Here is a 1,153,433-nt window from a genome sequence, read left to right on the forward strand (position 1 = left end):
ACACTCTAACAAACTTCTACAGATGTACTGTTGAAAGTATCCTGACTGGTTGCATCATGGTCTGGTACAGCAATTTGAATGCACAGGAAGATAAGAAGCTGCAGAGAGTAGTGGACTCAGCCCAATACATCATGGACATATCCCTCTGCACCATCAGTAGAATCTACAGGAGGCGCTGCCTCAAGAAGGCAACATCCATCAAAGATCCCCACCATCTGGGCCATGCCATATTTTTGCTTCTACCATCGGGCAGGAGGTACAGAAGACTGAAGTCCCACACCACCAGGTTCAAGAACAGCTAGTTCCCTTCAACCATTCGGTTCTTGAACCAACCAGCACAAAGCTAATCACTACAGTTTAGCAACTCTATGACCATTTACTTTACACTGAAATGGACTTTGTTTTGTTCTAATTGTGTTCATTCTAGTAAAAATTGTGGATAATTTATGTTTAATTTATGTTTTTTTGTGAATGCTGCTTATATGATACTATGTGCCTGTGATGCTGCTGCAAGTAAGTTTTTCATTGCACCTGTGCATACATGTACTTGTGCATGTGACAATAAACTCGACCTTTGATTTTGATGACAAATGAACCTCTAGACACAAGAGACTGCAGATGCTGGAATCTGGAGCAACACACAAAGTACTGGAGGAATTTGGTGGGTCAGGCAGTATCTCTGGAGGGAAATGAACAGTCAATATTTCAGGTCAAGACCCTAACCTCAGCTGGTCAAATTTGGAGGCTCAGGTGTAAAAGAGGGCATTGATTTTAATTACTTATAAATATCCCTGACCATAATAACTCCTAAAATTGAAGTAAATAATTTTAAAATATTAAAAATATAATCATTAATTAAATCAAACTAAAAAGGTTCAGGGCTGAGTCAAAGAGTCATACAGCTCTAAAACAGGCACTCAGCTCATGGTCCATGCTGAGGATCAGGCATGCAGTTTACACTAATCCCACACTAATCCCATTTAATTCTCCCTACATTCCCATCAACATCTCCAGAGTTTAGAACTGGCCGAAACACAATTTACATTGGCCAATTAACCTAACAACCCTCATGTCTTTGGGATGTGGGAGGAAAGCGGAGCACCCAGAGTAAACGTACGAGGTCACTGGGAGAACTTGCAAATGCCACACAAACAGCACTGTTGTCAGAATTGAACCCAGGTCATCAAAACTGTGAGGAAACAGCTCTGTTAACTGTGCCACTATGTTGAATTAGAACTAAGTGTTGACTAATCCTGGCAAGATCAGGCTCTACTGATGGATTCAGAAGCACTTTAGTCAAACAATCAGATGACAACCCTGCCATAGAGAAACTGATGTCCACTCAATTTTAGTGTTAAACCTTTCCTGATTAGATTAGAGCATTAAATCCATAGCCAAATGATATGTGTGAAACTGTTTTTAAAATCCTGGGTGATCTGTGAGACTTCTAAAAGCTTTCACACTGCCTGTGTTATATCATCTCACAAATGTAATTAACAACATCAGAAAAAAGGCTCAATTCAAAGTCATTACTTTCACAGGACTCTGAATGTTTGATAGTAAGAGTCTTGGTTCAGTCGATTTTAAAAATTCCTTGCCAGATCGTGACCAGCTATGAAATAGTGTTAGGAATTATTTAAAAAATTGAAAAGTCTGATTCTTCTCCCCTAATCCAAGCGTGCCTCTGGATGTGTGTTGTTAAATGTGCTTGGCTCCAATAGATTTCTTATATCCAGGTCATATACAAAGCAGAGCCCATGATCTGGTACATGATCCTACCAACACAAGGAACAAATTTTGTTTGGCATCAGATGAGGTTTCTGGCAATCACAAATCATTCTGCATGAGTTACATATCACTAGGGAATGAATATTTCTCCAAGTTGACCACGTTTCCTCAGATAATAGTCCAAAGAACATGACCAGGCATTGGAATCAATATTATATTGCTGTCCAAAGAACATATCCCTCCTTCCTCCACCCCAGCCCAGATCTATGACGACTTTAGTGACCTCACCAAGTCACCAGGAACAGTATCACTCCATCCACCTTTCCATCACCACTCACTTATTTCACACAACACAAGTTCATCCTTCTTTAGAACATAGAACAGTACAGCACAATACAGGACCTTCAGCCCACAATGTTGTGCCGACCTTTAAACCTCGCCTAAGACTATCTAACCCCTTCCCCCCACATATCCCTCGATTTTAAATTCCTCCATATGCTTATCTAGTAATCTCTTGAATTTGACCAATGTACCCCACCGCCCCAGGCAGCGCATTCTATGCCCGAACCACTTTCTGGGTAAAAAACCTCCCTCTGATATCTCCCTTGAACTTCCCACCCATTACTTTAAAGCCATGCCCTCTTGTATCTGTGCATTGGTGCCCTGGGAAAGAGGCGCTGGCTGTCCACTCTATCTATTCCTCTTAATATTTTGTACACCTCTATCATATCTCCTCTCATCATCCTTCTCTCCAAAGAGTAAAGCCCTAGCTCCCTTAGTCTCTCCTCATAATGCATAGTCTCCAAACCAGGAAGCATCCTGGTAAATCTCCTCTTCACCATTTCCAACGCTTCCACATCCTTCCTATAATGAGGCAACCAGAACTGGACACAGTTCTCTAAAGTGTGGTCTAACCAGAGTTTTATAGAACTGCATCATTACCTCGTGGCTCTTAAAATCAATCCCTCGACTTATGAAAGCTAACATCCCATAGGCTTTCTTAACTACCCTATCCACCTGTGAGGCAACTTTCAGGGATCTGTGGATATGGACCCCCAGATCCCTCATCTCCTCTACACTCTACCAAGAATCCTGCCGTTAACTTTGTACTCTGCCTTGGAATTTGTCCTTCCAAATTATACCACCTCACACTTCTCTGGACTGAACTCTATTTGCCACTGCTCAGCCCAGCTCTGCATCCTATCAATGTCCCTCTGCAATCTTCGACAATCCTCTACACTATCTACAACACCACTAACCTTTGTGTCATCTGCAAACTTGCCAACCCACCCTTCTATCCCCTCATCCAAGTCATTAATAGAAATCACGAAAAGCAGAGGTCCTAGAACCAATCCTTGTGGGACACCGCTAGTCACAGCGCTCCAATCTGAATGCACTCCCTCCACTACAACCCACTGCTTTCTACAGGCAAGCCAATTCTGAATCCACATGGCCAAGCTTCCCTGGATCCCATGCCCTTTGACCTTCTGAAGAAGCCTACCATGTGGAACCTTGTCAAATGCCTTACTAAAATCCACGTAGACCACATCTACTGTGCTACCCTCATCAATCTGTCTGGTCACCTCCTCAAAGAACACTATCAGGCTTGTAAGATATGATCTTTCCATATGTCTCTTCACTTTATCTGTCCTGCATTCACAATGCCATCCACAACCCAACTCCCAACAATCATACAACATCCACCATCCACCCCATGCTCTGTAGAAGCCAATAATTGCACATTGGACCTAACAATCCCATTGCTCTTCAGTTTATATTATGTACCATATCCTATTGTCAACACTTTTCACTACCAGCCTTGAATGCTACATATTACTGTCTGCACAGCACCAGTGGACATTAGATTCAGAGATTCTACCCATCAATGTGACATAATCAATACATGCTTCTGCAGATAACAGCAGATCCTGACAGGAGTTAAAGGCTTTGCAAATGGAGGGAGTGTGGTTATGCAGCATCATCTATTTTACCTGAAGACACAAAGGAAATGACTTGGCAGAAGGAACAGGAGTTTGAAAAGGAGCAGATTTATCCCCAGCTCAGGGTTTGTAAAACAGCTAATTTTCTTTCTACATTCCGCTGAATTCAATCAAATAACAAACGAAGCATAAGTTTTGCTTAGATGAGCTGTTTGGTCAAGGTTGCTTATCAACCTTTTATTATAAGGACACACTCTGAAGCCATATCTCTTTTCTGTTTCTCAGGCCCTCGCACCTGAACTTTTTCAGGACCCAGCTAATATCATACCTCTCTGAATGGCTGTAACATCAAAACTGTGCAATGCAGGGCTTTAGTTTGGTGGTAGCTGGCACACTGAGTGATGCATAGGGCCAAAATGGGTAGAAACAAAGGTAATGGACCAAGAGAAACCTCGATTCACTGCTTGAGAAGATTATTTGCCCTGTTTCTTTTGTATTACACCTTGAAAAACAACATTAAAGCTTATGGCCTACATTGGTCACCCACACAGGGGCCAAAAGCACGAGAGAGTGAATAAAAGTTATTCCATCAAGGAGTCATTTCAATGATTAAAAGTTTGCAAAATTGTTCGGACCCTTCCACAGCTATTTTTCACTTTCCACTGTGAGGCAGGTAATTGCCATGTACTGTGAAAAGTTCTGATGCAATTCTTTCATCACCTGAGTGGAGCTTGTGAGGGCCTGGTTATATTTTCTGTGTGCTGATCTCGGAGGTTAAACAGCCCAGATGTTGACTCAGCCATGACTGCCTTTCCCCACCATCCCCCCCACCCCACCTGCAAGTTCGAACCATGGCCTTATTATAGTGAAGGGAACACACAGCATACAACTGTCAGTTCAATACATCAGAAAATATTCATCAAAAGGACAGAAAATGAAGGCCACATACATCTGGCCAGGTAAAAGCAATGGCCAACCATAAAACAGGAAAAGATAGCCTGGCTCTTTTGCGACAAAGAAGTATGGGAACAAAGTAAATGATTAACAATGAATGCAATCACACTGATACTACCCAGTGAATACAGATTCTTTTCAATGCTGCACCCACCTGAACACAAAAACAAATCACATCTGTTGCCAATTTCTACTCTTCATCACCAACTCTCCCCTTCCCTAGCTCTCCATCTGCATTTCAGTGTAGGCTAATGAATGGTAGACATAATGAGCCCCTGGAGTTCCACAGCTGTCTTGACTAATTAATCTCCCCCCTACCCTTTTGTTGACTCTATTCCATTCTCTGCCTCTGCCACACCTATTCTGACAGTGTCACTGTGCTTTTCAGTCACTCTTCCTTTATCATAGCTGTAGATTCACCACTAGTTGACAGGGCTCTAGATCTTTTCATTCATTTCCCACACCTCTACTCTTACCACCCCACCAATTCCCCACTCCCGCAACCAGGATAAATTTACCCTCGTCCTCACCTCCCACCCCACTGGTTCCACATTCAATGGATCATCCTCCACAGTTTATGAATCTCCAAAGTGATGGCACTACCAGAATCATCTTCCCCTCTCTTCCTCCTTTAGCATTCCCCTCATGTTCACATCTACACTACCATTTAATAGGATTACAACTGAATTTTTACGTTTAATCAACCTTTCTGCTCTTTCTATATATTGTTTGGTTCCCTTAGTACCTAAAAAGCAATGATAATTTCAATGTCAGTCATTGCAAACATTCAGATATCAAGCAACATTCACTGAAGCTTATAAGAGAATGGGCTTAACTCTGCAAAACAAATATCTTTTACCAACAATGAAAGCCATGAACATCCGGCCAGCTGAAAGCAATGGGAAGCCATGAAGCAGGAAAAAACTGATTGGTGCTTTGTTAGAGAGAGTCTGGGAACAAATGTAGATGGCAACATCAGTCTCTGACAATAAATGCCTGCAACAAAACTCTGGAAACCCTGGACCAATTCCCAGATCTTGGAATGACCTCTAATTAAGGTAGATATTAATGATGAAATTCACCATTGCCTTTGGTGTGGCAGCCCAGTTTTCGGTTATCTGAGGAGAAGCATGTTGAAAGATCAAGTCCTCAGACAAGGCAGGAAGCTCAAGGTCAACTGGGCATCAGTGATTCTCCTCCTGAATGCTTCTGAGACATGGACTACCAACACCAGTTACTTCAGAGCACAGAAGATATACCACTCCCTCCCCAAAGTCCTTCAAAACTACCAGTAGGATAAACAAACCAATGTCAGTGACCTCCAGCAATCCATTCCAAACAATGATGCCCTAGTTACACTAAATTGGCTTTGATGGGCAGGCTCCATTGTTCAGATGCCCAAAACCAGATTCCAAAAACAGACACTTTGTTCCGAGCTGTTATGGCAATAAATTACTGGGCAAACAAGAGGAAAATATACAACAATGTTCTCAAGACCTTCTTAAAAATGTGTAACATCCCCATGAACTTGTAGGAATCCCTATCCTATGACGATTCAAAAAGATAAAGGAATATTCAGAATGACATTGAGAACCTTGGGTCGATGTAGACAGGAGGCCAGCATATCTGGCAGAAGGAGCTCACTACTTTACAAACTTTTCACCCATCTTCCCTGACAAACATCTCCTGCCCCACCTGTGACAGATCCTCAATCTCAAGAGGCTGCCTAAGAAGAGGAAGAGAACAAAGCAAAAGTATCTCATTTTAATTTGAACAAATGAGCAACCAGACCTCACTTTGGGGTGGGGAATTCGAATGATTCACAATCTTTCTTCACAGCATTTTCTTCTCTTCCCAAGAACCACCCTGGTGAACTAATGTTGCACTTCGTCCAGAGCAGGTATAAACATTGTTGTCTAAAAAGACCAAAACCAGAACAGGATACTTTACATGCAGTTTCATCAAAATTCAACATAGTTATAGCAATTCTTCTTTACTCTAGCTATCTTACAGTAAAATTACTTTTTACTGTAATTACTGTACTTAATACTGCATTTAATTCATATTTAATTTAATATTGTATTTATTTTACAATATTTAATATTTTATGTCATTATAAATATAAATTAACTATAAAATAAAATGATAAATAATATACATTTGTAATAATTAATGATAATAATATAAATAACATTTATTACATAAAATAAAAATTTAATAGTAATTAAAAACCCTTACAGTAAAAGCTATCCCATCACTCAATTTCTTAATTTTTTATTGTGTAAACATTTTAATTTTATGTAATATATTTGCCAGGATTCTGAATCCCTCTAAACACTGGCACATTTTAGTAACAAGTAGGGAGGTGAATGATTAAGTCTGATGTGGGGAAATGAGGACTTATCTGTTGTGGAGGAAGACTGGAAAAGCAGTATCATTTTTAGAAGTGAAAGACTCAATAAAAGCATTCACCGGTTTTTATATTTCTTGTTTGCAGGTATATTCCATTTTCTCCCTTTTTGTCAATTCCCTTGTTAATTTCAAAAGCCCTCAGAATGACTAGGCTTAGTTTATTTTAAACTAATTGAATATAGTTAAATGGAGGAATTCCTACATCCCACTGTGCCAAATGTTCATTGTCATCAAATTTTCATTGTTGCATTCTGTAATGTCAGACTCCATACCTCAGCAAGTAACTTTACTTTTATATGTCCACTGGGCCACACCCAAATTAAGACTGCTGTGTTGGATTCCAACACTAATAATTATTTTCTTTTCAGGCATAAATTACAGGTGAATGACTATTGGCCACATTGCTGCTTAACTATTCTTTTTAGACAGTTCTTCAGGATGAGGAAGACTTGCAAATCAGAATCAGAATCAGGTTTATTATCACTGACATATGTCATGAAATTTGTTGTTTTGCGGCAACAGTCCAGTGCAAGACATAAAGACATAAAAAAAATTACTATAAATTACCAAAATAAATCAATAGTGCAAAAGAGGAATAATGAGGTGCCGTTCATGGGTTCATGGACCGTTCAGAAATCTGATGGTGGAGGGGAAGAAGCTGTTCCTGGAATGTTGAGTATGGGTAGTCAGGCTCCTGTACCTCCTCCTCAATGATTGTAATGTGAAGGGGCCATGTCCCGGGTCGTGAGGGTCCTTAATGATGGATGCTACCTTCTTAAGGCACCGTCTCTTGAAGATGTCCCAATGGCGGGGGGGGGGGGTTTGTGCCCCTGATGGAGCTTGATGAGTCTACAACCCTCTGCAGCCTCTTTTGATCCTGCACATTGGAGCCTCCATGCCAGGTAGTAGTGCAACCAGTCAGAATGCTCTCCACCATACATCTGCAGAAATTTGCAAGAATCTTTGGTGACATACCAAATCTCCTCAAACTCCTAACAAAATAGAGCTGCTGACGTGCCTTCTTCATGATTGCATCAATGTGTTGGGCCCAAGAAAGATCCTGAGATTTTGAAACCCAGGAACTTGAAGCTGGTCACCCTTTCCACCGCTGACCCCTCAGTGAAGACTGGTGTGTGTTCTCCCGACTTCCCCTTCCTGAAGTCCACAATAAATTCCTTGGTCTTGCTAACGTTGAGTGCAAGGTTGTTGTTGTGACACCACTCAACCAACCAATCTCTCTCATTCCTGTACACCTCCTCATCGCCATCTGAGATTCTGCCAACAGTGGTGTCATCAGCGAATTTATAGATGGCATTTGAGCTGTGCCTTGCCACACAGTCATGAGAGTACAGCAGTGGGCTAAGCACACATCCTTGAGGTGCGCCTATGTTGATTGTCAGTGAGGAGGAGATGTGATTACCGATACGCACCGACTGTGGTCTCCCGATAAAGCAAGTCAAGGATCCAGTTGCAGAGGGAGGTACAGAGGCCCAGGATTTGAAGTTTGTTGATTATTTGCTTCCATTTTGCTTTTTATGGGATCCAAGGTAGCTCATGAGACCAATGTGGGAATCACAAATGCTTCTACCTATTTACTACTTAATTGCTAATGGCTTGCAGTTTTTTTAAGGTTCTCGGCGTTGCACTGATGACTAAAGGTATAAATGAGACATTGATGAGGATTGACATCCGAGACTTCACTTAGTGATTACATGACACATGGGTCTAGATTTGAACTGAATTAAGTGTTAAAAGCTTCATCTTCTATGTATGGTTTTGTAGCGGTTGCTACCGCGGAATAAAACAAGACTCACTCGGAGGATTGCCAAACAGAACTGATTTATTTTCCCGCCTTGCGCGGGCCCTTTAAGGGAGAAAACTCCCCCCCAAAAAACCGGCAATGACGTAAGTCCTACGTCATCAGGACTTTCCCGCGCGCGGGTTCTCCCCGTCGCTCGGAAAGACGAGGCCTGCCGCCATCTTGGGCCTCGTCGCTCCGACACCGCGCGACCCGACTGCCGAGCCGGTTCGCCCGACTAGACGGTGAGTCGCCACAGTTTGCTGTTAGGAAACATTTAACCATGTCAGGATAATGCACAACTTATTTTCAGTGTCTGTCTCTACCAAGCAGAAGACTTTTAACAAAAATACTTTGCTGTTAGTGCAGTTCCAAAACACACTTCCCTACTTTTAGCAAGGTCATGGGAGTTTGTTTACTAGGAGCTTGCCTATAGTTAATATTGGCCAACGTTTGACACAAATGCCAGTTATAAGCATGAATGAATTTCTAATATGTGGAAAAGGCCAGAAGAATACATGAAAATGACTTGCAAGTAATAACAATAGACCAAAGCTAAGAGAGATAAGGCAAATGGGATCCACGGAGACTTGGTAGATTGGATTCAAACTTGGCTTGGCCATAGAAGACAGAGGGTAGTGGTGGAGGGGTATTATTCTGACTGGAGGTCCATGACGAGTGGTGTTTCACAGGGATCAATGCTGGAACTTCTGTTGTGATATAGATATCATATATATATGATTTGAACAAAAATGTAGGTGGGCTGATTAGTGAGTTAGCAGACAACACAAAAATTGGGGGAGATGTGGACAGTGACAAAGGTTGTCAAAAGATTCAGCAGGATATAGACCCATGGGAAGAGAAATGGCAGATAGAGTTCAAACTGGACAAGTGTGAGGTGTTGCACTTTGAGAGGTCAAATTTAGGAGGAAAGTGTACTGTAAATGGCAGGTCCCCTAGGAGTATTGACAGACAGTGGGATCTTGGGGTGCAAGTCTATAGCTCCCTGAAACTGGCAACACAAACAGATTAGGTAGTAAAGAAGGCATACGGCATACTTGCCTTCATCAGCTGAGATGTCAAGTACAAAAGTCAGGAAGTCATGTTGCAGCTGTATAGCATTTTGGTGAGACCACATTTGGCATATTTTGTGTACTTCTGGTCGCCATACAGGAAGGATGTGAAGGCTTTGGAAAGGATGCAGAACAGGTTCACGAGGATGTTGCCTAGATTAAAGAGTATTAGCTATAAGGAGGGGTTAGACAAATTTGGATTGATTTCCCTGGAGTGACAGAGGCTGAAGGCAACCTGAGAAAAGTCTATAAACTTATGAGAGGCATAGATAGGGTAGACAGTCAGAGTCTTTTTCCCAGGATGGAAACGTCAAATACTAGAGGGCATAGGTTTTAAGGTGAGAGGGGGAAAGTTTAAAGGAGATTCATTCGGCAAGTTTTTATACAGAGAGTGGTATGTGCCTGGAACATGCTGCCAGGGGAAGTGCTAGGATCAGTTACAATAGAGATAAAAGAGACTGCAGATGCTGGTATCTAGAGCAACAAACAATCGGCTGGAGGAACTCAGTGGATCAAGCAGCATCTGTGGGAGGAAAGGAGTTGTTGTTGCTTCGGGTCTAAACCCCCTGATCAGGGCTGGTGTACTGTTCTATGATAAGAACATCAGAAATAGGAACAGAAGTAGTCCCCTTATGAATACAGCCCCTTAAGGTTTCACTGTCATTCCATAATATCATGACTGCCTGATCACTGGTGTCAACTTTATTTTTCTTTCTAATCTCCATCACATTTGATTCCCCACTGTCCAAAAGAAACTGTTTCAGCCTTGCATACACTTAAAAACTCAATATCCACAGTTCTCTGGGTGGAGAATTCCAAAATTCACAACACTTTACAAGAAAAAGTTCCTCCTTGTATGTCTGACATTTCCTAATTTTAGGTTCCACCATCATGGGAAACATCTCACAGCATCTTGCCTCCCACATACCTTGTCCAAAGGATTATGGTTGTGCCTGTTAGAGGTCAAATCATCCCAGCCCTAGGACATCACTCCCAGAGTTTCTCAGAGTAGTGACCGAGGTCCAAACAGAGACCTTCATCAGAGACTTTTCTTCCTTCATAAGGTCAGAAATGGAGATGTTTACTGATGATTGAACATTGTTCACTTCCATTCCCAGGTGTTCAGCAAATGAGACAACCTATGCTGTACGCAGCAAGATCTCAAAAAAATCCAGGTATGGGCTGATAAGTGGCATGCACCATTCATGCCCCAAAAGTGCCAGGCAATAAGTATCTTCAACAAGACATACTTACCATGACATTCATTGGCATTACCATCACTGGGTCCTCCAGCATCAACGTTCTGGAGGTCATCATTGATCAAACACTCAATTGGATCAGTAACATAAATACTGTGGCTATAAGAGCAGTCCAAAGGCTGGATATCCTGCAGAAGTGACTTGGGTCTGGTCTTCAGAGAGCAGTTCTGGCAACAATAAGGCACAAATAAACAATATTCTGGAATTCTCTCTAAATCCCTGGATAAGTCTGACCAAACTCAGGAAACTCAATACCATCATGAACAAAGCAGCCCTTTGGATTGGTACTCAACCTACCACTCTGAACATTCCTTCCCTCTGCTATCAGTACAGAGTGGCTGCAGTGTACAAGCATACTGGAGTATTCATCCAGGCTACTCCAATGCATCTCCCAAACCTGTAACCTCTACCACCGAGAGGGACAAGGCATGGGAACACCACTATCTGCATGTTCCTCTCATACATCAACCTGATTTGAAAATAGATCACCATTCTTTCATTATCACTGGGTCTAAATCCTGGAATTCTCTCCCCACCTGAGGGAGTGCTTTTGCCAGGAGTGTAGTAGTTCAAGAAGGTGGCTCGTCATCACCAAGGGCAATTAAAATAAAAGTCTTCTTTGATGGAAGCATAGCAAACTGATAAAAATGTTTAATATTCCCAATAAACATCTAATTCCAATAGCTGACATTTCTCAGGATGGAGCACCTGTGGTGAATGGGTACTTGTAAAGGGTGTCAGTAGATGGACAAACTCAAGGACTTGATCTTCACTTAGATCAATGCTTTACAAGAATATGGGAGCAGAAGTAGCCTGTTTATCTCCTCATAATTGTTCTGACAATCAATGGTCAATCTTTGATCAACATACTCTAATCCACAAGTCACTTGAAACCTTTGTTTTTCAAAAATCCAAAAATGCACAAGATTTAAAAGTACAAATAGACCTTGCATCAATTAAATTCAGAATGTCTTCAATTCTCTTTCTGTGAAAGTGTTTCATAACTGAAATTCTGAAAGACCTGTTCCTGATTTGTACTCTATGGCCCAACAGAAAAGAATTATATTAAGATCGATGATGTTCTGTTCTGCCAACTGCACCAGTGTGCACATATTCACAGAAGCATTATTCTTCATGTACTCCTAATTCCTGACCACCCTGTGCAGATTTTCCAAAGGAGATTGTGCTGTGTCCTGTGGTTTGATGTGCTGGTATTCTCTACTGGATCAACACACAGCAATTTTTGCATCAATATATTTTGACGTCTGTTTGATTTGATACCCTAACATGCATTAAGCCTATTCAAAACAAAAACTTGGTTTCAAAGTGGCTCATAGTTGTTACTTTGTCTAACCTGTAGAGTGACAGAACACAGTGTGAATGATGTCAAAGTTGCTTTGTCAGCCTCCCAAAATTTAATTCATGTTTGTGCCTTAAAACGCTCATACTGTGGAGAGGCAGCTCCCCCAAGGATTTACTGATGGCATGTAATAGTTCTAGTAATTTGCCTCTTGTTTCCTTGTTTTAATGCTGAACAGAGCATGAATACTCCTTTCTTGGGAGTTACTGACTCTTCCTACGCTCAGCAGTGTTTAGCTGATGCACTGATGACTTTTCAAATCTGCTTCAGCCTCCCCAAGGGAATAACTTCAATGAATAATTTTCGTTGTGACTTGCCTCCCATTCTGTCCTCGGGCAGATTTAATGGACCAGCTGGCCTTTTCCTTCCTGTGGATTTCTTATGTGAAAGCTCTTGAGGATGACTTCAGGAAGGAAAGATGGTGAAATCCTCCCAGATCCAAAAGCAATAAAAGCAAAACAATTGAGAATATGGATGCTCCATTGTAACTGCAGAAAACGTTCCGAACTTCACAATGGGACTTGAGACACACCTCAGCAATGAATATTTGATATGCTATGAACCTGTACAACTATTGTGCTTTGCTTTAGCTGAATATCCACCTTGCTCTTTTTTTAAAAAAGAAATCATAACCAGTTTACAATTAGCCAGGTTCAGTTGGTGATTATTCCATATAATCTGTTGGTCTGTGCAAAATAATTTACTCTTAATATGTTAGTTTTTAAAAATGTTTGGCTCTTTGTCAAATCTTGCAAAGACACATTTGGCCAAATAGCCTGTGTGCATCTATATCCCTATCTTATTTTCTTGATGTCTCAGCCTATTGAAGCTCATGCCTCTTGTTATTTTGTTTTCAGTGAAGTGAATAATGAGAAATACCCAAGTGATGATGGCTAATCTAACTCTTCCTTCCTGAAGGAACATTCCTTCTCCAATCATTTCATCCAGCTGCTTTATAAATGGTTCCAGGGAATAGATTTTACTCCTGCTTGGCATTCTCAGCATTCTAAATAAATGGATATCCTGGATGCTACTGGGACACTGAGGAGCAGATAAGTAAGCAGATTTTGGAAAGGTGCAAAAATAACAGGGTTGTTGTCATGAGAACTTCCTTAATATTGATAGGCACCTCCTTAGTGCAGAAGGTTTAGTTGCGGCAGAATTGGTTAGGTATGTCCAGGAAGGATTCCTGATACAGTACGTGGACAGGCTGACTAGAGGAAAGGCCATACTGAGTAGGAAAGTTGAGGGGAGATGTCAGAGGTATGTTTTTATTTACACAGAGTGTGGTAGGATCTAGTACTAGACAATGAAACTGGTCAGGTGACAAACCTCTCAGTAGGAGAGCATTTCGGGTATAGTGACCACAGTTCCCTAACCTTTAGCATAGCCATGGACAAGGGTAGCATGGACAAGAATATGATATGGGAAAGTTTTTATTTGGGGGAGGGTTATGACAATGGTATCAGGCAGGAACTTGGGAGCGTAAATTGGGAACAGATGCTCTCAGGGAAATGCACAGCAGAAAAGTGGAAGCTGTTTACAGAACATTTGGATGGGGTCCTGGATAGGTTTGTCTCACTGAGACAGGGAAAGGATGGTAGGGTAAAGGGACCATGGTTGACAAGAGAGGTGGAAGGTTTAGTCAGGAGGAAGAAGGAAGTATGCTTAAGGTTTAGGAAGCAAGAGTCAGGCAGGGCTCTTGAGAATTGTAAGGTGGCCAAAAAGGAGATTAAGAAGGGACCTGGGAGAGCTAGAAGGGTACATGAGAAGTCCTTGGCGAGTGGGATTAAGGAAAATCCCAAGGCATTATGCACGTATGTGAAAAACAGGAGGATGACTTGAGGGAGGGTAAAACCGTTCAGGGATAAAGAGGGAAACATATGCCTGGAGGAGGAGGGGGTAAGAGAGGTCCTTAATTAATACTTTGCTTCAGTGTTCACAAGGGAGAGGGACTTTGATGAATGTGAGGTCAGTGCAGAGCAGGTTAATATGTTGGAGCATGTTGAGGTTAATAAAGAGGTAGTGTTGGAGCTTCTGAAAAACATTAGGATAGGTAAGTCCCCGGGGCTGGATGGGATATACCCCAGGTTACTATGAGAAGTGAGAGAAGAGATTTCTGGGGCATTGACAATGATCTTTGCATCCTCCCTGGCCACAGGAGTAGTACCAGAAGATCGGAGGTTGGCAAATGTTTTTCCCTTGTTCAAGAAAGGTAATAGGGATAATCCTGGGAATTATAGAACAATGAGTCTTACGTCAGTAGTGGGCAAACCATTGGAGACAATTCTTAGGGACAGGATTTATAAGCATTTAGAGAAGCATAGTCTTATTTGGGATAGTCAGAATGGCTTTGTGAAGGGTAGGTCATTCCTCATGAGCCTAATTGAGATTTTTGAGGAAGTAACAAAACAAATTGATGAAGGTAGAACAGTGGATATGGTGTATATGGACTTTAGTGAGGCATTTGACAAGGTTTCTCATGGTAGGCTCATCCAGAAAGTTATGAGGCATGGGATCCATGGATTCAGAGTTGGCTTGCCCACAGAATGCAGAGGGTGGTAGTAGATGGAGAGTACTCTGCCTGGAGGTCGGTGACTGGTGGTGTTCCATAGGGATCTGTTCTAGGATCCCTGCTCTTTGTGATTTTTAGAAATGACTTGGATGAGGAAGTGGAGGGATGGGTTATTAAGCATGTAGATGACATGAAGGTTGGAGTTGGTGTGGATAGTGTAGACAATTGTAGGTTACAGTGGGACAAAGACAGGATGCAAAGTTGGGAGACGTGGTAGATGGAATTCAATCTGGAAAAGTGTGAAGAGATACACTTTGGAAGAACAAACTTGAAGGCAGAGTTAATGGCAGGATCCTTAGCAGTGTGGAGGAACAGAGGGATCTTGGGGTCCAAGTCCATAGATCCCTCAAAGTTGCCAAGCAGCTTGATAGGGTGGTTAAGAAGGCATATGGTGTGCTGGCCTTCATTAGTCAGGAGATTAAGTTCAAGAGCAGCAAGGTAATGTTGCAGCTCTATAAAGCTTTGATTAGACCACACGTCTGGTCAGCTCATTACAGGAAGGATGTGGAAGCTTTAAAGAAGGTGCAGAGAAGATTTACCAGGATGCTGCCTGGATTAGAGAACGTGTCTTATGAGGAAAGGTTGAGCGAGTTAGGGCTTTTCTCTGTGGAGTGACACAGGATGAAGAGGTGACTTGACTGAGGTGCATAGATTATGAGGGACATAGACAGAGTGGACAGCCAGCATCTTATCCCCACAGCAGCAATGGCTAATACTAGAGGACCTCAGTTTAAGGTCAGAGGAAGAAAGTTTAGAGGAGATGTCACAGGTATTTTCTTTTTTACATAGAGAGTGGTGGATGCCCGGAATGCACTGCTGGGGGAGGTAATAAAGACTGATACAATAGGGACATTTAAAAAAAATCTTAGATGGGCACATGGATGAAAAAATGGAGGCTTATGGGCTGTGTTGGAGGGAAGGGTTAGACTGATCGTGGAGTAGGTTTACATAGGTCAGCACAACATAGATAGGGCCCGTACTGTGCTGTACTGTTCTATGTTCTATGGATGCTCTGCTGGGATTGCAAACTTTGAAATCACACTAACTGCCCTTCTCTCAACCTTGACCAAAGTGGCAGTATGAGGTTTCTATGTCATGTGACTAACAGTGGAGACGTGCATTGTTGCATCCTTGCTCACATTCTGAGATGGGAAAATGCACAAAAACCCTGTGACAGAGAATTATAACTCTGCATCATAAATGATTGAAGTTGAGAACTGATTCCAATGTTGGGTGTAAATTAAAATAGGCTTGGGTCTGTTTTATGGAGTCCCATCATTGCCTCCTACACGTACAAGTTACATTTGTTCAATTCTCTTTCATACAATAATCCTCTTCCAGCCCTAATTGTTAAATGTTTGTTTGCTTCTCTACTTAAGCAGAGGGGGGCCACTAGGTGAAATGAGCAAGGATATCAGTCACTTTGCTCTATGGATCCTACAATACTGGGAATATTGATTTGTCCACATGAACTGGACTCCACAGTAGGATACAAAGGTGGGATAATGGGACCAGGCAGTCAAACAGGAAGGGGCCTGCAATTCCAGTTTAATTGGAATGGAAGGAGTCACTGGAAATGACAATAGGCAACTCTTTAGAGCAGTAGGTAACAGGTTTAAAGAATACATTTGAAAGTTTTAAGGCTCAAAACTTATAAACCAAAGTTTTAACAATGAGCCTGATCTCACTTGAGCAGGACATCTAAGTTTCCAATATTCATCAGCATAAACTTGCCTTAAGCAATGCTGCTGCTGCTGTTGTGAGCACATAAGAGTCAAGTGATGGCAACAGGAAACTGGGACCTGACCTCAGCAGCAAATATACTTAACCATGGCCAATTCTTATTGAAATGGGACCTCTTACAGGATCCACTATTTGTTAGACTGTTACTAATATGTCCATAAACAAGATATGCTGATGTGAGATCCTGTCCGATTATTTTAATTGCGTTCTTTTGAAGAGGTAATTAAATATATTGAACAGGATAGTGCAGTTGACGTGGTTTACATGGACACCTGTAAGGCCTTTAGGCAAGATCCAACATGAAGGCTGGGTCCAAAAGGTCCAACATGAAGGCTGGGTCCAAAAGGTCCAACATGAAGGCTGGGTCCAAAAGGTCCAACATGAAGGCTGGGTCCAAAAGGTTAGGTAGAGCTCATGGGATCCAAGGCAAGTTGACAAATGGGGTCTAAAACAAGCTTGGTAATAGGAGGCAGAGGGTTACGATGGAGGGTTGCTTTTGTAATTGGACACCTATGACCAGCGATGTACCACAGGGATTGTTGCTGGAACCCTTACTGTTTGTTATGTACATTGATGACTTCAATGTACAACATACGACTAGTCAATATGAAAATGACACAAACATTGATGGTATTGTTGATTGTCAGGAGGGTGGTTACAGCTTATAACTTACCAGCTAATCAATATCATTCTGTAGCCTACATTCTATTAGGCTACAGAATGATATTGATTAGCTGGTAAGTTGGGCAGGGTAATGGTAGCTAGAATATACCCTTGATAAATGTAAGGTGATCCACTGAGGGTAGGACATACACCATGAATGATAGGGTGGGAAATCGCCACCAGAAGGTTCCCCTCCAAGTTGCACATCATCCTGACTTGAAAGTATATTGCTCTTCTTTCTTCATCACTGGGTCTGAACTCACTCCCCAACAGCAGTGTGGGAGCACCTTTACCAGTTGGATTGCAGCAGTTTAAGAAGATGGCTCACCACTATCTTCTCAAGGGTTACTCAAATTGGATAATAAATCCCACATCCTGAAAAATGAAAACAGAAAATTAAACAAAAATCATGGTATTATTTTTTTAATGAATTTTTGGGCCAATTTGCTAATATTTACGGGAGATCCAAGTGAGTACTATTGTTATACACCAGAAATGTTTAGCATACCAAAGGAGGATGAAATCCAATTTCTATGCACTGGACTGGAATGGTCAACACCCAAAATGTAATAGATTATTTTCTGCAAAGAAATTGATGCACAATGTTAATCTAAAACATCAGTAGACTTCATTAAAGAAAACACACACAAAGTGGATTGAATGAGTACATATCTTGACCAAGGAATTGATTGAATTATCAGTTTTTTTCTAATTTCACATGGAGCTTCTTACTGTGCAGTTTCCTTTTACCTAGTAAGATGGCATTGCCTTGTTGAGAGAACCCATGTTATAAACCTATCAGAACAGTGACAATCATGAATCTACAAATAGGCATGAAAATTTGTTGGATGCCCATCAGCAGAAGCATCCACTGAGAACACCTCTTCATCACCCTGAAGGCTCCATTATTCAACAATGAAACATCAGAACCAGTAGTCTAAACTCCTTTGCAGTAACAGATCATGACTAGAACATTCACATAAAAGAAAAAAATGTTGGCTTAGTTTTGGTCTGGCGGTAGATGAATGGGATAGAATAAAGATAAATGAGGAAGAATAGATTACATCTTAGGACTTTTAATGTAGAATTTGGCAAATTACATTCAAAGTTAAAAGTATTCCAGAGGAAGTGTTACAACTGAAATAAAAACAGAATAACAGCAGAAGCCCAAGTGGAAGGCTGTTGCACGTCTCCAAAGGAAAATGCTACTGTGGCAGCATTAGGTTCTCATTTTGTTTAATGCTGTATAAATAATTGAGCATAATAATCTTACATAAAGTTGAACAAATGTTCACTCAATGGAGGAGGAGTGCTTAGATCTAACCTGATTTAACATAACCTAATAACTGGCAAGAGTTATTAGGTTATATTAAAAGTGAGATAAAGGATTGTTTACTTTGAGATATTAAAGATGATTAAAGCAGTAGATAGAGTGAAATGTTTCCTTAGGTGGAGTGTCAGAGCTTGGTTGATCAGAGGTTATGTCGGGGAGGTAGGAAATTATAACAGTGGGCAGTGGAAATTCAGAACTTCCATTCCCTAAGAGTTCTTTTGAAGCTGAGTGTCAACTCAAAATTTCAAACCCGAGTTTGGTAGATTTTTTGTTAGGTTAATTCATAGATTCATAGAGCAATATAGCCAGATACAGGCCCTTCGGCCCAACCAGTCCATGCCAACCATGGTGCCCACCCAGTTAGTCCCAATTTCCTGCATTCAGCCCATATCCCTCTAAGCCCCACCCCTCCACGTACCTATCCAAGTGCTTCTTAAATGACACTATTGTAATTGTCTAAACCACTTCCTCTGGCAGCTCATTCCATATACTCACCACCTTCTGCATGAAAAAGTTGCCCCCCAAGTCCCTTTTAAGTCTTTCCCCCTCTCCCTAAACCTATGCCCCCTAGTTTTGGACTCCACTATCCTGGGGAAAAGACTGTTGTCATTTACCTTATCTATGCCTCTCATAATTTTAAACACTTCTATAAGGTCGCCCCTTATTCTCCTACATTCCAAGGAATGAAGACCTCGCCTAGCCAACCTATCCCTATAACTCAGGCCCTCTAGCCCTGGCAACATCCTCGTAAATCTTTCCTATAACAGGGTGACTGAAACTGTACACAGTACTCCAAGTGCTGCCTCACCAATGACTTATACAACTGCAATATAATGTCCCAACTCCTACACTCAGTGCCCTGACTGATGAAGGCCAGCATGCTAAACGCCTTTTTCACCACCCTGTCTACCTGTGACGCTGTGTTCATTGAACTATGCACATACTCCTAGGTCCCTCTGTCCCATGACATTCCCTAGTGCTCTACCATTCATAGTACAAGTCCTACGCTAGTTTGACTTTCCAAAATGCATCACCTCACACTTATGTGTATTGAAATCCATTTGCCACTCCTCAGCCCACTAAGTGCATTAAAGGCTATCGATGTGCCAGCTGTGGCTCACTTTAGGGAGTCAGAACTTGTGGATTTGAGCCCCAATCCAGAAACCTGAGTGCATACTGTATTTAACCTAAGGACACTGAGGTACTCCTGCGGTGTGAGACATGCTGTCTTTTGGATGATATATTAACTTGTGCAGGGGTTCCCAGGTTAAAGCTGACCCGACTTATGGAAATCAGATTTTATGCAAATTCTCCCATACATTTTTAAAAGCATTTTTAAAGATAATAATAATAATAATAACATATTTTGTGGTATTCATTAATGAATGGATACAGTATGTATTCCATTGGTTTATTTATGGGTAGTGTTAGGGTGAATATCAATAAAATGAAAGAATTATAGCAGGTGTATGTAAAGCGATATGGAGAAATCACCTTATGGACAGTTCTTAGGACTGGAACTCTCATGTAACCCAGGGACTGCCTGTATTCTAGGTGAAGCTTCCTTTCTCAATGGAATCAAGATGGATAAATCAGATGGCATGGTGACACAACAGATGGAATTGCAGCCTCACTGCTCCAGTGGCCCAAGTTTAATCCTGATCTCTGGTGCTATCTGTGTGGAGTTTGCACCTACTGCACCTACTCCTCGTGACCATGTATATTTCCCCCAAGTACCCTGGTTTCCTTCCATATCCTAAAGATATTCTGATTGGTATATTAGTTGTCAACTGTAAATTGCCCCTACTGTTTGTTGGTTTTTGGAGAACTTGCAGAAGTGGGGTGTGGGGAGGTGGTGATATTGATGGGTATCTGAGTGAGAACGGGTTACTGGTAAGATAAATGAAAACATAAATACTCAGCAGGTCAGGCTGCATCAGTAGGAAGAAAAAAAAAGAGAAAAAATGCATATGGTGGAAGTCTAAAACAAAAAACAGAAAATGCTGAAAGTACTCAGCAGATCAGGTGACATCTGTGGAAAGAAAAGCAGAGTCAACATTTCAGGTCAGAAACCCTTCATCAGAACTGAAAAGAAGACAAAAGAAGCTTGTAAAGCTTCAGGGATGGAGGGGATGGGGAATGCCTCTGATAGGGTGAAACCAGGGTGGCCATGGGGATAAGCTGTAAACTAGGTTCTCTGTCCAATGAGTTTGTAGGTTGTCTCTGACTCTGATATCATGGTGTACTTCAGATGACTGAAGGCCCAAAATCCCTCTGTTTTCTATGCTGTTAAGAATTTTAAAACACATAGGGAGTGAAATAGGTCTGGAGCTAGTGAGCAATGGTTGATTGCAAACTGGCAGACTATTTTACACCCTGTCCGAGTTTATTTTCTCTTCAAGTCAAGTGAAAAGAATTTGTGCAGGGAATAAACCAGCTGTTGCTCACTATTGCTTGCTTTGTAATAGTGTCAATGATTAATGACTTCCTTATTAATCCTTCAAGGTATTAATTCTAAGAAAGGGAAATTTGTCATATTTGAGAAGCATAATTTATTTTGAGCAACCCTTCATTCGTTCCAAGCTGTTCCAATGGATATTTGTGTTTTAAGACTCGAATACTGCATTAGGGAATAGATGGAAAGATTTTACGTGAATGGGGATACAGGAGCATGTGAAAGCTATGAAATGCAGAGCTGTAGGGAAGGCCTTGCAGGTCAGGCCATGTTAGTGGAGACAGAAAAGCTGAGTTGTTATTACAGATAGATAACCTAGAATAGAACTGGACAGTTCTGATACAAACAGTGAATGCAAGTTAACTGAAATTGGTGAATTCAGTATTGAGTCCAAAAGGCTGCAATATGAGTAGCAGAAGATGAAGTATTATTCCTCAGGCTTGCATTGGGCCTCATTATAAATGTGCAGGAGACCACAGGCAGGTAGGTTAGGGCAAGAGTGGGATGGAGAATTAAAGTGGCAGGTGACTGGGAGCTCAGGATCAGCCCTGTGGGCTGAATGCCAGTACTGCCCAAAATGATCACTCATCATTTGATTTCTCCCATGTAGAAGAGACCATGTTGTGAACACTGAAAGCAGTGGAATGGAGTAGGTCCCCTTTAAAAGGTTAAAAATGTATCTTTAAATGGTAAACACTACACAGGATGACTGGCGTGTTGATGTAGAAGCCATGCACATCATAAGGACCACTGGTTGCATTCTGTATTCATGTAAAGTATGAATTTAACAAGCTGCCTTCAAACCAATGAATAGGAGGGTTTTCAACAGTTTGTCAACTTAGCTCTCATAATGAGACGTTGGAATAAGTGTTAAGAAGTTAGTCAAAGAAATGACATTTGAAGAGTATCTTTCAGAAGGACAGGGAGACAGAAAGATTAAGGTGGAAATCCCACAGTATACTGTAGGTCCTAGACAGTTGAAAGGTACCAGTTGTGGAGTGAAGGGAATATAGATGCACAAGGGCCCTAAACTGAAGAAGTGTAGAGATCCTAGCTTGGGTGGGTGAATATGTGAGGAAAAGGAGAAGTTTGGGGTGATTTGAAAACACAGATGAAAATGTAAGATTCAAGATATCCATGGAGTGAACCAGGGTAGGTTATTGAGAATGATAGGTGTGCAGGACCGTGCAAAACTAAAAGGACGAGATGAACATATCCCTACATTAAATTTCCCACTCACAGACAGCATCAATGGATGATTCAAAGCCAGCAATTTTTTTTGCACATTATTAAATTTTAAAAATTAGTAATTTGATTGGTCTACCTTAACCATGTGGCACCGTGTCTGAACAGCTGGAGGAGGTTACAGGGTAGAAACCAACAGCTTCGGGGAGCTTTAACTAAACTTTAGACATTACTGCAGATTCATCGTGGTTCTTGCTGTGTTGCTATTGATGCAAAAGCAGAACAAACGCAAGTTAATGTTGATTAGTACTTTTGATTTAAGATGGGTACTAGTAATAAAATTCTCTCTTTGAAATGCTTACAACAACAGCTGAATCATTAGATGTAAATCTAACTGAAGTTGATCTTGGCTTAATAAAGAACCAGTCATGTCATAAATGAACTGCTTAATGGAAAACATTTCAAATCTCCAAAGGTCTTTCCTATGACAAGTGCAATGAAGAAATGGTTCTTTTGCTGACAGGAACCTATTAGCTTCACTTAATAGGAAACTTTTTTCTTTTTCCTTCACATCCCAGCACAAATGATTGACGGCATACTGACATAAAACAAGCTTCTTAAAACTATTAACTTTGTGTTTACTAAACAATATTTTCTTACTTCTGCTTTCTAATCAGTTACTCTTATCTATAAGATCTCAATTTTTAATCCTATACTTACTAATAGTTTAATAATAATAAACCATTGACTTAGACAATCTGAACATTAACACACTTAGGGAAGGAGAAGAGTTCATCGGACTATATTTATCCTAATCAATTTAAATCACACATTTTACCATTGGAATTCAAATAACTACAAAAAAAGTGTGCAGCATCTGAATTGGAGAAAGAAATTAGAACGCGTTAAATAATTTAAACCTCATTTCCACATGTGGTTAGGGGCTTCTAACAATGTCAATTTTTAGCATTTTAAAACATTTTTATTTAATTTCCTTTCTATTTCATTTATCCTCATTTAATTCAATTTTCCTTCCCATCCTTTTATTTCTCACAGTACACGATTTGATTCCAATTCACTCAGTCTAATTTATCATCCTTTCCTGCGGTCCTATTTCTTTCTCAAACCTCAAGTCCTATTGAGTGTTGGTTTCAGTGCTCAGAACTGTAGTCATAATATGGTTGAGTTCAATATTGCCTTCAACAGGGAGAAATGTGAAACATACATTAAAAATCTCATTTTGAATGAGACTGACTTCCAAGCAATGATGTGATGAGACTGCTCATAGTAAACTGGGTAAATAAATTCATATGTGAAATAACAGTGGATCAAAAAGAACCATCAAAAAAGAAATTGAAAGAGAGTTAATTTGCACCCCTAAGAGGTATAAAGCTCTTAGCAATATGTCCTTGTGAAAAAGATGAGGAAGACCAAAGAGGTAACAAGCAGCTTAAAGCAAAAAAGAGTCATAAAAGAGTGAAAATTTAACATAAATCCTATCCAAAATAAGGTGGCCAGGAATAATATGGGCCTTATAAAAATTGAAAATGGAGACATTGTAACTGAAAGTAAAGAAATAACAGATATGATGAATGATTACTCTGTGTCAGTATATCCAGTAGAGGAAGAAGATACCATATCAGACATCCCGAGAAAACACATATTGAAGCAGGCACAAGGACTAACCAAATCAAAATAACATTATGTTAATTAACAGTAAGTAAAATAATGAGCTAACAAATCCCTCGGATGGTTTCTATCCTAAGATTTTAAAGGACATAGTTGAGAACATTGTTGTTGCCTTGTTAATTTTCTCCTGATTTGAGAACCATTCCTTAAAGCTGGAAAATGCAACTCCTCTATTCAATGAAGGCATGAGAAGATAACTTCAGTCTAATGTCTGCTTTTTGGAAATACTAGTGTCAATAATTAAGGAGAGGTTGATTGAGCACTTTGAAACTTTTCAGTTAATCAGCTGAAGTCATTATGGAATTATAAAACAGTGATCATGTCAGATGAGTTCCTTTGAATTTTTTGAAGAGGTGACAAAAATTCTGGGCATGGAATGTTTATGGAAGTTATGTAAATACAGTTCCAAAAGACATTTGATAAAGTTACTCACAAGAGACAGGTAGCTGAAGTTGAAACTCCAGGAATTGAAATCAAGTTGACTCAAGTTAATGAACAGGCATGGAAATTGGTTGAGTAGCAAGTGACAAAGAGTGGGAAAATGAACAGAGGATTCAGCTGGTAGGATGTTGCTTATGGTGTTCCACAAGGAATTATTCAACCATGAATAAATAACTTAGATGATCTGATAGAAAGCCACATATCCATGTTTGCTGAAATCACAAACATGAGCCGCATTTTAAGTAGTATAGATAGAGATGTTAAATTATCAATAGTACTGTTAACTTAATTCAGAAAGACTGGTGAATGAATTTTAATATAGACAGGAGTGACAGCATTCACTTTGGATCTAAAAGCTACAGAAAAAGCTACTTTCTAAAAGGTGAAAAACTAGAAGGTCAAAATAGATGTGGGGGTTAGGTGTATGTAGAACATTAAAATATCCTGGACAAGTGCAGCAGGCATTCAAAAAGCAATGGAACACTGGCCTTTGCATTTGAGAACTGAAATACGAGACGATAGAGTCATACTGCAACTCTACAAAATCCTAGTGAGAGTACTCTTACAACTCTCCACTTGGAATGTGATGTGCACTTCTGGCCAAACCTCAGGAAGGATTTGTTGACCTTGGGGTGAAACTAGATTTATCAGAATGATATGTAGACTTCAAGAGTTAAACTAAAATGGAAAAATCATGAAGCAGGGTTACAGTCCCTGGAATTTGGAAGGTTAAAAGTGATTTGATTGTCAAGTCTAGGGCTATATATTTATTTATAGATAGAGATTAGAGCCAGGGTTTTTAATGAAGGAAGTTAGGAGCTATCTTGCAAACAAAGTGCAGTGCAGGTTTGAGCTCTTTCCTGTAAACAGCAATTCATGTGAAGTCAATTGCAAATTTTAAGTCTAAATGATTACTGTTAATCAAAGGTGTTAAGTGGTAAGAGGAAAAGGTAAGGAGTATACAAAGGTAGATCACAGTCGTAGGCTGAATAATGCATGGAAAAGAGTCAAGGACTAGGAGTCCTGTACCTTACCCCATATTCTTATGTTGTTATATTTCTACATCAGCTTGCACATTCAGGAAGTAATGGTGTAAAAGATTTTGAGGTAAATGATGCAGAAAAACATGACTAATCAGGTACGCCATAGGATCAGGCTCAGTCTTAGGAAGCACCCTTTCTGCTCCATCAGTTTCTCATTGTCACCTTGCAGTTTCTTTCAATGAACAACAAACCAGTGGTAAACTGTGAGTGGTTTACTAGTGTGGGCTCAAAACATGAATGCTTCCGAAGCTGGACAATGCAGGTTTGTTACCCCAAAATAAGGTATTAATAGGAGTCACAAAAAGATGGTGCAATTATGATTTGAAACTAAAGGAAAGTATTAAATATTACATGTTTGATCTTCCTTTTATTTATCAGCCCAAGTTATAATTTAATTAATTATCAGGTACAATACATCTTCAAACATCAACAAAGACAATTGACATTTTGTAGTCATTATCAAAGAACTATCTTTTTAAAGATGAATTTTGTTCTCAAGAATACAAGAAAGTAGAAGCAGGAGTAGGCTTCAAAGCCCCTTAAGCCTGCCCTCCATTCAATATTATCAGGTCTGATCTATGCTGGCCTCAACATATTTTTATAAATGACTTGGACGAGGACATGGAAGGGTGAGTGGGTAAGTTTGCAGATGACACGAAGGTAGGTCGTGTTGTCGTTAGTGTAGAAGGTTGCTGTAGATTACAACAGGACACTGATAGGATGCAGGGCTGGGTAGAGTAGTGGCAGATGGAGTTCAATCCAGAAAAGTGTGAAGTGATACACTTTGGAAGATCGAACTTGAAGGCAGAATACAAGGTTAATGGCAGGGTTCTTAGCAGTGTGAAGGAACAGAGGGATCTTGGGGTCTACATCCATAGATCCCTCAAGGTTGCCGCACAGGTTGATAGAGTTGTTAAGGTGTGTGGTGTGTTGGCCTTCGTTAGTCGGGGTATTGAGTTCAAGAGCTGCAAGGTAATGTTGCAGCTCTATAAAACTCTAGTCAGACCACACTTGGAGTATTATGTTCAGTTCTGGTCGCCTCACTATAGGAAGGATGTGGAAGCTTTAGAGAGGGTGCAGAGGAGATTTACCAGGATGTTGCCTGGATTAGAGAACATGTCTTATGAGGAGAGGTTAAGCAAGCTAGGGATTTTCTCTTTGGAGAGAAGGAGGATGAGAGGTGACTTGATAGAGGTGTACAAGATGATAAGAGGCGTAGATCGAGTGGACAGTCAGAGACTTTTTCCCAGGGTGACAATGGCTAACACGAGGGGTCATAATTTTAAGGTGATTGGAGGAAGATACAAGGGGGATGTCAGGGGTAAGTTTTTTTTTTACACAGAGAGTGGTGGGTGCATGGAACGCCCTGCCTGCAGAGGCTGTGGGGGCAGATACATAAGGGACATTTAATAGACTCTTAGATAGCCGCATGAATGATAGAAAAATGGAGGGGTATGTGGGAGGGAAGGGTTAGATAGGTTAAAGTGATTGCACAACATCATGGGCTGAAGGGCCTGTACTGAGCTGTCATGATCTAAGTTCTAACTCATCTTTTGTGCCAATCCCCATAAACCTCAATTGTCTGAAAGATCAAGGAATTGTCAACCTCCACCTTAAATATATCAATCGATCAGTCCTCCACCACTCTTGGGAGCAGAGAGTTCCAAAGATTTAGTACCCTGTTGATGCAAATCTTTCATCAATGAATCCTAACCTTTCACTGTTAAATGGTGTAAAAGATAACAGTTTAATATAATCTTTTACTGTGTTCTGAATTTTAGTTTTAATAATTGCCGATTAGAAGAGCAGCATAACACACCAGATTTACTGTAGCTTCTCTGAATGTAAACAGCATCTGGATCAAGTGATCCCAGTGTAAGAAAGATGATTATTTCTAATGCTGGCTGTGAAGAAAATGAATGTGCTGATGTTCAACTGGCAAACCAAATTATGCAGAGAAGCAGGGAGGAAATTTAATCTACTAATGCTTGAGCATTATTCACATTTTGGAAATGCAATTCAGTAACATACTTAAAATTAAATTCTCAATGTCAGAGAAAATGGAAAATTAATGGAAATATAGAAGCTATGGATTTTGATCAATAATGCTGGAAAGGTTTTCACCACTCAATTATTTTTCCAGTTACTTGAGGACAGCTCACGCTGAGGTTTGGTTCATCGACAAACAATACCTAGTCCCAGGATTTAGTCTGTCCGTCACCATTACCTGTGAGCGGTGTTTTGTTCCTCTCAAACCAACCCTTCAGACTAGAATTTGGTTCCTCAATTACCAACATCTCTTATTTGGCTAGCAATTGTTCCCATGTCTCTGCTTTTGCAAACAAAGTAATTGAAGATCGATTTAACCCACAGTAAATTGTGATTGTCACTATTTCTGGGAACAATCATACCAATAGAAATATATGATCAAGTACTTCCTGTTAAGAGTCACTTTTGCAACTCCTAATACAATTTATGGTAAGGACATAAATATCTGTCAAGAAAGAGCAAATGCTTTGAAATTAAGACATGAAATTCCATGCATTATATTTCAGAAAGCAAAAGAAGTGCAGATGCTGGAAATAAAAAAGTAAACACAGCAAATCTGGAAATTCTCAGAATGTCAGTTAAAACTGACGAAATTTAATGTTCACTTGTTTCTCTCGCCATAGATGTTGCTTGATCTGCTGAGTATTCCCTGCATTTTATCTTTTCATAACAATATTTCAAAAGTGGCTTCATTAATAATCCATGCACGGTTAGATAAGTTTGATTCAATGGGCATGTTATTGTAGAATTTGTTCACGCTGATGTGGAAGCATTATTTACAACTCAAAGCCTGGAAATGTACTTCACTCACAGAATAAGTCTGTCACAGTTCTGAGCTAAAAATACAAAAGTGCTCCATCATGCAAATAGCATTGCTTCCTCCCCCAATATCAAATGATGCAGTAATGTGGAGAAATTCATTAGTATTGATTCATGTTGGATCATGTTGCATCAGTAAGGCTGACATACTCACTTTAAATTGGAAATTCTGCCGTCTATGGAAAAACAACATTGAACATATTGCCAATGTAACGAATCTTCATCCAGTACTAAGCTATATCATTGATGTTACAAAACTTTTGATATGTTGGAAAAGGCAATTACTTAACTTGATTGGATGTAATAATTGATGAAGTTATTGCCCACTAGCAAAACATCCATACTGTTGTTGTGCCTCACTGTGCAAAATCATATTCATGCGCTGACAGCAGCCTCAGTTCCTGGAATACAACAGTTTTCTGTCAATGGCTGGGGAAGAAAAGAACAAATATTTTCAATATCTCACATTTAAATTCACAGTTTGGAATAACATTTACAACTATGGAAACACATTTACAGTTATAAAACATAAAGAAGTTTTGATAACAAGAGGAAAACATTAGACAAATGTTACTTAGAATTATTGGTTATTGGTATCATTCAACACAGTTTGTTCTCAAATTGAAGTGTATTTTTGTTTTAATTTTATTTACAGCGTGGTAACAGGCCCCTCCGGCCCAACAAGTCTGTGCTGCCCATTTTAAACCCATATTAACCTACCCATACGTCTTTGGAATATGGGAGGAAACCGGAGCACCCGAAGGAAACCCACGCAGACATGGGAGAATGTACAAACTCCTTACAGACAGCAACGGGAATCGAACCCCGATCGCTGGCGCTGTAATAGCGTCGCACTAACCACCACGCTACCGTGCCTCCCACTTTCAACTTTTCATCACAGTGACAGCTCTTTCCTCCTTGCAGAATGGTTAAATTAATATGCTTTTGCAATGCATCTTACCAGGAAATTACAAAAATAAATTACAAAGCTATTCCGAGCTCCCACATATATATTTGTCTCTTTATTTCTAATATTTTATGGCAAACTCTCTGGTTGAGCAAGTTTAAACAGATTAAATGCTTGTTTAAGTTCGTGATGCAACAAAGTATTAATCAAAGGACATAAACCAAGGTTCATTCATGAGCAAGTCTGGGAATCAGACCTAAAGCACTAAGCAATTTGTTTTCAGCTATCTTCACTTCATAGAATCATACAGCACAGAAGCTAAGATAAGATATCTTTATTAGTCACATGTACATCGAAACACAGTGAAATGCATCTTTTGCGTAATGTTCTGGGGGCAGTCCACAAGTGTCACCACACCTGCAGCGCCAACATAGCATGCCCACAACTTCCTAACCTGTACGTCTTTTGGAATGTGGAAGGAAACTGGAGCACCCGGAGGAAACCCACGCAGACATGGGGAGACAGGCCCTTTCAGTCCACCTCATCCATTCCTACAGTTATGCCTGTCGAGACGAATCCCATTTACCTCAATTAGGCCCATATCCTTTTATGCCTTTCCTCTGTAAGTACCTGTCCAAGTAACTTTTAAGCATTGTAATTGTATCTGCCTATACCACCTCCTCTGGCAGCTCATTCCATATAACTACCCCACAGTCTTTGTGAAAAACTTGCCCATCAGATCTCCTTTAAAATTCTCCCCTCTCACCTTAACTCTATGCTCTCTAGTTCTAGGCTCCCCAGTGCTGGGAAAAAGAGATTCTAACTATCTATACTTGCTATGCCCCTCATAATTTTGTAAACTCCTCCAAGGTCATCCCTCAAGCTTCCTATGTTCTACTGAGAATAAACTCAGTCTATCCAATCTCTCCTTATAACTACAGCCCTCCACTCTAGACAACATCCTGGTGAATCTCTTCTGCACTGTCTCATTTGTTACCACATCCTTTCTGCGATGAGGTGACCAGAACTGTACACAATACTCCAAGTCAGTCAAACCAATGTTTTGTACAGCTGCTACATGGTGTCCCAACTCTTATACTCAATGGCTCGGCCTTTGAAGGCAAGTATATCAAAAGCCTTCTTCACTACCCTATCCACCTCTGTCACCACATGCAGCGTGCTCTGGACTTGAACCCAAAGGTCCCTCTATATGTCAAAGCTCCCAAGGTCCCTGCCATTTATTCTATATCTCCTACCACAATTTGACTTGCTGGTCAAAATGTGAACCATTAATCTATATTACCTAATGAAAGTAAAATGAAGTGATTGAACCTGAAGTTTAAGTAGCTGAGAATACAACACAAGAAAAATGCAAGTAGAGGATTTTGTAAAACTTCTTGCATATCCTCATTTATACATCTCCAATACTATTGGCAGGTTGCTCAAATTGTCAACAATGCAGAGCCATCTTTTCTTTCAGATCCGAGCTTTATTATTTTTAGTTTGTGCAAGATTCCAGCAAGAATACTATCCAGTTCAGTCCTTTCCTTTTTTTCACCCAGATTGCTTTGTTCAACTATGAGGATTAATGATTAACATAAAATGTCACTGAATGACAGCACAGGTTATCACCAGGAGACTATGTTGTGAACAGATTTGGCATTTGTGGGTCAAAAGGTGAAGAAAAGGTATGGTTTGTCAGAATTGGTAAATTTCTCCTGTCAAGTGCACTAGGTAGGAGATGAGAAGTACAATGCAAAGGTCAAGTGCCTCCACACAGTAAATACCAGAAGATCTGGAACAAAATAACCTACAAGCTAACACAGGCTACTATACAGACTGAAAATGTTATGGTTTTGACAAGTGCATTTCAAACATGTGACTAAGTGTAGGAAATCAACCTGTCAAATCTGGCAATTGTAAATGTACATTAAATGGCTTGGTTGATTCTGATGAAGGTCAATGCTTTCCTTGGATAATTGGCATTCCAAAGTTCATTCATTTTGAAGCATGTTTGCAAATGTGAATATATCTCCAAACGTACCCAGAACAAGTGTTCTGTGGGCTAATTTGAAAGAAGTAATTTAGCCTCCAAGTGATGACCTGTGCTTCTATCATCCTCCCAACAGAACAAGGATAGGTTCTGCTTATTCTCAAATTCTACCCACCAGCCTTCACATTCAACAGATCACACACTTTAATTCCCCACACTTCCAATGCAAGGCCATCACAAGACGCTTCTTCCCTTTCGGCTGTTCTGAAGAGACTCCAGTTTACTGTTCAACCTCTGCCAATACCTATTACCCTCCTCAGGACCATCCTGTACAATCGAAAGAGAATCATTACCTGCCATTTCACCATCAGCTTCCTCACAATTCAGAGCTCAATGATGCAGTTACTTGCTTCCACTTCCATATTGCACAATGTGTTTTCCTCTATTATGGGGAAACCCAACGCACATTGGGTGATATTTTGCAGAACACCCTATTTAGTCCACAAAAAATATGCTGAGCTCCTATTTCCCTGTCACTTTAATTTCCCATCCCACCACCTCTCTGATCTATGTCCTTAGCTTCAGGCATCAATCCAAGCTTGAGGAATAGCCTTTCATATTCTAACTAGGCACATAACAGTGCTCAGTGAGTTCAACAATTTCAGATCAACAACCATTCCAGCCTTGTATCTTGCATCTCTAGTATTCAATTTCTTATCTCTCTCCTCTTGTGGAGACTTTTAGATTTCATTGATCTCCTATTTACACCTCCCAGTCATACTTTTACTTAGTGATTTTTGCCATACTCTCTCAGATTCTGATGAAGAATCCTGGACCTGAAACATTAGCTGTTTCTCCCTCCACATATACCAGCTGACTTGCTGCGTATTTTCAGTATTTACTGTTTTTATTTTTTGTTTCCAGCATCTCCAGATTTTTTTATTGATTTTCAGATGCAGTGGAGCTTTGCAAAAGGCAACCTAACAACACTATTCTGTGAACTTAACAAATTGAGTCCTAGCTCTTGATGTGACCTTCCAAAAAGGTATTACAGTGACACACAACACTCTTCTGACACCATTAAAACATAGTAATGTAACTTCTAGTCCCCTCACTCTGAAACGATAAGTTGCGCCCCATGAGGAAAATTATGAGGTTGTTGGTAAAACACCGAACACAAATCTTCAGCTTCAGTACATTTCTACTCATATTCTTTGGCAATATGTTGCCCACAGATACTTGAACTGATCTGGTGATGTAGGACTACAGGGTGCTGTTGTAATGTTAACGGACACTTACAGACTTATCCTTGTTGAAGTTTTAATCTCCCTAATGAAGAGTGAGTGATGAAGGTATCACCATAAGTTAAGGCTGGCACTGTGCTATTTTCTGGGTGGTTGGATAAAGCAGGTAGAGCAAGACCATGTCATGTGAATGTAACTACTTATCTCACCTGCCCAATAGTAGCGTACCACTAGGTCCAACAGGATTGTGACTTTTCATCTGCAGGTAGGGATCTTAAGTAGAAAAGCTGAACAAAACAAGGGCACTAAGAGAAACCAGCAACAAAGGCAGTAAGAGCACACAAAAAGTATAATCAAAGCAGCTAAGAAAACTGCAGCAATACAAAGCTCCCCAGTTAATAACATTCTCTTCTGCTTTAAGGGTACAGGCCATGAACTACCTATCATAAATGGGTGATCTAATTTCAATGCATTTAACAACAAGAGTAACAACAGACTATTTATGTACCTTTCCTGTTGAAGGTAAAAATTCCAAGGCACTTCAAGAAGCACTATAATAAAAAATTTGACACTGAACCACTGAAGGAGATTAGCTCAGATGATTGAAAACTTGGTCAAAGGGTCAAAATTTTAAGGGAAGAGAGCTGGAGTGACTTAGTGGACAACTCCAGAGCTAACAGCACTGACAGTGGTGTTGGACTGATTGCAATTGGGGATACTCAAGACACCAGATTTAGAGGAGCATCAGTACATGTGAATGGAGGAGATTACAGAGATGGGGGGTGGAAAACAATGAAGACAGTTGAACACAAGACTGAGAATTTTAAAACTCAGGTGTTGTTTAACTGTGTTCAAGAGCAGATTAGTGAACCAAGAGGTTGTGATACTGTGGCAAATGGGATTGGGTGCAAATTAAATATAAACAGAAGAGTTCTGGATGCCCTCCAGTTTATAGAGAATGTGAGGCAGGCCAGGAGTGTGTTGGAATAACCTAGTCGAGAGGTATCAAGGGCGAGGGTTTCAACAGCAGATGAGCAGAAATGGGCATGTGAAATATAGGCAGGAAATCAGTCACAGACTTTCAACCTCATATTGATGGTAATACATGGAAAAATAAAGTTTTCTTCAGTTTGAAATGTCCAGGTCAGCCGAATGTTTATCTGTCTATCCTGGGTGGTGGAAGGTTACCCAGGCAATCTAATAGTAACTCTATGTTGACATTCCTAAGATTTATACCATGAATCTGCCTGAACTTAGTCACAGAGAATCAGGAGCTGAGTGACCAGGCAAGATGGCAAAAACCCTTCCAATTATGTGGCCCTATTGGATGGTTATACATTCATGGTGACAGAACTACCGCATCACTTGAATTTAAGCACCTAGATACTTAGTTGATACACACTGGGGTTTCCAGGGAAGCTGGAATGGGTTGTTCACTGTCTTTCACATCCAATTGCCAGAAACAATCATTAAAACAATTAGAACACTGAAAGAAGCTGACACCAATAATTCTTTCTTTTTGTATCCAAAGCAAAGGGGAATAAATTGATTGCCATTACTTTTTATCTGCAATTTGATAGTGCATTTGTTATTGGATTTTCAGAAAAGGATGCATGTTTTCCCATTGTGAGAAACTGAAGGAACCGGGTAGGGATTAGCTCACCCCCTCACCAACTTTGATTTTTGTTTAGAATAGAGTGGAGAAGCTAATTGGCAGAACTTCAGTTCAACAGAGATTTGGCCCAATTGCTACTGCAAATAAGTACACTGAAGATATTAAATGGGCACAGGCCTTTCAGATTAGGCATTCTAAATCAGTGTTCTGCTCCATGGCCTGGTAATTAATTTACTGCCCTTTGATGATGTTAATTAGTGATGTGGGGCACTCTAATGCTGTTTTATATAAGAAGTCCCTAAAGAATCAAGATCTTCAGTTGGAAGGATGATACAACAGCATTGCTGGGATACCCTGTTCTATATACTATGCTGTATCTGTTTCAGCATGATGTAACAGATCAATGGAATACATGTTCTTGAGCTACAAGACTTTAGCCTTGCATATGTGATCTCTGCAATCAGCTTTTGAAGGGACTTAACAAAATACAATTAACACTCCTGCTGCTGCAGTGATGCAAAGGGTCCAGGAGAGTGCTCCCAGGGGTTAGAAAAACTTGGGCGGACTGACGAAGACCAACGTTTGCAGGAGGTGTGCTCTTTAACAGAGGCCCACTCCTGAGCTACAACCAAAGACTCCTGGTTGAAGCTTCCTGGAGAGATCTCTGTAGGAATAATATTACAAATGCAGTCTAGGACTGGGAGCTGAACTTGACTGCAGCCTTAAAGTCAAGGCACACAGCTGTGAATATATTGGAATCACAGTACACCACATATCTCAGCAAGGACAAAGAATGCAGTTTGATTGTTGGCTCTTTAAATAGCACAGTTTCAGGAGAAATGGAGATAGTAAACCTTGAAATGCTTGGATATTGGACCTATTTGCACTAACATTTGATGAATAGCATGCAAAATAAAATAATTATGTGCACATTTTAAACATTTTTCTGCCATTTCTGGTGGAGGTTCTGCCCATTATATTTATAGACTGGTATTTCTGGACACAATTCACCCTGCCATGTATGCCATTTTGCACATGCAATGATATCATAAACAGTTGATATTTATGGACAGTTTGTTCTGTGAAACTGTTGTTTTCAGACCAGGTGAAAAGGGTGAAAATCATGCTGGAGACATATTCTGGGAGTTGTAGCACTTTGGACAATTGTTTTAAATTTATTGATTCATTTTTCAGGATGTGCGCAATACTGGGAAGACCAGCATTTATCATGCATCCTTTATTCCGGGGCCACTATATATGTATATATATACTGTATTTACACACTATATATACATACATACACAAACATATATATATAGTGTGTGTGTGTGTGTGTGTGTGTGTGTGTGTGTGTGTGTGTGTGTGTGTGTGTGTGTGTGTGTGTGTGTAAAAAAGAGTGAACAACATTGCTATGGCTTAGGATAACATATAGGTCAGCTCAGATAAGTACATCAGATTTCCTCCTCTGAAGGACATTAGTAAACCTTTTGTTGCTTTTGTCAAATGTAACATTTTTGAAGTAGAGCTGACCTGCGGATAACACCACGGTTCATCAGAAAAAGGTGAAATCCTACTTCTAGACATATCCCCCTGCTTATTATATCAATCTTTACACCCACCACAGCCCTGCTATAATTTTAACCACCCCCATTAAAAATGTCTCCATAATCTCCTGTGTTGGAAAGAACGAAACCAGAATTTCTACACTTTCATTAAAACTGTGTCGCCATCCCTCATGAAATCAACACCTTCACTCCCTCACAATAATGAAATGTTGCTAAAGCAAAGCCATCCAAGACCCAGTGAACTAACAAATAAAGAGTAAATTAGCCAAACTGCATCAATACATTGATGAAGCATGAACTATCAATGAATTAATAAATAGCAATAAGCTTTAGCCAAAAGTAAAGTGAATGAATAAATTGAATGGTACAGTAGTCACACCATCAATGTCAACAAATTAATGAAGTACTTGGCACCAATGAATTAATAAATTAATTGTCTAGTGGGTGTACCAACAAGTCAATGAAGCAACAAATCAATACATTAATAAAATATCAGGCACCAGTGAATTAATAATCTCTTTGCACTGCTTGCACAGTCCTTAACTGACTTTTGCGGACTTCACTGCCATTTATTTTTTTTGTGTTGCAATACCAGCAGTAAGTTTCTTAACCATAGTAGCAAGCTGAAAAAAAAGCTAAAAGCTACTAATATTTCACAGAACAAATAGGTTTTTAATTTGCTGAGACATTTAAGCTGTTAATGCCATGCATTCGTGTAATGTAATGGGCTTATCTAGCACCATTTGAGATTTTCTAATAATCAGAGGTCATTTACTGAAGACAGCTTTGTGGGAGAGGTAAAAAAAAGGGAAAGTGGGTGATAGAATTTGATCAAATGTTGGGGTCAAAGGTCACAGTGTGTCACGGTGTCAAAATTCAAGTTGCTGCTTGTGGATCACTTGAGTAAGAGAGAGAAATGATTTATATTCACATAGAACCTTTCATTTCCTCAGCATGTTGCAAGCACTTTGCAACCAACAGTTTACCTTAGGACTGAAGCCACTGTTAAAATGTAAGAGAAGGAGCAGGTTCCCTGATAGAAGGGGAGGAATATATCTATATATATATATATAGATATATATAGATATATATAGATATGGCAGTCCAGAAAACAAAAGAGAAAGCATTTTAAGTACTCAACATAGAAAGGAGTACAGAAGGAAATTTAAATGAAAACTGGATGAAAGGCAAAGTGAATTTGTGAATGCTGCTTATGTGATGCACTCTGCTTGTGATGCTGCTGCAAGTAAGTTTTTCATTGTACCTGTATTTGTGCATATGTCAATACATTTGACTTTGACTTTGAAACTCATGACCTCACCCAATACAGCTCAAGTGACCACAGGATGGGAAAGCTCTGTTTCCCCTGAGATATGGGCATCACGAATATCACCTTAGAAACCAGGAATCACTTGCAGCCACGAACCAAGTGACCACTGAAAGGCTTTAAACACCCTGGAATTATGAGGAGGTCCTTGTCAGTCAACAGACCATGTACTCAGTGAATCATTGGGACAGATCTGCAGCTGATGGAGGATGCCTGCATCCACATAGAAAAGGCATCTTTCAGCAATCTGGCTCAAAGAATTAGTCTGTGTCAATTTTCCAATATTATAACTGTGTTTACAATTTCCCTAATACTGTTGAGTGTATTCTAAATATAAACATGAAATTCGTTAACAGAAGTTCCAAAGTAGCACTAGTGGCTCCCTCGTGTAATGCCTGTTTGATTTAAAAACAGTGGGTGTCAGAAGTTGAATTTCTCACATTTGTAGAATGTATCCTTTCAATTCTGACCAAAGGAAGTAGCCCTTGGAGTTTCATAATACAACCAGTGCTCCTCCAGCTATTGAGGAGTGTTGGCAGGAATATGTAGATGCTATGGTGATGATATGGGGTGTTCCTGGAGAAGGCAGAGGAACATTCATAGGCTTCTGAAGAGTGTGTGCAGGAGGCAGACAATTCTTGTAAAGGGCATTCATGGCAGGAAGATGCCAGGAGGGTGTTCCTAAGGGAATGAGTGACCTCTTTGAATATCTGCACTTTTGAGATTTCTGCAGTTCAACTGAATGCCACTTCCAAGTGTGAACACAAAAGATGCTTTCATCAGAAATCAGAAGATGCCTCACTTTGCCGGAGGAGCTCTTTGTGCAAAGCAGTGAGCAGTAAAGTGTCACATCTGGCATATCTCAGTAGACACAGCCTGCAAGGATCCCAGAGCAGGCTTTCTGAGAGTGAGGGCAACCCTGACTTTGAGAGCAGTGCAGACATTTGTGTGGTTTACAACTGGAGGTTTGTCTACTTTACCTTAGGATCTTCACTTCCAATGATTTATGCCACACAAGGCACTTTGCTTCTTACTCCTGCATTGCAGAAGTCAAGACTAATAAAGTCATTTTTAGTAGGAAGTCATTTTTTGGTGAATACTAGTTTTATATTCCCACCTAAAAGGGCCATTTCTTCGTAGAGTTTCAGAAGATGCAGGCATTCATAAAGATAGCTTTCAACCTCAAGTTCCCTTTACACGAGGAAGCTGCCTCCTGCGTAGATGGTTCTTTAGAATCCTGTACATACTCCTCTGCCCTTCCCGGAGGACTCTGCCACCCACTTCCCATCAGTATAGTTTGCACCCATTCCTGCTGACACCAGCTGGAAGAGTGGACTGGTGTAACCCATTAAAGACTACATCCTGAGGTTGGATCTGTGAGGAAAGATGGAGGAAGAGGCGTACGTTTTTTTACTTCAGAAGTCTTTCTCCTGATTTTTCATTCACATCTGATATGATGTACATAGAACCATATCACTTTCAGGATTTCTTGTAATGTTTCTGGCAATTTAAGTTTGGTTGTGAAATTGCTGAAACCATTGGAGACTGTGATTCCAGCTGAGTCAGTCCACCCCACATTCATTTTGCAGAGTTGTGCAACACTCTGCCCATGAAAGAAATGTTTATCCCCTTGAATAACAGAGAGCTTGGGCCTTCAGTGTTATTAAAAGCTGTTTTCTCTTGCCAAGAGAACAGCATCAGTTGCAATTCAGAACAGTAATGTTGAATATTTCACCAGAAATGAATTTCGGCCCTTACACAACTGTTAGCATGCTAGAAAAACTGTGCCTCAATATATGGCTTTCCCCATACCAAAAAGTCATTCCTATATTAACAACTGGCTCCCTCTGAAACAGAAAACTAGTTAACACTGATGGTAATGCAATTTTTCTCTGCTCAGCATCAGATTTTTGGACATCGCGTAAATAAATTTCTAGGCTATAATTATTCTGTGAACCCCTTCCTGCTGATGATTGACAGAACTGGTCACTTTGCACAAAATGGAGTGAGCAAAGATCTGTGACAATTCTATTGACAACACAGCAACATTATTAAGGATCAGTGCAGAGTTAGTACATGCTGCTCTATCGCTGAGAACAAGTTAAACTATGGATGGTGTTCAGCTGGAGGCAAATCTCTCCCTTCAGTTCAATTTTATCATTCCTGCCTTTGCCTGCCTTTGCTGCAGGGTTTGCAGGGATCACTTCCCTTAACACTGCCAGATATTTGGTAATTACTGGCAATGGCACCACAACCATAGCTCTTTGTGAAAACACTGAGTATGCAGTTATCTTTGCACTTTAGATATCTAACAATATCAGCAGGCTGAGATAGGGAAATGCATGTTGGATCAAATTTTCAAAGATGGCGGGAAAAAGAATAGGAACTCACCGCGCAAAGCAATTCTCCTTTTTATATTAACTTGTTGTTGCCTAGTTCACATTTTGATTCTTCTTGTTTAAAAAGGACATTTTTCTGTGTTTTGGGTTCTGTTTGCTGTAAGCATCAGAGATTTTACCTGAAGAACACCACAATAGATAGGAGGAGGTGACAGTTCAGAACATGCCCAGGTGTAGTGCACTTTGGGTATATTCTTCTTGCCAAGTGTTAGGTTGGTGGGGTTGGGTGGAAACTAGATTAGCCCCATATCACTCATCACCTGTATCTATCCATCTACCCCCAAAAAATCCTTGCAACTCCTTCATTGCTGCAGGATGCAGCCTTGCATTTTACAACTATTTAAGTGCTTTCAAAGTATAGGTATGATTGTAACATGGAAAATAGGATGATTGATGGATGTACAGCTAGAACCCATGAACTGAAATGAATAAGTGAGTGAGCCATGCCAAAAAAATCTCTGTACCATTATCTTTTAATGTTTTGAGACAAATGCAGATCATTCAAAGAAATCATTTTATAAGCACCAAAATTTGGATTACATAAGTATTTTTTTTCAGCAATGCTCCCTCAGAATGGCTTATTTCCAGAACAGATTGAAGTTCAGACGACCAGTTTCTGGCTAATTGTGAAACATTCTTCAAAGAGATGTCAGTCACTGTAACAGCACGATGACAGCATGCAACTTCTGACACTGATCCAGTCACATTACACCAATCAAAAGCTTCAGGTGATAGCATATGCCAACAGAACTGGTTGTAAATAGGCAACAGTGACAATAGATTCCTCATTTGTTTCTTTTTAATGAAAAGTGAACTGAATTTCAAAGTTCCAGTTTCTGCATAAGTATTGACAGCCACCAGAAATATTAAATTAAATTAAATGGAAAAGTTACCTATTGTAATGCATCCTTGAAAACAGTCAAGGTAAGGTGACAGTTTCCAACAACCATAGGACATGTTTCTTCTCTCCAATAGCTTTATTGTTAATTTCAGGTCAATTTCACAATCAACCATCCATAAACACCAAGGTATTATGGAGCCAATCCATCAAATAAAATTTTAGTTATCTTAAAGCAGATGTGACTTGACTAAATATCACAAGTCAAAACAATGCTATAAGGTCATCTCAAACTGGTTTGCAGAAGCAATACTGCAATGCTTAAAATCTGAAATTGCCACATCATTCCTGGGATGGTTCACCTATAAATAGTCAATGCTCAACTTATGTAAGTGTAGAGTTACTACTTCAGACGTAATCAGTGTTTTTACTTCTCACGTTTCCATTCAAGCTAATTGCATACACAAAATCTTCAATGATCCAGAGTAATCACTGTGTTTTAAAAGGTAATTTAAAGACATTTTGGTTTTACATTTAAGATGGTAACCTAGCCCAGACTGATGAAAACAGCCTAAAATAAATACATCACAAAAATAATCCACTGTTGTATAAGTAACCCAATTTAAATGAGTGAAACTGTTTAGAATGTCTTAATTACTCTGGTAAACAGCTGATTTTCTTTTTGTTATTTAAAATATAGATTCAATTTATTAAGTTCTATCAGTTACCTTGGCCTAATACCTCAAGAAACAGCAATGTTCAAAGCCTAAAACCAGCAGAATTAGGGAAATTCCCTAATTCTAGGTTTGTGGCTGAGGTCATCTTTTTGAAAAGAACTAGCAAAAAAAGTTGTTGAAGCCAAGTTGTACTAATTGCAATCTGCCACGAAAATTTCTGATCTTTTATGTTGCTGGTACTAATTTTGTCTATACTAAGCCAAACAAAGCAGCAAAATAGAACAGAGATTGTATGCTTGAATTTCCATATGCAATAGCCCTGTGTTTTAACTCATACTTGATGCAATCCAATAGTCCGACTCCAACACATAATCATCCATAGAACCATAGAACAATACAGCACAATGCAGGTCCTTTGGCCCACCATGTTGTGCCGCCCTTCAAACCACTCCTAAGACTATCTAACCCCTTCCTCCCATCTATCTTAAATTCCTCCATATGCTTATCTAACAATGTCTTGAACTTGACCAACCTTTCAGTCTCCACCACCACCCCAGTCAGCCAATTCCATGCACCAACCACTCTCTGGGTGAAAAACCTCCCTCTGACATCTCCCTTGAACTTCCCACCTATTACCTTAAAGCCGCGTCCTCTTGTTTGAGCATTGGTGCCCTGGGAAAGAGGTGCTGGCTGTCCACTCTATCTATTCCTCTTAATATCTTGTATACCTCTATCATGTCTCCCCTCATCATCCTTCTCTCCAATGAGTAAAGCCCCAGCTCCTTTAGTCTCTCTTTATAATCCATACTCTCTAATCCAGGCAGCATCCTGGTAAATCTCCTCTGCACCCTTTCCAACACCTCCACATCCTTCCTATAATGAGGCAACCAGAACTGGACACAGTACTCCAAGTGTGGCCTAACCAGAGTTTTGTAAAGCTGCATCATTACTTCGCGGCTCTTAAACTCAATCCCACAATTTATGAAAGCTAACATCCCATAAGCTTTCTTAACTACCCTATCTACCTGTGAGGAGACTTTCAGTAATCTGTGGATATGAACCCCCAGATCCCTCTGCTCCTCCACACTGCCCAGAATCCTGCCATTAACCTTGTACTCCACCTTGGAGTATGTCCTTCCAAAGTGTACTACCTCACACTTCTCTGGATTGAACTCCATCTGCCACTTGTCAGCCCAGCTCTGCATCCTATCAATATCACTCTGCAAGCTTCGACAGTCCTCCACACTATTCACAACACCATCGATCTTTGTGTCATCTGCAAACTTGCTAACCCACCATTCCACCCCCTCATCTAAGTCATTAATAAAAATCACAAAAAGTAGAGGTCCCAGAGCCAATCCCTGTGGGACACCGCTAGTCACAGCCCTCCAATCCGAATGCACTCCCTCCACCACAACCCTCTGCTTTCTACAGGAAAGCCAATTCTGAATCCACATTGCCAAGCATCCTTGGATCCCTTGGCCTCTGACCTTCTGAAGAAGCCTACCATGCAGAACCTTATCAAACACCTTACTAAAATCCATGTAGACCACATCCACTGCACTACCCTCATCAATCTTCCTGGTCACCTCCTCAAAGAACCCTATCAGGCTTGTGAGGCAAGATCCTCCCTTCACAAAGCCATGCTGGCTGTCCCTAATCAGTCCATGATTCTCTAAGTGCTCATAGATCCTATCTCTGAGAATCCTTTCCAACAGCTTGCTCACCACAGACATAAGGCTCACTGGTCTGTAATTCCCTGGACTATCCCTACTACCTTTTTTGTATAAGGGGACAACATTTGCCACCCTCCAATCCTCCGGTACCATCCCCGTGGCCAACAAGGACTCAAAGATCCGAACCAACGGTTCAGTAACCTCCTCCCTCGCCCCACGAAGCAGCCTGGGGAATATTCCGTCAGGCCCCGGAGACTTATCTGTCCTAATATTTTCTACAACTCCAACACATCCTCTCCCTTAATATCTACATACACTAGAACATTACCCTTACCAACACTGTCCTCAGCGTCACCAAGACCCCTCTCCTTGGTGAATACTGAAGTGAAGTATTCATTGAGAACCTCACCCACTTCCACAGCTTCCAGGCACATCCTCCCACCTTTGTCTTTAATCAGACCTACCTTTACTCTAGCCATCCTTCCACTCTTCATGTACAAGAAAAAAGCCTTGGGATTCTCTTTAACCCTACTCACTAAAGCCTTTTCATGTCCCCTTCTCGCTCTCCTCAGCCCTTGCCACTCTATATTCTTCATGAGTCCTATCTGATCCTTGCTGCTTACACCTTATGTATGCTGCCTTCTTCTTCTTCCTAACTAGTTGTTCCACCTCTCTCATCACTCACCCTGCCATTCCTTCTCTGCCTCACCAGGACAAATTTATGCTTAACGTCCTGCAAAACATCCCTGAAAATCGACTACATCTCCATAGTATATTTCCCTTCAAAAATGTCATCCCTATTTACACTCCCAAGTTCTCGCCTTATAGCCTCATAATTCGCCTTTCCCCAATTAAATATCTTCCCATCCTCTTTGCTCCTATCCCTGTCCATGACAATTCTAAAGGTTATGGAGCAATGGTCACTGTCCCCCAAATGCTCACCCACCGATAGATCTGTCACCTGTCCCGGTTCATTACCTAAAACTAGATCTAATATGGCATTCCCTCTAGTCGGCCTGTCAACATTATGTGTCAGGAATCTGTCCTGGACACATTTAACAAACTCCAACCCATCTAAACCTTTGGCACTAAGTAGGTGCCAATCAATATTTGGAAAGTTGAAGTCTCCCATTATAATAACCCTGTTATTTTTGCATCTTTTCAAAAACTGCCTCCCAATCTGCTCCTCAGTCTCCCTACTGCTACTCTATAGGAAACTCCCAGGAGGGTAACTGCTCCTTTCTTGTTCCTAACTTCCACCCATATTGACTCTAGAGAAGATCTACTCTTTCTGCAGCTGTAACAGTCTCCCTGACCAGTATTCCCACCCCTCCTCCTCTTCTTCTCCCCCCCTCCTTATCCCTTTTAAAACACTGAAAACCAGGAATATTCAATATCCATTCCTGCCCTGATGTCAGCCATGTCTCTGTAATAGCCACAATATCGTAGTCCCATGTACTTATCCAAGCTCTCAGTTCATCTCCCTTTTTCCTGATGCTTCTAGCATTTAAGTAAATGCACTTTAGCCCATCCACCTTACTACTTTTATAGCTTGTACTCTGCTTCTCCTTCCTCAAAACCTCTCTACCTGTCAGATCTGACTTTTCCCCATCCCCTTCTTCCCCTGACCTACTCCTCCAGTTCCCTTCCCCCTCACAATCTAGTTTAAACCCTCCTGAACCACCCTAGCAAACCTGGCTGCAAGGATATTCGCCCCCGTCAGGTTCAGGTGTAACCCGTCCTCTCTGTACAGGTCCCACCTTCCCCAGAAGAGATCTCAATGATCCAAAAATCTAAAAACCTCCCTCCTGCACCAACTTCTCAGCCACGCATTTATTTGCCATCTCCTGCTATTCCTACCTTCACTATCACGTGGCACTGGCAGCAATCCCGAGATTGCTACCCTTGAGGTTCTGTCCTTCAGCCTTCTGCCTAGCACACTAAACTCACTTTTCAGGACCTCATCCCTCTTCCTACCTATGTCGTTGGTACCAACATGAACCACGACTTCTGGCTGTTCTCCCTCCCATTCTAGAATCCTGTGGACTTGATCAGTGACATCCCGGACCCTGGCACCTGGGAGGCAACATACCATCCGGGATTCATGATCACTGCCACAGAACCTCTTATCTGTTTCCCTAACTATCGAGTCCCCTATCACTACTGACTTCCTCTTCTCTTCCCTTCTGAGCAGCAGGACCGGTCCTAGTGCCATAGACCTGGCTACTGCTGCTAGGCTGCGGCAGGTCATCTCCCTCAACAGCTTCCAAAGCGGAAAACCTGTTATTGAGGGGAACAGCCTCTGGGATCCTCTGCTCTATCTGCCTGTTTGTTTTCTTTTTCCTTTTCCCCTCCCCTGACAGTCACCCTTCTATCTATTTCCTGGACTCCAGAAGTACCTGCTCTGGGGGGGGGGGGGGGTGACCGTCTCCTGATGTACTGTATTTACATAACTCTCCCCCTCTCTGATGCTGCGCAGTGTTTGAAGCTGCAACTCCAGCTCATCAAGTTTGAGCCGAAGTTCCTCTAGCCTCAAGCACTTACTGCAGATGTGGCCATCGTGGACCAGAGCAAGGTCCACGGGCTCCCACATCAAGCAGCTGCAGCACACCACCATGTCCTCCATTTGAACCAATTCTTTTTTCTCCCCCCCTAGTTTTTCCTACTTAAAAATTTATAACAGATAACAGGTAAAACCTTATCTTTACCTACTTAACAGCTACTCACCCACCTTGCCTCTTTACGCCCAAGCCCCTTGAGCCAAAGCCCAACCACTCTGCTCCCTCTCACTCAGCTGCCCACTCCGACGCTGCCCGCTGGGTATGGTGGTTTGCCTTTTAAACTGCCCGCGCCTTACCTGCTGATGTCACGCGCCTGTACAGTCCAGCCCCCAATATTCCCGATTAAAACTTATATAACAACTTATAAAAAAGAACCTTATAAAAACTAAACCTTATAATAAAAACCCTATTAAAAAAAAGAAAAACTTATCTGCTCCGAAGTCCCGACATCTGCCGAAGCAAAACCCACAAAACCTCTCCTACAAACTTAACTTTAATTAATGAATTTAGATATTTTTTTTGAAAACAGCATATGGAAACTTTGGCATCATTAATGGAAGAGTAGAAAAACAAGGCACTTACATTAAACCTTTATCAAATACATCTTCACCCAGCTGGAGTACTGCGTTTGATTCTGCCCTACAATTCAGGAAGGATGTCAGAGCCTTATTGAGAGTACGAGGACAATTACTCAATAGTGCCAGTAATGAAAGACTTCAGGAATTTTGAGAGGATGAACAATCTGGAGTTATTCTCCTTAGAGGTGAAGACTAAGTGGAGAGATGATATGGGCCTTCCAAATCATGAAGTCTTTCAATAAAGAGGAAGTACTTCTTGTGGCAGGAAAGTGGGCAACCAGGGGGCATAGATTTAAGGTGATTGACAAAAAAATGTGATGTGGAAAACATGTTCTTATGGGGAGACTCACATTTGGAATACATTGCCTGAAGACTGTTGGCCACAGATTCAATAATAATATTCAGAAATGGATTGGATAAATACTTAAAGACAAAGAATATAAGGTTTTGTAGAAAGAGCAGGATCAATTGGTAAACTCTACCAAAGTGCCAGCTCAGTTGTGAAGGGGTATATGGGGTCATCGTTCTATGATTTCACTTAGGGTTAGAGTCACAGAGCTATACAGCATAGAAAACAGGCCCTTTGGCCCAACTCATCCATGCCGAATAAGTTGCCGAACTGAGCAGATCCCATTTACCTTCATTTGGCCCATCTCCCTCTAAACCTTTCCTATCCATGCACCTGTCCAAATGGCTTAGACATCCACCATCATGAAGTGCTTTGAGAGGTTGGTCACGGCACGCATCAACTCCAGCCTACCAGACAACCTGGACCCATTGCAATTCGCCTATCGGCGAAATAGGGCCACAGCAGATGCCATCTCCCTGGCACTACACTCAGCTCTGGAGCATCTGGACAGTAAAGACACATACATTAGACTATTGTTTATAGACTACAGCTCTGCCTTCAATACAATAATTCCAAGCAAGCTTGTCACCAAACTCCAAGACCTAGGACTCAACACCTCCCTCTTTAACTGGATCCTTGACTTTCTAACAAACAGACCGCAATCAGTGAGGATAGGCGGCAATACCTCCGGGACGATTATTCTCAACACTGGTGCCCCACAAGGCTGCATCCTCAGCCCTCTACTCTACTCCCTATACACTCATGACTGTGTGGCCAGATTCTGCTCTAACTCCATCTACAAGTTTGCAGATGATACCACCGTTGTAGGCTGTATCTCAAACAGCAATGAGTCAGAGTACAGGAAGGAGATAGAGAGCTTAGTGGAAAGGTGTCATGACAACAACCTTTCCCTCAATGTTAACAAAACAAAAGAGCTGGTCATTGACTTCAGGAAAGGGGACGGTGTACATACACCCGTCTACATCAATGGTGTTGAGGTCGAGAGGGTTGAGATCTTCAAGTTCCTGGAAGTGAACATCACCAACAGCCTGTCCTGGTCAAATCACATAGATGCCATGACCAAGAAAGATCACCAGCGCCTCTACTTCCTCAGGAGGCTAAAGAAATTTGGTTTGTCCCCTTTGACTCTCACCAACTTTTACCGATGCACCATAGAAAGCATCCTATCTGGATGTATCACGGCTTGGTATGGCAACTGCTCTGCCCAGGACCACAAGAAGCTGCAGAGAGTTGTGGACACAGCCCAGCACATCACGGACACCAGCCTCCCTTCCTTGGACTCTGTCTTTACCTCTCGTTGTCTTGGTGAAGCAGCTAGCATAATCAAAGACCCCACCCACCCAGGTCATTCTCTCTTCTTCCATTAGGTACCACCAGACTTAAAGATAGCTTCTACCCCAGTGTGATAAGACTATTGAACAGTTCCCTTATAAAATGAGATGGACTATGACCTCACGATCTACCTTGTCGTGACCTTGCACCTTATTGCACTGCACTTTCTCTGTAGCTGTGACACTTTACTCTGTACTGTTACTGTTTTTACCTGTACTACATCAATGCACTTTGTACTAACTCAATGTAACTGCACTGTGTAATGAATTGACCTGTACGATCGGTTTGTAAGACAAGCTTTTCACTGTACCTCGGTACAAGTGACAATAATAAACCAATACCAATAATTGCACCCAGCTCTACCACTTCCTCTGGCAGCTTGTTCCACAAACAGTACCAACCACCCTCTGTGTGAAAAGTTTTCCCTTCATGTCCCCTTTAAATCTTTCCACTCTCACTTTAAACCTAGGCCCTCTAGTTTTGGACTCCCCAACCCTGGTGAAAAAGCTGACTATTCACCTTGTATATGCCCCTCATAATTTTATCAACTATAAGGTCACCCCTCAGCATCCTACTCTCAGGAAAAAAAGTCCTAGCCTTTCCTTATAACTCAAACCCTTTGGTCCCAGGAACATCCTAGTGAGTCCTTTTTGCACCCTTTCTATTTTAATGACATCCTTCCTATAACAGGGCAACCAGAACTGTACACAGTACAGCGCCAGCAACCCAGGTTCAATTCCCGCCGCTGTCTGTAAGGAGTTTGTATGTTCTCCCCATGTCTCAGTGGGTTTTCTCCAGGTGCTCTGGTTTCCTCCCACATTCCAAAGACGTATGGGTTAAGAAGTTGTGGGCATGCTATGTTGGCGCCGGAAGTGTAGCGACACTTGCGGGCTGCCCCCAGAGTACTCTACACAAAAGATGTATTTCACTGTGTGTTTCGATGTACATGTGACTAAGATATCTTATCTTACTCCAAATGTGGCCTTACCAATGTCTTGTACAGCTTTAGCATGACTTCCCAATTCCTGTTCTCAATATCCATCACTATCCTGATCGATGAAGGCAAGTGTGCCAAAGGCCCTCTTCACCACCTTGTTTACTTGTCCCGCAACCTTCAAGGAAGTATGTATCAGCACCCCTTGGTGTCTCTGTTCTGCAACACTTCCCAGGGCCCTACCACTTACTGTGTAAAACTTATTTCCTTTTCATTGCAATTTTGTCCCCCACTTCAAACATAAATCTCATATGGGTCGGGTCATTTACTCCTCCACCCAGCTGATTATAATAAAGACGCATAATCAGACCTGTTTAACTTTTCAGGAAGCTGATTTCCAACTAACCAAACTGAGGGTTAATCATCTATGACAAAAGTAGTGTTAGGCTCATAATCTACAATCTAATGGCTTTTTGCAATTACGTTTATATCTTTTCCTTCTCTTTCTAATGATCCTATTTGTAGAATTTAATATGTTGAAAACACCACCTCTTGTCCTTGTTATATCACCTCCATTGCCCTTTCCTGCCCCAATGAAACAAGTTAAATTCTGCATTCCATTAATTCTTTGTCACAGGGTTAAATAACAAAAAGAAAATTGTGAAAAATGAATAAGCGGAAATAATTAAGTGGATCCATAATCAGCAGAGACCTGGCTGTTCTGATGAAGGTACATCAACCCTAACTCTGTTTGTCTTTCCACAATGCTGCCTGACCTGCTGAGTATCTCCAGCATTTCTTGCTCCTACTCCTGGCATGATCACATCTAATATATTAATATTCACTCCCTTCTTCTGTAGTATTCCATTGCTGAGGTAGTGTTAGGGTTGTGCAGGTCAGTTCAAGAACCCTATAGTTGTAGGAAAGTAGCAGTTTTTTTTTTAAACATGGTGGTGTGGGACTTCAGGGTTCTGTACCTCCTGCCTGATGGTAGCAACGAGAAAAGGGCTTGAACCAGATGGTGGGGGATCCTTGATGATAGATCTGTGCAGAGCAACTGAATCAGATCTGGAAACTTAAATTTTAACTTGGGTTATGTGCCTTAGCAGTATGAATGGACTTCAAATCCATAACTTACTGCCCCAAAGACAACAGTCATCTCTAAGGCATGACTGAAAGTTATCAACAATACTTCAATTCAAATCTGCCAGTGTTCACCACAGTTTTGTTTTAATACAAGAGACTGGAAATTACTGCATTGTAACGACATTAAAACAGGGTTGTGGGCCATCTTAATTCTATTGATGAAAATTGCACAAATGGCAAGATCTTCAGTTGTGAGCTTCACAGAACAGCATTGTTAGGTTTCCCAGTGCAACACTACAATATGCCAGTTTCAGCACAATGTTCTCCACCAAGTCCTCACAGTTTTCAATGCTGACAGTGTTAGTTTCACAGCCACTGTCTCTGCAAACAACTCTTAAAGCACATTCCGCAAAACACCCAACATTCTTCCAGCTACTGGGGAATGTTTATACTGATTGAATAGATGTTTCAGTGATGAATGGGGTGTGGGAGAATGCTCACATGGAGATCGGGTGGATCTGGACAGGCTACTGAAGAGTAGTACCCATAGATGGGGTATCATAGACAACTTCCAGAATTACTGGCAGGTTCTCCTTGGAGGTGGTTGCAAGGGAGACTGCTGAAAGGACACGAGTACAGTCTGGGAACACCTTCACTCTGGGAAAACTTGCAATGCTGGCAAATCCCTATGCCTACTCTGCTTGTTCCTGTGAGTTGGAGGAAAATGTGATGATGTCTTTTCTCCTCGAGTATGGCACTTGAACTAGTTCCCTAATGAAGCAGTGAACAGCAAACTGTGAGACTGTATGGCAAGTGTCAAATGGGCTCAAATACACACAAATATACATACAAAATTGCTCCACTTAAACCAATTTTTCATTCAACAGCAGCACCTTCTTTGCAATTGTACAAGGGAATTTCTAGTCCATGTTCTTGGTGTGTAGTGGAACTACAAGACCGCATTTACTGACCTTCCAAGTCTATCATTGGTGGTGGAGCTGCTCTTTGAATTTCCACAACCCAAGCACTGATAATGATCCTACAATGATGCAAGGTGAGAACTGCATGAGTCTAATCCAGTGACTAAATTGGAATAACAACCTATATCCAAGTGAAACGACTTGCAGAGTTCTTGACATTGTAGTTCTTGCTCTTCATATTGGTATAGATCATATGGGAGGGAAGTAGTATTAATGTAGCATTAAGTTTATACCAATGCATTTTGAGGACATGCACTGCGATAGCCACAATACTTTTGTCATGGATTGTTGAGCATTGTTGCAACTGCATTTCCTGGTACATGTAGACATTCTGTGGGTTTCCATATTTGAACTTAACAAATGGCAAATATGCTTTAAAAGTCAGGGCCACTCAGTGAGCCCAATATCTTAACTGCCTTTTGAGCTTTATTTTGATATCATCAATCTAGTTCACCTGCTGTAATACATTAATAATATATTTTCATATTTTATTTTAAATTCAACTGCTGGATAAAATCAAAATTAATGAAATTAAAATGATAAAACAGTCATTTAAAATGAATGATTTTACATAGCAAAATAATAAACAGAGTTTTTTGGTTACTCCCTGAACACATTTGCAATCTATTTTAGTGTACTACAAAGGAAAAGGTTATTCGCTGGTACTATACCCAAAAATATCAATTAACCTTATGTTGATTATGAGGGAGATTAGGTCTTTGGCCAATGATTCTTCATTGTCAATGGACTGGATTTTGTTGGGTGTCAAGTACCTGAACCAATTGCCCATGGTCTACCAGTAATTTCTTGGCTGCATTCTGCCCTTCGACATACTTAAGGAGAAAGATATCAGGAGGCATTGGGGTTTCTTCCATAGACCTCAGCTTGCTGCGATTCCACAGCATGTCCCCATTTACACTGGATAATCTGCTTTCAAATCTGTGCTTAGATCCTGTGCCAGATCAGAGCTACTATAGGATTCATGAGCTGATTCATTTAAAGAGGAATTGTCCAGTGATAAGAATAAAAAATAGCAGGTGGGTCTTTCAGATCTTCATGCCCTTTCCACCTCTCAAAATTATGATTGACATTTTAACAATGCTATTTTCCTATACTAATCCCATATCTCTTAATATCTAAAAATCTATTGACTTCTGTTGAAATCAAATTAATAATTGAGGTTGCACAGCCTTCTGAGGTTGAGAATTCCAAAGCTTTTCTTTCTTCTAGTGAAGAGATTTCTTCTCAGAGTCCTGAATGACCAACCTCTTATTTTGAGCCTTGACCCAAGTTCCAGGTAACCCAGCCAAGGGAATCATCGTCCACGCATCTACCATGACGCATTCTGTAATAATTTTATATGTTTCAATAAGATCACCTCTCATTCTAAATTCTAGAGAGTATTGGTTCAGTTTGCTTAATCTCTTCTCACAGGACACATATCCCAACCAGGACCCAATATAGTTAACCTTTGTGCATTCCATCTGTTACAAGTAAATCCTTCCTAAGGTAAGGAGACCAGACTTGTACACAGTATTCCAGGTGTGGTCCCACCACGATCCTTTGTAATTGAAGTAAGACAGCTTTATTCTTGTACTCAAATCCTCTTGCAAAACAGGCCAGAATATAATTTGTCATTTAAGGAAAAATAAAGCAAGATACTGTACACTTTTAATTAAGTGTTAATGATAATGTTTTGAATTAAAGCCATTGTGAAGAATTTGTTGCCTGCATTTTCTTTACTTCCTAAAATAAAATCTTTTGTTTTCAAATAATTCCGAATGTCAGAAACATCAAGATGGAGACATTCAGAAACAATGAAAATCTTGATGTCTTTGGTATACAACAAAACTGAGGGATTTCATGGGAGATGCTTGTTCTGACCTACCCCTTTACTCAATATGGGTGGGTCAGAGGAGGTAAATTTAGTGGAATGCAGACCGCTTTAGGCTAGTGAAAGCAGAGGCCCCATTCAGTCTGAAGTCTGAACTCAAGTAATCACCAATTCAATAACACCACCAGCATCTCAAAGTTATATTCCAGTTTCCTAATGCCATTCTTTTTGGAATGGGACCAAATTTATGCAACATTCAACATTGTCCTGCCAACATAAAATAGAACAAACAACCACCAAATATGTTCACTTCAATGTGAAGTAAAATAAGGAGTAAACCCCACAACAATTCAGCAAGGGGGTGCGAGAAAACACCTTTCCACTAGGACCTGGATGTTTTGGCCAGAGACTCTGCCATAATCTTTTTTTTATGCTGCAGTTAACGTATCAGATAACATATAGTTAATATATCAGATGGCCTGTCCCGGGCCCAGCACATAGATGTAATAGTAAGGAAGGCGTGCCAGCATCTTTACTTTCTTAGAAGGTTAAGGAGATTTTTGTTTGCATTGATCATTAGTTCTATGTATAGCATTCTTTTGGTACATCTGGAAAAAGTGAACTCCAATTTCTCGGCAACTAGCTCCAAAACTAGCTTGAAAATGCTTTGAATGTTATGTCTTCTCTCAACTGCTGTATTTAAAGCTTTAATCAACTAAGCTTCAAATAATTCATGGATGCTCTATCCAGTCATGGATTAAATTAAATTTAAATTTTATTTACAGCTTGGTAACAGGCCTTCTGGCCCAACGAGTCCACGCTGTCCATTTTAAACCCAAATTAACTTACCCATACATCTTTGCAATGTGGGAGGAAACCGGAGCACCCGGAGGAAACCCACACAGACTCGGAGAATGTACAAACTCCTTACAGACAGCGACGGAAATTGAAACCCAATCGCTGGCGCTGTAATAGCCTCGCGCTAACCGCTACGCTACCGTGCTGCCCACTTGATACTTCAAGCAGCAAACAAAGTCAGATCTCAACGTCCACTTACATTAGCAGCAAGGAGGTTAATCTCGTCTCAACACCAACCTCAAGAAACTGAAGAATGCTTCCTCAAATATGAAGGACTTTCTGGTGCAATTAGCTGACTGTCTTGAGATCCTCATTTTGCTCTCTGTTGCACTGCAGTTTAGTATTCAGAACCCAGACACTGAATTGATTCTGGATTGAATCCAGTCCAAGTTTCTAGTCTGTAGCAATCATAGCTGGCTTGCAGGCCTTCACCAAGCCACCAAAAGGCAACAATCCAGCTGTAGTTTCACTAAAGCTTAACACAACATAATTCTGCTCACAATCTATAATATTTATTATAATGTTCAAGTTTGTACTGTGCTTCTTCATTCAATTCATCAAAGTCAGTCCAATTTCTAGATTGATTTCGGTGAAATATTTCATGGTATTGTTTATCTCTACAATTCTAATTCCCTTGTTTGTGCAATTTGAAGATATTACTTTGTGCATGTATCGTTAATATTCAAGACATTTAAATTAACCTTAAGTGTTAGAATCTTTTTTCATTTCCACCAATGTTAAGACCAGATGATATGGATGAACAGAGAGAGGATGGTTCTTCATCTTCAGGTATTGCCTTTGCACAACTCCAATTAAAGGTGCAGTCCAGTTGAAAATTGTCCTAGCCCAGAACTGAGTAATATGCGCCCCTTTTCCCAGTACCTTTTCTCCCACTGCATAATTCAGCTCCCAACATATTGGCAGGATTTTCCTTTGCCTTAACTCCTTTTCACCAGTGTAAAATGCCTCAAATAACATGAACAATAATGCAATACACAAAATTCATCACCAGCATCATTTTCAACCTCACTGGTCTGAAAATTAGGCTTCTTATTTTTAAAGAACAACCAGATTTTATAAAACATTTCCCTGGAAACAATGCTGTTTTAAAGACCCAAAACTCAAACTGCATTCATTGTCCACACTATTCTCTGTGATATCCTGCAATGTTAGACAAAAGCCTAATGTTGTGCTTGGAATGTTTTGCCAGTGAAGATCAAGGTCATAGTCCAGCTACTGCTGACCTCTGCCACATCTCACAGTTTGTCGCTCACTATTGTTTTAGGGATGTCACAAAAACGCCATATTAAAGGAAAGAAGACAATCTACTTTTATTTCAGCCCACAGGAGAAGACAGACTGAGCACAGATCTGTATTGCAGGCTTCTTCGAAGTGCAGGCATTCGTAGATCAAAATCATATTGTACTAATCTTTGTAGAGACTTCCCGAGGAATCTCCCGAATGGCTTTAATCTTGGAGGGTGACCTTTGTGGCCCTCTTAGATAACGAATATTTCTCCTGATGGTTTGTTTCTTCACCAGCCTGTCCGAATCCTTTTGACCTCAGAGGAGAATTTTCCTACCATCCCCAGTCCCCCCCACTCCTGTTACAGCATCTATACATTAAGTAGCCACAGTCCTCCATAGATGTGGATTGTTGGTGGTATTGTGATAGATCCTTTAAAGATCTGATTGCAAAATTCACTGCAAAGGTAAATGCTGGCCATAGCAAAAACTTACAATAGATCATCAGGACTCCACACTGAAATTAATGGGGAAATCCAACAGTGCTGATCTGTAACTCTGTTGCCCAACCTGATCAGTATTGCCATGATATTGTTTTTATTTCAGATTTCCAATACTGGAGTTTCTACCTGATTTGCAAGCTAATTAGCTAATGTCCATGCACACGGTCTACTTAAAACCAAAAAGGCAGGCACTGAAAAGTTGAACCAAATTAGCTTAGAGCCTTTTAATTAAATAAGCTCCCTAACTGTAGGAGTCAATTTAGGTCTGCAAGCACACAGATGTCTAGGACTTGTGCAAATTAGAATATGGAAAGCAAACATTTGAATGTGATCAAATTTATGGAGGCTGAAGAAAAAAATTTATGATTTTCACCACCATGTTCAAATTCTTCCATCACCTCTCCCTTTCTCTCTAACTCTGAATTCTCTAACATCTGTACACTTCTTCAATTTTGTCCACTTGCAAAACTGTTTCCTTTATTTCATCGCTGGTGTTCTCATCCCTTTAACTCCAGATTTCAGCATCTGCAGTCTCTTATTTCTCCTTTTTTTCCCCCCACCCCTTTAACTATTTAGGCTCCAAGGTCTAAAATGCATCCTGAGACCTTCTGAATCCTCCTTTTAACATGTGCAAAACCTATCTCTTGACTAAGCTTTTAGTCACCTGACTTAGCATTGCCTTCTAGGATGAAGAACCAAATTTTTTTGATAATACTCCTGTAAAGCACCTTCAAATATATGATGCCGTACAAATGCAAGGTAGCACAAGCAAAGAGGACATTGCTGCGCAACAACAAGGTGTGGAACCTTTAACCTGACCTAATAAAGTCCTGCTTTCTCATGCAGTGACTAGTTCTTGCTCTTGGAATATGATTGATAAAATTGTGAGTTTTGCATCCTAAGTCCAGTTATCAAGCTCCATTAACTGGCTTCAACTCCAGTCAAAAGGCAGCTTGTTCAGGAGTTAAAAGTTTGTAGATGATAACGAAAAAGTACATGCAGTAAACAATGTGGGGGAGGGCAAAAGACTTCAGGAGGACATAGACTAACTTTTAAAATCAGCAGCCAAATGACAGTCAAACTTAAACACCAAAGGGGCTTAGTGATACATTTTGTTAAGAAAATTGAAAGAGAACTATAAAGGTAAAATTTTAAAAGCGGGGAAAGAACAGAGAGTTCTGAGTGTGCAGGTGCATAAGTTGTTGAAGATGGCATGACAAGTTGGGAAGATTGTTAAAGAAGCACATAGGATCCTTTACTTTCCTAAAGAACAAATAGAGTCCAAAGGCAAAGAATTTATTCTCAATATGTGGTCTAAATTATGCTTAACTTGATCTGCTGTCTGGACCCACCACCTAGGCCCCTTCACCACAAATCCCTCTGGTCTCCTCATGTTCAGCCCAACCTGGTGTGGGTGTGTGTATCAACTTGCTCTAGGCCTCCCAGGTTGGGCAATGAGGCATATCGAGGCCTTAGATGAAATATCGCTTATGTCCTGCCCCAGAACACCCTCTCAGCCATTGATTTATTCAATTAATAAAGAAGAGCAATTAGATGAGAAAGAATAAAAAACTGTGAATATAATGAATAAAGATATTAAAATGTAGTAAAATTAGTATTAAAATGCAAGTACATAAAGATATTAAAATAAAGTAAAATAAGTAAACACAAAAAGCAAACTGATCTTTCTCTCCTTAATCTCTAGGCCAAGAACCCCATTCACTTGAATAACAATTCTGAGCCTACACCAGGTTTGACCAGCTCAGAATAACAGAGGTTGATTGCCTCGCAGGATTTTGTCAGTTCATTCATCCTGTTCTTATAACTGAAAGCCGTAGGTCCAAAATAAACTTAACTGGGTTGGCTGAACACCACAACCAGCCATAGATCTGATCCAGAGCAACACAAACTTGGACTCACTTTGACTATAGTGCTCAAGTTGGGACACCTTACTTTCACAAGGACCGCTTTGGAGAGAATGTAGAAAACTTGCTAGAAAGAGAGGACAAGAAAAAATACCTCAGTGATTGTGATTCGGAATCCATTGCCAGAAGAAATGTCAGACAAAGATTCTAGGATATCATTCAATGAGAATTGCATGAATACTTGACGAGGAACAATTGTCAGATGAACCAGGAGAGTAGAATTATAAGGATAACGCTGACTAAGTGCTGGTAGCGGCAAAATGGACCGTGTGACCTTTTCTGCCACAACATTGAGATTCAGTGATCCTTCTCCAGTCACTGTTTCTGGCCTTCAATTAGAGATTTACTCAGGATTATTTAAACTCATAAATTGTCCTCTGAGACTGAATGTTTTGCCTGGCAACTATGTCCCTAAACATTGATGATCTTATGAATAATGTAGTAATCCTCCAAAGTCACAGAATGGCATATTGAGGTGCCTGCAAGTGACTTGAGAACAACTTACATAGTTATGGGCAAGGCAATGAAACTAAATCTCTGCCTGATTTAAAAGCTGAGTGGCAAGCTGGAAAAGACAGTCAGACAGTTTCTACAGAGACAGTGTTCAGAATGAAGACCAGTATTTTGAGAATATGGTTCAACCACGATATTATTTACTTGCAACTTCCACCATCAATAAAAGACATTTATCAGGAATTTCTTTGCTTCGTTCCCTGCTTTACCAGCATAACTTTAACAGAGGTAAGAGAGAGGAGTAGGAGAAATACAAGAATACCTGAGGAAGAAATCTGATTAAACCTAATATAAAAAGGTAAATTTGTCTCACCTCATCTCCCAGTAACATTGAATGTCCAAGCTAACAAAAATATCTGTGTCAATTACTAATTTTTCAATAATCCCAGTCTCAACACCATTTTGAGAAAGTTTTATGTTTCCACAACTCGATGTATGAAGTTTCCGAAGAGGTTTTTAAATAATCTTTGCCATCAATCAGTGGAATTGATTTTAATAAGGAGCCCATTTTAAATAATTGAGAGTGATACCCATGAGAGACAGCATAGCTCAAGTGATATCAATCCCCATTGCTTGCCTAAGTGGATTTCCTGCATATCCTTTAAAGAGTAACATTATGGTGAATGGGTGATGACCTACCCCATGGAGCGCTTCCCACTGCTGCTTAGTTGTTCCTTTGAAGTTCCATATCTCGTTCCTTTGAAACTAGATCCATCAATGGTATCCTTCATCACTCACATTTTCCATGCCAGGCTAACTGGTTTCAGCAGTGAAGTGAACCTTCTGTGTCACTCCCCACCCCACCCCACCCCAGCACTCCAACTTGTGCATTCCATAAGCAAAAGTAGCCACAGAATGGTAGAAAATAATGAGGGCTTGTTGTAGAATTACTGTCAGTGTGAGGTGAATTATTGAGTGAAGTGCCCCACAGTTCTGTGTAGGGACCACCACTAGTTCTAATTTATATCACTGACCTGGATTTGGAAACATACCAGATTCTGCTCAGAAGACACAGTGATATCACAGGAGGCAGTGCAGCAATTATGGAATGAGTTGGGCTAAATATGGATGAGAAGAGGAAATAAAATTTAATGCAGAAAGTTATAAAATATTACACATGAAACAAGGAAGTAAACAACAAGTATTCAATATATAACACTGAATTGGCTAAATGTAGCATGCAGATTTACAGCATGCCTTTGTTGGAAAGACAAACAGGCCCAACAAATATAGACTGTGAAATCAACAAAACTAATCAACTATTCACTAGCGTTGCAAACAGTAGACAACAATTTGAAGAAATAATGAATACAATTTCAAGAACTGTTGTCAGATTTTACCCTCAGTATGGAGTCAATTCTGGGCAAACCTTCAGTCCTGGGTCAGCTCTTTGGTCTTGCATTCTGTTCTAGCTGGATTGTACCTCATCTGAGATAGTGTGACACAAGTGATAGAGCAGATATAGTTACAGCTCTTTTTTCCCCTTGTCTGAATAGCTGAGTTCTGAATTACAGCAAAAGTTTTTGGAGATTGGAGGTTTTATTTTAGCCTAAGGGTGGAACCAATACCGAAATGACTGTTGTGCTAATGAAGTACAGCTGTTTGAACCTCTGGATCTAGCACATAATATTGATCCTAATTGCTGCTGACCTTAATGTGAACTTGCCAGAAACCTGCAGGCTCAGCAACCAGGGTGCCAATTAGTTTCCAATTTTAATGGAACAGTGTCTGTGAGCTCTCAGTATCACCTATATTTAAAAACTACAGAAAGTTTGATACATAGCAACATTTTGCAGGATGGTTCACTAACACAAGGGGGAGGGTACAAGGCTCTTGGAATAAGATAGTAGACATTAGGTTGGTGTAGGTCAAGAGCGGAGGGATATCCTACACTGACACTGGGGAAGGAGACTGCCTCTCCACACCCTCCTATGAAGATGCTGCTTTGCCTTGCCTTACATCCTCTTCTATTTCTTATCCAAACTGAAAATCATCCAGCAAGATCTCATGACTAAGCATTCTCTTTCTCCCTGTCAAGTGTAGCCCAACACTTACAAGTTTAGGTGATGTCTTGGGATAATTTCAGAATAAGTTTTCCTCATGTCATGGTGAAAACTGGGAGAGGTTTTCCAGAAAGACTCCCAATGTTTTCCTGACACAGTAACCATGAAATAATTGCTGACACCAAAATGCCATGCAAAATATTTAGCAAGCAGAATCAGGTTTTTTGAATGATAATCATTGGTTTACTGGGCTTCAGGACAGATATTCCTAGCACTGGTTTTAACTTTGTTACCCATGATGGCATATTGCTCTGTATGCTCTTAAAAAACATGTTCACTTAAAACCCATCTTGACCACTTTGGAGATACTTAGGTGCCTGAAGTATTCATCAAGATAGTCTTCATGGCTTTTGAGTTTGGAAAGGAGAATTTTGTGAGGCAATCTTACAGGCAGGCTTTTAAAAAAAAGTCCAGAATATTCCTTAGAGCATCTCCTGTGCTCCTCCCCTACCCTGTGCTTCCCATTTTTTTAACATATAAATCATTGTTCAGCCTAATTAGAAGGAATTGTTGAAGAATACAATCCTTAAAATGCTATGTTTCAGAACTTTGAACAACTTTACTATGGAAGCATCAAGGTGATAATTACATTTAAGAGCTGCATTTAATCAAAAGCATTTCAGCTCAGATTAAAAGCCCAAGCAGCTGAATTTGGAGGCAAATTTAGCAGTATGTACTAGCTAAACATAATGGACTATTTTACCCCTTACTTTAACCCATAAAGGTAGGGAAAATGGGAGTGAGGTTTGTTTGGTATCTTGGTTTACACACTTCAGCAGATGTATTCAAACATTAGATGTTTTGGGAGAACAAAAATGACCTTGCATTTAAATAATGCCTTTTTTGATCTTATCAAATCCCCCAAAACTTTACAACCAATGGCTTTGAGAGATGATTCCTGTTATGATGGAGGCAAGCCAGTAGCCAGAGCATACAGCAAACTCCTGTTGATCCATGTGATGATGATCGGATAATCTGCATGTTCATTGAGGAATAAACATTGGCCTTACACAAGAGCAAACTCCCTTCCTCTTTTAAATCTTCCTCAGTGGACAGCCAGGGCATCAGCTTAACACCTGATCTGAGTGCTGCCCTGGGGTGACAGCCTAGATCACATGTTCTAGTGCAACTTGAACTCACAAACTTCTGACTCAGAGCCGTGCGTCTTCGCAATACTGCCATGGTTCAGGCAGCTTTACTCCTGGTTTTTGCAGGAACCACAGCAGTATTGACACACAGAAGTTATTAAACACATCAATTAACTTATGGGCCAGCATTCATTGCCCAATCCTAATTATCTTTGGGTAGATGGCGGTGAGCCACCTTCTTGACAGATGAAGGTGCTCCTACAGTGTGGTTGGCTAGGAAGTTTCAAGATATATAAACACCAGTGCTTTAAAAAAAGGTGATATATTTCCAAATCAGGAGAGTGTGCAGATGGTAGTTTTACCAAATGACTGTGGCTCTTGACATTCTTGCTGTTAGAGTTTGGCAGATGCTGTCAGGGAAATCTAGGTAACTAATTAGAGTGCTTTTGTAGATAATAAATGTAAATGCATCAATGATACAGTATTGCAGCCATAGTATTTATATAGCTAGTCAGGTTGATTTTCTGGTCAGTGGTGATTCCCAGGATGTTTTTGGAGGAGGACTCAGTGAGGGATATTCCATTGAATGTCAAGACCAGGTGGTTAGACTCTCTCACATTGGAGATGGTCATAACCTGGCAGTGTCGCTTTTTATATCTGCCATGTCTGAACAGTGTCCAGGACTAATTACATTCAGGCATGGTTGCTTCACTGTCTGAGGAGTTGTAAATGAAATTGGGCATTGTGCAATCATTAGGAAACAACCCCATGATAGACAGAAGGCCATTGATAAAACAGCTCCAGGTGGTTGAGCCTTGAACACTTCCCCAAGGAACATCTGCAATGATGTCCCGAAGTTGAGATGATTGACCTCCAAAATCCACAATTATCTTTTATTAATATCTTGCTGAGGTCAAGTAGGAGAGATTGTTCTTTGGACACTCTGAGTCAATGTTACCTCATACTGAGAGCCCTCTCTTCCCCATCCTCCTCCTGTCTGCAGCACTTGTCCTGCTCTGCATGGCCTCTGCTCTTACAGTCACATTGCATTCCAGGGGAATGGTCACTCATGCACTAGTGCACTCATGTCTAGCAGTAGCTGGTTTGAATAAAGGTCTTAAAATCAGTAACAAGTCCCTCAGCATCTGTCACAAAGTCCCTACAGATCTTTTCAACTTGAGATAACCAGAAAATATGATTTGTAGAATCGTAACAACAGCAAGAAGAAATCAGTCAACGTCTCACCTGCAAGTAGCTTCTGATGCCCTTTAATTAGCATTGAAATGAGGATGAAGTATTGGTGGGCAGAGGAATGGGGAGGAGAGTGGCAGAGATACTCTTGCAATTTGAAATGTGTTCTGCCACATGAATTTAAGGAAGGGTGTTGACTCGGATACTGAGCTCCAGTCACGTTCACTGATATGACAACCCTATCTGTTTCAGGCAGAAATTCACTGTTGGTGCACAAACCAATTTAAAATACATGCAATTCACTCCATCATAGTGCACACATAGCCAGACAGGAGTCATCTTATAAAGGTGTATAAAATCATGAGGGGCATAGACAGGGTGAATGCGCACAGTCTTTTTTTCCAGGTTGGGGAATCAAGAACTAGAGGACACAGGTTTAGAGTGTGAGGAGAAAGATTTAATAGGAACCTGAGGGGCAATTTTTTTACCCAGAGGTGATCAGTATGTGGTCTGAACTGCCAGAGGAAGTGGTTGAGGCAGGTATGTTAACAACATTTAAAAAGAACATGAACAAGTACATGTACATTGTCTTTATACATGATGATGTTTGAGAAAGAATCCTATCATCCGTTACTGAATACACATGCACTGCTGCTGTGAAGTCTGATAAAATACTGAATATGATTGGAATCTCAAAGACTCTGCTTCTTTTATCTTTGCATTTTATGAATATAAAATAATATACTGAAGACCAAATCAAAAGGCAGCTAGCGTATCTGTCTTTACCTCTCATTGTCTTAGTGAAGCAGCCAGCATAATCAAAGACCCCACCCACCCAGGACATTCTCTCTTCTCTCCTCTTCCATTGGGTAGAAGATACAGGAGCCTGAGGACACGTACCACCAGACTTAAGGACAGCTTCTACCCCACTGTGATAAGACTATTGAACGGTTCCCTTATAAAATGAGATGGACTATGACCTCACGATCTACCTTGTTGTGACCTTGCACCTTATTGCACTGCACTTGCTCTGTAGCTGTGACACTTTGCTCTGTACTGTTATTGTTTTTACCTGTACTACATCAATGCACTCTGTACTAACTCAATGTAACTGCACTGTGTAATGAATTGACCTGTATGATCAGTTTGTAAGACAAGCTTTTCACTGTACCTCAGTACAAGTGACAATAATAAACCAATACCAATACCAGTACCAATATGACTGCATTATAATAGAGTTCAGAAGATCAATTAAGGAAAACATGTGTTCTAATTTATTAGCACCCTTAATTTAGAATCATTGACATTTTACAACTCAAAAGGCCATTCAACCTGTTGTGGCATCACAAGAAAAAAAGAGCTATGAAGCCTTTTCCCATCTTCCAGCACTAGATCCATAACCCTTCAAGTTACAGCTCTTTAACTACATATCCCAGCACTGTGTAAATGGGATAAAAGTTCTACCTCTAAGATACTTTTAGGTAATGAGTTTCAGGCCCTCACCTTCCTCTGGGTGGAAAAAATTCTTTTTTCATCCTCCCTAATCCTTCTTCCAATTATTAAACTTTATACTGTCTAGTTTTTGACTCTGATGCAAGGAGAAATAGGGTTTTCCTTACTTACTCAATCTGGACACCTCTTAATTTTATAATTCAATTAAGTCGCTCTTCAGCTGTCCCTGTTCCAAAGAAAACAACACTGACAACAATCTCATAAGTCTGCTCTCCATCCTTTCCATTTTAATTGCATCTTTCTTGTAACATAATGACCAGAACTGTACACAAACTGTGGTCTCATGTGTGTTATACCCAACTTCCTTTTAAGGGTCTGTGCCAAAGATTCCAAGGCCACTTTGGATCTCCACACCAGTTAATATTCTGTCAGTTATTGCATATTCCCTGTTTTTTTTAACCTTTCCAAATGCTTTATTTTACACTTGAATGTCATTTATAATATTCCTGTATAACATCACCATCCATATCTTCCTGATGTTTATAGCCTTCCTCAACTTTGTCAACAGCCAGTTTTTGTACTATCTGTAAGCTTCTTTATCATGGCCTTTATGTTTGTATCTAAATCAGATAAATATAGCAAAAAGCAAGTAACTAAAAACTAAACCATGTGGAACCCAGTCTAACTGCAAAAATATCCATCAGCTATTAGCCACCGTTTCCTGCCACTGAGCCAGTTTTGGATCTATTTGCCATTGTCCCTGAACTACATCATCAGCTTTGTCCCTTTCTTTTGTGAAGACAACTATTAAGTATTCATTCAGACCTTTATTCACATTTTCTGTTTCCATGAACAGTTAAGTTCTTGGTCCCTAAGAGGGCCGACACTTGGTTATCCTCTTATATTTTATATACTTATAAAAACGTCTTTGGGATTTCTTTATTTTTTCTTGCTAGTATTCTTCAACTTCTAACTTCCTTTTAATTCTGATTTCATTCTTTCTAAACCCTTCTTGACTTTCCACAGTATTATGCATATGTGTCTCACATAAGTTTCCCTTTTTTGCCTTGTTACATTCCATACACCTTGTCATCAAGGGAGCTCCAGAATTGGCAATTCAACCCTTTCTCTTTACCCTAAGCTCCTCAGGTCTTCTTCTTGAATGCCTCCCATTGCTCTGAAACTGATTTACGTTCAAATGATTGTGTCAAATCCATTTTTGGTAAATTACTTATTAGTTTAGTAAAACTATTTTTATAATATTTTTATCAACAATATGTGTGGTCTAATTATCATCTTCCCTACCAGAGAGGTAATAGAAAGAATAGCCCAATCATTGTTGGACCCTTGACTTTTTCCCAATTTTTCAGGGAAAATTTATCCTGGGATCAGTTTTTGATTTTGTGCTCCTTTATCCTTACTTTGGATGAGCCAGATCCCCATTCCCAGTCGTTGCAATACTTGCTTGATCCAATGTTCACCTTCTTTCAGTTATTTTGTGTGTTCTATTGTTGCCAGGATATGCTGCCTGCTTAGTCCACTTCACTGTTTGCATTTTTAAATAGCTGGGATTAAAAAGTATAGTAAAACATTAGGATGTAGTTTCAGATGTTAATTTGGCTCAAAATCTAAAGCAGCAATTTATTGTCTAGAAATGAATCATTGCTTGTGCAATTGTTCCTTCTCAATGAACATTTCCATTAGCAGGATGCTTATTAATTGCCATGTTTATATACTGTTGTTAATTTCTTTCCTGCAGTGATAGATAGGTAGATTTAAGACATGGTTAAAAAGGTTTTTCTCAGGTCATTGGTATTGTCTTTCAACTCGGTCTACTTTTCAATGAGGGTCCACCTACAATGGACTTAAGTTTACCATTGTATCAAAGGAGCAGTTGCCTCTCCAACCAATAAAAAACTATTGATCCTCAGTGCAAGACACGCAATGATTTTTTTTAGTCTGCAGATATCTGGTTCTTCTGCAGAATTGCAGTCTGCCAGCTGCAGCACTAAATGAAAGGTCTCAGCTCAGTGGATGTTTCCCCTGATGTGATTGTGGATTGCTTCATAAAGCTCATGCCTGAATATCTAATAAAAAAGAAAGTTTCCATTTCAAACAATGACATACTGTACTCATCATCCTTTGGTCATCATATTTCAGTGTGCCAAGGTGATTGCAATTCACAGAATTTTAATGAGTTTCAAATAAATAGTACAGAAACAATAGGGTGTGTATTTGTGTGTGTGGATATACTATGGTCCTGCTGGGATCATGTGGTGCAGCTGCTTTGTAATAATGACACTCACTGGAACACACAGTCTGTAGCAGGAGCTTGAAGACTCAACATGTATATAGATAGATTAAATGTTCTGTTTTGCAATAAGCCACCACCTCTGATGCATGTATTTTAATATATAGCACCATGCACAGGATCCACCCAATTTTTGCAGGGTGGGGTGGGTGTTCACCATGGATAGTTAACCTGTTCTTCAAATTGGATACTCTGCATTGACATGGGAAGCAAAATGATTCCTCGGTTTAACATTTCATCTGCAAGACAGCATCTCTACTGCTCAGCCCCACTCCAATTCGCCTTCTAGCTAAATTGCATGGAGAAGCTGCCTGGATTCTCCAACACACCCTCCTCCCCACCACTCCAGACATCTGGTCAGCGATCTCCCTGTGAGCACTGGAGCAGTGCACATAGATAAATAAAGTCTCTCAGCAAGGGACTCAAGTGGTTTGCATGAAAGTAAAACACTGGCATAACACATAAATGTTTTTCATTATGATTATGATCATTATGATTCCATTTATCTTGTTTTAATATTACTTTATCCATTTCACCTGTTTTCCATTTAAGCCCTTTGTAGACTATTTTACCTCCTCTTTCATTTGTTTTTTCTTTCCCCTGTTCCTTTCTAAATTGCAATCATCTGTAGTTTATTCCAAGTCTCTTGAAGGAAATGCACCTGAAATATTAACCCCTTCATACTGCCCACAGATACTGTCCGACCTGAGGATTTCCAATATTTTCAGTGTTTGTGTCGTTATTCTAAAGTTTTTCTTTGTGGATAATAATTCCTTTCATTAACTTCCCTTCTATGGGATTTCCACAAGACAAAAATCTTGACTCAAGCAATTTGTAATCAGGTTGGGATGATGGCACTTTGCATAAACATGCGAAATAAACAATTGTCCTTCCACATTCTATCAGTAATATCACATCACAATGCAAGTACTTTAAAACTGTTCTACATAAAATCAATCAAAGCTTTGAACTTTAAGTGATGCAGCTTGACAAATGAGATTTGGAAAATTCACAAACTTACTTCATTAGAACATTGTCATCAACCATTTTCAATCCTAATTAATTTATTTTACAAAATACTATCAAAAACCATTTTGGAAAAACAATGAAGTATTTCTTCAGAAATGATGCTTTATTCACAAACAATGGAATCAGACTGAGATGGCAGAAAACACTCAGCATGATCAGCAGTTTTAGTCCTGCTGTGCCTACTTTGCAGGAAAATTAGGAGCAGGCCCCTTGAGCCTCTTCTCTGTTTCTCATCCCACAGATACAGGCTGACCTGCTGAGCATTTCCAGCGTTTCATATTTTTACTTTAGATTTCCAGCACCTGCGGTACATTTTCATGTAGGAATGAGTGTAGACCTTTGAGGCTTTTAACACAGAAATTGTAGTAAAGCCATTTAGCTTCTTGAGCCTGGTCAGTTCTATAAAATTACATGATAGCTGGTCTCTGCCACAAATCTATTTTCCCACCATGCTCCATATTTATAGATAATCTGATCTAAATCTTACCGAAAGAACAGCTATCACATTGTGTGTTCAAACTCATAGTTCAGATTGTTTTCATATTGAATATTAGTTTCAGTAAAGACTTTGTTTTTGAATGATTGTTTAACTTAGTGTCACTTCTCTACCAATAGTGAGCACTTTGATGAACTTCTTTCCAACAGGATTTCTACCTATTTCATTTACCTAGTACCCTCTCCCTTTCTTTTGTGTTCTCTCTGACCCTTCTCCCATTTTCAGATAGAAAAATGTGTTTTATCTCCAAACTTTTCATTTCTGATGAAGACACCCAGCCAAAGTGTTAAACTGCAGCTGCTCTGCCCAAGATCACAAGAAACTACAGAGAGTTGTGGACTCAGCTCAGCACATCGTGGAAACCAGCCTCCCCTCCATAGATTCTGTCGACTCTTCTCACTGCCTCAGTAAAGCAGCCAACATAATCAAAGACTCCACCCACCCCAGACAACCCCCCTCCCTTTGTGGAGAAGATACAAAAGCCTGGAAGCACGTACCTCCAGGTTCAAGGACAGCTTCTATCCCACTGTTATAAGACTATTGAACGGTTCGCTAGTATGATAAGATGGACTCTTAGCCTCACAATCTACCTCATTATGACCTTATGTCTACCTGCACTGCGTTTTCTCTGTAGCTGTAACACTTTATTCTGCATTCTGTTATTGCTTTCCCTTGTACTTACTCAATGCACTGTTGTAATGAAATGATCTGTATGGATGGCAAACAAAAGTGTTTTTCACTGTACCTCAGTACATGTGAATAATAAACCAATTTACCAATTTACCAACTCAGTTTATCTCTCCACAGATGCTGGCTGACATCCTGAATATTACCAGCATTTTCTGTTTTATTAATGAATGTTCCCTGTCCTCTTGTTACAATCACACATTGAGGACAGAAAGAACAGAGCCAGTTTCAACTCTGTGCAAATGAGATCAGACAATAACATCTCTTCCAATTTTATTGTATTGGTTTTGGAGAACTTGAGACTATCAGTTGTATCCAAACAAGGGCCTGAAAAATATTGAAATGTTAGGGTTCAATGATGTAACTCATTAAATAATTTTGTGTTGAAATGTGCAGATGGTAAAAGTGAACAGCAAGGACAATTAGGCCTGAGAAGTTCTTGGTTATTGATCCTTCTCATTTCTCCTGTACACCAGGTTTTTATCCCCTATCCCATCCTACTGATTCCCACAGAGAACCAATTCCTAAGTCACTAGAAGCATTCATGTGTTACAATCCCACTTCCGCCTTTCTCTCCTGTCCTGGGTGCCACATTGACTCCCACTCTTGCCCCTAATTTCCTTGCACCTTTTCCCATTTATGCTTTGACTTCTGGTTTCACTGAGTTTAAATCAAATGTTTAAATTAAGCCTGAAGATGCTTTAGGCTCTTCTCTCTGACCCACATGCAACTCCAGTGAAAATAATGGCTGAAGGTATTGGCAGGAACATAATATGCTGATGCTTCTCTGTGCACCCCCAATGACAATAAAACGCAAAACTCACTTGTGTAGGAACTGTAGACTGGGGATGTAGGATTTATTTGATTATGTGCATTCACCAAAGACTCAGAATACTAGATAAATCAATGATTTTTACTTTCAGCAATCTTTCAGATAATAACTTTGGTTAAAAATGTAACTGATTTTTAAAATATTTCAAATAGTCCATTACTTTACAGCAAATCTACTTGATGAGATGACATTAAGGTTATTTTGATTAACGTAATAGTACACCAAGATTGCTTTCATTGAAGTATGACAATGCTGTCACATCCGCTAGCATTGTTGAGTTACCGTGGTAACAATGTTAGCCCTACAATGAAATGTATGACACTCTAATGAGTAATTAATTGAGATATGTGTGTAGCAGATTATAAAGACACAGTGTAACATAGCCCGAAAGGCTTACTAATGAGGAGTGTTTGAGCAAATCTCCTGTTGTTTCGTTCAACAGATGGGCTTCAAACCATTTGTCTAATGCAGAATATGTTGAGAAAAATCCCAGTAAAATTCAGCAAGCTTCAATATTCCATGAAATACTCGTTTTGTGATTTAATGGTGCAATCCAAAGCCCAATGTTTCATATCTTCACCATTGTCAGCTAGACCCTAGGATCCAGAATGCAAGTTTACCAGGTCTGTGTTTCAAATGAAGAATTTTAACATTAGCAGTCCAGATTGCTTATTAATAACGTCACTGGCTTACCACCAACCGGTTGTGTCCTTCAATTCTCATGTAGAGAACCATATAAAGGCCCACTAATGTACTGTTATTCATCCTAAAACACTGTATGACCAAATATACAGTCAGGGCTTCAAACACACTCAGTGATTCTTTCAAAATACACAAGTTAATTGGTCACAAACAACACCATCAGTCAAGTTGGATCAAACTTTATGGTGCAATTTTCACACTGATTCTGTGGGATTTTGAACACCCACACTAACCTCTCATTGAAATTGTGCTAAAATAGTGATAAAAGTCTTAACCCAAAACATCGACCATCTCTTTGCCTCCTCAGATGCTGGTTGACCCATTGAGTTCCTCCAGCCAGTTTGTTTTTTCTCTCCAGATTCCAGCATCTGCAGTCTCTTGTGTCTGCAATAAGGTCCATACCTGCCTAGTTTTTCCTTTAAAGTTCCTATTGAAAAACTCTGATTGAATCCTCTCCTTCCACCTTTTCCTGTGTTCAAGATCATAGCAACTGTCTGATAACATTTTTAGTGAACAGTCCAGGAAGCCGGACTTCTGCTGATTCTGAACAGTTAAATCTAATCATAACTTGCTCCGAACGTGAGAATAGAAATAAGACCCTCAAATGCCTGTCTTTTATTATATTGGTCAGTTGTTTACTAGGGGGTAGTGGGTGGTGAGGTGCATGTGGTTGCAGGCAGATGTGTCAGGGGATGATTTTGTACCTGGGTGAGGTGAGGGAAGGGTTGGCACAAAGATTTATGTAAGTTTCACTCTCACTCTCACAAGTCTCCTGGTCTGGCACTGAAGTTTTAATTCTGTGTTGTCCTGCATGTTTCCAAGAGTAGGCATCCCCCGGGACAACATTATTCTGCACAAGGACCATCACATGTGGCCCTGATTCAGAAATCCCAAAGGGACTGCAAAGTGATTCATGACATCAAATGTCTAATCAAGTTTCACGACTGGTGTCATTTTATCTGGAAATGATCCTAAATATGATTTATTGCCACATTAGATTGATCACCAATTGTAAGAGCTGAAACAATGATGTTATGTAATCCAATTTCTAGTATGTTAAAGCAACTCAGAAATATAATGCAATGATCATGAATATTTTGGATTTTATTTCCTGCTCTCAAAATTTCACCATTCTCCCTTAAGGAATTAAAGTACCCACACTTATACTTTGAATGGCTGCAAACTGCAACTACCTCATGTCGAGTAGAATATTTATGGGAAATTCCTAGTGAGCTGATGGTACACAATAAATAAATGTGATGATTACAGCTTGGCTCATTTTATTGAGATTTCCACCAAATGTTTTGGAGTACCATTATACCCAACAACATTTTTTTTCTATTACCAGCATAGAGCAATGCTCTGATAACTGCATTGCAAACTGCACCTGAATGATAGAGGAGTTAGTGGTCCACCCAGTAGCTGTTTAAGTTGACTTTACACCAGACTGCAGGCATTCAGCATCTGGTGTGAAACTCAAATGACATGATATTGCATTAGTGTTACCTTATCCTTTTCACACCAGCTGTGTTCGAGACTGCTTCTGCTCAACTTGACAGGGTTATGCAGTCTAATATACTGAAGTAGAAATCAAACCTCATTACAACTGCCTTTGCTTGCATAAAAAGGGCACCTCAGTGTCTAACTTCTGAAAACAATTTCCAGCACTCCAAAGGCCCCTTAAGGATGACTGTCATGCTATTGGTTCAGGTTCTTTCCCAGGTATTTGGAGTCCAAAACAGGCTTTGGGTTCCTTGCATATGTTAATAACAGGCCAAATAAAGTATGCAGCAGAAAAAGATAAAGGTGATTGGTTTATTATGTCACATATACTGAGGTAGAATGAAAAACTTTGATTTGCATGCCATCTATACTGATCAGTTCATTACATCAGTACATCGAGATAGTACAAGGGAAAAGCAATAACAGAATGCAGAATATAGTGTTACAGTTACAGAGAAAATGCAGTGCAGGGAGACAATAAGGTGGCAAGGTCATGACGAGGTAGATTTTGTGGCCAAGAGGTCTTATCGGACAAGAGGTCCGTTCAATAGTCTTATAACAGTGGAATAGAAGCTGTCCTTGAGCCTGGTGTTACGTGCTTTCAGGCTTTGTATCCTCTGCTCGATGGGAGAGGGGAGAAGATGAGGGAATGCCAGGAAATAACAAACAAGCTCTGAATCTGTCATTTAAATTTTTGCAACCCCAACTATCCTGGTTGGAGTGGATAAGGCAAGTGATTTTTATTTTGTGGGACTCTTCCAGTCACTAGGAAGAGATTACTTTAGTGATGCACAATCTACAGTGTCTAGTTATATGAAGGAAGTTATGTATCTCCTTTTGTTGTGAGAGATAGAAAGAAATAGAGCCAGTTCTGTAAGGATCCTGTATGATATCTAATAACAAGTGTGTAACACCACCAGGTGCAGTATTGTGCTCCATATTAAAGGAGGAAATTTAAGGTTTTAAACTTAAGAAGATGCTACCTTCCACAATAAAACTTTAATTAAAAATAGATTTAAAAATCAGTTCTTTCTCTTGTTTAAAGCAATGCATATTGCCAGATCAACATACCAGAAGTATTTAAAACTATGAAATAAAGAAAGAGGTTAGGTAGAAACAAACTGTTGAATGTGGTTGAGCCATCCATAACAAGGTTTCATAAATTGAAATCTAAATGAAGATTGGAAAAAAGAGTACCCATCAGGAAGAGAGTTGTGATGTTGTTGACATTGCCTTTGAGTCAATGGTTGATAGGGGGACTGGAAAAATTCAAGATTTTTTTTGGAGAGGTAGATTGAAAATAGATGAAGGGACAAGGGAAGAAGATGACTAAAGCTGACTGGAACACTTTGCCCACCCAAAGAACAAGTGTTGACTTGGGCTGGTAGAGCTGAATGGACTATTTCAATTGTATAACCTTCATATGTTTCTATGTTCAAGGTTGAGCTAAGGCTAGGCTATGTTTCTGGTAATTGATGGAAACCCAGCTGGTGGATGGAGAGCAGCAACAGAACTAGAGATATTAGTTAATTACTTCCTAATATCTGTCAGTCAATACTGAAAACTTTAGCCATCTTTTCCCAATGAGCACACCAGGCAGATCTCCACCTGTGTTTTACTGCATCAAAAGCATAGTTTTATGAACCAATCCAACCTCATTTAAAAAATAAAGTTGCCAAGATGACTAGAGCTAACTTAAGTTAAATAAAGAACTCACTTTGATTGTCAACTCATCCACAGGCAGTCCTCCACCTTCAGATATCGGCAACTATCTTAATAATTAAACAACTAAAATTCAGATATACAAATTCATCTAAAGGCTGAGTCAAACCTGAAACCAAAGTGACAGAATTGATTCATCAGGCCATTGCTCACTTGATCAAGGACAATTGCAATCACTATTTAACAGAAAGATCAGGGAAAATAGAAAAGACCACAGTCAGCCCAAACTTTTGATTAAATTGGATCAGAAATGTTCAAATAAATGTTCTCAAAAATCTAGAAACCCCTGATCTGTGGCTTCATAAATACTGGATGACAGCTCAAAAACAATATCTTAAATATTGAACTTCAGGCAGTGAGGCAGGAGGAGTGCTTTGCTAGGTCACTATTCCAGAGTTCTGGATTAAAGTTCAAGGAAAATGAGTTCAAATCTCAAAAAGAAATGTTAAATTATTAGTATCAATAAATCCAGAAAAAAGTTAACAATACTAAGTAACAAACTACTAAATTATCTGAAACCCTTCTTGTACATTAATATTCCATGTATGCGCTATTCAATCTAGTCCATAGATTCCTAACTGCCCTCTAAAATGGCCTGGCTAGCCATTCAATTCAAAGACAATTAGGGATAAGCAATAAACACTGGTATTGTTAGTACTGGTCATATTCTGAGATTGAGTAAGTAAAACGGTGCAGAGAGGAACAAAGCTATTTGTAGACAAAATCAGGATGATTGGTTAATTCCACTGTCAATTGAACTTTGTAACCATATTGCTGTAAATGATTAAGGCTGAATGTACATGGGTAATAGAACTATCTTCCACTCACTGCAAAATTATCCTCATTGTTTTGGAAGCTGCTGTAGTTCTTGGCATAAATTCCCTGAATAGATTTTTTTTCTCAGTAAATTGAATTAATTTGCAATGGAATTGACTGTTTAGAATGCGTACAGTCATATGCAACACTCTACCAATTTTCCCACCCCATCTTCCAGCTCCTTGCCTGACACATTAACATCAACAGATACCCTCTAAAATAAACTAGTTGTAATATAATCTCCACACACATGTAGCATTCAATGTTTTTTTTTTAATGACAAAGTTGTAAACTTCATGCACAAAAAGATATTGCACGGCAATGGTGCTTTAGAGATAACAGAGGAGGAAAAAAATAACAATGATTGGAGAACAATTTTCAAGCATTACAGATTTTAAAATTTAGGGCTTATTTTAACTGTTGATCAGTACATATCTTTTTTCTTTTTGCTGCTTTACATTGTATGATTAATAAACAACATAATTTGGCTTTTATTTAATCAGCAGCATTGTCACTTATGCCAGAAATTTGCCACAGTGATTAAGGGAGTAGGCAGACAGAAATCCCCAACCTTCCCCCCCCCCCCCCATGATAAGGATATTATAATAAAATGCTTTAAAAAATTCTAAAACTTAATTGTGGTTTATAAAGTAAATCATTTGTATTACAGTCAGAACAAATGAGATGGGTAAAACTCAGTCAGAAAATGATGCCTACTCATACAGACATTTTATTGCAGATTGGCGAACAGCTTTCAGCTTTTAAGGTAAATTTCCATTGAGAACTGACCTCAGCAGTTGACAATGATGTCAACACACCATCAAGGCATTTCTCCTGAAAATAATAGCAGATATAGTGTAGGAAATGGCAGAATATGTTAAGCATCCATCATAGTTTCCATCCAATATAAATGATTGAAGAGGTCACCACAGGAAAGCAAAATGAAAAACATCATCAGGACATGTTGGGCTATGAAAGTGATTTAAAAGAATGTTTTGTTTAGAAGACCGTTAGGTATAAATCCATCTGGCAAGGCATCATTGAAAATGACACTAACAGGATACTCTTGGAAGCTATCATACACTCAAAGTCATGAGGTTCACATGTTGGTTGTGCAAACAATTCTACAGTTTTCTGGCACCTCAGTTTTTTGTCAATTCCAGCCCCAGTTTAATTTCACTACAGGCATATCCTGCCTCTTTGGAGCTCCCCAGCCCCACCCTAATTTTTTCCACTTTCCCATTCTGTAGAGGTATTTTCAAAACCTATCTTTTTGCTTGAGTTCTTGATCATCTTTCTCACTTTTCCCTATATGAGGAGGCTTCTGTTCCTTTCATTTTATTAATTTTCTTTCTCCTCTTTGAAACAGCACAGAACATTTGTTGTGTCAAAAGACTTATCTAAATGTAAGTTGTTGTTTTGCTGTCTAACCCTATCACTGTCTAATAATTAATGTTCTGTTTTATTTTTAAAATGAGTAGCTGTTAAGAGCTCATGGCTGATTTCACCTGGGCTGAGCAAAGATTAATGCCAAAAAATCAGAGCAATTATTCATCCTGCTGAAAGTGTCTGTCCCAAATACTCCAATAATGGGCAGATGAAACAAGATCAGAGGAAAGGTTCAACAAGGAAAGCAAAAGACTAAGGGAGAAGAAAGTGAAAGGCATTGATAGGGACCTAATTTGCAGGACATTCACCTCACATGCAAAACTGTCTCGGGCAATGCAATGTTCCAGATCCAGATTCCTGTCGTCAGTATTCAGAGCTATAGATGCAGAGATAACCATTGCGTGCCGAGCAAAGGCCACTGGAACATATATTGCACTGCAGGAAATCAATGGGTGGCAGTCTACCCTCCTGGTACAGTTAGTGTTTCTCTGTTTTCTGAAACAAAATTGAGTGAAATTTAGGAACGATGTGTGCTCATTACAGTCATCTCATGCTGCATACTGGTACTCTGCCAGCTAATAGACAGGAAAGAAATTGCTTTAATGAATGCTGATGCACTGAAACTCATTTTTTTTTAAAAGTGCATTTTGCAAAAATAACAGTAACAGTATTTGAACATATATCAGAAGCTGCAGGCAATACTGAAAACAGTCAGTTCAGCCATTATCAAGACTATATCGATCCCCAGATTACATCAGAGTAAATTTGGGCAGTGTGCAGAAGGAAAGAATCATATTTGTTTCAAGTGAAAGGCAAATTCATTGTGTCTGAGACTCAAATACAGAGGGAAAAATTAATTTAAGATGTTCAATGTAAATTCAGTCTGAAACAGATAGGCCTATGTTTTGACCATTACGAGGGGACTGCAGATACTGATATATTGTCAATTTGCTGTGTGATATGCACGCATACACATAGGATGATTCTGCCATGTAAACTTTGGGCAAGACATTAATGCATCCAATTTTCATCAGCTGGAGGTAAACAAGATAAAGAGATTCTAATATCTATCAGTGTGCAATGCTAATTTCATGCCAGCTCTGCCAGATCTCAAAGATGCAGCTAACATCACATGTTCAACTCACCTGGAGAGTTCAGTTTTTAACAAAAGGAAAAGTCACCCACTTGTCCTGTGCCCACCAACCCGCAGTAAGAAAACAGGTCATGAATTACTCGCAGGTCAGTTGGTGATTGGGTTATGGAGCACTGGCTCAAGAAAGCTTCAGGTTTATCCTTGCCTAGATCTGTCAGTTTTCAATAATCAACACTGAATGATTTTGCAGTGGAAGTGTGTTTTCTTTTGCAGGTTCAAAAGAATGCTGACGCTTCCAGACACAGTGTTTGCATGAATGTAGCACAAGCTATGTGGCAAAACATGTAGAATGAGAACAGGCCTTGCCGAGCTGGGAAATCTGCCAGAAGAATATGGGGAACGGTGGAGGATTGGAATGGTGAAATCTTCAACAGGAGACTCTATCCAGAAAGAATGTTCATGGAACACTCCTCTTACAGCAACACAGATTCCTAACCAGACTCTCTCTCATCTAAGAAGATGCAGTTGGAAATACGGCACATGCCACAATCAAAACGTAGCCTTAGACCAGGGTTACAAGGATCATGATGGCCATCAGCTTCCATGATTCAGGATCTTTCCACTTCTGTGTAGGTGGTGTCTGCAGCATCTCATAGTTGTCTCTGAAATCTGCATAAGGGAAGTCACGGATCGTCAATACTCCAAGTGAACGAATCACCTCATCCTCAATCAGCAGAGAGCAACTGTAAGAGGATGTGGGTTTGCTCAGATACATTGAGCAAATATGATTCGCTTGAAACAAATATGATTGTTTCCTTCTGCACATTGTCCAATGCTACAGTGCATCATCAACTCCACACACATCGGGAAGAGGCTGACACAATTCAGTGCTGACATTTTGCACACCACATCGTGCTTCACTCCTTGAATGTGCAGTTGGTCAGCAGCTATACACAGAGCATCATGACTGCCATGACACTCTGTGTATAGCTGCATACAGATAGAAATCACCATGCTTTCACTGGGCACAGTATTTTTGAACCACTATACGAAGCCACAGGGCGACTCCTTGGGTGTTATGTTTGTTCTTCATCAAGAGACAATCTTCACGTGGGTTTCACATCTGAACATTTTTATTAACCAACACCAGACTGCTTGCTTTCCCTCTCTTTTTACAGCCACTTCCTGTTCCCCCATGTGACCCCTTGCATTGCCTACTGGGAACTGTAGTTCTTTACTATAACTACATAATAACACATTGGGGACAAGAGCTATCTTCTCATTATTTAGCATTTTTCTCCAGTGCAAAATTTCTGCATAAGGGCAGAACCCATCTTTCACGTTCTATTGGTATTGCAACTTATCGAGTGGGCCCCTTCTGCCTCCTGGGCCACTCTAAATACACTTTGTGGTACACAATAAAACAGGTCTCCAGATTTATGGTTATCAAACTTATATATGCTATCTGGCCTGACAATTTTACTGCCTCGGTGCATGCAAGCAGTGTGGCACCTGAGGAGGATGGAGAAGAGAAAGGTGGAGGCATTCTTGGGAGTTATTTTCTGTCCAGGCTGTCCATGACCAAAAGATTGAACTGTGATTTTGATTACAATCTCAAATCCCCATTCTCTTAAATTTTGCTTCCAAATTGCTTTCTTTGTGTTGCTGATCATCACAAAATCTACATTCACATGTAGACAAGGTAGAAACCAATCCCAAACCATTCTGAAAAGTTTCTGTACATCTAGCCATTGTAAAACACACACTGGCACACACACACATAGACATATCACCACCGTACGAACCCTTAGTTCCTGCCTCCCATGTGCACACCCTAATATTCTTCTGCAGTGTTTCTCTTTTGCTTTCAATATGGCTGAGGGAAGGCTGTCAATGTGCAATAGAGAGGCGGCAGATAGCCTCAGAGTACAACTTTAAACAGATCTGCCTGAGCAGTTCTGTCTCTGGTCTACTCTAAACTACCATGAAATAGACAACTCCAAACTGATTGCTGGACAGGCAACAGCAAGGACAACTGCCAAAGTCAGTCACAAATGGTGATATTCTCAGAGTCAGCAACCATGAACACTGACATCCAGAACCGTGATTGACAGTAATCTGAGCCTGTATTGATGCAAACTGATCTTACAAGACATTGGTCCAAGGCTTGCATCGCAGAAACCTGATCCCCTACTTTGCGGATAGATATTTCATGACTTCTGCTGGTGCTGCAGTGTAAATTAAGACATTAGCCATCAGACTCTGTATTATGCTTTACTCTGCAAATGTCGAAATAGAGTTGGCTATCACTTCTATCTTGAAAAGAATGGCCTGTAAGTTCTGTGCAAATAACTGTATGAGTTTGGAGCTGGACCCTCACATGCTTGTTGACATTGCGTGCATAGTTTTGGGCAAGCCTGCCAATTTACCAGGCATTTAATTGAGCATATCCTTCAGACTTCATAACTGATGACTAAACATGGGCAGAATGTGCCTCTAAGTTGTAAGCAAGAAAATACAAATGTCATGCTGGGTACCTTCATATTTTCTGTTCTCTTGTCGCTGAATCATTGAGCCACTGCCGAAGTAGGTTGGACTGAAGATGGCCATCAGAAATATGACACAATGGTAAAATGGCAAATCAAATCAGAAAATGCTTGAAACTTTCAGCAGGTCAGGCAGCGTCTGTGGAAAGGAAAATGTTTCAGGGCACATTATTGGCAGAGACTTGTACTGGAATTGTAATTTTCCTGCTTTAGGTGGGATATGTTAAACAAATGCCAATTATATGTATATTTGTAGAAGTGCCAAGCCTAATAATGATTATTAGGGTGAGGCCTTGCCACCTGGTGTCCTTCCCTTTCCTTAAATACAACTCTGCAGCAACAGGAGACATGAATTAAAGAGCTGCATGCTTGCACCAAATACAATTCAGTCAAAAGGATTGGGTTTGAACGTGCCTTCAACTTCAGTGCTTTCAACACCATCACTGACCATTGAGCCTGCATGCTAAGTCCAGATCCTGAAAGATAAAGATTGCTGGTGGCTGAGTGTTTGACATATGGTGCATTAAGCAGTGTGTGAGGCTGGTGTTGCTCTTGATGAGGGATGTTAGTTGTCTGAACCTGATTCACTTTGATTTTGTTTTCCCAATCACTTTGAGCATGCATCTGAGGTCATTGACTTCCTTTTGGCATTGACTACATTCCTGCTATTGAGCTTGATAACTGCCCCTTTACTGTCTGCTTGGAGATCATTCCTGCCTTCTGCAGACAAAGGAATTCTCTCCTCTCCACTTCATCCACCGAGGCTTCCAATGGTGTGTCTGAAAATCTGAGTGCCCGCTCTGATCCATCTTCAGTCATTGCTTCCAGAAAGCTCCCAAGACCTCTAGACCTTCTACTTGCATTGCTACAAAACACCTCCCATTTATGAGGTGCAGGTGAACATCAATCAGAGCTAGAGATCTTGAACTGGTGTCATTCACTCCTAAAATTGTCCTGTAGTGACAGGCTAAGACAATAATCAGCATGATTAACACTGGCCATTTGCTGAAATCATAATTATGAACATCAATTCTGCATGCAGCCTGCATCCCAACCAATACTCATAGGTTAACTCCACATTATGCTCCCAGTGCCCTTTTTCCAGCACTATCCAATTTATCCCTCATAAAGTGCCATTGCCCTAAACTAGCAAATCATTCAGAGTTCACAAATTGAAACAAGGCAAAGAGGCGATTGAACCACAGCTGTTGCTGTAAGAAATACAGAAATTCCCATTAACTCTGAAAGCAGTTTTCCTCTGTAGCATATCTGTGCGAATGCAAAGTATACTGAGCATCTGTTTACTTAGCAATGTAAGAATTTAACCTGCATGTATTATTAGCAAAATCCTTGTTAGACATGTTAGTTAATTCCCATGGTTTTGAATATATTAACATTATTTGGATGACATGAGATGAAGCAGAAATTTAATTTTATTACACACCAAACTGCTAATGAAGGTTTCAGGTTTGTAACAATTTAGCTTATTTCAGCAGGCATGCACTGTTTTTTCTGACTGGGACAGCTGATGATATTTAAAGCATCTGCCTGTCTAGAAATGGTTTGGTATTCTTTCCTTTGTTTATTTTTTCTCCTTCTTCCCTGCTTCCTGACATGATAAGCTGTGGAAGGTTTCTGGTGATAACATTCAAACATCATGAGGGCACAAGAGCTAATGGTTTGACTGGCAGCAATATTTTAAGCTGTCTTGGCCCACATTCTACCATCTCCAAATTCCTCCACCTTTGAAACCCATCTCACTGGCCGTGTTTGTTGATAACCCCTCATTTAGCCTGGTGCCACTTTCACGTGAAGCATCCCGCAACCACTCCGAACTTAAAGAAAAGTGCTGTGTAAACTCTTGATCAAAAGGTCTATATATACCTGATTATGTCTACCTTATGTTTATGACTGTAAGGAGCTGCCAAAGAAGAGGAGATGAGGCCTGGTGCAGATTAATCATAAATATATTGAATGGCAGGGCAGGCTTGAGAAGCTGAATAGCCTACTCCTAATATTTTTATATCCTTATATCCTCCCACAGCTTCCAGATGCATGCTGCAGTCTTCACAGGAAAAGTGGCAGGGAGTAGCAACATTGCGGTTTAGCCTGGGGCTAACCAATCGGTTGTAGTCTTCTCAGCACTATCCTGATTGAATTAAAAAAATTCAGTTGAAGGATCGAGTTTGAAATCCACATGGTTCATCAAATTAGTGTGCAGTAGGTGTTTTTCACTGGTTCTCACTGACCTTTCATCACCACCTCCATTGTTCCATTACCCATATTGCAAGAGCTTTCAAATATCAGAGAGAAATATTAGAGGGCAGGCACAGTAGTGTAGCGGTTAGCGTAATGTTATTACAGCGCCAGCGACCTGGGTTCAATTCCAGCCACTGTCTGTAAGGAGTTTGTACGTTTTCCCTGTGTCTGCGTGGGTTTCCTCCGGGTGCTCTGGTTTCCTCCCGCATTCCAAAGACGTATGGGTTAGGAGGTTATGGGCATGCTATGTTGGTGCCGGAAGTGTGTCGACTCTTGCAGGCTGCCCCCAGAACACTCTATGCAAAAGGTGCATTTCACTGTGTGTTTTGATGTACATGTGACTAATAAAGATATCTTAACTTACCTTGTCCTTTAATGGAAGACCTTCCTTGTCTTCTCGTGTTCCTGCATTTGCCTTCTGCTCCAGTTCTACATTCCACTATGAACAATTACACTCCTATTCATCTACCTGCCATAGATTCATAGAGTCATACAGCACAGAGACGGGCCCCTCGGCACAACTGGTCCATGCCAACTGTGCTACCCAGCAAGCTAGTCCCATCTGCCCACATTTGGCCCATAGCACTCTAAACCTCTCCTCTCCATCTACTTATCTAGATGGCTTCTAACCATTGCTAATGTGCCTACCTCATTCTTTCTGGCAGCTCATTCAAATACATACCACCCTTTGCATGAAGAAGCTGTCCCTGATGTCCCTTTTAAACCTCTTGCCTCTTAAACCTATGCCCTCTTGTTTTTAGCACCCACTCCCAGGGGAAAAGACCATGAGTTTTCACCCTTTGCCCCTCATGATCTTATATCAGGTCTCTATCAGGTCACCCCTCAATCTTTTACGTTCCAGGGAATGAAGTCCTAGTCTATGCAACCTCTCCTTGTAACTAAGGCCCCCAAGTCCAAGCAATATCCTGGTAAATCTTTTCTGCACACTTTCTAGTTTAGTAACATCTTTCTGATAACTGGACAAACAAAACTGTACACAATACCTGAAGTGCAGCCTCACCAATGTCTTACATAACTGCAACATTACTTCACAACTCCTTTTCTCAGTGTCCTGACTGATGAAGGCCAGCATGCCAAATGCCTTCTTCACCACCCTATCTACCTGTGACACTGCTTTCAGCAAACTTTGCACTTGCAATCCAAGGTCACTCTGTTCCATTACACTCCCCAGGGCCCTACCATTCACTGTAAAAGTTCTAGGCTGGTTTGGTCTCCCAAAATGTGATACCTCACATTTATCTGGATTGAAAGCCATTTTCTAGTCCTCAACCCACATATCCATTTGATCAAGATCCCTCTGTACTTTTTCACAACCTTCTGCACTATCTACAACACCACCTATTTTAGTATCATTTGCAAACTTACTAACAATGCCTTGTGCATTTACATTCAAATAGATTATATAAATTACAAACAACAAAGGTCCCAACACTGACCCCTGTGACACACTACTGGACACAGGCGTCCAGTTCAAGAAACAACCCTCGACCATCACTCTCTGCTTCCTACCACTGAACCAATTATGAATGCAATCCACTATCTCCCCCTGGATCCTATACAATCTAACCTCCAGACTATCTTGCCATGAGGAACCTTGTCAAAGGCCTTGCTAAAATCCATATAAACAACATTCACTTCCCTACCCTCATCTACCCTCTTAGTTACCTCTTCAAAGAATTCCAAGAGATTTTTCAGACGTGACTTCCCACGCACAAAGCTGTGCTGACTGTCCCGGCTCAGACCCTGTCTCTCCAAATGATGGTAGATCCTATCCCTCACAATGCAGTTCAGCAATTTATCCACCGCTGATGTCAGACTCACCATCTTGTAGTTTCCTGGCTTGTTTTTGCTACCCTTTTTAAGCAATGGTACCACATTGGCAACTCTCCAGTCCTCCGGAATCTCTCCTGTGGCCAAGGATGAAGAAAAAATCTCTGCAAAGGCCTCCACAATTTCTTATCTAGCTTCCCACAAGGTCTGAGAATGCACTAGATCAGGCCCTGCGGAATTATCTAGCTTAATGCACTTTAAATCCTCTAATACCTCCTCCCTGCTAATTCACATGTGGTCCAAGACAACATCACTCATTTCCCCCATTTCCTTAGCCTCCATTGTTTTCTCCACAGTAAAAACTGAAGGAAAATATTTATTACAAATTTCACCCATTTCCTTTGGTTCCACACACAGTCAGTCATGCTGATCTTTAAGGGGACCTATTCTCTCCCTCGGCCTCACTCTCAACATACCTATGGAATCTCTTTGGATTTTGCCTCATCTTGCCTGCCAGACTCTTCTCATCTCCTCTTTTTGCCCTCCTAAGTTCTCTCTTAAGTGCATTCCTACACTTATTGTAGTCATCAAGAGATTCACTAGTCCCCAATTACTCGCAGTGTTTCCCTCCCCTTTTTCATAACCAGGGCCTCAATATTTCTCAGTAAACAGGGTTCCCAAAATCTACCAGCTTTGCCCTCCACCCTAACCAGGAACATGCAGGCCCTGAAGTCTTGACATCACACTTTTAAAGGCCTACAACTTGGCAGACACTACAAACTTTCTCACCCAATCAACGACTGCAAGATCCCACCTAATGGGTCCAAAATTTGCTCATTTCAGGACCTTAACCTGTGAGCCAGTTGTATCCTTCCCCAGAACTATTTTAAACCTAATAGATTTATGGTCACTGGATACAAAGTGATGGCCAACAGACACTGCCACCACTTGCCCTACCTTATTTCCCAGGAGGAGGACCAGCGTTGCACCTTCTCTATATTTTGGGCAGATTTCACAAATTCCACTCTGTCCAAGCCTTTTACACTATGCTTGGCCCAGTCTATATGAAGAAAGTTAAAATCTCCCACTAATACCACCCTATTATGTTTACAACTAGCTGCAATCTCTCTATTCATCTGCTCCTCCAATTCCCGCTGACTATTGGGGGGCCTATAATACAATCTCATCAGAGTGACCATCCTCTTCTACCCATATGGGCTCACTGGATGATCCCTCAAGAATATCCTCTCTGAGGTTTGTTGTTATGTCCTCTTTCATCAAGAAGGCAACTCCCCCTCTTCTCTTACCTGCAGCTCTGTCACACCTGTAGCATCTGTATCCTGGAACATTGAGCTGCCAGTCCTGCCCTTCCTTCAGCCATGTTTATGTTATCTGACATCTCAGTTCCCAGACACCCTGACTTCATCCACCTTACCTGACAGGAAAGGGGGTGGTGTACATGCACCTGTCTACATCAATGGTGTAGAGGGTTGAGAGCATCAAGTTCCTGGGAGTGAACATCACCAACAGCCTGTCCTGGTCAAATCACATAGATGCCATGGCCAAGAAAGTTCACCAGCACCTCTACTTCCTCAGGAGGCTAAAGAAATGTGGTTTGTCCCCTTTGACTCTCACCGACTTTTACCGATTCACCATAGAAAGCATCCTATCTGGATGTATCACGGCTTGGTACAACAACTGCTCTGCCCAGGACCACAAGAAATTGCAGAGAGTTGTGGACACAGCCCAGCGCTGTGAGCCAGCCTCCCCTCCTTGGACTCTGTTTTTACCTCTCGTTGTCTTGGTGTAGCAGCCAGCATAATCAAAGACCCCACCTACCCAGGACATTCTCACCTCTTCCATCAGGTAGAGGATACAGGAGCCTGAGGGCACATACCACCAGACTTAAGGACAGCTCCTACTCCACTGTGATAGGCCTATTGAACATTTCCCTAATATAATGAGATGGTCTATGACTTCACGATCTAATTTCTTGTGACCTTGCACCTTATTGCACTGCACTTTCTCTGTAGCTGTGACACTTTACTCTGTACTGTTATTGTTTTTACCTGTACTACATCAATGGACTCTGTATTAACTCAATGTAACTGCACTGTGTAATGAATTGACCTGTACGATCGGTATGCAAGACAAGTTTTTCACTGTACCTCAGTACACGTGACAATAATAAACCAATACCAATACCAAGCTTCCTGCATTGAAATAAATGCAGTTTAAGCCAATGGTCTTTCCTCTCCCTTTTCTGTTCTCCTGTCTATCCTGATGACTAAATTTGCTCTCATTGGCTACAGTATTATCCCCTGATTTCTCATCAGCCGCTCTGTTGCTCAGGGCTCCACCCCGCTGCCACTCTAGTTTCAACCCTCCCAAGTAGCGCTAGCAAATCCCCCAGCCAGAATATTTGTCCCCCTCCAGTTCAAGTGCAAACCATCTCTCTTGCACAGGTCACCCCAACCCCAGAAGAAATCCCTATGATCCAAGAACTTGAATCCTTGCTCCCTGCACCAGCTCCTCAGCCGTGCATTCGTCTGAGCTGTCTTTCTATTTCTATCCTCACATATGACATTCTATGACATTCTATGACATAGAATGTCTATGACATGAAGGTCTATGACATTCAATTACCCCACCTCTCTGCAGCAAACTCTCTCCCTGGATATTCTCAGCTGTTGACCTCTCTGCCCTCCAGTAAAACCTTTCTTTTTCACTGTCCTTTTGCATTACATCTGCTAATTTCATACCTACTTCTTGCCGGGTGTCCACAAGGATCCCTGTGAAAGTTGTTGTGTAAGTTTAAATTACTGTTGATGTGTTGATGCAATTACCCAAGGATGTATTGGATTTCAACAGTCCTACGTAATATTTCAGACTAATACATGAATCAGCAGAGCAGATGTGGTCAAAATAGGATGTAAAGCAAAATTCCAACTTTGAAAATTACTTATTTCTTTTAAAGTCAAAAATTTCAGGAAAATTAAGTATCGCCAACTGAAAATAACTGATATCTCAGTTGATTTTATTTTTCTCTTGAGCTTAATGAAGTTTGCAACCGAAACTCAAAAATCTTTTCTCAGGTGTCTAACACACTACCAGCCTTCAAACCATCTGTTTACAGGTAAGTGTGGAGCCTCTGTCCTTTTGTGCACTCTGCTCCTCATGCTTCAGTGATTCCTGCTAATTTCTGTCCATCATTGGAAGTTAGCTGTTCGGAAAGGTCCCTTCAAGGGAAGAGAGAAGACTGTGGTGAAAATTTAAGAGGTGGATTTCCCCAAGGTTCAACAGAATTAAATTTGGAAGTCAAGGTTGAAATCTGCATTTTTAAAGAAGTGTTGGCCCTTAAACTCAAAACACAATTTAATGGGTTTGGCTGAGTTTGAATAGGACTCAATGGAGGCATATTTTTAATTATGCAAAAAATTTCAAAATCACGTCAATAACAATTAAAAGTCTTAAGAAACTACGTTGATTCAAAACTTTGTGAGGTTACTCAGAAAGAATATGTATTTACATAATTTATTCCAGTTTTTAACTATAGATACCTTCGGTGGACCACACCATGAAAACCTTATGGAAATGAACATGAACCGTTGCCCCAGTGCACTTGTTAATCCACCCAGAGCTTAGTATATTTTTAAATATTCATGGGCATCTTATTTTCTAATAATTACATAGTGTCCGCTTACCTAGCATAACATTCTCACCCTGAGTCAGTAGACTGTAAGCAGTACAGAGGGAATGCTATAATACTTAAGATGCCATATTTCAAACCTATTTGCCTGTTAGGCATAATTGATTCTGGCACTTCTCCTGGCATAGAAGAGTTGTCCTGTGATTCCATTATTTGAAATAGTAGTGTAATAGTTATGTAATGGATAAATGATCCAGAGGCTTTAACTAATGGTGTGGAGATATATCTTCAAATTTTCCCACAGCAATGAGAAAACTGACATTCAATTCACTAAACAGTTCTAGAAATAAAAGCTAGCATCAATAAGGAGGACCATGAACCTGCAGAGTTTTCATAAAGTCATACAGCACAAAAACAGACCCTGTTCACCATATCCATGCCAACCATCAAGCACCCATCTATACTAATCCCATTTACCAGCACATGGTGCATGGCCTTCTAAGCTTTGATGACTCAAGCAGAGCCATTAAATGTTGTGAGAGTATCTGCCTCCACCACCTCCTCAAGCAGTGCATTCCAGATTATAACCACCATCTGGGTGAAAAAAAATATTCAGATCCCCTCTAAACCTCACTTTTAACCTATGCCCTCTAGTGTGATACATCCCCATTATGGGGAAAAATTCCTCACCATCCACCCTGTCTAATTTTGTATACCCCTATCAGGTTTCGCCCTCAGCTTCCTCCTCTGCAAGGAGAACAAACCCAAACTATTCGGTATCTCCACATAACTGAAATGTTCCATCCCAAGCTACATTCTGGTCAACCTTCTTTGCACGTCTCCAGTGCATCATGTCCTTCCTATATTGTGGTAACCAGAATTGCACATAATATTCCAGCTGTGGCCTGACCAAAGTCATATATAGTTGTACCATGGCCTCGATGCTCTTTTATTCAATACTCCGATTAATAAAGGCAAGCATCCTGTATGCCTTGTTCACGACCTTATTTACCTGTGCTGCCACCATTTGGGATCTATGGATTTGTAGACCAAGGTCCATCTGATCCTCAATACTTTCATGGTTCCACCATTCACGGTGTATATCCCACCCTTAAGAGCCCTCTCAAAATATACCACCTCACACTTACCAGGGTTGAATTCTGTCTGCCAATCATCTGCCTAACAAGTCAACTAATTAATATCATTCTAAGACTAACCTCATTATCACCACTAACTTTTGCATCATTTGCAAACTTATTAACCACACTTCTTACATTTATATCTGGATCATTAATGTGTATGACCAACAGCAAAAGTTTCCAATCACAAAATCAACCCTCCACCATAACCTTCTGTCACTTATTACCAGCCAACTTGCCAATTGTCAATCCAATTTGCCAATTTGCCTTAGATCCCATGGCTTGTAACGTTCACTGAAGGTCTTCAAGAATGGAAAGCTATCATCCAGACCCACAGCAATGTGTTTGACTTTTAATTGTCCTCTGAAACAGGCTAATGACTTTACCAAGCTACTCTTATCCAGTCAAGAAAGCAGATCACTATTGTTTTCTCAGGAGTATTTTAGGAATAAACATTTGACAGTGATGCCCAACTCCCATGAATGAATAATAAAATTCCTCAAATGGTATATTTAACCTAACGGCTATTTTTGAGATCTTGTATGGCATTTTGGGACACCATGGATATGGAATATATGCAAATTTTTCTGAGTAACTTCACAAAATCTAAATCAATGTAATTTTCAAATCACTTTAATTAAAATTGTTATTAACATTGCTTTTGAGATAGTTTACATGATTAAAAAGATGGTATTGCAAATTTAAAGATCTTCTGGTTCTATGATCTCATCCAAACACTTGAAGGCTGAAATTATTCTGTGCATTAGAGCTAGAACACATCAAGTTAAGTTAATGAATAATAATTTGATGCATTGCAGAACATTAACACACGTTTGTTTATCCTCCAAACAAGGCATGTAAATACACCTTAATGCACATGCCAAATAAGATGTTGGAATATTTCTTCTATCAAATATTTAGCCTGACATTATATTAATGTGGCCTATGTTGGTGTTCTAGAGAATGAGGTTAGAGATCCAGCAGAGAGAATGTGGTGGATCTTATTTTGCTTTACTGGGCATGTTGGATGCAAATGAGAGGAGAAAAGGAAAAATTTCTTTTTTTCTTTTTCAATCTTTTTATTAGTTTTCAAATTAATACAGATTGATATATAGCATCAATATTTATACATGTAATACAAAGCGATCAGGATAATAATCATAGCATATATAATCATAAAGAACAATAAAATATAAAAAAAAATGTGTAGATCCAATGATCTCTTAGTAAATGAATATAATATAAAAGAAAGGAAAGAGAAAGATTCATTATATAAATTTTAAAAAACCCAAATCAATAGAAAAAAAATTATAAACAATATAAACTAAACAAAAAAACCTTTTCAAAAGAAAAACAAACAACAAAAAAAAGGGGAAAAAAAACTGGGCTAAACTTTCTCAGTAGAAACAGAACAATATTATGTCGTCAAGTCTGTTCCTCCAAGTTGGAAAGTTATTGAAAGCGGATCTACATCATGTGAAAATATTGAATATATGGACTCCAAATATCTTCAAATTTAAGCGAAGGATCAACAGTACCACTCCTAATTTTTTTCCAAGTTTAAATATGATATAGTTTGAGAAAACCATTGAAAAGTAGTAGGCGGTATTGGATCCTTCCATTTAAGCAAAATGGATCGTTTGGCCATTAATGTAACAAAAACAATCATACGGTTAGCGGAAGGAGATAAATAGCCAAACTCTATCCTTGGTAGTCCAAAATTGCAGTGATAGGGTGAGGTTGTAAATCAATCTTCAATACGTTTGAAATAATGTTAAAAATGTCTTTCCAATATTTTTCCAGAAGAGGACAGGACCAAAACATATGTGTCAAAGAAGCCACATTCGATTGACATCTATCACATATAGGATTTATATGGTTATAGAAATGAGCTAACTTATCTTTGGACATATGGGCCCTGTGGACTACCTTAAACTGTATTAACAAGTGTCTGGCACACATTGGAGATGTATTGACTAAATGAAGAATTTTCTTCCACGTCTCTATAGGTATAGATACCTGGAGTTCACTTTCCCATTCATTCTTAATTTTGTCTAATGATTCTAGACGTATTTTCATAATTAAATCATAAATTATCGCTATCAAGCCCTAAAGACCAAAAATTTTTTCCGTAGTTTCAATTTTGTAAGGCGTCGAAAAAGAGGGTATAGTAGTTTTTTAAAAATTTCTAATCTGCAAATATCAAAAAAGTGTGATCTAGGCAAATTATATTTATTAGACAATTGTTCAAAAGATGAAAAACAATTATCACTAAATAGATCCCGAAAACATACTATTCCCTTCCTTTTCCATATGGAAAAAGCTGAGTCAGCTCTAGATGGATGGAAGAAAAAATTAGATTGAATGGGACTTGACAAATTAAATTTATTCAATCTAAAAAATTTACGAAATTGAAACCATATTCGTATTGTATGTTTAACAATTGAGTTAGTCGTATGTTTACTTAACTTGGTAAGTGCAAAAATAGCACCTAAAATAGAAAGGAAAAATTTAAACCACATGTGGAGAATCACCAGGACCCATCCTTGCTACAGGACCTAAAAAGTTACATTTTGCAGAAAGGTTGTACAAAATTGCAGTGCATCCTCCTGAATTTAGATGGATGATGTGTGATAATGACTGAGCTGCTAAAATGATGCAGAATGTTAAATTCTAAGAAACAATTATTAACGTTTCTTTAGTACATTTTTTTAATGGTCCTATCATCCAATTAATTGTTGGGGAATCAAGGAATAGAAGACTAAATATGAAAAATGAGCTCAAAAGATCAGGAGTAAAATCAGGAAATGCTTTTACACATAAATGCTGGTGAAAATCTGGAACTATCATCCCAGTGCCTGGGAACCACAGCACCGGGTCAGAAAGTGGAGGAAGGTAGATGTCAGGGCCAGTAAAAACAGGCAGGATCAAAGTAATAGACACGATGGGACAGACAGTTTGACGTGTGTGTATTTGAATGCTAGGAGTATTATGGGTAAGGGTGATGAACCATGTTGTGGCCATTACAGAGACTTGGTTGAGAGAGGGAGAGGAATGGGTGTTTAATATTTCAGGGTTTCAATGTTTTAGAAAAGATAGAGAGGAAGGTAAAAGGGGGAGGGAGGGAGTTGCTCTACTAATCACTACTAATCTGCACTGAGAGGGGACAAAGTGGAGGGCTCATCAACTGAGTCTATATTGGTAGAACTCAAAAATAAGGAAGGTGTAACCATTCTTTAAATTTAAAATTTTTTTTTAAATTTTATTTACAGCACGGTAACAGGCCCTTTCGGCCCAATGAGTCCGCGCCACCCATTTTAAACCCAAATTAACCTACCCGTACGTCTTTGCAATGTGGGAGGAAACCAGAGTACCCGGAGGAAACCCACACAGATACGGGAGGACATACAAGCTCCTTACAGACAGCGACGGGAATCGAACCCCGACCGTTGGCGCTGTGATAGCGTCACGCTAACTGCTACGCTACCGTGCTGCCCCTTTCTGATGGGATTATACTACAGACCCCACAATAGCCACAGGGACATTGAGGAACAGATATGCATGCAGATTAGGGAAAGGAGGAAAACTAACAGGGTTGTTGTCGTGGGGGACTTCCCTACTATAAACTGGGAACTCCTCAGTGTAAGACGTTTAGGCGGGGCGGAGTTTGTGAGGTGGATCCAGGAAGGTTTCTTAAATATGTGTATATATATATACTGGTGTTGGATAATGAACCTGGCCAGGTAACCAAACTTTCAGAGGGAGAACAGTTAGGGAACAGTGACCACAACTCCTTAAGATTTAAGATAGCTATAGATAAGGATAAGTGCGGATCTTGCAGGAGAGTATTAAATTGGAGCAGGGCAAATTACAACAGCATTAGGCAGGAACTAGAGAGAAATAATTGGGAACAGCTGTTTCTGGGCAAGTCCACATCTGACCTATGGAGGGTGTTTAAAGACCAACTGCACAGAGTACAGGACAGGTATGTTCCAGTAAGAAGGAAGGACAAGGATGGCAGGGTAAGGGAAGCTTGGATGTCGAGAGAGGTGGTGAATTTAGTCAAGAAGAAAAAGGAAAAGTATGTAAAGCTTAGGAAGCTAAGATCAAACAGAGCATTTGAGGATTAGAAAGAAGCTAGAAAGGAACTTAAGAAGGGAATTAGGAAAGCCAGGAGAGGCCATGTAGCATTAAAGAGAATCCAAAGGCATTCTATTCAAACATCAAGAGCAAGAAGATAACTAGGAAGAGGGTTGGACCACTCAAGGATTAGGAGGGAATGTGTGTTCGGAAGCGAAGGATGTAGGTGAGGTCCTTAATGAGTACTTTGCATCAGTATTTACTAAAGAGAAGGACATGGATGATAGGGAGATCAGTGCGGAGCATGCTAATATGCGAGGGCAATTCGAGATAAAAGAGGAGGCAGCGTTAGGTTTTAAAGAGCATTAAGGTGGATGTCTCCAGGGCCTGATGGGATATACTCCAGGTTATTGAGAGAGGCAAGAGATGAGATTGCTGGGGCCTTGACCAATATCTTTGTGCACTCTCTAGCCACAGGCGAGGTCCCAGAGGACTGATGAATAGCTAATGTTGTTCCATTATTCAGGAAGGGAAACAGAGATAATCAAGATATCATTATTAGTCACATGTACATCAAAACACACAGTGAAATGTATCATTTGCATATGGTGTTTTGGGGGCAGCCCGCAAGTGTCGCCATGCTTCTGGTGCCAACATAGCATGTCCTCAACTTCCTAACCCGTATGTCATTGTAATGTGGGAGGAAACCGGAGCACTCGGGGGAAACCCACACAGCCACAGCAGAATGTACAAACTCCATAGAGACAGCGGCTGGAATTGAACCTGGGTCACAGGTGCTGTAATAGTGTTACACTAACCACTACACTGCCGTACTATAGACCAGTGAGTCTCACATCAGTGGTAGGGAAGTTACTGGAGAGAATTCTTCGGGGTGGAATTTATGAGCATTTGGAAAACCACAGCCTAATTAGGGACAATCAGCATGGCTTTGTGCAGGGCAAGTCATACCTTACCAACTTGATTGAGTTTTTTGACGAGGTGATGAGGGTGATTGATGAATGTAGAGCTGTGGATGTTGTCTACATGGATTTCAGTAAGGCGTTTGACAACGTCCCTCATGGGAGGCTCACCCAGAAGATTAAGATGCATGGGGTCCATGCTGAATTGGCCATTTGGATTCAGAACTGGCTTGCCCGTAGAAGACAAGAGGGTAGTGGTCAATGAGACTTATTCTAGCTGGAGGTCTGTGACTAATGGTGTTCCTCAGGGATCCCTACTGAACCTCTGCTGTTTGTGATGAATATAAATGATCTGGATGAAAATGTACATGGGTGGGTTAGTAAGTTTGCAGATGATATGAAGATTGGTGATGTTGTGGATAGCATAGAAGACTGGCAAAGGATACAGTGGGATATGGGTCAGTTGCAGATGTGGACTGAGAAATGGCAGATGGAGTTCAACCCAGCCAAATGTGAAATGGTGCACCTTGGGAGATCAAATGTAAAGAGACAGTACACTGTTAACAGCAAGACCCTTAACAGTGTTGATGAGCAGAGGTATCTTGGGATCCAAGTTCATAGCTCCCTGAGAGTGGCGACACAGGTTGATAGGGAAGTAAAGAAGACATATTGGCATATTTCATTAGTCAAGGTATTGAGTTTAAGAGTCAGGGAGTTATGCTGCAGCTTGAAAAAACTTTAGTTCAGCTGCCTCTGGAGTATTTTATTCAGTTCTGGTCACCCCATTATAGGAAGGATGTTGAGGCTTTGGAGAGGGTACAAAAGAGGTTTCCCAAGATGCGGCCTGGATTAGAGAACACGTGCTATGAGTATAGTCATTGTTGTTCTCCCTGAGTGGCAGAGGCTGAGGGGAGATCTGATAGAGGGTTATAAAATTATAAGAGGCATAGATAGAGTAAGACAGCCAGTATCTTTTACCCCAGGGTTGAAATGTCTAAAACCAGAGGGTGATGGGAGGTAAGTTCAAAGGAGATGTGCAGGACACGTTTTTTACACAGAGTTTTGGGTGCCTGGAATGCGCTGCCTGGGGCGGTGGTGGAGGCAAATACGATAGGGGCGTTCAGGAATCTCTGAGATGGGGACATGAATGTGAGTGAAAGAGGGTAAGAGATGGACATTGTGTAGGCAGAAGGGATTCGTTTAGTGGGCATTTTATACTAATGTAATTGGTTTGGCACAGCATTGTGAGCTGAAGGGCCTGTTCCTGTGCTGTACTGTTCTATGTTCTATGTTCTAAAAGGATGTAACTTTGAGACAAATGGAGTTTCAAGATCAAGATCAATGAATTTTTATTACATCTGGGGTTCAAAAGATGTGGTGTTAAGGAACTTAAATGAAATTGAGCTACCTATCAATCTTAATAGCAGTACAGGTCGACAATGCTGAACAACTTAACTCCTGTGTAAAATCATAAGGTTTTGAAGGCACAGAGGAGCTTCAAGAGTTAAAAATTACTGAGTGTTTAGCCAGAACTGTTGTTCTGCAAATTAGACTGCTCTTGGATCATCTGCCTGATTTTTGGCAGGTGCTGGCTAACATACAATCACAAGTCACCTTTTTTTATCTTTTTTAAAATCTACTAGCTACTGTTAGAAGATGGGAAAAAATTTGAGTCTTAACAGCAATTGTAGCCTTATCTCTCACAACTCATGAATGTAGTCGTGCTTACTAATTCTTATCCTTTGCAGAAATATAATCTAGGCACATTGTCTTTTAATAGTTTTCAGATTTAGCTTTGCTAGATTAAAGTTTAATATTATGATTGCTAGTTTGTAATTTTACTATGTTTATTTGTCCTCTGTTATGAGAAAAAGGGCATATTGGGTTTAGAATTTACTTATAGCTAAACCTTGGCTGTTTTCAAGGCCCATGGGCAGCAACGTTTTTAGAAATATATTAAACTTCACCTAGAAATCTTTTTTCTGAGGCAGTCCCTTCAGATTGAGGATAACTTTGTTTCCACTTCAATTCTGTGGCTCTAAGATGACTGATGAGGCAAAAGTGTGAAAGCAGACCAAGGTGGGCAGATGAGACAGAAGCTCCCTGATGGGGCATGCAGATAGATAGCTTGTGAGGTGATACGCTCCTTCCAACATTTATGCAATGTCTCTGTCGCTCCTAATGTTTGACCTCGAAGTCTCAATACATTCTAAGTGCTCCTTCTCCACTTTGAGCAATTGTTGTCAGAGGTTCCCAAGTGTCACTGGAGCTGTTGTAGTTTTCAACGAGGCCTTGAGCACATCATTGAATCTTTTCTTCTGTCCACCTGTTCATCTCTTCCCATGACAGAGCTTGAAACAGGGTCCTTCAGGAGTCAGGTATCAGGTATATGAACAATGTGACCTGCATGGGGGAGCCAACTGAATGTCATTATGGCTCCAATGCTCAGGATATTGGCCTGGGAGAGGATACTGATGTTGGTTCACTCATCTTTCCAGTGGATTTGGAGGATATTGTGAAGAGATTTAAGGTGATATCTTTTCAGTGTTTTGATCGGTACCGACTGTAGGTAGTCCAAATCTCAGAAGTATAGAGCAGGGCAGATTTACCATTGCCATTTCGACCATGAGTTTTGTGCCAAGTTTGAGGTCATGATCTTCAAACACCCTTTTTTTCTTAATTGATCAAAGGTCAGGTTGGGATACTGAAGGGGATAGTGAATTTCATCATCAACATCTGAGTCCACTGAGAGGTGGCTCCCAAAATATGAGAAGTAGTCCATGTTTTCAAGGACCTCTCCTTGAACCCGTACTGATGGAGGGCAGTGTTGGAGAGTGGGTCATATTAATAAAGTCCTTTGTCTTATGGACATTGAGTGCAAGGCACGGCCTGTCATGTGTTTCAGTGATGATGACTTGGAGCTCAGCATCCAAACACAAATAAAGGGGAAGATAAAAACAGAAACACTGGAAGAACTCAGCCAGTCAAGCAGCATGTGTGGAAAGAAAGACCACTCAACATTTCAGGTCAGTGAGCCTTTCACAGAATCTTCCTATAGGGAAAGGTCATCTTCTGAATGCAGCTTGACTACTGAGGTTCACATGACCTCGGTTCTGGAATGGAGTCGTTTTAGCTTGATCGGTTTCCCATCTGAAATCAGCTTGATTTCCACAGGAAGTTTGTTGGAGGTAAGGTTCAACATTGTGGCAAGAAAGATTGAGTAAAGAATTGGGCAATGACAAAGTTTTGATTGAGTAAAGAATTGGGGCAATGACAAGTATTCCCAGAGATTGGCTTTGCTGCAGACCTGTTGTTTTGAATCACAGTGATTAACAACATAGAAATTAATCTTGTGTCAGTGATGTTATATAAACTATATAGTAGCAGCTTCACATTCTACTCCACATCTGAAATACTGCTCCCATTGAAGTAAACAGAACCCAATTTTGAAAGCAGATTAAAACAGATAGCCAGGATTATTTGCACAAAGCACTGCAGACAAGGGGTAAATTTCAAATAATTTGTGTCTTTGGCTAAAACGAGTAAGATACTGTACCTAAGCACAATGACATTGGGCCCATGATTAGGTAGAAATGGAAGGTATGGAAATTGTATCGTTCAACCAGATGTACAAGTGTATTGGAGTAAGAGGTACAAAGAATGCCTTCTACCTACAGAACTAATGCAATTCCTCAATGGAGATGGTAAGCTGTTGCTCAAATAGTAGGAGTATTAAAAGGGAATGCGGTACTGTGGTTAAGTTACCAAATTAGTAATCCAAAGATCTGGATGAAGAAACCAAACAGGCACAGGTTCAGATCACATTGTGGAAGCTGTGGAATTTAAACTCAGTTAATTATATTATCTGTACAGAACAGAAAACATTAACCTTGGTAAATTTGTTGTAAAAATTTGTCTGGTTCATTAATACCTAGACTGGTCTATATACTTCTCTATACTGCAGCAATATGGTTGACTTATAACAGGCCTTGTAAGCCATACATTGAGTCACATAGTCATAGGATCATACAGCATGGAAACAGGCCATTCAGTCCATTGTCTACACCAATCATATTAATCCTATCTTCCTATCTGGGAAAGTATTTAATTGGGGGAGGGAGAATTATGATGCTATTAGGCAGGAACTTGGGAGCGTAAATTGGGAACACATGTTCTTGGAGAAGTGTACAACAGAAATGTGGAGGTTGTTTCGGGAGTACTTGCATGGGGTTCTCAATAGGTTTGTCCCATTGAAACAGGGTAAGGATGGTAGAGTGAAGGAACCATGGTTGACAAGAGATGTAGAACATTTTGTCAACAGGAAGAAAGACGCTTACCTAAGGTTTAGAAAATAAGGATCAAACAGGGCCCTGGAGAGTTACAAGGTAGCAAGGAGGGAGCTTAAGAATGAGCATAGGAGAGCTAGAATGGGGCATGAGAAGGCCTTGATGAGTAGGATTAAGGAAAACCCCAAGGAGTTCCACACGTAAATAAAGAATAGGAGGATGACTAGAGTGAAGGTAGAACTGATCAGGGATAAATGAGGAAATGTACCTGGAGTTGGATGAGGTAGGGGAAGTCCTTAATGAATACTTTGCTTCAGTATTCACCAGTGAGAGAGACCTTGATGTTTGTGAGGAGGGCGTACTACAGGCTGATACGCTAGGGCATGTCAATGTGAGGAAAGAGGATGTGCTGGAACTTCTGAAAAACATTAGGATAGATAAGTCACTGAGGCCGGACGGGATATATGCAAGGTTATTGCAGGAAGCGAGGGAAGAGATTGCTGCACCTTTGGTGCTGATCTTTGCGTCCTCACTGGCCACAGGAGTAGTGCCAGATGATTGGAGGGTGGCAAATGTTGTTCCTCTGTTCAAGAAAGGGAGTAGGGATAACCCTGGGAATTACAGGCCAGTGAGTCTTACTTCATTGGTGGGCAAATTACTGGAGAAGATTCTTAGAGACAGGATTTATGGGCATTTGGAGAAGAATAGACTGATTAGGAACAGTCAGCATGACTTTGTGAGGGCAGGTAGTGCCTCATGAGCCTGAATGAATTCTTTGAGAATGTGACAAAGCACATTGATGAAGGTAAAGCAGTGGATGTGCTGTACATGGATTTTAGTGAGGCATTTGATAAGGTTCCTCATAGAATGATCATTCAGAAAGTCAGGAGGCATGGGATCCAGGGAAACCTGGCTCTGTGGATTCAGAATTGGCTCACCCATAGAAGACAGAGGGTGATTGTAGATGGAGCATATTCTGACTAGAGGTTGGTGACCAATGGTGTTCTGCAGGGATCTGTTCTGGGACCCCTGCTCTTTGTGATTTTTATAACTGACTTGGATGAGGATGTGGAAGGTTGGGTTAGTAAGTTTGCAGATGACACAAAGGTTGGTGGTGTTGTGGATCGTGTAGAAGTTGTTGTAGATTACAACAGGACATTGATAGGATGCAGAGCTGGGCTGAGAAGTGACAGATGGAGTTCAATCCGGATAAGTGTGAAGTGAAACGCTTTGGAAGATTGAATTTGAAGGCAGAATACAAGGTTAATGGCAGGACTCTTAACAGTGTGGAGGAACAGAGGGACCTTGGGGTCCATGTCCATAGGTCTCTCAAGGTTGCCGCGCAGGTTGATAGGGTTGTTAAGAATGCATATGGCATGTTGGCCTTCATTAGTCAGGGAATTGAGTTCAAGAGCTGCCAGATAATGTTGCAGCTCTATAAGACTCTGGTTAGTCCACACTTGGAGTATTGTGTTCAGTTCTGGTTGCCCCATTATAGGAAGAATGCGGAAGCTTTAGAGAGGATGCAGAGGAGATTTACCAGGATGCTGCCTGGATTGCAGAGCATGTCTTATGAGGAGAGGTTGAGTGAGCTAAGGCTTTTCTCTTTGGAGCGAAGGAGGATAAGAGGTGACTTGATAGAGCTGTACAAGATGATTAGAGGCATAGATCGAGTGGACAATCAGAGACTTTTTCCCAGGGTGAAAATAGCTCACACAAGGGGGCATAATTTTAAGGTGATTGGAGGAAGGTATAGAGGGATGTCAGAGGCAAGCTTTTTACACAGAGTGTGGTGGGTGCGTGGAACACACTGCCGGTTGAGGTGGTGGAGGCAGATGCATTAGGGACATTTAAGAGACTCTTAGATAGCCACATGAATGACAGAAAAATGGAGGGCTATGTGGGAGGGAAGGGTTAGATAGATCTTAGAGCAGGATAAAATATCAGCACAACATCATGGGCCGAAGGGCCTGTACTGTGCTACAATGTTCCAAGTTCTATGTTCCACCACTTTGCCCATAGCCTCCAATGCCTGGGTGATTCAAGTACTCATTTATTCACCTCTTAAATGCTATCAGCGATTCTGCTTCCACCACTCTTTCCAGCAGTGCATTCCAGGTATTCAACACTCCCTGAGTGATAAAGGCCCCCTCTAAAAATCCCTCAAAATCTCTTATTCCTTACCCTAAACCTATGTCCTCTAGTTTTATTCACTTTTGACAAGGGGAAATGAATCCTGCAGTCTGCCATATCTGTACCCTTCTTAATTTTATATACCGCAATCATGACCACCCTTAACCTCCTTCACCCCAAGGGAAATAGACCTAACTTCTCCAGTCTCTCCTCAGTAACTAAAATGCTCTATCCCAAGCAACATCTTGGTGAATCTCTCTGCATCCTCTCCAGCACTGATACATCCTGCTATCCAAACCGCTATGTTGAAAAAGGACTGCAGTAGTTCGAGATGGCAGCTCACCACCACCTTCTAAAGGGCAATTAGGGATAGATAATAAATGCTGAATTTGTCTGAAATGCTCAGCTCCAGAAAAATAAATAAATAAAACAAAATCTCACTGCATTTAAATAAGAATTATAGCAGTTACCAATATGGAGTTAACTTCAAACTATTGAACAAGTAATTGAACAAAAGAATCCATTGCTTCTGCTCCTATAATCTAATCTTTAACTTCAAAAAAAATTATACCTCAGCATCACTGAGGAGTGATGTATCATGTAGTTACCTCAAAGAAATGTATATAATCGGTGCCTTTTAGAACAATACCTGAGACAAGGGAGCAATACCCGCATGAAATTATCAGTGTGGATAAACCAGGTTATTATCTTTTGTTTTTTGGCCACAGGATCCTTTTGGCAAGGTTAGTGAGTTTCACAGGGATCCTTCAGTTTATGGTTCACCAGATGGCTTTTTTCAACATGTACAACAAAAACTGTGTTGTGAAACCATTTGGGGAGGATAATAGGCCTTTTCAAAGGCTGTGATGTTGGCAGAGTGCAGGACACCCACTGATGCTTCAAGTCTCTGAGCAATGTTCAATGCCATTGAACAAATAATAAAACAATGCTCCGTCAAGATTTCCATAGTCTGTCAGCACTGCCTAATAACAATGCTTGTGAATGCAAACTTTCAGGGGATATTTCATATCCTTATAAGTGTTAGAGTGGAAACAAGTTATCAAGACACAAGACCATAAAAAAAAGGAAATAAGAACAGGAGAAGGACATAGGTTTCCCTGCCCTGCTGTTCAGATAAGACCTGAGCTGACTGAGTCATACAGTAGGGAAAAAGGCCCTTCAGCTCACTGAGTCCTTGCAGCTATCTGGCACCAATTTACACTAATCCAATTTTATCCTGCCTACATTCCCATCGGCACCTCCCAGATTCTACGACTCACCTACACGCTATGGGCAATTTACAGTGGCCAAGTAACCCACACATCTTTGGGATTTGGGAGTAACCAGAGCACCTTGAGGAAACCCACATGGTCACAGGGAGAATGACAGACAATGCCAGATGTCAAGATTGAACCCTGTCACTGGAGCGGTGAAGCAGCAGCTCTATTAGCTGCACCACTGTGCCATTTTGATGTTATACCTCAAGAAAACTTTCCAAGCTATATCCTTTCATTTTCTTAGTGTCCAAAAGTCTATCAATCTTTGTTCTGAATATATGAATACAGTCAACCATTGAAATCAACAGCCACGTGAGATAATTAGAGATATTCACGACACTGTGTGTTTCTTATGTCAGGCTAAAATGTTCAACATCTTATCCCATGACTATTTTATCTAATTCAAGATTTTCCAGCTTAAAGAAAACAGTATCCCAGAGTCCCATGTCACTCTCACTCAGAGTTCACCCACTCAAACCTTGACAAATGAAGCCACTTACTTCTTATAAGATAAGATAAGATATCTTTATTTGTCATATGTACATCAAAACACACAGTGAAATTCATCTTTTGCGTAGAGTGTTCCGGGGGCAGCCCGCAAGTGTCGCCATGCTTCCAGCGCCAACATAGCATGCCCACAACTTCCTAACCTGTACGTCTTTGGAATGCGGGAGGAAACCCACACAGACACGGGGAGAACGTACAAACTCCTTGCAGACAGTGGCTGGAATTGAACCTGGGTCACTGGCACTGTAAAGCGTTATGCTAACTGAGCCAAGACATTGCCAATTTACTTGTCATTCAGTTGCTATTATGTAACATGTTAGTTGGGATTTATCCATTTCCTAAAGGCCAATAAATGCAACAATCGAAGTATATCATGTGTCACAAAACTTGATAAATATTTCATTGGCTCCTTGTGTCATCCTGAAGTCATGAAATGTGTTATGCCCTGATAAATACTGCCTCACCGCTCCTAAAACCAGGATTCAATGTTGACCTTGGGGGCTGTCTATGTGAAGGAGTTTGCACATTGTCCCAGTAACCATGTGTGATTCCCCTGGTGTTCTAGTTTCCTGGCACATGCTAAAGGCATGCTGGTTGGCAAGTTAATTTGGCTATCTTTGATTGCCCTCAGTATAGGTGGGTAGCAGGAGAATCTGGTGCAATTGATGGTGAAGCAAGAGCAAAAATTGTGAATGGCATAGATTAGTGAAAATGGGTGTTTGATGTTGGGTGAAGATGTGTTGGGCTGAAGGGCCTGTTTCTGTGCTGTGTGACTATTACACTAAGTTCTTCCATTGATTAGATGGGAACATTTGGACTGAATGATCAGCAAATTTCTGTCATTGTTAAATGGTTTTATTTTTCTTATAGGTACTCACACATTCAGACAGAGTCAAACACCTCAAAACACTGACAAATGCAAAACAAAATAATCTGCCTTGACTATTTGTAAAAAAGTAAGCGGAGCACATGACTTGTCAAGATCAATTGTATTTTCAAGAGAAGTGGGACTGGAGGAATGAGGTTAATTAGACCACCATGTGCAGACATAAATCAGTTTGCATTTCAAGGTCAAGCATTCTGTCTTCAGTATAAAACAGCATAGAAATTCAGTTCCATGGGGCAGATTATTTCAGCAGCATACACCCACAAATGGAAATTTCCAAAACTGAAATGCTGTGATGACCATTTCAGATCACTCCACAAACTCAACATAGACACAAACCAGTCACTTCTCAGCATGAGTCATGTTTGTGCATCTCACAATGACTCAATTTCAACATTTTTACTTTAAAAATGTACTTTATTCATAAGGATATATTTAAGAAATTCAATACAATCAGTGCATGTCTTTCTTGATATTCATTGTGCCATCAAATCAATACACACTCTTACCAAGTACCAATGTCACATGTTTCATCTTTAAAAAATGCACCCATGAAAATGGTTGAGAAGCTTTTGCGCAGGACCCAGTTCCTCAGTGTCCAGTAGTGACAGAACCTGAGATTGTGGTCCCTCCCAACAGAACCTTTATGGTGGCTGCACTAAGCTTCAGTGAGTCCCTCAGCACCTACTCTTGCATCTTGGAATATGCTAGTTGGTAGCATTCATGTAAAGACATCTCATTATACTGGAAGACCAACAAGTTTCGGACCAAAGTGGGTCTTCACAGAGTTGATGATCTTCCAGCAGCAGTCGATGTTTGTCTTGGCATGCATCCCTGGGAACAGCCCATATATCAGAGGGTCCTCGGGTGGGCAGCTGCTTGGGATGAACTTTGATAAAGACCATTGCATCCATTTCCAGACCTTCTTGGCAAATATACAGTCTGCAAGGAAGAGGATGATTGTCTCATCAACATGGTAGGCATCTCAAAGGCAGTGTGCATTGGGAGTGAGACTTTGACTGTCAGGAAGGATCTGATGAGGTAAGGCCCTCTCACTGCCAGCCAAGCAAGATCTTGGTTCTCGTTGGTGATTTCTGATGATGACGCTGCTTGGGAACCAATTCCTCAGGCTCTATCCTATCCTTCTCCCACAGGGGCTACAAGGCATTTCATGCAGACCAATGCTGATGGACTTGTCATCAAAGGTGTTTCTCTGCAGAAACTTTTCTATGAAGGCCAGGTTGTGCAGAAAGGATTAATTCAATGGAACATTGCGTGCCAACAAGGTCAGGCCCATCCTTCACAACATCAGGGACAGGTAGAACCTCAGCACATAGTGACACGTTGTGTCTGCAGACTTTGGTTCTACAACACACAAAGGTGGCCATCAGGATAAGAATTACATTGGGTTTTTTTCCGGTCTTTTCTAGAGACTTATACATCATGACCAGTCGGACATGCTCCATCTTGGTCTTCCAAATCAAATGAAAGATGGCTCAAGTGACTACCACGACGCAGGACCAGGGTATAAGTCATACATGCGCCACATACATCAATACTTGAGAGCATCTTGCACCTCATGGCCATGTTCCTGCCCACCATCAAAAGGGAGCACTGCTCCCACAGTCCCAAATTTTGTTTTACCTTGGCTATTCACTCCAGTGAATTCTTGGCACATGCCATAGCTCTTTGGAACCCAATTCCCAGACCCTTCTGATAGTCAGACTTAGCAGTGAAGGGAATTGAAGATTGGTCGGGTCAGTTACCAAAGAACATGGTCTCACTTTTGCTGCAGTTGACTCTGATCCCTGCTATCAAAGTACATTATTTCTTATGCCACTGTCCTTTTGGAACGTTATTGTTGTACACAACGTCCAGCAAGTGCATATTTAAATTTTGACTACAATTTCTATCCCAGGAGCCAAGAGACTCTGTAATGAACATTTAAAACAGATTACGAAGGGAAATACAGAAGAAGCTTTTCATCCAAACACAGAAGAACATGGGAAAGTAGCAGCAGGACCACCAGCCCCTCAAGCCTGCCACACAAATCAATGTGAGCCTGACTGAGGCTGGCCTCAACAACCCAACCAATTCCTTCATCTTTCAAGTATTTATACATCTCCACCTTAGATATATCTGATGATCTGCCCTCTGCAACTCTCTGGAACAGAGAATTCCAGAAATTCATTACCCTCTGAGAGAAGATAACCCTACGCACCTCAGTTTTAAATGACCAGCCCCTTATTTTACAGCTAAGTTTCCTTGTTCATGACTCTCCCACTAGTGGAAACAGTTACCCTATGAAGCCCCCTTAGGATCCTACATATTTTGAATAAGGTCACCTTCCATTCTTCTAAATTGAGCCAAACTATGCAGCTTTTCTTGATAAGACAACCTTTTCATCCCAGGAATTAGCCCGGTGAACACAAACAGGTGCAATTGGAATTTAACTATTGTGCCCTTCTCTGAATCCCCGTGTGTTGCAGCTATCAATAAGATTGACAAGTCAAGACGGCATGCGTCCCTGGGAACAGCCTGTAAATCAGAGAGTTCCAGCAAGTCTGAATTTGCCCCAACAGGAAGCGGTAAACATCAGAATTATGCAGGACCCATTTACCAATCTTTCAGAATATTGATAAACTCAGAGTTTAGAACAATTGTCAGAGAAGTAACAAGGCCCACAGAAAGGACAGAGTCAACATGGGTATTTGAAAGGAAATTCACATTGGACAAATCTGTTAGAACTTTCTGAGGGTGTAGACGGGGTCTGGGGGAGGGGTATTTGGATTTTCAAAAGCTTTTGAAAAGATGATACACAAAAAGTATTTAAACAAAATTAGATCCTGTGGAACTATGAGTTATGCACTGACATGAGCATTGGTTAACTGACATAAAATAATGAGGAATAAACAGGTCATTGTTACTTTGGGATGCTGTAGGGAACAAGTGCTGAGGCTTGTATAGCAATGATCTGGATGAGCAGATCAAGTGCAGTTTATCTATGTTTGCTGAAGATACAAATCTGGGTGACAGTGTGAGTTGTGATAGGCCTGCAGAGAGGCACAAAGAACATATAGACGGGCTACGTGAATGGGCGAGGATGTGACAGATGGAATAAAGCATGGAAAATTGTGAAGTCGTCCACCCTGATTGAAAAAGTAGAAAATCAAAGTATTCTTTAAATGGTGAGGGTTTGAAAAGTGTTGGCGTTAGGTGTTCTTGTCCACAAGTTGCTGAATCTTAACACGCAGGTATAGCAAGCAATTAGAAAAGCAAATAAAGTGTAGTCCATCATTGAAAGAGGATTTGAATAAAAAATTAATGGCATTTAACTGCAATTATATAGCGTCTTGCTGTGCTCACTCTTGTAATATTGTGCACTGATCTGGTCTCACATCCTAAGGAAGGATACACTTGTGAGAGAGGGAGTGCAACAAAGCGTCTTTGGATTGATTCCTGTGATGGAAGGATTGCCCTCTGATGAGAGTTTCAGCAGATTGGGCCTCCACTTTGAGCTTGGCTTCTAGAATCAGGGGTCACAGTCTTAAAATTAGGAGTAGCCAATCAGGATAGAGATGACAAATTTCTTCACACAGGGGATAGTAAATCTTTAAAGTCTCTTCCCAAGAGGACCATAGATAATCAGTCATTGCGTATATTCAACACAGAGATTGACAGGTTTTTGGATATTTAGGGAATAGGGTTGGTACAGGAAAGTGGAGCTAACAGAAAGAATAACCATGATCTTATTGAATGGCGAAAGAAACATAAGGTATTGACTCTCCTACTCCTGCTTTTATTTCTTATTTTTATTTTAGGCTTGGTTTGTCCTAAGCTCTGGAAATGGACAACTGTCAATGCTCTTTGACAAGTGTGGGAGGCATGAAGAAAGGGAAATAAAATAGAATTACAAAAGAAGAATAAAAACACAGCAGTGGGTAATTTGGCTCATGTGGACATTATTATGGACTGGAAATATCTGAGGATAATATTCACTGCATGAGTGCTTAAGAGACTTGTACAATATTCATTTTAAATGGGTTAATGTCTCCATTAAAACAGTGGTGAGATAGATCTGATCTGAACACATTAGCCACACTCAAGAATATTGCTAACAGTCAGTTCCATCAACTACCGTTTGAGTTCTTGAAGATATGGGTAAATCTCATGAAGAAGTTCCTCACCTGCAGTATGTCTTTGCACTATTTGAGTCTTACAATATTTATCACATTGTTCATATTCTTTTATGACATAAAAGAGGCCATTCAGCCCATAAAGTTTGCATTGGCTGTCAGAGTAGTTGCTTTAATCCCATTTCCCTCACTTATTTTCTTGTAACCTATTCTCTCTCATGTGCCCATCATCTCCCCTAATTCTCCTACCACCCACCTACACTAGGAACAATTTACAGTCGCCAATTACCACCCACCTACACTAGGAACAATTTACAGTCGCCAATTACCACCCATCTACACCAGGGACAATTTACAGCCGCCAATTAACCTCCCAACCAACATGTCATTGGCATTTGGGGGGGGGGGGGGTGGGGGGATGTAGAAGACCCAGGGGAAACACACAGTGAGAACTCCACATAGACAGTCATGATTGAACCCAAGTCATTCGAGTAAGGAGGCCAAACTCGGAACTTGTATTTATAAACATTAGAATCTAGTTATTTTATTCAGAGTCACAGAGTCATTGAGTAATACAGCACAAAATCCGTCCCTTCGGCCCAACTCATCCATGCCAACCAAGATGCCCATCTAAGCTAGTCTCATTTGCCCATGTTTGGCCTATATCCCTCTAAACCTTTCCTATGCAATTGTCATTTAAATGCTGTTATTGTACCTGCCTCAACCACTTCTTCTAGCGGCTCATTCTATATATACGCCCCAAACTCTGTGTGAAGAAGTTGCTCCTCAGTTCCCTTCAAAATTGTGCACAGTTTTGCTCAGCCTGTTATAGGAAAGATGTCATTAAGCTGGAAAGAGTGCAAAGAGGATTTACGAGAATGTCGCCAGGACTCGAGGGCCTGAGCTATAGGGAGAGGTTACACAGACTAGGATTTTATCCCTTGGAACGTAAGAGACTAAGGGATGGCCTTATAGCAGTGTATAAAATCATGAGGGCCATAGATAGGGTGAATTCACACAGTTATTTTCCCAGGGAAAGGTAACCAAAAACGAGAGGGCATAGGTTTATAAGAGGGGAAAGATTTAAAAGGGACCTGAGGTGCAACTTCTGCATGCAGAGGATGGTGCATATATGGAATGAGCTGCCCAAGAAAGTAGCTGATGCAGGTACAATAACAACATTTAAAATACACTTGGATAAGTACATGAATAAGAAAGGGTTAGAGGGTTATGACAAAATGCAGGCAAATGGGACTAGTTTAGATGGCTACCTTGGTTGGCACGGACGAGTTGGACTGAAGGGTCTGTTTCTGTGCTGTATTACTCTATGACTCTAAATCAATCCCCTCTCACCTTAAACCTATGCCCTCTAATTTTTGATTCCCTTTCCCTGGGAAAAAAATTCTGAATTAATGCTAGTTATAAATGTTAACGTTAAAGGCTAATGGACTATTGATCCTTTGATAGGCATGGGTGTGCATTTTAATAGGTAGGTGTGTTAAGGATTAGAACTAGACCAGCTCTCCACATCCGCTGGGGACCATACAGTACAAGGCAGGGGGCAGACCAAGTTCAGGTTGAGTTATCCCAGTAACTTACCATTCTTCTTTTTCTCCTTAGGAAATGACTTCAGATTGATTGTTGGGATAGCCACTTTGTCATATGAGGAGAGATTAAGTAGATTAAGCTAATCCATATTGAATTAAGAAGAATAAAAGGGGAACTAATTGAAACATGAAGAATGTGTACAGGTCTTTACGTACTTGCTGCATGGGTGTTGTTTTACTTGGTTGTGGAGTCACAGTCTCAAAATCAGGTATTCAGGACAGCAAAAAAAAGAAAAGTCTTCACCCAGCCAGTAATGAACACTTGAAACTCTCAACCCAAGAAGGCTGTGGAGCCTCAGTTATTGATTACACTCAAGACGAAAGCTGATCATTTTTTCCCACAGTGCCATAAGACATGCCCAGCAGATCAGGCCGTGATGATGGAAAGAGACAAACTGTGCCAATATCACAGGTAGATTACTTATAGCAGAATTGACAGATGTGAATACAGACAGATAAAAGAAGAGTTCCCTGAAGCTGGAGAAGTCAGTATTGAGTCTGGAGGATGCAATGTGTCGAGACAGAAGATAATCTATTGTTCCTCAAGGCTGCAATGGGCTTTGTTATTCAGGTGCAGGAGGCCACAGGCAGACAGGCCAGAGTGGGAGTGGGATGAAGGATTAAGGTGGCAGGGAACAGAAAGTTCTGTGTCACTCCTGCAGATTGAATACACATACTCCACAGAGCAGTCACCTAAACTGTGTTTAGTTCTTCCAATGAAGAGGAGACCACATTGAAAACACCAAATGCAGTGCATTAGATTGGAAGAAGTGCATGTGAATCTCTGGAAATGGTTGTTCAACTGCTCACACACTGATATATCAGGGAAGTACCTGTTGAAAAGGGTAAACAGGGGGATTCCTCAACTGAAAGTCCTTAGTTCTAATAAAGAAACCACACAGCTGAAGTTGTTTTTTTTTTGGGAAAGGTTTTGGCCAAGATCTAGAACTTTCAGCTGGTGACTGACAGATATAATGCATGTACAAGAAGATGAATTTACTGAGCTATGATCGCACAAGGGGAAAACATGGACCACAAGCTCCAGGAAGCTACCTCCTGCCAGAAGAGAAACAGGACACTGCTTCCAATGACCAGCTCAGCCCACTCCTGATACTGTGCCAACATTGTTAAAGGGATGGATGGCAACATTATTACTACTGCAAAGCCAGAAATGTGAATCCTATTGATACAACAAGAGGAAAAAATACACAATGGGGACTTCAACTGCATCTGATATTGATACAAAGGGGAGCCCACCTCATCCCTAACCTTTCTGAGAATTTTTTTGTCTGTTAGCAAAGTGAATGGAAATCAGATATGATCCCAAATCTATTTATGTTCCCTCCCCTGGTTCCCCACTGTCTAGACCAGTAGTGATCATTAAGGACCAGGAATTTTGACCTCCGTGACCTAAAAATTCATACACATTCCATGGATTTTAGATACTGTGCACATGAAAATCCATTATTTCCATAGTAGAACCCAATTTTCAGATTAAATTGTGCCAGATTGGAAATTCCAGATGAACATAGAATTTCATAACTCCTTGTGCTATGCTCCTTTTTACCATTCTCAAGAAATTAGGTTATGAGGCTGACTGGAGTCTGGTACACTCAAATCAATCACATTATAATAATCCTGCTATCTGGAGAGTAGGAGCCCCATTCATGCTGCTTCACTTACTGACCTTCTGTCCCATTGCTTACCATTCTCACAAGGGTACTGCCTGTGATTTATTGTATTTATGTACTGCCAGATTGCACGTCCTGATTCTCTTGTTACCTGCCTCACACTCCTCCCAACGCTGACCCTTGAGAGCCCAGTATCCTAATTGGCCCCATTTCTGGCCCCAATTCTCCAATCAATCCCCAACTGAGGTTCTGGCCTCCCGACACCCTGATCTCCCTAATCGCTCCCATGATGCTGACCACATTGGAAGCTTCAAGTCTCCATTCCAAATTCTGACACTGGCCTTGACTCCCCTCCACCCCCTGACTGAGGCCCCAACTCCCAATTGGACCATTGACTGAGATGACAAGCCAAGCCACAATCACTGAGTGAGGCTCTAACTCATCCCACCCTCTCTTTCTCATGATCCCTCAAATTTGGGCTCAACCTGGCCTTACCTGATAATTCCCTTGCACGGTACATGTCAGAAAGTACATAAGGATAATTCCCTAAGTCCCATTGAATTTTGTTGTAGCATGCTCACTAAGCAAAATGGTTGGAGATGTTAACATTTTTAAACTGTTGCACACAACAGCTTCTTGGCCTGCCTTTCCAAGCACCAGTGAATTTTGAGATCTATGTTTTCAAAAGCATTAATCCTCTAGCAAATCTAGCATGAAGATGATTTTTTTTATTATTATGGACAATCGCCAAGTAAAAGACAGTGTGTAAGAACTTGCCTTTGATGATCAGTTTTAACATGATCGAACATACACTTTGGATTGTACAGTTTTAGAAATATAAATGAATAATTCTTCCTACTCAAAGTTCCACAATATGTTTTGCAACTGTGTCTGTTTCTGGTAATGCAGTGATATACATTGCACTTAGAAGACTGATAACATGATATTTATGCATGCAACAGTATTTGAGGGCCAATGTCATATCACTACAATAATTCAGGGTGGACAAAATGCAAGTATATCACTTTTTCAAAAAATATTTCATTTCCACTCTAGGCTGTCAAGTTTTTAAACTTAGCTTGAAGAAGCTGAAGACAGGCCACCTGGTTTTGTGTCGATTTATTAAACAGAGGACACAGATGCACTTTGGAGAGCATTTTGCACTTTGGAGTGAAAAGTGTTTCATAGAACATACAGCACAGTACAGGCTCTTTGGCCCACAATGTTGTGCCAACATTTTATCCTGCTCTAAGATCTATCTAACCCTTCCCTCCCACATTGCCCCCCACTTCTCTATCATTCATGTGTCTATCTAAGAGTCTCTTAAATGTCCCTAATGTATCTGCCTCCACCACCTCAACAGGCAGTGTGTTCCACACACCCACCACTCCCTGTGTAAAAAACTTACTTCTGACATCCCCCCATACCTTCTTCCAATCACCTTAAAATTAGGTCCCGTCGTGTGAGCTATTTACACCCTGGGAAAAAGTCTCTGACTGTCCACTCAATCTATGCCTCTTATCATTTTGTACACCTCTGTCAAGTCACCTCTCATCCTCCTTCTCTCCAAAGAGAAAAGCCCTAACTCACTCAACCTATCCTCATAAGACATGCTCTGCAATCCAGGCAGCATCCTGGTAAATCTCCTTTGCACCTTCTCTTAAAGCTCCCACATCCTTCCTATAATGAGGCAATAAAGCCTTGGACAAAAACTGATTTGAACCAAAATCCAACGGAGGTTCATCGGAAGTGAATGGATGGAGAATTCACCAATAGTTTCTAATTAATAATTCCCAGATATGAAAAGGGCTGCTTCAGAGAGAATCAGATACTTAGAAAATCTCTTAATCTTGACTCCCTTTAAAAATGAAAAAAATCTCGTCAGCTTTGTCTGCACAGTGTCATTTTGCAGTTCCCACATCTGTTATCTTCAGATGTTTAACAAAGGATCAAAACCTCAAAACAGAATAAAACCTTCAGTATGAACAGATATTTCACCCTATTAAAATATCTAGAATGTACCATTAAATTATGACCAACCTGGATCATAAAAAACCTGAATGCACAAGCTTTAAAACCACCTCTGGCAAATGTAACAAGATCAGCATCTGGATTTCCCAGGCTGTTGATCAGAGATCTAACAACACAAGTTATGTCTGGTAGATTGCTAAATGTGGCCTGCAAGGGTTTTACTGTAAGTATGCAGATATCACAGTGGACATTGAGAGCAATAAGGTACCACATAAACCTCTTGACAGTAAAGTGAGTGTTTCACCTGAAATTTTGACTTGTATGTATTTGCAACATAATGACAACTTTCATTTGGCTGTGCACCTTTAAAGCAGTAAAATTTCCCAGTCTAATTCACGTTATTGAATAGCAAGTCAAATGACTGGATAATGAGAGGAATCTGCTGCCGTACAGTGAGCTGCCTGAGCTGCCAATCACCAGCATCTGGAGCATGTTCTTTCTTCTTCCTGGGCACAGTCTTCTGCTGGGAGCCCAGCTCCTGGATATGTAGAATATAAGTAAAATATAAGTCCTCTCCCAGTGTAGGTGTCAGGGGTCCATCTCCCAGAATAGCTTCGAAAGCCATTGAGGCCCCATTCCCCAGGCTAATCAGCTGTGATTTAGACTGAATATCTTTGGCATTCAAAAACATTCAAAAGCACCAGTGATAAATAAAGTTATTAAGATTTTTTTAAAATTATAAACAATTAAAGCACTGAAAAAAAATTCCCCATGCTTAAAAATAATTATATAAATTTAAATTAATTGAATTAAATCAAATGAAAATGAAATTTACATTTATTTATCATTCTTTGAACAGCAGTTTCTCCCCATTGAATTCACTAGAGCTGTTGAGCTTGGGCCAACCGAAACCTAGTGTGGTTTGCCCAAGCAGAATACTAGGCAGCTGAGGAATGCAACATGTTCCATTTGAGGCTTCTTGGAGAAATATTCTAGAACACAGAACAGTACAGCACAGGAAATGGCCCCTTGGCCCACAATGTCAGTGCTGACCATGATGCCAAATTAAACTAAACATTTGCCTACACCTGATCTACTGTATATCCCTCCATTCTCTGCATATTCATGTGCCTGTCTAGATGTCTCTTATACACCACTATTGTGTCTGCTTCCTACACCACCCCTGGCAGCTCATTCCAGGCACCTCCCACTCTACGTAAAAAACCTGCCCACACATCTCTTTTAATCATTCCCACGTTTATCCAAGATATGAGAGACACAAGAGACTGCAGATGCTGTTTCTGAACCAAAAACAAACTACTGGCAGAATTCAGTGGGTCAGGCTCATCTGTGGAGGCAAAGATCTAGTCTACACTATCTCCCGTTTACACCTTTACACTCTCAGTCCTGATGCAGGGTCTCGACCCAGAACATTGACTACTCCTTTGCTTCCACAGAAACTGCTTGACCCACTGAGTTCGATCTGCGGTTTGTTTACTGTTAAAATTATAAGATCTTGAAATAATCTTCAACTTCATTATTGTTTTCTGACACCTCATGATACTTTATTTCCAGAGAAATATCTCCAGTACTGTATCTTCCAATTCTCTATCCCTCAAGTGATCTCTGTTCTTCCATCCAAACATTGGATTGGTTCATTGGTGTCCCAAGATAACTTAACCCTATTACATGAACTTTACCTCATATTTCAACCGCTAATTTTGAGTTTGGATTTTATTTAATATTTCCTTGTCTTTCCCTGACCATGTAACTATTTCTCTGGAAACTGACTCTCCCTGTGTCCATTGATGTGCTTGTTTCCCTGGCCCTTCTTTGGCCCCAGTCAATCTCTTCCATTTCCCTGTTTTCCACTTCAAAGTCTCATATTCTTCAAAGTCAAAGTCAAGTCAAAGTCAAGTATATTGTCATATGCACAAGTACATGTATGCACAGGAGCAATGAAAAACTTACTTGCAGCAGCAGGTACATAGCATCATATAAGCAGCTTTTACAAGAAAAACATAAATTAAACATAAATTATACACAATTTTTGCAAGAAAACATAATTAGAACAAAAAAAAAGACTGTTTTAGTGCAAAGTGGTCATATTGTTGCTAACCTGTAGTGATTAGGGCTTTGCCGGTTGGTTCAAGAAACAAATAGTTGAAAGGAAGTAGCTGTTCTTGAACCTGGTGGGGTGGGACTTCAGGCTTCTGTACCTCCTGCCTGATGGTAACTGTGAAAAGTTCACCATTATCCTTTGTTGTACATTTCTCTGTTGTACAGGCTTCACTTGTTCCTCTTTCTCAAGTTCACTTGTACACATCTCTTTCTTGTGGGTTTCCTCCGGGTGTTCTGGTTTCCTCCCACATTCCAAAAACGTACAGGTTAGGAAGTTGTGGGCATACTATGATGGCGCCGGAAGCGTGGTGACACTTGCAGGCTGCCCCCAGAACACTCTATGCAAAAAGATGTATTTCACTGTTTCGATGTACATGTGACTAATAAAGATATCTTATCTTCTGATTGCACCATAACATGTCATTGCATATGTCAATAGCAATTGGTTTCATTGCACAATGCCTATTGAAGATCTCTTTCCATTCTGATGCTATCTGCCTGAAAGCTTCAATGCAAATATGATCACAAGAACTCTCTATATAATGCTTGCCAGAAGGAACCAAGAAAGAATGCATAGCTACTGAGCCTTTATTGATATTGGATGAATTTAAAATGTGCCCATGAGGTGCCTTTCAATCTTGCCTCTGTTTCAGTTTGAGTTTCCTAAGCCCCAGGAATCCCATGCTGGGGATGCTGTATTCAAATCTCCTTTGAAATCTATTGAAATACATCTCATTATCCTGTGATAATGATCATGCATGAGATAATTATTGAGCTATATCTGGTGAGCTGGCTACATGCAGGCTGACAAATGTGCCTTGTTAACCCCGGAAACGGGCAATATGTTGACAGCTATTTCACTTTCCAATCAAACCACAGCCCTCATCTTTAGTGGGGGGGGGGAGGGTGCAAAGCACTAAAATCCTCCCAATAAGCTTAAATATTTCAACATCATTCAAGAGAATAAGCACATTTTTTACACAAAGGGCACTGGAGCTATGCTATTCTCCCCACAATTATAATGGGTACAAGAGCAATTAGACCTCTGTGGCTGAAATCAATAGATTCGTTTGACAGGATTTAACTGAATGGTCAAGCAGTCTTTTAGGCCTGAATGGTCCACTCCTGTCTCTAATGTTCTTTCACAAAATCAGGCTTGTCAGAAGAGATATTCATCAAGTGTGTCTCACTGCTGTTCATACCTTGGATCAATTAGTTCAATCATTTCTACCTTTCCCAAGAGAAATCTGTGATACCAGTTTTCCTGTGGCACAACTACAGTAGAAATTTTGGAGAAGAAATTGGAAAATAGGTGCAGGATACAAAAAGAGGATGAACTCATCCCCCTTGCAGAAGAGAATGTCAGTGATCTCTCTGATCGAGTGATATGGAGAAAATTATGAGATTATTTACATTTCTGCAGGGGACTTCAACCAGCAAGGGAATTCTGGTCCTGCTCTCTGCCCACAGCTTGCCTGCAGCATGTGCCCATTGACAGTGACTTCCTCATTGGTACAGTGCAGCATCCTGAGGCACTGTTTCTCATTAAGGTGCACATGGGAGACCTGTTCATGAAACATGCTTTGTGGATAGAACTTCCTATTGATGGTGCTTTGTACCCACACTCCCTCCCTGTCCCAATAAGTTTCATGCCTTTGGGCCCTCTACTATTCCCCCTGCCACGAGTTACTCAAGTGGCTCAACCATGTTACTGCCATCTAGGTTGAAGGCTGAAGAAGAAAACGACCTAAGTCTCAGCAGGTCAACTAACAATTCCAACTCCAACTCAGTCTCCAGTAAACCTGCAGGCCATTGAGGATCCCTTTTAATGGAACAGGTGGAGAACTAGGTGGATTTTACTGCTAAACACCAGGTTTCCCCTGTATACTTAATTAAATATGTTTGCTGATGAATGCAGGCCAATTTGGCAGGGATGGTGTCAAATCAAAATTGCATGAGGATTTATGTTACCAACTGCCTCCTCTGCATACTTCTGGTCTGCCCACAATATACATGTTATTGCCCTATCTAACTTGCCAGGCATTGCAAGTCATGCCACAATTGCGTGCTTTTGATTTGCATTGCAATCTGCTGACACATGTTCACCCAGAATGCTGAAGTAAACACAACTGAAGACCCCAGTTTGGTTGTTTTTTTTCTCCCCCAAAAGTTTCCAGTACCAGAAACTACACATTGTGCAAGTGAAAATTTTTGGATATTGTCAGAGAATTCAAATAAATAAGAAATCTGTTCTATCAGTAAATGCACAGTTGCTGTCGTTGTATACTTGGACTTCTGGTTATTTAGTGGCATCATAATAATTAATGCATGAGTACACAATGTCTTTGAGATCTTAAACTCAGGTTCAAAGTTACCTAAACAGGCTTGAAATATCTGGCTAACTTCCTCTTAGCCCAGATCTGTTTTACACCAGAATGTATCCTCTTTGATCTGTAAGATCAGTGTGTGCCCTGATTATAAACTTCGCTCCAGGAAACAGGAACCTGGGAGAAGGCTGTTCAGCTCCACGTGTTTAATTCATTCTCCAAGTCTTGCTTCAAAGCCAAGTCTGACCATTTTGTTATAACAGCAGTGAATATTCCACAACAGGTAAAAATAGAACATTTTAAAAAGGAGTTGAGTCAATTTCTGTGAGTGACAAATGCAAAAATCTAAACCAGAAAATGCTGGAAATAACCATCAGGGCAGGCAGCATCTGCGGAAAGAGAAACAGAGTTAATGCTTCAGACTAAAGGCCCTTGATCAGAGAAAAAGAAATTAGTTTTAAGTTGCAGAGAGGGTGGGGGACAGATGCTTAAGATAAGGAGACTATCTCTGATAGGGTGAAACTAGGGTTGCGACAATTATTCCAATGCTCACAGAGCTATCTGCTTTAGTGCAGGTTTAGTGTAGTTAAAGAGAAAGAGAGAGAGAGAGAGAGAGAGAGTGTCCTTCTTCCTCTCACTAAGTCCTGCTTTCCTGCCCAAGCCCCACAATTTCTCCCAGTGGTCCATCTCTGCTGCAATGTTGTACATGAATTGGCATCACAGCTTTGTGTCCAGCAGCCTCCAGGTAATTGAGAAAGTCATAGAGACAAACAGCACAGAAACAAGCCCTTCAACTCACCAAGTGTGAGCTCACCATTAAGCACCCATATATATCCATCCTATTTTATTCTTCCCACATTCCTATCAGCTCCCCCAACATTCTCCCTCACCTACACACTAGCAGTAAATTACAGCGGCCAAAGTCTACCAATCTGCGTGCCTTTGGGATTTGGTAGACAACACCATTAATCAGGCTTGAACTGGGGTTGCTGTGCCACTGTGCCAAGTTGTGTGGTGCGTTACACACCCAGGACTTGATTCAATTTCCCACCTTGTGTTTTGTGTGCTGACAACTGTCAATCAATTGTAGAGTTTGGTTTTACACTTCAATCATACAGTGTATAAAATACATGTGCTATGCAGTTGAATTTCTAGCTCAAGGTCTTCCTTATCATGTTTATTCTCAGCTCTATTGACAGTCTACTTCTAATTGGCAATATGTGCTTCTCTATTTTTCCCACGGGTCACCCCTCAGTCCCTATGCAACATAAGTTACAAAAAGCATTTTGGAATAAATATTGTTGCTATAATGCTGCCATTGGTTAAGTAAGTCATTTGCTTTTCATCATCGTGGTATTGTCAAAGTATCTTCATTACCACAAGCTAAACAGTGACTTTCATAAAGTTTCAAAATCATCGCAAAATATCAAATTAAAACCATTGACAGGAGATAACCTCTGGTACTTCTATGTCATTTATCTCTATAGATTTTCATTTAGTGTCACATTGAAAGGGGTATTGTGATCTCCAGTATAATTTTTCACTTAGCCTCGGCTCTGACTTTGGCTGTGTGACCAGGACAGAACTTAAACCTGATCTAAGTCATGACCTCAAAATTAATTTTCTTGCTCCCGGTTAAGGTGATAAATTTCAATGCTGGTATTTGAGGATAAGATTAGATAGGAGTACTAGTGCGTGTAGGTTATGTGGATGGGGAGGGGGAGGGAGAGGGGGAGGGGAGACTAGTTCTGGCAGCATACAGAAAATCAGCAAGTTTCAGCAAATTTCATTTCAATGGCTTTTTTTAAGCAAGCCTCCAAATTTACACTTTATTTCCAGGCTTCCCAAGCATTCACTTCGTGAAATCACACAGAGTTATACAGCATGGAAACAGGCCCTTCGGCTCAACTCATCCATGCCGACCAAGTTTCCTACCTGAACTAGTTTCATCTGCCTGCATTTCATATCCCAGATACAACACATTTTCAGCTCCATTTGAAGGTTACGTTGTCAACCTGTTGTTCAAAGGAATATGGAGTCGAAGCGTAACGAGTAAAACAAAGAAAATGAAGGTAAACAAGTTACAGCTGCCCATGGATTTAGATATTCCTCACTGGATGTGAGTGTGGAATCTCTTGGGGCCTGTAGTGATATGATGCAGTGAGACGTTTAGACACAGCAATGGAAATGAGCACTAAGTGTGTGGTCTGTTGCTCCTGGATTCAGTGCCATGTATAGTTTAATGACTTCATCAAGATCAGTAAACGCAAGTGTAGTGACAAATTAATCTACATTCTAATATTACTCCAATGTGTCAAAAGGGAATTCCAAATGTCCTGTAAAGCTACAGCAAGATTTCCCTGCTTTCATTCTCCTTCCTTTTTGCAACAGAGGCCAAACCAAACTTCCCATTTGCCTACACAGTTTGCAGTAACTGCATGCTAATTTTCTGTGCTTCACTTACAAGGACATGGGGTTCCTCTGTACAACAACGTTCTGTTGGCTCTTTCTATTCTTTGTCCCATCCACTTGCCAAATCTTTGCCCACTCAACTTTCTTCACCACCTCCATTTGTATCAGCATTTGCACCATGATACACTTGGTCCCTTCGTCTAAGTCATTAATATAAATTGTTAAGTAGTTATGGCTTCAGGCTAGTAACAGCTTGTCAACCTGAAAATGGCTCATTTATCCAGACAGTCTGTTTTCAATTAGTTAATCCAATATCTTGCTAATATATTACTCCAAATGACATTACCTTCTACAGTAACCTTTTATGTGCCACCTTATCAAATTCCTTTTGGAAAAAAATCCTGCATTAACTGTTCCCCTTTATCCACCCTGCTTGTTTCACTCTAAGAAATTAATTTGAATGTACTTTTCATTTCTTAAAACCATTGACTCTGCTGCATTATATTATGATTTTATAATTGTCCTGCTCCTACTTCCTTAATGATAGATAAAATGCCAGTTAGCCTAACATCTATCTCAATTCTTTCTTGAATAGGGCTATGAAATTTTTGGTTTCCCAATCTACTGAGACACTTAGAGAATCCAGGCAACTTTGGAAGATTATGATTAACATATCCATAAGTTAATATGTTAGTTCCCACAGGAATTGGGAACTAATGAATTTCTTGATGACGACATGAAGATTAGGGGTGCACTTAAGAGAGAAGTTAGGAGGGCAAAAAGAGGGTATAAGAAGGACCTAGCAGGCAAGGTGAGGCAAAATGCTAAGAGATTCTATATTAAGAGTAAAAGGTGGCCAGAGAGAGAATAGGTCCCCTTAAAGATTAGCGTGACCATCTGTGTGTGGAACCAAAGGAAATGCGTGAGATTTTTAATGAATATTTCTTTTCAGTTTTTACTGTGGAGAAAATGATGGAAGCTAAGGAAATGGGGGAAATGAGTGATGATGTCCTAGACCACATACGAATTAGCCAAGAAGAGGTATTGGAGGCCTTAAAGTGCATTAAGGTGGATAAATCCCCATGGTCTGACCGAGTGCATTCTTGAACCTTGTGGGAAGCTAAAGAAGAAATTGCAGAGGATTTTTGCTTCATCTCTGGCCACAGGTGAGGTTCCGGAGGACTGGAAAGTGGCTAATTTGGTACCATTGTTTAAAGAAAGAAGCAAAAACAAGCCAGGAAACTACAGGCCAGTAAGCCAGATATCAGTAGTGGGTAAATGACTGGAGGGGATTCTGAGGGACAGGATCTACCCACATTTGGAGAAACGAGGACAGATCCGGGATAGTCAGCATGGCTTTGTATGTGGGAAGTCATGTTTGACAAATCTCTTAGAGTTCTTTGAGGAGGTAACCAAGGGGGTAGATGAGGGTAAGGGTAGGGCAGTGAATATTGTCTATATGGACTTCAGCAAGGCCTTTGACAAGGTCCCTCATGGCAGGCTAGTCTGGAAGGTTAGATCACATGGGATCCAGGGGGAGATAGCAGATTGGATTCATAATTGGTTCAGTGGTAGGAAGCAGAGAGTGATGGTCAAGGGCTGTTTGTCAGACTGGAGGCCTGTGTCTAGTAGGGTCAGTGCTGGGACCTTTGTTTTTTTTAATTATATAAATGATTTGAATGTGAATGTACAGGGCATGGTTAGTAAGTTTACAGATGTTACTAAAATAGGTGGTGCTTTAGATAGTGTAGAAGTTTATGAAAAATTACAGGGGGATCTTGATCAGCTAGGTATGAGGGCTGAGGATTGGCAAATAGCTTTCAATCCAGATTAATGTGAGGTATTGCATTTTGTGAGATCAAACCAGGGTAGAAATGATACAGTGAATGGTAGAGCCCTGAGGAGTGTTATGGAACAGAGTGACCTCGGAGTGCAAGTGCAAGGTTCGCTGAAAGCGGTGTCACAGATAAGGTGGTGAAGAAAGTGTTTGGCCTGCTGGCCTTCATCAATCAGGGCACTGAGTATAAGAGTTGGGAAGTTATGTTGCAGTTATATAAGACATTGGTGAAGCCGGACTTGGAGTATTGTGTAGTTTTGGTCACTCTGTTACATGAAAGATGTTACTAAAGTAGAAAGAATGCAGAAAAGATTTACAAGGATGTCACCTGTTCTTGGTGGCATGAGTTACAAGGAGAGGTTGCGTAGACCAGTACTTTATTCCCTGGAACGTAGGAGATTGAGGGGTGACCTGATAGAGGTACGTATGATCATGGGGGGCATAGACAGGGTGAAAGCACGTAGCCTTTTTGCCGGGTGGGGGGGGGGGTGCTAAAAACAAGAGGCCATAGGTTCAAGATCAGTGGCGAGAGATTTTAAAGGGACATCAGGGGGCAGCTTCTTCACGCAAAAGGTGGTGCATATTTGGAATGAGTCAGAAATAGTGGTTGAGGCGGACACATTAGAACATTTAAAAGCCTTCTAGATACATACATGGATAGGAGAGGTTTAGAAGATTATGGGCCAAAAACAAACAGGTGGGACTAGCTTGCTGAGCAACACAGTCAGCATGGATGCATTGGGCCAAAGGGCCTGTTTCCATGATTTATGACTCTACTGTATATCCACTATCTCTATAGCCATTTATTTTATGACCCTGCGATGCAGTCCATCAGGTCCAGGGGAGTTGTCACTTGGACTCTTGATTAAAGGCATTGGTGAAGGGAAGGGGTAGATATTCCCCACCTACAATGGCACCGAGCTCCCCTGAAAAAATTGCTCAGAGACAGTGGAAGCAGATGGCCACAGAGACCAGTGTGCTGCCTCATATACAATGTTCAAAAAAAATTGATGTTCTGACAGATCTGGGCAAATTCAATGAATGCTTCTTCAAATGCTATATTCTACTCTAGTAGCCTCAGGTACAGCTCAATATACATTAACACCATCACTCAGATATCAACCATCTCCACAGATCAGATCGCATTATAACCTCACCCTCAAGTTCAGCACAACTACAAGTCTAATATCTTACAATTTGCACACACTGACAGCTGTTCAACCTTATCCTCATTACCCCTAGTTATTCTGCGGCGTTGTGCTCTTTTTAGGATCAACATTTATTTCTGTGCAATGTTGTGCAGAGTACACATCATACCATTCTGGACATGCTAGCTTGTACATAATAAAAGACAACCCTTCAGACTTGTTAAGATGGCTGTTACTCACCTGAGCCTGTCATTTGTTTATCAGGTAGTTTTACCACTCTTGTACCTTATTGGGTAGGTTCTCCACAGCAGTCACCAGGCAGGTTCTATGTGGGTATCCCTGGTCTCTAAGCAGCCAGCCAATGGGTGCAAAGAGATAAGGGAGGATGGACTGCCACAGGAAGAAAGCATCAAGGCAGTGTTGGGAATATTCTGTATGCCTGTATGAAGATCTATTTGCGGTTGCAGACCAGCTGTACAATGCAACTAGCTGCAGTCCTTTTTAAGTACCAAAGCACATCAGCTTATGTAGCGCCTTGTACAGTAGATATGGCTATTGAGAACTGCACAGGTGCAGTTCACATGAAGTCACTGCCAGAATTTGGAAACAGAACTGCAAAATTTGCAAACCTAGATCCAATAATGTGAAGGCACAGCAGCAAAGTGGTTAAATTACTTAAACAGGCAGCCAGATTTTGGAACCTTTGATTCAGGATCATGAGTGTAAACCTTACCTTGGTTTCCCCCACAAACCAATGCACAATGAGTGCATGTCCCAATCCTCTGTTAATATCATTCTTAGTAACCTATTAACACATTGATATTGGTAATCTGCTTCTCCTGAGGGACCGACTTCCATACAGCATGGTTACTCAGATTAAATGCAGACATCAGAAAATTGGTGGGATCTGTGGGGTTGGTGTTGGGGGGAGGAGGGGAAGGAGTTCAAGGTTCCCAACACTCAATCACTTTAATTTAATTTCCCACTTACTCCCAAACCCATGTGCTCACAGGAGTTAAAATTCAATGTTATGTGTCGAGCTGCAGATTAAGATGAACATCCCCTGCCAACAAAATTAGTTTTGGTCCCCTTAGTTGGTATTCACCTATTAATTACACAACAATGAATGAGAGGCTGAACATTTGTCTTGCTTTTCACTTTGTCTTCTGCTCAATAAATCCTGGCATGCATTGCTCATTAATTAATTCTTATTTTCTCATTTAACTATTGTTGCATAATGCAATAGAGAAGACAGTTTCAGAATTTGTGAAGTGGTTCTTTTCCTGACATTACAACAGCAACTAACCTTCTAAAGTACTTTATTGGCAATAAAGAGCTATGAGATGCCCTGAGGTCTTGAACAGTACTATATAATTGCTAGCTCCTTTCTTTTCTGGAAGTGTGTTGTGCACTACCTTACTACTCAGAAAAATGGTGTTTTTTTCATGCTTCAAAAAATAAGTGTGGTTAGTTTCATGCTGCTTTACAAAATGCATTGCAAAGACAACATTTTGCTTGGTTCAGTATTTCTGTAAATCATGATTAAAAACAAAATTCACTCTAATAAGGTCACTTAGCTTGAGTATTAACTATCCAATCCACAAATAAACCAAAACTTGATTAGGCTCAGTGGATCTGCTTAATGTGTCACTCTGAGTTATGGAGATTTGTAAATTCAATGTTGATTGTTGAGGTAATTGATCTCACCTGAGCCAATAATGCTATGCTGACCCTCACTCAGAGTAAGGAAGGGGAATCACTGGGCAGTGCTATTAGCATTGACAGGCATACAATAGCAGTTCCTGATGAAAGATTTTAAATAACACACAGGGGAACTTATAAAGATCTCAATCACAAGGTGCAACATAATAGAAAAACTCATGGATTTACAGATGGACAAATTGTTGGGATCCAATGGCCTGCCTTCAAGCTTTTTAAAGGAAACGGGCTGCAGATATAGTGGACCCATTGATTGAATTTTTTGAAACATTCTGACTTCCAAAAGGGAGGAAGATAGAAAGCGGGAAAGTTAGTTTAACATCTATTATTGGCAAGATGCTAGAGTCAATAATCAAAGAGGAAATAATTCATCATTTATGAAAGTGAATATGATCAAACCTATTCAACATGGTTTTATGAAAGATAAATCATGTTTGACAAATTTACTCAGACTCTTTGAGGAAGTGACAGGTAGAGTTGATAAAGGGAAACCTCTAGGTGTAGTCAGGTAGTCATAGAATTGTACAGCATGGAAACAGTACATTCAGCCCAGCCTATCCACACCAACCAGTGGGCACCCTTCTGTATTAATCCCATCTCCCAGCACTTGGTCCGTAGCTCTCTATGCTTAAGCAATTGAAGTCCTCTAATTTTATATCCCTCTGATCTGGGAGAAAGTTTCCTGCAGTCTGCCCTATCTATACTCCTCATAATTTTATATACTTCTATCATGTCTCCTCTTAACCTCCTGCAAGGAGAACAGACCTAGTTTCTCCAGTCTTTCCTCATAACTGAACTGCTCCATTCCAGGCAACAGCCTGGTGAATCTCCTCTGCACTGTCTCCAGCACTATCGCATCCTTCCTATACCGTGGTGACCAGAACAGCACTCAGTACTCCAGCAGAGGTGTGACCAAGGTTTTATAAAATTGGAGCATAACCTCTCTGCTTCTGTATTCAGTGCCCTGATTAATGAAAGCCAAGATCCCATATGCTTTCCTAACTACATTATCTACCTGTGTTGCCACCTTCTAGAATCTATGGACTTGTACTCCAAAGTCCCTCTGTTCCTCAAAGGTTTCCTGAAGACCCTGCTTTCATGGTGTATGTCCTAGCCTCATTAGTATTCTCAAAATGCCTCACCTCACATTTGTCTGGATTGAACTCCATCTGCCATTTTTTAGCCCATTTCACCAACACATCATTATCTCTCTGCAGGATAAGGCTGCTCCACCATTTTTCATGTCTTCTGTATACTTACTGTTCATGCCTTCCACATCCACATCCAAGTCATTCAAATACATTACAAATAGCAAGGGTCCCAGTACCGATTCTTGTTGGGCACAACTAATCACAGGCATCCAATCACAAAAACCCTCTACCATCACCCTCTGTCTCCTATTGCCAAGCCAATTTTGGATCCACTGTGCCAACTTGCCCTGGATCCCATGAGCCCTAACCTTTTGAACAAGTCACCTTTGTGGGACTTTGTCAAAGAGTTTACTGAAGTCCATGTAAATAGTATCTACTGCCCTGCCCTCATTGATACACTTTGTTACCTCTTCAAAGAATTCAATCAAATTAGTGCATTTAGATTTCTGACAGGTCTTTGACAAGATGCCAAATAAAAGACTTGTGCATAAGTTATGAGCTCAAGGTATTGGAGGAAGTGTGTTGGCATGGACTGTTAACTGGCTGTCAAATGAAAAACAAAGAATTGGAATACACGTGTCCTTTTCAGGCTGGAGCAATATAACTGGTGGAGTATCTCAGGGATCGGATTTTGGCCCTCAATCCTTTACCATTTACATTAATGACCTGGAGGAGGGAACAAAGTGCAAGGTTTCCAAGCATGCTGGTGAGACAAAAATAGATAAAAAGGCACTTTGTGATGAGGATATTGTGATTGTGCAATGGGATATAGATAGATTGAGTGACTGGGCAAAAACCTGACAACCGAAGTTTAATGTGGGGAAGTGTGAGGTTATGCACTTTGGTCAGAGGAGTCAAAAGTCAGATTATTATCTGACTGGAGAGAGACCACAAATGAGGGAAGTTCAGAGGGATCTGGGTGTTCCAGTGTATGAATCACAAAAAGTTAGCTGGCAGGTCCAATAAAAAGCAAACAACATGTTGGCCTTTATTGCAAAGAGTTTAAGAAAAGTGAGGATTTGATACCGTTATACAAGGTGCTGGGGAAGTCACACCTGGAAGACTGGCATTGTATTCAATCCAAAGGAGATTCGGCAGTCTAATTCCCGGAATGAATGGGTTGATCTATTGAGGGAGGGTAGACATTTTAGGTCTGTATCCCTTGGAGTTTAGAAGAATGAAGGTGGCCTCTTTCAAAGATATAAGATCCTAAGGGGGCTTGACAGGATAGATGTTGAGATGTTTTCACCAGTGGGAGAGTCACAAATAAGGGGACATAGCTACAAAATAAGGGACTGGTCTTTTAAAATTGATAAAATTTTGTTCTCTCAGAGGGTAGTGAACCTCTGGAATTCTCTGCCCCAGAGGGTGGTGGAGACCAAAGCATTAGGTATATTTAAAGTGGATACAGGTAAGTATTTGAAAGATTGAGGAATTGAAGGTTATGGAGAAGTGGCACAGAAGAGGAGTTGAGGCCAGTATCGATCGGCCATGATCATGTCAAATGGCGGGGCAGGCTTGAGGACCCCAGGTGGAACACTCCTGCTCCTATTTTCTTGTGTTCTCCTGATCTTGTTTTTGTCTGAGAATGTTGAGAGGCAGCTGGATCAGCTGATCAGCCCCCTACCTTTCCTACCACTACGGTAAAACTGTTTTCCATCACACAGATGAAGATTGACCACCTGAAATACAACAAAGGACAAGACTATGACTTTAGCAATTGATATTTATGAGAAATTTTTCAGAGCACTTGAAGTATTTGTTGAATTTGGATTTTGCATCTAAATTTTGTGTGAATTAAGAAAATCGCGGGACAGAAGTGAATGAGAAGTGATTCGCTACACTCTGGGCAGATTCACAATGTACTGGATAGTCTGTTTTCTGTGGGTGGGTACATTGTGGGACACATGGTGGGTTGGATGCATAGTGGATTATGTATAGTGTGGGTTGAATCCTCAGTGAGTTTGGGTAAGGAATGGGTATAAGTTGATTGGGTACACCTTGAGTAGAGTATGCCAAGAATTCAGTCCATGCTCTGTAGGTACACAGTGGTCTGGGTAAACAATACATTGGGTAAGTAATGGCTTGGGTAACACAGTAGGTTGAGTATACAATGGTCGGGTATACTAATCAACGGCAACATTTGGATCAGAAAGGTTCTTCACTGGAGTTGTCTGTTCTGTAATAAGAAACTCATTTGACATTGCTTTCTGGAGTATTGTGTTCTGATGACAATACATTTTTCCTAAATGCCCTTGAGTCTTCCAGCCACATTTAAATGTCACAGTATCATATAATATCCACCAGCAAAGAGAGATATGAGCAGCACAATTCAATCCCTCACTTCAGTTGGCAATCATTCAAGATTTTTTTTTCCAATCTTTGCGCAGAATTAGAGGAAAATCAATCAATAAAGAATTCCAAATGCTTCACAGGAGCAAGAGATAGCTTATGCAATGCACTAAAACAGTATCAAATTAATAATTTATTTTAATGACCAACTTTCCAGGTATTTAAAGGTAGGCTGCTTCAGAAATATAACAGCTTCAGTGCAGTTATTTCACAGAGTGTTCAGTTGAAATATTCCTCTAATATTATTTCTGAATAATTTCCATTGATTTCAAAGCTGCATCCTATATGTATGCACATTTATTGCTGCTTCCCTTTTGTTTGCTCCTCTTGTAATTTTAGCTCAGGTACACTGACCTCCTTAATACTGGCATTAGCCACAATTGAAGGAGGTAGTGCAGTTGTATTAACTAATTAACCTTTGATTATCATAGAACATAGAGCTTAGGGCAGTACAGCACAGGAACAGGCCCTTCAGCCCACAATGTGGTGCTGAACCAATTACATTAGTAATAAAATGCCCAACTAAACTAATCCCTTCTGCCTACACAATGTCTATCTCTTACCATTTTCCTCACATTCATGTGCTCATCTAAGAGCTTCTTGAACGCCCCATTGTATTTGCCTCCACCACCACCCCAGGCAGCGCATTCCAGGCACCCATGACTCCGTGTAAAAAACTTGCCCTGCACATCTCCTTCGAACTTACCCTCTATCACCTTAAATACATGCCCTCTGGTATTAGACGTTTCAACCTGGGGAAAAGATACTGACTGTCTACTCTATCAATGCCTCTCATAACCTTACAAACATCTATCAGATCTCCCCTCAGCGTCCACTGCTCCAGAGAGAACAACCCAAGTTTGCCCAACCTATCCTCATAGCACATGCCCTCTAATCCAGGCAGCATCTTGGGAAACCTCTTCAGCACCCTCTCCAAAGACTCAACATCCTTCCTCTAATGGGGTGACCAGAACTGAATGCAATACTCCAGATGTGGCCTAACTATAGTTTTATAAAGCTGCAGCATAACTTCCTGACTCTTGAACTCAGTGCCTCGACTAATTTAGGCAAGTTTGCTATATGCCTTTTTACTGCCCTATCAACCTGGTGAAGCAGCCAGCATAATCAAAGACCCCACCCACCCGGGACATTCTCTCTTCTCTCCTCTTCCATCGGGTGGAAGATACAGGAGCCTGAGGGCACGTACCACCAGACTTAAGGACAGCTTCCAGCCCACTGTGATAAGATTATTGAACAGTTCCCTTATACAATGAGATGGGCTATGGCCTCACGATCTACCTTGTTGTGACCTTGCACCTTATTGCATTGCACTTTCTCTGCAGCTGTGACACTTTACTCTGTACTGTTATTGTTTTTACCTGTACTACATCAATGCACTCTATACTGACTCAATGTAGGTGCACTGTGTAATGAATTGACCTGTACGATCGGTTTGTAATACAAGCTTTTCACCGTACCTCGGTACAAGTGACAATAATAAACCAATACCAATACCACTTTCAGGGAGCTATGAACTTGGACCCCAAGATCCCTCTGCTCATCAACACAGTTAAGGGTCTTGCCATTAACAGTGTACTGTCTCTTTATATTTGATCTCCCAAGGTGCAACACTTCACATTTGGCCAGGTTGAACTCCAGCTGCCATTTCTCTGCCCATATCTGCAACTAATTCTGTATCCTTTGCCAGTCTTCTATGCTATCCACAACATCACCAATCTTCGTATCGTCTGCAAGCTTACTAACCCACCCATGTACATTTTCATCCAGATCACTTATATACATCACAAACAGCCAAGGTTCTAGTACGGATCCCTGCGGAACACCACTAGTCACAGACGTCCAGCCAGAATAAGTCCGATCAACCACTACCCTCTGTCTTCTCCGGGAAAGCCAGTTCTGAATCCAAACAGCCAATTCACCTTGGATCCCATGCATCTTAATCTTCTGGGTGAGCATCCCATGAGGGACCTTGTCAAACACCTTACTAAAATCCATGTAGACAACATCCACAGCTCTACCTTCATCAATCACCTCATCAAAAAACTAAATCAAGTTAGTAAGGCACAACTTACCCTGCACCAAGCCATGCTGACTGTCCCTAATTTGGCTATCGTTTTCCAAATGCTCATAAATCCTATCCCTAAGAATCCTCTCCAGTAACTTCCCTACCACTGACGTGAGACTCACCAGTCTATACTTACCAAGATTATCCCTGTTTCCATTCTTGAATAATGGAACAACATTAGCTATTCGCCATTCCTCCAGGACCTCGCCTGTAGCTGGAAAGGGCATGAAGATATTGGTCAAGGCCCCAGCAATCTCATCTCTTGCCTCTCTCAATAACCTGGGGTATATCCCATCAGGCCCTGGGGACTAATCCACCTTAATGCTCTTTAAGAGACCCAACACTACCTCCTCCTTTATCTTGAAATGCCCGACATGCTCCACACTGATCTCCCTATCCTCCATGTCCTTCTCCTTGGTAAATACTGATGCAAAGTACTCATTAAGGAGCTCACCCACATCCTCTGCTTCCAAGCACATGTTCCCACCTTCATCCTTGAGTGGTCCTACCCTGTCCTTAGTTATCCTCTTGCTCTTGAAGTATGTATAGAATGCCTTGGGATTCTCTTTAATCCTACTTGCCAAGGACTTTTCATGGTCCCCCCCCCCCCCCCGGCTTTCCTAATTCCCTTCTTGAGTTACTTCCTGGCTTCTTTATGATCCTCAAGTGTTCCATTTGACCCTAGCTTCTTAAGCTTTACATACTTTTCCTTTTTCTTCTTGACTAAATTTACACGTCTCTCGACATCCAAGGGTCTCTTGCCCTGCCATCCTTGTCCTTCCTTCTTACTGGAACATACCTGTCCTGTACTCTGTGCAGTTGGTCTTTAAACACCCTCCACATGCCAGATGTGGACTTGCCCAAAAACAGCTGTTCCCAATTAATTCTTCGTAGTTCCTGCCTAATGCTCTCGTAATTTGCCCTGCTCCAATTTAATACTCTCCCACAAGGTCGGTACTTATCATTATCTATAGCTATCTTAAAGTTTAAGGAGTTGTGGTCACTGTTCCCTAACTGTTCTCCCTCTGAAAGGTCAGTCACCTGGCCAGGCTCATTACCCAATTCCCAGTATGGCCCCTCCTCTTGTTGGACTATCTACATATTGATTTAAGAAACCCTCCTGGACATACCTAACAAATTCTGCCCCATCTAAATGTCTAACACTAAGGAGGTCCCAGTTTATATTAGGGAAGTTGAAGTCCACCACAACAACAATCCTATTAGTTTTCCACCCTTCCCTAATCTGCATGCATTTCTGTTCCTCAATGTCCCACTGGCTATTGGGGGGTCTGCAGTATAGTCCCATCAGAGTGATTGCACCTTCCTTATTTTTGAGTTCTACCCATATAGATTCAGTGGACGGGCCCACCATTATGTTCCCTCTGAGTGCAGCTGTGATATTGTCCCTGATAAGTATTGCAACTCCTCCCCCCACCCCCTTTTTACCTCCTTCTCTATCTTTTCTAAAACATTGAAACCCATTTCTATCCTTCTCTCAACCAAGTCTCTGTTATGGCCACAACATCATAGTTCCATGTACTGATCCATGCACTAAGTTCATCACCCTTACCCATAATACTCCTAGCATTCAAATACACACACGTCAAACTGTCTGACCCATTATGTCTATTACTTTGCTTCTTCCTGTTTTTACTGGCCCTGACATCTACCTTCCTCTCAATCCCTCCACTTTCTGACCCAGTGCTGTGGTTCCCATCCCCCTGTCAAACTAGTTTAAACCCTCCCTAGTAGCACTAGCGAACCTCCCAGCCAGGATATTGGTTCCCCTCCTGTCACTTTACTTAAAATATGTTGCAGTAAGAATGGTTAAAACAAAACATTTTGCTGGACAACATTTTTAGCTCCTTTATGCTATTTCTCTTGTGGAACAAATATTCCAATTTAACAGAAACAGGTCCAAGGAATAATAGCCACCCAACACAAGGTTAATTTTGCTTCACTTTGTAGCTGTTTTTGGTGATCAAAAATGTAAGTGAGCATGTACTACTAGGCAAAAATTTACTTCTTTCTATGGGATCTATAGTCCTCCAGTTCTTTAGGGGACAGGGAACTGCTTCCTTGAACTGCTGCCATGCATGTGTTATTATTTGATAACACCAAATGACTTACTAGGCTGTCCTAGAGAGCAATTAACCATGCTGTTTGTGTACAAGGCCACAGAAAGGCCAGAATGGATAAGAAAGACAGATTTAAAGGATGCTAATGAAACATGCTTTTTTATGACTAATCGGTAGCTTTATGGTCGCCAATCCAGATACCAGATTTTCATTCCAAATATTTTAAGCAATTGAAATTAAACTTATTCATTTGAGTAGCTACCTTGGTGGTATTTAAATTCATGTATCTGGGTTATTATTCCAGGTCTCTGGGTTTATAGGCCAGAAACTTAAACAAAACTCCCGAATAATACGTTGCCTCCCTGATGCCAGTGTCAGAGATGTCTTGAAGCAACTGCTGGGCATTCTGAAGGGGAAGGGTAAATAGCCAATGGTTGTGGTACAAAAAGGGATGAGGTCCTGCAACATCAGTTTCGAGAGTTAGGTAGCAGATTAAAGGACTAGATAGGCCAGATGAATACATGGCTAAAGAGATGGTGTAGGAAGGAAAACCTTAGATTTTTGGATCATTGTGAAATCTTCTGGGGTAGGTAGGACCTAATTAAACAAGACAGATTGCACCTGAACTGGAACAAGTCCAATATCCTTGCTGGGAAATCTCCCCGAGCTGTCGAGAAAGTTTTAGACTTACTTAACGGGGGTACAGGTCACAGAGTAGTGTACAGTTGGGGGCAAGGTTCATTCAAATACAGGAAGTCCCTGGGTTACGAACGAGTTCCGTTTTTGAGACTGTTCGTAACCCGATTTTGTGTGGAACAGTGTCCATGCATGTGCACTTGGGTCGGGGATTGCGGCCGCACATGGCCCCAGCCGCACATACGCACTTGGCCTGGGGTTGGGCCAAAGAAAGTGTACCGCCGCCGTGGTAGGATCGGGGGCCAGGCCCGCTTACGAACCGACCTTTGTGGTCGGTTCATAAGTACGGGAGTTCATAAGTCAGGCGTTCGTAAGTCGGGGACTTCCTGTATTGAAGAAAAATGAAGTCAGTCCGGTAGGCAGAGTAGACATAGGTATGGCAAGACACATGGGAGAATCGGAAGGCTAAATTGCATCTATTTTAATATTGCATCTTTTTATTTTAATGCAAGGTGCCCAACTAATAAAGCAGATGAACTGAGAGCAATGATCATCATGTGGGAATATGGTATCATTGCAATAATTGAAACATAGTTGAAAAAGGGGCAGGACTAGCTGCTCAACATTCCAGGGTAAAGAAGTTTCAGCTGTGATTGGGGGAGGGAAGTGAGGGTGCAGAGGGAGAGGGTTGTAAAACAGAAATGACCATTACATTATTGATCATAGAGATCTTCACTGCAGTGCAGTAATGAGGGAGATGTTTTAGAAGTCTCTTTAAATGAGGCCATATGGGTTGAGTTTAGGAACAAAAAACGGATAATCATTTTGCTGGCATTATACTGCAGACCTCTCAATGGGAGATAGGGGTGCATATATGCAGACAGATCACAGAGAGGTGTAAGAGGAATATAGTAGTAGAGGACTTCAGCTTCCCCAATATCAACTGGGGTGGCTTTAGTGAGAAAGGATTAGACAGGGTGGAATTTTTGAAATGCATCCAGGACAGCTTCCTGTGCCATGAAATGCATCCAGGACAGCTTCCTGTGCCAGTGTGTAGATAATCTGAGTAAGGATGGAACAGTTCTAGACTTAATCCTATGAATTGAAGTTGAGCAAGTGGATGAAGTATCAGTGGACGTACTTTGGGGGCAGTGATTGTAACTTGGAAAGTTTCAAAGTAATTATGGAAAGGGATAAGGATAGTCCAAGTGTCTGAATTTGGGGAAGGTTGATTTCAATGTCTTTAGACAAGACCTGGCAAATGTTGACTGGGAGCAGCTACTTGCAAGTAAATCTACACTTAGGAAGTGGGAGTCTTTTAAAAGTGAAATATTGAGAATTCAGGGCCCCTATCTTCCCGTCAGGGTGAAGGGTAAGGATGGCAAGTCCAGGGAACCCTGGATATCAAGGGATCTTGAGGGTTTGAGAAAGAAAAATAAGGAATCATATGGTAGGTATAGAGCACCGTAAAAGTAGGAGGCCATACAGGAGTATAGAGAGTGGAGCAGCTTACCACGGGTATAACTGCTGGAACCATTGCAGTTTCTTATTTACATTAATGACATGGATGTGAATGTATGAGGTATGATTAGTAAGCTTGCAGATGACATGAAAGCTGTCGGTGCTGTTCAGAGCAATGGAAATATTCTTTGGCTAGATCAGCTGATAAGTTACGCAGAGCAATGACAGATGGAATTTAATACCGATAAGTGTGAGGTGATGTATTTTGGGGTTCAAATAAAGGTAGGACATGCACAACGAATGGTTAGACCCTCAGGAGTATTGAAGAGCAAAGGGAACTCAGTGTACAAGTCCAAAGATCCCTGAAGGTCACAATACAAGGAGATAGGATGGTGAAGAGGATTATGGGAGACATATCTTCAATAGAGCACAGACTGTAAGAGCAGGGAGGCCTTGGTACAACTTTAAAACATTGGTTTGGCCACAGCTGGATCATTGTATGCAGTTCATGTCACCACACTGTAGGAAGGATGCGATGGCAATGGAGATGGTGCAGAGGGGATTCACCAGGATGTTGCCTGGGTTGGAAAATTTCAGTTATGACAGAACATTGGATGGGGTTGTTTTCCTTGTAGCAGAGAGGCTGAAGGGGGACCTGATAGAGGTATACAAAATTATGAGAGACATAGATAGAGTAGCAAGAAACTTTTCCGCATGACAGAGTTGTCTAAGACTAGAATGTACCGGTTTAAAGTGAGGAGTAAGAGAATCAGATGGTGGTCTAGAGCGCACTGGCTGAGAAGGTAGTGGACACTCACAAGATTTCAGAAGCATCAGCTTGAACATTTGAATTGCTAAGGCATAGCAGGCTACAGATCAAGTGCTGGTAAATGGGATTAGTATAAATAGGTACCTGATCATTGCAGATATTATGGGCCAAAGCGGCTGTTTCTGCACTTGTTTCTATGACTCACCACAACCAACTCTTTTTCTCTCCCCGTAGCTGCTGCCTTAGTATTTCCAGCGTTTTCTGCTTTCATGTCAGATTTCCCACATCTGTGCTATCTTGCTTTTGGAACAAAATCACAAATAATACCGTACTCCCATTCTGACAATTTTGAACTCCAGCAAACTTGCAACAAATTATTAAATTGACAAGGAAGCCACGAGGCAGGACAGGGGCCAATTTCTCAGGAGGGGCTGCAGCATCTAGCTTGACACAGAAGGTCATGTGCAGAATGGCACAGCATAGAATGCCAGAGGACCCCAGAAGAAATAACCAAAGGAGAATGTGGGAAGAGGAAGATGTCCCAGGAGAAATAACATTTCCACCTCAACATATTCCTGGAACCTTGGAAAAAAACTCAATGTTCTTAGCACATCAACCAAATAAAACTTCAAATTCCAAGAATGCCTTCATCTTAAAGGCCACCATTTCCATATAATAGCAACATTAAAGTTGAAATGTGCACAAAATGTTCTTGTAAAGATTTGCTGAAATCCTCCAGCTGATTCTATAACTGAATGGGCAAATTAGAATGTAAACTCAATGTTGGAGGTATATTGTAGTGCACATGGAGATTTTTATAGGGCCTTTATTACAGGACAGTTTGCATTGAATTGTTGACATAAAACTTGTTGGGATTGCAGCAGGCCTGCAGCCACATTATACTTAGTGTTGATCTATAAATGTTCCTGGCACATTTCCTGGTTAAGAATAATACCACGATTTTAGAGATGGACAGACTATTCTTTCAACAGCTGGTTAGGCTTCCTCTGATACTCTTGGCCATTGTTTGGGAGGAAAGGTGAAGAGGCTGGGAGAGGTGTGGGAAGGAGAAAGACGTCTGTGAGCTGCTGGAGTCAAGGTATTCATTGTGATGTACTTTTGCAAGATGGAGCTGTAAGGCCCAGATCATTTCAAACCCAGACCAAGTTGTAGTCCAACTCCCTTTAGAACCCTCAAGCACTATTTCTACATATCAATGATGTGTTCAATAATTAATCAGATACAATTGCAGATCTGTTAACATTTGCTACAATAACTTGCGTTGCTTCAGGAAGGCTAATAGTATCATCAAGGATGCCTGCCGCCCTAGCCATTCCCTTTTCTCTCTTCTGCCTTAGAAGATACAGGAGCTCGAAAGCCCAGACGAAGAAACTTAAAAACAGCTTCTTCCCCACTGCTATTCTGAACTTCTGAACCAATCACCTCTTTCATGTCCCCTTCCTGGTGCTGCTACTACATTCTCAGACTCTTAATTCTACTCTCTCTCGGTTATTCCTTTCTTGTCACTTTAGCATTTGTTTTGGCACTACTTCAGATTGTGCTACTATCTTTGCACCAGTCTGTTGTTTTGCACTCATCACTGTATGTGTTGTTGCATGTATTATTACCAATGTATACTGTTTACTCTGTAAGCACACAGGCAAGGAATTTCATTGCACCCTGGTGTATATGACATTAAACTAAACTGAATCTGAATCTGAATTATTACTCCTGGATTTCACAGACATGAGAAGAGTCTTGGCTCCAGAGGATTGTCTTTGCCACCAGTAGTTTCCCTGAGATATTGCTTTGTGCACCCAATATTGATAAGTAAATGTCCTGGTATCTGGGCTGCTCCTTTACCAGCCAGTTGCAAACAAGCCGAACAATGAGAGACAGCAGAACTTATTCTGCTCATGTTGTAACCGATATAGCTATTACCTAAAGTCCCTTGGGATCTTCAGGAACTTTGACAGCCAAACACTGCATAACCCTTCCACATTCAGACCCACTTTGTGAAAATCTCTTCCCAACCCTCCGGGCGCTCCCCTTCTTTTCCATCTTCAAAATGTTTTTTTAAAAACCCATATTCTAAGGATTCTTTTGATTATGTCTCCTTATTCTCTCATCCATGGACAGAGGCTGTTCCCCTTTTGTTTACTCTCAATGGTAAGTGCAAGCTATTGTGAATGTTGCTGGCTTTCTCAGGGTCAAACTGATTACTGTGGGATATCTACAAAACTAGACACTTCTTTATTAAATGTTGGCTGCAGGAAACCTATTCATGTATTGCCTAGATGGCGTCACTTTGTGCTTGGCTGAACGAGTACAAGAAGAATAGATGACAGGAGAAGAACAGTACTTCTGCTCAGCCTGGGGAATCTTCTAACTTAACTCTACCTGATTCAATGATGATCCTTTTATCAGTGAAATTTTCTTAAGGCATCAGCATGAAACTCTGTCTGGTATAAGTTATAGTTGGACTGGATCCCTTACTGTTGTGTAGCCATGCATGGTAAGTAATCACAGGGCTCAAAAATTGTCTGAGTGGTTCATTTAGGCAGCAGGCCGTATGCGATAGATTGAGAGAAAATGCACTCCTCCTAGCATCAGTTCCCTTTGCACACAGGGTAAAAGCTGCCATAAGTGTGACCAAGAGATCTATAGAAACCAAGTTGATGTTTAATGGTGACAGTAACAGAGAAAAGCAAATCTTAACTTTGTCAGAAAACTCAGAGCTAATAAAAGATATTATAGGCAAAATGAAGCTTCTCCTATTTTGTGCAAATGTCCAACAGTTAGAATGAACAAAATTGCATTTATAAAGCACTTACCATATCCTCAGGACATCTCAAACTGCTACACTTATGAAAAGAATTTACAATATTTTGGTCGAATAACCCTTGTTCCAATTTGTGCACCAAAAGCTCCCACTGAGAACTGCAGTGTTAGATGGGGGCTAAGCATTGACCTGGAGATGAGGAGCACTCTCTTGTTCTGCAAGCTCACACAGAATAATTAATCAAGGTGAGTTCCCAAAAGCAATAGTAGGAACAGTGATGCCAAATCAGCCAAATAAACATTAATTGTTTGCTTAGCTTTATTCCCACCAAGCAAACTGAGGAGCTGGAAGATATGCCCTTATAACAGATCTAAGAAACCAGATGATGAATTATAACAATCTCATATTCCCTGTAAAGGAGTTCACAGCTATTCTGTACCATGTGGCTGACGTAACCATTCTTTACCAAAAAGAAGTGTGGAGGAACAGAGGGATCTTGGTGCCCACATCCATAGATCCCTCAAGGTTGCCACGCAGGTCGATAGGGTGTTAAGAAGGCATATGGAGTGTTGGCCTTCATTAGTCGGGGTATTGAGTTCAAGAGCCACGAGGTGATGTTGCAGCTCTATAGAACTCTGGTCAGACCACACTTGGAGTATTGCGTTCAGTTCTGGTCGCCTCATTATAGAAAGGATGTGGAAGCTTTAGAGAGGGTGCAGAGAAGATTTACCAGGATGTTGCCTGGATTGGAGCACATGTCTTATGAGGACAGGTTGAGTGAGCTAGGGCTAGAGAAGAAGGATGAGAGGTGACTTGATCGAGGTGTACAAGATGATAAGAGGCATAGATCGAGTGGACAGTCAGAGACTTTTTCCCAGGGCGACAGTGGCTAATACGAGGGGACATAATTTTAAAGTGATTGGAGGAAGGTATAAGGGGGATGTCAGGGGTAAGTATTTTACACAGAGTGGTGGGTGCATGGAATGCACTGCCGGCAGAGGTTGTGGGGGCAGATACATTAGGGACATTTAAGAGACTCTTAGATAGACACATGAATGACAGAAAAATAAGGGGCTATGTAGGAGGGAAGGGTTAGATAGATAAAATGTCGGCACAACATTGTGGGCTGAAGGGCCTGTACTGTGCTGTAGTGTTCTATGTTCTAACTCAGCATGCAGCTATGACAGTTTATAGCTGCTTGTTACAGATTAAGACCCAGGAACTAAAAAGAGTCCCTTTCCATATTAAGGTTTTGAAATGACTAATTAATTGTGTTTTAATGTAGCACAGTATTTTTGCCGATGCTGGGCATCCTTGAAGGTACAATGATTAAATTAAAATGAGGAACGCTTCTGCAATGTACAAGTGCTTCCTGGCAACTGAGATAATTTTTGACACTTGGTGCTCCAACGAGGAGGGAGGTTTTTAAATCTGAAATTACGAAGGTGGAGAATCGACGCAAACTCAGAAATATTAACCCTCTACTCATTGCTGGTTTACATATGAGTAGCTAGCATTTCAATTGTGCAATGTTGGCTGTTTCAATAAACTGCATGAACTAGGCCGTCATCATGGTCTTTGCTCTAATCTGAGCTGAGTACCCTATCCTCAGTAATAATCCTGGGAAGGCATCCATGTTTTCTGGGAGAGAAGGGGATATTGTAAATTGTCCAGCAAATGGCCGGTATTGACATTAAAGAGCAGTTCTTGATCAGCTGAACCCAAGAAGGCCATAAAAGCTCATCCCTAATCTAGCAGAACGCATAATTGAATGCCAGTCCCCTGGGGTGAGACATGGATAACTAATAAAAGAGAGTAATATTTCCCTGACATTGATCTACTGGGACATTTGTCAGCAAGATATCAACAAAAAATTGCTTCTGTACTTTCTGAGCTAGTCAATGATTAACATGTCCTGACTGGTGTGCAATGGTGCTTATCAAATGATATGGGCAACTGAACTCTATTCTTTACTTTTCTTAAATCTGGCTGAGCTGTTGCTTTGTTATGACAGCTGAGAACAATCTGTCAACCCAGAAAAGCATGAAGAATGCATTTTGGTAACCTAACAACACATCTCCATGATAATCAGCTACCAGAGTGCTTTATTAATTCAAGCTGACCCATTCAACCCGTGATTGCTGTCGTTAAAATCCATTATAAGCATTCATGTATAATGAGAAGGAAAGGTGCCTGCAATAGCCAATCAGTAAATTCAAAGCAGTAAAAGCAGAACTGTGACTTATTCCAGACCTGTCAATGCCACAAATTCCACTATTTGACATTCTACGGGACCTGTCGAAAATTGCTTCCCTGATAGATCACCAAGTCACTGAATTGTACATTCTGCGCTGCATCAGCTGGCCTTACCTGGGGCAGCACAAGCAGAGCCATGTGAGAAATGAACCCATTTATCCTGGTCAGCATTAAGGGATATCTGCTAAAATGCACAGCTGGATATGGGATGGGAAGAGAGTGAGCTCAGTTGTGACACCTGAGAGTGAAGGAGCCGACCGACAGCGCAGTCCCAGAAACACCCAAGTGGAACAAATGAATAGATCTGGAAAATGGACACTAGCAATACAATGCATGTTTAGCCCCCAGTGTTAAACTAGTGGAGGATATATTTAAAATTTATGATCATGGTCATAAAATTCAGTGAGTGACAATTACACTGCTATAAGGTTTAGTACATTTTCAGGAGGTACAATATCAATCAAAAGGCTTCATCCAATTATCCAACAGGTGATTATTGCCAGAAACCACTGGTAGAATTATTCCATTGTTTGGGAGGCTTGCTGAAAGCAATAGAAAGAGGCAGACACCCCAATGTTCTAAAGAGGCTTTGGATGGCTAAGGTGGAGAGGAAGACAGAGAACCTCCATGCACAGAGACAATGGCAGTAGAAAGAGATCAAATTCCAGCTCACAGCTGCAGTGAAGCTTCAAGGACATTAATGTAATGCAGTGCAAGAATTTGTTTAATAAATTCTTAAACATGGCCATACCTCAAAATCTGTAAAGACCTCATCAAGTCTCATCTCCAAACATCTGTGCATTAGCCTCACACACGCATTCACCTCTTATCTAGCAACAAATTCTACCTCAGGTCATTACAGTCACAGAGTTGTACAGCACAGAAATGGGCCCTGAGGTCCAACCTGTCCACGCCAACCATGATGCCTATCCCACTTGCCTGCATTAGACCCATGTCTCTCTACTCCGTTCCTATCCAAGTAACCGTCCAAATGTCTTTTAAATATGGAAAATGTAAATGAACACTTCATCTGGCGGCTTTTTCCATATAACCACCACCCCCTGTGTGAAAAATTTTCCCCTCAGATTTCCTTTGAGTTTCTCCCTTCTCTCATTAACCCTATGTGCTCTAGTTTTAGACTCCCCTACCTTGGGGAAAGAAAGGCTCTGACTATCCACCATATCTATGTCCCTCATAATCTTATAAACCTCCATAGGGTCATCCCTCAGCCTCCTTTGCTCCAGTGAGAACAAATCTTCTTGTAACTAAAGCCCTCCATTCCTGGCAACATGCTGGAAAATCTCTTTTGCAGCACTCTTGACCACATCCTTCCTGTAGTGTGGTGACTAGAACAGTGCACAAAACTCCTAGTGTGGTCCTAACCAATGATTTGTACAGCTGTGACATGATGTCTCAATCCGTATACTCAATGCCTCAGCTTATAAATGCCAGCAAGCAAAATGCCTTCCTCAATATCTTTTCCATCTGTGTCGGCATTTTCAGGGAACAATGAATTTGTGCCCCAAGGTTTCTATGTGCATCAATACTCCTGAGGCCCCTGCCATTTACTCTATTTGCCCTGCCAGTATCGAAATCCCAAAATGCATTACTTTACACTTGTCTGGATTAAATTCCATTTGCCACCACTCTGCCCAACCTTCCCACAGATCTATATCCCACAATCATTAGACAACCTTCTTCCATTTCTACAACTCCACCAATTTTCGTGTCGACAGCAAATTTACTAATCAGATCACCTATGTTCTCAAGCAAGTTATTTATATGGTAAACAACAAAGGTCCCCTCACCAATCCATGTACTACACCACTAATTACAGACTTCCAGTCAAAAAAACAGCTCTCCACCAGTACTCTCTGCTCCTTTCATCAAGTCAATTCATATGCACTGCACACAACTGTCTCAAACCCAGGCTGAAAGCTGTCAGCCATTCAGTCATGGCAGGCATATCACAAAGGTATGTTGCAATGTAGTCATTAACACAGTGAGTCACTATCAGGAACTGCCAACCCTAAGGGGACAAGACCATCAGTGACCTAGAGGCAAGAGCGTGTCCATTATTGGTGCAACCACCACAGACACCACAGCTAGTGACAGTGCAGGGATCATGTATTTTTTTATTCATACAGAAGGCATGGACATCACTGGCAATGCCAGCACTTATTGCCTATCCCTAATTGCCTCTGAATTGAAGAGGCAGTTAAGAAGCAATCACATTGAAGATGCTCCTGTGTCTTATATCTAATCTGCCTTTTCATATCTTATTTTTCATATCTTATTTCTCCCTCTTCCAACAAAGACTACTAATTCAGAAACTTCAGAGTGCATGCATATCTTACTTGATCCATCCCCTCTTCATGAAACAATGCTTGTGCTTTTCTTCTTTCCTTTAACCAGGTAACTTTGGCCTATCCAGGAAATGCATTACACTGGTCGCCATCATTTTAGCCGATTTAATGGACACAATAGGAAGTCTCAATTCAACTTGCTAATGCTCTCTGTAGTTCATTGTTTGAACACCTGTACAGTTTCCATGTGTTTAGATATGTTGAGGAAAACAGAAAAGTTACTTAAAGCAACCCATCCGCCAACATAAACAGTCATTCCCTCCTCCAGTTGTCTACAATAGCTGCACTGTGACAGTACCTTCCAAATCCTCAACCACTGAGAAGAACAAGAGTAGAAAAAAAATGTAAATACCACCATTTGTAGGTTCCCTTCCAGGTCACACATTAACTTGGATTGGCAAAATATCAATATTCATTCATTGCTGTTCAGTCTAAATCCTAGAAATTCCTACCTTACAGTTTTCTCGGAGTATCATCACCAGGAGGACTGCAGTAGTTCAGGAAAGCTGGTCCTTCGCCAGGGTAACTGGCCTGATAAGAAATACCCACATTCTATTAAGTGTTACGGACTCAGTGAAAGTCCCTTTAAGATAGAGAGTGTGTGTGTATGTGTGTGTGGGGCGTGCTTACGTCAATAGAAGATAAAGGACGTAATGACGTTGTTGAAGAGGTCAGAAGAAGAAGAAGAAGGAGAGAGAGAGAGAGAAGGGAGAGACGCACCAGCCTGCTTGTTTTCTCTATCGATGGATGAGAAACAATAACTGTGTTTGCCACTGAAATCCATGTATGGAAGTTGGAAGTAATCCGGTGGAGTTCACTTTGTTGCTGACCTGTAGAAGGAAACAGGTATTTGTGTGTGGACGACCACGGTTCGGATGATTTTCGGGGTGAGGAAGTCACTACCGAGTAAACACTGGAGTGTCGTTTGGGTTCCATCGTGGAACATTTGGATTTCGTATGTACTCTTTCTATGTTTTTCTACATCTACATCTTATCTTCAGACAACGGTGGTTGTTGAAGAAGCCCTTGCTCATGTTTCACCTTATGGCTTGCGGAACTGAACTTTAAGAACCATTCCGGAACTGGGAGTTTTGGACTTTGTCACACACACACACGAAGAGTTTAGTTTTGGGGTTAACGTTCGAGGTTTAACATTTTTGAATTCTAACATACTAACATTTTTACTTTTATTTTACGTATTATCATAAGTAGTGATTAATAAAATAGTTTTTAACACTAAATCATGCTCAGTGTGTTTTTTTTGTTGCTGGTTCGTGACATAAGAAATTAAGAAAGAAAATAACGTGATTTCTTGCACACCATTGAGGACATTTCCAACCATTTTTTGATACTTTTTTTGTTTTGGAGAATCTTTCCCCCTGCTCTGAAGCCTGATTCACGTAATGTTTTTCATATTGTATAACTCTGCCCTACCAAGAGATATCATAACTAAGAACCTGAAAAAGTAATATCCCTCCTGCACCAAGCAGACTGACGCATAAATAGGAAGAGCCTAAAATGACCCCAAAAAAAGAACTAATTATCAGCTCTGGGAGTAGGTCTGACTCTGAATGGTGAACATTGCTGATAGTAATCATGGGCGGTTAAAGCCCTGCTCCATTGACTAAAACATTAACCAAAGTTCTGGAAAGACCACTGTCTGCACAGAATCCAATTACATTGTAACCAATTTTTTGATTGCAAGAAGTTTGATGTGTTTCTTTTTTGTTGATTTTCCAAGGAAACAGTGTTTGGCATTTGTTGCCTTGAACCTAATGTCACGCTGGGTCTAGATTCTACATTAGAGCACGTCTGTAAGATAACTAGCTGAGGTGCGTTCTTAAAGATTCTTGCAACTTTCAAACTTTGGACAGCTGGACTGCATGGAAGAGTTTGCAGACGGAGGTCATTCTGAGAAACAGCATCATCACCTGTGTTCCTTCAAATTGGCTAACAATTAATTTGAGCACAATAAGGTCTTGTTTCCTGGTTTTGTCCTGCTGATACAAAAACCCAATCTAATTACAAACGATAGGCCATTTAACTTTAGAATCTTAGCCTTCATATGTTACCAAACTGAGTTAATAGGGATGAAGCATTGGCTGATCTGGAACCTCTGAAACAAGGGTCTTAAAGCAAATAACTCTGGAGTTGCTACAAACTCCATGGCCACCTCCTGCCACTGGACTCCCTGAACTTGAGCAACCACATACAATAAGTTGGCTGGGACTATCCCCACTGGCCTCCACAACACTTCATATTCAGAAAGGATTGTTTAAGCGTCGTCTGCATGATACCTGGATAATTGGTTACATTGATGCTTATGAACCCAAATTAGCAGATTCTTCCTTGGACTCCCAGGAACCACAACTTGTGTTGAACTCAGATCGGTTACTCCCACTGCACAGACCCCTTTAATTCTTTTTAAACTCATTGGGGTGAATCTATCTGAGCACGTAATTATGAGGGACTAAGAGGGTGATGACACTTTGTGGAAAGAAAATTGCTTTATTGTATGTACCTGCAGAAAGACGAAACTCCCAGGGGTTGTAATAGTGTCTTTTTGATCATGTAGTTTGCAATAAAAACAACTTTATGAAAAAGCAGGAGAAACAAAGGACTGCAGATGCTGAAATCTAGATGAAAAAACAACAAGATGCTGGAGGAACTCAGCAGGTCAGGCAGCATCCATGGAGAAAAGCAGACAGTCAATATTTCAGGTCAGGACCTTTCTTCAGGACTGAAGATAGGAAAAGGGGAAGCCCAATATACATAGGGGGAACAGCAGAGCAGTGATTGGTGGACAAGAGAGGGGAGGTGGTGTGGACACAAGGTGGTGATAGGTAGATGCAGATAAGAGATAGTGAAAGGCAGATGCAGGGGAGGAGGGGAGAGTAGATCCACCAGGGGATGGGTCAAAGGTATGGAAGCAGGCAGCATGGGGGGAGGGAAGGAGAGGGAAAGGAAAGAGAAAAAAATGGTGAGGAGAAAAAAGAGAGATAGGCTTAGAAAGGGAAGAAAAGAAGAGGCAAGGTGAGGGGGGGGTGGCGTGTTGGTTTACTTAAAGTGGGAGAATTCGATGTTCATCCCATTAGGCTGTAAGGTCCCAAGACGGAAAATGAGGTGCTGTTCCTCCAGTTTGCGTTTGGATTTCTCCTGGCAGTGGAGGAGGCCAAGGAGTGACATATCAGTGATAGAGTGGGAGGGGGAGTTGAAGTGACTGGCAACGGGGAGATGCAGTTTGCGGTTACGGATGGACTGCAGGTGTTCTACGAAATGGTCGCCTAGTCTGTGTTTTGTCTCGCCAATGTAGAGGAGGCCACATTTGGAGTACCGAGTGCAGTAGATGATATTAGAGGAGGTGCAGGTAAATCTGACCTGTTGGAAAAACATGACCACTTTCAATGAACCTGGAACTATTGCCAGTCCTCCTATTTGCCATTCCCACAAAGGCCTTTAAATCCTAGGACTCAAATGAATTTTTCAGTTCTCAAGATTGTTTTTAGGTAAAGCTATCAAGGGATTATGGAGCAGTGACAGATCAATGGAGTTGAGATGTAGATCATCAATGATATAATTGGATGATGAGCCAGGTGGTCAACTCCTGCTCCTATTTTTTTTGTGTTCCTATCTTCTTGTGTTCTTGTGTCAGTGAATGGTGGAATAGGCTCAATGGCCTTCTCCTGCTCATCCTTGGATTGTGGATGAGAAGGGAACAACTGAACAAACAACAGTGTTTCTAACTCTGCATATGTTCCGATCTTTATTAGGAGCTTCCTTTTCTTACATCCAGAGTTAGGAAATGCGAGGTAGTGTTATGATGATGTACAATGATACCTCGTTGTGAATAATTACATTAAATTGTTAAATAATTCTGAGTTGAATGGATGCATGAGGTCCAGAGGAAGAGAGGGCCAATAGACATTAAAAGTACTTCAAAAATTTGTTGGTGGAAGCAATTGTAAGTGCATGAAATAACACCTTAGATGAACTGAAGGAATAAATACTTACTTCTATCTTGCTGGACTTAGGAAGCTCACAAAACATTTCCAACATTACTTCAGGTGCAGAGAAAGTCAGAGAAAGTCATAAGATCACCTTATAAGCTCCACCTTGAACACTCCACATCCTGAACTACCACCCAAAGTATTCATGGCTTTTCAAAGATATAAGGCTTCACTGCACCTCAGAATACCTTACAGCCACAGTGAAAAACAGAAAAGCTCTTTGCATTGAGAGCTCAGAAACCAGTAGGGCTCTCCCTTTAAGACACTGGAGATTGTAAGTGCAGTATCAGCATATACTTCCTCTTCCTTCAATGGAGAAGCTACAAACATATTTTTTCACTAACTTTTAGTTCACCTCCATTATGAGAATACTGGTAACTCTTTAAATAAACAGAAGACCTGTGCGGTATAAACCCAGTATCTCTGTGATAAATGGATCCTTCTTGCTTCACCAGCCTCTAGTCAAGATTGTTTCCATTCAGAAAACCTTGCATCTCACGCATAAATCACAGATATCCACACAAAAGATGTGAACATGGATGGCATTTGCAAACTGTACCTCAGTGAACAGCCTGCATCTTTGAGATGGGAGAAACAAGCTTGAGAAAACTATTGATGAATGTAAAACTACAACATTTTAATCTCTCTCAGCAAATGCAAAGGCTTCAAACAAGGAATTTCTGTTCCTTACTAAATGGGTTCATTATGATTTCTACAAACCCATCCTCACTATTTAGAGAATTATATTCATCTTAAATTTAATAAATGTACATGTGGATAATTAATATGCACAATACAGTACATGCAATATATATTCTTTACAAATAATTCATAGATGCTGCATGGAATTCAATATACAAAGCAGTCATGTGATCCAGTGGCAATTCAAGAAGAAATTAAACAGCTGTTGTTGGTTCTCAGTGTTACAGAGAATGCTCTGTATCTGTTGCAGCTTCCCTCACTATGACTGAACAGTCTGAAGGGCCAAGGGAACAAAAACAAATTGCCTCTTCTGGAAGGGAAAGATCTGGAATATTACACATAGCAATGTTACAGGATTTGTAATTTACATTTAATATTGTTTCATGTGAAGCAGCTATTAAAAAGGATGTAGACCCAGCTTGTCCATTGCCAATATACAGTTAACTCTTAGCTTACCTCAGAGGGTAAAGTCACTTGTCTAGCATTCTGAAGGGGAGCCACATTCAGGGGGAAGGAGACTGTAGGACTAGCATTAATATTGTAGCTCTGTTTCTGGCCTGCATTCCCTCCAATCATGATCAGATGGGAACGGGGTATCAGGGATGAGGGCTAGGGGTTGGTGAAGAAAAATAACAATAAGCAGATCTCACTTTTGACTTTCACAGATCAATTCCAACTGCATTCAATGATGAGCCTGTGAATTGGATAGTTCATGTTGTATTTGTGCTTCAGTCTATAATTTGGCTGAGGTTATGATTATTCATAACTAACTAGGGTAACTTTGATCTCAAAGATGTTTTCACTTTCAAAGAAGGTGGCACAGTCAGTTCCTTTAGAAGAATGGCATTGGTAATGCAAGGTAAGGAGTGGACACCAACCTTAGTAATCTGGTGTTTCTGCTGGTAGAACTTCTTCTGGACCATGATATAATGCACAGGCTCCGTAAAAATAAGTGGCATCTTTGTGGAATGGAGCATTATGGAGATACATGGCAACTATTCAGTGGATGAAGATCTTTCTTAGATAGCTCATCCACATTCAGATTTCCACTCATACTTTTCTACAAATGGAGAAAATTAACATTAGGTGGTGCTTACGCTGAAGGTCATGAAATCCTGATCCTGATACAGAACACTTCGTTCATATTCATTGAAATTGTATATTCAGAATTTTTTTGAATAAGTAAGTTATTAATGACATGAAATTTGACTGGAAAATTGCATGGGATGAAAACAGGCCACAGATCATGGTCTCCACATTTTTGTACATGGGAATGCTTCTGTTAAGCAGAAATATTTTATTGATTCCTTGCTCTGTTCCTAATTATTAAACACACTTATTCATACTGAACTCCATCATTTTGATTTATTGGCCAATCATTGCTGCACTGATTCAATGGTCAGAGAACTGGCAGCAGGGCACTTATCATTTTCTGATAAGTACTTGTGTCCCAGTCAGCAGTTTTTCACCAACAAAATATATCTATCACCTTAAACCCTCAACAATGTACCTTCACAGAACAAAAACAAATCCTTTTAATTATTGTAATGAAAGCATTATCTCAATCTGAATGTTTTATCAGTTTACAATCAATTAAATTGCTAAACTCATCCATATACTTCTATCTTTAGGGAAGATGTTCCCTGTGAAATCAGAATTCCATTCTTTATTGATGTACTCATAAATCATTCACACACATTAAAAGATGCAATTAGGACTGGAAGCTTCCAAGGGTGAATCTCTTCAATGCCAACACTTGGGAGAATTCCCTCTGCTGTAAACAACTTCCTAATATTCAGTGGCAGTGGGTTTGCTTTTCCTTCCACACCTCATTCCCCTGACCCTTGGCTCTCCATTGGTAAGAATGAGTCTCATAATGTATATAATGAATCCTCTCCTTTCTACAAGAATGCACACACCTGCATTAGAATAGAAAGTAGACAATCAAGCAAGAGTGGCAAAGAATTCCACGTAAAGAGCTCAAATGTGGCTTACCTCTTGGTGAAGGAGGTAACAACTGTTCAAACTTCTAATACAGATTGGTGGAGATTTTGCATTCAACATTCTTCGTACTTGACATATCACAGAATTTGCTGGACTTTTCCATTGGAACCAGGAATGAGTTGTAACACAGAAAAGCAAGGTGCCCTCAGATGAAAGAATGGTTAATGAAATATGCAGAGTCTACCATACATGCAGAGTCTATTAAATGTGCAGAGACTATTAAATGCACAACAAAATAATAGATGGACTCCATATTTATTTTTAAAAATCACTGCCCCCATGAGCTTAAAGGCAGTAACAAAGCATACTATTAAAAATCCTCTCACTAAATGGACATTTCCTGGTGAGTCATTGGTGAGTAAGTACAGCAAATCTCCATCTTTCAGCTATTTAAATGTTGAATCTCTCCATGAGGTACCGGCATTGCAAAGCTCTTGAAAGATAAGAGCAATTAGTATAGTGTTTTTCTAATTACCATCTTTACTCTGCATGTACAGTCAGAGTTATTGTTGTCAATTTACTCTGTAAGAACTGTGATCAGTGATAGAACATAGAAAAGTACAGCACAAGAACAGACCCTTCAGCCCAATATACCTGTGCCAACCATGATGCCAAATTAAACTAACCCCAACTGCCTGCTCATGATCCATATCCCTCAATTTCCTGCCTATCTAAATGCTCCAAAATGTCACGATCATATCTGTTTCCACCACTTCCCCGGCAGCTCCTTCCAGGCACCCACAACTCTCTGCCTAAAAAACTTGCCTCACGCATCTCCTTTGAAATTTCCCCTTACCTTAAAGCTATTCCCCTGAGTACTTGACATTTCCACCCTGGGAAAAAGACTCTAACTATCTACATTCTCAATGACTCCCATAATTGTATAAACTTCTGTCAGGTCTCCCCTCAGCCTCCGAAGCTCCAGAGAAAATCCAAGTTTGTCCAACCTCTCCTGATAGCTAATACTCTCTAATACAGGCAACATCCCAGTGAACCTCTTCTGCACCCTCTCCAAAGCCTCCACATCCTTCCTTTAATGCAGAAACCAGAACTGCACACAATATTCCAATGTAGTCTAACCAAAGTTCTATATAGCTGCAACATGACTTCCCGACTTTACACTCAATGCCCCGACTGATGTAGACAAGCACGCCGTATGCCTTCTTTACCAACTGATCAATTTGTGTTGCTATTTGATGTTTCATTTCCATTTTAACTGCAGAAATCAGGCCAATATAGCAGTAGAGACTGTCACAGTATCTTGAAACTGGGAGTGCCATTGCTTCCAGAACGGGGATTGACAATGTAGCTAGCAATAGGGAGTGATGCTGCATGAAGCTGCGAGGAGTGACTAAAGCCTCTGGTACAGGGAAATTTGTATATCTAATGCTACTTCTTGTCTACTCTGACACGGCAGCCACATGAAAGCCACCCATTGTGATACTGGAGCCTGACGGCAGCATTAATATGATGAATCAATTGCACCTGCTGAGAGGGTTCCAAGAGGTACAAGCCAGCTGAGGGATGTTGGACCCGCATTCTTTGTACCTTATACAAAGTTACATCCACACTACAGTGTGCTGTGGGCATAATTATGCAGCACTACAAAATTTATCAGAATTCAGGCCATTGACAGAACTCCAGCTGGGACTCGGGGTTATGTTTGCTCATGTTGCTGGATTGGTGAGCAATCTGGAGGAGCAGAAAGGGAATTGATGCCAAAGTTTTCAAATATGATGTGTGGAGGCTGTGAATTCAAAGGCTGGGATTGCAAATATAAAATTACCTGCCAGATGCCAACAGTTATATTTGGAAAGCACACCATCAGAATGAAAAATAAATCTAAACATTTTATTTCTTTCCAGCTGGCTCAGCGAGATGGCTTCTTCGATTTGAGCCCAGAAGGCTATTGCTTAAAGGTTTGCTTGAGACACGTGAGTTTATTTTTAACACAGCCCTTTGTGTGAAGTGGTCAGGGGATAGTGCAATGTTGGAGCTGTCAGTCTTCAGATGAGATATCAAATCTGCCAATCCCTGTGAACACTAAAGACCTCTGAGCACAAATAGCAGAGAAAACACTGAAAAAAAGTCATTTCCTTTTTCATCAATGAGCATATCTGTGACTTGTAACAAAGAGAAATCAACTAAAATAAAATAAGAATATAACATTCAGGGGACAAGCATGTCTGTACTGTTTTGATGCATTTCTCGAAGTGGTTTAGCGTTCACATAAATGGAATGCTCTCAACAATTCTTTATCCCAATCAGTGCATGAGTGTCTTCGTCAGTGGAATATTAAGGTTATTGTGGTGTATCTGCAGCAGGAATTAGTATCTTGCATCTATGACCCATTAGTCTGTGCAGGAGTGGTTCCTCTACTGAGTTAATCTAACAGAGCTAATGTTCATATTTACTGGACTCCTTGCATTTTGTGAAGTCTCTGAACAGTTTTGATGGGATTTTAAACTTCACTGTTTGCCTGTGGATATAAAGATGCTGTTGTCACATGTGGAAAACTTTACATCTTGTCGATCCAAACAGTGTTCCAAGTATAACCTGCAAATGATGCTTGATGCTCTTTTAAATTACTGCTAGTTGTGGGTGAAGTAAGTCTAGCCACTTCAATATAATTATTGTAAAAATCAAACCCAGCATGTAACCCACCAAGATCAGCACCAACTTTTTTCTGTGGTTTAGCCACAATGTTATGTGGAAGCAAAGATCCCTTACTCAGTGAACTTTGATGTGCTGAAAAAAATATCACATTTCAGAATGTTTTGTTAAAGCTCAGAAATCACCCTGAGCCATTAGGAAGAAATTTTAGAATTAGAATCAGGTTTATTAGCACTGACCTATGTCATGAAATGTGTTGCTTTGTGACAGTAGTACTGTGCAAGACATAAAGACATGAAAATTACGATGTTACAAAAATAAATAAATAGAGCAAAAGAGGAATAATGAGGTAGTGTTCGTGGATTCATGGACCGTTCAGAAATCTGAAGGCAAGGGGAAGTAGCTGTTTCTGAAACATTGAGTATGGGTCTTCAGGCACCTGTACTTCCTCCCTGATGGTAGTAATGTGAAGAGGGCATGTCCCAGATGGTGAGAGTCCTTAATGATGGATGCTGCCTTCTTGAGGCATCGCCTCTTGAAGATGTCCTCAATGGTGGGGAGGGTTGTGCCCGTGATGGAGCTGGCTGAGTCTACAACCCTCTGCAGCCTCTTTCGATCCTGCACATTGGAGCCTCCATACCAGGCGATGATGCAGTCAGTCAGAATGCTCTCCACCGTACATCTGTAGAAATTTGCAAGAGCCTTTGGTAACATACCAAATCTCCTCAAACTCCTAACAAGGTAAAGCCACTGGCATGCATCAATGTGTTGGGCCCAGGATAGATCCTCTGGAATGTTGACGCATAGGAACTTGAAGCTGCTCACTCTTTCCACCGGTGACCCCTCAATGAAGACTGGTGTGTGTTCTCGCAACTTCCCCTTTCCGAAGTCCACAATCAATTCCTTGGTCTTGCTGACATTGAGTGCGAGGTTGTTTTTGTGACACCGCTCAACCATCTGATCTATTTCACTCCTGTACGCCTCCTCATCGCCGTCTGAGATACTACCAACAACAGTGGTGTCGTCGGCGAATTTACAGATGGCATTTGAGCTGTGCCTAGCCACGCGGTCATGGGTGTAGAGAGAGTAGAGCAGTGGGCTAATCACACATCCTTGAGGTGCACCTGTGTTGATTGTCAGTGAGGAGGAGATGTTACTACCGATCCACACTGACTGTGGTCTCCCAATAAGGGAGTCGAGGTTCCAGTTGCAGAGAGAGGTACAGAGGCCCAGGTTTTGAAGCTTGTTGATTAGTACTGAGGGGATGATGGTGTTGAACGTCAAGCTGTAATCAATAAACAGCAGCCCGTTTATCTTGCAGCTTGAACTCTCCAATACAACGATCTCTGCTGATGTGTTCAATGAGCAACTGACATTCACACCTCATGCAACACAGCGGTGTCACAAAGCTCTGACCTTTGAACATTAAAGTTCCATCTACATATCAAAAACTTCAAGTAAAGATGGATAGATTCAGGCATCTGTGACTTGACCCTAGGCCACCCTTGCCAAATAAATACTCAAAGTTGCTTCTGAACTAGATCACCAGCAAACACCATTCACAACATGTCTCCACCTGGAAGTGCTTCACAATAGTCAATTTCTAGCAGGTCACATGTAAAATTACAGTTATTGACTTCTGGCAAGTACACTGTGCTGAGTGAGTCTGCTGATATCATCTTTTCCCTTTTGTATACAATACTTTCAAAGAAATCCTCTATAATATCAATCATATTCTCTGAAGTCACCTAGTGTGCATTATTTGGTGGTTTGAGAATGAATGATTGATTTCAACATTCACTGCATCCTGGCCATAAATAAAAAATCTAGCTTATCACAGATAAAAGCAATTGCTAAGAGCTCATTATCAATTGGGCATACCTTGTTTTGTTAATATTTACAATGTAGATGCATCTGGTTGTCTATTCTGCACCACTGTTGCTCAAAGTCCACATTGAGGTTCATCACATTGCAAAATTGTCTCTTCCTCATGCTATATTTAAGAACTGGTATTTTATGCAGTGCCACTTCTTGTGATTCTCCTCAGAACCATTCTGTGTCTTCTGTGTTAAATCTCTGATGGGTTCATCATGTCAAATAGATGTGGGAGAAATATACTCAGATAATGAGGAAGTCCCATTAAACTTCAGATCCCTCCCATCTCTGTTGATTGCCATCTCCAAAGCTGCAACTACAACTTCAACTGCATTTACACAAATTTTTGGCCAATAGCAATATGTCCAAATGGGATGAGTGTAGGATTAGTGTAAATGGGTGGTTAATGCTCAGCGTGGACTCAATGGGCCAAAGGACCTGGTTCTGTGTTGTCTGACTTTGTGACATAAAAGGTTCCACTTTATCTTCATTATGCACTGCTCATTTCATCACCATAGAATGTTCATCATAGTCTTGAATTGTTTTATTGTCCAGTCTTTCTAATTATTTTTATTCCCTGAAATCTTTCAACCAGCTTATGTTTTTTTCCTGTGGAAAACTAGCACAGAGCAGATCCTGAAAGATATACTCTTCCCATATTACTAACCAGAAGGTGCATAGAAAGCAGTTAAATATAAACTGTTAATTTTACGGACTGTCAAAATCTATTTCAGATATAGCAGCATGAAAAGTTTACCATGTTAGCAGGTTTTTATATTGTCTGTCACCACCAATGGATAATACTCTCTTTTAATACTTTTATTCACGTATTCACAATAACCCATTCTTCTTTGATATTGCAACCATTGAACTAATCCAAACAGTTGGTGTTGTTGCCAGGGCAAGGATACTTTGTCCAACCAGACCATCTAGTGCTTCTTTCAGCTTATCCCTCAGAACCACTGGCACCTGATAGGGGACTTTTTTCACTGAATCAACTGTTTCACTCAGACTGTTTCAGTACATAGTCCAATTCTATTAATAAACAGGGGACACTTCTGCATTCAACATTTCTTGATTACCAGCTGATGGTCATTTAATGTATGTATTGTGACTGTGGGTCTTCAATTCTATATTCTATATCATTATTATTATATAATAAAGGCATGATTAAACATGCCTTTTGCCCAGCAGAAATCTTATAGTCGTGCCATCCACAAGCTCTCAGACCACCTTACATTACCAGTCATCGGACTGAACTGAGCACATAGCTCCCTTCTAACAGAAAAGCAGGCTCTGGTGTAAACTATAGAGGCAGATTTAAGTAACACCACTGTGAGGGATTATTCTGGAGTTATGAAATTATGGAGAGTAGATATTAATTAAAATGAGAACAGTCTTCAGGAAATAAAACATGTTCACAAACTTACTTTAACTGATGCTTTGGGGTCATTGGAACCAATCGTTGGGTGTGGGGCATCCTGATTCTGTGCCATTGAAACTATGCAGGGGAAGACAATAGATGAATGTTCATCATGGAGACACAAGAGATTCTGCAGATGCTGGAGATCTGGAGCAACACACACAAAATGCTGGAGGAACTCAGCAGGTCAGGCAGCATTTATGGAGGGAAATGGACAGTCGACGTTTCAGGTCGAGACCCTTCATCAGGACTGGAAAGAAAGAGGGCAGAAGCCAGAATAAAAGGGTGCGGAGGAGGGGGAGGAGCACGAGCTGGTGGGTGATAGGTGAATGCAGGAGCGTGGGGAAGGTGGGTAGGTAGAGGAGGGAGGAAGTGGGAATGATGTGAGAAGCTGGGAGAGGCAAAGGGCCAAACAAGAAGGAATCTGATGGGAGAGGACAGTAGACCATAGAATAAAGGGAAGAAGGTGGGGAACCAGAGGGAGGAAGGTGTGGGTGACAAGCAGGTCATGAGAGTGGGGGAGGAGAAAGAGAAGGGGTAAAGAGGACAGAGGGATAAGGGAAAACAAAAAGGGGACGGGGGGGAAAGACATGGGGAATGGTTACTGGAAGTTAGAGAAATCGATGTTGATGCCGTCAGGTTGGAGACTACCAAGACAGAATATGAAGTGTTGTTCTTCCAATCTGCGTTTGGCCTCAGCTTGCCAATAGAGGAGGCTGTGGACAGATATGTCAGTGTGGGAATGGGAAGTACAATTAAAATGGCTGGCCACCGGGAGATCCTGCCTGTTGCGGCGGACGGAACGAAGGTCCTCAACGAAGCGATCCCCCAATCTGCGACGGGTCTTACCAATGTAGAGAAGGCTGTACCGGGAGCACCGGATGCATTAAATGATCCCAGTGGATTCACAAGTGAAGCGCTGCCTCACCTGGAAGAACTGTTTAGGGCCCTGAATGGTAGTGAGGGAGGAGGTGAAGGGGCCGGTGTGACACTTTGCAGGGTTGCAGGGATAAGTGCCTAGCAGGAGGTTGGCGGGGAGGGACGAGTGGACCAAGGAGTCATGGAGAGAGCGACCCCTGTGGAAAGCAGAGAGGGGAGGGTAGAAGAGGGGAGGGGAGGGGAGGGGAGGGGAAGATGTGCCTGGTGGTGGGATCCTGTTGGAGATGGTGGAAGATGTGGAGAATGATGTGTTGGATACAGAGGCTCATGGGGTGGTAGGTGAGGTCAAGGGGAATCCTGTCCCTGTTATGTCGGGGGGGAATGGGGTGAGGGCAGACACACGGGAAATGAAGGAGATGCGGGTGAGGGCTGCATTGATAGCAGTGGAGGAGAAACCTCTCGGATGTCCTGGAATGGAAAACCTCGTCATGGGAATAGATGCGGTGGAGGCAGAGGAACTGAGAGAAGGGAATAGCATCCTTACAAGTGACTGGGTGGGAAGGGGCGTCCTCAAGGGAACTGTGGGAGTCAATGGGTTTGTAAAAGATGTCGGTAGATAATCTGTCTCCAAAGATGAAGACAGAGAGATCCAGAAAGGGGAGCGAGGTGTCAGAGACGGACCAAGTGAATCTGAGGGCAGGGTGGAAGTTGGAGGCAAAGTTGATGAAATTGATGAGCTCAGCACGGGTTCAGGAAGCAGCCCCAGTGCAGTCATCAGTGTAGCAGAGAAAGGGTTGAGGAGCATTACCGGCGTAGGTTTGGAACGTGGATTGTTCAACATAGTCAACGATAAGGCAGGCATAGCTGGGGCCCGTGTGAGTGCTCATGGCTACACCTTTGGTCTGGAGAAAGTGGGAGGAGCCGAAAGAGAAGCTGTTAAGGGTGAGTACCATTTCTGCCAGATGGAGGGGGGCAGTGGTGGAGGGGAACTGGTTGGGTCTGTTATTGAGATAGAAGCAGAGAGCCTTAAGGTCTTCCGTACAGGGGATGGAAGTGTACAGGGACTGGGCGTCCATGGTGAACATGAGGTAGTCAGGGCCTCAGGTCCATGAATGTTCAAGTTAATTGGTGCTCATTGAAGACTTCAGGATGAGATCAGGGAAGGCATTAAGTGGCCATCTCCTGTATTAGCACATTGTTAAAGGTGTATCCCTGCCACTTAGTGCACAGTTCAGGGCAGATCTGTTTTGTCACTTAATATTCTGGCTAGTTGGATAATCATGGAGCCATCCCTCAACACTGTAAAAAAAACAGGTATATTTTGGGTGTCTGGAGTTTGTGCTTAGAAGCTCTTGGACCAGCTACTAGTATCTGAATATCCAAAGGGGTTCTGCTAGTTAGGATGAGCTCCCATTGTAAATGTGTAAATCTGCACAGTTACATGCGAACATTTAAAAAGTTAAAGTTAAGTAGATGATTATAGTCATTGAAACTGTAGTTAATTGTTTATTGTTGTCTTTGAGTTTAAGAAGTATAAAACATTGTGGAAGAAGAGGTTTTTAGATTTTCTCCAGAAGATCTGCCTGTTCAATAAAAACTTTTATATTTCCCAGTTACAGCTTCCGTGTGGCTCAGTTTTGTCAGTCACAACAGCCACCTTTGCAAATACAAAATTTTGGTTGCTGATGTGATAAATGAAACAGAATTACATTACACTGGGTTCTCATGTCTATTTGAAATTCCTGGTAATTGCCTGACTCTAATATAAGTGGCATTCCTTATCATGCGAACCCAAAGTACTGACCTGATGGACTACTCAAGCTGTTGTTCCTGTTTTCTCAATGGCTCGGTCGGTCTGTTTATGTGCAAGTGATTCTTTTCCACAGCATTACCTTGCAAAATGACTTCTCTTCGCACACCTGGTACAAATTTTTATCAGAACTGGGACAAAATTTGCTCTTGTGGATCTTATGTTTCTTCTCAGAGTTCCAACACTCTGTGTTCTTTCTTTAGCCTTAGCTTTATTTCTCTCAGCCCTAGAGATTTCCATGGGTTTACATACTGTACTCATATTCTGTGCTGTTGACTTATTGATGACTATAAGTTCATCCTCCATTCTCTCTGCTACATGACAAATCTTGTTTGTTTCCTCTCAGGTCAGTCAGTTTCCCAAAGCAATCTTTCTCACACCCTTAAGCCTCCAGTTCCAAATGCAGATCTGTCCCTTTGTACTCGTTTGCCTTTGAAACTCACAATCTTTGGCAGGTGTTTGAAATGTTATTTTATACTTGTCATATGACTCACCAGCCTCCTGCCTTCTCCTGTCAAATTAATACCTCACGAGGGGAAATGTTTTTCTTATCAGCTGGCAGCACTGAGAAAATTTCCTGAGCATGGTAATATCTTGCATTTATCCCCCTCTTCGGCTCAGTCTGTATAAGTGGAGTAAACTTGATGTTCTACTGCCTCAATGGTGGTCAGAAGTTTTGCTACCTAGACTTGATCAATTTCCAGCTTTCCTGGCATAGTACAGTTTTCCCAAACTAACTTAAAAATCCCCCTGTTTTCTGTAGCACTTCCAGCAAATATGTTGTTAGCCACTGGTCATGGTAGAGCACTTCTTGGCGTTTCATGCACGCAGTTAAACTTTCAGACAACTTTTAAACTAGCAATGTCAAATGTGCTACAGAAACACAACTGGGGGTACTCATTGGTCATATTCTGAAATGAGATAAAGCGGGGTTTTGATTCTGCAGCTCTTTCATATCTGTTCTGATGTTGAAACTTTCCACAAGTGTTTCAGATATTTCTTCCTTCATTGTTAACCATCGCCCGCTCTCCCTGGTGGGGTTCTTCAATCACATCTGCTCCATTTCTTGCACTTTTGTTCTCATACCCCCGCCTCCCACCCAGAGCAAGGAAAGGCTTCCCCTTGTCCTCACCTTGCACCTCACCAAACTCTAAATTCAATGAGTCATCCTCTGGAATTTCTACCGACTTCAACGAGATGCCACCACCACTCGCTTTTCAGCATTCCAAAGGAACTGGGTCCATCCTTGCCTCCCGAATTCACTTTTCCATCCCTACCCAATACCACAACCTGCTGATGGCTTTGACAGTCACCAATTTTTACTGATGCACCATAGAAAGCATCCTATCTGGATGAATCACGGCTTGGTATGGCAACTGCTCTGCCCGGGACCACAAGAAACTGCAGAGAGTTGTGGACACAGCCCAGTGCATCACAGAAACCAGCCTCCCCTCCATGACTCTGTCTATACTTCTCGCTGACTTGGTGAAGCAGCCAGCATAATCAAAGACCCCACCCACCCGGGTCATTCTCTCTTCTCCCCTCTCCCATCAGGCAGAAGATAAAAGAGCCTGAGGGCACATACAACCAGGCTCAAGGACAGCTTCTATCTCACTGTTATAAGACTATTGAATGGTTCCCTTATACGATGAGATGGACTGTTGACCTCATGCGCTACCTTGCTATGACTTTGCACCTTATTGTCTATCTGCAATGCACTTCCCTGTAGCTGTGACACCTTACTCTGTATTCTGTTATTGTTTTTACCCTGTACTACCTCAGTGGACTGTGCAATGAATTGATCTGTACGAACGGTATGCAAGACAAGTTTTTCACTGCACCTCGGTACAAGTGACAATAATAAACCAATAGCAATACCACGCAACACCTCACGAGATGTAACACCTGCACTTTTACCTCTTCCTTTTCCATCATCCAGGGACCCAAACATTCCATCCAGGTGAAGTGGAGATTTGCTTGTAATTCTTTCAACTTAATGTATTACATTCATTCTAACAATATGGTCTCCTCTAAATTGGAGAAAGCAAATAAAGATTGGGTGACCATTCTGCGAAACAATGCACTTCAATCAGGAAAGGACACCTTTATGTTCAAATTGCCTATCACTTTAGTTCTCCATCCCGTTCTCAATCTGATGACTCTGCCTTTGGCCTCCTGCGCTATTCCAATGAAGTATTTTCAAAGAAAAGAATCTCATAGTCTGACTAGGCACATTACAGCCCTCAGGGGTCAATATTTATTAACCATTTCAGATAACCAGCCTTTCCAGTTTGTATTAGAACTGGTCAGTTCTGAAGAAGGTTCATCAACCTGCAACGATAACTCCGTTTTCTCTCTCTATAGATGCTGCTTGATCTGCTGGATATTTCTGTATTTTACAGTTCCAGATTTTTTCTCTTTATCCTTCATCCTCCTTCTACATGTGTTCCTCCATTTATGATTGTTCAATTTATAAATGTTTGCTCTAATGCAATAGATTCGTTGGGGCATGTGCCTTCAAACTTAAATAGCACATCACTCTTCATTGTACCAAATTTCCCACAATGCATTTTGTCCAACTTTTTCAATTCATGAAAATGCACTTAGCTAAATGTTTTCCAGGAATGCATCCCTTTCATAAACAATGGAATGGCTCTGTTTCTATCTCCTCCAACTGTTCATGTGCAATAAACAATCCTTCACCACCCTCTTTCAACTGGCAGCACTGATATTTGCATCACAGTCTCTCTTGCTGTTCACCCAATCATGGACATTCCCTTTGTTCCCGTCACACACCCCTTTTCCCTACAACTTAAAGCACGCCTGCTTTCTAACTTTGCCTAGTTCTGTTAAAAAGCTGTCAATCTGAAGCATTCACTCTGTCTCTCCCTCCACAGATTCTGCCTGACCTGGTGAGTATTTCTCGCATTTTCTGCTTTTATTTTAGATTTTGAGCATCTGCAGTTCTTTGCTGTCTGTCTTTGCCGTTGGGGTGATTCACCTGGTGGGAACTGACTTCTTCTCATACCTGTAACAGCTCCCATGAATAAGATAAACCTTTGGCTCAACAGAGAGTGCTGCCTTTTCTTCAATGTAGGAATGTTCATCAATCCCAGGATCATAGGAAAAGTAGCAGGCCATTTAGCACATGAGGTATATTTCACCATTCCATGATATCATGGCTAATCAGTAACTTATCTCCATTCAACAGTTCCATGGTACCTTGGCCTACAAAAGAATCTATGCAGGCTGCAGAAAGTGGCACTCTTCCTATTCAGAACAAGGAAAATTGAATAATTCCTTTGCCAATCAAGCCTCTTGAAGGAAAATATTTTTGTTTATCAGCTGGAAGAACAGAGAAAGTTTCCTGAGCATGGCAATGCCTTGCATTTATCCCCCTCTTCAGCTCAGTCTAAGTGGAATAAACTTGATGCCCTATCGCCTGAATGGTGGTCAGAGTTTGTGATCACATTTCTGTGACCAAGCCTTGTGATCACATTCCTGTAAGTGACTCTGATTCACTTTATGAACAGAAGTTGTACATTCCTATCCTCCATTCAGTGTATTTTTTTGGAATCTTGTTGTAGTTGGGAGAAATTGTTTGAACTGTTTAATATAAGCATCCTAGAAATTGGATGCTGTTATGCTACCTTTTTACATGCCACACATTCGAAGACTGAGTTTAACCCAAATAGATCACATCAGTTGATAATTTCAGGTGAAATCATGCCAGTCACAAACCTGGGCAAGGCAATTGCAGTCAAGGTAAATATCAGCATGTTTGAACTTTTTTCAAGTGTCAGGCACACATCTAGCGTTGCCATTATTTGAATAATGCACATATCTACCTGCACAGACATAAATCAGAGTTCAAAATTTCACACAATATCTTGTAGAACAGTGTCATTAGTATCAGGAACACTATATTAGATTCTTGCTTTGATCATTGTTTAAAGGAACTGTCTTCTGACATGAGGAGATCAGCAGCTTCAGAAATGATGGCTTCAGGCACCTTCCAAATGCTGCAAACTGTGCTACCTCCAACAGTGAGTGCTTCAGCTGGCAGTTAAGTGCTGCGCTGCACTCTCCATGAATACCTCAGTGGAAACAATGCTGGCAGATCACCATTATAGGATGTTTTGGGGTAGCCGTGGCAGGTCCCTCCAGAAGGGTTGAGGTACTCGGTGCAGAAGGCAAAGACACGCCCATTCGAGGAGAACATTTTCCCAGAGAGGATTCACATTCTATTGGGACCTATCTGTTTGCAGGCTTGAGTTTTCTAAAGCCATCATCACAGAGATATATGACACACTGCAAGATGATCGTTGACCACATCTTTGGGCCTGGACTAGTGCTCATGGAAGTCACAGCGAACAGTGATTGCTCAGTTTCTTCATCACTGATCATTACAGGCAGTATTGAAGATTTCTGCCATACCTTTCAATCTGCTGCTCACTTCAGCATTAAAGAGGTCACCCAAGGGTCAATGCTCCTAGTGAATCAATTCACCCATTTAATTTAAAGAAAAATTGCATTTTGAGCACCTGGATTTGCCAATAACCTTGACCTTTTCTTCAACAAAGAATTTCAACTCCATCTTCTGTGGGTTGCTCGTTAGGGTTGACCATGAAATAGTTAAGCATTAACCATGGAATAATCCCTTGGTGGCCATTGCCAAGTTTCCTGGATGCACCAGGCTGTCTACACTGAGTGGACATTTTCAGAGGCAGGCACTGCCCAGAAGGATGAACCCTGGTGAATCTCTAGTTCTGTGGCTCATCACACCACAGAAGCCGAGCTCCAGTACAATGAGAGGCATGCAAATGGCAGAATTGTAAGGAAAGCACCATGATTTCCTAATATGAGATCTCTTTACCTCCATCAGCCTGTGGCACCTGCATCGAGGTACAGGAACGCTGCCTGCTGCAGGACCCCAGCTGGTGCTGGGTGAACGCTGTGTGAACATCTGGAATGAAAACAGAAGCACCCAGCAGGTCCGAGCAGCATTTGTGGAGAGAGAGCAAAACTAATGACCTTTCATCAGAACCTTCCATCATTCGTGAAGTGTTTTCTGTATTGTCTGATTTAAACTCAGATCCCAGTGTCTGCAATATTTTACTTTGCGTGCAGATTCAGAGACCAAGGTATTGGTATTGGTATTGGTTTATTATTGTCACTTATACCGAGATACAAGACAAAAACTTGTGTTGCATACCAATCGTACAGGTCAATTCATTACACAGTGCAGTTACATTGGGTTAGTACAGAGTGCATCGATGTAGTACAGGTAAAAACAGTAACAGTACAGAGTAAAGTGTCACAGCTACAGAGAAAGTGCAGTGCAATAAGGTGCAAGGTCACAAGGTAGATCGTGAGGTCAGAGTCCATCTCATCGTATAAGGGAACCATTCAATAGTCTTATCACAGTGGGGTAGAAGCTGTCCTTAAGTCTGGTGGTACGTGCCCTCAGGCTCCTGTATCTTCTATCTGATGGAAGAGGAGAGAAGAGAGAATGACGCGGGTGGGTGGGGTCTTTGATTATGCTGGCTGCTACACCAAGACGAGAGGTAAAGACAGAGTCCATGGAGGGGAGGCTGGTGTCTGTGACTCGCTGGGCTGTGTCCACAACTCTCTGCAGTTTCTTGTGGTCCTGGGCAGAGCAGTTGCCGTACCAAGCCGTGATACATCCAGATAGGATGCTTTCTATGCTGCATCGATAAAAGTCGGTGAGCGTCAAAGGGGACATACTGAATTCCTTTAGCCTCCTGAGGAAGTAGAGGCGCTGGTGGCAGAGCCTTAAGACCAGCAGGAGGGAGGGAAGCAGGAGGACTATAAAAGCTTGCAGTGAGATGTCCCAGCTGGAAGACCAACACCGCCAGTTGGGCAAGACAGTGTCACCATGGGCTATGAGGGACTCCCTCACAGAGAGATGATGTTTATCAATCTGTAAAATCATGGTCCCCAATGCCAATCAAGCTACCTACATCACACTCAAACTGTTAAAACCACAGGTGGGAGACCCCTAATGCTGGAGAAATTTCCCTCACATCCTGCTGTACACATCAACTTGCACTATTATAATGCACCAGTGAATGAACTTCCACACCAACTACTTACATGGATTGCTGCAACATTTCTCTATTTTCTAATGAGTGTTGCTCTACTTAAACAGATGTGACCTCTGCAGAAAATATAGCTTGATCAGAGCACCCAAACGTCAGCTGATATCTTGAATTGTTTGAACTGCAGCTCAACATTGATGGTGACTGGTCAGCATTGTAGCTAACACAGCTGAAAGCAAGACAAGTCACAATATAGATAAGATTTATTAGTCACATGTACATTGAAACACACAGTGAAATGTATCTTTTGCGTAGAGTGTTCTGGGGGCAGCCCGCAAGTGTCGCCGCTCTTCCGGCGCCAACATAGTATGCCCATAGCTTCCTAACCCGTACATCTTTGGAATGTGGGAGGAAACCCGAGCACGTGGAGGAAACCCACGCAGACACGGGGAGAACATACAAACTCCTTACAGACAGTGGCCGGAATTGAACCCGGGTCGCTGACACTGCAATAGTGTTACGGTAACCGCTACACTACCGTATATTAGTGAGATTTGCATGCTGCGGGTAGAGAGATGCACTTAGGGGCTAAATTTTCATGCCAGTGAAGCCTAATGTCATTCAGGAATGGGAACTCCTTCCTGGGATGCCGTTAGAGTTGCTTTAAGCCATTTCAAGATACACAAGAGGGTAGAACTGTTGAAGTATCACCAGTAAAAGAATTACATTTCACTCAGTTCTCAACAATTGGATGTGATCAATATAAGTTCCTGCAAGGCAATCACTTATCAATAATGTTCTGTCATCTGTTGGGGACACTTTCATTCCCCTACATTAAGAGTGGCTTCTAGAGAATGGGCAACATTGAGATGTTTCATCTCACCATGAAACTTGCCCATATTTCTCACTCTCTCCTGGGAATTCCACCTTTGGAAGTTAACTGAAATGAGCTGTACAAACTGAAATACGTTGCATATTTATCTGAAAGGATTCCATCTGAAAAGCCTTTCGGGTTCTAAGATAGTTCTGATGTATCTGAATTTCAGGAACGTTTGCTTAGCTCAAAGGGGATCTGAAAGGGAGGCGGCGCGGTGGAGCTCAGGTGGACCCGAAAGGATGATGGTCCAGTCGGGTGAACCAGGAGCCGGGATGGACGGAGCGAAGGGGCCACTAAATATGTAACGCGCAACGGTAAATCAGCCGCAGGGATTGGAAGTGGGCCGCGAAGTGCGAAGAGGTGCAGGGTGACGAGCCAGCGCATCGGGTTGGGTGAAGCATGAACCAGCTGGGAAGGCGGAGCGAGGCGTGAGGGAACCACGTGTAGGGCCCAGAGGGAGCGGGCGGCAGGGAGAAGCGCGGAGGCAGCAGGACGATCCGGGCTGGATCTGGCAAACGGTGCGGACCCGGCAGGGTGGAGCTTAAGCGGACCTGAAAGGGATATGCAGGTGGAGCTCAAGCGGACGTGAAAGGGAGAGGCCAGGTTGAAACTCAAGCAGACCTGAAAGGGATACGCAGGGTGGAGCCCATGCGGACGTGAAAGGGAGAGGGCAGCACGGAGCTCAAGCGGACCTGAAAGGGTGATGGCCTAGTGGACCTTGTAGGGTGAACCAGGAGCGGTGGGGGGAGGTGGACGGAGCGGAGGAGCAACCAGCCAAGGGGTGCGCAACAGTGATCGGCCGCAGGGTCTGAAGAGGGTGCGGACAGGGCATGGCGAAGGAAAAACGATGTGGTAAATAGGGTAGATAATTACAAGGGTGTCGTGGACTTGGCGGGCCGAAGGGCCGGTTTCTTTGCTGTGTGACACTGCGACTAAGTTACCCTGTGCTTGGTCTTGCAAAAGCAGAGTAAGCAGGGAAAGAGAATCTCATGATGGGAACGGATTTTACAGTAGAAGTCACATGTGCTCATTACCAGGATAACATGGCAACTATGTCATTAGTCAAATTATTTCACAATAATGTGTTCCACTGCAGTGAGGCAATTATTTTTAATGGAACTGCATCACTTACTATCTAGTGGCAATTAAGGCTTTTTGCAAGTATGTACAAATGAAATACTTTACATTAGCAATTATCCTAGGTGAGACGTCCTGTTGCTCATAGCCAAATGAAGGAACAATATGGGATGGCTGGCTGTGGTACACAAGTGAACCCGTTGCCCAGGAGGCTGTTGCAGGAGGTGAATCGGTGACCTTGGGTGGACATCAGTGTCAGTGTCCTGAATCTCACACCAGGAAGCCACCCAGGGGCCTGGATAAACAACGGTGCAAAGATCTGCTGGTACTGAGGCTGCTTCACCATAGTTTTAACCTCCAGGCCCGAAGGCGACCCAGCTGACAGTGCCTGAATCACAGGTATCTGGACCCTGCTGGCTTCACTCTGCTCTCCGGGGGGAAATGGGGCATCTCTTGCAGTCATTTAAAAACAAAGCAAAGGATGATTACACCAACAACTCCATTGTGGTGACACAACAGCAGAGATTGTGGTTGGATGTCTGTGCCGATCGATTAAAGAGGATGTCGTAATCATGATGAAGCACTGCGTTGATCAAACCCGACAGATGCTCTGTAGTTTTTGATGGAGAAATGGTTTAAGGATGAGGAGAAGGGAGGTCTCCTTCAGTCTGGAGAGGCATTGAACACGGGTGGACCTCACTCCCATGCAAGTGGCAGCTCTCTTATTCCTCACTGTTTTAGCCTAAATGGAGGAGATGATGGTGACGTGATCTTTTCATCATCCTTCCTGTAGAGACTTTACCTAGGTATGGGTGGGTTGAAGGTCACTGGTGGGGCAGTGATGTATGAAGTGATGGGATATGTAGGGGACGAGATGAGTGTCTGTGTGTGTTAGATCATGAAATTGGTCATAATATTGCTGCACTGAGTAAAGATTCCCTCTTGGAGGAGACAATTGTAGACACCCCTTGTCAACCCCTTTTTGTGCAGATTGAAGAATCTCCAGGATCCTGGCACACAGCATCCCACACCCCACTCTTATGCCATGCATCTCATTGTCCAGGACTTCTGTGTTGCTCTTCCTGAATGGCGGAGCTCTCTCCCTGTCTCTCACAGCCTCCCTGTGCTCCCCAGCATCCACAATGTGTGCCGCTGCTGTCTGGATGCCATGGACGTTGTGCCATTAAATGCTGACATGCTTCTCCGATTGCTGCCTCGCAAAGTACTATCAGCTGAGCAGAACCGAGTGCGACCCCAGTGGGAATAGCGCAAGTTCTGTTTGTTTTCTTGGGACAAACCACCCTCGTGCCATTGCAAACATGCTTTTTGACAAACTTTGCATTTTCTTGATGGGGACTTAATTTGGTGCCAGCACGAAACATAACAGTGCTTTTGCACACCAGTATAGGTGACATTCAATTTCTGGGCTTCTTTGTTTTCTGTGGAAAGTGACCCTGTTTGCAATGTAAAAGACTGTTTCCTGGGTTCATGCCCCGCTGCTACCTTCGTAGATGCCCTGTTTAAATTATTAATGAGCCTACTTCCTTAGAACCTAGAGAAATACAGCAGTCGAACAGGCCCTTCAGCCCACAATGCCTGTGCGGACTATGATGCCGATCCAAGCTAATTCCATCTGCCTGACAAACGGTCTATATACTCCATCCCTTGCTTGTTTATGCGCCTGCCTAAATGCCTCTTAATGTTGCTATTGTATCTGCTTCCACCACTTCCTCTGGCAGTGTATTCCAGGCACCTACCACTCTCTATGTAAACAAACGTCTGGTAAATATAGTTTAAACTTTCCCCTTCTCACCTAAAGTTATAACATCTTGTATTTGATATTTCCGCCCTGGGAAAAACACTCTTGACTCTTTACCCTATCTAAGCCTCCGATAATTTTATATACTTCCTCAGGCCTCTGCCAATCCAGAGAAAACAATCCAAGTTTGTCCAAACTCTCCTTGTATTCATCCAATTTCAACCCAAAATTCCTTCCCTGCCCTCACCACCACCACAGATGCTGCTCAACCAGCTGAGTTCCTCAAGCAGATTGTTTGTTGCTCTCCTTGTAGCTAATACCCTGTAATCCAGGCAACATCCTGGTGAACCTCTTCTGCACCCTCTCCAACACTTCCACGTCCTTCCTGTAGTGCAGCGACTAGATCTGCTCACAGTACTCCAAATGTGGCTGAACAAAGATTTTTGTGAGAGAGTTTCACACTTGGACCACTCTTCACATGAACATTGGGGGAAGTGGGATTCCTTTATTAGCCAGCATAGATCTGATGGACAAAATAGTCCCCTGAAATATGGAACCGTCTCCCAATCTTACCGGGGTGGCTTGAGACTAATTTATTGTCATGTCCTTTGACTCAGATTTTCATATGAGTGGAAAGTGCTTCCATCTAGCTTCCCCTTCAATTCCATTTTAAAGATTGCATTTAAAGATTGTAAAAACCTCAATCAAATTTCTCTGTATTATTCTATATTTCAGGTTGGTGGTCAATGTGTGAATTTTCAAAATTATTTGAATTTTTTTATTAATCACACACTGAGGGCCATTAGCTAGAGCATTGCAATTTTACTAAGCAGCAGGCAATTTAAGAAAAATATCCAATTGATATTGTTAGAAGAGGGCTACTTGAAAAAAAAATCAGCTACAAACAGCAAAGGAAATTTACTTAAGTAATGCCAAGAATAAAGGATTCCGGCTGTGAGGAGAGAGACCAGAGAACTTGGGTTTATTTGCCTTAGGGGAGGCATACTGAGGTGTTGAAAATTGGGACATTTTTGGTTGGGTGTAAAAGGAGAAATTATTTCCACTGGGAAGCAGAAGACAAATATTTAAGATTAATTGGCAAAAGAGGAATGAAAAGGAATTTTTGTTTCATGCATTGAGCTATTATGATCAGGAAAGCTCTCATTGGAGGTGGAAGAGAATTCAGAAATAATTTTAAAAGCAATGAAGTTATTCATTTATAGAGGACGTATTTGCAAAGCTATAGTGATATGGAGAGGTGCAATTAAGTGGATGGCTCTTCGTAAGGATTGGCACAAACGTAATCAGCTATTTGGTATTTTTTCTACAGCAATGAACACAAAATGCTGGACGAACTCCGCAGGTCAGGCAGCATCTATGGAGGGAAATGAACAGTTGATGTTTCAGGCCGAGACCCTTCATCAGGTTTGTTTCTTTGCTGCGTGATGCTAATTCTGTTTAAAATTACTCACGGGCTAGAGGCCTGTGACTTGTGGTGTTTGTGATGTACATAAATGACCTGGATGAGTATGTTGATGGGTGGGTTAGTAAGTCTGCAGATGATACCAAAATTGGTGGAATTGTGAATAGTGTAGAAGACTGGCGACGGATACAGCGTGATATAGATCAGTTGCAGATGTGGACAGAGAAATGGCAGATGGAGTTTAACCCAGATAAATGTGAGTTGTTGCTCCTTGGTAGGACTAATCTCAAGAGGCAGTACAGTGTTAAGGGCAAGACCCTTAACAGTGTTGAAGAGCAGAGAGACCTTGGGGTGCAAGTGCGTGGCTACAGAGGGTGGTTAAAAAGGCTTATGGAATGCTTGTTTTCATTAATCGAGGTATTAAGTATAGGAGTCAAGAAGTTATGATGCATTTCTATAGAACAATATAGAGTATTGTGTGCAATTCTGGTCACCTCACTACAGGAAGGGTGTCGAGGCTTTAGAGAGGGTGCAGAGGAGGTTTACTCAGATGCTGCCTGGATTAGAGGGCATCTGCTATCAGGAGAGGCTAGACAAACTTGGGCTCTTTTCTCTGGGACAGCGGAGGCTGAGAGGCGATCTGTTGAAAGTGTGTAAAATTATGAGGGGCATAGGTAGGATGGACAAGCAATATCTTTTTCCCCTTATTGAGCGATCCAATACTAGAGGGCATGCATTTAAGGTGAGGGAGGTAGGTTCAGAACAGACGTGAGGGGTAAGTTTTTTACTCAGAGAGTGGTGGATGCCTGGAATGTGTTGCCTGATAGGGCGGTGGAGGTAAATTCATTGGGGGCTTTTAAGAGGGCTTGGATGGGCACATGAATGAGAGGAAAATGGAGGGATATGGGCATTCTGTAGGTAGGAGGGAATAGCTATGTCGGCAGGACATTGTGGGCCGAAGGGCCTGTTCTGTGCTGTACTGTTCAATGTTCTGTGTAATTCACTGTCCACCACCCATGCATATTCCGTTTTTTTTTACTGAATATTATTCAGTGGCTGGAACTCTGCATCCATCTCATTGCTGAAAGTTCATTACCATTCAGACTGAGCTGCTGAAGGGGACTGCACTTCCCTTTTGCAGTGAATTAAAGGTCTTTCAGCCATTATGAACTTCTTCCAGCCCAAAAACCCATTCCTATCTGTTTTAGTTTATTTAAATATTCATTTAAGAGTTTCAGATATTTAACAATCTTTCTTTTAAATAAGTTATTTAATTTTAAATAGTTCTCAAAAGTTTTGAATGTTTTTGAATGCTGGAAATATATTTGATAGATTTGACAGCGGGCTAGGGAGGGTATTGGTTTTTCAGCATCTTATGATGAGTCACATTATTATCCCCCCACCACCCTTACCTAACCTGTCCACACCAGGCCACCCCCAACAAACACACAGACACGGGATCTACAAGTGGAAAGTCTGCCATGATGCAGGGCCTTGCTTCGACACTTGGAGCTGACACATTGCAGCAGCTACTCACCAGAGGAACTTCATGATGTAAGTGAGATCTTTTACCGTTGGCCAACTGTGAGCATGGACTGCCTGCTGCTGACCACAAATTCTGAGCCAGGTCCTTTTCACGTGTTTTTAAGATGAAACATTTAACTGAAGGGAGGAGGGTGAGAGTGGTAATGGGAAAGATGACCCTGGTGAATTGATGATGGAGGCCGTGGTGTTGGTGACAACTGTGGTGGTGATGGTGCTAATAATTGGTGCAAGTAAATGATATTCCTAGTCGGGATGGAGATGGAGTTAATGATAATATTGATTGCCGCTATTTTTAATTGCATTAATCTATTGATAGGGTCAATAATTGTGATTCTGATGGCTGCAGAATCATCACTGGCTGCCTTAAGCCAACAGACTGTTTGCATATCCTCACTTAAATAGTATCACCAGACATCCAGAGAGCCATGGAGAGCCAAGGAAAAAGGAAACACCAAACAGAAGATCAACACACACAAAATGCTGAAGGAACTCAGAGGGTCAGGCAGCACCTATGGAGGGAAATAAACAGTCGATATTTTGGGCCGAGACCCTTCATCAGGACTGGAAAGGAAGAGGGCAGAAGCCAGAATAAGGAGGTGGTGGCAGGGGAAAGAGCACAAGCTGACAGGTGATGGGTGAGTCCAGGTGAGAGGGGGAAGGTAGGTGGGTGGGGGAGGGGGGCAGAAAGGGAGTGATGTGAGAAGCTGAGAGGTGATAGGTAGAAGAGGCAAAGGGCTGAAGAAGAAGGAATCCGGTAAGAGAGGGCAGTGGACCATGGAAAAATGGGAAGGAGCTGAGGGATAGATGGGCAGGGCTAGAGAAGGGGTGACTAGGCCACAGGAATAAGGGAGAACAAAGGGGAGGAAGGGGAAGGGTTACCAGAAGTTAGAGAAATCGATGTTGATGCCATCAGGTTGGAAACTACCAAGGCGGAATATGAGGTGTTGTTCCTCCAACCTGCGTCTGGCCTCAACATGGCAGTAGAGGAGGCCGTGGATAGACATGTCAGTATGGGAGTAGGATGTGGAATTAAAGTGGCTGGCCACCAGCAGATCCTTGCTTTTGCAGCAGACGGAGCGAAGGCGCTCGATGAAGCGGTCACCCAATCTGCGTCGGGTCTCACCAATGTAGAGGAGGCCACACTGGGAGCACCAGATGCAATAAATAAGACCCTCAGATTTTTGGGGCGGACGGAGCGAAGATGCCAGACATCATCCACGTGGTCACACTGCAGTGGACAGACACTGCAAGTATTGCAGGAGCTGCTCATGGTGACACAAGTTGCCAGCACAACCACTGCTACAACCACCCAAGAGGAATCCTGGCCCAAGCACAACTTGCACACTTTGATAGTGGAGTCAGCATGAGCATTAAAACAATACAGCAGCTTCCCACAGGCACAGAAGAGAAATGGACCACCTTACCAAAGTTGCCTGGTCAAGCGCCAACAAGGTGCAATGGAGCTAGGGCTTTACTTTTTGCAGAAGATCACTGGTATTTTCAAATTGTTGCCAGCTTGTACAATAAATCCAGTTAATACACAGCAGGTTCTGTTATATTATTTGATTTGTTTGCCCCATTATGTATTTCAAATAGTTTCAATTGAAATTATACATAATAATTTGGCACCCATCCTCTGTTAATTCAAAAATTTCAAACATTTGAGAAACCTACAAATTTCAACCATTCGTATTTGTAGCCTGTGCTCACAGCTATTCTAAGAAGCCAGAAGGAAAGGCAGAATGGAAATTCCAATAGAGATTTTATTGTAATATTCTGATGTTTATTGTCCCATTGAAAGAAATTTGTTTGCCTGTGATAATGTATCCTCACTGGCACAACAGTATTACTTACATTTTTAGCCTTGCTTGAGCTATGAAGATGTTTATTTTTCAATTAACATAATTTACCAATGTTAATTTGTTTAATTCACAAATACATCAGGACTATTAGAAAACAATAACAATTTTCTAGTTTGACAAAGAAGAAACTGATTTTTCTTGGGAGAGTTTCCATTTTAATTAAACCAATTTGCATAAATTATGTTTAATTCCTATAATCTAGAAGTGCTATGTCCACGATACTGTAACAATACACTCCCATATTTCAAAATCAAAGCATAGCTTGGGATATCTGTAAATATATTGTTCTATTACCCCCTTGTGCAGGAGAATTTTTTTTATAAATGCACTTCCTACAGAAGCAGTGAAAGAAGTAATCAACTTTATGCAGTCACATCCAGGGATCCCAAGTCTTGCACTGGAACTGTTCATAGATCTTTCACAACAAGAGGAACTCCTGCAGAAAGCCAACCCCTATCCTTTTCACATATGATTGGAGATGTATAGATTAAAATGTAGGCAGACTCTTTATTCAACAGATCCACCAAAATTTAAGAGTCTGTTGAAAGGATGATTCAATTAATTATCCTAGTAAAGACAATACACAGTTTTTGCGCAAGTTCTTATTAGATAACTAGACTGGTTACCCTGGAGGTTACATGTCAATAGCAGGCAAAGCTCCATAACTCAAAGGGAGCTTATCTATTTATATATTAGAAATAATCGTAGAATAATTGCTGTAGTGTAGAATATCTTTGATTTGTACCAACAGAATCTGCCTTTGGAATTTTAGGAAGTTCTGTAAAAACTCTTTCTTACCATTTAATTATACGGTCCATTTTTGCATAAAAGCATTGCATGCAAAATTTTTAATGACTCAGACAAAAGCACTGAAAACTTCTAAAAGTTTGTGTAATTTTGGAACAGTTAATGTATTATGTAAATCTAGCACTATTTATCAGACTTTAACATCATTCTTCTTAATTATTTCATGGGTAAATGAATCTGATCAGTAGGTTTAGCCTCACTGTCACAATGTAGCAGGAATAATATTTGCTCCCTTTCAGAGTCAACAGGACAGTACGGTACCGGGTGAACTGGCCTGGTTTCCCAGGAACAGTCCGACGTTGAAAGGATTGTTGTTATTATGTTCACATCATGCCCATGGGAAAAATCCAGCTGATTGTTAGACTTGCAGCAACCTTTTCTTTGCAGTGCTGGACGAGAGCCTGAAATGTAATAAAGGGCCCTGGAGCATAGGGAAAAAAATTATGAGGTCAGCTGGATCCTCCTTAGGATGATGACTGTGAGATAAAGGGTGACATGAGAGTATTGTGGATTTTTAAAAGATCAGTATAATTTCTATTAAATGGAATACGTGTAGATTTTCCATTTCTGTGGCTGAGTACATCTGGCTTCCTGAAGTAAATAACACATGAAAATGATTATTAAAAACTGAAACTCTTAAATAGTTTAAAGCCACCTGAACCAAGAGCAATGCATTGAAGGATATGTAAACATGTAGGCTCAGGAATTGTGATTGTGACAGAGAAATACTTTAGAGCTGATGTCAAAAGGGTAACTAGATAAGCAAAGGTCAGAGTTTGGTTTATTCAGATTTTGAAGTTACTGTGTGACATCTGAAGTAAAAATGCAATGTTATAATGGAAAAAAGTTTTATGTTAAACTATGCAAAGTATCTAATCCAACATGAACTTGTGAGGTAAGCTACACCTATTGAATTTACGAAAACCTTTTCTGCAAAGGAATGATCAGTGTATAACATACTGTAAATCACATTCAATATATATTTATAATCTTAAAAGGTGAGTGTAAGGTAGATGTTTTTTGATTAAAGAGAGCAAACGTCATTTACCAAAAGGGAACATGAATGGCAAATGATTCATAATGTTAAGAAAGGCAAATAAACTGATCTATCCTTAATGGAGGTCTCAAAAACAGGATTTCCTCAAGACTTAGTTATTGATTATGGCTTTAGGGTTGATGTTGATCCTTCACTTGAGATGGTTTGTTGGTTTCCTAGTGAATAATGACAGCATAGCAAAGAATAGAAGTTCATCTGCCAGGGGCAGCACTCCTTGAGAGTTGTGGTCCATGCTGTGGTATGTGTTTGCATTCAAGTGAAACCATATTGCAGAGATCAGAAATGATTATTTGTATTAGATATGTGGGTCTCAGTGGCTTGCTGTGCATATTACTGTACATCGCCAGTGACCTGGGTTCAATTCCGGCCACTGTCTGTAAGGAGTTTGTACGTTCTCCCCGTGTCTGTGTGTGTTTCCTCCAGGTGCTCCAGTTTCCTCCCACATTCCAAAAGACGTACAGGTTAGGAAGTTGTGGGCATGCTATGATGGCACTGGAAGCGTGGCGACCCTTGCAGGCTGCCCCCAGAACACTCTCCGCAAAAGGTGCATTTCACTATGTGTTTCGGTGTACGTGTGACTAATAAAGATATCTTATCTCATCTTATCTTATATACTGTGCATAGACTGAGTTGTCCAGAAGCCAAGCAGAAGTGGGTTTTATTTCCACCTATTCCTTCCCAATAAAATATTACAGCATAACTACCATTTTCACAAACTGTGTGGTGTAGTCACCCACACTGGTAAAATAATACGATATGTACTACAACAGGGAAGGAGGCCTTTTGGCCCATTGGGTCCATGCTAGCAGAAATCCACACAGTCATAGGTCAGGATCAAACCCAGATCCCTGGAGATGTAAGATTGCAGCACCAACTGCTGTACCATTGTGAAGGCACCTTGGCCCATTGTCCTTTTTTCTCTCTCTCTCTCTCTGCAGTTACCTGCCAAACTACTGAATCAAAATTCATCCCTTGTCAGTACCACAAAAGCAACTGCATTTTTGAGGTTGCACCCAGCTGTCGCTACAAAGCACTGCATTTAATGCCATGGAAAGGAGTTGAAATTCTGGAAAAAAATTCTGTTAATTAAATCAGAGTGTCTAACTACAAAATTTTATTTACCACCTGGTTAAATTCAGTGGAAGTAACTGAGGAAGTATTCAATTCTAAGACCATCAAGATTCTGCCCAGAGAAACATGTCTATTCTACACTTGAAAATTAGACTATTAGTTCAGATTATTAATTGCCCCAACTTTAAATTGTGATTGTATTACAAGACAGATAATGCCAAGGCAAAGATATGTAGATAATAATATGGTCCAGGAAGGAATTGCTGGTGAATCATCTCAGGTTTTGTTTAGGGGCTTTAAAGGAAATGAGGATCCTGTAATGGGATCAATGGACAAGAAGAATACACCCTCATTAAACTAATAACTCCAGGTGGAGAGAGAAATGAGGTGGCATTCTGAGGATCACCACACAAATATTTAAATGTTGAAGGAAACCATATGATATCTGGAAATATGATTAATAAATATAATAATTTACATTAAATGCGTAATTTAAGTTATCTTTTAAGGGGAATTTTTACTGATACTTTCCTTATACCTGCAAAAGATATTGTTAAAAAATCATTATCTTTTTCTTGAGTTTAGAGAGCTTCTCAACACTAACTCACTGGAAATAGTTAGATAGCAAGCCATCATCAGCCCTTGACAATATTCTTAGCCACTGGCAAGTGTTATTGCAGTGGGATCAATACCGAGGCCTGGGAAATATGTCAGTCCCAATAGCTGAGAGCTAAAACCAACAACTCGTTAGAACTGAACCTGTCATGTCTGTCCTTTCCCAGCTGAAGGAGGCTGACATAATTTCTTTTTGGATTTGCCCAACCGAGGGTTTCAGAGAGAAAGTACTACAAATAAATATCATACTCTTATAGTGCAAGAGAAAGTTTTCCAACAATAACACGACCCTCTAATCAGTGATAAGATAAGATCTTTATTAGTCACATGTACATCGAAACACACAGTGAAATGCATCTTTTGCATAGCGTGTTCTGGGGGCAGCCCGCAAGTGCCGCCATGCGTCCGGTGCCAAATTGACTGCTCCACATTAAGATAAAGCTGAATTATTCAGGAAAAATAATTGAGTAATTTCAGGTTGAACAATCATTAGAGTGAACAACTGGAGGAGTTCTGAGTGTATCTTCCACCCACACCTGGATAAAAGGAAAAGCTAATTGAACAGACCACTCTTACATTATTATGTTTGAAGAGAATATCCATAGGAGCTAGGAGGAAATTGTAAGTGTAGTTTTGGCAGACAAATATTTATCAGTGAAAATAACTCCCAATCAGGCTCAGTGGAATCCCACTTCATTTGTTCAGGGGTTTCCTGTCTATATGTTGGGAAACTCATTTGTAACTTGCTAAAAGTAATTTAAGTAGAGTGCTTATGCCTTTGGATGAAACCACGTTGTTGGAATGAGTAAAATAACCTGAGGAAGCAGGGGAAAAGGGTAGCTAAATGGCAGAGGCCAATTACATATGAAAAGAAATATAAATCATGGGATCACAGAATGGTTACAGCATGTAGGGAGGCCATCTGGATGATCAGGTCTGTACTAGCTCCATGATCCATTCCATGGTCCTCTCAGATCTGTAAATTCTTTGCTTTTAGGTGCTTATTCAACTGCCCTTTACAATGGAACCTGCCTCTACCACTATCCCTTTCAATACATTATAGACCCTAACCAATAATGTTGTCAAAGTTTTTATCTTCATGTCACTTCTACTTCTTTCTTTGACACCTGGTTCTTTATCCCTCTGCCAATGGGAACAATTTCTTTCCAACTACTTTGCCCATACCTTATATGATTTTAAATACTACAATCAGATCTCCTTGCAATCGTTCCAAGGAGAACAATCCAGTTTCTCCACGTAACTAAAATCCTTCATCTGTGGGATCATTTTGGTAAATCCTTTCTGCACCCTCTCTGAAAACCTTCAGTCTTCCTAAAGTGTGACACTGTCCTCCGATGGTACCCAACCCAGCCTTTTATAGATATATCAAAAGTTATTTGCTCTTGCACTTACTTTATAAAATGGAGGCCTCCATTTGCATCTTTAACCACTTTTTCAACCTGCCTTGTCACCTTGAAAGAACGGTGCCCAGATCTTTGTGTTCTTATATTCATTTTTGAATTTTGCTCTCTAGTTGATATTCCCTTGAGCTTAGAAAGGAAGTATATCTGTAGTAAGAAGCATACATGATCCCACAATCAGTGGCACTTCAATATGTCATTCAAAACAGAAAAAAACTTGGGTTCCAAGAGCTAAAGTACCATCAAAAGCATGGTCACGTTACTCGGCAAATGTCAGAGAGCATGAAATGCATAAAGGTTCCATGTAGAGCATGTGTGCAGAGAAGTAGGAGCAGATCAACACAGCATTGGAAAAACAATATAGAACATCGAAGAGTATAGCACTGGATAGGCCATTGGGCCCACAATGTTGTGCTGATCTTGATACCAATTTACTGTATACTAAATGTCCTTCTCCTGTTTAGCATCCATATCCCTCCATTCCCTTCATATTCATATGTCTATCTAAAATCCTCTTAAACACCACCAAACTGCCTGATCCCACTATTACCCCTGGTAACCCATTCCAGGCACCTACCACTCTCTGCGTAAAAAAGTTGCCATTCACATCGGCTTTAGACTTACTCCCCCTCTAACCTTAAAAGCATGTCCTCTGGCATTTGACATTTCTACCCTGGGGGACAGATTCTGACCATCTACCCTATCTATGCCTCTCATAATTTTAAAAACCTCTTATCAGGTATCCCCTCAGCCTCTGATGTTCTAGGGAGAACAACCAAGTTTGTCCAACCTGTCCTTATAGCTCATACCCTCTGATACCCTGGTAAACCTCTTCTGTACCTTTTCCACAATCTCCACATCCTTCCTATGATTGGGTGACCAGAACTGCACAAATATTCCAAATGTGGTCTGACTAAAGTTTTATATAGCTGCAGCATGACTTCCTTACTCTTACACTCAACACCCCTACCAAGGAAGGCAACCGTGCCAATATGCCTCATTTACCACCTTATCCGCTTGAGTAGCCACTTTCAATGAACGATGGATCTGGATCCCAAGATCCCTCTGTACCTCAATACTATTATGGGGTCTACCATGAACTGAATACTTTTGCCTTTCATTTGACCTCCCAAAGTGCAACACCTCACACTTGTCCGGATTAAACACTATCTGCCATTTCTCTGCCCATATATGTAATTGATCTATATCCTGCTGTATTCTTTGATAGTCTTTTACACTGTCCACAACTCCACCAATCTTGGTGTCATCCGCAAACTTGCTAATCCACCCATATACATTTTCATTCAAATCATTGATATATATCACAAACAACAGAGGTCCCAGCACTGATCCTTGCAGAACACCACTGGTCACGGACCTCCAGTCAGAACAATAGCCTTCCACCCCTACTCTCTGTCTTCTGTGAGCAAGCCAGTTCCGAATCCACACTTGCAATTCACCATGGATCCCATGCATATTTGTCTTCTGAATCAACCTACTATGAGGGACCTTGTCAAATGCCTTCCTAAAGTCTATGTAGATAACGTCCACTGCTTTACCTCATCAAGCTCCTTTGCTACCTCCTCAAAAGACTCAATCAAGTTTGTAAGGCATGACCTGCCCCACACAAAGCCATGTTGACTGTCCCTAAGCAGGCCATGCCTTCCCAAATGTATATAAATTCTATCCCTCAGTATCCTCTCCAATAGCTTCCCTACCACTGACGTGAGGCTCACTCACCTATAGTTACCTGGATTATCCCTATTAACCTTCTTGAACAAAGGCACAACATATACTTTTAATAGGTTATCCAAAGTTATTCTTCCGTGATTCAGAAGGCTTTGAATTGTGACTTGTCAAAAACATCAGACATGCAAGGAATCTTGTTTTTCATTTTAATTGTATATTAAGAAAGACAATATTTACTTGATCAATAAAAATGTCAGCTGATTTTGTTATAATCAGATTAATCAATGTGTTGGTGTTAGAAATGTTAAGAAATATTTGGTATCTTCACAGTCATTTTTCATTTTTATGGATCATTTCCTATCTTCTGAATGGAATGAAATAATTAATTCTTGCTGAGCAAAATACTCATACTTTGGAATCAGTTTATGAAAACATATTTTAAAAAAATTAATGATTGTTTTTACCTCCTTTCACAAATGGTTGGACTTTCTGCAAGAGTGCCAGACGTTGCAGGAATTGTGCAGTGTAGAATTTAGAGGCATAGAGTCGTACATCACAGAAACAGGCCCCTCAGCCCAACCCGGTCATGCCAACCAAGATGCCTGTCTATACTAATCCCATTTTCCTGCATTTCACTCATATCCCTTGATTTGTCTCCTACCCATATATCTGTATTAATGATTTTCGATTGCTGTGATTGTGCCTGCCTTTACTATCACCTCTGGCAGCTTGTTTTCTCTGGAGTTTTGAAGACTGAGGGGAGACCTGATCGAGATTTATTAAATTATAAGAGGAACAGATGGTCAGAGTCTTTGTCCCAGGGTAGGAATGTCAAATACTGGAGGACATAGCTTTAAGATGAGAGGGGAAAAGTTAAAAAGAAATGTGCAAGGTACATAAGTTTTTTTTTAAATACAGAGAGAGGTAGGTGCCTGGAACATGCCTTGAGGGTTGGTAGTGGAAGCAGACACAATAGTGGGGTTTAAGAGGCATTTAGACAGGCACATGAACATGCAGGAAATGGAAGGACATGGATCATGAGCAGGCAAATAAATTTAGATTAATTTGACATCAAGGTTGACACAGACATCGTGGGCTGAAGGGCCTGTTTCTGTGCTGTACTGCTGTGTATTCTATACCCACTACGGTCTGTGTGAAAAACTTGTCCCTCAGAATTCCTTTAAATATTTCCCCTCTCACCTTAAACCAATGTGCTTGAGTCTTAGACTCCCCTATCCTTGGAAAAAGACCATGATTATCTACCTTTTCTATGTTCCTTATAATTTTATAACCCTCCTGTATTCCAGTGAGGATAATCCCAGCCAACCCAATCTCTCTTTGTAACTAAAGCCCTCCATTCCAGGCAGCATCTAGTGAATCTCTTTTGCAATCTAGTGACTCTTTCAAGTGCTACCATATCCTTTATATAGTGTGATGACCAGAACTGCACACAATTTTCCAAGTGTGGTCTTGTACAGCTGCAACATGATGCCTCAACTCTTATACTCAATATCCCTGCACATGAAGGCAAGTAAGCTAAATGTTTTAGATAAGATAAGATTTCTTTATCAGTCACATGTACATCGAAACACACAGTGAAATGCATCTTTTGCGTAGAGTGTTCTGGGGGCAGCCCGCAAGTGTCACCACGCTTCCGGCACCAACATAGCATGCCCACAACTTCCTAACCCGTATCTCTTTAGAATGCGGGAGGAAACCAGAGCACCCAGAAGAAACCCATGCAGACATGAGGAGAATGTACAAACTCCTTACAGACAGTGACCGGAATTGAACCCAGGTCGCTGGCGCTGTAATTGCGTTACGCTAACCGCTACACTACCGTGCCCTATCCACCTGTGTCACCGTTTTCAGGGAAGCAAGGAAATCAGGGTCCAGATGAGTAGGAGGGAGTGTGGGAACTAGGACCCAGGCATGTCAAAAGGGAGGTGGAATTAGGTGAAGTTAGCTTCTGGATTGAGACTGGTTATAAACACAAAGCAGGCTCCTGTCATGAACTAAGTTGGCAGCATAAGGAAAGAAATTTCTTCATTGGCGCAGAAGTATGATAATTTCATTGCAAATACCTGCAGTCTGCAATTCAGAAAGTGAACATGATGGAGAGTCATCCAAGAATGAAGAAAGGAAGGTTGTAGGAATGGATCTATTACTTCAAGAGTTGTGGTAAAAGTGCATCATCTTGCTTAGTGCAAGGTGAGCTATATGCTTTCGTTACATGGAAACGACTTGCAATGCATTTGTAGGAACATGGTAGTTAAAGTAAATCAAACAGAACTATGCCAGAGCAAGTGTACAGAAGGTACTTGGAAATCAAAAACTGCATGGTGATAAGATTATCCACAATACCCAAGTTCTTGGGTAAAGTGAGCTCGTGGCAGTAATGCTTTGTATGATCTTGACTAAGGCTGCATGCAAAGAGTGCAGGCAATCATACACCACATTCATGCTGAAATTAAGTCCATATTTCAGAAGGGTATTCCTTTAACCACACATTTAAAATTGCAAATTTCTGGCATATTTACATCTTCCAAATCTTAACTGGATGCACACACCTATGTTGTCACTTAGGATGGACATATTGTTTTAAATAATTCAAGTGGACATTGCATGACTGACACTTATCATCCATCTCTGCTTGCTTTTGAAAAGATGGTGCTGATAGGTCTTGTTTTGATCAAAGTCCTTTCCTTTGGCTTTTCACCACCTTTAAGGTATTCCTCAGATCTACCTCCTTCATCAGCATTTGGCCACCCTTACTCTTTATATCTCAATGTCAATTTGTTTTCTCAAGATCCGTTGAAATCAGCTTGCAGTATGTTTTCACACTTATTATTGTATGATCCTTCTGTGTAGTTAAACATTGGGCTGTTTTCAACTTGCTCACTGATGCTCAAAAATCCCAATAATTCAGTATCTAGTTCACTAGGTGGTGTTTGCTGAGCTCTCTTCTGATTCTCTGGGGCCCTGGTTCCCACATTCCCCTCCTATTCATCCAAGCCGAATTCCCATGCTCCCTTCCCCGTCATTGGGGCCCCAGTTCCCACATACCCCATCCACTGACTGGGGCTAAGCTTCTTTAAACTCTCTTTAAACTCACCTGGTTCTTTTGGCTGCACACCCCTGAAACATAACCTGTTCTGTTTCAAGGGAGCTCCCTTTAACCAAAACCTTGTTTCCCGTGCTCCCTTTGAACTTACCAAGTTCACTGGGAAATGTATTTCTACTGTGTAACATTTAAGAAAAAAAGTGAATTGACTGTGGGTTGCAGCATTAGTAGAACAAGGTCAGGAGGCATGGGATCCAGGGAAACTTGGCTGTGTGGATTTGGAATTGGCTTGTCCAGAAAAGGCAGAGGGTGGTTGTAGATGGAGCATATTCTGCCTGGAGATCGGTGACCAGTGGTGTTCTGGGACCCCTGCTCTTTGTGATTTTTATGAATGACTCAGATAAGGAAGTGAAAAGGTGGGTTAGTAAGTTTGCAGATGACACAAAGGTTGGTGTTGTGGGTAGTGTAGAAGGTTGCCGAGGGTTACAATGGGACATTGATAAGATGCAAAGCTGGACTGAGAAGTGGCAGATGGAGTTCAACCCGGAAAAGTGTGAAGTGATTCAATTTGTAAGGTCGAATTTGAAAGCAGAATACAGAGTTAATGGCAGGATTCTTAGCAGTGTGGAGGAACAGAGGGATCTTGGGGTCCAAGTCCATAGATCCCTTAAAGTTACCGAGCAAGTTGATAGGGTTGTTAAGAAGGTGTATGGTGTGTTGGCCTTCATTAGTTGGGGGATTGAGCTCAAGAGCAGCAAGGTAATGTTGCAGCTCTATAAAATCCTGGTTAGACCACACTTAAAATATTGTGTTCCGTTCTGGTCGCCTCACTATAGGAAGGATGTGGAAGCTTTAGAAAGGGTGCAGAGGAAATTTACCAGGATGCTACCTGATCTGGAGAGAATGTCTTATGAGGATAGGTTGAGCGAGCAAGGGCTTTACTCTTTGGAGCGAAGGAGAATGAGAGGTGACTTGATAGAGGTGTACAAGATGATTAGAGGCATAGATCGAGTGGACAGTCAGAGACTTTTTCCCAAGGCGGAAATGGCTAACACGAGGGGACGTAATTTTAAGGTGATTGGAGGAAAGTACAGTGGGGGATATCAGAGGTAAATTCTTTACACAGAGAGTGCGTGGAACACACTGTCAGAGGTGCTGGTAGAGGCAGGTACATTAGGGATATTTAAGACACTCTTAGATAGGCACATAGATGAATGAAAAATGGAGAGGTATGTGCGAGGGAATGGTTAGGTTGAGCTTAGAGAAAAAAGTCGGCACAACGTCGTGAGCCGAAGGGCCTGTACTGTGCTGTAATGTTCTGTGTAACATTAATAGTCACAGAAAATACACTAGTCCAGAACTTCCAAAGTCCCGAGCATGCTGGATTAACAGAAGTTTACTGTATTACTGTAAGACAAGGTGCATCTCAGTAAGGATCATGGTCTGAATTTTCCTCCAATTGGTGGATTGGCCACAACATGAGACCTCCACCCACCCATGTAATATTTCCAATTTCCTCAATAACTTTATTCAAAACTTGTGGATCTCTCTCTCTTCCCCTCTAAACCTCCCCCCCCACCAACCCATTATGTCACCTTTTGTGCATTGGAGATATATTCAGAGGCTGTGTTTGAGGGATCATTGGGGAAAATTGTACAGGTACTCTCAGGGCAATTTTATCTTTTTTCCAATCTTTTTATTAGTTTTCAAATTAATACAGATTGATATATAGCATCAATATTTATACATGTAATACCAAGAGATCAGGATTACAATCATAGCATATATAATCATAAAGAACAATAAAATATAAAAAAAATCTGTAGATCCAACGATCTCTTAGTAAATGAATATAAAAGAAAGGAAAGAAAAAGATTTATTATATAAATTTAATATTAAATATAAATCTATTATATAAATTTTTTTTAAAAACCAAATCAATAAAAAAACTATAAACAATATAAACTAAACAAAAAAAAACTTTTCAAAGGAAAAACAAACAAACAACAAAAAAAGGGAAAAAAAAACTGGGCTAAAATTTCTCAGTAGAAACAGAACAATATTATGTCATCAAGTCCATTCCTCCAAGTTGGAAAATTATTGAAAGGGGATCTACATCATAATGAACTCCAAATATCTTCAAATTTAAGCGAAGGATCAACAGTACCACTCCTAATTTTTTCCAAGTTTAAATATGATATAGTTTGAGAAAACCATTGAAAAGTAGTAGGGGGTATTGGATCCTTCCATTTAAGCAAAATGGATCATTTGGCCATTAATGTAACAAAAGCAATCATACGGTTAGCAGAAGGAGATAAATGGCCAGACTCTATCCTTGGTAATCCAAAAATTGCAGTGGTAGGGTGAGGTTGTAAATCAATCTTCAATACGTTTGAAATAATGTTAAAAATGTCTTTCCAATATTTTTCCAGAAGAGGACAGGACCAAAACATATGTGTCAAAGAAGCCACATTCGATTTACATCTATCACATGTAGGATTTATATGGTTATAGAAACGAGCTAGCTTATCTTTGGACATATGGGTCCTGTGGACTACCTTAAACTGTATCAACGAGTGTCTGGCACACATTGGAGATGTATTGACTAAATGAAGAATTTTCTTCCAAGTCTCTATAGGTATAGATATCTGGAGTTCACTTTCCCATTCATTCTTAATTTTGTCTAATGATTCTAGATGTATTTTCATAATTAAATCATAAATTATCGCTATCAAGCCCTTCTGATAAGGATTAGGACCAAAATTTTTTTCCGTAGTTTCAATTTTGTAAGGTGTCGGAAAAGAGGGTATAGTAGTTTTTTAAAAATTTCTAATCTGCAAATATCGAAAAAGTGTGATCTAGGCAAATTATATTTATTAGACAATTGTTCAAAAGATGAAAAACAATTATCACTAAATAGATCCCAAAAACATACTATTCCCTTCCTTTTCCATATGGAAAAAGCTGAGTCAGCTCTAGATGGATGGAAGAAAAAATTAGATTGAATAGGACTTCACAAATTAAATTTATTCAATCCAAAAAATTTACGAAATTGAAACCATATTCGTATTGTATGTTTAACAATTGGGTTAGTCGTATGTTTACTTAACTTGGTAAGTGCAAAAGGGAGAGAAGCACCTAAAATAGAAACTAATGAAAAGTCAGGAACTGATTGTTGCTCAAGGCATACCCATTTGGGGCATTGAATTACATCAGAATCTTGTATCCAAAAAATTGAATATCTAATATTAATTGCCCAATAGTATAATCTAAAGTTAGGCAAGGCCAAACCACCATCCTTTTTTAATTTTTGTAAATATTTCTTACTTGACTTTGGGTTTTTATTCTGCCAAATATGTGAACAAATTTTAGAATCAATTGTGTCAAAAAAGATTTTGGGACAAAAATTGGAATCGCTTGAAATAAATATAAAAATTTTGGTAAAATATTCATCTTAATCACATTAATTCGGCCTACCAATGATAAAGACAGTGGAGACCACTTAATAAATAATTGTTTAACATGGTCAATTAAAGGCAATAGATTAGCTTTAAATAAGTGCTTATGTTTCTTGGTAATTTTAACACCTAAATACATAAAATAGTCAGTTACCAATCTAAAAGGTAATTGGCTATAAATTGGGGTTTGCATATTCAATGGAAAAAGTTCGCTCTTATTAAGATTTAATCTATAGCCAGAAAAAACACTAAACTGATCTAGTAATGATAGTACTGTGGGGATAGATTCATCCGGATTAGAAATATAAAGTAACAGGTCATCAGCGTAAAGAGATATCTTATGAATCATCTGTCCGCGAGTAATGCCACGTACATTTGAAGAGTCCCGAAGTGCAATAGCCAAGGGTTCTAAAGCAATATCAAATAATAAAGGGCTTAACGGGTAACCTTGTCTAGTACCTCGAAAAAGCCTAAACAAAGGAGATCTTTAATTATTACTAAGTATTGAAGCCGTAGGTGTATAATAAATCATCTTAATCGCAGATATAAATTTAGGGATACAATTAAATTTTTGAAGTGTAGTGAATAGATATTCCCATTCAACTCTGTCAAATGCCTTTTCAGCATCTAGTGAAACAACACATTCTGGAATTTGGGATGAAGGAGTATATATAATATTCATTAATCTCCTGATATTAAAATGTAAATAACGATTCTGAATAAATCCTGTCTGGTCTTCAGAGATAATTTGTGGGAGAACCTTTTCCAGTCTAAAGGCCAATATTTTGGAAAATATTTTTGAATCTACATTTAATAAAGAAATAGGTCTATAAGATGCACAATCAGTGGGATCTTTATCCTTTTTAAGAATTAAAGAAATAGTTGCTTCATAGAAATATTGTGGTAGTTTACCCACTGATAGGGCATCTTTAAAAATTTTGGCTAACCAGGGAACAAGAATATCAGAAAAAGACTTTAAAACTTCAGCTGTATATCCGTCAGGGCCGAGTGCTTTACCCGAGTTCATTGAAAATATTACTTTCTTTATTTCTTCCTCCAAAATGGGAGCATCTAATGTAGAACATTCATTTAAAGATAGTTGGGGAAGGGCAATTTTATCTTAGCTCACTCTTCAGCAAATCAGCAGAATATGGTTCAGTCCTGTTTTCATACCCAGACTGATTCTACTGTACATTGAAACCAATGGAACTAAAGCAGTCAAACTGTTTGGTGCCATACGTATTGTCATTAATGGAATAAATAAGACTGAGAAACATAAACCATAGGAGAAGGTTATTTCTGCTCCACCATTCAGCATGCTCACAGCTGATCGTCCACTTCAATGGTCCCCACCATTATTCCCACTTTCTTCCCTTGATCCTTTAGGATTAAGAAATGTATCTACTTCTAGAACTTCGGGAGAAGCAATCTACTTCAATATCTGGTAAAGACCATCTTTCTCACTGTTTCAAATGCTTTGGTGATATCCACAAATATATTCACTGTTATTACTAGTAATAGTTGCAGTAGACTCTTACAACATAGTTTCCTACAAATCCAAGGTGATCAAGCTGTCTGGGTTTTTCTCAGTGGACTGCTACTCATTCTAAAGAATACTGACTTCATCTTTCCACTAATGTCCCAGACTTACAGGACATGTCGCCATGTCATCTGAAGCTCCAAATGGGCAATTAAATCAATTTTCTTTAACCAAACCTCTGGGCTTTAACAAGGTTAATGAACTGATATACGTATTGCAAGGAGTAGGAAAGAAATGCTGACTGGCTGACTTAAATTAGATTTCCTCCAACCACCACTCTGCAGAGCAGTCCTACCAACACAGCAACAGTGACCACCTCCCCTCAACCCTCTCCTGCCCAACTGTTGCAGCAAAACTCTGAATAACATCTCTATCCGTGGTATAAAAGTATGAATAACTGCCATGGGGAATTTGACACAAAGCTGAGACTGCTTTGAAAGGAAATGTAACAAAGCACCTTCCAACAATTGGACACACAGTTTTGGGAATTCCAGTGCATGCTTGCAATGACACCATTTTTCAGATATAACAATGTAACAGAAAGCAATTCCTGTTAAATGTGTACCCTGTATAATCTTAATATAAAAATGTACAACTTGTTTGATCAGCAGGCAGTTTAGCTCTTGTGTTGAAGCAGTTCCATCCTTCTTTGTAGTGCAGTAATCCCAGTGCCTGGGGAATACCTTGAGGGCTTTATCTGCAATCTTCTTTCATGTTTTATCGATATTTTACTTTCCAACTTGTGATTAATTCCTCATACTGCTATGTTGTACTTCAAACTACCACAGTGACTGTTAGATTCTTCTCTGGACTCCACTGAACACAATCAAAAACTTCAATTTACAAGTTTCTTTCTCTTCTGAAAGCCAAGAGCTAACTTTGAATTTACTATGGGTCTAAACTTAGATGATATAACCTGTTAATGAATCTCTATGAAAGCCATATATACCGACATTACCAGCAGCAATGCCCAAACGTTTAGCATTTAGCTCCTCACTGCCAATAAATTCAATTCCAATACATAGAATTCTGCTGTCTGCTAATGCAAAGACACAGAGAGAGGTTCTTTATCTTAACACACCCTTGCTTATCAGAGTATTTTTAGAGCTAACACCCCAGTCTTTAATTGTGCCTTTGAGCTTGTGTATTGCATTATTTCCCAAGAAGTCAATCTGTCATTCTGGATTGGCTGCAGCTTCATGGATGTTAAACATTGTTCAGTATTTCAAAAAAGGGACTGTGGATTCAAATCCATTATGCATAAAACCTTGAATTAAGATAGACAGGAAAGGTGGTATGATATACTCAACTCAGTTTGTTTGCAGCTTACCATCCTTTATGGACAGATACACATATTTTTTATATCCTGCAACCACCCTTTCCCTCTACCCCCAGAATAGAAAACCCCTCACACATAGTGTGTTTGTATATAAGAGCATCCTCAATTGAATCCAGCACCTGAATACAATTAACAGTAATAAATTTAAATCACAGGCAAACAATTGACCTGCTAAGAAATAATCCAGACATTCATCCTCTGATCAGCAGCCCTAAATTCAACTGTGCATTCATTTTGTTTCCTATACTTGCTTACACAATGGGACCAAATGTTGGAAGCAGAATGCATTACACAGGCACAACCAGGTCATGTGTACTGTGTCCCCAGTGCAAGGATAAATTTCATCATTATGTATAGGATTCCTGTTCTACCATTGCCATGCAAAACGTCTCAGAAATATTTTAGACACAAGAGATTCTGCAGATACTGGAATCTGGAGCAACACACACAAAATGCTGGAGGCACTCAGTGGGTCAAGCAGCATCTATGGAGGGAAATGAACAGTCAACATTTCAGTTCAAGACACTTCATCAGGACTGGAAAGGAAGAGGGCAGAAGCCAGAATAAAAAAGTAGGGGGAGGGGGAGGAGCACGAGCTGGCAGGTGACAGGTGAGTCCAGGTGAGAGGCTGAAGGTAAGTAGGTAGGGAAGGGGAGATGAAAGGCAATGATGTGAGAAGCTGGGAGGTGATATATTTTACATCAGGAGAACTGCTACCACACTGCAATAACAGGCTGGGTGACACAAGTGGCTGGCCGATGGTTCCATGGACAACAACCAGCAATCTAGAGTGCTTGCATCATCATGTTGGTACTTCTGCATCTCCAGCAGCTACCTGAAGAACACAAGAACACAAGAAAGTGGAAGCTAGAATAGGCCACCTGGCCTCTCAAGCCTGCCGCACTACTTACTATGATCATGGCTGGCTTTTCACAAGCTTCACCTCCTGTGCCGGTTCCTATTAGCCCTGAATTCCAAACAAATTCCAAAGCTTAAGAAACAACACAAAAAGCGCTGGAGGAACTCAGCGGGTCAGCCAGCATCTGTGGAGGGAAATGGACAGTTGACGTTTTGGTTCAAGACCCTTCATCTGGACTGACCCCTCATCTCGACTTGAAACATTGACTGTCCATTTCCCGCCAGAGACGCTGCCTGACCCACTGAGTCCCTCCAGCACTTTTTGTGTTGCTCCAGATTCCAGCACCTACCGTCTCTTGTGTCTCCAAAGCCTTAAGACTTTGTCAGCTCAAGGCACCAGCATTAAGGGAGAAGGGAAATTGTAAGGCCAGAATTTGAAGAATTCAAAATTCTTGAGAGGCTTGTAAGGCTTGCAGAAAGCAGGAGGCCATGGAATAACTTGATCACAGTGATTGGTATTTACAATTTTAATTGAATGAACATCACCTTTGAAGAAGCAGACAACATGAGTGCAAATTACAGACGTACAACACAGATAGCTAGATGGTTCAAAATGAATGATGTTGATCAATTGTTTCTGTTGCATGAATTCATGACTGAGCTTACACATGATGAAACAAGTCATGTCAGGGTGATTAGCAGGTCCCAAAACCATCCTGTCCAGAGTCCAGATGGTCAGACATGCAGATCCCTGGCTAGTCATTTGTCAGTAGAGGTCAACCAGCAAACACAAAATACAGTGAACACTGCATTACAACAGTTTGGGTAATGGAAGTTCAACCTCACAGAATTCATAAATCACGACCAAAAATTTTGAGGTACAGAATAAAAGTTCACTCGTATGGAATTTATGTGAGAAAAGATAACTAAATAAACACAAATGTGAAAGAAACAACAAATTTTGTCAAGGATTCACGTTACAGAAAGTCACAATACAAACGGTTTTCTAGAAACACGACCCTTCCTTAACATGGGGGAATGCTGTAATTTTATGGTGTGCCGTTGTCGATTGAATTAGAATCACATTACAGCCATTGTACCTTAATATAGGAAATCCAATGGTCAATTTGCACAATGTCAACTTCCACAATTGATTAAGTATGTTGGAGGAGGTGGTCACTGGAATCTGATTACAAATGGTGATAACTGCGTACTCTCTGTATTGTGTGTATTGTGAGATACAGACACAGGATTATCCCAGCATGTCAACAGCTGGCAATCTGTAGTACACAAAATATCCCATTGGGATTTATGTACCCAATAGCTGTATGGAAATTCTGTATGTTCTGGAGAACATAAGAAAATAAGAGCTGGAGTAGCCACCTGGCTCCTCAAAGCTTCAAAACTGCCTCATCATGACTGACATGCTCCTGGCCTCACCTCCTCTTCTTTGCCAGTTCCACATTGCCTTCAATTCCCTGATCTTTCAAAAAATTTATCCACCTCCTCTTTAAATGCCTCTTATGATCTCGCCTCCACAACCGTCCAAGGAAGAGATGTCCAGAGATTCACCACACTCTGTGAGAAGACATTCCGGAGCATTTCAATTTTAAGTGACCACCCCCTTCATGGAGAATTAAAGTGACAGGCACTGGAAGCTCAAGGTCACCCTTGTGAACTGAACAGATGTGCTATGCAAACTAATCATCCAATCTACTGTTTAATGTTTTTAAATAAATTATATTTTTTAAGTATTCTTAATTATTTGAATCTACTTCAACTGTCTATAAATGTGTCTGATTATCAGGCACATTTGCAAAGAGTGATACAACCTTTTGACATCAAAGGTTGTCAGTGAATTGCTGGGAGCAGCTTACAGTGTCTGGAGGCCTGGTCACAACCCATGCCCTGATCTGCCCGCTGTTTGGCCACATCATTGAGTCTTCATGGTCATTGAAGCCACACAACCACAGAAGGTGAGTGCAACCCTGGGGCTAGTGAGGGGGAATGGAGGGGAAGATGAGCACACAGGCAGCGGGTTAGATCACACGTGATATGAACCATAAAAATCTGAATAGTCAGTAACCACATTTAGAACTATGTGGCAATTCAGGTAAAAATAACACTGCCTTGAAATACAAAATGAGCTTAATCTATAGCCATGATGAATAATTTAGTGGTGACATTGCTATTAACTCACATGTGGCTTAGTCAGAGGAATATTTATTGTTCAGTAACATTGGATGCTTTTCCAGGCAAACAGTGCAGAATTAATACTACACTGGGGATTTTCTGCTTTTCCAGAAAAAAGGGCCATTGCTGATGAGGTGCAAACTCACACAAGGGACCCAAGCCCAACACTGGTGGCTAATTTCATACAGACCCTGGGGTTGCTTGTAATCAGGGTGGCACCCCCATTCATGAGTATATCTGAGTGTTACTCTTCTGCTAAAATTTTAGTCCTATTTCATATTTCCTTATGATGTGGAAGGAGGCCATTCAGCCTCATGCTGGCTCCCAGAGCAATCTCATCAATGCTATTCCCCCACTGTCATGGATTGGATTGCGTTTGACAATTAAAGAGGACTTGTAACCTTCGGTTCACAGATAAGTACAGCAGGACAACAAGACAGTCCCTTGCTTTCAGCAAGGCTACTCAGAGATGTTCTACTGGATGCTTGTGAAGAACATATGCTTTTCCAGCCTTAAAGAGAGTAGACCACGTGGATGCAAATCATTATGAAGGAAATGATTTAGCAATATACACTCCAACACAGGAAGAAAATGAAGGTCAAAAAACAAAAACAGAAACTTCTGGAAATACTCACCAGGTCAGGCCACATCTGTTGGAAGAGAAACAGAGTCAGCATTTCAGGTTGGAGACCCTTTATCAGAACTGACGGAGAAAGGTCAAACAAAGGCGACAAACAAAGCTTTAAAAGCTGCAGGGAGGACAAGGGAAGAGAATCCTATTGATAGGGTAAAACTGGGTTGGCCATGGGGATAAGCTTATTTACAGTAAGTTTGTTTACCCAGTACTATAATATTCAGACTTAAACTCAACACACTCTTGTCAGTTTCTCCCTCTAGACATTAGGACTTGCTAATTATATTATAGGGCCTTGTGTTCATGATGAACATAACCCATTCATCAAGGAGTCTAAACAATAATCCAAAAGCAAGGGCATTGGCCTGAAATGACAATGCAATTTTTTGTTACCACAGATGCTGTCTGAGGATTTCCAGCATCTGGCTTTATTTAATGAAGGAAATTACTGCATGGTCACTTTGAGAACCATAAGAAGATTGAGTTAATGGATAAATCAGGAGTCAAGTATAATGCTATTCACTTACCCACACTAAATTATTGATTCTTAGACAAAATGGGAAGAAAGGGAATTCAATCTGGTCAGATGGAGGGACCAAAACCTTGCAGAATATACAGTATATACTTTTTCTGGACAAGGGTAAGGGGACTGATTAGGAAGTACTAGGGCATATCTAAGAGCATCCCTACACCATCCCAGCAATTCCACACAAGCTCCGAGATCCTGCATATCCCAAGCATGACTTACAAGGACTTCAGAAGATCAATTACCTCAGAATGAGGCCCACTGATGACCTGTGCCAATTTCTATCATGCTTTAAATTCTAGTCAAACAAGGACTTGCATGTCACAACATCTGCTGGGTTTATGGATACAGATGTCTCTGTGGCACTTCCACAAATGCAAAGCACCCAGACCAAATATTAAAATGGCCCTGACCCAGCAAGTTGCACTTTGCCACCATTTACACCTACCTTAGAAAATTGAGAGAAGGCTAATTGTTATGGTACTGACCCAATAATCCCAGCGAATGCTTGTTTGAAATCCAACCACATCAACCTAGGAAAATTAAATTCAATCAATCTTGTAATTTATGGACTGAGATCAGACATTATTACCATGAGAGGTTTGTAATTAAAACCCAGCTGATTCATCAATGCCCTTCAGGGACTGAAGCTTGACACTTGTTCACTATTTGCCGTCTATACTTTTCCAGTCCCAGACAGTAATAGATATCAGAATTCCAGAAAACAAAACTGAAATTAAAAATAATTTAAGCCAAGTTTTTTCTATTAGAGTGATGCCTGTACCTGAATGGGTGTAGGGAGGTCTTGTATCAAGTGTGGTCACCAAACATTCTCCACAAGTATATTGAGCAATTCTCCTTTGACCTCTTGAAAACTACCTTAAAACAGATTATTGGAGTTTTACTGTGGTCCTATTTGGCGAGAATAGTCTCTCTGAAATATTAACATGCATTGAATCCTATTCCTGAACTACTGTCTGCATGAATGGAAGTAGCTGTTGCTCCAGGTACTCCGGTGTGTTGCTCCAGATTCCAGCATCTGCAGTCTCCTCTGGGATACATAAACAAGTATCAGAAGGTGCAGACCCCTTTCAGTTCTACTGAAAGAACTTCTGGAAAAGTCTACAGAACTTTGCTGATTTTATCTGTGTGCTTTTCTACAGCAATTCTACCCTTTTGCCTCCCAGAAAACACAAATATTCTGATAAATATGTGTGTCAAACCTTTTGGTGAGAAACTCTCTTTTGGTTACCAGTGCTAAGAGTATGCACAAGTACTGACTGCGAGAGGTGCTCACTTCCACCCTCTGCCAATATTGTAAGCAAGGGAAGCAAAATGTGTAAACCAGCTTTCTTGTGTAGCCAATATTCACACATGCTTAGGGCTGACAACTGAAGATGGTGTTCTCCCTATTTGTCCTCTAAATGATCCTAAAATTAAACCTATTGTAAGAAAACGTTTGAACTTTTTAAACATTGCCACAGATAGTTTCTATGTCACCATAGAAAGCAACCTACCTGGATGTACCACGGCTTGGTACGGCAAATGCTCTGCCCAGGACCGCAAGACACTGCAGAGAGTTGTGGACACAGCCCAGCGCATCACAGACACCAGCCTCCCCTCCTTGGACTCTGTCTCTACCTCTCGTTGTCTTGGTGAAGCGGCCAGCATAATCAAAGACCCCACCCACCCAGGACATTCTCTCTTCTCTCTTCTCTCCTCTTCCATCAGGTAGAAGATACAGGAGCTTGAGGGCACGTACCACCAGACTTAAGGACAGCTTCTACCCCACTGTGATAAGACTATTGAATGGTTCCCTTATACAATGAGATGAACTATGACCTCACAATCTACCTTGTTGTGACCTTGCACCTCATTGCACTGCACTTTCTCTGTAGCTGTGACACTTTACTCTGTACTGTTATTGTTTTTACCTGTACTACATCAATGCACTCTGTACTACCTCAATGTAACTACATTGGTAATGAATTGACCTGTACGATCGCTATGCAAGACACGTTTTTCACTGTACCTTGGTACAAGTGACAATAATATACCAATACCAACACCAATAGTTGTGGAAGATGAATGTTGTAAAGGTTGGAGTCATTTGCTGTGCTTTGTCTCCAAATGGTAAAAGAAAAGGGAAGAACTTGCATTTAAACAACATTTCTCATGCTTTCAGGAGCTTCCAGTCTATGTCACAGCCAGTTGAAGTGTAATCATTATAACGCAATGTGAGAAACACAGCAGCCAATTTTAACACAGCTAAGCCATGAAGTAATGCCTTGGATCACCTGATGATGGGTAAAGGATACCTATTGTGCTGATTACCCAGAGAGCTCCCTTGTTTCTCATAATACTAGGAAGGAACATACAGACTTGATCAACTCCAGCACCTAAAGTTGTCCTCCCCCAGCAAGCAACCCAATCAACAGCTTCAAAGTGGTAAACTAAGCAAGTCTTAAAGCATATCGTTGAAATGGCAGAGGAATCCAAAAACTGGGATTTAGACTTTTTTTTAAACATATGGCAGAAAATGAGATCATAAGCAGGATTAGGGAGGCTGGGCATGAGATGGGTAAGGAAGTGGAGGGAGGGTGTGGAAAATGGAGAAGGATTCTGAATTAACAGTTTTAAATGTAAATTTAATTAACAGCTTAGGCTAAAGTGAAGCCAATATCAGAGCCAAGGAATCTTAACAAGAGGAAGAGAATGGGGAGAAGAAAGAACAAATGGATGGCCAAGTGATTTGCAAATGATTTGCAGAAGAGAGAAGATCAGTAAGCAGCCTAGGAATCATTACTGAATCAGCAGGTTCAAGCGGATTCTCTGAAGCACCGGAGGTCACTCTCTCAAACTCTCTTCTTCTATTTCTTCCTTTTAAGATGCTTCTTAAAAGCTACTTCTTCTTAATTCATCCTCGGGTGATAGCTCTAAATATGCTATATAGTAGTGGCAGTCCTTTGAACTCACCATCCAAAATGAATTCCAGAGACAAAGTTCAACACACTGCCAGTTTCATTACACATGTCTAGCACTACTAACAGGGATGAATTTCTAGGCCTATTTTTTTGGACCAAGCTTTCTGGTTACCTGCTGTGATACCACCTCAGATGGCATGGTATCAGATTTTCAATGATCATGTTTATTGAGATGTTTACCCAGTTAAAGGTATTGTTCAAATATAACTTCCTGTTGTTCACAGGACAGGAAGAAATATTCACCATGACATCCCAGTGATGAACAAACCAATTTTAAACTTTTGCTGCTTCTTTTACTCTGATCTCCTATAACAAAGGGTTCAGATGGGAAAAAAAAGAGTTCCTCTTCATCTGATTTGATTTGTATGCTTAAAAGATCTTCTTGCACAAATTGTCCCTAGTGTACCTTGAAGGATCAATATTCGGGTTATGCATACACTTGTCAGCATTTTCTTGAAACCAATGATCTGTGCACTGTCAACTTTTCTTAGTTCTTTACTGTGTGTCTCAAATTACTTTAGCCAAAATGTTCTTTATCCTTCATTGTGCATTATCAACTCCAGAAATAACTTGAGATCAGCATTTTTTTATCTTCATTGAAACATAAATTACCCAGCACCTTTATTCCAAGTTTGAAGCAGAAGGAGCCAACTCCTGCTCCTAGATGTTTATTCATATGTTAAATGAAACAATATATGAGTTGATTCTCAGCCATCAGAACACTGAAATGCGATTGAGTTCCATCAGGCTTTGCTTATTCAACCTGATTCACAGGTTGAGAATGTTGTAATAGTAATCTAAAAATAGCTCTTCAAAACTGAAAATGCAGTTTAATTCTTACCAATAATATTTCCTCCAAAATAGCTATGTGCTCCCATTTAAGTATGTCTCCCTTATATGCTTTCCCCCTCTCCCTTGGTATGCACTTCTCTTCTGCCTTTGCTTTCTTCCCCTCCCTTGTATTTCATCCACCACTGGGATTCCCGCGCTGCATTTTTCCACTCTCTACCATATTTCTCCTAACCTCTTAGTATTTTCTTCAAATCAACTAATGGTCAAAGATATGCACTTGCTGCACAAGCTTTTCAGAGTCATATTTTATTCCATTTATTCTAAAGTACATGCTTTTAGTCTGTATAGAATGTAAACTGCAATATTTGGTACCCTAAATAAAATAATATGCAAATAATAAGCAATATATGCTTACCCTAATGTTTAGAGTTTTGTAAGTATTGAAGTAAATGTTTGTTTAGGGATCATTAAACTCATCCATTACTTGTGCACAAGTTGGATTTATTTCCACCTTAGTGTAAGGTTTTCCAGTGAAGTACTGTTCATATAGTTAGTGAATTGCCTCTCTTTCTCACTCCCATGAGATGAACTCTGGCATAATCAAATTGCATGTAATTGAGTTTCTTTTTGCACATAAACCAGTGTGTGGTAATTCAGCTCAAGCTGAACCTGTCAAACAAGGGCAAATAGCATTGTGTAAATGGAGATACTCAGCAGGTCCACATGGATTAGCATTTCTAGTTTGTGTTTCCTTTTCATATAATTACATGGGATTTACTGTCTTCTGTGTATAGAATTAACATGTCTTCAAATAAGGAAAAATACAAGCACTGGTAGCTATGGAATTTAATTTTATTAATAGTGCTCTTCTGTTACACCTATATTTAGTCTTCCTTTCCTCAGCTTCCTGGTTGAGAGACTGTCAGGTGAAGGAATGCTTACACCTACTTCCCTAACATCTACAAAATGCAAGTATTTTTCTTCACCACCATCCAGTATATACAGCCCATCCCATTGCTGCATCATGTCTTATAATTATAAGCCCCAAACTTCGTCTTCCCCAATATTTCTATTTCCATTCCTCACCACCAATACTTCTCCCTTCCCCCTGACACAAAGATTGGTGGTATTGTGGACAGTGTAGGAGGTTGCCGAAGGATACAGTGGGATATAGGTCAGTTGTAGATGTGGGCAGAGAAATGGCTGATGGAACTTAATCTGAGCAAGTGTGATGTGTTGCACTTTGGGAGAGCAAATGTGAAGGGACAGTACACAGTTAAAGGCAGGACCCTTAACAGTGTTGATGTACAGAAGGATCTTGGGGTCCAAGTCCAGAGCTCCCTGAAAGTGGCCACACAAGTTGATAGGGTGGTAAAAAAGGTATATGTCATGCTTGCCTTGATTAGTTGAGGCACTGAGTTCAAGAGTCAGGAAGTTATGTTGGAGCTTTATAAAACTCTGGTTAAGCCATCTGGAGTATTGCATTCAGTTCTAGTCGCCCCATTATAGGAAGGATATGGAGGCTATAGAGAGGATGCTGAAGAGGTTTACCAGGATGCTGCCTGGATTAGAGGGCATGTGCTGTAAGGAGAGGTTGTGTAAACTTGGGTTGTTTTCTCTGGAGCTGCAAAGGCTGAGAGGAGATCTGATAGAGGTTTATAAAATGATGAGAGGCATAGACAGAGTAAACAGCCAGTATCTTTTTCTAGGGTCAAAATATCTAATTCTAGAGGGCATGCATTTAAGGTGAGAAGTGGAAGGTTCAAAGGAGATGTGCGTGGCAGGTTTTTTACACAGAGTGTGGTAGTGCATGGAATGTGCTGCCAGGGGTGGTGGTGGAGGCAGATGCAACAGAGGCATTTAAGAGGCTCTTAGATAGGCATAAAAATATGCAGAATGGAGGGATATTGACCATGTGCAGAAAGAAGGGATTAGGTGTCATTAGGTTAATTAATTTGGCACAACACCATGAGCCAGAGGGCCTGTTCCTGTGCTGTACTGTTCTGTGCTCTATGTTCTATATTCCAGCAACCATCTTCACCCTTCTTCTGCTCTAAAATTAGTTGAAAGTAGCCTCTGGTATGTTTAATCTCTCTGAGTTATTGACTTGGCATATCTCAGATAACAAATCATAGGTATCAACCCTCACTCCATCAACCATTTTGGTATAAAGTATTGTCACTGTAACACATCATGTCACTGCAAGAACTGGATAAAAGTTTCAAAGTTTAATGCAGGGAAAATCAAATATAAGTCAGATTATTTCCACTTGGTGCTGAAATGAATCACTGTACTTTAACATATCGTTCAACAGTAGGAGACAGTAATAGAGGTTGTCTTCTCCACCCTTCGTCCAAATAGACATACATTTACAGGGCCAGTATCTGATCAGGTGACTATTCTGGCTGACAATGGTGCAGGACTAGGCAATGGGAATGAATGTCAAGAGGAACTGGTTCAATCCTTTTGGTGGAAATGGTCAGTGCCTGGCACATATGACATGAATGTTTTTTGTTGGTTATCTTCCCAGGACTCGATCTGGTTTAAGATTTTCTAAATGACTGTTTCATTTTCGGAGGGACTGAATGGAACCAAGCACTTGCAATAATTGGCAAACAAGTTCACTTCTGACCAAATCAAACAAGAAGAGATTAAATGGAAAATATTTTTATCTATTACTTTTATGACTGTCCAAGATGGAAGAAAGTTCATCAATGAAGTAGCTGCAGATAGTTGATTGTAGGCCCTGGCGAACTTCTGCCTTGATGCTGAAGCTACAATGATTGGTTTTCAATAATCACAACAATTTTCCTTCTGTGCTAGTTATGATTCCAGCCACATTACTGGACTTTACCGTTCTTTTCCACCTTGAAACTGAGTACTTCAGCTCTTCCAGTCTATCTAGTCCTGCTGGTGTTTCAGATATTGCTCGGTTTTGAACCCTTAAGAAATAATACATTTATATGGTACCATACATAAACTGTTTTGAAGCATTTCTTTCCTTAAATTAAGTCAGGAATGCAGTGATTACAGCTGTTTAGATAACATTCAGTTGGATGCTTCTTGTTAGATTCTTTATGATCAAAACATTTCCACTGCTGAGTGATGAGGTGAAGCTGAGACCATGCAGAGTCAACCCTGTGTGTCTGAGATATTGCCTTTCTTCACTAGCTACTTTCTCATGTGTGCTCTAATTCAGTTCCTTTACTTCACTTCCAAACCAGCCATCAATGCAGTGAGAACCTCTTTGAATTTCTCCAAAGACTGTGACCCTGATATTAAATTGTTGCATTCCTCACACCAACTGCCTGAGAAAACTTGGGTTGCTGTTGTTGGGTTGACTTTGCCGTGTCATTTTTATTCTTTGTGTTTTGTAGGTTTTGCCCTTGAACCAGTCTGTTTATAGCCTCACTTCTCCAGTTCACATTCATTATTAAGTATTCTGTAATCTACTTAAAACCTTTATACTTTGGAAGTCAAAAGATTGGACAGCTCAAATGTTGCTGAGCAGCAGACAAGAATACTAAAGTATTGAATGCAATCAAAGTAATAGGGTTTAGACAATAATTGTCACTGACTCTATTTTTATTTTCCCATTTAATCTCTTCTTGTTAGTTTTATTTCCTTATCCTCGCCAGTTCCTTCTATTCATTTTTACCTTCTTATCTTTTTTCAGTTCTAAATAAAAACCTTTATCTACAGGTTCCTTGAGATATTCCTGGAAAAGATTCAAGTCTCACAGAACCACGTCATTTACAGGCTTGGTAATTCAAATTGGCCATGTGAGTAAAACACTAAACTGTGGCAAAGGTCAACAAGTAGCCAGGTATCTTTTACTAATTGTCCAAGGAAGGTTAGGCAATGCCAAGTTCCTTTTACATGGGCCACAAATAACATTAACATTATGGGGTCAATTCTGTGCCTCATGTGCTATTAAAAGAAAGATTTGAATTTGTATAGCATCTTTTCATGACCTTGGGATATTCAAAAGCACTTCAAGGCGTGTTAAGCACTTTGAAACATAGTCATTTCTGTTTTGCAGAAATCATACAGCCAATGAACTGTCCACAATGTCAAAAGACTGGAATGTGATAACAGACTACTAATCAGTTTTAGTAATATTGGATGCGCACATCAAGGCTGACAGCAGCTTTACTGAACTTATTTATATAAGTGTTTGTTGTCTGAACATTGAATCGATTATACAACAATTGTGTCTAGCACAAATCTAAAAGAATTTCCAAGATCAAGTGTTGGTAAAGTCAAAAGGTTGATAAAGGGGATCTGGTCAGTGTTGTCCACATGGTTTATCAGAAGGTATTGATAAAGTCCCAAATGAAAGACTGTTAGCAAAACTGAGTCTCATAGAATTAAAGAATCAGTAGCAGCAAAAAATTGACTTAAAGGTAGAAAGCAGAATGTAATAATAAGCAGTTGATTTTCAGACTAGAGGATGATAAACAATAATGTTAATGAGGGGTCAGTACTAGAACCACTGCTCTTTTTGATGTATATTAGACAAGAAAAGGTGTGCAGGGTAAAATTTACAAATTTATGAATGGCACAAAGCTACAAAGCATGGCAAACAGTGAGGAGCATAGTAATTGACTTCAAGAAATTGCAGATAGGGTGAGAAAATGGGCAAACAAGTGACAGATAAAATTTAATACAGTCACAGGAGGTGATACAATTTGACTAAAAGAATTGAGAGAGAGTGTGCGTCTACTACATACAAGCTACCTCCCACTATTATTCCTCTCACTATATCAGCATGTTCTTCTTGTTATCCCCTTCATATACTTAGCTAACTTTCCCTTAAGCCTCTCTATGTCATTCACTTTACATAAACCTTGTGACGGTGAGTTCCACATGCTTTCTGGTTTTTTGGGTGAGGAGATTTTTCCTGAATTTATTGACGAGTAGGTTATGTTTTTGCCTTCTACTTTTGGTCTCCCCACTGCCACGTGACCCATTCCTTTTATCCACCAGTCTGGTAAGATGAAGAGTTGGAGTTCCACACAGCATCTCACAGTAAAAACAAGCATGAGAAGGTAAGAGAGAGAGTGACACTAGTGGGAAAATCTATGTCAGTGGGTGCAGGATCTGCCAAGATCCATTCAGCTGGATGTAGATATTACACCACAGGAGCTGTTGAAAAAGAAGAATATTTTTGAAGGGCAATAAAGAATATCCAAGGGGATGACAGGTGTCTCAACTGTGCCGTGCTCTCTTGGAAAATATTTGAGCATGATGTCACATGTTTTTGTCACGATGCCTTCATCCTTCAGGCTTATGTTATTTGTACAAGTTTTCTATGATATTTGCTGATTGGTCAAATATAAAACTCTAGCTGAAAATCCTCATGACTGTTCTGCTGGGTTTTCCTGCTGGATGTAACATTTGCCAATTGATTAATGTCGCATGCAGAGCTCTGGAGCAGTCAGGTGTGGGGAGTTACAAGGTGAACATAACGCCTATTTAAAACAGCAGTTCCTTTAACATTTAATCTGCATCAATCCCAAAACAAACAAAACTGACATGAAAAATTGTTGCATTTCTTCCAGAGGAGAGACATTGTTCAGAATAAACTGAATTTCCCATCATGTTATTGCAAATTACCTGTGTAGCAAAGCATGATAATGCCTCTCAGCAGCTTAATGGACCAGAATATACTACTGGCTAGCTGGTATTTCTGTGGAGTATCATTGGCTAAAAGCAGTGCCTGCGGAGTCCCACACCTGTACAATGCCACATAGAAATTAAGAAAGTGCTACAGGTCAAATGTACACACTTATTATTTCCCACTCAAATGCTAAATTCACTATTGAGTCCAGGGTTTACCTAAGTTCCTGGGCCCAAAGGATGGATGCACTTTACACCTGGCCTTTCAGCCTTACACCTACCAGGGCTGGTGTATCTGGTGAGCCCCTTATTTATTTGAATGAAGCATCAACTTTCATTTAAAGCTTTTTTATTTGTTTTTCCTTATTTCACCATATACTTGTGTTTTAATTAGATAACCACAGTTTGATGTGCCTTTAAGTTAAAATAACTTTTAATTTTTTTATATTAATTATATTTTTCCCAACTCTTTCCAAAGTTTCCTGTTCATCAGAGATAATGTATCTGTCATGTCTCTGATGATCAGGTACATGATGTAAAGTTCTGACAGTTCAACCCATCAGAAAGCCATTGGGACAAATTATGACCAGGGCCTCACTCTACACTGCCTGCAGTGTTTTCATCTCTTGTGTACCAGAATGACCAAGACATTGAACCTGGCTCAACCCAAGAACCTGCACGGTCACAGAAGACTAATATGACCATGGAGTACTGCAGGGGGCAGCCACGAAGCTTGGCCAACTTCCAGCATAATCTGTCTCAATGTGTACTATTTCAAAACTCTCCACAAATCATCTCCCCTACTTGAGAATAAGGAGCCAGTGATTAATTAAGGCAGATCTGAATAGAACAAGGCAAAGGGCTACATTGACCACAAAAGTGAAAAATCCACATTAATAAATTGACTGAGATTGTTTACCACTCAATGTTTATGGCACAGAAGTAGCAAATTCTTACTTGTTATTGATAAAACATCCTAGGGACTTCATAAATTTGTGGATTAAATGTATTAGGCTCAAAACTTAACAACTCCAAAGAATATGAGAATCATTCGGATCAGAGGTGAAGACTTCTGCAGAATGAAAAGGCTCAGCATCCTGATTAAGGCCCATAGCATCAGGAGAGGCATGAATATCCAAAATTAATGATACCAAGCATGATGTAGAGGAGTTGAGGGAACGTGACTTCAAGAGTAAGGAGATTAGATGCCGAAGGACATCTGGGTTTAGAAAGTAAAGTCTCCACTTTGATGATGGATGGGTGAGAAAGGGAACACAGATTGAGTCAGAGTTGGAGGGGAAGAGAATTCAAATTAGAACAAAGAACTGGTTGCCAGAGTGCTTACAGAAGGTTGCAAAACATGAGGTAAAAGGCAAACAGCTAAATAGAGTCCATCAGGTGAGTTGGTGTCACATGCACAGAAGACTTTAGGTGAGACTGCAATCAGGGAATTGAAGAAACTGAGGTCATAAATTGTGTTTTTTTGTGTTGATGCAAGATGGAAATAGCAGCTTGTTTTACTCCATGTTTACTTCCTTTCCATTGAAGTCACAGCATGGACCAGAGCTGCAGCAGATTGGAGTGACACCATAGAGATGGAAAATAGATGGTTTTGATGGACTGATTTTGAATTGAAAGTTCAGTTAAAGGTGGAAAAGAGCATCCATCTTCACAGACTTACAATGTATCTCAAGGAAACTTTTGGTCAATGCACCATGACCTTGGGTACATAAAAGAGATATGAAAGTTGCAATTATGTGTACTGAGTGTCCTTTGAAAGTCTTTCTTTGAAAGTCAGCAGCAACAAGTTTATCTTTTATTCCAAGAGAAATATACAATTTATTCATATATTTAAGAAAAGATAACAAGCAGAATATAATCAAAAAAGTTGCATGTTCACAGATACACATTCCATTTCAAGAAAAGAAAGACACAGAGGAACAAGTTAGGGGTTTTAAGAAATCATACTAATACCTAAAGTAAAATAACTAATCAGCAATGAAATGAGCTCAGCTGTGTTCTGCACCTTGTGATAAATTTAGAAACAATTCATAGTTCTCTTACATTTTTTCCATCTTGAAGACTCCACTATTAAAGAACATAGAACAGAAAACAGTAGAGCACAGGAACAGGCCCTTCAGCCCACGATGTCTGTGCCAAACCGAACACAATGCCAAATTAAACTAATTCTCTTCTGCCTGCACACGATCCATATCCCTCCATTCCCTGCACATCCATGTGTCTATCCAACAGCCTCTTAAACACCACTAATGTATCTGCCTCCTACATATTCCCTGGCAGCCCACTCCGGGGAATCTGTGTAAAAAACTTGTCCCATACATCTCCTTTGTAAGCTCCCCCTTTCACCTTACATGCATGTCCTGTAATACTTGACATTTCTACCCTAAATTGGAAATATCTTTTTAGGACTGCACCTTACTCTAAGTTCTGCATGAATACTTCTTTTATGTACAACATAACAGGTACAAGGTAAGATTGTGCAAATCTCACCTTACAAAATTGGCTTATCTCAGGGAATATTAAAAAATCTATTGGGAAACAATAGCAATCATCAGGAACTTGGGAATGATCAAGGTTATCCTCACTCATACTGACCTTATCTGCATATTCCCACTTCAATTGAAATATTCAGAATGATGGGTTGCTTTTCATATTTACAGAGTAAATTCCTTAGGGTTTAAGATGCATTTTGCAAGTATAATGAAGACTTTTTAAAATACCTTCCCTTGTATTCTAACAAGAATGTACTTCAAAATTACATCATTGGATGTAATGTGCTTTGAGATCACCAGAGGTTATAAGAGGTACCAAATACATCTAAGTCTTGCATATTTTATTCATAGCAAACAAATAGATTTTCTCATTATCTCTGCTTGTCAGAACTTGGCCAAGTACTCTGCAAGTTCATCTATTTTCAGTAAAAAAACATTCAATGTTAAGTTGAATAGAAGTGTCAGTTGCCTGAAAGCTAAAATTCAAAGGTTTTTCAACATAAGTTGAAGAGCATTAACATAGGATTCAGAGGTCATGTGATCATAGGAATTTGGGTTCAAATGAATCAGATCAAATCACCATGTGACTTAAGGCTCAACGTGCTTGAATAAAGCTGTTTGTATCAGGATAGGAGTGAATGCCCAATGTGAATGATATAGGCCAGCTTCAAACCAAACTAGAATGATGGATTGATACACAGATGGTAAGACGTGGGAGAAGTGTGCCTTTGTAAATAAAAACTCACTACCTGTTCTTGCACAATTAAAACTCATAACGTTCTGAAACTCAATCCACTAAAATCTCAAAAAATTAGGTTAAAATTTACTGTCCATGAAATCCTTTTCCATGCCCCTGCTAAACTTGAGAGAAGAACATTCTTACCTCTTGCAAATCCACTGGTTCAACTTGCTGGTAAAAGTGGCACGAATTCCAAATGGCCAGACCCAGTACAGCAACTGGCCCTTGCAATGCGATAGTGCTACATGGGAGAGCCAGAGTAAGTCCAATCAAAAAACAGTTGATGAAAGTTTGACAACCAGCTAAGCCATAAACCATATCTTACCTGGCTTCTAAACTTGTCAAATGCTTTGAATATTTCTGAATATTGTCAATATTCTGACACATTAGGAGGCATTCAAATACTATTTTAAAATGAAATAATTAAAGAAGTCAAATTATTAAATATTCAAAAGAATAAAAGTAGTTAAATATATTTAAAAATAATTAAGATCTTATAATTTCAGAAGATATGAATATCAATACTTCACCTCTTATAGCTATTCCTCTCTATTGAATAGATTTGCTGTTCCTGTACTAGGTCTAACCTTGTACAGTTTTAACAGGCAGATGTCTTACTGTAATTGCAGCAGAATTACAGGAATTTTACCCTCCAGAGCTGGTCTCCTGAGGAATTTAACATTAGTGTGCTGTAAGGAAACTGCCAGTGAAGAATTGCCAACAAATTCAGGAGCATTCACCTTGGAGTCCTGAACTTGGTGACATTTCCCATCAATTCCCAGCCCGGTATTACCTTCCACCTTGAACAAGATAGCTTCTGAGAGTCCTGTGGTCAACTGAACACTCTGTATTGTCCACCATCCTGGTGTAATTTTGTTTTGGTTTAGGTGGGAATAATTAGTAGGTATCTTATAGCAAGCCTCTCACAAGGCATGCAAGATATATTCCTCAAACAAGGGTAATAATAAAGACCAATTGATTAAAGAATTTCATGTTCATATAAACACATTTTCAAAGGAAAACTTTGCTTCTGGGTAAATACTTTCGTATACTCCCTGACTCTGAGACGTAATCCTGGTGTATGCTCACACCTCTAGAAATTCTTCCTTCAAAATGATCATTGGAACATAAGACTGTCAAACTATCACTTTGTGTACTAATATCTACTTTATGTTGTGCTATTTACTGGTCAGATTGCCTTCAAAACCATAGCTATCTGCCTTATTTTTCCAATATCATCTGAGCTTTTTGCAACCACACTAAATTGTTCAAAACCATTATGAGACATGTTGACAAATGTGCACTTCCAAGTTTTGCTAAAAATCTAAAACTAATGTCGTGATAAATGCATAGAGATTCATTTTCACTATCAATGCTCTGGACAAATGAATAATCCATATGGGTTCTTTTCTTTTCTGATAGTTGTGACTCGTTTTTTTTCTGTTCCCTGCTGTTAAGTCCAATTATTTAATTACCCAATTATCCCCTTTTATCATTTTAACTTTCTAACATGGTTTAAGCTGTAGTATTAAATTCTAGCCGCAATGCAGTTATCTCATTTTTAACTGAGAAAAAAAAGCAATGAAATTAAACAGAAAACCTGCTTTACCATCTGATTTTGGAACACTTTTATATTCTGTATGATTGTATCTTAAACATAGTCATCTCAATTTTTGAAATAACTGTTTGAATTGGGTACATTTTCACCCTGAATGCTTCAAATGCAGACCTTTCAAGCTGAGAATATACTTAAAGAATTCAGATGCTTACCTCCGTCAAGTACCACCTTTTATTTAAAATGCAAAAAACTAGCCTCACGTCTCCCCTGAGAAAAGAAACATCTTTTCAATAAGTTAGCCACAATACGCAGCAAAGCAATAACAAAAATCATGCAGCACATTACACCATTTTATAGAGCAATTAACCATAACTTCCTCCTTCGCTACATAAACAATAAACAAACATTTCACTTGTGATACTAAATTGAGACTGGCAAACTCATTATTTTAAGATAAACACTCCATTTGTGCTGTAAAACAGTGAAAGAAGTGAGAGAGGATTGTACCTTGGCATGGACATACAGCCGACAATCATTCCCTGTTTGCTTCCATCAGGATAACCAATCCACCTAATTTTAAGTCATTTATTTGCCACATTAAGTGCCTTAAGTCATTTAAGTCATGGTGATGAGGCAAATGGGGGGGTTGGCAATTTGGAGATTAGAAGTTGGGGGCAGAGTACATTTTCAACCATAGACTGCTCTGTGTATTGAGAATAGGCAAAAAACAGTAGTCACTATTTGGATATATTACTCAGATTTTATCAAGACACCAATCCAATTGGCACAAGACCTTCGACTTGGGTTTGAGCATCAGAGTTGGCACCTTAAAACAGAAAAGATGCTCATACACTTCCAATGGCTGGCACATCAAATTGGAGAGTCCCATCAAGGAGCATATTTATTTACTGTTTGCTCTGCAAGATGCTTTACTTAACGAAACTGCTGTGATACATCTGACTCAAGCCTTTCAATGTTTATTAAAGGAGTTTTCTGGGCATGTCCAGCTGTTGCCTAACATGAAGATTTATTCCCTTCAAGTTTAGTTACAGTTGTTTTTAAGACAAACAGCTGGATTTTTATTAAAATTTACCACATGTTCCAGAGTGAATTTGGGACACAATTGATCTCTTGAAGCCTACTGACACAAAACTATTCCAACTCTTTCAACCTCCATTCATCCTCAAACCATCTCCCCTGTATTCTTTACCAAACTTGGCCCAAGTGATAACTGTCACTACATTACTGGCAATGGGAGCACACCTTCTATCACAAGAGTCTATTTCCTTAATTAGGTAAACCAGCCATGTACACGATATTCCTAATGTAAGTTCACCAGGACTCCAGATAAGTGGAGCAAGAGTCTTGTACTAAATCGTTTAGCATAAGGGATAACATACCATTTGCCTTCCTGCTTTCTTTTAATTGGGCCTTAAGCTATTACAAGGTGTGCAATTGTTCTAGGACATTTTGAGGTCTCATTTTAGGCCCCATGATAAATCAGGTGGCACCCTTCAGTACAGCACAGATGGAGGCTACAGAAGGAGATCAATGAAGAAAGTGATCATGAAAGGCACTTTGGCAATGAGGAGTGTGATTAGGAGCAATAGAATGGTGGCAGGGCAATTAGCAGCCTGACAGAGGAGGGCACGAGTGATGCAGCTAATAGAGCTACTGACTCACAACTCCATTGACCCTGCTTCCAGTCTCCCCTCCAGTGCTGACTGCATGGAGTGTGCACTTTTTTCCCCATGACCTTGTGAGTTTCCTCCAGACATTCCAGTTTCCTCCCATATCTCAAAGACAGGCAGGTTGGTAGGTAAGTTGGCCACTGTAAATTGCTCCTAATGTGCAGGTGAGCGGTAGAATCTGGAGGGAGTTGATGGCAATGTGAAGAGAAGAAAATTAACAAATTAATGTAGGATTAGTTTAAGTGGGTGCCTGATGACTGGCACAGACACAGTGGGCTGAAGGGCCTGTTTACATGCTGTATGACACCATGACTCTAGACCAAAGCTTTATCCCTTCCATTGTCTACAGTGTCTATTCATTGTGCCTCACTACTAATGATTCCTGTCTTCATTCCTTTTAAATCATTTCTGCCAAAATCAGAAGGCACCTTCAGAAGTTATCGAGCAGGATTCACCAAACAATGGCAACAATTCTATCTGTCCCATCTCTATGACTTAATTCAGTGGAGACATAATGCCTTTAACCAGACTTCCCTGCCCACTGGTGCTGGGCACAGACTTAGATCACCCCTTGGAGAGAACAAGGACTCCACACCAGATGCTGCTACAGCAGAGCAGAGCTCTGGTGAGACAACACCTAAAGGACTGCATACAGTTTTGATATTTAAGGAAGGTTGAGATTCTCTTAAGCTCAGTACAATACAACAAGTATTCATTGGATTGACTCCTGGGATGAAGTTGTTGTCCTGTGAGGAAGGATAGAGCAGAATGAACCCATGCTCTCTTGAGTTTAGAAGAGTGAGGAATGATCTCATTGAAATGTGTAAAGTTCTGAGGGGCCTTGACAAGGTAGATGCTATGAACTTGCTCCCCTGTTGGAACACTGGAACAGACAACTTGTTTCACATTAAAGGATCAGCCACTTAGAACGAAGGTGAGGAGGTTTATTTTCTCTCTGAAGATTGTGGATCTTTGAAATTCTTTACCTCAGAAAGTCATTATGTACAATCAAGCTGAGGCAAATATTTGAACTTTAGGGAAATCAATGGTGATGAGAATTAGTCAGGAAATTGGACTAAGGTTAGATCTGCAAATAAAATGTGGTGCTGAGATATGTCAAGCGCTACATTTTGGAAGGAAGAATGAAAAGAGACAATATAAACCAGAGGGTACAATTCTAAAATATGTAGAACAGAGAGATATAGGCATAAAATTCATCGAAAGCGGTAGAACAGATTGAGAAAGTGGTTAAAGAAGCAGATGGGATCTTTATAATACAGGCATAGAGTACAAGAGTGAGGAAGTCATGATAAATGTTTTTCTGCCAGATTACCTTATTGAACATCAAGGCAGGCTTGAGGGACCATTTGGCCTGCACTTGCCCCTATTTCTTGTGTTCATGTTCTTCCATTCATTTGGCCCCGGTTCCTCGACTGGGAGTAATCACTATTTCACCTTCTGTAGAGGAAGAACTCTTATTCTCTACGTATTCTCCCTTAGGATCAACAGCTTTCCCAGTGAAACCTATTCTGACCAATCTTAATTTTATTTTTTTTAAAGAAAATGCTTTGATAAAATGTAATAGATCCCAAGGGTTAAAAAGAAAGTAAATTAAATTTAAGATAGTGGAAACTGAAAAGAAGGAAAGGTCTGATAATATGAGCAGAAGCCTTTAAGAAATCATTTTTGACAGTTAACAGTGGTGTAAGTTTCCAAATACATCCACTGTGCAACAGTGTGAGTCTGCACCAATTCATTTCAATGATGTACCCCAGTGGCAAAACACTTCCTTCAAGTGTTTGTTTCTCATTTGCAGTTGTCTGCTGCTGAGACTGGTTTATTCCTTTGGTGTGAATCTGGTTACATGTGCATGTTGCAAATCCAGTCAAACTTGCATGACTACCCCCATGAAGTCTGGTCACAGGAATAATGTTTCCACTAGTGCAGAAGAACAAAATAAATGAGGGCATTGATACAAGAATACAACACAGTCAAAAAGACATCACATTGGGAATTCTTAACACCTTTACCTAAAGGACAGCAAGAATGGGGAACTCGCTACTACAGGGAGTAGATGGAGCAAATGTTACAGTTGCACCCAATGGAAAGCCAGGTAGGGATATGAGGGAGAAGGGGATCGAAGGTTCTATGGATAGTTGAGGAAAAATGAGCAGGAATAGGAGGAGTTTCAAGAGGAGCATAAATTCCAGTAGTAGTTATTTGACTTGTTTCTGTGTTATTTATTTATGCAGACCTTTGTTATTTATTGTTTAAAATTATTATTACACCTTAAATATCTCCCATAAGGTGCAAACTGTCAGCATTATAACAACATATGTGTGATTCCATTGCTATTCGTTCCAATTTCATAGCTTGAGCTAAGATTTCTCCAACAGCAAGCCGAGTAAGATACCATTTTCCATTCCTTAACTGCATTCTGAGTCAGAGCCTTAGCTGTGTATTAAACAATAATTCGAATGTGGGATTCTCTATAACTTCACACATCACTACGTGAATCTGTGAAACTGCTGATACTGCATGGAAAATAAACACAGGATAAGTGACTGGCAGGGTGAAACAAGGCTGATACTCAAATGAGCAGTCCTGCTGTCATCATAAACCACAAGATTGAAGACCGAACAGTATGTGGGCTGCAGCAAAATCCCAAGATTGAATTACTCCCTTAAAAATTCACTGCAAGCTGTTTGTTATTCATTCTAATAGATGTAGTGAATAATTTAAACCATGTTTGTTTGCAATTTTTCCTGCAGTTGTGCAGCAACCAAATTCTGTGGAGTATAGAAAATAAGATTTACATATGAAGCAAAAACTTGGCAAAGTTGAATCAGATACTGGACTCAGGGAAATGGTATTGTATTACAGGGTAGCTATCAGCAGGATTGATAGTACTCCCCATCAATGAATAGATCTTTTAATATGTGTTTATTTATGACTCTGACATCTGACAGTGATTACAGGGCAATATTCTCAATAGGATAGAATTTTATCAGATCACTTAAATTAACTTTAAGTAATTTCTTTGATCCAACACTAATGAATCATCTATCAAAATCTTTCATCTGCCAATTTTCTCCATTCCAAATCTCTTTGTTCATGTTTGTAATGAAAACTGTCTATGCAAGTTTGTCACATTGTGGTTGTACCTTTCTCCCAATGGTGGCAATGCAGCAGCAGCAGCAGCACTGACAACAGTTACAAGTGAAAAACTAACAAAATGCAGCTCATCAGAAATGGACACAAGAGTTTCTAATGGAAGTAAAAAGAATATATGAGTTAATTACATTATTCATAAAGGGACTGAATGCACCCAAGTGTGAGATCCAATCATATCCCACTCTCTTAGCTCACCTGAACATTGCATTAGATCTTGGCTCCCCAAGTGGAATGAGATGGAAGCTCATTAAGCATTCTCAAATGCTACCAATCCTCTTTATTTTGATTAGTCACATATTAAATCAGGCTTTATTGAATTACTTGATTTTGTGAATATATATCCATGTCTTAGTGCTCAGGCTTCCATATTCTATCAGTTGTGTTTTCATTTGCATCTACATGATTTCAAACTGTTGGGCATGCAGTTCTCTAAAATCAAAATTGGAGACAGAAAGACAAGGGTGAAGCAGATGTTAAGGATTTAGTGGAGAGTAAATATATCTGCCAAGGTAAAGTTAAAATCTAACTGTCATCAAGAGGATAGAAAGCAAGCATGTTGTGGGTTATGTGTACCCAAGGGAACCAAAATTAACTGGTCGGCAGCATTCAAATAAATGCGATATGAAACAAGGAATAAGTGGATCAAGGCAGGAAAAGAGTGGGTGCCAAATGTAATGTTAACTTCCATGGATAACTCACACTAATAGGGCAGAGATGAGTTTGTTCCCAGTTGCAATACCTGCCTTCAATAACTGACCCAGACGGATAAGATAATGTAAGGGCCAAGTGGGCTATAATCTAAGCAAGCAGATGCTTAGTGTACCAAGCATCTCTGTAATAGGTCAAGATGAAATTGGATGCAAATCTAGTGCATATGTGTTTATTTGTAAAGTTTGTATATGTTTGCATCAGTACTCAAGCAATTGCTTTTGTCATAGTGTGCATTTGAGAGAACGTGTGATTGCACCTTTGAGTATGTGCAAGCGGTGAGAGAGAGTGTGAGCCTGCATTAGCACACACTAACACCCATACAAACTTCCAGTTGAGCTTGCAAGGTATTGATCATGTGGCAGCTGGCCATTGTTAATTTTCCTGTTTACAAGCCAAGGCTAGCATGTTTTAAATTGTCTGTGCATCTAATTCAATGGCAATTGCAAAATATCTATTTCTGCCAGAGAAGGCTGGAACAGTCCTCAGGGTTCAGTAGTTCTTCCATACACACCACTTGATGGTGTGCCAGAGATGCTACTGCAAGATAAATGTAAGATTCACTAGATTTCTTTGAATATCTTATTTCATTTCAACCCAACTTATATTTGTGCTCAGAAATAGCTTGTTCAATGAAAATACTTTTGGTCTCCTTCAGGGGCACGCTGCATTTTTTAAAAGATTTTCTCCCGAGTATGAATACAAACATTCAACATACAAAAATCGCTTTGCTTTTGGCAAGGATTTGCATAAAAAGCCATAATGGTCATGGGTAATTCATGTCGCCTGTCAAAATGATTCGTACTTTTACCTGATTAAATTGGCACCTCTTTCATTTTCGAGAAATTTACAGAACCAATGGCAAGAGAAAAATCAATGCATAAAATATTCAGTTCTATTTGGGATAATTTTATTTTGAGTACCAGTTAATTTTCATATCTCACCTTCCCTTTCATTCGATAAGCAAAGAAAGGAAGCATCATCCTGAGGCTTCAATTTACTGAGGGGTTAACCGCTTAATACGCAAGCAGAAAGGTATAATATAATCTGGCAAACCCTTGAGTATTTTCAATGCAACATCACTTAAGCACATATTTAGCATTATGCTCATTAAGTGCTAATTGCTCTCAATTCTTAATTATTGTTTTGTTCACATGCTGTGGCCGCCACCTCCCTTTTCACCTTTTCCCTTCCTCCCCTACACTACCCCCCTCTTGCCCACCAAACCCTCTCTTTCCTAACTTATGTGGTGTTAAAATTGATGCCAGATGTTCAAAACAATCAGGTGTTCCAATTCGGCCCAATTGTAATTGCTTCTTTCCTCTACCCCACACTTGATCAGGATATTGTCGTTTTCTGGATTTTTATTTTCACAGTGACAAGGATGCTTGGACAATTGCCAATCTTTGGATTTGCCTCAATATCCCATGATGCACAACATGAATATTCTTTAAGAGCAGCTCAGAAGGTTTAGAATTTCATTTTGTCCCATTTTCTTGGTTCTACACTCGTCTTCCTACTACCCATTATCTTTTTGGGGCTTAGGGGTCACTACAGTTCTTCCAACCCTGTTCTGTTTTTGCTAAGTCTTTCAATGGGTCTCTCTCAGTGCCCCAGATTCTTCAGCTCAGCTTCTCCAGCACTTCATCATGTTCTAGATAGGCAGTCTCACTTCTGCTAACCTTTGTATCTCCATCTTATTGGTATTGGTATTTGTTTATTATTGTCACTTGTACCGAGGTACAGTGCAAAACTTGCCTTGCATACCGATCGTCCAGGTCAATTCATTACACAGTGCAGTTACATTGAGTTAGTACAGAGTGCATGGAGGTAGTACAGGTAAAAACAATAACAGTACAAAGTGTCGCAGCTACAGAGAAAGTGCAGTGCAACAAGGTGCAAGATCACAACAAGGTATATTGTGAGGTCAGAGTCCATCTCATCGTATAAGGGAACCGTTCAATAGTCTTGTCACAGTGGGTAGAAGCTATTCAAATGATGGAATTAGCTTCCATTAAGGCACATGACTAACCAAATGATGCTGGAGGAACTCGACAGGCCGGGCAGCATTCGTCAAGAAAAGCAGGTGGTCAATGTTTCAGGTCAGGACTCCTCCTCAGGACTGAAGATAGGAAAAGGGGAAACCCAATATATAGGAGGGAAAAGCAGAGCAGTGATAGGTGGACAAAAGAGGGGAGGTGGGGTGGGCACTAGATGGTGATAGATAGATGCAGGTAAGAGATAGTGATAGGCAGGTGTGATGAGGAGGGGAGAGCAGATCCACTGGGGGGGGGGGTTGGGTCAAAGGTAAGGAGAGATAAAAAAGAGGGTAGAAAAAAGAGAGATAGGAAACGAAGAAAAGAAGAAGAATGGTTGGGGTGTGTGTGGGGGATTACTTAAAGTTGGAGATTTCAATGTTCATGCTGTAAGGCTGCAAGGTTCTAAGATGGAGAGTGAGATGCTGTCCCTCCAGTTTGTCCTCCAGGAGGCAGAGGCCGAAGTCCACTGCCAGGAGAATTCCAAGCACAAACTGGAGGAACAGCACCTCGTTTTCCATCTTGGAACCCTGCAGCGAATGGCATGAACATTGAATTGTCCCACTTTAAGTAATCCCCACCCCCCCCAACCATGTTTCTTCTTTTCTTCCCTTTCCTATCTCTCTTTTTCTACCCCCTTTTTTTCTCTCCTTACCTTTGACCCATCCGCTGGTGGACCTGCCATTCCCCGGTGAATCTGCTCTCCCCTCGTCTCCCGCAGCTGCCTATCACTATCTCTTACCTGCATCTACCTATCACCATTTTGTGCCCACCCCACCTCCCCTCTTTTGTCCACCTATCACTGCTCTGCTTTTCCCTCCTATATATCGGGCTTCCCCTTTTCCTATCTTCAGTCCTGAAGGAGGGTCCTGACCTGAAATGCTGATCGCCTGCTTTTCTCCACGGATGCTGCCTGGCCTGCTGAGTTCCTCCAGCACCATAGTGTTTTTCATCTAGATTCCAGCATCTGCAGTCCTTTGTTTCTCTACATGACTAACCCATCTCCGGTGTTTCTTAGTCATGATGATACTCAGATCTTCCATGCTGCCCTATGTAAATAGGTCTCAGTTTGAGCTTATTCTGGGCTGAAAGATATAGGAGATTTTTCTGAAGCAGGTGGTAGGAAATGAAAACAGTTTGAGCTATCATCATCTGTCATTCCCAGCATTCTGCACTACAGCAACTGTTTAAAGCTCTGATAAATCTTGACCTTGCTTTAAATGTTTTATTTGGATGATTCCCAAACTCTATTTAAACTCCAGAAGACATTCCCAGCTCTGATTCTGTTGCAGATGTCCTGACATTCCACCAGCCTGGTTGGTGTTGCCAAAGTGCATACTTCTGTGTTGGTGAGAAGGTGATTCTCTGTACTGGTCCTTGCAAGCCGAAGTTAAAGGTCATGACATCTGTTTAGTTTGATTAATTCCAGTATGATTGGACTGATAATGAACTACATTGTTTCTAAGTATTTCTTTGTTAACATTTTTGTTCTTTTTGATATTGGTTGCTACTGTTTTTACTGCCCTTTGATTTGAGCACAATTCCTTCACAGTGCAGCATATGCAACTCCAGAGGATCAAAAGTAAAGAAACTGTGTCACCAAGCTCTTGTAATTTCACTGCCAGAAGACTGCAACTACTGAACAATAAATGTCAGAGATAACAGTGATCTGTTTGTGCCAAAAGCATGGGAGAATACATTTTTCCTATGCTGCATTCACTCGTTTATAGGTGTCATTATGCAGTAGGGGTTTGAACTAATTTCCATCTAACTCCCACAGGCTTTGCAATTGCAAAAGACTCCAATTCTTATTTAAATGTGTTGTTGCATAATATAAATATTTTAAATTATGAATTTTAACGTCACACCCTTTTGCTGTGAAGTGCAGGGAGCAGGAAGGTGTTTCCCAATTAAATCATATATTGCAGTCTTCAGTGATTTGATGGAGGTGGAAGTGAAAAGACGAGCTTATGATGGTTATGTGAGGTTCATATTAAGCCTCCCACAGGTTTAAGCTGACTCAGTGAATAAAGACTAAAATGCAGCACTGGCTTTGTGTCTCAGCTGACTGGTACAGGTAGTATTGAAACACAATTGCAATCCCACTCACATTTAGGGGTTTACCTTTCCCTGGAATCTAAACCAATCCTACATTATAAATTATGGAGTACTAGAAGGATTCAGTGGCAGAAAATCTATTTAAGCAACTTCATAAATGCTGACTCAAAGTAATGGCCGCCTTCTATGCACTATATAAGCCTTTTCATTGCAGAAGGAGATGGGCAAGCTTACTCCAAAAACTGTCCCATTAAGTCAAACAAATGAACTGATATTTTAGATAGTCAGACATATAGATAATTATATAACAATAAACGTCCTCCATCCCAGACTCAGATCCATTGTTTTATTTTTATTTTTAGTATTTCCTTCCTAATTATGTCCCCTTCAATAGTCTATCTTTGATATATTGCCCCTGTGTCCAAAGTTCAGAAATAAGCTATGGCAGTGAGTACATCAGGTCCCTTCACACCTTCCCAAACCCAGCTAACCCCAAAATAACAAATTTCACGTCATATATCAGTGAAAATAATTCTGACTCTGAGTTGCTTTGGGCTTTTGTGCAATTATGCTCTTCAAAGGGGTCGTGCAGTCAGGATGTCAGGATCTCCATAATAAAAGCAATTAAAAAAGGATTAAACCCAGGAACAAAGTCTATGAGAGAGCATGAGGGGAGAAAGTTAACAATGAGCAAAAAAGTATACTTTTACAAATATATTAGCAGAATTATTATTGAAGGCAGAGTTAAGAGTCCCTTGGTGGGAGAGGACTATCAATTGATAGGTGATCAAACGTGTTGGTGAATTTTAATGAGTCTGTACACAAAAGAAAGACCCTGGAGAGTGGTATATGCTGAAGGGGCTGAGAGAGGGAATTCACCAAAAAATTGTAATAGATAAAACTAATTTTTAAATAAATTAGTTAAGATAAATTGATAAGATACATTTTGGGAGGATAAGTGAGAAAATTGTCAAGGCTTATAAAATTATGGTCCTGATCTCAACATGGTCATATTGTGTGAGGGACTGAAGGACTCCAGGCATTCGAGAAGGTTCTTCAGGTTGATAAGGCTATATAGAAAAAAATGGAATTTTAGGTTTTATCTCAATTGGTAATGAAGAATACAGCAATGAAGTGATGATGAGTTTCTATAAATCCTTAAGGAGGCCTCATAAGAGTGCTGTGAGCAGTATTGCTTTCCACAACATAGGAAAGACATGGGAGTTTAGTATGGTAGAGCACAAATTTGCAACTATGATATATAGTATATACCCATACAGAAAATATCTTGATAAGTGGTGTTGTTTGTCATATCATATTACTGTGGATTCAGACACATAATTTTCAGTTATTAGAGGATATAAAGAATATAAATAGGCAGATAGAAATAGGCTGTGTTCAATGGCTGAGAGGCTCACATGAGGAGCCCTTGATACAAGCTTAAATTTAAGAAATTTAGAGCAGGAGAAACTAAAGATGAAATTTTCAGAGAAGCTGTGAAATTCATTTCCATGGTTGTGACAAAAACCAAAACAACGGGGTTAGATTAGTGGATGAAAGAAAGGAGATAAAGAGAACAAGGTGGGTAAACATGATGAGAATGAGAGCAACATACAAAAGAACTGGAGGAACTCAGCGGGCCAGGCAACATCTATGGAGGGAAAGGAATGGTTGAGATTTTGAGTCGAGGCCCTTCATCAGGACTGGAAAGAGAGAGGAAATAACTATGATAAAAAGGTGGGGAGAGGGGTTGGAGCAAGAGCAGGTGAGAGTTGGATCCAGGCGAGCGGGGTTGATAGGCAGGTGAAAGAGGGAGGAGAGTGAGAATGATGCAAGAAGCTGGGAGGTGATAGGTGGAAGGGATGAAGAAGATGGCATGGCAGGTCAAGGAGACCGAGGCCTGGAGCTCTGGGAGAGGGCCAGCAGATATCTGTGCATATCAGTGAGGGTAGTGTGTAGAATATGGAGGGAGAATCAGAGAGAGAAGCAATCAATGGAACTTAAATACCTGGAGTCCTTGCTGGGGCCAAACTGGGAGGCCTGGAGACAGAACTGGAACCACGTGGAACAAGATGGCAGCAGAGACAAATGCCCAGGAAGGACACATGGCTGTGGTAGCAAGTCTGGGTGAACATGTGGTCGAAGAACCGGCGAGCAGCAGAGATCACAGAGGGGGAGCAGTGAGGGAGGGTCTCGCAGTGTCTCCATGATGAAAATGTATTGCTGCCCTGTGCAGTGAGCATTGATGTGGGCTGTTTGGCTTGAATGGCCAGTTTCTATTATATAATTTCCATGTGGCATCTATATATATGTAACTAGCCTCCTACAAAATCATTGTAATTCATTTTCTTCTCAACTCAATTAAAAAATAAAGAAAATACAGGATTTTAATCTCCTAAATGGCATTGCCATTCATCACAGGATGCATGTTATAATTGAACTTATCCTCTGGAAATCAGAGGAAATGTGCAATGGGTTATGAAGGGGTTGGCTAATATGAAACATCAATAGGAATTAATATTTAAAAGTCAAAGTTGAGTTATTGTCATATGCACAAGTACATGTATGCCCAGGTGCAATGAAAAACTTACTTGCAGCAGCATCAAAGGCAATAGCATCATATAAGCAGCATTCACAAGAAAGCATAAATTAAACATAAAATATACACAATTGTTACAAGAAAGAACACAATTGGAACAGAAAAAACAAAGTCCATTTTAGTGCAAAGTGATCAAAGTGGTCATAGTGTTGCTAAACTGTAGTGATTAGGATTGTGCCAGATGGTTCAAGGACTGAACCTGGTGGGGTGGGACTTCAGGTTTCTGTACCTCCTGCCTGATGGTAGCTGCGACAAAATGGCATGGCTCCGATGCAAAAGACATGAGGATTCACTTCAGATCTGTTCCACCCTGGGTTTTGTTATTGCTTATGTAGATATAAGGCCGCGTAAGCCAATTCAGACAGACTTAACTCAGCCTTAAAGAGATAATTGGTGCCAATGAACTTGAGACTCCTCTTTGTACCAGAGAGGTTATGAGAACCACACCATGAAACCACCACAATTACAGAGCAATTCTATAGCGATTTCATTGCAGCATCATTAATTAATTTGAAAAATCGTTTTAAATGTGTTAATTTTGAAAGTGGAACCTAAAAACTGCATAAAATGGAAATCTGAACTAAAAACAGAAAATGCAGGCAGGGATCCTCAGGTTCAGTGACAACAATGGACAGAGAAACCAGTATAACATTTCTGGTCAATGTCCTTTCATCAGGGTGAGAAAAAGTTAGAAATCAAACATTATGCAGGACAGACAGATGAGTGGAAAGAGAAAAGGGAATGTCTATGACAAGTTGGAGACAAGAGAGTCTGAATGCCACAGGTGATGATGGTACCAGCTGAGGTAGGGTGGTGAAGGCTGGTTAACCATATTCGATCCATCTGGTGGAGTGTAAATATAAGATCAAAAAGAACAGCATTAGAGGTCAAAAACACAGAGGTCAGAGAGGGATGGAGAATTAAAGTGACAGACAACTGGAAACTCAGGATCACCCTTAAAGACTGAACAAAGGTGTTATATAAAGTGGAGACACAAGACAATACAGATGCTAGAATCTGGAGCAGAAAACAAACTGCTGCAGGATCTCGGAACTCATGCTGGGTTTTGACCTAACATTTCGACCATCCCTTTGCCTACACTAATATGCCGCTTGACTCGCTGAGTTCCTCCAGCAGTTTGTTTTTTTTTGTTCTGCAAAGTGGTCACCTGAACTGTGCTTGGTTTATCCAATGTACAGGAGACTACAGAAGAGTACAGAATGCAGTACACTGAATTGGAAAAGTGCTGGAAGGAGTGTTTGGGTCCCTGGATGGTGGAAAGAGTAAAGGTTAAAAGGCGGGTGTTGCATATCCTACAGTTGCACAGGAAGGTGCTTTGAAAATGGCAGTAGATGTTGATGGAGCGAGGAGAGTGAACCAGTGAGCCACAGAAGCAATAGACCCTTCAGACTCGTAAAAGGAGAGGGGAAGGAATGATGTCTATAATGATGGTTCTGTATTGAAGGTGGCAGAAATTGCAACATGTGACATGTTGAATGTGAAGGCAAAAGAGATGAAAGAAGAGCCAAGGGGAACCACATCTTTGACCTAAGGTGGAGGAGATGGGGTAAGACCAGAAATGGGAGAAATGAAACAGATGCCACTGATGGTAGATGGGATAGCAAGGTTAAGAAAAGATACATCTTTGAATCTGTTCTGATGATGATGCGTTCCGCAGCAGGGTTCTGAGATGTCTTCCTTTTTTATAACTATGGTTTCTCCTCATATTATGGTCTGCTGTAAGTTGAAGAAACCAAATTCAGATTGGCCGACCACTTTGCAGAACACCTCTGTTCAGTCCACAAGGGTGACCTGAGCTTCCACTTGTCTGTCATTTTAATTCTCCATCTAACTCCCACTCTAACCTCTTTGCCATTTTGCCCTTACACTGTTCCAACAAAGCCCAACATTAGCCTGAGGAACAACATCTCATCTTCTGACAAAGCACGCTGTAGCCTTCAGGGCTCCAGATTGATTGACAATTCCAAATAATTAGCCTTTCAAATTTCAATCAGAGGTGGCAAATTCTGACGAAAGGTCATCAATCTACAATGTTAACTCCGTTTTCCTCTCTTCACAGATGCAGCTTGATCTACTGAGCATTTCCAGCATTCTCTTTTTTTCAAATTCCAAATATCTACAGTGTTTTCTAACTCAAACTTTCAGCATTATTTTCCTCTCTCCTTCATCTCCTTTTTACCTCTCCATCAGACATATGAGCTGTGATTAACCTTCCTCTCTCAGCTGGCACCATCAACAGTTGTATCATTAAGATTCTCTTGGTCTCTACCCTCTCACTGATATTACCTCTGTTCTCTTTGCCACCCACCCCCCCCCCTTCCCCTTTCTTTCCAACATAAGAATGGTTTGATTTCCAGACTCTAATGGAGGGTCAATAACCTGAAATGTTAATTCAAATTCTCTCTCCACAGATGCTGCCTGACCTGCTGAGTATCTCCAGCATTTTCTGCTTTTATTACTGTTGATTTTGAAACATTCTTTGCAGAAGTTCTTTTCACTACCAAACACTTTCATAAACTGTAGTACGTTATGCTGAAAGGAAGGTGGTTTGATTTGTTATGTAAAATTTAACTGATTAAAATCAGATGGAAAAAATGTCATGAGGTTAAAATAATAATTTTGAACAATTACTGTCTCTGAAGTAATTTGATTGGATTGGTATCTATCAAATTGAATATTGTCAACCTAAAGTAATTAAAGATCATTGACATGCCTTTTGATTAATTAAACTGGTTTTGGAAATGACCCGTTTTAAGGTAAATGTGCAAATTTTAACCAAACTTTTGTTTTAAGATAATTCAGGTGATCAATTATAGAAGGAGCATAATTTAACAAATGTTAATTTAATTCTTCAAATAAATTGTTCTGTATTTAATTAAATCATGAATAGAAAATATATTGTATGCTTCATCCCAAACTGTTAATATTCATAAAACCATGTCTTTGAAACTGAATTAGAAGTAACTGGACTGAGTAAGGTTAGATGATTTGTCCTTTGAAATGTTAAGCTATATCCATTACAATAATTAAAATATGCAGAGAATATTGATGAATCACTGATTCACTTAGTCTTACCACATTCCGACATGGCTGCAATCATAATAAAATAATTAGTGGCAGACAAGCCACATTCAGGGTTCCCTTTTCAATCTTATTCACTTACTAAATTTTTGCTTCTTGTCTTCATTTTCAGCATAGTTACAATGGCTTTCTGTGAAGCACCAAACCAGAAATGAGCAGTCAGTGATACACAAAGTCTTCAGCCTAAACCTTAAGTCACAGATATTGCCCAGAATTTCTATTCAGAATAACAGTGAGACAGGATATGACCAGTATAAGGGAGAAATCTGATGGCAATGTGTGGAATGAGAACCTGTACAATTTAGCATTGAAATCAGCAACACCCTTCTCCTCTCTAGGATGCAACATTGTACACTTCATCAAGGCAGTCAATGCTGAATCAGTCAACTGATGTGATTTATAAATGTTGAATGATGTATAACTGAGGTTTTAACAGCCATAATTATTGCTGAAAACAATTCTTACTTGTATGATTTCTAACACTTTCAGAGTTAGTTTCAAGCCCAAGCAATTGAGAGACTGGCTTAGAGATTCAGTGTTCACATTCAAAGAAAGAACACCAATTACTCAGTTAACTGCGGTTTAATCATCTGTCAGTTGGTAGCCAAACATTACAACCATGTTGCAAGCCCCAACTTCTTCTAAGCAAACATACTGTAGGTCCAATCTGATATATCTATGTGGACTCGACTTGGTTTTTTACAAAACTAAATTGCTGATCACCAAGCTAATTATTCTATTCCATGACTAGCTGAGTTTATTTCTTATTTCAACTGAACCATCACAGTCTTTCAATCCCACCAAATTTTTGTTACATAGTTCATATTAATGAACCATTGTGTGGAAGACAAATTGATCCAGTTATGTCTTTCACTCAATAATATTCTAAAGTTTCATAATTCAGTCATTCAATGTGTTTCAGATCATATTAGGAAAGTATTTAATTTTAAGAAATGTAGTTACAAAGTAAATAAATTACAGAAAGTGAATTCTAGCAGAAGTTCAGATTGGATAGCATGTGCATCAAATGATGACCGTTTTTCTTTTGAGGATTCACACCCAGTAGCCCTGTCGCCATTTAATGGAAAGGTTCACTTCATTGGAGCTGCATTACCAATTCAGACATTGTAATGTCTTCTTCCATTTATATTTCACTTACAATATAAAAATCATTCAAAGCATTCACTGAGTTATTGCAAAGGAAAATATTGCAGATCTTGGAAAACAGAAACAAAAGCAGTAAATGCTATAAGTGCTCACAATATCCAGGAAGAGAGAAACAAGTTTGAAGATGCAGAGAAAGGGGGAAATGAAGGAGAATATAAAAGGGAAGATCTGTGATAAGGTGGAATGCAGGGAAAATTAAATGACAAGAGGCACGATGATGCAAGGTGAAAGAAGGCAACAATGGAATCAGTGAAAAAACAAAAGCCAGATCTAGAAGTGTAAATGGAAATAGCAAGATCAATGGGGTAGATTTACCACCTTGATGCCATGCTTAAACTGAAGCTTACCCTGATATCTCCACAGTGCTGCACCACTGTACTGCTGGTTGAACCTGCCCATTGACTGTGCTCTATTTTAGAGTCATGCAGCATTGAAACACACCTTTTGGTCCGTTGAGTCCATACTAACCATTAAGCACCCACACACACCAATCCTTCTTAATTCTCCCCACATTCCCATCAATTCCCTGAGATCCTACCACTCACCTTTAAACTAAGGGCAAGTTACAACTGCCCATTAACCTACCAACTTGCATGACTATGGTATGTGGGAAACCCATGCAGTCACATGGAGGAGATGCAAACTCCACACAGAAACAGCAGAGGTCAGGATAAAATTCAGGTTACTGCAGCTATGAGGCAGGAGCTCTACTAACTGTGCCACTCTGCAGAGTGTGAAGGGATGACTCAGGCCTGAAGCATTGACTGGTTCCTGGTGTCCACAGATGCTGCACTGATCTGCTGAAAATGTCCTCTATCGCACAAGGGACCTTAAAGGCATTGTCAACAACAAGCCACATCACACAATGATAACATGCCACTGTGCCTGATCACATAGCCATTCTGATGTTACAGTGCTTAGGAAAAGCATTTGAATGCTGCCTTTGTTAAATTGAACCCTTATCTGAAGGTTCAGATGGATGTGAGAAATTCTACAGCACTCTTTCATTCATTACTTCCACCATCAGTTCATTATGACTGTTAAATGTGCTGCCTACAAATACATTGCAGATACTAGCCAAGACCTTTACCACAGTACCTCCCAACCTCACAAATAAGATAAGATAGCCTCACGATCTACCTCGTTATGACCTTGCACCTTATTGTCTACCTGCATTGCACTTTCTCTGTAGCTGTGGCACTTAATTCTGCATTCTGTTATTGCTTTACCTTGTACTACTTCAATGCACTGTGTAATGAATTGATCTGTATGATTGGTATGCAAGACACGTTTTTCACTGCACCTCGGCACATGTGACAATAATAAACTAATTCCAATTCCAAACTTTCCCACCTAAAAGAACAGGGGAAGCAGGTGACACAAGGATGCAAACACTTGGAAATTCTCCTTTAGGTCACATACCATCCTAACTCACCATCCCTTCATTATTGCCAATTTAGAATAATGACATCATTGGAATACTGATATCAAGCTTTCAAATTTGGTAGCGTCTCAGGGGAATTGATGGGAATGTGGGGAAAATAAAATTTGAAAGATTTCAAATCCTTCAGGCTCTAGAAGGCAACCCACTGGTATCCTTTCACCAAATATATCTATATCCTACAATAAATAAACATAAAACTTAAAATTTTTTAACAGAGCAAGAGTCAAGAACTTCAAGGGATAAAACCAAGAGAAGGAAAAACTTTAAATACTTTGACAGAACAAAAGTCAATAACTTCGAGAGATAAACCAAGAGGAGGAAAAAACAAAACTAGCAGAAAAATCCACAAGAAGAAAGGAAACAAAAACATCCATAAATAGAGGAAATGTAATCTGGAAAGTCACAAAACAGATCTGAAAGGGATTAAAGGATTAATTCCATATTTAGTTATTTAGCTTTTAGTATAGTCATAGAATTACCAAAGTCGTGTGTATATTAACTAGGTGTGGGGATGATCAGGCTTTCTTCCTCTTCCATCAAATTGTGATGAGGTTTTAATTTTTAAAAATGTCATATTGAGCAGACTATTTCTATCTGAAAGTGGGAGAAATGATATTAGAGCAACATAAATAGAAAATGGTTTGGGATTATGTTCAAAAATAGCAGGCTGTGAAAATCTTTGATACTATGTAGGCATCACTGTTGCCTGAAAGATTTCAAATCCTTAAAACAGCCTTTAAAATTCTGATAAATGTAGCTTCACATCTTTCTGCCAAAAAACAGAATATTAGAAATAAACAAGGGAGGGGATTTAAATTTACAAATTCTATACTTTTCCTTTTTTTTCTTTCTGGAACTTCATGTTCTCTATTACATTATTCATTGTAACAAATATTGTAAATACAGTGAAGTAAACTTCTAAGTTGTTTAATGGGAAAAGTTTTGTAATATGATATGCCATCCTGTGACAGATTTGCATTAGTTCTTGTGATATGTATATCACTGATAAGGCCGGCATTTGTTACCAGCTCAAAATGATTAAAGAAGGCAGTGGTGGAACTTGACCAGACATGGTAAATACCATTATTTTCATTCAACTCAAGGACTCGCTAGAGCATATTAGAGAGACAATTAAGTGTCAACCATATTGACATGGGACTGGAATCACATATAATCAGATAAAATAAGGATGGTAGATTTAACTCCCTAAAGGACATTAGTGAACTTTTACTACAACATTTACTTAAGGACTTTAATCAGAAGCTAGCATTTGATTTTGAGATTATGTTTAAACTAAATTTTAAACTTATGTTAAAACTACAATCATGAAATTTGAACTCACATTCTGTGGATTATTAGTATAAGGCTCCAAAATAATAATACAGTAATTTAACCAGAAGAGTATCAAAGCCGATTAGTAAGTAAAATAGATAGTCTACTGTAATATGGAGATAGATAGTCAAAAGCATAAGGGCTTAAAATCCCTCATGTATAGTTGGTCTGAGACAATATGCAGATAATCAATGCAAGCAGCCCTCACAACTCCTTCACCATGTGTCATTCTGCTGTGCCCTTTATGTTTTAGACACATCACAGAATTATAGGAGGCTGCTTGGGGAATGGGCTAGCCTCTGTCCACCTGGCTCCACCATCAACTCATGCACCACAGGAGAATGGTCTGACAATGAGGCGTTCAGTCACCTGCATCGTAACTGAGCAGACCATCAGTGAGCTCAAGCTACCTCTGTGCCACCAGGGCCAATCTAAAGACACATTGCAGTATCTTCCAGAGGATGTCTAAGAAGTCATTACCACTCATTGCATCCTCCAAAATATGGGAAAGGAGGTGGAGGAGAGGAGGAGGATGGGAAGAAGGGTGGCCATTAAATGTTGCCAATGCAGATGATTCACACATTATGATGAATTAAAATAATGACAAAATAATTCCTTATTTCACCACAGTTCCCATATTCAACTCATTGACAAGGTTCCTGAGTCATGTTTAAAATCGGGGTGCTCCCCTGTTGTTCACGTTCCACCACAACCTCGAGAATGCCCTTAGAACCTATGGAAGGACTTGCTACAAAGCACCCTTGCCTCCCCACCAACTGCTTTCCCCTTCAACAGGATAAGGTATGCTTTCAACTAGAACAAGTCATCACTCATACTAAACATAGACTAGTGATGACTATATGCTAAAATTGTGAAATTGAGGATGAACAACGTATACACCCTGCACCAGTCATTTGGACATTGTGATTCCAACACACATTTCCAGTGCTATCTGATGCAGCCCCCTTAATCTCTACAGTTTTAAGTGATAGCTATTTTGGTTTGTTCTGTATAATTCCTGTGGCTGTTTCCAAATATATAGTGTTGACTTCATATTAAAAAAAAATACATTTTCTCCCAAGATTGACACAAATGGCTTGAAGAAAATAGAAGCAGATAGCTCATTCATTTACTATCATTAGGGATAAAAGGCCTACCTTATTTTACATTAACCATTATTGTTTCCATCCTCTCACATTTATTAATACTGTATTCACTGGAGAACGCTTGGCATGACAGAGTCTGCTGGTTGCTATTTATCTCTGTTTAGTTAGAAAGTGGTCCCAGTTTAACACTTGTCTGGTTTTGTTAAAGTGTCTGAGCTGTCTCATGGCCACAAATGTCTTACAGGAATAGCCAGAACTGGTAGAATCTCTGTATCATTCCACACTTTGCCTATTGTAGACCCCTGGCTAGACATTGTTTATAATACAGCAACACTGCAGATGTAATCAAAAAAGGCAACAACATAATCCTTAAGTCATTGAGTTTGCTGAACACAAACGGCTGACAGCAGGACTGCTAGTTAAATACAACCATCTTTACCGACTTGCTACAGTTTAACTAGTCACTGTATGGGCTTCAACTGTGAAGTGTGGTACAGGCATTTTAAAAACAAGCATGTCTTATACTTAAGTGCAAGTTGATGGCAGCCTAATACCAGTCTGTGCAGAATCTCAGTCACAGCAAAGCAATATCCTCTGAGCATAAGGGAAAGTAATGAAATGTAATGGTCATTTGCAAAATCACTTTGCAGGCAGATGTGTCATTCTGTGGATGTGGATTACCAAAGAAGGTCGGGATTATGGGATGGTGTAGATTTTGAAGGTGGGGATCTAGCTGTGTAAGTAAGGGTCTGAGATTCACCAAAATATTATTTAGACAAGCACTGGATGGCCTGAAGCTGATTTTCAAACGCTGTGGCAAATCAGTTATAAATAACTAAGTTTGAATGCAAATATTAATAAGGATACAAAATGTTAAAAGCATTATTATTCATGTCATCACAGGTTGGAGAAAGAGCATGCTACAGTGGAAGGGAAAATCTGTCCATTTATATGGAAAGAGATAAGCTAATGAAACGTAGTCAATGTTATTCTGTTTAGTGTTACTCTGTTTCTTTATTTTCTAAAAGACCTTCTTGGAGATGGTCAAAACAGATCCATTGATTTTTTTTTTAACAGAAGAGCTCTTTTATTTCCAACCAACTGCAGAATAATTCTCGTTCTTTGGAACAGTGCTCCCTGAAATTAGAAAACAATTGATAGTCATATACAAAACATGGAGGCTGTGTAGGAGAAGTTACTAAATTAATTGAAGTATGAAGTGGTTAGCTTATGAAGAAAGATTATGCAGATTGCACCTACACTTTCTAGAGTTTAAACGAGAAAGGGATGATTTTTATATTATTTTTGGAGGTGATCTGCAAACTATTCTTGCAGAACTATGAAGTAGTCTCGATAACGATCTCTAGCAGACACGAAGAGTTTCAGAACATGTTGTACACTTTATTGCAGACAAACAGCAACCAACGTGTATGCTTCCAGATAATGTCATTACATCAGACTCATTAATGACATATTTACACATAAATATACCTCACTACTTTCCTCCTTTAAAGAGGTGTTTTGCATACTTGTAGCAATTACAGTTTCAGTATATTAACTGGATTTTGCTCATGCTTGGAACTTCTTAACTATATCTTGGTCTGTGGCATTATCACTGTTTCTTGATCTGAAGAACATGTAAACTCCAACTCAATTCATTGTTGATCTATGTCACTTCTTCAGCAGTTGATCCTGCATCTATTTCTGGAATAAATTTGTCATCATATTTCTACACAATATTCTGGTATATCTTGCTGCAATCATTCAGTCAGTGAAGATTTTTTCTGACTTTTCCTCCAAATTGAACAAGAGATTATCTGCAGCGCAGACTTGTACTATCTGAATCATCTCTCACTTCTGTGTACCGTACACATTCATCAGTCTCAAAACTCTTACTTTCTCATGTTGTTTGAACAGTTTTTCTTTCCCTCTTCCTGATGAGTTGTCAGGATAGATATGATGGTTTTACTTTTGCTTCAATTACTGTCTCTTCTTTCTTTCCTCCAAGCTGTTCTGAAGTTAACTTAGGCTTATTCAATCATCAACAGTTCTGCTGACCCACATCACCAGGTTCAAGAACAGCTACTTTCCTTCAACCATTCAGTTCTTGAAACCAACTGGCAAAACCCTAATCACTACAATTTAGCAACACTATGACCACTCTGATCACTTTGTACTAAAATGGACTTTATTTTTTTCTTCTAATTGTGTTCTTTCTTTTAAAACTTGTGTTTAATTTATGTCTTTCTTGTGAATGCTGCTTGTATGATGCTATGTGCCTGTGATGCTGCTGGGAGTAAGTTTTTCATTGCACCTGTGCATTCATGTACTTGTGCATATGACTTTGACTTTGAAGTGAATCATTTGGTGGAATGTGGTGTAGTATGATTCTCAAACAAGAGGAAAGCTAAATGATGGTTCATGTTTAGTCTTAAACAACCTTGGAAAACTTGTTCCTTCAAGGAGCAAAAAACAAACTGCTGGAAGAACCCAGCAGGTCAAGCAGCATCAGAGGGATGGTCAATGTAAAAGAGAGGCAAGAGTGGACATTGGACAACTGGAAAATGATGCTGGAGAAGTAGTAATGGGGAACAAAGAAATGGTGGATGAACTGAATAAGTATTTTGAGTAAGTGTTCTCTGTGGAAGACACCAGCAACATGCCAGAAATTGGAAAGAGTCAGGAGGCAGAAGTAAGTGTAGTCACTATTATTAAGGAGAAGGTGCATGGGAAGCTGGAAGGGCTGAAGGTGGATAAGTCACCTGGACCAGATGGACTACACCCCAGAGTTCTAAAAGGAGAAGCTGAAGAGATTGTGGAAGCATTAGTAGTGATCTTTCAAGAATCACTGGAGTCAGGAGTGGTTCCGGAGGAGTGGAAAATCGCAACTGTCACTCCACTCTTTAAGAAGGGAGGGAGGCAAAAGACAGGAAATTATAGGCCAGTTAGCCTGACTTAAGTAGTAGTAAGATGTTAGAGACCATTATTAAGAATGAGGTTTCAGGGTACTTGGAAGCTCATGATAAAATAAGCAGAAGTCAGCATGGTTTCCTGAAGGAGAGATCTTGCCTGACAAATCTGTTGGAATTCTTTGAGGAAGTAACAAAGCAGTTTAGACAAAGGAGAATCAGTGGATGTTGTTTACTTGGACTTTAAGAAGGCCTTTGACAAGGTGCCACATATGAGGCTGCTAAACAACATAGGAGCCTACGGTATTACAGGAAAGGTACTAGCATGGATAGAAGATTGGCTGACTGGCAGAAGGCAAAGAGTGGGAATAAAGGGGGCCTTTTCTGGTTGGCTGCTGGTGACTGGTGGTGTTCCGCAGGGGTCGGCGTTGGGTCTGCTACTTTTCACATTATATGTTAATGATCTGGATGACGGAATTGATGGCTTTGTGGCCAAGTTTGCAGATGATACAAAGATAAGTGGAGATGCACGTAGTGTTGAGGAAGCAGGGAGTCTGCAGAAGGACTTGGACAGGTTGGGAGAATGGGCAAAGAAGTAGTAGATGAAAAACAGCGTAGGGAAGTGTACGGTCATGAATTTTGGTAGAAGAAATAAAGGCGTAGACTATTTTCTAAATGGGAAGCAAATTCAGAAATTGGAGGTGCAAAGGGACTTGGGAGTCCTAGTACAGGATTCCCTAAAGATTATCTTGCAGATTGTTAGTAAGGAAGGCTAATATAATGTTAGCATTCATTTCAAGAGGACTAGAATATAAAAGTAAGGATGTAATGCTGAGGCTTTATAAGGTGTTGGTCAGACAACATGTGGAGTATCATGAGCGGTTTTCGGCCCCATATCTAAGAAAGGATGTATCAGTGTTGGAGAGGGTCCAAAGGAGGTTTATGAGAATAATCCCAGGGGTGAAAGGGTTAATGTATGAGGAGCGTTTGATGGCTCTGGTCCTGTACTTGCTGGAGTTTAGAAGGATGAGGGGGGATCTCATTGAAACTTATCAAATATTGAAAGGCCTGGATAGAGTGGACGTGGAGAGGATGTTTTCAGTAGTGTGAGAGTTTAGGATCAGAGGACACAGCCTCCGAATAAAAGGGTTTCCCTTTAGAACAGAGATGAGGAGGAATTTCTTTAGCCAGAGCGTGGTGAATATGTGGAATTCATTGCCATAGACGGTTGTGGAGGCCAAGTCATTGGGTATATTTAAAGCAGAGGTTGATAGGTTCTTGATTAGTAAGGGTGTGAAAAGTTATGGGGAGAAGGCAGGAGAATGAGGTTGTGAGGGAATAATGAATCTGCCATGATCGAACAGCAGAGCAGACATTATGGGCCGAATGGCCTACTTCTGCTCCTATGTCTTAAGGTCTTATGGATGTTTCAGATCAAGACCCTGTATCAGGACTTCTACTACTCTACTGTTCTATTTGTCTTGTTGCTTCAAAACATCTTCAAGAAGTCATATAGAGTTTTTGGCTACACTCTTAGAGACTGGGTGAGTCCTCCTTCTGACACTTTGTGTCCCCAATGGAACAGACCTGCAGTGAATGACTGCCATTGCGTGAGTAGCAAGAATTTGCACCATTACACTCACATGATGTTGATCTTGTTTCTGGAACAGAGCTTTCAGTGGTGCCTACTGAATAGTATGATGCATGTGTTTGTGATGGACAAAACCCCTTGGCACTTTTCACTACAGTTTACATCGGGGTAGCAATTTCGGAAGCCGAGCCAATGTTTAACAATTTGGATTGAGTCAGTTTTTCATTTAAGCCACAAACAAATCTATCCTCTTGCAGAGTTTAAGAATTCACCAAATATGCAGTGTCTTGATAAGTCTTTTCATGCAACCATAGAGTCACTGATTGTATCTCCAATTCTTGGACTCCTTGTGGTAACAGAGTAACTTGCTATTTTTTTCAAATGGCATGGATTGAAATAATCCTCCAATTTCTGCACTAGTTCTTTGAATACAACATCCTTGGCTGCTAAGGGGCTCCCAAATTACAGTAAAACTCCAATAATCAACGATCCAATTGCTCAGAAATCCCAATGATTCTGCAACTGCTTCACTGGGTGCTGATTCTCGTGCTCCCTTTAACATATCAGGGCCCTGATTCTCTTGCTCCCTGTGACACACTGGGGTCCTCATTCCTATGCTCCCTCAAACACACTAGGCCCCAGTTTCCATGCTCCATGTAATGCACTAGGGCCCCAATTCCCACTAACATGCCAGGGCCCCAGTGCCCCTGGTCCTATTAAACACAGCAGGGACCCAGGTCCCATGCTCCCTTGAAACTCACCTGGTTCTGTTTACCATGCTACCTTTAAACTTACCAGATTCACGAGAAAATTTATTATACTACTGTAGTGTGTAACATCGAAAAACAATGCATTAAAATTATGTTGGAGTATTAATTGGACTAACATTCCATAGTCCGGAAAATCTGCCTGTCTGGAATCACCAAATTGCCAAGTGTGCCGGATTAAGAGAGTTTTATTACAACGAGCCTCCAATAGGGTTCAGAGTTAATCTCCATCATAGAATAGCCTTTGTATCCTATTTTACAGCTATATTCAGCTCCTGAATATTTTCAATGTGATTCTCATTTCCATAATATTATTAGTAGTAAAGAAAATTTCAATTCACTCCAAATGAGAAGGGAAGGATTGATTTACTCAATCATACACTCTAAAGACTACCTTGATATCCTACCTTGGCTTTTGCTGTTCCCTACCTAAACAATGATTCTGCAGTACTCAAGGATCTTCTGCACTACGTTCAATTGTTCTGAGGTTTTAATTCTTCTGTTATCAGATCTCTCTGTCACCAGTTATAATAAACTTGGAGGTGAACCAGTCTTGTAGATTAAGTGAGTACCATCTAAAGTTACCTCCAGGAGTCACTGGGAGCTGCAAAACATGGCATCCACTTCATTGTGGACTTGCCATAACTAAAATGTGTGCTTATGTCACACATAGGAAGAGATTATTACATCACAGATGCATTTATTTTTTATTTATGCCTTTTTCTGGGATCTGGATATCACTGGCAAGGCTCGCACTGGCAGGCACGGTAGTGTAGCGGTTAGCATAACGCTATTACAGTGCCAGCAACCTGGTTCAATTCCGGCCACTGTCTGTAAGGAGTTTGTACATTCTCCCCGTGTCTGCTTGGGTTCCCTCCGGGTGTTCCAGTTTCCTCCCACATTCTAAAGACATACAGGTTAGGAAGTTATGAGCATGCTCTGTTGGCACAGGAAGCGTGGCGACACTTGCGGGCTGCCCCCAGAACATTCTGCGCAAAATAGATGCATTTCACTGTGTGTTTCGATGTACATGTGACTAATAAAGATATCTTATCTTATTGCCCATCCCTACTTCCCTTGTGAAGGTAGTGGTGAGACAACTTCTCACACCACTGCAGTCCTGATGAAGGTACTCCATAGTGCTGTTGGTAGGGAGTTCCAGATTTTAAATCAAGTGACGATGATACGTTTCCAAGTCAGGTTGGTGAAGACCTGGAAGGGAACCAGCAGGTGGTGGCGTTCCCATTGCCTTATCCTTCACTGTGCAAGAGATCATGGGTTTGGTGGGTGCTATCAAAACAGTCTGGTCAAGTAACTGCAGTGCATTTTATACTTAGTACTTACTACGATCACTGTGTGCTTGTGGCGAAGGGGATGAATGATTGAAGTGGTGGATAAGGATCCAGTTAAATAGATGGCTTTGTCCAGGATAGTGTCAAGCACCTTGTGAGTTGCTGGAGCTGAACAAGTGGAAACTATTCCATCACGTTTCTGATTTGTAATTTGTAGATGGTGGAAAGGCTTTGAGGTGTCAGGAGATGAATTGCCCACAACAGGACTCTGGACTGCAATTGTAGCCACTATATAGAAATGGCTAGTCCAGTTGTGCTTCTGGTCAGTGGTGACCCTCAGTTGACAATAGGGTACTCAGCAATGGCAATGCTATTGAATTTCGAGGGTAGGTGGTTAGATTTTCTCTTGCTAGGGTTGGTATTTTTATGGCACAAATGTTACCTTCCACCTATCAATCTATATCTGGATGTTGCCTAAGTCTTGCTGCATGTAGACATGGTTTGCTTTAATTGCCCAGGAGTTGTGAATGAAACTGCATACTGTGCAATCATCACCAAGCGTCCCCACTTCTGACCCTATCATGGAAGGGAGGTCATTGATGAAGTAAGCTGAAGATAGTTGATCCTAGGACATGGCCTGAGCAAGTCTTGCACTGATGCCCTGTGACTAAACTATCTATCTTTGTGTGAGGTGTAACTTCAACCACTGGAGTACTGTCCCATTGATGTTCAATAGCTTCAGTTTTACCAGGGCTATTTGATGCCACAATTAGTCAAATACTGGCTTTATATGATGAGCAATCATTCTCACATCATCTCTGAAATACAGTCTTGGTCCGAGATTGTGATGAGGTCCAGAGCCAGGTGATCATGGTGAAACCTAAACTGGGCACCAGTGAGCAGGTTATTGATGAATACTGCTTGATTACACTGGTGATGACAGCTTCCATTACTTTGTTGATGAGAGACAGTAAACTGCTTGGGTGGTAATTACCTGGATTGGATTTGTTCTTTTTGTGAACCAGACATAGCTGGGCAATTTTCCACAATGTTTGATAAGTGCCAGTGTTGTAACTCAATGGAAACACCTTGGCCAGAAGCAAGTTCTGGAGTGCAGGTCTTCGGTACAATTCTTTTCTGTTTCCAGTGCTTTAAGCCATTTCTTATCATCATGTGGGGTGAATTGAATTGGTTCTAGACTGGCTTTCATGATGATGGGAATCTAAGGAAGGGAAAAAAAATTATTTTCTTACTTTCCCAGTTCTGATGGAAGATTTTTGACTTGAAACATTATATCTGTTTCTCTCTGCAGATGATGTCTGACATGCTGAGTGTTTCCAGTGGTTTCCTTAAATTACAGCAGCATTGTATTTCTGTCACGAGCCAATAATGGTGATGAAAATTGCAGCATTGTATTGAGTGGAGACACAAGAGAGCCTGCAGATGCTGGAAATCTGGAGCAACACACACGAAATGCTGGAGGAACTTGGCAGGTCAGGCAGCATCTTTTAACCTGGCTTCTGCTTTCTTCCTTTCCAATCCTGAAGAAGGGTCTAGGTCGGAAACGTCGACTGTTCGTTTCCCTCTATGTATTGCTGCATGACCTGCTGAGTTCCTCCAGCATTTTGTGTGTGTTGCTCCATTGTATTGAGTGGGTTGGGCATAAGATTTTGCCTTGGCTAATTGTTAAATTCCTGGGCCTTGAAATTCCATTGGGGTCTATTTCACTGGCACAATTGGAATGGAATTTTCGCAGCCCCAAGCTCAGAATGGAGACACACATCTCAGATCTTGAGGACTGAATTATTTTAATGAACTGGATTGTGGATCATGCCAGCAAGGAGGCAATTGCCTCCACCAAACTGTTGATGAAATGGAAGAGCTGTAGCCTACCCAATCACTGACAAAATTCCCTAAGGAAGCATTTCCCCTTGCTCATGGAATCAGTCTCCCTCTCAGGGGAGCCATTTCCTTTCGGGCAGAGTGTGTTCTTGTTTGTTCATATTTACAACTATTTGGGCGAGGCAAAATGGCTCCCAAGAGCCCCCTAGTGGCTGGATGCACAGGGCTATTGATGATGATATGTTGCTTGAGGAAATAGAGTAAGAGAGACCATGACAGAGGGGAAATACTGAGCAAACCTATAACTGTCAATCATATATTTCCCAGTACTACATGACTATTTCTGACCCAGAGGTTAGATACTCAACCCTTGCTCACAAAAATCTGAAGATTTCCACACTGTCTATATTATTTACTTTATTTATATAAATCTAAAATAGCAAATTCAATTCATAACTTGTAAAAAAACTGCCTGGTAACTTCTGAGCCCTGCCTGGTATCTTGAATGATGCTCAAGAGAACTACCTGAAAAGCATTTGACAGCTCAGTGCTCCTGGATTGAAATGTTCACAGAATTCAAATTAGACTGGGTGATGGCTCCCTTGTTAGCAATCCAGAAGGAGGAAATATTTCTACTACTTCTTTCACATTTGGTTTCAGAAATGTACAAATCCAACACTCAGCCACTTAACTTAAAAATATACTCCAGAGAATTGGTTGTTTTCTGAAATTTAGATGCATGCAATAAACCTCTGGCTTCTGTTACCGCAAAAAATTATAACCTTATGGCCTATGTCCTGATTAAGACCAAACCTTTCAGAATCTTTCCTTATCCTCACCCTCCTCTATCATTACTACAGCTTTGTAATAGAACAAGAGATGTCTCCCTTACGTGATTCCTCCAGGCATTCAAAAAGAAATGACAGCACAATAAAAGAATATAAGAAAATAAAAAAAATTGCAGATGCCGCAAATCTGAAATAAAATGCAGAAAATGCTGGAAACACTCAGCAGGTCAGGCAGCATCTGTGGAAAGGGAAACAGAGTTACTGTTTCAAGTCAGAGATGCTTCCTCAGAATAGAATATAAGAAAAGAAAACAGAAAATACTGGAATTATTCAGCAGATCAAGCGGCTACTGTAGAGAATAAAACAGAGATTATGCTTCATACCATGACAGAATACCAGAAGCCTGCCTTACTTGATGTTTTTCCTTTACAGTTCTCAGCACCATGTAAAACAAAGCTCATGAGATATTTTTTTCTTTTGTCATTAATGCTCTATGGGAAGTAGAATATCCATTGCCCATTGTTTATCCAAAATTTGTTTCTATTGAATTCAGTGCAAGTTTGCCTTTGTTCTGTGAATTTCATCTGCCATACCATTTCTTCAAGTGATTTCCATGGAGGTTTAATTTTGTAAGTTTACCCGTAAAGATTTCCAACTGCTATATGTTTTATTAAAGTATTTTCAAAAAAAGTTTATTTGTCAATAATAGACATTGTGCCTGTGAAATGGAGCAGTTGTCAGATGCCACCACTCACATGAAACTTGGGACTCCAAACTCTTTTAGTTGGATTGATTTTTTATTGGGCTTTAACACTGAATTGCATCAAAAAACGGTGTTAAATTTACATAATTTATGACTGAAATATGTGGGGCAAGCTTATATATAATATCAAGGAAGATGACTTCGGAATCTTTTTTCAAGTAGTTATTTTGGATACATAATTAAATTGAGACATCTGATCATTTTCTTTGAAACTTTTCCCCTTTTTTGTACTGTGAAAAGCAGTTGGGGAATTGGACTCCTAGACGATGAATTCTCATTGATGCAGGGCCTGTTTCCTTCTAGCAGAGAAGTAGTTGATCATTACAAGAGAACAGATGAAGTTACCCTTGGTTCAATTGACCTGGCTTGTCTATCTTTCACTTCCACTGCACCTGTTTTGTCTTTTGACTTCGCCACCATTCTCATGCAAAGTAAATCCAAGACTTTCTCCCAAAGATAAAGTAGAAAGCCACAATGAATAAATTGAACATTCTGTTCAAATCATAGCTCCACTGAAGACACAAAAGCTCCATCTCTTTGAAATCCATCTATCATCAGTCACAGTCCATATCAATATTGTGTTACTTTCTATTTTATATATTTTATGAAGATTCATGATCAAGGAGGACATATCGAGGGGCAGATCTTCCCAAAGCCTTCCAGTAGTTACTTCCATAACTGGCAGCACCAAGAACCAATTCTTATCAGAAAATGTGCCCCTTTCTCTATTTTCTGGTCAGTCCTTGTCAATCCAGCAAGGGCCTCCACTGTGACATTCCCCTCATCCTAGACTTCTAAGACCCAGCTTAATTTTCCTGCCCTTTCATCAGCAGATGGACCCCACAACTGCAATCCTGGCAAGGCTGACCTAAGTCAGTGCAACTGGATTGTAGGAAAGCTAGGAGGCACATTCATACCTTGTGCAGCTTTGCAAGTGTAATTCCAAGTGCTGAGGATGATCGTCATATACGGCAGGGTGCATTGAAATTCCTTGCACACATGAAGCTCACAGAGTAAACAGTATACATGTTAATAATAACCACAAAAATAAATACAATGATGAGTCCGAAACAGCAGAACGGTGCAAAGATTGTAGTGCAAATTTGAAGTAGTGCAAAAGGAAATGTTAAAGTGACAATAACAGAGTAACTGAGAGAGATAGACTTAAGTACGAGAATGTGCCAACATCACCAGGAAGGGGGTGTGAAAGTGATGATTGGTTCAGGAGTCTGATAGCAGTGTTCTTAAGTCTAGATGTCTGGGCTTTCAAACTCCTGTATCTTCTCCCAGAAGATAGAAGAGAGAAAGGGGAATGGCCAGGGTGGCAGGTATCTTTGATGATACTGTTAGCCTTCCTGAAGCAATGTACAGTGAAGTTGGACTGGATGGAAGGAAGTGGTGAGCATGTGATGAGCTTGGCTGTGTTTACCCACTCTCTACATGTTACATCAGCCCAAAGCAGAGTAATTGCCATACTAGGCTGAGACGCAACCCGTCAGGATATTTTCTATGGCACATCTGTAAAAGTTCGAAAGAATCCCCGTGGACATGCCGAATCCTCTCAGATGCCTAAATAAATATGCTTATGCACTTTCTTGATCAGTGTGAAGGGACCATGTGAGATTTCTGGTGATATGGATACCAAGGAACTTGAGACTATTGACCATCTTCTCATATGCTGCAAACCTCAGTGATTCTTTCCCTCTGAAAGTGTAATGCTCTTGGATTCTTAAACTGAAAAGTAAGTCTGCAAGCAATGTGATCTTAACTCCACTATGATTTGTAAACAATGATGCAACCTATTAAAAACATCAGAAACTCTTAATTTTGGAGTACAATTTGGGCAGCAGCCTTGGGAATGCTGTGGAGCTGTGCACTGTTTTGGAATGCATGGCTTTGTATTCTGTCAGGATCACTTTGGATGAGTACGGGTCCCAAGGGGTAATTCCATATTGTTGGCAACTGTCCACTGGTTCAACTATTTATCTAATACTTAAAGTAAACTATTGCCAACAATAGCTGATTAATATTAATCAAACACAGATGATCTACAACAGGAAATAATAGAACATCTACTTTATTTAATGACTCATTTGGACTACTTACAATTCTGCCCACCTTGATAATATTGATGGTATGATTTATAGTGCTAATTTGGTTATTTGCATGAAATTACATGTCTAAGCTAAAAGGTTCAGACTGTCAAGAGGTGGTCCAGCTTGGACACCTGGTAAACCTGGAGGCAGGACTTTACTGGCTGGTATAACCATTCAATGGTTGAGCTGCCAACTTACAGTTGGAACAGATATAGATGATGCAGGGCCTCACCAATATACTCAGAGCTGACCTCCCCAGGGACAACTGAGCTTAATCCACATTTGGGGGAAGATGCAGCATGGTCTGAAGATGAGAAACCCTTGATCACTGGATCTCATTGGTCATCAGAAGATCCTATTCCTTATGTCCTACTACACCTGTAAAGCTTAGGTATGGCACCTTAAATAGACAGAGTGAGGAAAATTCCATGTTGTCAGGTCACTGGATATGATATAAGTCTTGAAGTAAGATACAAGATATAAAATATGATATTATCACAAAATATTCCTAAATGGTTCCTATTCATTTCAATGATCACAAATTAATAAAGAACATTTCTTATTTCAGAATTTATCTTCTTAATATTGTATAATTCATAAAAACTTGCATTATTCCAGACATTATAAATATGCAAAAAGAACAAAAAAAATCTATTTTACTATGTACACAATATTCTTTGCAAAATTGGCCTCAGCTTCAAATGTTGTCAATTGGTCTGTGTTGAACATATGACACCCTGTGCCAATCAGGTCCTAACATCACCCCATGCAAAGCCATGTGATACAATGAACCAATCAAATTATGAAAGCAAGCATCCTGGGCCATTATGGTGGTCCTGTGTTACGTACTCTAGTCATCCTCCACCACAGTGGTTCTCTCACTCTGCACACCCTTTGAACTCTCCAGTTAAATCCAGATCAAGTATTTTGACTCTTTTGTTGTCTTTCCACCAAGGCCACTCCACTTCTTTTTAGTGGGGGTGATGGTGCTTGCCATTTTATGCAAGAACCAGAAGCACCATTAAGTCTTCTGTGTGTGTCAAAGAATTCCTGAAACTTACATCACTGCTGAAAATTTGAGTCAGGCCACAGGCTGAAGAGGTGCAGGCGGTCAATCCATCTGAGCAAACTTCTCAGCCAGCACAATGCAATGTTCCACCCAGGAAATGCTTTTATTTGTTTCTCATTCTGCCACTCAGATCTAGCTGTGATGGCCAGATGACTTGGCCTTTTCTGCATAACGCCGAAGGCCAGCTCAAGTTGTCTCCTGGTTCTCTTTTCCAATGACAAGTTCAGGTTGACTAGAGGATATTATAACTGGTATACGCTGAGCCAATGGATCAAGATAAAGGACTTTTGGATTGGATGTTCAGCATCTGGCTAGTAATGACGCAGGTTTTAACAGTAATATCTGGATATTGCACACCTTGAATGCACCATAAAAAAATACTTAGTACCTTTCCAGTTATCTGCTGTTCTGTGGACAAACCAATAATATTGCACAGCAAAAATCACATGTAATAATGTGGTAAAAAAACTAAAAAAATAAAATGGCATTGAGTCATAGAATCATAGAACTATACAGCATGGAAACAGGCCCTTCAGCACAACTTGTCCATGCCAAGCAAGTTGCCTAACTGAGCTAGTCCCATTTACCTGCATTTGGCCCATAGCCCTCTAAACCTTTCCTATCCATGTACCATTTTAATGTATTAATTTTAATTGAACTTTTAGCAACCTTGGAATATCTCGAAGTGCTTTACAGATATCTGAATAGTTTTGAACCTTAGACCCTGGTGAACCTTGGGTGTCACAGTGGTGCTGCTCTCACAGCTCCAATAACTTGGCTTCCATTCTGACCTCCCATGCTGTCTTTGTAGAGTTGGTAAATTCTCACTGTGACTGCGTGGGTTTATCCCAGGTGCGCTGGTTTACTTCCACACCCCTAAAATATGCTCATTGTTAAGTTAATTGGCCACTGTACTAGTGTAGGTAGGCACTGGGTGCATCAAAGGAAGTTAAAAGGTGAGAAACAAAGGACTGCAGATGCTGGAATCCAGATGAAAAACACTATGATGCTGGAGGAACTCAGCAGGCCAGACAGCATCCGTGGAGAAAAGCAGGTGGTCAACGATTCAGTAAACGTTCCAAAACATTGACCATCTGCTTTTCTTCATGGATGCTGCTTGGCCTGCTGAGTTCCTCCAGCATCATAGTGTTTTTCATCAAGTTAATAGGTGTGTGTGAAAGAATAGGTTACAAGAAATAAGTGGGGAATGGAATTTCTCTGATACCCAACATAGACTCAATGAGCCAAATGGCCTCCTTCTATACTGTAAGAAAATGTGAATGCAGTGCTGTAAGATGAGAAATGTTGCAGCCAATCTGCACAGCAAGGTCCTACTGACAGCATTGAGACAGAAGGCCAGTTCATTCTTTTTTTAATGAAACAATAGTAGGTAAGGTCAAGAGATTGAAGATTGAAGAAACTCTACTGCCCTTCTTTGAATAGTGCCATGGGATCTTTTAGATCTATCTTTTATGTTTAAAGCCTCATCTAACCCTCTCCAAAGTACACTTCCTTAATAATGAAATAGTGACCTCGATTAAGTCCACAAATCCAGCAGGGAGACTTGAACCCATAACTTGAGGAGTAATATCAATTGAGCCAAGATGAAACTGAAGGAATGAAAAACCATCATTGCTTTGTGTGCACTTATGCTCATTAACAGGTGCACCTACATTATAAATCAAATCAGATTCCAGCAATTTAACAGCAACTCCCATTCCACAATGCCTAATGCCAAATCTCTGATGGTATATTGTGATGCTATAAAGAAAGTCTAAAACTGTCTGTTGCACAGATCATAATGTAACTTAAGAAGAGAACAATGTTCCTTGACTGTCATCCAGCTCATTGTTGATACCCTAAGGTGAGATGCTATTGCTGAAAACCTATATAAAGGAACTTGTGTTGGCTCCATAGCAGTGTGGGGAAAAAGACAATGTCACTTCAGTTGCACACATTTCAATAAGCATGCTGGATGTGTTACTCCTGTCAATAATAGGTGTGTGACATTGTGAAAACAAAATGCTCCATCAGTCCATGAGTAATTCTATGTTCTTTTTTCTCTCCTCTTTTCCATTGTGTGACTTTTACCTGTGGTTTAGCATGAATATGTAAATACCTTGGCTTACTTAAGGAGCAACAGGGTTATGTGACTGTAGCCATGTTTGGTGACTCAGTTTTATTTTCTTGCTGTAAAAAAATGTGCATATCTACTCCATCCAACAAATATCTGAACACCTTCCATACTGCTAATTAGAAGTAGACACCAGGGTCCCATACCAACTCATGTAAGGCATGGCTTTTGAGAAAAAGACTGATGAATAGATTGGACAAGCACAAAAAGCACCCATTTGTTGGCAACAACCAAAATAACCTGCATTTACATTCCATCATTAAAATATCCCAAGCACTTCAGAGAAGATATATCAGGCAAAAATTGACACAAGCCACATAAAATAGCATCAAAACAAGTGACCTGTAATGTTGTCAGACTGTTAGCTTTTAAGGAGCCATTTAAAATCAGAGAGATTGAGCAATGAATAAACTGGAGAAGGATATACTGATTGGAGTGGGTGAACCCACAGAGGGATTTGAACACAGGGATGAGAATTTAAAATTCAAAGTCTTGCAGAAAATCAGAAGATAGCAAAAGATTTCATGACTTACATAAAAACATATTATCTAAACTTAAAGAGTGCTGGCACACCAGATGTGGTATGCATCAACTTGAATTTTAAAAGATTATTCAAAGTGGACAGTGATACATCAAAATAATAAGGATAGAATATCATATAATATATAAGGAGTCATTCACCTTCCAGTCCAGGTGGCTCCACTCCAGCATGCTCAGGACCTACCAGACACAACAACTTATCTCGGAAGTGTGTTGAAAGTCTGGGCTGCAGGTGAGACTGAAACAGCATGGGTTCAAATCCCCGCTCACCAGCATACTACTAGCTAACATCCAGGCCATTGAGAACAAAGTTGATGAACTAAGAGCAAGACTGACCTTCCAAAGAGAACTGAGAGACTGCTGTGTGTCATGTCTCATCAAAATGTGGCTTATGCCTGCATCACCTGACTGCGCCATACAAACTGAGGGCTTCTCAATTCACCAAATGGACTGTACAGCATCCTTGGGCAAAGTTAAAGGTGGAGGGGTCTGCTTCCTAATCAACATCTCATGGTGCTCGGATGTGACAGTCCAGATGAGTTCCTGCTCACCCAGCCTGGAATATCTAACGGTGAAGTGTCGCTCATACTACCCGCCAAGGAGCTCACCTCAACTATCCTGATGGCAGTCTACATCCCACCCCAGACGGACATGAAGCCTGCACTCAGTGAACTATATCTGTGGTCAATGGCCTAGAAACAGGATACCCTGACGCTCTCTTCATCATTGTCAGTGACTTCAACCAGGCAAACTTCAAGAGTGTGTTACCAAAATACTACCAGCACGTCTCCTGTCCTACCAGGGATTCAAAGACCCTTGACTTTTGCTACACAACCGTCAAAGTTGCCTTCCGAGCCACCTCCCACCCTCAGTTTGGTAAGTCAGACCACCAGGCTGTGCTCCTATCTGCATACAAACAGAAGCTGAAACAGGAGGATCCAGTACAGAAAGTCGTACAGTGCTGGTCTGAGGAAATAGATGAGCTTCTACATGACTGCTTTGAGTCGGTAGACTAGTCCATGTTCAAAGACTCAGCAGCCAGCCTAGATGAGTATGTCACCAACGTCACAGACTTTATCAGCAAGTGTGTTGAGGACTTTGTACCAAAGAGGACAATCCGAGTGTTCCAAAATCGGAAACCATGGATAAACCAGAAGATTCATTTCCTGCTGAAGTCTAGGACTGCAGCATTCAAATCAGGTGACCCTGACCTTTACAAGATAAGACCCCCATAAAGCTATCAGGGATGCCAAGAGACAATACCAGTCCAAAATTAAGTCCCAGACCAGCCATCAGTTGTGGCAGGGCTTGCATACTATAATGGGCCAGAAAACGAAGTTGGGCAGTGTCACCGACAGCAGCGCATTCCTTCCTGATGACCTTAACACATTCTATGCACATTTTGAACAGAAGAGGATTGGAATGTCACCACCCACCTCGACAGCCTCCAATGCACCTGAACCCGCAGTCAACGTTGCGGACATAAGATCAGTCTTCTGGAGAGTGAACCCATGGAAAACATCTGGCCCAGATGGTGTCTCTGGCTGTGTCCTCAGATCCCGCACAGATCAGCTGGCGGGGCTATTTGCAGACATTTTTAACCTCTCCCTGCTTCAATTTGAGTTTCCCACCTACTTTAAGAAGAGCACTATCATCCCGGTATCTAAGAAAAACAAGGTAACGTGCCTTAATGACTATCGCCTGGTGGCTCTGACATCCATCATCATGAAGTGCTTTGAGAGGCCTGTCATGGCACACATTAACTCCAGCCTCCCAGACAACCTTGCAATTTGCCTACCACCGAAACAGGTCTATGGCGAATGCCATCTCCTGGCCTTATGCTCATCTCTGGAGCATCTGGACAGTAAAGACACTAACATTAGACTATTTTTTATTGACTACAGCTCTGCCTTCAGTCCTATAATTCCAAGCAAACTCATCACCAAACTCCTCGACCTGGGACTCAACACCTCCCTGTGCAACTGCAATCTTGACTTTCTAACCAACAGACTGCAATCAGTGAGGATAGGCAGCAACACCTCTGCCACCATTATTCTCAGCACTGGTGCCCACAAGGCTGCATTCTCAGTCCCTACTCTACTCTCTATATACTCATGACTGCATGGCCAGATTCTGCTCTAACTCCACCTACAAGTTTGCAGATGATACCACCGTAGTGGGCCATATCTCAAATAACGATGAGTCAGAGTGCAGGAAGGAGATAGAGAGCTTAGTGACATGGTGTCATGACAATAACCTTTCCCTCAATGTCAGCAAAACAAAAGAACTGGTCATTGACTTCAGGAAGGGGGGGTGGTGCACGTGCTCCTGTTTACATCAATGGTGCTGAGGTCAAGAAGGTTGAGAGCTTCAAGTTCCTAGGAGTGAACATCACCAATAGCTGCCCTAGTCCAACCACAGAGATGCCATGGCCAAGAAAGCTCACCAGCGCCTCTATTTCCTCATGAGGCTAAAGAAATTTGTCATGTCCCCTTTGACCCTCACCCATTTTTATTGATGCACCGTAGAAAGTGTCCAATCCAGATGCATCACGGCTTAGTATGGCAATTGTTGTCTCCATGATCGCAAGAAACAGCAGAGAGTTGTGGACACAGCCCAGCACATCATGGAAACCGGCCTCCCCTCCATGGACTTTGGACTACACTTCTCACTGCCTCGGTAAAGCACCCAGCATAATCAAAGACCCCACCCACCCCAGACATTCTCTCTTCTCTCCCCTCCCATCAGGCAGAAGATACAAAAGATTGAAAGCATGTACCACTAGGCTCAAGGACAGCTTCTATCCTGCTGTTAAAAGCATTGAATGGTTCCCTGGTACGAAAAGATGGACTCTTGACCTTACAATTTACCTTGTTACAACCTTGAACCTTATTGTCCACCTTTCTCTGTAACTGTAACACTTTATTCTGCATTCTGTTATTGTTTTACCTTGTACTACCTCAATGCACTGTTGTAATGAATTGATCTGTATAAACAGTATGCAAGACAAGTTTTCACTGTACCTCAGTATATGTGACAAAAATAAACCAATTTACCAATATAGTTCAACCTCATTGCAATGACAAATATTTAATGATATCAAAATTATCAAGTTACTTTACACATAAAAAATAACCTTGAAAATTTCCACTCAGTTTCGCAGCAGTAACTTCTCATTTCTGAGTTATTTGGTTGCTAGTTCAGGCCCAACTCTAGGGTGTGAGCATAAAATCTAGAGGAGTTGTTCTTCAGATGAGACATTATATAAGGTGCAGTCTCCCTGTTCAGGTAGACATAAAAGATGGCATGATATCATTAAAAGAAAAGCTGCATGGTTCTCATGCAGTCCTAGTCAGTATTTACCCATAAGTCAGTGTCACTAAGAGAGATTATCTGATCAATCATTCTATTGTAATTGTGGAATCTTACTCTGTGTAAATCAGTGTTGTATTTGTCAAGGATAGCTGGAAATCAAGAATAATTAATTTGTTGTGAAGTGCTTTGGGAGGTCCTGAGGATGGAAGAAATGTATTACCTAAAAAGTGGATTGTGCAGTGCCACATTTTTGTGCATTACACAATTCATTTTCAATTTAAAAAATAAATTTAATGGAAAATCTGGCACAATGCAACATTTTAATTTGGAAATATATTTCTAAGTAAGGGTATACCACCTGCAATTGGTGACCATAATGCAAAACAATTCCATGGACTTGGTTTTAATGCCATTGAAAAAATACAAAAGACATCCACAGCAAAGATAATGAAAAAAAGGTGCATGTATAGCATTGGTTTATTTGGGGCAATAGCTGGAGATGAAACAAAGTACAGTTCTAGCTTTCAGAAGATAATTAAAGAAGATGCATCTGTGAAGGCCAGTGCTCTCATTTTCACTGCTGTGGTCAAACACCAAAGACATTGAAAAGGCAGCTGTATTCTTGGAGAATTTTTGAATTCCATATGTGAAGGAAGACATTGCAACCTGGTGAGTCAAATATTCTAATGATTCAGAAGGAGCATTGTGAAAAATGTCAAAAAAAAGGAATCTAAAATGTTTTTTTACATTGAGAAAGTGTCAGTAGAAATGTTATTGAAGTGATACTAATAGGCAACCTGGTTAACTGGGCTGATCTAAGTTAAACAACATGCATTTCCATGTTACTCAGTAGGTCCTAATCTTAATCTCCATAATGCTTACTGACAACTAATATTTGAAGCATGAAACTAGATGTAGAGTGAATCCCTATAAATTGGATGTTATAATCACTATGAATACAGAGATCACTGTTATGTCATGCCCATAACACACTCCGTTAATTAGGTAGACATATCACAAGGGAAATATTGCATAGATCAAAAAGTATATGTGCATTCTTTGATCACTGTACATTAACATAGCATAGTGCTGAATGAGATGTGAGGTCAAAAATGAGGAATAGAATCTGAAAAAGAGGTAAAATAGGAAACTGAATAGACATTGATGTGGAGCAGAGAAATTATAAATGCCTCGGGGGCAGAGAAACTAGGTGGCAGACAAGAAAAGGAGACACATTGAGACAGAGCACAGACAGTGGAGAGAAATAAACCCTGGGGAAACTCGCAGTTCTTAGAAAGAAGGTGCCAAGAAGAGGAAAGAGAATTGTACAGAAGTGAAAAGTGGCACCAGTGGAGATAAGAAACTTCAAGGCAATGTCAGTGAAAAGGAGACTCACTGAGAGACAGGGGGTAATAAGAGAGAGAGAAACTGAAAGACAGGGAGGAAGAGATGCCATTAGTGTACAGATGGGAAAAGGGATCTCCCTATCCAGGAAATTATTCATATCTGTCAATTACAGGGTTTCAGGGTGATGAGGGGTTGCTCTGCAATGCCAGAGTGATCTATAGTGCCAATTTAATTTTGCCAAAAATGAAAACGTCATGGGTATGAAATACTTCATTGCTGATGATCTTATTTGGATTTCATTTTGGGTGGGGGGGGGGGCTATAGTGACAACATTGATAGAAATGTAATCGATATCAGAATGTAGCCAAACCGAATCAGTTAAAATATTGATCTCTTAAAAAATGTAAGTTAACCTAGAATAGACGTCTAGTCTTCTTCCAAAGGGATAATAAATGAGTTCGTTCCCAGTGTGTTATAAACCATGCAATTGGCCAATAATCGTTGATAATGCTGTAGACAAGAGTCTTTCTCTCTTCACGGGCAGTTGCTTGGGATCGAGTATGATTTGCTTCCACTTCGGGTTTTTGGATTCTGAGTTGTCCTTTGAGGTCAATGTGGGAACTGCAGAGATTTCCACAAATGCATCGCTGTTTCTGAAAACACCGCCAGTAACAAGTGGTGCAGCAGAACACGTCGGAGATGTGGCACAGGGTACGTAGCATAACGCACACGGGAGACCCTGAAACTCTGAGCGTGTTGCACGCAACAATGACTTGCTGATAATGGCAATGGTATGGGCAGATCGAGAAACTTCTTCATTGGTAAAGTAACTGATCAAACAAGGCACAGAGGACTGGGAGTCTACTAAACTGATACCCACCAAAGATGATTCAGTTTACATAACTGGAACAGCAATCTGTTGCTGCTCGATATCAATACTCCAACCAACGCCCTGGAAGCCTCTTTTTAGAATATGCCTAGTTACTATTTCCTGGCGACATATAATGAAATTTACTTTTGTTTACATATACTAAGAAAATGCTACCGCCCTGTCATTTTATTCCATATATAAACCATGCAGTTGTGATACAAGATGTGCAGAGTTAGGTCTGGCACAAGAAAGCAGACGGGAGTACCATCTCATAGCAGAAGTGGTAAGGATTTTCCCCCTAGTGTATAAGCTTGATCCTATTATTGTTCAAGCCACCGAATCCCTATTTGAAAATGGAGTTTGGGTGTGTTCCACGTTTATATTTGGCTCTGTTTTCTTCTTTGATCATTTTTCAGTATTTCATCAGCTTATCTGGGTGTATATACACGGGGTCGAGGCAAAGAATATAGTATCCACGTGTTAGATTGTTTAATATTCCAGTCAAATTGTAGCGACATAATAAATCAGGGATCATATGAGTAATAATCGATGGATTAAAACGCCACTTTATTCAATGTTCATTGCCTATGTATTAAGTTTGTCATACTCTCGCCCACATCCGGTGTTAAATGAAACCTTTGCCACTGAGGTAACTTCACAAAATGGAACTGGCTTGAAAAGAAACTGTTAATCGTGAGCCCGCTCAGTGCAGGGTTGTTTAGGGTAGATGCTTTAGAAGTTGCAGTGCAAAAACAAAAGGCATGGACCGCATTCAACCTCCGCCCCAGTGCAAACCATACGCTCTGCGGCGATATCCAGTGGTAAACGCTGCATTAGTTACAATGCCGGGAGAAAAGTACTTCGAATGCAGCGCAGTAGAGCTGATCGTTTGTGCGCCTGAATTGGATTGCGACCATTTGTTAATAACACGTGTGTCGCGATGCAAATAATAGCCCTCGTTCGATCCGCCTTGTGCTCAAAAGTGGGTGAATGTGTTGTTTTGCATAACGCAGACTGCTCGGTTCTAACCATTCGGAGCGGGGTCCGAGAGCCCCTGGAAGTTGCAGTGTGTAAGGTTGATTGGTCTGATGGGCGGATATTTCCTTGGGCTGCTTACAGAATGTGATGAGAGTGAAGACGCAGTGGGGAGAAGTGACTGACGCACTGGAGACAGGTACCCGAGAACAAGCAGCAGCTCTCGCATTATTCTCTACCAGCGTCTCTCACTCTGGAGCTGGGCTTTGGGTTAACCAGCCGCAATATTGCTCACCTCCACAAACACTGATCACCCATAAACGCGCACATACACACGCACGCACACACACACACACACACACACAGAGTCAGCCAAACTGAGAGCGGAATGCAGCAAATATCGCAGTGGCTGCCGAGAAGAAATACTGGTTCGCCTTTATAAATTGCCGGGACTGCAAGATTCTTCGCTGCTGATGTGTGTTTGGGAAGATGGGGACCTTTCCTGTTTCTCTGGGTTGCCTTTTTGTCTTCTGCGCTCAACTGGGGGTTTCATCCCAAGGTAAGTCTGCGACTGATAAATAAGATTTCAACGTTACTGAACAACAGTGACTGAAATTAAAACGAGAGAGAGATACGAACGGACAGTGGCTAAATATTGAATTATATCTATGGGTCGAAGGTTGAAGTGTGGAATTCAGAGAGACCAGAAAACGCCCTGAGGAGTTGGGAGTGGAAGGGTGAGATAAGGTTTTGGGTTATTACCTAAGGATAGAGTCGGTTGGGTAGTTATTCGGATAGAGCGAAGAGATTAATTAGTCTGTTTGATAACAGACTCGCAGATACGCGGACCATCAGTAAGCTCCTGCCTATCTCGCACATTCCCTGTCTGCCCCGGCAGCTTGAGGTTAAACGACAATTAACGTTTTGCATTGTATTCCTGCAAGATAAACAAGGCACGTTTCGGTGTTTCATATGCCTGTTCATATAGGAAGGATTTCGTTCTTCTGTAAATTCCGGGGAAATGAAGGATTGAAGGCAGACGGGAGGGGGATTAAATGTGAAACGGGAAAAGGAAGAAGTCGAACGGATGGGGGAAGAGTTGGGATGCTGGATTGGGAGAGAGAGAGGCGGAGGGATAAAACAGCAGAGTAACAGGGACAGTGAAGGAAAGGTTAAATAGCAAAAAAAAAGGTCGAGGGAATTAAATGATGTACCACTGGAGAAAAGATATGTAGGATGAATAAATAAATCTCCCGTCACTTGCGATTACTTTAAGTTCCCGCGTAAGAAGGTTACATTATCTTAGGATGCCGAATCTCATTGGTATGCACTGACTGACTTGTATTTTAGAATGTATTATTGTTAATCTTTATTATTAATAATGCATGCATGGTGAAAGCGGATGGAGAATGCGGACTGATTAATAACTGGATCAACACAAGGTCTTAAAAACAACAGCGGGTCCAGCTGTTGCGCGCCAGAGCGCTGCATGTGGAGAGAATGGAATCAGAGAGCTCTCTATGTTGATAATGTGTCCAGTAAATGTTTGAGGCGGAGAGTCGCGCTTCGGCCCGTGTTAGGGTGAAAATCTGAACGCTTGTTGATTTCAGCGCAATTCACTGAATTCCCCGGAAGTGTAACGGCTAGAGAAGGAGACAATGTGGAAATGGCTTGTGCATTCAGAGGCAGCGGCTCCCCGTCCTATTATCTGGAGATCCAGTGGTGGTTCATTCGAGCTCCCTTGGAGCCGGAGTACAGCCCAGAAAACAGCAAAATCCAGGTACCGACCACTCGACTGCTCAAAGGGTTCACAGTGCTATCGATCGCATCAGCCATCCTTCTCCCTTGTCCCTCATGCACACTCACGCACACACACACACACACACACACACACACACGCACACACACACACACACACAAACTCTCACTTCCACGCATCCTCGCACACATACATACCCCGAACCACATACTCTTTAGCACCTACATGCAAACACTCCATTACACGCTCTCTCAAACTATCGCACACCCACTTCCTTTACTCATGCTCTCAACCCAGCACACATCTTCGCACACGCTATCATTTCCGTGACACACACTCGCCTACTCACTCTCTCAACGGCAAAACGCTTTCGTGGATACATCGTGGATACACACAGACACACGCACTCTCATTTACCCCCCTAACACACACACATGTAAACACCAACACACGACGACACAAACATTTGCCCTCTCACATCTGCACACCCTTTCACAAACACGACCACACACATTAATTCACTCACTCACATTCCTGTCTCATCCACACACACAAACCAAACCCTTATTCACAACTAGACATTCTGACAAAGACACCCATACATTCCTTACAATCAGCCCACCCCACAGACACTCTCACACACCATCACAGGCCCTTACACATCTTTATGTGCCCTCCCTCTCACACACTCCCACATCCTCTTGCACATTTCAGGGTGCCCCCGCCACACACACACCCTCATACGTCACACACTCCTTCATAGCACCCACATGTACACTTCCTCACACACTTTCACATACTCTCCGACACATCCAACACACACTGCTTCACATCCCATCACATGCCCCCTTCACACCCCCATGTCCTTGCACATGGACACTCAAACACTCCCGCGCATTCTGTTACAAACGATCACATTTCTTTGCACATGCTCCCACACACTCTCCCTTACACACCCTCTTGCACAGAATCTCATACATTCACACAGCTTTGCACACTTCATAATACATCACTCTTCACATACTCCTTGAATACAGCTGCACACACCTCACCAATTCACACTCTCACCCATTCACTCACACATCCCTACATATACTACCATATGCACTCACACCCAAAAACCACTCCTTTACACTCCCTCACTCACACTGACACACGCTCATACACATTGGCACTCTTCTATATACACTTACACTTCCTCATACACATTCACACTCCCTCATGCACCCTCAGAGCATTTCACATCCCAGCTCCCTTTCAATCTCTCATGCACACTCACACCCCTTCATGCACTCCTTCATGTATCCCCATCAAACACCAACTCCCTCACACTCCCCTCTCACACCCTCATTCATTTTCATCTATCTGCACACACCCTCACACATCCCCCACATAACCCTCACATATTCTCAGTCTTCCTTACACACTTCCTCACACATGCCCCCACACTTTCACACATAGTCCTGAATCCTCTCTCTCACACACACCTTCACACATCCTTGCATGCCCTTATTCTGCCTTATACACTTATGCACACCCCCACACATCCCCTTGCACACCAGTCCTCATCTCACACTCTCTTATTTGTCCTCATTTCAAACTCCTTCCCACACTCTCATCATCATAAAGCACCCTCACTCTCCTGTACACACCCTCACACACACTCTCACACAACTTCAGTCACCTTCTCATTCCTTCATACACTCCTACCCTTCCTGGCACAATGTCTCATATATTTTCACACTCACACACTCCCTCACACAAAGCCCCACACATCCTCACTCAGCCACATCATCCCCCACATCCTTATGCATCTCCACACATCCTCACACTCCCTCATACTCCCTCACACATTCCTCATACATCCTCACACACTCCCTCACACACTCTCTCCCACTCCCTAACATGGTCCCTCACACACCCTCACATACTCCCTCACACACTCCCACACTCATTCACACACTCCCCCCCACACTCCCTAACACAGTCCCTCACACTCCCTCACACTCCCTCGCACACTCCCTCACATGCTCCCTCACACTCCTTCACACTCCCTCACTCTCACACTCCCTCACACTCACACTCCCTCACACACTCTCCCACACTCCCTAACACACTCCCTCACACTCCCCCACGCACTCCCTCACACTCTCTAACACACTCCCTCATGCACTCCCTCACACTCCCCCAGCCTCATGCACTCCCTCACACTCCCTCACACACCTCCTCACACTCCCTAGCACACTCCCTCCCACCCACACCCCCTCACAAACTCCCTCACACACTCCCTACACTCACACACTCCCCCACACTCCCTCATACTCCCTCACACTCCATAACACACTCCCTCATACATCTTTACACATCCTCACGCTCCCTCACACTTTCATATCTTACACTCACAAACCTCTGCACACTCTCCTTAATTCAGTCTCTCTCCCTTCCTCACACACTCCCTCACACTCATGCTCGCTCACACACTCATACATCATCACACTCTCTCACTCCCTCACATACTCCCTCACACACTCCATCATACATCCTCACACTTACACACTCCCTCAACTGTCCTCACCCTCACTCCTTCCACACACTCCCTCACAGATGCTCTCACACATTCTGACACTCCCACTGTCCCTCACACACTCAAACATCCTTACACTCACACACACCCTCATACTCCCTCATACTTTCATACCTCATACTCACAAACTTCCCCACATTCTCCCTCACACTTCCTCTCTCCCTCCCTCACATACACCCTCACACATACTCCCTCACTCACACACTCCCTCACACACACACTCCCTCACATACACTCCCTCACACACACTCCCTCACACACATACTCCCTCACACACACACTCCCTCACACACATCCTCACACTCACACACTCCCTCACACACACTCCCTCACACACAGCCGGTCATACATCCTCGCACTTACACAGCCCTACACACACCCCCACACAGACCCTCATGCATCCTCACACACTTTCTCATAACCCTCACGTACCCTTACTCTCACTTGCATGCAGTATGCACCCTCATATACTCCTCCTCACGGACTGTCATGCACATTCACAGATTTTTCCAACCTGTATTATTTTACTGTTTTTCGTCCAATACTTCGATAAATTGACCTATTTAATCCTGCGCAATGATTCCGTGGAGTTAGCTGGATTTGGAGAGGATTTATCGGCGGCGTCTTCTCTCCGCCATCCTTCGATGCAAATCAACCGCTTTGCAGTAACACGAGCTCATCAAGGGAAACGCCAGCATAATAAAAACATAGTTGGGTGTAGATCAAAACGTGCAGCTGACACTCCATGGTTGTTTGATGTTTTTCGATGTGAGTCTTTAAATGATGAATGTGACAAAAAATGTGCCGTTACTAAGACTAATAATCTACACGGTTTAAACGCGCTGTACTGTTTTCTTCGAAATCTATAGTCTATAACTGAGCGATGCTTTCATTCATTGGGTACAAGCTAGAACCCGTCTTTGTATTCTGGCACCTCATTCCAAATTGGAATAAATCTTGTCAGATTCATGGACCTGATCGAAATGGTAAAGATCGTGCCTCTGTGCCCGCGCCTTCAATGAAAGCGGCGTGCGATAGAACAGGGAAGGGATCCATTGCCAGGGGAATGCGATCTAAATCCGCGAGATGTGAGAGACTGCGGGGAGCTGTGGGCAATGGCACTTGATAGGGGTCGAGGTTAATCCAGCCCAGGATTTGATTGAATTGCAGCCGATTTAAGGGATCAGATTATGTGGCCTTTAGCGGGCAGACCGTCTAATTCCAGTGTACCGCACAAACTCAGGCAGGGTTGATTGCTGACTCCGCTCACATCTAATTACTTGAATAGCTTATAGACCGTGAAGGAAGTACAGTATTTGGGAAAAGTTGGGTATTTACTGCCTCATGACTAGTATTTATACACAGGAACTTTCAAGCATTTCGTGCGAATGAGTCAGCCATCATATAGGGGACTATGCTGTACCTGAGTACATATGGTTCCATCGTTACGCCCAATATAACGTCAGATAGAGTAAACAAGAGCTAGAATGAAAAACACATTTTAGTCACAGTGATGGGGATTCTCCATCGTTTGTATCAGGCGTAGAACCTCAAGTGAAAAGGGTCTCTTTTAATTCTATCCTCGGCATCTACAGTATCATATGGATGATGTCTGTATCTCATGATGTGTTCCAACTGTTTTGTCTTTCATACAGTTGGACACTTTGCCACAAAGCGAAATGATCAACGACGAGACGAAAATAAGTGTGAGTAAAGGCCTCGATAAAGGGAGAGGCGGGGCAGATGACCGCACAGCCGTATTCTATTAAAGCAGATGTGGGAATCTTGGAATCCGCGTGAAGGGCGTGGCCGGGGATATCAATTTCTTGCCTGTGTTCAGTTTCTGACACAGTCGGTTTCTGAGATACAGTCAGTCCTGCGGGCTCTGCATGGACCATTTGGGAATGAGATGTGGTCAGTTTCTCGGAGGTGTTTAGAAACCAGCCAGAATGCAAAACAATGCCTTCCAGGGAAACCGTGGGTAGATACGGGGTACTTCAAGGCCGCAAGGCTAATCACACTAGTGACAGACTCAACAGCTGTTTTGTGGGCCTTTCGTTCTCTAGCACAACTCGACAAAGTTAAAGGAAACTGGTATTTCTATGAATACAATGACATTTAGTAAGTGGCCTAAATGTAAGTTCTATTCATTCTTAAATGTATTTAGAACAATGGATGATGTTTCTAATTGACAATCACACTCACGGAAGGAAAATTCATTATCGCATTGTGTAGTGAAACATACAACGGAGATTCACCATTGAAATCCCCTCGAACCACCTTGTCATTATGAATTTAGTCGGAGGTACTGTGCCCTTGAATCCAATCTGAATCAAAGGAGATCCGGTACCCGAACTAACCCCAAAGTCGAGTTACCAATAATTTAGAACAGATACCCTCCCCAACCCCCACCCCGCTGAAGTTCTGACTCTTGGGCCTTTAATTAGTCTGATCTAACCCCACGTCATCTGACATCAAGACTGATGCACTGGGCCCACTTCCTTGAAGCCTGCACATCGACCGCTCCCAGTCTCCAGTGCCAACGTTGCCATCTTACTTCCAGTGCCTCTGGCAGCAATCTCATTGGCTCTGCACCTTGCAGCATTGATTCACTCACCTCCAGCACCTTAAACTCTTCCAGAATAAGCCGCAGATCAACTCGTGCCATTAACACATTGGATAATTGCAGGAAGGAGTGATGTGACCTGAGAGTTGGCAAAGCCTTTATCATTTGTGATGTTCTTCCACACAGCTCAACGTGCTTTGGGGGAGGGGCAGGGGATACCTTTTGCAAGATACTCGGTGCATTTAGAAGAAATCCACCCATGCTCTTGTGGGTGATGTTACTTTGGCGCTGCGGGGGAACTGACGCCGGATGGCGGCGGCAATGAAAAATGTTGGTTTAGATGGTGATAATGGTTCATTTATCTGGTGTTCATTTCATTCCCCCTCCTCCCCCCGCTTTTGTAGACAGTGAAAGTGATGGGTAGTGACATCTCCCATAAACTTCAGATCTCCAAAGTGCGGAAGGATGACGAAGGGCTCTACGAGTGCCGGGTGACCGACGCCAACAATGGGGAGCTGCATGAGTACAAGGCTCGGGGCCGTCTCTACGTGAACACGAGCTATGCCCGGGCCCTGCAAGCTCTCGAAGCTCCGCCGTTGTCCCTGCACGACGGCAAGGGCTTGCGAAGTCCTCCCGCGGCTGCAGGCCTTCCCAGCGAGCGTCCAGGCCGCCGTTCCCAGAGCAGCAGAGAAACGAACGAAGGGCAGGCAGGGGCAACCTCCAGACCAGCAGCAACAATCCTCAGGCAGAGCGCCACATCCACATCAGGTAGGCAAGGCACAGCCTTCAACAGTAGTGCAACCATCAGGCAGGGCTCGCTCACTCGACCATCTTCTATCCTCGCTGATAGAAAAACCATGAAATTATGTTGCTTACACACACGCAAGACGATAGTTACATCATGTATTTAATATTAGCTGCAGAAACATCGTCAGTTTGTATGGAGACCTTTATCAGATGCGTTAGGTGTTCCAAAGTGTGTTTCTTTAGATGTCAATCATTGTTGTTGGAAATGCATCAGTTAAATCCGTGCTTAGCAATAACCAGCAGAGAGCCTTATATTGTAAATGGTCTGTTATTTCAATTGCTGTTGTTGCTTTTGTTGTTGTTAATGCAGCTTAAGGGAAAGATGTTGACCAGGATACTACAAGCTATTTATTGCTGGAGCGTATGTAAGCCAAAAGTGGAGCTATGTAATAGTTGCCATGTCCACACAGTGATATCACAGAGGGGAAATTCCAGGAAAGTGTGCAGCAAATATTTATTGGAATGGTTTTAGGTATAAGGGATCCAGTTGCAAAGCTAGACTGGAGAAGTCGGGGCTGTGCTCCTCAGAACAATGGTTAAGAAGAGGTTTACAAGACCATACTGGATTTAGCCGGAGAGAAGTTCTTCCATTAGTGGAGGGTACATAATTTTATGTCATCGATGAAGCATGGGGGAATACGACGGAACTTTGTTCAGCAGCGAGTCGTTATGATCTGGAATTCACTGTCTGCAAGTATGATGGAAGTAGGGCTTTCAAATGGGAAGGGAGAGAGAGAAAGCAGGAGAATGGAACTGATTGGATTGCTCTGCAAAGAGACCACGTGAAATTGATGAGCTGAAAGGCCCCCTTTGGTGTCATGTTTATTCATAAAGTATATGTAATATGCATATCGTTCTTTAAGTATACATGCACATAAATAGTCCTGCTTAGAGTGAACTGCAGTGCCACCACAGGCCACAGGAGTCAAGCGTGTGCAGGATTATGAGGAAATCCTCCATGTTCCACTGAGATCTTGAACGTAATGAAATCTATTTGTAAGTGAATGCCATTATCTGGGATTATTTTAAGTATATTGTAAACAGAATAAAGAACCACGTGATGCCAGCCCAGTCGGCTCTTGGACTGGGTCACGTGAGCTGCAGTGCTGGGCGGAGTGTTTCAACAATGGCTCGCTGCAAAATGAAGTAGGTAACCGCGCTGAAAGTAGTAATAAATTCCGATATAAAAATGTTTTTCATTTAGCGTTTTTAGCCGTCTAGTCAGCTTTTGTGCGTTTGGATTACCTCATCTTTGTGTTAAGGTACACCTCTTCACCCCGAGATCAACTTCTTCCGTCTCTGTGTAATATATTTGGGCGACTTGTGTAAACGTAATACTGATCAGCCAAGATGTTTGTATTCTATGATAATGTAATATCATTATAGCATATCTGTAGCACTGTATGTATTTTGTACACTGTTATGTGCGCTTGGCTAATGTACAAAGTATAGCTTCTTTTAACAAAACAGAAAAGAACTGATAAATCGGATGGAGTCCCCTAAGGCAAAGTGTTAGCGCAGGCTGATTGTTAAACTGCAGACTTCTGCAAAGAGTCCGGGTATTGATGATGCACCAAGTACACTGTGTTCATTCTGTTCTCTTCTTTCATTAATTAGAGGTTGCCTCTGAGAATCCTGCGCCCTTAAGATCATTTGCCGCCCCTTTGCTTTAATCAGGGTCGGACTGTATGCCATGTTGTTATTTGGAATGCATGGCAAGCCAAGCGATGGGCATTGACAGAAAATGCCAGCGTTAATTTGAAATACATGCGTTGAAAGTATAAACGTCTCTAAGAAATATCGGGAAACAAAATCTTCCAGGATGAGCGAATATTTTAACTTCTTCCGCAGGGACGACGATCGTAGCTGCAAGCGATGGATTAGGTGTCCTGCTTCTATTTTGTGGCTTTGTGAAGGATGCTTTGCTATAGTCTTAGTGCTGACTTTTCCACTATCACTTTCTCTTAAAGCAAAGAGCGATTGGATGGTAAAATCCACGGAATGGACTGCACAATCGACTTTAAACCCTTCTGCACCCAATGCACTGTAATTCTCTAGAAACGAGAGCCCCCTAGAGAAGAGCAAAGCAGAGAAATAAAGCACCACTTGACGGCATTGCTCAGGAGATTTACTGCAAATGGATTTGATAACGATAATGAACAACGCTTGGGGCAATCCGTGTGCAAGATTACAAGTGTAGGGGCGTCCTCGGACGCAGTTGTGCACTCGGAGATCACCGGTGCAACTAAATCTGTCAACTAACACATCGCCTCGGTGCGAGACAACTCAACCTGTGTGCAAGGTTTTAACTGCACCATCTCCACTTTCATGGTATCTTATGCGACCTTTGAAGATTTAAGAAGTCTTAAATCCATCCTAAGTTTCTCTGTAAATTTGTGCAGGATTCTCATTGCAATAGAGACACCTTCAGGACACGTGCGACCGCGTTCACCATCTGGATGTTTCATTCTTTTCCTGTACTAGTTTGATATAACAATCCGTTGGAATCTCCTGTATGTGCAGAAGCGACCTAACACAGATAATTTGCTGCTTCTCGGTGTGCTGTCGTTATTATCCTTCCCCACAGAGGGCCCAACGCTCTCCTCTGCCATTTCGATGCAGTTGTAACACCAGTACTATTTTATTTTTACAACTGGTTAAATCTAATTTTAATAATGCGACACTGTGTGATCCGTTATTTTTTCACTTCTATTAACGTAATCAATCAAAGCTCTGGACAATCTCCCTTTACCGAAATGCAAGTTGTGTATCTAAAACAATTTTCGTACGGTCTGTGAGTGAACGACACAAACAGAAGCTTATGGTATATTGTGAGTGTTTTATTTTTTAAAAAGAGAAAATAAGAAAATAATTGAGAATTATCTTACGAATCGCGTTGACGTTGACTGGGTTATGTTTAATTTCTCTGTAATAAAATGTCATCTTCGTGTAACTCGCCCTCGCCTAATCCCAACACGGTGAAAATTAGACTGCAGAGATGCCAACCGGATATATTATGTAGAGACTAAATCACTTGGAATTAAACAAAAAAAAATCAAGGACAATGTCCTATTATTTTTCATTTCATTTGTTTCTATTCGCAATTAAACAGAAACTCCTAGTGGGTTTAAATATTAAAATTAAATGTGCAAGTTATGTGCCCCGCCCCCAATCGCCGGTGTTAATTTTACCACCTCATCGTCTTTTATTATGTGGAAGAGGTTATAATGAAGTTAATAATGCGACATCTGTTTCTTAAAGTTATTTCTTTGTTTATCAACCGTGTAGATTTTAGGGAACATTCTCAGTGCAGGTAGCCATTCTCACAACCGGAGCCGAGCTGTACACTGAAGGTGAGGATTGTCTTCATTGCTCCAGTTCACAGTGTATGTCAGTGGATACGATTTCAAATAATGCATCGGAGGTGTTTCTCGCGTCGAAGCATCAGTTTGCTTCATGTCTTTCTTGCATGGAATTGAATACACAGGCAATGGAGGGAGTTGCTGAGGGAATGCCGCACTGTCAGAGGTGTTGCCATTCGGAGGAGACTTAAATCAAGCCCCCTTTCTCAGAAGGAGTTAAAAGATCTAAAAGAGCAATTTCAGAAGAGGTGCATGGGAGTTAACCCGGTGCTCCTAAATCAATATAACTAAAAACAGATTATCTGCTTATTAGTTCATTGCTGTTTGTGGGATCTTACTGTGCACATATTGGGCGCCAGCTCTAAATAACAACCATCACCATCCATCAAAAGTTCTTCACTGCCTACAGAGTAGGTGAGGACTGTAAGGCCAGTTATCCATGTGGAATCATAGCCCAACAGAACACAGATGGATGTTACTCAGCCCAATGTGCCTGTGCTGGTTCTTTGCAGAATTATCCAATATCTATCCCCTTTATCTTTCAAGATAAAAGATGTGTTCACCCAATTTGAAAATCAAATTAGCACTATCTTTAAGTAAAAGAAAAGGGCAAATTATTTTCTTCATTTGTTAATCAACCTGATGCTGGGTTATAAATTGCATAGATATGTATTTAAAGCTTCTCCTGCACTTGCTGTGTCTCTCATAATGGTACAGTTATCTGATGCTCTCAGAAAACTTCATGAAGACAACACCCCTTTAATTGGTTTGATCTCTGAATTCTGGCTATGAATGATCAATTTAAGCAGATGAGTGAGTTTCAGAAGTGCTGAAAAGTCAAGATGACCGTCAGTCAGCTGTTTTCAGAAGCTTTGAATAATGCCTGCAGCTGGAATTGGTTCAATATTACTAAAAGTGTAAGAAAGAGAGAGAAAGAGAGAGAGATCAGTGGGGTAACAAGGTGACACACTAAATAAAAGTCAGCAACTTGACAATGTACAAGATGTGAATGCAACCTTCAAAGCAGAGCTGATACTTCCAGTCACCCAGTTGACTGCACAAATGAAGTGGGTTATTGTCCTCATATTTTCTGTATTCCTGTAATGTTGATGGAAAGGAGTTATGTTGAGCTTAAGAGAGAATGAACTTCTCACCTATAACCCAAGATTTCTGATGAAACTTTTACATCCAGTAGACAATATTGAGTTTTATTCATCACTAAATTTTCATTTGGTCCCAGGTAGTATGGTTTCAGGAAAAAATAATGCTCTTAGTATTTTCTTTTAAATATTTTAACCAGAAATCAATCATGCCAATCAGTCAAGTTCTCAATCAATATTTAGGATGATGAAGTGTCATCTGTGGCTCAGATGGTAATAATCATACTTCTGATTCACTAAGCTCTCTTTTTAACTTCTGAAACTTCTGGACAAAGCTTTAGGCTGATATTGTGGGGGAATGTTTGAGGTGCTGTCTTTGGATTTTAAACTGACATCTAATCTGCTCTCTCAAGTGGATGCAAAAAATCCATTGAATGTTTTAAAAACTACATAGAGTTTTCCCCGCTCCAGTCAACAGTTATTGCTCACTCAAAGTGATTACAAGTGCAGATTTGGCTATTGTTAAACTAAAGTTTCTGGGAGCATCCTGCGCAGGAACTTGCAGTTGTGTTTTTTATAATGATGACTACACTTCAAAAGTACTTCCTTGTTCGGAGTTGAAATACAAATGTGAATGCTGAATATCTCAAATGAAAACAGAAAATGCTGAAAATATACAGCTGATCAGGCAGTATATGTGGAGACAGAAAGGTAGTCAAAATGTCAGGTCAATAATCTTCAATCAGATCATTCTCTTTCTCTCTCCACAGATGCTGCCTGACTTGCTGAGTGTCTCCAGCATGTTCTGTTATTTAATTGATCTGGAAATATCTGAAAGGGATGTGGAAGGCACACTATAATAAAAAAATGTTTTTACATTGCTTAAGGATGCATTTACACTGCAAATTTAATCTTAGTGCAACATTTCTTTCCAACATTCCTTTCCAACCCAGATCCTGGTTGGAATATAATGAGCCATTTCTGGTGGAGAAACTGTAACATCTCTTGGATACACACTATTGTGTAAGCTAAATGTGAAACCTGGAATAGAAAGTGTGACAATGCATTAACCCTGAGGAATTCATAAACCTGATCACATTTTCTGTTATCCCACAGCACTCTGATGCTTTCCTTTCTGAGCAGGTATCTCGTTCCCTTTTGAAAAATACTATTGATATGAATTTCACCACTATTACAGCAGTGTAGTTAATGCATATTGTCAGAACACACAGCAATGTACTGAATGCATATTGTCTGAACATTAACAATTTTGAAATAAAAATGCAGCTAGGGATTTAATAGACATTTTTTAACATTTTAAATCTAACAGGTATTTCTGAAACTTGGTCTTCGCAGAACATTATTCAATACAAAGAAAATTATATATTCACCATTTTAGAACACTTCAAGATAATCGACTTCAAAATCGCCAAATTTCCCTTTGTTTCTTAAAGTTTATGATATGGTCTGCTGTTCACTTCAGAATATCTTCAGGTTATATTTGAAGGATACTCCTCATTGCTACAAATTAGGTTTGCCTTTCCATTAGATCATTGTTGATCTGTACAATCTACTTAACACAATTATGAGATTGCTAACAATAAAAAAAAACATTTTCAGTTGTTAAAGTTTTCTGTTGATCATGACTAACCATTAAGGGAGAAAGAGTTGCAAGTTTCAACTGTAGTAGTCCTTCCTGGTCTTCTTCCTGAATGGCCTGGCTCCGACTTTAAGCTTAAACAGTATTTTACTGGAGTCCACCACTAGAGGGAATATTGCCTCTGTATCATCCTGACTAAATATTTAAGCAATGTAACACCAGCAGGATCACTTCTTAATCTTCTCTACTGAAGGAAGCAACAAAAACATATCTGTGCATAGGAACATCAGAAATTAAAGCATGAATAGACCATTTGGCCCTTTGCGTCTGGTGTACCATTTAATAAGACCATGGCTGATCTTTTACTTCAGCCCCACATTCCTGTGCTAATACCATATCTGTTGATCCCCATAATATCCAAAGATCTATTTATTTCAGTCTTGAATATCTTCAGTGATTCAGTCTCAACACTTGGATACAAAGCTCCAAATATTCATCACCCTCTGGGTAAAGAAATTTATCTTCATCTCTCTCTGAATGGCCAACCAGTAATTCTGAGGGAATGACCCTGGTTCCTGGCATTGCATCCAAGAGAAACATTGTGCCTGCATCCACCCAGTCAGCATGTTTCACTGAGATCACTGTTCATTCTTCACTCCAGAAAGCATATGCGTAAATCTGCTCAATCTTTCCCCACAGGGCAAATCACCAATCATATGATTCAATCTGCTCAACCTTTGTGGCACTCCCATTGTTGCAAGTATCTCCTTCATCAGGTAGAACGACCAAACCTACATGCATATTATAAAAGAGGTCTCACCAGGGCAATGTATATTTGCAGTAAAACATTTTAACCGCATGTTTAATTTCAGTGATTTGCGGGCAAGGATGCACAGCTCCCTACACCAACATATTTTAATTTCTCACCATTTAAGATAAAACTCGGCTTTTCGGTTTTTCCTGCTAAAGTGGATGACCTCACATTCTTCCGTGTTATGTTCCATCTGCTATTTCTTCATCCACCCATGCACCCATATCAGCTTTCAGTACTATAATTTCTCAGCAAATATGAATTTCTTTCAGCTCCTCATTCTCACCGGATCTATCACTCTCCACTATCTTCGGGAAGTTTACTGTCTCTTCCCTGAAGATGGTCATGAAATAATAGTTTAATTTCTCTGCCATTTCCTCAACCCTCCCCCCCCCCCCATAATTTCCCCCGTCTCCGTCTGCAAGGGACCCGCGTTAACTTTGGCAAATCTTTTACTTTTTCCCTATCCACAGAAGGTTTTCGGCCTTTCTATGTTTCCTGCCTTCTGTCCCCGTTTTTTAAACCTTCGGCAGTGTGTCTGCACTGCACCATCTTACATCCTTCCTCGTGTGATGTGGGCAGCAGTGATGCAATACTTCAGATGCATTCCAAGTAGAGCGTAATAGAACTGTTGGAAACACCCACGTCTGCGCTCCTACGCCTAGTGATGAAGACCAACCTTCCATTCGCCTTTCTGACTATTTTTGTTCTGCCTACCCAATAAGCCTTCATTGATTTACGTACAACCTTGCAATCCTCCTCCTCTCCCTCGTTCCTTGTTTCTGACCGTTTAACCTTAACCAGTCTTCCTTTAGAAGAAGTGACGACGGCTATTATTCTGCTGGATCTATGCTGCGTCGCTGTCATGACCAATATCGTTCTCTTAGGTGCAATGCCCAAACCTAAAAGCAATCCTTCTGATCCGACCTCGCCAAGATTCTGCAGCTGAAAAATAACTTGCTCACTTTTATTCTCAAAAATAAAAGTTAAAAAATCACATTGTCAATTGAAACTTATTGCAACACCGTATTTAGAAATATTGCTCTGGCAAAGGACCGTGTATGCTCTTTTGAAAATCATAATATTTAAATGGTTCCAAAGTGAATGTTGTGGATGTACTGAGTGTTTAAATAAATACACAGACAAAGCATTCTCATGAAGACTGTTCATTTGAAATTTGTCATGAATTAGTATGCATGTGTGGCAAAGAGTATTCGGCAGAATTCGACTGCGTAAAAAAGTATTGGTAGGAGGATGGAGAGACCCGTTGGTGTTGCTGGTACACCTCAACGTGTCCTGACTTGAATTCTCTCACTACCCTGAAGCATTTACTGACAACCGTTAAGCCAGTAGCTGAACACTACACTTCCACTACAATCAAGTGTATGTAGGTATTTGTACGTACATAAGGTGAATTTGAAGGAAGTGTTTAAAAATAAATCGGCATAAAAAGACACACTGGTCCGCCAAAGATCTTGGCTGTATTACGTTCTGTGTAGATCTGCACGTATTATTGGTTGCAATCGGAAACAGACTATTAATAGTGAATGTCGAGTGTCTTTATGTTGGTCTTCTAATATATGTTCCATATACTCCAAAGTTGAGAGGAATGACGAAGTTAATATTTCTTTAACTATTTATTCTCGTGATGTGAACATAGATAGCACGAATGCCGTTGAACGAGTCTGCTAATATCTGTTATATATTCAGATCATTAAGGCAGTTGCAGAGATGATCGACGAGTAACTCGTAAAATATCGTAAGTCCTTTCGCATTTGCTACCAACTTCTCCACATTACTTTCTGATTTTTTTTTCGTGACTGGTGAGATATTGAGTCTGTAATGTCTATGGGCGACTTTCACAAATATAACTCTATGTGGATTATACATTTACATCGATGACATTGGCCATATGCCAGGGAGTGAACATGTCATTTGAACAGCACCAGTTAAATCGTATCAAGCTGAGCACCTCATTTTCAGTAACCCATTGAAACATGTATTCGGAACTAAATAACGTGCCCAAAAGAGTCGTTTATATGCAGGGGCAGGGCTGATTTTCAAAGTGGTAATGGTTGGGAACATGTGGCAAATTGGGGGGACTGCCCGCGGATTTTAATTAGTTATATCAGTGACCACTGCGCCCATGGTATGTGCATTTGCTCTCTCCCTCTCTCTCTCGCTATGCGTTCTTTGTCTTCAAGTTCCAGGCAAAGAAAGCATGAGATATCCGTCCAGCAGCGGTCATCCAAGACTCGCAGCACCGGAGACAGGCGCTTTTTAAAAATGCAGAACCTGTACATCCTTTCGGCTGCCACCCCTCCGGACGGTCCACTCCCCGTATTTGCATTTTGTCACTGGAGAGGAGGGAGAGGAAAGTGTCTCACAAGCAAAATCAGGGATCACTGCTGTGGAGAGGCTAAGTGCTAACCTGCTAATTTGACTGACGTGTCACAGCCTGGTCCTCCAGACGATGCATGTTCAAGACCCTGCGCAATGTACGATTTTTTTAAACCTATTCACATCTTGCGATTTTTTTAGAGTGTTTTTCCCCATGAACATAATGGGAGATTTGCATGTCTGTTGCAAGTAACAAGAAAACACACGCCTGACGTGACGGGAAGGAAACTGTCCCATGAATTTGTTGACCTTTTGCTCTGCAGTGTGATTTCTCAGAAGAGGGTTACCGGGTCTACAGACTGCCACTGTCTGTCACTTTACATATATAACACGAGGTTAATCACCTTTATTTGGGATTACAACCTATGATTTATCTTTGGAAACCTAGAACAAGTAGTGAGGTAAAACTAGAAGTCATTTTAACCCTTATGGTATTCCTCGACTTGCTTCCCCATTCAAAAAGCTAGTTGGATCTTGCTGATGTTTACAACTAATCCATCCACCCAAATTTTGCAGGGTCCGATCTCAAGTATGCAGATCAGACCCTGACTGTGACTTTGACTCAAGCCTCAGTTGTGTGCTTTTGTTTTCACTGAACAGAAGAGAATGAAGGCCATCTGGTAGCCAAAGAGGTAAGTGCTTTATTCATGCTCCTGCTCCTGGAGATCTTACAAGGACAGTTTAGGCCTCACCTGTTGCTGACAATAAGGCCTGAACCCACGCCCATTCTCATGGCCATGGGCAGTCCAACTTTTCCAAAACTAGAAGCCTCTGTTCATTGTGCAACACATTAATGAGGTCATAAAATTAGTCCAGACTATCAAACACAGTAAGTGCAATTCAGTTACATGCATATTTTCATATACACTTAGGAACATGGCTGTAGGACATTAAGCCCTCTGAGACCACCCTGCCATTCTTTTATATCTTGGTTGGTCTGCATTTTAATTCCATTTACCCATCTTGGTTTCCTAACCCATCAGAGAAGTGGGTTAGGAAACCAGTCTCTCTGATGGGTTAGGCTCTGTAGTGTAGCGCTTAGCATAACACTATTACAGCACCAGCAACCCGGGTTCAATTCTGGCCACTGTCTGTAAGGAGTTTGTACGTTCTCCCCGTGTCTGCGTGGGTTTCCTCTGGGTGTTCCGGTTTCCTCCCACATTCCAAAGACGTACAGGTTAGGAGTTGTGGGCATGATATGTTGGCACCGGAAGCGTGGCGACACTTGCGGGCTGCCCCCAGAACACTCTACGCAAAAGATGCATTTCACTGTGTGTTTCGATATACATGTGACTAATAAAGCTATCTTGTCTTACAAGCACTTCACATGCAGAGATCTACTCACATGCAGGATATACTTACATGGGCCCAGTGGTACAATGGCAGTGTTAGGGATCCAATAATCCAGATATTGGACTAGTCATCTGGAGATAAAAGTTAACACCTACTGCAGCAGCTGGGGGATATAGGTTCAGTGAATTAAATAAATATGGAACTAAGAAACTAGTTTCAATAAAGCTGATAATGAAGCTGCCAGACTGTCATAAAACCCATCTGGTTCCCTAATGTTCTATCGGGAAGGAAAGACCTCGAAAATGTGGTTGACTCTTAAATGCACTCTGAACTGACGTAGCAAAACACTCCATTTGAAGGCAATTAGTGATGAAAAATATATGGTGGCTTTGACAATAGCAGCTGAAACTGGTCATCTATTTGTGGAACCTCAGGAGCTGGGGGAGATCTTAAACAGCTTTTTTGCATCAGTATTTACTCAGGAAACTGGCATAGTGTATATGGAAGGAAGGGAAACAAGCAGTAGTGTCATGGAATATATAGAGACTAAGGAGGAGGAGGTGCTTGCTGCCTTACAGCGAATAAAGGTAGATAAATCCCCTGGGCCTGACAAGATATTTCCTCAGACCTTGAGAGAGACTAGTGTAGAAATTGCAGGGGCCCTGGCAGATATATTTAAAATGTCCTTAGCTACAGGTGCGGTGCTGGAGGACTGGAGAGTAGCTCATGTTGTTCTGTTGTTTAAAAAAGGCTCTAAAAGTAAACCAGGTAATTACAGGCCGGTGAGCCTGACATCAGTAGTAGGTAAATTATTGGAAGGTGTTCTGAGAGATCGGATATACAAGTATTTGGACAGCCAAGGGCTGATTAAGGATAGTCAGCATGGCTTTGTGCATGGTAGATCGTGTTTAACGAATTTTGTAGAGTTTTTCGATGAGGTTACCAAGAAAGTAGATGAAGGAAAGGCTGTGGATGTTGTATACATGGACTTTAGTGAGGCCTTTGACAAGGTCCCACATGGGAGGTTAGTTCAGAAGGTTCAGACACTAGGTATCCATGGAAAGGTTGTAAACTGGATTCGAAATTGGCTGTGTGGGAGAAGACAGAGAGTGGTAGTGGATGATTGTTTCTCAGACTGGAGGCCTGTGACTAGTGGTGTGCCTCAGGGATCTGTGCTGGGACCATTTTGTTTGTTGTCTATATCAATGATCTAGATGATAATGTGGTAAATTGGATCAGCAAGTTTGCTGATGACACTAAGATTGGAGGTGTTGTGGACAGTGAGGAAGGCTTTCAAAGCCTGCAGAGGGATCTGGACCAACTGGAAAAATGGGCCAGAAAATGGCAGATGGAATTTAATGCAGACCAGTGTGAGTTGTTGCATTTTGGAAGGACAAATCAAGGTAGGACATCCACAGTACATGGTAGGGCACTGAGGAGTGCGGAGGAACAAAGGGATCTGGGAGTTCAGATACATAATTCCCTGAAAGTGGCGTCACAGGTAGACAGGGTTGTAAAGAAGGCTTTTGCATTCTGGCATTCATAGTATCAAAGTATTGAGTATAGGAGTTGGGATGTTATGGTGAGGTTGTATAAGACATTAGTGAGGCCAAATTTGGAGTATTACGTGCAGTTCTGGTCACCTAACTATAGGAAGGATATCAGTAAGATTGAAAGAGTGCAGAGAAGATTTACTAGAATGTTGCCGGGTCTTCAGGAGTTGAGTTACAGGGAAAGATTGAACAGGTTAGGACTTTATTCCTTGGAGCGTAGAAGAATGAGGGGAAATTTGATAGAGGTTTACAAAATTATGAGGGGTATAGACAGAGTAAATGTGAGTAGGCTCCTTCCACCTAGATTAGGAGAGATAAGTACGAGAGGACATGGCTTTAGGATGAAAGGGGAAAGGTTTAGGGGGAACTTTAGGGGGAACTTCTTCACTCAAAGAGTGGTGGGAGTATGGAATGGGCTGCCATCTGACGTGGTAAATGCGGGCTCACTCTTAAGTTTTAAGAATAAGTTGGATAGATACATGGGTGGGAGAGGTCTGGAGGGTTATGGACTGGGTGCAGGTCAATGGGACTAGCGGAATAAAGTTTCGGCACAGACTAGAAGGGCCAAATGGCCTGTTTTCCGTGCTATAGTGTTCTATAGTTCTATGGTTCTAAAAAAACAAATCAAGAACACAAATGTTGCACACATCCATACACCACCCATGTCACTCCATCTGAAGGAAGTGTGGGAACAGGAGTGCTCAGCATAACAAGCACCATGCAACAAATCCATGTTCTCCTCCACACCCCTCCCCCTCTTCCTCCCCCACACACACCCTCAGAGCAAAGCCTATTTCTTCCACCCAGTAAATTTGCTCTCAACTACTCATTGGATGGGTATTTTTTCTGGAGTTATCCGTTTTGCCACCAAATTTTTCAACTACCATCTTAGTCAAACTTTTGAAGGTGGAGTTCACATGAGTGACTGAACATACAGGGCATGAACAAGTTTGTAGCTCTTCTTTGCCTCTGCCATGTGTTGAAATGTGCTTTAACTGAAAAAAAATGCTTGTCCTTCTGGAAATGGAATGATGCACAATAGAATTTGATGTCACCAGCTCAATTATTTTCACAGCGATTGTAAACATTATTTGTGCTTTCCAATAATGAGTGGAATTGTATTGAAAACAATTCTATTGTAGCAACAAAAAGCATAGAGGAATATTACATTCCACACAAATCTTTGACTGGATGCACAAAAATTAAGAACTAGCACCTATTGGTTTTATGAGCTAAACCATTGATTTGAAGCATTTCTGAAATTGTCAACAGACAACAAATAATTTTGACATCTAAAACCTCCAGAAAATTTCAGTCATAAACCAAAACACTTCTATTCCTTTTCCTGAAGAAGACCTTCACCTTAGCCAGCTTTAGCTGTCATACACAATTGTGAATTTAAAAGAAGTTGAAAGCAGAGCGAAATAAATTTTATACATTAAAATAATCTACAGGCCAAGCATTTTCCTGGATTGACTGTCTGCTGTAATTTTATAGCAACATTTTTCAGTTGCCTAAGTATGTTTTTTATTGCAAATGATTTCAAATGTGCCAAAGGCCTCGTGCCTTACTCATTACCATTACTGATGTTGCAATAAGCCAATTACAAAGTAGTCTAATCACTTTAATGACAACAGTTAAAATAAATACACCATTGATTTTTCTGTTGTATTAGTGCCAATTGTCTTGAATTTCAGAATATATAGCTCTCACATGCCCGATGCCACCATATACCAGGACGTAAGGTAGATTGAAGTGAGGGAATCAATTGTTGAATGCCAGGTGTGATGGATGAGGCTTTATGCACAGCAGTGAAAAATGGTGTCAACAAAGATAGCAAGGATTGAGTAACTGTGAACCCCTGAAGACAGAGGATGGTTGCAACGTTCAAGAGTGGAGGGGTTAATAGTGAGATAGAAAGTTCTGTCTGTGACTGAGATGAATGAACTAGTTGGAGTAATTGGTCAACATACGAGACTTCCCAGAAAGGAATGGCTTCATTAAAGACCTACCTTCTTGTCTAAGGTCAGAATTGGAAATTTCTATGGATGAGTACTGTGTTCATTTCTACACGTAGTTCTTCAGATAATGAAGCAGACAAGGTCCATATGCAGGGACTCCTGGATAACACTCAAGATTACAAAAAGAAAGCATCTAACTGGTACTTCTTGACACTCCATGGCAAGACCAGACCAGTGGGCCATTCAGTAATGAGTTAATCACCACCCACTTTCCCCAAATCTTTCCATCATCTACAAGACTAAAGTAAGGAGTGCAATTCAGTTGTTTGGGTAGAAGTTGACACATTAAGGACAAAGCCATCCAATTGACCCTATCAATAAACTCAAACTACATTCCATTCAATACCAACACACCATCATGACAGTGTGCATTATGTATAAAATGCACTGCCACAACTCTGCAAGACCACTTCAACATCATCTAATCAGGACCACTTGGAAGGGCATGGCAGCAGGTAAATGAGAACATTGAATTCCAATTCCCCTACACGTCACAAACCCTGCTTGGTAATATATCGTTGTTCATGCTTTACTCCTAGGTTAAAATCTGTTTACCTTCTGTCTTAAAGCACAGGGGATGTGCCTTCATTATATGGCCTGGAGTGACTCACTAACAACTTCCAGAGGGCAGTTACATTTGGAAGTAAATACTGGCCTTGTCAGAAATTGCCAAGTCCCATGAATAAAAAATAAAAAAGACAACAAAAAGTCATGATAGCAGCATATTATGCTGATCTGTTTCTTTTAATGTGTGATATAGCTTTATGAAGCATTGATGGCCAAGGTATCAGAAGTCCCTGATCATTGAGTTGTCTAGACCAGATTTTATAAGAGGGTATCTAACGATCCCTTCTTGTTATCAATGAATCCCTCTCTTGGAACATCCTGGGGTGTGGGGGGTAGGGGGGTTGCTGGTGGTGGAAGAGTTAACTGTATCAACTACATGAAAAATGTGGCTGCCAAAGCAAGTCAGCAATTAAGTATTCTGTGACATGTAACTCACTTTTTGTCTTCCCAAAGCCTTTCCATCAAATACATGACACAAGTCAGGAGTGCAATTGAATGCTTACCAATTCCAACTGGATGAATGCAGCTTTAACAATACTCAGGAAGCTTGACACCATAAAAGGACAAAGCAGTCTATTTGATCTTATCAATGACCTTAGGCATTCACTCCCTCCCCTACTGAAGACATTTATTGAATACTTCACTTGCAGAGCAGTAACCCCAAACATGCAACACTTACTTGGTACTGTTCAGGGGTTAAATAACTGCTTGGAATCAATGAGACGGAACATTGAATGGAATCAGTGGACAGGGTAGGTTTAATAACCTTTACTTGTTCCATCATTTCTTTTCTTCAGTTGGATCATCTACATTCTGTGTTTAGTTCTGCAATTTGATCAAAGATACAATAAAAAGGTTGAAGGAGTTCCATACTCTGCTATCCCACACATGCTGGTCACAAACAATGAGGATTAGAGAAGGAGGAATTTGTGTGTCTAATCCTGAAGGTTAACTGCCAGTGGCCTTTCAATAGGTACTGCAGAGGGAGAGATAAAATACATCAAACTCTAGTGCAAAGAGATTATAGTAGAAGGCCCTACTGTTTTGTTAATTTAGAGCCTGTGAGACCCAAGGGAATCCTGTTATGCATCCTCATTACCAATACAATGGTGTATTTTTGTGTAATTGCTTTGCTGTAGTATAGCCACTATGTAATCTCTGGCTATAGAATGTAATATTGCTGAAGCCTGTTTCAGAGTAAAGCATATTTTCATAACACTTGACCTGCTAATTTTTCCTTTAGTTAAATAAAAGCCTATTGTAAATACCAAATTCCAGATAAATATTTATGTACAAGAAGATAAAATGATGAAATGGAGTGTTATTTGATGGAATGTGCAGAGGACAATTAGAAAACTATGTCATAGATTAACAACTCTCTTGAGGCAGACATTAATGACCAAAGTGAAGTAATAACTGCTGTTTGACTATATTCATATAATTTCTATATCATTCTTACAGGCTTTACTGCAGCACGGTGTAAAATGAGTGAGGCACAACTTTCACACATCACACCTACACTGACATTCAACATTGCTGCATTATTATTCTTGCTCTCTGTGGAATGCAACAAAGATGAATGCTAACCGTGTCACCAAGGATACTTCTAAATACCTGGAAGAATTCACAGCTTCACAATTCTTTGCTGCTTCATTCAAGTTACACAAATTTCAAGCATTTATTTTTTTCAACAGTTTCAGCAGAAGGATATTTTAGTGTACTGGAGTTTGTTGTATAAGTCAAAGTTAGCTCATGATAACTTTATATTTAAACCCTTCCCGAGTTTACCTATTCCAGTTTGACACAAGATCTGACAAGGTTTTGTGGGATTTAAAGAAGAGGCTTGGGAACAGCTGGGCAATCCATGACTGAAATAGTAGCAAAAGATCTGAAAAACTAATGATACTGAAAATCTGAAACAAAAAAACAGAAAGTGCTGGAAATACTCAGCAGGTCAGGCAGCATCTGTAGAGATAGAAACAGAGTTAACATTTCAGGTCCATGACCATTCATCGTTGAAAGGAAAGGGAAAAGCTGGTGGATTAGTATGGGTTTGATATAACAAATAGTTTTCTTCTATCCTAAATCCTGAAGTACAATGGAGTGGTTTCCCAAACTGTAAGGGCATTAGCTCAATCCCACTCTTGGCTCTTCTCTGAGGTAGGTTGGGACAGATTCAGGCATGAGATTGCACCAGCCTGATACTCCAGTCAAAGGAAGACATTTTTTTGTTAAGAGTAGTTGCCAAGGAAGTAAAGGTAAATCACTTTGGAAGTACTTCACCAGCAAGGGAAGCATAAAAATGCAAAATGAATGTGGAAGAGGAACTAAATATGCTCTTTCATGAGAACAGATTCAGGAAAAAGAGGAAAACTCTCTTTCACACCAGTAGATTTTTCCAAAGAGGACACAGATGTGTGATTGGAAGGTTGTCCCCAGTGACTTAATAGGAATAAGATTTGAAACAGCAAAGGATGACTAACGATTGCTGAGCAAGTGCCAGAAAAAACGCGCTTAAGAGTTGAAAGATTGATAATAGAGTTAAAGGAATTCCAGTAAATGGAAATAACCTGTAAATAAGGACATGTGCTTAAAGAAAATAGTGCCCCTGAGATGAGTTCAATCCTTCATAATCATATTTGCCCATTGGATAATTGGATAAAAGGAATATTTCACTCACTATGAGAATGTATCTGTTAAAAGGCCTTCATTCTGCAATGTTCAGCAAATGGTTTGATTAATTACATACATTTTACCATGGAGTTATAATTCTTAACTAAAATTTCCCCTCACTTGCCGCTAGTCGGTAAAACCATGGGCCTGATTTTAAACTGAAAATTGGAAACATTATTTGAGCTTTCCAACACTGTCATCTTATGGTTACTATAAGTAACCATACCAGGTTAATCTGTAAAGTGATGTATGCTGGAAAAGTTATTACAGCCCATGTTATGGATGTACACTTGCTTTCCCCTGCTTGGTTGGTTCAGTCAATCCTTCACGAGAAAACTCAGGAAATATTTCAAACATGAAGTGTCCTGCAAACTAAAGGAGCATTGCTGGCTTGCCCTGTGCTTCCCATAATGTCTGCTCTTAAGTAAACACAGCAATATATTTCTCAAGAAGAAAGTTGGATCATAAGCGGCCTGTGGATCACATGCATGCTTGGCGCTTGGTAGTCTCATGAATGAGAGGAAAATAGAGGGATATGGGCAATCTGTAGTTAGGAGGGATTGGCTATGTTGACACAACATTGTGGGCCAAAGGGTCTGTTTCGTGCTGTACTGTTCTATGTTCTATGTTCAATCCCGCAAGCAATTCAGTTTTATATGTGCCTTTGTTTTCTTATTTAGTTTGTTTGAATGTTGTGACTTTAAATGTTGTGATTAGTTGTTAACTTTTTACTGAAAAATCAAAAATCAAAATACCAAGATCTACTAACATCAGCCTCTTATGGTATACAAGTTAATGAAGACGTGGATTTGAAATGTTCATACTGAAGTTTGCCCTGCCTTTGGGAATTATCAAAACACAAACCAAAGTATACAAGTAACAACAGTATGCCCAAGTCTCCCCAATCTTTTATGTCGGTTTGTCAAAATGACTTTGCCTGTAACCCCACCAAACCTACCCCATCCATAAAGCTGGCCTTTAACCCACAAAACTCATCATGAACCAGACTCTCAAATTCATTTGAGCATCCACATTCTGGTGTCTCTCACCAGTGTAATAAGGTTTTCAAAAGTAACAGGAAATAAAACATTTACCTGAAATGTTAACTACTCTCTTTCTCTCTCTCTCTCTCTCTGTCTGTCTCTCTCTCTCTCTCTCTCTCTCTCTCTGTCTCTCTCTCTCCACAGAATGCCACCTGATCTGTCATGTACATCCAGCACTTTGTTTTTTTGATACAAAAATAATTCTTTTAACACTTTATTGCGATATTTATGACATTTTTAAAAAATAGTCTTGACTGAGTTGCAGACTACATTTTCTGTTTTTCTTCTAATTCATTTTCACAGTACATGTGCAGATCACATTAAAAACTGAAAAGCTTTCTCAGTTGCAGGGTCTTAAGCATGCTTTGTCTGATGTGCATGAATGATGGTTAAATGAGTTGATATTTAAATTTTCATACTCAAAGAAAAAATATCCTGGTGGGCTTTGTCACGTTCCTCAGTATGCTTAAGTGTTTAAGATGATTTACACTCATTTTAAGTTTGAGAATATTTTAATGAGGTTATGAGGATTCTTTGGCATAAATTGTCATCTTCTTTGAAGTCATTACCTTCAATCTCTTTCACATATTCTGTGCCCTAGTCATCAACTCCATCTCTTTTGATGGTAGATGTCTGAAAGTTTGATGTTATTCTTGATCCCAAGATGAGTTTCAAACCACATTCTGGCCTTTATCAAGACTGCCTTTTTTGCATCTCCTTAAGGTTGCTTGATCCCACTCCTGCCTCAGCTCATTTGCTGCCAAAACTCTCAGCCATGCCTTTAAATTTAGATTGGACTATTCTAAAACAATTCTGGACAGTTTATCTCATCCTATTCTCCATAAGCTTGAGGTCATCTATAAATATGCTGTCTGTGTCTTAAAATGACATTCATACAGTATATAACCTTTGTGTTCACCTAGATTAAGCAATCCTTGTTATCAATTTACTTTGTAGCCTAGAATCTCTCTAGCTCTGCAGACTCCTCCATCCCTATTAGCATTTGTGTCTTAAGTTGCCAACACTCTGAGCTCTGAATTTCCCTCCTAAACCTCTCAGATTCCCCTTCTTTCTTTCATGCCCCTCCTTAAAAGTTAAGTCTTTGGCTCAGTTTTTGATCAACTGCTTTAATATTTCTTTATCTGGTTCAGTATTAAATCTGTAATTGATGCTTTTCTTGTGAAGTCCCTGATGATGTTTTGCATCTTTTGAGGGACTAAATAAACATGTTGTTTAACAGGACACTTACAATAGCTACAGAGCATGTTTTTGAGTTGAACATTTGGACTGCATCCACAGTGGAACCTCCCAGGCTACATGTTGATCCTCATGCTCTGTGGAACATACCAACATCACCCATCAGATAAAAACTATGAAGCTTGTTCCAGTTAATACCAGACAAGGAGCACTTATCTCAGTTGCCCTAGTTATCAGTTCATCTTGACAATTCCTTCTAATCATTACCTGAATAAACTAAAGCCTTTCAAAACTGCAGCTCACCAGATTTCTTTATCCAGATGAACCATTACTTTCTGTTGTCCATGAAATAATTTATATCTGTGTTTATACCGAGCAAGACTTTACAAAAGTGACAGAATCTTTAAAAATACTTTACAAATCTACTCAAAATTCGCTGCAATATTGATTGACTAACAGTTCAGGAAGAGTATAACCAGTGCATGTTCTTTGTCCCTATCTTGTGCTTGCTGAGATGTTAGTCAGTGAAGATTGTACATCACCATATATAGAATACAGCCAGTTACAGTATATGTTTTCCATGTGTCTTCATCAGTGGACAGTGATGCCTCCTCAATACTATTCAGTTGGAACCTCAGGAGGTTTCTATGTTTTAGATCCTAAATCCTGAAATAACCAGAAGGAACTTGGAGGCACTTAATTCTGACCCATATTAATAATAAGGGCTAAATACCTGTGGCAAGGAGCCAGGGTGATTGATCTTCGAGCCAGTCAGATTACAATGTTCTGTTCTAAGTATTAATTAAACTGCACAAAAAAATCTTGGAAACTCAGCAATGTGTAAAACCTATTTGTTATCACAGCCTTCAGGGCTGCATGGTGTGAGAGGTTTGGGGAAAACTGGTGTCAGTGTATGCCATGATCCTACCCAGATCTGGAAACACGTTGTACAGGGAGTTCCTGGCCTTGTCCTGCACCTAAGGTAATCATTCTTTTGATGGAATCGCTATCCCACAAGGCACAGAGGAAAGAATGAGAACACTCCCAAGTCCTTCTGCACAACAGCATGCTGCAGTCTTTCACCATTTAAATAATAATCTGATCTTCTATTTTTTCCTTCCAAAGTGGATGACCTCGCATTTACCAACATTGTACTCCATCTGCCAGACCCTTGTCTACTCACTTAACCAATCTATATCTCTTTGCAGAGTCTCCACACCCTCTGCACAATTTGCTTTTCCACTCAGTTTAGTGTTATCAGCAAACTTAGATACGCCACACTCGATCTCCTCTCCCAAATCGTGAACAGTTGCGCGCCCAACACCGACGCCTGCAGCACCCCGCTCACCACTGATTGCCAACCAGAAAAATATCCATTTATCCCAACTCTCTGCCTTCTATTCGTTAACCAATCCTCTATCCATGCTAATACCTTACCCCCATCTCCATTCATCCTTATCTTATGGGTAAGTCTTTTATGCAGCACCTTATCAATTGCCTTGTGGAAATCCAAGTATACAACATCCATCTGTTCCACTCTATCCACTCCACTCATTATATCCTCAAAGAACTCCAGGAAGTTTGTCACACAGGACCTGCCCTTCCTGAATCCATGCTGTGTCTGCCTGATGCTATTTCTTCCTTAATGATAGCTTCAAGCATTTTCCTGACTACAAACATCAAGCTAACTGGCCTATAGTTGCCTGCCTTTTGCCTACATCCTTTTTAAAATAGTGGCGTAATATTCGTTGTCTTCCAGTCTGCCGGGATCTGCCCACAGACCAGACAATTTTGGTAAATTATCACGAGAGCCTCTATTATAACTTCCGCCATTTCTTTCAGTCCCCTGGGATGCATCCCATCAGGATCAGGGGACTTGTCTACTTTTAGGCCCACCAGTTTGCTCATCACTACCTCTTTAGTGACAGCAACTGTATCGATGTCCTCACCTCCCATCACATCCATAACATCTCTCTTTGGCATGTTAGACGTGTTCTCCACCGTGATGACCAACACAAAATAGTCATTCAAGGCCTCTGTCATTTCCACATTACCCAATATTAATTCCCCCTTCTCATCTTCCAAGGGACCTACGTTCACTTTAACCACCTTTTTCCGCTTTATATAATGATGAAAACTTTTACTATCTTTTTATATTTAGTGCTGGTTTACTTTCATAATCTATCTTCCCTTTCCTTATTGCTTGCTTAGTAGTTCTTCTTTGCTTTTTAAAGTTTTCCCAATCTTCTAGTTTCCCACTACTCTTGGTGACATAGTATGCATGAGCTTTGAGCTTGATGCCTTCTTTTATTTCCTTAGTTATTCAAGGCTGGCTCTCCCCACCCTTACTGTCCTTGCTTTAAACTGGAATATACTTTTGTTGAGCACTGTGACAAATCTCCTTGAAAGTCTTGCACTGTACCTCAACTGTCCCACCATATAGCCTGTGTTTCCAGTCTGCGCTAGCCAACTCCTCCCTCATCGCGTTGTAGTCTCCCTTGTTTAAGCATTATACACTGGTTTTAGATTGAACTATTGCACCTTCCATTTGTATGAGAAATTCATACTATGATCACTCTTTCCAAGAGGATCCCCAACAACAAGATAGTTAATTTTACCTGTCTCATTGCAGAGGACCAGATCTAATATAACATTTTCCCTTGTAGGTTCACTAACATGCTGTTCAAGAAAGCTATCATGGATGCATTCTATGAAATCCTCGTTGAGACTGCCTCGACCAACTTGATTTGCTCAATCTATGTAGAAGTTAAAGTCCCCCATGACAACTGCCATTCCATTCCTACATGCATCAAATATTTCTTGGTTTATTCGTCCTTTACTGTGCTCATAAAAATGTAGGTCTTTGTCCAAACTTTTGATTAACTAAGTGCCTCTTTATATAAAATAACATAATTTTTCTCATACTCCCGTGAAACGCCTTGGGATTTTTCACCATGTTAAATGTGCTACATAAATGAAGATTGTGGCTGTTATAGTAAATGAGTTATAAATTTGCATCAAACCTGTAACCATAAAATGACTGGATCCTCAATTACATTACAACCATATTGCTAATTATTAATCCAATGACACCACTATAATAAGCAATTCATAATATTACATTAAACTGCACATATGGAATTTTAATTATATCATTGTAAGACACATGCTATTAATAGTTATAATAGCCGTCCTAACATATTTTATTCTGGATTATAGGGATGGAAGGTTGATTAAAAATTAGCCACAGCCTAATGCATTAACACATTCACTTGATCATTTTTTTTATAAGCACTGATAGCTATTTTATTTGTCTGTGGATTTTAGCATTGCTGATGAATAGGAGCTGGATTTTTAAGATGTTTGTAGTATATCTTTACGCTTGGATGCCCAATATATCTGTAGTCTGAAACCTCTGATTTTCAAGTACACAGGTCCATTTCTAGATGATTGAAATATTCCTTTTGTAATTTTTGGTGTTCATTTGTCATTTCTTCAATGTGTCATGTAAGATATGATGGGTGGTTTGGATTTGATATTTCTTAGAAGCTGTGAGCAGCAGACTATCAGGAATTGTGGTAGTAGGGCATCTCCACAATCAGTCAGATTGTACTGATCTTCAGCGAGTGGTTTCATGGAGAGCCATTGGATAACTACCGTGCACATGTCAGCACCTCTGCACTGTAACACAGAGGTCAGAGACAAGTTGGAGGCCGGGTGCCCTGACATCCAATCTTGCTTTCCACTGATGGGTCCACCAGTGAGTTCAACAGTGAAATACAAACACCTCCAGACACAAGCTGTTGACAACTATATGTCAGGGATGTTTGGCCTAAGTAGTTTGAATGTAATGGCAGGCACGGTAGCATAGTGGTTAGCATAATGCTTTACATCGCCAGCGACCCGGATTCAAATCAGGCCACTGTCTGTAAGGAGTTTGTACGTTCTCCCCGTGTCTGTGTGGGTTTCCTCCGGGTGCTCCAGTTTCCTCCCACATTCCAAAGATGTACAGGTTAGGAAGTTATGGGCATGCTATGTTGGCGCCAGAAGCATGGCAACACTTGTGGGCTGCCCCCCCAAAATCACTACACAAAAGATGTATTTCACTGTGTGTTTCGATGTACATGTGACTAATAAAGATCTTATCTAAAGAAGTAAGAGCAGGTCAGTGGGTTGTCTATTTTCCTTTATTTTACTTTCTTGTAATGTTTTAACTAATTTCTAGTATTTTTTAAGTGAAGGTTTTTTTTAATTGCGTAAATAATTTTAACCTTTTTAAAATTATTTACATTGATTTGAAATGTTCTTAAACATTTCTGATTAATCAGAGATATTTATAAACAATGCAAATGCCTGTGGCTGTGGCAGGGGGTGAAGGGAGGTTGCTGTCAAAAGACCATCAAGGCATTTAAGGAGCAGGGCCTTTTGATCCATCGCCTAAGGCCTGGTGGCTGCTCAAGGACCACCTTACTCTTTGTGAAAGTTGCAGACTCCGAGCCTCCAGGACCACAAAAGGAAACACATGGGGAAAAGTGTGGTGGAAGGCCAGGTCAAGCATGGTCCAGCTCAGTGTCTGACAGCAACAACAAGTTGCATTTGTACATCAGTAAGGAATGTCTTGCATATACATCTTTCTAAAATCCCAATGCACCCAAAGATGCTTTTACAGCCATTGGTATACTTTTGAAATGTTATGACTGTCGCAGAGTAAGGCTTGCAAAGTCATCTCCCATAAATGTCAATGTATCAATTATTCAATACTGAGTTATTATTTTTGAATATCAGCCAAGTCACTGGGGAAAAATATCTCTGAAATGGTGTCTTTTATATTCATCTGAGTAAATGGGACCTTGTTTAATATCTCATCTGAATGGAGGCACTCCATCACAGCAGAGTTCTCCAAACAGTGCCCTGAAACGTTAGCCTACATTTTTTGTGTTTAAGACCTGGAAGTGGGACTTGAACCAACAAGCTTTGACTCAGTGCTGAGAGTGCTACCAACTGCATTGTTTCTGAGTCATAAAGTGATTTTCATGAAGGCACCTAATGGGAACAAAATGCAATAACATTTGATACTCTGCCTAGTGAGAAGATATTAGAACAGGTAACTGAAGATTTCTAGCTGAACAGGTAGATTTTATAGGTCATCTTAAAGGAGGAGAGAGAAGTTGAGAGGCAGAAATGATTAAAGAAAGACTGCCAGAACTTCAGACATTAGCGGCCAAATACACAGCCACTCACAATGAAGCAAATGAACTGGGATGATGTAGGAGCCAGAATTAGAGAAGCAGAGTGGTTCCAAAGGTCTAGAAGATATTGTAAAGGATGAAGGGGTGGGGAGGGGTGAGATGGCATAAGTAAGTCTATAGAGGAACCTGAAGACAGAGATGAGAATTTTAAATTGCTGGTATTTTTGGATCAGGAAGCCATGCAAGTTGGCACGCACAGGGGCTATGGGTGAGCAGGACTTGGTGCAAGTTCGGAGACACAGTAAACAGAATTGATCCATGACAACTAGAGAGGTGCTTCAGATGAACAAAGTAAGCAAATCTCAGCTGGATTGGTGGGATAGCAGAATCAGAATCAGGTTTATTATCACTGACATATGTCTTCAAATTTGTTGTTTTATGGTAGCAGTACAGTGCAAGACATAAAGACATAAAAATTACTATAAGTTACAAAAATAAATAAATAGTGCAAAAGAAGAATGACGTGGTAGTGTTCATGGGTTCATGAACCGTCCAGAAATCTAATGGAGGAGGGGAAGAAGCTGTTCCTGAAACATTGAGTGTGGGTCTTCAGGCTCCTGTACCTCCTCCAAGATGGTGGTAACGCAAAGAGGGCATATCCTGGGTGGTGAGGGTCCTTACTAATGGATGCCACCTTCTTGAGACACCCCCTTTTGAAGATGTCCTCAGTGGCCTCCAACTCAGATCACCATCTTCAGGCTAGATGATCACCATTACCATTGACCTGTGGTAACTTCGACCTTGTCATAGAGTCAGCATGGAATCAGGCCCTTCAGCTCACCAGTCCACCTCGACCATCAAGCGCCCATTTTTATATTAATCTTCCCCTGGCCCATTTAATCCTTCCCACATTCCATTCAATTCCCTCCAGATTTTGCCACTCATCAACACACCTGGGGCATTTTACTACGACCAATCAACTTACCGATCCACACACTTCTGAGATATGGAAGGAAGTCAGACCACCCAGAGAAAACTCACACCATCAGAGAGAGAACATGCAAACTTCATGCAGACAGCACGGGAGGTCAGAGTTGAATGCAAGTCGCTGGATCTGTGAGACAGAAGTTGTATCAATGCACCACTGTGCTGTTCAATGATAGTGACCCTGCTCTGCATCCTTCTTAGCTTTCTTTTGAATGAGTGACACCCACATCCATAAAAGAAAGAATAACTTACAAGGTAGTGGATCCCGAAAGAATGGAATGAACTGTGTCAACATGAGAACTTGTTTGGCCTTCAGCTATCGTTCCCTCTTAAATCTGCCTGTTCAGCAGCACTACCATCTGTGAAATATTTACTGAGAAGCTTGGAAGCTTGTCAATCTCAGGGACAAGGGAATAATTAAAATCTTTCCCCAGAATAATATTAGTATCTTTGCAGAATCCTACAATAAACAAAATAGGTTGTAACATGCATAAGTATTTGGATCCGCAATACTCTCTGCAGCTGAGTAAACTTTAATTAAGACATGGCAATGATATCCTGACTTAAGAAAGAATACATTTAACAATGGAAAAGATGATGCAAAAGTATTGTTCCTTTGGAAGCACAAACGTCTATCCAGTTCTCACTATAATCTCAGCTTTTATAACCATCACTTTGTTAGTTTAAATATGCTGCACTCCACAGGCATAACTCTGTTAATCTGATGCATCAAAAATTATGTAAGGCTCATCATAACTTGCTTCATATCTCTTCCTGAAAATCCTAATTTCTGACAAAGAAGAGCTGGAAGGTACTGCAAATCCTTTGAATGCTTCATTCCACTGAATTGCTGTGAAGTAGTCACTTCTAATGAGGTAGCTTCAGTGTTAACCATGCCATCTGATCTGCTGGGCATTTCCAGCATTCTCCTATTGGTTTCAGTTCCTGCGATAGCTCCGACCTGCACTTCACATCGTTAATGTATTTTCCTTCATTCTCTAACTTCCCTCATTGATCAATAAATCAGGTGGCTCTGTGAACAAAGGGATCAGCTGGGCAACCGTGGTCTCACCCCATCAAAGAAATTTTCTTCGTCCTATGCATCCCTCCCCATCCTCTCCACAATTTAAGACTAATTTGTTTTCTCATTTTCCAAGTTCTGTTGAAGACTCTTCACTCTGATATGTTAACTCTGCTTTTCCTTCCACAGATGCTGCCTGACCTGCTGAATAATTTCTATGATTTTCTGTTTTTATCTTAGAGTTCCACAAACTATTTTTTCATTTTCATTCACCAGGGAAAGTGCCCACTAACTGCACTCATTTGTAGACCTTTGAAGAGATTATACAAATTAAATTTGCTTTTGGCTCAAAGACATCATTAGGCACATTTTAAAACCTTTTTTTTTGCAATTTCCCAAGAAACTGACGACTGTACGTCAATCAACAAATGGTGCAATGCAGAATTTTGAAGTAATCTTCATTCATTTAATATGGGATTAGCCACAGGTGATAGACAAGGCAATCTAATTAAAATGCATGTTTTAATGCCATAAACTACTCACACCACGATGAATCAAACTGCTCTAAAATGTTATTTGGGAATGCATTAAAGATTTATTTTTGAAGCAAAAACAGTTTTAAAAATATGCTTCCTTGCAATCATTGCAAGAACATCCTAGTTCAGGGCAGACTTTACAGTTGGTGGTGTGCTAATAAGTTTAACTGGAAGCCCATAAAACTTTACCCTGAACTGGTGCAATTTAAGTGACAAATGCAACAAGTTCATTGAGCATATCAAAAGCAGAAAGTTCACGTACTTTGCTCAAAGTAGTCTCTGGTCTATTCTGATAGGAGTTAGAGCATAGTAAGTAAATGCAGGAATGTCCCATCTAGTCCCACGATCAATGATCATGGCTGATCTGATTTTCATTGCAGCTCCTCTTCCCTGCCTATTCCCTATAATTCTTTACTTCCCATCAGGCTCAAAATCTGTCCATCTCAACCTTGAATACATTAATAGTTCACCTCCACAACTCTCTGAGAGAATGAATTCCTCCTAATTTCTGTGTAAATGGCAACCCACTTACTCTGAAACCATGCCCCCTTAGGGGAAACATCCTCTCAGGTTCCACCTTCTTAACACCTTCTTAGAATTTTATGTGTTTCAATAAGGTCACCCCATTCCCCTAAACTCCAATGAGTATTGGCTCAAGCTGTCCAATCTTGTAAGGCATCAACCTACTTCATCTTCTTTGAACTGCCTCCAGTGCAAGTATATCCCACCTTAAATAGCTCTGTTTAGTACTCCAGGTACCTCTTACTAATATCCTGTCCAGTTGTAACAAGAGTCACCTACTTTGAAACTCTACCTTCTTTGTAATAAAGGTCAGCATTGCATTTGCCATCCCAATTACTTGCTTGACCTAAATGCTCACTTACTGTGCTTCATGTATGAGGACATCCTCAGCAGGTCTGTGGTCTCTCTCCATTTAAACAATATTCTGCTTTTCCATTCTTTCTACCTCAATCCTTCAGTGAAAGACTAAAGTATATAGATGAAAACAAATCTAAATACGCACGGAATCCACAGCACGCACCAAATGCTTAAAAATGCAATCACAACAGCTTACATTTATATAGTCCCTTTAATGTGTAAAAATAACCCAAAGCACTTAAAGCAACAGAATTAGAATAAATCTATTAGGTTACATTTTCAGTGTCTGTGGCGTCTTCGGCTGTGACAGACATTGGCAAGGCCCATCCCAATCTGCTCTAGGAACATTAACAGTGAACCATTCACTGTGGAGCTTGCGACATGTGTAATCCAGACCAGATAAGTTTAAGGAGACACGATAGACTGCAGAAGTTGGAATCTGAAGCAACATGCAAGATGCCGGAGGAACTCAGTCGGTCAGGCAGCATCTATGGAGGGAAATGGACAGTTAACATTTTAGGTCAAGACCCTTCATCTGGACTGGTGATTGGTCCAGATGACTGTGCACATGAAGCACAGTTTAGAGGAATGCAGAGGACAAAACATTGATTTGACACCTACCATGCCACTATAGACCACTTACATGGATCCTGAGCTATCAATAGGAAACCAGGTCTCAACAGCAGGAAAATCACCATATCTGCACCACTGAATGGGACCCTTATTTTATTGCAGGCTTGTTGGGGACTGAGTTGAGGGAGAGCTTATTCTATGGAACAGGAAATGTACCGCAGTTGGAGCCTTGGAGTGAGTTTGGCTTTTCTTGATGAATCAAACGGTAAGGAAGAGACAGACTGCTGGATTGTGCCAGTTCCAGGTGACTGATGTATGTCATGTTTTGCAGTTTGCAGCACCCCTCTGCATTCACAACATTATGAAGGCTGCCTACTCAAGGAGAGCTGAATTCATATCTTCCTCCTTGTGCACAAAGTATCAGGTATTGCAGACACATGGATTTGCCCAAGAGGCTGGCTTCCTGAAGGTTCAGGGAATGATGGACAGTGCAACTGCAGTGCTATGTTTATGGGCTCCACACATAAACCTAAAGCTGTTTGAAAACTCCCCGTCTGTAAAAAGAGCTTGTTAAATACTGATAAAGTCAGTCAGCACCTGTAGGGAGAAATGCAGCTTACATCTACTCCAGCAGCCCAGTAACATATATTGAGCAATGATTGGTGATATATTTTATGGTCATACAGCGACTTAACATAAAGGGTGGCAATACTGCTATGACATTCAGATAACTCTATCTGTTTCAACAATAGAGGCTGTTTACTAACTTTGCACTCCAGGTGGGGGTACATAAAGCAAGCATCATGTGGTAATGGCCATTTAATTATGGCGATGCAACCATGCAAAGCCCTCGTCCAAACTTCTGATACATGTACCTACAAGGAAAGCATCCTCCCTTTGAGCGTCAAACCTAAAAATCAAGTATCTGGGACATGGACATGGAGCCCTTATATTCTCATGTAAACTGCACAAATGACCAATGGTACACAAATCGCCTCATCTAACCCCAGTGTTTCTCATCTAGCAACACTGACAGAAAATGGAGATGCTCTTGTTATCATCAATGCCCATTAGTTCTACCATGTGTTAACAATGGTGTGCAGCAGCCTGTGCACTGTTTACAAAGAATAGTTTGTATGTTAGTTTCAAAAAACTGCATTATATTTAATAGTGATGTAGCTCTTCACACCAGAGTTATTTACATAATTCTGGAGCTGCTGTCTGTCGATTTGATTGACTTCTGAATGCCACTGAAAGCCAGAAACTGAATTGCCTTTTTAAATGAGCTTCCACAACTTATCTTAAAACTTCTTTTTGTCATTTGCCTCAGTGTATCACTTACGCTCATCAAAGTATTGATGCGTGCTCTTGCAGTTCCTTTACATGCCACTTTGCCCAGTTCTTGTCTTGGTGCTTATTTTCCAGTCCCCTCAGCCTCTCTCACACAATCAATCCTTCTTTCACTAACACTTCTACATATTTGGATTCCCTCTCTCATCCATAGTTTTCCATGTATATGCAATCTGCACATCTGTGTATAGTGAACAAAAGGAGGTGAAACATAAATCCCCAAGGTGAGCAGCTTTGAGGAAACAGGAAATAATTGAATGCCATAGAAAATCTCTTTGAAAAATAATTTTAATTCAAAAAGAAAATGTCAGCATTAAGAACAAAGACTTTATTTTATAAGGCAGATGATCTATGTGTATCTTGAACTCCCAATTGAAATATATTTATTAAAGTCACAAATCCAAATCAAATAAAGCTTCTCAAAGTCATTTCCAATCATTCCTGTTGATATAAATTAATGAGAAAGAAAATCAGCTTCCACCTCAATGAAAGCCAACAAAGAATCTTGTCCCATTCAGGAGGGAAAACTTGTTGAATGGAATGAGTAAAAGGGGTGTTCAGGAGGAAGCAGGTCGAGGCACATTGTACAGTATATTTAACTTAAAGCAATGAGTGACTTGTATTTATAAAGCAACCTTAACATTTTTAGGATATCCCAAAGCAGGTTGCAACCACTGAAATACTTTTGAAGTGCAGTCTGCTGCTGAGATTAAGGAAGCACAAGCCAATATGTGCACAGAATGATCCCACCAAACATCAGTTTGATAAATGACCAGTTAATGTGTTTTGTTAATGTTAATGGAGAGATAAACATTGACAAGGACCCCAGGAAGAAATCCTGCTCTTTATCAAAATAATGTTAATCAACTTGTCTAACATCTGCCGTTGAGAGCAGACAGTTTATCTTCCCATCTGAAAGATGGTACCTCTGGCATTCATTCAGTTCTGTGTTGATGTATCACTCTGGATGACATGCTCATGCTCAAGATTCTTACTGAGCGTAAGAATACAAGAACCCAAGAAAGCAAGACCTTGAGTAGGCCATCTAGCCCCTCATGTCTGTCCCACCATTTAATAAGGTCATAGCTGATCTGCCTCAGGTCTCAACTCCTTTTCTGTGCCAGTTCCACAGAGCTCACATTTCTGTAGTCTTTGAAAAAAAATTATCTACCTATGATAGCAATGTTTAAGACGCATTTAGACAGGCCCATGAACAGGCCAGGAATGGAAGGATACTGACCACATGCAGGCAGATTGGATTACTTTAAATTGGCATCATGGTTGGCACAGATATCATGGGCTGAATGGCCTGTCCCTGTGCTGTATTGTCCCTGTTCTATGTTCTATATACCTTCTCTTTGAATACCGCCGATGATTGAGCCTTCACAATCTGCCAGGGTAGAGAATTCCAGAGATTCCCTGCCCTCCACAAGATGAAATTCCTATGCACCTCAATTTTAAATGATTGCCTTCTTGTATGCTGTCTAACATCTTCCCCTCATTCAAGTTTCTCCCACAAATGGGAATATCTCAGCACCTAACCTTTCAGGGCCTCTTATGATCTTATATGTTTCAGTAAGGTCCTGAGAGGAGAGTAAGGTCCTGAGAGGGGTATGACAGGCTAGATACTCAATGTGGTATTATCATTCTGTAAATCAACAAAGATTTAGATTTAAATATAAAACCAGCTCAAGTATAGTGCCTGTACACTAACTGTAGTTGTTTAGAATTTAGGTCTTGATGGCCAATTTTGAAACATTAGTGGACAATTCGTTCTATTTGTTGAGGGAACAGCATGAATTAAATTGTTGAAACATGTTTTCTATGCCCCTCTCTAATGGCAGCAGTTTTCACAAAATACAGCTCAATTTCTAGAAACAATTTCCCAGTAGTAGTGAATCAGGAGAACCCATGAGTTTGGGATTTGCCGATGCGTAAAGCCAGAGCTATCTGCGTTGAATGTATAATATGAGAGCCTCACAAGGTACCATGCTCTCATTCCAGAGGTCAAGTGTGATGCTTAGTTGCCCCACTAGAGGGAGCAGTAATGGCAGCAACAGGGCATTCACATTGCAAAGCCCTTCAATCAATGAGTGTGAATTTGATATCACGGTGGCAAGGCCAAGTCAACAAAAAACGCATTAAAACAAAATGAACGTGGAGCTTCAAAGCCAGCTCACCTATTTCCCAGTTAAAAGAGCTAAGTGCAGGAATGATGCAAGTGGCAGAAACAGTACTGGGGAAAGAGAGAAGGATACAATAGAGGAGCTCAGTATCAAATTAGCCTGAGGTTCTGGCACTCTGACACTGTCACAGAAAACAACATTTTGAAAAATTGGATACTGGATAATGACAAAACTTTTAACCTAGAAAAATCTCTGTTGACGGAGGAGGGAGAAGGTTAACATGCTTAGTGTCACCTCTGAGAATGTGCAGAGGCATTTATTTCTCGGTTTTACTGGGAAATGCTAATTCAAGACAAAATGTTGGAAATCTGTAACCTAGAGCATACACTGTAAATCTCTAACAGAATAAATAATTGTGGTTTCAGCATAAAAATAATTATGGATATAAAAATTTTGTTTTCTGAGGTGCATGGCACTTAGTTATTTAACTGATTTCACAAAAGACTTTAAGCATATTAAAGGATGAGTGTTATCAGGGAAATAAAAGTGGGAATTAAAGACCAAAGGGGCAATTATTGTGAGGAGCTAGAGGATTTTAGTGAGGTCTTAAAAGAATACTTCTCATCTGTATTCACTAAGGAAAGGGCATTGTTGTTGGAGAATTCAGGGAGGGGCGTGGTGGAAGAGTAGCATTGAAAAGGAGGTAGTATTAAATGCCTTCGAGGGCTTAAAGGTGGATAACTTCCCAGGACCTAATGAGACATCACCCAGGCTAATAGAGAGGCAAAGGAGGAGATTGCTGGGGCCCTATCAGAGATTTTTAAGTCCTTTTCTCATGACAAGTGAGGTGCCAGATGACTGGATGACAGCAGATGTGGTGCTTTTATTGCAGTGGGGCAGCAGGGACAAGCCAGTGAACCTACCAAAAGTGGTAAGAAAATTATTGGGAAATTTTCAAGGGACAGGATTTATTTGCACTTGGATAGACTCAGAAGTAGTCAGCAAGACTACATGAATGGGAGATTCTTTCTGATGAATTTGAATGAAGTCTTTCAAAGACGTAAGTAAATGCATTGTTTAGGGTAGTATGGTTGATATATACAATATGGACTTCAGTAAGGCCATTGACAAGGTCCCATGTGGAATATTGGTCCAAAAGGTAAGAACTCATGGGATCCAAGGCAATTTGACAAATTGAATCCAAAATTGGCTTGATGAAAGGAGACAGAACATAATGGCTGAAGGTTGTTTTTGAGATTGGAAGTCTGTGACCAGTGGGGTACCACTGGGATTGGTGCTGGGACCCTTGCTGTTTGCTACATACCTTTTGATTAGTAAGTTACTAGATGACATAAAAATTGGTGATGTTGTTGATAGTGAAGAGGATAATCATAGACTACAGAATGACATTGAGAGTAGAAAAAGTGGACAGATCAATGGCAGATAGAATTAAATCCTGCAAGATGTGAAATGATACATTTTGGAAGGACTAGTAAGGCTTGGACATACACAATGAATGGTAGAACTTTTAGAAGTAATGAAGAACAGAAAGACCTTGGTGTACATGTCCAAGGATCCAAGAAAGCAGCAGCACGTGTAATTAAGGTGGTTAAGGAAGCTTCTGGAATATTTGCCTTCTTTATCAGGTGTCTAAGAGCCGGGAAGCTATGGGAAACTCTTTTCCACATTAGTTGGGCAGCACTTGGAGTACTGTGTGCAGTTCTGGTTGTCGCACAATAGAAAGGATGTGATTGCACTGGAGAGGGTGCAGGGAGGATTCACCAGGACGTTGCCTGGGATGGAACATTTCAGCTATGAGGAGAGATTGGGCAGATCAGGTTTCTTTTCAGAGTGTACTAGAATCAGACAGCAGAGACAGGGGCCCTTCGGTCCATTACCTCTGCGCCAACCATCAAGAAACCATTGATAGTAATCCCATTTTTCCTCTTACCTTCCCATCAGCTATCCCCTCTCCCCCAACTCTCCTGCCACCTACCCACAGCAGGGGGAATTTACAGCAGCTAATTAACCTACCCACTACCCCATCTTTAGCATGAGGGAAAATGGAGCAACCAGGTGGAAACCCATGCAGTCACAGGATAAAACTGCAAACTCCACACAGACAGCACCAGAGGGTTGGGATCAAACACCTCACAGCTTTTTTGAGGGCACAGTAGTGTAGCAGTTAGTGTAATGCTATTACGGTGCCAGCGACCTGGGTTCAATTCTGGGCGCTGTCTGTAAAGAGTTTGTACGTTCTCCCCGTGTCTATGTGGGTTTCCTCCGGGTGCTCCGGTTTCCTCCCACATTCCAAAGACATGCAAGTTAGGAAGTTGTGGGCATGCTATATTGGTGCTGGAAGCGTGGCGACACTTGCGGGCTGCCCCCAGAACACTCTACGCAAAAAGGTGCATTTCACTGTGTGTTTCGATGTACATGTGACTAATAGAGATATTTTATCTTAGCTGGAGCTGCAAGGCAGCAGCATTAACTGCTCACTGGCCCCTTGGAGAGGAGAACGCTTGGGGGGTGGTGGTGAAGTTGATGGTGGGGGTGACTGATCGAGGTTCAAAACTATCAGAGACACAGATAGCGGAGTGAGAAACATTTCCCCTTCACAGAATTATCTAAAATTAGAGGGTTTAGGGTAAAGGGAACAAGGTTCAGAGGGGATCTGGGGAAGAAATTTTTTACCCAGAGGGAGGTTGGAATCTAGAACCATGACATAGAAATCTGTGGGTCGAGTATTGGAAAATGAGTATAGTATAGATAGGTACTTGATGCCAGTATGGACACAGTGGGCTGAAGGGGCTGTTTCTATCCTGTATAGTCTATGAGTCTTTGAAAGGAAAAACCTTGAACTCAGAAAATCTAAAAATGAAATCTTCAAAGAAAGATCTGTTGAAGTTTTAGCTGTTGGATTACATCCTTTGGCCTTCTCACGAATCACCGGGCCTTAAACCCTAAATTTGGTGGGTGAGGGCTGAGAGATGTCACAGCAAGTGGGATGTGGGGTTATGTTTGCAGAAGCAGTCAGTGGGTTGAGAATCTGCCAACGGCCTGATTCAATTGGAATGCATGTTACAGCAATCAGAAAATCCTGCAGATCGGGAGGGTTGGATATTTATATATGTTAATTGCTCATTAAAAGTAAATTTAACTGCAGATTTGTTGGATGGCTCTTGGTGCCCTCTAAAACTGATCTGTAAAACCTCAGAGTGAGCAGAGCGCTGGGATGTAACCTCATGGTTACTGCCCACAGTAAGTCTGTCAAAGGCTTTTGCCATATGAATTATGTTAATTATTTCCTTTGGAAATATCAGAGGAAGTTTTGAGAGGGATTGGTGCTGAGGTAGTTTAGTATCTGCAGTTTTTGACCTGTCTACAACCTGCAGTTAGCAGGTCATTGCCAAGAAATATTTATGTTCATGCGGCAATAGTGCCAGACATGGAAGAGTAACAAGCTGGGTAACTACAGAGTGCTCAGGAACAGCAGTGACCCTGCTGTTGACCCACCCACAGATGTACGAGATCATCAGAGAAGAAGCCACTCCCTGTACACAATGAATACAGATGGAAAATCAAATATATCCATGCAGAGATGGTTCAGGGTGTCACCTTTGCTGGTGGTAAGCCACAGCAGCCTTCTTGAATAAGACTTACTGACTGTCGCCTGTGGCTGTCAAAGTGACTTCAGCTTCTTCAACATTGATCCCGGTTTCCACCAGAGACATCGCCACAATTCCACACTTCACTGCACTCAAAAATATTAGGCAGGTTACAAATGCTTCATTTGCAAGAACTGCTCTGGACATCAACCTTCACTATAGATGATACTATACCTGAATGAGAGGGTGCTTTGATTTGCTGTGCTACTTGGATTTCTATAGGTGCAGCCCAGGGAATATGTAAATAGGAAAGGATTCCATTCCACTAACTTGCAAATGGCCTATATTTCTCCAGATGTGGGCTCGATACCAGGCTGCAGTTATGATTTCTTCAACCTGAAACTCTACACACACCAATCTATTCAATCCTCCTGACAGACTCAGGCTTGTTGTTAGGGAACAAAGGCTATTTGTTGAAACTTTGGATGCTAATCAAGAAATTCCTTAACCAAAGCCACCTAACCACCCAAAATCTTGTAGAGTTTGTCACTGGGGCACTGAAAATGTATGTTAGGTTTCTCAATTGCTCTGGAGGAGTGCTTCAATATGCATCTAGTAGCATATCAGGATAGATGGTTGTTCTGTTGCACACTCTATAACATAGTACATCAGTGAGGATTGGACACTGCCTCTGCAAACAAAGAGCAAGAGAAAGATGTTGTGGGTCAAAGGATCAACGCACTGCTTCAGTGCTCTGATAGATGTGAGGTTTCTCACCTCGTTCCACCAGCACAGACCAGTCCTGCAACCAATCATATATGCTTTGTCCCAGCTGCTCAGAGCAAGTCCATGTTCCACACAAGTTAAAATGACATTTGCCATTCAAAAACATTACCTGGAAAATCTTTGGCACCAGGACAACCACTCTGAAGGGTCATTGCACAGCATGCTAAAGTCTGCTTTAGTTATGGGCTTGTCACAGCAAAGTTCTGTGGTGTCCTAGGAGCACAGCATCACATTTTACTTTCCTTCTCATCCAGTCCAGACATGTGAGAGCAGGATGTCAGGATAAGAGAGAATTCTGTCCTCAGTGACTGTGGCAACCATATAGCATGAATGCTTGAGGGCTGTCTCCAGATATTAATGTGGAGGTCACTGAAGAGCCATCTCAGATAAACTGTCTCTCCTTAGTGCTTTGGGCATTCTTCTCCAGTGATTTACAGTAAAGGCATATGTTAAATGGGTGGCTGGAAGCAGAGCATTTGAAGGATAGCCTTGAAATGACATAAAGGTGAAGTTGAAGGACATGATGTATGAATGAAAGTACACAGTCAAAGAAGGGTGTAAGTTAATTTGGTTTGTGAACTGATATATTGAAGTGTTCACAGGGAAGATTGGGAGCTTTGGGATAATACACAACTTTGTGGTATTGGTGAATGTGCAACAAAGGTCACCTTTCCTGATCTGATGAGATAATTCAATACTTAAGGCATTGAATCCATGAGAAATTGCTGCCTCTGCAGCCACTTCCATACTCACAGGCTATTTTCCAGGAAGATGCGAATGCTGCTCCTGCCCACCCTGATTCCCCTTAGCATGACATACAGTGAAGCATTAGTGAAGCCAGGAACTGTCTTGGTGCTTTCTCTGTCCATTCCTTCTCCTTGTTAGCAGTACAGACAACTCCAGAAGATCGAATCTCATGCTCACAAGACGTTTAAGTAAACCTGATGAAGTCTGATAAACCTCCACTGACATCATGCTAACTTTTCCCAGTTGTTTGGGAAACCCACTATCGGGCATGTTAACAGATTGGGTACGTTAAATTTGCCTCATCAAGTACAGTACAATTGTCACCCACCCATCTCCACCACAGTTCCTTCCATCATCAGGAAGTTAAAACTCACCTCCATCCCCCTTAACATTGCAAGTCTAAAGTTAAAACAGAAAACATAGAGATCCATTAAAATTTCATCAATATTTTTGTTGAAAAATTGTAGTCTTTATCCTCCAATGATCTGTAGGAATAAATACCTACATCTTATTGTTGCCGTTCTATAATGCACATTGACTTTGGTTTCCATCTCTGCCATTGTCTGTGCTGTTGTCAAACTTCCACCTTGGCTTCTCAAAGAATAGCCTACCATTGATCTAATGCATCTTCAAAAGCTTCTTGTTTTTAACGCAGAGTCTGTATTGATGTTGAAAAGTTGCATCGTGTGCTCTTTATGTTTTTGATAGACATCAAACAATAAAACATGTGAATGCATGAGTTGTGTTATCTCTCATGAAGGTGAACTGGTATTAGAAACAAAATTAACTCTCAATAACAATGTTGTTGTTTCAGCTGATGTTTATCTTTGTGTGTTTGTATATGTATCTGTCTATGTATGTGTTAGTGTGTGTGTTTGTGTGTCTGTGTACGTGTGTGTACATGTGTGTATGTGTTTGTGTGTATGTGTTTGTGTGTGTGTATGTGTGTGTGTGTGTCTGTCTGTCTGTCTGTCTGTCTGTCTGTGTCCGTGTGCCCTCTAAGTATCAGTTATACCTCTAAGTATCTGGCCAATCTAATAATGCAATCAGGATTCACCACCGAAAATATAATTACAAACTAAGCAAGAAGAATCAAAAATTAACCAGAATTTGATCTGTACAATACAGAAGACATAAACGCAGCCTATAAAATTCCAGATGTTCATCTCAAGGTGAGTGCAGGTTACAGACAACAAGTGCCAAATATGAGAGCTTCTATGTTATAATGTCAGAATAATTCTGTCTAATTGAAAATAAATTAGTAAATTGTGGATATAAATTGTTCCATAGTCACCAGAGGGCAGTGAATGGCTAATCACAAGTTTTACTAACAAGAAAGCATTTTTTAAGAGTGCTTCTCTGATCCAAACCAGTAAAATTATAGTAAAGTTAAAGATTATTTGATGAGCCATTGTTGCTGTTCATTCTTCAGTTGTGGAGATTCTTCATTCCAAGTTTTGTTTCCATATCCATTTGTGAAATCCCATTGCTTTATGCTTTCAGCTGCCTTGGACTTTAGTTTTAGGGTTTCCTCCAGCAACATCTGCCTTTTTATTTCCTCCTTTAAGTTGATTCTTAAAGCCAATCACTCAGAATATGATTTTAGTTACCTTTGTCTCCTTCTGTGGTTTGGTAGTAAATTTTGTGTCAAGGTATTCCTTAGGATGTTGTACCATGTTAAGGTCACCACATAAATGTGCTTTGGAGGTACACTCCCTTTCCTTCAAATAGATTCCTGACCCATTCCTAAATATTGACGTGGTCCATGCATCAGACATTATCTCTATTGATGCGTTCTACAGGATCATAACCCTTCATATGATAAATATTTCATTTTACCCATGACCTAAATTTAAACTTCTAATTGTGTTCCCTCGTTCTGCATATTTACTGGGACTAGTTTAAGATCTGCTTCCATTATCTGTGTGATCCTTTTGTGCATTACTGTTATTATGTTTCATTGACTCACAGGATAAGGGCATTTCTAGCAAGGCCAGCCAGTTTGCCCTTCCTAACTTACTCTTCTGAAGATGGTGGTGGGACATCCCTTTGAACTACTATAGTTCATGTGGTGAAAGTGCTCCCATAATAGTAATAAAGAATTCTAGGGACTTGTCTGGTGACGTGAAAGTCCACTGATACATTTCCAACTCTGGATAGTCTGCAACTTCAAGGGGAATTCGGAAGTGGTGATGTTCCCATGCACCTGCAATCCTTCTCCCTTTAGGTGATAACAGTAACAAAGTTTGTGAGGCGCTGCTGATAAACCTTTTGTTTGATGTGTTGTTGCATTGCTGGCTGTGGATAATAAACACCGCAGGCATTGTGCACTGGTGCTGGAGAGTGGGATGCTTGTGGTGCTGCATAGGATGTAAATCAAGCAGATGCTGTATTAGGTTGAGTATTACAGCTACAGCCATCTAGGAAACAATGTGTTCTAACACATCCTCCCCTTGTGCTCTATAGTTGAAGAGGAGGCAGTAAGGAGTCAGGTAGTGTGTCACTTACCCTGCTCCAGCAGCACAACATTTGTGTGGTTAATTCAGTAGTTTCTGGTCAAGGGTTGCTGCCTGGATGTTGATTGGGGCAAGTGCCATTGAATGCTAAGGAAAATTGATTAGATTCTATCTTGCTGGAAACAGCATTTTCCGGCACATGTGGTGTGAATTTTATTTGTGCATTTATTAACCCAAGTATGGGCATGCTCTAAGTCTTAGTGTATGAGAGTATGAACTATTACATTATGTGAGGAACTGTGAACAAAACTGAGCATTGCGTAATCATCAGTAAATAGCCCCATTACTGACCTGAGATTGGAGGAAAGTTCACTGATGAAGCAGCTGAAGATATAAGGAACTCTTACATGAACCTTCTTGTGCTAAGATGAAAGGCGTCTTAAGACCACAACCTCCTTCCTTTAATCCATGTATGACTTCAACCATTGAAGAGCTTTCAATATCACAGCAGATTTCAGTTTGGCAACAAAGGTTGTGATGAGGTTGGAAACTAAATGTTCCTGACAGAATGTGAATTAAGCAGAGGGGAGCTGATTATTGGTGAGTAAGTAATGTTTGACATCACTGCCAACAACTTCTTCCCTTAATTTACCAATGAGTTACAGAAGGGAAATTGGAGGTCAATAGGCTGTGTTGGGTGTCTCTTGACTGGACATATCTTCAGAAATTATCATTGTTGTGTGATTAGATGCTAGCATTGTAGCTGGACAGGAGCGGTATGGCTAGGGACTTAGTTATTTTTGAAGCACAGGTCTTGAACGCTGCAGGGAGGATCTTGTGATGACCTGCATCTTTGTTGTGCCTCCTGTATTTAGCCAATACATGATACCTGTTGGAGTAAAATCAAACTGGCCAATGACTATCACCTATGATAGTGGGGACTTCAGGACAAGACCATATGGGATCATCCATTTTGCAGCTTACAACTTTAAATGTAGTGAATTTTAACTTATATTTTATTTTCTGCTCATTAAATCTATAACAAATTTTAACATGCATAATTTCAATGAAGACTTGCATCAGCCTGTGTAAAGAGAGAATTAAATTTTCTAAAAGTGATATTTGATTCCTCCTTAGTACGTGCAAAAGTGTGGACAGAAAAGTAGCTTCTGAAATGGATTGTTATATCTGCTTGTCCTGGCTAGATGTTAAATAATTGGTCAGTTTTGTACTGCGCTGTATGCATTGTGGCATTTTCCTTCCCCCTCCCTCCCCTCACACTGCTATGTGCTTGCTTAAGAAATTTACAAGCTGTGAGGACAAATTGGAAAATGTGTTTTACTCCGAAACATGCTTACCTCTGTTTTTAAATTGCGTCTAGGCTGAAAGGTCACAAGATTTAGGGAGGTACCACCTGGTACCATGGAAAAGTAATAGGATAAAGTGTTTTAAAGGTATAAAAAGGGGCAGGCATACCCTTGCTTTAGGCTGGAAATGTGACCAGACCTGAGGGGCAGACTTGCAGAGAGAGAAAGAACAGCAGAAGCGGCTGTCGGACACCTGGGGTTCCTTCCAGCACTGCGTAGAGTAGTTCACTGAGTGGTTGATAAGTATTCTTTGCATCCTATTCTTCTGTAGTTTTTTGAAGTGGTTAATAAGTAGTTTTTATATAATTCTAATAAAGTAGTTTATGTGACCTTTAACGCACGTATAATTGCTTACTTTACTTGCCAGTACCTCATGTTGCTGAATCAGAAGAACAAGGAAGGAATTTTAAAATATTTTTCGTTACAGCCTAGAAATTCCATATGAACATAAAATGGAAGCAGAAGTAGATCATTCAATCTCTTGTCCCCGTTCTTCTATTTAATATGATCATGGCTCACAATTTATCTCAGTGCCACTTTTTTACACTACCCCACATGCGTGTTTCCCTAAGTATCTGAAAATCGGTTAGTCTCTGCCTTGAATGTAGTTGGTGACAAAGCCTTCAAAGATTTACCACTGTTAGGTGAAAAGCTTTCACCTCAGTCTGTAAAGGCTCTACATGAACTTTTGCAATCTGTTCCTTCTTACATATCTATTAAAGCATACCTCCATTCATAGTCACATCCCCCTGTCCCTCTTGACTGACGCATCCTGCAATACCTACTCTTAAGGGGTGTGAGTGCCTCTTGGAACAAAATGTCCAGGTAGTTTTACCCTTTCCTGCTGCATCACAGTGACTAAATATTGGATTCCAGCTCATCTGTTCTGAGCCAAAATTCACCACGGCTGAAGATGGTTTCTATCAGCTCCCATATTCTGCAGATGCAAAACATCATCTAATGTACTATGCCTGTCTTAATTAAATTATTTATTTAAATACATAGCTACACCTTTGCCCCTGTCTCACCAGAGTAGCTTGCTACCTAAGTCCACACTCTGTGGGCACAGGGACGTACTTTTCAACTGGAGAATTCCTCTTTATTTACTTTCAACTACCAAGTTTTTAAGAATTGAAATTAATATTAGAATTCAGTTAAGTTTCATTCAATCAAGTGAAAGACAGTAGAGACTTAAAATTGACTTTTTTTCCGCCCCTTTTGTTACAACAGAGCTGTGCACCTCGACATAAATCAAAACACTTCATGAAGGTGGATTCCTCCATGCTCTGTATTCACTACTTTAATTATGGCTTTACAGGTCATGTATTTGACCTTTGCCACTGCAGAGTTTCCAGTTGAACGATCTTGGAGAACTATATATTTCAATTCATATGAAGGCTAAAGTCCTGATCTTTATAATGGTTAAATAAATTACTTAGTGAACACAATTTGATTATTTAATGTAAATGGGGACATATATTTTTAAGTATCAACTTGCTTTGGTCAAAGATAAAGAATATTTGAATTATTTACTCATTTAGATTTTCTTTTTTTTTGCCTATCAGTTTTTCCATTTATGTTTCATGCACCAGCTGCATATAAACTTCATTTTGACAATGCAATGTGCAGTCTGTTTATTGAAGAGGATGGTGGGCCTGCTGGTTAACATAACTCTTTTATTCTATGCTCCTGATTATATTCTTCAGCGCTGTATAAACAATACTTCATAACCATGATTTTCTTTAAATTAATAGGTTAATGCACTACACAGATTTACAATATTAGAGAATTTTGGAATCATATGACAGAGAAGGGAGCCATTTGGTGCATTGTGTCTCTGCCAACACTTTGAAAGGGTTATTCAATTAGTCCCACTCTTCTGCTTGGTTTGGCACATTTCTCCTTTTCAAGTTTATATCCTATTTTCTGTTAAGGTTACTGCAGACTGCTTGCCTCACTTTTTCATGTAGTATATTCCAGATCATGACAATTCACAGCATATAAGTCTCCTCATATGCCACATGGAGTTTTTACCCATTATCTCTAGTCCCTGAGTTCCAGTTAAAAATCATCCTGCCAGTGGAACTAGTTTCTCTAATCCATCCTGTATATGCAATTTGAACTGTTTATCTAAATCTTTCCATGAAATGTTCTGCTCTGTGGAGGGTAATGCCAGCTTCTCCAGTCTTTCTGAATAAGTGGTCTTTCACTTCTGGTACCATTCAAGTAAATCTTCCCCAAACTTTATTTGAGTGGTACAAAAAGTCCAGCAGATAATGCTGCTGCCTCAAAGTTCCAGCAGCCTGTGCTCGATGCTGACCTCAGCTGCTCTCTGTGGGGAGTTTGCATGTTCTCCCCACGACCTCATAGGTTTTCTCTGGGTGCCCTGGTTTCCTCCCACACTCTGTTGAGGCTTCACTAGCTGAGCACAGGGACATACTTTAAAACTAGAAATGCCTCTTTATTTATTTTCAACTACCAAATCTTTAAGAATTGGTAAGTTAATGGCTACTGTAAATTACCCCTGGTGTGGGAAGGTGTTAGATGAATCGAGGGGGAGTTGACGGAAATGTGAGAAGGAATCAGATATAAAAAAATAAGTAGGTGATTAGGATTGATGGGATTGCTCTGACAGCCAGCATAGATTCAAAAGGCCAAATGGCCTCCTTCTATCTTATAAGGAAATAAAATACAACAATGATTTACCTTGATATCATTCCTGAAGTTATGCCTCCTTCAAGATCGACCACATAGATGTTATGGACAAGAAAGCACACCAGCACCTCTACATCCCAGAAAGCTAAGGAAATTCAGCATGTGCCCATTGACCCTAACAATTTTTATAGATGTGCCATTGAAAGCATCCTATCTGGATGGTATGGAAACCGCTCTGCCCAAGACTTCAAGAAATTGCAGAGAATTGTGGACACAGCTTAGTCCATCATGAAAACCAGCCTCCCCTCCATGGACTCTGTCTATACTTCTTGCTGCCTCGGAAAAGCAGCCAACATAATCAAAGACCCAGGCATTCTCTCTTCTCCCCCCTTCCATTGGGCAGAAGATACAGAAGTTTGAAAATATCCAACACCAGGCTCAAGGATAGCTTCTATCCCACTGTTGTAAGACTGTTGAATGGACCTTTTGTACGTTAAAGATGAACTCTTGACTTCACAGTCTACCTCATCATGGCCCTTACACCTTGTTTACCTGTGCTGCACTTTCTCTGTTACTGTAGCACTATATTCTGGATGAAAAACACTATGATACTGGAGGAACTCAGCAGGCCAGGCAGCATCCGTGGAGAAAAGCAGGCGGTCAATGTTTCGGGTCAGGTCTCTTCTTCAGGATGCTGAAGTAAGGTCCTGACCCGGAACGTTGATCGCCTGCTTTTCTCCATGGATGCTGCCTGGCCTGCTGAGTTCCTCCAGCATCATAGTGTTTCTCATCTAGATTCCAGCTTCTGCAGTCCTTTGCTTCTCTACTCGCACTATATTCTGGATTCTGTTATTGCTTTTCCATTGTACTACCTCAATGTACTTATGTCTTAAAATGATCTATATGGATGGCTTGCAAAATTAAGTTTTTCACCGTATCTCAGTACATGTGACAATAATAAACCTATTCCAATCCCAATTAGTTACAGACATCCCAAGATCTGTCACACATTTAATTAAGGCATGTAATTCCTCTTCCAATTCTCCTTACTGAAATGAAGTTCTTTACACTCTTCTGCACTAAATCTGATCTGGATTAAGTATGCCACCTTAACGATCTGAAGACTGCTGCTTCTTCTGATCACTGTTTATTACATTTCTGGGCTTTGCATCATTTGCAGTCATAGAAATTTATCCTATTCCCAAGTCTAGGTCAAAAGTATGTAGTCTGCAGATATGCATATTAAGTCCTAACCCAACATAATACATAACTTGACTGCAGAGGCTTGATGCAGGTAGCCCAATGAAAATATGCAAAATCAAAACTTAGTTACACCTACTACGAGTTCTGTATCGCCACTGTGAAGTTAATGAAGTGTTTTTAAAAATGGCTAGCAACTTACTTGCAGGGGATAAAGCAATGAAAATTACCAGGCATGATATAGCATTTGCTGTCACACATTTATAGTTCCATCCAAAGCAACATTGGCAGAGCTGAAGAGATCTAAAAACAAAAAAGAAAATACAGTAAAAAAACAAAAATTCCCCTAACCTTCTGAAAAGATCAGCATTATAACAAAAGGAGAACTTCTGCTTTTTCACAACAGCATCTTCAATAAATTTATTGATGGGGGAGTTTCAACACAAGCACACTCTGACTGCAACATATACAGTCCACAAGAAGCACATCAGCAAACCTCCAAAGATCTTTATCTCCAATAGGAAAGATAAATGGGGTAATATGAAATAATAATCATCTCCAGGTGTTCTTGAATTGGCTGTTTGTCCCTTGTTGTTGTTTGGTGAAAATCCTGGAACTCCCTCATATCCAAGCAGCAATGCAGCCATTTAAGAAGACCATTCACCATCACCTGCTTGAAGAAAATGCAAATCATTATTGCAGCTCTATTAAGTTAATTTAATCGTACAAAAACAAAAAAACATCTTGCATTCACAAATTCTGGAATTTTACAAAGTTAAGTCTTTCACTAAAATAAATTGATTTACAGCATTATAAATTTTGTTATCTGAAGACAATGAAATATGCTAGTTTATTGAACGTGCATAGAATGCAGCTGATGTTATTTAATTACAGGGTAAGGAACTGAAACCTTTTAGTATAAAATAATATTCCCAGAATCATGTCAATTGCTTTACTTCATTTTCTCTCTTTAACTAAAGTTGTCAGGTCTAGCAAATAAATGTGCTCAGGACAAAGACATTCATTTTTAAAATGGCAAAAACACCTGAAAGGATACAAATCTTTTCAGCAAATACATGACAACTGAGTTCCATACTGCCAACGATTATTTTTCTCTGTTAATTTTTACAGAGATTGTGGAATGGATGACAGTGTTTTTGACTTTTTTTTTACACACACTTTAAAGCCAGCCTGGACAGAAGAGATTAAAGTCTTGTTTCTTTCCTTGTTCCACACTCCAACATTTCAAGGTCTTGATTTTTGAATAGAGAACAGGCCTGTGAAATTATATTTGGTGTATGGGAAGAGGAAGCAGCAGAGGATTAGGTTTGGTTTATGGGGAGAGAATGGAACAGTGGGCCAGGGTTTGGTTTATGGGGAGATGGGGACAGTGAGATTAGTTTTGATTTATGGGGAGAGACGGGCAATGGGATTAGTTTTGATTTATGGTGAGAAAGGAGCAGTGGGATTAATTTTGATTGATGAGGAGAGAGGGACATTGGGATTAATAGTTTATGGGGAGAGAGGGGCAGTGAGTTTGGGTTTGGTTTACGACGAGAGAACAGAGTAGTCAGATTAGTTTCAGGTTATGTGAAGAAAATGGGGGAATGGTAGTTTTGTTTTATGGGAAAAAAGACAGGACAATGAGATTGGTTGTTGATTGATACTGAGCTGTAGGGGAAAATGGACCATCAGCGTTAGTTGTTGAACATCACAAGAATATGGGAGAGAGCAGGACAGTGGTATGAAATACTAGCACAGGTAAAGTGAGCTAACTGGCCACTTTCTGTCATTTAAGTCTCTAATTGTTCGGTATAGCAAATGCATGAAATAAGAAGGTGTAGCATTCCCCAACCCTGAATGTCTTTTGGCTTCCTACACACTAAGAAATATAATTATAGGAAACTTGTGTGCCAGTTACTGAAGCTAAAAAAGATAGCAATCCTTGAATGTGGCTGAACATTCCCAGCACAACAGAGAATAAAGAGTTAATTTTAGATTTTCCCCTAAACAGTTGGTTTTTTTTTAAACAGGTTAGAGAGCATTTCATCATCACCAAATGAATACAATCCCCTGATTTATAGAAGACATTTATTTTTCCATAATCTGCATTTGTTGTAGAGTGTCTCCCATAGGATCAGAAATGACCCTTTCTGCAGAGATCTGCATATAGCATTAGCCCAAATCTCATATGCAAATCCCAAATCCCAGGACCCAAAGTATTTCCATGAATAAGTAAAGTACCAAAAGGCAAGTTATTATATAGGCAGTTTAATGCAAATATAATTTAAAATTGATGCAAAAAGATTGTTGTCACATGTCATTAATTATATGACACAACAAGAATAACCTAATAAAATCTAGGGAACTGATAAAGAGATGAATTTATTTTTCCCAATGATTCATCCCACAGTAATGATAAACCATTCCACATTGTTCAATAAAACGATCCTTAAGATTAACATAGCGTGTGTTCAGTCAGTGAGAATGTACCCTACTGACCTCCAATCTATGGTAGCTATTTCCTTTTTCAGATCTTCTTTGAACTATATGAAGTTAAGTAATCAGATGAACCATGAGGAAATCTGAATAAATAAATATGAAAGTGAGCTTATAATATAAAGGTGTTTGTGAAGGTGCCAAACAGGCTTAGCTATTTTCCATTCAATAATGATGGAAACACCTTGCTTTGAACTTCAGAACAGAAGAGCTTTTTGATCTGGGTTGAGTGGAAATCACCCTCCAAAATGTTAAAGGAATATAGAATAAGCAATTCCATATTTGCAGAAGGGGGTGTGGGATTCTTGAGAGTTTAAACATAGACATTGGAAGTGACTAAACAGACTAGCCCTGAGAAAACTGAATGAAAAATTAACTGAATGGAAAACATTTTTACAATGTTTAATAGGAATTGAAGAGAAGGATTACATTTAGATGACATATTTCATTAACTCATTATTGCAAAACACTTTACACCCAATTAAACCAGTGGTAAATTACTGGCCATTGTCTAGGGAAATGCAGCACCCAAGTTATACTCAGCACTGTTAAAAAAAACAGGTGGGGATTGAATGAAGGATATGTATTGGTGAGAACAACAGAGAAACCTTCCTCCCCCCCACACTTTTCAAAATCTTGTTTCTTATGTCCACCTGACAATTCAAATCGGACTTTGATTTAGTTTTCCATCTGTAAAAACAGCACATCTCACAATGCGGCATTCCCTCAGGACCTGCCAGTTTTGATTATGTACCCATGTCTCTGGACTGGGATTTGAACACACAACTTTTTGACTCAGATATAACCACACAGCCACTGCTGCTTTAAAGCCAACCTTAATCTAACCTGAGTTTAAACAAAGAATAAAACTGGAAAGGACCCAAATGGGTATGTGACAATAGTCCCATTCTGATCCTGCTGGAATTTACCAGGTGGATTCATGGTTAATTGGATGAATAGAACATAGAACAGTACAGCACAGGAACAGGCCCTTCACCCCACAATATTTGCCAAACAAGTTAAACTAGTAATTAAAAGTCGACCTTCTGTCCACACAAGTCCATATCCCTCCATTCTCTGCATATTTATGTGCCTATCTAAGAGTCTCATAAAAGCCTCTATTGTATTTGCCTCCACTATCACCCTGGCAGCACATTCTAGGCACTTACCACTCTCTGTGTAAAAAAAACTTGCCCCACACATCTCCTTTGTACTTACCCTCTCTCACCTTAAATGTATTCCCTCCAGTATTAGACATTTTGACCCTGGTTTAAAAAAACAGCTGTTTGCTCTATCTATGCACATCATAACCTTATAAACTTCTATCAGGTCTGCCCTCAGCCTCCATACCTCCAGAGAAAAATATTTTTACTCTGTAGAGTAAGAATCACTGTTTAGAAATCTGGATGCATAGCACTTTTTTTTAGAACAATTGGTCTACGAGCCACTTATTTCCAAGTGGAATGCCATTGGGACTATTTTCACGTTGAATCACTCCTCCCCAAAACATTTAGTGGCGTACTCGCAATCACAGCGACCCTTGTATCAGTGCTACAATTTCCATCTCAGTTGCACACATGATAATGCTGTTCCCCATGCAATGTAGAGGACATTGTTCTGAGCAGTGTTCATCATTAGACTCTCTCAGAACATCTGTGTTTCTGCAACAAAGCTGTCTCTGCATCAACACTATTTAAAGGGGACCTCCTGAAGTAGATTCCAAGACTGTGCTGGGTGCCTTACCCAGGTTACATTTTCCTTTTAACCATACACTTTTTCCTCGGTCCCTCAAGCATACTGCCCAGCCCCTAATCAACCCTCACAACCCCTAGGTAATCTTCCTGTCTCTGGTTTTGCCACTGAAGCACTGCCCTTGAACTTCCCCAATCCAGTCCTGATCTCCAACCAGCTCCTACCAAACTTCAATCACTGACCACTCAGACCCAATCCTCCAGAAATCCTAATCTTACACACCCTTCTCATGCTCTGATCTATACCCACATCCACTCCCTGTCCCAGAGCCATAATCTCCTGCCACTTTCGATGTTGAGATAATCCCACCGGTGAAAGAATGTCAAATGAAGGGGCACAGTTACAAGATTAGGGAGCGGCCATTTAAATTTGAGGTGCACAGGATCTTCTTGCGGAGAGCAGTGAATCTCTAAAATTTTGAACTCCAAAGGGTTTTGGAGGCTAGGTCAGTGGGGGTACTTAAAGAGGAAGTAGACAAGTTTTTGGAAGATCAGGGAATTGACTCCGAGGAAAAGATAAGGTCTGGGACAGATCAGTTGAAAATATATTTAATGATGGGGTAGGCTTGAGGGGTCAAGTGGCCTACTTCTGCTCCTATTTTCTTATGTTTTCCCCACCAAGTTCAGGCCTCTATCAGGACTCCAATTATAAACTGTGCTCTCCCCACCAAGACCCCCACCACCCCCAATCCCCCCACCACCACCTCAACTCAGTTCTGAATCTCCTGTATCCTCCTGCAGCACATGAAGGTAAACTATAACAAGCAATCAATCAAAACTGGGCCTTGGGCAATACTGGACTCTTCACTAACAGGCTCAGAACCAAAGTAGTCATTGTCCAGCCGCACAACAACCCTTGGGGCACTTTTAAAGATGCACAGTTTCTTAGCCCACGCGTGCTGGAGTCAGATCCTGTGGCCATGAATCAGAAGAATTTAAACTAAATGGAGCATGAAGCAAGGGAGCTCAAGTCTATGAAAAAGATATATTTGTGCAGAATAACAGATGAAGTGACAGTACAAGGATCAAAAAATTACACAGGAGGAAACTGAAGGTGAAACTTAAGTGCTGCAAATCAATCTTAACATGATAGTAAAAATGTCAAAAGAATTGTTGAGAGAAGGATCAAACTCTTTAAGTATTCTAAGCCAATTACATCAGCTTGGAGCCAAAGGGAACCCAAGCTGAAGCAGCAGGTGAACAAGTAAATCTGGGAAATCTGAATTGGAATTGACAGTAGGAAGTGGAACTTCTCACCATAGGACTAACAGAGGGTTAAACAATAATATCAAGGACACAAAAGTCAAGTAGACGCTTGCCCTACCACTGTGCAGATTTACAGGTTGGCTGTAAACCAAAAATGAATACCATGGGACGAAACTGAACAGAATAAAGCATACTGGAATATATATTGTAGATAATATTAATGAATGGTGTAATGCAAAACACATGACTTTAAGAACCTTGGGCAAAAATACTGAATACACACTTGGGAGATTGTTTGATTAATTAAACTGAATGATTGAGATATAGTATACAATATATATTTAATTATATGAAGCAATGTGGCAGATACCTAGTGTGTATGTATGTATGTATGTATAAGTGTGTATATATAAAATATATATATATATTGTATATAATATGAATTACTAGGTATCTGCCACATAGCTTTTTAAAGGGTTACCTGATTTAATGAATTTGCAATTAAGATTTCATGATGAGCAGCAGGGAACTTTTATAAAACCTAATTGAGGTAATTATCTTAAGCAATGATTATTAGCTGCTTAATTCAAGTGTAGCTGCACAGGATTAGGTGGAAGACATATTCTGCAAGAGCAGATTTTATGCATGTGATGGTAAGTCAAACAATATTAAATCATTTGGAGTTCTTTGATTTTTTTAAAAATTAGTTGTTTGGTAATATTTAATCTTTAATGTTATGTTCACAAGTTTGAATTTGCCTATTACTGTTGAGCTTCCTGTTTGTTCCCATTAGTATAAGTTGATCCAATACTTTAAGATAATTCTGGAAGGTGATGAATTGATTTGGATTCTGTGCCATTAATAAGGGCTAAAAATTTAGTAACTTGAATAGGGTAGGAATCCTAACTGGTTGGATAAAATTTACTAAAGGGGAAGAGACTTGTAAGTTAGGAGCTGACTGTTCTTTCCCAATCTTATTCATTTGTGAGCAGTTTCAATAAGATTAACTAATCTCCATAACTAAATGTTACTATATTTAGAAGTGGGGTGAAGGAGGGGGATAATTTTCTCCAACAGACAAAGCACACTGGGGAAATTCCATTTTGAGGAAACTTCAGCTTGGATCTTATTGAGGCAAAGTAATTTAGTCTCCTAGACTTGGATGGGAATGTTCACCTGTGAATCTGGTTTCTGAATGTTAGTCAAAAAGCTATGTTATGACTGATAGCGATACTGAGATTGGACTTGGTTTTACCATCTATTGTAATGTTCCTTCTAAATCACATGTTATCCTGAATCAGAAAGTTGTGGTGTCTCCAGGATTACTGCGTCAAAATCTTGAAAGTTCCTAACCTTGTCACACTGACTAGAGTCACTTGCCCACCATTACTTTGACCATTAAGAATGAGCAACCAATCTTAGCCAGCAATGTCAACACCTCATAAAAAGTGTTTAAGAACATTGACAATGGTTTGAGTTACTAGGAGCTTTAAGTTCTGAGCTGAAATAATGCCATCAAATGATATTCCCAGTAGGCAGAATTTCCTTGGACAAACCAAAGGAGGTGATTGAGGGTAGAGTTGTGAATATTGTCTACATTGGATTTCAGTAAGGCATTTGACTAGGTCCCTCATGGTTGGCTCATCCAGAAGATTGAGATGCATGGGATCCATGGTGACTTGGCTGTTTGCTTTTGGAATTGGCTTGCCCATAGAAGACAGGGTAGTGGTCAATGGGACTTATTCTGGCTGGAGGTCCGTGACTCATGGTGTTTCACAGGAATCTGTACTGGATCCTTTGCTGTTTGATATATAAATGACTTGGATGAAAACGTGGATGGGTGGGTTAGTAAGTTCACAGCTGATACAAAGATTGGTGGCATTGTGGATAGTGGGAAAGATTGCCAAAGGATACAGTGGAATATAGATTAGTTGAAGATATGGATGGAGAAGTAGCAGATGGAGTTTAATCCACCTAAGTGTGAGGTCTTACACTTTGGGAGATCAAATGTGGGACAGTACACAGTTAATGGCAGGACTCTTAACAGTGTTGATGCACAGAGGGATCTTGAGGTCCAGGTCCATAGCTCCCTGAAAGTGGCTGCACAAGTTGATAGAGTGGTAAAGAAGATGTATGGCATGCTTGCCTTATTAGTTGAGCACTGAGTTCAAGAGTCAGGAAGTTATGTTGCAGTTTTATAAAATTCTGGTTAGGCTGCATCTGGAGTATTGCATTCAATTCTGGTTGCCCCATTACAGGAAGGATGTGGAGGATTTGGAGAGGGTGCAGAGAGGTTTACCAGGATGCTGCCTGGATTACATGGCATGTACTATATGGAGAGGTTGGATAAACTTGAGTTGGTCTCTATGGATTAGTGAAGGCTGAGGGGAGACCTGATAGAAATTTTATATTATGAAAGGCATAGATAGACAGCTGATATCTTTTTCCCCATAGTTGAAGTGTCCAATGCTAGAGGGCATGCATTTGAATTGAGAGGCTATAAGTTCAAAGGAAATGTGTGGGCAGGTTTTTTTTCAATGGTGGGTGCCTGGAATGCGCTGCAAGGGGTGGTAGTGGAGGGAAATATGATAGAGGTATTTAAGAGGTTCTTATGTAGAGAATGGAGGGAATATAGGCATTGTGCAGGTAGAAGGAATTTGTTTAGTTAAGTGCTTAATAACTAGTTTTAAGTAGTTTGGCATGACATCATGGAATGAAGGGCCTGTTCCTCTGCTGTACTGTTCTATGTAACCTTCCCTGAGTGTCCAGCACTTTTGGGGAGAACCCACAAGGTAAAAGAGGAATGTGAATTTTGCGGAGTTCCCAAAGGCAGGACAGAACCTGAAACTGTGAGGCGGCAGCACTAACTTGCTGCTCCACCATATTGCCTTGCAGCAACTGGGATGCAGCGATTATTGGCAGAAGGTGAGGTGTTGGGATTGGCTACTTCAACAAAGGCTCACTGGATATGATGTGATAATAGTTGTGATGGATTAGTCCATGGATTAAGCTGATACCGTTGAGTATGCAATAAGCCTGTTCATATTTTATTGAAAAGATTTTTTTGATGTTTCATTAGCAGACGGTTGAAATACTTGTGACATCTTGTGGGCGGCACGGTAGCATAGCGGTTAGCACAACGCTATTACAGCGCCAGCGATCGGGGTTTGATTCCCGTCGCTGTCTGTAAGGAGTTTGTGCGTTCTCCCGTGTCTGCATGGGTTTCCTCCGGGTGCTCCAGTTTCCTCCCACATTCTTAAAAAAAGACGTACGGGTAGGTTAATTTGGGGGTTTAAAATGGGCAGCGCGGACTCGTTGGGCTAGAAGGGCCTGTTACCATGCTGTAAATAAAATTTAAAAAATTAAAAAAAAATCTTTTTCTGACGTATAGTTCAAGTTTATTGTTGTCATTTGGCATACATACCCAGGGTATAAATACCATGAAAATTAGCTTTTTACAACAGCACAGTACATTACAAACATAAGTTAACATATTATTGTAAATATAATTACAATACATTGTAAATAATCCGCTGGTTAAAGAAATCAGCTATTCTACCTGAAGGGGCTTAACTTGCAGAAGGATGAATAAAATTGGCATATAAACCTATTTCAGTTCTGACTGGGGAGAGATCAACTAAGAATTCTCTGAGATTGACACTGTATTTGGGTCCTTGAGCATGTCCACTTATTTTGCAGGAATGGAATAATGTTGAACTTTGTTCCTCTTTCGGAATAACTGGATTTTTGCATGTTGGGAGATGGCGACCTCTACTGATGTCAGTCATAACTGCAAGTGGCTCCTCAGCATTCCATGCTCTTACATTTGTGGGCACTGAATCTCCTGTGATGTTTGAGATTTTGTAATTTGATCTGGTGTTCACTGTTTTAAAGGTTTCCTGGACTGGTATGACTACTGAAACAAACAGGCTGAGGTAGAATTTAAAATGAAAGCCACACACTTCACAATTGTCTTTGTGGCTGTTTTAATGTTTGATTTGGATGCAATAATGACATTTTTTAAATAGTACAATTAACACAAGCATTAATTTATTCTGAATTTGCATTAAGTCCTTGTGGCACAGTGGTGTAGCGTTGCTGTATTGATCTAAATTTGAAACTTAATCAACTACTGTATGGCAACTTGAGAAATTGAATTCTCCAAGTTTTCAATCCAGACACCTGAGCTCTCAGTTGCAATAAGAGGAAAAATCTACACCATCTGGTTCAGTAATGTCCTTTTTGCACCTCGTCGGTCCAATGACTCTTATCCCACACCATGACTGAGTCTTGCCCGGCTCTCTGAAGTGGCTTGGCAAACTGTTCAATTGAATCAAACACCGACTGTGGCAGTTGATGAAGAGTTGCTCTGTACTCCAACGCGATCAGACAATAAATATTGACCTTGCCAACGACACGCCTCAAAGCTTTTTTTAAACTGACAGGGAGGAAGGAAATAAGTAAAAGTATCTGTTGTCAAGCAGGTAGATGCACTCTGCAAATGTAAACTGCTACTGTGTTCTTTTCCAAATCTGATGATAAAAGCATTGTAATGTCAGGTGTGCAGAATAAGTTTCCCACTGGGTATTTTACATTCTAACACTTGCAAATTTTCCCTGCTTCTGATATGTGAATAATATTGATCTTTTTGCAATTTGAATGTTTGTGGATACATTTCCAATCTTTTGACCTTTTATTAGTGGTCTATTCCAAATCTTTTCAGTGCACTTCCAATCACACTTAATGTGCAAGTAGCAGTTCATTGATATGTACCTTGGTAAACTTCTGAACAATAAAGGCAGAAGATGGAAAAATCAATTTTAAGTGGTAGGTGTGTACAGAATAGTCTAGTTATTTGTGTATTCAAACCATTAAAACCTCTTTTTCTAGTTGATCATTAAACAGCTCTCTGTAGTATCATTGCCTGCAACTGCATGCAATGTTGGAAATCCTTTGCGGACAACTACCATAGTAAAAATCCAGGCCTTGGACAGGAAATCCACAGATTGTATGGCATGGACAAGCTGGATAACTATTCCAAGGTTCAGTATTTATCTCTGGAATGGTTGTATGTGGATGAAGGGACCTGAAATTGTTTAATGTTTCTAATTAGCCCGTTCTTTCTTTTTGGTTTAAGATCCTACTGTTAGTGTACTTGATCCAGCCTTTTTGGGTATGTGGCATGATACATTTGTAACACCTGTCCTCGAGGCAATTGATAATTCTTGGATCTTGGCTTCCTCTCCTGAGCTGCTAATATTTTTCCAGATATAGTAAGTTTTGATATGAACTTTCCTTAATCAAATAAATGGATTCCATCTGCAGTTTAGAATGTGTATTTTTCTTTATAATGCTAGTTGATGTTAAGTTGGCTTGTTAAGTGCCAAGCCATGAAGGGCCTTGAATGAGTCTGATAATGTTGAAATTACCTGCTGGTTGGTGTCAACATAACGTGATGATGCATATGAAGTATAATGTACTCATTGGCTCCAGCTATTCTACTAAAGCTAAGACTACATTGACTTTTATCATAGTTTGAGGCTTGGTAAGTGCTCTGATAAGTACTCTGTAGAATGCTGGAGGGCATTTGGAATGACTTGGGCCTGGCACATGTGTTAAAAGCATCCTGGCAATTTTGTGGAGAAATAGCAGTAGGGTCCAAACTGAATTATCCTCATTTCTCAGGAAAATCCAGGCTTTGGACAGAAATCCATCAGCAATGGCAGGAAAAGTATTTTTCTTGTTGCTGAAATTGCTGTTTTTAAAAAAAAATTACACAATATTTGCAATGTTTGTCAATTCTGGCCCCAATATTCACAATTTTGTTTCTAATTTATCTTAATGTGAACAGTTTTGGATCACTGTCTGGAGAGGAAGTGGCTTATATCTGAGATGGGGATGTGAACTAGTCACTGGGGTATTTGTATAAATAAGTTTCTACTTTTGGCTTGGATAAGCAGAGAATGCTTATGTCTTGACGTCCTGGGCAAGATCACCTGGGATCCATCTGCTGCCCAATTTGCCACCAACAGAGTCCACCTGTTAAGCACAGAGGAGCTGACCCTCTTGTGTCTGAGTTGTCCCACAGAGTGATGTGGGTTTGAATGGTGATTGGACCTCGGATGGAATACCTTAATGTCCTGCCTCTAAAAACACTTAAACTGTTCCTATAGACTTTTTTTAATTTAACCATTAAAATCATCTTTAATGTAGTAGAAATTTAATGACATTAAAATATGTAAACCTTTTTTATTTCAATACATTAGCCACCCCTAGTCAAATGACTGAGGTGCTTCTTGGGCCAGCCATCTCTTAGCATTAAGCTGAATGCTGGATTCCTTTGATCAGTAGATCAACGTTCTGATACTGCATTTTATTTTTATTTATTTTAAATTTTATTTTATTTTACAGTGTGGTAACAGGCCCTTCCAGCCCAATGAGTCTGTGCCGCCCATTTTAAACCCAAATTAACCTACCCGTACGTCTTTGCAATGTGGGAGGAAACTGGAGCACCCGGAGGAAACCCACACAGACACGGGAGAACGTACAAACTCCTTACAGCAATGGGAATCGAACCCTGATCGCTGGCGCTGTAATAGCGTCGCGCTAACTGCTACGCTACCGTGCCGCCCCATGTTGTAGTGAGTCCAGCAACAAAGTGAGATGTCGGATGCACCAACATTTCAGTGTGCAGAATCAGAAGAAAGTGGCAGGAAGCTGACGGTTCTCAATGGAACTGCCTGCTCGTGTGACCCAGCACAACTTTAAGTGTACATTGTATCTTTTAGCAAAATAGGACCAAAGGTGTATACACTAAAGATTTTGCACTGTTTGGCCAGAACTCTATTTTCATTTTTGTTGGTTTATGGTCACTGCATAGTCTACCAAATAAATAGCAGAGTTCTGAGCTTTTACATTGATGCTAATCAATTATATCCAATTCATTAGGAGAACTGCAGTAATAAAACTGATAATTTGTGCAAAAGCTCCACCATTATGCAGTATCCAGTCACATCCCAATAGGGAATTTATCATCCATGTAACCAATATAATATTCCTTTTTTCAACCACCTACCACCTTGTATATTGGTGTTAATAACTGAAGTTGAGATGTCAGTGCATACCAGACCCTTGCAATCTGGCCATGTTTTTCCCACTCCCTATCCTAAACCCAAATTATTTACCATGCTCCATTGTTAGAGACCCTCTGATCACTTAAAAAAAAGTTCACTGCTATTCATCCTGTTTCTTCATTTTGAATGTCATTATCAAAATGTCCTACAACTTCTGATGGTCCCAACTTTGTTTACAAGATTGTTTTCACATTGGTGTATTCACTAGGTGTTCTGCTCTCTTGCATCTTCAATGATCCATTCCACTAAAGTGCCTATCATTCCTTGCAATGAATTAACCAAAAATTGGCAATTTGGTGTGTTAGCAGCAAATTAAAATTCAGTCAAAGTGTGTGCATGTACATTGAAGGACAAGGGAATTAAAAATATTGGGCACTGGAGCTGTAAATATGTGGGAAATGAGCAGTGGGTGGTTAATCTGACAATTGGGCCCAATACACAGCATTTTACAACTTCTGCCTCCACAGATGCTGCTTGACCTGAGTTCTTCCAGCATTTTGTGTTCCAATACACAGCAAGTTGGATGTCGTATATTTAAAGAAGGAAAATGTTAAGCTAGCATCAAAGGTGTTACTATTGTTGCCCTCCCCAAACATCAACATCCCATGCTCACTATTTACCAGAACTGGAATTTGGCTATATGGCTGGGTTTTGATGGCAAATCACTTGTCATTAGTCTTCCCAAAACATTTCCCTGTAGGCACAAATCTGGAGTGTGATTAACTCCCTTTTTCTTGGGTAATCCCTTGGAATTGAGAATCACTGCCTCTTGTGGGTTCAATGATAACTGAGGGAACTACAGACTCTTCCACAGATGGTCAGGTGGGTAGTTTGAGATAGCCTGCTGTTTTGCTTGGGGCTATGGTGCTCCCAAAGTATTGCCTGTTCTCCAGTACCATTTTTGTGTGTTCTTTCTCCACACCAATCACGCACCAGAGATTCCCAGGTGTTGGTGGATGTGTTGTATTTCTTCAAGGGGGCTTTGAGCATATCTTTAAACCTCTTCCTCGATCTGCCTGATGATCTTTCTCTTGGGACTCTGATGTCAGATATGCAAAGTGGTCTGATCGATGCAGCTGACTTGGTGTAACTAGGGCCTCTAAACTCTTGATGTTTGATCTGAGAGTGGACTTGATAAACTGCTCACTGAGTGCAGCTCCAATAACACCTGAGCTCAAATCTACAGGACCTGTTGGTTTGCTTGATTAACACATAGTTGCAATGTGTTCAACCAACAGGTTACCCCACGGCCGGACTTCAGCATCACCAGATTGGACAAAGTCGGCTGTATTGTGGTCACATCTCCCATTTCTTCCAATTTTATGACCATTTCTAAATACAATTCTGTGTAACATTTTGAAATGGTTATTTATCCTTTCAGCAATTTGAAAACTTTTGATCTAAATGTATTTTTAATAAGACCCATCTGAGAACAGTTCACACCAAACAACTGCCATTTACTAATTGATGCTTTGTTTCAATAAATGCAGTCAAGACTCAGAATAAAGATATTTTCTTAAAAGATTGAGATGCCTCTCCCACCAGAAGACTATCGGCAAAGCTAGCATTAATTGTCTATTCATCTATTCCTAATTGCCCACAAAACGGTTGTGTAGGGGAGAGGGGTGGGGTGGAGGGAGATAGTTAGTGGAGGTGATGAGAAGTCATTTTTAAACAGATGCAGTTTGTGTTAAAGGTAATCCACAGTGCTGATTGCAGTTGTTGGCAATGGAGTTCATGTATCTTCAACTAGTGAAAAGGCCTCACAATGTTTCTAAGTTAGGAAACATCTGTGTGTGACTTAGAGTATATGTAGGTGATGGCATACATATTTATATTTTTTAAAAAGTTGAGAGATTTTGAATTAATTCCAGAGCTTCATATCTAGATGGCTGGTCAGCCAGGCGCGAATGGTGGTGTCAAAAAGTAGGACAAGAGACGGAGGGAAGCTCCACGCAAAATAGAGCTGGAGGAAATAAATAGGAAGAATCCCAACCATGGAGAGAAGTGAACAGGAGTACTGTAAAATTTGAGAGAGTGAATTGGAAAGCATTAATCCAATTCAATTCATGGTTGGAACCCAGAAATGAGTATGGTATCGCTTAAAGCATGCCATCGGTATTACTTCTAAACCTATTCTTGCAGTGAGGTCTGTAGAAACCTTCAGACTTGGAAGATTGTCCAGGATGTTCACAGTGGATGTGCTGTTCCACTCCAGAATGCATTACACATCCTTGGCTCAAACTAAGCCTGGTATTAGCAGATGTAGCTATAACAAGATGCACACTCGAGAAGAGGCAGTAAGGGTAAAGATGAGACAACTTTCTGAGAGAGGTGACCACAGGAGAATATTGTTAGTTTAGTTCATGATATTTGAAAACAAATTTGATATTTAATATTTTACTGGAAACTTGGCTGGCTGATATTGGTGCTTTTGTTGTGCTGTCTGATGCTTGTGCTTGGACTGAAGCATTTGGTGAGGGGACGTCGCTACTTGACAATTTGTTTTTTTAAGGGATACATACTTCTGAAACTAGTGAAGCCACAATATTTTCTAAGTATAGCTCAGATGCAGGCTCTGTGGGGATTAGAGAAGATATCTCGAATTAAAAATCCAATGTTGGAATTGGGTAAGGTTTTTGTTCTTGATAACCACACCATGTATTCTATTTTCCTGGGATGTTCTAGAGGTGACTGGTTTTTCTATGACAATGCATGCCCAGGAAACTCATCCTTTACAGTGGAGTATGTCTATTGGTAAGATATTGAACAAGTGATTTGACTGCCAGCATGAAGCATAGGAGCCATTTTGGAGAGTTCAGCACTAACCCATACCAACACACAAATTTGGCAGATACACAGCTGAAACAATCAAACGAGTTAGAACTGGAGTCTATATGGGTCAGTTAAATGTAAAAGTTCCTATATTGGGTTGTTCCATCCTATAAGCATGTTGATTTATAATTCAGTGGGCTTGTATTTGGGCAACTTTCCACTGGGCATATTTAGTCATCCTCTCCAAGAAACTCATTTGTGTTCCTAAACTGTGGCAAAACACTAGGTGAAAGCAAAAATGCTCAAATCTCTGAAAGAGAGGATAATAAATTCATTTTGTGTATCATTGGCAATCTTGTTTTAATGGAAGACCCTTCCATGGAACATTTTCACAGAATGTGAAAGGGAAGTAACTTTTTTTTTCCAAATTTGGAAAAATGAGTAGCTCCAGTAGTTAATACTGGAGGAAGTATTCAATCAAATTGCAGTCTGGTCAAGGAGAAAAATATGCTAGAAGTAATTCCCAAGTAGTAATTTGATGGAAATTTAAGTTTGGTTACAGTGATTTTGACACTTATCCTAGTGCAGATTTAACAATGTGCTGATTTCCATGCAGTAATGTCATTTGAAATGACAAATGCTGATAACATCTGTAGAAAGAGTTAAACAGTGAGACCCAGGAAAGGGGTAAAAATAGCAAGATGGCTTTAAGTTGCAGAGAGGTTAGAGGAGGGATGGACTAGATTTAAAAAAAAAATAATTTCTGATAAGGTATTGACCAAAACCCTCTTCCACAAGAGACATTCCCTTTGTCCTTTAGTTTCCTCTCTGCAGCTGACAATTAGTAATATCATTTGCATGGGGATAGTGACATTTCATCCACCTGCTGCCAGCTTACCTCTTCCATACTGCTCAGTAAGGTGGCGGGAGGAATGAAATATTGTGTGTACCTATTGATACTATTTATTATCTTGGTTTAGTAACAGGTTAGCCTGATCAAATTTCTCCTGGGAGAAAGTTGCACTTTGATCATGTGACCAGAAATACTATACTGCAAAAGCTATCTTCTCTGATTTCTAGCCTTTTCATGGCAGCTGTACACCTTGCTTAGACCCAAGGGCAGTAATGTGAACCACTACAATCCCAGTGTTGACCCTGATTTGTCCAGTTCAGAGTTTTTCCTGGACTGTGTCTCCAAGCAGAACCATGCAGATCATTGGGAAATTTAAAGCAGAATATGCAATGTTGTCATTTGCAAAGCGTTGGAGCAGATAGTGTGAATGCAATAAATGGAAGCTAGTCAAACAGTGGGGAAGTAGTTGGGTATATTAACGAGCTTGGACAAAAGCTGGGCTGAGGCTCCAATAAATACTTATGAAAATATGATGGATTTGTTTGTGTATTAATGGGGTAAACCTGCTTCTGACAGCCATGCGTTCTTTGGGCAACGGTCAGATGAAGGAGCAATTGGCTTATATGGGTGCTGAAAGAGCTCTCCATAAATCTGAGTTCACAAATTGAGTGGATAAAGGCAAAGGAGGGAGGGTAATTTGGTAGGGGAAAGGGAAAAAAGACTCAAAACAAAATCTACCATTCCTGATGCCACCTCGTACTGCCACTAGGTGGTGCAGGCGGTATGGTAGCTGGTCATCGCTTCTAATTTACTGGGTTACAGCAGGTTGAAGAACGCCAGTTTCCTAGCCTGGGATGCATTGACAGTCCATTGGTAACTGTCGCCCACACCCGCGCCAAGGGTGTTTATAACGAATATACCAACGACTTTGAAAATCTAATCTCCAAGTCCCTAGATCATAGCGTAAACTATAATTTCAAAACGCATATGAAATTTTAACTTGAATAGTAAATTCGCTGGAACTAATAAAACTGCAATATTTTTCTGATAAGTTATTAGTCCAATTGCACCTGCTGATTTTTGGTGAAACCCCAACTTCCAATTATGTGATGCTGAATCGAAAATTTATTGAATGGGGGTTTCTTCGGCAAACTTAAAATTAATATTTTAAAAAAACAAACCCAGGTGCTGAAGCAGCAGCGACGGAAAAGTAAACCAGCAGTAACTGGGGGTCGGGGACACAAACTTGTTCACTGCAAAAGGCCCTGCGCATCGCTCCAAGCGTGGCTGGTGACCTGCCGGCTGCAGCCTCCTGAACTCGCCGAGTTCAACAGCTGGGGGGCGCTGAGTGGCCGATGCTGATCGCTCGGCCTGGCGGTGCGGAAGCCGCTCGCTGTCTACTCTCCTGCGGAGAAGGGCTGATGGATGGATTGATGGAAGGAGGGGGAGCTCTTCGCCCTTCTCTCTCCAGATTTGGGATTAGCTGAGTTGCTGCGGCAGGAGCCGGTGTGACCGTACTGCGAAAAGCCCTCTGCTGGGCTGGCTGGCTGGCTAGGAAACGCACTTATCTTTCTCCTTCTCTCTCTCTGTTTATGGACAGGCCATGGCCACCTTGGTCTGCAGGGTCCAGTTCCTCGATGACACCGATCCGTTCAACAGCACCAACTTTCCAGAGCCCACCCGCCCCCCGCTCTACACTTTCCGGCAGGACATCTCGCTCATCAATCAGATCCCCGGGTTGCACCGACTCCTGCAGGCTCCGCACAAGGTGAGACACCGGCGGGGGGAGGCTGGCGGCGGCCGTTGTCTGGTGGCCGGGGGTGATCCGGCTGTGCTGGTGGTGCGTGTAGCTGATACTGGGATTTTCTCGGTGGTGGGCAATTGATCAGGGCAATGTGGGGATTTTTTGTTTGGAGTGTGGGTTATGTTAGGTGTTTTGTATTTATTATTACCTTGTATACCGTTTACTCCGCGAGCAATTTCATTGCATTCTGGTGTACACGACAATAAACTAATCCTGTATCCTTTGCCATTGTGGGGAGGTTACATGGGAGCGGGGTTGTTGGTTACTATGTGGCGTGTGATTTGAATTCTGTGGTGGGATGTCAACGTGATTTTTTTTTTGTTGTTTTCCCAGAGAGTTATGTTGAGCTATTGATTTTGGGCTCTGTGCCGGAGACGTACAGTGAACGGTCAATCAGCAGCCGGTCATGCTGATGGCTCCCCGTTGAAGTCCGGGGAGATGGTTTTTAGACTGCGGGTTGATGCAGAGCTCCGAGCGGGGGCCACCGCACTGCGGGATCGGGTCTGCGGCGCTGTGCTGGTCTGATCCGCCGGCTCAAGGTGACATGAGGTTCTCGGGGCTGGGCAGGGAGCAATGGGCACCAAGGTGGACATTGCCTCGGCCGCCTGCTGCCCGGAATGGGCTATCGGCTGTAGACTGACCGAGCAGGGCTGCTGCGGGATCTGCGCAGCTGAGAAAGCCGTTGCACATCCCGTCATAAAGACTCCTTCTTCTCTTCCCATCAATTCTCTTAACAAACTCTCCAGTTTTTAAGTGGTTCCAGTGACAGGTTCCAATGCCCTTCTGTATTCCTGGGCACTTAATCTCCCTCCCTCCCTTCTAACTCCGGTTTACACCCGCCGCATCCGGATCGCCTCTCGCAACGTTAACCTAATAAAACCTACATCTGCTTTGTGGGTGAATGACCCACCTGTTTCTCCAAGTGCCGGGGGGTGGTGGTAAAGACTTTGGAGACCCTCTTCCCCGATCCAATAGGTAGCGGGTTCGTGGACCCTTGGGACATGGAAGTGTTCAGTTTCTCTTTGCAATTAAGCACTTTGCCAGTACTTTTCGCTCTGCCTAACATTTTATCAGGAGGGTGTGCACTATTAAGTACTCGAGTAGCTGTGGCTCAGCAGCCTCCCCGCTCTGTTCCAAGCACCACCTGTATATTTGCAGTCTCTGGGTGCTGGGGCCGGTGTCTCGTTTCCAATCCGGACGTTAAAGCTTCTTGGTCATGGTGCGACCTAGAGCATTTTTAGCAGGAAACACAAAAGAGGACTATTATTATTAAGTTGCGCACGGCATTTGTTTTGCAGCCCAGACAAAACTGCGAATCACACTTGCGTCGTCACTTGTGTTAGCGCAAACTGAAGAAACACATTGGCGTTGCTTTGTTGGATTGGCTTTTATTTGATCATATCTGGCTCGAATATCAGTGATTGGTCGCCAGGTGGAGGAGTGATTCGCCCAGGTCGAGAAAGCTTGGGATTCTTGGTGTGAAGTGGCAGATTTTCAGATGCAGGGCTCTTCAGCGGGCCTCCCAGGCAGGAGAGACAGGGGAATCGGTCAGCTTTCCTCTGACTTCTTGCTAGCTTGTGAAACCAACTGTTAAGAACAGCAGCAACACGAAGATGGGCCAGAATTTTGTTCTCTCCTCCTGAAAAGTGGGGAAGCCAGCTGAGGGTCACTGAAATAATGGATGGCTGTTTAGCCAATGTACTGGTTCATAACCGAATAACTTTTTTAGAGTTTCTAGTCTTGGATGGGGTTTGGGTGAAAGAACGGCCTTGAATTCTGTGCACAATTGGCATATGTTAGGAATAGTGGCGTTATAAAGACATAAATAGGCACTTAAGGTTCCACCAGGTGCTTCATGCTCCAAATGAAGAAAATAATGCCTGCTGTCAACGTTGTTTCACATATAACAAAGCAAGTGGAATAAATATTTTAAAAGGCTTTGCATTTTGTTATGCTGAATGTAGTAATATGTATTGTGAAGTTTAGGCTTTTTGTATTGGTGAATGTTGAGTTGATAGTAATTTTGCATTAAATTCTTATCACCCGATGTTGATAGCCTTCTATTGAAATCCCTTTTCCAGGTACAAGATAGAAATGATGCATGTTCTGCCATGGTAATAAGAACATTGTTATGTTAGTCTTGTCAGACTGCACTAGGCTTGTGCTCTTGTCACATTGGATGCAGCCCAATCTCTTGTAAGAAGACCTATCATTATCCTTGCAAGTCATCCAGAAATGTACTGTATGAAGTTGCAAAGAGTTCAGCAGAAGCATACAAATATAAGCATCATTGGCATTAAACTGCCCTGCTCCCTTCCTTTGTTCCTCTTCCTCAGTTTTCCACTACAAGACAAACTTTGACCAGGCTGAAATAAAAACAGAGAATGTTGGAAATACTTAACAGAAGAGGCAGCATCTCTGGTGAGAAACAGTTAATGTTTTGGGGCAATAACCTACCATCACAATTTTTGTTCTCCCTCCGAATATCTCCTTTGACCTGCACTACTTTTCTGCTCCCTTGAAGTATCCTGAAGCATTTTTTAAAATGTAAATTACATTGATGAAATTGTCAAATACGAGCCCCTGACCACATAAGATATAATGTACAAGATGCATTGGTCGTTTTGATATCATTGTTGCTTTACTGAAAAGTTGTTTGGCTTTGGAAAGGATGGGTATTAGTTGTGATATGTAAGAATTGGGCCAAGATCCTTTTTTTGCTGTCCAACACCATCTTGGAAGCATCATGATTGCTTATTGCCAGACATCACAATTGGAGACTGTCTCTGCTACCAGGGTCAGACAATAAATGTGGTTTTGGCAACAAAATATAAAAAAAAAATTGGCTGTTTCCTTTTTGTTAAAACAAACATTGACCTGTGTCGACCATATTTTAACCTTCTCTTCTTCCCCCCCCCCCCCCAACAGCAGTTTCTGAATGACCACAACTGAGTGCTGTAAAGTCTTTCATGTATGTTGTGTAATAGTTGCATGAACTCCTGCACCTTTTCCCCAGTCCCTCCACATCCCCTCCCATTCCCAGTACCGAATGTGAATGTGTAGCTCCCACTTCTATTGCAAATTTTTCTGGCTATTGTAGTGTATAAATGACATTAATGTTGTTACAATACACTGGACTCTCCATCCTTTGTCTCTTTTGAATGTTTTCTGGAGGTTATGATTTTTTTGTTGCGTGAGCTCAAATGGTTCTTAGTTTCTTGTTATAAAGTGAGAGAGATGCACAGTGGCAAAGCCTCTGATCCAAGGGCAAAGTTTGATCTTGACTTGTGTGTGCAGTTTGCAGGTTCTCCCTGTGACTGTGTGGGTTTCCCCTAGGTGGTCTGATTTCCTTCCACATCCTGAAGATATGTTGGTAATTAATTAGCCACTGTAAATTAGCCCTTAGTGTGGTTAAGTTGCAAAAGCATCGAAGGGGAGTTGATGGGCATGTGAACGAGAACAAGTTGCAGGAGTACAGGGAAATGAAGAGAGGAGGTGTAGGATTGTTCTGGGAGCTGGCATGGCCCAAATGGGCCAATGTGTTGTTTTGCATAAATAAGCAAGTTGACACTTCAGTGGATTTGCCAGTAAGCCTTAAAATGAAAGACTTGACGTCTTTTTCTTAAATTTTCTCAACTCCAACTTTCCCGACTCTGTCATTTGGCTAGGGTATCCAGCATCTTGCCCAAGTGGCCATTCCATACGACCCTAACCCTGCTATATGTTTACTGCAAAAGACGTGAAAACAAACAGCAGTGCCCATGTCTTATGTTTTCCTACAGCAAGAGTCATTGGATAACGATTTGAGTGAAGAAACTGCCCATCGTAACTCTGTCCTAAGGCAATGAGCATCCAATTCCAGTTAGAACGTTTGGCTATGATGTTGCTAATGTGAGTCTTTCGTGACCAATTAACTAGAAATTGGATATTTTGGCAAGTGTTAGAATGTGAATTTGGGAAAACCCAACTGTTTGCTCCTACCCTAGCAATAGGCCGACTTCACTGCTCTTGAAGTGCTTTCAATAATAAAGGCTTTCTGTTAGCCTACCTTTGACTTATCAGCCTGACTTGTAATGCCTAATCAATTTGTCGAAGTGAGATAACTGGTAATTGTAGAGTCTTTATTGGTCAAGAACAACAATGCATCAGAGGCCAAAGGGGGTTAGGGAATAGGGGAGAGGGAAAAGAAAAGGACACTTAGGCAAATAAGGTGTTTTGGGGATGGCCAAAGCTTTGCTCCAGAAGGCTCAAGGAGAAACAAAGTCTCAAAGGTTGAAAAGTGGAGTGATTCCAGAACTGTTGGCCTAGATTTCTGAAATCTGAATGCCTTGGTGGAGTGAAAGAAAGTTGGGGGGAAAATAAGGTGTCCTCTTATGGAAATTTATGATAATTTACCAAAATTCTCTGGACTCTGGGCAGGTCCTGGCGGATTGGAAAACAGTGAATGTCACACCACTGTTTATAAAATCAAAAGGATGTAGGCAAAAGGCAGGTAACTATAGGCCAGTTAGCTTAATGTCTGTAGTGGGAAAATGCTTGAATCTATCATTAAGGAAGCAATAGCGAGACATCTGGATAGATGTGGTTCCATCAGGCAGACACAGCATGGATTCAGGAAGGGCAGGTTCTGTTTGACAAACTTACTGAAGTTGTTTGAGGATATAATGAGTGCAGTGAATAGTGGGGAACAGGTGGATATTGTATACTTGGCTTTCTGGAAGGCATTCGATAAGGTGATGCATAAAAGACTTGTCCATAAGATAAGTCTGCATGTTGGGGGTAAGGTATTAGCATGGATAGAGGATTGATTAACTAATAGAAGGCAGAGAGTTGGGATAAATGGGTTTTTCTCTGGTTGGCAATCAGTGGTGAGCTGCGTGCTGCAGGGGTTGGTGCTGGGCCTGCAACTGTTCACAATATACATTAAAGATTTGGAAGAGGGGACTGAATGTAGCATATCTAAGTTTGCTGATGACACTAAATTGAGTGGAAAAGCAAATTGCACCGAGGATGTGGAGAGTCTGCAGGGAGATATAGATAGGTTAAATGAGTGGGCAAGGGTCTGGCAGATGGAGTACAATGTTGGTAAATGCAAGGTCATCCACTTTGGAAGGAAAAATAGAAGATCAGATTATTATTTAAATAGTGAAAGGTTGCAGCATGCTGTTGTGCAGAGGGCCTTGGGAGTGCTTGTGCATGAATAGCGAAAGGTTAGTTTGCAGGTGCAACAGGTTATTAAGAAGGCAAATAGAATGTTGGCCTTCATTGCTAGAGGGATTGAATTTAAGAGCAGGGAGGTTATGCTGCAACTGTACAGGGTACTGGTGAGGCCGCACCTGGAGTACTGTGTGCAGTTCTAGTCTCCTTACTCGAGGAAAGATGTACTGGCTTTGGAGGTGGTGCAGAGGAGGTTCACCAGGTTGATTCCAGAGATGAGGGGGTTAGTCTATGAGGAGAGACTGGGGCTATACTTGCTGGAATTCAGAAGAATGTGAGGGGATCTTACAGAAATACATAAAATTATGAAAGGAATAGAGACAGGAAGGTTGTTTCTACTGGTAGGGGAGACTAGAACTAAGTGATGTAGCCTTGATAAAGTGGAATAGATTTAGGATTGAGATGAGGAGAAACTGCTTTTCCCAGAGAGTAGTGAATCTGTGGAATTCTCTGCCTAGGGAAGTAGTAGAGGCTACCTCATTAAATTAAGATGCAGTTGGATAGATTTTTGCATAGTAGGGGAATTAAGGGTTATGGGAAAAGAGCAGGTGGGTGGATTAGAGTCCAGGGCTAGATCAGCCATGATCTTATTGAATGGTGGAGCAGGCTCGATGGGCCAGATGGCCTACTCCTGCTCCTATTTCTTATGTTCTTATGAATGGTTTTAAACGTGGATGTGAATTTTAAATTTGAGAAATGTGAATTATTAAGAGAGAGCATGATGATAAATCTTGCTATTTGCATCATATTCCTAATCTGAGTCTCTGGCAGTATCATTTCAGTGTGTTGATATGGCTCCTCCTGTATGGGTATCTGTAAAGAATCCGGTTTTCAAATGAATGCTGTGCTGTTTGGTGTACACCATATTTGTGGGCTGTAAGAGTTATTCATTTAATGAAGTGCTACTGTGAAATTACTTCATCCAGACTTCCATCTGTTTGGTTTGACCCTGATTTCTATGTCAAATACTGCCTTGCAGGTGTTTCATTTTTTGTAATCCTCAAGCTCTTCAAGGAGCTGAAACTTCTGTATATATACTGTCAGCAACTTCCATTCTGTGTCTCCTTTTGCTTGACTTTGTTATTGTTTGATGGGCCATGTAACTTTCATCATCTTTCCCTTCCTTAATGGGATTCAAATGGTGGAGTAGGCTCAAGAGGCTTTGATCTATTCCTGGTGCTTGGTGTTGCTTGGTTTGATGCTCAAGAACAAAATGAATCTCTGCAGGTTGTGCACAGGAGCCTCGGTGCATTAAAATACATCGTAGCCACCATGTTCACACAAGACATGAGCACAACCATCTCTGGAGGTTTGGGCACAGTGTAGTTGTTGCAAGCACTTTGAAGTTGACACCCCATTTTGTTGGCCAGGAAGCTTGTGGCAACTAGCCGCGTAGAGTCTCTTGCTGATGTGTTAGAGATGAGCATTGGGTTGGTGGGACTTGAGCATGATGAACAACACTAAGTGCAGAATGAAATGTAGGCAGCACAATTATGCTTTAGCTAAAATCTGTAGGAAAAGGCAGATGAGTATAGGAGTACCTGGGGTTAACTCTGACTTGGTGCAATTGTATAAAGTGCACTTGGCAACATGCCCTCTTTAAAGGCATTAACTGAAGCTATGAAGCACTGGAGAAAATGTATCTGAATATACAGTTGGTCCATGCTTAAACTGGCATGTTGCTATTTTCATTTGCTGTGTGTGTATCCTAATTGTCAGTCAGTTGACCCCTTTTAAGTGAATGTTTAATGAAGGCAGCTTTTGCATTCAGTTCTTTCTCCAAGTGACAGTTGCAGCTACTGAATATTCTTGCAGACGAGGGTAAAGGAGAGCTGCAATCATTTCTGTAATTGCACACAAAGCAGAGGGAATTACAGATAATGTATACAAACATAGCTTTCCAATTTGGGAGGGATGGAAGTAATTGAGAGCCAGATCTGAATTGAGAAGTTGTTTTCATTGATTACTAAATAGTGCTTTGAAAGAATCTTTATCAATTTACCTATTCGGTATCGTAAAGAAATCCTCAACTAACAGAGCAAGCCTGTAACCAAGAAAAAAGCTCCAGAAAGCCAAATTCTTGAGGGAGGAAGGCCAATTTATATTACAGGAGGAGTAGGGGACAGGTAGTGGTATCTTGTTAGTAAAGTCATTGCAATAGGATTGTTTCTGTAGTGAGGAGGAGAGGCATTGTAGGTATTTTTCTAAACTTTCCCTTGTTCCTGTCATAAGGTTGAATATAGGACAGTACTTCTGTGAAGCAGCTTAAGATGTTTGAATCAAAGGTCTTGGTTGACAGGGAGCAGAATACATGTTGAGAGACTATTATTTGGATGAGAAGATCTGGAAAAGAATGACTTGAGAACTTAGTGACAAAAGATTCTGTATATTTGACCACATTTTCATTGTCTATAATTATTTGTTGATTTATATTCTACCACCAATTTCTCTACTAGCCCCCAAACCAAGATTGCTTGAATTGAAGCATTCCACATCATTTTTATTCTCTGGCCTAGCACCACAGAACATTCATTCAATGGCACAACTGCATTTGAGTGATGGATAATTCAAGAACTGGAACCCAACACCTACTGTGATGACTGACTTTTATTACCTTTTGAATGAGCTTTCACTTTCTCATGATCCTGCTACACTCTTCATTTATGTATTCCCTCCACCAATGCTTATGTAGCCTTTTTTTACTGAGGGTAGCAATGTTGATTAGTAGTCACTTATTGGTTCATCTGGGGACTGCATCATAGGACTTTTTTACCCTGTGACGGTCTTGAGCCCCTTTTAATAAGGAAGCTGGAGAGATCACTGAAGGACTACAATTTTTGAAGACTTTTAAGAAGCTGCTTTTGCCGCTGAGGAATTCAGTGAGGCTGCAGATCATTAACTTTAGCCTGAGAATGATTCCTTGCAGTGCCTTGCACCAATGATGGGGCTTCTGTTGACCTTTTGTAATTGTTTTCAGATGTCTTTGAGCACCCCTTTTTTCTTTTTTCAGTCTGTCCGGCCTTGCAAATACCCTGTGCTTCTCTGACACTGTCTTATCTATTTTCTTTGTCCTGTGGATAGTGTAGAAGGTTGTCGTAGGTAACAACGGGATATAGACAGGAAGCAGAGAAGTGGCAGATGAAGTTCAATATGGAAAAGTGTGAAGTGATGCACTTTGGAAAAACGAACTTGAAGGTGGCATACAAGGTTAATGGCAAGATGCTTAGCAGTGTGGAGGAACTGAGGGATCTATGGACTTATACCTCAAGATCCCTCTAAGTTGCCATGCAGGGTGGCTAAGAAGGTGTATGGTGTGCTGGCCTTCATTAGTTGGGGGATTGAGTTCAAGGGCCAAGAGGTAATGTTGCAGTTCTACAAAACACTGATTAGACAACACTTGGAATATTGTGTTCAGTTCTGGTCACCACGTTATAGGAAGGATGTGGAAGCTTTAGGGAGGGTGCAGAGGAGATTTACCAGGATACTGCCTGGATTAGGGAACATGTCTCATGAGGAAAGGTTGAGCGAGCTAGAGCTTTTCTCTTTGGAGTGGACACAGGATGAGAGGCAATTTGATAGAGCTGTATAAGATTATGAGGGGCATAAATAGAGTGGACAGCCAGCACCTTTTTCTCCAGGGCGGCAATGGCCAATACCTGAGGACATCAGTTTAAGGTGAGTGGAGGAAAGTTTAGGGGAGATGTCAGAGGTAGTTTTTATTTTACACAGTGGTGGGTGCCTGGAACACACTGCCAGGGGCAGTGGTAGAGGCTGATATAATACAATACATTTAGGTGGCTCTTAGATATGCACATGGATGTAAGAAAAATGGAGGGTTATGGGCTGTATAGGAGGGTAGGGTTAGGTTGATCATGGAGTAGGTTTATGTAGGTTGGCTGAGGGGCCTGTACTGTGCTGTACTATGTTTTATGTTCAGTCATTGTGTCTGCTTCTTGAGCCTTGCACTTTGTCTATAGAAGCGCTTCTCTGGTTCAATCTACCTCCTTCCTTGAGTGCTGTTCAGAATTAGGCTTCTAATGCCCAAATCCATAACTGGAGTTATTGCAGGCAAGCTTCAATGTCATGGTGCACCTGGAAGAACTAAGACTTTGCCCACAGATTAATATATAATGGTCTGCTGTTTCTTTTCCTGCTGCCATGCCAATCCTTGTTCAGCAGTTGATGCAGAATGGTGAAGTCTGATAGAAACCTGGTGTAAGAGTGGACCATGATTGGCAAGGGTCACCGTTCTGTGGCATTCTTGGAATTTCTAGCCTTGACAATAGATTCAACCTTCTGAAGTGGTAGATTGTTTTGTCCCTATCCTCTAGCTTAAAGAAACCACTCCATTCTGCACATGAACTCTTCTAGAGATTAACATTGTACTCATGAAGCCTCCTGAATATCTCCAACTATTCAGAAGTGATCCTCCTTTGACAGTTGCAATCAAAACATCAACTTGCTTGCATATACATTGTTGAACCCCATTTAACATTGTCTACAGTGACCTGAAATATTTTGGGTGAAGTCTTTGCACTGCAAGACAACTTGGTCTCTAGAATTGTTAAATAATACTGACTTTCTTTAAGCAGATTGAATTGTGTGGGACTCAATCCAACCTAGGTAAAGTCATAGGCGCTCATTCAGGATGCAAAGCCTTTCATGTGGGTGTTGGGCGTTATTCACTGTCAATGGGACCTTGCCTCTTCTGGTCCCCGTACATAGTACAGCACAGTACAACTTATCTGCTTTTGGGCCCATTATATTATGTCACCTAATCACTCTATTTTCGACAACACTCTGAGATTTTAGTTCAACTCCTTTCTTTGTGTCATCATTGCATGTGGTACCAGTGTCGGCTTGCAGTAAATTGGTTTGATGTCTGGCTTAATGGTTATGTGGGGTTTTTATTCTCTGAACATCATTTTTATAGAAATATGGAAGTGTCCGGACGTGATTGAGAAGTGCTCACAATAATTACATTCTTACAATCCACTCTTTTTAGTACTTTTATGCCAATTTTTAATCAGAATCCAGTTTATTCTCAGTCTTGTATAACGTGAAATTTGTTGTTTTGCAGCAGTACAGCACAATAATGTTTTTTTAAAAAAACTATATTACAAAATAAATAGTAAAAAAAAAGAGGAACAATGAGGTAGTGTTCATGGGTCATGGACCATTCAGAAATCTGATGACGAAGGGAAAGACGCTGTTCCTGAATTGTTGAGTGTAGGTCTTCAGGCTCGTGTACCTCCTCCCTGATGGTAGTAATAAGAAGAGGGCATGTCCCGGATGGTGAAGGTCTTTAATGATTGATGGATGCTGCCTTCTTGAAGCACCTCCTCTTGAACATGTCCTCAGTGGTGGGGAGGGTTGCGCCCATGATGGAGCTAGCTGAGTCTACATCCCTCTGCAGCCTCTTGCGATCCTGTGCATTGGAGGTTCCATATCAGGCTGTGATGCAACCAGTCAGAATGCTCTCCACCGTACATCTACAGAAATTTGCAAGAGACTTTGGTGACGTGACAAATCTCCTCAAACTCCTAACTAAGTAGAGCCGCTGGCATGCTGCCTTTGCGATTGCATCAGTGTGTGGGGCGCAGGACAGATCCTCCGAGATGTTGATGCCCAGGAACTTGAAGCTGTTCACCCTTTCCACTGCTGACCCCTCAATGAGTATTGGTGCGTGTTCTCCCGACTTCCCCTTCCTGAAGTCCACAATCAGTTCCTTGGTCCTGCTGATGTTGAGTGCAAAGTTGTTGTTGCGACACCACTATCTCATCCTGTACGCTGCCTCGTTGCTGCCTGAGATTTTATTAACAATAGTGGTGTCAATTGCAAATTTATAAATAGCATTTGAGCTGTGCTTAGCCGCACAGTCATTAGATTAGAGAGAGTAGAGCAGTGGGCTAAGCACACATTGTTGAGGTACACCTGTGTTGTCAACAATCTGTACTGACTGTGGACTCCTGATGAGGAAGTTAAGGATCCAGTTGCAGAGGAAGTCACATTGCTTACTTGTTTAGTTGGCTGTGATGATTGATAGTATGACTTTTGTTAATTATGAGAAACTACATATTGCATCTGACCTATCAATTTGCTGAATTTCGTGTACATGATTTTGCCCCTTATAGAGTTGTCAGCATTTAGTATCAATATTGCCTTTGCATTGGGAACTTGCATCATTGACTTTATTCCAACTTGTGATCTTGAACACTGAGACTACATGCCCTTTTAGCAGCTGAAATGTCTTTGATCTCCAATGCATCAGTGGCAGTTTTTTCTGCTATTTCTGTTACTGCTGTTTGTCCTTGCACACCATTTAAGTGACGTTATTTTTCTGGCCAGAATTCTTAGTCTTTTGGCAAACCCCACCATTGATAATGGCAACTTTATATACAAGTTTTTAAGCACTTGTGTACTAGGTTTGATTTGAATTTGCTGATCTATTTAAGCCATACAAACATCCTGCAACTCTTAATTCAAGGAAGGTGCTAAAATTAGTGTTGAGTTGGATTTTTTTTCAATGGAACTACATGGTCACTGGTGGTCTAGTCTGGCCTTTTTAGCTTCCAGTTTTGAACTTGTTGCTTTCAACAGTCTTTGAAGATCCTGCATCAATGCATCAAATTACACGTCTTGTGTTGTGCTAGAAATTTTTGTCTAATTGGCATTATTACTATATGCTGTTGTGGATTTGTTTTGAATATTTGTTTCCTTTTGAAGAATATTTCCTTCCGTTCTGTACTTGTGCTTTACCATAACTAACAAAGTTCCTGACATGGCTGGTTTGGGTTTGAGTTTCAAATCCTGTTCCCATTTTTAATGGTTATATGGCTTGTATTTGATGGCCAGCGTGCAGTGCCCTTCTGTGTTCAATTAAGAATTCTTTGTTGCTTCAACTTGATGTGACTAGTTGTGCATTTTTAGACTTTCTCTGCCACTGGGACCATATGATGATTCAAATGTTTTTGGGCAACTTCACTTTTCCATTCCATCCTTGTCATCAGCACATTAAATGTGATCTCATGGAATAATGTGTGAGAAAGGCACAGAGCTTGTGGGGGAAAAAATAACTGGTTTATTCTGGAAGGTTCTTGAGCATTACTGAACGTGTAAGCAATACGTGATCCAATATGTCATTTCAGTGAAATTATTATTTGCATTTATTTACTACACTTTTGGCAAATTTGATGTCAATAGGTTAATGAAGTTGCTTTTTAAATCATGTATTTTGCAAGCTTTAGGAATTTGTTGAAGTCAAATGCCCAGCAAGTTTGCTATTATTGCTTATGCAAGCTGGTGCTTAAATCTTGGTCACTACACCCCTAAGTATGTGGCTTTTTAAAAACAAATGCTCCTGTGGAAGATGTTTGTATTCCAAAGTATAATAACAAGGCCATTAGGGTGATTTAAAAAAAAACTCCAAGTTCATTGTCATGGACAAACATACCCAGGGTATAAATGCCATGAAAATTAGTGTTTTTTGTTTAGCAGCAGCTGCATGGTACATTACAAACAGAACAACATAAATTACATAAACTTAAATTAAATTATATATACACAACAGAATGAACAAAAATAAACATAATAACATTAATGCAAGTTGAGGGAAATGTACTCTGAGGTAGAATTAGGGTTTTTCAGGTCGATTCAAGAACCTGTTGGCAGTGGGGAAGAAGCTTAAGGTGTGGGTCTTCAGGCTCCTGTACCTCCTGCTTAATGGCAGCAATGAGAAGAGGACAGGGCCTAGAAGGTGGACGTCGCCTTTCCTGAGACTCAAACTAAATTCAAAGAAATTGCCTTGTTATTAAAGAGTGAAAATGCTCTTAAACACTTAATGTACTCATTACCTCTTTCCCCTTGTATTTGCTAGTTTTCCAAAGCAGTGTATCTCTATTTTACTGGCCATTTGCACTTTTTCCATTTGTGTTTGTGCCAACCATTCAGCTGTCCTCTTTCTACAGTTCAGTATTGTGCTTCTACTTGCAATTAAATGGTTTGTAATTTAAATGTATTAGGATGGCAATTGGAGGTGCAGGGAAATGAAAAAGCAGAAGTGGTTCAACAGAATCAGGCCCTGCTTTGCCCTGCATTAAGCTGTAAAACTTGCAGACCCTGAGTTGAGGAAAAGATGAAAATCCTGGTTAAGTGAACCAAATGGTGCTTGCAATTTTAGACCTAATCTTCTGTGTTTGTGTAGTAGCACCAAATCCGAGGGCTATTTATACATAATATAAAATGGGATTGGTCTGTGTGTGGTGAATTGAGATTTACTGAAGATGGAAGAGCTGGTAATGATTGGAGACTTGGCGGTGGATTCATGAAGCAAATGTTGGGACCTGATAGCCTATACAAATTACTCTCTGATTTAGCCTGGATATGCCTCCTCCTATGTCAAACTTCCAAGTCAGGTCCTCTTGGCTTTGTGTAAGAGATGTCTGCATGGTTAACAATCAACTAGCTGAACATGGCATTCGAGTTTAGAAGTATGAGCTTAAGCAAGGCAAATGCATTTGTGATACAGAATGTAACTGGCCTTTTGAGCTGTACTGTTCCTTGTGTTTTCTTTGTTAAGACTTGTTCTCCTTCATTTCATCACATCATAGTAAAAGAATTCAAATATTTAAAAATTGTGAAATGTAGTAACAGAAGCAGGATGTTTCTAATGTTGATGGTTAGGAGTTGACTCTTCTAGCCTTAGATTTAAAAAAAAAATGAAATGCTCAGATTTGGAATTGTGATCAAAAGAAGTCTTAGTTTTTAAGATGTGGAATTTTCTTCCAGGGTGAATAGTTAAACAATGTTTCCTGCAGTGATAAAGGTCCTTGATTTTTTTTTCTTATCCAAATTGAGCCTCGGCCAAGACATTGGATCAACATTGATGCAGTGGCTCAAGCTGAGATGTCAGGTATCCAGAGCACCAGTAGCAGTAATTGAAATCCTCTTATGAACAGGAACAAAATACTGTAGATGCTGGAAACTTGAAATAAAGCAGAAAATACTAGAAGTAATGGATAGTCAGGTGGAGAGAGAACTCCAAGCTTATCTGCATTTTCCTAACTAAAGATGAATGTAATGCATGTTAAGTGCAAGATCTGGCCCTCAAATGGAACTTTGTCTGACCTCTCCAGGTTATGTTTTGTACTTTTCAACATTTTTTGTAAGATTTTAGCATTTTTGTGTATTTAGCACACCCAGTTGCACAATGCTCTATGTATTGTACTGGTACAGACAGAAGCACACAACACAGTTAAACTGTTTGCATTTCTTTGCTCTTGTTTAGTTGCCAACCCTCTTACAGATCTACTCCTCTAAGGTACTGGCATTATCAGCTACCACTTAGCATTGCCTCAGGTCACTAAAATCCCTAGTTCAAGAGCAGTTGCCTTCACAAATAATAAATCCTCCAATGAGACCTTCCATCTGAATGACGAGTCAGTCTTGACAAGAGTTATACAATGGAAAAAGAACTATGCAAACATCCAGGAGGATTCCTAATATCTGTACAAGCCTAGTCCTATGTGATTCCAAGGTTTTAAGAAAGGTGGGGATGTTAATGGGTAGGAAAAGCAGGAATGTGTCTCCTTGAATTAAGTATGAAAACAACTGAAGAGGGAGAAGTTTTTTACAAGTGAACCAATGAATGCAAACAGATGAATTGCAATGAATGCAATTATTCTAAATTTGTCATAGCTGAAGTCTTGTTAAACCAGGCCAGGAGCAGCACAGATGCAGTGAGTAGAGTTGTTGCCTCCCAGCTTCCTCAACCTGGGTTCAAGCCTGAGCTTTTTGTTGTTTGCACGCAATGTGCATGTTCTTCCTCGGACTCTGGGTGCCCTGGTTTCCTCCCTCACCCCAAAAACCTGGGATAGGAGGTTAATTGGTCATAGTGAATTCCTCCTTGTTGTGTACGTGTGGTAGAATCTTCTGGGGGTTGATGAGAATGTGGGAAGATAGAATTGGTGTAAATGTGGTCTTCTGTGATTGGTGTTGGCTGAGGGGCTTGTTTCTATGCTGTATGCTGCCATGATGCATTTGGGAATACTGGGCAAGCTCTGGGCCTGATACTATACAAGTACGCTCTTCAATTTTTGTGTCTGAGGAGGATACCAGAACTGAGAGTCTATAGCTGCTTGGTGAAGATGAGACTTTTAAGAAGGGAAGTTAGAGATTTGATGGAGGTCTTTACAGGTGAAATATAACATGAAAGTTCCCACTTGTGGAAGAATCCAAAACTGATGGCCAAAAATGCAAGGTAGAAATTTCTTCAGAAAGTTGACTGCTTTGTTCAAGTTGCTCGTGTCTATATAGCAATTTCACAGGAAATGGCTGGGACAAATGACTTGTGGAAGATAGACAACCACAAGAAATTGGAAATGTGCTAAGATGAGATGAATGGAATAGTAGGAGACCAGTGCCAAGTGTAAATAGAAGCTGGTTGGTCAGAAAGGTCTATATGCTGTCTACTCAAAGATTGATTTCTGAGTTTGTACTGTACTAGGGAAAGCTGAATTGAATTCTAGGAATTTGCAATTTCCTAAAATTTTTGCCTGTACTTCATAAGAAAATGTGCGCACATTTACAACGTGAACTTCTGGCATCACGCGTCACTAGGAATCTTCACAAACTAAAAGTTGGTGTCCTGTTTAGACCTGGTACGTTGTACCTTTTTATATATTGCAAAGTCACAGAGAGTTAGTATTTTGACACTGTTCCTGTAACTTGTAAAATTTCTATTAGACACTATCAATACTGATGTGCAAATCAGAAATTTTTAATTTGCTGCTTGCGTGAATTTGATCAACTGATTCGGAAATTGCCATGCTTCAAGCAAAATTCGTCAATTCCTTTGCATCTGATGTGTGCATGTAATATTTCTAGCAACGGGTGCTTTGTAAAGTTAATAAAAGGTACCCCTAATGATGATACCCTTTCAAAATAAAAATTTTTATGTGCTTCCAAATGATGGGTGAATCTAACATTACATTCCTAATTGGTCCAGGAATAACTTGCTATGACGTATGGCCTGTTCACTTAATTCCTTTTTAGGTGCAGGATCAACAGATAAATTTCTGTGTATGACACTTAATCTTAATCCATAACATCTTTCCAGAATTGGTTTTAAAAGAATTTGAACTCCACTAGATTACTTAAATTCCTTTCTATGCTGGAGGTGGTGATGAAAGCAGATGGAATAGAGGGAGAAAAGTCCTTGTTCATTTTTAGTTTTGGAATGATCACTGGTGTAATTATTTCTTAAAGTGAAAATGCTAAACAACCCTGAAAGAACTGTGCATCAGCAATGCCAATTGGGTCTGTTTCTCACTTGATGTTTGCTGTAATATAGGACTGTTCTTGCATTGAGTAACTTGGTATGGGTGAATGCCATTTGTGGTAATTTACTGTAGGGTTTGACAATTACCTACTCCATTTTAGGAGTCATGAGCTTGCAGAATGTCTTGATGTTAAACTGTTTAAGCTCCCTCTTTCCTCACTCTGGCTATCATTGGTTGACAGCACCCGGCAGGTCTTCAATAGTTCTTTCCACTGACTGGTCTCCTGCATTGCATTTGCATTTGATCAGTTATCAACTGCAGACATCTCAAAGCGGGTCTACTTAAGGACACAGTCTTTTGGTATCATTGTGTAGAGCACTTTGCAATTTGTCTTATTTCTCCTGTTTCCAAAAATTGTGAATTGTCTAATCAGTTACTAGTCTTTGGTCCACACTGGTGTATCCTCCTTTCATTCTTCTTGGGTATTCAATCACTGCCCATTCTCCCAGCTTATTTTACTAATTGCCCAGTCTTTCCTCTAGTCTTGACTCATTGCAACACAACTTTATGGTTCCTCATGCTTGTTGCTGATCCAAGTCCATAACCACTGTTTTGTTTTTCAAATGTTCTGTCCAGTATGTTGGTGTGTACCCAGTTATGATTGCATTTGATACATTTGCCTTCAAAAATTGTCTTCTTGTGTTATGAATAGTTGGAAAATGGATCTTCACTAAAACTGCACCCTGCCACAGTCATTAATCAGTGCAGCACTGTGGCTTGAATAAAGAAATTTTAAACTTGCTTTCACTGGGAAAGCAGGAATTGGAACCAAACCAGCAGAACAAGATGAATAGTGATTGTGATGGTATGACTTGCAGATAGTCACACAGATTAAAAAATGTTGTGTACAACAGTTTTTTTTCCCTATTGCATTTCTTTTTGAACTGCAAGTCCAATGTGGAAATTTTAGTTGTGTAAAACAAATTCCTCACTGTTTTCAGGGGATATCCAGAATTAACATTTCAATATGTAAGAGTAATGAGGAGGTGGCAGGAAACAAAATATTATTTGGGTATGTTTCCTATACAGATGCTGGCTTAAACTCCCTTGTAGATTTACTCGTCTCTTCAGATTGGGTTGTGCTCACTGTTGGCCAGGCCATAGTTTTTGAGGGTCAAGTCCAAGCTGAGCCAGGGATCTTTAGTCTTCAAGCCAAAACCAGAGTAGAGCCAAAAAGAAAATGGTGAGTCACACTGTAAACTGAGAACTGTGGGATCAGATTTGGTGTGTTCAAGGCAGACAGACGTGTACACTTATGAACTAAAAACAAGAGAACAGCTAGCGTTATTGTCAGCTCGGGTACCCAGGTCTAATTTCCTTGATTTTTGTTTAAACATTTGGAGCCCTCGCTGAGGGGGAACTGGCAGCAGAGGAATTCATCTTGTTTTAGTCTTTACCCCCAAATGGAATAAAAATGATCATTGGTTATTGAGTTGATATATATTGTTGCTGAAGTGTTGGTTACATCTGCTGGGTTATACACTGAGGGGAGAGGACAAAAATACAAAATTCAGCCAGCTTGAAGCTTGGAGAGGACAAAAATACAAAATTCAGCCAGCTTGAAGCTTTGAAAGCTGAACATTTACTGAGTAACAATGTGCAGATACTGCTACTTTATATTGCTGTGGGATCACCTAATTTAACTTTGTACACTTTTAGTAGAATAAACCATGTTGGGGATACAGTATCATATATGACATTTCTACTTAAAACTCTTCTACCAGTGCCTGGAGATGTATTTAAACTTGTTACTATATTTTTCATGTTAGTGTGTTATATTTTTCTAATCACAGCACAGTAACAATAGTATTAAAATGTTAGAATAAACCACTGCAAAAGGCCTTGCGATCAGAACTTGTTGCCATAAGGTTTTTCATGATTCGCTTAAACAAATAGCATAGCACTTGTTAAGGCAAGGCATGTATCCACTATTGTTTGGTAAATATGCACAACACCTGTACATGTTAACAGCCGAGATATTCCTTCACACAATTCCAAATATGTTATCATGCAGTTGATAATCTGAACAGAAGTTTGTGCACAGTTCTGGGCTTTTTAACTTGAGCAATTTTGACTTCTAATTTGTTTTCATTTTCCCAAGCATCTTCTTTTCTGATTATAATGGTGCACATGCCCTCAACACTCCTCCACTCCCATTCCCAACAATGATAGCATATCATACAATATTTACTGGTTAGTGTGATTGAGAAATCTCACTGGTCTGAAAAAATGCAATTATTACCCACAGAATGAAGTTGTGTTTGCATGATTTTTAGGGGGAAAACTGTTTTGTGAAAGGCCAACTTTCAAACTGCATTCTTATCTTTGTTGAACTAGGTGACCCCCCCACTCGCAGCCTCCTGATGTAACTCCTCATGTTTTGTCCATTAAAATCGAGGTCACAGTCGCTCTCTGCTTCATAGCCTTTGGATTGTTGCAGGTTGTGCACTGCTGCACTGGGGAAAACACTTGAACTAGGAAAGAAATTTCCTTTAAACTGCCCCCCCCCACCCCCAGAAATGGGCAGAGGATACAAGGATTTGCTTGAATTGCAGATTATAAGTACAAACATTCATTGATTGTGCTTGTATCCTTTGCGAGACCTTCCTGGCAACCTGGGTGTAGCCATTGAAGGTCTCTTAGCCCACTTACATAAAGGATGCCTCTTGCAGGAATAGTTCATTATCAGCCTTGCCATGCTTTGACCACCCCTGCCCCCCACCAGATAGTACACTCATTCACTCCCTCCTCAATCCCCATTCTATTAACTGGAACTTCCATTCATTCTTTACTTCCTGGGGTCTGTGGTTAATGTGTTACTTATGTTGTGACATGTCCTTTTGAGAGGTGTCTGCAGAAATTGCAGTGAGGATAAATGCTGACAACTGCAAGAACTTGTAATTGATCAAGAGAGAATTCCACACTGAAACTGTTCTGGACAATATCAATCCTTTGATCAACATCACTAATCGAAATTAGCTATTGCTTATGGGAGCTTGTGTACAGATTGACTGTTGCACTTGATACATTACAACAATGACTGCCCTTAAATTCTTCAGTGGCTTGTTGGAGAGTGCTTTAGGTTTTCTTGAAGCTGTGAAAGATGTTGCAGAAATGAGTATCTGCCTCTTGAGCAACATCTGGGCTGATGGGCCAAATATTTCCTTGTTTTAACTGGGCAGGGGAAAGGAGACTTTCAACTTAAATCCTATTTGAAATGGGATGATATTTTCACTTGCAAGTTATAAAACTTTCCTCGGGGGTGTTACCTGACGTTTATGACCCGCTGCAGATGAAGACTGAATTCTTGAACAGGTGTAGTCCACATGGCAGGGTGCTGAACAAATGATGTTGAGTTTGCCATTCCAGCTTTGATCCAAAAATACATGGCAAATCACTGTATATGAGCCCAGGCCATGAGGGTTTCCATGATAGACAATGGACTATTGACATGCTGTCCAATCTTTGCAGGTGAACAGCTGTTCGGGCATAGGCTTCATCATTGCTGTAGCAAGAGTTAGGGCAGAGGGAGGGGGTAGGAGCAGATTGAATGCCATAGGTTTTGTACAGAAACTGGATGTGTTGGTTGGAGTTGGTAGAAAGTAATTATTCATTATGCTTTTGGACATTCATCTTTGAAGGTACTCAGCAGCTGATATGCCGAACATTGGAAGCTTCAGTTTATTTGAAGTGGGTGCTCTTGTTAAAAATTTCTTGGCCAAGATTAAGCATTATCCTTTAAAGAGCAGGCTGAATGATTATTAACTAGTTCAGTAAACCAATAATGACAGGCATTGGGTATAGTAACTATGTTATTGGCCTTGTGATCCATAGACCTGGATCTTGGAAAGAGTTCAAATCTTGTCATAGCAGCCGGAAAAACAAAATAAGACTAATTAGATTTTTTTCTTGAGCTAATATCAGTTATAGTAACCACGATGTGACCAGTTGCTTGTTTTAAAATGTTAACTGACGCTGGTCATGGCAATCACTTTGAATGCAGATGAGAGATTTCCCTACTCTCCAGTCTAACCTGTGTAGACTCTTTCCTTTCCTCTGAAAAGTTCAAGGGCAGTTGGGGATGAGCATTGAATTATGTCCTTTCCACTTGCAACTTTTAAATCAAAAATAGACTGGACTGTATGCTCCCAAAAGAAGGGAGCACAGGCCATCAAATAATTGGAAATTATATCCAATTGTTTGTGTCTCTTTTGTTGCACAACATAATTTTTCAAAAAGACATGGAAAAGAACTTCCAAAATTTGCTTAATTATTGGAAGTAAATTTTGTGGTGCATCAATACAACAGAAAGAATGGTACAATAAAGTGTATATATTATTTTTGCCGTGGCTTTATCAGGACAAATCATATTAGAAAATCTCAGCATCTGCTGAAGTGAGCACTAACCAGTCCACAGGAAATATCCTAAGCAGTTGATCTTTATATGTCCGTATTTGGACCATGTGTTTTTAGGAGTACGTGGCCTGAGGGGAATTGCTGACGTGAAGTAATACTTCCATCCTTTGCAGCTAATCTCCTAATCCTGCTCAGCATTCTCCTTGTGTGGGTGCTATGACCATCTGAGTGCTGGTGCACTCATTGACCTGAAATATTAACTGTTTTCTCGCAGGTGCTGTCTGATCTGGGTATCACCAACATTTTCTGTCTTCACTTTAGATTTTCAGGATCAGCAAATATTTTTGCTTTTACTTTGCTTTACAGTTGTAGGCTTCAATATATGGCATGGGTAATGTGAACCATGATGTTTAAAATTCTTTTCTGTGATTTCTGTATCGGTGTATACGAAATACAAACCAGTAAAGGTGGATTTGGAGCTGGATTTTGCAGTGTGTGGACTATGTACTCCATATAAAGCAGAAGTTGCACTTCTTGCTGTAACCTTGAATTTGCTGCATAGTTCATGGGTTAAAGTAAAATTCAATGCAATAGGATACAGTTGCACCTTGAATCACTTTCAGTGGTGATAGCACTCGGCACTGTAAAGCAGACTTCTGTGCATCAGCTGTTGCCTGATTCCTTGGAGAAGTACACAGCAATTGTACAGTGCTACTTTTTCTAAAGCCAGGTGTGTAAATCTTAATAACAGCTGGAAATGAATTGACATTATTTTGCAGTTCAGGTCCAGTATTATGTGGCACCAGTTAGCTCTGTATGAAATGTCAATTTAAACCTTTTTACTACTTGACTGTATCTGACATAAGTGCATACCAGTTTATTTGTGAGAGAAAATTGCAATCCCACCCCCGCCCAAGGGCTATGCTGGATGTTGCTACCCAGTTTTTTTGCCATAGGAATTGCCGATTAGTAGTCTTGAGTTCCTGAGTCTGGAACCTAGTGGGAATTCAAGATAAATGGAGATGCATGCAGGATAATAACTACGGACAATACAATTCCAGCCAGTCCCTTGGGTCTGGTCTCCCAGTCCATTGAGAGTGATCCTTAGTCCAACTTTGTGTCTTGGTTTTTGCCAAACAAAACTGATTAATTTTAGTTCAAACTTTCATTTGATTCCAGGCATCAGTTTTTGTTTCTTGGAGGGGAGTGTGTGCTGCTGTTGTTCTAAGCTGTTTCCTGGCATTACCCTGGAATGGCACAGCTTTAATTTTAAGGTTGTGCTGCTTTTTCCAGATCTTGCATCTAAGAATTAGTTTCTCTTTCTCACTCATCTTAAGATGCTGAGGTTAAATCGGCTCTTGATCTTCTCTACTCATGATATGTATCTGGTCTGAGGAACTTTTCTAGCATTTTAGCCCTGGCATCATTCCAGTGAATTAGTGCTGCATGCTTTGTTTTTTTAGGACAATTCACCTTCCTGAGGTGTTGGAATTGAAGGCAGTACTCCAGATGGAACTGAACCAGGGTTCTGAAGCACTGTAATAGAACTGTCGTTCCTTTGTAATCCACCCCTCCCGAGAAGGGAGTCGCATTCCATTATCATTTCAAAAGCACGCATACAAAATAATTTATAATTGACTTTTGAGATCCAACTCCTAAATCTCTGCCCTCCTCTGCAGTTGCTAATTTCTTATCGTTTATTTAAAAAATAACTCATCTGTTTATTTGATCTATAATGGAAGACCTCGCACTTCCTCCACTTTTAATCTGACTGCCACAGTTTCTCACCATCCAATTTATCAATGTCTCATTGCTCCTATCTATTTTTCCTATCACACAACTTATGTTGTCAGTAAGTTTCAATATTTGGTTGTCTGTTTATTCATATTACTAATTCTGTCTTACTAATTTAGTAGCTACTAGTGTTTCCTTCTCTCCTGCCTCTAATTTCAATGTGAGCACATTTTTCTTTAGGCCTTTTTATGTAGGTCTCATTGGCTGCTGCAAGTCCATTGTTAAATTGCACCCATGTGCACCTTTGTATTTATATACTGTACATGCTGAACCCAGTATGGGCAAGAGGTCTTGGGGTAGGAGTTTGTTGAGAACTTGAAATGGTTGGATGTGGTTTTAAAAATTCAAGTTTTCGGTGGGGGGTGGGGGGTAGAGGGCCAGTTGGTTAAGCACAAAATCCAGCAGTATCTACATCTGAGTGATATATCCCTGTCTGAAGCACCAGATAAACTTCATCCCTATGATTATGGAAGCCCAGGAAATGTTCAGTAAATAAATGTTAAGGCATTTAAGCTGTTGTGGATTGGCAGAGGAGCCAGTACTGTCTAATCTTGTATAGCCTTGAGTGCTTTCAACTCCGTTTACTAACTAGTCACAAAGTTAATCCCTAGGGGGGAGAGATGAGCTGAACTTTAAAGATAGAAGGATATGCTCTTTTAAATTTAATTACTTTGTGCAGAAGGTGATGTGAGTGAAAGAGGCTGGTGGTATAAAGGAGAATTGGATGGATAGGTTGGGGAATGACCAATTTGCAATAGGTCTCGTTCCCAGATGGATCACTGGGTTATTCCATTTTGAATGCCATTGCCAAGGTTCTCAAGGCGCATTGGTATTGTAAAGAGAGAATCAAATCTCTGCCCTGTCTGATATGTGATCCTTTGCATCATCTCTTATTGACATTTCCAGGGATCTTGGTGTGTCTGTGCCTTGGTGCATCTGTGCTACAGGAGCATGTGGGGTTACAGAAATGCCCCTCCCCCAAATAATCCTTAAGAATATGAAAGGTGTGTGTGATTTTTCTTTTTAGTTGTTGTTCCCATTGGCCACCCAAAAATATTCTGATTTAAATGTTCTTTAAGCACTCTAATTTAAATGCCCCATGTTTTTGCTGCAGTTACACACTGCACTGTCTGCTGATCATTTCAGCTGAATCCTGTATTAAACTTTTTTAAAATAACACCTGATATATTTCCAAAGTTTCTTAAATTACTGGGATACAGGTTCATGACTTTGAGTACCCACAGCTATCCAGACTCAGCATCCAAATAAGTCTAAATGATAAAACACAATGATGCTGAAGGAACTCAGCAGTCCTGAAGAAGGGTCCTGACCTGAAATGTTGGCTGCCTGCTTTTCTCCACGGATACTGCCTGGCCTGCTGAGTTCCTTCAGCATTGTCATGTTTTTCCTCTAGGCTCCAGCATCTGCAGTCCTTTGTTTATCCAAGTAAGTCTGATATGGTAGTGATGTGGAGCTAATGCTAACCAGGGTTTGACTCTCCTAAAGAAGGATGGGAGTGCTAGATTTTCCATACCAACCTAACAAGAGAACAACAATTAGAGCAAGGTGCAAAAGCATGTAATTGGACACCAACCTCTTTCCAATAAGGGGGTTCTGAACTGCATCAGGGGATGAATTGGAGTAGGTTTTCTGTTTTTTGCCAGGAATATGGTGTGCTGTGAAGGAACTGGGACCAGGAACAGATGGTGCAAATTTCATTGAGAATCTTTACCTTGCAGTGGATTTTTGTTTTGCATAAGCAAGTTCAACATTTGGCTCTGACTCTTGAGGCCGCTGAAGTTTTCAAACTACAGAAGTGTATCAATCTTATAAAATTTAAAAAAAAATCACCTTAGGGATGTCAGAGATCAGTCTGGAGTTGATCTGTGCTTTCTAAATATAACTACAGAGAGAAAAATTTTTAGAAAATTCAACTAAATGAAATAAAGCCACTACCAGCTTTGGACATTGGATTGAATAATCTTGTAAATAACCTTTAAATAAAACTTCAGGCTTGTGATGCATTGTGTTTTCTTTTATATATAGTTTAAAAGTATCCTTTTGTTTTGATAGAACTGCAGTCCTCTGGACTCTATGTATGTGACTGATGCAAGTTCTAATGTTCAGACGTTGCTTATGGGACCTCTTTATAAAATCAGTAACTTGCACAAAAATCTTGACTAAGTGAGTGTTTGAATTCTCTTTATCCCCCCAATGAGAGCATATAAAAATATTAAAGTAGTTAGGAAAAAGAAAAATGTAAAATATTAAGTCCCAGAAAACTGGCTAAAAGCAAAGGTTTTGTTTCCATTATTTCCACAATTATGTCATTGAGTCAAGTAGTTTAACCTAATGCCCTATATGAGGTTTTTGGGGAAAATGCTTCAAGTTAACCAGCACTAAAACTCCATTATTTAATGGAGGTTAAAACTGCTGGGAAGAAATGTTCATGTTCCTCAACCTATACTGTAATGTTGGCAGTATAATGAAGTATCCAGATTTTGTCTGCTCCAGGTTTAATGTATGGTTACCACACAATATAGATAATCATGGGAAATGAGTGTTACCATCCATTTTCTTTATAACCTGAAAGCAATTTTGAACTTATTTGTTCTTGCTCAAATGCAATTGCAGATATTGTGGCGACTCACCTTACCGGTATCGAACTGACTCCCAAGATCACGAGCATCGTCGGAGGCCCCAACCCAAGATGGCATGGGCCCTCCTTCTCCATTGTTGGGCTGGGAAAGCCCATGTGCGGGAAGGTCAGGTGACCCGCGCATGACGTCAGCGCGGGAATGGAAGCGCGGGAAGAGTTTGAGTATTAAAAGGTGCACCGCGCCCCTGTCGAGCAGTCAACTTCTGACTCCAAGCAACGGACTCCGTGTCTTTATTCTTGAGTGTATAGCTAGCCGTTAAATTGGTGATCTTGACAGGCCCAAACATTTTTGGACCCACGATGTTTGCGCAACAGGAGGTACAGGCAGTAGCCCTTAAACTGCCCACATTTTGGACCCTCGGGCACTGTGTCTGGTTCGATCAGGCGGAGGCCCAGTTCCAGATTCGCCAGATCACCAGGGACGACACCAAGTACTACTAAATGGTGAGCGCCCTTGACCAAGACACCGCAGCCCAGGTTGAAGACTCCATCCAGGCTCCCCCAGAGGAGGAGAAGTATGATATGTTCAAGACCCTCCTTGAGACTTTCGGCCTTTCCTGATGCGAACAGGCCTCCCGCCTCCTCCACCTCGATGGGTTGGGTGACAGAACCCCCCCCCCCCCCCCCCACGCTCATGAATGAGATGTTGGCCCTGGCAGACGGCCACAAACCCTGCCTGGTGTTCGAGCAGGCCTTTCTGGAGCAGTTACCTGATGACATCCACCTGCTCCTGACGGATGCAGGCTTTGGCGACCCCCGGAAGCTGGCTGCTCATGCTGATGTCCTTTGGCAGGTGAAGAAGGAGAGCGGGGCGTCTGTCGAACACATTGCCACGCCACGTGCCCAGCAGACCAGACCCAGCAATCAACCACACCCCACCCGCCACCAGGTCTGAGACACCGACCAATGGTGTTTCTACCACCAGCGGTGGGGTGCAGATGCCTGTGGGTGCCGGCCCCCATGCAGGTTTCCGGGAAACGCCACGGCCAGCCGCCACTGATGGCGACAGCAGATGGCCACCTGGATAGCCTCTTGCATGTGTGGGACAAGCGTTCTGGCTGTTGTTTCCTGGTGGATACCAGGGCCGAGGTCAGCATCATGCCTCCCAACAGCCACGAGACTCGCAACTGCACACCAGGACCCGCCCTCAGAGCCGCCAATGGCAGTGCCATCCGAACCTTTGGTACCTGTTCGGTACAACTCCAGTTCGGCACCAGCAACTTTACCTGGACATTCACCCTGGCCACTGTTGCACAACCACTCCTCGGGGCAGACTTCCTTCGCGCCAACAGTCTGCTGGTTGACCTGTGGGGTAAGTGTTTGGTACATGCCAGGACCTTCCAAACGTTCTCGTTGGGTGAGGCCAAGCTACTGGCCCCACACCTCGACTCCGTCACCACGTCGACCAACAAGTTCGCCAGGGTCCTGGCAGAGTTCCCGTCTGTGCTACCGCCCCAGTTCTCCTCCAACTTGCCCAAGCACGGCGTCCAGCATCACATCCCCACCCAGGGCCCACCCCTCCGTGCCCGTGCCCGACGGCTACCCCCAGACAAGCTCCGCCTCGCAAAGGAGGAATTCAGGAAGATGGAGGAGTTGGGGATCATCCGCAGGTCGGACAGCCCATGGGCCTCTCTGCTGCACATGGTCCCCAAGGCAGCCAGAGGCTGGCGACCCTGTGGCGATTACCGACGCCTGAATGACATAACTACCCTGCACCAGTACCCCGTGCCGCATATTCAGGACTTCGCTGCCAACCTGCATGGGCGGTCCATTTTTTCCAAGGTCGACCTCATCCGCGGCTATCACCAGATCCAGTTGCATCCGGATGACATTCCAAAGACGGCGCTGATCACACCTTTTGGCCTCTTTGAATTCGTCCGGATGCACTTTGGCCTCAAGAATGCTGCTCAGTCCTTCCAATGACTGATGGACGCGGTCGGGCGCGACCTTGACTTCGTTTTCATATACCTCGACGACATCTTGATCGCCAGCAGCAGCCGCCAGGAACATCTCGCGCACTTCTGCCGATTCTGTTCTTGCCTGAGGGATTTCAGCCTGACCATCAACCCGGCCAAATGCCAGTTCGGGCTGGAGACAATCGATTTCCTGGGCCATCGGATTGACAAACATGGCGCCTCGCCCCTGCCTGCAAAGGTCGACGCCATCCGCTACTTTGCCAGATCCACCTCCATCAAGGGCCTGCAGAAATTTCTCGGTATAGTAAACTTTTATCACTGGTTCATACCATCTGTGGCCCACATCATGCGCCCGTTGTTTGCTCTCCTGTCGGGCGGAAGTAAGGACATCGTTTGGTCAGAGGAGGCTGACACCGCATTTGTCAAAACCAAGCAGGCCTCGGCAGACGTGGTTATGTTGGTGCATCCTCGTACGGACGTCCTGACTACCCTCACGGTCGACGCCTCCAACACAGCAGTCGGAGGCGTTCTAGAGCAGCTCATCGAAGGGCATTGGCAACCGCTGGCATTTTTCAGCAGACACCTTCGACCACCAGAGCTCAAATGTAGCGCTTTTGACCGCGAGCTGTTGGCGTCATACCTGGCTATCAGACACTTCCGATACTACTTAGAGGGCAGGCCGTTTACAGCTTTCACCGACCACAAGCTGTTGACTTACACTTTCCACAAGGTTTCAGATCCCTGATCAGCACGGCAGCAGCAGCACTTGTCGTACATCTCAGAGCACACCACTGACATCCGCCATCTGTCCGGGAAAAAGAATGTGGTCGCGGATGCACTTTCATGGCCCACCATCCAAATTTTGTCCCGGGGGTGGATTTCAGCACCTTGGCGGAGGCACAACAAATGGACATGAAGATGCCCAGCTATCGCACTGCAGTCTCGGGCCTGCAACTGCAAGACCTACTGGTAGGCCTTGGTGAGTGCACCCTGCTCTGCGATATCTCCACCAGTAAACCCCGCCCCATCGTTCCAGCTGCCTGGCGTTAATGGGTGTTTGATTCCATCCATGGCCTGGCACACCCATCCATCCGGACTACTGTCCGGATGATGTCCGACAAGTTTGTCTGGCATGGCCTGCGTAAACAGGTTTCTGAATGGGCCTGGTCCTGCACACACTGCCAAACCTCGAAAGTACAAGCAGCATGTCAAGGCCCCTCTGCAGGACTTTCAACCTACCCGCCGGAGGTTCGACCATATCCATGTCGACCTTGTCGATCCCCTCCCAGTCTCCCGAGGAGCGCGATACCTCCTCATGATTGTCAACAGCTTTACCCGCTGGCCCGAAGCCATTCCCCTCGCAGACACCTCCACTCAGTCCTGCGCACGGGCCCTTTTGTCAACGTGGGTGGCCCATTTCAGTGTCCCGGCACATATCACCTCAGATAGGGGAGCTCAATTCACCTCCAGCCTGTGGTCTGCCGTCGCCGACTTGTGGGGTTCCTAGATCCACCTCACCACCGCCTATTAGCTGCAATCCAATGGGCTGGTGGAGAGGTTCCATTGACACCTGAAGTCGGCACTCATGGCCCGCCTTAAGGGACCCAACTGGGTGGACAAACTCCCCTGGGTCCTGCTGGGGATACGTACCGGGCCAAAAGAGGACCTGCATGCCTCGTCGATAGAGATGGTTTATGGAATGCCCTTGGTCGTCCCGGGCAAGTTCCTACCAACCCCTCCGGGGCCAGAGGAAGAACCTGCTGCAACACTTGACCGCTGCGTGAGCGGCTTGGCAACCTGGCCCTGATACCCACCTCGCGACACAGACAGGCCCCGACCCGTATACTGACGTCCCTCCGAGACTGTAACTTTGTCTTTGACAGGAGGGGCGCGCACCGAACACCGCTGCAGCAGCCATACGAAGGGCCATTCTGGGTTGTCAAGGGCAATGGGTCTACGTTTGTGCTGGACATTAGGGGGCGCGAGGAGGTTTTTTACAATTGACTGGCTGAAGCCGGCTCATTTAGACCTGGACCAACCGGTGGTGGTCCAGCAAGCACGACGCGGGGCAGGCCACCTAAGTCATAGTTTATTTAATTCTGGCTTTCGCGACGGTATCACCGGTTCTTTGGGGGGGGGGGGGGGTGGTTGTGTGGCGACTCACCTTACCGGTATCGAATTGGCTCCCGAGATCTCGAGCATCGTCAGAGGCCCCCACCCGAGATGGCGCAGGGCCCTCCTTCTCCATTGTTGGGCTAAGAAAGCCCAAGCGCGGGAAGGTCAGGTAACCCGTGCGTGACGTCAGCGCGGGTACAGAAGCACGGGAAGAGTTTGAGTATTAAAAGGCGCACCGCACCCCTGTTGAGAAGTCGACTTCTGACTCCAAGCAACAGACTCCGTGTCTTTATTCTTTAGTGTGTAGCTAGCCGCTACAATATAATAATAATGTAAAGTTAGGTGGAAGTGAAACAGTTTGGTAAGAACTGTTTCAGTCCTGAATTTGGACAGAGACATTTTACTGCAGGGCTTTGCATGATTTTGTTTTTTGTCAGCTTAAAATGAGTGACATTTCATTTTGTTATTAACAAATAGATTATTGGGTAAAATACAAACTAAGATAATACTTTTGTTTCTGAAGGGATGAATTGTTTGATCAGAAAATGAGAGGCACAGCAGATACTATGTGAACAGCTTGCAAGGAAATATAATTGATTTATTTAAATAGAAATTCTGAACATTTAGCAATGTTGGATTTGATAACCTTTTAGGTGTTTTATCCAGAATTTTTGGGAGCAGAATTTCACTCTATCAATACCGTAAAAGAAGTGAATGTCTTAGATTTTGAATGTTTGGTTTTGCAGAAAAATCCAATAAAAGACACATCTTCATCTAGTATATAGACTTCAGCATTGCTACTTGGCAATGTTTTTGGACCCTGCATGATCGGGGGCACAGGCTGATCTATTCTGCATTACCAGACACATACCTGCAGGCTGCTGCCACAGGTGCTGGGAATCTTCCCCAGTCCAGTCTCGAGACTCGTTCTCTCTTGCCACCCACCTTGTACAGATGTGTTGAATATCTTGCTATGTATTGTGACTTGTTGCACCTTCCCCTGACAATTCAACAACAGAATGAGCGATGTTGAGATTTGGGGATTGGGTTGCGGTAGGGCAGTGATTGTATTGGTGCGGGGACTGCATTGCTCTCCATATTAGGAGAGCATTCCAAACTCGTGGAGTTAATGACAGGACCCATGTGCCCACAATCCATAAACTCTGCTATTTACAGGAATAGTTTTAAGAGCCTTAGCAGAAACATTTTTGAAGACATTGTACAGTGTTTATTTTCCTGTCAGCAGTTTGCTTATTTCTGCTTAAATGCTTATCTTGAAAGGTTCTATCTTCCACAACCTAAACAGCATTGCTTTCCTACTTTTTGGAATAGCCTTGTGCCCTCTGCAGAAAATGGGCAGGATATTGTGTGGTCTTCTGCACCTAGCTTTGAGTTCAGAGCGGTGATGCATGCTGCTCTGTACAGCAGATCTGAACTATTGAGGCTTCCATAGTTTTACAGGCACCACTGTATGGCCCAAAAGACCTGCAATGAAACTTTGCTGAAACCACTGCACATGGTGCTATTGCATTTGTAACTGCTATCCATAACTTTTTAATCTTTATTTATTTCTTATTCAACTACAATTATATTTTTCTCTTCTCATTTTTGCTGCCTTAATTTGGCCATTGTTTCAATATCCTTAAGGTACATGAACTGTTTTTGTCAGCATCTTGTAGAAACTTGGAGTGTCTGTTCTTCAGACTTGCACATCCAGGTTCACCCCTGCCCCCTCGAACTTCCAATTTCTTAATTTAGTATCCCATTGTAAACACAGGCACGTCTCTGCTCTGTGGTATAGTGCTTTGGTGCTCCAGGCTAAAACTAAGCTTCCTCTCTCTTGTTATTATAGTATCACAGTTGCTTAATTTAATCATGGATTTGGTTTCACTGTTGCAGTTTGACCAATGTCGATGGAATTCATCCCTCAGCAATGGCGTTCAGTCAATTTTCTTTTATCCTTGACTGCATGCAAGAGAATGGCATTGTAGAGTTGGTCAATGTGCAAAGATGATATAATTTAATTCTAATGGAATTGAGTGAATTCTTGATTTAACACAATTTAGTTGTCTTTTTCATTTGAAAATAATTGATTTGGAATGGATATAGTGCCTCTTCTTCCTCCCCCCTCCTCCCCACACTATACTCGAATTTCTCAATGACAACTGCACTTACCTGAAGGTTAACATTAGTTTTTACATTAAAACCATTGGCAGTCTTGATTCCAATTCCAAAGAATGAACAAATAAGTGGGCTATGAGCAGAGAACTGCTATTGGATTAGTAAAGAATATGGGTTTAAGAAATGCATTGATGGGGACAAAATGTATATAGTGGATATTGGCACTGCTAATAATTGTTAAGTCAACATTTGTTTTTTTTTTCCTTGCTGCAGCTTGATGATTGTGCTCTGCAGCTGTCTCACAATGGTACCTACCTGGATCTGGAGTCTAACTTGGCTGAACAGAAAGATGAATTGGAAGGATTCCTGGAAGATCCTGGGTAAGGAAACTGGTTTTCCTTTTGCCTAATAATAAGACCATTTGAACAATACAGTCGGCTTTAATGACACTTAGCAACTTGAATGTATCGTGAAGTACCCTAAATACAAAGTGATTAACACCTCACTTACTTTTTTATGTACTGATGTTGAACATTGTGAGAAGGCAGTCCATGCCTGGCTGATTTTAAAGAAGAAATTTCATCATCAGTCAGCTTTCTTAAATAAATGAATTTGGATCAATTTGTCAATAATGACAGCAACAACAAAGATTACCATGGAGATGCATCCAATGAGTTTCTGCGGTCATCAGATCTGGGTTTCTCTCTCCAATTACACAAGTTATTTGAGCTTGAAAACTTTTCTGTTTTTGGTAAACTCCATTTTTAGTTCAACCAAGATTTTTTAGGGGTGTAATGCACACAAAATGCAGGAGGAATTCAGCAGGTCAGGCAGCATCTATGGAGGGAAATAAGCAGTTGATGTTTCGGGTCAAGACCCTTCATCAGGACTGGAAAGAAAGAGGGTCATCAGTGGGGAGGGATCTCTGCAACTTCTGCCACCTCCAACAGGATCCCACCACCAGGCACATCTTTGCCCCCGCCCCCTCCATTTTTCTGTAGGGATTGCTCTCTCTGCACCCCCCCCCCCCCCCCCCCGTCCACTCATCCCTCTCCACCGATGACCCTCCCAGCGCTTATACCTGCAACTGTTCAAAGTGTTACACCTGTCCCTACACCACCTTCCTCACCACCATTCAGGGCCCCAGACAGTCCTTCCAGGTGAGGCACCGCTTTACCTGTGAAGCCAAGGGTGTTATTTATTGCATCCGGTGCTCCCGGTGCAGCCCCCTCTACATCCGTGAGACCTGACGCTGATTGCGTGACTGCTTCGTCGAGCACTTTCGCTCCATCCTCCACAACAGACAGCATCTCCCATTGGCCAGCCACTTTAATTCCACTTCCCATTCCCACACTGACATGTCTCTCCACCGCCTCCTCTACTGTCATGTTGAGGCCAGGCACAGGTTAGAGGAACAACTCCCCATATTCTGCCTTTGGTAGTCTCCAACCTGATGGCATCAACGTCGAGTTCTCTAACTTCTGGTAATCCCTCACTCCTTTTTCTTCCCCCCCCCCCCCCCCCCCCCCACCGCTTTTGTTTTCCTTTATTCCTGTGGCCCCTTGCCTCTTCTCTTTCCCCTCCGCTGCCCTCATGGCCTCCCTTCTATTCCCCCACCTCCTTTCCTTTATTAGGTTCCTCCTCCTTCAGCCCTTTGCCTCTTCCACCTATCACCTCTTAGCTTCTTGCATCATGCCCTTTTCATCACCCCTCTTCCTCTCACCTGGACTCGCCTATCACCTGCCAGCTTGTGCTCCTTCTTCCCCTGCCCCCCCCCCCCACCTTTTTATTCTGGTTTCTGCCCTCTTCCTTTCCAGCCCTGATGAAGGGTCTCGTTCCCATACGTTGACTGTTCATTTTCCTCCATAGGTGCTGCCTGACCTGAGTTCCTCCAGTATTTTGTGTGTGTTACTCCAGATTCCAGCATCTGCAGAATCTTTTGCCCCCTTTTTAGGGGTGTGTTCTCATCTTATGTTGACTAAACTTGGTGTGTAGTTTTTTAGCTTGAGTGCATATGCAGTTTGAATTCTTCTAGGAACCAGACTGCCTTCTATACAAGAGAAATCATTGGTATATTGTTTCTGTGTAAAGGTAGCATACTCTATTATTTGTGCTTAGTTTCTTGAATAAATCTCTCTGTATAAGATTTGATAGTTTCCAGTGGATGACAGTGTGATTCTTGACTATAGATCCCATTGTCTAAACACTCCCCAAAATAGCTTAATTAAAAAAAAATAGCCTGCAGCTTCCCACCTTGGTTCTAATGGTTAGAATCTAAGTATCTAATCCTCTCAGGATTGTCCTCCTTTCTCTGTCCTTGCTCTCTTGTTCCTTTTTTTTTGCCACCCTGTCTTCCTTGAGTATTGCTTCCACTTCAGCGTAAGCACGTGCTTGGTTTATGAGAGCAATTGATCTGCCTTGCAGTCTGCAATTACAAAGTGTACTTGGGTGTCTCTCCTTTTTTGGTCAGCTGTTGTAAATCTATTTTTATTGTTGTTTGTGTTGCTGGTTAAGAAAACTTGAATATAAAATGGTAACTGTCACTACATCGTGCCAAGTGGAAGTATGTGAATAAGCTGTGTCTGAAGTATAGTTTATTGGTTCCCTATAGGGGGTTGAATCCTACTTCTCATTGATTCAACCCTTTCTGCCAGAAGTGGATACAATTTGATACAAATACAGTACTCCAGAAAATGTAAGGAAGCCTCTTGTGTTAATGTTTCCACTGTAGGATGTGTATGTCTTAAACTTGCTAACGCTTGAATTATGGAAAACTTGTGATACAATTCAGCCCATCGTGTCTCTTGTCAGGAAAGAGCTACACAGTATAATACAAGTCAGTAGCCTTTCAAGTCGTGGCTCTTCAAGTTTTAACTCTGGGAGCCTTGGAGAAATGCTAAATTGTTGGAGGTATGACCAACAGAATACATTTAAATCCAGCTCTATTGTTTTACTGCTGAGAGATACCCTGGTGGTAAATGCTGGGTTTTGTACAGTTGCAGCCTGGTAAACATCTTCAAACTTTTTGATCATTTGACATCACACCATGAGTGTTTCATATCAGAGTGACTTCAAGAGTGCATTTTCACTTTCTCACAAGGTGAATCCATGGTCAACAGGATTCCACTAGGAAGTAGTCAACTGAGGGCCAGTTGTTTCCTTCAGAGATAATGGAGAAGGACTTGACCTCAGCAGCTTGCTGTACTCTTTCTGCACTTTGGTTCCATTGACGTCACACTGCTGCTATATGCTACACTTGACCCTAGTGGTAGGATGAAATTTTATTTCTCCCTGAAGGTGAACCAGACATGTCCAGTTCTGTCTTGTGCTGCAGAATTGTCAATGGCCTGGGAATAAGTCAGCTTTACACCCTTCTGACTGGAGAAGGTGGCAATAAATGGAAAAGCCTACAAAGAGTCAGGGGAATTATGTAAACTATAATTGTAGCTACTTCCCTGACTCCTATGTTTTATGGGCTTGACCTAACTATTCCTAAGAAAAAAATCTTGGGTAAGGTTATATGCAGTAATTTTATGCCCTGAAATTATTCGCTCCTCTAAGGATGCAGCTTCCTGAGTTCCAGTTGCCATCTGTTATTTTGCTCAGTTTTTTCCACTATTTATACTTGAAACTGGGCCAGGAGCTTTGCCAGGTTAATTGACCGTGGGGATGATTTGCAATAAAGCCCATTCTGATTCCTCCATCCAGTATACTTCCTGCCAAGGTCATTGGGCAGTGAGATTCATCTATCATTTGTTCCTTTAATTATAGTCACCATTCCACATGTGATTTGGTGCAGAGACAATTCTGGCTCAGCGGTGTTAGCTCCCCCTGAGAGAAGGGTGAAGTTGGCCATGAGGATTTGAGGCAGTTATAAATGACTATTGGGGTTTTTTTCTCAAGGACGTTGGATTACCCTCTTCTGTTCCAGCCTCCTAATGCTTTAAAGATGGTCTGCCATCTGGATTCACAGGAATGGGATAGAGTCCAAAACTAGCTGCAGGTATTGAATTTATAAGGTTCCCAAATTTATGAGGCAGTGAATCTTTTTCCAATTAACTTTTTTTAAGACCACGAGAGCAAGAGATCCATAGTATACAGTAAAATTTGGTGTAGATTATTTAAGGGCACTGGGCATGAAGTATCTTGGTGTTGTGTTACTCCAGAAGCCTGTTTGGCAGTGTGCCCACTGCCTGCACCACCTCCTGTGGGAATATGTAAAATGGAAACATGTAACTTTGAAATCAGTGGTTAAATGCTTTTTCAATCAAATGTAAAAGAAAAACTAAAGGAAGTTGTAATTCAGGTGTGAGTTTGTACCGACTTCCTTGTTGTAATATTTTATAGTTGATTAGGGAGCCCAGTGACATTGCAAATTACAGACTCTCGGCTTTCACCCTTTTAATGAAAACAATCTATTGCTTTGACCCATAAACCTTTCTTTTTAATAACTCCTCTCTTCTACCTCTATCCAGTATTACCCACGTACAGGGTGCACCACAAGTCTGAGCTAACAAGAAGGCAATGCACTTGTATCTCTACAAGTTAGTTACTAACAAGGGATAGGAGTAGAAGTAAGGCATGTGGTTCCTTTAGCCACTGGCATTGACTTCATGGGCTGAATAGCCTTTTTCATTAACAAGTTTGTGGGTACCTTGTGTGTTCCATAGCTGAACATCCAAACCCTTAATTGCAATTAACTGACCCATTTGAATTTTAAAAAAAATTAATGTATTTGAAGTAGCTTTCAAATATTGCACTTTTACAGTCTGGGTAATTTTGTTGGATGTTGAAGGAATTTGTTTATGCAGTGCTCTGTGCCATCCAGGTTTCCAGTCCATCTTTTTAAGAGCAGAGACTGCTGAATATATAAATCTGATGCAGAATACAAACACTGCAGATCAGATAATGGTGGCAGTACATTGTAACTGCAATGCCCAACCTGTGGAAAGTTTAAGCCAAGTTCATTTGGAAAAAACCTTCATGATCAAATTGTATTCACTTTTTCAACTTTTGTGTTTCACACATCTGATCTTGAGTGTTTTTTGAACATCTGTTGCATTCCGGATGAATTCACTTTAAATCTATATTTTAAAAAAGTCAACTTCCTGCTTTTTTTTTGTTTGAAACCTTGACCTGGAGTGGCTGTTGAGATAACAAGGAGGGAAGTCAAGAAGCTGCCAATCTAGAAAAAGTGCCAACAGCAATAATTAACTTCCAGCTGACTGCACAATTAATTTTAGATTCCTTCCAGTTGGGGGGTATTGGAGGAGATGACTTTTTATGGGAAGGCTGGATTGAGAGTTAAAGATCACAGCTGAGATAAAGACCTGTCTATAATAGTAGGCAGCTATGACACACAATCTTTGTCCTCTATTCAAGTGCATCTTTTGGATGTAACCATCATCTAAACATTAAAGATATTCAAAGCCAATTACAACTAAATTATGAAAGAATGGAAGAGCTGGATAAGCAGCTTTCCCAGTGATTCTTGTCACTACCACTTTACACAAGCTCTGCAGTCCAAGCTGTGCTCCTGTTTCTTGTACTTCCTTCATAGGAGGGTTCTGTTGGTGCTAAAGGTCTGGCAGAAAGATGAAGTTAGGGGAATAATTTTCAGGATGAACAATTTCACACACAAATATTTTATAATCTACTGGCTCACTCTTTATTCCATAAATGAACAATTTTCTCATCGTCATCAGAGTGACATTTCTGCCTCTGGTTTACTTAAGATGCCCTGGTTGCATAAGGGGAGATTACATAGAGCAAAGGACTGCAGGATTTATAAAATAGAATGATAACGACCTGAGATAGGAGCAGAGAGAAACTCTTAGCATAGGTTTTATGCATTATTTATTCTCCAGTTGGTCAAAATGGGTTCAAAACATTGTGATGGACACCTCATAGATGTTGCACTTTATAAACTGATAAGTTACAGAGCAGAGCCCAGATCAGTTGGTCCTAGTGTCTATCGTCTCAAAGTAGTATTCTAATCGCGTGTCCATTCTGTTCCCAAATCTGACATAAGGACTTGGTATGGGAGATAGCATGTTTGGAGGGCAATTCTATCCATTCTCTCCTTATACCACTTGAACATCTCTTTGAGAGCATCAGGGGCAGAGAAGGCACTTGAATCTTGCAGGGAAAAAATAAATTGTCTAATCTTTAAACTTGGAATTAAAGGTCAACCAGTCCTCTACCAAATAATTTATGTGGAATTGTTCATCCTGTAAATGATTTGTTTCAATTGCAACTGTCTGCAGACCTCTTTCACTGATACACAGATGGGTGAAACACAGCTCTCATAGGCTGAAGACCCATTTGTAAAGTGGGAGAGTAGGAAAGTGAAGGTTTTCGGGGTTAACTATGTGAGCCTTTTATATCCAGCACCGAAAAAAGAAACACTCATAGTTTTCTCCACCAAAAATGTTAGAACTGATATATTTTTGAGCTGTGAACATTTGCCTGATGTGATGGGAGAGAAAGTTAAGGAGACTAATTAATTGTCTGAGCTAATTGATAAGGATATTTGATGAAACCTGAACAATGTGGGTTCTGGGAATGGGTAACACCTCTTTGTGTAGTTGTTTATGTTGGTATTCTGCTGCAGGTGTTTGATTGCTGATGGATAGTTATTAGCTGTGGTAAAGATCGCGTTTTAAGTGATTGCTTCAAGCTAGTGCTTTTGTGCCTTGAAGCCATTAAGCTGGGAATAGACATTCAACAGCTTTTTTTGAGCAGAGGTGAGCAGAAAAATGTAAAGAATGGGAATGAGTTCTCTGGATCTTGCTCTCTTTGGGAATCTTGACACTTTGTAATGGCCCTTAGTTATGATCAGATATCTGATTATTTCTATGGAAATGATAGTTTGGGGTGGAGAGGGGTAGTGATCTTCAGACAGTCTTCATTAAGAAAATGTTTTATTAATGTGCGCACAGTAGCGGTTAGCATAACGCTAGTACAACGTCAGCGATCCGGGTTCAATTCTAGCTGCTGTCTGTAAAGAATTTGTACGTTCTCCCTGTGTCTGGGTGGGTTTCTTTTTTTAAAATTTTATTTACAGCGTGGTAACAGGCCCTTCTGGCCCAACGAGTCGGCGCCGCCCATTTTAAACCCAAATTAACCTACCTGTACATCTTTGCAATGTGGGAGGAAACCCACGCAGACACGGGAGAACGTACAAGCTCCTTACAGACAGCGACAGGAATCGAACCCCGATCGCTGGCGCTGTAATAGCGTTGCGCTAACCCTCCTCTGGGTGCTCTGGTTTCCTCCCACATTCCAAAGACGTATGGGTTAGGAAGTTGTGGGCATACTATGTTGGTGCCGGAAAGCGTGGCGGCACTTGCGGGCTGCCCCCAGAATGCTCTACGCGAAAGATGTATTTCACTGTGTTTCAATGTACATGTGACTAATAAAGGTATCTTGTATCTTTGGGGGGGTGAGGGTTGCATACCAGTAGCTATTGAGTACTATAATCTAATTTCTCTTGTTCTGATTTTAAATAGTGATAATCTTGTGCCGATAGGACCATGTCCCTAGGTTGCTTTTTCTTAATTAAGTACTTTATAGTTGTTGATGAGACCAAGAGCAGTATCATTGGTGTTGCTATTGCAGTACCCCTGGTCTTTGTCATGGAGTAAAGCTATTCTTGAAGCTATCCCTACAATTTCTCAGTGGTTTTATCTTGAGACATGGGTTCTCTCAAGCTCCTGATAGCAGTAGGGGCAAAAATGGAAAAGAGAATAATTGAAACAGGGCAATTCCCTTTCGTTGAAATAAACCATCCAGTCACTCCTAATCAACAGACCAGCACACTAAATTCTTGATGATATATGAGCAGCGTAGGATAAGTGTGCTTACCATTCTGTCTCCTTTACAGCCATCTGCCAGGACTTCAAAATATTTTGAAACTCTGCATAATGCTCATTTAAAACCGGTACTTCAGTGGGTTATGTTTAATTCAGTTTATAAAGATATGTTTTAAATGTACTTGGAGTTCACAAAGTATTCATGCAGTCTGCTGAACATTTCCTGAAAACTTTTAATATTCTTTATTTTGATCAGCTGCTGTCCTGAAAGAGGCAAGGATTCCTTCAGTGCATTTTTTTAGCTCCATTCCTGACGTACAGCTCTCCAGCCTTCAAACATGTCTTTCACAGCCATTTATGTGCTGTACCCTTCCACTGTCTGACCTTGTGTGGAATGTAGATTGGAAAAGACAGATAACGGAGTAGCGTTAGGACTCCCATTAGGAAATAGTTGATCTTGCCATTCCAATTTGCATGTAGGTGTTATCTTGCTGTCAACAATCTGACTAAATCTCCTGCCTTTAAGTATTTGGGTGTTTTTTAAATTGAATGTTTCTTTGCAAATTTTATTATGTGAAAATTAGTCAAATAAAGACAACCTAGAAGAGAGCCATCCAATTTGTTTATTTGTTAAGAGTATTTGTGACAATTCCATTTATTCTTGAGTGTTAAATGCTGGTATCAGAACCAGATGCTCTCAACTGTACATATTAAACATGATGGTTCACTATCCATTGTAAATTATTATCTCTCATCTGAAGTGTTAATCCTGTCACGTGGCAAGGAAGGGAACAGTGCTAATTCAATAGTTGTCAGCTTCAAGGTCCAAAGGTAGTACTGGTGTTCTTTTAATGATTTGTTGAGACTGTATAGACAATGATGAACAGCCACAAATAAAAATGCAACTCGTGAGAACCTGTGTGTTTCTGGCCAGTTGAATATCCAATTTGTGCTGAAGCAGGAATAGGGTCCTTCAGTTCCTACATCCAGGTCTCTAATGAACAGTTGGTTTTATTCCCTGGTTTACATTGCATTTGGAGGACAAGTTCCTTTCAGTTCACGAGAAATGGGATCTATTTTCTTAGGGACGGGTTAGGTTACTTTTCTTTTGCTCAATGGAATTGGTGTCAGAGGGTCTGAGTGCTCGAGTTTATTTTTGTTTTCATGCCAGACATAAGCTGCTGTCTGTCAGTGCTTCTAAGAGCTGATTAGTTAAGCATTTTCAGTAATCGCCTATTAACGTGTGGGATACATACATTGGCTGCACTGGAATTCATTCCTGTGTTGTTGAAGAGGGAGGGCAGGGGTCATTGCCATGGTGAAGACCACCAGATGGAACTCCTGGCAAACAGGGAAACTCCTGTGTTCCTTGTTTGCTTTTTAACCCTGTACAACATCCTTATCTCACGGTGTGACCAGCCTCTTATGAATTTAAAGCATTATCTGTTCCACAATTGATTACAATACCTGTGCTTATTCACTTTGGGAAGAGCAGCAAAATGGGAGATTTAAACTTTTGAGTAGCTAGTAGTTGGAAGTACAGAGGGATTTGGGGATGCTAGTGGATGCTAGTGCCAGATGTTTACACACAGTTGGGAAGTCAAAGGGAATGCTGGCTTTTGTAGTCCAGCCACCTTGTGGGGAAGAAGTAGAGTAATGGAGCCTCACTGCAGTTGTCAGGCTGAGTGTACACCTGGGCTTGGTGTGCAGTGTTTGGCCTCTATACCAAAGTTTGAACATATTTGTTTTCAAGCTGCCTTTTCTCCATTCCCTTATGATAAAATTTAAAATCAAACCATGCCTGTGTGTTCCATTGATCAAAAAATCCCTCATAACATTCTATTTTGTGGTTCAGATTTGATATATAGGATGAGGACTTTTCACTGAGGATGGAGTAATTCGATGGACTGTAGAATTGAAGAATGAGACTATCCGCAAATTCTCAAGTTTTATGCAGTTTTTCATTACCTGCAAGTGTATGCAGGAAGATTCCCCTCTATGCTGCATGACTGGATCCTATGGCCTGTTGACAAAAGTTTATTGAATTGCTCCACATTTTGTCTAGTTATTGCAACCTTATGGCCCACGGAAAAAGTAATATTGCTGAATCTGGGAAGTAGGAAGTCTTATGGCTGCTTTGGCAACTATCAGTATTTCTCCATGAATACCACCACTGAGGCAAATAACAAAACTGGTGTCATTCAACAATGTGAGATCAAATTCCTTTGGGGGTAGAGCAAATGGTGTTACAGATTTACTCAAACAGTATTGAGTGTAGAAAAGACCTTTCCTGTTAAAGGTTCGTGCATCATTGCTGCAAGCTATTTAACACCTGAATTTCATATACATTAACACTATTTAATTAACTGACAACTGACTTCAGCAAAGGACAAAGTGTATTAATTCCTGAATGATCCCAATAGTTGATTTTACAATGGTGTTGATTTGATCATTACTTGTAACAAGGACATTGTTTAGGACCAGTTGAATATCTTCATTTGTTGAAATCAGGCATATTTTTTCTTCTCTGGCTTTTCATGAAGTCCTTAGATGTTGTAGTCTTGTTTCTAAGCTTGCAGTTGTTACTTCCAGTAGGAGCATAAAGGAAGAGAAAATCTATCTTTGAGATCACATCCTAGTTTTAATTCTTTTATGAACATCAGCATAAAATAATAGAAATGCTCAATAGGGCAGCCAGCATTTGTGGAAATGTTTCACATCCACAACCCTTAATCGGAATGAATGATCTTGGGTCTGGAATATTAACTTTTCTCTTTCCACAGATGCTGCCTGTTTTGATTTCAGATTTCCAGCATCTGCAGTTTATTTTTCCACCATAATCTACAATTAGGTCTAACTACGTACCAATACTACAAGAGAATGGATGCAGAGAAATACAAAATATCCCTGCTAAAACACAACAATCAGTTAGAGATGGGCTTAGGGAATTGGGAGACTGGGATAAATTTGAATAAAACACTCTTTCCAAGGAAGGATTTTAAAAGTGCTTTTTTTTGTTCCTTGGCGGTGTGTCACAAGGATCAATTCTGGGGCTGTTCTATTTTCTGAATGTATCAATGATTTGGGTTTCAAGTGGTGGTGCATAAATGATTTTAATATAGGAGAATTAATATATAAAGCTGCAAGGAAATATTGATAAGATGCTGGAGAGAAACCCTGAGTAGATGGAGACTTCTGTGTCGGTGAAATGAAGCAATCTATTACTTCCAAGAAAAGTTGATTTTTGTTTTGATAATGGGAAGTAACGTGGAATCACAGAGAATCTGGGTGTTCGCAATCAACACAAGTGGATAAACCTTTTGAGAAAGCAAATGTTATACAGGAAATATGTTAATGCAAATGCTTAAGACCAAAGTCTTAGTACTTTGTGCCTTTTGGACATAATACTATAAGAAGGATGTTAAGGCAATGGCTTGTACAATGCCAAAGCTCTTGAATATAAACAGGAGAAGAGTCCCCAGTTAAAACGTAGGAGATAATGTGATAATTGAATAAGGCAGGTAAAATGTGGTGATGGGACTAAGACAAACAATGTTTGATTAATTGAAGAACAAGAGAAACAAGTTTCAAATGGAGGAAGTTCTTAGATCTAAGGGTTCTAATGTACTGCGAAGGTTAGACAGCAACTTTGATTTCAGTTTGTATATCACAGCACTGCGAGGAAACTAATTCATACAAAGGCTGCTACTTTGTGTGAATACATCCTGTTTTTTATGTTACTTTAGACATACAAAGTATCGTGTCTATCTCTCCAGTTTGGGATAGTTTGCAGTGAATTGCTGCTCTTGGATATCTTGCTGGTTTGCATATTCCAGAAGTGCAGTCAATGCTGATCCCAAGAAAATAATCTTTAATTCTTTACAGCCCATGTACTTGTCAGTATTATTGATTAAATAAAACCTAACCTCCAACAGACCCCCACGGGTTAATGTCTGTGCCTGTATTGAAGTCTAATCTATACTTTAAAAGGATGAGGGTAGCAAAGAGCAAGTGCAGAGATGTTCACCAGGATATTACCTGGAATGGAGGGAGATGTAGTTATAAGAGGCTGAATTTATTCTTGTTGGAATGTAGGAGGCTTGAGTGGTGACTTTATTGTGGTTTATAATATTGAGGCGTGTGGTAAGATAGACAGTCAGAATCTTTTTCCCAGAGCAAGGTAGTTCAGAACTAGAAGGCAGATTTAAGGTGAGAGGAGAAAATATTTGAAGGTTAAAGTTTTCCCACACAGAGGTTGGTGAATATCTGGAATGAGATGTTTGAGGAGCTGGTGGAGGCAGATACAATTACAATGTTTAAAGGGAGTTTGGACAAGTACTTGGATAGGAAAGGAATGGAGAGAGACAGGCAAATGGAATCAGAGCAGATAGGCCACCATGGTCGGCCTGGACAAGATGGCCTGAAAGAACCAGTTTCTGTGCTGTACATTTCTCTGATCCTAAAAGTTCTAGTTTTGTATATTTTGAGTTTTAAAAACACTTTTACACTGTTAACCCTTTTAATGTTAAATTGTTCAGTGTAAGCTAGTGCCCACTGTGCCACATAATAACATGAATGAGAATAAGTGGGTGTTTTCTCCCTTGTTTATAATTTCCCTCAAGATTTAAGCTGTTTTTGGGTGCCAATAACCAGTAAGCAACATGCTGTGCATAACTGTTCATAAAATGGTTTTACAATGGCAATGCCATCTTACCACTGGGAGAACTGTTGAAAGTATGTTATTTCCTTGCTTTTCTCCACGGATGCTGTTTGCTGCCTGCTGAGTTCCTCCAGCATCGTGTTTTTCATCTAGATTCCAGCATCTGCAGTCCTTTGTTCTCTTGCTGTTGCCATCCCTCTGCCTCAAGTGCAAGTAGGGATGTTGGCAAAGCATGACAAAATAGGTTGTGCGGCATAGAGGCTCCTGGAAGAGCTAATCCACACACGTTAAAGGTGACCATAGCTGTGCCATACCAGCTGAAGAGGAGAGGGGGGAAATTAAAATGTTGTCCTGAAGAGTGGATTGGACCTGTGGTATGGATTGGGAAGAACAGTGTGGAAACTAATTTCTGAGGAGTACTCCAAGAAGTGGACTTTTGGGGAAAAAATGTGTTTTGTGGCACATGGATACAAAAAAATTAGTGCCATGTCTGGTCAGTTGAGAGGAAGGAGGGAAACATAGTTTATTTCACAATTAGCAGTGTTTCCCGAGGTTTCACCTCTTGAAGGATGGTTATGGACAGAAGGATGTGATTGATACATTGCTGTACAACATGAGCAGAAAAAGTAATTTTGCTTTTTCGGTTATTGAAGTGCTTATTAGACCACTTTTGTATGTACTCTGCTGTCCTTTCAGATACCTTGTTCCGTAGAGCTACCTGTGTAAAGCTTGCACTTGGATGGCCTTTTCCTTCTACATTTTCATGTAAAATTGTTGCCATAGCAAAGCGTTAGTTATTAGCAAAGTTGTGTAAACATTCTTGCCTCCCTCTTGCAATGATAAATGATATGTAATACTGCCCAATGTACAAGGAGTACTGCAGAATTGTGGGATCCTAGCATAATTATAGGCTTGGTAGTACAAAGACAGGAGCACATTGTTCCTTCAAGGGGTGAAATTGAGAAGCATAGATAGCTGGAAGTGATTGTGGACCTGGGACCTAATTGAGAGGTTTGGAGGTAAACTACTGAAGTGGAACCAATTTATCTCTGAACTCTTGAGATCAGATTACACCCATCGATCTATAGGCTCTGCATCTGATCCAGTGACTGCAAGCCAGTAATTTGCTGCAGCAATATGTACTGTTCCATGGCCCTCCAGCCTGCTAAACTTTGCAGGACTGACCCTGAGGTAGAGTTGGTGTTGATCAGAAAGTGGGCAGGTGTTTGTGTGACTGACCTTGTGCTCGCATTGATGACATCACTTCCTTCATTACAAAGGTGATTTGACCTAGAAATCCTGGGTGGCATTTCTCACTTGTGAACTCTCTTGGGTGGGGATTGGCCTTTTACCATGTCCCAAAAAAGACCTGAGAAGCATCACCATGGTTTCCATTTTAATCATCTGGAAGGAATTAACAAGAAATTTAATATAATTTTTGGGCCATTTCACCTTTTTATTTATATGCTCAAAATATCAACCAACAAGGTAGAGTTATTTCAGGCAAACAATTACATTAACAATATTAAGCAAATTCACCTAACATAACCCCCAGCACAGGAATCTCAACCTGGGAGAGGTCCGAGTTTCACCCGGCTCAACCAGTTGTGCCAAAATTGCAGCTGACCTGGATCTTTTGAAGGCTTGGGAGATTCTTCCTTTCTGCCAGTAGTGCAGCAGGGACTGACTGTCTGTGAGCTGCCAATCAGAAGATGGCCAGCTCAGTGATCAGTAGGCCACTCAGCCAATTCAGCTAACCTCTATCTGGACATGGAGTCAATTGCTGTATGTTCTCTTTACTGCTGATCTAAGAGATGGACAGTCAAGCCCATTGCGTGTTTAAATTAATCCACATCTGCAGTTCTAGCAGGTAAGTGGAATCTAATTCCATCCTTGAGTTATTGTGCATAGATGAGAAAATTATTATTCTGGGAGAGCTTTACTCCAAAATAATCATAAGTGGAATAATGTCATTCTAGCAGACTAAATAAATTGGCTGTTGAAGAATAGGAATTTATGTTTGTGCAGAAGGTTCATGTGAGGTTCGTATGACTAACCACCAAAAAGTGCAATTGTATTTATAGAAGGAATTCACTTTTTTTTTATTCTGTGGCATGAATGAAGTTACTGATTGTCTGAGGTCTTGGCCTGTTCAAGTAAGTACACCAACATTGTTCAGTACTGCAGTTTGCACTGGACAGAAGTAGATATTGGAAATTTGAGAATAAGCTCCTTTCCTGAGGGCATTGACTCACCTCTTGATGTCCTCTGGTGTCCAAACCAAATGACTATTTTTACATAACTTGAAAACAGAACACTGGGTCAGCATGTTTTGTGGCAATTTTTGATTATTTTTTAAATTTCAGATTTTTGGCATCTGTGGTGTTTAATTCTCAATCAACCATGTTTACTTGTCATTCTACCACCCATAACTGTAACAATGCTCCCATGTTTTGCTTAGCATTTAGATGGCAAACGTGTGCAGCCAGCTGAAGGGAACACTCCCTGTCTCCCCGTCTCTAGCTGCAGATTGTATCAAGCAACGCAATTGCAAATAAAATGGGCTGGCATTTCAGAACCATCGACAAGGATATCCCAATGTAGGGAGTAATTTTGTGTGCTTGGCAGCTTGGCATCTGGTATTGAACTTTTCCATGACATCCAGTTAGGATTGGTTCTGTGAAGGAATAGCTGGTGGAAGGACTGGCCTTTATGAACAGGACACAACAAAATAGGGGCAGGAATGGGCTACCTTGCCCTCTAGCCTGCCTTGCCATTCATTATGATCTATGGCAGATCCACTCCATGCTGCTTTGACTTTTCTCTGCAAGATCTTCATAGCTCTCAATCCTCTGCCCTTCAAAAATGTATATACCTCCACTTTAAATAGCTATGATCTATCCTCTGCAGCTCTCTGGGGTAGAGAATTTCCAGAAATTCACTACCCAACTGCGAGAAATTTCTACATACCTCAGTTTTAAATGACCAGCCCTATCTCGAAACTATGTCCCCTCTTACGAGATTCTCCCGCTAGTGAAACTATCTTGACGGCTACTTTGTCTAATATCAAAACCAGATCCTGAGGGGGTAAGTTCACCTTCATTCTTCTGAACCCCAAAGAATGCAGACCTAATCTGTCATCATCACATTAAAGCAGAAAATGCTGGGAAACTCAGCAGGTCAGGCAGCATCTGTACAAAGACAAATTATTAATATTTCTGGTCTGAGACTCTTAACAGAAGAGAGAGAAACAAGTTAGTCCAGGGTTAGAATTTCTCTGGAGTGAAATCTTTGTTCCACTCATTGCACTCCTCCCATCTTCCCTGCTACCTGGACTAATTTGTTTCTCTTTTGTGGAAGGGTCTCAAACTTGAAACATTACCATTTTTTCTTTCTACAGATGCTGTCTGACCTGAGTTTTCCCAGCTTTTTCTGTTTTTTTTTGTTGCTTTCAGTGTCCACAGTTTTTATTTTCATTTACGGTTGTCGTCACACCACTTGGTTGTTCTGGGGCTAAATAGCAGGTTACTTGAGATTCTGCATTTAATGTTGCCCGCAATTCTTCCTTTCCATATATTTTCATCCTAATTATTCTTTGTTTGCAGGAGGGGAAAAAAGCACAGCATGATCCTGCGCACACAGCTCTCAGTTAGAGTTCACGCCTGTATTGGTAAGTCCATCTCTTTTCTGGTAATCTGGTGAGTGGATTTCTGGCTAGAATGTTATGACTTCAGTCATGGTGTCAGTGGAATGCGTCAAGTGGGGTTGACTTATGAAGTCTAATGTTTATTGGTGGAATTATACTGGTACCTCTGGTCATGCTTCTCATTGACTGCACAGTGGGGAGGAATTCCACTATTTGTGTTGGAGTTCTAGTCAAAGGTCAGAGTTGAATAGCTATTTTTGGGTAAATTTTCTATTTATCGTGAACTGTGAATGCTTGTATAACTTGGCACAAATTCTTCTCAGGTAGAACATTGAGAACAAGCGCTGGCATGTTTATCTTGTAATGATTAGTCTGTTACTACTGGGAGTATGGAGTGAGTGCAATAATGTTGCTGTGCCTAGATCTGGTGGCACTTTAGAATGCAGTCATCAGTACTGCTTACTCTCAAGACCACACCCTTCTACTATGCAGGGTTTATAACTTTCCCTATTTGTATTGTATTTGCATGCTCCACCAGCCATATAGAGCTAACTGTAGATTTTCAGGCAATGTTTTCAATGCACTATTGACTTCAGAAACTCCTGTTTAATGCAAACATTACAAAACCATGTAAAAAGGAGTATATTAATGCAGCTACAGTGACAGCACTGGAGTTAGGGCTTTTGATTGGGTATCTTTGATACCAGATGGATCAAAGTGGCAGGCAACTATCAGAGATGTACTTTTTGGATAGAAGAATAATGTTTAAGGAAATGAAAAGTGAGGAAAGATGTGAAATGGTAACCTCTTCAGAAGAAGTGAGAACCTCCTTGAAGTGTATATGAAACCTAAATGATAAAATTTGGATAAATTTTACATGCTGTAGGTTCTGCAGGAAATAAACTTTGGGACAAATTCAGAGTAAATGTTGGAGCCAGTTTCAATCAAAAATGATTTATACTGTCATGTGATGCAAGGTTAAGTGCTGGAGGACTGGTCAGCTTTTGGGGTTTGTTTCCTTTATAATGTGTGGATGGTATCTGTATTTGATGCTGGTAAGTGTAACTATGACAATTTGTCTTGCAAAGGAAAAATGTAAATAGGCTGTTAGGAAAGAAAACTTCAAGATGCAGCATGGTTAATGCACTTTATAGGGGCCATGATAGCATTTGTTTGTGATAGCATTTGTGATAGCATGATAGCATTTATAAAGTGTTTGTTTACCCAACCATGCACTTAGTATTGTATGCTAACTCTACATGGAGAAATTGGCCTTGCTGCTTGGCCATGAGCTAATAGTTCCTTTTTGCTATCATGAAGGTAACCGCTGCCCACGGCCCACGCTATTTCTGAGATTTGGGGTTTACCTTTTTATGTTGCAGTTAATGAACTGGTGATCTCATTTTGTTTTGCTAGAAATTTAACTTCTTAAAGTTAAACTTTTGACTTTTTGAGATGCAACTCCTGGTCCATATTTGCACAGCACCAGCTCGGTATTACTTGACGGCATAAACCGAAAACCTGCAGGCTTTGTGGCCTTATTAATGAGTCGAGACCATTCTTAAATGCGGATGTGATTTACATAATGCAACGTTTTGGGAATTTGCAGACATGAGCATGAAAAACTGTGCCCATGAGGCAAAGGTAGCCTCATTCTGTTGAGCATAACGTTTCTGGTCCGTAGTTGGTTGAATTTCATTGTACTCATTGGGAATTTCTCCATTTTTGTGCCTTGCCAAAGAGAACCCTCCTGTTTTTGCATCCCATTATTATCATGTAGGAAAATTTCAGGGGAGTTATACTATAAATTTTTGTTCAAGTACTCTGTTTTGGCTTAAAGTTTAAAAAAATTGCTTAACTGAAGGCTAATTGAATTGCAAAGTTTTAAGTATGCTTTCTTTTTCAGACTTGCTGATGGAGCAGTGTTTTGCATCAGTAAGCTTGATTAACATCTGTCAATGTTTTCAAGCTTCATTCCCTGATTTAAGTTTCCATTTATACTATACTACTTCAAGTTTGCAATGGAAGAAGCTTTGTGAGTGTAGTGAGAAAATTGCAAACTGGCTGGGGTGGTGGAGTTTGGGATCAGGTAACTAATAATTACAGCTCCTTGATTTGCACAAAATTAGAGCTGACATCTAACAGGAGTGTAGTGTATTGAGGTGCCAGATCTTGTTGTTACATATGATACATCGTCTTGGGGATGGTTGACTGCTACAAGCTCCTCTTAACAGAAATTTGTGATAGTGGTTGAAGAGGTTACATTCTCATTTGAAAAGCATGGTTGTTGGTTGAGGAAAGGCCCTTAAGAATTGTTCTTTCAAGGCTATTTGAAGTGGTGAGTAAAGCATAGGATGAATTTTGTATACAGTATTAAAGTAGCCCAAAGCTTGGCAAGGAAGCCAGAAATAACTGGTGAATTTGAAACGCTATATTTTCCTTTTTCTCCTCAACCCTTTTGATTTATTTGTTTTATTCCAGAATCAAAAAGTTAAAAGTATGCTCTGCTCTCTAGAGTCATCTTCCATTGCTGAACACAAGTACTGAACGAGGACTGTCATAAACAACCACCCTTTCACTCTCAACACAGTCGGGCTTAATGACACAGCTTGTGAAAGGGAATTGCAGGTTTCCACCAGAACAGGCACCAGCAATGTCACTGTATCTAAACACAGGAATTATAAAGATTGGCTTGTAGTCAGTGTCACTTTTGCTAGTCTATCCAAGTTGTAACTTCTAATTCTGCCAGTCAGAATCATGTTATTTGATCAGCAGAGCTGCATGTAGTTGCCCTGAACAACTTGCACCTGTTAGAAATTATTAATCTGATGTAATAAAGAATTGTTTTGGCAGATGAAAATGTTGCTGTTCTTCCTCCATCAAATGAAGGAAAGAATTCTGTTGGAGAGGTTAAAAGCTATGCCATCTGCTTTTATGAATGAAGTAAAAGAAGCTATTGCAATTTTTTTTTGACCATGAAGAATTGTGGATTTTAATGGGAATGAATCTCCCTTCTGACAGCCCTGCTTCTCCAATGGCCTGTCACAGAGACATTAGAAATGGGTAAAACTCTTCAATTATTTAGTAGCTGAGGATAAACATTCAATGGACAAAACTTTGTGTTGATATCTGGGTATTGAGGAGGGTAGTAAAGGTTAATCCTGAATATTTTCTCAAGTCCAATCAGGATTGTGGTTTGGGAGGTCCTGGGCAAAACTGAAATGAAAAAGTTCAAGATTGTTCTTTTGGAAATATACTCTCCTGGATTTATTCAGGGCAGTGGATTGGGAGAATGACTCGAGGGCAGTGCTATCTATAATAGAAATTCTGGGTTTCTATGGAAGGATGAACTGGATGCCTCTGCGGAGAAAATGAGAGGGAGATGCAGTCACTCAAAGAAATTAAACAAATGATATTTAAGAAATAAACATGCCCTCTAGGTGACCGCATAAAATATATTGGGTGTTGAGTTAAGAATGATGATTGGTTCTTGCTATAACTGGCTTCTATGTTCCTTAGGTTGGTGTGTCCATCAGAGTTCTAGCCAGTAGAATGTTTTGTATGTCAAGGTGAAGTGATATCAAAGGTCCTGCTTAATTTCCAGAGCAACATTTCAATGTAAAAGTATTACTTGAATTTTCACAATCAAACAATATTTAAATCATCAGCATTGATTAGGACATGCCCAATAGAGCCTCAAAAGGACTAAAATGATTTAAATTAATTTAAGTTGAATGTTAGCAACTCACAAGATGCTGGAGGAACTCAATGGGTCAGGCAGCATCCATGGAGGGAAAATTAAGTCTGCTTAAAAGGTTATGCTTTTAAACTGCCCATGGAGGGCAGTCGATGTTCCAGGTCGAGACCCTTCATCTGGACTTTCATCTTGTGTGGTGTTCTAGATTCCAGCATCTGCTGTCTCTTGTGTCTCCCAAGATGAAGTTAAGCTTATTGTAGTGTGTGACTTCAAATGACTGCTGATCATTTGGAGCTTGAGGTGTCTGGAAAAAATTTGCACTCCATGTGTCAATTGGCAGAATCTTGCTATTCTACCACTAGGCTACGGTAAATTTTGGGTTATGGGTTCCTTCAAATGGATAGACTTGAACTAGTGTGGCAGATTGTTTAATCAACACAATGTCCATAACCACTTAAATTGGTGCTGCTGTTCATATGATGTTGTTTTAATTCTGCCTTGATGGAGTGGAAATCATCCTGGGACCCTAAGCCCTTTGTTCTGAACTGAGATTTAAACCGAAGCTTAAATTTTCATTTGGATTCTGATGTATCTGTGATTTCCCTCAGTCAGGCACTGCAGTTCCAAATAGCTGCGTGACTCTGCAATACTGCGCGTGTTGTCCTTATTTGCAATTTCAATAAAATGTAAAACATGCAAGCAACTGGTTATACTATAAGAGTTACTTAAGGTCATCATTTAATGGATGAATAGAATTTTTTTGGTTTTTCAAAAATGCTTGATTTTATGAAATCTGATCTGTTGTGATGAAAATTTAACAAAAATGGGTTGCAAGAATGACCTTTTCACTTTTGGCTTATTTGATTGGCGTACAAATGATTTTCCATTAGTCCTAAGGAAATGATAGGAATCGCATCTCGGGTGACATTGAGACTTGCCCATTCTCCAGTCATAAACTGTCAATGAACACGGCAGAATTGAAAATAGTCCATCACAAAATATCTGCTTCACAGTGGCAGCTACAGCCTGCATGTCTGTGAAATGATGGAAAGGGTTTATCACCCATATGTCCATTTCTAGCTGAAAAAGAGTCACAAATTTTAAACAATTTGTTTAAAAATGTCATCGTCCCCGAATTCTGTGATAAGAATTCGGGGACGATGACTTTTTAAACCAATTGTTTAAAATTCGGATCTTGGCCCCAAAAGGTAAAGTCTATATCCATCAGAACCTAAATGCATCTGCATCATATTTTCTCAGTTGTTGATGGTGTTGTGCTGAAGGTTTTGAATCGAGTCACCAGCAATACTTTACACATTACGCATCAGAAATAATGAATTTTGAATGGAAAATCACTCTAGCATTCAAGTGGGAACATGTGGATGTGGTTAGCAGTCTAGTTCAACAACATCTGACTTAAAATTTTTTTTTGCAAGTACCTGGAGGATTTGAGGATGACGGCTGTTGCTTTTAAGCTTGTGCTGGTAAAATGTGAGGGGGCACCTTGGATTATTGTACAGCTTCTGATGTCTGGCAGAAATGATTGGTTAGAAAGACATTGTATGATCAAAACCCTTCCTGTTTTCACTTCGCACAACATCAATATCAACTCTCTTAAATGCAAGCCATTGTTCTTGAATGGCCTTTGCCTTTAGGGCTCCTTTGAAGAGCCAGATGCAAACCTACACCTCCTGGAAGAATTAGGTACTAGAGATCAGAAAGGTGACTGTTTAACATGCAGTAAATGACTTAACAGAAATGGCAGAGGTTGGGCCATTGGGAGGGATAATGGCAACCAGTGTTGCCCTATTTGAGATTTTTGAAATTGCTTTGATTGCTTGAAGTAGCCCACTGTGAAGCATTGCAGCAGGAAGTCAGTGCGAGATGTTGTGCCTCATTTGTGCTGTAGCAGCTGCCTATGTCCATGGAATTGTAAATCCTTTGTTCTTTTCACAAAAAAACTTTAAATCATATCTGTTACATCTGATTTATTGATCATGAAGTGGTCAAGCTGCCCATAGGAAGAGACCTATACAATAGCACCGTGTGTATATCTCAGGTTTTTCAACACCAAATTGCATTTCTTTTTCCTCTTGGGACCAGTAGTAATGTAAGTGTGGTTCTTGGCACTACACGTGTTTATTGTCCTTGGCTTTTTGAGTAATTTTAATTTGTTTGTGACTAGCGCTGGTGGGAATTCACTGTGTATTGTCTGTTTTTCAATCCTCTGTTTATGGTTTTGCAAAGGCATAAACAGGTTAGCAATGGGTGATATTAGTTACAAAAAGAGTAATTAAAGGTAACGGATGAAAATTAGTAGATTTGAAGGAAAATGTGGCACTCACCTGAATTCACAACGCATCCTGGGGATAAATTTGTGCATTGGGAGGGGGAATTGGGTAACCTTGCTCTATGAATCACTGTGCCAGAGCTGATATCTTTAAGGCTTAGAAGAATATTTTGGAGAAGAGAGCAACATGGCAACAAAACAGTGGGGAAATGTGTATTTTTGGGGTAATAAATCTGATACGGAGACTGGAAAATACACAGGACTGCAGCAAAGCCATTGATAAAGTACCGGTTGGTGGGAGAGCAGTCTACGTATTGTTTTTTTTGATATCCATGAAGTCCTGTGAAATATAAGGAAATTTTAATGTATTTGAAGAATTACTGTCATTGGAGGTTGGGAAGATGATGAACCATAAATTTCCTGTGAAACGACCATCGGGCTTTGGCATCATAACCAGAAGTTCCTACCTTGCCAACTATTTTTTTGCTCAGCCATATAATCTGCTCTGGGAGACATAAATGCAAGTCTGGTTAGTCGGGGTGTTAAGGAGGAAGAGTGGTGGTGTGAAATATACTGGAAGCATTTTCTCCTTCAGTCAGATGAAGACATTAAAGATGTTTGACTTCTGATGTGATTTTTGACTAGGACACAGATTGTGTTCATTCCAACCAGGGGTTCAACTCACTGTGGAGAAATGAACATCCAGCTTACCCATGCCCCTGTGAAGTTTCAATTTGTGCCCCTGATCAAGCTACTGATAGTGTGCTACTGTAGAACAATGAGTATGCATGAGCTGCAGCAGTCTTGAAAATTCCATTCAGTAAGTCAGCCAGGGACTCTTTAAGCCATTCAAAATTGGTAGAATGACTGGCACAATATTTGCTTTTTAGCCCAGTAACTGGGTCAGTGTAGCCAATTTTTGTTGCGAGCTATGAAGCATCAAGCTAACTGTGGTAATACTCTTCCAAATGTTGCACAATGGTCAAATAAACAAGTTTGCAGATAGATAAATTTATTCATCTACATTTGATCAGTCAATCCTTTGAACCCAGAAGATGAAAAATTACTGTATGCATTTAATTATTGTGGCTTGATTCAAGGACTGGATTGTCTTTGAATGGTTCTGAGGTGAAAAAAGTGGTGCAACTATAACTAATGCCTTTGGGCAATGCTGAACTTTCAACCCCAAATCCTTGCTTGAAGTGTAGTCTTCTCACTACTATTGCCATCATTGATTGGCTCCAAGCTTTGAATTCTTGCCTTAATGTTTGCTTTAAATGGACAGCAAGAATTGCTATTAAAAGCATGACCTTTTATAACTGATGTAGTTTTGCAATAAACAAAGTTTGATCAACAATAAATACACCAAAGAATGTTCAGATGTTGTTTATATAATTTTCAATGTATTTGGATTAAAGATATTAGTGTCCTAATTCAAAAAAATGTATTTGTTCAAATGAATAACCAAACTGATAATCAAGGAAGTTTATTCTCTATAAATCTGTTCTGACATCAATCCATTATAAATGGGGCTTTGACTCCCTTGCAGTGAATGTGTAGCTTCCATTTCATTTGTGCTCTTTTATGCATTTGCATGCATGTTTATCCACGGCCTCCTCTACTGTCACATTGAGGCCTGACACTGGTTGGAGGAACAACACCTCAATATTCTGCCTTGGGAGTCTCCAGCCTGACGGCCTCACATCGATTTCTCTAACTTCAGGTAACTCCGCCCCTCTTTTTTCCCCTCCCCTTCTGTTTTCCCCCCCCCCCTTTTGTCTTCCCTCATTCCTGTGGGCCCCTCACGCTTTCTCTTTCCCCTCCCCCACCTTCATGACCTGCCCATTTATTCCCCACCTCCTCCCCTTTTTTGTTCCCCATGGTCAACCGCCCTCTCCTACCAGATTCAGTCTTCAGCCCTTTGCCTCTTCTACCTATCACCTCTCAGCTTCTTGCATCACTCCCTTTCATATCCACCTTTCCCCACCCCCCCCACCTTCCCCCTATCACCTGCCAGCTTGTGCTCCTCCCTCTCCCCCCCATCACCTTATTCTGGCTTCTGCCCTCTTCCTTTCCATCTCAACCTGAAACCTCAACTGTTTATTTCCCACCATAGATGCTGACTGACCTGCTAAGTTCCTCCAGCATTTAGTGTGTGTTGTCAAAATGCATTGGCTTGATGTGCAAGCTCTTGTGAACAACCACAGTGGTTAAAAATAGATTGGTAGCAGGCTATGATTTTCAATTGTGTTAAAAGATAATTCTCTGCATAAATTTGAATTTGCTGTTGAAGAAAGTAGCTTGGCTGCCTGCCTCTAGAGCTGACCATTATTTCCAGCATGTTTCTGGGTACAGACTTTGACTCCCAGTTCCCCTAAGTGTAAAATGGCAGATATTGGAAATCTGAAATACAAACAAAATATTATAAACACTCGGCAAGCTAGGCAGTATCTGTGAAAAGAGGAATTGTATTAACATTGTCAGATCAAAGAGCATTCCAGCTTTTTTTATCTCCCCTTTTAAAAGTATATTCCGAGATGGTATTCGGGTTTTTCATGTCGGTTTAAGAACCTGATGGCACTGGGAAGAAGCTATTAATAAACCTTGACGGTGGGGGCTTCAGGCTGCTGTACCTCCTGCCTGATGGTAGCAATGAGAAGAGGGCATGGTCTGGATGGTGGGGGGTCCTTAATGATCGACCTTCCTGAGACACTGCCTCTTGTAGTTGTCCTCTGATAGCAAGAGCTGTACCCATGATGGAACTGGCTGAGTCCACCACTCTTTGTAGCCTCTTGCATTCCTGTGCATTGGAATTTCCATACCAGGCCATGATGCACCAGTCTGAATGCTATCCACTGTATGTCTGTAAGAGTCTTCGATGACGTGCTGAATCTGCTCCTCCTCCTGAGAAAGTAGAGTCATTGGCACGCCTTTAGGAATGTTTTGTTTTGTTTTCTGGGTCAGGAATTGTTGATTAATATCTCGTGCTTTTAATTTGGAATGTGATATGTTTCGGTTACAAGTTACCAAAACTCATGCACTAAACCTAATGATATTTTTGACATTTTAAGATACATTTGTTAAATGTAGTTATCTTAACTTTCAGATAATTTACAGGTTCTGAAACCCTACTGTTATTAGTTGCCTTAATTATCATAAATATCTAGAAATTCGTTGACTGTTCTAATGGTGTATTGAGTTGGTTGCAGTGTCTTACACAGTTGGCTGTTTTGGTTGTAAGCTCTCTGGGTGGAAAATTCAGTAGCCCCAAAGCATTGGCCTTGTACTGGAAAAGGCCTTGTGCTGCATGTTAAAAGACCTGCTATTTGTCTCTTGCCCCATTTGGGTAACCAACAAAACAAGTTGTGTAGGTAAACTATCTGTGACCCTGGATTTCCCCCTGCCCGGTTCATCCCAAAGAGCAGGCGAGAACTTGCTGTGAATATGAGATGGCTGAGCATCTATAATCAGAAGAGGATTCTCAGTAAGATGACAACTAGCTGTCATTGAACTTTGTCTGTCTGAAGTTGAGCCTGGGGATACATTTCCCTGACCCATACTCCTGAGGAGAGGTTCTCCTCCCCTTAAACCTCAAACCTATTACAAGACAAGCTGATCTGGAGGCTGAAATTGGAGCTAGGCAGCATGTGGGTCAATTAACTTTCGTCTCCCAAAAGCCTGATCAAAGAGTTTCAAGGCACATCTGTCCTCTAGAAATCTACCAATGCTGTTAAATTTTTCAGAGCTGGAAACCTGGGCCTGTTGTGAAAGATAGCTACTGTAGGGAGAGGGATTGAAACTGCTGGATTCGGCTCAACAAAGCATAATAGCAAGTTTTATTATAGTTTCAAGTATGGTGCAGCATGGCTTTACCTTCCCTCAGGGAGTTAACTGTAGTGCTGAGTATTTCCATATGAACCCTCTTGTTTTAATAATGTGCTTGTAGCCCAGTATTTGAAGTTGAAGCTCGCATGGTTTCAAAGAATAACAGATAGGAATAGCTTGGAGGAAAGATGCTGGTTTATGTTTCCACAAACTACATTGGTTATATTTGCTCCAATTACTTGAGAGAGGCTGATTTAAAGTTGTAATATTACAATCAATAAAACTAAAGCACTGAGACCAAACTGCCTGCAATATTAACAGATGATTGCTAAACACCATATATATTTTGAAGAATCATTTATTCATTGAGTTTACAACCCATTAAAACCTTTGGGATGTCATTCAAAAATCTTAGGAATTGCATTATTTCTTTCTTTTTGAAGTGATCTTTTGCCCTTTTATCATTTTCTTTCCTTCTTGCTTCTTCTCTACTTCAGAACCTCTGCATCCAAGTTTGAGTTCCAGAGAATGTCTCAGTCCAGCTTGTCTATCAGATTTATTTCATGCAAACCAACTCACACCTCTTGCTTCCTCTTCAATGTATTTATGCCTTTCATTTTAACTAACTTTTTGTAAAAGCAAGTTCCATGTTCTTGGCCCCATTGAGTGAAAAGAAATGTTCATTGAATTTTCTGTGGAGTTATTTGGTGCTGACCTTTATTTCTGGCAGTCAGTGGACAGAGAAATTAAGTTAACATTTCAGGTCATTGACACTTTATCAAACTTGGAGCTTTGCAAGCTCATAAGCCTTGAATTCAAAAGAGACTGCAGATGTCTGAATCTGGAACAAAAAAAACAAAACACTGGAAGAACTTGGTGGGTCAAGCAGCACCTGTGGAGGCAAAAGGTGTAAGCTGATATCTTGGGTTGAGACCCTGCATCAGGACTGAGGGAAGAGGAAAAAAAATTGCCAATATAGAGAAGTATGGCGGGGGGGGGGGGGGGGTCAGATGGAGGCTGGTAGGTGATGGGTGGAACTGATGGGCAGATGGAACCAGGATGGGATGGGAGAGGTGAACAAAGGGAGAAGAAAATGAGGTGGAAAAGTGAGTGTGTGGGAGGAGAACGCCAGGGATGCAGATGACCTGAAATTGGAAGATTCACTGTTCATACATTGGGTTGTAAGCTACCTGAGCAGAATACAGGATGTTCTTCTTCTCATTTGCATTTGGTCTCTGTAGCAATGAAGAATGTTGAGGATAGACAGGTCGGAGCAGGAAGGAGAGTTAAAATGACATGCAACTGGAAGCTGTTAATGGCCATTACAGATGCAATGCAGGTGATCTGCAAAATGGTTGCCTTGTCTACGCTTGGCATAAATGTAGAGGAGGCCACATCGCGAGCAACAATGGCCTACTGCATTTGGTAGGGAAGGTACAGGTGAATCTCTGCCTCGACTGGAAGTACTATTTAGGTCCCTAGATGGTTGTGAGGGGAGGAGGTGAAGGGATAATTATCACACCTCCTATGATTCCAGGGGATGGGGAGGGATGAGTGGACCAGGGAGTCAAAAAGCGAGTGGTCCCTGCAAGAAGCAGAATGGGGCAGGGTAAAGAGAGGAAGATGTGATGGTAAAGCAACTACAGAGGAGGAACTTTTTTTTTACTTGTGAAGAAACTAATTCTTTTTGAAAAGTGATTATGATGGGTTTTCCCTTCATTACTTAATTCTTTTAGAAAAAAGTTTGAGAATTGATGTCAATAGATACGCAAGTCAATAAACTATCCATCAAAAATAAAAAGCTTTGCATTGATATCACCCTTTTTGCAATCTTAGGACATCCATCTTTAAGTGGTTCTCATCTCCATGAACTCTTGTAATATTGGGTCCTGTGATCTCGGGGGAAATTTAGTGACTTAGCTCCCCTACAATCCAATGTGAATATGCAGCCAATGGGGAAAATACTGTATCAAAGCAATCAGACTCCTTTCAAGTGGGATCTGACAAGGTAGTCAAGAAATGATTTTGTGGAATGTTATGACAATAAAATGATCCTTGTGCTATTTTTTTAAAAAAAAGCAATCACTGTAATTGCCTTGTTTGTGCTGGGAAGATTTTCTTCCTTGATCCTTTTGAGAATGGAATTTACAGCTACTTTCAAAGCTAAGATCTTGTAATGATTGATAAATAGAAACTCAGCCTCCAGGTAGTCTATTACAAAGAAGTGTTGTCACAGAACTTGAATGTGCTATCTTTCTATTCTCCAGATAGATGGATTTTACACTTGGAGCAATCTTTAAATTATTAAATTATCACCCATCCAAGGCTGGGGGTATTTTCAATGGAAGGAACTTCCCATAAATATGTTTTAACTCTGAGCTTGCCTGGTGCTCCTGATAGTTCCAGCTTTTTGATGTTTTCCGGATTATGAATAACAGGAGGGGTGTTATGTTTAACACACTTAAACTAGATGTATTTGCTCCTTCTTTCCCTTTCTCATAATTTTTTTCACTCTTCTTCCCACTGTCCCCCACAACTCTTCCCCAATGGAATACCACCATATGCTCTGCTATTTTATGCCAAGATTTTGATTCTCCGTGGAAGATGTAGTAGTTTTCAGAAAGATATTTAACCAGATAAGTTATTTATCCTAACTTTCAGGACTGAGTTTCAGGGTTTATCAGTGTTGGCGATCCTAAAAATTTCTCTATATTAGCATTTACTTTGTAATCAATATCCAATAAGGTAACACAATGCTTCTTGCAAGATTTGATCTCTGATGCTGTTATCAAAATGACTTGCTGGGCAACATTGCGAATGCACTTGCAATGAATGACACTGGAGAACCTTAGATCAGTAAAACTCATTCTGTCCTAAAGTTGCTTATAATTTTAAAATACTAATTGAGTCTATTACTTGGTGTTTTGTACCACTAGAGTCTGTATGTTCCACTGCTGCAATGTGTATGTTCATATCAAAGGTGTGATGATCAGACTTTTTCTTTGTACATACATACATGACCACAGACTCAATTATGTTTCTGCTTTTCCGGCACCTTTTATTATTTGTGTTTCCATTGTAAGATATGGCTTGTTCTGCTTGGCAACTGCATGCACATCCCATTGGTCCTGCTTCACTACACAGAGGCCTTGTCCAATCTGGAACCATTTTAAAAAGTTTGCACTGATGATATGGTAAGTCAAATCAAGACAGTGAGCACAAGGGTCCATGACAAGGAATAATTAGTACCCGTTGCTAATTGCCTTGTCGCAGGTCTTCCTTCCTCTATTACAGGTTCATGTGGGAATTTCAATCACATGGGGTGTTCTGATTCAATTCATGGAGCTGGTGGGCTGAACAGATTTTTGAATCAAGCTCAACTTGGGTTGGGACCTTCCTTGAACAACTTGCTTGTCTGTAATTTGTTGGTTGGTTGATTCTCTCCTCTAGCTTTGGGTAGTAATCGACCAAACAGACCGCAGCACGGTTATTTAGTACTGGAATGCTCAGCTGACTTGAATGTGGATTCAGTTGGGAGATGAAGCTCTGACTTGAGTGCTCTCCTTAACATATTTGCTTTTTTATCAGGTGTTTTGATTGGGATATAAACTTGTACTTGATTACCTGGCCTCTTGCACAAAAGTGTTGTAGTTACAAAGATTTAATGGAGCTTAGCAACACACTGGGTTTGTGCCTCGGCATGTTGCCTTGTTGGGGAGATCAAAATACTATCCTTGTGATGCCAATGTATTAAATCTTAAAAACTGAAAATGTTGGAAAAACTTAGTTGGTTGGGTAGGATCCATAGAGAGCAAATTGGAGAACCAGACATATGTTTGTGTTAACAAACTTAAATAATTTTTGGTTTTCTGTAGCTGCAGAACTTTGTGTTTTTAAATCTGGTTGCTGGGGATATATGACAATAAAATGGATAGTTCACTTTGACCTGTCCCTGTCTGAGAAAAGTGCCCAGCCATTGCTTTGAATTTTCATTCAGCAGCTTTGCCAAAATTTGAAAATCCTTGGCCAGTGAATCCAGGACACAAACCTGATGTCGTCTTGGATTGTTGCTGCAATTCATCTTCTTATCCTTGTCCTTGAAGAAATCAGCTGTTGCTCTACCTTGCAAGGCAGGGGGAGACGTATCATTTGCTGTAATATGGGGAGTATATTTGGGAAGGTGTCTTGTGCAAATGGTTTGCTCATTAGTTTCAAAGCCAAGTGTGTATATCACTGATAACATTTTAAAGTTGACTTTATTTCGGTTATTCTTCAGATAAGATAAAGCAGTAACGTGCTCGTAGGTTGGAATGTGAGGGGGGTGATCAACCACTTTTTTTTGTTTGTAGCTTTGTCACATATGGCAATTAAAAGCTGGAAATCTTTCAGTTTGCCAAACTGTGAATTAATGATAGATTCTAAACTTGATTAGAGAACCGTCTAAAAAAAAATGCATTGTAGTGCCTTTCACAATCTCTGGCTGTTTTTAAGTACTTAAAACCAACATTTTTGTTTTGAATGAAACTATAACAGGGAGTCAATTTGCATTTAGTTCGATCTAGCCAACCCCAGGTGAACTATCCTTGAGTAAACATTGACCAGTAGAATTCCCTTTCCTTTTGATTTCTTATCTACTTTCTTTAGCTCTTGTGTTTTTTAAACAATACGCTGAGTGACAGACTACCATAACAATTGAAGAGGGTACAATGCCTCCTAAATTTCTTTCCTCAATAAACTGTTAAACTGCTGATGTACTATTTCTGCTCATTGCAGTAGAATATAGTCACTGTTACCCAGTAATTGTTTTTCAATTAGATTAAGTATCATAAAGGCAAAAGGATTACAACACCAATCGTTAACATCAAGCCTAGAGTGAGAGGTTGATTTGCATTCTGGTTATTGCCAATAAGGTCATCTCCCAATGACCCACTAATTACAGTGAGAGTTGGGGAAATGGTGTTGATCAACTGAGGTCAATGCAGATTTCTGGGCAATACAGTGACATGCTTAAATTTATAATATAACTGTTGGGGGGTAGATAGTAGCAATGGAATAAATTGAGGTCTCTGGTTCTGAATACAGGATTAAATTTAACAGGATTTAGAGCTGGGGTTAAGGAGAATTTTGCTTGTATTCAGGCTGTGAATTTCAGTTGAGACAGGAGACTGCAGATGCTGGAATCTGAAGCAACGAACAATCTGCTGGAGGAACTCAGTGGGTCTAGCAGCATCCCACAGATGCTGCTCGACCTGCTGAGTTCTTCCAGCAGATTTTGTTGCTGTGAATTTCAGTTCCTGCTTGAATAGTTAAATCAAACTATGTGAAAATAATGAAGATTGGATATATTATGCAAACAAGGTGGGTGAATATGATGGGGTTGAATGGCAGAAGTGGCTCAGTTTTGATTGACCAGCTAGAATTCCTACAAGTTCCAACCTACCATGCATGTGTCTGTAAAACGTCAAAGAATGGGCTATTTAAGAAAGGTAGGTCAGAGTGTGTGAAGCAAAACCCAAGTCATGCAGCTTTTTAAAGCCAAGAAGCAAAACTCCATGGAGATGAAGACGAGTATCAGCAAGGATACTTGTTTCCATCCTCTCCCATCACTTCCAGCATCCAGTCACACTGGCAGAAACATGACCCTTGTGGCTGAAAATGTTGTGCATATTGTGGTATAATGGTTATAGAGATCACACATCCTGGGTTACGTGCTGAGAACTGCAAGAACTTGCAACATGTAAATAGGGAAGGATATGTTGAAACCAACAATGTAAGTTTCAGTATGTTGTGGGGTCTGAGAATGCTGTTCCATGAATCTTTCACTTCAAGTTCTCACTCTTTATGCAATTTTCGCAGCTAGTTGTCCTACAGTGCTGTCATAGTGTAAAAAAGTGTGGGGCAACTCCTAGGTCAGTTTTTCAAGTATGAGGTGGTTGAGTTGCAAAAATGGAGGCGGTTGGGGGTGGTTAAGTGTGAAGGAAGCAAAATCCAAGTCCCACAGCTCTTTAACCAAGTAACTCCATGGTGATGGGTAGAAGTATCAGCATGGAGGGGTTATTCTCAAAGGTGCCTTTAAGTAACTGCTAAAGGGCCAGTATTTCCATGGTAAAGACCCAAGCACCTTTTTTTTTAAAAAGAAACAAAAGTCTTTGCAAAAACTCCAAACAGGCAGCATGATTTGGTTTTGAAAATTGTCTTAACCCTGTGCCAAACAGCATTGCGCCCATCCCCTGTGTCTAAGTGCCATAAGAAACTTTGACTCCTGACGTTTCAGAATTTTTGTTTATCCTAATTCTATTTTAACAGCATAAGAAAAACTAACCTTTGCAACTTCCCCCAAATGACATAATTGTACAACATTCAAAATTTATCTTTAGTAAGATTTTCAACTTCATTGATCTGAAAACGGCATTCAGAACAGCCAAACTTTCTTCACAAGCAATTTTTTTCCCCTAAAACTGTTATTTAAAGGGGTAACCTTCAGCCTGCATTATGTCCTTATTCATGTGCCCTCCTAAAATCCTAAATACCATCTTGTGTGCCAGAATGTTTTGCCGTGGAGGTCAAGATCATGTCCTCTCTCATCTTCTTCTACCATCAGGATGATTACACACGTCTGCTTCCATTCTTTGCCACCTCTTGCGGTTTCCTCCTTCCTGCATTAGAGAGATCACCCAGGTGCCCTCCATGTAGAAAGGATGACAGACCTGCATGGTGACTTCCTGCTAGAAGCACCTGGCTGTAGCCCTGGATCTCCAGGTACAAAGGATATGCCTTGACCAGGACCTGTTCTTCACCAGTTTATCCAGGTTCCTCAGATCTGTTGGGAGCACTCTATGAATCCCCTGCCATTGCTTGCTGCTTCCAGTCATCCAGAGCAATGCTCCCTTGTAGCTGAATATGTTGCGTATATCCTGGTGTATTTCTTTTGAGTTGGCTGCAGAGATTACACCTCCTGGGCTACATGCTGAGGACTGCAAGAACTTGCAATATGTCAATAGGGAAGGCAGTGCTGAAACTGATACTGTCATTTTCAGTCTGAAATTACCTGTGGGATCTGAGAATGCTGTTCTGTGAATCTCTCAGTTTAAGTTCTTGCTCTTTATTGCAACTCTTTAGATGGGTTTAGGGTGTCTGGCAGTATTGTTTGAATATCACTTGTGGGCCAGCTTTTATATTTGGTGGGGGGGAGGGGGGGAAGAGTTGCAGAAATGGAGGAGGGTGGGGATGTAGCCAGCTAACAAATGGATGCAGAGGTGGGAAAGGTGGAATACTGGGAGTGAAGTTTGTAATTACATTTAATAATAGTCCTAGGTATCATCTGGAATTTTCAATTCTGAAATGAAATTGTAACAGAGAAATTGGACACTTAGTGCAACCAGTCTGTGCTGATGTTTATTAACGTTTCAGAGTTTATCTGAAAACTAACTCTGTTTTCATCTTGCATTTCCCAAGCTAAATTTAAAATGATCTTAAGTGAATGTGAAGACTGACAAGTGTTTGCTTTTTCACAAACTTAAGGATCCAATATTACATTAACCTATCAGGGGGAGTTTGAACTGAGTTATTACAGTGATTTCAAGACCAGTCTGTTTCAAAACTTCCTATTATGGTAACTTGCCTTTTTTGTTTTAAGGCTGGTTGTTTTGAGTACCCTGATAACTTGGCAGGTCACTCGCTGGAAAAAAAAACTAGGAAGGTGTGTAGTCTGATCCACTATGTGCAGAATTAGGTATGGGCTAGTTTAGGAGTGGAGTTGCTGAGTATGTCAGGGCAGAGGTGAGAATCTGCTCCAATTCCAGTTTGTGAACATTATTATCTCTTACACCTATGCACTTGTGTTTGAGATTTAAACAGATGGGAATCAGATTGGATTTGTGACACCCCAGTGCCCGGGAACTCCAATTTGACCATGTTTGGAGGATAACTTTAACTGGATAAATAGTATGCAAATATGCACCTTGACCATTTTAATGGTTACTGATTTTTTTGGTGCGGTGGGAGGGGTGGAAGAGTGAAGGCTTACATGTCTCTGTTGCCCATCCATCCCCTTGGCATTCCCACATGGTGAAATAGTCCACCAGTTGTTGTGAAATGGCTGCTTGAATGGGAGAGGCTGACACTTCTGCATGATAACCCAACAAGTTTCAATGCTGGACGAATTTCTTTAAAAAAAATTTGGTAAATTGGTATTTGTGGACAGTTTCTCCAAGGTCAGTGATTGGTCCATTTAATGAGCTGTGGGCTCTTGTTCTTTTGAACATACTAAATGTAAATACTAAGTAAAAGTTAAGAGCAAAAAGTAGGTGGAAAGAAATTATGAAGCTTCAGTGCATCACCTAGCCCCATTTTGCCCAACTGTTGCTCAGCGTCACGATTGCAAACTTTTTCTGGGTCAAGACCATTTCAGTTTATCCAGTGAGGAAAAAAATAGAATTTATAGTGTTTGTATGACTGCACTATTGTATTGTTAACTTGAAGACAACAAAATAGAGGTAAAAGAGATCAAGGTGACGGCTTGAAGGCAGTGATTGTGCAAGAGACTGTTGCTGGTGCTAAATTTGCCACAGAGCTGAGCCAAGTAAGCAAGCTCCTGGTGGAGTGCAAGAGTTTGGGATATCAGAGACTTTGTTTAAAACTGGCTATCAAGAGATAACATCAAAAGTACTGCCAAATAAAGTGGCTACAAGTTATCAAGGGAAACTGTTCCATGAGGTCTGAAGAATGTCAGGACAACACACAGTTGATTTGAAGCAAGAGTTTTCTTAAGCATCATTGAAAACCCACCCAAAAAGCTGATCCAACTATAACTACAGCTCATTTTATAAACCACACGTGTGTGTATATGGAGTGATAAATGTTTTTCTTTAAATAAACACTCTGGATGGCTGTCTGGAGTCACTGAGATCAACTCAAGCTGACTAGGTTCGAGGTTTTGATATGAGTCTCACTTACGGGCAAGCCTGCCATGAAAAGATAGTAGGGTTTACAAGAGGCCATCAAGTAAATGACAAGACTAGTCAATATTAGTTTGACTGCATATCAGCCTTGCGGTTAATTGCAGTGACAGTGTAGGTAAGTGAGGCAGAAACAAGGCAAGGCCATTCAAACCCAGAACAAAGGAAAAAGAATAGTTAATTCAGGCTGCGAGTCTGTTGTTCTATCCAGTTAGCTAATGTCAATCTCTTCTTTGATTCCATTCATGCCTTTGTTTGCAATTCCTCAGTACTGTTACCTCAAAATCCTAAAACTGTTGGTTTGGAAATGTTCAATTGTCTTGGTATCCATGGCCTTGATAGTGGTGAATGATGGCAAGTATAGGGGTGTGTGTGTGTGTTGCTCTAAGCCTTGCTGTCATTCCACTTGAAATGCATATGGAACCTTTTACTTCTGACAATGCCTGGGTGGAAAATGTTATGCATGGAAAAGGTTCTACAAATATTTTCAAATTAATTTTCAAAGTGTAATATTTAAATTGGATAGATTGATCAAACAGTAATAATTGGAGCTTAACCACACCCTCACTGCTGCTTTTAAAATGCCTATCAACGAAAGGAATTTCAGTGCCTGTGTAGTGAAATTTGGGGAAATGTACTGAACGCCTCATAATTCTTGGTATTCCTGGGATTAACCAAATAAAATGTGTGCAAATGGATCAACTCTCCAATTTGAAATGGCAACAGTGGAAGGTGAGAGGAAATGTGACTCTGACCTTTAAAACTCAAGCCTAGGAATAAGTACTAAGCATATGGAGTTCCTATTTATTCAGGGCGAGGTGCCAGAGACCTATTTGTCAAACCTAATGGGATATTTTTGCTCTGGTGAAGCTTTAACTTGTTCATCCATATCATAAAAAGTGCTTTTTTTTTAATAGATTGATGGGTGATTTTGTTTTTAAATAGCTTCACCACATGGTCCAAATAAGTGAGCACTTTCTTTTTAAGGCTTATGGTATTCTTTAAGTTCTGGGTTTGTTAGGGGCTGCTGTTATATTTCATTAAGTCAGGTTGTCAGTGGAAGCCATTTGGAATGTGACATTTGCTGTGTTACCCAACATCTTGTTGGAAGGCAAACTAACTGTGGTGAGAGGCCCTTGACAAGGAGAGGTGCAACCAGAAAGATTGGAATTTCAAGTCACAAAGCTCAAATTTACTTGGATGACTTGGTGTGTTTTATTAATTCCTGTCTGTATTATTAGCTGGAGCACACAGAGGCTTTGAACATTCAAGTGTGTCTCAATATTCTCGACACGAACCTGCTCACCGTTCTTCCAGCTGTTAGAAACTCCCATTGGTTAAGCACAGTAATCATGAAGTTATGGTTCTGCATATCTTCTTTCTGTGAATGGTAGTGTACACCTGTAGTAAGACTTTGAAGCTGATCACACTACTCAGCGGGTTAATTTGCTTAGTGCAATGCAAATGCATGACAGATTTATTTTGTTAAGAGAGCAGCATGGTGCTGCAGAAGTTTGTGTTGCTGCCTTTCAGCTCCAGGAACCTGACCAGGTGCTGTCTGCAAATATTTTGCAGGTGCTTTCTATGTCCAGGTGAGTTTCTGTCCAGGTGAGTTTCTGCCGAGTGCTTGGGTTTCCTCCTGCATCCTAATGACCAGCTGGTAGGTTAATTGGCCAGTGTAAGTTAGTCCTAAGTAGTTTAAAAAGTGGGAGCGTGTGAGAGAGAATAAGTTGGAGGAATACAGGGAAATAAGAGGGGAATGTTATTGCTGTGCTGGGACTGAGCACAGACCTGCAGGGGCAGAATGGCCTCCTGTGTCATTAGTAAGTCATTGGAGAAATGGATCTGAACTTAAGTTAATGAGACAGGGATACTTGCCCAGTTTTCATAGTAAAGATTGGTTAATATAGCTGTATGTTAGAATGCCTTTTTATTTTTCAATGGTAGCTGTTGGATTTTTGTCTCACGTGAGTCAAAAAAAATTCATTGTTAATCAGAATTCATTAGTTGAAAACATTTTAAAATGGAGCACATGACCCACGAAGATTGAGTTTGTATTTTTCTGTTTGCTTCTATAAATGTAACTGCCAAATGATATGAAGTAGATGAGATTTTTTGTTATTTATGTATATTTGCTGTTAATTGACAGTTAATTGTATAAATGCTTTGGTATATTGCTACTGATAAATTCTTTGCATCCTCAACATCCAATTTTTATGCTATCCTGAAAATTGAAATAAATGCCAATAAACATTGATTCTGTCAAAATTATTCAAAGAAAATAAAAATAATTTTTTCTACAAGTCTATATATTGGCCAAGTTGTACTTTTTGTTTTAAAATAAAAGGCAAACTGTTTTATGGGTGGTGCACAATTTTTACTTAAGATTGTGGTGGAATCATTTTAATCTCCATACTTTCACCTTTGAGTTCATATTGAGGAAATGCATTTTTAAATGTTATAAAGTGTATGACCCTATACAGGCTTGAGGTTTCAATTGCTGTTATGTATTTTAATGATATGGAAACTTTGGGACTTTGAATCGTGTTCATTTAAAAAAAACAACTGTGTACGTTTGAGTGATAGACTCTCACACTTTGAAATTACCATAGTTTTGAGGGACAGAGGATTTCATGAGTTGGAGTTCCCAAGGGTCGTCTACCAATCAGTTTTAAGATCAATTGGAGAATAGCCCATTCCTATTGAATGTGCGGGCCTATTGTTCGTACCAGTGATGGGCTCCATAGCAACAACAGTAATCACTGGAGGTTAGCATGATGCTCTTCACATATGCTAATATCAGAATTCCAGCACAGAGCAAACATACAAAGGTCAGTTGTCTGAAATATCTCAAAAATTGCCTCTTCCTACCCACCCCCCCCCTCCTCCAACTTTTTCCACTGAACAAACTGAATTGAATGAGATCTTCATTTCTGGGACCAGCTCGTCCTGATCTCAACTTGTTCGTGCAGTGGGTTCAGTTTTGTTATCCCTAATCAGCTCGGTGCATAAATAGGCACATCTTGAAACTTGTCTGTTTCAGTGAAGGTGACTTAATAACACCAAGCTTTTTGTTGCTGGTCAGGTCTCTGAATACCATGGCAACATATGAGGGTCACTGCTCTTTCAAATTGTATATTAATGACCTGGCTATACAGGATGTGATTTCAAAGTTTGTGACATGGTGGCACAGCAGTCAGTGTTGCTGCCTCAAGGAGCTGGGTATGATCCTGACCTTGGGTGCTGTCTGTGTTCATTTAATGTATTCTTCCCATTACTGTGGAGGTTTCTATCCAGTGCTCTGGTGTCCTCCTACATTCCATGGATTTGCTGGTAGGTTAACTGGTGATTGTAAATTACCCCTTGGTCTCAGTAAGTGGAAAAGAATCAAAGGGGAAGTTGAAAGGTGTGTGAGAATAAGATTCAGGCTTGCAGGGAAATCGGGGGGGGGGGGGGGGGGGGGTGGCAATGGAAATGAGGGGTCTGCTCTGTTGGGAGCTGGCATGGACCAGATGGGCCAAATGGCTGCCTCGTGTATCATAAATGGTAAGTGACTTGTGTTGGAAATGGGGAGGAGAATTGAGATTTTAAAAGGATAGAGATGATTGAGCCAGTGGCAGCTTACATTAGAGAGAAGTGTGAAGTGATCCATCTTGGTGGGAAGCATGAGGGAAGGTATTATAACTAAATGATACACTTTTAAAGGGAGTACAGGAAATGAGTGGACTGCATGCACACATGAAGATGGCCAGAAGTTGAAAGAGCTGAGGAATGCAACTAATTTGGCGGCACCTGTGGAGCAAGCATGATGGATTGAATGGCTTTCTAAACTGATCTTTTCCGATCGTCATCCCAGGAGATGTCAAACACAGACTACGGACATGAGTAGTGATGCAGAATATTGCCATTTATACCATCTATGCTTATTCTGGGTAGTGCCTTAATTGGGGAAATGCCACCTGCCATTTGCCACTCAGCTACAAAGGTGCTATTAACACTTACTATTACCAGCTATTTCTGGTAATCCAGTAATCTCTTAGCAGTTTGCTAAAACCAGTTAAGTGCTCCAGCTATTAATTTGGAGTACAGAACGCCTCAACACAATACACCCATTTAACTGGTTTTAACAACCCAGAAATGACAGATTATAATTGCTTGATGGCTCCACTTTCTAATTGCCTCCTATAATTGTTAGCTGTTTTCACTGTTAATTGAAGCTTCAATCAGCTGTTGGCTAAATATAGGTGATCTGTCTGTCTCCATTTAAATAAATCACTTGATTTTTAAATTGATTTAGCATCATGCAATTCCTTATCACTTTAAACTAACATTAGGGATCCTAGGTATTTACCACCTCCAATATCTATGGTTTCGTATGTCCTCTGGGATCTGATGTGACATTTAAATATGCATGAGTCAGCAGCACGTCAGAAGGTTGTGGTTTACAGTCCCATTCCACGCAAGTACGACCTAGGCAGAGAGTTTGGGACAGTACAAAGGCTATGCAGCCCTGTCAGAGGTGCTATCTTTGCTGGTGAAGCGTTTAACAGCGGTATCATCTGCTCGCTTGGGTAGATGTTCTTCTAAAATCCAAGAAAACTATCTTCAGGGGAGACCTGATAGAAGTTCATAAAATTTATGAGAGGCGTTGATAGACAACTGGTGTCTTTTTTCCCAGGGTTAAAATATCTAATACCAGAGAGCATGCATTTAAGGTGTGGTGGGGGGTTTAAAGGAGATGTGCAGAGCAAGTTTTTACACCGGGTGGTGGGTGCCTGGAATGCGCTGCCAGGGGTGGTGGTTGAGGCAGATACAATAGAGGTGTACTGTCTCTGCATACTCATGTACTCTTTGATAAGTACATGAATATGCAGTGAATGGAGGGATATGGATCATGTGCAGGCAGAAGGGATTAGTTTAATTAGGCATCGTTAGTTTAATTTGGCAGAACATTGTGGACCAAAGGGCCTGTTCCTGTGCTGTACTGTTCCATGTTCTAAAACTTGGGGGCATCCCTGGTGCTCTTGTCGATACTCGGTTAACATCAATTAAACCTATTATCTGTTGTTATCTTGATATTTTTGAGGGTTTGCTATGAGTAAATTGGCTGCTGTGTTTCCAACGTGATGGTGACTACACTTCAACTGTTCTTCAGTAGCTGCAGATCACCTTGTTCTATAAGGGATGTGAAAATCGGTTCACTTTCTACACCACATCTTACTAGTGTGATGTGTAATCATGGCCTTTGACCAGTGCCCTTTGTGAATGTCTTAGCTCACTGTGAATATGAAGCTTAATGATGTAAACAAATATTGAAGCACTGAACAGGGTGGGAGAACAGGAAATTTTGTGTTTTAAATGGAAACGACTCCAGTAATAACTCCAATGAGCAGCATCAAGTAAATTCTACCGGTTCACAAAGTCATAAAGAAGTGACTTCCTAATTGTCTTTTATTTTTTTAAAATTCCCACTGAGTTATGTTTTTAAGAAACCAAAACTAAACCTAATTTGCAACTCCATGCCTGGGGATGAGGATCAATCTTCATGGAATAACGCCAAAGATAGTTGACCCCTCCCCCACAAATAAGAACCTGTTGTGCAGCAGCACAGATCAATAGCTGACATGAACCCTCCATCCATCCACATCTTGTGTTGCTTGCCCTCTCCCAGCTGTTATGGAGCATTACTTTGTGTGCTCTGTTTCTGCTCCCTACCCTGGATCAGATCATCAGTGGAATTTGTGGGCAGCTGGACTGATTTTCTTAATAGAAATAAGGACAAGGCAGTGCGGAGAAAATATTGAGCTGTTCTGCCACCAGTCCTGTTTGTGGTATGGTATTTATACTTTGCATGTATTGTGCCTTTCTATTATGGGGGAAGAGCTCCTTGAAACTCCTGTTTAAAAAAAAATAAAATGAAGTTCCAATTCAACTTTTCACTTGAAATGATTGCTTTACTTTCACTTCTCCTGCTTATTTGCATTGTTACCCATTGCATTTGTCACTAAGCAAAGTCAAATCCCTTGAACTGGTATAATTTAAAGTATGAAAAAAAAATACCTTGCAGCTTTATTCCAAAATTGGCCCTAATTGGTTAATTATGCGACTCTGGCTGGTTGTTGTATACTTACCTTGTCTAAAAACCAGTGTGAGTGAATTCTGTGAATGACCTCTAATAAACTCCACTGAAAGCATGTTGGGATAACGGAATTGGAGCAATTAGTGGCCGCTTTTAGGAGCTGTTTTGGTTTGGGGGAAGGGGGAGCAGATGGCATTGCCAGGAGAGGGAGTTGCATTAAGTACATTGGCATTAGAAAACATACAAGAGGATTAGTTTAATTGTTTGGAACTGCAGCAGCATGTATACACAGAATAAACTAAACCAATATTTAGAATTTATTTTTAAACTCCTCAACTGTTGATCTTAAAGAGGATTAATTAAAATAACTTTTTGGCTTGGATGTGCATAACTGCAATCGGCTTGGCTGTAACTGGGATTAACTGTTCCTCCTGTAAGGAGTCCAGGCAAAGCCCATGGTTAATATAGGAATCTGTGAAAATTAATTCAGTTACACTGAATTCCTCTGGAGTGATGGAATGTGAAAGGTTGTGTTGATCCCAATATTCCATCAGTGCTCACCTGTGGTTCTTTTTTGGAAACTGGCAATGGTAGCTATTACCATGTTTATTGAACTCAGTGTCCATGTGGTTCAATCTTCTCTCAAATCTAAACTGATTTATTGGTGGAAAACACACACAGCAAGTGGATCTTCTGTTCTATTGCCAATGATCCTAATGGAAGAGTATGCTGCAGTTTAAAAAAAACGAAGGAACTTTGGGTCAGGCAGCATCAGTAAAGGGGAATGGACAGCTAACGTTTTAGGCTGAGACCCTTCATCTGGACTGAAGGAATAGCGGGGAGCTGGCCAGTATAAAGAGGTGAGGAGGAGTGGTGGGGCAAGAGGTGGATCCAGGTTAACCACAGTACAGGGAGTGGGGAGGGAAGTTGTTTCCTAGAGAAGGAGAACACCTCTGATGTTCTCGAGTGGAAAGCCTCATTTTGATAACGGATGCATTGGAGATAGAGAAACTGAGAGAAAGGGATGGTGTCCTTACAAGAGGCAGCACGGGAGGAGGTGTAGTCTAGACTTGACTTGGTCACACTGTGATGAACTACATCCTCAGCAGCACATATTAGTTAATGCTTCCCTGGAAATTCCTGAAGGATTTGCTGGACTGTTGTGGATGAGCTTGAGTGATCATGTTTAACATTGACCTGTTATGGCAAAATTCAATTATATTGCATTACCAGGATTGTGCATCTTTGCTTTCAGTTATGCAATATAATCCAAGCTGGGGCAGTGGGGAGGATGGGGTGGGGAGATTGTTTGGGCATGCTTTCGATGGAGTGCTTTGGGCACAGTTGTTTTTGGGTGGCAGCTGGAGTGTGGGAAAGGCTCTGCTCTGGGACTTGGGAGAGCAGCCCAGCATTTGGGAAAAAGAGCATGGAGGTTGCACTGATAATTTAGGCAGGGTGTAGAAATCAGTCAAGTCTCTGGTGGGCGATGAGATTGAGGAAGTTGGTTTGTTCTGGCAAAGGGTTAGGATCAGGGCTGGGATGCAAAGACAGTGGAGGAACTTGAGAAGTGGTAGCAAATAGATGGGAAGAGGGTTACACAAGATCCTGGGGTTGAGGTGAGACGCACAGTTCAGGGGATGAGAAGGAAATTAGTGGGAGATGAGAGGCTGTTTTATATGTGCGTTGGTGGCATGGACTTAGCCAAAAGTTTTGCCTACAGGCATCCCAGGTTGGTACTGGTCAACACGCCTGTCTTGGGGGCACCCAGTGTAGGGTAATCCCAAATGAAGTCGTCAGAGTTCCCCTGCTCAAAAAAGAATATTCCACGAGGAATGGTATTTCATACTCCAAGGGCTTGAGGAAGAGATAACAAGCAAAGTTACCAGAAATTTTTGTTTCAGTGTCTCATTGCTCCCATTTTGAATAAAAGGATGTGTAAATAATTTCTCCTTCAACAAGTTACATTCAATGCATGGGTAAAATACTGGCAACTTTTAATTCTTCGGCACAACATGCCACATTCTTGAAAGTTTCTTCCAAATGTTTTTCTGGATTTTTGTGACTTTTTTTAAACTTATGGCTCACAATTAGAAACATGCGTCTCGAGAGATGGTTTTTGAACGCTCCCAAGGAGGTCTCTGATAATCAATTGGCCATTGATGGCATGCAATGGGATAATTACACTCCTTCCTCTCCTTCCTCCCCTCCCTCCCTCCCTCTTCTATTCACCATGTCTGGAGAAGTTTGTATATCTGCTGTCAGCCGCACAAATCCCACAACTTGCCTTGTGGGATATGGCGCTGTTTTGCCACTCTGCAGCATAGTTTGATTCAGTCACTGCACCTGCACTTTGCATTTAGTCACGGAGGATGGATCGTTCTTCAACAATGTAGTCAAATGACCAACGTGAAGCAAATCTGCATAACAAGAAGCAAGTAGATCTGTTCTTTTGACATTGGGGAGGCTCAAACACCAAACACAGAAAAGGACCTCTTGCAATAACACACAAACACAGTCCGTCAGCCTGCAGAGCCCCAGTCCAAGGACACAGCAGAAAGGTCTTCTAAATTCTCTTCTAATAATTCACTTAGTTAATCTAAAAATTCCATATAAACTGATGTAAATGCTAAGAGCTAATGAATTGTTTCTGTCAAGTCTAACATTCCATCATGAAGTGAGGGCTTTGCTCAGCAACTTGAAAAATGACTACTAATAAACAACCCTGCACGTGCTTATACCGTGTGCTGATATACTGACAATAAAGTGAGACAATGGCTGTAAGAAGGCTCAGTATATGTCACTAATTTTGGGGATTTGTGATGGTGGGGGAAGGTGTTTGGGTGGAAAGTATCAATTTGCAGCAGTAAAATCACTTTTTAGGGTCCAACATGCCATTTTAGATACCTGATGCATTATCTAATTGTATTGGGGTTTGTGAACAACAGGACAATTGACCATCCTCTTGTGCTCTTGTCTTTTTTCCTTGTCTGGCTCAAGCTTATCAGCTTTTCTTGCCATTATATAACCCTGTTTGTAGTTGGGTAGAATTATGTTTCGGATTCCCAAAAGGGGATCCATTTAGTTATTGAAGAACAGTTGTGCTTAAGATGAAACAAAGGGTCATGATTGAAGGGGCTTGGGGGTTAAGGATTGAAATTGGTGTTAGTACTATAACAAGGTTGGATATTGCGGAAATAATATTCTTAAGTCTGTCTAAATTCTACTTTTTAAGCCAAAGGTGCTTTTTTTTTTAAGCATTGCCTATTTTAACTATGAAAATGTACTTGTGCAAATAACAACATGTTACATTAAATGGAATACAATTGGCTGCAAACAGAAAACATTTGAACAACTCACCAGTGATGAGGAATCCTGTCAGAGCTGATTGTAATAAGGAGCTTAAGGATTTTGGATGCGAACCTACAGGAAATATTGTGGTACCGGAGAATGGAGCATCCAGATGTCCTGCAATGTAACAAAATTGGATATTGGGAGGTAGGGGAGGGGCTGGCACAGCATTTTTTTTTACAGCGCCAGTGACCCAGGTTCAATTCCGGCTGCTGTCTGTAAGGAGTTTGTACGTTCTCCCCAAGACTGCATGGGTTTCCTCCGGGTGCTCCGGTTTCCTGCCACATTCCAAAGATGTACAGGTTAGGAAGTTGTGGGCAAGCTATGTTGACGCGGGTAGCATGGCGACACTTGCGGGCTGCCCCCAGAACACTTTATGCAAAAGATGCATTTCACTGTGTGTTTCGATGTACATGTGACTAATAAAGATATCTATCTTATTTGGTGGTGTGGAATGGAGTGTATGCCAACCAAAAGAATAACAAGATACTAATCCAATGTTATGGTATGAAGGCAAATAAAACTGCAGATGCTAGAATCTGAAACAGAAAACAGAAATGCTGGAAGAACTCGGGTAGTCGAGCAAAATCTGTGGAAAGTGAAACCAACCAACATTTTGGGTCAACAATCCTCCTTCAGAACTGGGGGAAGAATGGTGGGTTTACAGTTCTCAAAGTAGGAGTGAGGTGTAAGATACAAGTCTACATGGAGATTGGTTAAGACAAATCGGGTGACGAGTGTGAGTACTGAGACATTTGTAAGATCTGGATTGAGGAAGGGACATGAGCATGATAACTAGTTTCTTTTTCCACTGCTAGGCTGACTGTTCTTCCAGCATTTCTGTTTTTGTTTATGACATGTAAACCTAGTTGATCTGGAAGTCACCAACAATGTTCACTCCATCCCAGGATGATATGCTGAAAGTCATCACGTAGTGCCCCATAAGTGATGTTGCATGGAAAGTCCATTAATTGCATAACCGATGCAAAAAAAATCATATCTGGGTACAAAGATGATTCACGGCATGGAGTACCCTCCTGTATATATGGAATGATGTGAAACAACCCAGGGATTGTTGTCATTGTTAAGTTTCACTCTCAAGGGAAAACTTGCAATGGCTAAATCAGTGCTATTCATGCCAGCTTCCTTAAATCACTATTCACAAGAACTGACCATTTTGAATTGGAAAAATTATACAAAACAACAAGGTATTTCACTCTGGAAGGAAGCAACCTTACTTAACGTATCCCCTATGTATAACAGTGGTCCCAGCACCAATCCCTAGGGTACAGATTTCCAGTTAGAAAAACACCAATCAACCTCTACTCTCAGCATCCTATCATCTTTGGATCCCTTCTGCCTTCACCTTCTGAGCCAGCCTACCATGTGGGACCTTGTTTTCTATTTGCATTATAGAAATAGGATCTGTTGTTTTGAGATGAAACAATTGATTATTATATTACTACTGCCAATTCTGCATGAATGGAAATCTTACCCATATATATCAACTTCATGGCAGTAGAGAGTCCTCAGGAATTTGGAGTTTTTCATAACAGGCTAAATTAAACCCCTTAAAAGGTTTAATTAAAAATGATTTAACTGTGTATTAACTTGATGTCATGGTATTGAGGTATAATCTATATCTTGGTTCTTGGTAATGATGAGCTAGATTTCAAAACCATCATTGCCCATATCTTGAATCTCCCAAACAGGCTCAATAAGCTGGATCTCTCGTACTTCAGACAAGTGCGCACTTAATGGTGATGTGACTGAGGCATTAATAATGTTGATGGGTCTAGCTTGTCTGTGTCAACTAATTATTTCTTGTTGAATGGGTAAAGTAGGAATGGCAGAACTAAATTAGATAACTGGATTTTTTCCAGTGAATTTTGTGGTGAACAATTATGTGCTGAATGCCTTTAAATGCCAGATTTCTTTATTGAATTGAGGTTCACCCCTTACCAGAGTTTGGAATCCTGTTGGTAAATAGCAGGAATGCCTCCTGGAGTAGTTTCAATTGCCTAACAGTTCCGAGAAACTCTCCAGCTTTATCTCTCCCACTTGAATTTTTGTTGTTGTTTGTACCTGAGGATTAATGGACATGGGAGGGCTTGGGAGGAACTGTATTGTTATTCTTAAAGCATTACTGCAGTAAAAGCAATAAACTGGGTGGACAATCAAAGATTCTTTGTTTACAGATTTACAGATGTGTCTCTCTCCCAGCAGAAGGTTCTGAAAGTTATGAGGCTCTAAATAGACTTAGAGTGAAAATCAATCAAAGTGCTTATCATTGTGTTTTCTTCCTATTTGGATGTTTTTTAACCAGGGTTTAAGTTAGAAAGTAGAATGTCTTTTATTCTTGTATCTGGTGATTTTTTTTTAAGTGGCTTGTCTATGTTACCTATTCCTGGGTAGCCTCATCGTTGATGGAAATGCCTTCTTGAATCACTATTTCACCAGTGGGAGATGCCTCCACATCACTGATCAATCAGAAATTCCATAATTTTGACATTGAGAGAATAGATTTGTCTGGACGATGTGGGTATCTTCATGATGTAGCTTCATGCATTTGCTACCACTTGGTGGTAGAATTCATATATTTGCCAAGGAATACCAAAGAAGTATTGGCAACTACAGACCATTTATATTATTGACTTGCAGTTTTATATTTGGAAAATTAAAGGTACAAATTCTTTTGGGCTTGACGTAGTCAGTGCAAGGAAAGTATTTCCGCAGTTTGGTTGACTAGAACCTTTCATACTTTTTCTATACTTTTCAAAATAAATTTTAAACTTAATCCTTTGACTGCAGTATTTGGGCTTGTTGGAGAAAAAGATATAACTTTGAAGGCTTCTGATTTACATATTCTGGCTTTTATTTCTCTTATAGCCAGGAGAGCTGTATTGCTTAAATGGAAGGAAGTTACTCTGCCTACTCATGCTCAATGGTTATGGGATGTTGAATCTAGATGTAGAATACTTGAATCTAGAGAAGATTCGCTGTTCAGCTTTTGAACCTAACCTAGACTTTCAAACCCTGTGGGGACTTATTTTGAATTATTTTCAAAACCTCTGATTTGGAGACTAAAACGCAGATATTGGCCGACACCGTTACGTTTTTAAAGGTTTTTCTTTGTTTTTTTTCCATCTAACAGCTTCAGGTTTTGGTAGTGGGAGTAGATTTTTTTAATAATAAAATATTTTAATTTTTTTTCCTTTATTAACTAACTTCAAGATATGATTATTAATTTAGAGTATTGTAATCTAAGTATAATTTAATACAACATATTCAGTAGTATTTTTATTCTTTTTCTTGATGCATGTACTCTATTTTTTTCATGGATTCAGTAAAAATATTGTAAAAGACTAGAACCGGGAGTCACGCTCAAAATAAGGGGTTGGTCAATCAGGGCAGGGAAGAGAGTAATAAATCTTCAGAATTCTCTACCCCAGAGAGCTGTGGAGACTCAGTGCTGAGTATATTCAAGATGGAGAATAATAATTCTCAAATATTATAAGAATCGAGTTTATGGGGTTCATGTAGGAAAGCGGCAGTGAGGTAAAAGATCTTTCATGAGCAGCAGGTTTAAGTGGTTGGATGGTCTGCTCCTGTTTTTACTAATTTCCTTTGGTACTGTTTCAAATTGTACCTAATAGACACATGCTAGAATAGAACTGAGCAAGCAGAATGTTTGCTTTATTGGGCAATGTCTCATAGTCTGAGTAAGTGAACTGGATAATTGAAAGATGAGCAGATGTTCTCTAAGAATTTCTACAAACCAGTGCCCAAAAATCTTTGGTAGTTCTCAACCTGACTTTGCAGGCTTTTGTCGTCTTTGTATGTACAACATAGTCTGGTTGAGTGGAACAGTGGATGCTTGACTGGTGTTATACTATTTTCCTCCTAATGCACCTAGCAGCCATCAAATTATATAATCAGAATATAGTCACTGTTTTAGACTAAATTTATGTAGATAATGACTTGATATATTTGTGGGTTAAATGTTGGCTGGATGCATACGTTTTCCCTGCTATATATTTCAAGTGGTGTACTGAGATTTTTGTCCAGTTGAGAGAGCAGTCTGGACCTCTGCTTAACATCTCATCTGCAACACCCCATCCGTGCAGCATTGCCTTTTCATCAGATTTGAATGCTAGCCTAGGTTTTGTGCTTAAGTGTCTGTAGTTGGACTTGAAAGCATTCTTTTCATGCCTTCTGTTTTTAAGATGAGTGTGCATCAGAAATGGTTAAATGGAACAAGGAATGAAGATACATTCCCAGAAATGTAGAGGTAACTTCATGCATGTAAAGCAAAGGTCTATGAGGAGGAACTTGGACTATTTGTCTGGGTATGGTCATAATTATGGCAAATCTTTACTGTTTGTTTGCTATAGTTGTGGTTGACATTGATTTGAATGCACTGGCCCAAGTAGGAATCAATTTAAATGGATCTTGATTGAGTTTTGAAATTTCATTAACGTATTCAAACCAGAACCAAATGTTTAAATTGTATAAGCTTTCATTTATTTTCATAGCTTGCAGAGGGAGAGCTTTTTTCTTTTGTGTACAAAGTGATTGATCAATAGTTAATTGTGCAGGGCATAACAAAAGTGTGCATTGTTTTCGAAATATCTTGCTTACCTGTGCTATAATTTTGCATTCTATCTCAACTCTGTTGACTTAATGTGGGTGTTTCTGTTGGGTTTGAGTTCAGTTGCTAAACAACCAAAATTATTGATTTGTATTGAACATAATTACAGTGTAAACTGGATACTTTTTCAGTAGTTAAGATGGAGGAATTTAACATTTAGAAGAACCTTTGAGTTTAAATTTAGCATTCGGTCTGTCCAATTGTTACTGAGTGAGGTTTTCTTTCATCGAGAGCACTGAAAGGGATTGGGTTTTAAATCAAACAATTCCGTCTTTCCGCAGCAAAACTGGAACAGTGGAGAGCTGAATGCCATTGCTCAAGGCATAAAACTGCTTGTGATATAGGCTATGTTGCTTGATCTGATTCATTTTATCCAACTGATGTATTTAGTCCATGGGTTCTGCCTCACTTGAAAGCTTTCAAATTTATGTAGCCTGTTTGATTCTTTCTTTTGCTAGCAAAGTTGTTCTGTGCTGATGCTTGAATCCTCCAGGTTATGTTGGGAGATAGCCTTCTGTTATATTATAGTCAAGGTGAACTACATGAGGCTCACATAAAACCAAGTGTTTGACTAAAGCAGAAGAGCAAAAAAAAGGAAATATTTCAAATCTACACATTTTGTCGTGATCTTAAAAAAATTGGGGTGATCACTTGCATGCGGACTTCAAAACAGAAAAATCTGTTATGAGAATCAACTTGCCTTGCTTATCCCGCTAGCTTTTCTCTCTCCTCTGGCCTACCCCTCCTCCCCAGGAAGGAGTGCTATGGTACACCAGTGTTTCATCTTTTTGTCAAAACTCAACTCAATTGAAGTTCAAAAATTGCTGTTGGCCAAGTGCATTGAAAGGTCATCATTCACGTCCGCTACCACCTGGGCACATGTGGACTTCATTAACATAATGAATAATAACTGTGCTTTCGCAAACTCTTGTACCAATCGTACATTGAGCAGACCTCCGTGCACTTTCCTACATTACAACGGTGACTATGCTTCAACAATAGTCCATTGCCTGTGGAGCCCTTTGGGACATCCCAAGGTAGTGATAGGTGCTAAATAAATCTTACTTTCTTTCCCCTTTCCTTAAAGAACTAAGGTTTTAAAAAAGGAAAAAAGAATGACTTGATTGTGGAATTGGTTATTTTAGCTGGTGCTGGATTTTTCCTTCATTTATGGATCCATCGTGGCTGTCATGACCATTGCTTCCTTCCTCTCCACTAATTTGCTATTGTTCCAAGCCCCCTTCACAAAATGGAATAGCAGCCAGCTTTAACTCCTCAGCCGACAGCTTTGACTGCAGGTTGTGGGTTTGTCAGCCTCCTAGTTTCTTCTGTGACTGGAGCATTCTCTTCCTCTGTACTGAATCAAGTAGAAAACAACTTCATTTGCTCCAGATCTGATGTCTCAGCAGAGTCCACCGCCTTGCAAAATCTACCTTGTCAATAGAAAAACATTTCAGCAATTTGGTCACTCCAGTGAATAGGGGAACAGAAGGGGTGGGTGGTAACAATGTGGCATTTTCAGCTTCAAAGAAAGCATTGAACTAATTCATAAACATTTCCAGATATAATGTTTTAATGTGGCATTAAATCAATGTAAATGCAATTATTATAGTTGCATGTTCCTGCTTGTATTCCTAGTGTAGTCATTCTTGCTCATAGAGGCTTGCTTCCTGCTCAGTCATTACAAAGGTAGAACAAGGGAGATGTCACTCTAGCACTCACGGGCTTGCTCGGCTTCATTATAAAGATTGGATCTAGTGTCATTGTAGGGTTGGGGTAACAAAAAACCTTTTGAATATTCTGGCTCCCCTCTTTGGATTTGAACTAAAATTTACAAATAGGGAGGCCGTGCCAACTTTGTGTGACGTTTTATTTTTTACTGGAGGGCCATGCAAGTCCAGGGGGTTTCGGTTCAGGACAAAAGTTGTGATGCTGACAATTAAATCTGTTAAGTACAGCTTGAATTACTAACTATGATGTGGGAGGTGGCAATTCAGCCCACTGAGTCTATGCTGCCAGCAGAACATGTGCATCAGTGGGCATTCTCCACCTACTCTGTCTCATACCCATCAATTTCCCCTGGCCCTTCTCCCAATTCTTCTGCTATCTACCTATGCAGAATCAGGTTTATTATCACTGACATATGTCGTGAAATTTGTTGGTTTGCGGCAGCAGGATAATGTAAGACATAAAGACATAAAAATCACTAAGTTACAGAAATAAATAATGGTTCAAAAGAGGAATAATGAGGTAGTGTTCATGGACCGTTCAGAAATCTGAAGGCGGATGGGAAGAAGCTGTTTCTGAAATGTTGAGTGTGGGTCTTTAGGCTCCTGTACCTCCTCCCCGTGGTGGGATAATTAACCCACCAGCGGTCACAAGTCAACATATACTGCTCAAGGTGAGGATCAAATGCAGGTCACTGGAGCTGTGAGGCAGCAGCACCAACTACTGTGCCTATGGGCTGCCTGTTTCAAGCCTTGTGATTTCCATCATAATTGGAGTATTTGAATTCCACTTATCTACATTTTAAACAATGAGCTCCCTTGCCCATGGCGACCATGTTACTTGAATGCGTTAGTGTTGGCTCCCTTTACTTAAGGATCATCCAATTTTGTTTGTTGCCTGATGACCAATGATATGAATTTGAATACTGCTGACCATCTCGACCCTCTCGTCAGTGGTCTTGTTATAGTTCTGGACATTGTATATAAAACCTAATGAAATCAATTACTCTGCCAGTGGCTCTGTTGGACTTGATAATAAAATAGTGGCTATCCTTTTATCTGCTGAATAGGGAAAACTGGAAAAAGGGCTTTATATCTAATGCAACTTGCACAAACTTTTACATCCATCATTTCCTTCCAACCAAACTGCCAAGATTGTTTCAGAGTCGCCAAGATTTAAAGGTACAGCTCCTGGGTACTGCAGGAAGTAACCCAAGTAAAAAAAAACATTCAAAAAGCACTTGCTGAAGGTGAATATTTATTAAGAATTTGCAGGAATGTGATGAATGGTGAATCTATCCAGCTGGAGTTGATGACCCTGGTAACGGGTGTGTGGATACATGCAGAGATAGTACCCAGAGCCCTGGTTAAATATTTCACCATCTCCCCTGACGATCTCTACCTACATTTAAAATTCAGCAGGACACTGAACAATTGGATCAGATCCATTTAAGTGTTGTACTTTGTGATAAGATTTCTTTTTATCATTCATGCCATTTTTACTGTTTGCTCGTTCTAATGAATTTGGGGGAATGTTGTGGAGAAGAGAGCCAAGGGGTTCTGTTAAAAGAATTCTTAACATGCTGGCTGCTTTGCTGTATAGTTGATCATATTAAATGGGGAACACATTTTGACAATCACTTGAATTGTTTGAGACCTGTTACAGTTATATGAAATAATCAATAAACCACCACCTCTGTCTGGAATCTTTTCTTGAGAGCATGTGACATTGATGTAATTGTCTCCACTGAATTTATGTTGCACCTTCAATATGGACAAATGCCTACGATAATACAAAATGCTTCAGTAATACAGGATGGCAATTAAACAAAATAGACACTGACTCACATGAGGTATGAGAGATGACTAAAAGCTTATGGATAATAGGGAAAGGGAGGAGGTGGGAGTATTTGAAGAGGAACTCGGGCCTTGGCAGCTAAGAGCATGGCTGCCACTGGTAGAGAGCAGGGAGTTTTGGCCAGGTGGCTGTTTTCACCTGTTTGCTTTTAATCTTGCTCCTTGGCAGCAGGTAAAAAGATATTCTTCAAATTTTTGTGCCTGACACCAGAAAAAGTCTGCTTACCTAACTGAATTCTTATTTTAAAAACTAAGAGCCATGGAATATAGTGTCTTAAGTTGACCAAGCAGACTAGTGTTGGAAAAGTTTTAGGACTGATCAAACGTTGATCTAGAATTGATGTAAAGTGCAGGGAAGGAGTTGGTTTACAGCGGTCACTGTCAACATAAAATTATTCAAGTCTTTGATAAGTTGAGCTTTGAACTTTCTCCTTATTGTTATGGGTTAGACGTGAATTGCAGGCTTTCTGGCTCTAATTTAAAATGTCATCCTGTATTTGAGTTTATATTTCATTTCTTCTTCCTGTGTCCTAGTTTGTAGAGGTGTAACTGCACACCTTGGGATTAACTAACAGTAAAATGCACAAGGCCTAAGGCACAAGCATACCTCAAGTTTGGACAATTAAACAATATATATTTTGTTTCCTGTCATTGATATTTAATCCCTCCTGCAGGAAGTGTTAATATTGCAGGTAAATACTTATCCTGCTGATTAGCTATTAACTCCTCTTTGCTAAACTTTTGGAAGGTCTGTGTTCACAGTTTGAAAGCCTGTGATTCAGAAGGCTTACTATATTTCTGCATTCCATGTTGGACAAGGTGATTTTTATGAAAGGATTTTAAAAAAAAGTCCTTTCACAGTATATCTTTAAAACAATGAAAGTAAAACTAGTTCATTTTCCATGCATTAATTCACTGTAATGTACCATAAAGCCTATTTTTCTTTTAAAAAGGGGTTGGAGGAAGCACTTTGATTACTTTGTTAGTACTCGATGAGTTTTGAGTTTCCTCCTGCAGCATAATGTTTCTTGCCTGTTTTTAAAGGGCAGAATGACTTTAGACCTCTTGTCTGACCTTGCATGGAATATAGATGTTCAAAAACAGCAGTCAAAGTACAGATTTCTTTTGTATTCAACTGGTACATTCAACCATGTAGGTATATCCAGGATATGCATGTTTAAATTTTGGTTCAAAGCAAGTGAGCATCTAAATAAGAATGTGCAATTTGGTTCCTGATAACACTTTGTTTTACTGGAGTGTGGTAAAAGAAAATTTGATATGAGCCATGCAAGCAGATATTGGAGGATACTGTAGTTTTTTGAGGAATGTTGCGGTAAGAGGGATTAAGTTGGGAACTCAGTTGTTGAGTGTTCCATTACTAATGCTTGAATGATTTTAAAATCTGCTGTGTTTGAGGCCAAAATTGGAGGATTATGGTTATCTCAGACAGTTGTAAGGATGGAGCAGATTATGGTTAGAGACAAAAGATGCCATGGAGGGAATTGAAAACACAGGTGAGACTTTTAATATGAAGCTGTTGCTTAACCAGGGGCCAATTTGGATCAGTGCACATAGCTACAGTGGACTTAAGTCAAGACAGGACCGAGGCAACCTAACATTTAAATACAGGTACCAGAAAAAGGTATATACTCAAATATCACTTTGAGTATTATACATATTTCAATATTGTCACACACACATTTAAATCTTCATGCTTCATGAAGTATTTTGAATTTCATGAAGTTTGTATTAATTTCAAATTTTAAAACTAAATCTTGAGTAAGGCTCAAAAAATAAAAGACAATCAAATCAAAGATAGTGGTCAGCATCTGGAATGCATTGCCAGGAGTAGTAATGGAAGGAAATTAAAATTCAAAGTTAGATAAATATCAGAAAAGAGAGGATTTGAAAGGCTAACTGGATTGCTTTTATATAGAGCCAGTGCATACTTGATGAGCTGAATGGCCTCCATCCCTGTTGTATTGTAGCAATGCTGTGGCCACTGTAGATCTGTGGGTATTTTGATTATGATAGCCGTGGGTTGAATTCTAAAGTTATTATATTTACGGTTTACTGATAAGTGAGTCATAGGACTGGATGAAGTCTAGAAGTATGTAGCTTAGTGAACAAAAATCACAAATTGTTTTGTCCTTTGAGACAGGTCTCTTATTTTCCACAGCCTTTCTGACTGACAACTCTTTGATTGTATTTAAATGTAAAGTAAGGATTGAAGTTCTAAAGCTGGTGTAAAAGGAATCGTCATCGGAGTCACGGCAGGCTGTGGGAAAAAGGATCAGCTTTGTATCACTACACAGCTGAAAGTGGGAGTCACATCAAAATCTAACCTAGCAGGACCAAATGATACCCAACTCAGAGAAGCAGGGTTACATTGTATGCTGAACTTTGACATACTGTGGTTTACATTTCTCCAGGCACATCAAAAATCGAGCATTTTTTTCCCCCCTGGAGTAGTGAACCTTTTGGGTTTTTGTTTCTTTCGGCTATGTCCCATTTTTTTATTGTCTCCTTAAACTCCATGTCCTGCTTCATATCATTAAGTCCTCCCACTACGTAAACTGAGATTTATCACCCTTTCAAAGCGTTGCCACATCTAGTTGAAAGAATGATGATATAAAACTTCAGTTTGAAAATGCTGTTCACTATCCTTCTGTGTTGGATCTGCTGAACTAAAAAGCTGAGAGAGCCAGGATGTTGACTTGGAACATGTAGAAAAAGCTTACAAGTGGGCAAGCCACAAGTGTCAGTTGGGATGTGAAAAATCTGTGTGTCTCTCAGCTGTCAGGATATTATTCTTTCATCTCTTCAGACTCCCAGACAACTTGGAAGAGTTACCAACCTCTGTTGTATGCTCTATAAATCCTGAATATTTTTCTTATAGTTTGGAGCAAGGCACGCCACAACATATTTAAATGAATTACTGGCATCTGGTATCAAGCTAGCAAAATAAAAGCATGAAATCATGCCAGAAATCTGAAATAAATGCAAGCAATATTCAATGAGTTGGGTAGCATCTGTGAAGAAGGAAACATGAACACTTAAGTTCAATGACCCCTCTTCAGAACTGGAAGTTCCAGCAATGAGTTTTAAGATCCAGACAAAGGAGCAAGGGGAGAGGAAGAATAAAAGGAATACTCTGGGATGGATGGCAAAGAGGTTAAAGGACAAAAGGGTATTGTAAAACAAAAATAAAAGGGCTCAAAAATGGGTCAGATAAAGAACCAAAGGGTGGGTCAAGAGGAGATGTCAATAGGAGCAGCAGAAATTGTTGGACTTCACAAGTCAGGAAGGTTGTGATGTGATAAGATATCTTCCCAGTTTATGTTGAAATTGCATTGAACTTCATAAGAACAAGTGTAGGGATTTGAAGATGGAATGGTTAAAGTGAGATGGAGAATTGAATTGTCCTCTTCAATTAAAATTTTGTTCACTTGTCCGAAAAGTTGGTGGTCAGATTATTTGCTGATGATCCTGTGAAGACTCTTGTGATATGAGTAATAGCTATCATAAATACAAATTATCTTCTGTAATCCAAGATTTCTGAGAAATTTAAAATTCCATTAGCTTTTCTGTAGCCTTATCCTGATATGCCACCGTTAATAAAGTAAGAACCATAATTGTAATTGCTTTCATTATTTATTTAAAGCCATTTCCTTATAATTTTACAATTTCTTTGCAACATCAATTATGCTTTGAAAGATTTAAATGTATTTCAGCATCATCCAAAAACTTCACCATGTTCTTGAAGCCAATGCACTGTGAATGGAATGTTTTGCAGAGGCAATTCTACTGGGCAATGTAGGCTCCTGCTACAAATGTTTTATCTCCAGCATCATGGTGTTTTTCATCTAGATTCCAGCATCCGCAGTCCTTTGTTTCTCAAATGTTTTATCTACTTCAGGAGGAGATTTGAGTGAATTTGAGATCCTCAGTTGATCAATCACAAGACCAAATGGCTTTTTATTAATGACTTTCTTCCTTGCATTTCTATTGAACTCTGGTTAGGCTGCATTTAGAGTATTGCATGCAATTTTGGACACCTCACTATAGGAATGATGTTGAGACTTAGAGAGGGTGCAGAGGAGTTTTACCAGGATGCTGCCTGGATTAGAGGGCCTGTGCTATCAGGAGAGGCTGGATAAACTTGGGCTCTTTTCTCTGGTGGCGGCTGAGGGGTGATCTGTTAGAAGTATATAAAATTATGAGGGGCATAGATAGGGTGGACAAGCAATATCTTTTCCCATTATTGAGCGATCCAATACCAGAAGGCATGCATTTAAGATGAGAGAGGGTGGGTTCAGAACAGACGTGAGGGGTATGTTTTTTTTTTACTGAGAGAGTGGTGGATACGTGGAAAGCGTAGCCTGATAGGATGGTGGAGGCAAATTCTATGGGGGCTTTTAAGAGGTGCTTGGATGGGCACATGAATGAGAGGAAAATAGAGGGATATGGGCATCCTGTAGGTAGGAGGTATTAGCTATGTCGGCACAACATTGTGGGCCGAAAGGCCTGTTCTGTGCTGTACTGTTCTATGTATATAAACCTACCAAAGTCTTTAGCTGGACAATACACCAAAAGGTAGCTCCCCTTAAAAGAATAAATATTTTCAACACCTTTTACTATACAGCTAGAAATCTATATACATCACACTGCCCTCTTCCATCCCCTATCCCAGTGCCAGAACAAAATCATTATTTGCAAAGGTGTGGCAAATTTATGCTGCTTTTGGAATCCTTTTTATTGTATTTCCTCAACCTTTTTCTGTTTTTGTTTTCCTTTAAGGTTTGTCTAATTTCTGCTTCTCAGAATTCAATGGTGATCAACTTCAACCTTTACACTTGATTGAAACCCTGGCCTGGGTTGCTGTAGGAATCCTTTCCTACTTATGTTGAGATTTGGGAATGGAATGGGTCTAGAAGTACTGTTGCCCTCAAGCTATTTTACCCCTTTTGTATTCTTTTGTGCTTCTGCCAGTCTCTGTTCGTGTAAAACCACCCATTACATAGAGGGTAAGATGCCAAGTTGTTACAAGGCCTGTATTTACCCTGTGCTCTCCTCCCTGCACAGTGGTCTCTGGGAGAATGCCGAATGATGACAGTCAGAGAACAGAGTCTCCTAATGTGCCTTCTTCACTGGGCACCATGATTAGTGATTACTGCAGCAATAACAAGGGTGCTTAAGTAAATATAACAGCAGAAGGTAGTGTTGGAATTTTAATTGCTTGGTTCTGCTACCTTTCCTTTTTTTAAAAAAAAGGCCAGCGAGGTAAGGAAGGCAGTTAAAGAGCACAAAGTGACAAAATATTTGTATTATTTGAAAAAGTAGACTATATATACATATTTTCCTTTATTTATTTAGGCCCAAATTCAGAATTCAAAGATTGCATGTTATCTTATGAGAGGTGCTCGTGAGTTGAAGCAGTGGGTTTCATTTAATCAGCATTTGGAGCTGATTTTTGCTTTTATAATTTTAAAATGACTCAAAGGGAATATAATACAGCCACGGGAATATAATACAGCCACAGGAATTGCATTTTCCTACCTGAGAAGTCTTGGTCACAGCTACTGTATATGGATGGGGAACAAAACACAATGTTGTGCATCAATAGCTTTTCATCAGTTGCAGAAGGTTACTAACCTGAAATATTAACTATTTCTTTCTTAACAGGTGCTGCCTAATCTGCTGAGTATTTCCAGCATTTTCTGGTGATGTTTCAAATTTCCAGCAAATTGCAGTATTTGGTTTCATGTTATTATGGGTGGTTAATGCTTGTGGTCACAGGAATAGGAGCAGGCCATTAACTCTTTGAGCCTTTTCCACCATTGAATTATATCAAATCCAACCTACTTCAGTGCTGCTAATTAAACACTTGGACACCTTATATTTGGGCAGCATGTATCCTTGTATTAATTCTTTTGAAAAATTCTGGAGCATTTGAGGGGGCAAAAAAGCAATTAGGGAGGAGGGTTGACTCAATTTTCTTTGTTTATTTTTCTTTAAACTGGGAGCTATTCTTGTCCTACCTTTTCCAACAAGCCTACCTGGTTCTCCTGTCACCTGCTCAAACCCTTTGCTTTGCTTTTGGGCAACTCTGCTATACCTCTCCTGGGCAGCCTCTCTTGACCTTCCATAAATCTTAGGTCATCCAAAATTCTGTCCATATCCTGACTAGCTAATCCCATTCACCCATTGCCCCATTATTCACTGACCTACATAGGCTCCTGGCCTCTAAGATTTTGCTTTGTTTCTCAAGTTCTTTGTCTCTTTTTTCATCTCTTTGTGGCCTTGCCCTCTACAATTTTGCATTCTTCCAATTTGGCATTTGACACATCCTTGATTTTATTTTCATTGTTTCACCATTGGTGACCTTGCCTTTCCAACTGTCCAGCACCTGTTTGGATTCCTTGCCTTCACCCTCTCTCCCTCTAGATGGTCATTAAAACTTACCAAGCTTTTGGTCATTTGTCTTAAAGTCATGTTGGCATGATGTCATATTTTATGGTCCCCTAAAGGTGCTTGATGTTTTCAAAACAAAAGTAACCACAAGTTATAAGTTTATTTAAAAAAAAGAATTTCCTTTGGTTCCTGGGGCTGTGGTTAAGAGAACTCTCAATTACTGCAGTTTTTAACATGCCTATTCCCAATTTAGTTTTAGCAATCTTATCAGCCAGTTCAGTTACACTGGGCATGACTCCAAAGAGCTGTTATCTTCCAGAAGTGTTGACTTGACAGGAACACATGGGCTCGCATTTTATTCTTAGATTGACACTGTCAGTTGCTATAGGCGATACATGAAAAGTCAGTATCCCTCAGAGCTCTCTAGAATGTGGCTGTCTTGTTCCATCAGGCAAAGCTAAATGGGGAGACAGTTGTCATCTCTAAATGGAACCTATAGGGTCAACAGATTTCAAACTCTTTGGAAACTTCTGACCTGGAATAGAGTTCTGAAGCACATCTACGAGAACTTCTTTTTTCCTGGTTATAAAAGGCAATTGTTGATTAAGAGTGGCATTAAATCTTCCTTCTTGCCCCTCTCCCTCCCCACCCACAGAGTTCAAATACTTCCTCTTCCTTACCTATAGATCCTCTAGCTGTGTTTGTAATTCCACAGCTAGAAGCTGCATTCCAGCATTAATCAAAGTCTCCATTAATGACGCAGAGTGTGTTTGTAATGTGGTCCACCCTGGGAGATCCACATTCTGCACTTTTGAAAGAAGTTGCTGGATACAAATCAAGAGAGGATCTCTTAACTAATTTCCTCACCCCCTGCCCCCATCAGCCACCTCCCCTCTTTGTTTTTATATTGATTTCATTTCAATGTAACAGTGACACTTGTGAGAGTGACTATCATTATAATCTGACTTTCTTGGGACAATGGATGAAATGGTAGAGCAATGAACCTAAAATTACATGTCACAAAATCTGGAATGCCATGTAATAAAAGTGGACTTTAAAACTTTCAGGCATTCTTACATTACAAATTAGAACGACACAAACAGAGAATCAACCCATCAAGTCTGCAACAACCAACTAATTTATTTCCTGTTTACTGCTTGCTTTCAATTCCTGTTGTTATTATTATTTCAAGGAATGACTAAATTCAGACTCTGGTTTAAAAAAAGGTTGTGGTTCAGAATTTCACAATCTAATTACTCTTGAAAGAATGTATTAAAAATTGGAGATAGGAAAACAATTTATAACAACCATCCTTTGGACTGTATCAAGTTTAAAGACCAGCGCTACCTTCTCATGGATAACTAGGTATAGGTACTGTTAACATTATCACTTGCATCCCATGAATGCATGTGCCCATGAGATGTACTTAAACTGGTGATGATGGTGAAGCACCCCTACTTGACAAAGAAAACACAATATTATTAATGCAACACAAAAAGTGCTGGAGGAACTCAGTGGGTCAGGCAGCATCCACGGAGGGAAATAAACAGTCAATGTTTTGGGCCGAGACCCTTCATTGGGACTGGAAAGGAAGAGGGCAGAAGCCAGAATAAGAAGGTGGGGGGAGGGGGAGGAGCACACGTAGGCAGGGGATAGGTGAGTTCAGGTGAGGGAGGGGGAGGTAGGTGGGTGGGGGAGGGTGTTGAAAGGGAATGATGTAAGAAGCTGGGAGGTGATAGGTGGGAGAGGCAAAGGGCTGAAGGAATCCCCTCTCAGCTGGACTCCTACCAGATTCCTGGATAGCATGGACTAGATGGGCCAAAGGGCCTGTTTCTGTGCTGTAGTACTTCATGACTTGATAATTTGAGCATCTTTCTATCACAAGTACAAACTATTTCTTTGTAATGGAAAATTGCTGACCTAGTTTGAATTCAAAGGTTTTGTTGGCCTATACAGTATAACTGAAGGAGTCTGTTCAGTTCAGAATCCAAGCAATGAAATCAGGGAATTCATTGACCTAGCAATCAGATTTGTGCCTGCAAGTGGGTGCTGGAATTCACATTTTGGTCAGTGATGGATGTTTGACAACATAATCCATCAACTCTTGCATTCATATCCAAGCCTGGTCTTGGAAATTCCAGAACCCACTAAGCCACTGTTTGAATTATTGTAACTACAAGTTTCAAAGCAGTCCTTACAATATCAACTTTGGAAAGTCACTTAGATTTATTCCTTATTATGTGGAAAAGGAAAAATAATCCTGTCAGCCAGTTGAAGAACTGTTGCAATCTGATGCATTGTCAGCAACTAGTTTAGAAATAGTACTAATGTTTTTGATGGGCACTTTGGTTCTTGAGAGTTCTGAGGTACCCGTGTATTTCACTAAGAATCATTCCTATTTCTCTCCATCCTGTCAAAATGTGGCTTTTGTAATTTTATTATCAAAGTTTCATTGTCATGAAGCATTTTAGCTAAGCTGGGTCAGGGACAGAAGGGAAGAGATGTGTCTCATTCGTAGGAAAATGTAGTATGTAAGGTTTTGGATACAATAATTCTTCAAACTGGTGGAGGCAAACTAGCTGTTGATTTGGAATAGATTTGGTTGCTGTGAATTGCTATGTTTTTTCTTTTGAGGGTTGTGTGTAGGTACAAATCTTTGAACAGATCTTGCAGATGAATGTTAAATCACTTGTGGCCATGAAAAGTAAACTATGCCGACCATCACGCCTTTCTGCATTAATCCCACTTCCCTGCATTAATTTCATATCTCTGCTCATTGGAGTACCTGTCCAGATGCCTCTTAAATGTTTTAACTGTTCTTGCCTCCAACACTACCTCTGGCAGCTCATTCCAGATACCAACTACTCTTTGTGTGAAAAATGTACGGCACAGATCCCCTTTAAATCTCCTCCCTTTCACCTTAAACCTATGCCTTCTATTTTTAGACACCCCTACCATCGGAAACAGACCCTGGCTATCTACCTTATCTGTGCCTCTCATAATTTTATATCCCTCTATCATGTCACCTCTCAGCCTCCATCACTTCAGGGAAAACAGACCTAACCTATCGAGTTTGTCCTGATAACTCAAGTCCTCCAATCCAGGCAACATCCTTGTGAATCTTTTATGCACCCTCTCTAGCTTAGTCATGTCATTGCTTTGGGTTGGTGACCAGAATTGCACACAACATTCCAAGCATACCTAGCCAACATGTTGTACAACTGTAACATGACATCCCAGCCGATGAAGACAAGCATACTTCCTCAGCCGATGAAGACAAGCATGTCATATGCCTTCCTCATCACCCAGTCCACCTCTGTTGGCACATTCATCAAACTATGTACTCATACCCCGAGGTCTTTCTGTTCAACAACACTTCCCAGAGCCCTACCATTCACTGTGTAAGTCTTTGCCCTGGTTTATCTTCCCAAAATGCATCCCTTCACACTTGTCTAAGTTAAATTCCATCTGCCATTCCCTTGTCCACTTTCCCAGTTTATCTATATCCTGTTGTAATCTTAGACCACTTTCTTCCCTGTCCACTGTACCACCAATTTTGGTGTCATATACAAACTTACTCATCGTGTCACCTGCATTCTCTTCCATATCATTAATATATCTGATGAACAGCTAAGGACCCAGCATCAATCCCTGTAGCACACCACCGGTCACAAGCCTCCAATCTGATAAACAACCATCCACTACCACTCTGTGCCCCCTATCACCAACTAATTTTGTATCTAGTTTGCTAACTCACTCTGGATCCCATGTGTTCTAACATTCCAGACCAGCCTACCACATGGGACCTTTCCAAAGCCTTGCTCAAGTCCATGTAGATAACATCTACCACCCTGCCCTCATCAATTCTCTTGGTCACCTTTTCAAAAAAAAACTCAATCAAATTTGTGAAACATGGAATCTGGAGCAACAAGCAAGATGCTGGAGGAACTCAGCATTCAGGCAGCATCTGGAGGGAAATGGACAGTCAGTGTTTCTGATGAAGACCTTTTCATCTGGACTGAAAGATTGGGGGGTGGGGGGAGAACCCCAACTATTCCTTGCCTTTCCAAATTCAAATAAATCCTGTCCCTGAGAACCCCTTACAAAAACTTTCCTACCACTTATGTAAGACTGACTGGCCTGTAGTTCCCTGGCTTATTCCTGCTGCCTTCTTAAATAAATGCACAACATTAGCTATCTTCCAGTCTTCCGGTACCTCACCTGTGCCAATGAAGATGCATAAACCTCTGCCAAGGTTCCTGCAATCTCCTATATTGTTTCCCATGATATCCTAGAATGCACCTGGTCTGCTCTGGGGATTTGTCTATCTTTGTTTCAAGAGCTCCAACACCACCTCCTTTGTAATGTTGATATGCTTCAGGATATCACTGCTTCCTGCCCTGAACTCACTAGCTTCCATGCCCTTCTCTACGGTGTAAACAGACAAGAAATATTTTTCCTGCAACTTGTATCGCTGGACATAACCATTCAAAGTCAGTGCAATTGAGCTGGAAGTGAAATGACTTCTTGGTTGCCCCCAGAGCCCATTGTGTTTATTTCCCCTAATATTTAACCAGCAGACTTGATTTACATTGCTAAAAGAGGTTGCATTCCTGGGGAGCTTTGATGGATGAAGAGGGTGGATTTATTGGCTGGCGCTGCAGCTCCTGGCACTAATGGAAGCTCATTGTTCTGAGGTGCCTTCTGTGACCTTGAATGAGGGCCTTCAGGTGATTTTAAATACACACTGCACAGTTTGAGTAACATGGTATATGGAAACTTAAAATGGATTAGTTTTTTTTAAAAAGCTGCTTAATGTCGAAGAACAAGGGAGTGAATGTGAAACACAGCTAGGTGGAACAGGAAGACATCAGGTTTGATGGCTATCTTGTGCTCTGTGTCCGAATTCTGTCACGGGCGCTGATATTAATGGCCGTGGACTATTGAGGGGAAAACCCTTCCCAGGGTTGTTGGTACCTGTTGCTGGGCAGTGTGTGTGTGTTTTGTAAGGACTGATCTCTGCTCAGCTGGGAAGCATTATAGAACAATTATCCTGTGATCGGTGTGAGCAGTTCGAAAGTTATGCCAGGAATTGAAGTGGGTACAGTAGTGTAGTGATGAAGTTACTGGATTAGTAATCGGAGTTCTGGGCCATTGGCCTGGAGACATCATTTCAAACCCCACAATGGCAAATGAGGAACTTCAAACTTTGTGTAATTAAATAAACTTGGAAGGAAAAAGAAACTGTCATTAAAATCCATCTGGTTTACCAGTGTTCTTCAGGGAAGGCAATCTGTTGCCCTTCCAATCTGGCCTGTATGTGACTCCAGACCCACCATTGTTACTGACACTGAACTTCCTCCACACTCATTGTGCACAAGTAAATAAAGTGTGATTGAGAACCGAGTGCAAGTTGTTGGAGTCCAGTTAATCAGTGATGACAGGAACAATCGGGGTTGAAGCAATAAACACTGACTTGGTCAACAATGTCCATATCCCATGAATGAATTTTTTTTGAAGGCTGAGAAACAGATGGTAATGCTTTGGACTTTTAATAGCACAAATTTTAATAATAAAAACCTTCCTTGGGAGCATGACTCTTGTAAGTGGTTGCAATGTGCAATATCCTAATATCGATGCAGACAATATTGGTGCTGGTTCTGTAAGTGTTTTGGCTCTCATCTGGTGATGCAGCTCTCTGCCATGAATTGAAGCTCATTGTCAATGGCAGTTTTAAAAAAAACATTTCCTGCAGTCAGTGATGGTTCCTGATTCCATTCCACGCTGCACCTTTTATAATTTTCAAGCACCTTTCTACTCCATTCACTTTGGAAACCTGTGCTGGATCCAACGCCACTTGCAATTGAGTGTCACAGCACAGCTTGGGTGAGACTCTGGATAGCCGAAACAACAGCTGCAATCTTAATTTCTTGACCCTGGGCCACCAACTCCCATCTTACATACAGGTGTTTTAACAACAACCGCATTCAGGCCTGCCAGTTTTTATTCCCTTTTTCAATTTGAACAAAAACTATTGGGGAGCCAATACGAGAGGTTTTGTTTCCCACAGTCTAACTCTGAAAGCTGTGCTACATGTTAGCAGCGCCTCCTCAGCTGTACTTGGACAACTCCACTGCTTACACATTGACCAATTAAAGCAGGTGGAGAGAGAAAGGACTGGTCCCATTCATTCTGAGCAGCTTTGAATTGCATTTACTGGTAGTTCAACATGGTTATTCGTATATAAAATGCAGCAGTTTTCAAGAGTTCTTGCATTTGAGTGATGAGAAGTTAGGCCTGTGGCATTCCCCATCCCCACCCATTTGCTCTCTGTGCGTAATTTAAACGATATTTTTCCATTCATGCTTAAAATATTTTTAATGTATTTTTTGGGGCGGGGGTACATAGTTAAAATGATATTGTTTTAGATAACTTTCTGACCCACCTACAAAACTGTAGAAATGTACAACAGTTAGATTTTGAGAATGCAATTTAGATTTCAGGATACAAAGGCAATGTAACTAAACATGACGTACCTGTGGCATAATCCTTTAATGCTTCTCAAGTAGCTAATAAGTCTGTTAATCAGTATAAATGTCAAAACTTGTTAATGCAGTGGTTAGCAATTGTGAGGAGCAAACATATGTAAACGTGCAAATGAAAAGCAGAAAGAGGCCACATCCAGGAGATCTCAATGGAACCAATAAAGATTGGGAATATGTTGTCTGTTCCAAGACAAATTTGCAATTGCTGTAACTGGGAAATGTAACCAGAGCTTTTGTTGGGGAGTATGGTCCACAATCACATCAAGGTAATGAGAAGCCATTTGAGCTGAACGCTATGACAATGATTTGGAAGACTGCCAAAGACCCAAAACGGTTGCTTGAGATGAGTGTTAAATAATATCATAAGATGGAAGTAGAGGACTTTGAATGTAATTATTTTGAATGAGCAGCATTCTTACAACTTGCAGTGTCATACAGTAACAAATGCTCTAAGGAATCCCACTTTCTCAATCTTATTATCCCAATCACCTTCACTGTCCCCTAAATCATGAGCAACATGCAAACTGCTGGAGGAACTGCCAGCATCTATGAAGGGAAATGGGTAGTCAACGTTTTGGGTCGAGGCCCTTCATTATTTTAGTTTCTCCCTAAAGTTGAATAAATTGAGGCAATGTACCTTTGACAGGTGGACAGAACTATATCCACAGTACTTGTCATTCTGTGTTCTTCCTTCATTGTCTGCAATCCAAATCTGAATTTCCTTGAAATATCTGGAAATTTGAGGAACTTCAGAATGGTGAAATAGCCGGGAAGGAGGCTATTTGACCCCTTTGAGTCTGTATTGACTCTGTGTAAAAAGTAATTCATTGACTCCCAATCCTCCCTCCCTCTCCCCCTCCCTCCCCCCCTCCCCCTCTCCCCTCTCCCTCTCTCCCTCTCTCCCTCTCTCCCTCCCCCTCCCCCTCCCCCTCCCCCCCTCCCCCTCCCCCTCCCCCCCTCCCCCCATAGCTCTGCAAATTCTTCCTTTTCAGATGCTCATCCAGCTTCCCTTTGCAGCTTCAATTGAATCTGCCTCCATTACTATGCTTGACAATGAATTCCAAACCCTTTTTTTAGAAAGGAAGATTTCCTTCTCTTACTTTTATCATTCATTCTTTGTCCCCCTAATCCTTGACCTCTCTCAGATCCCCTCACAATTTCCTCAGTTCCAAGTGTTTCAACCCAGCTTCTCATACTCTGTCTATTACTAAGTTCCTCAGCTGTGGAATTCATTTAAGTAAATCTCTTCTGCGTACTCACTGAAGCCTCTTGCATCTTAAGTGTGGTGCTCAGAACAGGACACAATACTTGAATTGCGGCTAAACTAGTGTCTTTTATATAGATTAGTCAAAATTTCTTTGTTCTTGTATTCTGTCTTCTATTTATAAAGCCCGGTGATCTTATTTCATTTTTAACATTTTGCCTTGGTGCTTTTAATGACTTGTGTATATATTTCCCCCATATCTGTGTCCTTGTACCCAGCCAAATCAAAATGAGAGTACAACAATACAAACAATCCACCTGCCCCATTGAGCTCTGTTTACCACACCAGTGACAAAGTCTGTGAACCCTACATGGGACTCATCTGCCACTTTAGAAGCCCACAGAACTGGAGTGAAGGCAGTCATCCTCGAGGGATTGCCTAAGAGAAGATAAAGCAAGTAAGAGGGAAAAAAAATTGCGGAGAAGGTTGTAATTGGGCACCGATGTGTGATTCTCCATAACTGAATGGGCTGCTACCTTTTTATATTGATACAAAGAAGTCACGTGGCCAGGGTCAGTGGAAATGTACCTCGAGTCAGTGTTGTCAGGCAGAATGAAAAATCAGGGGCAAGAATTGATGAATGAATTACACTGCTGAAATGAGCAAAGTACTCTTGTTTTTAATTTACCTTTGCACACCATGTGGTTAAGAACAACTCCAGTAGTTCAAGGCTTCTGAGTCACAAGGTTCAAGTCAGGCCTGATAAAACTGACAACGCTGCTTCAAATCTTTTTGGCAGCTTTCTGTGGGAAAGTCTGTGCGTGTGGTAATATGATAGCAACCAACTCACTGACTCCAGATAGTTGTCAGTGTAAGCTCCTCTGAAGGTGGCAAGTCTGACTGAGTGAGATCTCCACTGAGTCTGCAACATAAACTCCTACATACACAGAGGATGTCAGCTGTGGACCAACTGAGCTATCCAGCACTGGTAGCTATTCTAAACTTCACAACTGAGTGTACACTTTTAAATCTGCATCAGCCTCTATTTACACCACACCCTGACCCTACAATGGTTAAGAATGTGCGAGTGAAATGTGATGCTGTTGCCACGCATCCAACACCTTTCCCATGTTGGTGTATATTAAGGATTCCAAGTGCCCTGCAGGGGAGAGGAAGCAGATTTGACTAGATTGGTTACATTAGGCATCTTGAGTGCAATTGCAAGCCCAGATTAATTAGCTGTTGCTGCGTAGGTTTGGTGGGGTAGGGAACTTCCATAAAAAGCAATGTGATAATGAGCTGATAATCATTTTTTAGTGACATTGAGATATAAATAGGTTAGGGCATCAGTAATAAATCTCTGCTTTGAAATAGTGCCAGGGTGTTTTTTTAATATATATTTTAAAAACAGCACCTACCAAGTGGAGATGGGGCATCTGTTTAAACGCATCAGTGGTTGACATCTCCAATCACACAACAGTCTCTCAGTAGCGCACTGGGTTACTAGCCTATACTTTTGAACGTGAACAACTCAAGCAAGACCCAAACCAAGATTCTTCTGATCCAATGAGAAATTATAAAGAAACTCCATCCTTGGGCTCTGATGTTGGCAAAGAGAATGCATGAAAGGCTGTTACCAATTAAAGAACCTGATTATGAGATGTGTAGAGGGAGTGGTAAGATAGTTTTCTGATGCTAGAAATTTTCTAGTGATGTTGAGATCGGAGCTGCCAGCAGCATGGGAATTTTTGTTTCATAATGACATTCCTTGTGGAACCAGGGGTGCTTTATTTGCAGCCCACCACATTTCTCCCACCTTCCTTTCCAAATTGCGACTCGCCCCACGACCCACTCTTTCAAGGTTGCCTTGGCTCTCCCAAGCCTCAATCACAAATGTTCCCTTTCATCTGATAAGGGGTCTGTCCTTCCACTTGACAGTGGTGAACATATGCTGTGGCCTACTGGTCACTGTTGATTCTGCTGCCCATTTGACAGTCAGGCATGAAACGTAACTTTGATGTTCGTGAAGTCCTGTCACTAGGTCTTGTAGGGCCTCTGTGTCCTTCTTGTCAATGGTTATTATTGGCCTTTCCTGTGTGTGCATGATCAATATCAGGGTTTAAAGACATGTTTTCACTACTATTACTCATTTGTTCAGAAGGTTCTGGGTTTGGGTCTCACTCTGTGGGCAGAAATCTAGGCTGGTAATCCTGTTGGAGATGTTAATGTCTATCTCCTTGCAGTGGAATGATTTTTAAAATTTGGAAACACTGCCATAATTTGAAAAGTGAGCAGGAGAGTTATTATTGGATGCCATGACCTATATCTATCCTCAACCAACATCACTAAAAATTGATGATCAGATCATTATCACATTGCTGCTGTTTGTGGAAGTTTAGTATATATGGATTGGTTGTCATGTTATAGCAGTGACTACATTTTCAAAAGTACTTTTGTGGCTACAGAGTGCCTTGAAGTATCCTAAAGGGGATACAAAAGGTGCTACATAAAAGCAACTCTCTCATTGTTAATTATCTAATGATCCTTTTGAATAGGTGGCAGTATCTGTTCAATTTGTGGTGTGGGTCAATGGCAGAAGGGTTGTATATCTTCAGGCTGTCTGTCTCAGATACATCCTTTAGGAGATTGCATATTGTTGTGAATGGTGCTCTGCCGTGGCTTATTTCTGTTGCCAAATTTTTAGTTCTCTACAAGGTGCAGTGGAGAATGTGGAGATGGTGGAATGAAGGAACGTGGGAGGAGGTTTGTCTGGATAAAAATCATAACTGTAGACCTATTGGAATATTTGGTGCAGCGAGTTTGATGTACTTCTCTGCAATCCACTTCTTAAAAATGTACCCAGTTTTTTGAATCATTTACCATGTTACTGTAATTGGGTGGAATCTCTATCAGTAAAGAACATATGTTTTAGTGCAGGGCTACAATTAACCTGTGTAGTTTGATGTCAAATTTTAAAATGCTGTCTCCATCTTGAAGGTGTGGTTTGAGGGTGAGAGTAGGGCACCAAGTGTAAAGAGTTGAAGGTGGGGAAAAGCCATAGATTTAAAGTGACGGATGAATCTTCACCAAATGCTGGTTGACCTTGAGATTTTGGCAATTAGGTATTTTAAAGATAAGAGTCGGTCAGACCATTAGTTGTTCTTGGACTTGAGATGCAGTGGTCAGAAAATTTGCATGGTGTTTACATGTGCAGCACTGAGATTTTTAGTCCCAAGTTTTTCCAATGACCTCATTGTATCACGTATGAGGTACATATGCAGGCTCTGGTGTTATTTCTTGGAATCAGTCGTCGTTCCCTAGTCCATGCAGAATTTCCTGAAGTGACTTCATATATTTTTTTGCTGTATGAAGGGGCAAGGGCCCTCTTCTCTGTAATCTGTTGATCATTGTGGGCTGCACATAAGCTCACTGTGAAAGAGGAGAGGCGATTGAACATCCAGGGCATTCTGCATCCTTCAGTTTTCTTCTTCATAGACTACATTAGCCTATCTTGCAGCAATGGGGCTGAGAACAATGAGGATTCTGGGCAATGTCTCAGAACTTTGAATTTTATGTTTAATATTTTTGTGTGAGGCATATGGAATCTTGACTAGAATCAACTTAAAGAATGTCTGACAAGCTTGTTATCATTAGCAATCGATATCTTGCAAGCTTTTTAAGACACTTTATTTGAAACATCTGAAAAATTTTGTAAAAATACAAGTCTAATAGGTATGAATTTTAAACATTGTGTTACGGACTCGGTGAAAGTCCCTTTAAGATAGTGTGTGTGTGTGGTGTGCTTACGTCAATAGAAGATAAAGGACGTAATGATGTTGTTGAAGAAGTCAGAAGAAGGGGGAGAGAGAGAGAAAAGGGAGAGAGACACCAGCCTGCTAGTTTCTCTGTCGATGGATGAGAAACAATAACTGTGTCTGCCACAGAAATCCATGTATGGAAATTGGAAGTAATCCGGTGGAGTTCACTTTGTTGCTGACCTGTAGAAGGAAACAGGTATTTGTGTGGACGACCACGATTCGGATGCTTTTCGGGGTGAGGAAGTCACTACCGAGTAAACACTGAGGTGTTGTTTGGGTTCCATCGTGGAACATTTGGACTTCGTAATTACTCTCTCTATGTTTCTCTACATCTACGTCTTATCTTCAGACAACGGTGGTGGATGAAGAAGCCTTTGCTCATGTTTCACCTTATGGCTTGCGGAACTGAACTTTAAGAACCATTCGTTGGACTTGGAGTTTGGGACTTTGCCACACACACACACACACACACACACACACACACACACACACACACACACACGAAGAGTTTAGTTTTTGGGGTTCAAGGTTTAACATTTTTGAATTCTAACATACTAACATTTTTACTTTTATTTTACATATTACCATAAGTAGTGATTAATAAAATAGTTTTTAACACCGAATCATGACTCGGTGTGTTTCTTTTGTTGCTGGTTCGTGACAATTGAGTGTCAGGCTCGATATTGGTATTCTTTGGAGCAGTTTGTGAACTTTTGGATGGATTGCTGAAACTTCTGCTCATAGTTAGCCTGTTGACCACACTCGTTAATCATGGCTCATTATATCCATGTTTGTAAAGAGGTTTGCCTCACCTTGATGAACAGCCTGAGCTGGTCATTCTCAGCTGTTTAGTGTTTAAATCAGATGACGTGAGGAAGGACTATACTCGTCAATTATACTAAAATCCTCAGCCATGATTTAAAGAGCTACTGTTCATGAAAAGGCATTCTCTATACTTATTGAGGGAAGGGGAGAGATGGATTAGAAAAGGGCCCCTTATTTTCATCACAATGGCATCACGGTGCATTGATGTTTTGATGTGATGATGTCATTGCATTCCATTTGTTCATGTGAAAAATGTTAGCTGATTCCTTTATCCTTTAGTACAGAAAGACTCCTTTATACATTTTTTTTCTCCAGAGTGTGTTTTTAACAAGTTTAGTTCCCATTTTAAGAACTGATAGCAAAAAAAAATTAAGAGTTCTGGATGCGCTGTTTCTTGGTATGCTTGTATCTTTTGAAATGTTTCTTACCTCAAAGTGCTGCTTCCTTATCTTTAAGATTCCCCCCAAAAATAGCTCTTACTTTTGCAATCTATCTGCTGAATGCCACAGTGGGAGAACTCATCCTGTCCCCTGTGTTTAGGGCACAATTGATGAGAACTCTTAAGAAGTTAGACACACAGCTTTGGCTGAGCTCTGAATAATACTTTACATAAATTCTTCACCACTATTTATCCTAAGTTCCTGAATTCCTGGAAATCCATAGGAAAGTTACTGTTTTATTTTCTCTCTCATTTCTCCCCCTCCCCCCCTCCATCATCCTTGGTGAGTCTGGCATGAAATAACTGAATAAAGCAGTTCTCTAAACTATTGCTTGATCTCTGGTAACCATTACTCATGACTTTTTTTCTTCCTCCATGCTCTGAGGGATGAAAGTTATTCCAAATTAATTATTGACAGGCTTCTGGTTTTAATTGCCTGCAGATTTTATAAAGACAGAGCTGCATATTTTTTCTTTTTTTTGTCAGAGAATCAAAGCAAGCTGGGCTGGTTGATCAAATACAATGTCAAATTTTGTATGGACAATCTTTCTAAAGGAAAGAGCTGCTTAAAGGAGTTACTGATCTAATTCAAAGGCCTCTCGGCACTCTGCTGTGGTTTTCCTCTCTTCCTGAAGCCATGGCTGTGGTTTGGGGCAGAGTGGCACAGCCCTTGATACGTTGGTCGAATCTTAACGTACAATGGTGAAAGCTACAGTGCTATTCAATAGTGGGGAGGGGAGCAGAAGGGGGTGGTGCTAGTCTGCTTGGAGGTAGGGGTGGATTGGTCGGAGCCTGATGCCGTCATTGCACACTAACACACTAACACACTCACTTGCCAGCCCCCGTGTTGAAGATAGGGAAGGAAATGTGGCGAGTGCTTGCAGAACCTAATTTCAAATCCCAGAGCTGGTGCAAATTTTAAACGTCCTCTGATGATATTCTTTGATTGCTCCTTGAAGTCCTCTGAAATATGGAGAACTGATTTGGCTGTCTGCGATCTAGTGGGATAAGTGCTGCATATTAAAGCCACGTTCACACTGGAACAAAACACGGATTGCGCACGAGCTTTTAATGGAAGACTTGAACTTCCAGACTTTGCCAAATCACTTGTAACTTGAAGCTTGGGACTTTTGGTAGACTGTGAATCAAGTTCCATATACCTGTGTAGGGGGGAGGGAGAATTTTATGGCACAGAAGGAGTCCAGCTGTTACTTGTGTCCTCTCCAGCCAAAAATAAGCCAACTGGGCTAATTCTCCCATGTCATATCTCAGTTCTTGGTAAACTCAAGCACTCATTCTGATACATTTTTAATGTGATGAATGTTTCCATCTTTGTCATCTTATTAGGGAGTACTTCCTCCGGTCTTTGGGTGAAAAAAATGTTTCCCCAACCTCCCTCTAATCCATTTACCAATTAATCTAACTCTATGCCCTGTAGTCATTGATCATTCTGCTGGGAGATGTAATTCATTCTTTTCTATTTGTCTTTCTTGGATGTTCATTCCTTTGTTCATGACCATCAGGCAGCATTCCTGATTACAGCCTGCTGCTGGAACTGTTCAAGGCCACAGGAGAGAATAAGATTAGATTTAACTGTCATGCCCTCAGAGTTTGAGTAGTTTGCTGACCCTGTTAAGCCTTCAACAAGAATAGCAGTAATTCAGCCACAGAATTGATGGTGTAGCCATAATTGTCTAAGGAGGCAGGAGTTTTGCAGGAATGGGAAGAAAAAGTTAGCAAGGGGAAGACGGGATTTGATGATTTTTTTTTGGAACATAGGTTACACTCCAAAGATTACTCCCTGAAAGGAATGCTTGACAGTCTAACATTTTTTGTAACATTTTGGTATTTGTGGCTTTTGATAACTATTACCAACTCTGCCAAAGTTGAACAGTCATTCCAAAAGAATAAAGGCTTTCTCAATCCCTAGAGAAGAGAGCTTTCAAGATTCCTCAGGCAAATGAAAACTGAAGGAATCCCTTTTCTGAAGGTCAGTTTCTATAGCGACTTATGTCATTTGAAATCAATCCACTGTCAATCCAATCTGCACAGTCTTTAGTTCTCACTTTTATCTGACTTTAAATGCTGTGTTCAAGCCGAACTCTTTGAGTTCTGTTATTACCTTAGGCAATGAAGTCCCATGCGGGTGTTGGCCACATGCCACAGCCAGCCTGATCAAGCTGCTCCACTGTATATAGGAAAAGACACGGACTGGAGTGTGTTACAAGGCAGCAGCATATGGTGAGGGTTGAAATTATGTCAAATGGCAAGAACAGAATTCAATGTTGCCACTTCAAAGACATTTAATATCCTTCACACAGCATTTCAGAAGTATAGGCTTTGCTCAGAGTTAAGAATCCAAGGGAAGATATGTGATGTTGAACAGTGCCTATTTTAAAATTGTGCATTCTGTCCTTGCTCTTGGATCATTTTAATTTGAAACTATCTATAGTTGCAAAATATGGGCTTTCCCTAAAAAAAAAAGCAGATCATGCCAACCCTGACAGCTGCACATACTCAGACTAATGGGTTCACATTGGTAGTTTTCATTTTTTATATATATACACGCGCGCGTATACACATACACACACACACACACACACACACACACACACACACACACACACACACACACACACCATGTGTGGTATTAGCTAAGTTAATTTTGAATGAAGGAATAAAGGCTCGTTCTTATATTCTGCGATTCAAAGTGAAGACTTTCTTTAAACTGCATAGATTGATTAAAGGGTCAACTAACCCATACATGATGTGTACTTTGTATGGAACTAGTAAATAACATATTTATAAACATAATTAGTAAAGCACTGATTCTAATAGTTAGAACAGCTGTTCTTCAATATGAATCTTTGGATTGGCAGTAAACCAGTTTTACAGTGGATCATGCATGCCATAATTGACCAATTTCTCTCCACACTTAACATTTGTTTTTGGAGTCTGCTGGTGTGTCAGCATGCTTATTTTGACTTTGGATACTTCTGGTGTACTGCATCACCTTTGCTCAATTAATGTTGTTAATTTAATAGTTCAAGTTGACAGAATTTTTTTTTTCCCGACATGCTTTCCTAAATAATATTTAGCACATGGCAAATTTTGGTCAATTTTGATTTGGATCATTATTGTTCCACAGTAGTAGCTGCTTTATCTTCCTTCTGCTTTACTATGCATAGCTTCTCAATGTCTTCTCGAGGCATCTGCTCCTGCTGGTTGCAGACAATGAAGGGTCACTGCAACACCCTGGAAAACGTACACCACTTCCCATCTCTTCGGAGCCACCTTTGGCGAAGGCAGACACTGACGATGGAATTTGCCACCACTTCTAATGCACTCTTCCTGAGCCTTGTTCTTAAGGGATAGCCTGACTTGCTTCCACTCTAGTGACCTTAGAACCCATAAAACCAATGAGGCCATTGTGGGAACCACAGAATCTTCTACACATAGGACATATGGATGGTTTGTGAGGTGGTGTGCTCCTTCTGCTGTTTGTGCAGGGCTTCTGTATGCTCCTGATGCATGAACTTGAGATTCTCAATACCATCCCAAATGCTGCTCCGCCACTTCAAGTATTCATTGAGCACATTCTTGAATCCTTCTGTCTACCTGGTAATCTCTTCCCATGGCAGGAAGTTGGAATGGAGTGCAGGCCATATGAACAACATGATCTGCCCAACATCGTTGAATGAGAGGAGCCAGGCCCTTAATGCGGAAGATGGGAGTGATACTGACCTTGGTTCACTTATTCCTCCAGTAAATTTGGAGGAATTTGCAGAGACTGCATTGATGGTAATTTTCTGGTGCCTTGAGTTTCTTGCTGTAGGTAGTCCAGGTCTCAGAAGTGTAAAGGGGGACAGGATCAATGCTGCTCAAATATACTATCAGTTCCGTGCCAGGCCTCAAACACTATCTTCCTCAAATGACCAAAGGCTATGCCAATGTGTTGAAAATGGTAAATTTTATCATTGAAGTCTGCCTTTGCCAAGAGGTGACTCCCAAGCTATAGAAAATGATTCAAGTTTTCCAGGGTATCACTGTGAACTTTATTGTAGGAGGGCAATATGGTGATGGGGAGTGGGCTCATCTAGGACCTTGTTCTTGTGGATCATTGCTGGTGTTGAGCCCAATTTGGTCACTGCATAATAGACATCACAAGTCACAATGATCTTCTAATTGTAAGCAGTTAAAACTATGTACACTTCCACTGCGAATGTTGAATTTAAATCACATGGAGCCTGAAGCATCAATTTTCCTTCATTAACCCTATTTACATGAAGGTATCAACTTGCAGCTAATCTATTGTTAAATAACCTGTCATCCAATGTTTTTGCTGTAATGTCAGCTGGGATCTTGTAGTGTGGTAACACAGATGAATACAAGCATCGGTTTAGCCACCAAAGCTATCAACCTCAGTTGTAGGATTTATCAGAACTAGTTTACGATCAATCCTATTTGAAAGAACCTAGTAGTTAACTGAAATGACCTTGGGAATGCTTAGGAATGTCGAGAGCATTTCTGTTGTTATGTTACTTTAGAATTAGGCACCAAAATTAACTTGACAGTTGGGGTTTGTGATTGGACAGTGGCTGTTTAATTTATGTAAATTCTTTATCTTGAACTAATTTTGAAAATTTGCTTGTATCTGTTAAAAAGATAAAACGGTGCAAGTACTCTCAGTTGCAGACCAGAATACACTAGTCAAGCAAATAGTGCATCTTCACAGCAAACTCCACAATAAATACCAAGAATCTTGCTACAAATAATCACAACTGCTGGAACATTACCACAATTTCTTTAAGTTTATGTTTTTAAGAACTTCATTGATTGCAGAAGAAGTCAGTAACCTCTAACTTGCATTTTATTTTACATTCAAGATTTTTGTTTTTTGTGAACATCAGATTAAAAAAATCCCAAAAGTTTGTGTTGTTCATCAGATTGCATCTTTTCCAGAGCTCTGGACAATTTGTGAATGTTTTCTGCCCAATGTTCAATGTAGACAAACCAGCTACTCCAGTCCAGCTTATTCAGTAAAACTGGCTGTGTTTGATTGTGTGCTTGTGAAGAGCCCTCTCAGCATTGCAAATTACTGTGGTGAACACAGAAGGTACCAAACAAATACACATTAGGTTTTGTCTCCTCTATGACAAAAATAAGTTGTATTGAAGTAGGCTCTTCAGCCCCTTAAGTCAAGATTTTGTGGGACCTCCTTCCACCTTTGTTTAGCCTATTCTGTTAATGTACACTTGTCTAGTGTACTTGTCGAGCCTTCCTCTAAATTTAACCTCAGTATTTGTCTCACTTGTGGTTGTGAGTCTCACATTCTAACCATGCTGATCAGTTGCAACCTGAATATCAGCATGTTCTGACCTCCCATGTCTGTGCATGGCAACACCCAAGTACTGAGGTATGTCTGACTTCCAGCTGTGACTGTGGACTTGCCACCAAGCAATGGTTATGGATCACCCTGAGCCAAGACACTGAATCTAACTTGTATCCTTCCCCTCAGTTTTGAATGGTGCATTAGTGTGGTGCCTTTCATTTGAATCAGTCTGCTGATCTACATTTGAAAAGTGAAACAAAGTAGTTAGTCCTTTTAATTGCAAGTTAATTTTTTTTAAGTTTTAGCTTTTTAGTTTCAGTGTTTTACTTTATTACATTTTAATGTCTCTGGTCATTGGCATTTAGAAGCAGATGCAAAGGCATTGACAGCATGTGCTGTCAGATGGTCATTGTTGTGCTCTGGGCTAGGGAATTGAATCCTTTTCCCATGGCTTTGTCACTACCTGGGATCTGCTCTGCCTGTTTGAATGGTCACTAATTACACATCCGGGGCACTGGATCCTCCAGCCAGGAAAGAGTGTAACCACAGGGCATGCGGAGCGGTTGTACACCTATCGAAACTGATCCTCCAATAAGAGGGACTCTTGACATCACAATCTACCTCATTATGGCCTTGCGCCATGTTGTCTGCCTGCACTGCACTTTCTCTGTAACTGTAACACTTTATTTTACATTCTGTTATTGTTTTCCCTCGTACTACCTCAATGCACTGTTGTAATGAAATGATCTGTATGGATAGCATGCAAAACAAAGTTTTTCACTGTACCCCGGTACATGTGACACTAATAAACCAATTTACCAATTAAATTACCACTTCATCTTGCATCCCCATCAATTCATGCCCTGGGCCCCAATTCTCCTGCCACCCACCTACACTAGAGATGCTACAGTAGCTTATTTACCTAGCAACCAGCATGTCTTTGGGATGTGGAGGGAAACCAGAACACCCAGGAGAAATCCCTGCAGTCACAGGAAGAACTGGCAAACTCCACACGAGCAGCGCCCAAGGTTAAGGTTGAACCATTGTTTTGCAGACTTCTATCTGACCACTGGTGAATCTCCATGAAGATTCCCAGACAGTTGTGTGTTTCTTGGTGAGTAATATCTCTCGGCCTGGGCATCAGCCTTGTAAGTCATTGTGCCATTCCCAGTGCTTCTATCCCTTTTGCTCTGGAGACCATACTGCATACATAGTTTGTGTTGTGCAGCAAATGCTTTAGAAGTTTAATTTATCTTGGCTTTTTAATACCATTCCTCTAAATTAGTGCATTTTGTCTATTTGTGCTATGACTTGAAATGAGTGGATCAGTAGTCCTTTGTGTCCTCAACCAATTTAATTTTGTACTTGCAGGTTCTAAGCCTTGTATCTTGGAATCATTCCGGTTCTGGTCAGGCTTTGAGTTGAAGCTTGTCAGTTTTTGTTAATTTTATAGATTATCTTGTATATTGAACATAGACCCTGAGGAGCCTGAGGGCACATACCATCAGGCTTAAGGACAGCTTCTATCCCACGGTGATAAGACTATTGAACGGTTCCCTTATACAATGAGATGGACTCTTGACCTCACTATCTCCCTTGTTATGACCTTGCACCTTATTGTCTACCTGCAGTGCACTTCCCTATAGCTGTGACACTTTACTCTGTATTCTGTTATTGTTTTACTCTGTACTACCTCAATGCAGTGTGTAATGAATTGATCTGTACGAACGGTATGCAAGACACGTTTTTCACTGTACCTTGGTACAAGTGACAATAATAAACTAATACCAATACCAATGTTGTCAATTGTTTTTTACCCAAGTAATGAATTTTCACAGGGCAGTCCTCAATTTCAGTTGGTCAATCCCATGGAAGTGGGTAGGATTGCTGGGTGCGGTTATAATTAGGCTGAAAGGCTTTACCAGATTTGGGAAGGAAAATCCTGTTGAGTTCAACTTTACTAAATTAAGTAAGTGGTGACATTCAGTTTGCGCTCTGTTATCTTAATGAAGGAAAATTGTCTTGCACAAATTCAGTGTATTACTGCATGAGATATTTCTAGGAGAGATATATATGGAATCACAGCATGCCTGTTTAAAATGACACCCACTGTGAAATGCCAGGCACACATTGTCATCAAGGTTGTCCCTCCCCCATCACTGTAATAATTTATATCCTTTATGGCATAAAATAAAAGCAAAATTCAATTATTCTTGCTTTTTTTTCCAGTGTACAAACTCCAAAGGAAATGTAAGATCCTAAGCACTCATCAGTGCTGCTCAGATAGCTGGACAGAATGCAGTCCCCCATAGGCATTCAATGTCCAATATGCAAGTACATTTAGAGTGTTTATGGTGATGGGCAATGATTATTAGTTGGTGCTGTTTGTGTATCAAACATTTAACATCTGATTGCTCTGCTGTTTACATCATCTTCATGATGTGCCTTTTTTCTGTGAAGAAATACCATGGGACATTTTCACCTTTACTGCCAAAGCTGCATGAAATACTGTAAATTAGGGGTTTACATTGCCCTCCCAAGCTACACATTAGTATTGAAGTTAGATGGTGAACTAGTGACAGTATTGCTGGCTAAATGTGTGAATGGGCAGGTTTCAATTTTTACCACCTTGGCAGTTGCCTTGTAGAGCAACTTGATCATCTTTCTTTTGCTCCATTTGTGCAGTTCTCAGATGCTTGCAATCAGTCACGAGCTCTTCTTGACCTGTCCACAGGGCCTGAATGTTATTCTTGCCTCTCTGAAACCAACACATGCCACAGGCTCCTTGGATGGTCCAATGTAATTATGATTGTACAGTTATAATTACTGCATAGCAATTTAAAGCCTTGACACATAATTTGGAGAATGAGAGTTCAATTCCCCCCATTGTACTTCAAATCAAAACACAAATTATGAATTATCATTAAAGTGAATCAGCTAAGGAAAGAACCACATTGCTATATTGCAACACACAAAGTGCTCTGATGTGACCTAACACATGACTCGAAACAATGATGCAAGAAGGCAGTCATCATCGCCTTTCCCATCAAGATGGGCAATTAATGATCTTGCCCGTAAAAACCCTCCTCCATCAATTGAATTTTTAAATTTTAAATTTACTGCTTCAACATACTGTTTACTAAATTGTATAGCATTTTGCTTGCTTTGTTATTGACTGTTCTTAAGTGTTTGAAGACTTTGATCCCTGTGAACTAACACTTATACAGCAATCTCATCCGCGCACCAGAACGTTGCAGTACGATGGCCCATCAGAATTGCACCTCCAGCAACATTTTGTTTTGGTGTGAATGTACTGTTGCTTATCTTTGGCTTGTAATGGCATCAAAGAAGAGGCCATTTGGCCTGTTGAATCCATGGCAGTTCCCAGGAGATCAATCCCATTAGTCCCACTCCCCCTCCTCATCTTCCCATAGCCCTATAACTTTTCCCCTGGAGTGGGCTCAAGTCCAGTGTTCTGATTTATGAAAGGGGTAGGTAGGAATGTTACCTGCTTTTCATCAAGGTGTATGCCCATTGGTTGCACCAGCTTGGACCAGATTAAGGAAGCCAGTACCAGGACTCATTACTCTTGGGCAGAGCGACCATGGAGGTCCCAGGACAAATTATTCACATGTCCTCAAACTCCTGCTGACCCACCCAAGGTTAGTTAAAAATCCATTTCTGATGATAAGTGTGGAGGTCATAGGCTCTGGGCCTCCGGTCTACAGCTCTCTACGGTCTCCTTGCAATTTTTTTGTATGAAGCAGAGCCAGAGGCCAGATCAGTGCAGATAGTACCACCAGAGAATTCTCTGGACTAACTGACGAGGTGAACCTCTGATATTCTGCCCCCCCCACCCCCTCACCTGACTATGAAGATAAATCTACTGAACTCTACTGATAAGGTGATATTTAAATAAATGCCAATATTAAGTTTATACAATGAAGGTTAGGAAAAAGAGACGTGTTTAACAACCTTGGAACATCATAGGACTCTTCACAAATAAGTTAAATGCTTCTGAAGTTTCTTCATAGTAATAGTTAAAATTGATCTGATAACAAACCTGCAGTGAAGTAAAATGATGAGAAAATTATGATGAGAAAAATGAGAGGTACTTAATGAATACTTTACATCAGTATTCACCATGGAAAAAGATCTGGGGGATTGTAGTGGGGACTTGCAGTAGCCTGAAAAGCTTGAGCATGTAGATATTAGAAAAGAGGTGGTGCTGAAACTTTTGGAAAGCATCAAGTTAGATAAGTCGCCGGGACCCGATGAGATGTACCCCAGGTTGCTGTGGGAGGCAAGGGAGGAGGTTGCGGAACCTCTGACGATGATCTTTGTGTCGTCCATGGAGATGGGAAAGGTTCCGGAAGATTGGAGGGTTACGGACGTTGTTCCCTTATTCAAGAAGCGGAGTAGGGATAGCCCAGGAAATTATAGACCGGGGAGTCTTACCTCAGTGGTTGGTAAGCTGATGGAGAAGATCCTGAGAGGCAGGATTTACGAACATTTGGAGAGTTATAATATGATTAGGAATCGTCAGCATGGCTTTGTTAAGGGCAGGTCCTGCCTTACGAGCCTGATTGAATTTTCTGAGGATGTGACTAAACACATCGATGAAGGGAGAGCAGTAGATGTAGTGTATATGGATTTCAGCAAGGCATTTGATAAGGTACCCCATGCGAGGCTTATGGAGAAGGTGAGGAGACATGGGATCTAAGGGGACATTGCAGTGTGGATCCAGAACTGGCTGGCCCACAGAAGGCAAAGAGTGGTTGTTGAGGGGTTGTATTCTGAGTGGAGGTCGGTGACCTGTGGTGTACCTCGGGGATCTGTACTGGGACCCTTACTATTTGTGATTTTTATAAATGACCTGGATGAGGAAGTGGAGAGGTGGGTTAGTAAGTTTGCGGATGACACGAAGGTTGGGGGTGTTGTGGATAGTTTGGAGGGCTTTCAGAGGTTACAGAGGGATATAGATAGGATGCGGAGTTGGGCTGAGAAGTGGCAGATGCAGTTCAACCCAGATAAGTGTGAAGTGATTCATTTTGGTAGGTCAAATATGTTGGTGGAATATAGTATTAATGGTAGGACTCTTGGCAGTGTGGAGGATCAGAGGGATCTCGGGGTCCGAGTCCGTAGGACGCTCAAAGTGGCGGCGCAGGTTGACTCTGTGGTTAAGAAGGCATATGGTGTATTGTCCTTCAATCTGGGAATTGAATTTAGGAGCTGTGAGGTATTGTTGCAGCTATATAGGTCCCTGGTCAGACCCCACTTGGAGTATTGTGCTCAGTTCCGGTCACCTCACTACAGGAAAGATGTGGAAGCCATAGAGAGGGTGCAGAGGAGATCTACAAGGATGCTGCCTGGAATGCGGAGAATGCCTTATGAAAGCAGGTTGAGGGAACTCTGCTTTTTCTCCTTGGAGAGATGGAGGATGAGGGGGGACCTGATTGAGGTGTATAAGATGATGAGAGGTATTGATAAGGTAGGTAGAGGCTTTTCCCCAGGGCTGAATTGGTGGCCACGAGAGGACATAGGTTTAAGGTGTTGGGGAGTAGATATAGAGGAGATGTCAGGGGTTAAGTTTTTTTTACTCAGAGAGTGGTGATTGTGTGGAATGGGCTGCCGGAAACGGTGGTGGAGGCTGATACGATAGGGCCTTTCAAGAGACTGTTAGATAGGTACATGGAGCTGAGTAAAATAGAGGGCTATGGGTAAGCCTAGTAATTTCTAGGGTAGGGACATGTTCGGCACAGCTTTGTGGGCTGAAGGGCCTGAATTGTGCTGTAATTGTTCTGTGTTCTATGTTCTAAAGTATCTGTGAAAACTTGTCTTTTTGTTGCAAAAAAGAAATGTACAAGTGAATTGATATCTTGGCTGTAAAGAACTTAAAATTGTGCAGTTACCATGTCTCCCTGTACTTAAAGTACTACTTTGGCTGTGAAACCCTTTGGAACCAGTGCAACAGTGGAAAGTTCGTTTATAAATGAAAGTCCTAGTTTGCTTTTTACTTTTAATTGCCTTTTATGATAAGGCAAGTTTTACTTATTGGAAAAGTGTCTTAATTTTGAAATGTCTTTGACTTGTATATATTTGTTTTATAGTTCTATTGTACAACCACAAAGTCCATAGTCACTTTTATTTAAAAATGCGAAACTTCATAATAATTTGAGAATGACCTTCAACTGTACTACCCAGGATTGGAGGGGCAAGATTATTTTATCAGCAGTTACAAGTTTTGTTGAGATTTCATGAATATCTACTGAGCAAAGTTTTGTGAACAAAAGCTTCATTTCATTTTAACATGTGCATTTGTTCTGCTAAATATGGTTTTGTGTGTTTTTTTAAAGAATAACTATAATTATAATAAACTCTGTGCTCCCTTTATGGGATAATTCACCCATCTTGGAAGGAAGGATGTGCATTAGTGGCACCAGAAGAGGACATTTAAGAAGTAGTACCATTCTTTCCAACCACAGATGGGAGACTAGCTATTTTGCATCTGCAGCAGGAAAACTGCTGGAAATCTACTTCAGCTCTGTTACATGATCAGAATGTGAAGCAATGCCCACAAGGCATCTCCAATAGTCCCCTGGAGGTGGTGGGTGGTGTCGGGAGCATGCTCCTTTTATGGATATGTGTGAATTGAATTGCAGCTTCTTAACACTGCAGCCAATGCATGTTTGAAATGAGTACTAAAGAACCAAAGTAGTGGTGCTGTTGATGGGTGGAGTTCAAGTAGATGCAATGGAAGAGGACTCATGTGGATTATAAAGATGGGGACTGAATTTTTGGGCTGAATGCCTATTTTCTGTGCTGCATACTTTTTATGAGCATCATGCTCAATTGTGAAAGTAATCTCCCTGCTGAATCATTTTAAGTATTGATTTAATTTGATTGCCAAGACCGTCTTCAATTAGCTTGCAGCTTGTATAGGCAACTAATTAGCCTATAACTACAAGGGCACGTAATCCTTTGATACACTGTCCCTGGTCACTGCAGCAATCTTCAGAACTTTAAATTTAAAACCATTCTCATTCGAACCTTCCCAGAAGGAGAAAAGCAAACAATGGGAAACTTTTTTCAGTTTTATGTCAGGGATGACAGATGTCAATTGCATGGAATACAAACATTGAAGAAACTCCCAGATTTTATTGCTCATTGAAATCTATTGTCTATAAAGAAGAACAAGGATCCAGAAGTATGGGTTTTGACTCTTGAGTGTGGAGAGGTATGAGAGGAACATTTTTTTTCATTTTGAAATAAAATGGCACAAAATAGCAGTGAATGTAGGATTGGATCTTTGAAGCATCTGTGGAACATGTTGCGGTCTAGTAAGGCATTTTGAAGAGCTTTCCACAAACAAGCTACAACTATTTCCACTACATGTTTGACTCTGACCAACACCATCCTCCATCTCCAGCCACCCGCAGCTCAAGTTCACACTTCCTTCCTTTCTGCATTTGCCCTACTATCTGTCATGATACTTTTAACTTTGAGAGGATTAATGCTGTAAATTACTCCCTTGTCCTAGTTTAATCTTGCCACAATGGTAGAACTCTTGCCTCTCAGTTACAAGGCTATGGATTCAAGTTTTTGTTTGGGAGTCTTGAGAACATGATGCAGGCTGATCATATTCATCTAAATCTACTCTTAATGAACCACATCTAGGATGATCTGTTAAGCTGAAGCATCTTTTTTTCTCTGGAAGAATGCAAGAAATCCTGTGACACACTATTTGAAGTACAGGGAAATTGTCAAGTGTCCTGACTGACATTCATCCCTCAACCAAAATTGCTTTGGTGGGGGTGGAGGGTGGGAGAGGGTGGATAAAAACGGACTATTCCTTGCTATCTACAATTTGCAACTGCTCTGATTTGAAACACGTATGATTATTAAATTTCTTCATTGGATACAAGGGATTTTAGAGCAAAATGAAATTCTGAGTTTTTCTTACAACTTTTGATATATTTATCCTCAGATAAGGCCTTTCATTTGCCAGTCCCAATAATACCATTTTGGTATGGGTTCTGTTTTTGCTTTCCAAGCTCAAACCCCATAGAACTGTGCATACTCGACTGACAACCAACTGAGCAATTTATCACTAGCTCCAGGGCCTCATCATTGGCTCTCCAGCGTGGCTTTCTGTTGATTGGCCCAGTCACAGTCATCCTGGGGAGGAGTGATTGGGTCAAATGTCTCTTTGCTACCAACCTCTGTCAACAGTTTGCCCTGAGTCAGAGCCCTTGCCACTTTCCTTCTTCCTCTAGCAGCAGACCTTGTACATTGTTCTCATTCCCTTCGAAATCCACCAATGCTGTCCTTTCAAACCCTTAACCTATCTATTTGTCTCCAACTTTCCTGTTTTTGTGTGTGTTCCCAACCTATGCCGCTTTTACTCCATTTTCTGCCTCTGACATGGTCCTGAAGCAGCTATAATCAAAATCACAAACAATGCCCTTTGTGTTTCGGCATTGTAGACATCCCTCCTTCAAGTTCCTTTGAAGCATTTGCTGCATTTAACCACAGTGCCCTTTAGTCTCTGGAACACCTAGTTGAGCCACTGCCTCACAGTGCCAGGAACCCAGGTTCAGTCCTGACCTTTGGTGCTCTCTGCAAAGAGTTTGCACATTCTCCCTGTGACCACTTAGGCTTCCTCTAGGTACAGGTTAGAAGGTTAATTGGCATTGTAAATTGCCCCTAGTGTGTAGGTGAGTGGTAGAATCTGGGGGAAAGTTAATAGGGATGTTTTGTGTGTGTGTGTGTGTGTGTGTCTATTAAAAAAATGAGAGATATATATAAATATAAAAATTATATATAAAAAAATAAAAAAAATGAGGTTGGTTTAGGATCAATGAAAATGGATGATTGATGGTTGGCATGGCCTCAGTGGGCTGAAGGGCCTGTTTTCATGCTGATCTACTCTATGATTCCAGCATCACTCATTGCCCAGAGCAGTAGAACTCTGATTTTACTCTTCTGTAGCTTAACATGACCAGAGAATGTTCACTGTTTCCTTTCTCCACCCCTCTACATAATTTGACCTCTGAGATTGCCTGTGTGAATCCTTGGCTTCATCTTCCTATCTCTTGAGGACATTAAAGAATGTGGTCAGATTCTATGTGTATTGGATATGTATTTGGATATGGGCAGATTCCATATATTGGAGGAGTTTGAGGAATATGGGCCAAATGCAGCCAATTGGGACTAGTTTGGTGGGCACCATGGTCGGCATAGGTATGTTGGTCCGAAGGGTCTGTTTCCATGCTGTATTACTCTATGACTCCAAGTATGCTGATGGCAGATAGCTCAGTGCACCTCCTCTTGGCTAAGCCAATTTCTGCAGTGACTAAACTATTGGAGGTCTCGTGAGGACGGCCGAGTGGGGTGGCAGAGTGTGGACCCCTTTGGAAAATGAAGGAAAAATATTCAGCATTAAAATTTTCCTTTTGTTCTCTGCCACGGTCATGACGTCTGGAAGTGTCTGAACCATGTGCCTGATTTAGGAACCTGGACATTTGTATAAGATGTATCCTAGTTCCTGTCATTTAATTATTTACTCATTTGGTACTATTCTTTTACGATAACATATCAGTGTTTTCACAGTAGATGAGCAATTGATGTCAACACTGCTCTCTTAGTACACATTGGGAGCATTGTGTCCATTGCAAGCCTCACACCCAATGAACTGCAGTGATTGGACTGCTGACTTTTTACCTGACTTTGAGTTTATTGTTGGATGGTTGAATGACGTAGCTCATTGAAGTACTGATTGACTCTTGTGCTGTCTAGGTTATAAACTTAATGATGCAAGGTGGTCTCGTTGAAGAAGGAACTTGTGAGAAGCATTGTTCCACTGTAACCATTCTCATTTTGAAGTATGCTCAATGATTTCAGTGGGCTCTTTTATGTTAGAGTGACTGTTCTTTTACGGGCAACAATGAACACCCTCTGGTGACAGAGCCTTGTCTCTCACTGGTCCCTTTATTATTGGACTATACAAATATGTGATAAATTGACTTGGGCAGGAAAGTGTTGAAATATGGGAGATAGGGTAGTTAAGAAAGCTTATGGGATGTTAGCTTTCATAAGTCATGGGATCGAATTTAAGAGCCACGAGGTAAGGATGCGGCTCTACAAAACTCTGGTTGGGCCACACTTAGGGTACTGTGTCCAGCTCTGGTCACCTCATTATACGAAGGATGTGGAAGTGTTGGAGAGGGTGCAGAGGAGATTTACCAGGATGCTGCCTGGATTGGAGAGTGTGGATTATGAGGAGAGACTAAGGGAGCTGGGGCTCTACTCGTTGGAGAGAAGGAGGATGAGGGGAGACATGATAGAGGTATACAAAATATTAAAAGGAATAGATAGAGTGGACAGCCAGCGCCTCTTTCCCAGGGCACCAATGCTCAATACAAGAGGTCATAGCTTTAAGGTAATGGGTGGGAAATTCAAGGGAGATATCAGAGGGAGTTTTTTCACCCAGATAGTGGTTGGTGCATGGATTGCACTGCCTGGGGTGGTGGTGGAGGCTGATACATTGGTCAAGTTCAAGAGATTGTTAGATAAGCATATGGAGGAATTTAAAATAGGGAGATATGTGGGAGGAAGGGGTTAGATAGTCTTAGGCGTGGTTTAAAGGTCGGCACAACATGGTGGGCTGATGGGCCTGTACTGTGCTGTATTGTTCTATGGTTCTATTAATATTCAGTGTAAAGAACTTCATATTGATAGAATGCAGAGCTGGGTGAGAAGTGGCAGATGGAGTTCAACCCAGATAAGTGTGAAGTGATACACTTCAGGAGATCGAATTTGAAGGCAGAATACAAGGTTAATGGCAGGACTCTTAGCAGTGTGGAGGAACAGAGGGATCTTGGGGTCCACGTCCATAGATCCCTCAAGTTTGCAACGCAGGTCGATAGGGTTGTTAAGAAGGCGTATGGAGTGTTGGCCTTCATTAATTGGGGTATTGAGTTCAAGAGCCGCGAGGTGATGTTGCAGCTCTATAGAACTCTGGTCAGACCGCACTTGGAGTATTGTGTTCAGTCTGGTTGCCTCATTATAGAGAGGATGTGGAAGCTTTAGAGAGGGTTCAGAGGACATTTACCAGGATGCTGCCTGGATTGGAGAGCATGTCTTATGAGGATAGGTTGAGCGAGCTAGGGCTTTTCTCTTTGGAGAGAAGGAGGATGAGAGGGGACTTGATAGAGTTGTACAAGATGATAAGAGGCATAGATCAAGTGGAGAGTCAGAGACTTTTTCCCAATGCAACAACAGCTAACATGAGGGGACATAATTTTAAGGTGATTGGAGGAAGGTATAAGGGGGATGTCAGGAGTAAGTTTTTTATACAGAGTGGTGAGTGCGTGGAATGCACTGCCTGCAGAGGTTGTGGGGACAGATGCTTTGGGGACAGATGCTTTAGGGACATTTAAGAGACTCTTAGATAGACACATGAATGATAGAAAAATAGGGGGCTATGTGGGAGGGAAGTGTTAGGTAGGTCTTAGAGCAGGATAAAATGTCGGCACAACATTGTGGGCCGAAGGGCCTGTACTGTGCTGTAGTGTTCTATGTTCTATAAGTCTGTGTTTGCCATTGTGCTTTTCTGGCATGCATGGTCAAATTTCCTGCCAGTGTCATAGTTGATCTGTGAGGTCAGATCTCAATTCTCCCAAAACATCATGCATAAATCCTGTGATGCAGTTGTTTTATTATAGCTGCTATATTGTTTTATTCTCCTGCATGTTACAATCGGTACTGTCCAGAAGTGTAGCAGTGCTTCCAGAAAGTAATTCAGCTCGCATTCAAACTAACTGCAGTTCAACAAATCTTTTGTATCGTTTTGTCTCTGTCTCACTGCTTCACGTGGAATTTCCCCATCTTGACGGCACAATATATAGCTTCTGTTCCTGCTTTGCAATTTACAGATGTTCTCACCTGTCTTGTCAGATCAACTTCCAGCTCTTTCCCCCCATCCCACCAAATTCCGGTGTCTTACCCCCTCCCCCTCCCCCTCCCCCTCCCCCTCCTGCAATCTTCCTTTCTGTCACATCAATCTCTCCCTCCCACATCCTGCCTTCTGGTATCGACCTTCCTTCAGGGCTGAGATCAGGGATTCTCCAGGACATGTATTCTTCTGTGCAATCGCACAGGCAAAAGAAGAACCATATAAATGCTGATTATTTGGAACACTGCAAAACATCCTGCATTACAACCAGAGTATTTCTGCACCACATTAATATCAAAACTAGCATCTGAAATATTAACACCATGTTTTCCAGATGCTGAGAAATCGACTGAGCATTTTGAGCATTGTTTTTTTTCCTCTGTGGTAATTAGATCCCCACAGCTGTGCCAGCCTTGAATAACAACCAGTTGACAGCAGTTCTAGATTTGTCAGCATTGTACAGAGATAGTTGGTGCCTCAGTGACCTTTGCATTAAACTGGCATTGCAGAGACACCTGATTAGATTTAACAGCATAAGCGGGAATGACCTTGCAGTCAGGAAGGCTCAGACACTGAACTAAAGCATGTCCTCTGGTCTGGATGCACTTAAAGGCAGAAGCTGGTCTCCATATTTTAATGCCAGGATTCACTTATCTGGCTGCAGAAGTGTTGCTGGTTCCAATTCGAAACATATTCGCTGTAATCACTAGCAGGATTTCAACATGTTCTGGGGATTTTGAACTTCCTGCAGTTATTCTGGCACACAATCCAGGTTTTAGCCACATTCTGGTCTGTGAGAATCTTACTCCAGATTTAATAAGCAGGGGTCAAGATTACAGGAAATATAATTGAAAATTGGGAGCAAAGTTAATTTGACCAACTTTCATTCTGGTTCTTTTCTTTAAATCCGAGAGTACCACCCTGCTGCTGCTTCCGATGTAAAATATCTTATCACTTCATGGAGTGCTCTGAAACAATTATATATAGAAACTGGACTAAACCTTAACTCCTCATATTTCTAAAACATTTTGTTATCTCTTTGTCATAAATAACTGATAAAAGCCATGAAACCTTGCACACTGATACTGGTCCTTCCTATACCAGTAAATGCATTGAGATATGCTGAATCTGTTCTTTGTGTGGAAACTTGATTTTCTTCTTACTATTACCACCTGACTCATTTAAAGAAAATCCCCTTTAATAGTACGGAGGGTAATTTATTTGGCAATGATTAGTTCCAGTGATATTTCTGTATCGACCAGTTTTTTTAGATATATCTCTCTTCCCTTGTTCCTCTTGGCTTTATCTCCATGGCAAAATGCCAACACTGGCTGAACATCAATCTAGAGCTATTGCCATGTGACCTCCCAATTTAAGCTGCCAGATAAATGGCTCTTATTTTCCGACTCCTTTTTATTTGCAGGTAATATACAAAAGCGTCAAAAGAAAATGCGATAATAAACTTGCTATTTGCTATTTTAAAATGCCCTGTTGCTGGAAACCCCAGAATTCCTGGAAAATGGAGAGTCGGAAGCCCTAAAATTGTCCCAGAGTCTTCCTTGGAGGTGTCGACTACTTAATCTTGCCTGCATTTCATCTAAGTCACCATTCGGCATGTAACTTCAGGCAGTGGTCATAAGATTATTCAAACCACCCTGTTCTTGCATCTTTCAGGCATCATTTTCCAATGGCAGTTTAGAGTGACACACACTGGAACCCAGGCTTGACATCAAATTATGAACATCCATTGGAGATTGATCGCTGACCTTCCTTACTTTTTGCTGAAGCGGTTGAAAGATAAATGTGCTGACTGGTGTTTCTCATCCCTCAAGAAAGAACTCTGGACGTTTCTTTTTGAGTTTGCGTTTGAAGTTTGTTCCATTGCTCATCCAAGTTGGAAAGCAAGCCTGTCCCAACTTGTCACAGCCTGACAGACAGTTTGAGGGCGGATAATATGGAGAGAGCGCACAGCTGTTGTCTGCTACAAGCAGTGAACCGGGAAAATAGCAAAAAGGGGTAGTCTTAACATGTAACATTTCTTAAAATAACTTATTAAGTTATTTTGGTAGACTTTGTATTACTGATCATGTTATAGCATCAGGGTTTTTGGTAGTAATCACAGCAAAGGCTGGCAAAATGTCACTATAGTGTGACATTGATAGCAACTTCTGGAGTATGCTGACTGCATTTTTATAACAACCCTGAACTTGCTATCAGTGATTCTCTGCTCCTCCACAGGTGTGCTGCTTGGCAGCCTCCTCCGAAATAATCTTCATAAATCAGTGATCTGTCAAGTACCTGAGGTATTTATAAATTATTCTCACTGAAGTCACCTGAAAATGAGCATTGTTGCTCAAAGTAAATGTCAATTTTAGTGACATAAATCAGCAATTTCTCATTGGCAGCATCTCTGGCCCTAAAAAAAGTTATTTTCTGTCTGAGGATTTGAAATTCTTTTGATTATTTCAAAGTAGAATGGTGTTTAAATTTTCTTTAACAGTCTTAACATAATGCGTAGTCCAATTTTTTTGTTCTCTGTAAAGTTTTGTTGATGATGTGACTGGTGTTGTGAGAAACAACATGGGACATAAAGTGTCTAGCATAATTTGGTTTTATCTTTACTCTTCAACTTTCACTGTTGCTCTTTACAAAACTGCCTGGTTTAGTGGTTTGAAATTGTCGCTGCTCTGGAAGTCATTCAGTTTGCATCAGCCCACACCAGCAGAAAGCTGCGGATACCCAGTCTTGCACATGTGCAGTTCCTCCCAAAGTAATTTAAGCTTTTGGCTCCAGATATTCCTTAAATCTTTACTTGACTGGAACAGATGATCAGAGCTTGCTCTGGCTTTGCCATGAGAATCTGTCTCTGATACAGAGCCAGCGGAAGTGGATCTCTGTCAGGCTGTCTTAGAAGTAGTGCTGTCACACAAAAACATGATGTGGGAAGGGCGATTCTCCTCAGAATGTGCAAGTGTCTTGGAAATGCTTCCAGACAAAAAGGGGAAATGCTTTCACAAAGAACAGACTCTTCCATTAGATCTAGTCCATCTGAAGTCCTTCTGCTGAGGCAGTGAATACTTTTCACCCATTCACAATTATTGCCTTGGGCATAACAGCCTTGGCATGGCTTGTCAAATGTTCCTGATGCGACTTGTCAAATATTTCTGGTTTTCTCTTTATTGCATTTGGAATGCTATTTCTGAACAAGGCAGGCCTTTCTTTAAAGCAAGAGTCTGTAGAGCGCCTGTTGTAGGGAATGATTAAACATCTATCAGATGTGCTGTGCTCTTCAAGTATTTGCCTTTTGTTTTGAAATATGAAAGTATTCAACGTACTACCTGAGTATTGGAATTGAATTACAGTCTTCAAATCAATTCTATGTATGCTATTTTCTTAATCGATTTCATTAATTCATAAAAGAGTTAAATAAAACGAGCGCATTTGCACAAAATTGCTGGAGTGGACCAGATTTTGCTTGCGAATGCCAAAATAGCTTAAGCTGTCAGTCTTCTGAGATTACTTGGCATTATGCTGGGAATCACCTCTTGGAACCTGCTCTGATTTAGAACTGGCACTGGAACTGAGACCCCATTGAGCTCAAGGGAAATTCTCAGGCTTTGGGTTAGGCGGCAAAGGACCAGGCAAATTACTATAAATACAAACTATATTGAAACAATTATTGAAGTGTTAATTTAATTTTAATTCAATTTTATGTTAAAATTCCTCAATGCTTTTATACCTAGCAAAGCTGTGGTGGGGCTTTGCCAGTTCTTTTCTTATATTTCCTACCTCACAGGAGGCAATTTGCCCCATCAAGTCCATACTAAACTTAAGTCCAAGGAAAATCCCATTTTCCCACCTTGTCTCTGAGCAACTTATTCTCTCTTGTAAGTCCCATCAACTCTCCCCTGATTCTTCTGCCACCTTACTAGGGACAATTTACTGTCTCCATTTAACCTACCAGCGTAACCTTTGGATGTGGGAGAAAACCAGAGCATCTGGAGGAATCCTGCAGAATCACAGAAGAGAGTGCAAACTCCATACAGTCAGCACCCTGGTCGCTGGAGCTGTGCAGCAGCAGCACCAACTTCTTTGTCATTGTTCTGTCCTGGGGTGTTCAAGGATGTTTCAAACCAGGGTCTCATCACTGCTTCTCTAGAGGCTTTGTCATCATTGCGTTCATGCTGCTGGAGGCTTGGATGCTTTAAGCCAGCAAACCTGTAATCAGAAAATCTGAGCCAATATTTTAGGCTAATTCTTTATACCTTGTAGCAGTTGTTGGAATACTCATTATCTGAATTTTACTTCATGAAGCTTTGAGTTCCTCTGTATAGAAGTCCTGCAGATTTTTAGTTGCACGTTTGTATGGTGATTCCACCATAATTGTTAGAAGTATAAATGAAAACACTCAGTGGATCAGGCAGCGTCCACAGAAACAGTTAATATCTCAGGGCAATAATCTTTCTTCATAAAGATTTTCTATTTCTTTCTCCACAGACGCTGTCTGAGCTGCTGAATAGTTCTAGCGTTTTGTTTAATTTCAGATTTCCATCACCTTCATATTTTGCTTTTGAGATATGGTATTGGTTACATTGTCTTGCAATACATTTTAACAATAGTGTTCTGTCTTATGATCATTGATGACATCTGTGATTTTCTAGCTAGTAGATGGTGAAGTGAATGTTAAATTTTGCAGTGCCTTTAAGTCTTCAGGAGATCATCATAACCCACAACCAGTGCATCCCTTTGCAAATTAAGGCATGATTATTACAGAAGTAAATGCAGCAGATTACTTACAACATGAAGAATAAATACATTATGAGTGGGTGGTGGTGATGGAGGAAAAGCAAGGGGAAAAAACTGACCAGGCCATTGGGAGAATGTTGTTCCTCTTGGAAATGGGTCTTCACATCTCCTTTACTAACTAAAATAGCAGATAAGTCTCAGTGAAATGCTGAATTCTAAAGATGACCAGTGTCCCATGCTGCAGCATCTGAACTGGGGCTTCCTCAGGGAACGTCCAGACTCTTGGGTGCAATTGCTCCCAGCTAAGCAAAACTGACGTGCAAACAGGTTTTCCCCTATGAAAAGACAGACCATGAATTGGCTATTCACTCATTAGCTGTTCTCACATACCTCTTAGTGGAAATAGATCTACAACTATCCTGGTTGGAAAATGGAGAAGCTTGATTTTTGTTGAAAACTAAACATTACAAATAAGAAGCAAAAGGCTTGTGTGTTTTCAGTTTTTAAACCTTGTGGGTGCAATTTTGTTTTCTCAGCACGGCCCAAGCTCATTAATTAATGACACAACATTAAGGGACTAGCAGCCTCAGGGAAGGGTGATTCTTATGGTTCAACCACTGTTTTCACATGCACACTCCTGTTGCACTTGGATATCTGTCGAAGCCTGAAAACTCGGCATCAAATACTGCACTACCTGTAAACGTTAAGCCACATTTTGGGAGACAGTAACCTTGAAAGAACCGGCTTTGAATCAGAATTGGAAGGTGTAGAGCTGTGGCCAGACGGCCTCAGATTTTTGTTTCTGAAGCTGCATGTACCGATTGCAAAATTTATGCCTGCCTTAGACTTGTTGGAGAGCAAGCTGATACAAAGACCATCCCCATTAAAGAGCAGATGAAAATAATTTTAAAAAGAAACACTTGCATTGGAAAAGTTGAAGTTTGTAAGAACACAATTTATAGTGGAAGAAATTGAAATATAACTCCATTCAACTTCTTTCTTTATTAAGTGTTTCAAATTATGTACCTGCAGGCTGATTCTGAAGAAACACCTGGGAAAGTGAGGGAATCTTGTTGAAGTCTATTCAAATGCCGCAATAGTGGGGTAGATTTCCTTTGGCTGTCCTGAAATATCAATCATGTGGCTTTTGTGTATAAAAGTAAGGAACAAATATTCGTCAGTTTGATGAAAGGGAAATGGAGGAAATGTTGGTGGCTTTAACAGCTTAACATTTAGGGGGAAATACAGTCTTTTCAGCACTAAATCTGTCTTTGTATTGATGCACAATTTTAATTCTGCTTTTATGTGCATAAATGCTGCCTGGCATGCTGAGTGTTCGTTACACTTTGATCTTCAAGGTTGAGGCAAATCATTTGGGACAGAATAAAAGGAACTTTATTATTCTGTTTCTGTCCTGTTGCCACACCTAGTTATTTATTGGCTGGATGAGGGCAAGGGCAGCATTTATTGATCTTGAATAGATAATAGTTTATCACTACCTTGATCTGCTTCAGGTCTTATGGTAAAGGAATCTGACAATGTTGGGTAGAGTGTTCTAGGATTTTGATTTGGTAACAAATCTCTCATTCAGGGGAGTTTACTACCAATCAGTGGGGAGTCATGTGCCATAAATAGAACCGGTGTTTAATTTTCTAGCACCAAAGCTTAGATAAAAAGGATAACCCAAGCTATTACATCTAGATGTGCATTCCTTAATATATAGGATATTTTTGGATTAATCCAAGCTGATGGTTTAATGAGGGGAAATTGTGCAAATACCATAATATCTAGCTCCTTTGAAACAATTGCAAACTTGTGTTTGCATAAAATAAAGGAGCAATTGAATGGTTGCATTGGAAAGATTAGAAACTTGTCAGGTGGGACTGATGCTTGAATTTTTTGAGCACTTTGAACTCCTTGTTCTTACTGGGGATGTGATGCCTGAACGTGGATTGAATTGATTTAAAGGTAAAAAGCATGAAGACTGAATTGTGTTGATGGTCATGTGAATGGATATATGGCTTTGGAACTGTCCCAAAATCAAACCAACTGTTTCTTAAAACAAAATCAGTCAATTGCACAATTTGGAAAAGGAAGTTGTTATGTATGGAAAATCCTAGATGTAATCAGCATTCATTACATATCGTTTAATTCTGGTTGTTGCTGTGGAAATTTGGATTAAAGGCCAAATTAATGCATTGTCTGTGCTCTTTTCCATTGTCCTGCGTTGACATAACATTTGCATACGAAGGAGTACTTGCAATTGTAAATATCTTGTGAAGGCCAAATTGCATCCAATCAATTGGCTAGCTGAATTAATAATGCTGATTTACATCTGCAAATACAGGTTCCTCAACATGCAAGATGCCATTTACTTATGTTTGTACTCCTTCAGTCTACCAATGGAAGTCAAGTCAAGGAGGCATATCTTCCACCTGTGTTGCACCCATCTGCTGCTCTAGCTGGGTGAGGAGTGATGATGGGATTGACTCATTGTCTGGATTTCACTGGAGTGCTGAGCCAACCTGTATTTGCTCACTCCTTGCCTGCTAGATCTCCACTTGCCTGGAACAGATCTCCCAGTAGCAATCAAGCCAGCTACACTGTGGTCAGAGTGGACCAGCGAGGGCCTTCAAGTTTTAAGTGACATCATGGTGTGAATCATCTGCCCATAGGATTGCTTTGGCAACTCGGTTAAGCCATGTCCCCACACTGGTAGTTTCGTAATGTGAAATATTTTCAATTTGCCATAAAAAGTACCAGAGTGTAGACCTCCATTCAATACTAATAAAATTCTGTTCTTATCTGGTATTTGCTCAACATCAATTATACTTGATTTACAAGAGAGAAAAAAAACCCTCTAATTATTTCCCCACTGGTCTGAATAACAAGACCAACTTGATTCAAATCACTGAAGCACCTGGTTAAGGATTGGCAAAATGAACTTGGACTGAAAACATTAGCTGATGATAGCATCAGCAAAGCACTTTTAGTTTATTCGTGTCATATGAGGCTGTCATTTATTGTGCATGAACTGAATGGCTTGCTTGAGGCCAGCTGAGTCTTAACTGCATTGCTGTATATCTGGATTCACAAGTGAGGCAGGCAGGCTGAGGCTGGCAAATTTCCTTCTCAAAATGGCATTAATGAACCAATTTGTTCTTTACAGCAATATGGTGGTTTTGTGGTCACTAGAAACTGACACACATTTTTAATTCCAGATTTATTTAATGACACTTAAATTCCCTGGTTGCCATGGTGAGGTTTGAACTTCTGTCTCTGGGTTAACAAGTCCAGTAACAATTATCACCATGCTATTTTGCCCCTTACAGCACATCTAACAAAGCATAAACTGTGGTGTCACTGGTGATACTAAGCATGGATATGTTTGGTGCAATGAGGGCCAACTTTAGTGTGAGAAAGTATTTCTTTTGGTGAAGGACTCAGTGCATCTCATGAATGAACAGGGGTGGGGGGGGGACCTGAATCCCATCCTAACATCAGGGCTGATTGGGACCTTTCTCCTGAATAGAAGAGGCACTGAAGAATCCCCACAGGGTATTGCAGCAGCATTGTGAAAGAATAATTTCACAAATTGACCCTGCACTGCACCTCGTATCTCATTACAGGAAGCTGGATATCCAAGGATAATGACCCCATCAACCAAAACTCTTTAAACCAATTGTTTTCCTCTCACAAAAGCTCTCTTATAATACCTTAAATGTGGAGACTGGGTTGTGGCATCAAGTACTTGGAACTTATTTAGGGGTGCTTTTACTCTAGGTTTAAACTGATCACTTGAAAATGTGAGGGGGGTGTGTGGGGGAAAAGTAGGCTTGAGGTAAAACAAATATTGTTGGTTTAAAAGAAAGTTGCTGTCCGGAATTTCTGGCTTGGAAATGGATTTAAACAGAGTTCTTGCATGACCACAATTCTGATTATTTTTTTCTGACCATTCTCAGCATTTAATTTGTCAGAGGTGATGCTGAGAATGTGATCAGAGACCTGTACCTGGTTGGTTAGGGAATGTTGGTGCATTGTTTTAGCTGCTGGTGGGCCAAGTTTGAATCAGCTGTCCCATACAATGTGGAGATATCAGCTGGTGTTCTTCACATCTCACTTCTTGAACAAAGACTTTCTGCAGTGCATGTCCTCTCCCCCACCAATGTCAGACACCTTTTGCTTCCTATCAAACTTAATGGGATACCGATTAACAAGCCTGCACCAAAATCACTCAGTCCTTTTAATTATCCATGCCAACTCGAAGTTTCAGTTCAATCGAGAGCCCTCAGTCCTCCCTATCTAAATCCCCCTCTCTCTCCCTCTCTCCCTCTCTCCCTCTCTCCCTCTCTCCCTCTCTCCCTCTCTCCCTCTCTCCCTCTCTCCCTCTCTCCCTCTCTCCCTCTCTCCCTCTCTCCCTCTCTCCCTCTCTCCCTCTCTCCCTCTCCTCTTCTTCCCCCCCCCCCCCCCCCACTTCTGATGCCTCCCACTCTCCTGCCCTCCCCCTTATAAAATTTTCCATCTTGGTTCCCTTCGAGTAGCAGCAGGCTACCACACATGTAGTTGGCACATGTGGTCTTTTTTTGGTATCAAGCTGTGTTGAGATCCGATGATTTATGAACTCGGCAGTAAATAATGTAAAGCTCAGTGCAATGCCAGCAGGTTAGTGAAGTGTAACAACGTAGAATAGATTTATTCCAGTTTTTAAACCAGTGCATAAAATTGAAGAAAATGTGAAGATTTTTATAAATATAGTGGGAAAGGGTAGGAAAGAATAGGGCTAGTTAGGGATCAGAGGAAAAAGTAACTTGTGTGTGAAGAGGATGGTGTGGGTAAAATTCTTAATAATGACTCTGCAGATGACTTTGCAAATTGGGGATAATTCTGATGTTTCAGATAGGCAGGATGTAATGAATAAGAAAGGATGTATTAAGTAGTTTAAAATCTTTGAAAGTAGGTAAATTACCAGGCTCAAATTAAATATTTCCTAGCCTTGGATGACTAAATTGAAACTTTTAACCAAGTAGTAAAGAAACTCTATTTTCTGATGTAGCCTACATGTACTTGACAAAGTTATTGAATAGTTTTCAGGTGGTAGTCTTACTAAGAAAATGTATGTCCATTGGATCTGAGGGATGGTGGCAAATTGGATCGAAAATTGGCTTAGTGTAAGGAATCAAAGGTTTAATAGTTGATGGATAGTTTTGTAACTGGGAGGCCGATACTGTGGGTTTTTTTTTACAAAGGTTGGTACATGGCCTTTTTTTCATATTAATGATTTAAATAGGGGAGGCATGATAAAGAACTTTGCAGATGGTACAAAAGTAGACTGTGTCGTTGATAGTAAGGAGAAAAACTTCAGGCCACAGCAAGATGTTGGGTGTCTGGTTGGTTGGGCAGAAGAGTGCCAAATGGTATTTAATCCAGAGAAGTCTGAGCTAATCATTTGGACAGGTGCAACTAGACGAGGAAATGCCCAGTAAATAGAGGGCATTGAATGAAATGAGGAGCATTAAATGAATCTTGGCCTGTATGTCCATTGATCGTAAAAGGTGGTAAAATATGTCAATAAGGTGGTTTAAAAAAAATGTACAGGATGATTTTTATTAGCTAAGGTATTGAATATAAGAGTAGGGAGATAGTGGTAAAACTATATACAACACTAGTTGCACCACAGCTGACAACTCCACAATAAAAGGGAGATTTTATTAATTTTTCAGAATGCGTGTATAACAGGCAAGGCCAGGATTTATTCCATCTCTAACTGCCCTGGAAGGTTGGTGAGTTACCTTGGCGTTGTGTCCTTTCAGTTAAGGTACTCCCACAATGTTGTGCATTGGGAATTCCAAGATATAGTGGCAATGTGAAAAGTCCAATTACTTTTCCAAGTCAGATTGGTAGGCCACTTGGAAGGGGAATTGCATGTAGTGGTATTCCCATGTAGGTGCTGTCCTTGTCCTCCTCAGTGATGGGGGGTTGGGGGTGGTCTCAGGTGTGGGAAGTGCTGTTGGAGTAGCCTTGGCAAGCAATCAAAGTGCACTCTGAAGATGACACATTGCAGCTACAATGCAATGGCAGCAGAGTAAATGGAAGTTTAGTGCGGTAGATGAGATGTCAGTCAAGTGTGCTGCCTTGTCCTGGATGATGTGGAGTCGCTTGTGTTGTTGGAACTGCACTTATTCAGGTAAGTGGAGTGTGTTCACGGATTCATGGAGTTATACAACATGGAAACAGGCTGCTTGGCCCAACTTGTCCATGCTGACTACGATGCCAATCTAAGCTAACCCCATTTGCCTGCAATTGGACCATATCCCTCTAAACCTTTCCAATCCAGGTACCCATCCAAATGCCTTTTAAATATTGTAATTGTATGTGTCTCAAGCAGGTAGTTCCATGTATGTCCCACCCTCTGTGTGGAAAAACTTGTCCCTCAGATCCTCTCTAAATCTGTCCCTGCTCACTTTAAACCTATGCCTCTAGTTTTAGGCTCCTGTACCCTGGGAAAAAGACTGTAATTATCAGCCCCATCTCTGCTCCTCATAATTTTATTAACCTCCGGAGGGTCAACCCTCTTTCGTTGCAGGAGAAACAGTCCCAACCTATCCAATTTCTCCTTTATAGCTTGAGTCCATCATTGCCCAATGTCAATTCCAACATGCTCCTGACATGCCTTGCAGGTGCAAAGTCTTGGAGTGTCAGGAGATGAATTGATTAATCAATCCAATAAAGAATTTAGAAGGAATTACTTTGCCTGGAGAGTAGCTAGAATGTGCCACCACAGAGTAGTGAAGTGATGACATAGACATTCTTGAAAAGGGAAACCTAGATCAATGCACAAAGGGACTAAAAATCAAGGAGGATATCCAGTCTCCTTCTGAGTTAATCATGAGAGAGCAAAGCCTTAAAATAGATTATGGACTAAGGACTGCACAGTGCGCTGAATCCCAACCTATTCTTCTTCCCATCACTGCTGCCATCAGTATTATTTTATACCCAATTATACCATGTCCGATGCAGCACATTAATGCCAAATTTTAATGAAGCATAAACATTGGCATGGGCACATGGCTGTTTCTGTGGAGTAAATTTTAAGTGAAAATAACTCATGGGTTGTGAAGTGCTTTGATGTTAGAAGAAATTAAATGCAACGTAAATAATTTTCTCTTCATCCTGACATTTCCATATTTCATGCTATTCTCCCTCCTTCCCTATTTCTAAGGAGGCTGTGGACAACTTTCTTGTGTCTCTGAGTGTTCTGTGCAATGTTTAATTAACCCAGGCTGATGCACTATGGACACTGTTGGTTGTCTACTGAATTAAAAGAACATAACTGGAATGAGGCCTTGTGCATAGAATTGGAACAATATATTTATAGTATTACTGTACTCATCAAAAGAACTTCATTATGCGTCAAAGTTTCTTTGTTCCTAAGCAACTGGAGAATGACTGGAAAAGAATTTTTAGAACGGAATCTGAATATTTTCTGCCACGATTGGTGCCAATAGATCTCAAGCCTTCAGTTACTTTCATAGATGGTCATTGAGATGTACAGCACAGAAACAGGCCCTTCAGCCCAGCATGTTATACTGACCATTGCACCTCTCTAAACTAATCCCATTTACCTGCATTTAGTCCGTAACCTGCTGTGCTTGGATGATTCAAGTGCATGTTTAGATGCTTCCTAAATGCTGTGAGTAGCTGTCTCCACAGGCTTCTCAGACTGTGTTCCAGATTCTAGCTTCTGACTTGTTCCACTCAATATCCAGACTAGATTCCTGCATCAACTGCCCCACAAAAAGGGCCAATGTGAATGTGCCCTTCGAGTTCCCACGTAAAGACATGTACAGCAGGTAAGAGTTTGTCATGTGTAAGTAGATGTACGTGATGGAGCTGGCCCAGTAGTCAGGTTACAGCCTATCACAAGCACTTGCTGTAGATCAACACATGGCTGCGACTAACTATCAGTTATTTATATAGTAATGGTAATAGTGTCATTTGCTAGTATGCATTGATATAGACCTGACTTGGTGGAGCAATGCCCCAACAACGCTTAATGACCACCTACCACTGGATTTTGGGCTGCAGTAGGGTGCTAACAGAAGAACTGTTGCTTCTGGTGGGAAATTAAGATGATGGGAATGTAACTCCAGTAACAAATGTAAGTGCGTTTTTCATATCAACTGCAGCAGAAGTTTAGAATGCTTTCCTCTGAAAGCCTGTGGATACTAAAACAACGATAGCTGTAGATGTGCGATGGATACCTTTATGGATATGAAGCAATTGTGGGCAGCAAATGAAGGGGCTGCAGAAGAGCCATAAACCAGCTGGTGATGCAGGATCCCGAGCTGAATCATCTCTCATTCCAATGTTTCTGAACATTTTTGGATTTCTCACATGCCAAAAAACATTTTTTTTAAGGGGAGGTAACATCGTCTTTGTTTGTCTTCCAAAGGATAAAATGAATAACCAAATTGCTTGCTTGTCATTTTGTTCTTGGTCTAAATCTAGCTTTGAATATGTAGCAGGTCTCTGGCAATGATTCACATTCACCTTCAGCCTTGTTTAATGTGATGAAGAGCAGAGTAACCTGTAAAGATAAATTAAAAGTGTAGGGCTAGCTCAGTCACGTAAAACATATCGGCTGTGTGCATTTATTGCCGAGTTATTCATTGGCTGTGTTCATTGCCAGGGTGTCCTTTTGGCTGTGCTAAGCCCTGGGATATGCATTGGCAGTGTTCAGAGCGAGACAACCCTGCTGGGTTTATCTAATGACTGGCTGGGAAGTTTTCCTGTCTGATATTCAAATTCTAATCCAATGCACAACTGAGACTTGAGTGTCAAAGTTATCAGCTCTACATACTGTCACAAACTGCTGGTTGTCATGAGCACGAGTGAAGTTAATTCATACTATAGTCTTGCCTTTAATCACATGGGGTTTGTCAGTTTATCATGATATATGACATGATACCAGAATATTTTTCCGTTGAGCTATTTACTGTGTCAATTATTTGAAGTGTCAAATAATTCTAGTAATTCGAGAACAAATGTTGATTATTATATACTTGAGTTATACTTTATTGACCAACAATTAAATAGTTCATTAGCTATTTTTAATAAGCTAATTGTAGAAATCAATTTTTGGAGAATTTAAATTCAAGATAGAGATTGCAGAAAGACTTCAGTACTCTTATCAAATATAGCAAAGATCAAATGTTGAATAAAGTTTCCTCTCCTGCAACTTTTCCTATCAATGATGGTTGTAATATACAAAGGAAAATATTGACTAAAAATTTGCAAATTAGTAGACATACTGTAATATACATTTAAGTTTGTCTTCAAATATAAGATGATGAAAGGTTGCAGCATTAGCTAGTAATTGGAAGATTAAATGTCACACTTCTGATCGTGTTTTAATCAAGACTGATCATTGGAAAGATTTTCAGATTCTGGTACTGGGGTTTGTAGATATATAAAAGACAAATGTGCCTAACTATTGTACACTATTCTTGCTGTAGAAAAGGTGTAACTGAGACTTAATTACTGAACAGATTCTCTGATCCTGAAAAAAATCATTTTCTATGTGCTTTGCCATTCTTGCATAGAGATATTTAACAATTTAGCAGTTTACAAAATGTGTTTTTAATGTTTTTTTATGTGTTTTTAATATTTTAGTTTCCAGCTAAATATTCTGGCTAAGATAGCAAGAGTTTAAAATACAATGAGCTGGAGGCAGTGCAAAATATAAGACTCGCTGCAAACAATTTACTCAAAACAGAGTCTACTTAAAGAGTAGAATCACACTCTAAGCCATTCAAAGATGAATGAAAGTCCAGAGCTGAGTTAAGGTCCTCTGGAACTCTTATGTTCTGTAGATTCTATAAGACCGAGTGTGTTCAGAGCTAGAATCTGAGGGGGTTACTAAAACAATGGAGCAATGCTTTAAGAATCAGTTATGATCTTAATGAGTGATGCAGTAAATTGGGTATGTTTACGACCTAACCCTATTCTTATGTTAAGAATGAGTGTTGGGTTATACTTCCCTTGTCTGCATTCCATTTATGAATTCTAATTCAAAGGGTGAATATTGATTAACCAGCTTGCCTTTCTAATTGGTGATGACCTTAAAGCACAAAGCTCAGTCCTGTGTGAGCACTTGGGTGGTTGATTTCCCTTACATGGTTGACACTTAATGTCCATTTTGGTTTTCCTTGGATGCAAGAGACTGGCAAGATGACATTGATTCCTTGCACCTGGTTGCTTCACAGATTAAAATGGGAGCCGCCTGTAGGATTAGGGATAAAACTGCTGTGGCAGTGATAATGTATTAAAGGACTTTCATGAGCCAGGTGAGTACTTTGTGGCAACATTTAATAATTTCTGGAGATTTATTACATTATTGAATTATTGAATTGAATTTTGATTTTCCTATGTTCCAGTTTGAACTGTTAACTTGCCAGTTTAGTGCTATAGCTATTGGAAGCTACCGTAATGTGTATGTAGTTAAAGGAATGACCTGGGCGTATAAATAATAGTTTGGGGCAGCTACAAATAGGGGGAAAAATGATCATTATCCTTGGCAATGATTACAAAAAATTGTAGATTCTGAAAATAAAATTAATGATCCAACAGTAGTGCAGGTGTGGAAAATGCCTAAATATTGGGCTATGCATGCAGAATGATGAAGTTGTTCAGCTCAAAGTCATAGGCTTGGACTATTGATTTGGAAGCCACCATAGTGGTGGCAATGTGGTTAATAAATTAAATAAATCTGCAATGGAAAGCTGCTGTCATTAACAGAGACTTAATATGACTGGATTGCAAACCCAAACAGCTCACTAGTGTCCTTCAGGGAAGGAAATTTGGGCCTGCAAACAATGTGGTTGAGGCTGGGGAGTTGTACTGTGAGAGGCAATTGGGGTTGGCAAATCTGATGTGTACCACTGCTGCTCATACCACCGAAACAACTGATGAAAAACAAAACTTCTCCCATAAAAGCAGGAGTACGAGGGCAGAATTCAGCATGGTTTCCATTGGAGGAAGCACAGAGGGACTAATAATCAGTATTTGCTCTGTGGTACTTGGTCTCCTTGTCTTCTGAGCTAATCATGATGTACGTTTCCACTGGCTCCAACTAATTAAGCTTAAAATTTTATTGTGCTGTGCAGTTATCAAATTGCCATTTTAGAAATATTCTTGACTTGTTCTCAAATGTTCCTGTAATCAGTATGATGACCAAATTTCAAGTAGTCTAAGCACTTTTCAAATACATGAATGTATTGGGAATGCAGGAAGTTGGAAAAATTGCCACCAGTTCTAAATTGTTTAGTGTTCCATTTGCTTTTATAGTTCAGTGAGCTGAGAGAGAGATTAGTCTTTAGGCTGAATTGGTTTCAATTCTGTCATGCTGAGCAGGACAATGAACTTTGGGAACTTCTACCTGGCCAGCTTCTATAAATTTCATCTTGTGACTCATCAGGCCGTACTTGCCACTACTCTTCTGATATTTTGGTTTGTATCTGACCAACAAAAACTTCCTTGTTCTAAACTGGCTACCCTTCATGGCTTCACAAAATTGTCCCTCTACACATTAATTCCTTAGTCCTGACTCTCCTATAAAATTCAGCAATGCTGAAAGGAGTTTTTTAAAGCAAGGACATTTGGTCCACCAGAAAATTATTAAAATATAATTAGAGTTAGATTTTATTTTCTTTATTGGTAATAACCAAAAAACCCTTCCATTGCTGCCACTACTCATCCAAATATCTACTTAAATTATTATTTTATAACAAGTTTTTTATTACATATGTTTTTGCTTTAAGGATGATGCCTTTAAAATTATGGGTAAACTAATGCCCAAATATGTTTGTGGCCATCTAATAGAATATACTTGTCATTAACATGTCTGTGTAATTTGGGGAGTGTTGGTGGGTGAGTGGACACTGTATTGGTAAGAAATCATGAAAGTGATCAAAGACTTTAAGTATTCAGCTGTTGCTAATTGTCATTAACAATTTGGGTACACATTATTGCAGAACTTAACAGTTTACTTGTTTTCCTAAATATTGTTTTTATTTTATGTGAAATGTCTCATTTTACAAAATGATGATAATAACTGAAGGGGGAAAAAGAGTAAACTGAACCAAAATAAAACAAAAATATTTGAGCCCTATTGTCCCCATTTGTCACTGCATTCAATATTTGTAAACTAACTTGGGTTTCATTGCCATTAAAACACAAGGCTAAATCTGTTCAAGGGGAGACCTTTTCCTTGAACCTGTATTAAAGTAGCCCACTGTTTGGTATAAGAAAAAACTTGGGCCTTCCAATTAAAATTCCGTACAAGCCCTTCATCTTTGTAAACCATTCATTTCGCAATTTAATCTTTAAATATTTTGTAATGTTTTCTTTCAATCCATGAGCGAATGCTCGGCAGCTTTCCTGGATCTCCCCAACCCTTCCCACTGTTGTGAAGACTGTTGGATGTGTTTGTCTCTTTCAATAAAAATGCCATGGCTACCTGCAACAGATTCTGAGATTGGAGTACTAATGGGGTAGAAGTTGTCTTAAGAGGTGCTGAATCTGCTGTCCACTCTATGCCCTGCCCGACACTGGGTTTCACTGCCTTCAGTGGAATTAAATACCAGCTGAGGATTATAAAGAGATGCTACTTTAATACAGTCCACATGCAACACTGCACAAAATTATTTTTTGTTATTTTGTTCAATATGTTAAAGGCTGGAAACGTTGCATTTAATTGCAAGTAGACAAAGAGTGGAGCATGTGAGGGAGAATCGAATAGTGGATTATGGTGAGGATTTAGATAGTCATAGAGCCATACAGCACAGAAACAGGCCCCTCAGCCCAACTCATCCTTGCCAACCAAGTTGTCTAACCAAACAAGTCTCATTTTCCTCTGACTCATATCCCGCTGAACCTCTCCTATCCATGTAATTGTCCAAATGTCTTTTAAATACCGTAATTGTACGTGCCTCAACCACTTACTCTGGCAGCTTGTTCCATATACTCACCACGCTGTGTGTGGGGGGTCCCTTTTTTAAATCACTCCTCTCTCACTGTAAACCCGTGAGGAAAGATGTGAGGAGGTTTGAGTGCAGCATAAAGGTTGTCATGGACTAGTTTGGCTGAATGGCTTGTATTTATGCAGTTATTGCACTTGCATAGTTAACATGAAACCCTCAGATAACAGGCTTTAAAGAAAGAAAGAAAGTAAACATTCAGTACCAATGGTGACATTTGATTTGAGTCTTCCATTTAACTTGGATAATTATTTTTGGCAAAAGAAAAGTTTTTTGAGACCATTTCATGATTGAACATTTTGTCCACCTTAACTACTACTGAAAAGAGTTTTATTGCACCTTTCTATGTTGGTCTTCAGCTCTTAAGCCCTTTATGACACTAACTTTATTCCCTTCTGGAAGGTTTGGCAGAGTTTGCTTTGCTCTTGGCTGGGCAGGTTTGTGAGGAGAGTTGGCCATTGCAAGACTGTGTTGGTAAAAACGATGCAGGTTCAAAGATAATGTACGTGCACAAGAAAAACTTTGCACAAGTAACGTCTAAGTTTCTGAAATCTATTCGCTATTTGGATGAAAAGCTCAAGTCTCATCACAAGCAAAGAATATTATTTTATCTGGAATAATATGGTGCCTCTGAACTAACAGTGCACACTGCTGTCTTTTGAGAATCTTGCAAAAAATACCCTGGATGATTTTCATGAATTTTGCAGCACCCTGCTATATTCTTCAGGTAATGAATCATATTCCTCAGGCACGAGTTTAATCAAACCATTTAATCAAACCTTGATGCCACCTGCTTTGTCAGAAGCAAGAGATAATTTAGGAATGTGATGCTGCGGTGATCTGCTAATAAACCATTGGAGATCTGCAATATGCTATTAATATCTGAAGTTTGTCAAAGTGGAAGTGGACTAAAGATGGATCACAGGATTTGTCTTTGAAAGGATACAAGATAACATTTTGTTTTCCACTAAGTGATTTTTCTCAGTGCCATGTTTTTATTTTGGTTTCTGGATACTTTCTGCTCACACCCAGGTTGAATGAATGGATGGAAATAAGTATGGTTGCAAAATGCACAAGTGAAATGTATATTTTCACATAAGAAAACATTTTAAATATTTGATACATTTTTAATGATCTTTTGAATGTAATGCCAAGGTGAATGACAGGAGTTGTAGGCTTTGCAGTAATGGAATGGATGGAGATGAGGTCCATCTTTAGAACTTGAGGCAATGACTCACTGTTGCATGTATGAATCGATCAGTCTGTTCATATTGCAACTGGAATCTGAAATTCAAGCAATAAAAATCAGGAATCTTTAACATGTTATGTAATGCATGCAGCACATTTCTCTTGATGTCCTAATCATTATGAACAATGCCAAGCCAGGTCTTCTGACAGATTAGACTTTGAGTGGTCAGTCTGAAATATGAAGTCTTCTGTATAGTGGACTTCCTGTGAATGTTTGTTTCTGAAACACTTCATTGATAACGCATTGGTTGTTCCAAAACAGCAAGTAATTCAGTGGACCATGAACACATCCCTGGAGCTCTGTTAGCAATTTCTGAGAATTCGTTATTGGGCAAAGGTGGAACATGGCCTGGGACTGCCGTGTGTTATAATGCAGTTAATTATCTTCTAAATTATACATCCATTTAAAGCTCTGCAGTGTATTAATATATACAAAACCCTTCCAGCCAGGGAATAGGATATCATTTTGTGGATTGGTTGCTTAGTTACTCTTGTCACAGCTTATCCAATACCAAAGTTAATTCTGACTTATTAGAGATGATTATGGAATTTGCACGTACAATTTAGAAATCAATTCCTAATTGCCCTTAGGATTTACTTTGCCAAAAAAATAGCATGATGAACCAGTTTAAAGTTTGTGAAAGCTTTCTTTTATGCAATATCACAATGCATTTCAGCAAACTGAGTATGATCCAACTGAACAAGGCTATGTGTTGTTAATGCCCCACCCACAAGGCGCATAGCTCTTGGTACAGATGCTGACTTGGCTTCATTTGGAGCCTTTTTAAAGTATTTGTTATCTTGTGTGAGGTCTTCAATTAGTAAAAGAATCAATGTCTGTCCCTAAATGCAGCAAGAACCAAATAGTAATGTTATTGAGCACATAATGGATGTAGCAAAATCAGTAGCTGGAAGGTAGTGGATGCCACAAAGATAAGTGAATTACAAATGATCGTTATCTTGCATACGCTGATCTGCCAGAGGCAGTTTATAATTTTGCATTAGGAATTTAGTAATGTGTGGAAGCACTCAACAAGTATGCATTAGTGTTGGAATGTATCCATTCAAGGCAATGACTCATTGTTGCACGTGCTGTGAATATGAATCAATCAGTTTGGTCACACTGCAACTGGAAAGTGTTTCTTTGTGTAGCTTTATCCCAAATATCAGTAAAATTTATCACCAGAACATAGCAGACATTTAGTAGTGCTGGACCTGAGCATTGGGTAGTTTCAGTGCTCTCCAAGGATTTCCCCATAACTGCTATCAACTGTATGGAAGGGCTTTACAGAGAGCTAAATTTCCTCTGTGAGACCTACACATCTGCACAATGTGATCATCCCTTTTCCTTGCCCCAACTGAGATTGCCATCATTATTCTCACTTAATCTCGAGAATTGCTGTCTGAGTCTCAGCCAACCTGGATTTGTTGCCTTGTACACATTCTGTGTGCGTGTAGTTTGTCTTAATCTGATTACTTCTCACTCTGTGTCATATCACAAATTAATTTTGATTGTTCCAGCGGTTGCGTGGAAAAAGCCAGTGTTTCCACAATCCATTCACTGATTTGACCCAACTGGGCTTTGTTGGTATTCCTTTGCATTGGTTCCCTTGCACTGGTCAGCTGGCCCATATGTTATAGCCTTCAACCACTAGTTTTGAGAGGCTAATAGTACTCCAGTATTATGAGTGGATAAATCTTGAGCATTCTTCTTGATTGCATGTACAATGTGGCTGCACATTGTTACAAGAGCCAGTCTATCCAATCACCAACACTTCCCTTGTTCCTTTGTCAGAAAATAGTGTCGCTTTTAGCACTATACACCAATTTTGGGAAGGCAATCTTCCAGCAAATCATGTAAGATAAGACAAGATATCTTTATTAGTTACATGTACATCGAAACACAGTGAAATGCATCTTTTGCGGAGAGTGTTCTGAGGGCAGCCTGCGAGTGTCGCCACGCTCCTGGCGCCAACATAGCATGCCCACAATATCCTAACCCGTACATCTTTGGAATGTGGGAGGAAACCGGAGGAAACCCAGGCAGACACGGGGAGAACATACAAACTCCTTACAGACAGCAGCCGGAATTGAACCCGGGTCGCTGGCACTGTAATAGCGCTACGCTAACCACATGGCAATAATGAATGTTGTTACATTCTGGCAATACAGTGGTGTAGCCAGTAGATCTGCTGCATCAAAGCTCTGGCAACCTGGGTTTAACCATGACCTCCAAGGCTGTCAGTGAGGAGTTTGCATGTGTATTTCCTCCAGATTGTTCTGGTTTCCTCCCGCATCCCAAAGATGTGGATTGGTAGGTTAGTTAGTCATTGTAAATTGTCCCTTATGTGCAGGCCAGTGGCAGAATCTGCAAGTAGTTGATGGGAATGTGGGAAGAATAAAATGGGATTAATATAGAATTGAGGTAAATGGGTGCTTGATGATTGGACTTTGTGAATGGAAGGGCCTGTTGCCTTGCTGTATGACTCTATGGTGTATGAATTCTCTAATGCACTGACTATCTAAATCTGTTAGCTCCTTCAATGAATGATCAACATTATTCCTTGGTTATTTCCTGCTGGATACCATAAAAACATAAACTGCAAATTGAGGGGTGGTGCGAATTGTTCATTCATTGTTGCTGAGCTGATGAAGTGATTATCTATTTCTGTTGAATCTCTCATCTCCATAAATCATACTGTCGTACCAACCTTTTGATATGTCTGTTTAAATTATTGGTTTGAAATGTGACTTTACTGGGCTAAATTTTAATCTATGTTAAGTTGGATAAAATGCCAAGGAAAGATTGTTCATTGTATGACCTATAAACGTTCTATTTGTTTCTCTCTGGCACACAATCAGGTGTAGGAATATTTAGTGCTCAATACAAGGCAACCCATTGTTTCTGCGGGTTGGTGTTTGCTGAGCACTTATGGTAGCTCTTGGTAAACACAGATTATATTGCTGGTTATTTTTTTTCACCTAATATCTTTGAAGCATGCAAGTGTTGGCAGACATGAGGTCATGCCACACTTGTCAGACACAGTTCATAATGGCCATAACACTGGTTGTACAGGGTGACCTGGGGTGCTTTGGGTATGAGAATAAAGGAAGAGGTAGTGCGCTGGGATGGGGGTGTTTGTGGCAGCAAAATTTTGTCCAGTTTCTCATGCAAGCCATTTCTTGGGAGACTTGGGATGTGAACAATCAGGAAATGGTTAATTAATAACCCTGTAGATAAATGACCTTTTAAGGAAGATTGATCATATTGTAGAATTTTATGTTAAAACTGAAGCTGATTTGATTTCAATCCAAAAACCAGGGTCTTAAATCTAAACAGAAATATGGGGTGCAAGATGGCTATGGTAGTTTTGGGAAACTACATTATAAGACAGGACAATAAGCAAGTAATGGGTAACATTGCAATAATTAACACGTCACAGCAAATAAGTAACTTCAACCCATTAGAAAAAGTGGTCCGGCTATTGTTAACAAAAGAAGTTAAGGATGGCACATTTAAAATAGTTTATAATATGACCAGAAAGAGAAATTAACTTGAATTTCTAGGATTGGCAAAATGTCAAAATTCATTGAAGGTGGCTAAGACATTAATAAGGACAGCAACATACATGCAATCCAGCAAGAAACATGACAAAGTCCTGAAAGCTTCTGTAGACATGCAAAAATGAAAAGTAGCCAAACGTTCAGGCCGATCCTTTGCAGAATGAGACAGGAGAAATTATATTGGGGATTGAGGAAACTGATGAGAAATTAGATAAACATTTTGTTTGTCTTTAGAGGAAGACACAAAACACTTCCTTAAAATAGTGGAGAGCAATGAGTCAAGGGTGGAAGAGCTGAAGGAAATTAGCATTATTTTCAAAAATATGGAGAAAATAATGGGACCAAGAGCTGATACATCCCAAGAACCTGAAAACAAACTGCTGGAGGAACTCAGCAAGTCGGGCAGCATCCATGAAGGCAAAGGGATGGTTGCATTTTGGGTTGAGACCCCGATGCAGGGTCTCGACCTGACCTGTGGACCATCCCTCTGCCACCCTGATGTAGGGTCTCAACCCAAAATGTTGACCATCCCTCAGCCTCCATGGATGCTGTTTCACTCGCTGAGTTCCTCTAGCAGTTGTTTTTTCAGGATTACAGTAATTGCAGTCTCTTGTTTCCCCAAGAACCTGATGATCTGTATCCCAAGGTTTTGAAAGAGGTGACTGTAGAGACAGTGGATGCACTGGCTGTCATCTTCCAAAATTTGATACTTTCTAGAATAGCTCCTATTGATTGAAAGTTGACAAATATCTTTTCTAGTTAGCAAGGGAGTGAGAAAATGGGAAACAACAATTTAGTTATGTCAACATCTGTGGTGGAGAGAACACTGGAATCCATAATTAAAAATGTAATAACAGGGAACTTGAAAAAATGATAGGATTGGGTCAGGTAAGTATGGATGTATCCGATCATGCATGACATGCTTGTTTTTTGAGATTGTAACTTGCACTTAAGGAAAAACGAGTGTTGCAATTCAGCAGGCAGTGTATAGCCTTTATTGCAAGAGGATTTGAGGACAAGAGGTCTGATTTCCTTACATGACAAAAGGTATACTTGTGACAGAAGGGAGTGTAGCAAAGGTTCACTGGATTGATTTTACTGAGCTTGACAGGGTAGATGCAAAGATGATGGTTCTCCTGGCTAGGGTGTCTGGAACCAGAGATCAGACTAGAAATAAGGAGTGGGCTATTCAAGATTAAGATGAAAGCTTTTCACCTTGATGACAGTGAATCTTTGGAGTTCTCTACCCAAGAGAGCTGTGAAAGGCGCAGTTGATGATTATAAGTGAGGCAGATCAATAGATTTTTGGATATTAAAGGAACTGAGAGATATGGAGTCAGTACCCGAAAGCATTAAGGTAAAAGATCAGTCATTTTCTTTTTAGATCGCAGAGCAGGTACGAGAGGCCAAATGATTCATTGCTTCCACTATGTATGTTCTTTTGCCATTCTTATCTGTACTGATTTTGGTTATTTTAATCTACTAGTTCAGCCTTATTACTTAACTCAAAAGACAGCAGGAAGCAAGCAAACCATCTAAAATTAATATTTACACTAAGCACAACTCTGTAATAATTGTAATGGTATACCATTAAGACATTTACCAAGGCAGTGTAACTACTTATTCATATAAAATAGCTTATTTTTAAACCTTTGATGTCTTGGCTTGAGTATGATGATCAAGATTGTTAAATTATTGAATGAACAAGAATGGGGGAATAACATGAATATATGCCAGACTTTTGACAGTAAGGTAAATTCCAAAATATGGGTATTCTTTGCATGATGCTCAGGATTTGTATCAATCTTTTAAGTCTGATAAACTCTTGGATATCTAATGGGCCAGGTGCTTCTGCATGTTTGTTTACATTGCACAAAGATGGTATGAAATCAAGTGTCTCGGAGTATTTGTGCTTCTATCCACCCAGCCTGCCAAAGCTGCTGCTGAGCAGAATTTGTGGAATCATGAATCCATTTCCCTTCTTCCTCAATCTCTGTCTATTTAAAAATGACTGAAAATAGTTGGTATGTGCAACTGTTAAATTGTTTTTATTCTGCCTTGAAAGTACTATCCTCTTAGAATATTAAGAACTAAGTCTAAAGATTTTGGAACTAAGCCACATGGCCGCTCTTTATGTTAATAATTCTGTCTGGGAGCATTTGGCTTGCTGAGGATAACATTTTCAGAGACAAGTTGAAACGTATTGAAACTAAACTGCCCACCTGGAATATGGCAGGTTACTGAGTCGAAGAGCCTTTGGAGGATAGATGGCAGTTAGAAGTGAGGCACAATTCAGACCCAGTCAGGTACATGAATTTGATATCCTTGTACTTTAATAAGGCTTCACAAGGGCCAAAGTCTTCAAGAAAATTTTCAAGAATTTTATTCTCAGTTTGTAGAGTGAAGTATTTGCATAAGTAGTATTGAAGTAGCGTTTATGGCTGTCATGTTAGTTGTTTTTAATAAACGTAGTTCCACTGACTTTTCTTGTTTCCTAAGTGTAACATATCAGCGATGCATAGAATTGTATGACAATTATAGCATATGAATGTGATCATTTAGCTCAGTCAGTCAATGACAGTAATTATTCTCCACATAACAATACATCTAATCACATATGCTCATCCTGCCCCCAAATTTCTTATCACTCACTACTCTTCTCACTTATTCTTAAAAACTGATGATAACTAAATCTTTTATGTTTTACCATGTTTCCATCACAATGCAGTTCTTTGACACTCCAAACTGGATTGGTCCGTAAACCATGTCAACGAACGCACACAGTACACTTACTGAAATGTCTTTTCCCTGACTATGTGACCTCACACATTTGCTTCAAAGTTCCAGGGTCTTCTGTTCTTCATCTATATTTTGCCTTATAGGAAATTATCAATTAGCACAGTACTAACTTTCATAGTCACGTGGATTAATGTCTGTATTTGAGTCTGTCCCACCCTCCGTGGACCATAATGTTATGGAGATGGTGTGCAATGTATTGTTGCTACTATATGTTTGGCACTGCGAACTGGGAGTAAACCTTTACACCATTCTGCTACATCATAGTGCTAAGTTACAGATTTTCCCACTGTAATGGGCATCTCAAAATTCAAATTTATGTGCCGTAGGATTCCTATATTTTCGATGTTACTCATCTCTGTCATGTCAAATCACATTTGTTTAATCCTGAAACCATTCTGACATAAATATGATTGCCCCATTCTACTACTGCCCCTCCCCCTGCTCCCCCCACCCCCCAAACTACCCAAGGACTAAAAAAAGTATTCCAGCATTTGGTCTGAGAATGGTGATGTACTTCTTGACAATCAACATACAAATACAGACCTATTGATGGGTAACATACTCTATTGAGCCATTTCTGAAGAGCTAAGTTTACTCCAATGACCACAACCCACCAAGAGAACCACCATCCAGCATACCAGTTATCTCCTGGAAGAGGCCAAAAAGCCCCAAATAATTTCAGGCTGCTTTTGGGAAAAGAGAGAATTTGGTGTGCTACGTCTCCAATCCTCAAATGCAGTTGGAATAAGTTTTAGGAAGATCATGGTGACCAAGAGCCAGAAATCCAATTTGTCACACAATGATATTGGCACAGACGCCCAACTTGTCTGACTCCCTCTTTGAATTCTTCCAGAAAGTTTGCACTTGTGAAAAGTGGGGAAAAGGCTGTTCACTTAAACGTGCTGAGTGGTCACATTTGTATCGGTAACTTGTGTGACATTGCAAGTTCAGCTCTGTTACTCATTTGAACAATTCTTTGGAAATTAGTTGTGCTGGGTTAGTATTGATAGAATCATCATGGGGCTGCAGATTTCCTTGCTTTTGTTATGAGTGGGTCACTCCTTTTGCTCTGCAGTGCCCAGACCTGTTTCTGTAATGCCCAGGGACAGATTTGTTGAGATAAAAATAAGAATTGTCTTTGTTGCTGCCTTTTCGTCTTGATAAAGCAACATTTTTCCATGTTTACCTTCTGTGATCTGCTTGAGATCTTTCTAGTTGGGTCAAATACTTCCTTGGCCAGCTATTTCTTTGGCAGAACATTCACTTGAATGGAATCCATTCTGTCCATTTGGCAGTCTATCTATTCAACTTTCATTTAGCAAAGATTACAGCATTTCAGACACTGCTATTAATACTGTAATTGTCTACAAAAAAAATAAATGGCTGTATTCTTACTAAGGAGTGAAACTATCCATTGCATACTTAATTGAAAGTTAGAGTGCATTGCATAAGGTTTGGTGTTTTCAAAAGAAGCATTTTATCCTTGCTGAATTATTGTGATGTTTATAATCCAACACTTTTAATGTCATTGTAAAGTGTTGTCCAGTTTTTCTGGTGTTGTGAGACATTTCTTTGTTTGCTTGAATCCCTGTTCTTGCAAGTTGTTATGCTGGAGTGTTGATAATTAGTGTGAGCCTTGAAGATTTTATAGCTGTTTATTATCTGACATGATATCCAATGCTACTTACTGGGTTAAGAATCCAGACCATTTTTACATAATTACTCAGTTAGAATAAATGTAGATGTTCATTAACAGCTAGATGCTGTTTTAGAGTATTCTTCATGTATGCCAGCAGGCCTTTTATATCCAGGTGCATGTTAATATGAAACACCTATGTCTTAAGCATGATGCCAATGGTTAGTGGTTAACACATTATAAATTCAGTGATAAAATACAAAGTTACATGTATTCTCCAGAAGATTACAGGGACTTTATGAAGTCTCCAGTACTTAGCCCTTTAATTCTCCCTGCAAATACCTGACTTTGAATTTCCAATGACAAAATGCAGATTATGTTTTTGCAACCAGGCAGAATACAGGGTTAACACTTATGATCGATACAGACAATGTTCAAGTAGAGCAGAGAAGTCCTTTGTCTTTGTGGGTCACTGAATGTATATCATTTGAACCCTGCACCATTTCAGAGCAAAACATGTATAAAAGCAAGCCCATAACCATAGTAGGCATTAAAGTTAAATAGATATAAATTTGTAATTAAATAGATATATACATGTTCTCCACCACAAAGATAAACAGTGATTTGAATCTGTGTCACTTGCATTGGGGTTAATTTTTCCTGCACATTGAGAACAATATTGCATGACGGACAGGATGGGCAGCTCAACATCCCTGAACAACGTTCATTGTTTCAGACGTGATGGGGGTGAGGGGTGTTAATAGAGGTGGAGGGGTTGCACTACTGATAAGGGAGAATGTCACAGCAGTATTCAGGACACACTGGAGGGCACATCCACAGAGGCAATTTGGGTGGAGCTCAGAAATAAGAAAGGTGCGATTACACTGATGGGATTATACTGTAGGACCCCTGATAGTCACCGAGAGATGGAGGAACAGATATGTAGACATATTATGGAAAGGTACAGAACAGGGATGTCATAGTGGGAGACTTTAACTTCCCCAGTATTGATTCCTTAATACAAGAGGTTTAGATGGGGCAGGATTTCTTCAGTGCATCCAAGAGGTATTCTTGAAGCAGTATGTGGAGAGTCTAGCTAGAGGAGAGAACATACTGGACCTAGTTTTGGGAAATGAGCCAGGCCAGGTGACAGACCTGAAAGTGGGTGAACATTTTGAGAATAGTGACCACAACTCATCATGTTTTAAGATAGTTATGGGTAAGGATAAAATTGGATCTTGCGGGAAGGTACTAAATTGGGGGAGGGCAAATTACGACAGGATAAGACGAGAGCTAAGGGATATTGATTAGGAGCAGCTGCTGTCAAATAAGTCCATATCTGACATGTGTTTAAAGACAAACCAATCAGAGTTCAGGATCGGCATGCTCCAGTAAGGAGTAAGGACAAGGATGGTAAGGTAAGAGAACCATGGATGACCCAAGGGGTCTTAAATTTAGTCAGGAAGTAAAAAGAAGCAGACACCAAGTTCAGGAAGCTAAAATCAGACTGTGCCCTTGTAGAATATAAAGATAGCAGAGAAGTGCTCAAACAGTTGATTAGGAAGGCCCAAAGGGGCTATGAAATGTCCTTGGTGAGCAGGATCAAGGAGAATTCAAAGGCATTTTATTCTTGTCTTGAGAAAAAGAGGATAACTAAGGAGAGTGTAGGTCCACTCAAGGATAAAGGAGGGAATTTGTGCTTGGAGTCAGAGCAAATGGCTGAAGTACTAAATGAATACTTTGTGTCGGCATTTATGAGAAGGATTTGGAGGATAGTGTAAACAGAGTGAGGGATGCTAATGTGCTAGGACATTTTGAGATTGAGGAGAAGGTAGTGCTGGGTCTTCTGAAAAGCATCAAGGTGCAAAAGTCCCCAGGCCTGATGGCATGTATCCCAGAACATTGAAAGAAGCAAGTGAGGAGATTGCTGGGGTTTTGACAGGAATTTTGTGTCCTCAGTAGCAACAGGTGAGGTCCCAGAGGACTGGAGAGTAGCAAATGTTGTGCCATTGTTCAAGAAGGGAAATAGAGATAATCTAGGTAACTATAGGCCATTGAGCCTCACGCCAGTGGTAGGGAAGCTATTTGAGAGGATACTGAGGGATAGGATTTATACACATTTGGAAAGGCATGGCCTGCTTAGGGACAGTCAGCATGGCTTTGTGGGGCAGGTCATGTCTTACAAACTTGATTGAGTTTTTTTGAGGTGACAAAGGTGCTTGATGAGGGTAAGGCAGTGGATGTTATCTACATGGACTTTAGTAAGGTATTTGATAAGGTCCCTCATGGTAGGTTGATTCAGAAGACAATGATGCATGGGATCCAGGGTAAATTGCAAGTTTGGATTCAGAACTGGCTTGCCCACAGAAGACAGACAGTAGGGGTGGAAGGCTGTTATTCTGCCTGGAAGTCCGTGACCAGTGGTGTTCCACAAGGATCTGTGCTGGGACCTCTGTTTGTGATATATATCAATGATTTGGATGAACATGCAGATGATTAGAATAGCAAGTTTGCAGATGGCGTCAAGATTGGTGGAGTTGTGGACAGTGTAAAGAACTATCAAAGAATGCAGCAGCATATAGATGTTGCAGAGAAGTGGCAGATAAAGTTTAATTTGCGCAAGTGTGAGGTGTTGCACTTTGGGAGGTCAAACGAAAAGAGAAAGTATACAGTTAATGGTAGACCCCTTAATAGCATTGAGGTACAGAGGGATCTTGGGGTCCAGGTCCATAGTCCACTGAAAGTGGCTACACAAGTGGATAAGGTGGTAAAGAAGGCATATGGCATGGTTCCCTTCATTGGTAGGGGTAGTGAGAGCACATTTGCAGTATTATGTGCGGTTCTTGTCACCCCACTATGGGAAGGATGTGGAGAGGGTGCAGAAGAGGTTTACCAGGATGCTGCCTGGATTAGAGGTTACGAGCTATAACGAAAGGTTGGACAAACTTGGGTTGTTCTCCCTAGAGCGTTGGAGGCTGAAGGGAGACCTAATGGACGTTTTTAAAATTATAAGAGGCATAGATAGGGTTGACAGTCAGAATCTTTTCCCCAGGATAGAAATGTCAAACACCAGAGGATATGCTTTTAAGGTTGAAGGGGGGAAGTTTAAAGGCGACATGAGGGGCAAGTTTTTTACGCAGAGAATGGTAGATGCCTGGGATAGTTTACCAGGGATAGGAGTGAAAGCAGGCAGCTTGGTGGAGTTTAAGAGGCTTTTAGACAGGCACATGAATATGGAGGGATATGGGTGAAACACAGGAGGAGGACGTTTAGTATAAATTGACAATGAGATTGGCACAACATCATGGCAGAATGGCCTGTCCAGCACTGTATTGTTTTATGTTCTTTTGGATTCCTTTCTGCAAAGGATTTTGCCTGGTTGAACTTGGTTGGCAATGGGCTAAAGACAACATCACTCTGTGCTTTAAAATATGCAAGCATTTCAGTGATCCAAAGATGACAACTATTTCCCAGTTCAATCCTTAGTCTAAATCAAGCCAGGCACATGTCTTTGCAGCAGGCGGAAAAGGTTCTGTGTTTCCATTCCTGATCTTTGTCCAGTGACTACTGCCAGAAAAATGTGTGCATGTAGAACAGCTAGACTCAGACTCCGAACCTTATAGTTGAGGTGCTATTACTTGATGATCTGAATTTCACAGTTGGTGAGACAATTATATGTGGGAGAGAGAGTTGGAAAAGCAAGAGAGTGACTGAAATGGAACAGAAGTTTCCAATCCCCCACATGGAATTATAGATGAACTCATCATGTCAAGATCCCCTGAGGATTCCCATAATGATGTGGAAAATCTTTGCACAAGATGTTTGGGGAAGCCCCATTGTTGAGATTATTTAAGATAGGAAATATATAGATAGTTGGATATTATGGGGATTGAGGAATATGGAGTTGGTGCACGAAAGTGGTGCTGTGGTTAAAGATCAGCCATAGTTATTATTCTGTAGTTATTACACCGCCAAATTGAAGGATTTATAATATCACCACCGCATTATGAGGTTTTGTCCATCAAATATCTGCTCCCAGCATGCTATTAGTCAGCAATTCAAAAGCATGACAGATGCACATTAGGATTATCTGAAAAATATCACAATGTCGGCGCCTGAAATTGAACAGCAGACACAAATCAGTTCTGTTCATTCCTATTCTGTTTTTCTTTCCCAAGTGAGAATGTAAGCAGGAGTAGATCATTCTGCCCCTTGTGGCTGCTTCCCATTCAATCAGACCATGGCTGATCTTTCACCTCAGCACCATTTTCCTGCACTAAACCAATATTCCTTGATTCCCTGATATCTGTCAATTTCACGTCATGAATAGCCTTAACCATGCACCCCCCCCCCTCGCCAAACCTTGTGTAGAGAATTCTAAAGGCTCTCTACCCTTTAAATGAAGAAATTTCATCTACCTTGTTGAGTCCTGTAAGTGTTTTATGTTTCAATGTGATCATCTCCTTTGGGGGATAAAAAGAGAATATCGGTTCAACCTGCTTAATTTCTCATCATGTGGGAGTGGGGGGGGAAAGATCTTTCCATGAATCAAGCTCATGAACTTTAATTGTATTTCCACAGCTCTTAAGTTGGGAAATCAAACATGCACACAGTAAATCAGGTGTAGTTTCACCAGGCCCGTATGTTTCCAGTGAGATGTCTTTACTCTTGTACCAAAATGCTCTTGCAGTAAAGGGCAACATACCTTTTGCCTTCCTAATTGCTTGTGGTACCTGCAGGTTCACTTTCAGTACAAGGTCACCCAAGGAAACCCAACACCCTTTGAGTTAAATTCAAGTTCATGTTTATTGTCACGGGCATACATACCCAGGGTATGTGCCGTGAAAACTAGATTTTTGCAGCAGCAGCATGGTACATTACAAACATAAATTAACATAAACTTAAATCAACACTAATAATCGCTCACCATTTTAAAGCAAAACTATTTTTACTCTGTTAAATTTATGACATTATATTCCATCTGACACATTCACTTAAGCTTCAAGGGTTCATTGACTACCTTTTTGCAACTTCACAATACAGACTACCCATCTCCAACTTTTTTATGAGCAAACTTGAATATATTACAAGTGAGTCCTTTATCTAAATCATTGATGAATTGTGAAAGGATGTGGCCCCGGCACTGATCCCTATGGCACCACACTAGTTACTGCCTCAACAACTGTTTATACTCATAGTTTGGCCTCTTATCTAATTTTTTACCTCTCTAAACTCTCCCATTTCCTCCCCATCACCCCTCCCCAAGTTCCTTTTTGTAGCCTTCACATTTTCCTCTCTTTACCCTTCTTCAATCAGTTCACGCCAGAACTTTTCATGAACCTGCGCAGTTCATGCTGATTCAACAAACTAGAAATATCCAACAGGTTTCATAGAAGGTTTTAAGGCACTAAATGTGGGCTTTTGTTCCCATTTTCCCACTGCTGCTGCCTGACTTGATGAGCATTTCCAGCTTATTCTGCTTTTAATTTCCAAGGTTTTAGCGTCTGCTGAATTTTATTACGTCATGCTAATTCCAAAGCATAAAATATTAATGTGTGTCTGTATTTTTTTTTGTCTCAAATATTTTGTTCTCTTTTCCCTCTGGATGTTTCTGCATCATGGGTTCATCAAGGGACAGGACTTCCTGATCTCTTAAAATTGAGCTTCAAACATCAGACACAGCAAGGGTCAAAAAGAATGAGACTATGCTGATTTTCCTGTCTGATTCCAAGCACTATCTGTTCACATGACTTTTTGTCTCCCTTTCCTATAAAATACTTTATTGCCAAACTGGGGCTAAATTCAATTATTCCACAAATGTTGCTGTGATTCAGCCTGTTTGTCTAAAATTTGTTGCTCCAGATTCCAGCATCTGCAGTCTCTTGTGTCTAAAGTTTGGTTCAGAGTTCTTTTCTGTGATGTTTTATGTTTGTGTTCCAGCATCACTACTGACTTAAAGTTAATGGAACAGCTTGGCACTTTTTCCAAAATAAAATTGCTGGGCTATTGCTCACCCAAGTAAAACTAATGGAATATATTTTCCACAGTTTTGGCTTGGAAGCCCTTGCATGCACCAATAGATCATTGAGCAGGGAAGATCAGCAGCAGTTCAGTTTTCTATTCTGAGGTGGCTAATGGTTTGTGGGATCGGCGCACTCTGCTGCAGGTGGGTCAGCTTGACAGGGTGGGTGGGTTGGTTGAATGGACAGTTGTGAACTTCTGTTTGCTAACTGCCTCCATGTGCTCCTATTGTGGAGACTGGAGGTGCTCAGTGCCTTTCTGGATGCTCCTTTCCTATTTTGAGCAGTCGTGCGCTAGGGATTCCTATGAGTCGATGAGGATGTTCTTTTTTCTTCCCTCCCATGTAGAATTGTTACTGTCCTGAAGCATTTTCTCTGTTCCCCTGGAAAATTCCTTGTTGTGATGGAGCTTGGAGCAGAGTACTCATTTTCAGCATTTGGTGTCAGGCATGTGGGCAGTGTGATTCACCTGTCGGAGCAGAATTAGTGTGACGACTATGTAGTGGTGCTGGCTAGGAAGATGACGCTGATCTTGAATTTGTAGGCTTTTGGAGAGGCGATGTTGGTGGTACTTCAGTGCACCGAGGTGCCTATTGTAGGTTGTTGGACTACAGATGGGACTATTGCCATGTTCTTTCTATAGCTTCATTGAAGCACTGAAATTCACCTGTTGTTGCTAGGAATGTGGGTGATGTGTAATTTCACTGATATTTAAGTGAGCAATTCAGCAAAGGAATGGGGAGCCTCCAAACAGTTTTGTTACTGCAGAACTTATTTTGAGCAGTGTCCTCTGTCATCTGTTTCATAATCACCGTCTGAATTGACTAGTTTTTTTTTTCCATTTGTTGAGGGACTGCCGCAATACTCATTGTAAAGTGTGAAATCAAGGAAACCAAAAGTAATGTTGAGACATTCTCTGGAGGACTGATGATAGGACAGTGCAAATGACTGCAATATTCCAACAGTGTTATGACATTAACTGTAATAAAATAATAATTTGCACAAGCTATTTCTAAATTGTTGTGGTTAATATTCCTAAAGAGCCTACCTATTTAACATGCTACTTGATTTAAAGACAGGATTTTCTGTCTGAAAAGCAATTATGACATCTGCTAATGGAGTGTGATCTTTAAGGAATTGCCACAATATCTGATCTGTAACAGGACCAAGAGTGAAGGACAGTCAAGGTTATTTGTGGAATTTGACCTTGAGCATCCAAAAAATGTTAAAAATGAATTGTTGCAGTTCCTTTTAAGTAGAAATAAAAAAACCCAAATCAGTTAAAGCATTGTGTGATCACGTCTTTTTTTTTTGCCATTTTAGTTTTGCATCAGGCACAATACTTTTGCAAGAAGCACAGTGTGTCAAATAGGTGCAGTAGTGTGGCTTCTAGACCAGAGTAAGAAGAAAATTTACACATTGTGCTTTGGGTCAGTTTTTGAATTTCGTAATGAGTACAATACCTTGGGGGCCAATAGAATGCTTGGGTGGGGGAAGTGGGAAGGAGAGCAAGTCTGGTGCATGGTCTCAGGGCAAGCCAGAAGCTCTGAGCACTCCATTCATGGATAGAGAAAGAAGATTCTTGGGACAGTGCCAAATTTGCTCCAGTCCTGATAAATTGAATAAAAAATAAAATTTCTCTAATTTGAATTTGTATAATTGGTTCCATCCGATTTGCGTGCCTTGGGTAAGTTATTGAAATGTAATAAATGTGTTTGAGCAATGATATGCATTGTGACATGCATGTTGGAGGAACCTTCAAAAAAACAACTTTCGAGGTAGATTAATTTGTATACACCAAAGAGTTGGCTGCTGGATCTCGTTCAAGCTCTGAGTATATTGAGATTATCTAGAATTAAGTATCCATATATTTGTCTTCAATCCCTGGATGAATGGGAAGATAAAAATCAGTCAAATATATTCCAGATTTTAATATCCAGTTTTACAAGACTTGATGTGTTAGGTATTGGATAAGCTAATTGCCCCTTCTGCAATTTTCAGGTTCATCTCTAGGAAAAAAAGATGGGTAAAAAGAGAAAGGTTAAGGGTGATAGTTATGGGAAATGAATTTTGACTCGTTGGATCTCGTTCAGGCTCTGAGTATATTGAGATTATCTAGAATTAAGTATCCATATATTTGTCTTCAATCCCTGGATGAATGGGAAGATAAAAATCAGTCAAATATATTCCAAATTTTAACAGCAGTTTTACAAGACTTGATGTGTCAGGTATTGGATAAGCTAATTGCCCCTTCTGCAACTTTCAGGTTCATCTCTAGGAAAAAAAAGATGGGCAAAAGAGAAAGGTTAAGGGTGATAGTTATGGGAAATTAATTTTGACTCGTCGGACATCAAGGTAGAAGTTGGGGAGTGAGAATGAATGACAAATGCCCACCGAACCTCTAACATCATTGATCATGGATCTGATTGCAGAAATTGTTTTCCTTTCTTCAGCCCTGGCCTTTTTTTCTCTTTGAATACAGGAAAAGAAATTCAACATGTATCAATCAAAAAAAAAATCAACATGGGTTGCTATTTTAAGGACTGAGGGTGTTGCATGCAAGGTAACATTGGCAGAGAGAAATAACTGTCTTATCTAATTTTCCCAGTAACGTCTGACTTTTAGCCAAGATGGGAACTTGTGGAATTTTATTTTCCAGCTGGCTGGAGCATAATGGTAATGAGAAGTTTTTGACAAATCAGATCTGTATATTAAAAAAAAACCTCGCTTCCTGGAACACTTACCCTAGTAACAGAACACTGATTAAGAGAAAATGTGCCGTGAGCTGGCACAGAAAGTTTAAACCTTATAAGTACAGAGCTGAACACTATCTGTTACTGTAATCCAGAGCAAAGTCTGCTGCAAGTCTGACTGAATGCAGAGAAAATGTGAACCAAATCTTTGCTCCTTTTAAGCACCAAGCCCTCTGACCTTATGATAGCTGTGAATTGCACGGAACAGGGCTGCCTAGTCTAGGATCTGTGCAGTTGCAGTATTCGTTTCCTTGAGAAGGATTTCAAAGCAAAATGCCTGTGTGCAAATCATGCAAAATTAAAATGGGAAAAAAAGACATTTGGAGTAAAAGGAGGAAATTCAGAGGCACAAAAAAGTTTTTATATTTTAAATTTCATATTTCTCATGACAGAGGAGGCCATTTGTCCTATTGAACCTATACTAAGTCTCAGAGCTATCTCATCCATCCCATTCCCTCAATTATTTCCTGGTAACATGTTCTCTCTCATATGCCCATCAACTCTTCTCTTTCCCTCATAACCCCTCCCCACCTATTTTCCTGCAACCCCCTATGATAGGGGTAATTTACAACAGCCAATTAACCTACCAACCAGCGCATGTTTTGGATGTGAGAGGAAACTGGAACACCCGGGGGAAATGGATGCAGTCACTGGACAAAATATGCAAACTCTAACAGACAGTACCCAAAGTCAGAATTGAGCCCCAGTCCCTGGAGCAGTGAGCTAGCTATTTTGCTACCAGACCACTCAAATTAATGACAGTAATCACCCAGTCCAAATTGCATATATGATTCCAGGCCAGTAGTGCCTTCCCCAAGTAAATACGTGGCAAAGCATGTTTAAGGAAGAGGTGTCAGAAGAATTATCATTTTCATTGTGAACTCATCACACATACAAACAGATCTTTGTGTTTCAAGTCTGACCAGCAAGCAACTTCAACCGCAAACTCTTTGCTACAGCGTTCCAACTGTGTCATTTGGCACAGAGGCACACACACAGACACGCATACACACAGATGTGCACATTTGTATCAATGGAAGGTCATTGGAAAGCAAACTGGTTGATTTTCATTTTCCTTATCTAAGGAGTTGACAGCTATCATGATGTCCCCATCATGATTCCAGCTGAGATCAACTCATTTGGCGAAGTCCAGCAATCAAAACTGATTAATACTACAGTGCATCGTTGCACAAAATCCCTAATTTATCAAAAGAATCTGAGCTCCTTCTTCCTTTTAAACATTTTTGGTTTTGAGGGTAAATCTAAATTGCGTGCAGCAAATAATGGTCTAATCATTTAATAATAATGTCTGTATTGAAAGCTCTGTGTTAGCCAATGAGTTGGAGGAAAGATGGGATATCCTACTCAGAAAATAATCTATTGAAAGAACAGAAGAAATCATAGCAACTCCCAATCTCCCAGTGATTTTTTTGTCAATAATGCTTTGAGGCAGGTTACAGTCCAAGAGTCGGAGTTATCCAGCATGGAAATTGGCCCTTTGGCTCAGCTTGTCCATGCCGACCAAATTGCTGACCTGAGCTAATCGCATTTGCCAGTACCAAACGATCTGCTGGGGGAACTCAGTGGATCGAGCATCATCTGTGGGAGGAAAGGAATTGTCGACTATCCAAAATATTGACAATTCCTTTCCCTCCATAGATGCTGCTCGACCCACTGAGTTCCTCCAGCAGATTGTCTGTTGCTCCAGATTCCAGCAACTGGAGTCTCTTGTGTCTCCCATTTGCCTATGTTTGGCTCATATCCCTCAAACTTTCCTATCCATATACCTGTCTGAAAGACGCCAAATGTTTTTTTAAATGTTGTAATTGTACTGCCTTTACCACTTCCTCTGGCAGCTCGTTCCACATATCCACCACCTCTGTGTGGAAGAAGTTGTCCCTCAGATTCCATTTAAATCTTTCCCCTCTCACCTTAAATCTTTGTCCTCTAGTTTTGGACTCCCCTACCATGGGGAAAAGACTATGACCATTCATCTTATCTATGCCTCTCATGATTTTATGTATTATCTATAAGGTCACCCCTCAGTCTCCTATGCTCCTGGGGAAAAAGCCCCAACCTATTCAGTCCCTCCTTGCAACTCAAGCCCTCCAGTCTCAGTAACACCCTTGTGAATCTTCTCTGCACCCTTTCCAACTCAATGACATCTTCCCTATAGCTAGGTGATTAGAACTGCACACAATACTCCAAGTATTGCCACTGTTGTTGGCAGAATCTCAGATGGCGATGAGGAGGTGTACAGGAGCGAGATAGATTGACTGGTTGAGTGGTGTCACAACAACAACCTCACACTCAACATCAGCAAGACCAAAGAATTGATTATGGACTTCAGGAAGGAGAAGTTGGGTTGACAAACACCAGTCCTCATTGAGGGGTCAGTGGTGGAAAGGGTGAGCAGCTTTAAGTTCCTGGGCGTCAACATCTCGGAGGATCTATCTTGGGCCCAACACATTGATGTGATCACGAAGAAGGCATACCGATGGCTCTACTTCATTAGGAGTTTGAGGAAATTTGTCATGTCACCAAAGACACTTACAAATTTCCACAGATTTATGGTGGAGCGCATTCTGACTGGTTGCATCACCGCCTGGTATGGAGGTTCCAATGTACAGGAACAAAAGGGGCTGTAGAGGGTTGTAGACTCAGCCAGCTCCATCACGGGCACAACCCTCCCCGCCGTGGAGGACATCTTAAAGAGACAGTGCCTCAAAAAGGCAGCATCCATCATTAAGGACCCTCACCAGCCGGAACATGCCCTCTTCATGTTACTACCATCGGCGAGGAGGTGTGGGAGCCTGAAGATCCACACTCAACATTTCAGCAACAGCCGCTTCCCCCTCTGCCATCAGATTTCTGAACGTTCCATGAACCTATGAGCACTACTTTGTTATTTTGCTTTTGCACTATTTATTTTTGTAACTTGTAGTAATTTTTATGTCTTTGTCTTGCACTGTACTGCTGTCGCAAAACAACAAATTTCATGACATGTGTCAGTGATAATAAACCTAACGCTGATTCTGATTCTGACCAATGACTTACTTGAGGATGAAGTTAGCTTCTGACATGCACAAATTTTTCTTTCCTGCCCCTAGCAATGACACAGCGGTTATATCTGAGAAGCGTAAATGCAGTAACAACTGTGAAACTGTCAGGATATTGATTGAGGATACTGTCTTTAAATAGTACTTGTGGACTAAACAGCCCAGCTGGATTACATACACAATCCAAAAGTACTGCAGATGACAGAAAATATTGTAAATACTCTGCAGGTCAATAAGCAACTGTGAAGAGAAATACAATGTTTCAGGTAGTTGATCTTTTCTCAACAATGGGAAAAGTTAGAAACAAATTGCATTACAAGGAGGGGCAAGTAGAGAGAGCAATGGGAAAGGTCTGTGAAAGGGTGAAGGCAGGAGAAACCATGGTGCCAGTAAAAGGAGTTAGAGAAGTCTAGTGAGTAACAAAAGGCATACCCAAGAAAGGAGCAAACGATGAATATATGAAATCATTAGTGAAAAGTAAAAACTCAATGCTGGAAATGTGCAGTGCAAAGCTGGAAAATATGATTATGTGAGGGTTGTAATGTGCCAAGTTATATGAATTTGTATTCCTTCCGTTCACATTGAACTTTGTAGAATAGGGTGGGAGTCTGTTCCAAAAATGATCAATGTAGTTTGAGGTAAAATCCACAATTATATTTAAGGCTATTCTGAGCAAATCCAAGCTAACAAACTTAGCAGGAGCATAAACTGCTGCACATCAAATATACAGGATTAAATTAAATTTCAACATTTGGAAAGGTTGGGCAAAAAGGAAAAGACAGCTTAGTACTGTTAATAACGGATTACATCAGTAGTTAGAAAGGGTCTTAGCCTGTCAGAGTATAGAGTTAGAATTGTTTTGGGTGGAGCTAAGTAGCAGCAGAGGGCAAGAAGATTAATGACAGTTATTCATAGACCTCTGGAGGGCACAGTGTAAATTAGAGATTCATGTAATGGGGAATACAGTGAATATGAGACCTGTAGACTGGAAAAATCAGTACCAGCAGCATAAAGGATGAATTCTCAATATGTACAAGATGGATTTTTAGGTCAGTAGTTGAGGAACTGGCTGGGGAACAGGCTATTTTAGGTGCAATGATAAGGGGTTTATGTTAAAAATCTTGTAACAATGCCCCTAGGAAAGAGTGATCAAAATATGATAGAATTTTACCTTAAGTTTAAAACTAATGTGTCAAGGTTCTTAGGAAATAATATAATTGGCATGAATCAACATGAATTTATTAAAGGGAAATCATATTTGACTGATCTATTTGAGTTTTTGACGATGTGTCTAACAGAGTAGATAAGGGGAATGGTGACACGAGATTCTGCAGATGTTGGAATCTGGAACAACGCCCACAAAATGCTGGAGAAACTCAGCAGGTCAGGCAGCATCGATGGAGGGAAATAAATAGCTGACATTTTGGATTGAGACCCTTCATCAGGACTAAAAAGATAAGAAGGGGAATGAGTGGATGTGATATACTCATTTTCTGAAGGCATTTGATAAGGTTCCTCACGGGTTGGGGAATAAAGATAGAGCTCATGGAACTGGATTCAGAGTTGGATAGAAAATGGAGCTGGAGTTAATGGGTCTTTCTTAGGTTGACAGACAGTGACTATGGACTACTACAGGGATTGGTGCTTGAGACCTAACTATTCCCAATCTATTGATAATTGGCTAAGGGGACTAAATGTCACAATTCCAAGTCTAGTGGCACAAAACTAAGTGGGAATGTAAATAGTAATGGGAATGGAAAGAGACTTAAAGGGAACAGGTGGGCAATAACATGACACATCAAGGTCAAAGTCGAGTTTATTGTCATATGCACAAGTACATGTATGCACAGGTGCAATGAAAAACTTACTTGCAGCAGCATCACAGGCACATAACATCATATAAGCAGCATTCACAAGAAAAACTAAACAAATTATACACAATTTTTACAAGAAAAAAAACACAACTAGAACAAAAAAAACAAAGTCCATTTTAGTGCATCATGATCAGAGTGGTCATGGTGTTGCTAAACTGTAGTGGTCATTGTGGTTTTGCCATTTGGTTCAAGAACTGAATGGTTGAAGGGAAGTAGCTGTTCCTGAACCTGGTGGTGTGGGACTTCAGGCTTCAGTACCTCCTGCCCGATTGTACCTGCGAAAAGATGGCATGGCCCGGATGGTGGGGATCTTTGATAATGAATGTTGTCTTATTGAGGCAGTGCCTTCTGCAGATACTACCAATGGTTGGGAGGGATGTGCCCATGATATATTGGGCAGAGTCCATTACCCTCCGCAGTTTCTTGTGTTCCTGTACATTTGAATTGCCATGCCAGACCGTGATGCAACCAGTCAGGATACTTTCAACAGAACATCTGTAGAAGTTTGTCAGAGTGTTCGATGACAAGCCAAACATCCTTGGAAAGTAAAGATGCAGGCGCATGTTCCCTATGATCACATCTATGTGCTGGGCCCAGGACAGGTCATCCGATATGTTAACACCCAGGAATTTAAAGTTGCTGACTCTCCACCACCGATCCCCCAATGAGACTGGCACAAGTTTGCCTTCCTTCCCCTTCCTGAAGTCAACAATCAGCTCTTTAGTTTTGCTGACGTTGAGCGAGAGGTTGTTGTTGTGGCACCACTCAACCAGGTGTCCTATCTCGCTCCAGTAAGCTGACTCATCGCCACCTGTGATTCACCCAACAACAGTAGTCTCATCAGCAAATTTGAAGATGGCATTGGAGCTGTGCTTAACCACATAATCGTGTATATAGAGAGTAGAGCAGGGGGCTAAGCACACAGCCTTGAGGTGCACCTGTATTAACGATCAGCGAGGAGGAGATGTTGTTACCAATCCTCACTGACTGAGGTCTGCCAGTGAGGAATTCAAGGATCCAGTTGCAGAGGGAGGTACAGAGGCCCAGGTCTTAAGCTTGATGATGAGTTTGGATGGGACAATTATGTTGAACACAGAGCTGTAGTTGATGAACAGCAGCCTGATGTACAAGTTCCTGTAAGCGGATCCGGGTTATCTCTGAGGCAGGAGTTGATTCGTGCCATAACCAACCTCTTGAAGCACTTCATTATGGTTGATGTAAGCACTGCTGGATGATAGTCATTGAGGCAGGTCACTACGCTCTTCTTAGGCACCAGTACAATAGATGCCCAAAGCAGATGGGAACTTCAGACCGCAGAAGTGAGAGGTTGAATATATCCATAAATACTCCAGCCAGTTGGTCTGCACATATCTTTAGTACTCGGCCAGGTATGCCGTCTGGGCCAGATGCCTTTTGTGGATTCACCCTCTTGAAGGATGCCTGGACGTCGGCCTCAGAGACTGAAATTACAGGGTCATCTGGATATGTGGGAGCTTGTGTGCGTGTGTTCTAGTTCTCGCTATCAAAGTGTGCATAAAAGGCATTGAGCTCATCCAGGAGTGATGGGTCATTGCCACCTATGCTACTCGGTCTCACCTTGTAGGAAGTTGTATTGTGCAAGCCCTGCTACAGCTGTTGAGCGTCCATCTGTGATTCCAGTTTGGTACGAAATCGCCTCTCTGCGCTTGCAATGGCCTTAAGGAGGTTGTACCTGGACTTCTTATATGACTCTGGGTCACCGGCCCTAAATGCCACAGAATTAGCCCTCAGCAGATTACGAGTTTCCTGGTTTATCCCAGGCTTCTGGTTGGGGAAGACTCGGAATATTTTTGTGGGTACACATGCATCCCCACATGTCCTTATGAAGTCAGTGATGACTGTAGCATATTCACTTAGGTCCGCTGATGAATCCTCGAACATGGTCCAGTCCACCGATTCGAAGCAGTCCTGAATTCGCTCCTCTACCCCTGCCGTCCAGCTTTCGGTAGTCCTCTTCACTGGAGCCATGCTTTTCAGTCTCTGTATGTAGGCAGAAGCAGCACAGCCAGGTGGTGGGATTTACTGAAGTGTAGGCGAGGGTTGGAGCGCTAGGCGTTCTTGATGGTGTTACAGCAGTGTGCTGAATTCTCTTTAATTGCAGGTGATGTGTTGAAAGTAGTTAAGCAGAGACTTCTTCAAGCTAGCCTGATTAAAGTCTCCCGCTACGATGTGACAAGCATCAGGGTATGCTGTTTCATTCTTGTTGATTACAGCACTTAAAGTGCTAGCTTCATGTCTGCCTGAGGTGAGATGTAGACTGCAGTTAGGATGTCGGTGGGGAGACACCCGCGCAAGATAGAACAGTCGGCACTTCACTACCAGGTGTTCCAGGTCAGGGGAGCAGGAATGGGGCAAGACTGCCATGTCTGTGCACCACGACAAGTTTATCATGAAGCAGACGCTGCCGCCTTTTCCCTGACCCGACTCTGCCGTCCGGTCCATGCCATGGATCGTAAAACCCTTGGGCTGGGGCGCTGAGTCAGGAGAGTTTGGAGTGAGCCATGTCTCTGTGAAACAGAATATACATGGAGTATAATGTGGAAAAATGAGGATATCCACCAATAGAAAACAATAAATGCTACATTTATTTTGAATGGTGAGAGATTGGGGCAAGGTTGATGTTTTAAAGGGACTACAATAGGCATTTAGGGAGGCAAATGTTATGTTAGCCTCTATCGCTAGGAGATTTGAACACATGGCTAAACATGTCTTACTACAGTTATTAATGGTCTTGTTAAGACCACACCTGGTATATCGTGCACGGTTTCCTTCTTATCGAAAGAAGGATACATTTGCTTTCGAAGGAGTGCATAGTATATACATCCGATTGGTTTCAGAGAAGACAGGTCTGGCATATGAGGAGATGTTGAGTGGGCTAGTCCTCTACCTGCTGGACTTGAAGAATGAAAAGTGACCTTGTTGAGACACAAAATACTTGGAGGTCTAGACAGGGTAGACAAGGGAGGATTCTTCCATTGTCTATGGAGTGTAGAATTGAAAGCGTGTTTGGGCATTAATAGGAGGAACCTCAAATCGTCCAGCAAGTGTGCTAGTCTGGCACTACCAAAGTCCCAAGGTTGCCAGATTATCAGACAGATTATCAGAGTTGATTTTGGAGGGTTGTTGAAGATTTGGGTCTGGCTGAATGTCTCTTATTTGTGTTTGGGCTGAGTTAGCTGATCTTTGGAAAGGCAGGGTTTAGAATGTTACATTTGGCCCCTGGGTTAGGGTTACTGCTATCACATACCCACACCCAAACAATGTGAATGGTATCAGCAGATGTTGGGTGAGGAGAGGTTTGGGTAGGTTGCAAGTTCTCAATAATTGAATGTCACTGTGCCCCCTGAGGCTTAATAATAGATGATAACAATTTAGAGAAATTTGGGAAAAGAATGGAACTTATGAACTGGAAACACCAAAAGGAATGCCTAAGGATGAGAGCGGAGAACATTTTTGACAAGAAAAATGTAAGTTTTTAAGGAAGTCCAAAGAAAGTGAAATTGTGTAACTGTGTCAGAACTCTCATCATTTCATTTATAAAATAAACAGCTTTGAAGTGTAAAGGCACTTCCAGGAACAAATCTATCAGTCTAGTTTATATTGAGCAAAAACCCACAATTAGTAATGAGATGAATGATGACAGTGTTGGTTAAAGGTGAAATATTAGCTTGAATACTCTGTAGTAACTGTTGGACTATTGGATTCATTTGCATCCCCTGGATGGTTGGGCTTCATATATCCCTTTGTTTGTTGCTTTGTCAGGATTATGTGCTCCCAGGTAACAAGGTGTAGTGTTTACAGTTGAATCCTGTTGCTATTTATAAATTGGCAGTTCTTGGGTTCAGTAAACCACTGCCCAATAAACCAAGTTCATACTGGCATAGGGTGAGCAGGATGGAGGGATTGTTCCTTTGGACCTTGATCTCCAAAATTACGATGGTAAAGGATGAAGGGGAAGGTAATCTGGAGCTTGTCTGCAACTCCACAGCAAACTAATGTGTGCCAGCATAGTAAACTGTAGCCTTGCTCTAGCTGGTTTGCACTGAGCTGACGTGACATTCAATTCTTCCTTGATGCTCTGGATCTTCATTAACACTAAGCAATGTCAGTCTGCTAAGATGACATTCCTTTGTTCCAGTTGTTTTAGCTTCACTCTTACATTTCATCAAAACAAATCACTATGCATGTTTTTTTGGCAATAGGACTATTTACTTATTTGTATATTAAATACAGTTCCTTATAAGTGAGTGCAATCCCTTTTGAACACTTCCTTTGCATTACAGATGTGGCTTCTACTGTACTGGCTGCAATTTTAAGGAGCATTTAATTTTTTTTTAACAGCGTATCACATTTTATGTTGGGCTCAGCACTCTGGTTCTCTCAGACAAAACTGCTGGCTAGGAAAAATTCCATTGTGCACAGGGTTGCCAATGCTCAACATGTACCTGGCTCCAAGTCTTCTTACAGAAATGCTTAATATTCATTAAATCCAAAGTTGTGAGTGGTGGGGGAGAAGGGAGGGCAGCTTAGGAGGTGGGTGGGAGTGTGTGTATGTGTGTGTTCATCATCCTAAGACAAATATGATTTTAAATATTTTTGGCAGTGAAGTTAAAATAACAGTTGACTTGCCAACGGTTTTGTATTACAGTACCCAGGTGGGTTTTTAAGTTAAAATTGCTATCCTTCCCTTGCCTTTTTATTTTGGCCATATTTAGTATGCCAATTTACCCTTTGACTCCCATATTGCCGTTGGGTAATCTCTTGTGAGCAAGGTTTCACTAAGCAAGGCTCACCCATACATTCTGAATGAGACCGACCACCCAACATTTGTTTACTTTTGAGTGGTCAGCCATTGCAATTATACTGCATGTGAATTACTAGTAAGTACATGGTAACTGGCACCCAGCTGTCTGTGAACTCAGTTCACTAAATGGTTACTCTCTGTATCTCAGCGTTCATAACGACTTAGGGTCTGTGAGTTGCTGGTAAAAGTCTATGACAAAGTAAATGAATAGTTGCCATACTTTGTGATTCAACTTAGCATGAAATATGTCTCCTGGAGGTTTTATAATGCAATATTTTAACTACTAAAATATTTGTAATTGACATTTTGGGTGCTATAGTTCATATTGAATAAGGGGGTAATTGCTTCAAGAATTTCCTTATAATCTGGTTTCGGTAAACTCCATGCTCCATTAATGAGGTATATTCCAGAATCGTCAATGAAATAATAGAACTCTGTATTGTTTTTATTCAACTTGGCTAATCTTTACGTTGGATTTGATATTGCCCAAATGAAATTTTGGAAGTTTTGGCTTCTCTCTGACCACTTTTCTACTTATGTGCCCACTGCAGTTGCCACCCACGCTGTTTAATTGCTCAGAAATGTCTACAGCAGATGAAGAATGCAATGTAATTGCAACGTTGATCTGCATAGTCTATCACTAACTCAGTAAAGAAATCCAGCTTTTTCAAAACAGAAGTTTTAAGAAAATGCTTTGCAGTCCCATTTCATTACAGGCTAACACTGGCCAGTTGCAGAAGTTGAATGCAAATGTGACACTTAATTGGTTTGAAGTTATTAGGAGTGAACAGCAGAGCCAAATGTGTAAAGCAGGCTGATTTTAACGATAGCTCTGAAGAGCAGGGTAACTTTCTTTGCCTTTTGATTGAAATGACAATGGATCATAGCTTCTAATTTAATGCCAGTGTTATTGCTGGGACTTGGTGTGTTTCCCTTGAGAGTCCTGGTTTCCAGTTTGGGCCTCAGCCAGCAGTGGATCTCCTGATAGAGGTGTACAAGATGATAAGTGGCATAGATCGAGTGGACAGTCAGAGACTTTCTCCCAGGGTGAAAATGGCTAACATGAGGGGCCATAATTTTAAGGTGATTGGAGGAAGGTATAAGGGGGATGTCAGAGGTAAGTTGTTTTACACAGAGAGTGGTGGGTGTATGGAACACACAGCCAGCAGAGGTTGTGGGGGCAGATACATTAGGGACATTTAAGAGACTCTTAGATAGCCAACATGAATGACAGAAAAATGGAGGGCTATGTGGGAGGGAAGGGTTAGATAGATAATGGAGCAGAATAAAATGTCGACACAATATCGTGGGCCGAAGGGCCTGTACTGTGCTGTAATGTTCTATGTTGTACTGCTGCCCCCCTTTCAAATGAATGAGAAAAATTGGCTACAGGGAGAAGGGTTAAGCGAGCTTTAAGTTAGTTTCAATGTTTTTGCTTGCTTTAAGTGAGAGTTTGTAAGTGTGAGAGATTTATTTTTGATGTTTAACTGTGGAAAAACTAATTTTTACAAGTATTTTTTCATCAGGTCCTTAATGTTACTGAATGTTTGAATGTCAAATACATTGACCGATATTCAGTGATTATAACAGCTTAGGGTCAGGGCTCTGTCAAAATTGTTCTGAGGGGCCATCTCAGTGCAGGCAGACCTCTGTGCTGTATGTTGAATTGACCCATGGCAAAGTGCTGGAAGTTTGGACCAAACAAATGTAGCCTAGAAGCAAGCAGTGAGTGATTTTTGGAGAAAATAGAAGATCTGCCCCAATATGTTTACATTCCCTGTTTAGGTGCAGTAAATCACCCAGCTCCATAAACTTTGTTATTGCACATCCTGGGGTATTGGTGAGCATGATTTGGGATTGTGGCTGCATGGTACATTTTGTGAGAGCAGCATTATAGCTGAAGAAATTGGGCTTTGCTATCTATACACTTATTATACATAGATTCAGAATTATACTGCACAGAGACTGGCCCTTCGGCCCAACTCATCCATGCCGAACAAGATGCCAATCCACATCCATTTGCCTATGTTTGGCCCATATCGCTATAAAGCTTTTCTGTCCGTGGACCTGTCCAATTGTCTTTTAAATGTTGTAATTGTATCTGCCTCTACCTTTCCTCTGGTAGCTTGTTCCATAAACCCACCACCTTCTGTATGGGAAAAACTTGCCCCTCAAGTTCCCTTTTGAATCTTTCCCTCCTCACCTTAAATCTATGCCCTCTAGTTTTAGACTGCCTTATCCTGGGAAAAAGACTATCTTCCCTATATTTGCCCCTTGTAATGTTTAAGCACCTAAGGTCACCCCCCCCCCACCAGAACCACCACCACCACCCCCACCCCCCCCCACCCCCGGCCCCCATGGAGAACAGTCCCAGCCTCCACATTCTCAAAATTGCTGCTCAGGATGAGAGCAGTGATCACAATATTAGGTAGGAGATGAATCATATCGAGTGATTTGTGCTCCTAATTTTGAAATTGATTGCAAGAAGATGATAAATGTCACCACACTGAGCAGGCTTCTAATTCTCTACCATGCACTCTGATAGCAGCTGCATCTTGCAAAGCTGGGACTGGTAAATATTGGAAAAAATGAAGAAGCTTGCATTCATATAGTGTCCTTTTCCTCTTGGGCACTAGGAACGTTTCTCCTCCTTCAGAGAATTCATTGTTCATAAAACCTTCATTTTTCTGTCAGCAGATAACTTGTGCTGGTGTCAGTGTTATAAAATATGACAGGAGTAGGAAAAATGTGTATGCTTTGGAGGACCAAATAACAGTGGTTAATTTGTACAGCCATTCCTGGTATAAAATGTTCTGTAAGTCCACAAAATAATACTGGGCTAGTCTTACGGATGTTAGTCACAAGAATTAACACATGGAATCAGGTTGAAATCGTGGATGGAGATGTTTTGTAACTGGTTTGATGTGAAAGTCTGGCACACATTGAGAGACAATGTAGGCAAGTTTGTGGAATAATTAAGTGTGAACTCAATTATTTTTGAATGAACAGAAATGAAAGTTTGTTGTTCTCAGTTGAATAGATGTTGAAAGATATGGATTATCAGAATCCCAATAGTTCAAAAAATAATTACCTGATAATTAAACTACTGGTTCGCAAAGACCAAAAGCATTTGTGTTTTTTAAAAATTAGGTCATGAAATACAGAAGTGAAGTTATGAAATAATCGCTCACAATTTGAGTGTGGTGTACATTTTTCAGCAGCCTTTTGCAGAAAGGGCATTCAAGTCACACAGCGCACAGCATCAGTCCACTAGGTTGAAACCTAAGAAGAGAAGCTGGAATTATTTGGAGAGGCTTCAAGTGCTTGACTTCTGCTGAAGCAAAGAACACTTAAAATCCTTTATTTTCAAAACTAGATAAATATTTTAAGCATGGGAAGATGTCGAATGATGGTATGCGCATGCACCAGGATTTGTTTTGAATGATGGACAAGAGGCCATACAGCTTCTGTCTGCTGTAAATGTCCATGTTTCTATGAGATTTAACTAAAAGAGGAATAGAGAAGGTGAGGGAAAATGGAATGAGAACTGCAATTTCCATTTTTCTAAATTGATAGTCAAGTAATGGTATTGCTGGCATTCAAGTGTTGGTATTCCACATCAAAGAAACATGTCTAACGTTTATAGATCCCATGATCGAACTACTGCACTCTGTGGTATGTTTTGATAAAATGTGGATCATATTCTTGTTTGAAACTCCTTAAAGGATTTGTATCTACTGAAATCCTGACAGGTGACTAGTTTTGGCCCATGAGTACGCCTGTAGTCTGTGGTAGATTAACATGAGATCTCCACATAATAAGCAGAATGTAACAGTTAACAGTTGTTAGGTTTCAGTGCAGGGATGGTGCAGTGTGATCTAACTTGAGTTGCTGTATGTAGATTGGCTCACTTAGTACTTTTGAGAAAGAGCCCTGAATCAGGATTTGGATTTTTCAAACAAGTGGATATAAAAATGCTGAGGATGTAGTCATGTGACAGCAGATGTATGATGGCCAAAGAAAGCTGGAAATGGAAAAGAAAACTTGGCTTTTGTGATTCTATACCCACCCTATCATTTCAGAATATAGAATAATACTACAGCCTCTTAGATAACATTTAAAAGGGGCTGTTTCAAGTTGCCATTTGTTCACATCTGATTACTTGGCTGGTATTTCAGTGTAGAAACAAAGTTTTTTGTAGCCATTAGTTCTTTATCTCAAGAGTTTTAAGGTTCTGCATCTCTTCAGTCATTTTTACTGTTTTAATCAAAAATTGATTATATCATCCCAATATCTCTGTTGGAACACAAACATATATGTGGGGGGACGGGGCAGAAGAGAGTTTTGGTGGTGTAATGGTGGAATTTGGTTCTACTCACAAAACTAAGCATGGATCCAGAATAAATTGAGTTTTAGCTACCTTCACCCATTGGTGGGGCTACATGAGTGCCCTTAAGTTGTTTCTTTTGGGTGCAAGGGCACTAATTGATCTTTGAAAAGATTTACAGTACTAATTTACTCAGAGGGAGATTACTACACACAAACAGAATCAGCAAGCAGTTTTGTCTGTTTTAACTTATTTTTAGTTATCTAACATTGGATTACTCATTGAGTGGAACAGAGACTTTTTGAAACATTTCTTTGTGTGATGGTTCCAAATTGAGCTTCAGTAATAAAATTCCACCAGGTTACCATTCTTAAATAAGTCAAGGAATTTAAATGAAACATGATGTTCAAAATCCAATCCAATTCTGAATCTCCTGATGCATCTGACAAATTATGTTTATGCAAATACTTCGTAGAGAAACTGAAACCATTACTTCACATTGGGAAAACTATCACAATTTTGTTTGCAGCTTGCACCCAAAGTGGACAGTATCCCATTCCTCATCAGTACCAGAAAATCTTTCTTAGAAATGTAACTGCAGTGCTTGTGGTATTTCTTTATCCAAACATATGTATGTTTATATTTTGAGTTTCTCCTTCAGTTTTTTTTTAACCCCAATGCATCAAGCAGCAACTGTGGAGGCAAAGTAATAGTTGATGTTTTGGGTCGAGACTCTACATGAGGACCAAGAGTGTGACTGCTTTAGACAATGTTGATTAAAGCATCTACAGAAAATTAATTTAATGGAATGTATCCGTACAGTAACAGTCTGGAGATGCTCACCTTGCTTAATATTTTCACTTCAACTTACACACACATACTTACTCTATCTCCCTCTCACGCCCCATCTCTCGCGCCCCCCCTCTCTCTCTCTCTCGCGCCCCCCCTCTCTCTCTCTCTCGCGCCCCGTCTCCCTCTCTCTCTCTCGCGCCCCGTCTCTCTCTCTCTCTGTCTCGCGCCCCCCCCTCTCTCTCTCGCGCCCCCTCTCGCGCGCCCCATCTCTCTCTCTCGCGCGCGCGCCCCATCTCTCTCTCTCGCGCGCGCGCCCCATCTCTCTCTCGCGCGCGCGCGCCCCATCTCTCTCTCTCTCGCGCGCCCCATCTCTCTCTCTCTCGCGCGCCCCATCTCTCTCTCTCTCGCGCGCCCCATCTCTCTCTCTCTCGCGCGCCCCATCTCTCTCTCTCTCGCGCGCCCCATCTCTCTCTCTCTCGCGCGCCCCCATCTCTCTCTCTCGCGCGCGCCCCATCTCTCTCTCTCTCGCGCGCCCCATCTCTCTCTCTCTCGCGCGCCCCATCTCTCTCTCTCTCGCGCGCCCCATCTCTCTCTCTCTCTCTCGCGCGCCCCATCTCTCTCTCTCTCTCTCGCGCGCCCCATCTCTCTCTCTCTCTCTCGCGCGCCCCATCTCTCTCTCTCTCGCGCGCCCCATCTCTCTCTCTCTCGCGCGCCCCCCCTCGCGCCCCCCCTCCCCCTCTCTCGCGCCCCCCCTCCCCCTCTCTCGCGCCCCCCCTCCCCCTCTCTCGCGCCCCATCTCTCTCGCGCGCGCCCCATTTCTCTCTCGCACGTGCCCCCATCTCTCTCTCTCTCTCGCGCGCGCCTCATCTCTCTTGCGCGCCTCATCTCTCTCTCTCTCTCTCTCGCGCCCCCCCGCGCCCCCCCCTCGTGCCCCCCTCGCGCCCCCTCTCTCTCTCCCTCGCGCGCGCCTCATCTCTCTCTCTCGCGCCCCTCTCGCGCGCGCCCCATTTCTCTCTCTCTCGCGCGTGCCCCCATCTCTCTCTCTCTCGTGCGCGCGCGCCTCATCTCTCTCGCGCGCCTCATCTCTCTCTCTCTCTCTCTCTCTCGTGCCCCCCCTCGCCCCCCCTCTCCCCCCCCTCTCCCCCCCCTCTCCCCCTCTCTCTCTCTCTCTCCCTCGCGCGCGCCCCATCTCTCTCTCTCTCGCGCCCCATCTCTCTCTCTCGCGCCCCTCTCGCGCGCGCCCCATTTCTCTCTCTCTCGCGCGTGCCCCCATCTCTCTCTCTAGCGCGCGCGCCTCATCTCTCTTGCGCGCCTCATCTCTCTCTCTCTCTCTCTCGCGCCCCCCTCGCGCCCCCCCCGCGCCCCCCCTCGCGCCCCCTCTCTCTCTCCCTCGCGCGCGCCCCCTCTCTCTCTCCCTCGCGCGCGCCCCCTCTCTCTCTCCCTCGCGCGCGCCCCCTCTCTCTCTCCCTCGCGCGCGCCCCCTCTCTCCCTCGCGCGCGCCCCATCTCTCTCTCTTGCGCCCCTCTCGCGCGCACCCCATTTCTCTCTCTCTCGCGCGCCCCCATCTCTCTCTCTCTCGCGCGCGCGCCTCCTCTCTCTCTCTCTCTCTCTCTCTCGTGCCCCCCTCGCCCCCCCCTCTCGCGCGCCCCCCCTCTCGCGCGCCCCCCCTCTCGCGCGCCCCCCCCTCTCGCGCGCCCCCCCCTCTCGCGCGCCCCCCCCTCTCGCGCGCCCCCCCCTCTCGCGCGCCCCCCCTCTCGCGCGCCCCCCCCTCTCTCGCGCGCCCCCCCTCTCTCGCGCGCCCCCCCTCTCTCGCGCGCCCCCCCCCTCTCTCGCGCGCCCCCCCCCTCTCTCGCGCGCCCCCCCCTCTCGCGCGCCCCCCCTCTCTCGCGCGCCCCCCCCCTCTCTCGCGCGCCCCCCCCCTCTCTCGCGCGCCCCCCCCTCTCTCGCGCCCCCTCCCTCTCTCTCGCCCCTCGCGTGCCCCTCTTTCTCTCTCGCCCCTCGCGCGCCCCTCACACTCTCTCTCTCTCTCGCCCCCCCCTCGCGGCCCTCTCTCTTGCGCGCCCCTCACACTCTCTCTCTCTCTCTCTCTCTCTCTCTCTCTCTCTCTCTCTCTCTCTCTCTCTCTCTCTCTCTCTCTCTCTCTCTCTCTCTCGCGTCCCCCCTCTCGCGGCCCTCTCTCTCTCTCTCTCTCTCTCTTCGCGCCCCCCCTCTTTCTCTCTCTCTCTCTCTTGTGCCCCCCTGTGTGTCCCCTCTCTCTAGTGCCCCTCTCTCCCTCGTGTCCCTCCTCCCTCTCCGTCCTCTTTCTCTCCCCCTCCCTCCCTCCTCCTCTCTATCTCTCTCCCTCCCTCCTCCTCTCCCTCTCCCTCCCTCCTCCTCTCTACCTCTCCCCCTCCCCTCCTCCCTCTCTCTCCCCTCCTCCCTCCCTCTCCCCTCCTCCCTCCCTCTCCCCCTCCCTCCTCTCTCCCTCTCCCCCTCCCTCCCTCCTCTCTCTCCCCCTCCCTCCCTCCTCTCTCTCTCTCCCTCCCTCCCTCCTCTCCCTCCCTCCTCTCCCTCCCTCCTCTATCTCCCTCCCCTCTCCCTCCCTCCTCTCTTCTCTCCCTCCCTCCCTCCTTCTCTCCCTCCCTCTCTCCCTCCTTCTCTCCCTCCCTCTCTCCCTCCTTCTCTCCCTCCCTCCCTCCCTCCTTCTCTCCCTCCCCTCCCTCCTTTCCCTCCCCTCCCTCCTTCTCTCCCTCCCTCCCTCCCTCCTTCTCTCCCTCCCTCCCTCCCTCCTTCTCTCCCTCCCTCCCTCCTTCTCTCCCTCCCTCCCTCCCTCCTTCTCTCCCTCCCTCCCTCCCTCCTTCTCTCCCTCCCTCCCTCCCTCCCTCCCTCCCTCCCTCCCTCTCTCCCTCCCTCCCTCCCTCCCTCTCTCCCTCCCTCCCTCCCTCCCTCCTCTCTCTCTCTCTATCTCTGTTGCCTAACTGCTGCTGTTTTTGTCGATATGGCCATGCTGAGAGTGACGGAAAGTATAAATTTCAGCTGCCATCTTTCCTTCCTGTTTTATAATGACCCAACCAACATAGGAAAATCAAAGTCCTAACTTACTTCCACAGCTGTTATATAGCATGTTTACCTTGCCATTTCTCTAGTGACCATATCACCTTGCCCATAATTCACTACTCCTTCTCTAGGTCTCCTAATGCTTTTTTTCCTTGCCTGCAATTTGATTTTCTCAGTGGCCTTAAATCTTCCCTCCTATTTACTCCACCCCCTGCTGTGCCATCAACCCTCTCTCTCTCTCTCTCTCTCTCTTTGGTTGTTTGGAATTGTCAAAGATTTACTGCTCGTTTTGAGGGGGAGGGAAAAAAGATTTTTTTGATATACACATGTATAATGTAAGCTATTGTCAGCTGGTTCTAATGTATTCTGAAATGTGTTGAGCTATTGGAAAAGTTCTGAACAGAAGTTAAGCAATTTAAACTTGCATGTCTGCTGAAGGCTTTGTGCACAAAGGCATATGGGGAATCAACTGTAATTGACCCATTAATCTTGGCCTGGAAAGGAAGTATCAGTATTACAGTGCTGAGGTCCTCTTTGGTGCTTTTCTCTCTGGTCCATTTGATTAGCACTGCTGCATGTTCCTCTCCATTTAGTTTGGATCTCGCTTGAACAAAGAACATGTCTGGCTGTGTAAAGCGAGGTTCAAAGATTACCCTTGAAAATGAGTGACTCAGAATTGGGTAACATCCATTATTGGTTTCTTTATTTGATCTTGTGTCTTGCATTTATGACAAATGGGGAATTGGGGCATCCTTGCTAAAGAAATTATTGCGGTTTACTCCTGTTAAAACCCAAGCAGTGGGTTTCACCAACATTACTGCTGCTAGACAGGCAATCATAATGGCAGTTGCACACTTGACCCATTGGTGGAAGACAAGAAAGGGAAGAGCAAACAGCACCTGGGTTTCCAGGTATTGCCTTCCTCCCTCCTCCTGCTGAGCATGGAAAGGGTTAATCATGTCCCAGGGTGACTTGCATCAGGGTCACAGACCAAGATATCTGTTAACTACAGTTATCAATTCACAGAAACCACAATCTTTATCATGAATACAAATTCATGGACACTGATTTGTGACACACCTACGTAAATTATATCCTGAGGGTACACTTTAAGTCTTGCCCATATCACTAATTTCACTGTGGTGAACTCTATATTAAATTGTGAAATAAGTATAAAGTTTATGTCACAACCTTTTGATCCGATTCCTGTTGCTAAGTGATAACACCATGCACATTGATATTATCATGTGCAGGAAATACAACATTGGGATAAATCATGACAGGAAATGCTGTTGTCATTTTCCCAATAGCTAGACTTCAGCTCTTCAAGGCATTACCAAATGCTATATCTTGTATGTCATTTATATCAGAACAGTCACAAATAATCCTTTTTCTAAGCTTGTGTCCCATGAGCATCGAAAAAGCCTGATCTATTAGAACACAAGCAAACTGAAGGGAGGTAGTGGTGTCTTTCCTCAGTCTGAGAATATGTGGATTCATGTATTGCAATGATCCTTGGTTTCCATTTGTCTTTACCTAAGTATGATAATACTTGGCTGGATTGTATTCCATAATTATTGATGGCTTCTTCAAACCTCAATCAACAGCCAAAAAAAGCTGGGAACACTCGGCAGGTCAAACAGCATCTGTGGAAAGAGAAATGGAGTTAATGTTACAGGTCAACGACCCTTCAGTAGAACTAGTTCAGTGAGAAAACACGTTAGTTTTAAGTTACAGAGAGCATGTGACAACAATATATCGGGCAAAGAGAATATCTCTGAAAGGGTGAGGCGCAGGTTGCCGTTGTATTTCTGAAACTATCTGGTTGCTGGATTAATGAGTGATAAGAGAAAAAGAGACCATGTAGAAGTTATGAAATGCAGGTCAGAGCTATTGCAAAAAGAACTGAAGCCAAACGTGGCATTCCTGGAAGAGAAGTGGCAGTGTACTCAAGAGTTACCATTTTGCAAATGTGGCAAGTTATTTACTGTATGGCCACGTATCAAGACAGTTCTGTATCTAACCTCATGGACTTTACAGTGGGATGGAACAAAACAACGGATATGGAGTTAATGGTACTTTTCCCTCTAACTTATATCTGATGTTGCAATCAAAGTCTTAACTGAATTGAAATCAAATAAATTGACCCTGAATGAAAATTGATTCTGTGGCACTCCTGCTCTGACTTAGCACTGCAGTACATTTAGTAGCTTGCATGGTTCCTGTGACTCCTGAGAGAGTCAACCTAGTAATACGTTGTCTATCACTTTTTTTCTTCCTTTATATGTGGACAAGAGATATTATGAGTTATGGTCACAATCTAAAGCCCTAACTTTACAGATTTTGTTTTTGCATTATAACTAGGAAGCAAGAGCATGCCCGCAGAACTAAAGTTAGCAAATCTCAATGCATAAATTGTAGCTTTTTCAAAATTGAGCAAAATAAGAGTTTAAATTTGAGTAAATTTATCTGTAATTATTGACTCTCACCTCCAAACAAGTTTTTAAAGTTTCCATTGTGCTGTCATCTATCGTAAATAACGCCTCAGTTATAACCTGAATACTACTTTGGATTCTTTTTCCATTTAGGAATCTTGTCAGTTCCTTCAGATTTACCCAGTTACACTGGGCACTTGATGTGTTGCCTCATTGTGCACACAAATAAATTGAGGTATTTAAAATCCATTCATCAAAAATGATTAGAAGTCTAAATTTACCAGATTGTATCATGGATGGTTACAGCTGGCAGAGTAGTTCAAACCAATATCAGTGTAATGGTAGATGTGGGAACAAAATACTTTGGATGTGTAAGTAATTGTTATGAATTTTCTGTACAGAAATGATGATATGTGTTTTTGGTTAGGAGGATCTGAGTATTAGTAAATGTTGCATTGGAACTGCTGACATACTTCATTCTGATTTCATCTGCACTGATTTGTGAGAAGTCATTAGCTATGGGAACGTTTTAATGGCATTGGGATCCTTAATTACCAATGGTGGACAGTGTAATGATTTTCCGGTCTGCAAGAAAGATCTGGCTTTTGGGATTCCTTTGAAGATTTGCTACCTGTGATTCTGTTCATTAGTTGAAATCAGATCAGTGTTTCCCAGCCCTAAATTTTGTTTAAGAGCAGATGTGTGAAAATTCTGAGAAAAAGAGCAGAAGCCACAGCTTTGAGAGGTTGTGTGTGGGGCTTGTACTTAGAAAAAATGAACTGTTTTATCTGATATTTCCATGGTGTGTTTAATATAAAAACATATAAAATGGGTGGAAGCACTGTTGCAAGACAACTTGAATCAGAAGTATAATGAGAGTATAATGATTCAAGTATAATTAACTTGAATCAGAAGTATAATGAGTGGTGAATAATAGGTATCAGGGAGGTTCCTGCAGCATAGGCCTACAGATGGGTTAAGGTGATTTTGAGCATGTTCTGATTGATCAAGTTCTGGTTGGAAGGTGATCCAGAAATGAATAGCATGAATTTGGAAGGAATCTGCACATCCATGCTTTTTGCTGAAGGGATGCTGGTAGTTTGCAAGGATGCAAAAGTTCAGGGGTGTTTTAAAGACACTGATGAGAACTAATTTCAAATGTGGGGGTGGTATGTGTAAAAAGAATTGTTAAGAGTATCAACTAACACGAGTTGAAAATTAAAAAAAAACTGCAAATGCTGGAAATCTGAAATAAAAGAAAGAAAATGCTGGAAACACTGAGAAGGACCTTAATGTGAAATGTGAAGCATTAACTCTGTTTCTCTTTCCACACATGCCGCCTAACCTCATTTTCTGCTTTTATTTCAGCTATCATGAGGGCCAGGATTGGGCACAGTCTGAGGGAACAGGAGGTGCATCTCGTGGGCTGAGGGAACTAGGTTAGAAATGAGAGAGAGATTCAAATACTAAATCAGGGATAAGAGGAACATGAGGAATTTGGCCTGGTAATCGAGGGGATGATAAAGAACCATCAGACAGAACTGACTGCATGCTCTATGCTCTGCATCTTAAATCCAGAGTTCTCTCAATTGTTGGTAAGTTTGGAAGTAGCAGAGATGGAGCGGGAGGCATATGGTATCTTTGTACTCTAGGTTAGTCCTAGAATTGTGAGCAATCCTGGTATGTCAAAGCAGGTCCTGGTAATGGCTTATTCTCAAGGCATGGGACGCTGATTGTCAAATAGTTGTCCACGATATCTGTTCAATTCTCTGTCACATGGATCTGAGGAAGCAGAAGTGAGGACTATATGAAAGGAAGCAGCAAGGAAGAGGTAAAAAGTGGTTGTTATAAGGAGCAGATTAAGGTAAGAATGTGGTTGAGTGGATCCGTAGCTGCTGAAACTTTGAAGCAAATGATGAACTGAGGTTAGTTTGTTCAGATTTTTAAAGTCCTGAAGTACATGGGGGGATCTTTGTCCATGAGCAAACAAAAGAGGAAATAGGTTTAGAATAAGGAAGAGGATGCAGATAAAGTGGAACACAAGGGTGGGATGGGATCGTGTCTTGTCTGTGAGATGGAGTAGCAAGGCCACATAGTCAATGTCAGTAGTGTTGTAACTAGCTTCCCAAGCAGTGGCAACAAGTTTGTGGTTGCCAGATACGGAAACCACTTTGTGGCTCAGCCTTTAGCTTACAAATAGTGAAAAGAGGTTAACTACTCTGGGGGGGGGGGGGGGGGGGGGGCAATATCAAAATGAAAGATTCCACAAATTTTTAAATGCCATATTTGTTGTTATTGTGTGCACACTGATTGCTGAGCTATAGTTAGACCAGAATTATTTCCAATACATTTCAACTGTTGAAACTGAGCACCCGTAAATAGGTTTCTTTGTTAAACTTCTCCCACACCAATTCTTTGCTAAATCTGTGGGTAACTATTAAAACCAGCTACTCTTTCTTTTAAAATTTAACACCCAGTTGTGAAGAATATGTGTTGTAATATTATTTGAAATTATGGAATGGCAAATCACTTGCTACAGTGAAATCATTCCTGCTGTTGAATGATATCTGTAACATTATTATATAAACAGTAAACTTGAGGTGTGTCTGTATTTTCAATACACCACCTATTAATCCTCCTCACTTCACATTTACAGAATCTATCACTGACACTTACTCCAATTAATTTTTAGAGTGAAAACTATGCCTTAATACCCCTTGCATCCAAAGAAATATGGCACAGAATAAAAAATATTCCTTGTTTCTGGTACCTGGTCTGTTTCCTGTTGCATTTATCCATGTACACCGCTGTTACTTTCCTTTGGAATATTGATCATCTAATTTCATGGTGAGCTTGTAGCACAGCTTCCTTTAAAACTGAAAATTAGCTTGGGCTTGAGTGCTTTTGCAACAGAGCACAGCAGTGAATCACAGGGGTACTGTCATGCATATAATTTATTGATAACATAATTTGAAGTCATAAATGTAGGAACAGGCATTGAACTTGTTTCATATCTATCACTGAGTGGCTGCTTGAAATAATTCTTTCAAGGACATTCAGTTCTATGATTTGAAACTCAGCTCAGATTTGACTATTATAGAAACTCTTTGTTCACTCACTGCTTCTTGGAATCATATAAACAGCATCACTTTCATCACATGACGTGATTTGGCACTGCCAGTAATTTCAGGAGGGCAGAGCTGGTCATGTGCAGGTGTGGGTTTCAGCTTTAAACATGGTATTCCTGAAAATAATCAAATAACTTACTACCAGTCATTGCTTAAACATAAAAATCTGCATTCCTCTGGAAAGTAGACATTTTGTTTATCATGGAAGTTGGTGTGGGATGTGTTGAGCAGCGGATGATGAGGTTATTGGAACCAAGGTTACAGGAACCAAGGTTATTGAAGCCCTGCGACATTGTAATCAACTTCAAACGTGCTTTGCATTAGTGGACGTCATTCACACTTTATACCTATGTAACTGAGCACAAGAGCCATGCCAATTCTAAAAGCAACCACGCACCAATGAAAGTTTTTGCTAGCATTCCAAACCCTTTTATAGAACTTCCACTAATTTATCAACAAATGTGATGCTGAATCCAGTGCTGAAGCACAAGTTATCACCGTGTGATTTTTTTTAACAGAAAGTCAGTCTTATCGGTTAAAGATGGTGGTTCCCAACATTTTTGAATGAAAGGTCTACTGGTTCACTCTCGGTAAAATATGTCTATCCTTGCCCCCGTAAATGCCTGATGACATCACGGAGCCGATCCTTTTAGGGATTCATGGCTAAACCAGCCCTAGGTTAGGACAGCAAGTTTGCTGTAGATTTTGATTTCACTTTCTTATTACGAAGTTTCTAAATAACTTGCCCCATATTTTTAAAACCTGACAGAGCCCCCATCTCCCTTTCCCCCATCATCACCTCCCTCAATTGAGGGAGCCTGTAGGTTAAAGGGGCATCATTATTGAGGTGGTGATAATTCTTGAGAAGTGTTTGTTTTCCAGCTGGAGTGAAATGGTTTACTTTGTTTTACTTCAATTTTTATCTTTGTCCTCAGTTAAATTTAATTATAAATTGAGTATTTTGCAAGAAAGTCAGACTTTGAAAATACTATATAATGTTACCATACAAGAGCTCAACACGTTGTCTGGTGTTACGGAGTGTTATCTCACTGCATCCTTTAATTCTTTTAAAGTAAATTGATTAATGCCGCAGTTAAAATAATAGAGAAAGGAATGTCGTAAAGAAGCATTGATTATTTGTCTGATAACTTTATTCTATGCAGTTTCCAAGCTGAAGTGTAATCTGCCGTGTATGGATATTTAAATCATCAGTTACAATATGACAACTGTTTCTAGAATTAAACATGAACCATCAGGTGTTTGTTGCACAAACCAGAGTAACCATGTGAGTAGCATTTTAACATTATTTTGTTTCATGGACATTTATCTAAATAGTCAACAAACATTTGTGCAAGTATTTTTTACGCTTAATGGATAAGCAATTGAACTCCTGCAGTTTTCAGTCCAAAAACCTGCATGGATGCCAAATATGGACTTTTTTCTGGACTGAAACTGCCTAGATGGCTCATTGCTGAGGGAAGAGGATGATTATCATGTGTGTAGATGGTGATGCCTTCTCTGTGACACTGAACCTTCATGTGGAGGTGCTGGGAAGCTGTTGCTTTCATTCATTGAGAGAGCCAACAAATCTAAGGCCACGGGAGTCCTATATGAAGCAAAAATGCACACAATGGCCAATGGAGAAGGTCAAAGCTTACACTTTAGGCTGTAGCTGGTTCCAGTGCAAGTGAGAGTTTTTGGACCTCAGTTGAAAGATTGGGGCTGGAGGTTTCATTGGGTATCCATGTTGGATTCTGGTGGGGGTGGGGGGGATGGTGGTGGTGTGGTCACAGTGGTGAGAAGGAGTGGCAGTACCTGAGGATTGGAAACATTTTTGGACAGACAAAATTAAAGTGAAGAGTTGGGGTTATCAACTCCTGACTTCTCTGCTCTCAATGGCACTATTGCCTATACTATTTGCCAACATCTTTCCTCTCTTCCACCTTAGTGTCCCTACTTATATTTGATTCTGTTTTTGCCAGGCATCCACCAGAACATTTATAAATTGCTTCTCTTCCTGACCTTGAAACAACTACCTGTTGGAGTCCCTCAAGGAATCATCCTTAGCCTCCTTCCTTCCCATCCATTGCAAAAGCAAGGATCTGCCAGTGGCCAGCCACTTCAAATCCACATCCCATTCCTATACTGACATGTCTATCCACGGCCGCCTCTACTGCCACGTTGAGGCCAAACGCAGGTTGAAGGAACAATACCTCATATTCCACCTTGGTAGTCTCCAGCCTCAACATTGATTTCTCTAACTTCCAGTAACCCCTCCCCTCTTCTTCCCCCCACCTTTTCCTCCCTCCCCCCCCTTTGTCTTCCCTCAGTCCTGTGGCCCCCCCTCACTCCTCCTCTGTCCCCTCCACCACCCTCATGACCTGCCCATCTATTCCCCCCTCCCCTTTATTCCATAGTTCACTGCCCTCTCCTACTGGATTCCTCCTCCTTCAGCCCTTTGCCTCTTCTACCTATCACCTCTCAGCTTCTTGCATCTCCCCCACCCTCTACCCACCTGCCTCCCCCCCCCCCCCCCCCCAACCCACCTGGACTCGCCTATCACCTGCCAGCCTGTGCTCCTCCCCCTCCCCCAACCCTGTTATTCAGGCTTCTGCCCTCTTCCTTCCCAGTCCTGATGAAGGATCTCGACCCGAAACGTCAACTGTTTATTTCCCTTTATAGGTGCTGCCTGACCTGCTGAGTTCCTCCAGCATTTTGTGTGTTTTGCTCCCCTCTTTCCTTTTGTTTTTAGACCCAGGATCAGCTGCCATTTGAGCAGTGATGTTACATAGCTCTGTGTCTCTGCCACCTCTGTAGGTACCTACCCTGCAGGTGGTAGGTTGCTTGTCTGACATCTCTTTAGTGATCTGCAGAATATTCTGGCTATCATTGAGACGACTGTTAGCAAAGTGTTTGTCCACCCATAACATACTCAGCACTCCGCACACAGTTCCACCCTCCTTCCTGTTTAGCTTCCCAGGTTGAAGTAGCCAGCTGAAACTTTATTTCTTGAGCCTAGCAGGACAGGTTCCAAACCCATATTCTTTTCATCACATTCGTCACCTAGATACATCTGTGTAACCTTTGCCTCTACATCTGCCTTGCAACATGTGCTGAACCTTCTATCTCTGCCTTTTAGTAAGCTCCAGATTCAACTGTTCTGACAGCCTTACATTCTTCAAGCTCTGGTCTTTTAGTGTATCTGAAATTGTTCATATTCTTTCCACCCTTGCTCTTGCACACCCTGTATTCCTGTTCTTGATGGCAGTTCGTGCCAAGTTTTCCAATACCACCAGTTTAAAATTCTCTCCTCGTAATCCTCTTGAGTCCTCTTTGTTCACCTCATCATTTTTGCCTACCGTATGGAACTGTCTTTAACTGTTTAGGATTTGCATTCCCTAGTTTCTTCCTAAACTTCTCTGCCTGCTCATTTAGCTGTCCTTTTGCTCATTGCTATCCCCAAGTCAATCTTTCCAAGGATTTTTCCAGTACTTGTCCAATTCTACATTTAAGGTGATGATTAAGTACATTGTTGGATAAAAGTCTGTTTCTTGATTTTGATAGTTCTTAATGTGATGATAAAGAGCTGTATATACCAGATTGGTCTTGGTGTGCTGGCACGAGGGAGAACAATTGACTTTTGTTGGTTTAGGCACCTATCATCAACCAATCCACGCTGGAAGGTATCGTTTTGTAGGCTTCAACTCGAGATAGAATTCTCTGGACTCTGGTGCAGGAATAGCTTGCTGACGTTGATGAATAACTGATAAGAAGTTGGAAATGTCTCTCAACACAAATCCGTTCCTTCACTTTTCCTCTAGCTTAATGTGGAGTACTTTTGAGAAATTATTGGTTTATAATTGGTATCTGAAACTTGCCTAGATCAGAATGAAGCATGAGTAAGAAAGGGATGGTAATGGTCTTTATGCATTTCAGCACTTGTCTAACTTGCCGAAGAATGAAGGGTGCATCAATTGTAGTTTTTTACTCTTCAAAACAAGTGTTAATGTAGGGCTGAACTGCTGGTAAGTGTTGTGTTAATGTTTAACTGGCCTCAGTCACAGCATGGGGTAGGTCAAACAATAATAAATAGTTCTGGTATTTTCTGTGATTCGGTGCTTAAAGGTTGATGTTGATGATCACATTCTTTTTAAAGTGCTCAAAGGTGGCATAGCGGACATAAGAACAACAGTAATAGGAGCAAGAATAGGCTATACCAGCTCTTGAACTAAATGACTGTTTCATCATTAAATAAGATTTGATTGAGATTGATTTGATTGACACTTTGCCTTCACTTTCCTGCTTGATGCAAGTCACTGTTCATTCCCTTATAGTCTTTAAAAAAAAATCTCTGCTTTTAATAGGGTCAGCTGAGCATCCACTGCTCTGAGGTAGAGAATTCTAAAGTCTAATAATTCTCCTCTTTGCTGCCTCAGATAGACATCCACTTAATATGCCCTGCAGCTCCAGAATGAACTGACTGAGGAAGTATCATCATAACACCTACACTGTCAAGCCCCTTTAGGATCTTGTATTGAGCCAAGATCACCACTCATTCTTCTAAGCTTGAGTGGGTATAGGCCCAGTCTTCATTATACAACTCCTTCATCTCAAGAATCAATCTAGCGAACCTTCTCTGCACTCTCTCCTGGGCAAGGGTGTTGGTACTTTGTATGCCATGTACACTATTAGGAGCAACAAGTGAAACATTTTGTTGATTTTGCTGTGGTTAGTAGCAGCACAGTTGGGCTTTGAAGGAAAAAGACAAACAGAGTTAATTTGCCTACTTACCATTATCTCCTGCTGAAAAGCTCACAATGATAAGAGTGAAAGTGATGCTCTCAATGGCTAAATTGAACATTTTGTCAATTGCTATCCCAAATGAATGATCTTGGCATCTGTAGAGTTGGAACTATCAGAGGAGGAAGGGGAAAAAATTAATGAGGAATAAAAATTGCAAGAGCCCAATCTCATTGTACACCCTCAAAATCCTGATAAGTGATCACTCCCTTCATTGTTTTAATTCTTGTTTCATATTTAAGGCTGTGGCATTTAAGGGTTTATTAGAGACAGACAACTGAAGATTTTGTTATTTTTAGGAATATTAATGCGTTGTGTTTGGTTAAATATATTAATAATTAGATGAGTACACCTTGTGCTCTTTGCTGTTCAAAGCAATTGTTGTTGACATCGAGATTCATTTATTATTGGTATGAAACCAATGTGTATTTTCCTCAGGCTGCAACATTATTTATGGATTTGTTTTCTTTCCAAATGAGTGGATAAACAAAGAAGCAAACCTTTTGAAGTGAGTTTTGAGATATTATCAAGTTCTTTATTTTCATCTCCATCAGAAATGTTTAATCACTTTCCCCCTGCCCATCCCCCTTGAAATTCAAAGCCATTCCTTTCATTGAGCTACCCTCCCACTTCCCCACACCCAAACATCCAGTTGGGTGGGGGGTGTGGTCACAGTTGAATGGTGTATAGTATTGGACTATTTTCTCTCACCACGACTACTAAAGTAGCAGATATCACCATGTGCAAGTTCCTCTCTGAGGATGGTGTGTGACGTGACTTGGAAATATTAACCTATTCATTCATCGTTGTTGTTTAAATCCTGGAACACCCTATCCTGCAGCACTGTGGGAGTAGCTTCACCAGAAGGACCACAGTTTGAGGGTAATTAGGATGTGCAATAAATGCTGGCCTTGCCAATGATGCTAAGATTCTGGAAAGACTTGGGGGGGGGGAGGAAGAAAGGAAAATGATTTTTCTGCCACAAATGGCTTGCCATCTACCCTTTTAACACCTCTTCACTCATCATTAGCTACAAGGCAGGAATGTGATGGAACGTGCTCCACTTGTCTAACTGAATATAGTTGCAACAGAGTTTTTAGAAGCTTGGCACCATGAAAAGCATTTTGGCTGATCGGCAACCCATCTGCCACCTACAGAACACATTTCTTTCCCACTGGCCTTCAGGAGTTGTGTTCTGTGCTGAGTGTAGGAGGCATTCTGGCAACTCTCCAAGCCTCCTTTGATAGGACCTCCCAAATCCAGCTTCTGCACTTGGAAGTCATTAGGCACATGGTTCATCTTTCCCTTCAAGTGCATAACGTCCTAACCTGGAAGTATGGTATTACTCCTTTGTTGGCACTGGGTCAGACTCTTGGAATGCTCTATCTAATTGTACAATGGTAAATTTGTTTATTATTGTCACATGTACCGAGGTGCAGTGAAAAACTTTGTTTTGCATGCTATCCATATGGATCATTTCATCACATCAGTACATCAAGGTAGTACAAGGGGAAAGCAATAACAGAATGCAGAATATAGGGTTACTTACAGAGAGGGTGTAGTGCTGCACAGGATCAGCTTCATAAATAGAATAGACCAGTTCAAGTAGGAGGCTCACTGTTACCTTTTCAACAATGGATGCTAGCTTTGCAGGGGCTGTAACACCAGTCCCCACACCCCACACCACACCACAAATATTCTGACACTGTGATCAGTACAATGCACAGGAAATTCTTTTGATGAAGACACAAAAAATCTGCAGATGCTGGAATCTGGAGCAATACACAAAACGCGCTGGAGGAACTCAGCAGGTCAGGCAGCATCTATGGAGGGAAATAAACAGTCGATGGGCTGGAAATGAAGAGGGCAGAAGCCAGAATAAGGTGGTGGGGGGAGGGGGAGGAGCACACACAGGCAGGTGATAGTTGAGTTCTGGTGATAGGTGAGTCCAGGTGAGAGGAGGAAGGTAGGTGGGAGGGGAGAAGATGTAATCTGAGAGGTGGTAGGTGGAAGAGGCAAAGGGCTGAAGAAGAAGGAATCCGGTAGGAGAGGGCAGTAGATCTTGGAATAAAGGATGGAGGAGGAGAGGGGATGGGCAGGTCATTTTATTTTCACGACTGGTGGGTTGCAGAGCCAAGCAGACGAATGTGGGATCATTCTCCCCAGGTGCCAGGAAATTAATGACAGTGATGATCTCTGAGAAACCACCTGGTCTTTGACATAGCCTGAAAGGAGAAATTTGTATGAGGGGAGCTCCAGAGTGAATTTCCTTTCTGCCCCACCACAGACTAACCCATGCACTATGCTAACCAGTTGACATGGAAGTGCCTTGGGTCAAGTATACTCATTAACTATTGGTCAAACTTCCCATTTATTTCAGATTAATATTTTGGCTGCCCCCACCCTCCTCATTTAGTCTCGATGTGAAGGCCTTTCCAGTCTCACTCTGACAACTAATTTGTAGCATTGGAGGCAATCCAAACGGGATTCACCAGGCTAATTCCTGGGATGAGAGGATTGAGAGAGGCGAAACAAGTTGAGTCTGTGGTAGTTGGAGTTGAGAAGAATGAGGGGTGATTTTATTGAAACACAAACAATCCTAAGGGTGCATGATACTGAGTTGTTTTTACTGGTGGGAGAATCTCAAATGAGGCAACATGGTTTCAAGATAACAGGTATGTAGAAATTTCTTCTCATAGAGAGTGGTGATTCTCTAGAACTTTCTGTCCAGAGAGCTGTGGAGCCTAGTCATTGTAAGTATTTAAAGTGGAGATAGATAAATGTTTGAATGTTTGGGGGATTGAGGGCTGTGGGGATCTGTCACAGAGGAGTTGTGGCCTGGAGTAGATCAGCCATGGTCATATTGAATGGTAGGGCAGGCTTGAGGGACCATGTGGCCTACTACTACTATTTTCTTGTGTTCTTGTGTGTGGTGGGAATTGAACCAAGGTGAGAATGGTACCAATAGGACAAGCAGGCATTTGTGCTATTGCCTGGTCTCCAACCTAATACCACGAAACCTGTAGCACCTTATCACCACATTCAGTGTAGTTGCTTACGTGGTGATTAACCAAGCACATTCAGTTGTGTCCTTTTCTCCCTTGAACTAGAGAAATCAATGTATCAGATACTTTGTTTTCTTTCCATCTCTTTTGTGCTTGCTCTTGTACATTCATGGTGGTGTTGGTGTCTTCAAATGTCTGTGCCCTAGGCTTTGGAATGTCCAATATGCAGCATTTCTCATTCCTCCTATAAGGCAGGGTTTAAGATTTCACCCCTTTGAACAAGTCCTTGGTCACTTGACAAAATAATTATTTGAAAATCAGAAAACTGCAGATGCTGATAATCTGAAATTAAAAGTTAAGGTGCTGGAAACAGGCAGCATACATGGAGAGAGAAACAGCTTTGTAGTGTCACTATAATCGTCTTCAAATGTTTCACTATGTTAAAGGTGATGCATAATTGCAATTTTTATTGAATAACTTGGTCTTAAGTTAGTGACTATTGTAAGCGAGATGTCTTAAATGAGGGGGAATAATGTAAGAGAATTGGAGAGAGCGTCATGAGACTATGGAATTGCACACGAATAAGTTGTATTAATACAGTGCCTTCACTATCACAAGATATTTACAACTAATGAAGTTCTTTTCAAGAGTAGTTGTAATGTGGGGCTGCTAATTTGTGTATAACAAGGTCTCAGGTACGGTAATGTGACAAGGATCATTGAGTTGGTGATTATTGATCAAGGCTAGAATGTGGGCGCTTCGGATGTTACTCCTGTTTTGCAAAACAGTTCCATGGGACCTTCTACTTTTGTGACAGTGGACAATGCCCGAGTTTAAAAGACCGCCCCTGTCACATTGTTCAGTACTACACTGGAATATCATTCTTGATTTTTGAGACCTGATGTTCTGAAGGCAAGAGTTCAAATCCCACCCTGGCAATTGAGGTCTTTAAATTCATTCAAATGAAGTGGAGGGGGGTGGGAGGGGTCAGTAATAACACTAATGACTGGTTCATTGCTGAAAGAAAATTACCATTCCTACTCATTTAGTCAATGCACCACAGTAGCATGGTTGACTCGTACCTGCCCTCTGAACTGGCTTTACAAGCTAAGTTTGATTAGACATAGGCAAGAGATGCCGGTCTTGCTTGTGGTTCATGATTCAATGAAAAAATATGTATTGAATTGTATGGGAGTTAAGTCAGATGGGGCAAAGATCAGTTTCCTGCATGTTAGCCTTATAACAGCACAGAAGGAAATCTTTTGGCCTATCTTGTCCATGTTTCCTCCATGTTGCAATCCCATTTCTACCCCACCCCACCCCATCTCCCTGCAGCCCTGTATCTTATTTTCTCATGCATATGTTCATTGATTTCCCTTTGATTCTGTTTGCCATGAATCTACACTGAGGGGCAATTTATAGTAGGCAATTTACCTACCAACACATCTTTTTGGATGTGGGAGGAAACTGTGGAGCAACCAGAGAAACCTACATGGCTTGGGAGAGAATGTGCAAACTCTAAACAGTCAGCACCTGAGGTTAAGATCAAATTCAGGCCCCTGGAGATGTGAGGCAGCGGCTGTAACTGCCGTATCACTGTGCCATCCCTCTTTGTGACTAGGAAGCCTCCTCCAGCCTGGGACAAAGAGAAGTCATTTTCACACAGGGATAAAGCTGCAGCCAGCTGGAGTGGAGATAAGTAGATAATTCCCATCATTACATTGTGGAACACTCTGTTATATGAACTGACTTTGTGCACGTAATTTATATGTAACTATCCTCCATTCTCTGTATTTTTTTCTGGCGAAATTACCCAATGTTTAGTGGGAGACGCTGTTGCAGCTTCCATTTCCTTCATTCTTCCAACAGAAGATTGACTTGGTTGCATGTGTGGTTGTTTGCTCTGAGTCCTTTGCCTTGCCCACTTCCAGCTCAATAACAGGTTTGTCAACAAGCAATGTTTTCACAAATGCCATACCTTAAGACCATGAAGAATAGAGCATTATAGGTGTTAATTTGCTGAACAAATTTGATATTGATTCAGAGGTCATGCATATAATGAGATTCTGGTCAATCTTGTGCTCAGCAGTAACCGATGAGTTCTATTCATGTAATGCCAGGTACAACATTTCATAACCCTCCTCTTTAAACCCCCAGCTCTGTTTCTCTCCCCTTTCCCCTCTCCTCTGAACACACCCATGCCCACAACCACATCGAGATTCTGAGTTCTTATCCCACCAGATGGTTTGCATGTTCGTTTAAGAATATGTATAATATTCTGGATAATTGTGTTTCATTGTGGTAATTTGATATGTCTACTGAGTCATGAATGTTTGTACCGGTTATAATAGAAATTACATTCCACAGATTTTTTGAGTAGTTTAATAAGAACACAAATTTTAGGCATCAGAGAGCACAGCTCAGTGAGTAACTTGTCCTTTAATATTTGAGTTTTTAATGTTTAAATGACATGATGAACATCACCTCCGTGCAAGTCCTGAAAGCATGTGTAAATTCAGCTTTTCTCTTCCTACCATCATACTTCCATGAAAATCACAAAACTATTGAAGTCTTTGCTCGGTTAACCCAACCAAATCTGAGGCATTGCATTTTAATTTGAGCTTTGAGCTGGCTTCCTTTAGATGACAAGGATCTCCACTGCGTTTTTAGCTTTCTGAGAGTCAAATATTATCAATTGTCAGTTGCAATTGCTCATCACGGACAAAACTAATGGGCTTCTTGGAGCTGGGTCAGAACAGCTATCCACCAGACAGTGATATGTTTCAACAAGTTGCTTCAGTTTTTTTGGTTGTCTCAGTGTGTGATTAAAATATCACCTTACTTGAGAATCTGACTTTTAGACTGGTAAACAAATGGGCAATCAAACAAAAATGATAACTAAATCTTTTCCAGACAATTTTCTCCCCATTGAAACTCTCATCTCAGGAAGGGCACCTATTTATTCAATTAGTCAACAGATGCGCATTATGTTTTCAAGCACTACTTCATTCCCTACATTTATCCTTTTACACAGCAACTTTTAATGTTGGTCATTCTCAGGAAGGTAGTCAAATAAAATTTTGATGTTGAGCCACATGAGGAGACATTTGGGGAAATGACTAAAGTTTGGACTTGGAGAAGAGAGGTAGAAATGATTGGCATGCGTCATTTATAATTTTTCTTTTTCAACAGTGATAGCGCAGCACAGTGGTTAGTAAAGCTTCTGCTCACAGGTACAATGATGCTGGGTTCAATCCTGACCTTTGGTGTTGTCTGTGTGGAGCTTGCACTTCCCCCTCTGAGTGCATGGATTTTCTCCCACATCCCAAACATGTGCTGATTGGTAGGTTAATTGCCCACTGTAAATTCCCCCTAGTGATAGAATCTGGGAAGGGTTGATGGGAAATAAGTGAAAATAGGTTAGCATGGGATTAGTGTAAATGGCTGCTTGAGGGTCAGCGCAAATGGAGAATGGAGGATAGTTGCATATAAATTATGTGCACAAAATCTGTTTCATATAGCGGAGTGTTCCACAATGTAATGACGGGAATTATCTACTTATCTCCACTCCGGCTGTTTCTATGTATCTCTATATGACTTTGAGATGCCTTGTTCTTGAGCCATATTGAACCAGTAATTTTTCCAATGTTTGGGGAAGGCAGAGTGAATGTTATTTCTTAGTCCTCAGTGGAAAATAGTCAAAGTGTACGTGCAAGTTTGAATCCTGGACCACATGTTCCAAAAATAAGCAGGCACTGGGTAGAGGCTGGATTCCCAAAACAGAAGAGAAGTTTTAGGAGACTTAGGGAGGGTTTCAACACCTATGGTGCTGGAGCTACTTTCGGCTTGTGAGCTGACTGGGAATAGTCAAAGGCTCTGTGCAAAGGGAAGCTAGTCCATTTGTATCATTGCTGAAATATCTCCCATTTAATTATGCTTCAAAATCCAGGGATGCTTTCCCACAAGTGCTCCTTGCAATTTTTTTCAGTCAGTAATACCTATTGCTTATGGCGATGAATCTTCAGATAATAATTGTTATCTAAATAGTCTGCACATTGGTGATCACTCCCAAAGCAGGAATGCACGAGAAAATGTGATCAGTTTTTGCGGGAGTGGATCTTTTCACCTTTTATATACTGTGATTTTATTGACCCTGCAGTCATCATCTAGCAAGCTGAGAGTTAATCCTGGTGACTTTGCTGGCATTTTTCTGAGAAGCAACCTTAAGAAATGTGACCACTATAATTCTTATTTGCTGACTGTTTCTTCTGTAAATACTACTGACCTTCCACCTCTAACCCCTAGATATTTGCTTTTTTCAATAAGTAGGCTGATTAACAAACTGACCCTCAAAGAAAGGAAGTATATATTAAAAAAGGTAGCCAGTGTTTGCCCTGCAATTTTAAACAAAGCTTTAGTACCAAGATGAAGTTCTTTCCCAGATAATCAATTGGTCAAATGCAACAATGAGATTGCCTTTTTCAGCGATGACATTGCCTCAGTGATTTTTGTTTTGTGTTGTTTATATTCCAACTTTGATTACTTCACTTTCCAATGCAGTCTAATTCTCCTAGGTAAAGGCAGGGAAAGAATACCCAGCTAAACTGCATTTATTTCAATGCAGGAGGTTTAACAGGTAAGGCAGACGAACTCAGAGCATGGATTGGGTCTGAGGACTGGGATATTATAGCCATAACAGAGACATGGCTGAGGGAACGGCAGGATTAGCAGCTCAATATTCCAGGATACAGATGCTACAGGCATGACAGAGGTACAGGTAAGCGAGGAGGGAGTGTTGCCTTTTTGATAAGGGTAAACGTAACAGCAGTACTTAGAGACGACATTCTTGGGGGATTGTCCAGTGAGGCCATAATGGCTAAAACTTAGAAACAAGAAGGGGAGGGTCGCTCTAGTGGGGCTGTATGATAGACCCCCCCCCCCCCCCCAATAGTCAGTGGGAACTTGAGGAGCAGGTGTGTAGAGAAATTGCTCATAGTTGGAAGAATAATAGGGTTGTATTAGTCGGAGATTTTAATTTCCCCAGTATTGACTGGGCCACCCAGAGTGTTGAGTGTTAAGGGCCTGGACGAGGTGGAATTTGTGAAATGTGTCCAGGAAAGTTTCCTGAGTCAATATACAGAGGGCCCTACTCGGGAGGGTGCAATACTGGACCTCCTCTCAGAGGAAAAAGGTAGGGCAAGTAATAGAAGTGGCAGGTCCACAGGTTAGGATCCTAATTGGAGCAGGGCTAATTTTGGGGCAATTAGGCAGGATTTAGCAGAGGTCAATTGGGTGAGCCTGTATGAAGGGAAAGGCATGAATAGCAAGTGAGAGGCTTTTAATAGTGTGATATCAAGAGTCCAGGAGCAGCATGTTCCTGTTAGGGTGAAGGGTAAACCTGGCAAGTTTAGGGAACCTTGGCCAACAAGGGATATTGAGGCTGTGGTCAAGAAAAAGAGCGAAACATACATTGGATTTAGGAGGTCAGGAATGAGTGAATCTCTGGATGACTATAAAAAAATTAAGAATAATTTTAAGAGGAAAATCAAGAGGGAAAAGAGAGGGTATGAGGTGGATCTGGCAGGTAAGGTTAAAGAAAATCCTAAGAGGTTCTATGGCTATATTAAGAGTCAAAGAGTGGCTAGGGAGAGAGAAGGTCCCCTTAGAGATCAGCAGGTCCGCCTGTCTTGAGCCGCAGACGGGTGGGATTTCTAATGAATATTTCTCCTTGGTGTTAACTGAGGAGAAAGTCATGGTTGCTCAAGACATAAGGGGAACAAGGGGAGATGTCATAGAGGAAATTCATGTTACCAGGGAGGAGGTATTTGCAGCCTTATAGCGCATTAAGGTGGATAAATCCCCAGGGCCTTACCAAGTGCATCCTTGGACTTTGTGGGAGGCTAGAGAAGAAATTGCAGAGGCCCTTGTGGAAATATCTGATTCATCGTTAGCCACTGGTGAAGTTTCCGCTGCCTTGCTACCCTTTTTGAATAATGGAACAAAATTAGCCATTGAAAGCTGGCTAATTTTGTTCCATTGTTCAAGAAGGCTAGCAAGGACAAACCAGGGAACTGCAGGCTAGTCAGCTTGACATCAGTATAGGGGAAGTTCCTGGAGGGAATTCTGAGGGATAGGATCTACCAGCATTTGGATAGATAGAATCTGATTAGGAGGAGTCAACATGGCTTTGTGCATGGAAAGCCTTGCTTGACGAATCTTTTAGAGGTTTTTGAAGAGGTAACCAAAAGGTAAATGAGGTTAGGGCAGCGGATGTTTTCTATTTGGACTTTAGCAAGGCCTTCGACAAGGTCCCACATGGTAAGCTGATATGGAAGGTTAGGTACCATGGAATCCAGGGAGAGCTAGTTAGGTGGATTCAAAATTGGCTCGGAGGTAGGAAGCAGAAGGTGGTTGAAGGTTGATTCTTGGAATGGGGACTGGTGACTAGTGGTGTGCCGCAGGAATCGGTGTTGGGGCCCTTGTTATTCCTTATTGATTTAAATAATTTGGATGCGAATGCACAAGGGTTGATTACTGGTTTGTGGATGACACAAAATTAGGAGGTGTTGTTGATGGGGAAGAAGATTATTGTAGATGACTGGGATCTTGATCAGTTGGGGAAGTGGGCCGAGGAGTGGCAAATGGATTTTCATACAGATAAGTGTGAGGTGATGCATTTTGGAAAGTCAAACCAACGTAGGACTTGTACTATGAATGGTAGGGCACTAGGGAGTATAATGGAACAGAGGGACTTAGGAGTACAAGTGCATAGCTCGTTGAAAGCAGTGCCACAGGTAGACAGGGTGGGGTAGAAAAGTGTTTAGCATGCTGGCCTTCGTCAGTCAGGGCATTGAGTATAGGAGTTGGGACATTACATTGCAGTTGTATAAGTCATTGGTAAGGCCGCACTTGGAGTACTGTGTAGTTTTGGTCACCCTGTTATAGGAAAGACGTGGTTAAACTGGAAAGAGTGCAGAAAATATTTTTGAGGATGTTGCCAGGACTAGAGGGCCTGAGTTACAGGGAGAGGTTGGCCAGGCTAGGTCTTTCTTCTTTGGAACTTAGGAGAATGAGGGCAACCTTAGAGAAATGTTTAAAATTATGAGAGGCATAGATAGATGAACGGTAACAATCTTTTCCCCAGGAGAGGGGAGTCCAAAACTAGGGGGCATAGATTCAGGATGAGAGGGGAAAGATTTAAAAGGGACGTGAGGGGCAACTTCTTCGCGCAGAGGGTGGTGAGTATATGGAATGAGGAAGTGGTTGAGGCAGGTACAATCGTATCATGTAAGAAGCACTTGGATAGGTACATGGAGGGGTGCTGCTTAGAGGAATATGGGCTGAAGACAGGAAATTGGGACCAGCTGGGTGGGCACTGTGCTCAGCATGGATTTGTTGAGCTGAAGGGCTTGTATCCATGCTGTATTGCTCCATGACTCTGAGGTTATGTAATTAATATTATTATTTTACTCTATATTCATATTGTTGCATTTTAAAAAATCTGTTTCACGTCATTGGCTAGATGCAATGGGTTGAGTTACAAGTCTGAAATTGGGTAAAAACATTTTGTTTTGAGAATCTTGCGAATTCTCCATCACCCAGGAAATGTTGGCCTTCGATCATATGCTGTTGCTCATATGGCAAAGAAAACTTGAATTTTCTTTCTTTTCAAGAAATGTTGCTCACTACTAAGTAAGTAAACTGAGGCCAACTTCACTGATCTCGGGAACATTTTGCCAGAAACTTTGGCTACATGTACTACTCCACCCCACAATGAGTCTGGCTGACACGATGATAGGAGAATCATAAGTGCAAATTCTAGATTAAATCTGACTAAATGCAATTTTGTCCATGCACCTTAAAGACTTTCCTCTTCAAACCCTTGTCATCATATTCTCAGTTATTCCAATTGTTTCCTATGAAGGTTTCTCATTTTCCATGGCCTTTACCTGTCACCCTTGTCTATGGTGTTCCTGTTAACTGCACATTGCACCCAGCTATATTATAATTCAAGCTGACAGGAAGAACTTGATGGTTTATAAGGCACTGACCTATCTGACTGTGCTGATAGAACTGACAAAGTAATTAAAAAGTTCATATCGGGCTCAGTAGTTTTTCTTAACTGAATTTAAGCAAACTGTTTAATTTCTGATAAATGGAAATGTAGAAAAACATAAAGATGACATCTCAGATTTGCTATTCCAACAATCGGGAAGGGTTGGGGTGGAGGTGGGGGATGTGAAATCTATTCAGTCATCCTAACTGCAGGCTTTTTCATTTTGGATGATATTCAGGCTCTTTAAATGCCTTTCTCCTTGCATTTGACAAGGCCCCTCATGGTAGGCTAATTTATAAGATTAAGTCACATGGGATCCACAATGAATTGGTAAATTGGATACAAAATTGGCGTGGTCCTAGATGACAGAGAGTAGTGGTAGAAATGTTTTTCTGACTGCATATCTGTGACCAGTAGTGTTCTGCAAGGATCAGTGCTGGCTCCTCCATTGTAGGTATATTAATGATTTGGGTGAAAATGTAGATGGGCTGATTAGTAAGTTTGCAGATGACACAAAAATTGGTGTAGTTGTGGATAGTAAGGAAGGTTGTCAAAGGATACAGCAGGATATCGATCAGTTGGAAATGTTGATGGGAAATGGTAGATGAAGATTAATGTGGACAAGTGTGAAATATTGAATTTTGAGAGGTTAAGTGCAACAGAAAAGTACATAGTAAATAACAGGACCCTTAGGAACATTAATGTACAGAAAGATCTTGGGGTGCAAGTCCATAGCTCGCTGAAAGCTGCAACATGTGGATAGGGTTGGAAAGAAGACATATGGTATGCTTGTCTTTATCAGTCGGGGCACAGAGTTTAAAAGTTGGGAAGTCATGTTGCAGCTGTGTGAAACTTTGGTTAGACCACGTCTGGAGTATTGTGTGCAGTTCTGCTTGCCACACTATAAGAAGCATGTGGAAGACGCAGAAGATGATCACCAGGATGTTGCCTGGATTGGAGCGAAATCGCTGTAAGGAGAGGTTGGTCAAACTTGGATTGTTTTCTCTGGAGTATTGGAGGCTGAGGGATGACTTGATAGAAATATATAAAACTATGAGAGGCATAGACAGGTAGATAGAGTCTTTTCCCAGGGCGGAAATGTCAAATACTAGAGGGCATTGGTTTAAAATAAGAGGGGGAAAGTTTAAAGGAGATTTACAAGGCAATTTTTTTTATACGGAGTGGAAGGTGCCTGGAATGTGCTGCCAGAGGAGATGGTAGAAGCAGATGCAATAGCAACATTTAAGAGGTAAATAATGCAGGCACATACATAGGCAAGGAGTAGAGGGATATGGACCATGTGTAGACAGATGGGACTAGTTTAATTTGGCATCATGGTTGGCACAAGGGGGGGCTGAAGGGCCTGTTCCTGTGCTCGCTTTCTTATGTTTCTATCTTTATTTGTAATTTGCAATCCATTGAATTAAGCACTCCTGGCAAGCAGCTGTGCTTGCACTGCAGGAAGGAAGCCCTTGTGTGAATGAACACCTGTATTATGTCATGTGCCAGAGGGAGCTTGCAGACTGGCTTGTGCTTATCCTAGAAATTGAGTCTCACTTCTCTGTGCCTTGGGACATTCAACCAGCTGGTTGAGAGGGGTATCCCCATAAAAGTTGCATGAACTTTACAAACTGTTAACAATTTCAATGTTGTTTCCAAGTGAGATGTTGCTAGGCTTAAAGGATTTTGAAATCTTTTACACTGATTCAAGAGTCCAATTGGTCTAAATTTGTCCTCTTCAACAATACTGGCCATGTCCTCAAGCATAATGATGAATTTTTGCTAAGTGCACCTTATTGTGGAGTGTTTGTCTCATGCTGCCCAGAAGCTTGGGTATGCAAGCACTTGAGATCACATTAGTCCATCCTCAAAAATGTGGAGCTGCTATGAGCAGGTCAACTAAAGTCTCACCTATGTCTGTTTTTATATTGATGCTAGAATTAACGTTAAATAGCTTTTGAATTCAGTTTAAATTAGTTCAAATTCATTCAATTGATTTGCCCTTGGCGCACCTGATCTTTGACCGGCTGTCAATCAAATTGAGTGATTGGCCTGTTTGTTCAACTGCAGCAATTAAGCTGAACACATTTTCAGTTTCAATCACCTTGAATTCTGACTTCTTGAAGCCATGTCCCAACCACCTTATACAGCAATGCTGCATTGCCCAGATTCACAGGTGTGTTTATAGTGGGTTTGTGCTAAAGAGTGGAAACTTGAGCATTATTTCAAATTGGAAAAATTGTCACAGCATCCAATGCAATTTTAAGAGTTTTTTTTGGGAACATTTTACCCAATTCTCCCTTGCCAGAGACTTTTGTTGTGTGGCCCATTGGGGACTAATTAAGTCTTCTGAAGAAGCTGTTTTTTTTTAACAGTAACACTTTGCTGGCTATGGTTGTCTTTTTTATTCACTTCTGGGATAACTCTTGTAATTGCTTTTGACCCAAGGGGAGGAATTGGAAGTTGTTGAAATCTGTTTCTTTTTCACACATCAGCTAGTTCCAAAGCTATCTTGCTTCTGTGGTTCCCAGAAGGGCTTTGTGGTTCAGTAATCTTGCTTTGAGGTGTAACTGATCTTTTGAAAGTCACAACAGTGTTGCTGCAGCTCCAGAACACTGACGCACTGAGTAGATGGATGTGCATGATTCCTGTGTGATGAGGGCATCAGTTATTGTCTCTCCCAGAAGCAAGAAAGAAGTGATCGGAAAACCATTCTGCTATCTATGAGTGTCATCTTGCCAATGAGTTTATGAGGAGAGGTTTGTACAGTCACAAATGTACTTGACACAGAGATAATGCACTTTTAAAAAGAAAAAACAAAAACTAAAAGAGCTAGGATCAAAGTCATGTCCATGTCATTAGGGAATTATGTGAAGGGTATGGGCATGAAGATAATTTGCAACAAAACCATGTAAATGAAATATACCAAATCTCAAGTTAATCCAGACAGAAAGTGAGGAATGCTTTCCATTTTCCTTCAATTCATGAGTTGTAAAATACGTCTTATTTGTTTTACTGAATAGCAGTCAGTCAATTCATCAGGTTTGTCTGAGTCAGTGTTATCAGATAGGAATCTTGGGTTTTATTTTTAGTGGATATGACAGTTTTGGAAATAGGCAGTATGTAATATCAGCACCATACGAATTGGAGCTTTTATCTTTTAAGGGTAGGATTATTTTAAGGTATTGGAGGTGAGCTGTTGTGGTCCAAGTTTACAGCATCACTTTTTTCACCTCATGGAAATGATTTGTTAGCTTTCTGTCCACTTCCCCAAACTTGCATGGCTCCAGTTCAATAATTATCCATTATCGATGAGTATTCCTCACTGGAGATTAGGTTGGGATAATCACTTCAATAGGTCAGGAAATGGAAGTACCAGCATTCCATCACTTTGTACCTGTTCAGCCAACAATGTTTCAACAGTTTCTGGTCTTTATTTTAGATTTGCAACACCTGAGGTATTTTACAGAGGGGGAATGTGGAGAAATAGTAATGTGTAAAAAGAATCTTGCTTTTTTTCTATTCCTTCGGTAGTTGTTTAAGGGATTTCTAGCCACACATACATCCATATGGTGCCAGAACTGCTGATCAGTCGAAGCCTGTTATTTTCAAATTTTTGTTGTCATATTAAGCTCTTATTTACATGGAGTAATTGTTGCGAAAACATTTAATTGTATGATACCATGTACAAGGTGATGGTTTCGATTCCCTTCATCCATCGTTTTCTGTTTTAAATATTTAAACCAGTATTTTAATAAACCCAATGACAAACAGGAATTCCACTTCAGACTATTGGTAAGTGAATTTACAACCATTAAATAAAAGTACAAATGTTTCATAATTTATCAAATCTCAACCAGATTTACTGTTGACATGAAGATTTCTTTGTACACATAATTTTACTTTGCTAAACATGGTTACTTATGGCGTGTTGGAATCTTTTGAAACATTGAAATATTTCAAATGAAATCTGCAGATTGATGCAAATTTCAGATTGGGAAATGTGTGTCCTGTGAAGTACATTTCAGAAAGCTTGGGTAACAATGGAATTCTTGAGCTTGAGGATGTGATGCTTTTGAACCAATGATATTTTTGTTGCTGTGAGATATGTATTCTTCAGTGTTTTACTGGGTGGTGGTTAATGGGCATGAATCTTTCCATTTGTGTTGAGATATTATATCTGTTGCCTTAGTTATTGCAGAGCTGCTGACTGTTCACAGCAGTTGACAGATTTGTGGTTAACAGACATTTAGCCACGATGTTGGCTCTGAGCCAAGTAATTGCACAAGAATTTAATCATAAAGTTGACTGGGAATCTGGTAAACATTTTGGTTCTACACTTGCACTTCCCAGAATTTAGTTTTGCACAATGTTATTTAAAATGAATATGTTGTTGGTCTTGAATAATTGAAGATTCATCGTAGAATGGGCCAAGTAGTGTTTGAGGTAGAAATGTCTGACCATTGCTATTTTCATACATTTGGGCACATTTGTACCCTATCATTACAAAAGCCTAAGAAAAGTAGAAGCAGGATTAGACCAAAAGGCTCCTGTAGCCTGCTTCATTGAATAAGTTCGCAATGGACCCTGCATCTTCACATTTTGGCCTGATCCCCATCGTCTGATTCCCCGGGTGAGCAAAAAATCTATAAAAATTGGTCTTGAGTATATTCAGTAACCAAGCATAAAAAGCTTTTATATACTTATAAGCTTCCAATACTTATAGATTTCTGCCAAAAGGAATTTTTCCTCTGTCCTAAAAGGCTGATCTGAGACAATGCACCAGGTTCCAGACCACCCAGCTAAAGGAAATGGCCTATTGGCATCTACCATGTCAATCCTTGAATGTCTGAATAAGATCATTCTTCTGAACTCCAGTGAGTAAGGACCAATCACTATATTGTTTTACATTCATGATGGCCGATATAGAGCATGCAAGTATGGAAGAGAAAAACCTCATTCAACTAATTTTACCCTCTGTGCCCGAGACACCTTTAACTTGCATAGTTATGGATTAATCCTACATTTAACAAAAAGGGTTATGTCAGAGTTCACACCGTATCCCCTTCAGTTCTGTGAAACTCCTCTTGAATCCTGATTGGTACCACCTTACAAACTACTTGCCCACCCGTTCCACCAGGCACCATCTCTCCCATCTGTGGAAGTGTCTGCAGTTCCCACATTGGCCTCATCAGACACCTCAACCCACAAAACCAGAGTGAAAGTGAGTCATCCTCAATCACAAGGGATCACTGATAAAGGTGAAGCTATTCTATAATTTGAATCTACTTAAAGTAGATTTCATCCGGGCCATGGAGGAGGCATTGCAATTTTAGGGTGAAGATTTGTGCTTGGGTAATGAGCAAACCACTGAGCTTTTACATAAGGAGCAATTTTCCTTAACCAGTGTACCCTTTAATTGTTTTATGTGGGGGGCAAAAAAGTCCAGTTGGTGCTGCAGAATGAGTTTGTGGAATAAACTCTCTTTCCTGCTCCCACAAATTCAAATGTTACACCTCGAATATTCTGGAAAAGGCGTTTTGCACATTGACCAGAAATAGCCAACATTTTTTCAACTTTATTTCCAGCTATGCTAAACTGTGAACATGATGGTTAAGATGAATTTGAATGTGCAAGTGCTATTTTGATTGAGTTGCACTTGTAGAGCCTGCATGTTGATGCATGCTATAACTGAACTGTTTAATACTTTTTTGTTGCCGAAAAAACAATTAAAATGTGAAAATCTTCTTAAACTTAGCCACAAATAAGCTTAAACTTTATTTATCATTAATTAGATAAAACTGCATGCAAATCCAGTGTGATATCGTGTCTTTTTAAAAAGTACAAACTGTACAGCTTGAACATAGCATCTGGGGATTTTAACTTATTAAGGCATGAGGTAGGAGATGTGACTAAAGGTACATGTCAAAGATTGCCAATGCGCTTGGCCCACATTTTGGAGCAGATTCTTCTCTGTCACACATGCCCTCAAATTATCTCTTTGCTATCGAGTGATGGAACAGAAGAAGAACAGATACCGTGTGCTGGTTTAAGAATTTGGAGAAGATTGAGGAGTAGGAGGGGTCATTAGAAGTGATTACTTGTGACTTATGTGTCAAGAGCCAATAGAGGCTGGCAAATGTGAGGCACTTTATGCAACAACAGAATCTAGAATACAAGCGGTGCAATTTTAGTTGAGAAAGCTTATGTAAAATGGAAGTTGAGTCTGGGAAGGAAAACACAGGAGCATGTTGATTGAGCCAAGAGGTGGGAAAGATATAAATGAGGGTTTTAGTGGCAGGTAGGAACAAGTGATATCTGATGTAGAGATAGATGGAGCTGCTGATGGGTTGCATATAATGCACTGAAGCTTGTGGTTAAACAGGATGGTAGGTTTGTACACCGCCTGATATAGCTTGAACATAATGGCTGCAGACACAGTTATGCACCAAGGAACAAGTCTTTGGTGGGAGCCAAAATATCAAAAAAGAATGTGGAGGGGGGAAGTGAAAATCCTCAAGGGTTTCTAACATTTTTTGATAAAAAATGTTGTATGGCTACTATTTTTGTTACGTCAACATGACCTGGGTCATATGGGCTGCTTCCATCATCCTTCATGTCATCCAAAATTTTTGAACTGTTCCGGGTGACCTCGCTGCCTGCCTTCCTGGTGATGTGGTATTACAACAGAGGTCCCAGGGATTTCAGACATAGTTAGCCCTCTGATCAGAGCCATACTTTTCTTTACATTTGATGCATTTTCAAACTGCTGATGTGTAATTCATAGCTCATTCAACCTCATAACTAGGAATTGAAGTATTACTAAGTCTTAAATGGAGCATCAGTTAAACACTTCGAGCTGCCAGCCCATCAGTAGATATGTTGTACTGCAAATAAATAATCAGTGTGACAGGATATGGCACTGCTTGCTCCTCTTAAAGGACAAAGGTAGATGTTATGAATTTTGGTGAACAAAGAAATCCAGAGGAGTGTGTCTCTTGCTGGAACAATTTTCTGATGTGGTCCCAGCATGCCATGTGTACTGTGAAATCCACAAGTCCCAAAACATAGCTTTTGTGTCACCATTGTTACAGTCTATCGTAAGTAGGCTATTGTGAACAACTTCAAAGTTTTAATTTTTGGACTTTTTGAAAAAGATATCGCATTTTGTATATACAGGTTGTTCCCAGGATACGGCAGGGTTCCATTCCTGTGAACGGTTTGTAACTTGAACAGTTTGCAAGTCAGAAATGTGGCTGCGAACTGAATTCCCACACAGCAGAAGATGCCTGCAGCAGCCGGCAAATCCATCCTGCCGGCCTACCAAATGCCCATTTGTATGTATGGGCTGTACATAATTCGGGTGTTTGTAAGCTGGGGGTAGGGAGTGGTGATCAACACACTCACACACACACCATTCTTCGGGTTTGGGTTGGGAAGAATGAGAGAGGTAACTGGTTCTATTTCAGTGAAAGGAACTGCTAGGATTTGAGCACAGGACTGCTGCTTTTATGATAACGATGTTTCAGCCACATGTACAATAAAATTAATGTCAGAACAAAAGACCTCAATTGCCACTGTCGGTTAAGGATGAGGAACATTTCAACAAGATGTTGCATCACTTTGTTCATGAAATCTGGAATGTGTTCATGACAGGGAAACTGTTTACAGGTCAGGCTGGGCCCTTGTGTTTCTTTAAGTTAATAAAGTACTGCATCTCCTGACAAGAACTTGCACAATATTTGCAGGGAATTTCCGGAGCTGCAATGATTTATGTTCTCAAGAGTGCATCTGTGTATGTAAGTGTGTGGCATAGTTTAAAGCCCTTATTGTGAAAGCCATTCTCCTAAAGAAGCAGTTAACATTAGATGCCAGAGATTCTCACTTTCATCTTATTTCAACTTAATGTTGTGGCTGCATTGTTGGATATACAGGTCATAGAATCTTGGTGCATAAAAGGAAACCACTGCCTCATTGTGGATGCACTATCCATTTAGTCCCAACCTACTTGTATTTTCCTCCATAGTCCTACAGTTTTATTCTCACTATCCTGTGCCCTTTTTTTAAAAGATACTATTGAGTCTGCTTCCATCTCCCTTTAAGGAATTGAATTCCATATTATCATAACTTGATGCATTTTTAAAAAATCCTCATTTTTCTTCCTGAATCACTATGTTAAATCTCTCAATTTCATCTTCTGTCATGCAAACAGTTTCTCAAGATTTATCAAATCAAAACAGCTCAATTTTAATCAATCTTTAATCTTTTGGTTCTGAAGTGCACAATCCTTAATTTCTTTGTCTAATGTGTAACTATTCTATTCAGTTAATGGTTTGGATATGTTGCTTGGTAGACTTTGTGATTTGACTATACAGATAGAGAGAGTTAGTATTTGGCTTTGTCAGCCACATCTGTGATGAATATTTTGACTTCTCTGCCTCAGAATAGCCAATGTATGTTGCTTAATTGAACCAGGCTTAGTTTGGTGAAGAGATGAACAAGTGTATGTAAGTTTGGATGAGAAATTATGGAATACCTGAAATTGATCTATCAAATAACAGAATATTTATTACTTTGGGAAGTCCGTGTGCATGCATGCTCATGATGGTGAAATCTGTTACTATGTAACATCCCATGTTACATTTCTTTTTCAAAAATGCAACATGGGATGAAGTCCAAGCAAGTGCAGCCTGATGCACTTTGATATTCCCTTTGCAGTGTTTCTGCATTGTCCAGGCATTTTAACTGGAGTAGAAATTTTGCTTTGCACTGCGTCACAAACAATTAGTACAGTTTTGTAAAAGAAAATAGTTGGATGAAAGAATAGGCTTTTAACAATGAAATGATTAAAATCATTGTGTTCCTCATGATTATTTCTATTTATAATAGCTCTGGAAACGCAAAGCAATCTTAAGTAGCTTCTATTGATAATATTGTTATTTATTAAGCAAAAGCACAACAATACCTCTGATTCAGTAACACAAGCGTAGATATGCTGTCGAATGTCTAATGAGCCGGCATTAATCATACATATGTATTCTGGCATCATTATTTTAAATGGTGTCGACTATATGGAAGAATCCAGTTGTTGGCAATGTGAATGGCACAGGTCTTTTTATATGTTCAGTGTTATGATACTATTCAGAACAAGTCAGTTGATCACAATTAAGTGGGAAGATCAAGGTCATTATTTCCTACCCATTACCTCCATTGACTTCCTTTTGGATTTATAACTGACCAGTGACCTCCATTGTTCATGTGTTGGACATTTTGAACTTTACAGTGTTCAAGTGGTACCTCATGTCATAGCTTTTAAATCCTTGAGCTCTTCAATTGACAGCAGAGCTTTGGCTAGAAAGAGGCAAAGATTTAATTGGGAATGTCTTTAATACCTCTATATCTCTGAACATGGCAAAAGCTAAGATGATGCTCAATGGTTAAAATTGTAGGTCGGTAACTAGAGCCAAAATTTTGCATTGCATTGCAAATGATTACTACATTTTTGCTGATATTTTAAAAATATGTTAGAGGTATTAACCTGTCTATTGAAGCACATTTTTGGATGGGCCCTTTTAAATGCACTGAACCAATGTGGCACAGTGGTACAAGTTTGGCACAGGGTGACATTTTCAGAAGGCACATTGCTGTGTTACCTCTAACTTGGGCTCCAATCTGAATTTTAATGTTATAGCCCATTACCACAAGTTGGCCTAGATTTTTTTAACACATAGGCAACTTAAGGGCAGTACATGTTGTCGCTAGATGTGGTGTGACGGCTTTTCTTTATATGCTATTTTAAGTATTTACTTTCTGAGCATCTTACCTATTACCAGTGAATTAAAGATATGCTTATTGATTTGCAATAAATTTCTGTTACTGATAACACTATTTAGGACCATTGTACTGTGCTAGTGAGGATGTTTGGCACTGGAGAATTTTCTGGGCCAAGTGCCATTTCTGAATGTAGTTGGAGTGTATTTTTGGGGAAGAGCTAAAAAAAAATCTGCTTTTCCAGGGAATATATATTTGAAAATAATTGCTTTGGTTTAATATTTTGTGATGGAATGAGCACAAATACCTCAGGACTGCGGTACCAAATTTTTCAGCAATAACATTTGCACATTTGTCTAGAAATTCCATTGCATATTACTTGTTTTAAGATTAAGCAACTAAAAATCATTTTGATCCCAAAGTGAAATATGCTAAGTACTGTTTCTGGGTTCATTTTGCATCAGTCTGATATTCAACTGAGTACCTTTTGCTCCCCTAACTGTATGTGCAACAGAGGTTCATGTGAAGTTCCTATTGCTCTTTTCTGAAAGTTAGAGGAAATTCAGACAACAATGAACCTGGACCTACCTGTAGGTATCAGGGTTATGTTTTCTCACTCCCTAGCCTGTCTGTTGCCAACATCACTGTTGTACACTTTATACCAATACATATACTTGTTTGCATTTGTGTAATTTTCCTCATCTGTTAACATGAAATTTGCCTTTCAAAATGAAAATGCAATACTATTGACCATGTATCATAGATGTGAATAAGTATTTATAGATGAACAATCATAAGAGCCATGATATTGCTCCTTCATCACCCTTGCCTTTCCAGAAGAATGAGATTTCTTGTTAACCAAGACTCTAAACACAGCCTGGTGCAGTTTAGCCAAGCCACCAACAGGCATTTAATTTGGAACTGCAATGTCCTGCTTGCTGGAGAATATCAGTTGCTTCAGCAAGTGAAACAAAATCTCATTGCCGGACAGTTGCTTGTAGGCTGAAGATCACTTGTCCAGATTTACTTCGAAATCCAAAAGGCAGAAACCTGGGCAAGGTGTAATCTGCTACAACATTCAAACTTGCACAAACTGGGATTGATAACTTGAACACTAAACTGTTCATACCGACAATCTGTATTGATGGACAATTCAAGGTTGACTGTAGATTGCACGGATGTGTTGGGGAGTAATGAACCATAATGTTTGAACTTTAAGCCTCAAGTAGTCCACATTTTGATGATGTACCCTATTTACTGGATAGAGGAATGAATAAATACTAGTCCTATGAATGATTACATGACAAGAAACAATGTCAAAAGTGAGACTTAGTTAACAGCATGTTTAGACTACTAATGGTTTATTTTAAATACCACTTATATGATGCATATTAAAAATATTTTGAGAAGCTCCCATTCTTTACCAGAAATAATAACTGTCCCTTCTGCAGTAACTGTTTCCGGCCACACTGCTAGAGCTGTGCTGACAGTATAAATTGGTGGTAGGTGGCAGTCCCTCCTTTGAGTAAAATTGTTGAGAAGTGGCCTCACTGAGCCCAACCCATGTATAAAATAAAGGGAATATCTCACAAAGTAACAATGTCCCCATGTAAAATGAAGGTTAGCCCATTAATGGATACCACATTTGACCACTTGGGTTTCAGATTAATCAGTATTCACACACATTTCATTACAGCTTGAAAAGCTGTCTAAGTTCTAACCAAGCTTTAGCCCCACACATTGAGTGTAAACTATATAGAAAATTGCAAGCTTGAATAAATGACGTGTCCAGCGAGACTTTCTCTGTACTTTACACTTGGAGAGTGTGGGTGCTCAGATGTGCTCCCTTTTGTTTTACCAATATGGCAGAACATAGAGAGGCATTACAGGCCATCCCTGTATAATCTGTGGGTTCTGTTTATACAGATTGTCCATGAGTCGATTTTGTCCGTAAGTTGGAAAATATACAAAAGATAAACATTCGATTCTAGTCACTATACCTCCACCATATTGTAATGAATGGCATCAAAAGTACATAAGACTGATGAGAAAGAACAATTACTAAAAGTGGAGAGAGAAGAAACCAGTTCCGCTGTTTGTGGAATGAATGTATGTACGTATGTTGGTCTTTTGAATGTAAAAGTATTATGGGAGCTCAGTTGTATGTAGAGGTGACCAGTAGTTGGCATTCATATACTGGGAATGACCTGTACCCTTCTTTTACCCATGCAGTGGGGAGCAAAGTTGGTACTCAGATACCGTTATTAACTCATGAGGTATTAGTGGGACATTCAGTGTAATTTGCCTTTGCTGGGAGATGCTCAGAGGCATTCTCATTATATATGTGGAGGGAAGAGATTGCTTAATGAGGCATCCCCATTATATTTGCTGTGGTGGTGTGGGGCGGGTGGGCTGCTCAAATGTATTCCCTTTTGTTTTACTTTTGAAGGGGCTCAGTAAGATATTCCATTTATTTAACCAATGGGCTACTTAATGAGGCATTGCCTTACACGTGTGTGGGGAGGGGTGTGGCTCATTGAGGCATTTCCTCTCTCCAACACCCATGGGAAGAGTGAGACCTCTTTCCTAATTTATCCATGAGCCCAGAATACCTTGTAACCCTAACATTTCCTTTACCAAGTTAATGGGCTTTCCAAGCTCATTTTATAGCTGTCAATCCAATGCTTCTCATAGTTTGCCCTCTGAATAAACTTTCAATATAAATGCTCCAGGGGATAAAAGAATACTCTTAACATAAATGAATACCATGACTATTTTGTTAATTGAATACAAGTTGTATGAAATGTAAAGAGGAGAGTTTTCTATAAAGGGGAACATTCTCATCATTCATGAAGCCTCATGGACAAACCTATAAATTCCTTTGAAGTGAACCCCGTAGTTTATTTAAGAACTCTGATTGCATGACATGCTCAACTGGCTTACAGTCCAAATTACGATGTCATGCATCACATCATGTCTCGTTTCTACAATGAAAATACCCTTCCTCCTCTCCCAATTGTTTAATCAGGTGCAGGTAATGTTAAGATCGCTGTAGTTCAAAATTAGGCCGAAAAAATGATTATCTGGTTTATAGAAACCTGCCTTTAAACACTGGCCCACAAAGCCCTGACTTTGGCAATTTTTAATTTCTGTTGGAGATGGGTGTATTAAAATGGATACTAATGGGAAAGAATTTTGTGCTCGAATTATGCATTGAGTCAACTTCCCTGTTCTCCATTCAAGCATTAGATGGTAACCCTGATCTTGGCAGTGCACCACACTCAGGGAGTGCCTGGAAGAAGATGGGGTATGAAGTGCAGAGGCACAGACCCGAGCATTCATCTGAAACAAAATGTGTAACCCAAATCTATGGCTGTGTATGCAACTCTCCCCCGTAACAGTAAGGACTTGTGAAAAATCCACCAACCCTGCCCCCTCCCCCCCCCCCCCCCCCCCCAAAAAGCTGCCACATTTATATTCTTGTGTGTGCCTCTGAATCCATGATACCCTTTGTGACTTCTAATAGATTGAGTAATATTTTGCTTTGGGTATGAATTCAGAAGAAGATGGGTGAAACCAACAACATAACTTTCATGTTGTTGCCTTATATATCCCAGAATTGGTAGGCTTTTAGCCCATCAGAGAGAGCTCAATTAAAACTAGAATCCTTCAGGGGATAACTCAGCATGTCACTTGGGCCTTTGTATGGACTGTAAGATTTTTGATAGTTTGTTACTAATCTTGACACTGATCTTACATGAACATAATGCATGATTTCTAACTTTATCTGGATTGTCAGAATTTTAGTGTTTAAGAGTAAAATGCCTTAAATTTATTCAGGAGTTTTTGTGGTCTCTGGACTTCACTGGTGGAACACTTAACAGCTAGTGAAACACTTTTTTTTTGCAGTGTAGTCCCTCTTTTAATAGAGCAAAGAAATAAGTTATGTTGCCCCAAGGTTCTCGGTAAACCCAAATGGCCTTGAGCTTTAAGTCATTAATTTGCTCGCAAATGTGCTATGACCTTAGCCATGCATCCAGGTGGGGGGATTTCTGTAAAGATTCCCAACAGAATCCTGGGGAGGATTTCCAAGATTTTTCTAAGCACATTTCATTGATTATAATGCACAAGATAAAGAAAAGATACTCCATCTTTGCAAATTTTGCCTTGTGAATGAAAACATGGAAGCACTCAGCCAGAATAAATGTTTGAAAATAATTTGCAGTACCTGAATCCATAATATAATTAACTCCCCTATGAGGTATTTTAATAATTCAAAAGAAATTTATTGTAGTTGAACTTGCTTGCTGCAAGCTTTAGTTTAAAAATAGTATATTGCATAAGGACCCAGCTGATCACGCGATGGCTGGCAAAGACTGGACTCAATCGCATTAAATTAAATTACAGCGACTATTATCTCGGTTCGAAGTAATTCTGCAATTGCTTCTAATTGAAGAAAGATTAAGAATCCTGCTTATCTTTACTTTTTCACTTTTTTTCATAAGTTTAATTGTAAATCGTTATGTGCATGCTAAGATAACTAAAGCAGAAAGTGAATATTTTCTGCAGCTGACCTGTTCAAAGTCCAATAAAATTAATTTAGTATGTAATTTGAAATCTTTGTAATTGAAAGCAACACATTGGGAAAAAATTTGTATCATTCCCTGAAAATTTAAAAAAAACTAAAGGTATTCTCTTCTGTCTTAAGTAGACAATTTAATTATTGAATAAGGGGCAATAGACTCAACTGCATGTTGAATGAATTGGAGCATCACAATAATCCTGATTAAAGTGGATTTATAGTACTTAGTCCATTGTAGAATTCTGTATAATGGTAATAAGAGGTGGTGTTAAGAACATTCTTGCAAAATACTTTGAATTTTTAGGCCATGGTATGTAATCTTAGATGCATAATGCCCTAAAATATATTTATAAAAATTACCAGAGAAAAAAAAACCCAATTTCCAGCTCGAATCATGGCTCTTCAGAACTTTGACCTGGCATTTTTGTTAGCAGTTCACTCTTGCACACCTGACCTGATTTCCACATCAGGCACACAACAAGGACTTCATTTCCTTTGCAACACGCCTGAGCAGAGTTCCCAGGAAAATTGCCCTATGTCATCTTAGTGGAAAGTCTCCCAGGATCAATGAGGTTTTTAAGAACTATATTCCAGTCCAGTCCAGTAAGTTACATTATTTCTCCTCTCTCTTTCAAATGAGCCCTTGCCTTCCACTGTGCTTACCAACGAAACTGTTTCTGCCACCTGCCTGCCTCAGACAACCATCAGTCTTGTTCTTTGACCCTCTGATCAGCCCTGGCCCCAATACCCAATCTCTGGATCACCATCATATATTTCCTCACCTCTTAGGAGCTATGTTGCTTGCAACACTAGACCAATGACTGAATTGGTTGTTGACACCTTGTGCAGTTATTCTATAAGCTTGCCTTTTGCCTTTTAGCACACATTATCACATCATTTTCTGGGACATAACATCTTGAGTATCCACATTTGTAAGTTTGTTTACCTCCTAAGAATTTGTTAAATTAATCAGAAAATGAATGTTATAAGTAGAGAGCAGAAGTAATAGGCAAAATTCAGGATTGTTTCTGACTTGAAGAGAGTTGATGAGATCAAAAATTTAAGTTTGTTGTGGAATATTTTTGTGTATTTGAACCTTTGCAGTGTGGAATGTGATTTGGCTCACCAATAGAAAGCCAAGTATCTTCATAAAGTTGCAAGTGCAGCTGTTAGACTTCTTCACTCAGCACAACTGCCCTCCCCCCACCTGATATATCTAGGATTGTTTCAGTCCAGATGTCTGCTATGCTATTCTTTTCAAGTTTCTTGGAAAATCTACCATGAGTAGCAGCAGAAATGTACACCAGCACAATATGCAGACTCGTGGCTTGGCATATCCCTCAATCAGTGTCACTCCAGGAAATCGACACTCCACACTGGATGGGCCCAGACCTGCTGGAAGTGTACTTCTAGATGCCAGTATGTAACAATCCATGAGGAAGGTTGTGAGTATCCCATACCTACAAGTAGAAGGGTAAGATGGAGGACATCAAATATTGGTGACCCATGTCACTGTTGAAGGTGGATTACAAGAACCTATCTGGGGCTATCACCAGTCGAGTCAAGTCTATTCTTAGACAGGTGAACCACCTGGACCAAATCTGCTCCATCCCCAACAGGAAAATTTCTGACGACCTTGTGCTGTTCAGGGTTGCCATTGCCTACATGTGGAACAGGAATGGATAAGTACCTGATCAGCTTGAACCAGGACATGGCCTTTGACACAATACTGCACACATATATGATGGACAGATTCTCAAAATGGGCTTCGGGAAGGGTATCAGGAACTGGATACAACTGCTCTATACAAACATCAGTAGTGCAGTCAGGTAGGAAATGGAAAGCTTCCCCATGAAATCGAGTCAGACAAGTTGCCCGCTCTCTTCTGTTTTGTTTGTGTGTTGTATCGAAGCTTTTGCCAAACCCATCAGAATGAACATTTACATAAAAAGAATGATAATGCCAAACAGTTGATGCACGGATCAAAGCCTCCCTGTACATGGACAATGTTTTGGGTTAACAATGTTCTAGATTGTCACAAAATTGGTCTTTTCTCCTTCTGTAATATTCCTATACCAAATAGTTTGTCATAAATGATCAGAATACTGCAAACCACCACACATTTAGATCCATGGGTATTCCATTTGGCAGACATTTCAGATTTTTGTCAAATTGCTATAAAATTCTTTTTCAAGCTCTGTCAGTCTCCACATGCCCACAGGCTAAGCTCTTTTGTAGTGCAGTTTCACAGTATTCTCATTTCATTTAATTTAATGAAGGATTTGCCAACAGCATGAGATTCTTCAGTTGTCTGTCCAAATGGAAATGATTACTTTGCCTCCAGCCTCAATCTTGCTACCGTGCTGGTTAACTATTTTGAGTCAGTCTACCAACAGTCTGTGGAGTTGCCCATTCAATTTCACTTGCTTCATACTGTGATTTGTTGTTAAACTCTAAGCCAATCATTGGAAATGTAGTTGTTAAGTGCAAGCCAGTCTCTTATCTTTTTTTTCCCAAAACCTTGGTCTGCCTAAAGGTCAGTTCAGCCAGTTCCATAGCTATGGCCCATGTCTGATATAGTCATATCAGAAATGAAACCAGTGATCTTCATGAAATAACCTAAAGGATTGGCTACCAGGCAGTGCACAAGTTTGTGAAGCATGACAGCAGAGGGATCTGGGTGGGAGAGGTGGACTTACAAAGGGAGACCCAACAAATAGAATTTAATTAACAGAGCTTAGTCAGGTTCCAGTGCAATACAATCTTACTAAAACCTAGTTCCAACCATTGTTCCTACATCTGAAAACTTTAGTCCAGTTTCCCTATCAACAAGTAATGAAGTTGTTTGACGTGTGCCCATTTCAGAAGTGGCAGCCAACATGTATGTATAGAATCATTGAGTTAAACAGCATAGTACACAGGCCCTTCAGCCCAACTCACTCATGCCAACCAAGGTGCCTTCCTGAGCCAATCCCATTTGCCTGCATTTGGCCCATATCCCTCTAAACCTCTCCTCTCTACAGGGGCAAGTGTCTGTGATCATATCAATAAGTGTCCAGTCATATTTCCAAACTGATGCAAGGTCTGTCACCAAAAGTAGTCATTTATTATACTCCCATTTGGGAAAATTTCATTTCCAATTGTACAGTGCCAGGCGGGTGAATTTCCCAACCTTGGACGGTGTTGTAGTATTTCCACAGCAAGATCAAGAGTCTCAATAAAACTCAAGGTCTTTATCCACAGGAGCAGATAATTTTATTGTTGAGTTATTGTTCCAGAAATGGGAATGACAACATTTTAGAATTTTGCTACAGTTAGCAAAACCCATTTTATTGATCTACTTTATTCTTTATTTTTTGGGGATTTGGGCATTGCTCAGCACATATTGCCCATCTCTAATTTCCCTTGAGAAGATGGTGATGCAAAACCACCTTGAATTGCTGTCGTACTTTATGTCGGTATTTGCACAGAGTTATTGCTTGGGGATCTCCAGGATTTCGACTCGGGGCTGATGAAGGTGCATAATGTTTCCAGGTCAGGATGGTATGTGACTTGGAGGGAAACCTGTAGGTGGATGGTGTTGCCAAGTACATACTAGCTTACCTTATTCTTGCTGGTAGAGGCTAGGACCCAAAAGGCACCGTGGGAGTAGCCTAGGCAAGTAATGAACTCTGATCGTCCTTTGTCACACCTTGTATTGTACATAAACAAAGGCTCAAAGATGTAGTAGGGCTCTGGCAAGTGTTGCAGTAATTATGTTCCGTTGATCCATTTAAATTAATGCCCAGGGAGGGGTGTGGTGTTGGTAAAAAAATAAAGTAAATATTTTCCCAAAAAAAGCCCTGCTTTAGAAGGGCTGGTGAACTAGCAAGTTTTAGCCAGGTTGGTATCCAAGATACTCCCCACTATTGTGAATGAAAGGTGTCTTTCCCACCCCCATCTCCTGTTATGACATCCCAGCTTTTAAGTCTGGGCTCGAGCAGGATAAATGGACTATTATTAAAACTGCTGTATTCTTCTTCACCTAGTATTTGTGTCAAGCAGAAAGGCATTTTGTTTGAATTTGGCTGAAAATTTTTGTCTGGTGAATAAAATCAATGACAATCTAACACCGATAACAAGAAAGATTATTTGTCTCGAGCTTTGGTAAAGGATAACTATAATTAAATTGGCATCATAATTTTGACCTTCTTGCTCAGCTGGTTCATGAGTTAATATTGGTGTTTTATAATTGCTTTAGATTGAGAAATTCTTCAATGCTTTGGCAACATTAACACACTATAGAATCTAAATATCATTTGGCCAAGATGTTTGAGATAATTTTTATTTTCTTCATTCTCAATGTCAATTTCCTATTGACATCCAAGTTGCAGTCACTGGGCAGAACTCCCAAAGCCAAATTAAAAGAAAAACACCCAATTGGTTGACACGCACAATTCAAAAACCTGCCTGAAGGAAGTCATGAATCAGGTGAAGAGAATTTGCCTTACTGCCAGCAAACTTGGTGTTTTGATTCCTCAGTGGAAATCGCAATAAAATTAAGTTTATTTCAGCCTCTCTAACAGAAGGTAAGATCAAGAATTTATTTTTTTTCATGACTGAGTGGTCATCAAGTTCCAGAATGCTTTGCAGATTTGTATAGTCTTGAACCAGAATGGATTAAATATTTGCCCAAAGCATTCAGGATGACCGTTGGCTATGTTGCTCTGTGAAAGATTGGTGTCTGCAGCAGTATCTGACAACTATATTTGACGCATATACTGGCATCAAAATTTAAACTCCTTTCTCCAGAGATGAATCTTGCAACATACGTCATTTCACCGTCACTCATGTTTAAGAAGTTGAATGTATCACCACAATCACATTTTAGCAAAATAAATCATTTTCAATGTGTGGTGTTGGAAAAGTGCTTACTTAAACATTGATCATTTTTTTTTGTGTAATGCTGTATCCTCAGATAGGGAAGAAGTACTGAAGGATGTTTTCAGAATTGATATTTTTAGCTTTCCAGCAGCAACAGGGAAGCTCAGCTCTCTTCAAAGAAGTTGGTTTGGTTCCAGTTAATGAAGTCGAAGGTCAGACTGTTAAATGGTTAATTTGACTAAATTTTAATGTGAATAGTTGTCTCTTAGATGGCACTGCCTACCAAAGCTATAATTAATGATGCAGTTCTTCCACTCAACTGCAGTGAGTAATTTAAAGCACTAGTATGACTTGTTGCTTTTCTGAAAGAAACCCTCTATGCAATGTTTAAATAATTTTTTATCAGTGTTAATAGATGATGATGACTGCTTTCAACCAAGCAGTCTGCTTGTTTGAAATCTCTAATCCTGTGTGCACAGCAATTCTGGATTTTTGCCAGCAAGCTTGGAATAAAATTACTTCAGATCCTCAAGATATTTTTAGTGACATAAGGAGCTGTTTTGCCTTGCACCACAAACAATGAAGCCATCTAGATACAGGTATAAAGTTAAGGCAAAAGAATAAGTAATGGACTAAAATTTGAATGCTGAATTTTGCGTCATTTAATGATATTCTGAATACCTTTAAATGAAAAAAGGGTTTGACAAGTTACCCTTTTTTTGGTCAGCTCAAATTAGACATGGAGCTGTTTCTTTACAAGTTTTTTTTGAAAGGTACAATATTTTGCTAACATTCATGCAACTCAAGTGCCATGCAGTGCCCATCTCCCAGAGTTGAATAATCTCCTTGATATTCAGCTGCATTTTGGGGATCATAGTTAACCACAAGCTCAACTGAGCTAGCCACATGAGCTAGGACACTTACCCAGAAATATTTTCCATTCTGTTTGCTTTTAAATGAGTCCAGCAAGGTTCCTTGTGTTCTGAGAACAGAAGTCCCTGCAGGGTTTTAAGGGTAATGCATTTTAAACTGGTTGATACTTTGTTTCATAAGGTTATCCCAATGCTATGTAACTCCACAGTGGTTTTGTCTTTTTGAAACAGCAGTCCCACTTTCTGAACCCTGCAACACCTACTGTAGCAAACAAATCCATTTGTGCTGATGTATCATTGCATGATTGTTTCCATGAATCAGGACCTGACTTGTAGTATATACAAGAGTATTGTAATATATTAAAACAGCATATTATTTTTCAGTCTGACACTCTTCCTGTCATCTGATAAGACCACCCACTTTATATTCAAGTAAAATCCTTGGACTTGGACTGTACAAAATCTAAATAGTTCTGTTTGAAAGGTTTTTTCACAGTGAAGGTGAATGTTTCTCCTGTGTTATTCCTTTGTCACCAGTTTGCTTATAGTCCAGTTTTTTTTTGAAGGATGAGGCAATTTCTCAAAATGAAAGAGGTGTGATTTTATTTTTTGTGTGGCAGAGGGCAATGGGAGGACTCCGTTGGTTTAGTCACGTGATAAAGCAACATTTGTTAAAGTTGTCTGATTTTTCGGTGAATAATAAAGGTGGCTTTGGGGCTGAACCACAGTCCTGTCAACCTGACCCCATGGCCATGCCTGACTTTATTCAAGGCCAGAGAATAAGCATGATGTAACCCTATTTACATGTTTAGGCAAAGGCAGTCGGCAACATATTTAACACTGGGGAAAAGTAATTTGGATTGTTTTCAGTGAAGTAAGTGGAAGTGGGATTCCACTTATTAATTTGGACTTTTGAGACACGATAGGATCTGCTGATACTTACTCATGTTCTGTAACACAAAACTCTGATAATCCTGGTCATCAACCTGACATTCTTGTGCCTAGACTAAATTTTCTCCCAGATGTTTGTGGTCTTGTGTTTCAATTTGACTGTTGTTCCTTATTTGATTGCAATTACTTTAAAGGTTTCCATGTGCATCAGGTGCAGTTAATTCGGGGAGTGCTGCAAAAAGATCTAATTGCAAAAAGGAAGCATTAGTATTACCTCAGGGCTTTATTTTAGTTGCCAATTTGGCAAAGACTTAGAAAAATATATTAACCAGTCTAGTAACAACCTGCACATTGCTGGTTCTAGTCTTATCATCAAAGGAGAAGGTACTCTTTAAAACCATTCAGGAGTTTCTGAGCTTCTATTCCTTAAGGCAACTCTGTGCTTTCAGCTAGTAGACAGTACATCATTCTTGCAAATGTGACATCCCGATTTCTATAATTTAGAAGGAACTATTTAAGTGAAAATTAATGTAATGAGGCAATGCAATCTTGCATGCCAGATCCATATGTTTCATCTGAGGAAACCGACAGTTTTGGTGCACCTGCCTGCTTATAAATGACCCTAGATGTAGAATTTGGGATATGCAAGGGAGAGGTCTGCTCAAGTATAAAATTAAAACGCCACCCGAACTTGATCAGCTGATGACTGATCCAAACCCAACCCAAGCCAGAGGACTTGTAATTTTTTCCAGACCTAACCGAACCTGGAGGCATTTGCAGTAAAAGAGAAAGAAAGACTTGTTGTGCTTCACAAACATTGATCAAGAACCAATGACACATTCCAAAATACCAAGCAAAGTATCCTGACCTGGATAAAGTATTGAGTCAGAGCTAGCACACGTGACTCAAAAGACCCAAATCAGAATGTTTTATCAGAACATACACTCAACCCTGTATGCACAAGATGCATATAGTCCATTCCAGTTGAGTAGCTAGGTAAAATGAGGATGAGGTGTTGCTCTCCAATTGCAGTGAAATAAGATGTAAACTGCAGTCAAACTCTTTCAGTTTCCATCACTTTTATTGATTTGTTTGTAGCCAGAATGAAGTCAGAAGTTACTGAAGAGAAAAGAACAAGATCTACTTTCTAGAGCAATTACAATTATCTTTATTTTCCCGCTCTTCACAACAAAATATTATTTCCAACCCCACTTTGTTTCATTGATTGGAATTTCAGCAATCATTTCAGTGCTGTAAATGTCACTAATTCTGGAGGCTGGGGCCATCAGATGCTCCAGAATTGTCATTGCACATGATCCTTTACCTGGGTGGTAGCAGCTACACAGGAAGTGATGTTATTTGATGCATGTCTGAAAAACCAAGGGTGATTTACAACCAAAGGAACCCAGTGAATTTCCAGAGTGGCATAGTTTTGACACTGAAATGTTGTAACTGCATTCCTATGGAGAAAATAGATTTTCTTTCAGATCATTGGAATAAAAATGTCTCAATCCATATTTCCAGGCCATTATTCTGGAGAAATATAATATTTAAACAGCTCCATTTTAGTACTTATTTGTTTTTAACTTCTTTGAAAAGGGATTTCATTTGAAATACTTACTTGAAAGTATGGTATCCTGTGTCCAAAATAACTGCAAGAGAAAGTAAAGCTCAAATCCACTTTCTAAGCCATCTGACTGTTTCTCATGGTCTGCAGTCATTGATGGTGACAGTCTCTCATCCAAAAACAAATGGTCTTTCATGTGTATATAGGTTGAATTAGAGTGGCAGTTAAACAGTTTAAGAGTTTATGTGTGTCGGTGTGTTTCTGAATTGGCAATTTAGCAAGAACACACAAGAAAATAGGAGCAGGAGTAGAGTACTCAGCCCCTCAAGCCTATCCTGCTATTTCATATGATCATTGCTGCAAATGGTGAGGGGAGTAACAGGATGAAGGAAATATACTCACTTCAGAAATATAACATATTTAATACAGGGATATGTATAGTTGTATGTGAGAAGATGCAATATATACTAAAGGGGATGTGTTTAAAATGGTTGAAGGAAGATGTATGGGTAAATGTGCTTGCATATTTGAAGGTGGTAGGATGTGTTTACTTATTTTTAAAACATGAAATCATTATGTTTATAATCTAAGATAAAAAATGAAAAAAAAATGTGAGCAAATTATGTTAAATCTTTGGTTGCTACTCAGACCCAACTTGTCACTCTTTCCAATATTTGGTGACCTGGAACTGTGTAAAACCTTTTAGAGTGCAGAGTATATTTATTAGAAAGCTAGTAAGGTTGTGGGACTGATGCACAGAGTGATGGTAGAAGTTAGTGCGTTGACTTTAGAAGCTGGGGTGGCTGTTAGCGAGATTTAGTAGGGAGGTCAAAATCATGAAGGGTTTTGTTGGAGTGCATCAGGAGAAACTGTCTACTATATCAAATAAATAGGTATGAAAGTCAAGCCAGCACAGGACTTATACTATGAATGGCAGGACACTGGGAAGTGTAATGGAACAGAGGGACCTAGGAATACAAGTGCATTGTTCATTCAAAGTGGTGTCACATGTAGACAGGGTGGTGAAAAAGGTGTTTAGCATGCTGGCCTTCAGTCAGGGCATTGAGTATAGAAGTTGGGACATTATGTTCCTGTTGTATAAGTCATTGGTAAGGCTGCACTTGGAGTACTGTGTACAGTTTTGGTCACCCTGCTATATGAAAGATGTGGTTAAACTGGAAAGAATGCAGAAAAGATTTACAAGGATGTTGCCAGGATTGGAGGGCCTGAGTTATAGGGAGAGTTTAGCCAGGCTAGGTCCTCCTTGGAACCTGGGAGAATAAGCAGTGACCTTTCAGAAGTGTTTAAAATTATGAGAGGCATGGATAAGGTGGACATTAACAGTCTTTTCCCTGGGGTAGGGAAGCCCAAAATAAGGGGGTATTGATTCAGGGTGAGAGGAGAAAGGTTTAAAATGGACCGGAGTGGCAACTTTTTCAAGCAGATGATGGTGAGTATGTGGAATGAGTCGCCAGAGGAAGTGGTTGAGACAGGTACAATAGTGTAATTTAAGAAGCACTTGGATAGGTACGTGCAGGGGCAGGACTTAAAGGGATATGGGCCAAACACAGGAAATTGGGACGAGCTGGGGGGGGCGCACCATGGTCAGCCTGGACTGGTTGGGCTGAAGGGCCTGTATCTGTGCTGTATTGCTCTGACTCTCGGTCAGCAAGGTCGGTAGCCTGAGGACACAGATTTATGGCATGGGAAACATTCGTATTGTGTCTGCATTTACTTAAGACTATAGAATATAGGAGCATGATTAGGCCATTTGGCCCATCGAATCTGCTCCGCCATTCAATCCTGGCTGTTTTTTTTAACTCCATTCTCCAGCTTTCTCCCCATAACCCTTGCCCTTTACCAATCAAGAACCTTTCTATTTCTGCCTTAAATACACCCAATGACCTGGCCTCCACCATCCTCTGTGGCAATGAATTCCACAGACTCACCACCCTCTCACTGAAGAAATTCTTCCTCATCTCAGTTTTAAAGAGACGTGCCTTTATTCTGAGGCTATGCTCTCGGATCCGAGACTCTCCTACTAATAGAAACATGTTCTCCACTTCCACTCTATCCAGGCCTTTCAGTATTCAGTAGGTTTCAGTGAGATCCCCCCTCATCCATCGAGTACAGGCCCAGAGCCACCAAACGCTCCACTTGTTAGTATCTGAAATGTTTTTTTCTGAAGGGGTGACAGAAGCAGACCTTATGATAACTTTAAAAATAAATTGGATAACAACATAATGGATTGAAATTAAATGCAATACTCTTTCTGAAGGCACCTGTGCAGGTTTATTGACCAAATAGCCTTGTGCTGTAGTGTTCTAGATTTCCTGTACTACTGCCCTTCGGAGTCTCACACACAGAACTCACAGACATGCTCCAGATTTCCAGCTTCTGCAGTCTCTCTTATGTTGCCTTTAGGAGCCTGTTATTTCTAACCTTAGCACTGAAAACGCTTTAAATTGATTTGTCTACACTGCTCCAACAGTGACAGAATTGTAGGTATCATATTGGGAGTTGTGATGCATTACAGGAGGGCCAAATATTAGAGATCAAAGCTCTGATAATTAGTGTGTTATGTGGTTGTGAGATTGGCATCCCCACAGTTTGTTTTTTGGTCAGGTCGGTGTTTAAATGGCGAACCCACCTTCTGGGGGTTAGTCGGAGTCTGGTACCTTGTCAATGTGGTGGGGGACAGATTTCAGATATTTTTAATGTATGTACTCACTGAATTTGAGCCCCCCACCTGCACCCCTCAGACCCTGCTCCCCCCCCCCCCCCACAACCAAGACATCTGTAAGTTAAAATTCACCTCCAAAAGTGTATAATTGGTAAAGAGGCTGAAGGAAATGTAATTACTCTGACTGTGACGTGTTCCGCGTTGTGAGGTGGGGGTTGGGAGGTGCTGATAGGTTATGGACAGTTTGCTTCATAAGTTCTGCTTTCAAGAAAGAAGTAAAGCATGTAGCTGTTTCCAAAATTCCTAATATTTCCAAAGCTATTACAGTACAATGAATGGATGGTATGAAATTCAGTACACTGAAACGCTGATGGAAAGGACACACTATTGGGACACGCTTGACATTTGTGTTTCTAGTTGTCGAGTATTTTTCTTGGTGATAATACTTTGAATTCAAAGCTCTTCGTGTGATTGTAGAGCAACGCTACATTTACTATCCTGGTTATAAACAGATTTTGAGGTCTGTGGTTCTAAATGTTTTCCAGAATGGCATGTTTTTGTTTTAAATCTTGAATTTTCTTCTTTGGTTCTTGGGAACCTAAGATTAAGACCTCACTTGCCCCACTCCTGACCATTCAACTTTTCTGTAATCTTTGAAAATTGAAATCTATTGTCAGCCATCACTATAGAATCTCACTTTTAAAGATTTCTATTGTTACTCTTACTAGAGAATACTTACTTGCATTACAATAGTATGGCTATACTTCAAGAATATTTAATTGCTGTAAAGTTCTTTAAAATATCCAGAGGGCGGTTTGCGTAATGCTATTACAGCGCCAGTGACCTGGGTTCAATTCTAGCCACTGTCTGTAAAGAGTTTGTACGTTTTCCCCCTGTCTGTGAGGATTTCCTCCGGGTGCTCCAGTTTCCTCCCACATTCCAAAGACGTATGGGTTAGGAAGTTGTGGGCATGCTATGTTGGTGCCAGAAACGTGGTGACACTTGCGGGCTGCCCCTGAACACTCTACGCAAAAGATGCATTTCACTGCTTGTTTTGATGTGCATGTGACCAACAAAGATGTCTTAAATGCAAGTGTTTTGTTTGTATATTAATGCATGGACTACACATGTTTTTGTGAAGCTACTGAAGTGGCATCTAATTTGGAGCAACTTAGTGCTCTTCAAATTTGACTCCTTGGAATGGTGCTTATTTTTGTTCACTTTCCAGGATCTGGGTATTGCAGTGAGGCCAGCATTTATTCATCATCCCTAATTGCCCTTAAAGACGGTAGCTGGTGATTCTGCCATATTTGTTTTAATTCTTTGTGAAAAGAATGCATTGCAAACTTAAGAGTACATTCTGGGTTAATTATTCATGCCAGATTCATTGCAACCTGTCATTTTAGTTTGCCCCGATCATACTGCCTCTCAAGGTTCAGTGGTGTTCACCGCTGTAGTGTGCGAAAGAATTATGAGAAAATGAATCAAAGGGAAGTAATAGTGAAATCCCAAGCATCGCTTAAAACTGCAATAGTAGAGCTGATCGTTGATCATTACCTGTTACATTTTTATGAAAAGGTCTACAGGATCAATAAACCAGCAAGTCTTTCAAGAGTCAAACTTCTCACTCCCTGACCTCCCCCACACCCCCCCACACACACACAATCCACATTCTGCTTGTAGTTTCTCGGCGTTATAACAGGCTGTAGATGAATGGTTGCTCGCTGTAGTAAGATCTGTTGGTAAAATCCAGTCATAGCTTTCCTGCTTGTAAGGAGGTCCATCTTTGGTGGTCCAGTGGCAGAATATACATTCATCATTATGTCATAGATCAGCTGATATGTTTTAATTTTGGAGGGGGATGGGGCTTGTGACAGGTTCCCTGCAGTGTAAGTATAAGTATCTGTTCACATTTTTTCAGCTGAACAGTGAAACTAACTCTAGAAAAGATTTGCAACAATGAGGTCATCTGCCTCATCTGATGAAGTAAGTAATGGGGTGGCAGACAGGACTGGGTTGAATTGAAAGTTACAACTGCTTGCTTCAATTAGCATCACTGGCTTTTATTACTTAGAGTCTCACGACGCTAATACGATTACTACAAGATTGCAAATACCTTGAGGCAATGTATTTAATGTTACAGAATTTAAGGTAACTTGAGCTGAGGTTTTTACAGTGAGTACATCACATTAACTGCCTGAAATCAGATTTTAATTTGATAGTAAATTACATAATTCTACATGGAGGCTAAAGCAAGTGATTTAAGTTAGCAATTCATTTTCACTGACCAGGTAACAAAAGTCTGTCAGACTAACTTGGGGAATCTTCCCTGTATTATTTCTAAATAGAAGCAGTCAATTTTGTAGAGACATATTTTGTCATTAATGGAGGAAATCTCATTCCTTTTTGGAAATTTGGCTTTAACCTCTTCCCTTGAACAGCACTGTGTTTAGAAAGAATAGGTTTGTGGTCAGTTATTTGAGGCATTCTCATAGCATTGCCCCAATTATATAGTTACAAATAAAAACAGGTTTTGTTGAAAATAACTCAGCAGATCAGTTAGCCTCCGAGGAGAGAGGGAGTTAACCTTTCAGGTCAATGATCTTTCACTGGAGCTAGAATGTTGCCTGACTCCTTGACTATTTCTAGCATTTTCTAATTTCTGGTATCTTCAGTATTTAACTTTTGCCACAGCTCAAATAATGTGAAGTGGCCGTGGCCTTGTCGAGGTAGGCGTACAGTGACTGCTGTTATGCATAGCTGCATCCTAGCTTTTTGTGTTCCCTTGGATCTTCATGTGCATTTTCCAATTAAACATTTAAGGCTTTCAACCTCACAGAAGGTATCATTGGCTTCTCTGTTGCAGCCAATTATAGTATTGTGTTTATGGGCTAATATCAGTGAAATGAAAAAAGGGTCTTGAAAAATGCCTCACATGTGTGATAGATTTATAAAACAAATGACAGCTGACAAATTCCAAAGATAAGGGATATTAAGTTTCAGTTAATATGCAGCCATCTAGTCAGGCACAGACTAAGACAAATATTTTTTGTGCAAGATGACGGCAGGTTTCTGTGCCGTGCTTTGCATTGATGCCTCAGCGAGAAATGCAGTCTTCAAGGACCTTGCATCTGAGGAAATGTCCATCAGTCAAACTGAACTGTTCTGGCCTTTGATTTGTCACCACAACTTACTTTTTTAGACTATGTTATTAATCTTTTTGTTTAATTTCCAGCCTATTATAATAAAACATGCTTTTCTTTCCTGTGTTTTGCAGAAAAACTCTACAATTCGTGTGGCCGGGAACTCAGAAGAGCACTTTTCTCTCTCAAGCAGATATTCCAGGTTAGTGCTGATAGAAACCTCACTGAGATGCAGATAGTACAGGTTAGTACTAAACCGATACCATGCTCAAGGGCAGAGAGGACAGGCTAGTGGTGATTGAAATCCTGCTCAGGCAGATAATCCGGGTTGATGATGATCTATAGCCCATTGAGAGGCAGGTAGTTCAGTTCGGTGATGCTCAATAGCTCAGAGCTGATGTTGACATGCAGTAATATCTTGTATCTCCTGAGAAGTTCAGAAATGCAGGCACTTTGATATTGACATTGGTGCTCTGTGTGAGATATTACAGGCAGCTCAAAGAGCAAGGGGGTGAATAAACCACTGCAAAATAAGTGAGGAAGAGTGTCTTCATGAAATGGATTTTGCCCTCAAGGATGAACTAACCTGGTATCTTGGCAACTGCTCTGTGGGATACCTGAACATCTTGGGATTCTATGGCTTACTATGATGTAGAATTAGCATGCTATTGCTGATGAATGCACATATTCAGACTTGGAAGCTATGGATAAAGCCAAAAAGGAACTAATCTGACCTTAAATCCCTGGCTTGGACCCCAGTGGGAGACAAACTAATCACCTAGGTGATGTTAATGTCAGGGTCAGAAAATAGACAGTTCTCTGTTAAGGCTTGATTGGTCAGAACAGATTTGGGAAATGTAACACCAATGGAATCCTTCTGGCAATGTGCTTGGAGCTTGGTGTTGTCATTACCAATGCAAGGCCTCATTGCAGCAGTCCGATCCAACCACTGGCATCTGTGAGATTATTATCATCTGAACAGAAGACCATTAGGATGTCATGCTCCATGAGAGATGTCAACTGAATACCAGCTAATTCACTATTATGTTCTGCAACCTGCTTTACACAGCAGTGACATTGGCTGCAAGAAAATCAATGTTGAAGGTCTCAAGGGACACCCCCACCTGACCCCCAAAAGAAAGCTCTTGGTGCCTCACAGAGCACCTGACTACCCCCAACCACTGAGAGCTGCAGATTGTCGACAACTTCTAGAGTCCTCCATTGTTAGCACCTGTGAAGACACTCTTGCCTTCTCTACCAGAATACATAAAAAAAAGAACAGTACAGCACAGTACAGGCCCTTCGTCCCACGATGTTGTACCAACCTATATAAACACCTACTCCCTGATCAGTCTAAACCTTCTCTCCCACACGGTCCATAACCCTCAATTTTTCTTACTTCCATGTGCCTATATAAGAGTCTTTTAATTGTCCCTGTTGTATCAGCCTCTACCACAACACCCGGCAGTGTGTTCTAGGCACCCATCATTCTCTGTGTAAAAGTCCTACCTCTGACATCTCCCCTAAACTTTCCTCCTCTGACCTTAACCAATACCAGAGGACATCAGTTTATTGCAGCCCTGGGGAAAAGGTGCTGACTGGCCACTCTGTCTATACCTCTCATAATCTTGTACACCTCTATCAAGGCGCCTCTCATCCTGCATTGCTCCAAAGAGAAAAGCCCTAGCTCACTCAACCTTTCCTCCTAAGACATGTTCTCTAATCCAGGCAGCATCCTAGTAAATCTCCTCTGCACCCTCTCTAAAGCTTCCACATCCTTCTTATAATGAGGTGACCAGAACTGAACACAATATTCCAAGTGTGGTCTAACCAGAGTTTTATAGAGCTACAACATTACCTCGCGGCTCTTGAACTCAATCCCCTGACTAATGAAGACCAGCACACCATACGCCGCCTTAACCACCCTATCCATTTGTGCGGCAACCTTGAGGGATCTATGGACTTGGACCCTAAGATCCCTCTGTTCTTCCACACTGCTCAGAATCCTGCCATTAACCTTGTACTCAGCCTTCAAGTTCATTCTTCCAAAGCGTATCACTTCACACTTTTCTGGATTGAACTCCATCTGCCACTTCTCTGCCCAACTCTGCATCCTGTCTATATCCCATTGTAACCTACGACAACCTTCTACACTATCCACAACACCTCCAACCTTTATGTCATCTGCAAACTTACTAACCCATCCCTCCACTTTCTCATCCAAGGCATTTATAAAAATCACAAAGAGCAGGGGTCCCAGAACAGATCCCTGTGGAACACCACTAGTCACCGACCACTAGGTAGAATATGCACCATCTACTACCACCCTCTGCCTTATGTGGGCAAGCCAATTCCGAATCCATGCAACCAAGTCGCCATTGATCCTAGAACCTTCACCAGGACTCATTTGAGTGGAATAATTAGGAGATCCAGGAGCTAAAAAACAACCAACTGAAGAAGCTCTTGGATTGGAAATTCTCTGCCTCAAGGGATAGAGATTTGAAGGTCAAAGTCTAATAGAAAAATCTTGTTGAAAAGAACATAATGCAAGAGATACAGCAACTGGCTGACATCCACAGATTTATTCATACAATCCAAACCATCTATGGTTCAAACAGTCATGGGTGCAAACCATTAGATCCAAGAATGGAGGCAAACTTATTAAGGACAGAAAGGCAGGCAGAGGCCCCTAGAAGGAGCATTTTAAAGAACTCATCAATTGTGACTCTTTCCTTGCTGTGAGCACCCTTGCCTCCATCCCTTGACAAGCTGTCCCGTTCAGCCTTGTCATTTTCTCGGATCCACAAAGATTAAAAAGGCCATCAGCCAACTGAAAAACATGTAGGGTTCAGAAGCAGACAGTACCCCTGCTAATGTTCTGAAGCTTGGTGGAGAGGAATTTCAGACTAAATTCATAATCTTGTCTCTTGCATTGGATAAGAGGAGAATATGCCAGGTGACTTCTGAGATGCAATAACCTTTACCGTTTTCAAGACTTAAGAGAGCTAAATATAATAACTGCAGAAGGATCTTCCTGCTGCCTGCACAAGGGGAAGTCATCACATTGGTCCTCCTCAACTGCTTCCTCCCAGTGGCTGAAGGACTGTTCCCCAAGTTGTGGCATTGATCCCATCCATCCAGTGACACAATGGATATGATGGGGCAACATCATCATGGTCATTAGTGACTTCTTATAAAGTCATTGACTCCATCAATTGAGGGGAACTGTAGGCCATCCTTCTCGTATTTGTCTGCCTGCAGAAGTCCAAATCATTTGATTGTAATGCGATGGCACACAACCCATGATTTTAACCAACAGTTCATAATGGACCCAATCTCAGTGCAGAGTTGTGTCAAGCAAGGCTGCATTATCACCCCAACACTTTCCACAATCGTTCTCACCACAATGATGCACCTTCAATAAGCTTTCTTCTGAAATGGAGTAATTTATCGAACAAATGGGAAACCATTGAACTTGCTTCACCCCTATGCTAGAATGGAGGTCACCCCAACATTGGTTATTGAGCTTGTGAATGTGCATGTTTAGAAACCCAGCTTTGTCCTTGTTGATTCATTCATTGAAGCGCACTAGAGAATGGACCTTGCAATTAACATCCACGAAACAAATCTTTTCCACCGATCTGCCCCACCTCCCCCAGCACAACACAGACCCCGAGAATAAACTTCTGTGACAAAATCCTGAAAAACATGTACAGTTTCCTCTGTCTTGGAAGTCCATTTCAATGAAAGCGGATATCTGTGATGAAATTCGTCATTTCCTTCTCTCTGCCAGCTCAACCCTTGGCTGTCTGAGAAAAAAATGTTTTAAGGTCAGTACCTCAAACACAGCATAAAACATGGTCTAATGTGCTGCAGCAAGAGATTACCAGGTGGGCAGAAAAAAATGAGTGAATTGATTCTCCCAAAGCTGGCTGGATAAAGTGTAATGTCCTTGCCAATACATGAGAATCTTGGCTTATAGATGTTCACAATGGAGATGGAGCTCTTGGGATGGCATTGAGATCCTCCAGTCCGTTTACCGGGAATAAACAGGCACCAGCACAAATGGAGAGAGGAGAGCACCATCTCCCAAATTGCTCACCTGCTTTCCTCATTGCACATCTCCTGCCCTCACCTGCTGGTCCTGCAATGGCTATATCAATACCCACTGAACTGGAGAAGAAGCAAGTCATCCTTGACTCTGAGCGGGCTGCCTAAGAAAGGAAGGGTAGTCCAGGTTTGTGCTGATTTGATAGCTCATTGTTTAAGATACCTTGCAGTAGGATGATGTGTTCCTGAGATGTCTAAAACTTTACTTTAAAACTTTATTTATACAACACGGTAACAGGCCCTTCTCACCCAATGAGCCTGCACCGCCCAATTACACCCAGGTTAATCTACTAACGAGTACGTCTTTGTGGGAGAAAACCGGAGTAGCTGGAGGAAGCCCATGTAGTCATGGGGAGAACGTACAAGCTCCTTACAGACAGCGGTGGGAATTGAACCCCAATCGCTGGTGCTGTAATAACGTTACACTAACCGTGCCGCCCTATCCTTAATTTGTTGAATATCTAGCCAGTGCAGAGTTAGCGGATCTCAACTTTGGCAGTAATCAGACTATTAAATCTCTAGATTAACCAGGGGTTAAAAAATCAAGATTACTGCTCATTACTTCCTTGTACCTGCCACTCAAAAATGCAGACAAGCTGATGGTGGATGAGTGTAGGTTTAGGTTAAGTTGAAAAGCAAAGTGCTAAAATACAAAGTGCTGGAAATACTCAGCAGGTCAAGCAGCAACTGTGGAGAGAGAATAATGCTCCAGGTTGATGACTTTTCATCACAACTACTGTAATGAAATGACATCAGCCTGAAATGTTAAACCTTTCTCTCATAAAGACCTCCAGTACTTCCAGCATTTTCTTTGTGAACTTCAGTCTAAGTTGTGATGCTTTCTGTGTTGCATATCTTGTTGGTGCTCAATGTTTATGGTTACACATGATTGTTCTTCAGATGAAGCACTGGAAAATTAATGGTACCTATGGCACTGTTCCCCAGAGAGGGTAGGTGCTTTCAGAACAGGAGGGAATTTATTTGGAGGAAGACTATGAACAGCTGCCATGTGGATAAGATACAAAGACCAGACTAATAAAGCAAGAAGGCAGAGGGAAATTCCTTTATAATGTATTTCCTAGACCCAGTAAAGTCAGGCACATGGCAATGGAATGAAAGTTAGTTCTTAAATGAAGGTAGCTATTATACAGGAAGTATCAGTGTCATGTAATTACTGGTTGAGTGAGACTTGTGATTAACAGGTAAGGAACCTTGTACAGACAAAATGAGAGATGGTCTTGAAAGAAAAGTTATTATATCAAAGGTCAGCCTGTGATTTCTGCTCCAAATCAGGGCTGTTTACCTCCCACTCTAGAATGTGATGACTTTTCCCCAGTAGATAATGTGTTTAATAGATGCTGGCCATCATTTAGTGAAATACGTTTCAGAGTCCGTTTTTATGTGAGCTTGAATATCAGGGCAGGGAGTTCCTGACCTGAGCTGCACAGTTTGGCATCTCACACAAATGAGATTATGTTAATTAAAGATGAGGAAGTCCATTCGGCCCATCATACTTTATTCACTGCTTTCCCACTCCATCAACTATAGTAATTGGGCTATAGTGTTGTGCTTGTTTAAAGGTGATTAAGAACATAATCTGAAATAGGCCATTCATGCCTATCACAGAATAGGCCATATCTGCCCTGCCATCCAGTAACATCATGGCTGTTCTTTTACCTCGGCATTACTTTTTGTGCTATCCCCACACATTGATTCCCTTAATATCTAAAAATAAAATCTATTGATTGTGATTGATGCAATGTGAATTGAGGATTGGAAATTACTAGCTTCAGTCCATTTGTTTTTGCATTACAGGATTGTTAAAGCACCTTGAATAACCTTGCTACTTTTACCTTTACTGCCTGTGCTGCAAACTTGCTGACATCTATTTGTGTCAGTAGAATATTCTTGGCGTAAATATTTAACAGTTGCTGTCCTCATTCAATTATTACCTATGGGAACTTTAAATTATGCAAGCTTTCCTTCGCCCTTTGAATGGTCTTCACATGCTTAATAGTGATGAGAGATTTGGGAAACTATTCTCTATTCTTATTCGTGTAATATTCTGAGAATAACATTTTCAGTGCATATTTTTCCATTGCATCAGACAATAACAAAAGAAACCAAGATGAAGATGACAGGAATCTGAATTTTCTTTGTTTAAAGAACTTTAATTATAATGCAGGTTTGCAGATCATGAGACCAATTGTGGGTGTAAGTAGTACGATGAACTGTTAACCCAGCAGAGTTCAGGAAAGCAACGAGTAGAACTTGCTGCCTGATCTGTAAATCATGAGAGAATTTCTGCCATTCATCTGCTGTGGAGCTATATATCTGGAAGGGATACTTGCTGTAATATCTCATTTGATGACAATTTGTTACATTAAAGCTGTTCCAAGTCTGGTTTTCAAAAATAAATCATGTTATAGGCTGAATGCCCCCAGACTGATTCTACTTGTCTTACCCATTTAGACATAATCAGTAGTTAAACACGTCCATATATACATCCCATGAATTTTACACAGATCCACATTCTGCAGAGTTCTTTCCTAGTCCATAGAAGCTGTTCCCTTTTCAAATTCAGTAGTCACTGTAGTTGATATAGCACCTCATCACTCACTGTCTCTTATTTCTGTGTGGACATCACAATGAGGGAAGATTTGAATCTGGGAGAGGAGTCTCCAGTGCTGCACAAGAGACTGTTCCCAGAGACAACAGAAAGCGAAGGATCTTGGATTGGGGATGGGAAAATATTCAACATAATCAAAGACCCCACCCACCCTGGACATTCTCTCTTCTCCCCTCTCCCAAAGGGCAGAAGATACAAAAGCTTGAAAACACGTGCCACCAGGCTCAAGGACAGCTTCTATCTTGTAGTTATAAGACTATTGAATGGTTCCCAAGTATGATAAGATGGACTTTTGACTGCACAATCTACCTCATTATGGCCTTGCACCTTATTGTCTACCTACACTGCACTTTCTCTGTAGCTGTGACACTTTATTCTGCATCTGTATTGTTTTACCTTGTACTACCTCAATGCATTGTGTAATGAATTGATCTGTACGAATGGTATGCAAGACCAGTTTTTAACTGTACCTCAGTACAAGTGACAATAAACCAGTTCCAATTCCAAACAGTATTGGGACTGATGAGGATAGAAAAAGGAGATATGTACTGAGAGAAAAGAGTTGCAAGTGGGAGAGACTAATTTATTAGACGGATATGGAACTTTGGGTTAGGGATACAGGAGTGCTCAACAAAGAGAGAGAGGATTGACTGGGTCAGCAGAGGGAATTCCATGTGGGAACCAATGACACATGCTTATGATCCTGAAGAGGGAGTATAATAAATTGAATACTAGATGGCAAAATGCCATAGTGGTAATCGTTCTGCAGCTTCCTGTTCGGTACATGGAACATTTAAAAGAGAGGGGGGAAAGAGCCTTCTACCTGTTCATAAATACAGGATGCCCCAAAATATTTTACATCCAATTAAGTGTTTTTTGAGGTACCACAATGTACAAAACCAAGCTGCCAATTTGTGCATTATTAGCTTTCTCAAAAAGCAAACAGAAAATGACCAGATAATCATTTTCTTTTTAGTTAATGTTTGATGAGCAATAATTATTAACGAGGACATAGGGAAGGAAGTCCTTGTTTTTAGAGCAATGCCCTGGCATATGACAGCACTGTAGATCGTGTAGTACAGTGGGAGCATTATTAGGAAAGTATTGGCCTAGAATTGTGCAGATGTCTCTGGATTGGTACTTGAATCTCAGTCCTTCTGATTCTGAAGCGACATGTTCGGCACAGCTTTGTGGGCTGAAGGGCCTGAATTGTGCTGTAGTTTTTCTATGTTTCTATGTTACTTGTGATTTGTGTCATAACTGTTAAAGGAGTATGGTTGCAGGTCTGGAGTAAAAGTGAATGGGTAATGTTCTTAAGATGGACCAGGAGGACCTGGAACAAAGTAAGGCCGTGCAGAATAAATGCCCTGCACTTGGACCAAAAATGATACCTTATGTAGGGAAATATGGTGTAGAGTTTGGGCAAAAGTAAAGGTGTGTATCTTTATTGGGAGAACAGAATTAATAAAAGTTGAATTTAAAGTAGATGGATTAATCAAGTTAAAGAGACCCAAAAGGAGAAAGAAAAATATTACTGCAATAGAATGAGAGGAGATATTTGAAAAAAAATTACAGCCAGGATTGATTGTGTTTGTGAACCATTCAAACAAGAATGGAGAGGTCAAAGCATTGATCATCAATGAAGGGATATATTCCAGCAGCTGTTATTGGAGATGTGACTTTAGGCAGAACAGGATAATTAACATTTCTGGTTTACGTATTTTCAGGACTGATGTGAAATGAAAAAGTCTGAGGTTTGGAGGGAAAATGGATTGTAGTGCTGGTTAGAGTCTATTGTTGTGAGAAGTGATATCAGGTTAAAATAGCAATTTCAGTCAAACACTTGGGTGCAAGGATGTCCTGATGAGGTTACTACTGGAAACAATATACATGAGAGAGGGAATTGATGCACATGATAGATGCAGACCTACAGGGAATTCAAAGAGATATAAACACAATAGGGCAATGAAATTAAACAAATTTTCCCAAAACTGACTAGGTACAAGTAATGCATGTGCTCAAGTTTTTTTGGAATGGATCCAGGACTGTTCGCTGCATCTCTTGATTAACAAGGAAGGAAAGGACACACAGTGAACACTTAATCCATGTGTATGACGCAAAGTCATTCTGGAAGGTAGGATGTTTCAGGTTTAACCCCCAAAAAATAAGGCAGTGAAGTGAAACTAAATGAATTGCATCCTGTTTTGCATTTGTAATGGATATGAGAGTGCAGGCATACTTATAAAAACTATAATTTTAGGTTGGGTTTTGTCAAGATGACTTGATTTCATATCTTGTAAGAGCTTGCATTCTGACAGAACTAAATTTTAGAGGCAAGGGTCACATCATAGAATCTTATTTTGATGATGTAGGATCGAGGAACCCTGGCACGGTGGTGTAGCGGTTAGCGTAATGCTATTACAGCGCCAGCGACCCGGGTTCAATTCCGGCTGCTCTCTTTAAGGAGTTTGTACATTCTCCCTGTGTCTGTGTGGGTTTCCTCCGGGTGCTCCGGTTTCCTCCCACATTCCAAAGACATACGGGTTAGGAAGTTGTGGGCATGCTATGTTGGTGCCAGAAGCCTGGCAACACTTGCGGGCTGCCCCCAGAACACTCTATGCAAAAGATACTTTTCACTGTGTGTTTCAGTGTACTTGTGACTAATAAAGATATCTTGTCTTATCTTAAAATTGAAGTCAACTGAAACTGGGATGAGAGTGAAGGTGGGGAGGAAGGGTTCTTCTAGCTAGAGCTTTGCCAACACAAAGGATGTTGATTTGTGGTTGTTGGAGACCAATCACTTGGCGATGGTATTGGTTTATTATTGTCACTTGTACCAAAGTACAGTGAAAAACTTGTCTTGCATACCATTCGTACAGATCAATTCATTACACAGTGCATTGAGGTAGTACAGAACATATTGAGGTAGTACAGGGTAAAAACAATAACAGCATACAAAGTGTCGCAGCTAAAGGGAAATGCATTGCAGGTAGACAATAAGGTGCAAGGTCAAACAAGGTAGATTGTGAGGTCAAGAGTCCATCTCATTGTATAAGAGAACCATTCAATAGTCTTATCACCGTGGGATAGAAGCTGTTCTTGAGCCCGGTGGTATGTGCCCTCAGGCTCCTGTATCTTCTGCCTGATGGGAGAGGAGAGAAGAGAGAATGACCCGGGTGGGTGGGTGCTGGCTGCTTCACCAAGGCAGTAAGAGGTATAGACAGAGCTTATGGAGGGGAGGCTGGTTTCCGTGATGTGCTCAGCTGTGTCCACAACTCTTTGCAGTTTCTTGCAGTCCTGGGCAAAGCGGTTGCCATACCAAGCTCTGCATCCAGATAGGATGCTTTCTGTGGTGCATCGATAAAAATTGATGTGTGTCAAAGGGGACATGCCAAATTTCTTTAACCTCTTGAGGAAGTAGAGGCACTGGTGAGCTTTCTTGGCTGTGGCATCTACATGGTTGGACCAAGACAGGCTATTGGTGATGTTCACTCCTAGGAACTTGAAGCTCTCAACCTTCTCGACCTCAGCACCATTGATGTAGACAGGTGCATGTACACCGCCCCCTTTCCAGAAGTCAATGACCAGCTCTTTTGTTTTGCTGACATTGAGGGAAAGGTTGTTGTCATGACACCATGTCACTAAGCTCTCTATCTCCTTCCTGTACTCCTACTCATCATTATTTGAGTATGGCCCACTACGGTTGTATCATCTGCAAACTTGTAGATGGAGTTAGAACAGAATCTGGTCATGGCAGTGCCATCCTTAGCTGCTTCATCAATGACCTTCCTTTGAACGTAAGTCAGAAGTGGGGATGTTTGCTGAAGATTTTGTAATGTTCAAAACTCCTTTGAAGTTGAATCTCATGACTGCAATATTTGGCTTCATGCATTTAAACAACCAGTCGTATTTAGTTACCTGTCCTTGAGATTCAGCAGCATTACCATTGTGGACTATCAACCATTAACATCTCTTAGAGCTAACGTTAACTAGAAACTTAAGTGGACCAGCCACAAAATATTGATCAGGTCAGAGTCTGGCTACTCTGCATGAGCAGTTACCATCTGACTTTCCAGAGCCTTTCCACCCCTGGTAAGGTGCAAGCTGAGAGCATAATTTAATGCTCTCCAATTGGATGAGTTGTAGCTCTGGTAACATTGAAGAAGTGCGACACTATCCACGCCACTGAAGTCACTTGATTGGCATCCCAACTATCTCCTTCATGGATTACCCATGGCTGCATTCTGTGCCATCTACGAGGCAGATGCAGCAATCTACCAAGGCTTGGACAGGCCCTGCATACCTATATCTGGGACCTGTAAGTTCCTCCTCAAGCCACACGCCAAGCTGACTTGGAACTGTATCGCAGTCTATTGCCTTTGTGTCAAAGGCATGAAGCACCATATTTAACAACACTGTCAATGTAGCATCTTTGTTCAGAGAGGAAGAGGAAGCTTACTTAGGATCTGATATTTTTGTAGGATTGTAGCATTTTGTGGGCTTCTGTATTTTACAATATAAGGTACATCCAAAGTAATCAGTTGATTTGATTTTCTTGTACTACTTCAGGTATCATTAAGACATGGCATACTGCAACTGGTGAATTCCCTTTTCACATCTGTTCTAAAATACAACTAAACAGAACAGTACATGATATAAAGTGGTCATTGAACAGTGAGTCAAATGAAGGGAAATTGGAAAAGATGACCAAAACCTCGTCATATGAGTTTTAAGGAATAGCTTGGAACAGAGAGAGGTTGAGAGAGTTTATGGACAGTATTTCACTGTTTAGTTTTGGAGTGGCTGTGCTATGAAAATTGTGAATACATAAGAGACCAGTATTGGAAGAGCTCTGAAATCTCACAAGGTTGTCAGGCAACGAGATATTGTGGAAGATCAGAGCTTAATCAGAGTTGGGGAGAGCAAGGAATCATGTTTTGGCCAGGATATGTGGCGACTGAGATCCTGACCATGCATAACATAGTACAGAAGAGCAGCTTAGAAATTCAAAGGTCTGGTGTCAGAAATTTTTGATCCATTTAAATCCACAAATGAAAACAGTAAACAGAAAGCCTGGGAATTCCCAATATCCCAACGTACATGTGTGTACGTTGATCTCTGATGGTCTCCTTATACTATGAGATGGACCATGACCTCACGATCTACCTTGTTGTGACCTTGCACCTTATTGCACTGCACTTTCTCTGCAGCTGTGACACTTTGCTCTGTACTGTTATTGTTTTTTACCTGTACTACATCAATGCACTCTGTACTAACTCAATGTAACTGCACTGTATAATGAATTGACCTGTACAGTATGCAAGACAAGTTTTTCACTGTACCTCAGTACAAGTGACAATAATAAACCAATACCAATCACTTTCCCAGGAATAATGTATCGTCCCTTTCATCTCAGCCCAAGGTTTTCATTCAAAGGTTTAAGCTGTGCCTAATGGACAACAGTAGATATTTGTTTGCTTATCAAGTTTTTTTTAAGTTAAACAGTTAAGTTGCTTAAGATGTGCCTTAATAACCTTACTGAGCTTATGTTAAAATAAATGGTAGCAGTGTGTGCATGCAGGTTTGTTTGTATGTGTGTTTCCTACCATAATCCATTGCAGTACTATAGATGTGAAGTACCAATGTCATTGAGCAATACTGAATAATGTGTTGTATGGCATCCAAGACTCGTAATTTCAGTGTCTCTGTATCCAGTCCATCAATGCTCATCATTTTTTATGTTCATTCAAGGGATGTGGGATTCACAGGCTGAGCCAGCATTTGATTGCCATCCTTAGTTGCCCTTGAAAAGGTGTTGGTGAGCTGCCTTCTTCAATAGGTGTGGTCCTTGAGGTGTCAGTATAACTGCTATGCTGTTAGGGAGTGAGTTCCAGGATTTTGACCCAGCAAGGTTGAAGGAACAGCAATGTATTTCCAAGTCAGGATGGTGTGTGGCTTGGAGGGCAACTTCCAGGTGATAGTGTCCCCATGCTTTTGCTGCCCTTGTCCTTCCAGCTGGTAGAAATCATAGATTTGGAAGTTGCTGTCAAAGATGTCTTGGTGAGACTCAGCATGTGTGATAGTTAGACTGCTTGAAACTTAGCAGTATTGAAATGTCTGGCCAGCATCATATTGACCTTCATGCAGATGTTCCATACACTTACAGAAAATATTGTTTAAAACTCATTCTAATGCCACCTCAACTCCTGTTTCATATCTAGCTGAACTTTCTAAACAGTATACTTTACCTCTGCCAGGCTGGCGATGTGTTACATCCAAAATGGACCATACAGAAAGGAAACCTGGCCAAATTTGACTACACAACATAGCTAGATTTGATGAGTTATTTATTGCTCAAACAAATTAATTTGTCAAGAGTTGGCTGGATTTACTTAATACAACTGTACCTTGAGTTTGCAACTGTTGGAAAAATTTATTCCTTTTGAAGTTAGCTGCTCATTTTTTTGTTTCAAACCCCACACAAAGAATGGCATATTTTTAAGTTCCCTAGGAGCACAGGGCACTCTTGTCTGGACAAGTTGGGCCAAGAGTTGAATGAAAGATAAACGAAAGCTGCGATTAAGATAAAATGTCTGTTTCTTTTGTTGGATATAATTGAAATTGATAACAGATTATCAAAATGATTTGCGTGATGCAAACACGTTCCATGTTATGTTGCTAACAAATATTTCTGAAGAGTAGCTTGAGAACTTATGAAGAAAGGAGCAACATAATATTCAACTAAATTATTCAGGGCACATTTGAGCAATATTAACATGCATCTTTTATGTAGCACCATTCCAGTTGCCAAACATGCTTCATGGGTGCAGGGAAAGCAGACACCGAGTTTGGAGGTTTTGGGGTGAAGGCTGGACAAAGTCTGAGTTGTATGGAGGATCTTTGAGGAGGATCCTGTGGATGAAATCCATTGTGTGAAGCCTGGTCAGCTGAGGGCACAGCTGCAAGGTCCATGGTGTGAGTGGTGGCTACAGAGGAAGAAAGAAGCAAGGCCATCTAAGAATGTACGTGGAGGAGGGCTGTGAATACAGTAGAAACTTGAAGATTCATTGAGGGGAAAAGTAATAGTAGAAGTCTCCCTGTTCATGGTAGTTTCACTGGAATACAGGCAAGGATTTGTAGTTTGCTGCAGTGCATTGCTGGAGTGCAGCTTTACACTCTTTCCCCACCCCCACCCACCCCACCCCACCTCTCCCTGGAACTTGGTGTGAGGCAGTTTACCGGCAACAGAATTCTGGATACTGGAACATTTGCACAGAATACATTGAGGGAGGTCATTTGGACAGGGATGTGGTGTAATAGTAAACTCTTAACTGACAAAGGCAAGGATAAATTTGTCAGCCACAAATGAAATGATTGGGAATATGGGGAGAGTAAAATGGGATTGGAATAGGGTCAGTGTAAATGGGTGCTTGATGGTTGATGTAGGCTTGATGGGCCAATGCTTCCATGAAGCATAATCCTATGACTCTAATTGCAATTCATATACTAATCAAGATAAATTATTTGTATGTGATGTTGGTTTCCTTCATTTTGCATTGAACTTAGTATGCTGCTGACAATGAAGTGGGTAGCATGGTGACACATCAGTTATTGCTGCTTCCTCACAACTCCCAGGACCCAGAATCAAGTTTATTATCACTGACATATGCCATGAAATTTGTTGTTTTGCAGTAGCAGTACAGTGCAAGACAAAAAGACATAAAATTATGATAAATTACAAAAATAAATACAGAGTGCAAAAGGGGAATAATGAGGTAATGTTCATGGATTGTTCAGAAATCTGATGGCAGAGGGGAAGAAGCTGTTCCTGAAACGATGAGTGTGGGTCTTCAGGCTCCTGTACCTTCTCTCTGATGGATCAGACTCTGTCCTGACCATTCTGTCAGGTGCTTTATTTTCCTCCCACATCCCAAAGAAATTCTGCTGGGTTAATTGACTACTGTAAATTGCCCTTTGGTGTAAAATAAATGGCAAAAGAATCAAAGGGGAGTGGAAAGGCATATGAGAGAGAATACGTTACAGGTTTCAGAAGAAAGAGAATGGGATTAATGGGATTACTCTGCTCAGAGCTAGTATGGTCCTGATAGGATTAATGCCCCCCCCTTCTCTATCATAATAAGTAAAAATTAAACAGTTGAAGCTAGATTCCAGTTGTCTCAGCTCCATGTGGCAGATGGGCTGAGATAACAGATTTTATCGCCCTCTGGAAACTTGTTAAGCAACTGCAGGAGACCATCTCTGGTTCTTACACTCCACTGCATTTAATCCTAAGGATTATAGAACCAAGTATCTGGCAAACCAAGTAATTATTGGGAACTTTGGAATTCAGGGAAGTTTACTCTTTTCTCCTTCATTCCATCAGACGTGTGGGTGCTAGGATCGGTCTATCCATTGGATCAGCAAATTCCAACATTTCTTTATGGAATAAAACCTGGAAATGATTGGCAATGTTAATGGGCAAATGCTCAGAGCCTCCATTGCCAATAATGCAATGCGAGACCATTTTGTTTTTCTCATCAGGGATTAATCAATGATTTCTAGGCTCAGTTTGAAAAAGATCTTATGGGAGTTTGATTAATCCAAACAAGCCTGGCAGATGTTTAAAAGCTTAAAATCAGATTAAAGAGCTGCTTTTTTTAAACGCTCACAGGGACCAAAACAGTCAAAGGTCAAAATAGGCAATAAACCACCTGCCCCTGTACAACTCAAGGGTCTGCAGGTCTGGAGGGGGTTGATGCCAGTATCTGTTTTAACTATCTAGCCATGGTATTTCCAGGAGGAATTTTAAATTACCCCCGAGTGAAAATTGACATCGACATCTGCCAGTTTTATTTACCCACTGTGTTTTTCCCTTTTATTATTCAAAATATCAAACAACCACCACAGGGACACTTAAACATCAAATTGGTGTAATTATTTTTTTAATATATATAACTGTCTCTGTGAATGTTTCAAATTTCTCTTAAATTTCAGACGAATTTTGCAGAATTTTATTGCAATAATATATATAAAAATGATTTAGTGGAGTAATTTAAGGATGATGATGTAAAATCATCTTTATGACTTTTCTAATGGAAACAGTAGTTTTCTTTAGTCTCTTAATAATCTCGTGGGAGTTCCTGAATAACTTTGGCATAATTTCAAAAGGGGATTGGCCATATCTTTCAATGCAATTTTGTGTGACATTGGATTGAATTCCACCTGATGCTGAAACCTATTTACTTTCAAGGGAGGTCCATGAGTAGAATCTCAGGTTAAGAATAAGGCCAGTTGAACATAATGGGAGCTGGTGAAGCTGGTCACATGGCAATCAAATGCTATCCTGATGCTCAACAAGCCATGCCTGCAGCAGACTTCTGGAAACATTGGATGACTCTCTTTCAGTGGAATTAAATTGAATATCTTCAAGCATGTTTTTGTTTCCCCTGATTTTTATAAATATATTGCATTGATTACTGCAACAACAATAGCAGCTTGCATTTATGACACACCTTTAATCTCCTAAAATATCCTGAGACACTACAGGAGTGATAACAAACATTTTTATACCCTGAGTTATATGAGGTAATGGAGATAACAGGACATGATCATAAGCCTAGAAGCAGATTTTTAAAGAGCATCTGCGACAAAAGAGAGAGGGGCATAGGGTGCATGGAGGGAATTTCTAAGCTTTATATTGTTAGCTGAAGGCGTCGTTGCAAATGTTAGAACAATTTTTTTTCCTGGCATTGGATGCCTCAGGATAACTTAAAGACTAGGACCTTAATTTTGAAATTAAGGTGTTGACAAAGTGAGGGCCAGCATAGATCATTGAGTATTAGGGTGATGCTTGAATGGGATGATTCAAATTAGGATATGGGCAGCAGGATTTTGGAAGTGTCGAATTTTTTGTAGATTGGAAGATGAGAGGCTGACCAGGAAAGTATAAGGATAGTCGAGTTTAGGTAAAACTGCAGATGAGTGGAGTTTGGGTCAGGCGATGGAATTAGCTGTTGTAGATTTTGGTGGCGGAGTGGTTCAGATGGGATGGTGAGGTTGTGAACAGTTTGGATCAACCTCAGCCAGCAGTGGTTGGACAATGAATTTTGTGATAGGAACTGGAGATAATTGCTTGCATCCTCAAAATTGAGCTAGAGGCCCTTTCTGTTCACTTAGTGTCTGCAGTTGGTCAAGCCACGTGAGAATCAGTCACAGTGAAGGGTTTGAGAGAGAGAGTGAGCAATTCAATCAGATTCATCAATGTCTTGTTATACAAAATTAATGATGGGCAATAACTGGTGCCCTTGCCAGCAAAGACCAGGTCTTGAGAATTGATGTTTGTTTAAAAAAAATTGTACTAGTTTGGCTCAATTGTTTTGCAGTTTACCTCTTTTTTTTCCCAAGTCAAGGGCAGAACCAAAATGTGTCCCTATTCCAGACAGTGAACAGCTGGTGCTGGTAGTGCAATTTTCTTTTGGACTCCCTGGAACCTTTGAAGCTACTTGCAATTATTTTAATAGTTTAGGTAAGGCCAATGCTACATAAACATTTTAAATGTAACCACTGGGAGCAATTAAAATATGAGTGAATGCATGGAGATCTCCAGAACAGCCAGATTAATGTTTCAGCATGCTGGGGTTCTGATTGGGGACAACATTTGCTCCACCTACAACAGTTTTTTTTTTAAATGCATCCAAATATTAATGAAAGCTTCTAAAATCAGTACATCTCACTTATTTGTCATGTGGTTTATGATGTAGTGGTTGAATGAACAGTTTATAATCCTTGCAAAGATTTGTTTCCGATTGAAAGTTTGTTCTAAAACAAGTTGAAGAAAGCTGTGTGGTTGGGTATGTTTGTCCGTGAACATTACTGATGGGTAATTTTCCAGTGCCATTCTCCCTTAATAATTAATCAATTATTTGAATCTGAAAACTTGCATTTGAACTACAAATGGTGGTAAGTGTGAGTGAGGATTGTTTCAGATTAGGAGCAACATTTCATTATGTAAATTAAATGAACTGTAATATTTTAGGGCCAATGACTGAAATAGTGTTCAATGATGCCAAGCCATTAAACATTTAACACAAAGCTGTGCAAATATCATCAGGAAGATGATGCTTGGCTGGACCTCGCAGTTGTATCATCAGTCCGATGCAGTAGTACAATGTTGCAATGTTTTACTTCAATCAATCCCTTTCTAAGGGTTAGGTGTACTTGACCTCTGAAGGATTCCTGTCACCAAAAGCAAACATATGGAATCTGGATTGAAAGGCAAATTGCAAGAGTTATTTAGTCTATAGATTTGTGTGCCCCTCCTTGTGGCTGGAGTAAGGTTCAGTGTGTGGTCAATGAAGGATCCCACTGAAAGAAAAGAAACTTCTCCAATGGGTGGGGTTTCCTGACGTTTCAGAAAAAATAATGACCATTGATTTCTGAACAGCTAACTTTGAAACATGGTTAATTAAAATTTTATTTATGGTGATTAGCAAGTATACTTAATAAACAGCAAACAAGTTTGGAAGTCTTACAACCTGCTTCTAACTTGTGCTCATTTTGTGATTGAGAAGGAAAAATGCCTTGATCTGAGAGGGGAAGGAAATATGCATTGAGTTTGTCTCAGCTGACTCGGTGTACGTGGCTCAAGGTACATTAGTTGCCCACCTACATGGTTTATCTAACATGAGCAATACAAGGGTCTTGTTAGTGAAGAAAAAAAGTCAAGAAATTAAGATTTTCAAATCAGTTTCAAAAATATATGATTGGTGCAATTTGTCATTATGCAGCTTACTGTGCCGAATGCCCACGCGTGATTTAGGGGATCATTTACTTATAATCATGAGCCTGTATACAGTTCGTAAGTGGGCCAATACATTTCTAGAATATGAATGTTCCGTTAATTTTAAAATCAAATCTTATAAAGATGTATTTTGCAGCAGTTTTATTGCTTGCTGATTATTCATGAATATTATAGCACAGATGATCAAATGGAGTTTAAGCTGAATAATTAAATGGAGAGCTGAGAGCTACCTTATTTGTCAGAAATAATGTAAATGAAGGCTGATTAAAATGTACCAGTTGAATCTGAGAATGGGACTGAATGCTAAAAACCTGATTTGTTTACATTCTGGGTCCATTTGAGTTGGTTGCTTGTTGAAATTCCAGGTGTTTATAATCCTCTGGCATTCCTTTGGCATAAAATTGCCACTCTAATCACTTTTAGGGCATTTTAAAATTGTGCAGTGAGGTTGGAGTTAAGAACAGAATTTTGTTTCAAATCAATTGTGTAGCCTGTGTGATTATGGATAGTTAGTGTGGTATATTTTATTCCCCTCTTCCCCCCCCCACCCCCCAAATGGGACACAATGGAAGGTGTACCTGACATGTAAGTGTGAGGTGTATGACATTTCAAACTGGTATTCCATCCTATAGTTCTGAAAAGGCCAGAAAGATATCTCCGAGAATACAAAATGCAGCACATCAGATCAAAAGTAGGAATGGAAGAGTTTCCCAAATATGAGAGGAACAATACAGAACATGGATGTTCATTTCTAGGATTAGAATGCCATTGTTACCTGGCAGTAGCGCACAATTGCCTTAGATGCTACTGTAGTAGGAAGCACTGTTGGAACTGAAATGAATTGGGGAAGCTTATCGATCAACACTAGTTACTCTCTCCTTCTCTTCCCCCCCCCCAACTCTCTCTCTCCCACCCCACTCTCTCTCTCCCCCCACTCTCTCTCTCTCTCTCTTCCCCCCCCCTCTCTCTCCCCCCCCCCACTCTCTCCCTCTCTCTCTTCCTCCCCCCCCACTCTCTCTCTCGCCCCCCACCCTCCCCGGCCTCTCTCTCTCACCCTCTCTCTCTCATATGACATGCACACAGAGTGACAGAGAAAGAAAGTAATGAGTTCTTTTTGTCTAAAAAATATATTTTATTATAAATTATAGTTTACAAATAGAGTGAGTTTAAATCAAGAAGGAGAGACTTTGACCAGAAGGAGTGACTAAAACTTGTGTCTATATAGAGAGAATTCTCTTTGATTCTGTTACAGCAAGTAGTTTCATTATTTCACAGAAGGAGAAAATACAATTATTTCTGTTTGTGTGTACACACAAAATAGTAAGTGTTTCCCTACCATTTTAATCTCAGTGTTGTGCTCTAATCCCATTAGGACGACAAGGATTTGGTTCACGAGTTTGTCGTTGCTGAGGGTCTGACATGTTTGATAAAAGTAGGAGCAGAAGCAGACCAGAACTACCAGAATTATATCCTGAGAGGTAAGCAATGCAATGTATTCCCCACTGTCCTGGTGCTTTTTATTTCTATTGGCATCTTGTGCCAGGGCTTAAGCAGACCCCACTGAGCGGTGGCTTAAACTGGTAGTCTGGCCCAGTAGTTTTGGCAAGAGGCCTTTGCTATTGGACTTCATACACCATGAAAAAGCTATACTTGTAGGCTTAGCTATTTTAGCATCTTCTACCTTCGTAGAGGCCTTGCAGGAAGAGTGTTTAAGCACCTGCTGATATCATTCTTCACTGAAATATTTTTAACCATATCTGCATTTTGTTCATAAGGAAAAATGGTCAAATCTGGTGCATAGATTCCAAAACATGATTTCAATACCAATTTTTGAAGCTGTTGAGGTGATTTCATCATTAGCACTGTGCTATTGTTATCCAATGAATGGCACATTTAGAAAATGTGAAGCAATGCCCAACATTAAGTTGCCTTCCACCTGTCTTGTTATGAATTTCCAGCGGCTGTTTGCCATTTCCATTGAAGTTCCAGCAATACCGAGAACAATCAGTTGGTTCAGCTATGAGATTTATAAAACAGATTCTTAATAGTCTCAGACACTGCAGATGGGGTCAGCTTGAAGTTCTCATACATAGGTCTTGTTTGTTGTTTTTGTATCATTCCACTCCTTGCTTTCTGTCTACCACACTATCTCACATGCACACACAATAACAGAGCAAGAAAGTAATGAGTTCTTATAGTCATTGTTTAAAAATTGATTGAGTTTAAACACAAAAAGGATATCTTTCCAAATAAAAACAAGTTCTTTAATTTAAATGAAAATGTTGGAAGCACCCAGCAGGTCAGGCAGCATCTCTGGAAAGTGGAACATAGTTAATGTTACAGGTCAAAGATCCTGGGACAGAACATATTAATTTTAATTTGCACTAAAAAAAATATAATTGGACTTACAATTACCATTTTTTTTTTAGCATTCTAGTACTCAGGAGGGCATTGAGTTTGTCCAGAGAGTATCTATGGGGGACAATGTTTCAGGTTCTGATGTCCTTGCAAACTGTGGGAGCTTGGACCACTTCTGAGCATCAGCTGAAATGCAGCTGTGTGGCTGGTTAAGATTTATCTGCTCAAGATTTGTTCATTTTTTTGGAATAGTTTAGGAAGTACTTTTATAAAAAGTGCTTTGTTATCTTGCATAGGTTTGAGCAAATCTGCAAAATAACTTCTGTCCTCTGAGTGAGTAGAAGCTTCCTCCAACTGAACATGTGAAGACTGAAGCTAATGTCTTTGCTCCCCATTGTGAACGCTGCTCCTTCACTTAAAGTCTATCATTCTCTCTGGTAGCTTTTTGAAATTAAGCCAGGTTGTTTACAACCCTCGTTTCATGTTGGACCCTGATATGAGGTTGGGACCACAAACTTACGGCACCAAGACTATCTTCACCTATGCAGCATTGTCTGACACTCCTCCTGCTTCAGCATGTCTGATAAAATGACCATCACTACGCCTTTGTTATCTTTAGAGTTGACCATTCCACCACTCTCCTGGCTGACATTCCTAGTTCTATTTCTGTTTAAACCTGAAGTCATCCAAATGTTGTCAGTCTCAGTCTGATGCTTGCTGGTTCCCTGTGAAGCAATGCCTCAATTTTAAAATTTTCATCTTTCCAATAATCTCCCATTAATGGAGCAAGTTGTTGGCTGCCAGTTGATTCTCTTCTCCAACTGAATGCTTATGATCTGGAGACTTATTGTTTGGAAGTATTCGGTGCACTTTTATCCAACTGTTGAATGGCCTCAGAACATCCTTATAACCACGTCATTGTTGCATACCTACTGCATATTACTTTCTAACCTAATCCACCTGTTAAAATTAAAGGAGCACCATTGTTAATGAAAGAATCTTTAATATCACAATTCTCCCCTGGAATTCCAATCAATAAAAACAAGTTTATTTTAAAGATATAATTTAGTCACACCATTATTGGAGTTGCCATTTTATCTCAAATAATATGCATTTACACCACAGCATTCACCATTAAGCTACCTAGACATTACATTAATTTGTATTCATAGATAGTTTTTAATCATAGCAAAATGTCCTAAGACACTTCAAAGAAGTGTTATCAAATTAGAGACACAGTGGAGATGAGAGTAACTTTACAACCAGGACTGCCTTGGAAATCAGGTGCAGCTTTATCAGAACCTATTTTATTCTCATCACTTAATATTAAAGGTTTTCAATTTTAAATAAAAACACATGCACCTTTAATTTTATTAAATGTTTGGTTTTATGGCAACAACAACAGAAATGTCTGGAATGTCAGAAATCTCAAGGATGTTGTGTTTGTCAGAGAACATAGAACAGTATAGCACCGGACAGGCCATTCAGCCCAAGATGTTGTGCTGATCTTGATGCTGATTTATACTGGATGTCCTCCTCCGGTTTATCATCCATATCCATCCATCCCTTTCATATTCATGTGTCTATCTAAAAGCCTCTTAAACTCCACCAAACTGCTTGATTCCACTACTACCCCTGGTAACCCATTCCAGGCACCTACCACTCTCTGTGTTTAAAAAAAACTTGCCCTTCATGTCATCTTTAAACTTCCCCTCTCTAACCTTAAAAGCATGTCCTCTAGTGTTCAACATTTCTGCCCTGGGGAACAGATTCTGTCTATCTACTGTATCACTGCCTCTTCTAATTTTAAAAACCTCTATCAAATCTTCCCTCAGCCTCCGACGCTCTAGGGAGAACAACCCAAGTTTGTCCAACCTTATAGCTCATAACCCCTAATCCAGGCAGTATGCTGGTAAACCTCTTCTGCACCTATTCCACAATCTACACATCCTTCCTATAATGGGGCAACCAGAACTGTACATAATACTCCAAATGTGGTCTGACTAAAATTTCACATAGCTGCAGCATGACTTCCTTACTCTCATACTCAACACCCCTACCAATGAAGGCAAGCATGCCATAAGCCTTCTTTACCACCTCGTCCACTTCCGTAGCCACTTACAATGAACTATGGACCTGGACCCCAAGATCCCTCTGTACCTCAATGCTATTAAGGGGTCTACCATTAACTGTATACTTTCTCCTTTGATTTGACCTCCCAAAGTGCAAGACTTCACACTTGCCCAGATTAAACTCCATCTGCCACTTCTTTGCCCATATCTCTAACTGTTCTATATACTGCTGCATTCTTTGATAGCCCTTTACAGCTCCACCAATCTTGGTGTCATCTGCAAACTTGCTAATCCACCCATATACATTTTCATCCAAGCACTGATCCTTGCGGAACACCACTGGTCACGGACCTCCAGCATGTTAACAGCCTTCCACCCTTAATCTCTGTCTTCTTTGGGCAAGCCAGTTCTGAATCCAAACTTGCAATTCACCCTGGATCCCATGCATCGTTGTCATCTGAATCAACCTACCATGAGGGACCTTATCAAATGCCTTACTAAACTCCATGTAGATAATGTCCACTGCCTTACCCTTATCAAGCACCTTTGACACTCCACAAAAAAAACTCAATCAAGTTTGAAAGGCATGACCTGCCCCACACAAAGCTATGCTGACTGTCCCTAAGCAGGCTATGCCTTTCCAAATGTACATAAATCCTATCCCTCAGTATCCTTTCCAATAGCTCCCCTACCATTGATGTGAGACTCACTGGCCTATAATTACCTGGATTAACCCTATTTCCCTTCTTGAACAAAGGCACAGCATTTGCTGCAGTCTAGTCCAATGGCACCTCACCTGTTACTAGTAAGGACACACAGATCATTGTCAAAGCTCAAGCAATCTCCTCACTTGCTCCTTTCAATATTCTGAGATATATACCATCAAGCCCAAGGGACATCCACTTTAATGCTTTTCAGAAGACCCAGCACTACCTTCTCCTTGATCTCAAAATGTCCCAGCATATTAGCCCCACTCTGTTTACACTATCCTCCAATTTCTTCTCCTCAGTAAATACCAACGCAAAGTACTCATTTAGTACCTCAGCCATTTGCTTTGACTCCAAGCACAAATTATATCCTTTATCCATGAGTAGACCTACCCTCTCCTTAGTTATCCTCTTTTTCTTTATACAAGTATAAAATGCCTTGGGATTATCCTTGACCCTGCTTGCTAAGGACATTTCATGGCCTCTTTTGGCCTTCCTAATCACCTGCTTGTGCACTTTCCTGCTATCTTTATATTCCACAAGGGCCTAGTCTGCTTTTAGCTTCCTAAACCTTATATTTGTTTCCTTTTTCTTCCTGACTAAGTTTAGGACCTCTCGGGGCATACAAGGTTCCCTTACCTAACCATCCTTGTCCTTACTCCTTACCGGAACATGCTGATCCTGAACTCTGATCAGCTGGTCTTTAAACTGCTCCCACATGTCAGATGTGGACTTGTCCAACAGCAGCTGCTCCCAATCATCGCCCTTAGCTCCTGTCGTAATTTTCCCTCCCCCAATTTAGTACCTTCCCACAAGATCCAATTTTATCCTTCCTCATAACTATCTTGAAACATAATGAGTTGTGGTCACTATTCCCAAAATGTTCACCCACTATCAGGTCTGTCACCTGGCTTGGCTTATTTCCCAAAACTAGGTCCAGTATGTTCTCTCCTCTAGCTGGACTCTCCACATACTGCTTCAAGAACCCCTCTTGGATGCACTGAAGAAATCCCGCCCCATCTAAGCTGCTTGTATTAAGGAATCAATACTGGGGAAGTTCAAGTTCCCCACTGTGACAACCCCGTTGTTTCTGCACCTTTCCATAATCTGTCTACATATCTCTTCCTCCACCTCTCAGTGGCTATTGGGGGGCCGATAGTATAACCAGCGTAATTGCACCTATCCTATTTCTGACCTCCACCCAAACTGCCTCTGCAGATGGGTCCTCCAGTGTGTCCTCTGAGTATGGCTGGGGCATTCTCTCTTCACAGTAGTGCAACCCCTCCACCTCTTTTACCCCCTCTCTATCACGTCTAAAACAACGAACCCCAGGAGTAGTGAGCAGCCAATCCTGTACTTCACGCATCCGGGTCTCTGTTATGGCAACAACATCATAATTCCATGTACTGATCCAGGCTCTAAGTTCATCCTCCTTCCCACAATACTCCCAACATTGAAATAAACTCATTTTAACCCACCAGTCCCACCATGTTAATTAGCTGCCGCTTGCTGTCCATCCTTTCAATCTTACTTGTCCTACCATCTTTCTTGCCCTCAACCCTACTGCTTGTTGCCCTGCTGCTGTGGTCCCCACCCCCCTGCCATTCTAGTTTAAACCCTCCTGAGTAGCACTTGCAAACCTCCCGGCGAGGGTATTGGTTCCCCTCCGGTTCAGATGCAAATTGTCCTGTTTGTATAGGTCCCACCTGCCCTGGATAGTAGTGCCTTGGATCAGACATCTCTATCGAGCATCTGATTATACGATGGCATGTCGAACACTAAAGGTGCTGGTCCTTTGGAGAAGTGTGCCAGCCTGCTGCCAGGTGCATTCTAGATCACAGTTTTTGTATTTCTGATTACAGTTATGTAGGCCAGCATCTGGTATGATGGGGAAGAAAAAAAATCTAATCCTTTCATCTCTAAATGTCAAAAGAATTTGTGCAAAGTCGCAGGTGAAATAGCAAGCAGTAATCAGTCTCCATGGCAACTTGATCCCATTTCATGCTGTGTATCTTGTAAACTGGGTCAGGTAGTGAGTGCATAGGGAGGACTTCCTTCATTAAGAAGTAAGCTGTCCATTATTTTTAACTTGTGGTTAAAGATGTTGTTTATAATATTTTCAGTAAAATTTCTGAAGAGAATTAGAATTGGCATAAAGGGAGACTCAAATTTATAGTTCATCAGATTAGCAGAAGGAAGAAAGGGTGATTGTGTTAGAGTAAAGCTTTGGAAAAAGATGTTAATGGAATGGTTTACCAAAATGGGGTTATTCAGGGCTTATTGTTTTTTTGAAACTAATTATATTACACCCAGGAAAATAAGGTAACAGCCAGTATTATTGTATATAATGGCTTGAATCGTAATTAAGCAGAGTTTGCTGGTGAGCATTTGATTAATGCAAAATCTGTGATCGAAGTTTATCGATGAAATGAGTTCCTTAATCCTGGAGCAGTCTTGCGAGGTTGACTGGAGGCAATAATATCTCTTATGCCCTAGCTCATTGATGGTGCCTCTTCTTACTAGAGGTAGCGAATACAATAGGCTTCACCATCCCTCTTACATCCACTTCACCACCTTTCTTTCTACAAATCACATCCCCATTGACTACAAATCACAGAAAAAAATTCCTGATACACCATGCCCCTCATTTTAGTATTCAAGTGTTAAGATTTTCCACTTTTCAAAGTACTTCATAAAATGTTATAAGCAATGACAAAATGTGGGCTACCCAGTTTCAGTTTAATATGTATAATCTTTTGTAACTTTGTCCATGTTAAAAATATTTCCCTCTAAGGATAAGTTATGGGTGAATTTAGAATATGTTCGTCAGTCAGCTTGCAGGACTGAGAATACACTTTAAAATAGAACTGCCAGGTCAGTGAAACTCAAACAGGCAAACAGTGCAGCAAGAAATATCAACAAATGGTCAGGCAGACAGAACTAGTGAGCTATCTCTGGCCCACAGGTCATAATTTGAACAGCTAGATTAATGTAACTGCAGTTATTTATAGTTCCTTCACTAATCGAGCAGCTTTTATTTATTGATTACCACTCTGCCTCCATCTCAAAGCAATATATCACTCTTTTAGGTCCAAACTTGTCCAAAATCAGCCAGTTATAGCTGTGTACTGCCTCCTGTGTGTAACCTCCAATGTCCCAATGATTGCTACAGATGTAGCATGCAGTGAATAGTGACTACATGTTTAAGGCCATGTTATGATGGAATTGCAGTAATGTATTGGTGGTGATGTGCTGTGGTGATAGGCACTTTGCTTGGAGTCAGCACGTGACAGCTGACCAGAGACTCTTCACCTGTCACATCAGAGTTGAGGGCAGCGCTAAAGCTCTGAGCATTAACCCCTTCCCTGAATCCTCTCTCCTATTCCCGATGCCCCAGTGTTGCTATTGTGGTGAGGCAACTGTTGAAAATAATGCAAGTGGCAGGTTAGCCATGGAGCATCGAACAGCAGGCACTGACCTGTTGAACACTGGCAGCTGGTTTTGGACCCAGTCCTAAAAAAAAATTCCATCGGTGATGGTACACGGCTGATAAGGCACTGATCCACAGTCAACCTCAAGCAAAACGTGTTCGGTCATGAATCAAAGAGCCGTTTGAATGTAGCAATATTTAATAGTTTTAAGTACATGGAAACTGAAGGGGTGAATAAATAACAGGTTATTTTTTTCTCATCAACAGAATACCTTAGATTTTATATATATACATATATACATACTGTATATACACACATACACAGGTGTATATAGTTTATATCCTATTACAGAATGTTGGGTAAGGGCCAACAATATCTCCAAAGAATTGTAAATCAATACAACACGGAAGCAATCCACCCTATTTTGTCTATATTGACTCTTTGAAAGAGCTAACCTAGAAGTTACTTCACTCTAGCCTGGGATTTTCCAGATCTGGATGATGTTTTGTTCCTCATTGGATAATGTATTTGTCAACCAAGACTTATTAAGCATAGGAAAAGAGGTGTGTAATGCTGTTTACTTTAAAGTACTATGCATTTGAAAGTCTTATTGTGAGACAAAAAATTATGACTTGCGGGTCAAATCAATTATGACTTTCCTTGGTCAAATCAAACCACTCTGATCTGACATGATTTCTGCATCAGATGATGATATTTCTAATGCAGCATTTCTTTTGGAGGATTGCTGGCAAAATTAATCCTTGGTATTCCAGTTGCTGGACACGGCTACATCACCAGGTTTTAATAATATTTGTCTGATCTTGGCCATCACCTAAGTGAGTCCCATTACTTTTTCAAATTTTATTTTCTCTTCCCACCCTTGTACCTCTCCCAATTAAGGCCCCAATTTTATTTTCTTAAACTCCCACTGCTCCCCAAAAAGGACTATGATGTCCAGCACCCCCACGTCACCCATATCTAGGTTGCCATCTAACTGTAGCCCCTTTATACCCACCTCCCAAATCTAGTCCCCATGTACTCTGGATACAAAAACTTCTGTAGATGTTGGAATCTGGAGCAATACACAAAAAGTGCTGGAGGAACTCAGCAGGTCAGGCAGCATCCAGGAAGTGGAAATAAACAGTCGACATTTCAGGCCGAGACCCTTCATCAGGGCTGGAAAGGAAGAGGGCAGAAACTAGAATAAAAGGGTGAGGGGAGGAGCACAAGCTGGTAGGTGATAGTTGAGTTAAGGTGATAGGCGAATCCAGGTGAGAGGGGAAGATAGGTGGGAGGGGGAGAAGATGTAATTAGCTGAGAGGTGATAGGTAGAAGAGGCATGGTGATGGAAGGGAAACCCCGGTCACTGAAAAAGGAGGACATCTCTGATGTCCTAAAATGGAAAGCCTCATCATGGGAACAGATGCGGTAGAGGCGGAGGAACTGGGAGAAGGGGATGGCGTCCTTGCAAGTGACAGAGTGGGAGGATGTCTGCAGTTAATCTGTCTCTGGAGATGGAGACAGAGAGATCCAGAAAGGGGAGAGCGGTATCGGAGATGGACCAAGTGAATCTGAGAGCAGGGTGGAAGTTGGAGGCGAAGTTGATGAAATTGTTGAGCTCAGCACGGGTGCAGGAAGCAGCCCCAATGGAGTCATCAATGTGGCAGAGAAAGAGTTGGGGGGCGTTACCGGTGTAGGTTTGGAACATGGACTGTTCCACGTAGTCAACAAAGAGGCAGGCATAGCTGGGGCCCATGATAGTACCCAGGGCTACACCTTTCATTTGGAGAAAGTGGGAGGAGCCAAAAGAAAAGTTGTTGAGTACCAGTTCTGCCAGACGGAAGAACGTGGTGGTGGTGGTGGAGGGGAACTGGTTGGATCTGTTATCAGGAAAGAAACGGAGAGCCTTAAGGCTGCCCTGATGGGGGATGGAAGTGTACAGAGACTCGACGTCCATGGTGAAAATGAGGTAGTCAGGGCTGGGGAACTAGAAGTTGTTGAAGTGATGGAGAGCATGCAAAGTGTCATGGACATAGGTAGGAAGGGACTGGACCAAGGTGGAGTCAAGATATGAGGACACAAGTTCAGTGGGGAGCAGGCAGAAACAACGGGTCTACCAGGGCAGTTGGGTTTGTGAATCTTGGGTAGGAGGTAGAAATGGGCAGTACAAGGTAGGGGAACTGTGAGGTTGGAGACCTCCCTCTACAGCGAGGTCAGTGATGGTGCAGGAGGCAATGGCCTGATGCTCCTTGATGGGGTCCAGGTACTCTATATTTTTTCCACTTTCTCTGCAGCACATAAAGGGAAGGTGTCCATAGCAATTCAGTAGTTAATTGGCATAAATATTCCATGCAATCCTTTCCCTTCCTCCTGTCCCAACCTTCACTCCCCGCAACCTTCTGCCAAAGGTACTGACTCTAGTCGGGCATCGTGCCACAAGGTGTGAATGGATACATACATCAGTAGATGCCTTGGAGATTACTGAAGTTTGCAGTGGCAAGCCTATGACCAACGTGGTCATGGGCACAAGGAGCAGCAAGTCTTTGTAAGCTACACGGCAGTTTCTATACCTTGCTGCTGACAGCTTAAGGGCTCAGAAACCATGATAATAAGATGCAACCAATTACATCCTTTTCCAGAAAATGTTCCATTTAGTAAAATAATCTGTCAATGTTTAAGTCATTATTAATAAAGGAAAATAAAATCTTAATTCTTGAATACTACCAAATAATCCTTTGGGACCAGTTTACTAGGTGAGGAGCTTCTCAACTCTGTTTGTGGAATTATCTTTTGGTGTCCCAGCACTCTTGTTAGTTTTTATAATACTACTTTAATCTTTGATTAAATGTGGTTAAAATATTTAGCTTTTCTGACGTTTCACTGAGAGAATGCATCATCAGCTTGGAATCGGGCAGGTGAAGAAAGCGAGGTCCAACTTTAATCGCCAGTCTGTGTGAAGGTAACTCCTGTTAGCTGGGTTCCAGTAAGGGTAACCATAGTCCTTGAAGATTTAAAAAATGCTGCAGAGTTTGGAAATCTGAAATAAAAATAGAAAATGCTGGAAACGCTCAGCAGATCAGGCAGTATCTGTGGGAAGGGAAACACTTAATGTTTTGTGTCAAAAACTACTCATTAGAACTCGCAAAGGGAAAAATGTCAGATATCACTGCCTCTGGGTAAGGAAAGGGAAATATCTGCCTGGTCTCCAGGTCCTGATCACCAATCAGTGACTCTGGCTGGTAAATGTAATTACATGGACAGTATGTACAGCCAAGGTCAAGTGAAAAGTAAATCCCCAGTGGTTAAATTCAGTGATATTCACCATCATTTGCCATTTGTGGCCTGGTGCTCAACAAGATTCAATAACTTTTGGGGAAGGGAAGAGGATTACGTGGAAAAAAAGTTTCTTATGCCATTTTTGGCTTCCAACAGGGAGAGAGGGATTACCATAAGAAACAGTTCAACCAGATGCAGTTTTCTTTGAAACAGGCACTTTAATGGGTTTTGGGTCTTTTAAAAGGCAAAAAGAAACAAATGGATCCAGAAGATCTCCAGAATAATTTGGTGGATAGGAAGATATGCAGGCTATTGCAGCCAGCAGGTAAGATTGTGCTTGGAGCAGCGGACACTTCCCCAGAGCTTCAGGCTGTGGTAGACTTTTATTTTGCTGCTGTTTGCATTAATTGAAGGCGATCTACAGTTAATAAGTTTATGGAACTATCACTTTAGATCTAGAAATAACTGGAAAGGTTATGCTTTGGAGCATATCTCATGAGGGCCCAGAAGTATTTGTCTTGTAATATTTCTTTATAAAAGAAGTGAAATCTAGGAAATTAAAACAGCCTCCTGTAACACTGGTTTATTTGCCTTTGGATTCTAAGTGTCGTTCATCTCCAGTAGAGAGTGTCTGCTAGCTGTCGATATTTTCTCAAAGGAGTGAAATCGAGCCATGCCAGACTAGCCATAACAAATAGACTGCTGAGCAAGGCATCACCCCGGGTGTAAGGGTGGCAAGTTGTTAACATTTGGGTTAATGAGATCTAGTTTCTCAAGTCAGCTATTTCTAGTACCTTTTACATAAACACTGACCAATGAAGTTGCTCAGGTCTTGTGCTCTGTGAGAGTGACTGAATGCTAATGTTGCCTGTGAGCCATAGTTTGTCTCATTTTTGTAGTGCTGTAATTCTGGTCAATGTTTATTTTGCTGCAGTGCTGGGTTAATGTATACTTATGAAACATATAAATTATTGAGGGAAATTTTAGTGGGCTTATTTTTTTAACTAGTTGTGATGGGCTAGGGATTTATTCAACAGAACTTGCATTAAGGAAATTGATGCCACAACCTATAATGTTTCCTACTGATCTATAGTTCTCTCATCAAGCTTTATCCTGCAGGACTTGTGCCTGTTTTGGTTTTGAGCTTCCAGATTTGACCCAGACCTGTTTTGATGATCGTTTAGCGCAATTGACTCTAGGCTGCTTTATCTCATTTTCCATTTGAAATGCAAAGAAAGGAAGCTCCCAGAAACAACTCTTTGTTGAGGTGGGGGTTTGGATGGTGAAGTAGGATATAGACCTTCTAACTACATTTTTTAAGTGGACATTCCTCCCACACTACCAAGTACCTTTAATGGTACATTCCTGCTTTCGGCATGTTCTTTCTTGCCCAAAGGCCAAGGGGAAATCTCTGCTCACTCCAGCTCACTTGTAGCATTGGCCATGCATCCTGAGGTCAGTGTGATCACTGCCTTCAATTGTTGTGTTTGTAGCTCATTGTCACTAGTGCGGTGGTCTCATATGTATTAGATCAATTACCAATGAGTTGCTAAGCAGAATGAATGAACTAATTGTAGGACTTGGAGAAATTGGTAAGTGATGTTCTACAGGGACGCTGGTGATACAGGTGTAACATAAGCCAAGGCAAAAGCAGGTTAATATTATTGCTATTCAATAATATCATCACTGATTCTGTGTCCTGTCCGGTCTCCTGGTTGATACCCTTATCCCATAATCTCCTTTATGTAAAAAAAACTCTTATCCATCTGATGTTTGACTCCACATGGTGACTGAAGCATCCCCTGTGGCAGAGATTTTGAAATTAAATTGACCTAAATTCCCAGCTCTTTTAGCTCAAGAAAATGCTCCCATCTCTGGACTTGCCACTAAGAGGAAACAGGTTGTTAGCCTCAACTCTGTTGGAATCATTACTTGGTACAGAAAATTGGGGCATTCAAGGTGTGTTATTGAGATCTGTAGGTTGACAAACAGAATGACTGAGCTAGTTAAGTGGAGGACCATAAAATATAGAAAAACATCAACAAGCTCTCAGGTTGGGGGTAATAAAAGGCCACTGCCATTGAATAAAGTGAAAGCTGAGGTGCTTATTTTGATAGTAGGCAATCAGAGGGGACTTAATCCTTGGAAAGCAAGTAACTGAGTGGAGTTAGGGTGAAACGTGATCCACAAATACTAATCCATAAATCATAGTAGCATAGCAAACCGACAAGGCCAGGAAAGTGCTTTGCTTCATTTCCAAAAGGCAAATGCAGGAGTTAATGTTGACTTTGGTGAGACTGCGTTGGAAGCTATGTGAACTTCTGGTTTCCACATCATTAGAGTATTGAAGCATTGAGGATGTGCAGAAAAGGTTTACCAGAATTGAGAGAATCAAACCATTAGGAAAGGTCCAAAAAAACCAAAGCTCTTTTTTTTCTGGAAAAGAAGGCCAAAAAAGACCAAATTGAAGATTTTTTTTTACATTGTGAAATGTTAAACAGAGTATGGAGAAACACTTGTGGGTGATTCCTGGAAAAGGAATTGGTATGATGGTCAGCTAGATGTCAGATGGAGGTTTGGAGGAATTTCTTTACTCAAGGGTATTGAGAAAATGGAATTTGCTACCACATTGATTGACTGAAGATGATAGCTTTGATGCTTTTAAAGGAAGGTTGATATTTGGATGAACAAGAGGTGAGTATTGGCCAATAGGGGGAAATGAGAGAAGAACCAATTAAAATGGGAGGAGCTTTGTGTACTGGCATTAAGTGTTTGGGACAAATGGCCTGTTTATGTGCAAGTACATCCTACCTAATCTGATCTCTCAAAGCCAGCTCTTTTTTCACTCACCTGCAGCCCACTGAAGATGAATAAATATTAATATAAGCAATGGTCACAATATGTGGTATTTCTTCCTTTTTTTTGAACATAAAGATCTGAAGGTTGGTCCTTTTTATCTTCCACTGCTTCCCCATCAGATATCAGCTCGCACAACACATACTGGGGATAAAACATTCCTGGTCTACATGGCACTGTTGGTCGTATAACTTTCTGATTTGAGGAGGTACTTGAGGTTTGTTGGAGAGGTCCAGATGTGATTTTTGAAAGCTGCGGAATGGAGGGTGAGGAAACCAAGAGAGAGAGAACACATTACTTTGCAGACACTTGTAACTTTGCATGGGCCTGGAAGGTTGAGCAAGAAGGTAAGGCAAGAGAAGCAAAAGAAATAAAATGGTTCAGTGGAAAAATCTTCAGATATAATAGTAGAGTGTTATGAAAGAATAATGGTGAAGATGGGTTGGCTATACTGTAGCTGAAATAATTCTGCAGTCAGCCTGAAAAAGTGGAGCACCTGCATTTCAACTTGTTGAGACGCTTGGGGGTACTGCATCTTTGGCATCAGTCTGATGGCTGCACAATGGAAGTATTACTGCAGCCTGTTTGTGAAATGGAGAGCTAATATTCTCTCACTCAATGTCCAAAGATTTATTTTCATTTGTTGGAGACACAGATAAACATGTTCATGATTCAGCTGAATAAAGAATTCAGAAGTGTCAAAGGACTTCTCATTCACTATCATTGTTCAGTATTTCTGATTAAAATATGAATTATTCCTGAACTACTTGACTTTTTCATCTGTCACATTTTTGTTGTACATCTAAGAGTTTGCTATCACATGCTTTGGTTACATAGTTACTGGTAAATGAGTATTTAGGCATTGAAGTTTCTTGGTTGCTTCGGTGACTGGTTTGACGATTGAAGCAACATTTTTTTGTGGACTCTGCTTTGGATGATCAAGAAGTGGTGCAGTGCACTGGTAGGCCTGTCAGTTGGAGTTGACTTGTCATGAGATAAATCATTACCTCAGGAAAGTAAAATTACAGCTGGTAGAAGGAGGGTTTCTGCCAATGGAGTCTCCAGATGTATATTAAATCTGTTTTGCATCTTTAGGTCCAGCCAAAGATCGATTGTCACCCCATTTAAATGGGGTTGTATTACTGTTTCTACCAAATGGAATAAATGCTCCCTGTTTCAATTCCGCAAAATTTTATTTTACCTGGAGATGATCAAAAGTTTGGCTTATCATAGTCTATAAAAAGAGAATCAATTTTCAAAGCTGCTATTGTGCCTGTTTTGTGATCATCTCTTCATCTGCCAATCTTACATTGGAGCAGTGGGAGTGTATCCATTTTCCTGTTATATTGTTTCCCTTGTTCTGGCTAAAGAAATTAGATTTATATTCTTTGCAGTTTAGAAGAATGAGGGGTGATCTTACTGAAACATATAAGATCCTTAGGGGGCAGAAGAGTAGATGTCAAGATGTTTCCACAAGTGGGATAAACTTGAACGAGGGGACATAGTTACAAGATTAAGGGGCGGTCATTTAAAACTGAGGTATGTAGAAATTTTGTTGCAGACCATACTGAATCTCTGGAATCCTCTTCCCTGAAGGATTGTGGAGGCTAGATCATTGGAGGTATTTACAAAAAAGTAGATTTTTTTTTAAAGACCCAGTGATTGAAGGCAATGGGGAACTGAGAGAAGAGGAGATGAGATCTGGAACAAACTGGCTATGATGATGTTCAATGGTGAGACAAGCTTGAGGATCAAGTGGACTACTCTTGCTCTTTTTGTTTTAATGTTCTTGAAAAAGCAAATGCAATGATTTCCATTGTCTTGATCTTTCCCGAGATCTTGCATTTTTTTCCCTTTTCCAATATTTATTGAATAGCCTTTGGAAAATGACTATTGAATGCACTTCTATCAACCTTCTCAAATAGAATATTCCCGATCAGAATTCACTCCTGTGTGAAGGAAAAGCTGCCTATCTTCACTCCAGTTCTTTAGCCAATTATCTGTAACTTCTTGTACCTGCCAGTGGAATATACCTCCTTTATTTATGATTAAGTTGGTGTAATAACTCTTAAATCTCTGGTTGACCATCTCTGTTGTGAGGAGGGCACAATCTGAACTTAGAGTCATACAGCACAGAAATGGGCCTTTTGGTCTCCCATCTCCATGCCAGCCATCAAGCACTCATCTATGCTAATCCCATTTACCAACACTTGATCTATAGCCTTCCATGCCTTGGCACTGCAAGTACTCATCGAGATTCTTTTAAAATGTTGTGAGAGTACTGGCCTCCCCTACCTTCTCAGCTGGGGTATTCCAGATTGCAACCACCCATTGGGTGAAAAAGTGTTTCCTCAGATCAAACTCCTCACATTAAACCTCTGCCCTCTGGTTTTTAATACCTCTGTTATAGGGAAAATTTTCTCACTATCCACCCTATCTATGCCCCTCGTTTTATATACCTCTATCATGTCCCCCTTAGCTGCTTCACTCCAAAAGACACAAACCCAGCCTATCAATCTCTCTTTATAACAGAAATCTTTCATTCCAGGCAACGTCCTGGCAAATCTCCTCTGCACCCTCTCCAATGCATCATGTCATCCTCATAGTGTGGCAACTAGAACTGTACATAATACTTTAGATAAGGCCGAATCAAAGTTTTATAAAGTTGTCCTATGACCTCCATAATTTTATCTTCTGTGCCCTGGCCAAAGAAGGCCAGAATCCCACATGCCTTCTTTGCCACCTTATCCACCTGTGCTGCCACCTTAAGGGGTCTTTTGAACTTGAACACCAAGGTATTTTTTTCTTCCAGACTCCCAAGGGCCCTACCATTCCTGGGAGGAATTCCAAAGGTTAGAGCCCATGGGATCCAATGCAAGTTAGCAAATTGGGAGGAAATGCATCACCTCACACTTATCAAAATTAAATTCCATTTGCCATTTCTCCAGCCAGCTTATCAGTATTGTTCTGTAACTTGAAACGGCCTTCCTCGCTCCCAAAAATATCACCAATTTTCATGTAATTTGCAAACTTACTAATTATACCTCATTATATCCACATCCAAAGTCATTAATGCATGCAACAAATAGCAAGGGTCCCAGCACTGAACTCTGTGGCGCACCACTGGTCACAGGCTTCCAATCACAAAAGCAACCCTTCACCAATACCCTCTGTTTCCTATTATCAAGCCAGCTTTGGATCCAATTTGCTAACTTGCCTTTGATCCCATTGACTATAACCTTTGGGAGCAGCTGCTCCAGCATGACACATAATTGAAGCCTTTCATTTCTTATACCTTTCTAGTAAATTTCATCTCCACCTTTTAGGAGACTTCACAAGATCACAAGACAAGGGAGCAGAAGCAGGCCATTCGGCCCATCGAGTCTGCTCCAAGGAAAGGGAAATAGGAATGGGGGAAGAAGAAGAAAAAAAAACTATTCTAATCCCAATTACTGGCCTTATCCCCATATCCCTTGATGTCCTGACTATTTAGATATCTATCTATCTCCTCCTTGAACGCCCCCACTGATCTGGCTTCCACTGCTGTACGTGGCAAGGAGTTCCACAAATTCACCACCCTCTGGCTAAAGAAATTTTTCCTCATCTCTGTTTTGAAACTGTACCCTCTAATTCTAAGATTGTGCCCTCTGGTCCTGGACTCACCCACCAAGGGAAACAGCCTAGCCACATTTACTCTGTCCTTTCCTATCAATATTTTAAATGTCGCTATGAGGTCCCCTCTCATTCTTCTGTACTCCAGTGAGTACAGTCCAAAAGCCAACAAATGCTCCTCATACTTAAGCCCTTTCATTCCTGGAATCATCCTCGTAAATCTCCTCTGAACCCTCTCCAACGTCAACACATCCCTCCTAAGATGTGGGGCCCAAAACGGCGCACGATATTCCAAATGAGGCCTCACTAGTGCCCCGTAGAGCCTCATCAACACTTCCTTACTTTTATACACTATACCTCTCGAAATGAATGCCAACATAGCATTCGTTTTCTTTACCACCGATCCGACCTGGTGGTTAACCTTTAAGGTATCCTGCACGAGTACCCCCAAGTCCCTTTGTACTTCTGTGCTTTGGATTTTCTCTCCTCCTAGATAATAATCTGCCCGCTTATTTCTGCTTCCAAAGTGTATAAATGCACATTTCCCTACATTGAATCTCATCTGCCATTTCCTTGCCCATTCTCCTAAACTGTCTAGGTCCCTCTGCAACCTTCCTATCTCTTCAATACTCCCTACTCCTCCCCCTATCTTGGTGTCATCCGCAAACTTAGCCACAAAACCATTTATTCCATCATCCAAATCGTTAATGTACAAGGTAAAAAGGAGCGGTCCCAACACCGACCCCTGCGGCACACCACTAGTAACCGGTAACCAGCCAGAACGAGATCCTTTTATTTCCACTCTTTGCTTCCTGTCAACCAGCCAATGCTCCACCCATTCTGTTATCCTACCCGTAATTCCATGACCTCTCATCTTATTAATCAGTCTCTTGTGAGGCACCTTATCAAAGGCCTTTTGAAAGTCTAAATACACAACATCTACTGCCTCTCCCTTATCCACCTTGCCTGTGATTTCTTCAAAAAACTCCAATAGGTTGGTCAGGCAGGATCTTCCCTTCACAAAACCATGTTGGCTAGGACCTATCCTGCCCTGCTCCTCTAGGTATTCCGTAACCCTGTCTTTGAGGATAGATTCCAATAACTTTCCCACCACTGACGTCAGACTAATAGGTCTGTAATTTCCTTTATGCTGCCTCCCTCCTTTCTTATACAACGGAACTACATTTGCGACCCTCCAGTCCTCCGGAACCACGCCTGAATCTATCGATTTCTGGAAAATAATCGCCAATGCCTCTGCTATCTCTAAAACCACCTCCTTCAGAACCCGGGGATGCACCTCATCTGGTCCGGGAGACTTATCAGTCTTTAGTCCATTTAGTTTTCCTAGCACCTTCTCCCTAGTAATCTTAACTGAACTCAATTCCATTTCGTGAGACTCCTGACTAACCGGCACATTGCTGATGTCCTCCACGGTGAAGACCGATGCAAAATATTCATTCAATTCCTCTGCCATCTCTCTATCGTCCATTATAATAGCTCCTGCACCGTTATCAATTGGCCCTATATCAACCCGTGTCTCTCTTTTACACCTTATGTATTTAAAAAAACTCTTAGTATCCTTTCGAATGTTATCCGCCAACTTCCTTTCATAATTCTTCTTTTCTTTCCTAATGACCTTCTTAGTTTCTCTCTGCAGGTTTTTAAAAGCTTCCCAGTCCTCTGTTTTGCCACTAATTTTTGCTTCTTTGTACGCCGCCCCTTTTGCTTTTATTTTAGCCTTCACCTCTCTCGTTATCCACATTTGTGCCTTTTTTCCATTAAAAACCTTTTTTCTTGGAATATATCTATCCTGCAATTTCCTTATTTCCTGTAGAAATTCCTTCCATTTCTCCTCTGCCGTCCCTCCAGCCAGCTTACTCTTCCAATCAATTAGGGCCAACTCCTCTCTCATACCATTGTAATTTCCTTTGTTCCACTGAAATATCGATATAGCAGTTACCAGTTTCTCCTGCTCAAACTTGAAACTGAACTCAATCGTATTGTGATCACTGGTTCCCAGTAATCCCAGGAAGGACTTGACCTCCTTCCTTAAGTGTGTGTCCCAGAATTGGGTGCAGTGTTTCTGATGACACCTAAAAACTGAATCAATTTTTTCCAGACTTGCTTTGCATTTAAGAAATCTAAGTTGACTTTCATTCATTAACTCTGTAATATTTTCATTGTGACAGATTTCAACTAAATTTCAATGAGATTTGGTTGGTAAATATTTTCCTTTCAGTTCAAATTGAGTTACTCAGAGTGTTGAAATGACATCATTCCTGTCTACAGGGCAGTTGGTAAGATCCTCATTATGTTAAACATGATGTTTCAGATTTTTGCGACAAGCTCTAATTTTCTTTCGCTATCATTGAAAGTGATTTGCTTGAAGATATTATTTAACATTTTAGTTGGTTTCTTGAGTTCTTACTCAGAAAATAACATAAAGACATTCTGCAGAGAAACTCCCACAGTAATATCATGTGAAGTAAACTAAATTTCCAAGGTTTAGTGTCCAACAGCTGCCTGGTGTAATGTGATGGTTGCTGCTGTTTCTCAGTTTTTACCTCAGTGATGTGATGGTACAGGTGTTTGGTAGCCTGAGCTTGACACGACCTGACTTCAGTGCTGATGTCTGCATTACCATCCAACAAAATTTTATTCCACCAATACTTTGCAGCAGTCATGTGGATTTTCAGCTTGGTAAATTAATCAAATTTAGATAGTTGGGTGAACTCTCCTAATGGAAGGTTTGTCATTGAAAGGGAACATTGGAGGTGAAGAGATCTTGACAAAGGCTGTTCAATAAGGCTGAGTAATACAAAGTATTAGTATTTGCTTTTCAAACTCTTATTGTCAACATTGGAGGCTGCTTGTATTAATTATTGCTCATTCATTGCTCTGACATTCTGAGGAGCTACATTTCATCAATGATGCAGGGAGTTCTTCAGAGCATCCTCTCTGTGACAATTGCATGCTCACCCCCTTCTATCATCTGCCTTGCCATTTTTGGAGGAATAACATAGTTTAGTTGCTGAATACAATATAAATGGCAACCTATGGTAGAAATAAGAATTCTTCCATTGGGCTCTGATGAAAAGTTGGCTTTGTCCACTTCCCCTCCCCCCCCCACCCCCACCCTGTGTAGATGCTACCTGCTCTGAGCATTTTCAGCATTTTTAACCTTTTCAAGGGTTGTAAGTTATTTAACAACCCAATAAGCCTGTGTGATCAAATGCACCTCACTAAAATATTGACAACATTTTTTCCCTCATTTGGCCTCTGATTAATCTTCCTTGATGTGAAATGTCTCCACAATCTCCTTTGTGAGTTTGCATACATTCTGCATCACTCAGCAACTTATTTGTGATCATGATAAGGACAAGGAAAGGAGCACCAATCATTTCACTCTCAATGAGAGTTAAGATATCACGTAAGGCCAGTTTCTGTGACATTTCATCACTGGGGTTTTATCTTTCTTTTTGTTAGTAATAAAGTCGTAAGGCTTAACTGTTCATGGCAGTTTTGGTTCTGGATTTGGTAAATAATGCTGAATGGGATCCCTATGAAACATTGCTCCAGTGAACTGCGCACCCTGAATTTCAGTGTGGAAACACAGGTCTTCCCATCTACAACCTTGTAGTCACATTGCAGCATTCTTAGCAATTTAGAATTGACAAAGGTTGGGGATTGGAGAGTTTCTGGAGTGATGATGAGAGTTAATGGAGAAGATTTACTAACTCAGGGACTCGGAGAGCCCAGTCCTGCTGCATTTTCCAACATATTGTCAACGACTGCAATTCTGCATTTCAAAATTTCACCTTGAGGAGTTGCAAATCATTTTAATATGGAAGAATTTTAGGGACTTCATAACAACTGTGCAGGATCAATTCCTTTCATTGGGAATATAACTCTAGGAACATCTTGTTAATTTATGAACTGAACTCTTTCACAGCATGCACCTACAATAACCTCAGCCACCCAAACATTCCACACTAACAAGGCAAAGCTCAACTTGCTATTGCAACTGTTACTATCCTATGGTAAGCTGTCTCCAGATTACCCTGACTGGGGGCATGATGATAGAATTACTTGGAATCATCTAATATCAGGAGGGATGAGGCCGATTGTTCGAATAGCACCAAAGAACCAGGCACTTACCTGTAGTCTTTCCTCTTTGGAATACCAATTACCCTGCTGTGCATTTCAAATCATTTTAAAACCTGAGCTCATGAAGCTGGAAATTACTGTCAAGGATTAATACCGGGTGAATGCTAACTCTGGTTTTATTGCATTTTTGTGCTTGCTTTGTTTGCAAGCTTGCATTCCAATCCCTCTTTCTTTTTAATTCCCCAGCTCTGGAAGTTTCAGTCACGTTAATCAGAATTTTCGAAAGTCCTTGTTGCCTTCACACCAGGGAACATCTGCCTTATCTCAAAAAGTAGCAATTTCAAATGATCTTAAAGAAAATAAATCATAATGTAAAATAATATGTAAGCCATGAAATCCCAATTAATCGCTGGTGTTTAGGGACTTAAGTTTGTGCAGCTACATTTTAATAGTGTCTCACCTCTCTGAGACCGGGTGTGCTTCTTTACCGCCTGTACCTCCACTTAGCTGATTGGGCCCAGCAGACTATGTCATATTCTCCAACAGATCAACTTGGTTGTTGCCTTATAACTCTTGACCCAAGAAAGGATATTTATGAAAATGGGAAAAAAAATCTGCAGATGCTAGAAATTTGAAATCAAAACAGAAACTACTTCAAACACTCAACAGCTCAAGCAACAGCCGTGGATAGAGAAGCAGAGTTGATATATCATGATGCAAATCATTTGTCAGAACTGGGAAAAAGAGAAAACCAGTTGCTGCCTAAACTGTTGGGTGTTATCAGCATTTCCTCTTTTTATTGAAAATGATGTCTATATTCCTTGTGAAATTCTGTAGTTTCTTTATTGTTGCTGCTAAGGGAAATAACAAAGGTCCTTTATTGAAGGGAGTAAACTCTCAACTAACAGCAGTGTCCAGTAAACTGTGTACGTAAGATATACATGGTACACTGAATACCATGGTACCAACTGGTATGCTCAGTTCTTAAAGGTACACTTGCATTATATGCAAAAATACTCCTGCATCAACTATCAAAATTATAAATATATGAAACTGAGTATTAATTTCATATTTATAATTGTACTAGTTGATGTATGCATACAGGGATATACATAAGTAAAATTTGATCAATTGTAAATTCACTCGTTCTTAGTCTTTCACCTGTAAAACACTTCTCTATGAGCTGTACTTAATCTCTGAAGCATCTACTCTAAGTACCAATAATTCTATTGGATCACATCTCTAGATGGGCTTCATATCATCTGGTCTTGCATCCTATTCTGCATTTGTTGTTTCAACAAAATTATCATCTTAACTGTAGATGGATCATATTACACATTGTAAATGCTGACTGCTCACATAAAACTTAACACAGGGCTAATTGCTTTTATCAACCATAACAGTAATTACAATTATACAAAGTTCTTGGTACATTACTGGATGCCACAAATTTAATAACTATCATACTCATTTGCTTAATATTCTCCAACATTATGCCTCTGCTTTCACACTGTCTTGCATCCTGACTCCCACTCTGACGTTGACTGGACACCGGATCTTCCCTCATTCCCACTGTCCATTTTGAAGTCACAATATCATCATTTTTCCCTCTCTGTGGAATCTTCAAGGCTTTCACTAGTGCCCTGAAGGTTTTCAGTTTGTTTGTTGTACTCTGGCTCTGCTGTATTGGGCTGACATTGGTAAGTTCATACCAGCTGTGACATCCCTCATGAGACCTTGAGGTTTTGAACTGCTGTAATGCAGTCCTCTCTTAAGGTATCCAATTCAGGCCATTTAGCAATTCTATAAAGGGCAAATAGCTTGTAGACACTGAGCTCTTCTCCAAAACCTGTGCAGACTCCTCTTCTCTATTGTCTCTTCCGGACTTGGTTGACGTTGCCTCACTGCAGGACTTTTTAATGGAATTTATTACTTCTCGCTTTGTACATGGTTCCCTTGGCTTGAAACTCTACGAACGATCTCTCCATTTTGTGTAATTGTAATTACTATTGTCATTGTTCAGTTTTACGTGAGCAGTTAACTTTTAGAATATGTAACATGATGCATTCACAGTTAATATCTTGTCAAAGAGATTGTACATTTTTCCTCTGAACTGTTTGCCATCACAGTTTGTAAATAGTCCCATTGTTGTGGTGATGCCTTAGACTTGGACTACTTTATTGTGGACCGTCTTTCACTAGCTCCAGGCTCAGAACATCTTTCCTTCTGCTACACCTCACCCGGATCACCATCTCAGCCCAGGTTGCAACTTTGCTTCGAATGTCTGCTTCTCTTTCCTGCGGAGGCCTCTGTGGATGCTTCTGTAATGAACACTTTCAGTCTTGCATCTGGCTGCCATGGTGATGCAGTACCTGCAGTGATGTAAAGGTGCCCAGCCTATGCTGACAAACTCTTAAACAGCCAGCACTGAAAATCAATGATACTTGAATCAAACCCTCAATATTCACCATCTCATGGAAGGTATATACTTGCATTCATTTCATCTGCCTTCCATTCTGGTCGCTCTGAAATATCGCCCTCCTTCCTAAAATGTGACTTCTCCACCACCAGTGTGTGTGGAGTTCTAAACAGTATTTCCTTTATGTCCTACAAGTCTGCTTTCAGCTCCTCCCTCTTCCCCCACCCCCATCCACCTCTGCTGGCACAGAACAAAGCTGGAGTTCACCTGGTATTTGCCTTCCATCCCACCAGGCTTTGCATTCAAAGTACTAAACTTCACAGTTTCTGCCAGCTCCAATATGGTCCCATCATCAGTCACATCTTCCCCTTCCTCAGCTTTGAGGAAGCAGAAATGAAATTCTACCATCAGCATTTTGTCTGTAACATACTTCTGAGGATTTTTTTCTCTGTGCACAAGTTAGCCCTCTGTTAAAGGAAGGGTACCAGACTCTTAAACCTTATACAATGTTTAGTTTCTGTTTTCACTGTATCTTCTGAAGAGCTACTTGATTGATGTTGTAAGTTGTATGCTATTATTGGGACAAATAACTAGGTTTTGCCAATTATATTGTCACTTTCTGCTGCAACTCATTGCTCTGTCCATCATTGTCCATCAGTCCGGCAACAGTGTTGGATGAAAATGCATTTACCGCAGCATGGTGCAGGTGATTTATATGGGGATCATAGAACAGATCACCTGTGAGAGATCAAAGAAATGTGCAACACAGTCAAGGCAAGGGCAGCAAGAAGTTGTCTCAACTTGCCCAGTGCTGATGATGAAGAGGTTGTTTGATGTGAGGCAGTAGACAGTTAAGCAACTTGTGATCAAATGTACTCATGCATGGCCTGGTCAATAATTCTAATCCTCTTGCACAGCTTGGGCAGAATGCTGGCACTTTTTGATAAAATAGTCAATAAAACCATTTGAGTTTTAACCCCAGTGTGCACAAAAATGCCTTTCAAAACCACTGAAAGGATTTGTATTTCTTTTCATTGACTGATTCTTTTGAAGGCTGACCTGGTGGATATCTGTGCTGTGCTCCCTTTACAAATTGCAGGCTGATTGCTTGACTGAGGGATGAGAATGCCATACTGGTGTATTAAAGTACTGAGATACTGGATTGTTCTACTGCACAAAGCTTAAGTGCATAGTTATGGTCGAGGTTCCCATTTATCAGTTGTCACTGGAACAGTACCTCAGGTATGAGGAACCTCTCTTTGGAAAAAGAAGGAAAAGTTGGAGGGTATGGCTTGTAGAACACTCTGTTAAAGTTTATGGCTTGTAGACCATTTTTTTCTCACAATAGAGATGGGATAGGGTGTGAATGTGATCTTGTGAGTTAAAGACACCAAAGTGAGGGGAGTACATATTGAGCTTGTACAATGTCTTTGGTCAATAAAATTATCACAAAATCCAGTATATACCACATTTTTGTAGGGGTTTAACTACCAGAAAAAAAATGGTGCAACTTTGCGCTCTGTTCCTGGTGTAAAGGTTGTAGGTTTAATACAAAAATGTGATGATGGGACGATTCTTTTGCTATTTTGCTCTTGAGAAGTGCAAATCAATCTATATGCCAATTTACCACAGACAGTGAAGTTTTGTTAACTGCATTGAAGTTACAGTGGAAATGATGGCTTGAGTCTTTTTTTTTAAACTTAATTCTCCTTTTTGCAAAGGAACTGATGATTCTGCTTGGGTTGCTGTTATTTTGTCAAATAGCTTTTTTTGTATTAAGAGCGGTATTTGTGCTTGTGCACTGTAGGGTTTCAACCTGAAACATCACCAATTGCTTGCCCCCCCACTGATCCTGCTTGAGTGAGGAGCTTCCTTCTGCCCTTGTGAAGATCTTTTACATTCACTCTTGTGCCTTTTGCCACTTGTCATGAACTGCTGGAAACAACGCTTCAGCTATTTGTCCTGGTTTGGTAATGTGTTACACTGCCTTGTTATTTGCAGTGTTTGGGCAAAAAAGTCCCTTTATCAAGTTTTTCCAGTGTACTTCCCTATTTTGGGCAGCATCCTGATGAATCTTTGTAGCCTCTCTCAATCTAAGATGTATTACCTGTAGTAGGAAGTTCAATTGGTTGTATGGCCAGAGCTGAAGGCCTCAGCAGCTGAAACTCGTACACCAATACTGGACAAAGGGGAAGGGGTAGGATAGGATGCCCAAGAGTGTAGGGCTGGTGAGAAAAATGGAGAGATTTGAACTCTCTACCAAAAGCACTGCAACTTTCTTTCAGTTTCAGTTAATTATCCTCTTTTGCCTTACCAGGTTACCAAGCTTTAGATTAAGAGTTGAATTTGGCCTTAATTATTGATTATCAATCATCAAGTTATGATGCATCTTTCACCTGGATAAGATTTAAAAACATTAAGTTTCTATGGAGTGGTGTTGAGAAATGTTTTCAGTCTGAACTTTTGAGGAGTGTAGCAAAAATATTATCTAGTCTTTCTTGTAAAGCAGTGGAATTCATTCTTGAGGATGCAGTATTCATTTCAGAAGCCAAATAGGTTGTGAAAGTCAGCTGACTGCCACAGCTTTAGCATGCAGACCATTGAAATAATATCATAAGCTGCAAAAGTAAAGCTGGAACTGTTGATCAAAGTCACCTTAACCCTGAACATTTGCTGCCACAGACCACGATGCAGGGCATATTCTTTATTACTTCAAGAATGTTTAATTTATCCTGTGTTCATTATTTCCTGAGATTTAAGTTGGTTACAGAAGGACAATAACATTGCATTGGTCAATTCACATTCCTTGTGGATGAGAGGTATTGGACCTTGTGATTGGAACAGACATGACACTCCGATTAATTTCACTGCATGTTACAAAGCAGTATCTAGGCTACAGGTGTTGACAGATTTAGGGAGACTCCTGTTTTGCTGAGCCTTCTTCTGTTTAACTTCCAACAAGTTAGAAAGCTTATTCTGGATTATACTCAATTCTTCATTGATTCTAACTCAGAGATAGGCGCATACAACTTTAGTAAAAAGGTTTTATTGTTTGTCAAAGCTGAGGCTCAAAGATTGGCATAACTGAGCCAGATTCAGAACTTGCAGTTGATAAGTGAATTTAGGTGCAGCCTCCATGGCTTAATTGCATCCAGCAGAGCTAACTGAGAGTGGAAAAAGAATTACCTGCCTGCACTTCCAGCTCTTCAAATAGTCTATATTTTCATTACAGCTTTTGCACCTCCACTAAAGGGCCTTGACATTTCTGTTTCTCCTGTACAATTAGAGTCATAGAAACATACAGCATGGAAGCAGGCCATTTGATCCAACTCATCCAAGCCAACCAGTGGGCACCCTTCTGATTAATCCCTTTTCCCAGCCCTTGGTCCATAGCCTTCTATGCCTGGGTGGTTTAAGTGTTCATCTAGACATTTCTTTAAATGTTCTCTGAGGCAGGGTATTCCAGGTACTTACAACTCACTGGGTGAAGAAAGGTGTATAATAATTTTCTCAGGTGAGGAGCATGTTTACACAACAAGAAAACATACCAGAAACACCTAAATAAAGACTTGTCCTTGCAGACGTAACTGAAGTGGTTTCATTTAATTATTACACAAGGAATTAATTCTGTTGCTACAGGGAGATGCATGCCTGAGATTTCAGATGATGCTGTAATATTGAAAATTATCAGAAGCTTGAGGACCAGAATAATCTAAAGCACTGAAGGTGCTATAAGATTTGCGAACATTTACTCTCTCTGAATATGCATCCTCTTTAATTATTTATTCATTCACAGGATTCATGTCACTGACTAGGTTGTTATTTTTGTCTGTCCCTGATTGCCCTCTGATCTGATTGGCTTGCAGTTATGAGTTAACTACATTGCTGGTGGATTTTGAATTGCATGTAGGCCAGACCAATTAAGGAAGGTAGATTTCCTTTCCTTAAAGGGCTTTGCTAAACTAAATGGGTTTTGGGACAATCTGTGAACATTGTGGTCACTATTATTAATACTAACTTTTTATTGTTTGAATTTTAAGTTTTTCTTCTGCCATATGGGAATCCAACTAGTGTCTCTGGATACTAATCCTCTGAATAGCAATACCAGTGCAATATCTCAGGCACTATATCGAGCCTCCTTATAACGCAGAAGAAGGGAAATTCTCCTAGTGTCCCTAGTTGTGCTAGCTGTGCCTCTAGCCAAAATTTTCCAGTACTGTTACAATTCCAGCATCTGCCTGATAATGTGGAAAGATGCCCATGTATGTTGTTCATAAAAACCAAGACAAATCCAATCAATTACTACCCAATCAGTCCATTTGCAATCATCAGCAAAGTGATGGAAACTGTTGTTGACATTGCATTCAAACATCACTTACTCTTCAATGACCTGCTCACTGATGCCTGGTTTGGTTTTTGCCAGGACCTCATCACCGTCTTGGTCCAAACATGGATCAAAGCTGAATTCAAGAGGTGGGGTGAGTCAGTGCAGTGTTTGACTAAGTCTGGGATCAAGGCACCCTGATAAAACTGAAACCAAAGGGAAGTATTTCAATGGTTGGGGCCATGCCTCGCACAAAGGAAGCTAGTTATGGATGTCAAACATCAATTATACCAGCCTTAGGATAACGTCACAGGAATTTGTCAAGGTAATGACTTAGGGCCAGCTGTCCCAAGCTACTTCAACAATGACCTTCCTTCCATCATAAGATTAGAATTGGGGATGTTTGCTGATGGTGCAATGTTCATTGTAAATGAAGCTGCCCATATCTAAGTGCAGCAAGACCTAGGCAACATTCAACTAGTTAGTGGTGTGTGGCATTGCAATACAAAATTGTCAGAGAATGATCATTTCCAACAAGTCTACCCATCTGTCCTTGACATTCAGTGACATTGCCATTGCCAACACACCCACCATCAGTATCTTGAAGGTCACTCTCAAAGCGGGTCAGAGTTGGATATCATGTGACAAGTAACTCACCTCCTAACACTTCAAAGCCTTTCCACCATCTACAAAACACTAGTCAAGAGAGAGATGGAATACTCTTTGCTTAACATTTTTCAAGAAGCTCAACACCACCCAGGACAAAGCAGCCCACTTAACTGGCACCCCGTCAACCATCATAAATATTCATTCCTTTCACCATTAGTGCACAATGGTTGCAGTGTATGCCATCCGCAATACTTGTGCGGACTATTCTCACAGCTCTTCACAAATCCACAACCTCTCCCACCAAGAAGGACAAGGGCACCAGGTGCATGAGAACACCACCACCTGCAGATTTCCCTCCAGGTTGCACACCATCCTAACTTGGCCATATTGCTGCATTTAAGTCCTGGAACACTCTATCCAAATGCATTGTGGGAGAGTACCTTCACCAGAAGGACTGGAACAAGACAAGAAAGTGGCTCACAGGGGCAGTTAGGCATGGACAATTAATACTGGCTTTAGGGTAATATCAGGATCCCAAAAATGAATAAAAACCCATCCCGGCCACAGCTTTTTCATTTTATCATTCTTGAATATATTCTCAAATCCCCCTTGAAAGTTAATATTAAATCAGCTTTCACTTCATGCATACAATTCCTTCCAGACTCTGAGTACGAAACCACTTCTGGGTTAAAGTCTAACTGCTTAGAGTTGACATTTTAAAGCAGTATTTGGAAGGTGCTGCATTACGAATGTTCCTTCTCTTTAACACTAAGTTTGCCTGTTTAAGTGGATATTCAAGATGGTAAGATGCAAGAATACCAGGTGTGGCCTGGTGTCCAAGTCAGGATCATTCGCTCCACAAACACAAAACAAATGTTTTTCAGGTTATTGATCTGCCACTCACCATTAAACATTAAAAATATACTTGGTGTGTAGAAGCAGGTTAATAATGCATTGAAGAAGAAAGGTGCTGTGCTGAACTTGAACAATTCATGTTACCCATATGTTGCTCGCCTTGATGTCCATTATAATACCATAAGTAATTTTTAAGATTCTGAAGTGAGTAATTAGTGAATTACCTATTGTACAGGTTTCCCCTGCTTGAAGTTGCAATTGATTTTTTTCTAATGCTTCCCATTACCCGTATCTTCTCTGGAGGTTTTCCAGTGATGGATGAATAACTGCTGCAGATTTATGATTGGTCAGTATTTCCTGGCTGTATATTAATGGGAAGGGCTTTCTGCAGGATTGGTTACCTGTTAACCGTTTTGCCCATGAGTCAATGGCCTTTAACTTATCTCTCCAAGATTAAGTAAACACCACTTCATTTGTTTAAGTGGGCTTGCATGGTTTCTCTCTTCCTTATCTCAAACACTTGTGATATTTGTTCAGCATTGATAATTCTGTCCATGGGGTGGGGTGTGAAGTGGGGGTGGGATGGATTTATTTCCTGACTTGTTTTTTGTGTGAGATGCCTGATCTGCATTGTGCTATGGAATTGCCAAAAGCTGACAGCACTTATTGTACATTCGGTATCTGAGACAGACTCTAAGACTTTCTATGCCCTTGAGGTGATGTTGCCTGCATGCATTATTGTTTGCCATTTAGTTCCTTCAAAAATAACTCTGCAGTTACCACTGAATTTTAATTTTAAAATAATTCCCAGTTATTATCCCAAAGCAGCACAGCATATCCAAGCTCTCATACAGTCTAGTGCCGAAGTGGTTAGAAACCGTGGGGCAATATGTCATTCAAGTTTATTGTCATAGGCATACAAACACAGGGTATAAATGCCATGAAAATTAGCCTTTTGCAGCAGGAGCACAGTGCATGACAAATATAAGTTAGCGTAAACTTAAACTAACATAAATTATACACAACTTGCATGTGCGCAAAAATAAACAACAAAATAAGCATAAAAGCACTAATGCAAGTTGAGAAAAAGAAATATGCTCCAAGATAGTGTTAGGGTTTTTCAGGTCAGTTCAGTACCAACGTAGTCAGCTATCGGTATCATAAAATCTGTGGGTGCAATCAAAATTACAGGAAATTTTGCAGTGGGGAGATGCCAATCAAAGAGCATCCCATGATGAATGAGGGAGCTTCCCAAAATAAGAAAATATCTTTGTGGAGTTAGCATGTTGCTGTACAACTACTCTGATTCAGTGGCATCATCCATTGCCGTTTATGGTTCAAACATCCCTTTGTGACAGAACTTTTATCATAAATGTTACAATGCACTCTTCCTCACTGCTTCTCCCCAACTCCTATGTTTGTGGGACATATTTTAGCTATGTGTTTCTTCTACTTGTATTTCTTTTTCTCTGAAGCCAGGTTCAAATAAATAATGAGCATGGTTGGGTTTCATTTAAGACATTAAGTTTCATTCAATAGTGGTGAATATATAAGGCAGCAATTATAATCAACTTCACTTTATTGACTAAATTGGTACAGCTTCTCTCCATGCGATGAGGTGAAAATAATGAATATGTTTCATCAGCTTACTCCTTTGGGATCCCTTCGTATGGTGGCCTAATTAATGTTTTATACATTTCTAGCATGACTTTCCTGCACTTAGCCAAAAGAGGCATGCATTTTATCACATGCATTTTAACCACCTTATCTACCAATTCTTGCTAACTGTAGGGATCCATAGACAAGCATTTTAAAGTCCCTCTGTTGTTCTTCATTTCTCAGCGCCCTATAATTTGTATATTATTTGCTCTCACCAAATGCACTGGTTCACACTTCTCTGCCTCCACCTGACTAGTAGATAGATATCTCCCTGGAACTCTTCTATACTGTGATCTATTAGGCCTTCAATTGGATATATTCCATGACATTTTGGAAAAGAGGAGGGGAGTTATATCCACTGTCCACAAACAAATCTAAAAGTAAATTATTTACTCATTATTATTATTGTTTGCAGGAATTTCTGTTTAAATGGCTAATGGATTTCTTACTGTGCAATAGTGACTGTGATTTAAAAATTCTTGATTGCAAAGGGTTTTAGGCTATTCAGAGGCTGTAAGGAACACTATGTTAATACAAATTGTTGTATTGATAGCACAAAACAGAAGATTATTTGCTTATGTTATTCTTGTTTTGAGAAATGCTGGAACACTGGATCAGACACAATCTACAAAAGGAGAAAAAGTGGCTGCTTTCACTTGAGAACCTTTAATTACACCCACTTTGCTGTTTGTTTGATCTCAGTTATGTGCAAATTTGCTGCTGCATTTCCAATATATCATTCACATATAAACTGTTTTGTAGACTGTGAAATACTTGGGGATGTTCTCAGGATGATGTTACTGCATGAATTTAAGTTGCTTATTCCTTTGGCTTAAGTTTGGTCAGCAGTTGATTCAGTATAATGAGTGGGAAAAATAAATCCAGTGGAGAAAACGTAACAAATTACTGAATGTGGCTACAAAAATAAAATCCTACAGGTGCTGAAAAATCAGAAATGAAAACAAAATTCTGAAAGATGTGGAGCAAATCGAGCATTATCTCTGGAGAGAGAAACCGTTAACATTTCCGGTCAACAACCTTTCCTCAGATTGAATCAGAAGAAGAATGTTTGCACTTTACGGAGCACAATTTGTCTTCAGCCATCATTGAAAAATAAACCAACTTGATAAAAATAATGTGTTTGTGCTTTAGTCACTGGCTGCAAATGTTGAATTAAAAACTGCAAGCAAGAAAAACAAGGGCATAAAATATCTAATAAGAATTAATATACACAACTAAGGGTTGGTAATTTTAACATAATTTTAAAGCCTAAAAAGCATTCGACATTCCACTTGCACCTAGTTCAAAGCAGCTTTTAATTTACATGTGCTGATCAAAAGCAAGCATCACTGCCAGTTCTAATGGATGTTAGCATATAAACATGTGTTCCCCGTCTGTTGAGGCAGTTGCAGACTTATCTGAGCTGTGCCCTGCCACTACTTCAGGGTTCTTAAAAAATGCTGCATAAGAACAAGTGAAAATAGGAACAGTGGAGAAAAAAACTATTATTATCAGGAAACAAAAGAGGGAAAGAGGGTTCGTGGAATCTGCAAGTAAGTGCTTTGGTGCAGTTCTGGGCTGGCATGTTTTAGAGTACTTTGCCCCACCGTCCTTCAGTCTGGTGATGTTCAGTGGACAAGGACATCTAGAGGTAAATAGGTAGTTTCCAAATTATTGTGTTTACTGTAAGTTGAAGAGATAACATTGAATGTTAAAACTTCCAGAGTAATATAGAAAGTAATGAAGACTGGGAATGACTCCAGGGTGGATATCTGATCAACAGATTTGACCAGCCTGAAATTATGGGAGAGTTTCTCAAATGGTTTATGAAACCACCTAATTTCTCATGTTACAGCTTTGTTTTCAAACACAAGTGGCATTTAATCCTTTCTGAATCTCTTTTGTTAGTTGATGCATTGATTTTCAGTGTCCATTCAAAGTGTAGTAACACTGAACTATTTTTGAATGCTATGTTCTGGGGTCATCAACCTGAAATATTAACTCTGTTTTCCTTTCCACAAAAACTGCCTGTTTTGTTGAGTATTTCCAGCATTTTTTTATTTTTTATTGCAGATTTTGCTCTTTGGTTACTGTAGGTTATAGTTTGATGTTTAACATTTAATTGTTATCGAGTTATACAATCACTATATGTTAATATCATATTTAAAGCTGTCTTCAATGGACTGCTCTATTGATCCCTCATTGAGCCATCTGTGGATTGCAACAAATGGGAGTAGATCTGGCAGACTAGAGAGGAAGGTGCAAAGTAATGAGGATATCAATAGAAGCCCAGTCAATTTTTGCAACAGCTCGTACTTAATGTCCTTCATACAGTAAAACTCCCTTGGTGTCAACAATTCAAAAGATCGGAGGCTAGCTTGAGATAAATGCTAGCTAAAGCGAGTTCCAAGACAACATTGCCTTGGCACCTGTCTCTGGGTACCACAATGCAGCCAAAGCCTCTGGGAGTTGCAGGGAGTAATCATTGGGAGGGATAAATCCTACACTCACCTTCCTGGCATTTCTCTGGGTTTTGTGACCTTTAATGTCTACCATGGTAATGTCGACTTGCCTCACTGTATACATCAGCTCAGCACATCTGTGTACAATGCTGTGCAATGTCCAGAAGGCTCCATATAACAGCATTGGTGCCTGGCGGCTCATTATGGATTGGCACCTATGCATAGTTTGTCTATGCTTTAAAATTGTAGATCTGTGTATTCAAGCCATTATGGTGGAGGGCAATTGGGAGGGAGCTTGCTTAAAATAGATATAGTGGTTAAGCTGCAACCCTCAGGAAGGACGGCCACACATCTAAAGTTCTTAATCACTTGCCAGAATCATGCACAAGTTCTCCCCTCAACTTCCTTATGAAGTTGCAAATGTTAATTGGATGGTTTAAAATACATGTCTTTTTTATAAATTAATACTTATTAACAAGAGGTATACTTGCAAGTTCTCAGGTTTGGAACTAATAATTGACCTAGCACCAAATGGCACTTGTAGAAGAGAATTATAAATTTCTCCCACACTGTGATTAGAATAGTTTCCTAAATTCATGCGAGAAAGGTCTCACTCTAATTTTTGGACAGTGCCCATAAGTCCAAGACTCCCCAGTGTGCAAAAGATATTCTGTGGTGCTGCATGTTTATGTGCATTAAACAACTAAATTTCACTGATTAAAAAATGTAATTAAAGAAAATTGGAAGTGTACCATGTGGATCATAAAGTCCATGGTTAGACAGTTGTGATCTCTATGTGCTTGAGAGACAAATGTTCAGAGCCGCCCATGTAGGCACAGAGATATTTCATGCTGTGTTTCACATGGCTTGATGTCACTTTCATGGCTAATGTATAGACTAAGAAGGGTTGTTCGGTGGGCATAAGGTATACTTGGGTTGCACAGGTAAGATTATTTTGCACAGTGCCCCACAATATGGGAACAAAACTAGAGAAAAATGCAAATGTGTACTTGGGGTTTGGAAAGTTGAAGAGATCATGGTTTTAGTGGGAATTTATATCTCTGAGAGAATCCTTAATTTGCTTTGCTTATACGTGTTTTCTGGAGAAAAAAATGTTCAGTCAAAATGGTAGAAAGTACAAAGAACTAGTTCGTTCAATGAATGTTCATTCCTATCTTGACTCCTTTAACCTTATAGTGGTTGTTCATTACTATAGAAGCTTAGTTTCTGTGTGAGGAGGTTAAAAATAAATCACTTTGCCTTAAGTGAAGGTTTGTTTTGAAGACTGTTGGAAGGCTGGAATCTGCAAATGATTGTTTCCTTAGTTTCCTTCAGTAGTGGAATACATATTTAAATACTGTACTTTAACCCATTTGTTATCTTCTGCTCATAGGTGTCACAAGTACTAACATGAAAACAGCTGAAAGATGGCTATTGTTTGCCAGGCATACAGATGTAGTAATCACAGCAGATTTAGTATTTAGATTAAGGATACAAGGCTTGTTCATACTGGGAGGTTTTGTTTAAACAGAGAAATGAAGCCTTAATGTGACCAACCTGTTAGGCACATTTTGTATGTATTCATCATTATTTTATGAGCTGTCAATGTTTCTTAGTGGGGCCTGGTAGATCTCGCACAGTTGGTTTCTATAGTGATGCTGTTGAGAGTAGGGCCAGAAATCTACAAAAGTACACCAAGGTCTTACCTATGATGCACGTTTCTTATCAGGTATGAGCAAGAAAAGATATGGAATAGAATGCACAGAACTGTGAGGATACATAACTAAATGCTACTTCCTCCAGAGCAACTCCCACATTGTATTTGTCTGGAGAACAAGCAGGAGTGAAAAACTATTGTCAGTACAGCACACGAGGGAGATGAGAACAGATGGACAGGATAGCTTGAAACGTGGTATACTAGTAAAGAGCAACTGCTTTGTATCGTCAGGCTTTTAATCATCATCAATGATTATTTCCTAATCCATTGTTATAGCCGTGAGTGCCATAGGTGGTAAATGCTAAGTGTGCCATGTAGAAACATGAATTAACTGATGGATAGTGTTGAAGAGAGAGGCAGTAAGGAAGAGGAGGGCACTAATGACAAAAACTGAGAACCTGTGGTGAAGGGGAAAAGAAATGGGGAAGAAGATGGCAAATAAGTGATAAACCGAAAACGGGGAAGAGAATGTTTGTTGCCTTATTCATATGAAACTAATGTCAGCCTGAAATGGTTAGAATCAAACATGACCCTTTAGGGATTGATACCAACTACCATTGAATTTGGCAGAAGCTATTTGAACTAAGTAGATGTGATTTAATTAGAAACCTTCACTGCATTTTAATTACTCCAGTGTGACTATAATTACAAGTGGTTTGGTGAACAGAACTGAATTTAAAGACATCTCTCCTTGGGCCTAAAATCAATTTCTAATGTATATTCGAAGGTTATAACAATCTTTTAGATTATTTTATGTGATTTCACTGCTGACTTTTTTCTAGTGTTATGTGGCACATGACAAAATTAAATTAGCAGGCCTTCATTCCTGGGTGCTGATATTCTGCAGGTACATGGTCAACTGTGGATTTCTATGAAGAATCACTGGATTCACCTAAACTGATAGCCATGCTTTCCTCTATAGCAGTTGAGGATCACGGCCATAGGAAATACAAAATTCCCCTGTTTAAAACTTGTGTTTGAAACAGAAAAGGTCATTGTTCTTTCAAATTTTCCTCTTATTCCAACTAAGTTCCTGATGTATTTCTTAACCATTGTTCCTCATGATTAATAATGAAATTGTAATATCAAGGTTCATTCTTTACCTTACTACAGCAAACTCCTTAGCTATCTGTCTATACCTTTCTAAAGCTTTTTTAAAAAAAAATTAGTTTTTTTTTTACAGTTTTTTCCCCCCACAAAAACTGTCATGGCTTTGTCTACTTTTATGATAGCACAAATAGATTACAATGCTTTGTTCTCAACTTAAGGACACCTGCTTGTAAGCTGGTTTTATCAGAACTAGATTTCTCTTTGCCTGACTACAGTGAATAGGAGGAGAGAGTGAAAGGGCAAACACTGCATTTTATGTGTGCCTTTGTGTCAGAAGGTCCTTACCAAGGATCACTGGTGCTCGCCTAATGGGGATGGGCATCTCCAATTTCTATGACTGCACTAGTTAGCTTTTATTCTCTTCTCTCTTTCCATCTGCTCCCACATCCCGCCCCAAACCATTGTCACCACGTCCCCACAACCATCTACCACCACTTCTTCCAAAAAGAGGAACTTTTTTTCCCCCATTCAGGTGTAAGTAACGTATTTCTTACTGGTACAGTCACAATGGAAAACGGAGCCTATTTTACCCACTTTTACCGATTGCTTCTGACACTTTAATATCGACACATGATGCCAGCTTACTTTCACTTCTGATCTGTGCCAATTGTTACATTGTATTCAAGATTTTCTGTTGGAAAGGAGCAGAAGGCATCTTCCTAGGATTCTCATTATGTGATAATATGCATCATCTGAAAGCCAGATCTGCAGCTAATTTAGGGGGCTGCTTGATTTTGTACATCTCTTAAAGCTGGGTCCAGAGCTTGAATCCCTCCAACAGGCACTTAGTGGCATTCCGTTTAGGTTTATTCTTTGGGTAACCAACAATTCTGCTGCTGTCCAATGAACCGAGTCTACTGACTTCGTCTTTTTCAGCAGAGCCATGGATCAAAGTTGAAGTATTTATAGTCTATGGAACAGTGGTTAGAACCACAGATCCATCAAACCAGCACAAAGGACTTCTGTATGTTAAACTGAAATGTTTGTGAGGCTTGTGAAATCTTAATATTCCTTAAACCTATTTGGTAATTATTATTGAAAGCTAAATCATAAAATTGTAAGGAATTACTGTCTTTCTGAGAATAAATTGTGCTTGTTTTGTGTAAATAGTTGATAAAAAATTGTGATGTGAGATTCTGCAGATGCTGGAATCTGGAACAACACACACAAAATGCTGCAGGAACTCAGCAGGTCAGGCAGTATCTATGGAGCAAGATGAAGTCCTGATGAAGGGTCTCGACCCGAAGCATCGACTGTTTATTTCCCTCCATACTTTCCTGACCTGCTGAGTTCTTCCAGCATTTTGTGTGTGTTGATAAAAAATTGTGATTCTTTTTCTAGGACACTAATATTTGTGCCCTACCATGATCATCCCCAGAGTTTTAATAAGTGCAATACTTTTCTTTTCTGCAGCCCTTGGCCAGATTATGCTCTATGTGGATGGAATGAATGGGGTGATAGGCCACAATGAAAGTATCCAATGGCTGTATACGCTCATAGGCTCAAAGGTAAGAAAAAAATAAGACCAGTGGAAAATATGAATACCAGAAATCCAATAACATTATTGTGTATTTGCATCCAAACTACTTCTCTGAAAGTAACATCTTTTGCAGGATACTTGGATATCAGCTGCCACATTTCATTAATTTAACATGTGATGAGGGAAATTGTTATTTGCTGATGAAGATTTGTAGCTAATGTCATCAATCTTAACCAGTCCATATGGTGGGAAAGCACTGAATGATAAAACTGCAGGGATTGTCTTGCACATCAGACTTCAATACAAGCGATGCCCAAGAACAATCAGCTCGACCTTCTCAAGGGTGAAGATGGCACAGTGGTACAGGTAGAAGAGCTGCTGCCTTACAGCTCCCATTTGATGCTGCCAGATGTGATTGAAGATTGTATAATCAAAGGTTCTTATGTATTCGGCCATGGGGTCAATTCCAGCAAGGCTGTAGTTTTTAACTGAATAAGATTTATTATGGGATAAAAAGCTCTGGCCAGACCTCAATCCCTGGATCAACAGCGGGGACATAAACCAAAAAAATCATGGATAAAATTGTTGGAAGCTTCAACTGTATGGAATACCTCCAGACCTACAACACTTCATGTGAAATATTTCCAGGCAGTGTAGTAACTCTTCTCTTAAACCCTGAGGTCCTATGTGAGAACTGATTCTTCACAAGATGTCGGCTCTTGTTCTCTCCCCACTTGATATGTAGGCATTGAACATGGACATTTCCATATGAAGTGATGTTTTTGTTAATTTTCTTTAAAGAAGCTGTCTCACTGAAATAAATACTGGAACACTGTGGTTTAAAAATAAGATCAAACTGCCATACCCATTGTGGTTAGAGATCCAGAACTACTCAGCCAATGTGATGCTTTCTCAGAACAGTGAACAGTTGGTTCTTTTATACTTGAAACTGAGGTGATTTCAGAAAGTGTCTAAAGCCATGCTGATGTTTACTTGGATTAAATTCCAGGAGTCGTGGGTGTGTGAGTTGGCTCCTCATGTTTACACTGGTAAATCCAGTTCCCTTTTCCCAACTCCAGACAAAAACTAAAGCAACCAATCTGCCATCAGGATGTGAAGGCTGTTTTAACTAAGTAAATAGTGGTCTGCAGGGATCTGTGCCAGATAAGTACCAGGATAAAATCCACAATTTGGATTAGAATGCTTGTATTAAAACAGCTTTAAAATTCAACTTGGATCTCTCGTTCAGTGGTAGCAGTGAGACCACTTGGAATGTTTGTTTAGTCCATGTTTACCTCCAGGAGTAGATCGAGAAAAAAAACTAGCTGACAACGTAAATGTTGAGTGTGTCCACGAAACAAAAGAAGTTTGAAATTTAGACTACGGCATTCAGTTATAAGCTTTGCACCTATGTAAGGATCTGCCTCAAAGGAAGTGCAGATTCAACAGGATGAAAGTGTGGTTTAAAATTGATTTAGTGCATCAACCTGGTCTGTATTTACTTGAGTTTAGAAGGGTAAGGGTTGACAGAATCATTGGGTCATACAGCACAGAAACATGCCCTTTGGCCCATTACATCTATACTGTCCATTGAGTACCCATCTATATCGATCCCATTTACCAACACTTCATCACTACGTTTTGATCTAAAAGTGGTAGTAAAATGTAAAAAAAAGATTGGCAGGATACATAAGGAAAAATTCCTTTCCATTGCTGGGGAAATCCAAAATAAAGGGGAATAATCTTAAAATTAGAGCTACGCCATTCAGGAAGTATTTTTTCTCTCCCCCTAAATAAAGATAGTGGACATCTGGAGCATGTTCCACAGTAGGCTTGTTTAAAGGCCAGCTGGTCAGAATTTAGGACCAACACGTTCCTGTGAAGAAGAAAGACAAGGATGCAAAGTTCAGGAATGTTGGGTGATGAGAGATGTTGCAAATTTAGTCACAAAGTAGAAGGAAGCTTATGTAAGATTTAGGCAGCTGAAATCGAAAAGGGCCCTTTAGGAATATAAAGGAAGCAGGAAAAAATTAAAACAGGGATTTGGGAAGGCTAAAAGGGGCCATGAAATGTCCTTGGCAAGTAGGATTAAAGAGAAACCCAAGGCAGTTTATACATACATTAAAATCAAGGGGGTAACTAGGGAGAGGGTAGGACCACTCAAGGACAAAGGAAGTAATTTATGCCTGGAGCCAGACGAAATGGGTGTAGCGGTTAGCGTAATGCTATTACAGCGCCAGAGACCCTGGTTCAATTCCCGCAGCTGTCTGTAAGGAGTTTGTATGTTCTCCCCGTGTCTGTGTGGGTTTCCTCCCACATTCCAAAGATGTATGGGTTAGGAAGTTGTGGGCATGCTATGTTGGCGCTGGAAGCATGGCGACACTTGTGGGCTGCCCCCAGAACACACTATGCAAAAAGATGCATTTCACTGTGTGTTTAGATGTACATGTGACTAATAAAGATATCTTATCTCACCAAGGAGAAGGACACAGAGGCCAGTGAGATGAGGGAAGGGTATGGTAATACTTTAGGGCATATTGATATCAAGAAGGACGAGGTGTTGGGTTTCTTGGATAAGTCCTCGGGGCCAAATAGGATCTATCCCAGGTTATTGAGAGGGACAAGAGAGGAGATTTCTGGAGTCTTGACAGAGATCTTTGTGTCCACTTCAGCCACAGGTGACATCCAAGAGGACTGAAGAATAGCCAATGTTCTTCTTCTGTTTAAGACCAGGATAGACAAACCAGGAAATTATAAGCCAGTGAACCTTGCATCAGTGGTAGGGAAATTATTGGAGATGATTCTTACTGATAGGATCTGCTCACATCTGGTAAAACCATGGACTTTTTAGGTATAGACAGCATGGCTTTGTGTGGTGAAGGTTATGTCTAACAAACTTGATTGAGTTTTTTGAGGAAGTGACGAAGATAATTGATGAGGGTAGGGCAGTGGATGTTGTATATATGGACTTTGGTAAAGCTTTCAACAAGGTCCCTCATGGTAGGCTGGTCCAGAAGATTAAGGCATGTGGGATCCTTGGAGACTTGGTAGATTGGATTCAAAATTGATTTGGCCATAGAAGACAGGATAATGGTGGAGGGGTGTTATTCTGACTAGTCGTCTGTGGCCAGTAGTGTTCTGCAAGGATCAGTGCCAGGACTGTTTGTGATATATTTGATGAAGATAGAGGTGGGCTAATTGGTAAGTTTGCAAACAACATTAACAGAGTTTAATCTGGGCAAATGTGAGGTATTGCATTTTTTTTAAGAAGTTAAATGTAAGAAGAAAGTATACAGGAGGTGGCAGAACCCTTAGGAGCATTAATGTGCAGAGAGAACTTGTGGTGCAAGTCCATAGCACCATGAAAGAAGCAACACAAGTAGATAGGGTGGTAAAGAAGGCGTACGGCATGCTTGCCTTCATTGGTTGGGGCATTGAGTGTAAAAGTTGGGAAGTCATATCACAGCTTATAAAACTTTAGTTAGGCCATAGTTGAAATACTATGTGCGGTTCTGGTCACCACATTATAGGAAGGATGTAGAGAGTTTGGAAAGGGTGCAGAAGAGGTACACCAGGAAGTTGCCTGGATTAGAAAGTATTGGACAAATTTAGGTTGTTTTCTTTAGAGTGTCGGATGCTGACGGGATACCTAATAGATGTATATAAGATTATGAAAGGCATAGAGTAGATAGTCAGCCTTTATTCTCAGGGTGGAACTGTCATATACTAGAGGGCATAGCTTTAAGAGAGAAGGAGAAAGTTTAAAGGATATTTATGAGGCAATTTTTTTTATCCACAGAGAATGGTAGTTGCCTGGAACACTTTAGCAGGAGAAGTGGTGGAAGCAGATATGACAGCAATGTTTAAGAGGCACTCAGACAGACACATGAACAGGCAGAGAATTGATGGATATAGATCACTTGCAGGCAGATGTGCAGTTCAGATTGGCATCGCTGACCGAAGGGCATGTTCCTGTGCTGCACTGTTTTATGTTCTCAGGGGGAACAAGTTTTCAAGACTGAGAGCTTCGACTGTTAGAATGGATCAGTAATTATATAATTAAATGGTAAACACACAGATGGGGTTGAATGGTCTATTCTTGTTCAATCCGTAGGTTGAATTTTCCTGCACTATAAAGATCTATTGAAAGAATTTATGACCGGGTATTTATGAACAAGCATATATTTAATATAATAGATGTGAAACTCTTAACAAAGCTTTGAAATTGAAAGCTTGTCCAGACTTAAAAAGGCATTTGACAAAGCAGGATAAATTTAGAAAATGTTGAAAGAGTTTGGGCAAAAGAACTGCAATGGTGCAGGCAGGAGATAATCTTCTGAAAAGCTAATAAATTCTGATATTACAAACCATGATCTTACATCACCAAATTAAATCATGAAGGGGACATTGAAGCTATAAAAAAACCATAAAGGTTGTACTCTTTCAGGAGGTGGGGAAACAGATTAATTATATATTCATTTGTGCTGTGTATTTAGGCTGTTTTATGATTCTTTGGTGTTGGTAAAAAGAAACAAAATACTTTGCTTACTGAAGTCAGTGCCTAAGGTAGTGCCTTTTCCTGTGAACTGAATCGTTTTGGTTGTAGAAGTAATTGAAAAGGGATGTTGAACCTTGGAGGCATGTGTTCTTGCCTGCTAAAAAGTGCAGGGTATTAAAAGGACAAGTAAGAAATTGGAATCTCTCTCACAGACACAACCTCATTTAATCTCCAGATCTTACTGTCTTAAACCCTGCGTCCATCAGCAATGTAAATGTTTGAAAGGAAACATTGCACCAAATATATTGCATCAATACACACAGTTAGCAGTCCTGAGCCCTCACTAACTTGCCAATTTTAATCAAAAATGGTATAGTTAAAAGTGAAGTTTCAAAAATAATAACTTCAAGCTGACTTGTAACAGATAGAATAAATGTGATTGGATATCAATCTAACATTGCTTTGAACCAAATTCCACTCTGCCCAGTTGAATTCCACATCCCTGAGAAAGGAAAATAATGGTAGTGCTTGTTCTGCCAATTAAACTTCACTGCAACAGGTCATGGCATCTACTTGACAGCATAAGTACCTTATTAATGAGGAGATTTGTGTTCCAGCAGTGTCCCTCAACTTCTTTAGTACAGAATGGGGACATTTGAAACTGGATTCTCATTCCAAGAGTTAATAAATTCTTTTCTTTCTTTTTGTCTACTTCTTTCCTTTTCAATGAATCTTTCTCTCTCTTCCTGGATTTTGTCCTGAATCTACTCTTCCAAGTGCCAGCAGCAGTGGAATATTCAGTTCCTTGGGGCTGTTCCACTATCCTGTTAGGTCAATGATGCTCAATGTTTTCATATTGAGGGTCAGAGTGACAATCAGAATCACATATGAAGTCCTGAACTTCTTGAGAGATCTTTGCCACCATCATTCTGACTGTGCTTGGAAAATAGAATCCTAATGGGGTGATGAAGTATTACTCTCCTGCATTCTCCCAGCAGGTTTTCTGAGCAGAGAACCCAACGCTATGAGGGAATTGGGCACGTTTCAGATGATGAACATGTTTTGATTGATGTGGGTTGACTTAAATATCATAGAGTCATACAACATGGAAACAAGCCCTTCGGCCCAACTGGTTAATGCCAACCAAGATTCCCGTCTAACCTAGTCCCATTTGCCCCGTATCGCTCTAAGCTTATTCTATCCATGTACCTGTCCAAGTATCTTTTAAATGTTGTTAATATACCTGCCTCAACCAATTCCTGTGGCAGCTCGTTCCATATCTATGCCCATTATAATTTTATACACTTCCATAAGATCACCACTTATTCTCCTACACTCCAATGAAAAAAAAAGTCCAAACCTGCTGAACCTCTCTCCATAACTCAGTCCCTCGAGTCCTGGCAACATCCTCATAAATCTCCTCTGCACTCTTTCTAACTTAATGACATTTACTGGCAAAATGTATTTAATTGTTTTGAAGTGAAGTTTTCTGGAGCCGGGTCTTTCATTCTTTTGGTCAGAAGGGCCTCGCCAATTAGGAGCAGTCTTCCCAGAATAATGTGTAGCTGTGGCAGGTAAATGGTGGTTGGGAATAACGAGTGCAAAGAGAATCTTCGCAAGTTAAAAGGGTGGAATTTGTGCTAGTCAATTGCACAACTCTGGTTAAAACCCATTCTGTACTGTTTGCTTAGGTGAGCTGGATGGATCAGATGTGGTTTGTGGGCCATGTGTTGGGCACCATTGTGTTAGGTCATGGCTGATCTGTATTTGGACCCAATTACTTGCCTTGGTTTGGAATACTTACTCCCTATATCTAACCAACATTAATCTATCTTAGTTTTCAATCATTATTTTAGTTGTAGCCTCAACAGGATTTGTGAGAAGATAGTCCTTATTTTCACTACCCTATATAACAAAGGTCTAAATTTTAGATCTTCTGGATTCCTGTTTATCAGAAGAAATGGTTTCTCTCTTTCTTTAATATCAAATCTTTCAATCATCTTGAACACCTCAGTGAGGTCATTTTATTCTGTACAAGCTGTGACAGTGTTGTGGTTGAACAGTTCAGCTCACTTTCCGAAGGTGGTATATTCCTCCTAATGTGCAATGCCCAAAATTGAACACTGTACCAAATGAGCTCTAACCAGAGAGTTATGGAAATGATGATCACAGTTTCTATTCCTTTAACTCTTTGGAGCTGAATTCTCCTGCTCAAGGCTTTGGGCCTGCAACTCAGCCCTAGGCCAAGAAACATAGGGAGGCCGTAAATGATCTGATTTGAGCTGAGTGGCCTGGGAGAGAGGGATTTGGTTGGTGACTCGGGATCAGAGTTTATTTAAGGATTAATTTATGTTATATAGATGTACATAAAACAGAATTATATGTGCACGTTCTACCATCCAAGGTAATACATTCCGGGGAAGTGTTTGGCAGGATATGGTATAGCCTTATTTCTCTGCTGGAATGCTGCAATTTTATGTAAAAAAAAGAAATCCCTTGAGGTGGTGAAAATGTCAGCTTGTTAGCAATCTGAATGATAAATCATTTCCCCAAATAGTGGAGTGCTGTAGCTCCATGGTGTTATACTAATGGTACATAGGATGTGCATTTGCCCTCATTGTTTCCTAACAGTGGGGGAATTTCACTGCTCACTACATCACTGCATTCTGTTTTATGTACAGTTATATAACATAAATTAGTCCTGGAATAAAATGCTTTAAAAGAAAGCTGAGCAGTAAAATCCTCTCTTGTTTCATGCAGGGAAAATGGAAAAGAAAACAGTGAACAGCTTATTCAGGATATTTCCACTTTCCATTAAAAAGTTACAATGCAACATGAAAATCAGTTGCATGCCCTTTGTCTGAATGGAAAGTTAATAATGGGAAACCATTATACTGTATGCCCAACCTCACGTACTGAGAGTAATGCTGTTACACTGTCAACTCTGCAGAGTTTTGCAAATGTGCCAAACTCTTGCCTCCACATCCACTGACTTCTGTTCAATAGCAGCTTCAGTTTACTGTGGCAACGGTGCAACAGTATAACCTAAACTTTCCTTAAATGCAGAAATATCTGCTGTACTTGTTGCCAGGAGTTTTCTGAAGTTGCAATAATCCTACAGATTTGTGATGCTGAAGCTGGTTGGATTAGATCATTTTATTGTTCTTCCGTGACCTTGATGGTCAGTGTGGTCATGGACTTCATTTCCCATTTGACCTGCAGTCGTATAGTGAAATGAGCTGAAACCAGTTCACACAGATACAAGCTATAAAGTCCAACTGGGTTGAAAAACTGATAAGTGAACAAAAGTATTTTCAAAGTGTATTTGAAAGGATATTAGATGGTCCTTTATTTGAAGATCTGAGGTGCTGAATACTGCTGGAGTCAGAGGGAAGGTGTACAGTTTGTGATTGGGGCACAAGCATCTTAGCTGCCACTCTGGGCTTGCATTACTACATTTATTTTTTCCTTTCTTTGGTGCTAGTCTTGGGAGGGTTTCCTGTTTCCTTCGACTTCCAGTCATCCCATCAGTTGTAATTTCTTCCCACTTGCAAGATTCACCCCATCCTGAATACCTATCCCTCCCCTACAAGTCCTACATCAGTCATTAAGGTCCTTCTACTCTCTAACTTATCATATTGCAAACATGAGACTGCATCTGAGGAAACCACACAGCTTCCCACCATGCCCATTGTAGCATCTGTTGATGCTTCCCTGAGAAGCCGTGCTCTCTGCCACCTCCCTCTGAACTCCATCATCATTCACAATGCTCCCTTAAGGATAACCTCCTTCCTTTGCTCACTCCAACAAATGCAACCTTCTTGGACTCTGCCAGCATATCACTGCCCCTCTCCACCTGTCCAAAGCCTACTTAATGTGTTATTATGGCCAAATGCATTGGTAGCCATATCTTTATACAGTCTTGATTCGTGCACCTTGATTGTTACTGAAGCCTCTATGTCTGGTCAAACTTTTTACTCCCCCCACTCTCTATACTGGCAGTGTGACCCTTATCACCAGATCTGACTTTAGTCTCTCCTTCTGGAACTTTCTGGCACTGTGTATCTTATCCACTTTTGCAGGTTTACAGTGTCATCACCCCACCCCACTCCCACTATTCCTTCAATCCTTTCCTCCCTAGTGTATGCCTGAACTACATCTCACTTTGATGATTTTAGTCACAGCTCCTTGTCTTCCTTCATCTGAATTTACTGCTCTGCTGTCCTTCCCTTCCAAATTCAGGGACACCCGCTTGATCTTGCATCGCATTGGCATCTCTTCTCAATCAGCTACTCCGTAGTCCCTTGCTCTCCATGTGCCCCGTAACTTCCTTCTAGACTTGTCCATGCAGAGTAGTTTCCCTTCTCCCTCTGCCCCCCCCACTCCAACAACTCACCCCATCCCAAGTCACTTAGAATTTCTCTTCTTTAGCCTTCACTATGACGATAATGTGCTTGAACTTCTGTTTCTTTCACATTGGAACTTTGTGCATTTCTCCCTATCACCAACCACTCCTGGCAATCACACCTTCAAAGTCTATGCACCGCATTGTATATCCCCTTGCTCCATCTCCAAAACTCTGCAATGTCTAGCTCTTAGACCAAATTTTGGTCATCCATCCAAACTCCTCCCTCTTTGGTTGGGTATCTTCTTTGATCTGTTTTCACGTGGACAAAATCTTCCAGCTATAATATATATCCTAAGGCATTCACAAAGGCCTTCTCAAACAATAAAATATGATGGTGAGCCACATAAAAGGAGCCACATCAGCTGATAAGAGGTTTGGTCAAAGAGGTAAATTTTAAGCAGTGTCTTTGAAGGAGAATGAGGAAGTGGTTTTAGATGGCTTAAGACATTGGTAGCTGGAGACGTGTACAACACTCATGGAACAATTACATTTGGAGATGGCCAAGAGGCTAGAAGTGAAAAAGCATGGACATCTTGGAGAAGGCTGTAGGGTTGGAGAGAGGCAAGATCAGAGAGAGGCTGAAAAACAAGAAAGAAAACTAAAAGTTTTTTTTAAAAAAGTAATTTTTCAGCATCTGAGTATTATTGTCCATCCCTAATTGCTCTGAAGAAGGTGTTGATAGTGATAAACTGCTGCCCTAAGCTGCTGTGGTATGGTGAAGATACGCCCACAGTACTGTTGGAAGGGAATTGTAGTAACAGAGAAGGAATGCCATTAGGTTTCCAAGTCCAGGATATTGTGCAGATTGGAGGGGAATTGGTATTCCAGTGCACTGCTGCCTTTGTCTTCCTTGGTGGTTGAGTCACAGGCTTGGGAGGTGCTATTGAAGTAGCCTTGATGAATATCTTCAGTACATTCTTTAGCTGCTGTTCGCCTGTGGTGGAAGGAATAAGTGTTTGCCATACTGGGAAACTATGTGGTCCCTTTTGTCAATATTCTACATTAAAACACCAAAGAATTAAGGTGGATAAATCCCCAGGGCCTTACCTAGTGCATTCTTGAACCTTGTGGGAAGCTAGAGAACAAATTGCGGAGGCCCTTGCAGAGACTTTTGCTTCATCTCAGGCCACAGGTGAGGTTCCGGAGGACTGGAGAGTGGATAATGCGGTACCATTGTTTAAAAAGGGTAGCAAAAGCAAGCCAGGAAACTACAAGCCAGTGAGCCTGTCATTGGTGGTGGGTAAATTGCTGGAGGGGATTCTGAGGGACAGGATCTACTAACATTTGGAGAGATGGGGTCTGATTCGGGACAGTCAGCACAGCTTTGTGCGTGGGGAGTCATATCTGACAAATTTCCTAGTTATTTGAGGAGGTAATCAAGAGGGTAGATGGGGGTAGGGTAGTGGACGTTGTCCATATGGACTTTAGCAAAGGCTTTGACAAGGTCCCTCATGGCAGGTTAGTCTGGAAGGTTAGATCACGTGGGATCCAGGAGGAGATAGCGGATTAGATTCATAATTGGCACAATGGTAGAAAGAAGAGGGTGATGGTCGAGAGTTGTTTCTCAGACTGGAGGCCTGTGTCTAGTGGTGTGCTACAGGGGTCGGTGCTGGGACCTTTGTTGTTTGTAATTTATATAAACTATTTGGATGTGAATGTACAAGGCATGGTTGATAAGTTTGCAGATGATACTAAAATGGGTGATGTTATAGATAGTGTAGAAGGTTATGAAAAAGTACAGGGGGATCTTGATGAGCTCGGTACGTGGGCTGAGGATTGGCAATTGGCTTTCAATTCAGATAAATGTGATGTATCGCATTTTGGGAGATCAAACCAGGGTAGGACTTGTACAGTGAATGGTAGAGCCCTGGGGAGTGTTATGGAACAGAGGGACCTAGGAGTGCAAGTACATAGTTAGGTGAAAGCGGCGTCACAAATAGGGTGGTGAAGAAGGCATTGGGCATGCTGGCCTTCATTGGTCAGGGCATTGAGTATAGGAGTTGGGAAGTTATGTTGTAGTTATATAAGACGTTGGTGATGCTGCACTTGGAGTATTGTGTATGGTTTTGGTCACCCTGTTATAGGAAAGATGTTATTAAAATAGAAAACATGCAGAGAAGATTTACCAGGATATTGGGGGCCCGAGTTACAAGGAGAAGTTGCGTAGATGAGGACTTTATTCCCTGGAACGTAGGAGATTGAGGGGTGACGTGATAGAGAGATATAAGATCATGAGGGGCATAGACAGGGTGAAAGCACATAGTCTTTTTCACAGGGAGGGGGTGCTAAAAGCAAAAGGGCATGGGGTTAAGATCAGAGGCGAGAGATTTAAAAAAAGACATCAGGGGCAGCTGCTTCACGCAAAGGGTGATGCGTATTTGGAATGAGTTGCCAGAAATAGTGGTTGAGGCGGACATATTGGCAACATTTAAAAGGCATCCAGATAAGTACGTGGATAGGAGAAGTTTAGGTGGCTATGGGCCAAATCTGGGCAGTTGCTCACTGAGCAACACAGGCGGCATGGGCCAGTTGGGCCGAAGGTCCTGTTTCCATGCTATATGATTCTATGACTCTAATCTGAGTTGCTGAGTTTTAAATCCCATTAGCACATTTAACAAACTCTGAAGTGTCTTGTGCATAACTTTTGAAAAGTCTTTTTTTCACCTTCTACCTCATGTTGAATGCACAATTCCAGCCAGTTTGCAGTGGGGTTCACTTGCCAGCCGTTGCTTCGAGCTGCCTGCCTGCAGTTAGTCAGTCATCATGCAGCAAATTACCTGAGAAACTTAGAATGCATTTCAGCAACTGTTCAGCGGCCAGAGCTTAGACAGCTTAGACAGCCCTCCTCCCACACTCAGTAAACCAGAGACCTTCGTGGAGGAGGAGTCATTCTTAAGTTAGTCTGCACAGCTTCAGTGGCAAGTATCTGTCAGTGTGCCTTTTACATTGCTGTACAGTTGCTGCTGTTTGTTTTCTGATGGGATTAGTAACTGCGATTGAAATACACAGAGTCAATATAAGTTCGGCCAAAAACTATAAAGTAGAAAGACCAAGGTCCCTGTATTTCTATGTCTATAATCTTTTGCTAACTTTAAAACTTTCTCCTCTGAGACCTTAACCTGCTTTTGGTTCGCAAAAGGCAGCACTTTTAGGGGAAAGTAATCCATTTTCAAAGCACTGTTGACTAATCTCCAAAGACTGAGTGGAATGTCAGGATGAGGTTGATACAACAAGGTTGATTAAAGATTTATATCGCACATATTGTTTTAATTTCAATTTCTTAGCCCCTGTCTGAGTCTAGCACTACAGGGATAAGCATGGAGCCTGCCCTCCTGACCTCCTGTACTTGCAGGCTCGAGGTTCACATCTTGCTGGAAGCTGTTGCACAACATCCTTGAAGTAAAAGCTAGAGATCAAGCAAAATACTGAAATCTGGTAATGGTGTTGAATCTGTGGAGGTGCATCTCATAATTAAACCATAGAGTCACTACTAATCTGTTCAATCCACATCATTCAGTCTCCCTCAAACCTAGAGGAAAAGATGGGAATAGGTTATTACGACGTAGTTTTTTTTAACTAACACTTAACGTATTTTAAAATGCATACGAGATACATGTATAAAATCTAACTGAAATCTTTTTATGTCCATTACACCATAATAGACATAAATAGCAAAGACTTGCCATTTCAGAATTTCCTTCTGCCCTAAGCCACATGCCTCTGAGAAAGAAGATCCATCTGCATTTATGGAGTGGCTCCATATATTTGTGCAGTTTAAAATCAGCCCGGAGATGATTTGAAGGGCCTGTCTCTGGGGAAAATTGTCAGGTTACTTTGGTACTCTGTAGTCTTTTGTAAAATAATTTGCAGCATGACATTGGCATGTGTTAATTCAACAAAGAACAGGACACAATTGATGGACAGGTTTGCAGAATCTACGTTCAAGAAGATCAAATGCATTTTCTGTATACTATGATCCCAATGCTGACTCATACATGAAAATCTAACACTCTGCAATTGACAAGAGCAGAAAACATTTGAATAAACAGTCATAAAAAGAGTAAGTGCAAGTTGTTGCAAATTAAAACCATCTCATAACACTTTAACATTGGGGGGTCACTACCTTATGTTTCTAGAATTTGCTTAAGAACACTTTCAAGATTAAGGTTGTCTCCACCTGTGTTAATGAAATAAGAATTTTGGAGAAACTGGTGGATAAATTCCAAACAGCAATGATAATTGTAGGGCTGGTTAATTGAGCTGATTTTTAATGAACATTTAAGGGTGAGAAATTCTTAAACCTGTATTCTCGTCCTGCAGAGGCATTACGGTGGGGGCCAAGGCGCTGAGACTCCATTGTTGTGCGTGTGCAGGAGGCCCAAAAGGCATTGAATGTATTGGAACAGGGCTTGAATTTGTAGGAGCTCTCAAAGACTTTTCCTCTGTATTCCCCGTCATTATGCATTCTTAGAGAGGGTGATACTGAGTGGATTTTGGTCAGGGTGTGCAGCCATATGCAGTGGCATAATGTGATGGATGGGAAGAAGATGGCTTTATGGAAAGGTCAATGGAGGGGGCTGGGGCGAACAACTGAGGGAGAACAATTAAGATATTAGGATGGCATGAGGCTGGGAAGGTAGCCAGAGAGGGGATGAAATGGGAAAGATGGAGAAAATGATTGGAAGAGACAGAGTGAGAAAATCATTTAGGGTACAACAAATAATTCATTTGGCCTCAAGAACATCAAAGATGAGGTGGTCACTATGGATGAGAAGTTTTTTTTAAAAGAAAAAGAATCTGCATTAAGGATTATCATCAGTGCTTCTGACTCCCCGTCAGTGGCTTTGGTGAAGATGGGCCCCCCAATTAATACCAGAGCAGATGTCCACCCTCTGGTTAGGACCTGTTCCAGTATTGAAGACCATGAGTTTTTATGTATCTCATCTGCACTTTTAGAAGTTTGAGGAAATGACATCAGTTGTCCGTCGTACATCCAAAGACCTCTGCCCATATGCATGAATGATTGAAACTAATTTCCAGAAGTGTCCTGCCAACACACAGAGTACCTGGGCATTTAAAGTACGTGGATATTAGATAAAATTCACTCAACAAATTTAAACATTGCTCTGCACAAGAGCATTTCTATCCCAAAGTCTTTAACTATGCCTGGTAAGATTTGCTGAAATTTTATTTCTTTTTATTACAGTGCCTTGGGGTTTGTAAACAAATTCCACAAAAATCTCAAATGCAGTGCAGATACCCTGTTTTTTACTTTCTTGACAAAATCTTTGCAATAGTTTCTTGATGCCTCTCTCAAATTAACATGTTAATGGCAGCACTGGTATTTGTGGGGGAAAAAAAAGAATTTTAGCAAAGTACTTTTATTACTTATGTATTTCAGTTAGTCTTTATTACCCATCCTTCCTACAACCATGTTTTGTGAATATTTGGCTCCTTTGGATTCTTGAGCTCTGGGTGACAATATGTAATCTCTCCCTGGTTTTTGATTCCTGCTGCCTAATAGTCTGCTTGGGAATGTCGGAATCACCTGGTCTGCCTTGGCCAGATTGTGTTGGTGATCGTGTTCACAGAACGTTGTTTTCATTTATTCATTCAAGGAAGGAGGCTGCCACTGGCAAGTCCACGTCTATGGTTCATCCCTAATTTGTTGGGTTGCTGGGCCATTTCAGAGGGAAGTTAAGCATCAGTCACATTACTCGGTTGGATACAAAACCATACCAGATAAGTGTGGCAGGTTTCCTTCCGTGAAGGATCTCACCAAATTCAGTGACAACAATTTGATTGATTGCATCATAGGAACCACAAAGACTGGCATTTTTAATTTCAGATTTCTTTTAATTCCTTGAATTTAAATCCCTCAGTTGAAACTCATGGGATTCATACTCCTGTCTCCAAATCAATGCTAATCCAATAACTTGATTCCTGCTACTGTGGCCAGTCTGCACAAGCAGAGAGAGTCAGGGGGATACAGCACAGAAGCACGACTTTCAACCGCACCCCACCTCCCCCACCAAGCGCACACCAACCATCAAGCACCCATCTACACTAATCCTACATTAATGTCATTTTTTTATACTCCCAACATTCTTATTAATTTCCGCCCCCCCACCCCCAATTCTAACAATTACCTAGGGACAATTTATGGTGATAAATTAACCTATTAATCTGCAGTCTTTGATGTGAGAGGAAACCTATGCAGTCACAGGGAGAACACCCAGATCCACGTAGACAGTACCCAAGATCAGGATTGAACTGGGGTCCCTGGTGCTGTGAGGCAGTAGCTCTACCTATCTGTGCCACTGCGCTGCTGTTATAAAATACACTCACGTTGAAGCACACAGATTCATCTGGAACCAATGTGTTGTGAATTGATATATATTCTTTGGCTGTGTAGAGTCTGTAAATACAGTGGGTGAGAACAAGTGGAGGTTTGCAGAACACAGATTCATACCTGAAAGACAAAACTGTGCTTTTTGGAAAGCTGGAAAGTTTTTATGCTGTGTTCTCAACACCAAAGCAACCTTAATTTTGACATTAAATGATAAGATGCATATTAAGCAACGCTTCAGCATCAGCATTGTTATGAAAAGTGCTGATTTCATCAATTACCAGATATACTATTTATTTTTTCATGTCCATTCAACAATGCAAAGCTTGCATGTTGGCCTTTGCAAGATTTCAACCTGGGCATGGGCTGTCCTTGAGTAACAGGCAGGCTAAAATGTGTTGCGTGTCTGCCCCTCACATCTCCTGGGTTTTGCTCAATTGTTCTCGTTCATCACGTCAGCTCATGAGTAGCTGACATTTATACGAAGGCTGTTTGGGGTCATCTTGGTGATCCATTTATCCTCTGCTCCCACAGAACTTGTTCGCTCATTTAAAGCCCATACTGACCCTACTATAAAGGTTTGAGAATTGTATTCATTCTCACCTCCTCACAGCTGGTTGTTATAATGAAAGCATTAAAGAAAGCATTGTTCTGTAACAGTAAGGCCATGGAGGGGATAGTTGGTACCCTCAGCTGTCCACTGCCCTTTGGAGGTCTGATGATCAAGGGTGCCACTGTTGTTTCTGCAGCTGTCATTGAGCACTGAATTAATGTTCTTTGTGTGGTCAGAGCATTCCCATGCCAGGCAGCCATGCCCAGCACCAGAGGAATATGCAGCGATCACAGAGGTTTGGACTGTGGGTGGGTGAGTTTCAGCACCCAAATTTGCAAATTTCCAGATGATTATTCAGACACAGTTTTTCATCTAATCTTCCCAAAGATTATTATAATCAAAAAGTACTGAGCCCCTGGTTCAACTTTTGTTTTGCAGTGAAATGGATGCCATTCCAGTTGTTGTTTAGCTTTTCATTCACATCATGATTCTGGAAATGGATGAGGTTAACTTGAGACATGGTTAAATTTTGATTTAATTGGATTAGTAACATGGTTAGTGCAGTAAAACCCAGAATCCCACTTGTTCAGAAATTCTGATAATTTGGCATCTGGCTGACGAATTACTCCAGAATATAAAACAGGTGGGTGTAAGCAGGGGGTATAGCCAGAGCCCGTGGTTGGGGTCAGGAAGATGAGCAGGTGTGTGGCCAGAACCATGGTCCAGGGTATTGTTTGTTTTCACCTCCCTTTAAACTCACTAGGTTCACTGGGAAATTGATGATATGACTGTGTAACATGTGAAAAAAGGTGAAATAAAATAAAATTGTGTTTGGTTATTAAGAGGAGTAACATACAATAGTCCAGAAAATCTGCTAGTCCAGCACCACTAAAGTCCCAAACACGTTGGATTATCAAAGTTTTACTATAATGAGCTTCACTAGTGCAATTGTTCAGTGGTGCTTGATCTGGGCAAGATCCCCTGCTTGCACTGTTGTCAGCATTTAGAAAGGTATATGTGTTCAGATGGGCATTCATGTAAATTCTGGAGCACGGGTGCCCATACACCACCTTGCATTAGGCAAATGTGGTGCATAGACTTTTTATTTCCTCTGGGCTCAACATGAAAGCAATTGCTTTCCCCAACAGGAATTGTCTATTAAAAGTAGATTTTAATGAATATGCACCCCACAGCTGGGAAGTTCTTGTATGTCTTCAAATGTCAGCGTAGAGGACAGCAAGTCCTGCTCCATTACTCATCCACAAAATGAATAGGAGGAAGATCCTACAGGGCCCATGACCTTTAAACCTGAATTGGCAGTCTACAGTCACAGGTATTGGAGATCAGAGCAAATAGTGTGGATTTGTAGAAGCTGCCCTCTGGTCTTTTAACTTGGACATTCCTTTTAATGCCAGGTCAGTCATCTGGAACAGTCATTCCATTTCTAACAAGTCCCCCAACCCCACCCACCTAAGTAGCTGAACTTCTTGTACATTTATGGAATTTATGTACAGTGGCAGCCCTAAGGAGAAAGAGTTTAAAAACCCACAGTTATCCCGTTCTCATTCTTTCTCGTTGTAGCCAGTGCTGTGAGTATTTTTATTCATTTGACAATCTCTTTGACTTTGGCAATTGATCTCATGATCTCAAACTTCAATTACTAAATTAATGGTGAAACATTTTACACCTGATTTTCAGCCAGTGAAGAATAATATTTCAAGTTTACTGCCACCTTCAAAATGTTCGGAAGCTGATAACGGAAAAATATTGTGATGCTGCACATTACCCCAGTCAAATAAATGGATGGGAGGTAGCATGCAGGGGTTAAAATAGCCCAGAAAGGAATTTAATGCCGTTATTGGACAAAATTAACACTCAAACTTGATTTGTGAAAGAAGAATTTAAAATCTACTCTTAATAGCAAATTCCTGTTCCGCTTTGTCTTTTCCAGGATGTCCCTGGCCTGTTCTTATTTATTTGGGAGATAAGGCCATTGTTTATTGCCCGCGCTAATTGGCTTAAGGACAGTTTTTATTCTGTTATTCTAAGACTATTGAACGGTCCCCAGTACAATAAAATGGACTCTCAAGCTCACAATCTATCTCGTTATGACCTTGCACCTTATTGTCTGCCTGCTCTGCACTTTCTCTTTAACTGTAACACTTTATTTTGCATTCTGTTATTGCTTTCCCTTGTGCTGTTGTAATGAAACGATCTGTATGAATGGCATGCAAAACAAAGTTTTTCACTGTACCTCGGTACATGTGACAATACTAAACCAATTTACCAATTTCATTGTCCTTGGAAAATGTGGTGAGCTCCCTTGTTGTGCTGCTGCAGTCCCTGTGATGATAGCAGTCCTGTCATCCTGTTACGTATGAAGTTCCATTATTTAAAATGTCAAAGACCGAAAAACAGCAAAATAGTTTGAAGTCAGTGATGTATAACTTAAAGGGAACTGTGTTCCCATTTCCCTCCTTGGTGGTGAAAGTCAAACATTTCAGGAAGGTTTCTGGAAAGGCTTTGGCAGGTTTCTGCAATGCATTTTGTAGTTAGTGCACACTGCAGCCACAGTCTATTGGTGGTGAAGGGGGTAACCTTTAAAACTGGTGGCACAGGTACCAGTCAAGTGGTCTGATCTGTCTGGTGTTGAACCTCATCTGGACAATTGGAGTAAATTCCATTACACTCTACACCTGAATCTTTAAGATGGTGATTCCAACTTTCTTTCAGTTCATCTCCCCTCCCAGTGTCGAGATCCACAGCATTCCTCAGCACTCCTTGCATAGCTGTATTTCTTCCCACGTTCCAAAAGCACTCCTCACGTTAACCTTTCATTTCTCCTTCCTTATCTTTCTCTGTACATTTCTTACCACAGCACCTGCTGAAGCCACTCTGTTATTCCATTACAACTGAGCTGTTCGGACATGAAAGATGCTGTGATGATACCCTGTGTCAGGTTAGCTGTGCCCTGCTACTATGGCACTGTCTCCAAGCTCAGGCCTGTAAGATGACAAAGGGCAGTGACTCTGCGTGCCTTGGAATGCTGCTCAGAGTGTTTCAAGTCCTGTGTCGTCACTGCATTGGAATTCCATCTGACTGAAATGAAGTGCACCTGGAGGCTTTATTCTGCTGCTGATTATGGATAAAATGTCATGCCTGGTCTTTAATCAGATATTTACGGAGAATTCCTTCCTTTGAACTTGTGGTTTAAGGGTTGTATGTTTTGACTAGTCTGCTCATAACACTGTTGTGTTGCTCGGTCAGTTATGTGTTAGACAGGGTCCAGTGTGTAAATCCTGGCAAGCTTTCTTCTGTTCTTCATGTTCTGAAATGGAGACACGCATGCCATATCATAGAATCTGGGGAAGCAAACCAAGAGTGCGCAGTGCAAGTGCTTATCTGGCTGTTCAGCACAGGAATTGCAGCAAATAGGTGGATAACTGCCAAAAGGGACTAAAAGACGCACCGCTCCTACTTGCTCTGCATGATTAGCATGTAATTGGAAGGCACAATTTTAATGCCATCAACGAAAAAGCCAGAAACAACAGCATGGTGAACTTCTATTCTGCCGTGAAGAACTAAATAAAACTGCAGATGCTGGAAATCTGAAATAAAAACAGAAAATGCTGGAAAAACTCAGGTCAGACAGCATCTGCAGTAAGAGAGTGGTCCATTTTTCAGGTTTGCAAGCCTTCTGTTAAGGTTTTCCCAGCATTTTATGTTTCTATTTATTCTGCATTGAGTGCACTTGATTGAAATGAGTTTGTGGGTGCTGATTCAATAATCATCTTCAAAATTAAATTAGATAAATACTTGAAGGAGTGGGAAAAAAGTTGCAGAGTTGTGGGAAAAGAGCTTGTCAATAGGGCTGATCAGATCGATCACCCATAGAGCTGGCAGCAATTCAATGGGGTAAATGGCCTTCTAATTAAGTAGTGATAAATGATTATTTTCAAACCAATGCACAAAGGCAAACTTCTGTTGCAAAATATGCTAAAACAGAACTTGTGTTTCAGTAAGCTTAGTTAACTGCCCATAAGATGACTCCCTGCGACTGATGTTCAGCATTTCAAAGGGGTTTTTATTGGGGGGAAATGTAGTGTGCACAGATGATTTTAATTTCTGCATGATATAAATACTTGCGTAGATGGTACCTTAAATGACTTGCACTGTAACTTGTCAATTATAGACCCCATGCCCTCCATTTTGTAGGTACTTTTTAAATAGGTGGTTAAAATTTCATTGGTGTCTGCATTCTTGACAGGTCTTTAAATTTCTGTATATTCTATACAGAGATTGGTGGATTTCTGGATATTAAGGATAATGAGGTTTGAACAGGGAAGTTTGTACAGGGAAGTGACTGTGAGGTGCAAGATCAACCATGAACTTTTGGGTCTCATGAATAGTTTTGATTACCATCTCACCATCCTAGTGATGCATTTATTTGAGGCAGTACTTAAGATATGTATAAACACATAACTTGCAATGAAAGAAATAGGGAAATAGTCTAGATTGGCATGTTTGATTTCAACATTGAGATGCACATCATGCTTGTTTTAACCATATTGATTGCTGCACCACTCTTATTGTTACTGAACCCATTAACTGGAGCAGTGCTACTCTGACCTTTTCACTTCTGGAATCTGGGTTCAGATCCAGCCTAAGCTGACAAGATCAGAATGTCTGATCTGTCTGTTGATTGCATGTGAAATGAAAAGAACTTCAATCCAGTTCCAAGAGAATGTAACCCTAATCTGACACTAACGTGACATATTCAGCAAGTGAATAGGGTTCCCAATGTATTAAACTTGCATTTTGATGAGAGATTAAGTGAAAACAGTTGAGCAAATTTGCAGAAGGTGGGTTCAAAACTTAGAATTATTGCACAACAGTGGGCCATTCAACCCAACTGATTCATGCTATCTAATGCTTTGTGTGAGTCACCTTCAACATTCCTTCAAATAATTCTGCCAGATTAACTCTCCTGTCTTCATTTGCTTGTGATTTGTTTATCTGGCTTCTGCTTTAATGCGTCATTGTCATTCCCCTCAAATACTCAGAGCTCAGCTCCTTGTAGTTTAGTTTGGTTCAGTTAGCTTTTCAAAAAGATCATCAAGAATAGTCCCAGCAGGAATGTGACATTCCCCTTGCCATTTGCCTCCCTCCCCCCCCCCACCTCATCAATGCACATTAACCAGCTGGTAATTTTGGCACTAACTTTTAGGCTAAAATATTATGTGCTGCTTACAGCCAAGTAATTTAATGATGACACATGAGTTAGGTGCTGCTATTGTGATACAGTCTTTGACACAACCATGTGCAGAAAGCTTTACCTGTGTGATATTATCTGAAAGAGTTGATGTCAATCTGGAAAATGTTTAGCTTTTCCAGATCTTGGTGCATTGCATCTGCCTTGCAAAGATTATGTATGAATTGCCACTGTAGGGATTGCTACCTATCTGGCTAAACAGTGAAATATATCCTTGTGGCATACACAGTTGTTGGGGTAAGGGATATGGCAAAGGATTAAATATTTGTTTTCAGCTTTACTCATCCCAATTCTTTAGGCTGCACACTGAAGCTAACCTCTGAGGAGTTAGGGACCAAGGAATTTGTTCTCGTATCACAAGGGTTTTAAAAAAAAAGTGGTGTACAATTGACAATATATTTAACCCAACGCAAAGCAAAATTTCCAGGCCTCCAAGCCTCCAGAGGAGACCCCTGACTTTGAGATTTTCACCTATCATAGAAAAGTGATCCAATCATGAAGCTCGCCACATAAAAAGAATGCAAAGCACCTTTTTGACTCTCCAGCACAATTTTTTGATCTTGCTGATCTAAAAATCAACTTTTGTTGGTGTTCACAGAACATTCAGTTTTTATTAATGCTATTATACCTGAAACCATGCTGTTTAAAGGACCAGTCAAATTCAGACTGCCTTCTTTACCAGGATGCTCCACAACATTCTGTAGCCTCACTACTCACACTTGACACAGAGCCTTCCTTGCACCCTCAATGACATTTCTGTATTAAGTGTTTACTACCAATGTATAGTTGTCTGCACCTAACTTGCCTCTTGCAAGATGACTTGGAAATGTGGTATAATCATCAAGAGGCACCCGAGCCAGACACAGGAAATAAGTCGGAAAAGGCCAGGAAGGACTTGTTACCCAAGAGCTCATCCACCCAGAAGCATTACAAGGAGTCATACTCAAATGGAAACTTCTCGGAAGAGCTAAACTTCCACACAGTAGTCATCACTGAATCTGTGAGCTCCTGAAACCTCAAATAAAAGCTCAGATATGTGCCTAGACTAGGTTCTCAAAAGAAGTCAGTCACCCTTGCCCTGAACTGCCGAGTTTCAGCAGTGTTTCAGGCTACTGGCGTTGATTTATGCCAGAGCTCACAGTTTGCTGTTCCATTAGGGAGTTTACGCAAGCTCTGCACTCGAGGAATCAGAACTCCATAAACTTTTCCTTCAGCCCACAAGGTCAAGCAACGTGGAGTTGAGGATTTGCCAGCATTGCAAAGTACGGGCACTTACAGACTATGCAAAGGTAGGAGTTTCACTCAGGCTAGAGACCTCTGGTGCAGTCTCTTGCCGGAGTCTCCGAAGCATCCTTGCACAGACTATATCTCTTTGGCAAGTCCTCTCTTCCACCAGCCTCTCCATTCTGTTGAATCTTGTAGCACACACGCCCCTCCCAGCACCACTGCAGTCATTCTCTACACATGCCGTTCTGTACAGGTGGTATGTGTGCCCTTTTTAAAGGCTTCTATGATTGCAGCTGTATGACTAATTGTTAGAAGCCATGTGATATTGAACCATTTTAGACTATGAGTGCAAAATTTAAACTGAAACTGCACCTTGGCACCAGGTAACACCTTTTAGAAAAGATTGTTTTTGAAAATCACAATCCTATTAGCAGATTTTCCAAACAGCACTAGTGCACCGCAGAGTATTAGTTAACTACACCTAGGATGTGGAAAAGGAATTTCTAGGCCTACATTAGTGTCTGACTTCATCTCATCAGGCCAGTGAACATGTGAAGGGATGAAATGTTAATGCATAGTGTTAAATTTTGGTGGGAAGGATGAGGAAGGCAACATAAACTAAAGGGTGCAATTCTAAAAGGGACACTGGAACCCATGTGCATAAACTGAAGTTGCAGGGCAAGTTGAGAAGGTGATGAAGTGATTGACAAGGGTAGGGCAGTGGGTGTTGTCTGCATGGACTTTACCAAAGCATTTGACAAGGTCCCTCATGATAGGCTGGTCTAGAAAATTAAGGCACTTGGTGAGTTGGTAAGTTGGATTCAAAATTGGATTGGTCATAGAGACAGATAGTAGTGGTAGTGGGGTATTTTTCTGATTGGAATTCCCTCACCAGTGGTGTTCTGCACGGATCAGTGCTGGGACTTCAGTTGTTTGTAATGTATGTTAATCACTTGGATGAAAATGTAAGTAGTCTGATTAGTAAATTGATTAGTAAGTTTGCAGATGACACAAAAATTGGTGAAATTGTTGGTATCGAGGAAGGTTGTTAATGGATACGGCAGGGTACATATCAATTGGAAATTTGGGCAGAGAAATGGCAGATGGTGTTTAATCCAGATGAGTGTCAGGTGATGCATTTTGGGGGGTCAAATATAAGAGGAAAGTACACAATAAATGGCAGGACCCTTGAGAGCATTGATGTAGAGAGGGATCTTAGGGTGCAAGTCCATAGCTCCCTGAAAGTTGCAACACAAGTGGTTAGAGTGGTAAAGAAGGTGAATGGCATTCTTGCCTTTATTTGTCAGGGCATTGAGCATAAAAATTGGGAAGTCATATTGCAGCTGTATAAAACTTTGTGTGCAGTTCTGGTTGCCACACTATAGGAAGGATATAGAGGGTGCAGAAGAGGTTCACCAAGATGTTACCTGGATTGGAGTGTATTAACTATGACGAAAGGTTGACCAAACTTGGATTGTTTTCCTCGGAGTGTCAGTGGCTGAGGGGTGATCTGATAGAAGTACGTAAAATTATGAGAGCATGGATAGGGTACATCGTCTTTTCCCCCAGGTGGAAATGTCAAATATTAGAGGGCATAGGTTTGAGCTGAGAGAAGGAACATTTAAGGGGGATATGGGAGGCAGTATTTTTACACAGAGAGTAGTAGGTGTTTAGAACATGCTGCCAGGGAACTGGTAGAAACAGATCTGACAAAAACATTTAGACAGACTCATGAACGCAGGGAAATAGAGGGATACGGACCATGGGCAAGCAGATGGAATTAGTTTAGACTGGCATCATGGTCAGTGCAGACATGGTGGGCCAAAGGGCCTGTTCCTATGCTGTACTGTTCTCGGTTCTATGTAATGCATTTTTCTGATGGCAAATACTGGCACAACATATACAGTAAATGGTAGGGAAATTGGGAGTATTGATGTACAGAGCGGCCTTGGGGTGCAAGTTCATTGTTCCCTGAAAATAGTGACAAGTTGGAGAGGGTAGTGAAGAAAGCATTTGGCATGCTTTCCTTCAAAGGCCGAGGCATTGAGAATAAGAGTTAGGCTGTCATGTTGCAGCTGTACAAAACATCAATTGGACTGCACTTGGACTATTGTATACAGTTCTGCTTGTCTCACTAGAAGAAGAATGTGGTAGCATTAGAAAGAGTGAAGAAGAGGTTCAGCAGTACATTACCTGGAATGGAGGACTTTCCTTGGAGAGATTGGATAGGCCGGGTGGGCTGAAGGGCCCCTTTCTGTGCTGTACAGCTCTATGACAATGACTCAATGTCACAATTTTGTTTCCAAGAGCACACAGGATACTGGGCTCTGGAAAAGATGGAAAGGCTTTAGAGAGATAAGCCAAGTACAAAGAGACCTAGGTATTTCTGTGCACGAATGGGTAAAAAAGTTAGCAGATGTGCAACAAGTGGTGAGGAAGTCAAATGACACATTTGGCCTTCATTGCAAGGGAAATAAGGAAGGTATATATACAATTGTGCAGGGTATTGATGAGACCACATGTGGAGAACTGTGCACAGTTTTGGTCTCCTTATTTAAGAAAGGATGTACAGGCATTGGAGGCAGTCCAAAAGGGATTCACTAGCATATTCCTGGGATGAGAGGGTTGTCCACTCACTAGCAGCTAAAGAAATTAAATCTGTGTTCTTTGGAGTTTGAAGGAATGAGGGGTGATCTGATTCAAATGTACAGTACTCTGAGAGGGCAATGATACAGTAGATGTTGAGATATTTCAAAAGGTGAATGAATCTCAAACAAGGAGACATAGTTACAAGAGTAGGGGTGATCATTTAAAGTTGAGGTGCTGAGGAACTTCTTTTCACAGAGAGCAGTTAATATCTGGAATTCTTTAGCCTGGAGGTTTGTGGAAGCTAGCTCATTAGAGGTATTTAAAAAGGATGTAAATACTTTTTGAAAGATCAGGGAATTGAGGGCTGTTGGGAATTGGCACAGAAGAGGAGGTGTGGCCCAGGGCAGATCAGCCATAGTCATATTGAATAGTGGGGCTTGCTTGAGGGGCTTGGTGACCTACTCCTGCTCCTGTGTTTTTTGTGTTCTGATGCTCTGTATAGAGAGAGCAGAAGAGATTTATGAGAACAATTCTATGGAAATGCAACTTCAGTTACGTGGATAGATTAGAGAAGCTAAGGTTGCCTCCTTGGAACAATGAAATTTGAGAGGCCATCCAGTAGATGATTATTTTTAAAAAAAAGCTAAAGTGCCTAGAAAAAGTATGGATAGACAGACTGTTTCCGCAAGGCCCCCAAATGAAGGTGACTTATAAAAGAGCAATAAGTGACATGAGGAAAATTTTGGCACAGCAGGTGGTTACTGCCTGGCATACATTGCCAGGAGGAGTTGTGCAGGCAGATTTAACTTTGGCATCAAAAAGGGGGAGCTGAAGAAATGCTTGAAAGAGGGGAAAAATGCAGGGTAATGGAGAGAGGTTGGGGAAAGTAGGATGAGTTGGTTTGCTCTTGCAGGGGACAATCAGGAGTTTGATAGTCTGAATGCTCTCTCGTAAATTTTCTGTGATCCCATGATGTGATCATTTCAAATAATATCAGGAAGTCTTGTGGGGGTGATGCTGGTGCTATGCAGAATAATGAAGTGATATGGTGTCCCCAACAATTGTTTGGAAATGTTTGTCACAGTTATTTAATTAGATGTTTGAAGACCAAGGAGGAAAAATCAAAATTGGAGTATCTTCCCTCTTCCCCCCCCCCCCCACCCCCGCCTCCCCACCAAAAAAAAAGAGATGCTAGAATACCTTGACACAGCTCCCAGAAGCATTTGGCAAGTCAAGTAACATCTGTAATGAGACTAAAGGAAGTAGCACTTCAGTTGTGAGCAAGAATAGATGACTTTTTTTCCCCTCAATCTTGACAGAGATGTTTGGAGAAGCCTGGAAATCAAACTCTCCCTATCTAGAAGATTTTTGTTTTTTTAGTCACTGAACTCTCCAACAATGCTTGCATTTTTTTATTCCTATTTGATTCATTCACTTAGCATATTATTTAATTGTTACGCAGGTTTTCTGTTCTGCTGTTACAGTAGAGACTTAGAATAAGATTGCTTCCATGCAAAGTATTTTCCCCTTCAGCTTGCTCTTTGAGCTTTATTTAGTAACCAGCTGGTGCTATGTGGCATACAAGAAAAATACATGGGTGTAGACATCAGGGCAGTAATCCAGTTATGAATGATATTCTTGGATTAAAAAAAAATTAACTAAGGAAATCATTCATTGGAAATTGTTTCCAGAAACCTTTTGTAGTGGTTCCTGTGGTGCCTTGGGGAGGGAGTAATGAGTAATGTTATACAGGGTTTTTAATGAGCTTCCAAACAGTAGTCTGGTTTGGCATGCTGTCCATAATGCCATATTAATTTTCCACCAAGAAGCACATGTTTGGCATCCAATTTGTTAAACTATGAACCAATGGAGAAGTATTTACGTTTAAGTTAGTTCACACACTGCCAGTATGTGACCGCCTGAACTCCTGCTGAGGGTGAGGAGTGTGCTGCTGTTACACACTTGTACTCTCAAGTACACATATCCTCATCCCATTGTACCAGTTCAGTGCAGAGATCTCTGAACACACATGTATGCCTAGAAAATTCAGCCCTGTAAGTAACACCAAATTGACCTGAATGTGTTTTGGAGGTAGAATACAAAATAATGACTCTAATAGAGATATAGTTCAGCATTACCATAAGTCATAGAGACATACAGCCTGGAAATAAGCCCCTCAGCCCACCAAGTCTGCACCAACCATCAAGCACCCATTTACTATCCATTTCCCATTATCATGCTTTCTTATCCTGTTCCTTTAAAGTGTCTTGCCAATGGTTAGTGCTCAAGCTCCTTATCACCTGCCCTGTCTCAATTTATCTCTATAGTCTTGTATCTTACACCTCCCTCCTCTAGCTTGAAAACTGTAAACCCTCCACTTTTCTTCCACCCCCCTTCACCACCCCATGCCCTCCCCCACCGTTGTGAGGAAGGGTCCCTGATCCAAAAAGCTGATGATTGATTTCTCTTTTCATAGGTACTGCCTGACTGGCTGAGTTCTTCCAACATTTGTTTTTTGTTTCCAATTCCAGCATTTGTTGTTTTATCTGTTTACCCCCACTTATACTTATTTGACATTAATCCTATTTTTGTTTTATTCTCCCCAAATTCTCATCAACTCTCCTACACACTAGGGGTAATTTACAGTGGCCAATTAAACTATCAACCCAGACGTCTTTGGAACATGGGAGGAGGTCAGAGCACCTGGAGGAAACCCATGCAGTCACAGAGAACGTGTAAACTCCACATAGATGATAACTGAGTTCAAGATTAAACCCGTCTCCCTGGCATTGTGTGGCAGTGGCCTTACTAGCTGTGCCACTGTGCCACCCAAGAGTGAACTTTGAAGCAATGGTTCTATATTTTTAGGAAGAGGTTAAGATGTTGCATTTTCTTCTAGTGGACTAAGAGTGCATCTAAGATTCATTGAAGAAATAATTGGAAAGATCATTCTGGTTCAATATGTGTCACTTTTGTTTCTCACATTGGAGCTACTGGCACAGCACAGCTTAAGGAAAGCAGAAAATTATTTTAGTTCATGCCATGAAACTTGTATGGCCTGAACTTTTTATGAGAAAAGGTTTTAGGCAAAACTTTTTATGAGAATTACAGCAATGGAGGAAAGATTGAGTAAAAAGGAGAAATGAAAAGGAAATAAGTGAAAGATATGTACAAGAATAGATTAGTAACATAAAAAGAGAAAAAGTTTATATAAGACTTGCAAGTAATAAAAGGTTAGGACCAATGAGAAACCAAAAGAAGATTTTCTTTTAGAAGCAGAGGGTGTGGCTAAGATAATAAATGAGTACTTTGCATCTGTCTTCAAAAGCAAACAAAACTGCCAGTGTTTCATTAAAGGAGGAGGTATTACAGAAATAGTATAGAATGTAAATGGATAAAGAGGAGATGCTTCAAAGATCGGATGAGATCAAGTTATTGAAGTAACCAGGTCCAGCTGGAATGCATTAGAGGTTGCTGAAGGAACTAAGGGTGAAGATCACAATGGCTGTAGCTGCAGTATTTCAATCCTCTTTTGACAAGGAAATATGCCAGATAACAGGAAAATTACAAGTACTGAAATTTCTTTCACTGAATAAAAGGATAGCTAAACATGGTACTCACAAGCACATCTGCTCAATATCTGTTATGAGGGTACTTTGGGATAATCCAGGGGAATTTGGAGAGAACTAATTTTAATGTAGTTTATTTTCTCAACAATTTTGTAAATGTTAAAGGCAAATCATATTGGAGTAACTTGATTTTTATTGCTGAAGAATAGGGAAGGTTACGATTAATGTGTATCTGGACTTCCAAAAATTGGTTAAGGGTCAAAGGACAGAAGTAGAGAATGTTTTCCATACTAAGGGGAAGTATATGTGAAAAATCATTGACTAGGCTTTGTAGTGCCTAATTCTGGGCGTCACACTTGAAGATGTTAAGGAGAGAGTGCCGACGAAGATTGTTTGAATGATTCCAGTGTGAGAGAAGCTGGGATTATACTTCTTGAAAGAAGAAAAATAAAGGCAAATTTTAATAGAATTCAAAGTTTGAAGAGCTTTGGCAGGGTTTGTGGGGAGATAGAGTTCCCAACTGGCAGTCAAGTAGATAATCTGGGAGGCAGATTCAAAGTAACTGGCAAAACTACAACAGTTGCAATGTTTTCTTTTAAATGTAGGAAGTTGTCAGTATAGATTTTGCTGGGTTTTGCCAGTAGTTCCAATGGGAAGTCCCAAAATTACAGCCTGAGCCTTTCCAGCCATCTCTTGACTGGGCTCCGTCAATTTGATTGATAATTTGAACGATGATTTATTAATTTATTTCATTTTAATGGTTTTTGATTTCATTTAATGTTTCTGTACTTGACACCTTTGATAGATGCTAAAACCAGTGTTTTCATGGAGGAGTGGTAGGGTGGAAAGGTATGGTGTCTTTGTCAGAGTTTTCCAGAGGAGCTTTATGAATGGAACGTTCTTTGCTTCATGCTTGTAATCTGTAGCAACATGCAAGGCATTTGCCACACCCAAGGTTTAGCTGCCTGATCCAGAGCAGTCTCAACCAGTGAAATCAACTACCCAGTACTGGTACATCAGGGACATGCCCATGGCAAGCTGTGACCCCCACTCAGCAACATATAGGGTGTTATGATCTGACTATTTGACAGTTCTGAAACCATATTCATTAACTTTCAAAAATAAATTAGACAGACAATTGCAGGGAAATGGGGAAAGAGCAGGGCCCGTGGATCAATTAGATGACACTTATAAATTTCTGGATTGTGCTGAAGGGCTTCTTCCACTATTGTAGATTCTTTCATGAGGTAAGAGACTTGAATATTGAGAGGGGGAGTTCATACATATCACTGCCCTAATGGGTCTGGATTGTTAATACAGTATTTGAATTCCAGTGTGTGATATTGCTGCAATATTGACACTTGTGAGTTAGTTTGGTGTTCCTCTCCTGCTTGGATGGTGAATAAGATATCCCTGATTCCTTGGATTTCTAAAAATCAATTGAACTAGCTTGCAAAAGCATCCAATGGCTGAGCATCCATAGCTCATTCCTGGAGAATTCCAAAGATTTGCAGTCCTGTCAGTGAAGAAATTAGAGTCCCAAAGGGTTGACCCAATGACTCCTAGCTTTAGACTCTAGTTAAGGCAAGCAGTACTAAGCAACTACCTTGCCAAGCTTGGCAAATTTTAATGAAATCACCTCTCATTTTCCTAAATTTTTGCAGCATTTAAATCACCCAAATAATGATCTGGTACTGTCAGCCAAAGTAACAATAATAGAGAAGCATTTGACAACTTTCCCAGAGAATTACTGGAACTCTATATTGAGGCAATATTTAGTCATTGTGGCAGTAAAGCTGCTTTGGAAGTGCAGAAGAAAAAGAAGCTGCTGCAGTGAGTGGTGCAGTTGGTTTAATGCAGGTGAATTGAATAGGGACAGGGGCTTGCAGAATGAAGAAAGGCCAGTGATCCTAGCAACTTGATAACACAGTGACCAAAGGGGAGTTTGTTTAATCATAGTTTACCATAGAGATTGATTGCAAAACCAGACCAAATAAGGGATGGGGAGAACCCCAGCAATGGAGAGCTTTGCAAACCATGGCCCTAAGACACATTCCTGCATGCCACCTCTCCATTCACTCATCCTGTATTCTCAAGTATTATTTGTATCCTGTAGTGAATACAGTCCAGACTGATGTACAGTCTTACTTATCAGATTCCAGCACTGGTAGCCTTTGTGTTCTGTCTTATCACCCTCTTAGCTGTCTCCACCTTCACCCTCCCCTCCCCCCACCTGACTTCATCCACCTTTTTTTAGCCTGCCTCCACCTATTATCCACCTGACTCCACCCCGCCTCTCCTCTAACTGGCAGTGTTGGCCTGTCAACCATCACCCCTAATGGCCCCTGTCTCACCACTCCCTCTCTGCTCTCAGTCCTGATTCAAGATTTCGACCTGAAACATCGACAATTCATCCCCCACCCGCCCCCCCCCCCCACCGCATATGCTGCTCGACCCACTGAGTTCCTCCAGCAGATCATTTGTTGCTCCAAATTCCAGCATCTGCTTTTTCTTGTGTCTCTGAAGTACAGTCAATTGGGGTGGAGTTTGGCTGTTTACTGGAAAAGTCCTCTGTGAATTCAGCTTAAATGGTCTCAATCCACCGCCCGTAATTTTACACAAGTCATCCAACACCAGTACCAATGGTTGTCTGTGGATGTATGGTCTAATCGTGCTGTTCTTGACCAGGGAGAGTTTGATGCTGTGCCTGCAGTGGAAGTAGTTTAAATTTCCATCACTGATGTGCCTCACCAGTGAATTCAAAGCATAATACTGTATTAGATTGGAATGGGTCAAATAATATGAAGAGTGGAACTTCAGGTTATATATGCATCCTGAGATAAATTGATATTATTTGTCTTAGAAGTGGTTTCCAAGCATGGCTGAGACTTCAATCATCAACTTGGTGAACACCCACTTTAATGCCAGAATTGGATTTTAAGGGTCTCTTGTAAAACATTTAAGTTTAAAAAAAATGAGTTTCTGCTGAAATTATGATTAATTGGATTTGGAAAATCTTTCATATTGTGCTGTAATCACCAGCTTCCTCTTGGTGGTCCCATGCTGTTCTAGTTTTATCATTTTCCCACAGGAGCCTGAATATCATTCATGCAGCACAGTGCTTTTAAAAAAAAAGTGCGGAAAGCTGTAACAACTAGTGCAGAACAGACACTACACAAAGGCTTGCAGCTTTGCTCAACACTGCTGTATTGTGTCTCTACATGAGGTTCTACAGCTTCCTTCCTTGGGTCCCTTAGCTCCTCAGTGCCAGACACCGTAACAGTGGGAATGGGTCGGTGGTGAAGTGTCTCTGCTTTAACACCAATGCCTTGTGATTCAGCTGGGACTTGGAGTTAATAACGCTCACTACACTATCCAATAAATCTACACATTTTACTGCTCTCCTCTGTAGTGAGGAAGAAATGTTGTGGGTGACCTGACATTTGGAGAAAAAAAACAAATGGAAAGTATGTCAAGAGTAAGGATTAAGTCTGTATGTTAATCACTGATAATCCATGCAATTGATGCAGTTTCAAATTAATGCATTCATTTGTGATGAAATAATTGCTTATCCTAACAAAATTGTGGATTAAAAAAATGTGAAGATTTGTATAAGATCTTCCATGGGTCTAATTCAGCAGGCCACATTTCTTCAAAGCCCCCACCTATCACGAGACTTGTACTCTTACCTGCTATTTTGTCACTGACCCCCTCACTACCACCACCTCCTACCTCAACTTTTCCTGGCTGCCACTTTTTCCCCTTTCCCCATTTGCTCAGCCACTACTCTGTCTTGGGCACTCGTGACCTGGGCACATAATGGGAGCAAAAATGAGGCTTCAAAGAAAATAAATTAATGCTTCCTGTAGGACAAATCTCAGCTCCCATGGTAACAGCAGCCCCTCTGCCCCCTGCTCACCTCTGGAACCCTTGCCTGATACTTTGCAACATTGCCATTGAACCATTCAACAATGCAATCAAACCAACAATTGACACATTTAATTTTTAGTTGCTTGATAACCCTAGTAAGAAACAATAAATGATTTTATCATTGATCATTTTAAACAAAGATTGTTTTTATTCTATCAATGTATTTTTTAAATTTTTATGTTAAATTGGTCTTCATCCCAACTTGTATGTAACTGAACTACATGTATGTGTCTCCTGAGCTGATCAAACTGAGTGTCTTTTTGAAGTTCATATTAAACTAGTCTCTTCTGTTAGAAAACAAAATGAGGAAATCTTTACTTTCCATCAGTGATTTAAGCCAACGTTCCAACGCGTGCCAGCTTCGAGAGTTCCAAGAAAAAAATACCTTTCTTCAAAGGGAATGGAACTTAGCATGAGCAGTCATTTGTGTTTTATGTTTGTAAGGGGTTGCATTGAAGTTTGACAGAACCAGCCTAACTACGGGAATGATGCTGGAATTGCCAATGTTCTGTGGATGGCACAGTGAAGACCAGTTCAGCAACTGGCATGATTTTGACCTTGGGTAGCAGCTATACACATTGAGAATTTTATACTGTCCTGACACATTGGCCAGGATTTTAGATGAGAGTGGATGGCAGGGTGATGTGTGTTGTGTTGCAAGGTCTAGAAAGTTGGAGGAATGGATTACTCTAATGTATCCCGCATTATTCCTTTAAATTTTTAGCTTGGTTCCCCCTATTGCTTTTTCTGTCTCTGTTAAAACCCGAGGTCAGTGAGTTCAAGATGTGTTTGACCATTGTTCTAGACTTTGTGCATTTTAATTTCTGGCACCATCCCAAGCTGCCCAATTTTGACAGTGAAAGTTCCAGACAGGAATCATAACAAATAACACGGAAACTTTAAGGACCATTTGATGACTTGCCCCTTATCTCGGTGGGTATAAAGGGACTGACGCTGATGCACATTTTGTGGAACCTCTGCTTTCAGATGAGGTTTAACAATAAATCATTTCTGTTCCAAGCAGCTTCCCAGCTCTAGCTATATTTCCGAGCATCAATAAACTTATAACTGAATTGCACAGAAATTAGATCTTGGCTGAGACTGGACATTCCATGTGGAATAAACCCAATTTTGTGTTTATTTGTCACTGGGAGAAAAATCCCCAGCATCATTTGCAGTGTTTTTATGCCTTCTTTTATATTCACAAAGGAGCTTGTGATATTAATCTGATATTAATAAAATCTCTGGTTTCACATTCCACATTATCATATGCATTAAATATTTCCCATTCTTAAATTCAAACCAGACAGAACCTGACCATGTTGGGGTAACTGCCCCAAATGTTTGCAAATCTATAGGCCAATTCAGCCAGACTTGTCTTGTTCCAAATTAACCCTAAGAAAACAAGACAGAAGAACAGTTCCCTTGCTTTGCTGGTTATGGCCAGCACTGGCTATCTTTTTAGAATGAAAGGGACGAGGTAGACATATTTTTTGCATTTGTTACACTGCCCAAGGCTCACGAGACAGAGTATGTCAAGTGCTATCCTGTTGGCTGTGTTTCTTCTGTCTTTTTAAGAGAAGGCTGTGTTAATTGAAGGAAGCAAATCCATTATTAGCCCTCGCTGCAATGTTCTAACTCACTGCTCAGTGAGATTTATTGTGATGGTTGTATTTCTGGATGACCTGCATGTGGGATAAATCGATGACAGTATATCCGTGTAATACATTTCATGCAGTAGTCTGCCGAGGGCTATCTCTTGTGTTGACCCAGGTGTTTCCAAGCAGTGAGGTGGGGGGTTGGTTGGGGGATGGGGAGAATTCGCACACAGCAGATTAGAAGATTCAGAACTAAAGCATGTCTTGTACATATATCATTGCTAGCTGCATGACACTGTGCTGGAGGGCTGCAGCCTTTTGGCCTGGATGTATGTTACACAAAATGTGTGTGATCGTTATCCGAGACTTGAAAGATTTTGCTCAGCCACTTGAACCCTGACACGCACAATTCACATCTTGACTCTTTTTATCCTTTATCTGTTGGTCTGTGCTTAACCAGTCCCAGAATGTTCATATTTACTGGCATATATCAGTGTCTGGGTGTACTGAGGCAATGTGGTATCCATTGTGGAACTGTGTTTAATTTCTTCTTGCACCTTAAGAACTACCAAAATGAATATTTTGCACAGTGCTAATGGCAGAGTGTCAATCAGCCGATGCAGAGGTTTTGTATCGGAGGCCTCATCTAAGAGTGATACGTGAAGCTGGATAACCTACTGATACTAGCTGCCTAAGTCTGACTAAGGAGGTCACATTCAGTTCTATCCTCATCCAAAGTTTCAGGTATCCCTTTTCTAATCTTAAAAAAAACAAAAGTGGGATATCAAGCTGGTAACCCACAGTTCCACGTTGTTGGCCATCCTACTAATGCAGCACCAATCTTCTAATGATCAAATGAAAGTGAATGTTACAAAATGTCATAGTCTGAGGCCGCAAGAAACTGCAGAGAGTTGTGGACACAGCTCAGCACATCACGAACAACAGCCTCCCCTCTGTGGACTCTGTCTACACTTCTCGCTGCCCCGGTAAAGCCACCCCAGACATTCTCTTTTCTTCCCCCCCTCCCATTGAGCAGAAGATGCAAAAGCCTGAAAGCACGTACCACCAGGCTCAAGGACAGCTTCTATCCGGCTGTTATAAAACTATTGAATGGTCTCCTAGTACAATAAGATGGACTCTTGACCTCACAATCTACCTCATTATGGTCTTGGACCTTATTGTCTGCCTGCACTGCACTTTCTCTGTAACTGTAACACTTTATTCTGCATTATGTTATTGTTTTCCCTTGTACTAAATGCACTGTTGTAATGAGATGATCTGTATGGATGGCGTACAAAACAATGTTTTTCATTGTACCTCGGTACATGTGACAATAATAAACCAGTTTACCAACTTAGTTACAGAGTACAAACAGGCCTTTCAGCCCATCAAGTCCATGCCAACCATCAGACACCCACTTGCACTCATCCTACTTTATTCTTCCCACATTCCCAACAGCTCCCACCACATACCACTGATGTTTGGGATGTGGGAGAAGACTGGAGCACACAGAGAAAACACACCATGGTATGGACAATGTCAGCACTGGATGTCAGGATTGAACATGGACTGTTGGAGCTGTGATGCAGCAGCTCTATTAGCTATGCAACTGTGCCATCCCAAATAACATATAGCCTTGAGACAATTAATCTTAAATCAACATAACACTTCCACAAAAACAGATACATGAAACTTCAATTGTTTAAATCTTTATAGGTCACCCATACATTATCGATGCTCTGATCAAACATCCCCCAGGCTATAGATGGAGAATAGTCACCACAGGATTTCTCCTTGCTCACTGGTAATCATGTTTGTTCTATTCAGTTGCATTGGTTTTCAAGAATAAAGCTCCCAAAATGACCACTGTGACTCTTGCATATGTTACTGAGGGTTTTAATGCTTGATTTAGCCAGCCACAAGGGATGCCTGAATATATCCCCAATTAAGATGAGAACAGGCATATATTAGGCACACTTGTGGCATGACTTGAGGGACTGTTCCCCCTTTGGAAAAGAGGGCAAAACAAGGTCCAATATTTGCTCCAAATTATCATCCAAATTTTCAATCTCATGCAGTAATGTTTTAATTTACAAAATGTACAAGCTTTATTCAATAAATTTGCAAATTATTGCACCAAACATTAGAGTTCTGTATGAGATTTTTGTTTTAAATTGGCCTGTGTATTTGTGAGCTATGCCTAAATGTAATATACATGTTAGGTACTGTCTGTCCAGGGGAGAATTCTATTGGTGTACTGTAGTAGTTCCTTGGGGTCTGAGCCTAATTCCCCCTCATCTCAATTTTGTTCAGGATAGCTCTGACAGTTCTTATGTCTGTTACTGTTCAGTATTAATGCGCAGATCAGTTCAAGCTTGCATTCAACAAGCCAAGTGAAACCAGCATTTTGTCTTAAATACCACTCCATTCCTACTGGAAGCAGTAATTACACTCAACGTATAAAGCTGGACTCCTTTTATTATTACTCTGAGAATTTAAAATAACAAAACCTTGAAGGTTAGTAAGCAAAGGTAAAGAAGGGAGGACAAAGCAACTAAGATACTGAACTATTGAACTCAGTTAGATATATTTATATTTTAGTTCCATGCATCATTTCAGTTGAGACCAACAAAATTCTGACTTCACTATAAGCAGAATCAGCATGAAAATATTAATGCTCCCTTTGAAAGCTACACTTGCACATTATAAACTTGAACTGGCCCACATTTATTCCTTTCACACTTTATAAACTGATTCTGGCCCCTATTCAGCCCATTCCAGACTTTATACATTCAGGCTGGCTCACATTCAGTCCACAGTGGATCCACGGGGAGGATGGGGAGACCAGAAAAGGTAGATCCAGGATGGGGCAAGGCAGACCAGTCACTGTGGATCCATTGAGATGGAAAGGTGGGATTCAGGGGAACAGGCAGTGTGGGGCCACAGGGTGGCGAGTGAGAGAGGGGCAGCCCAATCACTGTGGGAATCTGGGGGGTGGGAAGAGGGGATGAGGAACAAATTACTGTAGCCTAATAGTTGATGTACTTTAACCAAATCTGCAAATGATATAAACATAGGGAAGAAGGCAAGCTGTGAGGAGGATACAAACACCTTGCTGAGAGATATTGATAAGTTAAAGGAGTGGGCTAAATGTTGGCAAATGGAATATATTGTGGCAAGATATGAAGTAGTTCACTTTGGAAGGAAAAATGATAAAACAGATTAATTACTTAAATGGAAAAAGACTGCAGAAAGCTGCAGGACCAAATGATTTAGGTTTTATTCATAATGAAATGCAGAAAGCTCGCATTACAGGTGCTGCTGTTACTTGGAAAAGCTAATGGAACGCAGGCTTTTTATTCACAGGATTGGAATATAGAAGTAGGGAGGGAGATCCCAATTGTTGTTCAACTCTAATGATATGGGGTGGAGGTCTGTCCGTTGAACCATAGGGAGAAGAGGGAGGGAATGGAACGTAATAGCAGGGAAGTTATGGGGGGAGCTCATCTACCCCTTGACAAAAACATTGTACTGTTCTCCAGACCTAGGGCGCTGATAGTTTATAAAGCCATGCTCTGAATCGGTTTCCTTTTGAATTTCCTCTGTTTATAAGCTCACGATTGCTCATTTTTAGTTTGATTTGTTTAACTACACTACCTCAAACATGGTGACCTGACAAGAAAGGGACATTCCCACCTTTTCGCTCAAGCACTTCCTGATGCTGGGCTCAGAGATGCACATTGAAATAAAGACACACAGATATAAATAAAATTCCTGTGTTGTTCAATTTTTGCTTCAGACTTTGTTGTCTTGTTCTTTTGGTCCTTGGTTCGGGCGGCACAGGCGGTGATCAGTTATTTTATCCCTCCCCTCTGTAACATCAATCTTGATAAAGCAACTCATTTTGTTGACCTCCTCATTCTCATCCCTTCACAATCTTAATTCGCCCTGCATGAGCAAGCACATCTACAATGCACTTGTACCAAAATGTATAGGTCATTAAAATAATATGCGAGGATCAGGATATTGCAATTGAGAAGGATCTAAGTATTGCACACGCATTATTCAGTGAGTGTATGTTGTTCAGACACAATCCTGTAAGTGATTGCCATCTGCTGTTGCAAGCCACTCATCACAGGCAATGAGCTGAAGATCTTGTAATGTTAAAATAATCCCAGTCACTGATTTCAGGATCCATATTTTCAGGTAACTTGGGCACGTTTTGCATCATGTGCAACATAAAGAGAAGCATGCTTGTAGCCTTTTGTGGCTTCCTTTATCCCCTCTCTGCATGTGCATTAGAACACAAATACACAGCAGTCAGATTTACTAGGCCTGTGTCAACTCGACCCATTTAACATTCAATGGAGGATATCCCCAAGGAAACCTGGCAATAAGAATGTGTGCAACTCCAGTTACTTTACTAGCTTTGATTACTTGAGAAATACAGACACAGTTGCACCTCCTAGTCATGGTTCTCCTCTTGATGAGATCAGTGGGATAAAGGAATGTTTGTTTTTCCTGCAAGTGCCATTCTTTGTTAAAAGCTCCTGTCAGCAAGTGATTTCTGATGAATGGGGAGCAAATTTTCCAAGCCCGTTAACGTGTGCACTGGGTTTGTAATTGTTGAACAATTCTCCAGTCAAGGTATGCAATTTGGATTCTTGCTTGAACCATTATTTATACTTTGAGTAAATATAGTGTTTCCCTGACCTTTATCAACCTGTGCAGTGAACAGTGGTAAAGATGTGGAGCTTGATGAAAATGGAATGGAGGTCAACAAAGAAATCATTTTGAGATGAAAGTTGTGTGTTTATCAACAAGATCCAACCTTGCATCTAACTAATGACCATTTTGGAAACACTGGCAGCAGGGAGTGTGACAATCCTTGACAAAATATCTTGGCAGTGGGAGCTAAGGAGCCAGCCCCTTCCAGAGTTGTAAGAGGATTTTTATTAGGTGCACTGCTATAATTTGTTGATGGAACTTCACTGAGAACCTGATATCCAGTGATGATCTGAAATCAAAACCAATTCCACGACTTCTTTCCTTGCGGTTGTTCTGTTGGAAATTAGGAAGAAGTTATTATTTCCTTTTTTTTAAAAGAGAAAGAAAATATATCTGGATATTAAGTAATTCACAAATGGAAACCCTGCCTAACTCTTTAAAGAGGCATGCTGCTTATGAAAACACAGAGCAAATGGTGTGATGTGGTTTGGTTGTTGCTTCCAAAAGCAAAATGCAGCTGTTGTTAAATATGAATGTCAAACTGACACCATCATTTCTGAGGAGACTAATAATGTGTATCTGTAATCTCAGGTGATGTCTGGACCTAGAAGTCTAATTCAGTGTGCATTTGGAATTGACAGGGAGCAGCAGTACAGCTGATAATCCACCATACTCGCTTCTTTGGTGGTACTGGGTTAGCAAATTTTCAGGCAAATGAGTTATTCCCTATTAATATCCCAATACATTTGAAATTCCCTTTTTATTTAATAAGTTACACAGTCTCATAAATTTCCCAGTGAACCAGGTATGCTTAAAGGGAGTGCTGAAAATGGGACTCTGGTCAATTGAAAGGGATTGCAGGATCTGGGGACCCAGAGATTTAGAAGAGGAGTGTGAAATTATGAGTCCCATTGAGTCAGAAGGGGAGAGCAGGAACTGGGATACTAGTGATTCGGAAGGGGAGAGCAGGAACCAGGGTCCCAGTGATTCCAAAGAGGAGTGCAGAAGTTGGAGTACCAATGAGACAGAAAGGAGCACTAAATATTTCTGGTGAGCCAGATGCCAAACTATTGGGATTTCCAAATGGTTGGATCGCAAATTATTGGAGTTTTAATGTAGGTTGTAGTTCTCCTTGTGGTCATAGAATAGATTTTGAATTCAGCTGATAAGGAACGTCTCACTCTCAGCTGGAAATAGAGCACACTCATTATAAGGCCTCTCCTCTGGATATCATTCCCTATTCATCTAACTCGAGTTAAGTCAACAGCAACATCAATGCTGGCCCATCTGCCCTGTTGGTAATGAAAGACTCTCAATAGCTTTAACATCTACGGGAGAGAACACTGCCACTGAAGGAGAAAAGGGAAAGGATACTGGCACCTGCTTACTTTTTGGATGTGAAATTGTACTTCTTGAGCTTTAGAATAAAATCATCCCTTTTACTGCCTGGACCTTGCTTCCTGTACAATGCCACTTATTCGATGTTGAGAATTTCTCGTGGGAAACCAATCTCTCCTTGAATGAAGCTGGTTTCCCAAGACGTTTCTTGTACAAGTTGTCAATATTTCTCCTGTCAAGTTGGATTGACGTATCGTGCTGTTTGTTTGTTGTGCAGTTCCGCCTGGTGGTGAAGACGGCCCTGAAGTTGCTGCTGGTGTTTGTGGAGTACACAGAGTCAAATGCACCACTGTTCATCCAAGCAGTCACCACAGTGGACCACAAGAGAGGTAAGTCTTATTATGCTCCAGGCTTCCCTCCCTGCTCCAAAACCATAGGAAGTATTTACAGGAGTGTTCCATTCTTTGTCGTATATCTTCAGTAGATCACCTTCAGAGCCTATACAAGAGCCAAAGGGTGGAAATCTCTTTACTCAGCAAACAGAATCTATTTAAGCATTGCACTATAGAAAATGGTCTACAAGCTCCCCTAAGATATTCTACAAAAAACAGAACTCATTACTGAACTTAGTCATTTCAACAGCGCAATCTTCTGGCAAGGTTGTTAGAATCATAGAGCTGTACAGCACAAAAAGAGGCCCTTCAGCCCAACTTGTCTGTGCTGACCAAGATGCCTAACTGAGCTAGTCCCATTTACCCCAGTTCAGCCCCTATCCCTCTAAACCTTTCCTATCCATGTAACTGTCCAAATGCCTTTTAAGTGTCATATTTGTACCTGCCTCTACTATTTTCACTGGCAGCTCGTTCCATATACTCACCACCCTTTGTGTGGAAAAAGTTATTCCTCGGGTCCTTTTTTAATCTTTCTTCTCTCACTTTAATCCTATGCCCTCTAGTTTTGGATGCCCTTACCATGGGGAAAAGACTGTGGCTATTCACCTTATCTATGCCCCTCATGATTTGATAAACCTTTCATAAGGTCACCCCTCAGCCTCCTATGCTCTAGGGAAAAAAGTCCTAGCCTATCCTGCCTCTCCTTATAACCCAAACTCTCCAGTCCTGGTAACAGGCCCATAAACCTTTTTTGCACCCTCTCCAGTTTAATGACATCCCCCCTATAGCACGGTGACCAGAACTATATGCATTACTCCAAATGTGGCCTTACCAACATCTTGTAACGTGACGTCCCGACTTCTGTACACAGTATTCTGATCAATGAAGGCAAGCATGCCAAACGCTTTCTTCATCATCCTTTCTACCTGTGTCACCACTTTCTAAATTAAATTTTTTTTTAAATTTTATTTACAGTGTGGTAACAGGCCCTTCCGGCCCAACAAGTCTGCGCCGCCCATTTTTTAAACCCAATTAACCTACCCGTACATCCTTGCAATGTGGGAGGAAACCAGAGCACCCGGAAGAAACCCACACAGACACGGAAGAACGTACAAACTCCTTACAGACAGCGACGGGAATCAAAACCCAATCGCTGGCGCTGTAATAGCATCGCACTAACTGCTACGCTACCGTGCCTTTCAAGGAACTATGTACAGTACCTGCACCCCTAGGTCTCTCTGATTATTGGTAGAATTAAACAATCATCTTCGCCCAGGCAAGAGTATGATAGAGCTATATGCAGCTGCCTATGTCAAAAAGCAGATGGATGTCTTATTTAAAACAGTTGCATTATGTGCAAGGTAGCAGCAGCATATAAACAAAGATGGCAGCAAAGGTTGACAAACTTATTCACAGGCTAGACTATTCCTTTCAAATAGCATTTTTTTTAAACAAGTTACTAGATCTCCTTTTGGAAATGGGAAGGGAATTGTTCACTTCCCCAGACAATCTGATCCTATATCCTAAGTGCCCAGCAGTCAGGATCCGTCTTCACTCAGTATCATCTGCTCCAGGGAAGAATCTGCCAGAGCACAGGTCATACATGGATACACCATTCAAGTTTCACTGTTTTTCCCAATTAAGTCTCCCTGGGGTTTGTTGTTTGATATGAATGAAGGGAGAGGTAGCTCACATTAAAAAATAATTCCTCTGTGTTAGTGTCAGTTTTGCTTTGAGCTACATGCACTGAAGGTTCTTGCTGTCAGCCATGCAGCTGAAGTGGCATTAGAATCCCTAAGCACAGGGTCATCAAAACTCTGCTCTGTGTCCTGATTCACACCTTCCCATTCACCAATCACCTCCAAGCTTGCTGCCCTGCACTATCTTTTTATGTTTCCCTTTTTCATGATCTGGCATTGCTGTCAACAGTGAGCTCTGAGTTATTGGAGGGATTTGGATATCCTAGTGCATGATTCACAAAAGGTCAGTATGCAGAGGTAGTAGGTAATTAGGAAAGCTAATGGAATGTATAGTTTTTGGAGCTAAGGAGAATGAATACACAAGTGGCAAAGTTGTGCTTCAGTTATACGGTATAGAGCATTGGTGAGACCACATCTGGAGTTCTGTGCACAGTATTGGTCCTATGTAAGGAAGGATGTTAATGCTTTAGAAGCAATTTAGAGATTTACTAGACTAATATCTGAAGTGGGTAGGTTGTCCTCTGCAGAAATGTCAGGCTGAGCTTGTGCTGGAATTTATAAGAGTGAGAATTGATTGAAGTACATTTAAGACCCTGAAGGGGCCTTGATAGAGTGGATATGAAGAGGATACTTCCTCTTGTGGCAGAATCTAGAACTTGGGTGTCACCTATTTAAGACAAAGATGAGATTTTTTTTCTTCTCTGAAAGTCTTTCTCTAGTCAAGTCTTTGAAAGTTTCTTCCTCAAAGGGTAGATAGATACTAGAAAAGCAAGGGGGTGGCATATTGTTGCAAGTTGATGGAAATGCAAAGTTAAGGTTACAGTCAGATTAGCTACAATATTGTTAAATGGCTAAGTAAGCCTGAGAAACCAAGTGCCCTATTCCCAGTCCAAGTCCGTATGTTTGTACAGTATGTAACATTTATTAACTATCCCAATTTCCCTGTGAGAAAGTGGTGCCAAGCTGCCAGCTTGAACTGTTGTAGTTCCCGAGGTGAAGTAACATGCGCAGTTCTGTCAGGAAGGGAGTTAGACCCAGTGATGAAGAAACAGTGATATATTTCCAGACCAGGGTGTTGTATTACTTAGAGAGAAATGTGTGTAAGGTGGTGTTCCAACACATCTGAAGTTCTTGTCTTCTTCGACAGTAGAGGTTGCATGTTTAGGAGGTATAGTTGGAGTAGCTACATAGTTGGGAAATAACTGCATTGCATTTTATTGATAGTACACACACCAGTCAGTGCGTACCAGTGGTGGAGAGAATGGATTTTTAAATTGGTGGATGGATATCAGTCAAGTGGGCTGCTTTGTTTTGGATGATGTTGAGTTTCATTTGTAAATTTCCCATCCTTTGTTCTCAAATATTTTTATCCTTTGCCCTCTATATATATTTTGTAATCTTCTGCATGATATATCTCCCAAGTTATTTGAACGTATCAAATTCTGGCCGTTTGAGCAGTATTGAAGGCTTTGTCTCCAACTATCTCTAATCTGGAATTCCATCCCTGAACCTGCCTCTGTGGACATTCAAAAAATATCAATAGTCAAACTTCTTCTATTCTAACGTGGCTGTGTCAATTTTGTTTGCTAATTCTTCTGTGGAGCATAATGGAATATTTTACTCTACTGAAGGAACCACCTGCCTAGAGGTTGTTGTTAACATAGAACCTTATCCAAACCCTGCAGCTCTTTGCCATTGATATCAGCTGTGACTCAATTGGTAGCCCTCTAGCCTCTGACTCTGATGCTTCTAGGTTCAAATCCCATCCCAGAGACTTCTGCATAAAGGTTTAGACTCTACTGAAGGAGTCTTTACTGTTGAACTGCTGACTTTTGAATGAGATTTTCCATGAAGGCTTCATCTCCTGCCAAGTAGATATAAAAATAGTGTTACTTTGAAAAAGAGCCCAAGATTTGTACCTGTAATCCTGATAAATATTGATTACTCTGACAACATTTTCATAACAGATTTTCCATTCATTATCTCTTTGCCATTTCTGGGTGTTTGTTGTGTCTAGATTGGATGCCATGTTTCCTGCATTCATTGATGAGTACACCTCAATGCACTTGATTGGGTTAAAATGTTTTGGGTCAATGTGAAAATGGCATACAGGTACTTTGCTTTCAGACCCCAAATTTATCTGAAGAGCTGGAGATTTTTGATGGCTGTTAGAATAAAATGCCTGAATTATTACTGTTTTCTTCTGATTGTCAGAAATTGTTGCGACTACTTTAGTAACCCAAGCAAGAACCACTCTGGCTGCAGGATGTGTACTCTGGCCAATGGCTCACAAAATCCAGCATGTTGTTCTTCCCCTTTCGTTTATTCTGGTTAAGATGCAGGGAGATTTGGGAACGTTTCTTTTACATGCAGTGTGCCCTTTGTAGTGACTAAATTTTCTATCTGATCACAAAAGAAATATTCATATCAGTAGCTATGGTTGTCGCAAAATGGATCTAAATTTTGCAACCTGTAATTTTCTCTTGGCTGTACACCCAATGTTAGCAGCATTGCGAGTTTTACTGAATGCTTTTAGTGCTGTTTCTTACATGATGCCAAGCCACTGTTCAGAGAATACACATACTGTGCACAACATTTTGTTCTTCCAGATAATTTGTGATGAAGTAAGGGTCATTTCAGTTTTCAAGGAGCAGCATTGCATGTCGAATGTTCTGTGACCTCTTGCAGGTAGGGACAGAGTAGAGTAATGAGAATAACTGGATGTCACAGCAGATTAATCAGTCTCCTATGTTGTATTTCTAGGATTCAGCCAGTGCTGCAGGTGTGAATCTCTCTGAGGTTTTTTTTACAGAGGGAAGACTGTACTATCATCACAATTTGTTTGTCTATTCATAAGAAAGCCAGAGGGTAAAGTGCTCTATCTGAGAGAGAGCACTTTAATGGCATGTGGTTGTGTGTGCTATTACTCCATTGTGTGTCACACAACGTGACTTTAAAGCTGGCCTCTTCTGAAAGGAGTCATGTGACATAAATTTCTTAGGCTATCTAGTTGTAGTGAAAATCCAAAATGCTAGGGGTCTTTAAGTAGTGGCTTAATTACAAGGGGGAAAGATTAATGATAAATCTGCACATGGCAACAGTTAGAACACTCTGTGCTGTTTTGGGTGTCTCGTTAGAGAAAGTTGATAAAACTTTAGATGGCATGTAAAATGAATACACAAGAGAAAAGGAACTGTAGTTAGCTAGACAAACTCTTGCATTATTGGGCATGTTTACTATAGACTTCAGAAAGCCAAGAGGAGGTTTAATGGAGGGTTTTGGACCAAGGATGGTTTCAGCTGAGTGAACTAGATAAGACCATTTCTTCTGGCAGAAGGAAAGTCTATGTTTTTTAAAAAAATATCAGTGAAATTATCATCAAATTGGGGTGGAGAAAAGCAAGTAAACATTTCTTAAAGAGTGTGATTAGACCCTGGAATTATTTGACAGAAGAGGCAAGCCCATTGAATGATGAAGGAAAATTGTAAAAGGAGGGATGAATGGTCTTTTTCTATGCTGCATCACCTTTTAACAGAATGGATTCAGCTGCAAAGGAGAGTGTGGTAGTAGGGGAGTGGGATTGGTAGGAGACAAGGGGAACAGAATATCCAGGAGCCACTGTGTCAAATGAGCCACAGAAATATGTTGAATCCAAATGACAAGCTGTCCCAACTGTATCAGCAAAAATTAGCCCTCCCTACTATAGAATATGGGCAATGCTGGTTGAGCCACTACATTATGATGGTGTTGATATTCCCACATGTTGATCAGAAGGTTGGAGGAAAGAGAACACTTGGTGAACAGTGGTTTGAAAGAAAACTTGTGGGAGATTTTTTAATGACAAGTCCTGTATTTCTTGCTGGCTGAGGTTATGGAACTCAAAAATTCTTGTCTGAAGGAATTTTTACTTGCAGGACAGAGCCTCAATTCAGCTGTTCTTTGTTTCTTCTCTGGAAATGCAGTCCCTCACATGCTGTTCACATCCCCTCCAAGAGATTCAGATTAGTGTATTGTCACCTACACCAGGGTGCAATGAAATTCCTTGCTCATGTGAAGCTCACAATGTATCAGTATTGGTTTATTATTGTCACTGGTACCGAGGTACAGTGAAAAGCTTGTCTTACAAACCGATCGTACAGGTCAATTCATTACACAATGTAGTTACATTGAGTCAGTACAGAGTGCATTGATGTAGTACAGGTAAAAACAATAACAGTACAGATTAAAGTGTCACAGCCACAGAGAAAGTGCAGTGCAATAAGGTGCGAGGTCACAACAAGGTAGATCGTGAGGTCATAGTCCATCTCATTGTATAAGGGAACTGTTCAATAGTCTTATCACAGTGGGGTAGAAGCTGTCCTTAAGTCTGGTGGTACGTGCCCTCAGGCTCCTGTATCTTCTACCGGATGGAAGAGGAGAGAAGAGAGAATGTCCCGGGTGGGTGGGGTCTTTGATTATGCTGGCTGCTTCACCAAGACAGCGAGAGGTAAAGACAGAGTCCAAGGAGGAGGGGAGCCTGGTGTCCGTAATGCTCTGGGCTGTGTCGACAACTCTCTGCAGTTTCTTGCGGTCCTGGGCAGAGCAGTTGCCGTACCAAGCCGTGTTTTGTTGATATTGAGGGAAAGGTTGTCATGACACCATTCCACTAAGCTCTCTATCCCCTTCCTGTACTCTGACTCATCGCTGTTTGAGATACAGCCTACAACGGTGGTATCATCTGCAAACTTGTAGATGGAGTTAGAGCAGAATCTGGCCACACAGTCATGAGTGTATAGGGAGTAGAGTAGAGGGCTGAGGATGCAGCCTTGTGGGGCACCAGTGTTGAGAATAATCGTGCCGGAGGTATTGCTGCCTATCCTCACTGATTGCGGTCTGTTTGTTAGAAAGTCAAGGATCCAGTTACAGAGGGAGGTGTTGACTCCTAGGTCTCGGAGTTTGGTGACAAGCTTACTTGGGGTTATTGTATTAAACGATATACATGGTAATAATAAATACAATAATAAAGTGACGAGCGCAAAACAACAGAATGGTGCAAAGATTATAGTGCAATCTGAAGTAGTGCAAAAAGAAATTTTGAGAAGATAATAACAGAATAACTGAGAGAGGTAGAATTTAAAGAGTCCAAGAGTGTGGCAGTAACACTGGGAAGGGGATGTAAAAGAGGTGATTGGTTCAAGTCTGATAGCAGTGGGGAAGAAGTTGTTCTTAAGTCTTGTGGTCTGGGCTTCCAAGCTCCTGTATCTTCTCCCAGAAGGTAGAAGAGAGAAAAGGGAATGGCCAGGGCTGCAGGCATTCTTAACAACACTATTAGCATGGCTTGCTCAGTAACTCTCGCTCAGCCAGCATTATTTCAGCTGTTTGGATCCTTCCCAGTGGCAGTTCACAACTATCAGAATTATTACTCCTGCTGCCACATTTTAAAAAGCACTCCTTTGGGATGTGTGAACATGACTAACTGTATCCTCAGAAAATCCTCAATACATACATCCCCCTGTGAATCACAAACTACCATACCAGTGGCAATTTCCAAGCTTTTGTCTGTGGGATTCCATCATCTACACTAAACATCATATGAATACAAGTTGTATAAACACTCCAACTTACTCTCCTCATTTTAAGAACTTCCTCAAACCCATCATTTTGACGAAGTTTGTGGTCAAAATCATCATTTCACCGTCTTTGACTTGTGGTCCATTTTGTGATTATGGCTATATAAAGTGCTTTAGAATTTATTAAAAGTTAAAAGTGCAACTTTAACTAAAAGGTGCAAGAGAATTTTATCTCTCTTGAATGAGGAAACAAAAGAAATAGTTTAATGTCTTGTATGGTTTGTTTCTTGGCAGTATAATGGAGTATTATCATTGCAATGGGAAAACAAAAGTGAGAACTGCATATTCCAAATCTGATATAGGATCCTTCTTGAATACTGCAGGGAGGTTGTGCTGCAGAACTAACTTCTGAATACTTCAACACAGCAAGACATTCTTCATCTTTGTCCACTCCTTAGCTTTGTGTCAGGTAGCCTTTTGCTCACAGCTTAATCTTTTTTGTACGTTAATTTCAAGAAGAAAGCACGTACCAATGTAATCTTTCTAACTCATCATGTAACTCCTGCTTTGGACCTGAAGAATCTGTTCCACATGTCTGTTCTATGCATCCCCTACTTGTGATCTGTAGTTGAGTGCTTGAATATCTTTTTAATGTGGAGACGCAAGAAATTTGGAAATTTTCCCAACACCTTCTGTAATTAACTTCAATAACTATTCATTTAAAAGGAATGTGGAATGAGAATTCTGGATTGGAAACTTTTGATGCCTTTGGTACTAAGATGTAACTTGGTCTTTCTAAATGTTGTCTTCTTCACTGTTTCACCTCAAGCTTTAATAAGGATTTGTGGTTGCTGCAAATTAGCAAGAGGTCACTGATGATCGCACTCTTCATTCTGCAGAATATTGTACGGAACTCAATCCAAAGACGTGTCTTTTTTCTGCAATAATGAACAACTGCCTCCTGGCCTTTCCAGCATTAAATTTTTTTGTCCTTTTTTTTTCAAAATACATACAAGCCAGCCAAACCAATGAAGATGATGATACAGATTCTGATAATGGCACAGGAGCCATTTGAGCATTTCTTCAATTGATGCTTTTTGTAATCATGCGTTTTTTTGATTTCTGGGCATTGTTGGTAGAGCCAGCATTTATTGCCCTGCATCTTCTCGAGGCAGTTAAAGATGGCAAGTAGCTGCAGGGCATTTTGCAGATGGTTCACACTGCAGCCACTATGATCCTGTGGTGGAAGAATGAATTGTTCATGTGATGACGTAGTACCAGTCAAATTTACTACTTTGTCCTGGATGCTTCTTGAGAGTTGTTAGAGCTGCACTCATCCAGGAAAGTTGAGAGTGTTCCTTTATACTACTAACGTGTGCCTTATAAATAGTGAAAAGGCTTTGGGATGTCAGGAGGTGAGTCACTTGCCACAGGATCCTCAGCCTTTGACTTGCTTATTGTGTGTATGTAGCTATTCCTTTTGAGTTGCAAGTCAATGGTGCCTCCTCAGGATGGTGATAATGGGGCAACTTGTAATGGTGATACCTCTGAATGTCAAGGTTAAGTCATTATAAACTTCTAGTTGGATATGGTCATTGTCTGGAAATTTTGTGGCACAAATGTTACCTGCCATTTATCAGCCCATGGCTGAACGTTATCTATTGGTGAGTAGGTGCCACTTTATAGAACTATTGATAACACCTCCCATCACTTTGCTGATGATTGAGACTAGGCAGCAGAAATTAGCCCATGTGTGAATGCTCTCCAGGTCTTGCTGCATGCAGGCATGGCTTGCATCATTGAGGAGTTGGGAGTGAGGTCGGACTTTATGCAGTCATTAGTATAAATTCTCATTTCCAATCTTCGGAAGGAAGGAAGGTCATTGAAGAAGATGGTTGCATTTATGGCATTGCTCCTTGTGATCTCCTAAGGATGAGATGATTGGCTTCCAGTACATAAAACTAGTATTACTTCATGTGAAATATGGGTTGCTATCATTGGGGTTCCCCTTGATGCCCATTGACTTCATTTTTACCAGAGCACCTTGATGCCACATTTGGTCAAATACCACTGAGACATCAAGGGAAGTTGCTTTCTCCTCACCTCTGGAATTCAGCTCTTTAGTCAACTTTGGATCAAGGCTTTGATGGTGAAACCCAAACTAGGCAGTGGTGAACAGGTTATAACTAAGTTCCACGTGATAGAACTATCGATAACACCTTCCATCGCTTTACTAATGATTGAGGCTAGACTGGTTGGGCAATAGTTAGCCAGGTTGGATTTGTCTTGCTTTTTGAGAGCAAGGTATACCTGGACAACTTTTCACATTGTCAGAAAGATGTCAGTGTTGTAATTGTACAGGAAGTTCTTGACTAGAGATGTGCCTTGTTCTGAAGAGCAGGTCTTCAGTATTACAGCTGGGATATTGGTATTGGTTTACTGTTGTCACTTGTACCGAGGTACGGTGAAAAACTTGTCTTGCATACTGATCATACAGGTCAATTCATTACACAGTGCAGTTACATTGAATTAGTACAGAGTGCATTGATGTAGTACAGGTAAAAACAATAACAGTACAGAGTAAAGTGTCACAGCTACAGAGAAAGTGTAGTGCAATAAGGTGCGAGGTCACAACAAGGTAGATCGTGAGGTCATAGTCCATCTCATCCTATAAGGGAACCATTCAATAGTCTTATCACAGTGGGGTAGAAGCTGTCCTTAAGTCTGGTGGTACGTGCCCTCAGGCTCCTGTATCTTCTACCTGATGGAAGAGGAGAGAAGAGAGAATGACCTGGGTGGGTGGGTTCTTTGATTATGCTGGCTGCTTCCCCAAGACAGCGAGAGGTAAAGACAGAGTCCAAGGAGGGGAGGCTGGTGTCCGGGACGCACCGGGCTGTGTCCGCAACTCTCTGCAGTTTCTTGCAGTCCTGGGCGGAGCAGTTGCCGTACCAAGCTGTGATACTTCCAGATAGGATGCTTTCTGTGGTGCATCGATAAAAGTCAGTGAGAGTCAAAGGGGATAAACTGAATTTCTTTAGCCTCCTGAGGAAGTAGAGGCGCTGGTGATCTTTCTTGGCCATAGCATCTATGTGATTTGACCAGGACAGGCTGTTGGTGATGTTCACTCCCAGGAACTTGAAGCTCTCAACCATCTCAACCTCAGCACCGTTGATGTAGACAGGTGCATGTACACCACCCCCTTTCCTGAAGTCAATGACCAGCTCTTTTGTTTTGTTGATATTGAGGGAAAGGTTGTCATGACACCATTCCACTAAGCTCTCTACCTCCTTCCTATACTCTGACTCATCGCTGTTTGAGATACAGCCTACAACGGTGGTATCATCTGCAAACTTGTAGATGGAGTTAGAGCAGAATCTGGCCACACAGTCACGAGTGTATAGGGAGTAGAGTAGAGGGCTGAGGATGCAGCCTTGTGGGGCACCAGTGTTGAGAATAATCGTGCCGGAGGTATTGCTGCCTATCCTCACTGATTGCGGTCTGTTTGTTAGAAAGTCAAGGATCCAGTTACAGAGGGAGGTGTTGAGTCCTAGGTCTCAGAGTTTGGTGACAAGCTTGTTTGGGATTATTGTATTGAAGGCAGAGCTGTAGTCAATAAACAATAGTCTAACATAAGTGCCTTTACTGTCCAAATGCTCCAGAGCTGAGAGTAGTGCCAGGGAGATGGCATCTGCTGTAGACCTGTTTCAGCGATAGGCGAATTGCAGTGGGTCAAGATTGTCTGGGAGGCTGGAGTTGATGCATTGCCATGACCAACCTCTCAAAGCACTTCATGATCGTGGATGTTAAAGCCACTGGTCGGTAGTCATTGAGGCATGTTACCTTGCTTTTCTTCGGTACCGGGATGATAGTGGTCTCCTTAAAACAGGTGGGAACCTGAGATTAAATCAGGGAGAGGTTAAGTATGTCCGCAAATACTTCTGCCAGCTGATCAGCACAAGATCTGAGCAAACGGCAAGGGACACCATCTGGGCCAGATGCTTTCCTTGCGTTCCCTTTCCGGAAGACAGATCTTACGTCCTCAACAGTGACCACAGGTTCAGTTGCATTGGAGGCTGTCAGGGTGGGTGGTGACAATCTACTCCCCTTCTGTTTAAGACACGCATAGAATACGTTAAGTTCATCAGGAAGGGATGCGCTGTTGTTAACTGTGCAGCCTGTCTTTGTATAGTAGCCTTGTCTGATCCTAAAGACTTTACGGTATCCAGTACTCTCAGCAGTTTCCTGATATCATGCAGAGTGAATAGAATTGCACCTGTGATGGTGAGGCAGAAGCCACTTGGCACTTCCGGATGAAGGTCAATGCAAATGTTTCAGCCTTGATTTTGCACTTATGGAAACTAGAGATGTTCTTAGAACAGCCTTCTCCTGTTAGCTGTTTAATTGTCTTCTGTGAAATTCTGAGGTCAGACATTAACAAGTGTTTCAAATGTTTTTTGTTTCAGGTGTGAAGCTGTGGTCAAATGTTATGGAAATACTGGATGAAAAGGATGGTATTGACACAGAACTTCTCGTTTACACAATGACTTTAATAAATAAGGTGTGCATAACATCCAGTTAAACTTAGTGTGCCTGTTGACTGTGTGGAGCTGCAGCCAACTGTCACCAAGTAACCACTTGGCCGAGTAGTTTCTGAACGGATGCATTCTCACTGTTGGTATCACGATGGTTACATTTAGCTGGCCATTTAACTGTTAGTATGCAGGGCATATCTTACAAAACAGCCTCAGGCCTGTTTTGAGTTTGACAGACATTGGAAATGCCATTATTCTTAGTCTTCATCACAACAGGTGTTGGTCAGTTCTGATGTTGTTAGATCAGTAACTTACCTCTGAAATCCTCATGGTAGCATAATTTTATGCCAATTAATGTAATTAATGAGTTGAGGTTTAACATATTAATGCAGTTGCAGGACACTTTTCTCCATTTATTAATTGAAAAAATGTTTAGTGACATGAATTTAATGAATTGTGACAACCATACTCTTCCATTTCCTGCTGGTATTTAATAAATATTGACTGTTAAACTTGCAACTTGAAAATGGACCACCAAATTCAAAAGGGTTATTGATGCCTGACATGTGCGCCATCCAGTGGTGAGATGTTAATCTACACACAATCTTCACAAACCTTTGGGATGGAAGGGAGGGATATGTGCTCAGTGGGAGGCAGCAACAGTGTTTGAGCTGGGGGCAAAAGAACTTCAACAGAGGCACAGGAATAGCTGTCTGCTAGTGGGCAACTGGGTTAAATGGTTCAGAGAAGCGGGAATGAATTAAGAACAAACTACCACAAAGCAACAAGTAACCAAGTAAGAATAATTGACAGCCTGCTGGTTGTAATCTGCTTCAGTAAAATGGATAATAACAACATAGAATGGTAGTAAAATATAGCTTTTTGGGTTTAATCTGTGCCCATTGGATCAAGTAGTTTCTTATATTAAACTCCACAGTTTTATCTTTAGCTTTGTATTTTCATTTTGTATTTCATATTTTCATATTTTTCTCATGACATAGAAGGAAGCTATTTGGCCCAATGAGTCTATACTGCCTCTCAGAGCAACCCCATCAATCCCATTCCCTTATTTATTTCCCTCCAACCCAATCTCTCTCCTCCCATCCTGATTCTCCTACACCCAACTGCGGTGACAGGGAGAATGTGCAAACAATACACAGATGGCACCCGGGGTCAGAATTGAACCCGGTTTGTGGGAGCTGTGCTACCATGCTACCAGTTGTCCATGGACCCAAAAATTAACCGTAACTCATGCTGATACCACTGATGGTCTTTAATGTTTAATAGAATATTTGCAAGAAGCATTGCTGGTATCATGGTATTCACACCTGTGCCCACTGTACCTGAGCACCTGGCTGCAAGCTTATCATTACAGTGCAGTATTGGATTAGGTCACATTACTTGTACTGGTTAAGATTGACCTATCAACCTATTCCGTGTTACAGAGCAGTCTGCCACAGATAGTATGATTGGTGTGGAACCGACCTGCTTTTCCCCATCACTAGCTAATTAAGATATTCTGTTACAATACTAACCTATTAAAGCAAGCTTAAATCTTTTTCATTGCAAGTCTTTATTATATGTAATTAAAAGTGCAGTCTATGTTTTATTCATTCTGAGATGTATGTCTGAGCATTCTGAAGGTCAGCAGTGAATTATTCTCCTTTATCTCAGCACACTTTTGTCATTGTCCTTTCAATAGTGCTTGCCATTCATATATTGCTCTTGAAACAATAAGTAGTATCAAGTGGAAACTGAGTGGATGGGCGTGGGTTGGGGGGCGGGTGGGTGGTGATGGTTGGCAGATGGAGGTGTTTGGTGTGTAGATGGGTGGAGTCATGCCAGGATTCTGATGCACAAAAGCAAAGCAGGTAAGGAGCAGGTGGTTTGACAATTTACGAGGAACAAGCAGAGTTAACGTTTGCAGACATATATTTAATTTTAAAACTGATTTTTTCCTTGAAACATTTGACATGAAATTAATTACACTAACATTAAATTTTCCTCATTTTACATGTGCACACAAACATATTGAGTGTGAGGGGAGCAATGTCCTGTCAAGTAACGGACAAGAAATAGTACTTAACTGCAGTATGTGCGCATTGAAACTTGGAATCGAATTTTCAAACAATGGTGTTTAAAATTTACATGAAGCTTGAAGCAAATAGCTCAATCTTTTTCATTGCAATGCCCACAAAAGTGACAAACTTTCATTGTCTAAATTTGGTTGAAGTAGTGACTTCTGGCAAAGAGAGATGTTGGCAGCAAAGCTCCTTTTACAAGCAGTTTTGCAGATGCATTTTTTTTTATTGTGTTTCTTTTAAATAACAGTTTCTCTCCCTCCTAATGGAATGATTGTGTTCATGTGCTTTGTTGGAATTCCCAGACATTGGCAGGATTGCCTGATCAAGATTCCTTCTATGATGTAGTGGACTGTCTGGAAGAACAAGGGATGGAAGCTATTTCACAGAGACACTTGAACAAAAAAGGAACTGACTTGGACTTGGTGGAACAATTCAATATTTATGAGGTAATATTTCACACTCCCACGTTAATGTGAACACATTGACATTGTTTTTAAAAAAGCTGATGGGGAGGAAGAGCTTTGCGTCTGTGTGTCATTATGAAAGGAAGCCTGAGGCATGGCCCATGCCAGCCTGTTATTCAAGGCTAAGCCATCAGAAAACGCAGGGATTAAGCTGCAGATGCTAAAATGAAGCACTTGCTTCATAAGAAAATTTGGTGAGTTGTAGAATGATGGAGCTGCAGTCTCCAGTAAACAATTTATTTGATTAGTCTTTCTTGTAGGAATGAAACAATTTACAGGCATTCCTGTCCAGTCCTGATGTATGTTGGTAATTTCAGCTTTTAATATCACAGTTGGAAAATGGGACAAATGACATTGTGTTTAACACAAGGCCTAGATGCAGACACATCAGCGGCATGAAAATAAACAGTGCAAAAGCTGTGGAAAAAAAAGTTATGCACTGGAATAGCCCACATTGGCAATAACTCACCCGAGGAATCATTCCTGAAGTGTGAGCTTATGAATGTCAAAAATAAAAGCACAGAACCATAGTTAAAGGCAAGAAGGCTAAAATAGCTATAGCCTGGAGGTGTTACTTGATAGCAATCAAGTAAAGGAATCTTGGGTCGTTTCTTCACTTTCCTGGAAACTGATAGCTCAGACCCTTCATCTTTGCCACGTGGGTCTCTAATGTAATGTAACATGAAGTTAGAGCAAGATTCATGCAACTGCCAAAGTGCATTTGACATGTAACTGGTGGATAAGAGTTATCATTGAGCCTTACCTTCATCTTTCTATCATCAAGTAAGGTGACAGGAGAAGTTGGCAGCCAAATGTATGGAGGAGTTATGGATCAAACACACCTCCTTGTCGCAAAGTAAACCAGGATAGGAAAACAAAGGGAATGCAATTTCAATTGACAGTGAAAAAAATCAAATCAAACTACAGATACTAGAAATGCACAGTAGTTTAGTCAGCATTTTTTTAAAGGAAAGGAAAATTGGGTAGTGCTTGAAAGGGTACGTACTCAAAATCTTTTTCCTTTACTTCTGCCATGACCTGTTATGCATTTCAAATATCTTCCCATTTTAAACATGGCAATTACTGTTTAATTGATGTGGTTTTTGCCATTTTCTTTTTAATAGTAAAACAGAATGTTCCAGAATCATATGTATTTCCAAAATTCAAAAAGATTTGAACAATCTCCCCCAAATATGCCCCAGCCTATTCCACTCCAGGGAAAACAAGCACAGCCTATCCAATCTCTCCCCATAACTAAAATCCTCCAACATACTAGTGCATCTCCTTTGCACTCTCTCCAGCACAATCATATTCTGTTGAACAATATCTGGAGGAAGCACGGAGGGTGGATAGCGAAAGTGCAGACTATATTTGAATTGGGGATTATAATATCCATCACCCAAAAACTGGTATATACTCTGACCAAACTCTGAAGGTCATGGCCAACAGAACAGCACAATGGTAGGTGTTGCGGGAACCAACTTACTCACAACCGGTCCCAAACCAATTTTAACTCTTGCTGCTCTCTGGAGTGCCCTAGCAAGTTAAGGTGATGTAGCAATGTGGGAGTAGTTTGGCCATACCAAGTTCAAAGGTTGAGGAGGCAACTTGCAAATACCACTCCTAACAGCTTGGGGGAGTTTGGGGTGGGGAATAAAAGTCAGTTTTGAAAAATAAATACAAAAATAATGAGACTTTTACAAGCACAGAAATTGAATGCAAAGATTTGCAAAGTAGCCTAAACCATTTTTTCTTGATGGATATATTGCAGATGAGCCTGAAACATGAAGATGGAGATGAGGATGTTAGTATAAACGGTCGTAAAGACAGGCGAAGATCAAGCCTTGGTGCAAATGAACGGCGTGGTTTAGAACGACGGAGGAGTCGGAGGCATTCTATCCAGAATATCAAGAGTTCACTATCTGCCCCTGCCAGTCCAAGCAGTCCATTGCCTGGCCATTTAAGTCCACACTTCATGTCACCCAGTGGTCAGAGGCTTGAAGACCTCAATGAAAAGTAAGTTTTTGTCAAAACCTGAAGTAAGTGTTGAAATTGTATTGAGGTGTGGTCCTGTGACTCTGGGTTTAATTGTGAAGTGGTCTTTGCTCTATGCTCTCCCACACCATTAATCCTCATCCATATTATTGAGCAATGGTTTTCATCCTGTCATTATTTGCCATATTACAGATAACTAGGGGTAAATGGATTTATTGTTAGAGAGTTATAAGAAAGGCATTTAGCAGCTACTAAATGGTATTGTCAAGGCTCATAGACTTATTCTGCTGCTGAATTTACATAGATTCCAGTTTATCGAATTCAGTTATGCTCTTCTGTTGAATAGTGCAATAGGAGGCTCTGCTTCACAAGGAAAAGCACAGCTTAAAATATTATCCGTCCAAATAACCCTGGGAATTTTACTGATTGTGAAATGAGATGTGATATACAAGGTGCTGAAACGCACTTATGGATTTGCATACATTATTCCAGAGTGAATGCAATTAGTTGACTTTGTTGGGCAATTGAGAAGAATCTTTCATGGAAGAAATTGTTAAAGCTGTGGATGAAATCTTGAACAATATTATCTCATTGATTTGACATCTGGAAGGGAGAAGGAATTTATGTCCAGGAGGAATTCCTGGATTTCTAGTAACTACAGTAGTGATGAAAATCATACCAAGATAGTGGGTTAAGTTATAACATGCATAGGATGGCCACAACCATTTTTTTTTAGCAATATGCAATTTTTCTATTTAGGCCCCTTTTTTCATTATTGCTAATGAGACCACATGGCTGTCAAAATGAAGCCTTCATTTCACTCAAATATTATTTAGATGTGGCTAGAACATGGCCTGCTGAGTGTTGAAATACTTGTGTTACATTTGGGTCCATTTTTCCTTGCTCCACACTTGGACCTGAAGGGAAAGTCATGTCCATTATGTTTCAAAATCTACAACACCCTAAATATCTGTGGTCACTATTCAGGAGGAATGCAGTGATTGTTGTATTCTATAGGAAATGTTTGCTTTAATTCTCCCCACCCAAATGCAGAATCCTGACCCTTGGTGTAATGTTCGTGTCTGATTTTGCCTCTCTTATTGTTTTTGACATCAATATCACTGTGCCCAGCAACGATGTAGCTCAACACCACATGACCAGCCAGCCTGATGAAGCAAGCCACTCTGATGATGTATTTGAGGCCATTCACACACCACCTAATGCGTGAGTACAGGAGCTGCATTGAATTGCATGGTTGCAGCTGGGCCACTCTTCCGCTCCTTGTGCTTCACCTATTTGGGGATGGCAGACTGGTGTGAAAAGCTTTTATTGCTGGGCATGCTGTGAGCAAAGTGTCTTTGCACATTTTCTCCCCTTTGGTCTGAATTCTCATGGATTATCGTGAAGTCAGATCTCCAGAAAATGTGCACGCATTGCAATTTTTCTGCAGCTTACTATTTCCGTAATGTGTCAGATGCTTTTATCATTGGTGCATCTCTGTGCAATCTGTGGTGGATGCTGCAAGAGATTGCCTTTCAAACAGGCCCAATTAAATGTCTCACTGATCAAAGGTGCAAGTAAACAACAGTTGCACTCTTACTGGGACCTTCCACCCTTGTTCCCTTCCCTCCACCTACTTCATTGGCCCCTGCCCACCTACTCTCGTTTCTATCATCCCTTCCCCCACAAGCATTTCACCCTTTTGCTCCTTTTCAGTCTTTCCTATTCTTTTCCCTACAATTGCCCCCCTCCTTCAATTCCCCCCACTTTCCAAGCTCCTTTCCTCCTGTCTACTCCCTTTACTGGGATATAATGTGTAAATGTGCTCGCTAATGCATTCAGGCGACAATGACCACCAACTCTGGACATTCCTCCAAATGCCTTGAAGCTGCAAGAATACCAGGGAGCATCTCTTCTTCAAATGCCTTTTCTTTTCCCTGCCCAGCAGTGCAGAAGGTAACTTCTAATTCCCTGTTCTTCTCTCTTTCCACTTTATGCTATTGGCTATTGAGACAGGGGACTTGACATGTTACCTGCTCTGATCAGTGCTGATATTGACCTGTGCAATGTTTGGACTGCTGCTGTTTGTTCAGAATTCTTCAAAAACCACTGGCCTGGAATCTTGGGTTGCTTGAGAGGAAGTAGACTCAAGGGAGATCTGACAGTGCTTGCAGACATTGATGTGGTTTGACTTAAATGTGACGTAAGAAGTAAGCAAAAGAAAAAAAATGACTCTGAAGAGCGGGAGCCAGGCAGCATAATGCAATAGCACAGAGATCTGAATTCCTTTGTCACATAAAGGGGCTCGGACTATTCCCTTTTCAACCGTTATTTAAGGTTGCAATTAATGTCATTTGCCTGAGGGTTTGTGAACTATGGTGACCAATTGATCATGGAAGGAATAATAAATGTTATTGGCCACAGGATAAGAGTCGGGGCCTTGTTGTCCCCCTATCCTTTCAACCACTGTTTGCTGCTGAGGGACTGGTTAAGTGGTACTTCTTGGCTTTGTCTGGGTAACAATTGCTTTTACTGGCCTATGCCTTACTTGGCCAATGCATATTTGATCCCATCACTGAAAGGAGGATATAGATGAGGGGCTAATCATTCACTTTGCATTTGACAAATGGTTGGAATGGGTAAGACTAGATTTTGGTTTGTAACTTTGAGTTTCACAGGACGATAAATGGGTCCTGAAAGAAATGCATTTGTTCTAAATAAGTGTTTATTTGAAGAAGTGTGAGTAGCTAGCGCTGAAATATTCTGTTATGGATTAAGTTATGGAGGAGTCTCCATAATTCAATTATGTTAAGTGCCTGAAAAGAATGAAAGCCCCCCTTTAAAAGTTGTTTACATGGTGTAGAAACATAAATCTTCAAAAGCAGAAAGTTTTAAAGCTTGCAGCCAAATCAAACAGATTGCTTGGTTGAAATAGTGTCTTTTCATTGAAATGCTTCAGATCCAAACAGTAATGGCCTCAGTCCATTTTTTACTTGTATCGGTGGATATTAGCCCTTTGCTTCTTTGCAATAGTATTTTCTTGGTACATTACAGGGCCACTGAGAGTCGGTCAACTCTTCATCACTTTTTCTACTGTTTGCTGTTTATTTTAATGATAATTTTGCCAATTTTAAAAATACCACCAAAAAGTTCAGGTTAAATTTCTGCTATAGAATTGCCCATTGTGGACATTTCATTGGGCAATAAATGCAGTAAGAAACAGTGGTGCAGCCAGTAGAGCTGCTGTTTCACAGCACCAGAGACCCAGGTTCGATCCTGAGCTCGGGTTGCTGTCTGTGTGGAGATTGCACGTTCTCCCTGGGTGGGTTTCCTCTGTGTGCTTCACTTTCTTCCCACATGCCAAAGATGTGAGTGCTAGTCGGTTAATCGGCCACTGTAAATTGCTCCTAGTGTGTAAGTGAGTGGTCAGAATCTGAGAAGGGGAGTTGATGAGAATGTGGGGAGAATAAAATATATGGGATTAATGTAGGATTAGCATAAATGGGTGTTTTGATGGTCAGTGTGGACTCGGGCTGAAAGGCCTGTTTCAATGCTGTATGATTCTATGATGCTCTTTGATTGCTGAATCTAGTTTCTAGATGCTGTTCAATTATTCAAACCATTATTGCCATCATCCTGATCACCTCAAATATCCACCAGCAGATTGGAGACAGCAGATGCTGCAGTCTGGAGCAGCAAACAATCTGCTGGAGGAACTCAGAAGGTCGAGCAGCATGTGTAGGGGGAAGGAATTGTTGACTTTTCAGGCTGAAACTCTACAGATTGTTTGTTGACACACCAGTAGATGTTGAGCAGTGTAATCTTTGCAAAGTTTTAATGCTCTGGGCAACCTGCCTTAAGGCAGGTGCTTAAAGTGTCAGTTACAAATTATACAGGAAAGAATGATTCTGACTTTAATATTGCAAGGTAGAATCTTGATGCTTGCTGAAGTTGCATTGTCATCAGGAGCATTTGATATCCATGTTGTTTCCAGCAGTTAAGTCATGAGCAAGCAGCTTTTTGGGAAGCTGCAAGCAATACTATTTTGCTGGGAAGTTTTCCATTATCTGCTGAAATTGGTTGGCAGTATGAGGAAGGAAGTAGAATGCTGAAGATATTAAAGGTATTGTAACCTGATGAAATCTTTGTACTGATCTTTGACAGTTTAATTTTTGCATTAACCCAGACAGCTTATTCAAAATGAGGATGCATACTGTGAGAAGTTCATTGTTGTCCCACCATATAGAGAGCTGCAAGGATTTGAGAGAACTTCACATCAAACTAGGCTTATATTTGCTCTGGGCAGGTTTACATTAAAGCAAATGTAGGGAACAGTTTTCTTTAGCTGACCATCTCACGTCTATTTTCTGAAATGTGCTGAAAGAAAATGGGCCATGCCCCTTTGTTGCAGTCACCATCTGTTTTTCTATTGCCTCAGTGCTTCCCTTGCGGGGAACAGAGTCCTTGCATTGGGCAGTCATGGAAAGTAAAAGAGGACTAGCCTCGTTGTTGGGTCTGATGAGGGGTTTATTGAACTGGGGCTTGCCTGGAGAGCTTGCAATGGTCCTTTGTGGCTTTCTCTTGTTCCCTTAGACTGAAGGCCACAAGTGGTTTGGGAGATGCAGAAATAGCTAAGCAGTCTGCAGGGGTGAACCCAGTCTTGTTTTGCAAGTGCACAATAGATCCCCTAAATCTCTTGGTTGCTACTTCTATGGCTTAACGGCCAGTAGTCATTTCTTGCTGAAACTTCGGTAAAAATGGATTTCCATCCCTGAATCTCAGTTGTGCTCTTCCAGACTAGCATCCAGATGATAAGGGATGGCTTACTTAGGAAATCACATTTTAAGCTACTTTGAGCATGATACCAAACGCAAGTGAATCCACAGCGGCCATAACGCGTAGACACAAATTTCATTTGTTCCACCTCGTAGCAGCAGGATGTTGTAGAGCTTGAGCTCAATGTAACATATACTTGCAAACTCCACCGTAAATGTATGAGACTCCAAGAAGTACCTCTACTGTAACTTTGATCGAGCAGTTCAAGGACATTGAGCACTTCCTATCTTAGCACCAACGCTGGGTATAAATCTGGACGGAGATTTCTTATTCATTATTTAAGGAGATTAAGTATTTGATAGTAATTAGAAAATAATAAGACATAATCAAGATCAACTCAATTAGGTGAATGCTAATAAAATATATTGTGCTAATTATTGAATAGGTACAATATAACAGAACTCAAATTTAACAGGTGAGTTTTTAATTAAAACACCAAAAATGATTTCAGGAGAAAGCAGTTTCCACCAGTACCATTCTGATGTTTGATGCCAAGTCTTTGATTAATGAGGAATATAATCAGACTTTAAAGTCAATTATTCAAATTAAGAATTGCTCACAGCAATTTGATGTGAATCAATTTTAACATATGATACAGTTTAAATTAAGAATACACTATATAATGACAGTGTAACACTATCTAAAGGTCAGCAAAGTTTATGTTTCGTTCACATAAATATAGCAACTTCCCAATTTATTCTGGAAACTGTATACGGTGTGGTTAATCAGCATTCATCATCTGAGGTTTGTTTGTATTCTTAGAGTTTAATTACTTCTGAATTTTAAAACAATATCCACAAAATGTGAGGGAAAACAGCCAAAACAATAAAGAGAAAGATGTGCTCCCATCCCTGTTTACTTATAAATGTTAAGAGTATGAAGATGGCACAGCAGTTAAGTTACTGGATTGTCATAAAAGCCCATCTAGTTCACTAATGGGCTTTTATGTGAGGGGAGGAAATCTATTGACCTTACCAAACTGGCCTAAATTTGACTCCAAACCCATCAACATGGTTGATTTTTTGACTAGTCTCTGAGCAAGCCACTTATTCAAAGGCAATTAAGAATGGGCAAGAAGTGCTGGCCTTTCTGACAATGCCCAGATCCCAAAGGCAGAGAAGTGAAAAGAAAAATTAAGCAATCCAGAACAAGTTCTTGAAATGTGAATCTTGAATGATCAAGCAAAGGAGTCCAGTAGGAAGGTTTTCTGGTCTTGATATTGGGAGGAATGGTTGAGGGTTATAGAATTAGCAACACAAGAGCCCAGGCTTTTCCTGAGTACGACCAGACGCCCTCACTCACATTCCCCATTGTCCCAGTCTCACTGCTATGGATCAGTCAGGGCCAGTCTCACTGGATGAGATGGTCCTGGAGCTGAGTAACTAATCCTTGAGCATAGAGGGAGCCTCTTACCTGACATGGGTGGACCAGGGCAAGCCTTACTCAGAGAATTCCCCTGACAGACAATGAAGTCCTGCTTCCAGCTTTTATGCCTTATTAAGTTGGAAAGGCTTTGAAATGTGTCTTGTTGTGGGAATTCAGAAGCATTTAACAACAATGAAAAGTATTTTAAAAGATTGTGCCAGGCCTAATCTAGTGCAGATTTGGTGTAGTGCTGTGATTCTCCAATGGAAATGTGAGGGAATTTCTTTAAGCTCTTGCTCCGCTGTTGGATGCCATACAGAATCCAGCATCTGGGAAATGGAAGTGGGGTGCAGCCATCAGGTTTAGTATTCTTGCATTGGCTCAGGAGTCTCCAGCTTACTGCAACTTGCTTAAGTAAATACCAACATTTCTGTGTAAGATATGGCAAAGTCTGGACCAAGGTATCCATGGAGCAGGGAAGAATAATTATATCATAATTTTAGGAGAATAAAGTTCTGCATTAATTGGTTAATAAGATAGGGAAGTGGCCAGTTTAAGCCTTATCCATACCAGGTCAACCATTTCTCCCTCCCACCCCCTCCACTGTCTCCAAGTCTATAAGGTGAGATTGGAAGGGATGTTCAGCCCAGCAAGATGAAAGTTTCAGTCATCTTAAAACACAACTGCACCAGCTGTCTGTTTTCCAACAGTTACTCAAAAGAAAATAGAAAGCTATATTCATGGAGAATAGTAACTCTTCTTGATTGCAATGTCTTCCATTAATGCTCATTGCTCATCGAGCAAGATGTTATTATTATCCATGTGCAGAAACCTATGATGAACTACAAAATGTAAGATAGCAATCAATTTTGCTGTTCCACTTGAAGTGTAACCTCCAACAGGAAGATCAGTGATAACATAATGATGCAGATAGAAAACAATTTGACACATTGTTCTGAACCATCCAATTGTATATTGGCATTTAATGCACGGGAATAAAAAATGTCCAAGTACTTCTCAATCCTATATGTAATATTTTGGAAGTCTTAATATCTGCAAAGTTTTAATTGTAAAGTGACGGTATCTCCAAAGAGGAATTGGGAACAGCAGGATCCTGAGAAACAAATAAAGGTAGGTCAACTTAACAATTTGGAAATTACAGGGGAATCCCATTAGTACATGTGATAGGTCAAATTTTTTTAATTCATCCCTGAAGTTGAAATGAATATGGGTTAAAATAAGAAACACAATGTTTGATGGTGATACTCGTAAATCATTTTTTAACATACAGTTTCTCTGCTAAAATTGGAATTCAGCATTTCTTTAAAATAAATTTAGTTTTACAGCAAGTCCAAGCACACTTCTGTGGCCTGGTCGATTAAATTAACTACATTTTGGTTAGCGTAGATTTCTGGGAGAGACCTGGCCCGATTAAGAAAAGATTTAGATTTCCCACTTTGATCAGAATGTGTTCCAAAGATAAGCTCAGACTGCTGATTCTATTGTTCTTATTTGACTTCTGTAAAATTCACTCCCTTGGTTATACAAGGAATATGATAGAAAATAGTCCATTTAACTTTTCAGATGACTTAATATTAAACGTTTAATGGTGGCGATATAGAATGGAAACCAATTGCAAGCTCCTTCACGGCCACTTCAAAGAGTCTTCCTGAACTGTTTCGTACCAGTTTCTGATCAACATTGCTGGGAATAACTACCTCTATTATTTACTCATGGGGTCTTCTCAGTAAGATATTCAACATTTATTTGGTCAAATCTGAACTGATAAGAGCTTTAATTTGTACCACTTAAAAAGTAATTGTAACAGTGCACAAAATTTAAATACCTTTGCAAATTTGTCTCTCCCTCCCCACCCCACCTCCTACCACCCCCAGCTTCTCCTCCCTGGATTACTCTCAATATGAATTAAAGGTCTGTTTTGTGAATATGTTTAATTCAAAGGTTTCCAGACTTTTGAAATCTTTAATTAAGAAGGATCAAGTCCAACAATGTCATCTCCACCTCCATTCCAGATCATCTCATTATGCAGGGCCCTTTGTTCAATTCAGAGATTCCTACTGTTCAGGTCCTTTGGTTTAGTTGCAGAGATTCTTATTGATCAGGTCCTATGACTCCACTTTGGAGATTTTCATTAGCCAGGTTACTTTGTTCAATACAGGAAATTCCCATTATTCATATTTCTTAGCTCCAGTTCCATTCTATAATGCACATTGGTTATATGTACTACTGAGAAATAAATCTAAATTGGAGCATCTTTGTTTTTGGGATTAAGAATGCCAAGCTGTCTATTCTGACATGACCATCTATGTCCATTTCTGTATAATGTTTCCCGTTCTATATGCGGAAGTCATAAACCTCATGGAGTCATAGAGAGATACAACATGGAAATGAGCCCTTCAGCCCACTGAGTCCACGCTGACAATGAACAACCCATTTACACTAATTTAATGTTAAGCCCATTTTTTTTATTCTCCTCGCATTCTCATCAATTAGTGCTAGATTCCACCATCCACTGACACAGCTGGGGCAAAAAATAGTGGCCAATTAACCTACTAACTCTCACATCTTTGGCATTTAGGGGGAAACTGGAGTAACTGAAAGAAACCTACGTGTGCAAACACCAAACAGACAGCACCCAAGGTTAGGATAGAACCCAGGTCTCTGGTGCTACGAGGCAGTGGCTCTACTGGCTGCACCACTCTGCGTTGGTCCAAAGTCTTACTGTAACTGATGTTATCAAATTTACTTTGGCATAAAGGTATCATTACAGAAAGGTTCACTTCATTTTCTGGAGACAGAAATATACCATTTATAAATACTTGAATTATCAATAGATTTATTAGAATCTTTTTGGAACAAAAGGGCTTGTGCAAACCCCTTCCTCATTATGTTTGATTGGTTTACTTTTCAAAATCAGATTTGGCAGACCATTATGCAGTTGACAATGGTGGCTGTGCTTTTTTACTTCAACTTCATACCTCCATCCATGATGTAATATATGAGATGGATAAATATGGATTTTTACCATTGCACTGGCAGCAATGTCGCCTGCTGACGTCCGACGATGGAATCAATGCGGCAAAATTCACTCAGTGGTTTTGTTCAAATGGCATCATGGGCCGATCTTGGGAGACAAGCAAGGAAAATCAGGGTGGGAGTTTTGCTAAGTTAGAGGCAGCCTGCTTGCTCCTATTCATTTTGTATGTTGCCAAAGCTAAATGCTTGATGCCAAATTTGGAAATGGGATTCAAGATGATCATCTGTAGACTATTGCACCTGGAAAATACAACAGTCAGATATATCCTAAAGCTATATAATATCTTTGTAATGTTTTTTGATTGCATAGCAAAGAACTGACACAGGCGCAATGCTCCAAGTGAATTACAAAATTCTACGGTTCCGCCTCTGCCTGTAAACACTGTAAATCTGTCGTTGTAGCTGCTAAATATAGCATTATTGAAAATGTCTTTCAGCAGCTGCTCTGCTGGATTTTATTTTGCTACAGCTACCTCTGAGTTTCTGGGAGTCCATTTCTACACCATCCTAATGCTTCTATTTTCCAGCTGCCCAAGTGAGAGAGCCAACATTTCTTTGCCCTTCCTGTCTTTTCTAAATTCTTTACATTGACAAATGGATGTTTTTCCACCTTGTTTTAATATTGCCCTTATTACAAAGATTTGTCATCTTAAGGATCTGTCATTGTCACAGATCTCTGGAGTCCCAAGACCTATGGCTTTATGCTTTTGCCTGCCATCATTCCAGCAGGGTTTGTACAAGCTGAACAAGTTTCTGTTTGGTTCAGTTTGTATCCAAGAGGATAGTACTTGTCTACTCAGCTACAATGAAATTGTTTCTTCGTTATGGGAGCTTCCAAATTATCCCCTTTTAAATCTGTTAGTTTAATCCATGATTACCAATATGACTTTCAGGGTAGCAGTTCAACTAGTAATCCTAGGTCATGTGCCTTTGTTTTGCATGAGATTAGCTTGCTAAATCATATGTTTCATTATATTTTCAACAAAGCTCAAGCATCCTCAACTTCACAGAAGTTCTTTATATAACACTAAATCTACACCCTTCAGCCACACATATCAAACTGACCTTATTTTAAGTCTCTGCTTCCATTAAAATCCACAGTAGTGTATTCCATAGAACATTTAAGAGGCAGTTAGATGAGCACATTAATGGGCAGGGATATATGGATATCTACCACATGCAGGCAGATGTGCAGTCTAAATTGTCATCATGATCGGCACAGACATCATGGGCCAAAGGGCCTGTTCCTGTGCTGCACTGTTCTATGTTCTATGTTCTCTGTTCTATGTTCTAACATCAGGGTAGAAAGTTGACCTCAGCGGCATATAAGAAAGAAATGGCGCCACTTCCAATCTACCACATTTTAAAAGCAATGTTCAACAGGTAGCAGGTACTGCAGCATTTAGTACATGTGGCCATGGACAAATTTCTACCCCATATTTAAAAATTAATTCATCAAAAAAGTCCACTGCTTAAGCTTAAAGAAGAAACAAGGTAGAATCTGGGTGTGATTAAGTTCTATCGGGGAAGCCAAGAAGCTTTCAAAACCTATTTAAGAAAAAATGTGAAATATATCAACCTGTGACTGTTTAAAGTACAAATGGATAATGTACATTTAGATTTTTTTTTGCATAAAATCCCAAGGGAGATATTGGGAGAGGTAAAAAGTGTAATATCAGAACAACCTTTTCAAAAGCTTGGTGAAAGATGTGTGCTTTAATGAAGGGATTAGTAAAAGAAGACACTAATGTGCAGCTTGCATGTTGAGCTGACTAAGTAAGCATTGTTGAAATAGATTACTAGCTATTAGTAGGTTTGGCAAACACTACAGAGCAGCAATCAGCAATGCAAATGGAATGTTGAAGCATATAACCAAAACAGGAGAGTGCAAGTCTGAGGATGCTCTTTTAATACTTGTATGTTCTGATTAGATGACCCTTTGATTACAAAATCAAATTTTGTTGAACACAAAGGAGACATTTAATTCTTGGAAGTTGTGCTGTGAAGAATCTCAAGGCCGATCTCCAATGCTAAAGACTTAAGAGAGTACTGGGAAAAATGATGACAAAACAGTACTCAGTGTTGAGCAGGAAGTGAAGAATACCAATACTATTTAGAATTAGAGAGTTGTACACCACAGAAACGGGCCCTTTGACCTACTATGCCTCTGCTGACTTTTTGCCCATCTGTACTAATCCCATTTGCCTGCATTAGGTCCGTAGCCTTCTATGCCTTGCCTATTTAGATGACTGTCTAAATGCCTCTTAAACATAGTAATTGTATTTGATTCCGTCAGCTTCTCTGGCAGCGTGATCCAGATATCAACTACTTTCTATGCAAAATAAAAATTACCTCTCAAATCCCCTTTCAAAAGTCCTACCTCTCACCTTAAACCTATGCCCTCGTGTTTTTGATACCCTGGCCCTAACTTAGCCCCTAACAGCAGGGCAAGTGAACACTGGTTCAAGCTGAAAAGACCAAATGTTGGAAGGTTTTTAGTAAAAAGAAGCCAATGCACTAATGTGTGAATGCTGTGAGATGAGCTTATTGTTATCCTGGCTGGATGAGCTAATAAGAGTGGAATGGTATTTCTCATCCACATTGATCTTGAATGCTAATCTTATGCTTGGAATTCTTTTTTAATATGGTTTGGACAGGATCAGTGACACATTTCACCAGAAAAAAATCATATTTCTCACATTATGTGTGCTTGCTCTCTCCTCAGTTTCTCCTCCTCCTCCTCCATTTTTCCCTCTCTTTTTCCTTCGACCACTGCCCTTAACTCTCCCTCACCCACCAATTCACTCTCCCTCTCCTTCGCCTGTCAGCTCCCTCTGCCTCGCCTGCCAACTTCCTCTCCCTCATCTGTCCACTCACTGCTTCTCCCCTGCTTGCGCTCCCTCCCTCCCTCTCCCTCGCCTGCTGCCCCTTCCCTCTCTCCCCCACTCCTTTGCTATCTATAATTAATTAATATTGCTATTTTAAGCTTTCATGCAATATCATTGAGCTTCAAACATTGTGTCTTTGCCACTCTTCTGTCTCCCTCCACTCCTAGTTATGTCTATAACCTCTTAGTCTTTCCAGAGTTCTGATGGAATGGAGCTCCCTATTTCCCTCCAATATTTTTCCTCTTACGGCATTTCAAACTTTTAAAATTGCAAGGATGTTATCATTGGATTCTTTTGTGAATTAATTCTCTCCATTTCATTGTTTTAAGCCCTGGCAATCTTCGTTCCGCAGGCCTTAATCCTTCATTTTTGGTTTTCCTCCCACAAAAACAAGAGTTGCTTTGTTTTAAGCATGTTGATTTATTGTTAATGATATATCATGAATATGATAGTAACTGTTCCTCACATTTCCCATGAATCCACCACCTCCTTCCTTGAACCATATTTTCTCCCTGATATGCTCCCCCCACCTCTCCTTCAAACCTGCTTTCATCTGTTCAGAAAAAAAAAATCTTCACCCTATTTGAACTTGCAAGTATTGCCTCATCTTCCAAAATTCTTTGAATGTTTTCTGGTATCCCAAACTCATGTCTATCTTATCCAGAGCACCTCCAGTCAGGTTTCCACCTATGCCATAAATACCAAAGTGGCTTTAATCAAATTCTCTCATGGCATTCTGTATGATTGTTACAAAACTTGTCTTCTACTTCTCAGCCTTTTCAACCTGATTTCATTCTATGTTGAATTTGACCATATCACCCTCCTCTACTTTTATCCGGTGGGGTAGAACTGCTCCCACCTGATTCATTTCTTCTCTGTCCACTTATTTTTAGAGTCTCACTGGATTCTCATTACCCTGTGTGTACACCAAGGTCCTGTCTTATTTCTCATCTATGTGCTACCCATTGGCAACATCATCTGTCAACAAAGTGTCAGTTCCCACATTCACACTGCCAACACTCTGTTTTGCCCTTCTGCCATGCATCAACCACTCTAATGCATCCAATTGTGAAACTGATTGCCTAATATCAAATGTGTTGGCTCTTGTCTAACCAAACCCTCTGTTGTAAAATTCTCAAACTAGTCTTCAAGTCCATCCATAATTTTCCATTCCCCATCTATGTAATCCCCTCTAGTCCTGTGCAACAAAACTGAGTTGCTGTAGTCTTCTAGTTCTAGACTCTTGCTCCATCACAAGACTTAGACTTTAGTTTACTAATGCCCTAGCTTCTGCTACCATAAAACAATGGAGGGGGAGAAGCAGAACAGTCTTCCTTAGAGTGCTCTTCGAAACATATTCCATTGGCTGAGCTTGCAATTATCTCTTTGCAGCTTAGGGTCAGTTAGGTTTTTTTTGCTATGCCTTGTGTCATTTTCTGACATAAACTAAGGTTATTGTTGTTGTTATCCTGGGATTTTATAATAAAATAGCATAAGGTAGCTTTAATAGTCACATGTACAGCAAAACACACAGTGAAATGCATCTTTTGCATAGAGTGGTCTGGAGGCAGCCCGCAAGTGTCGCCACGCTTCCAACGTCAACGTAGCGTGCCAACAACTTCCTAACCCGTATGTCTTTGGAATGTGGGTGGAAACCGGAGCACCCGGAGGAAATCCACACAGTCACGGGGTGAACGTACAAACTCCTGACAGACAGTGGCAGGAATTGAAGCCGGATCACTGGCGCTTTAATAGCGTTATGCTAACTGATACGCTATATGGGATGCACAATTAAATTTAGTATGTTGCTGATTACTTTTGTATTTTTCCATGGTAAGTTTAAGTAATTAAAATAATAGAAAAAGGAAGATATTGACCAGAAATCTGAAAATGAAAATACGTTAAAATTGTGCCACAGGAGGGTTCCACACCAGTTGTCGTGATGTGGAGATCGGTACTCTACCGCATACTGTATTGAGCATAGTGGGGTGTCAGCACAAGGGAATTTGAAAATGAACCTTGCCTGAAATGGACTTCAGAAGCAAAGTCATGTGAAAAGTATGGCTTTGCTGCTTGTTCTTCCTGGTGTACTGGGAGCGTGTAAATGGAAGTTCTCAGTAGGAACCACTGCTTCGGCTGATTGTGTTACTTTGGGAGTAATTGATCCTTGAGTGACAAAGGAGTTATGGGCCTGACCATCAGACATCCCTACCAGTCAGTGGTACATCATCCTATCCAGTTCTCTTTTGATGGCGCTAAATGATTTTCTTTCCACATCCTTATAGACAGTACATACTAGATTCAGGCTGAAGGGCCTGTATTGTGCTGTGTTCTATGTTCTATGATTCTAGCTACTGGATCTTTTTATATAGTCACATCATTTTTGGTATAGGTTCAACGTAGCTTCCCATATGTTTCATCAACAATTGTCTCACCATGTTCTTTTTCTTTCAAACATCTGTTTGATGCACGTGTACCCCCAGATCCATATTTTATTAACATCCTTTAGAACATCTAGAACCAGAGAGTCATATAGCATGGAAACAAGCCCATCAAGTACCATATGCACACACAGAGATACACGCACACAGAGAGAGACGCACACAGACACACAACAATATCAATTAACCTACTAACCCACACATCTGTGAGATATGGAAGGAAGCAGAAGCACCTGAAGAAAAACCATGCTGTCAACTCCACTTGGACGGCACCATAGGTCAGGATCGAACCCAGGTCACTGGAGATGTGAGGCAGTAGCTCTGCTAGCTGCACCATTGTGCTTCCTACTAAGTAAATATATTGTCCCATGTACTCTCTGCCAAAAAGCATCATTTACACTTGCATAAATTTAGCCTAGAATTTCTTGGCTGGAACCTTTAAGAAATCTCAGTCAAACTAGGAGCGGATGCTATATTTGCTTTCTTTTGATTTATAAAAGGAAAAGTTTACCATTATTCAATGTCTGATCCAGTCTCCCCAATACCACTTCTGGAAATCCAATGTGTGGACCTTCAGGGGCAATAAGCCAAAGTTGGCCTGCACGGACCCATTGGCTATTGCCCTCTCTTTAAGCCCTTATACCTCCATTTCTTTTGCTTGAATTTACTTTTGGGGATTGCTGATTACTTTTGAAAGCACACCAGAATGATTAGAAGGATGGAAGGACAATGTCAGAGAACATGGAACATATTGTGTTAATTCATAAGTTGCCATGGAAGCCTTATTTGTGTATGTAGTTATTGCTTCACAACGCTTGTCACGACAGACTTCTTCTTTAACAAACCTTGAATTGGGCAAATAGCAATTAAATTTGTACAATTATATGATCACAATCAATCATTGATAATTGTACAGTAAACCACAGGGTATTAACTTCTTCACTTGGATGAAAAAGAATACAAAATATATCTTTTGGTGGAATGCATAAAGCAAGTACCTCACAGAGGCTTTTGCAATATTGCTTTTTTTTTCTTTTCCTTGCCTGCCTTATTAGTAATCTGCCGATAGTAAGCAGCAGTGGTAAAACTTTGTGCACAGACCTAATAGTGGAACCCAGCTGCCTATCCACCTGCTTTTCAACTTGCCATCAGTTTAGGTGCCTCCCAGTAATGTTCATAAAAGAAAGTCAGACAATAAAGATCTTGTTTGCAGCTGAAACATTTTTAAAAGGGCTGTGCAGAAGTGTGAGTGTAACTAGATAGTTGAGTCTGGTTAATTCAACCATCTCGGATTTGTATGCATGTGTCTTGCATTCATATTTGCTTGAGTGGACCTAGTACATCATGACATGTGCAATAGTGGCGGTTCAACATTTCAGAATCAGGTTTATTATCACTGACATATGTCATGAAATTTGTTGCTTTGTGGCAGTGGTACAGTGCAAGACATAAAGACATAAAAATTACTATGTTACAAAAATAAATAAATAGTGCAAAAGGGGAATAACGAGGTAGTGTTTATGGACCATTTAGAAATCTGATAGCAGAGGGGAAGAAGCTGTTCTTGAAACATTGAGTGTGGGTCTTCAGGCTCCTGTACCACCTCCCTGATGGTAGTAATGTGAAGAGGGCATGTCCTGGGTGGTGAGGGTCCTTAATGATGGACGCTGCCTTCTTGAGGCACCTGCACAAGTAGTGCTCTCATTCAAGCAAACCTAACGAACATTCGCACAGATTATTTTACGCACTCTGTTCTCTAGCTTGTATCTATTTTCAATTCAATGGTAGAAACCTGCACAGCTGGTTATATTTTTAACTGGATTTTTATCAGTAAAGCAGCAGTATGATTTGGAGTCATGCTGCTATCAGGCTGCAAGGTACTGTAGACTACCAGCCCCCCCAACTCGCCCACACACTCAGATTTTATTTTGCAAAAGACAGTTGCTGCTTACAAATGGCAAAGTCCACACTGGTATGTTTGTAAATTCATAGATACTAGAGGTCTGTGCTGCTGAAGCCTTGGACTCAGCCAGACCAGCACATTTTGGATTAGATCCTCCTTTTGTTCTCTCTGTTGTGTCATCTGGATTATTGAGCAGCTGCCCCATGGGAAATGGCCCTGGATAATGTGCTTCCAATTATGATCTATCTTTTGGCACTTTGCTAGTGACCAAAAATAGTGGATTCATCAGGTTCCATTGGCCAAGCATATAATTGAACCCAGTCTATCAGAATTAAGTATCTCTCATACCCACTGCCTAGTTGCAAATGAGAAAATGTCAACATTTAGAAATGTGCATTTTCAAGACATAATTTTTATGATGAAAAATGTGAGGAGCATTTAAGTTTCTCTTGAGTTTGTTTAAAACTTATTGAATAAGTCCTTGCCCCAATGGCTCATTAAGATAAAATGTTGTCAAAATTATGAACACTTTATTTTCACCTCATTAACAATGCTCATGCCCCTCCTATTATTATTGCCAGTCTTCCACATCCTAACCTGGCATGTTTTCAAAGTTGGCCAAACTAGATCATGAGTCATTCAACACAGCTGTCTAAACCCAATATTTTCTTGCTCCTTTTTTCATTTTTTTTAAAAAGGCTGTACTTAATTTTCCAAACAACGTCTACACAATAGTCCACTTCCCTTCAAATTTTGTATGACAGAGCTACCAATGGAGGAATAAGTGAAAGATTCATCTGTGCAGAGGCTTGGTGGGAGGAATAGCAGACCTCTTGGTGGAAAGTTGGTGCGGCTTGATCCATGGTACATCAAAGTCACTGTATTGTATTTTAATGGATATTCCCCGCTATTTTTCCATTGGGGTAGAATGCAAATTTGTTGCATTTCCTTCATGGGAGAGTTTAAAAATACAGGTACCAACATGTAATTAACTTGGCAGAGAGATGATGATTTCATGGTGTAATTTTCAACTGGCTTTTCCTTTTCTGACATCTCTGCAATGAGAAGAATAGTGAATTGTGCTGGCTCAGTCTGAGCAGAGCACAAACTGAGTACTGCACTCTCTATTGGCAGTGATTTACTGGTTCAGTTGAGATGCCTCACTCCTGCTTGCGTGAACTTGGATTATCAATCTGCTTGTTCAGTAATAATAAATAAAAACAGAAAATGCTGGAAACATTCAGTTGTCAGCTAGTCTAAGTGGAAAGAGAAACATGGTTAATGGTCCAAGACTCTTCATCAGAAGTTCTAAGTTCTGAGGAGTGTCTATACTCAAAATGTTAACTGTTTCTCATTCCCCAGATACTGTCTGACCTACTGAATATTTCTAGCATTTTCTATTTTTATTTCAGGTTTGCAGCATCAGCAGTTCTTTTGACTTTTGATCCATCAGTTTCAGTCTGGCTTGTTTTGATTTGAGGATATTGCAGGCTCCTTTTCTGAAAGCTAATGCCATTCTCCTCATCTTGTATTCTATTTGCAATGGTGGAATGTTCTTAAAATGAAATGACTTTTGTTGAAATTATCACTAAAAATGTCCATGGTCATAGCAAAAACAGGAATAATTAGAAAAATTCACACCAGGTAATTCAGTACTGGATATTATTGTACTGACTCCTCTGACAGCTCCTTTAGTAATTTCACATTTTTTCCTTCACCTTCCCCACCCAAGTCCCACTGGACCAAAGAAATCCAGGGAATCCCAAGTTTAGCTAACATTGGGAAAGGGAAGTCATCAGAGATCCCATATTTATCCAGTGATCGCTTTGCAGATGTGTTCGCATGATGGGGATTCACTGAAGATTGACTCTTGACTCTCAGAACTGAATAGTCTTTTAATTATTCTCAGCCTGCACAAGGACACAAGCTAGAGAGACACCACTCAGATGCACAATACTCAGATGAGGCAAGAGAGCACTTCTAGCTGGAATAACCCAGGAGAGGTATGCTCTGAAGGAGATTCCAGATGAAAAGATTAAAAAAAAACCCCTAGACAAACTAGCAGACAGACTTGTATTTACCTCAGAAAGCAGCAAGAAATTTTAAATTATAATGTATCTACCAACATAACAAAAATAAATAATCTCAGCTAGCATAAACCTCATTTCATTTTTATTACAAACAAGTGATGGTCATCACACACAACCAGATTTTTTTAAGAAAGTATTGAAATCTGTGAATGTAAAAGACCACAGCTTCCTCACCATGACAAACTTGATGCTTTGATCGAAAGTACTCAGAAGATATTAAAAATTGTAACAAGCAAGGTAAATGGCAAGACTGTAATGTAATCTTGATCTCAGAAAGCTGTCAAATATTCACCATGCATGTTATGTTAGATCATATGATTTTCTCAGTTGGAATTGTCTTGTTCCATGTGATTTATTATTCATAACACTAGGTATCGAAATGGCTGAAGAAAGATTACATTTGCTTGACGTTAATTACGTAAGAATGATAATGTCTGTCAAACTTCCCTGTCATTGGACATTCTTTGCTGGAAGCTCTGTCTAATCTACCATTAGTCTTTTGCATTATTTACTGTTCTCAGACAAACTTGGTCATTTCATCTGAATTGCCTGTGTTCCTTTCATAATCATTGTTGTGTGAGGACCTAAGAGACTGCAGCTGTTGGAATGTGGGGCAAAAAATAAACTGCTGGAGGAACTTGTCAGATTGAGCAGCATCTGTGGAGGCAATGGACATTTGGGGTCAAGATCCTGCATCAGAATACTGATGTAGGGTCGTGATCTGAAACATGTTTTTTGTGTGTGTGTGTGTGTGTGTGTGTGTGTGTGTGTGTGTGGCTTTCATTCTGTCTCATTAATCTTTGCTCATTCATTCTCACCTGTTCCTTTGCATCATTTTCCTTCATCACATTGCACAACCAGAGACGAGGAATGCGAGGAGGAAGACACTGAAGAAGAGCAGCCAGTTACTGAACCTAATACAGAGGATGAGGGGGAAGAAGACCCCCCTTGTCAGGGTCAGGAAAGGTATTAGGGTTACATTTGACGATCCATATTAGATTTAACCCTTGGAATGTAACATGTGTTTTGTAATCAATAATTATAACCACCTGGAGTATAGATGGATTCACTTTACAACTACTAAAACAGCATTTGGATGATATTTCTGACTATGATAGCCTTCTGTAATAACAAAGTATACAGATGTGAGGCTTTCTCATAGTGAAAGAACGTTAACTCTGGTATGAAGTAAACTAATATTGACAGTGTTTCAAATTACAAATCAAATAAGATTAATTATGAAGTAATGAAGATCATACTTTTAAAAAGTATGCATCTTCAAAGGATTGCTTAATGTTTGGAGTTAAATTTAATTCAATTTTCAAATATTCTTTTATTTTGGTCCTACTCCAATCTTCCCATGTTCCCTGCCCTTTCATCCCTCTCTCCCACCAGTGAGTTGAAGCCAGACGCAGCAATCGAACAAGCAGAAAATAGCCCCCAGAGTACAAAATATGTAGCAAGCTTTATTCCCGTGCCTGAAGAGAGAGGATCTTCCAGCCAGTTCCAGACTTCTGAAACAAACAGCCCTTCAGCCACCTCTCCTCCTCAGTCACCCAGTTCTTCTGGTGGTTCCCAGCATTCTTTGCAGCTATCATCACTGCCATCTTCATCATCATCCATTGTCATTCCTCATTCACCAGTGGGTTTGCCAAACAGCCCTCAAGATTCATCAGCAAATATTAACCTAGCTGTCTCTCCCACGGTTGAGAAGTTGCCATATCTTCCTCATTCACCTTTCCATCTATTCTCATATGATCTGAGTGAAATTCCTTCAAGAGCCAAAGAAAAGGAAGCAGAAATGAAGCAAAACAGGTAGATTGGTGTTTTTGTGTAATTCTTCAAGATTATTGTTAACATTTTTAACTTAGATGTGTGGTTTTGAATTCTGCTGGTGAGTAATTAATTCCTTAGGGTTGTAGTTGTGTCCTTCTAACACAGTCTTAGTCTTGCTTATGTTTGCCTTCAAGTTTTGCTGGGCTTTTTCCTCTTTTGTTTCAGCAGCTCACCATATATGTAGACCTTCTCACAGCTTCTGAAGTTAAAGCCATTTTCTAGAATCCTAGGAATTCTTAAAATGAACTTGGCTTTGAAGATTGTCAAAAGTTTCTGCTTTGACAGACTTCTTAACAGCCTAAACCTGTGCATCCCTGTAATTCAGTAAGTGGAATAAATAATGTCAGACACAACAAGTGGGGGGGGGGGGTCTTTTGTTTGGACACTCAAGTCAAGTTCAAAAGGAAAAGTGAAATGACTATGTTGCTGAACTATAATATCTCTTGAAAACTGCAAAGTACAGTCTTTTGGTTTGCAGTGTCCTTTGTAGCTGTTTATCATTCCATGTTGATTACTTATGTTGAATTATGTCATCAGCTAATAAAGGAAGAAATAGCATTATACAGTTATGTATGCCTTTATTATACTGAAAGGTCACGAGATGTTATCATGGGTTTTGTGATATTCGGGCAGGTGGAAGTTTTAAAGATTTAGGGAGTGTATTCCAGAACTTATCACCTGGGCATGTGAAGGTTATGAATATCAATGATGGAGCAAGCAAAGTTGGGGATGCTCAAGAGGCCAGAGGTGGAGGAATGGAGGGATATGGGAGGATTGTAGAATTTGGAGGTGATTATAGAAATAGGGATGTCAGAGGATGTGGATTGAAATAATGGAAAGATTTGAAAACAAAGAGATTTCTAATGTCAAGGCATTAAAAGCCATTGTAGATCAGTGAGCTTAGAGATGGAAGTTGGATGGAACTCAACAGGTCAGGTAGCATCCGTGGAGAAAAGCAGACAGTCAATGTTTTGGGTCAGGACCCTTCTTCAAGACTGAAGAAGGGTCCTGACCCAAACCAATGACTGCCTGCTTTTCTCCACAGATGCTGCCTGACCTGCTGAGTTCCTTCAGCGTCATCTTGTTTTTCCATCTTGATTCCAGCATCTGCAGTCCTTTGTTTCTCCAGGTGAATGGAACTGCCAGGACAGAGATGGCAGTCAGGAAACTGATGTCAGTGTTTGGATAAACTGGTTTACATTGAGTAGAATGAGGAAGACCATCCAGGAATGCATTGGAGTTGTCAAGTCTACTGGTACAAAAGACATGGATAGAGGTTTCAGCAGCAGATAAACTGAGAGAAGGTAGAAATAGGTGATGCATTGGAAGTGGAAAGGCATTTTTGGTGGTGTTGTCTATATGTGCTCTAAAGCTCATCACAAGCTCAAATGTAACACCTGTGTTGTGAAAAGCTTGTTTCAGCCTTGAACTATTGCTAGAGAGAGGGATGGAGTCAATGGCCTAGGAATAGTGACCGAATAGATCCAACAGTCTTGCCTCTTGTCAACTACCAGGTTTTCTGATACTTGGGAAACCTGTCAGAAGTGCTTAAAAATTAAAACTGTGGTTACATATGAGGCAAGAAGTCTCACCAAAATATTTCAGTGATAGCCTCACTTCTGAAGAACCAATGTTCCTTCCTCTTCACTCCACCCTGACCCCTAACTGTCAGCATTATGCTTCCTAGTTTTGATTTGTTAATACTGCTATTCCTCCTTGCCTGCCTATCCTTGAGGTTAAAATTACTCTTCTCCTACTAATTCTGTTTCTCAGATATTGCCCTGGACTTTTAACGATTTTGTCTCTCCACCAAGTACTTCCAGCATGTTCTCATTTTGTTTCAAATTTCTAGAGCTTCCTTTTTGATTTTGTATATTTAAACATTTGCGTTAGAATTTCTAACACTCCTTCAAAACCACTTGAATAAATATTTGAACTAACACAGCTCTCTATCACCTGTGTATTTGAGCTGTGTGGGATAACTAAAATGTTACTTTCTATCAGTGCACAGACGAGGCCTGTTGCTTGTTTTTTTATCTTTGCCTGTTTTGAAAGTTTATTACAAATTCAAAACCAGTCTCAGACAAAAAAGTCAATCATCACAATGTAAATGTGAACATTGTGCATTAAACTTTTCACTTGTGGCTCTTACCAGAGAGAGTATAACATTTCAGCTTTTGTAATGTAATTGGCGAGGCTGAGTAAAGGCTTTCTACGATCTCTGGTATTGTACTTGATTTGAAGAGAGGAACGAAAACAAAACAAGGAGTCATGGCTGCATATTTGGTCACATCTCTGTCCAAGTAGAGCTGTCTCTATGACTGTGAAAATCTGCCACAATGTTTTTCCTTTTTTAAGTAAATATTTAAGGTGCCTATGATGGAACGTTTTCCAGATGCATATTAACATTGTGCAGCTATGCCATGGTGTATAAATCCTGGGGCTTGATGCATTTGTATACATGGCCTGTGTCTTGACAGGCTCATCTATGTAGCCTGTATCAAATGGAAAGCTCAGTTTTGAAGGAAGCTTGTCCAGCCAAGTAGTATTAAAATTGCACTGTGTAAATGTCATTTGATGGGCTTAAGCTGTGTCTGATACTCATTATAAACTTCTGTTAAATGCAGTTTATCCATGCCAGTATCGATACCAGAGAAGGTCAAATACGCCACCAGATTATTTGTGAAGCTAGTGAATAAGCTGCAATCTTATTGAATCACCTTTAGTCAAATCAATGTAGCTCATCTTTGTCCAATCTGTATAAACCTTCAGCCAATCTGATATGCATCACATTGAAGTGGAAACATGCATTAACTATTTACTGAAACCAGTGAAAATGGTTAATGTGTCAGGCAATAAAGTAAGCTATCTCAACAATAATATTATCAATATAAATGAGAACCAGCCTTGGAGCATTCCAAACATTTTATTTGTGATGGCTGATAACAATTTGAGTCAGACAGTATGAAGTTAAAAATGGGTTATGTTCTCAATCCTTCTGACTATAGTGATCATTGTTGAAAACTGAACTTCAAAAACTCAATGTCATTATTATGTTGAAACCCTAGATTTTTGTCTCTATTACATGAGTGGTAATATAGAAAGTTATCACTAGTGTAAGAGACAAGTAATCATACACTTTAGATCCAAACATGTCTGCGACAGACATATGGCTTGCAACATGTTCAACTTATCTAATTGCCTTTCATATACATGTTGTACTGATGGAAGGATGGAGTCCTCTTTTGTAAGGCTGGTTTCTCAGTGAATTTTGAAAATAAGCTGTGCTGAAGCAAAAGTCAAATAATGATGACTTCAAAGCTAAGAAAGACCTTTGTGTTAAAAATTGGTACTCTGTTGCATGTACTAAACAAGTGGTATGATAAAGTATGCACTTTGAACTCTGCTTCTGAAGTTTTCTTCAACTCTAGTCAGTAGAACCAATATTCAGAGTTCAATGCAAAATTTTCTACATTGGATATTTAGCACAGAGAACAGAAGCGGAATTCTATCCCCATGGGACCATCTTAATTGCCTTCCTTCCTTTTCCCACAGTTCTATATTGTGGTACATTTCTGACTAATTTTCCACTGAAGTTATCTAAGTTACATTACCTTTCAACTTGACAAAATATTCCTAAGGTTGACCACTTGTTCAGGGAAATAACACATCCTTACATCCTGTCAGTATCTATCCTCCTGACACTTTATACTTATGCTCTTTATTCCACGATTTATACCCAAATCAGATATCCCTGATTGATCTTCCATATCCCTAAGCATTATCAATTTGACTCTTTGTATGAAAACGTTTATGCAGAGATCATGCTTATTATATTTCTAAGGAGGCCCAAAGCAATGTGAAACAAATTACTTCACAACTATACTATTCCCGAATTTATTCATTATTTTCTTGTTGAGATTTCTCTTGGCTTTATTCACTATCACTTTCTCTGTATTTCTATTTACAGTCAGTCAGAATCTTCCTACATGAGCAAATGCACTGACTCTTTTGAACCTTGTACATCCAGGTCTTCTAATAGGTGGGTCATTAAAGTAACTCTTTCAATGATAATTATAGCATGCTGCTATCAGTTGGAAGCTAAATTGTTTGTGGTGTAGCTCTGAATTTGTACATTTGTAGATGAAATGAGCATCTAGTTTTACATTTGTAGATGCATATGTCCATTATTACCGTATTACTTCTGTTTAAAATTAAACTTTGCTTAGTAGTGCATATGGGAAGAGTGAAGGAAATAATGAGAACAATAGGGAATGGGGAAGTAAGTGTCAAATTTACTTTAATAATGCCTCTGTATCATAGTTCTTGCCAGAGAGAGTGTATTGGAGTACAGAGGCTGATTATAATCAAAATTGATCAGGATTTGAGTGATGGAAGAGGATTAACTGGATGAAGAATTCCATTCAGTGGGCATGATCGCCTATCAACAATTTGGTACCTGTGCTGCAGTGTAGGATTCAAGAGAATTGGCCGGCCTTCTTTTACCACCATTTAGATTTCTAACCAGTTCATTCCCATCAGGCAATAAGTTGATCAGAAACAAAACTGCAGCACTAGCTGATGAAATGCACTTAAAATTGATTTCTGCCACTGCATTTAACTAGGTTTGCAGTGTTGACTTGTTAGCAGTTGTACTCTGGCAAAATTCAGTGCCCTCAAAAGAGGGAAGAAAATTTTCCCATATAAAGCTTAGCAGGAAATTCTTTGTTAATGTCTGAACCAGTAAACTGTTCCAAAAATTCAGTTGAGCCTTGTTCTTAATTGGGTAGAGAATGATTACGACCAAGTAATTGAATTTATTAGTTATCCTGCAAGCGTACTGATCAAGCAGCATGAAAGAGCCTGATAGCTGCTTATGAGTGCTGAAAAAATTGATGTGGATCTCACAGGCAATGTCAATGTTTAGGAACATAGGGAAATAGGAACAGGAGTAGGCTGCTCGTTCCTTTGAACCTGCTCCATCATTACAACTGATCCTCCATTTCAAGATTATATGCCTGCTCTCTCCCTATACCCTTGCTGCATTTGTGTCCAGAAATCTATTTGACTCCTTAAATTTATTCAGTGGCTTGTTTTCACAGGCTTGTGTGGTAGAAAATTCATTGGGTTTGCCATTTAAATAGTAATCTGCCTTTCTGTTGTTTCTGTTCAAGTATGTAAGTATGCAATTATCCACTTTATATTGCATTTGCCCTCTATTTGCCCATTCACATCGCCTTGAAGCCTCTTTGCATCCTTCTCACAGCTCACAATCCCACCCAGTTTTGTGTTGACAGCAAACATCGAAATATTACATTTGGTTTATTCATCCAGATTATTGATATATATTTTAAATAGCTTAAGCCCAACTATTGATCCCTGAACTACCCCAATAGTCACCACCTGCCACCTCAGAAGAGATGCATTTATTCCTATTCTCTGCTTCTTGTGTATCAACCAATTCAATGCATGCCCGTTAATGATTCCAAATCCCATGTGCCTTAATTTTGTGCATTATTATCTTAGGTAGGCATTCAGAAAATCCACATCCATGGTTTCTCCCATACCAATTTTACAAGTTTTGTCCTCAAGAAGAACTCCAATAGTTTATTCAAAGATGATTTCTCTTTAGTAAGTCTCTGTTGATTTTGTCTAATCCTGTTAATATTTTCTAATATCCCATTATCCATCCTTCATAATAGATGCCAACAATTCCCTACTACTGATGGCTAACTGGTCTGCAGTTCCTTGCTTTCTCTGTCCTTTTTTTTTAGTAGTGGGGTTACATTTGTCACTCTGCAATCTGCAGGAACTATTCCATAACCAATAGGATTTTGGACAAGAATGACCAATGCATCCATGAATTGCATGGCTAAGTTGAGGATTTATTAGTTTTAGGTCCCATTAATTTTTCTGGCACTATTTTTGTTTTATTAATGCTAATTTCCTTTTAAGTTTTTTCATAAAACTCTTGGCTAACTTTTCTGGGAAGGTACTTGTGTCCTTCTCCATGAAGAAAGAATCAAAGTATTTTTTTAATTGTTCTGCCATTCCTTTGTTCCCCATAATAAAATTTCCCATTTCTGACTTTAAAGGATCATTGTTTGTCTTTGCTAATCTTTTATTGTCCATCTCTAATTGCCCTTGAATGGAGGGAAATCCGGATTTATATGTGGGCTAGACTGGATGAAGGCAGCATATCTCCTACTCTCAAGGTCGTTAGTTGACCATGTAAAAACCAATCTTTTTTTTTCTAGTAATTTTGTGGTCACCCTAACTGAGTTTTTATTCACAATCTATTTTCCAACTACCGTGGTAGAACTCAAACTCTTGTCTCTGGTCAATAGTCCAAGTTTCTGGATGGTAATCCATTAAGTTAACCACAATGCCATCATGCCTTTCATTCACGCTGGGAAATAGTGACATTTTCCAAGTTAAACTTAAAATTTTATGACCAGAATTAAAAGTTTCATGTGTATATGTTACCAAAATCTTTACTAAACCCATTTAATAATGTAGGAGAAAAAAAGGTCACAGCAATTCGCTTGGTATTCAAATATAACACAAACGAATAACTCAAAACTTATTCAGCAATTTTAATCCCTACAGATAATGCAATATACATCATTTCAAGTCAACCTGGAATAAAATGGTTTCAGTTTTTATTTTAGAAAGCACACAATATTAAAATTTATCTGTGGAATACAGATTTGTCAATATTTCTGCTGACATGCAAAAGCAGTTTAAAAGCCTCAAAATCTTGAGTCTGCTAGAACAAAACTACTTTTAATACATATAAAACATTGAACTTAAAATATGTGATGTTCACAGTTGGTATTATTGATAATAAATGCAACTCCTTTGCAGTTATTCCAACTCTCCCTGATTTTCATTTTGGAGAATGACATTTCACCTTTCTTACTTGAAATGACAAATCCAAGAACAATTTGCATTTATTTCATGGCTTTAAAATAACAAAATATCCTAGGGTGCTTTGTAGGACTGTTACCAAACAAAACTTCAAAAAGCTAGGTCAAAGAGTTAAGTGTAAAGAAGCTGCTTAAAAGAAGAAAGAGAGAGAAATTCAGAAGGGTTCAGGGAGGCAGTTTCAGAAGTTGGATCCCTGCCAGCTGTAGACAGTTGCTAACGAGGGAGACAAAAATTGGAGGAGCACAGAGATCTTAGAGAATGGTGGAATAGGAGGAAGCTACCGTGGCAGGGAATAAATAAAGCCCAAGGGAAGCATTCAAACTTTTAGACCACTATCCTTGCTGTGATTGATGGGTTTGAAGATGCATGTTTTTAGTGACAGACTTGGAAAGCTACTTAGCTTACTTTCATGCAGATTAGGTTACAAATATTAGAGCAATGCAAACTAATGTTGATTTTTCAAAGTTTAAAAAAATTGCTACTTCTATTTGGACCAGTTATTTATGTTGAATGTACAGTCATGCCATTCAATTTAAAGTGGTAGGCATTGTGTTAAATTTGACAGTCATTTTCATGTGGGCTGGCTTTAAAGTAACAGAGAGACTGGAGACGCTGAAACTGTTATCCGTAAAGAAGTCAAAGAGAGATTTAATACAGGTGTCCAACATTATCAAGGCTCATGAGAAAGTGTTTCCTGTGACAGGAGAGTTGGTAGCCAAAGGACATAGATTTAAGTTGCTTGACAGAAGTACAGGGAGAGATTGGATTTTATTTGTATCTTGTGAGATTTTAAGTGGAAAGCACTCTCTGAAAAGTAATAGAAATAGCTTGGGTGACAACTTTTGAAAGGGTCAGGATGTATTTCTGTGTAGGAAATACTTGTAGAGTTACATGGGAGAGAGCAGAGGAGTGAGACTAATTGGATTGTTCTTTGAAAATCAGCACAGATGTGTCAGGTGATCTCCTTCAGTGCAAAAAGAGCAGACCTGACCTCAAACCACCCTACTTTCAACCAACCTAACTAGGCAGCATCGGAAACAGATATTCAAATTTCTGCCTTTACTTTTTCCCCATAGTTTGTTATCCAGTTAGAAATTCTACCAAAGGAAAGATGTTCGTCAATCCAACATCAATGATATTTCTGAATGCTGCTTCATGAGCATTGCAGGCAAGATGCCGTGTAAATCCCATTTGTTTTGCCATAAGTGGAATGGCTGCTGGATTCATTCACTTTTGTGGTGAACGGAAATGTACTTTCAATTAAAGTTATGTGCATATTTAAGCTAAATTTGAATGCATGATAACATTTGTGAAATCCTCATTAAAAGTGAGAACTTTGTGAGGTCTGCAGAGCAGGATTGTTGGGTTTCCCTGTGTAACGCCAAGCTGAAACCCACATTGTTGGTTTCAATGCCACGTTCCTTATTGATGCAAGTTCTTCTAGTGCTTGGTATTCAGCACAGCAGGTGTGATTTGTACTGCCAGTTCTTAAAGAGACATGTCTCAGTACAAGTAGCACCTTTCAGGAAAACCTCTGTCCTCACTCTGCCTACGCCTAAAGGTTGAAGGAAAATTAACTGATTTAATGACCTCCCGAATCCCACAGTGAGTATCAGCATATGAGATGAAGCAGAGATCAATAGCAACAGCCTGAAATTATTCTGAGACTGGAAAACTGAGAGTGGTTGTGGCCTTGACCTCCAGGGACAAATGATCACGGCTCATGTAAGACAATTTTTGATGTTGCAGGAGGTCACTCATATCTGAGGACAAAGAGTGCAGTTTACTGTTGACCCTTTAATTAGCAGAGTTTCCAGGGAAACAAGGTTTATTAAACTTGGTGGTTAATTGAGTAAGTAAGAAGTGATATTCTTCAGGCTAGTGATGTTGAATATATCTCTTCGGATGAATTTTGGTATTGTACACTACTTCTGATGTCCTTTGTGAGAGCTTTAAGCTGGAGAATGTGTCAGGAGAACAGAACCTCTCCACGAAATGCTACTGACAGGCAGTAAAGCAACCAGAATGTAGAACTTTGGATTAACTTAATTTTCAGCAGCCCAGCACTGCCTTTCTTGCAGCAACATGAACACATTTCTAGCAAACGTTATTTGGTGCATTGTTTGCTCAGGATTGCCTTGGTTACATACTGCAGAGAGCCTTACACACACCATTTGTGTGTTGGGGTGAATGAGCCCTTGTTCCAGTTTGGATCAGTTTAAGAACCATCTATATTTTCTGTTACAAGATAAAAACCAGGTAGCATCATTATTCATTCCCAATACTCTTTTCCAAGGCACTCCATTATAAAATAATGAGGACTAAAACCAGTGAAGTAGGTCAGCCTTGCTCTTATTGAAAACAGATAGCTTAGATCCAGCTCTTAGATTTGTATCTCTTTCATCCCTAAAACTGTCAAGAACACTGTTGATAATATGCCTGTTGGAATGATATATACCAAAGAAATCTAAGTACTTTTAATTAAGTTTCTTGTACCGTTCAACATCAGTTTGAAGTGTTTTAGCAAACAATTTGCTGTACCTCTGGGTATATTTCAGCAACATTTTGATGACAGAAGAGATGAACAATACAATAGCTTCAGATTCCACCATAGTATGAAATTCTAATTGGCCAAAACCTGCTGCTTGTGGTAAGCCACTAGCACATCAGCTGACATGGAAAAACAGTGAGTAATATCCATATCCTAAATGGCAAAATCCATGCATTCAAAGTAGTTGCAAAACCACAGCATGGCCTTTTCCAGCTATTAAAGATTTTAAATATTTCTAGATGTCCTTGACATTTGAGTTAGTAAATTTTAAAATAAAAATTTAAATCTCTCAGACACTTTATTACTTAAGTAATGGAAGGCAATAAAACCAGTTCAGTTGGGAGATAATTAATGGGCAAATTCAAGTCCCTTCTCTTGCTACTCCTTGCTATTTCTAGCTATGCTGGTAATTGTAGATGGTGTCTGGAGAGGTTTGTAACAGGAAACACATTTGCATTATGCAACTTGACAGGGAAGCCCAAAGGGGAGAGATACATAAACTTGGGCCCCAAGTGTTTTAGAGCCATTCTCTTGCCCTTCCTTAGTAGTAAATTAATCATAAGGAAAGACTGTAATACACTGTCTGACTTGTGAGAAAAACAATGAACAGCTGAGAATTACATAGTAGAGGAGTGACTACATGTGTCTCAGGAGAGTCTGTGAAAGGAGTTTTCAAATCAAATGATAGGTGACAGCAAAGCACCATCTTTTTATGAGTGTCAATTAGAGTGAAATAATGGCCATTATATTGTTAACAATGATTATACAGGTGCTGTGTGCACACAGTCATGTAAATTAGAACATATCGGTTGCAGGTCCAAAAATTAAATTCATGAACTCACTGAAAAGCTTACCTTATTATTGGAATGAGGACTTCAGATGTTAGTTTGTAATAATTTGCTTTTCTGTAGTCAGTTTGTGAATATAGTTTTTCTCATGGAGCTTAAGAAACTTAACAAGTTGGGGTACCTTCAAAATGACTGTTTCAATGGTTTTGGATAAATATAGATGAGGGAATATCGTTGTGATAAAACCCAAATATGTTGGGATTGTTGTTTCTAATAAATTTAGAACTAGATTTCCCAAGTGTCTGTTGAAATGTTCATAAATCCTGAATATACGTTCTGATGGCCAGTCTCCCTTTCTGCACCCTTCATAAACTGAATAGCATTTAGCACTTTTAACCAGATCATAACTCGCACAAGTTGCATGTCTCCTATCACTGTTGCTCACTGGCTTGCATTTACTTCTATTTCAGCAAGTCTTCAATTTAAAAACTCTCATCCTTAATGCCCCTTCTGGCCTTGTCGCTTAATCACCTCTGTAGTCTCTTCGAACCCTGTTGTCATCTAAGATCTTTGTGCTTTTCTAGTTTTGACCTCTTACACTTCCCAACTTTCCTTCATTGGATCATTACCTAGGCCGCAAACTCTGGATGTTCCTCCTTAACCATTTTCATCTTTCCCTACCTCTTTGATCAAGCTTTAATTAATTCTTCATGATATCATCATCTGTAGGGCGGGAGTCAAATGTTGTTAAACTCTGCTGTGAAGAATTTTGTATAGTTTTAAGACATAAAAAGGTACAAAGACTACAAGTCATTAATGGAAAGAAGAACAGGGTGAAAATCTATTGAAATTTGAGAAACTTTGGGAGCAAGGTAGTAATCCAGAGCATTAACTTCTACAAATATGAGCATCTAAAACTCTACCCATGTTATAATTCACACCATCTCCTTCCCTGCTTGCCCCATGTTCCAATGCTCATTGGATTCCTATTTATTAATGCTTTAATTTTAAAAGTTTCACCATTGTTTTCATATCCTTCCATAACCTTGCCCCTACCTACCTCTGTAATCTCCTCCAGCCCTCCAATCATTCAAAACATGTGAAATTCTGGCCTCTTGACCCTTCCTGTATTTAATGACTCCATTATTGATGCTTGTACCTGCAGCTGCCTAGAACCTAAGCTCTCTTCCCTATCCAGCAATATGACCAAGAATCTGGCTACCTGTTCCAATCATTTGTAATGTACGTGTTATCAAATTGTGTTTGGTAGTGCTCCTATGAAGCATCAGGGAAATTTTGCTACATTAGAAGTATTATCTGAAAAGTTTATTCAGGTTGGTGACATTGCCAAAAATATGGATTTGTTAAAAGTACTTGGGGGTCCCAAATAAATAATCAAAGGACAAGTCATTCTTTCTTTGTTTCAAGCTTGCTGTGGTCTTTAGATTAAACAAGGGTGTTTGGCTGTCACTCAAGATGCTGAATAGCATTTCCTTTTGATTTGCATGGTGTAAACTCAGACATATGCAAGGAATTATCAACAGTCCCAAAAGGTGGGATCATGCTGTTCCTCACACAAGAGGTTGTCTCCCCAAGTCAGGTGCAGAAGATCTTGTCAGCCATGGCATAAAACTAATAAAATAAAATGGATGAGCATTTAGTATGTTCCAGTTCAGTTTGTCAACTCCTTTTCTCAGAAAGGAAGTAACTTGAGGAAAAGTAATTACATGAAGTTTATTTTATAGGAAAAATGCCCAGAATTATGATTTTGGCTATATATTCCATCCATTACTGAGTAGCTTCATTTGAAAGATTAGTGTGTTGAAGGAGAAAACATATTCATAACACTGAATTTTTTTGGATCACACACACACATAAATATATATCTATACCGTATGTATATACATAAATTTGTGTTTCTGCATTGAATCACATGTCACAATTATCACTTTCTGTTTAAAACGTTTATATTATCACGGTCTTTGAGATAAAGCATTCTCAATTTTTTTTATTGCATACCCTCTTCCAGATTTGCTAGCTGCCTGAGAATCCCACTGTATAATCTCTTCATATTTAATTCCCAAAATGCTTGTTACTGTTTCACTTTTCATTTAATATTGTTGAACGATCCTTAAAACTGCCCCAGTTCTTTTCACCTTTCACTCATGAAAACATTATCGCCTTATCTTTTCAAGCACTGAATTAACAAGCTTATTTAGAACATGGTTTGTTATTCTGAGTTGTCTGGGAGTCTGTTGTGAAAAGCTTGATCTCTTTTTCAATGCACACACAAGCAAATCTAACACCTTCACCTGTGGAGTTGCCTGTGGTAATCATTTCACTTGAGGTAAATACCAACGGACCTACAGTATAATGAAAATTACACTTACTATCACATAATTTCTCTGCCAGAGATTTCTTGTGCACCTCTAGATGCACACATACCACAGTTTGGGAGTTCTTAATCTACGAACCCAACTTTGGAGTAAAGGTGAACTGTTTCCAAATTTGGGAACATGCTGTTAACTTTTACTTGTGATTTTCCCTTAGTATTATCTGGAAACCGAATCATGTAGTACCATGTTTTTGTGTGCTACCTGATTCAATTTCAATGAATAAAGGAAATAAAATCAGGGCTTTCATGTGAGCTGCTCAAAGTTCTCTGACCTCTGACATGTTGATGGATGGGGGATTCTGGACATGTGCACTGAGCTCCAATGGCATGCAAAACATATTTGGGCATCTTCAGTTCCTGCATGGGTGGCTCATACTGTCTGGAGGCCACTCTTGCAGGAACAGGCTTTCAGAGTGCCTGTTTAGCTTGTGTAACTGAAATAGCACTTGCTAGAACCTGACTTGGGTAGATCCTCAAGACTGATAACCACTAAAGTTTGTGTCCACCTTCACAACCAGCCACCAGTCACAGTCCTCGACTATCAACTTCCTCTTCCACCTGGCCCTACCAAGTCAAGCCCCCCTGACTATTGATCCCCCTTCCCCCAATCATTAAAGTTACCCACCCAACTACCAAGTCTTACCCTTCCTACTCCCCCTACCCAACAACAAAGTTTGCCCTCTACTGCCCCAACCCCTTAACTGCCAGTCTTACCTCCTGACTACTGATCCTACCCACCATCCATCCCTAACAGCTGACCCTCATCCTGATAGGTCTATCAGCCCTGGCCCTAACCTTACAATCTCTCTCCTGTCTGGCATCCTCCTGGACATGACCCTGATTTACCACTGGCTTCTTATGTGTACTGCATAATAGTGGCACATGTGAGAAAACCTTGTGTATAAATGCTGTTCAGTAAAACTCTAGTACTGAATTTCCCAGTGGCAAGCCCATGGTCAAAGTGTTCCTGGGGCTGCTGCCAACAATTCAACTAATCAGCTTTCAGAGGTGCTGACACATTTCTAGATATAAGCATTTACATTTTGTGTGTTTGATGTATGTGTCTTACTATTCATTTGCATTCATTCTATGTTGTCATGATCCTCATTTTTCTATTGATTTACTTCTCTATTATCTTTTGCATGTGATCACTGCCTGCTATTCAGAAAAAGTAAACACCAATTATCATAGTTCTTACAATGTTTGTTTTCATGGGCACACCATTTAACTAAATAAAGGATGCTTCTATGAAGTTCGTGAGATACTTGGGCCAGTCAACCCATTGCGAGCCAGGGACTTGGCTGAATAGGTAATACATAGGTCTACTGCCCTCTAGTGATTCCACAGTTTTCAATGTGAGATATGTATGGAGCAATCTGTTCTTTCCTGCTTTTAATCTTTGTGGATTATAATGTTGCTTTCAAAATAGAATTGCTTTTGTAATCGTATTGTCCTTATCCTTGTTGTTCCCTTAGCTACTATGACTCTTTTGCTCCTTCCGATTTAAGGAATTTTGTATGGCGGTACACTTTACTGCCACTTCATCAATGAGAGATTTATTTTTCTGAGGCAGAGTCAATATTTTAGACAGTAATTCTGGCCTCTGCTGTATTATTCTAATTATTTCCACTTCAACTATGTTGAGCATGGCTGGTGAGGAAAGGGTTAATAACACACTTTGCTGCAAGTCCAATTGTGACAGGATCTGGGGATGTAAATCACAATATTTTTGAAGTATACTACCTCTTCCTTTGTTGCATCTTTCTGCATGGTACCTGCTGAAATGATATATGACACCTCCCTGCATGTTCCTCCCATCCCACACTCCCTGCCATTCAAAAGATTGTTTGGATTGTTTTGTTGCATGGACAGTTATGTAAGTTCCTTGCATATCATAATTCATGTCAGGATCATGGTTATTAGAAAATGAAAACAATCTTTGCAAAGACACAACTGTTATGTGAAATGATCAATTTTTGGAGGCATAGGTTCAAATGCAGCACTTCTGACTATAAGGGTCCAATGTCAGTGGAATTTGGGATGGTTAATTAGCAGTAAGTAGGAACCCTACACTGAAACACCATGCAAATGATTGTGATGGGAAACAGAAGCGTTTTTCCAATGCTGTTGAGGTCCTGTTCTAGTTGAACCGTACAATGTATCCTTTCAATAATTTGTATCATAGTTGCACCAAAACCACATTTCAGTTACCCACTCCAAGCATCCTGTGGTGTTTTTAATCAGTGATTAGCTACTTACTCTCAAAGCAATAAAACCCACGTAGCCTTTTGGTGGGATGTGGGTGACATTGGCAAAGGCAGCATTTAAAGCCAATCCCTCAATGTTTTAAGAGGGTGGAGCAAAACAATCTCCTTCACCTCTTGCAGTGCACGTGGTGAAGGTCCTCCCACAATGCTATTCGGTAAAGTTTTCTAGGAGTTTGACGCTCCAACAACATTTCTTTCCAAGTCAGAATAGTGTGATACATGGGGTGGGATTTGGAAGTGTGAATTTCCCATGAGCCTGCTACCTTTGTTGTTTCCTGTTTTATAGGTTATGGGTTTGGGTGTTTCTGCAGTGCACCTTTTAGATAGTACGCTGAACCAAAGGAGAAGAGAAATGGGGTAAAAATCTAGCAGGCTGAATGGTGCCAAGCTTTGGGAGAATTGTTTGAGATGCACTTAATGAGGAAAGTGAAGTGTATTCCAACGTGACTTGCAGATGATGGAACAACGTGGGGCGGTGGGGGTTAGGGGGAATCACCTGCTGCAGAATAGCAGTTTTTTGCCACAATTTTTATGATTGGTCCAGTTAAGCTTCAGTGGTAACACCTTGGAATATTTATGACAGGAAATATAATGACAACAATGTCTTGAATATTCAAAGATAGGTGAATAGATTCACTCTTGATGGAAATGCTCACTGCCTGGCACTTGTAGAGCAAGGAAGTTCCTTGCCACTGAAAAGCCCAAGCTTGAATGTTGTTCAGGTTTGCTGTATGCAAGCACGGACTCTTTTATGCCAGTACGGAGTCATAAATGAAACTGTCTGCTGCGGAAACATAAGCAAACATTCCCACTTCTGAATTTTATCATGTAGGGAAGGTTATTGATGAAGCAGCTGAAGTTAGTTGGACCAAGGGCACAGTCTAAGGAATTGCTGCAATCACCCTGTTGCAGCTATGGAAATGGCAAAATGCTTCCTATTGAACTATGTTTGGAGAAAATCATTGGTTGTCATTTGTTGTCGAACAAAATAAGCTTGATAACTATGAAGGGGTCTGCTTGTTCACATCTCTTCTAACTGGAGAATGAGCCCTTGAGAACAACATATCTGGGAAATGCTAAATGATCGAAAGTTCTGAATTGAAAACTAAACATATTAAAGAAAGGCCCTTTGGCTTTTATGATGTACTGGAAGATTAGAAGTCTGCCAGGCTCAATTGGCTCTTTTGTATAATTGTGTTTGATCAATAGCTACTTTTCTTTTCATGATGAGTTTAAACTATTCCCCAAACACCACCTTCAGGTCAAAAGAAGGCTACTGTCCACTGTTGGTTGGATGAACATTCCAGTACTACTTGCATTCTTATGCTTTTGCATTTTGTTTCATCAAATGTACTTAATGATATAATTTAATATTAGCACAGGATGGAAAGCTGTCGTATTAGTTTACCATGAAGCTTTCATCTAACTTCAAAAACATGCAGAAATGGGACTTAACTAAATAGCTAGTAGAAAGATTATTACATTAGTTTAAAAAAAGAAACAATTGTTATGAAATAATTATTTCAGCACATGGTACTTAAGATCAAATGTGTTAACGTCTCTCACTTCTACTTCAGTCCAGACTTAAGTAACCTTGTTCTACCCAAGGTTCAGCAGAAGGAATGCAAGGAGCATAACGAACATTCCATTAGTTGTGGGAAAGATGAGACAATTGCTCATTGTTCATTTTATGATCAGATGATGCCTTGTTTTAGTTTAGTAGAGTGCTTAATGTAAAACATTTCTAAACATAGGTGTTAGGGATAATGCTATTTTAAGCAAATTTTAAATTTATTTGTGTTAATATTTTGCATGCAAAGATCCAAAGGGTTAAAGGGTACGTTAAACTGCCATTGAAGACTGTTGAGCTGAACTGAGATTTCCAATATGGTGCGTTCAGCTTTTGTGACCTTGTAGCAATATCTGACTCAAATTGTGCAATATCCCATTTATGGAGATATTGTGGTGTTTTCTTTTAGGTATTTGGATTCACAACACCTATCAATGGTGAAGCTGCCAGATTTAAAAGGTGTGATCCTGCAGTGGATGCCAAGCACCCTAATTATCATGCCCTGATGGCTGTTAGATGTTGAAGTTTCCAGTTGGTTCAGCAATTTGATCTCAACCTGCCTTAGCTTATTGAAATGTCACATTTTACTCTTGAAATGTTTTCTGGACAGCAATACCAAATAGCATTTTTTTTTCAATATTTTATTTGGTTTAACACACATTGGGAATAAGTAAAGGGAATTATTGGGAGACACATCATCGAAGGGATTGGCTTCAGTGATCCTAATTGATAACTTGTGCTATTTGCATTTTGGTTTTGTCTTTTTTTCAGTCTAATCCATGTACCCACAGTGGAATCTGTAAAGCAGAATAGCAATTCTAATGTAAACCAGCAGTTTATATATATATATGGATGTTAACTTGGTTTCACCACCTTTAAATTTAAAAAAAATCTACAGTAGAAATATGACTATCATAATATCTATGGTGATCAAAGTGTCAACTAGAGGTACTATACATAATCAGGCACTTGCTGCATCAGATGTAGCATGCCAGGCACATCTAGACCACATATTTGATATAATGCAAATATATATAATGATGTTTCATATATATTTGACATAATACACTGAAATTGACCACGGAGTCTGATATGACCATACAGATGATGGAAAATGTTTGGTAATACTGTTAATAAAACTGTTTTGCCTCAAAATTCATCCCTGGTTTCTAGCAGTAAACTAACTGAGTAATGGCGATATAGTGCATTGGATTCTGCCTTCAAGACTGAACTTTGGAGACAATGTGCTGTTGTCACCATTTAGCTTGCTCAACATCAGCAACTGAGGATGAACTTCAAGGGAACTGAAACTTGTAGCCAACAACCAGTTGAAGACAACTGGTTGAAGCCAAAAGTATATTGGTGGCAATTTAATATACTGCATTCTCCATAAATATACTATTACATTATTATTTTGGCTGGTTTAACAGTAAATGGCTGCTTTTAATTGCATGATGCACTAAATGTTCTGTCAGATGCTTGCTGGCTAACATTTCTTTCTTTCTCTCTTTTTCACTCATTTTGTTTCTCTTTCTCTTTCTTCTTCCACTTTCTTACTCTCCCTCCCTCTCTTTTCTCTCACTTTCCCTCCCTCTGCCCCTCCCCCTCTCACCCTGCCCCTCCCCCTCTGCCTCCTTCTGCAGATACAGCAGCTATGGCAGCAGTGCCTACTCAGGATCTCGACTGTACTCTGGGCTAAATGCACCCACCACCTCCAGCTTTCACTACAAGACCTCCGTCTCGCCTGCTCCTGAGGCAAAATCTGAAAGGTTTGTGTGATTATTCCCACCCCTAACTGGTCTTTGAGACTCTATTGCAAACAGATTTTGTGAAAATACACAGCTGCTCTGTGCCTATTAGATTTGCTTTTCTGCTTCATTTTGTCAGCTCTGTAGAATATCTGAACATGAACCGTTAACCTGTCTTTTTTCCTTATGGGTGCTGACACATCTGTGTATTTTTAGCACGCTCTGTTTTTGTTTCAGTTTTGTAGAATTCACTGCTTCCTTTTTATTTCAAAGCACAAATTCTTTTTATTATTTTGAGAATTTACTCTTGACCTGTGTTTGCTTTGAAAACACTCTTCCCATTGTGTTATGTGTTATTAGAGTTAGATAAAACAATATTTGACCTTGGGATCATCACAGACAAATGCTTAAAGAGGTGACATGTCTTCAATTCTCTCCTGGCTATTTGAATGTAATTAAGGTTATCCCATGAAATATAGTAGATTTCACACTTAATATAATCATACCCCAACTGATTTCCATGTTTCCTCATGTTATTTCAGAAAATGCATTAAATTGTAGCATAATTCATTATCAATTTGATTTTTTTCCCATAAGGACAATCTGCAACCAAACAGTTCAGATATAATACTAAATAAGGCCAAATAAGGGCAGCACAGTGCACAGCAATTAGTGCTGCTGTTTTATAGCTCCAAGTTCAATCCTGACATTGGTCAATGTGGAATTTGCACATTCTCCATGTAAATGTGTGGTTTCCCCCAGGTGCTCCTGTTTTCTCCCATATGGAAAAGACATGCTGGCTGATGGGTTAATTGGTGACTATAAATTGCCCCTACTGTAAGTGAGTGGCAGGAGGGGGGAAGTTGACAAGGACGTGAGAAGGAAAATGGGATTAGTATAGATGGGTGCCTGGCGGTCAGTATGGATGCCATGGGTGAGGGGCCTGTTTCCATGCTGTATGACTATGACAAGTTCAGAGCCTTACAATGTAAAGAAACAGACCATAACTACATAAACCGTCAGAGCAAGTAATAGGCAGTAATGTGGCTGTGAACTTGTACATTTTGCAGTTGGTGAGCTTCATGGAGTGCCCACTTTTATCAAGGAGCATGATTTTCAGTAAAGTGTTTTACAGTGATGTTGTGCTTCACCTTGACATTTTGAGAGCCCCTTAAGTATTTTGAAAGTTAATAGTCCAAATTTAATCACACATTCTTAAATGTGCAATATATTCATGTATATTTATTTTACTCATTTATGATGGAACTGCTGTTCTTGATCAACTAATGCCAAGAAATTGGACCCACGTATAGCTGTTTCATGCATAAATTGTGCATCGCAAGTAACAGTCACATGGTTTGAAGTGTTAGTGCCCACTTTTGGGGGGTGTTGGTGGGGAGGTGGGGGAGAATCTCCCACCCAGCAGAAAATTAGACTGGATATTTCAAGATGTCATTCCCCCAAAATCAATTTTCATTTGCCCATAATATTTCTTGCATGTGGTAATGGCATTGTGTGTGGCTCATTTTAATCGTTTAACAACCAAAATTGGATGAGAAGGTTGCACCCTATGACTTCTGTAATTAGTGATAGGAATGTGTGGGATGGCTGCCTATTTTAATCTCCTGGTGTAAGTGGGTGGGGGGGAGTTGATTGTGTTGGATAAGTAGACATTGCATCAATGCTGAGCTACATTTACAAATTGAAAATGTCTTTGGGTGAAACAGAAATTGACTCATTTTGAACTTGGTGGATTTGGCTTTTTAAATAAAACCCATTCTGCACTCACCTGCTGAATTCTTGAACACTGAAATCTTATGCTGCAACTTTTCATCAATTCTCCATGAACTTTAACGATAAATATTAGAAAACAGAAATGTACCTAACAACAGAACACTTTATAATTTGTTACCATTGATGTTTAAGTTTTGATGCCGCCATCTACAGAGAAATGGAAATTAGCTTAAGTTCTTGATCTTTTTGGCCATCATTTTCAGCAACATCCCATGAACATGGCTGATCTTCTGCTTCAATTTCTTGCTCTATACACTGCCCTTCTCTTGTTGCATGGAAGGCTGGTGGTAGGATCACCTGATGACCTGTTGAAATCTCTGCATTTATAATGCTTCCAATATTATATGGCTGTCATGGTTCTGACCACAAAATGATGGAAGGATGGTGATGTATTGTTCAAGTCACTTTGAGGAGTTAATAATTAAGAAAGACACACATCGATTTTAAATTCAATTAAATATTTTAAAATTAATTAGACTAACTATTAGAGTGAGAGATCCTGTAAATGCACAAACAAAATACAGGTTCTCTCCAGGTTACGACAGCATTCCATTCCTGTGAATTGTTTGTAATCTGAACAGTTTTGAAATCGGAAATACGGCCGTGAAGATGCCTGCAGTCCTGTAGCAGCGGGCAAATGCATCCCGCCGGTCTACCAAACGCTGCTTCGTATGCATGGGCCGCACTTGAGTCCAGCATTCTTAAGCAAGGGAGGACGTGTAAAAGGGTTGAAGAATACTTGAGCACTTGAAATGTCAATTCAATGGCATGGAATGCTTACGTTGAATTTGCTGCTCCTTTTCTTGAGTTCTGTAGATACAGAGGATTACTTGATAGGTCATTAGGTTTGTATACCTGTGGAAGCCAACAAATGGGCTCCATCTTCAAGATTCTAATTCCCCAATATGCATCAGCTTCATAAAATATAAATGGGGAATACATACTTAGGAGTACTTGCAAAGGATACAGGAAGCTGAGTCTTGGACCTATTATTCCGAAGCAGCTAAGTATTTCCTCATTTTAGTAAAAATATGCTTTCGAGTTTATCTGTAATCATGACATTATGAGACTCCTGTTAAGAGGCAACAATCATCCTGAAGAAATGACTATCCTTTCCGGCACATGTTTTGTATGATGGCTTTGTGTTCCTCTAATGCTCTATTACATGTCAGCGTATGTTTGTACTAGGATTACATAGAGATCTCATGTTGATGGATTGTTTTAAACTCCAACAAATTTCCACACTTTATCCTGAATTCCATTCCTCAAGGAAAGGGAAAGACATGGATGCTTGAGATCAAGACTTTGATGCATTGTAAAATCAACGTGGGGGGAATCCAAGTTACAGTTGATTGAAAAGTTAGATGTGCACAGTGCTTATTGGTGCTGTCACAGTCATAAAATTAAAATGATTCCACTCCTATATTACCTTCCCTCCCACAATACAAATTGAGTTGCAGATTCTTTTGAATTCGCTTGCTACTGAAGATGTTACTGGCTTTGTTCCCAGTATAATTCTTAGTCTGTGAAAGACCAAAGGATCTTTTATTATAACCGTGTAAATTGAATACAGATTTCAATAAGTGATGGTACAATGGCAGTATGTAGTAAATTATTCTAGATCGGGCTCAAATTGAATGCAAGCACAACATACTTATCCAGTGACATCCTCAAATGCTCAGAACCATGAGGAAACTTTACAATCCAAGTCATATGTTGCTATTTTGACAACAGATTTTATTTTTTCCATCAACGTTATGTAGTGCATTTTCTACAAAAAAAAGTGTACAATTTATACCATGCAATTGATAGACTTTCACCTGCAGGTTCATGTAAACTAAGAACATGGAACTTGGGACATGGAGCACAGAACAGTACAGCACAGGAACAGGCTCTTCGGTCTACAATGTTGTGCTGAACTAATTAAACGCCTAACTAAACTAATCCCTTCTGCCTACACGAGATCCATATCCCTCCATTCTCTACACATTCATGTGCCTATCTAAGAGCCTGTTAAATGCCTCCATCGTATCTGCATCCACCACCACCCCTTAGCAGCACATTCCAGACATCCACCACTCTCTGCGTAAAAAGACACTTGCCCCGCACATTCTCCTTTGAACTTACGCCCCCTCACCTTAAATGATATCCTCCAGTATTAGACATTTTGACCCTGGGAGAATGATGCCGGCTGTCTATCTGTGCCGCTCATAATCTTATGAACTTATATCAGGTCTCCCCTCAGCCTCCGCCGCTCCAGAGAAGACAACCCAAGTTTGTTTAACCTCTCCTTATAGCACACAATGTTGGATTCCCTTAATGTACGCTGGCCAGCAGCGCATTACTAAACCTTTCAGCTTTTTCCATTACGCAAAACGTAGCATTTCTTGGTACCAGGAATTTAAAATGGTTTGTGGATTTCTAGTGCAGCTCCTCTTAAGAGGCTGAAAAATTACTAATCAAACCAGCTGGCCAGTAGTAAGCAAAATTACATTGGTAAATTTGAGGTGAAACATTGTGAATAATATCATGCATGACTTTGGTGCACTAAACAAAATAATCTGTTTGAGTAGAGCTTTTGGTACCATATGTATTTTCCCTTTTATTAAAAACAGATGCAACTGTCGGTTTGTTATTAGAGCTAAAATCTCACTCTGTTGCTGTAGGTTTATTCATTTAAAAATAGATCAATGTGTCAATACTCAAAGATATCTCTGGTTCTGGAGCAGAAGTGTATAACCTTGATTTTTAGTCTGAGCTCTCCATTCCTCCCTTTTACTTATCTATTTATTTAATGTTCAAAATTATATTTAGTCACCTCATATGGATGTGATAAGATTTGCGTCATTTGGCAACTTTATCAACTTTAGTCCAGAAATCATGCCAGCCCACAGATATGACCACTGCAACAAGAGAGAGCATTCTTCTCAACTGAAAGCAGATTACATTCCCGGGAAGACTTTCCTTGGTTGTTTTGGTGGGGGGTGGGAGTTGGGGGAGTGGGTGTGGTGGAGATGGTACGAAGAGGTGCCTGGTATTTTTACCACTCTTGTTCCAGGCTGAATTGACAGAACTCACAACAATGTTCACAACACAAGAAAATAGCAGCAGGAGTAGACCATCAGGCCCCTCAAGCCTGTCCTGCATTTCAATGTGATTGTGGCTGATGTGCCCCAGACCTCAACTCCTCTTCTGCGCCAGTTCCACAAAGCACTTAATTTCCCAATCTTTTAAAAATGTATCTACCTTTCCTTTAAATAGTTCCAGTGCTCTAGCTTCCATAAGCCTCCCTGGTAGTGGATTCCAGAGATGTACCAGCCTCTGCAAGAAGAAATTCCTGCTTACTTCAGCTTTAAATGAAGACCACTTTATCTTGGAACTATGTTTCAGACACTCTCACTCATTAAAGAATTATTTGAATTGATCTAACTTCTCCTAGACCTTGTAAAGTCAGATCCCACTATGGATGCAAAGTGCACAGAGAAAAACCTTCAGTTAGGATCAGGCAGATTTATGTTTCAAGTAACTCAAAGATTTTGACCCTGCTGTCACTCAAACCACTAAACCTTCCTTGACTGGTCCTTTGACCTGGAGAGCTTGATGTTAATTTGAAGGGAAGAGGGGAGAGGGTTGGCTAGTTAAAGGTAGAGAAACCCAGAAGAATGGGTTTTCCTCTGATCCTACCAAATTTAATAGTAGAGCTCTATTTTTTGTAACTCCATTTTCCATCTAACCAGCTCAAGTTCTGCTCTTCTGTCATCATTGAAATGACTCTATCTAAAATCATAGTTTTCTTCCACTGATGATGATGACTGTTGTCTGCTAACTGACTTCAAGGATGTCTCCTTTATTCCTTAACAGTTTCTTTGTTTGCCTTTCTTTGTATGCTTTTTCAATGCCTTTCTACTGTTCACCACATTTGCTTGGTTTCACCTTGCTATCTCAGCATAGTGGCCAAAACTATACTGGTGGCTTCTCTTCCCAACTCCACACAATATCTTTGGAACTCCCCCTAGAGTTTTGTTCACATCCATTCCTTTCCTCAGCGACATCCTTATCTCAGCTGTAGACGTGGGATTAGCTTCCTTCCACCACTCCTCACAGCCTTTGCATTATCGGTATGTTTGCATGACATTTATCTTGAGGGATGTAAAATTTCCTCCAATTAATCACTGGTAAACCAAACCTTTAGTTTGTATTGTTCCTTCCAAAACCTCTAATCTTTTTTTTTCCCCAATTCCAACCCCTTCCTCAACCATGGCCTTGAGCTGAACAAAAGTCTTGCACAACCTTGGATATATTTGGTCCTGAGCTGACCTTCCAACCGCATTTTCCTGTACGATATAAAGACCATCTTCGTGACTTTGCCCACTACTGCAATTGATCTAAGCCACTAACTCTTAAGAAGATACTCACCCTTATATTTTATGACATGTAAGCTTCATTAGTCTAATGATGATCTGGTTGGTGCCCTGTTCCCTTTCTCACTCACCCATTGATGACCTGCATTGAATCTTGCCCGACCACAGATCTTGCAAGACCTTTACACCCTCATAGAACTCATCACTTCAAACAAGAATCTCATTCTGTTCTTTCACAGTCTTGTTCCTCCCTACTTTTTTTTCCACCTTCTCCGTCACTACACCACTCCCATTCCTCTAGCTCAAGCCTCCTAAGTGCTTTCTTCCTCCCCTCCCTGCCCAATATTCCAACATCATCGGTAGTGGTGCTTTCAGCCTCACGGTTTGTAATTCTCTTCTGTAAACCCTTCATTTTCTTTAGTGCACCTCCTTGACTGAATGTTGATTATTCTTCCTCCTATTTTCCCCTTCGGATTGCAATTTTCCATGCAGCATCTTTGGACATTTTGCTGTGAAGGTTATGTTCTGTTGAAGCACTGGACTGAGTATTGAACATATTTATTAAAGGATAGGTAGTTCTTGCTAGCAAGTTTCACGAATGCAGCAAAAACCATCAGTTTTAATATATGAAGCACCAACCCCGCTCCCCCCACCTCCCATTTCCAAAAAGGCAGTTTACTCCCAACTAAGCTTTCACTTTTCTGAAAAGAGAGGTGGAGCTTGGTGAACTCAACAGAGCAGAACTTGGAGTCTGCTGTCATCATGGATCAGACCAAATGGAAGCAGCAATGCTCCTTATGTCAGATGTGTCATCCTTATAATGTGGCTTTGCCTATCGTCTTGTGCTTCAGCTCTTCCTCGTGGGCTGTGACTAAAAAAAAGAAACTCAGAAATGGTCATTCAATATAAGCTGGTCTGTTGGTGTATTAAAAACAAGTAACCCTTTGTATGTGAGATGTCCAGAGCTCTTACAACAAATTTTCTGGTTCTGATGGTAATATTCATAGAGCAGGCATTCATAGAGATAGGGTAGAAAGCCAGCCAGTGAGATGTTTTCCTTCTAGGGAGGCTGGAACTTTGTAATTGACTATCTTATAGTCAATGGTAAAGTGGTTGAGACTCTTTACATGGCTTCATGTGTTTGGTTGGTCCACAGGCCAGTGCTGGGAGGTCTTTTGTCCTCATCGTATCGACAACATCAGGAATCGTTGGCAGCAGAGCGAGAGAAACGACGCCAGGAGAGAGAAGAACGATTACAGCGGATAGAGCGGGAAGAGAGAAACCGATTCAAGTAAGAATCCCATCATAGAAACCAATAAAAAGAAATCAGTAAGAGAGACAAAGGAACATGAACACTGCTGAATTCTCATAGACTACAAAGTTTCAATATTTGCAAATTTATGGTTGATTTGCATTAAATTGGCATCATGGCACCACTATTTGAAATCCCAGCCATATTCAAGGCTTTTCTTGGCCTTTCTCCAGGTGGTGAGTTTCCAGTCACAGCTTGGTTTTGAACAGAGATAAAGTGACTAACTTATGGGAAGATTGGCTGGAATTCTATGTTAAGAATGCACTTAACACAGACAAAAGCAAAGTGGAAATCCAATGGACTGGGAAAGCTATAAAAGGCAACAAAGGGACACAAGGAATATATTAAGAGCTACAAAAAGGGAAAATGAAAAATAGCTTGCAAGGGCTATCAAGTCTAATGATGAAAATTTTTTTATAAATATATGAAGGGACCAAAAGTGACTAAGAGAAATATGGGTTCATTAAAGACAAAAGATATACATTGCTATCAACAATAGCAGCCCTGTTAAATGAGTAGCTTGCATATGTATTCTTTAGAGGAAGGTTATTACATAACAGCAGTATAAGAAAAATTAAATATATATCAGAGTAAAAATCATTGAATTTAATGTTTTAACAAAAGGTAATGAAAATAATAACAAGGCTATGATTGATCCCTTGTGCCAGATAATTTCCACACAAAAGTATTAAAAGTAGTAAGTGAAGAAACTGTGGATATTTTATTAATAATTTTTCAAAACATTGTCAATTTGGAAATGAATCATTATTTAAGAAGGGTAGGAAAGAAAAGGTAATCAGAAATGATGAGAGTGGAAGATTGAGGAGTAATCCAATCAGAATGATTACAATGATGAAGACAACAGGATGGAAAGGGGGAAAAATTCAATTCCTTTACAGGTGGGAGACCCTGAACAAGGTGATTGTGAACCCTCAGACAAAAGGAGTTTATGACTGAGAATGATAAGTATTACATCTTGTCCATGTATCGAGCGAGATTTCTGCCCACCAGTCTGCAGCTAAAAATGACCCTATCCCAAATTTCTCATTTACATAAAAGGGGAAGTTGCTCACACCACTGATAGCACTGCTTTGTCATCTAGTTTGGAAGATTGACGTTGAAAAAAATGCGACGGTGCAGTGAAGGAGCTGCATATTTTAATGAAAGAGATGATTCTCTCTTCCAGAAAGAGCTCATGGTGCCCTCTTTGTCTGTTCCCAAACTGATTCTTGTCAGAAGCAGCACTGAGGGTCTTTCTTGCACTTTTGTGCAGGATGACTAAGACTTTGCACATCAATGAGGCTATCTGTTTAACAAATAAAATTGGGTCAAAATTAAAAAATGCATTAGCTGCTCCAAGTTCATTAATCAGATTTGAGCATTAATTTAGTATAATGCTTGTTTTTCAGTTATTTCATCTACTCTTTGACCATGAGCTCATGTTGTTTGTCACTTATTATCCATGTCCAAGGAAACCTCCATTCATCTTTATGATGTTTCCCACGTTCTTTTTTTAAATTTTTCCAACTACTGCTGAAAGTAAGATCCATGCCATCATTGGGAAGTTTATTTGACATTTCTACTGTTCTCCCTGTTTCTATTCTTCATCTCAAAGTTCTAGTCTAGTCTTACACATTCAGCAATCTACTGGGGCCAAGCTTGTTCAGCTGTCCTCCTGATTAAATCATCTGAAATTCTGGTCCTCCTATCTTGCCAGAGTCGTGCTGTGCCCTGTGCGAGTGACTTTCTCCAGCCATGCAAATTCTGATTCTGATCCACAGGTGACATCTCCACTATGCCTATGGAATTTTTTTTGCAAAGCCATATTGTCTTGCATTGAGAGCTTAGATGCAGTTGGGCTAAAACCTTCCTCCATAAATATTCCTATTTTTTTGAGTTTAACTTCCACCTGCTGACTTGTTAGTCAATGTGAAATATTTTACTTGGGGAACATTATACACATGCAAACTGTACAAATGTAACAAGATGTAGCCAACTACATGCTGTAAGTATGTCATTTTGGAAAGGATTTGTTGTATTGGAGGACATTAATGCTTTCTGCAAACATCGCCATTCATATAGATATACACAGGTGAATATAATCTTCCAAAGCTCCACGGAACTTAAATGTGAAGTCTCCCAAAAAATTGCCTTTCTGCTACCATAAAGGAAGTGGATTAAAAATGTTTCTTTGGCCATTAGTGTTTTAAGCAGATGCATAAAATGCCAGCCACTCTTTTAGCCTCCCTGCCTGATACTTGCTTCTTTTTAAGTTGAAGACAAATTTCTACCTCAGTGTTTGCTGATTTCTTGTCCCTGTCTTCTGATATCTTTTACTTTCCCTTCTGTCTTTTAGTCGGGGGTATATAGAAAAACGAGAAGAGCAGAGACTGGCAAGAGAAGAAAGGTTTGCTTATTCTGCTAGATGTGCACACAAATACTTATTTCAATTAAGTAATGTATTTTCTTGAATTTTAATCCATGAATTAAATGGTCAGCAATTTCTGACTGTGAAAATTTTATAGACCAAGTTTCATCATAGAACTGCCCACTTTCAGATGGACTGCAAAACTAAAGATAATCAATCTGGAAGTATCTCATTTCTCTGGAGTTCAACTATTAGCAAACATACACAAATATGTATCTTTTCTGATTGGATCCTTCACAAAACTTCATGATGAGCTTCTCAGAATTTCTGTCCAAAGTAATAGGCTGATTTCTACCACAATGGTGTCAAAATTAGGGTGATTTTGTTGGATGAAATTTCCAATTGGTCTGTTTTTTTAAGATGATCTGGAGCTGTGCACATACCTCTCTGCTATAAATGGTGCATTAAAACTGCAGGAGTCCCAGAGACCTGCTGACCAGACTGGAATTTGTCCTCTTCCTCAAACCACATATTGACTGCAGAAGCCCTGTCCCCACCAAACAAGCCCCACTGCCCCTCAGCCCACTCCCCACCTCCTCCCATCCATCTACCCAGCTTAATAGTGGCAACATGTCCTCTCTAAATTCCTTATAGTTTATGCAGGGTGGGTATTTTTGTTGCTGGTATATGAAACGATTCTGGCCCTTGAGGTTTGAAATGTTGTCCTAGCAAGAACAAAACAGTGTTAGAATTAGATGCTTGGCAGAAACATCACCAATGTTTCTAACCTCTGCTCCCAATTCCATTGATTGAGACTTTCCTTCATCATCATTTCCTTTTGCATTATCCTGCATAACTGAAAGCCAAATACCCAAATTAAGTCAATTCAACTGTTGCATGTGTTGATGTGCACAGACCTACTTAGGTTGAGTCAGTATGTTCCCCATTATTTGCTATTGCCAGTGGCATGGGTTTTATTTTTGAAAACTGTTGCTGCTTTGAAGTGAACTGAGCCAGAACCAAATGAAACGTAGCAAGCAACCTGTGAATCAACTGCTGGAACCAATTTCCAGTCTTCACAATGGACACAAGCTACACAGATGTAATGTACAGCTGTAAATGCAAAACAGGAATTTTTGTCTCCCAAATTGATGCATCCACCACCTCACTTTCTCACGCTTTTCTTTCCACCCCTTTAAATGTTGTTTCAGAGAACCTTGAAATAATAAAATGCCTGGGGTAAAAATGTACCCAGGTTTGAGGGCACATGGGTTTGATCACTAACTTGAAGATAGACTGTTTGAGAATTAGACTGCTTTGCACTGGTTTCAGCATCAAGCACTCTGATACAGATTAAAGGTATCTCTACTTGTCCCAATGTATATCTTTACTGGGCCCTACTGGCATTTCTATTTGCCACCAAATTATAACCTTACAAAATTGGAATTATATGATGTTACCTACTGTGTGTTGATAAGCTGAACTCAGATCTTGGCATGAGTATGCAATCTTTTTGTTCTTTTCCAAACATTTTGGGTGAAGTTATCTGACGAGGAATTCTACCTCCCACAACCATCCAAATATAAGAACTTTGCAGCTGCCAAGGAGGCAACTCACTTTTACCCCATCCTGTCTCCACTGAATTTAAACTTGTTTTCAGAATGAAATGCTTCCAAGGTGTGCATTAACATCCATTAATGTCCTTTTGTTGGTAACTTTTTACAATGCTACTTTCATAAACAAACATTAAATATTCATCCCATACAAATAGTTATTGGTAAAAAGAAGCTCGATTAAAAGAAATGTGAAAACGTTGGCTAGAAGCAGTGAGCACTGCTTTTTTTTCGTGCCAGTGTTTTTAAGTATAAAGAGTATGATTGGTAGCATGCAGCAATAAACAGTTCAGAAGCACTGTCTATGCAAATACAAAACAGATGTACTTTCTCTTCCAAAGCAGCTTTTGATGACTAAACCCAACATGACGTAAAATTCCATACTATTGGAATAGATGCAGGTTCAAGCAAGAGGAGCAACAGTTAGAAGGTGGTGAAAACTCCTATGTCACTTTGCATCAAGGATCTGCAAGGAATGGAAAAGATCCCATTGATAAATATCTCATGGAAACCATTAATGTGTCTTAAACTTTCTTGCAGTCCGTCTGCAGGTAAACTCGAGCGGCAGCCAGTTTGTATTTCATTTAGTTTCAAGCCGTTTACTTTGGCAGTGCTGCTGGCTTAAGATTCAAGAATGAAAGTGTCTGCAGTATAATGCATGCGATATGCAACATGCTGAAGCTTTTGTGGACTTCTTTTCAGATACAAGTACCTGGAAAAATTAGCAGCTGAGGAATATGAGAAGGAGGCCAGGAATCGGGTGCCCCGGGCACGCAGTGACCTTTCCCTCAGCCTGAGTTCATCTGCAGCCTCATCGTCTCCCGTCCCAAGTTGTGGGACTCCCCCTCCCGAGCCTTGGCAAGATCTCAAGTCTCCATCCACACAGAGTGAATCGCCTCAGCCTATAGAAGGTGAGTATTGAGAGAAAAGAAGTAACATTGCTTTCTGTGTGCGTATGCAAAGGTATTTGCTGGAATTTGGGGATCACCCTGATAATGGTGATTGTGAATGTGGATGTTGATTAAGAGCTTTAGAAAACTGTTAATTGCTACAGCAAGCAGAGGTGCATGGTACAAAGGCAGTACATTTACTGATTAAACTCGGGGCTTTAATTTCCACAGTTTGCAGGGCTTTAGGTACTGCCAAATAAGTTTCCAGTATTTTAACAGGCTCATTGACAACATATTGTAAAGTAGTAGATCACTGCAGTAAACATGCAAAAAGAAATCTGAGGAGCTTACAAATTATTTCTTCAGCTGTAGAGATTTATGCAGTGGCTATATGGTTGTTCATGCAATACATAATATTTTGTCCATTAGTTCTAATAAATATGAGCAAATAGAAATTCTAGACAGGAATCACTGCCCTGTTATTTTCTCACACTGAACTCTATACATGGATCATATTTGCCTCTTGATATGGATGCATAGGGGCACAGTAACACAGCAGTTGCAGATGCAGGGCCCTGGGCTCAGTTCCAACTTTGGGTACTGTCTGCACAAATTTGTGCATTCCCTCCATGACTGTGCGAGTTTCCTCTGGGTGCTCTGGTTTCCTCTCTCATCCCAAAGAAATACAAGATAGAATAAGTTGCAGGAGTACAGGGAAGTGAGGAGAGGGGAAGTGTTGCCAACGGAATTGCTCTCCCAGGTGCTAGCATGGACCCGATGGGCTGAATGGCCTTGTATCTTCACAAGTGTAAGATTAACCAATGTATTGAAATTTAAGACAGAGGTAACGTGTTTTGTGTCTGTGTGAATGGTGTGCGCGCCCCTGTCTATCTGTGTGTGATCTCCTCAGTCTCCTTCTGTACCTTTCCCAAAGGAGGTGATTTTTAATGAGATATAGTTTCACATAAACACTAACTCTCAGCAGGGTTTGTAACTGGTCATTAGATTTTGAAGAGCCTCACAGTTCAAGCTGACATTTTTTCCCCATCATGTACTCTCCAGGATTTCTGCAGTGATTGCAATCCATTGTGACTCTGATAAAATTAAAACTGATTACCAGGAGACCAGTCACCTCATATTAAACTAATATTACTTCCCTCCATCTACATCAGAGGAGTGCGATCAATTGTATAGCGTTCAACTGTGAGACATAGGGCTTAGTCTGGAATTTCCTTGATTTTACGGGCGGCACAGTAGCGTAGCGGTTAGCGCGACGCTATTACAGCACCAGCGATTGGGATTCGATTCCTGTCGCTGTCTGTAAGGAATTTGTACGTTCTCCTGTGTCTGCGTGGGTTTCCGCCAGGTGCTCCGGTTTCCTCCCACATTCTAAAGACGTACGGGTAGGTTAATTTGGGGCTTAAAATGGGCGGCGCGGACTCGTTGGGCTGGAAGGGCCTGTTACCATGCTGTATATAAAATTTAAATTTAAAATTTATGTATAATGGCATTATGTGATGCAATATGTGTATCCAGTTATCTATTGAGGGAGACTATTTAAAAGTATTTTAAATTGAATAATTTTCATTTATTTCCCATTGCCCTCTGGGAGGGCTCTTTATAGCAGCGATGACATCAGAAGCCAGTTGGATTATTGCCCAGCATTTGGTGGAAGGGAGAATCCGAATGAGATGTAAAATCACAACTAGCTACCCATCCAGATGTGTTGCACTACTTTCAAGTAGGGTAAACTATATTCAAATCTATGGCTCCGTGGCGGTATTCTTACCTCTGAGCCAAAAAATTCGCAGGTTCATGTCTTACTCCAGGGACAAATCTTACTTCAGGGATTTGAACATATAAATACTGAGGGAATCCTGCAACATCACTGTGCCTTTGCAACAAAAAGAACAGTAAACAAAGACGAGAGGATGGATGTAAAACAATCTCTGACACTAATCAAACAAAAACTTGGGAGTTTTGGTCAAGTTTTATCCTTCTTTTTATCCAGCTTTACTAAAGTAGATTCTTTATAGTTTCTGAGAGCTTGCAGTGCAGAACTCGGTTACTGATTTACATATAATACAACAAAGGCTACACTTTGGAAGTAATTCAGCAGCTGTAATGTGCTCTGGGGCATTTTGATTTCATAAAAGGAATCATGTGAATGCAAATTCTTTCCTCTCCTTTTATATAATAGAATGGCTCCTTCATTCCTAAGTATATTTTTTTTAGGCTTTGGAGTCAGTGGAACAGAATCTATGCTATGGGTTTTTAGTAGAGTGAGATCTAAACTTTAAAACTTAACAGGCTTATAATGTTGCTTGAAATATGGTGCCTAGCAACCTGGATATACCAGATACTACAAAACTTGCTGCAGAGTAATAATGGATAATATAGTTGCAGGAATATGGGGGATTTTCTCCTACCTTTGCTGTAGACCTTCAGCAGCTGCAGTGACACTGAACGTAAAACGCAATCAACAAATAAGGCTGGCAGTTGTGTTATTGCCAAAAATATAAATAGAAGAACAATTTTCTCATTTCTGTGCTCATACCATTAATATCAGTTTATATTAATGCAGATGTCACATACTGAAGAGTCCAATACCCTACAAGGTGAAATAATATTTCATTATTCAACAACTCAATGAAATGCCAGATGGTTATAGCTATTGGAAGCCACAGGAGTTCCTGAGGGAAGAATACCTGACTCCTCTTCAGAGGCTTCATCAGTGACTTTGTATCTTGTCAAAAATAGGCCTCTTTTTACGAATAGCAATGTTCAGTTTATTAAGTTGTTCCTCAGATAATGAATTAGTCCCTGCTCGCATGCGACAAGACCTGGTCAACATCCAGATCTGCACCAGTAAATGGTCAGTTAACATTTGTGCCACATAAGAGCCTGGCAATAAATTTGATGTGCAGTCATGACCATGTTAGTAATGATTAACCTCCCTGTACTCAGCAGGCTTTCATCAGTTTTTGGCAAAGCCACTAAACATCAACACATCTTATGTGAGAGAGGAAGCTGAAAAGAAGAGTTCTCTCCAAGTGAGGGAGAGTTTGTATCAGCCAAACAAGATGCTCTCCTTAGACAATGGAGAAGATTGGAAGCATGCAACAAATGTGATATTTTGCATACCATATTTTAGACCCAACCCCTGATGCAGTTGATGGTGAAGAAGATTCAAGTGCTGGGATTTGAGGTGGGCTAAGCTTGTTCAAGCTCAATTTACTTACCCACCTCAAAAGAAAGACAAGACTTGTGTCCCATCTGTTTGGATGGGATTCATATCAGGATTTGATTGATTAGAGCCCTTGGTCCAAAGTGAAAGAACAACATTCAAACTCTCTTCACCATCCAACTTCAGTCAGGAATTGTCTCTGAAATATATTAATTTATGTTAGGGTGGAGAAACATCATGTTTACTGCTTGCTTTGGTTAAGACACTTTTGTAATAGGTTCTTGGATATTTCAAATTTCCAGATGATAATATTCATAACTGCCTCAAATCTTTGCATTTTCTACCCTATTGAATGGCTTTTCCCAGAAATTTACAACAATCACAATGATCTAGTTTTATTCAAATGTTCACATAGTTGAACTCAAGAAAATGAAAACCAGGTTTCAATGGAGAGGATGCAGAGGATACTTATCAGGATGTTGCCTGGGATGGAGTTTAATTTATGAGGAGACACTGGATAAGCTGGATTTGTTTCCTTTGGAGTTAGGAAGACTAAGGGAGACCAGATTGAGATGTATAAAATGATGGACATAGGTAGAGTGGATAGTGAGAAACTTGTCCCCGTAATTCTGAAACCAAAGGACACAGGTTTAAGGTGAGGTACAAAGGGGTTAAAGAGTACTGAAGAAAATCTTGTCTCACCTGAAGGGAGGTTACAATCTGGAACACACAGGTTGAGAAGTGGTCACAACATTTAAAAAGTATCTGGATCAACACATGAATTGTCAGGGCATAGAGAACGGTATGGATGTGTGTTGGTAAAGGCAATTAGTATAGATGGGTACCTGATGGAAGCAAGAACAGGGTGGGCCGAAGGGCCTATTTCTGTGCTGAATGACTAATATTTCTCCCTCTACATCCTAGGAACTGCCAGATTTCCATGCCCTGCCCTGCCCTGCCCTGCTCTGGTATTAATCCTGACTGCCCATGGCCTATGCACCATGCCCCTACTCCACCCTATGGTAAATGCCAGCCTGCTCTTCGTCCTATGAAAACAGCAAATGCTGTAAACACTCAGAAGGTCAGGCAGCATCTTCCTGTTCTGACAAAGCGCCTCTGACAAGAAACATCAACTCTGTCTCACTTTCCACAGATGTTGCCTGACCTGCAGAGTGTTTCCAGCATTTTCTGCTTTTGCTTCAGATTTCCAGCATCTGCAGTTCTAATTTTCATTTACTCCCTTCCTCCTCCTCTTACCAGGAGCTGTCAAGATCTGGAGCAATTTAGGATTATAGGATAGGCAGTTTACTGTGCCAATACACAGCGTTTTTAGTCAAGTTTATCATTTGGATAATGAACCAGCCCAATGTTATCCAAGGAAATGTGTATAAAGATGAAATAATATAGGAAAATTAAATAAGCCACCTCTCCTAAAAGCATCAGTAATGGATGTTGGGTAAAATTCTCTTAGAATTGTGGAGACTTGCTGTGAGGAAACTTGTTTTTTAAAAATAGATGTACTGACCAGTTTATTAGCAAGCTATGCTTTTACTGCTTGGACCTGAATCCAGTTCAGACAACCCCATGTGAAAGAATTTGGACTGCCTCAGCTTGGCTTCCACTGTTGATAACTATTCATCAAAATAAGTGTGACCAAATTGGGACTGAATTGATAATCTCACTGAAAGAAGTGCAGAAAAAAAGTCAAGCTATTACCTTGAAGGAACTTTTCTGAAGGAAGCATTATACTTCGTGTGGCACTGTGGTTCTGGTCGCTGCATTACAGGAAGGATGTGGAGGTGTTGGAGAGGGTGCAAAAGAGGTTCTTTAGGATGTTACCTCAATAAGAGAGTATTAGCTATAAGGAGAGGTTGGAGAAACTTGAATTGTTTTCAGTGGAGTGTCAGAGGTTGAGGGCTGACCTGATAGAATTATGAGAGGTATAGGTAGGGTAGATAGTCAGAGACTTTTTACCAGGGTGGAAATGTCAAGTTCTAGTGAGCACAGCTTTAAGGTGAGAGGGGAAAAGTTTCAAGGAGGTTTACGAGGCAAGTTGTTTTACGCAGAAAGTGACAGGTGCCTGGAATGCAATGCCAGTGGAAGTGATGGAAGCAGATACAATGGCAACACTTAAGAGGCATTTAGATAGACACATTAACAGCAGGGAATGGAGGGATATAGACCAGGCAGATGGGATTTGTCTGGATTGGCATGATGGTCGGCACAGACATTGTGGGCTGTGAATGACCTGTTCCTGTGCTGCACTGTTCTATGTTTTATGTGTGATCCAAGGATGATGTAGGCTGACACTGGTGTCTAACAAAGATAATTTCCTAGCCCCGATTACAAAATATTCCTATTGGAAACCACTGTATGGTTCATCAAGCTATTTAAATACCATGACTTGGGGTTAAACATGTCCTTGTCATGGCATTTAAATGGCTTGATGAACCATTAAGTCTCAGGTGGAGCAGACGTGATGATAATCAGGGCTGGGAAACATCACTTGGGAGTACTGTTCCTGTTTGCCCTCCAGTGACCTTGTGTGTGGATGAAGACAATGGCATTTTCAGCTGTCATGTCCTTGCAATTCAACAGCTGACTTGCATGGTCTGGGCACGTGGTGAAGGGCCCCCTGAGACCACACCTTTGCATGAATTTCTGGCTCGCAGAAAGGATAGATGAGAGATAATTGGCAAGGAAATTAAGGAGATACTGTATTTTCTACAACTGGTCTGCGCACCTTACTTTCTTTCACCAGGTCTGGCCACTTAGTGCCTCTGCCTTATTACAGAGATTCTCTTGGCCCCAGTGAAGCATAGCATGGGAGGTTAATAACTTTCTGTCAATAGTGAACAGATTCTGCAGCCTTTAGCCCATCCTGTATCTCCCCAGAAACCAGAAGAAAATTTTGTGTGATATGCCGTGATTATATTAGAGTAGAAATGGCAAACAAACAGTGTTGAACACATTAATCCAATATTTTTAAGTGGCATTTATTTTTATGCAGATGTTGATCTGCAAAATAGCAGGAAGAGGGGCTGACCCATGAACGTAGAACAACGCAGTCAGCATTCCTGTCTGTAATTTCTACACCGTGATCTAACACTTAGGATGTGTGTAAAAATCAGGTTGCCTTAATGAACTCCAGATTCCAGTCACAGAACTGATAGTTGCTCTCAGAAGTGACTTAGAATTCACTACAACCCCACAGTCTGATGTAGCATTGCAGTGTAATTGTGAGAATTGATTACAATAGCTGGGGGTCAACAGTTACCAGGTGGGTAAATGAAATGAGTTTGAAGGCTTGTTAGATACTGTTGAGCTAAAGATTGATGGCGCAGCAGCATATTTTAGCACAGCTTTTCCACAGGTTACAAGTGTGCCAGAGAATTGAGCTTCGCATGCTTTTTACATGCAGCACTTTGGAATGGTGTGCGCGTTTTTCTCTGAAAGCATGAGCTATATATGAGGCAGACTTCACGTCTGCACCAGCTCAAAGACAGAATCTGTTTTCACTTATGTCTGAAATTAATGCAAGCAATTTAATACGTGTATGGGTCAGCTTAAAAAATAGATCAAGCTGAGCACCGGCCATCAGACATAATTACCTGATGAAGAGATTAATAAATTCTGCCGCTGGGCATTCGTGCCAGAAACTCCAGTTTTTGGAAATGTACAGAAGGATAGGAAAAGTTGGAGTCTGCTGGGGGCAGGTGTCCTGGTGGCACATTTCCTGTATTCCAGTTGCAGTCTGTACCAAACAACACAAGTCTCTGTGTTCACTTCCCTTGTGGTTTTCAGAAGTCCGCTTGCTTGTATGGGAAGGTCATTAACTTCTTGTTATACAAGCTCTCCTCTCCATACTTAACTCATTCGCTTAATTATTTTTGATGCCTTAAGAACTTTTTAAGAAAGCATTTTACTTTCTTCCTCCCACCTAACTATTTTTCTACAACGCAAGGTGGCACAATGTTATGAAAATTCTTCTTCCCCTTTTTATGTCCTGCTTCCTTTACTTGACGTAAAACTGAATTCAGTGTAATCAACCTGCTAAGGGGGTCCAGATACATTCTTGCTTGTCCTTGTCACAGAAGCCCCAGCTCACCTGCAGCAGGTGAGTAATAACATAGCTCTCTACATGCTTGCATTGCTACACTAAAGCCCATGAAAAGTTGGTGGACAGTTGTAAGCATAGTCACAGTTCACTTGCCATTGACAGTTCAGGCCATTGCAGGAATATGTTGCAGTTAATTGTCTTTTGTCCTCCAATCTTGTTAAAATGAGATTTCACTATTAGAAAATATGGTCATGTTATATATAGCTACAGTTCATTATCATCCCTCTGGAAGGTTTAAGTATGTCAAATTAAACACGTTTATCAACAGAACTGCTAAAATGACAGATTGGAAATCCAAGAGATATGTTATCATATTTTAACATTATTATTAACACATAACAGTACAGCACAGGAACAGGCCCTTCGGCCCACAATGTCTGTGCCAAACAAGATGCTGAATTAAACTAATTCTCTTCTGCTTGTTCATAATCTATATCCCTCCTTTCCCTGCATATTCATTTGTCTAACAGCCTCTTAAATCCCACTATCATATCTGCTTCCACCACTCCCCCCGGCAGTCCGTTCCAGGCACCTGCAGATCTCCTTTAAACTTTCCCCCTCTCACCATAAATGCATGTCCTCTAGTACATGACATTTCTATGCTGGGAAAAAAATTCTAACTTCACTCTACCTATGCCTCTCATAATCTTATAAACTTCTGTCAGGTTTTCCCTCAGCCTCCGACGGTCCAGAGAAAACAACCCAAGTTTGTCCAACCTCTCCTGATAGAACATACCCTCAAATCCAGGCAGCATCCTGGTAAACTTCTTATGCACCCTTCCCAAAGCCTCCACATCCTTCCTGTAATGGGCTGACCAGAATTGCACACAGTACTCCAAGTGTGGCCAAATCAAAGTTTTATATAACTGCAACATGACTTCCTGACTCTTATTCTCTATGCTCCAACCAATGAAGGCAAGCATGCCATATGTTTTCCTTACCACCCTATCTACTTGGGTGGCCACTTTCATTGAGCTATGGACTTGGACCCCGAGATCCCTCTGTATGTCAATGCAATTAAGGGTCCTGCCATTATTATATACTTTTCCCTTACATTAGACGTCCCAAAGTGTAACACCTCACACATGCTTGGATTAAAATCCATCTGCCATTTCTCTGCCTATATCTGTAACTGATCTGTCTTCTGCTGTATCCTTTGACAGTCCTCTACACTGCCCACAACTCCTCCAATCTTTCTATAGTCTGCAAAAGTACTAATGCACCAATTTACATTTTCATCCAAGTCATTTATATACATTACAAACAACAGAGGTCCAAGCACAGATCCCTGCAGAATACCACTGGTCACGCACCTCCAGCCAGAATAACACCCATCCACCACTTACCCTCTGTTTTCTATGGGGAAGCCAATTCTGAATCCAAACTACCATGTCACTGTGCATCCCATACATCTTAACCTTCTGGATGAGCTTACCATAAAGGACCTTGTCAAATGCCTCACTAAAATCTATGTGGACAACATCCACAATCAACTTCATCACCTCCTCAAAAAGAGTCAATCAAGTTTGTAAGACATGACCTACCCTACACAAAGCCATGCTGACTGTCCCCAATCAGCCCCTGTTTTTCCAAATGCATGTAAACGCTATCCCTAAGAATCCTCTCCAATAGCTTCCCTACCGCTGACGTGAGACTTGCCGGTTTATAATTTTGTGGATTATCCCTAGTTCCCTTCTTGAACAAAAGGAACAACATTGGCCACCTCCAGTCCTCTGGACTTCCCTGAGAGGGTTAGCCCTGAGAGGGTATTGATTCCCTCCAGTTCAGGTGCAACCTGTCCCTCTTGTACAGGTCCCACCTGCCCTGGAAGAGAGTCCAATGATCCATATATACGAAACCCTCCCTCCTTCAGCTCCTTAACCATGTTTTGAACTGCAGTGTCTTCCTATTTCTCACCTTACTAGTATGTGGCATGGGTAGTAATCCTGAGATTACAACCCCCAGAAGTCTTTTTTAACTTGCTACCTAACTCCCTAAGATCACTTTGCAGGACCTCATCACCCTTCCTGCCTATGTCATTAGTACCAATATGGACTGTGACTTCTGGCTGCTTACCCTCCCATCTCAGAATGTCCTGTACCACTTCAGAGACATCCTTGGCCTCGGCACCAGGGAGCAACACACCATCCTGGCGTCCCATGTGCAGTCACAAAAATGCCTATCTTTGTCCCTAATTATCAAGCCCCCTGTCACTATCACTCTGTCTGACTTCACCCCTCCCTGCTGAACTTCAGAGCCAGTCATGGCACCATTGACTTGGCAGCTGCTGCTGCTGCTGCCCTCTGAAAGGCCATCTCCCCAAGCAGTATCCAAAGAGGTACATCTGTACTGAGGGGAGGGTGACTACACCTGGAACCCTGTACTGTCTGCCTACTCCCTCTACCTCTCCTGGTGGTCACCCAACTACCTACAGTCTGCTTCTTAGGTGTGACTAAAACTCTTGTGCTCTCTGCATCACAGATGATCTTCAGTGTGTTCAACTCCTCCTCCAGCTCCTTGATGTGGTCAGCCTAGAGCTGCAGCTGGGCACACTTCCTGAAGGTGTAGTCATCAAGTCTCCCTGATCTCTCACATCCTGCAGGAGGAGCATGCCACTGCCCTAACTGCCATCCTGACTTCACTAAGCCTGAATAATAAAGTTAAATGACCATATCTGTTCTTACCTGTATGCTTACCTGGAATTCTATTCTAGTCTGAAATTTTATTTTCAGATTATACTTTTTCAGGCGAAGTTTTGGCATCTTTTTCACATCAAATTGTTGGAAACCAAAATATATTTAAATTTAATTGTAGAATGTAGTACTTTGGCTGCTTTGCAAACTCTTCACTCACTCACGACTGGGTAGGAACCCATCACAGTAAAAATCATGATAAGGTGTGCTAAAAAGGGACAATCAAATTGGCCATATGCTGTTGCAAGTTATCAGGGGAGAAGGAACTTCCACAGAATGGATCATCTCATTTCCTGCAACGTGATGACTTAGCTTGGCCCCTCTGTATTTGAGTAAATCTGCATGGAACAGAAATGGCAGGAAATTGGACAGGTATCCCTACATCATATCTCTGTCTCTCTCTGTCACTCTCTCTCTCTGTCACTCTCTCTCTCTGTCACTCTCTCTCTCTGTCACTCTCTCTCTGTCTCTCTCTCTCTCTCTCTGTCTCTCTCTCTCTCTCACACTCACACTCTCACACACACTCACACAGTGAACCATCAATGCATGCAGACTAAAATAGGTCTTGGTTTTGTTCCCTGATCTTTGCAGAGCCACCTCTGTCACTGCAGCGATAGATGTTTCAAATTCTGTCACACCTGAAATAGAGGAAAAGATTCAAGGATTTTTTTGTAAAAATGTAACATCTCCATTGATTTGTGGGAATCTATGGGCCAAGGATACTCAAATACATGAGGAGCAGTCAAGATGGCACTGACCACCTCAAGTCGAATCATCAGGAGTGCACAGAAACTAGCCATTAGTGACAAATCTCCCAAATTACCCAATAATTCCCTGTCCACTCCATCAGGCACTCCCTGCCCATCTGTCATAGAAGTTGTGGGTCCCTCATTTTTGCGTTACCAGCTGCATGAGAACACACAGAACCAGAGTGGAAGTAAATCATCCTCGATCCTAAGGAATTGGTTCAGGGAATGAACAGAGTTGGCCCTAATGCTCCTGGGTTACGGAGGGAAAAAGCAGCCCCAAATTTTGCCTGTGATTTTAATTCCTGAAGGATTGTGGATGTTCAGAGAGGACAAGACAGGGTTTCTCTGTGATGCCTCACAAAAATCAAACATCTTCTCTGTTCAAAAGTGAATGACTGTCCCTAGTCAATGTACCAAAAGGTGATTTGCCTCAGTGCAATTATATCCTGGTAAGACAGCAACATTTTCAGCATAAAGAAAGGGATAAATTTGGTGATAAAGAAGAAAGATTTTGTTGTAAAGTCTTTAAGCTGCTTTTGTGAAAGGCAAGTGATGCAGAGTAGGGTAAGCTTTTTTTTTGGTGGAACAAAAAACAAGCTGCTGGGGGAGCTCAGCATCTATGGAGGCAAAGGGATAATGTTTCAGGTCAAGAGTCTGCATCAGAACTGAGGATGTAAAGGGGAGGTAGCCAGTATAAAGAGGTGAGGGAGATGGGGGAGGCAGGAGCTAGCAAGCGATAGGTAGATCCAGGTGAGGCTGATTGTTTATTGCTCCAGATCCCAGCATCTGCAGTCTCATGTGTCTTTTTTTTTGGTAGAATTTAACAAAGGTAAAGGAAGTGGAAGCAGTTATTTAACTGGTTGTACACAAAAGGGAGTAGACAATATGAGCCCAGCCCTCTGCATGATATTCAAGTTAAAATTAGAACCAAGTTCAGGATCCTCCACTACATATTTGTGAAAAGATACAGGGCAAAAAGCCTTGGGCCACAAACTTGGCAGTTCTGCAGAAGTCCAGCAAAGTAGCCAACCAGAGAGCACTAGCACAGCTAACCCCACACTTCTGCCATTATACTTCTGGAAACTCCAGTTAAATAGAGCTTTGATAAAAGGGACTGATCCTTGCTCTTTTATACAAAATTTATCAGATGCAACAAAAAAAAGCAAAAAATAGTTTTACTTCTGTCTTCCATCAGCCATTGTAACAAAACTGTTTCTGTTGTCCTTGATAAGAATCTTCACTGGCCTAACTATGCCAACATGTTTTAGAAACTTGTATCCATTATGTTTCACATGCATCCGGTTTTGCAAGAGCTGCAAGTGCCAAAGTTCAGATGAGACAAGTGTCTCATTGCACTCTGTGCAGAGAGCAGGATCAAAATCTGCATCCGTGAATCCGTACATCATAAACTTGCAACCTCAGGTATCCATATGGAACTAAAAGTCAAAGCAAACAACAAATTCTGAAGGAACTCAGTGGGTTGAGCAGCATCTGTGAGGCAAAGGAATTGTGTTGATGTTTTGGGTCGAGACCCTGCATCAGGACTGAGTGCAAAGCAGCATTGATTAAAATACATCCAGTGCAGTTATTTATGGTACTCGTCCTGTTTATTTGGTACTTAATGGTACTTAACTGCTCAGCGTGCTGCTTGACCCACTGAGTTCCTCCAGCAGTTTGTTTTTTGCTCCAGATTCCAGCATCTGCAGTCTCTTGTGTCTCGCCAGAAGTCACAGGACCTCCAGCACCCACTGACTGGTGGTTATACAACAGCAGCTGAGATCTGCAACTAAGCCCCAACCTTGAAACAAAGAAGGTTGGGGAAAGGTGAAAAACCCAACTTGCAGCAACAGAAAAGTCATGTAATCAACATACAGACCTATCAACACCAATGTAAGAAATGAGATTTACTATTCAAGAGTGGGACAGGTAGCAACCCCATTTAAAGATCTGGATCTATCTTCTGTGTTCATGTAAAATGCTTTGAAAGATTTCCCTTTTGAATTAAATTGAGATCTTTCCAAACCTAAAATGATTATTTAGGTAGTTCTGCTGTTAATTTTAAAATAGCTGTAAGTGGTTCAGAGAAAGCCAAGGGCACTTTTTTATGGTAGTGTGGATACAGTATGCATGCTGAAACTGTACAAAGCTAAAACTGTGAAGCGCTGTGACTTTAATAGTATCTAAGATCCCCTCCTCCTTCTGTTCCTGTTAGTCCCTGCAAGTGAGCCAGAGCAGGAGCTTGAGCCTGAGCCTGACTCAGAGCCTGCAGCAGAAGCTGAAGGAGAAACCGAGGTGGCCAGCGAGGGAAGACCTGCAGAACTGGGACCAGAGCTGGAGAGAGAGCAGAGACCAGATCGAGAGCCAGAAGAAAACGTAACACTGAGCGAGAAGGAGAGGCAGAATGAAGAGCTGAACGAGAAAGATAACTGTTCAGCATCCAGCATCTCCTCAGCCAGCAGCACTTTAGAAAGGGAAGAAAGGGAAGACAAAGTAACCAGTGACAATGAAACTGGTAACAATCATAATTTCACTGATTATGTCAGAACACTGTACTGAGTTAACAGTCGAGTAACTCACCGAGCACTAATTAGTAATTGCAGGTTGCAGTGTTATACCAAAATAAATGCTTGGCTGTTGCACCACATGGAGTAGACTTGAGTTTAATTATACATTTGCTTTCATTGGCTCAGTTTAATTAATATGAGTAACTGGCAAGGTTTCAGTGAGCATTTTCTAAAAGAATCATTTTGCAATGTTGAGTTTTTTTGCTTTGCTTTGCTTTGTTAATCTCTGATAATTTTTTTACCCTGTTAATGTTCATTAAGTTCAAGCTAATTATGACATATGAACAGGATAAGTACTATAAAGAACTGCACTGGATGTCTTTTAATCCACACTGCTTTGCATTTCAGTGGCATGGCAACAAAATACATGAAAGCACCAAGAAAATAACAAAGGGAAGGGTACAGGCCCAGAATCACTTATTGTGTCAGACCAAGTTAAGAAGTTGTTTAAAAAGATGTGTATGACGTTTGAGTTCCTAGGCTTTATCATTGGAGACAGGTTGCAAAATCTGGATTACACTGTACTGTAATAAAACCGGTTGGCAATAGCTTGAATATTGTTTACAGTTGTGCACCACATTCTAGGGAGTATATCAAGGCTTTACAGAAAGTGCAGAGGAAGTTGTTATCAGGGGTTTTTAGTTACATTGAGAGACTGGAGAGATCAGGGTTGTTCTTCTTGGAACATAGGTTAGGGGTGAGGCATGATGGAGATGCTCAAAACCATGATTGGTTTTGATAGAGTAAATGAGGAGAAACTCTTACCAATGGCAAAAGACTCAGATTAGTGAAAGAAACATGAGGTGATATACTACCTAGAAAGGTGATTGGCATTCGGTTAAAAGTTGCAGAAGAGAATTCTGATATTTGAAGTGGAAAACTTTGTGGGAATACTGAGAAAGGACAGGGAGGATGGGAACAATGAACTCTGTTAAAGAGCTGCCACAGGTCCAGAGGCCTGAATGACATCATGGAATGGCTACGAGCAATAGGCTGCCTTGCCCTGCGGGGAAGGAGAGGAAAGCAGCAAGGTGTGTGGTAATGCCTGTGCATTGTACTCCACTTCTGATTTGTGGTTTGTTTATTGTATTAAATTTTGGAAGTGAAGTATAAATGCACATGCAATTACCTTACAGGTATAGAGCTACAGTATTAGCTGGAGGATGAAGTTCTAGGGAAGTGCATCTTCCTGTACAACTCAGTTTCATAGAAACTTAAATTAGATCCACTGTTAGCACCAGCATAAAGCCATATTGACTTCAAAGGAGATAAACACTAAAATCAAAGTTAAAAATCTTATGTCACTCAGGCTACAGGTTGTGCATCAGTGAGGAGGAATTTTATCTTGCAGATAATCCTGATCTGTCTCCGAGATCACCTTTTGGAATGAAGGATCTAAATAGCTGAGCTGTCTCACTATATGGTTGTTATTATAGTGCCATAGAGTATCAAATTGTTGTCTTAAAACAAGTTTAGATGTTATTTAAGAAAATGGATTGCACTCTTAGAAAGTGATAAGGAGAAACATTCCAATAATTTCTTCAGTTAAGTTATGCCACTTTTATTTTGCATGCAGCAAAATAATGTCAGTTTTTTTTATCTTCACTTTAAGAATAGTCAGCAGGTTTCTGGTACAGCCTTAAATAATAGTCACCAGTACTAATCTCCCATTGCCAAATTCTAACTCCTGGTGTCTGTTCTTTTGTTTTGGACAACAGGTAAATGGATGCAAGGCATTAAGGATGTCAGTGTAAATGACCAGTGCAGCAACATTCTTAATAACAAACGGTTCATGCTGGACATGTTGTATGCACAGAACAAAAGTGGAGACGATGATGATGAAGAAACACAGCCCAGGAAGCAAGAGGAGGAGAAAGAAGAGTCCCTTGCAAGTCTGGCCAGCCGAATCTCCACTCTGCAGGCCAACAAGCAGGCCAATGAGGGTAATGTGAAGAAAATGGAGATCGACCATTTGGAGAACCAAGGCAGTGTGAAAGCTTTTACTGACAAGTTTAACAGTGGGGAGCTGAGCAAAGGACCTGCATTATCTGACTGTGAAACAACCACTGTGACTGTGGATAAAATGACTGCACAACCCAAAAAGGAGTCTGATTATATCTGGGATCAACTGTTGGCCAATCCTCGGGAACTAAAAATCAAAGACATAGACTTCACAGATTTGGAAGACGAGGACGATGTGGATGTGTTGGACATGGAAAATTTGCTTAGTTCTAGAGACTCCATACTTCCTCCACCACCTCCCCCACCTTCTTTCATGGGCTTGCCGCCCCCTCCTCCACCCCCTTTACTTCATTGCCCACCTCCCCTTCCAGTACCTGGTATGTCAGTGCCCCCGCCTCCACCTACAGGCCTCCATCAACAGCTTGGGTCACTACACCCATCAAGGGGTGAGCCAACATTCATTAAGAAAAAGAAAACCATCAGGTTGTTCTGGAATGAAGTCCGACCAATTGACTGGCAGTTCAAAAATTACAAGCGATGCAAGGAACCACTTTGGACCCAATTGGAACCTGTGAAAGTGGATGTATCCAAGCTGGAGCATCTCTTTGAATCTAAATCCAAAGAGCTGCCGGTAACCAAGGTAACGGACCCTAATACCACTCGATTGAGGATGATTCAAGCAGTATAAAAAAGGAATTGGGGTTAACTGATTTGAAGAATGGATTTGTATTTCATTGTTGATATATGTGACATGTTTCATTTCAGTAGAAGAAATAAGAGGTTGTGAAGTAAAGCAAAAGTCCAGATGAAGGTTAGAGGTTTATGTAGGTTAGAGCTTGAAAGAGATCCATGGGTACAGAGTGACAACATTAAATATAACAGGATAGTTTAATAAGGCTTTAAAGTGCAAACAAAGCACTGGTTTGGGATCCATTCCCAGAGGAATGGGATACAGAGCCAGAAGTTTAAGTAAAATTACATAGCGCCATATCATACTCTGGGCACCATGTCCATAATTGCCAAGCATTTCTCCAATTTGCTTGCCTCTGAATGTTGTCTTTATCCGTGGCTTCCCTACCCATAGTAAAAGTCCCTTACAATCTCTTCTATCAATTTATTTCAAGAGCCAAAAGTTCAATAAAACCTCCTCTTAGCCTTCCGTATTCCAGCAATCTTTTCTCATAATCCAGTCTTCGGAGCCCTGTTAATGCACTGATTTTTCACTGCACACCTTTCAAGCCCAAATAACAACAGTTCAGTGCATTTCCAAGTTCTGCTAAATTTTAAAAAAATCTACGATGCAATGACCTGAGAGTTTCAGGACATCTCCCAATACTGTGGTGCAGTTACAGGATATGTTCTCCTGATTTCACTCTCGTCAGCACTGGGTGTGAACTTATCCAGATGCATTTAAACTAAACCCTAAAAGGCATTGGACAACAGAGATTCATCCCATATCTGGGCTGGATTGAAATCCAGAGCCCAGCTGTGAAAGGAAGCTTTTCCAGTCTGCCACACCAGTCAGTCGCCAGACAAGTATACAATCTTGTCAGAGAAATATTCTCAGAGTATAAGGATGTCACTATTTGCACACATGCGTAATTGCAACTTTATAAAGTGCACCATAAAATTGTTGGTATGTATTTGTGTGACATCACATTCCCCGGACAGGGAAAGAATGCTGCTGTAATTTATTGTTGCTTGCCAAAGTAATTTCATACAGGAACATGTTATTCTTACATTTATAAATGACTGGTTATACCTCAGCTAGAGTGTTGTGCCCAACTTTGGGCATCATATGTTAGAAAGGATATCCAGGGACTGGAAAGGCAGCAGGAGAGATTTACTAAAATGATACCAGGAATGTGGAGGTTCAGTGACATGGAGCGACAAGAGAAAGGTGAGACTAATCTGCTTACAACTATTAAGATTAAGAAGAAATTTATCAGAAGTTACAAAGAAGAGTGTTGGATGATGATAGATAACCAGAGGATCCAAATTTAAGGTCAATGAGAAAAGAATCCAAGGGGCAAGAACAAGAGAACATTTAGGCAGTGAATTGTTGTAATCTGGAACATGTGAGAAAAGGGTTGGAAGTGGATTCAAGAGTAATTTTCAAAATGGAAGTGGAAAATTTTGCCACAGAGCAAGGGTGTGGGATTTATTGGATAACTTTTTAAAAGGGTTAGGGCAAGTGCAATGGGCTGAATAATCTCCTGTGCTGTAAGCTTAAATAACTGTAAAACAGCAGTTGCTTCACAGCACCTGTTCTCAAGCAAGTATTAGTTTAATGCAATGTACAGGCACCAGACTAGTATTGTATTGCCAAAGATTCATTATTCAGAAGTCTGTTTAAAAATAGAGAGCTGCATTGCACTTTTGGAGCTCTGTGTCTGAAACATGTGCACACACCTCTTCCAACACAGCAGATCTTTATGGAAGACTTGGATTTGTATAGCATTTTTCATGCCCCTTTCAAAAGCACTTTGCAGCCGATGAAGATTTTTGAAGTATAGTCGTTGCTGCACTGTCAGAAATACTGTGGCCAAATTGAACACAGCAGGATCCCACAGGCAACAGCATAGTAAAAGCCAGGTAACCTCTTTACAGGAGATGGCAGTAAGAATATTGAGTAGGACAAGATGATAATTCCCCTGCATTTCTTTGAAATAATGCAATGACTTTGTTTATAATCACTTGAGATATCAGACAAGACCTTAGTTAAACATCTCTTGTTTAAGCAAATCTACTTATAAACCCATATTATATCTGTTGAAGTCACAAGAGACTGCAGATGCTGGAAATCTGGAGCAACATACAAAGGAACTGGAGGAACACAGTGGGTCAGTCAGCATCTATGGAGGGAAATGGACAGTCAGCATTTCAGGTTGAGATCCTTTGACCCGAAACGCTGACCGTCCATTTCCCTCCATCGATGCTGCCTGACCCACTGAGTTCCTCCAGCTCCTTTGTGTGTTGCTCTATATCTGTTGAATTTGTATTTTAGAAATACTGCTCCAATGTACAAGTTCCACATCAATAGTGCATGAGATGATGTCATTCCAGTGGGTCATTGCTTTTGAAACACTATGTGGAGCCTTGATCAAATTGCCCTGAGATGATCATTATTTGGCAATCCCAGAACAACTAGGTTTAAAACCACTGCTTGGATTGGAATTCCTCTAACATATCCCACTTGTGCCTTTTGGGTCCCTACCTTCCCACTTCCTCCCACCCCCCCCCCCCCCCTTTATTCTTAACCTCATCTCCTGCTACTCTTGCTCCTGGTACTCTCACTCGATCCCACTAAAGCAAAGCTCCTTCACCTGTCACTACCTCAACCCCTCATTTCCCTCCAGCAAGCTTGAACGTCAGCCACCTAGCGCTGCAGCCTCCATCTCCACCCACCCATTTCCAGTTCCAATCCTTATGTCAGGTAACTTCCAATGACCTGCTTATTGACACAACTCTCGAGCTCCAACCCTTAGTCCACTGCCAATGGCAACCTCTCTTCCCCATTGCACTTCCTCCCCCACAACTCCATCATCACTCCCCCAGTGAAATGACTGCAGAGATGGAAAACCCTTTTCCTGGACATAGAAACTTTGGATCTCAGGTGCTCCAGAAATTTCCAGCAGCTAGCCTGCAACCAAAATAGTTATTAGCACCCCTGCAACAGCAACCATCCAGCTCACCGATTTGGATGCACTAGATTTTCCAGGCAGTTGTCTTTTATAATTATGCCTGCTGTAGAGAATCTGAACCAATGTTTCTGAGAGATCTTGATGGTGCCTGTTAAACAGGTTGCCCATATTGTTGACAAACCCATAAGACCATCAGATATGGGGGCAGAATTAGGCCATTCGGCCCATTGAGTCTGCTCTGCTAATCAGCCATGGCTGATTTTTTTTCTCAACCCCATTCTCCCAACTTCTCCCCATAACCCTTAACCCCCTTACCAATCAAGAACCTATCAATCTCTGCCTTTAAAACACCCAATGACTTGGCCTCCACAGCCCTCCTTGGCAAAAAAGTTCCACAGATTCACTACCATCTGGCTGAAGAAATTCCTCCGCATTTCAGTTCTAAAGGGATGTCTCTTTATTCTGAGGCTGTGCCCTCAGATCCTAGACTCTCCTACTAATGGAAACATCCTCTCCACGTCCACTCTATCCAGGCTTTTTTGTATTCGACCACCAGAGGATCTGGGAGCTTGGTGGCCAACAAGACCAAATGTTTATCATTTTCAAATCATTAAACAATAGTCGTGGTCATTAAATTCGCTGGGTCAAAATCCTGGAACTCTGCCTCTGAAAGCATAGTGGGTATCCCAACAGCTCAAGGACTACAGTGGTTCAAAAAGGCAGCTCACCACAACCTTCTCAAGGGCAACTAGGGATGGGCAATTAAATGGTAGCTCACATCCCCTGAATGAATTAAAAAAATTACTTGATAGCATCCTCTGGAATGATTAATGGATAATTAATGTGCAAATCCCTGCTAATATGAAGTTAATAAGGAATTGTTCTTTTTATAAAGCTAACGATGGAGCAGGATAAATTGGCCAACAATTTGTGTTTATTGACAATTGGTAGGTATCTCTCCATCACAAGTTCCTGACCATTTTATGCATTAATAACAGTGAGTACCTTTCATACACTTTTATCAGCAAGACTTGAGCCGTTATACTGTGAACAATAGGTGAACAAGGTCAGTTTGAGTTTTTGTGCTTTAGAATTTATAATCAACTGCCTTTTCAACAAGGGCAGTTAACTTGTGCAATAGTTTTTAAATTTTATTATTAAATCTACAACAATGTCTTTTGCCCTTTAACATCATTCCTTTTGCATTAATGGGCAAAGCGAACGTTTGCCTAGAAATTGGATTGCATAGTGCTGGAAATGAAAATAAATCACATGTGTGACCATTACTGGGTCAGATTACATTAGTGGGGAATTCGACTAGGCACTTGCTGTCATGACTCACCTCTGTAGCCATAATGTGATTTCCATATCAGGGGCACTGGGGATGATGCAATGCCCGGTGCAATGCTCTTTCATTGAGTTCTTCTGGGACAATGTTTTTTTAAAACCCCACCCTTCCATCCCACTACACCCAAGTGGATGCAATCACTGAAGCACAGCTGATGCCAGTAAGTTACTGTTTCAAGGCTCACACCCCAATTGGACTTCTTGAGCCAGACCTTGGGAGAAGATGCTTGACTGTACCTCTCTGAGAACAATGCCTGCTCATTTGCAATCAAGACTTTGAATCTCAGACCTTGGTCGCAGCTGAATTTTGATGCAGAGGGACGATGACCCAAACTGTATTGCCCCACCGCTTCTGTGCCATTATAGTACACGTCTTAGATTTGATACATTCATTCCAGTATTAGCAGATAAGTAAGGCAGATTTTGGAAAGGTGCAAAAATAACAGGTTTGTTGTCATGGGTGACTTCAACTTCCCTAATATTGATTGGCAACTCCTTAGTGCAAAAGGTTTAGATGGGGCGGAATTTGTTAGGTGTGTACGGGAAGGATTCCTGACACAGTATGTAGTCAGGCCGACTAGAGGAGAGGCCATACCGGATCTGCTACCAGGCAATGAACTTGGTCAGGTGACAGATCTCTCGGTGGGCAAGAATTTTGAAGATAGTGACCACAATTCCCTGACCTTTGGCGTAGCCATGGAAAGGATAGGAGCAAACTTTATGGGAAAGTATTGGGGGAGGGCAAATTACGATGGTATTAGGCAGGAACTTGGGAGTGTAAATTGGGAACAGATGTCCTCTGGTAAATGCACCACAGAAATGTGGAGGATGTTTGGGGACCACTTACGTGGGGTTCTAGATAGGTTTGTCCTGCTGAGGCCAGGTAAGGGTGGTAGGGTAAAGGAACCAAAGTTGATAAGAGAGGTGAAACATTTTGTCAAGAGGAAGAAGGAAGCATATTTAAGGTTTAGGAAGCAAAAATCAGACAGGGCTCTTAAGAGTTATAAGCTTGCCAGGAAGGAGCTGAAGAAGGGACTTAGGAAAGCTAGATGGGGTCATGAGAAGGCCTTGGCAAGTAGGGTTAAGGAAAACCCTAAAGCATTCTACATGTATGTGAGGAAAAAGAGGAAAATGAGGGTAAGGGTAGGACTGCTCAGGGATAAGAGGGGAAGAATGTGTCTGGAGGCGAAGGAGGTAGGGGAGGATCTGAATGAATATTTTGCTTCAGTGTTCACCAGGGAAGGGGATTTAGATGAATGTGAGGTTAATGCTGACAGGCAAATGTGTTGGAGCAGGTCGAGGTTAAGAAAGCAGTAGTGTTGGAGCTCCTAAAAATTAGGATAGATATGTACTTGGGGTCGCATAGGATATATCCTAGGTTACTCTGGGAAGCAAAGGAAGAGATTGCTGAAGTGTTAATGATGATTTTTGAGTCCTCCCTGGCCACAGGAGTGGTGCCGGAGGATTGGAGGATGGCAAACGTTGTTCCATTGTTCAAGAAAGTTAAAAGGGATAATCCTGGGAATTATAGACCAGTGAGTCTTACGTCAGTGGTGGGCAAACTATTGGAGAGGATTCCTAGGGACAGGATTTATGAGCATTTGGAGAAGCATTGTCTTATTAGGGATAGTCAGCATGACTTTGTGAAGAGCAGGACGTGCCTCACAAGCCTACTAGAGGTTTTTGAGGAAGTGACAAGACAAATTGATGAAGGTAGACCGGTGGGTGTGGTATATGTGGGTTTTAGCAAGGCGTTTGACAAGGTTCTCCATGGTAGGCTCATCCAGAAAGTCATGAGGTATGAGATCCATGGAAAATTGGCTGTGTGGATTCAAAATTGGCTTGCCTACTGAAGGGGAGCATTCGCCCTGGAGGTCAGTGACCAATGGTATTCCACAGGGATCTGTTCTGGGACCACTGCTCTTTGTGATTTTTATAAATGACTTGGATGAAGAAGTGGAAGGGTGGATTGGTAAGTTTGCAGATGACACGAAGGTTAGTGGTGCAGTAGGTAGTGCAGAAGGTTGTCATAGGTTGCAACAGGATTTAGCCAGGATGCAGAGCTTGGCGGAGAAGTGGCAAATGGAGTTCAATCCGGAGAATTGTGAAGTGATACACTTTGGAAGATCAAACTTGAATGCAGAGTACATGGTTAATGACAGAGTGTGGAGGAACAGAGAGATCTTGGGGTCCAAGTACATAGAGCCCTCAAAGTTGTCGTGCAAGTTGATAGGGTGGTTAAGAAGGCGTATGGTGTGCTGGCCTTCATTAGCCAGGGGATTGAGTTCAAGAGCCGAGTGGTAATGTTGCCGAGTGATAATAAGACTCTGGTTAGACCACATTGTGTTCGCTTCTGGTCAGCACATTATAGGAAGGATGTGGAAGCTTTGGAGAGGATCAGAGGAGATTTACAAGGATGCTGCCTGGATTGGAGAGCATGTCTTATGAGGAGAGGTTGAGCAAGTTAGGGCTTTTCTCTCTGGAGTGATGGAGGATAAGAGGCAACTTGATCAAGGTATCTAAGATTATGAGAGGCATAGACAGAGTAGACAGCCAGCATCTTTTCCCCAGGGCAGTAATGGCCAATACTAGAGTTGACCCATTTAAGGTGCGTGGAGGAATGTTCAGGGGAGATGTCAGAGATAGGTTATTTTACACAGAGAGTGTGGTAGAGGCTGATACGATTCAGTCATTTAAGAGACCATTAGGCACATGGATGAAAGACAAATGGAGGGTTATGGGAGGTGAAGTAGAGAGGGGGATAGTTTGAATGTGGATAAGGTAAGGTAGGTCAGCGCAACATAGTGGGCCAAAGGGCCCATACTCTGGTGTACTGTTCTATGTTCAATACTGAGATATTACAGTTCTATTAATAATAGAACAATAACATTTTAATGTTACAACAATAAAATAGATCTGTCAGTTCTCCTATTCCATTCTAAAATACTGTTCTGTTGTCACTAAATATTATAGAGTGATATAACAAGTACAGTAAATAACAAATCAAAAATATTACTTGCAGCTTAATATTTTGCCACTTTGTTACATTATATATTCTGAAAAGGAATGGCTGCAAGATCAGATATTGAAGGATTGTGTTGGAAATTTTTTCCTCTCTTCCTATTCTCTATTTATTTATGCTTACTGTGAATTTTCTGACAAAGGCTCCTCATTCAGTGATGTTTGAAACTGCAACAAGTGTGTCATCATATGTTTTCAGGAGCATCCTTTCTGAGGACAGTGCATTAAAGTCATTTTCCATTGCTCTGATGATTTGCACCATTTCTGTTCTTTTCTCTCACTGAGAGGATCATGCTCTTTAGTTTGAAATAAAAGTAGATAATGTTGGAAGTAGTCAGCAGTTCAGGCAACAACTATGGAGAGAGAAACAGTATTAACATTTCCAGTTGATGAGCTTTCATCACATTTTGTTTTTTGCTTTATAATGCTCTTTAATCAGTTTTGGTCTGATAAAAATTAATTTTATTTTACAAAATCTATTACAGAATTTTTTTTTCAGTGAGCTTAGCATTTTAGTTTAACAGTCCTATTTTAAACTTCAGCATATTGTCACTTAAATGGGAAAACTTACCAGCTTCGGCCATCATCTTTGAAAGGCCGCATGCTGCAACTGCTTGACTTCATACCTTGATCCCCACACTGGCTGAACAGCAGGAAATAATTAACCTTTCCCATGCTGAACCCTTGGTAATGAGCAAACCTGAATTCTTCAATCATAATCTGTAGCCCTTGCCAATGATGCCACATCCCATGAATAAATTTCAATAAGGAACAGTTTTAAAAAAGCTTGGAAAGGACTTGGTAACAAAGGGAAGCAGCCTTTTTTTTAAAAGAGAGGAGCAGTATGGAAAGGCATTGAGGCAAATTTAACTATTGGCAATCAACTCACTTGAATATCTAATTTTCAAAGTTTTCTCAAGTTTTCTTTGCACAGCTGGAAACAATTTTGTATCAGTAACAGCCTTTAACAATGAGTTGTACAAATTATAGTTATAAAAATGTCCTTTACTGATAACTTTAATGAATCCCTCAGTTAAAATAAAACAAAAAGTGAACACCATTAAACAAAAGGATTTCTAATGCTTTCTTCTTAGCATGGGGGTTGTTTTTCCCTCGTAATTCATTTGGTACAATTTTGAATGGGCCAACATCTGCATTTTAATTATAGGCATCAGAGATTCCTTTGCTCTGAGAGAGGAAGAATTTATTGCTCCTCAGAAGAGGCACATCCAGAATCCTTGCCAACAACAAAAATGAAGGAACTTCATTAAGTTTTACCCTCAGCAAGATCTAAGTTGTAAAAAAATGATAAACTGGTTCCACATGTAACAAACAATTTCTGATGGTAAACTTCAACCATTGTTAGCACAAATATGCAATAAACACATCTGACTAACTGAAATGCTGGCAGCATTTTCAAAGGTGGCTTCAATAAACCGAACACAGATGGCAAAATTCCTGTGGCTTATTGTCCCTAGGTAGGAATTGAAATGTATGAAAGTGACCTAACTGAGATTTTTCAATAACAATTCATTTATTTCCTCTTACAGGACTTACAGTAGTGACCAACCTTCATAATAAAGAGTTACAATTCAGAACTATGTTAACAAACCTCAAATTTAATTCTTGATGCAAATTCAAATTAATCTTTCCATAAATTACCATTTTGTCATCGTGTCATTGAGTCATACAGCATGGAAACAGGCCCTTCATCCATGCCGACTGAGTTGCCCAGTGAGCTAGTCCCTTCTGCCTGCAACTTTGCATTAGATGTTAACCCAGTCTCCTGGTATGACAAAGATTCAGTTTAAAAAATTCTTATATTAAAACTCATCTTTAGGCTTGCCTTTCCATTTTGCTAATATTTAGCCTTTAAAGCCTCCAGGATATCTGATCTCCCACAATTCTGATTTCTTATACATCTCTTGTTTTAATTATTTCTAGGATTGAGGACTGTACTACTGATTAATTACCTTTTCATTAACCTCTTTAATTCGCTCTTTTAAACATCTGTCTCTCAACCCCACATTCCTTGTCATGTTGCTCAGTGTTAGATTTTCATTGATCTCACTCTTGCGAAATGTCTTCAATCATTTTGCATGTTAAAGGTGCAACATGAGTGAATTCAGAGAGAGTTTGCAATCCTTAGTAAACATGAAGACCTGTGCTTAACTGGTGACATCTGTGTTTGAACTTAAAGCATTGCTCGCCAATACAATGATGTTTAATTTTATGAAATGTGGTGTTATACACTGTAAAAATCAGCTTTTTTATTCAAATTTGAAATATGTCCCTGGCACACTTTGAATCCATGTAACAGAATTACAGCAGAATATTTTGAAGGAAGGTTATTGTAGCTGTCCATTGGGAAAACACAAGGACAGGATTCAGTCGATAACCTATTCTTAAATATGTTTCCCTGCCAGCTTCACCACCGGTTGGTGTTTGGTAACTTTGCTCCCATTCAATCTCCCCCACTACTTTAAGTAAATAATGCTGTTTTCAGTTCATCGTAGTTTCATTTTCGACTAGGCCAATTTCTTCCATCTAATATTATTATAATCATCAAGCTGTTCAACACAACTGTGTTTAGCATTGCTAAAGATTCTGCTTATTGGTTGGCAGAATCCAAACCAATATATCAATAATAATCCGTATCAAAACCTATTCAGTCAGAGTAAGCTGGTGACTCAAATCATTAAGTAATAGTGCATTAAACCACCTCCATTCTGATCATAGTTGCAGTACTATGGTTCTTATTATCAACCCTCTGCCCATGCAACTGTAGGATGTGCAACATCTGCTGTTTTATCTTCTCAATGCCTGTTTCCCAGGGACCGAAATCTCCTTCCAGGTGAAGCAGCAATTCACATGTGCTGCTTCCAGTTTTGTTTATCACATTCAGTGCTCAAAATGTGGTTTCCTCCACATTGGGAAAACTGAATGTAAACTGGGTAACTACTATGAGCTCACAGTCATGGATCACTTTAATTCTCCATCCCATTCTCACTCTAACCTCTGTCTTTGGTCTCCTTTCACCATCCTAACAAAGCTTAACATAAACTCAAGAACCAGAATCCCATCTTCCAGTTTGCCAATTTCAGCCTTGTGCTGTTATAAGACTCATGAATGGACCCTTTGTATTGCTAAAGTTGAACTCTTTATCTCTTAATCTACCTTGTTATGGTTCTTGCACTTTATTGTCTACCTGCACTGAACTTTCTCTGAAAATTCTGCATTCTGTTATTGTTTTTCCTTTTGTACTACCTTGACATACTTATGTTTGGAATGATCTGTCTGGATAGCATGCAAACAACGCTTTTCACTGTATCTCAGTACATGTGACAATAACAAACCAATTACCAGTACTCAACATTGAATCCAAGAAATTCAGCTTTCAGGGCTGAATCTCTCATTTCAACATACAAGAGGAGGATAGAAAAATATTGTATTTTAGATTTCTGCACCCTTCTGCACCTATTCCACTCACACCTTTTGCTATTCACCAGCCTTTCTCACCCTCTTTCAGCTGGCACCACCACAGCTTGTCTCACTCCATCTCACGGTGTTTCATTTCTAACTTATCCTAGTTTTGATGAATGGCTTGGAACATTAACTTTATTCCTCTCTTCAGTCTTTTCACTTCACAACCGCTGCCTGAACTATTGAGTGTTTCCAACACTTTCTGTTTTTATTTAAAGTTCCCAGCTGCCACAGTGTTTTGGTTTTGAAATATCGTCTGTTCTTAATGAGTACCTTTTATGTGCACTTTCCTTTGACGGGTTATTCAACCCAATTGATCTCTGCCAGTATTTGAGCACACAAGCCTCTTCCCATTTTTTTCTATCTGTGTTACACATATTTCACCATTGCTTTTCTTTTGTCATCAAATCTATTGCTGAGTTGCATTTTATATGCTACATCAGTGCCCAATCTGAGCATTCACATATATTGTACCAACCCCTCTGCATTCTATGATAACATTACTTTGAATTTGCCTGAATCACAAGATGGTAAGTGCATCCTGGCAGGAATTCTGTTTGTACTGCGTTTAAGCAAAGATCCTGTCCCAGCCATTGTAAATTTTAAGCATTTAGACAGTCCTGGCAGCAGTGTTTGCATTGGATAAGTGTTTAAATCAACTGCAGCTTGGATTGAACACTTTTAAAGATGTACAATGGAGGACCACATTGAAGTTATGTTCAATAAAATGTTGGCCCAAGATATGAGGGTGCCCTTTTATTTTGCATCAGACCTGGGTAGTTTCCTGACTCTTATCTTTATGGTGTAATTTTTACCCTGGAGGGGAGCAATTAGATGAAGTGTCATATAACGGCACTAAAGTGGTGTCCCCATTTCTGTAAATGTATAATAAAAGCCACCTGCTCTAAGTAAATCCAGACATGGGCTTTGGCAGCACATTTAGCATAATGTGAGAAGCATTTAGCACTGAGTACATTCATGCCCAAGCAGGATATGTACTATTAAAATATACCTCAAGGGCACCCAGACCAAGGCACTTAGAATGCTGGAGTCATTTGGTGCAAGCTAAAAACAGTAACTGGATAGTGCTCTTTGCTGTGCAGGTTAATGATGAATGGCATTGTCTTTAGTTTAGCTGTCAGGCTTCCCTGATCAGGTGCGGGTATCCGACAGATTGAAGGAGAGGTACAGGGAAGTTGCTGGTAGGCATTTTGTTTTACAGGTGCCAACCAGTAGGAAGTTCTCACACGTAATAAGTGGTATGGAGCACACAGTGTCTGCAGAGATGTAAGTTAAGTAGGTGGGCAAAATTACATTTGAATATAATGATGAGGGGAAATCTTTTATTCGTTTCCAAGGGAAGAACAGAAAAGCAGAGTATTACTTAAAGGATGACAGAATTAATTAAGGTGTTCAGAGAAATTTGGATGTCTGTCTACGAAGTTAGTATGCAGATACAACAAGTAATGGGGGGGGGGGGTACAAGAGTAAGGAGATATGGCTGAAACACTGCAAGGATTTGAGACCTCATAGAGTATTATGTACAACTTTGGACTCTTTATTTAAAGAGAAAAATATTTGTCTTGGATACAGCTCAAAGAAGGTTCATGAAATTGTTTCCTGTGATAAAGGGATTATTTTGTGGAGAATGGTTAAACAGATTGGAATTACCCCCACCCCGGAGTTTAGAAGAATTAGAAGTGATCGAACTGAATCTTGAAAGTTTCTGAATGGTTGCTCCTCAAATGGGAGAGTCCAGAATTAGGGGGATAGTCCCAAGGTTAAGGATCAGTCACTTCAGGGAAAGATGAGTAGATTTTTTTATCTGTCTGACTGTAAATCTTTGAAATTCTGTGCCCCAGAGAACTGTGATTGCTGAGTCAATAGGTATGTTGTATAAATATAAAACTATGAATCATTATGAATCTTAGAACATAGAACAACACAGCACAGGAACAGGCCCTTCAGCCCACAATATTGTGCTGAACTAATTAAACTAATGGTGCCTAATTAAACTAATCCCTTCTGCCTGCACATTATGTACATAATCCCTTCTACTGGATTATGCTAGGATTCCCTGATGGCAAATAAGAGTCCCACTACCCATGATGAAAATGGAGGTTTATAGATAAATAGTAACTATTTCAATCTTTACTGTATGGCTGAGTTAACAGCAGCAGGCTCAGGGCTACAACAAAGGTGATGAAAATTCAGTTAGCATTACCAAATCCTGTTGGGAAATACAGATTTTCGAACTTCTTGAAAGCAGAACTAGGCTCTCCAGAAATCTCTTGATGAAAAATCCTGCTGACATATGCTGAGTTTGCTCATTTTGCAAGTAGCTGGGTGCTGATTGGGACCATGTAACATATACAACAGTAGAATTCGGTTCCTTTAGTAAGGGAGGAGGTTTAGCAGTGATACAGGAAACTGGTGTCTGTCAAACAGTGATTTATGGCTGCTACCGTGGTCTTGTTCTTCCCAAGTTCATCTCCACTTTTGATTTCTATTATATGTTCTGAAATGAAACTCCAACAGCTGGATACATAAATATCTAATTGAAATAACCGAAGAAAGGAAAGGAAACGGGCTAACCATCTGTTTCATTCAACCACAGAAGTTGTCTTCCAGTTTTTCACTTTGCTCTTGAAGACTCCTGTGACCCTCAAAAGGCAGTTTCTCTATGGATTGGTATTCTTTCCACAAAATGCAGTTTCAGAAAAATAACCTGCAAAGTTATTTTCTTTCCACTGATTCTACGTTATAATATTATGCAGGTGGAATAACCAGGAAATCATTCCTACAGATGTTACTTTATTGGAAATGTGTGTACACTTTCATTTTTGAAAGCTGCTTTTTGAATAAGTGAATGGTTCCTGTAATATTGCCATGTGCATGTTGATCCCTCTGTCTTCATCCAATCATAAAAAAGAGCCTACTGTAAATTTTCTTAACCTGAATATATTTTGATCACCATGTGGTGATCATTGTCAGGATGATTTAATGGGTGGTCGAACTATTCCCATTCTGTCACAATATAAGGATCTCACCTTATATTGATTTACAATTTGACAAGATCTCTTGCCAGTTTTTCCCTCATGTGATGAAAGCATCTCATTGACAATAGCAGAGGTGATTGGAAACTACAGCATCCTGCTCCCTCTGAAAAGTATAGCTGTTGTTAAAAAAAAACTGGAAATGCTGGAAACACTCAGCTGGTCAGGCAGCATCTGCAGAAAGAGAGAGAATATTTCAGGTTTTAGGTCTGCTGCCTTAGTCCTGTTGCAGTGTAGTAAATAACAAGGTTTCAGTCTGGTTGGTCTTCTATGTGATCTTGCCTTTTATATGTTAACTAGGAGAATGTTTGCATTATCCCTGCAGCTCAAGCACTTTTCATATATTTATTTTAAAAGATAACAGTAATCGGGATAGTCATAAATAATTTCTATAGAGAAGAAAATGAAATTGAAGTGAAGATATACAGCTATACTCGAAGCATTTCTATTGGCTGGTTATTACCATGACATTGGTAAAGGTTTGGCCGTGGAGCATGGTGCTCACTTCCCATTTGGAGTAAGTTTCATGACATGGATAGCTGAAAAGATGAGGGTGAAAAACATAGAACCTCTTTTGAGAGAAGTATCCATAAACCATCAAAGACTTTTGAAGGTGGTTTCCTGTAATTTCCCAACAATGACTGCAGGAAATCGAATTCAAGGTCAATTTGTAACCTTTATGTAATTTGATGTTTATGATGATGAGATGCATTTGAAGTCCTCAAAGGTTAAATGGTGTGTTTATTCCCACACACTCAACTACTTTTGTAATCAATTTTAGGAAAAACTTGGCTGACTTTATGTATAAGCATACAGTTTGATTTTAGCACTTAAACAATGAACCTTTTAAGAAAAATAATAATACAAAGTGTCTTGCCCAATCAGAAATCTTGATTTTGTTAATTTTCATTATGTCAGTGTTTCAAGCAGGTTTTAATGTAAAATTAAACACCTTGTAGTTATTCCAGTATCATATCATTGGTGCCCTCAGCACAGATTATATTACCTGGACTTTGCAGTGGGAGTGCACATATTGGCTGGGATAAATGCAGGTTATCATTCTCGAAGGCTCATTTCGAGCACAGACCTACCCATGTAAAGTCAGACATTTGGCCCTCTCTTTAGCCCCACTCCACTCCTACCTATGAATGTTGTTTGAGGTGATTTCTAAAAAAAAGAAATGCCTGTGTACAGCCACTGGGATGGTGGATTTGGGAATCAGCACATTTGAGATGAAATGAGATATCTTTATTAGTCACATGTACAAGGAAACGCACAATGAAATACATCTTTTGCGTAGAGTTTTCTGGGGGCAGCCCGCAAGTGTCGCCACGCTTCCGGCGCCAACATAGCATGCCCACAACTTCCTAACCCGTACGCCTTTGGAATATGGGAGGAAACCGGAGCACCCAGAGGAAACCCATGCAGACATGCAGAGAACATACAAACTCCTTACAGACAGTAGCCGGAATTGAACCCCAGTTGCTGGCGCTGTAAAGCGTTACGCTACCGCTACATTTTCACTTAACTCAGCATTCTGTGTCCTGATGTGCTCAAAATCCCAACTGAACAAAAGCTCCCAAGAAAAGTAGACATTCCCCTTAATTTGGACCCTTTTCACTGTCCTGGAACAATGAGAACGAGGATATCTTCCTCTACTTTCCCCTGCCCCCAGGTGGGAGCATCAGTATGATGTGGTAAGTTCAAGACACACAGTTGCTGATCTATAAACTTCATTATTTTACACACATATATTAAGTTCCGTGTGAGTGTAATTCTAGTATCTGTTCTTATCTCAGAAAACTGCTGCAGATGGGAAGAGACAAGAAGTCATTGTGTTAGACTCAAAACGGAGCAATGCCATTAACATTGGACTGACTGTATTACCTCCTCCGAGAACAATCAAGACTGCAATTCTTAATTTTGATGAATATGCCTTGAACAAGGAAGGAATAGAGGTAAGAATTCCTTTGTATGCCCTGCATAACCATGCAATAAATTAAGGTAATGATCATTTACACATTAAGACAATCTAGCAATCTGTTACAGTTTTCTTAAATAGTAGAGTTAACTTTTAAACTAAAACACCATGGTTACAATCAGGCTGAATAACATCAGCTTGTGACAAATAGAAGCTAGATTTCTAGTGCATTCTCCACATATCAATCTTGTTACAAGCTGTGGAAAAAGTTTAAAGCTATGAGCATTCAGGTGGAATTTAGGATTTGAATTACTCCAGGTCAAGGAGAGGAACTTAAACGAGGAAGAGAATGCATCCTATGCCCATTATTTGATGCAGGTGCAGATGGAAGTACCTGCGTGTTTCACTACCTAATGCCAATGTAGAAGTGTCTTCACCAGAAGCACTGCATTAGTTCACCAAGGTAACTCACCTTCACCTTCTCAAGGGCACTTAGGGCTGAGCAATGGATGTTGACCTTTACCAATGATACCTACGTCTTATGAAATGACTATGGCTATTTTTTGTTCAACTTAATGATGAATTTCAAAGATAGGGAAGTGGAACATTATGGCCTTTAATTACCAAATATCAGCATTGTTTCACATATATCCAGTGTTCCATCATTTTTATTGAAGTACACAGAGTTGGCCACAGTGAGAGCTTAAGAATTACTGATGGAGATATGAGTGCTGAGGGATGGTGTTTATTTTTTAAATGTAGGCTGGAGATTTTGGCTTTTATTTGCATTTTTTGGCATTTTGGACAACTACAAATCTAAGCGTGAATCACAGTATAAATGAATAAAAGGCCTTCTCCCTTAATTCATCAGTTTAACTTCTGATAGACATAGCTCCATATGTGCAGTGAGAGGAATAGTCAAGTTAATTGGTGTAAGGTCCTAACTTTTCTGGACTTTCACCTTATTTCAAGCAGCAGTTGCTGCCAGTAGGAGAAAATTAATTCTTGTTGTAAGGCAGCAGCTATGTTTGCTTGGAAAATCCTTTCAGAGGAAATTCTATTTTTAGCTGCTTAGTTTATTGTGAAAGAGGATCAGGCAAACACTAAATAAGTGTCACCATAATTGTGATTCTCACAAACCAATAACTTAGTTAAATGTTTCAAGTTTTCCGCAACCAAATCAAGAAAGCAATGTGGGATTTGTTCCCATCCCAACCCTACTCTACTTGGTTCCAAAGTTCCTGATCTTAGAGTCATATGACTTGGAAGCAGGCCCTTCAGCACACTGAGTCTGTACCAACCATTAAGCACGCATTTACACTAATACTATTTTTATTCTCCCCACATCCCATCAACTCCCCTCAGATTTTATTATCCACTCACACACTAGAGGCAATTTGCAGTGGCATTTTAACCTACCAACCTGCACGTTACTGGGACGTGGAGGAAACAGGACACCCAGAGGAAGCTCACACGTTCACAGAGAGAATGAGCAAACTCCACACAGACAGCACCAGAGGTCAGGATTGAACCTGGGTCACTGAAGCTGTGAGGCAGCAGCTCTATTAGCTGTGCTACTGTTCTGATTGGTTGATGGTGGCAGCCATAACTCAGAAAGAAAAGATTTTTGTTTTACTTTAAAGATTAATTGTGAGTTTAAAAAAATAATTGGCAAATGTAACCAGTCAGAGGGTTAAATTTCCTCTGTGCGCTGGGCTACATCGTAAAGCAGCTTCTGAAGAGTGGGTTTGTTATTTTCTTACACCCATTGCACAGAGGAAAGTTTCCAACTTGTTTCCCCATTATCTATGTGATCCTTTCTCCTTCCTTCTCTAGGTTGGATGTTGAAATTAATAGCAATTATATCATCCTGTTGGATATAATCTGCTCCATTCCACCCAGATGCTTCCCTGTAATTGTCCAAACCAATTTTGTAAGACTTGTCTAAAAAGGGCAATGTAACCATTGTGCTAAGTCACCACAGCAGATCATGTTTTTGAGATATCAACTGATTACAACCGTCTCTAGATTTACCATTTTAGTATACCATCCAAGAAAAGCCAAAGAAAAAATGGAAGATTTTCAGGAATGTATTCAACTGTTGGGGACAGAACAGAAAGAAAATCAAATCAGATACCAGAAATTAGGAGCAGATGCTGGATCACTGGAAATACGTACCCTGTGAGTCAGCATCTGTGGACAGAGAAACAGAGTTCAAACGTAAGATGCATCTTCTTCCTCAAACTCTTGATGAGCATATCTGGGAAATGGGCTGCAGGGAATTAATGTGGAGTTCCAATGTTAACTCTTTCATTTCAAAACCTGCCCGAAGGAGATTTAGGAAAGGCTTTTCATTTTAATGATATATTGTGGAGAGGGTTGGCTGCAGATGGAAAGGGAGGTTAAATTACTCTCACCCATGCTTTGGTGTTTGGAAGAGCTTGTGAAATAGGCTTGATCAGCAAGTTGGAGAGGCTGGATGTGGGAAAAGGATTTAAAGGAGAGGAAATAATTTGTAATATAAGTGAAAAATTAAAACAACTCTTTGGTCCTTTCAGATGCTATTTGATGATTTTAGTTCAGTCTTTCCTTCTGCATTCAAGTACCGTGAAGTTTGGACAGCCAGTTGCATGAGAAGGGACACATTACTGTTCATCATTCCAAGTACTGTGGAGCACAAATTCACTCCCTCTTCCACCCACTCACTGTCCAAAGCTTGTGAAGAAATTAAAACAAGTGCAGTAGAATTAATGCTCCCATTTTTTATGGACTTTACTCCTCAGGACTACAGAAATATAAAACTTCTATTTATCTTTCACAACTTCAGGATGCTTCGAAGCACTTTCCAACTGAAGTCAGTTTTATGTAGGAAATGCAGCAGCCAATTTGCAGCCAGTAAGATCTTTTTTGATAAGTGGGTACCAGGACTCTGCTACTGCTGTAAAGAAATAGTATCATTGAATTTTCTTCCAAGTTATTCCCTCAGGATTGAAGATGACCTGCTTCCATGAGGCCATTGTAAGACCTGTAGACTCTGCCACAAATGTGGCAGGAAGCGTTTGACACTGTGGATGGATCGTTTAGAAAATTGTACATGCCTTCCAATGCTTACACTGGACCTACATGTATGCTGAAGTTATCAGTGCTGTTTCCCGATGCTCCTTGAGATCTTTTACATGCACTCAAGAGGCAGTTTCAACATTTCAAATAAATATTGGCACCTTTCCTAGTACTGAAAAAGAGAGTCACCTTGAGTTAGATGGTCAAGACTCTAGAGTCAGATCTGAACCCACAATCTTCTGACTGGAGAGAGTGTTCTATCACTAAATTACGACTAACAAAGGAAATGTTGGAGCTGAGAGAAAGCCACTGGTACATTTGTGTCTGGTGCCCTTGAAATCTAGCTCCCGTTGTAGCATCTGATTAAATTTTGACTGTTCTTAATTTTGTCTCTGATGTCCTGTCAAGCTGTTTTTTCCAAAAATTGCATCTTCAGTGAGAATAGTATTCTTCACAGTTTACAAAATGAGCTGTTCAGATGGAAAGATTCTGAGACCATATTTTCTGTTTTAAGAAGAATCTAAAGGGTTCAAAGCAGGGCAAAGTTTAGACTTTCAAAGCATCACTTAGTAATTTTGTTACTAAATTTTCCTTCTTTTGAAATCTCAGATTTGGCATGTTCAACATTAAAATATTGATAATCACTAATTATCCAAAATATTTGCACACTAATAATAGTTAAACTCGGCTACATAGGAAAATAGTGATCAGCCTTTCATCAGGAGGCTTGAGAGATTGAATATTTAGTTGTTCTTAACCTGTATTGTTAGAGAAGCACACCATAAGGGAAATTCACTCTCAAACTATAATACATATGGATCACCAAGAAAATGGCCCTTCCTGCAAATTTTGTCAAATAAATGGCTGTCATAAATCTGATTTTATTTTAGAAAATCTTGACCATGATTCCCAGTGAAGAAGAAAAGCAGAAGATCCAAGAAGCCCAGCTGTTGAATCCTGACATTCCTTTAGGTTCTGCAGAACAGTTTCTTCTCACCTTGTCTTCCATTAGTGAACTCTCAGCTAGACTCCAGCTCTGGGCCTTCAAGCTAGACCATGAAACCGTGGAGAAGGTAACTCAGACCCAAAAATAACTTGATCTATGATATGTGGTGTATTTATTAACAGCATGCATTTTACAGAGTTTAGCTGAGTAAGTGAACAAAAAAAGTCCAGCGGGCCCTTTCCTGCTTATAAGGAATGTGGATAGGTTGCTCTCAGTAACAAATGTTGATGAAAATGATGTTGGAATAAAATACCAGGGCTGATTAGGATTTTAATTTCATGCTATGCTCATTTGTATGTTTGTTGATGGCTGAGGAAATGTATATTGTTGAAGGCACAGTTTCCTGTACTAGGTTAATATTGCAACTCAGTGCAGTTTGAAAATTTGTGTGTATTAGGGTACAAGTGTAATTTACAGAAAATTATAAATGTTCAATTATGAATAACAACTGCCACAATATGAAGTTACTAAGCTGCGTGGGTTAAACTGCATGCATTGCAAAAGAGTTATCAATCTAGCTGTTTTGTCATTTATCTTAGATGTGCAGCAAATCTGCATGGAAAAATATGGAATGCAAGTCAAGAATTTCCACATCAAGTTTCATTTCCCACACCACCTTTTTCAATAAGCTCTGGTTTTTGTTATTGTTGGTGTAATTTATATGCAGTTTCTCTGACTTCAGGTGTAAATGTTACATAGAACAATACAGCACAATACAGGCCCTTCGGCCCACCATGTTGTGCCGCCCTTCAAACTACACCTAAGACTATCTAACCCCTTTCCTCCCACATATCCCTCTAACTCAAATTCCTCCATATGCTTATCTAACAATCTCTTGAACTTGTCAATGTATCAGCCTCCACCACCACCCCAGGCAGCGCATTCCATGCACCAACCACTCTCTGGGTGAAAAACCTCCCTCTGACATTACCCTTGAACTTCCACCCAATACCTAAAGCCATGTCCACTTGTTTTGAACATTGGCACCCTGGGAAAGAGGCGCTGGCTGTTCACTCTATCTATTCCTCTCAATATCTTGTATACCTCTATCATGTCTTCCCCTCATCCTCCTTTCTCCAAATGAGAACAGCCTAGCTCCTTTAGTCTCTCCTCATAATCCTCATACTCTCTAATCCAGGCAGCATCCTGGTAAGTCTCCTCTGCACCCTCTCCAACGCCTCCACAACCTTCCTATAATGAGGCGACCAGAACTGGACAGTACTAACCAGAGTTTTGTAAAGCTGCATCATCACTTCGCGGCTCTTAAACTCAATCCCCACGATTTTATGAAAGCTAACATCCCATAAACTTTCTTAACTACCCTATCCACCTGTGAGGCAACTTTCAGTGATCTGTGGATATGAACACCCAGATCCCTCTGCTCCTCTACACTGCCCAGGATCCTGCCATTTACCTTGTACTCCGCCTTGGAGTTTGTCCTTACAAAGTGTACTACCTCACACTTCTCTGGATTGACTCCATCTGCCACTTGTCGGCCCAGCTCTGCATCCTATCAATATCCCTCTGTAAGCTTCGACAGTCCTCCACACTATCCACAACACCACCGATCTTCCACCCCCTCATCTAAGTCGTAATAAATATCACAAAAACTAGAGGTCCCAGAACCAATCCCTGTGGGACACCACTAGTCACAGCCCTCCAATCCGAATGCACTCCCTCCACTACAACCCTCTGCTTTCTACAGGCAAGCCAATTTGAATCCACACGGCCAAACTTCCCCGGCTCCCTTGGCCTCTGACCTTCTGAAGAAACCTACCATGCGGAACCTTGTCAAATGCCTTACTAAAATCCATGTAGACCACATCCACTACTACTACCCTCATCAATCTTCCTGGTCACCTCCTCAAAGAACCCTATCAGGTTTTTGAGGCAAGATCTTCCCTTCACAAAGCCATGCTGGCTGTCCCTAATCAGTCCATGTTTCTCCATATGCTCATAGATCCTATCTCTTAGAATCCTTTCCAACAGCTTACCCACCACAGACGTAAGGTTCACTGGTCTGTAATTCCCTGGATTATCCCTACTACCTTTTTGAATAAGGGGACAACATTCGCCACCCTCCAATCCTCCAGTAGCATCCCCGTTGACAACGAGGACTCAAAGATCCTAACCAACGGTTCAGCAATCTCCTCCCTCGCCTCACGAAGCAGCCTGGGGAATATTGCGTCAGGCCCCGGGGACTTATCTGTCCTAATATTTTCTAGTAACTCCAACACATCCTCTCTTTTAATATCTACATACTCTAGAACATTACCCTCACCTACACTGTTCTCAGCATCATCAAGACCCCTCTCCTGGTGAATACGGAAGAGAAGTATTCATTGAGAACCCCACCACTTCGACAGCTTCCAGGCACATCCTCCCACCTTTGTCTTTAATCAGACCTACCTTACCCTAGCCATCCTTTCTGCTCGTTACGTATGAGAAAAAAGCCTTGGGATTCTCCTTAACCCTACTCGCCAAAGCCTTTTCATGTCCCCTTCTCGCTCTCCTCAGCCCTTCTTAAGTTCCTTCCTTGCTACTCTATATTCCTCACGAGCCCTGTCCAATCCTTGCTGCTTACAACCTTATGTATGCTGCCCTCTTCTTCCTAACTATTTGTTCACCCTCTCTCGTCACCCACGGTTCCTTCACCCTACCATTCCTTTTCTGCCTCACCGGGACAAATTTATCCCTAACGTCCTGCAAAAGATCCCTGAAACATCGACCACATCTCCATAGTACATTTCCCTCCAAAATGTCACCGCCAATTTACATTCCCAAGTTCTCAACCTATAGCCTCATAATTCGCCTTCCCACAATTTAAATATTAGCTTTAGCTTTATACATTTTTACATTGGCTTTATAATGTGATTGTAAATATATTGCACAATGCATGTCCTACTTATGACCTTGAAGGTCTGACTTGTCCTTGTTCTGGCTACAGGAAGTTGCGGAGCCTCTACAGGACTTGAAAGAAGGAATGGACCAGTTAGAAAATAATAAAACTTTAAGATATATCCTGGCTACATTACTGGCAATAGGAACTTCTTAAATGCATCAAATGTGAGTCTTCCTGTTTTCTCATTCTTTATATGAAGTACATTCTGCTCTTGGGCATTCTGTGAGGATTCTTTAAGATGTGTCTTAAATTGATGCAAGGTAATCAAGTCACATAGCACAAGAAGGACATATTCAGATTCCTTAACTTAAACTATGCCACTGCATTCTCTCTCTCTTTAGACTTGACTGTTCCCCTGGTTTAAATATTAGTATAATTTTCCCTTAAAAGATAATGGGTTGGATTTACGATGAGTAACAAACTCTCAGCCATATGTTGAACCTGCACTTTCTAATAGACTTTCCACAGAGTTTCCCAAGGTGAGTTGTGGTTCATCAACAGCACTACACCCCGGAAGCTATCTGAGATCTGGGACCTTTGCAAACGTGGAAAGGATCTGTGTATTGTTGTGTATATGAATATAAATGAATCTTTAAGAACTAATTGTATCATAAGGATGACCTTTAGTACATTGTTGTACCAGCCACTGTTAAATGTAAGTTGATTGCTTTCAGTAAAGAACATTCTGTTGGTTGCTCTACCTGTATTATTGAATACATGTAGTCTTTGTGGGCTCTTTGGTGTTCTAGTCAATGGACAACCAAAGAGCCCACAAAGACTACATGTATCTAATTAGATAGAAAAAAATATTGATGAGCAGTACAGAGATTTAACTAGGAAGTGTCAGTTGGAAATAGCGAAGTTGATGTCAAATCAAATACAATAAGTGCAATAAAAAGATGAAAAGACAGAATGGATTACGAAAGAGAAAAAAACAGATGAGGTTTTGCAAAACCTTTTATGTGCTCAGTGATGATTAAAATCTGAAAGATTTCAACACATGATATCTTTATTGGTGGAGAGGTTGCTTGGTAATTTTTAAATATATCACGTCATAAAAGAGAGACAATGTCTCTGTATTGACTCAACACAAAACTGCAGAGAACATGCAGTGTGAAATTTATCAGGATGATGCCAGTGAAACAAAATCATAGTATTGAAGAGAAAGTAAGATATTGGGACTATTTCCACTGCACCGCAAGATAAATTTATTCAAGGTTTTTAAAAAGTGTCAATCATTTTGAATGGATGCACTATTTTTTCAAGTCAGTTATGTATGGTAACATTAATTTCTATCTATAAATACGAATTGAAAGCAGATTAAGGGTAATACTGGGTTTATGGTAATAAAAAGTCTTTCTGCTGCCCTAATGATCTTGAGGAAAAGTAATCTTTTGTCCTTACCTGGTCTGACCTATACAGAGCTCCAGACTCGTATGTGGTTCACTCTTAATTGTCTTCTGAAAGGTTCAACAAGCCAATCAGCAGAGCAGCAGTTAAGAAAGGCAATGAATGCTGGCCAGGCTGGTAATGCCACAATCCCACAAGCAAATTTTAACATTTTAAATTCTTAAATAATCAACAAACCTACAATAAAAGAACACAGAAGGCCATTTGACCATTCACGCTTATGGCAACTCCTTAGAAAGTAGTATTCAACTAGTCCCACTCTTCTGTTCTTTGCTTATCTCCCTGTAAATGTTGCCTTTTCAGGTATATATTCAATGCCCTTTTAAAGTTACAGTTGAATTTGCTTCACTATTAGGTAGCACAGTCCAGATCATAAATCACTATATGTAAAACAAAAATAAGTGTCTCATTTTGGTTCTTCTATCAATTATTTTAAATCTGTTTCCAAGTTACCAACTCTCCTGCCAGTGGAAACAGTTCCTCCTTGCTTACTTTCTCAAAACTGATCATAATTTGGTCACCTCTACTAAATCTCTTCTTAACCTTCACATACCAAAGGAGAGTAATCCCAGTATCTATTATTCCCACCAAACCAAACTCCCACATTCCTGCATCATCCTCATAAATCTCCTCTGTACACTTTTAAAGGCCTGGAATTTTGGTGCATAACTGTTTGGCAGCAAGGGCAAATTGACAGTTCAAATACTTCTAATGTCCATGACAGGGAAGTCTCAAACTTCATAAAAGATTCTGTCACTCCGGCTGCATTCAGAAGTAAAATGGCAGAATACTAAAATCACTGAGAAATCTGGATGCCAATATGTGCCATGTCAGTATTCAATGGTCAATCAATGGTCAATAATGGCTCAGAAAGAGATGGAGGCAGATTTCAGCGTATTTCATTTTGAATTAATTGACTGCAGTTGTATTTAAATACATTGGTTTTGATGTTTCTAGTGTCCTAATTATTTAAAATTTACATTGTTAAATCATTAAAACACAGGTATCGTGAATAGAATTATTTATTTTTTATTATTTTTTGGTCGTTTTTGAATGTTTGTGAATGTCAGCGATATTCATGAATGTTCAAATAGTTCTGCCTGAAGGCACGACTTAACTGAATGTCAAGGCTTGGCAGGGCTTTGCTGTTTAGGATCCAGTTTCAGGGTCCTGGGTAGGTTGTTGGAATTAATGAGGGCCACTGTCAACCATTCTGGGCAGTACCCATCCAGAATGTGTTGCAGGTAAGTGCAGAAATGGGACTAATGAGTGTGAGTGACTCATTGCCAACCAAGGTGTGTATGGGCCATATGTTGTGTATCAGAGCCTTAAACTTTGGCAAAATACAATGACCGGAATTGAACCAAGTATTCTAGCTGCAGCATAACCTGTCATTTGTAGTGGATTAGCATCACTTATTTTGTATTCTGGGCCACTGTTTACAAAGCCAAGGATACCTTAACAACTTGTCTTGATGCTAATCCAGGAAATCAAGATTTTAAATAGGTACTTCAAATTTTTACAGAGTGCAATATAAAACTGGAATACATACATTATAATAAAAACTAAAATATAATTCTTTAATGGAAGAATAAAGGAAGAAACAAATTTTATTTTACCATCAATTGGATTTATTAAAAACTAAGTGGCTCCACATCCAACAAAAGTTCCAAGATTTTGAGCTGTTTTTTTGCAGTAAGAAGATTAAGTATTTGGCCTAGTTTGCAACTTCTGCAGGTCACTGATTTCTGAAGATATTGGTGGAGAAGTTTGAAAAACAGAACTCCCTGTGGAGGAGCAGGGAAGTGATGTTAGCAGCTTCTGGATTTCTCTATTTAACTCCAAGTACATATGCCAGAAGTTAACTGTTACTCCAAAACTAGGCTTATGAAAATAACAAAAAAAAAAATTCCAATGCAGGGGAATCTGAGAAAACAAACAGAAAATGCTGGAAACACACAGCAAGTCAAGCAGCCTCTGTGGTAAGAGATACAGAGTTACACTTCAGTCAAAGACCTTTCATCAGAACCCAAATCTATACCTACACTAGGTAACAATGAATGGCTAAGATTAAAGACCAGCAATAGAAAGACTAACTTTTTAAAAAATATATATCAATGTGTGGAGTTGGGGTAACAACCAGAGAGATGCACTTGGCGGCATTCATTTGGGATTATTGTCTTGACATGGAGATTTGATGTAATTGGTTTGTAAAAGCAACTTGCTGAGCTAAACATGAAAGGAACTAAACAAAGATGTTAAATCGACAACTCATAGTTCTAGGAAACCTTTCTAGCCACTAAGTATGATGTCATTTAAAAAGTGTTCAAATCAATCAACATCTGTGGAGGGAGAAATGATTAACTTTTCCGATCTATATAAGATTTAACTATTTTTTAACTAGTTATGGAGCCAAAGGAATGGACAGACAAGGAAAGCTTTAAGATAGCTATGAATAAGGAGTGGACCTTGCAGGAAAGTATTGAATTTGGGTAGGGCAAATTATGAGGGCATCAGACAGGAGCTAGGAGAGTAAATTGGGAAGAGTTGTTTTTGGACAAGTCCACACCTGACATGTAGAGGTTGTTTAAAGACCAGCAGCACAGAGTTTTGGACTGGTTTGCTCCAGTAAGAGGGAATGACAAGGATGGCAAGGCACAGGAAACTTGGATGATGAGAGAGGTAGTTAATTTAGTCAAGAAGAAGGAGGAAGCTTATTTAAAGCTGAGGAAGCTTATTTAAGGCTCCGGAAGCTAGAATTGAACAGGGTGCTTGAAAACTATAAAGGAGCCAGAAGGGAACTCAAGAAAGGATGCAGGAGAGCAAGAAGAGGTCATGAAAAATCCTTGGTGAGTAGGATTAAAGAGAATCCCAAGGCATTCTATACATACATCAAGAGCAAGAGGATAACAAGGGAGACAGTAGGACCACTCAAGGATAAAGGAGGGAACTTGTGTTTGGAGGCGGAAGATGTGGGCGAGATCTTAAATGAGTACTTTGCATCAGTATTTACCAAGGAGGATGTAGAGGATAGTGATTATCAGAGTGGAGCATGCTAAGATGCTAGGGCATTTTGAGATTGGAAAAGAGGTGGTGCTAGGTCTCTTGAAAAAACATTAAGGTGGATAAATCCCCAGGGCCTAATGGATATGCCCCAGGGTATTGAGAGACTTGAGAGATGAGATTGCTCAGGCCTTGACCAAGATCTTTGTATCTTCGCTAGCCACAGGTGTGGTGCTGGAGGACAGGCAAGTAGCTAATCTTGTCCCTTGGTTCAAGAACAGAAATAGGGATAATCTTGGAAGTTATAAACCAATGATTCTCACATCAGTAGTAGGGAAACTGATGGAGAGGATCCTTAGGGATAGGATTTATGAGCACTTGGAGAAGCACAGTCTAATTAGGGACAGTCACCATGGCTTTGTGCAGGGCAGGTCATGCCTGACTAATCTGATTGAGTTTTTTGAGGAGGTGACAAAGGTGATTGATGAAGGTAGAGCAATGGATTTTGTATCCATGGATTTTAGTAAGGCATTCAACAAGGTCCCGCATGGTTGGCTCATTCAAAAAAATTGGTCATAGGATCCACAGTGACTTGGCTGATTGGATTCAAAATTGGCTTGACCATAGAAGACAGAAGGTTGTGATGGATGGGTCTTATTCTGGATGGAGGTCTGTGACTAGTGGTGTTCCACAGGGATCTGTACCTCTATTGTCATATGTTATATATATATATATATATAAATAAATGATTTGAATGAAAATGTGGTAGGGTGGGTAAGTTTGCAGACGACACAAAGACGGGTGGCATTGTGGATTGCATAGCAGATTTCTGAAGAATACATTGGGATTTAGATCAGTTGCAGATTTGGGCAGAGTAGTGGCAGATGGAGTTTAATCCAGGCAAGTGTAAGGTGTTGCACTTTGGGAGATCCAACATAAGGGGAGAGTATACAGTTAATGGCAGGATCCTTAATAGTGTTGATGAACAGAGGGATCTTGGGATCCAGGTACATGGCTCCCTAAAAGTGGTCACACAGGTTGATCCGGTAATAAAGAAGGCGTAGGGCATTCATTCCTTCATTAGTTGAGGCACTGAGTTCAACAGCCAAGAAATTATGTTACTACTTTATAAAACTCTGGTTCAGCCATATTTAGAGTATTGGGTTCAAATCTGGTTGTCTCATTATAGGAAGGATGTGGAGGCTTTGGAGAGGGTGCAGAGGAAGTTTACCAAGATGTTGCCTGGTTTGGAGGACATGTGCTATGAGGAGAGATTGGAAAAGCTGGGGCTGTTCTCCTTCAAGCGGTGGAGGCTGAGGAGAAATCTGATAGAAGTTTATGAAGTTATGGGAGGCATAGATAGAGTAGGCAGCCACTGTCTTTTTCCCAGGATTGAATTGTCTAGTACTAGAGGGCATGTATTTAAGGTGAGAGGGGGAAAGTACAAAGGAGATGTGCGAGGCAAGTTTTTTTTACACAGAGAGTGGTGGGGGCCTGGAATGCACTGCCAGGGATGGTGGTAGAGGCGAATAGCATAGGAGCATTTAAGAGACTCTTTAATAGGCACATGAATATGCAGAGAAGGGAAGGATATGGTCGAGTGTGGGGAAGAGGGATTAGGTGAATTAGGAGTCATTGGTTTAATTAGGTTGGCACAATGTCATGGGCCGAAGGGCCTGTCCTGTGCTGTACTGTACTGTTCTATGAAAGAGTGCAGGATTTATTAAATGAGATGAAGGGTGATGGTGCGAGTGAAATGGAGATGGTAATGGTAGCATGTAAAACCAGAAGAGTTGCAAATGATTACAGGTGAATAGGAGAGTTGGAGAAAAACATGGAAAGCTGAGCAAAACAAAAGGCTTTAGTGGCCCAGGGCAGTGTCAGAGAAAGGTAGACCCTATGCGTGCAGACTAACTAATCAGCTGTCCCCAACCTGAGCTTCAGTAAATACCTTAATGGAAGAGTGTATAAGGTCACAGAAACCCAGGGGAGTGGAATGCTGAATTAAGGAGGTTTAAAAGCGGAGGTATTATATTCCTTGAGAAGCACAGCTGCAAATGAGACAGATGCAAGCTAAAAATAGCTACTTATGCAAGGAGATGTGCAAATCCTGAAGACTGAGAGACTGATTTAAAAACAATAAAGAAAGGTCTACAAAGGTAGTTAAAAAAGCAGTTAAAGTTAAGAGTAATTTTCTGTTTTCTTTACAAATCTCTGAAAAGAACAAAGTGAAAAGAAAATTTGTATTAAATGGTGGTAACAGATTTGTTAATGTGTCCTTTGTATCCATTGTCACAATAGTGGAAAAATAAACCACCACTAACTGAATTCAAGTCAAGGAGAGGAAGTTCATGAAGTATGCGTTTTTATTTTGTCCATTACAATGCTCTTAATGTCACCAATAACCAAATGCCAAAAGCATGATTATCAATAAACAAAAAGAGCAAACAAAAAAGTTGTTGGGATCAAATTAAAGACTGATTGAATTATTATGCACATCAACACTTGGTGACATTAGTTTCTGAGTAGCTTAACAGCCTTATGTAAAGCTGCTAATCAGAAGGCTGACAAAATGTCAGCTTGTCTACTAATTCTAAGTTTTAAACATCAGTCGTATCTGAGATAGGAAAAGATGGGGACCTGCCTAGAAGTCATGATTACAGATCTAACACACTGCAGAAGGCAGCAAGTGGAAATAGCTTAAGTTTTGTAATATAATTATTTTAAAAGTAACTTTCCAATAGGCAGGAAGTATGACTTTAAAACCAACAGCAGCTAGCAATTACTGTCTTCTTATTTTATGATGGTTTGGTGTTGGCCTGGGATCTAAGAGGAGATCGTGTGGCGATACTAGGAACTTGTTGTTCAGGCTTGGCTTCTTCAATTGCAAATGTTTTGCTGGGATATCTGTGTTGCTGTAGTGGACAAAGGAGAATTTTTCCACAGCAATGAGCACTTATTTGCACAAACTTTACTTCACAAACTACAACCCTCTCTACCCCTCCTTCACCCACTTAATTTTCTTTTGTCTTCTGAAAGCATGTGTGATGGATACAGATTTATAGTTGTTGCAAGCACACTACCTAAGTACAGTAAGAGTTGACTGACTATTCAAGTTAGGGACCATAGCAGCCTGAGTGCGATTCTATGCCCACCTAAACCTCCGCCAAGCTTACTTCTATTTGAAATCACTAGATGTGAGCTGGAATAGGAAACATTGGGGATATATTGTCTCTGCTTCATAATTCAGAGGATACAAACTTTTGTGGCAAACACCCATATCATTGTTCATATTTATATTTTGTATGAATTTTATTTTAAAACACTTGACTGGAATGCTATGACTAAGATCAATGTTGATTCCAAATCAAGTCTTCACCTGCTTAAATAGGACTGGGTTCTCTCTCTCCATTTGTAGCAGAGCTTCCCAAATGTTCGAGTAGTCTCAGCCACAATTATCAGCTCTGAAGTTCTGTTTTGGAAGGAAAAGAATGTTTGCCTAAGCACTGGATAAAAGCATTTTTCTCCCCTTTTCTTGTAGGCCAAAGGCTTTGAGCTGGGGTACTTGGAGAAAGTTCCAGAGGTGAAAGACACGGTGCATAAGCAATCTCTTCTGCATCACATTGCAACCATTGTGGTGGAAAAATTTCCAGATAGTTCAGACCTGTACTCTGAGATTGGGGCCATCACGAGGTCAGCCAAGGTATGTCAGCAAAAAAAAATTCTGTCTGTCTATTCTCCAGATGGTGCAGCTGTATTTTCCAGCCAGAGCAGAAGGTAACAAAATATTGTTCTGCCTTTTACTCAAGAACTTTTCAAGTTAAGGAGTTTGGGGTATTGTGGAATCTTTCACATCCCAGTACATTAAAGTAAGGTCTCAGAAATCAACCAACTTCACCCAGTTTGTCGTCTTGCTGGAAAGTTCAGACATAAATATTTTTTTAGATTAGGGGAAATATGAAGACATTTATGCATCAGTCATAAAATGGAGAAGGCTATAAAGTAGCATGTGGAATCCAGCGTGGAGATTTGGAGGTTATGCAATGCTATCATAAAACCTGCTCTTGCTTCCATGCTTCCATGCTCCCATTGCAGCAAAGATACGAAGCCAGCAACTTATCAACATAAGGAATCAGAGCAAAGGTAGGCAATATGGGCTCTCGACCTTGCTCTGCCTTCGAATATCTTTAAAGTCAAAGTCGAGTATATTGTCATATGCGCAGTACATAGGTGCAATGAAAATCTTACTTGCAGCAGCATCACCAGCACATAGTTTCAGAGACAGAACGTTCACAAGATAAACATAAATTATACAAAATTATACAATAAAGAAAATAATTAGAACAAAAAACAATACGAAGTCCATTGTAGTGCAAAGTGATCAAGTTTATGGTTAATATCCTGCTGGCACTTCCAAAGTATTGCATCTGCCATTGAGTCAGGTTCTCAGCTTTATCCCTCGGTATTCCTTGGGTTGGGTATCATTGCCTTTTCACTGTGGTGTAGAGTGCCACACTTCCTGAGCCCCATGGGATGGTGATCCATCTGAGCAAATATGAAAAAGGACGAGTATCAACAAAAATTCATTCTCAAAGAACATTGATCATTCTCTAATCTCAAAGAAAGTGTAGCAGCCAGTTTGAGCACCCAGTTCTAGTATATTTTAATCAAGTTGGGAATCACAGCCACTGTACCTAATCCTGGCTACGGCTCCCCCAAACTTCCTTTCTACCTAGAGTCACTGGATGATGAGATCTTACAAGTTGCAATGTGAATGCAACTGATCAAGTTAGATGCAATTGATCTCACCCACAGCATTCCAGACAATGTGATATTTTAGAAAAGATAGAAAAGGAGCTTTGGGGGGGAAGTTGCTCTACTAATCAGGGACAATATCACAGCTGCACTCAGAGGGACATAATGGAGGGCCCGTCCACTGAGTCTATATGGGTAGGAGCTCAAAAATAAGGAAGGTGCAATCACTCTGATGGGATTATAGTACAGACCCCTCAATAGCCACTAGGACATTGAGTAACAGAGATGCAGGCAGATTAGGGTTGTTGTCGTGGGGGACTTCAACTTCCCTAATATAAACTGGGACCTCCTTAGTGCAAGAGGTGTAGACGGGGCAGAATTTGTTAGGTGCATCCAGGAGGGTTTCTTAATATGTAGATCGTCCAACGAGAAGAGGGGCCATACTGGACCTGGTGTTGGGTAATGAGCCTGGTCAGGTGACCAACCTTTCAGTGGGAGAACAGTTAGGGAACAGTAACCACAGCTCCTTAAAAGTCTTAAGCCAGCTATAGAGAAGGATAAGTATGGACCTAGCGTGAGAGTATTAAATTGGAGTAGGGCAAATTACGAGAGCATTAGGCAGGAACTAGGGAGAATTAATTGGGAACAGCTGTTTATGGGTAAATCCACATCTGACATATGGAGGGTGTTTAAAGACCAACTGCACAGAGTACAGGACAGGTATGTTCCAGTAAGAAGGAAGGACAAGGATGGCAGGGTAAGGGAAGCTTGGATGTCGAGAGAGGTGGTGAATTCAGCCAAGAAGAAAAAGGAAAAGTATGTAAAGCTTAGGAAGCTAGGTTCAAACAGAGCACTTGAGGATTAGAAAGAAGCCAGAAAGGAACTCAAGGAGGGAATTAGGAGAGCCAGGAGAGGCCATGAAAAGTCACTGGCAAGTAGGGTTAAAGAGAATCCCAAGGTATTCTATACAAACATCAAGAGCAAGAGGATAACTAAGGAGAGGGTAGGACCACTCAAGGATGAAGGAGGGAACATGTGCTTGGAAGCAGAAGATGTGGGTGAGGTCCTTAATGAGTACTTTGCATCAGTATTTACCAAGGAGAAGGACATGGAGGATAGGGAGATCAGTGTGGAGCTTGCTGATATGCTCGGGCATTTCAAGATAAAGGAGGAGGTAGTGTCGGGTCTCTTAAAGAGCATTAAGGTGGATTAGTCCCCAGGGCCTGATGGGATATACCCCAGGTTATTGAGAGAGGCAAGAGATGAGATTGCTGGGGCCTTGACCAAGATCTCCATGTCCTTTCCAGCCACAGGCGAGGTCCTGGAGGACTGGTGAGTAGCTAATGTTGTTCCATTATTCAAGAAGGGAAACGGGGATAATCCTGGTAACTATAGACCGATGAGTCTCACATCAGTGGTAGGGAAGTTACTGGAGAAGATTCTTCGGGATAGGATTTTTGAGCATTTGGAAATCCACAGCCTTATTAGGGACAGTCAGCATGGCTTTGTGCAGGGCAAGTCATGCCTTACCAACTTGATTGAGTTTTTTGACAAGGTGATGAGGGTGATTGATAAAGGTAGAGCTGTGGATATTGTCTACATGGATTTTAGTAAGGCGTTTGACAAGGTCCCTCATGGGAGGCTCACCCAGAAGGCTAAGATGCATGGGATCCACGGTGAATTGGCTGTTTGGATTCAGAACTGGTTTGCCATAGAAGACAGAGGGTAGTGGTCGATGGGACTTATTCTAGCTGAAGGTCTGCGACTAGTGGTGTTCCGCAGGGATCCCTACTGGGACCTCTGCTGTTTGTGATGTATATAAATGATCTGGATGAAAATGTACATGGGTGGGTTAGTAAGTTTGCAGACGATATGAAGATTGGTGATGTTGTGGATAGCATAGAAGACTGGCAAAGGATACAGTGGGATATGGATCAGTTACAGATGTGGACGGAGAAATGGCAGATGGATTTCAACCCGGCCAAATGTGAAGTGTTGCACCTTGGGAGATCAAACGTAAAGAGACAGTACACTGTTAATGGCAAGACCTTTAACAGTGTTGATGAGTGGAGGGATCTTGGGTTCCAGGTTCATAGCTCCCGGAACATGGCTACACAGGTTGATAGGGTGGTAAAGAAGGCAGATGGCATGCTTGCCTTCATGAATCGAGCTGCTGAGTTCAAGAGTAGGAAGTTATGCTGCAACTTTATAAAACTCTAGTTCGACCATATGTGGAGTATTGCATTCAGTTCTGGTCGCCCCATTATAGGAAGGATGTCGAGGCTTTGGAGAAGGTATGGAAGAGGTTTACCAAGATGCTGCCTGGATTAGAGGGCATGTGTTATAAGGGTAGGTTGGACAAACTTGGTTTGTTCTCTCTTGAGCAGCAGAGGCTGAGGGGAGATATGAGAGGCATAGTTAGACAGCTAGTATCTTTTCCCCAGGGTTGAAATGTCTAATACCAGAGGGCATACGTTTAAGGTGATGGGGTGGGGGGGTGAGTTCAAAGGAGATGTGCGGGGCAAGTTTTTTTACGCAGAGAATGATGGGTGCCTGGAATGCGCTGCCTGGGGTGGTGGTGGAGGCAAATACGATAGGGGCATTCAAGAAGCTCTTAGATAGGCACATGAATGTGTGGGAAATGGTAGGATATGAACATTGTGTAGGCAGAAGAGATTAGTTTAGTTTGGCATTTTAGTACTAATGTAATTGGTTCGGCACAACATTGTGAGCCAAAGGTCCTGTTCCTGTGCTGTACTGTTCTATGTTCTATGAAAAAAAGCACTTTCCACCCCCCATGGGGTGAATGAATCCCATGGACACCAGGGAAAACTCCTCTCCCTTTCATGTGTAGTACAGGATCTTTTATGCCCATTCCAAGAGAGCGGGCAGAGTGTCTATTTGATATCCAATGACAGAGATGACAGTCCCTGGATACTCCAGCTCTCTCTTAGTACTGTACTGAAGTGTCATGCACAAGGATCTCAGGAGCAGAGCTTGAACCTTCAGCTTTCTGCCTTGGCTGAAACCTTGGGTGAGGTAAGAGGATTTGTTGAGTGACACAAACGTATATTCTGGTGTGCTATTCAATATGAAAAGAATCTAACAAGATTAGCATCTTAGGCCACCTGAAGGAAGCTTCCAGCATTATTGGCCAGGTGTTAGTTGCCTCACACCATGAAGGGGGTAGAGACACAAGAGACTGCAGATGCTGGAATCTGGAGCAAAAACCAAACTGCTGGAGGAGCTCAGTGATTCAGGCAGCATTTGTGGAGAGAAATGGGCAGTTGACACTTCAGGTCAAGACCCCTCATCTGGACCAGTTACTCCAGCAGTTTATATTTTTGCACCATGAAGTGGGTGAATTGGTAAAGTTACTTTCATGGATTTAACTTGGTTGTAGTGCTGTTAATTCAGTTCCTTCACACTACAGACTCTCCATTTGCTTCAAATCAGTTTGAGTCCTGACTCCCTGGCATCGTAACCATCACATGCATTGTTTTAACAAAAAACAGATTGGAAAAGTGCAAATGAATGTGCAGATTTTAAAATAAACATGTTTAATTTTCCTTGACAATGAGATCATTGCTCTACAACTTGGCATTTTAATTTCTGTTTTTAAGAAGTCGCATATTTAATTTATTTGCATCTCTAAGAAAGACCTTGCCATAAAGCCAAATAAATGACGGTAATGTGTTAACAGGGTGCAATGCTATATAATCTTTCAACCCCAAGACAGCCTGGTATGGATTGCTTTAATTACCATGCAATATAAAGTATGACTCACTAATCCAAATTCAATTTTGTGTTTAAATATTCAAAGCTTGAGCTGGTTTTCCAATATTGCATTTCATTTAAAATAGAAAGTAAACGACAATATCAAGAGGAACTTCAGTTTTTTCCATTTCTTGTTCTTCAGCTGCACAGAGGGAATGTCTACCCCTTCACTCTATTCTTTTTCCCATATTTTTCAAGAAGGCAAAAAAAATTGCATTACCACCAACAGTGTGAATCTGCTGGCCTAATCAACTGAGATCTAGCTAGTAATGGCAGCAGGATGTTTTACAATGCTGTTGTCAGCCACATAAAGGACAGGTTTACAGTTCAGTGGCCTGTTGGGATCTGTGCCCCTGCAGCCTCATCCTCACCGGAGTAACTATGTTTGCCATTAATCAAATATGCCAAACCATTGGGAACTGACATTTGTCAACTTAATTGCTCCATTGAGCATTGGAGCTTCTTGGGATCCCTAAGGTCCCTTTATCTGTAAAGGTTAACTATTTTACGAACTGAAAATGAGATTTTTACAAACATTTTGCTAATTGCCTGTGTTTATGGTCAAACACATCAAATAGTTTGAATTTTTCAATATCATTTTCCATGGGACACAACTGATACAATCAGAACCTTGAATAATTTAAGGGAATAAATCCTCTTCTCCCTAACATACATGAACACAGAATGACTGGTTGAAGCCCATGTACTGTGTGCAAATCCCCCTTATTGGGACCCTTTTCCATTGAGTGCCAGCTTGTAACAGCATGTTTGAGGCTTAGTAATAGCCTTATTTTAGTCTCACCATCAATGCAACTGAAATTAGCTCAGGCAAGTTTCTTCAATTTTGGACAGTACGTGGTGCACTTCAGGGAAGAGAGGTGTTCTGTATCCTTAATCAGTTCTGAATAGTTGCTCCCTTAATATCTCTTGTTTCATACTGTTTCTTCCTCCCACCTTCTCTACCCTTCAGTTAATGGTAGCTTACATGAGATGTTAAATACAAATATATGAATTAGAAGTACAGGCCTATGAATGCCTGACTTATAGACAGCCTACTACATACGAGCGGGCATTTGGGAGATGGGGCAGATGGATGGGTATGGATTTGGTAGCTGCTGCATGGCTGAAGGCATCTTCTGCTAGGCGGGAATGGGGCATATCCTCCTGCCTTCTCTCCCACAACCACTGCCCCCCCCACTCCCCGAAACCTGCAACAATCAGGGACTGGGTCAAGCCGAGCAGAACTGAGGGCGCTGAATAGACTAACTCGCTCACTCACTGAGTCAGTGAGACCAGTCACAGCCACTCTTCCGTCCCAGCCGTTTCTGTGTTCCTTTCCCACACAGATTTTGTCCATTTCTGATATACGGACAGTTCAGGCTATGAACAGTTCTCATAACCTGGGGGCTGCCTGTAGGCCACTTGGTTCCTTGAGCCTTGTTTGATCACTCAATAAGGTCTTGGCTGATCTAACTTCAACTCTGTATCCTCCCCCAACTCCCCCACCCCCACCCCGCCCCCCAAAACCTTTCACTCTCTTGCTTATCAAGAATCTTTCTACTTCTGCTTTTAAGGAGAAGAGTTTGAAAGACTCCAACCCTCTGAGAGAGAACAGTTTAGTCTCTTCAGTGTATGACCCTAGATTTTTAAAACATTGACCTTTAGCTCTCAATTCTGCAACAAGTAGAAACCTCCTCTCCACATTTACCTTTCTACCCTGTCAGGACACCTCAGGGTCTTACTTTTTGGGTAATTATTGGAGGTGGGGAATGCAATGCAATGCCCCGTCTTGCTGCCCTTTTTGTTCATGCCTCTGCTCTCGTTATACTTCATTCACTCAGTTCCATATATATATATATAAATATTTAGTTCCACTGCTACATTGGCCTAGTATGATGGTCCTGTCTGCTGCACCAATGGTCCTCCTGGCTTTTGTGATAGAATTGAAACTGCCAAGCATACTATGCTATATGTCCTTATCAACCATAAAGAGAAGAAAACAGTCTTATTTGTATACAAGTCAAAATCCTTGAAGGTAAAATAAACATTATTCTATCCTCCAGCAAAAAGTCTCCATTACATCTAGCTTGCTTTGGCTCTGAGTTGATTTAACAGGTCATTCTCGAATGAACTCTTTTCTGCTGCCACTGTCCTTTCTACATTTGCTTCTTGGCCACTATTTTCTTTGATTTCAAGAATTAAAATAAACTAAAGTTACACCTAGTAAAATGGCTGTGCAGGAGAGATTCAATTTTTTTTTAATCTGTTTTTCTCAGGTTGACTTCGACCAGCTTCAGGAAAATCTTTGTCAATTGGAGAGGAGATGCAAAGCCTCATGGGATCACCTAAAGGCAATTGCAAAACATGAAATGAAGCCCTCCCTGAAGCAGAAAATGTCAGAAGCCCTGAAGGATTGTGCCGAGAGGATCATCATTTTAAAAATTGTTCACAGAAGAATAATAAACAGGTACAAGATGTAGATTCTTTTCTATAAATGACGTAAGTTAAAGATGTTTTCAGGATAATTTTGTTTCAGTTTTTTATTTAATGAAAAACCATGAAAGTGGCCAAGTTCTCTGCTGCAGTTGTGTCTAGAATTGAAGGAAAAAAGTAGAAGCTGAAGCAAAAGTTAGCAATGAAATGCAATTGAGTGAGAATATTAAAAATATAGCTGTTGGCTGCAGAGGGAAAATTTGTTCTCATGAGCTTAAAAGCATTTTGAAAGTGGAAATAACTTTTTAAAAAAAAGACAAAAGTTTGCTTTGAATTTTTCAAGTCAAAAATAATAGCTAAGAGTTCAGTAAATTCTACCAGGGTTTGTGGTAACAGTTTGCATTTTTACTGTACTCCTTGTATATGAGGAATACAGTCTCAGAACACCTTCATGAGGGGTATTGAGCATTGAGTGGAGATGCTGAAGATCAGAGAGCAGGGTTTGATGGGAACCAAGGTAATATGGTAGCTAAATCCATTGGGTGCAAGTACAGCAGCAGAATGAGTTCTGGATAAGAAATAGCATGCTAAGAATTAATGAGACGTAATTCCAAGCTATTCTCTCTTCTGCTCACAATGTATGCTAAGTTCCTGACCTTGGATGGATCATCTTAAGGTTTCATTTATTCACAAGGTGGTGGGGAAAAATCAGAAGTTAACCAAATTTCTAAACACTTGACCAAAAAATGGGTTTGGGATATGGTTTAGAACAGGTTATCCACCTCCTAATTTGAAAATACATCATTACTGTGCAAATATGTGTTCAAAACTAACGTGCTCCCAGTGGAAGTCTAGTCGGTAAGCCATAAAATTTGGAAATTCAGGTGCGCACATTATACAGTTTTCCAATCATTGTGTCATGCAATTGTAGGCACTGCATGTCTGGATTTACAATTTGCACTGGAAATCTAAGGTTGTAAAACTTTCTTCCAGTTCTGCCCCCTCAAAGGAGGTGAAAATTTCTCCTGTGCACCAGGTGTACTAATTTAGAGACATGTTCCTTGTAAATGATTTCTGTTGCATCTTGTACGTCATCCAAAAGCACCTTGCAGCTAATTAAACATTTTTTGCTATTGTAATGTTGGAAACGTGCAGGCAATTAGCACACAGCAAGGTTCCACAAACAGCAATGAAATCATCATCTGTTTTAGCTATTGTTTGAGGGGTGAGGGATTAGCAGGCCTCCCCTGCTTTTCAAAGTATTGCCAGTGATTTTTTAGTAGCAACATAAGAAGGAGGGTCTGATAAACATCTCAACCAAAAGATAGGACTTAAGACAGTGCAGCATTCCTTCAGTATTGAAATCTCTGGAATGGGACTTAAAATTGCACCTCTTTGTACTTAGAAGTGAGAGCACTACCCCGAGCTGAAACTCATGAAATGGTTCATATTTGCCGTATATCTGGTACTTGAGGAAATTTGCCTTCAGTAACAGACTTAGTAACATTTACCAACCAGATTCTCCGGTGAATTTATTGGTGCTTGCATTGTAAAATGAATAGACGAATAAAATAAAAAGAACAGGCAGACAAATGTAAAATCATATTAGAAAATTATTTCTAATGATATGTCATAGTTTATTTTTGTTAATTACTTTCATTACCTCAGAAGCTTATTTGAAAAGCATGAATGTCAGGATTAAATTAACTTGTCTGCCAGCTGCATTTCTCCCCAGGGTCCTGGGAGGATGCAGAGTGCTGAATCAGTGGTACTTGTTCAGAAAAAAAGATGTTTTTCTCATAACAATGTCTGGAAAGAGAAGAGGGGCATAAATGGGTCAGAAATAGCAGTTCTTTTCCAGGTGTTTTTGGCCTCATTTCCAAATAAAGCATTTGGAAAGAGTAGAAATTCTTTATTCAAGTATAATTTTGTCAGGTATCTCTTTAAAGGGCATTAGGTTTGATTTTAAGTTATCTAAATGGGTATTAATGAGGCAGTAATGGTATTACAGTGGGTTCGGTTGCTTTTCTGCCAAAATACTTATGCTTTCTTTGGGTCTGCAACTGACCAGATAAGTTCCCATTGGCTTGTCACACAAGCTTCTTTTAAATAATGCAAATTGGAATCCTGTGACATGCACAATGTGACATTCTTGAACTGAACTAGCTCAGAGTCTTGGGTATGCATTCTCCAACCAGATCTGCTGCCTGTTGAGCTGAAGGGCCTGGAAGACAATGGCCCAACTTCTTTTTATGGGGTCATACAAGAATAATCTGAACTTCTACTACTCCAAGGTCCTTCAGTACATTTCTGCTGCCTTCTAATCTCTGGACCACTCTATGTTGGGTACACCTCATTACACTGAGATGCAGTAGGATATATTCGCATAGGTGCAACGGAGAAGGGAACGTACAATAAATGGTAGGATACTGATAAATGCACAAGAGAGACCTGGTTGTTCATGTCCACAGATCCTTAAAGGTAGCAGGATGGGTCAATAGATGGTTAAGAATGTATACAGGATGCTTTCCTTTTTATGTTGAAGCATCAAATGTAAACACAGGGTGGTTGTGCTAGAATGGTGTACGACATCTGTTGGGCCACAACTTGTGTATAGTTCTTTTCAGCACATTTTAGGAAAAATGTGGTTACACTGGAGAGAGTGCAGAGGAGATTTACCAGATTGTTGCCACAAATGGAAAATTGTAGCCACGAGGAAGGATTTGATAAGATGGGGCTACTTTCTTCAGAACTTAATTGAAGTGTATAAAATTATGAAGGGCATAGATCAACAGGAAGAATAAATTTGCCTAAGCAGACAGATCAAAAACCAAGGGAGTTTAAAATAATTGTTGGGAAGACTGGAGAGGAAATGAAGAAAAATGATTCACACAGACAGTGTTAGAGGTCAGGAACTCCCTGCCTGAAAGACAGTAGAGGCAGAAGCTCTCATCACATTAAATTACTTGAATGTATCCTTGAAGAGCAGTGACCTACAGGGCTACAGACCTGGTGCTGGCAAGTGGGATTAGGTAGCTCCTTTCTCAATCAAAGTTGGCTGAATGGCCTCCTATTTTGCAAATTTCCCCAATTCTAGGATAGCGCTGTGCACCTGCAACTCATCAGATGGAAAGAAATTGCATCTGGACTCAAAATAGCTCTGGCCTCTCCACCCCGAGAATGGGTGGACCAGCCAAATACTAATGTTTACCTGGTCAAGTCAGGGCATTAACTATAGAAGTTGGGAGGTTATGGTGCAGTCGTACAAGATGCTGGTGAGGGAGGCAGACAGGAGGAAGCATAAAGTCAGGCTTTTTAAGTAGGTTTTGAATGCAATCAGGTACAAACAAGTTGGCAGGCTCAGCTTTGAAAATTTTGAGGTATGTTCACACATCACTTTTTTTTTAAATCCAGTAAACCTTTGAGGATTAAGACGCTCTGTCTAAACATAGAAGATAAAATTTTATTTCATGAATCTAATCATATCCTAACTTCATTTTGCTGTGAAATTAAGTAGCTTAGTAGTCTTCACCAGCCTACATCTCCCAACAGATGTTTTGTAGAGATTGATAGAATGACTTGAAATCACCTGGTCACACTATCAACACAGGTAGGCATAGGGAGTGCACGTCATCATGTGCAGAAGGGAAGATATTCAGAAAGGTGGGGTGGGAATAGTTCTGATGTTTACACCAGACCACAATGTATAACAGGTATGCTAAGAGAAAAGCCTTAAAATGATGGCTTTATGCTTATCATTAAGATTGTTCCATATTGGCTCTTCCATTCATTGAGCTGAGTTTGGAGAAAGGGGATAAAGGTTACTAAAATCATGGATTATTTGGTCATTATTACATGATGTTTATAGGAGCTTGCTGCACATAAGTTGGCTGCTATGTTTCCTACAATTACAATATTGGCTACAGTTCATAAATACTTCATTAGTGTGAAACATTTGGAGATATTCTGAGGAACTGAAAAGATCTATAGAAATGCTTGACTTTTTCATTGAATGGAGAATGAGTGGCATCTTCCCTGAGATTTGCCACTTCATGGGGAAAGCTCTGCTATTCTGCAATTCTGCACTCTAGAAAATTAAGTTTTACTCTTTTGCAGTTGTGCTTTCCTATGGCCTGTCTTTAGGGGATGTTATGATTATTTCAATGTCTAAAATTTCCCCAGGTGCCTGTATATGGTTTCCCCAGTAACAGTTGGAATGGTGGAATCATCTAATAGTTTTATCTTGAATAATCCAGCAGGATGCAGAAGTTATAGAATCTCCTGATGTGTGCCAAAAAAGCACTGTGCAAACTTGGACCAAAACATTCATCGTAGGGTGCAGTTGAGCATTTATTTTTCCAAGATCATTCCCTTAGTTTTGTTGTATGTGTTTTAAGTTTCCATTTGTTTATTATTTGACTGAATATTTACAGTGACTATGTGAAAGCAATTGGGCCTGTACCTGTTCCATCTGTTGTTCATTTCAACAAAGTCTCCACAGCTGTGATTTTTGCTTTATTCTCCAAAAAGGTAATGACAATGTAAATGCCCATTATCTACATGCATGGACTAGTTTATCAAGTTCTGGATCAGTGAGCCAGAGAATCAGCTAAAATCTGTCAGTCTATCAGATAAGCAAGATTAGCTGTGTTATATCTGAAACCTATTCCGTCAAGTCCCTTAAGGAAGTGAAATTATCTCATTTTCCCAGATCATCTGAGTATATCTCATGTCAACTGCTTTATAATGTGTTGGGAACTGTTTGTAGAAGGATTCTGTAAGGAATGCTGGTCTTAACAACATCCCATTCAATGTTTGCAACATTCTCACTGTTCGTCATGTAAAAGTTAACTGTCACGCATGCACAATTTGCTCCAATGGTCACGTATTCACAAGTGTAAGGAATGAACACGTTATATCATACAGGTTCTGAACTACTTCTTTGTCTTCTAGATTCCATGCATTTCTGCTGTTCATGGGACATCCCCCACATGCAATCAGAGATGTGAATATTCACAAGTTCTGTAAGATCATCAGTGAATTTGCTCTTGAATATCGAACCACCAGGGAGCGAGTGTTGCAGCAAAAGCAGAAACGAGCCAATCACAGAGAAAGAAACAAGACCAGAGGCAAAATGATTACAGATGTAAGTAAAATAATTATTTTTTATTGCCGGTAGTTGGGATGAATATCCACTTTGTCAGAGCTTTAGATTTTCATCACTAGCTTCTGTGCAAGCTGCTGGTATCCATGAATGGATTGTTTGGTTTTACAAAGCTTCTTCACATTAGAACAAAGAAATACTTTAATGTTTGTGGGATGGATCTGCCGCTCTCAGGATGTGTTGCCACAGGGAGAATCTCTTATTGTGGGGCTGGATAAAGAGAGATTTGCTGGCATTGTCTCCTTGTCCTTCACCATTGTTGTAAAAAGCCTTATGGCCAGCTAGGTGCAGACCAATTTCAATCTGGATGAGGGAAAACCAAAGGTTGTTTTCAATTCTTTCCAGAGTTGGATCATGGCCAGGATGGAAACACGGAGTTAGGATGATAGGTGGGAACTGAAGTACAGACCTGAAATTAAAACAGAAAGAGGCTGATATGTACAGGAACATTTTTATTGTTGGGGTGAGGCTTTTTACATTTGCTACATAAATTTAGCGATGAGTGAGCTGTGGAGTTCCCTTTGATCTACGTCTGCCTGTCTGTCTGGTGGCACTGAAGTGAATGTGCTCAATTTCCAGTCATGCTTTTCACAATCAAATCCCTCCATCCTTTGAATTGTTCTCTTCTAGATTCTTTTAATAGCTGGAATATTGTTTTTTTTTGAACCATGCAGAGCATTTTAAGTGCAGTTGCACCAATGATTTATTAAGTGGTAGGATGACCTCACTACTTTGGCTCAACACTGGCCTTTGAAAAGATCCCAAATCTAACTTATTTTGCTTACTGCTACTGAGCATTGCAATAGTATCCATACACCTTGGTACAGTGTGAGAGATAATTAGTACATAAATCACTCAAAAAGAACAGTTAATCCTGTTGGGAACAGCCAGATGTGTCATCCAAATCCATTTGGTTGAATATTAATTTTACAGTTAGAGGTTTGAAGTCAACATTTAATAGAATTGAGCCTAAAATTGTTGCAGAGCTCAATGTTTGTTGATAGTCTTCTTTGAGGATGAAGGTGCTTTGCCCAACTTGTCTCTCAATGTACACTGTATCTTGAAAACCAGATGTTCACTTAAGTAATGAATCACTACTATAGAATTGAACTACCTACCATTCTTCTAGCAACAGGCTTCTGGGATTAACTCAGTCACAGAAGTGGTGTTCCAGATTCTCTGGAGATGTACTGAAGCATTGATTCTCCATAAGAAACTGCATCTTCTTAATTATATTGGATGCTTAGCCATCGTCTTTCATTGCAAGGATGTATAGTCCTAAATGTGAAAAAAAACAAGATAATTGAACCTTAACACATCATCCATACAGCCATCAGAGATGCTCTTTATAGGTAACTGACTTCCAAATGCATAAGACATCACCAGTTATTTGAGCACTCTGTTTAGGATTTAATCTATATTAAATGGGAGCTGTCGGGTTGGCACACTGTTTTTCTACAGAACAATGCACCTCTCTCTCTCCAGCCTTAAGATGTGGGTATTGGCTAGAAAGCATTATAAATTCCCAGCAGCTTGCAAAAAACAGCCAGCAAACAATGATCTTAATACTGTTATATGTACTGTAAATGTCTTTTGAGAGTCCAAGTTCTGGACATCAGTTGTACTTCCTCCATCAACCCATTTTTTTTCCATTGAAGAACTCATCAAAATTATCACACACACTTCTGTTTTCAATAAATCCATATTGATTTAGTTAAATTTGTCATCTGAATTTAACTCTATTATGGCCTACAAATTCATCCCCACCATAAATGTTAAACTGACTAGACTATTGTTACCATTTTGAATTTTTTTCTGTTCATCTCCCTTCATTCAACAAAATATGTGCAAACCATTGCCTCATCTTCTAATTAAGCTACAGACAAAATCATTTTTATTTTATTTTTGTGCTCAAACCAATGGTGCTTTTTATGATATCTAATGCTCTCAAGCTCAATAGGTATTTGTTGTATTCAATATTACACTGTTCCACATTTTTTTAAAATCTGTTTTGAGGTTAAGGTTATCACACCAACATCAGATTTGGGAGTGCAGAGCGAGATAAACTAATGTAATCCTTTCTTAACCACTGTTCAAACAGTTCTTGAAGTCATCGATCTCAAATTGACCATGGAGAGTGAAACAAAAATATATATTATGGATTAAATAAGTCATCAGATGGGTAGTGTGTGTATGTGTATATGTGTGTGTGTATATGTGCATATAATATATATAAAGAAACATCTCCAGATGGTAACAAGTAGCTGTCTTTGTTACTGGTGCAGCATGTGATTTGATGCAGCTCACCCACTGCACCCACTGCTTTGAAGGAAATTTTGTACAACAATCAATGGGTGCACTGTTAATGGAACTATTTCATCAAAAGGAAGAATTGCTTAGATGTTAGTTTAAGTATCATTCAACTAAACATTCCCACTAGGATGTTTTAAACAGAGAATTACATATTGCCTTTCACATTCCCAGGGCATCTCAAAGAAATTCATTGCAAATGAATTGCTTTAAAAATGCACATTTATATCTTGGAAGGGAATACAACATCCTGTATGCACAAGGCAAAATACCGCAAAGAGAAATGAAATAAATGACCGCTTAATTTGTATAGTTTGGTGCTGCTTAGACTAAGGTTGGTCAGGCTACCTGGAATGTTCTTCTGTTCCATGTATGCTTTGCATCCATGCGCCTTTTGCATCATCTGAAGAGGCAAGTAGAGTTTTGGATTAATATCTCATCCCAAGGATATTTAAATAAAGAGAGAAATAACATGCAGGTATATAGTACCATTTAATACCTCATACATCAAAGTGCTTTAAAGTCAATGAATTTGTTTGAAGTACATTTACTGTTCTGATCCAGCTGCCAATTTACACACATCAAAGATCCCATAAAAAGCAACGAGTAAATGACCAGATAATCTGCTTTATTTTTTTGGTTAAGGGATTAAAATTGTTCAGGCAGCAGAAGCACACCCCTGCTCTTTAAATTGTGCCATGGAATCTTTTACATCTGTTTATAGATTAAAGCCGCATCTAAAACAGTTCAGCTTCTACAGTGAAGCACTGCCTCACTTCTCTAGAGGACTGTTAACCACTATGAAGTGCCTACATTTATGGAGTACAACTTAAACCCACAACTACTTGATTGAGGTGGAAGTACTGTCACTGAGCCAAGAGCTGGCTAGAAAGGGGTGGATTTAAGTTAACTGTTTCTTTCTTTCACATACAATCTGGATTTTTTTGCCTAGCAGGTTAACTTAAAATATTGTCTTTTATTTGACAACATCAAGACCTGCTGTGAAAAAAATAGTCCAAACTCAGTGACAATGAAGCAATTATCTCCTACTCAGTAGGTGAAATAGCATCCATGAGAGAGAGAGGATTCTTCAGGCTTTTCATTAGAACCATAAACCCTGGAATTGTGAAGCTTTGTTAAAATTAATACTGTAGATAGTGTTGGGGTAGATTTTGTGGATCATCCCTCAGTATTCATTCTACTATTTGAGATGTGCAATCATTTGTGATATGAAATTATTGGCTTTGTTCACTGCTGTTCCGAATATTTCCTGTTTCATGTAAAAATTGCATATGAGCATAAGAGGGAATAGTTAAGTGCCAATGTGCATCATTCTGAATTACTTATTGTTTGATTTTTCATCTCATTTATGTCTGAGATCTAATTTGCAGGTGAATTTATTTATAAACAAGCTTTAAGTAAGAATATTCCCAAGATGGCCATAATCTTCATAAACTTAGTTAAACTGACAAAGTGATCAAGTTTCAAAGTACTTAATTAGTTGTAAAGCATTTCGGGATATTATGAAGTTGTGAGAAGCACATTTGTTGCTGAGTTATCATAATGTTGTTCCTAGTGATACAATTAGTCTCGTCACACATACATCAGTCCAACTTGCATTACACATAATTAAGAGATTATTAATCAAGATCTTCAAAAAAATTCAGCAGAAGTTCAGGGATTGATAGTTGCTTGACTGACAGGAGTGCAAACATTTAACTCTATCAACTCCCTGACAGCTTTCTCAGGGACGTTTATATTTTAAATACCCTCATTGAAAGTTCTTTGCTAGAAGGGGCCAAATGTGGTGCTTCCACCCCAAGGACTTAGAGTTGGCAACCTTAACCCTCTACTGCTGAGGACCATCATTCCAGTTTGATCACACTCTCCCACTTTTCAACATTATTTTAATGGGGCTGTTTGCTGCTCATTGTTCAGTTTTCAATTCTATTTGCAGTTCTTCAGGTAATTAAGCAAACTGCCTGATACATCCAGAGCCAGAGAATGTAACTAGATCAGGCACGCATTAGTTACTGGAGGCAGATTACTTGATTTAAGTTGTTCTTTACCTATAAGGCACCAATCAGGGGTGTAATTAAATACTGACCACTTGCCTGGATGACTGCAGCTCCAACAACATGTAAGGAGCGTTTGGGGGGGGGGGGGGGGGGGGGGGGTGGGGGGGGGGGGGGGGGGGGGGGGGGGGGGGGGGGGGGGGGGGGGGGGGGGGGGGGGGGGGGGGGGGGGGGGGGGGGGGGGTGGTGGTGGTGGTGTCGGTGTCAGTGTCATTCAACATGGCCTTCCTAACAATGCTCACAGATGATAAAAAGAACCACCATCTGAATGACCTGCAGTATTGAATTCCATTTCTGATATAGAAAAATTAATTAAATAATCATTGTTAATGAATCAAAGACTCTATGGATTTGCACAGGATAAGATTAGTCATACCACCTGGTCAGTTACAATCAATATTAACTGCCACTATTCATTATATCTCTATATCTTTACAGCAATCTTTGAGTATTTTCATCCATTCATTTTTATTTCTTTGCCATTTTTCAAATGCCTTGCGTTACATTTCTAATTCTCTATTTGCCTTTCTGTACCTCATGCCTTTCCCTCTTCTCCTTCCATTTCCCTTCAGACTGATGAAGATGATGATGGTGAGGTATGGCTGTTGTCTTGGGTTGTGGAGACCTTTGTCTCATGGAAGCATTACTACTAAATTCATTTCAATGCTTTCTGTGCTGCTAACATTGTAATGGCCAACATGACGAGCAAATGATAGCCAGGCCCTCATGTTTAATTGCACCCTTTCAAACGGCATTAACTTACTGACCTTGTTTCTGAGTGTTTTGACAGCATAATTTCATGTATACTAATATCTGGAGAATTTGTGGCACACTAATTTGTTGGTTAAGGATTGTGATGGTTTTTGATTCTTTCCAGATGCAGATGTCACAAATTTCCTCAAGTTCTTTTAATACTGACTGCAGACATCAAACTTTACATGTCAGAGGTTAATCTGATAATGAACATACCGACATCTATATTTGGAATACTTTTTCATGATGGTTACATGATTATTATTACTTCTAATTTTTGTTTAGTTGCAGATTGTTCATTTGTAATTGGCCCTTTCATCAGCATTGTTTATCCACAAAAATCCCCAGCAAAAACCTCTCTGAATGCCATACATGTCTTGTAAACTTCTGCTCACAACGCTGCTTGTTCATGCAGCAAGGCAAATCATAATATAGAAAAATAATGCACATTTTAAAAATCTGATATAAAATCAGAGGATATTAGAAATTCATAGCAGTTTATTCATAAGCAGGCTGCCATTTCCTTCAGAATATATTATTGTTAATAGATTGCATTTTGGCTGCTTGGAAATCTGATAGTTATGATGATGTTGCCTTGGAAAACCTGAAAGCTTTATCTTTCAGTTCAAAATACAATTTGAACCATTCCTTGAAGTGAAGCTTCTATTTAGCTTACAATTTTTAAAAGAAAAAAATCTTGCCTTTTACCAGTGAATCTGTGAACAAAATTGCTGGAAATTACTTCCATGTTTTGCCTGATAATGTTTGTTGAAGCATTACTGATGACACCAGTAAAGGTCCCCTTTAAATCTCTCCCCTCTTACCTTAAATCTATGCCCTCTAGTTTTAGACTCCCCTATGCTGGGAAAAAGACTGTGACCATTCACCTTAATTATGCCCTCAGAATTCTGTATACCTCTATAAGGTCACCCCTCAGCTTCCTACGCTCCAGGGAAAAAAAAGCCCCAGCCTACCCGTTCTCTTCTTATAACTCAAGCCCTCCAATCCTAGTAAAAGCTTTGTGAGTCTTTCCAGATAACAGCCTTTCGAGCTTAAAGACATCCATCCAATAGCTAGGTAACCAGAACTACACACAATATTCCAAGTGTCCTCTCACCGTCTCTTGTACAGTTGTAATATTACATCCTAATAAGTCTTAAGTCCTGTTCACCTCTCCACTACATTTAGTGTAAGTTTTTGTCTGATGAGCATTCACCATTTTCCCAAAAGTCAGGATATTTCAATAAGTTACATATTGATTAAAATTTTGATTTAAAAACTTGGCTGCCATAAACTGATGATTTTAAAATGTAAAACAGAAATGTTCAAGTTGACAACTGGAGAAATTCGTTTGCAAGCAATCTTTCAATTGGACTTTGTCAACATGCTGTTTCATGTGTGCTTAGGTTTTCTTGCTATGGGGTTTGTTACAGGGCAGTGTAGGAATGATGTTGGAAAAGGATGGCTGGAGATTAGCAAGAATTCAGCACCATGAGGAAATTTGTATTTCTTTAGTCTACGGCAGCATCAACTGGGGAAGGGCAAGCAAAGTTTAGAATGAAGTGTGTAGTAAATACTTAGTTTACATCCTTCATTAAGCAGAGAGGCCTGCTCCTCATTAGTTGGGAAGTACGGCGATACATAACAGCAACAGCATGCATTAATTGAAGCAAAGAGAACAAGGTGCAGCTGTCAAAGTTATTAATCTGCAAATATTCATAAAACTGCAAAAGAAGTCCTTGGGTTTAGAAAGCAGCTGCTTACTGGGATGTCCCTTGCTGCCAACACCGTGTCATTCATCCTTTGTAATGCATAGCTATGCCATTGTACAACCTAGTGAAATCTCAAGTTCAAGTTTGGATCTGGGTCCTGTTGCCGCAATAGCAACTTAAATATTTTAAAGAGATGTCAGTCTATTTCAAATAGGAAAACTGCCTAAATCTTCAAGTAATTGTTGCAAAGCTTAAAGGCAAATTTCTGTAGTCAGGAAACGGGACAAAAGTCAAATGAAGATGGTCCTCCGCAACTCTTTGTATATGGGGCCATAAATAAACAGTTGAATAGATGATTTATCAGCCTAAAACACTGGATGCAGAATTATTGAGGCTCTCTGCCAGCATCCCTACATAGAGTATGAATACACTGATCCTTTCTGAAGTATTGCACAAAATCTACAATTTGGTAGGATGGCAGTAGTGTCGCAAATACAGCAAAGATAAAGCCTGCCCGAAAATTTTGGCCTTTATGTGTACTCTGAGGCAGGGGAGCTGAAGTAAAATATGCTTAAAGAATTTGTAAAGGCTAAAGCCACGGAGGTCCCACTGAATTTGAGAAGTTATTTCTTTAATTTCCCACCTGGCAGTAGGCCAGATTCATGGATTGGTATAGTGGTGGGACAGGTTACGAAGGTTTTTTGAAGAAGCCCTCCACTCTTTGTGAAGGTCAGGCTCTGTATGAGTGCCATTCACAACTCATTGCAAAGGAATCCAAACATGCCTCATATAGTGTTGGATGCCACTGCATGGTATCTGGTACCTCTTTGCTTCAGTGCACTATGCGCACAGAAGACCCACAAGCAGTTTGGTGTCATCATCAAATAGGTTTTCTGACTGAATTCTGTTGGGCAGCATGTATAAATATTCACTATGTGATACAAGTTCTATGCCAATATTAGCATCAAGCAACTAGCTTGCAAACTAAGATTCCTGACAATAGGTTGCCTGTGATATTCTATTAATGTTTCTCAGAGCCATCCCTTTTATAGAAAATCCAAAAGGCAATCTGAGGTTGTTGGAGAATTTATTATTGTGACAGTATACTATTGTTTTAAAATTACTCATTGAGCTGAATATAATCCTGTTTTCATAGCACAATCATCCCCATAAACATTTTCACAGACTTGTTCTATGCAACACGCTGAAGTAATATCCCTGCGTTGAAATAATATCCCTGCGTTGAAGTAATGACAACACGTACCTGATTTGTTGTATAGACAGGAAAGTTCTCCAGCAACACTGCAACTGTCTCGAGTGAGACCCAACCACAGGGACTGCAGTATGCAGAAGAGGCAGCAGAACATGAAAATATGAAAGCAGTGCTTAAAACCTCTGTACCGAGTGGAGAAGTTACTGCTGGAGTACCAGGCCTTCGAACTCGAACGAGAGCAAGCCGAGGTAAAAGTCCCCATTTAACCTGACCACTTATCCAGCTTCTGGTATTGTGTTGCATAGGCTTGTCAGCTCCAACTGCTGCTTGATTGACTGATGCCCAGTCTCCCCCTTCTCTTCTTGTTGAGGTCTTTTCCTTATTAAAAGTTTGAGTACTAACGAAAGCTTCAGAAAGGAAAAGCTTAGTGATGGAGAATTCAAGAACTCTCCTGCATAAACATGTCAACTGCTTGTGTCACATTAAGCCAAAGCTCAAGCTGATCCAACTGCAAATGCATTCATTCCTCAACCTCCATATTTAATAGTTTAACAAATAGGGCAACTGCCAAATTCTTTGTTCACATGGGTCATTCAACAACCTCGATTACCCAGCACAGAGGAAGAGTGCCTGGGAAAGGCTGGGGTCTCTCTCAGCCAGAAGCCTCTTAATGTTCTGCCAAACAGTTATGCTGAAAAATCTGGGTGGAGGTGGACTGCTGAATGGTCAGGATCACCTGCTAATATAAAGCTCAGGGATTCTACCCTTCAGCTGGGTGGCGACTGGGAAGCCAGAAGCTGGTCAGTCAGCAGCCACTCCACTTATGCAGCAACCTATTTCTCCATCAATCCAGCCATGTTCTGTCCTGCAACCTGTTACTTCTAGAACCATTAATGCAGAGCTTATATGATCTCACCCAATATCGAGCCCTGAGATCCTGCATCCTTAATTGTGCAAAATATAAATCCATTATTGACTATGTTACATGGTTTTGCTCTTCAAGGCCGTGTTGGCTCATGGGCTCCAGGAAATGATGACTCCCCAAATGCCACAGATGATGCTGCAGATGAAATCATGGACCGGATTGTAAAGTCTGCGACTCAAGTGCCAAACCAGCGAGCAGTGCCTAGAGAGCGGAAGCGGTCTCGTGCAAACAGGAAATCTCGTAAGTAATTATTGTTAGAATATTGAACAGAACAGCACAGGAACAGGCCCTTCAGCCCACGATGTTTGTGCCAAACTTGATGCCAATTTAAATTAATCCCATCTGCCTGCACATGGCCTATGTCCCTCCATTGCCTGCCTGTTCATGTGCCTGTCTAAATGCCTCTTAAGCTTCACTATCGTATCTGCTTCCAAGACCTCCATGGCAGCACGTTCCAGGCACCTGCCACTCTGTGTTTAATAAAAATACTTGCCTCGCAAAACTCCCCCCCCCCTCTTAAAACTGTGCCCTCTGGTATGCATTTTCACCCTGGAAAAAGACAGTGACTACCAATATCTATACTTCTCATAATTTTATATACTTCCCTCAGGTCACACGTCAGCGTCCAATGCTTCAAAGAAAACAATCCAAGTTTGTTCAACTGCTCTTTATAGCTAATACTCTCTAAATCTGTGCAATATCTTGGTGAACCTCTTGCACTGTCTCCAAACCGTCCATATACTTCCTATAACATAGCAACCAGAAATGCACACAATATTTCAAATCTGGCCTAACCAAAGTTTAGTACAGCTTCCATGTGATTTCACAACTTTTATACTCAGTGCCCCAAATGATAAGGCAAGTGTACTACACACCTTCTTTACCACCCTATCAACTGGTGTTGTCACTTTCAGGTAGTTATGGACTTGCACCCCACGATCCCTGTATATATCAGTGCTCCTACAACTCCTGCAACTTATTTGTATACTTTCCTCTTACATTTGACCTCCCAAAACACAACACCTCGCATGTGTCCAGATTAAACTCTATCTGCCTTTTCTCTGCCCTTATTTCCAACTCATCTATACTCTGCTGTGTCCTCACAATCCACAACTCCAACAATGTTGTGTCACTACTGTAGGAAGCAAATCAGAAATTCTAAGGATGAGTCCCATTCTTGAACTTTTAGCAAAGCTTAGTTCTCACTTGGCATTGGGCAAGAATGTGTCAGCACTGCCTATACTTTGTAACCACTGCCCAGGCTTCTTCCCCCCCCCCCCCCCACCAAGGCCCTCTGATAGATCAGCATCTTTCCAAATGTCAGAAACATTTAGGTAAAAAAACTGGAATAAAGCATTAAAAGCATTATTTAAAAATTCAAAACTATCATTGGTTATTTTACAGAAATATACTGTGAAATAAATATGATAAACAATGTTTCAATTATGTTCAGTAGCACGATTTAAATGAACAGAGCCATCTTAGTTGTGCCAGCAATGGTTGAAGTAAAGCCAGGGGCCAGAGATGAAGCATTATCTTGCTCCTTGGCTTAACTGTCTTGTGGAAGGCTTCTGGACTCAATGGGAAGAGTGAGAAGTCAGTGTGTTCCTCCCCACAGAACAATGTGTAAGATGGAAACTGAGGTTTTTATTCAGCATCAAGGGTGTCGAATTCTGACTCATTTTTTATTGCAGTTATGAGTAACTCAATAAAACACAAAGGCCTAGAAATTGCACATCTCAAAAAGCACAAAGCTGACAATATGCCAATGAATGCTGTGTGCAAGGGCCTCCAGCAGCAAAATGTTATTGCACTACAGGAGCAAGGCATCTTATACCAAGCCACACAAGATAGTTTTTGATTAAATTCCATCATGCAGCGTACAAATTGTGCATTATTCATCAAAAAAATTCTAAGCTAAAGCATTTACTTATAACTGAATACCATCTCTTTATGAATCAGAATCTCATCGTGTGTTGAATGGTCTTTATCTGTGCTGAGTCTCTTGTTTTTTCACAGCTTTGCAGTTCGTACAAATCCCCTGCTCTTTCCTCTATCTCTGCCCAGTTTCCCTCTTAACCGTACTTATCTCATTTCCTTGCAGTGTTGAGCTACTTCTATTATGCATGTAAAGTTTGCTCTGCAGATCACAATAACTTGTCCCATTAAAAACAAAAGTTCTCATCATTTTTCCACTGGTTCTGTTGCCAATGACCTTAATTTACTTTCTCTATTTACTGTACCTTCTGCCTCTGTAAATGGTTTCTCCATATAATCTATTAAGACCATTCGTACATTGAATGCTATTAAGTCTCCCCTTAAACTTCTGTTCTGAGTACAACCCCAGCTTTTCCAATCTCTCCATATAACTGACATTCCTGTATCCCTGACACCTTTCCAGTATACCTTCTCCATACGTACTCCTAGGTCTTGGCATCCTCATTGTGTGGCACCCACTGGACCCCCACCATGGATTTCTAAAAGTTTAACATAAACTCCCTCCATTTCAATTGGCATTTCCTTTGGAAGGGTACTACTTCTCAAACTTTGTTAAATATTATCTGCCATTGTTCAATCATCTGTCCATGTTCTCGTAAAGTCCTGCTACTTAGTGTGTCTACCCATTGATACCTATTTAGGTTTTGGAAAAAGGCAGTGGTCCCATCACTGCCTCCTAGAGGATGATGTCATTTATACTTCCCACCAATTGGTAAAGCAGCTTTCTAACCATTAATCCTCTGCATTTAAGTTTTAATAACAAGTCTATGATGATGTTCTTCATCAAATATCTTTTGCAAATCAATATCACATTACTTCCACCAGTCCTTTTCAATACTTCAGCAAAGCACTAATCAAATGCATCTTGCCTTTAATAAATTTAGACTTGCTATTTAAAATTTGTTTGTATTTAACAGAAAAGTGCAAATTAATTTTGTTTGTTAATCACCTCCAATTGTTTCCTTGCCACCAAAGTTGGGCTGATTTCCCTGGAAACACTTGGTATAGTACCCTCACACTTGTTGAATAAACAATGGTTTAATATTAGTCCTCTGGCATCTGGCAGGTTGAAAGCTTATGGCCCACAACTTCATTATTTCCACCCTTACTTCCCGCAGACACCAAGACTAAATTGTGCCCTGATTGGCAGTATTTTAAGTGCCTTAATACCCAACCATACCCTCTGTCTCCAAAAGATTTCCTTTTTGATCCGTAATCAGCTTCACACAAACCTTGATTACTTGATTTTGGCATTCTCATCTCTATTGAACACTAACCTATTCTCAGACCTTTTTTCCCCTCTATTTCCCTTCACTGTTCTCCTCTGCACTTTTGTTTTAACTTCAATTCTCAGTTAGGTTGCAGACCTGGATTTAAGCCACCATTTCCTGTTTCATTTTGGTCTACTCTTCTTCAGTCATTTTCGAAACTCTAGTTTTGAGTCGAGTTTTGTCTAGTTCTGTCCCTTTTGTAAAAACTCTAGTTTTGTCCCTTCCCATGAATGTGTCCAGCTTGCATCTGAACAATCTCATTGCTGAAGATTTCTGATTTACTATTTATTTTAACTGAAAACCTTTGATTCTTATCCACTAATCCATGGTCCCTTTTTCAGTTCACTGAAAATAGTTCTCGTCCAGTTGATTTTTCCTTGTCCTTTTCCATAGCTACTTTAATGACATGATAGTAATTGTTTGACAGATGTTTCTCCAGTACAACAAACTCACTTTCCCCTCTTTATTCCCCAGATGCACATCCAGAAAGAATTCTTTCTGATTTGAGCAGGAAACACACAAATTAAAGTTTTTATGTGATTCAATAATGCCTCCCTCACTTTCTTAAACACATTGAATGTTAGCAATTTAGTACTTTCCATTTCTTGCATTGTTTTGTGAGACTGAAACAAAGATAAATTTGTCAAATGGGTTTTTGTTGGTCCTATTTTAATGCCTACCTCACTGTGCGCTACCTGGGCATACCAACAAACATCCAAATTTATTGATGGTTTTGAACCTATATGGTGATTATGTATGCATGCATGATGTGGCCAACACTGAGTGCTGCCTGTTCTCAGCTGAGCCATTAGATGGCAGTCTTTCCTGCAGAGGCAAGGAAGCGTAATCAGCTCATACAGCTAAATTGGTGATAAACCTTTAGTCACTGCCCAGGCTGTGAACCCATGATGGTCCAGCAAGAATCGAGAGCATTTTTTTAAAGCATTAGATTAATTTAGACACAAAATTTGGAAAACTGTGTATTTCTCCTTTGTATATTACGCTAACCATTACCATTACATTCTTTAGATGTGACTTCATTTTGTTATCTTGCATTTGGTCTTGCCAAAGTAGACGGAGACTAAGTGACCGTTTTGCAGAACACCTGCACTCCGTCCGTAACCGTGATCTGAATCTCCCCGTTGCCAGTCACTTCAACTCCCCCTTCTACTCCATCACAGATATGTCAGTCCTCGGCCTCTACCACCACCAGAAGTCCAAATGCAAACTGGAGGAACAGCACCTCATTTTCCATCTTGGGACCTTACAGCCTAATGGCATGAACATTGAATTCACCCGCTTTAAGTAAACCAAACCTTCCCCCCCCCATGCCTCTTCTTTTCTTCCCTTTCCTACCCTCTTTTTTCTCCTTGTCTATTTTTTTCCTCCCCTCCCCCAGTGGGGCATCCGCCTCCATACCTTTGACCCATCCCCCAGTGGATCTGCTCTCCCCTCCTCACCCACATCTGCCTATCACTATCTCTTACCTGCATCTACCTATCACCACCTTGTGCCCACCCCACCTCCCATCTTTTGTCCACCTATCACTGCTTTGTTTTCCCCTCCTATATATTGGGCTTCCCCTTTTCCTATCTTCAGACCTGAAGAAGGGTCCTGACCACCTGCTTTTTCTCCACAGATGCTGCCTGGCCTGCTGAGTTCCTCCAGATCTTGTTGTTTTTCATCATTTTGGTCCCACTGTCAACAAGAGATAGAGAAACCAATAGTTAGGAAGATATCAGGGAGGAGGTTAAGAGGAGACATTATTGTGGTATATAAAATTATGAGGGTATAGGTAGGGTAGACTGCAGGAAACCTTTCCTCAAGGCAGAGGTAGGTAAAGCTATAAGACATCAGTTTAGGTTGAGGGGGAAGAGATTAGAGGGGGATATGAGGGGGAAGAGATTAGAGGGGGATATGAGGGGGACTGTCTCCACCCAGAGAGTGGTAAGTACCTGGAATGCACTGCCTGGTTGAAGCTGCATCACTGACAGTATTTACGAAGTGTCAAGATGAGCATTTGTATCAATTAGGCAATAGAAGGCTTTTGACCAAGTGCTGGGAGATGGGATTAGCAATGGAAGGGTGCCCACTGGTCAGCATGGACAAGTTGGGACGTATGGCCAGTTTCCGTGCTGTACAATTGTATGAATCTTTGACCTGAGCCCAGAGAGGTGCCTCATCTCATGACAGTTCAACATCTCATGTGAAAGACACTGAGTGCTGCACTGGATCAATCGGCTTTGACCTTTGCGTTCAAGCTTCTGGAGTAGTACTTGATCCCAGAACCTTCTGACTGACCCTCAATACAACAAATATTCTAAATATTAGATTAAACTTTCCATTGCTTGTTATAATGATTTTGTCAGTTTAAAACGGAAGAAAGTAGGACAGGAGTACCTGGCTCATCAAACCTCCCTGTCATTCAATATGATCATTGTTGATTTGTCTCAGGCTTCATCTCCTCTGCCGTACCAGATCACCATCATTATGTAGTCACAGAATTATATAGCACAGAAACAGGCCCTTCAGCCAACCACATCTATGGCAATCTATACTAATCCTACTTGGCTGCATTATTTCCACACCTCTCTCTGCCCTGCTCATTCAAATACTTGTCCAGATGCCTTTTCAACATTACTGTTCCTGCCTCCTCTAGCAGTTCATTCCAGTACCGACTATTTGTGTGAAAAATTTACCCCTCAGTTCCCCTTTAAACTTCCTCTCACCTTAAACCTGTGCTCTCTAGATTCTGGCACCCCTCCCATGAGAAACAGACACTGACTACCTACCCTATCTAAGCCTCTCATAATTTTATATACCTCTATCATGTCACCTCTCAGCCTCCTTTCGCTCCACAGAAAACAGACCCTGCCTATCCAATATCTCCTTATATCTCAAGCCCTCCAATAATCTAGTCTTTCTCTAGTTATCTATTTATTTTTTTAAACTACTCTCCACCATCCTTGGAAGCAGAAAATTCCAGAGATTCACTATCCTCTGTGAGAAGAAGTTTCCATGTGCCTCCGTTTTAACTGATTGCTCCCTGATCTTGTATCTCTACCCACAAGTGAGAACATGTCCCTGGTCATTTTATTCCCCCACTTCCTGTAACCTCAATATACATTTTATTCCCCCACATCCTGTAACCTCACACCCACTTTTCCTTCACCCACAATTTAGTTGACCATGATGTGAGTAAAAGTATGCCTGGAGCAGCAGCAGGCATAGCTAAAACTAAGGTGCTAACCTGGTGAAGCTACAACTTGAGATCATGAGCATACTCAGCAGCATCATGTTTACAAAAGGTAAGAATTTCCACTCCCATAGATCAGGTCAAAGGTGCTGCCACTTCCATGCCCAAGCATTCCTTGTGGTGGACGTTAAGCAACAAACAAGCAAATTAGGTGGCTTTACAAACCTCTCCAATCTTAATAATGATGAAGAGTTACATATGGTTAAAAGATGAGGTTGATAGTTTGCAACTATCTTCTTCTGCTGGAAAAGTTATCCTGGTCAGCTATCTTCACCCCCCCCCCCCCACCACCACACATAATTATCTCAAGACAATTTTATTTACTCCATATGACCTTGAGAGTGAGTGAGGCACTTGACATGGTAATGATGACTTTCAGACAATATCCTTGTTGTAGCACTGAAGAAATGTGCTCTGGAATAAATGGGGTTTATAACTATTCTGTACAAATGCTTGCTTGGAAATTATGCAGAAAAAAAACCATACCTAGGTATCTCCTTTCCACAGAAAGCAATACTAAGCCAACCTGGCCAATTTCTGTCTCAGCAGCCTACTCTCAGTCTTCAAGTTATTGGAAGGAGCCTTCAACAGTGCTAACATGTGGCACTGACTCACCTATAACTTGTTCCACTCACACGTTCCATAAAACTGAAGACTGCTTGCTCATCCAACTACAAATACTGGCTGAGTATCACAGAGAGAAAATAGACAATTCCTCCCTGTGATACTCAGCTTACTTTTATTCATATTGCTTTATTTTGTTTTCCCATGCACTTTTCTCCTTTTACATGTGTGCTTCCTCATTACTTTGCAAACATCACATGAAAGGTTTGCTCAGCATTATATCTAGAAGTATAGAGGGATTTTTTAACCAAAAATTCTGAAAATGCATTGCCTTGAGTTAAGAGTGTGACCTTAGTGTATCTGTATTTCTCTCTCTCTTATAGTAAGAAGAACATTAAAGAATGGCTTGACACCAGAAGAGGCCAAAGCACTTGGTTTGGTCAGCACTTCTGAGATGCAAGTGTGAAGTGAATTGAGCATGAACTGCGACAGATAACATCACTAGCACCTGAACAAGGCACAGCTAGAAACGTTCAACTGGCAACCATTTGCTGCTCATGGTATCCAGTCATCACCCAGCTCCATTCATCATATGATGCATATGAGAAACATGAGCTAGAAAGAGATGGCACACTTGGCACTAAAGATCTGACAGCTTTTAAAAAAAATTAAATCAGGATTGTTCGGAAATATTTATACCTAGGTAAAAGTATTGCTTTTTTTTTTATCTAACTGAAGTGATTAGAAGACTTTAGTGGGTAAGCTGTTGTACCTTGTATGTGATATGTTTACATTGGCTTTACTTGTGACCTATTTGTGTAGCAGTGAAATGCACCATTTCAGTGTAAGAACCAGGCCTTAAGGAGACAGTGTGCTGATGTTGGCTGGCCACAAATGTGACAGCTGTTTAACCTACATCCAAAAAAGTGAGTTAATACAACCTGACAAGAAATCGTTCAATTCTAAAAATTATTATTTTTGTTGGCCTCTTTGGTAATGGCATTATTTTCTCTGGAGTATCATTGCCATTGTTATAAGTATATTAACTTTTTCTAAGAATACCTTCTAACTACTATAGAATGCTGGGTAAGCAGGGAGAGTTAAGGTTCCCATGCAGGCAACAGGCATCACTGTTTTCATGCAGTTGATTTAATTATTAAAGGCTGAAAGGGATGGTATTTGTAAAGGTGAAATTCCCCTTTCTATATAATAAATATTGCAGTTGTTTCTAACATTAGGATTGCAGTAAAATTTTCTGACCAGTTTCAGTCAGAGAGGTAAGGTAATTGTTTTTTGCTACATGGGTTAACTGAGTATGAGCATCTTGATGGCACTGAAATGCATTGGTGCCACAAGAGATAAAGGTTCATAGTGGGATATCTGCATACGCTTAGTATATTAGCTGGTGATCAGAGCTCAGGCTAGATTTCATCTACTTCCTCTCCCTTCATGGGTGAAATTTGTTCACTCACAAATGTAGAAAATTCCAAGAGCAACTAGGTGTTTAGGGTATTGCTACATATAAAACAGTTTTCCCAATCTGCTATGGGAAATGACGGCTTGCACTTCCTTGATTATGGAATGGCATGGTAATTGTTGGTATGGATACCCCAGCACTCCATTCTGGCTGGAACTTTGAAAATCAGAGTCAAATGAAGGGAGAAGTTGTGGGAAAAGGGACATTTCCAAAGGTTAATGACAGCTTAAATTCTGCAAAAGTATTACTCTTGTATAATAACCTACAGATTTTTGACTACTTCAGTAACAATGTGCACGTATTGTATCCTAGAATGATCATTCGACTAAAAAGCAAACCATTAAGTTGAATCCTGATAATGAGTAAGCAGTCCTCAATTCCTTAGTATGATGTGCATTATTGTTGCTTCAGTCAACTAGGTTAACACAAGAAATAGGTCCTTGAGCTTGATTATTTGGCTTGTGTAGTTGTGTTGGGTTGATTATATATAGGGGAAGTAAGACCAGTGTGAACTGAGTGAGGTGTGGGAGATATCAATCTGCTTACTTGTGTGGTTTGCTTCAGGTTGGTTAAATGATTTACCCACCCATACAGTTAAGGGGACACTCACTGTTACACTGGCATAGGGCAAGACCCTAAACATACTAATGAGTATGCTCACCTGCATAAAATAGCTCACAAGAGTATTATTTTAATACGCTATGAAGATTCATGACTATGTCCAAACTCATGCTGAGATATTTTTAGTTACGTATTGAAAATATTTTGAGTTGTAACTGAATATGCTTTGAAGCTGCTTTTGAGGGAGTTAGATCAGTAATCAGTTAGTTCAGGTTTTTAGCCACCTGTAATCTCGATGCACTTGAGCCCAAGCTTGATTAGAAGAGAGGTTTTGATCAAATGCCCTTGAAGCTAGAACTTAAAGAATAGCAATTATAAATAAATATTTATTGAAAGGTTGGCAAAAAGCTCTTATGAAACGTCTCGGGAAAGAGGTGTAGTTTTGTTTATGTATGGAGAGTATAATAAATATCGTTGCGGGATAGAGGTGCACAAATAAAACATTTAATGGATGCAAGCAAAGTTTAATAGATTTTGCAGCTATTTGAGCTACTAGAAGAACAGGTCAGGCAGTGTTTGTTGAGACAGAAACAGAGTTACTTTTTCAAGTCAATAATCTTTCCATCAGTACAGGATAATATTGTAGTTTTTGTTTTAAGTAGCCTTGTCCCTACCTAACATTGATTTGAAAATGTCATAATGTTGAGTGTAGAAACAACGAAAAAATGCAAGGGTAAAGGTGGCTGGGCCAAGAGTTTTATTTTTTATATACGTGCCATGAGCTGGTTCTGGCCACAACATTGTTCTACTAAGTCAATAAAGTTTTTTTTTAAAGTTTTGTCCAGTATAGAAATCTTGAAATCTCCGCATTGCATTTCCTTATCTGTGGAGTTTGATGCTGTGAAGCTGCCAGTTTAAAATCTAATTTCTCCTCTGCTCTGGAGGAAAGGCTACTTCTGACTCTGGCTAAATGTTAATAAAATCTATTCTTCTGTAATTCAGGTAGTTGAATTATTCATTTCTTTAACAAGAGTAACAGCTTTGTGCTATTGTGGGTAGATGTGTTGTTTGCTGGAGCAACAGAATATGTTGGCACTAACGTGGCTCGGGGTCTTGTGGTGGGTGGGGGGAGGAAATCATGAGGTGTGAAGGACTTTAACCATAGAACCCTAGGGATCGCAAGCAGCAAATTCTGTCAGGGATTGAGTCTCTAAACATAAATGAAGGAGCATGATGGCTAGTTTCTGTTTAATGTACTTCTTCTATTTGTTTATTTCAGAGAAGTGTGTAACTCTTGTTTGAATTAAATTAATGACATGTTTTCCTACACCTCACCCTCCAGAGCAATTTAAGTGATGTTGGAGAGAACACATGCCCTTAAGTCTCATCATTCAATTCAGTATGGCTTTGATGTTTAAGATGGGAAGAAATTAATTTGAAACCAGGAAAATCACTGTGACTGGATGCTATTGCCCTTTTTGCCATTAGTATGTTTGAAGCTCAATCAGTTATTATTAGCTCCAAGGCTGGTATAAACTCATGATCACTGAAACACTTAAATAAGTGTCCAGCTGTTCCTGCTAATTGATTAGTTATTAGTGAAGCTCAAGAGAGAGGAGGCTAAACAAAATAGCACATCTCCCTCAATTTACACAGATTATTTTAATACAAAGAAGAGACTACTTTGTGTGTGTATATGTGTTAGATTAAAATAGGGGGTTATATTTGAACAGGGTACTCAAAATTACATTTATCATCTCTAATTTTAATTGATAAATTTGTAGACCAAGCAGCAACAAGTTAATAAAAAGTTAACATTTGATGTAGAATATTCTGGAACTAAATTTATAAATGAAGCATGGGGCTAGTTGTGTCTTGATCTGTAGAAAATATTTCCAGTTTAATGTTGTTATCATATGAAATCCAAAGAATTACCAGTTGCCTTTACCATAATACCTAACTTGAACCTTTTTCTCCAGGTACTCGCTCCAGCAGCCCCTCGCCTCATTTATTACTAGGTTTTAAACCAGCCAGATATTAAAATTAGATTACTTTTATTCATTTGTGGGTTTTTTTGGATCCGAGTTGGGGGGAGGGGAGTTGTCGCTAGCAAGGCCAGCATTTATTGCCCATCCCTTCAGTGGTAGTGAGCCATTATTTTGAATGACTGCAGTCCTTCTGGTGAAATAATTGCAGTCCTGTTGGGTGGGGTTCCAGGATTCACAGCCATGATGGGCTAGCAGTATTTCCTAGTCAGAATGTTGTACAACTTGGAGGGAAACCTATAGGCAGTGATATTCCCATGTGTCTGCAACCCATGTCTGTCTTGGTGATAGAGATTATGTGCAAGGGAGGTGCTGTTGGATAGCCTCAGCCAAGTAACTCCAGTGCATTGTGTAAATGGTACACACTGCATCAGTGGTAGAGAAAATTAATGTTTAGAATAGCAGATAGTCAAGTGGGATTTTTTTTCCTGGATAGAGCTGAGCTGCTTGTGTTGTGGGAACTGGACATTCAGGAAAATTGAGCTTTCTGGTAACACTTCTGGCGTGTGCTTTGCAAGCATTGGAAAGCAATTGGGGTTTGGAAGTATAACAGTCTCTGCTGGATACTCAATCTGTGACTTGCACTTGTAAGTCAGAGGTTTAAAGTCGTGGAACTGATCAATACTTATGTATTGCACCAGAAGATGCCTACATATAGATAACACTGGAACCTACAAGAGCACACAATTAATAATAATATCTTTGGTGCAAATCTATTGGAGATGCATTCTTATTCGATGATAAGTGAGATTAGAATCTGCAGCCATGTAGTAGATTCTTACAGCAACTATTTTAGACAGTTACCACAGAAAATAACAACTCAAAAAGTCAACAAGAGTCATTATGTATGAAATGTAATGGTTCTTTATCTGGCTCTTCATTGTTCCCTAAATATATGTTTCTCAGTTAAATGTTTAGTTCAACAACAATAGGTGCTATAATGTATAGAGTGAAATGGCAAAAGTACTTACAAGTAAGAATAGCAGACATCTGGCCTTGGAGATACAAAAAACACCTGGTAAGGAATTTAATTTCCAAAAATAGAGAAAGCCTGAAACAGGGAATCAACCCAGCTAAACCACTCCCAGCCCACTTGACTAGAACTCTATCTCCCATTCCACACATTAATTTTCTCTAACACTGATGCACCATAGTTGCAGTGTGTACCATCTACAAAATGCATGTGCGGTTACTTGGCTAGGCTACTCTGACAACACCTCCCTAACACACAATCTCTACCACCAAGAAGAACAAGGGTTGAAGGCGCTTCACAATATCAGCACCTGTCTGTTTCCTTCCAAGCCCAGTTTTAATGGAGGGGCGACAAAGGTGGGAGCCAACAAATCCAAGGTGAATGGATGTTTAAACATTTCAAGAGGTTCTATTTTAACCATAGCAGCTAGGTTGCTCTGGCCTGGGGAAACTCAGCAGGTGAAAGGAATGAGAGTGAAAGCTATAGCATAATTGCATTACAGAAGTTTACTGACAAAAGGATTGCAGGTTTACGTCAAGCTACCCACTAATAACTCTGCCCTCATTCTCTGCCCTCTCCCTCGTCAAATTCCAAGAAAGGCCTAGCTACCATCAGAGCACAAACCTGCAGATGATCCATCTTCAATCCCATCATGCAGCTGGCCTGCTGTCAGTCAGACTGGCTACAAGCAGTAACCAGAGAGAGAAAAATAAAAACTACTCGATGTTCAGGAAATTGTACTTCCAAGATTCCCAACTTGGACAAAGCTAAATGCCTCCCCCCTCCTCATAACTACTCAGCCCATAGAATCAGAATAGCTAAAGTACAGAAAAATTCTAATTTGTTCTAACAGAATACTCCTAATGCCATCAACATTTAGATCATGAGATTCTGCATTTCTATTACAATAATTTTCACAAATGTTACCCTCTAACCTTTACATTTTGTCTGAACAGTCCTGCGAACTTTGAAAATTGCTTTTCATCTTGGTATTACTGACCTGTTTGCATTTTGTCATGTGCAAAATAATTAACGTTCAGATTTATCTTTACAGCAGTCATAGATATTTAATATTTTAACATTAGTAAGTTGATGTCACCTGACTAAAAAGCAAAAGTTGTTGAAAATAATTGTAGCACTGCCAATGCTTTGGCTTTCTCTTTTGCTTTCCAATTTGATTTTATTTTAAATGAATGCAAGATAATTCATCATGCAATTATACTTCTTCCATATTACTTGGCCTTGGCATTATGGTTGTTATAGTGTTGGTAAAACTTGTGTTCAAATAATCAAAGTCAATTTGTGCTTTCCGAACGTCAATATTAAGATTGGCTTTCTCAATGCTATTGTTTTTAATAAGTACACAGCTGCTACCCTGATAAACCTCAAATGTGGGTAAGTGCAGAAAGGTTTCCCTTTAATAGATCAACCTAGTCTTGGCCTGCAACATAGCAACTGTCTCTTTAACTTGGAGTGCACAAGGTGACTGCATTACATTGGCAACACGAGCATTGGATTCTTCTAGGGTTACGTACTCTGTAATGAAGCTTCCTGGTGTGTGTGGAAAAGGCTGAATTTATTTGCTTTTTTTTCCCCAAAAAATGAGCATATATTTTGAAAAAGAAACTCTCAAGATGTAATCCTTTTCAACCTGAGGCCAGGCTTCCTCACGAACTCTGCACTTTTACTGATATAGCAAAGCATTCAATCAGGCTCTATATAGTTTATCAGTCCTTCCAGAGGTCTGCTGGTACAAAGTCCACAACCTTGTGGTACCCTGGCCTGAACATACTCAAACTTTTAAACACTGAAGCTACTCCACAAATAGTCATCTCCACTTGTGGTTAAAGGAGAAAGAAAAAACTTACTCCAATTTTTGCTTAATTTGAAAATATCTTCAGAAATATTAACACCATTTTATATTGATAAGGGGGGAATTGTAAAGAAATTAACAGTTTTTAAAGAAGTCTTGTAAAGTAGAAAGGGCAAGTTTCTAAGAACAATAAAAATAAAGAAGGATAATGCTGTACAGTTGTGTAAATGTCACTCTTCATGATGTTTCTGTGTAGTATAGTGTAAGATAAATCAGACACACTGGTTGCAGTGTTATTCTGTGAATTGTAATTTAAAAAAGCCATGCATGGTCATTTATTTACTTCATGAATTGCTCATAATAGATAAGGGAGTTTGTTACATTGTTACATTTGTGTGTGAAATTGCATTTGTCTTGTGTTTTTACTTTAAGAACTTGAAACTACTGTTGTAGAACTCTTCACTCCACAGATAACATTTATTCAGCTTTAGGAAGCCTTGTTGCTACATTAACACTAGTGGGAAGGAGCATCAGTCCACCTGATCCTCCCTCTCTATCCATGCACCTTTCTCCACTAGTACTGCAATGTCCTCTGGTGCCATTCAAAGTAATGATATGAAACTGGCTACAAAAACCCATAATTTAACTCTCGCCATAACTCTGGAAATTCAACAGCTTGCAGCAACAGTACTGTGTACAAATATATTGCAATAAAGCTTTATTAAGCCTATTTTTCCAGTTTTATTTGTGATGATTGGTCAAGCTTAGCAAATGGAAGACACAGATGTGAGTGCAGTCCTGTAGTACTTGATTTTCCCAGATATTCAAAAAACTTTTTCTCACCATAAGTGATAATTTTCTTAATCTAATTTCTGACCAGTGCCACACCACCTCTGAGGGTGTGGCTTGTGAGGTGAGATTGTGGAATTAGTCAAATTAAAACACCATTATTATATGTGATGCCAGGGTCGAGGCACTGACCTTGCTGTTTCTCTCTTTGGAAGTTCTGGTTTGCAGAGTGGCAGTGGTAGTGGCATCTTCTGCCGTGTCAGTTGCTCAAAGTTGCCTCAGAGTTCTTACAGGCAGAGCAAATTTACACAGGTTGACTGGAGCCTCTGACTGAATTATTTAATTGCCCCTCCTTGTTTTGCCAAACTCATACCTTCACTTGTATTGTACTGCTCCAGGCAGTTTTTAAAGTTAATTTTTTAATTTACTCATGACTGTCAAAGATATTGGGGATGACTGTCAGCTTTACAACACTTTGCTGGCTGTGCTGTGACTGCAGCAGATGGTCTGCTACCTGCCCTTGTAATGCAGTCTACCCTGCATACACACTGAGAGCCAGTGTGCTACGATAGAGGGACATGTATCCCAGGGGCAGGCAGCCAGTGACATTTGGGGTACTGGAAGAACTACCTGAATATTTAATTCATAGGTTTTTACATTTGTTGAAGCATTTATGAAAGTTTGTTTCCCTCAAATGAACGAATCCCTTGCTGGTGAACTGGTTATTCTGCAGCAGACGGGTCAATTTTTACAAAGATAACCACCTAACTATAATTTTTGTTAATGCTCTGAAACCCTTTCAGCTCTACAGGGATTCACACCACATTAGTCTGCTGAAATCTCAATTCCCCATGTGTTAGGCTGGTTCATTCTTTAATAGATGAGTCTCAAAGTGACTGTCACACTTACCACAGCAATTTCCAATGCAGCCATAGGACATGGAATACCTGGCCTTTATTTTATCATTCAACTCATTTTCCAGGTCCAGCATCTAGTTATTGGCTGTTTCCACCAAGATACTACAATGCTCACAATGAAACCAATTGTGCATTAGGTACCCACATTGGTGAACACCTCTGTGCTGTCTGGGGTGACCTGTCAATTTAAGAACAGAAACAGGAGTAGTCACTCAGTCCTCCATCCTTCACAGCCACTCTTGATGATCTCCACCCCTCCCTTTCTCGGAAATTTACAACATATTTTCCCATACTGTCAAAAGGTTTTCCCATGAAAGCTTTTTTATTCGTTCCACAAATGCTGCTTGACATACTGAGAATTTACAAAATTTTTACTGCAGAGCCCGTTTTAAACCTGGAGTTTGGTAGGGCAGGTGTGGTGAACACAATTCATGACAAGGCAGTAGGAAGGGGTAAAACAGGAAAATCCCTGCATTGGTCTGATGCGGCCCAGAGAAACCTTTTTTTTACAATTCCAGCAGTGCATGATTAACATGCTAAACAAAAAGTAGTGCCTTAATTTGTGGAGATGTTAAAAGTGCTTGTTGCCAGTTTTAATATCTGCTTATTAGCTTTAAGTGAGTCATCTTCTGGAACTCCTCAATCTCTTGCCCTTCTGCAGGTCCCAGTTTCTCACCAGTTAGAATAAATTCTTGATTCATCTATCCTTGGATCCAAACTAGATGATCTCATGTTTGGCTCAGTTGAGTTCCCTCTGTCTTAGTTTTATCACTTACTTAACCCGGCTGTAGACATTTGCAATTTCCTGCTACCATCTGAATAAATACTGTCTCTTTTAATTTAGATTCATCTGTTAACTCAATAGCTACCTCTGTAATCCTTCATTTATTATCAATAAATGTTAATACACTAATACATCAGGGTGCCACCTTGGGAACATGACCTGTCACAGTCTGCCGATCTCAGTATTCCCTCTTTTGACCCATCTTTCAGTTAATTTCTAATCCAAGACTAAAGGCTGCTTCCAAATTTGAAAACTCTGACCTTAAACCATAATCTTTTGTGGAATAATACCAATCGACTTCTGAAAGTTCATATAAACAAAAGCTATGAAATCATTTTTTTTACCTTATCCATGACTTTAAAAACTAAACACTTTTTACAACTCGCATTCAATGAACTCATGCTGGATCAGTGCATTTTTCTTGAGTGTTTCAACTTTTCCCTCGTGACAGATTCTCGTACCTTAGGCCCATCCTGGCTTGAGGATTGGCAGGCAGCAGAACATGGTACAAATAAACCATCATTTTGGGCTTAATCTCACTGAAATGTACAAAATTCAGAAAAGCCTTCACCCTAGCGTGCAGAGTCTAGCAAAATAGTGCCTAGTTTCAGAATGGGTCATTTCACAGAGATGAGAAGAAATATTCAGGAGGGCACTGATGCCCTCAAATATCACTCCTGAATCTTTTCTACGCAGCCATGTTACTGAATTTATTTGCTTTGTGGTTTATAGATAACAAAACAAGCACGTTATCCATCTATTTTTTAATTCAAATAACATAATTCAGTCTGTTTCTTTATTGTCCACTATGCCAACAAGTTATGACCAATAGCTAGAGGAGCTGAATCAGAGAGTCTTCAACTTGCAAACAAGAGAAAAGGAGATAGAAAGGAAACCTACATTTTTAAAAGCTTCTGTGTCCTGCCTTAATAATAGAAAATGTACAGCCTCAAAACTGATCATTTCATGCGTTCAGTCACATATATCCCAAAACATATGCAAAGAAGTCGTCATGGCCAAACTTTTGTTTAGCTACCATCGTAACTGAGTCCAAGAATTCTGAACACCTCCACTGCAACTACATCTTACCACTAGCTGGCAAACTCAGGGGAGGGAATAGTAATATCAGGAGCATATCAACATTACTTTGAGGAAGTGTTTGTTTAAGGTTTTGAAATATGTAGAGGTGGCAAAACCCCACAGGGCCTGACTAGGTGTATCATAGGATATAATGAGAAGCAAAGAAAGGTGATTACTGAGGCCTTGGCAGAGATTTTTGTATCTTTTAAGTATTGGAAGACTGCAGGATAGCTAATGCTGTGCCATTATTTAAGAAAGCAGCAGGGATAAGCCAGGGAACTACAGGCCAGTGAGCCTGATTTCAGTGGTGGGGAAGTTTATTGGAAGGGATTCTGAGAGATGGGATTTATTTGCATTTGGAAAGGTAAGGACTGATTAGGATAGTCAGCATGGCTTTGTGCATGGGAAATCGTGTCTCACAAATCTGATAGAGTTTTTTTTTTAAAAGAAGTTACCAAGAGAATTGATGAGGACAGGGTGATAGATGTTGTCTCTGCCTTTGACAAGGTCCCACATGGTAGGTTGGTCCAGAAAGTCGGAGCACATAGGATCCAGGGTAAGTTAGCAAAGTGGACACACAATTGGCTTGGTGGAAGGAGGCAGAGGATGGTAGTGGAGGGTTTCTCAGATTGGAGGTCTGTGACCAGTGTGCCTTAGGGATCAGTGCAGAGTCCTCTGTTGTCTGTCATATATATTAATGATCTAGATGGGAATGTAGGTGTCATAATCAGCAAGTTTGCAAATGACACCAAAATTAGTGGTATAGTGGACAGTGAAGAAGGTTGTCTAAGGTTACAATACAATCTAGATCAACTGGAAAAGTGGGCAAGGGAATGGCAGATATAATTTAACTAGGACAAGTGCAAAGTGATGCATTTTAGGAAGTTAAACCAGGGAAGGGATTACACAGTGAATGGCAGGGCCCTGGGGAGTGCTGTTGAACAGAGAGACCTTGGGTTACAAATACATAGTTTCCTGAAAATGGGAACACAGGTAGACAGGGTGATGAGGAAGGCATATGGCATGCTTGCCTTCATCAGCTGAGGCACTGAGACAAGAGTTGGAACGTCATATTACAGTTGTACTAAACACTTGTTCGGCTACACTTGGAGCATTGTGTGCAGTGCTGGTCACCATCCTAAAGAAAGGATATAAGTTACAGAGGTTGCACGTGTTCACAAGATTCACAAGGATGTTGCCTGATTGGAGGGCTTGACAGGGCTCAAGAGAGATTGGAATAGACTAGGTCTGTTTTCTCTGGAGTGAAGGAGGCCTGAGGGGTGACATGATAAAAGGTATGTAAAATTATGAGAGGCATAGATTAGGGTAGATAGCCAGGGGTCTGTTTCCCATGGTGAGAGTGTCTGAAACCAGAGGGCATCAGTTTAAGGTGAGAGGAGGAGGTTTAAAAAGGGATCTGACCATTAAATTTTCTCACACGCAGAACAGTTATTATCACAGTTGAGCTGCCAGAGGAGGTGGTGGAGGCAAGGACAGCAACAACATTTAAGAGGCATCTTGACAGTTACTTGAATGAGTGAGGGATATATAATTGATGCAGGCAAGTGGGATTAGTATAGATAGGCATAATGGTTGAGTTAGGCACAGTGGGCCAAAGGTTCCGTTTCTATGCTGTACAATTCTGTGACTATAATTGATCCTCACAAATGCTAATGCACACGTGTTGCCCGTTTTTTTAAATGAAGTGTTGTCCAAATGATACATGTTGGGGGTTGGGGATTATGATCATTCCTGTTTATGGGCCAGGGACTGAAATGCTAGCTTTAAAGCTGCTGCTAGCAGCCTCTCTCAGAATACTGAGCCCTTCCAAGAGGAGGTCTGATGGGGTATAAAATTAAAACCTGACCCTAACTCAACCTGCACACTTCTAGTTCTTTTCTCTAACTGACCGGAGTCATTTGCTGAAAAGCAGGAAAAGAAAACCATTGTGCTGCACCTAGAGGACTCATGCAGCAACACTCTACACGTAATCCTGTCCTACATAAAGTACTGATCTAGGCAGGTAACTCAAACTGGCTATTTACAATTGATCCCAATGGGATTGGGTCAGGTGACGAGCTCTACTACTAAACCTATTGTTAAAGTTTCCTAGTGTGAAGGTACTGAAGGAGGCTGTAATCAAGATAACCGCTGGTTATTCTCAGTGAGATGCAATGGCCACAGACTTCAAAATACCATTGGCCAATGCAAGAAAAGACTGAGGCTTTGTGGAAGCCCAATGAGATCATTATGTTGAGAACAAATCACTGAAGCAAAAAAACCTCATTTTGATTAGGTACTAGGAACTAAAAAAAAAGTGAATTTTGTGAGATTCTCCTAATCTTCTATTGGAGAAGCCCTGCAGAAACAATCATAACAGTTCATCATGGAAAGGATGGCCTTTAGTTACTAAACCTTAAGTTGCATGCCTTGTTGAGCTAACCATGTTTTTTGAATTATTGTGATTCATTCTATCAAGCCATGCCAAAAGATATGTGCTAATAACTATTTTTGCTAAAGTTGGCTCCCTGATAAAATTCCTAGGCCAGAAGCTAATACCCTTTCATGAAAGAAACATTTATCAGAATGAATGATTGCAAAACTAGATTAGGACTCCTTCTATTGAAATCAGTCCAGCAAACTGCTGCATCAAACACAAGGCTTGATATGAAGCAATTGAAATGCACACTGGAAAATATTATAAGTTGCCACAAACATTTTAAAGTCTCATTAAAGCTGCTACATGCCAGGAATCTTTTATTCTGTCCTGGAAAGCAACGTAATGGCAAAACCTTTCTAGTTGGTATGCTTCACTTCTGGGCTTGACATATAATAATTTCACTTCAGCTCAAAGTATTTCCAAACTTTCACAATTCTATTTGCTTCCACTAAAGAATCTGCATATTAAAATTGTGTTAGGGCAAGTCTCCATAACTGAATTCTTGCTTTAAGACATTCTTTAAGGCAAATGGCAACCAAATGATTTTATCCAGGTTGGATCCTGCTTGTGATCCTTTCTGGGTAAAGTTGTGCCCATCAGGAAATTGGCCCAGTGCAACTTCAGTGCAACATTCACCTTAGCACATCTTTTCTCTTTGCAGTGTCAGTCACGCAGCTGGTGGAGTACGAATCCAATGTGGCACATTTCCTCCCTCATCTTAGAACTTTTGGGTGCAAGCTATGAACTTTGTTGAATAGTCACTGTGATTCCCAATAAGTCATCAATTATAGGGTCTGCACTCTGATATCAATATCATCCGCCAGCCTGATTACTCAGGATATTTGAAATCTCATCATCAATTGCGTCCTTTTTATATTCTGGATATCAAAATTCAACACTGTGGTCTCGGCTTCATCGATCATTCTGCATCTCACAGTGGCACAGGGCTACTCATAACATAGGACTCTGAGCACAGATGCGTTCCCCCTTCCCCACATTTGCCTTCCAATGACAGGCACGGTAGTGTAGCGGTTAGCGTAACGCTTTCCAGCGCCAGCGACCCGGGTTCAAATCCGGCCACTGTCTGTAAGGAGTTTGTACATTCTCCCCGTGTCTGCGTGGGTTTCCTCCGGGTGCTCTGGTTTCCTCTCACATTCCAAAGACGTACAGGTTAGGAAGTTGTGGGCATGCTATGTTGGCGCCAGAAGCGTGGCAACAGTTGCGAGCTGCCCCAAGAACACTACGCAGAAAGATGTATTTTACTGTGTCTCAATATACATGTGACTAATAAACATATCTTTTACACAGGTGTTCTATGATTGCTAAGTGGTTAGCTCAGATAAGGTCTGAGACACTTCCCCATGATCAGTGTGGCAATGGGAGATTTTGACAAAGGTCCCATTAATGAAAGCGCTGTCCCATTTTAGTGCTCATTCAGTTCCTAAACCACTCTTGTGCTGCTTTAAATAGCATTTTTGGCCAAGTTTGCAATTTCATTTGTGGGTGATCCAATTTGACGTCAGTACCACACACAGCACAGGTTTGGCTCAGTAAAATCCACTTCCTTGGTACCTTTATTTTCACTGAACCCACAACAAGATTTAAATAAATAAACCAAGTATTTTCAATCCTTAGCTGAAGAACTGCATCCAAAGGCTACTCATGTGATTGAATGAAACAGAAGTTTGTGTCTGACTTACTTCCAGGATTCCAAATACAACATATGGTTTTCTCAGCATGAAATTCATCCAGGAAAACTGTCTATACAGGTCAGGAGTCCTGTCAAACTTCAAGATCATTTATGGTCTCCATTCAAGTCAGGTTCTAATTGGGTAGGAAGTAGCTTAACAAGGGTTTGCAGACATAATTAAATTCATATTTTAACTATGTGGGGCTGGAACTTACTGGGAAATGTCAGCAGTTCCATGTCAAACTGTCAGCCTCTCTCACTGCAAGTGCCACCAAGTTCAGGGTTGCTCTGTGAACAGAGAGGTCCCAAACCTGCTGGATGCTCTTTTCTAGAAATTCCCCAACTGCACTCCAACTTTTGTGGCCCAGCTCAAACTTATCGCGCATGTGTATCTTCCTGCTCAAGCTGCACCTTGTTAGATTTGGCACAGGAACAGCAAGTGCATGCAGTACAAATGGAGAGTAATAGCTCTCAATGACCCAGAGAAAATAATTTACTTTTCATTAATTATCTTTGCCTAAATGTTTTAATTGTTTAAACATCAAGTATTTTATTTTTAAAATTTATTTTTAAGTCTCAAATTTTTAAAGAATTTATTGATTATTGATGCTTAGATGTCATTTTTAGATGTTTCTACATGTTAAGGACATTTAGTATCATTCAAAGTCTTGACAGGTTTGACAGTTGGCTAAACCTGGGTGAACAGTTTAGCTCTTAAGTTTTTTTCTGCTATTTTATGGGCAGAGTTTGTACTGGTCCACCCTGATGATGGCATTACTCATTAGACTCTGTCACAGTTTTGGGCCTCTTTCTTTCGGATCTGATTACCCTGGACAGCAGGACAACATATCCAGTTCATAAAAATCAATTCCATACATCATGCTGGTCACTGGTGAACACAGACCATTCCCTGCTGGCAGCAAGTTCTGCCCCATTGTTTCCATATTTTTATATATTATTTGATATCAATTGGTATGTTGTAGCCTGCCATCCTGAAACGAAGCTTTTATTCCTGTTCTATTTTCTTTCCTTTCACCAGCTCTTATCCATGCTATTATATTTTTTCCCAATACCATGAGTCTTAAAGTTGTTCAACAAGATCATGGCATCAAATTGAATGCCTTCTGAAAATCCAAATATGGGTCACCTGGAGATTTCCCCTTAGCAAAACTACTGGTGTCAGCTTAAAAAAACTAAAAATGTTTCCAAAATGCTTAATTTCCCTTTGAAAAAGTCAGTGTTGATTGTGCCCAGTCACAATGGCCAAGATTTTGTGGTCAGTTGTGACACCATATGAGGCCCACAAAATAGAAAAAAGCCAGGATAAGACATATTTCCAGATGCCCTCAAAAAACATTGAGAAGTTCTAAAAAATCTTTAATAAAATCTAAGTTAACAATCCATTTTATAAATACATTAAAAAGTCTTGGGAAAGGTTTTTAGAAGTTGCGAAATTAACAAGCCATTTAAACTGTAGTGCATTGGTCTGTAGAGAATGCTATTCTTGAATACATTCTGCCATTAAAATCCTTTTCCTCTCATAGGAAAACTTTGCTTGCATCTCTTCAAGATAGTGACAAGCCTTTGGATACATCAAAGGTGACAGGGGATTTGCCCAAGTTCACACTGCCTTACTCACTTACAGGGTTTCTGCATGAGCAAAAATTCTAAAGTTGCTATCTCATTTTCATAATATACTGACAGAGAACCTCGCTGCCTTTGCTACCATAAAACCTGAGTCATTACAATTTTTTAAAAAGACATTCCCATGTAAGTGATTTATTTTCCTAACTTGGTTATTGAAATTGTTTTTTTCCCTTATTCCTTTCCTAAACAGCAAGGTTGCATTTGCTAAATTCCATTCCACAAATGTGGTTCCTCAACAGTGGAATTTTGAAAGATCAAAACCAACAAATTCACCACATCTGCAGTCAGCTCAGCTGCATCTCTTGGATGTAGGAATAAAGTTGAGGGAGTTTATTGACATTTGGCCTCAATAGTTTCTCCACCACTTATTCAATATGAATGTTATTTAATTTAAATTCCTCACTCTCATAAGACCTTTGGTTCCCTGTGTTCTTTAAGCCTTACAACGTAAAGACAAACAGAATACAAGCTAAACATCTGTTGTTCCTCACTATTATTTCTCCTCATGTCCCTTTTAAGACACCCATATTTACTTCATTTTTTTTTAAGTAGTTATTTCTTCATGGTTTGTGACAATGCCAGCATTTATTGTCCATCCCTATTTGACCCTGAACAGAGGAGCCAGCCAAGAGTCAACCACATGGAGCTACATACAAGCCAGACCAGGTAAGGATGGTAGATGGGTGGGACAAGTAGTACAGTGGCAGAACAAGTAATGCTGCTGCCTCATAGCTCCAGCAACCCAGGCTCAACTCTGACCTCTGGTGCTGTCTGTGAGGTGTTTGCACGGTCTCCGTGTCTATATGGGTTTACACCAGGTGCACCAGTTTCATCCCACATCTGGAAAACATGCAGTTTGATAAGATGGTTGTTTATGGCAAATTACTGCTCACATAGATGGAGGGCCAGAGAAATGAAGGGAGTTGATGACCGTGCAACAGAGAATAGCTTGCAGGGAATAATGGGAGAATGCAATTAATGGAGTGCTCTGAAGCTAGCATAGATTGGATGGGATGAATGGCGTCCTTCTATGTCATAGGGAAATAGGAGAAATATATGCAAAAGCACTTCTGGAATGGCTGCGCATTGGTAAAGGTACTGCCACAAATAGATAGTTCATTCCAGGATATTGGCCAGTGATAATAAATGAACTGGTGATTTTTTTCAAGTCAGGATTCTGTGCATCTTGGAGGAAAACTTCTTGACAGTGGAAAATCTGCCAGTCCAGAAAAAATGTCACATCAACCCTATTCCAATTCAATCCAGTCCAAAGTAATCAAATTTGATCCAATCCAATTCTCCTTAATCCAATATAGTTTTATCCTGGCTACTCAATGGAAATGAAATGGAATCACATCACAAGCTTGTCAAATTAAATTAAATCAGATCCACTAGACTAAATCCAATCCAACACCACTGAAATGAAATTAGATGAAATGTCATCCAGCAATCTAGTCCAAATGCTATCCAAGCCAAAGCACAGGTCCAGTCTGAATCCAGTCATATCATATTATATACAATCTTATCCAGTCCAGTAAATCAAGTCAAATTAAAACAAGTCCACTGGTTTAAATCATATAGATCAATTCAAATCAAGTAAATCCAATCAAATCTTTCAAATCATAGAATATAGATGAAACAAAATAACAATCTCAAATTCAGTTCCTGCCTAAATCAAATCTGATATAATTCAGCCTTTTCTTCAAGTCATAGCAAATTAGATAAAATCCATAAATAATATCCAAAAGTAATTAAAAGGTCTAGTCCAAATACAATCCTTTTCCAATCCAATCACAACACTCAGACTAGTCAAGTCAAATGAATGAAATCAAATACAATACAATCCATAAAATCACTTCAAAATAAATTAATTAAAACAATACAAGGAATGCAGACCAATCCATCCAAAAACACCCAAACTAAACCACATCCAATGAAATCCAATCCATCAGTACATCTCAAATCAAATCCAATATAATCAAATACAACACTCCAAAGCTGCAAATTTATTCATCTTTTCCAAAGCAAGTCAAATCCAATCAAATCTAACCATTAAACAATATTCTAATTGAGTTCTTATTTATTTACAATTTCATCCACAAACTTGAACATACAACACATGATTACACAATTCCCTCATTTCTGCCATTGGTATAGCAAAAGAACAAAGTCCTAATACAGATTGCTGGAGAAGTCCACATCACATTCTGCTCATTATTCAACTCATTTCTCCTCTCTTGCATTTCTTTTAAGGATGCCAGAACCTTAAATGCTTCTAAAAGTTCATATAGGCCATAATCTCTTTCTTAATATTATTGTCCACACCCCACCCTCCATCAAAAGACATGAACAACCATCAAGCATGATCTACTCTTTAGAAACCCACATTCTTCTTTATCAGATTGTCACAACGACAGATTCAAAACAATCTTCCCATTATAAATGAAATTAATAGTGTAAATCATATCTGCGCAGATCAGCTTCCTCCTTCACATTTGTAATGTGTTGGAAGGAGTCAGGAAAAGTTCAATGAAACATTCTTAGCTTCTCAATCTTTACTGACAACCTTCTTTTCATTGCAAGTTCAAAAGTGGGATGTTACATTGAATTAAGAGTTCAGCACCATTCAGACCTCCTCTGAAACAAATCTGTTTAATTATCATTCAACTACATGATTGAGATAACATCCAATCTTTGTGCTGACAGGTCATAGGTAACATCTATGTCATATTTATTTTCCTAGTAACGGTGCATACATCTTTGAAACTCCCAGGGCATGCTGAGAGAGCAGTTAAAAAAAGAATGTGGGATCCTGAGCCTTGCAAGTAGAGACATTGAGTACAAAAGCAGGGAGGTTATGTTGAACATTGATAAAGCACTCGTTAAGTTTCAACTGGAATGGTGTGCCCAATTCTGATCACAACATTTTAGGAAGGATGCAAAGGTCCTAGAGGGTGCAAAAGAGATTTCTTTTAGATCTCCTTGAAATGAAGGTCGAAAATGAGACTTGAACAAGATTGGTTTACATGGGGTAAATAAAGAAAATTATTCCCATCAGCAATGGTTCAAGAACCAGAAGAGTGATGGGCAAAAGATGCCAGGAGGGTATATGAGAATTTCTTTGATGCAAATGATATGACACTCTTTGCAGGACACAGGAGGCTATTCAGCCCAATGGATCCATGCTGGCCCCCAGCAGAGCAATCGCATCAGTCCTATTCCTCTTCTGTGTCCATTAACTCCACTTTGATTCTTTTGCCATTAACCTACAACCAAGGGGTAGCCAATTGACCTGCAAAACTGGAGCATCCAGGGAGAACATATAAACTCCAGGTGGACAGCACCCGAGGTCAAGTTTGAACCCAGGTCCTGGGTGCTGGAGGCAGCAGCACTAACCGATGCACAACCCTACCACCTGGCAGTGTCAACCAGGGCTTTTGAAAGCAAATTGAATAGACAATTGAGGGAAAAACAGGGCTACAGGAAAAGAGCCATGGAATGGGACAAATCAGGTTGTTCTACAAGGAGGACCAATGCTTCAAATGACCTCTCTCCATCCTGTAATAATTTTATGATTCTACAGTGGGAGGATCATCAACACAAAGGCTGCTGCAATTTGAAGAGAAAGTCCAATGGCATACAGCCACATCCTAATATAGGATTACTCTCACAGTAAAAATGCATTACTTCAATTGAAGATTAATTATTTTCTAAATTCTGAGGTATTTTGATAGAAAAAAGTAGGAAATAATAATTTCTTTTGGCAGGAAGATCAATACGCAGAATGCACAAATTTTAAATAAATGGCAAACTAAGGGCTGAAGGTGAATATTTTCGACAGTGAGAGAATACATTGCCTAAGATGGTAGCAGAAGCTGATTCAAGTTCCGAGTGGTTGATCCATCTCAGCCTTCTCCAGTGGTTGCAGCATGATAAATGCCAATCTTCAGCCAATTCAATTCACTGCATGTGATATCAAGAAACAGCTAAAGGCATTGGATACAGCTAAGGCTATGGTCCCTGACAACATCCTGGCAATTATTCTGAAGACGTGCTCCAGGACTTGCCATGCCCTTGGCCAAGCTGTTCCAGTACAGCTACAACACTGGCATCTACCCAAAAATGCAAAAAATTGTCCAGATACATTCTGTCCACAAGAAGCAGGGCAAATTCAACCTTGCCATTTACCACCCCATTAGTCTACTCTCGATCATCAGCAAAGTGATGGTAGGAATAATCGACAGTGATATCAAGTGGCATTTGCTTAGCAACAACCTGCTCACAGAAGCTCAATTTGGATTCCGCCAAAGTCATTCAGCTCCTAACCTCATCACAACCTTAGTTTAAATATGGACAAAAGAGCTCAATTCCAGAGGCGAAGTGAGAGTAACTGCCCTTGATATCAAGGCAACATTTGATAGAGTGTGACAGCAAGGAGCCCTGACTAAATTGGAGTTAATGGGAAGCAGGGGGAAAACCCTTCATCAATACCCAGCACAAAGGAAGATGGCTGTGGTGACTGGAGTCAATGACCTCAGCCACCGGACATCTCTGCAAGATTTCCAGGGTGGTGTCCTCAGCCCAACATCATCAGCTGTTTCATCAATGACATTCCTTCAATCACAAGGTCAGAGGTAGGGACTTTCACTGATGAACGTACAATGGTCAGTACCATTTGTGACTCCTCCAATGATGCAGCAAGACCTGGACAATATCCAGGCCTGGGCTGATAGGTGGCAAGTAACATCTGCGCCCAAGTGCCAGCACAATGACAATATCCATCAAGAGAAAATCCAGCTATCACCCCTGACATTCAATGGCATTACCATCACTGAATCCCCCACTATCAATATCCTGGGGGTTACCACTGACCAGAAACTGAACTAGAGTAGCCATTTACACAACGTAGCTACAAGAGCACATCAGAGGTTAGGAATCCCGTGACAAGTAACTCACCTCCTAACTCCCCAAAGCCTGTCCACCACAAGGCTCAAGTCAGGCGTGTGATGGAATACTCTCCACTCGCCTGGATGAGTACAGTTTCAACAACACTCAAGGAGTTTGAGGATCAGCACTTCATATTCTGCTTTGGTAGTCTCCAACCTGAAGGCACAAGCATCAATTTCTCTAACCTCTGGTAACCTCTCCCCTCTGCCCCCCCTCCCCTTTTCTTCCCCTTATTCCCACGAGCACCATCTCCCCCTTCTCTTTCACCTCCCCTGCCCTCTTGATCTGCCCATCACCCACACATTCCTCCCTCTGGTCCCCTCCTCAAGTCCTTCCCCTTATTCCATGATCCATGTCATCTCCTATCAGATTCCATCTTCTTCAGCCCTTTGTCACTTCCACCTATCACTTCTCAGCTTCTTAAGTCATTCTCACTCTTCCCCTCCTCCACCTGCCCATCCTCCTCCTCTCACCTGGATCCACCTATCACTCGCCAGCTCTTGCTCCACCCCTTCCCCCCACCTCTTTATACTGGCCATCTCCCCTCTTTCTTTCCAGTCCTGATGAAGGGTCTCGACCTGAAATGTTGACTGTCTACTTCCCTCCAAAGATGCTGCCTGACCCTCTGAGTTCCTCCAGCATTTTGTGTGTTACCCAAGAAGCTCGACAGCACACAGGATGTTGCAGCCCACTTGATAGGCACCCCATTCCCAACCATTCATTCACTTCACCACTGACACACAGTGGCAGCAGTTTGTACCATCTACAGGATGCACTGCAGACACTCACCAAGACGCCTTAGACAGCACCTTCCAAACCCACCACCTCTAGCAGCTAAAAGGACTAGGGCAGCAAAATCATGGGAACACCACCGCCTGGAAGTTGCCCTCAAGCCACACACTATCCTGCCTTGGGAATATAATTGCCATTCCTTCACTGTCACGGGATCAAAATTCTGGAACTCCCTCCCTAACAGCATTGCGGGTATATCTACACCTCAAGGACAGCAGCTGTTCTAGAAGGCAGCTCACCACCTCCTGCTCAAGGGGAATTAGGGATGGCAATTAAATGCTGGCTCAGACTGCAAGGCCCACATCACTTGAATGAACAATAAAAGAAAAATCAATGGCTGCTCAAGAAGAGTGACACAGAGAGCAACACTGATGTAGAGACAGAAACAGAACCACAGATATACATAAGTGAAAAGACAAATAAAACCACAGATGTAGTTTCAGGCATAGAGAGAAAGACCACAAATGAAGAATAAGAGGGGAAGACAGATGGAGAAAAGAAGCCAAAAGGTATAGGAGAGTGAACAACAGAACACAAAAGGGACAGAGTTGTCTTTTAGAAAAGAATCTTAAAATAAGATCCCACCTGCTCTCTCAGGTGAACTTTAACTGATCCCTTGGCACTATTTTAAATTTCAGCTCTTTCGGAGTAACACCCTTGATTGGCCAATATTTATTCCTCAGGTAACATAATTTAAAGAACAGGATATCTGATCCTGATCACATTGCTGTTTATAGGAGCATGCAGTAGACAAATGGCTGTTAATGTTTCAAACTTGAAATACTACACAACACTTTAGGACATCGATATTAGAAAGATTCAACGTGATTGAAAATCTTCCTTTTCTCCCCTCACATCAATGTACAGACAGATCAAGGAAAGGAACTATAGGTATATACAGAGAGGGAGAGGGAGAGAGAGAGAGTGAGAGAGTTGCTCCTTTAGGTAAATAACATTAGTGAAACAGAGTGAAGGTGAAGATGCTCGGAGGCAGGCAATATACAAAAACAAGGCAGCTATCTCAATAGTAGAAGTAGGGCCAAATACTTATACAATATTTGCAAATTTATTTGTATCCTGTCATGCAATTGATGCCCCATTTAACAAAATAATGGAGATGTTACAAAATCATTTCAACCTAGCACCAGAAATTGTGAGAAGTCTCAAATACATAACAAAAGTTCAAGAGTTTAGGAGAGACAATTAGTGACTATGTGGTTGTTCTGAAAATTAATTATGTCATAGCAAGTTCACTCCATTTCTGGAGTGGGTGCTGAAGATAAGTTTGTGCATAGACTGATAGATGAGAAGACCAGTTACATACGGAACTATAAGCTAGGAGCAGGACTAGGCTACTTGATCCTGCTCCATCATTTAATAAGATAATGGCTGATCTGATTGCAACCTCTGTTCCATATTCCAGTCAACCCATGATAACCTTTCGCCTCCTCACTTTCAAGAATCTATTATCTCTGCCTTAAAAATATTCACACTTCCTCTAAATATTGTGGAAACAGATTTTCAAGTTACTTAACACTCAAGATTTAACATCTAATTGGGCATGCAAGATAGCATCTCATGTCAATGGAAATGACCTCTAAAATTCTTAAGGAATTTCAGCCTGCATCATGTATGCACCAATGGCAGAAACTATAATGGAGAGCTCCAAGATCATCCAAATTACATGAGGGCAAGTGAAAAGCAGGTTTGGCAGGAAAATCTGCTACTATTGCTACAGGAAATTGCTCACTATTCATACAATTTCAGAGCAACCAGCGCAGGAACCAAGGGTACTTGGCTACTAGATGTAAAACCAAACAAGTCTAAACACCAGCAGTAAACAGAGTCCCAACAAAAAGAAAAAAAAGTTTCAGTCAGTAACCATAGAATCAGGGTTTACACAGCATTGAGACAATGGAACAACACAAGGTGTGCTTTATACTAGCACATACACCAATTTCAAATTTGAGGTAAAAATTAACAAACAAAATAATGAATATTGACAGACTTAGACTAATGCGTCACAGGAAGGAACATATATGACCAATAGCTTAGGAAGGTGTCATTAGCCAGAAGTGCATTAATACTGAGAATACACTCTTGTGAGAGCTTGAGGATATTAGGACAAATAGAATGTGTAGTCCTCTAACACCAACAGATTGATTCTGCCAAGATCAGATTGGTTGAAATCATTGAGAATGGATTGGAAAAATATACTCAGCACAAGTATATCATGATTATGTTTAAGCAAGTTTCTGGAGCAATGTGTAGAGATGTTCAAGTAGTCATATATTGATAATGAGTATTACAAAACTCATATGTATAAAATCAAATGCAAAGTCAGGCCTGTATCCTATGCATCAAAAAATCAAGTAGGAGAACTGAAAAAACCTGAGTATTGATGAAAGTGGCACCAAGTGATTAGACAACACTCATTCAGGTGGAACCCAAGGCTAATACAACTGTTCAGCCCTGTGGGGATGATAAAATGACCCTCACTAGAGCAGCAATACCACTGCCTAGATCTCAACATTTATTATAGTTAGAAAAAAGTGAAGTCTTAGTGAAGTTGAATCTGTGCCACACTTGTGCCTAGCTTAAAAATCAATGAAGACAGTCAATACTACTTGACAAAACATACAAGAGGCCGTACATGTTTACTAGGCTACTCCATGGGACAAAACAATAATTTAAATGACCCAGACAACAACGGATAAGACGGTACCATGAAGGAAGAAAATCTTCAGGTACTAAGTGTTTAGAATGCTGCTTCAATACAATGTGAAGCTCAAAAAATGTGCTTTGGTTCTAATAGGATGTCATTTATTTCAGTCTTCAAATAGATTAAATGAGGTGCAGCCAGTGGAAGAGAAAGCTGAGGCCATCATCAGAGTCACAAAGTCCAAAACTGTTACTGGATTTCAGTCATTTTTAGAAATCATCCAATACTAATCTAGATTTCTGTCAGATTTTGCCAGTGTTGACATCACTTCACCAGCTGTTAAAAGAAAGACTTATGGTGGTGGGTTAAAGACCAGCCAAATGTGCATGATCCATGAAAGAAATACCTCACCATCCAACAACGTTTGCCCAATGGCCATGAGAAGTCTACTGCTCACATCATGCACTCCGACCAAAAGGTGGGAAAAAATACGTTCACATAGAGAAGGATGCATTGGAAATTATATATGGAGTTACAAGGTTTCTTCAAATTTTGCTGGGAAGACCATTCAGACTAGCTACTGGCCACCATTTCGGGCTAGAGTCTACTGTTCTCATGATCACAACATCAAGCATATAAATCCTTCTAATTCAATGTTAATATGACATCATCCACAGAATGTCTAAGCAATATTTTGCTTGGATACTTCATAGACAATGTTGAGGCACATCCCTTCTCAGGACCATACTATGAAGGCGGCACAACAAATATAGAAAATAAATTGTGTACTAAACAGGTGGTGGAAAATGATTTATCCATCACAGCAATGGAAATAGCTGGAGTTACACAGAAAGATCCTGCTTTGAAGCAAGTGTAATAAACATTAAGTGGAAGAACAAGTTCAGACAGAGCTGTGAACAACTACATGAAACCATTTCATAGCAGACACTCCAAACTGACCTACAACCAGAACTATATAAAGTGGACTTGCGGGGTAGTGATACTTATGATTATGGAAGGACACCGTGGAGAACACTCGGGCCTAGTAAATTTGAAGGTAGTGGCAAGAGGATTTGTCTGTTGGCCTTTCAAAGGCAAATATATAAAAAGACTAAGCCAGTAGCTATACAGTGTGAACAACATAACCCTAAGCACCATTCAGGTGTGGAAGTCGCCTACAAGACAATTCATAAATATCAATATTAATCATTGTTAAAATATGAATGGACAGCTTCTCAGTATTTAATGACAAGCATTTGAAGTGGCTAGAAGAAAAGCATGTGGGGTTGTGCATTACCATAGAACACATGAAAAAAAAGTTAAGAGCTACCTTTGCCATACATGGACTGCCTGAAGAATTTATATATGATATGACATCCAGAGGTTAGATTGCTTCTGGTGGAATGATTTATGAAGTACGACAGAAGAAGCACTATTTCACATCTGTTTACTACCAATCTTAAAATGGGAAGTGGGAAGATCAAGAGGCATTGAAAGGTAAGAGAGGCATTGAAGAATTGCCTGATAAAAGTTTGATTGAACTTCACCATGAAATATCAACCTACAGTATTTCTCCTAAGCTATACAAGATGTATCATGTTGGAACATTAATGAAAGACTCAGAAAGTGGTCAAGTGTCATCCAAACCAATTTGAAAGGGAAAGCCGAGGAAAGGTAATTAAAACTCAGCAAGTAACTCAATGCAAGTCAAAATGAACAGAGATTCAGTCTGCACAAAGGGAGTTTGGGTACTGAGATCTCCAGGCAAGTTGGAGATACAGGGAAGGAATATTGCAGAAGTAATGGAGAGATGCAGGGTTAGGAACTATTTTGAAAAAATTAAAGTCCACATTAAAGGGCAGCACAATAGTGCAGCAGGTAATGCTGATAGCTCACAGCTCCAGCAACCAGGTTCAATCCTGACCTTGGATGCTGTCTCTCTGAAGTTTGCATGTCCTCTCTGTGACCATGTGGGTTTCCCCTGGGTGCTCCAGTTTCATCCCACAGCCCAAACATGTGCGGTTGGTAGGTTAATCAGTTGCTATACATTGCTCCTAGTTTTGGTTGGTGGTACAACTACCAGGAGTGAGTTGATAGGTCTGTGAGAGAGAATGAATTACAGGGAAATAGGTGCAGAAGTGGGATTACTCTGAGTGCTGGTAATAGACATATTGGGCCCAATGACTTTCTTCCATGTCACAAGGAAATATGAGAAATGTTGACCACATAATCCCAGTGAACAATATTCAGAAAAATACCAAAGAAAGCTATGAGATCAAAGATGTTTCTGTTGTTCAGGTGCAGTCAATTTGTGATATTTCTTATGAGAGTTAGGGTAAGGTGAAGCCCAGAGATGGATGATATTTCAACAATATCTAGTGAACCTATGACTTCAACACAAGTAATGCCAGTACCATGGCAAAGATCACAGGGTGCACGTAAATGGCTGGCTCAGCTACAATTGTAAAACTGGTAAATATGTTAAATCAGCTTGTGCTTCCTTTTTTAAAAAAAATTGTACATTGGTCATGAATAATGATTATTGCTTTAATATTGTCACTCTTAAAAGATTGTGTCAAGTGATTAACTACTCACTGGGTTGCAACACTGTTCTGTAGGAGGTTCCAGAGACAGACTGTGGTGAACGTTTGAGGAAACCACATACACTTTGCTCGAGCTCCTCATGTCATACTTGTGGACATCTGTATATTCCACAATGGACTTTATTAGAGACCCAGTGAATGCAAGTTCTTTTCATTGATGAAGGAGGTGCATGAAATAGTTTCCTTTATTGGCCAAGACATTGAATACTATAGGGAAGCCATGCAGGAACAACGTGGCAGCAGTAGAGAGAATTGAAAGGAGAGTTACAAGGATGTTGTCAGGGCTGGAGAATTATCATTATGAGCAAAGGCTCTCTATGCTGGGGTTATCTCTGGAAAAAAGGAAATGGGAGATTTACTTGAGATGCATAAAATTATGAACAGAAAATGTCTATTTCCTTCAACAGAGAGTTTAGTAACTAATGGATATCGGATTAGCTTCATCAGTAGAAGGATTAGAAGGGAGAAAGAATTCTTTCACTCTGTGAGTGACAGGCATCTAGAACTCAGTCTGAAGAGATGGCAGAGGCAGAAGTCCTCACCACCTCGATGAACACTGCAGGACTATGATCCAAGAATGAGAAGAGGGAAATACCCAAAAGCAAGTTTTCAGTTAGCATGGACACAGCAGACTGAATGGCCTCCTGTTCAATAGATTTCTTATTTTCTAATGGAGGTACACAAAGATTTAATCCAGGCTTCCTTGGATTTGCATATATTTCACAACATAATATTGAAAGTAAACTATTACAAGCCTTCAGATCTGCAAATATCAAGTGGGGTGGAGCTGTAAATACCAACAAAAAGGACCAACTTGATCAATTAGTCAAAACCAGGTTTGTTGGTGTCCAGGAACAGCACAAAGCTTTGGGCCATTATTCCAACAGTGCAGCCTCAGCCTTGAGATGGTTGTCTTTTTTAATATTACAGAGTTTCAAATCTGGAGGAGCCCAGTCACCAACTTCTAACTGCCATTTGGAAAGTGGCAGATGTCCATGCTCAAGCTTTATGACAAATAGCCAACAGACTGACAAAATACCACCCCAAAATTCTTTACTTTATTTGATACAGGTACTAGCATAGTATTGTAAACAAGGTAATCTTGGCCCTGATATTTGTGATGGGATCAGTGTAAGGTAGGCAGAAGTCCAGCCCCACATTGGGATGCAGCCCAGAAGTTTCTAGGTTACTCCATAAGAACATAAAACACACGAGCAAAAGGAGGCCATTCAACCCCTCAACACTGCTCCACCACTTAACGGTCTCCATATTTTAATCATACATTTGTGGTTGATTAATCTGTACAAACTGCAACATTCTCAACTTTGCAAAATTGTTTACTGCAGTTTTGGGTGAATCATAAATATACAGCAGGTTTCCATAACATCTCTTAAAATTTCCAAAGTTATTTTACTGGTATGTTACCAAGATACGTGACCTCGACTGATATAGAAGTAAGTTTCTTGGGCTTTGTCAGAGACCTCACGACTCCAGATCTAAAAACCAAATGAGAAACGAGCTTTATACGAAATACCTTCCTCCTCTCTCACAAACAGAACTTGTAGTTTACATTCACCACAATTCAGATTGCACGTTTCACCGCCATTTCCTGAAGCGGGCAAATGAACAGCTGCAAGTTCTGTGATTCCACTCCCACCCCCTCCATTTCCTGCACTTCGCCCACAACTGCCACTGCTTTCATTCAATTTGCAACCGGACACTACCTTCTTCTCCTATTCATCCATCAGTAATAAACTAACGGTATTTCCCCTGTTACCTTCAAGTGACCTTTAAGCTGCCTGATGTTACTGGAAAAGGGCTACGCCACAGATGCGTCAATACAAGCCACACAAGCCGATAACATTTGGTCTGCATTATTTGCAATCTTGTAACAGTAAATATAATTGTCAGTACTGGACTAAAGATTTATTAGAAAAGGAACAACTCTGAATAGCCTTGGTAATTACAACAGGAAGTAAACTTTAAGTTGCTGACTTCATGGGTATATTTCTTAAGATGTTATTTTTAAAATTGCTATTACCCATTCCTGAAGGTGTTATATTTCAAATGCACCTGAATATTTTCACTCCACATCCCTGACAAACATTGAACCTTTGTGGGTATTAACTCAAAATTCAGTTTTTGGCAAACCAGCCAGGGAACTTAGCATGATTTGAACTTGGTTAAAACAATCTCAGGTCTTAATTAGAAGAACTTATTGATCACTCTAGCTGGTCAAATAAGAGGAAAAGTGGTCGAGACCTCATTACATTGCATGGATGATAATTGTAAATAGACTATTTGAATGCTTTACCCTTAACTCTCTGGTGCTGCTCTCATCTAGTGTCATGTGCATCCAGTAACATTCAGCACATGTGGATCAGGAACAAGAACTCATTTTTCCCTTCCAAGGTCTGGGACAGAACAACCATAGCGCAATAACACAAATCAGCTAACTCCCTCAACCTAAGAAGAAACCTGGAAGCTTTTTGGTTTTGGAACCAATATAGACATTTGCTATAAGCTGACTGAGATGCTCCATTAATATTAAAATCAGGGACCTATAATGCTATTTAGACCACAATTACATTTTAAATAAAAAGCAAAGAATGTTTATCTACTACACTTCTAATATTTGACTTTTCCAGAAAAATAGCCAAGTAGCTGTTGCAGGTCAAGGGATACCAGTTTAAATGTGATTTACAACATCCCTCCCAATACAATAATGCCAGAGCATAATATCAAAGTAAAATCAAAGCCCAAGAACCACCAAGGTCAGAATTCACCTCACCACAGAGATGCTGATCCAGGGCTTTGTGTGCCATTTCAGCAAGGACTGCAATGTCTTACAAATCCTTGACATTCTTGGCCCTTTTCCTAGTAGGAGGTGCTGACCTCCTTTGATAACAGAGAAAATGAGAGTGATTGTCAGGAGAAAAGGTCATCTGCAAGTAATAGATGTGACGAGATCAAGAAGGAAGGCAAAGGAATGAGAACCGGGAGGTGATGAATGTAAATGCAACAAAAGAATGGAGTCATGCAGCATGGAAAGAGGCCCTTTGGCCCAACTCAGGTGAGCTTGGGTGATGCAATGATTCATTTTCTTGTGGACTGCAGGCATCAGTGGCATGGTTTGGAATTATTGCCCAATACTTAACACCATTGAATTCCAAGACTTGTTAGTTCATTACAAAGGGCAATAAGAGTCAACCACGTTGCTGCAGGACTGGAGAGACATACAGGCCTGGGCAATATATATTCAGAATAGGGTTCTGATTTTTGAGATGGTATGCAGCATCAACATATACCTTTATGGTCTTTGGATTGTCAGCTGAGAATTGCTTCCTAATTTGTCCAGCTTTTTTGTAACCAGGACACCCAATGTGGAATTTCAAACTCATTCGGATTTAAAATAATCCCTACCAACATTTTTAAGATAGTTTCTTTATTCGTAAAACATAATTTGAGCAGACAAAAGGAAAATAAATAGAATACCATTTTAGTGGAAAAAAAACACTGGTGGAGTTCATCATCAGCAATAAGGTATTCAGATTTGTATGCAAGCTCCTCCCCCAACTGGAAGGGTGCTCAGCTGAAGTCAGGCAGTTTCCAGCTGCACAAAAGCAGTCGAAACTGTATATCAGTGTTCAAAGGCCACCTTTAACTTCCCATCTATCCAGCTGCAAATATAGTGCTGCAAGAAACTCAAAGAGAGAGCATATCAAATCAAAAGCTGCAAACGCTGAAGATCCAAAACAAAAACAGAAAATGCTGAAATAAATTAGCAGACCAGGCAGCATCCACGGACAGAGACAAATATCATCAACGTGTCTGGGCATTGACCCTTCATCAGAAGTTACTCAGCTCTATTTCTCATTCCATGCATGCTGCCTGACCTGCTGAACATCTCGTGTCTTTTGTTTTTATCCAAAGTAACAGCTGGAAATCACACCACACAACAAGCAAGCCTGCTAGCGTGTTCAAATTAAGTTCATTTAGCTGCTCTTTTATATGTTGAACACATTTAAGCTAAATTAGCATCTTAGTTGAAAGTGGGTAGAAAATACATCACACTGATGTATTCAAGCATTTTCAGAGACAAACTTCAAAAGCAGCTGATGTGTTCATAATAAAAGCAAGCCAAGAATGATTTTTTTCCAACTAGATGGTAACATAGGAAGTGATCCGATAAAAGAATGCAAAAGCTTCTGGAGGGGAGCTGTAACCCGTGGTCAATGATTTGACTGGATCAAATCCATTTCCTGTATACATAACTCATAAGTTACTTCCAATAATTTACACAACATGCTGATGAAACAAGTATTAAGACCACAAGACGTAGGAGCAGAATTAGCCCATTAGGGCCAGAGTCTTCTCCGCCATTCGATCATGGGTGATTTATTTTTCCCTCTCAACCCCATTCTCCTGCCTTCTCCCCATAACCTTTCATACCCTTACTAATCAAGAACCTATCAACCTCTGCTTTAAATATACCTAATGACTTGGCCTTCACAGCCGTCTGTGGCAATGAATTCCATAGATTCACCAGCCTCTGGCTAAAGAAATTCCTCCTCACCTCTGTTCTAAACATCCTTCTATTCTGAGGCTGTGCCCTCTGGTCCTAGACTCTCCCACTACTGGAAACATCCTCTCCACGTCCACTCTATCCAGGCCTTTCAATATTCGGTAGGTTTCAATGAGATCCCCCCCCCCCCCCCCCCCCATGATCCTAGACTCCAGGGAGTACAGGCCCAGAGCCATCAAATGCTCCTCATTCGTTAACCCTTTCATATCCGGGATCATTCTCATAAACCTCCTCTGGACCCTCTCCAACACATCACGTACAAGGCCCAAAACTGCTCACAATACTCCAAATGTGGCCTGATCAACACCTTATGAAGCCTCAGTATTACATCCTTGTTTTCATATTCTAGTCCTCTTGAAACAAATGCTAATATTGCATTTGCCTTCCTTACTACCAACTCAACCTGCAAGTTAACTTTTAAGGAATCCTGCACTATGACTCACAAGTCCCTTTGCACCTCCGATTTCTGAATTTGCTCCCTGTTTAGAAAATAGTCTATGCCTTTATTCCTTCTGCCAAAGTGCATGACCATACACTTCCCCACGCTGTATTCCATCTTCCACTTCATTGCCCATTCTCCCAACCTGTCCAAGTCCTTCTGCAGACTCCCTGCCTCCTCAACACTACCTGTCCCTCCACTTATCTTTGTACCATCCACAAACTTGGCCACAAAGCCATAATTCCATCATCCAGATCATTAATATATAATATGAAAAGTAGCGGACCCAACACCGAGCGCTGCGGAACACTATTCACCAGCAGCCAACCAGAAAAAGCCCCATTTATTCCCACTCTTTGCCTTCTGCCAGTCAGCCAATCTTCTATCCATGTACCTTTCCTGTAATACCATAGGCTCCTATCTTGTTTAGCAACCTCATGTGTGGCACCTTGTCAAAGGACTTCTGAAAATCCAAGTAAACAATATTCACTGACTTTCCTTTGTCCATCCTGCCTGTTACTTCCTCAAAGAATTCCAACAGATTTGTCAGGCAAGATCTCCGCTTAGGGAAACCATGCTAACTTTGGCCTATTTTATCATGTGCTTCCAAGTACCCTGAAACCTCATCCTTAATAATGGACTCTAACATCTTACCACTACTGGTCAGGCTAACTGGCCTATAATTTTCTGTCTTTTGTCTTCCTCCCTTCTTAAAGAGTGGAATGACATTTGCGCTTTTCCAGTCGTCTGGAACCATTCCCGAATCTACTGTTTCTTGAAAGATCACTACTTGTGCCTCCACAATCTCTTCACCTACCTCTTTTAGAACCCTGGGGTGTAGTCCATCCAGTCCAGGTGACTTATCCACCTTCAGACCTTTCAGCTTCCCAAGCACCTTCTCCTTAGTAATAGCAACTACACTCACTCCTGCCCCCGACTCTCTCGAATTTCTGGCATGTTGCTGGTGTCTTCCACAGTGAATACTTATTCAGTTCGTCCACCATTTCTTTGTTCCCCATAACTACCTCTCCAGTGTCATTTTTCAGCGGTCCAATGTCCACTCTTGCCTCTCTTTTACTCTTTATATATCTGAAAAAACTTTTGGTATCCTCTTTTATATTAGTGGCTAGCTTGCCTTCATATTTCACCTTTTCTCCCCTTATTGCTTTTTTTTAAGTTGCCTTCTGTTGGTTTTTAAAAGCTACCTAATTCTTAAGCTTCCCACTAATTTTTGCAATATTGTATGCCCTCTCTTTTGTTTTTATGCTGTCTTTGACTTCCCTCATCAGCCACAGTTGCCTCATCCTCCTTTTAGAATGCTGCTTCTTCTTTGGGATGAACTGATCCTGCATCTTCCGAATTACTCCCAGAAACTCCTGCCATTGCTGCTCCACTGTCATCCCTGCCTGGGTCCCCTTCCATCAACTTTGGCCAGCTCCTCTCTCATGCCTCTGTAGTTACTTTTACTCAACTGTAATACCGATACATCTGATTTTATCTTCTTCCTAATAAACTGCAGGGTTAATTCCAGCATATTATGATCACTGCCTTCAAAAGGTTCCTTTACCTTAAGCTCACTCATCAAATCTGGTTCATTGCACAACATCAAACCCAGAATTGCCTTTTCCTTAGTAGATTCAACCACAAGCTGTTCTAAAAAGCCATCTCATAGGCATTCTACAAATTCCTTCTCTTGGGATCCAGTGCCAACCTGATTTTCCCAATCTACCTGCATATTGAAATCTCTCATGACCACGTAACATTGCCCTTCTTACATGCCTTTTCTATCTCCTGTTGTAATTTGCACCCCGAGATGGTTTACCAGGAAGCGCTGGCCTAGATGGCGCACGTGCCTGAGTGCTGAAGACCTGTTCAGACCAACTGACATCTTGCAAGGACATCTTCAACCTCTCTCTTCTGCAGTGAGGGTCCCACCTGCTTCGTACAGCTGCCCAAGAAGAGCACGGTGACTGCCTCAATGACTACTGTCTGGTAGCACTTACATCTACCGATCTACCGTTTTGAAGTGCTTCGAGAGGTCGGTTATGGCAATGAATCAACTCCTGCCTCAGAAATGACCTAGGACCTTTTCAATTTGCCCATCACCTCAAAAGGTCAGCAGCAGATGCGATTTCTCTGGCTCTTCATTCTGTTCTGGATCATCTGGATAACAGTAACATATACTGTAGGTCAGGCTGCTGCTCATTGACTACAGCTTGGTGTTCAACACAATCATCCCATTCAAACTTATCACCACATTTCAAGACATGGGTCTCTGTACCTCCCTTTGCGAATGGATCCTTGACTTCCTCATCGGTAGACCTCAATCAATGAGGATTGGTAACAATAGCTTCTCACTGACCATCAACAGGTGTGCTTAACCCCCTGCTCTATTCTCTTTACACCCATGACTGTGTGGCTAAGCACAGCACCAATGCCATCTATAAATTTGCCCATGACATCATAGTTGCTGGCCGAATCGTGGATGGTGATGAGTGTGATAGAACATCTGGTTGAGAGGTGTCGCAATAACAACCTCACGTGCAATGTCAACAGAACCAAGGAGCTAATCATTGCCTTCAGAAAGGGGAAGTCAGAAGACCATGTGCTAGTTCTCATTGGTGGGTCAGTGGTGGAGAAAATTGGCAGCTTCAAATTCCTGGTCATTAACATCTTAGGTGACCTGCCCTGGGCCCAGCACATAGATGCAATCATGAAGGTGGCATGCCAGTGCCTCTACTTTCTTAGAAGCTTAATGAGATTTGGCATGTCACCAAATACTCCAACAAATTTCAACAGATGCACTGTTGAAAGTATCCTGACTTGTTGCATCACAGCCTGGTACAACAATTCCAATGCACATGAACATAAAAGACTGCAGAGAGTAGTGGAACAGCCCTCTGCACCATTAAAAGCATCTATACGAGGCACTGCCTCAAGACAGCATCCATCATCAAACACCCCTACCATGTGGGTCATGACCTCTTCTTGCTGCTACCACCGGGTAGGAGGTACAGAAGCCTGAAGTCCCACACCACCGGGTACAGAAACACCTACTTTCCTACAACTATCAGGTTCTCGAACTGAGCTACATAACCCTAATTCTACCTCAGCAACAGAACACTACGGGCCACCTCTTGCACTAACATGGTCTTGTCTCCATTTTTTTTTTGCATTAATGTCTTGTTTTGCAGAGTCTTTCTTCTTCATTGTCTTGTGCAATTTATGTTCTGTGTGTTGTTTGAATCTATATGCTTGTAATGCTGCTACAAGAAAGTTTTTCATTGCATCCTGTACCCACTGTACTGGTACATCTGACAATAAATTTAACTTGACTTGATGTAATACCAGCAATAACTACAGACCAGCAAAGCTGGGGTTGTTCTTATTTTGGAATAAGTTACAAGCAAGCAAGAAAGACTTGCGCTTTGTGGTATTAATAGGGGTTTTGGAAATGCAGGAGGGAAACATACTAGATTGAGGTGCTCCTGTCAATCTTAACAGCTCTGCCTATTTAAACCCAACCAGCATGAGACCCAGCTGTTACAACTTGCTCCTTTTAGCACAAAGACAGCATTTCCAGTAATACTAAGCGGCGAGTTGAGATGTTTTATGTTGTAATGTACAAGAAATTTGTGCAGACATTTACACAAAATGGGCTAATATATCTTTATGGCCAACAATGTGAGAAAATGATCTGATAAGACAACCACAGATCAACCAAATGCCTGGGTACTTCCATGTGACCTTTTATTATCCTATTGTAACAAGGTAGGCAGCACCCTTGCCTCTGAGTCAGAAGATTGTAAGTTCAAGAACTATTTTAAATACCAGAGGGCAAAATGCCCAAAGTAAGGTAGAGGGAGTGGTACACTGAGAAGCTGTTTTTTGGATCAAACATTAACAAAAACCCTATTTATTCCCAAATATTCATTAAAAATCCCATGACATTATTTTGAGGAGAAAGAATGTTATCCCTGATGACCTGGGCAATATCTAACACTCAGTGAGGGATAAAAAGCGCAAAATAACAAATGTATGTGGCCATCATGGGAAATTTTAATCTGCAGTCAATTATCATAGGAGATTTTTTAATCTACATATTGATTTGATGAAGAGTAGCATCGAAGAAGAATTTGTGGAATGCATCAGGGATTGCTTTTTAGAGCATTGCCAAGCTTTTCTGGGGTGGGCTATGTGAAATTTGGTCAAGTAATGAGGAAGGACTAATAAGTGATCTTATGGTTAAAGATCCCCTCGAGGTAGTGACCACAAAGGATGCTCTGGAGCATCTAGACAACCGCAAGACATAAGTCAGGCTGTTTATCAATTACAGCTCTGTGTTCAACACCAACATTCCCTCAGTACTACTGACCAAGTTTTCAAAACATGGGCCTCTGTACCTCCCTCTGCAACTGGATCCTTGACTTCCTTATAGGGAGACCACAGTGAGTGCGGATCAGCAATAACATCTCCTCGCTGACAATCAACACAGGTGCACCTCAACGATGCGTGCTGAGTCCACTGCTCTACTCTCTCTACACTCATGTGGCTAAGCACAGATCAAACACCATCTATAGATTCACAGATGACACTGCTATGGTTGGTAGAATCTCACATAGCAATGAGGTGGTGTACAGGAGTGAGATAGATTGGCTGGTTGAGTGGTGTCACAACAACAACCTCGCACTCAACGTCAGCAAGACAAAGGAACTGATTATGGACTTCAGGAAGGGGAAGACGGAAGAACACACACCAGTCCTCATTGAGGGGTCAGCGATGGAAAGGGTGAGCAGCTTCAAGTTCTTGGGCCTCAACATCTCCAAGGATCTATCCTGAGCCCAACACATTGATGCAATCACAAAGAAGGCATGCAAGTGGCTCTACTCATTAGGAGTTTGAGGAGATTTGGTATGTCACCAAAAACTCTTACAAATTTCTATAGGTGTACTGGGGAGAGCATCCTGACCAATTGCATCACAGCCTGGTATGGAGGCTCCAATGCACAGGATCGCAAGAGGATGCAGATGGTTATAGACTCAGCCAGCTCCATCATGGACACAACCCTCCCCACCAATGAGGACATCTTCAAGTGGCATTGCCTCAAGAAGGCAGCATCTATCATTAAGGACCCTAACCATCTGGGACATGCCCTCTTCTCGTTACTACCATCAGGGAGAAAGTACAGAAGCCCAAAGACCCAAACTCAACAATTCAAAAACAGCTTCTTCCCCTCCGCCATCAGATTTCTGAATGATCCATGAACACTAGCTCATTATTCCTTGTTTTTGCACTATTTATTTTTGTAATTTATAGATTGTGTCTTTGCACTGTACTCCTGCCGCAAAACAAATTTCACATCATATGTCAGTGATAATAAATCCAATTCTGATTCTGAATATGACAGAATTCCAAATGTAGTTTGAGGACGAACACCATGGGTCCCATACCCAGCGTCTCCAATTTAAATAATAGCATTTATAATGGTAAGAGGGAGGAGTAGTTCAAGGTGGACAAGGTAAACAATCTAAGAGACAGGTCCGTAGATGAACAGTGGCAGATATTCAAATTGCTGGTCTACAGTGCTCAGCAAGAATTTATCCCAATCAAAAAAAGGGAATCCATAAGAAAGAGGCATAATCTTGGTTAACAAAGAGGTGAAAGACAACATTAAATTGAAAAGCAAGGTATACAAAGTAGCAAGGACTACTGGTAGACGAGAGGACTGGGAAGTCTTGAGGATCCAGCAGCAGGAAACAAAAAAGCTCATAAAAAGGGAGAAAATTAATTTTTGAGAGAAAACTTGCATGTAGTATTAAAATAAACAGTAAAGGTTTCTATGGATATATAAATAGACTAAGTCATATGTGGGGCCTCCAGAGAACAGGGCTGATGAATTAACAGCAGCAAATAAAGAATTGGTAGATATGTTGAATAAATTTTATACTTCAGTCTTCACTGTGGAAGACATTGTTAATATTCCTAAGATATCAGATGGGCCAATTTCAAATAACATGGAAGGACTTACAAAGATCCCAATTACAAAGGATGAAGTATTGGAGAAACACAGGGAGACAATTGGAATTGGAATTGATTTATTATTGTCACATGTACCGAAGTACAGTGAAAAGCTCGTCTTCCATACTGTTCATACAGATCAATTCACTACACAGTGCATTGAGGTAGTACAAGGTAAAATAATAACAGAATGCAGAATAAAGTGCAACAGCTACAGAGAAATGCACTGCAGGTAGACAATAAGGTGCAAGGTCATAACAAGGTAGATTGTGAGGTCAAGAGTCCAACTTATCGTACTAGGGAACCATTCAATAGTCTTATAACAGCGGTGTAGAGCGGTCCTTAAGCCTGGTGGTACGAGGTTTCAGGCTTTTGTACTTTCTGCCCGATAGGAGAGGGGAGAAGAGGGAATGTCTGGGGTGGGTGGGCTCTTTGATTATGCTGGCTGGTTTACTGAGGCAGTGAGAACTGTAGACAGAGTCCACTGAGGGGAGGCTGGTTTCTGTGATGTGCTGAGCTGTGGGCAGGACCCAATAGACTGCATGCTAGGATTTAAAGGAAGTTTCTGCAGAGATAGTGGACTCATTGGTTGAAAATTTTCATAACTCGCTAAACACTGGAAGGGTACCAGAAGATTGGAAAACAGCCAATGTACTCCTTTGCTCAAAAAAAAGAGAAAGGCAGAAGGGAGGGAACTACAGGCCGGTTTTTATTGGCAAGATGCTAGATTCAATAATCAAAAGAGGAAACAGCTAATCATTCAGAAAAGCTGAAGATAATTACATCTCATCAACATGGCTTTATTAAAAGTAAATTATGTTTGACAAATTTGCTCAAATTCTTTAAGGATGCAACAAGGAGGGTTGATAGTGGGGACTCTGTAGATGCAGTGCATTTAAATTTCCAAAAGGTATTTGACAAGATGCCACACAAGAGGCTGATGCATAAATTCAAAGCCTATGGTATTGGAGGAAATGTGTTAGAGCAGATTGAAAACTTGCTGACTCACAAAAAAACAGTGAGCCAAAATAAATTGTCCTTTTCAGACTGGAAGGAGGTAACTAATGGAGTACCACAGAGATCAGTTCTTGGCCCGCAAATGCTCACTATTTACATTAACGACGTGGAAGAAGGAACTGTATGTAAGGTTTCCAAATTTGCTAACAATAGGAAAATGGATAGAAGAGCATGTTGTGATAAGGATACTGTGATTCTACAATGGGATATAGATAGAGTGAGTGAGTGAGTGCGTGAGTGAGTGAGCAAAAGACTGGCGAATGGAGTTTAATGAAGGGAAATGCAAGGTCATGTATTTTGGCAAGAGAAATCAAAGGGCAGATTATTATCTAAATAAGAGAGAGTGAAGTTCAGAAGGATCTAGGTGTTCTAGTTCATGAATCACAAACAGCCAGCAGGTCCACCAAGCAGTTAAGAAGGCAAACGGCATCTTGGACTTCATTGCAAAGAGGTTGGAGTTTGAAAATAGGGAGGTTTTGTTGCAATTTTACAGTGTATTGGTGAGGACTCACCTGGAATACAGTGTACAGTTTTGGTGCCTTTACCTAAAAGATATAGGAACAATGCAGCCAGTACAAAAGAGATGCACCAGGCTAATTCTTGGGATGAATGTGTTGTCCTAACTCAAGAGATTAAATAGCTTGGGCCTGTATTCCTTGGTCTTTAGCAGAATGAGGGGTGACGTTATTTAAACATGTAAGATCCTAAGAGGGCTTGACAGGGTAGATGTTGGAATGTTTTTACTAGTGGAAGCATCTCGAACAAGGAGACATAAGGCAAGGGGCTGGTCACTTAAAACAGAGGGACATAAGAAATTTCTTCTCACAGAGGGTAGTTAATCTCTGGATTCTCTGCCCTGGCAGGTGGTGGAAGCTGGATCATTAGAAGTATTTAAAGTGGAGGTGGATAAACATTTGATAGATCAAGGAATAGAGGGTCATGGAGAAATAGAACAGAAGAGCAGTTGAAACTGGCATAGATCAGCCATGATCATATTAAATAGAGGGGCAGGCTTGAAGTGCCTGATGGCCTACTCCTGCTTCTATTTTCCTGTGTTCTTGTGTCATTACTTTGCTGTTTGTGGGATCTTGTTGTGAACTAACTGCTGTATTTTCTCAATCATATTCAATTATTGTGAATTTCAGTCATATTTCATCACACTTCAATCATATTTAATTATTGCAAGGAGCTTGGCTTGACCAAAGGTCAGAAGAGATGCCTATAAATTCAAGTAATTAAATTCTCTCTTCTAATCATTAAAATTACAAGAAAAAATATTTAAAGCACAATTTCTATTTGTTATTGGAATATAACCTTGATACAATGTTGTTGAGAGTTCCTCCATGGAAATATTGGGCAGTCTTGCTCATCGTTATTTGCTTTATCATTCAAAATTTCCACCTGTGTGAGGAATTACCCTCTCATCTGCAGGTCTCTGCTCTTTCTAACAAAACTTCCTTGCTGAATTAGCACTTTTGAATTCACTAAGTATTCCAGTACATCTATCTGTACACTAGAGGGCACTTGCGAGTTATTTTCGGAGAAAGTTGTGTTGGTAACTCGGGGAGGTGTACGTTTCTTAACTATACTTGTCAGTCCTGTGTGCAAAGGAAATCTAGCTTCAGTGAAGCCATTTAAAATACAGAAATATGTGAAGCATATTTGCTTTCCTCCAGATTTTAATTGTTCACTGGCCAGTTAATGCCACACCACGTATCATCCTGACGTGGAAATATATTCAGTGCACAGTATAAATCCTGGAATTCTCTTCGCAACACCGTAAGAGTACCTCCACTACAAGTACTGCAGTGGTTTATGGGAGCTGCTCACCACCACCTTATGTGGATAACTATAGATGGACTTTAAATGCTGGCTTTATTGATGACACATTTTCCATAAAAAATAACTTTGAGGAAAGGAAGTAGATCATGTAAAACGAAACCTTTTAAATAAAGAACTTGAACCCATCTTATTTTATCTTACTTTAAATGAAGCAATACAATGAAAAAAAATTCGTATTTTCCACATGTTGAACACCTGTTACTCAACTGAAAGGTGTAATGGCAGATTGATTATCCAACCTACTTCCAGCTTTAGCTGAGCTGTAACTTTCTGCAATACGGACAGATATCAGACTGTTCATATATTTTGTAACTTCTTGTTATAATTCCCAAGCTTCCTAACCACAATCAGTCTTGCTTGATGCTACAATCTGTTAATTTGATCAATCTGCATTGTTAGAGAATCCAAGTTATTGACAACATTACTGGTAATTCCAGTATCGGTTCTTGGTCTTTCTACTTGCTCATTCTGAGCCCAACATAACTCCCCTCATTACCTTCTCCCCTTCCAACAGTTTATTATCCATGCCAAACATTCACCTCGAATGCCTTGAAGTCTACAACTGAATGGATTATCAATTCCAACTGAGTTATCAGTCAGTAAAATAACCTTGAATGCGTTTACATAAGATTACCAGTGAAGATGGCAGTAAATACCTTGAGCATTTGCAGTTTGTACTCATTGTATTATTATATGGATACAAAACTTCTAAACTACATTGGAAAAACAACATAGATATCAGTGCATGACAAGATCTGAAAATGATGATCTTGGGATGTGTTGGTTTATGAATCTATGAAGAATTCAGGTCATCCAAAAGAGTATAACCAAATGATCAATACATCATCAAGGACTGTGCTCCAAAGGAAATCCAAAATAAGAGGTTAAAATAAAACACTCATAAGAAATGTGAAGGCTTGCAGCATTGACAATATGATACGGGTAGAGCTGAAAAAACCAGAAGAACATGACATCAACCTCCTTCATAGCCGTTCATGATTTTGAGCAACACCATCACTGAGAAGGAATGATTAAAAAGGTCAGTGTATGGTCTGTATTCTTAGCACATAACGGTGACACCAGTGTGATATGGAGCCATAACACAGTCTGGCATTGCATTACACAAGAAAGCACAGTCGACGAGATCCATCCCATAACCTCGTACTCTGTGGGATTATTTTGTTGGAAACAATAAAGGCATCCTAGAAAGTTAACAAAATTTAACTGCAACAAGAATGGTGAATAGGTTGAAATACAGATTTGTAGGTTTATACAGACATTGCCAAACCTGCTGCTGTCCACATATACTTACTGCAACTAATATTACTGGTATTAAATTAAAATGTTGTTGGTTATTTTTCTGAACACCTGCAGTAGCGAGAAGGATCACACGACAAAACAAGCCATGTGAAGCTGTTACGATCCACTCAGTAACAACATGCTCTTGACTGGAGGTAGAATAGGGGAAAAAAAAAATCACTTCAAAGCTCATCATCCACTGCAGAAATATTCTTGGATCAGTCGCTTCGTCGCCAGGTCTTCCAACACATTTTGTACCAAATTCCACTGAACAGGTGGATGCTGTACAAATGCAATTTCTTGTTCAATACACACAAGTTCTAATAGGCAATGCAGGTGATAAATTGGCATGATTAGGAAGATTTATAAAACAAATGAAAATGGATGCACACCTTATGATTTCAGGAGCTCATGTACCTGTCACTGGAAATACTGAGCACTCTTACGTTACACAGAATGATCAATCAACTTTAGAAATAGTCCTGATTATAATAAAGTGTTTACTGTACAAAAGAAATGCAATATTTATATGGAGATTGTAGGACTATCCATCAAATGCTGCATATACTGCAACAGCTATCCAGTCACCTGTTGAGTATTCATCCATATCAGTTTATGCCTGCACTTCTGTAACATTCTTTATCTTGAAAAGATCCACATTGCTTTGCAGGTTGATAGTCCATGCTGGAGTAAATGTTATCGCCAAATGGATCTTCAGCTGATGAACCACAGGCCTGATTAGATGTGCTGCAACTGAGGGAAAAGAGTGGAGACACAAGAAGGAGCAGCAGTTGATTCAGCAAAGGGACTTGGAGAACAACAGTTGACAAAAAGATCAGGGGAAAAAGGGATTGGTAGCACATCAGGGTGGTGGGGGAGTGCAGGATATATAAGAGTAATTTATTCAATCTTGCAGAAGACAAAGTCTAGTACTGTAGAAGACAGATCACATTTTCCTAGGAGTGCCTAACACAAGTACCAAAGGACAACATGGCCCAGGTTCTTCTAGGATGTTCCAAATGTGTTGCACAATGAAAAACATACCTGGCATAGATATATAGTGTGGAGGTGTCATGATGAAGACCGTGTTATGCAATTGAATTTCAAGGAAATACATCGATAAATACAAGCTTCAGAAGGCTTTTTGCATTATCTGAAGTAACATCATGTCTTATAGACCAAAGATTAATAATCATTATGAAAGCAGAAATAATGGAAAATTGGATATGTTAATATTTCATCATTAGTTTTCTGAAATTATAAAAGCTGGGTGTAAAAGTGGCAGAATCTAACATCCTAATCTCTCCATTTGCATAGTGGAAAATCCAGCCTTTTAGGTTTACACTCTAATGACTTGATAGCCACAAATCGATGTAATCCTATTCTCAAGACATATTTTGGCCCAGAAATCACTGTCAAAGTTGAATTAAAATTTAAAACATATTTCCCATTTACAGCACAATGTCAATTTTAATATTCTCATTGTATCTACTGAGTTAATCAGGTGGTGTTATTTCTAGTATGATAAACATTACTATACATTTTGTAAGAGTTGCAAGGTAGCGGATGTGGATACAATCGTGAGAAGTCCCTCACTCAGTTGTTATTCTGGCAAATTCACTTGTTGATATCTTGACTGCCAGTAAATGTGTCTGACAATCTTTGATTTTGAGGGGGAACAAACAGGTTAAAAATAGTAACCGGAGGAGGAGCTGCAACCGTCTGATGACTAAATACCTCCAGATCTACAACAAAGCAGTTCCGGTTTGATGCTTCCTTCAGCCCTAGAAACTTCTGCAAGACCACAATTGAAGATATTTCAGTAGCAGAACTCAAAAGGATGCTTACAACATAATTAAAAATTTGCAATGATCACTAAATTTAAATAACACATTATATTTTCCCAGATTAGAGTTAAAACAAAGCAGTAAAGCAAAAATCCATGAAATAATAAAAAAAAGCTAAAGATTACCATCTATTTCCTGTATGTCTGTATTCGAAAATTACAATGTTAAGTCTCTCCTGCTATTGCACATCCTAGCGAAGAGGTTAAGAATGCAGGTCGATGCTAATACACTAAGAATTATCACAAATGCTACAGGTTCCAAAACACTCAAGTTCCTTAAGCTTAAAGTTCTAGCTGAATTTTAAAAAATAAAATAGTAGTGTTCTATAGAATCATTTAAAAAAAAACTTTGCATGCTTTGTAGTGGTGCAGCTGCTTCAGTAACACTTTCAATAACAAGAAGCTTTAAAATATAATGAATGCCAACTTGAGAAATATATACATGGATCATTCCTTTCAGTTGGGTTTTTTCCAGATCAGGTTATAACCACGACTGAATTCAGAGCACCCTTTCTTCCTCAGAGGAGGTTGCGAGTTCAGGTTCCACTCCAGAGAAGCTCAAAAATCTCATACCAAGGGAGTACTCCATGATCAAGTGTGCCTTCTTTGAATGAAGTGTTAAGCTGAAATTTTGCCTGGTATTTCAGAAAGATGCAAAAGACCCCAATGTTCCTATCTGAAGAGTAGAAAGAGATCCTTGCTGCCCTGACCAACATTTATCCCTCAGCCAATGTTACTAAAGCAGATAATCTGGTCTTGAAACATTGCTATCAATGGGAGCTTGCTATTCATATTTTCAATGTTATTTTTCCTACATTACAGTAGTCACCACACAAATTACTGTAATGTGATATCTTGAGGTTATGAATGGTGGCCTGTAAAAATACAATTTTTAAAATAACACATAATGTTTTCCTGATTTATTTTTTATACTATGTATAATGCCTGCTCAATTTGTTTAAAAGGACAAATGGTGAGGTAATAGTTATGTTTCGACTGCAATTTTGTTTCAGAAGTCCACATACAAATTATTCCACATACAGAATAAAAATGCTTAATAGCAAGGACCAAAGTATGAATTCTAATGGACTAAGCTACTTATTCACTCCCAGCTCAAACACACATAAACTTAGTACTAAGACAAACTACTTCTCATTTGCATTCATTGATTTTAATGTTTCGAAATAGTCAACCCACTGTTAATACTACAAAAAGTCAAGTCATTTTGGCATTACATAAACACACAAGTTTTAGTGGTTGACATCTGTTCAAAGTTTGATCACATTCCTGATTAAAAAGGATGATTGTGGTGTGTAAATACACAACATAATGTGAACCTTGATGTGCAAATTTGAGAATCATAGCCACTTTGCTGTGGAGAAGGATCAAGCAGATGTTAGATACTCGCTCACAAGCGAAGACAGAAAGGAGAGAGAATGATTAAGAGCCCAATAGCCATCTGAAATCCTTGCTCATTTCCTTCCCAGCCATCCACAGGACAAAAGTCGGCAAAATAGAAAGCAAAGAGCAAAACAAAACTGCACATGTTGGATATCTGAATTGACAAGCATTGGAAATGGTTAATAGGTCAGACAGCATTTGGGGGGTGGGGAGAGAGGAGGGGGGAGAGAGAGAGAGACCAGAAAGGTCCTCTCCACAGATGTTGCCCGACTTGTTGAATATTTCATTCGAACACAAGAAACAGAAGCAGCAGTAAGCCATCCTGTTCCACTTCCTTGTTCCATCTTTCAAGATCACAGCTAATCTTTTACCTCAAAGTAACTTTCCTGCAGTAAACCCATATCCACTAATTCTTTAATATGCTAAATTCTATCAATGTCCGTCTTGAATATACTCGGTGTCTGACCCTCCATAGTCTGCCTGGATAGAGAATTCAAAAAGATTCACTTTCCACTGGTAAAGGAAAATTCTTCTGATCTGAGTCCTGAGTGACTGACCCCTTCTTTTGAGACTGACTTCCAAATCTAACACCAGCCAGGGAAAACATCAAGTCTACAGCTACCTTGTCAAACCACAAGAAGTTTCTGTTTCAAAAAATCACCTCTCATTCAGAAGTATAAAACCAGACTGCTTAATCTCTCCTTATGGGGAAAGACACATAAGTCCTTCCAAACACCAGACAGTATTTCTCAGCATTTAGAAAATACTTTGGTTTTCTATTTTTTCATCAAAGTGAATGAGCTCACATATTTCCACATCATGTTCTATCTGCCATGTCGTTGCCCATTCTCTGAGCCTCTCCATATCCTTGTCTCCACAACCCACACCACTGCCCAGCTTTGAATAATTAGTAAACCTGGATATATAACTCCCTTTACCCCTCATCCATTAATATAGATTACAGACATCACTGATCCCGGTAGAACCCCACTAGTCGTGGCTTTTCAACAAAAAAAGATCCTACTATTGCTGTATTCAGTCATTCACTCCACAGAAACCCAGTTTCAAGTGCTTCAATTTTTATGTAATAACCTTGTGTAGCACTTTGTCAAAGACCTGCTTCATTGATTCTTTAGTTATCTATTCTACTGGCTACAACAACAATGTTATGATTTTCCTTTCATAAATCTTTGTTGACCTTGTCTAATCCTATTGATTTCTAAATGTCCTTTCACTACTTCCTTAATAATAAATTCCAGCATTTTTCCTGCAAATGATATCAGGCTAAATTCCCCATTTTCTTTCTTTCCTCCCCCTTTCTTAATTAGCAGATATATTTGCAACTTCCCAATCTGTAGGAACTATCCTGGAACCCAATGAACTTTGAAAGATGATAACCAGCACCTCTAATATCTCCATAGCTACCACCTTAAAAACCTTGGGATGCAAGTCAACAGCTGATAGCATCATAGCGTCAATCAGCACGGAAACAGGCCCTTTGGCCCACCAAATCTGTGCTGACCAACAAGCACCCATTTACACTAATCCCATTTTTCTTCCCCCCACATTCCCATCAACTCCCCACACCAACCTGCACATCTTTGCAATGTAGGAGGAAACCGAAGCACCTGAACAAAACCCACACGATCACAAAGAGAATGTGCAAACTCTGCACAGCACCAGAGGTCAGGATTGAACCCATGTTACTGGAGCTGTGAGGTAGAAGCTGTACTAGCTGTGTCACTATGCTGCTCCAGAGGTCCTGGGGATATATCAGCTAATTTCTCCAATACTTTTTTTTAAAAAGATACAAATCCTAATAGCTTTCTCTTTCTCATTCGCCGAGACCAATTGTTTTCCACTGGGAGGGTTTCCTACTCCTCTTCCTTGAAAACAGCCACAATTATTTAATTTCCTTGAATTGTTTTTTTTCTCTCTAGCATTAATTTTACTTTAATTGCAAAATAAATCAGGTTGTAGATAAAATACCTCAAGCATTTGTCAAGGATCATCATCAGTTAGCTTTAAATTCAGAAAGTTTGGTTTGAGGAATGAAAAATAACAAGCATGTAACCAAAGTACATGAACACACTAACTTATAATTAAATCACCCACTCCGAACAGTAGGCTCAATTAAAGTATTTTTGCAGATTGGTGCACCTTGCACCTAGTGTTTCTTTTTATTCATCATTCACATTTACATGAAAATGGCTTGTTCAGTTACAAGCAACATTCTATTTTTGACCTCAATCTTAAAAGGGAAATTACAAGAGAGGGGATAACACCTATAAACTGGTAAACAGCAGCTATTTTTATAAGCAGGATGTCGCTATGTGCTAGTTCAAAGAATTATTCCTTTTTAATATTATAGAAATTCCTTCTAGTTTCTGATATCACCCCCTCTGTTTACAATACTTGGTTGCAAATGAAACTACAAATGAAACTTCTAACGTAAAACTTGACCACTAACACATCAGACAAATCTGAACTTTTCCAAAACTTGATCAGAATTCAAAGGGGTGAAATGGGTCAAACAAAAAGTACGCAAGTCTAAAATAGAAACTGGGAAAGTTACAAATGAAAACTTCAATAGTAAAGTGTGAAACTCAAAAATGTAAGAATCTCAGTCTGAAAACCATATGTGCACTCATGTTGAACCTCATTGTGATTTAAGGCAAGAATCCAACCAATATTTTTAAAGGATGAAATAAATTTAAGGTAGTTTTAAGGAGTTTTTAAAAACATAATTGTAGAACTGTTGTGATGTGATTTTTCTTTGTATTGTTCTTGTAATTGTAGACTTAAATCAGGCCCACACCCACTGCAGTGAACAGGATCCTCACTGTGTCTGCTTGGAGTTGGTTGTCTTTAGCAACTTCTAGAGACTTAAGACATACAGCAGAGAAACAGGCCCTTCAGCCCACTGAGTTCATGCCAAGCAGTTATACTAATCCCACATTAATCACAGTTATTATTGTCCCCACATTTTCATCAACCACCCCCAGATTCTACCACACACCTACATAGTATGGGCAATTTACCTACCAACCTGCGTGTCTTTGGAAATCCCCACGATGACAGAGAGAACATGCAAAAATCAACACAGACAACAGCCAAGGACAGGATTGAACCAGAGTCTCCAGCACAGTGAGGCAGCATCTGTAATAGCTGCACCACTGTGTTATTCTTTTACTGCACCATTGCTAGAACCATAGAACACTACAGTACAGAAAACAGGCCATTCGGCCCTTCTAGTCTGTGCCAAAACTTTATTCCGCCAGTCCCATTGACCTGCACCCAGTCCATAACCCTCCAGACCTCTCCCATCCATGTATCTATCCAATTTATTCTTAAAACTTAAGAGTGAGCCCACATTTACCACCGCAGAGGCAGCTCGTTCCACACTCCCACTACTCTCTGAGTGAAGAAGTTCCCCCTAATGTTCCCCCAAACCTTTCCCCTTTCACCCTCAAGCCATGTCCTCCCGTACTTCTCTCTCCTAATCTAGGTAGAAAGAGCCTACTCACATTTACTCTATCTATACCTCTCATAACTTTGTAAACCTCTATCAAATCTCCCCTCATTCTTCTACGATCCAAGGAGTAAAGTCATAACCTGTTCAATCTTTCCCTGTAACTCAACTCCTGAAGATCCGGCAACATTCTAGTAAATCTTCTCTGCACTCTTTCAATCTTACTGATATCCTTCCTATAGTTAGGTGACCAGAACTGCACACAATACTCCAAATTTGGCTTCATCAATGTCTTATGCAACCTCACCATAACATCCCAACTCCTATACTCAATACTTTGATTTATGAATGCCAGGATGCCAAAAGCTTTCTTTACAACCCTGTCTACCTGTGATGTCACTTTCAGGGAATTATGTATCTGAACTCCCAGTTCCCTTTGTTCCTCCGCTCTCCTCAGTGCCCTACCATTTACCGTGTATGTCCAACCTTGATTTGTCCTTCCAAAATGCAACACCTCACACTTGTCTGCATTAAATTCCATCTGCCATTTTCTGGCCCATTTTTCCAGTTGGTCCAGATCCCCCTGCAAGCTTTGAAAGTCTTCCTCACTGTCCACAACACCGCCAATCTTAGTGTCATCAGCAAACTTGCTGATCCAATCTACTGCAATATCATCTAGATCATTGATATAGACAACAAACAACAATGGACCCAGCACAGATCCCTGAGGCACACCACTAGTCACAGGCCTCCAGTCCGAGAAACAATCATCCACTACCACTCTCTGTGTTCTGCCTGATAACTCCTGTCACATTCGCAATTTATTTTTAATTGTCCTGGCTTCTCTTGTACTTTACTACATTTAGTCTTCCCACTTATTTCCAGATTTTCTGTTACACTACCATTGCCCTCTGCCTATCTCTCCCCCCACCACACACACACACAACCATTTACCTTTTATTTAGGGACCATGTTGCTCATGACCACCGCTTTTGAAGTCCAGGAATGGAAAAATAAATTTTCAACAAGAAAAACACTTTTAAAGAGTTTCTTTAGTTCCGTAAAATGCCCCAACCCACTTCAAAATGTGACTATTTTTGATGTGCCCAAGGAGAATTAAGGCAGATAACTCTGTGACCAAACTTTAGGATGTTTTAAGCAGCAACTTAAAAATGAGAAATAGTAGAGGGTCGGGGGCGGGGGGGGGGGGTGGTGGAGCAGAAAAAATTGAGAGTGGAAGTCACAAAGCATAGGGCAAGACAGCTAAAGACAATGAAAGAATGAGTAAAACTGGGAATGTTTGAAAGGTCCCAACTGCAGATATCTGGAGGACATTGCAGAAGTAAATTAGTGGCTAGGGGAATGAAATTTGTGGCAATGACCAAAAACTTCAGTCTTCCCAAAGTTTAGTTGAAGAAAATTGCCATCCATCCAGAGCTAAATGCCAGCAGTCTGACAACCCAGTAGTGCTGCCACAATGAAGTGGACTGGCATGTCATAAAAACCAATACATTTTCAGATTATGTGGCCAAGACACAGCATGCAGATAAAAAAAAGGGCAGCCAGGATAATCCTTTTAGAGAGTTAAAAAAGGTAATAGTGAGAGAGCAGAAGGAAGCCACTGTGAATAATTTTGTGGCCAGGACTGGGTAGTTAAGTATGGGAGTGTGTGACAGCAGTGCCCCCTCGTCAGATGGTAGTGGAGAATGGTGTGGTCAACCATGTCAGTTTGAAATATGTCGATGGAGGGTAGGTTGTAAGCACTGGTGTCCAGAACGTTGACTAAAAGCAAAGTTGGAATCTGGCTTCATTTGTGTAAGTTAACATATTTCAGAGAATTTTTTTTCAGGATTGGAAAAAGGCTCAGAGGATGAATTGAGATGAGGTTTGGAGTCATAACAAGAAATTATAGACAACAGCTAAAGAGAAAACATTAAAAATGATTGAGCAGTCGAGCGACCACACAACTGGAAACTCAAAACCTGTCAAAGCACAATCGTCATGGATTCAGGAAAGGGAGGTCATGATTGACTAACCTGGTGTAGATTTTGAGACATGACAAACATGATGGACATGGAAAGTGTGTTCACTATTATTCAGAAAGCCTTTTGAAAATATTCAGTGTTATTTATTCAGGAATTAATATGGGTAGCTACAGCAGAAAAATACTGAATCAAAGTGAAACAGTGTACAGTCTGACTTACTTTTATAATAAACCATACTCATGGGTCTTTTGTATCCTTCCTTCTGAACTCATATCCACATTAGTAATATTGACCTATTGGATATATTTTCTTTTACACTACATTAATATGTATTAACATTATTGTGTAATTAATACAGGAATGCACTACCTTTACTGGGAGATCTGAACATGATTTCTAACTTTTGTTGTTCTTTACACTTTGGCTTTCCCCAAGGCTAAGTTTTTAAAAGTCTTTTGTAGGCTCTAGAGGAGAGCATGAAGAGACATTGGGGGAAGATCCTTTCCTCCTTACTGAAACCAACCACTTTGAAGCAGCATGCGTACAGTTTCACAGGCACAGTTACCTTCCCTAAAGAGAACAACATGCAAATGGGAATCCCAAATTGAGCAAAACTACAAAGACAAATTATCCCCCATCAGTATTGCTTTCTGTTTCTCAAAATATTGTAAAAGATTTACAACTGTTAAGTTGCATTTGCAGACAGGAGGGTAGTCAGAGAACTCTGACTCTTCCATGGTTACATCATCTTCAGGTCTAGTGCCTTGGGGCTGCAAATGAATCAGGAGATGAAGTCTACTCACATAGATAGAGCAGGCCTCTATTAGAAGCTTAATTTTTTATATAGGACTGAATACTTTCCTCTGCAAGACAGAAACACACAGATTACTCTTAAGATACATGCTGGCACGGTAGTGTAGCGGTCAGCATAACGCTATTATAGCACCATCGACCCAGGTTCAATTCTGTCCGCTCTCTGTAAGGTGTTTGTACGTTCTCCCTGTGACTGCATAGGTTTCCTCCGGGTGCTCTGGTTTCCTCCCACATTCCAAAGACAGAAGGGTTAGGAAGTTGTGGGCATAAAATGTTGGCGCCAGAAGCATGGCGACAATTGCAGGCTGCCCCCAGAACACTCTATGCAAAAGATGCATTTCACTGTGTGTTTCGATGTACGTGTGACTAGTAAAGGTATCTTATTTAAATATAGTCTACTCAATAGAATTTTCCTTAAAAGCAAAAAAACTTATAGGATCCTGGTTTTATAAATAGATATATAAAGCACAAGTGAAAGGAAGTCACAATGAAACTTTATAAAGCTCTGGTTCATCCTCAACTGGAGTATCTGGACACTATATTTAGGAAGCATTCAAAAACCATAGAGATTTGATAAAATTACCGTCGGGATAAGGTACTTCAGATTAACTGGAGAAGCAGCGTTGTACTCCCTGAAACTGAAGGTCAAGAGGGTATGTAATCAGCTGGAATTAAAATCATGAAAAATCTACACAGAGCAAATAGAGAGAAAGTGTTCTCATTGCTAGAAGGATCAAGAACAAGATAACACGGAATGAGGGTGCCTGACGGAGAACCTAAAGCGACCTGGAATGCACTGCCAGGGGAGTAATGGTGGAGCAGGAGAGTGGAGGCAGATTCAATTGTGGCAGTCAAATGGGAATTTATTTGAAAGGAAAAGAATTTGCAGGCTGATGGGAGAAAAGAGGTGAGCTGGGTAGCTCCTATACAGAGCTAACATGAGACATCTAGTGTCAAATGGCCTCCTTCCATGTTAGAACCTTTCTGGTGATTCAGTCTATGGCATAATGTAGACAATTTCTCACAAGCTACTCACTAACCTTGACACTGCAATATTCAGTAATTAATTATATGCAGAAAGACAGATTTTTGAAGGTAGCTTCAACTTAGTTGGCAAAATATTTATCTCTGAACCACAGGCAGTGGGTTCTTTATCTTTTGTTTGAGGGACCATGTTATGTGCAAATTGACTACGTAACCATTTGATACATTTCAAAACCAAAATTCAGTCTGGGGTGCTTCAGAACTTTTCAGAACATGAAACATACTAAATGAATGCAAACCCAAAAGCTAAGTACTGCAGATGCTGGAAATCTGAAGTAAATATAATCTGTGGAGAGAGAATAACAGTTTCAGTACAGCAATTAAAAGACACTGGTTATCGACTGCAGAAGTTTATTTCCACCGATACTGTCTGACCTGCTGAATATTTATAACAATTTAAGTTTTGTGAATGAAGGCAAATATTTTCCTCCCTCCTTAAACATTGACACAAGTTTTAAGTATTAGTAGCCTAAGACCTTTCATTAAGCAAAGAGCTTAAAGGCATTGGGTCCCCAGGCACTAGCTTCCTCCCAGCTGATCAGCAGGCTCCAAAGCAATCTAAATCCTTTCCAAAGGTGAGATGCTTATCCCACTCACAGGAGTGCTCTGACAGCCAGTTAAGCCAGGTTTACTGTCAACCAAGACTGTTCAAGACATTCAAAAGCACAAAAACATTAGAAATTATTAATTATTAAAAATTGCTTTTCTCCATTCAAATCAATTAGATTGCTGGACCTGTGCCAGGTTTAACAGGTAGGTTCAGCAGACAGATGACCCAGAATAAATAAGGGGAATCTATGGAAATCCACACTCTTCAGCTAGATCCCACAAGCAGTCCAATTAGAAAACCAGTGTTTAGCTGTGTAAATTGAGACTTGGCATGGGAATCCTGATTTTTGGAGTTAGAGCTAAATGCCAGAACTTTCACTCTGTACAGAGGATTCAGTACATGATTAGCCACATCAAATTTGCTTGGAATCCTTTGGCTCGCTCTTCAAATGTATTCTTTATGCCTCTACTTCCTCAGGAGGCTAAAGAAATTTTGGCACTGTTCCCATGATCCCTCACCAATTTTTTTATTTTACAGATGCACCATAGAAAACATCCTATCTGGATGCATCACAGCTTGGTATGGCAACTTATTGGCCCAAGACTACAAGAAACTGTACAGAGTTGTGGAAATAGCTCAGTACATCACAAAAACCAGCCTCCCCTCCATGGACTCTGTCTATACTTCTCGCTGCCTCGGTAAAGCAGCCAACATAATTGAAGACCCCTCCCACCCCGGACACTCTCTCTTTTCTCCCCCCTCCCATCGGGCAGAAGATACAAAAGCCTTGAAATCATGTACCATCAGGCTCAAGGACAGCTTCTATCTCACTGTTACAAGACTACTGAATGGACCTCTTGTATGATAAGATGGACTCTTGACCTTACAATCTACCTCATCATGACCTTGCACCTATTGTCTGCCTACACTGCATTTTCTCTGTAAGGGTAACACTACATTCTGCATTCGGTTATTGCTTTTCTCTGGACTACCTTAATGTACTGATGTGATGAAATGCTCTGTATGAATGGCATGTAAAACAAAGTTTCTCACTGTACCTCAGTATATGTGAAAATAACAAACCAATTCACCTTCTGTTCAGGCACATTGCAGCCCACAGGACTCCATGTTGTATTTAACAATTTCAGATAACCAGCCTTTCTTGTTAGGGTCAGAACCAAATGCAAAATAATCCACTTGTAAAATTAACCTAGGTTTTCCTATATTTGCAAATGGTACCTGATTTGCTGTTTTCCAGTTCCAGCATGACATTCTTTTCCCCTTTCTTTTGTGCTCTTATTCAACTATCTCTTTCTGCTTCTCCAGACTGATCAACTATGATTAATATTCATTCCTTTCTCATACAGCAGCAAAAGAAGTAATTTTCAACAACTTTGGTCGCCATCCTGTCACAGATGTTCTCTCACCCTACCCCTCTCCGTAAATTAAAATATACTTCTTTTATACACTTTTCCAGTTCTGATGAAAGGTCTTTGACTAGAAACTTTAACACTTTTTCCTCTCTTCATGGACGCTGCCTGACCTTTTGTATGTTTTTTTCCTTCACTGCTCTGGATGCCAATTGTACATGTGTAACTATGAATTCATTTTAAATTAATAGCGCTGACCTCTGCCCCTTTGAAGTGTTACTCCAGGTTCAGCAGTACCACTAACCTCACTCAGAGGGTTGTAGGTCTAGCTCCCACTGCAGAGATTTGGGCACAAAATCTAGATCAGGGTCAGAAACCCAAACAAGAAGAGCCAAATTTTCCTCCAGTTTGGTCAGAAATGTAATTATCTTAAGAGTCTCAATACACATACACAAAAATTTAAAAACAGGACAGAGACACATACATTACTTTGTAATGCAATAAATGTTTAATTATATTCAGACAATAAAAATCAGGTTCTTTTTCCTCACCCTTCTGTGCCTCTGGAATCCTAGCACTACATCTCAGCCCTTAAGGTGACAGAGTGCCTCCGCTCTTTAAAACTGTTACAGAATTGCATACCCTTAAAAGAACCTAAAGCTATTGCACTACTTCAAGTTCAAACCAACTTACTTGCATTAATACCAGACATCAGACCCATTAGTGCACATCAAATAACTGCAGAACCATAATCAGGGGCAGTAGCTGCACACAAGTCCTTAAAGAAACACACACGGCTCAAGAGCCACAGGTTATCAACCCTAGATCAAGGTTAGCACTCCATTGCTGCACTGTTTAAGGGGTCTTCTTTCAGTTTAGACTTTAAACCAAAGCTTAATCTGCCTTTTCCAAGTATAGTAAATGATACCAAGACATTACTTTGAAGAAAAGTAGCAGTATTGTCCTTGGTAACCTGACAAATATTTGTCTTCAACCAACAGCAGTTAAACATTGCCATCACGGCTGTAAATTCCAGCCAATGAAACTACTGTTTCATGGTTGTTACTCCTCAAAACTAACCAAATTTGATTACTTTCACATCTATAAATCCAGTGAGGAAATCCAGAAGTTGCTGTCAGCAGTTCTAAGCAACCTTGGAAGCTGGGTTTCAATGTTAAACTCCAAATAGAGTTTAACAAGAAGAGAGAACTTGGGTTAATTGCCCACTACTTACCAAGAGACCTCAGACAGAGCTTCTGCACCTTGCCTGAGGAGGAACAAGGAGCGCTTTCCCATAGATTTTAAAATGGAGACCAGCTGCAAAATACCCAAGCAACAACTTGTTAAATTTTAAGACTTTCCAAGACATTTAAATGTCTTCAGTCTTCTTAAATTAAATGTGGTTTCTGTATGGTTTTAAACACTTAAAATTTTAAACTCTGATGCATATCGAGCCAAGTGTAGGGGTGTTTCTTAAAGTACTGGCAACACTTCTTCAGATTTTGTGGGTGGGGCTTGACTTAATAGCCCCATGTGATGTCACTTTCACACCCGCACAATACTACAGAGAAGGGCACACACACAAAATCAGCCTTTTGCCCAGGTTGACGTAGGAAATATTACAGAAGGTAACTGGACTTTTCATTAACATTTATGGCAAGGTTTCTTCTAAATCCCAGGCCATTACCTGATCACATTCCCTATTACTTATGCTTCTTTGCTATACTATTTCCAACATTATAACAGTGACTACTCCAAAAGCATTTCATTGGCTCTAGGTTTGGTTGCCTCAGGCTAAAGTTGTAAAAGGCATCATAAAAGTACAACTTTTCTTTCTTCATTCCAACTTACAGATTTAAAGCTATTTTCAGAACCAGCTTGATCTTAGCCAGGGCAATAGTAGAGACACAGCCACTCACTTCACTGTCACCAGGGTGCAGGCAGAGAAAAGAACCGGTCACGATACCCACTCACGAGTACCAGTTGATAGGACAGGATTATTATAAAATAAAGTCAATGGAAGTAAAAAAAACAGGAGAGATGTAAGACTGATGCCATATTTGCAATCACTCAATTCACATGGGCTCACAAAATCAGCTGCACCCATTTATTTTTAAGAGTTTAGAATCAGATCAGTGCTGAATGCCACAGAATCAAAAGATGGGCTTATAACTGATAGTTTCACTTGGAGAAACTTCAATGAAATGCAACAGGAAGCTAAGGTGCACAAGATAACTGAAATACAATAGCTACACTGATCTTTTTAGTTCAATGGAAAAATACTCCATTAGTAAGGAAGGCAGTTTGATTTTTGATGTTTCTCCTTCTACTGGAGTTGTTTTCATCTTTTGGTACAGACAGGTAATGTAGGAATGTGGTTAGGATTTTATTCTAGACCAAGAGAGAGGAATAAAAAGTGCTAAAATGTAATGAATATTTCATCTCAAAGGTTTCGGTTAATGCCAATAGTCAATTCTGAATTGTGGTTTCATATACTAGCTGTTTAAGTAATATATTAAACACATGCCTAAGGGAATAGATTTATATGCAATAAATCTATGATTGTTTAACATTCAATTAACTTCTGATTAATTCTGAATAACTTATTGAATTTGTAAATAAAAGGAACATAGAAATAGAAGCAGGAGTAAACCATTGCAGCCTTCAAGTCTGCCTCACCGTTCATTGAGATTACAATCGATCTAACTTGGCACTACTTTCCAGCATTACCACCATATACTTGAGTCTCTTAATATCCAGAAACCAATCAATCTCTGTTTTAAACAAACTCTTTACCCAAACCTCCACAGCCCTTGGGGGTAAAGAACTCCAAAGATTTACCACCCTCTACATGAAGAATTTCTCTGAATCCCAGCCCTAAAAGGTCTACCTTTAACTCTAAGGCAGAGAACCCTGATTCTAGACTCCCTATCCACAGGAAAATTCCAGCCCACATCTAGCCAGTCAGGCTTTGTAAGTATTTGCAAGTTTCAATGAGATCTTTTCTTCTTCTAAACTCTAGAGTACATGGCTCCAGTCTACTCAGTCTCTCCTAATGTGGTAAACCTGCCATCCCTGGAACCATTCTATTCACACCCTCAATGGCACATACATCATTTTTTTAGGAAAGGAAATCAAAACTGTACTCAATACTCCAAGTGTGGTCTCACCAAGGTCCTACATAATTACAATACGGCATCATTACTCCTGAACTTCAATCCTCTCATAATGAAGGCCAATATACCCTTTGTCTTTCTAATCCTTAACAGTTACTTCTGGAAAATGCTTGTGTGCGCAAGGACAGGACTCAGCTGTGATCTCTTCCATGGTTGAGCACTTAGTTAGTGTGTGGGCCACCATATTTGAGAGCACCCAGTTGGGGCAGACCATGGAAGTTATTGGAAGGTCAATCACTAATCCAACTAACTTCCTAAAGCACCCTGATATTAACCACCTTTTCAAGCAGATTAGCACATCAATTTATGGGAATGAAGTGAGATTGAAATTTAAATAAGTAGATCATTTTCCATAATGTCACCAGAACACAAAGTTCAAGTAGAGCTGGTAGAAGAGTAGCATCACCTTTCTTATCAAACAGTCTATGGAAACTATATCACAAGCCAGAGAACAAGCAGAGGTAAATTTCAATGTTCATGATTCAGGAGAAGGAGCAGCCAAAAATATCAAGATGTTTTCATGTTTTCTGAATCAACACTATGTTTTATCTCTCTCAAATGTCTTCAGGTACTTCCCCCTCTCTTCCTGAACTTAGATCTTTTCTTTACACACACCCTCCAACTTCACAATTACTACCACACGCTCTTCATATTTTACTCCTGGTTCCCTTTCTGCCTCCACCAATCAAGTGCCAAATATCACTAATACAAGACCCCGGATAGATACTCTACCAAGAGAGGCCCACTCTCATCCACTGTCCTCCCCTTTCCTTCTTATGGGGAGGATGGGGACACTGCTCCCCATCAGTAGCAGCTCCACATACTTGGCTTTACTGGGTACATCACCCACTAACAAGTTTTCCCTCACCCATCTAGAATGCTAGGAACATTGTTTTACTGTCCAAGCTTACGGATAGACTCTTGGATGAAGGGCTATGGAATTGTACTCTGATGTGAATCAGAATTGGGTGCAAATAGGGGAGAAGTCTTGGAATAAAAATAATTGGCAGCTTTAGGAAAAGCAATGATTTCCCCAACACCAACAAGATCTCATTTGGGTGCAACAAAATGATTCTCTAGAACTACCAGCAATTATTTGAAGTTTAATAAATTTCACATTACTACATTTTGAAGTGCAATACATTTCAAGAACATAAGAAAGAAGTGGAAGCTTTGAGTGAACCATTCAGCCAACTTCAAAAATAAAATTATGGCTGGAACTTTAGTTCAGTTACACCCGTTTGCTTTCATTCTCTTTGAAATCTATGATTGTGGTCTTGAGTGTACTGAATGACTGAGCAACCGCAACCATCTGAAGTAAGGAATTCCAAAATCCACACCCCCTTAAGTGAAATTCCTTCTCTTCTAAATTCATATATAGCTAACCCTTTATTCTAAGTCTGTGACCCCAGATGTAGACTCTCGCCATGGAAACAGCTTTTCAACATCTACCTTGTCAAGGAAGCTATTAAATATCCAGATTCAATTTATTTTTCAATTTTATAACTTCTAGCCTCTTTCTAGTAAATTTGACGATGTAATTATTGCTGTACAACTGCAGCATCTGGTATCTCTACCTTACAGTTGTACCTAAATGTCATTCATTACTGGTTATTTTGTCTTAACTGCCTGGTATTGTCATGCCTGCAATCTGTCCTATGGGCAGTGCCTTATGACTGCTCTATCCTCTGGCTAGTAACAGGTGGGGTAAGTCAACAAGTTTGACTCTTACTGTCATTTTAACTACAAACATCAAAAACACTTCGTTCTTGAAACAAACATTTACTTTCACCAAATCATTGGCACTTTTGTCCTTTTCTACTTAAATAAGACAAATGTGTTATGGCTGCTTTTCTAATAGAAAGGATCTAAATGTGAGTCACCTTAAAATGCATTTCAAATTGGAACTGTTAAAGGCTGTAGAGTGAGAATGTTATAGCCAGAGATTGAATAAATCTCTTTTCAAGCATATCTGGTGACCAAAAATAAAAACAGAAAAATGTTGGGAACACTCAGCAGGTCAGGCAGCATTTGTGGAAAGAGAGAGTCTACATTTCAGGTTGAAGACTCTTCATCAGAACTGGGGCCAATAAGTGACAGACTGATTTTACATGTACGATGTACCCTCCAATCACCACAGTTTTCTGGGAGAAATTAGCCTGCTTTTAAATGGCAGAAGTTGCTTTATTTCCTCCACTCTTTTAACATGTACTTCAGTAAAATGGCTTTATTGTTATTGAATGTAGACGCCACGGCCAAGATAGCTCACCAGTGCCTCTACTTCCTCAGGAGGCTAAAGAAATTTGGTTTGTCCCCTTTGACTCTCACCAACTTTTACCGATGCACCATAGAAAGCATCCTATTTGGATGTATCACAGCTTGGTACGGCAACTGCTCCACCCAGGACCGCAAGAAGCTGCAGAGAGTTGTGGACACAGCCCAGCGCATCACGGACACCAGCCTCCCCTCCTTGGACTCTGTCTTTACCTCTCGTTGTCTTGGTGAAGCAGCCAGCATAATCAAAGAACCCACCCACCCAGGACATTCTCTCTTCTCTCCTCTTCCATTGGGTAGAAGATACAGGAGCCTGAGGGCACGTACCACCAGACTTAAGGACAGCTTCTACCCCACTGTGATAAGACTATTGAATGGTTCCCTTATACAATGAGATGGACTATGACCTCACGATCTATCTTGTTGTGACCTTGCACCTTATTGCACTGCACTTTCTCTGTAGCTGTGACACTTTACTCTGTACTGTTATTGTTTTTACCTTTACTACATCAATTCACTCCGTACTACCTCAATGTAACTGCACTGTGTAATGAATTGACCTGTATGATCGGTTTGTAAGACAAGCTTTTCACTGTACCTCAGTACAAGTGACAATAATAAACCAATACCAATGTCCCCTTTGACATGCACTAATTTTTATTGATGCACACTATCTGGATGTATCATGGCTTGGTATGGCAACTGCTCTGCCCAGGACCGCAACAAACTACAGAGAGTTGTGGGCACAGCCCAGCACATCACGGAAACCAGCCTCCCCTCTATACTTCTTGCTGACTTGGTGAAGCAGCCTGCATAATCAAAGACCCCACCCACCCAGGTCATTCACTCTTCTCTCCTTTCCCATCAGGCAGAAGATACAGGAGCCTGAGGGCACATGCCACCAGGCTCAAGGACAGCTTCTATCCCACTGTGATAAGACTATTGAATTATTGACCCTTATATGATGAGATGGATTCTTGACCTCACAATCTACCTTGTTTGAACTTGCACCTTGTCTACCTGCAATGCATTTCCCTATATCTGTGACAGTTTACTCTGTATTCTGTTATTGTTACCTGTACTACCTCAATGAACTCTGTACTAACTCAATGTATCTGCACTGCGTAATGAATTGATCTGTTATGAACGGTGTGCAAGACAAGATTTTCACTGTACCTCGGTACAAGTGACAATAATAAACCAATACCAATAGGCTGTATATTGCATGTCATGTGCGCTTCTACACTTCCAGCTCACTGCTGACAATGTTCTCAACAAATATCCAATGCTAAAAGTGACTCGTTTCTCAATTTCCCCTGGTGATCATGAATCCAAATCAGGTGACAGGTGGTTAGTGTGCTAATCAGAATTCTGCTTGCTCCAAGATGAAATAACTTAGTATCTTTCCTCCAAGAGGAATAAGCACCTGTTACTGATGTGGCCTGATTTTGTGCTGTGTAGTTGGTCTAATACTTGTCCTTAGACTTTCTACAGACTGCTGTCACCCAACCATGCAAACAATATGGCACTTGCTACAAGGCATCTAGGACTTACCTGAACGGATGAAGCAACTCTGTATATACTTAAACAAATAGGGCAAAAATATCAGTGATGCACACAGATTGAAGCATAAAAATGCAAATTTGATTGATGAATTTAATGTTAACTTGCAAAAGGAAAGCAAAATAAATAAGGATATTTTATTAAAAGCACTGCTCTGCTTTTCCCTCCTATACATTGGGCTCCCCCTTTTCCTATCTTCCGTCCTGAAGGGTCCTGACGTGAAACATTGACCGCCTGCTTTTCTCTATGGATGCTGCCTGGCCTGCTGAGTTCCTCCAGCATCATAGTGTTTTTCATCTAGATTCCAGCATCTGCAGTCCTTTGTTTCTCTCATAAATAAGGAGAGTTTAGATTCAGAGTCAGAAAAAAAAGTAAATAATTAGGCATTTTCGTCCTTGCTTGATAGTACAAAATGCAGTACAATAGCAGCTGCACTTTTTTGGTCTGCTGGTGAAATTAACGGAACCAACTTTTGGAAGTAGAGTGGTGGGTGAAGTGGGTGGGAAGAGATGGATGGGTCAGCCAAGTGATCGCAGGAAATGACTGAGGAACAGTTTAGGCAAATTCATTGAAGGAGACACGAGACTGCAGGCGCTGAAATCTGGAGCAACAAACAATCCTCTGGAGAAACTCAGCGGATCGAGCAACATCTGGGGGGAGGGTGGGAAGGAATCGTCAATATTTCGGGTCGTCACCCTGCATCAATCAGAATAATAGAAGGAAATGGGCACAGAGATGAAGGGTGGCAGACCAGAAACATTGGCTGTTTCTCCTTCCGCAGATGCTGTTCGACCTGCGGAGTTATTTTCCAGCAATTTTCTCTTCTTGACACAAACAATGGGGGCAGATTATCAATAGTTTGCGTTGATAGTCGGCACCGGTGATGCTGGGGCAGGTGAGACGGTGGCGATTAAAGGGTTAAAATTTTAAAACCCTCCGCTGCGAAGGATACATAGACACCCGTCGGATCGGAAGCGGGCATACAGCAAAGGTGTGGACAATCTTTGCTTTGGACTGAATTGGTGGGGGGTGGGGGGAGAACCTCTGGCTTGGGAGTGTGCGCTCTTGTCCCACAGCCCGGTGGATGGCTCTGCCATTTCGCGGGTGGCGTCTGCTGTAGGGCTGGGAGATGCGGGGGCTCTCACAGTGAGTGGCGGCTGCCGGTAAAGGGAGGTGTGTTTTCTGGAGGTGACTGACTGAGTGAGGCGGCGTGGCGACAGGGGCGGGGGGGGGGGGGGGAGGGGTGGTGGAAGGAGAGCGGCGCGGCCCCGGCGCGTCAGCGCGGCCCCACGGCGCAGGCAAGCGAGCGGAAAAAAGCTGCTCACTGCAAATCCAAGAGCAAAACAAGAAGGGCTGTGAAGGCCAAGAAAGAGAAAAAAAAATCCCCTTTCGTCTCTCGACTGACGCACTTTTACCACTGAAAGAAATGGAGAGACACAAAGGTGAGGAATCCGTTTGTTATTTTGCACGTTTAAATGGATTGGGGGTAGCGACGTCAAAACACAGGAAAAATGTAAACGTCTTTTGGTGTTTGTGAGATGTGCCCGGGAATAAACCGCCGAGCCAGTTCCTGGTGCACCACTCTCCTCAATGTTTGTTACTGGTTTTGTAAAACTACTGCAGGTGTCATGGAAGTGGTTATTTTTACAAAGGGGATATTTTCTGGTTCCTTTCACCTACAAATATTCACTGCTTTCCAGCCCGTGCAAGTTATTTACTACCCCACAATATTAACGAAGGCAGATTAAGGATGAATGATAATAAATAATGGATGGTTCTTCTATCAACGTCCCAAGGAATGGGGAAACATTCCCCCATTCAGTCTCAGTTTTATTCATTTTGTGGGACTGATGATTGAATTTGACCCGTCCGCAGGCGTGTGGCTTTATGTGAAAGAGCTTATCGCAGCAATGGTCAGAAGGCATTTTTAAGGTGGATCTCCTTTCCCTCCTCACGTTGGGTGCCGGCTCAGCGCTGGCCTCGGTTTATTCATTCACACGCATTCGATCAAGCGTACTGAAGGATGACAATAAATACTTCCTCAGTGGCCACATCATTTAGAAAGCTTACACTAACCCACACGCGTGTGAAACAAGTTGATGATGCCCAAGGATTTGATACACGCACTTGCGATCTGTACAGCTTGTTTGAGGTCGCTAGGAGCTCTTTTAACAACTTTTTGTATTTTTCCCAATTGTCTTTTCCTGCCTGCCATCAACTACATGGCCCCCTTTTGGTTTGAGTAGCTTTTAAACAACGCCGTGATCTCTCTAGGGTTGTGGAGGGTGGGTTTAAAAAATACCGTCGCGGAAAGGGATAGATTAAAAGAGAACAGCAAAGTTGGGGGTGGGGTGGTGCTGTGACAGGAAGCCTGGCCCTGTGTTCAAAGCCCAAATCGTCCAGATTCAAAAGTGGCAACATGAGAACGTGATAGCCCAGCCTGGTGTCAGCTTCTTCACAACCTCTGCAGCAAGTTAAAATTATCTTCTTTTGGGTGATAAACAGGAAACCTTCAGCAACCCACTCTTTCCCAACTCTCTAGTAAACATCAATAACAAGTACGTCTCATGTGGAGCTAGTGGGTAGCAGACAGCAGCCCAGTTGGGGGCATTATAGACTTACTGCTGATTCACTTTTGCTCGATTTTCCTTACGACATAGAGACTATTTGGCCCATCAAGTGCAGGACAGATCTCTAAGCCACCTCATCAGTTTCATTCCCCCTACTTATTTTAGGGTTAGAGTCATGCAGCATACACTAACCCCATTTTATCCCCATATCTCCCCCCCCAAACTTCTACCACTTACCTACACACTAGGGGCAATTTACAGTCACCGACCAGCACATCTTTAGGATGCAAGGGGAAAGAGGAAGACCTGGAGGAAGCCCACACTGTACACAAGCACAATGTACAAACTCTGCACCAACAGTACCAGAGGCTGGGATCAAACCCAGATCCCCAGAACTATGGGGCAACAGGTCTCATAGCTGCACCACTGGGTGGTTAACCCATTTTTCATGTAATCCATTTTGTAATCAACACACCCCAATTCTCCTACCACCCACCTAAACTAGAAGTAATTTACATTGACCAATTAACCTACCAGCCAGCATGTCAATGGGGTGCAGGAAGTATGCCTGGAGGGAACTCACACAAATCACAGGGACAACATACAAACTCCATACAGGCCACAGCAGAGGTCAGGATTGAACCAAGATCACTACAGCTGTGAGGCCCCAACACTGTCTGTTATGCCACTGTGCACTGGAAATGTTAATCAGGTTCCTTTGAGTCTGTACTAACAAAAACACTCAAATCCTTGGTCCACTGGAGTTATTAGTTCCATATATGGCAATAGGTCAGACAGTCTGTCAAACCTACTCTTCCATTCAATACTATGGCTGCCCTTTCTCAACTTGACTTACCCACCCATTCTACCATGTACCCCAATTTCCCATGATTCCAAAAATCTATTGATCACTGCCTCAATGAGGGTGTCCACACCAAAAAGGAACTCAGTGGGTCAAGCAGCATTAAAGAGGGCAAAAGGTGGATGTTGATGTCTCAGGTTGATATCCTGCGTCGGGACTCAGGGGAAAAAGGAACACACTGCCTGCAGATAGCAGGGAGGGGTAGAACAGGCTGGGAGGTGATAGGTGGAACCAGAGATGGTGAGGGGGTGATGAGCAGATGGAACTTGGTAGGGAAGGGGGAGGAAATGAGAAAAGTGAACAAAGGGAGAAGAAAAATAGAACAGGGGAGTGAGTGTGTGCGTGTATGTAGGAGAGGAAAACCAGTGATGTGGGTTACCCGAGATTGGAAAATTAAATGTTCATGCCATTGGGTTGCAAGCTGCCACAATTCTCTGGGATAAAGGATTCCAAGGATTCACAACTCCATGAAGAAATCCCTCTAGGGCTCAATCCTGTGTCCAGACACCCAAGAGAAAGCTTCTCAACATCCACCCATCAAGCAGTTTCAGAATCTTGTACATCTCAAATAAATCACCTCTCATTATTCTAAACCAGGAAATATTGGCCACTTTAGTCCAAAGGTTTTCCCTCATTGGACATTTCTATCTTCCCTAGAGTCAACTAATAAACCTTCATTGCAATACATCCTTCAGTGAGATACTGGACCAAAACTATACACAATGCACCAGATATGCTTTGAAATGCCTGAAGGGAGAGTTGCAGCACATTATCATAATAGAAGCTAATATGCTGTTTGCCTCTCTGATTGCACTTGCAAACTTATCTTAAAAAAAGAGGTTAAGGGTGTTTATGGGACACCAGCAATGATTTTGAATTATTGGTTTATCTATCTTCTAACTTTCTTTTTATTCTGGAAGACAGTACAGACATTCAAAAGGTAAATCACCTTCTCAAAAAGCTAGTTGAAAATAAAACTGCAGGTGCTGAAAATTCAAAAAAACAAACATGCTGGAAACACAGTATATCAGGTAGCATCTGTGGAAAGAGAAATAGTTGATGTTTTAGGTCAGATTTTTCATCAGAACAAGCTATTTGATTACACACGCATCACAGATAAGCCTCAACCTTTTCTTGCTTGTGCATTATATAGGACAAATCATTGGTAAGCTATTAAGGCAGCTCAGTTGCTATTCCAGTTAAAATTGGCAAACTCAATGCAGACCAGAACTCGAATTAGATCTACTACACCTGGCTAAATTAGATACAATGAATTTACAGAATAAGTGTGGCTTTAGATAGAACTATTGAGGGGGCCATCAAGGTAACAACATAAAGACACAATGGCAAAAGATGATTGGAAATCAATGCTCATCTTGTGGAAGTATGGCCTATTGTACACCTGGATTCTGTGACTCAATTAAAATGTGGGATTATTGACCTCCAAATGAGAAGGTCAGTGTAAAGAGCCAATCATTCTGAAAGTGCAGTACCAAGGGAGTGCTACACTGTTGGGAGGCACTGCCATTGGGGTGGACATAAGAATCCGATGAAATAGCTTTGAACAACAGCAAAAAATTGTAAAGCAAAATAAAACTGCAGATGCTGGAATCTGGAGCAACCAACAATCCACTGGAGGAACTCAGTGGGTCAAGCATCATCTGTGGGTGGATGGGGGGTGGGGGGGGGGGGGAAGAATTGTCAATGTTTCAGGTTGAAACCCTGCATCAGAAAGGCATGAGGGTTGGGGACATCCAGCAGACCACCCCCCCCCCCCCCCCCCCCCAAAATCAACTATTTTCATACCCCCTGCCTTCTGGTTTCATCCACATACTATCCACACATTTTACCACTGGATCCCTCTCTCCCCCCCATCTGCCAACTTCTCCCCTTATCAACACCTTCTTTAGATTCCAGCACTTTTAGCCTTTGCATTCCCACTTATCACCATCCCAGCTGTCTTCACCCTCACCTCCCCCACTTGGCTCCATCTGCCTTTTTTATTGTCTGCTTCCACCCATCATCCACCTGCCTCTCCCCCAACTCCATCCCTCCCTCTCCCCTACCTTGCCTCCATCTGCCTGTCATCCTTCACCCTTCTCAGTTTCCCATCTCTCCTTTACACTGGCCATCTTCCCTCAGTACTGATGCAGGTTTCAACCCAAAACAATTATTCTTCCACCCACCTCCCCCCCCCCCCCCTCAAGATGCTGCTCAAGTTTCTCCAGCAGATCATTTGTTGCTACAGATGCTGGAAATTAAAAAGTGTTGCAAACATACAGCAGTACAGGCAGCACCTGTGGGAGGCAATGAACATGTCAGGTTGATGAATTTTCAGAGCTTGGAAAAGGTTAGAAAACAAACATGGTTGCATCATTTGGGTGTGGAATAGAGAGAACATTGGGAATGTCTGTGATAGGGTGGAGAATAGGAGAATGAATAATGTTGATGGTGTTAGAGCAGGCCGACAATGGTGAAGCCTTGCAAATTGCAGATGGTGTGTGTGTGTGTGTGTGTGTGTGTGTGTGTGTGTGTGTGTGTGTGTGTGTGTGTGTGTGTGTGTGTGTGTGTGTGTGTGTGTGTGTGTTGATGCAAACTGAAATTGGAGGAAGGGAGAGAGGGAACTCAAACACTCTTTCCCCCACCAATAGAGCATTAATCATCATCTGAATCAACATTGTAAAAATCATCACATTGCAGTTTGAGAGAACTTGGTGTCTACAACTCAGTTGTGTTTCCCCATTTTAAAACAGCAATTACCTTTTGGGGGAAAAAATACAAGGAATTACTTCCATTAATATAGCTCAGTGGCTGTAAAACACATTGTGACATTGAGTTGAGAAAGGCATTAAAGGATTTGCATTTACCCTGGAACAGAGGCTTGTCGTTTTGTGGTAACTAAAGCTGATTGCCAATTTTGCATGCAAAACTATCTTTGTCTTGTTACTACAATGTTATATTTGTGTAGCACTACTCATAGCAATAAATGTCCAGTGCTTCACAGGAGGATTATGAAAAAAATCAAACCAGATAGGGAGATGCCAAGGCAGATTAATAAAAGCTTGGGCAAAGGAGGTGAGCCAAGTAATAAAGGAGGAAGAGGTTAATTGGGAGAATTTCAAATCTCAAGCCTTTGACAATAGAATGCTTGCCTGCTGGTGGAGGAGGAAATGTCAAACAAAAATCATGGAGTCAGTGGAGTGAAGGTATCAGAGGGTCATGCCTCCCTATTTGTAATCCTCTATCTCTAGATTACAAATAGGGAGGCGTGAAAGCAGAGAGGGATTGGTAAAAATATCAAGATGAGGTCAAGGCTTTGGTTAATTGGGAACAATATCAATTAGCAAGCATAGGAATGATGTCAAAATAGTTCTTCAGGCTAGTAAGGCCATGGGTAGCAGAATTTTATATCAGTCAGAGCTACAACTGTAGAACAAGGGAGCTAGATGTGAATAAAGGAGTGCACAAGAATCAAATTGTTAGCATATGACCAGCTTGTTCCCAGATACTATCCCTTTGCTCAACCTCAAGATAGGTGTTGGATGATTTTGCAAGTTTCCTACCTAAATCTTTGTTCTCTCCATCTTGAAAGCCAGTGATTATTACAGACAAGTAGTCTCAGATGGTAACAGGATCTCAATGCTTTACTCATAACAAGTCTCTGAGCTCTGCCCAACATTGCCAAGCTCGATCACAGTCTCCTACCCAAAAGGCATATTGAATGGCATTTGGGGACCAGCAGTTCTCCAGGTTTAACCATCAGTGGTAGTGGGTTGTTGACATGTAGGGGATATGCATATAGCTGGCTGGCACACCTTTGCAATCATCAGCAATACCCAATTTTAGAAGTATATGCAGTCCCCAGGTTATAACAGGCTTCCGTTCCGGAGAACTGTTAGTAACCTGAATTTTTCGTAATTCAGAAAAGTGGAAGAGGATCGTAGGAACAGTAGTGGACAAGAGAGCAAGCAGGTGCAGAAAGAGTGGCTGCCATCCAGCCTCACTGACTCAGTGAGTGAGCAGGTGAATCTCTCAGTGCTCCCAGTTCTGCTCGACCCAGTCCACAATTGTTGCAGCTCAGGTGTGTTGGGGGGGGGGGGGGGGGGGGGGGGGGGGGGGGGGAGGGGGAGGGGAGGGGGAAGGGGGGGGCTTGGATGCAAAAGCCATGCAGGAATGCCCCATTCCCACATGGCAAATCTATCCCTGTTCATCCTGCTGGTCTCCCAAATGCTCATTCATTTATATGGGTGTCCACAAGTCAGGCATTTGTGACCCAGGCAGGGCATGTATTACTGCCCTCCTGAGACCTTTTCAAAAAAAAAAAACCAGGTTATTCAACACAGATTAAAGATAGAACAGTAATCCTTCAGCTCCTGAATTTCTGGCTCAGTAACACTTTACCCAGCATCATCAATATGAGACAGATGTTTTTACAAATCTGTATTCCTAGCAATGGAGCCAGAAAAGCTGGGAGTACACAAAATTAGTAAGTGGAAATTGGTGGGAGAGAAATCTGTGTATTCTCCTCCTGGCGCAAGAGTTGTCATGGCAGAAATGTACATACAGATACAAGCTCTTATGTATTTAATTCTAAAATAGAACACTATTTGGTTATACAAATTCACAAGCCTATTATGTGCACTATAGTTACCGATGTATACTGTGGTCCTCACCAAGTTCTATACAATTTGGTATAAAAGTCATTACCACATCGAAAAGATATTCTGTTAGAGCAACAGGTATATTTTGTACTCCAAGGTCATAAAAGACACCAAGTCTCTTCCTATAAATGCAAGTTCCCCAATGTGGCCATATTCATTTATCAATACAAGAATTTAGAATATGTAGGAGATGTTAAATTCACAATTTTTACTTTTGAGAATTTACATCTGTACAACAGCAAGCACTGAACAGCTTGCAGATAAATGAGGAAAGTCAAAAAACAGCTGCTGGTACAACAGCAGGAAGTGTCACAAGATTTTGTTTTAGATCAAAAATTCACACTATTTTAATTTTTTAAATAAAATATTGAAGGACAATTGAGTTATAGTAATTTTGGGGTCTAGATTTAAAGTGATAAGAGAGGCTTCACAATCTTTTTGCTCCTTTTTAAGAATAGTTCATAATAACTTCATTAAACTTATCACAAGTACTGTGAATGGTAGAGGCAGAAACCCTCATTATAGTTAAAATTATTTGGATACAAATAATGGGCTGTGACACCCTGGATGAAATGCTACATTATGGGTTTGGCTAGATAACTCTTCCTTGATATCACAGACACAGCAGCCCAAATGGCCTCCTGTATGGAAGATTATCTGTGATTCTGAGTACTTGGTCAGATCCTTCCATTTTTTAAAAAAAGTTTTAATCAACATGCATTCTCTTGTTTACAGATGTTTTTGATTTAGAACAAAATTTACAACTATCCGGGCCTTTTAATAACACATCAGCTGGTCAGTAGCATTCTTCTCTGAAGAAGAATATTAAGGCTTGTCCCATTACTGAGACTTAATTACAGAAACATCTAGGCTGACACTCCAGCAATGTACAAGGAACTACTCTGCTGTTGAAAGGTCAAACTTAAACTGATGTCCCATCTGCCCTTTTAGGAGGATGTTAAAAGAGTCCATGGCACTCTTTTGAAAAGCAGTCATCTCTCTTGTCCTGGTCAATGCTCAATATTTCTTTAAAAAAAGTTCATTATTACATTGCCAGTTTTGAGAGATTACTTTGTACAGATTATGTACACATTTCCTACTTTACAACATTGTCTACACTTCAGAAATATTTTGTTAACTTTATGATGTCCTGGGATATTCCAATAACTATTTAAAATACAAGTCTCTCTTTAGGAGATCCTAATATTCGAGTAAATTATTTTTAGGTATTAGATGCAGATCAGAAGCAGAGATTTGGGTCAATTTACTTTCTCTTCTGCCATCTGCCACATTCAGGAAAACACATCAATTTAACCCCACTAAATGATGGTTATTGGAATTCAGTAGTAATTATGCTAAAAATATAAAAGCAACAATGCAATTGTAAAATAGATTTACAAGGACGACACTTAAACTGGGAGGGTGCAATTAACAGGAAGACTTTATATATTGGACCATTTTCACCAGAAAAGATCAAGGAGGTGTTTTCATGGTGAAGCCATTTCCACTAGTGGGGGGCCATAAATAAAAAGAATACCCAATAAAAAAGCAAGGATTTTTTAAGAGAAATGCAATTACAAGTATTCAGAAAAATAAAATGGAATTCACCACCACATGGAGTGTTTGGGGCAAATAACATGGATTATGCACAAGGGAAAATTAGATAATTACTGAGGGAGGAAATTATTTCCAAGCAAAGTGTCTAAATATTACTTCATGACAATTAATAGCATTATTACTTCCAAATCTTACACCAATTTGAGTCATTATTGTCCAATAGTTAAGAGGTCTAGCCAAATACTATTCTGTAGTGAGTGGTTACATTTTCACTGACCAAAGTGTTCTTCTCCTGCAAAAAGAGAATGATAGAATATTTGCCTTTTATGGGTAGTGCTGCAGCAACAAAATACTCACCATCTCAGGCAAAACAGGACATTTGATTGACAGCCTATCCACCACCCAAAATGTGCCATGACTACATTGTGGATTATCTACAGGATCCACAAGACTTCATCAACAGCATCTTGCAAACTACATCTACACACATGGAAACAACTTCTAAGATCCCCAATAAGCCACACAGCGGTGAGATTGGCGATCAAGTAATTATTCCTTCATTGACACTGGGTCATTTCTCCAAAACTAATAGCATACGGGGTCTGTGCCTTCACTTGGATACTTTTGGTTCTAGTCAGCAGCTCCCCCTGCCTTCTTACAGTCAATAAATACCACTGTTGCTTATGATGGCCATATTCCAACAATGAATAAAAATGTATTCCTTGCTCCAATAACCTCAAATAAATGGATGTACCCTGACTTTACCACTCACATTCTTGAATGATAACTAATAACCAATATTAGTGTCTCCAAGCCAAATTATTTCTCAGCCAACTTTCCCTGTTGTCTGAAGCCATTAATACTTTGAAAGTTTAACTCCATTAATCCAGTTTATTCAAGACTTTTGGTGCTGGACCAGCAGATTTTCCATACTCTGGAATGTTATTCACATAAATACTCCAACTTTTAAAAAAAAACATACACAATGTTCAAGTGAGCCCAGTGAATTGGAAGGGAGCAAAGGAAATATTACCTGGTGAGCCAGATGCTGAGACACTGGGACTTTCAAATAGTTGAATAGCAGATTATTGGAGTCTTGCTCTATTTAAGTTCCATGTATTGTTTTGTTTCAATAGAAATATTTCCAGAATCAGAAGTTTCCACCATGACATCATCCTTGTGATTTTAAGTACATTCAGTTGTCTTAGTACCCTCTTCACAATCCAAAATGACACAAACCATTAATGCTAAAAAACCTTGCTGTCTACACTTCATTTGACTTGCTTCGGTTTATAAAATTTAAAATATCTTTGGCCTTTTTAATCTGCATTTGCACATTTAAGTAAATTGATACTCAATCTTCAGGTATCTATTTGCAAACACTTTGCATTGCATCCTTTACATAAACAGAACACATTAAAATCCATCTGCCATCTGTCTTCTCATCACTTGTGAATTCAAGATAGAATAATTTTGGCAGCTGCAGAGATGCACAAAATGGTTGCTGCATGGAATGCCAGCAACTGTTTCTCATGTGTCCTACAGTTTGGAAATTCATTGGGGCTGAGTATTACTGAAAGCAGTCTCTTTCACACTTGACCACAGTCAAGTCCAGGATTCACAGGAAAAGACCTGTGAAGGGGGTTGAAGATGGTCAAATATCTGGAGGATCAGGGCATTAGAGTAGGGCAATTGAGTGGCAATGCATGCAGTCACCAGGTGGGAGAGCACCTCAGGCAAATGATGCTAGGAATGGAAGGGGAAGCATGAGATTTTGTGTTGGATAATTACAGGGTGACAAGAACAGTTAAGATTCCAGTCAAGTAGGAAGGGGGAAGCAGGCTTCAAATCAGATTAGGTTTACAGAGATTGGTTTCATCCACCCTAGAAGAGGTAGTAAGTATAATAACAAGGGGACCACAAGAGTTTGGATTCCCAGCTCCAGCTTGGAGTCAGCTCAAGAGGGGCCCATTCAGGCCATGCAAAAAACACTTAAGAAGTGGCTCGTGAGAGTCTATTTGGGGCACTCCAAGGATGAAAAACTCTCAAAATGGAAAAGGTTTTATATTAGCTGTATTGCCAAAGATCAATAAGTTTAATGACTAGAGGTGCACACAGTTTTGGTTTTAGGGTAAACCATGTCTAATCTTTACCATAATTATTTAAGCTAACTATTACACTTTTTTTTAATTAAAAGATCAATTTTCCCTTGTAGATAAATTCATGAAACAATTGAGTCAGGTTGTGTGACTGGAAAAGTGGGTTGATTTATGAAAAGGGATAAAATTGTTTGCGATGAAGATTACTTTCCTTTTGAACTTGTGTCACCAGCATTACCCATTGATCACCAAGCATAGAAAGAGGAAGTTGCCATGGGAGGTGAACTACACAAATGCTTTGATAATTCTAGAACACAAGGGCTGCATTTCCTGTTTATTCTGCAGATGTAGCACGTACATGTATGACACCTGAAAATTCTGGAAATATAATTTCCAGTTAAAAAAACTGAAATTGAACTGTTTGCTTAACAAAATGCTAATCTTCCATGAACCAGTACAGTTTGGCAGCATAATGCATGTAATGTCTACCTGCTTAAAATGAAATATTCTGTGGTGTATTCCGGAGCAGTAACCCGCTGCAATTTTATTAACAGCTAAATATCAGTTCATCACCAGAAATAAGCATTTTCAATTGTGTCTTCTTCCTGTGATTTAGGAATCATTGAAAATGGACTTAGAAATAACCATGCTGAATCATTTAACAGTTTCAGTGGTGTATACCTGTCATTTGCTTATTACATTAAATAGCTCAGATTTTTGCTATCATTAACTTGGCAAACCTTAAACTATCATGAAACAAACAAGAGTACATACATATGGTTAAATGTTGAAATCTAATTTTTGCTCCACAGGATTCAATGTTTGCAGTCCTTTCCAACATAAATAGAGGAAAATCTGTGATCTAACATTATTAATATTTACAAACTATTCAGGTCTTAAAATAGCTGCTAAGAATATGTTGCACAGAATATGAATTGAGTTTTTAAATCACCGATCCCAAAACAGTATGGATAGGTCATTATTCCACTGCGAAATATTTAAAAATAATGGATGGATGTGTTTTACTTTTAAACTTATTAAATAACACTGGTTATGGTATTTCAACTTAACATGTTGCTGGATATCATGGATCTAATCTCCCCAAGTTGATGCCCATTAGAAACTGACCTTGGAAAAAAGGAGATGTCCTTGCCACAGAGTTCACTGGATTTTTGGTGGTTAGTTTTCCTTCTTACTGCCTACCATCCTGCAGTCAGCACAGAATGCTGTCTCTTCATTGATGACTGCAAATATCAAGGCAGATGTTATTTGATATGAAAAAAGATTTTGTTTTAAAACCCTGCTGATTAGTTCCTTTACATCTAATGGAAGGAGTGCATTTGAAGGCATCTAGGGAGAAATCTTACAATTAGATCTGGGAATGGTGCCAGGTTTGTGGCTGAGGTCTGATTTGGGCAAGTTGAATTTTGAACCAGTGTAAAAGATAGTAGTAAATTTGTTCATATTAACTACTGATATTTTCACTGGTTTGACTATTTGTGCGGGAATCTGAGTGATAATTCAGATTCAAAGCTCTCATCCCTGCTTTTGAATCTACATCTGTCTGCAAGTCTAAAATAGAAACCTGTTATAAATCTGTGTAACACTGGTTAGGAACAGATGCTTGTATTACATGAAATTCTGAAAACCACATTAAAAGATATTTGAACTATGGAATAATTCAAATTAGAAATTATGAATGAAGGTTTGAAATTCTGTAATGCTTTTCACAGAGGTGATAATGGCCATTAATAATGACTTCCAAGGCTAAGAAAGTATTTGAGCAGATAATTACCAAAAGATAGTTTCATTGATCCAATCTTCCAATCTATAAAGTGCATAAAAACCACCTGGGGAAATGCATCCAACTTACAAACATGTTCCACATGTGACTCCTGCTGAGAGCCTGATCTTGAAATTAAGCACATCTAACCAAAGAAACAAATGCATTTGCTTTGCTGGGGTCATGAGATTACCCCATAATTTGGTGCTTAATTTTCTTCTTTTGAACAAAATGCATTTCTGCTGTCACTCCCAGTTCATAAACAGAATGATTAAAGTGGCATGATGCATTAAAGTTTGTTTTCAAATAAGTTTTCAAATTACTGGATTATCTGATTGTTGCACCATTAACCAAAGATACATGTAATAATTAAGATTTAATGATTTAAAGGGTTTAGGTACTGTTACATTCAGATATAAACATTCTTAACTGATTACCAAAATGTGTTTTATTGCAGATTTTGCAGTACTTAAGCAGTAGAAGCTTCAAAACAAAAAAGGTACACAACACTAATATTGTACTATTGTGCATTAGCAAATCTTTGATAGTACATTTTTTGTTACTTTCTTAATGTAGTGCAATAAGTTCCTGCATTGTTTAGTAATAAAGATCAACACTGATAGGACTTTGGCAACATGCTGTTTTCCCAAAACCCATCCCACCACGTTTTGATTATCTTAGACTCAGTAACATTTACATTTAGAGCATAAATCAAATGCAATTTTAAGACCATGTTTTCTAGCCCCAATCCTGGAGCCCATTATCACCTCTTCCCCACTGCCCATTTTGACAGTTTTCTCTTATTTCTCCTTAAGCATTGTTTAATTTGTGTAGGCATGTAGTTTTGTGTACCAGTTAATGATTACAAGAAATCAACTCAAGCCCACTGTTTCCAAAACAATATTTAACAGAACTTCTGTCTTTGAGTAGAAGTGAACTGGAATACAAAATGGTGAAGTTAATCTTGAGCATTGAGGCATGTGTTTACATCTTTTAAACAAGATATGCCAACTGAAATTCTGCCCATTGTTCAGGATTTAAAAGGCAGGCAAAAAAAAACAAAATCAAAGTTACAGTATATGTGCATCTTCTGGCACAGGACTTCATTTTGGATCAGGTTTTAAGAAAATATTAGTATCACCACTGGCAGCCTGAAGGGTGACATTATAATATCATAAATACCTTTTAAGCAGCTCCTTAGAAGGGGATTGAAGAGAAGAGGCAGAGGGCTTTAGGGAGGGAATTAGAGCTTAGGCCCTTAACTGAAGGTACAGCCACCAATGCAACAGTTAAACTTGGACACGAGCAAGAGGCAAGAATTAAAATGCAAATACATTGGAAGTTTATTGGGCTGGAGGAGGTAGAGTCGAGACCACAGCAGCATTACTATTGAGACAGTGCTTAATCAGGGACTAGTATAGATCAGCAAGGATAATAATCTCCTGTCAGGAAGGATGATTTAGCATTCACTTCAGATCCTCCCACCAATTATGGAGAGTCATTATTTTGGTTTAATGGGTTGATAAAAGGGCATAATTTTTGGATTGCTTCAGTGGGTGCTATTTTATCATTGATTTTAAGAATTGGAGTCTTTCCCAAGACAGGCTACAGACTATCACGGAAGATGGATAAACTGCTCAGGTTGCCTCACTTCTACCAAATATGGAAGAGCAGCTTCAGCAAGGAAGGTAGTTCAGAGCTGGGAAGGCTTCTGAAAGAGTAGGAAGCCCTGGGAGAGAAACAGCTGCACTCTGCATTTGTGAGCAACCCATTGGAACAGAAGCCAACCAAGCCATGCGCCGAGATTCTCTGTACCAATCAGAAATGAATTTTTCTGCAAGGAAAGCTTCCAATCATTGACTGCAGATACAATCACACAATAATTAAGGTTTGAACTGGCTTCCTGGCAGCTCTCACGAGTTAACCTTGCACCTAGTTCCCAATAACCCATCTCTTCCACCTGCAGGCTGGATTCTGGTGGAAAATATCCGATAGGCTACTCGTCAAAACCTGCGCATGTACACACCAGCTTTAGTGTCAGAGTCGTACAGCACAGAAGCAAGCCCTTCAGCCCACCATGTCCATGCAGACCATCAAGTTCCTATCTATACTCATCCTATTTACCAGCACTTAGTTCATGGCATGCTATGCCTTGGTGATTCAAGTACTCATCTGAATTCTTAAATGTTGTGAGAGTACCTTCCTCCACCAGTCACTCAGGCAATAGGTTCCAGATTCCAACCACCAATTGGTAGAAAAAGTTCTTTCTCAGACCTCTCCCCAACTTCTTATCCTTAACCTATGCCCTCCAGTTGTAACAGTGGTGCAAGAATCAGCTTTCTGAGAGCAGACAACAGGAGGTTTCAGATCAAGGATTCTACTTTTAGTACAAGTCTGCATCTGTCAACGATGTGCAATCTTTAGCAGACTAACTTTGCTTTGGAGCCACAGGAAGATGCAAGGCCCATTGGCTTCTGTTCCAATGGGTTGCTCACAATGCAGAGTACAGCTGTTTCTCTCCTAGGGCCTCCTACTCTTTCACAAGGGCAGAGCTCCTGAGAAAGAGGAAGTCCCTTAGGGAATGCACCCACTGGAACTTTAATCAAAGGGAGTTCTTCCAAGAGATGATTTCCCTCCCAGTGTACAAAGAGCCTCTAACATATGGCTCAATCTTTTACTCAATCTTTGGAATTGTGTCCAAGTAATATTGGTTGTGAACAATATTTTCTAAGGCTGTTAAGGATTGTGCCATGTAACAAACAGCTTAAGGAACTGCAATAATATTTATTGGGAAGTCCCGAGTCTACGAGGAGCCTTTGAATTACAAAAAGGGACAAAACTTGCTGCTCTGAGCTCCTGATATCTTGTACATATTTGCCTGTTCTACAAATGGATTTTGTTGGATAGTAAGAATCCAGGGACATCTCATAAGAATGTTGTTAATCCAAAGTCAGAGTTTATTGTCATATGCACAAGTACATGTCTGCATTGATGCAATGAAAAACTTGCAGCAGCATCACAGGCATGTAGCATCATATAAGCAGCATTCACAAAAAAAATTGTACATACATTTTTCTTACAAGAAAAAAAAACAAGTAGAACAAAAAATAAAGTCCATTTGGTGCAAAGTGATCAGAGTGGTCATAGTGTTGCTAAACTGTCGTGGTGATTAGGGTTTTACTGGTTGGTTCAAGAAATGAATGCTTGAAGGGAAGTAGCTGTTCTTGAACCTGGTGATGTGAGACTTCAGGCTGCTGTACCTCCTGCCCGCTGGTAGCAGCAGAAAAGATAGCAAGGCCCGGATGGTGGATAATCCACACAACTTTCTAGGGAATGTTTTCATTACACTGAGAATAGACCAGATGTACCAGTTAACCATTCCACATCCTTAAGTCACTTGTCCTTTGAAAATCCCTTGCATCCAAAATCCTTGCCCAAAGCCTGCCATGTCCACTGTTTGCACATCAATTTCTTTACCTATTCTAACATTTCCACGGGTTTGTGTCCATCAGCTCCTGATGGGAAGGTGCCAAATTGATGAACTTCAAGGATTTTCTCAATGGACAAACCTGAGGAGTTGTGGCTGTGAAAGTTGGATTTGTATGATCATTTTTTTTAAGCTTTGAAGATGCTGTTTCAGTGTTAACATGCTTGCATAAATGGAAGAACATAATAGCTTCAAAAACTTCCTGATGCACATGTGCCTGATAAGCATTTAACGACCCTAAGGGGAAGTTTGTCAAAGTTGCTCAAGACATTTTCCTGCTCCAATTGGTGTACAATTCCTTTCTACTAAATGGTACCTGGCAATAAGCCAACAAACTCATCTGAAGCCATTTGTCATCCATACATTGAGCACATCCATACATTGAGCACATCCATACATTGAGTAGGAAGTGGAAGATATTTTCAACACTGGCTGTGAGAGAAATACAAGCAAATGAAGAGAAATGTCAGCAATCTAGGAGAATCACAACAGCCTTTGAGTAATTGTCCATACAAATCCTGATGTCATGAACAAAAATCAGGAGGAACATTAGATGGGTTGTTTGAGAATAAACTCATTTATTATTGGTTCTCCCACTCCTATTTCCAGATAGTTTACTATCAATCCAGAAATTTGACCAGCACTTCTCAATGAGGGTCACACTGGTGCTCTGACACAAGAATCAAACTTGCATAAAATCATGTTATTCCTCTTACAAAGCTCCTTTAGTAGCATTAGTGGGCAAATTGGGCCACATTGTCCCAAGATTAACTCATAATAAAATTGTTCTGACAGAGCTGCACTAGACAGGCATCCCTTTAAGGGAAACCCCACATATATGCCTTCTATCCTTGGGTCGGGGGGGGGGGGGGGGGGGGGGGGTTAATTGTACCGACCCAAATTGCTCAGCTTCCCCTCACAGCAATCCAGAGACCTTGAGTCCAAATCCTGAATCCACCTCTCACCAAATTGATGACCCCAACAATCAAACAGATTCCCTAACACAACACCAATGTCCTTTACCCAACCCCAGTTTCCAGATTTCCAACTGAACTTTTGATCCCTTACCTGATCAGCATCCCAGCCTTGAGGCCACAATCACTATTCACCTCCCCAATGACCATATACTGCATCTTTTACACTGTGCTACAGAAGCCTTTACACAAGTCAGGCATTTATCAATGAGCTTGACACATGGTAGATTCCAGTAACACAAGCCATGCAGTGGATACGAGACCACTATAGTAGATCTGTTCTCTACCTCCTTCCCTTTATTCCATGGTTTACTACCCTCTCCTACTGGATTCCTTCTTCTTCAGCCCTTTGCCTCTTCTACCCATCGTCTCTCAGCTTGTATCACTCACTTTCATCCCCCCTCCCCCACCCACCTACCTACTTTCCCTATTACCTGCCAGCTTGTGCTCCTCCCATCTTCTTATTCTGGCTTCTTCTTTTCCAGTCCTGATGAAGGGTCTTGACCCAAAATATTAACTGTTTATTTCCCCTCCATAGATGCTGCCTGACCTGCTGACTTCCTCCAGCATTTTGTGTGCATTAATCAGTACAAAATGACCAACCCTTTATTCAGAGGCTGACTTCTTGTTCTGGGCTTTCCAACCAGAGGAAATATTCTCCCTGCATTCAAATTATCCAGCTTTGTAAGAATTTTGCAAGCTTCAATGAGTTCTCCTCCAATTCTAAACTCTGGAGAAAACAGGCCTGGTATACTCAATTACTCCTCATGCTGCAAACTGCCTTTCCTGGAACAACTCAGTGAATCTTTGCTGCAGTCCATGGCAAGTACATCTTTTCTTAGGCAAAGAGACCAAAACTACCCAATTGATTGTTGCACCTCCAGGTTGGTGGTCAGTGATTTGTGCACAAGGACCTTTCACTATTTAAAAAATAATCTGCTTTTCTGTTTTGTGAAAAGTGGATAACTTTACATTTTTTTCCACATTGTATTGCCTCTGTTATATTCTTGGCCACTGACTCATCTGGTCTATATCCCCTTAAAGCCTCTTTCCTACTTGCAAACCCACCTAAGATATCTTTATTAGTCACATGTACATCAAAATACACAGTGAAATGCATTTTTTTTTTGCATAGTGTTCTGGGGGCAGCCCACAAGTGTGCCACTCTTCCAGCACCAACATAGCATGCCCACAGCTCCTAACCTGTACGTCTTTGGAATGTGAGTGGAAACCAGAGCACTCAGAGGAAACCCACGCAGACACAGAACGTATAAGCATCTTACGGACAGTGGCCGGAATTGAACTCTGGTTGCTGGCACTGTAATAGTGTTACACTGACCGCTAGTTTTGTATCATCTGCAAACTTGGAAATATAACATTTGGTTCTTCAGCCAAGTCGTTGATATTGATCCTGAATAGCTGGAGCCCCAAGCACCCATCTCTGCAATACCACACTAGTCACAATCTGCCAACCTGATGAAGAGCCCTTTACTCCCACTCAGCTTTGTTTGCTCATCAGTTCTCATAGAAACAGAAAAACCTACAGCACAATTCAGGCCCTTCAGCCCACAAAAATGTCCCTACCCTAGAAATTTCTAGACTTACCCATAGCCCTCTTTTTCTCATCTCCATGTACCTATCCAACAGTCTCCTGAAAGACCCTATCGTATCTGCCTCCACCACTGTTGCCAACAGCCCATTCCACACACTCACCACTCTGAGTAAAAAAACTTACCCCTGACGTCTCCTCTATACCTACTCCCCAGCACCTTAAACCTATGTCCTCTTGTGGCCACCAATTCAGCCCTGGGGAAAAGCCTCTGACTATCCACCTGATCAATGCCTCTCATCATCTTATACACCTCTATCAGGTCCCCCCTCATCCTCCGTTGCTCCAAGGAGAAAAGGCAGAGTTCCCTCAACCTGCTTTCATAAGGCATGCTCCGCATTCCAGGAAGCATCCTTGTAGATCTCCTCTGCACCCTCTCTATGGCTTCCACATCCTTCCTGTAGTGAGGCGACCAGAACTGAGCACAGTACTCCAAGTGGGGTCTGACAAGGGTCCTATATAGCTGCAACAATACCTCCCGGCTCCTAAATTCAATTCCACGATTGATGAAGGACAATACACCATATGCCTTCTTAACCACAGAGTCAACCTGCGCAGCCGCTTTGAGAGTCCTATGGAGCCAGACCTCAAGATCCCTCTGATCCTCCACAGTGCCAAGATTCCTACCATTAATACTACATTCTGCCATCATATTTGACCTACCAAAATGAACCACTTCACACTTATCTGGGTTGAACTCCATCTGCCACTTCTCAGCTCAACTTTGTAACCTATCTATGTCCCGCTGTAACGTCTGACAGCCCTCTATACTATCCACAACACATCCAACCTTTGTGTCATCCACAAACTTACTATCCATCCCTCCACTTCCTCATCCAGGTAGTTTATAAAAATCACAAAGAGTAAGGGTCCCAGAACAGATCCCTGTGGTACACCACTGGTCACTGATCTCCATGCAGAATACAACCCTTCAACAACCACTCTTTGCCTTCTGTGGGCCAGCCAGTTCTTGATCCACATTACAATATCCCCTTGGATCCCATGCCTCCTTACTTTCTCAATAAGCCTTGCATGGGTACCTTATCAAATGCCTTGCTGAAATCCATATACACTACATCTACTGCTCTCCCTTCATCGATGTGTTTAGTCACATCCTCAAAAAATTCAATCAGGCTCATAAGGCAGGACCTGCTCTTGACAAAGCTACGCTGACGATTCCTAATCATATTATACCTCTCCAAATGTTCATAAATCCTGCCTCTCAGGATCTTCTCCATCAGCTTACCAACCACTGAGGTAAGACTCACTGGTCTATAATTACCTGGGCTATCACGACTCCCTTTCTTGAATAAGGGAACAACATCAGCAACCCTCCAATCTTCTGGAACCTCTCCCGTCTCTGTCGACGATGCAAAGATCATCATCAGAGGCTCCGCAATATCCTCCCTTGCCTCCCACAGCAGCCTTAGGTACATCTCATCTGGTCCCGGCGACTTATCCAACTCGATGCTTTCCAAAAGTTCCAGCACCTCCTTTTTCCTAATATCTACATGCTCAAGCTTTTCAGCCTGCTGCAAGTCCTCATTACAATCCCCCAGATCTTTTTCTGTAGTGAATACTATTGTAAAGTATTAAGTACCTCTGCTATTTCTTCCGGATCCATACACACTTTCCCACTGCTGTACTTGATAGGCCCTATTCTTTCGCATCTTATCCTCTTGCTTTTCACATACTTGTAGAACACCTTGGGGGTTTTCCTTAATGCTGCCCACCAAGGCCTTCTCATGTCCCCTCCTGGCTCTCCTAATTTCCTTCTTAAGCTCCTTCCTGTTAGCCTTGTACTCTTCCAGATCTCTAACATTACCTAGCTCTGTCTTTTGTAAGCTTTTCTTTTCAACTAGATTTATTATAGCCTTTGTACACCACGGTTCCTTTATCCTTGTGACTCCTGTCTCATTGGAACATGCTTATGCAGAACTCCACACAAATATCCCCTGAATATCTGCCACATTTCTTCTGTACTTTTCCAAGAACATCTGTTCCCAATTTAATCTTCCAATTTCCTGCCTGAGAGCCTCATAATACCCTTAACTCCAATTAAATGCCTTTCTAGTCTTCTGTTCCTATCTCTCGCCAGTGCTATTCGTAAAGGAGATAGTGATCATAATTCTATCTCCAAAATGCTCCCCCACTGAGAGGTCTGACACCTGACCAGGTTCATTTCCCAATACCAAATCAAGCACAGCCTCTCCTCTTGTAGGCCTATCTACATATTGTGTCAAGAATCCTTCCTGAACACACTTAAACTCCACCCCAACCAAACCCCTCACTGTCTAGGGATGGCAATCGATGTTTGGGAAATTAAAATCTCCCATCACAACAACTCTGTTATTCTCACACCTTTCTAGGATCTGCTTCCTTATCTGCTCCTTGATACCCCTGTTACTATTGGGCAGCCTATAAAAAAAACACCAAGTTATTGACCCTTTCCTGTTCCTAACCTCCACCCACAGAGACTCTGTAGACAGTCCCTCCATGACGTCCACCTTTTCTGCAGCCGTGACTCTCTCTGATCAACAATGCCACTCCCCCACCTTTTGTCTCCCTCCCTGTCCTCTCTGAAACATCTAAAACCCGACACTTGAAGCAACCATTCCAGCCCGAGCCATCCAAGTCTCTGTAATGGCCACCACATCATAGCTCCAAGTATTTATCCAAGCTCTAAGCTCATCCGCCTTGTTCACATAAAAATTACATTAAAATAGACATCTCAAACCAGTCTGAGCACGTCCCTTCTCTGTGACCTGCCTATCCTCCCTCTCGTACCTACTATCAGCTTTCTCTATTAGGGAGCCAAACACCTCTTTCCCAGTCTCTCCAGTTTGGATCCCTCCCCCCAATAAATCTAGTTTAAACTCCCCCCCATTAGCCTTAGCAAACCTCCCCACCAGGATATTGGTCCCCCTGGGATTCAAGTGCAACCAGTCCTATTTGTACAGGTCATACCTGCCCTAAAAGAGGCAACAATGATCCAGAAATCTGATTCCCTGCCCCTTACTCCAATCCCTCAGCCACATATTTAACCTGCTCCTCATTCTATTCCTATACCCACTGTCACTCTTGGTGGTCTGATACACTGCGTGTCTTGCTAGGCACTTAAAGATTGATCATGTTAGTGTAGTATTAGAGTCACAAATAGTCCAGACAAGGTGAAGACAGCAAGTTCTCCTTCCCTGAAAGGACCTCATAGAACTGAAACCAGCCTAGCTCCTGCTCTCTTCTCTACCTGTTTATCCTGTTTTAGCTGGTGGGTGGTGGAATTGTTATTTGCATGTGTGAAATCACTGGAGGTGGTTGGAAAACTGGTGTGATTACACTGCCAGCAGAGACAATATTACAACATTCATTATAAGATATGCCTTTGCCTCACTCCCTGTCAATCAATTTCTCAATCCACATCAATATGTAAACCCCCAATCCATGTGCTTCAACATTATTAATCAATCTGTTATAGGTCCCTTACCGAAAGTCACCTGAAAATCCAGTTACTACATTCACCAATTCCCCTCTTCTCTATTCTACTAATCACACCTAGTACATTACTTAAACATGTTTTCTCTTTTATAAATCCATGCAGACTCTGCTCAGTCATATTATTCCTTAAAAGTTGCCCTCCAATTCTGAACTCTGGATCCTTCATTAGATTTCAGCACTTTCCCTACTACTGTTGTTAGACTAACAAGTTAATAGTTCCCAATTTTCTCGTTCTCTCTTTTCATAAATTGTGAGGTCACATTGGCTATTCTCTAATCCACAGGAACAATTCAAGAATCTGTAGAATTTTGAAAGGAGATAATTAAAGTGTTCACTGCCTCTATCACCACTGCTTGCAAAACTCCGACATTCAAGTCTGATCATTGGAATTTAATCAGTTTCTAGTCTCACCGACTGTGTTTGCTCATACTTTTTTTTTGCTCATATTTCTGTCAGGACCTCATTCTCATTAGATCCTTAGTTTTTTGGTTTGAGTTGTAGCGGTTGCTACCGCGGAATAAAACAAGACTCACTCGGAGGATTGCCGAACAGAACTGGTTTATTTTCCCGCCTTGCGCGGGCCCTTTAAGGGAGAAAACTCCCGCCCAAAAAACCGGCAATGACGTAAGTCCTACATCATCAGGACTTTCCCGCGCGCGGGTTCTCCCCGTCGCTCGGAACGACGAGGCCCGCCGCCATCTTGGGCCTCGTTGCTCCGACACCGCGCGACCCGACTGCCGAGCCGGTTCGCCCGACTAGACGGTGAGTCGCCACACAACCCCCCCCAGAACCGGCGAGACAGTCCCCAAGGTCCGTGGGCTGTGCCAGCTGCCGCTTAGGGGGGCGGCCTCTGCGTCGCGGCGTGGCAACCTCGACAGGCTGTTGCAGATCCAAATGGGCCAGTTTGAGGCGGTCCGCCGTGAAAACCTGTTCCCTGCCTCCAATGTCCAAAATAAAAGTGGATCCATTATTCCGTATGACTCGGAACGGTCCCTCATATGGTCGTTGCAATGGCGCCCGAGGTGTGCCCCTGCGAACGAAAACAAACTTACAGTCCCGTAGTTCCTTGGGCTGGCAGGATGGGGCTTGACCGTGCCATGAGGTGGGAATCGGGGCCAAGGCGCCAAGCTTCTCGCGCAGTCTTTGTAGGACTGCTGGGGGTTGTTCCCCTTGGTCCCGAAGGGCAGGTATGAAATCCCCGGGGACAACTAGTGGCGCCCCGTATACAAGCTCAGCTGACGAAGTGCGGAGGTTTTCTTTGGGGGCAGTGCGTATGCCGAGCAGGACCCAAGGCAGCTTGTCAACCCAGTTAGGACCCTTCAGGCGGGCCATCAAGGCCGATTTTAGATGGCGGTGAAAACGTTCCACCAACCCGTTTGATTGAGGATGGTAGGCCGTGGTGGTGTGCAGCTGCGTCCCTAGCAGGTTCGCTAATGCAGCCCAGAGACTGGAAGTGAATTGGGTGCCTCTGTCTGAAGTGATGTGGGCCGGAACGCCAAAACGTGAGACCCAAGTTGTGAGCAGCGCTTGGGCGCAGGAATCAGTTGTGATGTCAGTCAGGGGGGTTGCCTCAGGCCACCTCGTGAACCGGTCCACGATAGTAAGGAGGTACCGGGCTCCTCTTGAAACCGGCAGAGGGCCCACGAGGTCGACGTGTATGTGGTCGAACCTCCTACGGGTAGGCTCAAACTGCTGTGGTGGGACCTTGGTGTGTCGCTGGATTTTTGACGTCTGGCAGTGCGGACAAGTCCTGGCCCACTCACTGACCTGTTTGCGCAGGCCATGCCAGACAAACTTGCTGGCGACCAGTCGGACAGTAGATCTGATGGACGGGTGCGCCAACCCATGTACCGAGTCAAAAACACGTCTCCGCCAGGCTGCAGGGACTATAGGGCGGGGCTGACCAGTCGCAACGTCGCAAAGTAGGGTCCGCTGACCTGGACCAACCAAGAAATCTCGGAGCTGTAGACCCGAGACTGCAGTTCTCTAGCTGGGCAGTTCGTCGTCGGCTTGCTGTGCGTCAGCCAGGGCCGTGTAGTCGACACCCAAGGATAGGTTGTGGATGGTTGGTCTGGAAAGTGCATCAGCAACAACATTATCCTTTCCGGAGACATGTTGGATGTCAGTTGTGAACTCGGAAATGTAGGATAATTGTCTCTGCTGACGAGCTGACCAGGGATCGGAGACTTTGGAGAAGGCAAGGGACAGAGGCTTATGATCGGTGAAAGCGGTGAAAGGCCTGCCTTCTAGAAAGTATCGGAAATGCCGGACCGCCAGATACAGCGCTAGAAGTTCCCGATCAAAAGCGCTGTACTTCAGTTCGGGCGGTCTAAGGTGTTTGCTGAAAAATGCCAAGGGTTGCCAGCGGCCTTCGAGTAGCTGTTCCAGTACCCCACCCACCGCGGTGTTGGACGCGTCTACCGAGAGGGCAGTCGGGACGTCAGTCCTGGGGTGTACCAGCATCGTGGCGTCTGCCAGGGCGTCTTTGGCCTTAACGAAAGCAGCCGCAGCCTCGTCAGTCCAGATGATGTCCTTGCCCTTACCAGCCAGCAGCGAGAACAGAGGGCACATGATACGGGCTGCTGCAGGGATGAAACGATGGTAAAAGTTGACCATCCCAAGGAATTCCTGTAGGCCTTTGACTGTGTCGGGGCGGGCAAAATGGCGGATAGCATCCACCTTGGCGGGTAGGGGTGTTGCCTCGTCGCTGGTGATTTTGTGGCCGAGGAAATCGATAGAGTCAAGTCCGAATTGGCACTTGGACGGGTTAATCGTGAGGCCGAAATTGTGGAGGCGGGAATACAGCTGGCGGAGGTGGGAAAGGTGTTCCTGGCGGTTACGGCTGGCGATCAGTATGTCATCCAAGTAAATGAACACGAAGTCCAGGTCTCGGCCTACCGCGTCCATCAGCCGCTGGAAGGTCTGCGCGGCGTTAAGGCCGAACGGCATCCGAAGGAATTTGAACAGGCCGAATGGGGTGATAATCGCAGTTTTGGGGACATCATCCGGATGGACCGGGATTTGGTGGTATCCCCTAACGAGGTCCACTTTGGAAAAGATGCAGGCCCCGTGTAAGTTCGCTGCGAAGTCCTGGATGTGAGGGATGGGATAGCGGTCCGGGTTGGTGGCGTCATTCAGCCTGCGGTAGTCGCCGCAGGGCCTCCACCCTCCGGTGGCTTTGGGGACCATGTTCAGGGGGGAGGCCCAGGGGCTGTCTGACCTGCGAACAATCCCCAGCTCCTCCATGTGACGGAACTCTTCCTTTGCCAGGCGGAGCTTGTCTGGAGGTAATCGCCGTGCTCGGGCATGAAGGGGTGGCCCTGTGGTAATGATGTGGTGTCGTACCCCATGTGTGGGCCCAGAATTTGTAAACGAAGGTGCCAAAATCGATGGGAATTCGGCTAGGAGCTTGGCGAAATCGTTGCCAGAAAGGGAAATGGAGTCCAGGCGCGGGGCTGGTGGGCTGATTTCTCCCAGGGGATAGGTCCGGAGAGTGCTAGAGTGAACTAACCGCTTCCTTCGCAGGTCGACTAACAGGTTGTGGGCCTGAAGGAAATCGGCTCCTAGGAGTGGTCGGGCGACGGTGGCAAGGGTAAAGGTCCAGGTAAAACAGCTGCCGCCAAAGTGTAATTGAAGGGTACGGGTGCCGAAAGACCGTATCGTTGTACCGTTGGCGGCATTGAGTAGAGGACCTGGTGGCCTGTCACGAGTGTCGCGGCCTGTCGGGGGCAAAATACTGACCTCCGCTCCAGTATCAACGAGGAAACGCCATCCAGATTTCTTGTCCTGAACGAAGAGGAGGCTCTGTCGGCGGCCAGCCGCCGTAGCCATCAGCGGCAGCTGGCCCTGGCGTTTCCCTGAAACTTGCAGGGTGGGCGGCATCGACGGGCCTCCGCACCCCACCTCTGATGGTAGAAGCACAGCTGGTCACCCGTGTCGTCGTCTGCGTTCCTGGGGCGTGGCTGCTCGGTTGCTGGGGCCGGGCGAGGCGGGCGTTGGGCTCGCGGCCTGGTGATTTGACTGACGGACGAACCGCTCTCGCGCTTGGCCCTCCACAGGACATCTGCCCGGGCGGCCACCTCACGGGGGTTGCTGAAGTCGGTGTCAGCTAACAAGTGGATGTCATCGGGGAGCTGTTCGAGGAAGGCCTGTTCGAACATCAGGCATGGCTTGTGTCCCTCGGCCAATGCCAGCATCTCATTCATTAGGGCGGATGGGGATCTGTCCCCCAGGCCATCCAGATGAAGCAGGCGGGCGGCACGCTCACGACGGGAGAGGCCAAAGGTCCGGATCAAAAGGTCTTTGAAAGCCGGGTACTTATCTTCCTCCGGAGGCGACTGGATGAAGTCTCCAACCTGGGCGGCTGTCTCCTGGTCCAGAGAGCTAACCACATGGTAGTACTTCGTGGAGTCGGAGGTGATCTGCCGAAGGTGGAATTGCGCTTCAGCCTGGTCAAACCAGACGCTGGGCCGAAGTGTCCAAAAGGTGGGCAGCTTGAGGGCCACTGCGTTGGCTGCTGCGCTGTCGTCCATTTCGCGGGTCCAAAAGCCGTTTGGACCGTCGGGGTCACCAATGTAGCGGTTGCTACCGTGGAATAAAACAAGACTCACTCAGAGGATTGCCAAACAGAACTGGTTTATTTTCCCGCCTTGCGCGGGCCCTTTAAGGGAGAAAACTCCCGCCCAAAAAACCGGCAATGACGTAAGTCCTACGTCATCAGGACTTTCCCGCGCGCGGGTTCTCCCCGTCGCTCGGAAAGACAAGGCCTGCCGCCATCTTGGGCCTCGTCGCTCCGACACCGCGCGACCCGACTGCCGAGCCGGTTCGCCCGACTAGACGGTGAGTCGCCACAGAGTTTTTTTTTTGTATCTTTTTCCAAGATGACAAACGTACTGCAGTTGATTAACTCCTTCACTGTTTCATTATTCCCTGTTATATATTCTTCTGTCTCAGAACAGTGATCTGGCTCACTCAAAATTTAGAAAGCTTAGCATCAAGATCCAGAAGCGAGGCAAAGGCATATCTTATAATGAATGTTGTAATACTGTCTCTGCTAGCAGTGTAATCACACCAGTTTTCCAACCACCTCCAGTGATTTCACATATGCAAATAACAATTTCACCACCCACCAGCTAAAACAGGATAAAGAGGTAGAGAAGAGAGCAGGAGCTAGGCTGGTTCCAGTTCTGAGGTCCTTTCAGAGAAGGAGAACTTGCTGTGTTCACCTTGTCTGGACTATTTGCGACTAATACTACACTAACATGATCGATCTTTAAGTGCCTAGCAAGACACGCAGTGTATCAAACCACCAAGAGAAAATCCACTATTTTCTCACAACCACTAGCAATGGACAATTCCTGCCTTGCCAGTAATACCAACACTGAGAACAAATGTGTCTGAAATAGAGCCTTTTAGGGCCCAAGCTCACCTCACAGGCATACCTCAGGAGCAACATGAAGCAAATGCACTGGACAAGCACTGAACAGATAGGAAGGGGAAAGCATGATTTGAACAGTCAATAGATTTAAAGATACATAGCTTTTTTTTTTGACAAAATATTTGCAGTTTATATTACGTAGTAGAGAAAAGGCAAAGTGAGAAGGTGTGGTCAGTCTGGCATTACACTTTCTATAATGTAGTTATCTGCAAGTTATTAAAGAGGATTAAAAATACAGGGAAAGATTGGCAGGGTTACATAAAGGCAATCAGATGTAGAGTTATGCATTACGTTCTCTTGAATGGCTGTGGGAATCTTAACTCCATTGCTGCCTTCTGTAGTTTTTCCAAGCTTCTCAGCCATAGAAATTATGCAGTGATACCAGAGATCTTACTGGGCTGTAATAATATAGTAGCCCATTCCTACTCAGAAGATCACATTAGAGGTTGATGCACGCGTCACCTCAGAGGAACAAGCGTACAATCCAGTCTGGCATCCATGGCAGATCTGCACCTGAAGCATTAAATGCAGCACAGTGGCACAGCTAGTATAGCCACTGCCTCACAGTGACAGAGACCCAGTTTCAATCCAGACTTTGGGAGTTGTCTGCATGGAGCTTACATGCTCTCCCTGTGACCGCGTAGGTTTCCTCTGAATGCTGCAGTTTCATCCCAAAGACATGCAAGTTGGAAGGTTAATTGGCCAGTTTAAGTTGTCCTTAGTGTGTAGATGAGTGGCAGAATCTGGGAGTTTGGGGGGTGCGGGGGGTGCGGTGGGTGGGGGTTGATGAGAATGTCAGGAGAATAAAAAATGGGTTCAATGCAAGATTAATGTAAAATGGATAGCTGATTGTAGGCATTGACTCAGCAGGCTGAAGGGCCCATTTCTGCTACATTTTTCTGACTCTGTATTAGCCAGTACCTTACTGTCCAATTGAGCATCGATGCCACGAGAGACATACTCCTTATTTGACTTATTAATAAAATCTCTTTTGATCAGTCTTACATTTGGTTTAGCATCCACTGTTTTCTGTAGGAAGGCAATTCTCATTTAGTACTGCACTGTGTGCGAAAGTGCTTCCTGAATTTACTTTTCCATAGCCTGGTTTCAATTTGAAGATTAGGCATCCTTCTGAATTTGCCAAATAGGGGATGTAAGTTCTCTACATTTACCTGATCAAACACTAATTTTGAACAATTAACTCTGGTCACCCCTCAAAAGGGAAAAGGAGTACAAACCATGTTTTTGCTGTTTGTTCCTACAATTGAATCCTTTAAACCTTGATGAATCTGTTTAAAAGCCATCTTTGTGTACTTAATTGGTAAATTGCAATCTTATTTTTTTGGGTACTGCTCTGTTTCTGCCCAGTATTTTACTTAATGGCTTCAAAGTTCATACCCTGAAAGTTACTCCAAGCCACAGCAATTAGATCTGCTGCTTTTACACTGCTGTGGCTGAAGGCCTCACAAGTGGCCTGGCACAGATACTCTGATAGGGACAGTTTTGGGAATAGGAAGCAGCTGGAAAAGACTAGAGTAAGAGAAGTGGTGGAGTGGGGAGGCAATGAATACAAGAATGCATTACAGAAATGTCCTCAGGAGTATTCCTTCGACATCATCTAGCAATGCATCACTTCTCTGATGCACATTTGGACATCACAACTCTGGAGGTGGGCTTGTTGGACAAAGTTCAGAATGCAGCAGCCTAGGCAAGGATACTCCTTTTGTTTACGCTCAAGCAGACTTTCATCCTAACTTTCCTGAGCAACAACTTTGCTGTCAGACATTTGTTCTTTAGCAAATGACATGACTTGTGTCCAGTAGGTTAGGAATGGTAGTACAAATCCCCTGTTTGCTACGTGCATTTAGAAATGGGATAGATTTTGCACTTAAATCAATAAATAACCAACACCATGTGACTGAATTTCTAAGCCTACATGCCCTCTATTGACAAGTGAAAGCAAGAGAGAATTAGTATTGCATATGTGCCAGGCATTTTTCTAGAGTAAGGTGCAAGTGATTGCCTGCACATTGGCATGCCTGGGCCTGTTACCTAAGCAGTTCTATTAAAAAGGGATTGCAGTTACAAGATGTTCAACTGGCTTTTGACTACAGACAGTGATCCATGAAGGTGTTTCCCAGAAACAATCATGAACATTTCACTCAGCACCAGTCATTCCTGGTTTTTAAGAACCATGCAGCATAAATAAATACTTTCCTCCATTTGTCTGAACTTTAACACAAATGCAGAGTGATGCATTCTAGTATGAAGATAAATTAAACCATGTATCTACAAAGAACCAAGTAAAAACAGGATTACATTCACATCCTTTAGGTACTTTGCCCAGCTTTACTCAGGCAATTTGCAGGAACCTCCCTTCAATAATGCCAGTCAGGCCTTTGGTGAGTGCAGTATACGGTCAGTGCAAGCAACTTGGTAATGCAACAACATTTATATTGGGTTTGGGCATATTTTGAGGTTCAGAAAGCATAACATTACTTTAAGTGAAGTCAATGATGAAAAGGCCAAAAACTGGTATAAAAGATCATGGCAGAATTTTAGCCACCAGCTTATTTTATCCATACAGTAACTTTTAACATCAAGATAAACCATGGAAAACCTGTTAGTCCTTCACCTATTCTGATTATCTGTAATCACTGTTAATTTTAATGTAATATATAACCAGGAACAGTAATATTGCAGGGCCAGTAATGATTGAGACCATTCAGGTCAGTCATTGTCAAATAATATCATATTTTATTCATCAAATACTTCATTGTGAAGTCCATCCAGCTGTTTTGAGTTTATCTATTACAGCCCAGAGAGGCAATAGAAGTGGACAGTCTTATTTCCGATCAACAGTTTCCTATGGTGTAGTTAAACCTAAATCATCCATTTCTCATCCTCCTTCAAAAGCTCAACTCTATGTTTACAGTTTGTGTTAGACTTCAGATCCATTTATATTTATCCATTAGAATTTTGAAACAGACAAGCCATTCAGTTTTGCCAAAGTTAAGTTTGGCACTGAAGTCTACAAGGTGAATAAAGTATAACCAGTTAGAAATATAAACCCCATTTTGGAGTGTCAGACAGTTTGACACCTTGAATTGTGGTCATAATCATACATTGTACTGCAATCATGCAAATTTTCTTCCACCTTTGATTTTATGTATGGGAGCAACACAGGGTTTTCTATGTGGATTTCAACCAGCTACCAACAACTAGCCATCCAAAGCAGCCCAACCACAGCAACAGAAACAGTGGCTGTGAAGGGGAGGAAAGGAGTGCAGCAGAGGAAAGGGAATAAACACCAAGATTCACAACCTCAGCTTTGAAATACTGGTAAAAGTAGTCCTGGAAGGAGCTGCTGTGTTAGGGTGCCAGAAGGCCTTTGCAATAGTCAGTCAGCAGAGAAGTGAACAACAGAAGATCACAGAAGTGCTCCTCTCTAGCATTAACATTGCAAGGAACATGGAACAATGCCAGAGGGGGAGAAATGTGGATGGAGATTTATTCAGAAGTTACACATTGCTCTAAGAATTTACTATTTGATCAGCATAGGTTAATTGGACTATGGATCTAGACATCATTAAATTTTAGTAACCTCAAGGAAAATTTAACAAAAAATGTACTTAACAATGAACATTGATAATGTTTAAATACCTGAGCTGATGATGCAGGTTTCCACTTCAGTACACTCCCATCTGCCAGATAAATTACTTTGAAAACACTAACATTTCATAATCCACACATGTTATGTGCAGTGACAGTCTTGCCAAGTACAGATATTCTTCCTCCACTGCATTGACAGAAGAGCTCAGAGCTGTATTCTGTATTAAATTCAGTGATCAGAATGGGGATGAACTTGGCAAGGCTCATTACACATCATAGATATCTATGTGATAGCTGGAAAAAATTGATCAATGCTGAGAATGGCCTTTAAATGAGTTAAATTGATTCCAATTGTGCTGTCAACGGGTGTTAACTGGAGTAATTGAAGTGAATTTCTGAATTTGTCTTGTTATGAAAACACATGGGCCAATGAGCCCCCATGGATACAGATTATCATTGACCACAGCAGTTATGAGACTATCATGATGAGCCTTGGTGGAAACAGCCAAGCTATTTCCACAGTAAAGTTCATTAAGCACATCATCAGTGACAGCCTCCAATCAATGCACAGGTGTTAATAGGGATTCCAGACACAAGAAAGCTTAGTGCATGATGGAGATACTGCTGTTAATCGTGTGATGCATTTTGTGAGACCTGATTCTCTTAACTTTTTATTTCACATGAGGTTCAATGTTTCTGAAGGTAACACTAGCTAGTTCCTGGTATTATTTTACTTTTGTCACCTGACCACTTTGAATCATTTGTGTTATTTATGGTTCCTTGCCATGTGGTGTAACAATGCAGTGAGTTCCATAAAGTGCAGTGTGAGATTGTGATGGCCAGATCAGTAGAGTCTTCAGGGAATTAACTTGTCCTCAACCATACATCCAGATGCAGCCTTCCTCTAACAGCACACCATGTGATCTGCTTAGTCTGGCATGTGTCTGATTCACATCTTGCTCCTTTCCTTCTGGGTCATCCTCATTCCCCTCCTCTTGTATCCCTCTCTCAAGGGCTAAATTCTGTTGTTTGTGATGTTGTGCTGGATGTGGCAGACCACAACAACCCATGCAGTACTGCATTGTGTCCCCAGAATGGTGCAGATAGCACAATATTACCTTGAGAAGATGGAAGCCATTCTCCACTGGAAACCCACTAGGATAATGAAGGGTCTCTTATTTCCCTCCATAGATATTGCCTGACCTGCTGATTTCCTCCAGCATTTTGTGTATGTTGCTGAAGGACAATGAAGTAATGTGGCTGGTGCCATTGCTTGGACCAGGTGTCTTGCCAATTAGCTTTGTGCTCATCTCCCTGATCAAACGGTGTTAATTCTGATGCAGCCATGCACCAAACACTTTGTCGAGAGAAGGACCTGATGGAGTTGGTCTTCCCTACTCCAACCTTGCCAGAAGGCTATGTCCCTACCTACTCTGGCATTGCAGTTGCCAAGGAGAATCAGTTTGCCCCTCTTTGGGACATGGGCCCAGATGGTTTTCCAAGATCAGAGTAAAAGTCCTTTCTGGCCTTGTCTGTAATTTCAAGAGTTGGGTTGCATGCACTGTTGACTGTAGCATGTTACTTCCTGTTTTACAGTGGATCAAAGATGTTTCTGTAGGGGGAGCCACTGAGATTGTGGACCAACTCATTCTTGACAATTAATCTCACTCTGTGTTCTTCTTCTGGCTTGCCCCTCCAGATGAAGGTGTACCCATCATTATGTTCTTTAAAATGGCCCTCTCCTACCCAACATGTCAAGCATCTGACTGGCTGAGCTCTGAGAATGGCATACAGGTCTGCAATCATGGAACCCCTGTGGAGCTGACATTCTAGGCCCATAACTTCACATTGTGGAGTGGAAGTTGTCTGTGTGTGTGTTTTTTTTAAACGTGGGATAGATTTTGCACAGCAGTTTCACAGAGAAAAGTTCTGATCCAGTGACAACGGGCCCCTGAGTTGACTGTAGGCCACGATCTGCTGCAGGGGAATTAATATCAATACATTAGTAGGCAAACATATAGGTGCAGTCCAATATGTGCACACTCTCTCACACATGCACCCATGTGTAGGCTTAGACACAGGAACCCTTGTCCACTGCCTCTCTCCTGCCTTCTTGCCCTCATCTTGTCTGTACTCCTGGCTATGTTCTCATCACTAGCTCCTGAGCCCAGCCACATACCAGGCCCCATTTGTAATGACTAGATCCCACGTTTGTCTCAGACACCCAGCTCCAAGACTGCACACCAGTTCAAGAAGCAGTTACACGTGTGGTTGGAACCAGGTCTCGCAGACTGCTGCAGTTAGATGTGTGGGTGAAGTTGGGGGGGGGGGGGGGGGGGGTAGTTCGGGAGTACAGCTAGGTGTGTGGCCAGAAAGAACCAAGAGTCTCAGATCAGTATGCAGGAGGAGCTGGAGGTTCAGGGACCAGGAATGTGATTAGTTGCACAGTTGGGATTGGAAATCGGGGACCATCTTGGTTTGATGTGAAAGTGGAACTAGTAGTTTGGGACTGTTGGGTGTGTGGCTGGAACTGAGGATCAGGGACCACTATGGTTTGATGTGTTGGTGAAACCAAGGGTCAGAGGTGATTAGATATGTGTTCAGAGTCCAGTGCTGGCGTGTTTTGGTGAGCAGTGGAAGCTCAAGACCAGATGTGATAAAGCATTCTTGATGGTCAACAATGACTTGCATGCTGAGGGAACAGAAGCCCCTGTGATTCATGAAGAGCTACAAGTTTCAAAGGGGAAGCCTAAGCACCATGAGTGCAATCTGTCATGGCCTAAACTTTGGGGAAGTTGGCAATGCTGGCAAATCCAAGTGGTCATGAAACCACATCCTCCTCAACTAAAGAAAAAGCAGAGGAAGTCACTTTTCTCTGACTGCAGAGCATTGGTGACCTCCCTAACCCCATGGTGAACAGCAAACTTTGATATGTGCATAGATCAGCCGCAGCTGCTGGAAATGATCTTGGGGCTAGGAAATTAAGTGTCACTGTGATTTTGACCTCCATGGACAGGGTGTGGTTCGAGGCTTGACTGCCAAATGTTACATAGCATTGCAGTGACTGTCTTGATAAATCTGGGTTTGGAAAGTCATTGATCTCCAGAGAGGCTGAAATAGAAGTATTAGACTCTGTGGAATAGGGCCCTTGATAGATTCACCTGGAGCACCCTAACTTATTTTTGGAACCTATGACATCTACCCTAAAGCTTCCATTCAAATACCATTGCCCATGGGATCATCAAGAAAGCACCCTTTGTAAGTATTTTCCATGTGCCAATTAAGCAGCTGAAAATAATAGAAATGTCTTTGGTGAGTAGGAATATTTTTCAGCCTGTGAAAATAGCTTCTAAAAAGCTATATAGCTGCCTGCAAAAGTTTGAAATTTTAGTGTGAGTGGCATTCTAAATGCCACTGCAATGGAGCATACAGTGCTTTGGTGATCTTGTTCAGCTTGTGATTGCCAAACAACAGATTTTGCTTGGACCAGCAACATCAATTTTATACTGGAAGTATGAAGTGCTGACAAACAGGGTTGCACTAAGATTGGCATCATTAAGTGCATGTCTCACACTGAAAACACATTAGCTGTGCAAGTGCACATTCCAACTGGAAGTGCCTAGTCAAACTTCTGGAGTAGCAATGATGCAACCTGGAATTGGTTGCAATCATGTTTGACTCTGGATTAATTCCACTTTCAATCAAGTAGCACTGTGAAAAGCAATACAATGCAATCTAATTCTTAGATAATAGACCAAAAGTGACCATTATAGTCCACCTGAATAGTCCAAAACCTCAAATACTTTCACATTATACTTTTTCTCCCAACAAATGCTACTTTCTGCAGGAAGAATATCCACATCCATCTTGAATTTGCCTCTACCATCCATCTGCACTGCCTGTCTGGGCAGTCTATTATATCAACTCATTAGCTTTTCTATGGAACGGTTAGGTCTAAACTATTCACCCTGGAGCCTGTGCTTCTCATTACAAAGTGTTTTATAATGTCAATTTTAAGATTCAATCAATTCTAATGTTTAATTTCATCCATTAGAAATTTGAAATCGCTCAACCTCCCATTCATCAATGTAAATAATTAACCAGTTGATTAGAGGTCCACTAAAGTATACACACGAGTTAGGTGAATAGGATCTTGATTGTATGTCAAAATAATTAACACAATAAACAATAAAAACTCAAAATGCTAACAATAACCAGCAATCAGGCAGCATCCGTTGAGGGGGGAAAAATAAGAGTTAATCTATCTTGTCAATGAGTTTCATTAGCACCAGAGAAAGAGATAACAGGTTTTAAACCAGTGCAGAAATGTGGACAAGCACAGAAAATGCAAGAAATACTCAGCTGGTCAAGCAGCATCTGTGGAGACATAAACAAAATTAATGTTTCAGAAAACAGAAGATGAAAATCAAACATAGACAGAAGAGTGGAGTGAGCAAAGGGGATGTCAGTGATAGGGTAGAGTTCAGAGAGACTGATGCAAGTGAAGGAGGTGCTAGTTGAGAAAGGATAGTGAAGGCTTATTAATCACAACTGATCTGTGTGGAGGAGGTGTAAGAAGATGAACAAGTACAGAGAGTGAAAGTGAGAAACAAACTGCATTTGTTTCTGCAATGTTGTACATTAAATTGGAAGTGCAAGTGAATTGCTGCTTCCCCTAGGAGGAGTGTTCAGGTTCCTGGATGATGGTGAGGAAAGAAGTAGAAAGATTGGTGTTGTGTCTCCTGTGGTTGCATGAGAAAGTGCTATGAGAAGTAAAGCAGCTGTGGGTGGAGACAGAACACCACAATTGAAAGTCCCATTGTATTTTCAATTGTTTGTCAAACTTGGAGTACACAACCAGTGAATGCAGGGGCATGAGGGGAAGAGCTGTGGTATTGTACTCCTCTGAGCATATCCCCTTCTCTACCTTGTTTTCAAGGCACAGATATCTATGGAATCTGGTTTTCCATCTTAATTCTGATTTGTGGCACCTCTGCACCTTCCTTCTTCACTCTTCCATCCCAATAAAACTTTGAGACTGCACTTCCCCTACTTGTGAATTTAATTCACATCATGTTTTTATTACACAGATCAACATCTAACAAAAAACACACCAACAATCCTGAAAGTTTGAGCCCTTCACCTTGGGCATCCAATCCTCCAAAGAAACCTCTACTCAAGGGCCTCTATTTCTTTCTTGAGCAGATGCCTGACCAATACCCATTTGCCGTGACCCTCCTCTGGCTGGCTCAAATTGCACTTTCTTTGAACAACAGCTTCTTTGTCTCCATTCACTTCCTCCAAATAAAAAAAACATTTCTATAGGAACCTAAATGGGTTCCTTGCTGTGCCTGCCACTTCAATATCTACAATGAGTTCACTGATTACAGCACATACCATGTTACCACTTCCTCCCATGTTGTTCCCTGTTAAGTACTTTATTCCAATCTCCCATATCTCTACTGCCTCTATTCTGACAAAGCAATCTTCCATACAATATTCATTCTACTTGCACTTCTTTCATGGTGCAATCTCCTCAAACCCAGGGAATCCAGTTATTGCTCTTTTGCAGAATAACCCTATTCAGTCCACGAGCATGACACCAAGCTCTCAGCCACTTACCACTTTAGTTCCTATTACAGCCTTTCACATGTCAGAATCCTCTACAAGCCGTCCCATTTTTACAGATGTCCTTAAGTCAATTTTGTTCATAAGTTGGAAAATACACAAAATATCACTTAATATGGTAACTATACCTCCACAGTATTGTAATGAATGGCATCAAAAACACACAAGACTGATAAGAAAGAAACATTACTAAAAGTGAAGAGAGAGAGGAATGTTCTGTGTTACTAGTGTACTAGTTCTGCCGTTCACAGGAATTAATTTAATAATATTGTGGGAGGTCATTTATATCTGCGGGTGTCCATAAGTGAGGTGTTCATTACTTGGGGATACATAGAACAGTACAGCACAATATAGGCCCTTCGGCCCACAATGTTGTGCCAACCTTTAAACCTCGCCTAAGACTATCTAACCCCTTACTCCCACATATCCCTCTATTTTAAATTCCTCCATATGCTTATCTAGTAATGTCTTGAATTTGACCAATGTACCTGCCTCCACCACCGCCCCAGGCAGCGCATTCCATGCCCCAACCACTCTCTGGCATGGCCTATACTGAGATAATGAACCTCAATGCGAGGTTGAAGAACACCATCTCATCTTTCTAAGTCATATAAGGGTGGTCTCTTAGTGTAAAGTATAACACTTATAGTAGTATAATAATATTATAATAGAATTGTTATTAGCACAGTTCATTTCTAGCATGTTCACTACTCCAGAAAAACTCTTGGATTAAGCAACAACTTAAATATAAAATCTCTCATCCTAGTTTTCAATCCCCCTTCCAGCCATAGCAACTGATGAGATATCTGTAACTTTCTAATCCTTTGCGTATCTCTGAGTTTAATTCTTTTTATGCAATACCTCTGGATAGAGGATGACTTGCTTCTAGTCCAACTTTGTGGGTTCTCAGGAACCTGAATATGTCCTCCTTGTATTATGTGACAAGATTATCTTGCATCAGTTTAAGGAAAGGGTCCAGAAAGATTCATAAGGATATCACTGGGATTGGAGGGCTTGAGTTACAAAGAGCGGCTCAATAGGCTGGGACTTGTTTCACTGGAATGTAGAAGACTGAGAGGTGACCATACAGAGGGGAATAGATAAGGTGGATGGTCACAGTCTTTTTCCCAGGATAGGGGATTCTGAAACTAGAAAGCAGATGTTTAAGATGAGAGGGGAAAGATTTAAAGCGGACCTGAGGGACAAATGTTTCTCACAGAGGGTGGTGAATACTGTATATGGAATGAGCTGCCAGAGGAGATGAGAGAGGCAGATACAATTATAATGTTTAAAAGACATTTGGACAGGTTCATGGATAGAAAAGGTTTAGAGGGATATTGGCCAAATACAGGCAAATGGGATAAGCTCAGGAAGGTAGCTTGGTCGGCATGGATGTGTTGGGCAGAAATGCTTGTTTCTGTGCTGTATAATCTTAGAACTTGATTCCATGACTGTCTATCCGTGAAGATTCTCTGTCAGGTCAGTCAACACTGTTGTATTAGAAGGGAAATTGTCTTTCCCTTTACCAATCATCATTCTGTACCTTATTTCTGAAGTATACTTTTGGCACTCACAGTCTTGGTGGCCCCTTTGTACAGAGAACATCTCTTCTGTGGGTGTTGTGGCCTCTTAAGGTCACTCACTGTCAGTAAGCCCTCAGGAAAACCTACTATGGTCAGAGTGAAGTAAACAGCAGGCTATCATAGCTGGAAGCAGGCTGGTGAGTTGTGTGCCTGTACCTTTAAGAACTGCCTGATATGCTCGAGCCACTTGCAGCAGCATGAAATTTGACTAGAGCTTTTCAGTAACACCTGATTTTCCTAAAGAAAATGTGCCACTGCACAAGGGAGTCGCGATGCTGATCTTTTAAGACAAACAGCATTCGAGAAACCATGTAACAAAGCTTTGATGTACAGTAAACAGCACTATCAAACTTTTAACTGCCAGTCTCTTCACGTTTTGCTGAATTGGACGAAAGCCCAATAAAGCAGCATGTAACATTACAGACTTTAGAAAAATTGAAGCAATGAAAATCCCATATTAATTTAAATTAATTATCAGACAATGCTGATACATGTTAACATATACGTAGCCACTCAACATATTAATTAGCTCAATTATTAACTTTTAGGTGTTCAATGATCTGAAAGTAAATGTGCTATTGCATGACTCAGTGTGAGACAAACATTTAATTACAAAAAATTCAGAACTGCTTTATAATATAGATAACACAAAAAATATTTATTTCCTATTTACAGTAAATGAAAATTTAAAAAAATGTAGATGTTAAGTGTTTCCAGCAGTTTCTTCTTTATTTCCAATTTACAGGACTATAAGTAAAGCGGTGCCCTGTTTACAAAGGCATAGTTTGTGCATCATGCTAAATAATATACCCCCAAGGGAGAACCTTAGATTAAATAGGGGACAGCCCTGGATATTCAGAAATGAGATGTCTGTGAATTTCGTTGACGTTGTGATAAAGAGAGTTGTGATAGCTTTTCCCATGCTACCAACAGTTCGTATAAAGAGAATGCAATATAAAACAAGACATTCAGCCTAGCAGATCCATATCAGTATTTATGCTCTTCACTTGACTTCTCCCATTCTTCATCTAATGTTTTTCAATATTTTCTTTTGTTCCTTTCTTCCTCCTGAATATAACTTCATTATTAACATTTCTCTCCTTTACCCTTAACCACTGCTTATTTATGATAGTGAGTTGCATTTTCTTAGGGTGAAAGTTTCTCCTGAATGCACTATTGGATTTATTAGTTATAATCTGGTATTAATGGGACTTCTTGCCATCATACTCTACACCCTACCTTTCTTCTGCCTACCCAGCCCAATAAAAACACAAAATCACAGCACACCCAACAAAAGACAACATAGTGAATCAGATATATATTTTATAATTCATCTGTGGAAAGAGAAACTGAATTAACGTTTCAGGCTGAACACTCTTCACCAGAATATATTTTATAAATTATGATCTTTCGGTAACGAAGTCTCCTCCCTCTTTCCAGGCACAATTCATGGGAAGTGCTGAGCCTGACATGACCTAAACTCATTCAGCTCACTTACAGCAGGTGCACTGGCTGTTGGCTTCAGCATCTTTGGGCTGCTAGAGAGCCTTTATCCTTAAGGTGTTAACGATGTACCTGGATAAAATCTTCTGATACCTCAGGGACCTTGTGACCTGCTTCTTCCTTAATCCTCCAACCAAGTAGCTTTGGGGAAAGAGGTGAGGCCTGCTTGTTGTGGCTACCACACTATTCAGACCTATACTAAGTGGAGGCCCAGGAAAATGCTGCATATATTGTGGCAGTGTCACTCTTGCTTCATTTACATGTTATTACCATGCTTGCTCTTATCTCTAAGCATAAACATTCCACCCCCGGAATTACGCATTCAGTTTAATGGAGGTGGAGACCTATCATCAAGAGTTGCTCCTTTTTGTCTCTGCTTTGTGGCTGGTTAACAAATCAATACCAGGCACAATGCAGCAGAAAATTGTCCACTAACATTTCCTAGAACTTAAATGACAAAGTTATGTTAACATTTCATGATTCCACTGGTCAATGCTTTGGCCTTTGAAAATAATTAAATCTAGTATGTTTAGTGACTGTCACTAATTTACATTGGTCAGTTTTTAAAACTTAAACACCCAAATAACTTGACATGGCTATAATCTGAGGGCACTTACTAACTCATTAGATCGCTCCGTGCTTAGTCCTGCAGGGCTTCTGTACTGAGATAGTCACGTGGTAGTTTGAAATCGTAGTGTGCAGTCTGCTTGCTGTAGACTGCATGAAGTGGCAGAAAATAGAGGGTCTAATTGTTGTCATAGCTTTTTAAAAACATATTTTCGAGGCAATAATGCAGTCAAAGTTTCAATTGGATTGTACAGCAAACATCTAAAGCAGCAATATTTAGCTACGAATGGATTCTGCTTCAGAAGAAAGATAATGCTCTTTTAATTCTATCCACTTTAACCTCCATCTGAGGAGTTACTGACCAGGTGGGCGATTTATGTTGTTTCGGCAGTATCTGTGTGGTCACATGTGTATCGATTGATTCATTTAAATTTTTTTACAATAGCTCCTGGTTCAGATTCAGGTTTGTGTTATACTTGCATTTTATTCCAGATGTAAAAGGATGGATTGTGTGTGGTTAGAGCAGAATGAATGATTTCACTGAATGAATCTGCTCTAGTTATTCCTGGTGTCTTTATGTCCTTATAGATTAATTGTGATATTCATTTTATTTCATTTTCTATCAGTTGTGTTTATGTGGTTGTTTTTGTGGTACATGCAATAGTAGCTTTATGATAGATATACAATTGCATTTATTTAAGTATGTGAGATTTTAAATCATACTTGACCTTAAATTGATTTTTTTCTGTGATCACTGGAACAGTTGTGTTTTATTGTTTTTCTCTGTATTATGTCATGACTAATGGTCACTATTCTCCCTGATTTTTCTTGCATCACTAGTGTCCCACTCTCTTATTTCAAATATTCATAAATGCATGCTATTTTTATAATGTCAATAACAATATATAATGTTTTTTTTATACATGTGCCATTTGAACTGACTAATAGCTGGAGTGAGAAAACTGGAGCTGGATTATAACTAGATTTTCTATGTTAATTTGGTCACATTAATGCTAATATGAAGATGTCTTTCTGCAAAGGCATGGTCTGTTGATGCTTCAATTTTAAAATTATCATGCTTGATATCAAGTCTTTCATGGCTTTCTCCTTCTCTATCATAGTAATTTTGTTTGGCTCTGCACTCAAGTTTTGTTCTTTTGAACATTCCATTTTTCTTCCCAGTATTCTTGACGATAATACCTTCAGCTAACCAGGCCCTAAACACAGCTATTCACTATGTAAATCCCTCTGGCCTCAAAAGGTCTTTCCACATAGATGATTCACTAACTGCCTCCTTGACCAATTGATTGATAAGCCTTCTATAATGTGCCCTGGTTCACTTTATAACATATGCCACTCTATAAATGCAAGTTGTTTTTAGTATTAGTTGGTTAAGTATCTCTTAACTGCTATTTGATAAAGTTTTTGCCCTTGAGATATGACATGTCTGTGTCATGCCAGCAGGTGCTGTTTGTATTTGACCTTATTGTTTTAGCATTTAATGAGTTTCTCCTGCCAGTGATCCCATTTACAGACAATTTACAATATGCACACCCATGTATCAAAACATAATAGATTCATGATGAGTAGAAGATAAATGTCTCCTGGTTGTATTCAAAGATGAGTAGGAAGCATGTTAATGCCTTGGACTGTATTCATCAACTAATGTCACTTTTTTAAAAAAAGCGAACAGATCATTAACTAGTTGACAAATAAGAGTTATTGCTGGTCCACAATGAGAATCATGTTAGCTGACATTGGAGAACTTCCTACTCATCTTCGTATACAACCAGGAGATCTTTATCTTTTATTAAAAGGGTCAAATAAGCAACATTTCTGACAAAAATTGGTATTAGTTTCTGTACAAATATTGTACACCATTCACCATTCTTTTGAGGTGTTTTGATCCAACAAGGTGCTATTTAAATATGTGTTCTTTATAAATCATCTTTCATGAGGGAAAGTATTTGCCACTCTTTGGTCAGTGCAGTAGTGTTTTCTGTTTTTGGGATACAAAATTATGTATTTAAACCGGTATCGAAACTGCTGCTTTGATTTGCTGATAAAAGTAGTTGTTTGGTCCTAGAAGGCAGCAGAATCCTACCCACATGGGTTGGTGGAAGATTAAAACTCATCTATTTGTGCATTTCATGTGATGGCACAGATGATTATGTCATGAAAGGAATGTTTCAAAGATGTTCACCACAAGGAGACCATCCTTAATTTATTTTTAAAGGGTGAAGATAATAGTTGTAGAGAAAAATAATGCACTCTTTACCTCTTGGAGTGGTTAATGATGAAGCCACTCCAAGACGTAAAGTATTAATCTTACACACATTGTGGAAGCTTCTTGCAAATTACCAATATTTGCTAACAGAATGATCAACAGCTGTGCTGCTTAAGGGGAGTGGGGTGGGGGGAGGCAACACTAAAAACATATATAAGAACCATTACTGTGGTCACAGACCCACTGAAACTTACCTTAAATGGATTGTAATACAATTACCCATCTTATACATGAATGTGCCCCTCCACTCTGGACTAATAATAAGTCTTAGTTTGTTCAATTTTGTTGCCTTTTTTAGGATGGCAAGAACATATGGGGTTTCATTGGTATTATTCTTTGTAAATATGTTCATGAATTTAGTTTTTTTGGAGTAAAGTCCATCCGGTTGTTTTTTCCGGTGAAGTTTTCAGTACAGGTTTCAGGTTATTTATGCAGGTGCCTGAATATAAGGCAACCAAACATTTATTTCTTTGATTGTATCTCCCATAAAAAAAGTGGATTTTTGCTATTTCTTACTGATTATGTCCACAGAAAAAAAATAACTTTTCCAATACATCAGTTTCCTTTGGCCCATTGGTTCTGCTAAAACCTACTTTGCAATTAAAGGTAAATATGATGGGATAAATTTAATATTATCACTTTTACTTGCAAGAAAATAATTCAAGTCAATTTTTTTTATTTTAGACAGCCCAGTTATCTCAGTGGCTAACAATAGGAAACCCTACCAAAAATTTTGGAATTTCCAATCAGTTTTACAAAGGAAAATATTCTTCATCTGATGTCTGGTGTCAATAGCAACACCTTTTACTGAAAATATTGTATTTTTCTGGTTACAGAAGTATATCCCACAAAGCAACAACTATCTTGATACTTTTTTTTCTTTATTACATATCACACAGTAAAGCCACTTTTGCATGAAGTGAGATCTATTCTGGTGTAGCTATTTTGCTGCTGAGTTGGACTTCTGTAACTGGCTACTAAAGAAACTGCTATTTGCTCAGATTGGCTGTTGGAAAGGCTTATTTTTGTGTTACCATGACTATATACAATGTAAATGCAGCTTGTATATCTTTCTCATTATATGCACAAGTACACCTGTGTGCAAGTGAGTAATATGTTGTCCCTTTCCTTAAACATCTGTATTTTCCTATCCAAGTCTTATGACAATCTGCATTTGAGCCTATTTACCTCATTTTTTTGTTCAGTATGCATTTTTCTTTCTATTCACTCAAACACTGAATATACTTTCCTTAGTTCAAACAGAAAATACTCTTCTATATCCTCTTCATCTGAATTCTTTTCAAACAGAAAATAGTCTTTTATATCTATTCTTCATCTGAATTCTTTTACATGATCATGTAAAACAAAACACTGAAACAAAGAAAACTGCTGATGTGATAGAATACTGGAGGAAAAGTTGTTTAATAATAGTAGAAAGTAATTGATGAAATTACATTGACATTACTAATATTTCCAAAAACTTACTGAGAAAGAAATAACTAAGCAGATTTTCAATGACTGTACCTTAAATACATAAAGACCTTTATAACCCTTTTAATTAGTTTACTTGCATACTTTGACTCAAAATTAGGCCATTTGGCACATCAGGTCCATGCCAGCTCCCATTCCACTCTCCTTATTTCCCTGCCACCCTGTAACTTAATCTTTCTCATATGCCCATCAACTCCCTCTGATCCTTTGCCACTGACAACATATCATCAAGAAAGTTTTGTGAAGTCATCCTCCCATGGAATATTTCCATTGTTCTTAAATTATCAAGCTGCTTGTCCAACTAGTACTGGATGAGCAGAATTTCCCTCAAACTCCATCTTGGTAAGATGAAAGCCACTATTTTCTATGCCCGTCACTAATTCCATCAAGGAGCAACCAATTCCATCCCTCTCCTGCTGTCAAAGATCTTGTATTTACCTTAAAAATTGAGAGTAACTAAAATATCTTACAATGCACAAGTTTTTGTTTACTTTGATAGAAACTTTAAAATTTGGAAGGGAGATATTAGAATCTTATGAGTGTGTTTGTTAAGCACCCAGATTTCTATTGGTACGACACCAGAAAGTACAAGATCCTTGTATTTGATGAATCATTGAACAATGAGATTCAATTAAAATGTAATTAGCTTGTAAGAGCTTTCTTTTGCAGAATTTTCAGAATATTCAATCTGAATTGAAAATATTCAATCAATACATTACTAACTGTAGATAGTTTCTAGATTGCAAGAGATCCATTAATTTCAAAATATTTAGATTTATAGGATTAAATAGCAATCAGAAGTAGTAATGTTGATATTTGATTGTACATTTCTTGTCACCCAAAGCATTTTAAAATACATAAAGTTGGAAACTTCATTTTTGAAAGTAATCGTAAAGACATCTTTAAATTCGGTAAATGTGGATTTGTTCATTTGTAATTCCTGAAGAGTTTGATGAATTGTTGTACATCTGTACCTGTCCAATTAACCTGTTCTTAGCAAAGTAATACAGAAACCAGGATAGACAAATTGTATGATGAAAGATAACAAAAGGTTAAGGGTTATTTGTTATAATTACAGTTTATTAAAATTAGGTATTTTAAGAAATGCTTAGTGCAGCTTAATCTTCAAAACTATAATTGTGGGAATGATATCCTGAATGTTTGTTGTTTAAACAGCTCAACTAAACTAATTGTTTCAATATGATGGTTGTACTTTTCGACCAATGTAGTTACTAGGCATTTTACAGATTAAAAATTTACTTTTCTTCAGATAAAACAGACTGTGAATCATTTGAATTGCAGTATTGAGCATGCTTAGTAGTGTAAAATAGGTATCAGCAGATGAAGGCTGAGTATAATCAATTCTGAAATGGAAGCTGTTCTCCATATTTGTGTTTAAAATAAATCAGAAGACACACATTAATGTGACAAGAAACAGTCTGGTAATATCTCCAATATTACAATATTGGACATCAATTTAGTTCATACTGAAGTCGTTGAAATTGAGATCTGCAGCATATTGCAATGTTTAAATCATCTGTGTGAAGTTACTTTTGATGTTCTATATCGTTACTTGTTCATTATCATTATGTGTTTGAAAGAATCCAGATGGAGGGTATTTTGTTCTCCCCACCCTCAAATTTTTTTATATACCCTTTTAACATTCTTCATACCTTTGTGTGGATTTAGTAACTTAGCCATTCCTACGCAGTACAAGGAGCTTCATGAGTCCAAGCTCCTTCTCCTTTTTAATTGTTCTCTCCTTAACTTTATTGTTAGAGTATCAATAGTTTGAGTAACTAGTGTAGCACATGTAGAAAATATATAAGTTCATCGCTTTAATTTAACTAACCTATCAGTAGTTGAAAAATAGCTCTTTAGTACACTGTATATAACTACCAGTCACAAGTATTCCCAGAGCTCATACTGTGGATTTATTTGCAAGTGTTTTATGCTGGGAATACTTAAAAGGAAAATGCATTTCTAATAGTATTTGAGAATATCTCAAATATATCAAGTTCTTTGCACAAGCTAACTCTAACTATGTAAACAATGTACTAATATATCCCTCTTTAAAGATTCCACATGCAATTTATATATCTTAAGGTAGTTGTGTAGATTAGCTGCTGAAATAGATTAAATACTGTGCATATAAGAAAAATAAGTTCTCCAGTGAATTTTCCTGACCCTGGGTAGCATTTGAAGGCAGTCAAGAGCAACCTGATGGATGATGTGAAAGGCACACAGTTCTACTACAAGAAACCATCCACGGTCAATATCTAAAACTGAATTTATCTAGGTCTTAAATTATATATTCACACATTTTACTTATTATTGATGCAAATTAGGTGTGAATTTTCAAAATTTATTTTGCACATGTTATTAATATAATTGAAAAATTGTATTTTCTTAGTTGCTGTTCTTAAAATTTCAATCTTCTGTTCTATTTTATTGCATTTTTAAGCTTTAGTTTGTTTCATGTGTGCCTGATTTTGTATGCAAAATATAGTTTAAAGATTAAGTAAACTGGAAGCATGAAATGAGTCAGTGCTGTATACTGTGGTACAATGCCAGCCAAGTAGCTGGTTCAGTTGATAGGTAAAGAGGAAGGATTTTCTTTGTATGCAGTTGTAGGTATTAGTTGCATGCAAGCTTGCCCTAAACTGGTCATCAGAATATCCTCACCCACCCAAGAAACGAAAAACTGTTCTAGCAACCGCTCCCATTTATAGATTTCTACTGAAAACTCCCTTGAACTAAAAAAGTACTTTGTAAACCATAAGGTTGAATAGGACAGTCAAATCAAATGTGGTTCGTTTAAACCCTGTTAAACTTTTGTGAGATTTTGCCAGATGTTCGATTATTTGTTATTTGCATTCTGTTCAGTAAATCTGACATGAGGGTTAACCCCAAGTTTAAAAATATTTCCATCCTCAAAGTCACTTGTAATAATTATTACATAAATTAGTAGGATTCAGTTAGGAAGATGACAGCTCACATGATGTTGAAAGTTCATACAGAAAAAGATCAATAAAATGGTGGTTTGCCACAGTACCTACAGGTGACAGAATATGTAGAATATTTATAGATTGCCACATAACAATAATACTCTCCATTTATTGAGAGCATTTTTAGCTGTAAGACCATCAATGTTCATTCCTCAAACAGATATCTGTCAAAGGGCTGTTCAGTATCATCTTGCCAATCATTTTGTTAATAGTTCTTTTTACTACATCTGAAGATTAACTCAGCATCAATTCACACACATCTTATTTGTTAAATGCTTACAAGCTGTCCAAAATTTGCAATGGTATTTGTTAACAGAAAAAGAAAACTTCTAACAAGAAAGGAAAGTCGAGTAGTCCACTAACTTGAACATTGCATTTGAAAGCCTGATTTTCTGGGAAGCTTTCATAGAAATAATGGTATAACTCTTACTTTTTCTCCATATACAAGATGCAGTTGGTCTAACTTTTTTTTCAGGCTTCTACAATCTGTTTCAGTTGAAATGATTCTAAGCAGAGTTTCATATCGAAGAGAAAATTCATTTCTATTGTGGTCACTCTTTCTGTTTCTGAACTCTTGTATCTACCGTATACATGCACCATAGTTATTGCCTCATATCTTTATTGTAGATGTAATAGTTACAAATGAATCCAGAGAGATTCACGAGAAACTTCCTTACCCAGAGAAAATGAACAAGTAAATCACTACCAAAAGAAGTTGCTGCATAGCTTCCTTTAAGGAAACCAGCATAGCTTCCTTTAAGGAAAATCTGGGTAAACATAGGAAGGACAAATGATTGGAAGAAAATGTTGATTGGGTATGATAAAGAAGGTTGAGTGGGAACTCATTGGAGCATAAACACCACACGGATCTGTTGGGTTAGTGGCAGATTCTGTGTTATAAAATTGATGTAATACTATATAATATTGCTGTTGTGAGACTTCATTTTCCTTCACACCATTGCACTTATTCTGATGCTTAATCAATTATACAAAGTAGCAATTGCTTCCTGTGCTCATTACAGACTGCGGTAACCACCAGATTAGAGTGCATTACAGTGCTTCTATTACTGGACTACTAATCTAGAGAGAATGAGTTCAAATCTGTTTGGGCAAATTGAGTACGTGAAGCATTTTTAGGAAAAATAAAACTATTGTAAGTAAAATGAACATTACCCAGTTTGGTCTGTAAGTGACTTCAACTTCACCCCCAACATGATTAACAACCTCATAAAGTGGCCCAGCATGAATTACGTATATTAATTAGATGTTCACATCCTAGAAATTAATTTAAAAAGTATCTCTAACACCAATGTCTATTCATTACAAACCAGAATAACTTGGTTGGCTGCTTGTTTTGATATTGGCATGTGGTTAATGTTTAAGTGTTGATAAATTCTAGTGGATTTGACCATTAGTGGCGTTCACAAGGTTGAGAATAACTAATCAGACTGAAATGTTATCTTTCATTGGCCTTGTGGACAATTCGCTCTGGATGTCTGTGTTTGAAAACACGAGCATCCTGTTTCCATTAACTGCTAAGTCTATATTCATACTGGGAAGCTAATATTCATATCGAAGAGAAAATACATTTTTTTGTGGTCACTCTTTCTGGTTCTGAAATATACAAGATACTTTCTTGTATCTACTGTATACATGCACCATGGTTATTGCCTCAAATCTTTATTGTAGATTTGATCATTACTAATGAATCCAGAAAGGATTCTGTTTTTCAGGGTGAACAGACTTTGCAGCCATGAGAATGAGTTCAGGATTGAACTGTGGTTAACAACACATTAATAATATGTTCTACCTTACACAGCATTTCTTGCAGCTTTCAAGGAAATGTTGTCATAGAAGAGTTCAAATATGTTTTGGAACATTTTGTAATTATAGTAATTAAATTGATTTAATGGAAATATAGATTAAGAGAAATGTAAAACAACGATTGACTCATTATCAATCATTTTCCACTAAGGCACAAGAAGAAAAATCTGCCCCAGTTTACTCTATACATAACTGATATAATTGTGCAGTTTTCTAATGCAATGATTACTTCTACCTTTCAAACAGCTTGTGTGGAGCAGCAATATTTCTCTGCATTACTCAATATGGATGTAATATTCTATTTGTGCATGATTTACGTGATAGTGATTTGGAGAGGCCTACTGTTGCTGAAGTTCAAAGCCGGTGACCCTCTATGTTGGGTATAGCATTGGAATCTTTAACTCTAACTCTAATTTGCTGCTATTCATCCTGTAGCTACATCAGGAAAGTGCTCCACTTTGATTCCATCTTTAACAGACTCTCTTCATGGACTCTATTTGTATACTGATTCACTGTGAAGGTGACAACTTTGAATTATAATTATAATAACCCTCAACTGAAAGGTTTTCCTTCTCCTTTCCCCTTGGTCATTCCAGTGAGAATCCTCAGTTCCCTTGTTCCCTTCAGGGGAATCAATCTTACATACGTTTCATCCTTAGAAAACTTTGTAAATTTAAGCCACGTCTTTCATGACTGCTCCTCTCTGAGCCATTCCCACTGGCCACAGTGCTGTTGCTGTTCCAGGCTCAGTGAGATATACTGCTCAGGGTCATCTCATTTGCCAGTTTCTCTATATTTGAGAGAAACTCACTTGTCCAACACATGATCCTCAGTTTTCACCTTTCCCACTATCTCTCATCCATAATTCCAAAGTCTCCCTCTTTCAGCTTCTCCTCCCATGACCCCACCTCCCCATTACTCACTCATCCTCTTTTCAACACCCCACCACTCCCAACCTCCTAGACGCAGTTCACCTTAATCAAATACATCTTCCAACCCTGGCAAAGGAATTCTAGTGGACCCAGTATATTTTTTTGGTCCTCCACTGCAAATTTCATGAGGATAATGAGGCGTAAGGACTTGGGGACAAAAGATATTCCAAGCAGGAGGCTGGGCCCAGGTCAGCTTCAGGGGTGGGAAGGTCATTGGCCGAAGGGCCAACTGTGGCCTTTGCTATGGTTGGAGGGAAGTAGGAAGGAGGAGGATCAGACCTTGTGCTTTGGGTTAATGAGGGAATAAATGCCGTCCCTATGCTAAGGTTTAGGTGAAGGGGTAGAGTGAATAAGTAAAGACTGGGGACAGGGGTCCAAGATTAGGCCCCAGATTTGCAGCTGTTCAGACAAGGATTGGTGGAAATGTGGGGTTGGGTGGCAGTGGGGAGTGTGTCAGGAATCTCAGGATAAGATTAGTGGGGAGCTAGGAAGAATCCATTAGCGTCAGCCCTTTCTTTTCTCTGAATTTTGTTGTTAAACCATTTGGACAATATATTTAATAGAATTTTGGGGAATATACCGAAGCTCAAGCTTTCAGCATGCTCTGAAATCACATGGTAAATGAGATGCAAAAAATGTCTTAAGAATAAATCTGCACTGTGGATGATTTCTGATATTGTATCTAAGATTGGTTTCAAATATCTTATCTTGAATTTTGAAAACATGACGGTATCAAAATAAATCAGTGTACTGAATCCCAAGAGTTAATAAACACTAATTGGTTCTCACTGTACGTAGAATAGCACAGCATAGGAACAGGCCCTTTGGCCCACAATGTCTGTGCTGACCATGATGCTAATCCAAACTCTCCCTGGACATGGTCTATCCCTACATTCCCTGCCTGTTCATGTGCCTGTCTAAATGCCCCTTAAACATTGCTATTTTATGTGTTTCCACCATTTCCCCTGGTAGTATGTTTTGTGTGTGTGTGTGTGTGTGTGTGTGTGTGTGTGTGTGTGTGTGTGTGTGTGTGTGTGTGTGTGTGTGTAAAAAAAATGCCTTATAAATCTCCTTTAAACTTACCCCTCTCATCTTAAACTACCCTATGCCTCTCATAATTTTATGTACTTCTATCAGGTCACCACTCAACCTCAGATGCTCCAGAGGAAACAATCCAAGGTTGTCCACCCTCTGCCTATAGCTAATATCTCTAATCCAGGCAACATCCTGGTAACCTTCTTCTGCACCCTCTCCAAAGCCTCCACATAACTTCCTGTACTGCGACCAAAACTGCACAATACTCCAAATGTGGCCTAATCAAAGTCTTATACAGCTGCAACATGGCTCCTTGACTTCAACCCAACACCTTGACTAATGAAGGCAAGTATGCCATAACCCTTTTTTTTATCACCCTATCTACTTGTGTTGCTGCTTTCAGGGAACTATGGATTTGTACGCTAAGATCCCCCTGTACATTACTGCTCCCAAGGGTCCTGCCATTTACTGTATACTTTCCTCTTACATTTGACCTCCCAAAGTGCACCTCACACTTGTCTGGATTAAACCCCATCTGCCATTTCTCTGCCCATATTTCCAACTGGTCTGTATCCTGGTGAAGCCTTTGACAACCTTCCTCACTATCCACAACTCCACCAATTTTTGTGTCATCTGCAAACTTACTAATCAACCCACCAACATTTTCGTCTACATCATTAAATACATCAAAACAACAGAAGTCCCAGCACTGATCCTTGCGGAACACCACTGAGCACAGATTTCCAGTCAGAATAACACCCCTCCACCACTACCTTCTGTCTTCTATGGCCAAACCAATTTTGAATCCAATCTACCAAATCTCTATGGATTCCATGTACCTTAATCTTCTGGAGCAGCCTACCACAAGGGGCCTTGTCGATAGTCCATGTATACAACATCCATTGCCCTTCCCTCATCAATTATCTTTGTCATCTCCTCAAAAGCCTCAATCTAATTTGTAAGACATCACCTGCCCCGCACAAGGACATGCTGACTATCCCTAACAAGTATATGCTTTTCCAGATGGGAGTAGATCCCTAAGAAACTTCTCCAATAATTTCCCTACCACAGATGTAAGGCTCACCAGCCTATCATTTTTTGATTTGTCTCCATTGCCCTTCTTCCACAGAGGAAAAATACTGGCTATTCTCCCTTCCTCTGGGACCTCACCTGTGGCCAAAGAGGATATAAAGATCTCTGTCAAGACCCCAGCAATCTCCTCTCTTGCCTCTCTCAATAAATTGGGATAGATTGCATCAGGCACTGGGGACTTATCCACCTTTATGTTCTTCAAGAGACCCAACACCTCCTCCTCCTTGATATCAACATGTTCTGGAATATAGGCATATCCCTCTCTGATCTTGCTGTCCTCCATGTCTTTCTCCTTGGCGAATACCAATGCAAAGTATTTCTTTAGTACCTCACCCACTTCCTCTGACTCCAGGCATAAATGTCCTCCTTTTTCCTTGAGTGGTCCTATCCTCTCCCTTGTTTCTAATATATGTATAAAATATCATGGGATTCTCTTTAATCCTACTCACCAAAGACATTTCATGGCCCTTCTTAGCCCTCCTGATTTCCTGTTTAAATGCTCTCCTTCTTCATTTCCTCAAAGGCCCTATTGGATTTCAGCTTCCTAAACCTTACATATGATTCCATTCATTTAATTTGTAACATCTCTCATTATCCAAGGTTCCCGAACCTTGTCATCCTTGTCTTTCTTCCTCACAAGAATATGTTGGTTCTGAATTCTGACCAGCTTGTCTTTAAACGATTCCCACATGTCAGATATGGACTTAACCAATAATAGCTGCTCCCAAGCTCATGCTTAATACTACTATAATTAGCCTTTCTCCAGTTTAGCACTTTCCCCTGAGGTCTAGTCTTATCCCTATCCATAATTATCGGAAAACTTACGGACTTGTGATTACTCTTCCCAAAATGCTCTCCCACTGAAACTTTGATCACGTGGCTAGGCTCATTTCCCAAAACAAGGTCTAGCATGGCCCCTTCCCTTCATACAGTGTCAAGAAACCCTTCTGGATGCACCGAACAAATTCTGCCCCATTTGAGCCTCTGGCACTAAGGGAGCCCCAGCCAATATTGGAGAAATTAAATTCACCCACAACAATCCTGTTGCTTTTACATCTTTCCATAATCTGCCTACGTACCTTTTCCTCTATCTTCCACTGGCCATTGGGAGGCCTATGGTATAGTCCCATCACAGTAACTGCACCTTTCTTGTTCCTGAGCCCTACCTATTTTGCCTCACTGGATGAACCCTCCAGGACATTCTCTCAAAATGCTGCTGTGATATTCTCCCTGATCAGTAGTGCAACTCCCCCACCTCTTTTACATCTCCTCTCTATCACATGTAGAACATCTGAATCCTGGAAAATTGAGCTGCCATCCCTGCCCTTCTCTCAACCATGACTCTGTCATGGCTACGACATCATAATTCTATGTACTAATCCAAGCCCTAAGTTCATCTGCCTTACCAGTAATACTCTTTGCAATGAAATAAATGTGTTTCAGCTCATCAGCCCCACCTTGCCTTGCCTGTCCTTCCTTTCAGCATTACTGGACCTAACATTTACCTTCCACTCAATCCCCCCATTTTGTTGACCCACTGCTCTGGTTCCCATTCCTCTGCCACATTAGTTTAAACCCTCCTGAGTAGCACTGGCAAACCCCCCCTGCGAGGATATTGTAGCTCATCTCTCAAGGTATGTGAGTAAAATCCTTAAGAGAAGAGGCATTGTCATTTCACTGCACCAAAAAGGTGACCTTCTAGAGCATCAATTCCAACATCTTTACTCTTAAGCAGCAGCCGCAGAATGCTAAGAATGCCAAATCCCATCAAATGGCTCAATTTTGCAGGGGCCAGAGGTAATGACGGGTAAATAGACTCCTGGACCTGTACAACAGAACATGGGCAAAACATACAAATGTTCCACAAACACACTAATTATTTCATAAAGGTCAATGCATGCTACCCAAGTAGCTGCCACAATGCATTTAATACTCTGCTAATAATATGTGCAAACCTAACTCAAAGGTGAAGGAAGAATAGAGGGAGAGCTCATGGGAGAACCAATTCTGCACTTGACAGTTGCACTTCAACTTTAATCGAGGTACAGCATGACTTTGTTTTGCTGGGTCTTCAGAACTTTTGTTATGTGTGGCATAACTGATCATTTTGCTTTGCAAGGAGGTCTAATTATAGAAGGCAAGGAGCTTGAGTACTGAAGCATTAATCTTAATGCTTGAACTTTGCTTTTGCTCGTTTGGCCTCCCAGTGCTTTTTTTTAAAGTACTCAATTGCCTCCTAAATGCATCTCACATCTGAATAAAGGAATTAGTGTGCTTCGCTTTTCATTAGCTGAAATGTAATTTGTCCCACATACTGAAAATAACAAACTGTAAGTGGCAGGAACAAATCTCCTCAAAACATTGAGTAATACGTGGTGATAGCTGCCCAGTAAAATATTAGCTTGTATCAATAATTAAAGAATTCCTCACACTTATTCTGTAGAATAATCCTTTAATCCCCGTCTGTCTAAAGGGATACAAATGGGTGTATTTTTAAATTGAGAAGTTTTAAAAAAGTGAGATTCGAAGCCATCTTGTTAATGGCAAATAACCCACTGATAGGAGGAAATGTGATATGCACTTTATTTTGTATTATTACAGATAAGTTTCACTGATTGAACTAAATAATCTGAACATGATGCATGTTGGCTCATGAGGAAATAAAACATGAATATATGGTTTGCTTGGATTGAACTATAATACAAAAAGAGAGAGGACAATGTGAATCAGCCCCCAAAAAGAATCAACCTTAAACTAAGAAGATATTTGCAGACAATCCAAATTTGTAATGGGATATTAGATGCATCCATGTATTTAAAAGTAATTTTCGAATTGCTGGTGATCCATTTGAAAAGCAGTATTTTTCTCTGCTGATTTCAGTCATATTGCATGGCAGAAACCAATCATTTAGCCCAACACTCTATGGCAGTGTTTATGCTCCCCATGAGCTACTTGTAACTGTGGCAGAAGTTTCCCTATGTAATATCAAGTTTTGTGATCAGCAATACCTTGTACATATCCAAAAGTTTCACGTAATCTGAATGATTGATGTGTTTTATGTAGTCATTAAGCTGAGCATAAAACCACTGGACACTGTTAAAAACCTATTTCCAAATGCTGACAAAATCATTAATGAGTACGTGACTCACCACATAATATTTATATAACGTTTACAAAACATGACACAGCTGCTAGAACAAGAAATATTGCTTGAGCAAACCCTGAATTTCCGTTTTAACAATTAGAGAGGCAGTTACATATAATTAGCATGATTTTGAAGAAATAGTTAATAATTTGCTGTCGTACTCTTTCCTAATGCTTACACACCCCCTCCTTCAGCCCACTAGAATTCTTAGTCAATTCAAATGTTGAGCAAAATAGGCCAATATACAAAAACGCAGCCTCCTCTGAAACATTCAGTCAAAAGAATTGCTGAATAATGCCAGGTGCTTCTTAAAGGTCAGAGGAATACATTAAAGAGCAAGAGCCACTTGGCTAACGGCGTGCACCTCAAAGTGATTAGGTCAAGTACGTGATTAGTAAAAGCTAGTGAGCCAATCAATTATAAACAAATACTGCAGATCATTTCAGTGACCAAATTCACCACCCACTCCAGAGTGTCAGCACAGCCTTTAACTGACTGATAAAGTTGTTTAATAGTTAAGATCTCAAACCAAGCATATAGTCTGCTCAGCAGCAAGTGATCCCTGCCAAGCTGTATGCTTCAAGATATGGACAACCCACAACAGAGACCTCAAAGCACTGGAGAATTTCCACCAGTGCTGTCTCCACAGAATCCTTGACATCTTTTGACAGGATATGTGAACCAATAACTGCATCCTCTACCAGACCAACATTCCCAACATTGAGGCTTTAGGTCTGCTCAATCAGCTTCGAGGGCCAGACTGCATCAGCCACATACCTGACATCAAGCAAACACACTACTCTAAGTGCTGTCACAGTGCAAGACTTCCTGGAGGACAGAGAATCTGCTTTGAGGTATTCTCAAGGTCTCCTTGAAAAATATTGCATTCTCACCAACTAATGGGAATCCCTGGCCTTGGATGCTCTTTCCCACTCAAAGTGGAAGAATGCAGAACATCTCAAAACAACCACCTACCCATTCCATCAAGCAGTGCCTGCCCTAAAAGCAGTAGAGGACGTGGTTACTACAGAGGAGTCTTCAGCTGCCTCAGAACCCAGAGAACTGTAGTGGAACAATTCATTCTCAACCCTAAGACACAACCACAGAAGGATAAATGGTTCAGTCTAAAATTGGAGAAATATTTAAATGGTTTATCAAAATGTTTGGAGGGCTGGAGAACCCTAACCAAGGATCATTTGGCCCATGATCACATTGAGGCCAGCAGTCCGCTGAGATTCTGTGATCTCTAATTCATTATGCATTCATAGTTTCCATTGGCAGTTTAGCCTTCAGGTATCTAGGCCGTGACCTACAGAATTCTGTGACTAAAATTCCCCAACTCTTATCAATTTTTCATCAAGGTAATACTTAAAGCCAATCTTGTTGGCCAAGCTTTTGGTCACCAATTCCAAGACAAAAAAAAATTAATCCATTCACACCTATTTTCATGTGTCATTCACACAAAAGCAAGTGATCATTTCTGAGTGAAGATATAAAATTAACCCAGGCACAATTCACCTTACACCTGTCCCACACATACCAATGCCATAAATTACATACCATACATTTCCTTCCTTATCATCATAAATTGGAGATCTTGAAAGGTCATCTTTGAATAATCAGAAAAAACTTAGGAACACTGCACTGATACCACCAATGAAAAGATATTTAAATCATCTCATTCCTGATGTTAATATCATGTACACAACATATGCCAGCCTTAATTTTCAATGCACAGGATATTTGAACTTCAGCGCTGGTTGTTCCGTCACTGACCATAGTTTTTATTAATACTATGTACATCAGTACTCAATATTTTAGTCTTTGTATCATTGATCAGCCACACCACATAGTGACCAGGGCTACTCACAGTATTGGGGTCATTCAAGGCAGCCGATCATGTGGGCCTCCTTCTCTCTATGCCCCCCCTCCCATCAACATAGAAGATTGCTATGTGACCCTACCTCATGACATCCCTTTATGCATCTGTTCTGTGGCTCTATGCGGTGAGGTCCATTAAAATCTGATGCCCTTTCAATGATCAGCATGACAAAGAAATCTCCGCTATCTGTGTGGCTAATTTTGCAATCTTTTGCCAGGGATCCAAATGAGTATTAGTGCCAAACCCAGTAGGTGTTTAGTGCACCAAATTTGGTAAAAATCCAGTTTCTCACGACTAATATTTATATGTAAGGCTCAGTGTTAAATTTTCCTGACGACACTCCTGTGAAGCACCCTAGGTTATTTTAATTCCATTGAAAATGCTACATACCTGCAAATTGTCATTACAAAAAGTATTTCTAAAAGCACTCACCACATTACATGATTAGAGCATCTGAAATAGTGTCTCAGTTGCTGATTGCTAGTTCCAAATGAGCACCAAAGAGAAGGCTCAATTTAAAAAAAAATTATTTTCATGGGTGGCCACCCAGCTTGCATTGTGATTTACTATCCAATCTCAAAAGGTCAATATATGTTGCAATTCCATGCCCTCCCACTAACTGTCACCAGAAAACATATTATTGACAGTCCTTCAGCAGTTGAACTAACCCATAATTTCAGTTCCTTTCCTGCCTGGAACTTCAAGTGCATCATAACATTGAATTAGCCAAACTGGTCCATGCTGGTGTTTATGCTCCACACAAATCATGGTGAAAACGTAAATAAGTTAATCTTGCATTATAGCTTCTGGTCAGCTCATTTGTAATCAAGTTCCAGGAACAATAATTATGATGAAATAGTGGAGTACATTATCAGTCCCATTATATTGCATTCTCAGCATCCATACATGTTAGAACTTGGATGTTTACTATTAAACAAACACATTTTGTTACTATACCAAAGGAACATTTACATAGGTACTTATGTATATGCACACGCATTGATTACTGGCATAATTGGAATATGGACCAGAAAGTAGCAACAGTGTGATTGATAGAACATGGTAATCTTTTAGCAATAGAGTTTCAGGTCACTTCTTATTCTTAATCACTGATGGTACATAAGTATTGCTGGGAGACCATCATTTGGTCATTGTCTTCGAAGATGCAAAGGAGGTGTGTTGAAGGAACGCCCACATTACTGATGGATAGCCGGTCTAATATTGCAAATAAGGAACCACGTAGGAATGATGATACATTTTCAGGCCAGGATGTTTTATTTTGCTCAGCAGCCACCATGCAGTTCCCATCCTCCTATTATCATTCAAGGTGGTAGAGACTAAGGTCGTTCTCTGTGCTGTGGAAGAAGACTTGGCAAGGCAGTAACATCTGTCTGAAAGGTGTTGCACACTGCAGCCAATGGATATTTTGTGAATGCTGGTAGTGCTGGATGCGGTTCGTATTCACAAATGCTCCTTTGCTTTGAATCAAACCTTTTCAGTGCCTTTTGTAGCTGTACTTATCAAGGCAAGTAGAGAACATCATTCAATAGCTTTAGAACTGTTCTGAAAGGCAAGTGGAGAGATGGTTATCTCCACAGTACTCCTTGTGGACCCAAGTTTCTACTTGTAATTTCATTCCCAAGCACTTCTACCTTCTTACACAGAAGTGAGGAGCCTCGGATACAGGAGATGGCCCTTGTCGCCTAAGAGTCATCTGTTAGTTCATCATGGTACAGCATACTGACTCTTTATGAATGAATCATGAAAGCTTTCTGAATGTGTGGCATGACCAGTAAGGGTGATCAAACATTGCTTGCATGGTCAGAATGTGATATCCTTCTCTGTTGATGAACAGTTGATGGTTCAGATGTAGCATCCTTGATGTCACATACGTGCATCCTACATCCCCAGAAACCCACTGAAAACCTACAAGCCAGCACTTCTCACTGCATGCTCTTCATGTAAAAGGAGTTAATGTATCATCTTCTAAGGAGAGAACCTCTATCCTAATTTTGACATCATGTACCTAGCATTTGTCAACAACATCTTTCAATAGTAAGATATTTGAAATCTCATCTCTGGTTCTGCCATCACTGATCACAACCTCTATGTGCACTGGTGTTTAGTGCTGTAGTCTCTGTATCACTGATCATCCCACACCTCACAGTGGCAAGGGTTACTTGTCAGACAAGACTCACTCTAGGCAGAAAATCGCATGGGGGGTGTCCATAGATGATTGTTATATTTTATCCCCCACCCATATTTTCCCTCTTCTCCACAGCAGACAGAAATTCGATCGTGGACCAGGTTTTTTTATGCATCAGAGGACCTCATTTGGGCACTATTTCAATTGTGAATCGCGATCACAGATTTTCAGTGCATGATTTGCTGTCTGTGGATTGAATCATGCAGTCATATGGATTCATTCAGATCATATGATGCGGTAGTGTACTGCAAAATGCAGTACTGATAGTGATATTGATTGCAATACTCAACTGGCAAAAGTGTATCTCTAACATTTCGTAGTATCCAATCCTACTGTTTGTAGAAATATCATCTTACTCTTTTCAGGTACAGCCACATTGAACTTTTCTGTGTCCTCCCTGGGACCACATTGATAGCATTTGCTCTGAAGAGCATCGACACCCATTCTAAGTGCAGTGTAAATGGCTGCGACCTCTCATTGCTTACCAGGTAACTGACATATTGGCCATCTCTACTGCATTCCAATTTCCCATGCAATTGATTATTACTTTACTACTTCCTCAGCAGTAATATACCAAACATGTCACCAATATCATTATAAGTTGAAGTTCTAAATTGGCTCGGCAAATTTTGACAGTATTAGACAGGAACTTGCAAAAGTTGATTGGAGTAGGTTGTTTGCAGGCACAGGAACAGCAGCAAGTGGGAGGCTTTAAATCATGAAATAACGAGAGTTCAAGAGCATGTTCCTGTTAGAGTGAAGGGCAAGCCTGGCGGGTGTAAGGAACCCTGGCTGATGAGGGATATTCAGGCTCTGGTCAGGAAAAAGGAAGTTTAGGTGCAGGTTGCTGGGGTCAAGTGAATCCCTGGAGGAGTAGAGGGGATGTAGGAGAATACTCAAGAAGGAAATCAGAAGTGAAAAAGGGGGAATGAGATAGCTTCAACAGAGAAGATGAGGGAGAATCCAAAGAGATTTTATTTACATTAAGGGAAAAAGAATAACTAGAGAGAATAGGGCCCCTCAAAGACCAAAGTGGACATCTTTGTGTGTAGCCGCAGGAGATGGGTGAGGTCCACAGTGAACATTTCTCCTCTGTTTTTAATGTGGAGAAAGACAATGAAGACTTCAGAACTTGAGATAGTTAATGGGAATGTATTGGAGATAGTCCGCATTACAGCAGAGGAGATGCTGGATGTCTTAAAACATATGAAGGTAGATAAATCTCCAGAGCCTGATCAGGTATATCCAAGAACACTGTGGGAAGCTAGAGAAGAAATTGTGGGAGCCCTGGCTGTGATATATGCATGATCATTAGCGATAGGTGAAGTGCCAGAAGACTGGAGGGTGGCTAATGTTATGCCTTTATTTCAGAAGGGCTGGAAACAAAACCTGGGAACTATGAAGCAGTCAAGTATCTGTGGAAGGTAAGTTACTAGAGGGGATTCTGAGGGATAAAATATACATATATTTGGAAAAACAGGAGCTAATTAGGGATAGTCAGCATGGCTTTGCGCATGGGAGATCACATCTCATGAGTCTGATTGAGTTTTATGAAGAAATAACCAAGAAGGTACATGAGGACAGGGTGGTAGGCATAGTCTATTATGGACTTGAGTAAGGCCTTTGATAAGATTCTGCATGGTAGGCTGCTCTGGAAAGTTAGATTGTGTGGGATCCAGGGAGAGCTAGCTAATTGGATACAGAAATGGCTTGATGGTAGGAAACACAGAGTGATGGTGGAAGGTTATTTTTAGGACTGGAGGCCTGTGACTAGTGGTGTTCCCCAGTGGTCAGTGCTAGGCCCATTGCTATTTGTCATCTATATAACTGATTGGAATGAGGATGTACAAGACATGGTTAGTAAGTTTGCAGATGACACCACAAAAGGTGGTGTCATTGACAGTGAAGATGGTTATCAGAATTTACAGAGGGATCTTGATCAGCTGGGTAAGTGGGCCAAGGAATGGCAAATGGAGTTTAATTTGGATAAGTGCAAGGTGTTGCATTTTGAGAAGACAAATGAGGGTAGGACTTTCACAGGGAATGGTATGGCCCTGGGTAGTGTTGTAGAAAAGGGACCTAGGAATACAAGTACATGGTGCCCTGAAAGTAGACAGTGTGTGATAAAGGCTTTTGGCATGCTGACCTTCATCAGTCAGGGCATTGAGTACAGAATTTGGGATGTTATGTTTCAGTCGTACGAGATATTAGGGAGGCTGCAGTTAGAATATTCTGTTCAGTTGTCGTCACCCTGCAATAGGAAAGATGCCATTAAGCTGGAAAGAATGCAGAGGAGACTTATGAGGATGCTGCCAGGACTCAAGAGACTGCATTATGGAGAGAGGTTGTGCAGGTTGGGACTTTATTTTATTGGAGCATAGGAAAATGAGGGGTGATATTATAGAATCATGAGGAGCATATATGGGATGAATGTGCCAGTCTTTTTCTCGGGGTTGGAGAATCAAGAACTAGAGGACCAAGGTTTATGGTGAGACGGGAGAGATTTAATAGGAACCAGAGGGGCAACTTTTTCACCCAGAGGGTCGTCCACATTACAAATGAGCTGCCAGAGGAAATGGGTGAGGTAGGTAAATTAACAACATTTAAAATTCACTTGAATAGGAAGGTGGATAGGAAGGGTTTAGAGGGATATGGGCCAAACGTGGACAAATGCGACTAGTTTAGATGGGAATCTTGGTCAGCATAGACCAGTTGGACCAAAGGACCTGTTTCTGTCTGTATGACTTATGACTCTATGCAACATCTGTGGCTTCTCTATTGCAATTTAGTTAGCTGCATAATAAGGCTAGAACTTCTAACCCAGCATCTGTATTTGATGGCAAGTAATATTCAAATAACAGCTATGGCTGATAATAACAATGCATCTTAAGTTATAACATATAGTACACAAAGTTCTTGTTATCATACACAAGCACAATACACTGTACATGACCTGAAAATCTTATCCTCTGGAAACACTGATCTTCAGACATACGGAGATTCGAACAATGTTCAAAGCCTTAGGGCTTAGGCCATCCTGACCAGATCCCTTCTCCCTCTGCTCCTCTGGCCTTGCCTCTAAGCTATCTCTTCCATTCTTAATCAATCTTAAGACCTAAGAGGCTACTATTAATGGAATGGTATTTTACCAAAATAGAATAGCCTTCATCTCAGTCACAACTGTCAAAATCTCCAATCCTGGTAGCTCTAATGTTCTGTTGAGCAAAATGAACTCTCATCCAATTCATTATCCAACAAACCCACAATTAATTGATGATCACTTTAAATAGCACAGTGCCTGGTCTTCTTCCTTCCTCACACCCATTATCCTGTGCCTAGTCTGTATTATATGTTAGGTGCATTGCAGAATATAATTAGTGTTGCATCCTAATTGATCACTGTTCCAGGAGCAAAATTCATAGAAAGAAAAAATAAGGATAACAAAAGAAAAAACTAAAGGTGCAGAAATGCAGGAAGTGAATTCCATCTGCCCAATAGTTAATTGGGGTCAAATTCATCCAGCTCATTGTGTGCTCTTTGGTCAAATGCCTCTTCTAAAGGACCTAGCTGCTCATTGTTTTTTTTGGAATTACATGTAAATTATAGAAATGTGTCTATGTATTTTCATTGTATTTACTGTACCACAAGCAAGGCTTGATCATGAAGTCAGGTAAACAGCATTTCTAGTGCTGCACAAGGCTAGACCTTTGCTGGCTGGACATTTGCTTGTGTCTCAGAATGATGAATTTCACTGTCTCAAGGACTGATGCAAATTTGTTTAAAAAAATTAATGCTATTTCTTGGGCTGAATGGAAGCTGCTCACATCCCAGTCTTCAACAGAAATCCAAGGCCTTAATTCATTTACTGCGATTCTGAACCCATTTATGCAGTTATGTCCTGATGACAGAAAAGCAGGAAATCTTCAACACAGAGTGGAAAGGAGTACAAAAATAAGAAAGATAACATAATCTATTGTTGTCAATGAGCAAAGGCACACAAAATCAGAAGCATTAGTTAATAAATTCACTGAGTATTAGTTGAAACAACAATCATGTTTAAAAGGTGTATACACTCCAACTCATCACACACATGCAAAATTATATTCTGAAACTGATAAGCATTTCAAAATTTAGAGGTAGATCACCAATACTTCTAGTCATAGTGATCTTCTGGAACTAGCTTGCATTCATTCCTTCATGCTTCTGAAAGGAATTTCCAAGATTATTTTTTTTAACTCTACAAGGTGATACATGTGCTCAAACCATGCAAGTTCAATGGGCCAGCTAATACTTTCCTGACTTTGTGTGATTGTAGCAAAGTTTTGAGGGAGTAAATGATTCAAATCTGTTTCATTGATCTTCCAAATGAATTTATTGATTCATCACCATTTTGCAAACTATAAAGAGGCTGTATTTTCATGAATGGTGTTTGGTAAAACTTACATTATTTTCAAACACATGATGACGTGGAACAAATGTCAAAAAGCAGTTGCTTGTCATTTTTACATGGTAATACAGCAATCAAGCCAACAAAGCTCTTCCTTTCCTCTGAAGAAAACTGCACCAAATGCATTTTCATGGAAACAGTGCCCCTTAACAGAGATGAACAAGTACAGCTGCCAAGGATGTGGTTATTACATTCATGCAGCATTCTACCTTTTTTTTAAACTCCCAAAGGGTTCTGTTCTTAGATGTTATCTGTGTTAAACAGATCAAAGGTTTGTCAATGTCCCTTGGGCAGGACATCATGCAAGAGGTTGCAACATTATTCACATTAGTCACTACACCATGAACAGGAAACAAGAGATTTAAAATGTATCTTCTTAACATTTAATTCCAACGTAGTTCTCACACCATACTTCTGTTCTCTTTATTAATATTTAGAAGTAAAGAAAACAAGAACATGTGCACCACAAACTCACGCACAAGATATGCCTCCTCTCTCTGTTTCCCCAGACCATCCCCCATGATCTCCCAAGGGACTGGGGGAATGTCGAAGCTGACTAGAGCACAGCAGCAGAATAGGGTGACCACTGTAAGCAAATTATTGTGGAAAACCCAAGTGTGAGGGTGGGGGATCGTCCACCAAATGCAAGTCCAGAATCTCTTGGAGGAAGTGGGTATCAGTTTCACTGAAGCAGAGAGATGGGGACTCCCACAGTTTTATTATTTTTAGAAAGGTTGGCCCACCTTGATCTTTCATGACATCATGAATTCAGTGCACTCATAAAGCTCTCAAGATTAGAAATTCAATCTTGCTTGGAAATAGAAACTCAGGTGATGAGGTGTGCCCTGCACATACCCATGCACGTGGCTGCAGGGAGATGGTGCACTCTGCAGTCAGGCCCAATAGTAAGCTTCTCAGAGTCTCCCACCAAAATCAACTGAAATGCCCTCAATGGAGACTCAACTACCTAATATTTTCTTAGCTGTAATTATCGGAAAAACACTTAGTAGGAAGACAATTCAACAAGCACAGAGGACAGCCACTTGGAGCTTGCATAGTTCATAATCCTGACTTGATTATTCTAAATAAGTTAATAGTTGCAGTAAACATTCAGATTCATTGTGCAATCTGAGGACAATGTTTGGAAAGGAAACTTCAGTGATGATTGTGGCAACCACAGTTATATCCATAGCAAAAGCGATGGTGTACTGGAAAGGAGAGGATGAGTTCAGCTCAAGCACTCGGATGAGTTCTCTCTGAGAACTTCAGCGTTAAGGCGAATGGTGGGCGATGCGCTCCTACTCTTCCTCTTCTTCCTCCCCCACCTCTTCCTGCCTAGGCCAGGTGGTGGTAAGTGGTGGTCCCTCAGGGTTATAAAATTTTGCATCATGCTGTAACAGGAGAGGTCACCAAAAGGTTACTTGAACAGAGAAAATGTTACATGGTTTTCCAAAGTCATGAGTATCCCATGGATTTCACCAATTCCACAATATATTGATTGCTACCCACCTAGCACATTGGTAGCCCACAGCTCCACCGGGCACTCCCCATAGAACCTCTGCCTCTACAAAAAAAATATCTATTTCAAATGGTAAGTTGTTTGAAGTGCAGCAGACACCAGATGGCCACTTTTACAAAATTAATGGATACTGCACTCCAGGTTCAGGTTGGCTTTAAGTCATCCAGTTTAAAGACACTGCCTGCCACAACTTCAGGTTTGAAAATTCATATGAAGCCATTTTATTCACCTCTGCCCATCCTCTCATCTTCATCTGCTCGATATCACCTTCCAGTCTAGGGAAAATGGGGTTCGTACCAGAGGAGCTTGCAGCAAAGGGACAGATGACAACATGGAGAAATTTAAAAGGATGAATGACCATCATGTATTTGACACCTAGGATCACCAAAAAACATAAGTCAACAATGACAAAGTTCATGGTCAACAGAGATTTGAATGAACTTAATGTTACAATCGGGAACGGGTAGAGAGGAGCTGGTCAGGAATGCACGGGAGTGATCAAATGAGGGCTACAGTGACAACATAAGCTGGTTTAGGAGTGGAGGTGGCTGAGAACTTGAGGGTTACAATGGACTGTTTCATCTTGAGGTAAGGGATATGGAACTGAGGCTCATGGCAAGAGAATGGAAATTGCTAATCACGTGCTTCAGAGCTGGACCTCTTGATCTTGCTTCACCATGCTGTGAGAGTGAAAACTCTTCCATGCTTTTCAGAAGATCGGAAGATAGTTATGTATTGGGAAGGTCTTTCAACCCATCTTGATTCATCCGTCCAGAAATAGCTGAATAGTTGCAGGCTACTGCATTGCTGGAAAGGCCCGAGTGATTTGGAAAGATGGGGGGAAGGGAATTAGCAAAACTAGTAAAAAGATACAATTATCACAGTGGAATGGATTTCAGTAAGGCTGATTGGGTAGTATAAACATATGGGGATAAAATATTTTTGATTCTTTCTAATAATAAGGCTTTGTATTTATTGACCATCCCTAACTACCCTAAGATGGTGGCAGTGAGCTAGCTTGTAATGAATATATTTCCACTGTGCAGTTGATGCTACATCAGTTGTTATTGTTTTAAATCTAAAACTGAAAGACTTTTGATCATCTGCATTAACAGAAGTAGAGAAAAAATGGGTTTTTAGAGTTGTATCACATATTAGCTTAACCTTAGTGAATGACATCTTTAATGCACCAGCATAGCTTTTGGTCAATTGAGGAAAAATGTATTTGAAGATCAAGATCTCAGGTCTGGCACAATGTCCTTGGACTACTCAGCAGCAGTGATCCCTGAGGTCTGGACTACCAAACTGAAGGTATCTCAAAGCTTTTGAAAAAGTACCACCAACAGTGCCACCATAAAATCCTGGAAAGTCATTGAAGGATTAGTGACCCAACATCAATGTCCGCTCACAGGCCAGCATCCCCAGTGTTAAGGCCCTCAGTCGGCTGCATTGGACAGGCCACATTATTCTCTTGCCTGATACTATAATCCTGAAAAATACATACCACTCTGAGCTGTCATGGGAAGAGATTACCAGGTGGAAAGAAGGAAAGATTGTAGGATGTGCTCAAAGCATCTCAAAGAAAGGAAAAATTCCACTGGCCCCGGGAACCTCTGGCTCAGAAGCTTTGGGCATGATACTGAAAACTTTGAGTCCATGCATTGGCAGCAGACAGAAGCCCCATACAAATGGCAGGAGGAGTGAAGCACTTCACAAACTACCCACCTGCTTATCTCATGAGGCACCACCTACTCCATCTGTGGAGGAGTATGTGGTTCCCACATTGGCCATAGTAGTCACCTCAGAACCCACAAATAAAGAGTGGAAGCAAATCATCCTTGATCCCAAGAGAGTGCCTGTGATGGTGAAGAGTGGCAGAACAAATGCTAGGGCTAAATAGGTTATGTGTAGGTGTGTGACCATATACATAAATCACTGAAAGCTAGTGCAGAGGTGTAAAAAGTAATCGGAAAGCCTAATGGAAAATAGGCTTCTTTCTCTACAGAGTTATGTACAAAAGGGAAGAAATACCTCAGGAACACTGCTTTTGGAAGAAATGCTGGGCAGATTCACCAAAATGGTACCAGGTCTTAATGGGTTAAATTATCAGGACAGGTTACAGAAATTTGGTTTCTGTTTCTTCTTTGACTTTAGAAGAGGTTTTTTTTAAAGGGACTGCTTTAATTGCAAAACTTAAAAATAATTTGGAATCCAATAAAATAAACAAAAAGGGAAATTATTTCCTCCAGTTGATGAAGTACATTGATTACAAAAATTAGGTCATTTAAATTAGGGCAGTCATGAACTAACCCAGTGGTGGAACAGGCCTGAAGAGGCGATTGATATTCTTTTGGTCCAATGTTCTAGAGATTTTCTAATCTTCATCCAGTTATTACACAGCACATTTGTTATCACTGTCCTACCTGGAAATTTATTCTGCATAGAGTCATAGGGTAATACAGAATGGAAACAGGCCCTTCAGCCCAACTCATCCGTGCTGACCATGATGCCCAACAAGCTAGTCCCATTTGTCCGCGTTTGGCTCATATCCCTCTAAACCCCTCTTACCCATGTACTTATCTAAATGTCTTTTGAATGTTGTTATTGTACCTGCCTCAATCACTTTCTCTGGCAGTTCATTCCATACACACCACTCTGTGTGTGAAGAAATTGCTCCTCAGGTCTCTTTTAAATCTTTCACCTCTCACCTTAAACCTATGCCCTCTAGTTTTTAGTTCCCTTTCCTTGGGGAAAAAAGACTATGTGTGTTCACCTTATCTATACCCGTCATGATTTTAATACACCTCTAAAAGGTCACCCCTCAATCTCCTATGTTCCAAAGAATAAAGTCCTAGCCTGCCCAACCTCTCCCTATAACTCAGGATATTGAATCCTGGCAGCATCCTCGTAAATCTTCTCTGCACTCTTTCCAGTTTAATCATGTCTTTCCTGTAACAGGGCAACCAAAACTGTACATGATGCTCCACGTGCAGTCACACTAATCTCTTGCACAAATGCAACATAATATCTCAACTCCTGTAAATGCCCTAACTGATGAAGGCCAGCATGGTAAATGCCTTCTTCACCACCATGTCTACCTGTGATGCTTTCAGCAAACTATGCAACGGTACTCTTAAGTCCTTCAGTTCCACAACACACCCCAGGGCCCAACCATTCACTCTATAAGTCCTACCCTGGTTTGACATGCCAAAATACAACATTTTGCACATCTGAATTGAAAGCCATTTGCCAATCCTTGCTCATTTACATAGCTTATCAAAATCCCCCTGTAATTTTTGATAACCTTCTTCACTATCTGTGATACCACCTATTTTAGTATCACCCACATACTGACTAGCCATGCCTTCTACATTTACATCCAAATCATTTAATATAAATAACGAACAACAAAGGTCCCAGCACTGACACCTGCAGCACACCACTAGTCATAGGTCTCCAGACTAAGAAACAATCTTCAACTGTCACTCTCTGCTTCCTACCATCAAGCCAATAATGAATCCAGTACGCTATCTCTCCCTGGATCCCATGCGATCTAACCTTCCAGATGAGCCGACCATGCGGGGCCTTGTCAAAGGCCTTGCTAAGGTCAATGCAGACCATGTCCACTGCCCCACCCCCATCTATCCTCTTGGTTATCTTTTTGAAAAAATCTAAGAGATTTGTCATACACAATTTCCCACACAGAAAGCTGTGCTGACTATCCCTAATTAGACCTTGTCTATCTAAATATTCATAGATCCTGTACCTCTGAATTCCCTCCAGTAACTTATCCACCACTGATGTCAGACTCACCAGCCTGTATTTCCCTGGCTTGTCTTTGCTGCTCTTCTTAAATAATGGTACAACATTAGCCACCCTCCAGTCCTCCAGAACTTTACTTGTGGCTAAAGATGAACCAAATATCTCTGCACAGGCCTCCTCAATTTCTTCCCAAGCTCCCTACAAGGTCCATTGATCATTCACTCACCACCTGAAAAATTATAGTTTCAATTTGTGCTCACTTGTTCCAATAATGCAGTTAAAACAAAGCAATGTTCTGGATTTACATTTCCAATATCTAGAACTCTCTTGTATACCTCTATTAGATTGTGTCTTAGATTCCTCTTTTCTAAACCAAATTGCCATTTTGTTTCTATACTCATAACTCAACCATGTGAGACAAGGGATCAGATTCTTGATACTAATTTATGGTGCCTCCAATTCTTGAAGGTCTCCATTCCTTAGAAGTATTCATGTGGTGGTCTAATCAGATTGATCACAAAATCATCTGACATAATGCTCTGACTATATGGTTCAACATTCTGTCAGTTATTGTAAGTCCTACTCTATATTGGTTTAGCACATTTAGCTTTGAGTTAAATAAAGGTGTATTGACTCTCATCCACAACTATTTCAAATAGCATTCATGATTGCTTTATCTATTTTTTTCTTCCTTTTCATATTTGCCTGCATTGTTACTTCCGCTATTGCCATCTTCCTGGTCCAGCTCAATCTACTTTTGGAGTTGCCACATTCAGTTCTATAGTCCTTTATAGTTTGGTATCATTTGAATACTTGACTATTGAATATCTTGATCTAAATCATTAATGTAAGCTGGAAATGTATTAGCTCCAGAACTGAGACTCAGAGAATCTGTCTCCCTCCCCTATTTAATCTCAGATAATTATTAAAATGAATATTCATTGTTCCATCCTTCAGCCAGTTCCTTATCTATTTCCAAAGTATTATTCTGATCCTTACATAGAACAGTACAGCACTGGACAGGCTATTCCACCCACGATATTGTGCTGATGCCAATTTATATTGTATGCCCTCCTCCCGTGTATCATCCAGATCCCTCCATTCCCTTCATATTCATGCATCTATCTAAAAGCCTCTTAAACTCCACCAAACTGCCTGCTTTCACCATTACCCCTGGTAATCTATTCCAGGCACCTACGACTCTCTGCATAAAAAAACTTGCCCCTCTCTAACCTTAAAAGCATGACCTCTGGTGTTTGACATTTCTATCCTGGGGAAAAGATTCTGACTGCCTATCCTATCTATCCCTCTCATAATTTTAAAAACCTCCATCAGGTCTCCCCTCAGCCTTCGACGCTCTCAATCTCAGGAGAACAACCCAAATTTGTCCAGCCTTTCCTTATAGTTCATAGTCTCTAATCTAGGCAGCATCCTGATAAACCTCTGCACCCTCTCCACAGTCCCCCCATCCTTCCTATAATGGGGCGACCAGAACTGCACGCAGTACTCCAAATGTGAATTTGAGTTTAATTCATATTTAATTAACATATTTGAGTTTAATTAATAACGAAGATCCACATGAATTGATAAAGAGGATAGATGTTGCCAGGACTCAGACTGAGTTATAGGGAGAGGTTGGACAGGTTTTACCTTGCAATGTAGGGAACTGAGAGGTGATCTTATAGAGGTGTATAAAATCATGAGGGCCATAGATGGAGTGAATGCACAGAGTCTTCTTCCCAGGGTTAGGGAATCAAGAACTAGAGGCATAGGTTTAAGTTGAGAGGGGAAAGATTTAATAGGAACTTGAGGGGCAACTCTTTTTTTACACAGAGGGTGGTATATATATGGAATGAGCTCCCAGAGCAAATGGTTGAGGCAGGTACAATAAGAACTTTTAAAAGACAATTGGTCAGGTACATGGATAGGAAAGGTTCAGAAGGATATGGGCCAAATGTGGGCAAATGGGACTAGTTTGAATGGGAACCTTGGTCGGCATGGACCAGCTGGGCTGAAGGGCCTGTTTCCATGCCGTATGACTCTGTTACATTTTGGAAGTCAAGGATCTATACCAAATGGCTTTCTAAAGTTGAAGGCAAAAGAGAATGTAAATGCTGGAAGAACTCAGCGAGTCAAGCAGCATCTGTGGAGGCAAAAGATGTATACTGATGTTTCAGGTCAAGACCCTGCATCAGAATTGAGAGGGAAGAGGAGAGATTGCCATTGGATGCAGTACATGGGAGGAGTGGGAGGCTGGTTGCTGATAGGTGGAACCAAGTGGTGAGGGGATGATGGGCAGATGAAACCACATGGGGGAGGGGGTGGGAAAGGTGAACAATGGTGAACAAAAACTAGGTGGACAGGTGAGTATGTGGGGGAGAAGAACACTGGGAGTGTGGGTTACCTGAAGTTGGACAAATCAATGTTCGTGCTACTGGGTTGTAAGTTATCCAAGTGTTGTCCTTCCAATATGCGTTTGGCCTCTCTGTAGCAATGGAGAAGGCCGAGAACAGACAGGTTGGTGTGGGAGTGGGAAGAAGAGTTAAAGTAACATGCAACCAGAAACTCGAGACGCCCGTTGCATACAGAGCACAGGTGCTCTGCTGAACAGTTGCCTGATGTATGCTTGGTTTCCCCAATGTAGAGGAGGCCACACTATGAGCACTGAATGCAGTAGGACAGGTTGGAAGAGGTGCAAGTGAACCTCCCCTCCCTAGCTGGTTCCACCTTGCACCTACTAACTTCTGGCCCACCCCTCCTTCATACTGCTATATACTGGCAATCCTTCTTCTTTCCTTTCAGCCCTGATGCAGGTTCTCAGCCCGAAATGTCAACTTACACCTTTTGCTTCCACAAATGCTGCTTGACCCGAGTTCTTCCAGCATTCGGCTTTCTAATGTTGCTCTTAGGTTACCACTACCCCAGAAAAGTTAAGAAAGTCATCTTATTCATGACCCATTAACTCAGCTACTGTCACTCTGCTTGTTTTTCATAATGCTAGTTCAAGCATTAGATTTCAGGATTCCTTTATTGTTAACTTCTCTTTGCCTTATTCCCTCCTATTACCTCAGGCATGTGTTTCTCTTGACTCAATGATCATTAGAAAGACGTTTCCCAACTTAAATTTTTTTAATATATTTTTGACAGACTGTAATGGTCAGTTCAACCTCTGTGGTGGGGAAGGATTAAGGAATGATAATCAGTCAAAAAATAATAGTCACTGCTTATCTTTGTTAATAAATAAAGGGGAACCAGAGTAATGGTTTGTTACTTCCGAGTTTTTGTCAGTCTTATAATGTGTAACACCAAGAGAAATAAACCTCAGAAGTGTTAAGAATGGCAAAGATTTCTGTACTGCATTTAAAGTGATTTATTTCTGTTTCCTGTTGCTGTACTTACTCTATGATGTGAGAGCATGATGTTATTGTATGATATGTTGGAAGTTTAGAAATAACTTCCTTTTCTTTCAAAACAAAATACAGGCATGCATCATAGGTTTATGCAATGATTTGCATGGGTGGAGCAAAGGATCTATCAGAAGACCTCAAGTTCAGCAAAAATAAAGATTTGATTTCAATATTTAATTAGGGGAATAAATATCAAGATTGTTTAATTTTAAAAGCAGCATTTTATATCTTTTATAAAAATTGCAAAATCTCTTCCTCCTCAAAAGAAAGTAACCTTTTGATTTGATTGTTGTGAATGGGTTTTCATGGAAGATACAAAGCTTAGAACTGTGGGCAAAGAATGACGAGGATAGAAATAGACTTCAAGGAGATATTAAACTGACCTGTCTGTATTTGCCTGGCTTGTCCATATTCTTCCTTTTGAACATCTAATCATCCAGCATCATCCCTGTATCTGGGGAAATTTGAAAGATTCTAACCAACCTTTCTGCAATTACCACTTCAAGTTCTCTCAGCAATATCCCATTCAGTCCAGATGACTTATTTACTTTAGGTGTAGTGCCTCTTCCACTACCTCCTATTCCATAAGATTTTGGCAGTATCCTCTTGGTAAAGGCAAATACAAAATATTCATTTTCCATTTTATTTATGTAGTTTTCTTCCAAGGTTAGATCATTATGTTAGACCCTTATTAACCTCACCACTCTACTTGTTAGCTATAAAGTCCATTTATATGTCTTCTGGAATTCCATTTAATTTAGCTGTCAGTTTATTCTCAGTATCTTTCTTAAACCTTTATTTTTCACTCGTCCTCTAAGCTTTCTATATTCAGTATGGTTCTCACATATATTGTCAATCTGACCCCTTTCTGCCATTATCCATGGGCAGTGGAATTTGTGAAGCTGGCCAGGAGCACATTGGAATAGTCAAGTTTAGAGGTAATGGAGGTGTAGATCAGGGCTTCAGCAGCAGGCAGACTCAGGCAAAGGTACATATTATTGGTGATGGTATGTGTTTGTGGCCCTTTGGTTATCTTAGAGTGAATCTAGTTATGAAGGCTATAACAGACTTGCTCCACTGTTGAAATATTGCATTTAAATATAATACTATTCCAAGTTGTCAGGTGTTATTAAAGGGTTAGGTGAATTTATGGATGTATATAATAGCTTTTAATCTGTCAATTTGTATTTGCTGTTGACAACTTCCTGGTTTTCTGTCATTATGTCATCTGCCAAGTGTTCACCTTTACACATTTGGCAGGATGCAATCATCTTTCTCTAATTGGGGTTGTGCATACAAGATCACATGGGTAGAGCACCAAGTGCAAAATCAGTATTAAGCAGAGAGACACTTTTCAGTAATTTAACTTCCTGGGTGGAAAAGCAGATTAATTGTATGCTTCTGAAAATCCTCCGTTGACTGTCCCAATGATCATTTATCTCCATTGCAACAATAGTTCCTTTCAGATGTGTCTTACATAACATCAACAAATTATCATGTCTTGGTGAACTCTGATCACTGATTTATTTGTCCTACATTATACTGTTCTCATTCCTTAATGGCCCCTCTCTCAATTTCCAATCAAATGCCCAACATGCATCCCATCAAAAAAATTGATGGGAATAATAGGCCTACATACGTCTGTATCTTACATTCCTAAGTCTCACATTGAGCTTTCAACAGTAATTAACTTTGCCTTAACATCACAAATGCATCAAATTTTTGAAATTCATTGGGATGTTAATGATGAGCTTTTGTTATTGTGAGGCAAATAACAGAGATTGGAGACTTGCCCAGTAATCTGAACAATTGGTAACTCACGAAGCATCTTTTATTTGCCACAAGTTGCTGAGTTATTTAAACACTAATAACAGGAGGTACCTCACTTATTTTTCCGCAGATTCTACGCCATGACAAAATGTTGACAGGAAATGTGTACAGATCTTTCATACAGATATCTATATCGTATCATCAATTTATACAAATACTTCCTGTCTTTGCCCCTTGAATTCCTGATGTCACATGTTGCCATAATATTTAAGCAAATTTAAATTCCCGCTCACTTGTTCTGTTCAAATGGAATGGATCCATTTCCTGCCAGTTCCCATCAATTCCTGATTTTAGATTCCATAATTTTTGGCAGTGACATTTTGAGCAAGGCCTCATTGGGCAAATCCATTCAGTCCTTTTCTGCTGAGCTGAAGCAGGTCACAAGCTGGTGATCAAGACAAAATGCTTCTCCTAGTAAATATTAAAAATATCCTCTGAGCAACTCAGGAGAAGCAATAAAATCACTTTCACTTGCATATTGGAAATGTATAGTGATTAACAAGTTAATATTCAAATGCTAGTTAAATGCTAATGGCTGGCATTGGTAATCTCATATTATGACAAAAAAATTTCTGGGGTTGTCTGAAGGTATAATAGTTATCATTCAAAGATTATTTTACTTGAGATTAAATGGAAAAATGCTTTTGAAAAACTGTTTTATGCTATTTTAATCTTAGAGAACCCTCCTGAAAATTCCTAATTTTCTTCCCATCAGTTTGCTCGTTGACCGCTTAAAATGCTGAATAACTACATAAACTGAGAGCATAAACATAAATAGATTCTGAAAATCAGATTTTGCCAGTAGAAGGAAGATATCTGATAGATATACTACTTGTGTGAACTAGCGAGAAACTAGAAATACAATAGAAAACATACAAGTCATGTTACTTTTTCTCCTCGGTTATACTGAAAACAACCAAATCAAAACTGAATCTACTGTTAACCACAGTAAATGCCTCCTACATAGTGACTACTGAGAGTTTGCTAATTTAGTAGTCACTATTGAAAACTAACAATAGATGAGATTTAATAATACTCATTTGGGCAATCAGCTGTTTTATTGTTTCATACATTATACTTGTCACTTTAATTGGTTGCATGGAACCAGATTATTGGAAATGGCACTTCTTTTGCAGGACATAGACCTGCAATTTACGTGCTACAAGCTGACCCACAAACTTCGATGAATTATCTGAATTCTGAAATTCACCAATGCAATAAAAATCCTAATAACCTCATAGTCATTTTGCCAAAAGATGTTCAAGAGCATCTTCTATGGAATCTTCTATGTTTGTGGCATACCTCGAGAGCATTCACCTGCACTATTTCAAGTTTCCATATCATTTTTGGAAACAAAAAACTAAAACATTGATATTAATATGGTTTTATGGAATGACCCAAAAATAACTACCATGGGATATTAAAGTAAAAACACCACAGGTACTGGAAACAAAAGCAGAAAATACTGAAAATACTCAGCAAATCAGCTGACATCAGTGGAGAGAGAAAAAGAGTTAACATTTCAGGTCATTGACATTTAATTGGCACTCTATCTGAACTTTCAGAATTCTGATGGAAGATCATTGACCTGGAATGTAAATTTTGTTTTTCTTTCCACAGATTTTCTTGACCTCCTGAATATTTCCAACATTTTCTGGTCTTATTGCTCAATGGGCCGAATGGCCTAATTCTGCTCCTATGTCTTATGGTCTTATGGAGGTCTTCCAGCACGTGCAAGTATGTATGTTTCTGGAACTGACAATACCAGCAACCCTATTATAGCACAACATCAATGGACTTAGTATTTGTGAAGAGAATTTCAATTTTCAGGCAATAAAGTAAAATTAATTTGCTTAAACTGGTTTCAATTGCACCCAATTGGTTAAACATAGAACATCACAAAGTGAACCAGAAGGGGCTCTTTATGATAACATTATACAATTAATTATTGTTTTCTCAGTTTAACAACTGACACCACTGTAATTTAAGTGCACCACTGCATCTGGCAGATGTAAAGATCTCAAGGATTTAGTGATTTAGGATTTAGTTGTGAAAGGATGCCACAAAACCATCCTGATTTCAAATGGGTTATACTTTCATTTGCCACGTTCCTTCTTATCTCTTTCCCGAGAATGGAATATGCATCCACCTGAAGACAGCCAAATCAAAAGATCGGTCTTTATTTTCTGGTGGATAACTAAATTGATCTTTAATCATTACAATGTCATTTTCAAAATACTATCGTGGCTCGCTGCTGGTATGGAACAGTACCCATTTGTTGTTTGCAGATTATTTTTGTTTTACATTGATAACAGAACATTAAATTTACTTTTTATTAAAGGAATGTTTGAAATTTGTAGTATTATCTTGCACTATAGCAGGCTGCTTTACGTCATTTAAAAATTATTGCTGTTGATGATCCAGCATGCATGTTTTCAATGGGTTAGTATAGGCATGCATCAAAGCTCTACCACTCACAATCTGCATTGATCTGATGAGGCGGTATAACCACAGCTCATCTTAGTGTTACTGAATGCAAACAGTAGTTGCATTGCAATGAGAAATATCTTTTGGAACTAGACCAGCTAGTTTAGGCATCTTTTTGGTATCTTTTTCAGCTTAATCTAGAGAAGTTTAATATTAGAGATGTTTTGCAGTTAATTGTAACAGTAATGGCATATATAGGTAAAGAATACTGTATCTAATAATATGTTACTGTTATTAAAATGTCAAATAGAAACAGGATGCAAGTTTTGCCAAAGAGATTTTTTATGCCTTTCCCAATTTTGTTTCTTTATGTTTCAGAGTGTTCACGTGACGAAGGAAACAGCCTTGCAGAATTGCATCAGGTTCTATTGTTTACTAAATCACATGATTGCATGGTGGCTTAATATTCAGAACAGGAACCAAAAACAGAATAGTTGAAAGCAGTGATATAGAACTACTGCAAATCTGTACGCTGTAGTAAAACATGCATGCAGGATGCAAACAAATCTACTTCTCCAATACAAAGCAATAACAGATTCTGAAGAAATAGAATGAAATGCATTTTCATTAATATTGACTAACAGTTTACAGTATTCAGTCTTTAGGTGTAATTGTTCATTTCAACATAAGCGCAGGTTTCTTTTTAAGAAAAAGAATATTAACTTCCACAAAATAGCTATAGAGCCAATGGCTGCGACTGGGCTGTACAAGAGTAAATTAATGAGTAAATGAAAACAAACCTAATTACAGTACTGAGAGAACATTCTTAAGAAGATAGCATATTAGTACACAATATATAGAGTTTGGTGATCATTGCCTAAAGCAACCTTCCTGTCAACTAACTAAAAAAAAACAGAAGTGGTTCTGAGACACTTACGGAAGGAAGTATACCACCAGTTTTCTTTCAGGCCATGCAGATATTCTGGCTGTTTTGAATAGCTATATTTGGAATGTTTGAGCTTTATTTTTCTTTTAAACATCAATACAATGCTCTTAATGTTACTAACTAAACATACAAATATTTTTACTACACTCCAAACCTTTTGGGAATCACTACTACCAAGCAATTCCATGATGATTTGATATGTTTAATAACTGTTTCAAAAATACATGGAGCATGCATCTCCAATTTATGTTACTGCATTTTTGCAGCATTGCTCAATAACCATAGTTGCACTGCAGCACCAAGCCTGATGAACAAACATAATGAGACCACTCAAATGTAGAAAGATAGTCAAGGAAGAAAATCTGGCAAGTCATGCAATAGAGGATTTCAATTGGAACGAACCAATCCCATTCCTACAGAATACTTGACTACACACCAATCAATTTGTATGAAAATTAATAAGCGACATGAATGCCAATGGCCAATTAGTTCGCTGGAAGACAGTAAGAGCAGGCCAAACAGAAGCACAAGAATGGATTTTGGCTCAGTAGACTTAATATTATGTCCATTGTTTATATGTACTTATAATCTTGTAATTTGAAGTTATATTGAATTTGAAGGCAATGAGGTACATCATTCACAAGAATGACAAGTCAAGGCAATTCTTTTCTAGATCAAAATAGGGTTCAGAAAGATTTACAAAATGTTCCCAAATACTTTCCCATATGTCATGAAGATATATGAAAATCAGAATTCTAAGTAATCTTTAAATATTTAAAACATCATTTCATGAGAAATATCAAAATCACAGTGGGTATATTTATGGTTATGGGATACCAATTAGGTCTGTTACATACATAAAAGTGGAACAGAGTTATTTGGCTGATGCTATTTAGCATAGCTTCTGATAAGTGCCAAACATGGGATTCTTTCTTCTTTTCATGGAGAGAGAGTTATGGGGTTTGACTAGGAGTCAGAGCTATTCTAATGAATGAAAGTTTTCCAACGATGCAATGCTATTCAGAAAGGAGTTCCAAGGCTTTGATCCAGCAAAAATGAAGGAATAGCAATATATGGCACAGTCAGAATAGTTTGCGACTCAGAGGCAAGTTTAGAGATGATGGAATTGCAATCCGCATGTCACCCTTGCCCTTCCAGGCAATGAAGGGTGTGGATTTAGGAAATCATGCCAAAGAAGCACTGGCAAATTGTCACAGTGCATCTTGTAAATTACATATTCTTCATATTGGTGCTGGAATTATCGAGGGTTAAGGAATTATCTAACTGAGGTGTTTAAGATGATTACAAGTATGACAAGAAGATTATGGAGTATGGTAGCCAAGAGGTTAAATTGAAGGTCTAGTAGTTCAAATCCAGATACAAGAAATCAAATCCCACAATAGCAGCCAGGGGAATTTAAGTTCATCTAATTAAATAAAATATGGGATTTAAATATTAAGTTAGTTTCTGTCATGGTGGCTTTGAAACTATCCGATTATTGTAAAGGCCCATTTAGTTCACTAATGCTCTTCAGAGAAAAAATTCTGCTGTCCTTACCTGATCAACTCTATGTGCATCTCCAAACCTGTCAATGTGGTTGATTCCTAATCGTTTCCTAAACTGGGGACAATGAGGGATGGACAACAAATGCCAACATTGCCAGTGGCATGCACATCCTATGCACAAATAAACTGAAGAGTATTTGTATGGTATTAGACAACTTTACCTCTGATCGGAATGTTCACAAGGTGTACCTAAATTAATTGGGCCATTACACATTATTTAATTACATATGAAATACAAATTATGTAGCACACCATTTTAATATTGAGGAAAAAAAAAATCATTTAGGTCCTCAAAGAAGTCCCATGAAACATTATCTTGTCATTTCTCATCATGTTTTTAAAACTGTTCTTTTTTTCTGTTTTAAACTTTCAAAACTCAGAAATGGTTGATAAACTTGAGCTTCTGTTTATATATGTAAAATTCAGACTGAACCAAGAGCAATTGTTTCCATTTCTGATATTGGAAAATAAAAGATTTGGTACATAAAACTTTCTTTAAAAATGCTCAGTAGCAGAATATGAAATAATGTTTTATTGTGAAATATAATCCAAGCACTGAGTTGATAAATTGGACATACACCTGTTTGTTTATTGCGAATTATTATTTTATTGCCTGACATAACAGCCCACTGGCTTCCTCCATTGCTTTAAATTGCTATGATTCTGTGAAATAAGGATGTATTTTGTACAAAGAATAACTTCCATCTTCAATAATGAATTAAAAATCTTGGAACGCTAATGCTGACACCAAAGGAGTTTGAGGAGATTTGGAATGTCACCAAAGGCTCTTACAAATTTCTACGGGTGGTTGCATCACTGCCTGATATGGAGGCTCCCATGCACAGGATCACAAGAGGATGCAGAGGGTTAGAGATTCAGCAGCTCCATCACGCACACAAACCTCCCCATCATCGAGGACATCTTCAAGAGGCGGTGCCTCAAGAAGGCAGCATCTATCATAAAGGACCTTCAGCATCTGGGACATGCCCTTTTCTCATTACTGCCATCAGGGAGGTGGTACAGGAGCCTGAAGATCCAAACTCAATGATTCAGGAACAGCTTCTTCCCCTCCACCATCAGATTTCTGAACGAGCCATGAAACTATGAACACTACCTCATTATTCTTTTTTTTTGCACTATTTATTTAGTTTTGTAATTTACAGATTTTATGCCTTTGCACTGTACTGCTGCCACAAAATGTTAAAGTTCATGTCATATGTCAGTGATAATAATTCTGATTCTTAAGAATAAGCCTTCTTCCAAAACTGACATTTTTGCGCTTAGCAGCACTGGAAAATTAGGTAACTTCAGCATCAGTATAAATATGCCAAGAATAGATTCAAACTTCTGGGATCATCATAGCAATGTAGTTCAACTGGAACTATTAGAAACTCCTAATAGGGAAGACTTAGGTCCAAAGGGAGATTACCATGTGGGGGCAAGCTACTGTTTTTGGTTGCAGGTAAAACCCCACACCTTACAGCTGGCTATTCTTAATTACTATTTGCTGTTACACAGGGAACTAAAACCTCAATTTCTTTCATATTTTATACTATTTATAATTATCAAAGTACTTGTTCCATCCTTGTATACATGAAGACAAAAAAAAATCACAAGGTCAGCTTTGAACTTGGTTATTAATGCCTTTGAGTTGAAGACATTGTTGAATACTGAAGTTTATATGTAGTTGTATCTTAATCTTCATTGACAGAAGATAATTCACCTTTATGTAATAGATATTGTTCCCTTAATGAAGGATGATCATCAAATTATTAAACTATTATATAGAGATATGGGGAATGAAACATGGTAATATATGAAGCAGAACTTGATAAAAGTGCCATCATGTGACTGACTATGGCTGTGAGTAAAATGGGAAAAGCCAGACTTGCCTCTCCTTTGTATTGTACTCATTCTTACTCAGAACTTACTTACCCATCAAGAATAATGAACGGCTTAAAATTGCAAACGTCACTCAGAAAAAAAAATTTCTGGCTCATTTTTTGAGCCTCTGTAGTTTGATGAATCATAAAACCATGCCATTTTTTAAAAACCTTTGGAACATTTGTAGAAATGGAGTTCATTCATACCAGGGAACAGTAGTAACAGTAAAAGAAAGGTAAATTCTACCAGTGTAAAAGTCCTCACAATTCTAGTGCTTTAAACTTTAATGCCAGAAACTATATACCTTTTTAATGTAATGAAGAATGAAGGACTGAATAAATTCAGGCCATAGTCATTGCTGTCAAAGGCATTGTAGTTGTTTATTTTTTTCAGTACAGCTCCAGTTACTCATTTATAAAGTCTAGATTGGCAATTAGAAGTTAATTGCATCAGTATATCAAGAGTTAAATGAAGCAGTGCCGCAATTCATTGTACAAAAAATAATAACAACAATGTAAATTAGATTTTTTTCTTGGGTCATAAAGCCTGCCAATAAACACATACTTACATGATTCTATTTCAACAGTGCGACGTGGTTCTCCCCCTAAACAGAGTACTGTACTCCTATTTTTATATGGTGCTATCTTGTTCTGAACTTACCCTCCAGGGAAAATAGTGTCACTGTACCCACCTTGATGAAATATTTTTAGAACTTTGAACACCTCAATTAAGTCACCCCACAACCTTCTGAACTCATACACCCCAAACTTATGTAATATGTCCTCATAATCAACCCTTTCTTTTCAAGTCTCATTGGCAGTGGGTCATCACAGAGCTGATGGCAGAGTTGGCTTATCTGCTGCAAGGATACCCTCAGCCAGCAGAAGAATGGTCCAACATTGCAAGTTAAAGGAACCAGACTCCTCATCTTCTTTGGCTAGCGAACCTGGCTGAAATACTACTATCTGCAGAGGCACATGCAGGATTTTAAAACTGTTCCTACAGCATTCCTGTACTTCCCCACTGTTATTGGGAAAATGTGTTTGCATACATATCAACAGGTTATTGGGGAAGGGGGTTTAGAAAAGGACATACCTCAGCTTCCCCCACCTTGCACACATCGTGTTCTTCTGAAGTATTAACGAGTGCACTGTTTCCACAGATGTTTAATAGCTGTCTGCTTTTCTGAACAACACAATGAGTAGTTTCATCTCCTTTCTCAACATCACCACACAGCCGTGTTACCTGAAATGCAAGGAATCATTCAGGGTAAAAGCCATTTATTCCTCTCTGCCATTGACATGTACCTCATGGACGTGCAGAGCCACACCAACTCCTCGAGATCACAAACGACACTCTTTTGGACAGGTTTGATTGTGACAGTGCCAGCAAATGCTGCCAACAGGAATAAAGAAAGCTCTAAGGTAATGTACATGGCCAGCACTGGGCCCTCTATCCAGGTCTGAGAGATGCTTGTAGAAAGACAATGCAGGCTGCAAGGCAAATCTGCAAATATTATGTTCCACAACTCACACCATCCCCAGTGTTATGGTCCAAATCCTTCTTCATCTAACATGCCCCCACCAATTGCTGGTCTGCTGACATTTTCCCCATAACGTTACGCCTAAATTTCAGCTCAACACCTTCTGAATGCCAATGTGCCCCACCTCATGATTTCCCCCACCTGACCACTGATCTGGTGTTCCACCAACACTCCCCCCTCACCCCTGGATGCATGACCAGCTATACAGGACTGCAGCTGCCAACTGCCCCAGCTTTCCTGGCCTCTCTTCCCCCCCACCCATCAGCAGGCCTCAGCCCAACAAAAACCCTATGCTAACCTGCATCAACCATCTTTCAGTGTGTCCCCTATAGCATGCAATGCTTTGGACCAGCACTGGGGCCTTAAACAAAATGTTCACTGGACCACTCCACCCCTCACCCAACCCCACAGCTAACCTGTCTTTGGCAATAATATTCAATTTTGGTCCTAGGATCCTGACTTTACCTTAACTCTCCCAACAAAATGTTAATGGAGTATAAGGACAGACTGAGCATAAATGGGCCATCCCTCATAACTGAAGCTGAATTTTGAAAAGAGGGTTATTTTGATATTGTGTTCTTTGTTCCAATGGACCAATGTTTGAATCACTATTGAAGAAAGGAGAAGAAAACAAATCAGCAAAGAAAAAATGTGAGCGGACAAGAGAAAAGCAAGAAAAGGATCAGAAAACAGAAGAGAAGCAGCTTGAGTTTAAGGGAAAGGGAATTGAGAAACAATTTAGAGAATGTCTTCAACAGAAGTGATGAATACAAGATCAGAAATAGAAACAGGAGTAGGCCTTTCACCCCACATGCCTGCTCCGCTATTCAATAAGACGATAACTGACCTTTTACCTCAGCACCACTTTCCTGTACTAACCCCCTATCCCTTAATATTCACAAATAAATCAACTTCCAAAGGGACTGAGCCTCCAGTCCTGCTAGGTATGGAATTCCAAAGGTTTATTGTTCTCTGGGTGAAGAAATGTCTTCTCATTTCAGTCCTGAATGATCAACCCCTAATTTTGAGATGGTGACCTCTGGTTCCAGACATCTTAATCATAGAAAACATCATCTCTCCATCGACCCTGTCAAACCCTGACAAATTTTGTTTCAGTTAGATCAGCTCTCATGCTTCTACACTTGACAGTATAGGCCCAGTCTACTTAATCTCTCCCCAAGGGACAAGTCCTGGGAATACACCTGGTAAACTTTTGTTGCACTCCTATCCTTCCCTAGGTAGTGAGACCAGATATGTACACAGTATTCCAGAACCAGTCTAACCAGGGCCCTGTATAATCAATGTAAGATGTCTTCACTCTTGTACTCAAGTCCTCTTGTAATTAAGGAGAACATATCATTTGCCTTCCTAATTGCTTAATGTACCTGTTTGCTAACTTTTAGTAATTCATGTACAAGGACATCCTTTCAATCTCTTATCATTTTAGATATCTTTCTTCGGTGTCTGATAAGATTCAGCTTGTCTGTGAGGATTCTCTCGAATTTCTTCAGATGCGCTGTAGAAAGCATCCTGATGGGTTGCATCTCAGCTTGGTATGGCAACTGCTCTGCTCATGACTGACTGAACTTGCAGGGAGGGGTAATCACTGCCCAGTCTATCACAAGCTCGTCACTTCCTTCCATCCAGTCCATCTTCATGGGGTGTTGCTTCAGGAAGACTAATAGTATCGTCAAGGATGCTTGCCATCCCAGCTGTTCACTTTTCTCTCTTCTACCTTCTTGAAGATGATACAGGAGCTTGAAAGCCCAGGTAGTCAGACTCAAGAACAGCTTCTTCTCCACTGCTATAAGACTTCTGAACCAATCACCTCTTTCAAATCCCCTTCCCAGTGGCGCTACTACATTCTTGGACTCTTAATTCTACCTCTCCTGATTAGTCCATTGATAACACTTTCGCATTTCTTTTTGCACTACTTCAGATATGCACTACCATCTTTGCACCATTCTGCTGTTTTGTGCTCATTGCTGTACTTATTATTACCACGTATACTGTTTACTCTGTAAGCTTCATGCAAGCAAGGAATTTTATTGCACCCTCATGTACAAGACAATAAACTAATGTGAGATGTTTGTGATATCTTGTGCTTTCCTATTTTTTCTAGAAAAGTGGATGATTGCACATTCTTTTATACCATCATACTGTACATCTGCCATGTCCTCACCCCTTCACTTTGTCTGGCTATATTCTCCTGAAGTCTCTTATATCCTCACTGCCACCCAGCATCATCAGCAAGCTTGGATACATTACAATTAGTCCAATCATTCAAATCATTGATACTGATTGTTGGAGCCCCATCACCAACCTCAGGGCACTCCACTAGTCACAGCCTCAAAACGACCCATTTATTTCTATTACATTTCATCTGCAAACCTATCCACAATTCACACCAGTATATTAACCCCTATTCTATGTCTTCTGTTTTTGTATAATAACCTCTTGTATGGCAACTTACCAAAGGCATACTGAACACACAAATACACCACATCCACTGCTTTCCATCTTTTGCTAGTTACAACCTCAAAATACTCTAACAGATTTATTAATCTTAATTTTCTTTTCATAAATCCATATTCTCCTTGACCAATTCTATTAGAATGTTCTAAGGACTCTGTTATCACTTCCCTAATAGTAAATTCTAACAACCCACATTAAATTAATTTTTGCTAATCTTTTTCTTTTTACTTAGCTATAAAAGCTTTTACAGTCTGTTTTTGTTTTTCTCATTGGATTACTCTCACGTTGTAATTTCCCTTTCTTTATCAATGTCTTGGTCTTATAAGGTTCCCAATCTGCCATTGCCAACTCATGACTCAAAATTGCACAGTTGGCTTTGTTTAGATTCAAGACCCTGATTGCAGTTTGAATTACAGCACTTTCAATCTTTATATAAATGTCTATCACATTATGCTCACCCTTCCATAAAAGGTCATTTAACTACCAGATATTTGTTCATGTTGTCATTAAAAAATACTAGTGCTTGGTTCTTCAACATACTTCTTTAGGAAACAATGTCTTGCACACTCTACAAATTCACTCCATATACCAGCCCTGCTAATTTAGTTTGCCCAGTCTATATGTAAAGTTCCCCATGATTATTGTAATACTCTTGGTGCATAAACCTCTATTTTCATTACTTATACAATGTACTACATGACCACTACTGTTGAGGGCCCATTAATGTTTTCTACCCCATTCTTTTTCTTAGCTTTATCCAAACTGATTCTTCTTCTGAGGTACTGCCCTTATCCCATTCTTTATTATCAGGGCTATCCTTTCTACTTTTGTTTTTCCAATCTCTTCTAAAATGTATGTATCCTTAAATAATGTTCCTGAATATCAACTTTTAACTGTAGCCTGTCCCACTAAAGTCATCATCTGAGTCCTCCACAGCAGCTCTCGTGTGTCATCTTGTCTCCAGGAAGATGACACCTGACCTACCCCTTACACCCATCCTGACAGCAAGCCACTCGTGCCCTGTTTCACCACATTTAGATTTCATTTCTAAGCTGCCCTCCAAAAAAAATTCCACTAATTGGGCTGAAGGCTGAGAGTGTCAACTTGAGCAACAAGACGTTTTCTTCATCAATGCTCTCTCGCTTAAGAGCCCTGACTAAGCCACTAAAGAGTGTTCGGGGTTGGGGTGAAAGGGGAAGCTTGTAGTCGGGGGTTTGGGCAACGGAGAGGGAAGAAGCGTAGAGTCGGGGTGCTTGGGGTGTGAAGGCTAGAGGGGGAAGTCGGAGAGTCATTCAGTTCTTAAATAAGAACAGAAAATCCTGGAAATACTCAGCAGGTCAGGCTGCACCTATGGGAAGAGAAACAGAGTCAACATTTCAGATCAAAGACCTTTTGGCATAACCATTAATCGACCTGAAACATTAACTCTGTTTGTTTTCCCACAGATGAGGCCTGACCTGCTAAGTATTTCCAGCATTTTTCTAATTTTAATTTAGATTTCTACTATCTACAGGTTTTTTCTTAATGTTCAGTTGGGAGTTCTGGAAGAAGAAAGATGCAAGGGTAGGGTATTGTGGAAGAGGAACATATAAGAGCATGCAGCTTAAAAACAGAAGGAATTGTGGGATGAGGGACAACTGAGATACACAAAGGAGTATCAGGTATGAGAATACTATCATGTTCAATGATCTCAGTACCACCACTGGTGTGGATTCAGTGGTGACCACACAAATAACTACCAGCACTCTTCTCTCCACACCAGTGAACTGATGGACTCGGACCTGCCCCACACCTGCCTGTTCCCAATAGCTCTAGATATGCAATGCATCTGGATGATGTGCATGTTATGGCTGGAAGATCTGATATGTCGAAGTGAAGGTTGGAGTAGCAGTAAGATTATCAGGGTCAGGTAGATGTACATGTTTGGTCAGAATACAGATGGATAGAGATTGCTTTTAGGTCAGGATGATAGTTGTAGTGAGGGAGGTAGGGTGGTGGTAGGGTGTGGTGGTTAATTAGTAGTCAGGGGATGGTTTGGGTCAGCATATCTCTGTAAAAGGGGGTATGGACAAAGGGAATCACAAGTGTAGAGGAGATAAAGGGAGTGGTTGGGTTCACTACCTGGGATTAGGAACCGTGTGTGGGGAACTCAAGGAAGAACCTGCTAACACTAAGCTGGGTTCTCAATACCAGACTGTGGTCTGTTCAGGTAAGACCCTCTGACTAATGCCAAAGTTGCCCTGACAGGCTGCAGAAGCTGCAGTACACAGATGCATTAAAGAAAATTACAGAAGCGCCATTTAGCTGTGTGTCACATTAATGGATGCCACTGTTTGGATTGTGCCATGTATTAGCAAATTGGTTCAGAAGGAAAATGGTGTACATGTCTACCCAAGCCCTAAGTCCCCGATTTTCATTTGTGTTTTGTTTTTTTTAAAATGGGAACTAAGACATGTAACACACAAAAATATAGCAATCCAATTCCTGAGCAGCATCAAGTGTAATTGAAAATAAATTACAGATCCTGAAACCATGAATAATATAACTGAAAGTGCTGCATATACTCAGCAGGTCAGGCAGCATATGTACAGAAAAAGAAAAGTTAACTTTTCAAGTTGATGATGCTTCATCAGTACTGAAGAAACATGAAAGCAAATGTCTTTTCAGGTGCAGAGAGGGGGAAAAGTCGAGAAAATAAAGCAAATACATGTGACAGGATGGAAACCACACTTGTTCAGGTTACACCATGCATTTGAAGCCATCTACTTAACAGGCCAATGAAGGGTCAAAGAAAGATCTGTGTTCAACTGATGAAAATACCATGATATTAGTGTACGATTAATTTTTGAAGCCCAACACTACGTTTTCATCTTCACCAATCAGAGTGTAAAAATAATGATGGTAAATTACAGTTAAAGTAACTTGAAGTATAAAAGATATACTAATTTTCTTTCTTTAATAAAGTTTCCAATGTGCCCAGGGCTTAATTTGTAAGAACTGATTTTTCAACTTGCATTTAATTCCTTTCTCACAGATTTTCCAATCCATAAGTTAATGAACAAATTTTTCAACATGTATGCTAATCATCACTGGTGCCCCACAATTCTACATCCTCAGCCTCCTACTTTACTCCCTATACACTCACACTGCATAGCCAGATTCTGCTCTAACTCCATCTACAAGTTTGCAGATGATGCCACCGTGTTGGGCCGAATCTCAAATAATGATGAGTCAGAATCAGAATCAGGTTTATTATCACTGACATGTCATGAAATTTGTTGTTTTGTGGCAGCAGTGCAGTGCAAGACATAAAATAACTATGTTACAAAAATAAATAGTGCAAAAGAGGTATAGCAAGGTAGTGTTCATGGACCGTTCAGAAATCTGATGGCGGGGAGGAAGAAGCTGTTCCTAAAACATTGAGTGTGGGTTTTCAGGCTCCTGTACCTCCTACCCGATGGTAGTAACGAGAAGAGGGCATGTTGCGGGTGGTGAGGGTCCTTAAAGATGGATGCCGCCTTATTGAGGCACCACCTCTTGAAGATGTCCTCGATGGCGGGGAGGGCTGTGCCCTTGATGGAGCTGACTGAGTCTACAACCCTCTGTAGCCTCTTTCGATCCTGCACATTGGAGCCTCCATACCAGGCGGTGACGCAACCAGTCAGAATGCCCTCCACCGTACATCTGTAGAAATTTGCAAGAGTCTTTGGTGACATACCGAATTTCCTCAAACTCCTAATGAAGTAGAGCAGCTGGCGTGTCTTCTTCGTGATTAATGTGTTGGGCCCAAGATAAGATCCTCTGAGATCCTAACACCCAGGAACTTAAAGCTGCTCACCCTTTCCACCGCTGACTCCTCAATGAAGACAAGTGTGTCTTCTCCCGATTTCCTCCTCCTGAAGTCCACAATCAATTCCTTGGACTTGCAGACGTTGAGTACGAGGTTGCAGCTGCAACACCACTCAACCAGCCGATCTATCTCACTCTTCTACGCCGCCTCATCACCATCTGAGATTCTGCCAACAACAGTGGTGTCATTGGCAAACTTATAGATGGCATTTGAGCTGTGCCTAGCCACACAGTCATGCATACAGAGAGAGTAGAGCAGTACGTTAAGCATACATCCTTGAGGTGCGCCTGTGTTGACTGTCAGTGAGGAGAAGATGTTACTACCAATCCATACTGACTACGGTCTGCCGAGAAGGAAGTCAAGGATTTGGATGCAGAGGCATGTACAGAGGCCCAGATTTTGAAGCTTGGTGATTAGTACTGAGGGTATGATGGTGTTGAACACCAAGCTGTAATCAATAAACAGCAGCCTGATTTATGTTTTACTGTTGTATAGGAGCTCCAAAGCTGAGTGAAGAGCCAGTGAGATTGCATCTGCTGTACATCTGTTGTAGCAGTTGGCAAGTTGCAGTGGGTCCAGGTCCTTGCTCAGGCAGGAGTTAATTCCAGCCATGACCAACCTCTCAAAGCACTTCATCACAGTAGATGTGAGTGCTACCCAGCAATAGTTGTTGAGGTAGCTCACTCTGCTCTTCTTGGGCACCACTATGATTGATGCCCTTTTGAACCAGGTGGGAACCTCCAACTGCAGCAGTGAGAGATTGAAGATGTCCTTGAACACTCCAGCCAGTTGGTCAACACAGATTTTCAGGACCCTGCCAGGTGCACCGTCTGGGCCTAATGCCTTGCAAGGGTTCACCCGCTTTAAGGATGTTCTGATGTCGGCCTCCGAGACAGAAATCACAGGGCCGCCAGATGCCGTAGGGATACGCACAAGTATAGTGTTATTCTCCTTTTCAAAGTGTGCATAAAAGGCATTGAACTCATCAGGGAGTGAAACATCACTATCATTTATGCTGTTAGTTTTCGCCTTATAGGAAGTAACAGTATGCAAACCCTGCCACAGCTGTCATGAGTCTGATTGTGTTTCTAACTTCACACGGAATTGCCTTTTCACTCTCACGATGGCCTTCCATAGGTTGTACCTGGATTTCTTGTAGGGTTCTGGATCGCTCGTCTTGAATGCCACGGGTCTAGTCCTCAGCAGACTGCAAATCTCCTAGTTCATCCAGGGCTTCTGGTTTGGGAAGACTCAGAATATTCTCAACGGCACACACTCTTCCACGCAGGTCTTGATGAAGTCTGTGACAGCCGTAGCATAGTCATTCAGATCCGAAGATCAATCCCTGAATATGTTCAGAGTACAGGAAGGAGATAGAGAGCCTAGTGGCATGGTGTCATGACAACAATCTTACCCTCAATGTCAGCAAAATGAAAGAGCCTGTCATTGACTTCAGGAAGGGGAGCAGTGCACACGCTCCTGTTTACATCAACGGTGCCAAGGTCCAGAGGGTTGAGAGCTTTCAGTTCCTAGGAGTGAACATCATCAATAGCCTGTCCTGGTCCAACCATGTAGATCATGGCCAAGAAAGTGCACCAGCGCCTCTAATTCCTCATGAGGCTTCCCTCAGAAATTTGGCATGTCCCCGTTGACCCTCACCAATTTTTATAGCTGCACCATAGAAATCATCCTATCTGGATGCATCACAGCTTGGTATAGCAACCGCTCTGCCCATGACTGCAAGAAACTGCAGAGAGTTCTGGACACAGCTCAGGACATCATGGAAACCAGCCTCCCTTCCACGGACTCTGTCTACACTTCTCACTGCCTTGGAAAAGCATCCAACATAATCAAGGACCCCACCCACCCTGGATATTCTCCCCCCTTCCATCAGGCAGAAGGTAAGGCCTGAAGGACAGCTTCTATCCCACTGTTATAAGGTTATTAAATGGTTCCATTGTACAATAAGATGGACTCTTGACCTCACAATCTTCCCTGTCATGGGCTTGCACCTTATTGTCTGCTTGCACTGCACTTTCTCTGTAATTATAACACTTTATGCTACATTCTGTTATTGCTTTTCCTTGTACTACCTCAACGTATTGATGTGATGAAATGATCTGTATGGGTAGCATACAAAACAAAGATTTTCACTGTACCTCAGTACACATGACAATAATAAACCAATTTAAATTCATATTTAGTTAAGTGGCTCACGAATCAATTCAGGAAAGTTAAAGGCACATTATTGTAGATGGTTTGCAATCAGTTGGGTTTTTTTAAAAAATACATCTACATTCTCAAGTGCAGTGTGAATAATCCTTATATTCCTGCAATCAATAGATAACATATTTGGAATAAAATGTTTCTTACATAAAGAGCAAATTGTAAACACTTACCATTGCCAGCTCAAAGTGCAGCATGCCACAGATACAGTACAGGTCTTCTCTCAGCTCATCGATGGAGTTGAAATCACATACAGGTCCTACCCAGCTTATGATCGACAAACTTATGTACAGCCAGTACATACAAATGAGCATTTGGGAGACCAGCGGGTTGGATTTACTGTCTGATGTGGAGCTGCAGGTATCTTCTGCAGCCTGGGAACGCAGTTCACAGCCACATTTCCGACTTGCAAACCATTTAAGTTGCGAAACCCTGCTGTAATCTGGGAACAACCTGTAATATGATATCAATATCCAAAGCTTTACCCTATTTGGATGCACTGCCTTATTTACAACTTCAATAACGTTACTAACCTCTGAAATAAATAATGTAATACTTATGTTGGAATAACATGAAATAATTTAATTTTCAAGAATGGGAACTAAATAGACACACTTACAAAGTCTCAGCAATTTGAATTACAGAATAAACAACACCTTTGTGTCTACCTTGTTGCTAAATAGCAAGTAGTAATATGGTTTGAATTCATTCCTTCCAGTAACTGAACTTTATCCAAAATCAATTCACTTAGAACCACTGATTACCAGTGTGAATTCTTTTCAATTCTATTGTGGCTTATTCTGAATAATATACACAGAGGAAAGGCTAGTGTTCAAAACCACTATATTATTTAGTTGCAAGGTTTTATTCCTTGTTGATAGAGACCAGCCACTGCTTTGAAGGATGTTATCAGTCAGATGTTGATAGTCTTGTTTGACAAACTTTCTCTTTTATGCAGATGCAGTAAAGACTGAAGGAAGATATGCTGTAGCATTATTTAACAGATGAAGAGATCATCTTCATAACCTGATAAGTGACAACAGAAGCAGGTGGCAAAACTCCATTAACATTCTTATGTGTTTTTTTTCCCACTCCATTTGTTTCTGCAAATGCCTGGATAATAAATCCAATAAATTATTGAAACCAGTTATCTACATGCTTGGCATAATAAGCTCTATTCATTGAATTAGATGCCTAAGGTTCAGATGACTTAATTCCTTTTTGTAAAAACAAAAGCGTGAAAATTTCAGAGGCATATCATAATTAAACTTTAAACTGCAAACTCACACAGAAAAAAAACGTGCTATACTATTAACCTGTAAAGATTAAATGTTAATAATCAGTACAATTCACTTATTTTTCATCTGAGGTCCACATCATTCAGGTAAATGTTGAGTAACATTTACTATAATTGTTTTCAATTACATTGTGAAATTGATCCAAAATCTCATTTACAATAATGAAAACATTAATTGAAATAACATACAGCTATCAAGGTCTGCTAGGAAAAGCTTGAAGGCAAATCAAGGAAATGATTTAATGTAAGGCATTCTTAATTAAAATGTGGTGGCCAATATTTCACTCTAAATTACAAGTATTTTTGATGTATAAAATAGGAAGAATCCATGAAACCTTGCTTTTTCAGCGATGGCAGCCCAGGAATCTCACAAACCATGGATTCCCAAGATTGATATCAGATTTAGTGCAGGGCAATGTGAAATTATAAATAAAGTTCTTATTTGTAAAGGGAGAAAGCAATTATTTTTTAATTCTTATACATTAGGACAAATTAATGTTTGGACTGTATCTATGGCTAGTATTTATAAGCAATGATGATACACAAGTCAAATAAAATTTCACAAAAAACATCAAAACATTACAATTTAGGGACTGAATGGACTGTACATCCAGTGCAAATAAAAATTGGCTCTCTGCATCCCAGGAAGGATGCTAAGTCAAACAATTTTAAGTAATCTCAATCATATGTTCAATGGCTATACGAGATTACAGCACAAAGCTAGCCTCAAATCAGCCTCCATAGACAATCTTCCTCAAAATAAAAGGATGCATAGTGCAAAACAAAAGAAGCCAAGAGTGACGCATGCTGGCATTTACATTTGGTTTATCTGTACTTGACCTTGGAGTGATTGATACTGGCACTGTAAGCAAAAGTGTGCCTATCCTCATCTTGATGAACATAAAAATGTATGAAGAAAATTTGCAGAGTAGTATCGGTCAGATGTTGACAGTGAAAACTATCTCCATGCTCTACATTCCACTTTCCAGCATGAGATATTGATTGGTGATGAGTAGAAGGCATTATTTTTTCCAGTGTCTCTTCCAGGAGTACCGAGATCAGTAATGATAGTGATTCGTTACCCTGACTGAGATAAGCTATTATAGAACATACAATAACTGAGTTAGTACCTTATTGTACCCAGATGATTAAATAATCCATTCTGCTGTTAGAAAAAATTGCATCTTTTAGATAAAGGTAATATCTCAGTGATATGACACTATGTTATTTTCATTAACAAACACTGTTTGATATGATACTTGGCTGGGGATCATGAATCGCTATAGCTGCATGCACATCTTTAACTCTATATCCAGTTCATGCATTTTTAGACAATAAAATTACACAAAGATGCAATTTTACTGTAAATTGCTACAAACTTGGGTATGCCAAGTATATTTTCTCAGGTTCAGTAGTACCAGTCACTCTTTGAACTGTATTTATTCCTGTTCAATGCATACTCTTATGATAATATAAACAAGTAACATAATATCCAAATCCCCTGATGACCCGAATCAGATATTGGAACATTCTTGGAAACATTTCCTCTAAGGAACATTTAGTATGACAAGAACTGATACAAATCACTCAGCTCCTTCATTCCATGTAAAGTGAACACATGGAGCAGCATTTATGATTGGTTTTACTAATTCAGCACATAACATAAATTAACTAACATATTCTGTTTCCTTGCATGAATTTATTATTCTGTTTATCTATTCTGCATTCTGGCTCATTACTCACCTGTGGAATAACCTTTTCTTCTAGTCTCCAATATTTTCCATTGAACTTGCCATTTCTGGGGCCTACGTGTCTATAATTTCTCTCAAACAAGGTTTCCACCCTCTCCTCACAGAGATAAAGAGTTTTCCAACACAGTACTTGCTAGATTTATTGAAGGGTCAGATTAGCTAAAAAAAAAAGTCAGTTATTGTTTAATTATAAGGGGAAACCACTTTGCAGAAAATTGAGAGGTCTCAATGACTTAAAAGCAATGAGTTGGTGGTTGATACCAATGGTCACATGTTCAATTGCCGATCAACAGCTGGAGATAACAGAATTGAGCATGTTGCTTTTGCATCAATTAATATAAATATTTATTATAACAGTCTATCTGTACTTTCACTCCAGAAATGTTTAAAAGTATTTTAAAGCAATTCCAAATATGATAATGTCAGACCAAAGTTATATAGGAAGACAACAACATATTATCCAAAGTTAGTAAAACAAAAAGTCAATAGAAGTATCATATAGGTTTTCTCACATAGTACCACATTTTCTAGTATTTTTAATGAACAGAAAAGCATATACCTAAAAGAGATCATCAAGGTCCAAAGTAACACTCAACCATTTGGCCAAAAAATTATTTAGTGTCTGCAAAGGAGAAAGAGATGAAGTTCCAATATTATAAGCCAGCTACTCTGCTTCTTCTATCACTGCAGGTTACAGGAGAATCAATGTCTTGGGGGGAAAGGTACAGTTAAAAATTGGATCAAAATGGTATCTTGGTGCCAGGATCCTCCACAGGATCACTTCTTCCAAAGAGTTCAAAGTGAGGGGACACCCAAGTGATATCATGGTAATCACTTATTGCAGGTGGTGGAAGATTGCATTTAAATGCAACATCACTTCTTTCACTTAGAATGAATTAGTTTGCAATTCACTGCCTTATTTTAAAAGGAACCGCAATTGTCATTTTGTGCTCAGATGCATCCAGAAGACAGACAAATATGAATGAGCATTTAATTTGTGCATGGCACGGTTGAAGGAGAAAAGTTGAGCAGAGATAATGGAAGAGCTCTGGAAGACTCAGATCAGATTTCCATTACTTTAGTAGCCAAGGTACTGATTTAAAATAAATTGATTAACATTGTTATTAAAATAATGGAACATTAAATGAAGAAAATAAACCTGGTCCTTCATTTATAATCAACAATAATATCTTAGAAAATAAAATGTGTATTATTAACCGTTTATTCTTTGAACTCATCCTTACTGAGACAGTTTATTCGGAAACGAGACATTCAGAAGGACTGTGGTAACAACGGACAACAGTTTGATACCTTTTCCCTCACTAAAACAGTTTAAACTGTTACAATTCACTACTGATCTGAATGTAAGGCACTCTATTCAGCACTGAAATGTTCCTTTAGTTACCTTAAAATAGAAAAAAACCATGTCTCTGCATGTCTGTAACATCTGGTGGTTCAGGGTTAACATTTAAATTTGTTCTGTTTATGCAAATTAAAGCTTTCAAAGGGTTAATGGCACAAGCTTACAAAATCACACACCAAAAACAGCTTGTGAGTCTGCAAATTTTTTTAATGCATGTTACCACAGAAATACACTGTGGTATGTTAATAGTAATCATTGAACAAAACTGAAAGCTTATTTATACCTTCCTAGAATGAACATTATTGTAAATGGCATCTTTGGTGAGTACCGATACCCCCCTTTATTTACATCTTCAGTGTAGATTAGCTGCAGAATCTTTCAATGCTTCCAGTAAATAACTGTATTGATTCTTATAATTTTTTTTTAACATTTTAATCAATTTATCCTCCCACCATAGCATCATCCTTCATCTGAGACAGAATGGTCTGTTAAGTTTTTTTTCCCACATCACAATCCATGAATAGGGCAGCAGAATAACATCCTCAGCAGAATCTAAATTGTTCTTTCCCCATTGAGGTGCAATACGAAACATGAACCAAATTGTCTCAGAATCGGTAAAGCACATTCACATAGGGTGGTCAGTCTCTTGCACTTGTTGACATTAAAACACAAATAGGTGCTTTCAACTACTGGGCCACTCCAAGTAACTTTAAGGAACTTATCACCTATTTGCTAAGGAAGTCTCATGGCATAACTCATCCCTTGTTACTTTTCACAGCTGAGAAATATAAATTAGAAATAATCTGCTGGCAAGTATTTTCTAAATATGATGGAGCTTGCCCATGATGGTACAAATAGAATGAGGTGTTGCTATAGACATCGTACATTTATAATGTTCTGGAACAAAGCTTCGAAGATGGGAAGAAGCAGTCAAACTGGCATTCACATTTCTGCAGTCCAGGATTCATTTAGTTCAAACTTAAAAATAAATCTACATAAGATGAAAGATTTGAAATGTAGGTGATCCAGCATTGTGGGACTGAAAATTTTGTCTTGATTAGTCAATAATTCAACATCAGACTGATTACAATCCAGTTTATTTTCATTATTTTAATTAACAAGTAACTGTAATGTTTGAGTATTATCCTGAGTTTTTTTAAATTACAAATGGGCAGCAGGACAAATTTGCGAGCCATTATACCAGCCACCAACTATCCAACTGTACTGAATATCAAGAAGGCTGATGCAACACTACCTGATCCTCACTATGCCCAAGGCGGATCTTTTCTTCTTCAGTCCTTCTCCCACATCAATTTATGCATTCAGATCATATTGTCATTTGATGCAGAAAGCTTGACCAGCAGCAGCGAACAAGCTCGTTGGACAGCATCACAGGTGAAAGTGTCAAAGACACATAAGGGTTGATAACATGATCAGAGTTGAGCAAGGACAATAATCGGCTCCACAAATGGGGTAACATTGATGAATGTGAAATAAAAACAAAATGTATTGGAAATATGTGGAGAGAGAGAGAAACAGAAAGGAGAAAGTGGAAGTGGAGAAGGGAAAAGGGCTGTAGCTTATAGGGATAATTAATGGCAGAAGGCAAGCAAGTGCAAGGCAAAAAAAGGCAGTAGTGAGACAAAGGATTGCCATGGGGGGGGGTGAAAATGGGAACAGCAGGGTTATTATCTGAAACAACAAAAGGAAAACACTGACAATATTGGAAATCTGGGAACAGAAAATGCTGGAAATACTTAATGTCTGAAATTGTTGAATGCACTGGGCTGGATCATCCACCCTGCTGACAACCTGTAACGACCTTTGTTTCTGGTCAGAAGGTGGCCAGGTCGATAGAGTGGCTTCACCTACTGGTGAAGCCAGTCCCTCGCTGTACCAGAAGGTGAGAGACGGGCTTTGAGTTGGCAGGTGCTCACTATCCTCCCCCACTCCCACAACCACCCACTACACATTTACTGGTTCAGCAAGGTATTTTCGGTGAGAGTGGATTGAAGAATGGTGGAAGGTTCCTGGATAAGTGAGACCCTGGAAAGGATTAGGGTCTCTGAGTAGTCCAGGAATCCAATGGGAAGGGAGTTGTGGGGAGCAGTGAATGTTTTTGTATAGCATGCCCATATAATTGTCTAAAATACCAGACATCATATTGATGGGATTGAATGTTATGAAACATCAAGCAGAAAGGATAACACATTCTCATACAGTGCAGGGTACTTGGGACTTATTTATATTCTCTTATCTATAATATTGTTTCCATTGAATATCAACATGGAGTAGGGGTTTTAAAGGAGACTTTGAAGTCAGACAAACAAGTAAACGGAGACAGAAGCAGGTCTTAAATTTAATTCTGACAGCTTCTCAGTTGTGTCTTTTATTTTGGAATGGGGCAGGGGAGGTACGAAGCCCCTCCCCACCCCAAAAAGGAATCAAGGGATTCCGCGCCAACCCCATTTGCCAACACAAACAGCACAAAGCAAAATTTGCCTTAGATTCAGCCTGACAGAATGTCAGGAGTCGCCAAGATCACTGATGTTTCCTGAGTGGCACACTACAAGGGGAGTTGGAGGCAGGAGGGAAAACACAGAAGTTAGGATGTGCCCTTTTGTTCTCCCCTTCCTCTTTTCTCAGAATCTTAAAGGTCCAATTGAAAGATGCAATGCTGTTTCTCAAGCTTATGTTGAACTTCTTTGGAACAGCATAGCATGTCTTGGACAGGTAAGTAAGAGTGGGAGAGGGATGAAAAATTAAATTGAAAGGTAATTGGACATTCAAAGTGATACTTGCAAACTTAATCGAGCTGTTGTGCAAAGGAGTCATCCAATCTGTGTTTGATCTCTCCCATGTTGAGGAGACAAAGAGGGATTTGAAGCCAGATCACCTGCAGTAATTTCACGGATGCATTTCTTATGATGTGGCTTGAACACCATGATTATATTAATGTAAACAAAATGGCAGCAGGCTCCACACTGTGAACCACCCACCCCTATGCACCCCCCACCACCACCACACACACACCTTATAGAGTAGGAACATTTCTCCTGAATTTCTTTTTTGATTTATTTGCGGCAACCATAATTAAACCCTCTAGTTTTGGTCTTCCTCACAAGTGAAAACATCTCCATATCTACCCATCAAATTCTTTCATGATTTCCAATCTTCTTTTCAGTTACTCCTCACACTTTTTCTGGAGAGTTCCTGCCTATTTCAACCTTTCTTGATAGGTATAGCTTCTCAATTTTGTATCATACTTACAATTGCTTTGTGCACATTCTCTGGTAAATCCTATTTATGACATGGGAACCAGAACATGGGAATCAAAGGTCGATTTGAAACTAACTTAACCACTCTTTTTTATAAATCTGTTTCTTCAAGATTGTACCCCAGTCCTCTACATTAATTACATTTACAAATTTGTTGATATCCCTCAATTTTGAAACTGTGCTTCTGAATTCTGACTTCTAAGTCTCCTTTAAGATCCCTACTCCATGTTGATAGTCAACAGAAACAATATTATAGATAAGAAAATCTAAATAAGTCCCGAGTACCCTGCACTGTATGAGAACGTGTTATCCTTTCTGCTTGATGTTTCATAACATTCAATCTGCAAGATCAAAAATAATTAGCCCATACAGTTGAAATGTATTTCATTTAGAAAAAGCTATGTTTTGATTTTACAAAGCCATCAGTCATTTTGAAATTTGAAATTTGAAATTAATTATTTTCTTCCTTTTGCATTGATTATTCTATTTTTATTGATAAATGTCTTTGCTGTGCTTTGGCACATACTGCAATGCTAAGGGACAATATAAATGTTGCTTTTTGTTTTAGTTAACTATCAGTCACGGCTCTGGTGGCATTGCTCATGGATGAGGAGGCAGAAAGTAATCATCTCTGAGGCATTAACCAGAGGAAATATGAAGGCAGTTCAGCGTTATTGCTGGAAACAGTCAGTGGAATCACTGGCATCCCATGGAGTTCCATAACTTTCAGGAAGACATTCATTGACCTCACAAAAATAGAGATGGTACATCAAGGCACCACTGCTGATCAATATCCTGTGCAACTGATCGTCTTCTGCCGCCATTTTACCTCTCACATTTTCTGAGTGACAAGGAAACTTAATTTTGCAAAGGGCAATCTATTCAAAATACTTGAGAACTATCTGACTTCGTGACCACCTTGTCAACACACATAGCTTGTCAAAAGGGATTCAACCAATCTTTAAAAACAATTCATCTTAAAGACATGTACCTTATCTTCATCAGTAGGACAGGATCCATTACATTCGTGTGAATGAAACAAGTTTTCACACCACTCACATGAAGGAAAAGATGACAGAAAACTCCAAATGGGCAAAATACACAAATCCTGCAAACCATGACTCCATGTAAGCAGATGTTCTACCTGATAATCAGCAGACTGACAAGAACAGCTGTAAAAAAAAAGTGAGGTTGGAGTCAAGGTAGAAACAGAAGGGCAAGGCCCATCATAAATAGTGGCAGCATCATGTATTTTCTGCAATGCCTTTAACATTCAAAATTGCCATTCCCTCAAGGACAAATGTCACAAGGGTTGAAATGCATTCACACGACTCAGTACTGTACTCTTGAAAATTGGGTCACCAAGAAGTCGAGCAATTTTAGACACACAGTTCTTGATGCCTTACAACCTGTTGGGAAATTTCGTTTCCTTGTTTCTTGGCAGGATTTTTCTCCCTTGCACTTTTCTTCAGCATAGAACTCACCCAGGTAATGTCAAAAAGATAGACTAAAATACAATATACGTCTTCAGTGAGATTTAATGACTGAAAAATGACAGTTATTATTTACTCATGGAACAACTAGATTTTACCAATGAAAAAGCAAAGAAAAAAACTGCAGATGCTGGAAATCTGAAGTAACAGCGAAGAACGCTGCATAGACTCAACAGATCAAGCAACATCTGTGGAGCGAGAAACAGAGTTAAAATTTCAGATCTTTTAGCTTTCATCAGAACTAGGAAAAGTTAGAAAACAAGTTAGAAAACTTAGAAAATAAAATGCGCATGTTTTCTAATCCTTCCTAATTCTGATGAAATATCATCAGTTTGAAATGTCCCTGTAAAATCTAGCTTCAGGGATTGTACCTGCTGTGTCACGTTTTGTTTCTCTTTCCACAATTATTGCCAGATGTGCTAAGTATCTCCAACATTTCCTGTTTTTATTTCAAGTTTTATTAATACCTGTTTCCCCCAAAACTGTGCATTTTAAATGGTCCATGCTCGAACTGTGATGTGTGACTTTCTATGACCTCAAATACAACTCAAGTGTACCTTGATTGCTTTGAGCACGGCAGTCAGTGTCACAGTCACTCTCATCTTCCTACACTCACATTCACTCCAGGTACTGCTGCCAGTCTCTCTCAGATAGCTCACAATAGGCGCTTCTACCCCACTGTGATAAGACTATTGAACGGTTCCTTTATACAATGAGATGGACTGTGATTTCACTATCTACCTTGTTGTGACCTTGCACCTTATTGCACTGCACTTTCTCTGTAGCTGTGACACTTTACTCTGTACTGTTATTATTTTTACCTGTACTACATCAATGCACTCTGTACTAACTCAATGTAACTGCACTGTGTAATGAATTGACCTGTACGATCGGTATGCAAGACAATTTTTTCACTGTACCTCGGTACAAGTGACAATAATAAACTGCTGCATTAGGGAGGCACACAATTGCCATAATGAAGGAGAGATTTCACCTCCTTTTCCTTAAGCACACAAGACCAAGCAGAGTGAGCAGACCAACTCTGCACTGCAGGCATCCCTGAAGTGTAGGTATTCAGAGATTGAATTCAAGTCTTTACAAAGTCCTCCCTGGTTACATCCTGCCAAAAGTGCCGAGTTGTAGCTTTGAGGATGTCCAAAGCCCTCTTGCACAAAGAACATGTCTCCTATGTGTACTCTCCTTCCCAGCCTGTCCAGGTTCATATGACCTTCTGGAAGCACTCTGCCACCCACCCTTGACATCAATACATTAGCCATTCATCAGGAGCATCGCTCCTCAGTAATTAGAAGAGTATTGTTTCTAATGCAGTGTGTACTTTTATAAACTGGCTTCAGGGATCACACCTGCTGCATTATAAGATGGGAACCACGAAAACTTGCAACTTCTCCACAGCAAACCTGACAGCACAGTTCTGTAAAACTCATGATAAAAGTTCATAATGTTTATTCAACTTTCACAGACAATATTAGAGATTTTAGGAATAATGTTTTAATGCCAAAAAATGCTATGCAACAACTCTGGGTCACCACATACATAGTTAAATAAGGTCTGAGTTTCAAGTCATGCAGAATGCCAAGGAGGAAGAGACCAGCTACTTGGCTGAAAGGGCAATTTCATACTTTCAGTTATTTCCCCTTTGAGATTTTCCATCCTTGTTATTCAGAGGCATTATGGTCATGACATCTTCCAGGCACAAGCATCCACAAAAAATACTAATGTAAATGTTAACAACCAGGCACAATGGTTGCCAACATCCTGTCTGCTCTCAAAGCAACAAAGTCACAGATGCTTTCAGGACTGGGCACTCAGTTGTGCAGAACAACTGAGCTACCCATTTCAAAAAGGCAATAAATATACCAATTGTCTAACGGTAGTTTTACAGTGGGCAGTTAGAAATGGGAAAGAATGATAGATGTTCATTTCAAGTGGGCTCCTTCTTATGGATAAGCATTGAATCTTCATATTCCATTGCCTAATTAACAGACTGACTTGGGGATCTTGCTGAGGAAACCACAACTTATCTTTCATACAATATATGAGAAAATTAAGGCACTGTGCTGATCATAGCACTTGAAAGGCACATTTGTAGTGAAACACCAAACAGTATACAGAAAGTAGAGTCCACTTTCCCTGACATGGTTTGGTGTTTCATTCCACTGTGAATGCACCCTGTTCTATTAAAAGTAGCATCTAAAGCTATAATTGTTGTTTAATTTTACAATTACATTTCATCACTACAATATCTCAGATTTTCTTTTAATTTGAACACATTAAAAAGTTGCCTGAAAACATTACATTCCTAATTATAGATGCATATAATCACTGCATGATTGAATAATACAATTATTAACAGCTAAAAAATATTAAAAGTATTTGCCTCAGTGTTTTATACTAGGTTCCAACAAAGCAGTGAGCAACAGAACATTTACGGGAAAGGAACTTGGCAGTGCATAAACTTTTAAAGATATTCTTTATGAGGAATTTTCTAGCTAAAGTTTATGCAAAATATTAGACTTTTATGTATAGAAATTGAGACTCATTGAGGAGGCGAGGGAAATTCTGGGTGTTTTCTGTCATGCTGTGATTTACCCCTACCAAGCATCAGTGAATTTACATCATGAGGACTCTGAACAGCTCTATTTTACTATAAACAAAAAGCATTTGCCTTTAGCCTTGATTCTGGCCCAACCTTCAGAATATCCTTCCTGTTAATATGTCAGACAAGAGTAACCATGCATACTAAACCAACTATATTTTACCAAGTGAATACACATGTGAAATATAAGATCACATCGTTCCTTTTATTATATCAGCTGCCAACAGATTCTACAGCTGCTCTGAGTGAACGCATTAAAATCTATAAAAACCATAGTGCGCTACAACTTTTTCAATGCGGAGACTGGATCACAGCTACATACACACTTTGTGTGAATATATTGCAAAAGTAAGTTTGTAGCTTCTCAGTATTTGTAGTTATTTGTTACGTATAACTATTGCTGTAGCAGAAAGAAAGCAACATTGGTGAAACCAAAATCACGGAGCTAGGTACACTGAAACACTAAAATGTTGTTTGTTTCACTTCACCTAGATCCATCTTTGTTTTAAAGTACAAAATGTTGTTTATGCTATTTATCTAGACTCTTGTAGGTTACTATCAGTTATAATGTATATTTTACAGGACCACAGGGAAAGAGCTTTAATTTTGTCACCAATTGTGTTTGTTTGTAGCACATAAGTATTTATCAATTAACGTTTGATAATTCTTTAGAATAATTGCTCAATTTTGAAAAATTCTACCAGTACTATTCATGAAAATTGTTACCCTATAACAGTTAAGTTACATTTTAGAACTTGACATCCAACTTTGAGTATAGACTGAAAAAAAACAATGTATTTGTTCCTCATTTATAGCAGATAAATATGATGTTTTTATGCACTTGATTCTGGGGAATGCAGAAGTTTAAATACACTTTCTGACTTTTGTTAAAACAAAACATTAAATTTAACAACAGAAAGGTTCAGTCAATAGTTGTTGACTTTAAATAATAAAATGTGAGTGGTGGTGAGGGGTTGGTTTGCTGAGATCTACACTGCTTGTGTGACAAACATTTGCAAGTGTATGTGCAGAGAGTATTATCTGTGAGCATACATCACCTTTCAATTCTGTCATGAAAATCTTAATCAAATTAACTCAATCATAAATGCAGGTTCCAACACTGAAAGTATCTTGGCTCAAATGTGTTTGAATTGCTGTAATCTGTTTGTTTTAATTGAGTATTGACAATTATTTTCCTAAATGCATAATCAATCAGAGCAAAGCTACAGGCATATGATTTAGGCTCATACACCACTGAAAGAGCTCTCCCATGGCCCTGCATTTTGATTGCCGTTTCTAGTCTTTCTTCAAACTACTGATGAATTTGCATGCATTGCCCTGTCTGGCAGTTTATGCCTACTTGCAACTTTCAAAAAAATTTATCTCCCTTCTAACATGTGATTGAAATTTTAAAATACAAAATTTAAAATGTCTCAGAACACTGCTGAAAGTGCTTCTGAGTAACTGTGAACTTCCATCACGTTCCACATCTCTCCTCCGTTTCTGCTGAATCACGGCACTATAGTGAGCTATTCTTTCCTTGGCCTCTCTCCCACGTGTAAAATTAGTGTGTACTGGGACATGGTTTGGGGACAACTGCAGCAGAGTTACATAAAATCCTCACCTATTACCATAATATTCATGTTTTAGCATGAGTACTAGCTGAATTTTCAGCACTTTGCCTGATTATGATGCTCCCTTGAATTTTTCCCCCATTATGTTTCACTAGTTTCAATGTTTCTTGAAGATACAAGTAGTAACATTAATTTACTAATTGCTGATTAGATTAAAAAGTGTTTACTACCTGTATGTGCAAATTTGATACAAATTGTTCTACTATTATGGCCATTGTTGTATCCTGGTGAAAATAAGGCAAGTCATTAGCCACTTGAATAATATGAAGCATGGATTTTTTTTTAAGTAAACATCTCCTTAAGGGGCTCTTGTATTTAATTTAACTTCAAAATAATGTAAAGAAATGTCTTATTGTTCTTAGTCTCAATACTGCTAATGGAAAGAAAACATCAATGCTAATATTTACTATTTATACTGGAGAAGTAAGTCTGCATGGATTTTTTTCTCACCCTCCCATTTTTTCTTTCATTTTACATGCCAACTTCTTGCCAACAGGATGATTTACCTATTTATTTACTGTGCCTTACAATGGTACCATCTGGAGATGGATGTGGGGTACATGAGAAATTCAGTCACTCTCTGTGAGGAAGCATGCCAGCCTTTGCAATTATAGCTTACAATTAAGGACACTTAAAACTAAATAGGATCCAAGTCCTCAGAAGCAATTAATTGAGCCAACACAGCAATGAACTGTATTTTTAAAACCATTGCGGCAGAAGCTTGAAGAAACCCAAGGAGACTGGCCACCTTACTATGTGGATATCATATTATATTATAATATCACCAATAACCACATCTTCCCAATGTACTGCATTCCATTAAAAAGCATTAACCAGAAATAGATATTGGACCCTGACAGATCATAAAAATTGCACTTCATTCAGGCCAAGACATCTGCACCAATGACAATTCAGTAACATGAGCTTGTTTTAGTTAAAACGCAGGAGTCAGTTTTTTGTAGCAATCAACCACTGTTTGTGTTGGACTCATGCACTTTTCTATGATTATAGCAGTCAGATAAGGTGTCACACACATAAATGTTGACTTATAAGCTAACAATAAAATCTCAGGGAAATTTAACGTTTAACCCACGTTCACGTTATTTGCTTTCAGTTTTTCAAAAGCAACTTCAGTTTTTAGAAATAACATGACTGGAAGTAAGAAATACACTTTGCAAATAATATATTGATTTTTAAATTCATATTCTTCAAACTGGCATCACGATTTGTTATGGTGAAGTTGTGAATGAATTCAAGAAGATACTATTGGCATATCGTTTAAAAACTGTTTAATCAAATTTGGCAAGGTCAATAATGAAAAACAACATTTCCAAAATCCAATCGTTATAGTTATAAGAAAGAATGCTGTGAGGCCTTCTGCTAGTAATTGGGCTGGGGGGGGGGGGGGGGGTTCATAGAGATAATGAAGTTTATTTTTACCTCTGTTTAGAAAGCAGGAACTGAATTGGAATGGATAGCTTTAAATACCATTAGTTGTTCATGAACGAGCCATTTGAACCACAGAATGACTTTGCCTGACTACAGTGAACATCTGACGCACTTTCTGCACACTCACCGTTTCCCGGGATGTCTAGGTACACAGTGCTCAGTGATACTAATCCCTCAGTTGACGTTAACGTGAGTTGCTATTGGATAATAAGGTCGTGTCTCCTGACCCTCTCCTCTGGCCGCTATTGGAAAGCGTGCCAGAGGCTCGACACCGCCGCTGTTATTGGTGCGGAGGGCGGCAGCTGCTACCTCCTGTGGTTTTCCCTCCAAAAGAAGCGGCCATCATTAAGGCGTGGTTGCCATTCCCCGGAGCTTCTGGGCTCAATTTGGCTTGACTTCATACCAGTGTGGTTTCTCTATATGCCGCCCAAATCTCCGAGGACCTCGAGATCAAGGCTGCTGGCTGCCGCTGTTGGCCGATTATCCTCCACTCACAAAGTGAACCCTTTCTTGTTGGGTTCATGCTTCTCTGTTGAGCGTTCACGTCCCTGTCTAATCAAGCTCGACTTGTGGTTATATCAAAAACACATGAATCATACTAAATACCTCCAAAGTTAAATAATTTGGAAAGAAAATCTTCGTCATTTCGTTGCAATGATGTTTCTGCATTACGTGGACATATGAGAGAAAGTAGATCATAGGGAAACCTTACCATGCGAAGCACATTTGTTTTTTAACGGTCCTCTGTGAGTGTTCCGATGGTTGATTACTTCCCTGTATCCTTTTTACCGAGCATCTGCCAGTTAGTGAACTAACTACTGGACACAGGTTTGATAACTCCCCAGTACGTACTTAGTGCCAGACATGACACAGATAGCACCAAGTTCTAAGCCAGGACGTTCTGGATGTAATATCCCGCTCTCGATATCAAAGCTCAGAACTCCAGACCGCGAGTTGCAAAAAAATATTTTAATAACAATCTGAACTGAGGTCCTCTCTTTCGGGTGGAATCAATAAGATATTCCTTCGAAGTAGTGCTGAAGAGTTGTCGCTGCTGTCCTGGCCAATATTTATCCTTCGCTCAGCATGACTAAACAAAAATAGTTGGACCTTATAATAGTTTACGGGAGCTTGCTGTGCACAGATTGGATACTTTTCCAACAGCATGACTACTCTTTAACAGTAGTTTGGTTATAATTTGCTCTAAGAAATCCTGAATGGGATGTGAAAGGTCCCATTTATGTGTTACTTCATCTATTCCTGAGTGCATATAGTTAGTAGATTAAATAGAATTTATAGAAAAACTGAGCAAGGCACCTGTGCTGGTATTTATATTCCTCAGGAGCTTCCTGCCACCCAACCTTATCAAATCCTATCAGCATATCCCAATAATTGTTTTCTCCCTCATGTGCTTAACTAAATTCCCATGTCCTCTTCAACTGCTTCATGTGACAGTAAGCTTCACATTATAACAACTCTCAGAGTGAAAGATGTTCTCATGAATTCTTTATTTGATTTATTGATCTCCAGTATTTGTATGGTCGCTAGCCTTTTCAATCCCACAACTGGAAATACTCTACTTACCAATTCCCTTCTAAATTTCAAAGAGGTTAAGTAGATCATCCCAAATATTTTTTCCTGGAGAAATGATAACCACCCTGTTCAATCTTTCCTGATAGTAATAAATGTTCTGTTCTTTTTTTTCTCTTCTGCAGTTCCTCTTATTTCTACCATAGGGATGAAAACTGTGCCTGTGGTCTTAAGGGTCATCTCACATTTAGTATAACTTTTCTGCTTTTCAGTTCTTTTTTCCCTGAAAAGATATGCCGGTTGTTTTTATTTGCATTACCGTCTTATTAACGTTTTGTTGTTTTACTGAGTTTTAATTATATGGCTCCACATTCCTTTCTTTGTCCTGTTTAGACTCTTAATTTCCAAGAAGTATGGGCTTTTTCCAATCTATTCCTCCTTCCAAAATGCACCATATCACACTTCCTTATATTAAAATTCATGTATCATTTAAATGCCCATTCTGTAAATTTATTGACACCTTCTTGCACTTTGTCAAAGTCTTCCTCAGCATTAGTTTACTCCCTAATCCTGTGCCATCTTCACACTTGGAAAATATACTTCAGATTCAGAGATGTAATGGTTTGGATATGCGGTGAACAGCAGTGGTCCCAGCACTGATCTCCATTGACATTCTCTGTGTTCTGCCTGTGTGAATTAAATCACTACATTTAATCTCTACTCTTTTTTTCTGTTTTTTTTCTCTCTCTGTCACCTTGCTGCCTATTCTGCTATGTATCCTTTGATGTCATATATCCTGATCAACAATCAAAATGGGTCTCTTACAAATAAAGTTTTAAAGTTTTTAATAAGTGGAAAAGAAAAAATCAAGACTATTTGTGGATTTTCAAAATACATTGAATATTTTGAAATCCCAGGTGACTACCCTTAATTATAAGTTTACTTTAAAAAATACTTTTCCCATCAAATCTTTGATTAACAATTCCATTGCCTTTTCTGTTATTGACAATGAGTGGACCAGTCCATGGTTCAGGGACTTCAGGACCATGTCTCATTTTAAATATAGGAATTACATTTGATATCCTTCACTCCAATGGCCCTATGCTATATTTGTAGATAAGCAACAGTGTCTCCATTATTTCTTCCTTAGTTTCCACGACACATGTAATGGAATTCCAATTTTACAAACATGTCAGATACAAGATTTTGAAGTACATACATGCCTCAGTTGATAAACCACTGAATGTATCTAGGTGTATTTTATGAATTCTGAAATGCACACATGTATCAGATAGTAGCCTCCTGAATATATCCAAATCTAATTTGATAGACCTCTGAGTTTATTCACGTGTCCGTTAGTAGATATTCAAATGCATGCCAAAGGGTAGCAGATTATAGATGTACAAGTCCCAGATGTTAAACCTGTAAATGCATATATGTGATACTTGGTGGAGTGCCTTCACTACAGTTTTAAGTTGTACTGGTAAGCTTTGAAAAGGACAAACGCGGTGGCGATTTATGAGAATGGTGACTAACAAGACCATAAGTTCAAAGAACAGCGATGAGCAATTTTTAAGAAATACCCTATTAAGCTGGGACATCTATAACCTTTAAAAAATGAATATTTTGCAGACAGATAGGAAATCCAGTCACAGCCACCCGCAAATGTAGATGTAAGGCACGATATCGATTTAGTTCTTGTGCATTCCTGACTTTAAAGTACTAGAAAAGCCAATCCTGCCATAGCAATTGTAGTGACAAGACGTTGTACAGTTGTCTGCGATGAGACATGAAGCAATACTGCTGCCAGTGGTAAGTAGAAAAAAAAATCTACCTCACCTGTTTTAATAGTAATGGAGTATTTGAGGAGTCAACGACCGCGAACGCTGTTACACGTTGCTTTAAAATATTTCTGTATGGATATATGCTTCTGGTTTGTGCAGCAAATAATGCCTGACAATTAATACAAGATGCAAGAAGAAAGAACCCAAGGGAAATAATCTCGCTTAATTGTCAGATCGTTTTGAAACTTTTGCCTTTCTTATAAATCATGATATATCCTGGGCAAACTGAACTGGAAGAAGTGTGTAAATGTTGGAAGTAAAACACTTACACATTTGAACACCCAGATACACGCACATACTTTTATCCCGCACTTTAGTGAAACTCCCGAGCACTCCATATTAACTGTACAAAATCGGTAAAAATCATCCCATTAAAATTAACCTACTTATCAATTTGAGAACTGAACCCTTGGAAGACTTTTCCTGACTTCCCTTGGTCCAAAGCTAGAAATAACCTTGGTAGTTTAGGGAGCAATGACAAACCCCAAAACACCAAAACATAACCGAGATTACGGGACTGGAAAAAAGAGCTTGTTGCTTAAAATAGGCCACCCGTGTTATTTTACAGAGCAATGCCAGGTGTGTTTATTTGCACAGTTATATCTTTTCCTGTTTTTGTCTGTACTTTTTTGTGATGTCACCTCAGGAATTATCGTTGCAAAGGTGGGCGCCCAAACCTTCGCTCTTCTTCTCAATAACAATGGAAAATAAAAAATATTTTAAAAAAACACCAGAAAATGCTGGAAACATTCAGCAAATCAGGCAGTACCTGTGGAAAGAAAAACAGAGTTAACGTTTAGGGTCGAAGACCCTTTGTCACAACCGTTCTGACGAAGGGTCTTCTTCTGAAATCTAACCTTTGTTTCTTTTTCCACATTCTGCCTGACCTGTTGAGCATATTCAATTCTCCAGCATCTGCACTTCCTTTGATTTTCATTTACTGAAAATTATGTGTGTGCGTGTGCGGGCTGTTCACTTGATTTACTTTTTAGGAAAATATCAGTAATGTGTAGAAAATCCTCCTTTGGCAATTTCTTACCATTCATTAGCGAACAGCTCTGTCACCCTTTGCAATCAGCCCATCACATTTTATCAGACGGTACAAAAATTGTTCTCATTTTTCATAATACAAGCAGATTTGGAAAGCAAAGAGAATGTATAAAAATACCAAATGCCTCTCATTTACAGTGATTTTTGTTATTGGAAAGACGTTTAGCAATAGAAGCCATTTTATTTCCGAACCAACATCACCCACGATATTTTGCAGTTTCTTGCCTCCTATCATTTTATCTGTCGATCTGTACTGAGAAGCAGATTAGCATTGAATGCTAATATGTTTCTGAGTACCATTTAGTTACACACAATGGAACTATGAGAAAGTGACGGCTTTTTCAGAACTCCCACTCTAACCACTTTTGATAACGAGTTTGTCTCCTTATGTAACTTGGACATCTCAGACGCTTTTAATATTTTCCCAGATTTTGACACTTTATAATGTAGCAATGCTATTGGGAGGATTTTGGAGATAGATATCGCGCTCACCAAACTAAACAAATACAAGTGTACTCGTATGAACCTAAAGAGGCAATATAATTAATTAAGGAAGATGGCTGGTTTCGAATCCTTTTCACATTCCCAGTGAAAGCCTGTCAGGATAAATTGCATGATGGGTATTTTCAGGCTGCATTCTGTTACGCGGGTCGAAGTTGTAATGTTCATTTCAATTTTAAAACATAAAATAATATCCTGTGTATTCAATGCATCATTAAGGAAATCATCTCCCTTTGTAATCTATATCTGCAACTATTAATTAGATTCGAAGAATGGATATCATCTATTGCTACAACTTTCCCATTTAATAAAATCAGACGTAGTCCCTAATTTGAAATAAACATGCTGTTTCTCAAGTGTGTACCATCTCACGACATATCCTCCAAACCTGGAATTCTTGCAAGAAACAGAACACAAAGGTGACATTCCATTGGAACTCAGACGACCCAATATATAGTTGAGCCTTTGATTGAGACATCCAGATAATTAGAGCGGAAGATAACACAATCAGGGACGAGGAAACGAAGTGGAAATTATGGAATTTTTATCTTCCCCATCGCCATTCCCCTCCCACCACCCACCACAACTTAAACAAGGAATTACTGTTCCTCTTTCAACGAAATGGTAAAAATGTGGCAGACAAAAAGCAACCTAAAATCTTAACAAAAACCAGCAGAGTTTGAGACACGTAAAATGATGATGGAAACCACATATTAACATCCATGCTTGGAATTTCTAATGTCAAAAATGTTCTTCCCTATAACCATTTGAGAAGCCAACGCGAGAACTTCATGTTTTTTTAATATTTCCCGCTTGTATTCCTCCAAGGACTGAGGTCGATTTGTGACTGAATAGGAATGGTACACTGCGGCCACTCCAGACGTTTTGTTTAGCTTTTGGAGTGCAAGTGTGTTTCAATGTTTTGCGGAAGGTGACATTAATAATTACACTAGTGAAGAGGTGCCCAGGAGATGGCGGTACTAAATTAGTAATAATGCAATTGAAAACCAATAAACAAGTGGTTACACCGTGTTTTTAATGTAAATGCACATGTCTAGAGCGATAAAGCAGAAGCAGTTTATATATTGGCCTGAAACAACTAAACTTCGCAGTCATATGCCAGAAGTACCCCATTAGGCAAATATAGGCTGATATAAATGTTTACGCTCGAACAGAATTATGATGTTCTTTAACCCGCTTCTTCGCCCCCTTTTCTCTCGCTGCTGAGACATGTTGCATGCCCAGTTATATTTCGGTCAAGTGACCATCATCACATTGACAACAATCATTGGAATATTGCTTGGCAATGCGAAGCAGTACAGCCGAGTCTGGTCCTCCATCCAGGTCCACGCTGAGGCAGAAATGCGACTTGGTCTGATTTCCCTCTCCAAATCCCTGAGTGCTGATGCTATAACAGTGTCAGTGCTATATCCTGACTGACATCAACTAACTTCAGACAGGGGAACTAACCTGGTCCCATCCCACGTCTCTGTTCAGTTAAACAATCGAAAAGTGGATCAGAAATAATTAGGGCTTAGCTGCAACAAATGATTTAACAACTATTGCGCTGAAATATGTCACGGCGGATATTGCCCTACAGTAGTAAAGTAAGAAATGTGCAGTGATAGAATAGATAAATAACTACTTTGAGAGAAAATCCGGAACATTTCAGGAATGTTTAAGACATTGTCAGGTCGCGTTCGGTCCCTTCTCTTCAATTTTAGAGGGTATGGCGAATTTTTCAATTTTAAACAAATCACGTTATGTATAAATGAGAGCCAAATAAAAAGATTCAAAGTGTGTGCGACTACGCTGCTGCTTGCTCTGAGTCCCAAGGAAGTGTTTTCGCCAGTTGATTTTCCATTCTATGTTCAGATTAATTTACCATTTATCACCTGCTCCGATCTAAGGGTCTGAATTTCTTTAAATGCCAATTTGTGAATTCTTCTGGTAAACAAACACGTTGGTAAATGTTTCGTACTTGTTGTGCGTCGCTGGGTTTTTTCCCCCCTTCCGACACTTCTGCAAAAACAGAGGTCAGGGTGTGATTGACATGCAACGAGAGCCCCGCCTTCCACCCAGGGTTTGAATATAAGGGAACGTTCCTTTCACGTTTAGTGCCCAGTAGATCTGCTACATCGTAACTAGTCAACAAACGTTAAACAAATAGAAGTTAGACATCACGCGTAAGGTAAGATAACTGGTACTTTATCCTGCCACTTTGTTGGCGACTTGTTTTGAATCATTATAGACTTTCATTATAAGACACTGATTAGATGACTCAATCTGTAAAAGCAGCTGGCCACAAATTTTAAACGCTGATTTTTAAAATTGTGCCCTTACCGGGATGACAGAGCCTGGCTTTGCGTGTAATGGCTGCATATTTTAATTGTGGTTCAACTTTTAGTGTATTATTTGTGCTTCTTGCTGGTGAATGCTGAGTGAAACTGCCCAGGAGCCCAAGTGATTTCCGAAGCTCTGCATGCCGGGGACAGTTTGTCCCAGAGCTCGCATCCCTTTCCCCGAGTAATTGCTAACAGCAAGCCGTAAATCTTTAGCCCACCGTTTCAGCTGCATGCACTTTTTCTTTATGCACTCTTTCACACACTCACATTGTATTCAATAGAAATGAATATGGATTCAGAGTGCAACATGGCTCCAGTGACTTCCGGAAACGGCAAACTTCGCCAATGGTTGATCGACCAGATTGACAGTGGTAAATATCCCGGTCTGGTCTGGGAGAACGAAGACAAGACGATTTTTCGGATTCCTTGGAAACATGCTGGCAAACAGGATTATAACCGAGACGAGGACGCGGCGCTTTTCAAGGTAGAAGCACTTTCTCTCACCTCACTTGGTTTGTCGCTTGTTTCTTCGATTGCTGTACTTCTGACAAGTGTTTCGCTCTCATGGGGGAAGGTGTTAATTTCCTCTTTTGTTTTATTTAGTTTCCGTACCGCCTTGTTTTATTTTACTTCTGAGCCTTTCCTCTTCTTTTCCAATGCGGCTCGCGTGTGACAGCCCGCTGCCAATTCCCAGTAACCGTGGGCTGAAGTGTTTTCACTGTCGCCCCCAAGCTCTGTTCAATTTGTCCCGCCCGTTCATTCGCAGCTCACTTGGGAGGGCATTGGCAGCATTCCCGCGCCTGCACGGTGGCTGCTATTCCCGAGTTTTTATTTTCACTCCCGTCATGTGACCTTGCCCATATCAAACTCCTCAAAAGGACTGGGGATGAGAGTTTCTCAGGCACTTGATGTGTGGAAATTCTCGTAAGTTAGCTATTTGCAGCGAGTCTGTTACTGTAGCCTGGTGCACCGCAGTTGGATATGATGGAGATATTGTGCTGTGGGACAATTTCCCGCATGCGAGCACCACCCGCACTGGTTGGAGTACATGGACCACAACTCAGCAAGAGTTGCTTTCTATTACACTCTGACTTGCACAGCACTGCCTGTATTTCAGGAAAACTGATTTATGTGTAGGTGTGCATGAATAATTGTGGTCTAATGTTAGTAAAATTGGACAGCGACACCAATAGAGTTTGTTCTTTTGCTTCAGGGAAATTGCATCACTTATTGCCAAGAAATTGTTCAATTTCTCAAGTCGCTAACCAGTCAATATAAAATATGTCGCTGATGTGACTCACTGCACATACCCATGCTGGATATGAGTTACTCGTATAGGTCATTATTAGTTTCTTGCAAACTGGGTGACAAGAAAAAAAGTTTAGCTTTCAGAAAAGTACACCACCTAAAAAGATAATTGTGCAGCATATGCATACACTCATGGTGTATATAAATGGAATTTTATTACCTTAAGTAGTTCAGATGTACTATTGGAAAAGGTTTCTTTTCAGTAAAATGGCTATGCTTCACTACGATTTTGCTCAAGTATACTACTAGTTTGACCAATGCTAAATGACAAGTCATAGTGAATTAGAATATGTACTTTCCCTTAATGTTCTGGTTGCAGTATTATACTATTAGGGTGGTGATCTCAGGTTTGTTTGCAAAGAACATTAATAGTTTTTTTTCCCTTTGGAATAAGCAAACCATTTTTAATCTCACATTTGTTGCAGACAAGAAATTATAAGTAATGATTTAACTGGACAGCAGAGATTAACTGGTAGAGCTTAAATTTAGCCCTTTTCTGTTAGGATACAGGAGGGAATAGGACAATGAAAGGAGTAATTTTTCATGAAAATTTACATTATACAGCTTTTTTTAACTACTTCATATATTCTTAGTCTTAATAGTTTTGGGTACTCTGAGGTAGTTTAAGTCTTCAAGGTTCTAATGTGAATAAAATGTATTATGTTTAGCTTGTTTGTTATTCCTCATATGTACATCCAGATTCCCAACATATTACACAGTAATTTTACAGTATGGAGTAAGTATTGGAGACTTGCTGAACTTATTGTGAAATACTTTTTTCTCCCTAGGCTTGGGCACTTTTCAAAGGCAAGTTCCGTGAAGGAATTGACAAACCAGATCCACCAACATGGAAAACTAGACTACGATGTGCCTTAAATAAGAGCAATGATTTTGATGAGTTGGTTGACCGGAGTCAACTTGATATTTCAGACCCATACAAAGTGTACAAAATTATACCAGAAGGGGCCAAAAAAGGTATTTGATCACTCTAAGTGATTGCTTCATTTGGTAAACTTTTATTTCTTGAGTAAACTAGAATGGGGAGGGTTAAAAACGGAACAGTTTGAATCATAATATCTCTCGATATGGTGGCTTCAAGATTAAAGTAATCTTTAAATCTGTACACATTCAAAATACCTCACTCACACTATCATCTTGTCTTTTTGTTGTAAGGAGGATCAAAACAAGTAAGCATGGAAGATCAACAGATACTAGTCAATCATCATTCTTACACTTCATATCCATCTATGCCACCTCAGGTAAGTGAGACCCTAGAGCTGATGCATTTCAACTGGCAGTGAATACCATAATTCTTAGTGCAATAAAGTTGGAAAAATAATTAGTATTTTGTTTTTGCTTTCAGCTACCAAACTACATTGTACCACATGAACGCAGCTGGAGAGAATTTGAACAGCCACATCCAGAACTCTCCTATCAATGCTCACCAGTGCCATTTGCTCCACGAAATCATCATTGGCAAGGACCTGGTTGTGAAAATGGTAGGACTTCTCAGATAATGGCCGGTGTAGTGGAAGACAACTGAGTGCATGAGGCATAGTTATATTATCTATTAAAAGGGGAAAGTGTCTCTTTCTTTCATCATAGAATAACTTGGATATTACCAGTCCTAAATGTAGAAGATATTTTAAACTTCATCCTGAGAGCAATGCACTCAAAGCTACAAAGGAAAGCTCATGCTGATGCAATTTGACTTGAAACTTTGCTTCTAAATTATTTTCTAAAGTATTACATCATTGCATCCATGCAATATTCCAGTCTTAATAATACCAGAAGGAGCAAAAGAGAGGGGAACTAAGGCACAGATTTGGGCATGACCATGAATAGCTTTAATAAATTATTCACTAATCTCAACATAGTCAAATTAGAATCAAATTATGTAAAAGTATCTTGCCACATAAAAATATACAAATCTCACTTACAGAAGGACTGTGTTAAAGTATTTCATTCATTGAAACAAAAAAGGATTTAATCTTCATGTCAATTGTATTGCTAACAAATCAATTCCATGTCAAAACAGATTGAAGTCTGTTAAATTACATGCAGGTGCTAATGTCAATTAGCTAATATGGGTGTTGCATCTTCCTAAGAGATTATTAAGGGTGATCATGTTATGGACTTAATTTGTAACATTAGTTTTAAACCAGCACGTCATTTCATTTTATTCTCTATTACAGGTTATCAGGTAACTGGGTCATTTTATGCTTGTGCACCTGCTGAGTCACAAGCACCTGGTATTCCCATTGAAGCTAGTATGAGATCTGGTGAAGCACTGGCCCTTTCGGGTAAGTCCACACATCTAGTATTTGCAAAGCAGCAGTACTTATCTATGAGCAACACAAAAGTATTTATCTATGCCTTGTAACTTCTTCAGCTCTTTTTCAATATTTTTCTGGTTACCTTCTATCTTCCACTCTCCATAAATAATCTTATCTAAAACTCTCTTCTGTCCATATTCTAAGTCATTCCAAGTACATTTAACTTGCATCCCAAGGCACATTGTTTCACACTGGTTTTCAGAGTGGCTCTTTCTTTCTCCTTTTCAAATCTGTTCACAGCCTCCCACTTATCTCTGTAATCTTCTCCACTCTGTCAGACCTCCAAGATCTGCTTTCCTACACTTCTAGCCACTTGCTTCATAGTTGGTGTCTATTCCTTCAAATGCTTTGTTCCTAATCTCTGAGATTTCCTCTTTATACCTCTCCACTTCTCTAACTCTTTCTTTCCTCTGTAGAACATCTCTTAAAATCTATTGTCATTACATTTGCTTGTATGGCCCTGTGTCAGATCTTGCTTGATAATAATTTTGTGAAGCACATTGCAATTTTTTAATGCCTCTTTAAAGAAGTTATTACCTGAATTCATATATTTTGGTGGACTCCTGTGGTTGCATTGTCATGGTAGGGAACAAATTTGTGGATTAACAGCAAATTTGATATTTAAGCAATTTAACATATTTCTTGCTTTTTCTTGATTGTTTATCACCTACCTTTTTATTAGCATGGGATTTGGGTTATTGGTTGTAAAATCTGGGGGATGGCTTTTTCATCAGCAGCAGATATTCCTTTGATATTCATCATATTCAATTTTAAGTTTGTTAACTAAATATAGTTTGCTTAATCCCATACAACAACTGAGCACTTCTCATAATTAATTTGACTGGCTTCCTAGTTTTCTTCTTGCTTCATTGGTACAATGATTCTCTCTATTGCTTCACCTGTAGTTAATTGCATTTCATTTTGGCCATTGTTAATTTTAAATATGGATCAGCATAGTCAGACAAATGACAATATAGCCACTGACCTTGTGTCCACTGTTAAATCTAGCCATGCGTCCAACCATACAGTGGATGGCAGACTCTTCAGTTGGGTGCAGAAAAAGGGATGAAGGATTTCTAAATTGGACAACTGTGACCCCTGATCCTGCCTGGTATTTCTAAGACTACATTTCAGCCAACTCCAGTCCCCTGACTATCCCTCCCTTCCCCAACCTTGGCCGTATGATTGGCCTGAAGAAAAAAAACATAGAAGATAAAAGAAGAAGGGAAGAATAATTTAATTCATGAATGAAGACAAGAAATTGAAAATTCAATGAAAACATCAAGATGTTATTAAAATCAAGTGTTGTGAGTAAACAGCCCACTTAAAAAATGAGGGAAAATAAGAAAAAGGGAAGAAAGAAAACTTAAGAGAAAGAGGAAAAAATACAAGATGACCATGAGGAAGACAAGTGATGTCAGAACCTGCCAAATGTAACTACGGAATTGGAAGTCCAAATTTGGACTCCTTGAATCACAACTGTAGTCCTAATCTGCTCATGTCCAAGAGTGGCTATGCTGATATTAGATGTTACCAAGATCTTCTCAATTTCAGAATGTGAGTTCTGCCTTATGAACTCAGAAAATCTACTTGCCATCACTTGGCCTTAAAGAAGCTGCATATTTATGTTAACTGATTGATTCAGTCAGTTTGTTTGGAAAGAATATTTGGACCTGACAATGGAATAGCCCAAACATCTTGCAATTCCATTTTTATTTTATTTACTGAGAATTATGTCAATGACTTTCAGCTTGCTGATATACTGAAAACGACAATTTGATTTGCTTTTACAGACTGTCGGCTACAAATTTGTTTGTATTATCGAGATACCCTGGTGAGAGATGTGACAACTACAAGCCCTGAAGGTTGTAGAATAGCCCATGTCCATGATGATAAGCCATTTGCAGCTAGCAACATAGATCAGGTGCTGTTTCCTTATCCAGACAGCAATGCACAGCGCAAGGGTATTGACAAGCTTCTCAATCACTTGGAGAAGGGAGTCCTGCTGTGGATGGCACCTGATGGTCTCTATGCCAAACGATTGTGTCAGAGCAGAATCTACTGGGAAGGACCTTTAGCACCATACAGTGACAGGCCCAACAAGCTGGAGAGAGACCAAGTCACAAAACTGTTTGACACACAACAGTTTCTAATAGGTATTTAATTTTGGTTTTATTAATCTGTAAATATATTTCTATTATATATCCTAAAAATATGGACATTTTCTGATAATATTTTCTTTTGTAAACTCATTCAATCATTAATGTGAATATGAATGTGAACAGAGAAAGTTTAGTTAATAGATGCCACAGTATATACAATCATCTAACCTTGTAGACTATTGAAGCCCAAATTTAAAAGTACTAGGAGTATTCAATTTGCAATTAGAATACAGCAACTGAAGATTACTTATGAGATAGATTACTGACTCATCATTCTTAATTGTACTAATTTGGAGAAAGTAGATATTTGAACAGCCAGGCATTTCCTTGTGTTTGAACTAAATTGTTTAAGGTAGATGAACTGTAACAGACTTTTTTTATGTTGCCTTCAGAGCTGCAAAGCTGTGCAAATCATGGGCGTACATTCATGCCAAGATACCAAATTGTATTTTGTTTTGGAGAAGAATTTCCTGATCCACAAAGATCGCGAAAACTTATCACAGCACATGTAAGTTCACAATAACTGTATGGTGTGAGGAAAAAGTATATACATTTAGACTTTTTCATCCTGACAATTTCTGGAATGAGAACCAGAGTACTTGTAATCAGTTTAAATACACACTCCATTCTCAGTGTGAGTTTATGATTGATACCCAGTCAATTTCAAACTCAAATTTGCAATCATTATTATTGCTTTTTCTTTCATTTTTTTATTTGAAACATTAGCTTGTTCTTATTACTGGGATGCAGAAAGAGGTTATTTAGCCCATTGGAGCTAATGCTGGCTTCTAGTAGAACAGTCCCTTCTGTCCCATTCTCCTTCTCCTTATTTCCATGTGGCATTGCAACTTATTCTTACATGCCCATTTACCCACACTAAAGGTCTTTGTCAATTCTGTTAACTTCACCCATCTCTCCCTCCTCCCCCACAGAACCTGGCCTCTGAAGTGAAAGCAGGTAGCACAATTTTCTATTCTAAAGATGTGCAAAACCTGGTCAACTGTTAGCTGCTGGAACCTCTGGGGAAAAATGTCTGATTTTAGATCAAATATTAAGTTGACAATTTTTCCCCAGGGGATTTTGTAGTGTGGAAAAAGCATCAATAATACACATCCCTACGATTTGTAAAATGTTGGAGAGAACACAAAATATTATCTTCAATATTTTCCTAGTCTTAACTACACTTCTGATTTTTCACATCTTGCACAAATATGTAAAGACAGCTAAAATTGAATCTATCTGGTGTCTTTTAATAAAGAGCAGGTCAAGACAGTTGGGTGTCTAATCTTTATTGGGGTGCATAGCTCTCATTGTGTCAATATTGTCGGTTAGTATGTACCCTCCTCGCCCCCATGATGAAACCTCCACCATTTTCTCCCCCTTCTCATCATGCATCTGATGCAGATCACCCAGCACCATTTTTAGCTGGCTAATCAAAAGTATGTGAGAGGTTCAGGTGAAGCCATTCCACTGTTTGCTAGCCACAGTAATTTAGGGAAATGCTTGTTCTTATTGGAAACACCTTTCCCAAACAATGACTGAGATTGGAAAATCAATCATGTGAGAGAATAATCCTGATCTGGATTGTGCCAGTTATTGGTGGTCCACTGTTCTATTCTTATGATGCCAAATCCTAATTTAGTTGTATTTAAGATCAATCAGGTACAACACAAATTGTGAGAAGCCCAGAGTTCTATCATACTTCACAATATCAACAAAGAAAGCATAACCATTCATAAATGGCATATGTGTTATCTTCCATTTTTTGAAATTCTTCCTGGATCACCTTTCACCAAGTATCCTCAAGCCATCCCACGTATGACATTCTGTCAATTTATCTGCCATGTGGTGAGAACATCCTCCCACTGTGACCCTATTTTGGTTTGTATTTCTTAGAGCAGCTCTAGAGCAAAGAGAAATACTTGGGGCAGTTCTGCAAAATGTTTTTATGGTTTAAGCTGTTTTAAATGATTGTGGGATTTCTGTTTCAACTTGTGATTACAATTTTAGTGAATGTTGTGCAGTTTAGATTGACAAGCAAATTAAAGCAAAATATAAGCTTTCTTTAAGTAAAATGTACTTTTCACTTGTCTTTAGATCGAGCCAGTGTTTGCCAAGCAGCTTTATTACTTCACTCAGCAGAACAGTGGACATCTGCTCAGAGGGTTTGAAATGCCTGATCATGTGAACAGTGCAGAGGATTATCATAGATCTATTCGACATTCAATCCAAGACTGAAAGTTTGAAGACCCATTGATTTAATTATGATACTCAAGATGACTAAGGAAAACCACAAATCCAACAACTTCTGCCATTTCAATAAAGAGAATTATCCCCTTTTGTATTCTGTCACCCTGCGAAAGCATGGATACCAGGAGAAACTCAGTCAGCTGCTGAAGAATGTCAAAGCACTGTCCTGTCAATATTACATTGAGTGATGAATCACTGTGACATAGACTCCCAAGAGATGATTGCTGTGGTCATTTTACTGTTTAGGAATGAAAACCGATGAATTTGGCTAGTTTTTATCAGAGCACTTTGTGCTATCCAGTGCTATTCTTGCAGGTAAATGTATTTATTTTGGAGTTGTGATTCTCAGGGAAGTTCATACCGTTTGCAATTTTACATCTGAGATGTGGAAGAGACTTCTGGGATATAATATCCCAAATTAGCATGCAATTCAAATTTCTCAGAAATGTTTCAATATATGTTTAATTTTCTAAGCTGTTAAACAGATTTTTTTCTAATAAAAATAAAGCTTTTGACAAGTATATTCTGAGGTGAGCATCTTAACAGTTGGTATATTTGTTATTCATTTTAACTTCAAATCTGTTAAACACAATTATGGGCAAGCTTCTTGAAAAGCCAAAGAAATATATGATTACTCACTGTTCTGAATTCTGTCACAATAGTTAATAACAAATTATAATTACTGCCAAGATAGTAGTTAAAATTAACATCAGGCCACTATTCCAAGGGTTCCTGTTTTCATGTTAGTCAAATGACCTTTCAGTCCCATGTTTACCAGCTGTTATTTAGTCACAGGGGCAATTCCAGGCATGATATACTCAATCTGTTTCTTCCTGGTACACACTGCTCATTTGCAAAAGATCTTAATTGCATTATGATCTGCTGAGCAAATAAGCATTAAGATGGCAAATATATAATTGCATTTAAATTGTAGTCTCCCAGGATTGTTTTATTTTCATCTTTATGGAAAGGTTAGAACAAGGGAATACAATTAAATTGACAGTAGGATCAGTTTTGTGTCAATATGTTTATTGTTGCTCTTGAATTTAATGTTTACCAAAGTTTATAATTAATTGCATTAGATAGGGTAACTTCACTGAACAATGATTAATAGTTCTTAAAGCATTGCTGCCTTCCCTAAATACTCTTAATTTAGTGCAACCATTATATCGCTTCTTTGGTTTGCATTGGTGTCAAACTTACTATTGCAGATTGACACACAGTCAGATTGAAGGATTATAAAGTTACTTGAGAAAGAAATATGTATAAAGAGAGAGAATGGAAAAATAGATTTAGAATAAGATAAAGCAAAATGATACTTCACACATTTAATGGTTAATCTTAAATTCCAGAGACTGTGTAGTAAGTGGATTCTAGGACTAGAATAGACAAGATTTGGCTTTCTGTTGTGAACTTAGTTTATATTTACAACACAAATAAACCAACATTACTCCATTCAATGTTAGGAAGATGCTGCTTTCACAAAGCAACACAATTGATTGTGCATCTTCCCCTCACTTGAAGTTGCTGTACCATTTGTGCCTAAATAACAGCATGTACTATTCAGCCTCATCATTATTTTGAAAGGAAAATTTTGGCCATGGAGCTAACTCTACACTTTCCACAATTTAACAGTGATTACCAAGGTGCAATTGAAAAGATAAAGCTGTTCTTTAAAAAAAATACAAAATCATCTCTGAGCTTGTTTATAGTATTTAGCTGAGCCAGGTAGCCATCCAATCAGTTTGATTGCGAAGGCCAATCTACCAAATGGTTGCACAAAACACCATTTTGGATTAGCCACCCTTTTATGTATTACCACTCATATTCAGTTCTATTTTGGTCAATCGAGTTACATCTGAAATGTCTGTTTAAATACAGCTCCATCAGTCAAGATACGTTTCTACTCCAAGGGCCCCATTGATTAAAGACAATTTTAATTGTCATATGTCATAAGTCTACAGTAATATGTAAAAGATTACACAGCAAGATATTTGGTAGGTGGACCTCCTTGCACTTATGTATTACCTATTATTTAAATTCAAAGTTAAAGGAAAGGACTTTGTTTTGCAATAAACTAGTCTGTCCTAGTACATATGTACTGAAGCATTTGAGATCTGTTGGCAGGGCCATAGGTTCCTTCAAAGGTAAGGGTAAGTAGCTGAAAGTGGATAGATCATAGATGCAGTGATGTTATCAATAAATTAGAATGATCTTTGGAAACATCCCTTCTTTATAATTGTTTTGGTCTAAGATTTTCTCCTTTCCATTAAGCCAATGTTCCTGAGAGCAAAAACAAAATAAAAACACTAAATGCCTTCCGTATATTGAAAAACCATAATTAAGTTAAAGTCAAATCCTCTACTCTTATTTAAAACTTGTGGCTTCTAAAATTTTTGATTTGTTTGAAATGTAGAAAATGTAATTTTGCAACTAATTGCAGGGATTATCACATTTAATGGAATTTCATCTCAAGATTTTCAGGAAAATTATAGAATACATATTCTCTTGAGAAGATGAATTTGTAAATCCTACCAATGTACATGTAAATGTGTATCCAACTGCAGAAACACAAAGGCATTTATTCCCCTCCCACTCCTCTGTCAGCATCAAGCACTCATTGTTCAGAAAATATGAGTAAAGCCTCTCTCCACTCCCCCAACCAGGTTCTATTTCTCAGTATATTGTTACCTTAATGTTAATATATAAAATAAACTGCTTCTTTTTGCAAGGAAGTATTCAAAAAGGTACGGACAAATCTCTGCTTCCACATGGAGCAAAGCTAGAAGGGAATAAAAATTAGCACATTTCCTAAGTGAAACTGTGCACAATGGATATAGTAGATAACTGAACTACATTGCTTTCATGTTATATTTTTGTGCTGGCATTTTTAGTACTGCTGCAAGTTATCTCAACTTCTATGTAAGAAGCTTTGATTTAACAAGCAGGGCACACTTCATTCCAGTGCACCTTTAAAACATCACCTTGTGCAGAGACTCCTAGAAACACTGATTCATGTTATCATCAAAGTAGCAAGCCAGGATCCTATGTTAGGTAAACCTCGGCATGCTTGACGGTAATTAATAGACGATTTAAACTACTTGTTCTACCCTGCAGTTAAACCATTTGACCAATTTACATTCCCGAATACCTAATAAGTTGCTTATCTGAGCCACTTCAATAATGTTCTGATTTTGTATTTTAGAATGGTGCACATTAAGAATGTAAAGAACTATAAATACTTATTCTCCACAGGATTATGTTACATAGAAAAGTACAACACAGGAACAGGCCCTTCTGCCTACAATGACATCGAGGATTTTAAACAATTACCTTTGCTTCTATTTATCAAATTAAATGTTCAAATTACATTTTGAATGACAGTTCTTTTAGCAATTCCTATAATGTTTAATTCTACAGATGGATGGTTTTGATATGATTGAAATGAAAAGGTGTATTAATTTTATAATACTATTTTTTTAGAATAGCATGATAATGATACGCCCCCTAAAAGGAAAATGAGGTTTAATTAACTGTGTATTTGTATGTGTTGTGTAATTTTACAAGTGGAATCATTGGGAATTAACAAACTTTGTTATTATACTCTGTTGTTCTCTCCAAATTTTTCCTTTTCAAAATGGAAATTTGATCAACTCCCTGATCACACTGAACTGGTGCAATTTACGATAAACCCTAACCACAAATGTTATTACACGATAGGGTATATTTTAACATATAGGAAAACAGGATAGAGGTTTTCATGCCCTTTGATAACTTAGTTCTCAGAGACGATGTTTACATCATTACATGTAGGAGCCAGTGGAGGTGGGGAAACACCATACACATCCTGTACGTACATTGCAGAGAACAGGAAGCTTCCACCATTCACAAAATTAACAGTAGTAACGTCTCTTTTATATTGGCCCCAATCTCCACATCCGACATCGACCGGTTTTTTTGTAACAGTGGTTTTCAATATTTTGTTGAAGTAGGGACTTACTTGGTTACTTTTAACTTTTTTTCTCTTTGCAGAGCTGTAACCACTATGCATCCTCTTAGCACCAAGACGGCAGGGTGTTTGCTTAGGCCTGAGTATGTCTCTGTGTAATGTTAAAATGTTCAAAGACTTATATATTTTGCAGTGAAAAATAATTGATTTGTACACAGGAAGGAAGGTAACAGAATCAGCTGTATATTCAAGGCCTCTTTCAAGTCATTACACAGCACTTACCCTACATCTTGAAAGGTTAAAGGCTTGAATTGCTTGCACCACCTAAAATACAAGGGAAAGGCCCAACCACAATCTGAAAGTAGTGCAAGGAGGCAGTTTAACAGACAAAATTGTTGGAGGGAAATGTCTAATATGTCTCAGCACCTTTCTTCTCCTGAGGTAAAGTCAGTTGAGATTCTGACTTTAGACCTTCCTTTGAAAGGCCATGTTTGTGGACAGGATAGGTACAGCTTTATGGAATGATTAGATGGTCATCACACATTGTTTAGGCTCACATGAACAATGGTCACTTGATCAAGATATTGTTGGTATGAGGCAACACTTGAGAGGCAGGGAAGCAGAGAGAAAATTGGAAAGAAAGCAGACTTCAAGTAAGTGAACCAACGTCCATTGTTTATGAGAGAGGGTTTGTGTTACATTCAGACAATTCTGCATCAAGGAGTCTGATCACTATTGGCTAACCCTGCTTTTGTTACTTAGAAAGAAATGCATTGAAATTGTTATTTAATTTTTGACTGGGCCAGTGAAGATATTTACTATTTTTTTTCATACTTGCAATAATGGAATTTCCTCATGATTTGGGTATAATACTTGTAGCCTAGAGAAATCTGTCTGTAACAGTCTAAAGGATGAAAGAGCCTCTACACCCAGAATCTTTCTTGTGATCATATAATTGCTGTAAATCGAAAATTACCTGCTTGGTACTTTAGAACATGGCATCAAATCATTTGTCATCCCAAATGATTTTATAAACTTTTCAGTCTGTAGCTGCAGTCATTCTCTTGGACAAATGGGAATTTCACACCAATATTTTTCATATTGGCACCAGGCAGTTTCATCTATGGCAGGCCTTAAACTTTGCATTAAACTGTTTCATATGTTGCTGGAAAGGTTGAGGGAAGGATACTTGTGAATCTTCACAAAATGAAACTGATGAGAATATGTAAGAGACTGCCAAGTTCATGAGTTTAGATGGGTTCCTGGAGAAAACTAGGGGCCAAATTTGGGGTTGGTAGCACATACGCTTGGGCATAACGGATGCCACTTTGAGGCTAAAATGCCTGTGATGTGCATGCAATATTCTGCTATGAATCTCGCTGGTTGCCATTCGAGTAAAGGCAGATAACTTCCTCCATAAGCATACAGAGTATGCAGATCATAACATGAATCACCATGCAAAACTGATTTGATGCCAATGCTGCCTTATCAGGGCTTAATATTCCAATCTACAACCTCTCTTATCCAAAGAGCCAAACACCTGTAAAAGCAAAGAAAGGACCCACTACCAGTGCTTTTTAAGGGATTAAAAACCTCAAAAAGCTTGATCCTTGATTCCTTCTGATTGTTGATATGACTCTACCAATGTATGGCAATTTTCATTGTAATAGGTGACAGATGCTTACAGGACATTTTACTGACTTCAAATCATCTGTGCAAACCAATTATTCCCAGACGTAGGTGCACTTTTGTTCTGGAATACAGCATGGTAAGAAGTAGGAACAGAAGCCACATAGGATAGAATAAGATTCTTCTAGGGTACTAAGGTGCCAATTCTCCATCATGAACTTCTACAAGGAACAATATGTGAATCATCTGCACTTTAAGTCCTCAATGAAAGCTGGTAATTGAAGCAGACAAACACTCCAACCTTAATGCCCTGCATACAGACTGATTCTACACTCCTCCATCCATGGTGACATTGAACACAGGCTTTCTGACTGCCTTACAATGCACCAAGTGTTTTGCTATGCCTACCCATCAATTTGCTTCCATCAGCTTAACATTTGAAGTCATCATCCGTCAGAGAAGCCTACATACATTGCTGCCTCACAATGAGCGGGCTCCTACATTACCCTTATCCACTCATCATGTTTCTATCCTCTAAATTGAGCTGGTGGGAATCAAGTAATGATGCAATTTTATTATCACGTTATTTCACCAAAGTCTGGCCAGATTACATTTGTTAAGTATGTAAAAGGAAAAAAAGTGAAAGAGGTTGAAGTGAAGGATGCACATTTATACTATCTGCAGCTTGTTGGCATAATGTCCACATTGCAATTAACAAGTGCAGATCACAATCCTATTACTTGCTCTCAGAGCTCTTACAATTTAGCCATATTAATATTTTCTTTGGCCTCACAGGCAAATAGATAAATAAATAAACCTTCTAATTTAGAAGATTTCCTGCATGTAAAACACACCCATTTTAGCTGGAAGGATAGCGAATAGGAGCAGAAGTAGGTCATTTGTCCCTTCCAACCTGTTCCGCCATTCAATATAATCATGGCTGATTATCCACTTTCAGTGTCCTGTTCCTGCTTTCTCCCTAAATCCATTGATCAGTGCAATCTCACTCTCAGAGCAGTATCTAACTCTATGGTAACTCCACATCTATCAACATAGAAAACATCAGACATTTTGAAGAGATGAGAAAGATCAAGCCAATTTTAAATTTTTTGAAAACCAAATTTCTATCCAAGAATTCATGGGATTGCAAAATATTCTATTTAAATATAATGCTTATGTATGGACATCACACTAACAATGTATGTCTGGTTATTCATCTGCAAAGAAAACCTGAAATTTGTGCGCTGATCATTTCAACTAAAGCATAGATTGGGAGTGGTGAGGGAGTACCTGGGAGGGAACAGAGCTCCACAGGAAAAGTTTAAACAGAACATTAAGCTTCAGCTGCTTGTAGAGAGCAGGAACAATGAGAGCTTGTTCCTAGGAAAGAACAGACCACGCAGGAAGAGTTTAAAAAAAGTGCCATACATACACAGTCATTTTACCTCACGAGAATACTTGCAGGTCTCGGAGTGATATCACTAGCCAAAAAGTGATATGTGGCAACTATTTGGTGATTTCCAATCAGGTGGTATTTTCCTCCTTCTTTATCTCCTTTTGGAACTTTAGATTATAGTTGAGACACAAACGATTGCAGATGCTGGAGTTTGGAGCAACACACAAAGCACTGGAGGCGGGTCAGGCAGCATCAACGGAAGGAAATGGACAGTCGACGCTTGAGGTCAAGACCCTTCATCTGGACTGGAAAGAAAGAGGGAAGAAGCTGGTATAAACAGGTGGAAAGAAAGGGTGAAGCAACAGCTGGCAGGTGATAGGTGGAACCAGGTCAGGTGGTGATAGGCAGATGAAGGCGGGGGGGAGAATGGGAATGATGTCAGAAGCTGGGAGGTGATAGGTGGAAGTGACAAAGAGCTGAAGATGATGGAATCTGATAGGAGGATGGTGGAGAAGGGAACAGGGGAGTGAGGTGGGGAGGGGATTATAGTTGTTAGTGTTATAGTTGTTTGTGTCAGCATAGATTATAGTTGTTAGTGTTTAAAATCGGAGAAAGGTCACTAGTGCAGTTGTTAGTCTTTAAGTCATTGGCATAGTACTCTGAATGATAAGAGGTAACTCAGTGGTGATCCAAAGGTATGGCAGTAGAAGTCAGGGCCACGGCATATTCCTCCTGCAAAATGTGGGAAGTCAGGGACATTTCCAGTCCACCCACTTCCAGTGTCCCTGGTGACCAGGTGTGCAAGAAGTGAGAGCGAGTACCTAGGAAAGAACAGAGCATGGAGGATAGGTTTAAAAAGAGTGCCAGGTGTACACATTCAGTTCACCTGCTGAGGCTCCTGATCCGGAGCATACCACACATGGACCTGTGGACAGAGTCACTGTAGAGCATCCACAATGCTGAGGACAGTGGATAGATATTTAGTGAGTGATATTTAGATTTACCACAACCAGGCAGAAAGTCGATGAGTGACCACCAAGAAGAACAGCAGGTAAAATCATAGAATCATAGCAATAGAAACAGGCCCTTATGGCCCATCTTGTCCATGTCAACTATGATGCCTATCTACATTAATCCTATTTGCCTGCATTAGACCTGTATCCCTTTATGCCTTTCCTCTCTCACCAGAGAGAGAGGCCTTGACATTTGTGAAGATGGCGTACGACAGGCTGATATGCTAGGGCATGTCGACGTGAGGAAAGAGGATGCGCTGGACTTTTGAAAAACATTAGGATAGATAAGTCACTGGGGCCAGAAGGGATATATCCAAGGTTATTATGGGAAGCTAGGGAAGAGATTGCTGCACTTTTGGTGATGATCTTTGCATCCTCACTGGCCACAGGAGTAGTGCCAGATGATTGGAGGGTGGCAAACATTGTTCCTTTGTTTAAGAAAGGAAGTAGGGATAACCCTGGGAATTACAGACCAATGAGTCTTACTTCAGTGATGGGCAAATTACTGGAGAAGTTTCATAGAGTCAGGATTTATGGGCATTTGAAGAAGCATAGGTTGATTAGGGACAGTCAGCATGGTTTTGTGAGGGGCAAATTGAGCCTCACGAGCTTGATTGGATTCTTTGAGGATGTGACAAAGCACATTGATGAAGGTAGAGCAGTGGATGTGGTGTACATGGATTTTAGTAAGGTGTTTGATAAGGTTCCTCATAGAAGGCTTATTCAGAAAGTCAAGAGGCATGGGATCCAGGGAAACTTGGCTGTGTGGATTCAGAATTGGCTCGCCCATAGAAGATGATGGTAGATGGAGCGTGTTCTGCCTGGAGGTTGGTGACCAGTGGTGTTCTGCAGAGAACTGTTCTGGGACCTCTAAATGACTTGGATGAGGATGTGGAAGGGTGGGTTAGTAAGTTTGCTGATGATACAAAGGTTGATGGTGTTGTGGATAGTGTAGAATGTTGCTGTAGATTACGACAGGATATTGATAGAATGCAGACCTGGGCTGAGAAGTGGCAGATGGAGTCCAACCCAGATAAGTGTGAAGTGATACACTTCGGGAGATTGAATTTGAAGGCAGAATACAAGGTTAATGGCAAGACTCTTAGCAGTGTGGAGGAACAGAGGGATCTTGGGTCCACATCCATAGATCCATTGCGGCGCAGGTCAATAGGGTTGTTAAGAAGGCATATGGAGTGTTGGCCTTCATTAGTTGGGGTATTGAGTTCATGAGCCGCAAGGTGATGTTGCAGCTCTATAGAACTCTGGTTAGACCACACTTGGAGTATTGTGTTCAGTTCTGGTCGTCTCATTATAGGAAGGATGTGAAAGCTTTAGAGAGGGTGCAGAGGAGATTTGCCATGATGCTGCCTGGATTAGAGAGCATGCCTTAGGAGGAAAGGTTGAGCGAGCTAGGGCTTTTCTCTTTGGAGAGAAGGAGGATGAGAGGTGACTTGATAGATGTGTACAAGATGATAGGAGGCATAGACCAAGTGGACAGTCAGATACTTTTTCCCGTGGCAACAATGGCTAACATGAGGGGACATAATTTTAAGGTGATTGGAGGAAGATATAAGGCAGATATCAGGGGTATGTTTTTTACACAGAGAGTGGTGAATGCATGGAACGCACTGCCTGCAGAGGTTGTGGGGGCAGATACATTAGGGACATTTAAGAGACTCTTAGACAGACACATGAATGTTAGAGAAATGGGGAGCTATGTGGGAGGGAAGGGTTAGATAGATCTTAGAGCAGGATAAAATGTCGGCACAACATTGTGGGCTGAAGGGCCTGTACTGTGCTGTAATGTTCTATGTTCTATCCAAGGACCCATCCAAATGCCTATTAAACATTGTAATTTTATCTGCCTCTGCCACTTCCTCTGACAGCTCATTCCAGATAATCAGCACCCTCTGTGTGCCAAACTTACTGCTCAGATCTCCTTTAAATTTCTCCCCTCTCACCTTAAATCTGTGTCCTCTAGTTCCAGATTCCTATCCTCTAGGAAAAAAAGGACTCTGACTATCTATCTATGCCCCTCATAATTTAAAAACTTGTATAGGATCACCTCTCTGCCTCCTACAGTCAGTGAAAGTAAACCCAGCCTATCCAATCTCTTCTTATAACTACAGAGTTCCATTCCAGCACAATCCTGGTGAATCTTTTCTGTACTCTCTCTGTAGTTACCACATTGCTCCAGTAGTGTGGTGGCCAGGACTGTACACAATACTCCAAGTACAATCTAACTAATGTTTTGTACAGCAGCAACATGATGCCCCAATTATTATACTCAATGCATCAGCCTATGAAGGCAAGCATACCAAATGCCTTCTTCACTGCCCTATCCACCTGTTACAACTTTTAGGGAGCTATGGACTTGCACCCCAAGGTCCATCTGTACATCAATGCTCCTAAGGTCCCTGTCATTTACTCTATATGTCCTACCAGAACTTGACTTCCCAAAGTGCATTACGTCACACTAGTCTGGAATAAGATCTAGCTTCCACTGCTTCACTCAACTTTCCACTTGATCTATGTCCTACCGCATCCTTAGACAACTTTCTTTGCTATCTATCACTCCACCAATTATCATGTCAGGCAGGCATAGGCAGGTGGTGTAGGACCATTCCCCTCTCAAACAGGTATGCTGTTCTGCATACTGTTGGAGGTGTGACGTCTCAGGAGAAAGCAGCAATAGCCAAGTCTGTGGCATCACAGTTGGCTCTGCTGGACAGCAGGGGGAAAAAAATTACTAGGTGAGATACAGTAGCAGGTGACTCAGAGTGAGGGGAATAAACAGGATTTCTGTAGCTGTGATTGAAACTCTCAGATCACATGTTGCCTCCCCTGTGCCAAGGTCAGGGATATCTCAGAGATGGTGCAGGGAATTCTGAAAGGGAATGGTGATCAGCCAGAGGTTGTGGTACACATTGGTACTAATGACATATATAGAGGTATGAGGTCCTGCAACATGAATTTAGGGAGTTAGGTAGAAGGTTAAAGAGCAGGACCTCCAGGGTTGTAACCTCTGGATTACTTCTGGTGCTACTTGCCTGTGAGTTTAGAAATAAGAGAATAGGTCAAATAAATTTGTGGCTAAAGGGATGGTGAAGGAGGGAGGGCTTTAGATACTTGGATCATTAGGACCACTTCTGGGGCAGATGGCCTGTACAAGAAGGACAGGTTGCACCTGAACTGGAAGAGGACCAATATCCTTGCTTGTGCTGCTGGGGAGGGTTAAACTAATTTGGAGTGGGGAGGGATGCAGAGTAATAGTACAGAAGGTGAGGAGACAAATTCAAGTATAGAAGACAGACTAAGCAAGTCCAGTAGGCAGAGCAGATGGGGGCATGGTAAGGCACATGGGAGGACTGGTAGGCCCAAATGCAAGGAGCCTGACAAATAAAACTGATGAGCTTTGAGCACTGCTCAACACATGGGAATACAATGTTATTGCAATCAGAGAAATGTAGTTGAAAGAAGGCAGAACTGGCAGCTCAGTGTTCCAGGGTATAGAAGTTTCAGTCATGATAGAGGAGGAGAAAACAGGGGAAGGGGCATTGCACTATTGATTGGGGAGATGATCATTGCAGTACTCATTCTCGCAATGTCCTGGAAGGCTCTTCAAATGAGGCCATGTGACCAGAATTTAGAAATAAGAAATGAGTAATTACTTTGCTGGGGTTATACTACAGGCCCCCCAACAGTCAGTGGGAAGTAGAGGTGCAGATATATTGACAAATCATAGAAAGATGCAAGAACAATAGTGTTACAGTAGTTAGGGATTTTAACTTCACCAGTATTGACTGGGATTACCTCAGTGCCAGGGGCTCAGAAGGGGTATAATTTATGAAGTGCATCCAGGAGAGTGTTTATGCTAATACGTAGATGGTCCAACTAGAAACAGGGCTGCACTAAACCTGATCTTGGAAAATGAGTCTGGACAAGTTGTGGAATTATTAGTGGGGCAGTATTTTGGAATTAGTCATCATAATTTTATGCTTCAATGTAGTTATGAAAAAGGATAAGGATGGGTTGGAATTTAAGGTCCTAAGTTGGGGGAAAGCCACTTTCAATAACACAAGGCAGGAACTGGTGAACACAGACTGAGATCAGCAGCTTGCAGGTAGAACCACATCCGACAAGTGAAGTCTTTTAGAAGTGAGATAGTGAGAGTTCAGGACTGACATGTTCCCATAATGCTGGAAGGCAAGGATGGTAGATCAGGGAACACACGATGACAGCAGATGTCAAGGACTTTGATGAAAAGGGAAAGGCAACATATGGCAGGAGAGACCCTTGAGATGTGCAGAGGGTGTAGGAGAACTTAAAAAATTAGGTGGGAAAAGAGGACCCATGCAATATCACAGGCAGACAAGAATAAACAGAATCCCAAGGAATTTTATATTCAGAGCACTGGGATAACCAAGGAAAGGGTAGGTCCCCTGAGGGACCATGGGGGTAATCTGCGTCTGGAGCTAGAAGATGCAGGTGAGGTCTTAAATGAGAAAGATGTGGTAGATGGAGTGTTCAGAGAGAGGCTCAGTGATTTTCTAAGCACGTTAACATGAAGAAGGAGAAAGTATTAAATTTCTTGAAACATATAAAGGTGAATAAATTCCCAGGACCTGATAAGATGTATCCCAGGCTGTTACGAGACAAGGGAGGAGACTGCTGGAGCCCAGAGTGATGCAAAATTGGCTTGATAATAGGAGGCAGGGGGGTGGCGGTGGAGGGTTGCTCTCCTGATTGGAAGTCTGTGACCCATGTTGTACCACAAGGATTGGCGCTGGAACCTTTGATGCTTGTGATATATATTAATGACTTTGATGTCATTGTCGGCAGTATGAATAGTAAATTTGCAGATACAAAAATTTGTGGTGTTGTAGAGAGTGAGGAGGATTGAATTTGGTTACAGTCAGATGTTGATCAGCTGAAAAGTTGGGTGGAACAGTGGCAGATGGAATTTAAAAAGTGATGCATTTTGGAAGGTCAATAAAGGTTTGGACTTACACATTAAATGGCAGGGCCCTAGGGAATGTCAATGAACAGAGGGACCTTGGGGTACAAGTCCACAGATCTCCGAAAGTGGCAACACAGGTACATATGATGGTCAAGAAGCCAGATGGGATGTTTGCCTTTATTAACTATGGCATAAAGTTTAAGAGCAGGGACTTCATGTTACAACTTTATTAAACATTGTTTAGTCCACACTTGGAGTACTGTGTGTAGTTCTGATTACAAGAAGGATGTGATTGCGCTGGAGAAGGTGCAAGGGAGGTTCACCAGGACGTTGCCTGGAGTGGAACATCTAAAACAGATAGGTTGCCTGTTTCTGATTGCATTTGGAAGAGGCTAGTAGTGTGAATGCAACATTTGGCAATGCTGTGTTTTCTTCACATTGTCTATTGATAGTCTGCATCCATTAAGGACAGTAAGCATAAGTCATGCCGTACTAACTTGATTGAGTTTTGGGAGGAGGTGACAAAAGTGATTGATGAAGGTAGAGCTGTGTATGTTGTCTACATAGATTTCAGTAAGGCGTTTGACAAGGTCCCTCATGGCAGGCTCATCCAGAAGACTAAGATACATGGGATCCATGGTGACTTGGCTGTTTGGATTCAGAATTGGCTTGCCTATAGAATACAGAGGGTAGTAGTCAAAGGGACTTATTCTGGATGAAGGTCCATGACTAGTGGTGTTCTGCAGGGATCTGTACTGGGACCTCTGCTGTTTGTGAAAAAAATATATAAATGACTTAGCTGAAAGTGTGGATGGGTTAGTAAGTTTGTAGATGATACAAAGATTAGTGATGTTGTGGATAGTGTAGAAGATTGCCAAAGGATACAGCAGGATATAGATCAGTTGCCAATATGGGTGGAGAAATGGCAGATGGAGATTAATCCAGCCAAGTGTGAGGCGTTGCACATTGGAAGATCAAATGTAAAGGGACAGTACACTGTTAATGGCAAGACCCTTAACAATGTTGATGTTCAGGAGGATCTTGGGGTCCAAGTTCATAGCTCAGCTGCACAGGTTGATAGGGTGGTAAAGAAGGCATATGGTATGCTTGCCTTCATTAGTCCAGACATTAAGTTCAAGAGTCAGTAAGGTATGTTGCAGCTTTATAAAACTCTGGTTAGGCTGCGTTTGGAGTATTACGTTCAATTCTGGTCGCCTCATTATAGGAAGGATGTGGAGGTTTTGGAGAGGATACTGAAGAGGTTTACTAGGCTCCTGCTTGGTTAGAGGGTATGTCCTATAAGGAGTGGTTGGACAAACTAGGGTTGATTTCCCTGGAGTGGCGGAGGCCGATAGAAGTTTATAAGATTACGAGAGGCACAGATAGAGTTGATAACTGGTATCTTTTTCTAGGGTCGAAATGTCTAATACTAGAAGACATGCATTTAAGGTGAGAGGGGGTAGGTTCAAAGGAGATGTGCGGGGCAAGCTTTTTTTTTTACACAGAGAATGGTGGGTGCCTGGAATGCACTGCTAGGGATGATAGTGGAGGCAAATATGATAGAGGTGTTTAAGAGGCTGTTAGACAGGTGCACAAATGTGCAGAGAATGGAAGGATATGGACATTGTGTAGCAAAAGGGATTAGTTTAGCTAAGCATTTAATTACTAGTTTAATTAATTCGGCACAACATTGTGGGCTAAGTGGCCTATTCCTGTGCTGCACTGTTCTATGCTGCACTTTTGGTTTAGGCAACTGTCTATTGACACAGCAGGATGCTGCAGAATCCACAAGGGACCATCTCACCAACCTCCCACCTCTCTCTGAACCTCCAAGGTTGACTATCAAATGCTTGTGCCGATATCAAGTCAAGTCAAGTATATTGTCATGTGCACAAGTACGGGGAGGTACAGGTAGAATGAAAAACTTGCTTGCAGCAGTCTCACACAGGTACTTAGATACAGACAACACACAGAACATAAATTATACATAAAACATACAAGACGGTGAAGAGTGAGAGAAAAAAAGTGTGCAAAAACAAGAACTTTGTGCATAAAAAAAGACAATCAGAGACAAGTCCATAGTAGTGCAAGATATGGCATTTCATCCACATCTGCCATCTTCTGGTATGTAACACTGACTTCCTGCATTCAACCTTGTTGTGTCTACTTCAGGCTTTGAAAATATGCAAAATGTCTATAACCAGAACTGCAGATCTATAAGGGTGATGGCCACAATACCTTTATTCTTTGCCAAAATTAATCTGGAAAGTGCCAAAGAAAATAAATATTAAAAAAAGGGCAAACCCACTGCAAAGGGGGGATTTTGGACAAGCCATTTCCTGGAACAGTATTGTCTGAAAATTCCATTTTAAAGTTATTTCTATAATTGCCTAGGGAAGTTAATGTTGCAATGAGTATCACATAAATGGCATTTCAGTGCAGCTGTCTATTTTGAAACCAAGATTTTAATTATGATTGAAAGAAATTTCACTGACAAACAGGATATTGCTTCAGTTTTTTATGATATTCCTTACTTCTCTATATTATAAAAAGTCATCCTAAACTCCCTGACAGGTTATAGCAATGTCAAAAACATGGAGCAAGTGGAGGAGGTTAAAGTCAGTTGCCTCCCTGAATTGATGGTTTCCCTCTGTATCATCACCACCTGTGATCCCTTATTCTCACACAGACATGTACTCAGAAAACAACAGCATGACATACTTACTGTAAAAAACAGTTTTGCTAAAAGTACCTGAACTGGTGGTTTGCAAACTTGTCACAGGAACCATTGCAATTCTAGTGCCACAGAAATGAGCAGGAGCTTGCTGCATTGTGTGTGACTCACTGCACCACTCACAAACATCAGCACAAATTTGTACAAGCGGTACAAAGAGTGTGACGGTGCAGCAGGGAGAAGTATAGCTCCAGGGCTGTTCTGGCCACACTGTTAATCCAAGGTCACATAATTGATTTATAATATCTTTCCACGGGTCATATTTGTAGATATTAAACTCAGAGAAGCAGTGTGACAGAGGAAAGAGATCAAAAAGCTGGACAAAATATGTAATTAGCCAAATACTGCTGAAGTAAATGCAGAAAAATATTCACATGGGAAGGGAAAACAAGAAATTTACATAGTCCCTGAATTGCTTTGAAATAATCTGTGAGTCCTGATACCCAAAATGAACAATTTAGATTCAGGAAGTAACAGCAGTGCATTTTGTAGATAAAATACACCGTAGCAGGTGTGGAGGGAATGGATGTTTAGGGTCGTGGGTTGAGTGCCAATCAAATGGCCTGCTTTTTCTTGGATGGTGTCCTGCAATATTATAGTATCTGCACATTATATTCTGCTTGCAGAATTCAGATCCTATTAAGTCATTAGCATTAGCAGCGAAGAATGACAAATGTGTATTTATACAATTTTGCCTCAAACCCTCAGCATTCGGATAAATGAGGTGGAAATACTATTGCCGTTATGGTGCTTCAACAGTATTTGGTCTTGGATTGGTAGACCCAAGAGAAAAACATAAGGGATTTGTTTTCTTGCAAAATGACTGTGCTTACCTATTAAGCCACTGGGATTGCTTTACTTTGGTCTAGTGAAGGGTGGGACATCAGTGGTAATTGTTTAATAGGCACTGCACTGTGGAGGTGGGTGCCAAAATACTCAGGTACTGAGATAATGAAATGGAGTTGTGGTTGGTAGCTGACAGTCCAGTTATTTGCAGCTCCCTATTAAAACAGTACTGGAATATTACTGAGGGATAAGTACAGCAGTATAATCACTAAGGTACATCATAGCAAGATCAGATTCTGTGGAAATTAATTGAATAAATCTAGTCTTTTATAGCCTGGTTGATAAGGACATAGAAGATGTTGAACTATTACAAATAACAATTAATCCATCAAAATCATATCTATCAACAATAATCAATAATAATTGATGGAAGCACAGAATAGCAAAGCAAGGAAGTTATGTTGAAAGTTATGTGCAGCCCTTGTTGGAGTGCTGTGTTATAATCTAGGCACCATATTTTAGGCGGGGTACCAGAGCATTAGAGAGGATGCAAAAGAAAATTAATAGATTAGTACAGTAATAAGGTACTTCTATTATCTGATGAGAAGCTGAGGTTGTTTCCTGAGGCTGAGGTCCTTTACTTGTAGGAGCCCACGAAGTTACATCATCTCAACCTGAAAATCTATTTATCCCAACTCTCTCATTCATGATCAAATCTAAAATAGCCTATCCTTTGGTTGGTTTGACAATGTACTATTCTTAAGAAATTATCCTGATTCACTCCATGAACTCATTCTCAAAGTTACCTTTACCAATTTGATTTGTCCAAATTACATGAAGTTTAAAGTTGCCCACGTTTACTACAGTACCCTTCTTGATTTTGTCCTGTAATTGCACCTATTGACCACACCCACCTGTGACCAAAAAGCAAACGTTCTGATTGAAGGTCATGGACCTGAAACATTAACTCTGTTTCTCTTTCCACAGGTGCTCCTTGACCTGCTGAGTGCTTCTAATATTTTTTGTTTTTATTTCCCAGTAGTGATCTCTTTCTTTTATTATTTCTTATCTCCATCCAAACTGATGCAGGACCTTGATCTTCCGAGCCAAAGTTATTTCTCACAACAATACTAACAGAGCTGCCTCATCTCTTTTTCCTTTCTGTGACCTTTATCTAAATGCAAAGTTACGCAGAATATTTAGTTCCCATGCTAGGTCACCTTGTTACCGTGTCCCTGTGATGTCAATTATACTAGATCATACACATGTAAGTGGGACTGGAATCCTTCTCTGAAGGATGTTAGTGAACTGGTGAACTATACAGGCAGCCCATTGCTGAGAGTAAGTTCCACCATTCAAAGGTTTGAACTATTACTCTGAGTGAATTTTATGACAGGAAGGTAGTGCTAGGTAAGGGAGGTGAGTGGGGGTGGAGTTGGGAGACAGTGAATGAGGCAGACGAGAGAGGGAGGAAAAAGAAAAGAAAACAGATGGATCAAGGTGGGAGGAGGGAAGTGTGAAGATAGGAGACGACTGCTGGAGGGAGATAAGCAGAAACACAAAGTGCTACCAGAGCTGGATTCAGAGAAGTAAAGGAAATGAGAATGGGAACCATTAGGGGAGAGGTGAACGATAGTTGGAACCAGATGGGAGAGTGGGGTGGGGAAACCTGTGTGTGAAGTAGGTGCATGCAGCCAGGAGGGGGAAAGGGAGAAGGGGACAAAGATGGGTTAAGGGGGGCTAAGAGGTAGGTGGAAAAGGGGACAAAAATGGGAAGACTGGAGGATCAGAAGGAGGGAGGGGGGAGGGAGTGTGGGAGAGGGAAAAAAAAGGGAAAGGGGGGGGAGATATCTTCAGATTCCAGCATCTGCAGTCTTTTCTGTCTCCAATGGAATAACTCCCTCTTTTCTGAGTGCTGGTGCCCCATGAACTGAAGCCCACCTCCGCCACCAGTCTTGGAGCCTCACATTCAATTCTTTGATCTGGTTAACCTGCTGGCAATGTGCTGGCAGTAATCCATTACCTTTGCTGTTCTTCTCTAATTTAGAAGCTGGCTGCTCAACAGAAACTCTTCCTTAGTCCTACATACTTTGCTGCTACCTACGTAGATCAGGACAACTGGATCTTTCCCCTGCCCCTCCAAATTCCTCTCTGTTCCTGAGCAGATATTCTTAATCCAGGCGCTAGGCAGGCAACAAGGCTTTTGGGATTCAAAGCCACTGCTGAAGAGAACATATTTATCCCCCTATCCTTACACTCTTCTATCACAACGTCATTCCTTTTCAGCACCCACTCTGGAATTTGAATGCCTCTGGCACCACATTGCTCTGTCCATGCTGGCTGCAAGAACGTTGCAGTGGTGCAGTGCAAGGGTTAGCAGTCGTTTAATTCTACCTTCTGGGTTCCCATACCTGCCTCACTCAGTCACATTCTCCTGTTCCAATTCCACAATTGTTAACTTGAGGGTGTAACTGCCTCATGGAAGAAAGTGTGGGGAGAACTTCATCCCTCTCAGATGCGTCACTGTGTCTAAAGGTAGTCTCCAGCACATCAACTCTAAGCCAAAGTTTCCATTATAAATCAGCAGCTCCCACTTGTTACAACTACATAATATCACCCGTCCTGCCATGTCTAATTTATCTTATTTAATTAGTAATTAAGTTTTCCAATGGTCACTTACAATGTTTAATTATAATTTAGTGGCATTTACAATCTCGTTTTAAGGAATCTATGGTAGTGGTAATTCTTGCACAGGATTATAATTTAAAGTGGATCCTTTTAAGAACTGTAATGCCCACCAGCTAATTCCTTCCTGGTAAAGCCAAACTGTTGAATCGTGTTTCTCAAACTCTTAACTTAGGGTTGCTTCCACTAGAGCTTCTTGTTAATTCAACCACGTTTCTTCAAGTACTGTGCTTTTCTCTCCCATTTCACCAAACTCCCCACTTATCAGCATTTCAAGTTTTCTATTCTGTCTAATTTATATTCCAAGGAACTGGATTCTATGTTCCTTATTGTGTGTATTAGCAAGAGCCACCTGTATTTATATTAACTAAAGTTCCAAAGACACGTGTGATTGTAATTATTAAATAACCTTTTCTAGCTGAGCATATAACTAACTGTGCACTGTCATTGGCAGAGAGCTTCTTTTTAACCACTGACTGACACTGTGAAAGAAACCACATTAAAGTTAAGGTAAATGCAAAGTGCAAACTTAATTAAATCTTGGATCACTATAAAACCCTTTCTCCCATTCACTAAAGTTCTGAGTTTTGTACTCTGTACCACATGGACCTGGACTCCATGCTATTTTATAGTAGCTTTCAAAAGACAATTATATATAAGGGCAAAGAGGATAAGGTGTGAAGAAATTCCATGCAATGATTCCTTCAGTGTCATCTATTGATACATACAAACATACCATTTAGGAGTAGGAGTGGCCACTCAGCCCCTTAAACCTGCTGTGCCATTTAATGAGATCATGGCTGATCTGATTGTAACTTCAGCTCCACATTCCTGTCTACCCGTGGTAATCTTTTACCCACTTGCTTAACAAGAATCTATTTATCCCTGCCTTAAAATATTCAAAGACTTTACCTCCACTGTCCTTTGAGGAAGAGAGTTCCAAAGACTCACAACTCTCTCAGATACAAAACTTTCAGTATCAGAATTTTAAAGTGACCCCTAGTTCTAGATTTCCACGCAAGACAAAACCTTCTCTCCACATCCATCCTAGCAAGACCCCACAGGATCTTATATAATTTAATTAAGTCACCGTTCACTCTTCTAAAATCCAGCATATACAAGCCTTTCCAACCCTGTGGCATAAGACAACCTGCCCATTCAAGGTATTAGTCGAGTAAACCTTCTTTGAACTGCACGATTCAAGTAGTACGTGATTTTCAGCTTCAGGAAGTAAGGAAATATGTTAACGATAGCCTTAGTGCAGTTTTTACAAAATGTGATATGTGATGTTTAAGGAACTGAAGATTGTGATAGCCGCAAGTGGTGAAGCCTAAACCCATATTCAGCCACATCTGCATAACCACACTTCCAGGTTGTTAGGATGGCAGGGTCAGAGGGAAGAGATCAAGGTGTAAGAATTAGTTGCCCTTTCCCCTTCCCTAACCCAGGAACAGCCAGGCCAATTTCAATGGCAATAATTTGACATTTAACAAATTTTTACTTTTATTTTCCGCATTTGCTTATGAATTTGCAGCATCCTTTGTGCAGTGCCGGCATCATGATCTAAGCTTGGGTTTTATTGCTCACTGAACACATTTTAAATTACTTTAAAACTTATTTCTTTAACATGCACTATTTTTAAGTAAATCAATTTTTTAAATTCATTTTTCAGGATCTGGGTTTCACTGGCAAGGTCAGCATTTATTGCCTTTCTATGATTGGTCCTAAATCGAAGGACTTGTTAGGGCATTTCAGGAGACCTTATCAATCAATAACACATATGTTTAATTAATTTTTGAGTGAGGTTACATTTTGTGCAGCAACTTGTTACTATCTTCCTGAAGCCAATTTAATTTTAGTAGGCAAACTACTCAAAATATGTGGCTGCCTCTAGCACCAATGTTATAAATAAGCCACTTCTTTAAACAAGATGCTCTGCGTGCGACACTAGAAACACCATGTCCAATCACAGAAATAAAAAGACAAAATACAGTAAATACTCAACGGATCAGGCAGCATCTGTGGAGGGAGAAACAGAGTTAATATTTCAGATTGATGACCCTATACTCAGGAGTGGGGAAATTTTTGATTTCAGTTTACAATGCTGGTATAATACCAGTTTTAGAGTTGTGAGACCATCAATGTAAATGAAGAGCTTTATTAAAAGGATAATTTACAAGTCATTAGCAATCTGACATTTAGACTGCCTCGATTCTTCTGAATCATAAAGGGTTGAACTGACTCATTTACATGAACAGTTAACTGATTGGCATTTGTAAAGGTGAACATGGAACACAGTGTCCTTCCACAATGGGAATTTACTCTTATTACAATCCACAGAACTGAGTACAGAAGTAAACAGGAAGAAGACTTTTTTGTTGGAAAAATCTAGGTGTCAAAAAAGGTTAGGTGTTTATTCCTTAGAACGGCAAAGAATAAGGGGGGGGGGGCGACCTTATAGAAGTGTTTAAAATTATGAGAGGCATAGATAAAGTGATGGTAACAATCTTTTCCCCAGGGTCAGGAAGTCCAAAACTAGAGGACATAGATTTAGGGTGAGGGCAAAGATTTAAAACAGACTGACGGGAAACTTTTTCACAGAGAGGGTGGTGAGTATATGGAATGAGCTGCCAGAGGAAGTGGTTGAGGCAGGTACAATAGTGTCATTTAAGGGGCACTTGAATAGGTACATGGAGGGGAGGGGCTTGGAGGAATATGGGCCGAACACAGGAAATTGGGACCAGCTAGGTGGACAACATAGTTGGCATGGACTCATTGGGCCAAAGGGCCTGTATCCATGATGTATTGCTCTATGGAGCAGACCATGTGCAATTTTTATGGGGATATTTAAAAAATAGAACCTGTATAACAAAAATTAAATTTTATGTACTGTTTAACCCTACAGATATTAACTAAATACTCTATGGTGAGGATTAGACAGGGGAGGAGGGTGGGGTTAATTAGGATTTATCAATAGGCTTTATACTCAATCTCCTGGAGTAATTTAGGGGGAGGAATTAAGGAAACTCAGATAAACAGTTTAACTACAATTCACATTGTTTATGCCCAGTGTCTCTTTCTGGTCCTGAACCAAAGTTACAGCAGGTAATCAAAGTGATTTACTGAGACTCTGACCACACTTACCATTCTATAAATGGCTTAACACATGAAAGGATGAAAGTTGAGGGTCCAATGAATTCTTAATCTCCCAATCTACTTTGTTGTGCCCTTGCACTTTATCTGTTTACCTGCACTGCATTCTCTCTGTAGCTGCAACATCATATTCTGCATTCGTTTTTCTTTTTACTACCTCAATGTACCTGTGCATGGAATGATCTGTCTGGATGGCACACACAAACAAAGAGTTTTTCATCATGTCTTGGTACGTGTGACAATAATAATAATAGTAATAGAATTATAAATAATAAGAACAGGTCAGGCCATCATTTACATACAGCCCTTCCCTAACAGTGGAAGAATACATCAGGGCCAGATAAAAGTTTGAAGTCTTTTTATTTCTTTTCCTTTTATTTTAAACTTTTCATTTTAAATTTCTCACTTTTGTAAGGGGAGTGAGAGAACTTGAGCCAATCTTGTTGGCAGCTCCCTTATATGATGCTCCCTAGACTTTGATTCCAGTGATGCTGCAAAGTATTGTGGGGCTCAACCACAGGCAGTAAATAGGTGAAATTTGCTGAAAGAATGATGTCAGCTTTAGTGATTGAGTACACCCATCATTCTTGTGTGCCTCTCTAAATGAGTAACTAGCTAGTCAAAAACACGATGATTCTGGAGGAACTCAGCAGGCCAGGCAGCAGCCATGGAGAAAAGCAGGCGTTCAACATTTCGGAACAGGACGCTTCAGGACTGAAGATAGGAAAAGGGAAGCCCAATATATAGGAGGGAAAAGCAGAACAATGATAGGTGGACAAAAGAGGGGAGGTGGGGTGGGCACAGGGTGGTGATAGGGTAGATGCAGGTAAGAGATAGTGATAGGCAGGTGCGGGGGGAGGGGAGAGCAGATCCACCGGTGGATGGGTAAAAAGTAAGAAGAGGGAGAAAAAAAAGGAGGATAGGAAAGGGAAGAAGAGAAGAAGCATGGTGGGGGGTGGGGGGTGGGGGGTGGAATTACCTAACGTGGGACAATTCAATATTCATGTCATTAGGCTGCAAGGTTCCAAGATGGAAAATGAGGTGCTGTTCCTCCAGTTTGCACTTGGAGTTCTCCTGGCAGTGGAGGAGGCCGAGGACTGTCATATTAGTGATAATGTGGGAGGGGGAGTTGAAGTGACTGACGACGGGAAGATGCAGATCGCGGTTACGGACAGAGCTCAGGTGTTCTGCGAAACAGTCACCTAGTCTACGTTTGGTCTCACTAATGTAGAGGAGGCCACACTCGGAGCATCGAATGCAGTAGATGATATTAAGGGAGGTGCAGATGAATCTCTGTCTCATCTGAAAGGACTTTGGATACCTGGATGGAGGTGGTGTAGGGGCAGGTGTTGCACCTATGACGGGGCGGTGGAAAGCTCTCGGGGTGGGAGCGGGATGGGTGGGGGGGGGTTGGAGTGAATGAGGGAGTTGCGGAGAGTGTGGTCCCTGTGAAAGGCAGAAAGGGGTGGGGAGGGGAAGGTATGTTTGGTGGTGGGGTCCTGTTGGAGATGGTGGAAGTGGTGGAGAATGACATGTTGGATATGTAGGCTGGTAGGATGAAATGTGAGGACAAGGGGGATGCTATCCCTGTTGGGTCTGGGAGGGGTGGGGGTGAAAGCGGAGGTGTGGGAAATCGCAGAGATGTGGGTGCGAGCTCTCGACAACAGTCGGGGGGAAGCCCCAGTTGGAAAAGAAGTTGGACATCTCAGATGCCCTGGAGTGGAAAGCCTCATCAGGGGAGCATATGTGGCGGAAGCGGAGAAATTGAGGAAAAGGGATAGCATCCTTGCAAGAGACAGGGTGGGAGGAGCTGTAATCGAGGTAGTTGTGGGCATCCGTGCGTTTGTAGAAGACGTCAGTGGATAAGGGATCTCCTGAAATGGAGATGGAAAGATCAAGGAAGGAGAGTCAGAGATAGTCCAAGTGAATTGGAGAGCTGGGTGAAAATTTGTGGCGAAATTTATGAAACTGTCAAGTTCCACACGGTTACAAAAGGTGGCACCAATGCAGTTGTCGATATAGCAGAGAAAGAGTTGAGGAATGGGGCCAGAGTAGGCTTGGAGCAGAGACTGTTCAATGCAGTCAACGAAAAGGCAGGCATAGCTGGGGCCCATGCGAGTGCCCATTGCTATGCCCTAGCTAGTCAAAATGCTCTGCTCCTTTTGCAGAGCCCTGCAAATCTCTCCTCTTCCAAAAGAGCAGAGGTAATACTGTGCTGTACAAAATCCTTTTGATGAGAAGAAACTAACATCTTTTTACTGTACTATTTGCTGCTGAATAGCTGAATGTTGTTTAAATGCTAAAACTGCAGCAAAATGCTGCAGATGCTGGAAAGCTGAAATTAAAATAGAAAATGCTGGGAATACTCAGTAAATTAGAAAGGAACAGTTTCATCTAAACAGGAAGATTAGCAGTATAATAGGAGTGGAGGAATGAACAAAAGAGAAGGCCTGCCTTAAAACAGAAGAGAACATAAGAAAGAAATTAGTGGTACAAATAGGAGCCATGAAATTTCCTTAGCAAGTAAGGTTAAGGAGAATTCCAAGGCATTCTATAGAAGGAACAAGAGGGTTGCCAGGGAAAGATGGTCCATTAAGGGACCAAGGGGATAATCTATGTGTGGTGCCAGGCAAAGTGAATGGAGAGGTCCGAAATAAATACTTCTGATCTGTATTCAGCAAGGAGAAGGATCTTGAGTTCAGGGAGGGTTTAGTAGATAATCTGGAGCAGGTCAGTATTCAGAAGGAGGTGGTATTAGATGTCGTGGGACTCCTATGAGTCGATAAATCTTCAGGACTGGATGAGATTTATCCCAGGATGCTTTGGGATGAAAGGGAGAAGATACGTGGGGACCTGATAGAGATTTTTGCCTCTTCGTAAGCTACAAGTGAGGTGAGAGAAGACTAGGGGATAGCTAATGTTGTTCCTTTATTTAAGAAGGGCAACAGGGATAAGCCAGGTGACTGCAGGCCAGTGAGCCTTATGAAAATGGCAGGGAAATTATTGGAGAAAATTCTAAGGGATAGGATTCATGTACATTTCAAAAGGCAGGGCTGATCAGGAATGTCAGTGTGGCATTATGCTGGGGAAATCCTCCCTAATTTGATTGAGTCTTTTGAGGCAATAACTAAGAAGATTGATGAAGGCACGGTGGCAGACATCACTTATATGGACTTGAGTTAAGCATTTGACAATGTCCGGCAAAGAAGGCCGGTCCAGAATGTTCTAAGGGATCCAAGGTGAGCTGGCTAATTTGATCCAAAAGTGGCTTGGTGATAGGAGGCAGATGGTAGCAGTGCAAGGATGCTTTCTTGATTGGAAGCCTGTGACCAGTAGTGTAACGTGGGGATCAGTGCTGGGACCTTTGCTGCTGTAACATATATTAACGACATGGATGTGAATGTAGGAGGTAGGATTACTAAGTTTGCAGATGACACAAAAGTTGGTGGCATTGTGGATAGTAGGGAAGGTTGTCCAAGGCTATGGTAGGATATAGATCAGATGGAAAATTGGTTGGAGCATTGAAAGATGGAACTTAATCTCAATTAGTGCAATAAAGTATGTTGTGACTTTACCAAACACTAGTTAGACCACACTTGGAAAATTGTGTGCATTTGTGCTGGATAGAGTGAAGAGGAAATTCACGGACTGGAGGACCTAGTAATGGAGAAAGATTGGATAGGCTGGGTTTGTTTTCTCTGGAGTGAAGGAAGCTAATGGATCACCTAATTAAAGTATATAAAATTATAAGACCATATTTAGGGTGGATAGGCAGAATCCTTTTCCCATGGTAGGGGCATCAGAAACAAGAGGACATAGGTTTCAGGTGAGAGAAAGGAGGTTTAAAGGGGATTTGAGAGGAAATATTTTCTTACATAAAGGGTGGTTGATATTTAGAACACACTGCCAGAGGAAATGGAGGAGTCAGATACAATCACTAGGTTAAAGAGACATTTAGACGGACACTTAAATAGGCAAGACATAGAAGGATGCAGTCCTAATGTGAGCAAATGGGATTAATGTAGATGGGCAAAAAGGTTGGCATGGACATGGTGGGCTGAAGGGCCCATTTCTGTGCTGTATGACTCTATGACTATGGGGCAGGGTTAATGAAACAACAATGCTACCCTACCTTGATATCACCACCATGAGACGGCTCATCAGTACCATTATTCTAGTTCCAATTGTTTCTAGCTATTTCAAGTTAATAATTTTATTAATTGAACTTACATAGGTACTCCAGCCTCAAAACAGATGGACTGTGTCATTAAAATATTCAAGAGTAGTTATTTTTAAATCATCGTGCCTGCATGAGAAAAAGTTGCAAGAATAGGGTGGGAAGAGTAGTGGGTGGGGAAAGATGGTATTGCAGTATATGTGGTCCTATTTTTATTAACACAAAAAACTTATGTTTGAAATGTTCAACAGTTATTATGGCAATAATATCAAGTGAATTTCTCTGAGGAATAAAAATAAACAGAAAATACACTTCCTATTAATTCAAAGAATGCACACATTGTTTCTCCCCATGAAACAGAGAAAAGGGAAAGAAAAATGGTATAAATGACACTTTGTGAATTGTTGTCAATGGATCAATAGAGAATCAAAAGAAGTGCCATGGGTTATTAGTTAATTATAGTGAAGTAACTGAAGTAATCTGCCAAGTACTCATTTACAAACAAGGTACTATTTTATATCAAATGTAATGAAGTAGAAAGTAAGAGGGAGTTTTACTGCAGAAACGGAGAGTTAATACTAATTTATTTGCAATGATCTGTATAGTTTACCATATCACAGGAAGGATATTATTGCTCATGAGCGTAGGGACTGTGGTAAAGAGCAATGAGGGTGAGGAAATGTGATGTAAATTAGACATGGCCTGGTTGGAATAAGGGAGACTTTAACAAGATCTAAAGCAAGAGTTTAAAATTATCAAAAGGGTCACTATCAGTTGATTATGCAAATTCTTCAACTGCCTAAAGTAAAATGTGGAATTCTGGATGTGATGATAGAATTAGAGTTAGAACATAGAACAGTACAGCACAGGAACAGGCCCTTCAGCCCACAATGTTCTGCCAAGGACTTTCCATGGCCCCTCCAAATTCCAAATTCCCATCTTGAGTTCTTTTCTGGCTTCTTTATATTCCTCAAGGGCACTGTTCGATTTTAGCTTCCTTTTTCTTCTTGACTAAATTCACAACCTCTCTCGTCATCCAAGATCCCCCTACCTTGCTATCCTCATCCTTCCTTCTCACTGGAATGTACTGGCCCTGTACTCTGTGCAGATGGCCTTTGAACAACCTCCAAATGTCAGATATGGATTTGCTCAAAAACAGCTGTTCCCAATTAACTTTCCCTGGCTGCTGCCTAATACTCTCATAATCTGCCTTCCCTCAATTTAATACTTTCCTGCAAGGTCTATACTTATCCTTATTCATAGCTATCTTAAAACTTAAGAAGTTGTGATCACTGTTTCCTAAATGTTCCCCCACTGAAAGGTCAGTCACTGGACAGGCTCATTTCCCAATACAAGGTTCAGCATGGCCCCTCCTTTAGTTGGACTATCCACATAACTGTTTTAAGAAACTCTCTTGGATGCATGTAACAAATTCTACCCCATCTAACCCTCTTGCACTAAGGAGGTCCCAGTCTATATTGGGGAAGTTGAAGTCACTCACTACGATAACCCTGTTGTTTTTCCAACTTTCCCTAATCTGCCTGCATACTTGTTTCTTGATGTCCCAGTGGTTGTTGGGGGGGGGGGGGGGGTCTGTCTATAGTATAATCCCATCAGAGTGATTGCACCTTTCTCATTTTTGACTTCTGCCCAGACAGACTCAGGGGATGAGCCCTCCCCTTTGAGCGCAGTTGTGATATTGCCCCCACTGGTAATGCAACTCCCCCCCTCTTTCTTTTACCTCCCTCACTATCTCTTCTAAAACAGTCCTGTCCCTCTCTCAACCAAGTCTCTGTAATGACTTTTATACAGCTGAACAATAACTTCCAACCCAGAAAGAAAATGTGCAGCTACACCTACCCAATAATCAATGGTTGAACCACATTTGTCAGCAGGAATTTCCTATGCAAAATGGCTTATTTTGTTCCAAACTGCCCATGTGTGCCTTAATCTTCAGGAGCTTGTCCAAATTCAAAACAGGGATCCTGTGGGAAATTACAGAAGTAATATTTTGCCGATAATTCATCTGAAAAGGCAAAAGAGATAAGAAGATAATTTTATTGTAATAGATTTTATTGTCACAACACTGCCATTGACATCAATTAAGGCAATTAGTTCCTCTTAAGTCAAGGGTAATATTTGAAAAAGTACAAGAAAGAAAATACTATTTTTAGAACTACAAACACATTCCAGTACTTAAATGGTTAATTCCAGTTTGTGAGGTTATTGTCAAAGTCCATCCTGCGTGAAGGTCTCAAATGAACTGTTATCATCTTCCTTCTGTGTTTCTGTATTAGATGTTTAACTTTAGATTAAACTAGCATGACAAGGGACAGGAGGGTGGGGAGGGTGTGAGACGGGTGTTGATGAAGCGTTGCATTTTTGCACTATGTTTTTTCACGCAGTCTTTATCATCTCCAAAACTGCAATAATAACAGATCACAACAAATGAATAAAATTTTTGATGCCCTGGTGAAGCATTTAACTCCTTCACCTTTTCACTTGGTGCCTTATGAATTTAAAAATACGCGGGAGGTTTTAGTATGTTTCCATTGAGTAGTAGATTTGAGACTAACAGTTGTGTTTTTCATGAAAAAAAAAGCTGTTGTTCCATTCAATAACAAATGTACAAAGCAATCTCACAGAACTATGGCATTCCCCCACCTTTAGTAATACCATCCAAGCCTACAAAAGTGCTTTACCGTTCAATAGCATTACTGTCTCTGGGATGCCATCATCAACATCTTTGGTTCTCTATTGACCAAAGCATCACATGAACCAGCTATATAAATACCCTGGCCACGAGAGCACGTCAGGGACTAGGTCTCCTGCTGTGAGTCACTTATCTGATATCCCAAAGCCTTTCCATATTTTCTACAAGGCACAAGGCAGGAGCCTGATGAAATGCTCTCCATCTGCCTGGATCAAAGCAGTGCAAACAGCCATCAGCAAGCTTGACACCATCTGAACAAAGCAACCACTAAACCTATATCTTGTAACCTCCTTCATGAAAGAGAAATATGATGTCAATGTTGCACTTCTGAGGAATGAGAGTAGAATATTGAATGGAATAAACGTAATAAAATCAAAAGTATTAAGGGGTTTGGCATATTTTTTTACATAACATCTTTATTAGTCACATGTACATCAAAACACACAGTGAAATACATCTTTTGCGTAGTGATTTTTTGGGGGGCAGCCCACAAGTGTCGCCACGCTTCCGGCGCCAACATAGCATGCCCATAGCTTCCTAACCCATACATCCTTGGAATGTGGGAGGAAACTGGAGCACCCGGAGGAAACCCACACAGACATGGGAAGAACATACAAACTCCTTACAGACAGTGGCCGGATTTGAACCCGGGTCGCTGACGCTGTAAAGCATTACGCTAACCACTATGCTACCGTGCCTGCCTTTGAAGAGGAGTATGAGCATTGCCTTTTGTGTTGTGACTTTCATTCAATATTGCTAACATTATCAGATTGTTATTTATGGGATCTTGCTTTGTGTTAATTAGCTACCTTATTTCCTACATTATAACAGTGACTGGGTTTCAAATGCATTTCACTGACTTCAAACTGCTTTGAGTAATCCAGAAAGGGGTGTGAAAGGCACAATATAAATGCACAGCTTCCACTGATTTTGGCTGCTTCTCCTTCTTGTTCTCCCTCCCTAATGAGCAAGAGCCCAGATTCAACCCAAAAATCTCAGCAGAGTAGAAGAGCTCATAATAAGAATTCCTTCGGAAGCTGAGTGCAGGTGACACACTCCATGAAGGCAACATAAAAGATAAGAATGTTGACTTGCAGCCCAGTGTGATTCCCCAGTCTCAAAATTATATTGTGCTATCTCTTACATCCTGATGACCATGTGTCAAGTTCATTCCTGTTTACTGGGAATTTTGAGATGTAGATTTCTATTCATTGGTAATCTGATCCATTCCCTTGAGAATTCTAACAACCATCAAGAATTTTCGACTTGAGGTTGTTTTCACCTCCATTGCCTGGGCATATTGTTCACCAGTTGTAGCACCGTTTGACTAGGCAAACCATTCTGCTCTATCATCATCAACATATTTAAGGCAAAACAGCATCGTTTAATTCTAGATTTGAAGGGCATGATAAGAAGCAACACGTTCCCACAAACACATACTCTGCAATTCATTTTTAATTTCACCTTTTGATGCTAGTTTCACGAGTTCAGACACCAACAACCCAGAACTTCTCTGCACTTTCACTTATTTTTATAATTAGGTCCGTCAGTCAAAATATTTTAATTTTATATTTGGTGTGCACCAAAAACCCATTTGAACAGAAGGCTGTGGCTTTAAATCTTCTGTGAATTAATTGGTTATTCACCAATGGTGTTTGTTCACAGTGAGTCAGGACACTGGTGATGTTCATTCAATATCCCCTTACTGCTGAGAAACTGGCTGTGGGGAAATGAGGATAATCTCAGACTATTATCAACGTTGTTGAAGTTTCTTTCCAGTGGCAGCTGCTCTCCTTGGGAAATAACAAGGTTACAACAAGTTCATGAAAACCAACAGGAAATAGCACATGCCTTTTTTTTGGCATACAATTTAATTAGTGGGAAATCTCTGGTTACTGACTGCAGTCCTTTTCTTAGCAACATTCATCACTGAAATGTCAAATTCAAGAATTAATCCCAACATCTGCCCTTGGACTTCATCACATAAGTTCTTGAGCTCCAAAGAAAGATCTTCCAGTCAACAGCACCAGTATCCCTCAATGTTTGTGAGTGAATATCTGCATAGATTAAAAACTGGAATTTCTCCCTTGAACCTGTCTGAAATTGTATGGCATTGTGAGGGAAATGTTGGGGGAAATGGGGCCAGGGAGATCTGTTCCAGCTACTGTGGATCAATGTGGAGTTTTGATTCCTCTCCTGGGAACACAGATAACTGTCCCTTCCTTTTCTGGCTGAGGAACTCCATTTACCCATTCTTTATACATTATAATACTGCTGGTATTGGCCTTGAAATAGGCATTTGCCTAAATCAAGCCAGAGCCTCATGCTTAAATATTAATTGGAGAACCATGTTGCTGATAGGACACTGATGGTATTTTTCCCAGGACTTGAACACTTTTTTTTCTTGCAAGCTGAAGCCCTTCCAAGGTTGAGATGAAATTCTCTTTTGTGAGGCTAGAAGGTCATGCTGCTATGCCTTATCTACATTGACAAATCTTCCTCTGGTGCCAGGAAATGATGTGGACTCTGACCTTCTCTCCTGTCCTATGAGCAATCCATTGTATGCAGACGGGCAAATAATGGACATCATGTAGAACATGCCTGTGAATTGAAACACCCTGAGGTTTGCCCATCCAATTCTTGCTCATGGTTAAGATCCACCTTTGTGCCTCTGGACCTTAGGCAATTTTCAGTTGGTGGGATGAAATTGAAGTCGTGCATCAAATATTCTGCAAATAAAGACTGTCATTGTGTCAAAGAGAACTTGGTAGATTTATGTCCTTGGCCTTATCAGCAAGATTTCAATCTCAAATCTGAACTCTAGATCAAAAAGAAACTTTGATCTGTCTCTGCAGAAAGGAAAAGTGCAGAAATGTGAATTATCTGGCTTCTCTGAGAAAATTCCCAACCTTCATCCACTCTCCTTATTTGGGAAGCTACAGGAGGTGAAAAAACTCAAGAGATAAAGAATGTGTGTAATCAATGGAGATAATTTCAATTTGGAATTGGAACTGGTTTATATTATCACTTGTACTGAGGTACAGTGAAAAATGTGTCTTGCATACAGTTCATACAGATCAATTCATTACACAGTGCATTGAGGTAGTACAAGGTAAAATACAGAATGCAGAGTAAAGTGTCACCACTACAGAGAAAGTGTAGTGCAGGCAAACAATGCGGTGCAAGGTTATAACGTGGTAGATTGTGAGGTTAAGAGTCTATCTTATCATACAAAGGAATTGTTCAATAGTCTTACAACAACGTGATAGAGAAGACAGAATGCCCAGGTTGGGTGGGGTCTTTGATTATGCTGGCTGCTTTACTGAGGCAGTGAGAAGTATAAACAGAGTCCATGAAGGGGAGGCTGGTTTCCGTGATGCGCTTAGCTGTGTCCACAACGCACTGTAGTTTCTTGCGGTCCTGGGCAGAGCAGTTGCCATACCAGACAGGATGTTTTCTATGGTGCATTGATAAAAGTTGGTGAGTGTCAAAGGGGACATGCCAAATTTCTTTAGCCTCCTGAGGAAGTAGAGATGCTTGTATGCTTTCTTGGCCATGGCATCTATGTGGTTGGACCAGGACAGGCTATTGCTGATGTTCACTCCAAGGAACTTGAAGCTCTCAACGCTCTTGACCTCAGCACCATTGACGTAGACAGGTGTACGTGCACCATCCCCCTTACTGAAGTCAGTGACCAGTTCTTTTATTTTCCTGACATTGAGGGAAAGGTTGTTGTCATGACACCATCTCACTAAGCTCTCTATCCTCTATCTCCTTCCTGTACTCCGACTCATTGTTATTTGAGATCCGGCCCACTACGGTGGTATCATCTGCAAACTTGCACATGGAGTTAGAGCAGAATCTGACCACACAGTCATGAGTGTAGAGTAAGGGGCTGAGGATGCAGCCTTGTGGGGCACCAGTGTTGAGAATAATTGTGCTGAATAATTACTGCCTATCCTCACTGATTGCGGTCTGTTGGTCAGGAAGTCAAGGATCCAACTGCAAAGGGAGCTGTTGAGTCCCAGGTCTTGGAATTTGGTGATGCGTTTGCTTGGAATTATAGTACTGAAGGCAGAGGTGTAGTCAATAAACAATAGTCTAATGTAGGCATCTTTACTATCCAGATGCTCCAGAGATGAGCGTAGGGCCAGGGAGATGGCATTCACCATAAACCTGTTTTGGTGGTAGGCGAATTGCAGTGGGTTGAGGTTTTCTGGGAGGCTGGAGTTAATGCGTGCCATGACCAGCGTCTCAAAGCACTTCATGATAGCGGATGTCAGAGCCACTGGTCGGTAGTCATGAAGGCACGTTACCTTGTTTTTCTTAGGTATTGGGATGATAGTAGTCTTCTTAAAGCAGGTGGGAACCTCAGATTGAAGCAGGGAGAGATTAAAAATGTCTGCAAATACCCCCGCCAGCTGATCTGTACAGGATCTGAGACCACGGCCTGGGACACCATCCAGGCCAGATGCTTTCCATGGGTTCAGTCTCTGGAAGGCTAATCTTACATCCTCAAAAGTGACTATGGGTTCAGGAATGTGGAGGCTGTTGGGGTGGGTGGTGACATACCAACCTCCTTCTGTTCAAAACGTGCAGAGAATATGTAAGCTCATCAGGAAGGGATGAACTGTTGTCGGTGACACTGCCCAACTTTGTTTTGTAGCCCGTTAAAGCATGTAAGCCCTGCCACAACTGACAGCTGGTCTGGGACTTGATTTTGGACTGATATTGTCTCTTGGCATCTCTGATAGCTTTACAGAGATCGTGTCTCGATTTCCTGTGAAGATCAGGGTCACCTGATTTGAATGCTGCAGTCTTAGACTTCAGTAGGGAGTGGATCTCCAGGTTCACCCATGGTTTCCAGTTTGGGAACACCTGGATCATCCTCTTTGGTACACAGTCCTCAACACACTTGCTGATAAAGTCCGTGATGATGGTGACATACTCATCCAGGCTGACAGCTGAGTCTTTGAACATGGACCAGTCTACCGAATCAAATCAGTCAAGTAGAAGCTCATCTATCTCCTCAGACCAGTACTGTACGACTTTCTGTACTGGATCCTCCCATTTCAGCTTCTGTTCATATGCAGGGAGAAGGAGCTCAGCTTGGTGGTCTGACTTACCAAAATGGGGGTGGGGGGGGGGGGTGGGTCAGTAGGCATTTTTGATGGTTGTATAGCAATGGTCAAGGGTGTTTGTGTCCCTGGTAGGACAGGAGACATGCTAGTAGTATTTTGGTAACTCTTGAAGTTAGCCTGGTTGAAGTCACCTGCAATGATGAAGAGGGCCTCAAGATATCCTGTTTTAAGGCTGTTGACCACAGAGTATAGTTCATTGAGTGCAGGCTTCATGTCTGTCTAGGGTGGGATGTAGACTACACATCAATCAATCAGCAAATATAAATTTGGAAGCAGGGCTAAAACACAGAGCACAAGACGCCTGTCAAGAGTAAAACTGAGTAAGTTTAAAAATGGCACTTTTAATTATATTCCACACATTGTACAGTGTCCATTGTGGCTCATTGGGTAGTGCTCCTACCTCTGAATGAAAAGCTTCTGTGTTAAAGACCCTTTTCAGAGATTGGCACAAAGATCTAGGCTGGCATTCTTGTGTAATGTCAAGGAAGTTCTTCAGTGCCAGAGGTTCTGTTTTTCAGATGAGGTGTAAAACAAAGGTCCCATCTGTTCTCCCAGGTGAATGTAAATGATTGCATGGCACTATTCTGTAGTGGAGAAGGAAGCTGTCCCTGTTGTTCTCACCAATATTTATCCTGTTACTGTTCGTGGGAGCTTCCTATGTGGAAACTGGCTGCCAAATTTAGTGACCACATTTGAAAACAACTTCCCATAGGGAGTGAAAGCCATTATATGATTTATAGTCTTGAAATGCTCTGCCAATATAGGTTAGCCAAAGGACAGAAGAAAAGTGTAAAATGTATAAAAATATATGCTTCAGGGTTGTCATTGTATGAATACAAAAATGAAATATTGAAATCTGAAATAAGAGCTGAGAATGTTGGAAATACCCTGCACTTCAGGCAGCATTAGTGGACTGGGAAACAGAGTTAACACTTTAGATTGATGAACTAGACTAAATTATGTAACAATTTTAAAAATGTAGACAGGACAGTGGAGTGGGGAGGATGAGTGGAGATACAAGAAGGAAAGGAATAAATGAGCAAGTCAATGACAAGGGGAAGCAAGGGGAGATGAAGTGACAAAACAACTAATCATGCATCCACCTATGAATTCAAAATTCCTGGAAAAATCAGAAGTTATTAAATGGAATTGATGATAAAACCAGTGGATTAAACTAAACCGACTTTAGGAAATCCCCCTGCATACATCTGATCTCATGAAATTTACCTGACTCAAACATCTTTCTTTTGACAAATCAAAAGGAATTTGCTACATTTATTAAGTAAAATTCTCAGATATTTTACAATGAATCTTAACTTTTGAACTGTAGATTGTCTTTCCTTCAGGTAATGCATGCTGGAACTCTCATTTTCCCTGAGTTCGATGCCGGACTTCACTTTAAGTGGTCTGGTTAACCAAATTTCACTATTGCAGCAGTCTGGAGAAACTGAGTCAGTTACTTCTTCACAATGATTCACATTTTGGCTGAAAGCTTATTCAAACTATCTCAGCTGTTAACTTTCCCTCACATCTAATCAATACTTGGAAAAATGACAAGAAGATGTGTATGGAATGACTGAAATAAGACTTAAAAATACTGCGGACATTTTTTTATAATTAACAGTAATTTTGATTGATCAAAATCTAGAGGCACAAGTATAACGAGTGCACATCCAACACTCCACCTTCCACCATTCTCCAGTTTTTCATTTTAATTCCATTCTGTTTTATCTGTTATTTCCCTCATTGCAATGCATACATTCGTGGTGATTAAGCCAAGTGTCTAATGCAATGGTTATATGGCAGATGAATTTTTTTTTTAAAACTGCAGATGCTGGAAGTCTAAAAATAAAAACCAAAAATGTCAGAAATACTCAACAGGTCAGGCAGAATCCCTGGAAAGAGAAACTGAGTGAACATTTCAGATTAAAGACTCATCAAATTTGCCCTAGACATTTGTGCACACTGCACTGTCCGAAAAGTTGTGATTGGCAATGAAGAAGTAGGGAAACCTAGCTTGACTTGACAAGATATGTGGAACAAGACCTGCTCATAATCAACACCCTGTTCCATCAGAGAGTCAGGAACCAGACCTTATCCCTGATCCAGGCCTTGGCACCTGTTAGATTATGTCATAATTCACCAGGATGTTCACATCACCCATGCCATGACTGCTGAACTGAGAACCACCTAACCCACTCAGTTATGTCAATCAATCTGGCCCCATAACAATGATGGCAGCAGAAAATTTGTCATATTTAAATAAATGTCAAAAATATTAAGGATTCCATAAAGAGTGCCCATGGTAGCTGGACAGCTCTGATATTCTCCATAATTAGCATTGATGAAGAGACTCTTGGCTTCTCCACCATGACTCATTTCTTGAGAATGACCAGGAAATCCAGGAGCTAATTAACCACAAACACATGCAACCTCAAGAGAAAATAAAACTGCTTTACAGTCACTGGGCATGGATGATGCCACTGACTATGCAGTCTAGAGGTGGGGATCACAGCTTCAAAATAAGGGATTGACCATCTAGGACTGAACTAAGGAGTAATATACATTCTAACTGCACTAAATATAAATTATATATAAATATAAATTATAACTACATTACCCAACAAGCTATATCAATGATACTATACCAATGCAACAAAAAATGATTTGGATAAGGAAGCTGTGATCAGCAGAGGAAGATCGACAAATGCTGAAAGACTATAATGCACCATTCACAAATTTACTGTGTTCCATGTGATTTTTCCTTTCAAGCTGTTGTGGTCCAAGGTTTCCAAAATAATGCATTTGTCTATTCTTTGGAATTAGAGTAATGGTACAACTTCAACGTCATTTTTGTGAGGGCTTTGGGGGGAAGATTGCCATTCTTAGTAAGTTCTAACAGCAGTTGATATGAATGTGGAAGTCTCAAACCTCCCAAGAGATTCGCATTACAGTCATTCCCACTGTGATCCAATATTGAACTTTCATGGAATCCAATGGTGCAGCTCTACTGAACTTGCTGCAGGTTAGACATAGCTCTGGATCTGGAAATCTATTTATTTCAAAAGAGTGAAGCAGCTGAGAGGAGGATAGGTTAGCTTTCATGTAATTTACACATTTTTATTTCATTCAATTAAATTAAATGTGTTTAAATGGTAATTTAAATGCAATTAAATATTATTAATTATTTGTTTTTAGTACTTCGATGTTTTAAATTATTTTAACATTTCAAAATGTTCAAAGCTTTTATATGTTTTTTAAAGTTGGATTTTTAAAAATAGTTTCCAATACTTTTCAATGTTTATGAATATGAGGGGAATTCACGAATATTCTAAAGTCTTTGACAGTTTTGACAGCTGGTAAACCTAAAGCCATGAATTTGCCTGCTGTCAAAACATTTTTGGGCCACAATTATCATTAGCCAGGTTTGGGAACCAAGGTGCTACTGAAAGATCCACTCCAGGTTCTTGGGGATCTGATGGGTAAAGGAGCTGAGGTTGATCAGACAGTAACATAATCTGGAAAGCATGGCCCACAAGCCACATGTTTTCTAAATTATCTAGATAAGAAAGACATGTTGTACTGGCCTCATCACACAGTTATTGTAAGTTTAATGAATCTCCAATGCAATCCATTCTTTTCATGGAAAAAAAAATCTTGTAATGTAGCCGAACGTGACGCGTGGCAGAAAAGAAAATGCAGCAACGCGGAGGCTGGACTGGAGCACACTTTACTGACTCAAACAAAGCGCGCGTGCTTGCTAAAGTAACTGAGAGCCTCTCCGGCGGACATGACGTGCGGTCCCCACTGTAAGGCCCGCCCTGCGGTTAGTCTGCGTCACGCTCCCGTGCATGTGCCCGTGGCCGCCGATGGCGGTTCAAGTCCTGCAGGTCCGGGCCGCTACACCACCCCCACCACCCCCCCCCCGCCCCCCCCCCCAGATCACCCATTGGGGGCATGGGATCCCCAGTCTGTGTGTCCCTCTTGGGTGGCCTGCCCCGCCGGCGTGGTGAGGGCACCTTCACGGGCTGTCCAATGTCCAAATGTGCCGGTTTGAGGCAGTCCACTGTGAAGGTCTCCTCACGGCCCCCCACCTCCACAACACATGTAGATCCGTTGTGCCGGATCACTTTGAAGGGTCCTTCATACAGCCTCTGCAGAGGGGACTTGTGAATGCCCCGTGAATGAAAATGTACTCGCAGTCCCTGAGATCCCTAGGAACAAAAGACGGTGTAGTGCCATGTCTGGAAGTTGGAACTGGTGCCAGGCTGCCCATCTTGTCCCGCAGCTTCATCAGCACTTCCGCCGGCATCCCTGCTGGACCTTGGGCCTCTGGCACGAACTCGCCCGGAACCGTCAGGGGGGTGCCGTAAACCAACTCTGCCGAGGAGGTGCCCAGGTCCTCGTTGGGGGCCGTGAGGATGCCCAGTAGAACCCAGGGAAGTTCATCTGCCCAGTTGGGCCCTCTGAGGCGCGCCATCAGGGCTGACTTGAGGTGCCTGTGGAAACGCTGGACCAAACCATTGGCCTGTGGGTGGTACGCTGTGGTGTGGTGTAACCGGGTGCCCAGGAGCTGTGCCAGTGCTGTCCACGACCCTGACGTGAACTGTGCCCCTCTGTCGGAGGTGCTGTCTGCTGGAAGTCCCAACCTGGCGATCCAGTTTGCGATGAGCGTCCTGGCGCAGGACTCCGTGGATGTGTCCGCTAGCGGCATGGCCTCCAGCCATCTGGTGAACCTGTTGACCATGGTGAAGATATATTTGGTGCCCTGGGAGATGGGCAGGGGGCCAACGATGTCCATGTGGATGTGCTGAAACCTGCTGAGCGTCGGTTGGAATTGTTGGAGGGGAGTCTTCACGTGATGCGGAACTTTGGTGGTCTGGCAGTGTACGTAGGTCCTGGCCTAGTATCCAACCTGCTTGCAGAGACTGTGCCAGACGAATTTGTCTGAGGCCAGTTTGATGGACGCCCGGATGGACCATGCCGTGTAGCGTGTCGAACACCTGCTGCCTCCATGCTGTTGGTACCACGGGCCGAGGTCTGCCAGTCGATGTGTTGCACAGGAGCCGAACCGCTGTAGGGCCGACGGGGATGTCCTCCAGCCGGAGTCCAGAAACGGCGGTGCGATAGGCTGGGATCTCGGTGTCCGCTTGTTGTGCCTGCGCCAGCGCCGTGTAGTCAACCCCTGGGGCTGAGGTGGTCACTGAGTGGATGTGGGGATGAGACAGCGTGTCAGCGACCATGTTGTTCTTCCCTGTGATGTGGCGGATGTTGGTGGTAAACTCCGAGATAAATGAGAGGTGCCTCTGCTGCCGAGCCGACCATGGGTCTGATATCTTTGCGAGGGCAAAGGTGAGGGGTTTGTGGTCCGTCTACATGGTGAAATCCCTTCCTTCGAGGAAATACTGGAAGTGCCGGATGGCTAGGTAGAGCGCTAGCAACTTCCTGTCGAAGGCACTGTACTTAACCTCTGGCGGTCGCAGGTGTCAGCTGAAAAAGGTGAGCGGTTGCCACTGGCCCTCGGCAAGCTGCTCCAGGACTCCGCCGACCACCGTGTCTGAAGCGTCAACTGTGAGCGCCGTGGGTACATCGACTCTTGGGTGTACTAGGAGGGCCACCTTCGCCAACGCCTCTTTGGTCTGCTTGAAGGCTTCCGTGGACTCCACATCCCATTCCACCTCCTTGGCCTTGCCAGCCATCAGACAGAACAGGGGTCTCATGATGTGCGCTGCCGCTGGCACGAACCGGTGGTAGAAAGTCACCATCCCCACGAACTCTTGCAGGCCCTTGACTGTGCTGGGTTTGGGAAACTGGCAGATGGTCTGGACCTTGTCCGGCAGAGGGGTGGCTCCATGCTGGTTGACCCTGTGGCCCAAGAAGTCGATTTCCGGCAGCCCAAACTGGCACTTCGCCGGGTTGATTGCCAGTCCGTGGTCACTCAGGCGCTGGCAGAGCTGGTGCAAATGTGCCACGTGCTCCTTGCGTGACTTGCTGACCACCAGGATGTCATCTAGGTAGATGAAGATGAAATCCAGGCCTCGCCCAACCGAGTCCATTAGCCTCTGGAAAGTCTGAGCGGCGTTCTTGAGGCCAAAGGGCATCCTTAGGAATTCAAACAGCCCGAAGGGGGTGATGAGGGCTGTCTTGGGCACATCGTCGGGGTGCACGGGGATCTGATGATAACCTCAGACCAGGTCGATTTTTGAAAAGATGGTTACCCCGTGGAGGTTGGTCGTGAAGTCCTGGACGTGGGGCACTGGATATCTGTCGGTGGTTGTAGCATCGTTAAGTATCCTGTAGTCCCCACAGGGCCTCCTGCCTCCGGCAGACTTGGGCACCATGTGCAGCGGTGATGCCCAAGGACTGTCCGAGCGGCGGATGATCCCCATCTCCTCCATTTTCTGGAACTCCTCCTTGGTGAGGTGGAGCTTGTCGAGTGGCAGCTTACGGGCCTGGGTGACACACTGAATCATGACTCAGTGTGTTTCTTTTGTTGCTGGTTCGTAACAAAATTGCGTGGGAATGTGGTGCTGTACACCGTGCTGAGAGCCGGTAGTGGAGAACTGTGGGATGATGATGGAGGGGATATCTGCTAGCACCCTGGCGAACTCGTCACCCGAGAGCGTGACGGAGTCCAGATGAAGGGCTGGGAACTGGGCGTCCCCAAGCTGGAAGGTTTGGAAAGTCTCGGCGTGGACCAAACGCCGGCCTTTCAGGTCGACCAGAAGACGGTTGGCCCGTAGGAAATCCGCCCCTAGTAAATCCGCCCCTAGTAATGGCCGTGACACTGCTGCTACCGTGAAGAGCCAGGTAAAACAGCTGGGGCCGAAACGCAGCGGGATGGTACGTGAGCCATACGTCCGGATGGTGGTGCCATTCGTGGCGGTGAGGTCAGGGCCTGGGGCTGCTGTACGGGTGTCCATGTTTGAGGGGGGAAGGATGCTGATCTCGGCCCCGGTGTCCACCAGGAAACGTCGCCCGGATTGTCGGTCCCAGAGGAACAGGAGGCTGTCGCGATGGCCAGCTGTCGAAGCCACTAGCAACAGCCAGCCCCAGCGTTTCCTGGGAAGGCACCCCCACCTCTGATGGTAAAAACACCATTGGTCTGAAACCTCGTCTTTGTCCCCCGTGGGTCTCGGTGGTTTCGGTTGTGGGGTCTTGGCCTTAGGCTGCGCAGTCGTGGTTAGACAGATGGAAGCCGCTCCCCGCTGCTTACTCTGCCACAAAATGTCCGCCCTGGCCGCGAGGCTGCACAGGTCGCTGAAATCTTCACCTGCGAGGAGGAGGTGAATGTCCTCTGGCAGTTGCTCGAGGAACAACTGCTCAAAAAGGAGGCAGGGTTTATGGCCATCCATGAGCGCCAGCATGTCGTCCATCAGCTCGAATGGCTTGTGGTCACCCAGGCCGTCCATGCGCAGGAGCCACGCAGCTCGTTCACGGCAGGAGAGTCTGAAAGTGCGGAGGAGGAGTGCCTTGATTTTAATGTACCTGTCCTCCGTAGGTGGATGGTGCAGGAAGTCGATGATCTGCGCTGCCATGTCCTGGCCGAGCACGCTGACCATGCAGTAGTACCACATGGCATCAGCTGTAATGCCTCTGATGCTGAACTGGGCCTCAGCCTGCTCGAACCAAACATGGGGCTGAGCGGCCCAGAAAGTCGGGAGCTTGAGTGAGACTGCGTTGTGCGAGTCGTTGGGATTCATGTCGCGGGTTCCAGATGCCGTCTGGGAGCATTGGGGTCACCAAATGTAGCTGAATGCGATGCGAGGCAGAAAAGAAAATGCAGAAGTGCAGAGGCTGGACTGGAGCACACTTTACTGACTCAAACAAAGCGCGCGCGTTCGCTAAAGTAACCGAGAGCCTCTCTGGCAGATGTGATGTGCGGTCTCCACCAGAAGGCCCGCCCCGCAGTTAGTCTGCGTCGCGCTCCCGCGGATGCGCCCACGGCCGCCGATGGTTGTTCGAGTCCTGCGGGTCCGGGCCGCTACAGCAACTTAGTTAGATAACATCCCATTTCATAACCCAACATAATGAACAATCTGAAAAGCACTGGAGATCGATGAAGGTAGAACTGTAGATGTTGTCTACATAGATTTTAGTAAGGCGTTTGACGAGGTCCTTCATGGTAGGCTCATCCAGAAGATTGATATTCATGGGACCTACATTGATTTGGCCATTTGGATTCAGAATTGGCTTGCCCATAGAAGACAGAGGTAGTGGTCAATGGGACTTATTCTGGCTGGAGGTCCGTGGCCAGTGGTCTTCTGCAAGGATCCATATTGGGACCTCTGCTGTTTGTAAGATATATATTATATATATGACTTGGATGAAACGTGGATGGTTGATTAGTTAGTTCGCAGAAGATTGGCGGCGTTGTGGTTTAAATAGAATATTGCCAAGGAATGCAGTGGGATATAGATCAGGTTCAATTATAGGCAGAGAAATAGCAGATGGAGTTTAATCCAGGCAAATGTGATGTGTTGCACATTGGGAGATCGAATGTAAAGGGACAGTACGCAGCTAATGGCAGGACCCCTAACAGCATTGACGTATAGAGGGACTTTGGAGTCCAAGTTCATAGCTCCATGAAAGTGGCTGCACAGATTGACAGGGTGGTAAAGAAGGCAGAAGGCATGCTTGCCTTTATTAGTTGAGGCACCGAGTTCAAGAGTCAGGAAGTTATGTTGCAGTTTTGTAAAACTCTGGTTAGGCCGTATCTCAAGTATTGCATCCAATTCTGGTCGTCCCATTATAGGGAGGATGTAGAGGCTTTGGAGAAGGTGCAGAAGAGGTTTACCAGGATGCTGTCTGGATTAGAGGGCATGTGCTATAAGGAGAGGTTGGACAAACTTGGGTTGTTTTCTCTGGAGCATCGGAGGCTGAGGGGAGACCTGATAGAAGTTTATAAGATTATGAGAGGCATAGATAGAATAGGCAGCTGGTATCTTTTTTCAGGGTCAAAATGTCTAATACTAGAGGTCATATATTTAAGGTGAGAGGGGGCAAGTTCAAAGGAGTTGCACGGGGCAAGTTTTTTTACGCAGTGAGTGGTGGGTGCCTGGAATGCATTGCCAGGGATGGTAGTAGAGGCAATTACAACAGAGGTGTTTAAGAGGTGCTTAGCTAGGCAAATGAATGTGCAGAGAATGGAGGGATATGGACCTTGACTAGGCAGAGGGATTAGTTTAGTTAGGATTTAATTCCTAGTTTAATTAGTTTGACACAACATTGTGGGCAGAAGGGCCTGTTCCTATGCTGTTCTGTGTTTTCTGTGTAACGGAGTTCAGTTATGTGAAAAGATTGGAAAAATTGTGATTTCTTTCCTTGGGGCAGAGAAGGTAAAGGATAGAATTCATAGAGGTATTTAACATTATATGAGATCTTGTCAGGACAGATAGGAAGAATCTGTTCCCTTGTTCGTAATCAAGGTCAAAGGTTCAAAATAGTTGACAGAAGAACCAGAAAGGAATTGGGAAGGACTGTTTTCACACATAGGGTTTCTTTCCGATCTGCAATAAAACAACTTAACAGGTAATGAAATTAGACTTCACAAGAACTTTTCAAAGACAATTAAGAGTGTACTTGAAGAGAACTAATTAACAGTGCTACAGGGGAAAACTGGTGTGCGGCTTAAAATGGACAGTTTGTTCAGAGAACTGGCACAGATGATGACCTGAATGGCTCCCTTCTACACAGCAAGGTTCTATAAAGGTAGAAAACAGGAATAAGGAGAAGTAAAATATAAAACAAATGGTCCTTTTTTATTGAGACTGTAGTTGACAAGTTGTGCTGAGTTATATAAAAACGACAATATGAAAACTGGCTGTTCTGGTTAACCAGTCCATGCTGCTGTTTATCATTGGATGAAGTACGAAGCTGTAGCCTTGTCTACTCATTCATAAAAAAAACCCCATGGTAACAATGAAGAAGATGAGGGTGCTTATCCCCAGCAATATTTATCCCTCAATTAATGTCACTTTGTTATTATTACATTGCTGTTTGTGGGAGCTTGCTTTGTGCAAATTGACTGCTGTGTTTTCTACATAACAACAGCAATCACATTTCAGATGTTCTTCATTAACTGTGAAGCACTTTAAACAAATTATAGAAAACTTCATGCCACTAACTCAACAATCACCCTAATCCATTATTGTACCTTGCTTCCAAATTTCTTCATTTCTCTTTCTTTTAACTTATCTAATCTATTTTTAATATCAACGTAGTCTCAATCTCTGAAAACACATTCCACAAACTTCTTTACAAAATAATATTTTTTCTCTAACTTAAACCTCTTGCATTTATTTGTCCCCTCATTCTAGACACCACACTCCCATTACGAGTAACTTTTACTTACTCTTAAGTAAGTGCTTCTACTTACTCTTTCCTATCCCATAATCATTATAACACTTCTTTCAGATCAGTCCATAATGTTTTTTTTTGTTTTAATAGCTCCAGGTTTTCAAATACTGCTTCTTATTCGTACTTCCTCATACATGCTGAATATGCACTGTATCCTATGTAATGTTTCAAAATCCTTCCTGTGTGGAGTCTAAAATCATGCACAGCACTCCATTTTTGACTTCTCCATGGTTTCAGATAGATTCACCACGACATTTTGGGTAACTTCTTCTGCTTTTATAAGTTTTATCTCTTTTTGTTTTACTAACCTTCTCTGAGAAAGTGGTTGAGACGATAAAGCCCTTGTCTGATAATATACTCACACCAAGGCATGTTTATTCATCATATCTGTGAGGGCTGAACCACAATGGCTGTTAGTCTGGCAATGACCCAGTTTTAAATTTTCCATCTTTTTGAAATCCCTTCCATGACTTTACTCCTCACCATCACTGTATCTTACTCCTATTATGCTCTATTGTGTGTTCTATAATTTTAAATACTCCACCATCTCCTTCAACTGTTGACCCCATAAGCTATGAAAATCCCTCCTAAACACCTCGAACTCTGGGATGGTGAGTGTTTAATCATTTCTTCTGATGAATTTTAAGACTGTATTGTAATAACATACTTGTATTCCCAGTCTTCTCTTCCCCTCCTAACAACGTGTCACAGTTTTAGCATTTAGCAACTTCAATTCAGCACATGAATTGACTATTTCAGTTACTCACATACGAGTTACCAATACAGTCTCAAATGTTTTTGAGACTGAATTATGGTGATTCAAGGAAGAGATCTGAGATGATTTTCCACAGAAATGATTGCTGCTGTTGTTGGCAGCCAGTGACTGTTCTTCATGCATTTTTAAAATTAAATAAATGGGTTCATTTCATCAATCATTACAAGCAGCTGAATTATTTCAATGAATTTTTCCTCCTCTAAACATTGCCTCAAAAAAGAAAATGAACAAAGAAAAGTAATAGTACAGACAGCAAAGAAATGTTATACATTTTGAGCTGGATTGCTCTAGTTTATGTGTTTTAGACTACTTCCATGTGTGATGTCTCTAAAAAAGCATTCTCACATATCTTAGCTGGATACCTATACTAATTCTTAACATGCCCATGAAACTAATACTGTTAGATTTATATTAGCCACTGCTTTTATCATGTGATCTGGCACAATCCTTCTTGTCTTCAAAGACCCAAGGTAACAATTTGCAAACTTTGTCGTCTGCTCCAACTACAAAATAAATTGTATTAAGCAGTGGATCAATAAATGTATAGGAGTAATAACCCAATACATACAGTATATTCACTTAAGGTTAATTTTAACCTTAGTTAGTCTTTCATGAGATAGAACATTACAAATAGTTTATGGTACTAAACCTAAACCAAGGTGAGTAATATTCTTACACAGCTGTTCCTTTCTTTTTCTATATATTTTTGAAAGTTGCAGACAGTCTCAGTGATTTCACAAAGCTGATAAAACCTTCACACAAAAACGCCCAGACAGAATGAATTTAAATAACTGACTTAAAGTTAGAAAGAAAACAGGCAATTAAGCATGTATGTGAACCAACACTGAAAGGTGTTTGAATGTTAATCTATTTGAACAAATTTAAAGTAAATTGTTTCCTTTCTATTATTACTCCATGCTGTAGTGCTTTAATGAAGCTGAGTGGAGTTTTTTTATGAGTGACTTTGACTTTACCTGTTAAAGTGCTGTCCCAGAATTAAAATGCTCATGCCAAGGTACTACATTAGTAAAATATGAAATCCTAAAAGTCTCATGGTTTGGTGGAGGTAGAACAGGTGGAATACACTTGGGGTCAGAAAATCGGATTTAAGTTGACTCTTTTGCTTTATTTAAAATTCCCCAGGAAGTGAATGAAGCTGTATGATGCAATTATCCCAGCTAAAGACCACATATGCAAATAATGCAGTAAAAGAAAAGAACATCTATCTATCACCAAATTATGTCAAAAGATGTGGAGCTAGGCATATGCGTGGGCTCATTGGAAAGAGTTTACTATACAGCAAAAAAAGTCAATTTACTATGAAAGAGATTATTTGAAGAGCAGAGGAAACAAAATTTATAGCCAAAACTTCACCCAATGAAAGACAGGTTATTTTCCATAAAAAGATGTAGTGAATGGAGAAGAGATACACATAAGTTTTGTCCGCAAAATCAATTTCAGTCACTTACTACAAAGCAGTCACCAGACTTTATCAACAAGGGAATTACCCATTCATCTCTATCTTGTCCAGGAATAGGGTTAGTACTATACATAACGTGCAGAAAGGAAAGAAAGAAAATTTGAACTTCTGTAGCTATTTTCAGAGTTTCAGAACATCCAGCAGTGATATCATTGCCTTTTAACCATGGCCACTCTTGTAATGTAGGAAATATGCCAGCTAATTTTTGCACAGCAAGCTCCCAAGGGCAGTAATGCAATGACGGCCAGAAGTCTGTTTTGTTGCTTAACTATTAGAAAGGACACCAGGGGAACTCCACTGCTTTTCTTTGAATAATGCCATGGGATTTTTCCATCCATGTGAGAGAGCAGACAAAATGTTGGTTAACATCTCTTATGACTCACTAATGCCTTAGAATGTCAGCCTCTAGAGTAGTGCTTGAACTTATAATATTCTGACATGGAGAGTGCTACTAACACTGATCCATGATAAACATATGGAGGGTTAAAATATCAAATTAGATTGTTGTTTTCTCAAATTCTTTTTCTCTGTTTTGGAGAGGACTGCTTTCATTTACAAATATCCCTGCATATTGTTTTCCTACGTAATACATTTCTCTAAAATATATTCATTTGGAAATTTCTTGGGAATTCTCCAGGTTAAATAAAGTAACTATTAAAACCATTCTTTCTGTGGTTTCTGACAATCTCCACCCAGAGCTGTGGCAGGAGATGAGAAGACCACTATAGAATTTTAAAGCCATTGTTAGAATTCAGCACTGATTCCTTGTTTGGAAGTTCCCTCCTTATAAGTAATTTGTTGTAAGAGAAAGATTAGAAAACAAAAGAGGGCAGCTCAACGTCACGTCATGTGAAATCTACATTCTCTTGTAACACATTATCATCACAATAATTAATGTCTAAATAAAGTTGTATCTATGGTAACAATATTTCAAAATATATGGAAAAGCTTTTCCCTGCATTGCAGAGATATCTTCAAAATGCCCCCAAAATAGGGTTATGATGATTTGACTCAGTCATCATTGATTTTACTCAATTTATTGGTCTTGCCTGAATTAGGTAAGAAAATAATGCCCTTCTTCATAAAGCAGCCTGGTCATTATGTTTGGAACAAGAGAAGAACAAAAATAGAAAAAAGGCATAAATTAAGATCACTGACAGCAGAAGAGTGCATAATAAGAGAAAATAAAGGGATGAGAAGAGAAGCTAAGAAAAAACAAGAATTAGTAATGCATAGAGGAAATATAAAATTATGTTTTCAGGTGACATAAAATATCTTATAGATACATTAATTAAAAAAAAGTTCTGATGAAGGGATTCAACTGAAATGTTAACTCTCTTCTTCCACATATGCTCTCTAACCTATTTGCGTTGGGTAGTGATGTTTGCAGCATTTTTTCTGTTTTTATTTGAAATTTCCGACATTTGCAGTTCATTTGAATCAGTTTGGGATAGAGGTAGGGCCATTATGAGATGGACAAGACAATACAGGGAGATGACAGAATTATGAAACCATTGTTTCCTTTGGAACTAACCAGAAAAAATAGACGGGACATGATAATGTGAGCAAGAAATGCACGCATTTAAAATAGAAAAATGTGATATATTAAATAAACTAAACCAATCAAAGATGCATAAGTAATCCCCAGTCCAGATTGATTGTATACAGGCATTTAAAAGAATTGAGGGAAAGGAAGGCAGAGGCATGCCATGCATATTTAATAGAGAAAGATATAGTGCCAGACAACAGGTGAAAATCTAACATTTTACTTTCAGTTAACAGAGGGATAGAAAATATGTCCAATGTCAGTCACCTTCACAGCAGTTTTGGGAACATAATGGAATCTCCACCAAAAGGGGGAATAAAAGAACAACCAGAAGCAAAATCTGTTATAATAAATACCATGAGTTTCAAAATGGAAGATCTTGCTATGGAGATAACATAGAGAATAGACAATGCTGATGTCGTAGATGTAACAGATATACTTTATTGAGATATTCAAAAGGCTTTCAATAATTTAACCCATAACAGACTAATGAATGTTAGAGAATGCAGAGTTAGAGACAAGTAGCAGAATAGATTGTGAGCTGGTTTAAAGACAGAAAGCAAGAAATAGGAGTAAAGGGTAGCTATTCAGAATGGAAGAAGCTGGATAGTGGACTTCCAGAAGGATCAGTGCTGGGACCATGCTGTTCATAACTCACATTAGAAGATTATATTCTGGAATTAAAATACATTTCCTAAGTTTATAGTTGTTATCATGTTGGGGGGTGATAGTCAGTACTGAGGTGAATGGCAACAAATTGCAGGAGGATACTAATAAATGTAAACTGAATAAATAATTAGGAAGAAGTTCTTCAGGGGTAAATATGAGGTAATACATTTTGGTAGGAAGAATGGGGATGCAATTGAATACAAGGAAGGTGAATGTTTAGGTGGGTTGAATTTATAGGTCCTTATGTCCGATGCTGAGTCATTATTCCATTTGTTTCTTACCACCTTTGCAAATTTTAACAATTTCAACATGGGGAGACTTGTAACTTGAATGGCAATTTTCTTGGCCCTGCAAATGTTCTAGGTGACAGGAAACTCCATCACTGACAATGTTTAACTGTCCCTACCCAGTGACTGTAAAAATGTCACAAGATGTCTCAATCATCTACAGTCACCTTATATTTCTCATATTAAACCTATGTGCCAAAAAGAAACTAATAAAATAAAGAAATAAAATATTTATTTTTAATTTCTTTAACCTTGTGCATCATTGTTCTGTTTTTCTTTCCAGGAATATTATCCGACCTGTATTTCCAACAACTATTTGTGTTGTTCCTATTTTTATTTCATATTTCTAACACTCTCAATAATCAATAATTTGGTTTTGTGCACTGAAATGCAATAAAGGTAGATTATGCTGGAAGATGTTCCACTGGGAGAGTATGAATGGCTAAACATTAAAAGGCAGAACCTCAAAGGAAATAATCTCTGGATTATTACCTGGGCCACATGTACATTAGAATAGGATCAAAAGTTTGAATGGGTAGCTCAAGACTGGAAAGGAGAGTATCAAACTGAAAGAAAATGTATACAATGCTGTGAAGTTTAGTGGTAAGCCAGAATATTGGGAAAACATTATAAACCTGGAAAAATAATGAAGAGAGAGAAAATGGATTGTTAGAATAAACTGGCAAGAAATATATAAACAGGCAGTAAGAGCATCTGCAAATATATAAAAAGAGAGTATCTAAAGTGAACTTTGGTCCCTTAGAAAACTGTAACTGCAGAATTAATAATGGGAGTTGAGAAATTGGCAGAGAAATTGAACAACTCATTTATATCTGTCTTCAATGGTTGAAAATCCAGGGGAAAAAGGGAGGGAGGAATGTAAAATAATTACTGCCACTACAGCTAGGATACCAGGCAAACTAATGGGAATAAAGGTTGATAAATCCCTTGGCCTGCACCGGAGGATATTAACGGAAATGGCTGCATTGGTTGTGATTTTCTAAAATTTCCTAGATTCTAGTAAGGTTCCAGCAGACTGGAAAATCACAACACAACAATCCCATTCAAGAACGAAGGAAACTAAAAGTGGGAAGATATCAGCCAGGTAGCCTGCCATCTATCCAGTGGAAAAATGCTGGAATCTGTTGTAAATGAAGTAGCAACAAGACTTTTTGAAAATCATAATACAATCAAGCAGAGTCAACGTGGTTTTTTCAAAGGAGAAATCATAGCTGACACATTTGTTAGAGTTCTTGAGGACGTAACAGAGGGAAATCTGTAGATGTAGTGTGTTGTGTGATAGGATGACCAAGAGAACCCAGATGATGCAGGTGGTGACGGTACCATCCAAGAGAGGGAGCCACCACTGCCATGGATGGCAGTTACACTATTTATAACCTCACCAGACAGATCAGCTATGATTAATAGGCCTTCACCATCCTCCATGACATCATCTCCATCTGTGTCTCCTGGATTCACACAGTATCCACCCTATCACAGACATTTCCTTTATTTTCTCGATCTACCCACCTCTCTGCAACCAAAAACATTAACTCTGTTTCTGTCTCCTCAGATGTTGCCTGACCTTCTGAGTGTTTCCAGCAAATTCAGTTTTTCTATTAAAAGTATGTCCTTTATTGCTGTAAATACTGGTGTAGTGTAGAAATGAGCATTATCAGAAAATCAGTAAAAACAGTATAGCTTTATTTTGGCCAGGCAATTTGGTCTGTGTTCATAGTTTTATGCCTTGTGACTATTTCTGTGAATAGTTTATGCTTATGTTGGTAAATGTGGATCCTATAATGTAGCTGTGTAAATTGATGTTTACCTCTTGAGCATCAGTCACCATGATCCCATCCAGAAAATGTTCCTCACAAAAAAAAACTCCCTTACATATCATCTGGGATGATAAAAGCAAGGAACATTTAACTAATGCATTTTATGCAAAAGAAAACCCCAGATGATTATGTGGTAATGGGGGGATGGGAACTTATTGGAGAGTCAGAGAGAGGGAGGGAAACAAACCTGGAAGTGAAGTTATAAATATATTAAGCCAAATAGACAATGGAGATAAACATAAGCAGCAAATAGGGCTACTGTATGGAAGCATGTTAGAAGGTCAAATTTAAATGCACTGTATCTAAGTACACACTTTGTCCACAACAAGGTGGATGAATTAATGGCACTAATGGGTATAATATCATTGACATGGAAGTATGGTGAACAAAACTGTGAACTAAATTTTCTAGTCTATTCAACATTGAGGGTGGACAAGCATAAAGTAAAAGAAGGGAGAGCAGCAGTGTTAGTAAGGATGACATGAGTGCATTAGCAGGAAGGATCTTGGCTCAGCAGATCATGGTGTTGAAGTAGAATCAGTCTGTGTGGCGCTAACAAGTAGCAGGGGGCTGAAAACATTGGTGGGAGTAGTTTATAGGCCTCCAACTAGTAGTAGTGATATTAGTGATCTAGGACATGACACAAACAAAGACATTAGAGGTGAATGTGACAAGAGTAATAAAATAATCGTTTGGGACATTGATCAACATATAGACTGGACAATTCAAATTAGTATTAACAATACTGAGGATGATCCCCTGAAATGTATACATGATGAATTTCTAGATCAATGCATTGAGAAACTGACTAAAGGACAGGATATTGTGGGGCTTGTACCATGCAACAACAAAACATTCATTTACAATCTCATTGTAACAGGGCCTGTAGGAAAGAGTGATCATAATATGATAGAATTTTGCATTAATTTTGAAAGTCCATAGTTCAATCTGAAACCAGGGTTTTCGATCTAAACAAATGAAATTGTGAAACTATGAGGTGCAGGCTGGCTGTGGTAGACTAGGAGATGGCATGGAAGTGTATGACAGTGGACAGTATTAAAGAAATAATACGTGATTGGCAGCAAATGTACAATCCTCTTAGACACAAGGAAAGTCATTGAAATGTGGATTACAGGACAAATTGACAATAGCAAAAATCTAAAGAGAAGATTTACAAAGCTGCCAGAAAAAGCAGGAAGTCTAAAGATTAGGACCTGTTTTAGAATTCAGCAAAAATAATTAAGAAATTGATAAAGAAAAGGAAAACAAAATATGAGAGTAAGCTAGCAGAGAACATTAAAACAGACAGCAAGAACATTTATAGATATGTAAAGAGAACAAGACTAGCAATGTCAAATATGAGTCCATTACAGACAGAGAAACGAGAACATATAGCGGTGAATTAAGAAATAGCAGAGCAATTAAAAACAGACATTTTGTGCCTGTTTTCATGGAAGAAGTCACTGCAATCAGTGAGGATAGGTAGCAATACTTCCAGCACGATTATTCTCAACACTGGTGCCCCACAAGGCTGCATCCTCAGCCCTCTACTCTACTCCTTATACACTCATGACTTTGTGGCCAGATTCTGTTCTAACTCCATCTATAAGTTTGCAGATGATACCACCGTAGTAGGCCGTATCTCAAACAACGACGTGTCAGGGTACAGGAAGAAGAATGAGAGCTTAGTGGAATGGGGTCATGACAACAACCTTTCCCTCAATGTCAACAAGCCAAAAGAGCTGGTCATTGACTTCAGGAAAGGGGGTGGTGTACGTGCACCTGTCTACATCAACAGTGCTGAGGTCGAGGGGCTTGAGAGCTTCAAGTTCCTGGGAGTGAACATCACCAACAGCCTATCCTGGTCAAATCATGTAGATGCATGGCCAAGAAAGCTCACCAGCGCCTCTACTTCCTCAGGAGGCTAGAGAAATTCAGTATGTCCCCTTTGACACTCACCAACTTTTATCAATGCACCATAGAAAGCATCCTATCTGGATGCATTACGGCTTGTTACGGCAACTGCTCTGCCCAGGACCACAAGAAACTGCAGAGAGTTGTGGATACAGTCCAGCGCGTTATGGAAACCAGCCTCCCCTCCTTGGACTCTGTCTTTACCTCTCGCTGCCTTGGTGAAGCAGCCAGCATAATCAAAGACCCCACCCACCCGGGTCATTCTCTCTTCTCTCCTCTTCCATTAGGTAGAAGATACAGGAGCCTGAGGGCGCGTACCACCAGGCTTAAGGACAGCTTCTACCCCACTGTGATAAGACTATTGAATGGTTCCCTTATACAATGAGATAGACTCTGACCTCACAATCTACCTTGTTGTGACCTTGCACCTTATTGTCTACCTGCACTGTACTTTCTCCGTAGCTGTGACACTTTACTCTGTACTGTTATTGTTTTTACCTGTACTACACTCTGTACTAACTCAATGTAACTGCACTGTGTAATGAATTGACCTTCTACGATTAGTATCCAAGACAAGTTTTACACAGTACCTCGGTACAGGTGACAATAATAAACCAATACCAATACAAAAATCATGCCAGAAATAATGGAGAACTAAGGGTCCAGTACAAACAGGAAGTTGATATAGCACACTGGCACAGCAAGTACATTACTACATCTAGTGACCCAGTTCAATCTCGACCTCAGGTGTGGTCTGTGTGAAGTTTGGCTATTGTCCATGTGACTATGTACACTTCTGGGTGCTCTGGTTTCCTTCCACATCTCAAAGGTATGCAGGTTGGTAGGTTAAATTGGCTCTCTAATTTGCCCCAAAGTGTGTAGGTAACTGGTAGAATCTGGGGGGAGTTGATGGAATGTGGGAAGAATAAAATGGGATTAGTGTTGTGCTGGTGTAAATGGTGCTTGATGGTCAGTGCAGACTCAGTGTACCAAAGGAAAGGGAATACAAAATATGAGAGTAAGCTAACTGAGAATATTAAAAGACTGCAAGAACATCTATAGGTATTTAAAGAGAACAAGACTAGAGAGGGCTACTGTTTCCATGCTATATGACTCTAGCTAAAGAAAATAGTATTATACTAATAAAACAAGGTTACATTCTAAGTTAATAAGCCTGTAAAATGATGAATCCCAAGGAGATGATGGGATATCAAATGATGATATCCCAGGGGTGACCTGAGGAGCATAATATACATCAGCTGGAAAGTTGGGCAGAGCAATGGCTCATGAAATTTAATCCTGACAAGAGTGAAGTGATGCATTTTGGGAGGTCCAGCAAAAGTAGGGCATACACAGTAAATGATGTGCACTAGTGACTATTGATGAACAAGGGGACCTTGGGGTACAAATCCATCGAATCCTTAAAGTGAAAGTACAGGTGAATAAGGTGGTGAAGGTATGGGACGCTTGCATCCATTGGCCTTGGCATAGAATATAAGAGCTGGGATGTCATGTTACATCTTTATAAAATACTGGTTAGGTCACACTTGGACTATTATGTGCAGTTCTGGTCACCACACTATAGGAAGAATGTGATTGTGCTGGAGAGGGTGCAGAGGAGATTCACCTGGACCTTGCCTGGATTGCAGTGTTTACATTATAAGGAGAGACTGGATATGCTGGGTTTGGTTTTCCTGGAGGGGAAGAGGCTGAGAGAGATCTCATAGAGGTCTATAAAATTCTGAGGAGGATAGATAGGGTAGATAGTAAAAAATCAAAAACAAGAGGTCATAGGTTTAAGATGAGAGGTAGGAGGTTTAGAGGGGACCTGAGGGGAAATATTTATTGGTTGGAGCCTGAGATGGTGGTGGAGGCAGATACTCTCACAACATTTAAGACACATCTAGATATGTACTTGAATCACCAAGGCATAGAAGCTGTGGACCTAATGCAGGTAAATGGGATTAGTGCATTTGGGTACAATGGGTGGTGCAGACATGGTGGGCTGAAGGGTCTGTTTCCAAGTTGAATGACTTCGTGACTCTCTAACTCTATGGATGCTCTAGTTATGACCTTACAAAATTCGGGAATCGTTTCTGTAGACTGGAGGACAGCAATTGAGAAAAAAATTTTCTATTTGAGAAAAAATGAGTGAAAAAACAGGCAACTACTGACCTGTTAGGTTATCACTGATAGCAGGGGAAATGCTGGAATCTGCAATAAAGGATACAATAATAAGACATTTAAGAAATAACGATACGATTGAACAGAGTCAACATGCATTTATGAAAGGGAAATAATGCTTGTCAAACATATTGGTGTTCTTTAAGAATGTCATTTGTGAAGTAAATGAAAAGGGATCAGTGAATGTCATGAATTGCAATGAGATCCCACATAAGCGGTTAGTGAACATGGATAGAGCACACTTGATTGCGAGTAATATACATGTGCGAGTTGAAAGTTATTTGACAGATAGAAAACAAAGAGTAGGAATAAATGGGCAATTTTCAAATTGGAAGCCTGTGACTAATCTGCAGGGAATGTTGCTTAGACCCCACTGTTAACAATCTACATTCATGAGGGGACAAAATGCAACATTTCCAAGGTTGCTAATGACACAAATTAAGTGGGAATGGGAGTAGTGACAAAGATGCAAAGGGGCTTCAAGGGGATATAGACAAGCTGTGTGAGTGAGCAACAACAATGCAGGCTGAGAACATTGTGGAAAAATGCTAACAGAAAAGCAAAGTATTTGTTGAACAGGAAGTATTCATGTTCAAAGGGAATCAAGTGTCATTTTACACTGTTCACTGAAAATGAACTTGGAGAAACAGCAGGCAGTGAGGAAGGCAAATGGTATGTTGACCTTTATGCTGGAAGATTTGTGCACAACAGAAAAGATGCTGAAATACAATTATATAGGCGTTTGATTAGATCACACTTGGAAGATTGTGTATGAATTTAGTCTCCTTATCTAAACAAAAGAATGCACTCGCCATAGTGGGAGTTCAGGGGAGGTTCACCATCCTGGCTCTGGAGGTGGCTGGTCTGTCATATGAAAGGAATTGAATTTGTGAGGCCTGTGGTCTTTAGAATTTGTGAGGCCTGTAGTCTTTAGAGTTTAGAAGAATAAGTAGTAATCATATTACTACTTCCACTGGTTAATATCTCTAGAACTAGCGGTCAGAGTGAGGGGTAGGTCACTTGGGACTGATTAGAAAGTAATCTTCAGTCTAAGGGTGGAGAATTCTTTGGGTTCTCTACCCTGGAGGGCTGTGGAGGTTCAGAGTTTGATTTGAGTGAAAGCTGAGATAAATAGGAATCAGAGGATTGGGGATAGAGCAGGAAAATGGCAATAAGGTAGAAAAATCAGCCATGAGCTAATTGAATGGCCAAGAAAGCTCAAAGGGCTGAATAGTCTACTCCTGTTCTTATTTCTTATGTCTTCTTTTGATCTTATTTAGCCTTAACTAGACCAGGCACATCAATAGTGTGGTTGCACAAGCAGGTTGTCAGTGTTTTAAAAGTTTTTTCTAACTAGTCGAGTGGGGGCTGGACTGCGCAGGCATGGCGCGGGCAGCTTAAAAAAGGAGAGAGGAAAAAAACTTCGGAGGACTTGAGGGCTTCGGTTCAGAGGACTTCGGAGCAGCTAAGTTTTTTCTGCTTATCACTTTTATTAGGGTTTTAAGTGTAAGGGTTAGTTTTTGTTAGGGTTTTAAGTGTAAGGGTTAGATTTTTATAGCTTGCTTTTGTAAGTGTTTTAAAAGATTTTTCTAACTAGTCGAGTGGGGGCTGGACTGTGCAGGCACGGCACGGGCAGCTTAAAAAAGCAAACAGCCTATAGAGCGGGCAGCATCGGAGCGGGCAGCAGAGTGAGAGGGAGCAGAGTGGTCGGGCTTTGGCTCAAGGGGCTTCGGCGTGAAGAGGCAAGGAGGGTAAGTTGCTGGTAAGTAGGCAAAGGTAAGGTTTACCTGTTGTCTATTATAGATTTGTAGGTGGGATTAACTAGGGGGAAATAAAAGGTAATCAGATGGAGGACATGGTCATATGCTGCAGCTGTTTGATGTGGGAACTTGTGGACCTTGCTGTGCTCCACGATGGCCACATCTGCAGTAAGTGCTTGAGGCTGGATGAACTTCGGCTCAGAGTTGATGAGCTGGAGTTGCAGCTACAAGCATTGCGCAGCATAAGGGAGGGAGAGAGTTATGGAGACACAGTCCATCAGGTGACAGTCACCCCCCTTAGAGCAGGTACATCTGAGGTTCAGGATGCAGATAGAATGGTGACTGTCAGGGGAGGGAAGAGGGAGAAGAAGTCAGGCAGGCAGACAGAGCAGGGAACCCTGGAGGCTGTTCTCCTCAGTAACAGGTTTTCTGCCTTGGAGGCTGTTGAGGGGGATGACCTGCAGGGGCCTAGCTGCAGTAACCACGTCTCTGGCACTGGGACTGGTACTGCTGCTCAGAAGGGAAGGGTGGGAAAGAGACGTGGTAGTGATAGGGGACTCGATAGTCAGGGAAACAGATAGGAGGTTCTGTGGCAGTGAGCATGAATCCCGGATGGTATGTTGCCTCCCAGGTGCCAGGGTCCGGGATGTCACTGATCAGGTCCACAGGATTCTTGAGCGGGAGGGAGAGCAGCCAGAAGTTGTGGTCCATGTTGGCACCAACGACATAGGTAGGAAGGGGGATGACGTCCTGAAGAGTGAGTTCAGGGAGCTAGGCAGAAGACTGAGGAACAGGACCTCAAGGGTAGCAATCTTGGGATTGCTGCCGGTGCCACACGATAGTGAAGGCAGGAACAGGAAGAGGTGGCAGATAAATGCGTGGCTGAGAAGTTGGTGCAGGAGGGAGGGTTTTAGATTTCTGGATCATTGGGATCTCTTCTCGGGAAGGTGGAACCTGTACAGAGAGGACGGGTTACACCCGAACCAGAAGGGGGCCAATATCCTTGCAGCTAGGTTTGCTAGGGTGGTTCGGGAGGGTTTAAACTAGTTTGTGAGGGGGAAGGGAACCGGAGGAGTAGGTCAGAGGAAGAAGGGGATGGGGAAAAGTTAGATCAAACAGGTAGAGAGGCTTTGGGGAAGGAGAAGCAGAATACAGGCTATAAAAGTAGTAAGGTAGATGGACTGAAGTGTGTTTACTTAAATGCAAGAAGTGTCAGGAATAAGGGAGATGAACTGAGGGCTTGGATAAGTATGGGGGACTATGATATTGTGGCTATTACTGAGACATGGCTGACGTCAGGGTAGGAGTGGATATTGAATATTCCTGGTTTTCGGTGTTTTAAGAGGGATAGGGAAGGGGGGAGGAGAGGAGGAGGGGTGGCGATATTGGTCAGGGACATTGTAACTGCTGTGGAAAGGATGGATGTTGTAGGAGGATCATCTCTAGAGTCTGTATGGGTGGAAGTAAGGAACAAGAAAGGAGCAGTTACTCTACTAGGAGTATTCTCTAGGCGCCCTGGTAGCAGTAGAGATATAGAGGAGCAGATTGGCAGGCAGTGTTTCGAGGGAAGCAAAAATAACAGGGTTGTTATAATGGGAGACTTCAACTTCCCAAATATAGACTGGAACCTGCTTAGTGCCAAAGGTTTAGATGGGACGGAATTTGTTAAATGTGTCCAGGAGGGATTCCTGATGCAGTATGTCGACAGGCCGACTAGAGGGAATGTCATGCTAGATCTAGTTTTAGGAAATGAACCGGGACAGGTGAAGGATCTATTGGTGGGTGAGCATTTGGGGGACAGTGACCATTGCTCCATAACCTTTAAAATTGTCATGGACAGGGACAGGTGCAGAGAGGACAAGAAGATATTTAATTGGGGAAGGGCGAACTATGAGGCTATAAGGAGAGAACTTGGGAGTGTAAATTGGGATGTCCTTTTTGAAGGGAAACGTACCATGGAGATGTGGTCGATGTTCACGGATCTTATGCAGGATGTTAGGGATAAATATGTCCCGGTGAGGCAGAGAAGGAATGGCAGGGTGAAGGAACCGTGGGTGACGAGAGAGGTGGAACAACTAGTTAGGGAGAAGAAGGTAGCATACATAAGGTATAAGCAGCAAGGTTCAGACAGGGCCCATGAGGAATATAGAGTAGTGAGGAAGGAACTTAAGAAAGGGCTGAGGAGAGCTAGAAGGGGACATGAAATGGCGTTGGCTAGTAGGGTTAAGGAAAATCCCAAGGCCTTTTTCACGTACGTGAAGGGTAGGAGGACGGCTAGGGTAAAGGTAGGTCCGATTAAAGACAAAGGTGGGAGAATGTGCCTGGAGGCGGCGGAAGTGGGAGAAGTTCTCAATGAATACTTCTCTTCGGTATTCACCAAGGAGAGGGGTCTTGATGACGCGGAAGGGAGTGCTGGTAAGGGTAATGTTCTCGAGGTTGTAGATATCAAGAGAGAGGATGTGTTGAAGTTGTTAAATAATATCAAGGCAGATAAATCTCCGGGATTTTCCCCAGGCTGCTTCGAGAGGTGAGGGACGAGATTGTTGAACCACTGGTAAGGATCTTTGAGTCCTCGTTGTCCACGGGGATGGTGCCGGAGCATTGGAGGGTGGCGAATGTTGTCCACTTGTTCAAAAAAGGTAGTAGGGATAGTCCAGGGAATTACAGACTGGTGAGTCTCACGTCTGTGGCGGGTAAGCTGTTAGAAAGGATTCTAAGAGATAGGATCTATGAACACCTAGAGAATCATGGACTGATTAGGGACAGCCAGCATGGCTTTGTGAAGGGAAGATCTTGCCTCACAAGCCTGATAGAGTTCTTTGAGGAGGTGACGAGGAAGATTGATGAGGGTAGTGCGGTGGATGTGGTCTATATGGATTTTAGTAAGGCGTTTGATAAGGTTCCTCATGGTAGGCTTCTTCAGAAGGTCAGAGGCCAAGGGATCCAGGGAAGCTTGGTTATGTGGATTAGGAATTGGCTTGCTTGTAGAAGGCAGAGGGTTGTAGTGGAAGGAGTGCCCTCGGACTGGAGGGCAGTGACTAGTGGTGTCCCGCAGGGATCGGTTCTGGGACCTCTACTTTTTGTGATATTTAAAAATGGCTTAGATGAGGGGGCGGAAGGCTGGGTTAGTAAGTTTGCGGACGACACTAAGATCGGTGGTGTTGTGGATAGTGTGGAGGGCTGTCGGAGCTTACAGAGGGATATTGATAGGATGCACAGCTGGGCTGACAAGTGGCAGATGGAGTTCAATCCGGAGAAGTGTGAGGTGGTACACTTTGGAAGGACAAACTCCAGGGCAGCGTACAGGGTAAATGGCAAGGTACTTGGCAGTGTAGAGGAGCAGAGGGATCTGGGTTCATATTCACAGTTCACTGAAAGTTGCCTCACAGGTGCATAGAGTAGTTAAGAAGGCCTATGGGATGTTAGCTTTCATAAGTCGTGGGATTGAGTTTAAGAGCCGTGAAGTGATGATGCAGCTTTACAAAACTCTAGTTAGACCACACTTAGAGTACTGTGTTCAGTTCTGGTCACCGCATTATAGGAAGGATGTGGAGGCGTTGGAGAGGGTGCAGAGGAGATTTAACAGGATGCTGCCTGGATTAGAGCGTATGGAATATGAGCACAGGTTTAAGGTGCTAGGGCTTTATTCACTGGAAAGGAGGAGGATGAGAGGAGACATGTATATAAAATATTGAGAGGAATAGATAGAGTAGACAGTCAGCGCCTCCTTCCCAGGGCACCAATGCTCAAGACAAGAGGGCATGGCTTTAAGGTTATGGGTGGGAGGTTCAGGGGAGATGTCAGGTGGAGGTTTTTCGCCCAGAGAGTGGTTGGTGCATGGAATGCACTGCCTGGGGTGGTGGTGGAGGCAGATACATTGGACGGGTTCAAGAGTTTGTTGGATAGGCGTATGGAGGAATGTGAGATAGAGGGATATGCGGGAGGAAAGGGTTAGATAGTGTGAGGGTGGTTTGATGGACGGCACAACATGGTGGGCCGAAGGGCCTGTTTTGTGCTGTATGGTTCTATGGTTCAGCCTGGTATCCTGCAATCAGTACCTCATTCCCTGAAATCCCAAAGCCTTTCCATCATTTACAAGGCATAAGTAAGGAATGCGATGGAGTTTTCTCCACTCATTTGGATGAGTGCAGCTCCATTAAGAGCTTGACACTATCTAGGACAAAGCAAGCTGCTTGATTAGCTCCCCAACCACCAGCTGGAAAATCATAACTTCAGTATCTACCATCTATAATACGCAAAGATGCACTGCAGTAACTCTTCAGAGCTTCACTGGCAACTCCCCCAAGATCCATCACTTCTGCCACCTTGAAAAACAAGCTGTGAGCACCATTGCCTGCCAGTTCCCTTGTAAGTCACACATGATCCTGACCTGGAAACATATCTTCATGCCCTCACCGCTGCTGGGTGTAAATTGTGGAGCTCTACCCAAAAAACACTATGGGAGCCCTTTCACCATAAGTACTGCAGCAGTTCAAGAAGATAACTCACCACCACCTTCTCAAAAACATTTAGGAATGAACAGTAAATGCCCATCTCAGCAACAGCCATTTCTGTAAATGTATAGAAAAAAAAATCGTATTTACATTTTGGATTTCAATTTCTTGTGGGTACTCTCAACATTATGCAGAGTTCTGTAACTGTAATTTATTTTGGTGAAAACTCAACTTTTTCTTGCTCATGTTCTATATACAATATTTTGTCTGGAATTCTCTTGAACCTGTGATAAACGATTTTTACCCCAATCTTGCAGTGAGATTCCACTTCCCTTATGTGAAGACAGAGCACAGAGATTTTTGAGCTCCATTCTGCATTTTCATAGTGGAATAGGGCCATTCTTTAGTAGACAATTTTTTTTTAAAAAAAGAGAATTTTAGAGATGTAAAATAATGCAAAGAAAAAGTCAATTGATGAAGTTTAAACGCTCTTTAAATGACATTAGATGAAACCTTAATGACATTAAGAAAGTGAAAGCCTTTCAAGAAATAAATATTTGCCACTTTATGTAAAGATGTTGTAATGTTACTTCCATGTGAGGTATAGTGGTTGGGGTGGGTCTGTTGGTAACACCTCAAATATGCTATGCTCAGAAACATGGTGATCTGATGAAAAGGGGAACCTTGTTTCAGAGAGGTATTAAATAAAAGCTTAAGATCTTTCCAGAAGAAAGAATGCAAACCACCTTAACGAAAGCAGATCATATATGGTCTGGATCAATTTATTTCAGGAACTGCAAACTTGGGACGGCAAAGAAGATGGTGGAGAACAGGGTGGAGAAAGACAGTATAAAGGCAATGCACAGACAATTTATATAGCTCAGGGTGTAGTTATATTGAAATGCTCATAAAACAAAATGAAACATTCTTGTGCAATGACATTTTGTATCAAATACAGAATGCAAAATGAATATACATTTATGATAGATTACACTACTTGTGTTATTTGATCTTCACATCTCTAGTTCATTGGTGGAATACTGTGGATTAAGATATTGCTATTTATTTTCTGCTTGAAATTATATCATCATAAATCATGTTTTGGAATGAAAAGCAATTACCTGACTTATCCAGCTTTCTCCATATCGCTGACAACCTAGCTGTTTCCAAAATTATATAAATTTACAATAATGCTGCTTTCTGTTTACTGTGGTTAGACATTAGAGAGAAGGCACTTTAAAACTGAGGAAAAAAATAGTGACCTGGTATGAGTTTAAAATTTCCCCACCGTAAGAAACCTTCTTATTTACAGTAAATAGCTGAGTGATTGATTAGTCAAGTGTTGCCAGGCAATGCTAAAGCCCACCCTCCCTCACCCTCAATATCAAACCATAGACATTGATAACACTAGGGAAAATAAGAAAACCAGCAAATGTCAGAAGAAATGCTATTTGATGCTTTTGAACTAACAAGTGAAATGGAAATCTATCAGTATGTATATCATTATTACTTAGAAATTTTATTTTTTGAATGATTCCCTAAGTCGCCCACTGAGTTTCACTTTGCCTTGTTTGATGATACAGAAGGTATAAAACATAATTATTCACCTAAAATAAAAACAGCAAATGCTGGAAATGCTCAACAGGTCAGAGTGGAGAGAGGGAAACAGTTAATGACTCAGGTCAATGACCTTTCGTCAGATGATATATTATTGACTTGAAATGTTAACTCTGCTTTTCCCTCCACAGCTGCTGCCTGACCTGCTAACTGTTTCCAGCACTTGCTGATTTTAATTCAGGTCCCCAGCATGTGCAATATTTTATTTTTATGATTATACACCTTTTCAAAAAAAGCACAGAGTTTATTTGAAATCAAATGCAGATCCACCCCACCCCTACCTCTTTCATATTTTTTACACACCAAATGAAACTGGTACAAGAATAATGCATGAATATTCAGCACCTTTTTACATGCTCACAGCAAGATTTGTATTGCAGAATCAAAGGTGGTGAGTTCTTATACTCACATCACTTAATTCATCCATAGTAGGTGGATGTACAGGAGAAGGACCTCTCTGGAATTTTGCAACATAGTTGGAAGACATTTTTCCCATGGCATCTGTGTTAGTCCCTAAAGTGATCTCTTTTTTCAGCCCTTTTCTGCTGACATTTCCCCAAATCTATTTAATTCTTGGTTTCTCAACAATCCTTTTTTCTGGTTCTCCTGGTTTTATTTTTTTAACTGTCATGCTGCTAAGGTTTTCCTTGTCCTATTTTTTTTTTCCTCCTCACTCCTCTAGTAATTGCCCTACATTTATGCCATGTATTTCATGTCTTATTGGTCAATGAAAATGCTTTGTCATCTACCTTATCAAAAACCCAATCTTCATTATCTTGAAAGATGATCTTCTGTTAAGTTCTCTGTTTTAGTTCAAGTTTCTTTACGTCAAAACCAAACCTTCTCATCCCTGGCTTTATCATAATCAATTTATTCTGCACTGTCTCCAAGGGCCTGGCATTCTATTTTGAGCAAGGTTCACCTTGCAATTTTGGCAGTAAGCTCTCCAACAGCCAAACCATCTGCTCATCAAGTGCACTGCCCAGGTGCTGGATGTGTTTTTGACTGACACTTACACTGTTATTTAGAGGTGACCTGGACTTAGTTTCAGTGTGGGTATTTCTTCCCAACTTGTTAGATCAATGAGGTGCATCAATGTGCCATGAAGTAACAACTGGGCTGCATTTGATCATAGTCAAAGCACAGAATAGTGCAACTGCCGGAACTCCAAAATATGATCAGGAATTTCTTTGAATCATCAACAACACATTTCACTTACCCATGGTGGAGAAATATCCCTTCAATCTCTAATTTTTTTCCTGTGTCTTGGAAACTTCTGTTCCTTCAGCTCTTACATTTAAAGTGCCATCTGTTTCATGATGTTCCATATTTATAGTTTTAATTTAAAACTAAATATCTGCTGAAGTGCTGGAATTGCAGGTACTGGATGTGAGACTATGGGCCCTGAGACATCTCCAGAACAGACTCATGCATTTTTGGCAAACCTACTGCAACAAAGCTGGCCTGGGTAGGTTGACTGCAAAGATGAGTTGAAACTTGGGTGGGCTGCTTTCAATACTATGCAAAGCTATTTTCAAGCATCCATGGGTGGAATGATTTGATACATAAGGCTTTAAAACATTTGGAAAGCATCACCCTCCTTATACTGATAATGGAATGGTTCAAGTTTTTATAGTTCTTCTGAAAATTCTCCCAATAGGTAGTCCATGAATGAAAGTTGGATCTTGAACAGATAGGGTTTGATCTTAAAAGGACACATTGCTGAACGGTTTTGTAACCACCTGTACAGCCTCCTGTTGAGAATACTCAGATGTTCTGTGCCATCCACTAGAATTGCAAAGTCTTCCAATCCTGTTATGGCAGAAATGTTCCTTTTCATTTAACTATGTTTTTTTTAATTTTAGTTTCAAGAAGAGCTGTATACTGTGATGCTGCCTTAAGAAGTTTTCAGCACGCAACAACTGAAACTACATTTGCAATCATATTAGAATAGAGTGCCATATTGTGGGCTGAATATCTGTGTTTATGTTTTTGCAAGTATTTATTCCTCATCATTTGGTGCTCTGAGAGCATGAGTAGGTCATGTGTGGACCAGGCCAGATAAAATTGATGCTCTCCCTTCCATGAAGGACATCAGTGAACCAGTTGCGCTTTTCACAATGCAGCAGATCACCAGATTTATTTAGTTCAGTTTTACAGCTGCTATGGAACACAGAACATTACAGCACAGTACAGGGCCTTCAGTCCACAATGTTGTGCTGACATATTATGTTGTGCCATAGTTAGATTTGAATCGATGAGCCCAGAAATTCAGTGATATCACACTGTTAGTCAAGTAGTCATTGAGTGCTTAAGTCTGTGGAATGGTAGGTAAGAACAGCATGCTCAGTACGAAGCCTCCTCTATAATACTGGTTTGCCCTAAATGCAGCTTTCACCAGTTCATAATGTTCAGGAAAGCCAGGTTGGCATGTGTCCTAATGGATGGTAATTAAAGGAAGCACTGGAGTCTATCATAAGTAAGGCAGGAAAGCTCCCTGACCACACCATCCACCCCAAGCCCAGTCCTTATTGTATTCAATAGCTATCTAAGTGTTACTTTATACTAGTTATTCATAGAATCATACTATGTTAACCAATTTGCTGTGGGAGGTTCTCCTAATGCTGCAAAAGCTTCTCATTTACTACAATTTCAGGTTAATTGGCTTGGTGCGATGGCTTTAGTAATATAGTAGAATGTTTCTTCAATTCTTTCCTTAACTGGACTTGAAACCTCTTCTTACACCTGTCTCAATCTGATGTAAAAGGAGTGGCCTTGAAATCAGTAGTGATAAAAACCTGGAGCAAGTTTCAGGGAAGTCCCTCCAAATCGAAATGTAAATGAGGCTTAACAGACAAAATGAGTTGGTTGTTGGATCCCAAGTGATTGTTTCCCACTGAAATTAAAGCAACTCTGATATTTTCTTGGGAGTTCATATGACAACAATAACCCTTTTTTTCCGTAGGCAAATATTTTTTCCCTTCATCTGAACTGCAGTTCAAACTTACCTTCCTTATTCCTTGGCAGGACCTCAGGGAGGGAAACCAGCTCCATCCATCGTGGCAAAGGCTTGCATATTGACAGCTTATTTTGCAATGTAAATCTCATCACACTGGGGGAGCAAGACAAACCTCACGCACGGAACAATTGGAAAATCGTTGCTAGCTGGTAAGTCATATCCCAGGTGTAGCTGATGTCAAACCTTTCAAAAGGCATTCAAACATGTTGAAAAAATTAAAAATAAACTCCAAAAAATTTTAAAAATTGGGAATCAGCTAAAACTTACAGTCAATCAGCTGTTCTCCTTCTTTGAAAGGAATACCCGAGAACTCTTTGGGTTAGGTCCAACCTGGTGCTGGTTTTCAGGTGGATTTCCCTCTGTAAGTGGTGGGGAACTGCCTCAACCTCACATTTTCTTGCCATACTCCATGAGGAGCCCAATGCTGAAAGGTTGCTGACAAAACTCTTGCAAGTGATTGACCACAACTTTTGGATTCCCAAATGTGTAGACAGTTACATGGGGGAATGTTTCAGATTTGCAGAGAACTGCTGACACATTCCTGTAAAACCTGAATCATTGTCTTTGGTTCGTGTCACAAAATATGTTTCCTGGTTACCACCTCCATCCCTCACACCATCAACTTTGGCATCACAGTAATCAGAATCAAAATCTGAAATAAAAATAGGCAGTACTATTAACACTCAGCAGGTCAGGCAGTAGAAGAGAAAGGGAGGTAATGTTTTAGGTCCCAGACCCTCCATCTGATCATTCTGACTAAGGGTCTTGGACCTGAGACATTAACTCTGCTTCTCTTTCCAGCATTTGGTACCTGACTTGCTGCGCTTTTCCAGCATTTTCTGTTTTTGTTACCTTGGCACTTTGTTTGACGGTGAGGTGAGTAACTGACCCCAAATCCATTCTTTAATCCAGGCAGTCTACCTTCAACTCTGTGATGTGGACCTGCTCTGCTGCTGGATTAGTTGATCTGCTGCTGAAACACACAACCATGCATTGGTTAACACTAAAATTGTCTATTACAACAATTTCATGGCTGTCCTCTCATCTACCACACTTGGTAAAGGAGCCAATCTATTGGTACTGGTATTGGTTTATAAAAACTGTAGAGAGTTGTGGACACAGCCCAGCGCATCACGGACACCAGTCTCCCCTCCTTGGACTCTGTCTTTACCTCTCGTTGTCTTGGTGAAGCAGCCAGCATAATCAAAGACCCCACCCACCCGGAACGTTCTCTCTTCTCTCCTCTTCCATCGGGTAGAAGATACAGGAGCCTGAGGGCAGGTACCACCAGACTTAAGGACAGCTCCTACCCCACTGTGTTAAGACTATTCAATGGTTCCCTTATACAATGAGATGGACTATGACCTCATGATCTACCTTGTTGTGACCTTGCATCTTATTGCACTGCACTTTCTCTGTAGCTGTGACACTTTACTCTGTACTGTTATTGTTTTTACCTGTACTACATCAATGGACTCTGTACTAACTCAATGTAACTGCACTGTTTAATGAATTGACCTGTACGATTGGTATGCAAGACAAACTTTTCACTGTACCTCGTTACAAGTGACAATAATAATACCAATACCAATCTAAGGTTCTGCTATTTGTATCCTTACTCATGCAAAGTCCTGTTAACTTGTCCCTCAGTTGCTGCCTATTGGCTTACATTGGAAACACCTGGTTTTAACATTTTCAACTTTCTTCATGGCCCAGCCCATGCAGGTAACTCCTACATTCCCAGAAACCCAAGGTCCTTGCACCTTACCTGTACTGTTCACTTACACATCCCTGATACACTGGCAGCCTTTCTCTCAGATGTTTTAAACTCTAGAATTCCTTCCCTGAACCTGTCTGCCTTTTTATCATTCTCATCTCCTTTACAACTCTGCAGAAAGTCGATATCATCACCTTTTCAAATATCTCAAACCAGATCTTGCTAGCCCAGGGCTATTGCCTGCAATTATCGTAATTAAAGATGCTGTATACTTGCAAGTTGATGCCGAAAATTGTACAAGTACATGCAGGTTTAAATTGCACTTGTTTAATTTTCATGTGAATACAAATGAAGATCAATAGTTTAGATTAGTGAAGTGACTCAACTATATAAAATGTAACAAATTACATTGATTTTACTTAAGAGTGCAGCAAACATTTATAGAAATAGATTAGTAGAACTTTTAGATAAAAATGTTGCTTCCACTGTAATAGAAATATCTCTTTGTAGTTAAGTCAGACTGGGACTAGAAAAATTCACAGGATAGTTTTCAGTTCCTCTTCCTTACCACAGTTCTTGTTTGATGCATATTATTGTGGAATCTACTTTATTCCTTTTCCATGTATTCCACAAGAATAACACATCAAACAAAATTGTTTTGGGCTGTAGGTGACATGGCAAAACTCAGAATACATCCTAAAGAATAGAATAATCAAAATTTGATTTGAAAGAAAAGTAAACCAGAAAAATAAGGTACTTGGGAATTTCTGCAGCATGAGTTAGAAATGGTTAATGATAATTATACAAGTAGTAAAAAGGACAAATCAGATAGATTGATTTTTACAATGAAGTTGATTTTTTTGATAAATTATTACCAAGATCATAGTTTTATTATATGTAATTGTAGTGTTAAGAATCCAATTAAAATTTGCATTCAGTATTTCGTGCTGATTATGCTTTATAATCTTTGGAATTCTATTTGGGCACCAAGTTCTTCAATCTCTTAGTTCCTCATAATAGAACTCTGAGATTCCTCAGTGGTTCTCCTGCTGTAGCCCCATGAGTTTCCTCTGGCTGGCCTTTGCAAGACAGAGCTAGAGTCAGGAGTAGCACTCCTTAAAGTTGAGGTTCCCAGTCCCAACTCTTAAATGGAAAATATTCCTTCACACTGAATAATCATTATTGCTGAATCCTGGTGATCATTGAAAACCAACAGTAAAAGATAAGATTTCTTTAGTAGTCAAATGTACATCAAAACACACAGTGAAATGCATCTTTTGCGTAGAGTGTTCTGGGGGGCAGCCCGCAAGTGTCGCCACGCTTCCGGTGCCAACATAGCATGCCCACAACTTCCTAACCCGTACGGCTTTGGAATGTCGGAGGAAACCAGAGCACCTGGAGGAAACCCACGCAGACACAGGAAGGACGTACATACTCCTTACAGACAGCAGCAGGAATCGAACCCGGTCGCTGGCGCTGTAATAGCATTACGCTAACCACTACACTACCGTGCAAAAAATAGTCAATAGTTTTATTAAATATGGTTCCAAAATGGATAAACTTGAATAAGAATATTATTAATATTATCTTAAGTTGATGTATAGTAGTTCAAAGGTACAGAGGCATAAGGTTGATTCTCAACATGGCCACTGGGAAATTTAAATTCAAGAAAGTAAACGAATCTCGAATTTAGTAAAAATGCTAATCTCAGTAACAGTAATTGTAATATTACAGGATTTTTTTTTATAAAAGCTCATCTGGTTCACTAATGCTCCTCAGGTCAGGCTTATATGTGACTCCAGCCTCACTCACATGGTTGACTTCTAGCTGCCTCCTCAGTTTAAGGGCTGATTAGAGATGAACTGTAAGTGTAGGCATTGCCAGCAAAGTCCATCCTTCACTCCAGCAACTATGGCAACATATTTGACCCTAACATAAGTTTCTGACCTCAAATGTGCTCTTTAATCACGGCATTTTAGTAAAGTATCTCAGAAACTTTCAACAAAAGAAAATGTCCATTCTGAAAATTTAATTTTAAATTCATGGATAAACACTTAAGATCCAACATTTGAAACTGAGAACTTTCTTTCACTGATGTTCAGGTACTTCAAATTCACCTGAAATAAAATTTTTAAGATTTGCAAATAATCTTAAACCTAGCATGGGCAATGTTGAGAGAGCCAGCACAACACAAAGCAGCTTAAATCTCCGATAACAATCATGTCACTTAATATATATCTGGTTGTGTGGATCACTCATAGCACTATTATATTACACTCTTCAGATGAGTAGGACAGAAATGACTTGCATGTTTCTGCATGAGGAGAGTTAGTCCAGACCTGCAATTGGTTGTGCCCTTAGAACTGTCCACTAGTGTGGGTTTCAATTAGTTGAAAAGGTTTAATCACCACAAGACTATTGCAATCAGTACACGACCACTATTCTCATTATCAACAAACACAATGACCAAGGTTGTTTGACTCAAATGGTTATCTGACAACTGCTGCAGTAAAAAATAAAACTAGAACTTGTAAAACATGCCACCTAATTTATTGCATTAGCAGGCTTTGTCTTTTTTAAAAATAAATTATCTGCAAATGAGGAATTACATTGTTATGCATGCAGGCATGCATCATTTTAAATCCAGATTTTTGAAGAAACCAGTGTCAAGTTTAAGTATCAGGAGTTCAGTTTTCACTGCTACCTTTTGACAGCTAGAATCATTCCCACTGATGCAGTTCAGATACTTTGGGCTGGGAAATAGTGCGAATTTCACTTTCAATTATTTCCTGTTGCACTCATGCAGTGAGCTATGTAACAACATGAAATGCTATTGCACAGAGTAGATCTACTTTATGAGTAATGGAAGAGTAGAACATATGTAGTAAGATGACTGACTCGGGATAGATCAATAAGTTTGTGTGGTCTTGGCGGACAACAGGGTTTATCCCCAGCTGGATATAGTAAAGCCATTTCTGCTTTAACTAATTATTTCTGTGGAGGATTTATGAATGTGTTTAAGTGCTTAACGTACTTACTGTTGAGAGCTATTTCTAGTATTGAAGAGTTTTTGTTAAAGTGAAGTGAGTTTTGCCTTCAGATTTTTTCATTGGATTCTTGCCCAATTTATCTAAATAGTGTGTCTCATTCATTCTAATAACCAGAGCACGGGATGCATGCTCACTTACCCACACCCACAATGAGCTATAGATGAATCAGTTGTGTGCTCCTGATGCAAACATCACATCCACCATCTCAACAAGGTGTTTGTAAACCAAGAAGATAGACAATTATAGTGACCAGGTTCATAGAGAAAGCACTCCACAGTTAGAAGCCTTTTCTTTAAAGCACTGCATCTGCATGAAATCTTTAGTCAGGCAACATCCCTGAAGGGAAATGGGCAGTCGACATTTTGGGTTGAGACTCTTCTGAAATCGACTGTCCATTTCCCACCACAGATGCTGCCTGACCCGCTGAGTTCCTCCACCATTTTGCTTTTTGCTCCAGATTCCAACATCTGCAGTCACTTGTGCCTCTCGGAAGTTTTTGGTCACCAGGTCCCCATGGTGATAACTAGAAAAGAAATCACAGAGGGAACAAAGAGGGACAATAGCAGCAGGCGGTTCCAAACCAATGATTGATATTTTTATATTTCTTTCATCTCGCTGTGTATATGTGCTCACCGTTACTCCACAGGTCTGATGGCACCCAAAGGATTACCAAGTTCTAATATGTATTCCCCTTCTGTTTCTATAGTTGCTCATGGATAAATTAGCACCCTGTTCACAGGAACCTACTCAGAGAAAACAAACCTTGTGGATTGAAGTAACTAGTTTCAAGACTGTCACTAAACACAGTCAGTAAGGAGTAACAAAGAAACAGACTCTCAGTTACAAAGTTTCAAGATATGAATCTTGTGAGGCTTACTTAGAAGAGAAAATGGACACATGAGCAAATTAGTGGAAACACCTTATGACGCTAAGCATGGAGAGGTGACTGACCTGATCCTAGAAATCTCTGATCACCTATCCTTGATATTCAATGTCAATTCCATCACAAAGACCTCCACCATCAACATCCAAAGGGGCACCATTGATCCGTAACTGAACTGGACTAGCCACAGTAATACATGGCTACAAAAGTAGGCCAGAGGCTGGGCATACTGTGGTGAGTGACTTATCTGCTCATACCCCCGGAGCCTTTCCACAATCTACAAGGGACATGAAAGGAGTGCAATACAATACTCTTCACTTGCCTGAGTGAGTGCAATTCCAACAATTTCCAAGAATCTCAGCACCATCCATAACAAAGGACCTTGATTGACACCCATACCAGCACTCTAAACATGCATTCCCTCCACCACAAACACACAGTGCCTGCAGTATGTACTTTCTACAAAAAGCACTGCAGTTACTCAACCTGGCTACTTCAACATCTCCTCACAAACCTGCAATCTCTAACACCAAGGAGGACAAGGTAGCAGGTGCATTGGAACACCACCAGGTTGCCCTCCAAGTCACACACCATCCTAACCTGGAAATATGTCATCATTCACTGAGTCTAAGTACTAGAACTCCATACTCGACAGCACTGTGGGAGTACCTTCACCAGGAGGCCGGCAGCAAATTAAGGAGAAATCTTACCTCCATCTCCTTGAGAGGAGTTAGGGATCAGTAATACATTCTAGTCTTTTACGACGCTCAGATCCCCAACAACGAATAAGATAAGTGATAAGATATTTATTTATCAGTCACATGTACACCGAAACACACAGTGAAATGCGTCTTTTTGCGTTACTGAGGATGTCTGGGGGCAGCCCGCAAGTGTCACCGCTCTTCCGGCGCCAGCATAGCATGCCCACAGCTCCTAACCTGTACATCTTTTGGAATGTGGGAGGAAACCGGAGCACCTGGAGGAAACACATGCAGACACAGGGAGAACGTACAGATTGCTTACAGACAGCAGCGGGAATTGAACTGGGGTCGCTGGCGCTGTAATAGCGTTACGCTAACTGTTACACTACCATGCCGCCCTACTACCGTGCCACCCTAATAATTAAAAGAAAATTAAAAGAAAAAATAAAAACAATCAAATCTGCATCTGAATCTAAATCTTTCACAACCTTCCTCACTATCCACTACTTTATCAATTTTCGAGTCATTTGCAAACTTACAAATCAGAACACCTATATCTTCGTTCATATCATTAACATATATTACAAACAACAGAAACATGGAAAAAAGGATTTTCATGGAGAAAAAGTCCAGAGCTTTCCCTATCCAATGAGAATGAATCCTACGTGTGGTACACCATCTTAAAGATGGCACTCACCAGAGCTGGCAGTGTGTGCCCTGCACCACTTCCACCAGCACATCATCAAGCAGCATATGAATCAGGGCTGAGTTAATGGGCATGTGAGAGAGAAAAGTTACTGGGAAGTAAGTGGGGATATAGGATTGATGGGATTGTCTAGAGAGCCAGCGTAGACTCGATAGGCCAAATGGCTCCCTTCTGTGTCAGCAGATGAATAAAGTTTGGACCACGCTAGAAGGCCCGGATGTACCTCCTGCCTTTCAGCAGCCAAGGTGTGCTGACTGAGGTCAGTGCTGTGGTCATCTGCTGACACAAGGCCAGAAGAGTTCACTATGATGCTGAGCTCTTTGGAGAGCTCCAAGGAGGGGTCAGAAGGGCAGCTAAATGGAAGGTATATAAACAGGCAACTGAATTCATTTGCCTGTCCTCTAACAAGAAAGGTCTGTCAGTACCAGGTGGACTATGGCAAAATATGTCTGAATACCTTCCACAATGTCAGTGCCTGCCAACTTACTTCACAGTCAATGAATGTTTTAATCCATCATCACCAGGGTAGCGAAGTGTGACAATTAATGTTCATACTGCAGGATTCCAGAAAGAGCAGAGATAAATGACCAGATGATTTGTTTTGGTGGTGTTGTCTGAGAAATTACAAGGAGGCCATTCGGCCATGTCAGCTCCCAACTGAGCAATCCTGACAGTTTCATTCTGCCTCTCCTTATTTCCTCGTAGCCCTACAATCTATTCTTTCTCAGATGCACAATAACCTCCTTTGATTTTTGTCACTTACCTACACTAGGGGCAATTTACGGAAGCCAATTAACTTATGAGCACAATGTGGGAGGAAACTAGAGCACTTGTCCATGGGGAGAGAGCACAAACATCACACAAACAGGATCCGTTAGGATCAAACTGGGTTCCCTGCAACTGTGAGGCAACAGTGAAAAGTGCTGCGCTAATGTACTGCCTGAGATTAACATTAGCCGGGGTACTTTGGACGGTGGATAATTTCAGGTCTAGGGTATCTTATTTATTCCTCGAACCATGTGCATTAATTTATAACTGCAGAAGTGTGGATTTTCCTTTTTAGTAGCTGGGTAGGTGGATTTGCTTTCAAGTGCACTGGGTATTTCTTTCGGCTGAAGATGTGAAGTGGGATTGCACATCCTTGATTGGCTGTAGATTGCAGAGAGTAAAGCAAAACTGCTTCTAACAGATGTACTATCACATTGGGTTTGCTCCAGTAAATATCCCAGTTTAGTCAAAGCTGAATCATGTGTATCATTAGGATTGTCCAGAACATTAGTATTAAAATTCTGGAAATAAATTAAAATGGAAGCCAGAGAAAGGGGGTAGGTGGACATGGGGTAGTAGGTCACTGTGATCTCTGACGCTTGGCTGGTTGTGAAGGTTTACAGATAAAATGAACTGACCCTAGTGACAATGGATATCAAATAGCAGGGTGAAAAGGTATGTAAGTTGGTTGTCTTACATGCAAGAAGTCAGTCAAAATACTAGTGTAAAGCAGTTGGATATAGCATGCCCTTATATGGTCATCAGTCGGTAGCAGAATAAAATTTGTACCCTGACAATTTACAAAGATACCAAATAGGAGTTAGATGCTTGTATCAATGAAACACATCCTTGACAAAAATCATGGCAGGACCACCTTCCAATAAAACATCTCTCTGATGAACTAATGAAATGCCCCATTCACACTACTGTGCTGATTTGCATGTTAGTAAAATAGAATTTTCAAATCTTCCAGTTAAATCTTCCAGAAACAGTATAAATAATAATTCTTTGAAGCAAAAATTATTTACTGCAGTACTTTCCATGAAAAAAATTAATTCCTCTGGAACCAACTGCTGAGAATTGGGCTTAGAATACCATACGATAATTGTGCATGTGGTGTGCATGAAAGTAAGAACTTCTGAGTCAATAAAATCAGAATCAGGTTTATTATCACTGTCTTATATGACATGAAATTTGTTGTTTTGCGGCAGCAGTCCAGTGCAAAGACATAAAAAAACTCTAAACCATGAAATAAATAGTGCAAAAAAAAGGAACAACGAGGTAGTGTTCATGGCCTGTTCAGAAATCTGATGACGGAGGGGAGAAAGCTGCTCCTGCATCATTGGGTGTGGGTCTTCAGGCTCCTTCTGTACCTCCTCCCAGATGATAGTAACAAGAAGAGGGCGTGACCCCGATGGTGAGGGTCCTTAATGATGGATGCTGCCTTCTTGAGGCACCGCCTCTTGAAGATATCCTTGATGGCGGGGAGGGCTGTTGCCGTGATGGAGCTGGCTGAGTCTACAACCCTCTGCAGCCTCTTGCGATCCTGTGCATTGGATCCTCCATACCTGGCGGTGATGCAACCAGTCAGAATGCCCTCCACCGTACATCTATAGAAATTTGCAAGAGTCTTTGGTGACATACCAAATCTCCTCAAACTCCTAACAAAGCAGAACCGCTGGCATGCCTTCTTTGTGACTGCATCAATGTGTTGGGCCCAGGGCAAATCCTCGGCCCAGAGAATAAAGCAAAACTGCTTCTAACAATGAACTTAAAGCTGCTCACCCTTTCCACGACTGACCCCTCAATGAGGACTGGTGTATGTTCTCCCAACTTCCCTTTCCTGAAGTCCACAATCAATTTCTTGGTCTTGCTGATGTTGAGTGCGAGGTTGTTGTTGTGACAGCACTCAGCCAGATGATCTATTTCATTCCTGTACACCTCCTTGTTGCAATCTGTGACTGTGATCACATATCCATTCCCACAACAGGCACTGTGTCATTGCAATATCTTATCAAACTAAGGGAGAATACTGTAGTTCACTGCATCATAGATTTTAAAGATGACAGATTGCTTGAAATTTGACAAATGATTTAATTTCTTTCCAGTGCCAACCTCCACTGACCCCCATCTTTCATCTTCCTGAATGAATTCCATCTTGCACTGTGGTTACGTGGTATATAAATCAAGTGTTCTTCTGCATGCTTGAGTCAAGACTGAGTGCCATTTGGTTTGTATATCATTGAACTGAATGTAATCCCATCCTCACCTGATCTTCACACATTCACATTTTTCAGCAGATTTGGTTGAGAAGGGTTTAATAAATAAAACCCTGGCTATCTTCTCCCCTCCAATAACTCTTCAAACATTAGGTTTTGATAAATTAGGAAAGATGATTGAAATCCTGTGCTTATTGCCTTCTGGATATCAAGGTTCAAGACTCTCATATAAAACAGTGCAAAGTAGCACAGTCAATACCAAAGTTAACCAGAGAGCCCCAGAGAGAACTGAAGGAAAAACAATTTCATTGTATTTCAATGGCTTTATCACAAAGGATTTGCAGAATTATCTAAGATCTTGTTTTAATGACCACAAATGACAGTCAGCAGTTCCTCTATCCTGGTTGCATAATGATTGGAGTAAAGAATTACCAGGTAATCACCTTATATAAAGTTCCAGAGTCAGCAGAAGTGCACATTTAGTTGCAGCAAAGGGTTAAACATGAAACTAGATGTACAATAAATATTCATATATTGCAGTTACAGTGGAATCTGATTTTAGTTTTCATTCAGACTAATTACAATGAGACTTGCTTTTAACAAAGCTGTCCGTCAACGCAGAGTTTGTAAAGAGTGGAACTAGAATTTAATGAAAATCTATGATTAGGACTGCCAATTTGATTAATAATAAAATAAAAGGTATAGTGTACATCCTGAAGTATATCTAAATTCATTCTATCCCCCAAAAATTACTTGCATCTTATGCATAGAATTAATTTACAAGAAAGTAAACCATGAATCAATTTGAGTAGGCAGAACTTGCTGGCTGACTGAAAACATAAATGACCTAAATTAACAAGTACATCATTGAAACAGAAATGTCACAACCTTGGCATTCTTTTTCATCCATTTATCTGCCAAATAACATCTTCATAATGAACTGCTTGGTAGAAAATTAAGGATCAATTGTTGGGGGTGTTACAGCATAGTTTGGTATTGCAATCAGAGCTTGTTCACACAATCAGGAAATCAATTCATTTGGTCAAAAGAAAACTTCAGCCATAAAGGTGTGATTGTGTCAGTATTTTTTATAGTAATTTGTAATGAAGTTCCTATATTAACAATAAACTTTGTAAATGCCGTTGCTTTTTTGAGCAAACTTTGGAAGAAAGATCAAAGCTTGAAATACAAATTCTCTTCCTCACCATCTGGCCCACAATCTTTGATAAGTGCCGTCTCTATAGTTTCAGCACCTGCAAGTTCTCTCCATTCTGCAGTCTGACAGTATTCTCCTGTGTTGCACCAGATAGAATGGCAAAGGCACAGTACTCACAACTCTATGTGAAGACAGACACTGAAGATGAAATTTACTACCACCTTCAATACTCCAGCACAGCCTTTCATGCATTGAGAAAAAGGGTATTTGAAAATTAGGACCTCAAACCTGGCACAAAACTTACCTTCTACAGGGCAGCAGTGATCGCTGCCTTCCCTTGTGCTTCTGCGATCTGGACTACCTATAGCAGATATCTCAAGGCACTGGAAAGATGTCACCAATGTTGTCTCTGCAAAATCTACCAAGTTCACTGGAAGAATAAGTCTCAGACCAACAGTTGCAGCACTGACACCCTTATTAAACCTAGTTGTCTCTGTTGGGCAGGCCACATCATTTGTATTCTCAACATCAGACTCCCAAAACAAATACTCTGTTCTGAACTCTGTCATGGGAAGGGACTACCAGGCAACAGAGAAAAATATTCAAGGATGTGCTTAAAGCCTCCTTGAAGAAACACAACATCCTCAATGACTCTTGGAAATCCCTGGCCCTTGACTGTCCAAAGTGGAGAAGGGGAATTCAAGGTGGTATCGAGAACCTCAAATCCATGCACTGGGAGCACACAAAAGTCCAGTGAAAATGGCAAAGTTACAAATTGCCCACCCACTCACCTGGCTGGGCAACTCCTGCTCCAACTGTGGAAGAGCCTGCTGCTCCCACATTAGATACCTCAGACCCAAAAGTACAGACTGGAAGCAAATCAGCCTCAATCCCAAGAGGAAGAGGAAGAAGACTGCTTGTTAACAGAAGTCATATTTTTTGCACGATCTAAATGGCTTTAATGCATGAATTGTTAAATGTTACTTCTTTATGGATAAGTCTAACATGAAAGATGAGATTTACAGTGCGCAAACATTCTCTTCACGTCATTATTAATCACAGTGCTACACTTTGAAATGGAATAATGGGTTAGTTTCCTGGATGGTCAGATGTCATAGTTCAATCTGCAATGATTAAAAGTTGGTAGCTGAATTTGATGAGAGTGCTCCATACTCCCTATCCAGTTAATGGGGCCAAAGGCTCCAGTGAATTTGAACACTTGGAAAAGTCATAATGGTTGGTGCCACTCCCTGCACTTCTTTTGGAGTTGTTGTACAGTGAAGATCATGTCCCTTGTGCCTTCAGACAGAATTCACACTGCAATTCAGGGAGCAGTTTCTCTGGGAAGAAAGAGTTTCAAAATTGAGGCCATTTCAAAATAGCAAGGAGTGTCAGTTAAGCCCATGTAGCAAAAGGCACCACATTTTAAAAAGAAGCCTCAATCAGTGACAATAATAGAAAAAAATTAAGTATTATAAGAGCTGCTTTGTGGAGATGTTTCTGTTGGGGAGACGGCCAACATCAAATCTCCCTAGTTTCCATTTTACTAATAACTGTACAAATTGTTATCAAAGTAGCGTGTTTTCAGCTATTCGTGTGCAACCTGTAGTAAAATCTCACGTTAGTTACAGTGTATGACTTATCTGACTTTAAGGACTTGAAACCAATTTGAGACACACCAGGTGTCCTCAGCCAACATTCCTTATACATTATGACTCAGATAGATTACAAAACAAATTAGGAGGCATTTTTTTGCACATATGAGAATGAGAAGAACTAAATAACTGCTGCAACTAGTTACCACATAATACGCCACACAAAGAAACTGACAAAATTGTAAATTGGCAAATAAGGTGTGATTTTTTTTAATGTGTGAGTTCTGGGTCAGTGATAGTGCTCTCACTTTTGTGTCACAAGGTCAAGTACATAAGCTTAACTCAACAGACTTCAGAATTTAATCCAACTTGACATGCTTTGATGCTAAATTGTTGGGAGTTCTACCTTTCTGCTGAAATATTTCACTTGCGAATCCTGGCCTCTGCGAAAATAAGAATACTATTACAATTGGGCACACACACTCCGAAAGATTTCAACGGCCAGCTTACCTCCCAAAAGGAAATGAAAATCACAATATTGCAGAAACTGTAAATTTGAAATAAAAGATAGAAAATGCTGGATATATTCAGCAGGTTAGGGAGCATCTGTGGAAGGAGAAATGGAGTTAAAGTATCATAACCATTATAACCGGAAAAGAGAGAAAACAAGTTAGGTTTAAGTTGCAGAGATAGTTGGGATATGACATAGGGTATATCGCTAGTAGGGTGAGAACAGAGTTATTGTAGTGAAAAGTGAGGATAAAGTCATCTGGCTGACAAATTAATGAGGACAGTGCAAGAGAAAGGGGCAGGTAAAACCTGTGAAACACAGGTCAGAGCTATTAGCAGATTAGGCAGCAACAGTGGAGAGGGAAACATTTCGCTGATATCACAGGTGGATAGTCTAGAGTGGAATTGGCCAGTTCTGAAACAAACAGAGAAAGCAAATTACTTGAACTTGTAGAACTTGACAAGTTCCAAGGGCTGCAATATACCTGGACAGAAGATGAGGTGTTTTTTCTTCAAGAAAACTGCAAGAGGCCACAGATAGAGGTCAAAGTGGGAGTTGGATGGAAAATTAAAACAACAGGCAACTGGAAGTTCAGAATTGCTCCTGCAGACTGAATATGTTCACTCAACCTGCGTTTGGTTTCTCCAGTGTAGAGAAGACCTCTCTGTGAACACTGAATGAAGTACACTAGATTAGAAGTGCAAGTGAATCATTACTTCATCTGGAAGGACTGCTTGGGTTCCTGGATGTGGAAAGATGAGAGGTGAAAATAAATATGTTGCATCTCTTGTGAAAATCAAAAGAACTGCAAATACTATAAATCTAAAATAAAAGCAGAAAATGCTGTAAACACCCAGCAGGTCAGGACAATGTTTCTCCTCCTGCAGATGTGGCCTGCTCTTTGTTCTGTAGCTGGGAAAATGTGCTGAGAAGTAGAGTGTTTTATGGACGTGGAAAAGTGGACCAGCGTGTCGCGAAGGGAGCAGACTCTTCAGGATGCTGAAAAGGGAGGGGATGTGGTCGAATCTCACTGAAGGTGGCAGGCACTGAGAAGGATGCTGAATGTGGAGTGGAAAGTGAGGACGAGAGGAACTCTGGGGTTGATGGCAGAGGTGCAGGAAATAGATGAGGTGTGATCAAGGGCTTCATCAGCTATGATAGCCATGGTTAAGGAAGGAAAATATCGCAGAGACTCCTTACCTGCTGCCTGTTATTATTTTCTGTTTTTATTTGACTATCAACCACCCATTTACACTAATCCTGATTAATCCCATTTTCTCCCCACATTCTCATCAACACCTCTCCCCCACCCACCCACCACCACCCCCTCCCCCCAACCTTCTAGATTCCATCACTCACCTACTCACTAGGGGCAACTTACCACCAATTAACCTACCAACCCACGTCTTTGGAACGTGGGAGGGAACCAAAACACCAAGAAGAAACCCACGCGGTCACAGGGAAAATGTGCAAACTCCACACAGACAGCACCCAAGGTCAGAATTGAACTCTGGTGCTGCGAGACCGTGGCTCTATTAGCTGCACCACTGTGCTGTCTGCCCAGCTCTTCACCCTGTTCTGTGAAATCCATTTGGGCTTAGAACATGGAACAGTACAGCACAGGAACAGGCCCTTCAGCCCATCACATCTGTGCTGACCACGATACCAAATTAAACCAATCTCATCAGCCTGCACATGGTCCTTCTATTTCCTGCCTATTCATCTCTCTGTCTGAAAGCTTCTTCAATGTTGGTTACATAACTGCTTCCATCACCCCTTTGGCAGCCTGTTCCATTTCCTACCACTCTCTGTGTAAAACAACTTGCCTTGCACACCTCCTTTAAACTTTCACCTCTCACCTTCAACCCATGCTCTCGAGTATTTGATGTTTCCACCCTGGGAAAAAGACTCTGATTATCTGCCCAATCTTTGGGTCTCATAATTTTATGTCCTTCTGTTGGGTTGCTCTTCAGCCTCCAGCGCTCCAGAGAAAACAATCCAAGTTTGTCCAACACTTCTTTATAGTTAATACACTCCAATCCTGGTGAACTTCTTCTGCACCCTCTCTAAAGCCTCCACATCCTTCCAATATTGTAGAGACCAGAACTGCACACAATACTCCAAATGTGGCTGAACAAAGTTTTATATGGTGGCAACGTGACTTCCCTATTTTTATTCTCAATGCCCCAACCAGTGAAGGCAAGAATGCTGTAGGTATGCTTGAGATCTGGTTTTAGAATTTAGTTTTTATTAAGACCACCTATGTTTGGAAGATAAAATTGCCCCTTTTGTTTTTTTTCCAACATGTTGAATGCATCTTAATCCACTGGAATTCTACCTGCCCTTGAAGTATTTCTCTTAACTCTTCTCCATGATGGACCCTCCAACAGGCAAAGAGTAAAGATCCAACATTTTCATTTTTTTTAGTGCGTGTATATGAATTTAATGTTCTGTTCTAATTTATCAGTCTTTTAGTGTTTTGCCATAAACTCACAGTTCCAATTCTCAAGATCTCACTGCATTTGAATATGTTTCATCAGTCTAAACACAAAACAGTGCAGGCACTGACAATCTGAATTAAAGCAGAGAATGCTAGAACCACTCAGCAGGTTGATGGAAAGTTCAATATAAGGTCATCAGTCTAAAAATGTAGCTTTGCTCCTTTCCCTACATTTGTACCCGGACCTGCTCGATATTTCCAGCATTTTATCTTATATTTGCTGTCTCTGTGCTATTGTACTAACAGCGGCAGATTTTCTTTTCTCTAACAAAGTAGGTGGCACAGAATAACAGAGGATAATGTCCAGCTATTACTGAGTGATGGCATTAAGATCGCTGAAGGATTTATATTTGGAGTGCAATGGGCAAGTCCCAGAACAACTAAATACATGTTTTCATAGTCCAGACTCATGTGGTTAATGCTGCTCCTTATATGGTCAGAATTCTGGGTGTAGAATTCCTACTTATTTTGGCAGTAGATTTGCTGTATGCTGCTTGATCTAGAAACCATGGAATTGAAAGGCTTCCACACAGATAGCTGAAATGGTGTGGGAGATGCTGGAGTACTTTGTTGGTGTTAATGACATTCTATAGGCATAGAAGCATGTAAAAGCAATGGAATATAATGCAGATTCACCAGAGGGAGGAGAACTGAATCAATAATTTTTTTTAATATAAATTAGAATTGAGAACATTATAATGCTTGTGAAGGGTAAATATTTACAATAATGATGATTCATTAGATAAATAGACTGTTTTCATGTCAATAAGTAGAAATAACTATTTTTGCATACTGATTAGAATGTACTTAAACTAGTGTTTTCTAGTGTATATGTGAAATGAAGAAGGGACACTGATGAGCACAGTAAATTCTCAAGGAGAGAGTAGACATTATAAGAGATGTGGACTGATTCTATGGAGCTATTGCCCCAAGTATATTGGTCATTTTAAGATCTCGTGAGGCTCTGAAACATAACACTTATTTTCAACAGGACATCTGCCAGAAGTGATGACTCCCAGTTTCCTTCAGTATGTTTTCTGAGGTTTATTTTAAATGCGTTTAGTAACTGACAAATGATTGGAAACTGAAAAGTGAAATTAATTTTACTTACATAAAATGCATGGATTCCTGTTAATTCAATGCTTTAAGAGTCAAATTCTTGTTAAGTGAATTTCTTTCAATACCAATATCAAGTCAACACCTTCAGCTGTAAGTTCCATTTAATTCTTTTTTTTTTGACTGACATGATTTCTTCACATTCTATTTCATATTTTCCATCATACATCTAAATTAGGACTGATAAATTAGAACATAAATTCTGCATTTTGCAAAATGAGGAGAAATTCTCTTCAAAACAACATGGCTGGATTAAGGATAAAATTCTATCACTTTCAGTTGCTTGTGACATTATTAGCTGTCTCATGAGTCATTCCTTGAGATGGGGTTTACACTACTCAGGGCTGGAGGAATAGACCCAGGTGATTTTCCAGATGCAATTACTGACTGTCAAGTCCATTGTTGATCTGCCATTCTTAGCTCTATGAAAAGAATCCTGGATATCCGCAATTTTTTTTTACAATGTTCCTGATAATGTATCTTTCATTTGCCCTAATTTCTTTCTTTCTCAGCTTCTGTATTTAGCTTATTTCAAAAATAACTAAAAACCAATTTTCCTTGCAATAAATTTATTGCGTGTATTCGTAGTATCCTTCCGTCTTCACCTGCCCAGGTTCTGTGCTCTCAAATTCTTCCCTCAATCTGCATCAGTTATTTACCTCTATTATAGAAGAGCAAAGTCACAGGGAAATTACCATGAGGTGCAGAAACCGTAACAAAGCAATTATGGGGATTAGGGTGAAGAGATGGGGCTTTAAGTATCCTAATACACATCAGGATAGTACTAAGAACAACATGGCTGGATTAAGGATAATATTCTATCACTTTCAGTTGCTTGTGACATTATTAGCTGTCTCATGAGTCATTCCTTGAGATGGGGTTTACATTACTCAGGGCTGGGAGGAATAGACCCAGGTGATTTTCCAGATGCAATTACCGACTATGAAGTCTGTTGTTGATCTGCCATTCTTAGCTCTATGAAAAGAATCCTGGATATCCAAAATTAATTATTGATAATACTAAGAGCCAACAGAGGGTAGAATTTTTTAAAAAAGTGTCCAGAAGAATTTTCTCCGTTAGTAAATTTCAGCTTAATGAGGAGAGCTGCATTGTAGAATTGTGTCCGGAGAAACAGGAAGGTTAAATGGGACAACTTCAATGGGGTAACATTTAGGGAACAGTGATCACTATAGCCATTAAGATTAACTGTGGACAAGAAAGAACAAAGTAAAAAGTACTTAATTGAAGAGGATTGATTTTTGTGGGTTGTAAACAGGTTTGGCCAGGATAAATTGGAGCCAAAGAATGGCTAGCAAAATTGATGAAACATATAATAATCTGAAGGGACATGACAGGGTAAATGTCAACATGTTCACCACTGAGATAATCTTGAATGAGGGGACGTAGTTTCAAGATAAGGGACTGGTCATTTAAAAACAAAGTACGTTGAAATTTCTTCCCACTGAGGGTTGTAAATTTCTAGAGCTCTTTACTCCAGAGTGTTAAGGAAATTAGCTCATTATAAGTATTTAAAGTGGAGGTGGATACATTTTTGAAAAAAAAAGTCAGAGGATTGGTGTTATGAGGATTTGGCACAGAGAAGGGGGTGAGACCAGCATATATCAGTTACGAACATATTGAATGGTGGGACATGCTTGAGTAGCCTAGTCCTGCCCAATTGTCCTATGTTCTTGTGTGAGTTGAAGTAAATCCCAGACATACATGCATGCATTGGGCCCAGGGCAGGCTCAGGAGCTGAGCTCCTGTCACCTGTATCCTATTAAATTTTTAATTCTAGCAGAAATGTTTCATAACATTCCAGAGGAGTTGACTTCACTCTAACTAAAGCAGTGTCAATCATACTTCTTGGTGATTTTACACCACTTGGCAGAATTCAGGGCAACATCATATTGATGACTTCATTCCCTAGCTAATCCTTAATTTTCATGTTGATGCAAAACACCACATTGTATTAACATAAAACTGGATTGTTACAGACCATCAAGACTGGTATTTATGCTGTCATTTTGAAACAGGATTATACACAAAATAGGAAGCACTCGTGTTTCCAAATGACCATATAAACCAAGCACAACATGACCCCAATTATGAAAGAGAATGTATGGTTCACACAGTCAGATGAACATATTATAAATACTTTTAGATTAAAAACCAAAGACTATACAAGAGAAAATCAGGCTTTATATTGCACAATCAGGCAATGAAACTTCATGCTATTTGTCAAAATAAATTGTTCTCCTGCAGTCCTGAAGGCGAAGTATTATTTTATATCTACTAATAAAAAAATCCCATTGATTTTCCCTTACTTAAACAAACAAGTTTCATTAAGCAAAATATTAAATGGTGGTGACAAGACTCCTGATTTTGAAGCGCATGTCACTGATCACTGAAGTCACAAGACGATGTTTGGTGCAATATTTAGTTTAAGATTTTGGCCACATCTCCCCATCACCAGCACCACTCATACTGTCATGTGGCCAATGTTTAAACTTCGTATAGAGAGAAAATTTTACAAAGGTCATCAGTACTAAGCACGTACAGAAGGATTAGCTCCGAGATGAACTCACTGCTATGCATTCGTTAATATTCACTTCTCCCCCTGTGACTTTGATAGGATTGCTGGGCCCAATGATCCAATTTTTTAAAACTGTTTAAAAATGTAACACATGACCATAGATTCTTACAGCACATAAGGATCCATTTGTGCCATTTTGTCTGTGATTTACGAGATTTATAATTAATTCAACTTCCCCACAGAATTACAATTTTCTCCCCCCAGCCAAGTACTTACCTACTTCCCTTTTGAATGTCATGATTGAATTTGCTTCCACCATCCTTTCAGACAGTGCATTCCAAATTAGAACCCACTGTGTAAAATAAATTCTTTTCCTCTGATCTCTATTTTAACCTTTTATTTGTGCCCTCTGTTTACCACTTTGCCACAGGCAACAGTTCCCATCTACTTACTCTACCTAAACCTATCAGGATTCTGAAACCCTCTATTAAATCTTCCCATAACATCTGCAGAACACACAAAGATGTTTCAGGTTATTCATGATTAAACTAAGAAAAAAAATGGATTTGGATGAGGACCCACTGGATCATAATCTCTTGATCTGAGATTGCTGAAATAGATTTAATTTCTGCCTGTTTCCATTAACTTGTAACTTCATATAGTGTTTGCCTTTTAAACCTCTAGGAAACACTATCACAAAACCCACCCATCAAAAACATGTATACGAATAATTTTGAAAGAGCATCACTTCCCACTGAGATTAATAGGAAGTGGAATTGATCCACTTTCAATGTGAGCATGAAAATGTTCTCACTCATAAAAATCACAACTTACAATACAGCTGTTCTGTGATATTTCTTGTTTGTTTTTAGTGAGGGTCATTATTGCTTGGGCAAAGGGACTTGTGACTACCTGAATCTGGAAGGCACAGGATCTCCTTTAGAACAAATTATAATTTAATACTCTTCACATACAATTGGATACAATATATAGATGTCACTAGCTTTGTCAATATCCCTGAAAATCAACAGTTATCTCACTGAAACCTTCTTTCATTCTCTTCACCTAACTAAATCATTTAATTGCTATTATTCAACAAAACATATTATAAAACAATAGATTCACTTTGTGGATGGTTATAGGATATCTGCTAGTAGAAATATTAAAAACAGTGGATGTAGTCTTTTAATGACACCTCCTCAAGTATTATCCATCACATGTCTTTGTCACACTCAAATCATTGGATCAAATCCCATGGCGTTCCTATGCACCTGCAGCCCTTGTCCTTCTTGTTGGGAGAGGGCAGGGGTTTGGGAGGTGCTGTGGGAGAAGCCTGGGTAAATATCTGCAGTGCATTTTGCAGACAGTGCATATTGTAGCCACTGTGCATTGGTGGTGAAGGGAATGAATGTTCAGTGCAACAGATGGCATGACAATCAGGAGGCTGCTTTGTCCTGGATGGTGTCAAGAAATGTTGGTGTTGCACTCATCCACTCCAATGGAGAGTATTCCATCACACCTTGTAGATGTGGAAAGACTTTGGCATGTCAGGAGTTAAGTCACTCGCCACAGGAGACTTAGCCCCTGACCTGTTCTTACAGTCATGCTATGTTTATAACTGGTCTAATTGAGGTTCTGGTCAACGGTGACCTTCAGGATATTTATGGTGGGAGATTCAGCAATGACAAAGCTATTGAATGTCAAGGATAGGTAGTTGGAATCTCTCTTGTTGGGGTTGGTTATTGCCTGACACTTCTGCGGCTGACATTCGTCACTTCTCAGCCTGTGCTTGAATGTTATCTAGATCTTGCTGCATGCAGGCATGGGTTGCTTCATTTGTTAAGGAGCTGCAAATGGAATTGATTGATCAGTGAACATACACATGCATCTTATGATGGAAGCAAGTTTATTGAAGAAGCAGCTGAAGATAGTTGGTCCTTATACACAACCCTGAGGAACTCCTGCAGTGATGTCCTGAGGTTGAAGTGATTGACCTCTGCCACCACAACCATCTTCCTTTGTGCATGGTATGACTCAAACCACTGGGATGTTTTTTCTTTCGAGTCACAAAGTCATAGAGTTATACACCATGGAAATAAGCCCTTTTGCCCAACTCATCGAAGCCGACCATGGTGCCTTCCTGAGCTCATCCCATTTGTTTGCATTTGGCTCATATCCATCTAAACCTTTCCTATTCATGAATCTGTCCAAATGTCTTTTAAGTGTAATTGTATCCGCCTCTACTACTTCCTCTTGCAGCTTGTTCCATATACGCACCACCTTCTGTGTGAAAAACTAGCCTCTCTGGCCCCCTTTAAATCTTTCCCCTCTCACCTTAAACCTGTGTGCTCCAGTTATAGACTCCCTTACCCTGGGAAAAAGACTGTGACCATCCACCTTATCTATGCCCTTCATGATTTTATAAACCTCTGTAATGTCACCCCCTCAGCTTCCTTTATTCCAGAGAAAACAGTCTCAGACGTACAGTCTCTCTTCACAACTCAAGCCTGCCAGTCCCAGCAACATCCTCGTGAATCTTTCTTGCACCCTCTCTCACTTAATCAGATGCTTCCTATATAGGATGGCGGCCAGAACTGGACATGGTCTTCCAGGTGCGATCTTACCAATGTCCTATGCAGCTGAAACATGAAGTCCCAACTCTTGTACTCATTGCCCTGTCCAATGAAGGCAAGCATGCCGTATGCCTTCTTCACCATTTTGTCTACCTGTGTTGCCATTTTCAGGGAACTATGTACGTATACCCCAAGGTCTATCTGTTCAACAACAGTCCCCAGGGCCCTGTGATTTACTGTGTAAGTCCTATCCAAATTTAACTTCCCAAAATGCATCATTTTGCACTTTTTTGAGTTAAATTCCATCTGCCATTCCTTTGACCACTTTTCCACTTGATCCAGATCCCGTTGTAACCTTAGACAACCTTCTGTACTGTCCACCACATCACCAATTTTTGTGACATCCATATGTTAATCATGCCATCTACGTTCTCATCCAATTCGTTAATATATATGACATACAGCAGGGGACCCAGCACCAATCACTGCCACATACCATGGTCACAGGCCTCCAGTTTGAAAAACAACCCAACTCTATCTCCTTCCACCAACCCAACTTTGTATCCAACTGGACAGCTCACCCTGAATCCCATGTGAACTCACCTTACAGACCAGTCTACCATGCGGGACCTTGCCAAAAGCCTTGCTAAAGTTCTTGTAGACAATGTCTACTGCCCTGCCCTTGTCAATCCTCTTGGTCACCTCTTCAAAAAAACTCAATTAAATTCATTAGACATGATTTCCCATGCACAAAGCCATGCTGATTATGCCTAATCAGTCCTTGCCTTTCCAAATACAGATAGATCCTGTCTCCTCCCGTAACTTACCCACCACTCATGTTAGGCACTCACCAGCCATTCTTAAATAAAGGCACGAAGATTAGCCACCTTCCAGTCTTTGAATTCCAGAGTGCCCTGATGCCGCACTTGGTCAAATGCTGCCTTGATGTCTAGGGCAGCCACTCCTCACCTCAGCTCTGGCATCAGCTCTTTGGTCATGTTTGGATTAAAGCTATTTTGAGATCTGCAGTCAAGTGGTCCTGGTGAAGTCAAAGTGGGCATCAGTGAATAGACTTACGGATGAGAACATGCCACTTGATTGCACTGTTGGCAGTAGCTTGCATCACTTTGCTGATGATTGAGAGTAGACTGATTGGCTGGTAACTAGCTGGATTGGATTTGTGAAGAGAATGTACCTGAGCAAGTTTCCACATTTTGAGTTAACACCTGTATTATAACAACTGGAAGAGACTAGCCAGAGACTCAGCTAGTTCTGGAGCACAGGTACAGCTGGGATGTTGCCTGTTCCCAGAGCCTTTGCTATATCCAATGCTCTTAGCCATTTCTTAAATTGACTGGATACTGGTGCCTGTGATGGTAGGGGCCTCAGGAGAAAGCATATATATTTGTTTAATTTACTTGTGACTTCCGTCTGGTCATGGCTGTGAAAGCTTCAGCCTCTTCCTTAGCACTCACATGCTGGGCTTTGTCATTGTTAAGAATGGGGACGTTCTTGGAAACTCCTCGTCCCTCTATTTATTTATTTGTCCATCACCATTCACTACCAGATGTTACTGCAGAGCTTTGATATAATCTGTTGTCTGTGAGATGCCTTAGCTCTGCCCAATGCATTGTGTTTGCAGTTTAACATGCATGTTGATTTGAGTTGCAGCTTCACTAAGCTGGCACCTTATCATCTCTGGATATGATTGGTGCAGCTCCCAGCTTGTCCTTTTGCATTCCTCACTGAACCAGACTCCAGACCTACTATACCTATGGGTAGTCAAGTATTCTTTCAAGATTTTTAAAACTGACACACTGTATATGTCTAATTTTTTCACACTCTCTTAATCCAGCCTCGCTTTCCTTTATTTCTTTTGAGTCCAATCATTACCAGTACTTCTCTCAAATTTCTTAGAACTCATTCATTCATTGTTGGAGTCATAATTTACTAATAAACATGCACCTGTTTTGTAAATCACAATAACGCATCACATTTTCTTGCTATTCTAAAATGCTGGGCACATAAAGCTGACAAACACGTTTCTTGATTAAAGGCAAAAAAAAACCTAATCACAATCCTGAGAGATGGTGTGTCACATCGCAGGTCTCATGCCTGCTCACATGAAAAGAAATCTCCAGCACTACCTGAGCAATCTCCATAGCCACCTTGGGTGGAGAACTCCAAAGATTTCCCTATGCCCTGGGTCAAGAAATTTCACCCCTCTTATTCCTGAGTAGCTGACCTCATACGCTAAGACTGTGACCACTGGTTCTAGACACCCTTGGCAAGGAGAAATACTATCCATCCACTAATCCTGTTTCAATTAGACCACTTCTTATTCTTCTAAGTTCTAGGGTGGATAGGCTCAGCCCTGCCAATTTCTCCTCACAGGACAATACACCCTCCCAGGAATCAATCTGGTGCACTGTTGTTGCATTACCTCTATCATGTATACACTTCCTTAGGCAACGGGACCTGATCTGTGCAGAATATTCTAGGTTTATTCTTACCAGAACTTCATCTTATGCCAGTAAGGCTTTTTTTTTATCCTTTCATCCAAATCCTGTAGCGATAAAGGACAACACACTATTTACCTTTCTAATTGCTGGATGTACCTGCATGCTAAATTTCAGTTGTTCGGGCAGAACGACACCCAAGTCCCTCTGAACATCAATACTTTTTAATCTCTCACATTTAATAAAATATTCTGTTTTATAATTTTTTTCCACCAAAGTAGATGATTCCACATTTTATTTAATCTGCGATGTCCTTAGTAATTTCACAAAGCCTGTTTATATCCCTTTGAAGTTTCTCTGGATCTTCCTCACAATTTGTACTGTCACTGCACTTGTAGCATCAGTATATTTGGATCCATAACTCATTTCCTCATCAAAGCTGTTGGTATAGATTGTGAACAGTTGGAGCTCCAGCATCAATACCTGTGGCACCCTGCTCATTTCATCTTCCAACCTGAAAATGATCTGTTTATTCCTAATCTCTGTCATCTATCTATTAATCAATCCAGAGCGATATGTCACCCCCAATAACCTACACACTGTGTTTGTTTAATAAGCTCATCCGTGGTATGTTATTGAAAGCATTTTGGAAGTCCAAATATATCACATCAACTGGCTCTCCCTCATCCATTCTAACAGTTGCAACCTCAAAAAGTTCCAACAGACATGTCAATCATGATTGCCTTTTCTGTGCTGATTCTAACCAACCCTGACATCATGCTCCAAGTATCCAGTTACCACTTTCTTAATAATAGATTTTAGCACTTTTCTTACTATTCATCTCAGGCTAAATGTCCCATAATTCCATTTCTCTTTCCCTTCCTTCTTAAATACTGGAGTTACATTTTCTACCTTCCGTCCTCAAATCTGTAGAACTTTGGAAGCTGATCGCTGATGAATCCACTGTCACCATCACCATTTCATTTAAAACTTTGGTTGCAGGTCATTAGATCCTGAGAACTTATTGGTTTTTGATCCCATATTTTCTCCAATACTGCCTTTTTACGAGTGCTAATTTCTTTCAGCTTCTTCTCTCTAGACTTGTTGTTTTCCATTATTTCTGAAAGTCTTTGCTTTTGTCTTCCATGAAGACAGTGACAAAATAAGCATTTAATTTCTCTGGCACTGCCTGATTTTCCAATACAATTTCTTCTGTCTTCATCTGTATGTTAACTTGTAGCTAACCTTTTCCGCTTTACATTGAAGTTTTCATCGACTGCTTTTACATTTCTTAGGTTACTGTCATATTCTAATTTCCCTTTCCTTCTGATACTTTTGTTGATTTCTGAAATTTTCCTAATCCTCAGATTTACTGCTGCTCTTGGTAACAGTATAAACATCTTTTCTTTGATCTAATACCATCATTACTTCTCACATTGGCCACAGTTGGGTCACATTTTCTGTTGGGTTTTGTGTGTTAAAGAGATATATGTTGTTTCATAGACACAAAAAATTCTGCAGATGCTGGAATCTGGACAATACACAAAAAGTGCTGGATGAACTCAGCAGGTCAGGCAGCATCCATGGAGGGAAATAAACAGTTGATGTTTCATACAATGTATTGGTTCTTTAAACGTTGGCCATTGCTGGTCTCCTCTATACCTTTTCATGTTGTTTACCCGTCTACAGTAGCTGCCTCATGTCCCTTTCATTTGCTTTGTCTTAATTTAAGAACAAATGAGAAGTAAACAGCCAACAGTTGCTCTCAATAATAATGGCAACTGGAATGTAAAAGATGAATCCTTCAGTATTTTGGGAAGCAAGCTTGAAAGCAGGAGACACAGGAGACCGCAGATGCTGGAATGTAAAGCAAAAACAAACTGCTGAAGGACCTCAGCCGAGACACAAGAGAGACTGCAGATGCTGGAAATCTGGAGCAACACACAAAAAATGCTGGAGGAACTCAGCGGGTCAAGCAGCATCAATGGAGGCAAAAGGATGTTTTTTTTAGATGACATTTTGGGTCAAGACTCCAGCAGTTTGTCTTTTTGCATGCTCTAAGCATGTTGCTGGCACTCAACCACACAGTATTGGAGATGAACACAGCCACAGCTGAAAAGAAACTCACCAAATAAAAAAAGATAAAAAATTGACATATTTTCTAATTTATTCAAAATAACTGCATACTTTTTATTTATGTTTTTATGACAGCAGATATTTTTGAGTTGTGATTACAATTTGCCAGGATCAGGAAACACAATGGAATTGTTCACAGAAACCTTAAAGTTTAAAAAGGTTTAGATTTTCCGGGGTATTTGCTTTACTCAATCTCTCTCTAAATTGACGGATTAAAGGTTATAGATTACAGCTGGTTTAACAGAAATAATGTTGACGTTATCATGGCCTGTCCTAAAATCTGATGCGGAGTAAGAGGTGAAATCTTTCTTGTCTTGTGCGACATAATAGCACGGTAGTGTAGCGGTTAGCGTTACACTATTACAGCGCCAGCGACCCAGGTTCAAATCGGACGCTGTCTGTAAGGAATTTGTACGTTCTCTCCATGTCTGCGTTGGAGGTTTCCTCTGAGTGCTCCGGTTTCCTCCCACATTCCAAAGACCTACAGGTTAGGAGCTGTGGGCATGCTATGTTGACGCCGGAAGAGTGGCGACACTTGCGGGCTGCCCCCAGCACATTCTCAGTAATGCAAAAAGACTCATTTCATTGTGTTTCAATGTACATGTGACTGATAAATATCTAAAAAATGACGTTCCACTCCAGTAACTATATTGAAAGCAATTTAATCTGCCAGCTAGTGGTATGAAAAGAAGAACCTAAATGTTTAATTATTTCCTCAATTTCAGTTGCAGCCCAATGATTGTTCAAATAACAAAGGATAATACAATGAATAAGAGAGACAGTTACTAAAAAGCAGTAAATGAAAATCAATAAACTGCAGGTGCTGGAAATCTGAAATAAGAAAAACAGAAAATACTGTAAAGACTCAGCAGATCAGGCAGCACTTGCAGAAAGAGAAACAGATTTAGCATTTCAGGTCAAAGACCCTTCTTCAGAACCACGTTACTAAAAAACAGTTTTGTTGCAAGCTCTGGAAGATTGCTACATCATGCTACTGTGCAGTGTTTACATTTCAAATAACTTAGGTAGGTAAGTGAGATGTTGATTTGAATGCATACAATTGAAATTGTTCTGGAATTGACCAATGGTGATAGTTGTATTTCTTTATTTTGCAGGCCTGAATGATAAACAATATTCACTATATATATTATATATATATATATTTATATATATTGGTGATGAGGGAATTAAATGCATTATCTCCAGGTCTAAAGACAGCACCAAACTGAGTGTGAACTGTGAGAAGAATGCAGATAGGCATCGGGGTGATGTAGATAGTTTGAATGAATAAGAAAATTCATAGCAGATGAAAGCAGGAGGTACTGTGAGATCTGGGTGTCTGTGTTAGGAAAGGGGCAGGTGCAGTGAGACCAGTGTGTCCTTGTTAGGAAAGGATGAGATTCAGTGAGAAATGGGTGTCCACGTGCACCATACTCTGAAATTAAGCATGCAGGTGCAGCAGGTGATTAAGGAAACAAATGGCATGTTGGCCTTCATAGAGAGCGGAATTAAGCATAGAAGCATGGACATCTTACTGCAATTCTTCAGGGCCCTGGTGAGACCACCTCGAGTATTGTGTGTAGTTTTGGTCTCCTTATCCATGAAAAGATGTTCTTGCTGTGGAGAGAGTGCAGCAAAGGTTAACCTGATTCCTGGGATGGCAGGACTGATGAATAGAGAGAGAGATTGGGATGATTGAGTTTATTTTTGCCAGAGTTTAGAAAAAATGAGAGGGGACCTCACTGAAAGTTATAAAATTCTGATGGGACTGGACAGATCAGATTGAGGAAAGATGTTCCCAATGGTGGGGAAGTCCAGAACCAGCAGTCACGGCCTAAAAATATGGGGTAGGCCATTAAGGATAAATTTCTTGACCCAAAGAACGGTGAACATATGGAATTCTCTGTCACAGAAGACTTAAGGTCAAAACGGTAATTTTATTTGAGAAATATTGTGTTGAAGAGATCTAGGGCTATGGGGAAAAAGCTGGACAGGTAACTGAATCTGGATGATCAGCTATTATCATATTGAATGACAAATTAAACTCAAGGAGCTGAATGTCCTGCTACTGCTCCTAATTTCCATGTTTCTACACCATTCCCCTTGTACTACCACAGCAACGTCAAGGTACTTTTACATAATAAATTCTGATGCTCCAATCATTAAAGGCAACAACAACAACCTGCCATGGAATTACTCTGAACTAGAATCACTGACCTAATAACCATGGAGAGCATTTGCAGAGCCTTCTATTCCAGGATCTACTAATGGGTGGGTTGAGCTCCCTTTATCTCAGCACTGTTTGCATATAGTAATTCAGCACTCATAATGCACTCCCCATCATTGACAGCATCTAGAGGAGGCGCTGCCTCAGGAAGCTGGCATCTATCATCAAGGATCCCTACCATCCAGGTCATGCCCTCTCCTTGCTGCTACCGTCAGGCAGGAGGTACGGAAGCCTTAAGTCCCACTCTACCAGATTCAGGAACAGCTACTTTCCTACAAGCATCAGGTTCTTGAACTGACCTGCACAACCTTAACCTTACCTCAGCAAGGGAACACCATGGACTACCTCTGCACTACCATGGATTAGTCTCTGATTGTGTCTTTCTTTTTGCTAATGTAAGCTATTTCTTTGTATTTGCTCTGTTAAAATCCTTTATAATTTTAAATACCTACTAAATCTTCCTCAAACTTTCTCTACTCTAAGGTGAATACTTCCAATTTCTCTAGTCTTGTCAAATAACTGGTTTAATTTTCTTTGATTTTCTCCATATCCTCTCTGGGGCTCTGAAATCCTTACTAAAGTATGGCCTCCAGAACTGAACACAACTCATGCAAGTCAATTACACAATGGGACGTTCATATTGCCAAATCACATTGTTTGTAAGTAATTCAACTGTATCTAAAGAATAAAGATTATTTTTTCCACTTGCTTACATAAAAAATGGCATTGAAAGGTTATAAAATTAGAATGGAGATAGAAATATCATTTTAAAGAGTGTGAGGAAACTAATGCTAGTTTAGGATAATTCTGATTTTGAATTTTCTACTATTAGGGTGAGAAGCATTGGTACTTAGGTCCCAGTATTAACAACTTCTTGTTCAGGCAGTTTGATCAGGACCATTCAAAAGATGTGCGTCAACACCAATCTCACTGATTCTCTTGTATGACAGCTCTGTTAGTAGCAATCTCACCAGTGAGTCAGAGGGTGGTGTGTTCATGTTCTGTACCAGATACTAGTGTACAAAAACTTAGGGTAGCACTGCAATGTAGTATTCAGGATTTGTACTGTACTGCAATGTATTAACTTAGGATTTTTCACATCCACCTTAGAGAGCAGATGGAACGGTAACCAACAATGTCTTATCCAAAAGATAAAACCTCTGGCAGTGCAACACTCCCTAAGTTAATATTTTGTAGAAACACATGGAGTCTTCCCCATTTCCCGCAACTATGTATTCCTCAGTCAACATAATTAAAAACAAATTATCTAGCCATTATCAGGTCGTTGTTTGTGGGATCTCACTGTGTACAAATATTGCAACAGTGAAGAATTTAATTGGCTGAAAAGCCCACTGAAATGTTCCAAAAAGGACAAGAAAGGTGGTGAATAAACAGAAATATTTCTCTTTCTTCATTATACAAGTTAATATTACCTTTCTGTCATCCCTATCGTTAACAGCAGCATGGTCTTGGGATTTCTGGAGTACCTTAGGTTGTGTGACTCCAGTTCACTGCTACGTGGTTTCTAATGGGTCTTCTTTTGTTTTCCTCATTTCTTCCTTTGGTAATTCTCCATAGAATTGACCCAGAAGTTCCTGGAAGTGGTTAGCTGCTACACTTACCTGGACTGCGTCTTCTGATGCCAGCTTAATTGTTGAAGGACACTGTGATCTGATTAGTGAGTTACCACAGGCCATCTAGCTGTGACTTCCAAATTAAATACATTTAAGTGCACTCAAAGGATTTAATTTAACTCAATTAATTAAAAAAAATCCTGTAATATACTTCTCTCTCACTGCCATCTCTCTCCATCAAAATGAAGAGAGTTATTAAATTTGTGGCAGGTTTGGTACAGGAGCAGCAAGCACACTTCAAATATAGCTGCTGCGAAAAGTGGGAGAAGTTGGCACTGCACTACACATTAAAACAGAGTCGAAATGACAATGGTGAAAACCACTAGGAAGTCTGAGACTTCACTGTTCATATATATTGCATAGGAGTCCTGAACTTCCTGCCAAATTATTTGGGCAAATGCCAGAAGCCCCAGGCAGAATTGTCAACCTTTCCCAGGATAATCTAGGCCAATGCTCTTGAGAAGCTTGTGTTACCATTCATAATGTGGCCAGAGCATTGTAATTTTTTTAAGCAAGTATTTGTTTCTCAGTTATGGATTTCATTTTCTGTTCTACATGTTCACCTCTTACCTAGGTTTGAAATCCTCAAGTGCTCACAATACATTAATTTCCAGTGCTTGCAAACATTTCATAGTTTTGGTTTCGAGTGTTTACTTTTCATAGCTATTCATGAGAACAGACACAAGAGTTTTGTACAATCTGATATGGATGTCAATATCAACATTGCATGTCCATATAATGCCAGTTTGGGCATGATTGCAGTTCCCATTGCTACCCATGTCCTTTTTCTCAATAGTTCTTGTTGCATAGATAAAGATGGAGCCATTTCCAGCTTCTGGCCATTCACTATTACACATACATTTACAGATTTGAGTTGTTAATTAAAATTTTGTCCAGTCCTCAAATCTCTAAAATCTGTGTAGTTATGGGAAACAAGCATCAAGCATACACTGGAGGGTCTATTAAGACTTTTCAAAGTCATTTCATTAAAAAGTTACCTTGTAATTGGTAAAAAGATGACTTGGATCACATCAACCTGAGCAGTGCGTCTCAGACATGGATCCCAAATCTTTACAGCTTTTGCAAACAGAAGAGAAGTGAGATTCTTCACTGCTGTTAGTTATTGATTTTAATCAAACCTTTTTACAAGATTTCTTGGCCCCCAGCCATTTCCCCATTGGGTGTTCAATTAACATTAAACTTCTGCATTTTATGAGCAAGTACAAGATGATTCAAAAGCTACCCCAAACTGACTGATAAATGTCGTAGGTTTCTGAACAAGGTTTGCACAGGGTTTGTCTGGAAAATCTAAATAGAAAAAAATTGAACTTGAAATATAATCCACAGACTTGTGGAACAATGCATGGATATACCAGAGAAGGACATAGACACATGGCTTCTATTGCTTGCCACAATGGCATCCAATTATTTGAATTGAAATTCAAACAGATGCAATGTTATTAATATGGCATCTAGCCATTGGTATTAATAAGTTTTACAGCAAAACTAACATGAGAAGCTACCAAAGAAATATCATGGTGCAGGATTTCTTTTTATCTTATCAATTGGGCATAGAGATTTCTTGATGTTTTTGAAGGGCTTGGATATTTTGTCTGAAATTACTTATTACATATGAAAAGAATGCAATTATATTTTAAATATGACTCAAGGCCAATGCACTTCTCTTTTCATGGTCAGTGCTTGGAAATGATTCATTGCTTATCACTACTTTATGCAATGTGCAGATCACTTCTCTATTCTTTAAACAAGTTACACAGTGACATTTAGGGAGTTAAAACACAGTTCTGAAGTATTCACAAGTCTTCACTGAAAGTTGATTCTCTGATTGGGTTGCTCAGAACGTTCTCAATATTCACAGGCTATGGAGTGGCAAAGAAAAACTGGCATTTTTTTAATCATAATTCAGTGACTCATGGTAGAAAGCGCAAATCACACAGTGTTAGATTTGGCTACTATGTGCCCCCTAGACATAGCTTCTCTGGGTAAGTTCAGATGTGGAGGATGACCATGTATTTTTTGAAAACTGATTCAGGGGTTGTGGATGTCACTGGCAATTGATTGTCTCCAAATTGCATAGTCTGCTGGGCTTTATCAGAGGGTCAACTACATTGTCGTGTGCCTGGAGTCACATATAGGAAAGACTGAGTAAGGTTGGGTGATTTCTTTCTCTAAAGTACATTGTCGACTCTGCTGGGACCTTAATACAATCTGGTTATCTTCCTAGGATCTATCACCATTACTATTTTTTAAACTCCAGATTTATTTAATTAATTGAAGTTAAACTGATGCCACCAAATCATTAGCGTATGCTTCTGATTTCCTAACCCTAGCAGTTTATCTGCTATTTTACCATATCTGTATAGGTGATGTTGCAAAGGACTGCAGACACTTGGTGAACAAAAACTGAATGCAAGTTATTGTCTTCACGTGATGTGGAGGAAAGACAGGCCATACCAAAAATTCCACAAAGGGGGTAATACTTCAACTATGTTGCACTTATGTTTCCACCCCAATTCATGCTAGCTCAAATAAAGCAGTGCAAATACTTTCTGAATTTCATATGCAAATCACAAACAATGAAAACTGAGCTATTGTAATCACTTGTATTGCTTATAAATCAATCAAGTTGGAAGCTAGCCTTGTCTGTCATCCTGCTTTCAGGCTGAATTAATCTAGGGAGTCATTTGTAGCCCTTTAAGGAGGGTCATAAACAAAAGCATTTTATTTCAAGGATAGGACACAAATATGCTAAAAAATATTTAGTTCATTAAGAAACTACTGTACATCAGTGAAATTAGTAAGCAGCTTTGTATAGTTTCTTTAGAAGTCATTTTTGGTTAATTAAAATAAGGTTACTTGGAGGTAGTATTTTCAGACATTCATATTAAAAATGATAAAGGCATGTTTCAGTTAATAAAACTCCAGCAGATTACTACTCTCACATTTATCAAGGTGTACATTCTGATGCGAAACACTCAAAGACATTACCTTGTTGTGCAGGCTTTCAGGAAATTTTATGTCAGCAATTTTATAAATGGTAATTCTGGTGTAAAACATCAGGAGTTTCTGTATCTTTGGAGCTTTAAAATGATTGAATTGATCTGATCTCTGTTTGAAATATCAAACTGAAAATAATAAGATTGAAAAAAATCCCATTGATTTAATGCAATGCTATTATTACACAACCAGGAAATGACAGTAATTTATCTTTCTTAAAATAGCAGTCAAATTGATAATTTCCCCCTTATTTTGAGGCAATGTTTTCCTTCTTACATTGTTATTTACTTTCTTACATATTCTAAACAGCCTAAAAACAAAAATTCCCATGATGTGCATTGTAATAAAACACAACAAAGATCAAAGCAATGAATACAGAAAATCTGTCTTGTTTACAGCATACCAAGGGAAATGGAAAATTCACAACTTATTCTTAGAAGCAAAACACAGAAAATGATAATGCATTGAAGGGTTAAACCAACATTTATTTGAATTGAAATTATTTTTATAACTCATATAAACCAGGAATAAAATTCTTTGCTAAGTGACATAGAGATAGTCATTTTTAGCTGTGACCTTAAGGGTTCTAATTTGAATATGAGAAATTAAAAAAATTAAAATAAACTACACAAAAAAACCGAATGAAAGAGTAAAAGCGATACAACTTAACATGACTTTGTAAATCACCAAACATCACCACAGTTGGTTTACTGAAAGAGACCTCTGTGCTAAATTAAGATTGGATTCACAATGTACTATCAAGACTGAGCGTACTGAATATAGTAACGGGTGATGATAAAATCTTGCTGAAGGCTAATGCTCCAGAACCAGCTGCAGCTTTACCAAGCTGTTCCAGCACAATTACAACTTTGATATCTACCTGACAAAGTGGAAAATTTCCCAGCTAGATTATACACAAAAATAAAGGACTAATCAGCCTATAATCAATAGGCAACAAAATGATGGAAGATGTTGACAGTGATATCAAGTAGCACTTACCAATTCTTATTCTTCTCGCATTATCCCTTGGGATCAGGGAAGATTATGCTTCTGCTCCAGTTTGTGGATTCAAAGGTGACCGATAATGCCAATGGAGGACCCGCAGACTCTTTCACAGATGGGGCAGGAAGTGCCTTATGGAGCAAGCAGTTTGTGAAGTGGTGCACTCCTTCCATCATTTGTGCAGGGCTTCTACGTGCTCCTGATGCATGGATTCAAGATTCTATCATCCCAAATGTTCCTTCTCCATTTTGAGTTGTCTTGGGCCAGGAATTTCCACGAGTCAGTGGGGATATTAGCTTTTTTCAAGGAGGCACTGGTGGTGTCTTTCCAGTGCCTTGAGGTGCCTGCTGTAGGTAGCCCAGGTCTCAGAAATATATAGGAGGGCAGGGATCACTGCTGCCCCGTTTTGAGTTTTGTGCTAGATTTAAAGTTTTGATCTTCAATTACCCTTTTCCTCAATTAATCAGAGGCTTTATCAGTAGTCTAACGATAGCTGCTCAATTTGTATATTGCCAGGACCATTTGGCTCCAGACCTCATGACGATTTTGGTCCTAACATGGGTGAAGGAATTGACTTCCAAGAATAAGGCAAGTGATTGCTTATGACATTAAGTCAGCACATTGCCAAAAGCATCATCAAGGAGCTTGAATAAAATTAAATTTCACTCTGGCTGATTTTCAGATGAGGACCTCACTGGAGCAGTGCTGTATGCTCAATAATTTTCAACCACTTCATCCATGATCTTCCCTCCATTCCTAAAGCCTCGGAAAATAAAGAAACCCATCTATACATGGAGTAATATCTCATCAACATTCACACTTAAATAGGTATGTGGGAGGTATTATTCATACAAAACAAGTGTCAGGCAAAGGCCAATCATAAGCTCTCCCTAACCATCATAAGCTCTCCCTAACCATCAATAGTATGAGTATCATCAGCACTAAGGGAGTCAGTAATGAGCAGAAATTTAACTGGACCAGCCATGTGAATATTGTGGGCAATAGGAGCAGGCTAAAGGCCCTTAAAGCCTTTCTATCATTTTTCAAGGTGACTACATTTGCATAGCTTTAACAGCATGCAGAAAGCTCACATTACTCGGGAAGACAGCCACTTGATTGAACTCTAAATATATATTCAGTTCACCGCCAGCACATCTTGTCAACTGTATGCACTACAAAATACACTGCAACAACTCACTAAGGATTCTTTGACAGTACTTGAAAACCCTTGACATCTATCACATTGAAGGTTAAATAAAGTAGGCACATGGGGATTCCTTAAACTTTGAAACCCCCACCAATATGACTTGTAATATATTGTTATCCCTTCATTTTCACTGCTTCAAAACCCTGGAACTTTCTGCTGAATAGTAATGAGAGCGATTTCATCACATGGCTCACCATTAGCTTTTCAAGGTCAATTAGCATGGACAATAAACTACTGGCACTAAAACACTGCAGGTGTTGCACAGGGAATTTAGGTAAGTCAGATTTATATAGAGTTTTTAATGTAGAAAAAAAGGGCACTCTTTGGTATAAAAACTATAAATTGGCATTGGGCTAAAAGAGGAGAAACCAGGTTAACATATGGTTTACAGCTTGGTCACGTAGGCAGACTTTCATGAACATGTTAAAGGAGCAGAGAGGTGGAGAGGAAGGACTTTCAGAACTCAGGACCTACCAGCAGAGAGCAAGGCTGTCAATGATGGAGCATAGGGATAGGAAGTTGCACAAGAATCCAGTGTTGGACGAGTGCAAATTTCTTCAAGGGTTCCTGCGTTATGATGATCATAGAGTTAAGGCAAGGGCAAAAACTTGGAGAAATCTGAATAAGCAGAAAAATAAAATTAAATCTTCAATACTGGCAAACTTGGTCCACCATTGGCAGATTTCATAAAGATTTATAGAGTTGTACAGAACAGAAATAGGCCCTTTGGCCCAACTCATCCATGCCGACCAAGATGTCTGTCGTAGATAGTCCCATTTGTCTGCGTATGGCTCATAACCCTCCAAACTCTTCCTATCCACATACTTATACACTATTTTTTTAATAGTGTAATTGTACCTGCCTTAGCACCTCCTTTGGCCGCTCATTCCATATACCCACCACCCTCTGTGCGAAAAACTTGTCCTTCAGGTCCCCTTTAAATCTTTCCTCTCTCACCTTAAACCTATGTCCACTAGTTTCAGACTCTGCTACTCTGTGAAAAAGACTGTGACCATCTACCCTATCTAAGCCCCTTATAATTTTGTAAATATCTAAAAGGTCACCCCTCAGTCTCCTTTGCTCCAGGGAAAAGTCCTACCCCATCCAATTTCTCCTGATAACATGCCCTTCCTGTGAATCTTTTCTGCACCCTCTCGAGCTTAATCACATCCTTCCTACCACATGGCAACCAGAACTGCATACAATATTCCAAGTGTAGTCTAACTAATGTTTTGTACAACTGTAATGGATGACCCAACTCAAGTACTCAATGCCCTTCTTCACCACCCTGTTTACCTGTGTCGCCACATAGGGAACTATGTGCTTGTACCCGGAGGTCCCTCGATTCAACAATCCCCAGTACCCAGCCATTTACTGTGTATGTCCTTGCCTGGTTTAACTTCCCAAAATGCATTACATTGTACTTGTTTAAGTTAAATTCCATCTGCCATTCCCTTGCCCACTTTCCCAATTGATCAATACCTTGTAACCTGAGACAACCTTTCTCGCTATCCACTACATCACAAAAGGTGATCAAAAGCAAAGCGATGGACAAAAGCATTATGGTATCTGCTGGAATACAAGAAGAAAAGTTTTGGATGTAAACATGACGGAACTTGGAACAGGTGTAGGGAGGTGGTGGGGCAGCATTAAAATAGTCTGAATACAAAAGCATTAATGAGGGTTAAATAACAGATGGGCTTGGGCTCCAGTGAAGACAGGCAATGGATGTAGGCAGTCAAATTGGATGCTGAGGTTTTGCCTGAGATAGTGGCCAGGGAGGGCAACAAAATCACTCGTGAGGGGATTGAGTTTGTGGCAAATGATGGCTATATTGGCCTTGGACTTCCCAATATTTAAATAGAGGAAATTGCAGGTTATTCTGGTTTTGATACTTTTTCTTCAAAGATTTTATGGTTATTTCCGCTACACATTCTTTTACACACTCAGACAAATCGAGAACATTTGAACTTTAAAAAAAACCTCTCCTGAATTTATGGAAACCAGGAAGTAACTCTGTAAATACTGTGCTCCGAGGCAAGTAGTATTATCTCTTTGGATGAAAACAATCACCGTGAGGGGTTTCATTTAAATAGAAAGACAATCAGTACTTTGATGACTTGCTAAAAGCTTTTCACTAACAAGATAGAGACACACAGAATGGAGATAGAAAGAGCAATATAAAAAGGAACTGACATTGCTTTCAATTCTTAAAGACTGTCAACTTCAACAGAGATATTTTGATTTCTGAATGCCAAGGGCTAGGGAGAAATGAACTTAGCTTTGTGCTTTTCTATATTTAAAAAGCTGATGTTTGCTGACGGAGGGCAGTAAAACAACATAATTACCTTTTCCCAATGTTGAGTAATTATATTGTAAAGCAACTATTAATATGGCACAGTGTTGATTAAGTTTGGATTCAAGTATGAACACTCAACAAACGTTATATCGAATCCTGAAGCAGCAAAATTGTCACATTTACATTATGGTCAGGCTGAGGTTCCTCCAGTCTTAGGCAAATGGTTGATGCAGAATTGAAAACCCCTCTCTGCCTTGTTATGAGATGCAGTTAACAATATTAGTTCTTCAGTTTTTAAAGTACAGGGTTTGTGCTCGCATCTTTGAAGAAAGTACATTAGAAGTATTTGTAGTAAAAACTGATGAATGCAGAAAACAGCAGTAATTCTGTAAAAGTTACCCATTAACCAACCAGAATCATAATGTGAGTGGTTACTTGCTTGAACTATACTGTCACAAACTACAATAAATATATTTATGTACACATATATGCAATTATTAAATACTCTCACTCTCTCTTCCTCTTCATTTGCTCCCTTCCAGTGCTGGATCCACACTCAGTCAACTCCTTTCATTTAGTGTGCCAAGTATCTTGGCCTGGAAACAAATGGTTTCACATCACTGACTGTGTCATTCTTTGGCACTACTCAACAGCCATGACCTGCTGCAATAAGCATCTCAACAGATTGATTCCTTGGCACACGTTTAATTAAACAGTGTGTCAGCAGATCTGCTGTATTGTTATGAAAAAAATGTTTCATCTGAGTAATTAATTAAAGGAAATCATTCATTATTACAGATTGAATTGATGGTGGCAAGATAACTATTAAGAGTTGTATTCTGTATTTTCCCCTCTGTATGTTTTTAAGAATTAGCTGTGTTAGTTTTCTAAATGTGAATAAAGATTACCCAAAGGCTGTAGGAGGTTTTCTCATGATGAGTGATTGAACAAAAAAAATCCTTCTTTTGTCACTTGTTTTATCTTAAAATTTAGTTAAGATGAGAATCTTGGAGGAGTGTTACATATTTATACATCTGGAGGAGATATATAAAGCCCTCGAATGTTGGACTAAGCCAAAAACTGCTAAACTGGGAACGTAAATGACTCTATTCTATAAAGACAACAATACTGAAGGATGTGGAAAAAAACATAATGACAGAAAACTAGAAATTCTGGTAAGGTTCTGGATTAAAATGAAAATGGACAGCTTTAAGAAACATCTGCATGTAATGTGGATATACAGTATTAGTCCACTATTGGTTGATTTAAAGCTTAAGTTTTAGTCGCAGCATTTCATTTTCAAATTACAATCTGAACAATATTGTTTCTACTGATCATGGAACACTGTGGATAGTTTTCTCAAAGTATTGATTGGTATAGTTTATCAAAGTAGATTTCCAAGGCAATAAGTCATATACCATATGAATTATTTTATTTTATATTTTCTGTACTGGTTTCAATTTCTAAATGAAGGTACAATAACTTATAGCTCCACTATGTTTGAGGTAAGAGATTAATGCTTAACTCTCAATTTCTTAAATTCTGTCTCATTGCAATGTTGACTCAAAGAATAAAATATGTTAAAACAAGAAAGATAGTAAACTTCAAAGTAAGTTACAACCAAACAAATTGAAAGTAGCATAACATTTTCCAAATAAAAAAAATAAAGTGTTTGAAATGCTCAGCATGTAAGGCAGCATGTTGTGGAGAGAAAAAGAATTCCAGGTCAATTCAATGAGTTTTCTTAACATTTTCAACTTTTTTCAAAAACTGAGCAAGTATTTCCTCTTTAAGATTCTCTTTTCAAAATTTGAGACACTGTACAACACTTAATGAGCCTGTTGTAATAATTTTCTACCTTAAGAACACAACAATAGATCAGATGGCATCTGTAATATGAGGTGAATCATAGTGATTAGGAAGATCCAAGTTTAATGACCTCAGCTGCAGATGCATGTAAGAGATTAGTGAGGGCTTGGTAACTGTAACTGCACATTGGGTGAAGTGTAGACGGGATTCATTTGTGGGCAGTAAGAGTCCCAAAATATGGCACCTCAGGCCAACTCCACCATTTAATTAGATCATGACTGACCTTCCTTCTCAACCCCATACTCCCATCCTGTTCCATATCCTTTGTTTTCCTAAGTGTCCATAAATCTGGGCTTGTATATACTTTTTCAAAATTTTTAAAAATATTTTTAATTTACAGCACTGTAACAGGCCCTTCTGGCCCAACGAGTCCGCGCCACCCATTTTAGACCCATATTAACCTACCCGTATGTCTTTGGAATGTGGGAGGAAACCGGAGCTCCCGGAGGAAACCCATGTAGACACAGGAGAACGTACAAACTCCTTACAGACAGTGACGGGAATTGAACCCCGATCGCTGGCGCTGTAATAGCGTCGCGCTAACCGCTACGCTACCGTGCCACACCTTAAGTATATGAGGTGAATTCCGGAAAAAGGGACTTGTATATCCCACAGTTTTGAATAGAAAAATGAGTAAATGACAGCAACAGTTTAAAATGGGGGATGGCAGTCAAGAAACACCTTTTCCACACAAAAGTTCATGGAAATCTTGAGCCTGCAGTTATCAAATGAATAGAAGGGTCCAAGATTTTTCAATGTGTACATTGCTGGTAATGTCAGCATTAATTATCTATTCCTGGTCAATTGTGAACTGAAGAGCAGTTAACTATTAACCACATTAATGGATCTGTATCACACATAGGTTGGGCAGATTTCTTGAAGACATTAGTGAACCAGATAGTTTTTTTTTACAGCAATCTGGTATTATAACAATATGGATACTATTAGTGGCTTATTTTTAAATTCTAAATTTATTTAATTACCTGAATTTAAACTTCCCAGCTAGCAAGGGGGGGATTCAAACTCATGTCTCTGGATCAATGGTCCAGAATTCTGGGTGCAAGTCCAGAGACTTAACCATTACACTGCCATACCCCTAATTGAAAATGAAATATTTTAAAATGAGAATAGGGATTCAAATACTATGTTACATGGGTTTAATGGAGTTATGATATGGAACAACTATGATTTAAGTTAATGGAAGAACATATTTGAATGGCTGAATGACCTACTCCTATTCATGTCATTCTTTGGTTATCATCAGTGGTATCAGCAGTACTCTAATGTACTTCATCATTGAAGAGATTCAATAATAGTTGTCTTTAAATAATACCAGTTTAAGTAATTCTGTTCTTAATCTACTGGATTGAGCATGTGATTGAGATTTTTTTCTAATCACTTACTGTATGTGGTTGCTTTTGTTAAGGTCAGTCTTTATTACCTATCCTCAATTGTCCTTAAAAGGCTGATGGCAAGCCTTGTTGAATCACTGCAGTCTGTAAAGTGAAGATACTTGTGGTGAGCAACTTGGAGCAAACTTGCAGGGTGTAGTATTTCTGCTTGCATGCTGCTCTTGTTCCTGTCAGGTGATAGACATTGTAGATTTGGGAGTGCTGTCAAAGAAGCTTTGGCTAGTTGTAGCAATGTAGTTTGTAGATGTCACAGGCTGCAGCCACGGTTCATCAGGAGTGGATGGAGTGAACAGACAGGCAGGTGGATGGGGTGTTTATCAAGTGAACTGTTCTGTCCTGATTGTTGTTGAAGCTACACACATTCAGGCAAATGGAAAGCTTTCCATCATATTCTTATCTTGTGTCAAATACATGGTCATAAGATTTTGGTAAACCAGGTAGTGATTAATTCCCTGCAGAATATGTAGCCTCTAACAATACATGCATGCCTGTGACAGTTAAGTTTCTGGTCAATGGCTACTCACCTCTCAACCCCCCACCCCTAGAATGCTCACGGTAGTAAGATTTTAATGTGATTGTAATACCATTGACTGTAAAAAGATGGCTGGAAGAGATCTTATTGGATATGATAATTGCTTGGCACTTGTACAATTATGAAGGTAATTTTCTCTTATTAGCCCTCGCCTGAATGTTGTCCAGGTCTTGCTGGACGTGGGTAGAAATTCATGTGTTGCTCTAGTAGAGCATATACTTCTGTAAACCACATCCAATACTAAATGTTGATTTTTTTCCGTCTGGTAACTCAACAGCACTTAAAGAGTATTTTTTTTTCCCCAATCGGTCTTCTTCAAAGTTTAGGATTTCTGATGTTTCTCTTTGTAACTAAGCCTACTGACATAATCTCAGCCTGGTATGCTTCCTTTGCACTTCCAGGAGGGCTCAACATTTTCCCTGTGCCTTACTGACTCGATACAAATTAAATATTTAAGATGCTGCTTGGTCAATGTTAGGGAACTTCAGATTTATAGATCTACATGGATTAGCTACTAGATCTTTCACCCTTCTCCAAGAGTGTTAACTATCAAGATTGTCCACAATGTTTTTGCATCCTAATTGCAAAGCATATCTATGCCAATGCGGGCATTTCATCTCAATTCTTCTCTGCTCTCCTGGCATCATCATATAAATGTGATTAATTTTCTGAGATGTGGGCAATGCTGATAAGGCCAACAGTTATTACTCATTTCTAATTGTCCTCAGGAAGGAGGTAGTGAGCTGCTTCCTTGAAAAACTGTCGTCTTTCTAGTGAAGGCACTCCCACAATGTTGTCAATTGAGTTCAGAAACTTAGACCCATAAACAATGAAGGAACTGTGATATATCTCCAGGTCAAACAGGCCTTGGTGGGGAACATGCAGGTGCCAGTGTTCCTTTGCACCTGTTGTCCTTGTCTTTCTTGTCAGAAGAGGTCATGGGTTTGGAAGATGCTCTCAGCAGTAGCTTATGTGAGAGAATGCAGCACAATATAACCTGCATCAATGCTGTGCTAATGGAGGGAATGAATGTTTAGGGTAGTGGATGGGATGTCAACCACGTGGGCTGCACTGTCCCGGGTAGCTGAGTTATTTGAGACTGCACTCCTCCAGGTAAGCAGAGAGAAATCCATCATACTCCTGAAAAAACATTAATTATCAGGAGGCGAGGAACTCACTGCAGGATAGTCAGTCTCTTATGTATTAGAAACATAGAAAATTAAAGCAGGCCTTTTGGACCTTCTGCTCTGCTCCATCATTCAACATGGTCACAGTACATCATCCATCATCCAAATTCAGTACCTTGTTCCTGTTTTCTTCCCATGCCCCTTGACCTCTTTAGGCTTTAGCATGATTTCTAAATCCTCCTTGAATTAACTTAATGATTTAGCCTCAGTTGCCTTCTGTGGTTGGAGAAATCCACAGGTTCATCACTCTTCAGGTGAAGAAATTTCATCTCATGCCAGTCCTAATTGCCTACCCCCCCCCATCCCTAGGCTATGACTCCTGGTTCTGAACTTCCCTACCATTGGGAGCACCCTTCCTGCATTCAGTCTGTCTAGTCCTATAAGGATTTTAGATGTTTCAACAGGAATCTTCTCATTTTTCTGATCTCCAGTTAATACAAGCCCAATTGTCCCAAACTTTCTTCATGTGTGTGTCCTGCTATCCCAGAAATCAGTTTGCTGAACCTCCATTGCAATCATTGTATTTTTGTTGCTGATGCAATTGAAATTTTGGTCAATGGTGACTCCCAGAAACTTGATGGCGTGGGACTTATTGCAGGTAATACCATTGAATGTCAAAAGTAGGTGGTTAGCCTCTCTGTCCTTGGAGGTGGTTATTGCCTGGCACCTGTGCGAGGTTCTGATACTTGCCATGTCAGTCCATGCCAAAATGTTTTGCAAATCTTGCTGCCTGCAGGCACGGACTGCTTCTGAGGAGTTGCGAATGGAATTGAACATTATGGAATCATCAGCTAATATTGCCACTTCTGACTTTTTGGTGGGAGAAAGGTCACCATGCAGTAGCTGAACACGATTGGGCCTCGGATATTGCCTTGAGGAACTTGGTCAATGATGTCCTGGGACTAGGACCATTAACCTCCAAGAACCACCACCATCTTCCATATGCAAGGCAATGACAAGGCATTGGAGTTCTCTCCTCTTGATGTCACTTGACATTGGTTTTACCAGGGCTTCTTGATACCACACTTAGTCAAATGCTGTGCTGTTGTCAGATGTATTCTACTCTCACCTCAGCTCTGGTCTTCAGCTCTTCGGCCCATGCTTGGACCATATTGAAATGAGGTCTAGAACAAAGTGCTCCTGGCAAAAACCAAACTGAGCTTTAGCGAGCAGGTAATTGATGAGTAAATGCTGTTTGAAATCAATCTCCATAACACCTTCCATCATTTTGATGATTGAGAGTAGACTGATTGGATGGTAATTGTCTGGATTGGATTTGTTTTGTATTTTGTGAACGGAACATACTTGAGTTATTTTTCACATTATTGGATGGATGCAATGTTTTAACTGGACTCAGAACAACTTGACTAGATGTGCTGTGTTCCAGTTCATATTATATTCTGTGGGTATTGTTTCTTGCATGAGCTTAATTACTGGTCCTTCAGTATCCACCCCCGTAATTTTTATACATCTGGCAGATTTTACCCAGCTGCAAAGAATTACAAGTAAAGACACGTCTATCACTCCAAGATTAAAAGCTGCTATCAAGATAAGCCGTGGGTGTGCAGAGCAGTTGTGTTCTCTACACTTTATCAATGTGAAACCTGGATTCTATACCGTTGGGTCATGAAGCAGTTTTAAAGATTACACCAAAGGCATAAACCACCGTTCATGAACGTTAAGTGGTGAGGCAGAGCAATGAAGAAAAAAGTGCTTCCACGTGCCAACATGAAGTGAAAGACAAACAGGTGCAACCTGGACATCTCTCAGGGTCAGACAAATGGTTTTCTGAGCCGCGTTCTACAAACAGCTGATGACAGGGCCATGTCCGGGGTATCCTGAAGTGATGACTTAAGAGGTTAAAATTAACTTTGTGGAAACTTATCGATTAAAGACTACGGAGTCTGGAAAAGTGTTATGAAGGATGATACCACACATTTTAAAGCTAATATCAGCAGCACAAGCAAACTAATCCCATAAAAGTTAAGCAGTTTTTGTTACCAAAATTGACGGCTTTCAGTATGTGCTGCACGATGCTTGATGAAACACTTAATGGCTGGAATTTCTTTGCCTGACTACTGTTATTCCATACATTAACGGTTATTTACGCAATGATTCTATTTCCAAGAATTATAATGTTTTACAGCACAGAAGGCAATTCAGTCCCCTGTACTCACACTAGCTCTCTGAATGAGAATTATCCATTTAGTTTTGTTCCTATGAACCTTCTCTTCTGTCTTTTAATTATTTTAATTTTTTTCTTTACAAAATCTTTATCCAACATTTAAAAAAACTATTATTGGATCTGATTTGATTGGATCTGATTCTACCTTTGCCTGTGGTGGAGCAGGGCATGCTCTGGCACAAATGTTTTTGGTATTTATATTCTCTAGCAACCGACTCAATGCCAAGTAAAAATGGCTATCAGGCTCCTGAATATCCTGGAGACAGTTTCAGACAAGTACCGCATCAAAAGCCCTGGTTTGCACAACGGCGTATAAGAACTTTGGCTGCTGCCGAACATGCTTATACAATTAGTGCAACACACTGAGTTCTGTATTTTCTTCATCCAACTGGGTTTTGCACTAACTCTGCATTAAATTTGTATTCTGTATATACTGTTTTTTGCACTATTTGTACTTGTGTAGCGGCTGCTACCGCGATGCAAAGGACACTAGTCGATGAGCTACAGAACAAAACTGACTTATTTCCCCGCCTTGCGCGGGCCTTTAAAGAGGAATGGTTCCCGCCCACCGAAAATGGAAATGACGTATGCGTTACATCATCAAACTTTTCCCGCGTGAGGGTTCTCCCCGTCGCTCAGGCAAGACGAAGGCCCAGCGCCATCCTGGGCCTCACCGCTCCGACGACACGTGACCCAACCGCCGAGCCGGTTCGCTTGCTCCGATGGTGAGTTGCTACACACCCCCACCCCCAAGAACAGGCGACATGGTCCCCAAGGTTCGCGGGCTGTGCTAGCTGTTGCTTAGGAGGTCAGCCTCTGCGTTGCAGTGTTGGGACTTCGACCGGTTGTTGTAGATCTAAATGGGCCAGTTTGAGGCGGTCCATGGTGAAAACCTCTTCCTTGCCCCCAATGTCCAAAATAAAGGTGGACCCATTATTCCTGATGACCTGGAACAGCCCCTCGTATGGTTGTTGCAATGGTGCCCGGGGTGTGCCCCTGCGAACGAAAACAAACTTACAGTCTCGTAGTTCCTTGGGCTCACAGGATGGGGCTTGACCATGCCGCGAAGTGGGAATCGGTGCCAAGCTGCCGAGCCTCTTGCGCAGTCTTTCCAGGACTGCTGTGGGTTGTTCCTCTTGGCCCCGAAGGGGGGGTACGAAATCCCCTGGGACAACCAGGGGCGCATCATACACAAGTTCCGCTGATGAAGCGTGCAGATCTTCCTTGGAGGCAGTGCGTATGCCGAGCAGGACCCAAGGCAGTTTGTCAACCCAGTTAGGACCTCTCAGGCGGGCCATCAGGGCTGATTTCAGATGGTGGTGGAAACGTTCCACCGACCCCTTTGATTGAGGGTGGTAGGCTGTGGTGCTGTGCAGCTGCATCCCTAGCATGTTCGCTAATGCAGACCAGAGGCTGGAGGTAAACTGGGTGCCCCTGTGGGCTGGAATACCAAAACGTGAGATCCAAGTTGTGAGCAGCGCCCGGGCGCAGGAATCAGTCATGATATTGGATAGAGGGGTTGCCTCTGGCCACCTCGTGAACCGGTCCACGATGGTAAGGAGGTACCGGGCTCTTCTTGAAACTGGCAGAGGACCAATGAGGTCGACGTGGATGTGATCGAACCTTCTAGGGGTAGGCTTGAACTGCTGTGGTGGGACCTTGGTGTGTCGTTGGATTTTTGATGTCTGGCAGTGCGGACAAGTCCTGGCCCACTCACTGACCTGTTTGCGCAGGTAATGCCAGACGAACTTGCTGGTGACCAGTTGGACAGTTGATCTGATGGACGGGTGCGCCAACCCGTGTACCGAGTCAAAAACACGTTTCCGCCAGGCTGCAGGAACTATAAGGCTGGGGTGACATGTTGTGATGTCGCAAAGGAGGGTCTGCTGACCTGGACCGACTAAGAAATCTTGGAGCTGCAGGCCCGAGACTGCAGTTCTGTAGCTGGGCAGCTCGTCGTCGGCTTGCTGTGCGTCAGCCAGGGCCGTGTAGTCGACACCCAGGGACAGGCTGTAGATGGTCGGTCTGGAAAATGCGTCAGCAATGACATTGTCCTTTCCGGAGGCATGTTGGATATCTGCTGTGAATTCGGAAATGTAGGACAAATGTCGCTGCTGACGAGCTGACCAGGGATTGGAGACCTTGGAGAAGGCAAAGGACAAAGGCTTATGGTCAGTGAAAGCGGTGAAAGGCCTGCCTTCTAAAAAGTACCGGAAATGCCAGACTGCCAGGTACAGCGCTAGAAGTTCCCGATCAAAAGCGCTGTATTTCAGTTGGGGTGGTCTAAGGTGCCTGCTCAAAAACGCCAAGGGTTGCCAACGGCCTTCGATTAGTTGTTCCAGTACCTCACCAACGGCAGTGTTGGATGCGTCCACCGTGAGGGCGGTTGGGACGTCTGTCCTAGGGTGTACCAGCATCGTGGTGTCTGCCAGGGCGTCCTTGGCCTTAACGAAGGCAGCTGCAGTCTCATTGTTCCAGGCGATGTCCTTGCCCTTGCCAGACATCAATGAGAACAAAGGGTGCATGATACGGGCTGCCGCAGGGATGAAATAATGGTAAAAGTTGACCATCCCAATGAATTCCTGCAGGCCTTTGGCCGTGTTGGGATGGGCAAAATGGCGGATAGCGTCTACCTTGGCGGGTAGGGGTGTTGCTCCTTCACTGGTGATTCTGTGGCCGAGGAAATTGATAGAGTTGAGTCTGAATTGGCACTTGGCCGAGTTGATAGTGAGGCCGAAATCACGGAGACAGGAGTACAGTTGGCGGAGGTGGGAAAAGTGTTCTTGGCGGTTACGGCTGGCGATTGGTATGTCATCTAAGTAAATGAACACTAAGTCCAGGTCGCGGCCTACCGCGTCCATCAGCCACTGGAAAGTCTGCGCGGCATTTTTAAGGCCGAACGGCATTCGAAGGAATCCGAAGAGGCCGAATGGAGTGATAAGCGGAGTTTTGGGGACGTTGTCAGGGTGGACCGGGATTTGGTGGTATCCCTGGACGAGGTCCACCTTGGAGAAGATGTGGGCCCCGTGTAGGTTTGCCATGAAGTCCTGGATGTGAGGGACGGGGTAGCAGTCCGGGGTGGTGGCGTCATTCAGCTTTGGGGACCATGAGCAGGGGGGAGGCCCAGGGGCTGTCTGACCTGCGAACGATCCCCAGCTCCTCCATGTGGCAGAACTCTTCCTTTGCCAGGCGGAGCTTGTCTGGAGGTAGCTGTCGTGCTCGGGCACGAAGGGGTGGCCCTGCGGTAATGATGTGATGCCGCACCCCGTGTTTGGGCATTGAATTTGTAAACCGATGGGAACTCGGCTAGGAGCTTGGTGAACTCGTTGCCAGACAGGGAAATGGAGTCTAGGTGCTGGGCTGGTTGGCTGGCTTCTCCCAGGGAGTAGGTTTGGAAAGTTCTGGAGTGCACTAGCCGCTTCCCTTGCAGGTTGACTAACAGGCTGTGGGCCCGAAGGAAATCGGCTCCCAGGAGTGGCTGGGTGACGGCGGCAAGGGTAAAGTTCCAGGTAAAACGGCTGTCGCCGAATCGTAATTGAACTGTCGGGTACCGAAAGTCCGTATCGTTGTGCCGTTTGCGGCTTTGAGCGCGGGACCCTGTTGCCTGCTACGAGTGTCGCGGCCGATCGGGGGCAAAACACTGACCTCTGCTCCAGTATCGATGAGGAAACAATGCCCGGACTGCTTGTCCCAAACGAATAGGAGGCTGTGTTGGCGGCCAGCCGCCGTAGCCATCAGTGACGGCTGGCCCTGGCGTTTCCCTGAAACTTGCAGGGTGGGCGGCATCGACGGGCCTCCGCGCCCCACCTCTGATGGTAGGAACACAGCTGGTCGCCAGTGTCGTCGTCTGTGTTTCTGGGGTGTGGTCGCTTGGTTGCTGGGACTGGTTTAGGTAGGCATCTGGCCCGTGGTCTGGCAATTTGGCCGACGGATGACCCGCTCTCGCATTTGGCCTTCCGCAGGACATCTGCCCAGGTGGCTACCTCACATGGGTTGCTGAAATCGGTGTCGGCCAACAGCAGGTGAATGTGGTCAGGTAGTTGTTCGAGGAAGGCCTGTTCGAACATCAGGCAGGGCTTGTGTCCCTCAGGCAAGGCCAGCATCTTGTTCATCAGGGCCGATGGGGATCTGTCCCCCAGGCCATCGAGATGAAGCAGGCGGGCGGCGCGCTCACGACGGGAGAGGCCGAAGGTCCGAATAAGAAGGTCTTTGAAAGCCGGGTACTCGCCTTCCTCCAGAAGAGACTGGATGAAGTCTCTGACGTGGGTGGCTGTCTCCTGCTCCAGAGAGCTGACCACGTGGTAGTACTTTGTGGAGTCGGAGGTGATCTGCTGAAGTTGGAATTGTGCTTCGGCCTGGTCGAACCAGACGCGGGGCCAAAGCGTCCAAAAGGTGGGCAGCTTGAGTGCCACTGTGTTGGCTGCTGCGTTGTCATCCATTGTGAGAGTCCAAAATCTGTTTGGACCGTCGGGGTCACCAATGTAGTGGCTGCTACCGCGATGCGAAAGTAAGACACTAGTCGATGAGCTGCAGAACAAAACTGATTTATTTCCCCGCCTTGCGCGCGCCTTTTAAGAGGAACAGTTCCCGCCCACCGAAAACAGAAATGACGTATGCGCTACGTCATCAAACTTTTCCCACGCGCGGGTTCTCACCGTCGCTCAGGGAAGACGAAGGCCCAGCGCCATCTCGGGCCTCACCGCTCCGATGATGTGCGACCCGACCGCCGAGCCGGTTCGCTTGCTCAGACGGTGAGTTGCTACACTTGCACAATTTTTGTCTGTGTTTATTGTATGTCTTCTGTTTTATGTATGCCCTCTGTTGTGAGAATCTGGGGGAAACAACGTTTCGTTCCACCATGTGTTTTTATAGCATATGGGTGAATGACAATAAAGTAACTTGAACTTTTCCTTACTTTGCTTGTAAAATCCCATTATAATTTTGATGACCGGACAAAACAAAATTGGAAGTATTAAATTTGTTCCTATCCCTGATTATATTGGTTAGGCATTAAGTGGGCATGCATTTTAGTGATGAGGTTTTCAGCATATCACCTGTTATCGGGCTCTGACTGTAATAAATTACAGTCCTAAAATTATAATACTGCGGTATGATGTCTAGTTTTGTTTCACTGTTGTAGCAATCTCATGAGTATAAAAAATTATGGCCCAAATTTTGAAGCAAAGCTAAGTTACTGAACTATTTATTTACTTAAAGTGTTGCAATACATAAATAACAATTCATAACTTCAGATTTGGAACATAACTTTCTTGTACACATCCTCAAATTTGCGTGCGTTAATGGTAAATACACTCAAATTAAGTATTTTGCATGAAATTTAATGGTGTTCACAATTCTTACTGCTTAATTAAATGATGGAAAGGAATTGTACAATAACTGTACTTAGGTGCATTATTTAATATCTAAAAATAGATTTTACAGGAAACACTTCAAAATGAGCTTAAAGTGTTTTATCTTTTTAAGTTATTTCCCTGTGAAATATAACATGCAATTTGAAACGTATTTAAAGTTTTTAAGAATAGGGTTGGAGCACTAAATATTACAAAGTTAAATTACTAACAATTATAAGCTTCTACATTGCTAAATGTGCTTGACAAACATCAATAAAACACAATATGCTGCAGGAATTGCTTTGAATTTCAGCCTTTTTAGGAGAGAATTTAATCTCTTGGCAGGAGGATATTGGAAGTACAACTTTTTTTTTTAACAATTCTTTCTCAAGTTATGCTACTTAGTTTGGCATCAGAAATTTATGTCCCTGGACTTTGTCATCATTAAGTCTTTACCATGCTTCGTGAGGAAGGTTGAAAGCAAGTGAGCTGTAGGTGCATGCTGCTCTTGAATTTGTTCAGGAGCTCTTCGAGTAATCTAAAATGAAAAGGCAATCAATATACATTCCACACCTGATCATGGGCTGCCACATTTTATTTTAATACATTTTCTGACAGACAATTATCGTTAACTTATAAAAAAAAATAATTAATCTTGCCCATAAATATTTCAATCAATCAGTCTCTCAGTTTAATTGACAATTACTGCACCCATCTCACGTAAGCTTGCTCCATTATTAATGCTACCCATCACTCATGGATAGAAACCCTGTTTTCTTAATTCTGAAAAGGAAACTTAAAAATAACTAAAACCTAATTGGAGAGATGAGCTTGAGTGACATGGATTTGTGATACTGATTCATGGGAGTTGGGTGAATGTGGGGACGGGGAAGGCCAGTGAGATTGCATCTTCACATCAGGCTTCGGTATGTGTGGCTGTGGGCCATCAATGGGCAGCAAGTCAGGCTGGGGAACTGGGCCAGCATGATTGTGCCCGAGGTTTTAGTAACCTCATTTGCCACAATTTCGCGATCTTTGAAATTATATTTATTGGCATACATCCCTGCTTCAATTCAGAGAACTCACAGCATTTGCAACAAAGTAATCAAAATCCAAGTGAACTTTGTTTTCCTGACTCAATATTTGTGATAAGTTCCTTTTTAATTGTGTGGTAATCACATTGAATTGGAAGTGTTGTTGCATTACTTTAAGGCTACAGAATTACTTTTGAATTACATTATATACTTTGGAACAGAAATCATTACCTCTCAGCACATCTTTTAAGAGGCTTTTAAGAGTGTGATATCAAGAGTCCAGGGGCAGCATGTTCCTGTTAGGGCAAAGGGTAAACCTATCAAGTTTAGGGAACCCTGGCTGACAAAAGATATTGAGGTTCAGGTCAAGAAAAAGGAAGCAGACATTGGGTTTGGGAGGTCGGGTACGAGTGAATCCCTTGATGACTATAAAAAGATTATGAATACACTTGAGGGAAATCAGGAGAGCAAAGAGAGGTTATGAGACGGATTTGGCAGGTAAGGTTAAGGAAAATCCCAAGAGGTTCTATAGCTATATTAAGAGTAAAAGGATGGCCGGGAGAGCGCGGGTCCCCTTAGAGATCAGCAGGGTCACTTATGTCTCAAGCCGCAGGAGATGGATGGGATTTTTAATGAAGATTTCTCCACTGTTTACACGGAGGAGAAAATCGTGGTTTCTTAAGAGATAAGCCCTTGCAGAGATGCTTGCTGGAAGGTGGCTAATGTTGTTCCATTGTTTAAGAAGGATTGCAAGGACAAGTCAGGGAACTACAGGCCGGTCAGCCTGACGTCAATAATGGGGAAGTTATTGGAGGGAATTTTGAGGGACAGGATCTATCAGTCTGATTAGGAGGAGTCAGCATGGCTTTGTGCGTGGAAAGTTGTGCTTGACGAATCTTTTAGTTTTTTTTTGAAGAGGTAACCAAAAGAGTAGATGAGGAAACGTTGTCTATTTGGACTTTAGCAAGACCTTCAACAAGGTCCGGCATGGTAGGCTGGTCTGGGAGGTTAGGTCCCATGGAATCCAGGGAGAGCTCATTAGGTGGATTCAGAATTGGCTTGGAGGTAGGAAGCAGAGTGTGGTGACTGAAGGTTATTTCTCAGAATCGAGGCTGGTGACGAGTGGTGTGCCGCAAGGTTCTGTGTTGGGACCCTTGTTATTTGTTATTTATACAAACGATTTGGACGCAAATGCACAAGGCTTGATCAATAGGTTTGTGGATGACACGAAATTAGGAGGTGTGGTTGATAGTGAATAAGGTTATCATAGATTACAGGGGGATCTTGGTCAATTAGGGAAGTGGGCCAAGGAGTGGCAAGTGGATTTCAATCCAGATAAGTGTGAGGTGATGCATTTTGGAAAGTCAAACCAGCGTAGGACTTGTACTATGAATAGTAGGGCACTAGGGAGGGTAATGGAACAGAGGGACCTGGGAGTACAAATGCATAGCTCGTTGAAAGCGGTGTCACAGGTAGACAGGGTGTTGAAAAAGGCATTTAGTCATCAGTCAGAGCATTGCATATAGGAGTTGGGACATTATGTTGCAGTTGTACAAGTTGATGGGGAGGCTACACTTGGAGTACTGCGTACACTTGTGGTCACCCTATTACAGGAAGGACGTGATTAAACTGGAAAGAGTGCAGAAAAGATTTATGAGGATGTTGCCAGGACTAGGGGGCCTGAGTTATAGGGAGAGGTTGGCCAGGCTTGGTCTTTCTTTCTTGGAACATAGGAGAATGAGGGGCGATCTTATAGAAATGTTCAAAATTATGAGAGGCATAGATAAGGTGGATAGAAACAGTCTTTTCTCCAGGGTAGGGGAGTCCAAAACTGGGGGGCATAGGTTTAGGGTGAAAGATTTAAAAGAGACCCAAGTAGCAACTTTTTCATGCAGAGGGTGGTGAGTATATGGAATGAACTGCCAGAGGAACTGGTTGAGGCAGATGCAATAGTATCATTTAAGAAGCACTTAGATAGGTACATGGAGGGCCGAGGCTTAGAGGGATATGGGCCAAACGCAGGAAGTTAGGATTAGCTGGATGGGCACCATGGTTGGCATGGACTCGTTGGGCCAAAGTTACTGAAGCCACGTTGTATTGCTCTATGATAAATATTTTGAAAAGCACCCATCAACTCCAAAGTGGAACTATCGCAATACATTATTAATCTTTAGGTGTGTTGTTTCTCATTCATTGATGCTAGTGTCCAACACTAAGTGGTTGGCTTATCCAAAAGACACTTCTGCCACTTTTCAATATTTTTTTTTAAAAGGCTACCTTCTGATAACTCAGTTAAAATTCAGCCATTGTGATCATGCTAACTCGTAATATGTCTGGTGAGAAGATCTGTAAACGAGTTTTCATTTAATTTTTCTTTCAAAATCAACTGGTAGGAAATCTTCTGGATGGGGTAAGGTAAAGGAGTTTTGTAAGAAGTAGCCTGGCATTTGTAATGTTGAAGATAATTGCTTCAATGAGCTTAAAAAGTTCTGAGGTCTGCTTTCCCCAATATCCTGTAATCTGGCCAGTCATTGACAGTGTTTTGGATGTCCAAAACAAAATTCTCTTGGGTGGGAAATGTGTCTTGGTATCTTGTTTTAATAGGAACATTCCATTGTGGTCATTATAAAGTTATCAATTAGCTACCTCAAGTTGCTGGACGGCAAGGAAGTGCTAACATCAAACACAGGGCCAAAGTAATTACAGTCTTCTCTCTTTATTTTTGTGTGAGTTTTGGAATGCATATTCTATTCCCAGACTACTTGGGAAGAATTTAGGAATGTCATTGTTTAATCACAGATACTACTTTGGCCTAAAGTACACTGAAAGACTGTTGAATCAGTGATTCAAAAGCAACTTTTGATCACCAACTTAGTCCCAAAATAATACTCCTTTTATAGATCTGATTTGGTTTTTGAAAACTCAGAACTCTGGCCCATGTGATCCAAAGGACAGGGTGCTGTGACTGTTATTTTTAAAAGGTCACCTGGGAAAACTGTTTGGACTTGCACCCTTCCCAGCTGCTGTGACTGACCTAGCTGCTTGACATGCCAATACTCCACAGTAATCTTACTTTTCTCATAGAATAATACAGCAAAGAAACAGGCCCTCCAGTTCACTGAGTCCACATGCAACCACTAACATTAACCCTGTATTAATCCCATTCATTTAATTCTCCCCATATTCCCACCTGTTGGAATATTTATAGTTTGTTTGATTGTGATAGAAAAATCTATTTACAATGAATTTTAAACCAGGAGTATCAGGAATGGGCAACAGAACAATGACTACTATGACCGTTGTCAAACACCAATCAATTAGCATCTATTTGAAAAACTCTTAAGCTCTTCAATGACAGTAACCATAGAATCTTCTCAAAACTTACTTTTTATCTGCTCCATTGGGAAGTTGAGGCAGTGCTTCAAGGGCCTGTTTGAAGCTAGAACTAAGGAAACAAAGAAAGACAAATGGATTTACAAATAACAGGTAAATATTAAAATATATGGAACTGTTAATGGAGATTCAAAAATTCATTTATTTGGGAAAATCAGCACTTACATAAGATCAGGCAACGTATAAGAAGATTAAATACTGATTTATTAAATTCTGCCTTTTATATAAAAAAAAACACATGGATTTTTACATCAGAGTCTTCCTTACTGAATATCCAGTATAAAATGAGTTAAACCGATCTCTTATTTGTAATTGCAGTTTTGTTTCTTCAGAATTTACTGTATTTTGCACAATATGCAAGATGGGCAACTCTAGATATGGCTACCTGTATTATTTGAATGCATTTCAGCTCCCCTGAACAACTGATACTTTAACATAGTTATACACAAAACCCTTAAGCAGCCCATAAATACAATGCCTACAGTATTTCATTACACCCCTACAAAAGGCAGCATCAGAAGTATTTTCTTTACTTGTTTTGGACTAGAATGTCAAGTTGATGCAGACATTGAATGATCTTGTTGGAAAATGCCAGTGTGTTTTGACTATTAAAAATGCTTTTATAATTAATTGAACTATTTTTCCCAAAAATCTCTGTTGAAAGTCAAGTAATCAAATAGCGAAAAATACAACACTGAAGTTCCTTCTTACGTGCTCTCAGGAGTCAGGAATGAGGCAACAGCATCTCTAAGGGCACATATTTCCAGTTTGGCCTAAACAAAGAAACACATCTTACAACTGTGATCAATATGCCTTAAGAACATAAGAAACAGAAGCGGGAGTAGGCCAAATGGCTCCTCCAGTCTGCTTCACAATTGAATAAGATGATTAATTCTGTGACTCAGCTAATTTGCTTTGATCCCTTCATGTTCAAAAATCTATCAGTCTTGACCTTAGATGTAACAGCAGAGCATCCACAGCCTTTTGCAGCAAGAGAATTCCGAAGGTTTAAAAGCAGGTCTTTGGCTAAGAAAAATTACTTCCATCCTCAGTCCTAATGGCTATCCCTTTGCCTGACACAATGCCTCCTGGTTCGAGACTGCTTATTCAGAGGAAACTGCTTATCAGTATCTATCCCTCGAATGTAGTGCATCTCAATGAGATCACATCTCCTGTCGAATGTTGGTGATCATTTGTTTTCTCTTATTTCAACACCTCTTATTTCTGGTATCATTCTGAGCTGCTCTTACTCCAATGCAAGTATATGCTTTAGTTAGGGAGCAATGTGAGAAAGACTTCCTTACTCTTGCATTTCAACCCCCTTGCAATAAAAAGCAACATAACATTTGCCTTGACATCCAATTAAAATAACTGCTGGAATATTTTATGAAAAAAGTCACTGTTTTAAATAGAGTATATGCCTATCTAGATAAAAGGGCATTTAACAGTTGGAATTTTTAGCATTTTTGGGTTTTATCCAATGATACACCAGTCATTACAAAACTTCCCTGTATGTATGTCACACAATGCTTGAAATGCAACTTTAAGTTCCCCTACTTCATCCTTAGATTACCCAGCTTGAAAATAAACTTAAATCCTACCTTTCAGCCTAAATTATTTCATAGCACTGTGGAATAAGTGGTGAGCATAAAGTTGCATCAAAGATATCTCAGCAGTTTGCATATCATTGATAAGAATTAGCATCTCAATAAATGAGTAAGTATTGGCAGTTATTGGCAGAGTGCAGATTTTAGCTAGATTTTCCCACAAGGAGAGATTTTGATTTTAACTGCAAAATCAAAGACAACATAAAATGGAAGACAAGTACTTTTCACTGGATGGAACAACATGAAGAAAGAAAGAAAACCAGAGGGCACTGGCCAGAACTGGTTGTGCACACTTCTAATCATCAATTCCATGTCTCACAAACAATGCAAGAGGAATACTGGTGGAACCAACTGGGGAAAATTCAGCAATTTTGGAATTAGCAAACTGAATCATATGGAGAGCGTTCCAGCCAATTGAAGTTCAAACAATCTATGTTACAGATTAACTGTACAATGCTGCACTCTCAAACACTTGGTTCACATTTCACTTATTGGGAAGGCCTTAAGAGTGGAAATCAACAACCCTACTACTTGATACAGAACAGTAGAACAAATGAAACGTAAAAATATTCCGTTACAAAAATAACATTAAATCATCGTTATTCAGTGTCTAATGTCCACCTATCCTTTAATCACTGCCAAATTTATTCTTCAACTGAGATTAATTAGAAAAATTAAGGCTATTGTAGCCTTTCAAGTTCCTGGATATGCTATACAGTTACAAGTAGTTTAATAAAAGTTTGAGTTTGAGACTCTTATCCATATCAGATCTCAGATGTTCTGCTAATTCAAACTGCAATTGATAACTGCAAATATTATCAGATAGTGACTTGCATTCTGTAATCACCAAGGGTTAGACATCAAAGGCAAAGGCAACTTGTCATATCTCACAGGTGTATTCATTTCTAACTTCTTGCCACACATACAGCTCTGATACTGTTCAGTCTGCAAGTCTCCAGACTATAACTGCACCTGACTTACAAAGGCTTTGAGAGAACAGACCATTGGGCATTGATTTAGCACTTCTCTTCTTAGTGACATAGGAACAGGTGAGTATTGGCTCAAATTCATTGCACCACCAATTGGATGTCCGGTTGTTATGACATCATTTCACATCCATGACTGACTGAGCTATTTTTTCGGATGCTGTGGCACTGTTTCTGAATACATGCATAAGACATTAGCCTGTAAGGGCTGTTGCAGCATACAGCACATATTCAAAGGTGTCAGAAACCATGAACTACTGATTCCAGATTTCTGATGAGTAAAGCTTTTTTTTGGGGGGGGGGGGGTATCTGATATTTTGCATACAAGTTCTTATGTGAAGGCTCTGTTCATACCTATGTTTTAATAAATTTATTTCAAAAGCCATTTCCAAGCCTTGCAGAAACAAAAGATTTCAACTTTGCTGCTGCTTGTGCTGGATTTGGTTCTTTTGCTACAGTTCTTTTTGCAGAACGACTGTCACTTTCAGTATGCCAGCCAAAACACGACCAGATGTGATCAGATAAGTTTTATTCATAGTAATTTCTGTCATGAACTGCTTTATGTTAAAACCACTGTATGATGACTTGGATGCTTTCTGCTGACTTTTACAGGGTATTGAAGGTAGTTTTCATTATATTGCTGATAAACATCTGGGCAAATATTAACAAGGACACTGGTGAAAATTTTGTGTATATACTACAGAACATTTTCATCCATATGAGTTATGAGAAAAGGGCATGATTTAACATCTTGGTTTAGCAAATCATTCAAAAGACAACACTTTCATCAGAGCATCACTTGTTGAGAATACCACCAAAGTGATGAAGTGTTGAAGGATGCAACTACTAAACCAATGTTGATACCAAGAAAAAGAGACAGTTAAAGGGAAAAACAAATCTGAGCATTGCATTATTATTTACATTGAATGCCTTGAACTGGAGCAGAAATTTCCTTAGTTATGTGAACATAATGGAAGGATAGAAAGTCATTACCAGGCTCCTTAATCAACAAATCAAGAGAATTTGTCACTGGCCTTCCCTTGGGTTGGAGATACCATCATCTGAGAGCAGGGGAAACAAACAGTTTGATCAGCAACTCCCTACATCCATTGACATGGCAGAGAAGGGGCTGGCCAATGGAATCCAGGCTTTGTTACCCAATCTCCCTACTTTTTCTGACTTCTGGTATAATAACAGGAGAAACCCCAGGGCGCAACAAACAATTTCAGTGATTATACAATAATTACATTTGTCAGAGAAATGGGTGGAGGATTTTATTTGGAAATAGGGGTGGGATATAGAAAAATATTGCATAAACAGATCAATAAATATTCAATTGTTGAATAGAATATTTACACAAAGAACTAGAATGGTACAAGTGCATTATACTATAGGTCTTAGAAAGTTTTTGTTTATGGTATCTATGTGCAAGTGCACTGAATGATAGCTGCACCAGTGCATTTCGGCAAACATCTCCTTCCCCGCATTTAGCACAGACAGGAACTCTGATTTCATTTTGGATCAATCACACAGATCTGAAGGATAGGGGTGGGGATGCACTGAACATTTGACAATATTAAATGTTTGACTTTAGGGCAGTGGAAAGAAAAGAAAATCATGCCTAGGCTTTAAAATAGCTCTGTAATTTGTAAATTGGTTTCTTAATGAATTATTATCATTCTAGTGATGTACTCAGGTCACATTAATTTTATTCACATACTAAGTTTAACGTTTTAAGGATTGGAGGAACAGATTACATAGCAACTTTGCTGTAACGAAACAGCCCCTCACATTAAAAAAGTTAATATCATTAATTGCCACAATTAATTAACTATTCTGAGTCAGTGATTATATTTTCCTTATTATGGAAATACAATTAAGGGTAAAATAAATTTAAAGAGTCAATACCTGTAATGCTCCATTTTTACTAAAGGATGATACGCACTGCATCAATCGGCTCATTTCTTCAGCAACAGCTTCTATGATCTGTGAAAGAACCCTTGGGACAAGTTCCTTAGAAATTGTAAACACCTGAAGTTTACAAAATAGATTGTGTTAAAAAAGATGTGGGGTTATCGACATAGAACAGTACAGCACAGTACAGGCCCTTCAGCTCACGATGTTGTGCTGACCTATATAAACACCTACTCCATTATCAATCTAATCCTTCCCTCCTACACAGCCCACAACCCTCCATTTTTCTTACATCCATGTGCCTGTCTGAGAGTCTTTTAAATGTCCCATTGTATCAGCCTCTACCACCACCCGCGGCAGTGCATTCCAGGCACCCACCACTCTCTGTGTAAAAAAACTTACCTCTGACATCTCCCCTAAACTTTCCTCCTCTGACCTTAAACTGATTGCCACCCTGAGGAAAAGGTGCTGGCTATCCACTCTATCTATGCCCCTCATAATCTTATTCACCTCTATCAAATTGCCTCTTATTCTGCATCGCTCCAAAGAGGAAAGCCCTAGCTCGCTCAACCTTTCCTCATATGACATGTTCTCTAATCCTGGCAGCATCCTGGTAAATCTCCTCTGAATCCTGGTACTAAGAACAAGAGGCAACAATACAAGTTAAATGACATAGTTCTATAGGGTATGCAGAAACAAAGGGACCTGGGTGTATGTGTACATAAGTTGCAGGACATATCAAGACAGCAATTAGTAAAATATAGCAGATTCTGGCTTCATAGAGGCATAGAATACAAAAGCGGGAAAGTTCAGTTGAATTTTTATAAAATGTTGGTTAGCTACAACTGGAGTGCTGTGTCAGGTTCTGTTACTACACTTTTGGAAGAGTGTGAAAATCTTAAGAGAGGATGCACATTTGATTCAATGATTCCAAGGAAGAGAGATGTTAGCATATAAGGAACCCATTGATATTGTTCCGCCTTCGACCTTAGTCTTTCGAGAATCTTGTTATGCCTTTTTATGCGAATGTTCTTGACCGCCAAACATCGCCCGGAGATGTGAGCCAGAGTTTCATTGGCTATCCCACATCTCCGACAGGTCTTCAATGCCTCGGGGTTACCCCTACCGCGTGTACATCTTGTGGGGTATTGGCCACATCTTAACAGTAATGCGTTCACAACCTGGTACCCCTTCCAGGCGGTATGCCTCCTCAACCATCCGTTTGATATCTTATCATTTTTAAACTCTTTTATGCCCGAACCTTGATATATTTGCGCTGCCCAGCGCACAAATTCTGCAGACCTCCAGTCAATGTTAAAATTGGCGACTCGCCCCTCACCAACATCCAGTTGTATTCCCCTCTCTGCCATATATCCAATGAAACTCTCAGAGAGAGGTTGTAAAATTACATTATCTGATATATCGCACTCCTTAAACACGGCCAGTCCTTTTAATTTTTCAATGACAGCACTGTTGTCTTCGTCTGCCCACTCGAAAGAGTGTCTAATAATCACATCTCCAGATTGTTCCAAGGACTGGCGCTGAGAATGAAAGTTGAGAGGAGAACTGGCTAGAGGTGTACAAAGTCCAGATGCATTTAGACAGGTAAGCAGAGAAAAACTAATCCCATTAATATTTAGTTCAAGAATCAGGGAGCACAGATCTAAAGCTATAGGCAAAAGATGCAAGGGGGAAGGGAAAAACTTATTTTATTGCAGAGTAGAAGTGATCTGGAGTTAACCAGCCTGCAAGGATAATAGAAACTGAGTCAAGGAGAGCTTTCAAAACTTAAATGGATATGCACTTAAGGAAAATAAATTTACAGGGTGAGGAAAAATCAAGAGAAGGGGATTGAATAGAGAGGTGCCAGAGACTTGATGGGCTAAATTACCTCCTCCTATGCCATAATGATTCTATTATTCTATAATTCTGGAGAATAAATACACAATCTATTCAGTTTCTTCACATATTCCAGGAATATTCAAGTAAATTTTCACTATACCACTTCAAGGACAACATATATACTTAGATCTGGACACCCAGGTGTGGTTTCAACAAACTTCCAAGTAATTGCAGCAATACTTTCTTATTCTTGCCCTTTAACCTGCCTCACTTCCTGAAGGGCATTAATCGAATAATTTTGTTCAGTAGTGACATCTAGCCAAAAGGTAAAGATATATGTCCTTTAAACCTTGTGGATCAATAACAGTTTGTGACATCCACAATCAATTTTCCACATTCAATGTTTCCTACAGGAATCAACAAGGGGCCAAATGGTCTGTTTTCTGAAAGGTAGATTATAACTTCAGGGTTCATAGCTTTCCTTATTTTGATTTAGTATGCTTGACAGTGTGAAAGAGATGATGCATGTAAACTCTGAGCACAGAAGACTGTCTGATGCTCCCTTGTTCCTCAGGTAAGGTTAGCTCATGTTACTGCGGTGATATTACTCCAATATGGTCAGTGTGCAAGCAAATTAATTACACAGTACTCTCCAAATATTGTAAGTTTCTAAATGATTTAAATTTCTGAAGTAGAAATGCAATGGCATTGACTTACAAGCCAGCTCGGAACTTGCTTCCATATAGCTATGAAATACTTAGATCCAAGATGAAAATGCAAATTGTAACTGTGGAAATTAATTTTAAAAGCTTACCTCTGCATGCACAGCTATGATATTAACTAAAGCCTCTTTTAAGTAAGTTCTGACACCTAAGAAAAAGAATTGAAATAATGCTTAGTGTAATTCTATGACCTATAATAGTTGATTAAACTGTTCATTAATACTAATTATTTGACAAAATGAAAAAAAAAGTTAAATCAACAGATGGAATTGCTTGTAACAGAGTTATGAGGACAAAACATCAGTTTCTGTTCATCTTCTGTGCTCAAGTACGAGGCAAATAATTTCCATCCAGACCACTAGCAATACCATTTTTTACTTCCTCAGCAAACCATTACAATACACAGAAGTTAGTCTTAATGAAACTGCTCCATACAGATTGACATCTTGACCCAGAAAAGAAGGAATCAGTGGCACTATTCATTTTGATCAAGAACAGAAGTAGTGTCATGGAAGTATAAAAATTGGAGGATGGCAAAAGATCAAGTGCCATTTGGTTCACGTACTTTCCTGGTAACTGCATGATATAATCAATGATAATGGAATTATTGTCTAATCATAGCACTCAATACAATGATAATTGTCCAATCATACTAATCTGTATCAATTAGTCCACAAGTGAAAGACATTACATGAGGAAAAACCCCAGTGATGGAATTCATTGTTACAACTTGCTGTATTTTCTTTCAAAACAGCAATCACCGTTAATGGGAATATTTTTCTAGCTGTTTCTAGCCTCAATATATACATGTTCAAAGAAACAGAATTCAGGAAGCCCATTTATAATGTTATCCTACATATAGCCAAACCATTGTCACCACAAGTGATAAATCCTGATGCAATCTTTTCTAGTATAATGCTTGAAAATACACCAAGGATTTCCCTGGTTGCATCTATGATACAAAGTGGCAAGCATACCATTTGTGGCAGCTGATTAACAAAATTACTGGTATTTAAAGTTTATGAACAATTTTATCAATCGTGTATCCTACAACAAAATGGGAGCACTAAAAGAAAGATAATGGCACATTTTCATTTGTAGATATGGAAGTGCTATAAATAATGTTAAGATAATAATAACGAAAATAAGGACTAGAAATGGGGACATGTAAAGAAAATACAGTAAAAAAACTGCATTCATGTGGCATGCTCAGGACTTTGGTAGTGCGAAACTAGCAGATTTTTTGATCTATTAGATGATATTGTATAAATATTCCACACATGTATAATTCCTTTTTGTTTGAGACGCTATGCAGTAAAATAACAGCTTTTCCAGGGAACCTGATAAGTTTAAAGGGAATGCAGGAAACAAGGCCGCCCTGGAAAGTTGCAAGGGAGCACAGCCAAAAGAACCAGGTGAACTTAGAGGGAGCATGGGAACCAGGCACCGGCAAGTGGATGAGAAATATGGGAATCAGGGTCCCAGTGAATAGGTGGGGAGTGCAGTAAACATCACCTGTTGGACTAGGTGCAGAACCATTGGGGTTTCTGAATGGTCAGAAAACAGATTATCAGTTTTACTGTTTAATGAAAAGTCATTTAAATACTCTATGCAACATTTACACATGGGCTTAATGTTAAAGCTATCAACACTGAATAGTAAAATTATTCTACAAACTATTACAATCATATCATCATTGTTCTGAAAGTACAGTTTCCAAGAAAGTACACTCAGACTGATGCAATCTGCAAGACATCTGACCCTTTGGTCATTGCCAAGTGAAGATCCAATGACAAGTCTTAAAGTTTGAACAAGAAGCAAGTTATTGACAGATTTTCTGTAGTTCTTATCATCAAGTAGTCTTTGACATTCTCTTCTGAAGGAGGGAAGAAATCAAGAAGAGTTGCAAGGTCAGTAATTGTACAAAGTAAAGAGTCATAGAATAATACAGCGTGGAAACAGGCCCTTCAGCCCAACTCACCCATACTAACGATGGTGGCCACCAAACTAGTCCCATTTGCCTGCATTTGGCTCATATCCTTCTAAATCCCTGCTATTCATGTACTCATCCAAATGTCTTTTGAATATTGTTACTGTACCTGCCTCAACCATTTTCTCTGGCAGCTCATTGGAATCTATCACAAAAATGAACATTATATGATATGATTTTAAGTGGCAATTTAACTTTGGCCTGTTTTTAGATACATGTAATGAATAAATGAATAAATGCAGCTGTTCAATCTTCATACAGTAAAATGGCTTAAAGGTGTCAAGATTTAATATCTTCATTTATTTTGGTTTCATATGCCATCAATTATTTCTACAGATAGCTCAAGAGACAGTTCATCTGTCCCATGAGCTAAACCAGGTTTGCTCTGCACAACTTTTAAGTTCCCGGCAAAGCCTATCTAAGAGAGTTAACACAAATGGGCACTGCTATCAAATCCACTGTCTCAGTTTTCCATCTTGACAACTTCAATGAAACATCCTTCATGTTAACTTTTGTGAAGGGAAGGTGCATAATGACCTCCATCACCACCCCCACAACCCCCAGAGTGTCTTTGACCACTCCCCAGCTGTTCATTAACGAGTGCCCAAATACAAACACAGGAGTAACTATTGTCAACAAGATCAGTGGCACAGGTTAGGGTGTAAAAGCTGCCATCCTCCACACTTCTGCCATGGCCCTGGTCTTCCCAACAGCTGAATATTGTTCTCCATTCTGGGCCTCCAGTTTTTACACCAACTTTTCAAGTTCTTTGACATACAGCTCCACTCAGTAACAAGAGTAACCTCTTGAACTTTACAATCAACTGCAGTTCTGTGGTTACCAATCCTTTCAAACATCATTTCTTCTTCAATTTTCTGGAAGGCAACAACATACTCAGAAGCAGCTCACAAGAAACAGCAACCTGGACCTTCCGATCTACAGAGATCCTTAAGACCTCCCAACCTGATACCCTTTCGGACCTGAACTCAGCACTTCCTAATCTACAACAATGAAGAATTCTCAGAAAAATTTGGAAAGAAAATACCTTTACAAACAGCTTTATAAATTCTTCTTCTTAGGCAGTTCCCTGGGATCAGGAATGACTTGCTTCTCCTCCAGTTTTATGTTGACTGAAGCACTTCCCCAGGCAGGGCATGAGTTAATGCATAAGGTGAGTGGATGGTAGCTTGTTTGGCAGTTTGACACTACTATCACCACTTACACAGGGCTCCTGTGCCCTTCTGATGCATGGCTTTGAAGTTTTCAACCATTTCCCAGAGCTGGGAACTGTTTCTCAGTGAAAGCAAAGATCAGAGATGAAATTCTTCATTGCCTTCAATGTGCTAGCACTACCTTTGGTCAATTGAGGAAAGAGGTATTTGAAGACCTTGCCCAAAACTCAGTCTACTGTTCTGCAGTTTTCCCTGCCCTCCTCTATGCTTCTGGATCTGGGCTACCTACAGCAGGTAACTCAAGGCATCTTTTACAAGCAAGCACCTTGCACTGTCTCTGATTGTGTCTTTGATTTTTTTTTTTGCACTAAGGTTTTTGCACACTTTTTTTCTCTCTCTTCACTGTCTTGTATAATTTATGCATAATTTATATTCTGTGTGTTGTCTATACTATGTGCCTGTGATGCTGCTGCCAGCAAGTTTTCATTATACCTGTACCTCACCATACTTGTGCACATGACAATAAATTCGACTTGACTTCAACCTCCAGCAGAACATGTGATTAAAACTTTGCCTGATTGTGACTTTGGAAGCCCTGATGAAAAGATTAGTACATAATTACATCCTTTACCAAAACAATTTTAAGGTGACATCTTGGGGATAAGTTTTCTCTTTGGCAGGGCACTGGACAGTTAATGGTCTTGAAAGTAAGAACATGATGAATTGATGAGTTCTTATGAAACAAGATGACATCCATGAATTAATTATTAATGAACAGACATTCAATGATGCACAGGCTCAAGTCTGGAGTTCTGATTATCAAGCTACCTGGGTTTCCAACAGCTACCAAGAATAAACACATTTCAACAAAAATAATATGAAGGATCCATTTTTGTTTCATTTAGTAGGAAATATAGAGAATAAAAATATTGCAAATTGCAGTAACGAGCAGTTTCTGTTCCTGTAAAATAAGAGAGTCGTTTCCATTTGCTTACTCCAATAGTTAAATCGCAGTTCCTATTTCTACTGTTATTGAATGTTTAGCAATATTTCATTAATTACAAAATGTATTAATAGAAAGAGGACTGGTCATGAAGTTTTGTCTTTTATAGTTACTGGAGCAAAAGGGATAGTTTTCTATAGAATAATGTATGTTGGTAAGTCATTGGAGGCAGTTCTGAGGGATAAGATGTACACACATTTGGACAGATTGCTTAGGGATAGTCAGCACAGCTTTGTGCGTGGGAGATCATGTCTCATGAATTTGAGTTTTTTGAAGAAGTAATCAAAAAGGTTGATGAGGGCAGGGGGTGGGGGGGGGGGCTTCAACATCATCTCCATGGACTTCAGCAAGGCCTGTGATAAAGTTCTGCATTAGAGGCTGCTCTGGAAGGTTAGATTGCGTAGGATCCAGGGAGAGCTAGCTAACTGGATACACAATTGGCTTGATGGGAGGATGCAAAGGGTGATGGTGGAAAGTCATTTTTTGGACTGGAGGCCCATGACTGGTGGTGTGCCTCAGGGTTTGGTGCTGGGCCCGTTGTTATTTGTCATCTATAGCAATGATTTGGATGAGAATGTACAAGGCATGGCTAGTAAGTTTGCAGATGGCACTAAGATAGATCGTATAACAGAAAGTGAAGAAGTTATCAAGAATTGCAGCAGGATCTTGATCAGCTGGGTAAGTGGGCCGAGGAATGGCAGATGCAATTTAATTCAGATAAGTGCGAAGTGTTGCATTTTAGGAAGTCAAACCAGGGATGGACTTTCACATTGGACGGTAGGGCCCTGGGGAGTGTTGTAGAACAGAGGGACCTGGGAATACAAGTACATAGTTCCTTGAAAGTGGTGCCATGGGTAGACAGGGTGCTGAAGACTGTTTCTGGCATGCTGGCCTTCATCAGTCAGGGCATTGAGGATAGAAATTGGGATGTTTTATTGCAGTTCTACAAGATGTTGGTGAGGCTGCACTTGGAATATTGTGTTCAGTTTTGGTCAGCCTGCTATAGGTAAGATGCCATTAGCCTGGAAAGAGTGCAGAAAAGATTTACGAGGATGTTGCCAGGACACAAGGGACTGGGTTATAGGGAGAGGTTAGGCAGGCTAGGACTTTATTCCTTGAGGAGACTGAGGGAAACTGGCTCTGGCCTGATCATTAAGGACCTACACAGTGCTGGACCTGGGGTGATCCCAATCTCAAAATAAGGAGTCAGCCATTCAGGACAAAAATGAGATTTTACTTCACCCAGAATGGAGCAAATCTTTGGCATTATCTGCTCAAGAAGGCAGTTAAGCATCAGTTGCTAAGTACATCCAAGACAGAGAAAGATAGATTTTTGGATATTGAGACAAGGAATATGGGACTGATGCAGAAAAATGACATGAGGAAAAAGATCAGTGATGAGCTTATTGAATAACAGAGCAGGAATGAGGGGTTGAATGGTCTAATCCTCCTTTATTTCTTATATATTCCTATACTGTAAGTAACAAATACATTTCTTGAATGGGATTTGTTAATTATAAACATTCAAAATAACAATAAAACATCAGTGGAGAAATGTTATATTCATTGAATAATATGATCTCATACAGGTTTCATACTCTCAAATGTTACTTTACAACCATAATGACTAAAGAATTGCAAGCACTTTCCATTAATTAAAAAAAATCACTAAATAAAACGGTTATAGATTCTTCTGTTCCCAGATGCTATATTTTGTCCTTTATCAATAATAGAGTATAAGTAACCACCATATGATTTATGAGACATTTGTTTTGACCTTGCCTGAGTCTCCCTTTATTCTGTTTGACGGAATAATCCACAGAAATCAGACCTTTCCATAGGGCCTTTAATATTATTACCAATCAAAATGTTCTCTTTTTTTCCCTAGTACTGAAATTATATTAGGGGCTTTTCTTTAAAAATAAGGGAACTATGAAGAGACAATGTGCACATTCACAGAGCAAAAAGATAGATTATCTATCGCTTGAAATCCTGCCTACTTCCCTTCTACCACCACCGACACTGTTAAGACTAATTTTTGTACAGTCACATACCACTGTAGTTATGTTTCCTGCACATTTTCTAAGAAGGAATATTAATAGGAGCTCAAAGAATGAACTGCAAAAAGTGGGATTGGACACTGGAGAGAGTTAGGCAATTTTTTAAATGATATGGTGAATTGATGTACAGAGTTTTGAAGTGGCAAGTACATGCTGTCTCAAGGGCTGCTTCCCCAACAGATGCTACTTACTTCTCCAGAGACAAAAGGTAAATCCTGCAATTTGTGATATCTAAAGATGACAGAAACCCACAAAGCAAATAGACTCCTGTCTCTCATCAGTTTACTAATGGTTTAAAGGTATTTGAGAAAGAGAGCAGAAAACATTGTGAAAATTACCTAAATACATGGTGGACAACTTTACATAAAAATACACCATTTTCTTAGCTCCTGTGAAAGACCTTGGTATATGCTGCTGCATGACATTTTACTTTGTATGCTCCAGAGAAAGTGCCCCCACCCACACAACAAAAGCGCTTAGTAACCCATTATCTTTGGTATCACATGTGTTCAGCAAACCAATCAAGCCACTGACTGGAAATTCCCTTTGGACATTAGTGATCATAGTAAAGATCAGTAACCCAATGAAGAAATAGAGTCAGTCTGATGGCTGTCCCCAAGTACTACATTTACAGGAACAAGGGGTTATAACCGTTCCACAACATCCAGTAACCAACAGTCTCACAAAATATGAAATAGAAAGAGTCATATTAGTATGATTAATACACAAAATTCATACAAAGTTAAAGTATTTTCAAGAGAGAGGTATGAATGTAATGTAGACAGGTAAAAAGTTCATTAGAGTAGGTTGTGGTAATATCACATCTAAGAAGATGCAAGATCTAGCAAGATACATAAGTGAAATTTTCAAGGATAAACCATGTGATTCAGAGATTAAAAGCCATTGTTTCCCATTTATGGCTCATGTGAACACTGCGGGAACTTTGAGAGCTTTCAGGGAGTCTGCACGCTTACTTGAGTTTTTAAAAATAAGCCTTCAATTAACTTTGCTAGTTTTCAAGCAACTCGATTCTACTTGCACTCTGGCACTGAAGTCCATTTCATGCCACTATTCACATTGAGCACACAACTGCAAAAATATATTGGGAAACGGCTGGCATGTATAATCTGAAGAAATGGACAATATTAATAATTTGATTCTGATGAGAATCCTCTTAAGATGTACTCTGAAAGAAAAGGTAAACTTAGGGTTATTGAGGTGTGTGTTGAGGACTGAATTGCATAAGAAATTTAAAACATAAATCCTGTTTTACAGCAAGTAAATGGATGATTTGGTGAAAAAAAACTTAGCCAGCTTAATTTACTTGATAAATTTCTCACCTTTAAGTTCGAATGCTGTTGGCTTAAGTCCTGCACTCTATTTTGAACACATAGCCTGGGCTAGCAATGTTAGCCCAGTGGTGAATGAGTATTCCATTGTTGGAGATAGGGTTAAAGAAAAGTTAATCCATGTCTACTCATTAAACTGATCAATGAGATGTCCCTTTGACTTTTTAAAGTAGTGTAGGTAGCTCTGTAAATATTTTTGCCAACGTTTCTCCCTCAACTACTATTATCAAAAACAGATCATTACCAATGTAGATGCAAAGGCTTAATGTTTGCCAGGTGTAGGTGCCAATCAACCCCAAGGAGTCTAGAACAATGAAGATGGTTTTGGCATATTAGAATTTTGTTCTCTTATACAAGCATCACATTACAGTCAATCACTGCACTCTAGATGAAGGCTGTAAGAGCATACCTGACACCTTAAGCCTCATATAATTCAAATTATTATAACTTGCTATTTAATACATTTTTCTGTTGATTCATTTGTAAGTAATCAGCTTTAAATGCATTTACAGATTTGTAGGGAGATTGGAATATACAAATCTGTCAAGGCAATGAAACAACGCACTTGGTCTGCAAAATCTAGACTAAGACCTGAAACACGTATGTTATTGATACAGTAACCTCATTGACAGAGATTACTGTACAAATCTGATTGCAAAATGGATGTCTGCTTATTGAATAGCACTGTCAACTTGTTCCTCACTCTCCACCAGGTACCATACCATAGAACAATACAGCACAATACAGGCCCTTCAGCCCACCATGTTGTGCCGACCTTTAAACCACACCTAAGACTATCTAACACTTTCCTCCCACATATCCCCCTATTTTAAATTGCTTATATGCTTATCTAACAATCTCTTGAACTTGACCAATGTATCTGCCTCTACCACCACCCCAGGCAGCGCATTCCATGCACCAACCACTCTCTGGGTGAAAAACCTCCCTCTGATATCTCCCTTGAACTTCCCACCCATTACTTTAAAGCTATGCCCTCTTGTATTGAGCATTGGTGCCCTGGGAAAGAGGCGCTCGCTGTCTACTCTATCTATTCCTCTTAATATTTTGTACACCTCTATCATGTCTCCCCTCATCCTCCTTCTCTCCAAAGAGTAAAGACCTAGTTCCCCCAGTCTCTCCTCATAATCCATACTCTCCAATCCAGGCAGCATCCTGGTAAATCTCCTCTGTACCCTTTCCAAAGCTTCCACATCCTTCTTATAATGAGGTGACCAGAACTGGACACAGTACTCCAAGTGTGGTCTAACTAGAGTTTTGTAGAGCTCATCATTACCTCGCGGCTCTTAAACTCGATCCCACGACTTATGAAAGCTAACATCCCATAAGCTTTCTTAACCACCCTATCCACCTGTGAGGCAACTTTCAGTGATCTGTGGATATGAAACCCCAGATCCCTCTGCTCCTCCACACTACCCAGAATCCTGCCATTAACCTTGTACTCTACCTTGGAGTTTGTCCTTCCAAAGTGTACCACCTCACGCTTCTCCGGATTGAACTCCATCTGCCACTTCTCAGCATCCTATCAATATCCCTCTGCAAGCTTCGACAGTCCTCCAACACTATCCACAACACCATCGACCTTTGTGTCGTCTGCAAACTTGCTAACCCACTCTTCTATCCCCTCATCCAAGTCATTAATAAATATCACGAAAAGTAGAGGTCCCAGGACAGATCCTTGTGGGACACCGCTAGTAACAGCCCTCCAATCTGAATGCACTCCCTCCACCACAACCTCTGCTTGCTACAGGCAAGCCAATTCTGAATCCACAAAGCCAAGCCTCCCTGGATCCCACGCCCTCTGACCTTCTGAAGAAGCCTACCATGTGGAACCTTGTCAAACGCCTTACTAAAATCCATATAGACCACATCTACTGCACTAACCTCATGAATCTTCCTGGTCACCTCCTCAAAGAACTCCTCAAAGAGGGAGGTACTCTCCCTCCTACCAAAAGATCAAAAAATTCTGCTGAATTTTATACATTGTTTCAGTATACATGTACTATTTGATGTCAGCCTATGTCAAAGAGTTCATTTCATTAGCTTGCATTGTGTGGAATTCTTTCTTGAATATATACTCCCCTTAATATGTGTCCCTCAGCTCCCCTTTTAAGCTTGAATGGATGATCTTCTATTATAAGCCTTTATTACAAAAACTCTGTGATCATACAATAGCATCTTTGGCACTTTTTGTGTCAGCAGCAGTCTCTTCCATTGCACTTAGATGTTCTAATTGTTTAGCAAAGTTGCAGTGTGCTAATTGTTCATTCAAGCAGCATTGACAGATACATGCTGAACAATGAATACCAGCAATGTGTTGACCACTACAGTCCAGAAAGGTTTTGATTCCTGAAATCCCACCAGGATATATGATTTTAAAGATACTAAAAAATAAAAAAAATGTGGTGGGTAAAATAGTACTGGCTCCAGAGAAGATAACTTTTGCAATGGTAGAAGGGCTCTGGATAGAAAAATACCTTTCTGTTGCTCAGAGAAAATTCAAAAGAACTCCTAGAAATATAGTTGAACAACAATCTTTGGTGTTATCAAGTTATAATGAAGGGAAACAGGCCCTTCGGCCCAATGAGTTTGCACTGACCATCAAGTACCCATTTACATTAATCCATCACTAACCTTATTTTATTCTCCCCACATTCCCATCAACTACTCCCATGTTCAACAAATCACCTACACACTAAAGGCAATTTACTTAGGCCAATTAACCTACCAATCTGCACATCTTTTGGATGTGGGAAAAAATTGGAATACCCAGAGGAAACCAACGCAATAACAGCGAGAACATGCAAACTCCACACAGCACTCACCCCTGGCACCAGAGATCAGGATTGCTGCTTGAACTCAAGTACCCATAAGTTTAGTTGTTGCTAAAACTGCTAACAAACACCTGCTACAACTTATGTTTTAGCAAATAAAGATTCTTAAATGAAAGGGAGCCAAATCACGTGGATTGCAGGATATTTAAATCCCCATCCATGATAAAGAACTGGTGAGTGTGTGGGCAATATTAGGTTCAAACTTTGTTGATAAGAGTTACTGGAATAGCAATTCATCTTCTGTTGTCGTCAATGGGACCAAATTTCTATGGCAGGATTCAACTTGCATATATGGTTAATATTTGATATATTACGTACCTACGCCAGAGGTCAAATTTCTATCCCATGGAGTACAATTTCATAAGCCTGAAGCACAAGAGTTTTGCCTGTTATATGTTTAGTACCTCTTACAGCCTCACAATATCCCAATGAACTACTATGAACATGCAGTCACTGGGCCAGATTACCAATATCCTTGCCCATTGGCCCACAAGAGAACTGCTGCAATGTCCTTCCTGCATGTCAGCTTATTTTGTGGCTGCACATTTGCAGCACTGAAGTACTGAATGTCTGCATTTGACTTCCTGCACCATTACTGAACTCCTCACCTGTGGTTCTGAATCATCCTGAGCTAAGGGGACACATTCACTTTGCATCTGGCTTTTCAGTGTTGTGTCAACTGCAGCTAGCATATCTAGTGTAGTCCCATTCATCTGAATGGGATTGTTGACTTCCATTAAAAAATGGTAAATGAAAGTCAAGTTTAAAACCTAACATTATATTTATGCTTTTAATTATAGAGCCCATTGTGTCCATACTGGTCATCACATACTTATCTATATCACAACGTTTCAAGTGCTCTTCCAAATACCATATTTACCACATGTAAAAAGTAAGTTACAGTGGTCTAATGTATCTTAACCAAGTGGATTTTTAACATTAGAATTTTACATTAATTATTAAATCATTAATTTATTGCTTAATGCATTTCATTTGAATCAGAAGAGACACTCTGAGACAGTTGAAAAGACTTTTGACAGTACAAGCTCTGATAAGACTGTTCAGGATCTGGGGAGCAGAGCCTTAGTTTCACAAATGTAATGAGTAAGACCAAGGGAGGGGTGTGTGTGTGTGTGTCTGCACACATGTGTGTGCATGCACACGTGTGCGTGTCTGAATGTACATGTTTGTGGAGTGTGCGTGTGTCTGTAGGAACAGAGTTGATCTCTGCCAATAGCAACACAAACCTTTTTAAAACTTTAAAGACTTTAGCCTTGCTGAACCACCTCACTTTACTTATTCAATTCCTCATCACTACAGTACTGCATTAAAAACCAAAGAATCATCACTTAATTTAATACATACTTTGTCAGTGACTTTGTTTTTGTTTAAATTGAATAACAAAATGAAAACAAGTGTGTGTGTGTGTGTGTGTGTGTGTGTGTGTGTGTGTGTGTGTGTGTGTGTGTGTGTGTGTGTGGAGGTGTACTTGAGCCATGGGCTATCTTCAGTACAATTCATGCCATTATTAGTAAACAAACAGGGAAATTAAATTGTTCACTATATGGTCTCAGTAGCTTAAAGCAAGTGACTGAACAAATAATCTGATGTATCAGCAGTATTATTGGAGCAGTAATGGACAAAATACCAGGAGAAATTTTTGCTCTTTTACAATACTTTGGGATCAGTTACCACTACTTGGTTGAGCACATGGAACTTAGACCACTAATGTTTCAACTGAAAATCTGGCACTTGCATATATATAATAGAATCTCAGTAAAGCAGTAAAATATCTATCAGGGCAAAGTGCTTAAATTCTGGAAAGGGGTGGGAAAGTGAGCTTGAATCAGTGATCTTACTCAGCAGCAAGATACTGACTCTACTGGGTAATCACTTTCTGGAGGATAATGCCAATGGAAGAATTGTTTTTCATATCGTCCACCAATTATCACTGAAGATGAAGAACAAAGCCAGCCATGTACAATTGCCATAAATCTCTCCATATGTAAGAAAAACAGACTTGCATTTATAAAGCACCTTCAATTTCCTTTTCAGGTTTGCACAAAGCACATTGCTTTAAAGTACAGACATTATCACAATGTAAAAAAAGTAGCAGGTAACTTGAATACAGTAAGCAGTGATGAGCAGATAATTTTGTTTAGTAATGATGTTGGAAGGATAAGTATCATCTAGGACAAGAGGGTAACTGTTCTTCAAAACACTACCTTGGAATCTTTCCACATTTATCCCAGATGGTGCCTTGATTTAAAGTTTCATCCGAAAGACAGCTCAACCAAGTACTACCCAAGTGCCATGCTGAATGATCAGTGCAGATTTTTACACAGATATTGATCATTATTTGAAATTGCAACATTCTGAGTTCAAAGTGAGAATACCACCAAATTATTTCAGCATTAGGAATTTTTTGTATTATATGCAATTCAACAGGTCACAAGATCCATCATAATAACTGATCTGAAATGCCTAATCATGAAAAAAATTACAGAATACAATAATAAGAGCATCCATGTGGCCAGGTACATATTTAAGTCATCTGATGGACCCAAATAACAGGTTTGTGGATGCAAAGGAAATGTTATTCCGAAGAAGTGATCTTTTTCTTTCATATAAACATTATAAAAGATAATATGTTGTGGGATCAAGTGCTTGCAATCAGAGCACTTTTGGGAAAGAGGGCCACCTAAAGCGCAGATGACAAACTGCAACATGAAAAGTTCTTACAGGGGAGAAGTACTTCACTTCCACAAAACCCCAGTTGAAATTCTTAATTTAGCAGAGACATTGAAATGGTAACAATTGAAGAACTGCAGGAAAATTGAAATAACTGTGAAGCAAGAAGAAAGTAAATGTTGCTCTTAATCCATAAAATTAAAACCCAAATAAACTGGTAATATTTTAAATATTGTAAGTAGAAGTGGAGCTTCTAGACAACCTTCTAGAACACAATTTCTGAAGCTAGTTTCAAGATGATGCAAAGAAAGGTTGGGAAAGAAATACAAGTTAAAAATAACACGTTTTACAATATTACTTCCCTCAGTGAGAAAATACAAAAACATAACAAGTTTAAATGTTTCACCATATTTTAATTTTAGGTTAATTACTAGGTTCAGTTTCAATTCAAAATCCTCTGATCCACAAGCTACCCCAAAGGTAATCTTTGAAAAAAAAACTTACCTCGTTCACCACCTTCTGCTTTCTGACCCACAATCTGGACTCAAAACATGTTTGTCCCTACGTGCATTCAAAATTTCAGCTAAAGTTGGGTTCCGATGCAGGTGTCTAAGATTACACCTGTTACCAAAAGTAGAACTACATGTGAAGTTGCATCAGGCAACTAAACCATCTAGGTTAGACTAAATGCCCATTTTGGAGCAACCCTAGGATCTTCTGAGTCTAGTGTACACTGCCTGAGCAGCACCAATACTGAGCCTGAAAATGGGCTCAGATAGCTTTCTACTCCATTGTGTTCCTAAGTTCATTTCCCACAGCACTATTTGAGAGCATTCTTTTGCAGTTCTCTCTAAAATATAGTTGAACAACTAAGTCTAATCTTTCTATAGTATTGGAGAAACTGTGGTGGGGAATCTCCACTTAATCAACAGTTACTCATCCCATTAGAGAAAGTTCTGAATGACAATATGCCTCCACCCCATTTTCCCAGCAGCAAGGGAATTTTCAGGAAAATGCATCATGTTGCATCAAAATAATCAGCAGTGATAAAAAGGCAGTTAGACTGCAAACCAATAATTTCACTAGTGGGAAGATTCATATAACAATGATGCATTATAAGATCATTCTTTACTTGTAGTTCTGTAAAATGTTATTAAATTACAATTAGATCAGGCAGACACAACCAGACTACACAATGACTTCCTCATGGGTTTTCCTATAATGGCAGTATGTCCATGAAGATTCACATGTAATTTGTGGAAATTATCTGCTGAAGGTCAGATTGGTATAGTGAAATCAACACACTTCCCCTTAAACAGATTTCTGTGAAAATTTTGAATAAAACGGATTGGAAGCATTACAAGAATGCACAGCCAGGCCATAACAATCATCAGTGTCAAACAGATATGGTAAGTAAATATTGTTTTTAGCTTGAATTTTATGCATTTGCCTGGTTGTTTCTTATACATGAAAATTTCAGTGTTGATTGAAGCAGCTATTGTATATTTTTCCATTAGTATGCATTAAATACGTAACTGAATTAAACATTTTTCAAAATGTGAAGAAAATGGAAAAGAGATTGAATTTTTTTATATATTTGAGTATACAGCCTAATTTTATATTTTGACAACCTGCCAAGATGATGCCATGAACAGTGATGTTTTCCCCCCACATTGGTGGGGATCAGTAAAGGTGGTGCACAGAACTGTAATACTAGAAAGACACAAGGAATAAAACTCATGTGATGTTGGTAAAATGATGCAGTAACTATTCAGAACCATTGTGCAAATTTAGATGGTCTAGATATTGTGGGAAATACATCCCATTCTACCTTTGACATTATTGTGGTATTTCATTAGACCTTGTTCCTTAATTAAAATTGGGCTTTTTATTTTACAAGCACTGTATCATTTCCTTTAACAAAAACACAACATATTTAAGCATTGTAGTCTTGGTGAGGACCAGAGTGAACTAAAGGACTTGCCTTGTAACCAGGATGCCATGGGTTCAAACTCCAAGCAAGGAATATTTTAGAGTCTGGCACTGGATCCAAATTAAGAGAAGAACATAAGGAATTTTTTTTTCCTGCTCTTTAATGCAGAAGGATGCAGATTTCTAAAAGGTTCAACAGACTGATTACTGGGATGCCAGAATTGCTCAAAGAGAAAGACTGGGTTATCTAGGCCTGTATTCACCAGAGTTTCAATGAATGAGAGGAGATCTCACTGCATTGTACAATAGGGCTTGACAGGCTGGATGCAGAGAGGTTGTTTCCTCTGGTAGTCAATTGTGTTTTGTGGGTGGGGGGGGCGGGGGGGGGGTTGATATCTAGAACAAAGGGTCACAATCTCAGAATACTGGGCATGATATGTAGGACTGAGGTAAGGAGAAATTTCTTGGAATTCTCTATCCCAAGAATGCAAAGGCCAGGTCACTGAATAGATTTAAGAAGGAGATACATTTCTAGGCACAAAAGGCATTATGGATATGGGGATAGAGTGTGAATAGTGTACTGAGATAGAAGATCAGGCATGATTGTGTTGTCTGGCAGAACAGGCTCAAAGGGCTGAACGGCCTAATCCTGTTCTTATTTTTTCTACGTTTTGAGAATTGATGGGACATTTATTGTTTTTTGTGATTAGTTCAGTGTCTTCCAGCATTCTACTTTTCCTATTAAATCTCGTGGCCTATTATCATTATCTCACTTTTATCTACCTGTATCAAGATTGCTTAAGCAATTAATTTTAAACTTATATATTAATTAAAACCCTCCATTACAAGCAGTAAAAAAAAAATCAGAAAATGTCTTTTAATGACTCACCTTAAGATTACCAGCCTTCCTAATCACTTTCTTTTTAAAGGTAGAAAGTGATAATTTTCAGGCCAGTTATAAATGAGTTGTTTTTAATCTGTTTACAAAACAGATTGTTTAAAAAAAAGATGTAGGCAAAAGGCAGGTAACCATAGGCCAGTTAGCTTAACATCTGTAGTCAGGGAAATGCTTGAAGCTATCATTAAGAAAAATAGCGAGACATCTGGATGGAAGGGGTTCCATTGGACAGACACAGCACGGATTCAGGAAGGGCAGGTTCTGTTTGACAAACTTACTGGAGTTCTTTGAGGATGTAATGAGTGCAGTGGATAGAAAGAAACATGTGGATGTTGTATACTTGGATTTCCAGAAGGCATTCGATAAGGTGCCGCATAAAAGACTTATCCATAAGATAAGGATGCATGGAGTTGGGGGTAATGTATTAGCATGGATAGAGGATTGGTTAACCAATAGAAGGCAGAGAGTTGGGATAAAATGGATGTTTCTCTGGTTGGCAGTCAGTGGTGAGCGGGGTGCCACAGGGGATCGTGCTGGGCCCGCAACTGTTCATGATATACATTAACGATTTGGAAGAGGGGACCGAGTGTAGCATACCCAAGTCTGCTGATGACACTAAATTGAGTGGAAAAGCAAATTGTGCAGAGGATGCGGAGAGTCTGCAGAGAGATATAGATAGGTTAAGTGAAAGGGCAAGGATCTGGCAGATGGAGTACAATGTTGGTAAATGCGAGGTCATCCACATCAGAAGGAAAAATAGAAGATCAGATTATTACTTAAATGGTGAAAGGTTGCAGCATGCTGTTGTGCAGAGGGACTTGGGAATGCTTATGCATGAATTGCAAAAGGTTGGTTTGCAGGTGCAACAGGTTATCGAGAAGGCAAATGGAATGTTGGCCTTCATTGCTAGAGGGATTGAATTTAAGAGCAGGGAGGTTATGCTGCAACTGTACAGGATATTGGTGAGGCAGGACCTGGAGTACGACGTGCAGTTTTGGTCTCCTTACTTGAGGAAAGTTAAACTGGCTTTGCAGGCGGTGCAGAAGAGGTTCACCAGGTTGATTCCGGAGATGAGGGGGTTAGCCTATGAGGACAGATTGAGTCAGCTGGGTCTACACTTGCTGGAATTCAGAAGAATGAGAGGGGATCTTATAGAAAGATATAAAATTATGCAAGGGATAGATAAGATAGAGGCAGGAAGGTTGCTTCCACTGGTAGGTGAGACTAGAACCAGGGGACATAGCCTCAAGATTCAGGGGAATAGATCTAGGAAGAAGATGAGGAGAAACTGCTTTTTCCAGAGAGTAGTGAATCTGTGGAATTCTCTGCCCAGCGAAGCAGTAGCGGCTACCTCATTAAATACACTTAAGACACAGATCGATTTTTGCATAGTAGGGGAGTTAAGGGTTACGGGGAAAAGGCAGGTAAGTGGATCTGAGTCCATGGCCAGATCAGCCATGATCTTATTGAATAGTGGAGCAGGCTCGACAGGTCAGATGGCCTACTCCTGCTCCTACTTCTATGTTCTTATGCTTCCTTAAAAACTTTACAAACATGATGCTATAACTATGACAAGCCAAATTCCAAACTGCTTTAGAGAGAAAACAAGCAATTTTGCTCTGCTAAATATCAGAGGAACAAGTTAAATATCTGGTTCAGAATCCTGTGCAATGTCAATCAGAAAGTATAATGTTTACACAAAATATTATCTCTATTTTTCCTTTCCAAATTTGACGATGCTGGACCTTAATGAAGAAATGTCTACTGAAAAAGAGAAGTAGCACTAAAATTGAATTAACATCCATCTCCAATAAACTTAGAATAAATAATTGAGTAAATCCCAAGCTAAAGATTTTGTTAACCTCTAGAAGACATTTTGTAGTCAATTTATTGCTTGCATTGGAGAGGTTTTGTTAACAATTTTGTGACAAACTTATAAACATCACATGCCTCAAAAATATCAATGAAACATGGATCAATTACATTATTTGAAGGAAGATAACAAATATATTTTACTGATTTGTCTGTTACATTACCAGTATATTCATAAGGGATGAAAAAATCTAAAGCAAAATGAGACACAAAACTTCTCCACTGAATTAGTACAATGCTGAAAAAAAACATGCATAAGTGCAATAGAAATATACAATATAAAATGTTTTTGCAATTATATTCTAAATTTTATCTTTTATCTAGGGTAAGAGTATAACTTATAAAACCTTATTAAGGGAAAAAACTGATCATGAACAATAGTGACAATGTTTAATATTCAAACTTAACACTCTGCTCACTGAGAATCAATCTTGATATCAAACTTGCTGATAATGGTCAGCTATGTGGAGAGTTAGAAGCTAGGATTGTAAACTTTAAAATAGTTTAGCAATGTTAAAAATGTTAACATTGCTAAACTATCTTAAAAATGTCTTGCAATCTTCAAAATTAGGATGGGTTTTCATAAACCAAGAGGGAGAAACTGTTTCTGCTGGCAAATGCACAAGAGGGAAAAAATCAGGATAAATGTATTTACATACTGCATAGTTAAGATCCCGAACACACCAACATAAAGGGTGGGAGAACCATAAAAAACAAAGATATAGAAGCAAAAATAGACCAATCTGTATCACGGGCCAGCCCCACTGGTCATAAGGTCCTGGCTGATCTAATCTTGGCCTCAAAACCACTTTCTCACCCTCTCCCCATACCTATTAACTCCTTTGTAGTTGAAATGTCTGACTTTCTCTGCCTTGAATATATTCAATGACTTTGTCTCCACAGCTCTCTGGGGTAGAGAAATACAAAGATTCATGACTCAGAGAAGAAATTCAGCTTCACTGCTGCTTTAAATGATGAACTCTTATTCTGAAGCTTCGCCTCCTGCTTCTAGATAACTGACCAGAAGAAATATCCTCTCAGCATCCACTCTGTCAACCTCTGTGAATCTTAAATGTTTCTGTAAGATCACTTCTTATTCTTCTGTATTCCAATAAAATTGCGTTAAAACTTCCCTACCTTTATACTCCATGCCATTTATAATACAGGCCAACATTCCATTTGCCTGTCTAATTACTTGCTGTACGACTATGCCAACCTTTCGTGTTTCATGCACCAGGAACTCCAGAACCAATAGTACTGTGACATTTTGCATTTTCATTCATCGTTCCAAGATGCATAATCTCACATTTTCCTGCAATATACTCCATCTGCAAACTTCATGCACACTCACTTATGCTAACTATATCCGTTTGCAGGTTCTGTGTATCCTTCTCACAACATACACATCTACCATTCCAGTGATAAAGATTGCGAACTAATAGAAAGAGGCAAGTATAGAACATATTCTAGGGGAATGGAGCATACATGATAGAATTGGACATACAATCCTTTTTATTCTCCATGGATCCATTAGGGCCCTTCACTTCTTTTTGAACACAGCCCTGCCAGTTGTCCTCCACTATCACCCTCTATCGCCTAGATAAACTTACTCTCATACTGAGCACTCCACTCATTTCCTCCAAATTAAAGATGTAGCCATGGGAACCCGCATGGATCCAAGGAATATGTAAAACAGTTCTTGTTCCATTAAAGTCCTCACCTCACTTTTTCCTGCGACCTTGAAATTTTCATTGGTGTTCTTTCCTGAGTTAGTAAAAAAAAACTCTCAGATTTCATCACCTTTGCTACCAATTTCTACCCTTCTTGCACTTTCAGATGCTACATCTCTAACTCGTCCCTTCAACTTTTCAACTTCTGAGGATAGGTAAGCAAACAATATCTATTACAAGCCCACAGACTCCCACAGCTATCTTGATTACACATTTTCCCAGGCTGCTTTATGCAAGGAGTCCATTTCATTCTCCTAGTTCCTCCAGCGATGGCGTGTCTATTCTCTGATGGTGAGATCTCCTACATCAAGTGCTTCCCAGATATCTTACTGTTTCCAAATTGTGGTTTCCTCATGACCATTGCTGATTGGGTTCTCAAGTATATCTGTTTCATTTCTTGCACTTCTATCTCACTCATCCTTCTCCCACCTAGAACAAGGATAGGGTTCCTCTTCTCTTTGCCTTCAACCTCTGGAGGATGATGATTCATTAGATCTTCCTCCACAATTTCCACCAACTGGATCATGATGACATCACCAAATGCATCTTTCACTCCCTTCCTTTTCAGCATTCTGAACGGACCATTTCCTCAGGGGCTCACCAATTCACTCTTTCATCTCCACTACTCCCCTTTTCACAGCACCTTCCCTTTTGCCTTGTCCCTTCTCACTATCCAAGTACCAAAGCACTCTTTTCTGATGAAGCGATGATTTACCAAGTTGAAAGTAGCACAAGTTTTAACGAGTGTTGACAATTATGCTAAATCACGCCATCAGCATTGACATGAATGACCACATTGCACAGCAATGTGGTATCTGACATGCACAAATTAGACTTAAAATCTGACTGGAAAGTTGCAGAGTTACACATTTTGTTCTGTTATTCTGGTGATTATTATTGAATTGGGTTATCCAGAAAATTTATACAAGGTAGTTCTACTTAGAATATTCTGGCTAAAATTGAAAGAATACAAATGGCCAACTTGGCTCATTTTGTAGCACTTTATAACTTTAAAAAACTTATGGATATACCTCTGCTCCAAATCAGTCTTGAAGTACATCTGCAGTGTTGGAAATGCTATGGTTAGAAAATATTAAACCAGGATCTGCCTGTTGTAGAAAGCACAATGAGACATGAAACGCTCTGTGGCACTGTTAGGAAGTCACAAGAAATGTACCTCATCATTCAATGCATTAAAGATTGACAGATGATATGTTCATGCTACATTGAAAACAAAATTGGAGCATTTGCTTATATAATCATTTCACTTTGAAATTATTCATTAAGTACTTTCTTGATGTGCCAAGGTGCTAAACAAATGCATTGTTTTTTTGTCATTCCAACAAGCAATTGTAGGAAATAATGAGGAAGATAGCAAAATAACCATAACAGTAATCAATAAATATAACTCATACATGCACAATATCTGTCCAAATCCCCCATGATTATAATTAGCTTTGTTTCTGCATGATCATTAATATAAGAAAGCTGTTTTCTGAGATGTGATTTCATTTTAAACCACTAGAGGGCGCACATTCTCCAACTGTACTGAACTCTGGCTACCAGATTACTGTAAATAGACTCCCACACACTGCTAATTGGTTTACATTTCCAGTAATTTCCTCTTTCACAATGAGTGGACCAGAGTTATGTGGAATCCTATTCAAAGCAACATTTCAAACAGATAGGAGCAGAAAAAAAATCTGCTATCAAATGGAGATGACCTGCACAAGTTCTAAGAAGTAGAATGAGGCATTGAGTTATTTGTCAGCAAAATAAAATAATTTTGAAAGCTATTATTCAGCATTCAGTACACCGTGGATATGAATAAATATTCTCTCCTCTCAATTGCCGAGAAGAGATGAATATTCAATTAATTATAGAAAGCAAAGTTTGGGCTTTGACTTCTCCTCCCACACAATTATGATTTTCTACATTCATTTCCAAATGCAATATTATGTTTTTAAAAAAATACACAAAATAGAAGAGATTCAAAAATGCAGATTGATATTCCATGAAAGAATCTCCTGCACTGAACACTGGCAATTGAACAAACTTAAATCATTTTAGATTTGTTCAGGAATCAGATGCATTGAAATTGTAAAAGATAACTTTACATATTCATAATCTGGGCATGGAACTTTGTCTACTGGGACACAGGGTTCTGCTCCCTTTTAAAAGTGGACCATTTAGCTTGTACTGCCTCTCATCATCCTTCCTACCAAAATGAATCTGTGCAATAAACTTTACCTGCCATGCATACGGTCATTTCACCATTCTATCCTATCAAACCTATTATATGGTACACACAAGATGCTGGAATTTGCAGCAACAAACAATCTGTCAGAGGAACTCAGCAGGTGGAGCACCATTTGTGCGGGGTAAGGAATTGTCAACGTTTTGGGTCAAAACCCTGATTCAGGACTTGCATGCGGAACTTCCTTGAAAGGCTTTTTAAAGCTGATACACACATCAACCACAATATTCTTATCAACTCTCTCTCTGCTACTTCATCAAAGAACTCCAGCATTATCAGATGTAATTTGCCATTAATGCTTCCGTCTGGACTTTACTTACATACTTTTCCATGTGACAATTAAATTTGTCCTAAATATTATTTTTAAAATGTTTCCTCACAACCAGCTCTTACCCAGATTGGCTTGTAATTTATCATTCATTTTTAACTAGAATGCAACATTTGCAACCCTGCAGTTTAACTCCAATGTCTAAAGATGATTGGAAAATTGTAGCAGAATTGGAATTTCTATCCGTACTTCTATCAGTAACCTAGGATGTGTCCCATCAGGACTCAGAACACATTTCCATCTCTGAATATGGTCAAGTTCCACCTTTTAATAGTTTACACTTACTTTTATCTTATTTAATTTCATTCCCATGTCTACTTTACCTTGACACAGAAAGCATTCTCTCTTCCAGAGGAAAGGGAAAGAACTCATTTAGCATTCATTGATCCATGTCCTTCCCTTCACAAGAAAATCTTACCTTTGGATGCTAAATGCCTCCACAATTCATTTGAATACTCATTGATAAAATATTTTTGGATCGTCTTATTTTAGCTTCTAATCTGTTCTCATACACACTGCGGGCCTGCCATTCCCTTAAGAGTTCCTGCAAAGATTTGCAGTCCCTTTGGTTCCTTACTGTACTATGACTTTCAAATAGTCATGTACCCGTTTTCTGGTTCATTTTAATGACTATAGGAATTGCTTTTAGTAAGTAGCTTTTTTTTGGCACAAGTAAGTGTAAATTACATTTGGTGCATATTTTCCATTATCCTTTGCTTCAGTCTAAAAAATACTAAGCAGAAAGTTAGCCCCATCCACAAATTTGTCAGTGAATTTCTGTTGGGAGTTTTTGCTAATTGTGCTTGCTACCAGGTCTTAAAATTAAGCTGTATCTTTTGAGCAGAAATATGTTAATAGGTACATTTTAAAGGGATTTTAAATGCATAATTTTATATTTTTATTTTGAAGCTTACCTCTTTACCCCAACATATTTTTTGAAAAGGTTGTTCCAATAATTTAAAATCTGGTCACCCATTGATGAAAAGCCCTTTTCTGTTTTATTGACCAAATTTCAGTATGTTGAAACCCCTAAATATGTCAACGATTTTTTAAAACTCATCTTTTAAAATGTTTCAAAAACTAGTGGATTAAACACAGAAGAGTTTGCATTCAATTATGTGCAAATTACCTTGTGCAGAATCATGCAGAGAAAGAAATACTTCTCCAAATGAGCATAATTTTAGTCACAAGTTGTGCAAGGATTGTGGATTGCTCAAAGTGGAAATTTTATGCATATATAATTCGTCACCCTGGCAGTTCTAGCCTTGGATGCCCCTCCTTTCCCCATCATGGAAATGTGTTTACTGTGAACCTGCACCCACCTTCTCTTTGAAAGCCTCTCAGTGAATGTTTTACCCATCAATTTTTCATCCTTGTCCATACGAGCCAAAACCCTATTAAACATGATATTTAGGAAATAATGCACTCAACTCCCTAGACATCGAAAAGGGAAAGAAGAGCCAACCAAGAAACATTCCACAATTACTATAACCAAGATTTCAGTGGATACTGTACCATCTGTACTGTACTGTATATGATACTGTAGTATTAGCGGGAGATTTTAACTTCCCTAATATCGACTGGGCCAACCATAATGCAAGGGCTTGGATGGAGTGGAATTTGTGAAATGTGTCCAAGAAAGCTTCCTTTATCAAGTTATTCAGCAAGCTCAAAGACAGCAAGAAGAAATTTTCTGGAAAAACGTTGACAGTTTGTTTGCTCACCAAGAAACTGCAGATGTTTGGCCACGTTGTGGTACCTCAGACCTCCCATCTCCTCAAAACCAAACGTGATAATAGTTTTCGACAAAAGTTTAGAAATTGGAAGCAAATTTATAAACAAAGATTTGAAGAACTCTTAAAGAGTTTAAAACTTATTCAACATTTTCTCTTTAATCTTGCACATCAATAGAGAAGATGACTAAACATTCTGAAAACAAGCTTTTGTTATTTTTATAAGTCACATGCTTGTCCATTAAGTCAGATAAATACTTTGTTGCCAAACCACTCTCTTAAGATCATTCCCAAATGTTTACTTGGAATATATGCAGCACCAGAAATCAAAAAACAACGAAGTGATGGACAAGATGCATCAGCGTTTCAAATGTTTTAAGAATGTGCACCACAATTGTCAACAAAAATTCAGAAATCATCTGTAGGATGAATAAATTCTAAATTTTGGAGAAAGGGGAAGAGGGGGGAAAAAGGCCCTTAATCTGTATAATGAAATACTGATTCAGAGACAAAAGTTCTGCAAGATGGAAAGACAATTTTTTTCTGAAATCTCACACTTATAACTTGAGCACTTTTTAAATTAGATTCCACAAAAGAAAGCATGATTTATGCAATAAATGTTCAGCATGGAAATAACTCCTGCTGTTACCACTGAGTAACTGCTTGACATATTCTTATATCTATTATTTTAATGGTACTAATCTAGTTAAATGGAGTTAATGCCTGTATTAAACTAACAGAGAAATTCTACACAAACTGTGAACATTTATCTGGTGATGTAGCGCACAGCATAGTAGTTTGCAAGCTATTTTTAAATAAAACTAAGCCTAACAGATGCAGAAGCTCATTAAGCACTATATATTCTGGAATTCTTACTGGAGGGCTATATTAATACACTGTAGTAAAATTAAGAGCAGCCATTATACTGAGATTTTAAAAATATTTTGCAGATGTAGCACAACGATAGAACGTTACATACCTGTAGGTGCAAGACAGTCCTTCCAGTCAAAATATCCAGCATAAATTCCAGGCTCTAGAGAGCCAACAATTGGATCCGATTTTAGTTCAATATAAGTTTCAAAGAGCCTCTGGTCCAGATACTTTACAGCACCAATGCTAACCTGCAAACATCACATTCCATGACTTCAGAGATCTTCCAAAAAAAAGAGTAAAACAAAACTTAGAAACACATTCAGCAAGGCATTGGTTCCGCCATATGATTGGAAAGGAACACGGCTCAGTGAGAAATACAGCAGGTTGGTCAATATCTGTGAAGATCATTGGCAGCTGATGACTTGGGATATAGCATCCATCCATAAATTTAAAACATGATAGGCAAAAACATTATTGTAACTGAAAAAGGAGAGAAAAGAAAATTGTCCTATGTGTATTTTGCCACCAACCATGTTATTGCATCATATCAGAATACCTAATCAACTCTTATTTTTCAATTTTGGATATATATCTGAATTGTTAATTGTCACTCCACAAATGCAGACTTAAAAAACTGTGCATGTATATCTTTTTCTGCTTTTATTTCTGATTTCTAGCAAGTGCATTATTTTGCTTTTTAGTTGGAAAGGAACACCTCTCATTGGACTCGTTTGAAATTTCCAATCACAATGAATATTTCAGAGACATTATAATTGCAGGTAGGAATGTTTTATGGAGAGCAGTTTGTGCAGCCTCCCTATTTTAAGTTGAACAAATAAATATTTAGAACAAGGAACTTAAAAGTGCACAAGAAAAATCTTTTCTTCCATGAGACTGGTTAGTGCAAAACAGATGTTACTACCAATGATGCCGAAAAGGAACAAAAGATAGGATAGAATTTGCTAAGTGACAAATTCTAATGCAATTTTTATTCATGCCTCTTTAATCAATATGAATCTGTGCACCCTTGCCACCATCTTAATGATGTAATTATTAAATATTTACTACTTAATTAATTGCACCACTGATAAACAATTTTATTGATAATATTTATTAGTTCAGTGAACTAAACAAAATATACTTCAATGAAAGTGAGCATCTAGTAATACCTAGCTTTCCCTTGTCAGAAATAAATGAAAATTCTCAATTCTTAATTTTAGTCAAACACAAACAATGAACTTTATTTCCAAACAAATGTAAAAGGTCATTCCCAATACTTACCACTTCCAAAAGTTGCCAATTGAGGGTACCAGTCTGGATCAGAAGCCTTTCTAATTTATCTCAGAAAACATAACACTGTTTGTTTAGCCAGGCTTCCTCTAATGCTAAGCCAATGAAATCAATCCTATTTATAGGAACCTCATTAACGTGAGCTAACAACCAACCTAACCTCACACATTGCCTGCACCTGCCCATTTTTTCAATCCTCACTGTCTCAGTTTACATAGAAGTCTTGAACCATTATGCTAAGCATCCTAGATAAAGAACAGGATCAATATCCAGAATAATTTAAAAGCAATTTTGGTTTCTAATGAACATTTATCAAAACCTGAAATATTACCTTGGTTTCTCTCTCCACTGATGCTGTCTGACCTACTGAGAATTTTCAGCATATGTTTTTAATCTAGATCAAATCCAAAAATCCCTTCTTGGACAAATCAGTAGAGATGACTATACATAGAATATATCATAGATCATTAAAGGAAAACAAACCTATTATGGTGTATAAATTAATACTGGGATAATGTTGATAGACATGGCCCACAGAGATTTACTTTGCAGCACATTCTATTTTCACATGTGGTCTGTAGCACATATTTAAGAGGAAGTGTAGTATGACTTCACAAGTGACCCATGCTTTAGAAAAACTGAATTTTTCATTGCATTAAGTTGAATGTAACATTGCAAGTAGCAGCTTCAGACCATTTGGAATGACCTTGTCTATGAGCCAGAAACTGTTGCTTCAAATCAAGCTCCAGAACATGAGTACACAATCTTGATTAACATTTTGATATAATAATGGATCAATGTTATTTTGTCAGAGATACCATACTTCAAATGAGGTGTTGAATTAACACCTCCATTTCCATTAAAGTGGAAGTTAATTTAATGGCATGGGATTTCTCATTATCCTTCAAATCACATCCACCAGAACAGATTAATTGATCCTTTCTCTTATGCTGTTGATACCTTTCATAGTTTTTGCTTTTGGGTGCATGACAGCAGTGGCTGCACTTCATAAGTGTGTAAAATAGTTTGAAAACATACTGAGAAACATCATGATACAAATTATAAATACATGCAGTTGTTTTCTCGACTCCCACTGAGATGTCACATTGTGGGCAAGAACATTTCCTCATTGGTTGAGAACTTTTTAAGTTTTTGAGTGAGACAAGTTTTTGAGTGGCGACAGGCGCTTCTGCTTGTAGGAGGAGAACTGATAGCTTTCAGGAGTTTTCACACTATTACCACAACATAGATTATCTGGAAAAGATTTTTATAGCTACTTAAGATAAACATATCTACACTAAGGAAGGTGGGCGAAGAGGAAAAAATCTAATTGCAGACAAAAACATTCAAACCTGATCAGATGCAGTACTAATGCAGAAGGAACAAAGTTATATGAACTAATATAACAGAGTAAGATCTTTAAAAACAAATGCCCAGTGACATCAGAGTTATGGAATGATTGTGCCATTGCCCTCAATCTGTTTTCAGCTCAATGATTTGAGGAACAAGTTTTTAAAGAATTCATGCATTTATCTGAATATTTTATATGTCCTAATATATTTCTAGCTGACAAACTTTGCTTCTGGTCATACTTATGATATCGTCTTTCATTATCATTCTTTTGTTAACATTGTTCACCAAAACCTTTTTTTGTCAAGGTTAACACCCAGGTACAATGCCCAATTAGGAAGTCATAGTCATGTGGGTTTCTATTTGAAGGGAGTTGGAGAACATGGGAATTAATTCTTTCAGAAATTAAATAGAGCTTTTGTGAAATTTAGATTATGCACAATATTGAACCTGTTAACCATGGAAAGATACATTTCCCAGGAAGGGGCACCAGGAATATTCACTAGATTGGTTCCTGGGATGAGAAGAGTGTTGTGCGAGGAGATACTGAGTAGAATGCGCATACTTTCTTTGGGTGTAAGAGAAGGATAGGTGAGTATTTTTATTTTAAATTTTTAGTTTTTCAGCATCTAGGCAAGGCTGGGAAGCCAGCATTTTTTGCCCATCAGGTGAGTCATTACCTTGAATCACTGCAGTCCTGGGTGTGGCATTTACTGTCCATTTCTTGGTCCCTGGATGACCTACAAGCTCACTCATAGTGTGGATCACATCAAATGGGAGTAGCAAGTTGCCTTCCTCAGAGGAAAATTTGGTAGATTTCAATCTACAAATTTATAGAGTTCAATTTCAGAGCTTGCCATGATACAATCTCAACTGCAACCTATGGTACTTCTGATGGGCTAGTTCAGTACCATAGCTTCTGGATTGAGGTTCTAATCTTCTCGCAGTTGACCTTTTACTATTCGGTGTCAAATTTGGAATATTTAAAGTTTAAAATATTATTTTTAATATTACATATAAATAGATTTTGATCTCATTACTGCACCAGATTATGTTTTTGTTTTACACTTACAGAGATGTCACAGAGGACACAAATGAAGAAGATATCTCTGTGGGTCATTCAGACATGTAAAATATACCCTTCAAAACATGGAGGAAGCATTTTAATGTATTTTATACAAAAACAGTAGAATTTGTAATGCCAGAATTAAAAAAAGACATTTGGCAAAAAAGAACAGACTACAAAAGAGCATATCTTGGTAGCGCTCTAATGCCACATATTTTAATCATTCCCTTATATATCAAAGGACTGGAGGATGTTTTTACATGTTACTGCTACTAACAAAACTATTTGACAACTACAAGCAAACTCTGTTTACTATGTATAGCACAGAACTTTGTGAAAATGCATTTCATAAAAAAACATTCTAAGATCTCTAGTTTTACTAGTGATTAAGTTAAACAAACCCAAGAAGAATTTCACAGCACATGACTGATCATTCTACTCATTGTAATACATCCTCCATCATAAGAAATAACTAGTTATTTAAAAAAGATTCATATAATCAAATCAGGTCAATATGAATTTATGAAAGGTAAATCATGTTTGACACATTTGCTGGAGCAAGGTTATAACAAGCAGAGTCAATTGGGGGGAATCTGTAGATGTACTGTATTGGATTCTGTACAAGGTGCCACATAGAAGACTGGTGCACAAGAGTTCATGGTATTGGGGAAATTTGTTTGCACAGATTGAAGACTGGTTATCGTATTGAAGAGAGATGGAATAAGTGGCTCTGGAAGGATGGCACAGGTGGAGGAGCTCACAGATTATTTTTTGCCCTCAGTTATTTATATTAAGGACCTGGAGGAGGTAGTAGAATATTGGGAGGGCACATTGTAATAAGGATATTTGGACTCTGAAACTGGGTATAGACAAGTTTAGTGAATGAACGAAAATTTGGCCATTGGAGTTAAATATGGGAAAGTTTGAGGTCATGTATTTCAGTAGAAGGAATCTAAAGACAGACTATTACCTAAATGGGGAGGGATTGCAAATGTATGACGTGCAGTAAGTAGTTCTGAGAGCAACAGGCTATTGACTTTATTGCAAGGGAATGGGATTTTAGAAACAGGGAAGTATTGTTACAATTGTACAGGTTGTTGGTGAGGCCGAACCTAGAGTACTCTTCAGGTCCTCTTATTTAAGAAAGGATATGGAGGCAGTGCAAGACAGATTCCACAAGAATACAAGAAAATAACAGTAGGAGTAGGTCAACAGGCCCCACCATTCTGTACAATCATGGTTATCTATGCTGGCCTCAGCTCCTCTTCTGTGTCAGTTCCCTATAACCCCCAATTCTTGATCTTTCAAATATTTATATTCAAATATCTAATGATTTGGCCTCCACTACCCTCTGGGGCAGAGAATTCCAGAGATTCACTACCCTCTGAGGAGAAGAGATGTACCTTAGTCTTTAAATGACTGGCCCCTTATCTTGTAGCTATAAGATTCCCCAAGCTAATTCCTGGGACGAGAGGATTGCCCTATCATGAGTGGCTGAGGTTGGATCTGTATTCTTGACTGTTTAGAAGTATGAGGGATGAACTTATTGACACATATAAAATCCTAAGAGGGCACAACAGGGTAGATGTTGAGTCATTTCCACTAGTGGGGGAGTCTTGAATGAGGGAACATAGTTAGAGATAAGGGGGTAGTCATTTAAGGGCAAGATGCATTGGAGTTTCCTTTTGTGCAGATTTGTGAATCACTAGCATTCTCTAACCTGCAGGGTTGTGGAGGCTAGAACACTAGAGGTATTCAAAGAGGAGGTAGATACATTTTTGAAAGATTGGGGAATTAAAGGCCATGGGGTACTGGCACAGAAGCAGCCTGGGTTAGATTAGTCATGCTCATACTGAATGGCAGGGAAGGCTTGTTCTCCCGTAAAATTACAGAAGAATGTGCAGTGAATAATGGAAATCTGAAATAAAAACGCTGGAAATTCTGATCATCTCAAATTAGTGAACCCATACAACTACTAGGTGCTTAATTAGAAGATCAGATGTTGTTCCAAATACGAAGGTTTATTGGGACAGTGTTAGAGGTAAACATAAAAATCAAAGTGAGAATGGGACCCTCTGGTTTTGTTTCCTTACTCATCTCCCTTTTGCTTTTTCCCATCATCCCTTCTGTCAATTAATGTCTCCTGCCTTTCAGCTTTCTATTTGTTTGTGACCCACTCACTTTGTCTTAAAATCTTTTATCTCTTAACTTTTTCTGGCTCTGATGAAAAGTCATTATCAGTAACTTTTTCCCTATCTACAAATATGCAAGATACAGAAATTGGGTCAGAGGGTGTAAAGAGACACTTGTGAGCATTTCCAGCATATTCTTGCTTTTCTTTCATTTATAATAAAGAAGCATCATACTGAAGTAGTCTTTCAATATTAAGGAATATTTTACAATGCAGCCCATTTTTACCGGCATGGATCAACTAGCTGCAATTGACATTCTGAAACTAGGAACTTTAAGAACTATTAAAAATGAAACAAACAATAAACCAATTTTTAAATTTAAAAAAAAATGAAAACAGATAAAAAGTTCTTTACATATGCTTTATATAAACAAAATCTAATTTGGAAAGAAAATTGCCATTTTACCATCATCCCTGTACCCCTACAATTCCCATTGAAATCAATGCAGTTATGCATGCAATGCCCGGTTTAACCTGGCACAGAATGAAAAAGATGATTCCACAGAGTAAATACTGGAGTACTTGAGAGACTCTGCAAGATGAAGCTCCACCACTGAACTGCAGCAGAGCTTGTTGAAATATACTCAACTATAAAGGAGTAAGTTCAGGATTTCCGTATTTAACCACAAATGCAAGGAAATCCTGGACTTGCTACCATGTGAATGGGTAACTGCTGCTGACTCTGAACCATTTAACAGCAAACTCCTTCCCTTTTGCATTTGCAGTGCATTGTAATGGGAATAAAAATTGCTAAGGTGCAGTGTGCTGACCACAATCTGACAACTGAAGTAATATGAACCAATGTTACCGCGAGGCAGAATGGGATTTTACACATTTTATCTAACCTGTTTAATATGCATCTAATATTTAAAACATGTTTGCAACTGGCATCTCTATTTGAACAAGAAAAACACTTGTTTTCTTGAAAAAATAATTACTAGTCTGGATAATAAAAAGGGAACCAATTGACCAATTACAGGACGACATTCAAAACCACAAAAAGGTCCAACTTAATTTCATTAAAGTAATTTTTCCTTGCCCTTAACAGCTAAATAAAAGTGGAGTAAAGTGCCATTAAAGACACACAGAAAGGGATTATTTATAACACCACATAAAAAATTGCATGTATAACATATATACCAAATTTTTGTTTACAGTAATAAAAAATGTAATTGCTAACCAAGAATCATGTTTACACCACATATATCAGAATATAAATTCTGAAATTGTTGCTACACATTTTAGGATAAAAAGTGATGAGTTATTTGTTTTGCAAATAAACATACAATGAGTTTAGCAGGCTGAGAAAATTGTCTATTTCTAAGCGTCTCCGTCATTCAGAAACATTAATAAGCTACTGAGAAACTAACAAAAATATTTACAATGTATTAAAGGTAATGGAAGCACTAAAAAAAAGTTAGGTAAACAAATTACCAAATAATGAAAATTAGCTTAATTGATTCAACTGATGGATTAAAAAAAACTAATAATTATAACACCACCATGACTTAATTTCACAGTTTCAACATTCTGGAGATTATCAATGACCAGAAACTTATTGAAACAAGCCACATAAATACCTTGGCTAGAAGAGCAGGTGAGAGCTGGGTATTGAGGCAAATGACTCAACTAATTCCCCAAAGCCTTTCCAAAGTATACAACAAACAAAGCAGGAGTGTGGTGCAAAACCATTTCCATTTGCCTGGGTGACTCTGGTGGCAACAACACTGATGAAACTTGACATCATCTGGGACAAAACATTGCCTCCCTCCATCACTGGGTGCACCACAGCCTCGTGCATTTTATGAAATGCATTGCAATAGCTCATTAAGGTTTCTCAAACTTCTACTAAACTTGATCTTCTACCACTTAGAAGAACAAAAGTAACAAGTTTCCATTAACACTATCACTTCCATTCCTCTCTCCCCCCCACCAAGTCGCACATAATCCTTAATTGAAGATGTATCATTATTTCATCAGCCATATGGTCTCAAAATCCTGGATCTCCTTACAGAACGGTAGAGATGGATGTATCTTCACCATATGGATGAAAGTAATTCAACAAGGAAGCTTATTTTTTTTCCCCAAAAGTAATTAGGGAAGGAAGTAAATACTGGCCTTGTCAGCAATATCCTCACCCCACCACCCCGCATATAAATGAATAGGTAGTACATTTTTTGAAGGAAAATTATCCTGAACAATGTCAGAAATTCATTTTTTTAATTTTTATTCTGTAAAAATGATTATCAGTGGGATTCCCCTTTTCCATAATACCATTCATTCTATACTTACATTTAAATATTGGATAGGAGATAATTTGCAAGAGTGCTATTGATTTGAAACTCACTCCAATAAGGGTGGTATAAACAGAGTTCATCAGGGCTTTCAAAAGAGATTCCACGGGGAGAAAGTGGGGAAATGCAAAATTGGGCTTCTTCAACAAAGACAGGCATGGACTTGATAGGCCAAATACCTTCCTGTGATTCTATTATTAGCGAGACAAAGTTACACTAGTTATAACGTATTCCCCTTCAATGCAGGCTATACATTCAGTCTAGTTACAAATTTATTACTTGAACCTTTGGGCAACATATAAAAGGAATCCTCCACATTAACTTATAGTAACTCATGCTCATCAGAAACAAATATGTCATATTGCTTATTGGTTTATTATGCAGAATATAATTAGGCTTCAGAGTAAGGCAGAGAAACTGAGGGACTCCCCCCTCCACTTAGAAAAAAATAGTCTATCTATACCTCCTGCTCTGTCATCAGACCATATTTTCCCTGAAAGAAGTGGTTGTTGCATTTCATGATTAAGAGGGTAATTACAGTTTAACATGTGTTACCTTTTCATCAAAGTAATGGACGATAACAAGTCACAATAACAGGATCTGGTTTAGGTTAATCAGATCGTTAGTAGTCTTTTTATATGAGAACTGTTTTTCCCAGAAGTAGAACTTCCAGTATTTAGCCCACGTTAACACAAATATTCACCACCAATTCTTTCCATTTGAGTTTTAACAGTTGATCAAATAACAGTTGCATGCCTTGTCATTCTCACTTTTTGCTACATCTGTTTGACTGGAATCACTTTAAGGATGATTAGCTGTATTTTAGTAACCATTTTAAATAAAATTTGCTTTATAACTTTCAGAAGCAAACTGTGGCAGATGTATGCAACAGTAGTCTTGTAGTTCAGTGGTTCAGCAAGGCTGAAATTGGCTTTATTTTGCTCAGAGAATCTTTTTAAACAGTTTTTAACATAATGAACTAAAATTGATAAAAAACTAAAGATGATGCTGAGCAGGTGCAATATTTTTCATAGATTGCTTAAAAAGGATTTACAAGTACAAATACAATACAATAAATGGTAGGGCACTAGGAATGTTGATGAACATAGAGACCTGGAAGTCCAAGTCCATAGTTCCCTGAAAATGGCAACATAGGTCAATCAGGTGTGAAGATGGCATATACCATGCTTGCCTTCGTGGGTTGCAGCACAGAATATGAGTGCTGGGATATGATGTTGCAACGCTACAAAACACTAGTTAAGCCTCACCTGGAGTATTGTGTGTAGTTCTGGTCGCCACACTATAGAAGGATGTGATTGCACTGCACAGAGTACAGAGGAGATTCACCAGGATGTTGACTGATTTGGAGGACTTTAGCTATGAGGAGACATTGGATAGGTTGGGGTTGTTTTCCCTGGAGTGAAGGAAGCTGAGGGGTGACCTGATAGAAATATATAAGATTATGAGAGGTATAGATAATCAAAATCTTTTTCCCGTGGTAAGGAATATCAAAAACAAGAGGGAATAGGTTTATAGGTTTAAGGTGAGGGATAAGAATTTTAAAGCAAATCTGATAAAAGTCTTTTTTTGCACAGAGAATGATTGATTTCTGGATTGTGCTGCTTGAGGAGGTGGTGGTATTAGATACAATTACTATGTTTAAGAGGCATTTTCACAGACCCTTAAATAGACAAGGCATGGAAGGGTATGAACCTAATGCAGGCAAATGAGATTAGTATGAATGGTAAAAAGGTCAGCATAGATGGGGTGGGCCAAAGGCCCTGTTTCTGTGCTACATAACTTTTACTATTATTACTCATAAAACATCCACTTCCATGGTAGATCTATGACAAAATAACCCTACATTTAAAAATATTGAGCAAATCATGACATGTCCTTTCCCTCAAGATCTTATTCAGGTACATTGACATTTTAACTGTTGTTGGTTAGCAGGTTCTTTTAAGATTTTAATATAGTTTCAAGGGGATTTTTGAAACCTTGTTTTAAGATAATTTGGGTTAAGGGTAAGGCAACAATAACATAGATTTATCCATTCGTTTGTTGTAGCTCCCTCATGGGAACAGTGGACAGTAAATCATGCACAAGAATAGGATTTGAAGATGTACAAAGGAAATGCAATGATTAGCAAATTTGATTCAATAATAAAGAATAAAACAATATACAATGAACTGGAAAGAAAGCTTGATAATGAGCCAAATTTTGAGAGAATCATTATAAATGTGACAGTAATTATTAGGACAAATTAAAAAATGAAGTGAATAGGTAGATCTGTTGACATTATACTACCTCATAGCAAGTACTGAAAGGAATACTCAATGATCATTACACATTTAGACTATGAAATTATGAAAAATAGGGCCAAGGTAGGAAGGAATCAGAACTGTACATCAACTATTCTTGATATTATATTTATAATATTTACACGTCAGGGTAAGTCACTTGCTTTGTGTGGAAAGGAAATTACAAAGAACAAAATATACAATCCAAGTTATTTTTTTCTTAATCAGAGGTATTGTGGGACAAAGGATGATACATGTGATGATGTCACAAAAAAGCCAGTATGTTGGATGGACACAAGAGTCTAAATGGTATCCTCTTATTCCAAGTTTTCAATTAATTAATAGTGATTAAAATATGCTTCTAAGTGTTTAGTTGTGATCAAAGGCAATGGCTACATGCACATTCAATGGAAATTGGCAATTATTTTTCATTCCCCAATTCAAAGTATAAAACATTGTACCTTTGCTGCTATTTTCTGATTACACCCAGAAAACGAAAATAAATCCATCTTCCTCATGCCTGTACAATGTAACCGTTCAGCAGTGCAAGTGTTATGAGATCATTAGTATATGAACTCAATAATAATTTGATGGGCTGCAAACTTACGAGGATGGGGGTTTGTGATTAGCACTGATCGAGTGATATACATAAAGCTAGCTGACTGTGGGTGGCACAGTGGTGGCAGGCACACAGCTGCACAGCTTGTAGAGCTGCTGCCTCACACTTCCAGAGACGCGGGTTTAGTAATGACCCCCAGTCCTGTCGGTGTTCTCCATAGACAGGTGAGCGGGGATGGCACTACCTGCCTGTCATCTTACACTCCTCCTCAGTCCACCAATCGCCTCAGACCCCTTTCTTGCCACTCCCCTTCTCCTCCCTATGCTGGCTATCTCACCTCTCCACTCTCAGTCCTGATGCAGGGTTTCGACCCAAAATGTCAACAATTTCTTTCCTCCCACAGATGCTGCTCAACCTGCTGAGTGCCTCCAGCACATTGTTGCTCCAGAATCTAGCATCTGCAGTCCCTTCTGTCTATTCTGTCTGTGTTCTCCCTGTGACTTTATGGGTATCCCTCCTAGTGCTCCAGTTTCTTCCCATATCTCAAAGACGCACGGGTTGGCAGGTTAATTGGTTTCTGTAAATCACCCCTACTGTGTAGGTGAGTGGTAGAAACTGGGGGAAAGGGAGAGGAGGTTTTGATGGAATATGTCTGTTGATAGAATCTTGTTGGAGCTGGTGCAAATTGCAAAGAATGATCCATTCCTTAAGTGTGGCTTCCCCTCTACCAGAAGGGACAGAGCCCTTCACCAGATGTCATCTATATTCCACACTTCTGCTCTCGTTCCTTCTCCTCCCGGACAGAGCAAGATCAGAGTTCCTCTGGTCATCATCTTCCATCCCACCAGCCTCTGCATTCAACAGATCATCCCTTCCCTTCCTACCATCCAGTGAATCTGAGCTTCCAGTTGTCTACCACTTTAACTCATTATCCCACTCCTACTCTGACCTCCCTGTCTGTGGCCTCCTGCACTGTTAAACAGAGGGCAAATGTAACCTTGAAGAACAAAACCTCATCTTTTGCCTGGGCACAATATAGCCTATAGGACTCAATATCAAATTCTCCAACTTTAGCAAACTAGCTCTCTGTATCAAAACTGTTATTTTTTTGTCTGATATCCTTTTCTTCCTTTTTCTTTCATTTATATATTCTGTCTTTTGGGCACGTCCCCAGTGGCAATACTATACAACATTAGCCATGTTTTACATTAGCTGCACATTGCACAAAGGAGCTTAACTACATTATTTCACCGCATCAGAGAAATTCCCTTTGTTCCACCCATTGCCCTCCCCAACCTTCTCTGCTACCTAGACTAACTTGTTTTCTCTCTTTCTCAGTTCTGATGAAGGGTCTCAGACCTGAAACATTAACCATTTCTTTCCAGAGATGTTGACTGACCTGCTGAGTTTTTCCAGTAATTTTGTTAGCAAGCTTTTTCCCTGTGCTCCACAATGAAATATTTCTCATAAATTCTTTCAAAACAATAAAAACTTGAATATTTAATTATGAAATTTCACTTTCCGTTATGTGTGTGTGTTTGTTCCAATCTGTGCTTTGGCTTCTGTAAATTGATTAAACAGTTCTTTACAACCAGTATTTTTACAGTCCTATCTGCTCTATACCCATGGAGACAACCCACTATTCCCTCCCACCACTGCTCCTGATGAAAATTTTTTCTAATTTTCCAGACAACATACCCTAATCCCAATGTTCAACCTGATCCCCTCTATGACCCCTATACATGTGTTCTATAGGCTATCTTTTCGCCACACAAGGAACTTTCTATGAAGCACTTGAGGAATTTGGGAGGTTAATTGGACTTTGTACGTCACCCCTACTGTGAAGGTGAGTGGTGGAAACTGGTGGTTTTGAGGGGAGGTTTTGATGGAATATGGGGAGAAGAATTTACAAGGAAAATTCATGGGGAATTGGGATAGCTCTGAGAGCCAGTATAAAAAGAGGCCACTTCAGTGCATTGAGCCTACATCATAACAAAACATGAATACATTATAGCATTCAGCTGTAACTGGGCGCCTCCAGTATGTTAGTATTTCCATGGCAGCAATCTCACACAAAATTGGTACAATGCTGCACACTGCACCAGTTCAACATAGTTTTTCAGGTGTTGTGAGTTTCCTATCCAGTGCCCATGTGTGCGGACTATTTGATTTAATTAAGTTAGATGAAATTGTGCACATGTACTTAAGCTAAGTACATGGCTAATTTAGATATCAGGTGGTTCCCTATTTGCAGCCATCATCAAGCTCTGGGAATGAATTATTGGTAGTAAATTTACCCTTGCCACATAAGCCAATGTGCAAAAGAAAACCCAAAGAACTCCTGGCTTAAGCTGATGTCACTGTACAAAGGGTAGATGGGAGGCTGAATGTTCTGCATAAGCATCACTCTGTTCTCCTGGGAAGTAAATACCAGAAATATTTTCTCATCAAACTGGCATTTTTACTTCTTTTTTCAGTCTTTTCCAGGAGGTTACTTGAGTGCAGTGGGTGGAAACAAAGTGTGTAAATGGTAAATGACTGCAGGGGACAGACTCAATAGACATGCCAATTATTTTCATATATTTACCACAATAATTCCACTTATTTTATACCATAATGAAATTCCACCTCTGCTTCCTCTATTATTTAGTCTCAAGTTACTTTTATTATTCTTTCATTGTTTCATAATTAAACTCCTTTGTATTTAGGAACAATTTTGGTTGTTCTTTTGTGCTCAATCCAACCTATGCTTCACACTAACCCTCATGCTATCCTAATGGGAACATTAACCGTGTGCGGCCCCATGGATTTAATAGGAGCCCCGGCTTCTCTGCTGCAGTTGTCATGTGAAGTGGAACAAGTGGGGTCTCAGACTCAGGATCCTGAGATCCCGCTTCCAGACTTTTGACAGCTTGCCCTTGCAAAGGCCTTCAAACTGTTCCAAAATGTCTCTGACGATTAGACACACTTAAAAGCAATTCAAGGAGTTTAAAATAAAAACAAAAATTATTTAAAACATTAATTTACTTAATAATGTTTCTTATTTATATCAATTAAATGTGTTCTTTAGTAAATTCTTAAATAAAATAAAAGGGAAAAATAAACTAACTATTTACCTGCACTTACCTCAGCAATCCCAATCAAATGAATAAGGACAAGCTATGTACAAGCTGAAGGGCCAGATTCAAAGTGTATCCAGCCCCTCAGCTTAGCATGATTGAGTTCTGTGCCTGTTCTCAGTGCTCTCTAGTGGCAGAGCTGGGGTCAGGTTGCTGGGATCTAAGCTCCAGCAAGTTCCTCACTCTGCATCACAGTGTGCAGGCATGAAAATTGGGAAGGCATTGACCTATGCAATGCTTTTAGCAGAAAGTTCAGCATGATCCGCAGGTGCTGCAGCTGATACTCACCCGCACTCTTGTGTGGCTTAGTATCAATGCAGAGCTGCAGCACCAAACAGCACAACAGATGTTTGACTGTAGTGTTCACAGACCACGCTAAACTAAAATACAGGCATACTTAGGCATATGAGTCTGTATGTTTTTTGATATTGTGATGAACGTAATTTAAAGTATCACTGATCTGTGAAGCATGAAATTCAAGGATTGTAATTCTATTAATCTGCAAAGTGATTTCAACGAAGTAAATTGGCTATAATGCCTACTTATCAAATTAATGGTCCTGGCATAATGCAAAATTACTGCTTTGGGCTAAATTGATATCATTAACATGTTGAATAAGTGTAAGAGAAATATCAGAAAATAAATTACAAAATTTAAAGAATAATTACAGCACTATAGTGAAATGTCCATCTTATTTCTAAATATAAATTGAGTTTCTGGAAACCATCACAATGAAAGTCACAATATAAAGACGGGAACAAGTCTCACTTAACAGAAAATGATTCATTTTTATGAAGAAAGAAGTAAACACCACCATTTACCACAACAAGCTTTTCTTTGAAAAACTACTTGGACAATGATATTGCTATTGCTGTTGTACTAAATGATTATCAATGCCAAAGTTTCACAGAAGGTTGCTTCCTTTTGTATTAATGTTGTCAACAAGATACTAACAGCATTCTGGAACTTGTGAGAAGGGGAATTTTAGGTACATTCTAGGAGGACACAAGATACTTTCTCATATTCAATGAGAAGGGGTTAACGAGTAATGAAAAAAAGGTTGATTAAAGGTCTTTTAGCTACAGGGCCTTTAGGAAACAGTGATCACAAAATGATGAAAGTTCACATCAAGTTTGAAAGTGACTTAGCCCAATCTGAAACCAGGATTGAAAATCTGAATCTAGCAACCTAGAAAGAAGTGGAGGATGAGCTGGCTACAGTAGATTGGGGAACTACAATAAAAGGTATGGCAGTACACAAAATACACGGGCCCTCAAGCCTGTTCTGCCATTCAGTATGATCATGACTGATGTACCCTAGTCCTCAACTCCTCTGTCCAAATTCCCACAGCCCTCAATCCCCTGATCTTTCAAAAATTTATCTTATTCCACTTTAAATACTTCTAAGGAGCTAGCCTCAACACCTTGCTAGGGCAGAGAACTCCAGAGATTCACCATTGTCTGTAAGAAGAAATTTCTATGCACCTCAGCTTTAAATGACTGGCCGCTCATTTTGAAACTATGTCCCCTTCGTTCGAGACTCTCCCACTAGTGAAAACATCTTGACACTTATTCTATCATGCCCCATTGGGATTTTACATGTTTTAATGAGATCAGTTCTCAATCTTCTAAACTCCAAATGAGCAAAGGTTAACTTTTAAATAATTACTACAGAGTTTACTAGGAATATCAATTCCTTCAAGACAAAAATAGTGGTCCAGCCATGATTATCAAGAGAAGTTAAATATATTAGATCAAAGGAATGTCAAAAAAAAAGTAAGCCTGCCAATTGGAAAAAAAAAATCAGAATTAAGCTAGAGATGACCAAATCATTAATATGGAAAGGGAAAGTAGAATACAAAGTAGTCTACTGAGAAATAAAAAAAATGACTAAAACTTTTTATAGATATACAAAAGGTAAAAAAAAAACCAGACTGAACAGGAGAAAATGTATTGGGAAATAAGGAAATTGCAGAGAAATTAATTGAATATTTTTTGCCTGTCTTTATGGAAAGAGGTACAGAAAACCTCCTGAAAATAGTGGGAAGCAACTCATCTGCACTGAATGCAGAGCTTAAAGACAAAGCATTAGTAAAACATTAGCATTACAGAAATTACTGGGACTGAAATATGATAAATCCCCAGAATCTGATGACCTGGATTGCACTGCTCGTACTGGAGATAGAGTCTGTGGAACTGGTACATGCACTGTGACGATTCCCACAGATTGAATGGTAGCAGATGTAACCCCACTATTTGAGAAAGAATGGAGAGGGAAAAAGAGAAAACTATATCCTGTCATCAGTACCCTATTAGAGTGTTCTTATTAACTGAGTCTATTATTAGGGAAGTGGTAAAAAGGCACTTGGAAAGTAATCAAAAAGCTAAAAGCTGGAAATCTAAAATAAAAATGGAAAATACGGGAGGTACTCAGAACATCAGGCAACATTTTCAGATAGAGAAATGGAGATAATGTTTCAGGATGATGACCTCTCACCTCTGTTTATTGGTTCATGGCGAGATTAAGCATTGCTGATGCATTCAAAAGTTTATTGAATACTTGTCTTCTAACATCAGTTTAGAAAATGAGGTAGTAAGGAAAAGCATCAGCAAGCAAGCTGAATGGTTGAAAAATTCTTTATGTTTTAAATTTTTTAATAGATTAATAGCTATATTAGTTTCAATTTTTTTTAATGATTGGGAGTGGTGGGGAAGACTGTGATTAAAGCATCAAAGATAAATTAACAGTTCTGATGAAAGTTGACCTGAAACATTAAATCTATTCTTCTTTCTACAGATTCTACCTGATCCGTTGAATGACCCAGTATTTTGAATTTCCATTTAGAAAATAATAATGTGGTTGGACAGAGACAACATAAATTAAGGGAAGAGGAATCATGTTTGACAAGTCAGTTGAAAGCTTTTGAGGTCATAGCCAGCTGAATAAGTTGGGGAAACCAGTTAACATGGTGTATTTGGACTATCATAACACTTTGATAAGGTGTCACACAGGAGTTTATTAAACAAAATTAGTACTGAGAGTAATACACTGGCAATGACAGAGATCTGGTTGAAGTATAGAAAACAGAGAGTAGGAAACAAATGGGTCATTTTCCAGCTGAAAGTCTATGACTATTGGGATACTGTTGAATCAGTGCTGGGGCCTGAGCTGGTCACAATTGTGAGACTACGGTTGAGAGTACTCTGTAACTAAATGTTCCTGGTCTGGGACATGACTGACAGTTGGGATGCCTCCAGTATCAAGCCTAGCCAGTATGGAACAAGTGGGTACTACTTAACTTTTAGCACAGTGGTTAGACTACTTTAACTGATTTGTTTGAGATACATAAAGAAATGGGATGTGGAGTGTATGAACTGTTTTATTTTCTCTGGCTGATCAAAAGACAAAATTTTATGATCAACACAATCAAGTTCATGCCACTGGAATACCACTGCAACTGATGGGTAACAAACCTTTTAAAAGGTTTTGGCATCTGGGTAGACCTATCTGAAATGACTAATTGACAATTATAAAGTAAACCCAACATTGGAGCCACCATAAAAATTCAGGAGAGCACTTTGTTCTCCTGTTTCTAGTATGTCCTGGAAAGGTCAGAAAACTGTTTGGATGAAGGTTCTAGACCTGAATTGTTAATCTGCCATTTCTCTTTGGGTGAGGACTGATATATTATATATTCTTTAGCATTCTCTATTAAATTTCAGATTTCCAACAATCATTGGATATTTCATTAATATCATTGGGATTTGAAGCTTTCTTTGTGGAGCTTTGCACTGTGTGTAAATGCACACAAACATATGGATTTGATCATAGTAAAAAACGAAAGGAAATAATAGGGAAAGTATGATACCTCTGTTTGTGACTTTGATAAGGGATGTTTTAAGGCTGTGGCTCATCTGGGAGCTGGATGGAAAAGCTGAAAACATGGAATAGCAGGAATTATGAGGATGGACTTAGAAAGTGACAACACATTTTGAGGGAAATGAAATGTTGGAGATGGGGCTGGAGGGTTCAATTACTTTCAGAGAATTTTACTTTGAGCAAGGACATAATGTAGATTACTTGAAAGGGAAAGTCAACAGCGCCAGAGGAGAGAAAAAAATTTATAATATTATCTACCATGTGGTCCAGCATTTTAGACCATGTGACAAAGCAACTGAGTGGCAGAGTACATTGGAAATTATTGTGATACCTGCTAATCTGGGTCATGAACACGCCACAGACATTTTAAAAATGCAGCCATAACTGACAAATAAAGCAGTGTATGATTCATATATTATCTATGTATTACTAAGAATTTATTGTTACATATTGTTTTGATGAAATGTCAAGTTGAAATATAAAATATTTCTCTCTCTGCAGGTGCAGCCTGGCCTGACTGCTTCCTGTATTTCAGGTATTTCTTTTTTTTGAAATTCTCTCATAGGATGAGAGTGATGTTGGCAAAGCCAGAACTTAATATCCATTTCTAAAGTGCCCTCAGAAAAGTTCTTGAACTGCTACGTTCCCAGTGGTGCTGCTGCAATCCTGATGAAGGTAAAGAATTCCCGGATCAATACACTTCCAAGTCAAGACAGTTGCGTAATTGGAAAGGAATTTGCAGGCAATGCTACTGCCATCCCTCTGCTTCTCTTGCCCTCTTACATGGTTGAGATTTTAATTACCCATTGCTGTGATGAGGGTCATGTTGGTAATGACTGATTTTTTTGAGCCACCGGTGGCCCTTGTGGTGAAGGTACACTCGTAGGGCTGTTGTTAGAGAGTACCAATGCACTTGAACCTAATGATGAAGAAACAGGAATATATTTCCAGATCAGGGAAGCATACAACCCTGCAGATGCTAGCATTCACTTTTGCCTGCTGCCCTTCTTCTAGGTGGTAGGTGGAATTGGGGAAGCTATGACACACTGTACCTTGTAGTGCTGGAAATGATGCCAGTCACTTTATGCGGGACATCCAGCCTCTGATCTGTTCTTCCAGTTACAACATTTATGGGGCTAGTCTAGCTGAGTTTCTGGTCAATAATGACTCACTAAATAGTAATACTGTTCAATCTCAACTGTAGGTGATTAGATTCTTGTTGGAAATTTACCAGAACTATGGTGCTACAGATCATAGATTTGTTATAACACAGGAGGTCATTTGGTGCATCAAATCCATACTGGCTCCTTTTAAAGCCATTAGTTCAGCCCTATACATCTGCTCTTTCCTCTTAGTTGTATAAGTTATTATATATATCTCTCTTAGGATATTATATGTTAGGATCTCATCAACTTTCCTTTTGAAAGGCCTGATTTAACTAGCCACTGTTCAGCCTATGTCAAATGTTCTCCAGCTCACCTTTCAAGCATAGGCTGAAAAGTGGCAGAACAGTTACAAAATAAAATAACTACATGCAAAAATATGTTCCTTCATCAATACCCTTAACACATTGCCATCCTTCACGAGTGAAGCTTTATTCCATGTGTGGAACTATTCCTGCCATCCCTATTTTACTCACTCTCTCTTTCTTTGCATTCATTGCCTGAATAAACTTTATCTTTCTTAGCTAATCATTTTTTTCCTAACATTTCTCCACTGATAACAAGAAATTTTTTTTCCACTTGGGTTCTTCATATTTTACCCTAAATTTCCACTTTCTACTTTGGAGGCAAGACCAAGTTTTGCATAACTTAGAGAAACTCAAGTACGTTTCGTCTGGTTTCAATTTTCGAGATTGTAAACTCTCACCTGACTCCTTCCTGTCTGACAATGTGGGAGGTTTAAAATCACCATAATTTTGAGATTCAATCTTCCCCATAATATCTACTGATGAAATGTTTGTATGTAAATTAATACAGCTCAAGACTGGGACTAAAGTAAAAAAACTCTACATGAAGATGGGAACATTAAACATCAGTAAAATGTACAAAATAATGCTTAAAACTGCAACAACAAAACTTCCTAACAAGCACAAACATTTTCTGCTTTTAACATTACAGCACTAAATATTCTCACCAATTCATAAAAAGCTTTTGAAGTTTTTTTAAAAATAATTTAGTAGGGGACAAAATGTCCAAAGATTACAAAAAAAACAAAACATTTATATCACACCTCTTAAGACCTCATTTCTTCACAAATGATGAATTGTTTTACTTCTAAAGTGTTAGCAAAGATCGAAGTCAATAGGTATTCTACAAAGTAGCCAAAGTAGCAACTAAATGAATGACGAATTGTTTTGGAGTGTGGACTGTACACCAAGAAAATCCTGTGCTCTTCAAAGCAGTGCCATGGAACTTTTTACTCCAATCTGAATATATATGCTATTGATTTTATACTTCTTTTAAAAGTTGACAAGAAAGAATAAAGTATTCTCTCAATTTTGCTTTGAAGTGTCAGTCTCTAACAACTGCTTAAATCTGGAGTTGGACTACTGTTTCACTGTTCCTTCATCATCCAGTTGGAAACATTAGTAGAGAATCTATTTTCTTCCAGAACTGGACAAAATAAGCTGCAAGAGTAGGTCCAAGATTGTAGGTCTACAGATACAGGTCACTGAAATATTTTTGGTTGGCGAGAAACTTACAATAACTACACAATGTGAAAAAGAAAAGCATTTGTTGTAGTTCTTGACGTAGGCAATTATAAAATTGAGCAGTATGTCTAACACATAGAATGAAGTTACTCTGCCTGGAATTGTATCTTTATACTTGTACTTGGAATGTTCCACATTATTAAGAATCACATTGTGGCTTCCAACAATATTTTACAAATATCGCACCTGAGCAATTTTCTCTGTGCCTTGGAAACCATGCTTCTCGAAGTGTTCGGCCAAATTGTTGAAGGTGTGACGTGCCAGGTACTCACAGTTGCTGAGAACAATCAACAGCCTTTGTTCCTAATGAAGTTAAACATAATATTTAAAGCACTCACCATGAATATGAATGACCATGTGGTGACTTATGTCTATAAATCTCCAGCTTTCCTCACTCAAAAATTCTCTAGTTTACTCTAGTACCAATTTACTTTCCGTGTTCAAAAGGCATAAGACTGAACTCAAAAATGTTTACTCCTATATGGAAGTTCAAGCGTCACCATTTTACTATCTACTGCTAAGAGGCAGGTACAAACAGTTATTTTCATCAAGGGAACAACAGCAGTATGTTTAAGTTCCTGAATTGGTATCCTGAAGCATGTATTATTGATCTTTAAAGGGATATTTAAATCCCACTGTGGCAGCTGAGGAACTTAAATTCAGGTATTAAATAAGAAGCTAGTATCAGTAGTGACAAACATGAAAACACAAGATTATCGTAAAAATCCATTTGGCTACCTAGGTCCAGCAACCATATAGGACAAAAAGGAATAATTAGGAATGAAAAATAAGAACTGGGCTACATCTTGTGGATGAATAAAAAAGGAAATTTTATCTGAAGCCTGCAAGTGTTGAAGATATGTTCAAGGCTCGCAACTAGTTCAGCAAATATTAGCTGCATTTATAAAATTATTAGAAATAAAGTAACCACCTATAATGTCCCCAGTTGCTATCATTTCATGTCTGCCATTCTACTCCACTGAGAACACAGCATCAATGCTTTCCCAAAGAACATAAAAAAAGCATATTTCTAGTATCCAATTGTAGGACAGTTCTTTTGATCTCTTTCACTACACTAGTTTTCTAAAGCCAAAGTTAAAGTAGTGTATCTTGTCAACAATTAATGCATTTTATCCAGTTCACAATTAACTTCAATTGTTGTTTGAGACCCCAGTGGGAAAACAGATGAAGTTAGGTACCCAATAGTCTTCTCTTCAGAAACTTATTAATATCCTACAATATTTATGTCTAAGCACTACACGAGGCACGTCAATCACAAACAACTACCAAATTCCTGCCCACAGCAGCTTTCATGAGGGTGAGTGTAGACCACATATCAATTGACAATCTATACTTCTTAGGAAAAACTCAGTTTCTTTACTGAGTGGATGGAAAAGAAAGTATTTCAAGTTCATTCTAATTTGTGACTCAAGGATGCAACAAAGCTGAAGTTATGAGAAGAGGTACGTAACTACATTGAGTCTTCTGAAAATGTCATAATTTTTGAATGTATTATAAATCTAAAACAAAAACAAAACATTGACTGCTGGTTGATTGCTTTTTTAAACAGTGTTGATTTTTCAATTTCCTCTCGGTTTTCTCTGCTTCACATTTTTAAAATAACATTGTTCTCCTTCATTTTCTAATTGCACTTAGCATTGTAGTTACTTCTGTTTCTTTGAAGTTTTCTAATGTTTCTTTTTCTTTCAATCTCTATGTTGTTTTGTCCATTAAATCTCTATCTTAATTTCTTTACCACATCAAGAATGATGCACCTTTGGTCGCTACCATCAAGAAGCAACCAGCCATACAAAAAGTTATTTTCTTCTCAAAGTTAGTTTCTTTTCAACTGTCAGATATATAATAAAATTTTGCTTTGCCTTCTGTCCATATTTTCCTCTTAGGCGGGCCTTTGGAATTGAGGAGGACTTGCTTCCACTCCAATGTGGCACTCTTCCACAGATGGAGCAGGAGGTGCCTGAAGGGAGAGGGGGCGCAGCCAGCTAGTTTGTGAGGTGGGCGTGTGTCAAGGAGATTTTGAGCACATCTTTGAAACTTTTCCTCTGTCCACCTGGCAATCTCTTCCTGTAACAGAGCCTGAAAGAGTATCCATTGTGAAAATTTATTCTCAGGCATGCAAATGACTTGGCCTGCCCAATATAGCCAACTGAGTATAATTAAGCCCTCAGGGTTGGTGATGTTGGTCTGAGAAAGGACACCGAGTTTGATTCACATATCCTTCCAGTGAATTGGGAGGTTTTAGCAGAAATGTTGCAGGTTTCAGAAGCAAAAAGTTGGACAGGAATAACTGCTGCCTGGTAGACCACAAGTTCTGTGCCAGGCTGAGATTGTGATCATCAAATACCCTTTTCCTTAAATGACCAATCTGTGCTGGTGCATTGAAGGTGACGGTGAGTTTCATAATCAATGTTTGTCTCTTTGAGAGGTGATTGCAGAGATAGGGAAAGTGGTCCATATTCCCCAGGGTCTAGCTGTGAACCTTTACTGTTGGAAGGCAGTGTGGTGCAGCAGGGGCACTGGTAGAAGAACTCTGACTTGTGGATATTAAGTACAAGGCCCATTCTCTCATACGCTGCCATGAATGAATCGATGATGACTTAGTGATACCGTTCAACAATGAAGTTCGAGTGGCTTTGGTTTAGAGTGTAGCCACAAGAGGATGAATCAGAATCAGGTTTATTATTACTGAGATATGTCGTGAAATTTGATGCTTTGTGGCAGCAGTACAGTGCAAGACATAAAAATGATAGATAGATAGATAGATAGATAGATAGATAGATAGATAGATAGATAGATAGATAGATAGATAGATAGATAGATAGATAGATAGATAGATAGATAGATAGATAGATAGATAGATAGATAGATAGATAGATAGATAGATAGATAGATAGATAGATAGATAGATAGATAGTGCAAAAGAGGAATAACGAGGTAGTGCTCATGGGTTCATGAAGTGTTCAGAAATCTGATGGTGGAGGGGAAGAAGCTGTTCCTGAAACGTTGAGTGTGGGTCTTCAGGCTCCTGTGCCTCCTCCCCGATGGCAGTAACGCAAAGAGGGCATGTTCTGGATAGTGAGGCTCCATAATGATGGATGCCGCCTCCTTGGGTCACTACCTCTTGAAGATGTCCTCGATGGCAGGGAGGGTTGTGCTTGTGATGGAACTGGCTCAATCTACAACCATCTGCACTCTTTCAATTCTGCTCATTGGAGCCTCCATACCAGGTGGTGAAGCCTGTCAGAATGCTCTCCACCATACATCTATATAAATTTGCAAGAATCTTTGGTGACATACCAAATCTCTTCAAACTCCTAATGAAGTATAGAGCTGCTGATGTGCCTTCTTCACGATTGCATCAATGTGCTGGGCCCAAGATAGATCCTCCAATCCAGGAATGCCTCAGGTTTGTGATTAATTTAATTTTTGATCTCCTAGGTAGCTTCATCAAAGCAGTCCTGCCTTTTCTTTTTGGAAAAACTCAGACTATTGCCCGGTAGCACTCACATCTACTCTAATGAAGTGCTTTGAGTTTGGTTATGGCTAGAATTAACTCCTGCCTGAGCAATGACCTGGACCCGTTGCAATTCGCCTACTGCCACAAAAGGTTTACAGCAGATGCAATCTCACTGGCTCTCCACTCTGCTTTGGAGCACTTAGACAACCGCAAGACATAGGTCAGGTTACTGTTTATCAATTACAGCTCGGCGTTCAACACCATAATTCCCTAAGTACTATTAACAAAGCTTCTAAACCTGGGCCTCTGCACCTCCCTCTGCAACTGGATCCTTGACTTCCTAATAGGGAGATCACAGTCAGTGCAGATCAGCAATAACATCTCCTCGTCGCTGACTATCAACACAGGCACACCTCAAAGATGCGTGCTTAGCCCACTGCTCTGTTCTCTCTACACTTATGACTGTGTGGCTAAGCACAACTCAAACATCATCTATAAATTTGCCAATGACACCACTGTTGTTGGTAGAATCTCAGATGGTGACGAGGAGGCATACTGCAGTGAGACAGATCAGCTGGTTGAGTGGTGTCGCAACAACAACCTTGTACTCAATGTCAGCAAGACCAAGGAATTGATTGTGGACTTCAGGAAGGGGAAGTCGGGAGAACACACACCACTCCTCATTGAGGGGTCAGTGGTGGAAAGGGTGAGCAGCTTCAAGTTTCTGGGTGTTAATATCTCAGATGATCTATCCTGAGCCCAACACATTGATGCAATCACAAAGAAGGCATGCTGGTGGCTCTTCTTCATTAAGAGTTTGAGGAGATTTGGTACGTCACCAAAGACTCTTGCAAATTTCTATAGATGTACGGTGGAGAGCATTTTGACAGGTTGCATCACCGCCTGGTATGGAGCCTCCAATGCACAAAATCGCAAGAGGGTGCAGAGGGTTGTAGACTTAGCCAACTCTATCATAGGCAAAACCCTCCCCACCATCAAGAACACCTTCAAGAGGTGGTGCGTCAAGAAGGCACCATCCATCGTTAAGGACCCTCACCATTCGGGACATAACCTTTTCTCGTTACTACCATCAGGGAGGAGGTACAGGAGCCTGAAGAACCAAACTCAACGATTCAGGAACAGCTTCTTCTCCTCCGCCATCAGGTTTCTGAATGGTCCATGAATGCTACCTCATTATTCCTTTTTCTTCTTTGCACTATTTATTTTTGTAATTAATAGATTTTTATGCCTTTGCACTGCACTGCTGCCACAAACAACACATTTCATGTCATATGTCAGTGATAATAAATCTGATTCTGATTCTAGAATCTTTTTAAAGGTGCCAAATGTGGTGGACTTTAGAATAGCCCTGTGGCTCCTGCAGAATGGAGTCAACAGGTTGTCTGAGATGTGCTGCCTTTGCAAGGTCCTTGAGAGCTTCAAAATTGATCTTCTTGCAGCAATGTTTTGGAGCCAAACTGATGAAAATAATAGCGCAGATTAAGCTACAGTCAGTCCAGCAGTCATGGCATTGTTGATGCAAACATCAAGTCGAATTTATTGTCATTTGCACAGGTACGGTGAGGTACGGTACAATGAAAAACTTGCTTGCAGCAGCATCACAGGCACCTCCCTTGCATGAAGAATGATACAATCAAACAGGAGCCAGTTCTTGGACTGGGTGTGTTGTCATGAAGTCTTGTGCTTGTGCCTCTGATGAAGCAAAGTACTGATTATGACAAGATAGTGCTCCAAGCACTTTGTCAGGAGAAGGACCCTGCTGGGGTTAGCCTTCCCAACTCCTTCCTTGCCAATCATGCCTTGCAGAGTGTAATGTCTTTTCCCAGCCTGGCAGTGAAATTATCCAGTAGGATCAAGTTGACTCTCTCTGGGCTACAGAGTTGGAGTTGAAGTCCTATTATATTCGCCTCAAAGCCATTGCATTTAACTTTATAATCCTAACAGTTTCATCACCTAATAATGCCTAATACATACAAAAAGGAGCAGCAATACTGTTCAAAACATGAACAAGATGAAGAATGGGAATAAAGATCATTGAATTAAAATGACTTTGGAGGTGAACAAATTGCAGGTAATTTTTTTTTTAGTGTTAATCCAACTTGTTTATAGATAGGCAACGATTCTTAAAATAGGACCTTTTAGATTTGCCTTTGAAAATACTTGTTTTTAAATATTTACTTTGTTAGTTTACAGAAATACATCATTATCAACCTGAGAAATTAATAACAATCCTGCACAAATTCACAAATAAACTTATTGAATTGCAATGGTACTTACTGGGCTAGGACTGAAGTTTTCATGCAAGCTTCCAAGTAAATCTGGGGATGAAATATCTAATGGTAGGCTAGTGAGAATAGAAAAAGAAGAAAGCATTAATGTTCTTATAATAAGCTGGTTAACTTTGCCCAGCTATAGGAATAAATATGGAAGGAAAATAAAATAACCTTCCAATTAAAATAAAATGTACTCCACTCTTTTTAACCAAATTTCTTTGCTGTTTCAGAAGTAGAACAATGGCTGATATGACACACAACAAAATAAAATGCACAGCATAGAAACATTGCATTTGACTCAAACTGGACTTCGCTATTGGTTAGAAGCCTCATCCCACTTCTACCCATTTCTCTGTTTATTTATCTTCTTCTTTATTGCCTTATGTTATTTGCTACAACCATTCCCTGTGGAAGCAAGGACTGCCTTCCAAACACAGGACTACCAGTAACAGTAATATCCCTGGCAGTCCAGATGAAGGGTCTCGATCTGAAATGTCAAATATTCATTTCACTCTACAGATGCTGCCTGACTGCTGAGTTCTTCCAGAATTTGTTTTTTTTTGTTCTAGATTACAACATCCACAGTCTCTTGTGTCTCAGTAATATCCCTGGTTTTGATCAGCTGTAATGCACTGATCAGGAGCATACATGTAACTTAAGGCAAAAAGGGACATGCAAATTCAACACAGATTTAATGTGTACATTGCTGCAACATTAGTGAACATTGGTGGATTCCTAATCAGTATGAAGTAAATTAGTCTTATCTATATGCTTGTTTTTACTAAATTTCCTTTCCCTTCTCCTATGTGCAAATATAATATCTGCCAATTGCTTGCAAGGAGAAATGCGCAGTGATAACAAACACAACATTATCAATATTGTCTTCTTTAATTCCTCATCCTGTCCCCTGCACCTCCTTCAGCATGATGTTAGTCACGCCAGGATTTACAGGCATGGCCTTTTGCTTTCATTCAGAGATGATGCCATTGAAGGTCTGAATGATTGTGGTGGAATCAAAGAAACATAGCAATTCTTTACTAGGTAATTCAGTGCCAGCATAAAGGATGAGACAGAAACAGATGAACAGGAAAACCCTGTAGATTCTAAGACTTGTACGGGAATAGTGAGCTTGTGAGTAAAGAAAAGTAAACTCTGATATAAAAATACTGATCACTGAAATCACATATTATCCTCGAGGAAAAGGGCATGGTGCAACTGACAGATTACGTCTGTTTTAAACACGGAATGGACTGACCAGGATAAAATTAAAATCTGGCTCAAATCAAGCCTGACTGCTGAAAATTTTCCATGTCTGACCCAACTAAGCAGCACATGCAAAAAAGGGGAAGAAAAAGTCTTGCTGTGCTATGCATACATTGCTAATGGGGACACATTCAGTAATATGAAGCAAGTCATCTTTACTGATTTACAACACTGAGCCAGGTCAGCAGAGTACAGTCCAAACTGACCCAAACCCATTTGTTTTCATCAAAATATACACTGACCCAACTTGAACCCCATAGTGCTGGGTCTGGGTATAGTTTGAAAATTCCAAGTTCCTACACCCCTCAGCTTTAAATGACCTCCCCCCCAATCTTGTAACTTATGTCTGCTAATTCAGATTCTCCTACAAGTGTAAACATCTTGACATCTACTCTCTCAATCCCTCTCCAGATTATATATGGTTCAATAACGTCAACCCCCATTCTTCTAAACTCCAAAGAATATAGAACTATTTTCTTTTGCTGCATGTGATAGGGGTCTAATTTCTTTAGCCACTCCTGTGGTGAAGGCCAAATAATGGGAAGAACTGATTTTCTTCAAAATATCAGGGGAGAGGGCAATTCGACTTTGTTTTAACACCTCACTAAGAGGCTCTTGGAGAACAGCAAGTTCCCAATACTGTACTGGATTGACAAATTAGATTCAGTGCTCAAATTTCAGATTAAAAATAAAATCTGGTGCTAAAGAGGTCACCATTATGAATCATTTTTCACAGAGAATAATATGCCATAGTTGTAGTAAATAGGTAAAAAGTAAACATGGTTGATTTCAGTGCAAACTGCAACTGAAGAAATATTTCCAAGCATTAAATGAATTGATATCTTCATCAACAAAATGCCAAAACACTCACTGCATACTTTCTGGATCACCATCAGGTTTTGTACTCAAGTACTCCAAGGAATCAACAAAAACCTTAAGGATAAAAAGAAATAATGTCGGACACATAGAAAAATATTACAAATTGTTTGCAAGCAGCACTGAGTCTAACCGGGCATTCTCATCTAAATTTATATTTTTCTGCTTATAACAGGCGATCCAATACCATCTGAAAAATTAACCATAAATGTTTGAGTCTTCTATACGGAGGATGTTTTCTAAGGCAAATACTTAACACTTACTACTTTCTACTTAGAAAGAGTTCCACTTTACACATTTGTTATTACGTATGTATCTGTCTATCACCTTAGTTATGCTTAACTCAATTTGGAGAGTTATACAGACATATAGCACAGAAACAAACCCTTCAGCCTGCCAAATCCATGCCAACTGTTTAACATCCATCTATGCTATTCCCATTTACTTCATTCTTCCCGAATTCGAAACAACTCCTCCCTCCCCCAAGATTCTGCTACTTTTTAGGTGTGATCTTTCATGTATGATTCTGTTGGAAGTGTCTAGCTGTAAAATTGGGTATTGAGTCTGCCAAGTGCACAGAGCTAAAGGTGCTCGAAAATGTGAACTGGGAATACCATCTGCTAAGAACCCTTTAGCTAACTTTTGGATAAATGAAATAATATGAGCAACTGTCACCTGCGCAGGTTTGCCTGGTCTAACTCACTAGTTTCATGTGGACTCTACAGATTGAAGCAAGTCTTGGGCTATCTACTCTTGGGTGATTTCTGCTGCACAACAAATTTCTTGCCTTCTGTCTTCCTCACCAAAAGACACATTTGTTTATAATTCTTCACTTATCATTTTCTTTCATAAGTCAGAATTCTATCCTATTCCCATAAATCTATTTCTATCTACAAATCAAGAAATACATTTTGCCACTATATTATTTTGTCACTGAGTCTATATCTTCAATAAACTTTGATCAGTTCACTTAACCTAAGAGGCCCATAATGAAAACAGCAAATGTAGGTTGTCTCTAAAGCAATGCTAAAAATATACATCTTATTGGTGTGGGGAGAGGCTGGGGTGGAGATAAACCTTATTTCCCAATTTTAAAATTCTTGTTTTCTAAGTACTCTACAGTTTTCTGTATTTCTTGATCCTGTATTATCTTAACAGTGGTAGGCTATGGAAATATTTTAAAGCTAGAATAATTGATTTGCTTATTGTTGCATACAGATTATACAATACGATATGAATATGCAGAGGAAAAAGAAAGCAAAGGTATGAAATATATATAGTATGTTTGTGTGTAAATCTTAAAGCGTGGTTCAATGCTTTGGAAAGGCTGGCAGCGTGGACTGGGAAATAGACAATTATAAAAGAACAATACAAACTGCACAAGAAGATAGAAATACCTTTTTACTACCCACCTTCATAATGTTAATGGAAAGCTCATGTACATGCTGCTGGTTCTTCTCATGCTGAAAAATCTGAAACAAACAAATATTTACCTCTGTGAAATGAGACAATCAGAGAATTTTTTGGTGATGCAAATCCAAAGCATAGGATTTGCAACAAATGGCAAAGGAATGCCATTCATCTTGTGTCGTTTCGCCCCAGATTGTTAGTGGGCTTGTCAACGCAGATTATCAGCTCCTGGTGTCTATTTGAAAGCAAAACCCTCTAAAGGCAATCTACTCAAACCTTTGTTGCAGTGAACATTTTCAACCCATCAGTTTAAGCATCTTCCCTCAGCCAAACAGACTACAAAGCAGAATGCTCAAAAGGTTGATGGAAATTAAATTTGTCACTGTTCAGTAAGTAAAATTAAGATTGGGTCATTCACATGTGATTAAGTGAAAGACGAAAAAAAACATTTTTTTATAAACTTCGTACATTAGTTTAAGGAAATATGAAAATGACTTCTTTATGAGGAATCCAACAATGAGAAATCCAATTAAGAGAGGTGTGCAAGTTAAGAACTTTCATATTTACATAGCAATCCAGAAACACCACCATTCCTGCTTCCCTGCACAGAATATCATCCATTCCTCTCCTAAACTTGGCTAGCATTCAACTCCAAACTGACCTCTCTTCCAATATTAGATCAATAATCACAATAATCACTCCCTAGCTCCTTTCTTCTTGTCCCTCTTATACATACATCACCCCACTCTCACAATATGCTTGCTTGTGGCCCTGGGAGCCAAAAAGATCTGCACTCACAGCAGCCCCTGATAACTTTAAAATAATCATAAAGCAACTGAGTGGGCAAGGATATGGCAGAGGCAATATAATCTGCAAACATGTAATGTTATCCACTTTGCTGAAAAAAACATCCAGGTCAAGTATATATTAATAGTTGGGAGATTGAAAAGTATTGGTGCTTGGAGGATCTTGATGTCTTTGTGAAAGTTAATATCTGGATCCAACACGCAATTTGGAAGGCACTCCATATGTTGGCTTTTATTACAAGAAGAATTGAAGACAAACGTAGAGACACCTTGCTTTAATTATATGGAACCATAAAGAGACTAAATGTGGCATATTGGGTATAGGTCTCCTCTCCCTGCCCAAGGAAGGATATTTTTGTGATAAAGGGGAATCCCATGAAGATTCATGAGATTGACTGCTGGGATGGCAGGTTTTTTGCGCAAGAAGAAATTAAACAGGCTAGGCCTGTAGACTTTTGACTTTAAAGGAATGAGAGATGATCTCTTTGAAAGATACAAAATTCCTAAAAGTCTTGAGAGGGTAGATGCAGAAATGACATTTCCTCTGGGCTAGGGTATTTCAAACCATGGGTCAGTTTCAAACTATGGAGTCAGTCATTCCAGTCAGAAATAGGAAGACATTTCTTTGCCCCAAGGGTGCTGAATCTTTGGAATTCTACACCCAGAGAACTGTGGAGGCTCAATTGTTGAGTATATTCAAGACAATGATCTAAAAATTTTTAGACATTAACAAAATCAAGGGATATGGGGTTAATGCAGGAAAGTGATAATGTTTTAAAAGATCAGCTGTGATCTTATTGAATGGCGGAGCAGGTACAAGGGTCCAAAAGGCCTATTCCTGCTTCTTTTTATGTTCTTAACCATAATATTGTTCCAGTAGCTCTTTCTTTAATCACTTCAAAATTTACACTACAGTATACTTAATTCACTAAGAAATAACCACAGAAAACCTTCAGCATATGTATCATTATCACTTCGTCAATAAGTTAAAAAGAGGACAGGCCATGGGGCTTCCTGAGACAACTAATATCAAACTTACTTCATTTGCCAATCCCCAGAATCCTCGAATTCCTCAGAGGCACAAAATCTATCTTATTTGATGACTAAGTGATCCATGGCCATCTGACTTTGAGATTTATAACTTTTTTTTCCACTCTTTATCACTGGTTCATTAATTATTGAAAATGATTCATCCTGATTTATTTTATTGAGACTCATGTTATTCCATGAGGCTTTGATAGAGTAACTCTAAATTAAAACATTTTAACTTCAAGCCCATTCACAGTTTATTTACTTTCTTTAAACATAAGTCTGGTTCATCAAGACCATCAGACATAGGAGCAGAATTAGGCCATTCGGCCCATTGAGTCTGCTCTGCCATTCAATCATAGTTGATTTATTTTTCCCTCTCAACCCCATTCTCCTGCCTTCTCTCTGTAACCTTTGATGCCCTTACTAATCAAGAACCTATCAACCTCCGCTTTAAATATACCCAATGACTTGGCCTCCACAGCCATCTGTGGCAATGAATTCCACATATTCACCACCCTCTGGCTGAAGAAGTTACTCCTCATCTCTGTTCTAGAGGGACATCCTTCTATTCTGAAGCTGTGCCCTCTGGTCCTAGACTCTCCCATTACTGGAAACACCCTCTCCCCGTCCACTCTATTCGGAAGGTTTCAATGAGATTCCCCCTCATTCTTCTAAACTCCAGCAGTACAAGCCCATAGCCATCAAATGCTCATTGTACATTAATGGTTTCATACCCGGGATCATTCTCGTAAACCTCCTCTGGACCCTCTCCAATGCCAGCACATCCTTCCTTACATACGAGGCCCAAAACTGCTCACAATACCCCAAATGTGGTCTGACCAATGCCTTATAAAGCCTCGGCATTACATCCTTGCTTTTATATTCTAGTCCTCTTGAAATGAATGCTAACATTGCATTTGCCTTCCTTACTACTGACTCAACCTGCAAGTTAACCTTTAGGGGATCCTGCACTATGACTCACAAGTCCCTTTGCACCTCTGATTTCTGAATTCGCTCCCAGTTTAGAAAATAGTCTATATCTTTATTTCTTCTACAAAAGTGCATGTCCATACACTTCCCTACACTGTATTCCATTTGCCACTTCTTTGCCCATTCTCCCAACCTGTCCAAGTCCTTCTGCAGACTCCCTACTTCCTCAACACTGCCTGCCCCTCCACCTATCTTTGTATCATCCGCA

General features: G+C 40.4%; 4 protein-coding genes across 7 annotated transcripts in view; 3 read left to right on the forward strand and 1 right to left on the reverse strand.

Annotated features, from left to right (window-relative positions):
- Positions 1 to 247,409: 247,409 nt before the first annotated feature.
- On the forward strand, positions 247,410 to 258,060 carry vstm2a (V-set and transmembrane domain containing 2A). Its single transcript, XM_052016538.1, has 5 exons — positions 247,410 to 247,844; positions 248,896 to 249,065; positions 253,284 to 253,334; positions 254,599 to 254,962; positions 256,853 to 258,060. The coding sequence occupies exons 1-5, from the start codon at positions 247,775 to 247,777 to the stop codon at positions 256,930 to 256,932; spliced, it is 735 nt and encodes a 244-aa protein (XP_051872498.1). The 5' UTR covers positions 247,410 to 247,774; the 3' UTR covers positions 256,933 to 258,060.
- A 48,101-nt stretch (positions 258,061 to 306,161) lies between these two features.
- Positions 306,162 to 788,423, forward strand: LOC127570428 (FH1/FH2 domain-containing protein 3-like). The gene is given in 28 exon segments (XM_052016002.1): positions 306,162 to 306,210; positions 317,919 to 318,086; positions 349,913 to 350,019; positions 365,719 to 365,783; positions 542,388 to 542,455; positions 562,165 to 562,270; positions 599,780 to 599,874; positions 640,183 to 640,294; positions 652,010 to 652,104; positions 654,465 to 654,608; positions 656,398 to 656,642; positions 657,753 to 657,845; positions 695,182 to 695,307; positions 702,598 to 702,732; positions 705,110 to 705,160; positions 707,437 to 707,645; positions 720,586 to 720,885; positions 722,656 to 723,539; positions 739,250 to 739,408; positions 743,322 to 743,504; positions 746,385 to 746,478; positions 746,481 to 746,503; positions 754,294 to 754,455; positions 761,561 to 761,751; positions 766,671 to 766,863; positions 775,012 to 775,192; positions 775,948 to 776,109; positions 783,342 to 788,423. Coding segments are annotated over 28 exon segments (4,446 nt in total). The 5' UTR covers positions 306,162 to 306,198; the 3' UTR covers positions 783,425 to 788,423.
- Positions 788,424 to 958,948: 170,525 nt separating this feature from the next.
- LOC127570801 (interferon regulatory factor 4-like) lies at positions 958,949 to 967,811 on the forward strand. The gene is made up of 9 exons (XM_052016636.1): positions 958,949 to 959,080; positions 959,516 to 959,718; positions 961,331 to 961,517; positions 961,716 to 961,801; positions 961,906 to 962,041; positions 962,738 to 962,845; positions 964,672 to 965,034; positions 965,433 to 965,548; positions 967,138 to 967,811. Exons 2-9 carry the CDS (start codon positions 959,518 to 959,520, stop codon positions 967,276 to 967,278), a joined length of 1,338 nt encoding a protein of 445 aa, XP_051872596.1. The 5' UTR covers positions 958,949 to 959,080; positions 959,516 to 959,517; the 3' UTR covers positions 967,279 to 967,811.
- Positions 967,812 to 1,084,457: 116,646 nt separating this feature from the next.
- Positions 1,084,458 to 1,153,433, reverse strand: part of exoc2 (exocyst complex component 2) — a 222,625-nt gene continuing 153,649 nt past the window's right edge. For all 4 annotated transcript variants that reach the window (XM_052016796.1, XM_052016798.1, XM_052016799.1 and 1 more), the window contains exons 19-28: positions 1,150,400 to 1,150,459; positions 1,148,983 to 1,149,044; positions 1,146,853 to 1,146,919; positions 1,141,263 to 1,141,379; positions 1,120,422 to 1,120,563; positions 1,095,668 to 1,095,723; positions 1,093,006 to 1,093,128; positions 1,089,216 to 1,089,277; positions 1,088,497 to 1,088,556; positions 1,084,458 to 1,084,615 (exon numbers count right to left, since the gene is read on the reverse strand). In XM_052016796.1, the coding sequence (XP_051872756.1) occupies positions 1,084,522 to 1,084,615; positions 1,088,497 to 1,088,556; positions 1,089,216 to 1,089,277; positions 1,093,006 to 1,093,128; positions 1,095,668 to 1,095,723; positions 1,120,422 to 1,120,563; positions 1,141,263 to 1,141,379; positions 1,146,853 to 1,146,919; positions 1,148,983 to 1,149,044; positions 1,150,400 to 1,150,459 (843 nt within the window). In that variant the 3' untranslated portion in view covers positions 1,084,458 to 1,084,521. The remainder of the gene's footprint in view (positions 1,084,616 to 1,088,496; positions 1,088,557 to 1,089,215; positions 1,089,278 to 1,093,005; positions 1,093,129 to 1,095,667; positions 1,095,724 to 1,120,421; positions 1,120,564 to 1,141,262; positions 1,141,380 to 1,146,852; positions 1,146,920 to 1,148,982; positions 1,149,045 to 1,150,399; positions 1,150,460 to 1,153,433) is intronic.

This window comes from Pristis pectinata, chromosome 5, assembly GCF_009764475.1.
Source record: "Pristis pectinata isolate sPriPec2 chromosome 5, sPriPec2.1.pri, whole genome shotgun sequence".
In the NCBI taxonomy this organism is placed as follows: Eukaryota; Metazoa; Chordata; class Chondrichthyes; order Rhinopristiformes; family Pristidae; genus Pristis; species Pristis pectinata.

What these genes read in the sequence shown, in the direction of transcription:
- vstm2a (XM_052016538.1), top strand. Translation starts at nt 247,775, where the DNA reads ATGGGGACCTTTCCTGTTTCTCTGGGTTGCCTTTTTGTCTTCTGCGCT. An exon ending in CAGAAAACAGCAAAATCCAG is followed by an intron (nt 249,066 to 253,283) that starts GTACCGACCACT and finishes TCTTTCATACAG; the next exon opens with TTGGACACTTTGCCACAAAG. An exon ending in ACGACGAGACGAAAATAAGT is followed by an intron (nt 253,335 to 254,598) that starts GTGAGTAAAGGC and finishes CCGCTTTTGTAG; the next exon opens with ACAGTGAAAGTGATGGGTAG.
- LOC127570801 (XM_052016636.1), top strand. Translation starts at nt 959,518, where the DNA reads ATGAATATGGATTCAGAGTGCAACATGGCTCCAGTGACTTCCGGAAAC. An exon ending in AGGACCTGGTTGTGAAAATG is followed by an intron (nt 962,042 to 962,737) that starts GTAGGACTTCTC and finishes TCTCTATTACAG; the next exon opens with GTTATCAGGTAACTGGGTCA. An exon ending in CACACAACAGTTTCTAATAG is followed by an intron (nt 965,035 to 965,432) that starts GTATTTAATTTT and finishes TGTTGCCTTCAG; the next exon opens with AGCTGCAAAGCTGTGCAAAT.